The sequence below is a fragment of the Sinohyriopsis cumingii genome, chromosome 15 (assembly GCF_028554795.1).
Source record: "Sinohyriopsis cumingii isolate HCF-2022 chromosome 15, ASM2855479v2, whole genome shotgun sequence".
NCBI classification, from domain to species: Eukaryota; Metazoa; Mollusca; class Bivalvia; order Unionida; family Unionidae; genus Sinohyriopsis; species Sinohyriopsis cumingii.
The window spans coordinates 85,564,944-86,482,265 of NC_142975.1; the positions used below are offsets into that span (position 1 = coordinate 85,564,944).

Sequence of the window (917,322 nt, forward strand, 5' to 3'; positions counted from 1 at the left end):
GGTCTCCTTTTGTAGGGCTTGAAATAATAAAAAAAGCTGAAAAATCTTAAGCACTTTGCTATAGATAATTTCATCAACAGACTAAACAACATAAATACCGTTACAACAATAGAAAGCCTTAAATCTTCTATCAAAAAGAAATGCATGAAAAAAATTAAAGATTAACGATAACTAACCAATGAAACCGAATTTAACAAAGGCAATGACATGTGAAGAAATGCCTCTCACTTTGGAAAGGTAGGCGAATGTACTCTGTCATGCACCATCAACTTGAAAAAAATTATAAACAGAGAGAAACCTGAATTCAAAATTCAGTTGTTGTTTTTTTTTTCAAAATTATTTCGTTTCTTTTTTCTTTTTGTTTTGGAACAAATCTAAGCACTAATATAGAGTGGAAAAGGGAAAATGCACATACAAGCTTTGATATTTCTGAAAAAATGAGGGGATATTCCTAATGTTCATAACCACCTATATATGCTTGGACTTGTCTGTGACTTATCCACAAAACAAGATGTACATATTTCTGGTCAAGCTGCAAGTGTGTGCGTGTTTTTGAAAATGGTAAAAACTTGGATATACAATTTTCTCGTGACACTTATAAAGTGAAGAGTCTGTGCAAGTGTCAAAAGCCAAAGTCATATAAGTTTTGTATTTTGTACGGCTTGTAAAGATTTCCACTTTAGGAAATGTGAAGTATCACAAGTTATTATCACAAACAGAAGTGGAACATAGGGGCTTGCAAGAAAGAAAATAACCCAGACAGTTGGTGTCATCAAGAGTGCTAGAGACGGTACCCGAACTTGCTTGCTTGCTTACTTGAATTAAAGTGATTTTCGCTCTAATGGAGCATGTATCACTGGTTCAATAACGCACCGCGTGATTTTTAATTACTCCTGGGGAAGGAAAGAGAGCCTCATCCCCCAGGCTTTTATGTACTCACAGACTATTTTTAAATTTAGCCACTCAGGTGTAGGACTAACTAGTCCTTAACAACCTGACTGAAAGGCTTTACACATGAGTGGGAATTGTCTCACCACACACTCATTTTTCTGTCCGAGCGTGGTAAAGGAGGAAAAAGGTGCTCAGCAAGACAGCCATGGATGTTAAGTACTCACCAAAACGCTAGCCCGTACTTATTTCAAATCAAGTCCCGTTTTTTGCTAATCGACAATAATAAGTACCAATAATGTGTTAACCACCTGTGCAATTAGTTCAAATCTAACGAGTCTGTTAAATTTCCTAACATATCTATCTAATGTTAGTACTTAGTGTACATAAAAATAGCCATACTGATCTTATTTAAATTATTATGTCTAAGCGACATATACCAGTTTGGTCACTGTTAGGTTTAAAAAGTTAAGTTTGTTGCAGTGTTCCAATGGGTCAAGTTTGTTTCGAGAATAGTTTAGTCAAGGAGGGATACCAAGCCAAATATGGTTCCCTATTTAATAAAAAGAAATCTTTTGGAGCCCTAAAAAAAGTCTGTTTTTTCTGTTCGAAGGTAACACGTCTCTCTTTTGCTTTCACGTTCTTTCCCGCACTCCTAGTCTCATGAGTCTTGATATCAGAAAATGCGTAGCCATGATGGGCGATAATGTAAGCAGCGGCTTCTACCAGTTGACTGAGGGGGTATCCAGTGTAGGTTTGTCTGTAGAATTGGGGAAGAACTCTGACCCCTAATCCCCATTGAGAAGGTCTTGGTTTAAAGGTGTCTAGAGATCTGTAGGCAACGTATTGTATGGCTCTAATAAACTGCCCTGCTATGTTGACGTCATACAATGCTTGATCTAGCCCCATTTCGGTGTACTTTTCAACGAGGGTCAGCGTCCCCCTCCTCCTCCTCAACCGCCTCAATTTCTTTTTCTGGTTCTGATACTAATTCTTCAGTTGATGTAGATAGTTTCAAATCCGCCGCTATGGTGTCTGTCGCTGTTATTGTTGTTGTGGTTGTTATTTCAGCTGAGATTGCCTGTAGTATCGGAGTGAGAAAAGAACGTAGTGCCACCGATAATTACATTTGAGTTTGCCATACCGTTTGTCTAACATAATTGGACCTTTGTTTTGCCACCACTCTTTCCGGGACGGGTTGTTTGTTAGGTATAGTCGGCTGTTGACTAGATGTTATTTGTGTTCTCGAGGTGGGTGGAGTGCTAACTAGCAGAAACCGTAAAGTGGGCAAACGACGTCAAAGAAGTTAAAGTACGTTGGAAAGGATATCCGACCAGTTATCATTCTTGGATCGACGCTTCGCACGTCATCGACTATAAAAAGAAGTGACCATCATGCCCTTTCACACAGATTCACCCAATTCTTCTCTGCAAGATTTACAAAAACAACCCTTGTGGGTGAGGTATAGAGAACGTGTGCCTAAAACGCAAATCGTCTTTTTCTGCCAAATCTTCGTGGTGTATTGTGTCATCGGGGCAGCCATCGCCAATTTGAGTTTGCAACAAGGAGACAAACAATTCTGGACCATTGTATTGAGCAGTTACATCGGTTACCTGCTTCCCAATCCCTCCCTGAAATTCTCCTCGAACGGGAACCACGGGAACCTTGTGTCCAGTGTCAGTGCCAGCCACCACTCCAACAACAACTCCATTTTGGGCGGAGACACTCCTTTGACTTCCAGTATCGCCTCGGAGAGCCACAAAACTCTGGAATTATGAGCAATAACAGCCAATTTTACTTAACCTTACCCAGTGACAGTTCCATGGAGGTGTTTCCCAACAACACGTTGTGCTGTTACACGGTCAAATTACCTCAGACCATCCAGTTAGATCACGAAGCCCATTGGGAAGTGGCTTTAGTGGAAATCATTCACCCAACACAAATCAAAAACATCACCGAAAAGCAAAACACTTTCGAGGTGGAAATCCTGAATGCCCAATTGGAGGAAGAAATCAACAAAATCGGGTTTTTAGGGGACACAAGACCAGCCAGCAATCCAGCCTTCATTATCTACACCTTGAAAATTCCTTCAGGTTATTATTTTAGTGGTGAACATTTGGTGGACACTATTGCGGACAGGTTCAACTTAGCCTTTGGCAAAGCACTGAACAGAGCCAAAAAAGTGTGAAGATTGAGTACCATAAAGTGGCTCATCGTCTCGTGATCAAATTTCAAGATACGGACACATTGTCCCTCAGGTTCAATGGTAGTTTGTTTGAAATTTTGGGTGGACATGCAGAAATGGTCGCAAACAATATGAGCCCCAAGATCAAAAGTAATATGGATTTTTACAGAGCTTTTGGAAACCCGGTAGAACTGAACCAAGGGCTTAATTTGATCTTTGTGTATTCCGATGTGGTGGAGTACAACGTGGTGGGACACACCTCTGTTCCGTTACTGCGTGTCATTCCTTTCAAAGTGGATAGTACCACAAACAATGACCAGGAAGGTGCAAACACCTATCACGTACACCGTGAATTTGTACATCCTCACTATTTACCCGTCAGTAAGTCGTATTTAGACACTGTCAACATTGCTATAAAAGGAGATCTGGGACAAAATATTCCCTTCTCCAAAGGGAAAGTTACAGTGAAACTCCATTTTCGAAAACGGTTCTCTAACGAATTGTAAGTCAAGACAGCGAAGAGGGACATTTTCACCCTATAAAATCCGGCCAGATGCGTGTGGAATTTCAGTTTGCAGAAAATCTACGCGCAGATAATACGGTGAACGTCCTCCTGTATGCTGAATTGGACAATACGATATAAACCAACAGTTTGAGAGAAGTCATTCTACACTATTAGAAGTCATGGAAGACTTTTATCAATGTTTGTATAGTAGGGATTCTTTGGACATGGAATGTGAAGATCCTGAGGAAGGAGAACCCCAAGACAAAGACGAAGAAGTCATCATGATGAAGTCTAGATGGCCAGAACAAGAATCACATATAGTTTCCTGTTATGCTATAGTCTTGACAGAAAAAAAATTAAGGAATTGATCAAGAAAGATTGCTATGGATGTCATAACGATCATCCCAGTCAAATTCAACACGATAAATGCCTAATGCTGAGTCAAGAAGAAAAATTGGACGAATATCTGGACGAAGCTTGGAGTCTCATCTCGGACGAAGTCGTGTTGCATCAGTGGTATAAAGACTTGCGTGAACATTCTTGTCCACCATTAAACACTCAAGAGATCGATCGTATCGAAGCTCTCCTGAATCAGAGTGAGGAAACGAAACGAAGAAACTGTTATTTGTCAGACATTTTCAAGCAAAAAGTCAGGATCGAATTGATGACTTATTATTACCTGTGAAGAAGAAGAAAAAAGCGCACAAAACATGGATACCTGGGAACTTTATTACCTTTTGAACCACAGTTCATATACGTCTTCTTGGAATCCCGTCGTCTGTGCTAAAGATGAACTCCCTCATCGCAAACCTCAAGACCATCTAGCTTACGTGATCAACACGGACGACAGTCATCTCCCAGGAACCCACTGGGTAGCCGTTTACTTTCCTCAAGAAGGATGTGTGGAATATTTCGATTCGTACGGATTGCCCCCTTTGGAAGACGATATCATCGACTTTATGAGAAGAAATGCTCAAACCACCCGATTCAATAATGTGAAATTACAAGGCACAGATTCCTTGGTGTGTGGACAATATTGTGTGTATTTTCTGCATCATCGCAGCCTGGGCTATTCCTTAGAACATTTAGTGACTCATTTTGATCCTCGTTCTTCTTCTAGAAATGATGTGAAAGTAGATCAATGGTTTTGTGACCATTATGCTTATCTTTTGTCTCAAGCTAGGAAACCTAGTGTCAATCAATGGCCTGATGACTTCCAACAGTGGAAATCACAATTTCATTCACAACGTTGTCAGCCCTGTTTAAAGTAGAGTGTGAATTGAAAAAAATGTTTGGTATTTGAAAAAAATGTTTGATGTTATAGTGTTAGATTATTGTTAAAAAAATGTTAGAGTTGTTTGTTAGTATGAATAAAAAAATGTTGTGTTTTGAAGAAAAAAATGCCTTTGTGGTTTGTTTGGCTATAGGAATCTTGATTCATGCTCTTTGACTTCTTTCTATCCCTCCCATAACACTATTTGAACGTTCCGGCTCGAAAACCGTGTAGCAATATTTTCCTTCACGTCCGCGCTTTGACAATAAAAACGGGGAAGTCTCCAGTCTGCCCATCCATTGTTAACTTATCTTCCTACGTAGATGTGCTCAAGATTAGCCAAGTTGAACGAAGCCTATGTGAATTTGCATAGGGTCATGACAAGTCTGATACCGAGACCTGAAGAGATAGACAATATCATAATGTTGAAAGTCACTGAAGACCTGAAAGAAGAGCTCTTCAAGGAGGAATTCAAGAAGGAGAAAGAAGAATGGATGGAGAAGTACAGACTTCATAAACGGCAGAGAGAGAGCAGCAACAGCAGCAGCATGAACCTGACAAAGGCTTTGTCGATTGTCGTATCGACACCAAAGAGTTCTTCTTCTCTTTTCCGAAGAAGCAGATCTTATCCTGTGAGAAAGCCTGTCGTCAGAGGAGGCCGCCATCTTATAACCTAAGCGATCGCCATAGCTTCAAGTTCCCAAAAACATTTCAGGGCTACCCCATACTCTCGAAAAGAAATAACATTGCATTGCCTATGATATGTTAGTCAGTTAGAAGAAAAAATACAGAAGTGAGTCTATCAGCACATGATTTCTTTATCTTGGTTAGAAAGTGTGACTCTAAGTTGTTCGTTTCCGTCGCTTATCAAAATTTTAAAAATAGTAATGTTCTGTAAAAAAGTGAGTGAGTGTTTCTTTTAGGTCTGTGCGTTTTTGTTTTGTTTTTTTTGTTGGTGATAATATGGATAATGTAAGTTCGGGTACAACGAAATTAAAAGAATTAGGCCCAGAACTCGGTGTGGAGGGAAGAAACATACGCAACAGCAGCGGGAGCAAGAAATGCAGACCTAGCCAGTTAGCAATGAGGCGTTCTGCGTTTGACAATGCCTTTGATGTCGTACACGTTGTCTTTTTTTGGTGACACGACTTGATTTGAAATAAGTACGGGCTAGCGTTTTGGTGAGTACTTAACATCCATGGCTGTCTTGCTGAGCACCTTTTTCCTCCTTTACCACGCTCGGACAGAAAAATGAGTGTGTGGTGAGACAATTCCCACTCATGTGTAAAGCCTTTCAGTCAGGTTGTTAAGGACTAGTTAGTCCTACACCTGAGTGGCTAAATTTAAAAATAGTCTGTGAGTACATAAAAGCCTGGGGGATGAGGCTCTCTTTCCTTCCCCAGGAGTAATTAAAAATCACGCGGTGCGTTATTGAACCAGTGATACATGCTCCATTAGAGCGAAAATCACTTTAATTCAAGTAAGCAAGCAAGCAAGTTCGGGTACCGTCTCTAGCACTCTTGATGACACCAACTGTCTGGGTTATTTTCTTTCTTGCAAGCCCCTATGTTCCACTTCTGTTTGTGATAATAACTTGTGATACTTCACATTTCCTAAAGTGGAAATCTTTACAAGCCGTACAAAATACAAAACTTATATGACTTTGGCTTTTGACACTTGCACAGACTCTTCACTTTATAAGTGTCACGAGAAAATTGTATATCCAAGTTTTTACCATTTTCAAAAACACGCACACACTTGCAGCTTGACCAGAAATATGTACATCTTGTTTTGTGGATAAGTCACAGACAAGTCCAAGCATATATAGGTGGTTATGAACATTAGGAATATCCCCTCATTTTTTCAGAAATATCAAAGCTTGTATGTGCATTTTCCCTTTTCCACTCTATATTAGTGCTTAGATTTGTTCCAAAACAAAAAGAAAAAAGAAACGAAATAATTTTGAAAAAAAAAACAACAACTGAATTTTGAATTCAGGTTTCTCTCTGTTTATAATTTTTTTCAAGTTGATGGTGCATGACAGAGTACATTCGCCTACCTTTCCAAAGTGAGAGGCATTTCTTCACATGTCATTGCCTTTGTTAAATTCGGTTTCATTGGTTAGTTATCGTTAATCTTTAATTTTTTTCATGCATTTCTTTTTGATAGAAGATTTAAGGCTTTCTATTGTTGTAACGGTATTTATGTTGTTTAGTCTGTTGATGAAATTATCTATAGCAAAGTGCTTAAGATTTTTCAGCTTTTTTTATTATTTCAAGCCCTACAAAAGGAGACCAAGTTTGTCTTCAAAGACGATTGAAACTCTAAATTACACAGGCGTGAAGGAAAAACATCGTTGTGTTTAATCTAATCATGCTTGCCGTATCTCTTTGTGTTTTAGAGGTCATATTTCTTCTTAAGTAAATACACGCATCAATAGACAGACAGATTGGGTCATCATCCTTGAGTTTCACTGTACTTTCGGTTCTTTACTTCATACAAACCCCAAATTTATTAGTTTGAAAAAAAAAAGATAACATGCCCCTTAATACTGTAACACGTTTGTTCTGATTCTACCGATGTGAGTGTGAGTGTTTATGTCGAAATGTTTAAGTGAGATATAAAAAAATGGTCAGCTTGAAAACGCGAACCAATACTGTGACGCTCAGTATTTTGATGTGGTAAGAGGAAATGGTACAACACACACACACACAAAGAGGGCTTGTAAGTTCACATTTCAGTGTCTGCACTGTAATGGTAACAACGCAAGAACATAGGGATTATTATGCCACACAGTCCTAGAACAAAACAATGCATCACCCGTTGTAAGCCATTTCATTGGCTATACTTATTTTCTTACCGCGTTCGCTTCGAATTGACTTGAGTAGCTATTCACACAGTGACGAGAATGGCCATGCTTTACTGGGTCTATCCTATAGGCGATTTATATAAAAAAATATTTTTAAAAATTAAACTAATGCACGGACAATCGTACCATGGGCGATCCCATGGAAATTGTGTCCGTCTTATTGCAAAATACATCAACATTTAATTTAACCGTGCAGATCGCTAAACAAACCTCTGATAATACACATTTTGAAAAGTGTTGTGTGACACGGATCGCCATTGTCGTTTGGTGTCTACTTTCTTCTTCGAAAAGAGATCGTTTCGTCTTGACTATAAAAATTTAATTTGACTAAGTTTTACGCACTACTTGAACTCATACATTTACGTTGTAGGTGTAAGCCGTCGTTCTCAGTTTTCTGGAAGTTCGTTTTTGCGTTTATCAGATGTGATACTATTTTGTATGGACCGAACGAAATTTCTTTTGGCATGAATCAGGACTCGTGGTTTTGTGGCAGAAATGGAGAGCATTGATTAAAGCCCAGTTATGTCGTCTTCGAAATCGCTGACACGGATTTGAACTAACACTTCAGGTTTTGTGTGAGGCGATACGGTACATCATTGCCTTTTACTTCCTCAATGAAATCGTTTCATCTTATTGCAAAATTACATTTGACTAGGTTTCATACGCAGCAGGTCTCTGTATATAAGGAGAGTGTCTTAGCGTCAGAGTATTCATTCCGCTCTCAAACGATCAAAGATGGAAGAGTCAGCATAGATCGACCTGCTGGTCAAATATTTGCTAAAAGTCATACGAAAGCATAATTCACATGCGAAAGTGGCAACAAAACTTACTCTTTTGGTCGTTGATTTGATGAGAGTCATACGAAAGTGTGTAAGTGCTAATGAAGTTTGCTATATCTGCAAAGGTAAATGGGTATTTGTCTCCAAAATACCTGCTTCGTCTAAGAAAGAGAGACAAAAGTCAAGATACCTAATATCGTTGTCAGGAGAAAGGACACTGGAATTCAGAGTGCCCTACGAGAAAAGAGAATAAACAAAATACAAGACGAAACAGAGAAGAGGGATTCAGAAGAAGAAGAAGAAATTGAAGATGATGAAGAACTTGTACCAGTAAAGACATGGAAATGGAAAAATTGACAATGTGAGCCGATGCGTTGGCCCTGATGTGAAATTTCATACTACCTTCTAAAAGAGAATAGACTAGAAAGAAAACGTAAGTGTCTCTTGGTCTTGACATTGTATAATAAGGATGGCGTGTTTTGTTTTTACTCACACTTTATGAAATTGTGCTCTTTCACCTCTCTCTATCCCTCTGGATCATGTTTTAGTTAGAATTGAAATGGAAGGATGTTTTCCTTCACGCACGCTCTTTAGGCATGCAAGTCCGTAAACAATAGTCAGTCTATTCATCCATCATTTTTGTGTCTTGATGTTTCCTAAAGCACACACTGATGCCATAAAATAACGGGTTAAATGGGTTTTGTAGTGTTGGAAGTGGGGGTGGGGTGGGGTGTAGGTGTTTGGCAGAGTTGGTCATTGCAGGTGAGGGCTTAGGTGCTTTCAAAAAACTTTTTCTTCTTCACTCTGTGTTGATGGAATATAATGGGTTATTTTCTTCACTCTCTGTTGATAGTATATATAAAGGGTTATTTCTTCACTCCGTGTGGATAGTGTATAATGGTTTTCTTCTTCTTCCCACTGTGGTGTGTGTGTGTGCGCGCGCGCGCGCGCGCGTGTGTGTGTGTGTGTGTGTGTGTGTGTTAGCGTACGTTGTGTAGATCGTATATTTGGTTGTTTTTTTTCTTCCTCCCGAGTGTGGATAGTATATTTGGGGTTTGTTTTTTCCTCTTCCCTCTGTGTGTGTGTGTGTGTGTGTGTGTGTGTGAGTGTGTCTGCGCGTATGTTGTGTGTGTGTGTGTGTGTGTGTGTGTGTGTGTGTGTGAGTGTGTCTGCGCGTATGTTGTGTGTGTGTGTGTGTGTGTGTGTGTGCGTGTGTGTATTGGTCTCTGTTTGTCCCTATAAAACTCACTTTATCCCTATCAGATACACTCTACCTACCTACCTACAGTAGCGCGTATTCAGGTCAGCCACTTGCAACACTGTTGCCATTTAGCCCCTAGTGTTCAGTACAGTGACGTCACTGACGCTGGAAATTTTGAGACTATAAATATCGACTTGGGGATTTCCACATTTTGTGGAAATTTTGAGACTATAAATATCGACTTGGGGATTTCCACATTTTGTAGCTATACATATATACTAGAATTCATAAACAGAAACGTCACTCAAGCTGAGGCTATAAAAAGATAGTGGGATTTTCCAAAGGAAAAACCCACAAGTTGGAGCTATAAATAGATAGTGGGATTTCATAGGAATTTCAGCTGATTATAGATACATAGGTATTTATCCACGATCGTCACAGAAGTTGGTATTGTAAGTAGTTACTAATTTTATCCATTTTAGTCTAAACCATTGTAACTTAATTTACGGGGATATGTTTATTTTCCTTTAAATTCTGGGACAATTTCGTCATTTTAACGTTACTTTTAGTCACATCCATTTTGTCGTTGAGCATTTCCTTGATTATAGCTATTTATAGCATCATTACAATTATGCAAATTTTTGAACACCCCAGCAAGATTTCAGGTCTTGGTAATGCTTTATATATAAATCCCACGCTTGTACTAGTGTATGTATGTTTCTGTCTCTGTTGTGTTTGACCCTCTACCATCATTGTCCCTAGATAGTCCCACCATGTTCAATTCCCCTTGACGCTATACAGATCCACCATGTTCAATTTCCATATGTTAAATTCCCTTGAGGCTATATCCCCCAGGGGTTTCCGTAATGTTAAATTTCCCATTGTCCCTAGACAGTCCCACGATCTATTCCCCATGTTAAATTTCCCTTGTACGTAAAGTGACCCACGATTTATTCCCATGTTAAATTCCCCTTGTACGTAGATTGTCCCACGATTTATTCCCATGTTAAATTCCCCTTGTACGTAGATTGTTCCACGATTTATTCCCATGTTAAATTCCCCTTGTCCGTAGATTGTCCCACGATTTTTCGCCATGTTAAATTTCCATTGTCCGTAGATTGTCCCAAGGGGTTCTGTAATGCTAATTCCCATTGTCCGTAGGGTATCCCCCTTCACTACTTCTGTTTATCATGTCCAACACTATGCACACTATATGCTTATCTGTTCATCATGTCCAACACTAAGCAAACTCTATGCTTATTTGTTTATCATGTACAGCACTATGCAAACTCTATGATTATATGTTCATCATATACAGCACTATGCAAACTATATGTTGATCTGTTTATGATGTACAACACTAAGCAAACTCTATTCTTATCTGTTCATCATGTCCAACACTAAGCAAACTCTATGCTTATCTGTTTATCATGTCCAACACTAAGCAAACTCTATTCTTATCTGTTCATCATGTTCAACACTATGCAAACTCTATGCTTATCTGTTTATCATGTACAGCACTATGCAAACTCTATGCTTATCTGTTCATCATGTACAGCACTATTCAAACTCTATGCTTATCTGTTTATCATATCCAACACTAAGCAAACTCTATTTTTATCTGTTCATCATGTCCAACACGAAGCAAACTCTATGCTTATCTGTTTATCATGTACAGCACTAAGCAAACTCTATGCTTATCTCTTCATCATATACAGCACTATGCAAACTATATGGTTATCTGTTTATGATGTACAGCACTATACAAACTCTATCCTTATCTGTTTATCATGTACAACACTAAGCAAACTATATGCTTATCTGTTTATCATGAACAGCACTAAGCCATCTCTGTTTATCTGCTCATCATGTCCAAGACTAAGCAAACTGTATGCTAATCTGTTTATCATATACAGTACTATGCAAACTATATGGTTATCTGTTTATGATGTACAACACTAAGCAAACTCTATGCTTATCTGTTTATCATGTACAGCACTATGCAAACTATATGCTTTTCTGTTTATCATGTACAGCACTATACAAACTCTATCCTTATCTGTTTATCATGTACAACACTAAGCAAACTATATGCTTATCTGTTTATCATGAACAGCACTAAGCCATCTCTGTTTATCTGCTCATCATGTCCAACACTAAGCAAACTGTATGCTAATCTGTTTATCATGTACAACACTAAGTAAACTATATCCTTATATGTTCATCATGTACAGCACTATGCAAACTCTATGCTTATATGTTTATCAGGTACAGCACTATGCAAACGCTGTTCTTATCTGTTCATCATGTACATCACTATGCAGACTCTATGTTAATATGTTTATCATGTACATTACTAAGCAAACGCAATGCTTATATGTTTATGATGTACAACACTAAGCAAAATATATGCTTATATGTTCATCATGTACAGCACTATTCAAACTATATGCTTATCTGTTTATCAGGTACAGCACTATGCAAACGCTGTTCTTATCTGTTCATCATGTACATCACTATGCAGACTCTATGTTAATATGTTTATCATGTACATTACTAAGCAAACTCAATGCTTATCTGTTTATCACGTTCAGCACCATGCACTCCTTAATTTACAAGCAAATCAAAATGTTTTAGACATTACTATTCAATTTTTAATGAATCCTTAAAGATGTGTTTGTTCAGTTAAGGTTACTCGTCCATAACACAAGTGACCAGTACAGTTTGAACAGATGACCACCACCAAGCAAGCATGCATCTGTGTACATCTTGTGTACCTTCATACAGCTTGTTTCAAACCTGAGCTTTTAAATTTTGTTCTAAGTAGTAAAGTTTAAAAAGTAAAATAAAATGAAAATCATTGTTCAAAATCTGCTCTCACTCCATTAAATACTTCAAAAGCTATAAGCAGAAACAAACTGATGTTTTGTAAGGGCAATCCTTTTACTTCCACAGGAAACATTTAAATTCTGTTGGCAAATGGTTAAAATCAAACTTAGAGGTCACTGACCACCAATATTGTACAAACATGTGATATTATTATAGACATAAAAGTAAATTATAACCATTTTACCTTTTTTACCTTTTCTTGTACATATTTGTTATCTATAGATAGGTTTAAGAGTAACATTTTATCCATATGATTATGTCCTAGGAATATTTGTTGATGTTCTATTAATCTTGAGAGAAATCATTCATCATCAGGTTAGTGAAGCTGTGTGATGAACTGTTAGGTGACCTTTCTCAACCTATAAATGTACCAGCTTTCTTAACCTATAAATGTACCAGCTTTCTCAACCTATAAATGTCCAGCCATCATTCTAATAATCCAAACAGATGAAAGCACTGAAGTAGGCCTCCATTTGCCTTTATATCCATCATTTCAATAATCCAAACACATGAAAGTGTTGAAGGAGGCCTCCATTTGCCTTTATAGCCATCATTCTAATAATCCAAACACATGAAAGTGTTGAAGGAGGCCTCCATTTGCCTTTATAGCCATCATTCTAATAATCCAAACACATGAAAGTGTTGAAGGAGGCCTCCATTTGCCTTTATAGCCATCATTCTAATAATCCAAACACATGAAAGTGTTGAAGGAGGCCTCCATTTGCCTTTACAGCCATCATTTTAATAATCCAAACACATGAAAGTGTTGAAGGAGGCCTTCATTTGCCTTTATAGCCATCATTCTAATAATCCAAACACATGAAAGTATTGAAGGAGGCCTCCATTTGCCTTTACAGCCATCATTCTAATAATCCAAACACATGAAAGTGTTGAAGGAGGCCTCCATTTGCCTTTACAGCCATCATTCTAATAATCCAAGCACTGAAGGGTGCATCCATTTGCCTTTATAGCAGACAATTACTATTCTTAACCCTTTGTTTCCCATATAAAAATCTAACCCTGTTACCCATGACTTCCATATGACATTTATGAGGTCACAGCCTGGTTCTCCATAAACCGTAAGGCAACATCATCCTGAGGAAGTTATTTTCTTGCATTGCTGGAAGAGCCTCAAAATAAACTATTCATTTCCACTGTAAGTTAAGCATTCGTTTTCATTGCCAGATTTCCACAAGTTATTTATCTGCCAACATTACGTGATGAAAATAAGTTATGAAGCAAAAGTTACTATGCTTTAAACAAAGCAACTTGTGCTTCGAAACTTGAGCAGATTTGGTGAAAGCATTTTTTTTAAAAATATTGTAGTGAAAAATTCTTCATAATATCAGACAAACCACAAGTGAATCGGTCAAGCGGCAGTTACGTAATAATGGTGGACATTGTAGTATCTAGGCAATACCTCTTCATTAGATTGACCGTATTCGTAATTCCTTGGGCACATATATCAAGGATAATATTTAATTTATATGAAACATAATATAACCTTCTGTGGATGAATATTTAGCTATTTTAAAAAAAAAATTATATTGGACATTGCGAAGTTGGATAATTCAATGTGCTATATAAGGTAAAGGTTATTTTCCTACATCACTTCCTTTGTGATAATAAAATTGTGATAATTAAATAAAGCAATCACGTCTAACCAGTGTTCAACAATACTACAAGTACATACAGATTATTAAAACCTATAATTTGCAATCATTTTTTGTAACAAAATTAATACGTGTGTAACCATATTTAAAAAAAAATCTCAACTTGTAAAAATAGATGCACCCACATGACATGCGTGGTGCCATTTCACTCTTGGTTGTAGTGTGATTCATTGGAAATGGGGATCTTTTTCATTCAAGGATGGACTTTAATACTTCAATTCATTGTAGAAGAATAGCTAAGGTAATGTTTTGTCGACAACAATGAAATTAAACATCAAAGTTCTGAGGTTATCATATATTTGGAGCCTGAAAATATTCGTAATTTAGGTGTTACTAATGATAGATTCTTCACGTACAATTAAATCGCTCTCACGAAAACACAGTTTGCCTCTTTTCCATACTTGGTCATATTAACACATTAACCCCTGGAGGGCTTTGTCGTTTTCGCCTGAAATTCGAGTAGGAAACACATTTTGAAAGCTATTTCTGAATATCTCCTAAGACATCAACTTCCAGGTGATTTTCCAATAACCTAATGCCTAGTTGTGCTAGAAACATTGTTTTTCATTGGTTATTTGGCTCACGCATGAGCAGAACGGTAAAAGTTGGAATATTTTTTGTGCTTAACATAACGATTATTTTCGTATCGAGACCACTCTTTATTCCAAATGCCCATCTTATCCTTCTTTTTGCAAAGGTTCATCTGTCTGTTTGCAGATCATACCGGTCTGCCTTAGATCTGAGACCAAAAAGTCTAAAATCCAGACACAAATCAGATTCCGACCACAAGCGATGTTTCGTTGGAAAAAAATCGGGTCCAAAAAATGAGGTTTTTGCCACTGTACTTTTTTAGTGCAACTAGAACTTCCAGATTATTTGGTATCATTGTAGAGCTACGTCTGTCTACCTTTCTATAATACCACCCACTTAGTGTATCATGCATGACCTTGACGGTACAGAGCTCGGGAGTAGGCTACTACCTCCTGTCACGTTAACTTGTCGCCAGGGGTTAATATGTTAAAGGATATTAAAGTGTGTTCTTGTTATTTGACATTAATGATGCGGTAAAAGATAGGTAAATCTATCAAGTCATACATATGTATTAAGAATTGGCCTAATGTTTCATTTCAGTGAAAAGCTGATCTCGACTATAAATATCAACTATCTAGGAAATCTCTTGTTTTCAGACTTTGTGTTGAGGAAAAATACCTAAACATGGCAATAACAAAAACTTTCTACAATTGTATTGGAGCACATCATAGTTACTCCTCTACAATGAACATGCTTTGATGAAACAGGCCGTGTCATTCTAAGCTGTAGAGATAGACACTGCAAATGACACAGCCAAATTTGGTTTCTTTTTGTCTCTTTTCTCCATGCTTGGTGCAGTATTTGAAAGAACACCATGCCTAGAAAGGCAGACATCTCAGGCACACTTGTATCTGTCCAGTTTGGACCACTGGTGTCATGATTTGGCTGTTGTTCAGCTGAAATTTTGTTTCAGTTACGATCTTTTAAAAACAATATAAATGGAAATGGTATAGTTCTAGAGCTGTTTCCTGTAAATTATGTGATGGTCCTGACTGCTGAATAAATGGACTTGTGTCATTATCTTACACATCTGCAAACCAAGTTTTCTGATAATCATCAGTGTCACTTGAGTCTGATGACATTTTAATGTTGACAAATGACAAAAAAAATTCAGATCCATCGTTATTTATAAAATCTGGTATTTCATCGGAACTGAATCCATAAAAAGTGTTTGCTTTACGAAAAATCTCTGTAATCAACAGACGAGGACAAAATCATTATGATGAAATCAGGGAATTCCCTTTGTAAATACAAAATGTGACTTCCGGTATCGTATGTGATGTGATTTGATTGAAACTTTGCATATTGATATGAATGGAAGAAATTGACAGCACATATTTTTAATTTTGTATTTTTATTTTATACGCCCAGCAATTATGGCTGATTTCGTGTTTTGAACTCCTTCAAGCTCCATTATACATAACAATGTATGGAAGAAGACTTGTCGTATTTTCCACGCATTCTAAAAATGTGATTTTTAACATAAAGAACATAATGGCATTATGAACTGATACTATTAATGTAAGATTCAGCATCATATTTGGAAAACATTAAACTTATGGCCTTTTCACATATGTAAGTTACTTATAATAGTTCCATCAAATCGGCTAACATTGCCATTTTGGATATGGCCTTGGAAAACCCCTCTATATATAATTTGAAAGTTAAATTTAGATTCATAAGGTCTGATATACGTCATTAAAACTAGATGTTAGTAAAGATGATATATAAGTTTTGACCTGCGTTTGGTTATCATGCGGTGAATTGACATTTAGCTGGAAGATTTTACCTATTTATAGTATAAACTGTGTAAAGCATTGAAATGGGTAGACAGGGGGCAAAGCTAAAAGTATAGAAATGCGTAGATGGGGGCAAATATCAAACGTCTTAACCACGACACAACATTCAGTTTCGACTACACATCGTTTGAACTAGTCCAAACCACACTCACACTGGAGCAAAGGTCAGTTCATTTTTTTCTGCCTAAACCGCCCTCCTCCTAGTAGAAAAAACAAGCTGACTGAATCGCTCTTTTTGGAGCAGTTTTCGAATCTTCTGGAGTATGGAAATTCGATAGGTTGCAACCTGATTATTCTTGGAGATTTCAACTTTGACTGTCCCGGAAACCCAAACACATCAAAACTCATAGATTTCATTAATGTTTTCAACCTCAGTCAGTCAGTTAACCAACCCACCGATAAAAATGGTCACATTTTAGACTGGATATTTCATAGACTTGATGATAACATTCTACGGTCCTTCATGGTATCCCATGAACTTGCATCAGATCACCTCTGCATTATATGCCATCTTTACGTATCAGTCCCTAACTCTCCACCTTTATCTGCTACTAAAAGAAACCTCCGTATGATAAATAGAACCAAACTAATGCATGACATCCAAGCAAACCTAACAACTTGCTTACCTCCTCGATAACTGCCTGCGTTCATTGCTCGACAAACATGCCCCAGCTACCAAGTGCAGAGTATCAATTCAAAAGTGTTCTCCATGGTACAGCAGTGTTAGGGACCAGCTTCGCACTGCTAAAAGAGACCGCCGTGAAGCTGAGAGGCTTTGGCTTTCCACCAGACTCACTATTCGTAAGCAAATCTATGAAGCCGCTAAGCAGAATGTCACAGATATAGTCCATGCAGCGAAATCAGCCCACTAGTCTGCTAAGATCATGGAAAGTTCCAGCTGCAAAGAGCTCTTCGAGATTACTAACAAGCTAATGTCAAGGAACAAATGTACACCACTTCCAACTACCTTCTCTCCAGTCGACGTTCCGGACATGTTTGCAAATTTCTTCCGTGACAAAGTACAAATCATTAGAGATAAGCTTGACACCACAATTTCAATTGACTCGTCGTCACCGTACAGTTGGGATACAGAATTTGAGCGGCAACCATTAGCAGCATTTGAACCTCTCTTTATGAATTTCGTACGTACAATCCTAATGAAGAGTGCACCAAAGTCATGTGAACTTGATCCAATTCCAGCATCATTGCTACTTGAGTGCTTATATCCAGTATTGCCTTCACTAACTGATGTTATTAATACCTCTCTCTCATCCGGGGAATTCCTATCATTTTTTTAAAAAAAACTGTCATTGTAAAGCCTCTGCTGAAGAAACCAACACTAGATAGACCATAACGATTTAAAGAACTACCGCCCAGTTTCTAATCTCCCATTCATATAAAATATCGTTGGAAAGGTTGTTCTATCCCAGCTTGTATCTCATCTGAATTCCAACAGTCTTTTTAGCAGTGTACAATCTGCATATCGCTCTTGCCACAGTACTGAAACTACCCTTCTAAAAGTAGTAATGGCATTCTCTCTGCTTTGGATAGCGGAAAGATTACAGTCCTCAACCTCCTTGATTTATCTGCAGCATTTGACACAATAGACCATGATATATTACTTCACCGTCTCCAGCATGTATTTGGCATTCATGATATAGCCTTACTGTGGTTCAAGTCCTACTTGGTCAACAGGACACAAAGTGTGTCTGCAAATGGAATACACTCCAGCCCAGCTGATCTATGTTGTGGTGTTCCACAGGGGTCTGTTATTGGACATGTTCCCTTTATTCTATACACTCAGTCGCTCACAAGTGTCACAAATCATCATCCAGTGTCTCACCAACTGTACGCTGATGACACCCAAATATACAAATCTAGCCACCCAACTGAAGTTGATGGTACCATCCAAGGTGTAGAGAGGTGCATTTCTGATGTGAAATGATGGATGACATGTAACAAACTGCAGATGAATGATGATAAAACTGAGGCCATTCTGATCACAACACAAAGACTTTCTCATTCACATCCTTTACCTCAAACAATAAATATCAGTAACACCAACATTAAATTCACACAATCAGTATGAAACCTAGGTGTTACTCTGGACAGTACTCACACATTGCACTAACATGTCATGAACATATGCAAGGCTGCATATTTGAGCTGAGATGCATCAGCTCCATTCGCAAATATCTTTCAGTTGATGCCACTAAAACACTTGTGTGTTCATTAGTACTTTCAAGACTGAACTATTGTAACTCAATTATGTCTGGCTCATCTCAATATCTGCTCCAGAAACTTCAAAAAGTTCAAAATACAACTGCTTGGATCATACTTAGAGTACCACGATCAGAGCACACCTCCCCGCTGCTCTGTACCCTACACTGGCTATCCATTCGATCCAGAATCAAACACAAAATTTGTTCTCTGTGCAACGTTTCACTGTCGGACTCTAGTCCAACATACCAATCCGACCTCACCCACGTGTACACACCAGCAAGATATTTACGCTCCTCTTCTGACACTCGTATGCTCATTATTCCCACTATGAAAACAAAGTCAAATGGACAGCGTTCTTTTGCATACCACGGCCCAGCAACATGGAATAAATTGCCCACTGAACTTAGACACAAAGACACAGTGATCCCATTCAAGAGTGCTCTTAAAACTCACTTAGTTCGACTGCAAGAACAAACTTAAAGACCTAATAATGTTTCCTACCTGAAATATTCTCAGCATATTTTTTTTGTTTTCTAATTTCATGGAGTTTGTTTTTGTAATCATATCATTATATATGTTTTTTATCTTATAGGTGTTGTCTAATGTTGTAAAGCGCTCAGGGCTTCTAAAGATTAGGCGCTATACAAAGTCCTCATTATTATTATTATTATTATTATTTACTAAATCATGGTATTTTTTTAATGAGGAATGTCCATCTTACTGGAGCTAATTATTGACAGCTTTATATCATCGCCATTTTGTCACTAGGAGCAGTCCATTTAATTTGTTAGTGTCAGTAACGTAGCTTTGACCAACTTACTTTTATGATTGATTGATTGATTTATTTTTAACGGCGCATCGGCACTGTTAGGCTATTTAGCGCCAAACAAAGTGTTATTTCTATAATCTTTTAAAACGTATAAAAGGTCCTATATCGACCAGCGATATAAAAGAACAAATGGTAGAAATTAAAAAACGGTAAGATGATAACGGTGCAAAATAAAGCTTCCCGATCAACGGGAGATGTAAAAATGATGAATAGTTATTAAAATGGGACGGTATATGTATATTGCATAAAACTGCACAAGGTGATAGCATAAAAGTCAGAGTTTAGGGTAAATATTTACGGCTTTCAGGAACTCTATAATACGAGTGATGTTTATAGTATCAAAAAGTTCTTTCATGTCATGCACAATGTAATAACGATCGCGCGTAGGTTGTAGGTCAAAGCACTCTATCATAAAGTGCTTGACAGTGAATGGTTCATTGCAAGAAACGCACTCTGGAGGGTCTTCACCTTTTAGTATGTGGGTGTGGGTGATATAAGTATGACCAATTCGGATTCTTGCAATGACTATCTCCTCCCTACGAATGGTTCTGTAGGAAGGAGTCCATTCTCCTAGAGATGGCTTGATGGCATGAAGTTTGTTATTTACAGCATCATTCCATGATGCCTGCCACTTCTGACGAAAGAACTTTCTGATACAAGGTTTAAAATCAGTATATGGTATTTTAAAATCAGATGGTTCTTGAGTAAGGGCCATTTTAGCAGCGCGATCTGCTTTTTCGTTACCTTTAATGCCAATGTGGCTAGGTAACCAACAATATATTATATTGTGGGAGATACTCAGCTCGGTATTTTTGACGAGTATGTTTTTTAATAATGGGTTCTCCAGTTTTCTATTGTGTAGTGACTGGAGTACTGATAGCGAGTCGGAGAAGATGATACTGTTTAAAATGTGTTTCTTTTCTATATGTTGCAGAGCAAGGTCTATTGCTCTGATTTCGGCTGTAAAAATTGATGCTCCGTTTGGTAAACGAACTTGCGTTGTGTGATTTCCGCAAACAAAGGCTGCAGCAGCCTTTTCCTCATCCTTTGATCCATCCGTATAAATTCTGGTGTAGTTTTTAAATTCGGTGAGGAGTTCATGGTAAGAGTTGTGGAAGACAGAAGGGTTTGTTTCGGATTTTTTGCCATCGCGTAGCGTGAAAAGAACTTTTGTTTGTTTAATTAGCCAGGGTGGTGTTTCGGAGATGGACGTTTTCTGAATTTTAGAAAGATCTATATTTGTAGTGTCAAGGCTGGATGATATTCTAATGCCAAAGGAAGGTATGACGTTTGGTTTATTTCCGTATAAAGTTTTGTATTTGGGTTGAAAAACAGCCGAAAAAGCAGGATTCAGAGGGTTTGATTTTAATTTCAGAGCATACTGTGCGGAAAGCATTTGTCTGCGATGCGATAACGGTGGTTCATTCGCCTCAGCTAGAAGGCTTTCACACGGGGATGTTTTAAATGCTCCCAGAGCCAGTCTTATTCCCTGATGATGAATTGGATCAAGCATTTTAAGATATGACTTTCGGGCAGAACCATACACAACGCAACCATAGTCTAGTTTGGAGCGAATAAACGTTCTATATAAATTCAGGATGACTTTTCTATCAGCACCCCAGTCAGTGTGCGCTACTACTTTAAGTAGGTCAAGTGCTTTTAAGCATTTGGCTTTCAAGTGTTTTAGGTGTGGAATAAAAGTCAGTTTTCTGTCAAAGATAATACCCAAAAATTTTGTTGCCTCAACAACTGGAATAGGTGTTCCATCCAGCGTGAGGTTCGGTTCATCGTGATGTTTTCGTAACTGACAGAAATGCATGCATACCGTTTTTGATTTCGAGAATTTGAAACCGTTTGCATTGGCCCAATTTTGAATTTTGTTTATATTTTGCTGCAGTTGTCTTTCAATTGTATGCATGTGCTTTGACCGATAACATATTAGAAAATCATCAACGTATAACGAACAATCCACACCAGGAGTCAAACACTTGGTGATGCTATTAATTTTGATGTTAAAGAGCGTCACAGATAAAATACTGCCCTGGGGCACACCCATCTCTTGCTCGTGCAGATCGGAGAGGGTAGAGCCCACTCGTACTTTGAATTCTCTGTCGGAGAGAAAGTTGGATATGAAAGAGGGCAGACGGCCTTTTAGACCTAGATCGTGCAGGTCATTTAGTATCCCGTACTTCCATGTCGTGTCATAGGCCTTTTCTAAATCAAAGAAAACCGCTACTAAGTGTTCTTTCTTGATAAATGCATCTCGAATAAATGTTTCTAGTCTAACCAGATGATCGTTGGTGCTCCGGCCATATCGAAAGCCACTTTGGAAAGGAGATATTAAATTATTAGTTTCCAAGTACCAGACAAGCCGAGAATTGATCATTCGTTCCATTGTTTTGCACACACAGCTTGTGAGTGCAATTGGTCGATAGCTGTTAGGATCTGCGCTATCTTTACCGGGTTTGGGAACTGGTATTACTGTTGCCTCTTTCCAGATTTTAGGTACATTACCAGTAATCCATAAATTGTTGAAAATTTCTAGAAGGGCTGTTAATGAAGGTTCTGGGAGGTGTTTCAAAAACTGGTAATGTATGTCGTCAGGCCCAGTGGATGTATCGTGGGCCTTATTCAGAGATTCCTTCAGCTCATACATTGTAAACGGTTGATTATAACTTTCTGAGTTATTCGATGTGAATTTCAACCGTGTCTTTTCTTTGTGAGTTTTTAATCTTCTGAATGCTTCTGAGTAATTAGAGGATGAGGAATTTTTTGAGAAGCTATCAGCAAGTATGTTAACAATGTCATGTTTGGAATTGATATTCTTGTTGTTTACTTTGAGATGTCGAAAGGAATTGTATTTCCTATTTCCATTGATTTTGCGGATCGTGTCCCAAACTTTCTTTATAGAGGAACGAGAGTTTAGAGTTGAAACATATTTTTTCCATGATGTTCTTTTACTTTGTTTAATCGTGCGGCGAGCATTGGCCCGAACAATACGGTACTTAGTTAAATTTTCGGGTGTTGGACGATTATTAAAATTTTTCAGTGCTTCTCGGCGTTGTCTAATGGCCTCTTTACATTCTTTTGTAAACCATGGTTTTGAGAGTTTTTTACCGTTTGGTGAGGACTTGGGAATGGATTCTTCTGCATTGTCGATTAAAACAGAAGTAAAATATTGAAAAGGGTTATTGTCGTTTAAGACAGTATCCCTATTAAGTCTAGTTGTACAAAGTGTTTCAAATTTGGCCCAGTCGGCCTTCTTTAAATTCCAATGTGGAACTGCTTCGTCAATTGTAACGTTGTTATTGTTAAGAGAGATTGGAAAGTGATCACTGCTGTGAAGGTCATCAGCGACCTTCCATTCATAGTCCAAAAGCAGCGATGGGGTACAAATTGTCAAATCAATACACGTGTATGTACCAGTTCCTGGGTGTAAATATGTCGGTGATTTGGTATTATATAGACACAAATCGTGTCTGGAAATGAAGTCTTCTATTTTGTGACCTCTGTCACTTATGTGATTTGAACCCCATAAAATGTTATGGGCATTAAAATCACCGAGTAGAATAAAGGGTGCGGGGAGTTGTTGAACAAGGTCGTCTAATTCATTTGTTACTAAATTGGTGTTTGGTGGTATGTAGATAGAACAAAAGCTAATCACCCGATGCAGAGTGACGCTCACAGCAGTGGCTTGTAAATTTGTGTTTAGAGGGATGACGCTATGAGGGGCTCTGTTGTTCACAATAACAGAGACTCCTCCTGAGGCTCTGTCAACATTATGAGAGTAGTTGTTAAACAGGGAGTAGTTTTTAAGTGTGATGTTATCTATATCTTTCAAAAATGTTTCCTGAAGACATAGTACTGCAGGATCACGTTCGTTTAAGAGCAAAAGAATATCATTGTAGTTGGCTTTAAGTCCTCTACAGTTCCATTGTATGATGGTGTTCTTCATTACAAGTTTATATTAAAGATTCTGGAGCTAGGTTAGACCTTTCGCGGAGGCAATGTCTTTGGTTATTTATCTGGAGGAAGTACGGAGGTGAATTTTTTGTTGTTAGGTCTGGAGCCACCTTGAGGACATGGAGCAGATTCTTCTGCATCCATATCCTCAAAGTCTCCAAACCTATTGTGCAGTTTTATTGGGTCATCAGACCCCTTTTGCTGCCTATTTGCTGTCGACTTTTTCTTACTGTTTGGTGATTTTGATGGTGGAGGATTGTTGAACGTTGTTTGCGTCGATGTTGAGTTTTTTGGGGGTTTGTAATGCGATATGTTCGAGACGGAAGGGGATTCAGGTGGGTCTGTTTGGGTTTGGGCGTCTTTCGTTGCTTTTTGATTGCTCTTTACTATGGTTGAGAAGGATGGGCCGGGGAGTGATGTTCTATTTTGTACAAGCTTCCTGGCCTCTGGATACGGGATGTTGGATGTGTATTTGATTCTTTGGATTTCCTTCTCCTGTTTCCATATATCGCAATCTTTTGAATTTGCATGGTGTTCCTTGCCGCAGTTGACGCAATGCGGAGTGGCTTTGCACTCGGATTCCCGATGAGAAGGGTCTCCACATCGTCCACATACTTGGTTTCTGGAACAGCGGTCTTCATGATGACCGTATTTTTGACATTTGTAGCATCGGAGAGGATTTGGTATGTATACCTCAACCCTAACTTGTAAGAACCCAACTTTGACAACTTTAGGTACCGTTGGTCTGTTGAAGGTGAGTATAATGGTGTTGGTGTCTTGCAGATCGTTGTTTCGTTTGATACGAATCCTACGAACTGCAGTGACACCTTCACTTTTCATCCCCTCTACGATGTCTTTGTCGCTGACTCCAGCCAAGTCACGGCAACGAATGACGCCTTTTGATGTATTTAGAGATGTGTGTGCGAAACAAGTCACTGGGATGTCATGAAATACTTGAATTTTTTGAATGTTCTCAGTGTGTGCTTTACGTTCGCACTCCACAAGCAGACCACCTGATTTAATCTTTTTAACGCTTTTTGGTTTGCCGACTAATCCAAGTATAGTCTTTTCGATTAAAAATGGCGATAGTGCGGCTAGGGGTTTGGTTTCATCTTTTGATTTGATGACCATGAAGCGAGGAAACGATTCCACACTACATGGTTCATCATCTGAGTCAGTTCCCGTTTTGGTACGCTTATTTTGATTTTTTTGATTTTCCATTTTATCTTACTTTTATAACACGATCCTTAATTGAAACCTATTACTGAGTTTTGCTATAAAATTTCAGATGCAGGTCATTTCAAACTGGCTGTTCATTCATGCCTTTTATGGCAAAGCAGACCAAGAGAACAGAGTGGAATGATGTTTTTCTATAATGCATTCACATTTAGTAATATTAATTCTGAAATCAGTTTTTAAACTTGTAATATTTAGTTGTAGTTTCTTAGCTTAGTAGAATGTACCCTTCTAATTAGCACAGTTAATCTTGGCTCCAGATCTTGATCCCCCAGGAAATTCATTGGATAAAGGTTTTAATACACTTTGGGTGGGTCATCTTTGGTGGATCATGTACTTTTATGTTTGTACTGCAAGTGTTTTTTTATGTCTGTATTTATGTTTTGCATTAAAAGTATGTATGTATGTATGTATGTATGTATGTATGTATGCATGTATGTTGTCACTGTTGTGTGACATGTTTAGATTTTTGTATATTTGTATTACTTTGCTGATCCTACCTAAATATATAATTATTATTATTATTATTATTATTATTATTATTATATTTACATGAAGCAAATTTTTCGCATACACTCAGCGGTCACTGGCGATACGTTGCAGTGATTTCATAACGTATTGCGAAACCATTATATGTTCAGTAAATATCTGGCGACCGTTATATACACGGCTTTCAAAAAAGTATTTGCCGGCGGAGGGTGGAAGGACAATTAGAATGGCCATTGAGACCATGTGAACGCTATGTAAAGTGACCGTACAGTCAGGTTTCACTATATGGTAATTGCAAAGACCATAATAGTTGGAGGTCTGCCTTAGATAATTATCACGTGAAATGCTACATATCACAGGTTAACATTAGACCAATTATGCTAAGTATAACTGATTGTATGTACGGAAACATTGGCATGTGACCGGGTAATCTTGATATAACCTTCTTGCAATACCGACCAAAGAGTTGCGAACGTATTTCCAAAAGCCACCTGCAGACGTCCCCGAAAATGACATACAAATATGATATACAGCTGGATGAAAATAAAATCGGGTATGTTTGAAGATATTATTGTATGTTTTTGTGCATTTGAATACAGTTTGTATGTCTGAAAATATCCATGTGGTCTTTATATATATATATATATATATATATATATATATATATATATATATATATATATATATATATGTGTGTTTTTGTGTGTGTGTGTGTGTACATTTTTAATATATCTTTGGATGTTTGACTATATCTATGTCACCCAACTTCGAATTCTTAAACCCGATTTACAACAAAACTCAAATTTCAACTCAAAGTACATTATATTTTGTTCTCAGACTCTAACTATGCCTATCATCAAATCAAAATGATACAAGTTTCAGGGTTTTGTCTAACCTTTTTTTTTCTTACACGTCAAATCTGAGTGACGTATATTTAATCAAAGCATTATTTTGGGGCTGGAGACAATCGTTTGAAGTTTGTGCAAAAAAAGGTGTTGCGAATAAAGGGTTAAAGTGAATTATTTCACAACGAAATTAGTGTGAAACTGAACAATTTGAAGATATTGTGGTTTTCGAGAACTAAACTAATTATGTTTCATTCGAAGAGCGGGCAGTTATAAGAGGTTGTTCGAAAACGTTAACTTTTTTAACTCATTAATTCGGGAATAATGTGTGTCTATGTTTTCCTGTAACATAACTTTTTAATATCTGACATAATAATCTTCATAGTATATTGACTCAGTATTGTTCACAATATTATTTGTTTGGTCTGATGCAAGAATGTAATAGTGTCTACTACAACCGAATCAGATATGATGTGGTTATAAAAACACAAAAAGGTAACTCTCGCTGTGTACTGACAACTAGGTAATTAGTCTCTTTCAGTGTCAAATTAGCACTGACAATTGGTAAAGATGTTAAGTTTGACCTAGTTATCATTTTCTGGTAGTTTCATATATGAAATAAGATTTGCAAATATTTTGTTTTGTTCGAATAAAGCCAAATTTAGACTAAGGATATATGACCCCGACCCCTCCCTTTTAACGCTGTCTGCAGAGAAAACGGGGGCTAAATGCCTTCCCCAAGGACACACCGAAGCAGTCAGCGTGTACTGGCCCTGGCGGGTATTGAGTCCGCGATCCAGACGCTGTACCAACCAAGGTACTGCTCCTTCTCACCTTTGATAACGTGACTTCTGCCTTTACGTTTGCGATTAAGTCAGTTTCTCAAAAACTCACTGTAGCTTCCATTTTTGACAAAAGCAGATTTAAATGGTACTAAGATACGTCATCTGCTTCCATTATAGTAAGCGATGCCAATATCAAAAATAGGAAGCGTGAATCTTTCTAGGCACAAAGTTTATAAAAATGTTTCGAAAAAATATATATTTACTGTAACCACAAATATTTTATTATAATAATCAGAAAGATACCAAGTACGTTATATTTTTATGTCAGGATCCTAAAAGTTAAAACAATTTACCTCTTGCTGGTACAGTATTGCCTTACGCCAAGCTCTTTGTTGAGATTATATGAGAAGAGTTCAGCGTTTATCACATAGGTTACACAAACATGTTAATGAGTAGGTTTGTATGCTTCTAACTACCAAAATATTGTTACTAAATTTACTTGACAACTCGTTAATGCGAGCAATACGGTTACCAACATTTTAAACTTGTGAATAATTTGACTTGAGAATACCGTATTCAATCTAGTCGCTGTTTCCTGTATCAGTGCAAGGTATGAAAATATATATTTATAGCAGAACATAATGCTAGACTTGTAGTATATATTTTTTGGAAGGTTGGTTTAGAGGGAAGCTTTCAAGAAGTTTTTTCCGACTTTGAACACTGCACAAAGACGTTTTTTTTTATTTAATATCCCTATTTTCATATTACCACGAATAAGTATGGATTTACAAAAATATAAAATAAAAAGAAACTTGGTGGCAATGCCTCTTATTTTCTTATTATTTTGTTTAAATATAGTTTTTATATACATTGTTATCTAGCGTTATTGATTTTTAAAGTTATTTGACCCTTAACAGAAATTAATTAAAGATAACTACAGGAGTGGCAACATGCCTTGGAAATCTATGGATTTGATCGTAATATGTGCTTTATGTTAACTTTTCTTCGCAGGACGTAGATACAAAATATAGTGTTAATTAGAAATATTATAATAAAAATCTTCTCTAGCAGGCAAAATCAGGTTCTTATTACTTGTATATATGTTGTTTTTTTTTTAAAATAGTTTTCATTGACGAATATTAAATATTTTGAATCTTAAAAATTAAGATAAAACGTATCAAGTAATGTGAAAACTAAACACTTACTGGTTAAAAAATAAATAAAGATACAGTTAAAAACTAAGTTATTCGCTATTGAACAAAGAATGGGAGAAATAAACAGATAAATCAGCCAGACCTTTTCAATGTGGTCTTCAATTTAAAATTCTGACATTATCTGCGGTCTGCTAATTTTGACAATAGACCATCAGTCAGGGTACATGTCCTTCACACAGAACACCACTATCCCGAGTCAGAGGCAGAACCTAATGAGCTATCCCGCCTTTGATTTGAGCAAAATCCGTCCTCTTTCAAATTAACAAAACCCTTTCAGGAATTTTATAAGCCAAGAAGTCCTAATGTTGGTTCATTCCTCATGAGAGTTTGACGTAAAAGATTCCATATTTATAAAAAAAATTGATCCGCTGAAAGAAGTCGTGAAGCAAAAGGCTATTTAAGCCACTTTTTGCAGTATTCCTCCTACGATAATTTATAGAGGGCAGATTTGTTAAATAATCAACCATGACTAACACCTCATCTAAGACAACCCTTTACTTTCAGGAAATTTGCAACTAAAACGGTGTTGAAAATTTTAGTGGCCGTATTTCTTCTGGCGACGATAGCTCTTGCTGTAGCTTTGGGTGTTGTGGTAAGTAAGAAAGATAACGCTACTAGCGGTGGCAGCTCTGCCCATGGATCAGCGATAGAAACGCAGTCAATTCAGCGGTTTAAAAGATCAGAAGGTTAGTTATTTTGACATCAAACAATAACAAATATGATAAAATACTCCAAAATAACTTTTTTCCTCAGGTGATACATCCATCTCAAAATAAATAAAATACAACAAAAGCCGTGAAGGCGTCGTACACCGCGGTGTTTAATGAATTGTCACGACAGTTGGAAACTATTCAAATTATGTTAAAACGAGGTTGTAAAATTCATAAAATGATTGATCATTCTGAAACTCATAAGGCGTATCAGTAAACTAGTAAAACGGGACACTTTCCCACGGCCACTGAAGTCAGGACGGGAAATCCAAGATGGCAGTCTTCGTGCAGATCATCAAAACAAACCACCGTACATTTTGTTGTTGTTGAGTTTAATTATAGTGGCGTGCGCACAATTGTGCATGTGCCACTTTTTTCTGACTGCACCGCAGCCTGCTAGTTGTTCCTGGGGAAGGGGATGGTGCCACCTCTCCCAGGCTTTTATGTTTTCAAGGAACCCTGATTGTTTGGCCTCAATCTGTGGGTCCATAAATGTCCCTACAGTTGAATGGTTGGCTGTCATTAGTGGGAAGGAGAGCTCGGGAACGGTCCTGCTTGCTTTACATCGCTGGTTTCTTGTTGCATTTGCCTGGTATTTCTTGCGACTTTTTTTTGTTATTTTTTTTTTTTATTTTTTTGTTTGTTTTGTTTTCTTCGATTTTTTCTTCTTCTTCAAAATGTTCTAAAAGGAGGGGGGATGTTCTATGCTGTTTATAGAGGTTCTTAGTAGAAATCATGTATGAAGAGAGATTTTCAAGGTTATTATGTTATTACTAGTCGAGGTGTTTATGGTGTGTTTCCTACGTTATGTTATTTATAAGTTTTTAGATATTACCTCTTTAAGTTATTTATTAATTAATGTTTTTAGAGATTGAATGTTATTTATACTTTATTTAGCAAGAGACCGGAGTCCTAGCCGATTACACGGTTCGTTAAGGACATCTAGGACATCCGATTTTGCGGTTTCCTTAGTTTTTTATAGGTGCTTCGTAAGTGAATTATTTATTAATACTTTTATAAAATTGAATGATATGTTATGGGTTTTTATGTGGTGGCTTCTAAATTTATTTAGCTAGTTACTGGGTCTTTTGGTTTTGTGGGGATAGTAATTATATTTTGTTCCTAAGTCCTGCTGAGTCTATGAATTGATTTATATTTTTATATGCTGATTGTTTATTTTTATTAAAGTCCATAAGTAACTCTGGGTATGTGTGTGGTGATCCAATATCTTTTTGGTTTTTGATAAATATTTTCCGAGCGGGTTGATAGTTTGGGCATATATTGAATACGTGGTGTAGATCTTCGGTGGTGTGGCAGTTAAAGCAGTTAATGGTTGCTGGTTTGGGTCCTATAAACCTTCCAAAACTGCTTGCTAGTTTAGTTTTTCCAGTTATTATCCTGTTTATGGTTTTCTGTTCTAAATAGGTACCCTTAGGTAGCTGTATGTTCCTATCTACATTTTGTTTGGGTTTCATGGTGCTTTTTACCTTTTGTGGAGGAGTTCCAAAAATCTTGCCATGTTTGGTCTATATATGTTTGTGCGAAGCTTATTGCTTCTGTAGAGCTATAGTTAAGCTTGATAGAGTTTTGATCTCCTAGTTTGGTTTTTGCAACTTTGTCTGCTGTTTCGTTGCCAGGGATTCCAATGTGCGACGGTATCCACATGAGCACGACTAATTGATGTGTTGTGGTGATATCGTCGATTAATTGGCATGCTCTGTCGAGGAATTGTTCCCTAGAGTGTGTATTGCGATTTTGGATCGATTTGATAACGCTTAGGGAATCGCTTATAATGACTGCTTTAGGTATTTAGTTGTCTTTGATCCATTGTAGTGATTCAAGTATAGCCCAGAATTCAGTGGTGTAAATGGAGCAATAGTCAGGTAATCTGGATCCCATTTGTATATTGAATTCAGGGATGACTATTGCTGCTGCTGTTCTTGGTGGGTTGTTTGTTTTTGATCCATCGGTATATATTTTAACATAGTCCGGGTATTTTTGGTTGATTTCGTTTACCAGTACACGTTTTAGTAAGTTTTTCTTGTCCTTCTTTATTGCCTAATTTGGTAGCTTCATTGTTAATCGTTGGTATTTTTTGTAACCATGGTGATTTGTTCTGGTCTGTATTGTTTGCTACCTGTTTTTTTAGTAGAGGTATCTTTTCTCTTAGTTCAAGGATTACTTTGCCACTTGGTCTGATGGGTATGATTTTGGGTTTGAATACGACTTTACACTTATTTATAGCTATTTTGGTGGGATGGTTGTCTGGGTGGGTATCTAATCGAATGGAGTATCGGAGGAGCAATTCTTGCCTACGTAATTTTAAGGGTAGTTCTCATGTTAGTGTTTATAGTTCTTCTAATGATGTTGAGGGGAGTGTTCCTCTGCATAATAAGTAAGGCTTTTCTCTGGATAGTGTCAAGTTTTTGTAGTACAGGTTGCTTAGCCGAGTTATATGCTTGGCAACCGTAATCAGTTTTGATCTAATTAGGCTTTTATATATCGTGAGGAGGGTTTCCTGGTTGGATCCCCAGTCAGTCCCTGTGATGTTCCTGAGTAAATTGAGATCCTTGTTACAATTCTGGGTGAGTTGTTCAATGTGCTGTTTCCATGTGAGGTGGTTGTCAAAGAACATTCCTAGGAATTTTACTACTGTTACGTATTTGATTAATTGATTTTGTATATAGAAGTCTGGATAGACTAGGTTGTTATTTCGTTTGGGGGTGAATATGATTGCCACAGTTTTTCATGAGATATTTTGAAACTTCATTTGTCCGCCCATCTCCCTATGTTGTCTAGGCTCTGCTGGATTTCTTTAACTACTGTGTTATTCGCAGGATTTCCATTCCTCCATATGCCACTATCATCTGCAAATTGTGACAAGTTTATTTTTGTGGAGGCTGCATTGAGGTCAAGGTCGTTTACCATTAGGTTAAATAGTATCCCTATTGATATTATTTAGCATTCTACTTGTTATATGGAATACAAATTCGTTTGGAGATCTGGCAAATTGTACCTTATTGTTTTCGGCAACAAGCTGGAATGTTGCTAAAGTAAAGATCGACGAATTCTATTCCCACAAAAGATTTAAACCAAAGCATACCGCAGACTTAAAGCCATCTTCCAGCTACAGACAAAAAATGTGTGTATACCGTTACTGCTGTTGCTCATGTCTGTTGACCTACGTCCTAACCAAGGACCCGGAAATGGCTCTATATTCCCATGCGGCTATCGTGAGCTCCCTGTGACTTGGTCACAGATTATTGGAGTGTACTGTACTAATTGCAATATATGGCACAATAAAACGTATGGGGATATTAGCACTAAAGACATGTCATATCTTGAAAGATCTAGTGTTGTATGGGACTGTTGCAGATGTTACTTATAACAGCTTCCGATTGCATACGTTAAATATGTATCACCCACTAACACAAATGGATTCTACACTTGATTCTATCTCCTCAAATGTTCCATCACAGTCATAGCCATCCATCATCAAGCAGAAGAGTAAGAGAGTCATATCTGTAAGAACTAGTATCGGTACTGATGCAGGTTTACCAGACACTACTGATTACATATTTTAAAAAATGCTAACTCAAGATTATTAACTGTAAACTGATGCAGAATAAGAGAGAACAAATAAGAATTCATATAAGCCTTATAATATATTACACCTGACCTCGTATGTGGAACAGAGTTGTAGTCCAAAGGCGTTGAACCAGGGAAAGACCCAGAAAGAGATGAAATTAAATCATGTGAAAGCTTTTCCTCCAGATTACTTAATTCATAGAAATGACAGAAGTCGTGGAAGTGATGTATTATCTGCAGCCAAGAATGGACTAATTGCAGATGAACAACGACAACTTGTTACCAAATTCGAGAAATCCTGGACAAAGGTTAAACTTAAAATAACAGATTTATATTTATCATCCTTTTATATGCCGCACAGGAATATGAAAGAGATCCAACAACTTAATTCCTCTTTACATAAAGTTTCACTGTTTAATAAAAACAAACACATTATTTTAGCATGTGACTTCAGTTGTCTAGATATTGAGAGGGAGGAATTAATCATTAAACCTGGAGCTGCAGACAGGGACATCCAACAGGTACTGATTGATTTATCCATTAATCAACGTCTAACCCAAGCACATAACCAACCCAATCGTCGTTGTGGAAACGTGTTAGATTTGGTGTCACTAACAAACCATCTCTAGTGAAAGCTTTATACAGCACCCCAGGCATTAATGATCATGATATGATGGTAACAGAGTCTGATATGGCACCTCAACTTGCCAAGCAGAAACCAAGAAAACGACTTGTATACTCCAAAGCTGACTGGGACACCATCTACTTAGAAGCTGTACAGCTATAAAAAAAAATTAATGATGAATACCAAAAGGAATAAATGTTGAAAATATATGATCTCTTTAAGTAAACGATCTGCAAAATCATGGACAAAAATATTTCAGCAAAGCTGTACACAACGCGAAAATCTGTGCCATGGTTTAATCACAAACTCAAGAGAATGGTAAAACGTCAATCAAGGCTTTAGAAACCGAGCTAAAAATAAAGATAAATCAATAGACTGAATACAATTATTTCAGAAACAGTGCAAATGGAATTCAAACTTGCAGAGATCAACCACATAAATAATGCCATCCAAAAAGAAATTGATAATAAAATACTAAAGTGTTCTAGAGATATGCAAAATCAAGAAAACATAACAATTTCGACATACCACCACTTAAGAAAAAATGTTTCTTAGTAAATGACTGCAAAGGAAAAACTCAAATACTTGTTGACCAATTTTAATCAGTTTTCAGCAAAGAAATTTCCAACACTGCCAAAATTAAAAATCTTACAAATATAACTTACCAAGCTTCACCATAACAACAGAAGGCGTTGAAACCTTTGTCAAATATAAATACCTCCAAAGCAAGCGGACCAGAAAACATTGCCAACTTAATCCTGAAAACCTGTGTCCGCCAACTAGCCCATGGCGTGCAAGCTATTTGCCAATTATCAGTTGACTCTGGAAGTTAACCAACAGGCTGGCTAAATGCAAATGTACCCATGTGTTCAAAAAAGGAGAGGTATACCTTGCAGAAAATTACCGTCCAGTTTCCTTTATATCAGACGCATCATGTAAACTTCTCGAACATGTAATTTGTAAGCATCTTCATAACCGCTTGAAGAAAAAAAAATATTCAAACTAAAATGAACCAAGGCTTTTAGACCGGGATACTCCTGCGAAGCACAACTCCTCACAACAATATATGACCTACTTCAAAACAACTACAAAGGAATGCAAACCGACTTGGTGATACTACAAAGGAATGCAAACCGACTTGGTGATACTATCATTTTCAAAAGCATTTAATACTGTGCCACATCATAAATTTCTGTTCATGTTGGAAAACTACGGAATCACTGGGGCACTACACTACTGTCTAGAGACGCTCTTGATAAAGTGACACATGCAAGTGATGGTGGATGGAGACTCATCTGAAACAATCACTGTCAACTCCGGTGTCCCTCAGGAAACCTTGCTGGGACCACTCGTGTTCCTTTGCCACATTAATGACCATGCAGACAGTGTGAAATATCAGGTCAGGCTGTTTGCGATCTCCTTTACAGAACAATTCAAAACCAGAGTGACTACCATACCCCCAGAGTGATCTTACAGCCCTCAAAAAATGGGCGACTGAAAGAATATGACTTTCAATGCCACTAGATGTTACCTCATGAGTATGATCAGTAAAACAACAAGATCATCTCACTTCTACACCTTAAATAACCACATAGTACAACATGTCTATGAAAACCCCTATCTTGGACTAACAATACTGAGAACTTCAAGTGGGAATCGCATATTAGCAAATTGATCAAGAAAGCAAACACTACGCTAGCATTTCTAAAATGAAACCTGAGACACCATCCAAAGACATGTAGACGAACTACCTGTTTTGCATTAGTCAGATCCATGTTAGATTATGGTTGTGTTGTCTGGGATCCGTAATACATTACGGATGTTGATAGAATCGAGAAAGCTCAGCACCAGGCAGCAATATTTATATATGGTGACTACAAAACCAGATAATCAGGATTCGTCACCAAAATGTTAACTGACCTGGGTCTACCAACACTCCAATATAGTCGTAGTAGGCATCGATTGACATATCTCTATAAAGATGTCGAGGGGTTAGTGCCGGTTGTGTCACTAAATCTATTTTAAAAAACATTAAGAAAAAAGCGCCAGATTAAAGAAAATGTTTTCCAACTTTTGAAAATATAAACATTGTAGAAAAACTAGTATCAAGTGATAGTAGCTGTTTTGTAGTTGAGCAATGTAGAACAGATCAATTTAGAAATTCTTTCTTCGCAAAAACAGTTGTGGACTGGAATGATCTGAGTGACAGTGTTGTGTGCGCGCAATCAGTAGAGAGCTTCAAGGCAGCTCTTGAACAATACTATTATGTTTCTAGCTGGATTTATCTTCCGGAACAAATTTATGTCGTCACTAGCCCTGCACTGTATAGTCAGATTCAGATTCAGACTTGGTGGATATTATGGCCATCACATTATTATGCTCATGGCAGAAAATCAATGGTTCCCAAAATGTTTCAAAGAGTTATTGCCCTTTTCTATTTCCTGCTGAACGAAGCACATGACAAACTCCTTTAAAGGCAACTAGTCTCCCGAGTTATTGCCCCTTTCGTCTTGTAGCTGAATATAGTGTATGGCAGAGTTTTGTAAACGCATATCCATAGTCTCATCTCCGTCATTGTAGTACGAGTGGGATGCAAGAGAGACAATGATGTATTTACCTGAGAAAATTGTTAATCATTTATACAACGGTAACAGTCGCAGAAAAGGGACAACAGTATAACTGTCTCATTATTCGTAATTTCTCATTTTCATAATATTCAGGTTTGATACACGAAATCGATAGGTAATCGCACGTTTGTCTTTGTTTTAAGAAGACTCCTTTTCTTCATGGAGTAAATTACACGTTTGTTGTCAAGTAATATTTCGCGTTTGCATGTTTTCTATCATCATGACAGGTCATATTTGTTGCGAATGCTCGTGAGTATTTTGAAGAAAATGTCGTACCCTAGCGTTATGTCTTAAAATTACTAACCACTGTTATATATTCTATTGAAAGACAATGTACTTTTTAGTATATTGCAAACGATTCTGTAATTTTATTTAACGAGACAAAGCTAATATTATTGTCCAATTAATATATATATATATATATATATATATATATATATATATATATATATATATATATATATATATATATATATATATATATAAAATTTATTAATAAATAGAGATAAACAGTTTTAGTAATATTTGTATTATGTATTATACACGCTTATTAGAGGTATAAAACATAAATAAATAGAAAAAAAATATAATAATAAAAGAAAAAAATTTAGAAAGATAAATATATAGAACATATATACTAATATAATCTTTACAAATGTTAAAGAAGTTATCAGAACTCAATTTATATGATAAAAATATGGTGTGCATAACGCTTACTATGAAGTATTTTATAAATAATTAATCATATTATATTGAAAATTAATTTACAAATTCACTTTCATTTTTAAAGAATTAGTAAACTTATTTTTATGTTATTAGATTATACTTTTACCAATTAATCTTAATAATTTTTTCTTTAATTATTATTATTTCTTTTCTATTTATTTATTTTCTATACCTCTAATAAGCGTGTATAATACATAATACAAATATTACTAAAACTGTTTATCTCTATTCATTAATAAATTATATATATATATATATATATATATATATATATATATATATATATATATATATATATATATATATATATATATATATATTAATTGGAAAATAATATTAGCTTTGTCTCGTTATATAAATTTTATATATAGTTATCAGTAGAAATATATGTATCTTTAAGATCGAGTTATATATATTTTTATGTATTAAGATATCATTAATCTTTGCTGTATATGCACATCTCCATGTAAATTATTCGTTAAAGTATAAGATGATTACGTTAAAAATGTAAGCTATGACGTCATCTTGTTTATGTCATTGTTTATTTCATTGATCACTTAGAAACAACATATTTAATGACGTAAGCAATGATATGGAATTCAGTTTGAATTCAGTCTGATGAAGCATTAAAGCGAAACCGGTCACACATTCTACGTGTTGGTGTTGTTTATTTTATAATATATATATATATATATATATATATATATATATATATATATATATATATATATATATATATATATATATATATATATATATATATGATTTATTTATATTCTATGACAGGACCATGCTTGAATGATGCCAGGGGATACAGAGTCACAGCTGATGGAAAGAAATGCGAAGGTAATGATTTCAGACAGTCAGGACCGGCCCTAGGATGTGCGGGGACCAAAGCAGCAAATAGATGAGCGGGGCCCCATACAACAACAAAAAATGCAGTGCGGAGATGATCTCCTGAAAGCGCAGGGTCCAAGGCGGTTGCCTCGGTCATCTTACCTTATGACCGGGTCTACGGACAGTGTTCTCACATCTAAAATTTATAATCGCTTTTGAAATTAACTGTCTTCTTCTTAAGCAAAATCTGATGAAGCATTAATGCATTATGTAAATGTTTTATAAATGTAATCTATTCACTGGCTCGGGTTCTTAATAAAGACTGTTGTACCTAAATCGAGACTGAATGGAAATATCAAAATTCAAACCAAGTGAAATAGATGCCAATAAGTAAAACCTCTCGTGAAAATCTCTTGCACGTCAATTTTTTTCTCTAGAAAAGTCTTTAAAATATTCGTTTCTGATAATTATGGGATGAGATTGATATTGACTATGCCCTTTGTTTTGATGTTTTAGAGCAAACAATTAACAGTTTGTTGTTATGGGTTTAACGACATTTTTCAGCACACGATAGGTCAGGAAAACTATAGGAGGAAGAACCAGGGAAAACCCAGGTACGAATCACCGCCCCACGGAAAGCTACTGGCAAGCCTTTTCACATGCCCACATTGGCCGAGCCAGAGGTCAGAAGGCAGTGATCGGTAAAGGCGAGTGCTTTAGACGTCACTGCCGCCCGGGACCCCAAACAGACTACAAACAATTTATCATTTACTCCACACGACTGGCTCTACTCAGTCTGACGGGATAGCTTTTCGCCGATGATTAGTGTAATATGAACAACGTATGACTTATTCTTGCTTTTGTAACAATTGAATTAAATAAACATGATCAATGATAATAAAAAGCAAGCCCATGTTCACACCTTCCCGCCAAATAAATAGTAACCGGCGCCAAATTTAGCGTATGACAAGATATATTTTATTAATTTTAGCAAGGCTTTGCAATCTACTCCATTGGGGGTTTTGCTCAAGGTGTATTTTCTTTGAAAACAATTCGACATTTATGTTTCGACCATGTAAGAAACTTAAGTATTGAAAGGTTCATTGAGTGGATGTTCGGCTAAGGCCAGCTGAGATGAACTCTGAACATAAACAGAACAGAGAAATCCATTTGTTGGATGCGAACAGATACTCAGTGTGCATTCAGTATGCGCAGCATTCTGTTTTGAAGCGACACGTAAACAACCCCGGTTCCGAATTACTGGTGGTGGTATGTTTCAATTGCGGTGATATTTAGTGCTTACAAATCTAATTGTATCTTTGTCGATATATACTGCTGCAATGTTTTAATGAAAATTTAAATATTATCCTAAACAGAAAAAGTAAGATTCGTCTTTAGGGTGAGCAGGCTGATTTAATTGATTTTGAATCATAAAACTAGAAGACATAATAACAAAATAACATGTTACCCCAGTCTGTAGATTACTCTTTTGAATCATAGAACTAGAAGACATTAACAAAATAACATGTTACCCAAGTCGGTAGAAGACATATTAACAAAATAACATGTTAACCCAGCCGGTAGATTACTCTTCTTCTCTATATAGTAAGTAGCCATGACATTACCCATAATTTTCATGCATATGCGTTGTTTATATTTTCGATATTGCATGTTTCAAATTTAGGATAAACTCAGCTGGTGCCGTTTGTTATTGCAGCCTCACCTACCGTGACCAACACAGAAACCACAGTCCTTATTATAAGACGAACGACATCTGTGTACACATAAATGAACACGTTAGATTCACGCACTTAACCTTTTTAACCTGGCAATCATTTTGTGGTCAGAAGTTAATTATGTCTTGTTCATCGGAAATCATGATAAATGAAAAGGCTCTTCTATTTCAGACATAGACGAATGTGCATACTATAACGGAGGCTGTGCACACACGTGCATCAATACAGACGGATCGTTCTTGTGCAGGTGCAAAGACGGTTACCGCCTAAGCGGGGATGGGCATAACTGTCTGTGTAAGTTGTCCTACTTTCCTTTCCTCAAAAGTAAAATGAAATTTAAAACGATCCTAATCAAACATTGAATTATATACATGTATGCATGTCTGGTACAGACCAGTTGGTGTCAATACATGTATTCTTTTATTTGCATAGGAAGTTTGTGTATGTGTGTGTACTCGCGCGTGTGTATGATCAGCTCATAGGTGTTACAGTGTTCACTAAAACTTCGAAACCATGAGGCAAAAAAAAAAAAGGAAAGAAAATAACATATTTATAAATATTGGTTTACGTAAACATATAACAAATTTGCCAGCGTGGAAATCCTGAGAGAAAAGTATGTGAACAACAAAACAACACACTTAAATGATATTTCTCATCAAATAAAGAAAATGAAATTTAGCGGATGAAATTAAGTATATTTTTACACTTGACAAACTTACCACAATGCAATGGATGTTGTACGTTTCATTTTTATTTCTTTCTTTGCTTCTTTTTTTTTTGTACCTACCTATTTTTCTTTTCCCCATCAGTGGTCGATGCTTGTGAGCTGAGTAACGGTGGTTGTGACCACACTTGTATTAACAACAATGGACTGGCTGCCTGTGGCTGCATGTCTGGGTACAGATCAGAAAACATGGGGAAGAGTTGTGTCGGTAAGCTAGAAAAAAATACAAACGAAACAACATCGTCGCAAGTCACTAGAGATAGTCAGCTACACTCTTTTCTCACCCATGGCTGCCTATGTGAAGATTTCCTCATTATGCACAAATATGCATGTACTTCTTTAACCAATCACTGCGAGTGCGAGTCCATTTTTCTTGCCATTGTGATCCAACATTGACCTCCCAAGCTGTTTGAATAAGCCATCAAAGTTTCTCTTCAAGCACAGTCACTTATCGATTGATAAAACTTACACTTTCACTGATGTGTATGGAAATTGTTACATTGCATTGTTAATGATGTATTTTTGTTTATGGTACTAATGAGAAGAAGAAAAACGCTTAAATCTCGGAACAGGCAAGGACAATATCATTCAGTGCGAGTTTTATTGTTTATAGAATGTTGATTCAATATGGGAAACGTTTGCTTGCGGGTACAATATAGCTGGATCAAGTTACACAATTGTTGACGAGCAAATGCATATAATTTCCTCATTTTATTTACAATGATACATATTCATAGCAAGTCAGTGATTGTGTGAAACAGGTCAATGTTTAGCAGAAAAGCACAACAAATACGTGTCATTGTTTTGTACATAAAACGTATAGTGTGTATATATGTTCGGACAGGGTGTGAGATTTTCCTAATGTAAATTACCTTGCCGAAAAGAAAGAAAAATAATGATATAATGGGATGACATGATTATGTGTCCCAGTCCCAGTGAAAAATAGTGATATTTCTGGGGCCAAATTGTATACTCGAGTAAAGATTTTTTTTAAAAGTACTGATGTGGGTACGTATGGCAGCCTTAAAACAAATTTTGTATGGTTTGAGTTTTTTGTATATTACTTATGCCCTTCTAAGAACATTCCAGTACGCATTCCCCAGTCTGATGCTCGTTCGGTGACCTAGTTTTCAAAGAAATAAAACAGAAATGTTAAAATGTGTGACTTAAGCGTGTGAAAATGTGTGAACAACTATATCGGTGCTTTGTCCTAGCGACATCTATTGGATTGCATGTGTTGTCTCCCTTAGTATGTAATGCCAACTAATCAATAGCGCGGTGCATTGTACATCGGCCGAAAACAATGGTGGCAATTGACCTAAAAAGGATACTTTGTGAGTTTCACATCGAAATTATGACTATGTACCAGAGGGAAGCCATTACAGGTCTATTTGAGTGAATGGTATTTGTGCAAACATGGACAGGCACTGGAAAAGTGATTATTTATCAGTCCATTCAAGTTGTGTGCTCCCTTTGTCTCAATCAGGTAGGAACAGTGTTCAAATTTTAACAACTTGCCGCCGCAGCCAATGAAATTCACAGACCCGAAGCACAAAACTATCTGCTCGATATACCAAGGTGTACATCGGGTTATCGGAACCTTGGCTAGCGAAGATGCCGCAAAACATTTTACAGAAAAACACAATAGTATAGTGCACTGTGTAATGGCCAGAAAGGAGCCATAAACCTTAAAGAGTGACTGTACTGATAATCAGTATGCGTGTTTATATAACGTCATGTTATATTTATCTACCATTTTGTTATCTTTTTTAAAAAAAATGAAACCAGATATTGACGAATGTGCTGCGGCGAACAATGGCTGCTCTCAGACATGTAAAAACATACCAGGATCCTACACATGCACGTGCAGCCCGGGTTATCAGCTCGGCGTAGATGGACGCACGTGTTTCAGTAAGCATTTTATCCCGCTTGTATATTGCTAACTTTTCATGTTTATTTATGTGAACTGTGTAATAACTATGGACTCATCATTTTTATTATTATCATAGTGAAAATAGTAGTAATCAATACGTTGAATCCCCTATTACTGGAATCGGGTCAGACTCCGAGATAAGGCAGTGAAATATGAATTAACACCTGCAGCTGACTATTGTGACCTGATTGGCCCCGAAGATAATTATAACATCTTTCTAATATCTTACACTCTTGTCAATCTGGAAAAATAATTTAAATAGTCATCAGCTCCTCGCCCAGACCACAATTGCTCACTAAACACACAAACACATACCAGACCACAATTGCTCACTAAACACGCACAAACAAATACAAGACCACAATCGCTCACTAAACACACACAAACACATACCAGACCACAACTGCCCACTAAACACACACAAACACATACCAGACCACAATTGCTCACTAAACACACACAACACATACCAGACCACAATTGCTTACTAAACACACACAAACACATACCAGACCACAAAAGCCCACTAAACAGACACAAACACATACCAGACCACAATTGCTCACTAAATACACACAAACACATACCAGACCACAATTGCTCACTAAACACATACAAACACATACCAGACCACAATTGCTCACTAAACACAAACAACCACACAGACCACAATTGCTCACTATACACACACAACCACACAGACCACAATTGCTCACTAAACACACAGACCATAATTGCTCACTAAACACACACAGACACATACCAGACCACAATTGCTCACTAAACACACACAAACACATACCGGAAACATTATGAAGATGTTTTAGTATGAACACAACTACATGAAACACTGGATAAGGAAGATGATTTTAATAATGTAATAGTAACACGCTAAAAGTAAACTTTGACTCGGTTTTGATATGTTAAATGACTGTAGCAATGAATTTTTACACTCTGGATATCTAAATCAATTTAGTAATGGCAAGAATTGTAATCCACAAAGATGCACAGCATGGTATTTACGAGTAATCTGAAATTGATGTTTGTGCAAGTTATTGTGTGCAATTTTTTCTTCAGCACATATTTTAAAAATCCACCTAAAACAAATGTTTAAACACATTTTAGACGCACGGCAGTTACTTGAAAAAATATTTTAGGAAATTATATTAAAAAAACATTACATAATTTGATGCAAGTTTTTGTACACTCTTTGCTATGCAACAGAGGTGTGTGTGTGCGTGTCTCCAGTTTTGGTTAGAAAATTCAGGCACTTGTTGTTGAGTAAACCTCCTTACCCAATATAATATTATCGCATTCTCCCATTCTTTCAGCATCGCTCATGCCCCTGTATTCTACCCTGGTAGACATTAAGTATTAATGAATCATAACGGAAACACATGTTGGTTTAAAAACGAAATAAATATAACAATGTTTTCTCAGCACACAAGACACTCTTCATATTTGGAATATGACATCAAATACGCCCATCTCTCACTACCATTCCTGACCCTGGGTGAGTCCATGGATCAATAATAATAATAATAATAAATAACAGTAATTCATTTGGGTTCAAGTTTTTACCTGCAATGAAACATCATCTCATAAATCTCTTTTATCAATATCACACCTGCTTCTGGGTTCCGCCTCTAGGTGGGGTCAATAATTATATTGGGAATACATTTCGGTTAAAGTTTTATCATCTCTGATATTTCCGTAACCCCTTAGCGGATTCACTGGGAGCCGCGGAGGCTCGGTGGAGACTCGGGCTCGTAATCCAAAGATTGCGGGTTTGACGAACATCCGGGCCAGCCCGAGTCATTGACCTCGGTGTATCTTTGAGCAATGCACTCATCTCCAATTAACTTGTCATGATTTAGCCAATAATTGTAAAAACTACCATTGAAGCTAACAAAAACAAAACAATGAACCTTTTATAAGAAAAGGATTTATCCATCAGCTTTTATGAGACTGATTTGTCTCATAAACTCTTGGTCAAGCTGTTTCCATGACCAGAGAGAGAGAGAGAGGAAGAAGTTCAAACTCTCTTGAAAGAGGTGTCACTTTGACAACGAAGATATGGCTACATCTGGGTAATTTTGGTAAGCGGAGGTACGGGATCAACTGTAAAGACAAAATTCTCCTTGAGTTTCTGACGAATGAACTTTTTATTGAAATACTCAACATATAAAAATACATTCCAATATCAATCTACATAAACTTAAATTGGTTATATGAGATACATATAAAACTACAACATTCCTTCACTTACCAACATCATACATTTGCATAATGTCTGCCTTTTAGAATATAATACAGGCAATTAGATATCGAATAAATTAAGGACAGTTAAAGAATCTAAAATTCAATATTTCAGACTAATACCGTAATTGAAATATATTTTATGTAATTTAGTATAAAATGTCAACATATTTAACTCTATTTTTTTAAAGAGTATTTTATTTCTAAATTAACTGTTATTGAATATTAAGTTGGTAGCGAACGTTGCTTTTTACTATAATCAATAATATAATTACAAGTAAATATCAGTTCGTCAAACAATTAAACTTTCCAATAAATTATATAAAAGAATAGTAAAGAAATATTAAAATAATCCAATGTTGCAACGTACTGATATTAGATTAACATCTTAACACTAAAAGTCATAATAACAGTAAAAATCCTTATAGTATATGAAAAATTGTACATAGACGATAATCTTACCTGTAAAGACAGAATTCTCTTTGAGTTTCTGATGAATGAACTGGCATGTCCGTGGATTTACGCTTTTTATATCAGTTTCTTAGGACACGTCCAAATATGGACATGCGTCTAGTTCTTGTGTGCGCCAGACTCTCAAAGTGAGGCTTCATAGTTTCTTACAGACTATCGTCTGGGTCGATGCATGTCGTTAGGCAGACAATTCTGCTAGATCAGCTCATTTACTCCTCTGGAAAAATCCTTGGAATTCGTCTAGTTCATCTATCTACACAACTTACCGAGTGTAGTTTTTTGCTGACTTATAATACAAGGGAAATGTATGTACAAGCGGGTTTTGCATCCGATTCACTATATCTTCACTTACTCCTTTTTCTCCAGAAACCGCTCATATCCTCAGTGGGTCAAAAGGGTAAAAAATTATAGTGGGGACAGGAGTTGATTAGGTTTCGTTTTTTTCTTCTTAATTAAGGGCTCCATAACGAATCACTAAGGTTTCTAACATAACATCACACAATTACCTGATATATTTATACCCCTTGGTTAAGTCCCAGGGTGGGCCCATGGGGTCAGTATGAAACAAATTTAAGGTTCAAGTTTTTATAGATCTTTTTAGAGCAAAATTTTATCCGATTTGCTACAATTTTGAAATATTGTATAATCACCTCGATTTCCGTTTTCTCTATATGACATGTTGTTCCAATGGTTGCATATCTGGCTGATGCCATGGGACAAAGAAATTGGACAACTGTTAGTTATTTTTATTTGTTCTCACTCGGTTACCTTAAAAATTTTAATATTATGTAGTTCAATACTTCCCCTTTTCCTATACCTCTGTTGACCCTTGACCTTGTTCAGTGGCTCCAAAGGGGTCAAGAAGAGTATAACCGAATATGTTATTATTATTATTATTATTATTTACTCCCTTATTAGTCTGGTCCCACTGCTAACAACATAGATCCTGATAGTCGCATAATATGCCAGCAGATTGGAGTCTATGTTGCTTGTTCTATTGATTCGTCCTAAATAAAATGCATAGACCTGGATATGTGCAGTTTGCAGTTTTATCAGACTTATAACCGACTATATTATTATTAGTAGTAGTATTAGTAGTAGTATTATCATTATTATTTATTATCATTATTATTTGAAGAAAGTCGTATCGGTATATTTTTTATGAGAAATCACGTACTTACAAAACTCTTCGTTGTACTTGGATTATGTCCTCGGATGGGACCATCGGGTCAAACAAGTATGACACTATTTTTGGTATATATATATATATATATATATATATATATATATATATATATATATATATATATATATATATATATATATTCTTTCTTCATGCATCCATCCAATTTTTTACTCTGTAATATATAACAACCTGTTATCGTTCCCTTACTTTTGTTTCATTCCTGCCCTTGGGTCATCCCCTTGGGTGGGGACAAGGGGTTGTGCCTTTGTTATATCGAAAGCTCATCTCGGTGACATTTCATCACTTTCTTTATGTGTACAACTAATTATATGTTCAAGTGTTAATAGCTGTGTTACTTAGTTCCCTAAATTTGCACGTTTGTCATAAGCAGTTAGTGGCTATATTACTTAGTTCCCAAAATTTGCACATTTGTAATAAGCAAAAAAAGTTCATTATTCAAAGGTTTAGAAGTAAGAAACCCATACTTCTATGAATTAACAATGTACAAAAATTAGTGTGAATGATAATTTCAAACAATCCATTATGCGGAAGTTCTGATAGGAGAAAATGTATATTAATTTTGTTGTGAGGAATATTAACAGGATTGCGTTAATTTTGTATTTTAAGGGGATAGAAACGATAATGTGTGCTTGACAGAGGGATGTGTATTGGCAGGTAAGATAATCTAAAATTAGCACAGTAAGAACATTCAATGCTAATTTACCATACATAGAGTTCAGCTGTAAATTGGACAGACTCAGATATGCCATCGTATAATGCGACTATGTTCTTTTCATTTGTGCTGGACTTGTATACCAGTAAATATGGTATGAAATAATGTGATGTAAAAGTAGAAATGAATAGATTATGAACCAATGATAAAGGATAATCACTATATACAAGGATTATTATTCTTATTGTCATCGCTGAATATGCATTGACGGGGAGCGTCTATAGAAATGAAAACGAGACGTCACTTTTTAAAACAGGTTTCTGTGATGTGATAATATGAATAAATATTTTAATACACTAAAAAGCGTAGTTATTTTTTGAAGATATAGTTTCTATTGATAAAATAATAGCAAACAAACAAAGCTGTTTGTTTTTGTCAAATTTTTTTAATATATTACTTCGTATCGATGTTATCAAAGTTATGAATAATTAATGCAAAAGTTGTCAAAATAAAAGTAGTTCTTTTTAAAGAAAAGAGGTAAAACTTTCACAAAACACGCGAGAATTTATTTGGCCTGTATATACATAAAACTCTGATGTATGTTAGTCATTTTACAAACCATATTAGTTTAAGATACATTTCTTTAAATTTAGTTATATAATTAAGAGAACTCCCCAGATTCTCAACCGAACCCCTCTGAGTTTTATAAACAGAAATACTAGAAATTAACAGTGACATTGACAGATGTGTAATAAAGGATTGTAGTCCCATGTAAAGTCTGGCTTCCATTAATATTATAAGAAGCAAAATGGAAGATGGTGCAGGTCTGTTATAGTGCATTTTTCTAATATTGGTAACTTATTTTATAAAGAAAAGGGGAAGGTAATATCAACATAAACGGGTGTTTACTTAACAAATATAGTTTTATATATATATATATATATATATATATATATATATATATATATATATATATATATATATATATATATATATATATATATATAAATTACAACTATAAAAGCGAGTAAATATTCTTATGTAAACGATAACCCAATTTTTTTTTATAAAGTTAATACTGAATGTTGAAAGAGCGATTTTCTTCTGAGAATGATAATTAGTGAAAGCGGAGTTGCGATTTGAGTAAGCTATGTACCAAATAAAACTTAGTGCATCACTATTTACATATGCACACATTTCAACACACCTTACCATGATATATATACGATGTAATGTGAAAATGACCTCCTTAAACATTTCTTTTTTATTAATAAAACTTTAACACGTAAGAAATAATTGGATTTGCGGAAGGATTAAATAGTTATTACTGTATTTTGGTAAAAGAAAATATTTAAAGTTTTACCATATACTGCTAGTTAACTGACACTGAAATATATACAGCGCATATATTAAAATGGATGCAGAGCAAGGGCTTGGATGATAATTAAATTTAAATGATAAAATCGTGATAGTTTTAAAATGTCTGCATATGCTTCAATATATATACAAGCATGCACAATCATAATCCTCTTTGCACTCTTAATAGCTGCCCGACTCCAAAACGCCATGGATCAGACGGTCAAGCCTTGCGATGATTTCTACACCTTTGCCTGTGGAAACTGGGTCAAAAAGCACGTGATACCGGAAGACAAAGCTAGCTACGGTACCTTCTCGATGCTTGTAGATGATGTGTCAGTAATATTAAAAGGTTTGTATTTTTATGTAGATCAGACATTATATATTATTATTATTATTTCAACTGATACTTGCGACAAGCTTCCTTGTCAATTAGCTTTATGCATATGTTCACCATGTATTTTGCTACACTCAAATGACATCAGGCACTTGCTTCAAGCCTCTTGAATTTTTATTTTTGTGTGAATGGGGTACTTCTGTGTGAACGAACAAGATTTGTGTTGTGTGGATGACTGACCAACAGTATCTGTACGAACCTTCTTCTGACTTCCAGTTGTCAACTCTAACAATGCCCTTTATCGCTGAAAACATTTGACTTCTTGCCTCGCCATCTTGTTCAGAACAAATTTACGACTGAGACCTTCTTATTTGCAGATGTGCTCGAAAGGGATTCCAAGCCGGAGGAGCCAGAGGGCGTGAAGAAAGCGCGGGCATTTTACAAAGCATGCGTCAATTCAGGTAGGAAATGCTTTATTTCGTGCCAAGAGTTAGAAAGTAATAAGTAGACAAACCAAAGAAGCTGATACTGAATGCAGGGGAATGGTTTACCGTGATACAAGCCCTAAGTTGCAACAAAGCCATGTCCATGTGTTAAACCAGTAATTAATACAAGTTTGAACATGACATAAAAATATGGCTCAAATATTAATGCAATACCCTGAATTATTTAACCTTTTTTGTATTAAAATTTTAACCCAGCAAAATCTAAATCTAACTCAGAAACCTTTTATTTGGAATGTATCCAGGTTAAGGGAATATAATAGTGATATACCAAAATTATTATGGTTCTAACTTCATCGTAAAGTTGTCATGTCCAAGTTTTTGCTCTAGCTTTAATTTAGTGCTGCTCAAAAGTTTAAAGAATATAAACCCACATCATGTGTCTGTTTAGACGGTTTCTTTAGAATAAGAGGTCTGGAGTCCCTGGTGGGGGATGGGTGTGTGGTGGGGCGGTGCAGAGCATGGGTTGAACGTCAATTCATCATGGCTCATTAGCTCAACTGCAAGTTAAACATGTGGTCTTTTGTTTTAGTTTAGTTCAACTGATAAAATGAGACCTTATAATATTGCCTGACGTTTACGTTCAGCGGGCGAACCACAGCACCTCGTCACTCGTTTCACGAGGGTTTCTGAAAATCATGGCCTTGATCAATACCAGGATAATTCACTGCATCACAAAGTAATCTTTGGAACGCCTTTGCAAATTAATAGACGTTTATAGATTACAGATCAGAGGTCTCAAACTCGAACCTTCCTGATGGCCGCATGAGAGCATTTTCGATGGCCCAAGGGCCGCATCACCTTTGCTATCTCTCATGAAACCTTGTGACGCAAATCATTTTGCGGTCCACAGGATACGGTTTGGCGGGCAGCGTGTTCGAGACCGCTGTTATAGATCAGGTGTTTAAAATCGTAATTTTGTTGTAATTTTTTGTATACTATCACTAAAATATATCTAATGGGTCTTTTTCAAAGGCAGATATAAAACATAGACAAGACAAACAAATAAAACAGAAAAAACAGTTACCTTTGCAAAACATTACATGGATGTTTCTACAGGAATTCAACCTTTAAACTATATTATGTGTCAGCTAATTTATTTCAGCTTGTAGCTGACACTGGAAATTATTTGTATTGACCTAGAAATTGACGAGCGATAATGACATCTATTATTTTATGTCAATTTATGTAAGCGCAGATTATATCCCGGATATTTCATTGTTATAGTACCCATAGGCTATTCAGCAAATTTAGAGAATTATTTTAACCGCTTGTTTCAATGTTCTAATAGCAGTAAGTGAAAGTGTGGCCAGGGGAGGAGAAGTGTTCTGCTACCGGGCTTCTGTACAGCTTCTTTTTCATCCATTCAGATCTACGGATGTTGATCCTTTTGTGAAGCTTTTCAGTTTCTCCGACATGCTGCTGACAAGGAAAGATTAAAATAAATTAAGAGAAGGAAACATATCGAGGAGAAAGTGTACGTGTAGTACTTTATTTTATGATAATGAAATAATTCGAATAAGTTAATGGTGATGGCATTTTCATTGGAACATATGTTACGTAAGCACATAAGAGCCGGAAATACATGGTTATGGTATTAGTTTAATCCTCCGCACCCGTGATGGTGGATGGTGAGGGAAATAAATTGATATTTGCATATACATAGGAAAGGATATCAGCTTGTGTCAGGATAACGCGACTAGGTGGGACATGAAGCTATGTCTGAGGCATGTTTTCCCAGTGTTAGACATCACTATAAACTGCCACACTGCAGACATCGTAGCAATATGACTGAAATGTTGTTAAAGCTACATTAAAAATTCAAATCACACACACGCGTTTGAATGATTTCTGTCTTACGCATATGTACAACTGGTTATAATTTCATGCTATCAAAAAGGAATTGTGACCCTTGTCCACGCAGTGGCGTTTAAACTGGACAAGATGTTTTGATACCCAAATATGTATTAGGACTAGATGGCGTGTTGCATAGCCATCATACCTCAAGGTAACATCAACATCACAATCGGGACATGATTATGTCCTTCAATGAAGATCTTCAATATTGATCCTGTTTGGCCAGAAGATCCAAATAATCTTCCTCAGGCACTTGTTTTGGAAGATTTCAAATATCTGTACTATTGGTGATGTTACCTTTAGCATTCAGAGCCATAGAGCAATATTCCAATAACATTTTTTGGTTAAACTCATCTAGATCTAGAGTCCGAGTTGTTTGCATGTCCGTGTGTGATCTATTCTGAGAATCTTTGGGGGTCTTGTGACGTTTAAGTTCAGCATTTCTAGGCAGATACTACCATCCCCAGGAGCTTTCACAGTTTTGAGGGCTTTGATGGCTTCTCTGACTTCGTCATCACTTTTGTCCTCCAGACTGATGTCGATGTCCTCTTTGGCTTCTGGGATCAAGACTGTAATTAGATGGCTCTGGTGTTTTAAAAACTTTAAAATGTGTTCCCCCCATCTTGCTGTTTTCTCTCTTTCATCGGAGAGGATGCCTCTGACTGCGCCCTTGAGATTCAAATTCTGACACGTCTCAGAATCTTCTTTAAGATTCTTTGTTATCTCACATAGTCCTCATGCTCTGCCCATCTGCTGCTTTGTTATCTCACAAAGTCGTTATGCTCTGCCCATCTACTGCTTTGTTATCTCACATAGGCCTCATGCTCTGCCCATCTGCTGCTTTGTTATCTCAGTCTTTATGCTCTGCATCTGCTGCTTTGTTATCTCACATAGTCTTCATGCTCTGCCCATCTGCTGCTTTGTTATCTCACATAGTCCTCATGGTCTGCCCATCTGCTGCTTTGTTATCTCACATAGTCCTCATGGTCTGTCCATCTGCTGCTTTGTTATCTCACATAGTCCTCATGGTCTGCCCATCTGCTGCTTTGTTATCTCACATAGTCTGTATGCTCTGCCCATCTGCTGTATTGTTATCTCACATAATCCTCATGCTCTACCCATCTGCTGCTTATTCAGCTTCTGCAGCTAACTGTTCAGTATATGCCTCTTGTCACTTCCTTTCCTGTTTTACACTTCTTTGCCAATGCCAAAGTACTCTTGGGAAATCCCGTCTTTCAGCCTGGGTGATTTTGACTCTAGCTGTCATTTCTTAATCCATTTTATTTCACAAATATAATTCCAGGTTAGTTGGGAGATTCATTCCTCTTGTGCCTGAGAACACTCTCTGTTTTGTTTTTTTAGCTTGGGAACGTTGGTACGTTGTTTTTTGCTTCTACTCCACTTTGGCCTTTCTCAATTTCAGGGCAGGCTCGGCCACCAGTTAACTGATCACTGTTCGCACAGCATGTCTTTAGGCTCATAGATCTTGCAAGGAGTGTCACCACTTACCGAAGATTGTCAATCCGACTTCTAGAGACATCTGTCCTGTTGTGGATTACTTGTACTGGAGAAGAGTGCATACTATAACGAGTAGTTGTCTTCACAGAGGTCTCTCATTGTTGTCATTTATTAGTTCTATCCTGCGCCGTCCTATGGACGTACATGAAGTCTCCAACATGACATGCCTTAGTGTTGCTTAAACATCTGAGTACAGGCTGTTGTAGAAAAGGCCTTTCTTCTCATCGTCAGCTGTTAAAGTATGGCTGGTGATGTTTGACATCTTGGCAAATTTTTAGTTGAATCTGCCATACATCAGTCTTTCGTTCATGGATTTCCATTGTAGAAGCGAGTTGTTCAGTTATTTCTTAATGGCCATATCATTGCCTTCTTGATTTTGGTCGTCTTCCTCACTAGACCAACAAGTGGTTCTCCCCTTTTTTCTGACATTACTAGTGGCAGAGACCAACTGTACAAGACACGATTTGTGCAGTAACATCAGAAATTGGAACGCAGCATCACCCGAAGGAAAGGGTAACACATGGACATCAGGGAATATATCAATAGGAACTGATTAATGCTTGGGGTGGAGCTGCCTTGGGATGATGCCGCCTTCGACACATGTGTCTGCAATATAAATTTTATGTCAGTGTCTGCAATATAAATTTTATGTCAGTAACCAATGGATGATCTATTATGACGGGATTAATTTAAAAAAAGTATGTTCTGACAGATTTAATACCAGGGATGCAAAGAAGGGTGATTTCACCATCTGCATACATGGGGCATATAAATAAATCTGTTAGTTACCAGCGAGCGGTCCGATAGTCTGCAACAAAATGCTAAAAACTTCACCACAAATGGTCCCCAGGCACTGTTGGTCTCCGCCACCAGTAAAGATGAGGAAAAAGGTGGAAAACTACTTTATGGTCTAGGTCTCTCAATACCTCTGATTACTGGCTCCCCGATTCGTAATTTGAAAACAATTCAAAATACCACCCAATCACTACATGTACACCAACATGGCATGTCAAGGAAAGTGCTTTTGATGCAAACATTTGTTATTGGGACTGTCCTTAACCCCTGTGGCCCAGCTTTTGCACTTGAATAAACATCACCCCCAAATTTATTGGACTAAAAGAAAGATCTTTAATGTCATTATATATTTAAAGTATTCGACTTGAAGTTAATATGTACCTTTATAGAATAAGAAACATTGTATTTTATGATGATTAAAATGGTATTTATCGGTCAATTCCATCGTTAACGTTTTAATTTATATGATAGAAAAACTAGACGAACTTGGTACGAGCACCATAATGCCATTCATCGAAAATCTTGGTGGTTGGCCAGTACTCGGTTCCTCTAAAGGAGGTTGGATTGAGAAAAACTTCAGTTTTGAGGACTTAATGGTAAAGGTTCGCCACTATACAAACTCTGGGCCTTTGATGGACATGTCGGTCAGACAGGATGATAAAAATCCTGACAAACATGCTTTGTTCGTAAGTATAAACAAAAAAAATTGACACATGATACATATGTAATCTTTTTTGGAGTGTTTTTATGCAACGGGTTTTCTTTATTAAATAGAAAAGCGGTTACCTTAAAAATAACCAAGTATGAATGAATAAAGTAAAAAAAATTATTTTGTGTAATTAGTAAATTCATGTTTAAGTTGTGGAAGATTGTGTATTTCTACTGCTATGAGGAAACAGATATTATTCACACTCCAAATCATGTTCTTAAAACAGCCTCTTGGTTGTTCCAAGAATTGAGTTTGTACCTTTGGTAAAATGGAAGATAGCCTAAAAATAACCATTGTACGAAACTTTCATCTGGTTAGTTGGGCTATCATATAAGGTAAACCAAATATAACTATTCATTTTTCTTATGGACTTTTATCCAGTTCAGTCTTGCATACCGTCTCTACCAAGATTTTTAGATAGTTCTGATTTTCCAACTTTTATTTTATTTTTTATCAACATTTTGTAATCTTTGACTTATGGTTCATACCATATTCTACAAAACCACGTTAAACGTTTCACATGGATCATTAGGTAATAAATTAGAGGCTCCTTTGAAAACAGGACGTTTGGAAAGTAAAAATGTATAAGAAATGTTTGACAAAGTATCTTGTCCTGAGAGAGCAGACTGACCTCACACATTATCTTGTCCTGAGAGAGCTGACTGACCACACACGCTATCTTGTCCTGAGAGAGCAGACTGACCACACACGTTATCTTGTCCTGAGAGAGCAGACTGACCACACACATTATCTTGTCTTGAGAGAGCAGACTGACCACACACATTATCTTGTCCTGAGAGAGCAGACTGACCACAGAATTATGTTTCTTCACCAGCCAATTTTATTGTTTGACTTAAGTACATGTGCACGTTTTTCTGACTTTGTAAGAAATGATGGCCATATAATTTGTTATTAGACTATCAGTTGTCATACTGTTCTTGCAGATTTTTTTCATACATATTTTGATGGATTGTAAATTATATTAAAAACTTTTATAAGGAAAGAAAAATCTGAAAGTTAAATTGAAAAAATCAAATGAAAATGTCTCAAAAGCTCACCCAGACCCTTGCATTATCTCATTGCCTCTTACATTTTTGATCAATATGTTTTAGTTTTACTGATCATTAATCCAAATAGCTTGTTTGTTGTCTGTCCATCTGTTAGAGAAAGTTTGTTATTGCTACTCCAAAACTACTCCAAGAATTTCCATGAAACTTTGCACACATTCATCCATGGTCCAGTTGGTGATAATGAAAATGGTGCTGCTCTGAAATCCAGTATGGCCACTACATTGGCCATCTTAAAACTCTTTTTATCACTACTATTCCTGAATGGAAAATCATATTGACATTATGTTTTTGTTGCAAGACCTATTATCATATTTAATTGGTCGTAAATGAAAATAATGCCGCTTGGACATCCATTATGGTTGCCAGAGTGGCCATCTTGACAATCTTGTTATTTTTCCTTCTCCCGAGTGAATGTTGATATCAACATGGGGATTTCACTAAAATATTTATTAAGTTGGTCATAAATCAATATGGTACCAAATCTGACATAAAATACCATGACATCCATCATTAAAATCTTGTATTCACTGCTACTCTGGAATACAAAGTTGTATCAGCATATATTGTTTTCACCAGAAGACTGATTTCTAGGCAATGAAAATCTTGCCAATTTATAACCAATATGGCAACTATGGCAGCCATATGTATATATATATATATATATATATATATATATATATATATATATATATATATATATATATATATATATATATATATATATAGAGAGAGAGAGAGAGAGAGAGAGAGAGAGAGATCCTGTAAACTAAGTAGAAAAGCCCGTTTAATTTGCATGTTATATATATATATATATATAGATATATATATATATATATATATATATATATATATATATATATATATATATATATAAAAGATTGCTTACAAGACATCTAGGGGCAGTAGAATGTTGGTCTATTCCAGGTACTTTTGTCATTTTTCTGATATTTTTAATATATATTTTTTGTTCTGAAACTTGTTTAGTTAATCTAATTAACTTTTGCTTATGCATTCATCTTTACCTTTGCTCTAACATAGATTTGTTTCGTCCCGTTATCATCGGTTAAGATTTACGTATCATCCGTGCTACAGATACGTTGTTTTTCAACAGGTGGATCAGTCGGAATTAGGTATGCCAGCCCGTGATTACTTTCTAAAAAGACGGAATGATTCCGTTTTGATGGCATATGAAAACTATGCCATGTCCATTGCAATTGCCTTTGGGGCAAACAAGTCAACAGCTGAGACTGATATAAAAAATATGGTCGACTTTGAGATAAAAGTCGCAAATGTGAGTTTCTTTTAACCTTGTTTTCTTACCCGCAAATCTTATAATTTAAAAAAAATTATATATATTAAGTTCTTACTACTTATTAGGTCAGCTTGTACCATTTTGTAGTTGTCATAGGGAAAGAAAGCCGATAACATAGAGAGTGACACACAATTAGGATATGCTATCACTTACCAAAAATATTGAAACATCAAATACTTTTACCTCTACACTATATAGGCTCCAACATGAGTCTTAGAATGCCAAAACTCAGAATCAAACTTGGGACTGCAGAAGTACAAAACAAACACTTTAATTCTGTCCTTCTCATGACATATAAAAATAGGAATTACCGAAGTGGATTTATAAACAAAAAATTAAATTTGAAAGCAGTAATGACAACCCTTATGAAGAAAGCTGTGTTTGCTTTATTTTTTATTGAAACGTACCTGTTAACATAAAGCTTTCTCATTGCATGTCATTTCTGAAGATCGTAAAGGTCAGATTTCTAGAATATTAGAATAGTACGTCTTATCCCTAATGGCTGTGCAGTAATGTCCAAAACTGAGTTCCATCATCCACATATTATGTATAGTCAATGCCAGTTTTGGAAAATTTCCATTATTTGACATATTGAGGTTATTGGTGTATGTTTCAACATAGAATCAATACCTGGTTTGGTGCCAGAGCCCCCTATACGGTATTTTGCCTTACAGGTATTTTGTTGGTGAGGAAGCCTTCCATTTAAGGGAGGTTTGGAAAATATGGACTCTTTAAATTTAATTTTTCAAATTGCCATATTCCCTGTTTGTCAAAAGTTACGTTATTTTTAAGTATCTTTTCAAATTTATTGGCTGTGTTCTCAAGGATAAATTAACAAAACTGTTGAACATTCCATTATATGAGTAAATTCAAATACATGGGTCTTATAACTTGTATAGCTTCTATAAAAGTTACCACAGACATCAATGGGATTTGTTTTGAAAAAATGCAACTCATTTTGAAAGTGACATGGTGTGCCTTTATTATTTCATTTCAAATGCACTATTTTCTTGTTAAATTTGTGAAAAGCTTTGTCTTCTTAAGGAACATAGCATTTACACCCCACCCCCAAAGAAAAACAATAGGACATGTACTTTACTTATGAATCTACACTGACTGTAGACAAGTTAAATTACTTGTCTGATCTCTGCTGAGAAGTTCCTAATTGTTATTTGCAGGAGGGATCACATATGCTTATCCGGATGCGCTAATTTTCATTTCATGTTTTAGATAACAGTCCCAAAAGAAGATAGAAGAGATGCTGAGAAACTGTACAACATGATAAAAATCCAGGATCTGGCTAAAAATTTCACTGGGGTGAGTAATTTTCATTTGAAACTTTTGATAAAGGAAGAGTTCTTTTGTAGAACTTGGAAAGTTTGTTTCAATCTGTGTGATGGTAAGGTACATCTAATAAATTATGCAGAATTTACTACGTCAACAATGGATCAGGTTTACATGGAAGTGGATCATGTTACAAGGAAATTGATCACTTTTACAGGTAATTGGATCAGTGTTACATGGAAGTGGATCAGTGTTACAGGTAATTGGATCAGTGTTACATAGAAGTGGATCATGTTACAAGGAAATTGATCACTATTACAGGTAACTGGATCAGTGTTACATGGAAGTGGATCAGTGTTACATGAAAGTGGATCATGTTACTTGGAAATCAAAATTTTATCTTGCAATACATACGACTGGAGATCAACACATAGACACATGAAAGACATGGGTTCAGCAAAATACATATTCATACTGGGTATTTTTCAGTTTGTATTCTTTTTTGTTTATTTAAAAGTAAAAAAGAAAGAAAGAAAGGAAATAACTAAGGCATACAAGAATAATGTATTTTAGTTACTTGTTGACAGGATTCAATGTTGACTTGATTCAGTATTGACAGAATCCATTGTTGACACGTACTTGTGATGACAGGATTCAGCATTGACAGGATCTTGTGATGACATGGTCCAGTGTTGACAGGATCTTGTGATGACAGGATTAAGTATCAACAGCTATAAGGACATTTGTAGCCATAAAAGCATGCATAATGTTGTTGTGTGTATAATAAAACGGCAGCACACATTTTATACATAATTCATCTAATCAATTTGGATTGTAGTTTTTAAAAAAATTAATTTTGTAAAGTCATTTTTAAGTACACTACCATGGCCCAGGGTGATCGAGTGGTCTAAGGCACATGATATCTCTGTTCTTCCCATGCTCTTCCACCACCAAATATACTGGCTGCCATGTATGGCTTGTCACGAGATTTAAAAAATGGTGTTAAACTCCCCAAATTACAAATCAAATTATTAGAAAAAACTGGTAATATTCCTTTTTTCTTCATACAACTCTAGTAAATATTATTAGATTAATAATTAAGCAACCTAACTGGAGCTACTAACAATGATAAGACCGGATCAGGAAGTAGGGTTCCTGGGATTTCTGGCCCCTGATGAGGCATACAAATAGATAAAGACACACACACACACATACACACAGATGTAGTCACTTGTCACTTGACTTGCTACCATTATTATTTTCTTGTGCACATTTATTGCGTATTATACACTTATAAACACTTTGACTAAATAGGCACACAGACTTTTTCTTTGGTGCCCTTTCAAGGAAAGTTGGGGCCCTTTTGAAATTTTAGACCCCATTCCAACACTTGACCTGATTCGGATCTGTGATCAATAAATTGTAAGGGCCTTGCTCACTACAGTTTGCTTGGTAGGGCTTGAACCAGAGGAATGAGCAATTAGGAGTCATAACTGATACAAATTGATAATGTGGAATGTTGGAAATTAACCTCAAAGGTTTCCTTAATATTAAGATACCAGACAAATTTTGGTTCAAAATCGAACAATCCTTGGTGAAGTGATGCCACAGAAACCAAGTCAGGAGGATGGGCAATCAGAGGGCATAACTCTGGTAAATGTTGTGAGAATGCTGGAAATCAAACTCATTAAAAGTCATAAATATGAAGTTACATACCAAACCAAATTTGGTTGAATTCCAATGAACCTTGTTAACATTATGCTGCAGAAACCATGTCTGGAGGACAGGTCAAGTTCATGGGGTATAACTCCTGTAAATGATGATGGAATGATGGTAAATACAAATTCATTCAAGGTCTCATAAATCTAAACCCGTATACCAAAGTTAACTGAAATCCAACACACCTTATTAAAATTATGCTGCGAACATTAAGGTGGTGAGGACTGGCATCAAGATGAGACAACTCCTGTAAAATAAAGCTGTGGATCACTGGAAATGCACAGTACACAGGATCTGATCAGTATGGCTGCATGACAGATTTATTCATCTAACAATATTTGGGAAAGTTGAACTGTTGCAGCTTAAGTTAGGAGGTAGGCATTTATTGTCCACAACTCCCCCCAAACAATAACAAAAGACAAGGCTGGAAATCAAACTCCTTAGAGGTCTCATCAACAAAAATCTGAATGCCAAATTCTGGTGAAAAATCCAAAACTTTCCAGCAGTTTTATTTGGAAACAAGTTATTAATGCCTGGATAGAAGATAGAAGAACAAACATGCCGGCATAGACAAACAAATAAATAAAGACTCAAATATTTTTTAAAAAATCATATGAATACAAATATTTTGTTTAGCACAGATAGTCAATCAATGCTGTTTTTTCTTCTTCCAGTTTGATTGGTCTCGTTATATTCAAGGAATATTCTCCATTGAGGGAGTAAACATAACCATGGGGAACGAGGAGCATGTCATTGTCATGGTTCCTGCTTACTTTGAGAAGCTTTTCAAGTTGATTGCAGTTACTCCACCACGGTATGATTTTTATAAGGATGGCACTCTTACAAAATCCTGATTTACATCTACATTCTATATTTGATGAATAAGTGCATCATTATATTGCTAAGGCTGGTCATAAAATTTGAAAAAGAAGGATGTTTTGAAAATAGAAAACTGAAATATTAATTTTGTTTTATTCTAAATAGTGCAGAAGTCTGACATTCTAGGATATATTCATCTATGAAACTACATAATTTTTGACAGTTTATAATTTTTTTTTCTCTCCAGATTTTTTTGTGCTTGTCATGTGAACTTAAACAGGCAATTTTTTGTGGGTTGGGGTGGACTTTAGAACTAACAGATCTCCCTTATTGTAGTGTATTTTGTTACTTTATTATACTATACTTACAATCATAAGGCAAGTATTATCATAGAGTTGTGTGTGAGTGTGTGTAAATATATATGTGTGTCTGTGTGTGTGTGTGTGTGCATGTGTGTGTGTGGATGGAGGATGGGCAACGAGGGGGCATAGTCCCTGTAAAAGTTGTGGGAATGCTCGTAATCAAACTCATTAAAAGTCTCAAAAAAAGTTTCTGAAACTAAATATGGATTAAAACAAAAAAAGTAAAAGTTTATTAACATTCTTGATCTTTTGTTGTAAGTTTTGCAACATAGCGATTTGTAATAAATGTTGCAGAAGTCTGCAATTCTGGGACATATTCATCCACAAAACTGCATAATTTTGTCAGTTTATAACTGTTATTTTCCCTCTAGATTTTTAGTGCCTGGTCATGTGAAATTAAACAGGCAACTTTTTGTGGGTTAGGGTGGACTTGGCTATCTGATCTCCCTTATTGTAGTGTATTTTGTTACTTTATTATACCATGGTTCCAGTCATAAGGCAAGCATCATCATAGAGATGTGTGTGTTTGTGTGTGTGTGTGAATATATATGTGTATGTTTGTGTGAATATGTGTGTGTGTGTGTGTCTATGTGTGTGTGGATGGAGGATGGGCAATCAGGGGGAATAACTACAGTAAATGTTGTGGGAATGCTGGATATCAAACTCATTAAAAGTCTCCCAAAAAAGTTTCTGAAACTAAATATGGATTAAAACAAAAAGAAAAAAATGTCAACATTCTCTATCTTTTGTTGTAAGTTTTGCAACATGACTTGTCCCATTTATGTTTCACATAATGACCTGTCCCATTTATGTTTCACATAATTATTTGTCTCATTTATAATTCACATAATGACTTGGCCCAATTATGTTTCACATAATGACTTGGCCCATTTATGTTTCACGTAATGACTTCTCCCATTTATGTTTCACATAATTATTTGTCCCATTTATAATTCACATAATGACTTGGCCCAATTATGTTTCACATAATGACTTGGCCCATTTATGTTTCACATAATGACTTCTCCCATTTATGTTTCACATAATGACCTGTCCCATTTATGTTTCACATAATGACTTGTCCCATTTATATTTCACATAATTACTTTTCCCATTTATGTTTCACATAATTACTTGTCCCATTTATATTTCACATAATTACTTTTCCCATTTATATTTCACATAATAACTTGTCCCATTTATGTTTCATTTATTTTACTTGCTCATGTTCAAGTCCTTCATTTTTCTGCAAATCTTCATTCAGATAGAATAAAATGTCAAAAGATGGTGCTGTATATGTTTGCAAGTCAAGTCCAACTGCAAATTGCACAGACCGAGATGTCGTTGCATAATGCGCTGAAAGATTTGAGTCTTGTCAGTTTCCGTTGAGTCTTGTCAGTTTATTGGGGGTAATCAGTAGAAGAAACAGCATAGACCATGATCTGCCAGCATATTATGCAATGACAGATCAGAACATAAGTTGTTTGCAGTTAGACTTGTACAGGTGTGTATGGTACATACCAAAAGTAATGAGACAGCTAAATGACAAGTTTGTGTTATACAGGCACTATTTAACACAATAAATTGTAGTTTTTTCCTTTCTGCAGAGTCATTGTGAATTATGTCATGTGGATGGAAATCAAAGGGAATATATTTTTCCTGCCAGAATCAATCCGACAACTTGGCAAAGGTTATGAGAAGGTAAAATATGTATCTGTACACTTAAATTGGTTTGTAAAGGATGCTTAAAGTTAGCAGAATGAGTCAAATTGGCCACTTGGGTACCTCATATCGTAGAGCACCCAGCTAGTGTGAGAAAGGTCCAAGGTGTGAGATCCAGTCTGGGTAAATGTTTTCTCCCTGCTATATTTGACATAGAAAATGGGGCCCCAGAAACACAAATGCACCTAGATGGAGAGGTTTGACAGGTTATGTTGTGAGAAACCAGGAAGATTTAAGAAAAATAATTGGATGTAAATCTAAAAAAGAAATATAAATGTTTTATTCCATTTACATTACAAATATGAGTCTGCTATCAAGCTAAAAATTGAGTTTAACATACACAACAAACTGAAAATATTCCAAGGTTGAAATTTTTGGTGTACAGAATTTTATTTCCATTGATTGCAATATATACATGTTATGATCCTGTAACAGCCTTTAAAAAGATTTTCTTAATTTCAAGGATATTCATAATGCATGTATATAATTCATGTATATACCATGCATACAAGAATTAGTTATTAGCTTTATGTAGATTTACAGGAGTCCTGATCAAAATAAAGTCTCCTTGATGATCAAAGGTGCTGAAACTTTGATAAAATCAAACACCCCAATGGTCTGTTTTGGGGCAGAAATAATTGACAATTCTGCCTTGGCCACACTATTTTGCACAGGACACTCTTTCCTATATACACAAAAATTGCAAATTTTATTGTATATTTGAAAATGAGCTACCTTAATAACATTAGGATCATAATTAAATCAGTACTATTTGGAATTATTAAAGTTCACAGCTACATGCTATGTGCGAGCTTCTAGCTATAGTATCCCAACTACAAGCAATATCACAGCCACAGACTACAATATCACAGCTAAAAGCTGCAATATTCCAGCCACAATCTACACTATCACAGCCACAAGCTACAGCATCACAGCCACAAACTATGTACAGTATCACAGCCACAATCTACAGTATCACGGCCACAAACTATGTACAATATCACAGCCACAAGCTACAGTATCACAGCCACAATCAGCAGTTTCACAGCCACAATATACAGCATCACAGCCACAATCTACAGTATCACAGCCACAAACTATGTACAATATCACAGCCACATCTACAGTATCACAGCCACAATCTAGTTACACAGCCACAATATACAGCATCACAGCCACAAACTATGTACAATATTACAGCCACAAGCTACAGCATCACAGCCACAAACTATGTATAATATCACAGCCACAATCGACAGTATCACAGTCACAATCTACAGTATCACAGCCACAATCTACAGTATCTTAGCCACAAGCTACAGTATCTCAGCCACAATCTACAGTATCACAGCCACAAGCTAAAGTATCTCAGCCAAAAGCTAAAGTATCACAGCCACAAACTATGTACAATATCACAGCCACAAGCTACAGTATCACAGCCACAATCTAGTTTCACAGCCACAATATACAGCATCACAGCCACAATCTACAGTATCACAGCCACAAACTATGTACAATATCACAGCCACATCTACAGTATCTCAGCCACAATCTACAGTATCACAGCCACAAGCTAAAGTATCTCAGCCACAAGCTAAAGTATCACAGCCACAAGCTACAGTATCACAGCCACAAACAATATTCCAGCCACAATCTTCAGTATTACAGCACAAGCTACAAGCTGTAGCATTGCTGCCACAAGCTACGATGTCACACTGCAAGCTACAACAATACAGCCACAAACTATAATATCATGTCCGCAAGCCACAATATCATGACTACAAGCTACAATATGTCACAAACTATAATATCACGTCCGCAAGCCACAATATCATGACTACAAGCTACAATATCAGTCACAAACTACAATATCACATCCACAAGCCACAATATCATGACTACAAGCTACAATATGTCACAAACTATAATATCACGTCCGCAAGCCACAATATCATGACTACAAGCTACAATATCAGTCACAAACTACAATATCACATCCGCAAGCCACAATATCATGACTACAAGCTACAATATCAGTCACAAACTACAATATCACATCCACAAGCCACAATATCATGACTACAAGCTACAATATCAGTCACAAACTACAATATCACATCCACAAGCCACAATATCATGACTACAAGCTACAATATGTCACAAACTATAATATCACATCCGCAAGCCACAATATCATGACTACAAGCTACAATATCAGTCACAAACTACAATATCACGTCCGCAAGCCACAATATCATGACTACAAGCTACAATATCAGTCACAAACTACAATATCACATCCACAAGCCACAATATCATGACTACAAGCTACAATATCAGTCACAAACTACAATATCACATCCTACAACAGCATAACCACATACTACAGTATCACAATCAGTCTACAATATCACATCCATAAACAATCACATACTACAGTATCACAATCAGTCTACAATATCATATCCATAAACAATCACATACTACAGTATCACAATCAGTCTATAATATCACATCCATAAACAATCACATACTACAGTATCATAATCAGTCTATAATATCACATCCATAAACAATCACAAACTACAGTGTCACCTTTACATCTAAAATATCGCATCCACAAGCTACAATATTACATCCGTGAGTTACAATATCACAGCTGTAAGCTATATTATTACATGCCCATTCAATCACTGATGCTTGATCTGGAATTTTATAACTGTTCAGCCCTTATTTCCCGATCACACACCAAGATTATGATTACTTAGGTGTCTTCTTTGATGTCTGCGCATAACTATTTTTAGATAACTTTTGTAAATCCCAATTAGTTTTATATTTCATTGAAGCCAACAACATTTTAAAAACAGATAAGTGGAGGTATATAATGAATACAAAACTGCATTAATATTCTGTTCCTTGTCAGGGAAAAGAACTACTTTGATATGGCTTAAGAATGCATCTTATCCTTTATAGCCTTAATGTATCTGTGTCATTTACAACTAGTTTTTTCTGCGAAATCGGAACAAAATATGTATTTAGTTTTGTGTATATATCATAGACACAAACTACAATATCACAGCTACAAGCTACAATATCGCAGCTACTAAATTACAGTATGACAGCTACAGGTTACAATATCACAGCTACAAGCTAAAATATCACAGATAAAAGCTACAGTGTCACAGCCACAAGCAGTGGTTTCACATATATAAGCTACAATGCCACAGCTACAAGCTGCAGTATCACAGATATAAGCTACATTGTCACATCCACAAGTTGCAATATCACATATATAAGCTACAATGTCAGAATCTATATACAGTTGCAGCTATCACGTCTTTAGGCTACAATATCACAGCCATAAGTAATATCACATCTTTAGGCTACACTATCACACCTGTAAGTAATATCACAGCTACAAGCTAAAATATCACAGATAAAAGCTACAGTGTCACAGCCACAAGCTGCAGTATCACAGATATAAGCTACAATGTCACAGCCACAAGCTGCAGTATCACAGATATAAGCTACAATGTCACAGCCACAAGCTGCAGTATCACAGATATAAGCTACAGTGTCAGTCTCCAGATCTACAAGCTGTATCACAGCTATAAGTAATATAACAGCTTTAGGCTACAATATCACAGCTATAAGTAATATCACAGCTTTAGGTTAAAATATCACTGCTTTAATTAATATCACAGCTTTAGGCTACAATATAACATCTACAAACAAAATTGCAACTATGAGCAATATCACAACTCAGATATATTCTCTTTGTGAAACTGTTTTAATTTGTTCTCCCTCAGACCAAGTGGTATTATGCTGGCTTACAATTGCTCATGACAGGTGTCATGGCCATTTTATTGGTCATAATAGGTAAAGAGATCACAAGTCCTTAATAAGGTTATTTTGCAGAATCAAACTAGTATGGCAATATATGGGTCAAGACAATTGCCTTTTCAGGTAAAAGGTCCAGAAAAAGTAGCAGATGTAGATTTAGCATTTACTTATTTATTATTGGTAGAATTGTGTTATTGTGACACTTCTCCATCTGTCTGGTGGTTCATCCATCTGTCCATCCATGTTTTCATTACTTAAACCAGTGGGATGAAATTTTCCCATCCCAGTAAACTGTTATAGTAAACGAATGCAAGAGAGGTATTATATTTTATCTCCCTCTGTAGGGTGTTATGTGGTTCTCAGCAATGTTACAAAGAAATGTAAGTTAAACTAACATATGTGTATATTGTCTGACCAATAATTATATGTGTATATTGTCTAACCAACAATTATTTATTTCATTATAACAAGGCAACCTTTATTACAATAATGCATGTCATGTGACCACTTTTTGGAAGACCACCTGTCATGGAAGACCACTATTTTGGACGACTACCTGTTATGAAAGACTATGTTTTTCATTCACATATGAGCCATATTTTACATATTGTGATGATCTTTAATGAAAACCATGTCTTAAGAGACCACCATTTACTGGCACAAGGATTGGTCTCTCAAGACAGGATTCACAGTATAAATGAAACAAAGTTTCTGGGAGTATTAAATTTTACAGGGATTTGTGATATTGAGCCATGTAAAATTGTGCTGGTACCATATATACATACACATATATGTTGAGTTGAACTGTACACTACACAGCTGAAGATTCACCACTCCATATTGTTAGTTTGTTATGAGTATTCAGTAGAATAAATGACACAGACCCTGATTTATTGATATATTATGAAATGGTAATCAAGATCTAAATAGTTTGCAATTGGACTCGAATTATAAGCATGCATATACTTTATTTTTCTTTTTACTACATTTTTTCTGCTTGTTGATTGTAGTTTTCTCTATATCATATACCATCCTGTGCCACCATATGTATTGTTGTTAGTTTTTAGTATAGCTGTAAGAAATTGTGGAAGGTCCACAAACATTCAGTAGCTAGATAAATTTAAAATTTAAAACTTTGTCTATAACAGGCTTTGTATGGGACAGATGTAACCCCAGCACGATGGGATAGCTGTGTCAACACAATCAAGGATTTCATGCCAACTGCAGTGGGAAAACTCTTTGTTGATGAGGCTTTTGATGAAGAAGCCAAGAAAAATGTAATATTTAAATTTTTAATGTAAAAAATGAAGTAAGATATTAGTACTCTGCACCACCATAGAGACATCAATATGATGTTTAAAGCCAATCACCAAAGAGACATCAATAGGATGTTTAAAGCCAATCACATAGAGACATCAATAGGATGTTTAAAGCCAATCACTGTTTAATTACATCCAGTGTGGCAACAATAATGACGTGAAAATAGCTTGAGGTTCAAGCCTACTATTGCTTACAAATTTCATGTATGTCAGTTTCTTTTGAACAATTCCAGCAATTATTATCAGCCGATCGGCAGCATTCATTGTTTTAAGTATGGCATTCACTTTACCACAAAAACATAGACTGGTTCTTTAGCTCATTACATGATTAGTTGACTGTAACCATATGCTGGAAACTGATATTTTAGAATCATTATTTTTTTTCTTAGTTTAATTAGTGTCTTACAATTTGTAACATGTAAACCAATTGTAAATTATTAAAAGTAGATATAATTTACCTACATACTGCTCATACTGTATTGCATTTGTTTCATTTAATATGAAGCAGTTTCACAAGTTTGATTTTCTCAACAATTGTTTAATTAACAGCACATGGTTAAATTTTCATACTGCATGTGTCATACACACATTTCAAAGTCATGCTGCAAAAGACTTGTTGCTTGTATTATTTATTTGTCACACAGGCTGATGAACTTATACGAAACTTACGAGAATCATTTTCTGAGATGCTGGATGAAAATGAATGGATGGACAGCAAGACAAAGATAATCGCCCAAGAAAAAGTATGCCTATATTTCTTATGTTTTAAACAATTTTTCAAAACAACCTAACAACTACAGCTAGTAAGAGATTTTATTTGCATCTGTTACAATTACAATGAATACTTTTTTCTTTGTATCTCATGTAATGAAGTTAGTTCAATGAGTTGCCTGATGGTTTATTGGAAGCAGAATTTATGAAATGAGTTTTGATTGAGGTGTTATTCAATGCTGCATTTTATAGGACTTGATAGTGCTTACATGTGACAGAGCAGAAAAGTCATCTTAGGGCAAATTGGAAAATGTGCAAGATTTGGTGATGACCTTTGACCTCAAAATAGGTTATATTTTGAATGAGATAACGAATTTTCACTTTTGTGCTTTCTTATCCCAATATGGACTCAAAGCTGGGGTCACTGTTTGAGTTGTTTCATCCATTTGTACAAAACCATTAATGTGTTATTTCCAATATTATTTTGACGGAATCTGAAAAGAGATCTGCTACCTTAAACACATTTATGTTTCACTCTAAATAACGCACAATACATAGGTTCAATAGAAACTTTATTGTACCTATAAAAATAATCTGTGGCATAATGGGGACAAATCCTGCCACAGCACACTAGCCGAGCTCTGGATTGTTCCTATAGGAATTCCTCAGGAAGAGAGACTTGGGGAGTTTGTAGGGTTATGAAGAATGTCCAATACCTGTATGTGGAGCTGCAATGGGCTGATAAGAGGTATATAGGAACACTGATAACTGAAACTTGATAAGTCTGATCCTGAGGATTGCTTTGATAAAAACATCAACCAATACTCCATATATGCACTATAGGAAGCAAGTATGAAGTATATATGGGTATAATAGTTGAGTACATTTAAGTACTGACACAAATAGAGGTCAAAAGCAAAGTTGTGAATGTATGAAACTTGGCAATGGTCCAAACAAACAGAAAGAAGTCCTGTGACATTGGAACAGTGTCAATGTAAAGAAGGGCCCCAATTTAAGGAAATGTATGGATAAATAAATGATTGAGGATGCTATAACATGGAAAACGCATGAACTAGGTTTGGAACTGCATGATAATCCTGATAAAGGTAGAAATAATAGATCATAGGAAATCACATCTCTACAAAAAGGTCTATATATTAGATAAAAAGTTAGGAATTCACATGTCTACAAATAGATGATACAGCTGAAATGACAGTGTAGCATAGGATGTGAAAATGAATGACTGGTATGTAGAGCTATACAACGTCTCTGAAGTGTTCCAAAATTGTACGATGGTATCACTAAATAAAGAAGTGGAATAATGCATTGATTGACACAAGCATGAACCAACGCTGTGACATTTGTCTCATTGATTGACACAAGCATGAACCAACGCTGTGACATCTGTCTCGTTGATTGACACAAGCATGAACCAACGCTGTGACATCTGTCTCGTTGATTGACACAAGCATGAACCAACGCTGTGACATCTGTCTCGTTGCAACGCTGACTCTATTGGGGTGCACCAGAATATATATACAATATGTATTTGAGGACCATCAACCCAAGGTGTGGATAAGATTGTCTGGAATTCCAGCCTTAGCTGCACTGGTAGCCGCCCCCATGCGGAAGGAGTGCCTATTATAACGATGTGAATCATAACCTAACCTGGACAAAATGGCCTTAATGGTAGTGATAAAGAAAGTTCTACTTAAAGAGCGACCATTGTCCATGAGAAACAGGGGATCACAAGGACGAGCTCCAGCTAATATCCAAATAAAATGGACTTTCTTCATCTCACGGTATGGGCATATAAGGACATCGTGGTTCATAGCATAAATATCGATATTCAGCATATATGACAAAACCATTGGTAGAAGTTGTCAGTCAGGCAACATATTAGTTTCATAATGTCAGGACTATTAGATGTGCCTATTTTTTATTATTATGACTGAAATCTCATTGTCCCAGTCAAAGAGTATTTGCTTTTGCTGCCATTCCTGACCCCACAACACTGCTGCCACCACTATGGGTACAATTCACAGAAAGCTATTGACAGTTTATGGGCCACTAAAGGATGAAACTCCTCCTGATTATAAAGTTTGCAAAAGGTGTCTCAGCATGAACGTCTTTATCCACATTTGAGATTCTGAGAACCTATATTTCAGTCATGGCATATTTGTTGCTGTAATTAATGTTTTCATCAGATGGGGTTTCTGCATGAAAAATAATTTTATTCTTGCCACTATAAATAACTTTTAAATCTGTTTTATGGTAAGCACGGAATACATATTCATATCCTTTGAACTTGTTTCCAACAACTGAAATTCCCATTTCCAGTCATCATGGAATTTTGTGTGAATCTCCAGTTGCTTGGATTTTGGTGTTTGAGCATTGGGATATAATATGAGAGTAGCTTAGGCATCTTGACAAACTTTAACCACCAAAGTGAAACAGACCTTGTTTTATGCCAGTTGAGATCTTTAGTAATCCAAACATAATCAATTATTACCTTAATCCTGTTTGAATTAGTTTTGATCACACATAGTATAGACTGTAATGCAAAGAAGAACCTACCCTGTGGAGAGAATCCAAGTAATGTTAATTGCTTTGTGCTGATTGAGCTTTTTTGTGATCCAACCATAATCATTTCATTTCTTTAACTCTTTTGGAATTATTTTTGATCACAAATCAGCTTCAAAACACTGAAGTCAGCTGACCCTGCCAACATAATTGAAGAGAGATTGTTTAGTGCCTCTTCAAATTAGCAACTAAATAGTCTAGCCCTGCTTGAAATTAGCAACTAAATGGTCTTGCCCTGCTTGAAATTAGCAACTAAATGGTCTTGCCCTGCTTGAAATTAGCAACTAAATGGTCTTGCCCTGCTAAATCGAGTTTAACAATGTGATCACATGCATCAACACTGGAAATATACTACACTGGAAGCAAAGTGTGAAAAGAATGGAATTTTTTGTCAATAATAATTTGGCGATTGCACGAGATTTCAGTGAATGATGGGATGGATAGGAGACACCTCTCAATGCAGGGGGAAAACCCTCGGCCAGAAGATTCAAATGTATGACCAAGTACTGTTGAGTTGCACATGCTGGGTTCTGTCACTAAAGATTTTATTGGCTGATACAGCTGCTATGATATGTAGAATTCATTGTATTGAACTCTTGTGACATCAAACTTTCTTGTGTTGGTGCTACACTGACATTTTCAGTATTTCTGTAACATTTAAAAGTTAAATTTTAGAAAAGGTTAATTAGTAGCCTAATTCACTGTAGGCGTCTGTTTAAGTGGAAATTTTATGAACCAGTAAACATCAAATATTGAACTTTTTTTCACGTCAGAGGATGCAATTTTACTGATTCATTGATCAGACGTCAAATTCACTGAAACAAAGGGGTCGGCCATTGTATAAAATTGTTTCATCTCATTCAAACAATCCATCAAATATCATATATACATTAAAGAGGAGTGGAGAACCAGTTAATCAGGCATGCGTAATTTATAGCCTTGCATTTTGATTGGTATTTGATGATTGATAAAATCATTATCTCATTATTGTTATTATTATTATTTTTATTAATCTAAATGTTATCTTGCAGCTAGCTGTTATCTACCCCAAGATAGGTTATCCAGCTGAGGTAAAGAACAATACAGCAATAGATGAAATCTATAAGGATGTAAGTCATGCTAACAGTGTGTATTTTTTATTTTTAATGTAGCTTTAACAATTTTTCAGTCATATTGCTATGATGTCTGTAGTGTGTCAGATTATTGTGATGACTAGCACTGTGGCATCATGCCACAGACATATAGCATGATGTCCCACCCAGTTGCAGTATCCTGACACCAGGCCGACCAGTCCTAACACTAACCTCTTATGCTGAGCGCCTAGCGAAGCAGCTGTTAGTACCATTTTTATAAGTCTTTGATACGACTTGGCCAGTGTTCAAACCTGTGACCTCCTGCATCCAAGGCAGACACTCTAAGTCACCAGAGCGGTAAATGCTAGCAGTGAAATGAAGAATAGTTTAGGCAGGTAGTGTCAAAGAATTTGACTACAATGAGCTTTTGCCTTCACGATTCGAATCAAAATGAAAATTTTATCTTCTCTTCCATTTACCAGTTAGTAATAAAAGTACTGGCTTTATCTATCCACTGACTTATCTGTCTACACATCTATATATCCATTAATGTGTGTGTGTGTGTGTGTGTGTGTGTGTATTTCCATCAATCAATCCATCCATCTATCGATTCAGAAAGTGTTATTTTTCACTAGTGCAAAAGCCATGTTTGTTTGTCATATTTTTGTTTGTGTGAACACCTCCAGACTTCAAGCTATGAGAAACTTGCAGGACTATGAGGTTACTTCTTTTACTTGAAATTCAAAAGGTTTTTATATTTGTTTGTTACTGCTACAGTGGCTTAGTGGTTACAGCTTCCACCTCAGATGTGGGAGGTCACGGATTCAAACCCCGGTCGAGTCATACCAAAGACTTATAATAATGGTACAAACAGCTGCCTTGCTATGCGCTCATCATTTAGAGGTTAGTGTTAGGACTGGTTAGCCTGGTGTCAAGATAAATGTGACTGGGTGGGACATGTTACATGTCTGTGGAATGATGCCCTAGTACTAGACATCACTATAAACTGTCACACTGCAAACATCATAGCAATATGACTGAAAAATTGTGAAAGCTACATTAACAATCTAAATCACATCATATCACCAATATTTGTTTGTTATCAACCCCCCAATGTGTTCCTTGATTTCGAAAAAAACCCCACAAAAAACAGAATTGCATTCAAAACAACTAAAAAGTAGTCTTTGGGTGAGGTTCCTTTTTCTTTTTAATAGGGACGTTCATGTTTAGGTTCCCATTGATGGTTACCAATCTTTCTGTCCCCAGGCCTAAAAACAGAATGGTACACTCCTCCAGAGGCATTGCAACTTATGGCTAGTTTCCTGATATATTTAGATGAGTGATATGTGTGGATTGATATATTTTTGTCTTTTTCATGCGTTTAAACATGTTTGATGTATTTGTTGTTGTTGTAGGGTTTAACGCCATTTGTCAACACACAATAGGCTATACATTGCGGCCGGAAAGAACCACTGACCCACAAGAAGCCACTGGCAAGCTTTCTCACATACCCACATTGGCTGAATCCGAGAAATGAACCACACAGACTGGTGAGATGACAGTGATCCATAACGGAGAGCGCTTTAGACCACTCGGGGCCTCCTTTGATGTATTTGTAACATACTTGCTATGATTTCTTCATATGTGTAATTACTAGGACTTGCATTTCTTTTTATTTATAAGTAATACATGAAAAATTTGGTGCAAAATAATGTTATTTATTTTCTTGTACTGTGTGTTGAAACAGGATAAAACAAATAAGCTGATCCTGGCACATGTTTATTACGTAAATATATAAAACCTCACAAAATAGTATGGTACGAATGAAATATTCATTTTCTTATAATGCATGCTAGCCAATACAAAACATCATGTTATCTGCATAATTATTTTAAAAATTTGTGCCAGAAGAACAGAAGGAGTGTTAGGGAAAGTATTTGTGTGAAAAAATTGAACATATTTCATTTTGTTTATTTGTGTATATTTTCTTTTACCTATGTCTGTCTTCAATATATATCTATTAACATATTTTTATCTTTACAGTTATTATTGTTATTAATATTATCAACAAAATTCTTAATATGTATCAATATAAGCTTATCTTTTACCTGGAAATTTCTATTTTGCAACAAGGTATTGTTGCACAGATTCATTCATTTGCATATTAGACTGGAGATTTTCCCCCAAAATTTACATGGTCTGTACATGTTATGAAAGGGTAGTTATTACATTTTACATTGAGTAATCTTCATATGAAACATTTCCCTGTGTTGATAATTTGACATTTTGACTTGACAATTTATTTCCTATTACAAGTCATACGATGGATTTTCTTTGACATATGCAAAGTAGGCAGAATTTCAGAATTCTCCATGGTTACTATACTTCAAAGAGTACCTACACCTTAGAGTGGAACCCATACCACCCATGCTCATTCCATTAAATAAAACAAACTCTCATTCATCACTTTCTTCTAATAAAAACAAAACCCATTGATCTTTGAATTTCAGGACTTGTTCGCTGTTAAATAAATACATAGTTTGTGATTTCTCATAATGATTACATTTAAATTTGACCAGTTGCCCCTTACTCTTTTCCAAAGTTGTCATTCAGATGTTAGGGAGTCATTTATATATATATATATATATATATATATATATATATATATATATATATATATATATATATATATATATATATATATATATATATTACATAAAAATGTGGGGAAAACATGATGGCAAATAAATGTTCTTTTTTCTTCTTTGTGTAGCTGCTAGTATTTGAGGGCAAAGCTATGGAGAGTTATATCAACTATCTCAAGCGAGGTGTTGTTCATAACCTAAAGGAACTGCGACAGAAAACAGACAAAACCAGGTATGTGATTTTTGCTATTATTTTCCTTTAATTCAGAAGGTAACCTACTCTTTTTATTTATTGGTTTATAAACTGTACATGTACAGTTTAGAACTCACCACATGTCATTAGTATCATTTTGCATAAATACATGCTGATACATGATAATTATTTTATATAACAAGTGGAATAATGTGCTACTGTGTGAAGAAATACTATTGAGTCATACCACTTTCTTCCATTTTTAAACTTGATATGTAACAAAAAATATGTCTTTGTTGTCTGATTGATGTGAAAACATGTAACCATTTTTGGGACACTCCAGAGAATAACACCATTGGATTGAAATTCTAAAAACTTTCAGGATGGAGATTTTAAATTTAATAACATCTTCGAGGTAACAGATTTAAGATTAAATGGCTATTAAATTTTGATCTCTGGCTACTTTTGTATCTATTAAATATTCATCCAGTTTTTTTTAGCTTTTACTTGAATGGAACTAATTGATTTACAGCAGTATTAGTTTAAATAAAAACATACCTTGTACTTTAATTAAGGTTTTATAAATTCATGCACAGTTCCTTGTATCATTAAACTTTACTTTAAATCTGGAATCATAAATAAGACAAAAGAGTTGGAGCTTATACCAATAACTATTGATGGAATATTTTGCTTGAGTGGCCAGAGCAATTTCAAGTAGGATTTGAAATGTTTTAAAATATGTGAATGGGGGTCAACAGATCTTCCAATGGGTAAGATTCAGTAATTTATCTCCTGGCTGAGGGTCAGTATAATATAATGGCTGTAATTTGTCTCCTGGCTGATGGTCAGTATAATATAATGGCTGTAATTTGTCTTCTGGCTGATGGTCAGTATAATATAATGGCTGTAATTTGTCTTCTTGCTGATGGTCAGTATAATATAATGGCTGTAATTTGTCTTGTGGCTGATGGTCAGTATTATATACTGATTGTAATTTGTCTTCTGGCTGATGGTCAATATAATATAATGGCTGTAATTTGTCTTCTGGCTGATGGTCAGTATAATATAATAGCTGTAATTTGTCTTCTGGCTCATGGTCACTATAATATAATGGCTGTAATTTGTCTTCTGGCTGATGGTCAATATAATATACTGGTTGTCATTTGTCTTCTGGCTGATGGTCAGTATAATATACTGGTTGTAATTTGTCTTCTGGCTGATGGTCAGTATAATATACTGGTTGTAATTTGTCTTCTGGCTGATGGTCAGTATAATATAATGGCTGTAATTTGTCTTCTGGCTGATGGTCAGTATAATATAATGGCAGTAATTTGTCTTCTGGCTGATGACCCTAAAATATAATGGGTGTAGTATGTCTTCAGGCTGATTGTCAGTATAATATACTGGTTGTAATTTGTCTTCTGGCTGATGGTCAGTATAATATAATGGCAGTAATTTGTCTTCTGGCTGATGACCCTAAAATATAATGGGTGTAGTATGTCTTCAGGCTGATTGTCAGTATAATAGAATGGCTGTAATTTGTCTTCTGGCTGATGGTCAGTATTATATACTGGCTGTAATTTGTCTTATGGCTGATGACCGTAAAATATAATGTGTGTAGTATGTCTTCTGGCTGATGACCGTAAAATATAATGGGTGTAGTATGTCTTCTGGCTGATTGTCAGTATAATAGAATGGCTGTAATTTGTCTTCTGGCTGATGGTCAGTATAATAGAATGGCTGTAATTTGTCTTCTGGCTGATGGTCAGTATAATAGAATGGCTGTAATTTGTCTTCTGGCTGATTGTCAGTATAATAGAATGGCTGTAATTTGTCTTCTGGCTGATGGTCAGTATAATAGAATGGCTGTAATTTGTCTTCTGGCTGATGGTCAGTATAATAGAATGGCTGTAATTTGTCTTCTGGCTGATGGTCAGTATAATAGAATGGCTGTAATTTGTCTTCTGGCTGATTGTCAGTATAATAGAATGGCTGTAATTTGTCTTCTGGCTGATTGTCAGTATAATAGAATGGCTGTAATTTGTCTTCTGGCTGATGGTCAGTATAATATATATGGCTGTAATTTGTCTTCTGGCTGATGGTCAGTATAATATATATGGCTGTAATTTGTCTTCTGGCTGATGGTCAGTATAATACAATGGCTGTAATTTGTCTCCTGGCTGATGACCATACAGTAATAATATAAAGGATGCAATTTGTCTTATGGCTGATGGTCATAATGGCTGTGAGTAATATTAGGTTAGACCTTTTATAATGTATTTTTCAGATGGTCCGATTCTGCTGCAACAGTGAATGCATTTTACAGCCCAGGAGAAAATCAAATAAGTAAGTGATACTAATTAAAGCGAAATATAATCGACATCCTTCCATTTTGTCTTTGTACATCTTGTGAAAAATTGATTCAGCTCTGAATTTATTTTATATAGAGGTATAGAACAAACAGCCTTGATATGCATATTTCTGTGTGTCTGTGTGTATACACACACACACACAAACTGCACCAGAGTTCCAGATACTTTTTTCAATTCCCGCACGTGTACCTTTAAAAAGCAGCCCGAAAACCGCCCAGTTTATATATTAAAATCTGAAGAGTAAATAAGAACCAAATACCATAAATTAAGCATCACTACAAACATTTATTCATCTGTAACTTGAAAGTATTCCTCAGGTAGAACGTCCTCGTCGTGATCAGCAGATTCAGTTGTCTCATAAATTTTCGAATTGAAATTACTCAGTATTGCTGTAGATGGGACAAATCCGTTGCAACAGATCTCGTTGCGCTTGATATAGCTTCGAATGCGTAACAAAGCTTCCATCATGCCTTGCCCCATCCTGTTTCTTACTTTAGTTTTAATCAGATTCATTTGAGAGAAAGTTCTTTCGACGACTGCATTACTGTAAGGCAACGCCAACACACATAAGGCGAAATGTCCCAGTTGTAGAAAGTCAAAAACTCCGCAAGCATCCGCATGATTTGCTACAGTTATCCAAAACTGCTCAACTTCGTTATCACTATAGTGTGGCCCAGAGATTACACTTATTCGTATCCACTGCTGCTCCAGGTTTCCCAAATTTCCCTTGTACAGAGGTAAAAAGGACAACTTTGACAACTGCGGCTTCTGTGCTCCAAGGACGACAGAAGGTGAGAGATCAGCCACAGATTCAAGCTGCTCAACATTTGCCGGCAATCTCTGACGCAGTTCCCATAGTAGTTCCAACAGATAATGACGACAGCGCTCTTTTATTTGGTCTGCCAAAGAGCACTCAATTTTGGAGTCGTGCAGCAGCAAGTTGAATTCAATGCCAAAGTTGATCGCTCGCTGCTAAAGGTAAATGGTTAGACCTGTTCTCTAGATCAAACGCTATTATTGCTCCCCACGACGGAAATGTGGTTGGAATTAGAAGCGCGCTTGTGAGATAACATCTATGGAGATACATCCAGAATAATGGATTCATTAAGATTTTTTGATATCATCGTCACTAGCGCCAATTTGAAATTGAATGCGGAGAATTTCATAGCAATTTGATGCAGCCCAAATTACGGCGACACAATTCAGAAACCAGCCCAAAAAAACGCAACCTGCAGTCTCAAAATTTTTCACGCAACCAAATTTCAAAAGGTGCCCAATTGGGCGAAAAAACCGCGTATCTGGCAACTCTGAACTGCACACACAGTATTTATAGGCTCCTATTCACATCACATGACCTTAGTTAGCCAATCAATGTTTGTCCTTCTCAGGGTTAACCATGGCGGTAATCGCGTCAACTGTTCAAACTGCATGGAAAAATCCTCTGCACACAAAATTTAGACAGAATATAGTTGTCCTCTCAATGTTCGTGGTGTGCGTTTTTACTTTTAATCTTTATATATTCATACCTATGATTAAGTAGAACTGAACAAAACGGACAAGTGATTTTCGATGCGAATCAAGCTAGAGTACAACATACTGTCGATGCAATGAGTTGTAATACGGTTAGAAATAGTCCCTATCAAATGCATACTATTTCGCACATTAAAGTAAAATAACAAGTTCTACATAACCAAGAACTTAAAATAATGAGCAGTAACATTAGTCCTAACTTATTGTTCAACAAAATTCTGACAAGAGAAATGTGATTCTTTGGCTGTGAACATTGATTCCATCACTATCCTGCATCACTGATGTTTTGGAAATAAAACTCCACCGAATGACTGAAGTCTATAATTTATGGATTAACATCATATTTCTGGCTTTGATATTCCAAAATCATGGAAGGTAAGATAACATTAATTCATTTCCTAAGATATTCATGTGAAATTCCAACACGACACATGCATGGTCCAACATGGAAATGAATATGACACAATAATTGCTAACATGTGAACTTCTTTCCACTTAATGTTGATATCCTTGGGCTTGTAGAACTGTTGATGTCTTTAAATGAATTCCTTGATGAATTCATTAATACTCATGACAACAGCATGACATTACGAGGACCAGAGCAAGGTTTTATGCTCACATTTAGTATAAAACACGGAGTACACATTTATAAGAGATGTAGATGGCGATCTAAACAATGGTGGGTGGGTGGCATATGTTCAGGAATGGAAGAAGTAATTCAGGCATGGTTTATGTTTTCAGTGACAGATAAAATGGCATGATTAAATATGCCAAAGTCTTGTAGCTCAAACACCATCTCGCATCTCAACGTTGAACATCAAATAATCTTCACACATTAATTGGACAACGTTTATGTATGCAAAACTCCATTCGTAATACCATTCAGGTATTACAACATAGTGAACTGCCTAATATTGTTCTTACTTTTGTTTCATGTTTTTACATTATCATTATTAGTATTACTATTGGAAAAGGACTGTAGTTTTTAATAGTGCCTAATATTTTGGTTTGTTGAGTTAGGCATTACAAGATTCATATCTTAAAATAATTTGTATATTTGTGCACTATGGACTCCTTTCTTTTCCCCATTAACTTTACATTGTCAGAATCATGCAGTATTTTACAATACTGAACCCCTTGATATTGCATGCACATACACAACATATGTGCCTAAAAATGTAGTGTATTTGGAACTGCAATGTTGATATGTCTATTGTTCCACTGTAAACAAGTTTTGTGAAACCATTTTTAATTATGAAATACTTTTGATACATTGGTGAAATAGCTCATACAGAACTAGCTATATTGTTCTACATATTTATTTACCCAGATCACTGATGTTAAGTAAACTTTTGTGTATCCTGTATGTCTTGACCTAGAATTTCGCAGTATATTCTATTAACCAAAAGATCTAACCACAACATTAAAGTGCCATCCCATCCCCTTTCTTATCATGAGGCAACCCCATATGTGATGTATAGGTTGCCTTATAAAAGGGTGGCCTCTCAAGAGAGGGATGAAATTATAACAATTTATTATTAATAAGAGAGGTCTCTCAAATGGGTATCACTTTATTAATTATGGTATTATCACCTCTTTTTGTATCTAGCTTTTCCTGCTGGAATTCTGCAGCCACCATTTTATGCACAAAGTCAACCAAAGTAAGCACTTGCTTTTTCTTTATATTTTTCTTTAATTTCTGTCTATTTTATGTAGATGCTGGAATTTCTTCTATCTGTCATACTCAACTTGCATTTTTACAATTTCAGAATATACTACTATGCCAAAATCTAATGCCTATTACAAAAATTCAGCATCTGCTATAAATTTGTACGTCTCCTTTTTCCCATTATTTTCCAGGTTTACAATTTAATCTGCCTTAACAGTCACCGGTTAAAGAATCACTAGTCTTGAACAAAGTTTTAAAGGTCTCTGTTACTGAATCATTATAGAAATAAAAAGAACACCTGGTTTATGAGGAGGAAATTTTCTTCTCAAACGTGGCTACTTAAAAATGTCTACTTTCTAGGGTTCTGGGTGGCTGAGTGGTCTAAAGCAATCACCTTTACCAATCACTGCCATCAAACCTTTGTCCCCATGCAAAGAACAATGGTGTTAAGCACACAACAAAAACAATTTTTCTTTCTTCACACCTTTGGACAGCATCTCTATAACTCTGCCAGGATGTTTGGAGAACTGAAGGCCATATTGTTTCTGAGGTGAGCATAAGTTTTGCATCTGAAAGGCAATCTGCCTGTTCAGATGAAATAAAAATCCAGATAAATTGCAAGCAGTAACAAATTAGATGCCAATGTATCCCTTACTGTAAATGAGACAATGAAACATGTCTGATCTACATTATTGCTAATTTCTCTTGTTTTTTGTTCCAGCTCTCTTAACTATGGAGGTATTGGCTATGCCATTGGTCATGAAATGACACATGGATTTGACGACACTGGTATGTAGCATCAGTGGTAGTTCTGATATTTTGGAATTATTGTTGTTCTGCTGTACATATAAAAGCATATACATATGTACAGCATCTCACCCTTTTTTGTCATCTGGGTCCTAGCCATTATCTTGGAGTGGGAAGGGGTTAGCTATGTACTTACAAGTGCATGGGCAGTATAAACTTGATATTGTTATTGCTTTCATTCCAGGTTTTTAGCATACTATGTATGTATTTTGCATGGTTCCAAAATATCAGAAGAGGCATGATATTTGTAATCATTAGTGTGTGTGTGTTTGTTTGTGTGTGTGTGTGTTTGTGTGTGTGTGTGTGTTCTCCATGCCATTAATAGTTCTTAATGACCAGTACAGTTGGAGGTAGGAATGTTTGTTCAGTGGTTGACTATACATATGAATTCAATAAGTGGGCTGCATGCATTTCAAAGGAGGCCTCTGCAGCTATAGTAGCTAATCAAGATAAGTACTGAGGAATGAATTATGCTTCTGACAGTGGTCATACTGTGCTCCAATATTGCTTAAAGCCTGAGACTTTACCCAGTAAAATCGGACTGCTACATTGGGTTGGACAATGATAGTAATGTCTGAAACAGATTTTTTAAATATCAGAATAATAAGTAACAAAAAAAAAAAATAGAAAAAGAAAAATTTACATTACTCATTATCAAATCATTTTTGATACGATAAGAAAATATGTTTTTATCTGTGTTTTATATCTGATGCCCTGTTACAGGGGCCAACATGATACCTTTTTACAGGGACCAACATGATGCCCTGTTACATGGGCCAACATGATGCCCTGTTACAGGGTCCAATATGATACGCTGTTACAGGGGCCAACATCATGGCCTTTTACAGGGGACAACATTATGGCCTATGACAATAGACAACATAATGAACTGTTACTGGGGCCATCAGTATGCCCCATTACAGGGGACAACAGTGTGCCCTGTTATATGGATAAAAATTTCACTGTAAAGATCACTTTCATTTAAATTTATTTTCTACATGAAATTAATTATTTACATTGGCTGCTAGAGCCTGCTAAAATCTTCATATAGGCATCATATGTGTAAAGATTAATTGCATATTGGTTTTGATTTTGTGCTTGTACGGCATTGTCCTTTGTGACTTAGTCTTTCTTGTGACATACCTCAAGATTAAGTGACATACTATTTAATTAAGATTATCCCACATGCCAAGAAAAACAAAGGCTATATATATGAGTTGTGGTTAGATTTCACCAATGCATATGGTAGCATTCCATGAATGACAATGAGAGTGTAGCAGACATGAAGTGACAAGCCAAAGATTGGATGGAAGCCATAGAAAGGAGTGGACTCCATGGGAAGTACTAGGTCTTGTGTTACCAGCATGGTATTCTGCCAAGAATATTCTGGCTGCTTCTTGTATGTCAAGTCCCCTTGATGGCCAAAGAAGCAGTCAAGAGAATGTTCAATACACAACTGCAATGATGGATGGGTTTGCCAAAGAACCTCAGAAGTATCAGCTTGTACAGCAAGCTTCAGTTACCATTGTCCTCAGTGACAGAGGAATTCAAGGTGACTAAGACCAGGCAAGATGATGATGTTGAAAGACAACACAGATGAGAAGGCAAGAAGCAGCAGTGGAGGTACCAAAAGGTAGGAAATGGATTGTAGTAAAGGTAGTTGAGGAGGCAGAATCCGGACTGAGACACAGCGATATGGTAGGTGCATTAGCAACGGGAAGGTTGGGGCTGGTAAGTCTGAAAAGACCTACATGGCAACAAGCAAGGATCTAAGAAGTGTGCCATGGTCCAGTGCATGATGTGCTCTCTACAATAACAAACCTAAGACATGGGGACTAACAGATGATCCAAACTGTAATCTATGTGGGAGACTTGCACGTTCTTGCTGTTATCCTGCAATGTAGCTCTAACAGAGTGTCATTATCATTGGCACCATGAACAAGCACTTGCTGAGACTGTGGCCAGTTTGGATATAGCCAGGAGAAAGAAACAGCAAGTGAAAAGTGGTCCGAACTTTATCACCTTTGTGAAAGGAGTTGATACACAAAAACAAAAGAGTGAAACAAGGTGCATCTTGACAACAGTGCATGATTGGGAAATTCAGCCAGATGTAAAAGGACAGCTGAAATTCCCAAGAGACATCTGTGACACCAACTTCAGACCTGATATTGTACTGTGGTCAGGAGGTACCAAACAGGTGATTTTGTTGAAACTTACAGTGACATGGGACATTTGAATGGAGGAGGCCTAAGAGAGGAAATTGGTTAAGTATCAGCCGCTCATCCATGACACCAGCAGAATATATGGAAGGCCTGGAATCTAACGGTTGAAATAGGATGCTATGGATATGCATCACAGACCTTTTGGTATGCCATGAGAGTCAGTGGAGTACATGAGCTAGCCATAGGAAGTTAAATTGCCAAGGTTTGCAAACAGGCATAGGAAGCCTTAGTTGTAAACAGGCATAGGAAGCCTTAGTTGCAAACAGGCAAAGGAAGCCTTAGTTGCAAACAGGCATAGAAAGCCAATTGGATTTGGCAGAAGAGATAGCTGGAATGGAAAAGGAAATTGGTTCTGGATTAAGTGTGATCCCCTGGAGAGTGTTGTGGATCAACGACATATTACCCTCGGAAAGGGGATCCCCACCCAGTGATGGAACCAACTGCAGTACAAAACTGTATCCACACACACACACACACACACACACACATATATATATATATATATACACACACACACACACACATACATATATGTGTGTACATGGAGCTGCTAAAATATTTTGTTACTCTGAATGTCTGGAGGGAGCCTCAAGGGAAACTATAGCTTTTATCCAATTTCGGAATGCTGTTTAAAAAATTTATTATTATTGTTGTTGCTATTGTCATTACTATTATTATTATAAGTAGTAGTAGTAGTAGTATGAGTATTTTTGGCTTCAAGGAACCACTTTTTAATGAGATCATTGTGCAAAGTTATGATTTTGTGATAAAAAAGAACAAAGAACAATCTGTAGTTTTTTCCTGCATTAACATTTATTTAATGGAAACTTAGTCATTTGGATTGTTTTAACTTAATTTGAAATTCTGCATTTCTGGAAGAAATATAGGAATGTTTGCAACATTATCAGAATGATTGTATGTAATTTGTCGTCTCTTTTCAATTCTTGCATACCTACCATCAGTGCCATATAAAAATACATTTCTCACACCATAAGCTGTTGCTGGAGGAAAAGTTCATTCTTTTATATAATTGTTATTTAAGAATTTAATTTTCCAATAATGAGCCTATCCCCTTTTTACAAGAAACAAACCAAGATAAACCCCATGGGTTTACCATAGGAAGATATTGCAAAATTGATGTCTTTACAGGACGGATGTATGACAAAGATGGCAACTTGCACCAGTGGTGGACTGAAGACATAGTGACAAAATTCAAAGAGCATGCCCAGTGTATTGTGGACCAGTACACCAACTTCACTGCTGCAGATGTTAAAATGCATGTGAGCATCTATACTAAGTCCTTTTTGTTTTTTCCCCTGCAGGCTCAAGGATATAGAATAGGTCCAATGTACTCTATTGTATGATATAAGAGACAACTATATTGGAGGGAGGAGCTCTGAAGGCTTGGTGGTTAGCATGTTGTTTTGAATATGTGCAGCTGCAGATTTGTGTTACAGTGTTTCAAAACTTGGAACAAGTTAAAATGACTGGTCATATGCTGTTGATAACCTGCATGTAGATGATATTTGGGTATCATTTACAGTTCAAATATCTGATGAATAAATGAAGAGAAAAATTGCTCACACTCTTAGATGTGAAGAAAGGAATTTATATACCACTAACTTTAAGCTTTTTTAATTTATGGATTTTTGGATTTTAAGTGGAATTTTGTGGATGTTTGTGTGGAAGACACCACCCTTGGTTGGCAACCACATATCTTTTCCTTGGACTTTATCAAAATGGGATTCAGACCTTGGAGATGCAAAGGAGGCATGTTACTGCATAATAAAGCCATCCATCAGTACAGTGTCCTCATTATAAAGTGCCTCAGTATAAAGCAGTCCCTTTTATAAGGTAGTGTGGTCTGTTTCATGATTTAATTGTGATATGGATAAAATACTTTAAAAATAACTTTGCTTCATCTGAAAGTTTCTATTACTCCTATGAACAGTTTTTAGTGAGGGAATATTGTACAGTTATAAATCATTACTTTTATCAAGGTAATATGATACAATGATAAATTATTACATTTATCAAGGTAATATGATGCAATGATAAATCATTACTTTCATCAAGGTAATATGATACAATGATAAATCATTACTTTTATCAAGGTAATATGATACATTGATAAATCATTACTTTCATCAAGGTAATATGATACAATGATAAATCGTTACTTTTATCAAGGTAATATGATACAATGATAAATCGTTACTTTTATCAAGGTAATATGATACAATGATAAATCATTACTTTTATCAGGTAATATGATACATTGATAAATCATTACTTTTATCGAGAGAATATGGTACAAATATAAATCATTACTTTCATGAAGTTAATTTGTTACTTTTATCAAAGTTATATGATACAATGATACATCACTTTTGTAAAGGTAATGATACAGTGAGAAATATTTACTTTTAGAAAGGTTATAAGATACAAATGCAAAGATCTAATAAGTGATGTGGAAAAGTAGTTTTAAACTTGTTTCAGAATTTACTGGCACTAAAGTTGAAAGATGCTTATAAATCCTTACTAAAATGCTGACTTGTCAGATAATAAAGGAATAATAAATGTACAAATTCAGATTACTTAGTCTGTTTCTTCAGTTGAATGGCATCAATACACAAGGTGAGAATATTGCTGACAACGGTGGAATAAGAGAAGCTTTTAGAGTAAGTACATTGTTCATATGTATCATTTACTACTGCATACATACATGTATCATTTACTACTGCATACATACATGTATCATTTACTACTGCATACATACATATATGTGTGTGTGTGTGTGTGTGTGTGTGTGTGTGTTAAACACTACCTATTATGAAAAAAAAGAACTTAAACAAGATATTGTTTTCTCAGGCAGAGTGTGTATTTTGCCAAATGAATGACATTGAAACATCTGCAGAAACAGTTTGTGCAGGGGTGCTGTCTATAAAAATAGGAAAATATAGCACCCAACAACAATGTAATTTTTAAAAATATTTTGCTTGTTCTGTCTTTTCATCTATCAATCCATCATTCTAATACCTCTGAAAATTGTTTTTAAAAAAAATTAATTGTTTTTCATATAAGGATATTGCCCCAAAGTATTTTCAGCAACATAAAAGAATGTTTCAAATTCTATAAGACTTCATAATTCCTATAATACCAATTATTTTAGACAGCATTCATAAAATGTTTTTGAATAGTTCTCCTAAATGGAGACATAAGCAATTGACATTCAACAAATTTTATTTAGATTTGTTTTTAATTTACAATTTACATAATAAGATATGTTGGAGCTATTTTAGTGACCGGAATCAATTAAATAATTAACTTTAAATATACATACATACATAAATACATATATGCATTCATACAGACATTATGTAACTATTAGAAACCTCTGTTGAAAACACAAAACAACTCACCCACTAAAAAATTCCTTATTTCTGTTTCAAGATTCAGTGCATTCTTCTGTAAAATTACAGGCAGCTATAAATTATATATTAATAATGGCCAGCAAATGCACACTTAGAATATTATTATACATTCTTAAGATTTGTTAAAAATACAAGGAGTTTGGGAAGACTATGCACATATGTTCAGAATGCACACATATACAATTGTTGATTATGCACTGGATGCATATATATATCACAGAACATAGCAATAGTGACCAAACTAATAGTGCAAACAGACATTAATATCACAGAACATAGCAATAATGACCAAACTAAAAGTGCATACAGACATTAATATCACAGAACATAGCAATAATGACCAAACTAAAAGTGCATACAGACATTAATATCACAGAACATAGCAATAATGACCAAACTAAAAGTGCATATAGACAATAATATCACAGAACAGAGCAGTAATGACCAAACTAAAAGTGCATATAGACAATAATATCACAGAACAGAGCAGTAATGACCAAACTAAAAGTGCATATAGACAATAATATCACAGAACATAGCAATAATGACCGAACTAATAGTGCATACAGACAATAATATCACAGAACAGGGCAGTAATGACCAAACTAAAAGTGCATATAGACAATAATATCACAGAGCATAGCAGTAATGACCAAACTAACGGTATATACAGACAATAGCATCAAGATTGAACTAACCAAATCAGACTACAAACTGCACTTAGCCCTACCTGCCATTATATTATGTACTGGCAGATCTGGGTCAGTGTAGTTTGTTCAATGTGATCAGTAGAACAAATCATATAGACACTGAACTGCCAGTGCATTATGCAATGGTAGATCAAGGTGTATTTTGTTTTTGTTGTTGGACTTGATTTATAAGTGAGCATTATGGTAACATACATGAAAGTTGTGGGGAGGGATCCATTTAAAACTAAATGGAAGCTAATTTATGACAAAAGCAAATATTATACTAGAATCAAAAATGCTAATCATGCAGCAGACAATGTTGCATATAGATCATTTGCACAATATACTTCCAAAACATCTTGACATCCATGAACAGGATTAATTTTATTTAGAAGAAAGCTTTATATATGAAACTATCATTGGATCCTGGTTTTTTCTCTCTATATATCCCTGGGGATAAAGCCCCTGTTTTGTAACTTACAAACTGTAGAGATCCCAACCCTACAACCATACATAACACTTTCTGGACTTGAAAAAATGAATTTAGTCTTACAACTGACATTGGTCCTCAGGTCCATTCTTAGATCCCCAGGGACTTAGCCCTCTGAGTCATAATTTGGAAACTGTTGAGATCCCTGCTCTATAAGAAAATGCATACTTAGGCAATAAAAGACAAATTCAGCTATGTAGCTAACATTATCCCCTATGCTGTGTGCTTAGACACAACTGACTTGGCCCCTGAGTCGGTTCTTGGAAACGAATGATATCCCCACTATAACCAAGAAAAGACACTCTGAGATGTCCAATCAGTGTAAACAGGCAGGTAGCGGGGACGTTATGCTTTTGACCTATATTTACCCTTATATCTTGGTAGCAAGGTCAAATCCAGTTGTCATTGGATACATGTTCTACAAACACAGACTTTACTCTACATTGTACAAATATATTTATTTTGGACATCCTTTACAATTTATGAAAATTACACACTTTGTGTCATCCTAGCAATTTGCACAAGAATTTTGGCCCAAGATGTTTAATATTTAGTTAGATATTTCAATCATCATATAGAAACTGTTTAAACAAAATTATAAAGACTTGAAATTTTTCAATTAGTTATTTTTTTCTATTGATTTCTTCATAAAATAACTTGGATCTGAAGTTAAGGCAGGAGTTGTACAATAAAAGGACATCTAAAGAAAATATGCAAATAGCTGACTGAACAGTATGCAGTGAAAAACTGCAAATATAAAAATAGTTGATTGAAATGTATGCAGTGAAAAACTATTATAATACAAGCAGCTCATTGAACAGTATGTGATGAAAACTATGAATATACAAGCAGCTGACTGAACAGTATGTGATGAAAACTATGAATATACATGCATCTGACTGAACAGTATGTGATGAAAACTATGAATATACAAGCAGCTGACTGAACAGTATGTGATGAAAACTATGAATATACAAGCAGCTGACTGAACAGTATGTGATGAAAACTATGAATATACAAGCATCTGACTGAATAGTATGTGATGAAAACTATGAATATACAAGCATCTGACTGAATAGTATGTGATGAAAACTATGAAGATACAAGCATCTGACTGAATGGTATGTGATGAAAACTATGAATATACAAGCAGCTGACTGAACAGTATGTGATGAAAACTATGAATATACAAGTGGCTGATTGAATAGTATGTGATGAAAACTATGAATATAGAAGCAGCTGACTGAACAGTATGTAATGAAAACTATGAATATACAAGCAGCTGATGGAATAGTATGTGATGGAAACTATGAATTTACAAGCATCTGATTGAACAGTATGTGATGAAAACTATGAATGTACAAGTGGCTGATTGAACAGTATGTGATGAAAACTATGAATATACAAGCATCTGACTGAATAGTATGTGATGAAAACTATGAATATACAAGCATCTGACTGAATGGTATGTGATGAAAACTATGAATATACAAGCAGCTGACTGAACAGTATGTGATGAAAACTATGAATATACAAGTGGCTGATTGAATAGTATGTGATGAAAACTATGAATATAGAAGCAGCTGACTGAACAGTATGTAATGAAAACTATGAATATACAAGCAGCTGACTGAATAGTATGTGATGGAAACTATGAATTTACAAGCATCTGATTGAACAGTATGTGATGAAAACTATGAATGTACAAGTGGCTGATTGAACAGTATGTGATGAAAACTATGAATATACCAGCGGCTGATTGAAATTGTGTGCATGCAAGTAGGTCATTGAACAGTATGCATGTGAAATTGTGAATATGCAAGTAAGTCATCAAAGAGCATGCATGTGAAATTGTGAGTATGCAAATAGCTGATTAAATAGCACTGTATGCATATAACATTTTGAATATGCACATATGTAGATCTTTTTGCCAAAATGACACCCAAAAATATGAATCTATCACCTGCCATTACATCATTCCATCATTATAAGGCCCTTTCAATAATATATTTCCTCTTATAAAGTTAGTATCACTTTTTTAAGTGGTAGTGAAATTGTATATATTGTGTACTTCATTTTTAGGCAGTCTCACAAAAGATAGTATACTCTATGGTTCCCATTGATTATAATGAGGGGTACTGTTTCATGTACATCATTATTAGGCAGTCTCACTTTAAAGAATATTCTATGGCTCCCATCAACAGCATTATAATGAGGGGCACTGTATAATATACTTCATTATGAAGCAGTCTCACTATAATAAAGTATACTCTATGGTTCCCACTGATAGTTTATAATAAGGGGTACTGTATAATATACTTCATTATAAAGCAGTCTCACTATAATAAAGTATACTCTATGGTTAGCACTGATAATATTATGAGGGGTACAGTACCATGCACTTCATTATAAAGCATTCTCACTATAAGAAAGTATACTCTATGGCTCCCACTGATAGTATTATAATGAGGGGCACTGTATAATGTACTTCATTATAAAGCAGTCTCACTATAAGACAGTATACTCTATAGTTACCACTGATAATATTATGAGGGGTACTGTACCATGCATTTCATTATAAAACAGTCTCTCTATAAGAAAGTATACTCTAGACCGCTCCAGTGGCCTAGTGGTTAGAGTATCTGCCTCAGAAGCGGGAGGTCGTGGGTTTGAACCCTGGCTGAGTCGTACAAACTGCTGCCTCGCTAGGTGCTCAGCATTAAGAGGTTAGTGTTAGGACTGGTCAGTCTGGTGTCAGGATAATGTGACTGGGTGGGACATCATGCTGCGGCATGACATCATGCTGCGGCATGATGCCCCGGTGCTAGGCATCACTATAAAACTGTTACACTGTAGACATTGTCACGATATGACTGAAAAATTGTTACAGCTACAGTAAAAATCCTAATCACACACACACAATATACTCTATGGCTCCCACTGATAGCATTATAATAAGGGGTACTATACCATGCACATCATTATAAGGCAGTCTCACTTTAAGTATACTCTATGGCTCCAATTGACAGCATTATAATGATGGGCACTGTATAATGTACTTCATTATAAGGCAATCTCACTATAAGAGAGTATACTCTATGGCTCCCACTGATAGTATTATAATGAGGGGTACTGTATCAACCACTTCATCATAAGGCAGTCGCAATACTACATGGCTGCCATGAACGGTGTTATATAATGAGGTAGAACTCCATGAAGTACTTCATAATAAGGCAGTCTCACTACAAGGCAGTATACTCTTGTAATCCCACTGTAAGCATTATGATTGGGGAGAAAACTGTTTGGCTGCTGCCATGGACAGTGTTATAATGAAAGAGTGATATGTGTTCTTGCTTTGATAAGTTATTATTACAATAGTGGTGTGACTTTAAGCATTTCTGCTATAAGAAGGGGGTGGCAAAACTAGAGAAGTTGTAAACATTTATTTTCAATTTTCTATTTTTTCTTGAAGAGATATTCATATACAAATATGCATGTTGATATTGAAAATGAAAAGGAAAATGTGATTCAATTAAGAACTGAGTATTAACTACCTCAAAGAGAATTTGTTTAAATTTAGCTTATTTGAAAACATTTTAAAATTTGTATGAAAACACATGTCTAATACTTTCAAACATCATCTTCAAAATTGTTGATATTATAACTACAGAGTAATGATTGAGTGATGTCATGGTATTTTAAACAGGGCTTTTGAGTTCAAGTTGCAAGGTTTTTAAATTTAGTAGTTGTAGTAGTAGTAGTAGAGGTTGCATGGTGCATGATGTCAATTAAAATATCATTCTAAAAATGAAATATAAAGAATTGCAACAAAATATAGGAAACAACATAGACATGAAGTACTAAATGATAAAAGTTAAAAGGTAAAAATGGTAAGTAAAATAAAACTAAAGGTTAAGGCTTGTAAAATTTTTAAAACTTGTCAAAATTTATTATACAAGTCACATTCGCTCAAAAAGTCCAAGATTTTCTCAGGTGCAATATAAAATTTCTCAATTGAGTTCACATAAAAGAAATTGTGCCCTGAAGGTGAAACTTGATGTGCCCAACAAGAATATGTTCCCCTGTCAGTGGACACTGACTGGGTATGCACTTTGGTCATCGTTGACCAGTGGACACTGACTGGGTATGCACTTTGGTCAAGGCCAGGTGTGCATGTGCAATATGTAATCAATGCAATACGACTTTATCTCTGTGATTTGTTGTATATGAGAAATGCCATTTTCCAATATTGGGTTGGATATTTTCAGGTATGTTTGCCAAGTTTTCATTCCACATACTTTGATATGTTTGGAGAACTGGCTGATTTATGTAATATTTTAGTCCACTGAATCTTCCATTTGGATTTTAACTTTAATGTTAATTTTGAAATATAAAAATTTGTCCATCTATATACTTAATTAACTATAATACAAAAGCAAAATATTTTATTAAGAATCTTTGACAATTCTGATTTGAACATGTACCTTGTCTCTGACAAGGTTGACTGGAGCATGTACCTAGGCCCTGACACATTTTATTGGAACATGTACCAAATCTCTGACAAAGTTCAGTGGAACATGTACCTAGTCCCTGATAAAGTTAATTGGAACATGTACTTAATTGCTGAAATGGTTTATTGAAACCTGCACCTAGTCCCTGACAGTTCATTGGAACATGTACCAAGTCTATGACAGTTCATTGGAACATGTACCAAGGCTCTGACAAATGTACATATGGCAGTCTCATAAGGCATTATATTGTTTTCTTGATGTAAAAGCAGAATCAGACAACAATCGGTGGAAAAGCTCAATAGACAAACGTACTTCAGACTTTCAGTGAGTCATCCTCATCAGGTGAGTATCGAACCTGTGACTCTTGGATTCAAGTTCAGTGCCCAACCAAATGAGCCACAATGGTTCTGAGCTAAATATGGAAATTATTCGGTGGGTTTCATAACTTTTATATGAACCAGCACATGCATAAAATTCTGTGTATAACATTGAAATATATGCCTCGGTTTCCACAGAGAAAATTCTCTGTATAACAATGAAATATATGCCTTGGTTTCCACAGAGAAAATTCTCTGTGTAACAATGAAATATATGCCTTGGTTTCCACAGAGAAAATTCTCTGTTTAAAAATGAAATATATGCCTTGGTTTTCATAAAGAAAAGTCTCTGTATTACAGTGAAATATATGCCAAGGTTTTTAAAGAGAAAATTCTCTGTATAGCAATAAAATATATGCCTTGGTTTATATAGGGAAAATTCTCTGTATAAGAATAAAATATATGCCAAGGTTCAACTTGCCATTTGGATGCCCTTTATGTTATACTTACATCTTGAGTAAAGTTGTGGCATTATGTAATATACATAGTACTGATACATTATGTAATATACATAGTACTGATACATTATGTATATACATAGTACTGATACATGATGTTGTTGTTGTTGTTGTGGGGTTTAACGCCATTTTTCAGCACATGATAGGCTATGTATGGCAGCCAGTATTACTGGTGGAGGAAGAACCCAGGAAAACCCTGGGAAGAACCACTGACCCACGAGAAGCTACTGGCAAGCTTTCTCACATTCCCATATTGGCTGAATCCTAGACTCTAACCCACGCAGACAGAGGTGAGATGGCAGTGATCCGTAATGAAGAGCGTTTTAGACCACTCGGCCACTCAGGGCCCCGATACATTATGTAATATACATAGTATTGATACATTATGTATATACATAGTGCTGATACATTATGTGATATACATAGTACTGATACATTATGTAATATACATAGTACTGATACATTGTGTAATATACATAGTACTGATAAGAACAAACGCCATACAATTGCCACACTACTGCCATGATAGGCCCAGGTTGTGTGATAAATCCCAAACCACATTGATACTAAATAACGGCAAATACTTATTTTAAAAACTTTCTCAGATGATGAACTTGACCACCACATCTCATCCACTCTCCTTTTTAATTTGTTTTTACAAACCTGCCCCAAAAGGGGCCTGTCATTGAAGAAATATGTACATTAGCATAAACATATCATCATTTAAAATCCTCTCTTCAGGCATACAAGAAATGGGCCAAGAAGTTTGGTGCAGAGGAACAATTGTTGCCAGGACTTAAATATACTCATGAACAACTGTTCTTCATAAATTGTGCCCAGGTGAGTCCAGAAAGCAGTTGTTTAGAATTATTTTCTTGGAATCATGATGCTTTACAAAGGTAAATATTTTTCACTCTCAAAGAGCAAAAATGCAGTCTTCAGTAAATAATGACTGTAAATAATGAACCTTTACAAAATAAAGTTTGTGACATCTGATTTATTGTTTCCACTTTATTTCCACTTCGTTTATAGCTCCATGACCTCGCTTTTTACCAATATTTACTAATGATATCTTTGAGAATAAGTCCACTCCTGTTTTTAGACAAATTCATTAGGATGGCTCTCTGGTCTTGTCAAAGTCAAAATCATGGTGCTTTCTCGAGACATAAATATCTACACCGATGAAGATACTGCCTCTATGAAACAAGTTTGCATATTAGTGTATTGCTGATTTCAAAGAAGAAAGACCACCACAACAACCCTCTTAAATTGTTGGCATTCCATTTCTTGAACTCCTGAGTTTGCTTATAAATGTCAAGGCTGCAGGTTAGTTACTGAAATTAAGATTTTATTTTGGATTACAGCAAAGTAATTTCTATATAGGGCCAGTGTAATTGATTCACTTGGGATCAAAGAAAAGTAATTGTTATATATGGCCATTGTAATTAGTTGAATAACAAGTCATTTGATTGATATGTGTAATAAAATGATTGTAAATTGAAAAGATAAGTAATTCATGTTTTAGAAGAACATTTTACTGCCATTTCAAAGTCTTGTTCATGTTGAATTAAGTTCTACTGTTTGCCCATTTTGACCACCGGTGCCTGATGTGAAGTCATTGCAGCACATTTACTGGTAATCAAAAAGTTCATGATAGTGCTTGATTATATAATAATAATAATAATAATATTATAGAAATAATAAACATAGTCATTTAAAGAATCTGTTGATCCATTGCCACTGTTAACAATTTTCAGGTTTGGTGCCAGAACATGCGTCCTCAGGAAGAAATTCGCGTCATTCGGACTGATCCTCATAGCCTTGAATACTTTAGGTAAACACAGTGTATTTTTCATGGGAATTATTTAGGTAACACAGTCTAGTCCAGTGGTGTCAAACTAATTTGTTATGACAGGCCAGATTTGATATAAAGGTACTTTACTCAGGCCATAAGTATCCTAAACTATGAGAAGCATGCATGCAAATTTGACACCAACAAGAGACCTAGTCTGCAGGCAAGACTAATGATCTCACAGGCCAGACTAATGCATCTGACAGACCAGACTAATGCATCTGACACCCCTAGTCTAGTCTTTATGGGCATTACAATTAATAGTTCAGCAGAAAGCTGCCTGAAGCACCACTGATATCCATTTGCACAAAATGCAGTTCTAAAGAATGAAAAGTTTAATTTTTTTTAGAAGATATTGCTTTAAATCAAAGAATGCAAACTTCCAATATTAAAAAAAGAAAAAGAATTTCTAAGAATTGTTTATCTCAAAATAATTCACTATATTTAAGTTGCACACAGTGACTGTCTTGAAAATCTTGTAACTATTCCTGATGAATGAAAAGTAATATTGCCAGAAGACTTCTTGTGATGTCTAGTTGGCTGTAAATGAAAATTGTGTCGATATGATGTCCAATGTGGCCACCATTGTAGCCATCTTGAAAATCTTGTTATGGCTACTTCACCTGAATTAAAAGTAATATTATCATGGATTTTCCCAGGAAGACTTCTTGTGATGCCCAGTTGATCCGAAATGAAAATGGTGCTGATCTGATGAAAATATTACCAATGCTCCTCCTGATGGCATGGTGACATTAACATGGTTTTTTTTTTACTAAACATCTTATAGAAACAGCAGCCATGTTGAGAATCATGTAATAATTATTTATCCTGAATGAATGGTCATACCAACATGGCTGTGTGATAAAATGGCGCCAGTCTGACTTCTCATATGACTGCCACAATGGCCATCTTGAAAATCTTATCATTAATTCTAGATGGCTGGTATATCAACATCATGCTTTAACCGAAACACCTATGATGTCAGGTTGGTACTAAACGGAAATAGTGTCAAAATGACAACCAGTATGTCAATCATGAGTCTAGGACATTACCCCCCTGTCAATTACCACTCTGCCACTACCCCTTGCTATTACCCCATCAGTATATTACCCTCCGTTATGTTACCCCTGAATCTATTACTATATATCATATAATTTTTATACCCCCAGAATAAATAATAAATTAAAATAAATTGCAAAAGAATTTATCATAAATTTTTAGTTTAGTTAATTAATCTTGGCCTTGAAAACATATTCTTGTCCTGGAATATTCAATATTAAATTCATCATATCATAATATTATAGTACCATAAAATATGTTATATTGATATGTATGTGAAACCAATACTCTTATCAGAATGTGTTTGTGTGCACTTAAATTGACGGGATAGAAACTTATTGCGGTAAAGCCAACACAATATCAATTAACAATTCAATTCGTCGTCGCACCTTGTCATCACTGTATTTGCTATAGTTTGATCTTGTATCTGTATTTGTAAATGATGGTTATGGCAGGGGGGTAATAAACCATCGGGTAATATACTGAGGGGGTTGTTTTTTGTTGTTGAGTTTAATTATAGTAGCGTTCGCACAATTGTGCATGTGCCACTTTTTTCTGACTGCACCGCAGCCTGCTAGTTGTTCCTGGGGAAGGGATGGTGCCACCTCCCCCAGGCTTTTATGGATTCAAGGAACCCTGATAGTTTGGCCTCAATCTTTGGGTCCATAAAGGTCCCTACAGTTGAATGGTTGGCTGTCATTAGTGGGAAGGAGAGCTCGGGAACGGTCCTGCTTGCTTTACATTGCTGTTTTCTTGTTGCATTTGCCTTTTTTTTTTTTTCGAGAATTTTTTTTTTCTTTTTTTTCGAGATTTTTTTTTTTTTTTTTCTCTTCAAAATGTTCTAAAAGGAGGGGGCATGTTCTATGCTGTTTATAGAGGTTCTTAGTAGATATCATGTATGAAGAGAGATTTTCAAGATTATTATGGTATTACTAGTCGAGGTGTTTAGGGTGTGTTTCCTACGTTATGTTATTTATAAGTTTTTAGATATTACCTCTTTAAGTTAATTATTAATTGATGTTTTTAGAGATTGAATGTTATTTATACTTTATTTAGCAAGAGACCGGAGTCCTAGCCGATTACACGGTTCGTTAAGGACATCTAGGACCGGAATCCTAGCTGATTACTCGGTTCGTTAAGGACATCTAGGGCATCCGATTTTGCGGTTTCCTTAGTTTTTTATAGGTGCTTCGTAAGTGAATTATTTATTAATACTTTTATAAAATTGAATGATATGTTATGGTTTTTTATGTGGTGGCTTCTACATTTATTTAGCTAGTTACTGGGTCTTTTGGTTTTGTGGGGATAGTAATTATATTTTGTTCCTAAGTCCTGCTGAGTCTATGAATTGATTTATATTTTTATATGCTGATTGTTTATTTTTATTAGAGTCCATAAGTAACTCTGGGTATGTGTGTGGTAATCCAATCTCTTTTTGGTTTTTGATAAATATTTTCCGAGCGAGTTGATATTTTGGGCATATATTGAATACGTGGTGTAGATCTTCGGTGGTGTGGCAGTTAAAGCAGTTAATGGTTGCTGGTTTGGGTCCTATAAACCTTCCAAAACTGCTTGCTAGTTTAGTTTTTCCAGTTATTATCCTGTTTATGGTTTTCTGTTCTAAATAGGTACCCATAGGTAGCTGTATGTTCCTATCTACGTTTTTTGGGTTTCATGGTGATTTTTCCCTTTTGTGGAGGAGTTCCAAAAATCTTGCCATGTTTGGTCTATATATGTTTGTGCGAAGCTTATTGCTTCTGTAGAGCTATAGTTAAGCTTGATAGAGTTTTGATCTCCTAGTTTGGTTTTTGCAACTTTGTCTGCTGTTTCGTTGCCAGAGATTCCAATGTGCGACGGTATCCACATGAGCTCGACTAATTGATGTGCTGTGGTGATATCGTCGATTAATTTGCATGCTCTGTCGAGGAATTGTTCCCTAGAGTGTGTATTGCGATTTTGGATCGATTTGATAACGCTTAGGGAATCGCTTATAATGACTGCTTTAGGTATTTAGTTGTCTTTGATCCATTTTAGTGATTCAAGTATAGCCCAGAATTCAGTGGTGTAAATGGAGCAATAGTCAGGTAATCTGGATCCCGTTTGTATATTGAATTCAGGGATGACTATTGCTGCTGCTGTTCTTGGTGGGTTGTTTGTTTTTGATCCATCGGTATATATTTTAACATAGTCCGGGTATTTTTGGTTGATTTCGTTTACCAGTACAGGTTTTAGTAAGTTTTCTTGTCCTTCTTTATTGCCTAATTTGGTAGCTTCAATGTTAATCCTTGGTGGTTTTTGTAACCATGGTGATTTGTTCTGGTCTGTATTGTTTGTTACCTGTTTTTTTAGTAGAGGTATCTTTTCTCTTAGTTCAAGGATTACTTTGCCACTTGGTGTGATAGGTATGATTTTGGGTTTGAAGACAACTTTACACTTATTTATAGCTATTTTGGTGGGATGGTTGTCTGGGTGGGTATCTAATCGAATGGAGTATCAGAGGAGCAGTTCTTGCCTACGTAATTTTAAGGGTAGTTCTCCTGTTAGTATTTGTAGTTCTTCTAATGATGTTGAGGGGAGTGTTCCTGTGCATAATAGCAAGGCTTTTCTCTGGATAGTGTCAAGTTTTTGTAGTACAGGCTGCTTAGCCGAGTTATATGCTTGGCAACCGTAATCCAGTTTTGATCTAATTAGGCTTTTATATATCGTGAGGAGGGTTTCCTGGTTGGATCCCCAGTCAGTCCCTGTGATGTTCCTGAGTAAATTGAGATCTTTGTTACAATTCTGGGTGAGTTGTTCAATGTGCTGTTTCCATGTGAGGTGGTTGTCAAAGAACATTCCTAGGAATTTTACTACTGTTACGTATTTGATTAATTGATTTTGTATATAGAAGTTTGGATAGACTAGGTTGTTATTTCGTTTTGGGGTGAATATGATTGCCACAGTTTTTTCATGAGATATTTTGAAACCCCATTTGTCCGCCCATCTCCCTATGTTGTCTAGGCTCTGCTGGATTTCTTTAACTGCTGTGTTATTGGCAGGATTTCCATTCCTCCATATGCCACTATCATCTGCAAATTGTGACAAGTTTATTTTTCTGGAGGCTACATTGAGGTCAAGGTCGTTTACCATTAGGTTAAATAGTAACGGACTTATTACACTGCCTTGCGGTGTTCCATTTTCAAGTGAAAATTCTTCCGAATGGGTGTTGCCTATTCTTGTGGTAATTTTCCGGCCTGTGAGGAAATCGCCAATCCAGTTGAACAAGCGTCCAGTTATTCCAAATTGGTTTAATTTGGTCATTAGTCCATTGGTCCATACTAGGTCGAACGCTTTTTCTAGGTCTAAAAAAACTGCTATGAGGTTGCGATCGGTTTTCCTATGTGCGTTAAAAGCGAGTTTGATGTCTGTTTCCAATCTGAGAAGTTGGTCAGTTGTGGACCGTTTGTTCCGAAAGCCACATTGATTTATGGAGAGTAGGTTATTGGTTTCTAGGTGGTGTTTTAACCTATTTGCGATTATTGTCTCCATTATTTTGCAAATATTGTTTGTAAGGGAGATGGGTCGGTACGAATTTATGTTGTTGGGATCTTTACCTAGCTTGGGCATTGGTATTACTATGGCCTGTTTCCATTTGGTGGGAAGTTGGCCTTTATCCCATATCCTATTAAAGAGTTTGATTATGGCTATTGTTACATTGATAGGTAGTTTTTTGTAGATAATGTAACCTAACTGATCCTTACCAGGGGATGTTTCGTTTTTGGATCGTAGGGCTATCTTCCATTCATGTACTGTGATGTCGCTATTTAGGTGAGATTCTTTTGTTCCTTGGTCTTGAAACATTTGAGGTTGGGTTCCCTCTATTAGTTTTTTGTGTTCTTTAAAGTTTTTGGAGTGATTATTGTTGCTACTCATGTTCGAAAAATGCTTCGCTAGGAGGTCTGCCTTATCTTTATTTGTTATGGCATTTTTAATTTTTGGGGCTGAGGTAGTTGCTTTCCCTTTTATGGCTTTTATCTTGTCTCATATTTGTTTTGAGTTTGATTTTAGACTCAGTTTAGAGCAAAAGGTTTGCCATATATTAATTTTAGCAGTTTTTATTGTTTGTTTTAGTGCTTTTTGTTTATCTTTATATTGCTGGAATTAGATAGAATTTTTGGTGCGTTTATATTTATTTAAGGCCCTTTTTTGTCTTTATGTGCTATAGTGCACTGTTTAGTCCACCATGGTACAGGGTTTTTATTTTGGATATTAGTTGTCTTTGGTATGCATCGGTTAGCTGCTTCTATAATTGTGCCTGTTGTGTTATCATAATACATGTCAATACTTGGGCTTTCTAAGTGATCTGGATGTACTTTAGCTAGTAATAATTGGAATTGGTCCCAGTCTGCCTGCTGGTACCTCCATTTAGGTGGGGTTTCGTTAGGAATGTGTTGAGTTTTTGTTTGAATATTGATTGTGATGGGAAAATGGTCATTTCCTAACGTATCTTCCTGATCCACCCACCAATTTGTGATTTGAGCCAATTTTGGGGTAGTGATGGTTAGGTCTATGGCTGAGAGAGTGCCATCCTCAGGGTTTAATCTAGTGTTCGACCCGTCATTTAAGATGACCAGATTGTTCTCAGTTATCCATTTTTCAACCATTTTTCCTCTTTGATCTTCATTTTTACCTCCCCATAATTTACTGTGTGCGTTGAAGTCGCCACAGATCATTAGATTGTTGTTGTTGTTATTAGTGATTGCCTTTAGTGAGATTAGGTTGGTAGGGCAGAAGGTACCCCCTGGGTCGTATGCATTTATTATTTGAATGTTTGTGGTTCCTATATTTATCATTACTGACATTATTTCGATGCTATTATTGATGTTTAGGTTAGGGGGTACTTCTATTACTTCATAGTAGATTAGTGTATCTATTAAAAATATTGCTAGTCCACCCCCTTTCTGCCTCATGGGTCTGTTTTTAAAGATTCCCTGGGTATAGCCTTGTAGTTTGGGCAGGCGTTTGTGTTCTTGTGTTATGAGGGTTTCCTGTAGGCAGATTACGTCTGGTTTTATGGCCGTATTATTCAGTTTGTTCTGCAGTTCTGATAGGTTTTTAAAGATTCCTCTGCAGTTCCATTGCCAGATGGTGATTTTATTATTTTTTGTACTATTCATTTTTGACGTTGTCTTTATCTATTAGTCTTGTGGTCCAATCAGCTAGTATGGTGAAAATGGTTTTGAGGGTTCTGATTATGCTACTGAGATCTTGCATTATGGTTCATGTTGTTAGGTTCATTACTTCCTGTATTAATTCTGTGTTAGTGTGTGTGTTAGATTTGGGGATGTTTGGGGTGACAGTTTTGTTTGTATCTGGAGTGTTATCAGGGTGGTCATGGTTTGTTACAATGTGGGTTGTAGTTTTTGGTTCTTTTGTTTCCTGATTCGAGGGTATGTTTTGTGGTGCAATGTTTTCCCTTCTGATTCTGCGTGGAGAGTTTTGGTGCTCATTGATTGTTTCAGAGGTAGATTTTGGTGTGATGGAGTTGTTTTTACAAATAATGTTTTTGGCAGAATGGTAGGTGAGGTGTTTTTCGTTCATTAAGTCCACTATTTGTTTCTCTTTTATTGCAAATTTGCATTCTGCCGATCTAGGATAATGATTTTCTTTACAGTTAGCACATTTTTTATTAATTGTGTGGCATTCTCCTTTGTGTTGACCTCCGCAGTACTTACATCTTGGTTTGAATCTACATCTGAGGGCATAGTGTCCCCAGTGCACGCATTTGGTGCAAAATCTTGGCCTATTTATGTAGTTTTCCAGCTTATGGTACACTCCTGACTGTCCTAGCTTTATTATTGAGGGTATTGGCTCGGTAGCCTCTATAACTGCTTTGTTTGTTCCTTGTCCCATGTGATTTTTAAGACGATATACTTTGGTGGTCTGTGTTCCATTTGCTGTGAGTTTATGAAGTAGGAGTTCATTGCTTATGTCCTTGTTGTATCCGTTTAGTGCTATTACTTTTTTAAAGATAGTGGTTTTAGTGGGTTCAGCCAGATTAGTTGTGGTTTCACTGTGTTTGGAATTCGAAGTGACTCGTGGTTTCCTCTGAGTGCTATGGTGTCTCTCTACTTTGATCTTTATTGGGCCTATAGTTTCAATTTGGATGAATTTTTCCACCTGTTGAATTGTGCTGCATTGGACAATGAGGTAGTTTCGCCTTGGTCTTATCAGTTTGAATTGTCCAGTGTGAATTTTGGCCAGTGCTGTCATAATACTATTGGTACTTAGACTAGTAATTCTGTTGCACCTGCTGCTTATGTATATGGTGTGTTCGATGGAATGATAACTGTACATTTTGTTTTGGGGGTTATGTTGTTGTTTTATTTCCTGTTTTGAGTTAATCTTACTTGTGGGGTTTTTTGGGTTGTTTTGGGGTTTTAGCGGGCCCTTGCCATTACCTAGGTATGTGTTTTGGGTTGTTTGGGGTCTTTGGGTTGCCATATTAGTGATGCTGCTGGGTCGTTTTGTAGTGTCTAATTCATTGGATTTGTTCCCATAGGTTGGTGGTTCCCTTGCTGTTATTATCCCAGATGGTCCAGGAGTTTGGCTTGAGTGTCTAGTTTCTTTCCTAATGTTTTGATTTATTGTTGTTTGCTTGATTTCCTGTTGTTGGTTTGTTTGCATGCTTCTAGAATTGGTTATTTCATTTTTGGTGAATTTTGGGGTGCTGGTTATGGTTATGTGGTCTAATTCTGGGGAGTTTAAGGTATGTAGGTTACTGTCAAATTCATTTGTTAGGTTTGGAATAGTGGTGTCTATATCTTCATTTGTGTTTGGTTTTTCCGCTTCCTTGAAGAGGATTGGCGATAGTATTGGCATTGTATTTATATTGTTCCCTGGAGTGTAGTTTTGTATTTCTAGTAGTTTCTGTTGGTGGGGTGGGGTGGGGTGGGGGTGTTAATTATGTCTGCTGGTTTGTGGTTTGTTTGGTCTGTGTTTGAGAGCAGAATTTGGGGTCCCAGTGTGATGTTGGTTGAATTCGAGTTTGCTGTGGTTGGTACTACTTGCGTTAATCTTGCTTGTTTTACATGCTTTATTGGTGCTGTTTGGAGTTGTGATACATCCAATATTTTTACTGATTTATTGATAGGGTTGTTTGGTGGTTTGTGTGTTTGCGTGTTTGGATTGAATAGAGCCATTTGTTTGGACCTAGTTTGCATTCTTCTACTTAAATTGCGTATAGCATTGAATGATGACTTATCTTTTGTTTTTGTCCTAACCCAGTCTGCTCCTCTGCTAGAAGTCTCTCCTTTGTTTTCTGTTACGTGTTCCTATCGTTCCTTTGTTTGATAGTTCCTTTGTTCTGTTCAATTCCTTTGTTCACGGCTTGGCGGTTTGCTAATCGTTTCCTCTTCTTGGTATTATTTCTTTGCTCTTGTTTTCCTGTTCCTTTATTCTATTTTAATCGGTGATGGTGGTGGCTGCACTCAGTAGAACTTTTAAAATTATACACGAAGCCGGTTTTACACAGTAAACAAATCAAGCAAATTGAGAGATAGTTTGACTGAGGGGGTAAATGATGGAGGGTAACGGCATGAGGGTAGTGGCAGGGGGGCTAATATCCTGCTTCCGTCAATCACAGCTGCGCTAACTTGAAAATGTTATTATCACTGAAGAATATCATAGTTTCAATACTTAGCAGTTCAGAGGATGAAATGGTCACATCTTGTACTTCTTGAAAGTCTTTTAACCTAGTAGAGCTTCAGTTCCTATGAGGAACTCGTGTATTTTCAGTACCACCCTACCCACCCCTACATAAAAAAATATATTAATGAACATCTTATGTATGAAGTTGTGGCATGTTACTGTCATAAAATGTAAATAATTCTGCAAACAGTAATGAGTTGATGCAATTAAAAAATGTATTGTCTAGTCAGAACAGTCGTGTCAGAATATAATTAAGTTAAGGCACAACTCTCAAAGTGTCACCTCTGTGATACATTTCAATGGTGAAGGATTAAAGGTCAACTCTAAACACTTCCTGATGTCTCTGAAAACATTAAATAATGCCTAAACTAGAGCTAGAATTTTGTAAATTTGATTAGCAGGGCCATAAAGAGGAGAATTGTAAAGCTTAAGTTTGGAGAAGATATGCCTTCAGGGGACATAACTCTTTAAATGATGGAATGGAATTTTAAATGATACAATTGTATGAAAATACATTTGAGATATATACAAGTTTTTAGCCCTACTGAAATAAAAACCCAGAGTATTAGGATAATGACCTTTGACTCCATACATTTTCTGTACAACAACTTTGATATATTGTTAAGTTTTCTTCCACAACAATCTATCATGTAGCTTCAACATGTCATAAGATGCAGGGATTCTGAGGTGGGTTACGTTTGGTCCTTGTAGCATGCCCTTTTTTTACAAACTGATGGCTCCTCACCCCCAACTTTGAGGGAAAAATCAATCTCAAAAATGGATCTTGCATGTGTTTTATTTAGCATGTTGGAAGAGATAACTGATCTACAAACTGAAGTCTGTATACACTTGAGGGAAACAGTTTTGGACATCATCGGTGGAAAATGTGTATCTAACTGAACAATGCATACATGTTTTTCATTGTTCAAGTTTGAAGATCACTGTGACATCACTAACTAGCTTTGTTCTTCGAGCATGTGATTGGTTGATCAGAACAGTTTGTGCTCTGAACTGTCTATGACACACTGAATTAGAGATGCTGGTTGGGTTTGTTTGATTGACATAGTATGTACTGCAGTTCCAAGAGTTACACTGTTTGCACTTCTGAACTGCCTCTGCAGTCCTCAGCTCATAGTCTCAACCCAAGTATGGAGGAGTCTGCACCAGGTGGAACAATCCTGTGCAAGATCTTCCCAAGTCTCAGGGTCGATATTGAAATGCTTCAAGCATGATTTGAAGGAGTCTTTGACCTCCTGTAGCTCACTGGAGAAGATCTTTGGCAGCTGCTTCTCTCAACAACAGCTGAGTGTAGATGCTTGGAATGCCTGATATATGAGAATCTCAGTGTCATCGGCCTTGTTTTGTCATGTTACCCTTATTAGTGTCCTCAGGCAGCCATTATGAAAATGGTTCAGCCTTTTGGCATAGCATCTGGACATTGTCAAGGTTGTGCATGCATACAACAGGGCTGCAACACAGTTGGTTTGTAAACCTTCAGGTTTTTTTGTTGTTGCAGACTTGTGCCTTTTTGCTCCCACACATTTGTATGTAATCTGTTGAAGGTCACATTTTCTTTGGCAATTCTGGCATTGGTTTCATCACTGAGGTGGATTGCACATGATAGTGTAATGCCAAGATTGGTGAACTTTTCCATTGCCTGAAGGGTTTGGATCTAGGCAAGTTTTTCCTGGAGCAAATTAGTGCATTACTGTTGTCTTCTTAATATTGATTGTGACGCAAAAATTGTCACAAGCTGAAGTGAAATTATCCATCCTATATTGCATGTCCGCCTAAGATTTGGCATTCAAGTAACAGTTATCATGAACAGTCACTTCAGTCACTTCATGTAACTTTGCCTTTGCACATTGTCTTCTCAGACTGAACAGCTTGCTATCAGTACTGTATCTGGTGTTGTTTCTAGTGTCATAGTCACGGAAGGGATCTGTAAGCATGGGTATGCTGAAGAGAACTGGGGCCAACATGCAGCTTTGCTTGCTTCTCTTGGTGACTGGGGATGGTTCAGATGATTGACCTTCATCCATGATGTAAGTGAGCATGCCATCATGGAATTACTGAACCATTTTGATGGATTTCCCAAATTTTGCCACAGTCCTCCACAGGCCCTCACCATGGCTGTGTCAAAGGCTTTGGTCAGGTCAGTTAATGTCATGTACAGGTTGGAGTTCTGTTCTTGGCATTTCTTCTAGAGATCATCAGCTGCAGACACTGTTTGTGGTCCCCAAATCCTTTTCTGAAGTCACACTGATATCCAGGTAGGGGCCCTTATCACAAGGTAATTCAGCAGAATTCTGGCAAGGATTTTGCTGGTTATTGACACTTGACAGCAAGGAGATGCCCTGTTGGTTGTTGCAGGATTGTCCAGTTTCTGCTTGTACAAGTGGACAATAGATGCATCCTTGTACTCCTGGGATATAGTTCCTTAAATCCTCATGGACTGGAAGACTTCCTTCAGTTTTTGTGCCATGTGTGTGTTCTGCTTGTAGACTACTCTTGGTATTGCACGTATTCCAGGTACTTTCCCATTTGATAGCAGGTTAGTTGCTTTCTCAGTTTCAGTCCAAGTTGGAGGATCACAAGAAATATGATCATTTCCACTTGGGACAGTTTAATGTTGATTAAGGATGCTACTGAAACGTTCTGCCCATCTTTGTAGTAGTTTTTCTTTGACAGCAGTGTGACGTTATCAGTACTCAGTATTGACAATGTTCTTGATGATTGTGATCCACAGATTGACTTTAAAGTATCATAGAACTTCATGTCATTCCTACCTGTTTAAGACTGAATTGTATCTGCCTTGTTTCTCAGCCACGAGTCTTTGTAGTGGTCATCCTTTTGAATTGTTGAAGGCTGCCTTCTTAAATGACGAGTTGCTGGCTTCTAAACAGGTCTTTTGGAGCTGATGATTCTCATTCAGTAGTCTCTGTATGGCAGCATTGTTCCATCAAACCAGTCTTGTTGCTTACATGTAGTGGAAATGGGGGCTTTTGGATGAGTCAAGTACTAGTATACAGTCTCTGAAGGACTCACGGTACTAATTCCACTCCAATGGTAAACATATGGAAACACTGTCATATTCAAAATTCAATAACTTAAAATTTATGGGTGCTGATAATGACACCTATAATTTTTCGTGCACATCTAACCTTGGTGCAAGCTTATGTGTGGAGAACACCATATGACCCGCGGCAATTTGTTTACATACATGTGCATGAAACACGTGTTATTGATTCTGCACCAAATGAATCAGGTGCTACTTTCAGTATTGAGTACTCCTGAGTCAAGCCTGTAAAAATGCTAAAATTGCATCAGTAGAAATTTGTCAATATTTTTTTTACATTACATATAGGACAAGCTCTCAAAAGATATTTTTCCTAAAATTTTAATTTTCATTATTAACCAATTATGGACCACCAAACCTGTAAATACTCTATCATTTCTTCACCCATTTCTAGACTGGTTCACAGTTCTTCCGTATAATTAGTACCGTGTGTCCTATAACCAGATTTAATTTTTTTTGAAAAAGTTGTATTTTACTCCTTGATATTAGAGCATAATTGTAAGAAAGAATTGGCCATGTTTGTGCATGGATAATAGTGCAATAGCATTTTATGTGATACCAATATCTATAGTTAAATTGCATCCGCATCACATGTTGCTGTGTTGTATTGTACTTATTAGTGGCTTATTCTTGTTATTAAAATAATTGTTTTCTGCCTTTGTATCTTCATGTTATCTTTCTATGGCATGCATGCTACACAAAAGAAACACAAGCATGCTGACATCAGCAAGTATGACATCACAGGGTATCAAATTACATGACGCATTGTATTTTCATCTCTCACTGGCTATAAGACAAGTTTTAAATGTTTTAAATTTCAAAATTGCATTTCTTTTCTTGCTGACTCTCACAGAAATAAGATACAGTGCATCCCTATTCACATCAATCAAACAAAACAAATAAGTGTGCCACATGACAGGTCAAAATGATAAGAGGCCATTGCCCTTTTGTGACTAAAACATATACACACACCCATGAAGTATCAAGAGATGCTGACATTCCAAACTTATTTAAACTATCATCACATGTGATTCATGACCCCCAAATGTTAATAAAAAGGTATAAAAGCCAAGGAAGAGTTCCATAAGCTTTATTATACTGAATAATTAAATAACATAGTGCTACTTTTTAGTATAAAACTATGGGGAAGGGTGAATAAGCAAAGAATAGACAGAGTAATTTCTTCAAGCCTGGTAATGTTCCCCACAACGGGGGTGGGGGGAATGTGTATCAACCCAAATAACACATCAGCATGAGGTATGTTACATAAGGACAGCAAGAGACAAATTTGAAAAAGCTATCCAAAGTTCCTATAATGCTGACATTGATGTTGGAGACAGAAAGTGTATGCACAAACTGTTATGACTCAAGCTATTAAGTATGCTGGAGGTGGAGAAATGTGTGAAAAACTTTGCTATGCCAAGACAAGTTCATGTCTCTATGCAATACGCAGACACTGATAAAAATTGTCACTGAATACACTACTTGTTAAATTTAAGTAATAGAATTGAATTGCATATTGAAGTTGTCTAATACATAAACATATACCTACATTTACCCAAAGCTCATAAAAAGTTAAGAAAAAGTCTCAAAATCATTACTGTGGCTACTTTCCACTATAAGCAGTGTTAAATTACTTACTTTTTAATATAAAGCTGAAAAAATGCATACATTATTGAACAAAAGAGAAACAAAGCAAACATTGCAATCACTCAATTACAGTCAAAGGGGAGGTAATACACCTTGAATTGGCAAACCAAATAGCAAGCTCTAATTTACAGCTAAATGATTCCTTACTATTACTTGATGGTAAGAACAGAGCAATGTAGGTTTAATAAATAGCTTTTGTTTCAAATATGAAACCATATTTCTGACATGAAGCTTGTTTTCATTTATTCACAACAACATATATGGTGAAGAAAACCCATATCACTTAGTGCACGCAGTAATCAAATGCTGAGATTTGGAATAATGTGTTCTGAGACCACAAGTTGCAACACCCTGAGTATAAAGGTTTTCTATCATGGGACTTGGTACATGAAGAAAAAAGAGATCTGGTTTGGTGGGAGAGAGCAGTATGTTCACCATGCAGTTATACATCAAGAATGTTTCAACTGTATGAAGGGAGGTTGGGGAAGAAAAACTGCCTGTGTAAAGAATGCAATACAGATAGGACTTTTGCAGACTTATATTGGGAATGAAGGGTTGAAAACTATTATTTTAAGTGAAAATGTCCCTCCCTGCTCCCTCAACAAAAGGAATGCAGAAAAGTTCCAATACTGTTTGCCCAAAATGTAATGTACCAATATGAGAAACATGCTGAACATAGAATAGGTGTCAAGGAGTTTAATTCTAGGATAAGAAATAAGACCGGTATAATTGATATTCAATGTGACTCAACATATAATAATTCAATTTACAGGTTGAGGCAATGCAGCATGTGCAGTTTTGTGCACAGTCCTTATTTTTACAATGTTCTCTGCTTTGATCTGCTGAGTGTGTCTCTAAAGTTAAATGATCAGTACTGATACATAAGTGATTGTGACATAAGTGGCTTACATATAAAATCTACCCCACCCCACCCCATTTTGGGGAATTATTGCATGTGTTAAATGGTATTTAACCATACAGGCCAATCTATGGGTACCATCATATGAAATTCTGCCATCAGGCCATACTGTGCTCTTTTCCCTATGGCCTGAGCTATATACTTCCACTCTCCAGTGTATAAAACCATCCCCATCTGTCTTTTGTATAGAATTTTTCTCCAAAATCACATGCAAACCATGATAAAAAGACTCCATTATCACTGTCATATGTAAAAACCACCAAATTGATACCCTGGATGCACGTGGTAACCATGGAAACAACAAACTCCTATTATGGTATAGGTCGCATATAGGACTCATGGTACTAATTCCACTCCAATGGTAAACATATGGAAACACTGTCATATTCAAAATTCAATAACTTAAAATTTATGGGTGCTGATAATGACACCTATAATTTTTCGTGCACATCTAACCTTGGTGCAAGCTTATGTGTGGAGAACACCATATGACCCGCGGCAATTTGTTTACATACATGTGCATGAAACACGTGTTATTGATTCTGCACCAAATGAATCAGGTGCTACTTTCAGTATTGAGTACTCCTGAGTCAAGCCTGTAAAAATGCTAAAATTGCATCAGTAGAAATTTGTCAATATTTTTTTTACATTACATATAGGACAAGCTCTCAAAAGATATTTTTCCTAAAATTTTAATTTTCATTATTAACCAATTATGGACCACCAAACCTGTAAATACTCTATCATTTCTTCACCCATTTCTAGACTGGTTCACAGTTCTTCCGTATAATTAGTACCGTGTGTCCTGAAGGAAACCAATTTTTTGACTTCACAGCAGTTGTTTCTGGTAAATCAGCTGTGATATGCTTACAGGGATGGGATAAACAGGCAATGTATAGGTCACCTTTTATAACCTCTTCCTTGTGCTTTGGAGGTGAGCATGGTGAACCTAAATAGGGCTGCTCATTTCCAGGGACTGCCAAATTCCACTACTGCCTCATTTCAGTAAGAAGGGACCCATGCCCCTGAGCCACCTGTGTGCAGGTTTGCAGCTGCAGCTCCTAGTGTATTAATACCTGCTGCTTTGTCACCTACCCCTTTGCTACAGGACTTGACCGTTATTATCTGATGGTGGTGGTGCCATGATGTCATGTCTGTATGAGTTGGATTTAAGTAAGAAAACATTGGAGAGAATCACCTTCACCCTCTTGTCCAGATCCATTTGAATCCAGTGGTATGACGCTGTAAAAATGTCTGTAGACAAGTCCAGATGTAGTGTATTACCATCAGGTCCCATTGTGCTAGAGCTGATGCCCTGTGTCATCACACAGGTCTAGCCATTAGCCTTCACAGCCAGGTTAGGAGCATTGTTGCTTGGTTGGCCAATCCACTAGAAAGGACATTCCAGATAGGGCCAGGTATATCGGTCCATTCAGGGTCAACAGTTGCAGGTAGTACCGTCTACTGTTGAGTAAAGTTCCGGCCATACCTGAAACGTGTGTGTGTGGGGGTGGGTGGGGGGAATACATCTATGTATGCATGAATGGATGCTATATACGTGTAAATATGTACACATTATGTATGCACAGTGTTTAATGGCACAACAAATTGAAAGAATGGTTAAGGCAAAATAAACTGGTTGCACACCACCCCTTCCTCACCCAACTTTACTCCTACTCTTTATTCTAAATAAAATATGTTGAAGCTGATCTGTTCTTCCATTATGACTTCAAGTCTGGGTCCTTTTGTTTTGGCAACTAGTATGTTTTACATATTAAGTATATTGTGGCCTCTCATTGTTGTTGTTGTTGTTGTGGGGTTTAATGCCATTTTTCAGCACACGATAGGCTATGCATGGCGGCCAGTATTAATGGTGCAGGAAGAACCCAGGAAAACCCCGGTAAGAACCACCGACCCATGAGAAGCTACTGGCAAGCTTTCTCACATACCCGCATTAGCCGAATCCAAGACTCGAACCCATGCAGACAGAGGTGAGATGGCAGTAATCTATAATGGAGAGCACTTTAGACCACTCAGCCACTTGGGGCCCCTGTGGCCTCTCGAAGAGTGAGGTAAAATCTCACAAATAGTTGTGGGTAGTGAGCCTCACAGAGCGAGGTAAATAGTCTCCAAGTCTCACAACACTATAAATTTATTGTTCTGTAAAATTTATCCTTCTCACATGTTGAAATAATTTGACTTTTCTGACAATCAGTATTATATTCTTTTAGAGAATGGTCACAACAATCTTTGTTTTATTGGTTATCATACATATAATTTTGCAATCTATTTCAGGGTGACTGGTCCACTTCAGAACTCAGCAGAGTTTTCAGAGGTTTTCAAGTGTCCAGTAGGTAGCCGCATGAATCCACAACACAAGTGTACTATTTGGTAGGATGCCAAATGGCACTGAATGATGCATCATTATCCTCGAACCTTCAAAACTGATGAAAAAGATGAAGAAAAACACAACAAACTTTAGTGGCATTATTGAGGGGAACATCCATTTATAATTTTAGAATGAAAATGAATAAGTCAGTTCACAAACCTCCACAGGGCTACATGTGTTTGTTATAAAACCCTATTGAGGGGAACATCCATTTATAATTTTAGAATGAAGATGAATAAGTCAGTTCACAAATCTCCACAGGGCTACATGTGTTTGTTTTTTTTCAAAATATGTTCAGATTGCCATTATTTAAGATACATAGACATTAAAGAAATATTCCTGAGCTTTTGTTTTATTTCTTGTAAATGCCAATAATACTTGATGCTCTGTCAATACAACAGTTAAATTGTACCATGCTCTAATTATAACTGAGGTCAACATATGTAGTAATTGGTACAAGGTAATATAAAACCCTATGCAATACTTGATAAAAGGCTATGTAATAATTGGTACAATGCTATACAAAAGTTTTTAATAATGGTTGCTTTTGTTGTGGGGTTTAACGCCATTTTTCAGCACATGATAGGCTATGCATGGCGGCCAGTATTAATGGTGGAGGAAGAACTCTGGGAAAACCCCGGGAAGAACCATTGACCCATGAGAAGCTACTGGCAAGCTTTTTCACATACCCACATTGGCTGAATCCTAGACTCGAACCCACGCAGACGGGTGAGATGGCAGTGATCCATAATGGAGAGCGCTTTAGACCACTCGGCCACTAGGGGCCCCATAATAATTGGTACAAGGTTGTATAAAAGTCCGTGTAATAATTGGTACAAGGCTATAAAAATGTATGGAATAATTAGTACAAGGCTATAAAAAGTCCATGTAATAATTAGTACATGGCTATAAGTATGAATGTAACAATTAGTACAAGGGGATATAAAAGTCTATGTAATAATTAGTACAAGGCTATAAAAGTCTATGGAATAATTAGTACAAGGCTATAAAAATGTATCTACTAATTAGTACTAGGCTATATAAAAGTCTATGTAATAATTAGTACAAGGCAATAAAAATGTATTAAATAATTAGTACAAGGCTATAAAAATGTATGGCATAATTAGTACAAGGCTATAATAAAAGTCTATGTAATAACATACAAGGCTATAAAAAGTATGTGATAATTAGTACAAGGTTAAGTAAAATGCTGTTTAATAATTAGCACAAGGCTATGTAATAGTGGGGAGTCATGGTACTTGCTTGAACTTTGGGTTCATAATCCAAGGGTTGCAAGTTTCTATACCAGCCTGGGTCAGCTGCATCAATGTGTTTTGGAGAAAGACACTTCCCATTTCCCTGGTGGCCAGTAAGGTGTTTTGGAGAAAGAGACAACCCATTTCCTTGGTGGCCAGTAAGGTGTTTTGGAGAAAAACACTTCCCATTTCCTTGGTGGCCAGTAAGGTGTTTTGGAGAAAGACATTTCCCATTTCCTTGATGGCCAGTAAGGTGTTTTGGAGAAAGACACTTCCCATTTCCTTGATGGCCAGTAATGTGTTAAAAGTGCCATTAAATCCAACAAAAACAAAGGTTAAAGATTCTGTAATAATTGGTACAAAGTTGTGTAAAAATTGATTTTACACAAATTCACATTACAATTGGGTATGTTTAATGTGAAATTACATAATGAATTCTTAATTAGACTGGCAAATGAATTTGGTGAGAAAAGTATAGTAACTGTTTTAAAAGTAAAATTCATACATTATTGTCCGAGACCTTTACTTTTTGTCATTTAACAGTAATATACTTCGTCTCGGGATATATAAAAATCTTTGTCCTTTCATCTGTCCAACACACAAATTATTGAATGCAGCAAATTTATTTTTTCATAGATTACCAAGAAACTAATTTAATCACCTGAACATGATGTGCATACAGACAACTCACTATATCCTTGCAATTCTTATAAGTTATACCCCTATTAAATAATGATAATGATAATAATAATAATAATACTTTATTTTAATAGGTAAGATAATAATAATTGGAAAATAATGTTGTTATTACTTGAAGTTATTTAGGTCCAATATTCAATATTGCTATCCCATCCTTTCACAATGAACCTGGGACAAAAAAGAAGGAAATGAAGGGCCTAAATTGCCATCAACACTGGACTCATAGATTGTTAAAAATCAATACCAATTACAATCGAGCCGGGACCCGAGTGCCTGAGTGGTCAAAAGCGTTCTCCATTACGGATCACTGCCATCTCACCACTGTCTGCCTGGGTTCAAGTCTTGGATTCGGCCAATGTGTGTATGTGAGAAAGCTTGCCAGTACAGTAGCTTCTTGAGGGTTGGTGGTTCTTTCCGGGGATTTCCCGGGTTCTTCCTCCACCATTAATACTGGCCGCCATGTATAGCCTATCATGTGCTGAAAAATGGTGTTAAACCCTTCAACAACAACAACAATCAAGCCTACTTTGATTGCTGATTGGACTACATACAATGATCCTGTATCATGCATCCCATGCCAGTAGCACATCAATACTCAAATGGATCAGAAGACCACCTACAGTGCCATGGTACCTAGTTTCTGTTACAGAACAAGGGCAGTCGATAGCCATGAAGCAACTGTACCTGTTATGGTTCCAAGCCTGGTAGCTTTATGGATTCAGTTTAACCCAGTGCTATCACCAACTAGTATAAAATGGCTAAAATGCAGATTCAATATTGTTCCAAGTGCTGAAGGCCTATAGAAGACCTCAGCCAGTCAGATTTGAGCTCTTTTGTCAGTTTCATAGAGTACAATGATTCAGAATGGACGCCTCTTTCAGGAGGGAGACTTTAGTCAGTCAAGATCTGCATGATTTTGACTTCCATGTTCCAGTTCACAAATCCTCCAGGCAATCCCTGAGGTTTGCTTTCAGGGACATGGTATTCCAATTTAGAATGCTCCCTGTTAGTTTCAACATCAGTCCCTGGGTTTCCACAAGAAATGTGGTCAGTGTAGTGTCTCAGGGCAGTTTCCATGTCCACGACATCCAGCTACCTGGACAAAATATTACAAAAGCACCAGGTGAGTTATATCTCAAAATATAATTCTCTTTTTTTACTTCTATTCCACCTTGGATTCATTATCAATAAGGTCAAATCCAAAATGTGCCATCCCAACATTTTGCCAAGATGATGACGCAGCTTAAAATGCATTCATCTCCCTCAAGAATGTGTGGCATCATAGTCTTGATTTGCCTGTTCAACAGACCAATCTGCTTTGAAGTTAATCTTGATGGTGTCTTCAATTCACTCAAAACATCACATCTCAGCCTGAGAAGAGCTACTAGGTCTCAATGTGGCAGTGAATTTTATAATCCTGAGACACCTGTTCACAAGAACATTGCATATCATTCTGTTGTTCCAGGGGCGACTCAAGCTGTACATAATGGAACAAAGAGTCCTCATCTCTGACAATACAAGGTTACATCTCTGCAAATGAGATAACCTCATTTGCTACACAGTGAGTGTTACTTTACAGGTGAAGCCTCCAGGAATCATGATTTATAGATGCCAGCAGCAGGCCTTGAAGTGGGGTGGGGTCTCATCTCCTGGCATTATTTTGAAAAGCCTTAGGATTATATCCCGCAGAACCAACTTTTGTACATCAGACTCTTTGAGATGAAAACCATGGTGAATGCATGTTATTGGTGGCAGGACATGCTAGCTGGAAATGGTGTACTCATCCTGTTTGAAAACGTCCACTTTGAATTATCTCTAAATACAAACGGTGGGGGCAGGACCTAATCCACAGACTTGTGCCTCTTGTTTTCCAATTTTCTTAGTTGGTGTTATCAACAAATTCACACAGTAGTCACATTCAGGGCAGGCTCAATGCTTTGGAGGATGCTTCCTCTCAGAATCGGCTAAATTACAAACCAAATGGTAGATTGACCCCTTTGTATTCAGTTGAGTCTGTGAGATTGCCCCCTTTTTATTCAGTTGAGTCTGTTCCCTCTGATGCTGGCTCCTTGTGGAGCTATTTGTGACAAGTTGGAATACAAAGCTCCCAAGCTTTGTCTACCAAGTCCCAGATAAAGAAAGCCTGGGCAGTTGATGCTCTTTTTACAGAAACTGAACCGAGGTGGTGTGAAGAGGGATGTCTAGCTAATTTATACCTTTGAAAGAGGAAAAAGGTTGACATGTCTGTGTAGGCTCTATTGTCCTGCATATGATGGGTTAGTCACTCTGCGTACAGACAACTAACCCAAGAACAAATTTAACTGTTGCACATTTCAGCTCGTGAAGTTGGGGCAGTCACCAGTAACATAGCTTTCTAGCACAACTATTGCCTAATGGACTATATGCCTGAGAGATGTGATGGGTTCATTTGGACCATGTGGAACATAAGCAGCACTGCAACAGGCAACCTTCCCAGGTCATTTAGCAGGTTTTTAGTAACGTGGCCAAACAACTTCCATTGGGGGGGGGGGATTTTTCCAGTCTGCTTTTTTTGTTGTTATTGTTGTGGGGTTTAACACTATTTCTCAGCACACGATAGGCTATGCATGGCGGCCAGTATTAATGGTGGAGGAAGAACCCAGGAAAACCCCTGGAAAGAACCACCAACCCACGAGAAGCTACTGGCAGGCTTTCTCACATACCCACATTGGCCGAATCTGAGACTCAAGCCCATGCAGATCGAGGTGAGATGGCAGTGATCCATAACGGTTAGCGCTTTAGACCACTTGGCCACCTGGGGCCCCAAACTTGAAATCTGGGCTTACCAGTACATGTATATCATCAATGTCTTGGACGAGTTCAATAATGAATGAGATCCACAAATACTAATGAAATAATCTAACATATGATTGGCCGACTTTGTTACCATTCATGAGGTCAAATTTCTGATCTGATTTTGATCAAACTTAGAATATGTACTTATATTATCAAGATCTGGGAAAAGTTTGAAAATGAAGTAATGTTTTTTAATTTAATTTTTGATCAAACTTTGAATGTAGGCTTATATGATGAAGATCTGGCATGAGTTTATGGAATCCATGCATATAAATAAAGTGATTTTACATCTGATTATTTATCTGAGCATGTCATCACTCTAAAGACTAATTTAATATAGCTTTTATCAAATTTTGTAAATAGGTTTAAACTGCCAAGATTGTTCATAAAAACAATTATAAGCAATTACCATGCATATTAATGAGGTAATTTTGCATCTGATTGGCTGAGTTTATAAACACTTTGGTAACTCTTTTTCTGATCATATTTTCCTCAGACTTGATACATTGGCTTACAGTATATCACTGTTATTAATATTTTGTATGTGCAAGATATATTTTATTGAGATCTTACTTAGATTGGCTGAACCTTTTGCCACTTTAAAATCTATTCCTTACCCACATTTAATCAAACTTGGTTCATTGGCTAATATGATCAAGATGTTGGATGAATATTAGGAGCAAAATCTATGCATATGTTTTGGGTGATGCATCTCATTGAAGGAGTTTTTTTATACCACTCTAGAGATTAGTTTTGATGTGGTCTTAATCAGACTTGTTAAATAGATCTATTTCATCAATACCTTGTTGAGTTTGTTTGTGATTTGGATTTGTTAAGATAGCTTTTAAAAAAATTCAGCCATATTGCCATGTCTGCAGTGTGGCAGTTTATAGTAATATCTAGCACTAGGGCATCATGATGCAGATATGTAGCATTGTGTTCCACCCAGCCACATTATTGTGACACCAGGTACACCAGTCCTAACACTGACCTTGGAATGCTGAGTGCTTAGTGAGGCAGCTCGTAGTACCATTTTTATAAGTCTTGGTATGACTCAGGGGTTCAAACCCATGACTTCCCATATCTGAGGCAGATGCTTGAACCACTTAGGCTACCAGAGTGGGTCCAATATGATCATGAAGTGAAATCAATACATATTAATGTGACCCTCATCTTTTTTGCTTAGCTAGGCATCACTTTTGCAACCATATTTCTGAAATCAACACGATAATCCTGCTTAGTATAATAGTCAACTCTGAAGTTATGCAAACAGATGAGCAATATCAGTCCCACTTGGATCTCTTGTTGAAGGATCAAAGTGCAGTGTGGTAGATATTATGGCCACAGGTCAACAAATCACAGTATTCCTGCTATTTTTGTGATATGGTGCTATGGGGTATAGCAGTGGCAGGCCTAATCGTGTCTCAGTCTTTTAAACTGTTTAAATACAGAGACATATGGTCCTGATGGGAGTTTGATTTTGTTAAATTTACTCTGAAAAACATAGCAGATTTGTTCATGACTTTTTTGAATATATAAGGATCAAATATTATATTGGGAGGTTTGGGTAATTATGGTGGTAATTGTTTGTTCCTATGTGAAGTCAATTCATGTGCCAAAAGGTGTAATGAAGTTTAGTTTCTGAGTGCATAAGGGCCTCATATACATTACCTACAGGATTATATGAATTAGTAGAAAGTTTTGTAGCATACTGATGAGCCAGTTTTGATAGTTCGGTATAAAGTGATAGTTCATTAGCCTCATAGTTGAGGCTTTCTGATGGGTAAGTTCCAAATACAACCGAAGCCCACGTCTTTGATTGTATAATGGATTAAGTAGGTAAGATTACAAGATTATCTATACAACTGAGCTGTAGCCAAGTTTAGTTCATTCTAATGATGTGCATAACTGGAGCAAAAAACTTTTGATCTGCTCCCCAATCTCAATTGCATTGATTCATTTCTAATTCAGGGCTTTTGTCTCAGATGTATCAAATATGTTAAAGGAAAGTTGGTTTACAATTGTAAAACCCATAAAGTAAATAGGACGGTCAATGTAGAGTTTCTGGTTATGATTTTGATATCATCAGCATGCAAACAATTTTAGATTTAGAACACGGGAACTGGTTATTCTTCTGATACTTTCTGAACTCTATGCCTATCTGTTCATCATGAACAGCACTATGCAAACTCTATGCTTATGTTTATCATGTACAGCACTATGCAAACTCTATGCTTATATATTCATCATGTACAGCACTATGCAAACTCTATGCTTATCTGTTTATCATGTACAACACTATGCACACTCTATTCTTATCTGTTTATCATGTACAGTACTATGCAAACTCTATACTAATATGTTCATCATGTACAGTACTATACAAACTCTATGCTTATCTGTTTATCATGAACAGCACTAAGTCAACTCTATACTAATCTGTTCATCATGTACATCACTATGCAAACTCTATGCTTATCTGTTTATCATGTACAACACTATGCAAACTCTGCTTATATATTCATCATGTACAGCACTATGCAAACTCTATGCTTATCTGTTTATCATGTACAACACTATGCACACTCTATTCTTATCTGTTTATCATGTACAGTACTATGCAAACTCTATACTAATATGTTCATCATGTACAGTACTATACAAACTCTATGCTTATCTGTTCATCATGTACAGCACTATGCAAGCTATATGCTTATCTGTTCATCATGTACAGCACTATGCAAACTATATGCTTATCTGTTTATCATGTACAGCACTATCCAAACTCTATCCTTATCTGTTTATCATGTACAGCACTATGCAAACTCTATTCTTATCTGTTCATCATGTGCAGCACTATGCAAGCTATATGCTTATCTGTTCGTCATGTACAGCACTATGCAAACTATATGCTTATCTGTTTATCATGTACAGCACTATCCAAACTCTATCCTTATCTGTTTATCATGTACAGCACTATGCAAACTATATGCTTATCTGTTTATCATGTACAGCACTATGCAAACTCTATGCTTATCATGTACAGCACTACGAAAACTATATTCTTATCTGTTTATCATGCACAGCACCATGCACTCTTTAATTTACAAGCAAATGAAAACGTTGTAGACATTAGTATTCAATTTTGAATTAATCCTTAAAGATGTGTTTGTATAGTTAATATTACTTGTCCATAACACAGGTGACCAGTACAGTTTGAATAGATGACCACCATCATGCAACCATGCATCTGTGTACATCTTGTGTACCTTTATACAGGGTGTTTCAAACCTGAGCTTTTAAATTTTGTTCTAAGTAGTAAAGTTTAAAAAGTAAAATAAAATGAAAATCCTTGTTCAAAATCTGCTTTCACTCCATTAAATACTTCAAAAGTTATAAGCAGAAACGAACTGTGTTGTAAGGACAATCCTTTTACTTCCACACGAAACATTTAAATTATGTTGGCAAATGGTTAAAATCAAACTTAAAGGTCACTGATCACCTATATTGTACAAACATGTGATATTATTATAGACATAAAAAAACACATTATGTATGCACACCATCAGAGTGGTCTGAAGCGCTCACCATTATGGATCACTGTCATCCCACCTCTGTCTGCTTGGGTTTGAGTCTCGGGTTCGGCCAATGTGGGTATGAGAGAAAGCTTGCCAGTAACCTCTTGTGGGTCGGTGGTTCTTTCTGGGGTTTTCCAGGCTCTTCCTCCACCATTTATACTGGCCACCATGTATAGCCTATCTTGTGCTGAAAAATGGCATTAAACCCTACAACAACAACAACAACAATAATCCCCATGTAAATGTCTGTGATATATCTTACAACCATGCTTTTATGCAGCAAATATGGCGCATTGTGTTGCATACGGATGTAACCAAAAGAATGACGATGGGACAAAAGGGTTCTTTCTTTTTCTGAAAGAACCTGTTTACCAGGAGAAAAAAAAGTGGATTGAAACTGGGGGATTGAATAGGGCGAGGGATGGGAAAGTTGTATCATTTATGCCGGAATATAATCAATTTGTCCCGAATTGGGCTGAAATTACAACAATTCATCCCAACTTGAAAGATGATTTGGCCCAACTCGAAAGACAATTCAGCCCACTTAACCATAGTTTGAACAAGTTCTTTTTCCTCACCAAGTAGATACTATGTAAGGTGTATGTATATATATATATATATATATATATATATATATATATATATATATATATATGTGCAATAAAATGTTTCTGACAATTTTTATAGGTTGTAAATAGGTTTCAGGAAACATTGAACAAATTTAAACAAACTAAACTATCTTGATATTCTTTAAAAGAAAATAATAATATTTTGTAACATATCTATATATGAGAGAAAACATAAACTGACATACCTTGCTCATTTTAATTAAATTATTTATATTTATTTTTTATGCTAAAACAATTTATGCATCTGCACAATGACATTTTCAATTTAAGTCTTCCAGTCAAATTATTAACATTGATTTTATAAAACAATAATACTTAACATAAAATTCTACAGAATATGCATATATTTTTCTAAGAGTAGTGTACACAAGATATTATAAGAAATATATTTAATTTTAGGCTTCAGGTTGTAACATTGCTGCATGTAATACATACTCGATTACTCATAAAAGAGAGATAATAATGCTGAGCATTTTGTCAGTGTTTAGTTCCTGCAATATGAAGCTCTTACCAGTTGTTTTTATTTTTCAAGTTGATGTCTTAGTGTGTGCACACGTAAACTGAAAGCTTGTCATTACTAGTCAATATCGTCAATCATATTTGCTTCATTATTCGGTACAAATAAAGGAAATAATTTTGTGTTGAATTTGTGCCCCCTCCCCCCTCTTACGGTACAATAAAGTTGATAAACATTTATTTGAAAATGAAATCAAAGAAACTAACCTTGCATTGTTGTCATTTATTCCTTCGTTTTTCATCACGCAAAATTTATGAAAGAAAAATATCCATGAACATACATATATGTAACTGATGCCAGCTGGCGTATGCTTCCTTACTGTAGTGTGTATTGCTGATGTCAGATAACAAAATTGCAAATGAGACGAGAATATCACCCTATTCCTTGAAGGCACCTGCCATTCATAGGCTGAACAGTGAATTAATTTTCAATAGTTTCATCTAATTGTTCCCTATCCATAGCATATGGTGTACTTCGTCTTGTGGGGATAAATGTATGTCATTTCTGGTTGGCATCCTCTATAGGTGGGAAATCGTAGCTAAGGGGAAGTTATAGCATTGTATACTTCTATTTCGAGTAATTAAATTATTTCTTCTTTACACTTGATAATTTTTTAAAATTGTTTTTGTGCAAGTATAACTAATTTTAATCATGTAATGCAAATCTAATGTAAAAAGAAAAATGTTGGAGTATAGCCGGTGACCTTTAACGTAGATTTTCCTCGTGTAAAATCCTGTACCAAATCTGCTTTTAAATTGATGAAGTCCTTCAGTGGTTATTGACAGGAAATTCATCATGGCTGCAAAATGATGTAATGGGACTGAATGGTTGGACATGGGCAACATTATATTTCTCTCTACAGCAGGGAGTGCGAAAGATTGTTTTCATTTTTCTCCTAAATGATCAGTTTATCAGTTGAAAAGACAGTTACAGCTTTATTTTACAAATGTTTATTAGGAAAGAGTAAAATAGAATATTAAACATGACATACATATTTAGACTTTCATTTTTTTAACTGAAAATGTGAAGGTGATTTGCATGTTAAGCAACAGAATATAAAGATTCCATTTAAATCCAACCTCTTATTAGTCATGTGCATACAATTAACTGGTCAAAATAACAGATTTTCATTTACACTGTTTAAATAGACCATTTAACTACCATGTGAATGTATTTTTGTGTTTATGGATGACAAATATACTAATTTGGTGTTGGGTAACTAGACATAACTTGTTGATGTATATAATGCATGCATTCATCTGAAAATACTGCCATAGATACATGTATTAGAGCAGACGTGCTTTGCAGAGAACTGCCATGACAGTAATCTCCCACTCCCCAACTCTGCTATATAGAAAATGAGGTAAAAAGACAAACCTGCTTTTATTTCTTTCCTTGCTTAATGATCAGCTAATTATATGAAGAAAGCAAAACAGTAAAATGATGTAATCTGCAAAAGTTTATTAGGAAAGATCAAAACAGAATACATAACACAGCATACATATTTAGAGTTTCATTGTGACTAATACAAGAGGTGATCAACATCACATTACAGAATTTGAAATTGTTCTTGCTCAAAGAAAATTTCAATCCAACCTGTTATTTGTTAAGGGCATACAATAATCTCAACATAATAGCAGATTTTCATGTACTCTGTATATCTAAGCAGACTGTTTAACTACTATGTACTGTAACCTTGTGACAGCATGGACAAAATAATACTCTTTTTTTAAAATTAAAATTGTTTATGCGTAAGGTGGTGTGCACAGAATGAAAAAATAGACATGATCTGCTAGTTATCAGAAGAAAGCAAAACAGTAAAATTAACTTCTTTTCATTATTAGGAAAGAATAAACCAATACGAAACAGAACAAGCTTATTTAGAGTTTTTCATTGTGGCTGTAAAAGTGAAGTAATTGTCAGTAATTACCCACTAATCAACTCTTCTGTATTAAACCTATTAGCTGTCAGTTGTTTCTTTTTCTCTCAACAGTAACAAAATGGTTAATTAGCCACATGACACTATCTATCCTTAATCCACCATACATAATACTGCCCACATGGATCATTTTTTTTGCTGTTTCAAGGTTTAATTGAATTTAAAAATTCATCAGGACTCTTTGATGTATTGTTTCAATATTAGCTGTCATTTGTCTTTTACTTTTTTCAAATTGTTTTTTTTCTTCTTGTTTGTCAAGTAAATATTTGGTCATACAGTAACTATCACTGTATAATACATGTACGGAAAAGAAGGACAAGTTTTTTCTTTCTCAAGATTTATGTGACTACTAATTAATACTGACTTTCTAATGTATTGCCTAGTTAGATAAGATGGAACTGTGGCTGCTAATTACAAATGAGATATTATCGTAAGTTGTCTTTAGTAAAACCCATGACTGTCACACATTAATTCATGACCTAAAAATCTCCCTTGGCATTGTTGTCTATTCACTATCTTGCACATAGTTCACCCGTTTTAGATAGAAACTTTATCAATTGGTAGCCTGCACAAAATGGCAGTCATAAAGATGAGAAACATGGTTAATCTGTGAGAAGATTTGTCTTTCACTACAAGTGACATAAAAATTGTTAAAATTATTCCACAGGTAATTATTGGCAAGTTTATGATGACATTAATTATTTCTCAACATGTACTACATGTATATCTATTATTTATATCATTACATGTCTATTTATTGTTAAATAAGTAACATTACAATCCCATCATTACCGGTAAACATAAAAGATTTTTGCTTGAAAAGGAGACACCAGGTCTGTATTTGAAACAAAAAATTCAGGAAAAAATATTATTTAAAAAAAATCAAAGGCTTTAAAATATTATTTTGGCAAATATATATTTAGGTAAAAACCAATTATATAGTGTTATGACATCTTGATAAGGCCACCTGTCAAAGGAGGAGTGATATACATGAAAAGTGTAAAATGACATTTTAGCACAATCGTGGCTATATACATGCAGAGTTAATGCCAAACACAGCAAAATGCTAAGATGATGCACCCTTCTGTGAGAATGTGAAACAATAAACCAGAAAAATAAAGTAAAATTGTTATAGTTAAAAACAAATACAAGATAAAACATAAGGGAAAACAAAGCAAAGTACAAAATCATTAAGTACAGAAGTGGGTATTTTTTATATTCAAGCTTATACTGTATTATTAATACTGCAGGAATATGCAATTATTTTTGCACATACTCAATGCAAAATAAGAACTGGATATTTTTCTGAATACTTCAGGTTATTTCAGGATGCTTAATAATCAGCTATCTGTCCGTTATTGAATAAAATGAGAATTACTGAACAGTCTGCAGGGATATTAAATTCTATGGAGATTTTGAAAAGATAATTCAGAAATGAAATAATACAAAATTTTGGGTTATCTTCTATACTTTTGGCTTGAGATGGAGGGGTGATGTATGCAGTATCTTGGATAGGAAGGACTAAACAAGCTGCTGGCAAGTTTTCTTTCAGCTCCTTGGTTATTCGAAGTTAGCCATGTCTTGTAGTGTCAGTGCATTATTGAAGTTCTGCAGAAAAGAAAATTTGATGTGGAAAAAAGAAAGATTTAACTGCATCTCTACTGAATTCTAAAGATGATTTATAACAGAGGTAATACTTAAAGTAATTTGTAAAATACTACAGTTGGAAAATACGCTGAAAATTACTATACAAACCAGTTATATTATTTGATTCAAAAAGAATTTGAAAGAAAGAAAATTTACCATTGTCTTGGGTGTGGCTGCAGTAGGAACATTGTCTGGAATGCTTCTGTAAAAAAAAAGTTAATATCTGTGTAGAGCAAAAATATTTAGTTGTCCTACTGATAAAGAATATCCATAAAATTGTCTGCTGTCATACATTTAATAAAAACCTAGTCAAAATTGTCTTATTTGTATTTATAACCTTACAAATATGGAATTCTTATAGCTATAAAAAAAACAACATGTAAACTAAGTTGTAGATGAAAATGTACACATTTTTTGTACATGTATTTTATGGTACACCAGCACTGCAAGGCTACATAATTAACAAGATTATATGATAAATGATTTATGCATGAAAAGCTGTTCAAGATCAAAGAGCGATAAGAAGCTGAGAACAATAAGATGGCAAGAATAATGTATGAAAGTTCCTGATCTATGGGTAATGTAAATGGTATGTATAAGGGATAATAAGATATTTCAGGTGATTGATAGTACACATTTGTTAAAAATACCCAAATGTAAATGGTTGCACACAAACTATAGTTTACAATAAATGTTAACTTCCTTCAAGAAATATCAAATACATCAATTCTACCAGAAGGTGTGTTCATGTGTTGAACATTGAACTAACATCTTTGTATACATTGGAGAACAAAGCTATCAGAAAGTGCTTCACAGTAAAGGATTTGTTGCCAAAAAACACTCGAGACGAGTCTTCACCTTCCACTATGCCGCAGAGGGTTATATATAAGTATGACCAATTCTAAGTCATGCAATGATTCCCTTACACATAGTTCTGCAGGGGGTGGGTGGGTGGGTGGGTATTTGCCTAAGGAGGGTTTGACCACATGGAGGTTGTTATTGACAGCATCAGTCCAATGATGCACGCCACTTACTGAATAAGAATTCTTTTTTAATAGGAGATGTAAGATAAGTGTATGGCATTTTAAAAACAAAGTTGCAGAGACGGGGCCAATTTGGCAGTGCACTCTGCTCTTTCATACCGACTTGAATGAGCAACTAACCATACATTATATACAGCTCTGAACAAGTGAAAACAACCATAAAATATAGTACATGTACAACAGATTGCAAGTCATACATGTTTAGTGACAAACTGGTCAGATAGTAAAGTGCATGAACTATTCTTTAACTAATCGATTTTTGATGTATCCTGTGTACTTAAATTGAGTACCCTGTGTACCTAAAAAGAGTATCATGTGTACCTAAATAGAGTATCCTAGGTACTTAGAGTATCCTGTGTACTCTAATAGAGTATCCAGTGTACTCTAATAGAGTATCCAGTGTACTCTAATAGAGTATCATGTGTACCTAAATAGTGTTTATGAACTATGCACAGAAATTGCTCATTTACTATTTACCTTGTGAAAGCATTGACAGGATTGTAGATTTTGATGTATTATACATACCTAGATAGGCTTTTAATCTACCTGTTCTTGTAGCCTTAGGCTAACATTAGTAAAATAAAAGTGATATTTACACACTATAATGTGATTGGAATGAAAGAAATGATATAGTACAAGCTACTTTTGAGACCACTTGTCTTAAGACACCAGATTTTCAATGTACAGATTTACTGATAATACAGTGTTATGACCTGTCATGAAAGACCAGGATTTTGGGCAGTTGGAGTGTTCCTAAAAGACTAGTTCAATTACACGGTTGACTAAATTTAACATTCCAAAAGGTAAAGGCAACATAAGTTAAAAGCTTTGCTTAGATAAACTCTTCCTAATAAATGTGAAATGATACTCCAGCAAGACAACAAGTAAAATTGCAACAATTTCTTCAATGTATAGAAAATAAAACATATGGGTAAAAACTACACAAACAGCATTCATTTTAGAAAACTAAGATTTTCTTTGGTTGTCTTTAAAGACCTGTTCAACTTCAGGAACAGACAGTTATTACCATATGTGCTGAATACAAAATTTGAATGGTCTATATTTGCTGATACTTAAATCATCTGAAAACAAAAGAATGAAGAAAAAAAAATAAATAAATAATGGTGGGCTGTCTTCTACCTTTTTGGTTTAATATCATGGGGTGATATATACTGTATCTCGGACTGAAGGGGGAGTGGGTCTGTTGGTTCCTGTACTGGCACAAGCATCTGTCTTTCAGCATCTTCAAAAGGTCTTCTTGGACTGGCAAACATGTCAAACTGAACATTGCGTGGAGTTAGTGGTGTAGGCAAATCACTGTAGAAGCTCTGCAAATGAAATTGGACATTTATGAACTTGACTCAACTTTGTCCCTGTTTAAATTTTGACAGTACTGTTATAACAGAAGTGGTAGTTTAAAGTATTTGTGAAATATGTTGTTGCACTTGCAAAATGAATTAAAAAGCTGAAAATTCTACATAAACCAGACTGTATTATTTGACAGATTCAAAATGGATTAGAAAGAAAATTAGTGTTCTGTACTTAAGCATTTACCTCATGTGTTATTGTATTGGATGTAAGAGTGCTATAAATGGAACATGTGTTACCTAAATGACAATGCAAATAGATATGCCTATAGGGTGGAATCTGAGCAGTGTAAATATGTTAAATTCAACATAAATTTTAACCATTTTACCTTTTTTTCTACATATTTGTTATCTACAGATAGGTTTAAGAGTAACATTTTATCCATATGATTATGTCCTAGGAATATTTGTTGATGATCTATTAATCTTGAGAGAAATCATTCATCATCAGGTTAGTGAAGCTGTGTGATGAACTGTTAGGTGACCTTTCTCAACCTATAAATGTACCAGCTTTCTCAACCTATAAATGTACCAACTTTCTCAACCTATATATGTACCAGCTTTCTCAACCTATAAATGTACCAGCTTTCTCAACCTATAAATGTACCCGCTTTCTCAACCTATAAATGTACTAGCTTTTGGTTTATGTCTGCATCACTAAATCATCCCAAATGGATCAATTATCAAAAATCAGTGTTGTTTACGTTGATATTGGAGACCATATCAAACTTGCTCAAGCATTTACAGCCATCATTCTAATAATCCAAACACATGAAAGTATTGAAGGAGGCCTCCATTTGCCTTTATAGCCACCATTCTAATAATCCAAACACATGAAAGTGTTGAAGGAGGCCTCCATTTGCCTTTATAGCCACCATTCTAATAATCCAAACACATGAAAGTGTTGAAGGAGGCCTCCATTTGCCTTTATAGCCATCATTCTTATAATCCAAAATTTGAAGGAAGCATCCATTTGCCTTTATAGCAGATTATTACTGTTCATAACACTTTGCTTCCCATATAAAAATCTAACCCTGTTACCCATGCCTTTCATATGACATTCATGAGGTCACAGCCTGGTTCTCCATAAATTGTAAGGCAACATCATCGTGAGGAAGTTATATTCTTGCTTTGCTGGAAGAGCCTCAAAATAAACTATTCGTTTCTGCTGTATGTTAAGCATTTGTTTTCATTGCCAGATTTCCACAAGTTATTATTTGTCAACATTGTGTGATGAAAATAAATTTTGAAGCAAATATTGGTATGTTTTAAACAAAACAACTCGAGTTTCAAAACTTAAAACATCAATATGTAAGTACCAATATGTATTTAATAAGCACACTTGGTGAAAGCATTCTTAAAAATATTTTAGTGAAAATTTTCACTGCTGTGCTTGCATTATATTCTTTGCAATATCAGAGTCACAAGTGAAGTGGTCGACTGGCAGTTACGTAATAATGGTGGACATTGTGGTATTTCGACAATACCTCTTCATTAGATTGACCGTATTCGTAATTCCTTGGGCACATACATCAAGGATAATATTGAATTTAGATGAAACATAATATAACCTTCTGTGGATGAATATTTAGCTATTTTTAAAAAAAAATTATATTGGACATTGCAAAGTTGGATAATGTAATGTGCTATATAAGGTAAAGGTTATTTTCTTACATCACTTCCTTTGTGATAATAAAATTGTGATAATTAAATAAAGCAATCACATCTAACCAGTGTTCAACAATATTACAAGTACATACAGATTATTAAAACCTATAATTTGCAATCATTTTTTGTAACAAAATTAAAACGTGTGTAGACATATTTAAAAAAAAACCCTACTTGTAAAAATACATGCACCCACATGGCATGCATGGTGCCATTTCACTCTTGGTTGTAGTGTGATTCATTGGAAATGGGGATCTTTTTCATTTAAGGATGGACTTTAATGCTTCAATTCATTGTAGAAGAATAGCTAAGGTAATGTTTTGTCGACAACAATGAAATGAAACATCAAAGTTTTGAGGTTATCATATATTTGGAGCCTGAAAATATTTGTACTTTAGGTGTTACTAATTATAGATTCTTCACATACAATTAAATCGTTCTCACAAAAACATATTTTCTGAAGTTTGACCGTTTTCCATATTTGGTCGTCTTAACACATTAACCCCTGGAGGTTTTTGTTGTTTTCACCTGAATTTCTAGTAGGAAACACATTTTGAAAGCTATTTCTGAATACATCCTAAGACATCAACTTCCAGGTGATTTTCCAATAACCTAATGCCTAGTTGTGCTAGAAATATTGTTTTTCATTGGCTATTTGATTCGCGTATGAGCAGAAGGGTAAAAGTTGGATTATTTTTTTTTGCTTAACAGACCCATTATTTTTGTATCGAGACCACTCTTTATTCCAAATGCCCATCTTATCCTACTTTTTGCAAAGGTTCATCTGTCTGTTTGCAGCTCATACCAGTCTGCCTTAGATCTGAGACCAAAAAGTCTAAAATCCAGACACAAAATCAGATTCCGACCACGAGCAAATTTAAGCTGGAAAAAAAATCGTGTGAAAAAAATTAGGTTTCTCCCTCTGTATTTTGTAGTGCAGCTAGAACTTCCAGATTATTTGGTATCATTGTAGAGCTACATGTCTACCTTTCTATAATACCACCCACTTTAGTGTATCATTCATGACCTTGATGTTACAGAGCTCGGGAGTAGGCTACTACCTCCTGTCACGTTAATTCGTCGCCAGGGGTTAATGTGTTAAAGGTTATTAAAGTGTGTTCTTGTTATCTGACATTAATGATGCAGTAAAAGATAGGTAAATCTATCAAGTCATACATATGTCTTAAAATAAAGGCCTAATGTTTCATTTCAATGAAGAGCTGATCTCGAATATAAATATCAACTATCTAGGAAATCTCTTATTTTCAGACTTTCATGTGGAGGAAAAATACTGAAACATGACAACAAAAACTTTCTACAATGAACATGCTTTGATGAAACAGGCCATGTCATTCTAAGCTGTAGAGATGGACGCTGCAAATGACACAGCCAAATTTGGTTTCTTTTAGTCTCTTTTCTCCATGCTTGGTGCAGTATTTGAAAGAACACCATGCCTAGAAAGGCAGACATCTCAGGCACACTGGTGTCTGTCCAGTTTTGGATCACTGGTGTCATGATCTGGCTGTTGTTCAGCTGATATTTTGTTTCAGTTATGATCTTTAAAAAAAAATATAAATGAAAATGGTATAGTTCTAGAGATGTTTCATGTAAATTATGTGATGGTCCTGACTGCTGAGTAAATGGACTTGTGTCATTATCTTACACATCTGCAAACCAAGTTGGCTGATAATCATCAGTGTCACTCGAGTCTGATGACATTTTAATGTTGACATATGACAAAAAAAGTTCAGATCCATCATCTTAAAAGCCATCATTATTTATCAAATCTGGTATTTCATCGGAACTGAATCTAGAAATATATTTTCTGCTTTATGACAAATCTCTGTAATCAACAGACGAGGACAAAATCATTATGATGAAATCAGGGAATTCCCTTTGTAAATACAAAATGTGACTTCTGGTATCATATGTGATGTGATTTGATTGAAACTTTGCATATTGAAATGAATGGAAGAAACTGACAACACATATTCTTAATTTTGTATTTTTATTGTATACGTCCAACAATTATGGCCGATTTCGTGTTTTGAACACCTTAAAGCTCCATTATACATAATGTATGGAAGATGACTTGTCATATTTTCCGCACATTCTAAAAATGTGATTTTAAACATAAAGAACATAATGGCATTATGAACTGATACTATTAATGTAAGATTCAGCATCATATTTGGAAAACATTAAACTTATGGCCTTTTCACATATGTAAGTTACTTATAATAGTTCCATCAGATCGAGGTATTACCATCGGCTAATATCACCATTTTGGATACAGCCTTGGAAAACCCCTCTATATATAATTTGTCCGTTAAATTTAGATTCATATGGTCTGATATACGTCATATAAACCGGATGTTAGTAAAGATGATATATAAGTTTTGACCTGTGTTTGGTTATCATGCAGTGAATTGACATTTAGCTGGAAGATTTTACAAATTCATAGCATGAACTAAAGCACAGAAATGTGTAGATGGGGGCAAAAGGTAAAGGCATAGAAAAGTGTACCTGGGGAGTAAAGGGTTAAATACCAACCATGTTATGTAATATAATTGTAATAGTATTTTCCCTAAAGGTGGCTCTATGAAAACCAGCTCAAAATGGCTGATGTTTACTGTAGTCATCGAAACACTCTTCCATGTGAATTGGATTGAGGCATCCATTAGCGCTTCTGTAAGAATGTGGTAGAGGTGTTCGAATGTACTTCAATAAAGTAAACGGTAAGTCTCCTACATAGATAACTGAAATTCGTATAAAAAAATGAACATGTCTCTTCCTTTATCTAAGTGCAAACCAACAAAGTTTGGTCCAGGTGTGTGATGCAGAAATAATTTGTATTCCTTTAATCACAAGGACCTTCACCACTGAATTTTGTCCCCAAAACTAATAGGTTTTTACTTACCTAAGGTGGAAGTTATCTGTGAAGAACTCAAGTTATTGCATGGAAACTATTTTAAGTGACCTTGACCCTTGACTTTCTGATCCCAAATTAATTGGATTTTTCTTTATTCCATATGCAATTCTGGTAACTGTTAATGATGTATGATAAAAATCATTGTGCAGAATCCATCTTTCTTTCAGTAACTGACCTTTTGACCTTAAAAACAACAGGACATTTGGTCGACATTATAACATAATACATTCCACCTTATGACAGACATATAAACATTACCATTGGAGAACTGCTGGTGGATGGAGCTTCAAGTCTGTTCCTGTAAAAAGAGAAGTTGACATTTGAGTACACATTTTGCACAGAAAAAGGGTTTAACCATCCCAGTTATTATATATGGTATCTTTTGAATCAGATTACATGTATTTTGCAGTTAGTTACTTAACTTGCACAGTTCCAGTGAAACTCAAATTATTCTTGCTATCTTTACTATTGTTGTCTACTCTTTCCTCTATGACTTTAGTGACATTTTTTTATACTTTTTTGTTTTTACCAATGCCTAACTGGTGTCATTCATAGTTTAGGAGACAAAATACACAGTCGAAAATCCCCTTATCTCCCAGCCTATTTATGTTCTTCTCACTGTATTAGTAATATTGTGCTTTTTTACTTCATTTATGATAATTTGTCAAAATATGCCCCATGTTACGATCTTAATAAAACAATTAGTGTAAACTTTCATCTACAAATTGACAAGCTTTGGATGTTTGCAAAAGCACCATTGTCAAAGAGGTGCTCTACGAAAGTTCAAAATAGTAAATAAACATATGTAACAAATTACTGATAGAAATGTGTTTATCTTAATCTTTGTTGTCAGGACTTTATTCGTATGAAATCTATTTGTTATTTTACTCTTATTTAAAATTTTAGACAACTTTTCTTCTCAACAAATGGAAGCACAGTCTTCATATCTGACAGGATTCTCCAATCACAAAAGTTGAAGGTTTTACATTGTAATGTAATCTTGTGGTAACACTGATATTACTATATTTTTCATGCAATCCATGTGATCTACAAAGTAATGTAATCTTGTTGCTACACTGACAGTGTTTGCATGTACCCGATCTAATCTACTATGTGCTGTAATCTTTTGAAGTCTATTTCATTTAGGATATATTGGAAAATTTGCACAAGCAAACTAATAACAAAAAAATGTAGTTTAATATGTAAAACGACTGTTTATGAACTGTATGTACAGAAATATACTATTAATCTATTATGTACTGTATCCCTGTGAAAGCATTAACAGGACTGTGAAGTTTTATGTGTTCTATTTACCTAAATAGGCTTTTAATCTACCTGTCTATTATGTACTGTATCCCTGTGAAAGCATTAACAGGACTGTGAAGTTTTATGTGTTCTATTTACCTAAATAGGCTTTTAATCTATCTATTATTGGATTAATGAGGTGTGCACACATTAAGTGCATGTACCTCGGATTTATGATGGCACTGTGGCCTGTTAATTGTTCCTGGGGGAAGGAATTAGTACCTCATCCCCCAGGCATTTATGTGCTCAAGGAGCACTGTTAATTTAGCCTCAGGATGTCTAGCGGCCTTTTTGAGGTCCCTCTGTAACTTGCGCCTGCATTTATTGTGCAGTCTATGTTTTTGGACCATGATACCATGATGTGCGCGAATTATCAAGGGATATGTGTATCATATGATTGAAATGATACAGTACAACCCGCTATTATGAGACCACTTGTCTTAAGACACGAATGTACTGATTATAGTGTTATGACCCATCATGAAAGACCAGATTTTTGGCAGTAGGACTGTTCTTCACAAACTAGTTCATATAAATGGCTGACTAAATGTACCATTCCAAAATGTAAAGGCAAAATAAGCCAAAAGCTTTGGGAAGATAAACACTTCCAAACAAATGTGAAAAGATACTCATGCAAGACAACAAGTAAAATTGCAACAATTTCTTCAAGGTATACAAAATAAAACATGGGTAAAAACTGAAAAAAAATGATACACAAACAGCATTCATTTGGTCATCATTTAAGACCTATTCAATTAAAGGAACAGACAGTTGTTACTGTATGTGCTGAATACAAAATAATGGACTATATTTCCGGATTCTTGAAATCATTTGAAAACAACCTGTCCAACAAAGAAGGATTTGAAAAAGGAAGAAGAAACAAATTAAAAATGTTCGGCTGTCTTCTACCTTTTTGGTTTAGTATCATGGGGTGATATATAATGTATTTCGGACTGAAGGGGGAGTGGGTCTGTTGGTTCCTGTACTGGCACATGGTTCTGTCTCTCTTTGCCTTCGAAAGTTTTTCTTGGACTGGTGAACATGTCAAATTGAACGTTGCGTGGAGTTAGTGGTGTAGGCAAATCACTGTAGAAGCTCTGCAAATGAAATTGGAATTTATGAGCTTGGGTTCAACTGTATCAATATTTAAATGTTGATAGCACTTGTATAACAGAAGTGGTAATTTGTGAAATATGTCGATTTGCAAGAAAACTGGAGCACTGAACATAGCACATTATATGCCATTATTTTATGCTTAAGTATTGACCTCACAGCATCTGTTAGTGTGTAGGATGTACATATATATGTGTCAAAGAGTGCTATAAATAGAACTGTTACCTAAATGACAATGCAAATAGGTCTACCTATAGAATGGATAGCAGTGTAAATATGTTAAGTATAATATAAATTTTAACCATCATACCTTTTTTTGTACATATTTGTTATCTATATTTAAAAATTCATCTGAAATGGATAAATTATCAAAAATCTGTGTTGGTTACATTGATTTTGGAGCCTATATCCAACTTACACTTAAGCATTTACAGCCATCATTCTAATAATCCAAACTCATGAAAGTGCTGAAGTAGGCCTCCATTTGCCTTTATAGCCATCATTCTAATAATCCAAACACATGAAAGTGTTGAAGGAGGCCTCCATTTCCCTTTATAGACATCATTCTAATAATCCAAACACATGAAAGTGTTGAAGTAGGCCTCTATTTGCCTTAACAGCCATCATTCTAATAATCCAAACAATGGTGACTCTATGAAAACCAGCTCAAAATGGCTGATGTTTACTGATGCCATAATTTGAAATACTCTTCCATGTAGCTGGTGGTGCACAGACATCAAAACATGCTTGTATGTGAATTGGAAGGAGCTGCACCCAATATCACTTGCATGAGAATTGTAACTGTGACATTTTGATCTTAAAAATTACTGGACAACATCATAACATAATACAGTGTGACCCTGCCATAACATGAATTTAGATATAACATATTATTGTGGCAGGGCTCCTAAATTGTCATATACATGTATCTTTCTTGTGTACGAATAAATATATTTTTTTCCTTCTTAAAAGTACGAAATATAATGTGCATAAGATTATTCATCATTTTGAAAAAGAGACTGTGTATGAATTTTGAATATAAGACTGTTGTCGTGTGGCCAATGAAATTTAATATACATGAAATCTTCTTGTACACCCAAATAAATTGTCTTCATGTAAGAATTCAAATATGAAATGATTGTGGCATGGCTCCTGAAATTTTTTAATTTCACCAATTTCTTTAAGTTTAAATTAAACATTGGAAATACAAGTATTGGAAGGCTGGGCCTTTTGAGAATTCTGACGTTATTTTGTTGTTTAAAGATGTCAGCTCATGAGTGTTAATTTATCATTTCATATGCATTGATTTAAGATGGTAAGCCAGTTTTGGGACACAATTTTCTTCAGCTAACTGACTTGGTTCGTTATATCATGGTCAGTATATAACAAGGTTGCGGTCTATGGAGCCCAACCATTCTGTTATGGGGAGGATCACACTGTGCATTCCACCTTATGACAGGCATATAAACATTACCATTGTAGAACTGCTGGTGGGTGGAGCTTCATCTTTCTCCCTGTAAAAAGAGAAGTTGACATTTGTGTACACATTTTGCAAACAAAATAGGTTTAGTCACCCTAGACATGAAGAATGTGCATAAATTGTCAATCTGCAATTTGTTGAGAATTGATTGATTGATTGTATTTTAATGGTGCGTCAGCACTGTTAGGCTATTTATGTTATATGTATACTTGTTTAAAAATTTTAAAAATTCTCATATCAACCAGTGATATCAAAACCAAATAGTTGAAATTAAAATGATAAGATGGTAACGGTAATAAATAAAGCTTCCCGATCAATGGGGGATATAAATGGTGTACGTTAATGAAGACAGATGAAAAGGTATTGAAAAAAAGGGTCGGAATATACATTACGTAAGACTGCTCAAGGTGATAACATAAAAGTTACAGTTTAGAATAAATGTTTACTTCTTTCAGGAATTCTATAATACAAGTCACATTTATTGAATCAAAAAGTTCCTTCATGTCATGCACATTGTAGTACTGATCGTGCAAAGGTTGGAGGTCAAAACACCCTGTCATAAAGTGCTTAACAGTGAATGGTCCATTGCAAGAAATGTACTCTGGTGGGTCTTTGCCTTTTAGTATATGGGAGTGGGCTATATAAGTATGACCAATTCAAATTCTTGCAATGACTACCTCCTCCCTATGGATGGTTCTTTAGGAAGGAGTCCATTCTCCTAAGGTTGGCTTGATTGCATGAAGTTTCTTATTCACTGCATCATTCCATGACGCCTGCCACTTCTGACACAAAGACTCTTTGATACTAGGTTTAAATTCAGTATATGGTATTTTAAAATCAAATGGTTCTAGGGATAGGACCATTTTAGCAGTGCAATCTGCTTTTTCATTACTGCAAACCTGATATATTATTTTAAAATTTGTGTGGAGTAGTATTGTAGAATAAACAGTATCCTGGCACTGCCATAAAAAATTCCCTTTCAACCCAAGCCAGTTTCAGGGATCAAACAATTAACTGGCCTGGATTGCTGTCAAAAAACAAATACAATGTGGCCAATTTAAACAAAGAAGTTGATGTCGAAACAACTAGCTTGCTAAAATCAAAAGTTGAATGATAATTGGAAAATTATGATTTTGTCCTAAGCCAAAATACAAAACTAAAATGAATACATAATCTAGTTATTCTATATTCAGAATTTTAACCTAAATTATTATCATTCTTTAATAAAGATAACAATTATATGAATACATGCTAGTTATGTGCCTTATATAATTACATGTCTTTTCATTTAGATTACAGGGAAAATGGTAAGGATTGCTTATATCACTGAAAAATGGTAAGGATTGCCTATATCACTGAAAAATGGTAAGGACTGCTTATGGTGGTGCTCTACAGTTGCGTATTTTGCATAGGGTGTGGATTTTAAAGAAAAAGAATTCCATCGACTTTCCTCACTGGTTATACTGGCTATTTAAAAAAAAACTTGTATATCTCAGGTATAATGCAAAAGAACCTTTAATTCCCTTTATTTTTGGTGTGTGATTGATGGGTGTACTATGGCTTATAGAGTATACAGCTTGGCCTTACTTCAGATGTGCATGTTTCAAAAAAGCGCTAGCTCTACTTGGTCATTTTCACTTCCTGAACTTCAGAGGTAAACTGTGTATAAAAAAGAGCCGATAACTTTTTTTACATTTTATATATTTGGTAATTCATTCATTGCACTTTCAGAAGCTGGTATTGTCTAGTCTGGCAAAATTCATTTTCCCTATTTTATTAGCTGCTATGTATAGTGTACTTTAGACTAATTCAGGCTGATTTTTTAACACAAGGGAGCAGTCATTTTAGTTAGCTGTGTGCTTAAATCATGTACAATATCCAAAAGAAATATCATCCACATTACATTAATGTAGCATAGAGGTATGCCAACATTCTCTCCATTGTGCATGTTTTAAATGCGAACTACTTTACCTTACATACGTCACTCTCTCAAAAGTACATATTATCTGGTGAGCGCCCCCTATATCACTGAAAAATGGTAAGGATTGCTTATATCACTGAAAAATGTCAACTCTTGAGGACATGGATCAGAGTAAATAAAACAGCAATATAAATCATGATCTGGAATTACGTGATTTGGTAAAAATGAGGAAGAAAGTAAAATCTGCACCTAATATTTTGAGCATGTAAATCAACTGTTTATATGCACAGAAATATACTGTTGATCTATTATGTACTGTAACCCTGTGAAAGCATTAACAGGACTGTGAAGTCTTATGTTTTCTATTTACCTAAATAGGCTTTGAATCTACCTTTTGTTGTAATCTTGTACTGATCAACACTATACACACAACTGAGAATATTGTAACTGGAATGAAAGAAATGATATAATACACCCTGCTATGAGACCACCTTTCTTAATACACCAGATGTACTGATTATACAGTGTAATGACCAGTTATGAAAGGCCAGGATTTTTGGCAGTAGGACTGTTCTTCACAAACTAGTTCATATAAATGGCTGACTAAATGTACCATTCCAAAATGTAAAGGCAAAATAAGCTAAAAGCTTTGGGAAGATAAACACTTCCAAACAAATGTGAAAAGAAACACCATAAACAAATCTCTTTAAAACTCTAAAAGGCTTCCATTTCAACAGAGAACTCAGTTTCAAAAGGGTTTAATAGTTTATAAATCCTTACATGGTTTGGCTCCTGATTACCTTATATGTAACTTTAAATTTATTGCAATTGTGCACATTATGAACTTAGATCTCAAACAAGTTATATTTAACTAAAACAAATTCTGAGCTTTAAAAGAAGAGTTTTGGTTTTTCTGGACCCAAACTATGGAATTCCATACCACCTTAAACAAAGTCAGCTGACACATGCCAAGCTTTTAAAAAGCTTCTTAGTTAACATCTACAGAAACAATCATTTGTATGATTTTGTTTCACATTATGCATTTTGGATGAGTGGTTCCTGATATTGATTGCTAAAAATGAAAATAGTGTTATCACTGCTGGGTGAATGTTATTTAAATGACTTGGAAGTAGCGATCAGCATTGGAAAATCTTATTAATATCATAACATCATGTATGTATGTGTAATTACAGTGATTATCAACAAATAGAAGCATTCAGTATATACAGACCTATAATAATAATAATATCAATAATCGACCTATTCCCCAATATATTTATAAAAAATTAAACAACATACAGCCAAGCAAATGAAAAATATCTCATAAAAAAGGGTTTATACAAAAATGTTTCTTTTAGAACGTTTTATCCTCTTTTACACCAAACCAATTTGAGCTAGTTCTTTTTAAGTTTTAAAAAATATTTGTCAAAACATGTTCAGAGGTATGTAATTTAAATAAACTAACTTAAATCTGTGGAAAAACCATCACCATCCTTGCAAATTCAGAAGGCAACAGCCCCCCCCATTCCTTTTGCTTGAACTTAAATTTAAAATAAAATTTCCGTTAGATTCATTAGACTAATACCAATTTTAGTCTGATGTGAAATCTGCAAGTCTAATGGACTAATGTTAGTTTCAAACCTTGGAAACATCTTCATAGACTGCTTTTCAGAATCCTTGGTCTAAGTCTGACAATTGTCTGAACAATTTTTAATTTAAAATAACATTGGTATATTGTTTTGGTATTTTAATTTAACAGAACATTATTCTATAGTTTTGCTTTTGCAATTTAAAATAACATTATTATATAGTTTTTTATATTTTAATTTGGCAACATTATTCTATAGTTTTACTATTGTAATTTAAAATAACATTATTCTGTTGTTTTATTACTTTAATTAAAATAACACTGTTCTATTTTTAAACTGCAAGGCATATTTTTTCATGAAAATTTGGATGCTGGTACGTAACACATGCATAGCCATTTGTATGTTGACACTAAAAAGATTTAAGTTTTCTTTTAATTTTTTTTATGGTTAAATACTGTAAATCCTCTATGGTTTTAATTGATATACTTCTGACATTCTGATCCTTTGTAATTCTTCCATCAGTGAGCGCCTTGTTTTGGAATTTTAAGATTTTATGAAATAACCAGACAGCATTACGTTATTTACAGGTATTGTGAAATTGGTCCATCAGTATTACTACTTTTTACAATATTGTTATCATGTACTCGTATATAATGTTTAGACATGTTCGTCAACCATTTGTATGAATCCTGTATGTACTCATCCTTAAAGTCGTGTGCATATTTTCCTGTAGTAGTAGATCAACTGTATAGTTTTAACAGAACTTTGTGTCTAAAGACACATCTTGTAAAAATTATATATATATATATATATATATATCTATACACACACACACACACAAATGTAATTGTAAAAAGCCTAATGAAGAATGGTCATTTGACAAAATGAGCTTCTTTAATTAAAGTCATTACTATTACAATGTAACCCCTATATAGCATGCTCCATTAAAACTCAAGTTTGGATATAACACGGCAGTTGTATAGCTCAGAACTTTCATACACATGTACTGTTCTCATTCATGAAATTTTGTTTTCTTTCACAAAAGAACGAAAAGTAATATGTAAAAAGTTGATTGTCATTTTTGGGGGAAGAGATTGTGCATGAATTCTAATATAAGATGATTGTGGCTTGGCTCCTGCAATTTCATATACATATATTTTTCTCATGCAAAATGTTCATTCAGAGTTCACGTTGGGCTTCCCCAATGTCGCAAATTGTGATTCATGTTCCTTATTGGCAATATACCAACTGGTGATTTTTTTACCCCAATATTACTGTTTAAACTTGTATATACAACCTTGGGTTGGAATAATGAAATTCAGAGGCACTATGAAAGGAAGCTGCAAACTTGATATAAAATGCACTGGAATTTATATATTGTTAGATAAACAAATTCTTTGTTCATATTGACAAACCATCTTAACAGTGCATTGTTGTTGTTGTTGTTGTAGGGTTTAACGCTATTTTTCAGCACAAGATAGGCTATACATGGCAGCCAGTATTAATGGTGGAGGAAGAACCCGGGAAAACCCCGGAAAGAACCACTGACCCACGAGAAGCTACTGGTGAGCTTTCTCACATGCCAACATAGGCCGAACCCGCAACTCGAACCCACGCAAACTGAGGTGAGATGGCAGTGATCCTACAGTGCATTGTTATATTATAATCGCTTACTCTGCATTAAAAAAAAAACATTTCTGGTAGCAGAGATCAAATGGATGAGGCACTATCTCATAAAAGATCTTTTGGCCAAAATAGTGTCAGATTATCGTTTGCTTACTAGCAATTAATGTCTTTATTTCGACTGACCTCTGTATGTGGATGGTAAGTAAAATTCCTCTTCTTTTCACTCATAGAATTAAATCATTCAGAATACTCATATTTCTGTAGTAATTCCTGTCAGAAAAGAATTCCTGTGCATTCATCATAAGTTAGCTTTTTTTTAAAAAAAAATTCTGATGCGTGGAAGGCAGCATCTCTCCACCACCAGAAATAAATCCAAACAAACAAAATCACAGATCTACTGGTTGGTCTGCCTATGCTACCAGGACTAGCTAAAATCCACCAACTTTTGAAGGCAGGAAAAGTAACTGCTACAACTGACCAAACAACAGCATAATTTATTTTGTTTTTAAAATGTACCCAGAAGAAAAACAATAGTTTTGCTGAAACTTCAAAGAAAACTGATCACCTCTGAAGCATGAATAATTCTGTATAAATACTAAGCAAATGAAAAAACAAAACAGTCTCAATCAATGGTCTACAATTTTTTGACGTTGCTGCTGCAATAAGAAACAGACATATGTTTGGTCCTCCAAAGCTGTCCTTTCGCGGTAACTTCAATAACACATGCACTCTTCATCAAAGAAAGCCAACTACAATCTTCAATCAAAACAAATAACCTCTCATCAAAGGAAGTCAGCACCAAACTTAAATTAAAGCAATGGAATCTAAAAGATTTGCTGCATTTTCCAAAGTGACTGGAACATGTTTATTGTGCCATGAAAGTTTAATTTTTGCAGGAAAAAATTATGCTGATGGTCGCTACCAATGGCAGTATAAAATGCAAAATTAAATTTACAAACTTTTCAAACCATAGATATATGGCCATCAAGTTCAGTAAAAATGGGGTATCTTGCAAAGATGTTAAACTTTTTAATTTGTTCAAGTTTTCATTCCCTATCATCCCTTGGGTAGCCTTAGTAAAATGGCATGGTCTTAGCTGACCAAAATCTAGGCCAATTGAAGTACATGTGCATGTAAACGGCTATAGTCATGTGCTAATTGTGACAGTTGTAGTAAATTATTAAAGTGACAATTGGATATAGATCAAAACAATGACTACCATTTTTTAAATAAATATGCATTATTTGTGTTTTCTAACAGGACATAAGTCATACATGAAGCTTATAACAAGTGATCCATACTCAAATTCATGGATTTATTATATAAAAGTACAGTACTTAATGGATTATGGATTGTACTATATAAATGTAAGTTGTCAATATACAAGATTTTTTTTCATACTAGCTTGTCTTCATTTAACCAAAAGCATGTATTTCTGTGCCTGCTTTTATTACCCTCTCCACCCCCATATTTTAGGTAAATGCATCATTTTCTTCAGCTGACTTGGTTGGTTATAACATGGTTTAGTCTATAACATGGTCGGGTTCTATGGACCCCAACTACCGTGTTATAGTGGGGTCACACTGTATTATTATTATTATTGTTATACTCCAGCAAGACAACAAGTAAAATTGCAACATTTTTTGAATATATGCAAAATAAAACATAAATGCAAGAGTTGAAAAAAATAATAGACAAAAAACATTTGTTTTTGAAACTAAGATTTTCTTTGGTCATCTTTTAAGACCTTTTCAACTGAAGGAACAGACAGCTATTGCTGTATGCATTGAGTACAAAATAAGAATGGACTATATTTCCTGATACTTCAAATCATTTGTAAACAATCTATTCAACGCTGAAGATTTGAAAAAGGGATTAGGAAAAGAAATAATGAAAAATGTTGAGCTGTCTTCTACCTTTTTGGTTTGATATCATGGGGTGATATATACTGCATCCCGGACTGAAATGGGAACCTAACTGGCAAGTTCTGATTGTTTTCCTTTGTTTTCATGGGTATCTCAGGGTCTGTCAGTTCCTCGTCTATTGGCACAAACTTCTTTACTTCTGTGTCTTCAAAAGGATTTCCTGGACTGTTGAATGTGTTTACCTTACGTGCAGGTACAGGTACATAGAAATCATTGTAGAAGCTCTGCAAATGAAATTGGATATTTATGAACTTAGGCTCAACTGCGTCCCTATTTAAAGTTTGATAATACTTGATTAACATTAGTGGTAATTTAAAGTAATTTGTGACATATGCTAATGCACTTGCAAAATGAATTAAAAAGCTGACAATTGCAACATAAACCAGGTTGTATTATTTTTGACAGACTCAAAATGGATTTAACTCATTCGACCCCTTAGCTTTTTGTCATTTTCGCCTGAAATGTGCGTAGGAAAGACATTGGGGGGCTATTTCTGAATACATTGTAATACATCAGCTTTCAACAGATTTTCCATGAGACTAATGCCTAGTTGTATTAGAAACATCATTTTCCATTGGTTATTTTGCTTGCGCATGAGCAGAAGGGTAAAAGTTGGAGTTCTTTTTTTACTTGTCTGTGTGCAGTTAAGACTGGTTTGCCTTAGATCTGAGGCCAAAAGGTATAAAATCCAGACACAAAATCGCATTCCGACCTCGAGTGAATTTTGGGTGAAAAAAAAAAACGGGTCCAAAAATGGAGGTTTTTCCCTCTGTATTTTGTAGTGCAACTAGAACTTCCAGATTATTTGGTATCATTTTAGAGCTATATCTGTCTGCTTTTTTTAAATACTGCCCACGTTGGTGTATTTTGAATGACCCTGGTGCTGCAGAGCTTGGAAACAGGGTACAGCCTCATTACGCTTACAGATGGGATCAAAGCCAAATCGGTTAAAAGAAGATTAGGGTACTGAACACAGCACATTATATGGCAGTACTCTATGCTTAACCGTTTACCTCATAACATCTCTCATTGTGTAGGCTGTCCATATATATGTCTCAAAGAGTGCTATAAATAGAACATGTGTTACCTAAATGACTATGCAAATAGGTCTACCTTTAGAATAGATAGCAGTGTAGTTATGTGTTTTGGATTTCTTAACGTAACTTTAACAAATTTTCAGTCATATCACTACAATGTCTGCATTGTGGCAGTTTATTGTGATGTCTAGCACTAGGACATCATGCCACAAACATGCAGAATCATGTTCCACCCAGCCACATTATCCTGACACAAGGCTGACCGGTCCTAACACTAACCTCTTAATGTTGAGTGCCTAGTGAGGCAGCTGCTAGTACTGTTTTATAAGTCCTTGATATTAATTGGCTGGGGTTTCAACCTGCAACCTCCCACATCCGAGGCGGATGTTCTAACCACTTAGGCCACTGAATCGGTAGTGTAGATATGTTAAGTTCAACATAATTTTTTGTGTGTACATATTTGGTATCTATGGAGAGGTTCAAGAGTAAATCCTGCTCTATATGATTGTATATTATTTTTCATAGAAGATTTGTTGACACATTTTAAAACTTTGAGAGATAACATTCAACATCAAGTCAGAGAAACTGAGTGACAAACTATTTCACTACCTCTAAATCTTCTGGTTCACTGTCAATGCATGTATCGCTAAATCATCAGAATTGGATAAACTGTATAAAAATTAGTGTTGTTTCCATTGATAGTAGAGCCTATTATGTGACTTATTTCAAGCCATCATTCTGATCATCCAAACACATGAAAGCAGTGAAGGAGACCTCCATTTGCTTTACAGCCATCAATCTAATAATCCAAACACATGAAAGTGTTAAGGAGGCCTCCATTTGCCTTTATAGCCATCGTTCTAATCATCCAAAGCGCTGAAGGAGGCATCCATTACCTTTGAAGCTTTTTGTTACTATACCTTAAATACCAAACGGGTCATGTGACACCATTTACTTCAGTGACAGAAGTTTGTAATAGTATTTTCCCCAATGGTGGCTCTATGAAAACCAGCTCAAAATGGCTGATGTTTACTAAAGCCATAAAAATACTTTTCCATGTGGATGCTGCACAGACATCAAAACACGCTTGTATGTGAATTGGATGGAGGCACCCAACAGCACTTGCATGAGAATTCATTAACTGTGACCATTGACCTTAAAAATGACAGAACAGTTGGACAACATCATAGCACAATACAGTATGACCCTGCAATAGCATGCTCTACTATAACATGAATTTGGATATAACATGATCATGGAATGGCTCCTGAAATTTCAAATACCTGCTTCTATGTGAAATGGATGGGGCCACCCAATAGCACTTCCATGAGAATGTGGTAGAGGTGTCCAAAAGTATTTATATGAGGTAATGGGTTAATAGTCCTCTATATATTCAACTTAAGTTTGCAAAAATCAACATACTTCTTCCTTATTCAAGTGCAAGCCATTCACAGAGTTTGGTCCAGGTATGTGGCAGTAATTTGTAAACCTTTAGATGCTTACCACTAATCTGATGACCCCAAAAATGAAGATTTTTTTCTTACTAAAAGTACAAGCCATCTACAAAGTTTGGTAACTGTAGATGAGGAAGAGTGTAAATTATTGTATGGAATCTATTTTCTTCTTTCAAAGTGAACTCGGCCTTTGACTTTCATAACCTGAAATTGATTTGGTTCTCCTTTACCCAACAGAAAATCATCCAGAAATTGTGGTAACTATGGTGATCATTCAAGTCATTGAGCAGAAAGAATATTTCTTTCAGTCACATTAACTGTGACCTTTTGACCTCAAAATAGATTGGACATCATAACAAAATACATTCCACCTTATCACAGGTATGTAAACATTACCATTGAAGAACTGCTGGCTTGACCTTTATTCCTGTAAAAAGAAGAAAAGTTGACATTTAGGTGCACATTTTGCACAGGAAATGGATTTAGTCACCTAGACATGAAGACATGAATGTGCATAAATTGGAAAGCTGTCGTTTTGAAGAAAATCAGTCTAAAATCTTAACCAAAATTGTGTCAGACTGCAAAAAAAAAAAAATCATAAAACAAATTAAGATGAAAACAGTCCTGACAACAAAGACTAAAATCAATACACTTATTTGCATTCCGTATATACAATAATTTGCTGCATTTGTTAAATTTACAAATTTTAATTTTTGCACAACTATTTTCTTTACTATGTAGCTTTTGCAAAAATTCAAAACTTGGTAAGTTGATTCTTAATGAAAGTATACACGTAAAATTTTTTAAGATCTTAACATGGGGCAAATTTTGACAAATTATCTCAAATCAACAAATCAACTTATGAAAAAGCACAATAGTATCACTACAGTGAAAAAAATATAAATATGCTGGGAGATAAAAGGATATTTTACTGTGTATTTACATTGGTAAAAACAAAACAATACAAAAAATTTAACAAAAGTTGTTGAGGAAAGAGTTGTAGAGAATAGTAAAGATAAGTAACTAAGTGCAAACTACATGTCATTTGATTCATAACAACCGACAGTATGCTCCAACTACAAAAGTTAAAGGTGTTCTTGATCAAGGAAAATTTCAAGTAAAACAATCTTGACAATAGATTTTAATGTATCCTATCCAACTCAATAGACCATCTATCTGCAATCTATTAATCTTGTGGGAACACTTACAGTACTAGATATTTTCATGTATCCCCTCTGATCTACCATGTACAATGATCTCGTGGGAACACTCAAGATAATTTCATGTATCCCCTCTGATCTACAATGTACTGTAATCTCGTGGGAGCACAGAGTACTATATATTTTCATGTATCCCCTCTGATCTACAATGTACTGTAATCTCATGGGAGCACTGACAGTATGAGATATTTTCATGTATCCCCTCTGATTTAATATTACTGTGAGCTTGTGGGAACACTGACAGTACTAGATATTTTCATGTATCCCCTCTGATTTAATATGTACTGTGAGCTTGTGGGAACACTGACAGTACTAGATATTTTCATGTATCCCCTCTGATTTAATATGTACTGTGAGCTTGTGGGAACACTGACAGTGTGAGATATTTTCATGTATCCCCTCTGACTTAATATGTACTGTGCGCTTGTGAGAACACTGACAGTATGAGATATTTTCATGTATCCCCTCTGATTTAATATGTACTGTGCGCTTGTGAGAACACTGACTGTATGAGATATTTTCATGTATCCCCTCTGATTTAATATGTACTATGCGCTTGTGGGAACACTGACAGTATGAGATATTTTCATGTATCCCCTCTGATTTAATATGTACTGTGTGCTTGTGAGAACACTGACAGTGAGATATTTTCATGTATCCCCTCTGATTTAATATGTACTGTGCGCTTGTGAGAACACTGACAGTATGAGATATTTTCATGTATCCCCTCTGATTTAATATGTACTATGTGCTTGTGGGAACACTGACAGTATGAGATATTTTCATGTATCCCCTCTGATTTAATATGTACTATGCGCTTGTGAGAACACTGACAGTATGAGATATTTTCATGTATCCCCTCTGATTTAATATGTACTGTGCGCTTGTGAGAACAATGACAGTACTAGATATTTTCATGTATCCCCTCTGATTTAATATGTACTGTGCGCTTGTGGGAACACTGACAGTACTATACAATTTCATGCATCCCCTCTGATTTAATATGTACTATGCACTTGTGGGAACACTGACAGTACTATATAATTTCATGGATACCGTCTGATCTACCATGTACTATGATCTTGTGGGAACAGTGACAGTATGAGATATTTTTATGTATCCCCTCTGATTTAATATGTACTATGCGCTTGTGGGAACACTGACAGTACTATCTAATTTCATGGATACCATCTGATCTAATATGTACTGTAATCTTGTGGTAACACCGACAAGTGAAATAGTGAAAATCTCATACTAACACTTTACATTTGTATAAAATATGATAATAATACATTTGTAATAAGGTTGGTGAAAGACCAAATCTTCTCAATGACTTCATACAATTTTTTTATTTTGAATAATAACATATGTTTAATGCTTCAGCGTGATGCAGTCAGAATACTAAAATGATGCTTTACAACCCATGCCTGGCAATGATGCTGTTATAATCAAATGATTGGTACATCTTATTTCAAATGTTACATTTATTTCAGTTATGCAACATCTAATTTGCATTTCATGATAACTTTGTGGTTTTCTTGGATCAGCATGACTTAGATTATGAAATTCACAATATATATCACATTTCAAAGTCTCAAATGTTACTTATTTTGATCCCTTGGGTTGATCAATCCCTATAGGCTTTCATCTCAGCATTTCTTTGTCTATTTATTTATCTATATATTCAACAGGAGCAGATATATGCTGGTTTGCTGATTTTCTTAAGATGATTTTTTGGCATAAGGTGATTGTAATTATTTCATTCCAACAAATGAACAAACCCTGGTAGTGCAGAAACCCTATATTTATGGTCAAATGTCACCTAGCTCTGTGTGCGGATACCACATTTTTATGGCACAGGACAGTGATGTCTACGGATGTCCAATCTAGGCCAATCATTAATTGTATGCTAATAATAACTGGGAGATAGCATATGTAACAGTCTCGATGATCAGGGCTTTGCATCACTGAAACATTATATCAGTGAAACAAATATTCAAACTGACTATTTGCCCAAGAAAGTCTGTCGTCAGCCATGGATGTTGATGTAAACAATATGGTGGCTGTTAAGTAGCTGCAGTCTCGCAGCTGTCCCATTCTCAGTTGGCACTGATTACTGTATATATGTATGGGATGGTCCTAATTAGAATAAAAGTTTGTGAGGGCTTTGTGTGGAGGAATAGACAGCAATATGCAGTTTTCCAAATCTGAGATTTTTTTGCAGGAATATACCATGTGTTGATATGAAAGTGCTCTGACACTATCGCGTGTTGATATATAAGTGCTTTAACCTGGCCATCCCATTCAGTAATAACTTTAAAGCTACAGTAAATAAAGCTTAAACTATATAGTAGCTAAGTTTATCAATGAGTCTTTTCTTATACTGGATGATACATTGTATCATCAAGAGTGAGAACTGTACTAGCTTGAAAGGGATCAACTAGTCATTTTACGGGGGGGTGGGGATTGGGGGGGTTCGAGTGTCAACTCCAACATCTTCATTCCTTGCCTATCATTTAAAAAAAATAAAAATCACAATATTTCTATCACATTATAAAGTTCATTTTGCTCTGCTTCTCTCTCTCTCTCTCTCTCTCTCAGCAATCAAGTTGAAAAAGAAGTGGACAAAAGAGAGAGAGAGATTCACTTCTTAATTTAACCCACTCTTATGACAGCAATGTGAAATTTATGTGACTTTGGAATCTAATAATCAAGACCTTCATCCAACATCTGAACTTTTGACCCGGAAGAAATCTTTTTTTTTCCTTCCTCGTCAGTTCATTTTGTTTTGTTTTAACAGAGCTAGTTTCTGCAGTAGGCCAATAAACATAAAAAGCTTGATCTCTGTTTTAACCCCTCAAATGTTTGACAATGTAGAAGTTAAGATATGTTAAGATTGTTGCTGAGAAACTTAATTTCAAATATTTTTGGCAAGCTGCAATTATTAATTATCACTGAAAACTTCACAACTCTTGCTCAATAATTTATAATCAATGAGAAATATTTATGTAAATATTTGGTAATAATGAATTTCAGGCCTCTCAAATGTACAGCTCCACTCTAAATAATACCTGATAACCAATATCACTTTCATACATGTGTACTGGACACAATAGCTCCCAAGTGTTTTTAAACTCCATCTCTCCGTGTTCCTACTGTTGTTTATTTCTGCATCACTTGGTGGTGAAAATCAAAGAGCTAACTTGGTAGCACACTGGCATTTTTTTGGCTGTTTCATTACTATGTATAACCGAAAATTGGTACACTACTGTTGTATTGCGACAAGACCCAAACTAATGGCTGTGATAATATTGCTCTATCTGATGATACTGCATTCAAATCATTCAGTTGTAGACACTAGAATGTAAAAGAATTAAATATGTCTATTTGGTAGGCCACTGACAGTTGTGGAAGTGAATAATTTTTAACAGTATTTATTTTGTTTTGAAAGAAAAATTTATATTTGTTTATTTACATGATGTGATGAAATAATAGTCCACTGCAGTCAATAACAAACCTGAAGATGGATTTTGTGTCAGTTACTACATTTGTCACATGTATAATTGTATTCATCAAATTTATTCTTGCAACCAACAGTAACTGCTTATATAGATGTTTACATAAAAATCTGTTTTTAGACATCTGCCTTTCAACAATTTTCAAATGAGATAACTAGTTCTCTACATTATGATAATTATTATTTTACCTTTATAATTAAAACAACTTGATAATATTGAGTTCTTTGAACAATGAATGCTGTATTTAGTTGGATAAAAGATTCTGCTAACAATATTATTTTAAACAGTCTTTTAAACCTTTCAAACACTAGCATTACTTTTTGGTTGCTATGGCAACCAAAGTAAATTTGTAAATATTTATCATTTTCAGTATGATTAGTATTTGTTCCTTATCAATGAACTATATAAGTGAATGGAATTATGTTTTATGTGGGGAAAATTTGTATATAATAAATACATAAATATTGCACCATCTAAGTAGTGTACCATACTGAAATGTAGAGATGTGTTTGAAAGTAAAGTTTAAATTATCTAGCCGAGGCCTAAAAGTTATGAACTGAGGATATGTAATACGTAGAAACAAATTTACTGTCCATGTACACATTCAGAATCAATATATTTGATTTTTTGGGTAAAAATTACTTTTCCACCCATTTTCTGTATTTTTGTAGTTGTTATATGGATTTGGCCCAAAAAGTCTGTTTTGTTCTAAAACAATTCAGCATACACAGAGAAGGCAGTTAGAAACAAATCAGCACTAGCTTCATGGTCATGCCAAAACAACACAGTATTACCAGGGTTAAATGCCAAAATTATTTAGAACCAAGAAAAACTAATTTTTTGTGTGAATTTTTACAGGACTTACCACATGCGAAATCGTGAGAGATCCTTTGAAAGATAATCTGGCACAAGTTTCTCTTTTCTTGTGCTTTCTACAGGAGGCATTGAACAGATGACTGTGTCCGCAAGGAATGCTGATACTGGAGTATTGACCTTCAGCAAGAGAAATTGGATATTTAAGAAATGAAGCTTAACAATATTTCTGTTTATATTCTGACAGTTCTATTACAACAGTAGTGATATTTGAATGTAACTTGTACAATTTTGCACTTGCAAAATAAATTTATACGCTGAAAACTAATATATCACCAGATTATATTATTCAACCGTTTCAAAATAGATTTGAAAATACAAATATTACCATTGGCTTGGTCTTGTCTGTACCAAGAATCTTGACTCGAATGTACCTGTAAAAAGAGAAGTTGAAATTTGAGTAGAAAATTTGAAGAAATTTTTGGTTACCCTATCCATGAAGCATATGCATATGTTTTGAAAGAAAATCAATTGAAATTCTTTCAAAAAGTGTGTTGTAAAAATCTTCTAAATAATTCTGCTGCATCTGTTTCATTCACTAACTTTAATTTCCTTAAATATGTAGCTTTTTGGCAACAGTTCTAAGTATGTAAATTTGATTCATTAAAGTTTACACATTATTTTATTAAGATCTCGACATGAGCCAAATTTAGATAAATGATAAAATATTATAAATCAACAGTGAAACATTATGGGACCCCCTTCCCACTTCAATCTGGCATAACTAGAATTGAGTACCAAAATTTTTCATGCAGCAATCATTAACATATATGTACATCTGGACAAAATTTCATGGAAATCAGACATCAGGTCATCTGGGAAGATTTTTAAAATTTGACTGACTGGTATGGCATGACCCAAGTATGTATACATATATATATATTTTTTCACTACAAAAAATGTGGTTTGCTTGTTAAATATGGGGATTTTATTTTGGCTCATTATATTATAGTGACTAAAGATCTAGAGAGGTTAAAATATTTATGGTGATAAATTTGTTTGGGATTCATTTTTCCGATGTCATCCTGACACTGCTAAATTGCAAATAATTTCAGCATTAAAATTTCTCGCTTTGTTTATTTTTTTTCTTTTTCAGAAACCAGTTGAGTCAAAAGGATGCTGATTTTCCTATATTTATAAAAGTGCTCTGAAATTCTAATGTTTAATATTAAAAGTGGTATTATTAGGTAAGGAATAGATGTATAAGTATATTGTACTTACCTCCCAATGAAGAACACCCCTACACCAAAGACTGCCAAACCAATAAAGGTCATGACAAGAATGAAGTAAAGCTGTGTAATGCACTCGTATCCATTACCACGATTTTTGCATGTCTGGAACGAGTAGCAGGGGTTTTTGCCACAAGCGTTCACCTCTATATCACAATACTGGCCCTTGTATCCCGCATCACAGTTACAATAGTAGTACTTCTCAAATCCCTGGTTGCGTCGTAAGTCATTACAGCTGTACCAATTGGGATGCAAACCTGAAATATTTTGAGATGAAATATTTTACTTCTCATTTACTATGAATCAAACATTTTAACTTTTCTTTTCTTTTTTCGTCTAAATTTTGTAAGAAAACTTAATAGTCAGTCCTGTTTTTGTTACGTGAGAATCAACATTTTGTCATTTTAAAAATACTATGTACTGAAATGCCAAATTCACTTAAAGCAAAACAAAACCTTTAATTAGCATGAGATAAGGGGCCCCGAGTGGTCTAAAGTGTTCACCATTACTGATCACTGCCATCTCACCTCTGTCTGCATGGGTTCTAGTCTTTGGTTCGGCCTATGTGGGTATGTGAGAAAGCTTGCCAGTAGCTTCTCGTGGGTCAGTGGTTCTTTCCGGGGTTCTCCCAGGTTCTTCCTCCACCATTAATACTGGCCGCCATGTATAGCCTATCTTGTGCTGAAAAAGGCATTAAACCCCTCAACAACAACAAGAACAGCATGAGATGGCCATTATTAAGATAATGTACACATAGTTTCTCAACAAGTATAACAGTTACTCTGTTGCCCACATGCATTTCTACAGCCCAACTACAAACATTTTATAATGTTGCACATGTATAAATTATCACTGCAAGTTAAGTGAACTAATTGTGTGACTGTAACTAATACCATCATTTTATTCTCTCTGATAAAAATTGTGTACATGCTCTATGCCCCTTGGGGCTGCATGAAAAAATTTAACTAAATGAGTTGTACCCTATGAAAATAAAGCATTATTTATCACTGTTATACACACAGATACCTTATTTGTAAAATTTATCATAATTTACTTACTGGCACAAGTTCCATGGTAACATGGGTTTTCCATGATGACAATATTAAGGGTAAGAATAGAAGAGATAGCGCCTGCAATGTCCGTCACATGTAGGTATGCTTCATCGACACCGATAAATACTGCTGATTGGTTGTACACCACATCAACAAGGATCCATTTCATCCAGCTGGATGGATGGTTGACTTCTGTAGCATAACACTATAAATAAATCAATCAAAAAAGTTTTCAGTAAATAAGGCTGCAAGAAGATACTCCAACTCTATATATTTTAGGTATGTTAAGTATACTCTTGAAAAAAAAGTTACTGTTTGATGTGTCATTATCTCAAGACAAATAAATATAGTGAAATTGGTCTACATTTTTTAGCACAGTGAAGACAGATGAACAGACACGATGAATTTCTGCTGAAAATAAAGTCTAAATTACAGTACAATTTTGCAGTGTGGATTTTGGCACCCACATAATTCTGATTAGCAGAAATTACTAAGAAAATGCATTTTGAGGAAATTCAAGATTCACAAAGGTAAGTATATTTTTTACATTGTTATTACCAGCTAAAGACAACATATATTTATGCATTGTCACTTGCATGCTTTGCTGGAGGGGTTCCAGATATTTACACTATGCCTACTATTAATCTGAATTCTAGGTCACAAAAGTAAAATGGGGACAACTGCATAGCAGATGCAGTATGACAGACAATTTCACCAGTGAGAATAAGACTTCCTCATTGTTTTGGTGACGGACTCTAAGGTTATTTGTTTTTTTTACCAAAACCCACCATCTTCAGCTACATTTTGTTTTTAATTTTGTGTTCTGACTGACTTGTAAAATGGAATGTCTCGGAGGGAGACAAGATAGTCTTTGGCCTTAATATGCTTTGTATGCTATTTTATTAGACCCGTGAGAGAAAAACACATGATCTGAACCATTCGATTTACAAATAGTCATGAACATTTCATCTAAATAACCACTTCAATGATCAGCGTGGTATTTTCAGTGCTGTGTGTCTCATGTTTGTTGTAGACATTGTTTATATCACATACAATTCTTTGCTGGGTTGAAAGTTTCTTTTTTGATTACCAAGTCTCCGCTTTGACATCTTACTTTCAAATGGACCAAACAGCTTGTTTAGAACTGCTGTGGTGGCCTAAGTGGCTAGAGCATCTACCTTGGATATGGGAGGTTTAGGTTCAAACCCTGGCTGAGTCATACCAAAGACTTATAAAAATAATATACTAGCAGCTGCCTTGCTAGGTGCTCAGCATTAAGAGGTTAGTGTTAGGACTGGTCAGCCTGGTGCCCGGATAATGTGACTGGGTGGGACATCATGCTACATGTCTGTGGCATGATCCTCCAGTGTTAGACATCACTATAAACTGCCAAACTGCAGACATCGTTGTGATATGACTGAAAAATTGTTAAAGCTATTTTAGAAATCCAAATCACACACACACACACAACCTGTTTATGTAATCTACAGACAAATCTAATAAATCAAACGTTCCAGCATCTACTACATGAGTGTACATGGTTTGTTTACAATTAAAAGTAGTTCCTAAGACATGATACCATTTTTAGAGACATGTCATGCAGTATGAAGAAGTGCAGTATGGAATAACTTATACAGTAAAGATACACTATCCAGAACCTCACTGTTTCTGGGTACAACAGATATCACTAAGTCATCACCACCCTTGTCACTTCCAGTTGCAAGCAAATCAGTTACTTCATGGCGATCACTAATATCACATACAATATCTTCAATTGCTGATACTGTGGATGTGATAATATCATTACTGGAGTTAATATAATCAGAGAAATCAACATTTTTGAAAACAAACCAAAGCAGGCATAGTGTATCACACTTAGTAGCAAAGATAATAGCCTATCAACATTGTTATTACATGTACTTGCACTGACATCTCTCACTAAATCCTGCCTTAGCAAATCAGTTTGCAACACAGCCCATGGAAACATAATGTTTTGGACTATATAGCAATAATTATAAATTTGGCCTTTGGACTATATTGCACTAATTAGAAATTTGGCCTTTGGACTATACTGCACTAACTAGAAATTTGGCTTTTGGACTATAATGCACTAATTATAAATTTGGCCTTTGGACTATTATATAGCACTAATTATAAATTTGGCCTTTGGACTATAATGCACTAATTAGAAATTTGGCCTTTGGACTATACTGCACTAACTAGAAATTTGGCCTTTGGACTATAATGCACTAATTATAAATTTGGCCTTTGGACTATTATATAGCACTAATTATAAATTTGGCCTTTGGACTATAATGCACTAACTAGAAATTTGGCCTTTAGACTATAATGCACTAATTATAAATTTGGCCTTTGGACTATTATATAGCACTAATTATAAATTTGGCCTTTGGACTATAATGCACTAATTAGAAATTTGGCCTTTGGACTATACTGCACTAACTAGAAATTTGGCCTTTGGACTATAATGCACTAATTATAAATTTGGCCTTTGGACTATTATATAGCACTAATTATAAATTTGGCCTTTGGACTATAATGCACTAACTAGAAATTTGGCCTTTGGACTATAATGCACTAATTATAAATTTGGCCTTTGGACTATTATATAGAACTAATTATAAATTTGGCCTTTGGACTATATTGCACTAATTAGAAATTTGGCCTTTGGACTATACTGCACTAACTAGAAATTTGGCCTTTGGACTATAATGCACTAATTATAAATTTGGCCTTTGGACTATTATATAGCACTAATTATAAATTTGGCCTTTGGACTATAATGCACTAACTAGAAATTTGGCCTTTGGACTATAATGCACTAATTATAAATTTGGCCTTTGGACTATTATATAGAACTAATTATAAATTTGGCCTTTGGACTATATTGCACTAATTAGAAATTTGGCCTTTGGACTATACTGCACTAACTAGAAATTTGGCCTTTGGACTATAATGCACTAATTATAAATTTGGCCTTTGGACTATTATATAGCACTAATTATAAATTTGGCCTTTGGACTATAATGCACTAATTAGAAATTTGGCAGCAAAATTAAACTTGAATGTTCGAACAGAGAAAATGTTTTATTCAAAAAAGTAATAAACACTGTGTTCTGTAGAAAAATCTGTCAAAGGCAATCTAAGAGTGAAAACTGTTAATATTAATATAATTGTGGGCATGATATTGCTCAACTATCTCACATAACCTAACAGCATGCTTGTATTGTAAGAATGTAACCCCAGATGAACCATCTCACAACCTCTACAACATGTAAATTTAACCTATCTTACCATAGTCTGGTCAAAATTCTATCCTTAGATAAAGACATAAAGACATAATATGCACAGACATAATTGAAATAAATGTTTTAAAAAGGTTTTATTTAAATCTGAGGAGAAGTATAGTTACCTAAAGAAGTACCTGGTGTAAATCACCTCATGAATACATGCAGGTAAAACACCAATGCACACATACACACTCAAACGCACATAGATAAATACAAATTCTGTTAATTAAAGTCCAAGCCAGTTACCTTGCCCTGTGGTGAACACTGATCCTTGTAGTGGTTGGGGATTTCTTCTCGTTGGTTAAGAATTGTGATGGTACCATTATTGGTGTCAGGAATAGTTGAGTTGATTGTTAAAATGTTGGACTCACTTTCCACATCATACGCTCCAAAGTACACAGTTTGCGTTATATTCTCATCTGTTTCATTCTTCTTCTGATTGAAGTAGATCTGTTTGTAGATTAACAATAAATATTTGATTACACGTAGATGAAGCTGTTGTGCAAAGTGACATTAAACATGAGAGAGAGAGAGAGAGAGAGGGAGAGAGGGAGAGAGGAGAAGATGTAGAAGAAATACTTTGCCACTGAAATCCTGCATTGAAATTTTTAAAAATCCAGATAAAGGAGTCATGTCAAGATTCATGAATCAAGGCATAGTTAGAAAAGCACCACGTTTGAAGAGAACTTTACCCCATGAGACATTCCACAATGTAAATCATCTAAAACACCATTTCAGCTTCAGAGATTCAAAAATATGGTCTGTGGAATTATATTTTTTAAGGAGCAAGTTTAAGTGGAGGGACATAAAATTTGTCTATTAAAATTACCAAGGACTCAAATTTGTTCAGTAAATCGGAGGATAAAACTGACAAACATATGTAACATAATGTATTACATCCTGTTACGATTTTGTCAACATCACTGGGACACAGCAGTAACTGTATGTTTACATTTTAAATTCTTGTGACTGTTCAAGCATAAAAGAAAACAGATTAATAATGCTGTATTGCTTAGAATGTTCATGCTAAAGTATATCAAAATGATTATTTAAAATCTAGTCCATGTTATTGGAATAAATGCTTAATTTTATTCTTAAATTATCAATTCATTGAAACAATAATTTCTTGTATTAAGTGAAAACACAAAAATTGAGAGTTTCAATGTACTGTTTGAATAGATTTAATCTGCAGTCACAAGCAAGCGATGTTTTTCCTTAATTCTCAAATGGAACATAGTGTTTGGAACAGTAAGTGACCCTTTTTCTTTCACTCTGTACTAAATAGACATTCTACTTCCAAGCAAATTTCAGGGCAAATATAGACTAACAGCAATTAAAAGAATTCAGGGCAAATATAGACTAACAGTAATTAAAAGGCATTCAGGGCAAATATAGACTGATAGTAATTAAAAGAATTCAGGACAAATATAGATTAGCAGCAATTAAAAGCATTCAAGTTTATACAGAAAGCTCAGTCATTGAGAAATAAGATTAAACATTCACTTGCATGTGACTGCAGACTAAATCTATTCATATGTTCCATTTTTAAAAATTCAAAGATAAAGAGTAAATCCATATAAGAAATGCAGACAGACCAATGCAACTGCACAGTATCTATAGGCTATGTCATGGTTACATTCATGTACATGTTGAGGGTTGTACAATATCTTTCATAAAATGCAAAATGCCTAATTATTTGTTTTTAAGTGTCAGTTAATTTTTTTAAAAAGAATTGTGTGAATAAAAAGGAGATAGATAATAAATACAAAACCACGTGTTTTGTTTTGAGTTCAAGAACGAATTTGTCTGATATGGCTTTGGAATATAGTCTCAACCTGATGGCCTCAACAATCCTATGTTGTATCAAACTCGTTCTTTCTGCCTGCTCGGAACATAACATGTATGTAGTTTTGTCTAATCCTATTTATTAATTTATGACGGCTACATTAGTATCTTTTTCATGCAAATTACAGTGGAACCCCGCTATAACGCGATGATCGGGGTCCATAAAATCGGATCGCGTTAATGTGGGGTTTTACAATATTTAACTTTTTTTCCAAGAACATATACGTGTATACATGTACAATGATCAAAAGTCGGCTTATCATCAGATGAATATTAACTGGAATGCATTAATTAAGATATATTCAAAATAATCGATGGCTAATATATTTATAGGTTATTACTGTGCATTAAAAACATTTACTAATTTTTATTTGTTTGAACGATAATACAGATTGACCGATAATACCAGACTATCGCTATATCATGAAAAGTGTATCAACACCGTATGCTACCGTGCCGTCGTGGCATGCAGTTCATCCATAATGGATGTAATTTCATTGAAAATCGTACAGATTTAAAATATTCAATAATTTTGTAATAGTCTGAATTAGTCGTGTAAAATATAGGATGAACAAAATATTGAAACCATTTACTTGCCGTCTGATATCGTACGGTCATTGCATGCAGCTATTCCCGGGTCTACATACGGTGTCTGTACAAATTTCATACCGCTAAAATTTTATCATATGCGACAACTGCAAGAATAATTAACAATCAACGCATGATTTCAGCGTGCAAATAACTTTTATTTCAGATTCTGTGAACATCAAAAGAAACATGTGAAAACTGCTAAATTAATCGTTGCGCAAAGTGCAAAGTCAGTGTGGTTCCAAATTTAAATTTCATCATTTCTTGAAAAATATATCCAATGACATTTGCTTCTTTGCCGCGAACTGTTGGGTTCTAGCAAAGTCAAGAATGTTTCTTAATTGAAGGACTTTGACGCTGTCAACATCTTGTGTTTCCAGCCACCTTAAACTTGCTTCTAAATGTACTACTGCTTCAGACACTTTTGGTGGGGGAGTTGGGGTGCCATCGTCATCGTTATCATTATTGTCACTGGTTTCAGGTTCTGATTGTGCAGCTTCATTCTTCCTGCTGACATTTGTAACAATTTCGTCATCTGACATGTGTTCGTATATAGGGCAGATGTCATCTACTGAATACCAGTTAAGGATATCATGATGACTGTGCTCGTATTTTTTGAGTGCTTCTTCTGCTAAACGTACGTCGTCTTCAGTGAATCCTGTAAATTCAAGCTCATCGTCACTATCATTTTGTGTCGAGGGCGTAAAAGCTGGCCCAAGACCCTTTATCCAGCATCGTTCAATGCAGCGTGCAGTGATAGCATCCCAGGCTTTACCTCCAAGGTGACATACTTCTTTTAAGTTGAGTAATGCCAATGATGTGTCGACGGATGCGTTATTATCTGCTACCATTCCCTTTATCATTTCACGGCGATAATTTTGTTTAAATACGGAAATTATGCCTTGGTCAAGTGGCTGGATTTCTGATGTAGTGTTTTTCGGGAGGTACGAAACTTTGATCTTGCCATCACTGCTGACAAGATTTTCCGCTGGGGGGTGGGCAGGGCAATTATCCAGCAGGAGGAGAGCTTTTTCCTCCAGCTTGAGTTTTCGTAAATGAGCCCGAACATCTGGAACGAATGTTTTGTGAAACCAGTCGTCAAATATGGAGCTATTCATCCAAGCATTCTTGCTGTTAGTGTACTGAAATGGAAGTGCCTTCATATTTACATGATGAAAACATCTGGGAGCTTTCGATTTTCCAATCATCAGAGGTCTGACTTTGTGGCTGCCAGACTTGTTAACACAAAATAAGAGAGTCACTCTGTCCTTCCTCTTCTTGAAACCTTCTCGTTTGTGACTGTCAGTCTTGGTTGCAAGGGTGCAATCGGGTAACATTTTATAACATAAACCAGTCTCATCGCAGTTGTAAACTTGGTCGGCTGTGTAGCAACCGTCCTCCAGCAACTTTTTAAGCCCAATCGGGTAGGAATTGGCAGCCTCTTTGTCAGTGGAGTGGATTTCCCCAGACACAAGAACTTGGCTGATAGCATGCCTTTTCTTGAATCTGTCTAGCCAGCCATTACTCGCCTTAAATTTGGAATCATCTCCATTGATATGGCGATCAAATTTCTCTGCTTGGGCTTTCAGAATTGGGCCAGAAATTGGAACACCTTCTGAGCGAGCTTGTACAAACCATTGGTACAAAGCTGAATCTAGGACATTGTCATTAGCTAACTTAACCCTTTTACGCTGTAAACCAGTTTCCTCTTCAAGAATGTTGGGAAGACTACGGAGCTTTCCTTCATCTGTTTTCCACCCTCGCAAAGTGGACTCGCTGATTCCTAGATCTCTGGCAAGCTGAGTTTGTTGTTTGCCCTTCTTTAGTTGATCTATGGCATACAGTTTCTCTTTAGCAGAAAATGACTTGCGTTTTTGAACTTGCTTTTCCATAACAGTAAAATATTTTTTTATATAAGCAAACAACGTACACAGATAAAGCTCGATAACTAAGTAATGAAGGCCTGCAATGGTTACGAATCACTTTTTATATAAAACAAAATTAAGCTGAACGGATGTACAATTTCATACCCTTTTAATTTACAGATAATAAAGTGGATATTATTTACTTTCAACTGTTTGTTGTTTGATCACACCGCCAAGCACAGCATACATGTTGGCGGCTTTCGTCCTTTGATGTGCGACTCTTGTATCAACCACAGCTTTGTCTGCTGCTTGGCTGTGATTGCAGTTAAATAAGAAGCCCATGTCGGCTATTGTTTGAGCAACGACTGTATACAGAATTCATGGAAGACAATCACAAAGACGACTTACTGGCTTTACTCATGGAACCTTAACAAGTAACACTTCCGATAATGTTTACTTCGGCTTAACAATTCAAAAACCTAATGAAACCAGTTTTCTCTTCTAGAGTAGAATACGGAGCTTCACCACAACCTGTTCAAATTGATAAATTTCAGAAGCCAAGCGTTGTACACACTATTTCTCGTACGTTATATATATCGTATTATTTTAGAATTCATACACGATCACTTCTCCAAAATCACTTAAAGAACCTGGATAAATTGTTAAGTTCCGATCGTTTATTATTAAAAGTCATACGCGAATTCTTCCACCAAATTATAATAAACGTTTTACACACTATTTCTCGTACGTTAAACAAATATTTTCACGGTCCGATAAAAATACACGTAAATGAATTTCAAATTTCAGGAACCATGCCACGATCATATTATTTTAAAAGTCACAACTAATCTCATGCCCAAAATGAAGTTAATTTCTTGTTTTGTTTTTTTTACTTTTTTCCAATTTTTTTTTTCTCCATGTGTGAATGAATATACGAAATTTCGGGAGCCATGCTACGACCGCGTTATATCCGAATTCGCGTTATGGCGGGGCGCGTTATAGCGGGGTTCCACTGTACATACAATATTGTGGAAATTTGTAGTTGTGGAAAGATACTAGCAGTTTTAACACTAGATTATGACGATAAATCATGTAAAAATAAATTACCATCTATGATATTCCCTGATAAAAACTGCTACAAAATAAACTCTCAAAAATGAAAAATGTCTTTCTGAACATAATATTTTTTGTTACATCTGCTAGAAATACCCTCAATAAGACATTCCTTTTATCTGAGAAATGTACCTTCGGTACAGAACATTTATACTTTGAATTTACAAAATAATGTCTCTAGAAAAGGAAAAAAAAGCAAAAATTATTAAACATAATATATTTTAAAGGAACAGATGAAATGAATGAAATAAGCTTCTAATAATAGCATTTTTTCATGAAGACTTTTCATCTTTTCTCCGCAAAAGCCTCCAATGTAGTCACTGCATACAACATAGTATCCTGTTATTGTTGGTGATGTACAAGTCATACCATGGTACATACATCCATATAGTTATTTCCTACCCCCCCAGGACTTTTCAAGGCTATCCAAGTATTTTCTAGGAATACTTTCAAATTGTTTTACAGAAGCAGAATCTTCTCTATATGTTACTTTGTTAACTATTGATGTTGTGTGTCATTTAATCTACCCAATTTCATCCCATTTTATTTATTATTTTTGGAAAATACATATATAACAGAAATAATGAATTCAAAAAGTGAGGTTTTTAAAGATCAGTTTTAATAATTTGTATTCCATTTGATCAAATTAAGGAATGTTTCAAAAAATTAAATCACTTTTCATGGTGAAAAATAATTTTGGGGGAAAATTACAGACTTTTCTAAGTCTTACAAACCATGTGACAATACCACACAGCTTGGATCATGAGCATCTACTTGAAAAGAAATTCATGTGGAAAAATGCTGATGTAGAATGCTAACAGTTAAAATCATACAAGATTGTGTCAGTATAAAGTTGCCAGCAACTGCAGCAGAAATTCAGTAATAATAATAATAATAAAGAAAATAATAATCATGATAATAATAAAAATAATAATAATAATAATAATAATAATAAAAAGGTTATATTCATTAATGTAACTTGAAAATTTGAAGGCAGGCATTTATTTCTGTTTACCATAACTGGCTCAGTGGGGTCTGGTCCCAGGAGGGAATAAGTTTTGTCACTGTAAGCAAACATGTAGGGGGCATCATTGATGTCTTGTATAACTATCGTTATGTTGACAAGTGAACTGGCAGATTTCACTCCAAAAATGGTTGGTTTATCTTCTAGTTGTACAACAATTGTAACATTACCAGAGCAGTCCTGACATGGTGTGAATATAAATCTGAAAGTAAATTGATGGTGTTTGTATTATTAATTCAACCAAATATTGATCAACAGACACTTGAAGAAATGGGTTTAAAATGCTGTAAGAATGTAACCTTAAGTTGAAAAATAGATAATTAATATTAATTATATAATTAACAGATTCTGATGCAGACAAATTCGAATACCACTTGCTGGTTCTAGTCCATCATATTAACATTTATACCGTATTGTAGACTGGAGATACTGGACTAATTGCTGATGTAACTTTGACAGAGGTATCACTTATTGATCCTTGTTGGTCTAAGTAATCTCCCTATTCTACTAAAGTATGGACAATAAAGACCTGAATACAGTATAACTTACCAGCCTTTGTCAGTCATGGTGATATTTTCCTCATCTGGTAAAGTGTGGGAATAAAGACTTGAATGTGGTATTACTTACTGGCCTTTGTCAGTCACAGTGATATTTCCTTAGTCTGATAAAGTGTTGAGAATAAAGACTTGAATACAGTATTACATACTAGCCTTTGTCAGACTAATTGATATTTCCCCAGTCTGGTAAAGTGTGGCGAATAAAGACTTGAATGTAGTATCACTTACCGGCCTTTTTCAGTGATAGTGACATTTCCACGGTCTGGTAAAGTGTAGAGAATAAAGATGAATGGATCATCTTCAGGATCAATGGCTTCCATGGTGTGAAGTATGGTGCCTAAAAAAAAAAAATGATTTAATGAAATCAACAAAATCATAACCTTTTAATAACTATTATCTAATTACCATTCAGGTTCTGAATGGTGAGCAATTTGTCCAGGCAAATATAACACAACATCTCCTGCATCCCATCCCTACCCCAGGATGGCGAGAAATCTATGTTCAAAATAGGGCATAACTCTTCTGAATATAGTGTAAGCATCATGACTGGCCAACATGCAAATCTCCTGAAGATGACCATAATACATACCATAAAGCACAAACACTGATCAATATGTACATCTTAATATAATGACCACAGTGATCCATAAAAAAACAGACATGTTGCATTCACAACTTCTATCTTCGATCAGCTGTAAGATAAAAATGACAATAACTCTTGCAAAACTGGCAAAAGCACAGTTATCTCTTGAAATGCACTTCTTTTCAGAAGATGTCCAAAATATGTACAAACTTCAATAGAGAGATGTTTAAAACCATGAGGCAAGTTACATTCAAAACATTTTGTTAAAGTAAATTCAAGACAATGGAAATATAACTGGGTGGGTGGGGGGATAGTAGTTAGTTGAAATGTGCATCTTTAAATTATGATAATAACATCTAAAAAGTTTCATGGATATCCACTGAACACTGTATCATTATTTGCATTTAAAAGATTATGCCATACTTAACAGCAGGATCCAATTAAAAAAGGGCAACAACTCTGTTGTTGTTGTTGTTGTTGTAGGGTTTAATGCCATTTTTCAGCACAGGATAGGCTATACATGGTAGCCAGTATTAATGGTGGAGGAAGACCCTGAAAACTCCAGAAAGAACCACTGACCCACGAGAAGCTACTGGCTACTATTCTCACATACCCACATTGGCTGAACCCGAGACTTGAACCCATGCAGACAGAGGTGAAATGGCAGTGATCCGTAATGGTGAGTGCTTTAGACCACTCGACCACTCGGGGCCCCGGCAACAACTCTGAACAAAAGTAATGGAACACAATGATATGTTGACATGACATCTCCAAATGATGATCATAACATTTTCCAAGTTTCACTGTGATCCTCTGAAATCTTGTTGTATTCACAAGATTCTGAATTGCACTGCGTTTAATGGAAGTCATAACTCATTCAAACTGTTAGTGTGTACAGATTTGTTGGTATGTTCATCTTCAGATGAGGAACAAAATATTCACCAAATTTCATGGCAATCCATACAAACACTGTGTTATTAGCTGTGCTAATGATTTGTGTCATAGACAACATTTAAGCTACAATACAAAAAGGTTGTTCTTGTTGTTGTTGTAGGGTTTAACACCATTTTTCAGCACAAGATAGGCTATACATGGCAGCCAGTATGAATGGTGGAGAAAGAACTTGGGGAAAACCCCTGAAAGAACCACCAACCCATGAGAACCTATTGGCAAGTGTTTTCATGTACTCACATTGGCCAAACCTGAGACTCAAAACCCACACAGACAGAGGTGAAATGGCAATGATCCATAACAGTGAGAGCTTTAGACCACTCGGCCACTCGGGATACAAAAAAGTAATAGCTACATAAAACAATTTCCAGAGCAATGTGATTTGTTGATATGCAAATCTTCTGATCATGACCATACCATTTTACCAAAATATGACACTAGTTGCATTCACAAGATTTAGTCATAAACTGCATTCTAGAGAAAGTCAAAGAGGTGCAAAATGATTTGATTGCTATAATATTTACCAAGACCATGGCAATCCATCAAACTCTACAAGACTAGTGTTGTACTAGCAAGATTGTTTGCTGGATGAAGGCAGACAGGAGGATTCCTTGTACACATAGACTGTTATAACAAAAGAACAAAGAAAGAAGTGGAAGAAAGGGTAAACCCACACTATAAGCTTATGAAAAATCAGGGAATAGGTTTATTTTCAAGTTTGATCATTGGAAAGGAGAGAGTTTGTATCTTATTTTCTTGTGTTGCATAATTAAACACCAAAGAAACTAAGTTCTGAGATCGCTTGATAAATTTAGTCTCCATACACTAGAGTCCCTCAAAAGGACCAATGTTCTACTGGGTGGAAAGAATTTCCAAGAATTCAGGTCAAGACAATTTTCTTTTTTAAACTTCTGAGTGTTGAAACCATCCTTGATATTCTTTAGTGATAAAAAGACTTTTAAATTAGTTGCTCTGGTAGACATACTGGAAGTCAGATGACTTTCAAGGACCAACCAGAAACAATAAGAAAGTTGCGATAAAAAGATTTTCAAGATGGCCTCTGTGGCAGTGTTATGTATATCTGATTTAACTGTTTGTAAGTTTTAAAATCTTTCCACTTTTTAAAAATTATATTTCAAAATAATCTAGTTCTGTTTACTAGGAACTCATACTTTTTCCAGAAAATAGGTTGACCTTGACTGTTTATTTCTGCAAAAATATGACTAACTAGCTTCCCGATCTTAGTTCAAATTTAGTAACAGTCATGTCAACAAGTTCATTTTTTTAATTTATTTTTATTGTGGAAGTAATAAAAGTGAGATCGAGGCTGTATTGGATATGTGACCCTAGGCTTGTAAATAGTTTTTAGTGAAGTAAACAACTTTTTCAAATTTTATTCTTAGAGTAAAATGATTGGTTTTGATCAAGGTCATAATGGGGCTACATGATCTTTTTATATGTAAACATGATCACATGATCCTCTATTTTGTAATTCAGGCATTTCTGAAATTGTGCATTAGTTAGTTTTAATAAGTGAGAGAATTTAGTCAGTCTGGGCTTAAAAAACGCTCGATGTCAAGTCGTTTCCTTCTGCTAAAGCCAGTTTTTGAGTAATATGTTAATTTTTCTCCAGATTATTTGGATTCAAAAGGATTAATTCTTTTTCCTGGAAATATATGCATGCTCTTACAGAATTCTTGAACAAAGGCATTTCTTAAAATTTTTATTTGGATTTCCAAAACTGGAGGATTATTTATTGGATTTTACAAGAACTGTAGACAACCACACTGTACCAGATACAGCATACATCATTACCTTTCATCTTTGATTCTTCATTGGGACTTGAACTTGAAATCATTAGAATATTAGGACTTCTAAAATTTTATTCATGGATTATTCTGGGATTATTTTTGGATTTGATTCTTAAAATCATACGTTCTTATTTTTTTCATTTTTACAGTATTTTTCCAGGGAAATAAATTATTTGTTAAATTTTTCAAAGCTTACTGTTTTCACTCTTTCTTGTGTTAATGTTTATTTGAGCCTAAACCTGTAACATAAGAATTGGGTAGCTCGCCCTGGATTATTTTGAATTTTGGATAGAATATTTCAGAAAACTTTGTTTTTTGAAATTTGAATTCCCTGTGTTTTAAATCTTAGTGAAATTGGCAAGCTTTTTCTAAAATTCATCAAAAGTGGAAATCTTTCTTTCAAATCCTACCCAGGAACAATTAGATCTTTTTAAAAAAGATGCATTAATTCAAGTTGCCAGAAAATATGAACTTTCTGATTCTTTAACGAAACAAGAAATAAGAAATATTTTGGTTCAGCATTTGGTTGAAAAGAATGTTTTGGATAAAAGGGCTTTGGTTTTGATCAGTAAGTCTGTATCAGACACTGACACAAAAGTAAAGGAATTAGAATTAAAATACAATATAGAATTGGAGTTAAGGAAGCTGGAACTTCAGAAAGAAGAAAGAGAGAGAGAGAGATGCAAATGCAGTTGCAAGAAAAACAAATGCGTTACAATATGAGAAAGAGGAGAGAGAGAGAGAGAGAGGAAAGAGAGAAAGAAAAACAAATGCATTTACAAGTGGAAGAAAAAGAGAAAGAAAGACAAATGCAGTTACAAAAAGAACAAATGCATTTACAAGCGGAAGAAAAAGAAAAAGAAATGCAATTACAAAAAGAACAAATACAAATGCAATTAGATACAGAAGATTGAGAGAAAGAGAGGGAATATCAATTTAGAATAAAAGAAATGGAGCTGGCAAGTGAAAAGCATATTCACACTTCAAATCCAAATTTAAGTTTTGATCTTGCAAAGAATATTAGATTAGTGCCCCCTTTCAGAGAAAAAGAAGTAGACAAATATTTTACTTGTTTTGAAAACGTTGCTGAAAATTTGAAATGGCATAGGGAGCATTGGACTCAATTATTACAATGTGTACTCACTGGTAAGGCTAGTGATATTTACCATTCACTGTCAGTTCACCAAAGTGGTGACTATGATACAGTTAAGGAATGCATCTTAAGGGGTTATGAGTAAGTCCCTGAAGCTTATCTGCAAAAATTCAGAAATTATTGAAAAGAAGCTGGACAAATTCATGTCAAATTTGCTAGAGAAAAAGAGCAGTTATTTGATAGGTGTGCTTAGCCAAGAAAGTTGAACTAGATTATAAAAGTCTCAAATAACTTTTATTACTTGAAAAGTTCAAGAACTGTGTCCATAGTGACATTAAGTCTTATCTTGATGAGCATCAGATTGAAACCTTGGAAAATGCTGCTCGAGCTGTGGATGAGTATTCTTTAACTCAAAGTTTCTTTTGTAAATAAGACTTCTACTTAACACTCTTCTGGCAGAAAAGTCTTTCAGCCTAATACATGCCTTTCTAAAACTCAAACTGGCACAACTTCTAAAAATCAAGCTTCTGATAAGCTTGACCAAAGATCCTTGTCTTTTCCTACGTGTACCTATTGCAAGAAAAAAGGACACGTTATTTCTGATTTCTACAAATTGAAAAATAGGCATCAGAATCAAGACAGATGTATTTAAAACGCTTTTCATTCTAAGAGGTCAAGGTCACGGTCAGGTATTTAAAGCAATACATTTGTTGGGTCTAATAAACCCCAATCTAATTTTATTATGGAGAATTATGAACCATTCATTTTGAAAGGTTCTATATCACTCTTGGGTGATTCGGCCAATCCTATTCCTATTAAAAATTTTTAAGGGACACAGGAGCTTCTCAGAGTCTTTTATTGTCAGGTACTTTGCCTTTTTCTGAGAAGTCTCCTTCTAACGAAAGTGTTCTTATTCAGGGAGTAGAGTGCAGCTTTGTTAATGTTCCCCTCCATTGTGTAAATTTATCATCAGACTTAATCTCAGGACCCATGACAGTCAGCACAGTGTCTATTTTACCTGTTGAGGGCATTCATTTATTACTAGGCAACGACCTAGCTGGAGACAAGGTTGTGATTAATCCACTTGTAACTGACAAGCCTTGCTTGGATCAGAAAGTTGATCCAATTGAAAAAGAATTCCCTGATTTATTCCCAGCTTGTGCAGTTACCAGAGCTATGGCAAAGAAAGCTCTTGAGAATGATGTTGATAAGGAAAGTATTTCTTTAGCTGACACATGTATTGGTCAGGCTTTGATGAGGTGACTTTCACTCCTTGTTTGGATCAATCAGAAGGTATTGATCACAGTGATTCTCTTTTAACTACTCATTCTCTTTATTCTAATCAGGGTGATAAATGACAATCACTTTACTAGGAGCTCATTCTTTTTTCCAGAAAATAGCTTGACCTTGACTGTTCATTTCTGTAAACATAAGACTGACTTGTTTCCCGATCTTAATTCAAATTTAGTAACAGTCAAATCAACAAGTTTTTTTTTAAAATTTATTTTTCTTGTAGGAGTAATGAGTGAGATCGAGGCTGTATTGGATATGTGACCCTAGGCTTGTAAATAGTTGGTTTTTATCAAGGTCATACTGGGGCTACATGATTATTTTAATATAAACATGATCACGTGATCCTCTATTTTGTAATTCAGTCATTTCCGAAATTGCACATTAGTTAGTGTTAATAAGTGATACTTAGAGAGAATTTAGTAGTCTGGTCTTAAAAAATGCTTGATGTCAAGCTGTTTCCTTCTGTTGAAGCCAATTTTTGAGTTATATGTTAATTTTTCTCCAGATTATTTGGATCCAAAAGGATTAATTCTTTTTTCCTGGAAATATACGCATTACATTTTTTCAAAGCTTGTTTTTTTTCACTCTTTCATGTGTTACTGTTTATTTGAGCCTAAACAGGCGACTGGCAGACATACTGGATTCAGATCAGCACCATTTTCATTTAGGACTCAAAAGTCATCATAGAAGTCATTTAGTAATCCTATGTTGAAATGACAAACCTTTCAGAAGGAGTGGTGATGACAGAATATTTTCAAGATGGCCACTGAGTCAGTCCTACTGGATGTGCAAGGGGGCATAATTTTTATTTCGGACCAACTGGACATTATAAGAAGTCTTCTGCCAAAATTTAAATGGCAATTGTAAAGTGTCGAATTTTGAACAAGTATTGAACCTTAAAGTTGAATGCAACAAGCATTAAATTTTATCACATTTAAGCCAGAAACGTCTTTGTGACGAGTCACTTCGACCTTTCTTCTTTCCCCCATGTCAGTGTTGAACTTGAAAGACCAGCATCTATGACTCATTGAGATTTGACCGGGCTATTGCAATGCTGCCCTGAGAAAGTAAACATTTGAGCTACCAACCATAACCGCTTGATAGGAACCCGTGTCAAATTATCATTTTCAAAGGGAAGTTGATATACAACATAGTTCAGAGATTCTAGGTTGTCAAAAATCCAATGAAAGAAATGATTATCTAGGGAGAAATTTAGGAAATGCTGCATACAATTTGTCAGAGTAAATTAAGGTGGACACTTTGGAAGCAATGTGAATTTAAAATGATGACGTTGGTCGAAATCCTTTACTCCAAAAATTCCTGAGAGAGAAGAAGTTTGGCTCCAAGGAAACCTAAAAGGAATGGTGTTTTCCTTGTTAAACAAGAAAAGGGGACCAGGTAGCTAATTTGTAAGAAAAGACAGGTTTTAGTGCTAGGATACACAATTTCTGAAAGAGAACAGCATTAAGGTATTGAATTTTAATTTTTCATGTAATTGTCTATTTTTGATTGTTTTATGCAAATGTGTTTGAAATGACAGAGATCCATATTATTCATGCTAGAGTTGTTATGCAATTAATCTCTTTAATTTTACAGTTATTAGTTCATTGATAGAATTGATGGATTGCATGCCATCCAAATTTTCATGTGTGTAGGATTTCATAAGGTTATGTGAAATAATTTCCTTTTTCTGTTAGGACAAAACTGATTATTGTAAGTTAACGATAGTCACATATTTATATCTGATTTTGTAATGTTTAAATAATCTTGTAGGTTATGGAATGCTGTGAGCTAGAATTTTGTGAATTTTATGCAATAGTAATCGAGCATTTGGAAGGGGTAGGTAAAGAGAATCGGTAATGTTAAATACACCACTCACGTGTTAATTTATGGTTGGTCGCTGAGAAGCGAGGGTGATGATCTATCAAATTAGGTCAGAATTAATGCAGTGTTTGGATAGCTAGTTATGATTCTGAATAAAATAAGTGAGGGAATTTTATGTACATATAGAAAGTGATACATATAGAGATTTAGGGTTAATTTTGTCCATTAAGGAAGCAGCTATCTGGGAGAGACGGGACAGTCCGAAAGCGGCAGTCTGGAAAGAGATGACATGTTCAGAATAAAAGACTAGGAAGTCCAGAAAGAAATGAAGCATTCAGAATAGGAAGACTAGAGAGAACAGGAAGAGTGATACATGGGTCAAGAGAGGAAGGTGATACAATCAGTTGTGGACATTGTGCTCTTTTCATTACTCATTATTATGATGAAGTAAATTCAAATTAGACACCGCCATTAAATTCTGACGACATAACTTAGGTTGAATTGGAGTTGCCGCTATTAATTGTTATTGATTAAATTTTATTATTTTTCTTGTCTAAGGGGGCTCGTATTGCATTTTTTCTTCCCAATAGTCTTGCTCAATTCTCTGTTGATGTTCAATCTATCCACTCACTCTGGGCCATAATATCGAAGGAGGTCATCCCCTAGATAATGCCAGCCGAATCCAATTAACCACACCTCTTACTGATAGGGTGACATTACAGCAACATTACTTTCAGTTCAGCATGACTAGTGATGACAATTTTAAGATTGCCACTGTGATGGCTATACCGTACATCAGCTCAATACCATTTTCAAGTTGGGTCAAAAAGACATTATAAGAAATCTTTTAGTGAAAACCTCACATTAATATATGAATATCCATTGAAGAGGAGAAGCGGTAAGATTTTAAGGTGGCCACTGTGAAGGCAATATCGGACATCAGATCCATACCATTTTCACTTAGGACCAATTTACGTCATAAAGTCTTCTGGTGAAAATCTTGTGTCAACACGACATTCTGTGAAGGAAGGATAGCAATAACAAGATTTTCATGATGCCTGCTGTGGTGGCAATATTAGACATCTGATTGGCACTTTTTTCATTTATGACCAACTACACATCAGAGGAAGTATTTCAGTGATATGGTGATATGACTATTTGTTCAGGAGGAGTAGCAAATTCAAGATAGCTGTTGTGGTAGTCATACTGGATGTCTGATAGGCATTATTTCCAAGTAGATAATGGCATGAATTGTGTGTAAACTCTGATAGGCATCATTTCCATGTAGATAATAGCATGAATGTGTGTGTAAAGTCTGAGAGGCATCATTTCCATGTAGATAATGGCATGAATGTGTGTGTAAAGTCTGATAGGCATCATTTCCATGTAGATAATGGCATGAATGTGTGTGTAAAGTCTGAGAGGCATCATTTCCATGTAGATAATGGCATGAATGTGTGTGTAAAGTCTGATAGGCATCATTTCCATGTAGATCATGGCATGAATGTGTGTGTAAAGACTAACAGGCATCATTTCCATGTAGATAATGGCATGAATGTGTGTGTAAAGTCTGATAGGCATCATTTCCATGTAGATAATGGCATGAATGTGTGTGTAAAGTCTGAGAGGCATCATTTCCATGTAGATAATGGCATGAATGTGTGTGTAAAGTCTGATAGGCATCATTTCCATGTAGATAATGGCATGAATGTGTGTGTAAAGACTAACAGGCATCATTTCCATGTAGATAATGGCATGAATGTGTGTGTAAAGTCTGATAGGCATCATTTCCATGTAGATAATGGCATGAATGTGTGTGTAAAGTCTGATAGGCATCATTTCCATGTAGATCATGGCATGAATGTGTGTGTAAAGACTAACAGGCATCATTTCCATGTAGATAATGGCATGAATGTGTGTGTAAAGACTGACAGGCATCATTTCCATGTAGATAATGGCATGAATGTGTGTGTAAAGTCTGATAGGCATCATTTCCATGTAGATAATGGCATGAATGTGTGTGTAAAGTCTGAGAGGCATCATTTCCATGTAGATAATGGCATGAATGTGTGTGTAAAGTCTGATAGGCATCATTTCCATGTAGATAATGGCATGAATGTGTGTGTAAAGACTAACAGGCATCATTTCCATGTAGATAATGGCATGAATGTGTGTGTAAAGTCTGATAGGCATCATTTCCATGTAGATAATGGCATGAATGTGTGTGTAAAGTCTGATAGGCATCATTTCCATGTAGATAATGGCATGAATGTTTGTGTAAAGTCTGATAGGCATCATTTCCATGTAGATAATGGCATGAATGTGTGTGTAAAGTCTGATGGCAATTGTCCAAGTAGTTTAGGAGAAGGAGCAGTAACAAACTTGTGTCGATAGATGGATGACAGACAACACACCTTGCCATGAGCACTTCTGTGACCAGGAAAGCTAAAAATGAAGACTATGATGTATCTTACCCTCATCCTCAAGCATAACCATGACCTTTGTACTGGTCAGCACCGGGGGCTCGTTGGGAATGGTGGGCAGTGCAGTAATGATAGCAAACTGTGTTCCTTGGTAAAAGAAGGTGTCAGTGAGATTCGTTACTCCATTAAACAGTGGAAGCTGTTGATTTTCATACTCTGTGTTGTTGGCCCAGGTGTCACATACCTGAAACAAGCATATAATACATTTCAAATTATATGCCTGTGTTGTACCAAATATTTGTTGATGCGACACTTTTAAGACACTAAACTCAATATGCAGAAACCATTTCTTTTTTAATTAGACTTATCATGACCAAACATACCAGTAACTTCTGACCTGTTGAACCCAGAATCTACAGGTGTTTTTATTATGCTAAGTGAACACCATTCACGGGGACTGGTAAAAAATTTACTCTAGAACAAAAGTTATTTTTTAACATCCATTTTTATTCGAGTCACAATGACACCGACCTTTGACCATCAATTGGCCTCTTTCATACATATAAGTGTATACAAGTCCTTTAAAAGTTTTGTTCAATATATCTGATCTAGACTTGGAGTTATTATGAAAAACCATTTTCTTCATTCAATAACAATGGCTATGACATCTGACATTTAAACCTCCAAATCAACAGTCTTCTTTCCTACCCAATGTGTAAGTCATCCACTAACACTTGGGATGGCACGTGGTTAAGAACTGAAATGTTTAAGTAGAATTATTGTTCTTCATTTGCATTTACCTTGTCTTCTGAATTCTGGACCCAAAAATTAATAACATCCTTTCATTGCAAAATGTCATTCATACACATGGGCATGGGTTGGTGATGTCAGACTGATGTTATTATGTGGAAACCATTTTTTCCTTTTAGTCAGTCAGCTTGACATTTGATCTAACAAATGATACCTCCCATTAACATTTGCTGCCCTGGGTATAGGCCTAGCTTTATGTGGAAATATGACAATGCATTTCATACTTAAAGGCCTAGCTGGGCTATGTGGAAATATGACAGTGCATTTCATACTTAAAAGCTTAGCTGGCCTATGCAGAAGTATGACAATGCATTTCATACTTAAAGGTTTAGCTGGCCTATGTGGAAGTATGGCAATGCATTTCATACTTAAAGGCTTAGCTGGCCTATGTGGAAGTATGACAATGCATTTCATACTTAAAGGCTTAGCTGGCCTTACTGGAAATATAACAATGCATTTCATACTTAAAGGCCTAGCTGACCTATATAGAAATATGACCATTTCATGCTTAAAGGCCTAGCTAACCTATATAGAAGTATGACTGTATTTTATACTTAAAGGCCTAGCTGACCTATATGGAAGTATGACTGCATTTCATACGTAAAGGCCTAGCTGACCTATGTGGAAATATAACTGTATTTCATACTTAAAGGCCTAGCTGACTTATATGGAAGTGTGACTGCATTTCATACTTAAAGGCCCAGCTGACCTATGTGGAAATGTGACTGCATTTCATACTTAAAGACCTAGCTGACCTATGTGGAAATATGACTGTATTTCATACTTAAAGGCCTAGCTGACCTATGTGGAAATATGACTGTATTTCATACTTAAAGGTCAAGTTGGCCTATGTGGAAGTATGGCAATGCATTTCATACTTAAAGGCTTAGCTGGCCTATGTGGAAATGTGACTGCATTTCATACTTAAAGGTCTAGTTGGCCTATGTGGAAGTATGGCAATGCATTTCATACTTAAAAGCTTAGCTGGCCTATGTGGAAATGTGACAATGCATTTCATACTTATCTTTAAAAACTGCATGGAAATCCCTACAATTATGCAAACTTATTGGCACAATGTTTGCAGTAGTCATCACTGCATTTACTGCACAAGAAACAACATCTAGGTTTTGGATATCAGTTTAGTTTTAGCTTTGTGCAAACTGAAAGTCTTCTTAATCATACTCTACTATAACTTGTACTGTAATGCATAATCTGAACACATACTATAACTTGTAATGTAATGCATAATCTGAACACATGCTATAACTTGTACTGTAATGCATAATCTGAACACATACTGTAACTTGTACTGTAATGCATAATCTGAACACATGCTATAACTTGTACTGTAATGCATAATCTGAACACACACTGTAACTTGTACTGTAATGCATAATCTGAACACATGCTATAACTTGTACTGTAATGCATAATCTGAACACATGCTATAACTTGTACTGTAATGCATAATCTGAACACATACTATAACTTGTAATGCATAATCAGAACACATGCTATAACTTGTATTGTAATGAATAAGCTGAACACATACTGTAACTTGTACTTTAATGCATAATCTGAACACATATTGAAACTTGTATTGTAATGCAGAATCTGAACACATACTATAGCTTGAACTGTAATGCATAATCTGAACACATAGTTAATTTGTACTGTAATGCATAATCTGAACACATACTATAACTTGTACTATAATGCATAATCTGAACACATAGTTAACTTGTACTGTAATGCATAATCTGAACACATACTATAGCTTGTACAGTAATGCATAATCTGAGCACTACTATAACTTGTACAGTAATGCATAATCTGAACACATATTTGTCAATGATGCCTTAGTTGTACAATGCCTGAACTGTTAAGCCACATGTGGCCAAGGCTATTACAGTATTCATTTCTGGGTTTTCCTGCCAAGAAATCAAGCTCTAAACTCCTATTGTATCAAGAAGGCTTCTTTTGCCAATGGACTGACTAATGTAGAAATTTACTTATTTGTTAAGATAACATTCTTCTTAAGTATCAGAATGTCTTGAACAGTTGACAGATTTATACTTCATTTGCACATGGGTTAAATGCAGATGTTTTAGGCATTATGTAATTAAAATCTTGAATGCTTATTTATGATAGAACCAGTAAAGATGTATGGCACTAGTTCTAGACAAAGCTGGGACAAGTCAAGTTTCCTAGGCCAAGCTGGGACAAGCCATGTTTACTTGGCAAAGCTGGGACAATTCATGTTTACCAGGCCAAGCTGGGGCAAGCCATGTTTACCAGGCCTAGCTGGAACAAGCCAAGTTTACCAGGCCAAGCTGGGACATGCCATGTTTATTTGGGAAAGCTGGGACAAGCCATGTTTACCAGGGCCTAGCTGGGATAAGCCATGTTTACCAGGCCATGATCTTGGGATAATCCGTGTTTTCTAGGCCAAGCTAGGACAATCCAAGTTTACTAGACCAAGCTCGAAAAGAATTTTTTCTAGGACAAGCTGGGACAATCCATGTTTACTACTCCAAGCTGGGACAATCCATGTTTACTAGTCCCAGCTAGGAAAGCCATGTTTTCTAGGCTAATCTGGGTCAAGTCATGATTTCAACTCCAAGCTTAGAAAGTAGAGACAATCCAGGACATACCCTGCATGTGCATCTAAGAAAACCTCCATAATGCTTCGACTGAACCTGAGCCCGTCCCAGATTTTCCTAATATAACACACTCCCTCCATTCCAAACATTTTTCCACTAATTTTTATCAAAGGATATTCCAGGTAATATCAGAATGATTTGTTTAATTTTTCACATTGGTCTAGCTTGAAAAAATATGATATTCTGACCTTCACAGTGATCGATCCCTCTGTTACATTGTAAACCTCTGTATTTATTTGGTACAGGCAAGTTCTGCTGGAGATTTTCCACAACTGTAATGCTTAGAACAAATATACAAGAAGAATGAGAATTAAGTTAGGATCTGTCAGGTAAGTTACATTATAAACATACTTTTGGAATTCAACTATTTTATACAGTACTTTATTGTTACCAAACTATGATTTCTATAGTTTACTTTTTTCAAATAGCATGTTACAAAATTTTACTTTGCTTTAATTTTCTGGACTCTGAAAGTCCATAAAAAGATTATTTACTTTACAAGAAGTCATTACAATTCACAAAGTATTTTGTGATAATCAAAATATTAAGAATACTGCTGGCTTGCAAGGCTGAAGTGGTCCCAATTTACAGCGATATCAAAAATAAGAATTTAACTCTACGCTACTAATAATGGTCCTTTTTAACTAGCATATAAGTACAGTTCTAAATACTGGTTATCATTTACCAAAATTTGAATTGCCTCCCTTGACATAAAAAATTCACAAGGAAGGTCAATCCAAGACCAAATAGTTACTATTATTAATAATACAAAATATATTTGGTAAAAGAGAATAGACAATGCAATAAGCATGGAGAGTTTAAAATGCCTCCAAGACAAACATAATTTTATAAATGTTACAACTAAATATTGTAATATTATAAATAAAGCTGCTTTAGGCTGACATACAAGCCACACATTCTTAGATTCATGAGAGTTAGAGAACAATATTTCAGCATTGAAATACAGGTGTTATGCAGCATTGAAATACAGGTGTTATGCAGCATTTCTTCGAGTCCCATGCTCCTAAACCGGGGGGGGGGGGAGACTCTCTGTTCTGCACATAATACCATAACCTAGCAGTAATTTGTCACTAGGAAATTAAATTCAGGATATCAAAATAAAAGCAAATATTTTTTGCCAACTATTCTACAACGACTGAAGTCTATGAAATGTATAATGAAAAAAATTAAATCCATTTACCAGCAAATAGGAGCATCTAAAATACTTAAAACTCTATTTTTTTAATTCCCCAATCAGTAGACCAGTAGACTGGTTCTCTATTAAATAATTAGTAGCTTCTAGATTTAGTGTAAATATGGAAGTTATAACATTTTTAACTTACTTGGATTCCAGTGAACCAACAGAGTTAAGCTACCATTCTCTCCTACGCTAAAGTCATGTGGATACTTAACCAACAAAGGCCCAGGCATTGCAAGCTGGCCAACAGATATTAGAGAAAAGGATTTTGAGTAAGCTTGGACTCTGAAATAAACAAAGATAAAAGCATTAGTTATCTATTCTAATGGGTGTATAGATTAAATTCATAAATGATCTTCTATACTGTACTGAGTGTAAATCTTGGGACACTGTAAGTCTTGGGACACACTAAATTATTTTCAAAAGTAATTTATTTTATGACCTATAACTGTTGGAACACAAAATTATACCAAATTTTTCATGTATGGACACCTTGACGGTTTTTCCACTAATTGATTGATGTGTGTGTGTGTTTTTATTTTTAACATAGCTTTAACAATTTTTCAGTCATATCGCTATGATATCTGTAATCCAGCAGCTTATAGTGATGTCTAGCACTGGGGCATCATGTCACAGACATGTAGCATCATGTCCCACTCTGTCACATTATCCTGACACCAGGCTCACCAATCCTAACACTAACCTCTGAGTGCCAAGTGCCAAGCGATAGTACCATTTTAAAAAATAAGTTTTTGGTATGACTCTGCCAGGGTAATTGACTAATGTATTATTGATCATAATGACAACAAAGAAAATTGACTTTGTGGTTGTTAAGGGACAATCATCATGAATTGTTACATGGAAATGTTCGAATTTATGATAATTTGTTTGAAAAGTCAATAAATTTAATTTAATTTTCCTGTTTTCGTATAATTTCGACCTAATTGAGATTTGTGTATAGTTTGATTGGATGATAACAAGAACTGAAGATTCGTGGGTTGCTGTAACAGTAAGCTTTCCATACTGCTTTTTTATGCCTTATTGCAATTTAGAATTTTGTATAAATGCACCAGTAATTATGTTTTTATTTTTCCTTGAAAGTGTAAACACAAAATTCATTAAAATGTGATCCAAGTTTGACAACAGTGTTTGGCTGAATGCTCCCATTTAGTAAGCATATTTATAAATGGTCCACATTGAAGTTTTGAACTTATGCTTAAAGTTTTACATCCCATGGATCCAAATCAAACAAATTACTGTCATAAACTTAAATAATATCTCCAAAATACAATAAAGAAGTTTCAGAAATAATGCTTCAAAAATAATTGCAATACCTTAAAAACTTGTAATTTTACTTTTATGTAAGTGACCTTAAATCCCCTTTAAACAGCTATAATGGTAATCAAACAATTATTATGGAGCAAAAGGCAATTCCACATCAAGGTACTGGTATAGCTGCCTGACAAAATTCCGTCTTAACCCATGCCAGTTTTAGAGTTTAAATAATTTACTTGCCTGAATTGCTGTTTGAAAACAAAGGACACCAATTATAGACAAAGAAGACTGAAACAATTGGATTCCATTCCAATGAGTGGAAAATTAAAATTGTATTCAGCCAAAAGCCTTTTTATGATCATTTTTTCATGAACATTTAAGAGCAATGTGAATATATGCAGGTAATGCCATATACAATTAAACATATGTACCTTTTATTATGATTTCCTCACTTTGTAGGACTGCTTATATCATTGAAAAACACCACCTCATGAGTGTTTAGGTCAAAGTAAATGAAACAGCTATGTATGTCTGGCTGAAATGTAATCTGGAAGAATGTGTTTTGGTTAAAACATTCAACAAAGAAAGATCTGCATCTGCATTTTGGGCAATAAACAAGGATATAAGTGATGCTAAGCAAGATTTGCACTTTGTTAGTACTGTACATTATAGTACTGCCTGGTCTCCTGGGTAAGCTCTAATGGGCCCACGAATTATGAAGTCTTTATTTACCTTTATTTAATTTCATGTTGGACATATTGGAAAATATGCACATGCAAAATAACAAGAAAAACAATCCTAGTAGTTTGTAACAGCCTCTTGATGTAGTTATTGAAAGAGCTGGTCACTGATGTATGACATGTCAATCACGCCAATTTTGTCTTGACATTATTTTTGCATCCACATGTGTAGGGAACACCGAAAATGTTTTTTTTATATTTTTTTTACATGCATACAAGTTTTGGGACAGATAAAAATTATTTTTTTGTGTCCCAAAATTTACAGCTATTACAGTATTTTAATTCTTACAATCAGATAGCACATGAATACTGAAATATATGGTACTGTTCATATCTCTAAAGATACCAGTTAAACACATGCAGTCAACTTAACTATTTCATTACATATAAACATGAAAAAAATTGAAGAAAGCCAAAAACCTTGCAAAAAATATTTGCTAAATTCAAGATGCCTAATGAAATTCAGCCAGACCTATCAGTATTACCTTTTTAGTAGCAATCTCTCCACAGTGCCATTGAGCAAGGTCTTAGCTGGATTAACAATGTATGGGATGAAGGCTGATGATGTGGCTGCCTGGTATTCTGTGGATAATTCACTTGCTGTCAGCTCAGTTACGACAATGGCCTGTCTATCTTGTAAACCTGAAACAAAAAGATAGATACTTTAGGAGGCCAAATTTTTAAAAAATTGCACTGTTTCCTCCATTATATGTGGAAACTTCAGATTCCTAGATCAACTAATGACTTTCTTTCTTATAATGCACCTCTGAAGTTCCAGCTATAATATTCAGTGTTGGCAGATAAGGGCATAAAGAGGCCAGTCATCCAAAGTTGGTGGTTTCCTAAACTAGAGAGAACCCACATGATGCTGATATCTGATCCATACTTCTCACATTTGCTTAACACATTAACCCCTAGCGACGACTTTACGGGGCAGGAGGTAGTAGCCTACTGCCGAGCTCTGTAGCGTCATGGTCATGCATGATACACTAAAGTGGGTGGTATTATAAAAGGTAGACAGATGTAGCTCTACAATGACACCAAATAATCTGGAATATCTAGTTGCACTACAAAATACATATAGAAAAACCTCATTTTTTGGACCCGACTTTTTTTTACCCAAATTCGCCCGTGGTCATAATCCGATTTTGTGTCAGGATTTTAGACTTTTTGGTCTCAGATCTAAGGCAGACTGGTATGAACTGCAAACAGACAGATGAGCCTTTGCAAAAAGTTGGATAAGATGGGCATTTGGAATAAAGAGTGGTCTCCATACAAAAATAATGACTCCGTTTAGCAAAAAAAGAAAGAGAAAAAAGAAAAAAAGAACTCCAGCTTTTACCCTTCTGCTAATGCGTTGAGTCAAATAGCCAATGAAAAACAATGTTTCTAACACAACTAGGCAGTATGTTATTGAAAGATGACCGGGGATTTGGTGTTTTCGAGTCTGTTCAGAAATAGCTTTCAAAATGTGTTTCCTACTCAATTTTCAGGCAAAAATGACAAAAAGCTCCATGTGCTAATGTGTTAAGTTAGTAGTACATCTATTCAAATCTTATTGGTAGAGAATGTTTGATAACTGATGAGAAAATCAACTTCACTTGACTAGTTTTACACACCATATAGCAACAAAACTACACCATATATATTACTGGTCAATTATGGCCATCACAACAACAAAAAAATTGGTACCATTTTCATTTAGGACCAATCAGATATTTTAAGAAGCAGTGAATACTCCACATTAGTATGAAATTGTGTATTGGAGTCATGACAAACAGATGTTTGAGGTAGCCACCATTGCAGCCATATTCTGTCAGATGATACCAGTTTTATACAGGACCAATTAGACATCAGAGGAAAAGCCCAGGCTGAAATGACCATCCATTCAGAGGTTGTAGCAATAAACAGGACTTTCAAGATGGCAGCCATACCAGAGGACCAATTTCATTTAGGACCAAGTAGACCATGGGATCTATGTGTGCATAAAATTCATGGTAGTCCTCCAAGTGGTTTATGACACATAGCAAATACAAACCTTTGCCAACAGATGGATTGATGGATGATGGACAACACACCATCTCATATGTTCTTCTGGTCTGTAACTAGTAGAGCTAAAATCAAGGTAAGGAACAATGTATTTAAACTATGCTGATAAATTTAAGTACTTTCTTCTGCTTAAGAAGTTTCTGTTCCAAGTTCTATAAATAATGTGAATTCCTTTCTGTTTGTGGGCATCATTAAAGGCATCCAGAGGCCGCATAATAAGACCATACTCAAGGAAAAATTCTAACTAAAACCTTGCTGAAAGTGTGATATAATGATGGCAATGCCATCTCACTGCAGGAAAAATGGTAATACTTACCACTAGGTGTTGTAATTGTTAAACCACTAAATGATGAAGCTCTCTTCTTTCTCGATGAAGGCAATGACACCTTTGCTGTAATTTCAGTTCCATTTTTAGATGTAAAAAGTTGACTTCCATCGCTTTCAATCACCACAATGCCTGATAGCTGGTATGTGCATTTCATTGCATAGTTACAAATTCTAATGTATACAAACATCGTTCTTCCTGGTTCCATATGAAATATATTGCCTTCATTGGTTTCATATTTAGGATCTGAGAAATCATTGGTAGGCACTAGTTTTGATATCCTCCATATTGGATGATGATTGATTGTGACATATCCATTCTCAATGGCAGCTTCACCAGACTGGTTTGTTGCCACCCAAATACAGGGCACAATATCCTCACGAGTTTCATCTGTATCACCACTACCAACACACAGGTCTGAAATGAATTATGTAACAAATGAGTGAGATACTATGGGCAGAAACAAATTCTGCATCTTTTTCATTGCAAACAATGTAACTAAAAAGACCTTCTCAAAAATGTTGGAAGATAAACACAAACAAACAAATGAAAACATGAAGTACTACAAGATAAATGATAGCCAGTAAAGATTTAATATTCTGGACAACGGCACAGTATGCACACTGGGAAAGGTTCACCATCTAGAAGATATGTATTATGCGTGTCCTGTAAATCACTATACAATTCAGTAGGTAGAGATGAGTCCAGTATGTCATACAAGTCAGTTGGTATGCATTATGTGTGTCCTGTAAATCACTATACCATTCAACAGGTAGAGATGAGTCAGGTATGTCATACAATTCAGTTTGTATGCATTATGTATGTCCTGTAAATCACTATACAATTCAATAGGTAGAGATGAGTCAGGTATGTCATACAAGTCAATTGGTATGCATTATGTGTGTCCTGTAAATCACTATACCATTCAATAGATAGAGATGAGTCAGGTATGTGTCGTACAAGTCAGTAGGTATGCATTAAGTGTGTTATGTATGTCACTATACCATGCAATAGGTAGAGACTAGTCAGGTATGTGTCCTACAAGTCAGTATATGGAATCTCCCTTTCAAAAGTTGGTGACTGCAAAACTTTGAGTATGGCTATAATTTTTCCATTAAAAAGTAATATCTGGTCATTGGTTCGAAATAGTGCCATGGGGTGGTGCAATAAGAGCTTCAAACCTTGAATCCATTTTAACAAATCATACATTATACAGTATTAAATTTGGGCCAAAGACTATATCATATATAGAAATTAGATGAATCAAGCATCTGCAGGGATGGGCAGAATACAGCCTGTGGGCTGGATCAAGCATCTGTAGGGGTGAGCAGAATACAGTCTGTGGGCTGGATATAGCACATGACCTAGTTTTGTCCTTTAATTTACAGCATAAAGTGTGGCTTTAAAATTCACTTTCCTGACCTGTGCCATGGAGGAAGTTGCCCATGCCTGATCTACAAGCAAGATTTATACAACTGAACCAAAGTTAAGTTTAGACCTTTTGATCTGCTGTCCAAGCTATGTTGCCATGACTTGTATTAGATCCAGGGCTATTTTACATTTCTCAATGAGCAATTTAATATGGGGAGGGAAAGTTAGTTTATGGTTGAAAATAAATCCGACAAATTTCGTCTTCTCAACAACAGGAAGAAAACCATTAAGATAGAGCCTTGGGTCAACATGAATTAAATGTAATCTGTAGAAGTACATGCAAACAATTTTAGAATTCAAAATCTGAACCGATTTCTTCTGCCCATTTCTGAAATCTATTTATTTTTAGTGGACATTCAATAGCATGCATACTCTTTGATCCATAGTACAACAAAAAGTTCTTGACCTAAAATGAACAGTCAGTTCCTTGATTAAGGCATTTTTACAATATAGTTATTTTGAATAGGGTGACTGGTAATATATTGCCCTGAGGTACACCAGTCTCCTGAGGATAGATTTCAGAAAGGGTGCTACCTACCTTAATGCTGAAATTGGCAGTAAAGTTGGGTAGGCAGATCCTTAGACCTAGGCTTAATAGGTCATTCATTATGCCATACTTCCATGTGGTGTCATAAGCTTTTTCCAGCTTGAAAAAGATGGCAACTATATATTCTTTTTTATGAAAGCTTCTCTTCTAATTTCACAAGATGGTCTAATGTGGTTCTCTGTCAATCTGATCATCATTTTGGAAGAGTAATGATAGTAATTTTGATGGTTGTTGCTGTGGCAGCCATATTTGAGGTCAGATAGGCACCATTTGTACTCAAGTCTTCTGGAATGACTTTCAATTCAGCAATACCAAGATTTTTAATGGAATACTAGTTGTATGAGAGACACTATTTTCATTAGTAGCAACCAGACTTAAAAACAAATCTTTTGGTGAAACCCTTATGTCAATATGACTTTTTCTTCATAAGAAGTGATAAGATTTTCAAGCTGGCTGCCATGGCAGTCATATTAGATGTCAGATTGGCACGATTTTCATTTAGGACCAACTAGACAGCTTAAGAAGTTCTTAAGAATAAACCTGTGTTAATGTGAACATCTATTCTGGAGAAGTAGCAATAACTAGATTTTCAAGATGCCAAGCTGAATGTACTAATGGCGTCTTTTCTAATTAGGACCAGCTGGATCAGGGGTGGGCAAACTATGGCCCACCAAGGGATTTCATGCAGCCCGCCAAGGGTTTTCATGTGGCCTAGGAACAAGTCATCATTCGCACTGACTCTGTTTATGTTACTCTGTTTATCAAATAAATGTGCTTCTTTTGAAGTTTAAGTTTAAGTTTTCAAATATTAACAACATATTAACAACTGAAAATTAATTAGATGTTATTTAGAAAAACCTTTTGTTTTTGCTATTTCAAATATTAATTATTTTACTTAATTAACTATGCGGCCCGTGACAAGGTGTAAATTTGTGTATGCGGCACTTGCACTGGAAAGTTTGCCCACCTCTGAGCTAGATCATGGGATGAATGTGTGTGTAACATTTCATCACAATCCTCCAGATAGCTTTGAAAGAGTAGTGAACACAAAGCTGTGCTAATGAATGAACAGTTGAAGGACAACTGATGATGGACAACAGGCCATCCAATAAGCTCTGCTGGTCTCGGACCACTAATGCTAAAAATGTTACAATTCTGTAAAAGATCCATAAAATAAAAGATAAAATAACACATGCAAAATACTTATTACATATAGTCAAATTGTTATTATATATACACACTGCATTCCCTCAAACAGTCCAATTTCGACTTGGATTGTACATTACCATCATTATTTCTTCAAGTTTGCATCAAAATACTTCTGTTTCACAGGGTGGAGGTCTACCTATTTGATATGAATGTTCCACTGTCAGTGGACACTGTCAGGTATGCATTCAGTTGAGGTTCACCTTCGTAACATATGCACGAGTCAAATATGTGTCTGACAAATGATTGGCACAATTCCACCATATCTCTGTGTTATGTTCTATATGTCGGATGCCACTGTGTAATAGTGGGTTTGATGTTCTAAAGTCTGTGGTGTTTTCATTCCACATATTTCTCACGTATGAGAAGAGATAGATGAACAGATGGGCAGAGAATGCATCACACAACATGGAAGGTCCAGGAAGAAACACCACAGGTGTCTGGGTTTGAAAATTATCTGACCTATAATGCAACATATAGATGGTACAGGAAGGAACAAGTGTCTAGGTTTGCAAATTATCTGACCCATAATGCATCAAACAACATTTATGACATGACGTTATAACGCTTACAAATAAGAATAATGTGACAAGTTACCATATCTCTTAATGGATGTATCTTTGCTGATAGTCCAGGAGGAACCACAAGTGTCTGGGTTAGTAGATTTTCTGGCTGTGCTTGGTATGACCTTTTCCTCAAATTCTTCTGTACCCACTGGTACTGTATTTACATCATCAACATGAGGGGGAAACAGCAAAATTTTTACACCTGGAAACAAAGGAATATCAACAATAATTGGATAAGAATGAATTATATAATCTTGCCTTTGAAGTCATCTGTATTAAGTGATCAATCATATGTTTGAAACAACCACTTTTTTCACTCATGAGAACCTATAAACCAAACAGTATTCACTATTTTTTTTATATGGTTGCCAATTTTTGTGCATTCTATGTTGATTACATATCACAAATTTAAAGACCCATTACATAAATATGTATCTGTAAAAAACAATAAAATCATTTCAACAATCCATAACTTTAAGTACCAATAAAAGTGTTCTTTTGTTTCTCTCTCCCCCCCAAACCCTGATACTCATGAAAATAAAGGAAACAAGATTACCATAATGGTACTTTATGTCTGCTCAGTTGCTAACAATATGCTACATAGGCACTCAAAACACTGAATTTAATGTGCAGACACTATTATTTTCTAATCAGATATACCCTGACCTTTGACCTTTTTTCACCTCAGAATCTACAGGCTTCTTTACTAACCTGAGTGCAAGCCATCCACAAAGTTTTTTGAAGGAGTTAACTTTTTTTAACAAAAAAAACCCCAGGCTTTTTCCTTACCCCATGTGCAAACAATCGACAATGTTGGATCAAGGTATGGAATGTAGAACTAATATTATTGTGTAGAAACCATACTTTCAGTCACAGAAAACTTGATCTTTTGACAGTTTTTAAATTATAAAACTGATAGGTTTCTTTCTAACCCCAAAAAGAAGATATCCACAAAATCTGGTAACTGTAGTTGATGGAGTTATTGTGCAAAAACCATTTTCTTCTTTCACTCACAGTTATCTTGATCTTTGACCTTTTAAATCCAAGAACAACAGGAGTCTTCTTCCCCCATTTGCATTCCAGAAAGTTGGGAAAATGCAGATGGTGGACAACTTGAGTCTCAGACCAATAGTAACATATATAATATTTGTCTGTGATTCATTGACATACATTTTATAAGAGAAGGCCAATCCAATATACACAGAAGAAATACTGTTTCAATAAACTAAACTTGTGACAAGATGGTATGTTTTCATAAATATTAATCACAAATAAAGTTTCCTGAATTTAAGTCAATACAGGCACAAGTTTTTCAGTCTAAATTTTTGTGCTAACTGTTTTGGCAAATGCTAAACAGGAATTTTGTACTGTTGATATTCCTAAATGATCAATCAGAAACAGATTCTGTTAATGTATGAGGTATCTAAAAATTATGTGTGTGTGACATCGATTTTTAACAGAGCTTTCAAAAAATTTCAGTTACATCACTATGATGTCTGCAGTGTGGCAGTTTAGAGTGATGTCTAGCACTGGGACATCATGCCACAGATGTGCAGCATCATGAACCATTCAGTCACATTATCCTGACATCAGGCCAACCAGTACTAACACTAACTTCTGAATGCTGAGCACTTAGTGAGGCAGATGTTAGTATCATTTTTATAAGACTTTGGTATGAATCGGCCAGGGTTTGAATCCACAACCTCCCGATTCTGATGCTAACTCTCTAGACACTAGGCCATTGAAGTGGTGCATAAAAATTAGTACACTTCTTGACGCTTAGGTTGTTGTTGTTGTAGGGTTTAATGCCATTTTTCAGCACAGGATAGGTTACACATGGCAGCCAGTATAATTGGTGGAGGAAGAACCCTGGAAAAACCCGGGAAGAACCACTGACCCACAAGAAGCTACTGGCAGGCTTCCTCACGTACCCACATTGAACTCACACAGACAGGTGAGCTGGCAGTCATCCATAATGGTGAGTGCTTTAGACCACTTGGTCACTCGTGTCCCCGAAGTTTAGGTCAATGCATACTTGTATGAAACTGTAAGCAGCAGCAGCAGCAGTGAATTTGCAAAATATATATCCCCTGCCTCCTTTATTACAGACTGCTGCCCTTTGTCTTGAAAATATATGACTGAATAAAGTACCCAACTAATGTACTATAATCAGTGACATATATCAATACAAAGTTTTAAGTCTGTATCTGAAATTTCTACGGAATTATTAAGTTGAATGGAAAAGAAGTGGCATGATGTCAAAGATTGCAAACTGATCTTTAAGATATGAGCTTGCATATGATGCACAAGACATTATTTAGTAAAGGTACAGAATTTTGCATTAAAGAGCATACAGTATAAATCTAAATATGATCACATCTGAGCTTCAAGTAAGGTACCAAAGGGTGAGATGTAACTCCCATTATAATAATGATAATGTACCAAGTTTCATTAATTGATCTCCAATTGCAGCACAGCTGTAGACTGAGCCAAAAATGTGACGGATAGGTGAATGAATGAATGGATGGAAGAAAAGAACTGAAAATATCAGAACTTTCTCCCACCCCTCTTTTCTGTGTAAAGGGAGGGTACAACAGTGACATTGTTTGAAGGGCACATCGGTTTCTGATATTTATCACAGCAAAATTGTTCATGCCTCAAAGCAACAAAAACAGGCCATGTTATGTAAAGAATGACGAAGTCCAAGAGAACAAGTACTAACCCTTTGTGTCATTCCACTGAGTCTCCATATTTGCTCCATTTCGGCAACGAATGCTGGCATAGTATGTCATATTGTGCTCCAAGATGCCCTCTAGCTGGTCATTTTTACCTACTGGCTCCATCCCGGTTGATGTAAAATTCTGAAGCTCCTCTCCTCCAACTGTTAGTCCCAAAGCCCACTGATACTCCTGGAAAGCAGTAAGTTCTCTTTGTGTTTTAACTTGGTCCCAAAAATCCCATCTCAGTGCTGACTTGGTTCAAACTTACTGTGCTTTATATGTATGTATGTATTTTTTGTGTAGAATTTTATTTATGTTATGTATGTTGTGATGAAAAGATCATAACATGCTTTTAATGCTGATGTCTCTCTGTATGGGCAGTTTTAGAACATGGGGGTATTAGTAGCCAATATTTTATAAGCAACATTGTATGAAAACCAGTAGATATCAGAACAAAGGATGTTTTGCAAACCAGTAGATATCAGGACCAATGGATGCTATACTAATCTGTAGATATCAGGACCCACGGATGCTATACAAATCAGTAGCTTTCCAGGACCATTGGATGCTATAGAAATCAGTAGATATCAGGACCAATGGATGCTATGCAGACCAGTGGATATTAGGACAAATGAACGCTATACAAACCAGTAAATATCAGGACCAATGGATGTTTTGCAAACTAGTAGATATTAGGACAAATGGATGTTATGTAAACCAGTAGATATTAGGATAAATGTATGCTATATAAATCAGTAGATATCAGGACCAGTGGATGCTGTGCAAACTATTGGATGCTATGCAAACCATTGCATATTAGGACAAATGAATGTTATACAAATCAGTAGATATCAGGACCAATGGATGCTGTGCAAACCATTGGATATTAGGACAAATGAATGCTATACAAACCAGTAGATATCAGGACCAATGGATGCATTGCAAACTAGTAGATATTAGGACAAATGGATGTTATGTAATCCAGTGGATATTAGAACAAATACATGCTATACAAATCAGTAGATATCAGGACCAATGGATGTTTTGCAAACTAGTAGATATTAGGACAAATTGATGTTATGTAAACTAGTAGATATTTGGACAAATGAATGCTATACAAATCAGTAGATATCAGGACCAATGGATGCTGTGCAAACCAGTGGATGCTATGCAAACCATTGGATATTAGAACAAATGAATGCTATACAAACCAGTAGATATCAGAAGCAGTGGATGCTGTGCAAACGATTGGATGCTATGCAAACCATTGGATATTAGGACAAATGAATGCTATACAAATTAGTAGATATCAGGACCAATGGATGCTGTGCAAACCATTGGATATTAGGACAAATGAATGCTATAAAAATCAGTAGATATCAGGATCAATGGATGCTTTGCAAACTAGTAGATATTAGGACCAATGGATGTTATGTAATCCAGGGGATATTAGGGCAAATGCATGCTATACAAATCAGTAAATATCAGGACCAATGGATGCTATGCAAACCAGTGGATATTATGACAAATGGATCCTTTGCAAACTAGTAGATATTAAGACCAATGGATGTTATGCAAACCAATGGATATTAGGACCAATGGATGCTATGCAATCCAGTGGATGCAATGCAAAGCAAGGGATACTAGGACCAATATATGCTATGCAAATCAGTGTTAGGACCAATGGATGTTAAGCAAACCAGTGGATATTAGGACCAATGGATACTATGCCAACCAGTGGATATTAAGACCAATGGATGCAATGCAGTGCAAAGCAAGGGATAACAGGACCAATGGATGTTGTGCAAACCAGTGGATATTGGGACCAATGGATGTTGTGCAAACCAGTGGATACTGGGACCAATGGATGTTATGCCAACCAGTGGATATTAGAACCAATGGATGTTATGCAAAGCAAGGGATACTAGGACCAATTGATACTATGCAAAACTGGAGATATTAAGACCAATGGATGCTATGCAAAGCAAAGGATATTAGGACCCATGGATGCTATGCAAACCATTCGATATTAAGACCAATGGATGCTATGCAAAGCAAGGGATACTAGGATCAATTGATGCTATGCAATCTAGTAGATATTAAGACCAATGGATTCTATGCAAACCAGTGGATACTAGGACCAATGGATGATATGCAAACCAGTAGATTGTAGGACCAATGGATGCTTTGTAAACTAATAGCTATTAAGACCAATGTATGCTATGCAAACCTGTGGATATTAAGACCAATGGATGCTATGCAAACCAGTGGATATTAGGACCAATGGATGTTATGCAAAACAGGAGATATTAAGACCAATGGATGCTATGCAAAACAAAGGAAATTAGGACCCATGGATGCTATGCAAACCAGTCAATATAAGACCAATGGATGCTATGCAAAGCAAGGGATACTAGGACCAATTGATGCTATGCAATCTAGTAGATATTAAGACAAATGGATGCTATGCAAACCTGTGGATATTAAGACCAATGGATGCTATGTAAACCAGTGGATATTAGGACCAATGGATGTTATGCAAACCAGTGGATATTAGGACCAATGGATGTTATGCAAACCAGTTGATATTATGACCAATGGATGTTATGCAAACCAATGGATATTAGGACCAATGGATGTTATGCAAACCAATGGATATTAGGACCAATGAATGTTATGCAGACCAATGGATATTAGGACCAAGGGATGCTATGCAAACCAGTGGATATTAGGACCAATGGATGTTATGCAAACCAGTGGATATGAGGACCAATGATATTAGGATGAATGGATGCTATCCATTTTCTAATGGGATGAAATCTAACATTCCCTAATACTTAATGATGCTAAAATAATGGTACATATAAGATAAAATAATGGTACATATAATATAAAGTAAAACCTATCTAAAATAATGGTACATATAATATAAAATAAGGGTTCACATAATATAAAATAACGGTACATATAATATAAAATAATGGTACATATAATATAAAATAATGGTACATATAATATAAAGTAAAACCTATCTAAAATTAAAGGTACATAAAGGTTCATTTGTGCATGGGTGACATCTATAAAGAGTTTAAATATACAAAGGCAATTTAGTATGATATGTTTTCAAACATTGTTCAATACGAAGGTGTTCATGTGTGAAGTGTTTCTTCAGTCAGAATTCTATGTACTGTTGTTCACCAGCGTATATTGATATGAATTCATTTTAAAGTACACCAAAGATAAGCTAGTACCAGTGCTTTTCAACAATATAATAACATTTTGAATAATAAACAAGACATGCATCAATCAAATGCATTACTATTTTCTATTTATGAAGTAAAAACTTGTGGATGCCAACTTTAGTGCTACTAAGACATCACTGGATAGTCTCAACAAAGTTATCCAATTTCAATGGTCACTATTTTTGCTGTATCATTCCACTGCAGCAATACTGTAAATTTGGTTGTAAAATGCCACTGGAGAAAACCATACCTTTTGATAATTTTAAGAAACTTAATTTAGACTGTATTAACTCTGATTTTTGTTCTTATTGTCTTTAGTGCAAAATCTGAAAATTTTATATAACATAATGGAGAAAAAAGATCTAAGATTCTTTTTTTATCAATGATGGATACAAGACCAATGGCATTACTAGGTAGCATGTGAGCTGACATCATGATATATCAATGTCACAATGCAACATATCTGAACCATGACAATTAGACTGGTACCCTTGTTCTTGATGGGGTTTCCATCATAATATATCAATGACACAATGCAACACATCTGAACCATGGCAATTAGACTGGCACCCTTGCTCTTGATGGGGTTTCAATGCCTTGCATTCTTATGTAATAATCCATGAATATAATAAACCAAGGCCAAGTTGACCAAGGGGTCAAAATATTGTTATGGCAGCGATATATTCTGTTTGAGTACCAGCCGATCTCAGGAGCACAGAATGTTATTATGAAGTGAATGAGAATTAATGAACCATTCTTACCGGAGCTAGAATGGCAGCTGACTGTAAATGTATGTATATCATATACAGACTATCAAATGCCATTTAGGCATACTAAATCAAGCATCTATAACATCAGTTTAAGAATGGAAGATACAAACTGACATACTCATGGTACATCTTGTTCATAATTCAAATATAACCATTAAATGAAATTAACACTGAAATAATGCAGCATTTGTCCAATAAAAAGACTATACAGCCAGCCTAATGAACTGTTCAAAAATAAGGGGTGGGCTTATCAAAATACAAAGATATCATTATTAAGCATATTCATACTTTTTTTTTATAAAAACAGTGGTTTATTCTTATTAACAAGCATGGGCTTGTCAATGTATAAATGCACTAATTTTGCCAATTCAATTATTTTGTTCTTACCAATGTCTATTCTTTCCTGAAATTGCTTAAATTTAAGATAGAAGAATGATTTTGTGCTGTATTTCTTTAAAAATGAAAAAGTAACCTAAATTACTATGATGTCCTTTAAGAAATGTTAACTATTTCATCAGCATAATTCCACTTCTAAATCTGTGTGACATTTCTTACTAAATTAAAAAGGAAAATCAAATTTACAAAATAAATCATCATACATAAGCCTTTATGCACTGAATTTTCAATACTATCAATAAAGTAAAGTATAAACGAAAAAAACTGACATTTACCATTATTTGACTCTCATTATCAGCACACTTCCAAAAACATTTAATTGTAGAGTTTGATCCAATAAAGGCTGATGGGTAAGCCTCCCCTTGCAGCACATCAACATAATGGAAGACAGACTGTACAAAGGCTGGAGGTGAATCATCCACATAAAACCCATTGGATGATGCAACTGCTGAAACTCCTGAAGCAAGGACTGCCTTCACTGTAGATAAAAACAACAAACAAATAGGCCTGAGACCATTCCCTGACTGACATGACTAATGGCCAAATTCAAGAGTAGTTGGCCAGGAAATCTGGGTCAGTAGCAAGCTTTCTTAAGAAATTTCATTCAATACTTGAGATTGAATACCTTACGAAAACAATATTGTTTCAAAGTTTTTCTGTTTTGTATCATCATCTCTATTTGATGGAGCATCCAAATTATTTGTCCACTACTGACAGACCTTAGTGGCAGGGTTTTTCTGTCAAAGTAGGCCAAATTCTATTTATTTTTATTTCTTAAGACAAAATTGGTGTGATGTTTCATTACTTGTAGTAATGTGGCTGTATTTAATTTAAGACTGGCATAATATGTATAAATTTAAACCGTTTTCATGGCAGGACATTTACTGTTGGATTGGTAAAGTTCAGTTGAGCAGCTTATGAGAGGTTGTTTTTACAAATTTTTCTTTTACATCTTTTGTACAAACTATAAAGTTTCTGAGTTCTTCTCTGTCAAATTTGGTCAAATTATGTTCAGTGCATTTTGAAACGTCATTTTAAAGTTTCCATTTTTACTAATGGTGTCTATATTTTGTGGTAGATCAACATTTTTTGAACAAATCTGGATGTCCTTTATACCTAGTGTCTAAATTAGCCAATGGTCACTCATCCACTTTCGTATGTGTATGTAGCCAAATGTTGTAAACAAGTGTCCTGTCATAGATGAAGACTTACTGACCGCAGCAAGTGAAATTGGACTTGTTTTTCAAGAAATTGTTAAAGGTTTTTCTAATGTGAGTAATGTGGCCATATGTTATAGCTGATTGGCATCATTTGTATGAACATCAACTCATGGCCATATGTTATAGCCGATTGGCATTTGCACGAACATCAACTAATTTTATGGAGGAATGCTGTCAGATTTCTCAGATTCTCTTGAATGTTTGTTTTTGAGAATTTAAAGAAATATTTTTATTAAATGAAAGACTATTTGAGGGCAGATCAGCATATATATGCATTGTTTGATTTGGTTATATTTTGTTCAGTGACTTTTCATATGAAGTCATGACAGCTTTTCTTTTTCAGTTTGAGTGAACATATATGATGGTAGATTGGCATCTTTTTCACGATTTCCCAAGTTTTTTATGCTGTGATTAATCCCTGCCAAATTGGTTGAAACTGGTCTGGTGTTTTATGAGAAATTTAAAACAGCAAATGCTCACAGATAGTAAACAATGGTCAAAACATGCCAGATGCAGGGTCATACTATAAACTCACTTGGCATAATTGCCACTTGAACCGAAAAAAAAAAGAAATAGGCATCAACAAGGGTGAAATTATAAAATGAAACAAGTAATCATAACATAAATCCAAAATAAAAATGTTGACTTCAATTTCCTATTAGCTACTTCTTTGGTCTTTACTGATTTGAGACAAGTCCATTATGTCAAATGATCAAATGAATTTGGACTATATATATATATATATATATATATATATATATATATATATATATATATATATATATATATATATGCTAAAGCTGCAATGTCTGTATTTTTTCTTGTATTCCCTCCTTAAATTCAAGCAGCCTCATAAAATATAACCTTTCACAAATTTTCAGTAATAATCCAGTTTCCTGTATTGATACTGAGATAGATTTAAGAGAATGCCCAATTAATGAAGTTATTCTCCATTTTATCATCAACCAGCTACCTTCAGGTGTAAGCATCATTACCAAAATTATCTTCAAAGCAGACCATATGCTAAAACAATCAATATGAAGTGAAATCATGTCTTTATCATATAAACAGCCAATACAGCCAGTTACTTTAAATAGCAGATATCGAAGAGTGCATAAATAGCGACCACGTGATCCAACGTAATTGTTATTCGCAGAAATGAAGGTAGCATCTAATAGGGGGGTTTTCCCTGAAGGTGGCACTACAAAAACCAGCTCAAAATGGCTTATGTTTACAGCAGGCATCAAAAGGCGCTTCCATGCGAAAGGAGTAGAGGCGTCAAAAGGCGCTTCCATCCGAATGGAGTAGAGGCATCCAAAGACGCTTGCATGTGGTAAAGGGTTAATATGAAGAAGAAAAGGAATGTTTTGTGTTATATGAAAGTATACCTATTTTACAAAAAAGTACTAGACTGGTGCACAATTTTACCTGTCAGGTAGTATGACACAGATGCAGTGAGACCAGTCTCTGGATTTAAAGCCACTGATGGAAGTGAAATGTTTGACACTGTAATGTTCATAAGCTGGACAGCTGTTCCATTACACAATGGATCACAGTTGTACCTGGAGCAGGCGTCTATACAAGGAATACAGGGATCAAGCACCTGTAGGAAATAGAAATACATGACAAACTTTAAAAAAGGTAAAATTGGCAGTCAATCAAATACATGCAACATCAATCCAAAAATATTATTCACAATAAAATGAATGATGTAGTAAAGCATATTGATACTCCTGATTCATAGCTTATGCAATTCTATGGTGCAAATAATAAATGTATGATGGCATTTTGAATTATTAAATTTTCAGGTTTCAAATTTTGGGAAAATTCATGTCTGCATTATTTATTTGTGGTCATCTGGTTCTATCATTCTAAAATAAAAACTGTAAAGTTTTTGTAGTATTTATTTCCTTAAATGTCAACAAAGATAAGGTTCTGTGTGACCTCTGACCACAACATATACATAGGGGTAAAAGGTTTCATAAAAGATGCCAAATTTAAAAAAATGAAAAAATATCTTTTACCTCAAAATACAACATTTTGGGGAAAAATGAAAGGTTTTATTGATGCTAGCCTATATTTCAAAATAAACCAATAATTAAAAATGGAACAATAAGTTGCCTCTAACATGGCAACTGCTCCATGCCACCTAAAAATAACAGTTACCATGGAACAATAAGTTGCCATTAAAATGGCAACTGCTCCATGCCACCTAAAAATAACATTTACCATGGAAAAATAAGTTGCCACTAACATGGCAACTGCTCCATGCCACCTAAAAATAACCGTTACCATGGAACAATAAGCTGCCACTAACTTGGCATGCCACCTAAAATGCTTGAGAAATGGCAACTGAGTATCAAAAATCATTTATAGGCAGCTCATAAAACCATGGTCAAAAACTGGCACACAATTTTTAGCATCCAATATCTTCCTAAATATCAAGCTTTACTGCTAATATGACTTTTAGAAATATGAATGATAGGTTACATAAGCCATTAAATTATATAAAATCAACAATGAGCCAGAATTTTGTAATGTTTGATTCACATACGATGACTATAAAGATTCAGATATGATGACTATAAAACTCATCTGCAATCTTGTTGCGATAAATAGTGTCATAAAATCTTGAAGACATAAAATACAATGTGAAAGCCTAGAGTGTTTAAATTATATGTACAGCTATTCTAAGTTAGTCAAGACTTTCACATACTACATTGTCATAAAATCTTGAAGACATAAAATACAATGTGAAAGCCTAGAGTGTTTAAAACATATGTATGGCTATTCTAAGTTAGTCAAGACATAAACTTAATGTTGAGCTGGGAATCATTTGCTTATTTGTATCAAAACCGTTCAAATCTATAAATTCTCTAACAATGCAAATGCTGACTAAATAATCTAATTTGACACAATGATAGTAAATATGTAAAAATATGTACTATTTTTGAATCATATAGATATATTTTCAACTGCCCCTCACATTCCATTATTTAACTGCCTTCCACCAATTTAATGCTGAGATCATCTGAGGTAGCAGTGTAAAGCCTTATTACTGCAATCACATGCTCCTTTCTTAATGACTTTTTACCTGCTTTATTCAGGTATTGATGGTCCAAACAGAAGGCAAGGATTTAGTTCCTACGTACAAGTACCTGCCTCTGATTTGCATGGTAAAATTTATATTTTAGTATAAACAAAATTAGTCAGACATTTTTTTAAACGTGAGATTTTATACACATATTTATAAATTTATAAGTCGTATCTATGCAGAAAAGTTGAGAAAGAGTAAAAATTAACAGTACTCTGAATCACAACACCCACATACAAACACCCACATACACAGACACACATTATAATCCTTTCTTTAAAGAACTGTTACAGTCTCTAATTTTGATCAATGTGTTAAGTGCATCTATATTTTTTCTAACTCCTGGTATATAATTTTTTTTGGTTTAATTTTTTGTAATTTTTATTCATTGCTGTAAATTCTAGTGATTATCTATAGCTGGATTTTGTATGCACATAGGGTCTATTTTAAGATATTAAAGAATGTAAAACTGCATATGATCTATATATAAATGCTTATTTATGTGTTGGCAGTTACTAAAAATAAAATTATTAGTAAATATGTTTACAAGATTTGGCCTTTTTCCCATCAGACAGGTCGGTCAGGTGGTACCTTAGAAGAATTAAATTAATTCCTATTGCATAAGTTTGGTCACATGAACAGGTATTTGGAAATATTAGATTGATAAGTAAGGTCTGTCATGTGGGGTATACTGTGACATATAGCTGTAATAGACTCTTGAAGGTGTATATAATGAGAGAACTGAGCAATCAGATTCATTTCTCTTTTTGGAGTCATTCTTACTTCCTGTTGTAACATCAAGTCTGCAGACGTGATTTATGTTGTAATTGCTATTTGAGAGGAAAAACATTTTTTTTGGATCATTTTAGTGGCAATAGAAAGTGCTCATCTGACTATAATATTTTGGAACTATTCTGGACATCATGATTTCTGGCAGACCAGTACATTGCCAGTTCTGAAGTTTATACAGAACTTTACATTTGCTGGGACTTTAATATAACCATTTTAGGGTTATTTTGGATTCAATTCATAATACTGTAAGTTCCTCTCACATTTTCATTTATAACTTTAATAATAATAATAATAATAATAATATTAATAATAATAACAAAGACTTTATTTAGAGAAGGTAACTCAATTAGTTACAGAACTAATCTTTTGTTTACAAAGCTGAACTTTTAAATACCACAAATTCATTTATCAATATGATGACATATTCAATTTCAGAGGCTAGTGACGTTTCTTAGTCAGCATGTATAGACCAACATTACTGACACTTAATACTGAAGAAACGTGTCAGTCAGTGCGCGATTACTTTCTACAGAAACCATTACACTTGTTGGACTATTTAGTAGAATTCAGGAATTTTGCATCTGGAGTTTAATTATTACTAACTTAACCAATACATTCATAATGGAGTCCATCAGCATATACTGTTGGCCCCCAAAAGACCATAACAAATAAAACTGTACCCCTCTAAATGGTGCTGCATCATCAGAAAGTGGTGATTTTCCAATTCCAGCCTCGTATTTTACAATTGGAATTTCCCCTCCTCGGAATGGCTTTCCATAGCGACACAGTGCATCAATGGGTGGAGGCATAATTAGGTCTCTAAAGGATGCAAGACTTTTCCAGAAAAGATAAGGCTTATCAGGTATTGGAGCCAGATAGTTGTTCCGATTCCAGACATGGAGAACGAGTTTTGTAGCATTGCTTAGTGGTGGAATTCCACACAGGCTACACAGTCCAGTTCCATTCACAAAGGCATATACACACCATGTGTCCTATTGAATAAAAATTAGATGAAATCACAAAGAATTATTGGATAATTATATGTTATGTATAAGAACTAAAGATTCAGTTGAACCAAAAAGAAAAATATGGCCAATAAATCTTTGTCAACAGGATGCATTTCTGTAGGTCTTTTTTCAATGTTTTGACTGCAAGTGTTCTATTATAAAAACAGATTATTTCAATATTTGTTATAGCTACATGTACATTTTGTGATGCATTATCATAAAAGTGAGAGGCCTGTAGGATGCTTTCTGAAAAATGTGATAAAATTTTGTATAGTTTTGGAAATAAAATTGTTCAAGTCTTTTTTAATATTTTTTTGTAAATTTGAAAAGCCTCCAGTATGCCATGAAATGTTCATTCTGATTTGGTCTAGTTCTGTCTGATAGCTTTTCAGAAGTCATTCAAAGCTTTGTCTTTTCATTGTTATTGCAGCCATACTTAATGACAGACCAACATACCATATTTGCCAGTGTATAAGTCAATGCACAGTACAAGTCGAATGAGCAAATTTGATAAATTTTCTGTTCTTCATCCATATAAAAGCTGATGCTGAGTATGAGACGAGGACGTGGCTTCGTCTTTTTCACTTTGTTCCACACAGCATTGCGAATTTTATCCTATCTGTAACTCTGTATTCTTTCTCGTCAGGATCATTAAATGTAACTAAAAGTACCTAATTTGTTTCACAAGAAGTATTTTAAATGTATTATGTACTTTTAGCTACATATAACGACACTATCCTTAAAATTTACAGAGTTACAGATAGGATAAAATTTGTGATGCTGTGTGGAATTAAACTATAATAACATCCATTTCCTAAATATTAATGCTATTTTAGATTTACAAGCAATAGGGAAATTGCATCATTTATGTTACAATGCTTTTTCCAGTTTGTTTCTGAAGAGATATACAGAGAGAAATGCATAAGGATTCCACTGCGCTCTTCTTCTTACACCTTGTGATCAAAATAAAATATGGCCAGATATATGAAAGAGAGATAGAGATTCATCTCCTCATGATGTTTTGTTGTTTTTATTTACCTTATTGCCTCTGTTTAGCTGAAACTTTTGTCAAAGAAAGAAAATATTAATAAATTAAATGGTAAATGTAAACTATGAAAATACATACCATACTCCTTCAGGGTTTAAATATTCACAATCATTATATCCATACAGACTTCATTTAGGTTAAATCCCAAGAATGACCATTTTGCATGCTGATTTTCTTTGCTAGTATAATGACCTTTCCATTCCCAACAAATAAGATTATTTCTGTAAGTTTATGTACTCTTCCCATACTTAGGCAGCAATTGATTTTGCTCTTTACTCATGCTAGATGTTACTTAAAATTGATGTCAGTTCTATTGGCAAGTTCAAAAGGTGTCAATGGTTGAGAAATTTACATGAGTAACCACCTTGCACTTCCTTTCATTATATTGTGCTGTATTCATAATACCCATGGGTAGCCTTATTTCCCTGGTGGTAGCCTCACTAATCTGATCTGGTCTGCTGAATCTTGTTATCTTGGAAAACCTGTCTACAGCTGTAGATATTTAATTAGCATACAAATACCACCACAAAAACTTGTGATTCTTGTAATAATGGAAGTAGTAACTAAAACTAGAAGGAGTTGCTTACCTAGTGGTAATAATTGATAAAGGAATGTGATAATGCACTTGTACATGAGTAAGATCACAGTCATCAGGTAAGATTACAATCAAGACATCTCTCACTCTCTCATAACGGGTCATAATTTTTATCTGATCATGAGGTGTAAGTTTAAACAACAATGTATATTACAAGTGCATGCTGCTTTAGTGCAATTACATTTGATGATGTACGTTAATTTTTAATACTGACTATAATTGTTTTAATAATGACTGTAATTGTTTAAAATCTTTCTCAATGTGTGGTCCTATATATTTTCATACATGATGTCTTTCCCAAAAGGAAAAAAAATTCACATTATTGTTTGTATTTTTTGAGAATTTTTTTTTATATACAAACAGTTATGTGACATTTGATAAAGCAATTCAGATGACATTTCCCATATACATGTATGAGTCAATTTGGTGTATAAGATGAAGCTAAGATTTTCTGGTAAAAAACTATTGTCTTGGGGACCGTCCATAAATGACGTCATGCACATGGGGGGGAGGGGGTCACACATTTGTGACGATGTGTGACGAGGGGAAGGAATTTATTTAAAAAATGTGTGACAAGGGGGGGTAGGGGTAAAAAATCAGCTAAAAACGAGTGACATCATTTATGGATGGCCCCTTATAGGTCAGCAGAAAATGATGTCTTAGGTGGCGCTCTACAGTTTCATATTTTGCATAGGGTTAGGATTTTAAAGAAAACGAATTTCCTCGTCTTTCCTCACTGGTTATACTGGCTATTTAAAAAAGACCTTGTATATCTTAGGTATAATGCAAAGAACCTTTAATTCCCTTTATTTTGGTGTATCATTGATGGGTGTACTATGGGTTATAGAGTATACAGCTTGGCCTTACTTCAGATGTGCACCTTTGAAAAAAGTGCTAGCTCTACTTGGTCATTTTCACTTCCTGAACTTCAGAGATAAATTGAATAAAAAGGAGCTGATAACTTATTTAACATTTTATATATCTGTTAATTCATTCATTGCACTTTCAGAAGCTGGTATTGTCTAGTCTGGCAAAATTCATTTTCTCTATTTTAATAGCTACTATGTATAGTGGACTTTAGACTAATTCAGGCTGATTTTTTAACACAAGGGAGCAGTCATTTCAGTTAGCAGTGTGCTTAAATCATGTAAAATTTCCAAAAGTACAACATCCAAAAGAAATATCATCCACATTACATTAATGTAGCATAGAGATATGCCAACATTCTCTCCATTGTGCATGTTTTAAATGCGAACTACTTCACCTTACGTATGTCACTCTCTCAAAAGTACATATTATCTGGTGAGCGCCCCCTTATAGGTCAGCAAAAACTACTGTCTTATAGGTCAGTAAATATGGTATCGCAGAATGCCGTTTTTCAGATATGGTCAAATTTTGTTGAATGGTTTTTATGAAAAGAGTCATTTATAACTTTCTTGGTTATCTTTTTTTACTTGTGATGATTTTTTTACAACAAATCTTCATTCAGAATTCCTGTAAAATATGCAATTTAGAAAGAAAATCCGATTTTTAAATTCAATGAAAAAGCTTTTGGCATTATTCCCATGATGTGTGAAGACCTACACCGATTATTTGAGATGACCTCTTATTGTGTGTATATGCTTTGCTGTACAGACATTCATAGCATCAGGTTATTAGCAAAGTATTTATAGGTATCATGCTAAAGGAAACAGAATATTTACTGTCACAGCTAGCTGATGATAATACTTTAACTATTGAGGCTCTTTTAAATCCTCTAGAGTGAAGTGTTAAACTTCTTTGGAATCCTCTACTGAAGTGTTAAACTTCTTTGGAATCCTTAACTGAAGTGTTAAACTTCTTTGGAATCCTCTACAGTGAAGTGTTAAACTTCTTTGGAATCCTCTACAGTGAAGTGTTAAACTTCTTTGGAATCCTCTACTGAAGTGTTAAACTTCTTTGGAATCCTCTACTGAAGTGTTAAACTTTTTTGGAATCCTCTACTGAAGTGTTAAACTTCTTTGGAATTCTCTACTGAAGTACTGTTAAACTTCTTTGGAATCCTCTACTGAAGTGTTAAACTTCTTTGGAATCCTCTACAGTGAAGTGTTAAACTTCTTTGGAATCCTTTACTGAAGTGTTAAACATCTTTGGAATCCTCCACTGAAGTGTTAAACTTATTTGGAATCCTCTGCTGAAGTGTTAAACTTCTTTGGAATCATCTAATGAAGTGTTAAACTTCTTTGGAATCCTTTACTGAAGTGTTAAACATCTTTGGAATCCTCCACTGAAGTGTTAAACTTCTTTGGAATCCTCTACTGAAGTGTTAAACTTCTTTGCCTGGATTTGAGGACTGAAACTTAATATTACCAACATGAGAGTGGTCTGGATAGGAAGCGGCAGGTTCAGTGCAGAAACAGTTCATCACAGTTTACATTATAGTGGGTGACTGAATTTATATCAGTGGTCATAACATATTTCCTGGATTTGGATAAATTGGTAAAGATGAATTCTGAAAATAATGTGGAATGATTAAAAATTGTTTAAAACATTGGAAAAGCAATCCTTAACACCAAATGGTAAAATAACAGTTCTGAAAACCTTAATTATTCCAAATTTTAAACATATGTTCATCTTATTACCAAATGTTCTGCAAAATTTTATGAGGGGATTAAATGAATTAGTTTTCACATTTATATGGAAGTTAGAAGTGGACAAAGTTAAAAGATATGTTACAATTAAAGCTTTTCTAAGGGACCTATGGCTTGGTGATGGCAGATATTGATAAATTTATATTAGCTTTGAAAATAACATGGATTCATAGTCTTTATCCAAAAAGACAAAAATGCTTTTTGGCATGATGGTTTTATTGGCTTGGAAAAGTGTTAATAAAGAAAATATACCCCAGACAAGAGAGGATCTTAAAAAAACAAGTTTATGGATGAACTCCCTTCTAAAGATGAACAGTGTACCATTTTCAAAATAAAAGGGGACATGGGTTAAAGTTCTTCTTAAAGACAACTACAATTTGGAAAAATGTATTACAATCAAATCTGAAAAGAAAAAAGCATTTATGTTGTTTTGGGAACACTGTGAACCATTAATCCACCAGTACCTAAGAAAGATATGTTATATATATTAAATGCATGTTTAATAGCATCATGTCATGGTGTATAATGTGTTTGTAATATAAGCTAAAAGCAAAGAAAAGAATTAATGTTTATTTGGGTCTGATTTGATAATGAACAGAAACAAAGACTATAATATCACAAAGTCTATGTCACCCAGATACTAAATAAAATCACCATCTGGCAATGGAACTGCAGAGAAATCTTTAAAAACCTATCAGAACTGCAGAACAAACTGAATAATACGGCCATAAAACCAGACGTAATCTGCCTACAGGAAACCCTCATAACACAAGAACACAAACGCCTGCCCAAACTACAAGGCTATACCCAGGGAATCTTTAAAAACAGACCCATGGGGCAGAAAGTGGGTGGACTAGCAATTTTTTAATAGATACACTAATCTACTATGAAGTACTATAAGTACCCCCTAACCTAAACATCAATAATTGCATCGAAATAATGTCAGTAATGATAAATATAGGAACCACAAACATTCAAATAATAAATGCATACGACCCAGGGGGTACCTCCTGCCCTACCAACCTAATCTCACTAAAGGCAATCACTAATAACAACAACAACAATCTAATGATCTGTGGCGACTTCAACGCACACAGTAAATTATGGGGAGGTAAAAAGAAAGATCAAAGAGGAAAAATGGTTGAAAAATGGATAATTGAGAACAATCTGGTCATCTTAAATGACGGGTCGAACACTAGATTAAACCCTGAGGATGGCACTCTCTCAGCCATAGACCTAACCATCACTACCCCAAAATTGGCTCAAATCACAAATTGGTGGGTGGATCAGGAAGATACGTTAGGAAGTGACCATTTTCCCATCACAATCAATATTCAAACAAAAACTCAACACATTCCTAACGAAACCCCACCTAAATGGAGGTACCAACAGGCAGACTGGGACCAATTCCAATTATTACTAGCTAGAGTAAATCCAGATAACTTAGAAAGCCCAAGTATTGACATGTATTATGATAACATAACAGACACAATTATAGAAGCAGCTAACCGATGCATACCAAAGACAACTAATATCCAAAATAAAAACCCTGTACCAGGGTGGACTAAACAGTGCACTATAGCACATATAGACAAAAAAGGGCCTTAAATAAATATAAACACACCAAAAATTCTATCTACTTCCAGCAATATAAAGATAAAGAAAAAGCACTAAAACAAACTATAAAAACTGCTAAAATTAATATATGGCAAACCTTTTGCTCTAAACTGAGTCTAAAATCAAACTCAAAACAAATATGAGACAAGATAAAAGCCATAAAAGGGAAAGCAACTACCTCAGCCCCAAAAATTAAAAATGCCATAACAAATAAAGATAAGGCAGACCTCCTAGCGAAGCATTTTTCGAACATGAGTAGCAACAATAATCACACCAAAAACTTTCAAGAACACAAAAAACTAATGGAGGGAACCCAACCTAATCTCACCTAAATAGCGACATCACAGTACATGAATGGAAGATAGCCCTACGATCCAAAAATGAAACATCCCCTGGTAAGGATCAGTTAGGTTACATTATCTACAAAAAACTACCTATCAATATAACAACAGCCATAATCAAACCCTTTAATAGGATATGGGATAAAGGCCAACTACCCACCAAATGGAAACAGGCCATAGTAATACCAATCCCCAAGCTAGATAAAGATCCCAACAACATAAATTCGTACCGACCCATCTCCCTTACAAACAATATTTGCAAAATAATGGAGACAATAATCGCAAATAGGTTAAAACACCACCTAGAAACCAATAACCTACTCTCCATAAATCAATGTGGCTTTCGGAACAAACGGTCCACCACTGACCAACTTCTCAGATTGGAAACAGACATCAAACTCGCTTTTAACGCACATAGGAAAACCGATCGTAACCTCATAGAGGTTTTTATAGACCTAGAAAAAGCGTTCGACCTAGTATGGACCAATGGACTAATGGCCAAATTAAACCAATTTGGAATAACTGGACGCTTGTTTAACTGGATTGGCGATTTCCTCACAGGCCGGTAAATTACCACAAGAATAGGCAACACCCATTCGGAAGAATTTTCACTTGAAAATGGAACAACGCAAGGCAGTGTAATAAGTCCATTACTATTTAACCTAATGGTAAACGACCTTGACCTCAATGTAGCCTCCACAAAAATAAACTTGTCACAATTTGCAGATGATAGTGGCATATGGAGAAATGGAAATCCTGCCAATAACACAGTAGTTAAAGAAATCCAGCAGAGCCTAGACAACATAGGGAGATGGACGGACAAATGGGGTTTCAAAATATCTCATGAAATAACTGGCAATCATATTCATCCCAAAACGAAATAACAACCTAGTCTATCCAAACTTCTATATACAAAATCAATTAATCAAATACATAACAGTAGTAAAATTCCTAGGAATGTTCTTTGACAACCACCTCACATGGAAACAACACATTGAACAACTCACCCAGAATTGTAACAAAGATCTCAATTTACTCAGGAACATCACAGGGATTGACTGGGGATCCAACCAGGAAACCCTCCTCATGATATATAAAAGCCTAATTAGATCAAAACTGGATTACGGTTGCCAAGCATATAACTTGGCTAAGCAGTCTGTACTACAAAAACTTAACACTATCCAGAGAAAAGCCTTGCTATTATGCAGAGGAACACTCCCCTCAACATCATTAGAAGAACTACAAACACTAACAGGAGAACTACCCTTAAAATTACGTAGGCAAGAACTGCTCCTCCGATACTCCATTCGATTAGATACCCACCCAAACAACCATCCCACCAAAATAGCTATAAATAAGTGTAAAGTTGTCTTCAAACCCAAAATCATACCTATCACACCTAGTGGCAAAGCAATCCCTGAACTAAGAGAAAAGATACCTCTACTAAAAAAAACAGGTAACAAACAATACAGACCAGAACAAATCACCATGGTTACAAAAACCACCAAGGATTAACACTGAAGCTACCAAATTAGGCAATAAAGAAGGACAAGAAAACTTACTAAAACCTGTACTGGTAAACGAAATCAACCAAAAATACCCGGACTATGTTAAAATATATACCGATGGATCAAAAACAAACAACCCACCAAGAACAGCAGCAGCAATAGTCATCCCTGAATTCAATATACAAACAGGATCCAGATTACCTGGCTATTGCTCCACTTACACCACTGAATTCTGGGCTATACTTGAATCACTACAATGGATCAAAGACAACCAAATACCTAAAGCAGTCATTATAAGCGATTCCATAAGTGTTATCAAATCAATCCAAAATCGCAATACACACTCTAGGGAACAATTCCTCGACAGAGCATGCCAATTAATCGACGATATCACCACAACACATCAATTAGTCGAGCTCATGTGGATACCATCGCACACTGGAATCCCTGGCAACGAAACAGCCGACAAAGTTGCAAAAACCAAACTAGGAGATCAAAACTCTATCAAGCTTAACTATAGCTCTACAGAAGCAACAAGCTTCGCATAAACATATATAGACCAAACATGGCAAGATTTTTGGAACTCCTCCACAAAAGGTAAAACGTACCATGAAACCCCCAAAAAACGTAGATAGGAACATACAGCTACCTAAGGGTACCTATTTAGAGCAGAAAACCATAAACAGGATAATAACTGGAAAAACTAAACTAGCAAGCAGTTTTGGAAGGTTTATAGGACCCAAACCAGCAACCATTAACTGCTTTAACTACCACACCACCGAAGATCTACACCACGTATTCAATATATGCCCAAAATATCAACCCGCTCGGAAAATATTTATCAAAAACCAAAAAGATATCAGATCACCACACACATACCCAGAGTTACTTATAGACTTTAATAAAAATAAACAATCAGCATATAAAAATATAAATCAATTCATAGACTCAGCAGGACTTAGGAACAAAATATAATTACTATCCCCACAAAACCAAAAGACCCAGTAACTAGCTAAATAAATTTAGAAGCCACCACATAAAAAACCATAACATATCATTCAATTTTATAAAAGTATTAATAAATAATTCACTTACGAAGCATCTATAAAAAACTAAGGAAACCGCAAAATCGGATGTCCTAGATGTCCTTAATGAACCGAGTAATCGTCTAGGACTCCGGTCTCTTGCTAAATAAAGTATAAATAACAATCAATCTCTAAAAAGATCAATTAATAAATAACTTAAAGAGGTAATATCTAAAAACTTATAAATAACATAACATACGAAACACACCCTAAACACCTCGACTAGTAATCCCATAATAACCTTGAAAATCTCTCTTCATATATGATATCTACTAAGAACCTCTATAAACAGCATAGAACATCCTCCCTCCTTTTAGAACATTTTGCAGAAGAAAAGAAAAAAAAAAAAAAACACCAGGCAAATGCAACAAGAAACCAGCGATGTAAAGCAAGCAGGACCATTCCCGAGCTCTCCTTCCCACCAATGACAGCCAACCATTCAACTGTAGGGACCTTTATGGACCCATAGATTGAGGCCAAACTATCAGGGTTCCTTGAATCCATAAAAGCCTGGGGGAGGTGGCACCATCCCTTCCCCAGGAACAACTAGCAGGCTGCGGTGCAGTCAGAAAAAAGTGGCACATGCACAATTGTGCGAACGCTACTATAATTAAACTCAACAACAACAACAACCCAGATACTGTATATTTGTACTTATCTATCCAAATTAAGTTAAAAAAGAGATTGTATACTACATGCATGAGTGCTTGCATGTGTGTGTATATGAAATATGTTTGATTGTGATGTGACCTTGGAATGGTGTTCCCCAACCATTGTCAACCAATTACAAGATAAAAAAAGGTAATTGTTGACATTAACAGATAAATAGTAGGTACAAGTTTAGTCAATATAACATAAATAAAGCTCAGCTTACAGTAACGTCTTCCTTTGACACTCTGAACTCAATTCTGTAGGTGCTGAAGTACTGTGCAGGATTGTAGTTTAAGATGGCACTAGCCGACAGAGGTTGCATCGTATCATTGAAGGATTTGCACCATAAGATCGCAAGAGGGTATGAGCCTGAAAAACAGGAGGATGTTGATTAATAAACTAGATGCAATGCCAAGAGCTTTTCTCTATTAATGGCCAGTGTTATCATAAGAATTTTGATATTAAAAAAAAAATTCATTGCTTTAATGTTAACCATTCAGGACATGAGCACGAATCAGGTATGCATGTTTATACCTGAACGAAATAGTACCGCCTCATCTCTGCAATTTTTGTTTATGAGGGGTGCCATTATTAAATTTTGGGTTTAAGCTTGCGAAGTTTGTTTGTACTGTTTTTCATTCCACATTTTTATCAAGCATATATGCCAATTTATATAATATTTGAAGTCACTATATTGGATCTTGCATTCAGAAATGTAAGACTGAAAGGGCACTTCAATTGACCTTTTCTTTACTCTTGATGCCAAAGTAACTAGGCAACCAACAGTACTGGATACTGTTTCACTTTATGAGCAAAAATTAATCATGTTTCTGTATATTAACAGCTTTTACAAGGGTTTCAATAGGGAAAGGTTTTTCGAAATGAGAATTTGATTTTTCAGACATTTCAATGTTTTTCAAATATTTAAGGATGGCCACTGCAATTTCTGCATTAGAAATGGAGGCTTTATCTGTTAAATGGCTCAATATGGTTTTGTGAATTATTGAAACAATTACTTTAACCCTGTCTCAAATTTTTAACTTCTATAAACAGGAATGTATGGATAAATCTTACACTATTTACATGCCTTTTAAATACATTTACAAAGCATTCATTGTCTTCATTAAAGTTTTAAAAAAATGTACCAGTAGGAAACATTAAGAATTTATGTCTCTATCCATGATAAATTAAAAAAGGTAGATACATTATGTCTGCCTGGCATGTACCTGCATAGATCTGTAAGCCACATGATTTTTCAGTGATATAGTTGATGGTTTCTCCATCCGGTGGAATCTCATTCACTATTATATAGCTTCCCCCTGTGACAGTTTTATTTGGCAATGTATCTGTGATAGGAGTTTTGATGTTGTCAACCTTCTGAGTTGGGTTAGACTCCAAATAGGCTGAACAATTGCAGGTTTCAGAGCACTGAGCAGTCTGTAAAAAGAAGAGTGCATAAACATGAATTGAAGAAAGGACTTTAAAATGTATGGAGGTATGGATGCATACATAAACAGTTAAATCTCATTGGAACAAACACTGGACTGCTTGTTTGAAAGATCTAATATTATGTTAATAATGATATCAAACTTGTTGACTTGAACTACATATCTACATGTATGATTCATTCTCTACGGTGCCTAAAGTACTTTTTAAGAAAAGTAAAAGTCATTCTGATCATGTCACCAAAAGTATACAATGATGAAAACTGTACAGTGAAGAAGATGGATTCTTACCTTTCTGACATAGATGCAGGGCAACTGGGTAGACATGGAATGCAACCATGTTTTTTTTGCTCTCTTTCTCTCTCTCTCTCAAACAAGGGATATTAAGGTAAAATTGCCGAATAATGACAAAAAATAATTATCAGTGATTTTGGCCTGTAAGATGAAACCCTGTCCAGGATACATAAGATGTCATCAAAATGATAAACACAAACTAGTGTAAAATGGTTTCCCTTCACCTTAAAAAGATTTTAAGTTGTAAAGCAGAAGAAAAGAAACTATAAATTGTTGGCAAGTGACCTTGACCTTAAAAAGTGGAATAATATATGATATGCAATACATCTTCTTGGGTGAAAATACCAAGTTTGATTCATTTATTTGAACAGCTTGAAAATTATATCACACAGGATATGACTGAAAACTCCTATATTGACCTGTGTCAGACCTTGTTAGGACCCCATATGTGGTACACAGAACACACCCTTTTGTGACTGAATAAAAGTATACTGAGTTTCTTCACTTGTCAACAAAATCAGGGTACAAAAGTCTGGTTGGAACTATCACTATCTCTCCATGCAATTTTCCAACTGATATGGAAAACCTTACTGGTATTAAATTTCTCAGCATTATCAAATGATTTCTTCCTCTTTTTATTTTGATGACCTGCTTTCAGTTTTTCTTCAAGTGAGAATGTCTGACAACATTTTGCACTTTTGAAACAATTTATTCCTACTATGTAAATTTGTAACACCATTTACAGCACACGATAGGATGTAAATGGTGGCCAGTATATCTAAAGGAGGAAGAACCTACCTAGGAAAACTTGGGAAGAACTGCCAACAAATGGGAAGCTACTAGCAAGCTTTCTAACAGACCCTCATGAGACTCAAATGACAGTCATCTATAAAGATCAGTGCCTTACACCACTCAGCTACCTGAGGCTCCTTTGATACTGTAGTTATTACATCAAATGCTTGTTTATATAGATAGTGAGATTATGATATGATCAAACTGTTTCTAGTCTGATACTCTTTTAAATACATTTAATAATCTATGACAGAGAAGCTTAGAACATGCCATTTTTTCTTTATATGAACTGATTGTCAGGCTGATTTAAGATGAACAATACTATGCTTCTCAGCATTATTTTCATCTTGATAATTATCAGTGTAACAGCCAGCAATTTTTAAAAAGGCACAAAACCTATAATCAAAGGAACATGCATTACTAATGACAATCAAATTATTTACCACTTGATGCCCGTATGAAATAATTAGGTGGATTCCACCTGGAACTTAAGCAGACTCCAGATGGAATATGCCTAAAATGTTAAAAATCTGTTAATACAAAATTGGACATGGAAAACTGGAGAAATCAATGATGAATCCATCTAGAGTCTGTCTAACTCTAAGATGGATCTTGCCAAAGTACCTGCTATATAATACATCTTTGGGCATAATTTTGGCTGATTTTTCACCCACCATCTAGGTCGAATTAGGAACTTAGTCACTGGCATCTATTATATGAAAGGAGGAATCTGGACTTAGTTTATTTTCTAACCAACATCAAGGCAGAATGAAGAACTTAGTAATTTACATCAGTTAAATAAGGCAGAATTAGTACTTGGCTTTTGTGTGTCTGTAAAGTTAAATGACTGAAAATATAGTGATATTTTGTAATTGTAATATCACTAACATTTCAATAAAAATATCAGTAAGACATAATAAAATTTATTGTTTCTTGTACAATTTTAATGATTTTCAGCAGCATTTAAACTTCCTGTTTCTGACAGCTGTAATTTTATTGTTTATTTTGGGCACAATAACTTCTTTCCCCATCTTTCCTTGTTATATTTGTTTTTCAAATTTGTTGTTGTTGTTGTATTTCAGTTAACTTCAATTGGATTTAACTGCCCTCAAACAAGTTTTCATCTTGATTTCCATTTTAAAACAGAATTTTGCTTTTCTCCTGACCTAATTTTCCTCGATATGGAACCTTTTTTAATATCGTCTCTGAAACTTTTTTATATAATGCTCTATCTGTTGCCATTCTGCAATGAGCTTTCTAACAAAATTTGTTCCGTTTATTGTTTAACAGATGATCGCAGTAAAGAGCTTTCTGATTGGTCAAAATTTTTGACTTGCTAAATGACTAGTCACATAACGGAAACTGTTGGGAATGAGCATGCTTGCTAAACAAGGCGATTCAAATTTTCGAGCAGGGTATGAGATAGAATAACCATTTGAAAAATGTGCGGCAATGAGAATAGCTTGAATGCAAAGTCGATGGGAACATAATTGGTCAATCTGTATGAAAACAATGTCAGGACTAGCATTTTTCTTTTTGTGCCATAAAGAAATTTACAGTAGCGGTTAACTTGCTAAATAGGTCAAGAAACTGAACCAGGATGATTTCAAAGTTATATAACTCCAAACTGATTAACTTCAGAATGTAAGGAGGGACAATGTATAGATCACTGGTGGGAATTGTTGCCAAATACCCATGTCTATCAAAGATAGTCATATCTTTGCTTAATTTTCTTGGCTCGCAAGTAGAATCATCTTTCAACATCATGAGGCATTATTGTGTATATTATCAAGATATTCTAGGTGTGTAAAATAAGAGTAATTATATCATGATAAATGTTTGTCATGGCTGCTTATGGAATAAGGATTAATTCAAGAGACCACAACAGCATCATAGTTGTACAATCAAAAATCAAGTCTACAATACAAGTGACATAAGGCAGGCTCCTAGCATTTCTTCTTTTCATAATCAATGTCTCAAATGGATGCTTTTCTATTATTTTGCATCATTTTCACAGCTGAATGTTTCAATGCAGATTAATATTTTATATTTTATATATGTTTATGTGTTCACAGATGCATGTACATATGTTCCAGGCTTGATACTTTGATTTTTAAAATCAATTATTTAGTGTCAAGCCAGATTCTTCACATCATGTTGTATATACTGTATATATTGTACATAACAGAAGGCCTCAAGGTAGGCTAGTTCCGTAACTAACTGAGTTACCTTCTCTAAATAAAGTCTTTATTATTATTATTATTAACTCCCATATCTCTTGCCTTGGATGTCATATAATTACAACATCTGTATATTTTTTTCATGCACACTTAATATCACCTTGTTTAATAAAGCCCTGTTTAATTCATATCTATTATTTCTCTAAAAAACTACTGAAACTTCAGTGAAATACTATATAATGATAAAAAAAATTGTGAAATCTCATGAATGTTTTAGTCAAATTTTGTGAAATTTTAGTAGATCTCACCACAATTTCAATGAAAGTTTTGGTCAAAATATTTGTGAAATCTCACCAAACTTTAAAGTGAAATGAAAACGACTTAAGTAATGCCATCATGGATTAGGTTTTGTATGTAAGAAAGAAAATGAGGACAAGAAAAACCTGTATCTTATTTGATAATGTGTGTCAAAATAACATTTTATGATCAATTTTAAAACTTATTGTGAATATTTATTATTAATTTCCAATAATGTCTAAGAATCATTAGGCAGTTTAAGAGAAATCTGAAGTATATTTTTTATGGTTTAGGCAAAAAGCACTTAAAACACCGTCTGAAATCTGCCTTGACATTTTCATTATTGGATGGGGTTTCTGCAGGGATTTCCATCTAATTAGGCAGAAGTAAAGATTCTGCCTAGAGCAGACAGAGTAATTTGCATTATTTCGTGCTATATTCCACCCTGAATCTGCCTAAAAATGATAAGAGGGTGAATCTAGGCTAAATAAGTGGAATAAATAGATTCTGCCTAGTATATGGAATAAACAAATTCCACCTAGTAGGCAGAATAAACATATTTCTCATAGTAATAGACAGAGTAATTTGCATAATTCAGGCCACATTCCACCCTGAATCCACCTAAAATTTATAATAAGTGGAATCTAGGCTTTAGGTGAAATTTGCTTTAAAATTCCACCAGGAATCTGGTTAAAGTCATGGCAGAAGTTTTCATATGGGCATGGAATACTTTATCATCATGTTGGAAAAAGTGACAATCTGCTGAATTTAGAATAAAATGAATAACTGAGATTCCTAACTGTAAATCTAGAGGGGTACTTCTGAACATGAACTTGTCAGCGACACGGTCAGTTTGGTCATATAACATGGGTGGACACTGGTCGAGAGAAGCCATTCAAGTGAGAGACACATGAAAACTAGAAACTTTTGTGCAACGAAACAAGTGACTTCCTAATATATTTGAAATAGTTTTGATCAACTCTCCTGAAATATAGAAAAAATGTCCCTGATTGCTTTTCCAGAAACATCCCATGTATATCATTATTGTTCACTTTTGTAGTGGCTATAGAGCACCAATGTCATCACAGGTATTACAACTCACCACTGGCTTTGTGTAACAGCAGGCGCAAACTCCTACTGAAAAGTCTTGGAGCAGCATGTAATTGTAAATCCCAATTCCTTCCTCCTCTGAGTCGTAGAACATGATGCCAGTAACAGCCTGGCCATTTCCATCAGCAGATTTCACTGAAATCTGAAATAAACAATTTTTAAAAATTAAAAACATATTGATACACAAACTATTGATAGCTGCAAAATGTTCATTATACCATCCAATCCTGCATGTAGGTAATGCTATTTGCTGTACTATATACTGGACACAGGAATATTCAAGTGTCCATTTCTAGCAATTTCTAAGGTCATTATTTTTGGTAATTTCATTTTTAACTTACAACTTTATTCATTTTGTATCAATTTCATAACAATTCTCAAAATATATTCAGTAAATTTATTACTTTTTGTGGGCAACCATTTTTGGGAACTTCTGACTGCTTCAGACCATGAAGCAGGTAATTTCAACAGTAAAGACAAAGTGTACATGTGTGTGTGTTTTTATTTTTTATGTAGCTTTAACAAATTTTCACTCATATTGCAATTTGCAGTGTGGCAGTTATATAGTGATGTCTAGCATTGAGGAATCATACTACAGACATAAAACATCATGTCCCACCAGTCATATTATTCTGATACCAGGCCAACCAGTCCTAACACTGACCTCATAATGCTGATTGCCAAGCAAGGCAGCTGCCAGTATAATATTTATAAGTCTTTGGTATGACCCAACCAGGGTTTGAACCTGCAACCTACACGTCTTAGGCAGATGCTCTAATCACTTAGTTAACTGAAGCAGTCAAAGAAGATAAAGTGAATAATGAATGGAAAATTAATGAAGAACAAATGGCAATGGTATACTGAACAAACACAATGAAATTATTAATGCATTTTTAATAAAACAGAGCACAAATAAAAAAAATACACAATGAGGAATCATTCCAAAAACAGAATGAAGACATGCATTTCTAGAATGGATCTGAAAACTGACTGTTTTCAAGCTACCTCTAAATTTTCATGCCATATCAAATCTGGATCTAATTCCTTAAACTGAAAGACAATTATTAATCTGTTGTAAGTTATACTGCATTTGCTGAGGTGACAACAACAACTTTTATTTATGTAATGAGTTAGTCAATTGTGGTTGCATTTGTAAAAATTTTAATTGAATAAAACGAGACATACGAGGTCGAAGCAATCACTCACTGGGTCAAGATATGCCTAATAGCAAGTCTAAAGTTTATTACACACATCATCATGAATGATATCCACACCAGCAGCTCAGAGAAGATTCGGGTTAGTGTCATTAAATGTAGCTACAAGTAAGTAATTTATTTCATGCATGAAGTATTTAAACACTGTTCGAATCAACATATAGCATGACACATCTCATTAAATACATGCTATAACAGGGTGGTTTCTTTACATGAAATTTTTATGACATCATGTGGAAGGGTCAACTTGTTTTTTAAGGATTGATAAGCTTTCATACTCGGCTATATTTGGCCATAATGTAGTGATCTCCCTTTGATATTTTTGCAGTATCAAATAAGGATCCTTACAGAACTCAGGAAAACATGTACAAAGACCAGTCTTTTTTTAGCATGCATCGAATGAATGGTGTTGCACTGTATATCCAGATGAATTGTGTTTAAATGATTCATGTACAAAATGAATTTGGTAATTTTAGCAACATTTCAAGACTATGATATGCACATTCCATGAGAAACAGATTTGGATATCATTATGACGCTATGGAGGACAAACTATAGATAAGCTGGCCAAGAAATCCATGTCAGTAGGATGCATTCCATAGAAATTTCTTCCAATGATATTCATTGAAATAAAATTATGGAAACGAATACTTCATGAATTTCTCTATTTGTGGCATCTTCATCTGTATGACTGGACATCAACATTTGTTAACTACTCTAATGCCTTTATGCCAGAACACTTTCTGTCAAATCTGGTCAAATTCTATTCAGTGGTGTTGGAGAAGGAGTGGTGGCCATATCTGATGGCCGATTGGCATAAACTGTACAATCTGATATCTGATGGCAAACTGGCATAAACTGTACAAGCTGGTGGCAGATTAGCATAACGATACAATCTAATATCTGATGGCAAACTAGCATAAATCTAATATCAGATGGCAGATTAACTGCAAAATCTAATAGCAGATTAGAAAAAAATGTACACTATGATATCTAAAGGCAAATTGGCATAAACTATGCAATCTGAAGGCAGATTGGCATAAACTGTATACTCGGATATCTGAGGGCAATTTGGCATAAACTAAACAATATGATGGGAAACTGGCATAAACTAAACAATCTGATGGGAGACTGGCATAAAATATAAAGCCATTTTATGCATGAATCAAATGCAAATGAAATAAATTCCACATGCATTTCAAAAGAGAATGAAGTGCAACATAAAATGCAAACAAAATGAAGATTTGTTAACAATTACCCATTTTAGGGTCTTTATAAACAAAAAATTTAAAGAACCAACCATAAAATATCCTCCTCCAAAAATAATAGGACACATCCTTGAATTTATATATCCATGACATTTTTCACAAAACAAAACAATACATAAATTGCAGAACACTGACTTCAACCATTTAACTTTGTATGTCCCTGAACTAGGACAGATATTGACACCACAAAGATGCAAAGAAAGCTTACTGTATAACTCTTATAAGTACCTGCTTGGTGATGAGCCCATTAAAAATTTCATAAATCAAATGCTACTTTTACATAAGAAAGATTAATCTGTGTGTGTATGTATGTGTATATGTATATATGTATGATGGCATGTCAGCACAATCCTGGTTATATAATACCAATTGCAAGTTCAGTTTTAAACATAAAATGAAAAATTTGCAAAAAACTTTTGAGATGAATAACCGATCAAAATGTAAGTAACTATGTGATCCTTAAAGATAAAATGCCAAGATCTTAAAAAGGTTGCAAAAATATGATGGTTTACAAATTTATAAAATCTTCAGGAAGATAAACCCTTGCAAATAAAAGTATGTATTAAATCCATCTCTCAACTTTTATCACATTTACAAGGCATATTCCTTGCACAAAACACTGTAACTGCTGCACTATCTATTATCTGATAGGCTCTTCTTGTATGCCAAGACAGCTGAACAAACTCCCCACCATCACACCTTGTTCAAAACGCTGTAACCCTTGTACTACCTATTACCTAATATGTGTCTCCGATAGCCATATAAGCTAAACATATCTCACACCCTGTACAAAACACTGTAACCTCTGTGCTGTTTATTACTTGGCATGTTCCTCCTACAGTCATGTCAGATGAACAAAGCCCCAATCCCTACCCACATTACAAAACACTGTTGTTGTTGTTATAGGGTTTAACGCCATTTTTCAGCACACGATAGGCTATATATGGCGACCAGTATTAATGGTGGAGGAAGAACCTGGGAAATCCCCAGAAAGAACCACCGACCCTCGAGAAGCTACTGGCAAGCTTTCTCACATACCCACATTAGCCGATTCCGAGACTCGAACCCACGCAGACAGAGGTGAGATGGCAGTGATCCATAATGGAGAGCGCTTTAGACCACTCGGCCACTCGGGGCCCCTCAAAACACTGTAATCCTTGCACTTTTTATTGCCTGGCATGTTCCTCCTATAGCTATCTAAGCTAAACAAAGCTCACTCCTTTAAAAAACACTGTAACCACTGTGCTGTTTGTTACCTGGTACATTCCTCCCATAGCCACATCAGCTGAAAACAAAGCACCCACCCTGTACAAAACATGGTAGTCACCATGCTTTTTATTATCTGTTATGTTCCTCCCATTGTCAAGTTAGCTACACAGAGCACACCTCCTGTACAAAACACTGTAACCACTGTGCTGTTTATTACCTGGTACGTTCCTCCCATTTTGAAGTAAGCTACACAAAGCTAACCCCCGTACAAAACACTGCAATCACCAGGCTGTTTTATTACCTGGTATGTTCCGCCAATAGCCATGTCAGCTGAACGATAATATCCAGCAGAGTACACTTTCTTCTCTCTAGTGTCTCGCATGATCTTGATACGTAGCTCATCAAACTCTTCATCTGTCTGTATATATTCTTCCCGATATTCAATGACCCAGTTGGTACCATCTGGCATCCTGAATCCATGAAACGTATAATTGAACCATTGAGGATCATGCAGCATCGAGACACTCCGGGATGGACAAGCTAGTCCCTCATGCGAAGCCAGGTGTAGGAAAGTTCCTGTGCAAATTTAAGGATTCAATCAGCTGAATGCACACACACACACACACACACACACACACATATATATATATATATATATATATATATATATATATATATATATATATATATATATATATATATATATATATATATATATGTGTATGTATGTATATATGTATGTATGTGATTGTGTGTGTGTCTGTGTGTGAGACATGACTGGTAATTTACCTCAAATGACTATTTACTAACTTGAAATATCCAACACTGGGCATAATAATAATAATAATAATAATAATAATAATGATACTGACTTTATTTAAAGAGGGTGACAGTTAGTTGCATGGAACTAATCCTCCTTGGGGCTATTATATACATATTTACATTTCAGGACACACACACAAACACACACACTGATAATAATCTATATTTATATATGGACATAATGAACAGAAAATTTGAAAAAACATGCTCCGATTAGTTACATTGTGTATATACAGTACAGAAGCGAGACAAAAATGTGATGTTAGTGAATTTATACTTTAAGTTATAATGTATTTGTCAAACTGAACAGGTTCCACTTTTCATCCACCATATTAGATTATAATTAAATGGATCTGTATTTGTACTTTCTCTAATTTCCTTTGGGATTCTTTCCACATTAGTGATCCTAAATATCAAACACTTTTCTGAAGAGTTCTTTATTTGGGATGGAATGGTGGTTAGATGAAATGATCTTAAATCAGGAGTGTTGTTCAGTTTTCTAGCATGAAATAGTTCATCGAGATATAATCAGACCATAATTTTTGGAAACTGTGCATAAGACTAGCCTTTCTCAAAAGTATTTGTTCAAGTACTGTTAACATTTTAATATCATTCATAGCAATTGGGATGTTTTCAGCATTATCTAAAATGAGGTTGCAAGCTCTTTTTTGCAAGCAGAATAATATGTAAATATTCTTGTCAGAAGTGTTTCCCTAAATAACCTTACAGTACTCATAAGCTTCCCACAATGCAACTGTCTGGCCATGATCATCTCCCAATTGTTCAAACACTGTACAGCATACACATGATTTATGAAAGCTCATTTTATGGACTTGTCAAAACCTTATAATTTAATGACTGCCCTAAGGTCCACTATACACAATATGCAAGTCCCTTACCTGACAAGCTTTTCAACTGTAATGTGCTGGTGCATCAGCACATACAAGACCTTTTAAATTAAATATGTGATGCCTAGGCCATAATTAAAATCAGAAACAATACAATGATAATTGGCTTTAATTATTATCCTCAAGCACCTGTTTTAGTACCTGATCAAAAAAACCTCCACTGGACATAACCAAAAATGCCCGTAAACTGTGTTATGTATTTTTAAGGTTGTAACTCTGTTGGCAATCAATAATTAATTTTGAACAGGATGCCCAAGTAGGCCTGATATCGCTCATTTGCCTTATATAACATAAACAGCTGAGCAGATTTTTATAGTACCACAGGAATATAACCTAGATCAGTGGTTCCCAACCTTTTCAAGCATGAAGACCCCTTCTTAATCTCCGAAAAATGTCTGGCAGACTCCGACATGCTAATAGTTTTACTTTAGTTTTCCTTGAAGAAAAAAAAAAGGACCTCCCGGGATCCACAGGCCACAGCCCACAGGCTGCAAACTACTGACCTAGGTTGATTGATTGAGTGATATTTAGCACCATACAAATGGTTAAATGTAGGATCATTTAAATGTGATAAAAGGTTTTGTATCAACCAGCGATAAAAAAATCAAACAGTTAAAAGTAAAATGATAAAATGGTAAGGGTAATATATAAAGTTTTCCAATCAATGTGGAATGTAAATGAATTTTAAAATACAAGAGAAATTTATTGTATCAACAATTTGCTTCACGTCATGCTCATTTTATCTATTTAAAAAAAATGGACAAAATTTATTTTAAATGTAATGGTGTAATTAACATGTAAAGTCTGTTGCTCTTAAATGAAATCATCTGAGATCTTGATGTTATAAACCTGTTTACCAAGGTTAATACAATTTTGGTTTTATATTTAAATCTAACTTGACTATATCAATTCTTGAAACATGTGCAAGTCTGACTTCTGACTTGGATTTTTAAAGTAGCTTAAAAAAATATTCAGTCATATCACTATGATACCATATCATGGTGTGTGTGTGTGTGAGATTTGAATTTTTAATGTAGTTTCAACAATTCTTCAGTCATATCGCTATGATATCCGCGGTGTGGCAGTTTATAGTGATTTCTAGCACTGGGGCATCATGCTGCAGACATGAAGCATGATGCTACCCCCAGTCACATTATCCTGACACCAGGCCAACCAGTCCTAACATTAACCTCTTAATGCTGAGCATCTAGTGAGGCAGCTGTTAGTACCATTTTTATAAGTCTTTGAGATGACTTGTTCTGAGTTTTGAACCCATGACATCCTGCATCCGAGGTGGATGCTCTAACCACTAGGTCACCAGAGTGGTCAAAATATGTGTAAGATTGACATCAATATTCATAATTAAACAACTAAGCAGACCCTGATGGAATAGTCATGGAAATTCAAGTACAATGCAACATCCTACATTAACATGATCAACAATGAAAAATATGAGCCTTTTTTGCCAAGGGTCTAACAGGAGTTGATAAACATTAGTAAAAAAGAAGAAAAAAGAAAACAACTTTCAACTGTTTATGGTAAACCTATATTTGATAAACTAATCTGCCTATGAACCTTTAACAGTTGGAGTAACTGTTAGAATATCTGATGAGCATTAAATCTCTGCGTGTGTGTGATTTCGATTTTTATTTTTTCATTTTTACAGAATTTTTTCAGGGAAATAAGTTATTATAATTTTTCAAAGCTTGTTGTTTTCACTCTTTCTTGTGTTACTGTTTATTCAAGTCTAAACACGTAACAAAAGTAAGAAGAGATGAGTATTTAAATAAAATGGGGTTGACTATATAAAGTAAGATGTGTGTGTGTGTGATCTGGATTTTTAATGTCGCTTTAACAATTTTTCAGTCATACCGCTACGATGTCTGCAAAGTAACAGCTTGTAGTGATGTACAGCACTGTGGCATCATGCCACATACATGTAGCTTGATGTCCCACCCAGTCACATTATCCTGACACCAGGCCAACCACTCCTAACACTAACTTCTTAATGTCGAGCTCCAAGCAAGGCAGCTGTTAGTACCATTTTTGTCTTTGGTATGACTTGGCCGGGAATTGAACCCACAAACTCCCACATCTGAGGCAGATGCTCTAACCACTAGACCACCAGGGTGGTTGAGCATTAAATCTCAAGTCAAATCTGGGTACTAGGTCCCCTTGTGATTACTTTAACTAGCCTACTCTCTCCTAATTTTTTAAAAGTTTCTTCCTTCTACATAGAAGTGCCAGACATTCAAGGCTATTATTTCAATCTTGGACAGAAAATTGCAAAACTTGTAATTGGCTTACCCTCCATGACAAATGGGTCATTCCACCAGACCATATCCTGTAGGAACTGGTTGCCATCAACAACATAGCCGTCTGTTGGGGATGAACTGTCATAGAGAACTGGTGTTGTTTCTGACTGTACCTCTAAACCAGCACCATTTTTCACGATCAGTTTGGCAAAGTATGGCTTGGACTTCTGTTAAAAAAGTCAGGTCATGTGTTTACTAAATGCATATGCCACCAATGTAAAACAATAACTAATAAACTGACCAATTCTATCTCATACAAAATTCATGAGAAACTGACCAATTCTATCTCATACAAGATTCATGATAAACTGACCAATTCCATGTCATACAAGATTCATGATAAACTGACCAATTCTATTCATACAAGATTCATGCTATTTCCTTTAAAAACAAAAGTGTGTAGAAATAACCTACCAAAAGTATAAGACCTGTTTACCTTATCAGTAAGTTGTCATGAATCTTCTCCATCAGTTCAGACAATTTTTTTTCTCAAACAATGACATTAAGTTTAGTATCATCAACATCACAAAGCAGTAATTATACTGTAGCCATTTTTAATGTTGCTGATCCTCCTTTGACCTTAATGTCCATTGTTCATGATAGAATCCCAAATGTGACATGCAGTACACCCTCTGTCATGACAGAATGTGACATGCAGTACACCCTGTCATGATAGAATGTGACATGCAGTACACCCTGTCATGATAGAATGTGACATGCAGTACACCCTCTGTCATGATAGAATGTGACATGCAGTACCCTCTGTCATGATAGAATGTGACATGCAGTACACCTTCTGTCATGATAGAATGTGACATGCAGTACCCTCTGTCATGATAGAATGTGACATGCAGTACACCCTCTGTCATGATAGAATGTGACATGCAGTACCCTCTGTCATGATAGAATGTGACATGCAGTACACCCTGTCATGATAGAATGTGACATGCAGTACACCCTCTGTCATCATAGAATGTGACATGCAGTACACCCTCTGTCAGATTATGCATATGTGCACCAATAGTCATCAACAGAGAAACACATGTGGACAAATGAATGGACATGATGCAGATGTAAATAATACTTGTCACATGTTCATTCTGTGGAAAGTTGGGGGACAATACCCATACAGATATTTCTCTTGGATTCCATATGGAATACGTCAGGAATCCATATGGAAGAGATATGGACTGAAAAACTTAAGGAATCAGACAATTTATTCCATATCCATTCATTAAGTACTTCACAGCAAGTAAAAATTCCATATGGAATAAAGTTGTAACTTTAATCCATAAGCACTTTTTTCCATATGGAAAGCAGGCTCATGCATTATAGCATCATGGAAACTACTCTCTGAAGAATCAATAACCTAAACTATCTGATTCAAATAGAAATGTTGGTGGGAGTTAGAGTATATATACATGTCAGTGTAGCTGATGTGGAAGGATGAATATATACTCATATAAATTTGAAGAAACACATGTATGTCAGTTTTCTTTAATTTATTTCTGCAGATGTTTGAAAACAGATAGAGACATGACCAAAAAAGTAGAGAAAATGTAAATATAATCAGAAAATTAATATCCGGTAGTAAAGCATAGATGAATCTTTGGACTTAGAAAATTTGGTACAAAGTGGAGTTTGGGCTTGATTTGATGTTTACTCTGAAAAAAAAAATTTCTTTGCTTCCTATTAAAATATGCTCTACAAAAATAATACCCTGGTGAAAATGTGACTGAAATTTCAGCAAAATCACAGTGAACATTTTTTGACATTCACTCAAATGTCTTTTTTCACCAGAAGTATGGTATTTTAGGAGATTTTACCAAAATTTCTGAAAATATCAGAATTATTTTGTGATTGAAATATCACTGACTCTGCCAACATTTCTGATAGTATCAGTGGGAATTTGTGATTCAAATTTCACTAAGAGTTTGTCAAAAATTCTGAAAAAAGTGCTATTTTGCGATTGTAATATCACTGACATTTCAATAAAAAATATCAAAAAGTTATAATAAAATTTATTTTTTGATTATTGTACAATTTGAATGATTTTCAGCAGCATTTATATTTCCTTGTTTTGATAGATGTAATTTTATTGTTTATTTTGGTACAATAACTTCTTTCCACATCTTTCCTTGTTGTATTTCTTTTTCAAATTTTGTTGTTGTTGTTGTAATTTTGTTAAATGGATTTAACTGCCCTCAAACAAGTTTTCTTGTTTCCATTTTAAATCAGAATTTTGCTTTTCTCCTGACCCAAATCTAATTTTCCTCGATACAGACCCATTTTTAATATGGACTCTGTAACTTTTTTTAAATAATGCTCTGGTCCCATTCCAAAATGAGCTTTCTAATAAGTATTTGTTCAGTTTTTTTTATATAAAAATGATTGTTGTAAAGAGCTTTCTGATTGGTCAAAATTTTGTACTTTCCCAATGAATCATTGAGTAACGGAAACTGATGGGAATAAGCATGCTTGCTAAAGATGGCGATTCAAATTTTCGAGTGGGATAGAAGATTGAATAACCATTTGAAAAATGTGTGGTAATGAGAATAGCTTGAATGCAAAGTCGATGGGAATGTAATTGGTCAGTCTGTATGAAAACTGAACGCCAGAACTAGCATTTTGCTTTTTGTGCCATAAAGAGCTTTACAGAAGTGGCTAACATGCTAAATAGGACAAGGCATTGAACCAGGATGATTTCAAAGTTATATAACTATAAAACTGATTAACTTCCAGAATGAATTTAAGGAGGGACAACGTACAGATCAACTGGTGGGAATTGTTTCTAAATACCCATGTCTATCAAAGATAGTCATATCTTTGCTTAATTTTCTTGGCCCACATGTAAAATCATCTTTCAATATCATGAGGCATTATTGTGTATATTCTAGATGTGTTAGAATTCAGTGTAAAATAAGAGGAATTATATCATGATAAATGTTTGTCACGGCTGTATGTGGAAAAAGAACTAATTCAAGAGACCACAACAGCATCATAGTTTGTACATTAATCAAAAATCAAGTCTGCAGTACAAGTGACATAAGGCAGGCTCTTAGCATTTCTTCTTTTCATAATCAGTGTTTCAAATGGATGCTTTTTTGTAATTTTGCATTATTTTAACAGTTGAATTTTTCAATGCAGATTAATATTTTGTGTTTTATATAAGTTTATGTATTCATAGATGTCTGTGCATATATTCCAGGCTTGATACTTTGATTTTTAAAATCACTTTCTTAATAATTATCTAGTGTCAATCCAGATTCTTCACATCATATTGAATATACTGTATATATATTGTACATAACAGACAGAAGGCCTAAAGGTAGATTAGTTCTGTAACTAACTGAGTTACCTTCTCTAAATAAAGTCATTATTATCATTATTATAATTAACTCCCATATCTCTTGCCTTGGATGTCATATAATTACAACATCTGTATATTCTTTTTATGCACACTTAAATATCACCTTGGTTAATAAAGTCCTGTTTAATTCATATCCATTATTAATTTGAAACCTTCTGAAATGTCTGGAAAACTACTGAAATTTCAGTAAAATACTATATAATGATCAAATTTTTTGTGAAACCTCACAAATATTTCAAAGAAATTTTAGTGAGATCTCACCACAATTTCAATGAAAGCTTTGGTCGCAATATATTTGAAATCTCGCCTAACTTTTCAATGAAATGAAAAAGACTTAAGTGATGCCATCATGGATTAAGTTTTGTATGCAAGAAAGAAAATGAGGACAAGAAAAATCTAAATCTTATTTGATAATGTCTCTCAAAATAATCCATTTTAAAAATGATTGTGAATATTTACCATTGATTCCCAATAATGTCTAAGAATCATTAGGCAGTTTAATAGAAATCTGAAGCAGATTTTTTATGGTTTAGGCAGAAAGCACTTAAAAACCCTGCCTGAAATCCACTTTAAGTATGCCTGGAAAATTTAATATAAGATGGACCATTACAAAATTCCATATGAACTATTTACAAATTCCATACGGACCATTTACAAATTCCATATGGTATATTTTCTAATTCCATATGGACGATTCACAAATTCCATATGGACTATTGCCAAATTCCATATGGATTATTACCAAATTGCACATGGAATCTTAATTTTATTCCATATGGACAACCTATAGATCTCATGGACTAATTTGCATATTCCATGGGATTTTCCTTACAGAGTATGTAAGGAATCCATAACATTTCCTTATGGATACATTGAAATCCATAAGAGTGGTTCAGCTTTCGAATAAAAATGTCAATATGAATATTTCTGTAAAAGTTCGTATGGATTCCATGTCCAATCCATGTGGAAAATTTTGTACGGATTAAGGATCTTCATACCTCTAGTTTAAGCTCCACAAATTCATATGATGAGTAATTTCCAATAAGTTCAATCCAGTTCACCACCATTTCTTTTGGCCCTGTGTCACCACACCAATTTTGTTTCCATAGAGACATGGTGTATGAGTAGATCCCAGAGACATCGTCTTCATAACCCTCCCAAACTACTGTGAGGGAGTCATTGTTGGATGTGTAGCTTATGGGCTGAAATTATATATATATATATATATATATATATATATATATATATATATATATATATACACACACACACACATACACACTTTACTGAGTTTCTTGACTGTATTAGTAACTTACAGACATTAATTAAAACAGACAAAGTCGACATTAAAGTAACAAAATAAGGTAAAGTGTCAGATCACATTAAAATATGGTTTACTTTGCTCAAAGCCAAACAAAACTGTTCAACAATTGTCAAATGGTAATGGATGATAATAAAGAATTTCACTGAATTATGACTCTTGAAAGGATTACTTGTGATTGTTTCAAATGAACAGTGATGAAAACAAATTAGCCAAATTATACAAGAACTAAAATCCATCAAAGATGATACATGTCACAACACAACTTCTCCTGAATTATTCCACACAACACTCACCATGTCAAGGTAAGGACCAGCCCTAAGTCTGCCCATAACAGGTAGAGTGATGTCAACTGTAAATTCAATGAAAGTCATTCCGCATTCTCCAGACTTGTCAGTACCTGTAATCAGAGAAACAGTAAAAATTATTTAAATATGTAACATAATATGGAGAAAAATTGTAATTAGTTTTTCCTTTCATCACACACACACAAATGGAAAAATACAGAAAGATTAAATTCACCAGTATGCAATCCTTCATTGCAGATTTAAATGCAATCCTTCATTGCAGATGAAATTATAGAAAATAACATAAATTCAAAATGATTTTGTACAGTGCACATTTAAATTCTTTAATTTGTTGAATTTTCCTACAGTATACACAAAATTACCCCCCCCCATTAGGAAACATAAATTTAACTAGTAAGTAAAAGACTGCATTTCTATGTCCTATTATAGAAAAAAAAAAATACATTTAATTGCAAATGTTCTTGTGCAAATGCCTTTTGTATTTCTGTAACTTGCTGAATTCTTGTAAAGAATAGCCTAGGAAAACAAACTGTACATGATCAGGGAGGATGAGAGAAGTAGATAACAGGTTTCCATTAAGGTAGCTGGCTGACAATTTATCTTGGGTTTAAATTCACTGAAATTACAAGAAAGAGTTTACATTATGTATAAATAATAAATAATCTTACCCATGACCCAGGCAAAGTATGTTGCTCCTTGGGTAAGCTGAAGCTTGGTCAGTTTTTTAAATGTGTTTGTTCCAACATTGATAATGTCCATGACATCAAAGAGTAGTGCCCTCTCTGCTTTGGGAACAGTCCCGCCTTCAAGCTATAAACCATAAAAAAAAGTTTTATAAAGTAAAAATCTTTTAAAAATGTTTAATTACAGCTAACTTTAAATTTAATGGAATTAGTAATATAATCTATGTCATCAGTTACATGTAATCTATGTCATCAGTTACATGTAGCAAGTGAACATTAAGGGGAGTATTGATTAATGTATTGGGTAAATTAACTGTCAATATAAGTCCATGAACATTTTAACATAACAGAAATGACACTGCATTACTAACTGCAGTGACAAGCACTGCTCTAGGTGATACACTACATAGTGAAATAAAACTTTAATACAAATTTTGAATAAAGAAGCTAGTATAACATACTGACCACCATTAAACATAGGTCAATAATAGGTGTAATGGTCCTTAGAACATTGTATTCACTTTAACAAGGTCTATAATTAACTTTAACAGTTTAAGACAGGTCTATAGTTGTATATTATTAGATGACATTCAATAGTTTTTATCTCACTGATATTATAACATCAGAATATAAGTAACTGGATTAGTAATATAAGTAATTGGATTGATAATATAAGTAATTGGATTAGTAATATAAGTAATTGGAATAGTAATATAAGTAACTGGATTAGTAATACAAGTTATTGGATTAGTAATATAATTAATTGGATTAGTAATATAAGTAATTGGATTAGTCAAATCTGAATAAATGGGGATAACTTTAATGATCTTAGATAAAAAGATAATTAATTTTTCACATACATAGTTTTTACAGTTTGTGTCATTGGGCTGTGTTTGTGTGGAAAGACCCAGATAGTACAGCATCATCTCAACCTCTGACATGAAATTATCCCACTGAATTTCCAGTACCGTGTCATTGCTGACATATCGTGGCATCAGAATGGTTCCAGCTGAAAAAAGAAGCCATGTTCATTGATATCATCTAGGACAAAAATTATAAAGCAAAAAAATTTGTTTAAATTATTAATGCTCGTGATCAAATTACACTGTGAAGTACAAAGTAGACTAATCACTTTAATAGGAATAATTGCCCTTTTTTTTATTCCTATGTAACTTATCTGCCTGATGCAAGTTGTATGTATAATAACGATTTATAAGATATGTTTATCCCAAGCAAATTAATGAATACATCACACTGAAAAACGTTTCTGACATAAGCGATTTTTGTATTATTTTAATATGAAAAAAAAAATAAAAATACACTAACAATATTTAACAAAGTTTTAATTGACAATAAATGATTCATTATAATACAATATTCAACAAATTTTAATTGACTATAAATGATTCATTATCATACAATATTTAACAAAGTTTTAATTGACTATGAATGATTTGTTATAATACAATATTTAACAAAGTATTAATTGACTATGAATGATTGATTATAATACATTAACTTGGTACTCTATTTAAGACTGCTATATAAGTTTTGAAAAATAACATTGCTCTTCATCAATTACTTACGCTTCACACCACCATTAAAAGCCACAGTAAATCCATTTGAACTGGCCTCAGCCTTAGTATTTGCAGCACTGAAGGCTCTAACAGTAAAATAATAAACTCCTTTTACAGGCACAAGATCAAGGTTATAGAAGGTCACTGTGGTATTGAGGTATACATTTGTAAATGGAACAACATCATCTCTAGTATTGGGGAATCTTCTGTCTGTTCCCAAGGCAACCTCATAGTAAGCCACTTTCTGATTGGGTGGAATATCCACATTAGCCTGTGACTCTAGTCCTGACTCTCCTGCAATGGTAACAAATGGTAACAACTGTCATGTCAAAGGTTAAATGCTATCAGAAGGCATTATAAAAGGCCTTTACCAGAACTAGGATGATTTGCAGTAAGTGTATAAACTAATGCAAGACAAAGGCTCTGACTTATAATTGGTCGTTTACTTGTGATTTTCCAAATACAGTTCTCCATCTTTATTAGGCAGTTGTTGGGGTCCATAACTGCTGGCTGTCTTGTGTAATAAATGACCACATAAAAGAAGATTGAAATGAGGGTGGGAGGTAGAGGGAAAGGGATAATCAAAATACCAGATATCTTGTGTAAAAATTATAATTTAATTGGTTAAATGTAGTTTAAGTAATATACAGTGCATCCTTCTCTGGCCCCTTGCTGAGCCCCTCTTTATCTACTATGATTTCTCTGTCCAGACATGATGTCATTGCAGCCAATATATGTTAATAAGCTAGTAACTAAATTTAGATATGTTGTCATGTTGAACCAATCAGATGACTGCATTGGAGCATGAGATCAAACATCGTGAGAGTTAGGGCATCAATCATATAACTGATATGCCTGTAGAGATGCATTCCTTTCAATGTAGATGCTGCATTTAATCTTTAACATTATTTGCGGAAAGAACCACCCACCTCCCATCCTTCCCCCATGTTGTTTATTTGGGACATTTCTTGCATAGCGTACTGTTCCAGCTCTGTTCTGGGTGGCCTTTGTCAAATCAGTGTTCCTATATACCTCGTATCAGCCACTCCACATACAGGTGTCGGACATTCTTCACAACCCTAAAAACACCCCAATGTCTTTCTTCCTGAGTCATTCCTATAGGAAAATTGCCAAGTTTCATGCATTACCTACTTTGCTTTTGACCCCCAATTTGTGTCAGTACTTCAATGTTTTCAGCTATTATGCCCATATACTTCATACCAGCTTCAACCTGTTTAACCTGATGAAAGACAGAGACAAGAAGATGACAAAAATGAAAAAGGTATAAGTATTGAAATACAGGTCTGGACATAAAAGCAGATTTCCTTCCTAAATGAAATTAGAAAGTAGCTCCAAAGGTGATATTGCCAGTGTGGTAATAAAAGTGGTATCACCACAGTGGTGATCACATTATTTCTCCCACTGATGTATTTCAATAACTCACCATGAAATATTTAATAAACTAATGTAACAACCACCTTTGATAATATACAAAAAATGATGTAACAACCACCTTGGATAAATATACTTAAAATGGGGTAACAACCACCTTTGATAAATATACTTATCAAAGCATCAGTTACATAAAATTATAATGTCTGACTAAATGACAGATTTTGAAATTCCAATGCACAAAATAGAAGAACTCACAAACTTGCATGTGTGTGATTCATTTCAAGTCAAATGACATCAGAAACATGTAGTTATTCACAGATAATCACTCAACATGTGTATTCCTGGATTCCATACATTAATTCACCTCAAACCTATACGATTTTACTATTAGGTAATAAACAGATCCTGTTGTCTGAATTCACTCTTAAATTTAACTGATTTCACAATTAAGTGGCAGTGCAATTGTTTTACTGGACTTTATTAGTGGGCACACTGTGTACATGAGCATCCATCAGTGGCAGTTGCTTTTTGCCTATTGACTGCATAATACAACAGGCTGCATTGAAGCAATTATGTCAATGAGCATCTATCACTGACAGTTGCTTTCTGCCTGATGACAGCATAATACAACAGGCTGCATTGGAGCAATTATGTCAGTGAGCATCTATCACTGACAGTTGTTTTCTGCCTATTGACTGCATAACACAACAGGCTGCATGGGGAGCAATTATGTCAATGAGCATCTGTCAGTGACAGTTGCTTTCTGTCTATTGATTGAATAATACAACAGGCTGCATTGGAGCAATTATGTCAATGAGCATCTATCACTGACAGTTGCTTTGTGTCTGAAGATTGCATAACCCTTTACCTCAAGCAAGAGTCTTTGGATGCCTCTAAACCATTTGCATGGAAGCGCCTTTTGACGCCTCTAGTCAAGTCACATGGAAGCGCCTTTTGATGTCAGCTGTAAACATCAGCCATTTTAAGCCAGTTTTCATAGCACCACCTTCAGGGAAAACCCCCTATTAGATAATACATTCATTTCTGCGAATGACAATTATGTCAGATCACGTGGTCACCACTCTCCAAAACAGCGGTCGCAGATTTCATTCAGTACTTACGAAGTTTTCACAATTAGAATCAAAACTATGAAAGATTCAATAACCTAGGTAAAGGCTCTGATATTGATGTAGGCAGCAATTAGTTTTTATAAATTATCAAATTCTGATGACTTAGTGATGTAGACGCAGACGAAAAACTTGTAAATTTCGAGTATGTGAAATAGCAGCTACGGATGGTCACGCGGTCTCACTGACATGACGGTGAAAACGAGTTCTCTCAAGATTTTAAAGCACATAAAAAATTCTTCTGTGATAAATAATTACACAGCTATAACAATCGGACTTTACTCTTAAATTTTTCCACATATAATAGATGTGTACCAAAAATGTAAAATGGTTAAAATTGCTGTTAAACGTAACATACACTACATTGCTTAACAGTTCACAGGCAACCGTATGCATATGGAGTCCACTAGGTAACAGGTGTTCTACCTATAGCACACTGCACTTTGTAACTATGCTCTATGAGGTAAAGGGATAATACAAGAGGCTGCACTGGAGTAATTATATCAATGAGCATCTATCAGTGACAGTTGCTTTCTGCCTATTGACGTGTAATACAACAGGCTGCATTGGCGCACCTCTGATGCTAGTTTTACATCATACAATATACAAACTAATTGTAGGCCAATGTTTATCAACACATCAATGGCTAGAGTACACAGTAAACAACAGTAGCTGCATGTCTTAAATGTACCTGTGTGATCAGTGAGGTTTGTTTACTGAGGTCACAAGGGTGACTGCTGGAGTACCTTTCGTGCTCAAGGCTGTCCTGTCTAAAACAATAGACGATACGTATCAACTCGTACATGTAATTCTACTGGCAATAAGCTGCTATTTTACAGCTGAAATCTACAGCATTTGACAATTAAAAACTTTAAATAAAAGTTTAAAAATAAGCCCAAAACATGCATAGTACAGTGTGACCCCGCTATAGCACACTCTGTTATAACACAAATTTGGATATAACAGTCATGGTATGGCTCCTGAAATTTCATATACATGTATTTTCATGTACACAAAAATAATTTCTTTCTTAAAAGTACGAAAAGAAACCTAAAAAGTTTATCCTTTTGGGGAAGAGATCGCATATGAATAATACAAGACAACTGTGACATGGCTCCTGAAATTTTATATGTATTTTTCTCGTAAACGAAGAAATAGTTTTTTTTTCTTTCTTAAAAGTACAAAAACTAACATGTATATTTATTCAGGGATTGCATCGAGTTTTGCCAATGTCACATATTGCGATAATTTTTCCTTATTGACAGCAAAATATACCATCTGGCAATTTTTTTGTTAGTGACATTGCTGGCTGTTTAAACTTGTATATACAATCATTGCTTTGGAGTGGAGAAATTCAGAGGCCCCATTAAAGGAAGCTGCAAATTTGATATAAAATGCGCTAAAATTAATCTATTGTTCTATGAACAAATTCACTGTCCATATTGACAAACCATTTTAACAGTGCATCGTTATATCATAATCCAGTAATGTTGATATCTAGCATGAGTACTGTATGCTGTCAGATATCCGCATTTTTGTTGTTGACATTTCTGGTAGCAATGAGGCATTATCTCATAATATACCTTTCACTGGATTTTGGCCGCTTGCTAGTAATTAATATATTTACATAGACTGACATTTGTATGTGCATGGTAATTAAAATTCCTCATCTTTTCACTCAGAATGAAATCCTTCAGAACACTCACATTTTCTGTAGTAATCCCTGTCATCAGACCAGAACACCTGTGTCTCTATTGTCTGTTGACCTTTTTTAAAATTTTTGATGAAGGCAGAATCACTATACCACACACAAAAAACTAAATAAAAAAACCAAATGACGGCCAATTCCTTTTTAAAAATATACCCAGATTAAACAGTTTGCTGAAATTAAAAAAAAAAAAACAGATAACCTCTGAAGCACCGATTGTTTTGAAAATGTACTAAGCAAATGGAAAAAAAATCAGTCTTATTCATGCAATACAATTATTTGATGTTAATTGCCGCCAAATCTGTCCTTTAGCCATGATTTAAATAACGCATGTACCCTTCATCAAAGAAAGCCCACTACAATCTTCAATAAAAACAAAGAACTTTTCATCAAAGGAAGTCAGTACCAAACTTAAATAAAATCAATGGAATCTTATGATTGTTTCACTTTCCAACGTGACTGGAACATATTTACTTTGCCGTGAAAATTTCCTTTTTGCAGGAATAAAAGTATGCTTACGAACGCTACCAGTGGCAGCTTAAAACACAAACTAACTTTTACTGACTTGGGATGTAATGAAAAGTAAATGTGCTTCATCATTTGTTACGTGATTGTGCTATTTTGTTCCACTGAATTCAGACCTATATGACCTGTGATAAAATTATTGAATATTTTAAATGTGTGTGTGTGCATATTTTTGATGGAATTACTCGTATTGTGGATTCAATGTATGTGATGAGATTCGCAGGTTAGTACACAGTGTTGATACTCTATTTATGCTATACATCAGACATGTATATATAAACAGTATACACATATATGTACCAATGTGTGGTTCTCTGAATAAAGTAAAATATTATATATGCCTTCTCTGTTTTCACTACAAGTGTATTTCTCATTTAATATGCATAGATTTAAGGTGGTAAATGTGCCAATGAAGCACATATTTTTGCTCCCGCAATTATTACCTGCCCCTTCCAACCCCACCCCTATTTTTGGGTACATGCATCATTTTCTTCAGCTAACTGACCTGGTTGCTTATACGTTTCAGTCTATAACACGGTTGGGTTCTATGGCTCCCAACTAACGAGTTGTAGTGGTGTCACACTGTATTTTTATGCATTCAAACAACACAGTATAGAAACCAGCCAGAACCAGTCAACTCGGGCAAAAAATGTTCCAACAGGACAATGGCTAGTGCAACGATGCATGGCAGAGCAATATAACTAGAACTGTGAAAAGAAATAGTTGATGCGTACACACCAAGCTGTTAACTGATTACGTTATTGTTGAAATTTAGGGAGTTTAAGGCCAAATTTGGAATGTGTTTTGAGGTGTTCTAAGGGATAAAGGTTGGTTTATGATATTTCTGAGCCTTGGAGGAAAATCGACAGACCTTTGGCAGAAGAGTGACAAAAAGGAGATGCTGATCATAACAAATGCTTTCAACAGGCAAACTAGGCTATATAGTCTGATTTTTTGTCATGTTTAATTGTTGCTGTATTGTTCAAGATTTTTCAGAGGAATATCTAAGGACAGCTCTTACATTTTTTGTTCACTTCAAAATGCTGAAATGTGCTTCCTCTCAATGCTATACAATACTGAACTAAAACCTCAATGCTATACAATACAAACTAAAACCTCAATGCTCTACACTACCAACTAAAACCTCAATGCTATACAATACTGAACCAAAACCTCAGTGCTATACAATACTGAACTAAAAACTCAATGCTATACTATACTAAACTAAAACCTCAGTGCTATACAATATGAACTAAAACCTCAGTGCTATACAATACTGAACTAAAACCTCAATGCCAAACAATACTGAACTAAAACCTCAATGCTATACAATAAGAACTAAAACCTCAGTGCTATACAATACTGAACTAAAACCTCAATGCTATACAATACTGAACTAAAACCTCAATGCTATACAATATTGAACTAAAACCTCTGTGCTATACAATATGAACTAAAACCTCAATGCTATACAATACTGAACTAAAACATAAATCCTATACAACACTGAAATAAAATCTCAATGCTATACACTACTGAACTAGAACCTCACTTCTATACACTGCTGAACTAAAACCTCAATGCTATACAATACTGAACTAAAACCTCAATGCTATACAATACTGAACTAAAACCTCAGTGCTATACAATATGAACTGAAACCTCAATGCTAAACAATACGAACTAAAACCTCAATGCTATACAATACGAACTAAAACCTCAGTGCTATACAATACTGAACTAAAATCTCAGTGCTATACAATACTGAACTAAAATCTCAATGCTATACAATACTGAACTAAAATCTCAATGCTATACAATACTGAACAAGAACTTAAATCCTATTCAACACTGAACTAAAATCTCAATGCTATACACTACTGAACTAAAACCTCACTTCTATACACTGCTGAACTAAAACCTCAATGATATACAGTACTGAACTAAAACCCCAGTGCTATATAATACTGAACTAAAACCTCAATGCTATACACTACTGAACTAAAACCTCAATACTAAACAGTACTGAACTAAAACCTCAACGTTATACAATACTGAACTAAAACCTCAATGCTATACACTACTGAACTAAAACCTAAGTGCTATACACTACTGAACTAAAACCTCAGTGCTATACAATACTGAACTAAAACATAAATGCTATACAATACTGAACTAAAACCTCAATGCTATACACTACTGAACTAAAAGCTCAATGCTATACAATACTGAACTAAAATCTCAGTGCTATACAATACTGAACTAAAACAAATGCTATACAATACTGAACTAAAACCTCAATGCTATACACTACTGAACTAAAAGCTCAATGCTATACACTACTGAACTAAAACCTCAATGCTATACAATACTAAATGTACATCTCATATGACAGTAAGCTTGATCCCATGGTAAAAGGGGCAAACATGCACATCACTGAAAGAATTTTCTAAACTTCAGTATGAGTCATCTCAAATATTAAAGAAAATCCATTATGCAACTAAGGAAAAAATCAGCAAATGAAAAAAATCTGTAGTCTAAACCTTACTGCAAATTTGTTTACTGTGACCTGTACCATAAGGTCATAGGCTTGAGTGAGCATGTCACAGATTGAATGGTAATAGCTTTATGATAGTTAATGTCACATATAATGCGAACCTATCCAACGGTTTAGGAAATATTAGCTACTTAGCAATTTAACTAAAATCTTACTGCAAATCATGTGCTACTAGGACCTTGACCCTATGGTAAAAGGGGTCAAGTGAGCAAGTCATATAATGAACTGTCTAAGCCTCATAATGGCTCATGCAAAGTCTGATGAAGGGTTTAAAGAAATATATGCTGTGCAGGAAAACTGACTGCTGTGTCTTGCAATTCACTAATGTGGGTTTGACAAAAAGGCGGGGCCTGCATATCAAATCTTACTGAAATGAAAATCTCAGTCAAAACCTTCATAAAAGTGTTGATAACAACACTGTTGCTGCCACCACTCCTTAAACCCTGACTGCTATATCTCACAATTCCATCAATGCTAGCTTTAAAAAAAAGTGCAGAATCAAGAATCACTCTTATCTTTTCCAAGAAAGACTAATGACTAAATTATTGTGGCAGGAATTCTGACCTGTTAAGGGATCCACTCGTTTAATTGCATCTCTAGTTAGGCCAAATCCTTCCCAATTAGCAGTGACTTTTGTATTATTGTTCAGAATAGGTAGGTCATATCCAATTAGATCGCCATCGTACACTGCACCTGCTGGCAGTGGATCAACTCTGACTGTCACTCCATTAGATCGAAGAATATACTGGTATCCTATCGCATTGGTCACACGAACCAAAGTGTAGTAGCGATTATCAACAATTAAATTCAGGTTGTTGTTGATGCCAATTGTTTCTACTGAAAACAGAAACAAAAAAAAACAGGCATAACAAAAGTTTTGTTCTTTGAACATTTGCCCCTCCCCCTTTCCCTGAAATTGATAGCCTTTGTCTTTACCACCAACTGCAGAAAGTAGAAAATTCAATTGTGCTGATATGAAACTGGTAACAGGCAAAACTATGGATGGGCAACATAATAACAAAATGCACTCCAAGTATGGTGTGTGCACAAAAAATGTGAACTAAACACACTATTCTGTACTCGGGTCCAACACAATAACAAACATTCCTACAACAGATTTCTAGAAATAGTAAACTTAATTAAAGCCTTCATTTTAAATCATAAATAATAAACTAATAGCAACAAATTAATTATAATTTAACATATATATATGAAACAAAAAGTTCCTTATTCCTTATGTCAATATATATATATATATATATATATATATATATATATATATATATATATATATATATAATAAGAATCTTTAGCTCTCAAGATTTTAAAGTCTTAATTTAAATTTTGCTCAGTGTTGAGCTTACAGTGTGCTGATTTAAATAATCACCTTAACACACTTACCTGTTGTTAGTTTGAACTTTTCCAAATATATACACAGGAAGGTGGTTTTATTAACCTTTCCTTTCCTCTAATAAACATAATATATTATAATACTTAACTCAATGCTAATCACAGGTATAAACTTAGATGAAACTGCAGAACTTAAAAATGTCTTACCTCCAACAGCAAGGAACTCCTGTTCCTGTTTACCATCTAGTCGGTGAATTGCCCACTCATACTTGACTGCTGGACAGGGATCCCCAGTTGTGTCCCACATAGCACTAATTGTTGTTGTGTCTGAAGTGAAATCTCTGCAACAGAGAGGAAAGCAACACTGTTATGCTGTCAGGAAAGTGTTCTTTATTGGCAAGCAATAATATAATGAAATCTATTTTACCTACCGAGACCACTTCTATCAGGCCAACATTGAACTTGCCAGGCACAATGATACATTAACAATACATACAATAATTTTCCAGAAGAAAAATATTCAGGAAAATTTATCCTTTTCTTAAGTACACAAATGATCCAGGCATAGACAAAAGTAATAATTTTGTCATGTTCAGATAAATTAGGAGAATGATGGTATAATACTTCATTAGTGTCAGACACATCCCATTGTTTAATACATGTACCTGCATGCTAAATGCATCCCAATGTTTAATACATGTACCTGCATGCTAAATGCATCCAAATGTTTAATACATGTACCTGCATGCTAAATGCATCCCAATGTTTAATACAATATTGTACCTGCATGCTAACTGTGTCCCAATGTTTAAAACTTGTACCTGCATGCTAAATGCATCCCAATGTTTAATACATGTACCTGCATGCTAAATTCATCCCAATGTTTAATACATGTACCTGCATGCTAAATGCATCCCAATGTTTAATACATATTGTACCTGCATGCTAAATGCATCCCAATGTTAAATACATGTACCTGCATGCTAAATGCATCCCAATGTTTAATACATGTACCTGCAGGCTAAATAGATACCAATGTATAATTCAAACCTGCATGCTAAATGTGTCCTAATGTTTAATTCATGTACCTGAATGCTAAAAAAAAGTTCCTGCTCATTTCCAACTGTTGTTGTCAGGACATGATGCCAAGAAATACTAGATGAAGAAAACAATTTGAATGACCAAATGACAAAGTTAGACATGAAGGTATTATTGTTCCTATGATCATCTTCATTCCTTTTTCTGATTAAATGACAATTACAAGTTATCTGCTTTTTAACTGTTGTATAATTGTGTATTTAATAACACATTATCTTCAAGACCGTTGAAGAGACTGAATTGGTCTGCTGACAAAAAATAACTGCATTATTTCATGAGAAGTCAAGTTTCTTCCCTCAATTACATTTTTTAAATTGCTGTTTATTGGAATCATCTCAGATATTCATGCAAGCTCAAACATAAATCTGATAGGTTCAAATTAACATGTTCATAAGAATAGCAAAAAAATCTTTGTAATACTCTTGACATCAATGAACTCCTATGAAATGTGGTGAAGAGTCTAAAGTGTTTTCAAATCATAAATACAACTACAGATTGCAATAGTTTCTTTGGCGCTGGCCGATCATGACACAGAGTCAAACTTTCAATACAGGATGACAGTAAAATGAAACAATAACTAAACAATATAAATTGTATGTAAATGAACATCGTCTTTTTTTATTTTTGTATAAGAAAAGTACACAACAAAACTGATTATACCACAACTATAATGATGCATGTGCTTTTAAATTCCATTTCAAAATGAGTCTATCAGGACACGGCAGTTATTTATTGTTAGCCAGGTAGAAAATATTATAGACATAACACTGTATGTACATTTCAATTCATTCTGGTAAATAATGGATTAATCTTACCCGAGTATTATCTGAGTATTATCACTTACCATATGCAGTTATTATTTACCCAAATCCTTTGAAAAAATGGTCCGTTTCATACTGATTAATAAAAAGACACCCATACATTGAAGGGTTTACTGCATCTGAACATGTGAAAGAATGACAGAAAGAAAAGACAAGGACACGGCCTGCATGTTCCAACCATGATCAAAGCATGGTTAATGAACGTGTGACCTGACCAAAAGAATGAAGGTTCAGTGAGCAGGTCATAAAAAAGAACTACCTGTTTCATAAGAAAAAAGAACTTAATGCAAATATTCTACGACTGTGACATTGACCACATCTTCAAAAGGGTGATTCATGTATGAATGTATAAATCAGGATTAAAGGCACTTCTGCGCAATGATGGTTATTTGGTCAAAATTGAAAGTAAAGCTGTAAATATGAAAACTTGTACAAAACTTTAGGAAGATAAACCTTCGGAAATAAATGTAGGCATAAAGTACGTAACATAATATAAAAAAGGTAAAGGTGTCAAAATTCTGTACAAGATAAACTAAATAAAAGTTAAAGGTCTCAAAATTCTGTACAAGATAAATAAAATAAAAGGTAAAGGTGTCAAAATTTTGTACAAGATAAATAAAATAAAAGGTAAAGGTGTCAAAATTCTGTACAAGATAAATACAATAAAAGGTAAAGGTGTCAAAATTCTATACAAGATAAATAAAATCAAAGTGAATTGGCAGCTCCTTATGTTTATTTTCACATCCTTGACTACAGAGGTAAACTGGAAGATACAAATTTGGCCAATAACTTTTTTGAGTATTTGTTAAAAATATTTACAATTCACTTTTACACTTTCAGAAGTTTAATAGTCTTGTCTCATCTGGCAAAATTCATTTCCCAATTTATAATAGCACATAAGTTTGTGTATTTGGGACTAGTTTAAGTTCATTTTTCAAAGCAGGCATTATGACGAGCTGTCTACTTATAGGCAGTGGATTGTTTTTCTAATACCACAAAATAAAAACCTATACATGAAAGTAGCATTGATTTATGCCAACATTCTCTCCATAATGCTTGTTGCAAAATGCACACAATTTCACCATATACCAGTTCCAGAAGTATTTAAGAACTGTAGAGAAGAAGCAAATAGGTGCTATTCGTGTGTGATTTAATTTTGGTTGTAAAGCTGAAGCATTTATTAGTCGAAAGCATCTCACAGTCTTAAACATTTATCATAGATTTCTTCGCCAGAACGGTATTAGTTAGGCTCTCAACTGCATGAACCACCCCACCCACTATGAAAAGTGAGCTATTTTAAAAATGCTCATTGCATTTTCTCAACATAGCAACCAATGTTATGCTTAAAGAGAAGAGCCAAACACTTAACCTTCTATTCCTGAGATGTCATAAATTTTACAATTTGAACTTGGATGGAACAAGTCAGGTTCAGAGAGATAAAATGTCAAAGGTAAAATGTCTGCTAATAAACAAATCTGCTTCATCATCCTGTTTTCCCTATTTTTATTACAAATGAATGTCAGAAAAGAAACAATTTCCTATATTTTTTAAGCTTAATCCAACAGTTTTAAATTTAAGTTTATTTTGCTTCTGTGTTCTAAGACTTTTGATTCACCCATAATTGAGGATATTTCTCACACAATACTGCCACAATGTATATTGTATAAGCAAAAGCGAGATAAGCAAAATTAGATTTTTTTTTCATACATGATGTCAGTAGTAAGATACTAATTAATTGAGAAAATCATACTTAATGATGCACAAATATTCATATTTGTCTTAAGGTTAAGCAGCAATATGTGGAAAGAAAATTTCACAACTATAAGAACATGAAAATCATTATTGGAAAGAAGCATGCCTCATATAGAACGTACTTTGCAGAGATGAGGTGGCACTGTTTATCGCATGCATGATTCATGCATACCTCCTGAAGTGTGGACCTTGGCCAATATGCATATGATAGAGATGAGGTGGCATTGTGTGTATTGGATGCATGATTCATGCATACCTCCTGAAGTGTGGACCTTGGCCAATATGCATATGCTAGAGATGAGGTGGCATTGTGTGTATCGGATGCATGATTCATGCATACCTCCTGAAGTGTGGACCTTGGCCAATATGCATATGCTAGAGATGAGGTGGCATTGTGTGTATTGGATGCATGATTCATGCATACTTCCTTAAGTGTGGACCTTGGCCAATATGCATATGCTAGAGATGATGTGGCATTGTGTGTATTGGATGCATGATTCATGCATACCTCCTGAAGTGTGGACCTTGGCCAATATGCATATGCTAGAGATGAGGTGGCATTGTGTGTATTGGATGCATGATTCATGCATACCTCCTGAAGTGTGGACCTTGGCCAATATGCATATGCAGAGATGAGGTGGCATTGTGTGTATTGGATGCATGATTCATGCATACCTCCTGAAGTGTGGACCTTGGCCAATATGCATATGCTGCCTGTGACCACTGACAGTGGAATACATTTTTTCCAAGTGTGTGGACTTAGAGCAAGTGAGGCACAAGTAATTTGATGTGAACATAATTGAAAAAGTTTGTGATGATGTACCATCTGAGAAAATCTTGAACTTTCTGGGGAGTGTAGTTTAAAAAAATTTCACCACATGTTTTTAAGATTTTGTTCTTTTTTGAGAGGTACACATCTGAAGGAAGGCCAGACTGTATACAAATTTCATCCAAAATGACACCCATAAATCAAACACCAAAATAAAGGGAATTAAAGTTGTGAAGTAATTCTTCTACAAGATTGCTAAGATCAGAACATGTAAACAAACTGCATGGGACTGTAGTTCCTGCAGTTGTTTCCCCCCAGAGACTGTCATCTGAACAAGTGATTCTTTTTTGCATATACAGTCTTGGTAGGCCTAGACTGGATAATCATGTGATCTAAGTAAATATGGTCCATTCCAGAATAAATGTGGTGGCCTCTTGAATGGTAGGTTGAATAAAATTTCATGGATTGTATAGTCATGCCACCAACACCTATTTCATTAAGCTGAATTACTGTGAATTCATTAGTTTTGTAAGGTTACCAATCTTTGTGGATTCTGTCCTTGGTACAAGCTACAACTTTAAAGACCCAATGGGCAATGATCCTTCTAGAGAAACAATAATATGCCTTCCTTGATTGATAATTCTGGTACCAATCAAAATTTAATGTTTTGGCAAACAATGACAACTGATACCTGCTACAAAAATTTATTTCCAGTATTTGCACTTGATTTTACAAAAAATACAAAATAAGCTAAATCATCAGCTCCATTATTAAGCAGTAAAATGGTGATTGTTTTGAATACTTACATGTCTCCTGGTGCATTTTTATTGTAGTCATAGACTCCAACATGCCGCAGAGGTGACAGGCCCTGGCTGAGATATGATATGAACACCCCATTTGATGAAGCAATACTGGACAATCCTGCAGCATTTGTACCTTTTACTGACACAAAGATCTGGAAAAAGCAAGTATCTGGTGATGTGAAAGAGATTAACAGGTGATTGTTCTTACAATTACAGTATGGACTATTTATCTGGCTTCTGTTTCCTCCAACAATCTGTTAATGTGTTGGCATGAGTGGCACAATTTATGTCATCTTACATTGTCTATTAAATTAATGACATCTCTAATGGTCATTGCTCAAAATAAATTAATTAGACTTGACTGGAATAAATACAAATGGGACACTGTAACAGTGCTTATTTCATATAAAACCTGTGAGTCTGGGTTTAATTTATTTCTGTTTTGTGAGTCTTAAAGACACATGAATCACTAAAAATGTGTTCTTACACCATGGATGCCCCTGGCACATAAGATATGGCTGAATGTCACAGTTTTAAGTCAAAGAGGGAAATTGGTATATGTAAGCATAAAACAATGTTTGATGGCTCTCAGCATAAAATGACTATATAGTGCCAACAAAGGTAAAGTTCTGAAAAATTAACCAAACAAAAATTTCAGAAGATAAACGCTTTCCAATAAAAATAACATTAATTACAATAAGATAAAATATAAAATGTTAAAATGTAAAACTTTCATAACCGGTAAAAATTCAAATTTGTTTCACTGACTGCATTCATTTAAATAATTCAAGATATTTCTCAGGTGGTGAATCCTACAGTTTCTGCAAGCAGTTCATGTCACAAGATTTCTGTTAGGAAAATCTGTGAAAATCAAACTTGACCTAGATTAATGTAAAGCCTCACACCATGTATGTTTCAATCAGTTAAGTTTAAGTTATAATCTAGAAAAGAATTTGTGATGGATAATGTTATTCTCAGCATGTTTTTTCTGTTTTCTAATTTCATGGTGTTTGTGTTTGTAATCATATCATTATATGTTTTTTATTTGATAGGTGTTGTCTAATGTTGTAAAGTGCTTAGAGCTTCTAAAGATTAGGCACTATACAGAGTCCTCATTATTATTATTGTGTGACAAGGTCTGATGAGATGGAAAGACATGAATGACTCTATGGAGGGGCCTAAAAAGTTGAAACAGACAAAAACCAATTTCTGTTGCAGATAATTACTATTTCTCGAGAGTACCTGTTTCTCTCCAACCAGGTTGAGTCCAGTTATGGTGAAGGTGTTGATCTTGGGGTCCACCTCAAAGTAGGGCATGATCTGACCACCACCTCTAGTTCGACCCACAGCCAGTTGGTATCTGCAGAAAAAGGTGAAATTTATCAGTCCAAATTGTTGCAGTTTATTTCCTATTCTACAAAGCAGTATTTAAACTCTCTTAATGTGCTTATCATATTCCTTACAAGTTATTCTGCCTAATTCAATCATTTGGTTCCATTTGTTGACTCCCATGTGTCATATAATATTATCTTACTATGCTGATTAAGACGAATATGCCTTAGGTATCTAACACGAAAACTCAGTTTACAGTCCAAAATAATGCCCACAAATTAGCTCTCCTTTAGAACAGGAATGATTTTTTGTTGTTGTTGTGGGGTTTAATACCATTTTGCAGCATACGATAGGCTATACATGGCCGCCAATATTAATGGTGGAGGAAGAACCCAGGAAATCCCCAGAAAGAACCATCGACCCTCGAGAGGCTACTAGCAAGCTTTCTCACATACCCACATTGGCCAGATCCGAGACTCGAACCCACGCAGACAGATATGAGATGGCAGTGATCTGTAATGGAGAGCACTTTAGACCACTCGGCCACTCGGGGCCCCGAACAGGAATGATAACTGTCAAGATATAACTTTTGGTCATCATAAATATGATGTATGATAATTGGCATAATGCGTAATTAGCTTTGAAACAATTTGAGTCCGTTTTCTTTGTCTGTTCCTGAACATTGTTTATACTCACCTGAAATTGAAGTTTATTAGTATGCACATCAAAACTTTGTCAACATATAACAAGGTGGAGTCAGCTCCTACATTTTACTATGTCAGTTTTTGTCTTGAATAGGGTGACTGACAACATGCTACCCTGAAGCACACCCATCTAATGAGAATACCTGAAAACGTTCTTAACTTAGAAATATTTGTCTTTCAGGCAACTCAGACCTAGGTTGGACAGGTCATTCATTTTGTTGTACTTCCATGCAGTGTCACAAGCTTTCTCAGTCAACTGCATGTTATTTCTTGATGAAAGTTCTGACAAGATGGTCTATTGTGATTCTCTGGTGTCTAAATTATCAATGTAAATTAAACAGGAAGTTGCTGGAATAATGGCACCACAATAGTCCATCATTTATCATCCAGTCCATGGCTGTGCAAATGCAGCTTGTTAATGATATGGGACCATAGTTGGATGGGTTGGTTTGGTTTTGTCAACTTTTGGATAATTGGGTATTGGTGTCACTGTTATTTCTTGACAAGACTATGGAAAGTTGCCACTTACCAGAATTTATTGAAAATGTTTAGTAGTGTATTTAGAGCTGTGTTGGGTAAATGGTTCAGAAAGTTAATAGAGAGTATCACCCTTTCCTCTTAAAGCATCTTGGGCTCAATCCACAGTCTTGTAATTCTCTGAGATTGAAAAGTTTGTCATAATCTTCAGAATTTAAATTTACAAAATAACCTTTTTCTATCTCATTTTTGACAGTGTTAGTTTTGGGAACAACTCACTTGTCAGGTGTTCTTTGATAATGTTTCAGTCAATGTATTTGAGATTTCTGGTACCATTTCATTAGACTCCTTTACATTTCTGATATAACTGCTTTTCTTCTTGTCAATGATTTTTCATACCATATTCCAGCCAGAGTTAAGCCCAGAGACACAGGATCTCCATGTTTTGCTCTTTCTCTAATGGGATAATGAGCTGTAGCTATTCATATATGGTCTTTATTCAGGTCTTCAAATGTTGGATTGGTATTGCAATGCTCTAGGATATTTAGATATCTCAATGGCATCTTTGCATTTATTATCATTCCATGCTATGTTGACATGTTTAGAAATTGCCAAAGATGTGTTCACTGGTCACTATGGCAACCAGTGCAGATCCTCTAATATGGCCACATCTTAGCAACAAATGATTCAAACTGACTTGTTTGCTGTATCAATAGGTTACTGTGAATGCTAATACCTTGTTACTCCAGATTCTGGGTCTTCGAACCGCTTCCAGGCCACAGAGACACTTGTCAGGGATTCCTGGCATACAGCATCAATTTCTTTACAAGCTGAAGGAGAAATGCTACATTGTTAGAGTCCAAGCAAATAATTTGAAAAGAATCAAACTACACTTATAAGTTTTGTGTAAATTTGTTGTTTTTGTTAATTGCTTGTAGACATTAGATTAGAATAAGAACACCTATAACTGACATGAAAACAAAATTACTGAATTAATTTATCTGACACACAAACTACAACAGAATGTGCAAGTTAGCTCTGAGTGTAAAATGTTTTTAACAAATTTCATTCAGCATGGATCAGTAATCATAAGTTGTGTCTCAGACATCATAGGTACAATGAGTACTGTAATGACTGGAAATCTTGCGACACTATAAGTCTTGAGAAAACCTTAATTATTTTCAAAAGTAATTTTTTAATGACATATAAATGTTGGGATACAAAATTATACCAATTTTTTCATGCAGTATAAGTCTTGGGATACTTTTCACATTTTTTTCTACCGATCGATGGATGTTATCGATCATAACATTTGTAAAAAAAATGACTTTGTGGTTGTTAAGGGACTAGCATCAATAATTATAACATGAAAATGTATAAAGTTAATACAATTTGTTTGAAAAATCAATAATATTTTTAATTTTCTTCTGTTTTCTTATTATTTCTATCTATATATAATTTGATCAGATGATGACAAGAATTGAGCATTAGTGGGTTGCTATACGCATTTACTACAGTAACAATTATAAATTGTGTCTCCAAAACAACCAGTTTGCCAATGTGTGGAAAATTATAATTTTATTAAGCCGAAACACAAAACTAAAATGGATCAATGATGATCTTAGTTGATCAATGTGTTGAATATGTTACAAGTATTATTTGTACTGTTATAATGAACACATTTCTGTGAATTAGCATCAGGTAACTGATTTTAGTCTGGGTAGGTTTTAATCAAGTCCCATTAATTATTGATTTAGCCACATACAAAAAAAATCCATTAGTTTATTATGCTAGCATTTCCATACTGGGTTTTTCAAAGTTCCTGCACTCAGGAAGGAAAAATTTGAAAGTCAAATGAAAAACACAGTAAAATTAGTACAATTAGCTCAATAAAAATAGTCATCAAGAGAAAACATATCCTCCAAGGTCATCTGCTTATGACAAGACCCCTACTGAAAGCACCCTTTGGTCCAGCACTCTCAGCTGTATACTATTTATCTTAATCTTATGGTCCAGCACTCTCAGTTGTATACTGTTTATGCTAATACCTAATGGTCCAGTACTCTCAGTTTTATACTATTCATGTTAATACCTTATGGTCCAGTACTCTCAGTTAAATACTATTAATGTTAATAGCTTATGGTCCAACACTCTCTGTTGTATACTATTTACGTCAATACCTTATGGTCCAGCACTCTCAGTTTTATACTATTTATGTTAATACCTGATGGTCCAACACTCTCTGTTGTATACTATTTATGTCAATACCTTATGGTCCAGCACTCTCAGTTGTATACTATTTATGCTAATACCTGATGGTCCAGCACTCTCAGTTTTATACTATTTATGCTAATACCTAATGGTCCAACACTCTCTGTTGTATACTATTTATGTCAATACCTTATGGTCCAGCACTCTCAGTTGTATACTATTTATGCTAATACCTGATGGTTCAGCACTCTCAGTTTTATACTATTTATGCTAATACCTAATGGTCCAGCACTCTCAGTTGAATTCTATTAATGTTAATACCTTATGGTCCAGCACTCTCAGTTGTATACTATTTATGCTAATACCTAATGGTCCAGCACTCTCAGTTGTATACTATTAATGTTAATACCTTATGGTCCAGCACTCTCAGTTGTATACTATTTATGTTAATACCTTATGGTCCAGCACTCTCAGTTTTATACTATTTATGTTAATACCTGATGGTCCAACACTCTCTGTTGTATACTATTTATGTCAATACCTTATGGTCCAGCACTCTCAGTTGTATACTATTTATGCTAATACCTGATGGTCCAGCACTCTCAGTTTTATACTATTTATGCTAATACCTAATGGTCCAACACTCTCTGTTGTATACTATTTATGTCAATACCTTATGGTCCAGCACTCTCAGTTGTATACTATTTATGCTAATACCTGATGGTCCAGCACTCTCAGTTTTATACTATTTATGCTAATACCTAATGGTCCAGCACTCTCAGTTGAATTCTATTAATGTTAATACCTTATGGTCCAGCACTCTCAGTTGTATACTATTTATGCTAATACCTAATGGTCCAGCACTCTCAGTTGTATACTATTAATGTTAATACCTTATGGTCCAGCACTCTCAGTTGTATACTATTTATGTTAATACCTTATGGTCCAGCACTCTCAGTTGTATACTATTTATGTTAATACCTAATGGTCCAGCACTCTCAGTTGTATACTATTTACGCTAATACCTAATGGTCCAGCACTCTCAGTTGTATACTATTTGTTAATACCTTATGGTCCAGCACTCTCAGTTGTATACTTTTTATGTTAATACATTATGGTCCAGCACTCTCAGCTGTATACTATATATGTTAATACCTAATGGTCCAGTACTCTCAGTTGTATACTATTTATGCTAATACCTAATGGTCCAGCACTCTCAGTTGTATACTATTTATGTTAATACCTGATGGTCCAGCACTCTCAGTTGTATACTTTTTATGTTAATACCTTATGGTCCAGCACTCTCAGTTGTATACTATTTATGTTTAACCGTATGGTCCAGCACTCTCAGTTGTATATTATTTATGTTCATACCTGATGGTCCAGCACTCTCAATTTATATACTTCTTGTGCTGCATTTTGTTTCCATGACAAGATTTAAAAAATACTGAGTGTGGAAAATTCTAAGTTTTAAAAGGTACCTCTGTGAAAAGTGCTTGACACATGTACCAAGTTCTTGGTTGAAATACCTTGAAAAGTTTGAATGTTATGTACTAGAAATGAAAATTTGTACACAGCAAAACTATATATAATCCCATATTGACTGTACTAAGTATGAGAAGATTTATTCATCCAATATTATGAAACACATTGATGGAATTTCATTATAGCAAGAAATGTGTTCAAGGAACATGGATGCCTTATTATATTTCATGAAAACTGACCTAAATGACAATCGTAGGAGGTGTAATGGATGGATGGAAAGACAGACAGACATGGGTAACACTAGATGTTCTCCTGTTGTCATGATGGGGCATACAAGTAAAAGTATCAAGAGCTGTGCAAAAACTAAATCATAACAATTTTGCCATGTATGTAACAAGGATTATAAAGTGGCTGTATTTGCTGACATGACCAACACAAATACTTCAAATGATTTAACTTTACATGTTGGACTTTGGACATAAGGTGCCCATAAGTATCCCATTCAACTGTTTGGTAATTATATTTTTCCAATTGTTTAAATACTCTACAGCCACAAGCACAAGACAAAACAGATGTGAAAACTTATCTGCTGGACTCATCAAAAGTCAAAACCCAATAATGGAATGGTTGCCAAATGGCCTGTACTAAAGACATTACATCAATCCTTCCCACTGTATTTTTTATAACTATATTGTGTGGCAGGTGGTGGCTGTCAGTAGAAATAAGACCTTAAGTATAAAATATGTATATCCCAGACCCTGATTAAAAAAGATACCAGCATCAACGACTACCAGGGATTGATGAAATACAATATTACTATGAGGCTTGACTGAAAATGCCCATTAATACAATCTTACAGATTTTCAATGTACTAAGTGTGCTTCTCATCAAATAAATTTTTTTAAAAAGCCGCATAAATACTGCTTTCATGTGATATTCTATACTACAGATTTTCTAATTTCTTAAAAATAAATATTTAAAGAAAAAAATAGCGATGCATGGAAGGATGAAAGCATCACTGAAACAACAGCAAAATGTAGAACTGAAAACTACACATTGACCAGTACATTTATAATCAAGCATATAAATGCTTTCTTTGTTGACATAACTTTGAATATTTTCCTTTGAATGTTTTTGTTATATATTTTACAAAAACCTGGCTGTCAATTTAATTTTCAGGAAAAGAAAATCCAACAAAAGCCATTAAAATGTCAAGGTTCCTGGTACTAAAACAAAGAATTATTAATAATCAAGTTGCTTTCTAGCCTGCTTATGACAATTTAACTCACATTCTTCCGAGTCGCAGGCTCTTTTATTCATTAGCACAGTGGCATCATCATCTGCATTTTCCACTCTGTAGTCTGTCCGCAGCTCCACCACTGGCCCAGAAATGGGAGGTGTGCTGTCGATGTTGATAGCGTCAGAGAAAGCATGGCTTATCAGATTCACTCTATTAATGGCTGTTACCATGACATAGTAAGGCTGGCCAAGTGAGAGAGCTAAATCTGAAAGGAAATATTCCCTTTTAATCTTAAGTCACTTCCAATGTATCTCTACTTATTATGATGACATATCATGACTAGACTTTTTTTAGCATATGCACAAAAATATCTCAAAATATCCAACTTACGTTTTATCCAACTTTTCTCCAAGCTAATACATTCAAAAGAGAAACTTATATAACTGCTCTCTGAAACATTGTGTCTATTGTATCTCACCAACATTAGGAAGCACACCTCTCCCTCGATGACTAGAGAGAAATGGGGTACATAAATATTAACCGTGGCATTATGGATGGAACAATATTTCCAAGGAAATTCAAATTCTGGTTCTGGGAAAGGATTTGGGGTACTAGAAACTTTCACTGATACAAACCTCTCCCATCCCAAATTTGCAGTCAATAGGGTCCACATGGGGGAAACAATCTGCATGGAAGTCCTTAAGAAGTCCAATAAAGTTAATAAATTTGTTTTTAAAAAACCCAACCTTTTAATAAAAATCAAATTGACATGCAGTACTCACAAATTTGTCTATTAGTAAATCTGGGTCTCTCAGTATCAAATCACATGTATCTATCATAAGCAAAACAAATGAATTAAAACTTTAAAGTTAGAATTACACTTGTGAAATACCTGAGCCAAATGGATCACTATGATTGCTCTAACAAATTCCTAAAGACAGTTATTTTAAATGCCAATTCTTTGTTGACAGCATGTGGTAATGATGACTCAGTACAACTGCTGCTGGTCTAAACAAACATTGTTGGCATGTGGCAGATGCACTGCATATGGATGGGAAAAAATGACAGAAAAGAAAGAGAAAATCAAAAATATGCACATTTTTTTTTTACAACTTCCAAGTAATTTGTGTCTGTATCACAGCAAAGTTTGAAGTACTATCACACATTAACCAATGACAGACAAATAGTCGATTGTCAAAAGATCAGTAGAGTTAATAAAAATTGTTGGCACATGCTAGCAGCACAGTCCTGGAATAATAAATACTACATCCCAACTTTTAAAAAAAGATGAAGAAGAAGAGAAGAAACAAAATTGTGAGCATTTTATTAGATTTTGATTTTTTTCAAAACAGATCACTTCAAGTTTTAAATAACAAATCTAAAGGTTAACCAAAGCAAAAACTTTGTCTACAGGATGTCATTTAAAGGACAACTTATGCTGACCTTATATAAAGTTGTCACTTTAATGTCAACATCATTAATTTATTATAATTGGCTGATGTTGTTACGGGGTTTAATGCCATTTTTCAGCACAAGATATATATATATATATATATATATATATATATATATATATATATATATATATATATATATGGCAACCACTATAACTGGTGAAGTCAGAACCCAGGAAAACCCTGGAAAGAACCACCAATCCATGGCAAGCTACTGGTAAGCTTTCTCACGTATCCATATTGGCCAAGCCTGAGACTGATACTTACACAGACAGAGGTGAGATGGCAGTGATCCATAATGGTGAGTGCTTTAGACTGGCCACTCGGGGCCCACTATAATCTGCTGAGACAATTAATGTGTTAAGTAGCTTATGTCACCATGCCAAAGAAGCATTAAGTTGTCAACCATTGTCAAAATAAATCCAGCTAAGGCACTGAATGCATGGAGTGCTCACACACATCATCTTGACAGTCAATGGATGCTTTCTTGTTTGAATAAAAGATGGCATATCACATTTACAATGATTACACAGAAACAGATATAAAAATAAACTTAAAACACAAATTTTACTTGTCTGAACATCTTTAACTAGTATTTATTTCTTACAATGTTGCCACCAATATTTCCCAACATTTTTTAATCACCAATACCTCATCATATATTGTGTTATTTACTGAGAAATTAGTTTTGTTTAAAAAAAATTAAATCAAATTTGTACATTTCATGACGTAAATTCCAAATTTCTGTGTATGAATTGACATTTTCTAGATTAAAAGAATTGATGTATCAAGCTTTTAAATTTGTTTTCAATTCTGTAATGTTATTCAAACAGATGCCTATTTACTTGTCTATAAGAATAAAACTGAGATCCATTCCTGTCTTTGCATATTATGCAGATGTGTAAATTATCAGTTAAAATGAGGAAGTGGTATATGTAATATCTCACATGGACGTTCATTAGAGATAAGTCATCCCCTTTTTGTCAAGTCAAGCTTACCTTCAAAGACATGCTTGCTGTTAGTTGCTGGCACCTGCAAGTTATTCACTACATCAGTATAGCCCTGTTCAGTGCCCATAGAAATATTGTAATACACTATAGGGCTCTCTTTGTCCACAAAACCACTCCAGCTGCACTCAATTGCACCACCCTGTTGATAAAAGAAAAATGGGATAACATTTTTACATTTTTATTTCTTATATAAGAGAAACTTTGCTTTTCTAAATACTATTAGTTATTAGAGTTTTGTGAGTTGCATGCTGGGTGTGCATCCACCATAAATATACATAGCTGTTTACAATTTGACACCTAAATTACATTTTGGGTAAGCAGATAGATAAAAACCCTATTTTTTTAAAATCTAATTCTATATTACAGCTCCAGAAGAACACTTTTATCTAGAATCTGGTTTGTGTTTACAAGTACATTGCGAATGGCACATTGTATGTCCACCCCATGTTTCATAAAAGTTCATTTTACATGTACTAGAAGGGCATGATCGACTAATGGGTCTCAATGATCTGGACTGAGGTCAAGGAATGCATTCTAAGTAACCATGCAAAAAACTTCTGACTTTCAGACCCAAGAATGTATAGGTTGCTTTACTACCTTAAGTGAAAGCCATCCAGAAAGTTTGGTCAAGGGACTTGCTCCTCAAAAAGGATTAATCTGCAAAGGTAATTTTTTAAGCTAGTCATCTTGACCTTTGACTCTATGACCTTTGATCTTACAACCCCAAATCAAAGTCCTTTTGTCCCCAAAACCAAAAGGCCTCTTCTATTCCTTAAGTGCAAAAGCACTCCACAACCATTATTCGAGAACTAAAGATATCATGCAAAAACTTCTTTCTTTCAGTCACAGTGACCTGTTGTCCTTGACCCTTTTGATATTATCAATTGGCTCTTCCCTAACTTCAAGTGCAAGTCATCCTAAGAGTAGTGTTCAGGTTAGTGACGTAGAACAAAAATTATTGTGCAGAAACCATTTATCTTCTCTGAATCAGCAACATTGACCTTTGACCACAAAATCAATAAAATTGTTACTTGTCAGATGTGCAAGCCAGCCACAAAGTTGGATGGTGGAGAACTCAAGTTACCAGTATTGTGTAGAAACAATTTATCTTCTTCCAGTCAGTGACCTTAGCCTTTAAAATCAATAATGCTCCTTACCTTAAGAGCAAACCATCCACACAGTTTGGTAAAAGTAGACACTGAGAACCCAAGTTACTGTGCAGAAAATATTTTTCTTTTTGAGTTACGTTGACCATTTGACCCCAACATGGATATCTTCTTCCTTACACCTAGCACAAGCTAATCACAAAGATTGGCTGAGGCATATGTTGCAGAACTAAAGTTATAGACAGATCCCAAATAACATCATCTGCAGCCATATTTGATGTATGCTGGCAGATTTACTGTGTGTGTGTGATTACGATTTTTTTAAATGTAGCTTAAACAATTTTTCAGTCATATTGCTACGATGTCTGCAGTGTGGCAGTTTATAGTGATGTCCAGCACTTGGGCATCAGGCAGCAGACATGTAGCATGATGTCCCACCCAGTCACATTATCCTGACACCAGGCCGACCAGTTCTAACACTAACCTCTTAATGCTGAGTGGCAAGCGAGGCAGCTGTTAGTACTATTTACTGTTGATTTTATATGGTGTTTGGAAGTTGAAATGAATTCAGTGAATCTCAAGATCCTGTTACAAAACATTCATACATAAACTAAATGCAAATCAGGCTTTCTTTTAGTATCTGTATTTGTACATAATAAGTTGATTTTGCCTCTGTTCAAAATGGTAAATTTTTGGTGGTAGCATATAGAAGAAACTGCCAGTTTGCGCATCATCCAGGTAAAATGGGCAGAATATCTAGAGACCTTATTGGAAGCATCTATTGTGAAGAATACAAAAATTCAACAAGTGGAGAGGCTCACAGCATAAAATACTGACAGAATGGCAGATATATAAATACTGATTATTATGGGATATGCATAAATCCCAACTTTTCCATTTTCAGTCAGCAATATAATTTCTGAATATGATACAAAAAAAAGCAATTGCTGCAATAACAATAGCAAATGACACTGAAATAATCACTTTAGGACCAGTATGTAATATATTTATGTTAATGTAAATGGACAACTGAGTGCTACAAACATAGATATAGGCAGGACACTGGACTGTGCCGCTTCGAGGATCAGACTGGTCTACTATCAATGCTCCAGAAACTACGCTACCAATCAGGCCAGCCTTGTTTTTCACCCACACACTCAGGATATTTGGCTTGCCTGAAAATAGTAGCATGTAAAACTAAAGAAATTATTGTGTTTGTATAAATAAATATCATTTACTTTGAGAATGGAAAAGGAAGATGTAACTTCCTGATATGTGTGTATCTACTTTCATTAATGTAAATATCTGGACACTTCTGTCGTGATAATGCATGTTTCACAAAAAGTAAAATTTTCCTGAATATCTTGTCTGGAAATTATTATCTCATTCATACAAATTGTGTATGGATGCACCTTGCAACTTCAATGCTGACTGTAAGTTGGCTCTAATGGGTAGGTTGCATTATATTCTTGCTTGCCAATACAGAACACTTAAATGATCTGAATTTCTTTTACCTAATAAAAAATTCTCTGGTTATTGTTCGGTGATTGTTTTTTGTCATTCCCAGTATGTACTGCCAGTAGAAATAATTATGTATAGTACACAAATGATATCATCAGTAACCAGCCTAAATAACATGTTTTACACTCCTTCGAGGAATTTATCAAGGAGTAGTTATTTTTAATCTGATTATATTTATGATGACAATACTGACTACATCCAAAATGAGGTTATTAAGAAGAAATCTGCCACTGAATAAGACTGAGATGACAAGAACTTGGGAAATGTTAACTAATTTGATTAGGGAGCTGCATGACAATGATCTGTGCAGCTAGTCAGCCATTTTTCTTCCTACTCAGTGACAACACCTTTAATCATTTCCTCTATGCAATAATGACAGTTATCAGAGTGATTTTTCATGGTCTGATTGTTCTGGATTCACTCACCTAATTTTGGGGGCCCCGAGTGGCCGAATGGTCTAAAGTGCTCTCCGTTACGGATCACTGCCATCTCACCTCTGTCTGCGTGGGTTCAAGTCTCGGATTCAGCCAATGTGGGTATGTGAGAAAGCTTGCCAGTAGCTTCTCGTGGGTCGGTGGTTCTTTCCGGGGTTTTCCCGGGTTCTTCCTCCACCATTAATACTGGCCGCCATGTATAGCCTATCGTGTGCTGAAAAATGGCGTTAAACCCTACAACAACAACAACAACACCTAATTTTGAGTGTGGGTGAAACATTCCCAAGTTTTCTCTGCACATTTTTAAAATAAGGCGTCCAGAAAATTAAAAGGTTTAGATATTTACATCCATGATGGCACATACAGGTATACCGATCACATAAAACAGCAGATATTGGCTTCGACACAAAACACTTGTCTTGTTTTCAAATAATGCAAATTTGACTAAATACTTGAAAATTTATGAAACCCCCCAAAAAATAAAAAAAAATTGTTTACTGTACCTTACTGTTTTCAAACTTTTTATATTCTTGTCAGAATTTATCTCCTTTGGAAGGATGTTTCTACCATCTTTTGGGTTAAACGTATTTACACCTATTACTAATGATAATGGTGTTTTCACATTTCACAAGATTTAGTTACAGCAATACAACATATCTTGCATATCATTTATATTGCATATTTTTTACTCTATTTTTGTCTGTGGCCACACAGACCAATAAGAACAAAGAATTGATGCTATTTTTATTGTGGGTCTTGGAGTTAGCATTTTGAAATAAAGTTAGATGGAAAAACATCACCATTGTGGCTCAACCGATGAGCACTGTCTTTAATGCTGATCTGTTTTGTCCAATCCTTTAAACCACTTGGCTCTTGGTGATAACACCCAAAAGGATCAATTTATGTACTGTTTATTTAATGATTTTTGGAGGAAGGGGAAAGGCAAGATGTCACACATTCCTAGACACTGTGCATTTCTATGATACCAATTTACTCTAAGCAGATGAAAAACAAAATGGATGATGGTAATTTCAAGTAAAAGTAATTATGAAAACCCACCATATCATAAGAAAAGAATAAGTACCTGATGGATCAGGCTTTATCTGTCCAATGGGAATTGTGCTTTCATATGTTGGGGACATAAAAGCACTAGTCACATTCCAAACATCGTCAGCAAGCGGGTAAGTGCCGACGGCATACCATGTCTCTGCAATGTTATCCAGAGTATTAGCATCTAGTAAATCTTTGTCATAATAACTCCATGTACCAGATAGGGAGTCCACTGAAAACTGGTACAGTCCAAATCCTGTTGTGAGGTTAGCTTCTGTATTAGCTACGTCAACAAATCTGCAAAAAAAATTGGGATAAAATTGGTTTTGAAAGATCACCCCTTCTGCAAACAAAGTCAGGGTATATAAAGACAGGTTATAGCACTATATAATTGATAAATCGGTCCATTCAGAATCAGGTCTCTCATGGCACTGTGGTTTTTCAAGACTGGTTTTAATGTAGTATGATCTAGGGCAGTCCTGACAATGTTTTCTCAAACAATGCTGAAAGGGAAGCATTGTTTTAAGAATCACTTGCCCATGTAAAAAAAAACCTTCAAGGTTTTTCCTGAAACAAGCAAGATGGAAAATCCTAGCAAACTATTGTAAAGCATTAAGGCATATAGTAAATATTACACCAATACAACCCAAGCATACCTGGGTAAAGAGTTCAGGCACATTGTAATATTAACCAATACAACCCAAGCATACCTGGGTAAAGAGTTCAGGCACATAGTAATATTAACCAATACAACCCAAGCATACCTGGGTAAAGAGTTCAGGCACATAGTAATATTAACCAATACAACCCAAGCATACCTGGGTAAAGAGTTCAGGCACATGGTAATATTAACCAATACAACCCAAGCATACCTGGGTAACAAGTTCAGGCACATTGTAATATTAACCAATACAACCCAAGCATACCTGGGTAAAGAGTTCAGGCACATTGTAATATTAACCAATACAACCCAAGCATACCTGGGTAAAGAGTTCAGGCACATTGTAATATTAACCAATACAACCCAAGCATACCTGGGTAAAGAGTTCAGGCACATAGTAATATTAACCAATACAACCCAAGCATGCCTGGGTAAAGAGTTCAGGGACATAGTAATATTAACCAATACAACCCAAGCATACCTGGGTAAAGAGTTCAGGGACATAGTAATATTAACCAATACAACCCAAGCATACCTGGGTAAAGAGTTAGGGACATGGTAATATTAACCAATACAACCCAAGCATAACTGGGTAAAGAGTTCAGGCACATTGTAATATTAACCAATACAACCCAAGCATACCTGGGTAACAAGTTCAGGCACATTGTAATATTAACCAATACAACCCAAGCATACCTGGGTAAAGAGTTCAGGGACATAGTAATATTAACCGATACAACCCAAGCATACCTGGGTAAAGAGTTCAGGGACATAGTAATATTAACCAATACAACCCAAGCATACCTGGGTAAAGAGTTCAGGGACATAGTAATATTAACCAATACAACCCAAGCATACCTGGGTAAAGAGTTCAGGGACATAGTAATATTACACCAATACAACCCAAGCATGCCTGGGTAAAGAGTTCAGGGACATAGTAATATTAACCAATACAACCCAAGCATGCCTGGGTAAAGAGTTCAGGGACATAGTAATATTAACCAATACAACCCAAGCATACCTGGGTAAAGAGTTCAGGGACATAGTAATATTACACCAATACAACCCAAGCATGCCTGGGTAAAGAGTTCAGGGACATAGTAATATTAACCAATACAACCCAAGCATGCCTGGGTAAAGAGTTCAGGGACATAGTAATATTAACCAATACAACCCAAGCATACCTGGGTAAAGAGTTCAGGGACATAGTAATATTACACCAATACAACCCAAGCATGCCTGGGTAAAGAGTTCAGGGACATAGTAATATTAACCAATACAACCCAAGCATGCCTGGGTAAAGAGTTCAGGGACATAGTAATATTAACCAATACAACCCAAGCATACCTGGGTAAAGAGTTCAGGGACATAGTAATATTAACCAATACAACCCAAGCATGCCTGGGTAAAGAGTTCAGGGACATAGTAATATTAACCAATACAACCCAAGCATACCTGGGTAAAGAGTTCAGGGACATAGTAATATTACACCAATACAATCCAAGCATACCTGGGTAAAGAGTTCAGGCACATTGTAATATTAACCAATACAACCCAAGCATACCTGGGTAAAGAGTTCAGGGACATAGTAATATTAACCAATACAACCCAAGCATACCTGGGTAAAGAGTTCAGGGACATAGTAATATTAACCAATACAACCCAAGCATGCCTGGGTAAAGAGTTCAGGGACATAGTAATATTAACCAATACAACCCAAGCATACCTGGGTAAAGAGTTCAGGGACATAGTAATATTAACCAATACAACCCAAGCATACCTGGGTAAAGAGTTCAGGGACATAGTAATATTAACCAATACAACCCAAGCATACCTGGGTAAAGAGTTAAGGCACATAGTAATATTAACCAATACAACCCAAGCATACCTGGGTAAAGAGTTCAGGCACATAGTAATATTAACCAATACAACCCAAGCATGCCTGGGTAAAGAGTTCAGGGACATAGTAATATTAACCAATACAACCCAAGCATACCTGGGTAAAGAGTTCAGGGACATAGTAATATTAACCAATACAACCCAAGCATACCTGGGTAAAGAGTTAGGGACATGGTAATATTAACCAATACAACCCAAGCATACCTGGGTAAAGAGTTCAGGCACATTGTAATATTAACCAATACAACCCAAGCATACCTGGGTAAAGAGTTCAGGCACATAGTAATATTAACCAATACAACCCAAGCATACCTGGGTACAGAGTTCAGGCACAGAGTAATATTAACCAATACAACCCAAGTATACCTGGGTAAAGAGTTCAGGGACATGGTAATATTAACCAATACAACTCAAGCATACCTGGGTAAAGAGTTCAGGCACATAGTAATATTAACCAATACAACCCAAGCATACCTGGGTAAAGAGTTCAGGCACATAGTAATATTAACCAATACAACCCAAGCATACCTGGGTAAAGAGTTCAGGCACATAGTAATATTAACCAATACAACCCAAGCATACCTGGGTAAAGAGTTCAGGCATATAGTGATATTATAGGTTACTGCATTTGTATGGGAAAATATAAACGAGTTTTGGGATGAAATACTGCACAACCTTGGGAGTGCAGTATATCCTTCCGACAAAACGAGTTCATATTTTCCCATACAAATGCAGTAACCTTTTTATTATATGCTCATTTTTTTATTCTACCTAAGGTTTAATTACATAAACAAAATATACTACAAGGAACAACGTAAATGAATGAATGCCGTATTCCAAACGAAATACACAAGCGCAGATTTCTCATTACACAAAAACATCATTATTAATGCGCACATAACTCCGCCAGATAAATTTGAACTTAGTCACGCGCTTGACATAACTTTCGAAAGAAAATGGCATGTCTAGTGAAAATTGAAATTTGCAGTCATATTGTGAATGAATGCGCATTGCAACACCTTTTCCATTTGATCTGGAATGAATATATTTTGGTATTTTGTTTCGATTCGACGAAAGTTTGTGATTTTGGACTGGATTCATCTGTGCAAATTGTACATGAAATACATCGGACTGAAGTGGCACGGGAGAAGCCTGTTTACATCTGCAAGTGTGTTTGTTCTGTCATTGACTATTTGAAATCATTAATTCCACTTGATCTGGAATGAATAGATTTTGGAATTTTGTTTCGATTTGACGAAAGTTTGTGATTTTGGACTGGATTCATCTGTGCAAATTGTACATTAAATACAACGGATTGAGGCGGCATGGGAGAAGCATGCTTATATATGCAAGTGTGTTTGTTCTGTCATTGACTATTTGAAATCATTATGTGGGGAAAATATGAAGTGTTTCAATCGCAATTATCAAAAAGATGCTATTGAATTTAACGTTTATTTCATTTTGAGTACAGTAAGTAAGATGTAATTGCACTTGGAATATAGTTGAAATTACAGTACAATTTTGAATTCTGTAATTGACTGGATTATCAAGCTTGAGAACTCATGACATGGCTCATGTAATTCGGATTTGCAGAACTAAGAAAGTACATTTTGAGGAAATTCTGGATGTAAAACTGTAAGTATATTTGTTTTGCCATTCTTATTACCAGCTAAAGGAGACAGTTTATGGCTTTATAGCTTGCATGTTATTTGTAGGTACCGAGCAATTTTATGAAATCTGGTGTCTATTGCAAAATCTGAAACAAAGTATCAAAAAGTAAACATGGAATGTAGCAAAACAGTTGGTATGTTGCAGTCCACGAAACATCTGCTTTTGTTCATTCAGAAACATATTTAATCAACCAAAATGTATTGCATCTACTATGCGAATGTACATGATTTGTTTACAAAGTAGTTCCTAATACACTATTGGGTACACGTGTCCAGCGCGTGGGTGCAATATGAAGGTGTGCAATATCGTAAAATATTGAACAATTCTGATAATGTAAAGTTAACAGAGAAAAAAATGAGCATATAATAATAACCAATACAACCCAAGCATACCTGGGTAAAGAGTTCAGGCACATTGTAATATTAACCAATACAACCCAAGCATACCTGGGTAAAGAGTTCAGGCACATTGTAATATTAACCAATAAAACCCAATTATACCTGGGCAAAGAGTTCAGGCACACAGTAATATTACACTCAAATTTCTGTTGAAATGAATAATATAGACGCATAAGAAATATAATTTCAATATATTAAACATCAAATTCTTCTGCTGATGACATTAATCATTGATGCAGCAGCAAGACTGGAAGCCGCAGCACATCATGATACAAACTTCATGCACATAAGTATTCACTTAAATATTAAATATTCTTCCTGAAAAAAAAATGGCAGCCATATATTTGTGAAATTAATATAAAAACATTTAAAGGAGATACAACAAGCTGTGACAAAAATGAAATATTGATATATCTATTGAAAGTACCAGAAAATGTGTAATTATTGGCCTCAGATTTGCTGCTGCTTTAGTATTACTATTATTCTTCCATGATTCATTGGCTGCCTCCCAAAGTAATTGCTTATAAAAATAATAATTTGTTCTTTTTTTAAAAAAAAGAAACTATACAACAGAAATTCAAAATGTATTAACTGACAACATGAAGACTATCTCTCAATATGATTTGTATTGTTTCACCCCATACACACATCATTCCAGCCCTAATAAGCTTATACTTCAAGTTTGATCAAAATCTAATCCCGAGTGGTAATAAGGTTATCCAGTCATGTGCAAGATCACATCATTAATATGCATGGAATTTGCTCATTAATGAATTCATCTAAGATTTTGATGATATAAACCTATATCCCAAGTTGGATTGAAATTGGATCAGAAATACATGGATGCATGATGCATAATGGATGCATGGTCAAACCATATGCTCTCTTAGTCTGATTATCAGAAGAACTGAAAATGTACAGGGTTGAATGGCACATGAAGACAATGCAATCGATGATGGAAAAGATTACCACCTGAGGAGGGTTACATTTGGTGGGGTTTTGTCCACAATAAATCCATCTGTCACTGCAGGAAGGACATTACCAGCATTGGTTATGGCTCGCACTGATGTGAAGTATGATTGGCCAGGCTTCAATGGTAATACAGCCTGAGCATAGCCTGAGCTGACAACATCTGTAATAATAATAATAATAAAAATAATATCGCTGAGGATGCCTCAATTCTATACTCTGACCTTTGACAACTGATTTTTATGTTCAAAATCAGCACTTGGCCTATTCAAGTTTTGTATAGGTTTCCCCTAACACCAAGACCTGAAGGTTTCCAATAAAATTTTAAATTGTTATGTGATTAACAATGGCTCATCAAATTAGAACAAGACTGATCATATTTTACAAGACTGTAAATCATAATGTAGCTACTTATCCCTCAAATTTACTAACAGTAGGCAGTGGACATTATAACCTGGACTGTTACTGAATTAATCAAACTACTAATAATACATATAAATAGTTTTAATGATGAAGTCAAGTTATGTCTCATCTTCAATAAGCACTGATGATACACAACACTGACCATACAGAACATTGACCAGACAGAACACTGACTATACAGAACACTGACTATAAAGAACACTGACCATACAGAACACTGACTATACAGAACACTGATCATACAGAACACTGATTAGACTGAACATTGACCAGACAGAACATTGACCAGACAGAACACTGACTATACAGAGCACTGCTATGAACACAAAATATTGCCACAGCCATTAAGACAAAACAAACAGAATTATTAAAAACAAGAGGCCCAAGTTGGTATGATTTAGCTCACGCATGTGGCTTACACAAATTAAAAGATGGCCATTTCACTAAGCATGCTTATGTTGTACTTTAAGAAAATAATCCTATGTTCTCAGCAATATCCCAAACTTACGTCAAGTTTAACTATTTTTTGTAGTCTATTGAAAGGTCTGATAAAGAAGGACTTAATATGCATTCTCTCCACTGATAACATAATTCGTACAAGGTTTTTGATGATAAAAATCTAGTGGGTTCACTGCCAAAAAAGTTGTAGTGAATTCAGGAAGACATAAAAACATATTTTGAGAGGTAAAAAAGCTACATAAATAAATATACATGCCTTGCTCATAAAAAATCTTACAAAAGATCTTAACCTATATACTAAATCTGCTTAAAATCAGGTCACAAATATAGCCTCTTCAGTGGTAAGAAGCTTAGCCAATGAAATACAATATCCTCTCATTAATATGCATAAAACCTGTTCAAAATAAACTTCAATTTAAAAAACACTATCTGATCAGAAATAATCTCTAAATTTGAGACAAGCTCAGTCAAATTGATATGTTCACAGATATGGATCTTGCTCATAGTTTTGCTCATTTGAGATCTTGATACAGAACTTGCTAATAAAATTGTACTCATCTGAGATCTTGATATATATCGTGCTCATAATTGTATTCATCTGAGATTTTGATATGGCTCTGTTCACAACTGCACTAATCTGAGATCTTGCTCATAGTTGTACTCATTTGAGATTTTGATATGGCTCTTGTTCATAATTGTACTCATTTGAGATTTTGGTATGGATCTTGTTCATAATTGTACTCATCTGAGATTTTGATATGGATCTTGCTCATAATTGTACTCATCTGAGATCTTAATGCTTTAACAACAAGTTCAATCTGAACTGGTCCCTAGACCGGGACAAGCTCAGCAAATCTTATGCAAAATCACCTCATTATTATAGCACAAATCTTGCTCACGAATGACCTTGATGATAAAACCTAGCCCATATTCAAAGTCTGATCAAAACTGATTAGAGATATTGCTTCCAGACTGGTAACAGACTAAGCCAATCACACACTGGTAACAGACTAAGCCAATCAGACATTGGTAACAGACTAATGCAATCAGATATTGGTAACAGACCAAGCCAATCAGATATTGGTAACAGACTAAGCCAATCAGATATTGGTAACAGACTAAGCCAATCAGAAACAAGATCACCTCATTAATATGTGTGAATTTCATTCATAATTGAACTTGTCAAAGATCTTTATAAAATATGGACATTTTCCAAGTATGGACAAATCAGATTAGAAAGGAGGTCTCCAGAGGGGTAACATGCAACTTGATACAAAATCATTTCATTTTACATTCAAGAATCTTGCAGTCTTTCCAGTAACTCTCTTTGATAAAGGAGATAAAGTAGGGCGTTTTTTAAAAAAAAAGGAGAGTAGGGGAAAGAAAGAATACTTAATAAAGTAAAATGAAATTTATGTAAATAACTGAAAAAAATGTTGTTTTTTTTTAAATCTGCCAACCTCAGCTTGAACAAAAGCATGCTCTTACTTACATATTAGTTGTCTTTTTAGCCCTGGCTGCCCCAATCTTCTTAAATACACAGTACCACATCACAGACAACATATCTTAATTTACCTCTCCATGACCATTTAAGCAGTGAGTAATCAATTTTCAACATAAAATTTATTTTAAAAAATAGGCAGAGTAGGGCCATTTTGGAAAAAGTAAGAAAAATTTCAAGTACCTGGAAAGTAGAAAACATTAAGAATACAAGAAAAGACTAGTAACACTGGATAGATTAATCACGCTCATTATACTTAACTCATTAAAGACTTTGATAATACAGCTTAAACATTTCAAGTTTAATCCAAATTATGTCAGAAATATGGTGTCTAGAGAAGCAGCAGCAAGCAACTGTTGAAGGATGAATGATGGGCAATGAATACAAGGCCTTACCATAATTTCACTTGGCCATTGGAACTAATGATGATGAATGATGGGCAAGGTCTTACCATAATTTCGCTTGACCAGTGGAACTAATAACATGTACAAGAAAGATCAGACTCCACAACTATGTTTTCTTCTTGGTGCATCATAAGTATGAGGAGATTGCCATTTCTTATTTACATTTACACAAGATAGATAAAACAGTGAGTCAAGCTTTTGCACTCCATCAGCTAAACTGTATATTAACATTCTGTGCAGCATCTTGTGCATCACAAGGGTAAGGGGCAGCGAAATACACCCATCCTCACCCACCTACTGCCCCATCATTACACAAAGTTCTAAATAAGTAAATATAAGAATAATGTTGCCCTATTAGTAAGAAGGGTGGTTAATTGGATTTGGCTGGCATTATCTAGGGGATGACCTCCCCCAATTTTATGGCCCGGTGTGAGTGAATTATAAGATAGAACATCAACAGAGAACTGAGCAAGATTGTTGGGAAGATATAATGCAATACGAGCTCCCTAAGACAAGAAAAACAACAAAATTTAATCAATAACAATTAACAGCAGCAACTCCAATTCAATCTAAGTTATGTCAACAGAATTTAATAGCAGTGTCTAATTTGGATTTATTTCATCATGGGATATTAAAAGGTTGCAAGATTTAATTTTTTGCAGAGCTTTCATTATGGATAGAATATCTGAAAATAATTGATGAAATATTTTGTTTGAGAGGTTTCAATGTGTTTTTCAGATTTCATCATGCTTGTAAGTTAGGTTGAAATTTTGATTTCATCTGGTAACTGACTTGAGAATGTGTTATTAGGTGTTTGCAAACTTTATCCCTATCTTTCTCATTCCAATGGCCTATATACAGAGATGTATGGCGATAACAAGAGGATCTGATTTAGGGTTTGAGTAATAGCATTGTGATAAATATTTCAATAATAATAATTTCATATATCTTGACTTGTGCCTAAGAAACCAATTAAAATATTAGTTGGTAATTTGAATTATTTCTTCCAAACATTTTTGTTAATTACAGCTGCTGAGACAGTGCCCATCATAAAGATAAATATCTTTCTGTTGAATTATTTTCATTCTGTGTCTTTATTTGTCTTGGATGCATCTGTCAAACTGTTAAATCTGGAGCATTACAATTACACTTGAGTCTTTATCTAAGACAAACCATTATGTTCATCTCTAAATGTACTGTAACAACTCAGACCTACCTGGTGCAGCTGCTTTCTCTTCCTCATTGTGTATAAGTCCTGCCTCTATGAAGGGCTGTACATCCTCTCCTCCAGGCTGTGTGCCAACAGCCCACTGGTATGTCATTACACCATGCATACTACTCTCAAATCCCTCAAACTGAACAGATACAGTCCCTGCGTCCATCTGGTAGTTAATATCAACTTTATCTTCAGCCCCATCTCTTAAAATGCCTTTGTGAAATAATAAAGATTGTTTTTATGTATAAACTTTCAGTCACTTTGATTTTAACATGCAGTGTTCTTATCCGAAAAAATGTCGCTTGATATGAAAATCTGTTGTTTCCTACTTAGGAATTTTTCACAAGCTTAAAATTGAGGAATATAAAGTTCAAAATTAAAATGTATGTGAGTATGTATTAGTGTTTCATGGCATGACAGCACAATAATGGCTATGTGGTGCCAAGTAAGACTAAAGTTAAAAAAATATAACAATGAAAAATTGCACAAAAAGACTTTAGGAAGAAACACCATTCCAAATAAACACAAAGAACTACAACATAAGATATTAAAAGCAAAGATGTTAAATTTTTTGGGTAAAATAGAATAAAATAAAATATAACAGTATAAGCAATTCAAACAAATCCTTAAATGAAAGCACATTCCATCAAAAAGACTGAGACTTTCTGAGGTGGAACATCATCGACAGCATGCCATTTACTATTCAAATCTGAAATACAGTGGATCGACTGCCATGAGCATTTCCATAAGATGTATGTATGTACTATGTTTTTATTTTCTGCACCTCAGCACCAACAAGGGTATGTAGTGCCAACAAAAGTTATGTTTTTAAAATATGTAAAACTATGTACAACAAGAAAAAATATAAAAAGTTTTTAGTAGCACCTTATGGTACCTCAGCACAATAATAATAATAATAATAATAATAAATAATGAATTTATTTAAAGAAGTTCATTTGGTCAACCGACCAATCTACATCGAGGCCTTCAACAATTATATGTGTATGAATAGCTGATGTACAATTTGTACAAGATGAGGTGTATTTGTACAATTTGTAAAAGATGAAATGTATTTGTACAATTTGTATAAGATGAGGTGTATTTGTACAATTTGTACAAGATGTAGTGTCTTCTGATAACAAATGCTATTAAAAACTAGATGACTGATCTACTGCTATAATTAAATATGCACAAGGCTTTAAGGACGAGCATGTACAGGATTCATACAAAGATGAGAAGGAAACCTTTCTAAAATGTTACAGGCGAGTACATGAAATAACATTGTTTTAAAGAGTAGTACAGTAGTACTGAATTACACAAAATCATACTAATGATTATTTCTGTAGAAAGAAGCTCTTTAAAAGCTTGGCACAAGTCAGCTGACTATATAAGGGTGATATGCAGTTTGAATGTGTGTGTAAAGTTTCATGGCAATTCTCCAAGAAGTTTATGAGAAGTAGTGACAACAAAATCATGGTGCTACCAGACTAAGGAAAGATAATGGAAAACAGGCCATCCCATAGGCCCTTCTGACCATGTGACCACCAGAGACAAGAAAAAACAGATCAGAAACATGACCTCTTGATTGGTCACAAACTGAGCCAATCAGATGCATGATTACCTCCTTAATATGCATGGCTTCAGCCTATCACTGAACTCATCTGAGATGTTAATGATATAAGAATATATTCTAAGTTTGATCAAAATCATATTAGAAATTAGGTCTGCAAAATGGTAACAAACTCAGTCAGATGCAAGATAATCTCACTAGAATGCATGAATGTGACTAATTATTAAACTCATATATGTTACACTGCTATACACTAGATCAAACTGGTTGATAAAATAAGAGATGGGTGCCACCATTCATTTTCCATGCAATGATGGATTATGATACTGTGATCCAAATTTCAGGTATATCAAAGAAGTCTGCTTGGAACGTATCCTGCAGGACACACAATCTATTATCAAATAGGTGCAAGAACTTGTATACAGATTCATAGTGAACAATTTCATAAAGGTAAGCTAAAACTGGAAAATTTTCCAGCAACTCAGGCTGCTGACTTTTTGACATTCATCAAGCCCACTTCTAAGCTCTTATTTTACAAAACTCTTGCTTAGAACCTAGAGATACCAATCTCTATTTTGTGACTGGTATCTAGTTGATGATAACTCTTTGGTCAAGAATCCAGAGATACCAATCTCCATTACTTGACTGGCATCTAGTTGATGATAACTCTGTACCAATCACCATTACATGACTGGTATCTAGTTGATGATAACTCTCTGGTCAAGAATCCAGTGATACCGAGCTCCATTACTTTACTGGTATCTAATTGATGACAACTCTCTGGTTAAGAATCCAGAAAGACCAATCTCCATTACTTGACTGGTATCTAATTGATGACAACTCTCTGGTTAAGAATCCAGAAAGACCAATCTCCATTACTTGACTGGTATCTAACTGATGATAACTCTGTACCAATCTCCATTACATGACTGGTATCTAGTTGATGATAACTCTGTGGTTAAGAATCCAGAGAGACCAATCTCCATTACATGACTGGAAATTTAGTTGATGTTAATATGCTGCCACTTTTGATGACAATGGATTCCAAAGTATTTTTGGCTGAGTGTGTAGAACTCACATCTTGTGGTTGCGCATGGACTGAATGATACGTGTGATTTAAAACTTGTTAAAAAAAACAGTGTCACAACTCATCAAAATTGGACCATAAAAGATTATGACCTTTCAAGGCATAACTGTTTGTCATATGCAGTTCACCTACCAAATGGCATCCAATTCTGTTGAAAGGTTGCAGAACTTCAGAGGGTCACAAAAAGACTGAAAGGATGGACAGATTGATTGACAGACAGAAAAGGCGATTACTACAGGGCTCCCACATATCAACATCATCTCACTTCATCTGGATGAAAAAATCTGGCTAATACAGGTGAAAATAAAATTAAAGCATCTAATTCTTACTGCAAATTATTTTCTATATAAAAGCTTATAGCAAGAACCTACCTATCTTATCCTGTGGTACAACAATGACTGGTGTGGAATACATGGTGTCACTGGGAGTTTCAGCACCATTGTAGGCCTGCACAGACAGATAATAGACTGGAACCTTGGTGTTTAGATCAGTGTTTTGCAATACCAGATCTCTGATGTACATACTGTTCTCCTTGCCTATGACACGCCAATCAAGAATGTTGGTTGCACCTGTAATGCACCAAACGTGTTACAATAAGCTATTCAGTTTAGGACAAGCACATGTACTCAAAAAAGGGGGCATTAAATAGTTTATAAGTTGGGAGTGCATATGAATCATAAAAATACCAACTGACAAAGAATTACATCAATGGTGCTGCAAAATCCTCAAACTTTTATTTAGAAATGCTGCATAAAGTTAAACAAAACTAAAATTAGCAACTGCAAAATTTAATTTTTTTTGTCAATCAACTTGTTTTAAAAACCTTTAGTAATAAACCATTTGTCTGCATGCATTAGCATCTAACTACAGCTATAATAATAGTGTCTATACAGTGCCAATTAAAAGAAAATTAAAAAAATGTAAAAATTAAGTACTGCACAAACTCCAGAACCCTTCCAATTAAATGCAAACATGGAGCACATAAATGTAAAGATATTACAATTCTGCAAAAAATACATAAAATAATATATGAAGGTGAAAACAATTTTTCAAGTAAAATATATTTCTTTGTTAATACTTACCCAATCAAAATACCTTAGGAGAACAACTACCTTGTAAATCCAGCCCTCCCATGGAAAAACTCTTTAGCTAAAAAGCTAGAAGTTATCTGTCCACCAAGCTGGCAGTTAGAGTGATCTCCCCTTGATAGCAAGATTGGCACCACATTTCCACGAAATCATCAGTTACTACTGGAGTGGAAGGCATACTCTCAATATGCATGTAACTGCAGGGAGGCTGCGAGGAGTTTATGTGTATTATGATTGGGTAAGTATTATTGAAAAAACATTTTATTTAAAAAATTGGAATCCTCTTCAAAGATATTACACAATCATAATACCATAGGAGAATGGGTAAGAGTTGGAGGGAGATATATTTGCTTGCCCTGGAGAGACCATCTATGATCCCCTAAGGTATGCGGGAGAGCTTCTAGATAACCTGATTATAAAATAGACTCCATATGTCAGGGAGATCACTACACTTGCAGTATATTATGAATTAGATCCTGTTATTTCCATTGTGTCACTAAGTAGAGGCTCCCTTTTGGTGGCAAAGGCTTGAGGGTGAGTGATATTTTTGCTAGGGCTACTATATTGGAACAGGCAAAGTGCTTGCACTGTATTTTGGCTTTCCTGGATACAGGCCTCCCACGTCTTTTATGTAAGAATTGCTACATCTTTTCTGCAGTGAGCTCAGTCTTTTCCACCTCATGTTCAATTTTTTCCATATTTTCATTGAGACTACTGGTTATGTTCATTAATTCCATGACCTTGTTATGTTCCAGCACTTCTTTCGACAGCTACAAAGTCCGTACAACCAAGCCAGGTAATTTTGTCTGCTCCAGCACTTGCTCTTCCAGACTGGAACAGCTGCCTGGGTAACAGTTGCTTGTACAGCTTTATGGTGATGGGGCAGTTGCAAGTTGCTATTCCTGAGCACACTTTTGTATCAAGGTGGGTAGTCCCAGTGCCAAATTTGTTCTGGTATCCTCGACACAATTCTTTCTCAGAGTCTCTTTATTTCTTGTACTTGGTTGGGACTAGCTCATGTCAGGGCAGCATTCTTGTATACAATGGCATACTCCGATATTGGTACATGAGATGTGCAAATCAAACCAGGAATTCCAATATTTCCTACTTCCACCAGTGGTCAGATGCCCCAGCTATGAACTCTTGCATAGGTACCATATTAGCAGCACTACGTTGAACTAGAGAATACACTGTTGGAACAGTAACAATGGAGATAAATACTCTGTTGCTTGTATTCCTAAAGTCAGCTAGTAGCTCCTTGCATTTCCATACCAGCCTGCAAGTGGGATTTAGAAAATGCAGAATTCTCTGGCACATCTTTCCATATATATCCATGAATACCCAATGTGTTGTGCCTACATTTATACAACCTCATAGACCTAGGTGGAACTGCTGGCCAATCTGAATCAAAACTTGCATCACTGCCATCCTGGCTTGAAAAACTTGGCCTTGTGTAATTGATGTTTCTTGCCATTAAAAAAATCGTGTGCATGTGCAATGGATATGCACTGCCAATTCTATTATATGACCCCAGTGCACAAGTGCAGATATGGACCTAAACTTGCTTGTACTTCCTCCCATTTTGCTAGTTCCAATAGCAGCATCTAGGCCTCTAGTGCACAAGTGCAGATATGGACCTTTACTTGATTGTACTTCCTAAAAATTTTGGTGTCTAGGCCATGCCAAAGAATGTGGGACACCTTCATTTCTTCTGCCAGATACCTGTATTTGTACTTTTAAATACAGTATTTCCTGTGGCTGTGGCTCCATTTCATTGCACGCTGCAATCACAGCCATGGTTGCCAGCATGTCATTCATCTTGCCTAGTAGTGTGTGATGTTTCCCAGTTCCTTTAGGTTTCCAAGTCTTTCTACCTTGCACTGCAAGCATACAATGGTGCCTCTTCATCTGTGATTGGCACACCCTTCTCGTTACTCTTTCAAAGAAGTTGTACATGCAACTCCTTGGAAAGTGGTTTCTGCAAAGCTTGTGCAGATATATTCATTTTAAGTTCATCCAAGTCCCCTCCTGAGGTCATTGCCTTTGGGGGATGGTATTTTTTAATCTGGCTGGCTTACATTCTGCCTGCTCTCTGTTGGGAATCCTTTTCTGTAGCATTGTGCAGAGCCTGTAGGATAACCTTGTTTTTCAGGACTGGAGCTTCCATACATGTATTGGATTCCAAATGATACAGCTAATCTGGTTATTGCAGAAAGAACAAACTTACAGTGAAAGTTGTTGGTGTTTGCCAGTTCTCACAAGGTATTTAAGCTTGTAGTTGTCCTCCTGCATGACAATGTTTATATGACACTTTTCCAGGATGACTTCCATCCCCTTTGTTGCCTAGACAGTGTGCAAGACATGTTCTTCTTTACTTTGGACCAAACACAACACAATGTGAGTGCAATTCCCCATTTTGTTTTTATTCAGTTTTCTGCTGACTGTTGGTGAAAGCTAAGCATGTACACCACTTTTTCTTCCGTGAGAACTATTTATGTAATTTTTTTGCTGTCCTCCACTGAAGTGACAAGCACAACATTCTTGGCATGCAAGCTCACCATATCTCTTTCTTCTTGTGACCATTCCAACTCAAGCTAGTTCTGCTTGTCCATCTTCATGTGCTATCTGCATCTCCACCTCAGTGTGGTAGCTTCACAGCTCTGCCTCTAGATTGATACCAGGGCAGCATGAGTGAAATCTCAATTCTGGTGCAGCCACAAGCCTGGACATCTGGTACGAAAATGTCTTTGAAAAATGCTTGTTGGGGCAGTTGGCATAGTCTACCAGATACACTCCAAATGGCCTGCATACCTCACCAGCCTTGAAGTTTGATACTACCTTGATGCACAGCTTAAAATGGACAGTGTACCCCTGGCTGATTGTACTGATATATGCACAGCTTACAATGGACAGTGTACCCCTGGCTGATTGTACTGATATATGCACAGCTTACAATGGACAGTGTACCCCTGGCTGATTGTACTGATATATGCACAGCTTACAATGGACTGTGTACCCCTGGCTGACTGTAGTGATATATACACAGCTTACAATGGACAGTGTACCCCTGGCTGATTGTACTGATATATGCACAGCTTACAATGGACAGTGTACCCCTGGCTGATTGTACTGATATATGCACAGCTTACAATGGACAGTGTACCCCTGGCTGACTGTAGTGATATATACACAGCTTACAATGGACAGTGTACCCCTGGCTGATTGTACTGATATATGCACAGCTTACAATGGACAGTGTACCCCTGGCTGATTGTACTGATATATGCACAGCTTACAATGGACAGTGTACCCCTGGCTGATTGTACTGATATATGTGCAGGCATGCTCACCAACACCATGTTTTCCAGAATGGATGAATCAACAAAGTTGCTCTGCTCCAGCATGCCATTCTTTCACATGAGAGTCACCCTGTTAAGCACTCCTGAGAAGTCATTGGTGTAGTCAATACCATAAAATAGCCACTTGGAAACCTTGGTAACAAAGACCATTACAGCTGGTGTATTGCCATTGGGGTTTCACATCTTTTCTCTAACATCAAGGGCTTGGAGTCTGTATCTTGCTCAATGTTATGTATGGTCTCACATACAAGTCCATCACTTTTTCTGTCCACTGTGTGCATGTTTATCTGGATTTAACCACACTTGCTTCCACTGGACTTCTGCACAGCACCTTATATATTATACACCACCTGCTTGTTAAACCCCTTTTCCTCAGTTGTGCACAAAGTACCTTGTATATTATACCCCACTAGCATGGTGGGTCCTTTGTCTTCAGTTGTGCACAAACAACACCTTGTATATTATACACCACCTGCTTGGTAGACCCTTAGTCCTCAGCTGTGCACACAGAGCACCTTGCCGCTGTCAAACAGAATGTCCTTGCTGTACAGGTATATAAAGATGTAGATATCATCCACAAAGGTTGGAAGACCAAAAAATGGACAGAGACATGTGCACCCTTCATGGTCGATGTGGTAATCTACCATAAAAATGTCAGGGACTAGGATGCTATTGAAGGCATTTTTGTGCAGTACACCACTCCCTCGATAACTTGTGTCCAGATAACTCACGATCCTGATTAAAACACAGTGTCCGGCATGTCTCCTGATTTTTTCCAAAGAAAATATATTTTAAATATCTTTCAAATATGCTGAATGTGAAAAAAATATGATAAGAATTGGTAAATTAAACCTTGATACATCGCTCGCATTATCATCGAAAATGGTGATTAATGCTTGTAAAGACAGCATCCATATCGTGAAATTTGCAAGTTCTAAATAAGATATCATATATTATGTAAGTTCTTTTAATGATAAATAGTTGTCAATACACTGTAAATAAACAGTCTGGTGAAATAGCGATCAATGAAAACTTCTGTTACATGCTAACAGGTGGCAACAGAGAATGAAATAAACACCAATTAAATGTCTTGCTATGTGAAAGGCAAATCGTGCAGTAGGATTTGGTCAACCAAGGAGAAACAAATGGGAGTGGGGAGCAGCAAAGAGAAGTTGTGAAATGTAAGTTTTGGCCTCAAGGTCTCACTGCAGGGCTCTGTAAAAGTCTGGAACAGCCTTTGGGAGGCTGAGCTGGTATGAAAAACACCAATTAAAGAGCCCCACAGGAGTTTTAAAGCTTATTGCATGTGTGAAGCAATACCAAGAGCCTAGCAGAAGATGATATTATGGTACCGTATTTCATGTTATTTTTTGTACCCTTTAATTTTTTTGTACACCATCAAGCTGTACAAATAATAATTATTTCTATCATATTTTTTCATACACCAAGTTTAATATTTTTTCAGTCATCCTATTATTTTTCATACATAAAATGATCTACTGTGAAAATTTACTTTTGCCAAAGTGATAACAAAAAAAGTACGGTCCTTTAAATTTTACAGTTAAGAATAAGAGACAAAATCATTGTTTTAGTTTTTATTTATCTATAATTTTTATTTCATTTTATTAAAATTGAAAACAGGTTCTCATTTCAAATGAATTCAAAAATATACCAAAGTTCGATTTAGGTACATCAAATGACCAAGGTATTGTTTTGCTAAGCATGTTGTGAGTAGTGACTAACTTTGGGCATGTTCTTAACTGAGGCATCGAATAGTGAAACAGGAGATTCAGGCAATATAACAATCATCATTTATAATCACGCATGTAGCTAATTGATAATTTCTTTCTTTTATTATTGTATTTCACTACATATTTTTGTTTTTATTTTCATCATGTTTCAAACAGCGTCAGAAAAAATGCTGGTGTATCACTTAGATACGCAAAATGATCAATTTATTCTTTGCCAACTATATTTGGTATAATCCCAGATGAGAAATATAAATATCTGTTTCCTCAGTGAAACACAAACCCAAATTATCTGTTATCTTTGTGTAAATGTGTATTTGAGGCATCTAATAATGAAAAAAATAAAAATAAAAAATAAAAATATTTACCAATTATAAGTTTGTAGAAAGCCCTTTGCTCATCTTACTCAGAAAGGGCAACTGTTTTGTTAACCGAGAATCTATTCACATTCACTTTATTGCCCTTCTTTGTCTGCTGTATCAGTGAGAAAATATAATGATTGATGTATTTGTTCTGTTGTTGTCATTACAATATGTACTGCTATTCATCAACAGCCAGACAACATCGTTAATGAGCGTTCTTGATTATGTCAGTCGTGTAACAAAGAAACGTGTGCATTTAAAAATGAGTTCAGAAGCCATTTGAGTTTATTTATCCAGTAAAAATAATATCTCAGTACAGGAAGACACGAAGACCACAGACCATTGGGCAAATGATCTTATTGTCTTAATATAGTAATGCAGTAAAAACTATAAAAACCCAGTTAGTTTTAATCATGAATGCAACATTGACTCCATGAGTTCGATTTATATATAGTTAATATCTTCAAAGATCTTAATCTGTTCGTGCTTCTTCAAACTCTTGCCAATGGGAGAGACTTTTATCCCACCACCATCTAAATGCACTGAACCAAGAAACAAAAGGCAGAAAATTGGATCTGGACAGCCCAGAAAAGACAAAGGTGAAGCCCATGACCTGTCTGTTACTTCAGTTACCGAGATCGCCAATGTAAAAGATGATGCTGAACTGCACAAATCAAATACTGATAATGCCATCATACCAAAAGATGCTATTGAAAAGGTGCCCATTGTTGCTGAAAAATTTCCTGAGCCTGCAGTAGACAAGCTGGACTACCGCAAAGATATGAGGGATATAAGCCAGTTTCCTGGTACTGCAAAGTCACCAGTAAGAGTAAAGTATATGAAATGGGACATTAACGATAAAATAAGAATTGTTGAGGAGGCAAAACTATGTGGAATTAGAGCCATAGCTGCAAAGTACCACCTTAAACCAAGTACTTTATCAAGCTGGATGAAAATGGATTTTTCGAAAAATATTCAAAGGACAAAGAAAAGATCTATTCCAGGTGCCAGCTGACACTTGATGTATTCGCATGAGAAGGAGCAGGAAATTTTATCCTAGTTACTCTGTATGCAGGACCATCATGTGCCTGTAACAATTGAGATGTTATAAAATTATGCTACTGCAGTTATTCAGGAGGAAAATCTTAAGTTTCAGGGCTCAAGAGGATGGTTTGATGGATTTTTCAAGCAAAATGGACAGGCACTGAAATGTAGAACTTCAATATCTCAAAAACTACCTCGAGACCTAGAGGAAAAAATAGACTGCTTTACCAGATATATAAGAAGGCTGCAGGAAGAAGAGGAATTTGATGAATATTTAATTGTAAATATGGATGAAATGCCAGTGTATTTCAACTTGGTTCCAGGAAAGATAATTGATAAAGCTGGAACAAGAGATGTGCGTATTAGAGGTACCGGCAGTGACAAGTGCCATTTAACTTGTGTATTGATATGCCTGGCATCCGGTGGCTTGTTGCCACCCATGATAATCTATCGGGGAAAAAACCCCATAAAAAATCTAAAAATCCCAAAGGGAGTTGTAGTGAAAGTTCAACAAAAAGCATGGATTGATGGACACCTAATGTTGGATTATATTGATTAAGTTTGGAAAATACACACGAAGTGCACACCATTCTATTAGTGTAGGATTCATTCCATTGCCATTTGACTGATGGAGTAAGAAAACTCCATGAAAAAATCCAGAACAACAATGGCAGTAATCCCCAGTGGATGCGCAAGTAAACTACAGCTACTGGATGTATATCTAAATAGGCCTTTCAAGGGACTGCTGCGGAAAAAATGGTCAGCGTACATGAAGGACCAGGCTTCCAAAAATATTGCAACCAGGGAAGCTGGTGAGGAAGCAACCATAAAAATTCCAGCCCCTTCAAAGCAGCAGATGATTGACTGGATTTTTGAAGCCAGTGAAGAATTAAATGACATGATAATCAGTAGTTTCAAAGTTACTGGTCTTTCAAATGTGATAAATGGTAGAGAGGACCACTACATAAGAAGTGAAAATGCAGCTCCATTGGAAAGTCTTTCTAGTGACAAAGAATGTGAATGGTTTGAGGGTTTTGAGCTGGAAGACTTACAAAACTCTTGAAAATTGTGAATGTTTCATTGAATCATGTTTTTGCATTTGTTTTGTGCATACGTCCAACATTGGATCACAAATTATATCCTTGAAAATAACATGTTGTGTTTATAATACAAAAATATATTTTAATACACGTTGCTTTGTTGTTCTCTCTCTCTCTCTTAAATTCATTTGCCATTTTTTTTCCAACTGGCTTCAGAACAAGTATCAGTAGATTAATATTGTTCTTGAGCTAATGGGCTTGTTGTACACATTTTCAATACCCCATGGGTAGCCTCATTTCCCTATGTAGAGCCTCCTTAATTTGATCTGTAGAGGTTAATCTGGTCTTCAATCCAGTATTTTCCGGAAAAGACCAAGCTAAAGGTCAAGCGTATTTCATTAGCATGTATGTTACATCTGTATAGCCATGTGGCACAGTGACAATGGATCTCATAATTACAACCAAAACGATTTATTTATTCAGGTTTTAATTGCCAATGGAATATAATAGTGCCCTTGTAGTGTTTACATAAGAAATAACAACTGACAGGTAACTGAACAATAAAAAGTACTCTCTCTCTCTTTCATAACAACAATCAGATTCTTAAGTTGAGAGCAGAATGAGACAGATTTGTACATAAGTTTTGTACGTTAGATTGTCGAGTGTCGTGTGTTCCGCAGGTCTTGTCCGGGTATGATCCCTTTATTTTTCGTACACGGTCATTACCACAAAATGATAATTCTTTATTTTACATATAGTTTTTCGTACACTGAAATTAATAATCATTTTTTCATGTTTGAAAAATAACAAGAAATACATAAATTTGAATACAAATGTGATCCTTTTTTTGCCAAGAAAAATTTGTCTGCAACATGAAAGATCATTCTTTGAACATCACTTCCACCTGTGCAATGATGTATTCCCTCCTTAGTTAACTTGAACAAGTTTAGCACATAACTTTTGGTACGATGCTGATGTTGCTGGAAAAGTAATACCTGTGCCTCACCATGATTTTAAACAAAAACTATTCACTACCAACCTTTAGATGTTCCGATGGCAATCTTGTAGAACTTGATTCCTGACTGTCCATCTGTGGCAAACCATGTGGCCTGTATGCCTTCATGGTCAGACTGCCAGACATAACCCTCTATTACTTCTTCCACATCAGATGACAGAGTACCCACATGGATCCAATGCATCTGAAACAGTACCAATGTCATATCACTGAAACAGTACCAATGTCATGTCACATGTGTGCATGTGGATAATTGTTCTCAGTCCATCTGAAACAGTACCAATGTCATGTCACATGTGTGCATGTGGATAATTGTTCTCAGTCCATCTGAAACAGTACCAATGTCATATCATATGTGTGCATGTGGATAATTGTTATCAGTGTATCTGACAAGGTCAAGTTCCTACATGCACCAATATGTACTGGAAATAAAATCCATAGCTGCCTGAGTTTATCTGGGTACAGAAAAAATACTGATTCTTAAAGCAAGTCTTCACTGAGAAAGTGTACAGTCAAACCTGTCCTAATGGTCACCTGCTCAAAATGGTCATTCACATTTCCCCTTGGAAATTTCCTATATAAATATCCCAGGTGAAATGCTCACAGGCCTTCTGCAGTCAGTGGCCAGTTGTTTCCTAACTAAACAATGGTTTGTCACTGCCTTAAGTTATCACTGGCTTTCCTGGACACAGTGACCATTCAGTATGTGTAAACCAAAAAAAATTTCCTTCAGAAGGATGGCATTGTTTATATAAAAGAATCAATATACAATATTTCTCTTCTCACTTTTACTTGTACTCCAGTCTTGTCGAGAATGTAACTAAAAATTGTCAATATATCAAACTGAAAGTAGGGGCCCCAAGTGGCCAAGTGGTCTAAAGTGCTCTCCATTACAGATCACTGCCATCTCACCTCTGTCTGCGTGGGTTCTTCCAACATGGGTATGTGAGAAAGCTTGCCAGTAGCTTCTCGTGGGTTAATGGTTCTTTCCGGGATTTTTCCGGGTTCTTCCTCCACCATTAATAATAGCCACGATGTATAGCCTATCGTGTGCTGAAAAATGGCATTAAACCCAACAACAACAATCAAACTGAAAGTGATGCAGCTTATGTAATTAGGGTGGAGTGTTGAAGCAATTCAGTTGCTGGATGATGGGAAAGGTAGTTGTGCTATTGCAGCAGGTATGGAAGCCACCTTTTGTGTCACTGTAACACAAAGAGTTCTATATCTTCATCTATTTGACTGAGAACGAAAGCTGTTTCTGTCTTTGAGATGAGATATGAGTGATGTCCCTTTTATTAGGATCAGGAGTCATTCAATATTTAAAACTCATCTGTAAAGACATTTTTTTTTTCATGGGTCAAAAAAAAAGAAGCCATACATGGCTTTTGTTGACCTCCTATTGATCACAGGCTTCTCACATAAGCTGACCATGTTTTGATCTCAGCATGCTGTACAACTGGCCAGATATTATTTTAAAAGAGTAATCAGCTGTCTCCAAGTGATACTTACACAAGTTAACTAAATTGAGTCAGTCCTGTTTCAAAGCTATATGCAAGTTGTCAATCCATAGTGAAATTATTCTTCTATCATGGTGTAGAAAAGAAACTAAGATCAGTGGTTATTTCAAGTCAATGGGGATGATTACATTTAAAGGATTGATTAAAGTGAGATCTGATTATTTCAAGTCAAGTGGGATGATTACATTTAAAGGATCGATTAAAGTGAGATCAGTGATTATTTCAAGTCAATGGGGAGGATTAAACTTAAAGGATTGATTAAAGTGAGATCAGTGAATATTTCAAGTCAATGGGGATGATTAAACTTAAAGGATTGATTAAGATGATTAAGCTTAAAGGTTTGATTAAAATGAGATCAGTGATTATTTCAAGTCAATGGGGATGATTAAACTTAATGGATTGATTAAAGTGAGATCAGTGATTATTTAAGTCAATGGGGATGATTAAACTTAAAGGATTGATTAAAGTGAGATCAGTGAATATTTCAAGTCAATGGAGATGATTACACTTAAAGGATTGATTAAAGTGAGATCAGCGATTATTTCAAGTCAATGGGGATGATTAAATTTAAAAGATTGATTAAAGTGAGATCAGTGATTATTTCAAGTCAATGGGGATGATTAAACTTAAAGGATTGATTAAAGTGAGATCAGTGATTATTTCAAGTCAATGGGGATGATTAAATTTAAAGATTGGTTAAAGTGAGCATGATGTAGTAATCTTGTGTGGAAAATAAATTTGGGAGAGAACAACATATGCATGCATTTTATGATCTGTTGAATAGTGAACATAAAAATCTTAATAATAATAATAATAATAATAATAATATTCAGTGCAAGGTATCTGTTCAAAAACCAATTTTAAAAAGTGAACCAGCAGGTCTATCTGTTTTTCAAATGTGTATGTATGTATGTACAGTGTTTAATGGCACTTCTGCAAAATACTGGTTACAAGGTGCCAATTAAAAGGTAAATTCATAAATTGTAAAGATAAAGAATTTAGGATTTAACAGAATTTCAGGCACTAAGTTCAGAATATTTATAGATAAAAAACTGCAAAAGAATGATCATATTCTCCATTCAGTGCCTGAATACTGACACAAATGCAAAACTCTACAAAGGCATGACAAACAAATGGATTGATGGACATTGACAAATACTCCATTCAGTGCCTGAATACTGACACAAATGCAAAACTCTACAAAGGCATGACAAACAAATGGATTGATGGACATTGACAAATACTCCATGCAGTGCCTAAATACTGTCATAAAGGTAAAGCTCTAAAAAGGCATGGCAAATAGATGGATTGATGGACATTGACAAATATTTCATGCAGTGCCTGAATACTGTCATAAATGCAAAGCTCTAAAAAGGCACGGCAAATAGATTGATGGATGGACAAATACTCCTGGTGGTGGTGGGGAATAAAAATCAAGAATAATTCTTTCATTTTCAGACTAATTACATGATATGTATTCAGATATTTTATTCATGTCTACAAATGTAAGTATTTGGTGGGTTACAAACATCAAAAATATCTACCTCTGGCTTAGTATCATCAATAATAACACCATTAGTGTTGTAGGCTGCCACAAATTTTGCCTTGTTGATGGCCCCAACTCTCATGGTGTAACGTGCCCCTGAGATCAAGGATAATGCATCCTTGGTAAAAACAGACATGCTGGCACTATTCGCTATTTCAAGCCATTCACCTGAAGTCACTGAAAAAACGCAACAACAAAGATAAAAATGTAGACATATAACAATGGTATTACTTCAAAGTTTCAGTTGAATTTATACTTGTTTCTCCTATTCTCACAAGCTCCATAATCTTGAAGTATTGACTATTTCCATTTTAAATAATCACTGCAACATTTAATGGTCGTTTATTGTGGTAGTTTTATTGTAAAAAAGTGTTTTATCTTAACTAATACCAAAGTCTTTGAACACTGTTCCTTGTTCTGGAAATTAACAACAAAATAAAGAATCATTAATAGAAAATTGATCAAAGACCAAGTTTACCCACCCCCATCCAAATGAAAGTCTCCTAAATCTCATACTAAAAGCTGAATCACTTAGTTGAATAAATTTGTCAAGTTAATACTGGTTCAATAAATTTGTCAAGTTAATACTGGTTCAATAAATTTGTCAAGTTAATAATGGTTCAATAAATTTGTCAAGTTAATACTGGTTCAATAAATTTGTCAGGTTAATAATGGTTCAATAAATTTATCAAGTTAATACTGGTTCAATAAATTTGTCAGGTTAATACTGGTTCAATAAATTTGTTAAGTTTATAACAGTTCAATAAATTTGTCAAGTTAATACTGGTTCAATAAATTTGGTAAGTTTATACTGGTTCAATAAATTTGTCAAGTTAATACTGGTTCAATAAATTTGTCAAGTTAATACTGGTTCAATAAATTTGTCAGGTTAATACTGGTTCAATAAATTTGTCAAGTTAATGCTGGTTCAATAAATTTGTCAAGTTAATACTGGTTCACAATGATACAAGCTTAGCTTGAACTTGTAAATATATCAGTCTCTACCAAAAATACCACAGACAATGAGGGTCATTATATCACAACCTTGACATCATCCCAGAAAGTTGCAATTGTTAATGACTATCTATTGTTATAATTAATGATACGACAAAATAAATCAATCAAATTATACCTTTATTACATTACAAGAAACAATGTAATGAATAAACAGGTAATTCAATCTTGTACAATTACAAAGAGGGAAGTAATGAAGAAAACATAGCCATGTTTCCAGAAAAAGCCATAGCTACCTTTAGAAGGTATAGAATCAACTCCCTTTAATGGCAGATCCAAAAAAGATGGGCAAGTAATACCATCAGCCATATACCAAGATGAAGATAAAATATCACAAATACTTTTTATAAATGAAAAACAAAATTAAAAACACGAAATTGTCTTTAGAAAAACAGGTGTTTTTTGACAAAAATAATAGCAATGTGTATGACAACAGAAGTCTGGAAGAGTAGTCAATTATTGATCCAAAGGAGCTAGTTAACGGCAAACAGCTGATTACTATAGATATTGGAAAATGTGGTGGACTAACTTTACTTCTCAGAAATTTGTGTACTGAGAAAAACTGGATATAAAATGTTATAAACTCATAGCAAATATAAATAGCTAAGTACTTTTACAACTGATAATTTCAAGTATTCTGCAGTGGACAATGATTTGATGTGTTATCAGAGTCATTGTACTCAGTTATATCAGTTTCTGCCCATGCACATCATTGCTGTGAGAATGTAAGAATGCCATTTTTTATATGGCTGAAGACAGAATATGTCCTGTTAGACACTGTTTACTGCAAAACTGGCATCATTTATAACAATTGCTGAATACAGGTCTTGAGACAAATGATAAATATACAAGTAGGGCTACTTTCGTAAAAAAAACCTTTTATCTTTTATTTTGAATTCGTATCTTGTTTAGTACCATGTGAATAATGGCACACCATCCTAATCAATATGTAGAAGATACCTGACTTTCTAAAACTTATATACAGGACATAAACATAAATGACACTGTTAATTATCAAATCATTGCCATGCCCATTGCAACAAGAAAAGTTATACCATTGACAGGTAAGAAATAAGTAAATTAAGTTGGAGTTTCAGGAACTTAGAGATAAGGCCTTATTCAATGGAGTTAAACGAAACTAGTTTTACAAAAAAAATCACAAAATGTTTAGTAGCTTCTGTTGTAAAAATCTGGCATCATTTTCAAGGCTCTGTGATACTGACTTACCTTGCTTAAGGAAAGCCAGAGTCCAAGAAAAGGAGAGAAGAAAAATATTCTCCCCTTATTTAGTGTATACTCCCACAAGAGACAATATATTCTGAAAATCTAAACATACAAACATAAAAACTGACAAAACCCCAATAAAAACAGATATTCAAATGAAACATGGTGTTTAACCCACATCAATCCATTGATGTATCCCCTGTGTATCTGACTTATAAAAATATAAAATGTTAAAAAAACTTCATGGCAATGCTGTTGTAATTGCCAAACTAGTGACACCCCTGTCTCGTGGAGTTAATGCAGGTGTGCCAATAACCATATCATAAAATACTGTGAAAAATGTTTGTCACAATCAAACCCAAAGAATAAGTGAAATTTTTTTCATTTTAACTATTACAAAAATGCCTAACATTTTTTGAACCATTAAAACCAAATAATCCATTTATATGTAGAGATCAATCTTATTGATTTACCTGGGAAGATTTGACGCTTAGATCCCTGATATTCCTGGTAAATCTGGATCTGAAAGTGGTCCAATCCTGATTCCATATCATAGAATTTAAAGTTTGCAGACAGCTGGCTTCTTGATACCTGCAAATTATGGTAAGAATTATGATTTATCCAGGTTCTTACTATATAAAGTATGATGTGCACTAAGCAATCTTTATTTGGCAGTTCTCTAAGGTGCAGTATCATCATAATGCTGTATATGTACATAGATCTGTAATTTTTCTTATTAAGTTAATATCGAAGTTAAACGATAAAAATGGAATTATTATTTCTAATACAGTAGAAACTCTCTTGAAAGTGCCCCCTTTCTTCCAAAATACCTTGTCTCTAGAAACAGGTCACAACACCGTATAATCAACATATTTGTGCACTGAGAAACTTGAGACATTGTGTCTTATAGCAATTCTCTTTCAATATGTCTTTTACTGTAATTGGCAATATTTGTATGTCTCCCCATTAGGCAAACTAATGTTCTTTTTATTCATTAACTTCTCACTATTTGCTTCTTCACTACCTATACACTGTATCAGGAGTCAAGCAAGACATGAATTTTTGAAGGTGACTTCTCCTTGAACACGGAAAAGTGAGAGCAAAGCAAGAAAGACACACACACACACATACACACTGAGTATGTACATGAGTGATTTGGCTATCTTATTTAGAAAGAGGGATTTTCTTAACATAATCACTTACTTACTTTCTAGCTTTGCAACAAAAATCCATTGATAGGAATGCTAATTTATGGTTTAGAACTTGTCTACAAAGTAGAAACGTATTAGATATTATTTGCTTCAATGCTTTTTTGTATTCTCACTGATGTAAAATACAATCTTACAGAGCTTCTCAAACTCCAAGCTTAGCATCGTCCTACACAATTATATATTTTTCTGAATTCACAAACGTACATATTTATTAGCATTCTTATTCAAAGTACGCCTTTCTGTGATTTGAAATATATGTTGATGGCTTAAATGTAATGTGTTACATGTGTCATTTTTATTTATGTGTTATACAAGGTCATACATGTTTGAAAAAAAACACAACAACTATTGTATTATATTTTGCATGTTCTATACACTGTATTGTCTTTTCATCTGCCTTTAACATGGGCAATGTAAGGTCTATATGTGTATTATTTCATCATAAATGTATATTATTTGTGTGCCTGTTTGATGAATTATGAAATACTTTTGTTATGTCATGATGGTAAATATTTCACAAAGAATTGGTCAAACATGGACACACTTCAGGAAACAAAGTATGCATATAGCTATTTCTAGTGTCACAGACCCTTTCACTAGCTCAGCCCAGCCCCCATTTTCTCTATACTAACAGTAGTTTGCATGAATTGGTTGGTGCAAGGTCACAATTCTCCATGCATACCTTTATCTTGATTAATAGCATGTCAACCACTATTCTGTACAAACATCAATCACACTTATTTATTTCATTGATCAACAGTCTGGCAAAACATAAAATTTACTCAGTTCCATTCCCATATTCATACAGATGCTTGAATTGAGGGCAGCATATAAAAGTTAAAGTTACTATGTACTAATAAACTGAATGAAAAGTTCAAGTTCCTGGGTAGTAGCGACTTAATATGCCCCATTACAAATGGACACCTACATCTTCATTGTTGTCACCTAGCTACATTGTATAAATGTTGTAAATAAACCAATTGTAACATTGTATTATACATCTTAATACACTGTTGTCACTTAATAAAATGAGTATGATTTTACTTTGCTTCGTGCAATTTTAAAAGAAAAATTCATTTCATTTTACCAGGAAAAATACTTTAGCCAAAGAAAATGCAAAGGAAAGGAGACGAAAAAAATATTTTGGTACTTAACAAGTTTCTGAGTATTTATGTAAATATGTAAAATATCAGGGAATCACAAGGTAGATTAGTTCCTGAAAACTAATTGTGTCATTCTGTAAAAATAAATCCATTATTATCATTATCATCACCATTATTATTAATATTATTATTTCAGATCTCCCTGTACAACTTGTGCACAATTTGGTCCAAACACATAAGCCGCACTTTAAATGATGGCTATAGTTACTAAGGAATGTCCCAAAAATTAAGAAGGTGATGTGATCTCCACTGGGCACTGAGTAACTGGGGGTGGGGTGGGGTGGGTAAAATGTAACAATTTAATGGCTGTTAATACTCATTATTTATGTTGTGAATAATTTTCAATAAAAATCTTTTTCTAGTGAGGTTGTTTGGTTTTTTGGATAAATTACCCTTTTCTTCAAGACACTTAACAGTAATTATTAACAACATTATTCCAAGAGGTTTCAACAATCATCAAGTGTACATGAAAACCTTGCATATTACGTCACTGCAAAAGCTTCCTCTTTTCCAAAAGTAGAGATCTTTATTTTGTTAAACAAATGCCAATGTTGAAACTCAATTTGTTTTAATTGTTCTGTAAGAAATAGTGATGTCATTGTTTCAATGCAAGTAACTGAGAAAATTCTAATCCTTGACAAAATCTCTGAATGATAGTATTCAGGAATTTTAAATTTACTACAAACTCCAGAACTCACTTCTCCTTAATGAACTGTATCTGTAAAACGAAGCTTTTAATTCACTACGTACTCATTTTGCATGACTACCTTGTCTTTGTTCACATTTGTGAATGAGAAGGCTCATTTAAGGACCTTTAATTATATTACTTACATATTATTATTCATAACAGTGCTTGATTGATCAATTCAAATGAGTTGACTGACACATGACCATGACCATGTGCACTTATGCAAGTAGGATTTACCTGCCGTTAAACTTTTTTTATTATTTCATCCCCCTTTAACTGATTTATTACAAAAGATGTAGTAAATGTGATAATACAAAGCAGATCTTCCCTTAAATGAATGTAAATACACAACAAATACTTCCACAAGCTGGAAATCAAAACACAATCAAAAATACTTAATAAGGTTCCCACAGAAATGCATATGGGTGTAGCTGGGATGGTAGATCTAATATTTTACATTTGAATACAAGAGGGCATACTGCAGATATGATGTTTAGAATGAACCAATTAAAAGATGTTTAACTTGCTAAAATATAAATTTTACCCGATAAGACTCATTTAATTGGCATTTATTTATTCAGGTGTTGCCACCAGTAGGCAATAGTGACATTTTCATTGATCTGTTCTTTAAAGTGCTGAATGGTCTAAACCTTTACTAATCCATGTTGTTTGGAAAGAACAGTTTACACAATATACGACACTTAACTCTAAGATTTTGATGATGTTAGTTCAAAATTTCTGTGTACTAACCATTTCTTTGACATAATGAGTAATATATCAAAGTTTTCTTTGCCAATTTAGATTAGTTTTCTTCATGTGTAACAAACAGAGGCCAATTTTCTGGTATTTTCAGTGAAAAAATGGGATCACATTTGACCCTGTATAATAAGCAGGTTCATTGGGTTATCCAGGTACGAGTTATTGAGGGAGTGGTATATTATAAATGATAAATGTAAAGTGCCTGGTAAATGAATAGAACTCTGGCATGCAGTTTCTGACCCAAAAATGTATACCTTGAACTGTAGCACAAAGCTATGTCAGATATTGTGAAGAAACTTTGGTGAAATCATAGCAGTAAACAGCTTTGGAAGTTAGGTTTAGAAAAACCTTTCCTAACTTATTTTCTAAGCTTAATAAAGAAGAGTATAGGTACTGTTGATATGGTTACCAAGTTTTACTTACCTGGAAATCATAGTCTATGCCCTCCTCTGTTCCATCATTAACATACTCCAAAACAGGCGGGGTAAGATCAACTATGAAGCTATTTGTCACTGAAGTGATCTGGTTGAGAGCATTGTTCGTGGTTCGTAGCAATGATCTGATTCGGTCACGGTGTTTGAGATGGAAGTTCTGCCATTTAGCTAAAGTTGTTGTATTGTCATACGCCACCCAATCCTTGATGACCTGATAGTCACTACCATCATTTCTGTGAAAAGAAACTTAAGCTTATTAATGGACGTGTACACATCATTACATTTAAAGCACTGAAACATTTTCTTCTTACTTTTAATCGCTGCATCATTTGACTGAATTATTGTAAACAGGAGTACCATGAACATCATTTTTGAAGCTGTGTGGAAACCATTTTTTCACAAAATTTGGTTCTGGTCTGTGATGAAGATTAATTTCATTGTGCAATAACCATTTTTGTTTTTGTAGTTTTAGCCACCTTAACCTTTGACCTCCAAAATCAAAAAGCTTCTTGTTTACCTGAGCTATCAATAAAGTTTGGTTCAAGTATATGATATCGAACTGATGTTATTGTGTGGAAACCATTTTTCTTCACTGAATCACAGTTACCTTGACCTTTGATTTAAATTGAGTCTGAAGTAAATAGGATTCTTTCTTAACTCAAGAACAAACCATCCACAAACTTTGGTAACTGAGATGGTGGAGAACTAAAGTTATCATGCAGAAATCATTTATTTTCATTTGGTCATAATGACCTTGACCTTTCACTTTCTGACATTAAAACTGAGAGATTATTCCTAACCCTAAGTGCAAGTTATCCAAGAGTTGTGTCACTGTAGATGGTGGACAATGAAAGTTACTGTTGGAAACAACTGGAAACTAATGGATGAATTGATGGTCCAGTTGTCAGATGGACAACATTATAATGTAATAAAATATTTTCCTACATATAGGAGACAAATTATACTACAACAACAGTATGTGTTCTGGCAATATACAAACTATGTACAAGTAACAGCCACTATATCACTCTTAAAGAATGTAAAACCCTGTCTTGCAAAATTATAAACAATTCATATTCCTGAAAATCTGAAGATTTGCAATACTCACTCTGCCCTTTGCACTTGGACTTCATATTGCTGGATGAGAGATTCTGGGTCATAAAAGTTCCTCCACTGTATAGCTACTGTGACTTTACTGGAAGTGAAAGCCAGATCCTGAAAACCTGTCAATTCTCCATCAATCACCTGTCCCTCAACAGGTGGTGTCAAGTCTATCAAAACACCATTTGAACTTGCAGAAACATTCAGCATCTTGTGTCCCCTATTATAGGCCCAAACAGTGGAATAGTATTTGCCTTGATGTACTAGGTAGTTTTCTGGCTGTAACTCAACACAACTCTTGTGTGTCTTCTGGTCTAATCGCGTGAGATTGGCAACATCATTTTTACCAGGCCCTGTGCCCACTACTACTGCATAGCCAGCGATTCCAGATTCTTGGTCAAAGAACCCCTCCCAGTTGGCACATAACTGAAACATGTATATGAAAATGTAATTGGTGTAAGTGTAAAAAAAAATTACAACTGTAAAATAATGTTTTCCACAATAAGAAGGGTGCAGCAATTTAGCTAAGAACATCAAGTTAGCTGGGCTGGTACTGTGGCTGTAATTACTACAGCCACAGTACCAGCAAAGTTAACTTGAAGTTCCTAGCTGAATTCCTGCACCCTGAACGCAAAGTCTTAGTGGTTCATTGATTGATTGATGAGGATTTTATGGCACACCAGCACTGTTATGCCATACAGCACCACAAAAAGGGGTCAAGATAAATGATTTACGCATGAAAAGTGGTTCATAATCAAAGTGTGATATATAAATAATAAAAACAATGAGATGGTGCAGATAATATATGATGCTGTTCTGAGTTTAATGCCATTTTTCACCACATGGTAGCCAGCCTATACATGGTGGACAGAATAACTGGTGCAGGAAGAACCCTGGAAAAACAATACAAACCAATGAAACACCGGAAGCTACTGGCAAGCTTACTCACATACGCAACAGACTTCAGACTCGAACCTATGTGGACAGAGTTGAGTTGGCAGTGATTGGTAAAGGATAGCGCTTTAGACCACATGGCCACCTGAGGCCCCAATATTATATGAATGTTCCTGATCAATGGGTAATGTAAATGACATTTATAAAGGTTAATTATATGCGACCTAACCTTGTACTGGCCTGAGATTACCTAATAAGACAATACAATTTCATTAATTATGAATGGATCAGAAAAGAAAACATCCCTGCTATACAAATGGCCCCAGAAAGGCCTCATATAGCTCACCTAACTGATATTACTTTACAGGTAACCATTTGCTAACCAGGTTTATCACATATATTATGTACAGTGTCATTTTTTTATATATGTCAACATGTTTACATATCACTTCATGTGATTCAATTGGCCCATTAAATTTTCTTGTGCAGTATTCTCTTTAGTGATTGACTGTTATCATGGGTAAATTTTTCTTACCTTGCCTTCTGGAACTTAAGTCAGATGTCAAAACACAGTTGGCACTTAATTAAGTTCTCAGAGAAACACTCGCCGACATAGCTGTTATGGTTGATTGACACATCTTATGTTTGAATACAAAAGGCACATTGCATTTATGATGATTACACTTAAACCAAACTAAAAGATAGAACTAAAACACAAATTTCACTTGAAAAAAATTTATCCAATTGATATTTATTTATTGAAGTATTGCCTCCAGAAGGCATGACATTTTCATTGCTCAAAATTTCACTGAATATCGTTATTTAAGTTGTACTAAAGAGCTCTTTGGAAAAATATGTAGCAAAATATATGACTTCTTATTAAAAGTTGATAATTTCAAAATGTTGATTAAAATTCCAGGTCCAATCGTCTGTTTTCAATAATATAACAGGCGATAATCAATGTTTCATTTACCAATTTTGATAGTGAATTTCTTAAAGTTCAACAAATAGGGCTAATATATTTTGTATTTTCTAGTTTAAAAATTTGGTCCATGCCTGACCCTGCATTATAAGCAGGTTCATGAGTTATTGGGGTGCAAATTAATGAGGGAGTGGTGTACAAGAGTGATTTAAATGTTAACTTACTAGAGTAAATAAACTCACTTCTGTTCACAGAAGAATGTGGACATAAACCAGTCACCCAACTGATAGAACATTATCCCACCACAGTAATAATTTCAAAAATAAAATTTAAAAAAAGTCCATTATATATTCATGTTAAATTGTATGTTCAATATGAACCACTCATGTGTGCATATCATATACACACAAAAACATACATTAGATATCCATAACCACACAACTCCAATCTATCACATCTCCACACATAAATCTAAACATTACTCATGAATATCTGAAATTTAAGGCATACCTTTTCATAATAATACAAATAAATTAAAAATAAAAATATATTAACTTTTCATTAACTGATCCTGTTTTAAGTTTAGATTAAAATTTCATACAGTACTTCATTAAATGATTTATCAAGAAGATAATGCACTTTACAGGTATGATTGCATTCAAGGGATAACACAAGCAGTATCTTCCTTTAAAGCCAATCAAGTGGGGCCTGAAAGTATGGATGCGCTGTGATAGTTTGTCTGGTTTCTGTCACCAGTTTGAGTTTTACCAGGGGAAGGAAAATACAGATGAAGTGAATGAGAGCATGAAGGGTCTTGGATATTGAGTTGTGCAAAAGCTTACTATGTCTTTGAGAGGAAAATTTTATCATGTATATTTTGATGACTTTTTTTACATCCATTCAACTGGTACGAAGTTTATTGAAACATGGTATATATGCCTGCAGCACCATGAGGAAAAACTGTAAAGGTTTCCCAGAGGAATTTAAATATCCACCATATATGGAGCAAGGAGACCATTTAATCAGACAGGATGAAACCTGACAGCCACATTGTGGAAGGACAAGAAACCAGTGACAGTCCTATAATCCACAGCAGCAGGTCCAACCATCATTGATATTGCTAACCAGAAACAGAAAGATGGGACCGTGCGACTGGTTAACTGCCCAAAGGCCGTCACAAATTACCAACAGTACTACAGAGGGGTTGACATATGTGACCAACTCAGGGCCAAATATCCAGCTGGACGATCATCAAAGAAATGGTGGTGATATTTGTTTCATTTCATTATAAATATCAGCATAATCAATGGTTTTATAACGATGGTGAAGAGTCATCCTGAGTCAGGAAAGAAGAAAACAATTCAGACAGTTACGTTTTCGAATTAATTTAGCAAAGCAGCTCAATGGAAGGTTCAAGTGCAGAAAGGTTGCCATGCATCGAAAATCTGTAGCCCCAGTGACACTGAACAATATTGAGACACACAGACTGCAAACACTTAAAAGGAAAAAATCCACCTGTAAATACTATACCAAGCACAGAGACAAGAGATGTAAAGAAACCAAATTTGGCTGTGTCATTTGCAATGTCCATCTATGCTGCACTGAATGTCACAGGCTGTTTCATCAAAGCATGGTCATGGTAGAGGAGTAACTGTTATGTGCTCCATTACAATTGTAGATAGTTTTTTCTTACTGTCATGTTTGTTTGTTTTGTTCCTCAACATGAAAGTCTGATAGCAAGCGATTTGCTAAATAGTTGACATTTATATTTGAGATCAGCTCTTCAATGAAATGAAACATCATTAGGTAAGATCTTTTTTTCCTCTCACATTTATAGGCCTAACAGATAGATTTACATATCCTTAATCATGTCACTAATGACAAATAACAATAACTCACTATGAAATATTTTTTATAACCCTGAATAAGGCCATGTATAGAAAGCAGGTCAAGTGAATGAATAACTTTATAAAATATGTTTCTGTGAAGGCCATTGAATTGCACTTGAAAAATCTGGAATATTAGTCACACTTAAAGTATGAATAATTTCAAACTCCAAAAGGTATAACATCAAAACTTTTATGCTTAATTTCACTGTTGCCGACAAAACAGTACCCGAGTTTTTCTTCGACTATGAAATGAATTATTAAAGTCAATCCTTGCATATATCCAACTGAATCACACTACAGCCAAGAGTAAAATGCTGCCATGCATGTCATGTGGGTGCATCTATTTTTAGAAACAGAGATTTTCAAAATATGACCATTCACGTTTTAATTATGTTTTTAAAAAAATTATTGATAATTATAGGTTGTAATAATTAGTATGTACTGGTAATATTTTTTTCTAATTGTCATTATGATTTTCTTGGCTATGTTATGTTATTATCATTACAAAATGAGTGACATAAGAAAACAAGCTTGACCTTATGTACCACATTGATTTATACGCAAGTTTTGATATGCTTTTAAGGTGTTTTGCAAAGTTCTTTTGGCTGCTTCTGCTGGAACATTGAGCGTCAAGTGTCTTGTATCAAGACACAACATGGTAGTTACCATCACTTGATCCACTTACAGTGCATCATTATATTCAATGATTCATGGATTTTATTAACTCTTGTAATAGACATTCTTCTCTTCTCAGTGTTATTTGTTTAAAGAAATTAATATACTTTTTTCTTGATTAAAAATTATTTATTTTAATCTTTAATGTTATATTATTTTGCTAATGTTTTAAAAATTTTCTAACGAAATGTATACATCATGTATTCTAAACTTGTTGATTTTATCTAGTTTGCATGGTTTCCATGCAAGGGGAAGAACTCTGCATAGTCCCAACCCATGAGCTGCCAAAGTAAATATCATGAGTTAATTAACTTGCTTTCTCTTAAAAGAAAGGTTATGTTAAAGAGTTAACAAAATGAATACATGGCATACAAACTGAGAAGTATTCTGATGAAAACCTCATGTTGATATGACTTTCCATTCATGAAGAGTAGTAACAGCAAGATTTTTAAGAAGGCTGATGTAGTGGTCATATTGGATATCAGACTGGCACCATTTTCATTCAGAATCAAGTAGACATAACAAGTCTTTCAGTGAAATCTTGATATGATTGCACACATAGGTGGAGTAGCCATAACAAGATTTTCAAGATGGTTGCTATGGTGGTCATATCACATATGTCCAGGCAGCATTATTTTTAGATTTAGGACCAACCAGACATCACAAGATTTTCAAGATGGCTGCTGAGATGACCGTCATAGATTTCAGATTAGCAGCATTTTTCCACAGGACTGACTAGACATCATTAGAATTGTCTTTTAATAAAAACCCAAAGTTGATATCACCATCTATTTCAGAGGAGGAGCATTAACAAGATTTTAAAGCTGGCTGCTGTGCTCGACATTGTCGTTGTCTGAGCAGCAACATTTTCATTTAAGACCAACTAGTCCTTGGAATGAATGTATGTGTAAAGTTTCATTTCAATCCTCAAAATAGTTTAGGAGTAGTAGTGATAATAAACTTATGTAGACAGGTGGACAATAAATGAATGATGACAGATGATAATCAATGGCTGACTGACAACATGTCATCCAAAAAGCAGTTATTGTCTATGACAAGTAGAGCTAAAATTGGAATGATTCATTTTTTTTCTGACTAACTCTGTATGTGTGTTTATGTGAGTCAGAGACAAAAAATGAGTTTATTTCAGGGATAAAATGATATCAGGATAATAAACCTTATGATTTCAAATGGTGTTTTTTTCTTGGTTACTGAAATATTTTCAGAAAAAACAATATTTATGGCATTAAAACATCTTAAATTTTCAAAAATGCAACCGTTAACCATGCTTTATTTAATGAAATTTCATGCTTTGAGTTGTTGGAAGGATTCTGTATAATTCTGTATTACAAAGACTGTAATGTTGCCACAATGGAGTCTAAATTCTGGAGGGTATGGCAGATTAAAAAGGTCCAAATTAAGAGGCTGAAACAATATGATAGCAGATAATGTTTTCAGCTGTGCTTAAATGAAGTACTAACCTTGTCTTGATCTTTGCTGAAATCCATATCTACCTTGTAGATTAAACCATCATAAACTGTGCCAGGTTCTGGAGGAGTTTTATCCACTATGATTGGCGAGTCTCCCACACCAACTGTAGTCATTTCCACTAAAAAAAGTACAATTTAATCTTCATATTTCTGAAGAAAATTATCTGAACAAAATCTGTGTCTCCTGTTAGTCCCTAACTGCTATTTTTTCACTCAGAATTCTTTCTTATTCCCACTACATGATAAAATAATAAATAAATAGATAGATACAACATTGTACAAGTCTGCTTCAGATGTTACATCTCTGCCTAGTCGAATATGGATGTTCTTTAAATATGGAGTTTATCAATCATCAAAAGAGCTGAAGCAAACAGTGCAAGCACGTGAAGCAAGTTTGCAGTGAACTCCAGAATGTATCTTTAACAAAGGATACAAAGTTATCTACCCTCAATCTCTGTAAATTATTTTACAATACATTTGTTCTTTTTTGGAGTATTGCTGTACAACTTGGGAAATACAACTGAAAATAATACTGAAAGGATCCACAAACTTCAATAAATTGCAGAAAGACTTTTCCTAAATTTACCATTTAGATATGACATTCAAAACTGTATCATCTGAATGGAATACATTATAATGCAGGTTGGCTTCACCAACAAAATTTCTTAAGCTTTGGATTGTGGATAAAATTACTTATGAAAATTGCACCAAAAACTTTCACAAGCCTTTAGCATATAATGTTTAGTTAAATACAAAGCCATGTTGTATTGAACCCTTTTCAAGCTGAAGTCCAATTGGACAGACAGTTATGTAGAACTGGACCTTTTTTCAGTCTGTAGTGTATCAGCATTTGGGAATACGGTGATGGTCAATCTGGTTCTACAGAACATATTTTTGAAATATATTTTCAACATTATATACCATTCTTTAAAGCATGCAATTCTCTACAAAGCTGTATATTTTCAATTGAAACAATTCATATTTAGAAAATTAATTGCAAGTTAAATACAAGCAAACTAGCTAACATAATTAAAAAAATGTTACAAATAAATTTCAATGTAATTTTTCTATTTGAAATGATCATTTTACCTCTAATATGCAAGGATATCAAATGTGGAGGTGGAAAATTATAAAATTAAATTGAGAATATAAAAAAATTCTTACATTTTTATTAAATTTACTCACATAAAAATAGGGAGTCTGTAGCTGACAATGATCCTTAGTGGAAAGTTGACAGATAGAACTGATAATTTTACTCATTAGTTTCACTCCATAATAGGTTATATACTATAGTAAAAATACCAGTGTTCTCTTGATATCTTTGTTCATTTTCAGGACTGCAGTAAAATTTCATACTATGCACACATGTTTATACTTTTGCAATTGAATTGTTTGAAAAACACAAGTTACACACATATGGAATTCAAAACTTTGTTCAAGGTACATAGTTATTATCACTTTTGCAAACACAACTCATACCATATTGCAAACAATTTTATGTGACATGTCAAACAGCTTAGGTGCAGAGGTACATTACTTTGCACACAACTAAACTTGGATATTTCACCCATGCACAAAAAAAAGCCTAAAAATGGCTTCATTGTCAGAACATCTTCTGGTGTCCGTTTTGGTGCCAAGTGTGGAGGGTGATTCTTCCACACTTGTTTCTGTGACAAGATGTTGTCAAACCTCTTCATCCCATATGAGATCAAAACAGTTAATACATATGAGATCAAAACAGTGATATGCTAATGCTGCGGCTGGGTGATGAATCCCCTCTCCTCCGACTTCAATAAACAGATGAACATTACAAGCAGTAAAGTTCTCAGTTGTCCAATTAGACTGAACCCTCTCAAAGTTATTATCATAACTGTCTGAGTATAAAAACACAACCAATCAGTTATAATCTGCAGGACCCACTTCAACAAAATCAACATCACGATCACCTTTGTCTAAATTGTTAATTTTTCTCCAACAAAATTGTCAAAATTTTCTTCAAAATTGGCCTCTAAATCTCTGCCATCAATAACTTGCCTCTTGAATAGCATCCACCATTTTCATCTTTAGTATTCTTTTTTTGTAATTTTTTAACCTTGTGGTCCCTCAACTACATAGCGCCTGTGTACCCTCTACCTTCATTACCTTCTTTTCTTCAAAAGAGCACATTGTAAAATAATGACTTATACGTGATTAAATCTGTACCACTGCAGAATGCACTGAAAATAAAAAATGGAGTGACATCCTGATGGAAAAGGTAAAATAAGAATGGAGTCATATCCTGATGGAAAAGGGTAAAGGATAGAAATAACAGTCTTACCATTGTTGACAGCTCTGATTTTCAGCCAGGCTGGTATTCCATCTGGTACCTGAAATGTGTGGTTGACCATACCTCTCGCTGGTTTCACTTCCCACTCCACTAGTCTGCAGTCCTGTGTGGTAACACCCAGACAAAGTTGAACCTCCATCAAGTCTGAGTGTGGATCACTGAAATGCATTACCAGCAAAATTATGTAAAAAAAATTTTACTTTTAAAGACTAAATATTTGTGTGCCATATGAAGAATACACCTATTACAAATATTATTCATAGCCATCATGTTCCAGATCAATCTAAAAAGAATATATCTATGCCCAGGTAGAAGTCTGATGCATGCAAGGACTTTCTCTGATTTGTTAACCATGTGTTCCAAGAATGCTGTGTCTCACATCTGAATGGTATTATGATGTGGCAACTCTCTGGAAATCCATGTATATCAAGGTGCAAACTTTAGGTATTTAGTGATATTGCATCAATTTCAGCTAAATATAGCAACTAAGGTAGATGATGTATGACTTTCAGAAACCAAGTTTTTGAGTAAGCTATGTCTCTTTGATAAAACTTACCAATTAAGCTCATTCAAGAGTGCTCTTAAAACTCACCTATTTCAACTGCAAGAACAGACTTAAAGACCCAAAAATGTTTCCTTACCTTAGATATTTTCAGCATGTTTATGTTTTCAAATTTCATGGTGTTTGCTTTTTGTAATCATATCATTATATGTTTTTTATTTTTTTGTTATTTGTTTTTAGGTGTTGTCTAATGTTGTAAAGCGCTTAGAGCTTTTAAAGATTAGGCGCTATATGAAGTCCTCATTATTATTATTACTGGGTGTTCAAACAGTGACAGCAGTGCACTGAGGGCTGTATTGGGTGTTTAACTCATTCGGCTCCGATCCCATCTGTAGGCATGATCCGGTTTCTGCATTCATTGGCCGATCCTGCCTGTAATTGTGGATTGTTTACTGCATTCAATGGCCGATCCCGTCTCCAGGCGTGATGAATGTGTGTTAGATACAACGTCTCTGATTAGTTAGAAATGTTTTTCTTCCAAGAACTAAATAACTATTAAACCAATCAGAAATGATTTTACTTTCATTTGTGGAAACTTAATTGTTCAGAAGCCATGGGTTACTGTTTGAGACCAATTTCACTACACATGTTCTGTTCATGAAAACTCGTAAATGATGGCGGATGTAGGAGTGATTTTTGATGAGAGCAAATATGAGGAGTTTCTCAGGTTTGATCTTGAAAATATTGAGCAAGCTGAGGAAATATATGTTCAGCAGTTGGATATTTTGTGAGATTTAGATTCGGACATAGAAGTTTCTGAGACTGAATCGTCAGAAGGTGAGGATGCTGACAGCGATGATGATAGAGTTCTTGCGGGTAAACGTTGCATATCATTTTGTAAACAGTGTATAAATAAGTTGTGAAAGACTTGGACAAATAGGAAAAAAATACATTTCTGTGTAGACAACATCATTTGGAATAACATCCTTTGGAATAAGTGGTGGGCAAGAGAGGTAAAGGTGAACAGCAATGAAGTCTTCACCCAGGCAGGAGAGGTAAAGGTGAACATCAATTAAGTCTTCATCCAGGCAAGAGAGGTAAAGGTGAATAGCAATGAAGTCTTCACCCAGGCAAGAGAGGTAAAGGTGAATAGCAATGAAGTCTTCACCCAGGCAAGAGAGGTAAAGGCGAATAGCAATGAAGTCTTCTCAAACACTCCCAATATAAGCATCAGTATTTGTGTGATCCTGTTGAGGGGAGGTTGAGGTTGAACTGTCCCTTTATTTGTGAAGAATGTTATCCACACATAAAAAAAGTTTTAGAGTCAGATCAGACTTCTACTTGTCACTATCTTTCAACAGAGTGACAAATCCCTTAGTAAGGTACATCTGAGAACACTATTTATCAACCAATCAAAATACTCGACACAAACTCTTAATGATTTTAAATAAGTTGGGAAAGACTGATATTTGTTTGAAATTGTTCCCATTTCTTCAAAACCAGTAAGAACTGTGGTTGGGGGTTAGTATCCAGGTTTCTTTCAATAGAGGGAGGTTAACTTGGGCAAGGACCAAAATCTGATGTTCAGGGATCTGTAGATTAAGCTAAGTGCTGCATGATCAGGCCTTGATGATTGGTAATCAACACCCAGTGCCTGGTCAGATGGCCTGAGAACAATGACAGATGGCTGGTATTTTTCACCCTTTCCAGTACCTGGTACTCCAGGGGAGGTAACCTGATTAACCTGCCATATGATGATATTAGAAAAAATATGATGTATACTATATTTGTCAACAGTCATAATACTGGCAGAGTGAAATCAAGTAAGAAAATAGATGAAGTGTGCTTTCTTGTGGTAAGAAAACCCTGAAGAATCACCAAAACTGTTTAAAAGGCACAAAATGGAAGGTATTTGTAAGGCTCACTAAGCATGAGTGTTAAACATAACAGACAGTTGATGGGATATAGTACTAATTCTTCAAAACAAGGGAAGATCACTCTGACATCAATGCTGTCTGGAGAGCACACTAACATTACTTTTAGTACACAGAAAACATTTTTTAAAAACTCACCTGGCATTGTAGTTTGCCGTAATAAGGAATGTTTCCTCATCATACTTGATATTATACACCTCATACACAAATGGTGGTGACGTGTCTACGATGTATGGAGTCGAGTGACAGATGGATGTGGCCAAAGGTCCTCCATATTCAACTCGATTAAGTGCTCGGACTGTGACATAATGCTTGCCATCTAACAAAATAAAGAAAAATACATAGGCCATATATAACACAATTTAAAGTTTCTTATAATATTTCAATTGCTTTTTCCTTTCAATGATTAGATACAATGATTTTAAACTTGTATAATTTCCAAAATAAAGCGTGGGACAGTTATGAAATGCTTCATGAATAACAGATAGATAGATTGATGGGCAGGTAGACAGGAAAGCAAACAGGTAGCCCGACTGATACTTGAGAATGTGTGAGGTTACATCTAACACATGTCCACTGGCTGGTGTCATGGAAGTGTTTGTGAATAGATCAATTGGTATCAAGCTAGATGGACAGATGGACAGACCACTATCGACCAAGCAAAACCAGACAAACAAAAGACTATATCTGCAAGTCTGATCATGGAAACATTGGTTAAAAAACAGAAGATGTTTGTGAGGGCCATGATGGAGGCATATGGAAAATATACAAAGGTAGTAAATAGAAAGGAAGATGGGCATCTAGCTAACTAGAGAGATTGAAAACAAGGCATGCACAAGATTGTACCTGAAAGCTTGAGAGGGTAGATCTGTCCACTATGGGTCCACTGGCTAGGATCCAGGAGGTGCTTGTGGGGGTCATGATATGGGTGTAACAATTCTTCACATACAGCATAACCAACTGTCCAGGAATAGCCATGAATACCAGTCTCCTTGTCATGAATTCCATCCCAGTTGGCTGAAAAACCAATATCTGATGCAGTTTAAACCATTCTTAAACTGTTGCATGTCCCCACTGATATAAATCTGTATTGATACCTAAAGTCAATCCATTCACAGAATTTCTTTGTACAGTTTAAATACTGATATATGAAAACTTATAGCATACGGGGGGGGGGGGGGAACTATTTTTACAAATATGTTGAATAGTATGAACTATAATACAGTATGTATCATAACATTAATGAATTTATGATGTGTGTTTGTGCATGTGTATATTTGGATTTTTAATGTGGTTTTAACAATTTTTCATACTGCGATGTAGGCTGTCTGCAGTGTGGCAGTTTATAGTGATGTCTAGCACTGGGAAATCATGCCACAGTCATGTAGCATGATGATCCACCCAGTCACATTATCCTGACACCAGGCTGAGCTGCCCTAACACTAACCTCTTAATGCTGAGCACCTAGCGAGGAAGAGCTATTAGTACCATTTTTTAAAGTGTTCGATATGACTTGGCCAGATTTGCACCTGCGATGTCCTGCATCCAAGGCAGATGTTCTAACCACTAGGCCACCGAAGCGGTAATGAATTTGTGAAATTTTTATATGATCACAATATTCAGAGTCATAACAAATGAGCATGTATGTGTTTCTAATAGATAATGGAATTTAGTATTTTAATACTAAACATGTTAAAATAAACACTAATTATTGCTATCTTCATAAAATGTGCATTGTTATACTCTCCTTAAGAGGGCCTCAAGGGAGAATAGTCTTTGACCAATGAGTCAACCTTTATAAATAAAGCATTATTATTATTATTATTATTATAACCAATCGGATTTCAATCAAGTCAGTCCTGCAAAGTTAATATGACACTGCCGGCTTCAGATGAAGGAAAGTCAGAACTTTATGGTTAATGTTTTTAACAGTGTTTATTATTTTGATAGAAATCATTTGCTTTAAATGACAGATTTCCAAAAGTGACTCTAAAATGGGTACATATCTGAGTAGTAAAAGAATAAAATGTTGTGTGCTACAAGGATGAATACTCTGGTCAACTCTACTTATTCTTTTATAAACAATATTCCCAATAAGACTAGAAAGACAATATCATGAACTTGTCTGTGCAGGCCTTGCTCATAATTGTACTAATCCAAGAACTTAATGATTTAAGCATCTTGATGAAGATTGATCAACACATCAACTCCATGAAAGTTTGTGTGATTTGGATTTTTAACATAGCTTTAAACAACATTTCAGTCATATCACTACAATGACACTATGCCGACCAGTCCTAACACTAACCTCTTAATGCTGAGTGCCTAGCGAGGCAGATGTAAGTGTCATTTTTTTTATTATCTTTGGTATGACTTGGCAGGGGTTCAAACATGTGACCTCCCACATCTGACATCATGAAAGTTCTTCATTATACATCTATAGACAAATGTGAAAATGCGGTTACCTACCCTGTCCGCTAAAGTGTGTAGCTGCATACTTAGAACTTCAGGAAAGTACACAGAATGAGCAATGGACTAAAGTTTTTATTGCTTGTGATGGTGCACACATGTAACTGCAAGTGTTCACATGCCTATGTGTTGGAATAATGTTATCAGTTATCTTAGATGCTCGTGCTTTTTGTAGAATTTTTTTTCTTCATAATTGGATTGGTGTTGGTTTGTTTAAAATGAACATAAGTAGATTGGTAGCCCTCTAGTCTATGTCAAAGAATGCATAAATGATAAGGTAAACTTGCTATACATGTATAGAGGAGAACATTTTTTATATATTAAACTGTCATGTTTTCAGCATATATATGAGACAATATACATTATGGAACTTGCGAGTCTGTAAGATATCTGTGGAAAAGCAGTGTGGGTGTTGACTGTTGTGTACCAGTACCTCTGCTGTTCAAGAAAGCAGACACCATAGTAAAATAATGTACATGCAACATGCATCGCTCATGACAATGTAACTAAAGGTTAGTACCTCTTTAGTATGTGAATGTACACTTACATTTCTATCACTGATTCAAGAAAATGTTGACAAAATATCTTTATGATCATAATCAAGACACAACAGGAATACTGTGTATAAGATTTCATTATTCTGTATCCAATAATGGTGGATGTTACAATGTCTTGCAAATTTTCCACATTCTTGATGACTCATTGGCCGTGGATATTGGCAACACACCATGCATCAGTCTGAAATTTTAGATCCTCTCTATGGCCTCTTTAAACATGTATCCACATATTAGCACAAATTTTTAGTCTTTTGTACATGATGCTTGAATTTATTATAGCTTGTTCATGTTACTTTTAAACGGGTGAATGTGAGATCTATACTTTTTGGGGTGGTTTGGTCTGATATCAATAACACTTATATGCCATAATGGCATCCCCTTCCTCACATAGGTCCAAAATGCCACACAAGGTAGTAATTTGCTTATCTCACTACAGTAATTTGCACCACCTTATCCAAATTTTAAGTAATTCTGGGACTGACGTGAACCTGTGCAAGGTAGCCTGTTGTACATAACTCGACTTATTACTGTGATTGGAACCAATTCAACAATAGATTTATTTTCTTGGCAGTAGAAATATGCACCTATACCAGATATTTCTCTTTCTGTTTTGGTATTGCTTTTTGCAAGTTTAACTAGTTTACTTTGCTTTGTAAGCATGCCTACAATTGTACAAAGGTAGCAATTTAGAGAGCTTCAAGGCATATTAGCTCTGTTTCATAACTAATCCAGTTGCCCTCATTAAATAAAGTCTGTATTATTATTAATATTATTATTATTATTATTACTGAATTGATAAAAAATTTGTACAGCAAATATAGCAATTTTACTACATTTGTTGAAATTCAATGATATTAAATTATTATTATTTGCATCTAATTATCAATAAAAGAATAATTTTCCCCATTTTGGTTGACTTGTCAGACATCCCTCAAACATAGGACTGCTGGTATTGTTACCTGAAATGTAGGTATTAATCTGAGTGTACAAGAGATCTTTCATTGGCACTCCTCCATTGAAAACAGTCTGGGAACCAGGGCCATCTACAATAACTCTGAAAGAAAATGACATATACAGTATTCATGCATGTTGGGCAACATAATGCTTCTTGATTTTGTTGTACATCATTCTCATTTCAGTTAAAGTTAGAATTCAGTATAAAAACTAGTATAATTCAGAACAAAATATGACAAAATTCAAATTCTGAAATTTGTCTTTCATCTATTTATTGAATTTAGATGAAGACATAATTCGGAACATGGCAATAAATGGGTATGATAAGATTCAGAGAACTATTTAAGGATATCACAACAAATTCAGAATGAATTTCAGCCATTTCCAAACAAATCTGGCAATAAGTCAGAATTTAAGGGTAATGAGGAATATATCATACAAATAATTAAGAAGAGATACTCAATGGGACTGATGCTATACCATGTAAAATTAATCCAGGAATACAAGATCATCTGGGTTTTTCTTTTACTGCTTCGTGTTGAAACCATCTCTCACATTCTTGAGCATTAAGATTTTCAAATCAGTGAAAATTCCATGCCAATATAACTCTGTTCAGGAGAAGTAGTGAAATGGCTGGTGTGATGGCCATGTTGGATGTCATATCAGAGCCAGTTTCATTTAGGACAAACTAGACATCATAAAAAAGACTTTCAGTGAAAACTCCATGTTGATCTGATGATCCATAGAGGAAGAGAAGTAATAACAAGATTTTCATGATGACTGCTGTGGTGGCCATACCGGATGTCCAAGCTGAGCACTTTTCATTTAGAACCAATTAGACATAAGAATTCCTCTGTTGAAAACCCCATGTCAGCATGACTTTACTATCAGGAGGAATAGTGACAACAAGATCTTCAAGATGGATGACAATGTCAGTCACACTGGACATCAGATCATCCCAATTTTCATTTATACCCAACAAGCCATCACGAGAGGTCTTTAAGCGAAAACTCAATCTTGATATGACCATCTGTTCAGGAATAGTGATAACAAGATTTTAAAGATGGCTGCTGTGGCAGTCACATTGGAAATCTGTGTATCACCACTTTCATTTAGGAACATTTAGACTTTTGGATAAAATTCAATGTGTGTGTACATTTTCACATTAATCCTAGAACTAGTTTAGGAGGAGAAGCAATAACAAACTTGTGCTAATAGCTGGATGGATGTCAGATGACAGAAGTCTGACGAGAACAATGGATGACAGACAACAGGCCATCCCACAAGTTCTTCTGATTTATGAAACACTTAGCTAAATATGAATTGTACCAAAATATCTACAATAAAGCATAATAATATGACCCTAGGACATTTTTTATTGGCATATGCACATGCAAATATATGGTTAGGTTTGGTATTTTATGGCATGGAATACAATTATGTTACTTAGTGCCTAGGTAATTCTAAACAAATAGTTAGGTTTGGTATTTTATGGTATGAAATACCATTAGTTACATAGTGCCTAGGTAATTCTAAACAAATAGTTAGGTAGCCAATCCAGGTTGATCCAGGTTGGTAGGATTCAAGCCTGAACCCTTAGTCTGCTGGTCTGACATGCTAACCACTAAGCCACCACTGCCTCTATTAGTTGGTTCTTATACATGGATAGAGCAACTTATCTTCTATCATTATTTATGGATTTGATCTCTAATGCCATCATGTACACAATGTTAGAAATGACCAATCCAGGATACTTCAGCATCCTCCATCTGAAGCACAGACCGATACATGGACACTGTGACTGCTACTTACTTTTTTTTTCTTACTGGAGGAATACAAAAAGAAAAAGAACAAAAATGAAAAAAAGCAACGACCAATTACCTTTTCCTCTGCACCCACATAATAATTAAAAATTCTTTTTATAAGCTAACAGTGAAATATAATGAATCCTAATGTAGTTATGGAGGGCAGCTACCCATAAGTTTAATTTAGTCTAATGTAAAATAGTTGCATCAAACTTTCTTTACAGAAAGAGAAAATGTTTAGAATGTAAAGCTCCAATGTGAAAATATGATTAATAGAGGTCACTGAGAGAAGACAGAACTCATGGAGGTGGAAATATAAAATAAAGAATAAATTTAAAGAATAAAAATACCTGTGGTTTTTTACTGTGTCTGATACCCCAACACAAAGAGGTTCCCAGTCTCGTCGGTCATTTGGAATGACATCTAAACAAGGCATGGTCTCCAAATAGTCAGCTTTAGCATTGATGATGGGGCCTTTGATTTCAAATATTAATATGTATTAAACATACAAAACAAACATGCTAGGTACAATTTACATATCTGATATAACTGCATAATGATTATTTTACTAAACTAGATGTATTTACACTGAAAAAACTCTATGTGTATGCAGAAAACTAATACACAGCGGCATTAGTTCCTTTACCTTGAAAACCTATATATAGTAGCACGTAGTTCCATTGACTTGAGTCCTACATTAGAAATCCAGATTAGAATTAAAAATATCAGCATTTTTCAGCTAAAGTGACTCCAGCAATTATGGCAGGTACTGAGAATCAAGCATTTAAATTGAAAAATGCGTGTCAGAAAGTAGACTGAATATTCAGGCATATTAACTTACAATTCAAAACTAGAATCAAAACAAAAAGGAACTTATTTCGTGAATATTTGTACATGAAATAATCACTGAATGGATCTGTACAAATTATTCAGTCCAGTTTGTTATCTAGGGTGAAATTCAGACAATACATTCTCCAACATGCATGTTCCTTTAATATCACCTGAATCTCTCTGACAGAATGAGAACTGAAACAGTATTTCAATACATAAATGTTTCAACTTTCCAAGTAGGGATGGAACAAAGCAGGTTTGTGAATCATACAAGTGAACATGTCAACCAGATGGAAAATTATGGCATAGCAGAACTGGGTCGATAATGTGCATGACATTTATGACTACATTTACCAGTGTAAATGCCAATCTGATGTCAAATTATGGGACAGCAGATCAGGGTCTACACTGTTCAATGAGCTTACATATTTTAATCAGTGCAAATGCCAATCTGATGCCAAATTATGGGACAGCAGATCAGGGTCTACACTGTTCAATGAGCATTCATATTTTAATCAGTGTAAATACCAATCTAATGCCAAGTTATTGGATAGCAGATCTATGTCTACACTGTTAACTGAACCAAATTATTTTAACCTGCGATATGCACATATCATAGTTTAAGTTTAAAGACATGTCATCCTGGCTTTATGGTGGCAATAAAAAGTTAAGATCCAACACTATAAAAATAAAGATTAGCAAAAGATAAATAATTTTTGTAAAAATTATGAAGAAAAACCCTAAAACCCATCCATTAATGTAAATATGAAGTACTACAACAGATGAAAAGTACAGATGTTTAAATTCTGTAAAAGGTACCCCAAAAAATTAAAGATAAAGATAAAAAATATACAGTCCATAAACTATGGCTGATGGGGATCTGGAGTCTACAATGTTTACAAAACTTGTTATTTTAACCAACCAGTGTAAATCATGATCTGATGAAACATTATGGGATGGCAGATCTGGATCTTCAATGTACACTAAACTGATTATTTTAACATACCAGCATATATCATGATGTGGTGACGTATTGTGGGATGGCAGATCTGGATCTTCAATGTACACTAAACTGATTATTTTAACATACCAGCATAGATCATGATGTGGTGACGTACTGTGGGATGGCAGATCTGGATCTTCAATGTACACTAAACTGATTATTTTAACATATCAGCATAGATCATGATGTGGTGACGTATTGTGAGACAGCAGATCTGGATCTTCAATGTACATGGAACTGATTATTTTAACATACCAGCATAGATCATGATGTGGTGACGTATTGTGGGATGGCAGATCTGGATCTTCAATGTACACTGAACTGATTATTTTAACATACAAGTATAGATCATGATGTGGTGACGTACTGTGGGATGGCAGATCTGGAACTTCAGTGTACACTGAACTATTTTAACACACAAGCATAGATCATGATCTGTGGACATATTATTGGATGGCAGATCTGGGTGAATATGCTGATCTGATCACATAGTATGGGACTGCATATCTTTTAACCTCCCGTGTAGATCAAGTGTTATGTATGTTTAATTTAATTGTTTGTTTGTTAGCTGGAAACATTTTTATTTCATTCATGCTATTGTAATGTAACACTGTATGCTGGACTTGACCTTTTCAAAAACTGAGTTCATTTCTGCTTGATCTGATTGACTTTTTTAAATTTTTATTCATTGTAAACAACTAATACATAGCTAAATATTTCTCTTTGTAATTGGGCTTAATAACAGGATCATTATTAATAGAAAATGTAAACATGTTGATTTGGGTCAAAGTTTTGGAGTTTCCTAAGTGAATTATACATAATCCAGGTTATTGTTTTGTAAACATCAGGATCATTCTAGAAGGTTGTTTTCCATTAGGTAATGTTTTTTTTAGAAAATGCTAATTGTGACCTGAGGTCAAGTAGAGAACTATTTAATCTTGAAATTCTGAGGACATGGTCATTCGTGCTTTAACATCTAGCACTTTCAAGTTGTATTATATATGTTTTGACCAGCAGTTTTGGCTTGAATCGTTTTTTTCAAATTATTGAATTCAAGTGATTATTTTCTCTAAAAATACAAAAGTGCTCTGATAAAATTCTTGGATAGAGACATTCACTGGAATTTAAAGTATATTCAAACCTGGAATTATATTTATGTGATTCAACAAGAGACTGTTGACACATCAACACTTTAATAGCCACCACAGACATGCCATCGACTTCAGTTTTAGGATTTTTTCTGAACTTCTACTGAATTTTATTCAGGACTTGAAATTAAAATTACTATGGCTTGTGTCTGATCTAATTCTTGAATTATTTTGGGATTTAATTCACAATACCCAATGTTCTTTTTTCTCATTTTTGCTTGGTATTCAAGGGAAATAAATCTATTTCTTAAATTTTACAAAGTTTGTTGTCTTTCACTGTTTTCTGTTACTTATTTTAAGAGCATAGACGCATACCACAAGATACTGTGACACATTATGGATGGAAGAATGGGTCTAAACTGTTCACTGAAATTATTATTTTAACCTAACAGTGTATATCAGAATCTGATGATACATTATGGGAAGGGAGGTGTGGGTCTACACTGCTCAATGAACTGACTATTATGGGATAGCAGATCTGGGTCTACACTCAAAAGTGAACCTAAATATTTTAACCAAACAGTGAATATGCTTTTCTGATAGCCTATTATGGGACTGCAGATATGGGTCTACACTGTGACTGCAGATATGGGTCTACACTGTTCACTAAACTTATTATTTTAACCTACTAATGTACATCAAGCTTGTTTGATACATCACTGGATGGCAGACTGGGATCTATATTATTAGCATTGGCAGTTATATGGGGAAACAATAAAAATGAATTTGTTGAAAAAATCATGCAATTTACCTGGTTCAGGAGGAGTAAAATCGACCATGACTCCAGCGGTGCTGATAATGTTTCTATAGCCAAGAACATTAACCATGTCAAGGTTGAAGAAATACAAGTTGCTATGTAGAAGGTAGAGATCTTTGTAGGCAAACTGGACTAATAAGCCTACGCCCAATCTCTCATAGTAGGCAAAGGAACCAGACTGAAATAATAACAGAAATATTACCTGTCTTGTGTGTGCAAATAGGACACAAAAAAAATATATATACATAAAAATTATAACATGGGGCTTTTCTTTAGAATCAGATTAGCAAAAATCAAAATGGACTCTGATGAGATAACTTTATAATATTCAGGACTAAATGTAATTCGCTTTACTTTTTTTTCAGGTTCATATATAAATATATGTTTATGCTTTACCGATAAAATGCAAAATATTTGACAGTGTAATGATCAATTTCTCAAATTTAAAAACATAACAATGCTATCCCTATGTTAACATTCTGCAAACAGAACAAATGGATAAAGATATAATTGTCTTTGATACCATAACACATTGAGTCTTGACATCATGAAAGCATAAAACGTTTTTGACTGAACAGTGTGTACGATACTGTCAAAGAAATTTGACATTCAACCAATCAGGAGGCATGTTACATACATTCAACCAAACAGGAGGCATGTTACGTATATTCAACCAATCTGGATGCAAACTGCAAACATTCAACCAAGCAGTAAGCATGTGACATTCACATATTTGATAGAATCATTTTTAGTGTAGTTTGGTTTCAAATTATCAAGGACATGGATGTCAGGGTGGGACAGGACTGATTATCTTGTGAAATGTAACATGTCAGAAAGAATTTAAAGTAAACCACTGCTGAAACTAATATTTTACCTGGCTTTAGTTGCCAGCAGTTCTGACGTCAATGTTTTTGAGAATCTTTTGTGATTTCACTGCAGCAATTTAACATTTATGAATTAGATAATGGACATTAAATTCACTGATGAGTTTATATGTTATTTCATCACAATTTTTTTTATTTTTTGTAAGCCATCATTTACCTGAGCCAGTTTGAAGTCATGTCCTTGTATGGCTTCCATCAATTCACAAGTCATGGCTGTACCAAAGTCATAGTTAAAACTAAGACACTTGGATGGTGGAGAATCAAGGCATTTTCTTGCACAGTCTCCTGCTGTTGCTACATTTGAAATGGACTTGTATATGGGTCCAATAAGACGACCTTTTGTCAACTCTGTAAAATACTCCAGGGTTCGCAAGTTGTTTGGGTCATCCCCTGCAGACATAGTAGCAAGCAAATACAAGTGATGATTGTGGAAATTATCATGTGATATCTAAACATAAGTGCTAAAACTCACCAATAATCTTTAGACTGATTAGTAGGACAGATAGGACATACTTACAGAAAGACAAGCAAGCAAATTGAAATGCAAAAAGGAGTTTATCTCATCAATTATTAGTTTGGTAGTGGTGTAGAAATGTACAAAGGTGCCAAAACCTTAAAACAATTGTCAGTTTTTATTTTATATTACTTATCCCTATTTTCTAAGACAGATCAATCCAAAAGCCAAACATACAGAGAGACTACAATTTTTGGCGAGCCATAACTGTAGAAAATTGTTGGCTGTTAAATTTAGCTCTTTTACTCTAAGGACTCGTTATATATGAAGTGCACTAAAAACTGCTAAGAGCAACCTCTGCTACGTATGACCACCTGTCAATTCCAACCACAATTGTAACGCATAGATCAATTTTGTTATATAAATGCTCTATTATGAGTGACCACTTGCCGAATGCAATCAGCGACTGCAATGTCCTGGCAAAATATGCATTTCAACACTGCTATGAACAACTGCATTGCAAAAACGAGGATAAACTCCACTAACATTTATTTAATCCCTGTAAGAACGACTGCTTATATTGTTCTAAATATAAAAAATAAAATTTTTAAAAAAAATAGGCTGGCTACCGATGTCTGAATTATTTTAACAATGCGTATAGTGTTTTAGAGTTTCTGTCATAAACCAGACTAAAGAATATGTAGATTATTTCCTAGTCTGGTTCCCTGCTTCATATGCTCCCTGCATTGTTCTCCACTATTCGTATACTGGTGAGCAACACAAGAAGCGGACAAAGCAGGGAATCAGACTATGTATTCCTGCACTTAGCCTGCTTCCCTGCCTTATCATAGGACTTGGCATCCCATGAACGTCCATATCACAAGAACAGACAGACACCACTGACCTAATCATAATCAATTGTAACAATGACGGCTTGAGTAGTAACAGCTGTTCTGATAAAAAACAAACATAAAAGGAATTGTAAAAAAAAAAATGGTGCTACTGGTATTAGATGCTACAGTCCGTAAACCAGGCTAATTTACGTGTCACGAATTGCCATTGTAGTGCCAAAGTTGATGTAGTGGTCGCGTATATTGTCTTTAGAGTTAATCCATATTGCCAGGAGTAAATAAGGTCATTGTCTAATAAACCAGAAAGAAAGAATCGTTTGCAGGATTTGATTGATAGTGTTCAAGACTTGTGATGTTTGTTGTCACCACCCTCGATGTTAAGTGATTACATCCCAATCACAAAGCTGTCATCCATTCAAGTTGGTGCGACCAGGTTACACACTTTGCTTTTAGAGTTAATCTGTGTATGTCATCTTTGAATGAAGCTGTTGACTTTTGTCTTTGAGTAAATTGTTCTGTTTCTGGATGAGATAATTGTTTCTTTTCATTCATTAATTGTTAGATATGCAATGAACATGTATATATTATTCATATTTTCCCACAGCCCAGTTAAAACTGTCTTTACGTTCAATATTACAACTAAGCACTAATAATTTTAACACCTACAATCTAAATAACAATGGATGAATCTCCAACTGGAGAAAATAATTATTGTAACTGAAAGTGAAAAAGAGCAGACCACTCGCAAAATAGTGGTTTAAACATAGGTAAGACAAATTTAGATGGTTATAAAGGAAAAAGAGTAATTCAGAAATGATTTCATTTGCTAAACTATGTTATCTTCAAACATAAATGTGATTTCATGTTTAATGATAGAAATATATCTTTACTGCTATATAATTTTGTTTTTAGATGAATGCATACATTATTTTAGCAAGAACTATTAATAAAGAATAGATGTACAGTGATTGTAGTTATTTTTCTTGAAATTGTTCTGAAACTGGACCTTGGAAATTGGTCTTTTTGTATAAACCTGCTATGAAAGAGCACCTGTCTTGAGATACCACTTTTTGTTGGCAGAAGGGGCGGTCTCATAACAGGTTTTACTGTAGTAATTTATGGCACTTCAGCATAAAAGTGGTTAATTTCCAAAAATGGCTAATTTCCAAAAATGTTAAAGTAAATTGCACAAAACTGTATGCAGCTAAACCATTTAAAAATATAAAATTAAATACAAAAGGATAGAATAAAAACTGACAGCTCTAGTGGCCTAATTGTTGAGAGCATCCACCTTGGATATGGGAGGTTGCAGGTTCAAACCATGGCTGAGTCATATCAAAGACTTTTAAAAGTGGTACTAACAGCTGCCTTGCTGGAGACTCAGCATTAAGAGATTAGTGTAAGGACTGGTCTGCTGGTGTCAGAATAATATGACTGGATGGGACATCATGCTACATGTCTGTGGCATGATGCCCCAGTGCTAGACATCACTATAAACTGCCACACTGCAGACATCATAGCAATATGACTCAAACTGTTGAAGATACATTAAAATTTAAAAAAAACGCAAACACAAAAATAATATATAAATCATACTGATGCAATAAATTTGAAAAATGTATTAAAAAATAACAGATACAGTTAAAACATTTAAAATCCTAAAAAATATGAGTAAAATTTATTATATAAACAATGTCCCTTTAAACATCCTTGGTTTTCTTGGGTGGTAGATCCTAATACATTTTCGTCAAGCAGTTCAAATCAAAATATTTCCATCTTACAGGGTGGAATTCAACTTTCAATGTGAAAAATGTGACACAAGGTGACTACATAAATTAGACAGAAAATCCAAAGACATTATAAACAGAATCAAGAAAAATTGACAAATAAGCAAGCAACCTAAGAGGGTCTAATAATGTTCACCTGATAACTGACATATGCAAGAAAGCAAATTCTTGTATGAAGTGAAAATGTGGAGTGGAAAGAATAGGCTGGAGAACATTCTTTGCATGTTGTCTATTAGGCTTATATTAAATCGCACCTAGTTTAAAGCTTACGGAAAATGAGTTGGTTAGTTGGAAGAAGACATCATCTTATTCATTTCCCCATTTAAAATGAATTATGGTTCTGCATGAACTAATTTTATTCCTCTGAGAAATGTGGGTGTTAAAAAATACAAAAATGGAAGAAATAGTAAATGCCTTAATTAACATTATGCTTAATACTATTATGTATGCATACCTGCTATAACACGGCATGATAAACAACAAGCTTTTTTTTAAAACCTCCCTAACCCCAAAATGTGGTTGTATTTGAAAAACATGATTTTATTAACCTTAAAAAATGATAAAGATAGACTCATTCTTTTCTTCCACGATATATGCGTGTAACTTCTGTAAATGGGAATGCTTTTGACTTTGTGAAGCATATTAAGAGGGAAGTCTTTTTTTCCTACATACCACAAGCATATTATTGATACAAGTCATTCTGAATTGTATGACATTTGTCAACTTAGCAACATCGCCCAGCATTGTTGTTGTTGTTGTTGTAGGGTTTAATGCCATTTTTCAGCACACGATAGGCTATACATGGCGGCCAGTATTAATGATGGAGGAAGAACCCGGGAAAACCCCGTAAAGAACCACCAACCCATGAGAAGATACTGGCAAGCTTTCTCACATACCCACATTAGCCGAATCTGAGACTCAAACCCATGCAGACAGAGGTGAGATGTATAGGCCGACCGAAACTAAATTTGTGGTTTTGGCCGAAAATGAAACCAGAATGAAAGTTATAAATTGACTTTTGGCCGAAACCGAAAGTTTAACTTCACCTTCGGCCGAAACCGAAACTGAAAGATAAACACAAGATTTATTAAATAGGCCTGGGTCATGATGCATAGCTACACTTCAACAACTGTGTAGGGTAACATGTCGACAACAATCAAGTCCATGATGCACTTATCAATTCGGTGAACTGCAACATGGTCATCAGGCCAGACCATTCTGCTCTCGACCATCGATGTCAAGGATGTCTGCACAAAATTCGGTAATGCATGTTTAGTCGCTTTATCTTCCATCATCTTTTTTGAGGCACGCTCTGCTCCGTTGTGCATGGACCTCTTGAGATACGTACCATGGAGCTCCTTGTGGCAGCTGGCCAGATGACCTTTCAAGCCTGAAACTGTCTGAAGTCTTGGTTTATTGCTGCCAAGTGATAACAGTTTGTTGCATTCTTTGCACTGCGCCTTGCTTGCATCAGAAACAATTTTTGTGAAGTAATCCCACACTGCAATTTTCGACATTCTTTGCAGTGATTAACTAATTCGTTTATTAACTTTAATTTTCTATTTCACACAGATTAATTCGCTACAGTTTAACTAACTGAAATTATCAATATTGTCAAACTTTGAAATCTCTGTATTCAACATGCGAGTAGACTGAAATGCAACAGTGCCTAGAATTGCCTAGCGCCAACTAACCGGCCAACAAGCAGAGTAATAGATGCAGCCCTAGCGTTGCATTCTGAAAGTTAAAATAGATCTTTGGCTGATTATCGAAAGTCAATATCAGTTTCGGCTGAAACCAAAAGCAAACCGAAAGCTAACTGTTTGGCTTCGGCCGAAACAGAAACTATGCCAAAAGAGGCCATTTGCCAACTTTCGGTGCCGAAACCGAAACCGAATTTCGGTCGGCCTTTAGTGAGATGGCAGTGATCCGTAACGGAGAGTGCTTTAGACTACTCGGACCCAGCATTGTGACAATGCATGAATGTACAGCTCAATTAAAAACCATCATTCACATACCATGTCACGAGAGCTAGAGTACTTTTCCCATTTCATTGCAAAGCATAATCTGCCATTTGCAGATCATTGTGCAGACCACTATGTTTGGCACTCCCAGTGTAGATGTAAATTGCAGAGTGCTGAGAAACATTTAATAAGTTCTTTGGAAAAGTTTGAACAACAGTGTAACCATCCACTGTCTAAGGAGTGCAAAGATGACTGTGTGTGATTTGGGATTTTAACACAGCTTTAACAATTGTTCAGTCACTTCGCTACAATGTCTGCAGTGTGGCAGTTTATAGTGATTTCTAGCACTCGGGCGTCATACTGCAGACATGTAGCATGATGTCCCACCCAGTCACATTATTCTGACACCAGGCCAACCAGTCCTAATGTTGAGTGACTTGAGAGGCAGCTGTTAGTACCCTTTCTTTTAAATAATTCTTGGTATGACTTGGCCAGGGTTCGAACTCATGACCTAACACATCTTAGGCAAAGATGAATGAAAGCGATATTTGCCTTACCTTCAAACCCCATACTGAACTATTGGAAGCAACAAAAACTGAATTTATTTAAGACTACATGCCACTGTCCAATGGATTTTAATGGTAGAAACTTCATGTATTTATTGAATTTAATTTCTGTGTGGTGGCTGCATGCTCTTTTTGAGTCTCAAAAATACCCCCAACAAACTAAAACCATCTGAGAGGTTGGCAGAAATTATCAGACAATACCTGGCTTGACTGTGCTAAGCCCACATTAAATGAGAACATATGTTATTGGTGAGTATCACAGATGTAAAAAAGAATTGGCAAACCCAATTTAATAAGTTCAAAGCTTATTTCCAAGTTAAGGATGACTACTAAATTAGCTGATATACCTATATTGAGGTTAAAACTTTGTTTCTGCAGCTGTGTGTATGTCCAGGGCACAACTTGTTCTCCATAAACGTCCATTCCGAATCCCACTCCAATATGGACACTGGTCAATGAAGAGTCTTCAAAAACAACCACTGTTGCCTTGAGTGTCTTTGGGTTGCTGGTGCGTACAAACTCTGCTGTAAATCTTCCAGAGGGCAGAGTTATATCGAAAGTGGGCAGTTGGCAAGTGGCTCTAGCCCTGACACCAGCACTGTTTTCAGCCCAGACTGTGAAGTATAAGGGTTGGCCAGCAGGGGTGAGTAGCTAGAAAAAAATGCAATGATTGTCAGCACACCTGTACCAAGTGAATTTTTAACAATAAAAACCTAACAAATTGCTATAAAAAAAAACTCCACAAAATTTTGGAAGATGAAAAGTTCTAAATAAATGTAAAATTGGGTCCTATAAGATATATATGTTTGGGAAAAATGTGTTCCACTGTCAGTTGGTACCGGTGATGTATGCATTCTAGGGTACTGATGGGTAGCAGGAAGAAAATTCATAGCACATTATGGCCCATTCACATTTGATAGAGATGTATCAACCCTCATTTATGCTTCCTCACTAATAAGGCTGAAAAAATGATGGAAAAATTAAACTAATGAAACTAGGTAAAAGTGAGTACATATTTTCATTACCGGATGTTTTGAAGTACATGTTACAATGTGGAATAAAATTAGGCATCATAACACAATGGCATAATTAACTGAAGCACAGAGAATACTGGTAATCTGCATTGTTGAGGTGATACTTAATTACAACTTGAAGAACAGAACTCCAGACATATGGCTTAGTCATGGCATTTATACTATCATAAACAAACTGATCTAAATATCCTTAATATTTTCCAAAAATAATTATTTTTGTCACTTGAGAATTTAGGTTTACATTTGACACATCTGATGAATTATTGTGGCGATTTAAAAAAAAAAAAAGCATTATTACAAACATCTATCAGGTCTAATCATTTATCTAGTTGCCTCCCTTGACATATTTTTTTAAGACCATACAGTTTATTACTATTATTAGTAATACAAACAATATTTTGTAAAAGAGAATGGCTACAAATCCATAAACAAAGCAGGATTTAAAGCCAACTAGCATCATCTGTAAGTAGTCTTACAAAGGTATGAAATCCTATGCAGATAGATATGTATATATGATATCTGTATATATGATAAATGTACTTATATATGAATATAGATATAAAACGATATATATATATATATATATATATATATATATATATATATATATATATATATATATATATATATATATATACTGTATATATGATATATGATATGTGCACTGGGTTTAATGGAACATCAGCACAGTCCTTGATATATAGAGCCAATTAAAAGTAAAGTTCCCCAAAAATTAATCTAAATCATTTTTCTTTAAAGCAAAAAGATAAACCCTTCCAAATAAGCATAAAAATATAGTCATATAGGATAAAAGGTAAGAATGTAACAATTTTATAGCAGGTAATAATACAACATAAATGATCAAAAATAATTTAATAACCTCCCTGCAAACTGAACTTCATATATTGTATTATTCAACTTAATCGATAATTCTACAAGATCCCCATTACTTACATCAATTAGCTCAGTTTTGGGTCCTCCTAATTTTTTCTCATTAATGACATCCTGGCCACCTGGAACTGTCCCCACATCAAGGAAAAGCTTGACCTCGCTACGATCATCAGCAGCTTCCACGGCGATGGAGAAGGCAGGTTCTGTATAATCGCGATTTGGTATCTGTAGTACTTGACACTGATGGTCATCTTGGCTTGACCCCTGCATGGCATACAGAAGTAAATAAATTAATCAATGAATAAATTCCCTTTTTATATAATGAATATAACCCCATTCTGAATTAATATGTTCCATATATTTCCTTCCCATGTTGCAGCACCATGCAGAGATTTGTGTGCAAGAACTGCCTCCTGAAAATCAATCCTTTCGTATATTGTAAACCATTTAACACATTAACCCCTGAGCCAAACAGCTAGGCAGTCCCCTGAAGCATACTTGCAGAGATCACCTAGAGCAGTGTTAGCCTTTCCAGTGCCTGTATCCCTGAGACTAGCTGACAGCAATTGGATTGCAGATTTTTATAGAGGGGGCTACTTACAATAAAATTGTTATTATTTTATTTGCATTCATTTAATTCAGCTGAAATTTGGCACGGCAGTTCTCAATAAACTTACATACATAATGGTATAAATTTCATGCTACATGCAGAAATAAAACTAATGCATGATGGTGAAAACAAATGATATACTTGCCAATTTGCTTCTCTTGCCGTGAATAATCGATAAAATCCATTATGAATTCACAAAGAATTATTAACACCATCAACACATGAAATAATTATATTTTATGTACACAAAAATTCCACTTGTCGTCTCTTGTAAACTAAGCATCCTGTGAATACTGTACACAAATGGGCATATTTTACTTGCTCTTTACTTACCTTTCTTCCTAAGAATTCTCACTGAAATTTTTAAAACTAATAAAACACTTAACAAACCTTGAACTATGAACACTCATGTTAACAACGTATATTTCCCAAACATTTATTTAACGATTATTCAAAAGAAAAAGAAACTCCACGAAATCAAATGCATTTGCATCAGGGTCTAAATCCATTGCTGGTCCTTGGTAAGTTGGTATAGCCTCTTGTCAATGTGTGTTTTATCATTTACGATCATTGATCAGCTCTACTTTCATTTTCTTCTTCTTCTTCAACATTCTCATTTTCGTCACTACCGCTGTTATTTTCAGTAGCTTTTTCGATGTCACTATCAATCTCGTCTGATTAAAATCCAGAAAATTATCAATCAGAATCCGTCAAGAAAAAGTCTGCTCCTAGAGGCTGATTCTCATCAATTTGCATCATTTTAAAATCGAAATATTTTCACTAAATCAACTGATATCGAAGTGAAAAAATTTCCCGCTGTTCAGCAATGTGCGCTCTATCTATGTAAGCTAAAATTTGATTGGTTAAACTGCCTGCATTAGTAGGAAATGGCTTTAAATCAACCAATGGTTTGCGCCGAGTTAACTCGTCGTGCGGGAGAAAGGCCTTGCTAAATACTGCCTCTTAAACTCGGCGCTCGGGAGACAAGCTATGCAAACTCAGCCACTTTAGCGAGGCTCGCGGGAGATCAGGGGTGTAAAGTACGACGAGTATACTCGTCGCCAGGGGTTAATGTGTTAAGTTCTTTATAAACAATGCATCTAACATGTAATAAATTGATGCATCTGAAATAATCAAGGTTAAGGAAAGTCAAAATCGTACAATCTCTTTAATTATTCTGCAATGTACATCATACTCTAAATAAGGTCATCTTGTGATACTTTAAATATATGTTCATAAATATATGTTCATTCATCAGTCATGGATCTTAAAAATTATTTGTGGTTTTTATGACATTCATGCTTAATCAAATCCTCATTGGTATCATGAATATTAGTGCATGTCAGTCTTAATCCTGATCAAATCCTCACTGGTATTATGAATATTAGTGAATGTCAGTCTTAACCCTGATCAAATCCTCACTGGTATCATGAATATTAGTGAATGTCAGTCTTAATCCTGATCAAATCCTCATTGGTATCATGAATATTAGTGAATGTCAGTCTTAATCCTGCAAACATTCAGGACAAAAATGAGATCAAGCATCATAAAAGTGCAAAAACCTCTATTTTGGTTGCTGAAATGTTTGTAATTTAAGCTGAATGTATGTATGAGAGATTAGGAAACTTTTGTGTCTGCTGCATAAGACATTCTTTTTTCAGCACTGGGAGTGATGCCATCATTTGCATCACTATCTTAGCTTCCACTGACTGCTTAAGACATAAATATAACATTCATTTTAATCCATAACTAAAATTACCAAAATAAATCCAACAACAACTATGTAATTACCAAAATAAATCCAACAAGAACTATGCAATTGAACTAATTTTTATATTTCAACTCAAAAAGATGGAAGTTGATATCACTGTATCTGTGCAAAAATCTTCCTCTCAAGAACGCTGAACTTCCAGCAAACAATTCAAACTGGTTTAAAAATGAGCTCATGTGATGCAAAAAATGAAACTGTATTGATATTTTGTAAGAAACAAACATGAGATTAAATAATTATAAGACATTTCCTCTTTTTTAAAACTTTTTGTCACCACAAGCAAGATTAATACATGACTTGATATTTTTTCTCAAATAATGTCAAAGTAATTCCAATTAGTTAATTTAAAATTCATTAAAATCACACTGAACTCATTCAGGTACTGGTACTTCTTGCTAAGAACAATTATCAGTCTTTCAAACTGACATTGCCACTGTTTCACTGCCCAGTCTGACACATAATAACAAGAGTTTGCTCTCTGCCACATTTTCAATTTTTGAGGAAAGTATATATTCATTAGATCCCACTTGGCTGACGATGAGGCGACTTTCAAAAACGAGAAACAAATGGATTGTAAAAACTGTTCTTTTCTTGGACACAACACACAAAACACATTCAATATTTTGTCATATCTCACCCACATGAACAGGTCCAACCATCTGCTGTCTAATCTTCGTGCCAATGTTTACATTAAAATGTTCATTTGATAACTTGTGCACATCAGGGTCCAAAAACATAGACTGCACTATAAGCGAGGGTGTGAGTTACCGAGGGACCCTAAAGAATTTGCTAGACATCCAGAGAAATGAAGGATTGGGGGGTGGGGAACTGGGTTGTTTAGTGACTGAATCCTCATTTTATAATTGTGTGGAGAATAATTGTCAATAAAGTGCTTTATCTGATGAAGTTGTTTCTTATTCTGTATAAATTACAATTATTTTCAATATGTCTAACATCTGAAAGTTCAATAACATGATTCCATCTGCTTTCAACAACCAACCCAGTACATAAAAACCTTTGTGTATTATGTCATGGCTTTTTGTTTTGTTGATTAGTCTGGTCATGGAGTGGTGTATACTAGTATTTTGTGAAACAAGGAGCCTCCAAAGTAGGGACCCAGACTAACTGTTGATATACTACCAAACAAGAATCCTTTTTATATAAAAAAAACTCCACAACATTTCGTAATTGGTATTTATTTATTAAAATACTGCCTCCACTAGGCATAAGTGACATTATCATTGATCAAATTTTTATTGAATATCATTAATTAGGGTGTAATAAGAATGCCATTTGGAAAGGAAATGTAACAAAATTGTATTACTTCTTTTTAAAGTTGATACTTGATAAGCATTCTTACTGAGCAATGTCTCAACTTGAGAATGGAATGACTTGCCATTGAATATTAGAAGTATTACAAACTGCATCAAACGTAAATTTGCAATAACATGTTACTTAACCAAATAAGCTGAAATTACTAAAGAAAGGAACTGATCCTGGGTAACTCATTTGTTTAAATAAATACTTCCACTTTTTTCACCAGCAAACAATGACTTTATGATATCTATTCTTATCTATGTTTCTACCACCTTATCGTTCTGTCTAATTGGAATCTGAGAGTTGTTGCACTGGACTGTCACTGAATTGCAAATGTATGGTTTGTAATGTTTTAAGCATATCATTGTAACTTTCTTTGAATCTTGATTTTCTCCTGTCATTCTTAAAGCTTTTGCACCTTATATCTTGAACCACTAATAGGACTCCACTGGAAATAAGGCCCATAAAAGCTCTATGGGTAATTATAGGATCCCAAAGGATATAACCTCCATAAAGTCCTAGGTTAATCAGCATTCTTTGCTTTACTTGTGTAATGTATACCTCTTTTGTACAAGTTGTTGGCATATATTACTGTATACTTATTATCTTATGTTATATGCACCATTAATGCCATTTTTATTTTGCTTACTATATGTTTTATGTCTTGTACCGTATTTGTATTTTATGTTGATTATACGATATAAATATGACTAATACATTTAATAAGCATTCTGAATCAAAACGTTTCTAAGGAGACAAATTATCAAGGGATAAAACCCCTCTAAGAGCCTTGCCTCTGATTGTTGTTGTTGTTGTTTTTGTAGACCTATTAAAGACCTAACAATATTTCCTACCTGAAATATTCTCAGCATGTTTTTTATTTTTTAATGTCTTTTTAAATTTCATGGTGTTTGTTTTTGTAATAATATTATTATATGTTTTTTATCTTATAGGTGTTGTCTAATGTTGTAAAGCGCTTAGAGCTTCTAAAGATTAGGCGCTATCAAAGTCCTCATTATTATTATTATTAGTATTGTAGGGTTTACTGCCATTTTTCAGCACACAATAGGCTATACATGGCGGCCAGTATTAATGGTGGAGAAAGAACCTGGAAAACCCTGGAAAGAACCACCGACCCACGAGAAGCTACTGGCAAGCTTTCTCAAATACCCACATTAGCCGAATCCCAGTCTCTAACCCATGCAGACAGAGGTGAGATGGTAGTGATCTGTAACGTAGAGTACTTTAGACCACTCGGCCACTCAGGGCCCCGCCTTGCCTCTAAGCATTAAATCGGAGTTATGCCCCATTACAAAGCTTGATCTTTTTCAAGGTCAAAAGCAAAGTAGCCTTTAATTTAGATATTATTTTTAATAAAAAGCCAAACACTAGATTCTACCAAATAAATACTAAAATATCATGTTTATGTAAAATACTTACAACACTCCTCTTGCCCACCTGAAATTAGAGGTAGACAGAATTTAAGTACATAGATATTACATCCCAAACAAGAAAAATTATATTGGTAATATTTCCTAAAATATCATATTTATCACTCAAAAAGAAACTTTGTCATAAATCATCTAATACATATTAATAATATTAAAGACATTGGTCAGAGATGGTAACTCAAGTAGTTACTGAATTAATCTGCCTCAAGGCATTCTTGTATGTACAATATATACAGATGACACAACACAGTGTTATTAATTAGGCTTATGACTAAATAATTAAGTGATTCTAAAAACATAAACATACATAAAATATAAAATATCAGCCTGTGTTGAAAAATTCAAGTGTGAATAAGATGAAAAAGCAGAAAAAGCACAAGGTATTTATATAACTTGAACTGTTCAATTGTCTTAAGATTCCATCCATTGGAGACATTGATTATAAAAAAGAAATACTAAGGGTTTACCTTACGTCACTGAAAATGTTCCATAACAGTTAACCAGTGTATTGAAAACCTTTTTTAAACAATAATTTCTTTTGCCTTGTTGTAATGTAATTTTAACTTCTAACAGACCTTAAATTTTGGAGTACCATCAGCATATCTTTGGTGAAAGATAATGCTTAGGAAGGCAGGAATGGCTTTTCTGGATTCTTTATACATGAATTTATCCTTTCTAAGAAAGATTTTTTCATGTATTGGTAAACTTTACTATTCACTGCATACTGGAATCATCTATACATTGGTCTAGAATTAAATGGCATGCAGTCTTTCGAAGTCTTAAATTTGTATAATCCTGTAACTAGTTAAATAAATAACAGTTTTCCATATAAGCACTTATAAGGCATCTACTGTCACGGTAACAGAGGTGACTGGGTCAGTAAATAATCACATCACCTTTTTCACTACACTTTACTTTGGGGAAAATGATACAAAGCATTCATCAATTTGTCTGCTAAACAGGTACAGCTAAAACATATGAACTGCTAAACCACATTTACTGCTAAACCACTTGAACTGCTAAACATATATACTGCTAAACCACATGAACTGCTAAACCAGATGAACTGCTAAACCACAAGAACTGCTAACCAGATGAACTGCTAAACCACATTTACTGCTAAACCACTTGAACTGCTAAACATATGTACTGCTAAACCACATGAACTGCTAAACTTAATGAACTGCTAAACCACATGAACTGCTAAACCACTTGAACTGCTAAACATATGTACTGCTAAATCACATGAATTGCTAAACCAGATGAACTGCTAAACCAAATTTACTGCTAAACCAATTGAACTGCTAAACATATGTACTGCTAAACCACATGCACTGCTAAACCAGATGAACTGTTAAACCACATGAACTGCTAAACCAAATTTACTGCTAAACATATGTACTGCTAAACCACATGCACTGCTAAACCAGATGAACTGCTAAACCACTTGAACTGCTAAACATATGTTCTGCTAAACCACATGAACTGCTAAACCAGATCAACTGCCAAACCACATTTACTGCTAAACCACTTGAACTGCTAAACCACATGAACTGCTGAACCAGATGAACTGCTAAACCACTTGAACTGCTAAACCTGATTAACTGCTAAACCACATTTACTGCTAAACCACTTGAACTACTAAACATGTACTGCTAAACAACATGAACTGCTAAACCCGATGAACTGCTTAACTACATTTACTGCTAAACCACTTGAACTGCTAAACATATGTACTGCTAAACCACTTGAACTGCTAAACATATGTACTGCTAAGCCACATGAACTGCAAAACCGGATGAACTGCTAAACCACATTTACTGCTAAACCACTTGAACTGCTAAACCAGATGAACTGCAAAAGCACATTTACTGCTAAACCACTTGAACTGCTAAACAATCAGTACTGCCAAGCCACATGAAATGCTAAACCAGATCAACTACTAAACCACTTGAACTGCTAAACATATGTACTGCTAAGCCACACAAACTGCTAAACATATGCACTGCTAAGCCACATGAACTGCAAAATCAGCTGAACTGCTAAACCACATTTACTGCTAAACCACTTGAACTGCCAAAGAATAAGTATTGCTAAACCAGATGAACTGCTAAACATATGTACTGCTAAGCCACATGAGTTGCTAAACCACATGAACTGTTAAACAATAAGTACTGCTAAACAAAATGAACTGCTAAACCAGATTTACTGCTAAACCACTTGAACTGCTAAACAATAAGTACTGCTAAATAACATGAACTGCTAAACCAGATGTATTGCTAAACAATATGTACTGCTAAGCTACATGAACTGCTAAACCACATGTACTGCTAAGCCACATGAACTCTCAGTAACTGTATAACCACAAGCACTGCTAAACCACAAGTACTGGCATGTCCATATAGGATGTAACAGGCTCATCAGTATAATACTGGCTCTAGAGTGATGATTAAAATGTAAGCCCCAGAAATCTAAAAATAAAAAACTGCTAAAAACTTTACGAAGATAAACCCTTCCAAAATAATGTATGGATGGATGGATGGATGGATGTATGGATGTATGTATGGATGTGTGGATGGATGGATGTATGGATGTATATGTATGTATCCATGCATGGATGTATGTATGTATGTATGTATGTATGTAGTGTTTTATGGCATTTCAGCATAAAAGTAGCTATGCTGTGTCAACAAAAGGCTAAATTCAGAAAATGGTGAACTGAATAGCATACAAATGTTTGGACAAGTCCTTATAAAAAAACTTACAATTAAGTACAACAAGACAAAATATAAAACAAAGATGATAAATGTATATTTTTGGTGTTTCGGGTTTAATGCCATTTCTCAGTGCAAGATAGGCTATATATGGCAGCCAGTATTACTGGTGGAGGAAGAACACAGTAAAATCCCGGAAAGAACTATCGGCCAAAAGAAGCTACTGGTAGCTTTCTCATATATCCACACTGGCCAAGCATAAGACTTGAACTTAAATGTTTATAAAATAATTAATAAAGGTAGCACATGTAAAACCCTTTAAACATGATTAAAATTTGCAGTATAATGTGCACATATACTCCTACAAGATAATTAATATAAGGCAAATATGTTAACATTCTCCAAAGGTATATAAAATAAAAGGTTAAAAATATAAAAAATTTTAAAACTGAGGATCAAAATCCTTGCTATAAACTGCATCTTGTAAAATATCCAAGACTGTATTCCACTGCTGATGGACGCTGTCAAGGTATGCACTTTTGTTGAGGGTCAGCCATTAGTAGGTATGCAGGAGTCAGGTATGTATGTCCTACATGTGAAGTTTACAATACTCATCTCCATGATTTGTTTGATATGAGGAATGCCAATCTTCAATGATGGGTCTGATATTCTGAAGCTTATCTAGGGGAGTTTCCTTCCACTTATTGTGCCAAATATAAAGAACATGTTGATTTATATAATATCAAAAGTCATTATGACAACTCTTCCCCTCAGAAATGGGTGAATGCAGCACAGCCATGGCTGCTTTAAATGCCCTTTCATTACCCATGGAAAAATGTTTCTGCCAAAGAATTAATCAAGTGCTAGATACAACTATTTTGATTTTTGATTTTCCATACCATATTTAATACTGATTTAACAGAGGAGTGAAAATTCAATTAAGAGACATTCAATCATTGTATGTCCTCCTGCTCTCTCCCAATGTATGATAAGCATATACAATGTGACCTTGCTATAACATGGTAGTTGGAAGCCACAGAACCCAACCGTGTTATAGACCAAACCGTGTTATAAGCAACCAGGCCAGTTAGCTGAAGAAAATGATGCATGTACCCAAAAAATATTGTGGGGGGGGGGGAAGGGGAGGTAATAAATGCAGGCAGTAAAATACGTGCTTCATTGGCAGTTACCATCTTAAATCGATGCATATTAAAGGGAAATACACCTGCGGTGAAAACAGAGAAGGTGTGTATAATATTTTACTTTATTTAGACAACCACGGATTGGTAAATATACACGTATACTGTTTATACATACATGTCTAATGTACAGCATGAATAGAGTATCAACACCATGTACTCTCCCGTGAATCTCATCACATACATTGAATCCATAATACAAGTAATTCCATCGAACATATGCACACAGAGAGATTTAAAATATTCAATAATTCTGTCACAAGTCATATAGGTCTGAATTCAGTGGAAAAACATAGCACAATCACGTAACGAATGATGAAGCATATTTACTTTTTAGTACATCCCAAGTTGGTAAACGTTAGTTTGTGTTTTAAGCTGCTGTTGGTAGTGTTCATAAGCATAAACTTTTTCCATGCTAAAAGGAAACTTTCACTGCACAGTATATGTGTTCCAGTCATGTTGAAAAATGGGAAAAAAATCCATCAGATTCCACTTCTTTTATTTAAGTTTGGTACTGACTTCCTTTGAAGAAAAGTTTTTTGTTTTTATTGAAGATTGTAGTCGGTTTTTTTTGATGAAGGGTGTATGCATTAATGAAGTCACTGCTAAAGGACAGCATTAGAAAACCAAACAGATAAAAGTTTCTTATTGTGGCAGCAACATCAAATAACTATTGCATGATTGAGACTGACTTTTTTTCCATTTGCTTGGTACGTTTTCATAACAATCGGTGCTTCAAAGGTAATGTTTTCGTTGAAATTTCAGCAAACTATCTGGGTACATTTTTAAAAAGGGAATTGGCCGTCGTTTGGTCAATTGTAGTTACTGTTCTTCCCTGCTTATTGAATAGATCAACAAGTAAGATTTTTTTTTTGTTGTTTATTTTAAATTTGTGGTAGCGGAGTGATGTTGCCTTCCATGCATGCATCAGAAATTTAACAATGGTTCAAAGGACAATAGAGATGCAGGTGTTCTGGTATGATGACCGGGATCACTACAGAAAATGTGAGTGTTCTGAAGGATTTAATTCTGAGTGAAAAGAAAAGGAACTTTACTTACCATCCAATTACAAATGTCAGTCTATGTAAATATATTAACTGCTAGTAAGTGGTCCAAAAAAACAGACAAAAGATAGATTACAAAATAATGCCTTGTCAGGTTAATCTCCGCTAACAGAAATGTCAACAACAACAACAAAAAACAGATATCTCACAACATGCAGTAATCATGCTGGATGTCAACATAAGTGGATAATGATATAACAATGCACTATTAAGATGGTCTGTCAATATGGACAAAGAATTTGTTTATGTAATAATAAATAAATTTCAGTGCATTTTATATCAAGTTGTGGCTTCCTTTCATTGAGCCTCTGAATTTCTCCATTCCAAACCAATGGTTGTATATACAAGTTTAAAAAGCCAACAATGTCGCCAATAGAAAAAAAAAATCACCAGATGGTATATTTTGCCGCCAATAAGGAAAAAAGTGGCAGTCTGCAGCATTGATGAAGCCCTATGTGATCCCAGAATACATTTTTTAATTGTTTGTTTTTCATACTTTTAAGAAGAAAAAACTGTTTTTTCATGTACCAGAAAAATACATAAAAAATTTCAGGAGCCATGCCTCAATAGTCTTGCATTACTGATGCACAATCTCTTCACCAAAACAATAATAAACTTTTGACAATTTTATTCGTACTTATAAGAAAGTATTTTTTTTATATACGAGAAAAATTCATGAATATAAATTTCTGGGAGCCACACGATGACCGTGTTATATCCGAATTTGTGTTATAACGGCGTGTGCTATAGCGGGGTCACACTGTATATAGTATTTACAAAGGCTTTCAGTTGTTTGATTGGTACTGTTAATTGCTTAAGCACATTTTCAATATTCCATGTACATGTAATAAGAGTGTCAGATCCAATGTTTGTTTTCTTGTTGTTGTGGGGCTTAGCACAATTTTTCAGCACAAGATAGGCGATACATGACGGCCAGTATAAATGGTGGAGGAAGAACCCAGGAAAACCCTGGCAAGAACCAACAACCCACGAAAAGCTACTGGCAAGCTTTCTCACATACCCACATTGGCCGAACCTGAGACTTGAACCCACGCAGACAGAGGTTAGATGGCAATCATCCGCATCAGTGATGTTTTCTGTAAAATTTGGTCAAATTCTGTTCAGTGGTTTTTAAGAAGCTATTGAGAGTTTGTTTCTAAATTTAGTGACACTGGCCACAAATAAATGCAGATCTGCATCATATGCAGAAACTTGAAAGAACCTATTCCAAGATGCTGTTTGTCAGATTGGGTCAAGCTCTGACCAAAAGTTTCTGAGAAGACTTTTAAAGGTTATTTTTCTATTTTTAGTAATGCTGATATTTATTGGTGAATCATTATTATTTTATTACCAAAGAAAAATCCAAAGTACTCTATGCCAGGAATGTTCTGTCAAATTTGGTCTTGTTCTGGTGAGCAGTTTTCGAGAGAATTCTGTATATACTATTTTTTAATTGTCAGTAATGGTGGTCACATTTGTCAGCTATTTGGCATCATTTGTACAAAACAGAAAGCCCTCTGCAAGGATGCATTTGTAAAACTTGGTAAAATTTTGTTCAGCAGTTTTTGAGAAGTAGTCCCATTTTAGCAGCAGTGGCCATATTTGATGGCATATTGGAATCGTTTAAATAAATTGAAGACAGCATCATGCCAGAATGAATTATGTTATATTCGAACAATTCTGATGAGCAGCTTTTTTCAAGGAAGCTTTATAACAGTTTTCTATTTTTAATAATAGTAGCCATATTAGATCATGGATTTGCATCCAAATAACATTCTAAGAATCCTTGAAGATAGATTGCTCTCTGTAAAATCGTATGCAAAATGGTCAACCAGTTTTTGAAAAGAAAATGAAAATAATAGTGAATCAATAAAACACCATATCATAAACTCGTATTATCAGGTGAGCTAACAATTAAGTACTCACAGCATTTTGCACTGGATTTCCAATTTGCGGGGGACTCGAATCTTCTTCTTTCCTAAAGGAGTCTACCATATTTTTCTTTATGGTCGGTGTCTGATAGCTCCAGATATCCATCTCAAATAATGTCTCTTTGAATTTCGTAAATCCTAGATCAACCTCTAATGTTACAAGACCTTTGAGAACAAGCTTGAGAGGTATAAGCTCCAAGTCCATCTTCAAGCTGAAAAAAAAGCAGTCCGATGTAGGCATCACATTACAAACTTGACATACATCTGCCTAACAGCCAAATGCAGAGTAGTTAGTCAAGAAATCTGTGTCGGTAGTATGCTTTCAGTGGAAAGTTCTTATCCAATCATGTTGATTGTGTAATTTATGAAAACATATGGGTTTCTGTATTTCTTTACCTTCATCCATATTTGAGGGCACACCAGCATCATTTATTCCAAACTCAAAGGCCTATGTCAGGGTGCTTTCTGTGAAAGTTGATCAAATTCTGAAAAGTGGATTTTATCAATAGATGCTATGTTTCATGGAAGAACGGTCTTTCTTTATGAGGTCTATCAAGCTTGGGAACAGAGTTGAAAGGTCAAATTTGGTGAATTACTGCTGACCTAGTTTTGTGAAAGCTTTACTAATTTTCACAAAACTGGCAACGTTTGATGATGAATTGGCATCATTTGTATAAATCTTATGGCCCTTAATGCCAGAATTTCAATCAGATCTGGTTGAAGTCAATCAAACTGTTTTTGATAATTGGCGATTAAAACATTTTCCTATTTTTAGTAATTGTATTGGTATTTGAGAGCAAACTGGTATAATTTTAACACTTTTGGTCAAATCTCATCAAATTCTGTTAAGCAACTGTTTTAACAGAAAAAGTAGTTCTAACATTTTGTACATTTAGTAATGGAAGCCATGTTGAATAGTAGATTGGAATCATTTGTAAAAAACTGAAAGTCCTTTAAGCCATAATGCATTCTATAAAATTTGATCAAATTTTGTTGCGCAGTTGTTGTAAAGTTAAATTTCTTCATTATCTTTTGTAAAGGCATATTTTACTGTTTGTTGAAACAAATCTGAAAGTAGCAACTACTGACAGATGCATGAAGAATGAAGGATGATACACACAGGGCCATACCATAAATCTGACTTAATGGCCATGACAGCAAAATATTCCTTTTAAAATACTGTGAAAAATAAGTATTGTGGTCCCTTATAATAAAGCACTTAATCATTTTTGTCTTTGATACAGCACTAGCTACTGTCATGGTTCCTATTTTGATTGGATGAAGTCCGTGTAATGTATCCAGTATATGGTAGTTTGGACTGGTTTTGTATTTTACAGAATAGCAATATAAGTAGTAACTGGAATCAAGTGCCCAGTCAAATTAAACAGCATGGTAGCCATTTCAATCTGATCCAATGGTAGAATTCAAACCAGTTCCTTTTAAGTCACCACATCATCACATTAACCAATGAGCCAGTGGCTCCTGCTTCCACTTGACATTTCTTGCAAAATAATATATTGGGCCTATTCCACATTCCCGAAACAGGGTCAGTATAAGGCGATCTGTCCAATGAAACTACCCCCATTCCAAACCACATCACAATGAGAGACAACTATATTGCTATTATGTACAACAGTTACAGAATGGGTCAGTTCTTTTTCTCAGTAGTTGCTGAAAGAGTTATGACAGAATCATGCTGTAAATTATGCAAAATGTTGCAATGAAAATGTCAAAATATTCTTAAGCTTGGAAATTTAATTCATTACATGAAAGATTTTTGTCTGTAATTAAAAAAAAAAGTTCTGTAAATACACAGAATAAAATATTTTCTTCATAAATTATTTGTTAATAATAATAATAATAATAATGACATTTTTTTAAAAAGGGTAACACAATTAGCTAATAACTAATCTACCTTGAGGCCCTCATACAAAAGAATTTATTTATTTTAGCTGCACCTCTGAGGCCACTGGATATATTGGGTTTGGAAGAAGGAAACAGAGTAGGCATTTCTAATCTCAACTGGAATACTATTCCAGAGCAAAGTTCCAGAGTATTGGAATTTTTTTTGAAATAATTAATAAGTGGCTAAAGAAATTACTTGACATCAAACGGGAACTTTGTGAACACAATTTCTGCTAAAGTTGGAAATCTAAGGTCCATAATATATCCCTCCAATCGCAATTTTCCGTAAAGCAGGAAACCGATTCCCAGCTCTCCCCACACAGTTAGGCCTCCATATGGGATGACTGTTGCCTCCAGCTTGAATTCCAGAATCTTTGCAGCAACACCAAATTCCATTCCATAGTAACCACCAGCCCCAAATCCTGATGTAAAAATGTTGTAACAGTGATAAATACAACTGAAACATACATGTAAATTTCACTAAATTGTCTAATTTACAAAACACTGTAAATACTGACTTTGCCCTAAGTTTTCATATGCCATTACTTTTTTTCCTCTAAACAAATTTTAAAATTAAGTTTTCAGTCAGTTGTGGCCACCAATATTATCTTTGACCCTGATTTTTGGACACACTAAATTAGATTGGTGACAGGTTTTTCTTTTGAAAAAAAACTCCAGAATGGTTATTTAATTTGACACAGCACCCAGTATTTAAAAACTGAAAATAACAAAATATGCTTCCATTTAAAAACCGAAAACAGTCCCTGTTTTCAATCAGTTTAAAATTAATACCATGTGGAAAAATACCTAGAAATGAAGATTTCTTCAGTGTTAAATTATTGATAGGCATGAAAAAACTGAGATTCATATAGACTGTGATAAGAAGTTCTATTCTGAAACTGCTTCCCCAGAGAAATGCACAACATTCCCTACAAAGAACACATAAACTGATTAAACAGGTATACATTAAATGTTTATATTAATACCATTTGAATACATTTGTGAAATTTTTTTACGTTTATCAAATAAATAACATGTTGCAACTTATTAAGATGGTTGGTTCCTCATTAAGCCACATTGCTGATGCCCTATCTTAAGTGTAAAATGCCTTTTAAAATAGAATGCACTTGCCCATTTATCTAACATATAATGTGAATAATTCAAAAGAAATGATTGTTTAGCAGATTATGAAATCTGCGTACCTTTAATTTTTACCATTACAACTAGTGCTACTGCCATTACTACTGTATTTGATATTCATGTGAGAGAGAGCATTTCTAACTACAATGCTTAAACACAATATTCAGCCTGCTGTATTAACATGATATTCAGCCTGCTGCGTTAACAAGGTATTGAGCATGCTGCGTTAATGTGACATTCAGCCTGCTGCATTAACATTATATTCAGCCTGCTGTATTAACATGATATTCAGCCTGTTGTATTAACATGATATTCAGCCTGCTGCGTTAACAAGGTATTGAGCATGCTGCATTAATGTGACATTCAGCCTGCTGCATTAACATTATATTCAGCCTGCTGTATTAACATGATATTCAGCCTGCTGTATTAACATGATATTCAGCCTGCTGCATTAACAAGGTATTCAGCCTGTTGCATTTAGAGTATTCAGCCTGCTGCATTAACAAGGTATTCTGCCTGCTGCATTAACATGATCTTCAGCCTGCTGCATTAACATGATATTCGGCCTGCTGCATTAACATGGTATTCAGTCTGCTGCATTAACATAATATTCAGCCTGCTGCATTAACATGATATTCAGCCTGCTGCATTTATATGGTATTCAGCCTGCTGCATTAACATGATATTCAGCCTGCTGCATACAAAACAACTCTTTGGCCTGACAGTGTGAAGATTTGAACTGTACAAATGTCACATGGCTATACAATGTACTGTATATACTCACTTATAAGTCCAATCAAACTACAAACAACAAAGATCCTGAACTGCCATAGCATAATGTACCTGCAGATCATGGTCTGTGCTGTTTGTTTTACTGATTACTCCTAACAAACTGCACAGACCCAGATAAGCTGTTGCATTATGTGATGGCAGATCTGGGTCTGTGCAATTTGCAGTTGGACACGACTTATAAGCAAGTATTTATGTTAATGCTTGGACCTCAGTTTCATAACATGCCCCTTTATAATTTGGTCCATTACAGTTCAAGCACTGAGTGGCTATTTGTTTCATCTGTATCAAAATGGTTGAGTGCATCACTATGAACCATACATGGAGACTATAACTGGAAATGTAAATAAAGGAATAAATGTTTCTCTGATGTCTTGACATGAAGGCTTCAGTAGTCTTTGAGATTATCTGTTCAATATACTGATCAAGCTGAATCAGTTTATTCTTAAACAAAGTGTGATGATTCTGAATCACAGTACTGACAATGTAAACTTTACTGATGATGACAAACTGTTTTTTAAATATAGGTAATTCCATGTCCATTGCCAACTGGCTGACTCAAGAAGAAAAATAGTGGTTGATCTTGCCCTAAGTACCAAATCCTGTCAAAGTTTTCAGACAATTTTGCTGGATTTATTTGCTTCATTGTTAAGTTCATGGACAAGAAAAGGACAATTATGACTTGGTGTCTGTAAAATAGGGTAAAAATGGTATTTCAACCACTTGTAAAAACAAAGTATTTTCTTTGAATTGTGAATCGCTCTTGAGTGTTAATCTACATTCAAACCTGTCTTAAAGGTCATCTTTGTCAGGTACTTGTCATACTTCAATAGCCACAATCCTTTACATTCTTACATCAAAATACTCAAGTAAAAAGCATCCATTAAGCAGTTACCTGTCTCAATCAATAGGCAGTTTATTCATTTCCCAGCTGGTTATTTATAAAGAGTTCAACAGCACAACAAGTTACCTGTAGCAAATAATGTATATATGTATATACAACCCCACCCCCATGAACTGAATGTGAATCATGGCACACGCGATAACGATCTAAACACCAGTAATAATTTGCAAACATAACTATTTTAAGGTCTGGAAAAGATGGAGCATAAAATTACAGCAATTGTTTATGTACTATAAAGTCTGGGCACCAATTACACTTTGCAGTTGTTAAGGGACTATTATTATGAATGATTGGATGGAAATGTGATCACTTAATATAATTTGTTTGAAAAATGAATAACTATATATAATTTTCGTGTTTTGTTATCATTTCTACCTATTTCAGTGTGTATAATTTCCTTGGTCTATGACAAGCATTTGGCATTAGCATGTTGTTGTACCCATATTAACAGTAACTCCTCCCAAGTTTACTATTGACACCTTACGCGTTATTACATTAAAATTGTCAAAAGTCACCAGTAATAATGGTTTCTGTCTTCAAAATTGAAATATCTAACTCGTTAAAATGTGGTACGATTATTACAACAATGAAAATAGTGTTTGGTTCATCACTTGCATTAGTGACCTTGTTTATATCATGGCATCACCACATGTGCAATGAAAACTCTTTGTTTCAAATCATAGGTACCATTGCATTTTATTCCAACTTCTTGTAAGGCACCACACCAACCCTTCCGACTTTATTCTGAAAAACTATAAGATTATGCAGAATGTTTCGAGTTCACAAAAACCATATTGTTTTAGGGCACTGTGATATTGAAGATGGTGATTTTGGGACATGTGATGTTGTAGTATTCACAAGATTTATTTTGCTACCTGTAGGTTAGGACAAATAAGGTCAAATGAAATTTGCTTTCTGGGTAAACAAAGTCTGGTGCTACAGTCTAAAGATCATGTCATATCAGGGATTGACTGTAGATAGATCACACGATACTTTAAATGAAAAGCCAATCATCTGTGATTTTCATGGTTCATCTGCCTCAACATTAAGGCATTCTGAAGAGAAAGTTCTAAATGCTCCCAAACAAAGTCTCAGTTCCATGGCTATGGTATACCACACACCATCAAATCATGATACAAACTTGGGCCAAGTTTCATTAAATATTACAAGGCTACTATAAGTCCAAGAACTACATTTTCCTGGCTGATATCTTGAGATACGGGCCTGGCCATTGTACACCACTCCCTCGATAACTTGCGCCCTGATAACTCATGAACCCGCTTATAATGCGGGGTCAGGCGTGGCTCCCATTTTTTAAACCAGAAACTACCCCAAAAATTGATCCCTATTTGTTGAACTTGAAGAAAATTGCGATAAAAACTGGTAACAAAAACTTTGATGTATTGCTTGTTTTATCATCGAAAATGGTAGATAGGACCTGAAAATTTTAATCAACACTTTGAAATATCAAATTTAATAATAGGTTATATAATATTTTACATTTTCTTTCCAAATGACATTCCTAGTACACCGCAATTAACAATATGTAAGGAAATTTTGATCAATGAAAATGTCATGCCGAGTGCAGGCAGTTCTTTAATAAATAAATAAAAGTTAAATAATTTGTGTTCTAGTTCTATCTTTTAGTTCCTTTTAAGTGTAATCATCATAAAGGCCAAACAAAAAGCTATTAATTGGAAGACAGACAGATGAACAGATCAATAATACCAGAATATAATCTGCCAGATGCAAGACTGGCATTTAAATACTCACCAAATGTCATTGGAACAAGTCCACCCAAGAGGAAGAATTTACTGTAGGAAAATAGTTCAATCTCAGTCCTAGGATAGTCAAAACGTCCTTTCAATGTCAGATCAAATGACTTGAATAGATCTTCAGGATTAGAGTTGAACAGTTTCTCAATGAACTCTGAATACTGTAAATTAGAAAATATAAAATCAAAAGAAAGCGGCAAGTACATTTTGATACATTAATGCAGACCTAAAATATGAACTAGCAAGATGGTATGCCACAATATCCAACTTTTAAACTCTCTGGCACAACCATTTTTATAAAAACATAACTTCCTCAAAATCTTTGGGAAAAAAGAGATACCTTTTTTTTGTCAGTACAATCCATGTCCATCCTGTGTAAAAACAGTAAACAGTCATGATTTTCCATTTAATGCTCAGTGACAATTCAATGAAGCTTTAACTATCGACCTGGCTCTTATGACTAAAAATATGACATTATTACAACTTCCATCACCTTCAAACTCTTACTGAACTACCAAGACCAACAAATGATGCACCTAAAAGCTAACGCAGTCCACCAAATGGTGATAATTAAGAGTTAGTCAAGGCTAAATCATAAGTGAATGAATGTGGCTTCTAAATGAATTCTGATTTTGTTCGCAAATTTATTGTAAAGACAAAACCTTAGTGTATTTTAATGTCCCACCATGTCATTTGCTGGAGTAAACAGTGTTACCCTTTACTGTCTGTCCCACTTTGCTTATGGTCTTTATTCAGGACATGCATTGTGGCAGGTCATTTGTGTTCCATGAGTAAATTTTAAGTTTACTCTGTCTGACTGGTGATGATATATAAAATGTTAAGTTTACTGTGTGTGTGTTTGTGACTGATGATGATTTATAAAATATTATGTTTACTCAGTGTGTGTGTGTGTGTGTGTGACTGGTGATGATATATAAAATTTTAAATTTACTCTGTTATGTGTGTGTGACTGGTGATGATGTATAAAATGTTAAGTTTACTCAGTGTGTGTGTGTGTGTTTGTGTGTGACTGGTGATGATATATAAAATGTTAAGCTTAATTTGTATGTGTGTGTGACTGCTAATGATATATCAAATGCTAAATTTACTCTGTGTGTGTGTTTGTGTGTGTGACTAGTAAAGATATATAAAATGTTTAAGTGTACTCTGTGTGTGTGTGTGTGTGTTTGTAACTGGTGATGATATATAAATGTTAAGTTTACTATGTGTATATGTGTCTGTCTGTGTGTGTGTTTGTGACTGGCAATGATATAAAAATGTTTGTGACTGGTGATGATATATAAAGTGTTAAGTTTACTCTGTGTGTATGTGTCTGTCTGTGTGTGTGTTTGTGACTGGTGATGATATATAAATGTTAAGTTTACTCTGTGTGAATGGTGATGATATATAAATGTTAAGTTTATCATGTGTGCATGTCTGTAACTGGTGATGACATAAAATGTTAAGTGTACACACTGTGTGTGTGTGTGTGTGACTAGTGATGATATATAAAATGTTTAAGTTCACTCTGTGTGTGTGTAAATGTTTGTGTGAGGGCTGATGAGATATAAAATGTTAAGTTTACTCTGTGTGTGTGCATTTGTGTGACTGGTGATGATATATAAAACCTTATGTTTACTCTGTGTGTGTGTGTCTGTGTGTGACTGATGATATATAAAATGTTAAGTTTACTCTGTGTGTGTGTATCTGTGTGTGTGTGTGTAACTGGTGATGATATATAAAATATTAAGTTTACTCTGTGTGTGTATGTATTTGTGTGTGTGTGACTGATGATATATAAAATGTTAAGTTTCCTCTGTGTGTGTGTGTGTTTGTGTGACTGGCAATGATATATAAAATGTTAAGTTTATTCTGTGTGTGTGTGTCTGTGTGTGACTGATGATATAGAAAATGTTAAGTTTACTCCGTGTGTGTGTGACTGATGATGATATATAAAATATTAAGCTTACTCTGTGTGTGTGTGTGTGTATGTGTGTGAGTGGTGATGATATATAAATGTTAAGTTTACTCTGTGTCTGTGTGTGACTGGTGATGATATATAAAATGTAAAGTTTACTCTGTGTATGTGTCTTTAAGGCAAGGTGCTTTTGGTCATTTAAAAAGAAAGGATTTAGGTTTTCCTATTTTGAGTATTTGTGGCCATAATTTATAATAGATTGGCTTTAGTTGTGTCAAGTTCCAACCCCTTCATGCCAGAATGCTCTCTGCCAATTTTAGTGCGAAAATGCTCTCTACCAACTTTTGGTTAATGTGGCCCATTGTATTTTGAAAAAAAAAAGCAATTCTTGCCAGATGGATGATGGTAATTGAGCCACATATACAATTATGTTTACTTGGCCATTTTTTTGGTCCAGTGAGCTAAAAACATACATGTTCAGCCCAATCTAAAATGACCATTCAGGCGACTAATCCTAACAAATCATTTTTAAAAGCAGGTGATCTCTGGATACAGGAAAATATTTCTTGGCTTTTTGATATAAGGAACCTTGAAACTAGTTGTTATAAACAGGTGGTCTTTTAATGTAGGTCATTGTTATAGCACATTTTACTGTACTTGTAGGAATGTGAAGCATGTAGAAGATACCTTCAATAAGGACACCTGTCTATTTAAGATAAATTTTTCCTGTTTAATGGTTATTTTCAAAAAGAGGTTTTACAGCATTAAAATGAGACAAGGAGTCACTTACCAGGGCTTTTCCCAAATCTCTCAAATCTTTAGCCAGTTCAAGAAGGAGGAATGGATCTACTGATTCCTTGTTTAACACAGCCTCTAGGTCCCCTATTGTCATGTCGGCTAGTTTGGCCCCTAAAAGCTTCAGGCCCTCTTCAGACAAGCCCTCTCCAACAATAAAGATCTGTGTAGCTCGGCCCACTATATCATTAGCAGTGCCTAGCATCTTTTTAATACCATCAGCTGAAAATGTTATAATAATAATGATAATAATAATAATAATAATAATAGTAATAATAATGGTAAAACAGCAATCAGGTAATACAGATTCTGCCAGGTTGAAGTTTTAACATGGAAAATTACCTGCAAGATTAAAGTTTTAATACACACCTACTCTTGTTTTTTTAAAAATACAAATCTTTTTTTGATAATCAGTACAAATGTTGAATCGTTATCTAGCATTCCTAAGTTTGGGGCCCTCTGTCAATAAGCCATTTCCAACAATAAAGGTCTTTGTAGCTCAGCCCACTATATCATTAACTATGTCTAGGATCTCTATAATACCGTTGGTTAAAAATGTTATAATAATAATAATAATAATCAGGCAAGGAAGTAAAATTCTGCCATGTTTAAGATATTTTATTCCATAACTGACCTCAAATAATTTTGTGCAAAACCTTTCTTCGTATCAATACAAATGTTGCAATGTTTTCTAACATTCCTAATTTTTCTAACAGTCATTCACAAAACATGGACTGAAATCTGTTTGAACTATTATGGTCTCAACAATAGGATGCAGATATAAAATGAAAATGCTGTATGAAATTAAACTTAAGACAAATAAGGATTTAGCTTATGAAAGACTTTTAAAAAGTTCCAATTTCTGGCATTTTATAAAAGTGATTTTCAGATGATGGATTGCTTGCACACAAGACAAAATTGTACAGATCTTTCCATCCAACTACTTTGAGATGTGTTGGAAAATAATGGCCAAGTGTCATGGAACAGACAAAATCTATTTCTTGGTAAACTGTTACCTAAACATGCAAATATGAGAACATTATGTTAATGACATATTTACAACAGTCTAACCTCCTTCCACATCCACTTGCACAACAGCTGTTAAGGACTTGGTGTCAATAATGATTTCAATATTGTAGTCACAGCCTCATCCAAATTTACAATACAGTATAATCTCATTTAACTGACACAAATTGTTACCACTTATAACGTCACATAAAAGCAACCATTGAATAAATTGATTTATGTTATAAAAGCCTTTTACAATATTCCAATTTGTGAAATAGTCAGAAAAATGGACACCTTGCAAACGACACTATAACTCATAAAGCTGTATCCATCAAACTGCTTGGAATTAAGTTTGGAAATAATGGTCAATATTCCAGAACGGACAAAATCTACTTCTTGGTAAACTGTTACCTAAACATGTAAATATGAGAACAATATATTAATGACATATTTACGATAGACTAACCTCCTTCCACATCCACATCTACAACAGCTCTTGAGGACTTGGCGTTAGTCATAGTCATGGGATTGTTGGACCCGAGTGCCTTGACATTCTGGTCATAACTCATCCGCTTCTCACCTGGAGGAATGTCCTGTCCTTCTAAATTCCTTGCTTCAAATGCAGCCTGTTTAAAAATGTCAATACAAATTAATAGCATTATTAAGTGCAGCATAAACTGTTATTTAGTGGTGAAACTCCTTCTGACAGGAAATCTGCACAAAAACCAAGTTAATGATATTTTAACGTGTTGGTTGATACTTTCAGTTTTAGAATTGGAGTGATGACAGCCAACAAGATTGAGGTAAGTAATTCATTTGAAGGGTATACATTTTTGTGTTTTGTGAAAAATAACATTTTAGCTGGTACTTCATTTCAAGAAATCATGAAGAAGTTATATTGTTTCCATAGAAACATCATAATTCATTGGGCTTTTAGATGTGTTGACTGTTGGTATTAGCACTTTAAAGCACATCAAAAGAATAGTGGCTGTATGATGCCAAATAAAAGTATATGTTCACAAATGTAAAAGTGAACTGCTTAAAAACCCAAGGAAGACGAACACTTCCAAATAATGGAAACATGAAGTACAAGATAACATGTAAAACACAAAAAATGTTAAAATTCTAAAAAAAAAAGGTATATAAAATAAAAGATAATAACACATAAAATCCTTACAACATGACTAAGTTTACCACATAAACTGCTTTCACATAAAAAAAGACTTTCTCTAGTACATTCTCAGAATGTTTCTTCAAGGGTTCATGTCAATATACTTTTATTTTGCGGGATGGAAATCAACCTAGTTGACAAGAATGTGCTGCACTGTAATAGGCACAGGCAGGATGTAAATTAACCCACTCTGACAAGAATGTACTTCACTATCTGTGGGCACTGGTAGGCTGGAAATCAATCCAGTTGACAAGAATGTCCTTTTGTTTCGCAGGATGGAAATCAACCTAGTTGACAAGAATGTGCTGCACTGTAATAGACACAGGCAGGATGGAAATTAACCCAGTTTAACAAGAATGTGCTACACTGTCAGTGGGCACTGGCAGGCTGGAAGTCAACCCAGTTTGACAAGAATGTACTTCACTGTCTGTGTTCACTGGCAGGCTGGAAGTCAACACAGTTTGACAAGAATGTACTTCACTGTATGTGTTCACTGGCAGGCTGGAAGTCAACCCAGTTGACAAGAATGTACTTCACTGTATGTGTTCATTGGCAGGCTGGAAATCAACACAGTTGACAAGAATGTACTTCACTGTATGTGTTCACTGGCAGGCTGGAAGTCAACACAGTTTGACAAGAATGTACTTCACTGTATGTGTTCACTGGCAAGCTGGAAGTCAACCCAGTTGACAAGAATGTACTTCACTGTATGTGTTCATTGGCAGGCTGGAAATCAACACAGCTGACAAGAATGTACTTCACTCTCTGTGTTCATTGGCAGGCTGGAAGTCACCCCAGTTGACAAGAATGTACTTCACTGTATGTGTTCACTGGCAGGCTGGAAGTCACCCCAGTTGACAAGAATGTGCTGCATCTCAGTAGTAATGGTAGGCTAAATGGTCCTGTTTAGATTTACCCTTTAGGAAGTACTTATGTGTCATGTATATGTATCCAGTACATAATAGGCACAATACCACCTTGTCTCTCCCATTTGTCCAATACAAGTAATGCTACTCTCCAATGGTTTGATATTCTTAAGATTGATTGTTGAGCTTTCATTCCATATATTTTGCCAAGTATGATGAACATACTGATTTATAAAATATTGGAAGTCAGTATATCGAATGTTCTATTTGGAAACCTGTGACTTTGGCTGCTTTATCTGCCTTTTCATTACTCTTTATGCCAACTAGGCAACAAGCAGTACAGACTACATTTCCTAGATTATATGTGATCAGAGAGGGTGGAGAATACTGGTACCGGTACTTTAAATTCTCTATCTGAAAGAAAGTTCAATATAAAAGTTGACAGATGGCCTTTTAAACCAAGATCATGCAGCTCTTTCATTATTCTGTGTTTTGATGTTGTATCATAGGCCTTTTCATATAAAAGAAAACAGCTACTAAATGTTCTTTTTTGATGAAATGTTTAAAGTCTCACAAGATGAGACTGGTACTACAGCCTTCTCAGAAGCCGCTTTTGAAAGGATATATTAAATAGTTAGTCTCCAAGTACCAAACATGCATATAAACATCCCACACAGAAGGGTTTTTCTCCCAAGATTTGTTGGTGTCTCCCGTCAATCACTGAAATCTCCAGTGTATGCAAAATTATTATTGAAAAATTCGATTTTCTCCATTTTTCCACAATTTCGTTCCAGAGTAGTATATTTATGGTAATACTGCCAGTGATCATGTGATAGTTTGTTTAGTTGGTTTAAACTACGTGAAAACAGAAGTAATTCTGAAAGGACTGAAGATGTTGATTGATTATGGTTGGGTTACTAAAGAGCACAGTAAGCACAAAACAATAAACACTGCTTCCATTATCTCCACAAGGAATGTTCTGCTTCTGTTCTTAAAGTTGTTGAGATGGATTAGAGTCTATCCATTTATGATCAAAAGTAATTTGGACAGGATTATCTCTCAAACCTAAAACACTAAATCAAAGTAACCAAAATACCATATTAAGAAAAGACAAAATTCAATGATGGGTGGAAGCAGGAATTCAGTGATTGCAATTAAGTTCAGAGGTACATAAATATGTATTCCGCTCTTCCTGTAAAGCTATTTTAAAATATGTTAAGATAGCAAGAATGACATCATGTGTCATGTAGAATCTGAATTAAACATGGATAAAATTACACATGCTGAGACACTTACCAACTTTATAGCTGAACATAATCTCCAATGTCTGGTAGCAGATAATTTTCAGATCTAATCAAAATAATATTCTCAGATTTGCTGAGACACTTACCAACTTTATAGCTGAACATAATCTCCAATGTCTGGTAGCGGATAATTTTCAGATCTAACCAAAATAATGTTCCCAGATTTGGAAATCACACAAAAGATTACATGCAAATGGACAAAAACTACTCACAAGATGACCATTTGATGAATCATAATCCTAATTGTTGAATAATTTTATAATACTACTACTACTACTAATAATAATAAAATGAATTCATTATTTAAACTCACTGTCATGAGTGACCACCTGCAGAAAGCGACCAGCAATAAAGAATTTTAGTCAAAATAACTTTCAACACTACTACAAAAAACTGCATTGCAAAACTGATATAAATTCCAATGGCCTTGATTTAATTCTTTGTAAACATGAATGTAAACAAGACTAAAGTACATGTCACTACCTGCCATTGCAACCTGTAATGCCTGGGATGAATGAAGTCTTTGTCATGGCAATAATGCTAGTAAATCATATTCATTATCCAAATACAATTGTCATTAGTAATTAGTGGAGACAGTGATGATAATAGTGTTGTCATTATTAGTGGTGATAGTGATGATAATAGTGTTGTCATTATTAGTGGAGATAGTGATGATAATAGTGACAACAAAGGTTTCTGCAAATTAGGCTTAAAATTACAAAGGGTGTGTCGGTATAACGTTATGAGTTTATGCTTCATGTGCAGAATGTTACTAACATTAAAACAACATTGGACCCAGACAGTACCAATCTTGTACAGTTCTGGCAAGCAGGCTGTAAGCTGAATATAGACACAAGCAGGAAACAATTCAAACTTCTTGGTGGACTCAGTCGAGTTATGCTAACATTGCCACATTCCAATGCAAGCATTGAAAGGACATTTTCCATTCTGAGAAAAGTTTCGGCTGATGCCAGAGGAAATCTGGATCCAGTAACAATACATCATCTCCTAAGTGTTAACATAAACAATGATGCGAACTGCGACAGAGATAACCCAGAAAATGATCTCCTAAGAAATGCTAAAATTGCTAATGGTACATAAGGAGACAAGTTACCGTGAAAGGACTGATTTGATGAGATTCTGCATGTTTTAAAACTTTAAATTTTTAAAAATTTGTTCAGTAGTTATTATTGTTGTCCATTCGATTGCTAAAAACCAGGTCTATTAAAATCTTTTCTCTACTGAAGTAAAAACTCCTGATTAAATTTTTCAAATCTCCAATTGAGTGACCTTGATCTTTGACATTTTGAGTCCCATGCTGACAGGGTTCTCTCTTACCCTAAGTGAAAGCCATCCACAATATATGGTAACCACTGACTGCAGAGGACACAAGGTATCAAGTGGAAACCATTTCTTTCACTCATAGGGGATATGACCTTTGACCTTTTGACCCTGAGATTGGCAGCTTTCTTCCTTACTTCAAGTGCAAGCTATCTGCATGGTCTGGTAATTGTAGATGGTGGAGATTGTAGTTATTGAACTGAAAGCATTTTAACTGATTCAGTCACAATGAACTTGACCTTTTGAGCCTGAATTAACAGGGTTCTTCTTACCCCATGTATAAGCCATCCACAAAGTCTGGTAACTGTCAAGGAAGGACAAATGAAGTATTTATGACAAATAGCAAGATGAAGAGATAGACACCATGTTAACCTAATAAACTTTGCCTTATGGTGGGTGTATGTGTATATGTGTGTGATTTGGATTTTTAACGTAGCAGCTTTAAAAAAATTTCAGTCATATCGCTATGATGTCTGCAGTGTGACAGTTTATAGTGATGTCTAGCACTGGATGTAGGAAAGTTTGAAGGACTAGACTGCATCGAAGTTGTGCGCTCGTTAAACGGGCAGATAGTTCTAGGAACTTCAGACAAGATTGGAACAAAGACTTTTGAGGTAAAATATATTCACCTGAATCTATCTCACATCCTAACTAGGTGTCATAAGATTTATACTTTATTATGTGCATTTAATTTAGTAGAAATGTAATTTTCCATGTATAGCTGAATTATCAACATGTCATAATGTAGTGTATAGCAAATTAGTAATATTCAAGATTAATGTATGTAGTTGTTAGGATAAAATCGAAGTGGATGATGTAATCTGCTACTATGTTGCATCATGGTGCAGAACTGAATTGAATAGCGAGTAGTTAGACCTTGTACTTGTTTGTATTTGAATATATAGTTGTGGACTGTGCAGAGTTAGGCCTTGTTGGCCTTGTGCATGATTAATTTGGCATTTATACTTGTACATGTTTTTTTATAATTTGTAAGGTAGGAAATGGTTAGGAATATTGTTGATGTTGATTGTTTACTATATAAAGAATTAGGGATATGCATGTATGTCCACTACGGACAGCGTTCTTTTGCATACCAGGGCACAGCAACGTGGAATGAATTGCCCACTGAACTTAGACACAAAGACACAGTGATCACATTCAAGAGTGGTCTCAAAACTCACTTATTTTGACTGCAAGAACAAACTTAAAGACCTAATAACGTTTCCTACCTTAAATATTCTCAGCATGATTTTTTTCTATGTTTTCTAATTTCATGGTGTTTGTGTTTGTAATCATATCATTATATATGTTTTTTTATCTTATATGTGTTGTCTAATGTTGTAAAGTGCTTAGAGCTTCTAAAGATTAGACACTATACAAAGTCCTCACTATTATTATTATTATTATGTATCAGAAGTCATGATACTGCTGTTGTTGTTATAGCCTTTATTATAGAACAAGTGTGTGTAGAATATTTAGATGCAAGTGGATGAGTTGACCTAATGATTTAATTGCCATTATGCCGATGAATGGTCTGTGAGAGTGTGTTAATTCTCCTGTGTTCGAACAAGGAGGCACCATTGTACGTCCCTTCTAATCCACAGGAAACTTTCTGGGTGGGAACGGATGCCACCCAAAGATTAGAGAGAAGAAGATATAGACAGCATGTAGAAATAGGCTGTTGTGCGAGGAAGGAAGGCTGGAGACAGAATGACGGTACCAAAGTACCAACAAGGAGCACTGAGAGAACCGAAATGATGGTACCAGAAGTACCGACAAGGAGACAGAGAGAACGGAAATGAGGGTACCGGAAGTACTGATAAGGAGGCAGAGAGAATGGAAATGAAGGTACTGGACGTACTGAAAAAGGAGAGCTGGGAAAGGAATACAAGGCAGAAGTTGCAGATGAGTAACATAGAAGGGACATGGGAAGGAAACATTCTCACCTTTAATTTCGTGGGATGAAATAATTGGCAATTTGGATTAGTCATGGTTTGATTGGAAGCAATTGCATTGAAAATTGTCCTCTAATTGTGGAATACTGTGATATAGTTTATTAAATTGTTTCACCTTATTAATTTTATATTTTAACACCTCGACCGTCAGCATTGCTGACTGGGGGCTTGGAGTTATTTACCCTTTAAATTGTCTGTCCTTCTCTGGGGTTAGTAATAATTCCAAAGGAGGCACATGACACATGTATTCCCTATATCTTGTGGGGATTAAAATGTACCATTCTACAAATAATTATTTGGGTATTTCTTGTTTTTTTCCATTAAAATATTAACTTTTGGTATTCGTAACTTTTAAAAAAAATAATGATATTAAAGTTTGTAAAAATTGCCTTCACCTTTGCTTCCTCATCTTCTCTCAAAAACGCTTCTATTTCTTCACCTGATGGATTTGTTGTCATGAATTGTCCAAGTCTTTCTTTAAACGTAATTGTTCTGAAAAATGTAGACAAATATTTGAAGGAAAAGAAGTAACATCTGACTCTTTATTCACAAATAATACCAATCTTACAATTTCATCATTCCCTCGATAACTCGCAAACCCGCTTATAATGCAGGGACAGGCATGGATTCCATTTTGTAAAACAGAAAATACCCCCAAAATTGATCCCTATTTCTTAAACTTGAAGAAAATTGCGATCAAAATTGGTAATTGAAATATTGATATATCGCTCATTTTATGGTCGAAAATGGTAGATAGGACCTGGAAATTTTAATCAACATTTTGAAATTATCAACTTTTAAAAAGAAATCATATAATCGGCTACATTTTCTTCCCAAACAACATTCTTATTACACCGCAATTAAAGATATTCAAGGAAATTTCAATCAATGAAAATGTCACTTATGCCTAGAGTGGGCAGTACACTGATATTTAAATGCCTATCAAATAATTTTTATTAAGTGAAATTTGTGTTTTATTCTATCTTTTTGTTCCTCTTAAGTGTAATCATCATAAATGCAATGTGTATTTAAATGTAAAATGTGTCACTCTACCATAACAGCTATGTCCGCAAGTATTTATCTGAGAACCTAATAAAATGCTGACCATGTTTCGATAACTGACTTGCAGAAGTATTTGTCGTATTGTTGTACTGAATTAAAAGCTGGCCTACTTTGTATTATCACATTAATTACGTCTTTTGAATCAAATAAAGGAGGTGAAATAAAAGAAAAGTTAAAAGGCAGGCAAATCCTACATACTTAAAATTAAGCGGCCCAGGTTGCATGTCGGGTGAACTCGCTTCAATTCATCAATCAAACACTGTTGTAAATGTTATTGTGTATGTAACATAATTAAACTACCTTAAATTAACTGACTCATTATTAATTGTGCTCAAAGATAGCAAGGCAAATAAGGAAAAATTAATACTTCAACAGTTAGTCTAGTTCCCTGCTTAGAATTTGATGACCATACAACTAATGTAGGTGAGATAGGCAAGACAGGAACTCCTTGCAGACCAGTAAATAAACTTTAAACCTATACTTATCCAAATTTTCAGCTAAATACAGCAACTGATGATAAAAATATTTAACTGTCAAAAATGTTAGAACAACATTGTTTACAATGAGGAAACATGCTTTCTGCTTAACAAATGGCAAGAAAGGATCTCCTAGCACATTAACAAATGGCAAGATAGGATCTCCTAGCACATTAATAAATGGCAAGATAGGATCTCCTAGCACATCAGCATAAAAAATTTACACCAATTGTAATATCATACCACAGTTTTATTTGAATGCAACAAGAAATGTAGAAGATATGTGACTTTTGAATATATTAACATATAACTTTAATATTTTTCATAATGAGACCAGCTTTCTGCTTAAACAGGTGAGACAAGCAAGGCAGGAAATTGAAGCTTATCAGCATACAAACTTTACGCTCAAGGTAATATTACTGTAAATTTTCAGTTGAATACAGTCCCCGATGAAGAAGACACTGACTTTCAAAACTTTAAAAGAAAACTTTAACATTGTTCACTGTGATGCTAAAGCAGTGAATCAGGCAAAATTGGAACTCACAGCATAAGATGATCCAAATCTGAGATCTATTGTGCTATTATCAAAGTGTTTCACTTGAATGTTGCAACTGATGTAGAAGATACATGAATTTCACAAACTGTTAATGCTCGTTGTCACTCCAAAACAAGTTCGTACACTGGGGGCAAAATCTTCACAATGAGACAATTCTGGATATTCAATTCTAAATTGCCCCTACCTCCACTCAAGGAAAGAAGCCATCTTGCATTGAGAATTCTGGGTATTTCCCTATTATGAAACCCCCAAAAGCAGCAAATACTTTAATTACTTACTCAGTTTCAGCCTGTCGTCTGCGTCTTTTTCCACTACATGTACCCTTATTGATTGCTGTGTCACTGAAAACAAAGTAGCTGATACATCCTCCAGGAGCTTTTGTTGTGGTGTGACAGATCACAAGGGTGACATTTACTTTATATGCTGTAGCAGTTTCTGTAACAGTATGTGTGAGGGTGAAGGTCTCATTTCCTGCAGAACCGATACCAACTGTCTCACTGAGGGGAGACCCAACTTGAAAAACAGATGAAAAAATTCAGATGAGTGGTAAATTTTTAGAAAAAATACATGAAAAGATATAAATAATTTTCAGGCAAAACAAATTCTGGTAGCACAGCAATGGAATTACACAGATTTTATATTTATTCCATCACATGGCCAAAATATACATTATGTTTAAAGTTTGTGTGACATACTAATGTCAAATTACACAAATGTAATATGTAAAGATAACACTTATAACATCTCATTGTACTTGAATGCTAATAGTGTACGTCAGATTGTACCTGCCTGCAAGCAGTGTATGTCTGATTGTACTTGCCTGCTATCAGTGTATGTCTAATTGTATCTGCCTGCTTGCAGTGTATGCCTCATTGAAATTGCCTGCTAGCAGTATTTGTACTTGCCTGCTGGCAGTGTATGTCTGATTATACCTGCCTGCTAGCAGTGCATGTTTGATTGTACTTGCCTGATATCAGTGTATATCTAATTGTACTTGCCTTGTAACAGTGTAGATAAGGTCTTGGAATACTCCTTGCTCTCAATGCTGTAACTAATTGTGTCTTGGCATTTATTGATGCTGTATTTAAAGGCAACTTTTCGTGCTGATGGTGGGAAATTTTGGGAAAAACAGCATGTTACGCCCCTACAGTCTGCATCCATACCACACATTCCATTTACTGCATCTGAGGGAGCACTGCCATTGCCACAATCTGTATATAACAAACGAGATATCAGTGTTCAAAGTAAAACAAAAGAAATCAATGTTAACTCTATATGCATTCAAGATTTAGTGAGAGTAAGATATTCTGTATGTCATAAATTGCAAATCTATAACTCTCATACTAATAATCATAATAGTAATACAGGCATCATCTTCACCATCAACATCTTCATTTAATACAAATTCCTTTATGCTTGCTAGAAAATTTATCATTTTCATATAACTATTACAATGAAACTTATCATCATCTTCTTCACATGCCTTTACACTTGCTAGAAGAAATGATACACAACTAAAACCGTCCTGAGAGATCATCCTTTCCAACAATAAGAGAACTGTGAACCTTATCCTGAAATCTGAAAATCAATTTTGTTTTTCTTTTTTTTTTCTTCAAATATAAAATATGTGTACTGTCAGTAAAATTAATATGTGATGGAAACTTTTCAAAGACAGTGTTCATGATAAGTGCAACATGCAAATATCAAATACCAGGGAAGATTGTGTTGATGCCACATGTGGATGAGTATTTAAGTCCAGCAGTCTGAAGCAGTGCCTGTTCATCAACACTTACATAGGTGGGGTATAAAATAATTCTTGTGGATTATTCTATTATGTTGGCTCTTGGAAAATGTGACTGTCATATACAGATGACTGTCTTGCAGAGCAGCGTTTGACAGCATTTGAAATACATTATACTGTTGTGAGCATATTCCGATAATTTCTATGACACTTGCCAATGTAAGCAAAGAAATCCTCAATAAATTACTTACTTGTAGATACTGGGACAGTGCATTGTACCAGTTTCCACACATCCACTGAAAGACCTGAGGAAAAGAAAAATAATTGTTTCAAAGTCAGCAAAGGGAACACAGACAATTTAATAAAAAACAGAAGTATTGCACCAATATTAAGCAGGAATCTGTAACCTGAGCTACATGGGGATAATAGATAAAATACATTTTTACAGAATGATTAACTGTTTCTTCACTCATGTATGTGAACTCCAGAATGTTTCATCAATGTTATTATTTGATAATGTGTAAGAGATTTCTGAGGTTTCACTGTACTGAAGTAATTTAGACTTTTTTCAAAATACAAAGATTTGCCTAAATGAATTTCATAGATCAAATAATCTGAGGGATTTGTTATCAATTCCAGAACTTGTAATTTTTCAATTTCCAAACTGTTCCTCTTGTCCCAATTTCCAATACCAAATACATCACTGTATGTGGGAAAACTTCTGAAATTCCTGACTTGAAGACATTTTTTATTTCATTTACAAAAATGAAAACAGCTTTTATCAATCATCATCTGATGCATGTGTTTCTTATATTAATGGCATATTAAAATTGTTTATTAAAACCTTTTCATCAATAAAACTGTTTTCTCAAAAGTTTATCCTGAAGTCTGAAAATCAATTTTCAAATTTAAAAAAAAAATAGAATATGTATATTTCACAAAAATCAATATGTGATGGAACTTTTCAAAGACAGTGTTCATGATAAGTGTAACATGCAAATAACAAATACCAGGGAAGAGTGTATCGCTGCCACATGTGGATGGGTGTGTGAGTGTAGCACTCTGAAGCAGTGCCTGTTCCAGCACACAGGATCCTCCATCTACAAGACATACTTTCAGCTTCACATCTACTACATATATGCTCTGAGATGGCAGACTGTTAATCATGAACCTGAAATGTTAAGATTAAGAAAAAGGTCAAGTGTGTGTGTGTGTGTGTGCGTGCGCATGTGTGTGTGTGTGTAGTATTTATATACAACAAACAAATTCCACGAATTTGATGTCCCCTGATTTCAATGGATGAAAATCAAGGTTTATAGAGGAAAAGACAAGGTGATGAATGGTGAAAGCTATACACAAAATGTGGGTCCAACAATCAGCAGTCATAATTCCACTAAATGCTAATACAGGAATCTGATCATCAAATTCTGTGATATCAATATCAATTTAGAGTTGCTTATAACTTTTCTTGTAATGAAATAACAATTACTGTGTGAAAACAAGAGGATGGGTCCAACTATCAAGAGCCACAACCATTAAATGAAGATGCAGATGAAATATTTTAAAAAGTCCATCAACATGAAGTTGCATACCATGGGAGTTATTGTATAAAGAAGGAGAGTTGTGAAGTCAAATAAACAGGTGTCTGAACTAAGTTAAAGATGATGACACATGCAAACTAAGATAAGCTACCTACTAAATGTTTCAAAAATCCAATACAGTAAAACCTGTCATGAGCGACCTCTGCAATGAGTGACCACCTGTCATTTCCGACCACAATCGTAATGCACGGATCGATTTTACTATATAAATGCTCTGTTATGAACGACCACCTGCTGAACGCGACCAGCGACCGCTATTTCTTGGCAAATTATGCGTTTTGACACTGCTATAAACGACCGCATCGCCAAAATAAACAAAACAGACTGACACCACTGACCTTAACTTAATCCTTTGTAAACACTAGAGCTCGGGATAAATGTAGTATGCAAACAAAGTGCACATTAAATAACACTATAGTTGAACAACCATATATTGAGATAAACACCTCTAACCATCATTTAATCCTTTGTAACAAAGACTGCATAAATAGTAAAGATTGCTCTAATAAAGTATTTAAAAAGAATTTGTCTTGCTACAGTATCAGTTTTGTGAAATTTACAACTCCAGCGTACGGTGTCATTTGTAAACTGCAGTAAACCAGACTAAAGTACATGTCACTAACCGCCATTGTTGTGCCGAAGTCATGTGAATAGCCAGTAAGAGTAACATCAAAGGGAGTAATGATGGATATACGCAGTCAATTTAGAGGTCTGTATTTTTTTTTTATCTTTATGAAAACTCACAAAACGGCGGTAGTCCTTATGTCCCAGTGAGAAATCATCTGAAAGGGCTTCAGTGTAGGTTCGAGTACATCATTTGTCTTTCCAGTTAATCCGTAATGCCTGGAGGGTGAACGAGCTCATTGTCTTTAATACTAGCAAGTGAGAATCATTTCCGGATTTTTTTAAAATTATTTTTTATTTCTTTTGTTAGTGTTTCACCAAGCCACCATCTGTTTATCTGGGTGCTGGGTGCAGATGGTTGCAACCTTTGTTTATCTAGCTATAACGCTGTTGATTTAAACTTCATCTCAGAATAAATGTATTGTTTCTTGATGAGTTAATTATGTCTTTTGGTTTCATTCATTGGTACATAATATATATTTATTCCACATTTCCCCAAAACCTGATCAAAACTGATAGTCTTTATAACGTCAACACTAATAACAATGGCAGAACCTCCGCTGAAAAAAAGAAAAGTTTTAACACTGGAAGGAAGGATTAATGTCATTGAAAGAAACGAAAAAGGGGAGACTGCTCACAAAATAGCAGTCACCTTAAGCGTCGGTAAAACGCAAGTTCAAAATGTAATCAAAGACAAGGAGTCCATTAGAAATGAATGGCAGAAAGGTGCACAAGCACAGAGGAAATATGCCATGGCACGACGGACAATTTACGGAGATCTGAACGAGCGAGTATGGGAGTGGTTTTGTGTTGCAAGGGGTAAAAACATACCAGTAAGTGGAAAGTTGATTCAGGAAAAGGCAATAATTGTCTCGGCAGAACTGAATTATGATGACTTTGCTGCATCAAACGGATGGCTGGAGAGCTTCAAAAAAAGATACAATATCACAGCAAGTGTGCTCAGTGGAGAATCAGCTGTGAATTTACAGACAGTTGATGACTACCGACCATCACAGAAGGGTACAACCTATGTGATATTTTTAATGCTGATGAAACAGGACTCTTTTAAAGAGGACTTCCTGACAGGTCCCTAGTGGTGAAAGATGATGTTCGCAAAGGAGGGAAAAAAGCAAAGGAGAGGTTGACACTATTGTTAGCATGTAGTGCAACTGGAGAAAAACTGGACCCCTTAATTATAGGCAAATCGTGCAACCCAAGATGTTTTAGGTCATTTAAGATCTGTGGGTGTTGCCTATGAATCCAACAGAAAGGCTTGGATGACATCAGACATCTTTAGTAAATGGCTTGTAACTGTCAACAATAAAATGAAAAGGAAAAATCGGAACATTTTAATTATTGTAGACAACTGCAGTGCACACCCAGATTGTCAGTTTAGCAATGTAAAACTGGTCTTTCTGCCCCCAAACACAACATCTAAACTACAGCCTTGTGATGCAGGGATAATTCAGACTGTCAAAATTCATTATTGGAAGAAACTGCTGCGACACATTCTTTCCAAAATGGATGAGTGCTCTACAGCAACTGAAATATCTAAGACTGTCACTGTTCTAGATGCCATTTTATGGATCAAGTCTGTGTGGGATGCTCTGTCTTCATACACCATTGAAAGGTGTTTTGCCATGTGTGGCTTTTCTGTAAGTGTTGAAGCCATAATGCCAGAGAGTGAAGAGAGTGAACAAGATGTGCATCCATCAATGGAACCACTTCTCAATGGCATGACATTGGAAGAATATGCCAATATGGATCACAGTCTAGAAACTTCTAATGTAATCTCAGGGCCAGACTGGGAGAAGGATATTCTCCAGAGAGGTAAATCTGGTATTTCTCCAATTGCAGACAGTGATAGTGACAATGAGTCATCTGTTGGTGAAATTCTGCCTCAGGTTATTTCACATTCTACAGTCATAGAATATTTAAAAGAGATTAAAGAATTTGCTTTAAAACATGATGATCCCAAAGTTTTGCTTCTTTGCTCAGAAATGGAGATACATGTTGAGACCAAACAGCTGAGTAAAACATGTCAACAAAGAAGTATAATGGATTTCTTAAAAAACAAGTGAATAAGTGTATTGAATAAGATATATACATCATATCTAACTGTTCATTTTTTTGTACATATTAATGTGATGTTGAAATATAAATTTTATTCTCGTTGTTTGATAGATGTATATCTTTATTATATAAAGATATTTTGAGAGGAATGCATGCAATATTTAACAAGATTTATGAATAAAGGATATGATACATGTACAGTGAGTATGGGTATTATTTATTTTTCAACAATGCTAACTACTGACCCTGAAAACCAGTCCATTTTCACACACCTCTTATGAGAGACCACCTGTCTTGAGAGACCGCTTTTGGTTGGCAGAAGGGGCGGTCTCTCATAACAGGTTTTACTGTAAAATAGTTATTCATGTGCTGAAATAGAAGTGTGTAGCTGTGACAATCAGGGGCTCTAACTCTGCTGAATGATGCTAAATGCTAACTATGTACATATGCATTTATTATGGGGTTTAACAGCATCTGAGAGCATCACTAGTTATACAGCACCAATTAAAAGCAAACTTCTAAATCTATTAAGACAATATAACTTTAGGAAGATAAATTGTTCACATTAAATCTAAACATATCAACCTACAAGACCTATTAGAAAAAGATTTTAACATTATATAAAAGCTACATAAAATTAAAACTTAAGGGTAACAAATGAGTCTGTATTCCAAAAATAGTAATTCTTTCTAGTTCAACACAGCCCAACAAGAACTGAAACTCTGTCCAACAAGAACCATAACTCTGTCCAACTCAGAATAAGATTAGCTAAAGACAGTTTTGGCTTCTTAGTCAAGTCATTGTAGAGAGGATGCAACTTTTACCGGAAATGTAAGAAATGTGGGAAAAAGGTGTACGATTCCAGACACTCCACCCCCAGAAGGAGATCAAGAAATCAACAGAATAATGGAGCCTCACAAGACTAGTAATAATCAAATCAAGGCAGAGCACCAAAATCAATAAAACCAACCAGAACACCCCCAACACTTCTCCAGAAGATGATAGCAATGGGGAAATGAGGACTAGACAACAGAAAAGGAAAAGGACCAAATATAACAAGTTGGATTTTGAAAATCTAAAGGATGATGGAGAATAAGTAGCAATGCCAGTGGCTGTTGTCCCAAATTAAAAAGAATCACCAATTGAGGGAATTACAGTTGGAAACAGAAACAATGACAGTAACAAAGAAGAAAATGTAGCAGTACCAGTGGCTGTACACCCAAATCGAAAAGAATTACTTTGAGAGGGTGCTACGGTTGGAAACAGGACAATGACAACAACAAAGTAAATCCAACTTAAAAAGAAACAACAGAACAACAAAACCCATTAAACATCGAATCAATTTATAACAAAATCACATTCATTCCTGACTGTGGTGAAACAAAATTAGAAAGTATTTATCGTTACCCCATGCATGAATTCTCATGAACATAATGTATGTTTTCTACTGACATTCAATCACAGCATTATAGAATAGTAATTGAAACTTCATAAAGCATAGTTCTGGTCCTTGCTGAATGAACAGCCAAAAGTAAAAATTGCTGCTAAAAAAAGCATTAAGATTTTGTATCTAAATTTTAAATTCAACTTTATTATTTTACATCAATAATCAAACTTCGCATGGTTTTGTTTTGTTTTTTAATTTTAGTTGTAGATACAAGTAGCATGACATGCAAACTTTTCAAAAATAAATGCTCATGAAGAACCAATAATCTAGCAAAATGGGAGCCATCAACATGTTTTTTTAATGTTCTTTCAATACTGATATGTTAATTTCATGTGTGAACTGAGAAGCTAAAAGCACAACAGCAGCTCTTCTGCAGGTTTGTTTTCTTTGCCATCATGTTCACAACAATGTACCCCGGGATGGACGAATCATACCGTACAAACACGCGCTATAACATTGTTTGACAATTCATTTGGGGATAAGTGAATCACACTGTACAACCACAGACTATTACATTGTTTGACACTATACTTCAGGATGAGTGAATCACAATGAACAACCATGGGCTATTACACTGTTTGACAATGTACTTGGGGATGAGTGAGTGAATCATACTGTACAACCAAAGGCTATAACTTTGTTTGACAAAAATGCTTGAGGATAAGTGAATTACACTGTACAACCACAGGCTATTACATTGTTTGACAATGTACTTGGGGATGAGTGAATCATACTGTACAACCTCAGGCTATTACATTGTTTGACAATGTACTTGGAGATGACTGAATCACACTGTACATTGTTTGATTCTCATGAGAGAAAATTTAGTGATGTAAAGAAAAACTTGAATCAATCACTACAGCTACCTGCAGTATCAAATTTTGGGCATTTTATCTGTAACATCTTCCATTCCTTTTGTCAGATGGTTTGGCCACAGTAACTGTAGCTTTAAAGTAAAATACTACATACAGAAACATGCCAAACACTAGTCAAAGAAATTAGTTTACTTTTTTTTTGTCTCAGTAAACAAAGGCTTCAAAAGTCACAGGAAACTGCATACTTTAATATCTGCATCAAAATAATTATAACAATATCACAATTAGGTTATTGATACATAATTTTCATATGATTTACTATTTTGTCTATGATGATGAAAAATTTATATTTTGTCATTATAAAAATCAGCAAATAAGAGGACATTTGGAAACAATACATACATGCAGAATGCTCAAACTCTGTTGGAATATAAAATCTCTGAACATGAGATTTTACAATTTTCCACATTATAAATCATTTTGCAATTAGTGGAGTACTGATTAATTACGGCCAATTATCAAACTACCATTGTTAATGGTGGGACCATAACTGGGCTGTTATGTTCAACATGCCAAGTCAGATGGCTTTGTACAATAAAAACATATCTTTCCTAAGCTGATACTGGCATCATCTTTTGATGCTAGTCCTTGTCAATGTTTTTTAACAGTGATGACAACAGCCACTGCCGTGATTTCTGTAAACATCAACTTAAGTCAAGCCTTCATTAGGTAGAGGCCATTTAATTTCATAAAAAAGGAGGTGGTGGGCAGGGTCAGTTAAATTCTTGAAAACAATAAAAGACGTTATTTCATTCTTTATTTTTCTTGAAACAAATTTACCTTGTGATGAAAGGAAAAACATATCCCCGTTAGAAAGAACATTAAATCCCTATAAATGCTGTTGTTGTTGCTGTGGGTTTAATGCTGTTTTTCAACGTATGATAGGCTATACACGAAAGCCAGTACAATTGGAAGAGAAACAACCTGGAAAAACTCCAGTAAGAACCACCAACCCACAGAAAGCTAATGCCTACCTTTCTCACATGCCCGCATTGGCCGTAACCGAGACTTGATTCCATGAAGACATAGGTGTGATGGCCAATAAATTGAATGGTCAATCCTGTACAGTACACATGCTCAGAATTAACCTAGTTCAAAGTTGTCTGTATTGGAGCCTCATGACTGTACGATTATTACTTAAGGACCACATTTCGGTGTGTTTTCTGCTTGTGTGGTTTTGGTCTTTAAACAAAAGTGGTTGTCAATTTGGAATTGAATAGACCAGATCTTAGAGGCAAACATATCCTTTGGAACAATTGGATAAAATTATGCTGCTGAAGAGAAGTTCATCAAGATGTACCTCTTATCAAGTAAGTGTGCAAGTTTGTTTAGATTTCTTCGAATAAAACAAAAGCATAAATTTATTGCAAAATAAATTGATCAGAATTTCTTTGAATAAAATAAAAGTGTAAATTTATTGCAAGATAAGTCAATCAGCCTTTTATAAATAGTCATGTACAGACTATATAAGAGTTTTTAAATTATTGTTTTTGTTGTCCAAATATGTGAGTAAAATAAAGATGACTGATTCTTCAAATGGTATCAGGCTATAAATCACTCTTCCTATCTATGTTGCCATTGACATGCTGCGGCTGAAGCATGGTGGTGATTTGTATGTATATAGCTGTACTATATATATATATATATATATATATATCTGAAATTTGTTACTTACTGTATCCTTAATACTCCATACAATGTCTTCTCCATACGGGTACCTGAATATACAGATGAATTTATTGATTTACAAATGAAAGAAATTACAATTAGAGAAACACCTTTGTGCAGTTTAAATTTAGGACAAGAAAAGAAAATTATGCAAAATGGCTGCATTTAGGCTAATTATGTCTTTCAAACTTAATGATTGAAATTAAACGGTATATGAAAAATCAAGGGCATCTAAAGACAGAAAATTAACATATATCTACCGTATTTTGGCATTAACACAGATACATAGTACAAATACGCTTATCAATTATACAGAGCACCTGCTCAAAGAATTATACCACAGCCATCATACTGCTATTTGCTTAAATATAAAGACTGACTAACAGAATAATGCATTATAACTGTCAGCAATTAGATATCCTTAAACCCCGGCAGTAATAAAGGCTCACATCACAAACTAAGTTATATTATTAGTGCTTGCATTTACTGTAAAATTTAAATCTGTGGCGAGTCAAAAATAAACACGGGTGATCCATAACTGCTTGCTGTGCATAACCTGCCAGTGTCTATTGACATTGGAACATTCATTTTTATCAAGTGTATTGACTTCCACCCTAAGTGAAAGATATTTCTATGTGAACTTATGGAAGGATCTTTGAGATGATGTACTACCAAAGAAAATCTTAAACATTTGTATAGATAGTTGTTTTAATAACACGTTTTTATACAATATGTTATTGATAATAAATTTTGTACCATTATATTTTCTATACATTTTACAGAACTTTGGCTACTAATAATAACACTAATACATACAAACATATATAATCAAAATGAGCTTTAACTTCTTTTAAGCAGTGTATAAAGTATCTACCCTACCCCATGTATAATCCAGTAGTGATACAGCTATAGTGACCTTCTCCAGAGTAATAAAGATCTTGTATCCACAAGGATCGATGATGAAGCTTGCTTCTAGCTTTCTCTGCAGCTCTTGTACCTCCACACAAGCCGATAATCCCAAGCAGCTGGAAAACACATTGCATCTGACAGATGATGCCAGAGTGGGCAAAGTTGTTGAGTTGAAGAGGCTGCACTCTGTAAATAAACAATATTTTTAACTTTTCTCATGTGGCTGATAAGCTTAAAAAAGTAAAATACTTTCAATGAACCCTTCATACCCTCAGTGACACCACATGACTGGTCAGTATGCATATATAGTGATGGTCAGTTTCTGGGTTTAGCTACAAATTAAGTTTTTGTAGGTTTCCATTGGTTCAGGTGTCCCTAGACACAAGACTCCTCTGAAAGATAGTCGGACTTGGAATGATGTGACACAACTAAACACCTGACTCCTGTTGCACATGGATATTTTGCAAAAGACTATAGCTGCCAGTGGAAAGGCTACAGATGAACAAAGGCTTTCATTCTTGTAGGAAACACTGCTATCTATTGAAGTTTTACCAAGGTCAAGCATGTTATTAGAGATGGTTCATGACCCCGAAGTTGGGCATGTAATTTGTTCATGCCCCTGAGTATGTTTTTCATGACTCTGAGTTGGGAATGTTACTGAATTTCTTCCCTGCAACTATATCTAGTGTTGATATGGTTCTTGACACTCAAGTTGAGCTTGCATATGGCTGATAATCCCAAAGTTAGGTATGTATATGGCTTATGACTCTCAAGTTGGGCATTGTTTTTGGAGATCATTTCAAAGCATTTTTTTTAAGACCATCATTTCTTTTAGCAGGGCTAAATTCCCCAAGTTTGTTTTGATTGATGTCACAAGTCATGTGACACCAACATGGTCATTTATGGAACAGATAAATAGCCAGTATGCTATAAATGAAATAACTGTGACAGCAACGGGCTGCTATCCTAAAAATGGCAACATGAGTTGGCAATCAACATTAATCTTCTCTGTTTTCATGTGTAAAAAGCCACCATTATTACATCCACATGTATTCAAGGTTGACAGGTTAACCATCTATATGGCCAATATATGCATTACAGAGTTTTCACAACACTTCAATGGAAACATGCATAGAACACATACAATAACTTAAGCCTGCATTTTTAAGTATGTTGGCATTCTGTTTATGTGGACAATGACAAAATTGTGGGAATATTCGTGTAAAACCCCAAATGATGTCTTTTTGCAAAGGTTACCCATGGCAGCAAGAACCATAACTATTCCCAGCACAGGCCTATATAAAAAAAAATGAAATCAATGGAATAGTACTATTGGATTAGGTTCAAAAACACATACGAATGTTATTTTATAAAAACACAGATGTTGATATCAAGGACTCTGATTATACAACTCAAATCTTAATGATTATACTAAATTCATTACTAGTATTCATAATTTTTCATTTTAATTATGTGCAATAAATTTTTAATGACAGACTTAACAGACGTATATATGTTTGATAACAGACTCAACATATGTGACTGAGAAATTACTGGGATGTTATCAAAGTTGGTCTGCCTGCTTTGGATGGCATTCTAATATAGAGACATACAAACTAAACATTTTCATATTTAGTATAGGCAAATAAGAGGTAAAAATTCAACCACATTCCTGAATTTAGAAGCAAGAAACCCAATTTATCTCAGTTTATTTGCAAATATCAACGTGAATATTGTCCTAATGAAGAACAAGGGATTATTCTATCATATTTCTCAATTAAATAACATAATCATACACATTTATTGAGAACCAAGTCTGTGCCAGTTCCTTCTCTCTCTGGTTCCATATTTTAACACTTATTCTGCTTCTAGAACTGTGTTATACTGCTCAAAATATGAATGGTTAAAATTCATTTTGATTTTTTTTCTATTAAATTTTCACATTGTGAACATTGACCAAACATATCTTAACAGAACCTGATTTTAAGATGACAATTTATTAATATGTGATTTCTTCTTCTTGTTGTTGTCGTAGGGTTTAACGCCATTTTTCAGCACAAGATAGGCTATACATGGCAGCCAGTATTAATGGTGGAGGAAGAACCTGGGAAAACCCCAGAAAGAATCAACGACCAACGAGAAGCTACTGGCAAGCTTTCTCACATACCAACATAGGCTGAACCCACGACTCGAACCCAGACAGACAGAGGTGAGATGGCAGTGATCCATAACAGTGAGCGCTTTAGACCACTCGGCGCCCCAAATATGTGATTTCAGATCAATGTATAGGTAGAAGAATACTAATGAATATCTCCATTGGTTTTACGAGCAACATATAATTTCAAATTGTGTATGACTCAATAATAGAGTTACCATATTTGAACTTTCATAAAAATAGAACACCCCAAGAGCGGGTGTATCTGTAAGGACCAAAATAGCCATAGAAAGGTTTCAGAAGTACCTGGAACACTGAAAAACTCAAGATGTTCTTGGGCTTCCTTGTTCGCAGGACATTCTCTTTATGCCCATATGTAGGAAATATGTCAATTTCACCTTGAAATAAGAGATGGTTAAGAATTTGCAAACAGTGACCAGTATTGAAACTGTGGATGTTTTAAGTGTTTGAATCCTTCCTGTGAATTTATTTTAAACACTATAATAAATATGCACTCATGTTTGAAAAATCATCACAGTGTTGTTAGTAGAAAAGCTCTTTGTGACGTCACTGCAAAGCCAATTATTGGCTGCACCATCTCAAACTTCCCATGTTCATACTAGTGATGGGGGATCGATATCCCTCCCCCAACAATGATGATCACTCACTCAGTCGGGCACCACTGTGGGACGAATTGGAGATCCTCTTTGTGAAAAAGCATTGCAAATGAACCTCCTGAAAATGATACTTACTCAAAAATTTTAACAATGAATTGTGACCTTGTCCTTAAAGATATGACCCATAACGGATATGTGATGCCTATGTTAATGAGGCATAAGAACACCAAGTTTCATCACTTAATCTCAAACGGCTCTTAAGTTACAAAGCAGAAATGAATGAAAACCTGAAATACCGACACATGACTTGGGTTGCTTTTTTAGTTTTGTTGGGTTTAATTCCATTTTTCAGCATATCACAGGCTATACATGGCGGCCAGTAAATTTGGTGGAGAAGACCAAAAACAAAAAACTTTGGCAAGAACCAATAAGCCGCAAGAAGATCATGGCAAACTTTCTCACATACCCAGGTTGATCAAGCCAAGACTCGAACTCACAATGATGGAGGAGAAATGTGTGAGAGATATGTAAAGAGAGTGCCTTAGACCACTTTGTCATCTGGAGCCACAATCCATTACCTTGACATTGACAATAAGACTGCCAATGTTGTACATGACACACCTTCTGGCCATGAGAAATCAGTATATCAAGTATAACCACTAAATCTGAAACAATCTGAAATTTATAATGAAGAAAAGACAGAATGACAGAAACCTAAGATAAAGAACAATGACCAAGGATCAAAGACTGCATATTTTTAAGCTAATTATGTATTTTTAATGATCTCAAAATTTCATTTTTCATTACTTCTGGTCAATTAAAATATACTTTATGCTAAGTAATTACAGCTTTAGCCTTTTTTTATTTAATTTCTCCTTCTCTGACAGGCTAAATAAACATTTAAAAAACAGAAAATTCATAGTCTTATTGCATTGGGGATTGGTTAATTCTGCCTGCTTCATATTTCTGGCTTAAGCAGATGGCATTATTCCATTTGTAAGACTGAAACAAATTGGTCCAAAATCCCAGAAATTGTGTCACAGTAAATATTACTCAAAAAAGAAAGATTCCCTCAAAAATTTAAATGTGTTAATCAAGTATGTACACCACCTGACTGATATATAAAAAGATCGGGGCTGCCATGAAACTAGACCTAATGTAATTAATGTTTCATACAGTTTGTATAAGCTGCCATTAAATACAATAAACTGTGCAAATGCAAGAGAAATTTTTTAAATACGAAAAAAACTCATCCCTCAGGTGGAAAAGTAGTCAGTAATTTACTGACTACCAGTTGATAATAAGAAGGCTGTCAGCTTGATCTTCAACACCGATCCCAGTATGGTAATGTGATAAATCTGCTTGTGATGATATACAAGTATGCCAAGTTTAATCTCAAAAGCTCTAATGCTATACGGCAAAAGAAAAGTGTTATGGGGCCATAAAATATAACTGGTGGAGGAAGAACCCTGAAAACCCAGGGAAGAACCACCAACCCACGAGAAGCTACTGGCAGGCTTTCCCATGTACCCACGCTAGCCGAGCCTTGGACTCGAACCCACGCAGACAAAGGTGAGATGGCAGTGATCAGGAGCGCTTTAGACCACTCGGGGCCCCACTTTAATAATGATGTACAATATACAAAGTTTATCATTTAAGATGGTACTGAAGTTAAAAAACAGAAAGAAAAAACTCTAGGAAAACTTAAAATAATGACCTATGAACTTGACCTTGAGATAGTACCCCAATATCACAAATGACACCTTCTAAAGATGATGCATAAATATGCAAAGTTTCATCCAGTAATCTGAAATGGCTTTAATGTTTTAAAGTAAAAACAAGAGAGTGATGGATGGATGTAATGATGAATACATGGGCAGATGGTAGAAACACGATTACTCTATTTCCCGCCTTTCTTGAAAAAGCTGAAGACATAAATGCATCATGGGAATGCCTCTGCCAATATGTTAAAATTTTGGAAACCCTGGTTAAAAATGCATGGCAAACTTCTAAGTCAAACGGGGATAATAATTCAGATAGATTTTGAGTAAAAATCTAACTTTACCTAGGCCTTCTTGATTTTATTCTTCATATCACATTTACTAAAAAGTTCATTTGTCTTTCAAAGATTATAAAGCTGACACTAAATTCATGACATAATGGATAGATGTACTGATGTATTAACTAGGTGATACTACATGGTCCATGTTCGACAATAGGACAATAGGTAAATAAACTTTACCTTCACTTTGCACCTTGCTTTGGCCAGAAATTATACAAATATTGTGGAAATATTACTTAAACACCACCATTACCATTGCTATAGTTTCTCTGGTCAACATTGCTGAAGGCCACACTGCTGCATGGATTTGACTGGAGATTGTTTAGGAGTCCCAGGTCTTGATACAGTTGATTCAGCTGGACCGATGTCAGTGGCAATGTAAGTTGTTTGGCAGAAAGCCAGTTAGATAATGAAAAGCCTGAAAAATGCATGAAAAACAGACTTAATGATGTTAAGTATATTCAAAGCACATGGGTCAGATTAAATGTCTAACAATTCAAAAAATATCCATCCCAGTCTCAATTACTTCTTGATGGAAAATTGTATAAAATACTGTATTCTAAAGGCCTTTTCAGAAATTGATTATTGCCCTTGCGTCAGGGAACTCTTCAGTGCTGACTATCACTTCCTGGGACTATGCCATATACATTAGCATTCATGGATAAAGGAATCTTTGAAGCATGTGCCATTTTGAGCATAAATTGACAATGCATATAAATACAATTCTTCAGAAGGTAGGATTATGTTATGTATGGCTAATTAGTACAAATGATAACAAAAGTACCATAAAGAAATACATTAAAACTGTGCTGTGATGAACACAACAACATTTACAATTTTTAAAATGGGTTATCAAATTGGAAGAATATTTAATCAAATTCCCGTTAAAAAAAAGAACTAACCTATCTTGAATTTTATGATGCCAAACCATAAAAAAGATGCTGAAACTTTTCGAACTACTAAAATTCCATATGAAGAAAGAAAATGTTCAAAAGGACATGATACTATTTTGGGTGATGAATTCCATTACCTATATGAGTGTGAATACTTCAAGGAAGATAGACAGAATTTGATTAAGAAATATTATTACATATGACCAAATACTTTGAAATATCAACATTAAATGACAAATGAGAACACAATACTAGTATAAACAAAGTTAAGCATATTTGTTAGCAAAATTATGAAAGAAACAGAACAGAAACGGTCCATATATCTTAAAATAAGATGAGAATTCTTTATTTCATACTGCATGATCCATATATCTAACTTAATAATGTAAATGTATTTCAAACACAAAAGTCATTAATATCTTATGTACAAATATAAAGACACATGCACAACTAATGAATACGTTAGTTATTGTTAGGAACAAAATTATGCAAGTCATTTAAAGAATAATTTGCTTCATCCATCTAAGAATTAAAACAAATTTCAAAGTTCCATAGTTTTTTTAAGTGACAATTCTTACTTTTGGATATTCTTGTCATCATTGAAAACACACACTTTCTCATTAATTCTTCAAAACGCAAATTCATTTATAATTCACAAACATATCAGTGAAACTTTCATACTGCAACACTTAATAGTAAACAAATGGCAGTTGTTAAGTTCTTTTAATTTTTATAGAAGTGTGCAGTAAACTGTTCCGCAATAAGATTTGGATCATCTCATTATTATATTAAAAAAAAATAATTCAAAAATCATATAAAAGCATGTTTGTTCAAGTACCAATTTCTGTAATGTCATATCATATCTTCCTCATCTTTCTGAATTTTAAAATATGACCCAATAGCAATGTAGTTGGGACTCATGAAGATGACAGGGTTTGTTCACACAAGTACAGCAGTGTACTAAGAATTTCAGTGTGGACTGACTCCATAAAATCCACTAAATGGTTTCAATTTTCCATGTCAGTCAACAAAACTGACAGTCCACATAAATACAGAGGGCAAATGTGATGGTTCTAAGTCACGAAAGCTTGGTACGTCAATTGGGTCTAGGGACAAAAATAGATTCAGTATATTTTTCACAATATCTGCAGAGTTATCAGTTGGGTTTGACTTCATCATTTCCTCATCTGTTTGTACCACTGAAAATCAGGTCTGTTTTGCTGACTCATTAGTGGTTCCACAATCTTCGCATCACAAATCACACTCTAAATTGTCAGCGATAGGTATAAAAAACAAAACTGGATTGGCATTCTACCACAGTAATTTACAATCAAGCAATAAAGATCAAGAATGAAAAAATCCAATCATAAAAAATTCAGCACTACCTCATAATAAGGCTATGGACATCGTTACAAAGAGGGTATAATGAAAATCTTAAATGAAGTCACTTTTTTATATGTAAGGTGTATACTGTACATGAAATAGTGAATAACAAATTTATTATCATTATGGGGAAGAGCTTGCATTTGAATTCGAATTTAATATGATCGTGGCATGGTTCCTGAAATTTTAAATACATGTATGTGTATATTTCTCGTACCAGGGAAGAATTTTTTTTTTAAAGTACGAGAAATAATGTGTAAAACAGTTATTATCATTTGGGGGAAGAGTTCGAGTATGAATTTTAATATAATACGATCGTGGCATAACTTCTAAAATTTAACAAAATCACCAGGTTCTTGAAGTGTTATGCCAAAATAAACATTATCGGACATGTTACCAGTAAATAATGTCCGCTTTATTAGCTGAAAATTGAAATGGTATGAAATTGTACATGCGTTCAGCTTTAAAAATTTTTTTTTATAAAAGTGACTCATGACCATTGCAGGCCTACTGCACTTAGTTCTCGGGTTTACATGGGTATGGGGTTTACTTATGAATTCGTTATTAATTTCCTATTTTTTTATAAAAATATTTTACCGTTATAGTAACGCAAGTTCACAAACACAATTCGTTCTCAGCACTTTGAGCAAAAAAAAAAAAATTATAACTTTGGGGAAGAGATCGTGTATGAATTTGAGTATAATACGATATATAATATGATTATGGCGGGGTTCCTGAAATTTTGAATACATGTACATGTATTTTTCTTGTACCCAGAAAAATACTTTGTAAAAGTAAGAGAAATCATGTGTAAAACGTTTTATTATCACTTTGGGGAAGAGTTCGAGTATGAATACGAATATAATACAATCGTGGCTTGGCTTCTGAAATGCAATAATTTCACCAGGTTCTTGAAGTGTTATGCCAAAATAAACATTATCGGAAATGTTACTTGTAACTGATCCATGAGAAAAGCCAGTAAGTCGTCTCTGTGATTGTCTTCAATTAATTCTGTACACCATCACTGCTCAAACAATAGCCAACATGTGTTTCCTTAAGTGCATACACAAACAAGCAGCAGACAATGTGGTGGTTGATAAAGATTCTCACAATTTAATAAACATCAAAAAACGAAAGCCGTCAAAATGTTTGCTGGGCTTCATGGTGTTATTAGACGCAATCAGTTGACCAGTAAATAATGTCCGTTTTATTAGCTGGAAATTGAAAGGGTATGAAATTGTACATGTGTTCAGCTTTACATTTTTTTCAAAAGTGACTCGTGACCATTGCAGGCCTACTGCACATAGTTCTCGGGTTTTACATGGGTATGGTGTTTGTTTATAAACTCGTTATTAATTTCCTATTTTTTATAAAAATATTTTACCATTATGGAAAAGCAAGTTCACAAACGCAAATCGTTCTCTGCACTTTGCGCCATGATTAGTATAGTAGTTTTCACACGTTTCTTTCGATAGTCACAAAATCTGAAGTAAAAGTTATATGCAAGCTGAAAACGTGTTGATTTGTAATTATTCTTGTTGTAGTCGTTCAAACGAATTGGTGTACAAATGTTAATTAATGGAAATATGCAATGAATAAATCTACACACAAACGCATATGAGAAAATTTTAGCAGTATGAAATTTACAGACACCGTTCATAGACCATGGAACGTAATGAACTGTACATGTGCTTCGTCTTTCTTAACCTAATTTTGCTGTCAATTTTTTTCCATTGAATTCAGACACATAATGTGTGACAAAATTATTGAATAGTTTAAATATGTATGCAATTTTTGCAATGGAATTACATATTTTATGGATTAATTTCAAGCCCCAACAGTATGATATCAGATGGCAAGTAAACGGTGTTGATACTCTGTTCATGCTATATATTAGACGTTGAATTCAGATACAATGATCAGGGGAAAAAATACTGAATATTGTAAATATGTGTACAGTTTTTCAATGGAATTACATGTATTATAGATGAACTGAATGCCACGACGGCATGATAGTAAACGGTGTTGATACCCTATTCATCATATACCATAGACATGAATACACGTATATGTGCCAATGAATTGTTCTCTCAAAAAAGTAAAATACTGTAAAACCTTGCATTAACGCAACCCCGATATTAACGTGATCCAATTTTGTGGACCCCAATTATCGCGTTATAGCGGGGTTCCACTGTATTACAGTAGAAAAATAACACTTCGTTCTTATGTAATTTGAAAAGTAGGTTATTTATTCTCCTGAGTCAACATTTGAAAAAAATTAAAATTCTGACTAATGCTATGTCTTGCCCATCACAATGCTATGTCTTGCCCATCACAATGCAATGTCTTGTCCATCACAATGCCATTTCTTGCCCATCACAATGCTATGTCTTACCCATCACAATGCTGTTTTGCCAATCACAATGCTATGTCTTACCCATCACAATGCTATGTCTTGCCAATCGAAATGCTATGTCTTGCCAATCACAATGCTATGTCTTGCTCATCACAATGATGTGTCTTGCCCATCACAATGCTATGTCTTGCCAATCGCAATGCTATGTCTTGCCCATCACAATGCTATGTCTTGCTCATCACAATGATGTGTTTTGACCATCACAATGCTGTCTTGCCCATCACAATGCTGTCTCTTGCCTATCACAATGCTCTGTCTTGTCCATCACAATGCCATGTCTTGCCCATCACAACGCTATGTCTTGTCCATCACAATGCCATGTCTTGCCCATCACAATGCTGTGTCTTGACCATCACTATGATGTCTCTTGCCCATCACATACTTTATATCATGTTCATTTTATGTCTTTTATCATCTCCTGGTAAAACATTTCTAGCCCATCAAAGCTTTCCTCCCCATAATCTCCCCCAAAAGGCAACTTGGCAATCAAGGACATTATATTTTGAGGTATGAAAAGGATGCATGGGTGGGTTTACATTACCAACAAAAACAGAAATGATGTAATTTAATTCAACTTATTTGAAACTTAACCCTTCTCCCAATCTGCACATCACATTTACTGATGACAACTATTTATATGCAAGCCAATGACAATGTGCATGCATCACCTTCCTCAACTTGTGACAGGAGAAATACCATGCAATGATACAAACCTGGAGTGAGGTATGTCTTCTCATTGTAGGTACATTCAGTCCTGGCAATGTATGTATCTTTGAAAACTTCAACTTCCAAATCACAGGCCCCCAAATTACTTGTGCACAACTGGAGAGTGAGGCTAAATAGATAGCCTTGCTTTGGATCTTCAGATATAGTATATCTAGGAAAAGAAATTTCATAAAGTTAAGATATAAAACAAAACAAGAGACCCAGCTGGTCTTGATATCAATTACCTGACTTACATAACTTAATCAGTGACTATTTCACTAAGCAGAGCACACCACATAAGAGCATATCCCACATAAACTATCTCCCAAACTTTATATCATGTTGATTTTACGGACTTTACTATCACCTGGTAAAACTTTATAACACACTGATTCTACCAATTTTACTATCTTCCAGACTTAATATCATGTTGATTTTACTGATTTTCATATCTCACAAATTTTATATCATGTTCATTTGATCTATTTTACTACATATCATGTTGATTTTACCAACTTTAATATCGTCTAGTAAAACTTTATATCATTTTGATTTTAAATTTTCATCTCTCCCAAGCTTATGTTGATTCAACAGATTTTACTATCACCTGGTAAAACGTTATAACACACTGATTCTACCAATTATACTATCTCCCAGACTTAATATCATGTTTGTTTGACTGATTTTCATCTCTCCCAGACTTAATATCATGTTTGTTTTACTGATTTTCATCTCTCCCAAACTTTATATCATGTTTGTTTTATTGATTTTCATCTCTCCCAGACTTAATATCATGTTTGTTTTACAGATTTTCATGTCTCCCAGACTTAATATCATGTTTGTTTTACAGATTTTCATGTCTCCCAGACTTAATATCATGTTTGTTTTACTGCTTTTACTATCTCCCAGACTTAATATCATGTTTGTTTTACTGATTTTACTATCTCCCAGACTTAATATCATTTTTGTTTTACTGATTTTACTATCTGCTGGTAAATCTTCTTCCTACAGATGAAGGAAGTATTAATATGCACCAACGGCTGCTCATAATCAAAGTCAACCAAGATCTTGATGATAATAAACCAAGAGATAAAAACAAATGCTTTCAGAGCGGTAAGAAACCCAGTCAATCTGATGCAAGATCAGCTCATTAATATGCACTGAATTTGCTCACTGCTGAAACAGTCCATGATTCTGATAACAGAAACACATATTTCAAATTTGATCAGAATTAGAGTGCAAATAAGGCTTATGGGGTGGTAACAAGCTCCATAAAACAAATACTAGATTACATCATTAATAAGCTTGGATTCCACTAACTATTAAACCCATCCAAAATCTTGATGATATAAGCCAATATTTTTAAACGGAATCAAAAATGGTTGAGAAATATGGAATCCAGCGATGTAAGAAGCTCCACCAATCAAATGCATGACCAACTTGTTAATATGTGTGCATCTCACTTGTTACAGATCCTGCACACGATGTTGAAGATCACGGCATATATTTCATGTATGATCAAAATCAGTTGAAAATAAAGCTGACAGGAGAGTAACAAGTTGTGCGTTTTGGATTTTTAACATAGCTTTCCTAATCTGAGTCATTATACTATGATGTCTGCAATGTGGCAGTTTATAGTGCTGTCCAACAGCAGGGCATCATGTCACAGATATGTAGCATGATGTCCCACCCAGTCACATTATCCTGAAACCAGGCTAACGTGTCCTAATGCTAACCTCTTAATACTGAGCTCCTAGCAAGGCAGCTGCGAGTACCAATTTTATAAGTCTGTGTTATGACCAGGCAGAGGTTAGACCCAGGTGACACCTTTTCTTACTATAATGTTTGGATCAAGTTCATTTTTGAAAATGTCAAAGTTTCTGATCATATATACCCATATTACAAGTTTGATTACAAATTGATCAGAAATATGGCTTCCCAAGGGATAACAAATTTGCCAATCAGATTCAAGATCACTAATAAACAAATTTCACTTATTATCAAAGTCATCTGAGATCCTGGTGATACAAGTTTGATAAAAATCAGACTAGAAACACAGCCTCCAATGGTAACAAACTCAACCAATCAGATACAAGATTACATACCATGTGATTTTCGCTCATTAATAAACTCGTTCAAGATTTTAATGATACAAGCATCAAAACGTGACAAGAAATTTGACTCCAAGAGTGGTAACTAGATTAGCCCCTCAGGTACAAGATCACCTCGTTACTATGCATGGATTTTCCTCACTTATGAACTTGTCCGAGATTTTAATGATATAAACTGATACTCCAAGTTTAAAATCAGACCACAAATATGTGCCCATATGAGAGGTAACCAATAACTATTGATGTCATATATGGGATTGAAAATGGACAACCCATTGCAAACAAAGAGCCATAATAATAATAATAATGACCTTATTTAAAGAAGGTAACACAACTAGCTAAAAACTAATCTACCTTGAGGCCTAAGCTCCCCTGGCCTTTCAGCCAGGTGTGCTACAAATACAACAAAAAATATGTCAAACCTAGGAAGATAAATCACAAAAGGACACTTATGAATACAGTTTTTAAATCTGAGGCTACTGTTACAATATTAAGTAGAAAGAGAACTGAATTTCCCAAACCTGATATCCATTTGGACTTTTCTTTCACACCAATTAGAAAAACATTTGACAAGTTCGATTAAAAACCATAGTTCATTATTCTACTCTTCCACATTTAATTTAACACCTTCAGAATGTGAAAATCCCATCAACAATGATAATATTTCTTATCTTTTCACAAATTATTAACAGTTACTTTAATAATAACTGTCTTTTCTTCCAACAGTGAATTTAATGCAATTATCAATAACACAATAGCACTTGCAGCATAAAGGTTAGGCAGATGATGCTTTTCACTATTACCCTAATATTAATTACCCTAATATTAATTACCCAAATAGTAATTACCCTAATATTGATTACCCTAATAATAATTACATTTGTCTAAAAATAATAGCAAAAATACTTACTTCATCCTGAAGAAACCATTAAGTGATATTGTTCTTGAAGCACCTAGGAAAAGAAATAAAAGAACATCAATATTTAATAGCGTTGTATTTGACTATAAAAAAGCCCCCATACAAAATGACCTTGTATAAAACCCATGTGGATATCATAACGAAACAAAAGCTACTTGATCTAGAAAAATAAAATCCATTTCTTCTTTTCTTTGTTAATAGAGTATAACAGGTAAAATCTAGCTAGAAATTGGACTCACCAAATTCTATTTCTGATAATCTCACTTCAAACTGTAGCTTCTCGACTCCCACTCTGAGACTGAAGTTACATTCATCAAGAAAGAGATAAGTGTGGAAAGTGCGGGCAACAATGTCAACATTCATGCAACATTCTACCCCTGTGCAGTAATTTTTCAGCCAGCATGATGTCTGATTTATGGTTTTCACAGTCACATTCTGGCGGGTGCAGGCTGCAATTAAAATAATAATAATAATAATAATAATAATAATATATATATATATATATATATATATATATATATATATATATATATATATATATATATATATATATATATGTATATATATATAGTGGTCCACCCCATCTGCACCAGTAAAGTGTCCCCATTAGGCGAGTGGTCTTTCCAGAGCAGGACTAAATTTTGTGTGAGAAGTATATGTAATAATATAAAGTAAGAAAGCTACATACTTCAAAGTATTTAAGATCTTCACTTAATGTCTTCGTTTAAAAGTAACATTAGTTATTAAAAGGTTCTTCTTGTTATAATAATAGACTTATTTTAACTAAATATACATTAATAGTTCTTATTCTTGGCGTACGAGTGATATGCGAGCAGATATTTTTGTCATGCACATTGCAAAACCATTCAAAAATGTCATTTAAATCTTGGTACATATATAATTCACTTTCCATTTGCTCCATTTTCCCACTGCTGCTGAATAACCTCCTTATAGGTTATGACATTGTTTATTCAAGTCTTTTCTACAAAAAACATTTTGGGCAAGTTCCCCCTCCCCACATGACCCAATATCGTTGAGTAGAATAACTGGCTTTCTTCTGAACTAATATGTCTCCATTTATGTGATGACATGTTTATTCGGATGTTGCTAACTGTATGCAATTTAATTATGCAGACGAAACTTTTGTAGAGTGGACGAAAGCCTTCTTCATAAAGGAAGTGATAAATGTGCTGTCAAATGATTTTTCAGTCTTTGTCTGGTACCCTGTTTTGTTCAATTTCTTTGAGTGTGTGTTAATGCGCAAAATCTGTTTTTAGCCTATGCCGACCCTGTTATGATCTTGACAATTACGTCTGGTTGTAATCATCAGAGAGAAGAACTTGATAGATGTGTGAAGCCCAAAACATTATTGAGCCCATTTCCTGTAAACACCAGTTTTATAGATAAGAATATAATATTAATCTTAGTGCTACATGTACTTTAGTCAACACTTCTTTCAGTAATGGAAACTTGACATTGGGAGACATGTATCGATGATAGAGATAATCTGATTACTTAAATTACATCATGACATGAAATAATTATTGGTTTTGGATACATCTGAAATAAAAAATGGCTGCCTGTGAGGGGAACATTTTACATTTTTGTACTAATATGCTGGCCGCTGGTCACATTAGAGGGATGGCCATTCTTGAGGGGTACGTTTGAACACAAACTTGTCTGTGCCAAGTGAATCTGGCTGCAAGAAGCAGGTGGCCGCTGGTCGGGGGGGCATTCAAGGGGGGACTACTGTGTATCTATATATATATATATATACACACACACACACACACACATACTGGTCAAGATGACTGGATGATTGAACTTAACCTTGTGAGCTTCTAACTAACCCTGAAAAATGACAACAAAAATCACAAGTAAAAAATGCCCCAGTTAAAATAAATAAATGTATGTATAACTTTATATTTTTGTTTACACTATAAGACAATCTCGACAATAAAAATAGTTTAAGAAAAATGTATGTAAATAGTACAAAACGATATGTAGTTAGGAAAGATATATAATACAGATACAACTAGATACAGATATTTATAGTGAGTTAATGAAAAAGATGATATCAGCTCAGTGGTGATATCACTTTAGGAACTACGTTTTTTGCATTAAGGAAATATATCTGACCTTAAAAATGACATTCAAACCTGTACATCCGTGTTATTTGTTTTTTTCATTAAGGAAATCTATATAACCTTATAAATGATATTCAAACCTGTACATCCATGTTACTTTTTTCCACTAAGGAAAATATATCTGACCTTAATAAATGATATTCAAACCTGTACATCCATGTTACTTTTTTCCACTAAGGAAATATATCTGACCTTAATAAATGATATTCAAACCTGTACATCCATGTTACTTTTTTTCCATTAGGAAATATATGTGACCTTATAAATGATAAACTTGTACATCTGTGTTACTTTCTTCCACTAAGGAAATATATCTGACCTTAATAAATGATATTCAAACTTGAACATTCGTGTTTAGGCCTATTTCATTTTTCTTCTTCTGCTCCTTCTCTTTCCCTCCATCCACATTAGGATGTAAAGATCTTAAAATGTATAAACTGTTGACTCTCTCGCATACATTACTTCACCCCATCAGTATCAATCCATGCATGAAATGTTTTAACAAATACAAAAATTGCTTCACATGAAAACACTTTTGACAAAATACACTATTTAAGGCATGATATTATAAGCTATATTTTGTAAAATGTTGCTCTCCTAAAATTAATGTAAAATTTAGGAACTTGTTTTCATCGATGTAGTATTGCAACAATTAAACAAGCTGGCACAGAATGGAAAAGATCTATGCAAATTGACAATATTTCTGTTTTTAAAAAATATAAAATAAAAAGAAAATCTATTAGTGAAGTAGAATATTGCATTGTCATTTGTGGTGAAGCCCTGAGTGACTATAAAAATGTTTAAATTTTTTGAGTGAAATATTTCTACATATCTACTAAAAAACAGTAGATTTTCTTTATATTTTATATTTTTAAAAGCAAAAACCATTTGCATGTTGTTTTTTTGTTATTTTGTTTTTTTCATTCAATGCCAATGCAATTTACAGTTACATTACTACAATGATAAAAAGAAGTTCCTCTTTTTATGGTCACTCATGGATTCACAGCTCTTGACAATACAATGTTCCATATCACATGTGACATATTTCTGCATCTATACAATAGGTAAATTTACAGACAAAGAAGAGTTTTGGAAATGGCTAGACTCTTCAGAAAGAGTAATCTTTAAGCAAAAGACCTTAAACAAAAAAATTAAATAGCCAAGAATAAAACTGTTAATTTTAATCATGTTGGGATTCATCAAAACATTTTTCTTTCATCTGCATTTTAAATTAAAATTCAACTTTTTATGTGGATTTTAGCATCAAAACCTGTAAGAAAATACGGTAAAACACAGAGTCAGTCAACGAAATATTCTAATGTCAATAAAATCACTCTGTTTTCTTCTGGAGAGTGTTGTGTCCATTTACATGTCTGTTTCCGCTTTCATGTCATCCAATTTTCCCTTGAAATCAGTGACATGCATCTAAGCAATCTCTGACAAGCCAACTTTTGAGAATGATTCGAAAACACATAGTTTGACCCATTTAAGTATTTTCCAAACAGAAGTATATACTGGACTCCAGTAATAATCATTTGAACAACAGACAATAAACACTGCTGGTTGGTGCTAGATTTTCAGGTGGCTGGTCATTAAAAACAAGTGCACTTTATTTCCAAACATACATGTCAAAGAAATATCATGGATTATATATTTAGCTATTACCACCTTGTCAGGTTGAATTCAATTATATGCATCAAAACAATCTCTGACACACTGACTGTTCAGAGTCAGGTAATCTCTTTTCAATGTCATCTGAATCTCAATCATAATTGTCAGTAGATGCCCATGCTTCATTACAATCTTCAATACAGTCACACTGTAACACAGTAGATGCCCATGCTTCATTACAATCTTCAATACAGTCACACTGTAACACAGTAGATGCCCATGCTTCATTACAATCTTCAATACAGTCACACTGTAACACAGTAGATGCCCTTGCTTCATTACAATCTTCAATACAGTCACACTGTAACACAGTCTCAGTGATCCCTTCACTTCCTTTAGGCCATTGCAAGTTTCAGGAATTCATAATTTTGCTTTTGCCCCAATGTTGTCACCTCTGAACCATTACGACCATATGCTTATACCTGCTGCCTATGGCAGATGTATCAAGTATCAGCTGGTTTCATCATTGCAATCCTCAGTGTCAGACTTCTTGAGTTTCAGTGTCCCTATAGATCTAGTCCCTACTTTTTCTGGTTCAAGATACAGGTAACAATCACTTTTCACAACCGTACAATTTCCCAAGTCTCGTTCCAATCTATCCATTTAGGCAGATTCCGTCTTCATTCGGCAGTGAGTGCCAGGATGAGATTGGCCTCATTTGCAAGATTTATTATATGTACATTTAACTCTTAATTTAACCTATATCTTGTGACCTGTTTAAAGTTGGAACTTAATGTAGCTGATCCATACAACAATGATCCTTCTATGCTTCTAGATGTAACCCTCTATGTCTCTCCCCAGACATCATGTCATTGCTGGGAAAAAAAATGTAACTAATTTTTTTAGATGTTTACATTCATAACACAGACATGGCTTTTGGGTAATGATGTATGTTCCACTGCAGATGCTGAGATTAACTTTATGCTATTCTGGAAACAAAAATTACCATCTACTTTCCCAGTAGTACTTTCAACATTTATTGCATGGTGTGCTGTTTCAGTCCTGTTGTGTCCATATGCCAGTTTCAGGCATTCACAACTGTGCCCCTCCCCCACATTTTTCTCTCTCAGTACTTCCATGTTTCAAACTAGTATGTCCACATAGTTCACACCAGCTTCCTACAGAGCATGTGTGGTGTATCAGCTTCTGCTTTCATTATAGTGATCCTTAGAGTCAGACTGAAACTGAAGAACTGTGAATATCAAAACACCCATCTAATATATGCCAAAAAATTTCACATTGTTATCTTAAATGGCATTTTATTTTCTACATTAGTTTGATAGTTACGGTTCTGTAATGAAAATGTTTACAAACAGATTGGTAATAGTCAGACAGACAGACGGATACAACAGTAGCAATACCACCCTGTAATGCATCATGTGAGGGATAAAAGTTGCCACAATCAGTTGCCATAGAAACCACATTACCTGTAGTATCCCATCCTTGGGCCTGAGTAGGATTCTGTGCTGACCTTTGACATGGGCTGTCAAGGAGATACTTAGCAACACCAAGATCAGCAAGGAGCTGCAATTGTCCATAATAGGGAAGTGCCATGTTGTCCAGCCCATGAGATTTCTTCCAATTTACAAGCGAGAAACCTTAATAAAGAAAGGTAATTTTGAGAAATAACGAACATTGTCCTTGTAAAAGGGTTAAAATTCTTAGAACTCAGAATCACAGGTCAATATTAAACTTTTACTTCATGTGGAAACCATGGTAAACTAGAGATTGCATGAAGACATGAACTGACTTATTTTCCTATGGATCATACCAGTTCAAAGCATTTTCATTTTACCAATTCAATGCAAGTTATGTTACATCACCAATGTAAGGTAAGAATATGCCTAATTAAGACTCTACTTTAACAACAATTTTATGTTCAGAAAAATATCCACTTGTCAATAAACATCAACCACTTGCCAGAATGAGTGCACTAGTCAATTTATCATACAAAGCAAGATATTTATTTTAAAAAGTTGGCATAAAGCAGTATTTTATTCATTACCTCATTTTCTGTACATATATTTTCGGACACCAACACAATTTTTGTCCAAAAGAAGTTTTCATGCATATTAATGTTTGGACATCATTCAAAAGAATTTTAGTATGCACTTATGTTAGCTGACACAAGTGTGGTTATACAATAATATGGGATTAATACCATATTTTGGATTTAATTTGAAATAACTCTGATGACTTATATGTACGAGTCCCATTGTCAAAAATGTGAGATTCACATTTCACTGTTCATCTGATTGCTAACCATGATATAATGACTAACATTTGTTTAAAACTATATTAATAATCTGTGGAAAAAAATTCAAAATAAACCAAACATTAGAAAAACATGTTACCCCTTATAAAAGAGAAACCCAATTAAAATTCCAAGTCACTGTGCTGAAACATTTTTGTTTAACACTTCCAATGTGAATAGTACTAAAACCTACACTAGGTCATGTACCAGTCATGATGTATTGGTTTCAGTGATAATAATATATATTTTAAAACAAAAAAAGAAAAGAAAAATAACACAAAGTCAGAACCTTATTTCATGTGTTTTATGTTTTTGTTGTTGTTGAAGGGTTTAACACCATTTTTCAGCACAAAATAGGCTATACATGGCGGCCAGTATAATTGGTGGAAGAAGAACCCTGGGAAACCCCGGGAAGAACCACCGACCCATGAGAACCTACTGGCAAGCTTTCTCACATATTCCTGTTAGTTCAGCCTGAGACTTCAACCCACAGACAGAGGCGCTTTAGACCACTTGACCACTCTTATGAATTTATAAACGCTGAAATCAAAACAGCTTACTTTTCGTATTGTACAAGTTTTGTTACCAGGCCACACAAAATGGAATCAGTTCTTAGGTTCTGTTAGTAATATTCAGGGCCAACATGATGTCTCCCACTTACTTCCAAAAATAAACTACTGCTTAAATTATCTGGAAAATTACAAACAAGATTTACTATCATATTTAATTTTATTTTTGCTTTTTAATTATAAATTATGTGAACAATTGGAGCTATTGATGCAGTTTTGCATTCCTCTCATTGCATGGACAGCCTAATGTTGCATGTGTGGGTTTGATTGTCTGTGCTTGGATTTTTCATTCATTTATTTTTGGACACTGAATAAGATGAATCGGTGAGGTTTCCTTAACATTAAAAACTATTTACTTTTTGCTGTCTGAAAACACGCAGAAAAAATGATAGCACTTTTTTTTTCTTCATTAAATATTGAAGATGAATACATTTTTTCATGATATTTCTACCTGCATCAGTGAAAGGTTTATTCCAGCTGCATGTGTAATTCATTGGGAGTCTGGTCTCACGGAAAACACTGGCTATGACATCTCCCACTCCTAAGGCATCTAGAGAAGATGTGATCCTCAGGTTAAGCAGGTAGTTCTTCTCTGCCAGTAGCTGCTGTATGCTGAATCTAAAACAGCAACTAGATGAATGAACATCACTGTTGATGAGAAACGGTCCTATATTCAAATTACATGGATGAAAACAGGTCTGTATTCAAATGACATGAATGGAAATGGGCCCATATTCAAATTACATGGATGGAAATGGGTCTGTATTCAAATGACATGAATGGAAATGGGTCTGTATTCAAATGACAGGGATGGAAATGGGCCTGTATTCAAATGACATGAATGGAAATGGGCCTGTATTCAAATGGCATGAATGGAAATGGGCCTGTATTCAAACGACATAAATGGAAATGGGCCTGTACTCAAATGGCATGAATGGAAACTGGTCTGTATTCAAATGACATGAATGGAAATGGGCCTGTACTCAAATGACATGAATGGAAATGGGTCTGTATTCAAATGACATGAATGGAAATAGGCCTGTATTCAAATGACATGAATGGAAATGGGCCTGTACTCAAATGACATGAATGGAAATGGGCCTGTATTCAAATGACATGAATGGAAATGGGCCTGTACTCAAATGGCATGAATGGAAATGGGCCTGTATTCAAATGACATGAATGGAAATGGGCCTGTACTCAAATGGCATGAATGGAAATGGGCCTGTATTCAAATGACATGAATGGAAATGGGCCTGTACTCAAATGACATGAATGGAAATGGGCCTGTACTCAAATGGCATGAATGGAAATGGGCCTGTACTCAAATGGCATGAATGGAAATGGGCCTGTATTCAAATGACATGAATGGAAATGGGCCTGTATTCAAATGGCATGAATGGAAATGGGCCTGTATTCAAATGACATGAATGGAAATGGGCCTGTATTCAAATGGCATGAATGGAAATGGGCCTGTATTCAAATGGCATGAATGGAAATGGGCCTGTATTCAAATGACATGAATGGAAATGGGCCTGTATTCAAATGGCATGGATGTCTATGATATTATGATGCAAACTGAAGGAACACTGGTTCAATATTACCAAAGAAGTTCTAAATCAGATAGGAGCCATAAATCAAAATTTCACATCTTGAAAATATAACTTGATCAAGGTCTTCCTAAATAAATATTTGTTTTAATCCATAAGTCCTTTTAAACGTCATTGAGCAGAAAGAGAATTTGTAACATACGTGACATGATGAATGACTGGAAGAATATGGGCAACACGTATAGTGGGGGCAAGGAAATAGAGCATAACAAGATCTGAAATGTTTTCTACACAATGGATATTTTTTGTTTTTCCCTCAAAAATACAGCTTCAATTTCATTAGTACATAACTTTTGCATGCAGATGCAGAGTAGACCATCCTTTGTAATGGCTGATGTATAAAAGACCACATATACCAGCCTAGCTAGTTCAAATATTTAGTGTAATGTGTGCCCGACTGCAATTGATTTAATGGGTTAAATACCCGATGGTGACAGCTATATTTGTATCACTTTTTATTACATTTGGGGACTTGTTTGATTCTCTCTTTAAGGTTGTACTATTGAGGATGCATCTGGACTGCTTCGAGAAGTGAATCAGGATGAATGGTGGAAACAGGGAGGGAATGGAATGATAGATGTATATGAGGACGTTTTACTAACAAAGTCCAGTTGCTCCAGAAGTAATGTCTAACAGTATTTTTGTCTGACCACAAAACAGACAACATAGGTTTAATTTTCAAATTTAACAGCAACACTATGCATCCACTTCCATTGCACATTCAATAATATCAAGTCTGCACAACTTACCCCATCCTCAGAACTCCATTCAGGGCAAAATTCTCACTCTTACCTAAAAAATGGAAAACGAAAGAAATCAATGTATTTTTAAATCAAACTTTTTCAGTACATTATATTTATCTGAAAATATTTACTGGATGACATTACCATTAGCAAAATAAGCTTGCTACCTCCTAAATCCAGTCTTCCCACAAAAAGAAAAAACTTCTAATTCTCTCTCTCTCTCTCTCTACATACATACATACATACATACATACATACATACACTAGAGTCAAAGGGAAGAAATTCTTATCCATTACATGACCCATGGATCACTGCTTGGTAGCATCAATTTTAAAGTGTGATACATCAAAATATTATGCTCACATTTGAATAAAGGAGGGTTTTATCATAATGTGATTGGATAAATCCTCTTGGAGAAACACTATACACTACAACTACAAATTCCTAATCACATTAACATTAGGGACAAGAGTAATAGGAGGAGGGAATGCTGAGAGTCCTACCTCTACCATGGACAACTTTCAAGGGAAAAATGGTTGGAATCTCTATATAAATAGCAGCCTGCTTTACCTAACTTGTGAGCAACAAAATCGACAGTCATGTGATCCATAACAACTTTACCCATCTAAGAGCACTGAACTCTTCTTACCAATCAACTTTACTGGCAAATCCAGTGAAGGTGCTAAATTACTGACACTCAACTAGGTCAAATGGTCATCTGGTTAAGTGCCAATAGATTCAAATTTAGTCTCTGCAAAGCTAAATTCAGAGATAAAAGGTTGATATGGTTGACTGTGCATACTAGCCAACAGTGTTTATTATATTACATCCTGGTTCTATCAAAGTGAGGCTAAAAGGTCTTACTGTATCATTTGGACCATGCACGCATCCGATCTTAACTTTTAAGAGATAGTTTGGGTCCACTGAAAGCGTATGCAATTTACTCCCTCTGCATTACCATAACAAGACTATCAGAAAGCATGTTTTGTATGATAGTACCTTAAGCAAGGATCTGGCTAAATGCTCAAATTTGATCTGAACTGAGCCAAGTCAAAACCCATGAAATTCCAATTTGGAAATGGTGAGGGATTTGGTTTATTCTTGTAAAGATTGGCTAGATGTCTGATTATGTCTGGTAGAGCTTTTCAAACTCTGATAATATTGATCAATTTCTAAAAGATCTGAATACAATCCAAATTGTTGAAGATGATGATGTTTTTGATCCTTGTACGGACACATTAAACAAATATGCTCCTTTAAAAACACTATAAAGCAACAACACCAGCCAAGCCGGAGCATCCCTGGCAATGAAGTGAGGAGACCATGTAAAATCTGGAAAAAATCATGAAAAATATAAAATTTGGGGAATAAAGAGCACACCATAAAAAGTGCTGGTTGAACACAGAACTACCATAACACTAAATCTATTTGGAGAGTTTTTACCAGTTTGGCACATGGAACTACCATAACACTAAAGCTATTTGGAGAGTTTTTACCAGTTTGGCACATGGAACTGCAAAACTAAAATGTAAGCCTCAATGATGAGGACATTTATATAGATGATCCAAGTCATCTCATAAATAAATTTAATGACCTTTTTATTCAAATTGCTAAAAAACTTCAAGAACCTAAATTTTCTCTGATTATCCTGAACTCACACATTTTATTTCTGAAAATGACATTAAGTTTGAAATTTAGGATACAAGTCCTGAGCTTGTGTTAAAGTAAAGTACATCTTAAAAAATGGATGCCAGTAGAGCTACAGGACTTTACATATGACTAGAGCAAAGCAGCTTCACTTTTCTTTGTGATCACAGTATATGTATTAGGTCTAATAAATTTCCACAGGCTTGAAAAACTGCCAAGGTACCTCCATAACCTTAAGCTGCAACAAACAATAATGTAAATAGCAATATACCAATCTCTATCCTTCCCAGTCTTCCATGCTCATGGTTCCTTTATGAACTATTTGAACACTTATAATCTTATACTGATGGTAATCAGTCTGGCTTTTGAAGAATTACTCATGTGAAACTGCACTCACATCTATTACAACAGATGTATAAACAGCTGCAAGCACATGGTAAAGAAGAAATGGTTAGCACTATTATGGTTGATTTTTTTTAGAAATTTGATCTTGTTGCCCATGAAGTTTTGCCAGAAAAGCTAAAAATGTATTAATGAAATGAAAACTCCCTCAACTGGTTTATTTCTCACTTAACTAGAAGAATGAAAAAGGTTTCCCTGAAGGGTCACCTTTCTGCAAGTAAAAATATTAATTGTGGAGTACCACATGGGCTCTGTCTTCAGACCTCTGTTATTCTATTTACTAATGACTTGCCCCCTTAAGATAGGAGATTCAATTTCCTCCACCTTCCTTGATGGAGATGATGCAACACTACCCGAATTGGTTAAAACCACAACTGAACATAAAAAGAACTTGCTATTTACAAACTTAATGTATGGTGCTTGAAAAACAGTATAAGCACAACAACAAAACAAAGCCCTGCTAGAGCAAGGCTAGATAGCGACAAACTCCAAGTTCTGTTTGAAATTATTAATCTTAATATGACCAATTATGCCACAGTTCTTAGTCTATTTGTTAAGATATCACTTTAACTCAGTCTATTCACATTAAACAAATGTATGAGAAAAAGTTAATGATTCTAATTTAAAAATAACAATGTTTAAGACTCCAAAAGAGTGCATTCCATTTAATTCTAACTCAGTGAATAGACAATTTACAGGATGCAATGAATTCTATAAAACTTTTACCAATGTATAAAAAAATATTCTCTAGAAAGACCAAATTTATGTATAAAGTGCCTAGAAAAACCAACCTAAGGAAAATCTTTCACCGAAGAGATGCTGATTGTACTCCAAATTTAAAGTCTGTTAGAATTAAAAATTACATTATACCAAAGCAAAAGGAGGATTTATTCAAAAAGCTTTCAATATACTGGAACACCATACCTGGGGACATAAGGCAGGTTCCTAGAGTTTTTTCTTTTCATAATCAATGTCTTAAATCAATGAAATCATAAGATAGTCAAACAGCTCCAAGTAATATAACAAACAGCTCCAAGTAATATAAATACCTACTTTTCTCTGTTTATACATGTATTTCACATTTTTCAATACAATATGATATTTTATATATGCTAATGTACTCACTGACACTTGTTTACATGTTACTGGCTTGAAAATTTTCTGATTTTCAGAATAACTCAATTCTTTAGTGTAAATTAAAGTTTCATCACATTATGCTTTCTATTGTGCAGTCATAACAGACGGCCTCCAGGAAGGTTTGTTACTGTAATGAATTGAGGTAATTTCCCTAAATAAAGCCATTATTATCATTATCATTATTATTATAAATATTTATCATGATCAATATTCCATTGCCATGAAGCCTGAAAATGTCAGAAATCATATAGTAATAGCCTTTTTAATAGAAACTGAAGTTAATTATTTTTTCCTCTAACAGAAAGAGAGAAAAAAGCTGCCAGGGTTGGGATTAAGGCACTCAAAGGGATGTTGTTAATTCTGCCCCTGTCCCTGGTATGCATTCAAAGCAGATAAATATTATTTAACTTGTGGAAAAAGGAATGCAGAAACAAAATTTGTAGTAGCTGAAAATGTATTTCTTCAATTTATTCCCAATAAGAAAACGATTCTCAGATCTTAATCTAACTTTAAAAGTCAGTGTTTGTTGAAGTGCACTAGACTGGTCACAAAACAGATACAAGATCAAGGTAATGCTATTACATTACAATTGCTTCATTCACAGCAACACAAACAGTTTTAATGATGCAGAATCTGCACATTTTTCCCTGTGCAAGTTATTTTTATTGTTGTTATTGTTGGTAAGGTGTTAGAGACTTTTAACTTTCACTATATAAGAATCAACTTCCTTGTAATGGTTTCATCAATTAAAATTCTAATGGATTATTATTACTACCATTGTCAAACTTTCAAAGGAAAAAAAATTTTTTTCAGCTCTATGCAGAAAGAGTCAAAGACAGTTTGAAAAATCTTACCCCATTCATAGTCAGTGAACCACTTGTTTGTGACCTTTAACTTCTCAATTGTGATGGTCATTTGGAAGTCACAAGGGTCAAAGGTCAATGAGAAGAAATAGTTCCTGTGTATACGAGACTCAGTAAGGCAGCAGGATACAGACAAGCATGTCGCAGAAATACGACACATCGCTGAAGTGTTCTGAAGACTGGCCAGAGAAATGTTTGCAGGACAATCTAAATAGCAAAGTAGAAATAAATCATTCTTCCAATTTTTGCTATTACAATCATAAAATAAACTGAAAATGGAAATAAACATAGCATGTTTATAAGAGAGTGGAACATGGGGAAAGTTATAGTTATGTAATAATTTAAAAAGATATAAATTATGTTATTAAATGCTGAATACTAGTTTGGTAGTACTCACTGACACTTGTTCACATGTTACTGGCTTGCCACAGTAACATGGCTCAGTTTCCCTAGCTTGTATCACAGGCACTGAGTCTGAGTGGCAGTATTAGTCTAGGCCTGTATCCCGCATGACAAGGTAAATAAGTGCAAACCATTGGTTTATTTCAAGCCATTTCCTAATTATGCAGGCAATTTAACCAAATTGTTTTTAGCTTACACAGATACAGTGAACATTGCTGAACAAAGGAAAAATATTTGACATCAATAGCAGCAGAAACAGTGGAAATATTTAGATTTGAAAATGATGAAAATTATGAGAATCAGTCACTGGAAGTAGACTTTTACGTGACAGACTCTGACAGAGTATTCAGAGATAACAAGTGGAATTTCTGTGTACATAAAATATAATTAATTTCTTGTGTTGATAGTGTTAATTATTCAGTGTGAATTCATAAAGGATTTTATGGATTATTCATGGCAAGAGAAACAAACTGGTAAGTAAATCTTTTATTTTTACCTTTATGCATGAGTGTTATTTCTGCATGTAGCATGAAATTTATACCATTATGTAATTTTATTGAGAACTGCTGTTCCAAATTTCAGCTTAATTAAATGTATTGCAGGTAGCCCCCTCTGCAAAAATACGCAAGCCAAGTACTCTCAGCAAGTCTCAGGGATACAGGCACTGGTAAAGCTAACACTGCTCTAGGTGATCTCTCTGCAAGTATGCTGTAGGGAAATACCTAGCTATTTGGTTCAAGGGTTAATGAGTTAAGATGACAGTTCCTAATATGCTAAATGTTATTAAGATGACAGTTCCTAATATGCTAAATGTTATTAAGATGACAGTTCCTAATATGCTAAATGTTATTAAGATGACAGTTCCTAATATGCAAAATGTTATTAAGATGACAGTTTCTAATATGCAAAATGTTATTAAGATGACAGTTTCTAGCTAATGCTAGCACAGCACTCAGTTCTGTACACCAGATGTGGGCAGCTGGGTATAACTATCTGCCATACAACAGAATTAGTGTTTGATGACAAGGTCCCACATGTATGCCAATGTTAGCTGCCATACTACATAATCATTGTTCCATGACAAGGTTCCACATGTATGACATTGTTGGCTGCCATACTACATAATCGGTATTAGATGACAAAGTTCCACATGCATGCCAGTGTTAGCTGCCATACCACATAATCAGTGTGTGTGTGTGATTTGGATTCTTAATGTAGCTTTAACAATTTTGCAGTCATATTGCTATGATGTCTGCAATGTGGCAGTTTATAGTGATGTCTAGCATTTGGGCATCAGGCAGCAGATATGTAGCATAATGTCCCACCCAGTCACATTATCCTGACACCAGGCCAACCAGTCCTAACACTAACCTCTTAATGCTGGGTGCCAAGCGAGGCAGCTGTTAGTCTTTCATATGACTCTGCCAGGGATCAAACCCATGACCTCCCGCAACTGAGGCAGATGCTCTAACCACTAGGCCACTGGAGCGGTTCTACATAATCAGTGTTCCATGACAAGGTCCAACATGGATGCAATTGTCAGCTGCCATACAACATAATCAGTGTTCCATGACAAGGTCCAACATGTATGCCAAACCACATAATCAGTGTTCTATGACAAGGTTCTACGTGTATGCCAATGTTAGCTGCCATACTACATAATCGGTATTAGATGACAAAGTCCCACATGTATGCCAATGTTAGCTGCCATAATACATAATCGGTATTAGATGACAAAGTCCCACATATATGCCAATGTTAGCTGCCATACAGCATAATCGGTATTAGATGACAAAGTCCCACATGCATGCAAATGTTAGCTGCCATACTACATAATCGGTATTAGATGACAAAGTCCCACATGCATGCCAATGTTAGCTGCCATACTACATATAATCGATATTAGATACATAATTGGCATTAGATGACAAAGTCCCACATGCATGCCAATGTTAGCTGCCATACTACATATAATCGATATTAGATACATAATTGGCATTAGATGACAAAGTCCCACATGCATGCCAATGTTAGCTGCCATACTACATATAATCGATATTAGATACATAATTGGCATTAGATGACAAAGTCCCACATGCATGCCAATGTTAGCTGCCATACTACATAATCGGTATTAGATGACAAAGTCCCACATGTATGCCAATGTTAGCTAAAAAACCTGCAGACCAGTGGTAACTGTAGGGGTTTGTGCTAGGCAGGAGGTTTGAAATTTCAAATGAAGAAGCAAATGCCCAACACACACAGATCATATTATTAAATCCTCATGTGATCAAGTTACCTGTAAGGTGTACAGATGGTAACAGACACATACGGAACTCTTTGTTTGGAAGCAAAATAATTCCTATTTTCTCCGAGTTAACTAATTGGAAAATTATCTATGGCCTTAATTTGTAATTGGTTGATTAGTGAATGTCAGTAAGAAACTTGGAATATAAAGGTATATGACAGTCACGGGGATGAGAGGGTGGAGTTAAGTTTGCTGGTCAGTTAATTTAGTTGGTCAGTTTCATTTGGGAAAGAGTTATAGTGATCAGTGCAGTAGAATGATGACCATAAATAAAAGTCTTCTCTTGTACTCAGTGGATATCAATAAGTTTTAATCTGCTTCAAAATGCCAACAGCAGAAATGGTTGAATTCTACATAATATGTGTGGACCAAACGAAACTATTTAAGAATTTGTTATAGACAGCAGGAAACAGACAGTTGATGTATTATTATAATTATACGTCTTGAAATAAATGTCAAGAACTAGAATGCTTTGTTGTGAGCTAATTCATCAGCATACACACACACACACACACACATTACCTCTACAACTGCTGTGTGATATTATGATTACTATGCACTGTACGCTCATTCTATAGTAACTAAGCAGAAATGTATTACATAAAGCTCACACGTCAAGGAAATTTAATTTGTTTTTAGTATGTCAGCCTGTGTCATACTGGCAAGTCTGCCACAAACATTCAGCAATTCTGCCATGATAATTATGTCATTCAGTCATCCTGGTGATTCTGTCTCACAGATAGTGCATGTCGGCTGTTTGGCCTTGACAATTTTGTCACTCATTAGTACTGTTGATTCTGCTCCTAGATGTCACTCAGTCATACTGGCGATTCTGTCTCACAGGTAGTGCATGTCGGCTGTTCGGCCTTGACAATTTTGTCACTCATTAGTACTGTTGATTCTGCTCCTAGATGTCACTCAGTCATACTGGCAATTCTGTCTCATAGATAATACATGATTCTCTACCATCTTATCACAACTAACTCCATGGAGAAGACAGCAAGACCCAGAAATGCCAAATATATATAAATATGTACTATTTAATAATTGTAAAATAGCTGCATAATAAAGGTACCAAGACAATAAGGCAGTGAAATGTTATTGCATCCTATTTTTAGTCCCTTACAAAATCATTAAGAATTTTCTGATTTTTTCTGGAATTTTTCTAACTTGTGAAAAATGTTAATTATATTCAATAGAAAGAAATATTAAAGCCTAAATAAAAGAAAATATGTTTTTTGTGTTCAGCTTGACATTATGTTGGCTGACAAAGCAAACAGACTTTGATTTGGCAGATTCTGAAGTTCACTTGCACTAAAAGTCTGAGTCATTTCATTCCAATGTAACTATTTCCAGTAAATGCAAACTAACATATGCCGAGTTTCTGATTTGTTTTGTCCAAGCTATTAAAAATATTCCTGATGTACTGGATCCTGCAATAATTCAATGAATTTTGTCAAAACTGTAGAAACAAATGAAGGCATTATAAAAGGAATTCAATTAGTTGGGTGATACCTAAATGGATACTGTGTCCACCTCTATCTTGTGTGTGTTAACTTTTTGTTTGACATATTGTTCTTCCCAAATAAATCAAAATGTGCATTCCTACAGGATAAAAAGTAAATTACCTTCTATCTTTTCAGAACACACATTTTCTTTTATATGGAAGGATTTTATCAAAATGATTACCTTAAAACAATTTTAAGCAAGGAAACCATTGATCGTGCTCATATGCTGTTAACCCTTTCACATGCTGTACAAGTCTATACCTTTCCCTGTTAACCCTTTCACATGCTATACAATTGTATACCTGCCCTGTTAACCCTTTCACATGCTATGCAATTTTATACCTTCTGACCCTCCAAAACAAGGTTAGAAATTAATACCTGGAAATCCGTATTTTCTACATGCATTACTAGAGCTGTTTCTGAAAAAACAGGTAAGCAGCAGCTGATAAAGTAACAAAGAAGAAGTAGTTATCACTGATGTATAGCTAAGGGAAGGAGACATTAAACTGCTATGGAACTAAGAAATGAAAACTTGCCATTTCTCCAATTATTGGAGTCCACCAAAGCACTGTAGTTGCATTGCTGGTCCAAGAGGTAACCTCCAATTCCAAGTTCCTGGAAAAGCTCTAATTCTTGGTATCCTTTTAGAGGCTGAAACAACGCTACTGCCTTCATTGCTGACCATTTAACTATGGAAAAGCCTATAATAATAATAATAATAACAATAATAATAATAATAATAATAACAACAAGAACAATAATAATAGGCCACTTATTGTTTCCCAGGAGTAAAGACCTAAGTGCAGCTTAAATGGTGAGAGAAAAGTCTTTAGCTGGGTAAATCATCTGGTTTATAGTAAAACATCATGTTAGATAAATATATGTATATAAACTGAAATAAACTAGTTGGCACATAACAGAGTTAAAAGGTTGAATTCCTGTAGAAAAAGCCATGTAAAGTTTCGCAAACATAACCGTTTTTCTGTTTTATTTGTTTGTCTTGTCTATGTTTTGTATTTGCCTTTGAAAAGACTCATTCAAGAGTTGAAAGCACTCAGGCTAGCTAGATACTAGTTTCGCACTTTTCTTTGGCAGTTTACTGCATTTATCTTAATCAATCCCTGACACACGTGATCCCTTGCTGGATCCAGTTCACTTGAAAAGATTGTTATTCACCATATGATTTGTATTCTTTACATATATATATATATATATATATATATATATATATATATATATATATATATATATATATATATATATATATGTATGTAAAATCAGTACCTTAATTGTGTACATGAGTAATGCAGTGGCAGAGATGAGTGGTCAAGACAAGAAAGTGAGAGAGGGATGCAAAAGAATAAGAGTAAGAAAGCAAGAAATTGAGCTCAGACCTGAATCAATAAATCCCTCATTCCAAGTGCAAATGGTTTTAGGCATGATCGTATGTTCTAATACTGGGATCACAATATCACATGTACTGCTGCGTGCATTGAAGCAAATGCTGAAGTACAAATTCACAATGAATTTTTTCTCGTCAGGAAGCTCTTGGAAATTGTAGCTGAAAATTAAATGAGAGTTTATTAATTACAAATATTTAATACGATGTGTGTTATTTCTTTGATAATGTGCATATGAAAAATTTTTAAGTTATGAAAATAAATTTTTCAGTATTTTTTGGGAGGTGGAAGAATCATATCTGTCTTCTGTATATTATTATTACTTTTATTCTGTGTATTATTATTACTTTTATTCTGTGATTTAATATTACTTTTATTCTGTACATTATTATTACTTTTATTCTGTGTATTATTATTACTTTTATTCTGTGTATTATTGTTACCTTTATTCTGTATATTATTATTACTTTTATTCTGTGTATCATTATCACTTTTATTCTGTGTTTTAATATTATTTTTATTCTGCACATTATTATTACCTTATTCTGTGTATTATTATTACTTTTATTCTGTGTATTATTATTATTACTTTTATTCTGTGTATTATTATTACTTTTATTCTGTGTTTAAATATTACTTTAATTCTGTACATTATTATTACCTTTATTCTGTATTATTATTACTTTTATTCTGTGCATTATTATTACCTTTATTCTGTGTATTATTATTACTTTTATTCTGTGCATTATTACTTTTATTCTGTGTATTTTTGTTACTTTTTTCTGTGTATTACTATTACTTTTATTCTGTGCATTATTATTACTGTTATTCTGTGTATTATTATTACTTTTATTCTGTGTATTATTTTTACTTTTATTCTGTGTATTATTATTACTTTTATTCTGTGCATTATTATTACCTTTATTATGTGTATTATTATTACATTTATTCTGTGCATTATGATTACTTTTATTCTGTGTATTATGATTACTTTTATTCTGTGCATTATTATTACCTTTATTCTGTGTATTATTATTGCTTTTATTCTGTGTATTATTACTTTTATTCCATGTATTTTTGTTACTTTTATTCTGTGTATTACTTTTTATTCTGTACATCATTATTACCATTATTCTGTAGATTATTACTTTTATTGTGTATTATTACTTTTATTCTGTGTATTATTATTGCTTTTATTCTGTGTATTGTTATTACTTTTATTTTGTGTATTATTGTTACTTTTATTCTGTACATTATTATTACTTTTATTATGTGTATTATTATTACTTTTATTCTGTGCATTATTATTACTGTTATTCTGTGTATTATTATTACTTTTATTCTGTGTATTATTATTACTTTTATTCTGTGTATTATTGTTACCTTTATTCTGTGTATTATTATTAATTTTATTCTGCGTATTATTACTTTTATTCTGTGTATTATTATTACTTTTATTCTGTGTATTATTATTACCTTTATTCTGTGTAATATTATTACTTTTATTCTGTGTATCATTACTTTTATTCTGTTTATTATTATTACTTTTATTCTGTGCATTATTATTACTTTAATTCTATCCAAATCAAGTAATAATTAACCTACTGATTTACATATAAAGGGAAATAAACTATATTTCCAGAATCATGCATTGCATTCAGTATAATAAGACATATTTTTCAATTTTCTTTTCTTACTTTCTTTTTAACACAATCTGTATACATATTTTTATTGCCATTATTCATTCTTTTACTCATTTATATATGCAACAACATATTGTACAGTCAACCTGCCTACAGCAGCCACCCATGGAAAAGACAAAAATGGCTTTTGTAGACAGATGTCCTCCTAAGGCAGGTTCATTTCTCAAACTTAGTTCATGACAAATTTATGGACTATAAACAAAACAGCATTAGCATTATTATTTCACATGTTAATATATCAGTACCCGACTGCTTGTCATTTAATGTCTTATAAAACCAATGTGATAACTTGAAAATACCTCCATCAAATCAAGAAAACTAAGTCTGTACATGCACTAATTTATATACCCATCTCTCTCTCTCGCTCTCTCTTATGCACACACACACACACACACACATACACACTTTGTAAATAAAGTTACTAATTGACAGCTTACTGGTAATTGTACAATACCCAACTGGCTTTTTGTTAGAGCAGTTATAATCAGGCATGAAAACAGGTGTTCATACTTTCAACAATTGATGGATTAAGCAGTTGCTCTAACTCAAAGAGAACAAAAGACAGTTGGTGGTTTTTTGTTTGTGATCTTTGATAATTAGGGAACAAAATGAAGCTTTCTTGGGGTATTGTTAGCACTGCTAAACCATTAGGGTTATTGCTAGTGCAAAATAACTCTACTCAGAGATTTTTCTTCTTCATAGGGGACAGCTTTCAGCTAGCATCCTGGAACCATTTCCAGCATTACAGTACGTACAATCAAAATATGAAATGTTTAAACATCTATATATACCATACCTTGCTTATCAAAAACAAAAAGTAATTTGCAAACTTGGAGCTGGTCACTGCTGATATGCTCCAGTGACCATGGAAAGCAGAGTGAAGAAACACATGGCCACTGATGACAGAAGACAGGGTGAAAGCATTGCATGGTTAAGAAACACATGGCCACTGATGACAGAAGGCAGGGTGAAAGCATTGCTTGGTTAAGAAACACATGGCCACTGATGACAGAAGGCAGGGTGAAAGCATTGCATGGTTAAGAAACACATAGCCACTGATGACAGAAGGCAGGGTGAAAGCATTGCATGGTTAAGAAACACATAGCCACTGATGACAGAAGACAGGGTGAAAACATTGCTTGGTTAAGAAACACATGGCCACTGATGACAGAAGGCAGGGTGAAAGCATTGCTTGGTTAAGAAACACATGGCCACTGACGACAGAAGGCAGGGTGAAAGCATTGCTTGGTTAAGAAACACATGGCCACTGACGACAGAAGACAGGGTGAAAGGATTGCTTGGTTAAGAAACACATGGCCACTGATGACAGAAGACAGGGTGAAAGGATTGCTTGGTTAAGAAACACATGGCCACTGATGACAGAAGGCAGGGTGAAAGGATTGCTTGGTTAAGAAACACATAGCCACTGATGACAGAAGGCAGGGTGAAAGGATTGCTTGGTTAAGAAACACATGGCCACTGATGACAGAAGACAGGGTGAAAGCATTGCTTGGTTAAGAAACACATGGCCACTGATGACAGAAGGCAGGGTGAAAGGATTGCTTGGTTAAGAAACACATGGCCACTGATGACAGAAGACAGGGTGAAAGCATTGCTTGGTTAAGAAACACATGGCTACTGATGACAGAAGGCAGGGTGAAAGTATTTCTTGGTTAAGAAACACATGGCCACTGATGACAGAAGGCAGGGTGAAAGCATTGCTTGGTTAAGAAACACATGGCCACTGATGACAGAAGGCAGGGTGAAAACATTGCTTGGTTAAGAAACATGACTGCTGATGACAGATGACCACTGATTACATGAGGAACTTTGCCAGTGGAAATTAGAATGGCTGCTGTGACCAGATGACTGCTGAACTCAGATGACCATTAGGACAGGTTTGATCATACATGCATCACATATTGTACTGACATTTAGCACATGTCAGAGAATCAAGTTCTGTTCAGTTATATTTTGTATAAATGGATAAATGGACTCCATCAATGAATTTTGTATAAACTGATTCCATCAATGAATTTAGGCGTTGAAAAGATAATGTTAACATTAAAACATATTGTATGGTGAAAAAACAATTGAAGCACTCAAAACACAATGTACATGTGAACATGACAATTTAAGCATTAAAATATAATATATTCATTACAATGACAATTAGGAGATAAAAAGATGATGTATGAGTGAAAAAGACAATGTAGGCAATAAAAGATAATGTAATCAGCTCCAAGATAATATAGGTGTTTGGAAGATAATGCAGAAATTGAAAAAGATAATGAAGGCATTAAAAAAAGATCAAGTAGTCATGACGTTGACAATTTAGCCATTAAAAAGATAATGTAGGAATTTGAAAGATATGTACGCATTGAAAAAGATAATGCAGTTATTAGAAAAGATGTAGTAATGAAAATGACAACTTAGGCATAACAAAATATAATGTATGCATTGTACAGACAATTAGACAAATAAAAAGCACATTGTTTATGGTGAAGAATATTGTGTATAATACTTACTCAAGCCGAAATACTCCATTGAGGTAGAACTTTTCTTGCACTCCTGAAATTGTATAAAATGAAAGTCATTATGTACTCTAATAAAAACAACCTCACTTGTATGCTCTGATATTAAATTAGGTCACAAAATTTGCTTTAAACAAAATATGGCAATATTGTCATTAAATTAGGTCAATAAATTTGTTGTAATTTGTGGCAACATCTTTTACTAATCGCATTAATAAATTTGGTATAAACAATTTGGCAATATTTGTTACTAATTATGTGAATAAATTTGCTGTAAACAATTTGGCAATGTTGATACATTAGGCTATATGCATGACTTAAAAAGCAGAGATATTTTAAGGTAATAATAATAAGAAGAAAGAAGAGCGTGTGTGTGTATGATTTGGATTTTTAACATAGCTTTCAATGTTTTTAGGTCATATCGATACCATATCTGCAGTGGGGCAGTTTATAGTGATATCTAGCATTCGGGCATCAGGCCGCAGACATGTAGCGTGATGTCCCACCCAGTCACACTATTCTAACATCAGGCCAACCAGTCCAAACACCAACCTCTTAATGCTGAGCACCAAGCAAGGCAGATGTTAGTACCAGTTTGTTTTCTTTGTAATGAAACTTGTATGATTGGACAAAAATAAATTATTATCTACAAGAATACCAAGAATTTTGTCTTTGGAAACCACTTTTAGTTTTTCATCACTATAGAAAAGGATGAAGTCATCTGTCTTTAAGTTTGTTCTTTTGTGTGTGTTGCTATTAATGAAACCTTTGTTTTGTCTGTATTTACAACCATACCATTTTCCTTACACCATATTTTAAGTCTGTTAATGGCATTTTAAGTTTGTTTTCTAATTGAATTTTGCAGCTGTCAGTTCATTAGAGAAAGTAGTACCATCTGCATGTAGATCAGCTGATGATACTGTATTTCCAATCTGTAGAGGAAGATGGTTTATGACAATAAAAAGCAAAGATGGTTTATGACAATAAAAGCGAAAATGGTTTATGACAATAAAATGTGAAAATGGTCTCAGCATAGACCCTTTTGGCACATCACAGTTTCTTTTTTATTTGTTCCAGATACATGTCCATGTAAAGTCACTTTCTGAAATATGTCATTCAGGTATGAAGTAAACTATTTGTGAAAAGTGTCATTACTTCAGCAGATTTTTAATTTTTCCAGGAGAGGTCCATGATCAAAAGGAAAACCAACCATAACAACCCAAATAACTTTCCCTTCTAAAGCCAGCAGCTACGTTTCAACCAATGATAATAGTGGTGTTTTAACAAGAATGATTATGCCTAAAATCAGGCCAGTTATCATGGAGAAGTTTGTGGTTATTAGGTATGTTAAAAATGACTCATGCACATGCTTTTCGATTAATTTTCAGAGTTGGAAGGATATAAATGAGCTGAAAACTGTTCAAGACATCTTTTACCCCTGCTTTGTGGAGTGGAGTTATCTTTGCAGTTTTCAATAACTGTCGAAATTTACCCATAACTGTGGAAATTTACCAATCCTCAGACCATGATTACATATTAATGCAACTGCCTCGGCAATAGCAGGTACTGCTGCTGTCGAAAGCCTTGTCTCATTCATATCAAGTCCTGCTGCTTTAAAAGCCTTGTCTCATTCATATCAAGTCCTGCTGCTTTAAAAGCCTTGTCTCAATCATATCAAGTCCTGCTGCTTTAAAAACCTTGTCTCATTCATATCAAGTCCTGCTGCTTTAAAAGCCTTGTCTCAATCACATCAAGTCCTGCTGCTTTAAAAGCCTTGTCTCATTCATATCAAGTCCTGCTGCTTTAAAACCCTTGTCTCAATCATATCAAGTCCTGCTGCTTTAAAAGCCTTGTCTCATTCATATCAAGTCCTGCTGCTTTAAAAGCCTTGTCTCATTCATATCAAGTCCTGCTGCTTTCAAAAGCATTGAGCCTATCATATCAAGTCGTGCTGCTTTAACAAGCTTTGTCTCAATCAAGTCTTGCTGCTTTCAAAAGCTTTGAGCCTATCATATCAAGCCCTGCTAATTTCAAAATCTTTGAGCCTAATACATCAAGTCCTGCTGTCTTCAAAATCCTTGAACCTATTATACCAAGTCCTACTGATTTAGCAATATCAATGTTTTACAAATATTTTAAAATGAAAGTTAAACTTACTTTAGGAATTTCAAATGTATCATCTTCTTAAAACCTTTCAGCAAAAAAACATGAGATATGTGATCTGATGCAACTTGAGGTTTTTTAAGGTTCTGAGGCCACACTCACAAAAATGTCATTTAAAAAAATTCAATTTGTAAGCAGTCATTTGTGCACACACCATCAATATTCAGAGATGGATTATCAATCTTGTTCTAGGAATTTCCAGCTCCTAATTCACTGAATAGTCTCCAAATCCTTTTAGGGTTGTTTTTTATTTTCATTAATAACTTTCTGATGTATCTTTTTTGTAGTCCAAATATTTTTTAAATGCTTTGTTTCTCCAAATTTTATACTGTTTGCTACTTGAAGCTTTCAAGTAGTCCCTTGCTTTAATATCATCCAATATTGCTAAGGTAATACGGCTTGGTTGATGATCATATTTTATTCTATGCATTTTTAATTGTGTGTTGACTGACTATGTTCAAAAACAAGTCCATCCATGTAACTAACATATCATTTAATCTGAAACAGTGGGTCAGACAACAAGGGAATTAGTCGAGAAATCAATGGAGCTTTATCAGCCTTTGACTGCCCATCCTACATTATTATTAATGCCATTTCTCAGCACAAGATAGGCTATACATGGCTGCCAGTATAACTGTTGGAGGAAGAACCCTGGAAAACCCCAGGAAGAACCACTGACCCATGATAAGCTATTGGCAGGCTTTCTCACATACCAATATTAGCCGAGCCTGAGACTCGAACCCACGCAGACAGAGTTGAGATGGCAGTAATCTGGAATGGTGAATGCTTTAGACCATTCTGCCACTTGGGGCCTCCCACATGAGAGAATACTGACTGATTTATTGTATGGCAGTGCCATTCTTCTCAATTTTTAGCTTTCATTTCCTCATTTATTAAACAAATCTCCACGCTGCTGCCTCCTGTCTCTTTTTTTCTGGCGGGAAATTGTTGCATCATCCAAATGATTACGCGAATCCAATGAAACTAAACTACTCATATGATTATAATTGTTAGTCAGTGAACTCATCAAGACTTTCTGTAAATGGCCCATGCAGACAATGACATCATTTTGTCTCAAGGTTTCAACCTTTCTGAAGGAAAGGCAGAAATGATGGTGATGTGTTGTCTCAATTTATGGATCTAACTGAAGGGAATAATTTATGAAATATTTACATCAGCGATACTTTGGAAATGTATCAAGTTTCCAATGATGGGTTGGCAGGAAAAACTTTGTTATAGCTCTCAGGCAATCAGGACTAACAACCTTTTGTCTTTTGTGTGGGATGTGCTCCATGTGCTTATGAAACCATAGCTAGAGCTGGCCACAAATTCATTGATTATGTTTATATAAAACTGACAGATAAAATGCTGCCAAATATTTGCAACATTCACAACCCACCCCAGATGTATGAAAATCTCAATTCACGAAAGGACAAAGAGAATTTACCCAACCAGCTGATAAATCTGTGCTACTAAAGGAAAACTGCCTTGAAAATGTGAAACTTAACAAGCTGCTATAAATCTCTCCCCCCACTGACATCATTTATCAAATTTCCACTTAGTAATGCCCATCTGTGAACAACAGTTATTGGTACCACTATGGCCAGAATTTAAAACACAGGAAATATCAGATGAGAAAGCTGTATCCATACGATAATAAATTTGCTATAAACGATTTCTTAATCATGAAAGAAGGAACAGTATTGTAAGTTACATATGTTGAATGGTCTGAACATGTAGGAAAGTCTTTACATACAATTCTACCTCAGCGTAACTACATAAACATAGTAGGATGTCTTTCCATACAATTCTACCTCAGTGTAACTACATAAACATAGTAGGATGTCTTTACATACAATTCTACCTCAGTGTAACTACATAAACATAACAGGATGTCTTTACATACAATTCTACCTCAGCATAACTACATAAACATAGTAGGATGTCTTTACATACAATTCTACCTCAGTGTAACTACATAAACATAGTAGAATGTCTTTACATACAATTCTACCTCAGTGTAACTACATAAACATAACAGGATGTCTTTACATACAATTCTACCTCAGCGTAACTAAATAAATAAAGTAGGATGTCTTTACATACAATTCTACCTCAGCGTAACTACATAAACATAGTAGGATGTCTTTACATACAATTCTACCTCAGCATAACTACATAAACATAGCAGTTAGATGAAATATGTGATAAACAAATGAATGATACATCAACAGAATCAGAGAGTTAGATAGATAGAGAGACAGACAGACAGAGTTTATAATCTAGAATGGAGAGTATAGGACAATTACCCCAGTTATAATCTATAAGAGTCTTTGAGAACTTGAGTTGCTCAATGCCAAATTTGAATTTTTTCTGGCACGGAAGAATCTGTAACTCCATGGTAATAGTTCGACCTCCCAGCTCCTTCACTTCCACACAACATGACACACCTGTACATGTGCTATACAGATAACAACTGGTGATGTTCGCTAGGGCCGGTAAGTCCACACTCAGGGCACAAAGTCCTGAAATTTATGTTCACAAATTACTTATCTTTATTCTCAGAATGGATAAGCATTGTTATTTGGGGGGGGGGGGGAGGGTAACCAGAGTTGCCACAGGGAAGAAGCCCACTTGACATCTCTGCTTCTGTGGCAACAGTCTGTGTTTGTTTCAAGCATTGCATCCACAAATAAAATGTTGCTCACAGTTCGCTTCAGAGTTCAACTTTCTTTTCTTTTTTTCCCCAGATTCAGTTCTTTGGTAAGTTTGGTATAAACTGTTCTTTGAATTAAGATCAGGAGGATGGATAAAAGACAAAGGCATTGCTATATGCTGCCAATTTCTTTCTTAAAGAAAGTGAGCATGGGTAGTAACAGTCAGTCAAATCAACCACTGTAGGTCCTCAAGTTATTAGAGCTCTCTATAGGCCTTTGACAATGTGAGTCCAGGATCCTTGGGAGACACGTATAAAAAAAGCAAGGGGTTCTGGTGAAAAGCATTAATTAATGAATATAAAATCATTACATTGAAGCAAAGCTTTGCAATAGCAGATCTTATTATATACTCATTTTTTTCCCTGTTAACTTTATATTGTCAGAATCGTTCAGTATTTTATGATATTGCACTCATGCACACTTCATATTGCCCTCATGTGTGCCCAATAGTATATTAGGAACTACTCTGTAAACAAATCATGTACTCACATAATAGGTGCTTTACATTTTGGTCGGTTAAATTTGTTTCTGAATGAACTAAAGCAGACGTTTCATGGACTACCACATACCAGCTGCTTTGCCACATTCCATGTTAACTTTTATGATACAGACACCTATAGACACCAGACAGGGTTCTTGCAAATAACATGCAAGTGACGAGGCATAAACTGTCTTCTTTAGCTGGTAATAAGAATGGTAAAAAATATACTTACAGTTTTACATCCTGAAGTTCCTCAAAATGTACTTTCTTAGTTCTGTAAATCTAAATTACATGAGCCATATCATGGGTTCTCAAGCTTGATTACACATTTTGAAATTGTATTGTAATTTCGACTATATTCCAAGTGCAATCAAAACCTCCTTACTGCACTCAAAATGAAATAAACATTATATTCCATAGCATTCATTTTGGTAACTGCAATTGAAAGACTTCATATTTTTCCCACATTACAATTTCAAACATTCAATGACAGAACAGAAACACACTTGCAGATGTCAACATGCTGTTGAAATCCAATGTACTTTATGTAGAATTGGCACAGATAAATCCAGTCCATGATCACAAAATTTCATAGAACTGACAAAAATACCAAAATCTATTCATTTCCAATCAAATGGAAATGTTGTTGCAATGCGCATTCATTCACAATATGACTCCAAATTTCAATTTTAAGTAGACCAAAATGCCATTTTCATTTGAAAGTTATGTCTAGTGCATGACTAAGTTCAAATTTATCTGGGTTGAGTTATGTGTGCATTAATAATGCACTTGTGTATTTAGTTTGGAATACAGCATGAATTCAGTTACTTTGTTTCTTGTAGTGTATTTTTGTTTATATAATTATACCTTACGTAGAATAAGAAAATGAGCATATAATTAAAAGGTTACTGCATTTGTATGGGAAAATATGAACATAACTGAATTTACATAAAAATGCAATTAGAGCCATTACATCAACAAATGTAAAAAAAAAAAACAGCTGTAGAGTATTTCTCAGCAAATTGTACTCTTATTTTATTTCATTCAAATAAAAAATTGTGACTACCAGTGATGATGTCATTTCCTTGTAATGTTCAGGAGGTAATTCAGTGCATGTTTCAACATGCCAGCAAAGTTTAAAAACTAGCAACACCTGGCAGTGGCAAGGGGAGGCAATGTATGAGCTAAAGTTATTGCCCTTTGTCTACATGAAATAGACAGGGAAGAATGATTTTTGTCTTTTAGAAGAGCTGGATTCTAGAGGTAGTATGCTTATATTCCTAACAGTAGTGTGATCAGGGAATATATCTGAAGGAGAAAGTTGGAAGTTTCAGCAATGTGAATTCTGTACTAGTTATACACTGACAATTATAAAGATGCCAGAGCTAGATTAGCCCAAGTATAATTATGTAGCAGTTACACCTAGCCAGCCATGGCAGCAGTCTGTGAGCCGCTCTTCAGAAATGCCAACCCATACCAATGTGGTTAGTGTGCCATTCTTATAAATATGCCAACCCATACCAATGTGGTTAGTGTGCCATTCTTCTAAATATGCCAACCCATAACAATGTGGTTAGTGTGCCATTCTTCTAAATATGCCAACCCTTACCAATGCGAAGTAGCTTAAAAAAATTGGAATTTTAACATAATAAGCGGTCCAAGTGGGCATGATATTGCTCATCTGGTTTGCATACCATGACTGCTTCCTTCAGTGTTCATGTCTTGTGTGTCTTGGAATTTCTCCAACATATTGCTTTGTAGATGTAAAATCCTCACTGACAGTTCATTTTAACTACTTTCTTCATCTTTCATGGGTGAATGAGGGTGCTAAGATGATGTGATTTCTGATTGGTCAATATTCCGTTCTTTTTCAATTGTGGCATCATCAACAAAAGAAGCTGTGATTGCTCCAATTTAATTGTTTTTGTGCAACAAGTGCTTAGGAAGGCTTTTAGAAAAAAGAATTAACAATCAGACATCACAAGGGTTTTAGTGATCTAGATGCCAATGTTAGGCTCTTCTTCGCCTGCAATTTTTTGTTGCTGTCTAATTAGAAATTCAGGATGTGATAAATGTGACCCTAAAGGCATATTCTGAGATTAAAAACTGGAATGATTCTGCCAAAATATGAATATCTGGCATCTCTGCATTAATATGTGCAACCTGTTAATGTCTGAATGGGATGTTGGCAGTGTCAGTGATCTGTTAAAGTTCATCCTTAGAAGGTATGTGAGATATATTCATTTGGACACAGTTGAGATTACACACTTGCTAAGCACTCCTGTAGTAAAATGTTCATTTGATTTATTTGAGTTCAATTAGTTTCCTAATAAATGACAATGATTATATCTAGGTTCTCCAGTTTCCCCCATCTTTCCATAACCACCTTATCTCAGCGTCTGACTCATCAAAAGAATATTACATAGTGGGTCTTATAGTTACTGAAATATATGAAATGAGCTCAGTTATATCACATCACAAGCTGATGGCAGCATGTGGCATATTGTATTATTCAACCGAGTTTCATAATAATTGTGTATAATAAACACAATTTCAAGATCCTTTTTGTCACATTATGCTAACATTCATTGACATTATTACATGATGATATTAAGTGTTACATCACAGTACAACATGATTTTGTTGACATAACATTGTGTGACTCAAAATGTTTAGTGGTAGAAGTTGTTAGTACTAATTGTGCAATTAACAGACAATAATTATATTTAAAATGATTACACACCTGTGTTCCAACCCCAAACTGAACTGCTTAGGTAAGGAGCCACTTTTCTCAAACACTGATTGCTCTGCATATATTGTGCTATCCCCAGGGTGGCAAACAGTTTGTCCTGAAGCATGTTAATAACAGGGCTTTGAAGGCTTAGGTCATTCTCAGCTTTAAATCCAGCAAGGGTGAAGTCTGGAAACAAAAAAAAAACAAAAACAATATGGATAGACATTTGGATAAAATATGAAAAATATGTCAACAGAGAACTACTATTACAAATAAATCTAACATATTTATGTTTCTAAATACTGATGAAGACCCACATTTATGGCATTAGCACACAGTCACCAAATCACCGAGAGCTTGATAAGACAAAAAAAAAATATAGTGGTTTTCAATATCCCTTGCGTCTGAAAAATGTTAAAGGTGGGAATCTGTAAATTTACTTCATGTAGAAAGATTAATTTTCTTGATGATTTTGTAAATCTAATTCCACAGAACATTTCCTGAAAGGCATTTTATATCCATGCACTTCTGAGCAGGGTTATTTTCTCCTACCTTCTTGTATGAAAGGTGCATCATAAACACAAGGCACTATGGGAAGTAACGTGTCCTTGAAAACAGGTACATCAAAGGCACAAGTTGGAGCTGAAGCCTCGAGACACACAGCCACATTCAAGGTCATCCTGTAGTAGCCATTGGAACTATAATCCTGCAAGATGAATCTGCAAAAAAAATGTTCATGCTTTGCTTAATCAAACATTTTTTACTCCCTAATAAACTAGCATTCTTCCATATTGAAAGTTACACAGCACAGAGATTATCCCAGAGTCCAGCTACAGAGGTCAATATTTTAAAGCTTGCCAGTATAACATTACCTTCTGATAATGCAGGTATGGTCATTGTTCAAATTAAATTAGTCACATTATATCATTGACATGTAATTTATTTAACTTTTAGTCTTTGGCACATATCAACCTATTATAATGTAACTTCACAACAATAAAAACTATATTTTAAAGAAATCAATATTTTTAACCTTTTCCTTTTCTACACATTTTACATAATTTTAACATATTTATATTTTATCTTTTACCTTGTACTTCATATATACATTTATCTGGAAAGCTTTATCTTTTAAAATTTTCAATTTTTTTAAATATATATTTGTATCTTTAGAAGTTAATTTTTAATTGGCACCATATATGCCAGTACAAGGTACAATGTTATTATACAGTGTTATTATAGCTTACCTTGACACGTGGTTCCCTCCCTTAAAAAGTGGATCACCTTTTTGGCTTCAATGTATTGTTATGTATATATTTTTTTTTGTAACTCCTGGTACATGATTTTATTTAATTTTTACTATATTCATGGCTGTAATGTGTACAGAATATATTTAGTCTAGCCTGGCCTATGTGACTTGAGTATAATATTGCATGGGATTTATAAATAGACGTTTACATATGTGTTGACAATTGGTAATAATAATCTTAATAATAAGACTTAAAATGGGACCCATGGCATAGTTTCTCAGTGACTGCTGAAATATTGATGTTTCCAAAATAATTATGCAGAAGTAAAGTTGTAATATATGGTGCATATAAGCCATCAAATTGACATTCCAATTTTTGGAGTCATTCACACTTATTGTGTTCCTGTTGGAAGTCTGCAAATGTATTTAATGTTGAAGTTGGATATTTTTGGATAGGAAAAACATTTGTTTGGATAGTTCAGTGGAAATAAAAAGTGCTCATTATTTGGACTATATTATTATTCTGAAACAGTTATAAATTATTCATTAGAATTCTGGACCATGCCATCTTGACATCTCATGGTTCTTGGAGGACCCCTACATTTCCGGTACTGAAGTTCAAAAGTAAATTTTCATTAGATTAGGACTTTCACAGATTAGTTTGGACTTAATTCAAAATACTGTTAAGTTCCTCTCACATTTTTTCATTTATAACTTTGAAATTAAATTGTTTTTGTTTTAAAAAACTTATTGGTTTTGACTCTTTTCTGTTACTGAAGTCTGTGACCATAGAGTCATAACAGTATGATGTAATTTTGTTGCTAATTACTATAAAACAAACCCTGATTTTTACACATTTCTATTTGTAAGAAATGAAAACTATGGATCAGTTGTTTGGTTTTAACACATTAGCACACTAAAGGTCATCAGGTGCTTAAACTGTTGATATAGAGAGTTCTTGCGTGAAGTCGACAAGAATATCAGTAGCCATCTTGGTAGACATCTTATATACTGACAGCATGTACATTAAGCCAGTAAGAATAAACACAGTGCCTTCCTGCTATGCAGTATTTAATTGTACAAATAGACACGACAGAGATAAAAGGTGATTTTATAAATTGCCTAAGTTGACAGAGCATCAAGGGGATAAAACTAAGAAACTTTCTGAACAAAGACTAAATAAATGACTTGCTAATTTTGCAAGGGTTGATCTCAAACCAACAAACTACGATCTTATAAGAGTTTGCTCAGACCATTTTATCACTGGTTATTATAAATCAAAATGTCAAATTCTACATGCATCTTATTAGCTTCAATTCAGTAACTGATCAGGAAAAATACATTATTCTCTCATGTCATTTGTTTAGGCTAGAATAAACAGTAACTCAAGAAAGAGTGAAAACAACAAGCTTTGAAAAATATACAATAATTTATATCCCTGGAAAAATTCTGTAAAAATGAAAAAATATCAACTTGCGGTTTTATAGAATCAAGTAAAAAAATAATCCAAGAATAATCCAATTAAATTTTAGTAGTCTTAATAACAAAATGTTTTACTAATTTCACATTTGAATCCTGACGAAGAATTCAAGATGGAGGACAATGACATAAGCTGCAATCCATAGCACTGAAATCTACATTTCCTTGTAGAAACAAGAATTATCACTCCGGTTTCTGATAGATGAATACATTTTTATATAAAAAACAGTTTCTGTTCCACAATATTACATGAACACATGTATTTTTAAGAAAAATAATGGAATTAATCCTTCTGAATCCAAGCAATTTGAAATAACTCCAAAACAAGTAATCTGAAATAACTCCAAACAGCAAAACATACAACTAACAGTTTAACAGCCCAGCTTCTACTGAGACTTATTCTACAAAACATGGGTTATATGGTCTTTCAAAACGTAAACATGGGGTCATGTGATCATTTCTGGAAAGTTCTAGAAGCAAGTACTTGTTACAGATCACGTTTACCCAGTGTGACCCTGATGAAAACCAATCAGTATTACTCTAAAAAATAAAAATTAATAAAGACGAAGTCCCATCTTGACCTTGGAAACAAGTTTTGTTTTACTCTATAAAAATGAGAGAATTGTTATACCATTAAGAACTTGAATTGAATATTGTGGGTTTCACAGCTTTATAATCTCTATACAGTTATTATCAACAGCAAAAGTAATTTTATAAAAATATGTACAATATCTGAATGCAATGTGAGCTAACTTACTGAATCCTAATAATTCCTTGCAAGTAATACTGGTGTATCTTGTTGAAGCCAAAGTCCATTAGGGGCACAGTATATGTCAGCTTTTCCAGGGAGATGGTTAGTTCTGCTTTACAGAAATTTATGTCAACTGCAGCATAGAGGGAGCTGGAGATATCTTCCACATTAAAACAGCATTTGGCTGCAGTACAGTAACTTGGTATTGTACAACTCAAAGGAGATGAACTTATATCTGGCAGCTCAATTGGAAGAGAACATTCTGAAATTCACAATGTACATACATGTATAATGTTTTAGTGGACAAGCAAACAGAAATAATACGACTGTTTAAAAGATCATTAATTATACAGTCTTAAACTGAAAATACTTAATACATGTAGAAGTGAAAATTATCAAATCCATGCTTTTCAAAAAAGTCGTTGGGCATGGTGCTATATCTGCTCGACTGTCAGAATCTGTGTACATGCCAGAGTAATGTTATGCAACTCCTTCTATACCATTTAAGATAATGACTTCAAACTATGGGAATATAATCGGGTGTGGATGGTAGATGTGCGCTATGGATTTGTCATTTGGATCCATCAAAAAGTAGTAGTAGTACACAAGCATTGCTGGGTGATTAGGAGTCATTTGTTGGGGTGCAAGAGTAATGAGAAATGAGAAAAAGTGGTAATAATTTTGCTTTTTTGCAGACTTCCAATCATACATCCAACATCTCTAGCAATTGCTAGAGTCCATCTCATTTACGACTCACAGCCAGCACCTGCTGAACTCATACAAGGAAGGCAACATTTCCTAAATTTAAAAGAAAGGATCAAGTAAGATTTTATCTCATATGTTAAAAGTTATATATTTGTTAACTTTTGGAATAAAAGATATGGACATGCTTTATTAGGCACTGATGCTCTGTCATGAAAGGTTTAAAAGTGTATAAGCTAAGGCTTGTCTTGAGAAATGATCTGTGATTGTACTTTTCCGTACTGTACTTGATGATGCTATTTTGTATTTCATATATTTCTTGGGAAAATATATATCAGGCAAACAATTCTCAATAATTTTTTTATGTCACACATCTCCAGAAACTTGTTTACAACAGGCGAGTATGATTTTTCTGAATTAAATGAAGAAAAAATGAATTTGCAAAACATATTACTCCCATTAAACAGGCCAACACATCATTCTAAGTAAATCATTAAACCAAACATAATTTTAGCAAATATACTGTGGATATGCTACATTCAGAAATTTTTGCAGATATATGAACCAAAGGACTGACAGTAATTACTACATTTTCTGTTTGTTTTTGGACATGGTACATTTTTTAACACAAATATTGTTTGCCAAAATAATTTTTTCATGCCCTGTAATTTTCAGACATTTTAAAAGAAATAATTGTATTTATGCATGTACGTTTTCCTTGACACATTTAGAATTAAATTTAATTAGAGCAATGGCTGTTCCAGTGAAACATACCTAGGACCCAGGGAAGGCACTTTTGATGTGTCATACTCAACCATAGATGCAATTTAGAATATTCTTATCATTTTAATAAGAACTGTATGAAATCAAAGTACCCTGGCATATATTTTTTAAAAACTGTCTTCTCTGGGTACCATGTATGTTTAAATGGAACAGCCCTAATAGCTTATTTAAACAAACAAAAAAAATTAAAACGAACAGAATCATTATTTTTATGTCTTATTTCTATGAATCAGTACTGGAATGTAATTAAATTTTGTAATTAGTCTAAATGTTTCATTACCAGACCTCACAAACTTGAACCAGGATCAGTTGGTTCATTAGTAATATTCAGCACTGACATTGTGCTTTCCCACCTGCTACAATATACACTATCTGGACAGTTATAAATCAATGTTCATCCTGTCATAAATATTTTCACTTTGTGAAATTCAAATGACTCTTAGGTGAATCTGAGGTGTGTGTGTGTGTGTATATATATATATATATATACACACACAATACAAAATAATACTATCATATAGGTTAGAGAATTTTGAATTCATACTTTGCCGAGATTCAAACCCAGGTCCATGGGTAAACAGCACCCATTGCATTGCCTGCACACATTAGTCCAAATTCCATCACAACTAAGCAAACAAAATATGAGTCAGTATGACATGCACGAATTATTTCTCATCTCATCTATCTACAGTCATTCTGGATTCCTATGAAAAATACCATGGTAAATATACACCAGACAGAATGGAAACTGCTTTCCGTTCTGTCTGGTTTTATAATTCTCTCTCTCTCTCTCTCTCTCTATATATATATATGCAAATTTCCTGGAGAGTATAACAGGATATTAAAACATGGTGGATGTTTTGCTTCATTCGTTTAGTTATGTTGCAAAATATACTTCCATTTTCTAATCAACTGAAATAAATCTGAAGAACCTCAGCAATTAATTTCAGATTTCATTCATTAATGTATCTGTTAAGTGTGATTATTTAAGGGTTAGTCTAATACAGTATGTGTGGTTTTGATTTTCAAGGTGTGCATTACATTGGTACCATTTTCATTTATGACCAACAAAACATCAAAAAAAGTCTTCTGGTGAAAACACAATGTTGATATGACCATCTATTCAGGAGTGGTAACAACTGCAAGCATTTCAAGAGGGCTGCTGTGAAAACAAAAAGTTGATGTGACTTTCTATTTATGAAGAGCAGAGGTAACTATTTTCAATATGGCTGCTGGGACGGCCACATTGGATAATAGATCTGCACCATTTCCATTTAGAACAATTTGTCATCACAAGAAGTAATTAAATTTCAACATCTGTTCAAAAGAAGCATCTAGAACAAGATTTTCTTGATGGATACCAAAGCATCCATACCAAATGTCTGAATGACACAATTTTCTTTAGAACTAATTGCATAACACAATAAGTCTTTCAGTGAAAAATCCAAGTTGATATGCTGTCAATTCAGGAAAAGTAGGAGTTTCAAGGTTGGAGGTCTGATCAGTACCATTGTCAACAGGACCAACTAGACATCATAATAAAGATTTATTGAAAACCCCATGTCAATATGAAAATCTGTTAATGAGAAGTACCCATGACATTTGACACCAATATCATTTATGACCTACCCGATACCATAAGAAGTCTGTCAGTAAAAAACTAATAGCGTAAGTAAATCCAGAAGTAGCTAATAAAAAGATTTTCAAGATGGTCAGCATAGTGGCCATATGGTACATCCGATTGTTATCATTTTTATATAAAGAGACAAGCTAGAAGACTTTTCATGAAAACCTTATGCTACCTGATACCCATCCATTTAAAAGAGGTAGTGATAATATGAAAAGTAAAGCTTAAACTGATAAGGCCACCTTTATTCCACCCCAAGCTGGTAGCATTACAGGGGCTATCTAATACATAAGGTGCAACTCCCAGATACTGCATCAAATAGGTCACATCAAGATTGGTCAGCTGCCCTCGGGTTACTCTATTCTCTGTCAGCCAGGTTGTCAGTGAAATGCCTGAAATTAAAAAATGTACTTAATAGTCATAAACTTCAAAAGAGGAAGTAAATGTGCTGAGAAGAAAAATGATTGGCTGGACACACAAGAATTCTGCACTACTCTTGATTGTTTCTGATTTCCACATGATATTCTCTAAAATTCCAATTTCTTTTCTAGCTGTTTTATTTTTGTGGATGCTAATATATTTCTTTGTTTAAATATGATTCTTATGTTCAGAGTAATGTAAAGACATAGGATTTATTTGTTACTTTCTTAAACATTGTGACTTTTCTTTTTGATTTTTTTTTAGCATGATACATGCATGTAGATTGGCAGACAGTTGAGGACCTCAAGGGAGACAAGAAACATTCATGCTCTAACTGAGGTACCCTCATTACCTAAAGATATCTATTATTATTATTATTATTATACCCCTCTCCATAATGTTCCAAGGGCACTATAACAAAAGATACATGAATGTAGAGATATAATGCTACATACTGCTATTGATGAATGTGCTGTTGACAGTGCAAGGAAGCTTATTCAGCAGGGCATTCTGGAAGATTGGTGTTGTCATGGTGCAGTTGGCCTGGTAATCCAAACACACACTGACCTTCAGGCTCACCATGTACTGTCTTGTAGCTGCCAGGTCAAGGATGTTGAATCTGAAATATTTATTCACAGTCCAATAAGGTGCCTTCACATCATGGTTGAGTAGAAATGTAAACCAATTTCAGCAAATTGACCAGTTATTACCAATTCACAATTTTTCATGGAGTGTCAAATTTCTTGTCTGAATTATAACCTTCTCACAAAACTTGGATGCTTAATAAACAATGAGCTGTGGAAAAATTAGAATACTGTGTCTGTCCAAGAATTTAAACACAAAAAATCCACTTTTCACCCAATAACAAAATTGTATACCAATGACAATAAATTAATTCTGGTTATATGAACTTGTACCATATTTATGAAATCATACATATACAGCATCAAAAATCTTTCTCTTCACAGATATATGCATACACACATAATGAATGAATAGTAGTCACAAAGGCACACACACACACACACAATGAATGAATAGTAGGTCACACTGACCTATACATGATTTGCTTTTCAAAGATGTGATAAGTCTAATCAATGGAAAGAAAAAAAAAAGAAAGAATCAGATACATGTTAAAGTAACTGGAAATTATGGAATACATACGAAATCCTCAACATTATTACATGCTTATTTTATTGTCGGTTAACTTGGCATTGTCAAAATCATTCAATATTTTACAATACTGAACTTGTGTGCAACTTCATATTGTGCTCATAAAGAAACTACTTTCTATTGTAAACAAACAATGGATGCAGATTCAAGCACTTTTGATTTGTAAGCAAATCATGTACACTGAAGTATTAGGCGGTTCCTGTTTTGGTTTATTAAATTTGTTTCTGAATAAACTAAAGCATATGTTTCATGGACTGCCACAAAGCAGCTGCTTTGCCACATTCCACGTTTACTTCTGATACAATGTTTCGGATTTAGGCAGGTGATAGATGCCAGATTTCATAAAATTACTGGGTTCCTACAATAAACATGCAAGTGATAAGGCAAAAACTGTCTTCTTTAGACAGCAATAAAAATGGCCAAAAATATACTTACTATTTTACATCCGGAAATTTCCTCAAAATGTATTTTCATAGTTCTACAAATCCAAATAACATGAACCATGTCATGGGTTCTCAAGCTTGATTACATATTTCAAAATTGTATTGTAATTTCGACTATATTCCAAGTGCAATTAAATCCTCCTTACTACATTAAAAAAGAAATAAACATTATATTCCAAAGTGTCTTTTTGATAATTGCAATTAAAAGACTTCATATATTTCCCACATTATGATTTTAACATCCAATGACAGAACAGAAACACACTTGCTGATGTCAACATGCTGCTCCGTCGCTGCTGAAATCCAATGTACTTCATGTAGAATTGGTATAGATAAAACCAGTGCATAATCACAAAATTTCTTAGAAACGACAAAACTAGAAAAATCTATTCATTCCAAATCAAAAGGAAAACTTGTTGCAATGCACCTTCATTCACAATATGACTCCAAATTTTAATTTTAAGTAGACCAAAATGTCATTTTCTTTCGAAAGATACGTCTAGCGTGTGACTAATTCAAATTTATCTGGGCAGAATTATGTGCGCATTATAATATTGTTGCTGTGTAATAATGAATTTGCATTAGGTAGAATAAGTAAAAGAGCATATAATGAAATGGCTACTGCATTTGTTTGGGAAAATATGAACTCGTTTTGTCAGATGAATATACTGCACTCCCAAGGTCATGCAGTATTTCCATCTGAAAAACTCATTCATATTTTCCCATACAAATGCAGTAACCTATAAATACAACATATGCATGATACATACTCCATCTTGACTAGTCCTTCCAAATCAAGAGTCTTCATTACTCCTAAAAATGAAAAGAAAAATTTAAAGGACAATACATACCAATTATAAATTTAGGTGAACTTAAAATATTTGCAATGTAAGCAGGATAAAGGGCCCATGTCTTTACCATATGCTTAGTACAGCCAAAAATAGATGAAAACAAGGTTTTGGGAGAGCCCCGAATTCTGGGACCATAATTCCTTAAATAAACAATGATGTGGAATACGGGAATGCAACTCATTCAAGGTATCTCAAGACAATGGTGCATGATGATTTTAGCTGAAATCCAACATTCCTTCTACAGCTATGTAATGGAAACCAACGCTCGAAGGACAGGCAATCAGGAATCATAACTCATATAAATGATAGTGTGGAATTCTGGAATTAGACACATTAAAACTTTTAGCAATACAAAGTTGCATCTCAAATTTTTTGTGAAATCCAACTCACATTGATATAGTAAGGTTACAGAAACATCTCAAGTCAGAATAATACACAATCATGGGCCATACTTCCAGTAAGTAATGTTATGAAACAACAGAAATTATACTCATTTAAAGTCTGATAAAAATAACAATACATATCAATTTTTGCTGAAAACTTAAAATTCGTATTAAAATTCTGCTATGGAAAACAAAGCCAGAAACGGCAATCAGGTGGAGTAAGTCTTGCAAATGATGTCACAGAAGGTTTACAATCAAACTCATTCAGTGTCTCATTAATATAAAGCTGCATACCAAATTCTATTAAGTCCGAAATTGATATAGACAATTTGTGTTGCAGAAACCTGTCATAAGGACAGGAAATCAGGAGCCATAACTCTTCTAATGATGTTATAAATGGATAGAAATTAGTCATTTAAGGTCTCATCAATAGAAAGTCACATTCCAAGTTTGGCTGACATGCAAACATCCCCAGCAAAAGTTATGCTCTAGAAACTAAAGTCACATGGATGGATAGCCAATCAAGAGGCGATTTCTCCTCTTAATAATATACAGACATGCCAAGTTTGCTGGGACCTAATTAGGGAGATCAGTGTTCACAATCTGGGAGATTGGGTCCCAATCAGGGAGATTAGCATAATAACACATTTTTGTCATAAATTCAAGTGTGAAAGTGCACTTTGTACCAAAAATTTTACAATGAATAATAGTTATTCAACTTTATTAATTTTTTATAAGTGATTTTCACGATGCTTCACACATTTTAATTTGTCTATCCAAGCACTGTTGAACTTGCAAATAAATTTCTTCTTTTACAATTTCATATTTTCCTTCAAATCCATTAGTGTATGTTTCAACATGGTAAAAAACTTCTTATATTTCCAAAGAGTGCAAGAACTGTTTCCTACTTGTTAAGTTGCCTGCAAACTGTTACACATAAAACATTACTCCGTACTGAAATACTTAAGAGTTATTGTTGTTGTTGTTGTTGTAGGATTTAATGCCATTTTGCAGCACAAGATAGGCTTTACATGGCAGCCAGTATAAATGGTGGAGAAAGAACCCGGGAAATCCCCAGAAAGAATCACCGAACCAAGAGAAGCTACTGATAAGCTTTCTCATGAAACCACACTGGCCAAGCCCGAGACTCGAACCCACACAGACAGAGGTGAGATGGCAGTGATCCATAACAGTGAGCGCTTTAGACCACTTGGCCACTCGGGGCCTCTACTGAAGAGTAAAACCACTTATGAATGTACAAAAAATGAATCAGAAAATGTCATATATCAAGACTTGATTGGTTGTTAGGCTGATAAGAACTTGATTGATGGATTAAGATAGTTGTAAACAGCATACTGAATGTTGTTTTAGCTGGAAATAATATATGCTTGGCAGATGTTGTTTTAGCTTGAGTGTGTGTTTATGTTCTGGATTTTTATCATACCTCTAACAATATTTCAGTCAAATTGCTACAAAGTCTGCAGTTTTAGCTTGAAATACATCTGGTCAGAAGTTCTGTGATTTCTATGAGTTTTTGTCAGCAAACTGGTACATCAAAGGATTGGGGGAAAAAAATCAAAAGAATACTGGACAATCCAGAAGGCTTGGTGTGCATGATCATTGATGGCTAAAAATCAAACTTGATCAAGATTTCAAAGTAAAGTTATGCTGCAGTAGCCACAAGCCAGGAAGATGGGAACAACTCCTATGAATGAGGTCATGGATGGCAGAAAACCAATATTATTCAGGACCTTATCAATACAGAGCTGCCTATACTACTGGGTTGAAATTCAACAATCCTTGGTAAAGTTGTCTTGCAGTTAGGAGGACAGACAATCAAGGGCCATAACTCATCTAAAGGAGGATAAAGATGACTTAAAATTATAATTTGTTTGAGATCTTATCAATATAAAGATGCATATCACATTTGATTAAAAGCCAACAATCCCAGCAAAGTTATCTTGTGGAAGACAAGTTATTCAATAATGGATGAACAGGCCAAATAAGAATGTGATTACATCACTCCCTTTATAACTCTTGCCTTGATAACTCAAGAACTCACTTAAAATGCAGGGACAGCCATGGATCCCAATTTTTTTTACTAGTACCAGTGTTTCCCTTTATGCACATTTGTGCATCAGGGACGCACGCTGGAGAAAATTGACGCACATATTTTGTTACCGTGCGTTTTTTTGATGCAAAGGATTTTCATAATATGATCATGATTTATTTAATACCCAATGTATTGGATGATGGACAGCATCGTATATACTTCGCGTATAGGCACTGACTGGTTCCCCGCTTTGTTTGCTCCCTGCCTTGTGCTCCTCTATTCGTATAGAAAAATGCAACGCAGGGAACATAAAAAAACAATGAACCAGACTAGCATAGGCAATGTTATGACGGAGTAGCTTCCCCTAATCTCGCGAGCTTCTCGCAATTTCCATCAAGCTCAGCAAGCTGCTCTAGATATTTAACATCAAGGCTAGTTGCACTAGAAAGTGATTGCCAGATTAAATGTCATGCACTAAAAAGCATTAGCGAAGAAAGTGAAAGAAGCAGAACACAAAAGAGTAACTGTGGATCTAACTTTAATGAAAAATGGAGAAAATTATTCCCTTGACTGGAATATTCATTATGATTACCAGTGTGACTTCTGATCTCGTGATTGCAAAGACTGCAAAAGTGAATAATCCTTTCATGACAGGATTTTAGAACTTTTAAAAATAGGCCCTCGTTTCAAGCTGAAAAAGTATGAGTCGTATGAAAATGTGTCAGTACATTTTTGACCCCCACATTTTTTATTTGACCCCCAGTTTTGACACCAAAGGGTTTTTGTACTCTCAATTTTAAACCCCTGGGGGATACACTGTAGTACCATAAATATGACATTTATTTAACATGAAGAAAATTGAGATTAAAATTGGTAACTGAACCTTGATATATCACTCATTCTGTTGTAGAAAACAGTTTATATGTCCTGGAAATCTGAGCCAACATTATGAAATTATCAACTTTTAATTAAAAAAATCATGTAATTTGTTAAAATTTATTTCCAAAACATTCATGCAGGTACACCGTAAATAACAGTATGCAATGAAATTTTGATGAATGAAATTGTCACTAAATCCTACTTGAGGCAGCACTTTAATAAATAAATACCAATTAAATAAGTTTTTATATCAAGTGAAATGCAAGTTTTATTTATATCTTTTAGTTGTTTTAAGTGTAATGATCATAAATACAATGTGCCCTGTTGTATTCAAACGTGAAATATGTCAATCTACCGCAACAGCTATGTTCGTGAGCATTTCTGTGAGAACCTAATTAAGTGCCAATGGTGTTTTGATACCTAATTTGTATAAGTATTTGTTGTATTACTGCAATTAATTAAAAGCTGACCTCCTTGTATTACTACATTAATTACTTCTTTTTTATCAAATAATGGGGATGGACTAATTGAAAAGTTGAAAGGCATGCAAATCCAACCTGCGTATGAGCTAGTGGCCCCAGTCTAGTGTCAGGTCAACTCATTTCAAACAGTTACATTTTTTTGGGGAGAACACAATTAAACTACCTTAATATAGCATACTCATTCACAAAATGTGATCAACAATCCCAAGACAACCAAGCAAAATGAAGATTTAATAACATAAAATTCTATTTCACAGATATGATTATTAATGAAAAGCTAGTTTCAGAGTTAATTTATAATTCCTGAATTGGCACTCAGAGATTTTCTCATGAATGAGAAGTTTAAGTATTACTTATAATGAAACCATGGCATAAATATTTTATTAAAGAACAATTATAAAAAAATGACTTTCGATGATGATGGCTGTTTCACAAACTAAATGTTCTGGTTTTTTTTTTTGTTTTTATGTTTAAATAAGAGGAATCTTGCTTGGTTGTGAATCTGAATCAATAGCTAATCTGGTTCCCTGCTTCATATGCTCCTTCAGTTATATCCCACAAGAGTAGAGAGCAAAGCAGGGAGCATAAGGATCAGGGAACCAGACTACTCAACAACAACATAAAGCAGTGATGTAATACACAATGTTTTTGTGTACATGTGAAGGCTGTTGAAACCAGCTGGAATAATGTAAACAATCTCTCAGCAGTTGGACAGCTTGAAAATAAGTCATTTTTTACACAAAAAACAAAAAAGCAATTGATTGACATTTATTCCCAACGTGATTTTAAAATGAGTATTCAGCCATTAAACAAATCAATTTGCTCACCCCACCCCCACCCTGGTTTACTCATTGTGTAGCGAGTGTGGTATCATTTCATATTGTTATGGAGGTCCCTCAATAACTCACACCCTTGCTTATAGTGTGGTCTATGTTTATGGACCCTGTTGTGCGTAAGTTATCGAGGGAGAGGTGTACTATAGGTGACTAAAAACTGTAAAGTGGGGCACTAATAAGAAGAATTCATGCAGATCATGACATTAGGCAAATTTGAGGTAAGTTTACATAGATGTAGCTATAACTTATATGTACTAATTACTAGCATGACAAATTAAAACCTATTTCAATTTGTTACATGTAAGATTTCTTTCAAACTGAGTTTCAGTTATTAGTATCACAAACTTTGAGCTTGCATCATTTGAAATGTGCTAAGATGACATCAAAATAAAATTATGCATCTTATACAGCAGGAATCAAGCTTACCAAACTTGAAATTGAGGAGACTAATTTCAAATTTCATTTTCTCAATTCCTACAGTCAGCTGATGATTGCAAGGATCCAGTCCTAGTGTGACTAGGAAGGTTTGCTGCATCCTTGATTCAATCCGTCCCATGTCCACACAACAGTCAACAGCCAGGCAGGAACTGTCAACATGACAAGCCATTGAAGTACCAAGAGAAACTTGTGGTAAGCTTAATGGACAGTCTGGAAAACAAAATGGGCAACATCAAAACTTTATCTGTAAATATTTATCTAATAATGTTTTTGGAATCCATGACTCTGAAACTTTTAAAACTATGCTGGGCACATTTTTCCAAACTTCAGTTAAAAGGCTTTTTATTTATTCATTTTCAAAATCTAGATTTTGAAATATTTGATTGTGTTTGATAACACCAAGCAATAACCCGCTTAAAATAGGTGGTGAATGCAATTTGTGTGGACATGTGAAATTGTATACATGTCTCCATCCATTACTGTGCTCTTTACGATGAAAACCAGAACATGGAAGACAACAGAATATTACATGATATTTTCCATAACTGAAAATCAAAAGAATAATAAAGGACAAGGTAAAACTTCCACCACTAACCATACCAATTATTATCTCTATTTTACATTTCAAACTTTAATTGGAAAAAGGTGTTTTGGGGGATTTAAAACAAATTTTAATGTATATAATACTTAACTATTATATTTGCACTGTTACAATTTTGCAGTCCCAGCCAAAGATACCTTCCTCTATGACAGACATGCCAGAAATGAAAAAAACATGATCCCAGTCTGATAACTTAGTCATAAATCCCAGTCTGATAACTTAACCATATCCAACTTAAAGAATATCATTCTCTTTTGACTTCAACTGCTGGATATCAGAGAGGGGTGGAAGAAGGGAATCTTTTCTAAAAATTAGTTTATCCCACAAAAATATTTTTATAGCGGTAATACATTAATTCCTACTATTACATTGCTGAATTTACCAGTTAGAAGGGAGACTGACGCCTTCAAAATAAACTAGTAGAGGAAAGTGGCACTTACTCTTACTACAGGAGTCTTCCCTAAGTTAAGTTGGAAGCTGGCTTGACCACATGTTGTTCTGCTATGACTGAATCCAAAGAGTAAGTACAAAGATCAAAGGTAAAAATATGACAGAGTTAGACTGCCTCTTGATGAATTCTCTTGATAGTGACAATAACTCATCTGGAAATTCCTGCTGCCAGAGTACCAGAGGAATGCTTGCAAGGAAGAAAGAAATGATTCCGACAGTTACTTCCCCTTTTCCAGAAAGCCAAATACATCTGTAATGCTGACACTGGAGGTAGCTGAATTTCAGCTTCAAACTCAGGTTGGCAAAGATGAGAAACCAAATTATAGCTGCAACTGAGCCATACATAACCCTTTTTCCACTGACAGGGCATGGATTTTACTCCACCTTACCAATGCAAAAGATGCAAAGGAGAGCAGGGAGACTGTTTTAAAGGTAAAGTTCTCCAAGGAAGCTTCTCTCATAATGGGGTTTCCATAATGCCCCAAAGAGCACATGAAAGGTTCCATCTAGGCATCAGTAAATGAGATACTGAAGCTAAAATACCTGACGAAATATAAAAGCTGAGACAATAATGTAACCCATAGAGAATGTATTAGAGTATTAGAGAGTGCTGCCCTACAGTCCGTCCTAATGGTATATAACGAACATTCTCATTCCTTGAAAGAAAGAGAAGAAATTTGCAAATGTGGTTATGGGATTACAGAAAGGATCAACATATTTCCGTTGCATCAGTTACACTGTAGGCTTTGGTTGATTGCTTTCTGACTGTGATGCAGATGGAACCTTTCTGAAAAAAGTGGTCTTAGTGCATCATTTTTTGGATATGAGCCAAGAGTGTGAAAGTGGAGAATATGTGGATTTTTGTTTAAGAAAGAACCTTGGTGGTGCGATAGCAGGTCCCTACTATAAGGTAATCTCCTTGGCTCCTGCATCAACCGGATGAGTATATGTGTGTGTCTGTGTGTGTGTATGTATGGATGTATGTATCTGAGTGTGTGCATGAATGCATGCATGCAGTGCATATGTATGTATATATGTATGTAATACAGCGCCTCAGCACACTAGCAGCTATATGGTGCCAACAATAGATAAAAGAGATCATGGACCACCATCACTGGGCAAGTTATCATGATGAGTCAAGAAATATAGTCCTGCCTCAGCGATAGACCCGAGGGATTAATCTGAAAGGTGGAATGGTGAAAGTGAACATTCCACTTCAGATTGAAAACATCCACCACCCAGGTCCCCTTTACTGGCACTGGAGAGACATAAAGAGGTAGCTTGTTCATCGGTCTCATAGTCAACATCATAAAAGGTTCCAGACTTCCAAACACAGAGAAGGAGCATGCATAGCTCCTTTACATGTGGTTGATGTTTGTCCAAGGCAAACCTAACACGAAAATGCCTAATGAGGTTGACAGAACCCTGTAGAGCTAGATACATTGCCCAATGTCTATACTGTTGAGAACCTTAGTGCAGTTCAATGCTGTGAATCAGGACTCCAGTAAAAAACCAGTGCTGACATACTCAATATTGCTATAACGGGATCTCAAGGGGGGGGGGGTCAAAACAGACAGTGGGTTCATGTGCAACCTTCAGTTTGCCAGATGCAGGAACTGAAGAGGACAAAAATGACATCTCCCCTGGGGAACAAATTCTGTAGCCACATTCAGAGCTACCAAGTCTTGCCCAAAGACCTGCTAAGAAAGACTGATTCTTTCATTCTGTCTGTGGGAAACCAAACTCTTCATTGACTGGAGAGGAAATTCATCCCCACATACATAAAATCCTGAGAATGAATATGATCCAACATCTCTAGGTCAAGAATTAGACCCAAACAAGTAACCTTTAACCAATAGAGGGACTGAGGGACAGGTCCTTCAAAGACTATCTCTAAGGACATTGTATAACACTGGATAGGAACCCCTAATGAGCCATCATTAACCCCCATCAACCTGGTAAAGGTTCTGGGGACAAAGGCAAATCTAACATGAAGAGCCCAAAATTGAAAACCTCCTGGCCCATAAAAAACTGAAAGTATTTCCTGTGGGATGGAAAGAAGAGTGTACACGTCTTTTCTCCATTGTATTTACCAGCATTTACCCACACCTTACCTTATAATATAGGCTGAAAGAAACAAAATAGCAAGACTCAACACTGGGTAGGAGATAGTTACTCTGACACTGCGTTAATACAAGGTAGGAGATAGTTTCTCTGCATTAATACTGGGTAGGAGATAGTTACTCTGTGTTAATACAAGGTAAAATACCACTTCACTATACAAGGTGAGAAAGAAAAAACATTGGGGGGGGGGGGGAAAACGGTGAAAAAGGACACCAATACACACAAATAAAGCAAGGAATGGTGAGAAAAACTACAACAAAATGCCTCTGTTAGGCCAAAAAGAATCCTACAGACAACAATGAAAAATTTTGCTGATCATCCAGAGACACAAGTGCACAACAATCTACGAGACATTACTAAGGAAGTAGACTGGGATAATGTTGTTTCATGCTCATGTTCAATTGCTAACTGAAAGAGGGAATTTTTACCTTGGACTGGGGATTTATCATCCTGGAAAAAGGGAAGTAATGCAACAGAAGTGGGTAATGTATTACAGCTACTAAATCTTTAGTTAAAGGGACATCTGTTAAGTATACATCATGTCAGTAGACATTAGGAGCTAAGCATTATCCACACTTTTTCTGCTGAGATGGAGAAGAAACTCAATTGCAAGTGTGTTCATGGAACTGAAATAGCCCACAAAAGTGCCTGGGAAAAGGACCCAAACACAAAAGTTAACCAATGAAGGAAAGGCTGATCAGAAAAGGTAACACTCGGGTCTGTTCCAGTAAAACATACCTGGGACCCAGGGAAGGCACTTTTAAGGTGGGGTACTTAGCCACAGATGCAATTTAGAACTTTCTCATCATTTTCATATGAATTCTGTGAATCAAAGTATCCTAGCATATATTTTTTTTTTAAACTGCATTCTCTGGGTTTAAATGGAACAGCCCTCATACAACACTGATGGTGGGGCATAAAAATTAGTAATTGTAACAAAGACAAACAAACAAGTACATTCATAGTGTGAAAGCCCTACCTGATTTCCAACGGTTTCCATTAACCTGTGAGTATGGAACCTGGGCATGACTGCAACGATCTGACAGCAGATACTGACTGATCCCCAGCTGCTCAAGAAGTCGATCCTGTACCAGTGCCGGCAAACTTGTGGATGAATCATACGTATTGCCATAGGCAGCCTTCAGCCAGTTACCAAATGTAAAGTCTAAAATGAACACAGAAAGTCAAACCAATGTCAGCCAAAATTTTATAACTGCATCATTTACATCAACAAGGCTATTAACCAATCAAAAGTTTGTATTTGCTCATTGAACAAGGTGACTGACTTTGCAGTTGTTCTTATAGTTCCATCAATTTTGACAGTATATATAACATCATACTATGTTGCAGTTCTTTGCCATATGATAGCAGAACTAAATTCATCCTTGACATTTCTTTTGGATGTTTTATTTCCAGTCAAATATAAATTAAAAGTCCCGGAAGTGTTTATGTTGACTATGGTAACCTAAATGTTTTCACCTACCATAAACAAAATTCTTATTTGCATGCTAAGTTATGGATTACACCATATTCCTAACCTTTCTTTTCTGACATAAGCATTCATAATAAAAAAATAATGTAAAACATTTAGATCAGTTGGAACTATTTTTATTTTTAAAACTATACTATTTAAAGATAAATATATGGTTGTTAAATTTATTAATACAAATCTTTACACATTTTTCAAATGGTTGCCATAAATGAAAAGGTATTATTGTGGCATTATACTACTGATATTTCAATTAAACAAGGTCAAAGTACTGTAATCACAATAATTTTAGCAAATTTAGTAAGGAAACTAATTCTCGCTACAATTATATGCCCAGTCAAGTTTAATGAGGATGAGATAGGCAGTTCTGGATGATTGTAATAGAGGTTTGATCTTAACAGACACTATTTTACAAATGCAGTGTTAACCATTTAGGGAAGAACTCAAAAAGTGTGCAGATTGACTTGTGAAATTTTTAACAAATGTTCCAGTATTATTTTCAACTGTATTTAAAAATCCTTCACCACTGGCAGTAAATCCTACTATACCACAAAAAAATAAATGCACATTATTTCTTATTGGTAGTTCACTCAGATATTGTGTTGCTAAAATATTCAATACAATGATACAATGTGTGGTGCTACGTTGTGATCTGCAGTAACACATGTAAGGAATAAACACGATTAAGACCGATCAAGAGGGCTTGAACTGGCCTGTAAAAGCCTATCACAATTTTTGTTTCCTGAAGGACTGTAACTGTTTTGATTAGGTTAACTTGTATGCATCCAAACACTATTTGATTATATAACATCATATGTCATATATTTGCATCTAATTTCATACTGAACCAATTTTTTTAAAATGTGAAATAAAACTTTAAATACTATCGATTAAGTTTTGAAATAAATTAATTCAAGTAAATGTATGTATGTATATATTTGGTAGCATTGTATGGCACTGAAGCACAGAAGTGTCAATATAGTGTCAACAAATGGTCAAATTCCAAAAGTGGTAAAATGAATTGCAATAATATATGCTGCTTAATTCTTTTTAAAATTTAAAATTATGTACCAGATAAATATAAATCTATAGATGTTAAAATTCTGTAAAATTTATATAAAAAAAGACAATGGTAACACATATAAAATCCTTTAACACAATAAAAATTTGTGTTGTATAAATCACATTCTCTTAAAATTTCCAGGATTTTATTGGGTGGTGTGTCATTGTACGCTTTCACCAAACAGTTCATTTTAAAATACATCTGTCCCAAAACTGACACAGTCAACAAGAATGTGCTTGAATGTTAGTGTAAACACTCTGGTCAAGGTTCACCATTCAGGTGGTATTCATAAGTCAGATATGTGTAACCCATACACGATCAACATAATACAATCTCATCTTTCCATAATGCTATACAAGGGATGCAACTCTCCAAAAGTGGGTTTTATATTTTTAAGTTTGCGGAGTTTTCATTCCAAATATTCTGCCAAGAATGACAAACATGCTGATTCATATAATATTTGAAGTCAGTATTTGGAATCTTTCATCTAGAAATGGTTGACTACTGGGTAGCTTTGGCTAATTCCTCTTCCCTTTCATTAACCTTTATGCCAATGTGACTAGGCAGCCATCAGTACAGAATACTTTCCCCAGATTGTATGAAAACATCTTGTTTCTGAAATATATGCTATACTGGTTGTCAAATACAAGATTCTGCATGGCTTTAATGTGGAAAGTGAACCTAAAAATTTGATATAATTAATTTTTTAATGAGATTCCGACATTAGTTTTGAGAATAGCCATAAATTTTGCATTGAAAATTAAGGATTTATCTGGTAATTTGTTCAAGATGTTGCATGAGATGTTTCAACTTTGTCTCCATCTTTCGAACTGTATAGCCAGCTGTGTACTTACTGGGTAGGGCAAACCCATGATTGTAGTCACACTGCACTGCCGACAAAATGGTGTTATTGAACATCTGCTGTTGTAGGTAGCATTCTCCTTGTGTGTCATTAAAACAGATGCTGAGTTTAAGGTCCAGGAGATATTTCCTGTTTCTCAACACATTCCTGATCTTGTAGCTGAAATGCAACAGAAATAATATAATTCTGAATTTGGTTCAGGTAAATACAACTGTTGTTTGAGATGGATCTTAGTTCATACATATGTACATTTTAAACAAATTTAAAGTTATTTGTAGATGATCAGCAGCCAAACCATATAAGGATTTATAAACTAGTAAACCCTTCTGAAACTGAATTCTCTGCTGAAATGGAAGCTACTGTAGGATTTTAAAAAGATTTTTTGAGGGTGTATCTAAATCAGTATCAAGAATAACTCAAGCTGTTCTTTTTCTGAAATTTCAGTAATCTTTCTTGATTTCTGCACCACTATTACCCCAGAAAGAACAACAATATTCTAGGTGTGGGATGATATATGCATTGTAGAATATCTTTCTCTGCTCTTTAGGGAGATAAGATTTTTATTATATTCAAGAGATAGAGCAGCAAGTTTGCTTTAATGACCTTATCAACTTGCATTTTCCAGCACAAGATATTGGCTGTAACTGAAACCTACATATTAAATTACTTACTCTACTCGGATGACTCCTCTCATGTAAAAATGGTCCTCAGTATCTGTCATAATGAAATCGGTAATAAACATTATTATCATCATTATTATCATTATTTTCATTCCACTGTTTGTTTCTTGTACTCCTCAATTGGTGTTGAAACAAAAAGTTACTGGGTTTGTGTGTATCAGTCATGTTGAGTAATATGCAAATATGGTAACAGAAGCTTGAATTCTGCACAATTTACAATGACTAAGTATTTAAATGATTTTGAAATGATGCCAGATTGTCTTACAGAAAGTTGTATTGATACAAAAGAAGAATACATAGATAAATCAATAATTATCTAGATTTTGTACAATATAGCAAACAGTGATCATTCTTAAGAACTTACCCCAAGTATAATCAAATAAATTAACAGTGATCATTCTTAAGAATTTACCCCAAGTATAATCAAATAAATTAACAGTGATCATTCTTAAGAATTTACCCCAAGGATAATCAAATAAATTAACAGTGATCATTCTTAAGAACTTACCCCAAGTATAATCAAATAAATTAACAGTGATCATTCTTAAGAACTGACCCCAAATATAATCAAATAAATTAACAGTGATCATTCTTAAGAATTTACCCCAAGCATAATCAAATAAATTAACAGTGATCATTCTTAAGAATTTACCCCAAGTATAATCAAATAAATTAATAGTGATCATTCTTAAGAACTTGCCCCAAGCATAATAAAACAAATTAACAGTGATCATTCTGAAGAACTTACCCCAAGTATAATCAAATAAATGAACAGTGATCATTCTTAAGAATTTACCCCAAGTATAATCAAATAAATTAACAGTGATCATTCTTAAGAACTTGCCCCAAGCATAATAAAACAAATTAACAGTGATCATTCTGAAGAACTTACCCCAAGTATAATCAAATAAATTAACAGTGAATTGGAGCCTGTCAATGCCCACAGTCAGTGTGAGATCACAGGTGTTGATAGATAGGTATGTTCTCACAGATCTTCCAATTAGAGAAATACCGAGACAGCAATCGATCCCGGTACAATAGCTGGGGATGTGGCACACAATATCTTCTGGAAGGCTGTTGACAGGAATCACATTGCCACACTCTGAGGAAATAACAATCACAACATGAACATAGCTACACAATCACCTCTTCATGAATAATGAAAACATAATCATAAACAGAGTTTTAACTCCAACTTTTTGAACAGCTTGCAGTGCTTTGGTATAAGTTACATTCTACACTACTTGACAAAATCTCTCAACACATACTGTGCAGCTTAAAAATGTTCAATTATATGCATAAAGTCACTTTGCCCCCTCCCCCAGTATTTACACATGAATTTTTTAAACTTTTTTATAAAGACTAAATATATGACACATAAAGATTATAAGTTTGTACAATAAATGAATGCAATTCAATCGTGTTGATATTACATGTAATACTTTTACAGCTGTAATTCCCTGAATATATATTTTCACTCGACTACTGGACACTGTCAGGCAATATATACTTTCCACATGATTTTTCTCTGTGGCTGACATCATAAAGTACAAAATTTAAAATATTTAAGCAAGTTAGTGATTTTTCAACAACTGATGTTAATGTTACATATATGTATTACTACTTAGCAAATGCCATTAAACATGTTCCATATAGATAGAAGGAAAATACCTAAAGCTCACTCTTTTACATATTAAAAAACTGAAGTTGCTGACATTTTTTACAATTCTTCAGGATGATTTGTTGATATTTGCAGATGTCTTCTGTCAGTCTTTAAGCCACTGTGATTTGCAACTATATATATATATATATATATATATATATATATATATATATATATATATATATATATATATATATATATATCCATGTGTGTGTTTAAAGTCCAATAATAAAAGCGGAAAACTTAAAATGTAAGAAGATTGTGTCACATTAAAATACTGAATCTGAAAATTATTATTATTTTGCAAAACATGCATCAAAAAAATCTTTGTACCAAAGCTGGCACTTTTTCAAAATTAGACCAAATTTGGCCAGTGCAGTACCTAGTCATGTGGCTCAAATCAAACAATCCAACAATATTAAATTTATGCTGTAGAAACTAAAGCTCGATGGCAGGGCAATCAGGGGTTGTAACTCTCATAACACATAATTCAAAAAGAAAAAATCTGACTGAATCAATGTCTCATCAATAAAAAGACGCAAATCGAATACACTTGAAATGCAGCTATTCCAATGAAAGTTATCTTATGGAAGTCAACCTGCTAGACAGATGGATGGACAGCAAACCAGATGTCAGGATTACTATAGGGCTCTGCGGATGTCTTCAATCAGATGTCAGGATTACTATAGGGCTCTGCAGACGTCTTCAACCAGATGTCAGGATTACTATAGGGCTCTGCCGACTTCTTCAAGCAGGGCCACAATTATGAAAATAGTGAGGCAACATTGACCACCCAAGCTGTCCTGATTCTGTGCCTTTGACTTACCAATGTTCCATCCATTTCGTGCATCATTGTATGGGTAGACTGATGTCTTGCACTGTTCAATGTCTAAGTAGACTGCAAGACCAATATCTTCTAGTAACTTTGATATCTGCATAGAATCCATTGATTCAGCGGAATATCCCCTTTCCATCTGCCATTTAGTCAAGCTGAAATCTGTTGGTAAGAAGAAGATATTGTTGGGAAATCCTGTTGTGTGCAATTTGCAAAAAATAACTGCATGTAAAACAATATGACACTCCAATACAAATCAGACAAGTTTGTTCATGATTTAACTGCTTTGTTTTTCATCCTAATCATCAAGATAATCATGTCTTTTGTAATCTATCAAGTGGCTCAGTAACCAAGACTAAATTAATGTATGAGCGAGTTTTCTCAGAGGTCAAGTACATGTAATTTCATACTAGTACAGAACCTATGGAATTTGTCCCAGTATAAAAATTGATATGTTCATTGAATACAACATCATAAAAAATGCATTGTGCTTGTGGCATGAACAAAATTATACTGTCAACTTTGGACGAAATGCTAAAAATTAAATGTTCTGCAAAAGTTAAAGATATTTAATAATAATAATAATAATAATAACAATAATAATAATAATTTAAAGTTTCTTTATTCATAGTTAGTGAATGTATACAAAAAATAAAGATGCAACTAATCAAGAGCTTTAATGTAAAATCTTCTTTGTAAAATTCCAATTATCTAACAAACAAAAAATTCAAACTTGAACAAATTTCAACCTGCAAATAATTAAAGTCTTCTTTTGATATTACAATTTAAAGAAAGTTTATTGACCAGATCCTTTGATTTTTTTTTTTTTTACCCCTATGAACCCAATTATTTTAAAGCCACACCCACCTGCACTACTTTTCTGCACATAGTACTCAGTGTGGACAATAATTAGAGTATAGAATCACACAAACTCAAACTTCTTACAAGATTTTGATTATGAACCAAATGCTGGAATTTTAATCAAATAAATGAGATATATTTGCCAATGCTACATGTAAAATACACTTCAAATGAATAAATAATATCATCTACTTAAATATCTTGATGTGAAAGACATAACGGTACCGGGATAAATTCATCAGTGTGTGTATGTATTAATGTATGATATGAAATCTGTATAGCATTGCAATATGGAAATTTGTAATTTCTTTTGTAGAATAAAATAAAAACAAAATAAAAGAAGAACAGGGAAAAATATTTTGTGGCCACAGGTGGGTTCAAACCCACAACCTTTGCATTAGGATCACAACACTTTAACCAACTGATACAAACATTTCACATGTGAGGTATTAGACAATACATAAAAACCCGTATAGTCTTCATATGTAAGATTTTGATATCTTTGCTAATGCATCAAATGAAATACACTTTAAATGAATAAATAAACATCGTCTGCTTACATATCTTTATGTTAAGACATAATGGTGCTGTGAGAAATGGCATTTTGCATGGTGATTTGTATAAAGCCCTAAACACTGATGAAAAACACAATGAATAGTGTTTGTGGATGATGATATCTATTGTGCAAGTATGGATTTGATTTTTTAACTGAAATGGTGGCCTTGTCTTCAACTGATTGGCTGTACACTTATATTATATATATATATAATGAATCTTCACTATTCTGTATTATTGCACCTAATGAATGAAATTCAAAACATGATTAAATAAAAGAGTGTTATTAAATTATTAATTTATTTCACTATTCATGCTATTGAATTTAAATATGAGGACTGACTGTAAATTTTTAAAATTCAAATAAGTATAATAAGACATTAGTATTACGGACATAATTATTACAGATACTAGTATTACAGACAGAAATATTACAGTCCCTAGTATTAAAGACATGAGTAATACAGACATGAGTAATACAGACGTGAGTAACACAGACACAAGTAATAGACATAAGTAATACAGACATGAGTAATGCAGACATAAGTAATAGACATGAGTAATGATGTTGTTCTAGGGTTTAACACCATTTTTCAGCACAAGATAGGCTATATATGGCGGCCAGTATAACTGGTGGAGGAAGAACCCTGGAAAACCCAGGGATGAATCACCGACCCACGAGAAGCTACTGGCATGCTTTCCCATGTACCCAAGCAAGCTGAGCCTTGGACTGACACGAGTAATACAGACATGAGTAATACAGACATAAGTAACAGACATGAGTAATACAGACATAAGTAACAGACATGAGTAATACAGACATAAGTAATAGACATGAGTAATATAGACATAACAGATATGAGTAATAGAGACATGAATAATAGACATGAGCAATACAGACATAAGTAATAGACATGAGTAATACAGACATAAGTAATAGACATGAGTAATGTTGTTGTTTTTGGGTTTAATGCCATTTTTCAGCACAAGATAGGCTATACATGGCAGCCAGTATAACTGGTGGAGGAAGAACCGTGGAAAACCCAGGGATGAACCACCGACCCACAAGAAGCTTCTGGCAGGCTTTCCCACGCACCCACACTAGCCAAGCCTTGGACTGACATGAGTAATACAGACATGAGTAATACAGACATAAGTAACAGACATGAGTAATACAGACATAAGTAACAGACATAAGTAACAGACATGAGTAACAGACATGAGTAATACAGACATAAGTATTACATGCATCAGAATTACAGACATAAGTATCACATGCATCAGGATTACAGACATATGTATTACAGACATAAGTATTACAGACATGAGCAATAGACATGAGTAATACAGACATAAGTATCACATGCATCAGGATTACAGACATAAGTATCACATGCATCAGGATTACAGACATATGTATTACAGACATATGTATTACAGACATGGGTAATAGACATGAGTAATACAGACGTAAGTAATAGACACAAGTAATACAGACATGAGTAATACAGACATAAGTATTACATGCATCAGGATTGCAGACATAGTCATGTTTACCCCGACCCAGAGTAGCCCAGTTTGAAACATGTATAATCAAGGTCATTCTGACGGGTCATTGTTTGATGTCGAACATTGCCGAAGGCTAGCACTAATCCGTTACATAAGATTGTTGTGGCTAGAATCGAAGGACCGGACATCGGAGTTGCGAAGTCACAGACAGCCAATTATCACCTAGGTGTCGAAATGTTTCCAAGATCAAAAGAAATTGCCTGAAGAAGTGGGAGTGTCCTAACTTCTTTCCCCTGCAAACAGACAGACAGGTTGAACTGGCCGCTAAGACGATTGGACAGGGGCACAGCGCCACCCAATCAGAATTGAGATAGGGAGAAGACCTTGATTTGGGTAGAATGATATCCCTGCGTTTTCCGGCAAAAGTTAGTTCGCTGAGAGAAATTACCCAGAGAAGAGGTTAGCGTAACTCCGAATAGCCATTCGTTATTGGCGGGAAAATCTTAGAGCAGGAAGGTCTAAGTACAGAAAGCTTCAAAAGGTCAGTAGATATTTGTTCGGTCTTTGTGGAATGCGACTGCATTTTAATTGTAGGTCGTATGTATACTTTATTAGTACTAGAATCGTAGTACGAAGAATTACTTTGTTTTGTTAATATGTTTGCATATTTTGAAGAAATGAGTTGATATTTGTAAAGAATTATAATGCTTGCCAGCCGTCGTAAGAGTTAATATTGTAATTTACTATGTGGGTATTTTATAGTAGACTAACACATCTGTTCATATGATTACAGATTTTGCCATTGTTGAATATTTGTAATGTACAGACATGCGTCTGATTTTGTCAGATTGTAGTACGATGAGATTAAATATATATGTGTATATACTGACGTGACGCAATGTATTGATGTCTGTATAACAATTTGCTGATACTGTGTTATTACGCCATTGTTTACCCTGCAAGAAGTGTGTGGGAATTTCGATGTGTATGCATGCGTGGCCGAAACAGTGACAGCTATCTGATGGTTAATTGTCGTTATAGTGTGAGGTGAGGTTCGATAAAACATTTGTTAACGCCTTGTGGTTTTTCACAGGAAGCTTTGAGGGACAGACCAGTTAAAGTTTGGTCCCGTTGTCTCGGATAGAGAGACGGAGGGAAGGAGAAGAAGGTGGAGTGAAGTCTGGGAGCAGAATTGGAGGAGATAATAGAGAGGGAAAGGAGAAGAAAGGAGAAGTTGAAGTCTGGAGCGAAGTTGGAGGAGGAGATAGTAGAGAGGGAAACAGACAAAGGAGGAGTTAGAGGAACGGAAAGAAGGAAGAATCAGCGGGAAGAAATAGATGAGTAGATGCAAGGACAGGGGAAAATCGAACTCACACTGTAAATCACGGGATGAATTAGGCTGTCACTTGGTCGAGGGAAAGACGAGTGATTGGAAGTTATCGTTTTAAATTATCACATTTATTAAACTGTTATTGATTGAATTTCATCTTCGTGTTCTCTATAATTTAACCGTCGGCATTGCTGACTGGGGGCTCAGAGCTGTAAATCTACATCTTCACTAATTTAATTTTCTAACCTAACGAGCCAGGGTGGAACTTTCAATTTAATTTAATTAAATTATATTGGGAGAACCCCACCCCAATACGACAGAACGTCACACATACATATTACAGACATAAGTATTACAGACATTTTAATTACAGAGATAAGATCAACCTGTTGAGCATTACTTACTTGGTATTAAGTAGTCAGTTTTCTGGCTACAAATCTGTTTTGGAAGCTGAACTCCACTGAATATTGGCACCGAATAACTACATGGTGCATTGCTCTTGTTGAAACAAATACTCATGGTAAGATCTGCCAAGATTATATTCTTATGTGGGAAGTCAACCAGAGAGAAACTGGAATTAACAAGACATCAGGATAAATAAATATTAAAGATTACATCTGTCAAGATTATACTCATATGTGTGAAGTCCACCAGACAGCAAATATACACGATATCAGCAGTTTCATTAAAATGCAATTAATTAAAAAGCAGTTCCATGATCAAGTGAAAATAAACCTAAATTGTAATTCAATTTTTTATATGTTTCCTTTGGAAAATAATTATTTTAAGGGTCAATATGCTGATAAGAATAATCTAAATTGTTTTCTTTTTGTTATTATGTGATTCAAATATACATGTATAGCAATAAACCCATCCAATGTGTATTACTATCTATGTGAGACTTATTAATTTGTTCTGACCCTTTAATAACCACTGCATACTATACTCTTCAATGGGTGACACACTTTTACTAACACACTGTGCATTGCTTATAAAGTATATTGTCATTGATCCACTGGCGATGATTCAGGCAAATTTGTGTAAATAGCCAACATTGTAAACAAGCACTTGAGGCATCAGCTTATGCTGCAGCAAATATACTCAAATTATAACTTTTAGATTTTGAGTACTGATCAATCTGTCTGAACCCCCCACTAAAAAATCAGTCAATAAAGTAAAAGGTGGATCATTGTCTGAGAACCAACATCCATCTGAAATACTCAGAACTAAAACTAAATAATTCCATACAATATAAAAAATGAATTATGAAAGTAGTTTCATCTTATAATTCAATACAGTTGGCCGTACTACATTACATCAAAGAATCACCAGGAAAATACTACCATTTCATGACCTGTCATCAATTATACATAGCTGCAAAATAATATCATTAATTATACACTAAGAAGCCTTCAAAAGCCTGACACTGCTTCACAGCCTTTACTTCTACTGAACAGAGGCATTAACTGGTGAATTTCTGATATCGCTAAAAAAAAACCACAACAAAGTTGCAAAATGAATCACCATTTCAAACATCACACGAAAAGGCTTTTATGATTGGTTTAATAGTAAGCAGATGTCCAATCAAATGCTAAATAATTAAACTGGGATTGATGATACATTTAAGGCACCATGGTAACACTGATATCAAGGTTTTTACTTCAACAATGCAAGAAAATAAATGTTTGCTGGACTAGCTCATCTTGGACCATTTCATCTGACGTAATTTCACACGCTGTATACAACAAGATGCAGCAAGTTATTAATGTATAAGCATGATGACGGTAAAATTTGCCAAAGAAAGCAAGTGAATGAATACTGTAAATCAACACGTTTGAGAAAGCATGACATTTGAGCTATTTTAGTACGGCCAATCAATTTAATTCTTTCATGAGAAATTATCTGTTAGTAAATAAAAATGCAAAAAAATGCAAGGGGCAATCAATGTTACAGCTAAAAAAAATTATGTGAAAATATAACTGGATGACATGTTTTAATTTATTTCAATGCAAAATAACTCCTCAAAATCTATCTGTAAATCATCATGAATAATATTGAATAAAAAGACCCTTTGCCCATCAATAATTTAGCGCTCCTGTATAGAAAAAGAAAAGATTCACTAATACTTAATGGCAAAGAAATATACCATGATTAAAATCCTATCAAATGATAGAGACATTATGGTTTATTTCAAGCAACTTACTCAAGACGGATGAGGCCAAGTAGATAAAAATGGTCTTTTTTGCCTGGAATGACACAAAAAATGAACTAGTGCAAAGAACTATCAATGATGAAATAAATATATACAATTATAGGAAAACTCTTTGTCAGTACTCTTCTATAGGAATTAAATTCTTGAATCAATGTTGTCAAAGAATATGATATAATATCCTGGTGATATGAACAAAAAATAATGTAACTCTTTGACAGTAACTCCTACAGCAATGCAAAATAGGGCAAATTCTTCATTCAGTGATGTCAAAAATATGACATAATATGAGAGTGATACTGATGCAAATATACTGAAAAAGCAGAAAAAAAAGTATATATGAACAAATAAAATAACAGACTGAAATTAATTTCATTATGTATGTTTCCAACTCAATGACTCTATGCGATGTAATGTGATGTGATTTTGATTTTTAACGCCCACTCAATGATTCTATGTAATGTAATGAACACATAAAATAACATCATTCTATGTGATGTGTTGTAATGTGATGTGATGTGATGTGATTTAGATTTTTAACGTAGCTTTAACAAGTTTTCATTCATATCGCTATGATGCATGCAGTAAAGGCAGTTTACAGTGATGTCTAGCACTGGGGCATCATGCTGCAGACATGTAGCACAATGTCCCACCCAGTCACATTATCCTGACACTAGGCTGACCAGTCCTAACACTAACCTCTTAATGCTGAGTGCCAAACGAGGCAGCTGTTAGTACCATTTTTTTAATATAAGTCTTTGTTATGACTCGGCCAGCAATAGAACCCATGACCTCCCACATTTGATGATTCTATGTACCTAATATCATAAGTTTATAGCATTTTCCCACTGATATTTAATTCTGCATGTTATTCATATAACTTCTATCATGATCCTGTATTAAACAATAATGAGTTATCAATATGTATTGTTAGAATGTCACTTTCCATATGTAATGTATCACACCATCTATCATCACATAATACAGCAAGAACTTTAATTTAAACCTACTTGTTTAAGAAAATAAAAATAGGATGAATACATAAAATTACCCCAATCATAATCCAAAAGTGACTTCTGCTGAGTCAGTGTTTCTATTCCGACAGTCAAGATTCCACTACATGTGTCAATTTCCATGTTAGCCTGAATGGCTCGTCCAATCAGAGGCACATCCATACAGCATGTGATCCCGGTACACAGGGGAGAAATGACACAAGACACAGGGTTAGAACTGACTGGGTTCAGGGTCAGACTTTGGCCACACTGGACTGAAACAGAGTGAATAAACAATAATTTTAAAATAAAATGTAGCCTTGTTTCTGACTTGTGTTGATGATCCCCACACTTTAGCCTTGTGATATCCTGTTGAAATCTATTCATCCGACTATCTTTCACTCTTACCTCCCTTTAAGCCAATGAGTGAAGATCCACCAAACTTGGTAGATAAGCTGCCAATATATTAACCGTCTCCAGGTAGAGGTTACTGGTGAATGAATATATAGGAGTTCTTCAAAGGGACTGACCATCTACTGGCTGAAAACAATTTTCTGGAATTTATTCTTTCTAAATGCTGACACCATTTTGTCTGATATTTTGGAGCAATAATAAAATTTTCAAATTAGCCACTGTGGCAGCCATATTGCATACAAGATCAGTACCATTTTCATTTAGGACCAAACAGACATGATTAGATGTCTTTGGAAATAGCAGTAACAAGATTTTCAAGTTAGTTGCCATGGTAGCATACTACAGATTAGGCTGGCATGATTTAATTTTAAGATATTATAACGAGTTTGCCAGTAGAAACCCCATGTGACCTTCCACTGAGAAGTAGTGATGACAAGATTTTCAACAATGACTGCCATGGTGTCCATACTGGATTTCAGTTTAGCACCATTTTAATTCAGGTTCAGCTAGATATCATATGAAGTCTTTTAGTAAAAACCCATATCTATTTGACATTTTATTCAAGTGAAAATATCATTTTCAATATGGTCATAGTGGTGGCCATATTAGATGTCTAATTTCATTACAATCAACTAGACCAATAGGCAATCTTCTAATGGTTAAGGAGGAGTAGCAATAACAAAAATGTTGTACTCATTGGTGGCAGGATGCAAGATATCACACAATGGAAAACAGACCATCCCAAATGCTCCTCTGGTCCATGACCAGTAGAGCTAAAAAGCAGGGTTGAATCGTCATGGTAAGCCATGAAAGTAGCTCTAGTCCCATTAATGCAATGATATGATGTCATTAAGAGGAACGATCTAATGGGCATCATTCAACCCATTTTTCCCACTTGTGGACTTGCCCACTGATTTACTGGCAAAGGATTTTGTTGTATTAATGACAAAAGTGTTAATTAAATGAAGTAAAAGGAGGCCATATAATACACTGGACAAGATTATCATTTGAAAACTATGTGCTTTTAAATTTATTAATTGATAAATAAAACATCCTTACATTTCCACCCTGAACTTGGTAGAGTAGATCTTGTATAACAAATTTTTACCCTATATTTCAGAATCTTATGTTTTTACAATTACTTTTTATATATACATGTTGAAAACCTTCAACACTGTTACTGCTTTATTTATTTTTTACAGGACTAAATATTTTGATTTGGAATTTCCTCTTCCTAATGTTCTAGACCATTGCATCTTAAGAACTTTCAATTGGCATTAAATAGCCTGGAATGTTCTGACATGCCCCTGAACCCTACACATACACAGATACTGTTATTAGGCATTCTAATTTGCTTGATACAAAAATGCAACTTAGAATATAGTAATGGCATGACCACAAATCACTACACTCGGCTAAATTTAACGGTACCTGTATTAAAGCCAGAACTAGCTGCAGACATGTAGGGTTCCTTCCTTCTGTCACATTGGGTCTTGGACAGATGTATGGCAACTCCCAGATCTTCTAGCAAAAGGGCAGTAATGTAACTTGGTAATGATGACATGGAGACTGGTAGTCCATGGCTCTGCATCCATGAATCCAGGGAAAATCCTGAAATTAACACCAAAGATAGTTCCATATCAGTATGAAATTTAAAAAAATTAATTTGCATTTACACAGATTTATGCCAAATTTCTTACAATTATATAATAACTTCTTATAAATCTATATACATTTACAGTTTCAGTTATAACAGAACCTAAATATCATTTCTATCATTGTCTCCATGATAGTAGCTATATATATATATATGCGTGTGTGTGTGTATATATATATATATATATATATATATATATATATATATATAATGGAATTAATTGTACACAATTTTAATGTGGATCCAAATTTAGCAAAAAAGGTTTCATCACTATATTCACTAACATTTCACGTTTACTATTATTTTGTGATTGACAGTAATACATATGAAGCACAAGGTGTATCTAGTACATATAATAATTGATATGGTAATCTCAGTATACATTTTCTTAACCTAAATATTAAGTAATAACACTCACCATTGATGAGATAGCCCTGCTGAGAATCACACATTGGCTTTGGCATTTTCACATTCTTCATTATTGATACTTTGGTGACACAGTCATTTGGTTTAGTAGGATCAAAACAAACACTAATCCCAAAGTCTACCAGGTAACTATTCGCCCATTTTAGGTCAGTTATTGTATAACTAAAACAAGAATGAATGAAAATATATAAACTGGTGATTCACAATAATTATATTAAATCAGTTTTTGATTTATCATTAATTAAATTAAAACACGACATTTAATGTTACATTATAGGATTAAATGATCACGGTTGGGTATTTATTGATGTGTAAATTTTACCTAACCACTCACAAAGTAAATAAAAGTTGGAAGACTTTATGTTAACTTAGTGAGTGATTAGGTAAAATTTACACATCAATAAATACACAACATGATTATTTAATTGTTATAATTCCAATTTATTTCCATTCTGTCATCATATTAGCAGATTTCATCAACAAAACATTCACTTTTCTGTAGCTCAAAGTTGTGCTTCATTAGCCTCTTCACTGCAAATGAATACGTAGCTTGATCTTCAGCAGCCAAGAGTTGTCAATTGTTTATATGGTAATATAGGGTACAGTCTTGGAGCAGGTCATGCCAGTCATATAAAGAGCATGTTATTATTATTAACATATAAAAAATTGGTTAATGCTCTTTAAACCAGGCTATTCCTTTTCTTTCTAACATAACACTTGTGTATGGCATATGTTGTCATAGCATTCATTGCTCTTGCTTTCTATGCATTTCAACATTTCAAAAGCAAAATTGTTTTCAATTTAGTGAGATTCTTTGCTTGATATATAACCCTGACCTTAAATAACAGCCGGTGAATCATTGTTGAAACAAAATGAAATAACTTCTAAAGATGGGCTAGCAAATCCTGTCACATGCTTCCTTTGGCAAAAGGGATGAGTGTTGATATGCAGGAAAGACTGCAATTACATTGCTTTAGCACCTGATATGCGATTTTAATCAGGGCTTGCATGTCTTGGTTGGAAATCACAAAGGTGGGTGGGAGGGCTCATTATTATGGTGTAAGACATTGGTACAGATAAAGCTTCACATATAATTACCTGGTAACTGGGAACCAAAAGTAGTCTGCAGAATTTACTGATGCATAAAAATATCCTGATCAGCATCACGTTTTTATCCAATCAGATTGCATAAACTTTGGTCAATTCATAATACAGTAATTGGAATTATTTCCCAATAAACTCTGTCTCCTAAAATGTCCTTATATTACTCTTCAGGTCACCTGATATTACCCTTACATGCTTGTAACATAACATTCTTTCATCTTTATATGACTGTCATGTCAATAATGTTTTCCAAAGAGTCTGAACTATGTTGTTGTTGTTGTTGCTGTTGTAGGGTTTAACGCCAGTATAATTGGTGAAGGAAGAACCCTGGAAAACCCCAGGAAGAACCACCGACCCATGAAAAGCTACTGGCAGGCTTTCTCACGTCCCAACATTAGCTGAGGCTGAGACTTGAACTCACGCAGACACACGTGAGATGACAGTGATCCGTAATGGTGAGCACTTTAGACCACTCAGCCACTCAGGGCCCCCATCTGAACTATAGTGTATTCTTAACTTTTCCTTAAAATATAACAACTGCACCTCTAAAATGGAAATTTTGTTGTAAATTATGTTACCCAATCACACTAACATTAGGAAATCACTCTTTCCTACAGATTAAAGCTCCTTGTTCCCACTATGTGGCCACCTTTGTAACTTTTGACTTACTATAAAACTAAAAATAAATTATGTATGGTGAAAATTAGATATAAATTGCAATCGATTCTTTGGATGCACTGTTTGCAGTTTCAAGCCAAAGGTGAAGCTGGTTCCATCCAGAATAATGGTGGCCACCAAGTGGGAACAAGAGAAGTATAACTGTACTTCCCTTATCTATAGGATATATACATCAGTAAAATGGAATAGAGGAAGGGCCGTTAATTTCACTTTCATTACATATGATGAAACACTTATTGCACTTCTTTATCAGGATAAATGACTAATTGTCCACAAGCAACATATAAGATAAGAAAATGCAAACAGAAGTTTTGAATGAAAAAGGGTTATTTTAAGGATGCCAATTCATAATGGCAGATATTACAGGTATTTAACAAAAAACTGGACAATTAAAACCTGTAAACTCTGAGTTACAGAAAATTTGTCTATCAATCTTAAAAGGTGAATGCGAAATCTTATTATCTATCTTAGACCCAAGAAAGAAGTCCAATATCTCCAGGTCATGTTATTATTTAGTGTCAAGCCAGATTGTTTACATTATGTTGTATACACCACTCCCTCAATAACTCGCGCCCGGAAAACTCGCGATCCCGCTTATAATGCGGTGTCCATCTTGGCTCCCGATTTTTTCCAGAGAAAATGCATTTATCTTTAAAATATGCTGAACATGAAAAAATTACGATAAGAACTGATAAATTAAACCTTGATACATTGCTCGTTTTATCATCGAAAATGGTGATTAATGCCTGTAAAAATATAATCCATATTTTGAAATTTACAAGTTCTAAAGAAGAATTAATTTCAGAGATCTCGAAAATGCTTAATTACGCGTATTTGGACGCCAATTTGGAGTCCTCCATATGCATGTAATAGGTGCATGGGAAAATTCAAACATCTGCCGGTCCTGTTTCAGCCACCTGCTTTGTGGGAAAATGTGTTGACCAGTTAACTGTGCTGATATTTACAATGAGAGAATTCAGTAACTGAAAAACTCTTTGATGTACTGTTGCCATTTTATAAGAGTACATTAAAAAAAAAAGAACATGATGCAACAGCTAGGCGGCTACTTCAAAGGCTTTGACTGGTGGCCGAGTGAGAAAATGTACTGATATTCAGTAATTGAATTCAGAGGCAGAAAGATCCAGTTTTAAAATCCTAGCAAGACCTCTGTTTAAAGATATCATATATTATGTAAGTTTTTATGATAAATAGTTGTCAGTATACTGTAAATAAACAGTCTGGTGAAATAGCAATCGATGAAAACTTCTGGTAAATGCTAACAGGTGCAACAGAGAATGAAATAAACACCAATTAAACGTCTTCCTGTGTGAAAGTCACGTTCTAATCCTTTAATTCCATTTCAGTGTAAACATTATAATCACAACATATTCTGTTCATTGAAAACATGAAAAGAGTCAATCGACCGTCACATCGAAACCCGTGAGTACTTCTGTGAGAACCTAATTACATGTACATGCCAGCTTTGTTTTGATCAACAACTTGGGGAAGTGTTTATTGCATTAAAAAAAAATCGATTACAAGAGACCTGGGGTGCTGGATTAAGGGTCTTGGAGCTGTATTTGACGAAAAGTAAAACAGTAACAGAGACAACGACAATGATAGTGACTTTGAATGTTTCAGTGAAACTGATGTCATTAATGCCGAGGCTGTTTGGGAGAAATTCGTACAGACTCATGGTCTGAGATGGGCGTTTCTCTAAATGATATGGAGAAGTGGATTTGTGCTGACAATGATTGCCCCACAGCCGAATACATGTCAGATGAAACTATAATTAATTCTATAACAAACAAATTTGCTGCAGAAGACGATTCTAACTGGAGTAACACAAGTGTTGAAAGTGATGCAGATGCAGATGTTGCACCCCCACACCCCTCTGCACAGGAAGCAATCAAATATTTTGATATTGCCATAAGGTGGCTGGAGACCCAAAATGTTGACTACGTAAAGCTCATGCAGTTGAGAAATCTGAGGGATTTCGCTCGGCGGCAGAGAAACCAAGGAGTAACACACACAAAAAAAATTAACTTATTTTTTCAAAAAGTGAATTGATATTTGTCAAGCGTGGCACAAACGGCAAGTATTAACTTGTTCTAATTTACGTTGTTTTAAATCTGTAGATCAATTAAATATATTAGTACTGATTAACCCTTGTTTTTTTGTTTTCCACTTTACTTCTATCACATTCAAATCTATCTATCTTTCGATCGACACTGTTTCTTGAAAAGAGTCGATCTTTTGTATATAACAAAAACGTCTAATTTGGATCAAACAACAAAACTTGAATGTATCCAATTCAACATAAAAATTAGTGACGTAGTACACAATGTGTGAAGTGGTACACATGTTAAGCGAACGGAAACCACGTGGAATAATGTTTTCGATGATCGCCTCAACATACTGTAATTGTAATTTATCCTGAAATTAATGTTGTCCTATGAGGAAATAATAAAGTACACCGTTATGAAGAGTTATTTATTAACAATTAATCTCAGAACGATTATAAAGTGAGTATTCAACAGAATAATCTGCCTACCCCCCCCCCACCTTATTTTTCCGTTATGTCGTCAATCACTTTCTTGGTTTTGGGCTTATAGGTCCCTCGATAACTCGCGCCTCACTTATAGTGCGGTCGATGTTTCTGGACCCCGATGTGCACGAGTTATCGAGGGAGTGGTGTATACTGTATATATTGTACATACACATAGAAGGCCTCAAGGTAGATTATTTCTGTAACTGAGTTACCTTCTCTAAATAAAGTCTTTATTATCATCATTATTGTTTTTATTATTATTGTTATTACTGTTATTATCATTATTAATAGCATGGATATTTCTTATTTATGACAGTATTTGGTTTATGTAGCCATCCATTTGTTATGTTCCCACCTCTTGCAACAAGGCATCATCATTAAGCCTGGACATTCTGTCCACATGCATGTCCATCTGTACCTAGATGTTCATTAGCAGGATTGCACAAAAACCACTTGAACAGACAAATTAAATCTGTTAGGCATATCTGTATGAACCAAAGATACTGCCAGGATTTTATCTAAAGGATGAAGCACCCCCTTGTCTCCAAAACAAGTGGGGAGTAGAAAATGAGGAGGGAAAGGAGGAAACGGCCTTATTTCAATATTTGCCTAACACTTCAATATCTGTCCTTCTTCCTGCTTCACTCTGCCTGAGCTCTTTTGAAATTAAAACCTTGTAATGTCACCTCCAATTGTATAAACTTCAATCTGTTGATTGTTTCTGAGCATAATCTGCACCATATCTATGTATGAATATTGTTCTGTGCTGAGAGTCTCCTTTCAGTCTGCAGTTTCATGGGGCATATACTTAGCTAGCTTAGCCAGCTCTAAGTTCATAAACTGTTCTTTGTGGTTGTTATATACTATTTTTGATTGCTAATAGATATTGTCTTTTGGATATGTCTGCTCCAAAATAAGAATTTTCACTAACATAAGCTCTCACAAAGTTTCACTTTCTTAAATCAGTGCTTTGCTGATTGTTATGTCTGATTTCTTACCTGCTCCATTATGCTATAGTAGGGTTTTAGGCCCATCAAGGACATAGAGTCCCTTTTAAGACAGAGATATTTTGATCAAATAAATATCTCTACCTACTCATTTCATTTAAATTCTTACTGTTCATCTTAAACCTTATATGGCTAAATAGTTCTGTAGCACAAGACCTGCAAGACTAAATTGTTTCTGAAAAAAATTGCACTTTACTTTTAATTGTCAATATTTTAATGATGCTTTTCTGCCTTTTCTCCATGTAATTTTGAAATAATGCTGAAAGAGGGGTAGACAGACTGCCTGTTTCTGTCCATCCAGCATGTATATAGGACTCATATTCAACATCATTTTTGGGTTCATTATAACTTTCCAGTATCTTCATTAACTTGCTCAGCTCCAATTGGTTATAACTTTACAAACTATTGTCATCATACTATCATCAACCATTATTTTGCTGAATGAAATTATCATCTGATGATGAATCACATTCAGGAATCAGCTACTCTGGTGTTCTAGGTAGACCACATTTTAAACAAGCATTTGTAAAACTTCCTTGATGCATGGTTCAAGCTACAACACAATGCTTTTTCCAGAGTCCAACATGCCAATCATGTTAAGTTTATCAACCATTCATGTTAAGTCAAAGAACACAGATGTGTAAACTGTTGCCTACCTGAAATGAGACTTATGCCTCAACAAGCACTATGATGCCTACCTGAAATGAGACTTATTTCTCAACAAGCACTATGATGCCTACCTGAAATGAGACTTATGTCTCAACAAGCACTATGATGCTCATCTGAAATGAGACTTACGTCTCAACAAGCACTATGATACCTCTACCAGTGGCATGGCATATAGTCATATGTTAACAGTTCAAAAATAAAACTTGTATATTGCACAGAATACATTTTTATATGCAAGACTTTAAACTGATTTGTGAGAGCTCTCATGCAACATTGCTCTCCAAATGCTCAAATTCATACAAATTTTCCATGATTCTCACATTTGTACATCCTGGCAGAAATGCTCAAGACCAGTATATTAAATTTGGTCAGGGTATGTGGAATTTTACTCAAGTTATTATGCAGAAACAACTTCTGTGCTTTCAAAGTGACGTTGACCTCTGATTTATTGTCTCCCAAATCAATAAGGGCTTTTTGTTACCCAAGTGCAAACCATATACAATATCTGGTAGCTGTAGCACTAGTCAACTGTGCAGTTACTGTGCAGAAACAAAACTGGTAACAGACAAGATGGATGGACAGATAGATCTCAAAATAAGCTGTCTTATGGCATGTGACCTTCACCTCTTATGCCTGGATCTAACCTTGCAAGAATACATCAAAGATTATGTTTAAAAGTCTAAACATATCTACTGACATACAATATATATTTTTTCCCACAAAAAATAAGAAACTGACAACTATGACCTTGACATTTGTCCTTCTGAGTTCTGTATCAGTAATGACATTTGCATCTCATGGTAAATATTTTTACTTGATGTCACTTCATCCATGGCAATGATAAATAGTACTGCTTGAGCAAAATACTTTTAACTACTGGTCACCCACCTAAATTTAAATGAACTCCACCATGTCACCTTAATCTTTGAGCTATTTGGTTATCAGTCTCTAGTGAGTGATATAACTTTCTTTTTGATGCATCTGTGGTATAAATTTAATGATCCCCCAACGAAAACAGGAGATACTGCCCTTTTTAAAAGCACTTTAGCTAAAAGCTGATGCCAGCTGGCAGAACATTGTGATTATTATGTCTTGTCTATAGTATAATTGCCGTAGGAACTGACAATAGGTTGTTATAGCTTACCTTATGCATGCAACACCAAACAGGCACATCTCTTGTTTCTCGTCTGTAAAAACAACATTGAATTCATGTCCATAAGAATGAAATAATTAATGCATCTGATGGCATACCCACAACATACACATAATAATTATTATTTGGATAAATATCAAAAGTTAATGCTTATCATAATCAGTGCACACCAACAAATTTATAAAAAATATCCACAAATAATGTGCACATACATAATAGAAGATTTAGCTCCCTTTATTTATACTGTTGGCTCTCCACTCAAGAGATTATTATCTCCCTGATTATTGTTTGCACTAAACATGTAACATCTGTTTTAAGACCAATCTGACCAACAAAGTTAAGTGATAACAAGGTAACAGGCATGCAAAGGTGATGAGCTCTAAAATACCTAATGATGTGCTAGGTAGGTTTTAGCAGCAGCCTCCCTGTAAAGTGGGTTAGGCTCATGTCAAATGCCCTTAATACTCTACATGCTTTCAAGGTTTTAACCAAAATGATTTATAGTAGGGCATGTGCAGGAATGTTTTAGATACTTGGGCAGATCTGTTCATCAGTATAGTGAACAAACATGCCCCTTTAAAAATACACTGGATAAATAAAACCACCAGCCAGGCTGGATTTCCCTTGAAATTTTTTAAGTAATAAAGCAAAGAGACCAACTAAAATCAGTAGGAAATCAAACTGAATATAGAATTTGGAGGAATAAAGTTAATAAAATGATATGTCAAGCCAAACAAGCGCACTACAAAAAAGTGCTGGATGAAAACCAAAATAATCCCAAAGCTATCTGGAAAGTGTTTACTGGGTTTGGTGCAGGCAAATGTAAGAGTAAAGCTGATATTTTATCCCTCAATCATGAGGGCATTTATACTGATAATCCAACTGACATCTCAAATATTTTTAACAACTTTTTTGTTTAAATTGCTGAAAAACTTAAAAACCCCAGAACTTCATCTGATCTTCTGGAACTCCAACATTTTTGTGCTAAAAAAACTACCAAACAATATAAAGTTTGAAATTCCTGAAATGAGTCCAGAATTGGTTTAAAATATATTAAAAAATGGATGATTGTAAGCTACAGGACTCTATATGACTGGGCCAAGGCTACTAATGGCAGCTGCACCTGAAATTGTAGAGAGTATAGCTTTCATTTGCAATGAAAGCATTAGGTCTAAAAAATTTCCACAAACATGGAAAACTGCTAAGGTTACACCATTGCATAGAGCAAGAACAAAAGATGATGTAAATAACTACAGACCCATCTCTATTCTTCCTTGTCTCTCCAAATTACTAGGAAAACATGTACATGATTCTTTTCTCAACTATCTAAACACTTATGATCTTATTCATGACAATCAGTCTGGCTTTCACCAGAATCACTCTTGTGAAACTGCACTTCTATCTTTGATTGATAAATGGTTGAAAGCATCAGATCAAGGAGAAATGGTAGGCACTATTATGGTTGATTTTCATAAAGCTTTTGATCTTGTAGACCATGAAATTTTGCTTGAAAAACTAAAAATCTATCAGTGCAGTGAAAACTCCCTAAACTGGTTTACTTCTTACTTAACTGCTAGAGTGCAAAAGTATCTTTAAAAGGTCAACTTTGTGAAAGGAAAAATATTTATTGTGGAGTACCACAGGGCTTTATCATTGGACCTCTGTTATTCATTCTATTTATCAACGATTTGCCTCTTAAAATTGGAACTTCAATTTCTTCCACTGACCTCTACACAAATAATATTTCACTGTCTGAGATGGGTAAAACCAAAACAGTACCTGAAAGTAACTTACAAGATGCTCTCAACAGATTTCAAGTATGGTGCAAGGAAAACAGTATGATCATAAATACAGAAAAAATGAAAGCCCTTAAAGTTACAACACAACAAAAATGAGCAAGGCTAGATAGCAGCAAACTCCAGGTTCTATTTGACAATGTGAGCCTTAATGTGACCTCTCAAGATAGAATTCTTGGTGTATTTGTCGATAATAATCATACAAACTAAATAAAGAGAGATGATGATCTGATAGCCCAACACAGAGGGCCTCTAAAAATCTAGATCAGGTCCGTTGGGACCCCTTCCAATCTAGATCAGGTCCCTTGGGACCCCTCTTTATCTAGATCAGGTTCCGTGAGACCCCTCTTTATCTAGATCAGGTCCCTTGGAACCCCTCTCAATCCAGATCAGGTCCCTTGGGACCCCTCTCAATCTAGATCAGGTCCCTCTCATAATATAAGTGTGGCCTGTTCCCAAAAACAAGTGTTATCTAGTTTGCCTTAAAGAAACCTTCAGCCCGCATTTGTTTTGTTCATTATTTGAAAGACACTGTTAAATTATTAATATTTTCAGCATATTTAGAATCCATAATTATGGCTCTGAAATCACAATGATTCCAGCAAAACCAGAACTGATAGCATATGGTGGGCATGTCAGAATAAAAGTGAAGATGTATTTTTTTGACAATTGAATAGTAAGTCAGGACAAGTGCCTGAACTATTCTTTGAGCACCGGAGCAATTGGAGAATGGATGACATCAGGATCTGGAGGAAACAATGCTTTACTTCAAATATTTTTTGAGACAAATATGCAAGACTCAATATAATATTGGAATATTTCTGTTTGTGTTTAAAATGATTTTAACTATATATAAAAACAAGAGCAAAGAATAAAAATAGGCTACTTGAGGCACATGGAACTGTTGGAACTTGTGCTAGGGGAATTTGAGTCAGTGCTTGTCGCTTGTGCAATTATTTAGTCACTTTACTGGGCCTGTCTCTGAAAAACTTTTTCCCTTAGTACTGATTATACATATATGGAAAAAAATCAATCTCAATCATGCAATACAATTATTTGATGTTTCCACCACAATAAGAAATGGGCATTGGTTTGGTTCTCAAAAGCTGTACCTTAGTGGTGACTTCAATAACGCATGCACCCTTCAAAGAATGCCGACTACAATCTTCAATAAAACAAAGAACCTTTCTTCAAAGTAAGTCAGTACCAAACATAAATAAAAGCAATGGAAACTGATGGATTGTTTCATTTTCCAAATTGGGTGGAACATGTTTACCGTGCCGTGAAAGTTTCCGTTTTGCAGGAAAAATGTTTATGCTTATGAACGCTACCAATGGTCACTTAAAGTGCAAACTTTTACGGACCTGGGATGTACTGAAAAGTAAATTTGCTTCATCATCTGTTACACGATTGTGCTATTTTTTCCCCACTGAATTCAGACCTATATGACCTATGACAAAATTATTCAATATTTTAAATGTGTGTGTGCACATTTTTGATGGTATTACTTGTATTGTTGATTCAATGTATGTGATGAGATTCACAGGTAATTACACGGTGTTGATATTCTATTCAAGCTATGCATTAGACATGTGTATATAAACAGTATACACGTATATGTACCAATGTGTGGTTCTCTGAATAAAGTAAATATTATATATGCCTTCTCCGTTTTCACAACAGGTGTATTTCTCATTTAATTTGCATCGGTTTAAGACAGTTACTTGCCAATCTTATTTTTGTACCCGCATTTATTACCTGCCCTCCCCCCCCCACAATTTTTGGGGGTACATGCATCATTTTCTTCAGCTAACTGGCCTGGTTGCTTGTAACACAGTTCAGTCTATAACATGGTCGGGTTATATGGCTCACAACTACTGTTTTATAGTGGGGTCACACTGTGTGTGTGTGTGTGTGTATGTGTGTGTGTGTATATATATATATATATATATATATATATATATATATATATGTAGTGTATTACAAATATGAGAAATATATCAGATTATTTACCCCATTTGAAGTTCTCATCCAATGAAAGGACAAACTGTAATTTCTCTATGCCAATGGTTAGAGTGTTGTTGCATGCATCCAGTTCTAGATACATATGGAAAGTTCGGGCCAAATAGCTCACATCGGTACAGCATTCAACCCCTGTGCATGATTTCGTTATACGACACGTGTTAGGATTCTCCACCTCAACAGTGTTCACCTTCTCACAACCTGCAACAAGACGAAAAGGAATCAGTCTGATTATAGGTCAGTTGAGGGATATCAGCCCAAGTATAGTAAGTTAAGTGATATCAGCCCAAGTATAGTAAGTTAAGTGATATCAGCCCAACTATAGTCAGTTAAGGGATATCAGCCCAACTATAGGTCGGTTAAGGGATATCAGCCCTGCTATAGTCAGTTAAGGATATCAGCCCAACCATAGGTCGGTTAAGGGATATCACCCCAACTATAGGTTGGTTAAAGGATATCAGCCCAATTATCTATCAATAAAGGGATACCAGCCCTGTAATAGATCAGTTAAGGGATATTAGGCTGATTATAGGCCAGTTAAAGGATAACAGTCAAACTATAGGTCAGTTAAGGGATATCAGCCTAAATACAGGTAAATTAAGAAAAATCAGCCTAATAAGTCAAAAAGGTCATGTACACGTGTGAATAACGGTGATCATAATTTTCATTGTTTCTTATCATATGTATTTAAATTATAGAATATACGCATTGATTCCAAAAATGTGTTTGCACATCTATGTAAAGCATTTCAATTAGTTAAGTTCAATTGACAATGACAATAATTAAAGAGATATATTACACTTTTAAATGACTTCCAAAGGATACTCCATGTAAATCTGGTCACAAAACATAAAGATTACACATAAACCTCACATATATTCTTGTATCAAATAAATATAATAGTACTTAATCAAAGTCTTTCATGGCACTTTTCAAAATAGAATAACTTCAATCAAAAATGAATACATACTGCACTCGTATCAGTTTTTGTACATAAAAAAATAATTTTGTTTTAAAGTACCAAAAATAATGTGCAAATCTTTTAATTTTTCTTAAGAGATAATGTATGAAAAATGTACAGAACCTAACACTGAGATGCACTCCAAAACATCTACATGACTGTCAATATTAAATTCATGTACATCAGACAAAACTGCACTAAAGCAGTATGCACTACTATATAGAGGATATCTTCTTTTTATGTTAATACAGGATATAGTTCATCAGTTGTTATGAAAAATTTGATTCTTATGTTACTTTGTTTAGGCTCAAATAAACAGTAACAAAAGAAAGAGTGAAAACAACAAGCTTTGGAAAATTTAACAAAGAATTTATATACCCTGGAAAAGCGCTATAAAATAAAACAAATAAGAACTTACAGTTTAAAAACTCAAATCCAAAAATAATCCAAGAATAATCCACAAATTAAATTTTAGAAGTCCTAATAATGTAATGTTCTAATGAATTCAAGTTTGAGTCCCAACGAAGAATCCAACATACACTGTAGTCACTATGGTGTTGCATTGTCTACAGTTCTTGTTTATTCCACAGTCAATAATATTCCAGTGTTTGAATTTCAGGATAAAATTCAAAATAAATGTCTTTGTCCAATAATTCTGTATGAGCACTCAAATGTTTCCAGGAAAAAGAATTAATCTTTTAGAATCCAAATAATTCAAATAAAAATTAAAATGTAATTCCCAAACTGGTCACAAACACACACTTTCCAGTGTAAAGATAAAAGCTCAAACAAAGAAATATCTCTATAAACAGAGGTTATACAGTAACTTGAAATGCAAAACAGATTCCTGGATGAGGTTTAACTCTCCAGAATTTTCTAGAAGTATTTACGTCTAAAAGCACATAGATAACCTTGACAAAAGCCAATCATTTTACTCAAAGAATAAGATAAAAATAAAACGTTATTTACTTGTCTCAGTGATTTCTGAATCAAGGTCAGAAACTAATTCAGAAATAGAAACTGTTTCTATTATTAGGCATTTATGAAAAGATTCAGGTCAAACTGAATTTTCTGGAAAATATCGAATTCCGAGTAAACAAAATTACATTACACTGACATGTAATGAAATTAATGAAATTAAAAATAAAAGATGTTAAAACTTACAATTAAATTAAATCAAATATAAATTAAATCAAATATACATAACATGATATTTTATCCAGTGGTGAAGTTGGGAGTTATAATATAATGTTTGGCATACCATAAGATGAAAAATATCCATTATTTATGCAGGAAAAGAAAATTTTCTTTCATTTTCATTATATCCCAAACTTGCTATAGAATCAAAGTTTAGAAGAGTAAACCCACTCTACAGCAAAAAACATGTCCTACGTATCCTTTTCATAAATTCACCTCTAGCTTTCCTAGGCTGATCAGTATGATTGGGCTGAACTAAATTAAATTTTTGACATTTTGTGAACTATCTGGCCACAAACAAAGGTAGATTTAGCAATACATAACGGTGGGTTTATCATTGCTGTCAAGAAGTAAGTAGAAATAACTTCATAGATATGTGACCTGCATCAAGTCATATTTATTTCCATGTCTGAAAAATGAAATGCTGTTTCTATTTCTTCTAGTTCACAATGTGCACTTTTGTTGTGACTATTTCTTCTAGTTCACAATGTGCACTTTTGTTGTGACATCTATAATTTCTGTAGGCACACACAATCAAGCATTGCATGACATGACATGAAATCTTATATTTTCAGATGGTAAAATATAAGGATATATTACTAACATGTGAAAATATAGGAATGAAAAAATATGACAATTATTTTGCCAATAAGTTTCTGGAATGAAAAAATATGACAATTATTCATCAATAAGTTTATAAAAAATATTTTGTTAAAATTTGCCTACATGTGTACTGGAATAGAGAAGTTCAACAATGAATAATATGGACACTATTGTTCCTTCTCACCTTCGTATACATTACTGGCACCACTAACAAAATAATAAAAATACAAAATACATACCATGCTAATTCAGATTTAAAGATATGTAATTTACATTTAAATATTTACGGCATTTTGTCAATAAAAACGCCATGTATTTTAAATTCCAAGAACAATCATTTAGCACTTTGTGTTGTTTTCTCTGCAAGTAAAATGACCTCTCCATTCACATCTAAGTTTACCCATTATGAGCAAGTACATGTACACTTCCTGTAGTTAGGTGGAATTTGGTTTGATTTTTGATCATGCTAATTATTACTTTTAATTCAAAGCTCTGACACTTTTGACAGTTGGTACAAAGTGTAACTCATTAAGAAACTTACACGAGTAAGCACCTGGTATTACCCAGTACCATATATTACATTAATATAACAAAAAAGGAAACAAAGAAAGATTGGAACTATATATCCAGCAAAACATGTCCCAAAAATAATTAAAATTAAATATGCTGATTAGTAAATAGGGTTTATTGCCTTAAGAGTAGGGCCCTAAGGAATCAAAGTGGGTCTCTAGAGAGTTTGTACTAACCATGGTATATGTTTGGTATTTTAATGATCTTGAGACTGCAGATGTGAACTGTTGTCATGATAAATTCATGAAAGCATTACATATCAATTCAAATATCAACACTCAAACTGAATATATCTTAAACTAGTTCATTAGGTCCTAATTTTTTCCATTGTTGTTTTCACTTTAACACAAGATCCTTTGATTTCTATAAGAAAAAGCTTGTATGTACATATCAGCATGTTGTTGTCCTTCCTTCCTCTCTGATAACAATGGAGTCTATTTCATTAGGAATCATAAAGAGGTTTGTACCAAAAATTACAAGTTCTCAATTATAACACTAATTTCTCTGAAGAAAAATAAAGACACAAATAATTAAGACATTTATTGACTTTACTTTGTAAACAAATTAAAGGTTATACAAAATTGCATGAATTAGTTTCTGAAATCACACAAATTCTGGCAGAAGTCCTTAAAAACATATATATTTTCATCTTATGGACTGTATGACATGTACATTTATATTCAACTCACTTTTTGTCCATCCTGCAGTAGGGAAGGCAAAACGAGCATCATCATTCTTACGAGAGCATTGTGGGCTAGACATGTACAGTGCCAGTCCATACCTATCAAGGATTTCTGAAACATAGTATTCCTCGAATGGCTTAAAGATTTGCAGGTTCCTTGCTGTCATCCACTCTGAGAAGGAGAAATCTGAAGATAAACAAGAAAATTAGCAGGGATTCTTTATGTTGATGGGAATGATGATGCTAATTCATAAGTTATCTCACCCTGAAACCATGTTATTCAACAATATAATAAATCTATATCTCTCCCATTATCATGATATGGCCATAGTGAGATACATACATAAAGGCAGATAACAATGATATGGTAATGCTTTAACCATAAAATAAACCATAGCTGAAAGGCTTTGCTTACAACTACTTGGGTTGTAACAGAGGAACTTGTGCAAAGAAACAATGTTAGAAGAAATGACATGCTGGTCTCATTCAATATTAATTTGAAGCACCATGCCAAATTTGTATGAAAATCAAACTGTGTGTTTTAGATTTTTAATGTAGCTTTAACAATTTTTCAGTCATACCACTATGTTATCTGCAGTGTGGCAGTTTATAGTGATGTCTGGCACTGGGACATCATGCCCTGGGGCATCATGCCGCAGACCTGTAGCATCATGTCCCACCCACTCACATTATTCTGACACCAGGCTGACCAGTCCTAACACAAACCTTAATGCTGCGTGCCTAGTGATGGAGCTGCTAGTACCATTATTACAAGTCTTTCTTATGACTCAGCTGGGGTTCAAACCCATGACCTCCCTCACCCAAGACAGATGCTCTATCCATGTAGGCCACTGGCATGGTGAAATCAAACAGTAACAAGTGCAGCAGAAACCAAAGTCATAACAAAAGGGCAACCAGGGGTCACTTCTAAATGTTATTTGGAATGCTGGAAATCGGACCCATCAAGATTTCATGAATATTAATCTTCATGACATTGATGGGAAAATGGGTAAATTAATGTCTGAAAACCAAAGTAAGGAGAAACATATAGGAACCACAAATCCTATAAACGGCATCAAGAAATGATAGAAATTAAACAAATCCCTAAGCTTATAAATATAAAGCAGCATACTAAATTTGGTTGAAATCAAAAAATCATTAGTAAATACATAATGTTGGAGAAATTGAGGATGATGGAAAATTATAATAACCCATAATTTTCCAACTATGGTAGCTGCTGCTTTAGGAAAAGATGGCTATGACATCACATGTTTACATCTTGATCTCCACCAGAGATACAGTCTCTCTAGAGAAGCTGTATAATGTTCCATTACAATCTACACAATGGTGCACCTATCTTTTGCAACAGAAGCATCTTGATACAAAAAATACAGATAACTGGAGGGTGTTCAGTTTTTAATCTTAAGTATATCTCTGATGAAGAGAAAAAAATGTGTTGAAAAGGACAATTGTATCAACGTGTGCAGATTTCATGACAACAGAAGAGTTGCACAATACTGTCATTTGCAGCTGACATTTTGTTGTTGTTGTTGTTGTAGGGTTTAACGCCATTTTTCAGCACACGATAGACTATACATGGCGGCCAGTATTAATGGTGGAGGAAGAAACCTGGAAAACCCCAGAAAGAACCACCGACCCACGAGAAGCTACTGGCAAGCTTTTTCACATACATTGGCTGAATCCGAGACTCGAACCGACGCAGAGAGAGGTGAGATGGCAGTGATCCATAACGGAGAGCGCTTTAGACCACTCGGCCACTTGGGGCCCCATGCTGACATTTTGAGAACAGGGATTAATGAAATCCGCCAATGTTTACCCAAAGCAAAATTAGCAATGAAATTGTGTTGCCACATGCCAGTTCAACTCTGAGATTTATTTTCCAATACCAGCTCCCTTTGTAGGAATTAAAATGAATCTCCTCAAACTCCAGCTTCAACCCTTAACCGGTATAGCCAACTAACAGTTTTCAATTCACCAGATAGCATGCAACCAAAACTGATTTTTTTTAAAAACACAACCCTGTCTCAATCACCACCCAAACTGGTAAGTTCAAAATAATGATTTATGTTGTTTCTAATTAATTATCATATATTGGTAACCTCCATAAAGGAATACGTGTACACTCAATTATGCCCTGGTACCAATAATTAGGGACTGACATTTTACTGTCAAGATGAAGATAGTGTTTTCTTTTTCTTAAACAAAATCTCCAATAAAATATGATGATTCAGATTTTGTACAAATCTGGGCACTTTTTTCCAAGCTATCTGAGGGTGACATTTTCTCTCCAAATACACACCTCATCTATTAAAAGTATATAATCAATTTGCTTTAACAATATCATTATGATGACAATGGTTATGATGATGATAATAACAATGGTGATGGTAGCGAAATGTAAATTTATGAATTTATGATGCAGAAAACAAATTGAGGAGGATGGGCCATAAGGAGGCATAACTCCTACAAATGTGACATAACTCTGAAAATCAAACTCTTTGAAGATCTCATCATTATAACACTGCATTCCAAATTTCTTTTAAATCCAACAATCTTTGGTAAAGTATTGCTGCAGAAACCAAAATTAGGAGGATGGGCAATCAGGGAGCATAACTCATGAGAATTACACTGAGGAATCTGAACAATAGAAATCAAACATAAAACCGAGCACTATATATGGTTGAAATCAATCTTTCATAAAGTTATGCTGCAGAAACATCATGATGAATAGCAATATGGAGACAAAGCACCAGTACATAATGTTGTGAAACCTGGAAATAAAACTCATTCAAGGTCTGATCAATATAAAGCATGAACAATTTGGCCGATATCCTGAAAACCGTCCTAAATTTGTGCTGTGGAAAGCTGGTTTGGGAATCAAGAAGCATAACTGCTGTAATTGCTGTTGTAAAATACTGAACATCAATCTTATTCAAGGACTCATTGATAAAAATCTGGTTGAAATCAAACAATCTTTGGTAAAGTTAATCTTTGTGAATCTAAGTTAGGGGGACAGGCTATCAGGAGCCATAACTCATTGAAGTGATGACATGGAAGGCTGGAAATCAATCTCTTCCAAGGTTTAATCACTATAAAATGCACATAAAATTTGTTTCAACTCTAATAATTTGCAGTAATTGTACAAATGAAACTGCCAGAAGAGAAACTGCCAACAGCTGGCTAGATGGAAAACAATGTTACTACAGAGTTCTGCTGACTTTGCCGAGTTAAACCGATACAGATAAAAAGGCATCAAACTTGTCATGAAAATAAACTGTACAATCCACTTTGACTTTTGGGCAGTGAAGTTCGAGGCTTAAATGCACAGAACCACCTCCATGAAAAAGGTCATGATTCTGTTTACTTAATAATCAAATCAATTCCCTTTCATCCTATGTGTTTTGATGGCAGGGTAACCAACCAACAATAAATTCATGTACTCAAGTCTAAAATTTTGAACTAAATACTCTTAAAACTGAAACTAGGATGCATTGGTGTTTAAACTGCAGACTCTGCATTACATATCCCAACAGAGCAATCATCAAGATAATCATTAATTCTGACACTGTCATAATAGCTACTTCACCCCTTCATTACGTTGTTTTGATCAATTAATAACTGATGCCATTTTCTTGATAAAAGTAGTAAAAAGGAGCAATTTTAACAAAAAATTTAAAAACAAAAAAGAGAGTAACAAATGTCTACTATTGACCCATTTTATCCTGAATACGACTGCGGTCGCAACACCTCATTCTATCCTGAATACACCTGCAGTCGTAGTATCCCATTTTATCCTGAATACGACTATGGTTGTACTCTACTACGTATGTGTGTAGCGTCTCTAGAAACACGTGTTATACATCATATATGTGTACTTCTTCACATACACAGGAAATGGTTAAAGCACGCATGCGCAGTGAAATTTTAAAAAAAAAACGCGGTTGAAAAAGAAATTGCTGACTTGAAAATCGATCAATAAAATGATGGACGACAACTCTGATGTAAACATGGATGTTGATAGCGAGGGTAGCGACATTGAAGTTGACGATTTGGATGATTCCGATGATAATATTTACTTAAATGATGGGCTAGAATTTAATAAAGTTGATGAAAGAGATGATGCATGGCGTCATGCACTTTTCGACAGCGATTCGGAGAATGAAGCTGACTTTAAAAGCTTTCAGGAAAAATGGGTCCGGGATGATTTTTCACTTCGGTTGTAGCCAAGATTTAAATTGATAGAAGGAGCAACACACAGGAGAAGCCGATGCAAAACATTATTTTGAGTTACTTTGGGATGATTTAATCTGGATAAAACTTGTTGATGAAACAAATTGTTACATTGAAAGATTTCTAGGATTAATTTGTGACAAGTTTTCATGAGAAACTGCATGCTGAAGTACATGTTCCAGAATGTGAAGTAAACAAATTGTTCCTTGTGTCATGTTGTCCAATTTTAGTAAAATTATTATAACTTTTGAACTAACAGTGCTAGAAACTTCAAATTTGGACCAAAATACTAGAAACTGAATTATCTTTATTTTATTCACATAATATTAGAGCATTTCATTAATTTTCATGGACAAAAGAGTCACTGAACGTCTTGGTAAGTTTTTTAATTTGTTTTTTTCTTCTTTCAAGTCATATTTCAAAATACAGTTGTGAGCATGTACATCGGTAAATGATAACAAAACATATATCACTGTGTTGCAAATTGTATTACCTTTTCAGAGATATATAGTTTTATATACTTTATAAAAGAAATAACACTGTTACAACATTTTTAGTAAACAAGGTGAAGGTAGTCACAATTTCAGCAGCTGCTGCTGTATGATGCTCCGTTTTACCAGTGACAATGTATTTAGAATTGCTTCTCAGGAATCAGGCACTGCAGTTGAAATTGGTAAACAGGATAAAATGGGTTAACCTAACCATAGAAGCTCTTATATGATCAAGATCATAGGTCAATTGGATGGACATTTTCTTTAAATTTTAAAGACTGCTTTTTTTTTTTTTTTAATGAAAATGACTGCCCTGCTGAATGTATGACAAACTGAGATAGAGTCAAGGAAAAGGATGTAAATAAAATCAGTTCTGCTCTGTGTCAAGTATTTCAAATAACATCTTCAAAACTAGATGAATCATTAATATACCTGGGTTGAGGAATGTGGTGTTCAGCTGGCATGGTCTCTTCGTCAACAGTGTATTAGTTAGAACCTCTATGCTGTATTCACATGGCATGGTCGCTTCAAGACAAATGGACACTGACATGTTGATCAGGTACTGTCCTCTGCCAGAGAGGTCCATGATGGAATAACTGCAATGAATAAAACAAAAATTCAATTTTTTAAAACTAGGGTTCTAAGAAGGGCAGTGATAATAATTTTTTTGTTTTCATGTTGTACTTCATCTGTTCCAGATTAAATTTTTTGTACTACTGCATCCAAGGTTTAACTGCCACACTTTAATAATGAGTGACTTCCTCCTGTTATACAATTTTTTCACATATGAGACCAAAGTTTACAATATTACTTAGTCAAAAAAATTTGAAATTGTATTGCAAGTTGTCAATCAATAAAAAAAGAACATTCTTTTCATAACAATTAAAGAAGTAGAAAAAAAACTGCTTGGAACAATAGTGTAACAAGAATAGGTGGTATTCTGATACACTCAGGAAGAACTTCCCTAAAAAGAGACCCAAGGAAGCCTGGATCAATCACCTGGTTGATATTTGCCTGACAACCAAATTCAAGAGATTCATGGAAGCCTGGATCAATCATCTGGCTGATATTTGCCTGACAACCAAATGCAAGAGCAGTTGGCCAAAAAATCTGACCAAGCAGGATGCAGTCTGTAGAGAATTCTTCCAAAAGATGTTGAGTGTGCATGTTATAAAAACAAATTTCAAAATTTCTTTTCCATATTCATCCATATCTGAGGTCAGATCAGCATCAGAGATGTGCAAACTTGAAGCTCTTCATGCCAGGATGTTTTCTGTCATGTATGGTCATTTTCTGTCATATTCATTTATTCTGTGTCATATTTGGTCATTATCTGTCATATTTTATTATTTACTGTAAAGCTTGATAAGTCATTTAAAGATTTTTCAACTTTCAGGAATGTCAGCAATATCTGATTGTGGTCAGACATTATTTATATAAACTTGGAAGCCCTTCATGCCAAATGCTTCCTCTTAAATTTGGTCAAATTCAACTGAGCAGTTTCTCAGAAGTCATTTGAATGGTTTTTCTATTTTTTGTTGACAGCATGTATATGTGATGGCAGTTAACTAAAAACCCATTTATCGTGTTTTAAATTTGGTATTCAAAAGCTTGGGGCAAATATTTTGAGAAAGAAAACCATCCTTGACATGTCCTTGATATTTTATTATTGCAAATGGTCCCACTTACTAGAATTTGCTCTGAAGGGCCTTAAACAGATTAACAAATTGTCATTGATATAATGGGCATTCAGGGGCCATGACTCCTCTAAATGACACTGCTTGAAATTTAACTCCTTCAAGGACTTATCAATACAAGCAACATCCCTTGTAAAGACATAAAGTTGATCAACAAGAGCTTTAATTCTGTCCAAATGAAGCAGATGAAACAACAAAAAAAGCACTGAATTGAATCAAAATATGTTCAGCGATTCTTGAGCTATAAAATTACAAGCAAAGGAAATGTGAAAATATGAATTTGATTGACAATAGATAATATTTTTACCAAATTCCATCAGATATGTTATATGGTTCTTGGTACATGATGATTGAAAATATAGTTACAAATTTCCATGTGAAGACAGGAATTTTCTTGACAAGGGGTTAACTCTTCAGACATAGTACAAGAAATTAAATACGGAAAAAGCATAAGCAAGTCTATGAGACAATTTCACAACAAACAGCATCAGGAATATGATGAAGTATTTCCCAAGTTATGCCAGTCAAAAGCAACATCCCATGTGAAGATAATTTTCAAGGGCCATAACTCTATCCAAAATGGAGTTGACTAGACAAAACCCATAAAAGTCACATTGTGGTCCATTAAACATTATTTTCACCTGACTGCATCAGAGTATGCTGAATGGCACCTAAGCTGTGCCTTCTAGAATAGAAGCAACATCCATGAGAACTGCATCCAAAATGGAGTTAAGACAAAATTCACAAAAGGAATATTTAGGCCAATGAGACAACATTCATAAAATGAATATTAAAGCCATTGAGATAATGTTCATTCCTGACTGCACTAAAATATACTGAATGATTTTTTAGCCATTCAAGTTACAAGTAACATCTCATCTCTACCCAAAATGGTACTGATAAGAATGCCCATAAAAGGCACATCTAGGTCAAGAAGATAATGAACACATCAATTATATCAGGATATGCTGAATGGTTCCTAAGATATGCTGGTTACAAGCATCTGTTGTAGAAATTTAAAACTGATGCGAAAAGGGCAATATTTCTGTCAAAATTATATCTGAACTGGCAAAACCCCTGGAGCTTTTTGTCATTTTTGTCTGAAAATCGAGTAGGAAACACATTTTGAAAGCTATTTCTGAATAGACTCGAAAACACCAAATCACCATTCATCTTTCAATAACATACTGCCTAGTTGTTTTAGAAACATTGTTTTTCCTTGGCTGTTTGACTCGCGCATGAGCTGAAGGGTAAAGTTGGAGTTTTTTTTTTTTGTGCTAAATGGAGCCATTTTTTTTGGTATGGAGACCACTCTTTATTCCAAATGCCCATCTTAACCTACTTTTTGCAAAGGCTAATCTGTCTGTTTGCAGTTTGCCCTAGATCTGAGACCAAAAAGACTAAAATCCGGACACAAAATCGGTGTCAGACCACGGGCAAATTTTGGGTTAAAAAAAGTCGGGTCGAAAAAATGAGGTTTTTCTATCTGTATTTTGTAGTGCAGCTAGATATTCCAGAATATTTGGTATCATTGTTGAGCTACATCTGTCTACCTTTCTATAACACCACCCACTTTAGTGTATCATGCATGACCATTACGCTACAGAGCTCGGCAGCAGGCTACTACCTCCAGCCAGGTAAAGTCATCGTTAATGTGTTAAACGCCACATCTAAATATAATAGGCAGTTCAGCTACAGCCAGTTATGTGTAAAGGTTGCAGAGCTTTAGTGATTCCAAGAAAGCTGAACAGATGGACATAAAAAGTGATTATTAAAATGCTCAAACATCTCAATTTCATAGCCTAATGACAAAACTAATAAACATGGGAGATTAATTAGAATAGATGGATTCAAATACATACACAAGTCGCACAACTCCATTCAGGTAGTATTGCTGTGGTGTCCCTGAAATAAAGATAACTGATTTTTTTCCCCACCAAAAAGTCTAACAAACAACACATTATCTTTCTCAGCTTCTGAAAATGTATTCAAGATTGCTTTCTTCTATTCATGTCAAATTCCTAAATCTACGGTACTTGTGACCTGCTTTCCAGCACAGTAAAAGTCAATGAGTGATATATTTTAACTTCGCAGCAGATCTGCTGTAATTTTTAATCCTGATTTTACAAATCAAATGTAAAAGAATGTGATTTATTTTAATGATAGTTTAGTTTACTCTGAATTCATTTATACATGAAATATGTTTACTCTGAATTCATTTATACATGAAAAATGTTTACTCTGAATTCATTTATACATGAAATATACATAGAATATCAAATAAATTTAAATCTAGTGCTTAACTGATTCATAAAGAATTCTTGAGGTCCTTATTAATAGGAACATTCTTATTTATGTAAGCAATATATAAATTATGATGTGATGATGACTCACCCCATTTATAATTAAGCAGTGAGATTTGGAGCTTTGTTTTCTCAATACCAACTGAGAGGGTTTGCAAGCATGTATCCAAGTCGATGATGGTATAGAATGATTTATCAAGTAGCTGGGAGTGTATACAGCATTCTAATCCTGTACAGGAAGACATCAGGCTACATCTCAAATTGTCAACTGCTGTCATGCTGCTCAGAGTACCAAGGGTCAAGGGGCACCTCTCTATCAAAAGGAATACAGGAAACCACATCATATTACACAAACAATAAACACTGCCTTGTATTATAGGTATGAATGCAAGGTATTATGGGTATGACTGGCATTAGGTTCTCCTTGCAAAGTTCATTGCAATAGAAAGTAAACTAGTAAATAGTATAACAGTGTTCCCACTTTGCCCACAATGATTTGCAGAAGAAAAAAACCCACAACCATGTGAAAAAATTACCAATTTGTACAGGATTTTACATCTATTATGTTGTCAAGGACTGTAGTCCTGATATGAATAGAATCCCATAATCATGATCACTGAACATGACTTTATGAAATTCAATGAATGAAAACTGTATATAATTTCTACAAGTAGCTCATGGTTTTTTGCAGATATGGCAAAACAGGAAGTAAAAAAGGACTAAGAATCTAATGATGTTGAGACTGTCTGGCTTCAGTTAAGACCTACAAATGCAAAACCATCTAGTTGGTTTTATATACGAGAATCCTGCATCTTGGGCCAAATGAAATGAAGACTAATATTCAACTTGATAAGGTCTTAAATGAAAGGTTGGAGATTTATAGCTGACTTTAACAAAGATTTACTCAACAGACAAATCTGAAACCACTGGAACGATTTTATGTACACGCTTCTGCATTCATGAAATGTTAATGTTCCAAGAGTAAAGCTGTCAAAATTTTAGAAAACTTTTACTGGATGCCCACTGATCCCAATGATTAGTTATTTGGGTACCGGATCAAAGGGAACTTGAATTAAATGTTTAAAAACCTGAAGTTAAGTCCACATTGATTAAATTCACAGTATCCTATAAATATCACTAACTAATGTTATCTAGTACAAAGTCCAAAAATTCATCCTCAATGTCGGATAAGGTTCTGAAATCCTCCATCTTCATCTAGAAAATGTTCGTGGTCTAATCATCATAAATATCATCTGACTCCATTTATTGCGCCTCACTGACATGTGGATGCTTATTTAGAGACTGAGCTTGAGCTTTGTAAGTAACACTTTAATCATACAGTTTGTGAAATCTATTACAGGTTGCAACTGAACAAATGTCATCTGTGCAGCAAGATCAAATAACTACCCTCTGTTACTTGCCACTGTACAACACTCTAAGCTCAATCAAAGTGTTGGCACATGGGAAAACAAGCTATGGGATTACGGTCAATTATTTACTAGAAGACACAGACCTCGGCCTGGTAGTGAAAAACTACATGTATTTGCAACGCAATCAAAGGATTGTCTACTTGAAAACAAAATGAGTGCTGCCTTTACAAGCACTGGCAGAAAACTTTTAATTGGTAAACGGGTACCCTATGACTCATTTTATTACCCTGGTTAGTAACAACAGGCAGGTACCCAAGCACCCAGAAACCCATTGTTATCATTAAATAAGAGTTACATCTACTTCACAAATTCTTTTCAATCATATCTACACAAACTGACAAAAATATTACAAATGATGAGGTCCCCAATATCGGTCTAAGTGACCATAATCCAGTTTTCTTATAAAAAAAGTTTAAATGAAGAAGAGCCTAATAAAAGTATAAGATAATAGCTAAATCCTATTAGTGTATAGTTTAAACATGATCTTCAGCAAATCCCATGGAATATAAATGAAGTTTTTATGACACTAATGATGTATCAAGCACTTGCTTCAAACTACTACCTGATGTTGTAGAAAGACATACCCAGTAAATTCCTGGAGTGCTGAATATGCCAAAGAACCAGACTGGATTACATCTGAGATTTTAGATGCCACAAAAGAACCAGACTGGATTACATCTGAGATTTTAGATGCCACAAAAGAACCAGACTAGATTAAATCTGAGATTTTAGATGCCACAAAAGAACCAGACTGAATTACATCTGAGATTTTAGATGCCACAAAAGAACGAGATGAACTAAAAGCCATCAGAAATAGCGATAAACTTACAGGCACAAACAAATTATGTTGTAAAATTGATTAGACAAACCAAAAAGCCCCATTCTGCAAAATCCATAGAATTTAACAAAAATAACATAAAAGCAATTTCAAAAAAAATTCAGTGTTTGGAGCTGGAAAAGTTAATAAATAATTACATAATGATATCTCACTGAAATCAGTTGGTAATACTTTTGAAAATCCTAACACTGTGGCAAATAGTTTAAATGATTTGTTTACTAATACAGCTTCCAACCTGAAGAAACCAGTTCTTGAATTTACTTATCAGGATCTTCATGACATCTGTTCTTAAAGGCTGCAAGTCGAAGTGGGTCAGGCTTTAAAACTCAACCAATGACCTATGACTATATTCTTAAATTTCCCAAGCAAATAAATGGAAAAAGTCCAGGGGATTCAATCTGACTGAGCCCACAACTGTAAAGGATGCTGCTCCATTAATTGCTGAGTTTTTTTTTTTTTAATGTAATCACAGTACTAAGACTGTTCAGTTCCCTAAATAACTGAAATTAGCTGAAGTGATGCCCCAGTCTCAAAAACTGGAATTAACGATGAAATCAGCAACTACTGACCAAAATGTTATATTAAACAGACACAAACTCTTTCCATGAAAATCAGTTAGGTTTCAGGCACAACCATTCTTATGAAATGGCCTTATTATTGTCGGTAACATATAAGTGCCTAACTGCTTTGGATGATGGAACATCGGTTGGAACAGTAATGGTTGACCAGAAGGTTTATGATCTAGTGGACCTTCAAATTCTCCTTAAGAAGCTGAAAATCTGTCACTGTAGAAAAAATTCTCAAATTTATTTGAATTGAACTTTAATAACAGGTTTCAAAAGCTATCACTAAATAATCCCCTTTCCAAAGAAAAACCTGTAAGTTGTGGAGTGCGTCTGACGATTCCACAATGGGCGAGTGTTTCCCAATGATTTTACCTACTTTGGGGTTGTCTGGATAAATGGTATCCTTTCAGCCTTTTCCTTCTTGCCACATTTTAGTAGGTCATCACGGTTTGTTTGTTTAGCCCTTTGCATTGCCTCCGTAATCAGGTATTTTTTGTAGCCTTGGTAAATTAAATGTTTAGATAGCTCTTCAAACATTTTTAGGACTGTTTCATCATCGGAGGAAATTTTGCATATTCTCAGTGCCTGGCTATATGGGATGTTACTAATGCTATGTTTTGGATGACAGATGCTTGGGAAGAGATTCTAGTCTTTGTTGGTTGGTTTGGAGTAGATGTCTGTATGGAGTTTGTTTTCTACCAGTCTGGTTGTTGCGTCCAGGAAGACGTGGTTTGAGTTGGAGATTTCTGCCGTGAATTTTACTGAAGGATGGAAGTTGTTTGCCTTTGATATGAAATCATCCAGACTTTCTCTTCCATGTTGCCACTTCATTTGTATATCATCGATAAAGCATACCCACTGGTATGGTTCAACTGATGCTAGAAGTTCACCCTCCAGTTTTCCCATAAAAATATTAGCATAAGAAGGGGCCATTTTTGTACCCATTGCAGTTCCATTAATTTGGAGGTAGCTTTTTTCATTAAATTCAATGTTATTAAGTTTTAGGACAACCTGCAGGAGTTGGACTTGGAAGAGTGTGGGTAGATTGTCTACAGTTCTAGTTTCCTATGCATTTTTACATGCCTGCATCCCTTCATTGTGCGGTATGTTAGTATATAAAGATGTGATGTCTAAGAAAACAAGCAATGTATCTGGCAATAATGGTTCGCTTTTTATGAGGTAATCTGTCATGTCCTGAAGATATGATGGTAATTTGTGGACATGTGGTCTCATAAAATGATCCAAATATTCTGATATCCTTTCTGTGGGATGCCTGTTACTGGAGATTATAGGTCTGTTCGGGTTTCCTTGTTTGTCAATTTTAGGTAGAAGATAAAATCTACCTACCCTTGGGTTTTCTGGGCTTAAGTAGTTTCTCGTTTGCTGGTCTATGTGTCTGATTTTGTACGCCTCGTCAATAATATTAGTGATGGTTCTTGCATATTCCAGTGTTCGATCATGGTCTAGTTTTTTGTAGAATTTTTGTATATATAGCAACATTAGCCATGCATCTCAATCCCCATATCATCAGCTCAAGCAGACCAGCAGAACGACTTCACTCAATCACTGGCAAGATCTTTAGGCCAGAAAGATGCAGGCTGTCAGATGAGTGTTTTGAAAATTTCATGTTTCACAGATGCAATCAGCATTTTGGTTGGGTATTTGTGTGCTCCTTATCAAATATTTCTGATAAATAATGTCAAATATAATCATACTGTTGTCAATATATTCACACATTTTTGCTTATTTCATACTAGAGACAGGAAGTCTATCATAATTCCATGTTTTGATCACAAAGGCTAACAAAATAAATTTTTATAATTTTGCTTTACAAAAACATATAGCTTCCAACTTTCACAGTATTAAGTCTATCCTCAGGATAATTTTTCCTTTTATCTCTTATCTAAACAAGTTATTTGTTTTACCTGTATAAATCTGTCCTGCTGTAGCAAGGCTGAATGGTTCACTTGTGAAGGAACAAGATGTGTCCAACAAATAGGCTGCAATCCCAAGAGTCTCCATCAACTGGGCCACATTCAGGACAGATAGAGTTGTCAAACCTTGAGAAACTTTCCAGGCAGCCAGTGAAAAACCTGATAAAAGTTAAGAGAAGGTTTAATCTATTTACAAAAACTCTTATGTTTAATTATATTAAGCCATAATAAAAGGAATGTTTGCAGTTTGCTCTGCCTGACTAGTACTCTTGAACTATCATGAATTTTCATTTTTGAGGGGATGGGGAGGAGCTGACAAAATCTATTCATGTATATGAATAAGTATATAAGCAGCATGTCTTTAAAGACAACCTTACACTAACTCCCTTGACTACCTGAATTGATGAAAATATTATAATTGTTTTTAAAAAATGTCTGATCTACAATATTGAAATTGTCAAGGAATTTACCTGGTTGTGTGAATCCAGAGCTCCAGTTACAAAGAGGCTTGGGCAGTCGTGTGTTCTGGAAAATCGTGGTTGTGTACGTACAGCTCTCCATGGCAGACAGACAAATTTTCAGGTTCAAATTAATGATGTACACCTGAGCACTGGGCAGATCCGAAATGCTGAAGCTGGAATTAATAAATTTAAACAAGAAATGCATTTATAGAATTGGCATATCACACCAACCATTATTTTGGATTTCATTACATGTATGTATGTATGTATGTATGTATGCAAAAAATGTACTCATTATAACTATCTCCATGTGATTCATAAATAATATGATGTTAAAAAGGCTAAAGCTGTGCTTTTAACTAATTTAATGATGTTCAGCACTGGATCTTAGGACTGCCCCACTGTTTAATGTAAAACTCTGACACTGTCCAGTTCTTCCTAGGCACCAAAACAGAACATTTAGATCCCGACCAACAAGAAGCAGGATCTACTACTGACAGTGACAAGGAGTACTAGCATGCTGTTTCTGAGGATATGTGTGCATTCAAGGATTATTATGGATAGAAAGCCAGGATATTGAGCCCTTGAAAATTATGCAACTGAGAAATCACATAGACTCTACTTCAAAAATAGATCCTGGTCTAAAAATAACCCACGTAAAATCACAAAATAATAGTGGTAAAATATGTAATTTTCATCTCTTACTTAAAATGAAATGAAGCTTTAAATTCAGGCTGCAGTGGCCTAGAGAACAACCTAAATTTAATCATTTTTTTGCAAGTGATTACAACATTTTAAATCACTTTAAACTTGATGCAGCTGTAAACAGAAATTACAACTGGCATATATATTTATTAAAATGAGGAGTTTACACCATTGTTTTTAATCATATGTGCAACAATATGGGTTGAAAGAAAGCAATCTAATGCTTGGTGTAATTGTGCATAATTAAATGTATAAATACCATTTAGTGAAAAAAAAATTAAACAAAAACTAACATTATTACTATGCATTTGACTGGTGTTTTGTTTACCCCCACCCACCCACTTACATACACAAACAAGTACACTCAAAATTTGCTATCATTTTTGCTATGCTGCTGTTCAGTACATAATGTGGTCAGCAGTTAAGGACCATCACTACCATGTTATAATGAGGGAGAGATGTAATGCTATCCATGGGAGTCACAAAGTATACTGCATTGTAATAAGAGCACCAAAAAATGAAGTAATTAATACATTTAATTATTCAACTACTTTCGTGAAGTACAATCCATACCAACCATATAAATGGAACAATGTTATAAAGAAGCACCTTATAATGTTAGAGTTCTGAAACTAAGGATTGCAGAAAGATACAGTTATTTGGGTAAGTCACATAATTCTGAGTAAGTGATGTATTCAAGAGAAACCAAATCAGTATCAATCATAACCATTAATAATTATAAGTCCCTATCTTACTAAAATTCATAGACCAAGTCTACAAATTGCAATTCCACTTTATCTTGCTTTAAAACTTTAGATTATTTGGATTATCAAAATTTTGTCAGAGGTAGAAATTAAATAAATCTAAATGATTTTATTCTAGAAAAAAAGTCCAACACTTTCAAAATTTATGAAATTCCTCAAAATGTTATATATAAGGCAAGACTATTTCCAGGAAAATTTAATAATTTCTAACTGTATTATAATCCTTGGTGCCAGTAAAATGTTCTGTGAAAAAAATAATTTTTGTTATACACTCCTTTTGTTTCATTAACTTTACATTGTCAGAATCATGAAATATTTTATGATATTGAACACCTTGTTATTGCACAAATATGCACGACATATTTGCCTAAAAATAGCATAGTGTATTAGGAACTAATCTGTAGACAAACCATGCACGCTCATATAGCAGATGCTTTAGGTTTTAGTTTCTTAGATTTGGATGAACTACAGCAGCTGTTTCATCTGCTTGAAAGGAGATATGATAAAGTGAACAATGTGGATGAGTGTACAGAGTCAGAAATGAAACTATCAAAGAAGCAAATGAATGAACATGATATTTGCAACGTCCACAACAAATGTGAGAGATGCAGTAATGAAGTAATAATGTTATTGTATATTCAAGAATCTACAGTTGTGTATTTTTTTTTAGAAGACAGTACATATTCAATTACTTTGATTCTTGTATCGTATTTTACTATGATTAGGCCTTAGGAGAATAAGAAAATGAGTATAAGATAAAAAAGTTACTATTATTAAGGGAAAATATGAACTCACTTTCTTGGATGAATAATGCACTCCCAAAGGTCATGCAGTATTAATCTGAAAAAAACTCATATTTTCCCATACAAATGCAGTAACCTATAATTACTAATAAAATAATGATATTCAAAATCTCAATATGAAGAGGAAATTTTGAGATGTTTAATGAAACTTGGTCCACAGCATTCTCTTCCCTTAAACAACCACTAGAATGAAATAAACAGCAGCTGTTTTAATAAAATAATTCATAAACAAAACTTACTGCCAACTGTTGTTGCCACTTAACAATGAATGTTAATAAATTTTCATCAATTTTGCTGATTCAGCATTTGGTGTTATGTTGAATCAGTAACATTTCTTTTTTGTTATGGCTGTTGACATTGAGGGCTTAATGCATTTCTCTGCATGGTAAAGCTGGTGGAGGAAGAACTGAGGAAAACCCTGGTTAGAGCCACCAATCCAAGGGAAGCTATAGGCAATCTTTTTAACATACAAATTTTGACCAAGCACAATACTCGAACCCACATGGACACTGAGATAGCAGTGATCTGTAAAGGCGAGTCCTTTAGACAACTTGGTCACTCAAGAGTAACATTTGCTAATTTTAATTTTGCAAAACAACTTACCTCATTCTGACTACCCCTTGTAGGGACACTTCCTCCTGTTTGCCCCACTGATAATCCAACAGGGAGATCTTAAATGTCATTTTCTCTATGGCAACAGACATAACCTTGTTACAAGCATCAATAAACACCTTTGTATAGAGGTTGACAAACAGCTCTGGAACAGTAGTACAACATTCAACTCCTGTACAGAAACTGGGGATGCTACACACACTGTTGCTTGCACTAAGCTGGGCATTATTTGTAATTGCAGAATCTAGGCTGCATCCTGGAAAAGTACAATACAAGTTATTGTGAAATTATTTAGTACAATCTTGATAGACTTTTACAATTTGACATGCTTTTAGTATATCCATGTTCAGAAGTCATGCAGCTCAACTGTATATCAGCACAGGTTGGCTGCCACAGTGTGTCATCAGGGAAGGAATTCAGTTTCCATTTCTTCACCATGGGAGAGCCAATAGTGTGCCAAAAACAAAACAGTTTACCATTCTGAGTACTTTGTTGTAGTGGTGTAAAGTTGTCTCTAAGGTGCTTCATGGAGTGTAAAAGTAATGGTGTAAAGTTGTCTTTAAGGTGCTTCATGGAGTGTAAAGGTAATGGTGTAAAGTTGTCTCTAAGGTGCTTCATGGAATGTAAAAGTAATGGTGCAAAGTTGTCTCTAAGGTACTTCATACAGTGTAAACGTAATGGTGTAAAGTTGTCTCTAAGGTGCTTCATGGAGTGTAAACAAGATAGTGATGTAAAGTTGTCTTTAAGGTGCTTCATGGAGTGTAAAAGTAATGGTGTGAAGTTGTAACCAGGGTGCTTCATGGAGTGTAAAGGTGTGTAAAATTGTCTCTAAGGTACTTCATAGAGTGTAAAAGTAATGGTGTAAAGTTGTCTTTAAGGTGCTTCCTGGAGTGTAAACAAGGTAGTGATGTAAAGTTGTCTTTAAGGTGCTTCATGGAGTGTAAAAGTAATGGTGTGAAGTTGTAACCAAGGTGCTTCATGGAATGTAAAGGTAATAGTGTAAAGTTGTCTCAAAGGTGCTTCATGGAGTGTAAAATTAATGGTGTAAAGTTGTCCTTAAGTTGCATCATGGAGTGTAAAAGTAATAGTGTAAAGTTGTCTCTAAGGTGCTTCATGGAGTGTAAAAGAAATGGTGTAAAGTTGTCTCTAAGGTGCTTCATGGAGTGTAAAGGTAATGGTGTAAAGTTGTCTCTAAGGTGCTTCATGGGGTGTAAAGGTAATGGTGTAAAGTTGTCCTTAAGTTGCGTCATGGAGTGTAAAGGTAATAGTGTAAAGTTGTCTCTAAGGTGCTTCATGGAGTGTAAAAGAAATGGTGTAAAGTTGTCTCTAAGGTGCTTCATGGAGTGTAAAGGTAATGGTGTAAAGTTGTCCTTAAGTTGCGTCATGGAGTGTAAAGGTAATAGTGTAAAGTTGTCTCTAAGGTGCTTCATGGAGTGTAAAAGAAATGGTGTAAAGTTGTCTCTAAGGTGCTTCATGGAGTGTAAAGGTAATGGTGTAAAGTTGTCTCTAAGGTGCTTCATGGAGTGTAAACAAGATAGTGATGTAAAGTTGTCTCAAGGGTACTTCATGGAGTGTACAAGTAATGGTGTAAAGTTGTCTCCATGGTGCTTTATAGAGTGTAAAGGTAATGGTGTAAAGTTGTCTTTAAGGTGCTTCATGGAGTTAAAAGTAACGGTGTAAAGTTGTCTCTAATGTGCTTCATGGAGTGTAAAGGTAGTCGTGTAACACTGTCTCTAAGTTGCATCATGGAGTGTAAAGGTAATAGTGTAAAGTTGTCCTTAAGTTGCGTCATGGAGTGTAAAGGTAATAGTGTAAAGTTGTCTCTAAGGTGCTTCATGGAGTGTAAAAGAAATGGTGCAAAGTTGTCTCTAAGGTGCTTCATGGAGTGTAAAGGTAAGGGTGTAAAGTTGTCTCTAAGGTGCTTCATGGAGTGTAAACAAGATAGTGATGTAAAGTTGTCTCAAGGGTGCTTCATGGAGTGTACATGTAATGGTGTAAAGTTGTCTCCAAGGTGCTTTATAGAGTGTAAAGGTAATGGTGTAAAGTTGTCTTTAAGTTGCTTCATGGAGTGGAAAAGAAATGGTGTAAAGTTGTCTCTAAGGTGCTTCATGGAGTTAAAAGTAATGGTGTAAAGTTGTCTCTAATGTGCTTCATGGAATGTAAAGGTACTGGTGTAACGTTGTCTCTAAGGTACTTCATGGAGTGTAAAAGAAATGGTGTAAAGTTGTGCTTAAGGTGCTTCATGGAGTGTAAAATTAATGGTGTAAAGTTGTCTCTAAGGTGTTTCATGGAATGTAAAAGTAATGGTGTAGAGTTTTAAATATCTATATATATTTCATTCAGCAATAGCTATCAAGCAGTAATTAAATTATTTGTTTTCTTGCTAAACTACATTCATCCAGATTATATATGTCTCATTTTCATCTTACAAAATGTATTCATCAAATACCCTACTACAATTATAATTATTTAATTAGGATTGAATTCCCTATGCTTTTAATTAATTTTGTTCAGATTAGGTAACTCCAGTGTGTTACAATAACTGATATTTACATGATGTGAATTATATCTACGACAAATATGCATACATGTAAAGGTAATAAAGTTGCCTCTAAGGTGCTTCATGGACTGTAAAGATAATGGTGTAAACTTGTCTTTAAAGTGCTTCATGGAGTGTAAAGGTAATGGTGCAAGGTTGTCTCTAAAGTGCTTCATGGAGTGTAAAGATAATGGTGTAAACTTGTCTTTAAAGTGCTTCATGGAGTGTAAAGGTAATGGTACAAGGTTGTCTCTAAAGACGCTTCATGGAGTGTAAAGGTAATGGTGTAAAGTTGTCTCTAAGGTGCTTCATGGATTGTAAAGGTAGTGGTGTAAAGTTGTCTCTAAAGTGCTTCATGGAGTGTAAAAGTAATGGTGTAAAGCTGTCCTTAAGGTACTTCATGGAGTGTAAAGGTAATGGTGTAAAGTTGTCTCTAAGGTACTTCATGGAGTGTAAAGGTAATGGTGTAAAGTTGTCTCTAAGGTACTTCATACAGTGTAAACGTAATGGTGTAAAGCTGTCCTTAAGGTACTTCATGGAGTGTAAAGGTAATGGTGTAAAGCTGTCCTTAAGGTACTTCATGGGGTGTAAAGGTAATGGTGCAAAGTTGTCTCTAAGGTGCTTCATGGAGTGTAAAGGTAGTGGTATAAAGTTGTCTCTAAAGTGCTTCATGGAGTGTAAAGGTAATGGTGTAAAGTTGTCTTTAAGGTGCTTCATGGAATGTAAAGGTAATGGTGTAAAGTTGTCTTTAAGGTGCTTCATGGAGTTAAAAGTGTAAAATGGTGTAAAGTTGTCTCCAAGGTGCTTCATGGAGTGTAAAATTAATGGTGTAGAGTTGTCTTTAAGTTGCATCATGGAGTGTAAAAGTGATGGTGTAAAGTTGTCTTTAAGGTGCTTCATGGAGTGTAAAGGTAATGCTGTAAAGTTGTCTTTAAGGTGCTTCATGGAGTTAAAAGTGTAAAATGGTGTAAAGTTGTCTTCAAGGTGCTTCATGGAGTGTAAAATTAATGGTGTAAAGTTGTCTTTAAGGTGCTTCATCGAGTATAAAATTAATGGTGTAGAGTTGTCTCTAAGTTGCTTCATGGAGTTAAAAGTGTAAAATGGTGTAAACTTGTCTTTAAGGTGCTTCATGGAGTGTAAAATTAATGGTGTAAAGTTGTCTTTAAGGTGCTTCATGGAGTGTAAAATTAATGGTGTAAAGTTGTAAATATCAATATATATTTCAACTGAGCAATAACTGTCAAGCAGTAATTAAATTATTTAAATTCTTGCTAAACTTCATTCATCCAGATTATATATGTCTCATTTTCATCTTACAAAATGTATTCGTCAAATACCCTACTATACTTATAATTATTTAATTAGGATTGAATTCCCTATGCTTTTAATTAATTTTGTTCAGATTAGGTAACTCCAGTTTGTTACTATAACTGATATTTACATGATGCGAATTATATCTTTGACAAATATGCATACAGGTCAACCCCCCATGAGGTACAAGCATAAATTTAGCTAATGTAAGTGGCAAAAAATGTAATTTGGGCATTAAAAGTGTAATCTATATATTACATGCCATAATTACAGTACACTGTATGAAAATTGTACATTAATGTTTGTGACTAACCTGGTTCTGCAGCCTGTCAAAATTCTTTTCACAAATAGGCAAAATCCATGTGTATTAGAACCAGAACACAAGCACAAAATATACTGGCAAATTATTTATATTCAGTGCTCACTAACTAAACTACATGTGTAACTTTTGCAAACTGATTGTGAATTCATGAATTTTCTGCCATAAGCATGATGATCTGGTGTTCAATCCAAGTGCTGTTTTACATTACTCTCATATTATTCTTTCAAAGTTTGTACAGAGGTGTTGTTTTGTCCTTTTTTTATCTGACATGCTTTTAAGTTTCAAAAGTCCATCTGCTCTAACATTTTTAGTATAATAACATCCACATGTCATATTATTAAAGCCTGTTTCCCTTAACATCTGGTGCAATTTTCTTTAAAAGTATAGGCTGGTCCTCTACTGAAATATCTTATCAATAAAATGAATCTGTGAGACAAAGTTTGACACTGAAGAAAGCCATAGCTTTTCTTGGAAATTTGTCATATACAGTTGCTATAAATAGAAAATAAGGAAACTAAATGAATGTCTAAGACATCTTCTGTAGTACTCTTATGCTATTCTTATGCAACAGTCCCTTTTTTAAGAATATTCTCAGGTTTATTTTATTGGAATTAAAGAGATGATAATAAAAATGACAACTTTTTATTGCTTTACATTTAACTTTTTAATGGATCAAAAAAAATAGAAATCCATATATAGTCATGTGTAAGATGTAATTTGACAAAAAAGCATAATGATTATGCCAAAAGTGTAATGGTTGACATGTATGAATATGGCAACAAAACTGAATGACAAATCTATGTTCTTGTTTTTTTGGAAGTGTCTCTTTTTGCATTCTTTATTGTATTATTCAATGTTACTATTTGTATTCAGTAGTCTATTTTTTTTGTCCACTTTTGGTTAAATTGTATCACTGCTGTAAATCATCCAAATGTATGTGTGTGTGTGATTTGGATTTTTAACGTAGCTTTAACAATTTTTCAGTCATATTGCTACGATGTCTGCAGTGTGGCAGTTTATAGTGATGTCTAGCACTGGGGCATCATGCCGCAGACATGTAGCATCATGTCCCTGTTAGTACCATTTTTGTTAAGTCTCTGGTACGACTTGGCCAGGAATTGAACCCACAACCTCCCACATCCAAGGTGGACGCTCTAACCACTAGGCCACCGGAGAGCTTCATCCAAATGTATGATAATGAATTACTGCATCATATCTAATAAAGTAAATATTCTTTATCCTCACCATTTGTCCAGCCATTCACACTGCTGCTGTATTTGTTCTGAGTACGGTTACAGGAGTTCAGGCTGTCCAGTAGGTAGCGTGATATACCAATATCTTCAAGTAATAATTTCAGATACTGTTCACCAAGACTGCTACCAACAGCTTGTCCTAAACTGGCATACCAATTCTTGATGGAGAAAGCTGTAATTTTTCAAGATGCATGGATCATATATGCATATACTTAAATAGATCTATAATTAAAAAAAACTATATATATGAAAATGTTATAAATACATGTATGAATATTAATATAATACATACATTTAGACATTCTGTGGAATCTGATCTTATAATTATGCATATTAATATAAAAAAAACATTTAGAGATTTTGTGGATCTTTTAAATATGCATAGTAATACACACAGTTAGAGATTTTGTGGATCTTTTAAATGTGCATAGTAATACCGACATTTTGAGATTCTGTGGATCTTTTAAATATGCATAGTAATACACACATTTAGGCAGTTGCATAGTAATATACACATTTAGGCATTTTGTGGATCTTTTAAATATGCATAGTAATACACATATTTAGTCATTTTGTGTATCTTTTAAATATGCATAAAATATGCATATACTTTTCATTTCAGACCTTTTGGTCTGTGGATCCACAAAATGCCTAAATGTGTATATTACTATGCATATTTTTAAATGATACACACATTTAGGCATTCTGCAGATCTTGAAATAAGAGACAATTTTAATTTCACCTTTTATTTCATTGAATGGCACCAAAAACTTCATCCAACATACAAATTTTTTATTACTAATTCCATCATTCTTAAAATTTTGCAAATTATTAACCAATGTAAATGTGTTTTGTTACAAAATATCAAACACTTGAGACCCATAATAGTGTTTTTTTCCAGAGGGATGATAGTGTAAATGAAAAGCATGGGATAGGTTTATCACTGGATAAGGCTTTACTAAATTAAAATATGCCAACATTATCTAAAAATCAGGGATGGTCTTATCTTCTGAGACAAATAATAATTTTGAGAGACATATAATCATTTTGAGAGACATAATAATTTTGAGACATATAATCATTCTGAGAGACTTCTGATACATTGTCAATGATGTGATAGCAAGTGTATTTGGAATTAAAGAAAGATAACTCACTTAGGTTTATAAATCCAAAGTGTATTTGAAATTAAAGAGATATAACTCATCTGGGTTTGTAAATCCAAAGTGTATTTGAAATTAAAGAAAGAAAACTCACTTGGGCTTGTAAATCCAAAGTGTATTTGAAATTAAAGAAAAATAACTCACTTGGGTTTGTAAATCCAAAGCTCCAGTCACATTGTACTTTTTGCAGCTGTGTGTTCAGTAGAATGGGGATACGTATGGCACAGGATGCAGAACTCTCGTAACAAATGCTCAGGGACATGTTGGCAACAAAGATCTTCTGAGCATCAAAGTTGTAGATCCGGTAACTGTAAAAAAAAAATTAAAAACCTGATTTGGATGCAAGAATACATATTTCTTTCGCCATTACCAAATATGGAGTAGTGTATCTTTCAGTAAATTATGTTTCTCAGAAAACACTTACCCATCACATTAACAAACTCTACTATCTGAGAGATCATGCTTTCCTGTAAACATGAAAAATAGTATTGTCTTTAACATGTACATAAAACACAGACACAGGAAAAAGAAATTACCTCCCCTTTTTAATACTGGGTGGCTAACAGTATACCAGATGTTTACCATTTTAAGCTCGAGTAAAATATGAACAAGGATGCTCACATGGAGGGGTCATTAATAGTCATAGAGTAAGTATTCTCAGAGAAACATAATACAAATTTTACTTTCTCTATAAATACATTCCTTATCACATTGTTATGAAAACAGATATTAGGATTGGCTGCTTTAGGAAAAGATGATGTCACAGTTTGACTTCTTCTCTGACCAACTACTTTTCATTTCAGACCTTTTGGCCTCAAGCATTGTTTTTTTTTGTTTTGTTTATATCTGCAAATGTTGACACTATTCCAGCAGCCTCTTTATGCCCTCACAAAGTGTCAACCATCTTTTTACACAATGCTTCAATAAATATGTTCTTCTCTTTTCCAACAAGTTAGTGAAGACCTTTCAGTTCCATCTGTCTATAGTAATACCTCGTGCATTCGCATTTCCTAATTCGCGAATTCACAGATTTGCGAAATTTTCATTGGTACCCTCTACGTACATGTTTTCTTTATTTTATTGAATTGTACCTTCATTATATGACTTCTGTGACATATGAAGTTTACCTAGTTTACCTTCCTGACAATGACAAAGAAAACGTCAGTCATTAAGTTTACAGTCCCATTCGTTACTTGGTTTTACCTTACTGTGAGTGCAAAAGAAAACGGCAGCCAATGAATTAGTATAGGGGTAATATTAGTACATGTATACACGTATCATACTGTAAATGCTCTAGTGGGGGCCCCGAGTGGCCGAGTGGTCTAAGGCGCTCTTCGTTACGGATCACTGCCATCTCACCTCTGTCTGCGGCGGTTCGAGTGTAAGATTCAGCCAATGTGGGCATGTGAGAAAGCTTGCCAGTAGCTTCTCGTGGGTCGGTGGTTCTTTCCGGGGTTTTCCGGGTTCTTCCTCCACCATTAATACTGGCTGCCATGTATAGCCTATCGTGTGCTGAAAAATGGCGTTAAACCCCACAACAACAAATGCTCTAGTGTGGCAAATACCCATTAGGTGATACTGTACTCTATTTTTACGTCAACCATTTATTTATCTTTTTAAGGGTAATGTATTAAGCTAACTTTTAAATGAAATTAAAGTGCTTTGGGAGCATGATTTGGGTCACATTTAGGGTTTAAACCCTAGAAATAAGCATTTCTTAGTATTTTTAGTGACTCGTACCAAACATTCGCGATTCCTCCTGATCCGCAACTGGTTCTGGAACCTAACCTCATGAATGTTCGAGGTAATACTGTATTGTACTTTTATCTGAACCATATATGTCCACTAACAAGTTGTCAAAACTCACTGGCAGTTTGCCAGACCCATTTATAGCTCCTAAATATATCAAAAGGTTTGAACATGTGAGATTCACTCTAGGATGTCAAAACACGTCTTTATTGGGACTGTCATCATTGAAGCATTGTCTGATTCAGATGTAAAAGTTATTCCAGCTTACATTTTTTCTATTTCAAACCATTATCTAACAATGTGAAAATATTTTTTCCCATTAATGGCTCCACTACATGCTGGGAATGGAGCTGCAGTGGCTCAGTTGTTAGCAAGCCCAACTCGCAATCAAAAAGGGTACAGATTTGAATCATCAGAACTGTCTGGGTCAGCTACCAAGGTGTGTTCTTGGGCAAGGCACTTTACTCCAATTGCCTCAGCATCAAATAACCTACTTGTGTTGATGTGCCATAAAGCACCAAACAAAACAAATTGACAAAAGAGCCTTAGTTACAATATGATGAAACTGACAAAAGAGCCTTAGTTACAACATGCTAAAATTGACAAAAGAGCCTTAGTTACAACCTCCTTTGTGTGATCAAAATATCTAACAACTGGGTACAACTTCTGAGAATCAATGCTTTCTTGTTGTGACAACATTTTCACATGATGACATTATAAAATGTAAAAGCAAAATCTGGATTAGATGGGAATTTTGCATGAACAACATAGGTATATTCAAACATATATATATGGTACCAATGTCTGGAATTCAGACATAATCCACTTAGCTTAATATCAAAACCCAATCCATGCATGAAGTCTACAATGAAAACCCAGAGCCAGACTGAAATAATAACAAGCCAATATCAAGAATTGACCATAATAATAATATTTATGTGTTCTTGCTATCATCCGCTAAGTCCATAATACTTAGAGCAAAATCATAAGGGTTGGTAGGTCTAGATCGCATCAAACACACTATAATATACCTTCAAACACTGCTAGGGTTCGCATATTTACTGCCACAATATTCTCATTAAGGCTCAGCAGTGGTGTGCAGTACCAGTACAACAAGGTACTGGTAATTGTACATGTATGGTGTGTGGTACCATTACGACAAGTTACTGGTGAATGACTTTCAGAAAAGTAGGCCTTATCTACTACATTTCCTGGATCCTGGTTTTTATCTGAAAGCTGGACTGTCTGTCAGGCAAATGACAATGTATGACTGGATTGACTGGTTGGTGGGTAGCTGGCTGGCTGGAATGTCAGTTAAAAGGCAAAACAAACTGACTGGTTATATTAGTCTCCATACCATCCTGTGTACAACAGGAAAGTTGACTGGTATGCAACGCAGCTCATCAATACAGCTGACTTCCTTTCACTACATGGAGTGTGTAGCTAGTCAGATGGCTGGTCAGCAATGAAACTGTGGCAGGTAGCTATTATGATCAGTAGAATAAGTCAGTGATATTAGTATCAGGCATGTGGGAGGACTTGCTATTACTAATCTTCTGAAAAATCTCCCTGTAAATTCAAAGCCTGCTGTACTAGAAAGATTTGATAAATAGTGGGACAAAAATTCCCCTCAGCTAATAACTGCAAAGTGTTCTCCTGAACAAGTGTCCTCATGTGACTCAAGCATATGTGTCAACCCCGAGATGAAAACTTGTACACCAGACCAATAAAAACCTTACAAAGACCAAAAAAACTTTACACAAAATAATGTATTCATACATCATATAAGATCAAAATTTTTAAAACAAATGCCATGCACAAACTAATTTTACACACATTTACATAATTATTGACATCTCTGAAACTTTATTTTATTTCATTCTTGTCATTTCGAGTGTGTTGTAACACACACACATTGTTATACACAACACATGCATCCTCTGCACTTTTAAAAATGTAATCAGGGGTTTTGAAGTCTATGCAGCAGGTGTCAATGATTATTTTAAACTGAAAAACTGATGTTAGTGTGTCTGCATTCAGGGACTTCCTACAATATATGTATTTGTTTTTCATCAGTCTACATTCTTCTGTGGCAAGGTAAGTAGTTTCAGAATAACTAATTTCAGATTTCGGAAGCAGATGCCACCCTTACTAATTGTCTGGCTGATAATATCCTGACAGTAGCTACAAAAGCTCCTTTTATGGCGATCGTCTGTTAATACAGGCACACACTCATCAAGCAGCACGCAATAATCCTCAAACTCATCTCTAAGTGCTTCATGATCCAGGTGTGGAGCAGCTCAAAAATGAATGTGTCGCTACTAGCTACTAGCATAAAAAAGATATGTGCAAGGTATTTTGAAAAACGAATTTTGAATGTGTAATATTAACTTGCTGAGATATCATGGTCTCATTATTAAAATTTTTTCCCCCATAAACCCTAAGATATTATACCAGGAGCTGTCCAAAAATTGAAATCTAAAAAATATAAAAAATGACCAAAGTAGCAGTCCAGAAGTTTATACCTCATAAGCTGGTGATCAGTTCTATTTAAATTGGGCATCTGAAAAGTTGTCAATTTGCTATATGGATTACTGATTTAAGTCAAAACGTTGATGTACATTTGCTATGTAACACATTTTCGAACCATGAGAATGATGTCACTTAGTATCTGTACTACTTCTAGCATGCTGGCAATGGATCCTCCTGTTTGGATTACATATCTTAATTCAAAACATAATTTCAGGCAATACGCATCAGTTGCAATTTTCCAAAATATCTTACAAAATGGTTACATCATTGTTCTTTCTAAAAATGCATGACTGTATAGAGCGTATGTTTAGAAGAATAAAAGGAAAAAATACAATTTAAATATGCCATCATGCCTTTACTCACCATAAAAAGTGTGCTAAAATTAAAATGATGCCAGATTCACAAAAAAGACCCATTTTGATATCCAGACCTAACGTTAATTTTCCAAAGCAAATTAGATTTATTGCCACGTTGCTTGCACATAGCTAAAAAAGATTCTGGATTATGCTTGATTTTAAAAAACAATTATGTCCAAAATCCCAGAATTAACCCCAAAAAATTAAAAGCAAAAACGTACATTTTTTTAATGAAAAAAACATGCAAAACAGTTGTACGGCCAAACACTGACGAAAATGTTTATTTAAAATACAAATTACAGGTAACTCGTACAAGTTGACAGGTTTTTACTTAGGACAGGCATAGTATAGACATAGTCACTGTATCCAGTACCACCTGATTCTCCATGTCCAGAAGGTAAACAAAGCAATGGTTAATCATAGTGGCGATTGACAGGACTTTGTCACTACAATAGTGGTTGGCTTGTTTTTGTGAAACAATCATTCATAGTTGTTTCAAAATTTATTTTCCAAGAAATACATGGCCATTGGTCATGTTTTGCAGGTGGTCACTGATGACAGTGCATTTATATAATAAAACTGATAATTGTTAGATAAATTACAGGGGGTCACTCATAATTAATGTCGATCAAGACAGGTTTTACTGTACTCAAAGAAATTTTTCGAGGTTGTGAGAACTATGTGCGTACCAAGCACTTTATTATTTTGAATATAGAGTACAAGGTCCCTGTGAAAACTATCATCTGTTCCTGAGAGAAGATATCCTAATTAGGTGAAGAAATAAAAAGTAAATGACTGGACATAGTTCTAACTGGGGAGTGGTTACATGGGGAAGATCGTAAGGGAATGTTTTACCATATGTGAATTCTATACTATTGATTCCTAATTAATATTCTATACTACTGATTCCTAACTAAAGTTCTATACCATTGATTCCTAATTAAAGTTCTATACTATTGATTCCTAATTAAAGTTCTATACTATTGATTCCTAACTAAAGTTCTATACTACTGATTCCTAATTAAAGTTCTATACTACTGATTCCTAATTAAAGTTCTATACTATTGATTCCTAATTAAATTGAAGTTTTTCACCAATCACTGTCACACAGTGTTTATTAGTGTGATATTGCACTTTATGGAATTAATGAAAGATTACAGTGTAGAAAACAATATATTTGATTTAAATGTATGTTTAATTCACAAAAGAAATTTGGTCTTTTGTGGAAATATATGAGAAAATACCCAACTCAGGTCTACGATTTAAAGAAAACTTTTATTTAATAGCATAAATAGCACTTGATAAGGCTAAATGAGTCAGAACTAAAATGATAGCAGTAATACAAAAATAATTTTTTTTATGATATCTTACTCAAGTCTAAATATTCCCAGAAGCCAGACACTCTCCTGCTGTCCCCACTGATAGTCAAACAGAGAGACGCTGTGTATGTAGTTCTCAATGCCCACTTTCATGACAAAGTTACATGTATCCAAATAGGCAGATATCTCTATAGTCCTTCCAATTCTCATCACATTCACACAGCATTCTAATGCAGTACATATGTTAGTGATGTGACAGGTCAGAGGGGCAGCTGTGTAACCACTTAAGTCAGGCAGCTGTAGTGTGGCATTGCATTCTGAAATAAAAAATTATGGTAGATTTTTCTGTTATAATACATTTAAATGGTCCAAAATTATACCAACCTATAATATGTATTATTGACAGTCCAGATATTAACAAACGGTATGGAAACACTAGCTCAAACCATTGATTGGCAGATATAAACCTTTGCATTTGTGAACATTGGGGATTTAGCCTGGCACTGTAAATGTGCAAAGCTAGTGTGGTACAACATCTGTCCCCATGCTAAATATAAAATTGGAGGATAAATCAGAATGATAACATAACACACAACATGATGCTTTTCACAAATTTTTTTTATAAAAAAACAAACAATCAAAGGTTTTTTTAGAAGAATTTAATGTTTCTTTTACTTTAACCTGTTTATGAATTAACTATGCCACTCCCATCTCCCACCTTTTGTGTTCCAGCCCTTGACATCCACTGGGGTAAACCTAGTCTCTGAAAACCTGCAGGAATCTGATTTCAGAAAGCTGGCCAATCCAGTTGCTTCCATAAGCCAGTTCTGGTACTTTTCTGGAATAGCCATGTTAGGATCCAGATTGTACTGACTTAGCCACCCCATCAATGAAAAATCTGAAGAAAAAAAAATATTTTCTTTGAAAAATGAAAACAAATGCTTCAAGATCCATCCTGAAAGAAGAAGCTGAGCAGCAACTATTTTGAAACTAACTCTAGTTCTTCCCTTCCTGACTTTAAGATAAAAATGTAATTAATAAGATTTTGAGGGTTTTAAGAGCAATGAACTGTGACATACCAACAGATTAAAAAAATATAATTTATCCTAATTCAATTTATCTACACTCATCCCAAGATATTTTCATTGAAAATTAGTAGTAAACATGCATACAAAACGAATTCATACGTTAAGAGATATTTCAATATAAAAAAATAGCATGGACACATCCTAGTCTAACCACTGACCATACTGGGGATACATATGTAGTATTAACTGAAAGGTTATCTCCATTCCAAGGATAAGTTTGTATCTTCACATATTAATTGGGATATAACAAAGCATAATAACTGGGATATAAGAAGGCATAATAATTGGGACATAACAAAGCAAAATAACTTGGATGTAGCAAAGCATAATAATTGGGATATAAGAAAGCATTATAATTGGGATATAACAAACCATATTAACTGGGTTATAACAAAGCATATTAATTGGGATATAGCAAAGCATAATAATTGGAATATAACAAAGCATAAACCTATCCAGATAAATGAAACTACACAGTACTACATGATAAACAATGGAAGATAAAATGAAATTCATTACAAAGTAAACAAAATATACAAGGACCATATCCTCAAGTCTAATTTTAGTGTAAAAAAAAAGAAATTTTTATTAAAGGTTTACAGAGTCCCCATCACAATTTTTTTCTTGCACATAATGATCAAATAATCCATATGTCTTACTGAGAGAGAGATATACAGACAGACAGATGTCTTCACGATTGTAAATCTGTATTGTTCACTCACCTGATGACTGATTTTACTTGTGTACAAGTACAGTACCATATTCTATTATCAATTAATACCACTAGTTAAGCAATTCCTTCTAATTTTTGTTTTCTTTTACAGTATTAAAAGAATCACATGGCTTTGTAGTGGTATTTATATACTAATTAATTACGCTACAGCTGTATTCAGTCATTCCAAGATAACACCTGTTTGAGGTCAAGATTCTGCAGACCAGATCAGATTAGCGAGGCTACCAATAAGGAAATGAGGCTACCCATGGGTATTATGAATACCATACCATATAGTTAAAGGAAATGCCAGATGGTTACTGTTGTAAATTTCTCAGCCAGTAACATTTTTGAACTTGCCGATGGAACCGACACCAATTTAAAGTACATCTTGCTGAGCAAAGATCAAAAACAATTGCCACCTAAGTACAAGAAGAGTACATGAATTTTAAACAAAATCTTAATTGTTGGAAATGGAGAGGTCATTATACTTGCAAAGAAAATTAGCATGCAATATGGTCATTTTTGGGATTTAACCTAATGGAGACTATATGGATATAACTATTGTGAATATTTAAACCCTGAAGGAGTATGGTATGTATTTCCATAGTTTACATTTACTGTTTCATTTATTAATGTTTTCTCTCTTTGACAAATTCAGCAACACGGGGGCATTAAGTTAAAAAAAAAGAACAAAAAAAATCAATGAATAGCTGAATGTTCTCTCTCTCTCTCATATATCGAACCATATTTTATTTTGATCACGAGGTGCAAAAAGAAAAATGCAATGGAATACATAATCATCCTTCTTTCTTCATCTCTCTTCCCCTCCACTGCCCCCCCCCCCCCCGGAAAAATGCATTTTTGTATTAATGATGCAATTGCTGGTAATCTGAAATAGCATACAGTAATACTTTTAATATTTAAGAAACCAGAAATTATTATAATTTAATTCCATACAGCATCGCATGTTTTATCCTATCTGTAACTCAATAAATTTTTGGGTCAGCATAATTATATGTAGCTAAAAGTACATAGTATATTTAAAATACTTCTTGTGAAACAAATTAGGTACTTTTAGTTACATTTAATGATCCTGACTGGAAAGGTTACTGAGTCACAGATAGGATAAAATTCATGATGCTGTGTAGAATGAAGTGAAAAACACAATCCAAGGTGTTCAACTGGTCTCGTCTTAGTGAAACCTTTAATCACTGCATTTATCACATATTTTCAGGCCCAATCTATCAAAGATATCACAAATATAGACTGGCCAAGAAAGTAATTGCAAAATGTGCAACAATTAAATGAATTCACAGGTTCAACACCAAGTATCATTTTGACTGACACTATAGCATCCAAAATGTCTTATTTTGAAATCAACACATAAATGAAATACTGAATTTTATTTTTTCTAAACTTTTATTTTATTTTTGTTTATCAGCAGCTTTAAAAATATGTAGGAGGAAAAGAACAACTATATTGCTCCTCTTAGACATTCTGCATAAGTGGAGGTCTTTTTCACCCCAAATGATAGTACATGAAAGTATGTGATTCTGTTGATTAAACATAATAATCGATTAGTGACATACCTCTTCAGTATAACATGGTTACTGAACAAATTGTAGCATTTTCTTGCAAAATAGTTTCAAACTGGGAAAGGCTACAAATTACACTTTAGCTCACAAGGGTCCCAACACAAATATATAAAAATTAAACTTTAAGGAGACAGAATAATATAAAGGTAGCCCCAAAGTTACCTCCCATTGTCCAGGAGTATTTGAAAGGAAAGGGGGATTTATATTTGAGCATGGTTTTGCCATTTAGCTTATGAAACGCCTGATCTGAGTACTCCCTGATGCCATAGCAGAATCAGTTTTCCTTCAGTCATAATGGTGACATATGAAAGGTGATGCTGTAAATGACAGCATTGGATTCATCACACCTTGCATTGGAATGACAATGTCCAGCCTCTCCTCTTCCTACCTTCCAGCATTCTTTCCTCCACCAACACAGGACACAAATGACTGCAAACAAGCTGTCTTTATTACACACCTCTTGTGGCATGGAGGCTGCATGAAGCCTATTCTACAAACCCAAACCTGCAGAGGGGTGGTTGCAATAGGAGGTAAACCCAAAGTGTAAGGATATCACAAATGTTATTTTTCAGGCTCATCTAAATAAGAGGGAGGGGGTTAATCTCTGGATAAGGTCTTATCATTAGAGAAATACAGCATCAAGTTCATGAATCACCTGGTTTGAGGAATCCCTTGTCCCATCTACAGGTAGGTTTGGAAAGCAAGGTGTCATTGAAGATGGTCATGGACAACTGACAGTAGCCACGCGATTCCAGACAAATATTCAACTCCATGTTTACTAAATACATCCGGTCTGCCTGAAGGTCTTCTACACGGAAGCTGGATAAAAAGGAATAAACAATTCAAGCTGAGCAAGGAAAACTAAACAGGAACCGTAAGTCCATAAAAAATATCAGAAACCAATGAAATTCAAACTGGACCTGGATCTTTTTCTTATAAAGTGCAATTTCGAAATTTCTAACAATCCCCAAAAACCTTAAAGAATACTGAAAACAAAATTTTTATTGACATGATGTGACATGATGGGACATAACATTATTTACTCCTTCCATAGATATCTCAGAAGCATAAGCATGAGTGCCTTAAAGGGACTTGTGATGGGTTTGATGTCACAAAGCTTATATGTTGAGTTTTTCATTCCAATCAGTTTGCCAATTATAAAGAATGTGCCAATGTATATAACATCTTAAGTCTGTATTATGTAATTTTACAACAATTAATTCATGTATCCTGCAAGAATAACAATTACCATAGTAACTACTCACACTAATACACAAAACAGATACAACTTTAAGTATAACAATTTCCATAGTCCTAACTCATGGTAATACGCCAAATATAATTTTAAGTAAAACAATTTCCATAGTCCTAACTCACAGTAATACGCCAAATAGATACAATTTTAAGAATAACAATTACAATAGTAATAACTCACAGTCATACACCAAACAGATACAACTTTAAGTATAGCTATTTCCATTGTCCTAACTCACATTAATACACCAAACAGATACAACTTTAAGTGTAACAATTTCCATAGTCCTAACTCACAGTAATACACCAAATAGATACAATTTTAAATATAACAATTACCATAGTCCTAACTCACAGTAATACACAAAACAAATACAATCTTAAGTATAACAATTTCCATAGTCCTAACTCATAGTAATACACCAAACAGATACAAATTTAAGCACAACAATTGCCATAGACCTAATGCGCAGCATGGTACATACACATACAATATACTCACTCAATTCTCACTACACCAAACAGATACAGCTTTTCATTTTTATCTGAAAAATAAGATTAAAACCAAATTAAAATCTTACATAATGAATATCCTGTGAATAAAATCTGACAGGTGGAATATTGTACATGTGAAACAATCTTTGGCATAATGAGGTAAAATCTTATCACAATACACTGTACCAACTGAGCTCTGAATTTGCCTATATGAATACCTTTTGAAGAGAGAGATTCAGGGTAGTTTACAGGGTTGTAAAGAATGTCCAATAACTGTATGTAGCCATAAGTGGCTGACACAAGGAATATAGGCACATTGATAACAGAAACTTGACAAGCCTGATCCTGAGGAGTGCTTTGATAAAAACAATTGTTGATAATGCATACATCCGCTAAAGGAATCAGGCATGAAGCACATGGCCATAATTATAGGTTACTGCGTTTGTATGGGAAAATATCAAGAAAAAATTTTGGATGTAATACTGCACAACCTGGGAGTGCAGTATATCCATCCAACAAAACGAGTTCATATTTTCCCATACAAATGTAGTAACCTTTTTATTATATGCTCATTTTCTTATTCTACCTAATGCTTAATTATATTAACAAAATACACTACAAGAAACAAAGTAAATGAATGTATGCCATACCAAACTAAATACACAAGCACAGAGTCATCATTACTAAACAACAACATCATTAATGCGCACATAACTGCAACAAGTTTTCCAGCTGACCTGGAATGAACAGATTTTGGTATTTTTGTGGATTCTACGAAATTTTGTGATTATGGACTGGATTTATATGTGACAATTCCACATGAAATGGGGCCCTGAGTGGCCGAGTGGTCTAAAGCGTTCTCCGTTATAGATCACTGCCATCTCACCTCTGTATGCGTGGGTTCAAGTCTCATATTTGGCTAATGTGGGCATATGAGAAAACTTGCCAGTAGCTTCTTGTGGGTCGGTGGTTCTTTCCAGGGTTTTTCTGGGTTCTTCCTCCACCATTAATACTGGCCGTCATGTATAGCCTATCGTGTGCTGAAAAATGGTGTTAAACCATACAACAACAACAACAAAAAATCCACATGAAATACCCTGATTGAAGAAACAAGGAAGAAGCATGTTGACATCTGCAAATGTGTTTCTGTTATTGAATGTTTTAAATCATAATGTGGGAAAAATATGAAGTCTTTCAATTGCAATTATCAAAAAGATGCTATGGAATTTAATGCTTATTTCATTTTGAGTACAGTAAGGAGCATGTAATTGTACTTATATTCGAAATTACAGTACAATTTCAAAATGTGTAATCAAGATTGAGAATGCATGACATGGTTCATGCAATTCGGATTTGCAGAACTAAGAAAGTACATTTTGAGAAAATTCAGGATATAAAACTAAGTATATTTTTTGCCATTCTTATTACCAGCTAAAGAAGATAGTTTATGCCCTGTCACTTGTATGTTATTTGTATGGACCCTTTCTGGCATCTACTGTATAGCTAGCCTAAATCCAAAACATTGTATCAAAATAGTTAACACAGAATGTGCCAAATCTGCTGGTATGTGGCAGCCCACAAAACATTTTCTTTACTTCATTCAGAAACAAATTTCATTAATCAAAATGTAAAGTGCCTACTATGCAAGTGTACATGATTTGTTTAAAATCAAAAGTGCTAGCATCTGCATCCATTGTTTGTTTACAATAGAACGTGAATGCAATATGAAGGTGTGCAATATCATAAAATACTGAACAATTCTGACAATGTAAAGTTAACGGAGAAAAAAATAAGCATATGATACTTGCTGAATACATTTAAGTTCTGAAAAAAACCTGGCTTATAAAACAAAGTTCAAATGCATGAAACTTGGCACAAATATTTCACCGTGAAGGGCGCACAAATACTGATTGGTATATTTTTGCTTGTTAAGGCACGTGAATACAATATGAAGGTGTGGCAATATCGTAAAATACTGAGCAATTCTGACAATGTAAAGTTAACAGAGAAAAAAATAAGCAAATAATAATTGTTGAATTTATTTAAGTTCTGACAAAAACCTGGGTAAAAAAACAAAATATGAATGCATGAAACTTGGCACAAATGTTACACTGTGAAGGCAATACTGACTGGTATATTTTTGCTTGTTAAGGCAAATGCAATGATGTCAGAGAAGCAATCTGGAGCTCATGCAAAGTGACTGCAAAACATAAGACAGTGCAAATATATTATCAACTTCAAATGTATCAAAAAAAACCATTCAGTGCAACAAAATTTCTTAAATACAGACACTATTAAATACACAGACTAATAAACGTCTTAATGGTATCTAACACCTGCCTTTCCATGCTAATAAACCAGAAACATATGCATGGAACATGAATGGATGCCTGACCATAATGCCTGCCAACTGACCTAAATGCAATATTTTATCAGGACTGACAAAGGGTAACATTTTGTGTCCCTAACAGATTCATGGTGAGGTATACCAATTCTGTCTATCAAAGTGATATAAAAATACAGTGTACCTAATGTATTCATGGTGATGGGCAACTACATGTTTGATCCAGTGATTCAAACCTGAACCATGATGATGCTAAGCAAGCATGTTGCTACAGTCCTGCACTATACACCAATATTTTTAAGAAAGGAAAACTGACTTACTCCATTCATAATTGAACAAAGAGATGTTAAACTGGAGGTCTTCAATGCCCACCATCATCCTGAGGTTGCAGGGGTCGATGTAGACATATGCACTGAAGGATCTGCCAATAGCTGCTACGTCTGTGCAACATTCAACACCCATACAAGAATCTGCCATTCTACAGGTTGTAGCTTTACCATCCAGACTGCCTGGTCTCTGGATTTTGTTACACTCTGTAATGGTGAAGAAAAAAGATTTTAAATGAATGGCCAATTGATTTGGCAACTGGATTTAAAAATAATTCCATATGAAGGTTTCCTACACTCACTTGAAGAGTGGTACCAAAATTCAATGACTATTTTATCAATGGCCAACTTTTGTTCCAAACGATAAAAACATAACAGAGAGCAACAATACATGTAGATTATCAATACAGTAACTAAATCTAGGTGCATGTATTGCATCAAATTTGATGGCAAAAGGACACTGGATATCACAAATCCCAAAATTCCACATCAGCCAAAGTCCTTCAACAATCAAACAAGGCACTATCAAGCACTGAGATGAAGTTACTGTACCAATGATGTAATTATATACCCTAAACAATTATTTTTTTTAAAATGATTTTTTTGTCTTCCTCTTTTTGTTCTTTTCCTTTGATTCTGTTCATCTACTCCCTTCAGATAAGCATTGTTATAATAAATGTCACATGGGTCATGTATGTGCACTGACTCATTTTAAATTAAATATAAATTGTTCTTTTAAAATTTAACACCAACTTTCTTTAACCAAAGTTTATTCAATCCTGAATATTGAATGTTCAGCTGTACTAAACCATGATCAAGAAACTTCCAGATGAAAATTATCGATCTATATGGTCTTTTACAATGGTACTAAACATGGGTCAAGAAAAGAGCACGTTGACAGGTATCATCATGATATAGGGTAGTACAAATTTGTTTATCAATATGCATAGTTTTCATTGTGATATTGCAGTGCGCAACATTTAATCTAGATTAGATCACACCATTAGGTTCATTTTGTCCTAAAATGGCAGCATACTTTAACATTGATTTTGCCGTATGCACTTTTCGGGGAGTCTCAATAATGATCTTCCAAAGGAATGTGGATGAATAAGAATCCAAATGAAGTGAATACTTGCCACTTAAAGACACATGCAATCTTATTCTAAAAAATGACACCATTACTGAAACAGTGCTGAATGCCTACATGACCTGTGTGACTTGCACTATAGGTAACAATATTTGTATGTGATACAATGCTTTGTGAAAAGTAGCTTCTATCATGATCTGCATGATGATGATGGGTATATTATACACAATTTAAACAATACGGATTAGTGAAGTCCTGAATCCCAAAATAGCTCTACTTATTTGGAGCACAGTGACAGGCAAATTTATTTCAAGTTATACGGAATAACGTATCTATCATATGCAAAGATTTGTTTTTACCAACATGGAAGAAATAAACTGTAAAAATGCTGTAAGACTGTCTAATACAGGTTTGATAGCTAATTAATTCTGAATCAAACCCTGTAAGGACAACCCTAATGGAGATGGCAGTAGTGATAAATCTGTGTGGTTACCCTAATTCCTTCAAGTTCAATTCCTACATTGATATTTTTTAAAATTCCTTAAAGAAATGAACAAAGTCTGCATGTAAAAGCACTCAATGCAGCACAAACATTATCAAAATGTTAAGAGTCTTGAAAGTATTTTTGTGAGAGTCACCTCTATATATAAACCAAAATGATGATACAAGTGACTACATATATAAACCAAAATGATGACACAAGTGACTACATATATAAACCAAATTGATGACACAAGTGACTACCTATATATTCCAAAATGATGACACAAGTGACTAAATATATAAACCAAAATGATGATACAAGTGACAACATATAAAAACCAAAAATGCAAGTGATTACATATAGAAACCACAATGATAATACAAGTAACTACATATAAAAAATATGATACAAGTGATTACATATAGAAACCAAAATGATGATACAAGTGACTACATACATAAACCAAAATGATGATACAAGTGACTACATATGGAAACCAAAATGATGATACAAGTGACTGACAAAACAAAAATATCACATAAAACAACCTGGAACACATGGAGAACATTATAAAACTGTTGTTCTCTGAATAATGAGCAATTGCATCCATTGTATTTACAAAAATTATAAGAAATAGTCAAGTTGGCATGAAAGAAATTATTTTGTAAAACTGTTTACCCATAAGCCATCCATGATCAAGTGCTGCCGATGATGCTGTTGCCATGGCAGCCCTATCACACTGTGGATTCTTCAAATATGGAGAGAGACCCAGTGTCTCTAGCAACATGTCTAACACATCACCAGCAAGATTCCCTATAATTGGTAGACCCTGTTGTTTCTTCCACAGTGTAAAGGAAAAGTCTGAAAATAGTATACAAAACTGTAACTCTTGACTTTAGTCATGTGTATTTTTACAACTCCATGGTCTTTAGGCAACAGAAAAAGCGGAAGCAAAAAGTTTAATAAAATTAAAACGAATAATTTAATTCTTTAATCTATAAAATGAACATTTATGAGGAATGTACAGTATTGTGAATTAAATCACAAATATTCCTAGCGGTTCTATCTAGTCCTGAATGTGCTGATGTACCAACAACCTTCGATAGTTTGATGTACCAACAGTCTTGACACATCACAATGATAAAATATGGAATGTTTCTGAGTGAATTCACAATAATCCCAAAGCAATGATTTTGTCAGGAAAGTCATTGAGCAATTTGTGTGTGTGTGTGTGTATGTGTACGATTTGGATTTTAAATGTAGCTTTAAAAAATTTTTCAGTCATATCGCTACCATGTCTGCAGTGTGGCAGTTTATAGTGATGTCTAGCACTGGGTCATAATGCAGCAGAAATGTAGCTTGATATCCCACCCAGTCACATTATCCTGACACCAGGCCGACAAGTACTAACTTTAACCTCTTAACCCTTTAGCTATGACTGCCGCATCTAAGCATCACCTGTAAATAGCTCCTGAACCCCACTGATGCATATATGCAGTGTTGATAAGCCTCATTTACTACTCCAGTGTCACTTATGTGCATACAGTTCAGCAGTAATTGAAACCCCAGTGTCGCATCTATGTGCAAGTGACTGTTATGTTAACTAAACACTGATTGGTTGAAAGTACAGAAGTTTACATAATTTTGATTAACATAATCAGTGAGAGGAGTTTACTCAACATATTGCTACAAGTTTAAAAGCTGAGAGGTTAAATTTAGACATACTGTAAGGACTTTCTGCACTCTACGAAACACATGTGGTTGAGATAAACAAAAATGGATTCTGATTCAGATATGAGCGACTTTGAAGGGATCGGTGCAAGTGATATCAAATAGTTTACTGGATGATTCTTAGAAAACGTATTGGATATTGATATTAGTCTTGTTTCAACACCAGATGCAAGTGATTTTGAATGAGATGACGAGGAGGACATAGTCCCACTTGCACAATAGAGTGATGACCTCACCATGTTCGAGATCATTGATTTTGATTCTCATGTTGCTTCCACAATCGAGCTTGGACCACTAAGCAATGAGAATGATTTTTTCCTCAAACTTTGTTCCTGAAAGTCTGGTGGAAAAGCTTGTGAAATAAACAAACAATTATGCCAAGAATATAGGGGATCAAAAGCAAGACCTGCAATGGTATGAAACCACCATCACGGAGATGTGGGCATATCATGGAATATACATCGTCACGAGTATTATGCAGATACTCAAATATTCCATTGCCAGGATGACATCTGTATATTTAGGGATCCCAGGAATACCAGAAATCATGACAAGAGAAAGATTTGAAAAAAATAGGGAAATATTTCCATGCCAGCGACACAAGCATCAACCCACCCAGAGGCCAACCAGGACATGACAAGGTTTTCCATATAAGACCTTTATACGACAGTTTTGCATAAATTCCTGGAAAATTATGACCCTCCCAAAAACCAGTCAATTGATGAAGGCATGATTGCTTATAAAGAAAGGCTGTCATTTAAGCAATATCTGCCAGCCAAACCCACAAAATTTGGCATTAAAGTCTGGGAAAGAGCCCATCCTCAAACCGGCTACATCCATGAATTTCAAATGTTGGAAAGCCCAATGGACAGAGAGGGTGAGTGACAGAAGAAGGATTAGGATCTAGAGTGGTGATAGACTCTTCTGCTGTGGTACAGTCTGAGGAACTAGGATAATAATGCCAGAAAATTTAAAAAGAAAAACTGTGGTTTAAATAGCCAGGGGGATATGAAAATCACGCAAAAAGAGACTCTGGTCTGTGTTGTCTGGAAAGACAAGAAAATTGTCCATATTTTATTTAACAACATGGATCCCACACAGCTATCCAATATACTTAAAAAAAGAAAAAACTGGCTGATGAAAAGAAGTAACTTGCCCAAAAGTTGCAGATGAGTATTCAAAAAACAAAGGGGTGGGGGTGGATATTGCAGACTAAAAGAGAATGCAGTACAGTTCTTGCTGTAAAGCAAAGAAATGGTGGAATAATATCGTTTTTGGTTTCTCATTGATGCAGCGATATGTAATGCCCTGATCTGTATGAAAGAGTCACCAAATCATCAGATCAAAACCAAGTCCAGACAAAAAGAAGAAAAGAACACAGCTTGAATTCAGAATGAACTTGGCCAAACAGATGGTTGCTGGCTTTCAGGTAAGTAGGAAAAGAAAATCTCTGTCAAATGTTGATACTGACGGTTTATGGCACTGGCCAGGACGGTTCCCAAAATGTGGAAGATGCAAGATGTGTGTAAGGGAAGGGAGGAGACATGAAGTTTTCATAGGATGCAACAAACAATGCCAACAACAGTTATGTGTGGATAATGACTGTTTTGAGTAGTACCACTCTCAACTTTGTAAGTGTGGATTTCATTCAAGTTTTTATATGTACATAGGTAAATACTGGATTTATTTTGTGGGATTCAAAACAGTTTACATGACTGGGATTTCTTGTATGATAGGATGTAGGAGTATATAAAGTGGAAATGTATGAATAACAGACACTATACAAGGTAAGCTGTTTTTTTATTTCACTGAAATCCAGCAAAAACTAAGAAATAATGAATGTAAATGTAACCATGTTTTCATTGTCAGTTTCTGTAGTCAGCCTTGATAATGCTCTAGTATTCAGCCTAGGAACCAGCGTCAGTAGTCTCAGTAACTGATATGATAGCACTCAGCAGTAGTGAAACTGCACAACAGCTGTAGCTAAAGAGTTAATGCTGAGCACCAAGTGAGGCAGCTGCTAGTACCATTTTTATAAGTCTCTGGTATGACTCATATTGGGTTCGAACCGTGACCTCCTGTATCCGAGGCAGACACTCTACCCACTTAAGCCACCGGAGCGGTTTGATCAATTTTTAATTCCAATGAGTAATTTAAATAAGTTCCTCTCAAATTATAAATGAAAACAAATAAAACTGATTCCAGAAAGACTGATATTATGATGGGAATAAAAAACTTTGTTCACCTCAACCTTTATATATATCCCCACTTGGCCTATGTTGCAGTAACCTTTTTTGATAAATCTCAATCATCAAAATTACCCTAAGTCGTAAACAAACTTAATTTTAGAATCTTTTAAGGTCATAATCAAGACTGGGTCTAGAACTCAAACCCAGGTTAAAAAAAATCTAGTGATAGCTTACTAACAAGACAAAGATCAGGTATGCACCAAAACTCTATCCTCAATTACAGATAAAGGTCAGGTACACAAAATAAATATACATAACAATATTTACTCTTCTACCTACTGCGGAAAGGAAATGTCAGAAAATAATAAACATAGTGCACATATGTTAGAAAGTTCATTTAAAAATGTTAGATGAGTTTGAAAATCACAATAAAGAGCATATGGTCTTAAAGTTGTTATACAAATTTATCAAACATCTCAAGGCAAAGCTGAAAATTATCTTAGGATATTTTCTATTATTAATAGTCTTTGTGAGTAACTGAAAAAATTATTTTAGAATCTATGTGTATGTGTATATGTGATTTGGATTTTTAACATAGCTTTAACAATGTTTCAGTGATATTGCTAAAATGTCTGCAGTGTGGCAGTTTATAGTGATGTCCAGCACTGGGGCATCATGTTCCACCCAGTCACTTTATCCTGACACCAGGCTGGCTAGTCCTAATACTCACCTCTCAATGCTGAGTGACCAGCAAGGCAACTGTTAGTATTATTAATTTTTAAAAGTCTTTGGTATGACTTGGCTAGGGTTCAAACCTGCGATCTCCAGCATCTGAGGAAGATGTTCTAACCACTAGGCTACCAGAGAAGTCATTTTAGAATCTAATAAGGAGCATGATGTGAACAGACTGAAAACTAATAACTGAATGCAAAAAATATCACAAAGCTGTTAATAGTGTTGATCATCATGACATTTTATTATGTTAACTGCAAAAGATCTTGCAAATATTTTTAAATTTTAATATATAGAAGGAACTGTATTTACTGCTACAAGATGTAGAGTGTATCTCTTCCTGCAACAAATATAAATAGTTTATCCAAAATTAAGCTTTCTGAGCCATTTTACTTGTGTTTCAGCAGATGTGTGAAACTTACTTTACATATATAAAATAGCTACAATGAAAGAAAAACTAAGCAAGAAATTAAATCCAAACCTTGAACAGCGAAGTTCAATTCCAACTGGCAGAGAAGATTAGGCATCTCTGCTCTGTCCAGGAGCTTGATTGTGTGGCAACCTGCTGAAGCAGACGACAGGCAGTAACTTGTATTCAAACTGACTAGGTATTTCCTGGCCTGGATCAAGTCTACAATTTCATAGCTGAAACAAAGGAAGTAAGAATGATAATTCAAGAAACTGAATAAGCTGTTTTATCCAGCAGCATTTGTAAAAGTTAAGAAAATTATTAGTATGGCTTGTGTTTAGAGACCAATAAATATTTTTATTTAAAAAAAAAAACAATGAAAGAAGGAAAACAGATGAGAGTAAGGTGGGTGGGGTGAAGGACAAAAATTGTGTTTAACAGTAAAACTTACTCAAGCTTAACAAGTCCAAGCAAGTAAAGATGATTTTTCGTTTCTATTGAATCATTCAGTAGTGAAAGGTCATAAGTTAGTTTATCAATTCCAACAGTCAGTTTCTTTTGACAACTGTCAAGACGAAGAAGCAGTGAGAAGGAGGCGCCGATCTCTGGAATATCCAGACAGCAGTCCACCTGGTTGCATGTGCTTGCAATGTGACACGTCAAGCGGTCCGAGGGAAGAGGCTGTAAAGATATTGGTCTGGAACAATCTGAAGAAGAAAACAATTACTCCATGATTTATGATTCAAAACTACACTAGAATTTTAGGCAGTAGTAACAATATTAATTTTAAGTTGATTCTACACCAGGTCCTTGCAACTAATATGAATCATATATGAGATCTAAGATGTTAGCTTAGCATTTTTTTTAAGGACAACTAATTGACTCAGAGTAAACCACCCAACTTAGTTGAACAACCACCTTGCTTTCACACGTGCAAGAGCTGGGGGATAAAATCTGGGACTTCAGAGGTGCTAAGTGAGCATGTTCTCACTAGGCTATCCCAGCTCCAGTTGTAATTTAATTATCACATTCAGTAGGAGACAGGAAATTTGGACCCAGTGTTGGCTTAGCATTTTGCTTCTAAGGAAACTAATGAGCCAAGAGAAAACCACTTAGCTTAGACAACCACCTTGCCTTTACATGTGCATGAGCTGCCCGGGATGGCGGACCAAACTTGAAGTGCAGGGGTTTTAAGTGAGCATATTATTTTTCTTTGATTTACCAATTTGACTATGTGTTAGAAAAATAGCAAAGTGGTCATTTAAACCAATCTTTCAAACCATTACTTCCAGAAAATTTTCATTCTTATTGGTATAAATATGGTTTTAAAGATCAATGTTACTCAGTGGGTTCATTTACTAGTTGCTCTATGCCTAAAAAAAACCCAATAAAATCCACCCAATTCCCTTTTATTTGATCATTGAGGTCTTTGTTTATATCAACTAGAATACAAACTAATTAGGGCATAGCTTTTTATTCTGGAGTAATATGCAGCCAAATGAATTATTTTTCCCATATTACTAAGTCTTTCCTTCTTGAGAAGGGAAGGCTTAGTAATACAGGAAAAAAATTCATGAGATTTATATCAATGCTCTTAGAGGAACTCAAGGAGGCATTAACGGTATTAAAATGTTCATTACTGTATAAAACATTAGTATTTCTTTCATTACATTCAATTCCTAACCCATGAAAGTTGCAACATTACTTGCATTTACCCTTGAATTTGTAATGAAATATATTTTTTTAAAATGATGACTGTAAAGCTAAAGGACATGACATGACTGGACCAAGGCTACTAAAGTTAGATGCACCTGCTATAGTATAACTTTTATTTGCAATAAAGTATTAGGTCTAATAAATTTCCACTGACATGGAAAACTGCCAAGGTAACACAATTGCATAAAGCTGGAACAAAAGATAGGTAAATAACTAAGGACTATTCCATTTAAATATAAGATCATAAATATTCAAATAGTTGACATGTACATGCCCAGGGAAGGCAGTTTTATACAAATATATGCCAGGGTACTTTAATTTCACATAGTTCAGATTAAAGTGAAAAGAAAATTCTAAATTGCATCCATGGGTGAGTAACCAACATTAAAAGTGCCTTCCCTGAGCCCCAGGTAAGTTTTACTGGAACAGCCCTGAAAACCAATCTCTATCCTTCCTTGTCTTTCCAAATTACAAAAACAAACAAACATGTACATGATTCTTTTCTCAACTATTTGAATATATGTGATCTTATTTATGACAACTGTCTTTAGCTTTTGACAGAATCACTCAAGAAAGTGCACTTATATCTATGATTGATAAATGGCTGAAAGCATTAAAGGAGAAATGGCATGAACCATTATGATTGATATTTGTAAACTCAATAATTAGTCCTAACTGACATGTCTCACTGTAAATTCATCTTGCCACAGAACAAACAAAACATCTTGTATCAACTTACCATGCTTCCAACCATCTGATGTTACGTTGGCATAAACACCTTCTTTTTTGACGCACTGTGGCTTAGACATGAAGGATGCAATACCAAGATCCTGGTACAGCTTGGACTTGACCAGAGACCCCATTTCCTGTCCAACTGCAAGACCTTTGCTGGAAAGCCAACTTGTCAGATCAAAGCCTGAAACAGAAAATTATATTCCTCTTAAACAGTGCTGGGCCTTAATATTTTAAATTGGTCCTTTCCACAACCTTATTATAAGAAATGTGCTGGTCTAGAGAGACCACATTTTGCTGGCAAAAGGGGTGGACTTGCATGATAGGTTTTGCTGTATTACCAAAAGATATATAGAAAAATAAAATAAAAATACAAATACTACCTTAATTTCATGTGTTTGGAGTACTAATGAATGCATTGATAATATGGGTGTTCTGATGAAAATCCCATGTCTATACAACTTTCCAACCAGACTCCATAAAAATCCAGTGTCTGTACAACTTTCCACCCAGATTCCATAATAATTCTGGTGAAAACTCAATGTCGATCTTACTTTCCAGCTCAAAAGAGCAGTGACAATATTTTCAAGATGGCCACAGTATCAGCCATACTGAACATCAGATCAGCACAATTTTTATATAAGGCCAACTAGAAAATGGAATGCATGTGTGTGCAAAATTTCATGACAATCCTCCAAGCAGTTTTGGTGGAGTAGCAAATAGCATACTTGTGGTGACTGATGAATGGATATCAGATATCAGATAACAGATGGACAATGGATGACAGGTCATCCCTTAAGCTCATCTATTTTATGCCCATTACATCTTAATGAATCATGCTAGAAAAAAAGGCAAGACTCCCTCCCAATTTAAAATCAGTTTCTGCTGACCACCTTTCCATCCCAAAAACAAATAATAAACTCTTTATGAAAAGTTTTCAATAATCAGGATCATTAATTTGGAACAAAATCCCAAAAGCAGTTAGAGAAGATACAAATGCATTTGATTATAATCTAATAATGAAAAGTGGAACATGTTTGCTTTGACAAATTATACATTACAACTTAAAGTATAAATTCACTAACCATCCACTTTGTTGTCTCATTACTTTCTTTTAAATGTTCTGTTAATTATGTCCACATAGAAATATAGCTTATTATCAATGCTGCGTGTGTTACTGTGTGTGTGTGTACTTGGAATATAAATATGCATATAATAGAGGGCCACCAGGAGGATTAGTTCTATGCAACTAATTGTGTCACCCTCTTTAAATAAAGTCATCATTATTATTTATTATTATTATTATTATTATTATTATTGTTAAGTAATATCACAGAATGTATATAATATTAATCAGTGGTTTATCCTAATCGTTCATAAGGGCTGTTCCAGTAAAACATACCTGGGACCCAGGGAAGGCACTTTTAATGTGGAGTACCCACCCAGAGATGCAATTTAGAATTTTCTTTTCATTTTATAATGAACTCTGTGCAATCAATAAACCTTGACATATATATATATATATATATATATATATATATATATATATATATATATATATATATATATATATATTTAAAAATGCCTTGCCTGAGATGTCTAAATGGAACAGCACTAAATGTGATCATGGATAGCAAAGGAACCAAACAATGCACATTTAGCTTAGCATTAAAGACAGGGTTCATTGTGGTGAAGGTAAACCCAAAGTTTGCAGTATAACTGAATTTTCTAAGTTAGTATTCAGATCTGTCCTCAAAGACAAAATAATTGCAAATTAAAAGTTTTTTTAAGAGCAATATAAAATTAAATACAAGAATGCTTTGACATGGTTGTTTCTCAAAATGAACAAGGCTATCTTGTTTAAATAAAAAAATAGTTCTGTTCTGAATCAACAATTACACTAGAATGTATCAACAATGATACACAAAAATCAGTAATGTAATGAGCTGTTTTCACCGATATACACATGATGTGAACTGAAACCTTCTGAATACTGTTTTTCACAATCTTTCAAAGACTGGCCATCTTGAAAATTAAGGTAACTGATAACTAAATGTGGACTACTTTATTACCAAAGATGCTTTTTTTCTGATAGTTATTCCCAAGGCAAGTGTAAAGGGAGGATCAAACAATGTAATCTCATGCCTTCTCTCATCTTACTGTCAATTTCCATCCCTTTTTTTATTTTTCACAGGAGCCTGCAGTCTCTCTTTTGCTGTGGTCTATGTTTTTGGACCCCATTGTGCACAAGTTATCTAGAGAGAGGTGTAGATTCCAAGATACACAGAAAGACTCATATATGTGGACCGACGGACAGAAAAACATATATATGGATAGAAGAACAATACCAGGCATAACAAATCCAGCATCCCAGGTACACAATGGCTTGGGGAGACGGGAGTTGTTAAACACTGGGGCAGAAAATTCACATTTATCTTTGGATAGACACAGGCTGACAGCCAAGTTCACAAGATATACCCTCTCTGTCTCTAGGTCAAATAAGCTGAAACTGAAGTAATATTAAAGTTCTTCATTAGTTCTAGTTTTCTTCTTTCTGCCATACACATATTATTTAATGATTTTTTCCTTCTTTACAACAAGAAATAAGGTATGTATTAAAGTTAATTATAATTTCAAAGGAATGCATGAAATGTTGAATATTAACATGAAAATTTATCAAAATTGATCAACACATTCCAATACAACACTTTTATGCAAGATCTCAAATGCCTAATATTCACTTTAAAATACTGATATCACATTACATTGCTGATATGAAAAGCTAAGTGAAAATATCAAGATGAATGTAATAATCAGTGAAGAACAAAACAGGCAAACTATATGAAAGATAAAATACAAGAAGCTGAAGGAGAAAAGATATTGTATTCATCAGAACAGGTGGTGGTTCAAGCTGGTCCTTACTTGACTCGAATCACTCCCTTTAGCCAGTAGTGTTCCTCTTCTCCCCACTTGTATGTCAGGAGAGACAGAGTAAATTCCCATGCCTCTATACCAATCTGGATACGATACAGACATGGGTCCACTTTGATGTAGACTCGCAAGTTCTTTCCAATCATTGGCACCTCTATACAACACTCAACACCAAGACAGGTTTCTGAGATTGCACATGTCACTGGAGTACCAATCAGTTTGGGCAAATTAGATATCTGCTGTGGACATTCTGTTAAAAAAATAAGTAGTCGCAGAATTACATCAAATTATAAATTATAAATATCACATACTGACTGATTTGGATTCTAAATTAATTTAGCTGAAGGTAAAATCTCTTATTCCAAAATGGCAAGTATAAGAAAACGAAGGAAATCACTGTGCAGACACTTCACACTTATTCTGCATCATGAACAAGCATTAAATGTACAAACTTTAAGCCGTACTCTTGGTCCACAAAACTTTTTAATTCATTAGTATAAAAATCTGTATCCATGTAGTCTAGAGCATAGGTTCTCAAACTATTGGTTACTGTCCACTTGTGGGCCATAGGCATGCTGCAGATGGGCAGATGAACACACATGTACAAAGATTCACATAAGGCTCAAGTATCTGTCTGGAAATGATGTATGTATGTATGTCTGTATTAGCAATTTGTGGAACTTCAGCACAATAAAGTCTCTATGGTAATAACTGAATATTCTAAAAATGTAACAATGAAGAATTGCACAAAAGCATATGGGTGGCAAACCATTGCAATTCAATCAAACATGAGGTCTACAAAATAAAAAATAAATGAAAAAGTTTTAAAATTCTGTATAATATTTGGTAAAATGTAAACGTAAAACAAATAGAGTTCTTAAAATATAGGATCACAATTTGTCACATAAACAAAATTCTGCAATTAAAATTCAATCTGTATAAGGTAAAGCATAAGATAGTAACATGAAGTATTGCAACAGTGACTCCAACCTAATCTCCATAATTTAGACCATCTGTGTGTGTGTGTGTATATATATATATATATAGCTACTGGTGAGATAGGAGCTAGGCTTTCATTTTATTGAATTTGCTTTGAAAAATGTGAGGATTTAATTAGGATTTTATGAATTGGAAAAGATCAAATATTATTTTGGTAGGATTTGATAACTAAGGTGGTGATTCTGAAACACAGAATTATGCATTATTATCAACAGCAAGTTTTCCTATTTCAAGCTGATGAAACATTCATATTCCAAAAGGTCAAATGAAATTTGTATTCAATATACATGTCTCAAAATCACTTTGGTTCTTCCCTGGTCACAAAAAAAAATAAATACCAAGTTGCCCTGACATCTGTTCACTAGAAACTAACTGGAAACTAACAATTAAATGTATCAGGAAAATCTATTTCCAGCAACACTGATCCTGACCTAGGAGTGACTGACCACAAAATCAATTGGATTCTTCCCTTGGATTCAATCAAACACATCTACGAAGTTGGGGTGAAAAACATTCAGTGTCATCTGGAAACAAAAACAGACATGCATCCTCCAGCCCACCCAGACACATGACTGTCCAAATGGGTGGTAGTAAGCTAAAACACCATGCAACTTTTGTTGGTGGGGTAATAGAAATTGGTATAAAAAAAAAAATATTAGGGGATGGATATAAAAGAATTTCTTGCATTCAACAGATAACTACAGGAGTCAGTAATATTACTATTCTTGAGTCGTCCAACTGCACCAGAATACGGAGGCTGTGTGGGGTCACATGGAAAATCAACCAAGAACTGTGCAAGTTCCAATTCCTCAAGCAGCTGGTTCATCACAACTTTATCAAGTGTTCCATTGATGATCATATATCCTTTTACTGTCAGCCAATTTGTGAGAGAAAAGCCTGCAACAGAAGAAAAACTACAGGAGCAATTTGCTCATGCAATTAAACCCCTGCCACATTCCACTCTGACCCCATGATGGAGATGTGTCTGTAGTATAAAAATATACAATTCTTAAAAAAACAATTTGAATAGTTTTTCGATAATGAGAATAATAAATTCATCAGATGATGTCCAGTGGGCCTGAGATTGTTCACCTGGTTGATACCTACATAACAGCCAAATGTACAGGCAGTTGACCAAAATTATGGGTTAGAAGGATATTTGACAATTTATAAAATTTTGTTTAGATATTGCAGCTCAGCATCATTTGTGCAAAATTTAAATATTTATACAATGTTGCTTCCGGGAATTTGCAAGAATGGGGAACTATCTTAAGTCCTTGATTTAATACGCAGCTTACATGTCAAACCAACTGATAACTTTAGATTTTGATTGTTTTTATTTGCTTGGTCAATCAGAATCAGTCTCCTCTGAAACATAAATATCTCTGTGTCATCTCTGCCATGTTTTTCTTCTGCTTAAATTAGCAACAGTTGTCCTTCCCCACCCTTAAGTCTATGAAAGTCATGCAAGGATGCACTCATCAGTTTTAGTTGAACTGGTTTGGTGGTTTTTGAGATGTTGAAAGCAATTAATTAAACAACTCATGATCAACACAAAGCTATACCAAATACTCATCAAGAAATAATCAGGCATAATGTTACATCAATTATTTTCTGACAAAAATAACTATATTCATGTTTATTAACATATCTGCACATCACAGGCCACCTATAAAGAAACAGCTTGATTAAAAAAGGAACAGAAAATTTAATATGAAGACTGTAAATTATATGAGTATATATGAACATGTTCAAAAAAAGTTACTATGTAAACAATTTGTTGATCTAAAAATTCAGAACAGTATAAAAAAAATTCAACTCAGTAACATTGTAAATGGTTATACAAATATTACAGATTTGGGTTGTTCATATTATATTTGCATCAATAACAAATAAATGTAGTAGAAATCAAGCTAAGTATTAAATAAGATTAAACAGTAATATTTCCTTAAAAAGTTACATTATTTTTTATTTACAATGACTTGGTAGACAAGACCTTGTAATGTAGTGGCATTACAAAATCACTGACAAATGGATTCCAGCTCAACATATTTGATAAAAGAACATGTTTCGCTGTCAGTAGGGCTTAACAATGCACACATTTAGGCAAATTAGCATTGCTTAGCACTACTGACAGTGATGGCCTTAAATATTTGTGTTTGAGTCAAATAGTTATGCCATAATCGGCAGGAAGCTAGGATGACCTTTCCTCTTCTACTGTGTCTTCTTTATTATTTAGTGCCCCTTTTCATTATGTTTTCTATTTGTTGTGTACATATTGCTTGATGTAATAAATATAATATTAACAACAATATAAGCATATCGTGACAGTTCCAGTATGAGTGTATGATACATAAATTTCTGCTGGTCAATACAGAACTGGACATCCAAATGAAATGCCTAATCAAATCTGCAAGATTTACCGTAAAGCAATAAAATCTGACTTGAGACATCATATATTTTCTTACAAGACTTACATTTAAAACACTATGGTCTGAAATCATTAGATATTCTTATAAAATCATTCCTTCCACACAGAGAATTATTTGCACACAGTACATCTATAATTTAATTATAGATCTGATTGTTTTTTCATATTTCTTTGCCACTCATGTTAGGACTCTACCTATTTGCATCAACAAAATACAGCTGACATTAAATTGTAAGACAAAAATGTATTACCTGGAGTGGCAAAATCAAAAGCAGTGCTGCAGACAGGTACTGGCAGTGCTGTCTGGCTAAATATAGTAAATGTCCGACAAGAATTACGGCTGCTACAGAGAGCAATTTCAAGGTTAACTCGGAAAATCCCCTCATCCTCAAAATAATATACTGAGAAGCTGAAATAATAAAATACACAATTATAGCAATGGACCACTATAGTGACCTTTTTGGATAATCCTGAAGCTTTTGTACAAAATTTGCATATTGAACAAGAACTACTTATGTGGTTCATACATATTGTTTCATGTTACAGAAATGAATACATTTTCTGCGTAACAGCCACTTTAATTTAGCACAGACATATTTTATATCCAGAAGTTTTCTCAAACCTTCATCTTAATTGTTTTCTTATTTTATGTAACCTCATTTAAGTAAAACAGAAAATCTGAGCACAATGGAACTAATAAAGAGTGAATATATTTACCCACAAGGGTTCTGTGGTATGCCATTTGTTTAATAAATTTATGATAAAGTTTGTCTATATGAGCACGAGGCCCCCCAAGCCATATCCTTCTAGCCCGCAAAATGATTAGTGTTACAAGGTGTCATAAGAGATAACAATGGTGGTGCGGGCCGTAGGCAACCTAATATGACCTCATGCAGCTCTCAGGGTGGTTTGGAGTTTGAGACCCCTGCTGTAGATGATACCATTATCTTTAGAACATCATGAACATGTGTCCTTCAATGCTACTGCAGATGATTTCATTATGCCTAGAACATCATGAATAAGTGTGCCCTCAACTATGCTGTAGATGATATCATTATGCCTAGAACATCATGAACATGTGTGTCCTCAATGCTGCTGCAGATGATATCATTATGCCTAGAACATCATGAACATGTGTGCCCTCAATGATACTGCATATGATATCATTATGCCTAGAACATCATGAACGTGTGCCCTCAATGATACTGCAGATGATAGCATTATGCCTAGAACTTTATAAACATGTGTGCCCTCAGTGATACTGTAGATAATATCATTTATGCCTATAACATCATGAACATGTGTGCCCTCAATGTACATGTGCAATCTTTCCTGCATGTTTAGTAATGAAATACACATTTGTTTTAGAAAATATAAGCATTTCTAAATCTATATCCATAAAGGTGAAATAACATGTTTCTTTTTAACAACACTATATCCTAGCAACACTGAGATGTTTTTGTGGACCAGAGAAATCCCTTCCATAGGTCAACACTGAGTATGAATGAGACAATTAGTCTCATCAGTACATCATGCCATGATAATCTGACTTGCAAACCTTGAACAAAAATCTAAATTTTTAACAATGAGAATGGTGCTGTCACCAATATAAATGTGATACCAATATGTCACCCATGTCTCTCTATGCTAATACAGGCAAGAAAAAAATAAAAGTAAATATGCAAATATATGTTCAACTTACTTTACTCGGACAACTCCAAACAGCCAGAAACTCTCTTGTGTTCCCCATACATAGTCAATCAGTGAAAGTGTCAAGCTTAATTTCTCAACACTGATGGTCATTTGATGGTTACATGGATCAATATGGAGAGAGGTTCGGAATGATGTTAGCATTTCAGCAGCAGTAAGGCAGCAGTCCACAGCAGTACAAGACTCAGACAGGCTGCAAATCATATTCTCTGGCAGAGAAGGGAGACTCACATTCTTGTTACACACTGAATTAAATATAATACAGCACCATGACAACCTAGCCATGACTAGCTCTCTGGCAGGGAAGTGAGACTCAATTCGTCTTACACACTGAATTAAGTATGATACAGCATCATGACATCCTAGCCATGACTAGCTCTCTGGCAGGGAAGGGAGACTCGCATTCTTCTTACACACTGAATTGAATATATGACAGTACCATGACATCCTGCCATGACTAGCTCTCTGGCAGGGAAGGGAGACTCACATTCTTCTTACACACTGAATTAAATATTATATAGCACCATGACATCCTAGCCATGACTAGCTCTCTGGCAGGGAAGGGAGACTCACATTCTTCTTACACAATGACTTAAATATGACACAGCACCAAGACTGGCTCTTTGGCAGGGAAGAGAGACTCACATTCTTCTCACTAAATTAAATATAATACAGCATTATGACATCCCAGCCATGACTAGCTTTCTGGCAGGGAAGGGAGACTCGCATTCTTCTTACACACTGAATTAAATATGACACAGCACCATGACTAGCTCTCTGGCAGGGAAGGGAGACTCACATTCTTCTTACACACTGAATTAAATATAATACACCACCATGACATCCTAGCCATGACTAGCTCTCTGGCAGGGAAGGGTGACTCACATTCTTCTTACACACTGAATTAAATATGATACAGTATCATAACATCCTAGCCATGACTAGCTCTCCGGCAGGGAAGGGAGACTCACATTCTTCTTACACACTGAATTAAATATGATACAGCATCATGACATCCTAGCCATGACTAGCTCTCTGGCAGGGAAGGGAGACTCACATTTTTCTTACACACTGAATTAAATATGATACAGCACCATGGCTAGCTCTCTGGCAGGGAACGGAGACTCATATTCTTCTTACACACTGAATTAAATATGATACAGCATCATGACATCCTAGCCATGACTAGCTCTCTGGCAGAGAAGGGAGACTCATATTCTTCTTACACATTGAATTGAATATATGACAGTGCCATGACATGCTAGCCATGACATGCTAGCCATGACTAGCTCTTTGGCAGGGAAGGGAGACTCACATTCTTACACACTGAATTTAAATATGACACAGCACCATGACTAGCTCTCTGGCAGGGAAGGGAGACTCATATTCTTCTTACACACTGATTTAAATATGACACAGCACCATGACTAGCTCTCCGGCAGGGAAGGGAGACTCACATTCTTCTTACACACTAAATTAAATATAATACAGCATTATGACATCCCAGCCATGACTAGCTCTCTGGCTGGGAAGGGAGACTTGCATTCTTCTTACACAATGACTTAAATATGACACAGCACCATGACTAGCTCTCTGGCAGGGAAGAGTGATTTACATTCTTCTTACACAGTGAATTAAATATAATATAGCACCATAACATCCTAGCCATGACTAACTCTCTGGCAGGGAAGGGAGACTCACAGTCTTCTTACACACTGAATTAAATATAATACAGCACCATGACATCCTAGCCACAACTAGCTCTCTGGCAGGGAAGGGAGACTCACATTCTTCTTACACACTGAATTAAATATGATACAGAATCGTAACATCCTAGCCACGACTAGCTCTCTGGCAGGGAAGGCAGGCTCACATTCTTCTTACACACTGAATTAAATATGATACAGCACCATGACTAGCTCTCTTGCAGGGAATGGAGACTCATATTCTTCTTACACACTGAATTAAATATGATACAGCATCATGACATCCTAACCATGACTAGCTCTCTGGCAGGGAAGGGAGACTCACATTCTTCTTACACACTGAATTAAATATGATACAGCACCATGACTAGCTCTCTGGCAGGGAACAGAGACTCATATTCTTCTTCACACTGAATTAAATATGATACAGCATCATGACATCCTAGCCATGACTAGCTCTCTGGCAGGGAAGGTAGACTCATATTCTTCTTACACACTGAATTGAATATATGACAGTGCCATGACATCCTAGCCATGACTAGCTCTTTGTCAGAGAAGGGAGACTCACATTCTTCTTACACACTGAATTTAAATATGACACAGCACCATGACTAGCTCTCTGGCAGGGAAGGGAGACTCACATTCTTCTTACACACTGAATTAAATATGATACAGCGCCATGACTAGCTCTCTGGCAGGGAAGGGAGACTCACATTCTTCTTACACACTGAATTAAATATGATACAGCACCATAACTAGCTCTCTAGCAGGGAAGGGAGACTCATGTTCTTCTTACATACTGAATTAAATATGATACAGCATCATGACATCCTAGCCATGACTAGCTCTGGCAGGGAAGGGAGACTCACATTCTTCTTACACACTGAATTAAATATGATACAGCACCATGACTAGCTCTCTAGCTGGGAAGGGAGACTCATATTCTTCTTACACACTTAATTAAATATAATACGGCATCATAACATCCTAGCCACGACTAGCTCTCTGGCAGGGAAGGGAGACTCACATTCTTCTTACACACTGAATTAAATATGATACAGCACCATGACTAGCTCTCTAGCAGGGAAGGGAGACTCACATTCTTCTTACACACTGAATTAAATATAATACAGCATCATAACATCATAACCATGACTTGCTCCTTTTTTATTTAAATTAGCAACATCTAAAATGCATAATTTTTTCTTGATTTACTGCTTATGTCAAAACCACAAATTGTAAGACTCAATGAACACAAATTTATCTATCATGAAGAACAGGACCAGCCTCCCCATCAGAGTTGCATTCACTAATTTAAATAATGACAAAAACTTCATTTTCTGCAAAACCACACAAAAAATTATCCATGAAAATAAAAAAATTTCCTTACAATATTAACATTCATAAATTTGCATTTTACCTAAAAAACTGGTCAGTGAAAGACAAAAACAGAAGCATCATACAAAGGTTGTTAGTGATGTTGTTTTAGTTTTTCATGGTTACCTATCTGCTAATGCCTCAACTACTCAAACCAAGCTAAGTCTAACTCTAAAAGACCATCTCAGAAAGCAGTCAATATTTTCCTGTAATTATACCAATTTCAATATGGTGTAGCAAAATATCATCTTCTGCTATTGTCCACTTGGAAAACACACATCTGAGAAGTTCAGAAGTGTGATCTGATGCAGGAAAGTTAACATTATGTTCAGCTAAAATGTTCGAAAAGTACACTTGGACCCTAAAAACCTCCAGTGCAGTTGAAGAAAAAAATGCAGTTCAAAATACCACGAAGGTCAATGGATCTTTGCTGTATCTACCAACATGACCTTTAATTCATTTTTGCTATGAGCAATACTAAAATCGACATGAAATTATGCCCAAAGCATGCAACTGTCTTTCCTGCTTTTCTTCCAAACACAGCCAAGAATATGAATATTCCATTTAATATCTCTGTGCTGTTTATTTTAAAGGCTTTAAGAGGTTGTTATACTTTTCACCTTCAACAAAATTTCAAGTGGTTGGTTGTCCCTTTCACCTTCAACTAAATTTCAAAGGGCTGGTTGTCCCTTTCATCTTCAACTAAATTTCAAGGGGCTGAATGTTCCTTTCACCTTCAACTAAATTTGAAGGGGCTGGTTGTCCCTTTCACCTTCAACAAGATCTCAAGGGGCTGGTTGTCCCTTTCACCTTCAACTAAATTTCAAGGGGCTGATTGTTCCTTTCACCTTCAACTAAATTTCAAAGGGCTGGTTGTCCCTTTCACCTTCAACAAGATCTCTCAAGGGGCTGATTCTCCCTTTCACCTTCAACAAGATTTCAAGGAGCTGATTGTCCCTTTCACCGTCAACTAAATTTCAAGGGGGTGATTGCTCCTTTCACCTTCAACTAAATTTCAAAGGGCTGATTGTTCCTTTCACCTTCAACGAAATTTCAAAGGGCTGATTGTTCCTTTCATCTTCAACTAAATTTCAAGGGGCTGATTGTTCTTTCACTTTTAACAAGATTTCAAGGAGCTGATTGTCTCTTTTGCCTTCAACATTGTTTTAAATTTTTAGACATTTCTATGCAATGCTATAACATAAAAGCATGATCATTCAGGCATTTTGCATGACAATTATGGCAGATAAACCATCTAGGGTACTCCTGCAAAGTTAGTCTGGTTTCCTGACCAGATCCACTAAATTTAATATTAAAGCATGAATCCAGACCAAACCTGGATAAGCCAATAGCTGGATTTGACAATAATCATGTTTTCATTACATTATTTTGGAAGTTCATAATTTTTGGGTCAGTTTAGTAGGATTAAATTCAAACTGTAACAGCTTGCAGGTCTGCTAAGCCACAGACTGAACAACAATCCATCTACTATATAACACATCCCATCAAAGACATATCCATTTTATTAATACAGATAAAAGTGTCGCTTTCTGAAAAACCACACAAATCCATGAAAATATGATTCACAAATATTAAGATCTTAAAACTGGCATGGCACTTAAACAGACTGGTCAAAAAAAGGCCAAAGACTGAAAAACAAGTATGTTCAACTCAAACTGCACAAAAAAGCTCGCACAATCTCCAATTACACAATCTGCAGATATTTCAATTCTTCTTATAAAGCTTGTAATTGTTGATCATTTTCTTTGACACTTTGGTTTTAATTTACATACCTTGAGGTAGTAATGGTTCCTTATTTTAATCTGCTCTTTTAAACATTTAGATTTTCTTCAAAGCAAAAACAAGGTCATACAAGGTCAGACAAGGTCAAAAAACGTCAGACCTTAAAATATGTCTTTAGCTCCTACTTTATTATTTTTCAGAAAAAAACATAACGAAAGCACCTTAATAAAAAGTATGCATGTACATATGTAATGCCAAATCAGCACAATCCTTAGTTCTATAAATATAAAACAAACAATTGTGATAAACTTTAGAGAGATAAACCTTTACAAACAACAGTAAAACTGTCCCCCTTCAAGATAAAAGGCAAAAAACACAGAAATGTAAATATATAGAGGTTACACACGTCTCTAAAAGGGACTTATGTTCCAGCCATCTAGAAGAAGTGGTAACAACATGATTTTTTTTTTAAAGACCATTGTGGCAATCATAATAGAGGTTGGATTGGCACCATTTTCATCTTTTGACCTACTTAACAATATAAGAAGTCTTTTCAGTGAAAACCCAACATTGACATGACCATTCATTCAGGAGAAATAGTGATAATATTTTCAAGATGGCTACCATGACAGGCAAGCTGAACGCCTGAATGGTAACAGTAGGACCCCATCTAAACATCATAAGTCTTCTGGTGAAAACCCCATGGCAATATTACTTTTCATTCAGGATGGTTAGTATTTACAAGATCTTTACGATGTCCACTGTGGCAGCCATACCAGACATCAGATTGGCACCATTTTCATTAGGACCACTAACATCATAAGAAGTCTTCAGGTGAAAACCCAAGGCAGTATTACATTTGTTCAGGGGAAGTAACCATAACAATATTTTCAAGATGGATACCATGGTGGCCATATAGTGGACTCCAGATCAGCCCCATTTATGACCATCCAATCTGAAGGAGTAGGGATAACAAGATTTTCCTGATGGCTACTCTGAGGTCAAATTTCCCTCACATCAGCACCATTTTCATTTAGGACAAAGAAGAATCACACAAAGTCTTCTGGTGAATATCCCATATCAATATGAATTTCCATTCCGAAGGAGTAGCAATAACAAGGTTTTCATGATGGCCACTGTGGTGGCCACATTCAGTGTTACATGTACATAGAAATCCTAATGGCACTGTGTCCCCACACCCTTGAAATCTGTTGGACACACAACAAGTTAGTGAGATAAAGGATAATAATAATACATAATGCACTAATAGTACTACAAAAATGAGAAAATCTTATTTGCAGTGACAGTTTTGCCACCTTAACTTTGTTGTCAGATCTGTAATATATTTTTCTTGGACACTTACTTTATTGCAATAGACGTTTTATCATAGGCTTCAATCACTGATGGAAAACATTAACATGTTTGAAGTAAGATGCATCAGGGAATTTTAGTTGCACCAGGGAATTTTAGCTGCACCAGGGAATTTCAGTTCCACCAGGGAATTTTCCATTCCAGATCATGCTCTCATTTATTTTTAGTGTACACTCATACCTACCAGCATTTATTATAATAAATACCCATACTTTCTGAACCAAAAATGCATTAATTGACAACAATTTGTGTATTTGCATAAATTTAGTCTTTGTCATTACTTCAAGATCAAAAAACATTAAATCTTCCTTACTATATTGATATTAACCTTGCAAATATGTTACAATAACAACAGCAAACACTTTACACTGAAACTTAGCCCTCTACCATGAACCTTGAATATTTTCAGTCCCAGATACATTGTTTTAAAACAGATATTTATTGCCATCTTCCAGCTTTTATCATCCTGTATGCCTGGCCATGGCAAAGCACCAACAGACTGAGACATGAATGGACATCCAGTAATGAAATGCCATAAGAGCAGTAGTGATAACAAGATTCTCTCCATGCCATCGTTGTGGTCTTGCTGGACATTAGATAAACACCATTTTCCAACTGGACCAACCAAACATCAAAATTGGCACCATTTTCATCTACAACGAATTAGACATCCTAAGATGTCTTTAAGTGAGAACCCTTTCCCTTGTTGACATGGCCATCCATTCAGTATGAGTAGCAATAATATTTTCAAGATGGCCACTTTGGTGGCCATATTATATATCAGATCAGCTCAGAACTATTTTCATTAAGTACCAAGTAGATATCATATGAAGTCTTCAGGATGTAAGTCCATGTCAGCATGACTTTATTTTCAGAAAGAGAAGGTTTTCAAGATGTCCATTGTGTCAGCCAAATATCAGATCTGTCTCATTTTCATTTAGGGGCAAGGAGTCTTTTAGTAAAAACCCAATGCTGATAAGACCATCCATTCATGGGATATAGTGATAAAAAGGTTTTAAAGATTGCCACAGTGGTGGTCATATTGGAGTTCAGATCAGCACCATTTTTTTTGGTGGACTAACTAGACATCATAGGAAGTCTTCTGGTCAAAACTATATGACAATATGAAGGTCAATTCAGGAGGAGTAGCAATAACAAGATTTCCAAGATGGACACTGTGGAAGCCATATTCAATATTGATCTTCCCCATTTTTCTTTACAACCAACTAGGCATTATAATAAGTCTTTTAGTGAAAATCCTATTTTGATATAACCATCCACTCAGGAGGATTAGTATTAACAAGATTTTCAAGATGGCCACTGTGATGCAGAGATGCTGTCAGCATTTTATCTAAAAGGGGGCTCCCCCATTACCCAAAAAATAAGGGGGGCAGTATAACAAAAATGTGAGGGAGGAGAAAAAGACCAAAGTTCACTATTTACCTAACACTTCAGTATCCATCACTCTTCCTGCTCCACTCTGATTGAGCCCAATTGAAAACAAAATCTATAAAAGATGTCGCCTCAAGTTGTATAAGCATTAATCTGTTGTTTTTGAGATTAATCTGTTCCTCACCTTACGATAAATACTGTTCTGTGCCAAGAACCCCTTTTACAGTCTACTGTATGAAGGAGCATATAAATAGCTAGCTTAGCCAAGTAGATCAAGTCTGAAAACTCTTCTTTATGGTTGTTATGTACAATTTTCCACATCTCACAGGTATTGTCTTTGAGACAATTCTGCTCCAAAATTAGATTTTTATAACATAAATTCTGCTAAAGGTCACTATTTTTAAATTAGCACTTTACTGACTCCTATGCCAGATTTACTGTTCTATAAAGCTGTATCAGGGTTTTAAGTCCACTAATACCATAGTCTACTTGTTCAGACATAAGTATTTTGTTCAAATAAATATCTTTGCTTCTTAATTTCATTTTCTGATTCTTATTTATTAAATTTATCTTAACCCTTAGGCCAGCACTGTATGGATTTGTAGCACAAAATCCCACAGGACTAAATTGTGACTAGAAGAGAAGCAAACATTTACATTCTACTTTTAAGATGTCTGTATTTTACATCAGCCTGTTAGTCTGCCTTTTCCACATTTAATTTTCAAAATACCACTAAAATGAGTGGTCAGTTGGCATGCCATCTGTTTTTCTTTCCATGCAGCATGTACATAATACCCATATTTAACAATATTTTTGGATTCAAAATCACTCAATGATATTTCCATTAATATATTTTCCCAGCTCCAATAATCTGATCTACTTTCATAACTTTATCATCAGCCAGCATTTGTCAATTGGAATTGTTCTTGAAAGATAAACCATACTGGAAATCAGCCATTTTGGGTTTTCTAGGTAGACCATATTATAAATGTCCATTTGTAAAACTTCACAAGATGCAAGGTTCAAACTATGAGAGAATGCTTGTTCCAGGGCCAAACATGCCAAAATCAGATTCAGTTGAACAACCAACCATGCAAGCTGAAGAACCCAGATACGTAAACAGTTACAAAAAGGACATATTGTGGCATTTCTATGATATTTCTACTTGCGTGACTTGTGTCACAACAAGCATTTAAAGGGTGAATGGCTGTATAAAATTGTATACTGCATAGAATACATTTTCAAGTATGATTTTAAACTAATTTGCAGAAGTTCTCACACATCAATGGTCCCCAAGTGTATGAATTTGCACGATTCATGCAAATGCACACCCTGACAGGATCTTTGGTGGTGGCCATATTGGTTGTCCACTTTGACTGAGGCCAACTATACTTCATCTAAGTAGTTTAGAAGCAGTACCGATAACAATCTTGTGCAGATAATCGACCATCTCATAAGCTCTTTGTCCAAGACTAGTTGAGTTAATCAATAGGAAGATACTTTTTAAAATAAAGTAAATACTTTCTCTCACAAGATAAAAGTTCTTAACAAAAATGATCAAAATTTCTTGTATAAGATTAAGTTTCAATATGACAGCACCTTGAGACCAATTGTCTTGATTGATTTCGCCAAATGTAGTGGTATCTTCAGGACATGGGGTACTGAGAAGATAACTAGAGAGCCCTAGTTCATTCAGGAGATTTCTTCTCAGTGACTCTGTCAACTTGCCTCCTGCAACATTGTTTGCCAGCCAGGTTGAGAGTGAGAAGCCTGAAAAATATGAAAATAACATAGATCTTCTGAAAAAAAACCATTGTGCCTTTACTGATAGCATTTCTTTGCAATGTTGTGAGGTTTATGAAACTTATATGTTCCGTGGTCTCATGTGAGATCGGTGCATTTGACCCCACAAATCTACACTATACAATTAAGTTATTTACACATGTAGAGCTGTAAAAAAATTACTTGAATTTCATAAATAAAACAGATGTTTTAAAAACAAAACAATTACTTAGCTTGTCATATTTCAACACTACCCCTCCTTGCCCTGCCCACCCACCCCCCAATAGCCATCACCACATGGGCATTAAATAAAAAACACACACATTTCTGTACTTAAAATCCATTGGAAACTGGAATACAGGATTAACTCTACATTATCCATGCAATAAATGCCTAGTTTTATTTGTTTAAAAAGTTAAATTGTTATCTTTGCCACATACTGACTTCAAATATGTTTAACTAGTGAGTAAAGATAAGTACTGTGAATGTTGAGAGAGAGAAGGAGAGTACAAAATACTCCTTTACATTCTTGTTTATTTTCTTACAAGGCATGTATTAAACATTCTTTTTCTAAAATCTATATTTTGCATAAGTCAAAAAGTAGGAAGACTGGTGAGAAAGAAAAGTTCCTGAAGCCCAAATCTGTGACATGGACGCTTGGTTCAGTCTTTTGATCGGAGATACAAGCACCAAATAATAATATGGTAACTCAATGGAATCCATAGAAATGTGTTCTTCCTGCACAAGTCATTTAGTTGTTTTGGTCAATGACAGCAATGTCTGAGAAATCCTGGAAGTGGAAAGGCCATGGAGAAATCTCCCACTATATTATCTACTGACAGTGTGTTTGGATGAAGGCTCAGAACTTCTGCATATAATGACTCCAGTCTCAAGTGCTTTTCCTTGCCTTTCAACTGTTTTCACACAACTATCAACGAAGTCTATTCTGACCAACATAAACAACTGATGCAAGGATTATATGATATATGTATATTTAGTAAACCCCAAAACACCTCTCGAGTGTTCACTGAGATCATGAACTTTGTACATACGGTGTGCATGATCTATAAGTAAATATAATTAAATAACATAATATTGACCTCTCAAGATGGAAGGTTACTATTTTCAGATAAATCCTGTGGATTCTGGGAAGTGCACCAAAACAGTGTAGCATCTTTCAATCAACAGCCTAAACTTCTTTGTCTTTTGTAGGACAACTACATTTGGAATGGAGTGGAATTCCTAATGGTATTGTTGTTATATCATGTGTTCAATGGAGACATAAAATAAATTACACAATGAATTTATTTCAGTACCATAAATGTGCAAGATGAAAACATTTCTTTTGAAGATGAGGAAATGTGTTAAAACAAACTATTTTTTTACAGCCTAAAGGAAAAGCTTTGTATAATGGATCAATTTATGTTTAGTTTGTTTTGAATAAAATTACACTATTTTCTTTTTGCTTTATATAATCAAATTAAATATTAATTTATTTTGAAAAAATGAAATAATATTTGGATCTTTGCTAAGAACTGGTGGAATGCTAGTAAAATTGGAATAAAAATTTGTATTTGACCTGTACCAGATAAAGTTGATGAAGTTCTAATCTATCTCAAGTTTTCGACATTTTACTTTAATAATTACTAGTGTCAACTGTACTTTATATGTCCACTCCATGTTAATAGTCCTCTAAATAGATAACTGAAATTTTTGTGCAGAAACAGTTTTCTTCTTTCTGTTACGGTGACCATGACCTTTTACCTTTAGAATCCAAAATCAATATGGTTCTTCTCCATTCCATGTTTTTAGGTTCAATTCCCATTTTCTATGGTGCATCATTGTAGTTTATTTTCCTTTGAACAATATAACCTTCATGATGTGTTGTACTTCCATAAGCATCTGATTCAAAGACTGCAATAATTTTATACAATTTTCACAACTGGTAAGAAATTACAAACACAATAAAAATTAATGTGAAATCTCTTTTAGCAGACACCTCTACATAAAGAACACCTGGTCATGAAAGATAATAATTTTCAAGCAACTTTCTGAGCATCAACTTCATCTTCAATGTCTGTCAAAAGGATATCTGACAGACGGACAGAGAATCTGTAATACAAGACCAAATCTGTACTTCTTTTAATGCCAATTATAGAAATATTCCATCATACTTTTTTTGATTTTTTTTAAATATCTCCCAGCTGTATAATTTAAATTCACAGTTACCTGGTGTGATGAAATCTGTTTTCCAGTTACATGGTGTCTTTGGTAGTTTGTTGTTGCGCAACACCACTTCTTGAACTTGGCAGATACTAGGTTCGGTGCATACACTAATGTTCAGGCTGACAATGAATACACTCTCTGCCTTCAGGTCATCAATGATGAAGCTGTAAGTTAAAAAAGGATGTTTAACATGAATACTTAGTGCAAGTGCAATTATTCAGATGTATAATTTTTGCAAGTCAAAAAAGTTTAGCATCCATCCAATACAAAATACACAAACTCTGTAAAGTATCTATGGTCACACTGTTATGTGATATTAACAATTTTACGCTAAAAATACCTACAGCCCAGTGGATGAGATGAGTGGTCCAGAAGAAAGAGCACTGAATCATAGGACTGAATCCATGCATTACTGAACAAGAGTCCCAAGTGGACCTGGCATCTCTCACAGGAGAAGTAACATACGTCAACTTGTGAATGTAAATTCAAATTCATTTAAACTAAAGAAGTTAAAGACAAGGTTGGTGTCCATGGTTGCTACATTGTTTCTTAAGGTTGGTGAATTTTTTTCTTGACCACATATACAGGATCACTTTCTTGGCATAAAAAGGACAAAGTATTAATGCAACCAGCCTTCTCCTCTGGAGGGCTCGCTGCCCCTGGGGACCAGGTCATGATTCATAACTTAGAAACTGTTCACAGCCACACCCAGACATACATACATACATACATAAATACATACATACATACATACACACACACATGCACTCATGCATGCACACACACACACACACACACATGCATGCATACATACATACCTATACATACATACCTATACATACATACATATATACATACATACGCACACATGCATGCACACACACACATATGCATGCATGCACACATACACACACACACACTCATGCATGCACACACACATACATACATACACACACGCACGCACGCATACATACACTGCCCCTGGGGACCAGGTCATGATTCATAACTTAGAAACTGTTCACAGCCACACCCAGACATACATACATACATACACACACACATACACACACACATACACGCATACATACATACATACATACATACATAACCAGAATATTTTGAGTTCAATTCAGAGTATGAAAAAAATATCTGCAGAAATATGGCTTCCAAAGCTCAGCCAATAAAATGCCAGATTATCTCATGAATATGCACGAGTGTTGCCCATAAGGGAACTCATCTGAGATTTTATGTTAGTAGCTTAGATATCAATTCTGATCAAATTCTCATCAGAAATATGGCCTCTAAAGTGTTTACACTCAGCCAATCAGAAACAAGAACAACCCATTACTATGCAAGAATGCTGTTCATAACTAAACAAGATCCAGATGATATGAGCTTACAGACCAAATCTGATCAAAATCTAAAAATAAGGCCTCTTGGGCTATACATGTAGGACAAAACTACTATTTTAAAGGTAATGATGTGTTCTGAGCAATCTGATTAAAACTGGCATCTACAAACAACAAACTGTCTAAACTGATTAGCTTTGTGTTGTAATAAAGTGAGTTTAAGGCTTAACGTGAGATATTTATTGAGGTGTTATAAGCAATGAAGGCACTGTAGGTTGTCCACGATGGTTTGCGAGTCTTTGTGAGTCCCCATCACCACTTAACACCTTAATGTCTAAGTATAGTTTGATCCTAGATGAAGAAATGGTGCATCATTATACATGTAAATATATTTGTATTAAACTACACATTACAGAATGAATATTATCACAAAGTTAATATATTTTCCTTTACAGGGATGTAGAAGTGGCCATGGCCTGCACGTTGATTCCACCATCAAAATTTGGCTAAAGTGGTGATGTACATATCAAAATGTAACCATATACCAAGCATCATCACTATATTGCCTACTGTACAAAGAAACTGACAACAGAAAAATCTTCAGCAGTGAGGTCAATCTTGGGTGTGGATAACTATGTAGAGTCAGATGAATGGATGGACACCTTTTACACCAACAGATTGTTGTGCTGAGCTTCAAACAAGGCAAGCTTGACAAAAGAAGACAGGCAAAACAAGTGACAAAAAGGACATCATTATCAACAGATAGAATTTCTAGTTAGAACTTACTCAAGTCTAAAGACTCCATTCAACCATATGTTCTGCACTGTACCAAATGAGAATTCCTCAATTCCCATGCTGACTGAGTAATCATCAATCCCAAAAGAGACTGTGGCAAAACAGTAGTCAGCCTTCAGAAAAGCATGTAAAGTCCGTGCCAAAAGTGGAACTTCCAAACAAAGATCTAAGGCAGTGCATGAACTGGACAAAGCGCCAAAGATGTTACGACCGCTCAATGATGGAAGGGCAACTGAGGAACTCATTGAGCAAGCTGAAAGTCAGAAAAATTAGCAATCAGTAATCAATAAAATATAGCATAAACTGAATATGAATTAGTAAAATAGAAGAAAAAGTCCCCCACCCCAAACTATGAAATTATTTTGTGCTGACAAAGTGACTGACAAAATCTGATGTCTGTATAAATCACATATAATTTGAAAGCCAGATTAGGATGGAAAACTTTAACTGACTTATTATGAATACAGATGTAAAAATAAAATGCAGCTCAGATGTATAAAAATTAACTAAGAAAACCTACCTGGAAAAGGTTTATCATAAGAAACAAGTGTGCATAGAAAATGAAATAAGAACTGTAGAATGAAAATAAGTCTCCATTATGAGTACTTAACCCAGTCTAAAATAAAAGAGCACTTAACCCAGTCTAGATCAAAAATGCATTTAACCCAGCCTAATCAAAAGAAAAGAGTACCTAACCCAGTCTAAATAAAAAAAAGCAACTAACCCTGTCTAAATCAAAACAAAATGCACACAAGATAAACTTAAACTTCTATATTTACCACATCAGTAGCATGGGATGTGAATACAGACCAATTCTAATACTGTGCTTCATATGACAGAAATACCAAATTAAAATACAGAACTTAAATTTGTTTATCAAAGACAGTATAATCAGCATATGATCAGTATTTGTTACACATACATAGTCGATTAGAACTCTGATTCTCTGAGTAGATATAATTTGTCATTCATACAAAAAAATTATACCTCTATGATTCTGTATGTAAAACGAGATTATGTGCTGAGTAGATTGGATTGCAGAGATGAGATCAAAATAAAATTCCTACTTAAAGCTCTTGAGTATTTTGACTTAAAAAAATTATTTTGTCCCATTAGTATTACCTTGTTTGTTCCAGCCATCTACATTTGGTGTGTACGGGGATTTCTGAGTATTACATTGATAAGTGCTCACATACTGAAGAATTCCTTGTTTTTCCATCAAAAGAGCTGAAAGGCCTGGGGTCAACTGAGTCAAACTCTGAGATAATCCACGGCTTGTTTTAAAGTTGCTAAGTGTCAAATCTATAAGCATCAAACAATCATTTATTTTAAATTAGCACAATCAAAATATAATTTTTTTATCTAGAGCCAATCACAGAACAAAGTATAACAATTTATAGTCTTGACAAAAAATTCATGATTCATACAGAATTTTTTATTTTTACCTATTTGCCATTGTTACTCGATTAATTTAACATCAACTTAGCTGCAGTAAAATCCATAATTAACTGTCAGAAATGCAGATTTCAGTCTAGTATTATCGGATTTGCTGAAGCTTGAAGCTACTTAAAAAATACAAAATTTATAATTTCTGCACAAAGTGTTTTAACAGGAATAAAAATGGTTATATAAATCTTGTATTCAAGTTTTTAAAAAATGTTGCCATCACAAATCTCCAATATTTTCAAGAATACAGATATACATCCATATATATTCAAATACAAGACATTGCTTAATTTACCATTCTCTAGTTGGGACTTGTTGTTCTTAGTTGCAGTTTTATTTTAACAGTATCATATAAAGGAAAAGGGATATAGCTGTCTTTCCCATGGACAAGGCCAAACTTACTAGAATCCAAGTAACCCAGTTTCCAGCCACATCCAGGTTTTGGCAGGATGACATTGGAAAAAGGAATCTCAACGTTACATCTACCCTCAGGTGACAGACAGAAACTGATCACAGCATCCAAAACAACATTCTTTTTTGCAGAATCTTCCTTCAGACTAAACCTAAATACATTAATTTTTAAATTTAATGATTTCTTTTTCATCAAATTTTATAAGCTAACAAAATGAATGGTGAGCAATTTGCTCAAGTAGATAGATTCCCATCTCTACCACATCCCACTCCTAACCTATGATGGAGTTGAATCAACAGTAAAATAAACTGCATTTATGTTGTGAACATAATGTAAGAATTTTGTTTTATCAAGGAACATTTTTTTAAAAATTATTAAATATGTACAAAGTTTCACAGCAATCCACTACAAATTGCATGAGTAGTAGCATTCATAAAATTCTGTTATACAATGCATTCAGCTGTTGGACAAGAAGAATAATACCTATGAAAATCATAGGAGCACAAACATCTCTCTCTCTCTCTCTCTCTCTCTCTGTCTCTGTCTCTCTCTCTCTCTCTATACATACATACATACAGATATACTCAAAATGCATGTAGAGACCACGTCCCTGGTGACCCTATTTACAAAATTTCCATCAAAACTGCAAGTTTAATTGAGTTCACACAAGTGACAGTCACTGCTAAAGTGTGTATTAATCTTGTCATGCAGGGGATCTTTAAAAACAACAATTGTTCTAAAATTGGGAAATAATGTAGTTTTCAGTATGCTGCACAACAGCTAGCATTACAACACTTTCAGTTGAAAAGTATCCATTGCTATGAACTTTAAAATAACAACTGGGCAGTGAACTGGGTAACAAATTGCTTAGCAGGAAGTAGTAAACATTTTGTTCTAATGAGCAACTCTTTCACTTGGTGATCAAAGTGAACAACATTCAATCCAGTTTACAGTAGAGTAGCTGGTCTCTACTAAAAATGTCTTTAAACAGTTACTTTCTTGCAGGTATTTCATAGGGTGGTTATGTAATGAATATAAAATACAAAATGTCAAGCAGCAAAATAAACTGAATTGATGGTTAAAGGTATATGTAATCAAACTATAATAAATTATACCTGTAGCTGAAATGATACCCTGCATTTACAATACCAACTTGACAAATACTTTTATTACAAGAGATGGGGTTATAAAAAAAATTACAAGATAATTCAGACTTCAGCATTTACAGAGTGAAATGACACTATTACTACAGGAATAATGGTATGTTTTGATCACATTTTTAAAAACTGTATAGAACAAGCAATTACCTATCTTTCTGAAAATAATTTTTATAAATAAGGTCTAAATTGTGCTCAATAATATCAACAGTCACCACCAAACAAAGCGAATTTGAGACTGATTTTATAAATTTCATATGAAGTCAGCACAGATGTATAAGGTTCTATTTATAACATGATGGAATATGCTGATAATCTGTATAAAGAAAGTATGAAAAACATGCTTGACTTTATGACTTAAAATATAAACGTTTGAATGTTAAGCCGGTAACTTAAGAGATTTATAATTCTGTGCTAGACTGCTGCAGTGGCCTAAGAGGTTAGTGTCCACCTTGGATGCAGGAGGTCACATGTTCGAACCCCAGCCAAATCATACCAAAGACTTATAAAAATGGTACCAGCAAGTGCGTCGCTTGGCACTCAGCATTAAGAGGATAGTACTAGGATTGGTCAACCTGGTGTCAGGATGTGACTGGGTGGGACATCATGCTACATGTCTGGTGCATGATGCTCCAGTGCCAGACATCACTATAAATTGCCACACTGCAGACATTGTAGCGATATGAAAATATTTTTTAAAGCTACGTTAATAATCCAAATTAGACACATACACACACATTGTGTTAAACATACTAAGAATGTATGGAAAACAACATAATGCGATAAATTTGAGCACTGCATGCACTACAGATAATTTACCTGAATTGAAATGACATGAGAAACTTACTTCAAGGATGCAAGTCCATGGAGTGAAATACTTTCCTTTGTTCCCCACACAAAGTTCAGAAGACTCCATTTTACCTTCAGGCCCTCAATGCTAGCAATAAGGGTATTTTTGCACAAGTCAATATCCAAGGTAAAATGGAATGTCTGGCCTATATTCACAAAATTGATGCAGCAGTCAATAGCTGTGCAGCTTCTTAGAATTCTACAGGAGGCAAACGATGGGAGCTGTGGTAGACTGCTCAACTTTGTGGAGCAATCTGTAAATATTAGTGAATACCTTATTGGAAACATATCCAACAATGAAAGAGATGCAAGTGTGGTAATTTCGTTCAGATGTAATAAAGAATGGCAACTAGTAGAAAAAATATGCATATATAATATCCAAAAATGGTGAGTCCATTCCATTAATTGTAAACATCAAACAACAGTACATTTTTGCGGGGGGTGGGGGGATGATGATTTATCTCATAGTGCATTTATCCAAATTCTGGGTAAATAAAAAAAACACCATTGTATCATAATGAAAAGTTATATTTGGAATAAAACTATGTTGTTCTGGCATTATTGCACAAATACTAATTCAGTAATTAATGAAATTATTAAATGCAATACCTGCAGATGCCTTAATAGGCTTATATACCTCTTTTCAGTTAAACATGGACAAATGTCCTTAATAATGTATTGTAATAAATTTGGAGTATGCGCATTTAGTTATAGCGCCCCATTTTAAGGAATTCTTAGATTTGTGCAATTACTTGTGTGATCATTGGAATTCGACGCAATGGAAATATCCTTAACCCAAAATAATTAGCCAATTACTAGGAGCAAACGTCATGGAGTGAAGTGTTAGTGAGTTTCCATGATGCCATGGTTCACTAGTAGTGAATTCAGGCCAAAACCAAATGAATGTCCCTGGAGTAAGATAGTCCATATTAAAATCTAGTGGTGTACATTGGTGGTGTGACTGCAGTGGCAGTATTTACAGTAGAAAACCAGTACAAAGAAGAATAAATAAGAAGGGACTTCGCAGATATCATTTATGTTGCCATGGTGGCAAATGTGGTGCAGTTAAGTTGGCGAAATGTGCCTGGAAAGCATACACTGACTGGCCTAAGATGGTGGAGTTAAAATAGTTCCCAGTGTTAGGGGATACTTGTATAGTTTCTACGGCGTGAACGACTGGTGGTACAGAAACCTGATGAAGAGAAACCATGCAGATGTGTGGTTGATAGATATTTGGCAGGTTGTTTTATCGGTGGTCTTGCATTAATTAGAGTAAAATTTATGTATAAAACGGTCACGTTGGGCTTTCTAAATTACAATTGAAGTTGTATGGAAGTCTTTGGAAAGTTGGGGTAAACTTATGATTTCTAGCAGGAATCACACCAGGGTTTGACAACCGCTTGGTCAAGTAAAGACCCTGCCTTGTAATTTGTATTAAAGAATGCAATCAAAAGTTCAACATGAAAACAGCACTCACCATTCATGCTTAGCTGATTTAGAGATAACAAAGAGCATTTAAAGCAAAACAAAGAGTAATCCCTGAAGAGTAAGAAAACTAGAGTCTTCTTCTCAAAGGGCTTGCACACAGAAAACTGGACAATAGTAATTACCATCTCTCCCTATGGGTAATTATGTTTTAGATTTACCACCTTCGTACAAAAATAGCCAAGTGGCACTAATTTACATATAAAAATGAAGGCCTGCACAAAAAACTTCTTGACCATAAACCCTTTTAAATCAATGTTTACAGGGTGAAAGTCAATGCACCCATATGAATGTGTTTCACTTTCTGTGGACACTGACAGGGGAATCGAATTCTGGTTGAGGTTCACCATTCAGGAGTGCATGTCCCATATGTCATCAGAACAATACCACATCATCTCTGCAATTTGAAATATACAAGTGACACCATATTCCATTCAAAAACAGGGGAATGTAGGGCAACTTTGGTTGATCTCCCTAATATCGAAGTCACTAAGCTGTCAACAGGACAGAATACTTTTTCCAGATTGTCCTGTTCAGTGTGGTAAGATAATCCAAAAAGATGATGAAATTTGCTGTTTCGATGTAGTTCAAAAATCTGATCAGGACTAATTTTTGTGGTAATTATGGAGGCTTTATCATGTGACTGACTCAAGATGGTACTATGAGGTGTCACAATAAACACTCAGCCACTCAGGGCCCCAGGTATATTGGAAAGTGATCACTACCTATGAGATCACCAACTTCCCACAAGAAGTAAAGGAAAAGAGATGGATTCCAATAGTCAATCTAAGGATGACTAGGATTCTGTGGCTGGAAGCAGGTCGGTATAGGACTTGTCATGAAAAAGGCAAATATTGTTTTCTGAAAGGAAGTTTTCCATTTTCTTCCCTCTCCCTATGAAATCATTTTACAGCAATAAAGTGTATGGTGGTTGTTAAAGTAGCCAAGTAAAACAAAAAGTGCTGGTCAAGATCAGATTGATTGATTGAAGAGATATACTGTGCAAAGTTGTAAGAATTCTGTGTATGTTTTGACAATGCATATAAGAAACAACTATTGCATTAAAATGTAGTACTGACATTAATCTGGCTGTGAGTTTATTATTCATGATGATGACCACTCGTCTACCATCTTAACCCGTTCAACACTACAGACCAGTAAAGCAATTATTCATGATGATGGCCACTCATCTTAACCCTTTCAACACTACAGACCGGTATAGAGATTATTCATGATGATGGCCACTCATCTTAATCCTTTCAACACTACAGACCAGTAAAGCAATTATTCATGATGATGGCCACTCATCTTAATCCTTTCAACATTACAGACCAGTATAGAGATTATTCATGATGATGGCCACTCATCTTAATCCTTTCAACACTACAGACCAGTAAAGCAATTATTCATGATGATGGCCACTCATCTTAATCCTTTCAACACTACAGACCAGTATAGAGATTATTCATGATGATGGCCACTCATCTTAACCCTTTCAACACTACAGACCAGTAAAGCAATTATTCATGATGATGGCCACTCATCTTAATCCTTTCAACACTACAGACCAGTAAAGCGGTCCAGGAACAATAACTCTCGCTCAACAATGGTATTCCAGTCTCACATACCTGTCTCATTTTGGCTATAAATTCTCTGATTGGTCAATGTCTGGGATTCCCCTAGAGTAAATATTTATATTATACATTGATTCATTTGCATATTATTTGGATCATTCGGACTTTAAGGTAGGTTCTTTACAAGAAAGGGGGGTTTTCCGTTCTATAAATGGAAAAAGTCACCTAAGTACATCCAAAATGGCAGACTTGTCTGATGATGAATCAGAATTATCTGGGGGATAAATAATTGAAAATATCAACAATTTTGATCTTTTAAAGGTAAATCAAGAAGAGAGGGGACATATACAAGAATGGTGTCCTACTGTTGGTGATAATGATAATGATGAGGAATTTGAAGGTTTTGAACTCACCAATGTGTACAAGACACCTGAATTTTGTCAGTGGACAAAATCTCCATCAGAATATAATATTCATGCTTTTTCCGAACATGTACATCCAACACAAGTATTTGATGGATCAGGAACATCTCTTGAATATTTTCAGCTATTTTAGAGCGACTATGTTTTCAGAAATGGCAAGATTTATAAATACCAGCGCACACCTGAAGCAAGAGACTAACCCAAATCAACACAAAGGTGTTTGGACATATGTAACGTTATCAGAAATAAAGGCATTTTATGGCCTGTTCATACTGATGGAAGTTATGAAATTCAACAGAGGTGAACTATATTGGTATGAAAGTGAGAAATTCTGGCTTCCTGGATAAAATTAATCTTGTTCACAGTCAAAACATGTGTTTGATTTCATATTTATTTCCAATGAAATGAACATAAAACCTTGTATACTTCAGTTTTTAAATACCTGTAGACATATCATTAACTCAAATTTGGATTAACTTGAATTTTGAGACAACATTGCATTTATTCAAGCCATGATTTGTAAGAACACCACAATGGATCAAAAACAGACCACATATATTACTCTTTAAACACTTTATTCAACATTTTATAGAGAATACAGTGAAACTTACCTTTAACTTACCTTTTGAAATACCGGTATAACATCTGTGTGAGACTAAACTTGCTTATGAGAATATTTTCAGAAACCTGAATTTATCTTCTTTATAATGGTACAAAATATGTATTCCTATCACAAGAAATGATATTTATATAAGTAATTGAAAATATGTTGCTTACATTTATTAAGATCATGAAAGTTACTTAGTGTTGAATGGTAGTCTTTCCCTTGTAGTTACTTAGTGGTGAAAGGGGTAATCAGTATTTCCTGAATAAAAGTTCCAGGTTAATACATTTTCAAGATTAACTCTGTCGCTTGTTTTGAAAAGTGTCTTCTGAATACAGGCATCTGTTGGGTATATTCTTTAAGTAGAAGACTTATTTCATAAATACAGATACCTTGGCAATTCCACAGTTTTATATTTTGTTACATTTTCTTTATATATATAAATTCTCAGTACACTGTAAATAACAATATTTGATAAAATTCTGATCAGTGAAAATGTCACTAATGCCTACTGGTGGCAAGACTTTAAGAAATAAATAACAATCAAATAAGCTTTGTCAATTGCAATTTGTGTTTTTGTTCTATAATTTATTTTCAGTGTAATCATCATAAGTGCAATATGCCTTCTTGTACTTAAATATGAAAAATGACAATCTACTATCACAGCTATGTCTGTGGGCATTTCTGTGAGAAATTAATTAACTACCAACTGTGTTTTGATCTCCTAATTGCACATGTATTTGTTGTATACACTCAATTAAAAGCAAAACCTGCCTTGTATTAAGTTAATTATGTCTTTGGTATCAACTCATTTCAATGTTCTACTCACTGTTTTAAATAGTACTGTGTAAGTAAAAATTAAACAACCTTAATTATCTTTGTCATTCACAAATGTGATCAAAGATACTAAAGGCAACCAAGTGAAAGGAGAAATAGCCAGTAATTGCAAAGCTTTTGTTTGAGAGATACAGTTCATTATGGAGTTAAAGCAAGTTCCAAAGTTTGTATTGAACTTAAAATTCCTGAATTGGCACTCAGAGATTCCGGACTTGCATACTAAATATATAATATTTCAACTCTACCTTGAGTCTTCCAGCCATATTGCTGTGGGAAATACTGCAAGTCGAGGTTATCACATGCTGGTTTATGAAGAAAGTCAGACACACCCAGAGTGTTCAGCAGCTGTAGTCGAGCGTATTCCTTCAGTTCAGAGCCCACAGATAAACTGTGCTCAGTTAGCCAATTATTATAGTTGAACCCTGTAAATAAAAACATAGCTCTTTTTTAGCAAGTTTCTTCCATCCAGTTATTCTTTGCAGCTATAAAGTATACAAACCATTTCTAATATAAAAAGTAATTCCAACATGTCAAATTGTTTAACAAAACTTTTTCTTAAATGTTCGAGTAATCACATTCAAAAGCAAATTAAGTCATTCATGCGATTGCAGTGGTGGCTGGACAAAAATGCTGTTTTAAAAGCCATCTACCACTTTTGAAAATTTAAAAGATTATTTAAAAATTTTGGACCACTCCCCCCCAAGCATATTTTTACATGTACTATCCACACATTACAGAAATCAGACATAATCTGTGTACTATGGACCAGTTCCACCAGTGCCATGACCTACGCAATGGTTTGTGCCAAGTAATTTGATTAAGAATTACATGTGTAAAAAAGCTTTCAATTTGAGCTTACAGCCAAATATGGAATTTTTATTAAGATGTTGTAAGTAATTATGTGATCAAATGAAGTCCATGATGGCTTGTGAGTCTATGATCAAAACTTGACATCTGGCAGAGATGGAATAAAATAAAGCCATCAAAAACATATTTGTGGCAGCAAAACATGCCTAAGTATTTTGATTTTTCATCTTAAATTATTGTTTTTCAAAATGTTTTACAAAGAATATGGGCAGCTCTTATCTTTCTTTTGTCCAATGATAATACAAAATAAACAAATAAGAAATATTACATGTTCAACAAAGCTCTGTACAGGTAGAATCAAAGTTTTCATTATGTTTGATGCAACGTGGATTTTAAGGTATTGTATGGGGATGAATGCTATTACCAGGCCAACACCACTGCACAGAGGCAATGATTCTTCTGTAACAAGCACACCCAGTTTTTTAACATATTTAATTTTAAAAATCTTCACATATAGCTTAAACATGTCAGAACAGTGACAATTATCTAGCAGTCACCTGTTCTCAGTAACCATTCTAAAGTCTTGTATATAATGGCCACATGTTTTCTGCAGTCATCAGTAAGGGGTTTCATTACCAAGTAATGGTTGTTCACTGCTTTGAGTGGTTACTGGAGCATAACAACACTGACAACTCACTGTATGCAAATTAAACTTTTGCTTCATGAGGTTGACACTGTTTAGATCAGTGGTTTCCAAACTTTTTTGGGCCACCCCGCCCCCCTTGGTTTTCCTCAGCACCCCCTACCTTACCCTGTCAAAAGCATTATTTAGCATTAGCACCCGTCTCTCATATCCCACTGTGGAACCACCCACTTTGGGAACCAATGGTTTAGATAATGGCATATCATGTGAACCAATGTGTATGCATTTATTATCTTGCTTGTACTCACTCTACTCCAGCCACATTGTCAGTATAACTCAAAGGTGTCAATATGCAAAATTCAATGTGAGGTAGTTTTATCATTAATGAAAAAGGTCAGAGTAATTTATTTGCTGGGTTGTGGGCAAAGCAGTAATGTTGTTGCAGCAGACATGCAAGTTGCCTTTTGTGAAAGTGTAACATTAATAGTTTGATATCTTCATTTATTCGGCTGTGAATTAAAGCCATCTCTAATGATAAAAGTTAATCTTTGATGAGAAATACAATTTACCTCCCTTTTCATTAGGGTCAGGAGACATTAGTTATTTAAAAAACTTGTCTGTATATAAAAAGCAGTCAGAGTTTCTCTTCATGTCTTACTAATAATAGCCACATAAGGCTTCTTTTCATTCTGAAATTCATCACAGGCCCTTCACATAAACTGACTGTCACTGACGGTGAGTTGATCAACTGGTTAATCCATATGTAAGCTGTTAATTAATACTGACATTAGTGTTTTGTCAATGGGCACAAAACTCGTATCAGTGACTTTTTAAGAGTGCCATGCTTGAGATCAGATAAACACCATTTTATTGGATTAGAAGTATAAAGGAGAAAGAAAGTGTTGATGGTCAGACAGATGAATGGACAGACATGGATTCCAAAGTGATTGCTATTTCAAGCTCCCACCAAGGTGGGTTCGACTAAATGTGGCAGCAAAGTGATTTGTCAATATGCACATTATTAGCTGATGACTATGATATGTTTGTTTCTTGTCAATTCATTGAAAATCTTTAAGTTATTACCTTCGCAGGATTTTGTCCTTACACTACACTCAGCTGCAAGTGAAAATAGGTAATAAAGATTATGAAGTTTCATAGCATTCCATCAAAAACTGCAGGACTAGTTATAGTCAAAAGATTGTGATGGATGGGGCGACTGATGGTCATTTGGACTGTTATATATCCCTGCTATACTGACAGTGGAATGAAAAAAACCAACACTTAGTGCAAAAGTGCATTTTTAACCACAATTCAAAGTGTTCTTTCCATGTTGGTGATTATTTCAAAACTTCATTGAATGAAAAACGCCATCATTTACATATTTAGAAATTGAGTTCACATGAAATCAATAAAGCTGCACAGGTCAGTCATTCTACATGTAATGTATTCTAAGAAATATTGACAGGTGCAGACCTGCCAACCCTGACGAATCCGTCCCAGTAAGACAGTTGATTTTTTCTGTAAGTTTAACCAGTTTTTCGTAAGATGTAAAAAAAATATCATAAACTGCTACTGTAAACCTGGAAAACATAATTAAAAGATCAATATTCAAATCAGGCAACAAAGATAAACATTATGTTCAACTAAAAAGTTCGTAAAGTGCACGTAGACTTTATTTACCACTAGTACAGTTGCATAAACTCAATTTCCAAACCCTATGCAGCTAAATGGCTTGTTGCTATGTCTCAACTTGACATAATTCTTGGAAATTCTTTCTCCATTTCACGTGACAATGGCAATCAAATCTCCTGCCACGAGTCATACTCAAATTGGCATGTGATGTCCAATAAACGTAACTGTGTCTCTTCCAGCTATTATTAATAAGAATCTAAATATTCCTTTTTATTCTTCTGTGTTGATTTTTTAACACTTTTCAAAAGGCTTATTTTCCCTTTCATCTTAAACATGCATCGCTTGCTGTATGCCATTTTAAAAAAATCTATAATCAACAGTCTGATCATGCAGATGCTTCACATGAACAAACAGGTGCAGTTTAAAGCAACTGAGGTGCTGCTGTAATGTTAGTCTGGTTCTCTGACTAATTTCAATAATTCTAATATGAAACTTAGATTCAAATCAAACATGGATGAAAACTTTTTCCAAATTTTTGGGAATAATCATTTTTTCGTAATTTTTGCTTTAATGCCATAAGTATGAATTTTAAGGACATCTGGTCTGGAAATACTGTGTCACACTGGCTGAGGTCATTTGGTCTGGAAATATCGTGCCAACCTGGATGAGAACATTTGGTCTTGAAATACCATGTCAAACTAGTAACAATGTTCCTTCTGAAATGAGCATAGCCTCTACAGGAACCATATCCACAACCAGGCAGCAAACCTGACAATGGGTGTACTAACCTGAATTCAGGAATCCAAAATTCCAGTTACAGCTAGGTTTGGGCAGGATGAAATTTTCTAATACTGTCTTCAATGAACAGCTCACTACATCCATACATGCGGCAACTCTGAACGTCAGAAGCAAACTGTCCTTTCCAGCCAAATCCTCAAGCATAAAACTGACGGAAAAAAACAATTGGTGAAGTTGTTGTATGGACTTGGGAAAACATATTTAGACCAAATCATTACTGTGAAAAAGGTAAATCTAGGGTGGAAAAAAATTTTAACCATGGGATTGAAGGATGTCCTTTTCTCATGCAATATTTCATCTAAGGTGATACTGAGTAAATATGTACAGTCATCTACCAATTCATCATCTGTATGCATATACAACTAATCAACTCAATGAAAACAATTCTATAAACAAAAGCATAATATAAAATGATATAAAAGATATAGCAGTAATACTGGTTGTTATATACATTTCCTGAATAAAGTTTAGATTTTCTTTATGTGGCAGCAGAAGTTTAACTAAATTTTAATTTTCTTGTATGTAATATTTCACTGCATTTCATCAAAAGACATTTCATTCAGGATACTTCATCAAAGGCAACATCACCTGAAGTGCCAAAACCTTTCCAAATCTAAACACAAGGTTTTACAGGAAAAAAAAACTATGAAAATGTTAATGCTGTATAATTAAGGGATTGCTTCAGTGGCCTAAGTTGTCAGAACATATGCCTCGGATGTGGTAGATTGCAGGTTTAAACCCTGGCCGAGTCATACCAAACATACATAAAAATGGTACTGGCAGCTGCCTTGCTTGGCACTCAGCATTAAAAGGTTAGTGTTAGAGTTGGCTGGCTTGGTGTCAGGATAATATGATTGGGTGGGACATGATGCTACGTGTCTGCGGCATGATGCCTCAGTGCTAGACATCACTATAAAACTGCCACACTGCAGACATCATAATGATATGACTGAAAAATTGTTAAAGGTAAATGAAAAATCCAAATGACACACACACAAAAAGTGGTTGACAATATAAGGAATGAATGTTGCAATATACAAATGTCCTACAACAGCTACTAATAGTTACAATCAACTGGAGGAATTTTTTAATACAATGTTGCAATGAGGGAAGTTCTTTTCATGGAACATCACGCACTTGAGTCAACAATACTCACCTAACTCTTAATATACCATGCATAATGAAGTTCTTTTCAACTCCCCACTCTAAGTTATTCAACATAACATCAAAGTGAAGTTTCTCTAGTCCTACGGTGAGCCGGTATTTACAGTAATCAATGTCGAGGTACAGATTAAAGGTACGCTTTATCGCTGCCACCTCTACACAGCAATCAATTCTTGTACAGGAAGTGTTCATAGTGCATGTCATCCCATTAGGAATGCTGGGAAGGGCTGCTGGCAGATTTCCACATCCTACAATGATAAAAAATAGTGAGCAAATATGGCACCCAACACAAAAACTGATGAAGTTCATTTTTGATGTGTTTTAATTCTGTTAAAAACACATTTTAAATAGCTGCAGCAGGCAGTTTTTACCCAGAATTATCCCTTATAAATGTTGAAGTCTGCTCAAAATCAAATGTACCTTGTGACAAATTTACATCAATTTAGTAGGAAATGAAATACTCTGAGCTACACATCTGAAGTAACAAAACAACAAAACATTTAATAATGTATTAAAATCACCAGCTGTTTCCTTTATGTGTGACACAGTTTAATTTGCAACATACCAAAAATATTTCTCAAATTTGTGTGCAATATACTTTTATTTTGGAAATGAAAAAATCTTTCACTGCCAAATCAGATAATGGACACTGTAACAATTTTTTACTGCATTAATTGCTTTGTTTCTTGATCATCAAGGGGCCACAATTACTGTTCAAATTTCAAGGAATTATCAGTACTTTTTAAACTCAAGTGATTCCATGGCTTAGATGTAATAAATATACCATTGATCCACGGTGTTCCCTGTGTGTTTATACAACCTGGAGGGTCCTGTAGGAACTGTGTGACTCCAAGTGTTTCTAGTAAATTATCAACCGTGAAACTGGTCAAAGATGGAGTCTGCTGTGATAGCCAATTATTGAAGTTAAAGGCTGAAATAAACAAGGTGCATGTAAAGATGGCAGAAAGAATAATTCTGAATGACATATATATATATATATATATATATATATATATATATATATATATATATATATATATATATGAATGTCAATCATTTTTCACAATGATAAATAAACTAAAGATTGTTACAGTAAAAAATTCATGATATTCTGTTAAAATTTCGGTTGCCTTTTTTGATGATTTTGTGTCCAATTACACAAGCAATACCAATTTTGAAAATTCCTGACAAATCTTTCTACAGCTATCACAATGGTAATATAAAATTGAGATGCCAAGACTGTTAATAATTAATTTACAGTTGAAAACTCATTTCCAAATATAAAACCAAAACCTCTCAGTAGTAACAATTAGTCAAATATAAAACTGTTCACCTGTAACTAAATAAATGTCCACTATTCATGACTGACATAGAGTGGAAGTCTGGAATAAAAAGGCGAGCATCTTTTTAAAAGAAAACATGAAAACATTACTTATAAAATATGGTAGGAATTTTTTGGACTCAACTCTAGTCTGTTAAATTTGGTATAAAAACACAGAAGAGTCAGTGAAAACAAGAGTATACCTCTTATGTCCACTTATGAAAAAACTCCTATCGAAAAGCCCATTTTTATACTATATATTTCAATACCCATTGGTCCAGAACCATCAATTTATATACTTATGCTGCAATCAGTTTTCATGGACAAATAAAAATAAAAAATACTGAATGCAGAAAGGTATAAAAATGGACCTCTGTACAACTTACTTGAAACATGAACCCAATTTGGTTGAAATACCTTCAACAGGCTGACATCTGTATTCTAGAAATGCAAATGTTTACAGACAAACAGATTGTGGCAAAGACAGAAAGATATCATGATAAACATATTAATCCATATTATATACCAGGGAGATAGCAAAACATTTTATACAACATCTCCACACAAGTTAATGAGACCTCACTTAACCTCTTTGGGTCAAATTCCTGTACTGGAAGGAACTATTTAAAACTGCCTAAAACATCACATTTTTCTTCAAACTGACCAGCACGCATGCCTCAAGTCTCTTGACCACTTAAAACAGTTTGCTCAATCAGTTTTTAAAAACAATAATCTTGTACTGCTTTTTTAGGGCTGCCATATTGGAAAAAAAATGAACCTCCATAGTGAAGAGTTACCAACAGTCACAATGGCAGCTAACTATGTTAGCATGAATGGTGGCATTGTTTAAGGCTTTCATCAGTGTGTTTATTATGATGAGCTTCACTCTGTTTTTTAAAGTATGAAGTGCAGGTGTTACATAAAATACAGTAACAATTAACAGTTTCTCTGTTTCAGGAAAGAAAGGGAGGGCAGTGTCACTAGTGCCTTACTTAACACTGTGCTGGTATTTGCCTTCCCTGAACTGAAAAGATGTTCATTTGTTTTTAGTTTACTAAATCTCATCTTCCCAATTCTATATCATCCCATCTTGAGTATCTGAGCTATGAAAACAAATGCTCCTGGTTAGTTCCTGCTATACCACCCAATTCCGTCACCCCATCTCTACCCTTATAGGACATTCCCACTTTTATTTATTAATAATATACCCAAGACAGCTTTCCTATTCAGCATACCTAAGTTAAAATGTTAAGTAATTTAATACCTGTATTGAGAAAATCCATGTTTCCGGAGCATACTGTCTTTGGCACAAGAAGATTCTGGAACACACTAGTACCAAGTATGCAAGTGACCTGGTCTAAGCACACAGAGATGTGAAGATTTATTAAGAACATTCCTTCTGATGACAGATCATCTATCTGAAAACTAAATCATACAAAAATGCATGTCAAAATCAAAATAAGGTATCAGTAAATCTGGACTTTGGTATAATACAGTACAGCCCCCTCAAAATCAAACTAGGAATCAGTAAGTCTGGACTTTGGTATAATACAGTACAGTATAGCCCATACAAGAGGCATGATCTAAGCAAATAGAGATATCAAGACTTATCAGGAACATTCCTTCCAATGACAGACCATCTGGAATCTAGATCACACTGAGAAATACATACTAAAAACAAAATGAGAACAGGAATATCTGTACAGTGTGATCCTGCTATAACATTAGTAAATCAGTAATGCAGGCTTTCTGTCAAGTGGACAACTAATGTTATCTCAATAACATTATCATACTGTCATACACCAACCATGTCATACACCAGCCATGCAGGCTTTCAGTCTGTCATGTGGATAACCAATGTGATCTCATTAACTGTCATAATTCAGACATGCACACTTTCTGTCTGTCATGTCGACAACTGATGTGATCTCAATAACTGTGTCATACTATCATATCAGCCATGAAGGCTTTCTGTCATGTGGAAAACTCATGTGACCTAAATGTGTCATACTGTCATAAATCAGTCATGAAGGCTTTCTGTCATGTGGACAACCAATATGATCTCAATAACTGTGTCATAGTGAAAACAACGCATTCACCAACAAACTCTTAACTCTTTGCATTTGATAAGTAGTCCACAACCTTTAACCTGTGCAAATTTGATGAAATATTTATATTCATTCATATTTAATAGGCAATTAGTGAAAGCAAACTTTTTACACACATTTTTATGTAAAAACTCTTATTTAAAAATAGATATTTAACTAAGAGTAATGTAAAAAAGTCACAAAAACCTATGAATGTTTAAGTAATTTTAAATTACAAGCAATCATATATATGTAAAACTATAAATTCAGACACAAAATTTAAATATTCCAATATATGGCAAGTGATCATTTGTAATATCCAAAGTAGAACCAATAGCACAGACAATGACTGGCTAATGCTTATGCAATGTGTCTGGTCTAACCTGTTTGTAGTTGTTATCACTAAAGGAAATATGGTTCCATTAACCATGAATTCAGTATTGACAAACTGAATTTCACTGGACATAATGCATAATTTTTTAAACTTATCTTTACTGTATTCAAATGGAATGCACAGTATACAAATAGGAATGTAATCACCTTTGTTGTATACTGTCTTTCATTTAACATGTATTATTGCAAGTAAAGATTCTTTGATTGAAAATTCTTACACTATACAATAAAGCACTATCTTTGCACACTTACTCAATGTTGATGAAATTGTTCAAGCTAATTCTGTCCTTCATTCCAAATCTATAATCAAGAAGGAGTTTTTCAAATCTAAGTTTCTCGATCCCACCAATGATTTTAAAATTGCAGTCAGAATTATCCAGCTGGAGGTACATTTTGGCTGTCCTATCCACCATTGGAAGATACAAACAACATTCAAAAGCATCACAGGATTTGCTGACATGGCATTTCAGAGTGCTAGGCAATTTTGGAACAGTCAGTTGTTTTGGACATTCTGGAAAAAAGGTTGTAAATAGAGGATCTCACTGAAAGAAGTGTTGATATTGTCTGAAATCAAAGCATAGTTGCTAGACAGACACAGCTGTCACATGATGGTTGCATTATAATAATAATAATGCTTTATTTATAGAGGGTGACTCATTAGTCAAGGACTATTCTCCCTTGAGGCCCTCTTAAGGAGAGTATAAGAATGTACATTATATGAAGATAGCAAAAATTAGTGTTGTTTAACATGTTTAGTATTAAAATACTAAATTCCATTATCTATTAGAAACACATGCATGCTCATGATATATCTCATATTAATTCTTTTCAGTATTTTCAGTCACACCAGAAAGTATTCCTTATAATTCAAGATTTATTTTGTTTCTGTTACCAAGAAAAATGCTGCAAAGATTAAAAATTAATAAAATCATGCAACAATCATTTCCATGCAACAATAACTGCAGACCATCTAACTCAAACAATGTTATAAAACATGTGAAATTTGGGTCAACAGTAAGCTTAAAGAGGAATATTTAGGCCATCTGCTTTATGTTAGTGAAACAAAGAGAAATGGAGAGCAATATACTCTCATCTCTCCTGCATCCCAACCATACCCCATGAAGAAGCTATAGTAAAAATAACCATATAACTCTTCTGACAACTGTCTGACAACAATGGTTTGCCAACATTCTCATCTTTTGATGATACTCATTATAATACAAAGTATCACAGGAATCCACAAAATACTGAAACAGTAGTTCCATTCACAAGATTCTCTTAAACACTGCATCCAATCAAAATGGGCAATAACTCTTACAATGATCAAAGGAGCACAAACATTTGTCAATATGTGAACAATTAGATGATGATCCTAAAAATAACCAAGTCTGACAGTGACCCATAACAAAAATTGTGAGAGCAAAGTCATTTCTTGATATGCACATCTTCAGGTGAAGACCACATAGTTTCCAACTTTCATAACAATCCATCAAAAACTGCTGGACCAAGTTGCAATTAAAAGATCATATGATACACTATATAGAGCTACAAGACAACAGGGGCAATAACTGCTGGAGTAAAGTGATTTGTCAATAGGCATATATTCACATCACAACCCTAGCATTTACAAAGCTTAATGGTGATCCAATGAAAAACTGAGAAGAACTGGCTTCAAATGACTCTGTCATAAACTGCATTCATTTGCAGATCTAAAAATGTGCAATGAGTCTCATACAATTTTTAATATGTGCATCTTCTGAAGACAACCATGATATTTACCAGGTTTAACAGCAATTCAACAAAATTCTGAACTATTTGTGCTAATGAGATTGTGTCACATAAAGCTACAAAACAAAGGGCACTGATATTAACAAATAGTATGGGAGCAAAGTGATCTGTCAACATGTTCAGGTGATGAAAATAATAAAACTTTCACGACAATCCATTAAAACCTGAATGACCAGTTGCAATAATGAGATTGTGTCCTAACTCCTAAAAACAGTTTTACTTCTTCTGGTGATGAACATAATATTTACCCCGTTTCATGGTAATCCATCAAAAATTGCAGAACTAGTTGTGCTCAAATTTGCCAAATGAATTGATAAGATGGCAAAAAATAGCACAATATACTCCCTCATCTCTACAAAGCATATGGGCATACTATAAAAATCATGTCAAGAAATACTGCATACTATAATAATCATGTCAAGAAATAATGCATACTGTAAAAATCATGTCAAGAAATACTGCATACTGTAAAAATCATGTCAAGAAATAATGCATACTGTAAAAATCATGTCAAGAGCCGCAAATAAATTGTTGCTTGAAGACAGGGCTGGAGGTATAAAGGAGGGTTAACTCAGCTGTGTAATTTTCTCCCTGACACTAAATACACATCTGAATGGTCAATTATATGCCTGATTATCCTCACAGCCTGCCCTAGCTTCAAACTTGTAGAGATGCAGTCATCTGGATTTAAAATGCTGTGTTTAATCCCAGCATCTATGTGGTCAGATCTCTGTGCCACAATGACCAAATAGAGTCCAGCATATAAACAGCATACACTTTATTATGTACCAAACCCAATGTCCACCAAACTTGATTTGAAATTTACATTATACACCCAGGAGTCCTGGTCAATAAAGTACCAATCCTGGTCAATAAAGTACCAAAGATTTTATTTGAAAAAGTCTGAACAGAATTAGATGCACTAATTAACAGCCATGAGTACTGTCAATTGGTTTATACTACCATCATCAACTTACAAGAAACCAGACTGTCAACATTCAAAAGAATAAATTTAGATCTTCTCTCTGTAAATTATGATAGAGACTGAGTATGAATTATCAATACACAAAAAAAAACACTGCACATAAAAATCTGCAGATTCATAGCACATACCTATATTCCAGCCATCAGAAGGAGAGTATGGGGCTGCATTGCGGTCACATGATGTGTTGCTAAAGTAACTTGCCACACCCAATTTCTCCAGGAGAACCTGTTTTTGCCAATCAACAAGTTCATCTTTCAAACTTTTACCGTAAGTCTTGAGCCAGGTGCTGACATTAAAATCTGAAATAAAATAACGTCTCTATTGAAAAATGTTCTACACTTCAATGTGGCAACAGGACAAAAATTTCTCCTATGTAAAACAATGATAAAGGAAACATACTGCAGTAGGCTGGTGTATAGGTGAGTTGGTAGGTAGAAGAGGCATGTAGTATTACAGGTATACCAGTTTACTGTGGTATTTTTCCAGTGGTACATACTGTACCACAGTACTTTTCTCTGTACCACTACATTGGTAGTTTCCATCATTAAAAAAGGTACAGAAATTCAAGAGGAGTCCTGTTACGACTTAAATTATATTAACAGCTTGTTTTTATTATTCAGGACAAAGTAGTTTTAAAACAAATTATCTTTTTTGTTTACTAAATGGTTGTATCTATCACAAATTAATGGTGACAAATGTAATTCTATTTATAATCATTTAATCACATCTTTCACACCTGTCGTGTATGCCAACGTGGTGGGCAAATGAACCATGAAACAGACATGGGTAAAATATAGCTTTCAGAAAAAATGTTGGATTAAAAATAATTTAAAAAAACACCAAATGCTAAGTTTTAGTCACTTACTAGCATATGTGAATGCACAAAGTATATGTATTCTTTTGCAAAACTGTGAATCATCTTACGATTTTCAAAAGCACACTTCCTTTCTATCTGAACTGTAATTTCTGAAATCCACTAAAATATTTTCTCATTTGCAGAATAAGTGTCTTTAATGTTTACTGGCCCTCTCTGATAAATATCTTGACTAGGTTTTGGCATCCCACTCAAAGTTTCCCTATCTATTAAAATTATAGACTTCATTATCATTAATTCATATTGTTATCAATATGCTCTTTTATTATTATTATTAATCTTTCACAGTATCAGCTATAGTGTAAGCTTGGTCATCCCACTGTTGTTACACCTTTTTGACTGCAACTAATACAACAATTAACATACACACAGGTACTAAATATTTAATTATTGGGGTGGGGCTCTGATTTTCTTTTGAGCAAAGATATTTACTTTTTTTAACTAAAGATAATTAATATTATTTCCAAATAATATCATAGATAGAATATGATGCTATTTTGGTACAAATCAGAGCAGAAATTTTTTCCAGCTATTGATAAATGCAAATAAAACAAAACTGTCAGGCCCCTGACCAGAAAATTAAATTGCTGGTCCCTAAAATAACTGCGGTATAAAGTAGTAGGTATCATGGTATAATGAGAAATACCATCATACAAATTTTTCATAGAATACAACTCTAGTAGGCAGGTATATAAATTGAAAGACAGATACAAAAATGTTCATGTTTTAAAATTTAAAAAAAATTAAAAACTATTGGCCATTGCAGTAGTAACACCATAAATGGGCTTGGACAAATATGCAATTAGTTCTTACTTAGGCCTAAGATTTAACCCTTGAAGTTACTGTCTCAACATAGGTCACACTGCTAGCAGAGGTCTCAAAGTGCTTGTCGTGATGCATGTCGCTGTTTACACATGTAGGTATTTTTGCCCGACGTGAATGGTTGCTAAATTAAATTTGATTGGTATATTGGACCCTGGAACAAACACTGAGCACTGGAGCAAACACTCTGTCATATTTTTAACCTTGCATTCATCAAGGAAGTGCTACAAATGCTTGTTTAAAATACAAAGAGCGAAACGGCCGACTCCTATCATGGTGCATCTTCTGATGACAAATGATAATTTCATTCAACAAATACTGGTTCATGATGATTTTGAAAGTTGTTGTTGTTGTTCTTGTAGGGATTAATGTCATTTTTCAGCACAAGATAGGCTATACATGGCGGCCAGTATAAATGGTGGAGGAATAACCAGGAAAAACCCTGGAAAGAAAGACAAACCCACAAGAAGCTACTGGCAAGTTTTCTCTAGTACCCACATAGGCTGAGCCCGAGACTTAAACCCACACAGACAGAGGTGAGATGGCAGTGATCTGTAACAGTCAGCAATTTAGACCAATCATCTATTTGGGACCCCGATTTCAAAAGTAATCAGATATATCAGGTTATTGTAGCTGGGAAAGTGCTACAGGAATAACCAGTGAGTGACTCTGATCCTGAAAATGATACTAAATATAAATCTAATGTACATTCTGGATGGACAAAAGCAGATGGCTGGCTGATCACCCACTCCCAAGTCAGTGGTATTTTGAAATTAAATCGAAAAATGGAAAATACCAAGCCTACAGACCCATTTCAGGTATTTTTTGATTTCTTGTATCTGATCATAATCAGACGTATCTCTATGCAGCTCAGACAGTAAATGGGTCAGACCTGATTGACAACAGCCACGAGAAAATGGAATCTTGTCACACCTTATGAATTTAAACTTTTGTATGCAATGGATATTGCTATGAGTCTAGTGCAATGGATATTGCTATGAGTCTAGTGCGTAAATAAATTGGACAGAAACTTTTACTGGACAGCTGAATATGAGATATCAATCCCATACTTCAGCAAAAAAGAGAGCTGAAATATATTTATTAATATTTCAATCCAGTAATAACTGAACAAGTAATGGACTTGACTGGTGACTGTCTTTATACATTCATAAGTGGACATTAGATGACTAGAATAAATAAAAAGAAAAGTACAAAGCTTTGTAAACATTTATTACAGACTTGTAAACTTTTCTTTCATTTGGTGCTGTTAATTATTCTATACCTGTGATTTTCACAATCTGGATATAAAGCTGTAATGGACATGCATGTATATGGCCAAGTCATTAAAGAATAGAGTAAATTTTAGACATACAGCTCTCCCGTTATACTGACACCCATTATAACATATCTGGATATAATGCAGTACTAAAATGGACTTAATTATATCAATGAATAACAAGAGGAAATGGAGAAAAAAACAAGGTAAAACTCAGTCTTTGACCTTCATTTCCTTTAAAAATGTTGACGGTGCCATATTTACACTATTTTCAAAATACTACAGTTTTGTAGACAGCGAAGTTCTTAATAGAACAAAGTTTGGTACATAACAAGGTTGGTGGTTATAGACCCCAATTACATCATTATAATGAGGGAGAGATGTATTTTTTTCATTTTAATTTTTTAAAAAAGAGAAGACATGAAATGCAAAGCTATTTTGCAGTTTCACCTGCATTTGCATCTGTAAGTGCAAATATGATAAAGTCACACATGACTTGTCGCTTCTAATAAAGTTCATAATTCAATCATTATTTTTCATAGGTCATTTTTGTACCTATTAAAATAAAGACAATTTAAAGACAATTTAAAAGCAGGGTGCAATTTTCATTTCTTTTCTGAGACAGTACAAAACTGAGGGATTTTCTACTAAAAAACTATGTAACACTTAATGGGTTAATGACCCTCACAATAAAAACTCAACTTTTGGAAAAACAGTTATAAGACCTGAATGTACTTATTAATTTAAAATCAAAATTAAAGTTTAATCAATTCATGTTTCTTTACTGACTGACCAGAAGGAAGAAAAAAGGGCAGGGCATCACCATTTGTATCGCAAATGACACAAAGGGAGGAAAAATTTATAAGAGTATGTTCACAAAGTGTCACCTATTGTTGAGCATCAGGAAAGATCAACAACATTTCTGCATGATGAAAATGCATATGAATAAGTCATGAAATGTCCTGCAATAGTTCACAGACAAAGATGCTAACAATAATGGATAATATACATGATCCATGCTTTCATTTTAATTAAGTGACAAGTATGCATATTTATTTTGTGCAGCTTTGAGTATACAACAAAGTGCAACCATAAAGTACCACCAATTATACTCAACTTTCTTCATTCATTCAAAATAAATTACCTAAATTATCTGTCACTTCAAAAACTATGAACACTTAAAGAAGCTTTCTTTAAATTACTGGCAATGTAGTTTTGTACCAAGGAAATACTGGTATTTTCTCTAAACTTGGGTTGTGAAAAAATTCATACTGGCAGCATCCAAAGCATAAGCTATCTTTTGGAGAAAAAAATTGTGCCTATTGACAAATATTGTGATTGACTGATTCATTCATTTATTGATATGGTAATTGATTGTGTGATATATGTGGTTATTTATGCTTAAGACTTGTTACTTTTTCAAGTCAGAAATATGTATAAAAAATATGTTGTTTCAATCCACTTACTTGGATCTAATGGAGGCAAATCCCAGTTGAGAGCTGGTTTGGGGACTTTGGCATTGCCCACAACTGGAATTTGTGTACAGGTATCCGACAAACAGATGCTGACACTGTAAGTCAGTAAGACAGCTCTCTCATTCACAAGATCCTTCAGAGTGTAGCTGAAAACAAAGTTATGAACAAATTTCTAATATTAAGAAAGCGATTCACAGTAGTGTTTAACTGAATGAATCAACAAACTTTCACACCTATTCATGTTTAGGAAATGTGTTTAACTGAATGAATCAACAAACTGTCAACTAATTGATTCAAGGTTAGAACACTGCCCCATTTCAAATGTTATTTTAAAAAACACTGTATTATGATTTATTTTCAATGATTATGAAGTAATCAAACTGTTTTATGGTAAAGAAAATATACAAACAACACTGTCATATACACAGACGGCAAATTACAGATTTAAGAAAGAAAAAAAATCCTGTCTCCATATTTGCAAAATGGTTCTGAACTGAAAACATATTTTAATAATGGATTCAAACTGAATCAGATTAAGAAACAAAGTTACTATTATTGTTTATTTAAGTTGTTCCCAATAGATTATGGGTAAATTAATTACCCAGCTCTACAGGATTTATACATCAAGATGAGTAAGAATGAGATTAGTCAATTACAAAACCTACTCTATTCTGATCAGTCCAAACAAGTACAAGTGTTGTACTTTCTCCCACTCAATGTCGAACAGGTTGAGTTCTAATCGAAACTTCTCTACTGACACAGTAAGCTTGAAAGTGTTGGTGTCCAAATGTAAAGATGTCTGGAAGTATTGGTTCAGAGCAGCCACCCTGACACAGCAGAAGAAGCTGGCACAATCATTGGGAATATGGCAACGCATCACTGCTGGATCCAGATCCTTCACATTTATAGCCCTAGGACACTCTGAAATATTGACAGATTACGTTGGGTTTGTGGAAACGGATATAATATTCTTCTGAAATATTGTACGTTTGTTTGTTTTTTATTCAATGTTCCCTATTTTCAAAGATGGTGGAATTTTTATAACAAAACACAAAATAACCATTATGTTCCATGATGATCACATAAGACTAAAGCACCCAGGTAAAATTCAGATGGAATCCTTTTCATTAAATGTGTTGTTATAGTTTTAAAATGTGTTGTTATAGTGTTAGTTATATTTTGCTAAAATGTTACAGTCTATACTGTACATATAAACACAGAAACCCGGGCAATTTACAGACATAAATCAGATTTTTAAATATAGGATATCAAATGTGCATTGTGAAGCACAGCCATTATTCAAAATTCATAACTATGGTTCCTAATATCAGGTACTGAAAATGAAATTGGAGACTTTCAATTATTTTGAATACCTAGAACTTTATCCCAACTAAATCTGTCAGTACTGCTCATGGACTACTCTTCAAGATATGAAATGTAAATACAATTTTATAACAAGATGGGAACATGGCTGATAAACTTACTTCCCCAAACTTATTTTGCTGGGTTATACAAATTGTGTGTGTGTGTGTGTGTGTGTGTGTGTGTGTGATTTGGATTTTTAATGTAGCTTTAAAAAAATTTCAGTCATATCAATACAATATCTGTAGTGTAGAAGTTAACAATTTTTCAGTCATATCGCTATGATGTCTGCAGTGTGGCAATTTATAGTGATGTCTAGCACTGGGGCATCATGCTGCAGACATGTAGCATGATGTCCCACCCAGTCACATTATCCTGACACCAGGCCAACCAGTCCTAACACTAACCTCTTAATGCTGAGCACCTAGCGAGGCAGCTGTTATTACCAGTTTTGTAAGTCTTTGGTATGACTCAGTCGGGGATCGAACCCATAACCTCCTGCATCCGAGGCAGATGCTCTAACCACTAGGCCACCTGAGAGATCTATAGAAATTGTATTAAGTCAATTTAAGAAGACAAGACAAAAGGAAATAATTACTGAAAAAAAACACAAAATCTACAGATTTACCTGCTGACCAACCCTTAGAATCTGCACCAGACCAGGGGGAAGTTGTATGCTGACACTGTTTATCCAAAAGGTACTCTTTGATCCCAAGTTGTTCTAGAAGAAGCTGAGTGGCAGTGCTAGTCAATGTGCCTGTTAGGCCCTGTGATGCCATCCAGCTTGTCAGGGAGAAGCCTGTGCAGAATTAACATAGGTATTCAATACATATATCGATGATGATGATTATGATGAAGATGATGATGATGATAATTAATAGTAGCAATAGCAGTTTGGCAATATAATAATACATGATGATTAAAACAAGGACTAGAAGATCCAACTGGTTTTCACATCATATCCATAGTAATTTCTACAAATGAAATAGTAAAATATACACTAATTAGAATTTTATTGGGCTAATTAATATCAGGACTAAATAAATTATTGGCAAATTCTGAGTGGTTCACAGCCATATGCATTCCCTGAAATGGGTATTGTTACCAAATCTGCATTTAATTTGCATTTTATCTGCACATCATTTGCATTAACGCTCTATTTCCTTTGTGTTCTAGTTCATTCCATTCACAAAAGCATTTCTGCTACCATGTCATTATTTTTTTATGAGTTATAAATGCATTCTGAGTTTTCATTTATCACTTCCATTTGTTTCTTTCATTTTCTTTTCATTCTGAATGCATTTACAAAAGCCAGGATTTCTATTTTTGATAGCATTAAATGCAAAGAACTATTGATTATGTCATGTCTTAATTACAGTGTACATTTAAATAAAATAAAAATTCACAGGATTGTAAAATCAGCAACAAATTTACAATAAACAAAGGAATTCAATGAATTTTTCTCCCTTGCCAATCATGGTGAGGTCAACATCCCTTAATCTTAACATGCTGTACAATTATAGTTGGGAAGGGAAAGAAAGTCACAACTTTGAACTTGATAACAGGACCTCCATTAGATAGCTTGGAAGACAGTTTGTGAGTACTGTAAATTAGAAAGCTGTTTGTTTGTCTGATATCAGCTCATGGTTCATTTACTTCAATATAAAGGCTTTCTGCAGGAGAAGTTCAAAATGTACCCAAAGTCAAAGTTGCTGATTGTGCATTAGATAAGTGATGTGGAGGCAAGATTTACAAGCTGAATCATACACAATCAAGGTATTATCCTCTATAGTTGGAACAAGACCTTCCTGTCTGCTCAACAATATGTGTTTGCCATTAATCAAATCTGGGACTATTTGACATTGATCCTTGAGGTATCCAACATGCAGAATAAATGTTAGTTAGTCAACAGCAAGTCCTACAAATCTGATCTCCTCCACAACAGCAGTAACAGATCAGAATATAGTTTGGACTCATAAATTCAATGTAATCTGCAAAAGTACATACAAACAGTTTAAGATTTTGAAAATAGGAACTGATTTTTTCCAGCCCTTGTGTGATCAACTCTAATTAAACATACCTGTTGCTTATATTCAACAGTACACATATTCTTTGATCTAATGCAAATTGTAAAGTCATCAGCATATAAAAAGGAGACAGTTCTTAGGTAAAGGCATTCACTATGTTAATTTTGACGCTAAAAAGGGTGACTGCCAATATGCTGTGCTCACTCTGAGGACTGCTTTCAGAAAGGATAATACCTAACTCTGAAATTTTAAGTTTAAATGAGTCTTCTCCATTGGTTTTTTATATGGTGGAAGTTTTCTGAATAGCATTCTTGTGAGAAGATTATAAATCAAGTTTCAGCCAGTGTATTTGACAATGCTAGGAGGATTGTAACCAATTAATCAGATTTCATAAAGCACTTAACACAGCTGCCATTGCTTTTCTGTACCATATTCCATATTGATTTAATGGAGAAGAAAGAGATCTCCATATTTTCCTCTTTCCCTCGCTAATAGCAAGTATTTATAAATATGGCATTTGATCAGATTTTCACCTGCTGGACTTGCAAAAGTATGCACCATGCTACTACATCCCCAAGCCAACAAGGAGTTTAAGATTATGGCGAATAAAGAATTGTTGACAGATAACTGAAAATATTAGGCAATGACCCCAAAATAGTAAGTAACACAGTATCTTCTAATGATGACACAAAAAGTTCATTAAGTTTCAATCCTTAACTTCAAATGACCTTAAAGTTGATGGATAGACTAATCAAAATATAGATACTATGTCCTCAACATCTTTTTGAAAAGGCATGTGACAATGAAATATATATGCAACTGCAATAAATGTAAAATTATAATTGTTGAATATTCATCAGCAAATTTTATTTCTTATTCTTGTAGTTCCTGTTTCTGTCATATTTCTTTCATTATTTCATTTGTGTTCATTTTGGATTTCATTTATGTTAATTTTGCACTTTATTTGGATTCATTTTCGATGCCTTTTTTCTTTCACTGGCAACCATTTTTGGACCTTGATTTTGTCTAAACAATTAATGGCCACATCTCTTTCAGATATATGTCTCAATGTAAAATTTACCTGGAATTTTGAAGTCCATGCCCCAAGAGCAGGTGGGTTTTGGAATCTCTTTGTTGACAAAAACTGGAAATGTGTAGTTACACTTGCCAAATGAGCTCAGCAAGCAATTCCCACTCGAGTCAAAGCTGACCAATACTGAAAGGTTCAGAAGCAATGTGTTTCTTGCCTTCAGATCATGAACAACAAAACTGTAAAAAAAAACAATTGCCAGAATTAGGAGCATCAATTTTCAGCAAGACACTGGTGATTGTTGGTAACTTGACCCTGCCAACAAGTTACATTCCAAATTAGAGATTAATCAATGTCGCACATGATAGCAAAGGGTGGCAGGATGCTAAAAGGTTGCTATGCCAAGCTCAATATTAATAATAATAATAATAATAACAATAAGGACTTTGTATAGTGCCTAATCTTTAGAAGCTCTAAATGCTTTACAACATTAAACAACACCTATAACAAAAAACCCATATATAATATGATTACAAAAAAATATCATGAAATTAGAAAACAAAAAACATGCTGAAAATATTTAAGATAGGAAACATTATTAGGTCTTTAAGTTTGTTCTTGCAGTCAAAATAGGTGAGTTTTAACAGCACTCTTGAATGCAATCACTGTCTTTGTGTTCAGTAGGCAATTCATTCCATGTTGCTGGGCCCTGGTATGCAAAAGAATGTTGTCCACATGAAAAACCCATACTTACTGAGTAGTTTCATAGTATGTTATCCTAGAACACTGCCTTCTCAATGGAAAATGTCATACACTTGGATATGACTTGGTCTAACATCTTACTGAAGGTCGAATTTCAACATCTGTGTTGATATCTTCTCCAAAACATGGATGATTCTTTCGATGTGTTTATGAGAAAGATGCCAAGTTGATATGTGTACAGCATTCCATAACTAGACTGACCAAATTAATGAGAAGGGTCAGGGTCCAGCTTCTCTACACTGATTATTCATAACACAACGAAGATATTAAAGTTATACAGGTCATGAACAAAAGCCAAAATTACCAAATGTTTTTGTGGTGTATCATGCAGGAATGTCACCATCCCTGTGGTGGACATCCTAATCTTCCAGGGAATGACCTTAGATTTGGGCTATATGTACCAGTATATGGAACTATGGGCCAAACATGTCAAGACTGATGTTGTATTTGTCACATCTCTATCACAAGTCTCAAATACCATTGAATTTCATAACTGTTTTGAAATGTTCTGGAGAAAAAGCCCTGAGTGTGCAGTTTTCAAATTATCTAAACAACGCTTTAAAAGCAGAAAAACTAGATCTTGTGTAAAAATATTTTTGGGGTTCCTTTAAGAAGGTAGGATGATGAAAGTGGAGGGGTTCATATAACAAAATCCAGAGACCCACCGACAAAGTTTGGACCATCCTTCATTTCTGAAAATAGCTGATCCAAAAATCTGATGAAAGGGGAGTGGGTCATGGTTACTAGGGTGTGTGTGAGGGTGTATACAGATGTATGACAGAAATGTTGGGGAAGGAAAAACTGTGTTGCTCTCTCTCCCCTCCCTGCCTGCCTCTGAAACTAGGTGTATATGACTGCCTGTAATTCACTTAGTCAAGTGAAAACAACAGAAACCTATCAGTGAGAATTCATCTGTGGATTCTAAGGCAACAACCGTCATATCTCATATATGTTATCTATCAAGGTCAAGATGAGACAGGAGACTGTGCTGAAATGGCAACTCTTCTGCTTCTTGTTTTCTCCATTCCATGCCTTGACAAAAGTGGATAACTCAGAACAAGACATATTTCTATCATTGCCATGAACTAAATTCCATCTATTTCATTATCAGATTGGCATGTTCCAGCATTGCAGTTTCATCACCCACATCAGCAGGAAATGATGATTCAGAATCATCAGCATGTATAATCATTTTGCCTGTCAGTTATGCCATCAGTTGCAATTACATTATGAAATGCTGGTCCAGTGGGCCAGCTTGGTCAGATGGCTCCACAAGTAATGCTGGTTCCCTATAAACTTCATAAAAATGGTTGGTCCAGTCAATCGGTCAGCCAGCTTGCCACTCCGAAATCAAAGACTCTTAAATGTACAAAGTTTATTCTCATGGCTGGACCAGTTAGGCAGCAGTCAGACTAGCGTACCAAAGATGGCACATACCTTGTGGTCTGGCCAGCTGGTGTGGTAAGGTTGGTACAACCTGCCAACTATGTGGTACATGGATGGCTTGACCAGTTAGGCAGCAGTCACACTAGTGTACCAAGGATGGTACATACCTTGTGGTATGGCCAGCTGGTTTGGTATGGTTGGTACAACCTGCCAACTATGTGGTACATGGATGGCTGGACCAGTTAGGCAGCAGTCAGACTAGTGTACCAAAGATGGTACATACCTTGTGGTATGGCCAGCTGGTTTGGTATGGTTGGTACAACCTGCCAACTATGTGGTATGTGGATGGCTGGACCAGTTAGGCAGCAGTCAGACTAGTGTACCAAAGATGGTACATACCTTGTGGTATGGCCAGCTGGTTTGGTATGGTTGGTACAACCTGCCAACTATGTGGTACATGGATGGCTGGACCAGTTAGGCAGCAGTCAGACTAGTGTACCAAGGATGGTACATACCTTGTGGTCTGGCCAGCTGGTGTGGTATGGTTGATACAACCTGCCAACTATGTGGTACATGGATGGCTCACTCACCAGTTATAGATAACAGCCTCCCAACTATACTGTAATCGTATATAAAACTCATTTGTATGGCGGGACCAGTTGGTCAGCAGTCAGTTTGGTGTACCAAAGACAGCTCGACCAGCCATAATCTAACACTTTTGAGCATTTACAGGTTGTTATCTGTGTTAATGAAGAAGTGCACTGAAATAAATATACATATGAATTTAAAAAATGAAAACCATGCTATCAAAATGACTTTGAAGTGTAATAGCACTAAAATATTTCTCTGGTAAAATGGAATATGTCCAATCAAAATCACATATGACAAAAGCAAATGGATTTGGATTTTTTTTAAAAATGTAACTAATTTGTCAGTCATATCACTATGATGACTGCAGTGTGGCAGTTTATAGTGATATCTAACACTAGAGCATCATGCTGCATACATGTAACATCATGTCCCACCCAAACATTATCCTGACACCAGGCTGACTAGTACCATTTTTATAAGTCTTTGGTATGACTTGGCTGGGGTTCGAACCCACGACCTCCCACATCCAAGGCAGATACTTTAACCACTAGGCCGCAAAAGCAATTACAAATAAGAACAGCACAATAACTGTAAAGTATCTTTACTTCTTAACTTCAGGGTAGAAATATTATGAATCAAGTCACCTGTCAATTTGTAGTTGCAAGTGTTTGTTGTCTAGTCCATTTTCACTAACAAAACTGAGTGCTTGTTCCTGGAACAGCTGTCTCAGATCAATTCTCATTTTAAAGAACAAGGTAACAAGGCCAACAACTAATAAAATTCTTGATTCTGAAGATTAAAATAACTTGCATGTGTTAAGGATCATATTGTATTGATTTTCCACCACTTGTATTGATATGTACAGCAATAATATTAATACATCGATGTACTGATGAATAATTTCACCCCTAAATGGCAGTGAGCATAAAGTTCAAAGAACGAGACTCAAGTGAAGCTGAGCAGAGAAAGGCATATCCTCTCACAAGATCAAAACTGAAAGAAGCTGTCAGGGCATTAGCGAAAGAGTGATTCATGACTTTGTTATTCAATCTTACGTAGATGACGCTGTACAAGTCCAATTGTGTGTGGTACCAGCAGAATGAATATAAATGACTTTCAAAAAAGAAAGCTTTTGAATGCCATGGATCCAGATTTTCTCTGGTAGATGGTCAGAGGTCAGTGTGTTATCAAATAAGCATTCTATTTATCTACTTTACTGAAACATGCAAGGGTGGGAAGTTGCAAATTCAACACAATTTTTGTGTTCGTAAGTTCTGGGGAATAAGATCTAGATGACAAAAAGTTTAACCATTAAGTTATGGGACAGGGGAAAAAAAATCATCTTATCTTGTCCCAAGATATATGGTAGATATGGTAGTGAAATTTCCATACATCACATATTTACCTACATCTGATCACTTCTGAATAGATGGAGGTATTTTGATACAATAATTATCCATAATTTATAATTTACTTTTAAATTCTAATTTATTCAGTTTCTCTTAACAGTTGAGCAAACACTTTATATTTATTTAATATTATGCAGAGTGGATTTCTATATGCACAACTTTTAACTAATTTGAACGAGTTCTCACACATCACTACTAATGTTTTGTGCTTTTCTCATTTGTTCTCCCTGTCAGCAACTCTGCTATTATGCTGATCTTCTATACGGTGGTAAAATTAAAATTCATTTCTTTGGATAACAAGAGATAGTGTGGTGTGCCACAGCAAAACCTTAAAATAGTAAACATCTGATTGATGGGTAACCACCCACCAATGAGAATTTCTTCCATTTGTCTATTGCATTTAGAGACAGATTAGACACACCAGAAGGGCTAGACTGCAGTGTTATCAGAGTTTATTTTTCTTATTTTAATTTGATCAGGGAATGTATTAGATGGAGAAACTGAAGATAAATGAAGAATGAACTGTAGCTCACACTTAGCTACTCTAGCAAAATTAGGTCACACTAACCTATTTAGCAAACATAAACTGTACACATCAAGATATATTCACATATCAAATAACTTGACACTTTGGCCAACTGTACATGTGAAACATTATATATATATATATATATATATATATATATATATATATATATATATATATATATATATATATATATATTCCACATGGGTATATTGTATCAAACCATCCACAAAGTTTCTTCCATTTTAGAAATCCAAAACTTTTCACTACTAGTATATAAATAATTTGCGCTGCTCTTGCCAACTAACCACATATATGACATGCCACTGTACAATTGCATGCTCCAACTAAGTAACCATAAAAGCATCTAAAGAAAACGGGTCCATCTATAAAACTTACTCTATCCTAGCCACTCCTAGTAGTGAGTAATGCTGCTCCACTCCCCAATCAAAATCAAACATCGTCTTTTCCAGCTTTAATTTCTCAATTCCAAGACTCAGCTTGAAATTGCAGGGATCAATCTCAAACAAGAAATTGATCGATCTACGGATGAATCCTACATCCACACAGCAATCTACAGCTGCACAGGTGTCTTTGAGGAGACATGAGGCATATTCTGGGATAGCTGAGAGATTTGATGATATACGTCGGCATTCTGAAAGAATCCAAATGATTGTTCAGCGTCCTGTGTACTCACTATTTTCTGTGGTGTACCAATTTTAAGGGGATTTGATGGTTACTACAAAGTACAAATTTAAAGACCCCAAACACAATTATCTTTCTTGGGAAAAAATGTTACCCTTTGCCAATCTATGAATTTAGGTATCCATGCAAATTAAATCTTTAACAAGTGAATGAAAACTGATATTTCAAAAATAAATTAATTCAACGTATAGATGTATGTAATCAACGTAAGCTATCTGTTTAATTAACATTAAAGTTTCACAAATTATGTATTAAATATCTGCAATTTACTGTCAATGCATGTTTCAGTTTTTGCTAAATTTTGAAAATATAGTGCTCATAAGATGACTGCTAATAAATCCTTTCCCATGATGCACCACCTGTTTTTAAAAGTAGGACCTTTTTAACTTCATGTTAAGGACAGAAAAGATAAATATCGAAAAGTGATGTTTAAAAACAAAGAAAATAAAATGAGACAAGACTTGTTTTTCCCCCTAAAATCCTTTAAGATGCCCATACTCAAAACATACTTGAACAAAATAGACCTTGTACTCTGACCTAGGACATAATCACAAAGACTTATGACAGCTCCCTGACACAAGTACATGCTCAAGCTCAATACTTTGTCAATAATCACAGAATTGTAATAAACATAATATTAATAATAAAAATTTGTAATAAATCAGAAACTATTTGTAATAAATATTATATTAATAGTAAACATTTGTAATAAATTGGAAACAATTTACTTGTAATAAATATTATATTAATAATAAACATTTGTAATAAATTGAAAACCATTTATTTGTGATAAATATAATATTAATAAAAAATATTTTTAATAAGTTGGAAACAATTTATTTGCAATTAATATAATATGAATAATAAATGGATAACTGTCAAATGATGTGCATGAAATTTAATGTCACCAAAAATCATGAATCTGGATCTTTGGTTAATTTTAGGATTGCTCCAAAAGTGAGACATGGGGGTGGCTGGGGGTAAGTGGCAGTCAGGTGATTTTGGGGTGAGGGTACTGTAAGGAACTCAAATACAGGTATGGGTATTGTTATGGAATCAAAACCAAAGACATCTGAACCCCACCAGAACCAAACTGAGCAAATGAATGAATATTGGTTTGAGCTGGCTATATTTACCCCCATGTTCTAAGACATACCATTGGTCCATCCTGGTGGTCGAGTTGTCCTACTACATGGTGGGGTCTGCATGTACTCAGATAGTCCCAAGGTGTCCAGAAGCATCCCAGCCATTGAGCTGCTGTCCCAAGTAACACCCTTCAGATAGTTTGTCAGGGAGAAATCTGTAAAACATGCAGAACATTCAATTTATACGGTAACAGCAAACTAATGAAATAATGAGCTATGGAACCAGCCTATGTATGCTGGTATATTAAGTACTGTATTTGAGAGAGTGAAGGTCTCTGAATGGCTGAAAAAAATTACCACGGAAAAAGTAACGTATTTTAGATGAAGCATATGTGTAAAGTGCACGTAACAGTAGGTTTGAGCCTTAAACCATGTTATTATTATCAATGTCACTGCATAGTTAGTCCTGGAAGTAGGGGGAATCATTTTTGTGGCCATCTACAAGAGCACGTTTCACAAAAACAAGATGTGCAGCACACATTTTTTATTCTTTTAAATGTTTCCTCTTGGATAAATCAATCACAGGATGTAAATGTGTTTCACTGATATTACCAAAAAAGTACAGTAACCAAACATTAACAAATACAGTCTATGGGAAGTGAATTAGTTGTCTGTGTCCTACAGCAACAAAATCATCCTGTGAAAAGAGACATGGATAATGAATACACAACTCTTTTCTCACCCATTTATCAGTCAGTTTGGGTGAATTTATACTTAATTTCAAGAATAACTTGTCTCTCTTGTAAATTTTGAATATATATTCCAATTTTTCATCATGCAGGATTTTTAAAACAGGTATTCTATATGAGCTTACTAAAATGTGATGCAATGATTTTCAAAGTCATACTATATTCATCCAAATCTGTGTCATAAATTCAAGCCAAAAAAATGTATGCTTAACAATTCTTGGCTTTTAGAAATGGACCTATATGACTGTATTACTAATGGTTAGGAAGAAAAATGTTAAACTATTATACTAATTTAAAAAGTATGTCTAAAAATATTGTATTTTTCTATATTTTATAAGTTTATAAATATTTTTTCTGGATTTTTCAACCATTTTTTTCAATGTCTTATTTTACTATGAAAGGATCTCTCTCTGCCCCAGGTGCAATAATGCAAATGGTCAAGGAAATATCTTCTTCTGACAACTGTTAAGACATTTACCTTGCAATTTCATTATCATCAAAAGATTCCAAGATTTACTTGCCTTTTCCATGGCAACCACTCTATTTTACAATTTCATATAAACATCCGTGAGATATGCCTCTTACAAGGAAGAAAGGCTGATGCAACTGATTTTATATATTTACATTCAATGATGGTGAGTAATTTTTCAAGGAAAACAAAAATTTGGAATATTTCACATGGACCAGGAGCCCATATAATGATGACGAGATTAAATATTAAGATTATTATTATCTGCAGGTAAATATCTTTACTTGGATTCAGAATATTGGTTTCCCATGTTCATTACTTAAGTTTAAGTAACAGACCTGATATTGTTGACAACTAAAAATGTTCTAGAATTGAACTTTTGACTCTCATTATGGGACTCATACTGTGACTTAGGTTTTCATATAACGGAGAAGCAAGCAGAAATTCTGTATTCCTATCTTAACATCCAAAGTAAAATCAGTCTCTGAGCTGTGTTCAGTGTTTAAGAGGATTAATTTAAATTATTTTTGGGAATTAAAATGTGTTCATAAATAATTTTGGACAAATCACTATTTTCGGATCTGATACATCAAGACTATTAGCACATCAACACAGCCAGGCTATTGGTACATCAGCATATACATGATTGGAATTCATTCGGAACACCAATGAAATTAAGTTGCAACTCTATACTTTTGGACTTGTCATAGAAATTTAAGGACTAGTTGGGATTTAATTCAATACTGTAAATCATTTGAAATGTTCACTTTGTATTCTAGAGAAATGAATTATTTGTTTCATTTTACAAAACTTATTTTAAGACTATCGAGTCGTACCACATGGTGCAAGTGTAAGGAGTAAACAGTCCTGCTGCTTAGAGCTTGTAAAATGTTTGCTGTGCTGTAATATATTACCTGGTACACGCCATCCAGTACCTTTGGGGCAGAGAGGTTTAGGGAGCTTAAGTCCACGGAATGGAGTAACCTGGAAGGCACAGGGGCGAGTCTCGTCACTCTCCATGCAAATGCTTAGTGTAAGGTATTCAAACTCAAACATCCCATCATTAGGTAGGTCACGTAGTACAAAGCTGAAATTATATTTAATTATGAGTAATGTAAATGGTACAGTATATGCCTGTAACACAGTTTAATTATCATCTATGATAAAATTTCAGTGCAGAAACCAATCAGTAAACTTGACTTCTGACCTTCTGACCAGAACTAATAAGCTTCTCCCTTAACCTAAGTGCTAACCAGCCACAGTCCAGATCTGTGATGGAAATATAATTCTATGGAAACCATTTTTCTTCTTCAACCACAGTGACATTCACCTTTGACCATTTGACCCCAAAATATATAGGCTTCTTTCTTACTCCAAGTGCAAGCTGTCCACAAAGTTTGCCACTGGTATGTGATGAAACTTAATGCTACTGTGCAAAAACCATATTTATTCTTTTAGTCATGGTGACCTTGACCATTGATCTTTTTACTGCAATATCAACAGTTTTCCTTAACTCAAGTGCAAGCTATCCACAAAGTTCAATCACAGTAGATAATGGAGAACTGAAGATATTATGTACAAACTATCTTTTTCTTTCTTCTGATCAAATACCTTGACCTTCTGAATTTGAAATTAATAGGGTTCTTCCTTACCTGAAGAACATGCAATCCAAAAAGGATTGGCTGCTATTTGGAATGATGGAGAGCAAGAGTTGTTGTGCAGAAAGTTTTTTTAATTCAGTCAGTGATCTTGACCTCTCACCCCCAAATTGATGGGGTTCCTCCTTTCTATCCGATGCAAGCAATCCAAAAGATCTGGTAACTGCAAATGGTGGAGTTATTGTGGGAAATCATTTTTCTTCTTTCAGTCGCAGTGATACTGACCTCTGAGTAATTAAACCCAAAACCATTAGGGTTCTTTCTTAGCAAGTTCACACATTCATCTGAACTGGTAGATGGTGAACAACCCAGTTATTGTTTGGAAATGAAACTGGTAACAAAAGCATAAACTGACTAATAGCATTGTAATATAATATGCTCCATGTACCAAAAAGTGTTGTGCCATATATAACAATACTTCAAAACTTCATAAAAAAATATTTTAAACTCTGGCTCACAAGAGGTTATTGAAAATATAACAAATAAATTAATTGGTTACAAAGAAAAAAGATATTTATGTTTGACCTGCCGAATGAATATTGGATTCCTACTCTAAGAATGCAAATACAGTTTATAATTCTTGCTATTTGGCACTTCTTAAAAATTTCACAATATGACTGCATCCAGTGTTGGACAAAAGTCTGTTCTTGCATGTGTGTGTGTGAATGAATATATATATATATATATATATATATATATATATATATATATATATATACTTACTCAGTACGAATAACACCATAAAGCCATAACTGTTTCTTTACACCTGAAAAAAATGACACAGACACACTTTTAATTTTTTCAACCCAGTTATCTCACTTTTTCTTCAAATATATACAGGCATTCATTTATAAGTGATAATCTATCATTTAATTTTAAGGACAGAACTTAATGTAAAGTACAGTGAACTCACTATTTTCATTGTGGCACCGTACCAATTTCCTTGGATTGTGGTTAATACAAAAAGATTTTAAAGTCAAACAAAACAAATGGATGCTCCTGAAAATAAATGAATTCACAGAAATACAAAATATTGCAGAATTACATGAATCATTTTATTCATTTTAATTTTAATCTGCTATGTCATAACTGGCATTGACTGGAAACAAGTAAATGTATTTGTAAGCAAAACATAGGGATTTTATTTTATTTTTCAAAATGTCCAGTACATTACTGTACAAAGTACTAATTTTTACAGTACAGTACAGTACAATAAAAATGCTTACACCACTCAAAGTCAAACAGTGTCACGATGTATTTGGCTTTTCTGTGGAGGGATGGAGGCGCTTACCTCACTTCAAGTCAAACAGTGCCACGGTATATTTAAGCTGTTCTATGGAGGGATGGAGGTGCTTACCCCACTTCAAGTCAAACAGTGTCATGGTGCATTTAGCTTTTCTAAGGAGGGATGGAGGTGCTTACCCCACTTCAAGTCAAACAGTGTCAAGGTGTATTTAGATATTCTGTGGAGGTTTGGAGGTGCTTACCCCACTTAAAGTCAAACAGTGTCACTGTGTATTTAGATTTTCTGTGGAGGGATGGAGGTGCTTACCCCACTTAGAGTCAAACAGTGTCATGGTATATTTAAGCTGTTTTATGGAGAGATGAAAATGCTTACCCCACTCAAAGTCAAACAGTGTCACGGTATATTTAAGCTGTTCTATGGAGAGATGAAAATGCTTACCCCACCCCAAGTCAAACAGTGTCAGGGTGTATTTAGATTTTCTGTGGAGGGATGGAGGTGCTTACCCCACTTAAAGTCAAACAGTGTCATGGTGCATTTAGATTCTCTGCAGAGGGATGGAGGCGCTTACCCCACTTCAAGTCAAACAGTGCCACAGTATATTTAAGCTGTTCTATGGAGGAATGGAGGTGCTTACCCCACTTCAAGTCAAACAGTGTCAAGGTGTATTTAGATATTCTGTGGAGGTTTGGAGGTGCTTAACCCACTCAAAGTCAAACAGTGTCACAGTATATTTAAGCTGTTCTATGGAGAGATGGAAATGCTTACCCCACTCACAGTCCAACAGTGTCACAGTATATTTAAACTGTTCTATGGAGAGATGAAAATGCTTACCCCACTCAAAGTCAAACAGTGGCACTGTGTATTTAAGCTGTTCTATGGAGAGATGGAACACATATTCACACGAATCCAACAGCAGGTTGATGGAGAAGTGTCTGTTCAGCAAAGGGATGTACACACAAGTATCAATCCCTGTACAAACCGATGGAATGTGGCATCGCAGGTTATCCGGTAAAATAACATTATCCACACTGAGTGGTTTCGCACAGTCTGAACAAAAGAGAATAGTAAAAGAATTTATTAAATTGGCCCAATCCAGTTACTTCAATGTACAAACTGAAAAGCATTGATGCCAGAATACTTGTATCAAAACTGATCAAATTCTGTTGAACAGCTTTTGAGATAAAATTGTTTAACCTCTTTTATACTTTGTATCATGACATCCAAGGTGGACTGACATCACATGTATTAACCTAACAGACCTTAAGCAAAGATGCTTTCCATCAAATTTTGTCAAATTCTGGCAAATGATTTTTGAAACGAAATTATTTAAAGGTTTTTACTTTTAAGCAATGCTGGACAAGATGATACATGCTAAGTGTATGACAGTGGTTGAGTAAATAGTAGGTTCTCATTAAAGCACTCACCGGTGCCCCAACAGTCAACTGACTTCTTTTATATTTGAATAGCTGAGAGCATGTCAAATTTATGATGATTATAAGGAAACTAAAATAAACCAGAGTGTAATCAGTCATTACACAGCTCATCTAGTTTCTAGTAATCAAAGTAAACACTGTCATGCAGAATTAAATTCAGAAACAGTGATCTTGGCCTCATTTCTAACTGTAGTTTTTGTGAGCATATTTAAAAATCTTTATATCTGAAATTTCAATCATTTTAAAATATGAAAATTGTACTATACAGCCAATATTGTGCTAACATTGTGAAGAAAAAAAAAACTACCTACCTACCCATCCACTCAAAACCCTACCTACTGTGACAGAGAACTAAAGACATACAAGAATGAAAAAAGAATGTAAATAATGGTAAAAACAAGTTGATACAAAGCAGATTAATGTCACTTCTATTAAGAATAAAATCATTATTAAGAATCACTTTTAAAATCACTGTTCTTAAAACCTGCTTGAAAAGCTGTTATCATTGCCCATCCCTAGAAGCCTGATATTGCAGAGTGAAAGTCATAGGCTTTGAGTAATCTTAGAGTAACAGCCTGTAGTACATTGTTCATGCATCAATAATTACCTTGATAAGCCACTGCAGGTGAGACCTCACCTGAAAACCATGCATTTCCCTCACCCATTTCCTATAACCATTCAGTACACAACAGACAGTTAACCTGCCCTGGGTAATATATTACAAAATACACTATATAATCATTAATATGGAAGGTTATCATCCACTACACATATTCCTCCTTTCAACTGCATTGGTATTATGTTACGTGTTTAGGCTCGAATAAACAGTAACACAAGAAAGTGTGAAAAAAACAAGCTTTGAAAAAATATAATAATTTATTTCCCTGGAAAAATTCTTTAAAAATGAAAAAAATGAACTTATGATTTTAGGACTCAAATCCAAAAATAATCCAAGAATAATCAAACCAATAAAATTTTAGAAGTCCTAATAAAACAATGTTCTTCTGATTCCATGTTCGAGTCCCGACAAAGAATCCAAGATGGTAGACAATGATGTATGCTGTAACCTGTAGAAATCTGAATACATTTTTATAAAAGCTGTCCTTGTTCAACAATTTCATTTGAGCACATGTATTTTCCAGGAATAAAGAATTAATCCTGTTGAGTCCAAGTAATTTGAAATAACTCCAAATGACACAACACTTCCAGTGTAAAGAAAAAGCCCAACTGTGTTTACTTCTCCAACACAATGGTTTAAAACATGAATTTTACGCCATGGATAAGGGTCACATGGTCATGTTTACATATAACAAAAATCACGTAGCCTCTGTATGTCCATGATAAGACTCAATCATTTTACTCTAAGAAATAAAATAAAAAAATTGTTTACATCTTAAATCAGTAGTCCCATCATGACCTCGACAACAACCAATTTTAAAAAAAAATAGATTCTGAAACTGACAAACAATTAAATCAGATATAATTAAAATAAATATACATAACAATTGGTCACCAAGGGCCTTGTCACAAACTGCCTTAAAATTATTCCTTTCTTTAATGTATGCATTAAATAAGTTTAGATTGTTAATATAATAAATACTTGAAAATATATTATCTGAAGTCGACTGTGCTAAACACATTATCTTAAGTTCACTGAAGAACACAAACACATGTAAACGCATTATCTTAAGTTCACTGAAGAACACAAACACATGTAAACACATTATCTTAAGTTCACTGAAGAACACAAACACATGTAAATGCATTATCTTAAGTTCACTGTAGAACACAAACACATGTAAATGCATTATCTTAAGTTCACTGTAGAACACAAACACATGTAAACACATTATCTTAAGTTCACTGAAGAACACAAACACATGTAAGTAATATGGTCCTGATAGTGGCATAATAGTTCTCACCAGGCAAAAAGATCATGCCCTTCATGATACCTGCAATGGGTCAGTAGAAATATGACCATATGCAATGTAAAACTTTGCCAGTCACAAGTACAATTTCTATGGACAAAAGCTAAAACCTGGACATCTAGAGTGGTCAAATTAAGGTAGGAAATTCCTTTATTTCTTTTATTTTGACTCATATTGGGGAAAAGTATATCAATTATACTACTGGGAGGTAAAGCTTTTATTTTTGTTATTTTTGATTATATAGAATAGGAGTAGTGTTTTGAGGATTCTATTTTATTCATAACAACTCATTCTAGTAGATTGTTTTTCACTACTTATATATTTATTAGTATAAGTCATTGCTCATAACTTACAAACTATTATGTTTATCAAATATATTGATTGTAATTCATATTCAAATATGCAATCCTAGTACATTGAATATACTATGCTTTTATGTTGTAATCTACTTGGCATAGATTAGGTGCAATGTAAATATTTCATATTTTCATTGTCTTGCATTCATCCAATGTTAGGACTGTTTTCATTTAGTGTAGAGAGATACAAGTAAATGAAGCCGTGACATCAAAGAGCACTGGAATAAAAGAACATGAGGGAACTGTACATTAGTCTCTCTATGTAATGTACACATTAACCCTATACATAACAAAATTTCATTTTGTAGCCGCTTACAACCCTGGAGAGATAAGGCTGGGTTGAGACTGCTCAAGGAAGATTTTGCTAGCCTAGGAATCCTGCCACAAGGGTGGACAACCCAGTATGTCATAAAAATGTCGAGACACATGAGCCCCAGTCACACGAACCACTTAGTTAGGACTAGAGACTGTTGAAGGGAAGAGTTGTGCTAGCCATGGAATCCTTCCACAAAGGCGGACAAAACCGGCACATCCTAAGAACATCGGAACATGGGAGCCACAGTAACAAGTACCTTATAATTCATTACATAGTGGATAAGCCATAGGAAGACACACCTACGCAATGAAGAAACCATTGGAGGTTGTACCTATGCAGTGAATACATCACTGGAGGGCATGTATTCCATTAATAATTTTTCAGTGAGGAAGTATCAGTAAACATAAAAGTGCTCTTAAGAACTTTAAGAAAATACAATATTAAAGAGCGTTTTAGCTGCAGTTATTTATTTCCATATTACTGTGCAAAATATTTTTTTATTATCTATCATAATCATCAAATTAAATCTTAATTTTTTGTCTGTGTTGTCTCTATATTCTCAATAAGTAGCGTTCCAATCATCCATTTGTCTGTTTTGTGACAGCCTTCTGAGATGACTAGGTCATATATGGGTCTAGCATAAATGAATCAAAATATCATAAATACTGAACCCATATTAGAATTATATGTAGATCACTGTGACCTTTGATTTTAAGGGTGTAGTGGTAAGAAAGATGCATCCAGTTATCAAGTTTCGTGTAGAATATAAACAGCACCCAACAAATGTAAAATCTGTACATACAAGTCACTGGGCAATAAATATAGGTCACAGAGAGCTTTTTTGTCAAAAAGGATGTAGACAAGATGAAATCAACTCACCATGTTTCAAGATTCAAGGTAGGATAATGGACATACAACATGCCAAAAATGGATGTGGTCATGATTTAAATGCAAGAACTTAAACAAGCCAGTAAAAGATGAAATATATGTCATTATATATGTCAAACTTAAAGACCTAATAATGTTTTCTACCTTAAATATTTTCAGCATGTTTTTTTATGTTTTCTAATTTCATGGTGGTTTTTTTTATATATAATCATAACATTATATGTTTTTTATATTACAGGTGTTGTCTAATGCTGCAAAGCGCTTAAAGAGCTTCTAAAGATTAGGTACTACACAAAGTCCTCATTATTATGATCATTATTATGATGGGCCTCTTTTGTTGCACTGTTGTGGCTTGTTAAGTGTGGAAAATACACAGACATTTACACTCAAAATGTGAATCTGCCACTACTTGGCCCTGGGTCAAGTAGTAAAGACTTACAGCAGTCAATTTACACTCAAAATGTGAATCTGCCACTACTAAGCCCTGGGACAAGTAAGTAGTAAAGACTTGGATCAGCAATTTTAGTACCATGAGCAGCTTTCTAAAGGAAATTAAAGGGATCTACACCCTAGAGCATCATCTACATGGGTTTGCTAAAATGAAGGAATAGTGTACATACATACATAAATACCAAGGCAAATATACAGATTGATAGATACATAGACGGAGGGACAGAGAGACTGATCGATCAATAGATGGATAGATAGATAGATTAAAGAACCTATTTTCCAGTTGCCAGTTGTGGTTGGTGAGTATAGTTTGGACTGGAAGCTGCAGGGTTCCACCAAGAGGTAACCAGATAACCCTGTCTCCTTAAAGAACTTGTCCACAAGATTGCTAGCAAGCTGGCTTACTGCACCCCCTACATTCTCCAGGATCCATTTCTCCATTGAGAAATCTGAAGAAATAATTGAAAGTAGTTTTTAAGATAGATGTATGAAACTATACATAAAATCCAATTTTTAAGTAATATGGAAAAATATACTAAACTGAATTTATAATATTTTACATATTATGTGGAACCTGTTTAAGCAATATACATATATGCCTTAATATGCACACACATTTCCAATGGGTCAAAATCTGTGCCCAATTTTCACTCAGTACATATTTCAAAATCCAAGCAAGAACTGCATGAGGAGCAGTTGCTAAAATCTACCTTACAACGATTTTGTCAGAACTTACCACTATTAATGTCAGATGTCTCTTTACTAATTAATGAGTTAAATTCATCTAAAAAATAATCTCTATACATGTTGTTTTGCAGCATGACCGTAATGGGTAAGATAATACACCTCCATGTGAAGAGCTCCCAACAGAAATGGAGATAACTTCTAGTTTGTACATACACACAACAGGGATCTTGTTTATAATATTATTTGTATCCACTTACTTTGGAAGATGAAAATGCATATTTTCCCAATAGTGTGTGTGTGTGTATATACAATAGATTCACTGAAAGTCAATAATAAGCACAGGCTCATGTCAGCACAGTTGACTGTAGTTTATAAAGCATAAACACTCATATTAGACGTCACATGAATTTATAACTGTAAGGCTCCCATTAAACTTGAAAATAGGATGTTCTTCCCCTCTTGCCAATAAAATGTCAGTCCTAAATGTGATATATATGTTCGTTTTTCTTTAGAGACAATGACATCTTGCAGTCAGTCTGCCTCATTTACAGTTCTGTCAGTGCAAGCATTATGGTCATTATAAACAGCTTCATTATGACCGGTGTTTGCTTGGGGAATTCAGAAGTTTGGACAACAGTATCTTCCAGTCTCAAATGAATGCAGAGATGAACACTGATGACACATGCATTACCTTCAAACGACCTACTGAATTACCAAAAGCAGCTATGACCACCTCTAATCAACTATATATTTTGCCATCCAAAGGATTTTAAAGACAGCTAGAAACCTGATGTTGTCATTTAATGTCACAGGTTGTGATTATGTATTTGCACATGTTTATGTGTTTGTATGGCAATGATATTTGACAATGCTAAGCCTAATAACTATATCTTTCTAAGTGTATTAAGTGTTTTGAAAAACCCCAGAAAAGTTCAATTTTTATTCAATTCAGATTTGAATTTTCACTAATTTTCTACAGGATTATATCAAAAGATAGTTTATTCTCAAAACACATTTTTGAAGTCTCAATGTCTGGGAATATGGCAGGTATAAATATATTCTACACAAGTCTTCAATCTCTACTCAGTAAATGTTTTACATAGTATCTGACCTAGTTGGTCGAACTCCCATTAACTTATTGGCTCATCATACAAAAGTCTATGATCTATTTAAAAGAGTCAATCTTTCTTGGACTCATCTTCTTCCTCCTCTCTTCCCAACTTTTAGTTCCTTTCCTCCCACTTCTTAGAATTTCCTTCTTCACACTTCTATTCCTTTCTTCACATTTCTATTCCTTTGGCCACTGACTTGTCCTGGCACCTTGAAAGCTTCCTTTCAAAGTTCCCAAGTATCAAATTCCAAGTTCTTTAACAAGCTAATCCAATCCCACATATTAAATGGAGTTCCTTTCCTTTTGATCTACTTTAACCCACCCCACTTAATTATACCTAAAACATGGTGGCGAAAAATAAATATTTTGGACTCTGCCCCCCCCCCTCATTTTTTTTTTTAGCCCTGCATTCTACTTTATCTGATATCCTTAAACATTTGTAGTTAGCACATCAAAGTTCTTAACACCTTATGTACAAGAACCCTACTATGCCTCTGGTATCCACTAAGCTAAAAACAAAGGATTCCATCTCTTTCAAGTATTTTGGTAGCTCAAGACTGCATAACACTTATGTAGGAACTCCTACTCTAATATTAACAGATTTAAATCACAAGGCAATATACGTAAGACACAAAATTCACCTACAAACAAGAGTTTTTTTACATTCACAAAGTTTAGGAAATTTACAACGTGAAGAACTCAATGTGCAGAAATTATTTTCTCTCTGTCGGTCACGACTGTGAGCTACCTGTGACCTTTTGAGACCACATTTTATAGTGTTCTACCCTACTTCAATGTGCAAGCCATCTATAAAAAGTTTGGCAACTGAACTGGTAGACAACTAAAGTTATTGTATGGAAACTAGATTGATAACAGATGGAAAACAGCATACCATAACAGGCTCCACCTTACTGCAAGTTTAGAATAAAAAGGCAGTGGCATAATATACGGTTCATGAGTGAAATTCTACATTATAGGGATCATACATATTTATTCAGGTAGTAACATTTGCAGAACTCCAAACTGCCACCAAAACCCAAGCCAAATGGCAAGGCTTAACACACCCGAGTTATTTTACAAACAATGACACCAGAAACAAAATGCACTATCACTTTCTTTTCTTATAACAAAATGAATAAACTTTTAAGTTTTTCTGATGCAATTCAAGTTTCTATAGTAACGGCACTGATCTACCACTAGCTTTAGAAAGGGCAGCACACGCTCCTGTTCAGCTAGTATAAAATGTGTATATGACTATGTTACAAGAGGGCCTCAAGGTAGATTAGTTTTTAGCTAATTATGTTACCCTCTTTAAATAAGGTCATTATTATTATTATTATTATTAAGAGAACCAACTTGGATTTTCTATCGAGAAATAACTACTTTTGTGAATATTAAAGCAACATTGTCAACCGTAGTTCCTCTGAAACAAATGAACACACCAGTTACTGTGGAGTAGATGAGTTAAAATCCACTTTGCATGCATACATCATTATTTTTATTACTCCAACTGAAAATTATGTATTGGGACCTCAAAAAAATCATTTTTCTAATCAGAAAATATCTCTCTTCTGTGTAACTGGAGTTGAAAGTAGGATTTCATTTTTTCAGTCAATACACACATGATACAGTATGCAGACCTGTAAAAGATCAGTCTAACAACACATCAGGTCAACAATGCTGTGTGAAATCTCACCACATCCAACAATGATGCACATGCATTTTTCGGATGAATATAACTTACTGAATTAAAAATATTCAGGGTTCTTTTTTTAATGTTTGAGGCAAATCTAGTTAAGCAATGAAGGGCAATTCTAAAACTGAAGCAACAGCAGCATGAAAACCAGAAATGAAAATAAAGGTGCATTTTATGTTAATTTAATAAAATCAAGTACCTCCATATTTTGTAATTGGTTACAACTCTTTAATACCCCATTTGAATTATATTAATTACACGTGTTTCTCAAATCTTATATATAAAAAGTGTAATATTGCTCATGTAGAAAGTGAACACTTTGAGAAATAAAGAATGTAGAAGGTAATTACTGGGAATACTGAAATCTGTTTTCCAGTTGCAAAGAGGTTTTGGCAGAACAGCACCAACCATGACAGGAACCACAACAATGCATTCTGAGGAGGATGGGTCCAGACACACAGAGAGTGTTAAGTTGACAATATATTTTTTCTCCACTTCATGTTCCACAATGGAGTAGCTGACATTTGTGAAAAATATAAAAGGTTTATCTTTCAGAATGCAAGAAAAACAATACACATTCTGTAATTAAACACAAGTCAGTTTTAAAATGCCTGAATAAAAATTGTAGGTCCAATTATACTGAAGTATACTAATGATATCTTTTGCAACCTAAATTACAAGAGAATCTGTCAGATCTCATGACTAATGCTTACAAACTCTAAATTACAAAACTATACAGTTTATATTGATAATTTTAATTTAAATCAATCATTAATGGGTGTCTTGTGCGAAAATCAACCTTTTCCTATATTATTTTCAAGTAACAAAAGCTAAGAAGAAATATTATTATTTTTTGTACAAAAGATTACCAGAGTTGTATATAACAGTTTATTAAATTGAGTATTTTACAAAAGATTACCAGAGTTGCATATAACAGTTTATTAAATTGGGTATTTTACAAAAGATTACCAGAATTGTATATAACAGTTTATTAAATTGGGTATTTTACAAAAGATTACCAGAGTTTTATGTAACAGTTTATTAAATTGGGTATTTTACTCCCTGGTCTGGAACTATGGTGCGATTTGGAATTAGTTGCATTTTTATAAATCTGAAAGGATATTCTATGAACACTGCAAAACAAAAACTAAAAGACTTCATCAAGCTGTTGATCATGTCTTACTGAATGTACCAAACAGCTTATTAAACAAGTCTAATAAAGGTTACCTTCAATTATATGGCAATATTTGAACAAGTGCTCTTACAGAAATTAAGGACCATCTTTTCTAAGTGTACAGCAAATGTGGAACTCCTCACTACAGCATAGTTTTACTGATAGAATACACATATTAGATACACGCTGCTTGCCCCCCTTGACCCCAAATCGCAATGTTACCAATTTTTTTTTTACAAAGTTTAATCAGTCCATGAATAGTTTAGTCAGGTATGATTTAGATCTAATGAGATGAAGTCTCAAATCTGACAAAATCTCTGGTCCACCAACAGCTGATCCTTTTAGTCAATAACACTGGGTCCCTGTCACAGGCTGGAAGAAGGTACAACCTCATCAAGCAAAACTGTGTCTTTTTGCTGTAATAAGTTAATATGTGCATTTAGTTAATTTATTTGCATAAAACCTACATTAATCTCTCGACTGTTATTTAATCTAACGGCATTAATAAATTTCTTAAATATGCAATTTTACTTAATTTGTTTATTTTATACTGCTTATATAAAACTCTGGTTTGTTACTATCCAAAACATTTGAATTTGGAAAAACCTGAAACATCTTTAAGACAGAAGTGGTATTTCTTATTTTGGGTACATCATTAATCATACAGATAAAGAAAGCAGTGAGTCACAGGATTCAACCGTATAGTGTACTTACTCAAGCCGAATGACATCAAGCAGATAGAATTTGCCCATTTGTCCTAAAATTTAAAGAAATATTGTATTAAAATTAAAATTCACGAAAAATCAACCAGAGTAGATAGTCAAAGAAAAATCAAGAAGTTAAGATGAAAATAAAGTATGTTTCTCATGATAACTGTAACCATTTACCACTTCAGGGCATGAAAAAGACACTTGTCTCATTCTGTACAGATCAAATTTGCCTAGAGTCAAACAGTCTTTTATATTATCATCACTAGTGACAAGTAAAATTTCTCATAAAAAGGTTAAAAACCACATTAAAATAAATGTTATCCCAGTTACATGCATTCATTTCCACAGCAATTTTATTCCAAGAAACTCTTAAGACAGAGTTAATTGTGCAAGTTTTCATAAATATTGGAAAAAGAAGTGAAAGCACCTGCTTAACATGTTCATACCTAGATAATGTACTAGAATATAGCAACAATTCTAGATCTTGGATGCCAACCAGTATAATTCTTTGTCAAGCAAATGGATAAATCTCAATAGTTTGATCAAAGTATTAATTATATTTGTGATAATTCTTTGTCAAGCAAGGTTCATACCTAAATAATGTACTAGAATATAGCAACAATTCTAGGTCTTGGATGCCAATCAGTATAATTCTTTGTCAAGCAAAAGAACGAATCTTAATAGTTTGATCAAAGTATTAATTATATTTGTGTTTGCAAGACTTGCATGAAAGAACCACTGGCATGCATACCAAAAAGTTTAACTCCTGAAACATTCAAATTTTGGGGGGGATTCCTGAAATTGCATGAAAATCTAATCATCTAAATATGCCAGATTTCATTTGTATATTTAAAGTCCACAAAATGTCTCAATAACTGAAAACTTCCTAATTTATAACAACCTAATCAGTTCAAAACAAATCAAAAATAAAATATGTCCACTGTATTTCCCCCCCCCTTGTTGAAACAAGGATTTTGTCAAAAAGGTTAAGTCCAAGAAGCTTTATATTTTTTTTAAAAATGGTGTGTGTGTGATTTGGATTTTTAATGTAGCTTTAACAATACTTCATTCATATCGCTATGATGTCTGCAGTGTGACAGTTTATAGTAATGTCTAGCACTGGGGCATCATGCCACAGACATGTAGCATGATGTCCCACCCAATCACATTATCCTGACACAAGGCCGACCAGTCCTAACACTAACCTCTTAATGCTGAGTGCCAAGCGAGGCACCTGTTAGTACCATTTTTGTAAGTCTTTGGTATGACTCGGCCAGGGATCAAACCCACGACCTTCCACATATGAGGCGGACGCTCTAGCCACTAGGCCACCGGAGTGGTTTTAAAAAAATGGAACAATTATTGTAATTATATGAAAATCTAATAGGACATGTATGTATGAAAACAATTAAATTTTATTTGTCCATCAATAGATGGTTTGGGCTTATCTGTGCTAATATGATTATTGTCCCCACAAAAGGCCCCAAAATGTTCACAGTGTCAAAAATTTAAAACATTGGCAATATGTACTTAAAAACTATATGTGCATACAAATAGGCATGTTGAATTTCATTTTCCTACAACAAATGCTTTCGCACACAATCTTACTTACAAGTTTATTGGGATATATGGATGATGTACAGAAATACTGACAAGACCAAATCACAATGCCTTCACTGTAATCAGTGGCCCATAAAAATGTTAGGAATGAGCAATTTTATTTATACATTTCATCAGTCACTTAAATCATTTTACACCATTTACAATAAATATGGTCCATATAGCATGATTTTGTAGTGTGTGTTTTAGTAAGTTCAGGTAATTAAGAAACAGAGAAGACAAAATATTACAGTGAACACTTGAATACTACTTAAAAGTTCAATAATGAATCAAACTTTACAAATACGCAAGGCTTCAATAGATCTTATTAAATTATAAGAAACAGAAGTAAAAAATGTTCTGAATATACAACAACATAAAAATTAGCAAGAAAATTTTACCCCAACTAAAGTTCTCTAGGGAAATGTTGACCTCCTTCCTCTCAATTCCAATACTCAGGATGAAATGGCAGCCATCAACAATCAAACGTGCACTAACTGAGTGCCGGATACCTGGAACATCCACACAGCAGTCGACCCCAGTACAAAACTTTGGTACATGGCAGGACACCATAGCAGGAAGAGTGGGCAAAACCAGGTCCAGGGGGCACTCTAAAATAATAATGCACTCTAAAATAATATTGATACATTTAAAGAGATGATTCTTTTGTCAGTGTGGTTGCCACTTTTCAGCACAACATAGATTATACATGGCAGCCAGTATAAATGGTGGAGGACGAACCCCAGAAGGAACCACCAATGCATTAGAAGTTGTTGTTAGTACTTTTAATACTACAGTGAAATCTTAACAGCTCAAACCCAGCTGACTTAAACACCAGGAACTGGTTCAATAGCATTTTACATCTGTAATTATGGTAAGAAATTTCCAGATAAAACTCTTGTGTTTACCTAACTCAGGAATCAAAAACACAGGATTGAAAAATAATTAAGATGAGAAGCTTTTGTCCAAGAAAACAGTAACATGTAACCAGTAGAAAATATTATATTTAATAGTAAAGAAACAAGAGGCTCATGTGGTCTATGTATCACTCATCTGGCTTACACAACAGCTGCTGATCATGTTTATGTTGTATTATAAGAACACAACCTGGGTAATCTATTGCCCAGACTTATACCATTAATGTTGTATTATAAGGACACAACCTGGGTAATCTACTGCCCAGACTTACACCATTAATGTTGTATTATAAGGACATAACCTGGGTAATCTACTGCCCAGACTTATACCATTAATGATTTACCTATTTTATTATATTCTGATTAAATGTTTTCAAAAGATAATGGCATAATTAAATATATTCAGTCTCTTGCTCATATTCAAAGACATCCAAGATCCTGATAATGTAAATTCATTCCTCAGCATGACTCGCTAACCCAGACCCCCTTTTCATAAATTCACTTGACCATATAAATATACAGGACTTAAGAAACAGTAGGATAAGGGTTGACCTGATCTCTCGCAATGAATTTTGTTCTGTTATTTTGTATACTATTTGACCCTATCTTAAAACAATGCAAGTCAAATTCAGCAATGCATCACAGCAGGTTTGTTGTTGTTGTTATTGAAGCAAAGCGAATAACTTCAGTCACATTATCTTGACACCAGGCCAACCAGTCCTGAGTGCCAAGCGAGGCAGCTGTCAGTACCACTTTTGTCTTTGGTATGACTCGACCGGGGATTGATCCAATGACCTCCCACATCCGAGGTGTATGCTCTAACCACTAGGCCATAGGAGTGGTCTATCTTGTTTGTAGTTACTCCTAGTCTTGTATATTAAGTGTATATAAAGTATTAGCTCTATATTGTTTTAGGTTTATTCTATATCGTTCCTATTCCATTAATAAACCCCATGACCAGCAGTGAGTGTTGTATTCATCACTTCTCCGTAATTATAACACCAGCTCACATGTACAAAACTGCTTTTACAAATATTACCAACAGCAAATTACAATTCAACATAAACTATTAAAACATCAAGACTAATTAAGACTCATCAATACTAATTTAGACTAATTAAACATTTGTAAATAATCAAGACTAATTAAACATTTGTAAATAATTATGTGTACATATCTGACATATAACTATATAAAATAATGACAAATTATAGTGTAAAAAAATAGTGTATTCTATATTCAATTCATAGAGTTTATTCATCAATTCATAGAGATTTTTCATCAATCTTGTGGAAGTCAGTGGGGGAAAAAGAATCACAAACAAAAGGTAGTTTTAGTTTTTATATATGTTGAATTTTACTATATAATTATAAGGAAATAACAAAAAGACAATTGGCCAATATCCCCAAATCATCAATAAAAAGTTATTTGGCTGCAGCAGCTTCAGGCTCTGGTAATCATCCCACAAATCAACTGCCGTAGCGACTCCAGCACCTAGACAGAGCACAGAGTCACTACTACAGTTCTTAAAGGTAAAAAGTTTAATGGTACAGTAGCCTTTCTAAGTAGTATCTGCTAAGACAGGTTTCACTGTACATGTGAAAGTCAGATAAAGATTGCTAGAGAATGCATCCTGACTTTGAACTTCACATACCTTTGTGCCATCCAGAGGAATCAAATGTCAGGTAGGGATATTGTTGTCGGTTACAGGGAGTATCCTTGAAGTACACAGCAATTCCCAATTTCTCCAGAAGATAGTCAACAGCTGAATCTTTTAGTCCATCCATCAGACTGGCTCCCTGCTCTGCCAACCAATTCTTCAGGCTAAAGTCTGAAGAGAAAAGTTAATGATAGCTGCAATGATGATGGCTGGGTGGTGGTTGTGGTAGTGATGGTAATGGTGATGATGATAATGATGATGATTCTTATGATAAATTGATAACGTACCTCGATTAAGGAATGGCATAGCTAGGTCACATACTGACAGTGGGAACTTGGTCTTAGAGAGCAATGGAAACACAAGTGGACAGTAATTCTTGTCAAAGCAGATCCTGACTTCCAGGTCCACCTGAAGCTTGTTTTGGGAAGACAACAATTCCATGCTGTAACTGTAATTCAAAGATGAGATGAAATAATAATAATAATAATAATAATAATAATAATAAAATTATAATAATAATAATAATAATTTTAAAACTAATATTCTTTAGTAATAAGATAATGATAATCGTGTTCCATTTCTCTTATCACAGGCAATCTAAAAACATATCTAAAAACATGTAATGTTGATAATGTACAATTTTTCTTTCTATTTATCTTAGCAGAGAATTCATACAAAAAATTCATAAAATATTTGGACACAATATTTAAACCTTCACTTTTGATGAGCTATTCAGATGCCAAATCATCTCACAGGATGCATTGTTGTCATGGTAATGAAATCTTGCTTGCTAGATCTTGTTGAGTTTTCAGCTTCATAACATTTGGATCATTACAAATTACTGAATCATGATCTGGATTTTCTGATGCTAACGAAATTTGAGCTACCACTACTATGATATTTATATTTTTGTTAAATACCAAGCAATTTTCAGAAAAATTAATACAATCAATATATTTAACTGAAAAATGAAGGAAACTGCTTAACATTTCACACTATTTAATATGAACTTCATCCTAAAGCCTAAAGCAAATGACATATTGATCAACTGATATATGTATGAATATCGCAGTTTATCAATGAAGTGTGTGAAATAAGAGACTCATTTTCAAAACTATGAATGTTAGATGCATGGGGGCAATAGACCTATATATATATATATATATATGATGTGCAGTTATTTTTCAGTTCTCAAACTCAGCATCGCAGAAGACTAAAACAGCTGAGTAACTCTGAAAGTTTCACTCTGTCAGGCAGGCTAAAAATGGTGTGAGGGGCTCTGATGGGGACTTGGCATCCAAAGGACAGCATTATTTTGACAGTTATTTACAAATGGACTGGACAAATTGCTGGAACTTAATAATGTACACAAACTCAATTCATTGAATAAATGCATACTATGTTTTAAGGTATTATCTCAAAAGATTGCAGAGATATTAATCCGACAAGAGTGTGATAGACAGATGGATGGACAGATATACAATATGTATTAAAATGGGGATAACTCTTAAAATGCTGACCATATACGATCTATTTTTACAGGACATAATGTAAAGTTAATACACAATAATATACCAAGCCTCTAGACGATATCGCAACAGAGTACAGGAAATATGAAACAAAAGTTGTGATGGACTGATCAATAGACAACCCCACCCCAGAATACTGCCTGCCCTGCTTTTTTTGGGGGGAAGGGGAGGGGAGGCAAGGCAACTAATAAACAGCAACATGATGCAAGTTGACAGTAAATTTAGAGTATGGTCATGACCAGACAATCCCAACATTGTTCTATTACAATTTATTTTAGCAATTTTCTCTTCTTAAAACAGCATCTGCAATAGGCAACCATTTTTGCTGTATTTCAGACTATCAGTTGTTCTTTAACAGCCAAAAGTTATTTCAGCACTTGGTTCCAATTAAAATATATGTAAGAAACAAGTGGAAGCAGAATGACAGTGATAAAAGATGTAGTCTCAGTGCCTTTGTACAACCCTGAAAAGACTATCAAATGCTGTTGTAGTAGCAGTAAATTTAGTAATAGACTTCACTTTGCAAATAGTAAATGGTAATCTATTTGACATGTATGTCTTGTTTATTGCTCAAACATTACTATATGAGCAAAATTATTGTGAAAAGATATTACATTAGGTACCGGTAATCTTGAGCATACAAGAATTACTCCTTTTGCAATGAACTGAATAGGAATGATAGTAATTGTTCAACATTTTATCAATATAAAAATGAAATAGTCTACAGCTGCTTATTCCCTAATCTTAATCCCTCATTCCAAGCTAATTAAAAATTAATTACAATTATATTGTGTGTGTGTGTGTGTTTGATTTGGATTTTTAATGTAGCTTTAACAATTTTTCAGTCATATCGCTATGATGCCTGCAGTGTGGCAGTTTATAGTGATGTCTAGCACTGGGGCACCATGTGGCAGACATGTAGCATGATGTCCCACTAGGTTACATTATCCTGACACAAGACTGACCAGTCCTAATACTAACCTCTTTATGCTGAGCACCAAGTGAAGCAGCTATTAGAACCACTCTTATAAGTCTTTGGTATGGCTCAGCCAGGATTCAAACCTGCAACCTCCCACATCTGAGGCAGATGCTCTAACCACTTAGGACACTGGAGTGATACAATTTCATCTAGAGATATCTCACTAATAGACAAGACTCTGCCCTTGCAAATGAAATTTGATATTGTTTATTGATTTGTTTTTTTAATACATACCTTACTTTTATTACAGAGTTCAGGCTGAATTCTTGCACTGTACCTGAAATTTATTAATAATATACAGTGTTTCTGAAAACTGCACAAAAAATAAGTTAGGAAGTATACAAGACATTCATCACTGTATAAAAATTGCTAGTGATAATTAGGTAATTTTTGAATAAGTTTTATTGATCTACATATTAATGACCATGAATCAAAAGTTATATATGCAATTATTTCCACTATTAAAGAAATTACACTTATAGCAACCTTTACTCAGCTTTGTTACAGTAAAAAATATGTTTAAAATTAAACAAGAGACACAAGGAAATGATTTGACACACAACAAAACTCTCTAAATTAAAGGGACAACTTCGCTTCTGAGACAGTTGTCCTTTATTGGCAATTCAAAGAAGTTTCATATATTTATGCATCCAAACTTTCTATATGCATCACTGAATGGAATCTAAAATTTCTATATTTAGGTATTTACAATAGAATGGCATTAAACCTTTCTATATGCATTAGAGAATGGCATCCAAACTTTCTATATTTGGCACTGACAACAGAATGGAATCTAAACTTTCTATATTTAGGCATTTACAACAGAACAGCATTAAAGCTTTCAATGTTTATGCATTACAGAATGGCATCTAAGTTTAATGTATTTACTGATTAATAATAATAACAATAATACTAATAATAACTTAATTTAGAGAAGGTAACTCAATTTGGTACAGAACTAATCTACCTTGAAGCCTTCTTGCTGTTATGTACAATATATACAGTACATACAAATGACGTGATAAATTTGGCTTGTCACAAACAAATTAAGTGGTGCTAAAAATCAAAGTTTCAAGCATTGAACTTATGCAAAGGCATCTAAAATATCATCCTGTATTGAAAAAGTCAACTGTGGAAAAAGATGCATAAGGACAGAAAAGCAGGTAGTATTTATATTACCAGAACTGTTCAATTGTCTTAAGATTTTTATCATCTATTTGAATCACCGATTATGAAAAGAACAAGTGCTCAGAGCCTGCCTTGTGTCACAGGGAATGTTGTTCCATACCACTGGACCAGTATAATGAAAACCTTTTTTAAATAATTCCTTCTTTGGCCCTGGTATAATGCAATTTTTACTTCTAAAAGACCTAAATATGGAGTACCATCAGCATCTCTTTGGTGAAAGATATTGCTTAGGTCGAAAGGAATGGCTTTTCTGGACACTTTATACATAAATTTGGCCTTTCTAAGAAATATTCTTTAATGTATTAACATTTTTATATTATTCATTGCATCCTGGAAATCGTCTATATTAGAATTAATTGGCATGCCCTCTTTTAGAGCTTTAAAAGTTTTATGTTTGAATTAGAGGTATTACCTGAAATTATATTAAAATAGTCAAGATATGGCTGATTATAGCATTTAGAAAAGATGACCCAATACTGTAATGGAATACATGTTTTGATTTTCTTCAGTTGCAAAATATAAATATTAACCTTTTTTGAAACATGTTGAATGTCAATATTCTAAGATTATTATCTAGGAATACAACAAGACTTTAATATTTATGCATTACAGAAAGGCATAAACTTTTTCTGTATTTATGCTTTTATAATACAATGGCATCCAAGCTATCTGTATTTATACATTTACAGAAAGAATGGCATCCACGTTTCTTGAATTTAGGCATTTACAACAGAATGACATGCAAGCTTCATGAACTTATTCTTTTTACAACAGAATGGCAACTAAGCTTCTTACATTTATCCTTTTACAACAGAATGGCAACTAAGCTTCTTACATTTATCCTTTTACAACAGAATGGCAACTAAGCTTCTTACATTTATCCTTTTACAACAGAATGGCAACTAAGCTTCTTACATTTATCCTTTTACAATCGAATGGCAACTAAGCTTCTTACACTTATCCTTTGACAACAGAATGTCAACTAAGCTTCTTACATTTATCCTTTTACAACCGAATGGCAACTAAGCTTCTTACATTTATCCTTTCACAACAGAATGGCAACTAAGCTTCTTACATTTATCCTTTTACAACAGAATGGCAACTAAGCTTCTTACATTTATCCTTTTACAACAGAATGGCAACTAAGCTTCTTACATTTATCCTTTTACAACTGAATGGCAACTAAGCTTCTTACATTTATCCTTTTACAACTGAATGGCAACTAAGCTTCTTACATTTATCCTTTTACAACAGAATGGCAACTAAGCTTCTTACATTTATCCTTTTACAACTGAATGGCAACTAAGCTTCTTACATTTATCCTTTCACAACAGAATGGCAACTAAGCTTCTTACATTTATCCTTTCACAACAGAATGGCAACTAAGCTTCTTACATTTATCCTTTTACAACCGAATGGCAACTAAGCTTCTTACATTTATCCTTTTACAACAGACTGGCAACTTAGCTTCTTATATTTTCCTTTTTACAACCGAATGGCAACTAAGCTTCTTACATTTATCCTTTTACAACCGAATGGCAACTAAGCTTCTTACATTTATCCTTTTAAAACAGAATGGCAACTAAGCTTCTTACATTTATCGTTTTAGAAATGAATGGCAACTAAGCTTCTTACATTTATCCTTTCACAACAGAATGGCAACTAAGCTTCTTACATTTATCCTTTTACAACCGAATGGCAACTAAGCTTCTTACATTTATCCTTTCACAACAGAATGGCAACTAAGCTTCTTACATTTATCCTTTAACAACCGAATGGCAACTAAGCTTCTTACATTTATCCTTTTACAACCGAATGGCAACTAAGCTTCTTACATTTATCCTTTTACAACAGAATGGCAACTTAGCTTCTTATATTTTCCTTTTTACAACCGAATGGCAACTAAGCTTCTTACATTTATCCTTTTACAACCGAATGGCAACTAAGCTTCTTACATTTATCCTTTGACAACAGAATGGCAACTAAGCTTCTTACATTTATCCTTTTACAACAGAATGGCAACTAAGCTTCTTACATTTATCCTTTCACAACAGAATGGCAACTAAGCTTCTTACATTTATCCTTTTACAACAGAATGGCAACTAAGCTTCTTACATTTATCCTTTTACAACAGAATGACAACTAAGCTTCTTACATTTATCATTTTACAACAGAAAGGCAACTAAGCTTCTTACATTTATCCTTTTACAACAGAATGGCAACTAAGCTTCTTACATTTATCCTTTTACAACATAATGGCAACTAAGCTTCTTACAGTTATCCTTTTACAACAGAATGGCAACTAAGCTTCTTACATTTATCCTTTTACAACAGAATGGCAACTAAGCTCACTTGAGGACACACCAAACATTCAGATAAAGATGTCTTAATAATATGCCACTCCAACTTTTCAGTGGTCATACATGTTGTTGAAATAAACTGATAAATAAAAAACAGGCCAAGACAAATTCAGTTCTACAATACAAAGACAAGTCAATTCTATTTGTGATGCCCTTTGTTTGCTTGTCTCTGAATCTGTACATAACTTTATCTCTGGAAGTTAATTTACTTCTGGAAGGAAGTTCAAAAACTTTGGTCCATAGTGGCCTATTTGACAATTTACAATAACAGTGGCATTTTTTGGACAAAAGCTTTATACACACATTGATACCATGAGGGCACAACATGTATGTAATAAATTTGGCTTAAAACACTAGGATCACATTGTGAAGGGCAGTGTGTTTGCATATTTAGGCTTAGGACGGGCAGCAGGGGAAGGATATGTAATAAAAATCATAGGGATTTGCTATGGTGAGCCATGAAAGACAATCATGTTCTTTGAAATATTAAATTATCTCTGATTTAAAATTAAAAGATGCAAAAGATTTCTAATGAATTCACTCAATATAAACAGTACACACATGCCCAGCAAACATTTCAAAAATGTCTTCAAGTATGATTTTGTTATTAGACACAAAATCCTCAATTTGTAGTGCTGACGAACATTTGGGTGGGATAAAAAATGTTCATTATCTTATTAAGATGGGTGTTATTTAATAAAGAATAAATTATACAGGAATTTTCATTGGCTTTTCAGTATATAAAGATTTCATTAAAGCCAGTTCCACTAGATTTTCTCTATTATGTTCCTTTATTAAACTGACTGAGATGGTGAATGAAGTAGGTGACGAATGGCAGAGAAGAATACCTACCCCATGTGTAATCCAATAATTTCAAAGTGAAGTCGTACTTCTCAATCCCTATACGAAGAATATAGTCACAATAGTTGAAGTAGAAGTAGAGATGGATGGATCGGTGAAGCTGACTGACTTCAATGCAGGTTTCAATTCCAGAACAATTTGCTGGCAGGTAATTCGCAATACGTCCCGTAAGGCTTGGCAAGATCAGACTCAAGTCACAGTCTATAGTATACAAAGCAAAATATGCATGTTTGCCTGAGACTTTACACAGGTAATTTAAGCTACAAAGATGTGTGAAAAATATGTTCTTAATTTAATGAAGTATAGGCAAGATCAGACTCATGTCACAGTCTATAATGTATAAAGCAAAAAATTAATGTTTGCCTGAAGCTATAAAAAAGCTTAAAAAATATCTTCTTAATTTAGCTGTGATATAAGTGTGTGTGTGTGTGTGTGTGTGTGTATTGATAGATAGATAGACAGAGATATCACATCTAATTTATATAAAACCCAATTACATAAATTTATTATCAAAATTAAAAAAAGCAAACAAATTACTAAATGACATAATCTAAGTACACCTCTCCCTCAATAACTAGTATCCCCGATTAACTCGTGAACCCACTTATAATGCAGGGTCAGGCTTGGACCACATTTTTTAAAACTAGAACATACCAAAAAAATATTAACCCTATTTCTTGAACTTGAATAAAATTGCAAACAAAACTGATATATAAAACAGTGGTGTATTACTCATTTTATCATTGATAACAGTAGATAGGACCTGGAAATTTTAATCAACATTATGAAATTATCAACTTTTAATAAAGTCATATATTTTGTTACACATGCTTTCCAAACAACCATCTTAGTACACCGTAAATAATGATATTCAACAAAATTTGGTCAATGAAAATGTCATGCCTGCTAGAGGCTTTAATTTAATAAACAAATATGAATTAAATTTTAAAAATTGTCAATCAAAATTTTTGTTTTAGTTCCATCTTTTAGTTTCATTTAATTGTAATCATCATAATGTGCCCTCTTGAATTCAAATGTAAAATGCATCAATCAACCATAGCAGTAAGTGGCAACTGTGTTCTGATATCTGACTTGCAGAAGTATTTGTTGTATGGTTGCACTGAGTTATAAGCTGACCTCCTTCATATCATCTCGTTAATTGCATCTTTTGTATCAAATAAACAAGGTGAAGTAAAGAAAAGTTAAAAGACATGCAAATACTACATGAGTAAGATCTAGTGACCATGGTTACAAATTGGTTGAGCTCATTCCAGCTGATCAATCGAACATAGTTATAAATTAGTTATAAATTTTATTGTGTACATAATATAATTAAACTACCTTAAATTAACCCACTCATTCATAAATGTAATCAAAGATAGCAAGGCCACCAAGCAAAATGAGTACTTTGTCAAGTAAAGAGCTTTGTTTCACAGATACAGTCAAACCCGGTTATCTCGATTACGTCGGGGGTGTAAAAAAATCGTCGACATAACCGGGTCCCGAGATATCCGGGTTCATAAAAACCAGTAATTTTAAAAATGTCCTTGAGCATTACTCCTGTCTCTTGCTGGTGTTTACTGGAATCCCCTCCCACTGCATGTTACAATAAAATAAACAAAACGCTTAATTGATAATAAAATGAAATGAACTAACCTGGTGTTGTTATCATTTATTCCTTTTTTATCATCATAAGTAATTTATTAAAGAAAAAATGTATCTATGAACTCCTTATATCACATGTAGCGTATGCATCCATTACTGTAGTGTGCATCACTTATGTCATATAACACACGACGCATTTTTATAATTGATGTGAATATTGAAAAACAAATCATGTTTGGTTGTACTCAGAGGTTTGAATATGTTATCAGATTGAAAAATGGATCAAAGAAAATCACAAACGAGAGAGTGAGAGAGAAACATCCACCGATTGCTTTCAGGCACCCGCCATTCACGCATAACGCGGTGTTAGGTGCAAAATAACCAAGATTGTATTATATCCAGGTTAATATATGACAGTATCTCGCAGATAAAGATCAATAAATGTTTTTGAAAATACATGTACATGTACATTGACTGTGAGTGCAAATGAGGAAAAGCGATCCTATAAACCAACTCTGCTAGACGCCATCATGTATGCCCGTGCAGCTTGGAACAGTGTATCGCCGAAAACCATTCAAAACTGCTGGTTCCATTGTATTTTTCCGGAAATTTCTGATGAAGAATTTCACCAGCAGTGTTTAATTGCACAAGAAATTAAAGAGCCTCAATCAGAAATAGGTCTTGAAGCGATGGCTGATGAGATTGCGGACTCCATAGGCATTGCTCGGGATGAATTTTCTAATTATGTTCACGTGGAGGATGATGCCAATGCCTATGGTGAACTTACTGATGAGGAAATAATCCAATCGGTGACAACGAAGCAGATACAATCATGCAAGCAAGATGATGATGATGATGATGATGATCAGCCTATCACTAGCCCAAGCTACAGTGAAATGGCTGAATGCATTAAAAAAATGAAATTTTTTGTGGCAAGTGTCGACAGTGCCGAGCATATGTATGAAAACGTAAGTGCTTTTGAATCGTTCGTTACAGATCAGCACCGGAGTAAACAAAAGCAGACTGATATTACTTCATATTTTCTACAAATCGATCGCTTTTGCTGACTATTTCTTGTACAATTTCTGTGAGATTGACGTTAAAAAGTTGCATTTCGTCGAATTAAGCGGGTCCACATGTTACTTCGGACCGAAACTTATGCCCGACATAACCGGGTTATCGACTTAACAGAGGTCGAGATAAGCGGGTAAAAAATAGCATAACAAAGAAGAATTTTTTCGGGACCGGACCAAAACGCTCGACATAAGCGGGTTGTCGATATAACCGAGGTCGAGATAAGTGGGTTTGACTGATATCATTGTGGAGAAGTGAGTTTCAGAGAATTCCTGAACTGGCATTTTGACATACCCATAAGGATGAGAAAAAGTATCACTAATTTTTCCAATGAAATCACAGCATCAATATTTTACTAACTGCACAATACTAATATTTAGTTTTGACACAGATGATTGTTTCACATAGCAAATGTCACTAGTTTTTGGAAAATGGAATTTTGTTTTGTGGTGTATCAACAGTTAGCCTAGTCTTTAATTTGAAGATTCCATGCTACATACTTTATAGCCATATATGAAGCTGTAAAACAGTCAAAGCAACAGCAACAAAAAGCAGTGACATAATACACAAATATTAATGTGTACATGTGAATGTTGTTTGAAACTGGTTGGAATAACGTTAATGACCTTTCAGATGTCTGGAATCTTGAAAATAAATGTAATTTATACAGAGTAACAAACAATTTCATCAGAAAAAGAGCTTTACTGACAAGTATTCTTGACATGATTATAAAACGAGTTGCCAGCCATTAATCAGTACATTACTCCCCCCTCCAGTCCCCCAGTTTGTTTGATGTCCAGTGGGGATGGGATCACTTTTTTTGGAGGTCCCCCAGTAACTTGTGCACTAGCTTATAGTGAGGTCTATGTTCCTGGACCCCATTATGTGCGAGTTATCATGGGAGAGGTGTACTTAATTATGATTTTTGTTTGTAAAGGATGGGTACTTACAATGAAAATCAGTTTTCTGCTGTAAATTTTCTTCCCATACTAAAACTTTTCTTTTAAATTTTGTTTCATATTTGCAACCAAAAAGATATAGCAAAAGAGTATTTCTATTCCATTTTAATACTGTTATAAAATTATCTCACAGCTTATCTTCTGTAATTCATAAAGCTGTTCCAAATTGCATCATGAATGGTATCTGATAATGCAACTAAAAACCTATCAATGCAAACAGCCTGAAAAATGTTTTAAAAACTTATTTTTATATAGGCTTTAACGACTTCATATCATTCTGTCCACCTTTGACACTGACAGTAGGCATTTAACATGCCTAAAATGTCCAAGGCACTCTCAAAACCTTTCCCTGTGGTGATAAACAGGCTCCAACAAATGGGTTCTCTTTTAATAGTTTTTTTCTAGGCAATAAGATATTTATAAACAATGATGTAGATGACAGTAGCCAATCAAGGGTGTTCACGCTTGATGAGTTAGAGCAAGTTCTAGCTGCTGAACCTGGGACCAAAACTTACTCAACAAGTACCTTGACCCTTCTCAGGGTGAACTAAATTAACCCTGTATAAAAGAAGCCCTTTAGTTTGTAGTCATTTCTGAGGCCGTCTGAATTAGCACATGTTTTTATGCAGCACCTTATACATTTGGTGAACAAGTGAACACAATATAGGCTACAACTTTTCACACAGAAAACCTTTATAAAGTAAAACCTTTCAAGTCAGCAAGAAGAACCTTACCATTTTTCCAGCCATTCGCTGGGTTGCTGTAAGGTCTAGATGAAATTTGACACTGGTGATCTGTTGGCAGAAGGTATGGCTTTAGCCCCAACCTCTCCAACAATTCTGATATGGCCAGGTCAGTCAACTGACCACCAACACTGGATACAAAACTTGAATAGGAAAAGTCTGCAACAAGAAAGAGGTATATAAATGGTCTATAATTACTGAATAAACTGCACTTGAATCTGTATTATAAAACTAAAGAAACTTTTTGACCTCCTTTCATTTTGAATATATAAAGACATGAATGCTTCCCAATGCAAGCAATTTGGTTCAAAAAAGGCTTGGTATATAGTTTAATCAGTTTTAGACAATGAGACACATTCAGAAACCAAAATCTATGACAAAACTAATTACTTGCATTACTAATTAAATAACTACATTAACACACAAACAATACAGTGATCCCCCATTATAAGACCACCCATTCTGCAGCAGGAAGTGGCCTTATAATAGGGGTAGTCTTTCTAGAGGGGGATCACACAGATGCGAGTAATAACTACATATAAAGTATGAAAGGCATAACTAACAGGCATTTTATCAGGTTATGAACTTTATGTGATAAAACTAATATCAATGTCATTTTTTAAAATTATAAATAATTAATAATCGAAGTGCAAAACCACCTTGTCAGTTAAATCTGGGCACAAACATCTGGCTCTAACTAAACCTGTTTGTCTGTCTATTCCATTTTCCCACTCACTGCAGGCTGCAGTTGAGTATATTTTGATATTTATTGAATCATTCTCTCATCAAATTTATCAGTGGTGATCAAAGGACTCTATGTCTTTTCCTTTCGCTGAATTGCTCATACTTTTTATTCTAAACTGATAATGTTAGATGACATTTTGCACTTTTTGCAACAACTTATTCCTTCACTGGCAATTTGTAATTATCACAAAAGATCCTCAATATTTACAGAAGTGAGCTTGTCATGTGATCAACTTTTGTTTTTAGTCTGGTACCCAATTATCAACAGGTACTGTGATAGGAAAGCCACAAAGATAACCTACCATTCCATTTTAATATCTGGTGACCGGACATCATACAGACTTGAGATGAACTCAGCAGTTAACTTTTATCATCTTGATAATTTTCAGTAATCAATAAAGCGACAAACCCAACATGTAAGGAACACACAGCTGTAAGGATAATATAATTACTTACCTCTTTGTCAGATTTAATTAAACTTCTTGGCATGTTGGAACTAATGTCAATATGTTGAGTTGTGAAATCAAGAAATATTAGTCAGATTTCTATCTGTAAACAATCATTTTATCACCATTCATGAGGTGTGAATTTGACAGCTTCGTACTAATATGCCAGCCACTGACCATGTTAGAGGGGTGATGTCCCTGGAGGGGTACTTCTAAACACAAAATCATCCGTGCCATGGGACATGTAATTATGGCCATATAATGTGGGTGGCTGCTGGTCAGAGGTATGTTCAAGAGGGAGACCACCATATTCTTGTATGTTTTAAAAGAAGTAACAAAAATAAAACCCTATACTGACCCCATCACCACCAAAGCTATAACAAAACTGAACATTCCAGTGATTTCCTTTGCTGGTGGTATTTAATATGCAAGAAAATTTTAATTCAGAAAATACACTATAGTAAACACGATATTTTACAAGCAAATAACTGTTTTTAGTTCATTTTGGCAGTTTTCAACAAATATTTTTCCCTGCACATGTGAAACTTTAGATAAATAAATCCATGTCCTCAGACTGCATTGGATGTTTCAATGTTACCAAAATGCAAGGACTTCCACTATGTAAAGAAACATGATCAAAAGTGGAAATTTCCCATACTTTATAATGTTTATCCAGGTTTATGTACTTTGAAATAATTTTTAAAAATTATAAAGTATGCACACAATTCTAAAGCATTATTTTTTTTTACAGACAACTATATTGTGAAGGGAAGTCTTCATGAAAAATATATGGGCCAACAACAGCTTTTATAGTTTTCTCCAGGACCCTGAATAGCTTGTACCCCTATCTCCAACTGACTAAAGAAAAGCACGATATTTTTTCTAAAAACCATGCATAAATATCATGTAATATATTTCAAAATACTTTGAATCTGTAAATCAGGGTCTGACACAGATGTTCAATTCTTCTTTCCATATCACAAACCAAGCTTGGAACATTTATGTGTTTTCAATGACATTCGATACTATTTGACACACAACATCCAATGCTAACAAATCCCATTTTAAATTCCATTCAGAAAGTAAGACAAAAATATTATGGCAATGTAAAGAAGGGGATGTGTATATCAAAAGTCATGACAGGACTCACGTGGTACGGTATATTCAATAAGGCTCATTTTTCTTTTGACTAAGAAAAAGACATATAAGTAGTTATGTGTATATGTGCTACTTACTCTGTAAGAAATTATTGGCTGACCAGTCACAAAAGGGTTTGGGAACTCTGACATCTTGCAGAAGCTTCAAACTGAGGCCACACTTATCTGTGTCATCACATACCTTGACTTTGACTTCCAAGCTGACCACAAACTTTTTCTGGCTTGGCAAGTCTGATATTTTGTAGCTGAAGCAGATGAAATGAAACAGAATGGTCAAAAATTATCAACATAATCCAGAAGACATGTGAGCATCCCTTTTTATTAAATTCATAAGAACTCTAAACTGACCGGTTGGTTAGCTTTTCAGCACATTTAACACATTATGAATGATATCATGCCAAGAAAAGGGGAGTTAAGTCCATTTCCCAAAGACAGACTGAAGCAGGAAACCTAGTGAACCAATGACCCTTTGATCTGAACAGACCAGAAACCTAAATTTGACACTAAAACAATTAAAGTGAGCAAATGTCACCTACTTCAGCAAGTTTTTCTTCTCAAGATACATCACCCCCACAGAAACAAATTTATAGAAATGAACAAATAAGCAAACCAGTGTTGATGCCTATGAGAACAATAAAATTATCTGAAAGTGATAACCACATCTTACTTCTGCTTCACTGGCAATACCAAACTCTACACAGGTTCTTTGGATCACAGCTTACCTAAATTGGAATACATCATGCAGAGAAACATTTCCTGGTATGCCAAACTGATAATCCAATAAAAGAATTTCTTTTTTCCAGTTTTCCAACTGCAGTGTAAACAGATAATTGCATGCATTCAAAGTCACCATGATATGGAAGGAACGACCCAGAAATGGGAAGTAGACACAGCAGTCAAATCCAGTGCAAATATCTGGGATATGGCAGGCAACATTGTCAGGTAGTGCAGGTAAATTCAATGGAATGGGACATGCTGGAAAAAAAATAAATGGTATTATTGGTAAGTCTAAAGTACTGAAACGATCAGTTTAAGTCTTACACCATTAGAGCAATAGGAGAGAATATCAAGTCCAAGAAACATACATGCAATTTATATAAATCCCAACTACATAAAGCAGAGATTTATTTTTACGTATTCAATCTTTTGCTTGTCTTTCCCTTACATATTTTGTATGAATAAAGCAAGTTTCTACCTGCCCAGACTATATTAGCAAATAAATATTTTCAATATTATTCTGAGAAGAAACAAATTTTTTAAGTAAAATGTTTCTTCAACAATACTTTCATGATCATAATACACTAGGAATATATTCAGTATCTCAGAAATCCATCCCTCCGAAGCTAAATAAAAGATGTTCTGCATGTATTTTGGATTGTGTTAGCAACAAATGTGTCTTATGTATATCTATATTGTGTGCATAAATTTTGTTGTTGATTGAGGGTTTTGGAATTAATGCATACATGACTTTTGTCATTGATTCAAAGAAGTAAACAAGATATTTACTTGATTCTTAGTTGAAGACCTTACATTTTTATGAGTTATGTCAAAGATCAAGTGATATTAGTATATAAAGTGAATTTAGAAGTATTCATAACTTTTTATGATCAGTTTCTGGAATCATTTGTAGGTGTGTTCAGATACAATTCTAGAAGAATTATATATTTAAATTATTCATTGGAATTACAAAGTGCTCATTGATTTTTTGGACTAAAACACTGCTTTGGGATTATTGAAAACTCATTCAAAGACATTCTGGTTATATCAATGTGATACATTAAGAAATTCAAGACTAATGGAATTCATTTAGAAAATTCTATAGAACAAGAGTTTGGAAGATAAAGGACACAAGTCATATACAAGAATTTACTCCTGGACTTGACTTTTGGCAGGTTTCTTGATGGAAGGGTCAAGACTATGTCCAGAACCCAGGAAACACTGTTAAGAACCAGTGACCCATGGGAAGCTACTGGCAATCTTTCTCACATACCCATCTTGTCAAGTTGATAGCCCTGGTGTCCATATCCGTTGTCAGATTTGCTTAATTTAATTCAGGAGAATCAAGACAAAAGAAATCTTTAGTAAAAACCCATTTTACATGACTTTCCATTCAGGAAAGGCAGCAATAACAGGTTTACAAGATGGCCACTACAGCAGCCACACTAGATAACTGTGCAGCACCAATTTCATTTAGTACTAACTAAAGCTGCATGGCAATTCTTCAAGATAAGTAGCAGTAGTCTTGTAGCAGTAACAAAGTTGTGCTAATTAACAGATGGACTAATGACAAATGATGAATGACACACAACAGACCATCACATATGTTCTTCTGGTATATGACCAACATTGTTAAAACGACTATAAACACCACATCCCTTGCATATCATTTACATTAAATGCACCTTTTTTGTCAAGGAAATCATTATGAATCAAATGCAACTCTATTCTACACAACTCCAGATAGGATCTAACACCTAATTTTCATTTCATTCATTCAATCACTAAACCTCTCTCACCCACACACATACAATAAACATGGCATGTGCTTCTAACGAACAGAAAAGACAGTTCAAGTGGACAGCTGTGATTCAGGTTAACAAAAACAGACTTTCTTAAAACAAAAACTTACTGCTGTTCCATCTCTTATCATCAGAGGGTTGATATGGATGGCCTGCACGGTTACAAGGTGTACTCTGTATGTATTGGCTAATACCAAGTTTGTTGAAGAGGAGGTCAACTGTGTAATCTGCTAGTTGATCTGTGACTGAATCACCAACTACTCTGAGTAATTCATTCAGTTTCAGTCCTGAAATATAGTATGAAATAAGAAAGGTAGTTCAATTTTCTATTTAAAGCACTGTCATATGCTCATACAGAATTTATCTTCCTCTGGTATATTTTTAAATAAAATTTCTATACCACAAAAGATGACCTGTTCCATGCAAATACAGAAAAGCAATGGGCAAAGATATATGGATGCCAAAACCATTCATTTGCCAGAATATGTTTTTTATTTTGACTAAATGTGAATCATTAGCAATCCATCAACTAAAAATAAAGGAAGATAACAGTCAATGGGCAGCTGCCATATCAAACAGATTGTCTGTACATGTCTGGTCTCTAGATACAAATAGTAACGGTTTCTTTTGGCACCAAACAACTGCACTGGTTTTTTTAAATACATTTTCCATTTATATTCCAGTTTAAATACTATATAACAACTACAAATGTGTACATGGAACATGTATATCCCACCAAAGTGCTTGCAAATTGACTTGAATACAAAACCTAACAAGGTATGATAGACAAATGGATGGATGATCCATCAAATCTGCCAAACATAAAATAGGCCTTCTCAGGAAGGCAGCCAAAATTTATACCAATTTTCAGTAAGGTGAAATGAAGTATTATCTACTGATATTGTCATCTTAGTAACATGTATTTAAAAATTTCAGAAGTGTGTCCAGAGAATGAAGCAAACAGCATGTTCAAGAAAAAGGTTTGTAAAGAAAACTCAGATCATAATGACACCCAGTACAGCTTCAGAAAGTGCAGGTCTCAACCTGATGGGATCATTTGTTTTTCTTCAAATGATAATGAACTCATCTCTGTTACTAAAAACACAAAAATCAACACATGTTGCCTTTCCTGCTTTTCCTCTCTATTAACCTGCATATTCCTATCTTTGCTTCTTAGCTGATTATTTAAACTGTTAAGAGGACTACTGTCCCCTAAGTCTTCAAAGTGTTTTTTATTATGGATGTCATTTCATGAAAATGCTACAAGCAACAGCTTTATCATACATTCTGCATGAAAACTATGGATACTCCTGTAAATCTGACTGCTTTTCAGCCCAACTCTGCTAAATCTAATATGAAACCAGGATACATATCAAACATGCACCAGCCAATACCTGGACTTGACTGCAATCATCATAATTTTGCAGTTATTACTGCACAAGTCCATAATTTAAGGGTCATTTCAGTAAGACTTCCAAATTTTAAGGGTTGATAGGCCTGTGCATGAGTAACACTATATGCCCCTTGTGTGTGCATGGGAGGTGGGTGGTGTAACACATGCACAATTCTTAGAACATATGATAATAATTTTATTTAAAGAATGTAACTCATTTAATTACAGAACTAATCTACCTTGAGGCCTTCTAGCTGTTATGTACATAATATAGTATATGCTGTATATACAACATGATGTGAAAAATCAGGCTTGACATTAAATCAAAATATCAAGCCTGGAATGTATGCACAAGCATCTGTGATCACATAAACATACATAAAATATAAAATATCATCCTGCATTGAAACATTCAAATGTGAAAATGATGCAAAAGTACAGAAAAGCAGGCAATATTTGTATTACTAGAACTGTTCAATTGTCTTGAGATTTCATCCATTTGAGACAACAATTACGAAAAGAAGAAACACTAGGAGCCTGCATTATGTCACTGGGAATGCTGTTCCATACCAGTGGACCAGTATAATGAAAACTATTTTTTTAAACAATTCCTTCTTTGGCCTTGGTATAATGTAATTTTTATTTCTTATGGACCTTAAATTTGGAGAACCATCAGCATCTCATTGCTGAAAGATAATGTTTAGATAGACAGAAATGGCTTTTCTGGATACTTTATACATCAACTTGGCCTTTCTACAGAATATTCATTACATCATGGAAACTGTCAATACACTGATCTAGAATTAAATGGCATGTCCTTTTTTGGAGTCTTAAAAGTTCAAAATTTATTATGCATGTCCATTTCCCCAAAACGTGAAAGATCTTCCCAGGCAGTAAATCATCAAAGAGTTTCTTCATCAAGTTCAAATCAAAATACATATGTCTCACAGGATGGAAGTCAAAACTCTCTACAAAGATGTGTTCTACTGTCATTGGACACTGGCATGGTATGCACTCTGGTATTGGTTCACCCTTCAGGAGGTATGATACAAAAACAACAAAGCAAATCTTGTGCATTAAAATCACTTTCCCTGTTCTACTTTCATGTAATGAAAACATTTCCCCAAGTGCTATTAACAGATGGGAAGTTATTATTTTCATCATAGGCGAAATTTGAATATTACCTGGGAATTTATCACTGCAGAGAGGTTTTGGCAACTGAAGGTTCTTCAAAGTATTTAATTCAAATAAATACGACTCCTCCTCAATGCGAATACTGAGGTCCATGTTCAAGACAAATAGCTTGTCAGCTTTCAAGTCACTGATGGAGTAACTGCAATTAAACGAGAAATGTGTTTATTATTAAAATACATTATACATTACTAGCATAGAAATAATGTACATTTCCTAATAGTTTGGGAAGGACTCTAGGTTCAGTAAAAAACAAGGGTAAATGAGGGCTGATCCAAATCTAACTGTATAAATACTTCTCTAGTGCATCTGAAATTACACGACTTAATGAATTAAAACCATAATGTTAAGATGTTTCTATATCTCTCAGTCTATGAGGCAGTGGCCACTAGAACCTATGACAAATGAACAATTTTCAATGACATTTAATTATGATGTGTTTTTTTTAACAATATAATCACATGCACATAAAATCTAAATAAAAGCTTGTTCCACAACAGGAACAAAGAGAATGAATCAACAAGATCTACAAACTTTAGTCCTGGATAATAAATTTTATGCTCCTTGCCAGAACAATTTTTCTTATTTTGCAGTTTCATCCTGTTCAAATTTTCCAAATATTTGACTAATACCATATATACTTTCCTACAAGTCAACATTTTTTTTACTGAAAATTTGATTCGTGCACAGAAGTTGTTGCCTTACAAGCATACCATACAATTGTTTTATATATAAATCTAGGGGTATTAGCAGACACTCAGTAGTTTGCAGTCAACAAAAATATTGTCAATAAAAATTTATTTGTTTTCATGCCACTATTCTCTTTCACAAATGCACTGTGTTTATCCGTTTTATGATGGTATTCATAACAGAAGACTTGTATCTAGTTATTTGGATTTTAATAATATAACAATCAAATTCATCATCATCAAAAGCTTAACCCAAGAGGTCATTGTGGCACCACAGTTGAATTTACAACCAGTTCTCTCCATCTTTCCCTTTTCTCTACTGCCCTTTGGGAATCTCCAAATCCCATGCCTACCCACTCTTTAATGTTGTCTTCCCACCTCCTTTTCTGTCTGCTTCTTCTTCTGCACCCTTGCACTGTGCCTTTTTTACAGTGGTCAATAGGTCTTCATAGGGTCCGATGGCTCACTGGATCCTGTTGTGGACTTCTTTATTTGTTACATGGTCAATGTATGAAATCCCCAAGACCTTGTGGTAGCATATCATTTTGAAGGTTTTAATCCATCTTTGTAGATATGATTTGAGCATCCATGTTTTACAAGCATACAGAAAAATGGATATGATAATTGAGCATATCAGCCTGATTTTGGTACCAAAAGCAATGTTGGTATCTTTCCATATTGGTCACAACCTTGTTACTGCTGCTGTTGTCTGAGCAATCCTGCAAAGTAGTTATGGTTCGGAGCCCTCATTTGTGATAACTGATCCAAAGTACTTGAAGCTTGTGACTCTTTCCAGCTTCTGTCCACTGACCATTATTTCTCCACTGATGCCATTGGTGATGTTTGTCATCAGTTTGGTTTTTTTGGCGCTAATCTCCACACCATATGCTGTGCAGGTTGTTTTAATGTACTCAACCAATTCAGACAGTTCTTTATCCTCTCCTGCTAAACCATCAACATCATCTGCAAAGCGAAGGTTGGTGAGTGTTCTTCATCTGATGCTGACAGTGCCCTTGTGGTCATGCAAAGCATCCTCCACGATACTTTCCTGGAAAATGCTGAAGAGTGTAGGTGACAGTATACATCCCTGTCTGACTCCAACTGTTGTTTGAAACCAATCTCCTCTGCTGCCATTGGTGAGGACAGCAATGGTGGCTTTGTCATAGAGGTGCTCAACAACCTGCACCAGGTTTGAGCTGATGTTGTACTTTATCATAGTTGCCCATAAGGCAGCATGCCATACCCTATCAAAGGCCTTTTTGAAATCTATAAATATGTGGTATAGTTTCCACTGATGCTGAAGGTATTTCTCGCAAAGGAGTCTGAGATTGAAGATCTGTTCTGTGGTGCTCCTTCCTGCTTGCAAGCCTGCCAGCTCTTCAGCAATAATTTTCTCTGCTTGAGGCTTTAGTCTGCTGAGAATTACCTTCAGCATGACTTTGCTCAGCTGACTGATCAGACTGATGGTTCTGTAGTTTTGGCATAGCTGTAGGTTTCCTTTCTTTGGGTGAACGGTGACCAAGGATTGAGTCCATGTGGTGGGCCATTCTCCTGTCTGCCATATGTTGTTCCAGATTCTTGTCAGGATTGTGACTATCTCTTCTCTTCCTGCTTGAATGAGCTCTGCTGGTATGTTGTCAACACCAGCTGACTTTCCTTTCTTTAGTTACCTTAATGCAATTTCAGCTTCTTCACAAAGAATGGGGTTATCATCAATTTCTTCTGCCTGAGGGCACTTTAATACTGCTGGATTTCCTTGGGTCTTCTGATTGTGTGATAATGTGCAGTATTCTGTCCATCACTTGAGGATCTCTTGATCTTCTGTGAGGCATTTTCCTGGGCAGTGGTACAAGTCCACTGGATCCATATGGGATGGAATAAGATACTCCCGCCCCTACGAGTCTCCCAACTGTGGGTAAAAAAAAATGTGATGATAGTACAGCATCACTGGGCAGAAGTCTTCCTCGATGAAGTCAATGGCCAGGGCAGAATGGCTCCAAGATGAGCACAACGACCATGTGCTCAGGGCCAGAGCATGCCACACTATATCAGTGGATTTTGGCTGTGGTCATCCAGTTTGGAGAGGGATGGGCTCCACCAGGCTGTATCTTGCCCTTAAAACACCACATGAAGACAACTCACATTTCTTCCATACTGGATCAGTTACAGCCCGGGTCAACAATGACCGCACCTTCCACTCACACCAGGACGGAGGTGACTAGTATGCTACTGATGCCCCCACAACCAAGATCCGTGGGAGAGACAACATTATCATCTGTACATGGAACATTAGAACACTGAGGGCAGTGGGAAAGTGGGGATGAACTTGCACACGAGCTGGAGAGGTACAACTGGAACATTATTGGTCTCTGCAAAGTGCGTTGGAAAAACTTTAGCAAAATAACAACAGATGAAGGGCATAAGCTCTACTTCAGCAGAAGAGGGGACAAATACAATAATGGTGTTGGATTTCTTGTCCACAAGGCATTCTGAACAGCATTATGGGTTGCCACCCAGTCTCAAGCAGGCTTGTTACCATCCGCCTGAATGCAACTCCCTTTAACATCACAATCATACAGGCCTATGCACTTACTATGATGACAATGAACTGGAGAAATTTTACAACCAACTGCAAGATGTCACTGACAACTCACCCAAGAAAGACATTTTGTTTGTACAAGTACACTGGAATTCAAACGTGGGAGTTCACTCACAGACCAACTGGCAAAGCACATGTGGACCCTTCTGCAATGCAGAAACAAATGAAAGAGTACTCAGGCTCTTGACGTTTGCTGCCTACAACAATCATGTGCTAGACAACACATTTGGCCCTCACAAAGCATCTGGAAGATGGACCTGGCACAGTCCTGACGGACAACATCACAACCAGATTCACTGCATCTTGGTGAAAAAATGATTCTGCACAGGACTGAATATCACCAGGGCACGAAGTTTTCCAGGAGCAGATATTGGAAGTGACCATGGTATACTGATGACAATGTTTCGTCTGCACCTGAAAATGATCAAAAAGCCTAACCAACCAAAAATCAGATTTGACCTTGAAAAATTTAAAGATCCAAAAGTCACAGAAGCCTTCCAAGCAATGATAGGTGGTAAATTTGCGCCTTTGATAACCCTGGACAGCAAAGACACTGACCTTGAGTCCTTAACAACCACATTCAACACAACTGTGACTATCACAGCTAGTGAGATCATTGGCAATTATCATCCAACAAAAAAAACCTTGTGTCACAACAGATGTCCTTGAACAATGCAACAAAAGAAGAGAACTGAAAAATGGAAAAAGAGATCATGAAGGCATTAGGAAATACAGAGAGATAAATATGATCAGGAAAAGCATGAAAAAGTCAAAGGAATCCAGGACAGAAAGACAATGCTGCAAAACTGAAAACAGTCTGAGTAGAAATAATAGCAAAATGGCATATCAACTGGTGAAAGATTTCACAACCAATAAACAAGAGAAAACTGTGACCACCATCCCAGACAAATCAGAAAATTTAACAATATTACAGGTAAATTAAGTAATACCAACCACAAACTGATGTGTCTGTCAATGCTGTTTGCCACAGGAGTTACTAGCAAGTATACTGATTCCATTTTTGTCCTAACAATCTGTATTTGTATTAATATTTGTATTTTGCTGTATAAACACCATGTTTGATTCAAAGATAGGTTTTGTTTAATTTGAATTTTTCTTTTCCAGAAGTTAGATTTAATTCCTAATTGATATTTTCCAAGTTGTATGTCATGGCCTGATAAGCTTGCAGCTTGTAAAGGCAGCACTCAGTATGTTCTCAAACTGACAATCTTTTTGATCAAGACATGAATTTAATACATGTTCTTGTTCAGTGCCAAACAGAATTCTAAAACTTCTAATGCATGTTTGACCGTAATCCCTTAGCTTGCAAAGGCAGCACTCTCTTTGCTTTCGCACATGACAACCCTTTGATTGAGCCACGAGTTTGGTACTTGCTCAATGCCACGTAATAGAGGGTGGTTATTTTAACTGCTGGAGATCTACCTGCACAACTGACATGTGTTCAGTTGCAACCTTTAACAGATTACTCAGACTGAATGATCAATATCTTTATCATTGCCAAAGTTCAGTCTCTACACAAGGACCAACATAAGACAGTGAAGATAAGGAAACAGAGTTGGATGATAGTTACAATGATTAGATCACAATATACAATGATTGACAATGATGGAGGATTTCAGAACTTTATCAGTCAGGATGAATTCTTGAACTCTGTACCAGATGACAATAGTGATATTTATAGGATAATGTGAATATAAAACTTTGATTGTAAGACGCTGAATTAACATATTATGAGATACTGTGAATTAGATCATTCCGAACCATTATTTTTATACTGATGTGTGACCTAAAATTTAATTCATGCATCTGTCATATAAATGGATTTAAAAAGTCAAACATTATAGATTTTAATCGGTTTAATTAGGACATTTTATAAGTTGTCAATTTATTTTTGACATCTTCCATTCAATAACATAATTGTATTTTAAACTTGTTTTGTTTTTATTTTTACTATCTATCCTGTTTGGCTTGTTTATTTTTCCAAAGTGCAGCTCTGATTCACTGATGACAAGTCACCACTTCACACGGAACTGACTTGCAAAATACACAACTTATATAAAGGTCCAAGAGAAAATAGCTTTATGTAGCCCTTTATATGACTTTATGTATCCTAAAAATGGGGGGGGGGGGTAGACTTGTAGGCAAGTAATTACAGTACTCCAACACATCATAATGAAAGGTAATGACATATCAGGAAGGGCACCATGAACAGCACATATATGATTGTCACGTGTTTAATATTCCTCTGTGCATACACCAAGTGGGTATAGACAACTCAGGAGAAAACTTACAAGCAGGTCTCAATGACCACAACTTTTGGTCAATGTAAATTTTTCTGAAATAAACTGAATGTGCAGAAACCATTATTTTCTTATTTTATTTAATGGAGAAGCATATTCATTTTGATAGTATTTTTTAAAAGATGAATTAAAAAATTTAATTTTTTTGTGCAAAGGCCAGTTTTGCATTTTCCCATAGGATACCCCTATTTACAAGTTTGGCTGCATCTATAAATGTTTTTAGGCTTTGTCATTTTTAGTTTGAAGTTAAAATTGCTCAAGGCAGCTGATTAGGTATTTGTACCTATTCATAATTATATTAATGTAATGTAGGTCGTCCAATCAGTTTTAATCAATTACAATGTATAGTTTCTGTTACACTCATCTTAAGTCATTATGCATGACGAAATGACCCAAACAGACACATAAATCTTACACACCCAGCTCCACATCGCAGTTATATCTGAATTCATGTTGCTACAGCCTTTCATGCAGTGGTTAATAAATTTTTCCATAAAACTGACAAAAAAGTAGGCTCAGTAGGGCCAATTTGGAAACAGTTGGGAAAAATAAGTTTTGGAAACAGTAGGAAAAAAAGGTTTTGGAAACTACAGAAAAATAGGTTTTGGAAACAGTAGGGAAAATAGGTTTTGGAAACAGTAAGGGAAAAATAGGGAGTCTGACAAATAATAACTAAAGAAATTGGTAAAACTAGGGACTGTAAAGACTGGATAATAATGGATATCTAGAGGCAATGTGGTACAATGCTACCCATGCAGCAAGGAAAGCTTAAACTAGTAAACATTAGGTATAACTGTACCCTCAAAGAGGTGAAAAAATAATTCATTTCAGAGGTAATTCCCATTATCTATGCTATAAAGTCAAATCAGGTGAATTTTTAGCATCTTTCCAGGAGGCTGGATTCATTTGGTAGAAGAGTTTATTTTGTATCAATAATACCAATGAACATGTTCAATGCAGAAAAAAGATTTCTTCTACTGTTGCAGTGCCCATGGCCTTTCAACCCAGAAACCCACAGACTTCTTCCTTTCCCAAAGCGCAAGCTGTCCACGAAGTTTAACAGCATTATATAATGGAGAACTCAAGTCACTATGTGGAAGCCAGTTTTCTTCCTCAGTCATGATTACCTTATCTTCTGACCCCAAATATGACTCCTCATCAAAAGTGCAAGCTATCCACAAAGTCTGGTAACTGTAGACCGCTGAAATTTCCAGTTATTGCGCAGAAACTTAATTAGTAATAGACAGACTTGTTGAAAGCACTCAGTCTTATGATGGGAATACAAAAATTAATTTTCAAAAAGTGCCTGCTTATTCAATTATTAACACATCAACCCATAGCGAAGACTTAACAGGGCAGGAGGTAGTAGCCTACTGCCGAGCTCTGTAGTGTCATGGTCATGCAAGATACACTAAAGTGGACAGTATTATAGAAAAGTAGACAGATGTAGCTCTACAATGATACCAAATAATCTGGAATATCTAGTTGCACTACAAAATACAGACAAAAAAACCTCATTTTTTGGACCCGATTTTTTTCTACCCAAAATCTGTCCATGGTTGGAATCAGATTTTGTGTCCGGATTTTAGAGTTTTTGGTCTCAGATCTAAGGCAAACTGGTATGAACTGCAAACAGACAGATGAGCCTTTGCAAAGAGTAGAATAAGATGGGCATTTGGAATAAAGAGTAGTCTCGATACAAAAATAATGGCTCCATTTAGCAACACACAAAAAATCCAACTTTTACCCTTCTGCTCATGCACGAATCAAATAGCCAATGTAAGAATGATGTCTCTAACATAACTAGGCAGTATGTTATTGAAAGATCACCGGTGTTTTCAGATCTATTCAGAAGTAGCTTTCAAAATGTGTTTCCTACTCAATTTTAAGGCGAAAATGACAAAAACCTCTAGGGGTTAATGTGTTAAGCAATAGCTTACATTGATTTTACAAAAATGTTGTATTGATGGACTTACAGAGATTTACAAATAATATGTTCTTTACAGGTATCTAAAAAACAGAAGAAACAAGTATCCTTACACAATGTTCGCTATCCCATTTAAACTATATTCATGCTTTTTCCCAAATTCGAAGTTCAGCAGCTGGTAGTTGTGAAGGAAGTTCTCAATGTTAATGTCCAGGAAATAATTGCATGCATCAAGTGTGATATTAAACAAGAAGGATCGCAGATACTGGTCCATGAAAGTGATTTTAATACAACACTGGACTGACATGCAGGAATCCCCTAGTGTGCATGTCACATTTTCTGGTAAGGTGGGCAGGGTCATTGGCAGTGTTCTGTTACACACTGAAATGAAAAGTAAAGTATTTACAGCACTGTGTGATACATTACAAACTGAAATGAAAAGTGAAGTATTTACAGCACTGTGTTATGCATTACAAACTGAAATGAAAAGTAAAGTATTTACAGCACTGTGTTATACATGACACTGAAACAAGCATGGTTTACAATAAGAAGACAAACTGAACTGATGAAAAAATGTGAGGAGAAGGATGGCAGACAAGGTTTTTTGGATATTTAATGACAGCCTAATTACCTAATTTTCATCTAAGAATAATGAAACCTTGAATTATGATAATCAGTAACAGTAATCATGTCAAATGATTTTTAAGGAATCACAATCAAAACATTTTTAACACAACTAATTGTAATGAATTAAATGTAGTAAAAGATAAGGACTGTTCCAATACAACATGTATCCCCCTTTGGATTGCTCTTTTAATAAAAAAAATCTTCTATAGAAGGCTGTGTTTTTATTCTCACAGTGAAGGGTTGGTTGGGAAGATCACTTCTGGTGAAGGTTGTGTCAACAAAATATGAAATTACAAGTAGGGTTGGCAAAAAGAAAAACAAAATTTTTAAAATTGTATCTAACCCTCTCTTAGCTGTTCAACTCCCAATGAATCAACATCAAGGAGCTAGAGATGCTGCCAGACATGCAAGTGTGCATATTTGTACGAATTCAAACACTTGGAAAGTAGTAATGTGTGAGAACTCTAGTAAATTAGTTCAAAGTCACATGTAAAAAAATGTACTCAATTTTTATTTAATTGTTAACCCTTAAAGTATTCATCACAACTTACATCATGTTGCATGTATATGGAAGCTGTGAATATTTTTACTAAACTTTATTCAATACTGCTAGGTAACAACATTGATCTAATAAGACTGTTTCTTTAGTATATGATAATTTCTATGATGAGAGTAAGCCTGTCTCTTCTTGAATGCACTCAACATAGTTTTTTCTGCTTCAATAAGAAATAACTGAGGAAGAACAATAAAGGGTGTGCAGTTAACTAAAAAAAATGTGAATTAAGCTACTTAATTGATGGATTAAATTGATTTTAATCATCCATTCAGGTAATTACATCTATTTCAATCAATTCCAGTGATTCTATCCACTGAAATGGAATAATTTTTTTCTTTTAAATCTCAGATTTTGATACAAGAAAATCCACTGGCTTACTCATGCTTCCACCTAATGGGCTTCAAATGATTCTAGTAGCTACTCAATTAAAATGCTTCACTGAAAAACAAAGACGCATTTTCAGATTTTGGCTGTTAAAAATGTTTATCAGACTATGCATATCTCCAGATATCAATAAGCTACATAGGTCTAGTCAGTATAATATATATTGTTAGAGAAAATTTAAATTTGTGAGGTGTGTGGTGCAAGTATGATGGTGTGTGGTGCAAGTCTGATGGCATGTGGAGCATGTTTGATGGCTTGTGGTGCAAGTTTATTCAAGGCTTCTCCAGCTACTTTGCTCACCCCAGAAACAGACACATGCTACAAAATAAATCCATTTGCAGCCTGATGATGATAAATAAATGTCAGAAATACATAATTGATGGTATTCATAGACTGAAAGACAATTACCGTACTAAGGTCAAAGTTGATACACTCATACTGCAGTGGCAAAAATGATGAACTAGTACCTCTGCAGATGGTCTTGCTGTTGACTAATTGGTCGATTTGGTTTGGCCGTATCGGGTTTAATGCCAAGTTTCAGCACATAATAAGCTGTATATGACGGTCAGAATATTTATTGTAGCAAGAACCAATGATGCATGGGAAGCTACTGGCAAGCTTTCTCACATACTCATGTTGGCCATGCCTAGACTCACGCAGACAGTGATGCGATGAGTGATCGGCACAAGTCTATTATGAAACTCTAGAAGTAGGAAATAGAACCTGTAACACAGATACAAAGTTCAGCATGTTACTGCTAGGCCATCAGTGATGATGATGCTGCTTTTGACAACAGACAGTTAACTGCAAGGACATTGATTTTATGAGTACACCAAGGTCCAAACAATTATTACTGGACTTTCCAGCGAGGGGCAGTCAGGATGAAAATCCAGGTACTGATTTTGGTGTTATGATGGTAGAAAGCTGATCAGAAATGATGATGATGATGACAATCTGACTGATCAGTAGAAACAATTATGTAACAATGTTTGACAGCCTACATTTCTTTTTTTATTTTATATTAGTCATGCAACAAGGAGACATGTCACTCACTACAAATATATTTTTCAGACAAGTTAATTTAAAGTGTAAAAGGAGGCAAAAGAAATGTGATAAATTCCACAATTATTACATTTTTTCATTTTTCTCTGACAAATCAACTAAGATTTATTTTGAAATACATTTAATGAAAAAAGCGCATGAAGAAATCACAGCATCTGACATTACATTTAAACAATAAAAGATTTAACTATCATGCAAATTAAAAGCAACAACAGCAAAGAAATTTTTAGCAAAGACAGGCAATCACTAAAATAAAGATGCATACATAGTCACAATGAATGACAGTTTAGTAATGATACAAGTTCATAATTTTCAGAATTATAATAGAAATCCCTATTGTAAAATCCATATTCATGAACAATAAATTAGTAAATTAAAGGAATGAACCATGACATCTACAAATAATAAGCTACCAAGAAAAGGTTTATATCAGAAACATACATGGCTGAAAAGACAAACAAACTAAAGAACAAAAGATGATTGATTATAAAGAATTAATAAAAATATTCATTGTCTTATATAACAATAATTCAGTATAATTTACTTCCAGTCAGCTGTCAATCAAATCATTTGTGACCCCAACGCAAAATAAAAATCACTTCTACCGCCCACTAACCCTTTGCCAAAAATTATGTAAAAAAATATGCTTCTGTATGGTGCAATGTTTTTTAATTAATTTATTTAATTAATTTAATCATAATTTTGTTTAAAAATCACTTCTGTTATGTGCTGGCTGAAACGAAGTGCCTTCCCCTAAGGGAGTGGGATGTAAATGTTTTACTAGAACAACCCTAACCTTAATGAAGAGCAGATTCCATTTGCTTTATTGATTAATATTTTAGGAAAATACAATCCAGAACTTTGTAGTTTTTAAATACTTCACAACTGAGCTATATAAAACATGTAGATAAATTTGGGGTGGGAGACTGTTCAATTGGTAGCAACATTACATCCAATTTTGTTCTTAAAATGTAAAACACCACCAGTTAAGAGGATGACATTTTTTTAAAGTACATACACATAAATTAATTTGACAAAAATACAATAAAATAATCAAAAACCTGATTACATTATAAACATATTGTAATTCAAATCAATAACTTGATCAAAATGTCAGTAACTGAAACTAATCTGAATTTTCCACAGCATTTTTAATTTATTTGAGTTAGGTCTGGTGCTGTGTGTGCTAGACTCTGGTAGATAAGATCATGGATTTGATATTGGCGGACACTATTTTACTCCATTCCAGTTATATAATATGCTATAGCAAACTATTTCTTTGACTACAACTACTACTATTACTCCTCATGTAAAAAATAGTATCAACAGAAGCTGACAGAAGAAAATTGTTCAAGTCCTGATAGAAATTAACTTATGATAGAAATTAACTTAAATGCAAAATATTCACATGGAAGCCAACCGGAGCAATGACAGCATCAACAACAAAAAGATAATATAGGAAAAATATTCCACCATATGTTCTTCTAATTATTGTTTAAATATTTTACAAATTTACTTTAAACATGTTCAAGGAATTAAATCATAAATGCATGTGAATTTCTATGTATTATATTTGGAAGGCAGAAATGTTAAAATATTGGGAGCATTTATTAGCATGTCCAAATTATTTGATGGTTAAATATGGTTATTACCTTTGTCTCACTATTTCCTAATATACCTGAGAAAATTTAAATAAAAAATTACACTTACAATTAACCCACTTTCCTGACTGGGATGCTTGACATTCCTCTTGGAGAAGGTATTTGGAAATTCCAAGTCTTTCCCATGTTGTGGCTATCAGGAAATTATTCAACTGTCCTCCAGCTTCAGTGATCATTTCGCTCAATATTGTACCCATATCTGACAACAACAAAAAAATTCCATACAAGTCTTCATATTTTAATGTTAAATTTTAAAATCTTTATTGAGTTGATTTCACTTTGCTGACCTGTAATATGATTTACCCCTCTGTTTCCTTCATGCCTCTCTTGTTCATTACATTATTTCAATGGGGCACAATCTGCCAAAAAGGGCACCTCCAAAACTTTGAAAGAAGATGCCCTGTCACAATTCATGAGTGAAGTATCTCAAATGTTCCTGTAAGGCAAAAAGGATTTGTTTTGGTCTAATATGGTATGTATGCATTAATTTTAAGTCTAATATGGTATGTATGCAGTAATTTTAAGTCTAATATGGTATGCATGCAGTAATTTTAAGTCTAATATGGTATGTATGCAGTAATTTTAAGTCTAATATTGTATGTATGCAGTAATTTTAAGTCTAATATGGACGCATGCAGTAATTTTAAGTCTAATATGGTATGTATGCAGTAATTTTAAGTCTAATATGGTATGCATGCAGTAATTTTAAGTCTAATATGGTATGTATGCAATAATTTTAAGGCACCTTAGCACAGCAGTGCTGAATGATGCAAAGCAAAGATAAACTTCAAAAAATTTAAAACATGGAGAATTGTACCAATGTTAGGAATATAAACCCTTCCAACTGCAAAAAAATCTGTACAAGGAATGAAACTCCATCAATAAAATATTGTCTATTATTTATCAGTTATAAATAAGATAAAGTCTCAAATGATTCTTCACTACAATTTTCCTTTTCATTATCAACCAACCATGGCCAGCCAAACCCCTATACATGTACATTCTATTCTATCTTCACTCATTTTTGGACTTCTTTGCATTCTTCAACATAAATAGCATGTTTAGCCCTGCAATCTTCCCATAACCTATTTATAACATCAATACAAAGACGTTTATAGCATGTAATTTTGCACACACACCTACTAACTTGCCTTGTATGTTTATGTCTAAAGTACAAGACAAACAGGTCTTGAAGGTAGTCTATTTGATGGGCTGGCACTACATTTCCATGGTCAAAGGCCCTTAAGCATGATAATTCAGAATAAGATTCCTTTTGTGACAATTTTCACTAATTACTAGCCATGAAATTATTCTAAAAACTGCTAATGATGTCATGACTTTGTCACTATTAGTCACAATTTTTATTTGAATGAAATAAAATAAGTAATATTTGTTGAGAAATACTCTGCAGCTGTTTTTTTAATACATTTCTTGATGTAATGGCTCTAATTGCATTTTTTTGGTAAATTCAGTTATGTCTACTGAATTTTATGTATTTCCATTTCACTAAAGCATGTTTTTAATATGACAACAAAACAATTATGAAAGCAATTGTTCTCAAAATTTAAATACAATCAAAAATGGAAATCCTGAATTTTGGTAAATGCATTACAAATGAAAGAAAATGAAAAGAAATGATGCATGGAAGAGATTAAGCATGGACAGAATGCATTTCTGAAACCATACACGAACAATGGTGAGATGATATCCAAAATGTATAAATAAATGGAATGCAAATGAAACAAAATTAAAAATGAAATGGGAACAAAAATTGGTAAAATTACCATGGGTCTGCAGATTGAATATGTTTCTGATATATATGTTTACTCATTTTGCACCAGCTTGTCAAAAAGGTACAAGTACCACACTCCTGCATGTTAAAACTCCCAGTGCCTGTACTGATTCTAATTTCTGTAATATATTACTCTACCTGGGTTTAACTTGAACACATCTCCCCATTCACATGGAGACTTTGGCAACTTGATGTTTTTCAAGACAGGGACAGACATATCACAGAAATCTGTCTCAAAACACAGACTGAGAGTCAGACTAAACAGGAAATATCTGTCGATGTCCTCTATCTTGTAACTGAAAAAAAAAGACATGAATCAGTCAAGTCTGACCAATGGGTTCAGCATACAGAATAATGTGGCTGATTTTAATGCTGTTTTGTTTCTAACATACATATACTGTATAGATTATATTTTTTAAATTTAAATACATACATAAAAAATTCAGCATCTTGTAAAATAAATTGGAGTACTAACAGTGCCCATATTTTCAGTACGTTAAGGATGGACTTTTTAAAACTTAAATTTTTTGACAAATTAAATAAAAGATCACAGACTAAATAAAGTACATGATTTAGATTATTATCAACAAAATGGTGAATAACATTTACTTACTCTGCCCTCAAAATTCCAAACAACCAGAAGCTATTGGAAACAGCTGAAAAAGAGCAGATAGCAAAATTATATTTAAAAAAAAACTACAAATACTACCAAAAAAATAAAGTAGTCTGAAACTTCAATATATTCTACTGAAATCTTGCAATGATTTTCTAAACTGATCTCCAGTGACTAGGGGAAACAACATCACTTCCAGCACGAACCATTTGATCCTATGGTCAAATTCATTTTGATCTGTCATTTCAGTGTCATTGAATTCTGGTGAACAAAGATGAAAGTTAATATTAACAATGTTTGAATTACTAGGTGAAGGCATGACATTTTAATATTTTCTTTTTTTGTGAATCTCTCGAAAAATGAGAAGGCAATATTTTCTGCAAGAAAGTATCTTTTTTTAAATTTTGGAGGCAGTGGCAGTTCAAAAGGAGTGACTGCCACACCAGAAACAGTTTGAAAATTATCATGCAATAAAAAGTGCTCTTTTCATAAACTGTCACACAATGAAACAATTTTAACTTCTTGACAGATACGGCTGATTGTTGTTAAATGATTGCAAGCTAGAAGTTGTCTTTCCTTGATTTTCAACACAGTGTCAGTAGTTTTTGTAATAAAACATTGCAAAGGAACATTTAAATGACCAATTTTCAATGATTAAAATTCACCAATTTATATATAAGGACTACAATGTATATTCTTCAATTTGCATTTTGATTTGACTAAACAAAAATTCCTTTAATATCTTTATAAAATGAAAAACAAAGAACATACTTTCTACCTTTTAAATTACTATCAACAGTTAACGAACTTCAACCTCAAGTACTTTTTTCTAATTAATAGCAAAAATTATAGAATCAAACAATTATTTTATACAAAACATATCTTGGCATTTAAATCTGAAAAACATAATTACCTAGTGATGCGTAATCCACCAATACAAATGATTCCTTGAATTTTTCAAGGGCAATGTCAAAGGTGTTGTTACAGGCATTCAAATCAATCTTGGCAGAAAGTGACTTGGCTAGTTTCTCAACACGGATGCAGCAATGAATGGCAGTACAGTATTTGGGGATGTAACAAGACATGCGATAATCTAGCTTTGGAAGATAGGATGTATTCACAAAGGAACATTCTGAAAAAAAATATAACTAGCAAACATGTACAATCTGTACACATGTTTGTCTCTCTGTATCACTCTGTGTGTGTGTGTGTGTGTGTATATATATATATATATATATATATATATATATATATATATATATATTCTCAGGAAATAAGAGAAATAACTGTATAGAAGCAAACAGTGCCACATACTTCTGTAGAAATAATTTCTTTACCTAAAAGATAACCATTCACTGATTTTGGTCGAAAATGTTTTTTTTTCTTGCTAACTAAAAGTCAAAAATCCTGGTGTTAATAATATGATCAAGAAATTTGCTTTTTCAATATGTGAAAAACTGCAAAAATGTTATATTATAAATGTATATGTATAATTATTTTCTTATATTAATATATTTACATTTTCAAATCACAATAAATTAATACACAGAGTTGTATCATCACATGTTTTGACTTGCCATTCGTCCAGTAGGGTTCTACAGCTGTGTAAGGAGCCTCATTTCTATCACAGGGTGGGTCGAGCAGGATGTTGTCCGTCAGTCCAAGCATGTAAAGAAGTTGTTTAGATGCTGCTGAGGATAAAGCATCACCCCATCCCATTGTATCCTTCAAAGCTGATAGGGAAAACTCTGCAACAAAATATACTGTAAATTACACACCTGTAGCAAATATTAAACTTTAGATATATACAGAAAATTAAAGTGGTTCAATTCTTTTTTTGACAAATTAGCTGGTAACCCTGGGAGCCACCAAGGAATGAACATGTATCCCATCTTAAATTAAGTACCTGAAAATATGGAAAAGAAGGTACATGAATGAAACTGTTAGCTTAAAGACTCTCCATATACCTTCATATGTATTAGTTACAATTATTAAACTTTTTAAAGTTTTGTTGCAAGTATGCTTTGAAAAACCTGAATAATTTATGGTGTCATATAGAAATCTGTTGGGCTACCTGACCTTGATATTTGATAGCCTGAACCTAGCATTCTATTAGCCCCTTGGCACTGAGCACAAGATTTGTCAAGCACTTCAAAATAGCAATATTTAATGCAGTATAGACAAACTTCATTGTGTCAGTTGGTAAATTCTGTACATTACATGTGGTTCAAATTATGGCAATAACAAATTCATGGTATCGGCTTTTCATTTCTCGCAACAAACTTGAATATACCAGAAAAAAATAAACAAGTGGTGGAACACCATACCGCCTGGCAGAAAGCTGACATTGGTGTTGCAGAGTGGCTGTGGTATCAGTGCATCCTTCATGAATGGCAGTGACAACTGACATGGTTGGTCCTTCTCTAAACAGACATTGAAGTCCAGATTCACTACAAACATCTTGGCATCATCCAACTTTCCAATGCTGAAGCTATCAAGCAAAAGGTATATAATTAGTAATATGTGGTAAAAAAGCATACACAAATATTGTTATCATTTTTTATCTAACCTATGACTTCACTTTGACCAGCCCTTGCCTTTTATTATTATTAGTTACTGTCAATTACTGACAGAAATGTTTTCAAAATTATTATTGGTATCTCTCCTATCTTTCTTAAAGTCTCAAAGAAGATGAGTTAACTATAACCCCAGTGTTCAGGCCAGGCTATGCCTTTGTGCCAAATTATGTCTTACAAGTCAGGCAAGGTTTGCCCTTGTGCCAGATGATGCCTTCAGGCCAGGCTATGCCCTTGTGCCAGACTAAGCCCTTCAGGCCAGGTTTGCCCTTCTGGCAGGCTATCCCCTTGTGCCAGACTATGCCTTTCAGGCCAGGCTATGCCCTTGTGTCAGGCTATGCTCTTCAGGCCAGGTTATAACCCTTGTGTCAGACTATGCCCTTGTGCCAGACTATTCCCTTCAGGTCATGTTATGCCCTTGTGTCAGACTATACCTTTCAGGCTAGGCCAGGCCCTTGTGCCAGACTATGCCATGAAGTCAGGCTATCCCCTTTGTGCCAAACTATGCCCTTCAAGCTAGGCTATACCCTTACGCTATCTGTCCTATCAGGCAATGCCCTTGTGCCAGACTATGCCTTTCAGGCCAGGCTATGCCCTTGTACCAAACTATGCCTTTCAGGCCAGGCTATGCTCTTGTGCCAGGCTATGCCCTTGTGCCAGACTATGCCCTTCAGGCCAGGCTATGCCCTTGTGCCAGGATATGCCCTTATGTTATCTGTCCTATCAGGCTATGTCCTTATGTCAGACTATGCCCTTGTGCCAGGCTATGCCCTTATGCTATTTTATTAGAGATGCTTCAATATCTTACAATCCCAAAAGACAAAATGATCATGAAAAATATAACTGCTGGTACCATCATTTTGCACATGGCAATCTAGAACTCACTGCAGTGGTTGTTAGAATTTCCCTAAACTATAATAAACTTCTAGCATGAATGGTTCCTATTTTTAGTTGCATTTTCATATTCACAAGTTTGCAAGATGCAGCTCAATAAAAGAGAGAATCAGTCTCATACTTCTGCTGACTGCTTTATGCAAATGTATGATGCAAACTAATTGTATGAGAATAGCTGCAAATTCATAATTAACTAAATGCTGGTATCATTAGTAATTTACATTCAAACACTTCTGATTAGTTGTTTTTGCCAGATTAGCTTATCAAAGATGACTTTATAAGAACCAACTGTTAGTATGCAAGTGCCATTGGAATACCCCTTACTCTAAATTAATAATCTGATAAAGTCCATTCTTATAAACTCCATCAAAGTATAGAGGTTTCATGAAGATATGGATGGGAAATCAAACTTAAAGTCAGGATGCATGATTTTCATGACTGTAGGTATGGTAGTATCCATATAACACCCTGATAATTTGTGTGGTCTTGAATTAAATGCTAAAGCTAAACCAAAACTAGTATTAAAAAAATGAAATATGGGTCAAAATAAGTTTCTTTTGTTGCAAGGATGTGGCAGTAACAAGATAAGTATCATCATCAGCTTCAGAATTTGAAGCATGAACAGTGCTTGCAAAATGATCAAAAAACAATTTTAACTAGAGTCAATTAATGAATCCTAAAATATTGGCAAAAATAATCTTTTTACTGAAATGAAGATGTAATGCTCTTCAAGATTCATCCTAAAATTTCCTGAGTCTAGAAAGGACAGTATGTAGCTAGCATGTCAAAAACCAATATAGTCATGAATTAAAATGTGAGAAATAGGTTACTGGGCCCTTTTCTACATGGATGTAAATCTAATCATTGAGTTGAATAATGAAATCATGAATGGTGCAAACATCAATCTCAAGTCAATAAAGTATGAAATATGGGTCACAATGACAAGCTTTAAAGACAAGGGTGTAGTACACTTCAGGATGCGTCCTCTCACCAAGTAATCAGATTACATGTATAACATTATTATACAACAGATATAAAAAAGAATATGGTTCTGATCTAAAATGTTAGATATAGGTAAAAATATAACCTTCTTTTGATTAAAGGATGTTTTACTAGTTGAGATGCATTCAGTCATCTAGTTTCATGATTCTGGCATTAACAAAGTATAATACTGAACTAAAGTCAGTGAAGCATGAAACATAAGTCACAGTGATCTACTTTTGTGATCAGAGAGTAATATTCATCAAGATGTATCTACTCACCAAGTGTAATGATAGGTATAGCTATACATATATATATATATATATATATATATATATATATATATATATATATATATATATATATACACAGGGTGCAAAACACCTATTTGGTAATGATCTAAATGAAGAACATTAACCCCATTAAGAAAAATGTGAAATGTATGTCGTACTGACATTCTTTTGTGGCAAGGGTGTGCTACTAAGAGGGATGCATACATTCATTTTGACAATTCTAGCATGAACAGAGCCTGAGAAACAAACTTAAAACAAAATATGTATGTATGCTCAGTAAAGGTGAAATATAGGTCACAGTGACATACTTTTGCAAGAATGGTGTATTATTGATCAAGATGCACCCACTGACCAAGTTTCATGACTCTAGGTGTAAGAGTAGGAACAGATGTTGAAAAAAACCAAGCTGCTCATGAGAAAAATGCAAATACCTTACCTAAATAAAATGTAAAAAGTAGGTTACAGTGACCTTGCATGGTGACGTGATGAAATCTTAAATGAAATGATATTAATCAGAAAAAAAGTGTGATGGATGTAATTTTCAAAATGAGGAGATAACTCCAAAAGTACTCCTGTGACAAAGCCAACTCATGTAATACAGGACATGAACTCTTATCATGATACAAATGCATGTCATGTGTCACGAAGAAATCTAAAAAAGTTCAAGAGGTATTAATTTAAAAAAATGTGTGATGAATGGATGGACGAACCAACATAATTGGTGACAAAAATCACTCAAAGGTATTAAAGGTTGAAAAAAACATCCAGGAATCCAAGACAGGACAATTTCTTCATTTTAACTGGCGAGTGTTCAAACTATCTTTGATATCTTTGAGGGATAATAAGATTTTCAAGATGGCAGCTGTGATGACTTTAACATTGGCACCATTTTTACTCCAGACATTGTATGAAGATTTTTTGTGTGCCCCAGGTGGCCAAGTGGTCTAAAGTGCTTGCCTTTACTATCAATGTCATCCCACTCCTGTCCACATGGGTCCGAGTCGAAGGCTTGGCTAATGTGGATATGTGAGAAAGCTGCGAGTAGCTTCCCATGGGTCAGTGGTTCTTACTGGAGTTTTCCCAGGATTCTTCCTTCACCAGTTATACTGGCCACTATGTATAGCCTATCTTGTGCTGAGAAATGGCATTAAGCCAAAAACAAGTTCAAGAAGAAGATTTTTGGTGATAACGCCATATCATTATGGAGGAGTAGTGTTAACAAGATTTCAAGATGGCTGTCATGGTAACCATATAAGATGCAAGATCAGCACTATTTTAATTTAAGACCAACCTGACATCATAAGAAGTCTTATTTTCATAACCCCATTTGCATATGACCATTCAGCAGCAATAAAAAAAAATTCAAGATAGCAACCTTTGTGGCCATATTGGATATCATATCAGCATCATATTCATTTAGGCGAAACTAAGGTCTTCTGGTGAAAACTCCATGTCAACATTATTTTCTGTCTAAGAGTGTCGATGATAAATTTTTCAAGACTGATGCTATGAAACCCAATTTGGATGTCTGATATGAATAGTTTCATTTAGGTCAAACATTGACATTGTAAGAAGTCTTTAAGTGAAAATCTTTTCTTGATATCACTATCTGCGTGGTATCACTAGTTGAACTAATTTTTCAAAATGGCAAAGGGGGGGGGGGCCATAATGCATATCTTGAACACCACCACTTTTGTTTCGGACCAAGTAGACCTTGGGATAAACATGTATCAAACTTTATGTCAATCCTTTTATGAGAATTTGCAATAACTTGTGGTGTGTTGTGATGTGATTTGGATTTTTAATGTAGCTTTAACAATTTTTCAGTCATATCGTTATGATGTATGTAATGTGGCAGTTTACAGTGATGTCTAGCACTGATGCATCATGCCACAGACATGTAGCATGATGTCCCACCCAGTCAAATTATGCTGACACCAGGCTGAGCAGTCCTAACACTAAACTCGTAATGCTGAGCGCCAAGCAAGGCAGCTCTTAGTACCATTTTTGTAAGTCTTTGGAATCACTTGGCTGGGGATCGAATCCATGACCTCCTGCATCATAGGTGGACGCTCTAACCACTAGGCCACCAGAGCGGTCAATAACTTGTGGTAATGGATGGCTATATGAAAAAGAAAACAACAACCATCCCATAATGTCTTCTGGCATATAACCACTAGAGCTAGTCAAAATAACTCCAAGACCATTTTTTATGGGACTTAATGTCATGTCAAGATAGAAAATTGTTCAAAGTTTTCATGAAAACAGGAGAGCAGGAAAAGCCGATTCCAATATATCCCATGATTTGCTGGTGACGGTGGTAGCAATTCTGGCAATCCTTTTCTACTGAATAGACTGAATTCATCTCATACAAAATCAATGAAAATAATCCTGACGAAAATGCAATATATATATATATATATATATATATATATATATATATATATATATATGCGGCATTTACTACTGCTGCTTTTCCAAAATCCCATGGATCTAAGAATTATACAGTACACCCTAAAAAATGAAACTGGGAGCTGAACACAGCAATCCTTTGAGTGCTACTTCCTTTTTCAATGCACACATCAACATGCCAACTTACGACTCATTTGACAACAGCAAGCAAAAAAAATCTTCCACAGATGATGGGTGTGCTATGTAATGATTTCATCACATTATAAAAGACCATAGGAGCTCAGCTAATATGCAAGAATTTTAACCATACCTAAAATATATCATATTTCCTGAGTCCAGATACAGCATCTCCTTCTGTCCTGTAAAGAAAAAAGCAATGTATTCTATTTCACTGGTTCAGTGGAAAATGCTCAGTGCCCAAAGATAGCTGACAATTACACAAAGTTCAAGGAAAAGACAGATGAAATTATAAATGACATAAGTTAACTCTAGTTGGATCATGTTGCTGTTTGTCCTTGACCTCCAATTACTAACTGCAGGAGGGAATATTCACCTTGGATTGAAGACTAGGGTCAGGGAAAGAGAATGCTATGCCATAACAGCTGGGAATGTATTAATGCTATCAAAATTCCTTTTCCCTAAATCATAATAACCATGACCTTTTGACCCCAAAATCAGTAGGTCACTCTCTTAAATGCAAACCCTCTGAAAACTTTGATGAAAGGTAAAAAGCTCTGCAACTTAAACCATTTTCTTCTTTCAGTCATAGTGACCTTGACCTTTTCCCTTGTGTGTTGAAAATCAAAATGTTTATTCTTACCAAAAGTGTAAGCAATACATAAACTTTGGCAAAGGTACATGGCTGAGAACAGTACTGTAGTTTTGTGCAGAGGCCCACATTTCTTTTTCAAGCTACATTGACACTGATCTTTTGAGCACCTAAATCAACATACTTCTTCCTTACTGCAAGTGCAAGCCATCTACAAAGTTTAGCCCATGTCAGTGATATAGAATGAAAATTATTGTGCACAAACAACCACTTTTGTTCTTTCTTCCTTAACCTTGGTCGTTTTGACTCAATAATTGACAGGCTTCTTTCCTGACCCTGACCACCAATGCAAGCCATCGCCAATGTTTGGTCTAGGTCTGTGATGCAGAATTAATGTTACTGCATATAAACCATCTTCTTCCTTTGTTCATAGTGACCTTGACCTTTGACCTTTTTTATCATAAGGTAAATATGTTTCCTAGGTGGTGCAAGTTACTGTGCTACGGACAGATGGACATCACTGCATTCATCTGCTTCTTCAGTACTTAGGTCCATTTTGAGCCTCACATGTTAAAACATAATTTTTAAATCATATTTTCACCATTTTTATATATATAAAAAAACACGCTGTCACTGCATACCTTCTACCTTTATTTTTCCTTCTTTTCAAAAGAGCATATTGTAAAATAATGACCTACTACATGGTTAGACGGTATGTAGTGACCAAAATCATATACAGTATGAAAAGGTAAAGTATGACTGGAATCATATTCTGCCTGAAAGAAGTTAAATGAAAAGCACTAATATCCTTTCAACATTTTTAGAGTTACAAGATATCAATTAAAGATAATTAACTTTAATGTTCATCTGTTTTCTGAAAGAAAAAAATATACACAAAGGATGGTCAAAAAATTTAATTATTAAATAAACAGCTTGCATTTTAGCCTTCCTCTGTGATTCTTGCAACAGATAAAACATAACAATGACAACAAAAAATTTTCTTACCCCAGTTGTAAGAAAAGATCTTCTGCAATCCCGTTAACTTTTCGATCCCATAAGAGATTTCAAAGTTGCAAAAGTCCAAGTTCAGGTAAGTATGCATGCTCAACCTTAGAGCATCCACAGTGACACAGCAATCAATAGAAGTGCATGTTTCAGACACTGAACAGACAACACCAGATGGAAGTGTGGGAAGGGTAAGTTTCTTGTAGAAGCACTCTGTAAAATAAAAAAAGAAATTATTTCAAAGCAGCAATAAATTGCTGCAATAATAACAGTCTCTGTCAAAGATCTCTAGGTATGTTACAGCTCACTTTGCATAGTAAATTTTTGTGTTCATACTGTATGTATGTATGTATGTATGTATGTATGCATGTGCACATCAGCAAAATCCCAACTATTTAATGCAAAGTAAGTTAAGGAATCCCAAAGAGGCATACAATGCAACAGTTACATTCAAAAGAAGGATAAAATCATCATCAAAAGGAATTGAAGTTTTGATATATTATTTACCTGGATAACTGGTTATCTGGATAACTGATAAATATACAAAGAATAAGTTGTGTATTCTGGGAAGACTCTGCTGGTCCAGGTGCCTTAAAAGCCCAGAAAAGTGACATCTGCATAATCAATGTTTGACAGAATTGTATCAAGCTTCAATAAAAATGTGGCCCTGTATTTTCTCAGATCTAATACACAAGTGGCACTGTGCTGTCCCAAACTCTAATACACACCTGGCCGTGTACTGTCTCAAGCTCAATACACACATGGCCTTCTACTGTCTAATACTAATATTATGTAGCATTGGAGTAGACATGTGTGATTTATACTCAGGCTTTATCAGCATATTGTCAAAATGTTTTAATATGTTAAATACATATACTGAAATAAATAGTCCTATTATTTTATACCAGAATTGCTAATTTTGTCCTAGAAATTCAAACATTCTTCATCCGAAATTTCCTTTTCAATCATCTGCCATATTAGTTTAACAACTACTTCCCTCTGCAGCCTCCTGTTTTGTATGCCATATAAGGATATTGCAGCATTATTTGGAAACGTCAACAGATTGTTGTCAGTATTGCATGCATTTAGTAGTATATACTAGAATATCCAAATATGGTCAGGCAATCCTTATTTGGGTAAAATGAAATACCACAAGAGTCTTGTGTTATCGGCCATGGGTGACAAAGTGTGGTTAGCATAATTTATCTTATGTATACTTACTTTTATCATCAGCCAAACTTCCTAAAACACATAACTCTACTTAGGTAGTAGATTATAAGTCAATGTCATCTTTTTGTCTTGGACAATATTTTTATTTGCTCCATTGTGAGGTATAGAATCACATCACAGCCCTGACCACATCAAGGCTATGATATCACAGCTACTGCCTGTCAAGCTCTGATACACAGCTAAGCTTGTATTGTCTAAAGCTCTTATACACACCTGGATCTGTATTGTCTCAACGTCTATCACACACCTGGCCATCCTCTGTCTCTCAAGCTCTAACACTTGGCCTTCTACTGTCTCTCAAGCTCTAATACCCATCTCACCCCATATTGTCTCAAAAATCTCCAATATATACCTGATCTTGCATTATATCAATTTCTAATACAACATGGCCCTCTACTGTCTCAAATTTTAATACACACCAGGCCCTACATTGACTTGTACCTTTATACACATACCTAGCTCTGTTATGTCTCAAACTCCAATACACACTTTGCCCTGTATTTTCTCAAGCCCTAATATACAACTGACCCCGTACTGTCCCAACTTCTAATATACACCTGGCCCTGTATTCTCTACCTGGGTTGTTGGTTTGGTTTTTTGAAGTGCAAAATTCCAGCTTCAAGTTTCAACATACCAGAAAGTTGGACAATCTAAGATTCTGCATATAACAAGAATCAAATAATAGAACCTAATATAAATCACACTTATTATTTACAACATACGGATGTGTTCAAAGCAAAACTTAAGTCATATATACTAATGTGATGAAAGTAGAGAAATACATGCAAACTAAATCATTTTTTTCAAAAAATATAACTTATAAATAAATAACAAGTTTTACTACTTGCAATGAAAACAGCTGATACAAATCTTTTAAGACAGTAAATAAAACTCAGCACATATAATTCATGCCATAAATGAAAAATTTACAAAAAATCTACGCTCACAATCTAGGATGCACAAAACTTAAAAATGTACCGTTTTTCCATCCACTGACTGCTCCTTCATATATTGTATCCTGTGCAGAACATGGAGGGTCTTGGATGTATGTATCAATTCCAAGTTGCTTCAACAGAAAGTTTACTGCAGCATCAGTCATAGCAGTCAATGCATGATTTTTCATCCAGGTTGTCAGAGAGAAATCTGAAATGATTCCAGGCATATTGGTTTTTACTTTAAATGGCATTTTAGTATTTCAAAGTAATACAATATTGTACATATTTCAGCATCTATGTGATGGCATAATTCTGGTAAATAATTTTTTCAATATAAAATAATAAAATAAGTTTCAAAATAAATTTAAAGTTTGATATGTACTACGAAACCTGTTCATAAAGAACATACAAGGGAACACAAAAAAGTGCTCTGTATAAGTATCTACAAAACGAAAGTAAAGTTTACAATGGGGATTATAACTGCTGTCACTGATAAGCAGGCATTCCTTATATCAGGTATGTCCAACCTGCGGCCCATTGGCCACATGAGGTAATGTCCTTCACAGTGTGTGGCCCATGGCCATGTAGGCAGTCCTTATTGAAAATATGCTTTAAATTAATATCCATAATTAGTGATAAAGAACTGTTCTTGCTCATTTGGCCCATGACCTTGTGCATTTGATTTGTTTTGGCCCCCACCCCTAAGGTTGAATGGCCAGATGATACCATCGTCCAAGTCTACTGGCCGACTAATAGTTATAATGACTGTCTGTTCATGTCCACTTTGCATAGGAATGTTTTCACATCAACATCTGCTGCAGGAAGATGGTTAGTGAATGGACCTTTATGATGGGTTTAATTAAATGTATCCAACTATAACATAAGACTTTCCATACTCACATTAAAACTGTTCATTAACACCAACACCAAAACTGTTCATTAACACCAAGAGTGACACTTGAGACAGTGGCTGACTACACCTGCACTGCTAATGTCCACTGCATGTAGATGATGAATATATTGTCATTTCTATCCTCAATGTGAAATTAAAGTCATGGGAACTTCATGCAAATAGTAGACTTACTAGCAAGCTACATAGGTGTCTCCTCGGCATCAAGCAAGATGCCTGATTGATGTCTGATGCGTCACTCTTATAAATACTGTATAGGGGTTTCGAGTTTGCATTAAAAATATTCAAGATGGGTTTAATTAAATGTATCCAACTATAACATAAGACTTTCCATACTCACCTTAAAACTGTTCATTAACACCAACACCAAAACTGTTCATTAACACCAATGCCAAAACTGTCCATTAACACCAACATCAAAACTGTTCATTAATACCAACACCAAAACTGTTCATTAAAACAAACATCAAAACTGTTCATTAACACCAACATCAAATTGTTCATTAACACCAACACCAACATTGCTCATTAACACCATCAACAAAACTGTTCATTAACAGCAACATCAAATTGTTCATCAACACAAACAATAAAATTGTTCATTAACACCAACATCAAATTGTTCATTAACACCAACACCAAAACTGTTCATTAACACCAACATCAAATTGTTCATTAACACCAACACCAAAATTGTTCATTAACACCAACACCAAAACTGTTCATTAACACAAACACCAAAACTGGTCATTAACACCAACACCAAAACTGGTCATTAACACTAACATCAAAACTGTTCACCAACACCAACACCAAAACTGTTCAACAACACCAACACCAAAACTGTTCAACAACACCAACACCAAAACTGTTCATTAACACCAAGAGTGACACTTGAGACAGTGGCTGACTACACCTGCACTGCTAATGTCCACTGCATGTAGATGATGAATATATTGCCATTTCTATCCTCGATGTGAGATTAAAGTCAGGGGAACTTCATGCGAATAGTAGACTGACTACCAAGCTACATGGTTGTCTCCTCGGCATCAAGCAAGATGCCTGATTGATGTCTGATGCATCACTCTTATAAATGCTCTATAGGGGGTTACAAGTTTGCATTAAAAATATTCAAGAAAACACTTTGAAAAAAGCAGTGAATTGTCACTTACTCTTATATATACTAAGAGAGGCTGAAAGGTCACAAATCAGCTGCGGCACTTCAGTTCCTTTCATCACAGAAAACTCGATCGTGCAGTTGCCGTTAGCCTCAAAACATGCCAGTATGTCAAGGTCTATCAAGAACTTTTTCTCAGCTTCAAGTTTTCTGATGGAGAATCTGACAGAGCAAAAAAATCAGTGTGAGACATACAAATTAATAGGATATTATCAATCTTGTACTTGAGGGTATGAATATGAGCCTGGAGGTTGCTACTGTCACCAATTCAGTTTTATAACAAATCTAGTAAAACTGATATTTGCAAGAGTCGACCTATTTTCTGTCTAAAATCCACTAATATGTACTAAATATCCCCATTACAATGTATTTTAAAGAATGTCACAAAGATGCAAGATAATGAATTGTTTGTGTCTCTAAACAACAAAGAACATAACATTTCAATGGAATCAAAGTTTGAGGCAGTTACTGCAAAACAATTGCCAGCTGACCAGTTCCATAGCCTTTTAACATTGTACTTGTGCTGGAGAAACTTAGTCTGTAATCCTCTATTAAATTAGTCCTAAACATTGCCTTAGTGAGCTCTTTAATTAAACTGAATTTTTACATATGTGCCATAGTATTGGTACCACATGTGATATCAGTCACAAATAAAGGCACAGATTACGCTTAGATTCAGAATACTTGATGTATTGCAGAATAAAAACAACAGATAAGAGACTAACATTTTTAGCTGAAATGGATCCGCTCTTTTACAGCTTCCATTGCAAAAGAAAATGCTGACAAAGCAAGTAATTCGAGTGGAATTAATCAAACAAATATGTGCCTTGAAAAAGTAGTCAGCAAGATGTTTAAGACAAGTTAATCTGAGCAAAATGGCTGTAAACATTAAGCCACAAACAAAAATACTAATTAAACTAACCTCACCACTGAAAAGTAATACCCAAAACATTCTACAAAAGATAAAAAGCAAAAGATAAGACTGAAAATGGACACTCACTCAAAAGTTAGGAAGTCTAAAATGGTAAATCTTTCCTTCTTTCCTGCAAGAAAATAAGACATCATTGTAAAGTATTATACAACTGATACATGAAGTCATATGCGTAGAAATAGACAACTAAATCTTTGGTTTTTTAGAAACCTGACTACATGACCATTCCAACTAGTTACTATTTATCTACACTGATACAAAGAGAAGATAAGTTTTGTTATATTATATTCTCTAATAATGGAAAGAACCAGGATGAGATGAAATTTGCTGTATTTTGTTATTAAATTGGATTCCTGATAAGAGGTATGCACATTCTGTCAGCAAACACAGTCAACACAGTCAAATGCTAACATACTAATGAATAGTCCATCGGCAACAGTCAAATGCTAACATACAAATGCAAAGCATGTCAGCAACAGTCAAATGCTAACATACTAATGCACAGTCTGTCAGCAACACAAATGCTAACATACTAATGCATAGTCTGTCAGCAACACAAATGCTAACATACTAATGCATAGCATGTCAACAACACAGTCAAATGCTAACATACTAATGCATAGCATGTCAGCAACAGTCAAATGCTAACATACTAATTCACAGCATGTCAGGAACAGTCAAATGCTAACATACTAATGCATAGTCTGTCAGCAACACAAATGCTAACATACTAATGCATAGTCTGTCAGCAACAGTCAAATGCTAACATACTAATGCATAGCATGTCAGCAACTGTCAATGCTAACATACTAATGCATAGTCTGTCAGCAACAGTCAAATGCTAACATGCTAATGCATAGCATGTCAGCAACTGTCAATGCTAACATACTAATCCATAGTCTGTCAGCAACACAGTCAAATGCTAACATACTAATGCATAGTCTGTCAGCAACACAGTCAAATGCTAACATACTAATGCAATAATGGGAGATTCAGAGATGATGGAACATAGGGCAAGAACTTGCCTGTAGACTGGAAGGAGGGTAACAATGGAACAATAATAAATTCATTAAAAAAATACTGATGTAGCGTCTTGTTACTTGGTCATCGTGTTAATTATGTGAAGGCATGTTTTGTATGCGACTTTATTTATTAATTTCTGACCCCAATCATTGTAGAGCAGAAGAGGGATTTCAAAGCTGGTTTTCTCAATGCTCCCAGACATTTTGTAGCTACACATGTCAATATCATAGGCCACATGGAAAGACAGGCCAAGCTTCTCAATGAAGATACAGCAATCCAGAGCTGTACAGGATTCTGGAATGTGGCAGTGGATGGGCATGTTTTCCGGAAATGAGGGCAGGTCAACAAAACTCAGTGGACATTCTGCAATAATAATAATAATCAATATTAATAATAATAATAACAACAACAACAATGAAATTCATGAATCAACGTCACTTGTTGAAAGTAGGCAAATGTGGTTTTGTAGTGGAAGATAGACTATGTTGGCAAAATAGCAAATGAGTCAACAATCATTACACATCTTTTAAACATTTGTAAATCAATACACTTCTGTTAAGATGGGTGATATCTAGAAAATCTGGGGAGATACCAATTCCTGTATTATCAACTGTCCCTGCTATAATGCATTTTCAAACTTTCTGCAATTTATTGCAATTTCAGTAAAAATGTTTCCTACGAAGGCTTGGACAAGCTTGCATATGACCTATAATGATTACAGTTCCTCCCTGGTAATTCCGCTTTAAATAAGCCGATTTATGTTTGGCACAGCAATCAGAAGACCACGATCTATTTCTGGACCTTTCTGAAGTACAATGAATTAAAAGAAGCTCAAAATAAAATCATAATAAATAGTCATATGCATTTCATTTAACAATGACTAACCTTAAGTGTCTAAGGCAGGTTGCTCAAATCTATAATTTCATTGCAACAAATCAAATTTCATCATCAAGGGAGACAATCAATGCAAGCATAAAGCATCAATAAAACAGCATGATGAAAACATTTGTTTGTCATTAGTCACAGAATACAATGTGTGGTAGCTCATAAAGTACTCACAATGCTGGAGGATGCACATGACCCATGTTGTATTAATTTTATCAAGTGGTCAGTGAGGGATTATCTTCATACAGCCATTGTGTGATCCTGCACCTGGCTGCAGGGTTGCCATGCTTTTTAAAACAAAAATTTCCAGATCTTTTCCATATGTCTTCTGGATAAAATTATTTATTCTTTCAAGGATCAGTTATGACCATTACTTAACAGAATTTTAAAAAATTTGGTTTAAAAAACATATTTCTAAAATCAAAGGCGATTTTTATTTTCAGATGCTCCAATAACATCTAATTTATACATATGACCATGTACCAAAACACAAAAAGTATCACTGGAACTACTGAAATACAATCAAACCTGTCCTAATGGTCATACAAGTTCTGCAGTCACCTGGCTACAATGGCCATTCTAATTTTTCCTGTCAAATTTTCTCTATTAATTTCATCTAATCACAGTCACCTGTCTTCTGTGATCAGTGGTTATGTGTTTCTTAACCAAGCATCCATGATCAGCAGCCATGTGTTTCTAAACCAAGTAGTGGTTTCATCTTCTGTGGTTGGTAGCCATGTTTTACTTGAACAAGCAATAGGTTCACCCTGCCTTCCATGGTCATTGAAGCTTACCTGCAGTGACCACTCCAAGTATGCAAATTAAACTTTTTTTGTTTTATGAGCAAGGCATGGTACATATAAAAATATATTATGTGAATCAATGTTTACACAGTTCATATTTTGACTGTACCATAATCCAGTAAAACTCTAAGGTGTCAACATGTTGACTTCAAAAGTAAAGTGGATTTTATCCTTACAGGAGAGGATCAAAGCTTGATAGTGGACAAAGTAGTTGTTTGGTTGCAGCAGAAATGAGAGCCAGGCAAACTCAGGTCCAAGGGACTTTAAAAAATATAATGTCCAATTTTGATAATATTAATCCTGAGTGTAAGAGATCACACACTATAAAAAGAAATGACGAGATTAATGAACAATGCTGGAAATGGCTCCAGGATGCCACATCCCACAGAATCAATTTATCAAGTTGAGAAAAAATCTCACATTAGAGGTATACTGCACTAGTTATGTCCCTTACAGTTTAGGGGCTACTAACAATAGCCTCAGGAAGATTCTTGTCATTCCCCAATCATCAAAGGTTGCAAACAAAAGCTAATTGTCTTCTGATCTGCTGACTTTGAACATCTGCTTTAAATTTCAATTGTTTAAAGTATGAACACCTGTTTTCACACCTAATTATGCCAACTGCCCTAAAAAAAGTCAGTTGTGTGTATCACAATTACAGATAACTAAAATGGGGATCGAGATATGTATAAAAATACACAGATCAGTGACTCTTTCATGACTTAGTTATGATTTAATGCACATGGTGGATTAAATATAGCACATATACAGTACCATTTAATGCATATGGTGGATTAAATATAGTTAGGATACACTATCATTGTGCGGAAGTTATTTTATGAAATTTTTATTTTTATTTTTGCTAAAAAGGTAAACTATATTAATCTACCTTGGCTGCATACTACTGCTGATAATAATAATAATACAGGTGAAATAATAATTATGCTAATGCTACTAATACATGTGCCAATCCTAATACTGAGACACATGCAGTCCACCTAGTGGGAATAGGGGAGGTAATTTATAAGATTTTTTTTCCCTGATAGAGACACATCAAAATGTTTTTGTCTTTCTGGAAGAGCTGGATTCTACATGTAGCAGAAAATAATTTCTAATGTTAATATATCAGGTAATGAATCTGATAGAGAAATTCTTGTCTCTTATGTAACTTAAAAAAGTTGAGACGCTGAGCACTGTAAAGGCTCTTTTAACGTAACTGAAAATAATGGTGTTAAATATCAGTATACCAAATCCCATCAACACAATATTATAACTGCAAAGTTCCTTTAAAGAAAGGGCAATTTTACTTTTGAAATGATCAAAAGTGTATCCTTCTAAACTATTCGACAAGTCTAATATTCTTCTAGTCCACCCTACCATTCCTCCAACCACTGACTGAGGGTGAGTATGGGTTTCTGGTGTAGTCACACTGGGGTTTCAGGAGGTGTTCTGTTATTCCTAACTGGTCAAGGAGGAGTTGTGTAGCTGCAGAGGTCAGCTGGCCGACCAGTTGTGCAGTTTTGTTGGCCACCATCTCTGAAATCCAGTTGGCCAGTGAGAACTCTACAAAACACAAATGTACATTACGATAAAAGTTCATATTGTTTTAAAGTTTACAGAATTGCTAAAAACTTTGAAGTTCCCATTTTGATAAGGATGAATTATTGATGGAAGTGAAAACAACATACATGCAATTTATAAATGTATACTTAATCTGAAGGAAACTGAAAATATTGTATAAAAGTAACATTTCCTGTTTTCTAACTCTATGGTGACCACATAAAATATAGACCCCGAAAATATTGTACAAAAGTAACATTTCCTGTTTTCTAACTCTATGGTGACCACATAAAATATAGACCCTGAAAATATTGTATAAAAGTAACATTTCCTGTTTTCTAACTCTATGGTGACCACATAAAATATAGACCCTGAAGCTTTCTAAAAGCACCCAACCCTTCTTGAGAGCTGCCCCATCTTAAATGTATAAGAAAACATGCTACATGAGCATTTGAGCATCAGCATGTAGGCCTTTCTTTTCACCTGCAGTGCATTATATGTAACAGTGAACACATAAACATGCCATCCCTCCCAACACAGGGTGGCTTTTGTAAGATACTTCATCATGCTTAGAATACAAGTACTCTAATATGTGGTCCATGGATGACACTGGTTCTGAATATAAACTACAGAAAATGGTGAACATTTTAAAGCTAAAGTCACAAATTCTGATCAACTAACCATATCTACAGATATTTAAAAATGTCAGATTTAACTGTGCATGAATTTATTGCTAGGATTTATTCTCTTCAATAAAACTTACTTTTAAAACTCTCATATGCACGGGCATTACATGCAGGTATTTCCTCGCCTTGCAGTAAGGGTATCCCATCCTCACTGGGTAAACACAGAGGTGGTTTGTCTCCATTAGGGATACATATCAGTAATTTCAAGTCAACAATAAATCCAAGATTATTTTCCATCTTGTTGACTGTAAATCTGTTACAGAAAGAAAATGTCTTTCAAACTTATAGTTCTCAGAAATGAAAACTCTATTCAATTTGAGTATATAGAAACAGCACAATAAAAAAGGATCTAAAGAGTGTGAAATGTATAAAATAAAATATAAAGGTGACAAATATAAACTCTTTAAATATAGGGTAAAAATTGTTAAAATAACTGCATACTTGGCATGAAATGATACACCAGTGCCAGTTATCGATATGATTCATGATGTATAACTTATGATACAGTACTGATACACATATCAACTTCATGGTACCGCGTCACCCTTAGAAGGTATGCCAGTGGTATGGTGCTGCCATTTTTTATGTTGCCATCTTTGTTGTATTTCCAGTAACAAGATTACTGACAGACACTGACTTATCATCTATTCATATGCCATTCTCAACCATGACAAGATAAAAAGAAAAATACTTCCAATTATAATACCTGTTAGTTGTCAGTGATTTTAACTAAAAAATTTTGGCCATTTCAGGATGCTCCATTTGATCAGATGCAGACTCATTTTGGTCACCACAGACTAATTGTTCTGTGCTTCTTAAAAGCTTTAAAAACATCTAATTTTATGTCTTCATTTAAACTTGGATGGCATTACACTGTTATCTTCAAAACATAAGAACTATGCAATTTTCTTCGGCAAAGAAAATCTTATCTAGAACATGTTTAAGTGTACTCACTGCAGATACAAAATAACTGCTATGGCCACATGCACTCATTACTATCAGTGAAAAATGAAATTATTGACAACACATATTCACCTTCAACAAATTAAGGCAAGGTCACTATAACTCATGCAAGGTCACTATAACTCATGCAAGGTCACTATAACTTGAAACCAGCTCCCTTGCAAATTCTGTGCTCATGTTTGTTTTATCCCATCATAAAGTCACTGATTACAAATATCAACATAAAAGAAGACATTCCAAACTTATTCCCAAATTGAAATACTTTACTGGTCATTTAATAGAATATTTTGCACAAAACTCATCTGTTGCTTCGATTCTATTTGGATTGAATTTTGATGCAACGTTTCAGGTGTGTCACACCATCATTTATCTTTAGTTAGTTCTGAATGGTAGTTATTGTTTTATCCTGGACTTGAACAAACAATATCAAACAATAAGAACTGAATGTAACATATTTCACTACGTGACACCCCAGAAGTGTAGCCTTCAAATTCAATCCAGGAAGACAAGATACAAATAACTTCTTTTAAAAGTGGTCATTAAATCATCAATTAAGTATTAACTCATACATGAGGAACAAGTCTAGAATATGTCTCCTTTACTTTGATATAAGATTGACTAATCATTTCATACATGAGGAACAAGTCAAGAATATGTCTCCTTTACTTTGATATAAGATTGACTAATCATTTCATACATGAGGAACAAGTCAAGAATATGTCTCCTTTACTTTCATATAAGATTGACTAATCATTTCATACATGAGGAACAAGTCAAGAATATGTCTCCTTTACTTTGATATATGTCATAGGATACAAGATTGACTAATCGTTTCATACATGAGGAACAAGTCTAGAATATGTCTCCTTTACTTTGATATATGTCATAGGATACAAGATTGACTAATTGTTTCACCCTTGCTGCATACCCTCAAAAACTACAAGATTTTGGCTGACTGTACATCATTATCTTCCTTAACTGAGTTCACATAAAGAATGTGTTCCATGGTCAATGGACACTGGCAAGGTATACACTCTGGTCAATGTTCACTGTTTAGGACATATGCATGAGTCCAATATGTGCATCCTATCTGTGATCACAACACTACCTCATCATCTCTGTAATTTGTTCTATCTGAAGAATGCCACTCTCCAAATGTGGCTTTGATGTTCTCATGTTTGTTTGCACTTTCATCTGACATATATTACCATGAAGAACATGCCAGTTTATACAAAATTTAAGGTCAGTATATGGAATATGAAACAGGTAACTGCCGTGAAACTTTGAATGCTTTCTCTGCCCTATCCTTATTTTTCATACCAATGTGACTAGGTAGCCAACAGCAGTGAATACTTTTTACATAAAGTATTAGCCAATGATGTTTCTTTGAGACCTGGAATGTTAATGGGTTATCAGCTTTTATGTTTGCAACATTTTCAGTTTGAAATGAGAATCTATAATTTTGAGGTGTCATTGCAGTTCAAACATTTCAGAATGGTTATAATTTCTGTGGTAAAAAAGGAGGCTTTCTCCAGAAACCGGTTCAAGATGGTACCATTAGGGTTCTGCAATGACAGCAACAAAATTCTCTATATCTTTCAATATGGCTCTACACAAGAACGCATAGCCACAATAGGGAACTCTGTACAATGAGAGGCTTTGCTGAGTACATTTTAAATTGGCAAAGATCAAAAATTATTTTGGGGAATTCTGTTGTTGTTGTTGTTGTAGGGTTTAACGCCATTTTTCAGCACAAGATAGGCTATACATGGCGGACAGTATAAATGGTGGAGGAAGAACCCAGGAAACCCCCGGAAAGAACCACCGACCCACGAGAAGCTACTGGCAAGCTTTCTCACATAACCACATTAGCCGAATCCGAGACTCGAACTCACGCAGACAGAGGTGAGATAGCAGTGATCCGTAACGGTGAGTGCTTTGAACCACTCGGCCACTCGGGGCCCCGGGGAATTCTGATAGACAATTTGGTGATTTGGGAACTAATAACTCAGAAGTATTTCCAGCACTGATATTTGCTGTTTCTAAGGCATGACACATTTGTGCACCAAAAAGTAGAATGAAATTTGGTTTCAGAACATAAAAAGTTTGGCATCATATGTGAGATTAGATGGATTAAAAGATGGTTTGCAAGTATACTTAAAAGCCAAGTTCATTCATCCAGATAAAGTGATGGTTCATTTACCTGAGGTTATGTGAAGGAGTTCTAAATGCAGTCAAGACTGTGCATCAGATACAATTGGTAAGTTTTACAAGCAAATCCAGACACAAATGAGCCATAGTCAGACCCTCTGGTCTGCTCCCCAATTTGTGTTGAAAGTAACTTGTATTAAACTCCAGGGCTTTTTGACATTTGTCCCTGATGTATCTAATATATAGAAGGAAACCTGTTTTATGAAACAATGTTTAATGGCGTCTTGCAGGCTGATGGCTACTGAAGAGCAAGTTTCTTTTATGTGTGATACTATTACTATCAGCAAGAATTACTTCAAAAGTGTAATCGATTTCAAAGTTCAGTACGTGTACCTGTTTCAAGTGTTGCCATTTTTGACATAATCCCTAAGCCTGGTAGCCTACTTGGGGAATATTTAAGACTGCAACTCTGAAAATAGGAACTGATCTACTGAAACAGAATTTTTTTCAAGTCATTCTATTTAAACTGATTAATACAATCTGTCACCCACTGTATGCTACATTTTTCAAGTCATTCTGTTTAAACTGATCAATACAGTCTGTCACCTATTGTATGTTACATTTTGCAAGTCATTCTATTTAAACTGATTGATACAGTTTGTCACTCATTGTATGTTATTTTTAAATTCATTCTGTTTAAACAGATTAATAGTCTAACAGATTAATACAGTCAGTCACCCATTGTATGGTATATTTTTCAAGTCATTCTACTGAAACAGATTAATACAGTCTGTCACCCATTGCATGTTATATTTTTGAAGTCATTCTATTTAAACTGATTAATACAGTCTGTCACTCAAACTGTATGTTACATTTTTGAAGTCATTCTATTTAAACCGATTAATGCAGTCTGTCACTCACACTGTATGTTACATTTTTGAAGTCATTCTATTTAAACTGATTAATACAGTCTGTCACTCATTGCAAGCTATATTTTTGAAGTCATTCTATTTAACTGATAATACAATCTGTCACTCATTGCAAGCTACATTTTCCAAGTCATTCTATTTAACTGATTAATACAGTCTGTCACACATTGCAAGCTACATTTTTCAAGTCATTCTATTTAACTGATTAATACAGTCTGTCACTCATTGTATGTCACTTTTTGCAACTCATTAAGTATCTCATAAATACACATGACAAAATAAACACCACCTACTTGATCTGGATAGCACCATCTGCTAGTGTCAGTATGTGTTCCTCACCTGAAAATAAAATTAAAATGAAATACAACTTTAAGAAAGGTAACTTTGAAATTTTAAGACTAATTAACTGCAAGAAAAATTTGTTTTTATATCATCAAAGATCCAGGCTATTCAATATCATTAAAAACTATTATATGTTATGTATTTCTTTAGCTGAATATCATATCCAAGGGTCATTACATTTAAAAAGATGGGCAAAGAGACCTTGTTGCAAACTGTCCAAAAATTAATAATAGCTCTCATAACATAGTCATGATCATGAATCTCATTAAACAGATTCCATTTTTAAATTAAACTTGTTTAATATTTACATTAGAGGTTAATTTACTTTTGACTCATGGGAAATCAATTTGACAGCATAATTTCCTATTATTAGACATCTTATATTTGTGTCACTATACAGTAACATGATAATCTTACAGTCTTCAGTATAAGGTGGCCTAACTTTTAACATGGGACACTTTTAATACTACTACTACTAATAGTAATAATAAACTTTGTTTCATGAGGGTAACTCATTTTAAATATATTATTCTCCCCAGATGCCCTTAGGATGAACAAACTATTGTAAATACAAACTGTATAACAAAGCATACAAGTATATTAAGTACATCTAGCACCTGGTACTGATAATAATTGGAGTACATGCATTTCAAAACAATGAAAATTACTTTTGAGATAATTGTCAATTGTTTTCAAAAGCATATAGATTTGTTTCTCATTTAATGTTTTATGAGAGAATTTAATTCAATAAACACCTCCAAAGTAAGTGAATGATTCTTGTTGTCTTTGTTTTTGGCAATCGTGTTAGTAGTTAATTCTTTGCTACTGATACAAATTAAATTACTTGGTATTGTTTCTGACTTGATACAAAAGATGTTATGCAAATATGTTGACTAAATATTTTCTTTGTTTTGAACATTATTACAGACTCAGAGTATAAGAACCTGTACTTAGTCATGTCAAAGCAGAGTATAAGAACCTGTACTCATTCATGTCAAAGTAGAATTTTGGATGATGCTTCCAAAAGCAAATTACAATAAGTGTGTGTGTTTTAGATTTTTAACACAGCTTTAACAATTTTTCAGTCATATCACTATAATAAATTGGCACTTAATAGTTATGTCTAGCACTGTGGCATCATGCTGCGGACATGTAGCATAATGTCCCACCCAGTCACGTTATCCTGACACCAGGCCAACCAGCCCTAACACTAACATTGTAATGCTGAGTGCCAAGTGAGGCAGCTGCTAGTACAATTTTTATAAGTCTTAGGGTATGACTTAACCAGTGTTTGAACCTGATACCTCCTACATACAATGCAAATGCTCCAACATATTATGCCACAAGAGCAGTAAGTACAATAAATTCTTCAGGTTCTTTTTTTAAGTTTATGCATCCTTTCAATAATACTTTCAATCAAATATCTTCTGACTTTAATAATAATAATAATAATAATAATAATGATTATGTCTATCTGTATCATAGTCTCTCCAAAGCTCCTGCACATATCTGCAGTGACCATTCCATGTATGCACATTCAGCTTATTTTGTTTGATGAGTAAGGCATGGAGTGTGTGTGTAATTTGGATTTGTAATGTAGCTTTAACAATTTTGCAGTCATTTTTCTATGACATCTGCAATGTGACAGTTTATAGTGGCGTCTAGCACAGGGGCATCATGCTGCAGACATGTAGCAACATGTCCCACGCAGTCACATTATCCTGACACAAGGTCAACCAGTCCTAACATTAACCACTTAATGCTGAGCGCCAAACAAGGCAGCTGTTAGTAATATTTCTGTAAGTCTTTGGTATGACTCGGCTGGGAATCGAACCCACGATCTTCTGCTTCTGACACAGATGCTCTAACCACTAGGCCACTGGAGCAGTTTGGTCCAATCAGAACATTGCCATTGCAAGGCCTGGTGTTATTATAAAGGTATATTACCTGAATCAATGTTTAAACATTTCATATTTCTATTGTACTCATGGTAAAAACTGAAAGCACATAGCACATAAATGTGGTAGTCACGTGATGCAACAAAACCATTGTTGACACGTTGTATTCTTGATGAATCTGACTGACTTTCTCCAAGTTTCTGGTCCTTGTTCTATGAATAATATCTTCAGAATTATGTCTTCATTCATTGACAAACATTATGTGAGTTTATTACTTTTTTCATTTTGTACAACATTGGAAAGGGGGTTTATTATTGATATTGAACCTTGGATGTCATTAACAAGTAAGTTGCGAGATTTTTGTTGTCATGTGACTGGCAATGCAAATGGCAAGCACCAGGTAAATTTGATCAACCTGTAGTTTCATCTCAACTGTAACCAGATTAAATATATAACAATTATAATATTCACAATTTTCCAAAAAATTATTTTTCTATCAATTTCACGCAGATATATGACTTGATGTAACATCATTTAACTTTTCTAAGCCTGCTGGTAAGTGGCTACCTTATGCTATGCCACCACTGCATTGTGGTGGTAGCAAATTTGAATTTTCTACAGGCAACTGACTCTGACCCAACACCCCAACAGAAATGTCAAAGTGACATGAGAAGGGTCAGGGGAAAGTCAGACTAACCACGTAGGTACTACTAATGATACCCTACAATGTTTCTTTTCATTACCTAATCATCAAAGGTCACAAACAAAAGCTAACTGTATTGGTGATCTTGGTGAATTTGGGTGTAAACACAATCCGATGTCTAATTATACCAACAGGCCTGACAAAAAAGTCTGTAATGTGTTTCACAATTGGTAAGCTGTCAATTATTAATTTTATGTAGAGACCATTTCTACTGATAATAAGACAAAAGTCCTTGCATATGTGAGAGAGAAGTACAAATGAGCACATGTATACATTTGAAGTTTTCTTGATTTGATGGGGATGTATTTAAATTATCAGACTGGTTTTATGAGACATTCAATGACAAGCAGAGTCCGTTACTACTGATAAATGCACACAGTTATTTCTCTACAGGAAAATTTTGTTATTTTTCTTTTTCTAAATAGCATAATTAAATACATGTATTTGGTAACATAATACTACTGCTATAGAAATATATGTGAAATAATAATAATAATAATAAAAATAATAATGTTATTCAGTTCATAATACATAAATCTGTCAATAACTACATTTGAGAGCTAAATCTGCCTTCTGAGGTCGCCTATCTACAAATGACACTTTTGCCTTTTCTCACAGGTGGCTGCTGTCGACAGGTTTGGCTGTATCTACATTTGATATGTAACACTCATTATAACAGACATAACCTTTGCTAATTTTAGCCTATATGGGAAGATTTCCATAGTAATGCTTTCATTAATTATGTATATAAGAGGTGAAGCAACAATATCAGGTGAGAATATTTATTTAAGATGAATGGATCTGTCTGACCCATACCAGTTGATTTTCTCCAATTTACCCTTCAGAGTTTACTTCTAATATCTACTCATGTGATAAATGGAATAGTGAATAGTATATCTTCTGGAACTTGAGACTCAAAATCTGGGAGAAACAAAGTTGTGCTGCACTATTATATGACACACACGATAGAATTTTAAACTTTGTATTTTACGAGTTTCATAACATGAGTTGTAAAACGGTGTATTTGCAATGAGCTAAGTGAACTTTAGCTGTCATGGCAATTCACGAAAATATCTACAATTTGGCACTACAGATATGGAATAATGTGATTACATTTGACTGAATAGAGAAATGTGGCACAATACCTGCTTGTTGAAATTATCTTGAACGTAGGTAAACAACATTCTAAAATGCTAGGCCAGATCTCTGCAATTTGACCTTAGCTTTTGATCTGAAGGACACTTATCACCCCAAACCTATAAGGAAATTCTGTCACAACTTTGAAGAATAGTGAAGTTTTGGACAACATTAAGGCAGAAATAAAGATGCTTCAAACAAACTTCAAAGAAACTACTATTTAATATTACAAGATTGTTGGTCAGCAAGTAAAAGCTGACAATTTATCAAAATAAATTCATAAAATTTTCATTATCACTAAGTGCTGTTTCAGGATATAAAAAAATGGGACCCAGGGTAGACACTTTTAATATAGAATAGTCACCCATAGATCCATTTAGAATTTTGTATTGTTTTCATATGAATCCTTTGGGTAATCTGAGTAGCCTAGCATATATTTAGAAAAAAATGTGCCTTCCCCAGGTACCATGTATGTTTAAATGGAATAGCCCTAAGACAATCTGCAAACATTCACAACTATTGTACATGTCCAACTTGTGAAATAAACTAGTATTCTGTCTAGGGTAAGGATTGGTGGGGAGGGTGGTCTAAAACACGAACTTTAAAAAATGGCATATGCTCCAACTGTATCTGCCATAAGTAGATCTTTCAGAGATGTAAAAACATTACCCTTTACAGTTTAGTTACTTACCCCAGTCCAGTGTTATAAAGCGTTCACTGAATCTATGTGGTCCAAATGCCATGTCAATATGGAAGTCACATGGATCTAGTTTAAACCAGAAAGGGATGTATCGTTGTACAACCAGGGTACTGAATGGAACAGGAATGGCAAAGTTAAGACAGCACTGCAGGCCAAAACAATTATCTGGCATCTGACACAACACAACATTCTTCAAGGACTTTGGTAACTTTGCGAGAAATGATGTTAGGTTCCATGGACAGCCTGTAAAAGAATGAGAATAAAGTTTCCATCATATACAATTATTGCCAATTTAGCCAGTTAATTCACAAAGGCTTTATTCATTTGGAGTGCAGTCTATTGATGTAATGTAAATGTTGTTTATAATAAATTTACTTAAATTATAAAACTTCTTGCCCATAACCAGATATGTGTCAATACAGTATGGATGCACCAACCAACAATGTGCAAAGAAGTCAAACAAGGGCCATAATCCTATTTTAAAATGTTGGAGAATGATTAAAACAACTTGATCTAGACCTTCATAATATAACACCAATCCATCAAGTTATTGGCGTAAACAAAATTCACAATTAAATGACAGAACAATTTGTGACATGACAAAACAGAAAGGTAAGAGTAACCATGAATTACTACTGTGCTCTCTCACTATAAGACCCCTCAATATACTGCTGCCCTCTTATACTGCAGGTATGCTCAAGGATCCCATAATAATTGGTCATGTTTTGTTTGTCTTAGTAACTTAAACTATTTCACTTCATTTTATGCTAGGCCATGAATTACTGAATTTCCTCATGAAATAATTGTGATAATTCACTGGAATGAAATAAGATAAATATTTTCACTGCTGCATCAATAAAATTACAACCAGAATTGTCTGAGCTACTTTTAGACACTTGCATGATCTAGTGATATTAAGGTCACCTCACATATAGATAAACTCAAATAGAATAAATTGGCATAACATTTTTTTCTTAAATTTTATGTTAGGAAGAAGAATTATGTTACTACTGATATTTTCTGTGTGAATATACACAAAACACAGCAAAACATAAATGAAACAGCTGATATTATCATGCAGGACTTCAATATTGCTAGCCAATATTTTTCAGCAAAATATAAAATGAAAATTTGAATAATGGTTATATTTCATATCTTTGCCACTTGTGAAAATTGTAATGATATAGTTTTGTTGACAGATCTCTCAATATAAGGCTTCCTCAAGTCTATTTATGGCATTTAAAAATAGCATTATAAAGAAAGAGTACTGTATCTTCATAATGTAATTTCTGGGTATAAATAGTGCACAAATGTTAACAAGGGCTAATAAATAATTTGGCACACAGCTATTAAGACTGTAAAACAACATACCTTCAGGAGGCTCTTGCAGCACACATTTACCTTCAGAGAAGTATTTCTACAGACAAAATAAAATTGAAATTCTGAAGAGATAGTGGGACAATGTAAAAAAATTCTCATTCAGCAAATGGTATCATGAAGCTACTTTTTAAAACGTTAATTGGCTTGAAAATGAGGTTCAATAGTTTCTAAACAATAATCATTTTATCTTGGGTCATTAAATCTATGGTTTACAGCAATATCATGAAGCTACTAATTAAAAGGTTAATTGGCTTGAAAATGAGGTTCTAAACAATGATTATTTTATCTTGGGTAATTAAATCTATGGTTTACAGCAAGCAAAAAATCCACAAAAACTGGTACTCCATGAAAATTATGAATTCACAATACTAGTTAATAACTAAAAGAACTAAATTTTATTTTGGTCAAATGAGACACAAGCTTACCTTAATTCCGAGTGCTTCTAGAAGCAAATTAAATGCTTCTTCAGTCAGAGCTCCACCAACAGCATTTTTCAGGCCTTCAAAAGTTAATGCTGAAACAGAAAATGTCATAGAATATAATGAGATGGATCTCACTTCTGTCAGACGTGGAACTGGAGTAGTAGTAGTAGTAGCAGAGTTTAATAATACGTCAGCACAATACTAGCTGTACAATGCAAATTAGAGGTCAAGCTATAAACATTCACATGTAAGGAACTGCACGCAAGTCTTGGAAGATATTGCCTTCCTGATAAATATAAAAGGAGCTGTTAAATGATGAAGGTAAAGACGTTGAAACGTGTAAATAAAATGACACCTGAAGACAAAAAATATAGAACATGGTCAAGATGTTTTAACTGCTCTGGTGGTACACTATACTGTTTCTTCATTGAGTCAGCATCAGAAATTTTTGCATCAATGGGTGAAGTGATAAACTTTACAAGACTGCATTCCACTGTCAGTGTGCACACTCTGGTCAAGATCCACACTTCAGGAGGTATACACAAAGTATGTACATGTTCCCAATATGCATTTAGCACATGGATAATATGCTATTCATGGAACCCATTTTTTCTTCAACAAACAATCTGAATATGTCAGACATGATATTTCATATGGATAAACGCCTATTCACTCTGCACTGTAGAGCATCTAAGAATGACATTTTTCATCAAGGTGTGGATATCATATTAATATGACCTATGATGGCATTGTTTCTCCTTTCCATGTGAAGAGGAAATTCAATTGTATTCGGATATTAGTTGGAGCTCGCCTTTGTGATCCACTGTTTCTCATGGATAATGCTCTCGCCATAAGCAGAACTACCTTTAATGCTACCATTGAGGCTGTTTTGCTCAGGTTAGGTTATGATTCACATCACTATAATGTACATACCTGCCACATTGCAGCAGATACCAGTGCTGCTAAGACTGGAATTCCGTACCATAATAATAATAATGATGATGAAAATATTTATGGTAGGAAACATTATTAGGTCTTTAAGTTTGTTCTTGCAGTTGAATCTGATCCAGCCTTGGGTTGATGGTCCTTTAATGTATCTTGTAGATATATTCAGGTGGACTCTGATAGAATAGAGCTTGCTTTGTGTTGAGGCATATATCACAGCATGTTGCCTCACTTGGCAGTGTACACTTGTGTTGATCAATGCACTATTCTGCTTTTTTACTTAGTGATACCATCATACAAATTTGGAACACATCAGAGACATTGTACAGCTTGTTCTTGCCAGTCATTCATTTTCACATCCTTTGCTACATTGTCATTCCAGCTGTATTTTATATTAGTGAAGATGTGAATTCCTAACTGGTTATCAAATACATATATCTAATATTGTTATCTTTAGGCACATCTGGATTATTATGCAGTTTGAAATCTAGTTCATGCATTTTCCATGTTATAGCATTTTCAATCATTATTATCTTTCTTTATCCATACATTTCCTTAAATTGGGGGCATTTGTTACAGTTGCACTGTTCCATAGTCACAAGACTCCCTTGACTTTGTCTGGGTCATTGCCAAGTTTCACGCATTCACAACTTTGCTTTTGACCCCCAATTTGTGTCAGTACTTAACTGTACTCAACTAATAAGCCCATATACTTCAAACATGCTACCTACAGTGCATGTATGGAGTACTGGCTGATGTTTGTTGTCATAAGAATTCTCAGAATCAGACTTATCGAGTTTCAGTTATCAGTGTCCCAATATACCTTGTATCAGACCCTTGCTGTTCCATATACAGGTGCTGGACACTCTTCACAGCCCTACAAACTCCCCAAGTGTCTCTTCCTCAGGTATTCCCATAGAAACCATTCAGAGCTCAGCTGGTGCAGTGTGCAGTGACAGTATTTGCCCTAATTATGCCAATTCTTTTAAATATTTACTACAAAGTTTATATTGAACCTATGTATTGTGTATTATTTAAATTAGCACAAAGATACATTATCTTTGAGATTTTCTTCTGAATGAGGGATGACAGTCTCTAACAATAGGTTTCATGTTATTAAGCTTGTTTATGGAGTTTTAATTCCATATATTTTACCAAGTATGAAGAACAACTCTACCTTGAATCAGGATATGGAATCTTCGAAACAGGTAAATGCAGGGCATGGAATCTTCCAAACAGGTAAATGTAGGGCAGCTCTGGCTGCTTTGTCTGTACTTTAATTACTCTTAATACAAATACTGCAAAGTAGCCAACAGCACAGAATACCTTTTCTAGATTCTATAAGTAAATCATGGTTCTGCCAGATTCAGGATATTAAAGAATACTCAGATTTACTAAGGATTAACAAGGTTCTCAGTGTGGAAAGGGAATCCCAAAATATGATAAAATTTGTTTTCTTTTAATAGGTCTCAATGTATTTCAATGGTATCAGTATCTGCTGTAATTTCTGCAGTAGAAATGGAGGCTTACTGCTGCAACCAGATCAAGATGGTGCCATGGGGTGTTGCAATGGGATCTACAAAGCATGTTTCCATCCTTCAAATAGTCTGTATACATGGATGTAGAGGCACACAAAGAGATTTTGATTTCACTGAATATTCTCTGAAACTTAACAGGAACTGTTAAGGACTTTTTGAATTTGCAAAGGTTCAATAGAGAGGTTTTGACAAATACAGTGGCATTTAGTATTACAGACTCTTGTTACAGTTGCTATATTTTTTTTTATTGCAATGGTGTGGATGAACTTGTTTATCAAAACATGGAGACTAGAACTGGCAAAATATTTCAAGTTAAAAAATGAACTTTTATATTATTAAACTTTATAAACGGATGAAGTTAATTTCAACCAAATAATATGAAAAACCCAATTTCTAAGTTTTCATGGAACTCTAAATCATTTTCAGACATACCCTGGATTATATTTTCTTAAAGAGTCATCTGTCAGAATGGCTTACCTGGCAATTTGAAATTTTCATTGCAAATTGGGATAGGAATCTCCATCTTTTCTACAATGGCACCATTCCAGATACAATTCCCTGGTTCTATACATAATTTCAGGCTAGAATTGACAACAAACACTTTCTTTTCATCATCCTTGTCAATAGAAAACCTGAAAGGCAATAAAATGATTTTCAATGCCTAATTAGCTGTACAGATAAATGAAAAATGTATACAATGAAATTTGCCTTCAAGAACACTTCCATATAAATTACCTCTGCTCAAAACCTATTGATAAAAAAAAAAAATTTTGGGAGTATTCTTTATCAATGGATCTAGCACTACAGGATAAATAGTTACCTTAAGTCGAATTCTGAAGAGGTCTAGAAGATGTATTATAGATCTAACACTACAGGATAAATAGTTAATCTTAAGAGGTCCAGAAGATGTATTATAAATCTAACACTACGGGATAAATAGTTAATCTGAAGAGGTCCAGAAGATGTATTATAGATCTAACACTATGGAATAAATAGTTTATCTGAAGAGGTCCAGAAGATGTATTATAGATCTAACACTATGGGATAAATAGTTAATCTGAAGAGGTCCAGAAGATGTATTATAGATCTAACACTATGGCATAAATAGTTAATCTGAAGAGGTCCAGAAGATGTATTATAGATCTAACACTAGGGGATAAATAGTTAATCTGAAGAGGTCCAGAAGATGTATTATAGATCTAACACATGGGGATAAATAGTTTATCTGAAGAGGTCCAGAAGATGTATTATAGATCTAACACTTGGGGATAAATAGTTAATCTGAAGAGGTCCAGAAGATGTATTATAGATCTAACACAAGGGGATAAATAGTTTATCTGAAGAGGTCCAGAAGATGTATTATAGATCTAACACTAGGGGATAAATAGTTTCTCTGAAGAGGTCCAGAAGATGTATTATAGATCTAACACAAGGGGATAAATAGTTTATCTGAAGAGGTCCAGAAGATGTATTATAGATCTAACACTATAGGATAAATAGTTAATCTGAAGAGGTCCAGAAGATGTATTATAGATCTAACACTATGGGATAAATAGTTAATCTGAAGAGGTCCAGAAGATGTATTATAGATCTAACACTACAGGATAAATAGTTAATCTGAAGAGGTCCAGAAGATGTATTATAGATCTAACACAAGGGGATAAATAGTTTATCTGAAGAGGTCCAGAAGATGTATTATAGATCTAACACTATGGGATAAATAGTTAATCTGAAGAGGTCCAGAAGATGTATTATAGATCTAACACTACAGGATAAATAGTTAATCTGAAGAGGTCCAGAAGATGTATTATAGATCTAACACTACAGGATAAATAGTTAATCTTAAGCTGAAGAGGTCCAGAAGATGTATTAAAGATCTAACACTACAGGATAAATAGTTAATCTGAAGAAGTCCAGAAGATGTATTATAGATCTAACACTATGGCATAAATAGTTAATCTGAAGAGGTCCAGAAGATGTATTATAGATCTAACACTATGGGATAAATAGTTAATCTGAAGAGGTCCAGAAGATGTATTATAGATCTAACACAAGGGGATAAATAGTTTATCTGAAGAGGTCCAGAAGATGTATTATAGATCTAACACTACAGGATAAATAGTTAATCTTAAGCTGAAGAGGTCCAGAAGATGTATTACAGATCTAACACTAGGGGATAAATAGTTAATCTGAAGAGGTCCAGAAGATGTATTATAGATCTAACACTACAGGATAAATAGTTAATCTGAAGAGGTCCAGAAGATGTATTATAGATCTAACACTATAGGATAAATAGTTAATCTGAAGAGGTCCAGAAGATGTATTATAGATCTAACACTATGGGATAAATAGTTAATCTGAAGAGGTCCAGAAGATGTATCATAGATCTAACACTACAGGATAAATAGTTAATCTAAAGAGGTCCAGAAAATGTATTATAGATCTAACATTACAGGATAAATAGTTAATCTTAAATTGTTATTCTGAAGGGGTCCAGAAGATGTATTATCAACATCTGACTATATCCCAGCAGAACCTAGGAAAAGAGAAGCACCAGCATGCCATTATTTTCTGTTGGAATAAATAAGGCTGAGAGAGAACAAGGGTCAAAACTGGTCATTTTCTCACTATATTGTATTGTCTGTTGCTCTGGTCAACTAGGCCCTTACCAAGGTTTAAAGTTCTGAAACAGTTTCCCTGTTCAGAGTGTCGGAGTGGGTCTCTTCCTATTTATATAGACCCTCTTTGTAAATAAAGGCAAGGTTCTAGGTTGCTGGGCCTGTGCAATAATCTTACAGTGAAGTGGATTCTAAGAAATGGAACAATTGCCAGAGAAAATTATAGAAATGATCTAAATACTGACAATAAGGTCAGGTATTGAGATGTAAATACTCCTGACCATTAAAACGGAGAATTAAAATCAGTTTACTGTTTGATGAAACAGGCAAATGAGATGCAAAATATTTGTCTACAATAATGATGGAGCAATCTTCTACTGATAGAAAAAAAATCAAGGATTGCTCAAACTTGACAAAGGGCACAAAATGGAAGGTTTTTGTGAGTCCCTCGAAACAAAGAGCTGACTAGGTGTAAGCAGAAGTAGTAACAAGTAAACAAAAATATATGGCACCAATCCCTCCATCCAAGGGTATACCACTCTTTTCTGACTTCTGTCCCAGTAAAAAGACAATGTTCAAGTGCTTTTATCACTAAAACAAGCCAAAGAAATGTAATCAACATCTTTTCTCCTTCCAGTCTTCGTAGTATATTATGATCACATAATTTATCTGAAGAATCCAAAAATCACATCATTATATTTAACACACGACCAGAAGTGTCCAAATTTTGCATCTTCCAGCTCACAGTGACCATTGAAACCTAAATATGTAGAGTTTTTCCCCGTATCTGAGGAAAGCCATTTTTAGCTGCCAATATTAGAACTAATTTTTATTTCACAAGATCAGAACCCATGAGCTTTGATTTTATTATCTTGAGTATATTTGTACGACTCTTTCTAGTGCTAATATCAATCTGCAGAAAATGAATAAAAAGTTTCACAAAATTAATGTAAATAAGAAACATTACTGCACTGTACACCAAAAAAAAAAGACAAAATCAGGCCCATAAATAAATGGAAGGCACATAGATTACAGAAAAAATTACACAATTACTAAGGTAGTGATTTTGTATATTTGGGATTTTAAAATAATACCAACCTTATGATTGTATTCGCATTAAGCTCTAATACCTCTTCTCGACCTGAAAAGACAGGAATAATTCATATATTTACATATTTAAAAACATGAGGATGTATCTATCTAAACACTAAATAGCGTTATGTGGCTTTATGTTCGTGCTATGCTATCAATCCTAACGTATAGAATGCCACTAAATAGTGTTATGTTGCTTTATGTTCGTGCTATGCTATCAATCCTAACTTATGGAATGCCACTAAATAGTGTTATGTGGCTTTGTTTGTGCTATGCTATCAATCCTAACGTATGGAATTCTACTAAACAGTGTTATGTGGCTTTATGTTTGTGCTATGCTATCAATCCTAATGTATAAAATTCCACTAAATAGTGTTATGTGGCTTTATGTATGGAATGCCACTAAATAGTGTTATGTGGCTTTATGTTGGTGCTATGCTATCAATCCTATCGTATGCAATGCCACTAAATAGTGTTATGTGGCTTTATGTATGGAATGCCACTAAATAGTGTTATGTGGCTTTATGTTGGTGCTATGCTATCAATCCTATCGTATGCAATGCCACTAAATAGTGTTATGTGGCTTTATGTATGGAATGCCACTAAATAGTGTTATGTGGCTTTATGTTGGTGCTATGCTATCAATCCTATAATATGCAATGCCACTAAATAGTGTTATGTGGCTTTATGTATGGAATGCCACTAAATAGTATTGTTATGAATTTTACATGAATACAAATATACTAGTTTCATATGCAGATGGATATTCTGAGACTATGTTATGTTCGATGTATTACAAAACAAATGTTCTGTATGATTGATATTATGTACAACGTTCAATGTATTTCACGATGTCTGCCATCTTTGTTTTGGAGGCAATTTACGTATTGGAGGCACCTCCAATGTGTCATATCATTGGTTTACATTGTTTCAATGCTGTAAATCACACATATACTAGTTTCATATACAATTGGATATTCTGAGACTATGTTAAGTTCAATGTATTACAAAACAAATGTTCTGTATGATTGATATTATGTTCAACGTTCAATGTATTTCACGATGTCCGCCATCTTTGTTTTGGAGGCAATTTACGTATTGGAGGCACCTCAGATTTCCACTATGCGGTATATGCAGTCATTATTGAACAGCAATAAACAGTTGATATAACTAATTTTTATGTAGAATAAGTTAAGCTCAACAAGAAAATAATGCACTTACCTTCACCTGCAAGGATAACGCATGAGGATGGTGCATGTTCTAATTTTCCCGCACCACCAACTTGTTTGGAGGGCAATGTTTACTGTTTATACGTGTGACACAAGGATTTTAGTGTTTGACCATATCTTTGCGATTAAGATTGTAATAATATAATTAGCATTTAATATTTGTTTTGTATCTCAATAATTTAACGATATTTAGTATTTATTCAGTCTTAAATACTTGTTAACAATATGTACTATTTTGGCAGAGTGTCACACTGTGTAGTGCAACCGAAGGTTATAAATATGGGTGTCGCACAAACCAGTCAGTTTCCCTTCAACCGGCATCGGGTTCGTATACAGCTACAGTATATTATCGGCTTCCAAAAGTGATAGGGCATGTTATCATTCTCTAAGTAGAAATAATAATATTAGAAATTATACATTCATTTATGCAATATAAAAATTTAATAGTAAATTTATGTACTAAGGAAAATCAAAGCCAAAGATAAAGTGTTGAATACTCTTACGTAGGGATATAGGCCTCCAAAACGCTATTTCAGTACATCTGTATGACTTTATATTTTTATCGTAAAAGAAATGGTCACCTGTTTCGCCTGTTAATTCTATTTATTTGAATCCGTTTGTATTGGGATTTTAATGTTACCCCTATAAACATTATAAACGTATTACAGTAAATTATATTTGATCAATATTATTATTTAATACTAACTGTTGAGACTGCTGGTTATAAGTATATGTACGTTCTGTTATACTAATTTATTTATTGACTAGGAAGAGAATATGTGAATTCTATTATATTGAAGTGTTTATTGACATGTCAAGACTAAAATAAATCCTCTATTTTTCTCATTCAGATTTTATGTTGTTTATATACTTTGATAAATAATCTCCTCACAGATAAGTAGCTAGTATAAGAAGCCATTATTTCTACAGAGATTTCGTCTGTTATCAGACGACGTACTATGTACTACCAGTACATTATACTATTGCAACCAATTCAAAGTCTCTGTTTGAGGATTGCCGAACCATTGAAACAGGAAGAAATTCTCTAAATATAAGGGAGCTTGCGCTGGGAAATTAACCCTGGGGTAGTGCACGTTACAGTATTATGTGGCTTTATGTTGGTGCTATGCTATCAATCCTATCGTATGCAATGCCACCAAATAGTGTTATGTGGCTTTATGTATGGAATGCCACTAAATAGTATTATGTGGCTTTATGTTGGTGCTATGCTATCAATCCTATCGTATGCAATGCCACTAAATAGGGTTATGTGACTTTACGTATGGAATGCCACTAAATAGTGTTATGTGGCTTTATGTTGGTGCTATGCTATCAATCCTATCGTATGCAATGCCACTAAATAGTGTTATGTGGCTTTATGTATGGAATGCCACTAAATAGTATTATGTGGCTTTATGTTGGTGCTATGCTATCAATCCTATCATATGGAATGCCAATAAATAGTGTTATGTGGTTTGATATTGGTGCTGTGCTATCAATCCTATCATATGCAATGCCACTAAATAGTGTTAGGCAACTAAAAGTAACAATCAAGTGAGGTAGCTCGCTGAGATGTGAGCATTTGCCAACTATGTTTAATAAATTATCTTTATAGGAAAGACTGTTTGGTACAGACAAATTGCCCCTCATACAAAGATGGGATATCACTAGTCTTTCTGACTGCAACCCCAGGAAAATGAGCACTGTAATCTAATACATCTTACCCCAATCATAGCTGATGAGAAGCCTGGTGATATTCCATTTCTCAAAATGGACTGTGAGATAGAACTGGCAGACATCAAGTTTCAGGTATGCAGCAAGTGCTTTGGTGTAACCGAACTTGGCCATGGTGAAATCCATGCAGACATCAAAACGCATGCAGTTCGGGGAGATGTAGTAATACAGATGCTTCTGTAGTTTGGGGTCACGGATGGCTGGCACGACAAAATTCCTCTCAAGCAAACTACAATCTGTTGCAACAAAATATCAAAGCTGTGTCAGTATTAAACTGTGGTTTCTTGGAAACAATTTCTCATATTAATTTTTGTTTAAATGTCCTAAATTAAACTACTGTAAAAACACATGCTCATCAATTCAAAGGGCATCATATCAATGGTCATCAATTCATTGGTCATCAAGTCAATGGCAGTATTTATTATTAATATGCCCTGGAGCACACAAAGTTATAATAATCCCAATGCAATCCCATTTTACAATTTACTGCATATTACCAACAAGAATAAATACGACTTCATTTTTTTTTTACTCAGGTGTTTATGCGTGACAAGATCATCATCTTCATCCAATTCATAATAAAATCAGTGCTACGTATTAATTCATGTTATGTTTTAGTCAGGAAGAGAGAGAAGTAACTTTGCACATGAAAAAAAAACATTTCAACTCCTATTCCTTTTTAAAGGCAAGTCTATCATTTGTGCTATTACTGTACTTAGACTAAAACCACAGGACTAATCACTTTTTAATGTACTGGGTACTTTGTAACCATACCTAGATCATCTGTGCGAAGTGCAGCCTCAAGTTCTTCTCTGGTCCCAGTGGTCAGCAAACCTCTTTCCTCCAGAGTGGATTTCAGTGCCTGCAATGTCATATTCTCAGGGCGGGGACATGGAGGCGTCCCTGCTAGCAGATCCTGCAACGATAACAACTTTCCTTGTGAAATTTATACTAAAGCAAAAACAATTTACCAAAAGTACTTAAAAAACTACCGAATTTGTGTTCTCAGACATTGCCAGACCTATTGATCTAATCGTTAATATAAATTAAAAAATGGTTACGTGCATGCATTTAAGCTAACTAGACCTGATGTGTTAGCATGAGCTGATGTCCTTCTGCTGATATCAAACAAGATTTTATACAAGTACTGACATCATGGGACTGTAATGATAATGTGTTTATTTTATACTGAAAAATATTTCATATTATCCAATAAAAAGAGAATTTTTATGTTCTTGCCATGGTTTTACTCTGATTATACACCCAATGTACATTATGTCACAATATTGCTAAACTGTTAAATGTACATATCTACCATTGTTGGATACCAGTTATTTTTAGTGTGACTGTATATTCCCAAAATGTAAAAGTTGTTTGCTTGGGGTTTTTTCAATTGGCTTTGACACATTAACCTCTGACAACCCACTATTTTCAAGAGTAGCTTTTGGTATATTATGTATATTTCATTCAAGAGGAAAAATTGTAGAATTTCAGAGACAGTGAGACCAGGTTCTAAGACTATATTTATGTTTTCAGACCTAGATTCAACTCAACATTTGGATGTTTGATGATTAATACAAATCACCAATCAATCCAACAACAGACCTTGTAGCCGAGTTTGTGCATGAGAATGTTGTATAACTTCATGGCAAGGTCTGTTGAAATTTAATGTTTTACAAATGCAATACAAACCTCAGATAGTCCCAGCTCACTCAATATGGTACTGGCCACAGCAGTGGCAACTTTATTAGCCACCTTTTTACCAGTCTCTTTTAGCTTCTCTACCATTTTATCTTTACTCAACATCTCAGACCAGTTTACTGAAAAGAATTCGTGTAAATCTCAATTTATATCTTACACATATAGGTCATTATATACCTAAATAGTTTATTTTCTTCTTCTTGTGTCTCCTATTTTCAACTTTCATTTTTCTCTTTATCATATATGCATTTCCAAAATATTGGAGTGCTTATCAACAATAGATGCAATGATTACATTACTGCGATGAAATACAAATCAAAACTAAAACTATTCCAATTAAAATTCAGCTTTGTGTTATCTTTCCAACTTCTTTTTTTTCTCCAATTAATGAAAACATTTTTTTTTTACTTTTTCCTTCTTTTACACTTTTTCTTTAATCTTTATAAAACAAAATGAATAAGCAATTACTGTTGAAAATACACAACTCTGAACAGTTAAAACAGATGCTATACTGCCTTCACAGGTGATATTGCTCAAATTGAAAAAGAAAAATAACTGATAGGTAACCTTTTGGCCAGGACATAGTTCCATCAGGATAGCAAATAGGAAGAGGCAGAATGGCTTCATTCAATATCTTGATGTCTACAATGCAGTTACTGGTATCCTCAATCTCACAAACCCCCACCCCAAAAGTAAGTACTGACTCTCCACCATCCTCAAGTGTCTTCTTTGTGATGGAGTACCTTCAAGTGGAAATCAAATATTTCTTTTATAATGAGAAATGACAAATATCCAACCTCTGGACCCATTACCTATGTCTTCAGGTAAACTATGTCCAGTATTGTGACAGTTCAAGTATATTAAATTTGGTATTAGTTGGAAAAATAAAATAATTACCATTTTTTATATTTTACAAAATTCATGGCATGCAAAAATAGGATAATTACTAAATGAGCCAAAATCCTGTGACCCACCTCTTTGATGAAATGTAACAACTGAAAAATTTACTTTCACTGCCATAAGACCAAAAATGGCAGTGTGACATCTTTTCACATCCAAATTGTCATGTGTTCTGAACTAACAACTTTTATTAACTTTTCTGTGTCACATGATGCATTCAGTTTCATCCAATTCAAATACTTGTTACAAAGGCTCCGTACAATTAGTACTGTTATAATGTAAATGCTGCAAGTCAAGGCACACAGCATGTCTCAAATTGTGGAAGATATTAATGTCCACCAATACTGATCAAAATGTACCTAAGTCCATATAAGAAAGGACATCTGACTGGCAAATATGACACAAGGCCATAAAGGTATAGAAATAAATTAATGCCTCATGCTGGTGTAGGCAGAGCATTACAGTCATTTCAGATGATCAATTGGGTGTCAGGTCTTGTCAATCTAACCTGTAATTCTGAAATCAGTGGGCATGTAGCAGTCAACAGACATGCAATACACAAACTCTGCTTCAGAAAATATTTGTACTGCCTGTAATTATGAATCATTAGGCATATATAAGTCTATACGCATGTAACAGTCTATACACATGTAGCCGGCTATATACAACTAGTCATATGTATACATATAGCAGTCTATACACGTGTAGGCATCTATACATATGTAGCAGTCTGCCCACATGTAGCAGTTCATGCACATATAGCAGTTTATACACATGTAGCAGTCTGTACACTTGTAGCAATTAATACACAAGTTGCGATTAATACACACTTAATAGTCTGTTCACATCTGTACACATGTAGCAGTTTCTGCACATGTAACAGTTTATACACATGTTGCAGTCTGTACACAAGTAGCAGTCTATACATATGTTGCTGTCTGTACCCATGTAGCAGTCTGTACACAAGTAGCAGTCTATACACATGTTGCTCTCTGTACCCATATAGTAGTCTGTGCATATGCAAGGCATGCAATAGCACTAATCAATTCAATCAGAGGTCTCACAAGACTATTTTAATTCAATCTGTCATAATATAAGTTATCTTAAAATAAGAAAAATAGAATAAAATATTTAATAATTCTTCATGTACCTCAATTTGCAGATCGTTCTAGGACACATAAAATGGCAAATACAAAAATATTTGAGCAGTATGTTTAATAAGTTATAGCTCCTTGAAATTGTGCACTGTCAAAAATACATGGAAGCATAGTATTGCATACCTGCCACATCATAATGTATCATACAGAAAACAAGAATTTTGACTCCAAAATCCCTAATTTGGTTGTGTTTCTAGAAACAATTAACCTCATGAAAAAACAAGACCATGCTTGAACAGCACAGTAGTCCTGTAACCTGTATCCAATATAAACAATAAATAGTCATGTCGTGCTTAACACTCTCACTAATTAGTTTGAATGGTTAATCATCATAGAGGTGATTAAAAGCCAATGACGGTCAGAGATAAACCACCACCACTCCACAGATTACTTTATTCAATGATGATAGAAAAGGTGATTTTGTGTTTGATACCCATTTAAGCACTGCTACTGGAGACCTCATTTAGCTATATTACACTGCTACCAGAAACCAAATTTAGCTATACTGCACTGCTACTGGAGACCTCATTTAGCTATATTGCGCTGCTACTGGAGACCTCATTTAGCTATATTGCACTGCTACTGGAGACCCCATTTAGCTATATTGCACTGCCACCAAAGACCCCATTTATCTCTATTGCACTGCTACCATAGACCCCATTTAGCTATACTGCACTGTTACTGGAGACCTCATTTAGCTATATTGCACTGCTACCAGAGACCCCATTTATCTCTACTGCACTGCTACCATAGACCCCATTTATCTCTACTGCACTGCTACCATAGACCCCATTTATCTCTATTGCACTGCTACCATAGACCACATTTATCTCTATTGCACTGCTACCATAGACCACATTTAGCTATACTGCACTGCTACTGGAGACCCCATTTAGCTATATTGCACTGCTACCAGAAACCAAATTTAGCTATATTGCACTGCTACCAAAAAAAAACATTTAGCTATATTGCACTTCTACCAGACACCCCATTTAGCTATACTGCACTGCTACCAGAGACCTGATTTGGCTATTTTGCACTGCTACTGGTGACCCCATTTAGCTATATTGCACTGCTACTGGAGACCCCATTTAGCTATATTGCACTGCCACCAGAGACCCCATTTATCTCTATTGCACTGCTACCATAGACCCCATTTAACTATATTGCACTGCTACCAGAGACCCCATTTAGCTATATTGCACAAGTACACAAAGTGAAACAACCCAATTCATTTGAAATTGGGTTATTACACTTCATTGCCTTTAATGAAAATGTTTATGGTATCTTAATTCATACTTTCTGGCTAGTTTGGGGTAATCCATTTAGTATGTATGCAAAAATCTTGCAAAGCTTGACCCATCCCCCTTCTGTACACATCCATACTTTTTTACACACACCCCACCTACATATGTATGCTTGATGCACTATCCCCCTGAATTCTAAAGAATGGTCTAAATTTAATCCATGCAGAAACGATCAAGGATTAATAATAATGTATTTAATAAAACAGATAGTCCACTGATGTTGAATGTCTGGCTGCATCAAAGAAATAACCTGTGTAACTTTAAAAAGTCTGTCTAGTGTCTGCTAAAATTCAAACATCCACTGAACCCAGTTAAACATGTAACATATTAAACAAATTATTATCGAGGTTTAACACACACCCCATCCCCTATGCACACATACCTTATCCGTAGATCCCACCCCCATATGCAAGTGTATGAATTTGGGTACCCCCCCCATGTTTACATACTAAATGGACAGCCTCTTTGTGGTCAGCAGCAACATTTCTTTGAAAATGGATTTTACTCTATGCATAAAATGCAAAATGTGGTTATTTTTATGTAGTTGAAATGGTGAAGACACCAGTGTGGAAGTGTGATTAATCTTTTTTAAGGTAAATGTCAAAAGTCATTAAAGGATTAGAGAACTGAGGAAAGCCCAGAAAAAAATTATTTTAGATCTACTGGTTGACCAAGTCTGACTTTGCAAAATTCAGCAGTAAGCAGGATCATTTTATACTTTTCAAAAACTTGCAAACACCCCAGTGACATTAGTTATTCTTGAGTAGTGTATATGACATTCATTAAAATAGCGACAGCATCCACCATCAAGACAGAAGCAGGAAGTACATTTTTAATGCTCAGAAAAATTCAAAATGATCTTTGGGGAATTTTTTAGCAACAGTACCACCCAGTCTGTAAGGAACACAGAGATGAGAACAATGACACTTGCATTGCCTTAAAACTCTCCAATGAACAACTGATACCATCAATGTCAGCAACCATAATACTGTATTCCACATCGTAAAGATAACTGACACCAGCAACTATAACACTGTATTCCGCACTGTAAAGACAACAAACAACACCAGGAAAGTCAGCAGCTATAATTCTATATTCCACATGGTAAAGACAACAACTGACACCAGGAAAGTCAGCAACTATAAGACTGTATTCCACATTGTCAAGACAACAACATTGTCAAGACAACAACTGACACCAGAAAAGTCAGCAACTATAATACTGTATTCCACATTGTAAAGACATATATACCTTGCATAATTTTTAATATTTAATGACTGCATGTTGTGAGTATGTGGGTGTATGCACATGGGTGTATATATATGTGTGATATATCACAATGCAAAGTCAAATAATTTTTATTCATTAGTGTATTAAATGCTTCAACGAAAGCACATATTTATATTTTATTTTCTTCAAATTTTAATTTCCAGTTATCTTTTATATATTTGGACCACGAGTGTTCAAACACACACCCTTGGGAGTACAAAAAATGCTTTCTGGAGTGTCAAGAAAATCTCAACTTTGTGCCAAAGACTGGCATTTATGGTATTAGATTTGCTATTATACATCCACGTTTTTTATGTCCATTATATTAACAGTTTGTCCGATACTGGTGCAACAGTAAAATATCATAAATCTGACAATGCATAAAAACGTTTTGATGCACATGTTATAGGCATTTTTAAGGATTTATTTTTCTTTACAAACGGTACTTCTCTTCCTTAATAAGTTGTGCACAACAAAGTTCAAAAATCAAAGACCACACGTGACAAGTGAGGTCACGATTTACAAAGATTCCTCTGAAAATAATTAAGAAGGAAAAGACATAGTCACTGAGAAAATAGGTGGTGGATGGGGGGGGGTTAAATACTTGATAACCCATTTTATAATCTGGATGGTCATAACTTTTAATAAAAAGCCTACTTCCAATGATATTATTTGCTATTCAGCATAAATTAAGTTTATTTTCAAGAAATACAATCTTCAAAACAATACTCCAGTAAGTTTTTTGAAAACATATCACATGTAACACCAGCAAAGACACTGCATATTCCATCACTGCTTTTTGCAGCTGAATGTGGATATGTTCCAGTGTTATTGTTGATTCAGAAGAGAACTCCTATCAGTCTTGTATTTTTTCATTCACAAAATAATTATTATTCATATTACAACAATTTAAATGCAAAAAAACTTTTATTTTGGTATACTCACCGTGCATCAGACCCAAACCAAAGGTGACATGTGACATAAGTGGAACTAACAATGCATAACAAAATAAACATAATGGTTTTGTTTCATTTCGAATCTAATTACAAAGTACATGACTCTGTAAGACTTTTATTGTTATGAGAAAGGGACATAGAAAGATGGATGAACCAATAACACTATCAGTGTTTAACACTGCATGCATTCTGTACACATATCGTTGTAGCTGTCAGCCCTAGAAATCCGACTCCGCTCAACTAAATGAGAAGACAAAAAGTATCCAAGTTAGATAACACATTTGCTAAATGTTATTGTTTAAGCCTCTTTCTTGCCAAAGGAAGCAATAAATTAATTATGGCCTCAAGCTTTTTGAAAAACAAATACTTGCCGTGGCTACTTACTTTAGGACTACTTCAATCCCACCTAGTAAGTCGAGCTTGATTCCTGTCTTGACTTCATCCTGAAAACCCTCTAACCCTAAAATACGACATTAAAAACAAGATGAGACTGCATAGTACACACAATTTGAAGGAAACAATGAATGTGAAGATACTTTTCACTTCATGCATTTTCCAGTGAGACAAAAACAACCAAGTTAAACATGTTACCATTTTTATTACCAAACAACTATCATTTTGTTGCTGTCTTTCAAGTATTTCATGAAATCTTTTATTGATAAGATTATTTTTAGACGGGGACAAAAGATGAAATATGTGTGCTGAATTAAAGAGTGGAAAAATATTGGAGGCACAAACTGATCCTGCATGTTGTGCTGTATACATACCAGTCTAAAATTACTGATTTTCTATGGGGAGACAACTCCATCTCCAAGAGCTATGAATAGTTAGTAAGAGTATCAATTGCATGGAAATAAAAAGTCAATGGCAAAATCCTAACAAGACTTCTCAGTAAGACACTTGATATAGTTCTGTAAATTAGGTGAACTTTGAATAAGCTTAACAAAATATTATGTATTGCTTTTGTCTACTTGAAAAGCATGAAGTTCAGAAGTGTGATTTGAGAATAATTCAGTGAAGGCTGATATGTTCAACTAAGAAGTTTTTAAAGAACTTTTAGACCTTAATTACGTCAAGTACAGGTTCACAAACTGCCATTCCAAAAGACCCATGGGGATTAAGAGCTTCTTTCTAGATCTCTAAACCTGACATTATCTTTTGGGATTTTCTCAACAGACGTATAGACACATCACTCTCAGTACAGTTTTTTACACACTGAAGAACTCAAAAGGTCTTCAGAGTAAAAGTCTATATTTAGAATGAATTTTTATAGTCACATGCAAATAATGCAGATTTAGACATGTCATATAAAGTTTTTGTCTACTAAAAATTTAGAAAATATAGATTCTTGTATTTTCATTGCTTAAATAATTTTATGACAAATATGAATGAACATCCATCCCATTGGGAATATTATAATTCTATTTCAAAAGACCTCAGGAAAAAGGGATATCACTTGTCCAAAGCATCAACAGATCCATTTTACATGGTGATGGCAATCATCTCCCCAGTCACCATACTCAACTTAAAACAACTCATGTCCAACTGATGTAGTCATTCTGTTCTGCACTTTTTTCTTCTTCAAGAATCTGAATTCCCCTTTATATTTCTGTACTTTTGGTTTAACGATTTTAAGAGACTTATTGTCACTTTTGCCATCAATGTGTTTCTGCTTGCTGAACACCATTTCTAGAAAATACTGTCAGCAACAGCTTGATCATGCAGGCATTCTGCATCAAATGTATGTGCTCTTTAAAACACTGAGGTAACTTTAGTACAGCTGATTCCATTGACTCCAATACCGAGATCTGGATCAAACACAGTCAAGCCAGTATCTGGATTTGACCAAAATGATTGAATTTTTGTAATCTTTACTATTATTCCTTAAGTCCATTTCAGCAAGACTAAATTCAAATTATATGGTCTAGAATGAGTGCAAGACAGCTGAAGCTATTAATATACGTAGTAAAAAGTAATATTAAGTATGGCAATACCCCAAAAGTTGTTTTGGGCTGTTCCAATAAAACACACCTGTGACCCAGTGAAGGCACATTTGATATAGGGTACTCACCCAAAGACACAATTTAGAATTCTCTTATCATTTTAATATGAACTCAATGAAATTAAAGTACCCTGGCATATATTTTTTAAACACTGCCTTCCCGGGGAACCATGTATGTTTAAATGGAACAGCCCTAATAAGCAAGCACCAAAAATTTAATCATTCTTCCTTGTATTAACTTTAGTCATCATATCAACATTTGTTTTATTTTATAAAATGTTTCTTACAAACATTCTGTTCATACAAAAAGAGACCAAAGTGATAAGAGAAACCCATCTACTATGGGTAATGAGATAATAATAAAACAAATGCATTAAGTTTTGCAATATTACAAAACAAGGTACATATGATTAATTTCATTTCAAACTTGTAAGAGAATAAGAGAATTCATTTAGAACCTACCATTAAGAGGGTTTTCAAAGCGAATGGTGTGAGTCCATTTATCAACTCCCATCACAAGCTGAAACTGACATGGATCAAACCGCATGAAGGACTTCATAGATTTGTGGAACATAGCTATCTTCACACTGAAACAACACTCAACTCCCAAGCACATCTCATCAAATTTGCACCGCAAACCCTCTGGCATTGTCAGAGACATCAGAGGGCAGCCTGAAAACAAATCAGATTTGATGCAATTAGTATTTAATCTTCAACGGACTGAAATAGCTAACTCAGCATAAATTTGTCCAATCTCTCATGCATACCTATCTAAAGTGGAAGCAGTAAAACTAATCTTTATGACAGGAAATCCACCTATAATTTTCTCAGACTCAAACACAAAATTTATCAAGTAATATAAATGAAAAAACAATTATCTCCTGAACTCAATGTCATTATTTACTGTCACATTTATGATATTGGACTGATTATTTTTCTTTCAAATTTGTAATTGCTGACCAATTTGAGTCAATTTCAAAACATTCATGAATTATAAATGGGGAATTTTATTGTACATCAGGCATGCTTCTAAATTCAAATAACCATTAGTTCTGAGGCCCAGTACATATAAAACTAAAATACTACAAGATGTGATCAAACATACTATTGTCCAGTGCTGTGAGGTTCCCTATTAACTCGTCTCTAGATCCTATGGGATCTATGCCTCGCTTCTGCAACTCCGTTTGTAGCTGTTCATCAGTCATTTGAGACAGGCTGATACAAGGTTCATCATCGATAATATCCTGCAGTAAATCCAAGGTGTAATAGTTGATTTATCGTGATATTCCATAAACAAATTTTACATTTTTGGCTACTATCTTAGTTTCATGGAACTTAACCTGCAATGTGGTCATCGGTCATTCCATGAATATTCAATGAAATTCATAGGATACATTCTCTTACTATATCGCACTATCTTATCAAATTTATCTACAGTAAATAATTTTAATAACATACGATTTTCAAATCTTCAGTAAATGTGGCACACAAGATTACAATTTTCCTACAAGAATATGCTCCCTAAATCTGCTTCACATAAGAATGCAGTTTTCTTAAAATTAAATTGTAACTCTAGATTTCAAAACAAGATGCAATTTTTACAGCATATTTAACTAAACCAACTTGTTACCTTGACCGTAATCATCACTTCAGCCATTTTATTCTTGCTCTCTACCATGCCCAGGTTATCCAAAAATTCAATAATTTGACCAAGCTTCAGACGTTTTATCGAAAATTTGCTCAGGAAAGCTCCAATACTGTCAACCAAAGTTGAAATGCCTCCTGAAATTGTTCAGAAAATAGTACATAGTTGTAAGTTGTAAATTCTGCTAGTCTTTATACAATAATCCTATTTTACTGTTGTTTAGATCATATTACTAAAGGGTCATTTAATTGCAGAGTAATAACAATGTTCTCTTTCTTATTCAAAGAACAGATACATAGATGTGATCCTGTACACACCAGTTTGTCTTATCACAGAAATCTATTGGCTTTAAATATCAAAATATTGATGATAGGTAAAAAAGGAAACAGAAGAAAAAGATAATCTTATGCATTCTATCCACACATTATAGAAACCGACTAGAACCAGTCTACTAGGGAACAGAACTGTTCCACCAATGCAATGACTGGTACAATGATGCATGCTGAAATGTTAACAATGGCTAACATGCTGACAAAACAAACTGTAAACTGACCACCCTATTGTGATGATGTTTTATGAGTTGTTATGATAAAGCATTCAAAGGTAGTCTAAAATGGCATTTTAGTCTTTGACTAAAATATGTCTGACCTTTGGTGAAGGCAAGATAAAATGGAAGACCATCCCAAAAACTATTTTGGCAACTGCACCTTCATAAGCAGTTTAACTTTGTAAGAGAAATATTAAAGGGCAGTATTTATCTTTGTTTTGGTCCAGTGATGCCAAAATTCTGATCCATGCACTATCTTCCAATGCTAAACAACTACTAGCTAAGTAAAGTGTCAAGTTCATGACATAATAATAAGTCCATTATAATAAGTCTTTGAATGAGAATCCCATGTCTACATGACTTTCCATTCAGGAGGTTTTTATGTATGATGTAAAAATTCTGATCCATGCACAATCTTACAATGCTAAACAACTACTAGCTAAATAACCTTTCAAGTTCATGACATAATAGTAAGTCCATTATAATAAGTCCATTCAGGAGGTTTTTATAGTGATAACAAGATTATAAAGACTATTACCATGGTGACCATACTTGGCATCAGACTGGTACAGTTTTCATACTAGACAAACTTAACATTATAAGAAGTCTTCTAGCAAAAATCGCTGAAGATACAACATTCCACTTAGGAGGTGCAGTCATAACAAGATGTTAAAAATGGAGATCATACTGGCTATCAGATCTGCAAAATTTACATTTAGGACCAATTAGACATTATAAGAAGTCTTCATATGAACACCTCATGTCAATATGCAACACATATAAGATATCTAAGATACATCATTTTTAAATAGGACCAATCCTCCAAGTAGTTTAGGCAGAACTGGCAATCAAAAACTTATGCTTAAGGACAGAAGGATGATAGAAAAAAGACCACCCAATAAACTCTTATGGTATATGACCAACAGGGCTAAATACGAGGGTTTGAAAATACAGAGTTGCCAACTGAGAGTATGCTTATCAAGAACCCTAGTGCCAATTTATCAGAGTTTGGGCATCCTGTATGGATAATACATCCTTTTGAGAAAAAAATCAAACTTCCATACAAGCATATTGCATCGTCCTGTTAAATCATACCTCCATAGTCAGTAAAAATTTATGTCAAATGATATTAAATATGAAGCATCCATTTCTCCAAAGCTGACGCTCAGAACTTCTTGAACATTTTAACAAACAGTAGCCATAAATATTAGGTTTCTTCTTGACCTGTTGGCATCTTTTCTTTTCTTTTCATCTGTTTCCATTTTTCACCAATTTCGTCTGACTGACTGGTTTCTTGTTAATACGTCCTCCTTTTTACATTGAAAACCATATTCTATGTAACATTCTAAGATTCTGGTGCTTAAGTATTCATCTCCCTACTTGTGTCCGCACAGGAAACTCCCATTAAAAATTGTATCCCATCAAAATAGTAGATTCTAGATGATTTAACAAGAGTCATACAATAGTACCTGCAGATATGATGTGAAATTTTCATACCTTCAATCAATTTTTCTTCATGATTTCTGCAAAATCTGCATTAAATGCTGCAATTTCATACTCTATGTCAGATCTACTATGACAACAGAATTCTGGTAATAACTGAATGTACAGATTTTTAAGAAGCAGAAGAAAAGTTTAAATAGATCCTGCAATCAGAAAGCATGTAACATTTAGATGTGTTAAAATATGAGACAGCCTACCTAATATGCTCTGACTTGCAGTACGTTTCCCAAGGCGCCCGGACTGAGACCTAGTAATGCTCTTCACTTTGGAAAACAATTTATTTGTTTCTGGAAAAAAAAAGAGAGAACATGTTAGTAATATCTCAAAGACTTACAAAACCAGATGTGTCCATACAAAGACACACCCAAGATTAGGATGCAATTAAAGGACTTGTCCAGGAACTGGAAATGGATCTCGAGCATGTCCGTTTATTATATTGAAAACTTCTGTTAGGCAAGAAATGTGCAGATGAAAACAATGTTTGGGACACTCTACTCACAGTCAGGTTAGAAATTGTAAATTAATGAAATGAACTGATTAAGTACCTTGCACACTGAACTTAACATGTTTCATCAAAAGCTACATTCTCTTCATGAACTGTGTTATTATGCAAATTGTAATGCAATGAGGATATGTAAAATATTGTTGTAGATGTAATGAAATATTTCTGGAGTAAAATGAAATCACTGTATTGTCATGACTGACAAAGCAAAATATTTCCACTTCACAAGTAAAATATTTCCTCAGGTCTAAAATTTAAAACAAAAAAAGATTTTCTTTTTATTATATTCTTTCTAAGGCTAAATCGATCGATTTGCAGTAAAAAATTTCTCAGTTTGGATGCCAATATAATTAATAGCTGCATTATTACATCAATAAAAAGAGGATCCAAAATTTTAAAAAGCATTTATCATAGCAACCTTTTATAAATTTAGTTCATATATATTTTGTCAAATAAATGACCGATTTCATGTGCAAATTAAGATATATTTTTTTTCTGTTAATACATTTCTTGTGTGGATTGGTACAGTGACCATTGCTGGGGTCAGGGTTTTGTAGATACATTACAAAGGTTGCATCCAACAGACTTCAGAGAACAACAACTTTAAACTACAAAATTTAATGATTGTAAAAATGCCTATAAGGATTTTGTTTAGTTTGATAATAGATACAACAAACACTTAAATCAACACTCATTTATCTACAATATTTTTTATCATTTTCAAACATGATGATTGTTGTTTTTACTAATTACACAATTTCATTATGCACAGAAGAGAATAACATCTATATGATGCTGTATGTATGGGTAACAATGAATATCAAATAGGAACAGGTTAATGTTCTGGTCACTGACAATATGCATGATTCCTGTGTAAAACTGTTTTTTTTTAAAATTAACACCTGAAGCCTTATATTTGGGTAGTTCATTTTCTCGGCATTTGTATATGGCAGTTCCCCAATGATTACATAAATGTATGCTCTGTTCATCCTGAGAGAGAGAGAGAGAGAGAGGAAGTAAACAGAGGAAAACAATGTATTAGGCATTAATATGGAGATACAAGTTTGAATAATACAAATAAAGGCAAATGTATTTCCTCAAAGGGAAAAGAAAGTAGTTCCAAACGTACAACTATGGTACTAAAAGTGGTATAGCCACTGTGGCAATATCGATTTTCCCCCACTGATATATTCTGTTAACTCATTAAGAAATACATGATAAAAACATGTATCACAAAATCTTAACTTTAACAATGATGAAGAAAATGATATTGTGGCTACTGGAAATACGATACCTATGTCATGCTACAAGCTATCACAGATGAGGCAAAAAGTTTGAATCAAAGCTGAATTTAAGAGTAAATTTTTATAAACGTAATTTATTGGGTATATTATTATGAACCATAATAACTACAGTGAAACTATAAATTAGCAAAGATACAGAAAAATAAAAATTTCATAATGATATCGATATTGAAACTCAACAGTCAATGTATGATCTAAGCATTTGAATTTCATAAAATTTGCTCACTCTAACATCTTTTAATTATGATGTCCATTACGTTTCAAAACCAGTTAAATTTCCATGATGAACACATTTTCTAGTCCAAAGAATATTCAGACTAGAGAGGTCTCACTATTAATTTATTTGGGACTAAGATATTTGTATTCGGGTATATTTTTAATTACCGAACAACCCATACAAATCTTTGAAGGATTCAGTGTTGTAGGAAATAGCCAAATGTGATTTTGTAGAACATTCAAGCAAAATTCAAAACAACTATTAGTTAAAAAAACAAGTTACTTCTCAAAGTTTCCAAATCTTTCGATGGATCTGCTGAAACATCTAAGTCAGCAACTTCTGGAGGGGTGTCGTTTTCCACATCTGGGGATGTGTCTTCAGCCTGAGTGCCACCCAAGCCCACAATGAAACCCTCTGCTATCGTCTTGAACTGAAAAATATAATTCAAATTTTTGACAATTATTGTGTAAATATTAAAATCCTGCACTCCTCCATAAAAAAATTGTCCATATTTTGTCTCATCAAATTAAATTAATACAAATCATTAAAAAAAATTCATTATTTAAGGTATTTCAACACAAAAATATTGATAACTCCCTTCTGAAGATTACCCAATTCAGCAAGAGATGAATAGGTTTCTTTTATTCAACACAATATGCTGCCCATGCCCTGTATCCAAGCACACATCAGAGTTTTGATAATCAGGACATTCATTGAGTGAAGTAGCGGACCCAAGTGGCTGAGTGGTCTAAAGCACTCATCATTACGGATCACTGCTATCTCACCTCTGTCTGCATGGGTTCGAGTCCAAGGCTCAGCTAGCATGGGTGCATGGGAAAGCCTGCCAATAGCTTCTCGTGGCTTGGTGGTTCTTCCCTGGGTTTTCCAGAGTTCTTCCTCCACCAGTTATACTGGCTGCCATGTATAGCTTATCTTGTACTGAAAAATGGCATTAAACCCTAGAACAACAACATCAAGTGAAGTAAAGATATATACATACTGAAGCTATATACCAAATTTGCAAAGGGTGGGATAAATTGGCATTGATAAAAGAAATGTAAAAACTATAAACATTGAAGTTAATTTAGGGTGTGGACCAGTGTATTTATAGATGTATAGAGAGATACACATAGATGCAAAAGTGATCACAAATTCAAACAGGGTTCTACAAAACATTCATTACTGAATATAATTACACATTTAAAAGTTAACATCATTACCACCCAATTCAGCTTCCAAAACTATTATAGATCACTGTTCAATGGTTCTACGGGGCAATGTCTGACCTGTGTGATACATGTTTTTGTAATCATATCATTATACGTATTTTTATCTTATAGGTGTTGTCTAATGTTGAAAAGCGCTTAGAGCTTCTCAATATTAGGCGCTATACAAAGTTCTCATTATTATTATTATTATTATTATATGGCTTTCTATCAAGGATTCTATGGGGTAATGTCTGACCTGTGTGACATACGGCTTTTTATCAAGGGTTCTACGGGGCAATGTCTGACTTGTGTGATATATGGCATTTTATCAAGGGTTTTACAGGGCAATGTCTGACCTGTGTGATATATGGCATTTTATCAAGGGTTCTACGGGACAATGTCCAATCTGTGTGATATATGGCTTTTATCAAAGGTTCTATGGGGTAATGTCTGACCCATGTGATATATGGCTTTTTATCAAGGGTTCTACGGGGCAATGTCTGACCTGTGTGATATATGGTTTTTTATCAAGGGTTCTATGGGGAAATGTCCGACCTGTGTGATATATGGCTTTTTATCAAGGGTTCTGCGGGGCAATGTCTGACCTGTGTGATATATGGCTTTTTATCAAGGGTTCTACGGGGCAATGTCTGGTCTGTGTGATATATGGCTTTTTATCAAGGGTTCTACGGGGCAATGTCTGGTCTGTGTGATATATGGCTTTTTATCAAGGGTTCTACGGGGCAATGTCTGACCTGTGTTATATATGGCTTTTTATCAAGGGTTCTATGGGGCAATGTCTGGCCTGTGTGATATATGGCTTTTTATCAAGGGTTCTACGGGGCAATGTCTGACCTGTATGATATATGGCTTTTAATCAAGGGTTCTATGGGGCAATGTCTGGCCTGTGTGATATATGGCTTTTTATCAAGGGTAATACGGGGCAATGTCTGACCTGTGTGATATATGGCTTTTTATCAAGGGTTCTATGGGGCAATGTCTGGCCTGTGTGATATATGGCTTTTTATCATGGGTTCTACGGGGCAATGTCTGACCAGTGTGATATATGGCTTCTAAACAGCTTTAACATTAACAATAATTAAAATGCAAGCCACCACCACCACTGGACAGTGATAACTACAGATGATTGTTATCTGATAATGTAGAAAAGACATCTATATATTAAAAATGAAAAAGTAATTAAGGCTTTTAACTGAATCAAACTGCAATAGGTACAGAGGAAATTATACCTTCCAAACTAATCTGTAGTCATCACATTTCTGTCTCCACTCTGGCAGGATCATTTCACGTGACTCAAGGAAGCGAGTTGGGTCCATAGTACCTTCATCAACCCTAATAGCAAAGTGTATGTGGTTCTGTGAGCAGGGAGACTGTGTAGCTATTCCAATCACTTGGCCAGCTCCCACCTGAAAGTTGACAAACTGATGGACTTAACAAATACAACAAATGTATGCAAGTTATTTCTCTCTTGATTTCATATGGGTCAAACAATTCATTGATATAACAATGCATTAATATTATTGCTGTAATGACACACATATTGATACAGGAGATGGAGAATCAATATAAAACAATACTTACCATAAGTTATTTTAGTCTTCAGCAGTCATGAATAAATCATTATTAATTTGACTTATTATTCTATAAATATAAAATTCATCTGAGACAGTACTTGCAGTCCTAAGCACTCTTTATTATTAGTTAAAACAAATCCATTTCGAATACTCGCTTGCTGTCTGCAAATTAACATAAAAATGACATAGTTTGTAATCTGCCCCCCCCCACCCCCACATTCCATGCTCATATATACAAGGAAGTGCTTTACTCATAATTTAATAACCACTTTTATGCAAACATTTCTACACTGAATTGTATCTTGACTACTTTGATCGATTTAAAAGCTACACTAATGGTGTGTCACACAGTGAAATATGTTACAATGAAATCACATTGCTGAATACTGCTAGTTCCAGTCCAGGTAAAACAATGACCAATAATCAGAAATTAATGTAGCTTATTCCTTGCATGACAAACTGGATGTACTGGTAAAGCAAAAATGAAACTTCATGCAAAAGTTATAAATTGATGTGTAAAGTACTTAAACACAGATGCTGTCAGGGTGTGGATTTGTGTGAATCATGCAAAATTTGAACAAATGTTTCACTTGGTGATGCATGAGAACTCCTGCAAATTTGTTGCAAGTCCTGCATGTGAAAATATACTCAGCGAAGCATAACACTTTTATTTAACTGTTCTTGTCATGACATTTGTGAGCTGTATTTAACATTTTTTTTCTGGAGCTTTATTGTTCTCACATTTACATGTCTCCAAATTTCATTGGATTGCATATATTTTTAATGAGCATTAATTATTATGATTGAATACATAAAGTGCTTTGAGAAGTAAAAAATACACAAATTATGTTTAATAGTGCATTTATTAGAATAACATGAGGGTCATTATAAATAGCTTTAAAGTTTATGAAGCTGCAAATTAAAATGTGATCAATCAACATCCTCACTTTTTTCATAAATGTATCAATTATACATATCTTTTAGCACTATAAGCAATATAAATAGCATTGGTATTAAATAAACAAGTGATTCTTCACCATTACATACAGTTAGGGGTATGGGGCGTCACTTTGAAAATCATCTTGTTTCCTATCGTGTTCTGACTTTTAATTCATAGTCAAGGTTACCTGCAAAAATATAAAATATTGACACCCCTCAAATTTAAAGTGATTCAGTGTTGTAATTTTTTGGGGGTGTAAAACGTGACAGCAAATTTCTCAAATCTGTCACACCTTTGTTTACAGCAGTCATACTGACTTCCTCACAGGTATTCTTCCCAGACTGGACACTGCTAATATGAGTGGGCAGAACACAGTTGATGCTAACTGTTGACAGGATCATACCATAATCCTAAATGGCCTTACAGCCAGGTGAATTAAATCAAAATCCATGTAAGACAGTGTCTCACATGTCTTAGTAAACTTATCAGTATAACCCACCAGTTTCAAACTTTCAAAAGCTTGATGCAAGGGATCAACATTGTCGATGGTGATCTCCTGTAAAAAAAAATCAGTACATGACTACCTGATTCTCAATATACAGCGGGTCTGATTGCTTCAGGATGGTGCTGTTTGGCTCCACATTCGTAATGACCAGTGTTGATCCCCCTAATGAACCACCACTGACAACAATCAAAACTTCATTTATCCCATCTTCTGGCAGCATGATGGATCCTGGAAATGGAGCTACAACCTAACAGAAAAAGTAGAAAATTGCAAAACAGCAACTGTAAATTAACTTACAGTCTTGTATCAAGAATCCAATATCAATTAAATCAACTTACAGTCTTGTATCAAGAATCCAATATCAAATAAATCAACTTACAGTCTTGTATCAAGAATCCAATATCAAATAAATCAACTTACAGTCTTATCCCAAGAATCCAATATCAATTAAATCAACTTAGTCTTGTATCAATAATCCAATATCAATTAAATCAACTTAGTCTTGTATCAAGAATCCAATATCAAATAAATCAACTTACGTCTTGTCTCAAGAATCCAATATCAAATAAATCAACTTAGTCTTGTATCAAGAATCCAATGTCAATTAAATCAACTTACAGTCTTGTATCAAGAATCCAATATCAATTAAATCAACTTACAGTCTTGTATCAAGAATCCAATATCAATTAAATCAACTTAGTCTTGTATCAAGAATCCAATATCAATTAAATCAACTTACAGTCTTGTATCAAGAATCCAATATCAAATAAATTAACATACAGCCTTGTCTCAAGAATCCAATATCAATTAAATCAACTTACAGTCTTGTATCAAGAATCCAATATCAAATAAATCGACTTAGTCTTGTTTCAAGAATCCAATATCAATTAAATCAACTTACAGTCTTGTATCAAGAATCCAATATAATATGCCCATTAAAACAATGTTAGAAAAACAAGTCTGCAAAATTAATTACAAAATGTCTCTGTTGAGTATATAGCAATAAAAACTAACAAACTAAAAAGAAGTCTAATAAAGAAAACAACACAGTACCATGGCTGATGGAAATTGATGCATTTTGGATGACTGATAACTTTTCTAAACTCTGCTAGCACTGAGATCACAGATTTTTTTATTTTAGAATTTCATGATATCAGCAATTTTCCATTTTGCTGGTTCTACTGCTCGTACTTTTTAAACCTAATTAGCTAAATGAAGAAAAAAATCTATATCTAAAATTTTAAAACAATGCCTACCTTTTTGGGGCAAAATTAAAAGATAAAGTATTTTTATCTATTCATAATCTTTATTTTATTAACTTTGTCATTTTTTTGTTCTTCTTTAAGTGGCTAAGAACTTGTCGCTTACATTTTCATCCTGGTCAATCACTAGGTCGACACCCTCATCAGCATACTCAGGGTCCCCAGACTTGAGGGAAGCTGGATAAAACCCAGAACCCTGGCAGCTGTCATCAGCCAATCTCGTTGTTTTTGGGAAAAGCTTGTGGGCCTTGTAGCCAAACACCTGATCAATCAGGGACCTTGCCAAACGATATCTATCATACAAAAATAGGACAAAGATTGAAAATGGAAGCCCTGTATCAATGTTCCTGGAGATGACTCTTTAAATTAATAAAATGTACACTCTGATGTATCCTTTAAACACAGGGTTAAAAACAAATGAGTTGTTAGATGTTAAATAAGTCATATTAAAGTGCATGGTATGTTTTAATTATCTAAGTTCCTTGGAAATATAATATTATAACCTTATTATACACATCATTGTTTTCACTCACTCCGACCCCTTCTGATAAAAGTGCTGACTTACATAATATTATAACTTTATTATATGCATCATTGTTTTCACTCACTCCGACCCCTTCTGATGAAAGTGCTGACTTACATAATATTATAACCTTATTATACACATCATTGTTTTCACTCACTCCGACCCCTTCTGATAAAAGTGCTGACTTACATAATATTATAACTTTATTATATGCATCATTGTTTTCACTCACTCCGACCCCTTCTGATGAAAGTGCTGACTTACATAATATTATAACCTTATTATACACATCATTGTTTTCACTCACTCCGACCCCTTCTGATAAAAGTGCTGACTTACATAATATTATAACCTTATTATACATATCATTGTTTTCACTCACTCCGACCCCTTCTGATAAAAGTGCTGACTTACATAATATTATAACCTTATTATACACATCATTGTTTTCACTCACTCCGACCCCTTCTGATAAAAGTGCTGACTTACATAATATTATAACTTTATTATATGCATCATTGTTTTCACTCACTCCGACCCCTTCTGATGAAAGTGCTGACTTACATAATATTATAACCTTATTATACACATCATTGTTTTCACTCACTCCGACCCCTTCTGATAAAAGTGCTGACTTACATAATATTATAACCTTATTATACACATCATTGTTTTCACTCATTCAGACCCCTTCTGATAAAAGTGCTGACTTACATAATATTATAACCTTATAATACACATCATTGTTTTCACTCACTCCGACCCCTTCTGATAAAAGTGCTGACTTACATAATATTATAACCTTATTATACACATCATTGTTTTCACTCACTCCGACCCCTTCTGATAAAAGTGCTGACTTACATAATATTATAACCTTATAATACACATCATTGTTTTCACTCACTCCGACCCCTTCTGATAAAAGTGCTGACTTACATAATATTATAACCTTATTATACACATCATTGTTTTCACTCACTCCGACCCCTTCTGATAAAAGTGCTGACTTACATAATATTATAACCTTATTATACACATCATTGTTTTCACTCACTCCGACCCCTTCTGATAAAAGTGCTGACTTACATAATATTATAACCTTATTATACACATCATTGTTTTCACTCACTCCGACCCCTTCTGATAAAAGTGCTGACTTACATAATATTATAACCTTATTATACACATCATTGTTTTCACTCACTCCGACCCCTTCTGATGAAAGTGCTGACTTACATAATATTATAACCTTATTATACACATCATTGTTTTCACTCACTCCGACCCCTTCTGATAAAAGTGCTGACTTACATATTATAACCTTATTATACACATCATTGTTTTCACTCACTCCGACCCCTTCTGATAAAAGTGCTGACTTACATAATATTATAACCTTATTATACATATCATTGTTTTCACTCACTCCGACCCCTTCTGATAAAAGTGCTGACTTACATAATATTATAAACTTATTATACACATCATTGTTTTCACTCACTCCGACCCCTTCTGATGAAAGTGCTGACTTACATAATATTATAACCTTATTATACACATCATTGTTTTCACTCACTCCGACCCCTTCTGATAAAAGTGCTGACTTACATATTATAACCTTATTATACACATCATTGTTTTCACTCACTCCGACCCCTTCTGATAAAAGTGCTGACTTACATAATATTATAACCTTATAATACACATCATTGTTTTCACTCACTCCGACCCCTTCTGATAAAAGTGCTGACTTACATAATATTATAACCTTATTATACATATCATTGTTTTCACTCACTCCGACCCCTTCTGATAAAAGTGCTGACTTACATAATATTATAACCTTATTATACACATCATTGTTTTCACTCACTCCGACCCCTTCTGATAAAAGTGCTGACTTACATAATATTATAACCTTATTATACATATCATTGTTTTCACTCACTCCGACCCCTTCTGATGAAAGTGCTGACTTACATAATATTATAACCTTATTATACACATCGTTGTTTTCACTCACTCCGACCCCTTCTGATAAAAGTGCTGACTTACATAATATTATAACCTTATTATACACATCATTGTTTTCACTCACTCCGACCCCTTCTGATAAAAGTGCTGACTTACATAATATTATAACCTTATTATACACATCATTGTTTTCACTCACTCCGACCCCTTCTGATAAAAGTGCTGACTTACATAATATTATAACCTTATAATACACATCATTGTTTTCACTCACTCCGACCCCTTCTGATGAAAGTGCTGACTTACATAATATTATAACCTTATTATACATATCATTGTTTTCACTCACTCCGACCCCTTCTGATGAAAGTGCTGACTTACATAATATTATAACCTTATTATACATATCATTGTTTTCACTCACTCCGACCCCTTCTGATAAAAGTGCTGACTTACATAATATTATAACCTTATTATACATATCATTGTTTTCACTCACTCCGACCCCTTCTGATGAAAGTGCTGACTTACATAATATTATAACCTTATTATACACATCATTGTTTTCACTCACTCCGACCCCTTCTGATGAAAGTGCTGACTTACATATTATAACCTTATTATACACATCATTGTTTTCACTCAAACGTTCCATGCTGTCTTGCATTTTATGTATTGCAGCTTATTAAAGCAAGCTTTGATTATAGGACATGATACAAAAAGCTACAGTTATCTTCCTTTAATACATGGAATCAGAAAACTCTAATTCATTTAACTTATTCGGCCCCAATCCCACCTTTAGGCGTGATGAGTCTGTATCCTATTTCCAAGCTCTACAGCATCAAGGTCATTTAAGATGGGTGGTATTATAAAGAAGCAGACAGATATAGCTCTACAATGATACCAATAACTGGAAGTTTTAGTTGCACTACAAAATACAGTGGGCAAAAACTCATTTTTTAGACCCATTTTTGTTTTCACCCAAAATTCTCTTGTGGTCAGAATGTGATTTTGTGTCCGGATTTTAGACCTTTTGGCCTCATATCTAAGGCAGACCAGTCTGAACTGCACACAGACAGGTGAACTTTTGCAAAAACTAGGATAACATGGGCATTTGGAATAAAGAGCGGTCTCCAAATGAAAATGATAGGTCCATTGAGCAAAAAAAAAAAGAAAAGAAAAAGAAAGAACTCCAACTTTTACCCTTCTGCTCATGTGCATGCAAAATAACCAATGGAAAATAATGTTTCTAATACAACTAGGCATTAGTCTCATGGAAAATCTGTTGAAAGCTAATGTATTATGATGTATTCAGAAATAGCCCCCATAATGTCTTTCCTACTTGCATTTCAGGCGAAAATGACAAAAACCTCTGGGGCCAAATGAGTTAATGCATTTCTATTTCATAACAAATATGAAAGAAAAGAACTGAAACCATCAACAAAATTGATAAATGTAAAATCTGAATGCAGTTTTGAGACCATAAATGAAAAGAAAGATAACTGACAAAATGCAAATGTGAATGGAATGCAAACAGAACACAAATGGAATGCATACGGATTGTAATTGGATCAAACTCATTTGTGATCTTAACCCTTTACCTCATGTGCAGTGCGCTAAAAATGAAACACCTGTTACCTATTTGACTCCATACACACAGGCCTGCCTGCCTGCTAACTGTTACCAATTTAAAAGTAAAATCCGAAAGTTATAGCTGTGTAATTATTTTTCATGCAAGAATTTTTTATGTGCTATAAAATCTTGAAAGAACTCGATCACCATCAAATCAGTGAAGCTGCAGGACCAACCTTTGCTGCCATTTCTCATACTCAAAATTTACAAGCTTTTGTCTGCATCTACGTCACTAAGTCATCTGAATTTGATAATTTATAAAAACCAATTGCTGCCTACATCATTATCAGAGCCTTTATTTAAGTTATTGAAGCTTTCATATTTGTGATTCTAATCGTGAAAACTTCATAAGTACCGAATGAAATCCATTTTATAGAGCGGAGAATGCGACCCAGTTACTTTAAATAGCAATTTCGACCAGAGCATTAACAGTGACCACGTGATCTGAGGTAATGCTCATTTACAGAAATGAATGTAGTATCTAACAGGCAGTTTTCTTCAAAGGTGATGCTATGAAAACCCGCTTAAAATGGCTGATGTTTACAGCAGGCCTCAAAAGGCACTTACATGCAAATGGGGTAGAGGCATCCAAAGGTGCTTGCATGAGATAAAGCATTAATAATATATGCCTGCAATACAAATGTGACCAAAACCTGTTGAGAAATTTTGTCTCGAGTGATCACAAGCTTATCCAATCTGATGCACAACCACCTCTTTAATATTCATGAATGTTGGTCTCAAGTAAGTTTATTTGAGAACTTGATGACATGCTTCAATAACAGATTTCATCAAATCCTGAATAGAAATGTGGAATTCCAGTTTGGCCACATGCACAGCCAATCATTTGCAAGATCACTTCATTAATAGGTATGGATATTGCTCATAATCAAAGTCATCTGAGATCTAGATAATATTAGCTTGCAAAGGAAATCTGACACAAATCTGATTAGAAATATGGTCTCTAGAGTTTTGTTTTTCTCAAACTCAATCAAATTCAAGATCACCTCATCTATATGCATCAATATACTTCTAGAATTTCCAAAAGCTCAGTTAATCAGTTACAAGATCAATATCGTTCATAATACAACTCATCCATGGTCATGCTAATATAAGCTTACATGCTAAATCTGATCAAAATCTTGTCAGAAATATGATCTCTAAAATGTTTACAAGTTCAACCACTTAGTTGCTTGATCACCTCATTAATATGCATGGATATCACTTATAATCAAACTCCTCTGAGATCCTGATGAAATTTACATACAATGATTGATCAAAAACATATCAGAAATAAATTCTCTAGAGTTTTCACAAATACGTATTGACAGCTGTATCATGTACACAGGTCAAGTAAACTAAACACAGCAACACTCACCCTTCCTTGAGGGAGTTGTATGCATCTTTGATGTCTTTTACAATCTTAAAAATCTGCTGGAAATATTTGATGAATGGATCAGCAATTCCTCTCAAGGTGTCAAATGGCTCCAAAAGCTCATCCATTATGTCCTTCAAGTCCTGAACCACCTGTTTCTTTATATCAACCTGTAGCAAGATGGACAGACAGATAAAAAAGGGTATTTAAGTAGTTACCAGTAAACACAGAACAGATTAAAGTTGGACTCGTATTATATTTCATAATAATTCAACAGTGTCTAAAACTGATTCCATGCTCCCAAATATTCATGAAAATTAATGAAAATTAAATAATAAATAAATTTACCTATCTTTAGGCTTTGATTATATATGATTGCAATTTGTCTCTGCAACAGCAGGCGCTGCTGCTTTCAAAACTCTTGGGTCTACGATATCAAGTCCTGCTGATTTAGTATTATCAATTTTGTACAGATATTTTAAAACAGAAGTTAAGCTTACTTCACGAATTTTAAATCGATCATTTTTTGATAACCTTGATTTGGACTGAGACTAAAAGATATCATAGCAAGTAAGTACTAATTAAACTTAGTTTACTCAATCTCAAATCTACATTAACAGCAGTGTATGTGTGTGTGTGTGTGTGTGTGTGTGTGATATATGGCTTTTTATCAAGGGTTCTATGGGGCATATTACCTGCTATTACTACATTGCTGAGTGTACCAAGCCCACTGAAGATTGATGGCCCAAGATCCGCTTCCAAGTGAACTTATCATTTTTGTTAGAAGGACACTTTAAAGTGGAGGATGACTTGAAAACTTATTGGGCTGATACAGTTGGACCTACAACAAAATGCCCTCACTCTGGTGTGACACTGATCAAAGATCAAATGATGATAGAGTGTAGTCACATTGTCAGCAGGCAGCATTCCTGACATCATCCAAAGAACAGTGATTGAAACAAGCCCAAGATGCAACAATAGTCCAGCATCAGGGGGTTTGATTTTCTTGGAAAAATTGAGAGAAACTGATAAGCTCTTTCATAAGTCCACACAATCCACCTTAAGATAGTGGATGTCAAAATATCAGATGTACATTCAAGAAAGAGAAAAAAAAATGTATGACCCTTTCTTATCATTTCATTTAAATGTAAAGCTCCACCTACACAAAGGACTATGTCTTGATCATCTTCAGCAGAGAACAGAAGTGATATTGTGCATTCTGATATGAACAGGAACTACCAAAGGTACCTATTTTTATCGAGAAACTCAGGTTGGCAAGACCAAATCATAGTTAACAATGAACAAAAAGGGAAACTTTTCAACTAACAAAGCATGAATTTCACCTACTTTCTGATGCTGGAGAGGAATGTTGCGGAAGATTTAGGTTACTACTGAAGGACATGTGAGGTTTATGATTTAAATGAGTGGGCATGCATGAGACACAAACAGAAGTCCACAAACTCCAAGTAAAAAGAAAGTTATTTCATGGATCAATGTTTCAAACTTTCTACACTTGTAATATTCATTCTTTAATCTGCTGAAAATAAATTGTGTAAACAATTATGGGTAATGAGGGATATGAGGTTTGAAACCAAAAGGCTGTGTTAAACATTCTAGAAAAATAATTTAATTTTGCAATAACATTCCCAATTCAATGATGGATTTCAAACCTTTTAATGTAAGAATTATCATTTATGGATTTAGCATGGTCTGAGAGTAAAATTTACTTCAAAGGTCATTTGGGGAAGGCAAAGGTTGCTATTGATGACAATGCTTAACATCATGCTCACAACGCAAACTACAGCTATCCCTCAATAAACAGCACACAACAGGAACCATGACGGCACAAGTTACAAGGGAAATAAAAAAATCAAGAACAGGATGCCATTTACCTTGGACATGGATTAAACGCAGGGGAGATAATTAAGTAGTTTAATGGCTGAATATTCATTTCATAATTGCACTGGGAATAACTGCCAATGAAGAGCTTATCCTAATAAAGTTTTTTAGCTTTTTTGGATAAACTACTTTTATTTTCAAGACACCCAACCTCTGAAAATCATTAATAACATATCTCCAAGATACTTCAACAAACATTGTGTGTATGTGTCTTTATGTCGTTTATATTTTCAACAGAGCTTTAACAATCTGAGTCATATATTGCTACAATGTCTGCAGTGTGGTAGTTTAAATGTCAAGCATTGGGGCATCATGCCACAGACATGTGGCATCATGTTCCACTTATTCCCAATATCGTGATACCAGGCCAACCAGACCTAACACTAACTTCTTAATTCTAAGCACCAAGCAATGCAGCTGCAAGTACCATTTTTCACAAGTCTTTGGTATGACTCAGCCAGGATCTGAACCTGCAACCTCCTATTTGAGGTGGATGCTCTAAAGATTTAGGCCACCAGAGCAGTCCATGAAAACACTGTGTATTATGTCAGTGCTTTATGTTGTTGTTAATTTACAACCAAATAATATTCCTAATTTTAAAAACTAGGGCATTTTTTGAAACTATCCTCAATATGGAAACTTTAGTTTTGTTTTATTATTCTATTAAAATATTGATGCCATAATTTCATTGCAAATAATAGTGAAGCTTCTTCTCATCCTTGTGGAAATCTGAGTGCCAATTCAGGAATTTTAGTTTGCTACAAACTCAGGAATTTGCATTTCTATAATGAACCTCTGACATAAATGACAAGTTATGAGATATGGCACTAATCTTCTATCCAAAGGGAGACCACTCTCTTCTGACTTCTGTTTTCAAACAAAAACAAAATTTCAGCACTATAAAACTAAAACAAGCCAAAGGATACTAATATATTTTTGCTTGTGAGGGCTGGATTTGTGAGGTAGTTGATGGACTTCTAAAATATATTATGACTGGGGAACATATCTGAAGAAATTTCACCACAAATACTACCTACCATACTGGTTTTGCCTTTCGTGAATTTTGCCACAGGATCCTCACCATCTAAATAAGTGTCTACGAACCACTGAGGTCCTCCTTTTGCCAGACTTGAAGCAGCCTCAACGGCGAGAGTTGAAATCTCTTCCCATTGTGCAGAAACATCCCACCAATATGGCTTCTCGTCTAAAAGTAACGACAGAAAACTGAAATACACATAAACGTGTTTCCAAAAAACAAAAAAATTCCACCATTATGATTGTCATGAGCTTGATGACAGACTAGACGGTGCGAGAGACTTGCTGACAAGAAAAAATGTGATAACCATAAAGCTTCCACATCACAATAAATGTGGCCTTAAAAACATAAAACTTTGAACCAATCAGCACAAAATCAATACTGTTGTTTTGGGGTTTAACGTCATTTTTCAGCACAAAAAATCAATACTGCTGTTGTTGGGTTTAATGCCACATTTCAGCACAATTGTGTAGGTTTTAAGTTTTAGCAACAATATTAAACCAGAGTGTTATAAAACGTATAAAGTTTAGGATTTTATAATCTACTTTAATCATCAACATGCCCATGATTCCAGACTTACAAAGTAGTGCTCTAAATTTATATACAATGCAGTGCTATAAATTGATATACAATGCAGTGCTCTAAATTTATTTGCAAAGCAGTGCACTAATTATATACAATGAAGTGCTATAAATTTATATACAATGCAGTGCTATAAATTTCTATGCAAAGTAGTGCTCTAAATTTATATGCAAAGCAGTGCTCTAAATTTATATGCAAAGCAGCACTATAAATATGCAAAGCAGTGCTCTAAATTTATATACAAAGTAGTGCTCTAAATTTATATATAATGCACTGCTATAAATTTATATGCAAAGTAGTGCTCTAAATTTATATACAAAGCAGTGCTATAAATTTATATGCAAAACAGCGCTATAAATTTATATACAAAGCAGTACTATAAATTTATATTCAAAGCAGTGCTGTAAATTTATATACAAAGTAGTGCTGTAAATTTATATACAATGCAGTGCTAAAAATGTATATGCGAAGCAGTGCTCTAAATTTATATACAATGCAGTGCTATAAATTTATATGCGAAGCAGTGCTCTAAATTTATATACAAGGCAGTGCTATAAATTTACAGTGGTTCCTTGACTTACGAGTGTCCTAACTAACAAGTTTTTTGAGATACAAGTCGTCTCTCTGCCGATTTTTTGCTTTGAGTTGAGAGCTAAAATTCAGGTTATGAGCCAGCTTCAGATACCCCATCACTAGTTGGCGTAGCGAATGCCACAGTGAATGTCGCAACATCATCCCTTGTCTCACTCGTTCACTTTAAGTGGTTAGCTTGCAGTGGAAGCATCATTGTTGTGCTTGCATTTGTGCTTGCAGTTATTTTGCAAAACTTCGTTTTTCCAAACATGGATCCAAAGAAAGTGAGTGCGAAGGACAGTGCTGAGAAGAAGAAGCGGATGATGTGCATTGAATTAAAGAAAGAAATTATCAAAAAACATTACCAAGGTGTGCGTGTAGTCGACTTGGCGAAGCAGTACGAGCGTAGCACTTCTACGATCTGCACCATACTGAAGCAAAAGGAGTCGATAAAGGCTATAATGCAAGCCAAGGGCATTAAAATAACTTCTAAACAGCGGACATCTATCCATGAAAATATGGAGAAGCCACTGATGGTATGGTTGATGGAGAAGCAGCTCGCAGGAGATACCGTGATGGAGACAATAATCTGCGAGAAGGCACGAGCTATTTATGCTAATTTGCTGCAGCAGACCCGAGGCACTTCGACGGATGAGGCATCGGGTGAGCACTTTAAAGCCAGTAGGGGCTGGTTTGAGAATTTTAAAAAGAGGACCAGCATTCACTCCGTTGTCAGGCATGGTGAGGCAGAGAGCGCAGATATGAAGGCAGCTGAGGATTACCTCAAAACTTTTGCTGAAATTATAGCAGTAGAAGGATACATACCCCAGCAAGTCCTCAAATGTGACGAGACAGGATTCTTCTGGAAAAAGATGCCAAGGAGGACTTATATAACGGCAGAGGAGAAGAGGATGCCAGGCCACAAACCCATGAAGGATAGGATAACCCTCGCACTGCGCGCCAATGCAAGCGGCGACTGCAAGATTAAGCCGCTGCTCGTTTATCATTCAGAAAACCCTAGAGCCTTTAAGTCACATAAAATTCTGAAAGAAAAACTGCAGGTTATGTGGAGGGCAAACCCAAGGGCGTGGGTCACCAGGCAGTTCTTTGTGGAGTGGGTGAATTTGGTCTTTGGTCCTGACATTAAGAAATATCTCCAGGAAAATAACTTACCCCTGCAAGTCCTTTTCATCCTGGACAATGCACCTGCTCACCCACCTAACCTCGAAGATGACATCCTCGAAGAGTTCAAGTTTATAATGGTTCTCTACCTTCCACTCAACACCACCCCTATCCTGCAGCCCATGGACCAGCAGGTGATTTCTAATTTCAAGAAGCTCTTCACCAAGCACCTGTTTCGCCGCTGCTTTTGAGGTGATGGAGAGCACAAACCTCACCCTTCGAGAGTTTTGGAAGGACCACTATAACATCGTGATATGCCTCAGAATTATCAATATGGCCTGGCAGGGTGTTACAAAGAGGACCTTGACCTCTGCGTGGACGAAGCTGTGGCCTGAGGTTGTGTCTGAAATGGACTTTGAAAGACTCGAACCCGAAGCGGCAGTGGTGGAGGAGATTGTATCCCTCGGCAAGTCCATGGGCCTGGACGTGAAAGAAGGTGACATCAACGAGCTCATCGAGGAGCACTCCGAGGAACTGACAACGGAGGAGCTAAAGGAACTACAGACGCAGCAGCACATGGAGGTTTTGCAGGAAATAGGTGATGTGGAGGAGGTTATCTCTACAAGTGAGATAAAGGAAATGTTGGGAATGTCCGAGAAACTTTCAGACTTTATTCAAAAGAAACACCCAGAAAAAGTTGCAACTGGGCATGCGACAGCACTATTTAATGACACTTGCCTAACTCATTTCAGAAACATTCTGAAACAGAGGATGAAACAAACCTCATTAGACAGGTTTTTATCGAAAACCCCTGCAGATGAAAGTGAGGAAAGCGTGGCGAAAAGGGCAAAGATCAGCAAATAAGATTCAGTTATTCACTTCAGCCTTTCTCCTCCACCTCCATCAGCATCTTCAAGTCGTCTGATCTCCAAGGTAAATGCTGTACATTATACTTAATAAAAAAAGTTTATTGCAGTACATTATATTGTTTTGTGTTTTTATAGAATATTCGTTATTTATAAGTACATTTTTCTTACTTAAAAAAAATTTGAGGTGTTTTTTGGGGATCTGGAACAGATTAACGGCATTTCAATTCATTTCAATGGGGAAAATTGATTTGACATACGAGTAATTTGAGTTACGAGCTCCGACACGGAACAAATTAAACTCATAAGTCAAGGAACCACTGTATATGCAAAGCAGCACTATAAATTTATATGCAAAGCAGTGTTATAAATTTATATGCAAAGCAGTGCTCTAAATTTATATACAATGCAGTGCTATAAATTTATATGCAAAGTAGTGCTCTAAATTTATATACAAAGCAGTGCTATAAATTTATATACAAAGCAGTGCTATAAATTTATATGCAAAGCAGCGTTATAAATTTATATACAAAGAGGCGCTATAAATTTATATGCAAAGCAGTGCTCTAAATTTATATACAAAGCAGTGCTATAAATTAATATACAAAGCAGTGATATAAATTTATATGCAAAGCAGCGCTATAAATTTATATGCAAAGCAGTGTCTAAATTTATATACAAAGCTGCGCTATAAATTTATATGCACAGCAGTGATCTAAATTTATATACAAAGCAGCACTATAAATGTATATACAAAGCAGAGCTATAAATTTATATAGAAAGCAGTGCTATAATTTATATACAAAGCAGTGCTATAAATTTATATGTAAAGCAGTGCTATAAATATACAACACAGTGCTATAAATTTATATACAAAGCAGTATTCTAAATTTATATACAAAGCAGTGCTATAAATTTATATGCAAAGCAGTGCTCTAAATTTATATACAATGCAGTGCTATACATTTTTATGCAAAGCAGTGCTCTAAATTTATATACAAAGCAGCACTATAATTTAAATTCAAAGCAGTGCTATAAATTTATATTCAAAGCAGCACTATAATTTATATGCAAAGCAGTGCTCTAAATTTATATACAATGCAGTGCTATACATTTTTATGCAAAGTAGTGCTCTAAATTTATATACAAAGCAGCGCTATAATTTATATGCAAAGCAGCACTATAAATTTATATGCAAAGCAGTGCTATAAATTTATATTCAAAGCAGCGCTGCAATTTATATGCCAAGCAGCACTATATATTTATATGCAAAGCAGTGCTCTAAATTTATAAACAAAGCAGTGCTATCAATTTGTATGCAAATCAGTGCTCTCAAATTATTTGCTACTTACTCAGAGCCTTTATTTCCAAAACAAATTTTGAATGAAGAAAATTATAAATATAAAAAATGCACCTCTGTGCAACTTATGTACTGTTTAGGGTTGAAAGAATGTGAAAGGTGTAATTGCTCCACAAACTTAAATTCTTATGAATAAAAAGACAGATGGGCATATTGATGGCTATTGTACTTACTAGGGAGATAATAAATTATCAAAAAATGTCATGTCACCTTTTAGAAAGAAGCATGCCTCCATTGTCTTGTTTTTAGCATCCAGCAACTGTTTCACTGATAAATAAATGCTGAAAAATAGAAACAAAACCATTTTTAAAACAAGAATCCCTCGAAGGGACTGATATTCTATTGACAAAAAAAATCTCTTTTTTTTCATTTTGAACCCCTGTGTATTGAACACATCTCCGACATTTTTTAACAAGATTTTCAAGCTGACCAACATGATAGCCAAATTGCATGTAAGACCGATAATGGTCTCATTTAGAAAAAAAAACAGACAACACAGGAAGTCTTTTAGTGAAAACCGTGTGTCAAGATGACAAACAATTAAAGATGAGAAGCAATCACAAGATTTTCAAGATGGCCATGGTGGAGATATATAGGATTTAAGATTTGCATCATTTTCATTCTAGACCAGCATATACCATGTTTTCATGAACATCCTATGCAAATATGACCATCCATTTGAAAGGAGTAGCAAAAACAAGATCTAAAGATGGCCAACATGACAGAAATGTTGCATGCAAAATTAAGACCAAATCCATAACTAGATATCATTTCTTTTGGTGAAAATGCTCTGTCAGTAACACCATCCATTCAGTCGGAGTAGTGAGAACTAAATCTTCAAGACAGCTCTCATGGTGGCTATAACAGACTTAAGACTGGCACCATTTTTATTTAGGACCAACAGGATAACCCAAGTCTTTCTGGTGAAAATCCCATGCTGATATGACCATCCATTCAGGTGGTTTCTTGATAGCAAGATTACCAGTATGGTCACAATGGTAGTCATGGTTGATGTCAGGATGGAACAAATTTCATTTAGAACCAACTAGACATCATAAGAAGTCTTCAGGTGAAACTTTTTGTTCAACAGGATTTTCCATTCAGAAGTAGCAGAGATAAGATCTTAAAATGGCTGTCAGGAAAGCAATATTGGATGTCTGATTAACACTATTTTCTTTTAGGCTAAACAAGACATCATAAAAAGTCTTCTAGTGAACACCTGATGTTAATATGCACATCACATCAGAAGGAAAAAACTTTCAATGAATGGCCATCCTGGAAAGCTGGCTGGAACAATTTTCATTTAGGACCAACTACTGCTTATGGTGTGTGTATGGGTGTGTATGTAAAGTTTCATAGCGAAATTCTCCAAATCATTTGAAAAGAGCTGCATCAAAATATTTGTACTAATCATATGGTGACAGACAACAAAAACACCATTCAACAACTAATTCTGGTTTATTCGGGATATTGAACACAAATTGAAGGAGAGATCAAACTGTTAGGTTTACTGGTTCATAAAATTTCTTCTTCACCATAAATGTTCCATTGCATAATTTAATTTAAAAATGTTAAGTTCATCAATGTTTCTGCACTGACATTATGTGATGCCATATAAATTTGTATTAAACATCATGAAAGTGCACTAGCTTCATGTACCAATTACATGATGTCATGACAGTCAATGAAAATGCATCTCCTACAGGAAACATTGTGTGTCTGTCTGTCTGTGTGTATGCGTGTCTGTGTGTATCTGTGTGTGTGTGTGTGCTACTTGGATTTTTAGCACAGCTTTCACGATTTTTCAGTCATGTTGCTATGATATCTGCAGTGTGGCAGTTTATAGTTATGTCTAGCACTGGGGCATCATGCCAAAGACATGTAGTATAATGTCCCATCCAGTCACATTATCCTGACACCAGGCCGACCTGTCCTAACACTAACCTCTGAATGCTGAGCACCTAGCAAGGCAGGTGTTAGTACCATTTTAAAAACTATTTGGTATGACTTGGCTAGGGTTCAAACCCATGACCTCCCACATACAAGGCAGACACTCTAACCACAAGGCCACCAGAGCAGTCTGAAACATGAAGTAATTTTCTAAAGAAAATTATGTAACATAAAATGTTTGAAGATAATTAATGATGAACTATCTATACTTACTTAATAACTGCTTTTGCAATGGTGGCTAAGGCAATCTTGGGGTTTTTTGTGATGTCACCAAATCCATCAATGATACTTTCCATACTCTTCCAAATCTTTGCACCAGCCTGGGGAATAATTATGGTCACTGTCTCCATCAGGGTCTGTGTTGTCATGGAAACAATATTTTAATATGATATTAAATAACAATTACCATTTCTCCTTCATCCCATCTACCCCAAAAAGTCACACACATCTACCCCTCTCACACCCTGACAGGTTGGATACAAATTCTTAATCCTGACTTGTTTCAAGTAAAAATAGTAAAACCTACATGACAACTATGTCCGACTCCTCTACCTATATTCTCTATCTTTCCAAATAAAATATTGCTCCCTTGCTTTAATATTTCTAGGAATCAGTCATATTTTTTACAGACTCATTTTTCAATACATTTTTTTTTATTTTCTCACTGCTGCTTGTGCATTATGAGCCTGAAATTGAATTAAAATTTTCAATGTAACTTAATTCTTTAATACTAAGCCAAATTGTTGTCACATTGTACTCTATATGCTATATGTACTGTACATAACAGACGACCTCAAGAAAGATTAGTTTCTGTAACTGGCTGAGTTACCTTCTCTAAATAATCTAATTCTTCTAATCATTATCATTATTACTAGTGAACACACGTGTTGACCCATTTATTCTTATAAAAATATATCTAAAAATATGTGTGTTTTTTTAACATGAATCATCATGAAATTTGCAACTGTAAACAAGTCATACGGTATTACTAAAAAAAAAATTCTAAACAAAATTCTCAATATGCTACAAATAACAATACATGACATTTTAATTTTATCTCCTAAATGATAATGGTTTAATTTTAGTTTAGGCACAACTTGATGATCTTGATTTTTTCAAGGGAATTTTATAATGAGTTTTTCATGAAAAGGGAGGTATTGGTAGTGTGGCAGGTTGATGTGACATATAATTAGATTGCTTTTGATATAAGCTAATACACCACTCCCTTGATAACTCGCGCCCTGATAACTCACCAACCCTCTTATAACATGGTGTCAGGCTGTGAATTCCATTTTTTAAACCGAAAATACCCCAAATATTTATCCCTATTTGTTGTTCTTGAAGAAAATCACGATCAAAATTGGTAATGGAAACTTTAATGTATCGCTCGTTTTATCATTGAAAATGGTAGATAGGACCTGTAAATTTTAATCAACACTATGAAATATCAAATTTAAAAATAGCTCATACAATTTTTTTTATTCTCTTTCCAAACAATATTCCCAGTACCCCACAATTAATGATATGTAAGGAAATTTCGATCAATGAAAATGTCACTTACGCCGAGTGGAGGCAGTACTTTAATAAATAAATACAAATTAAATAATTTTGTTATCAATTGAAATTTGTGTTCTAGTTCCATCTTTGAGTTCTTTTAAGTGTAATCGTCATAAATGCAATGTGTCTTCTTGTAATTAAACGTAAAATGCGTCAATCTACCATAACAGCTATGTCCGCAAGCGTTTCTCTGACAGCCTAATTAAGTGCCAACAGTGTTTTGATAATTGAATTGTGGAAGTATTTGTTGTATTGTAGCACTGAATTAAAAGCTAGCCTCCTTTGTATTATCACGTTAATTATGTCTTTTGAATTAAAAAAAAAGGAGACGGAATAAAAGAAAAGTTAAAAGGCACAAAAATCGGACAAACTTAAAATCTAGTGGTCTAGGTCATATGTCGGGTGCACTCACTTCATTGGATCAATTGAACAATGTAATAAACATTATTGTGTATGTAACAGAAACTACCTTAAATTAACTGACTCTTTCATAACTGTGATCAAAGATAACAAGGCAGCCAAGCGAAATGAATACTTATACTTCGTAAAATATCGAGATTGATTTCACCGATACGGACCATTGCAGGCAAGCGAGGTTCAGAGAATTCTTGAACCGGCATTTAGAGATATCCTCAGGGATGATAAGAAATTTCATTATTACTTACAATGAAATCACAACATTAACAATGTATTAACTGAACAATAAAAAATTGAGTTTCAGCCTAGATGTGTCACGAGAAAATGACGTGTTTTTAAAAAAAAAGGAATCTTGTTTGGTGGTGAATGAACAGTTAGTTTAGTTCCCATATTATGGACTACCGATTTGGCAAGATACTATTAAACACCATTAAGGGAACCAGACTCATCAAGAAAACAAAAAGCAGTGACGTAATACACAGATTTTTCATGTACACGTGATGGTTGTTCAAACCAGTTGGAATGATCTTTCATACGTTGGATATTTTGGGAAAAAATGTTATTTTAACAGTATAACGAACAACTTCATTAGAAAAAGAGCATTATTAAAAATTATTATCGACGTGATTGTAAAATGAGGATTCAGTCATTCAGTCATTAAACAGCCCAGTTCCCTAACGCCTCCCCCCTCCCCCCCCAGTTTTCTCGATGTCAAAGCGATTTTTTCCCAATTTGTGGAGGTCCCTCGGTAACTCGTGCCTTGTTTATAGTGTGGTCTATGTTTGTGGACCCCATTGTGCGCGAGTTATCGAGAAAGAGGTGTACTTGTATAGCGGTGTTGTACATGAACCATGGAAGGTAGACAAACACTCATGCAAGAAGCTATAATTAGCCCATTAAGTTGTTGTCTAAATAGGGTTTGTTGATGATCACATGGCGTGTGCATGACCAGAACCCTTCGTATTGGTTATCATTTGGAGGCTGAATTTAAACAGGCAACCAAAGCAGATGGTCTATCACATGATAATGTAGAGTACCCAATGATCAATCACTTGTCTGGCTTTTGAAGATACAGACAATGGTTTGGAATCTCTACATCCAACTACTGTAGTATCATTTATTGTCATAAAAAAAGGCATTTTCATGGGTACTTAAATTCATGGTTTTGCCTGTCAAAGTTTGCATATTAGTAGGTATTTAATTTCATGGTTTAACCTCCACAAATACCCCACAAAAAAGAATACAAAAGAACAAAACTATGCAGACGCAAATGGCAGTCACTTTAATGTTTAAAGCAACAATACCTCTTGAATGAGCACAAATCAAAGACCTGGCAAATTCAATTCTTTCACCATGTTTTTGACCAAACGAATAACATCAGTCAAAGCCGATGCAGCCAACAACACTAAAACAATACTTCGATCTCTATGAGCATCTATAAACAAAATTAGTGTAAAAAAATACATACACAATAAATGTCAACAGAAACAAGATTGATATATCAATAAAATGTAAAGTAGACATTAATCATTATGCAAATTATGTGCTGTTTACAAAGATATAACAATACTTTCACTTGGACTTATTGGTTTTATGTCTTGAGATGATTCATTTTAAAACAAATACGAACAAAATGTCTCAAGTGACTTAATTTAAAGACCCTTTTAATTTGTCTTATTTTTTCAAGTAGTTTTTTTAATTATTTATTTTTATCTGGAACTTTACAGGCTTCCTATCTATTACTGAAATACTTACATTATAGAATGTCATGACATCTGTATGGATGTCATTGTAAAGAGTGGTGACCTTCACCACAAGGTTACGTAGAGGACGAACAAATTCTGGGAGTTCATCTTCATCAATCTGTCCCAACTTCCCCATCACATCCAATGCTTTCTTCCTCATATTAATAACCTGTAACAGCGCAGTAAAAAAAGGATTATCTTCCCCTGAATACCAATAATTAGCTCCTTAACTGAGTTGTCACGTTCTTCCTCTTCTCAAGGTTTAGATTCTAAATGTATGAGACAGTACAAAGGGGTTATTTGACCCACAATGCACCAAAAGTTAATTAAAACAGCCTCTCTGTAGAGTTTCATGGTAATACCCCAGTATACCAGTTGACCACAGTATTTTTTTTTACTGGAGATATGTACTGTGTTAATAACTTAATTGGTATCTTGGTAGTTTCTGTCAGTAAGGAATGTACAGAAATTCCCATGGACTCTAATGTATTACATTAATGATATTAACAGCATGTTTTTGTCATTCATGACAAATGGTTTAAAATACTGTCCATTTTTTTACAAGATGGTTGTATGTAGCACAAATTATTGATGAATATTATAAATATATTTATAATCCTTTAATCACATTTTTGACACAAATCACATGCAGTGTCCAAATGGAATTTATAAAACCGGTATATATATTCGGGCCGAATTCACCTTTCTGCAAAATTGCACATTTAAAAAAATGTCATGTTATAGTTACTGGACTAGTGTAATGTGTATGCATGTGCTAAGTATAAGTATTCCTTTATAAGATAGTGAATAATCCTATGATGTTTTGAAATGCACTTGTTTTCTCTCTAAACTTTATGTAATTGCTCAAGTCCATTAAATATTTTCTCATTTCTTGAGGGAATGTAATTTATGTTTACCGTCCCTTTCTGAAAGTGATCTTGCCCTAGCAACTCACTCAATGATTCTCTGCATATTATATCAGTATCAACACTTCCTATTTGTATCAATAGTGTCTCTAATGCCAACATGATTTATTTCAGAGTATCAGCTATATTGTAAGCTTAATCAACTTACTTCAATTACAGCTTTTAGATTACAACCTATAACAACAGTTACACGTACACATAGCCAATTCATCTGCTATAAGACATTGGCTTCTTCATTTTCCAGCAAAAGGAGGGGGGTAATTTTTATTGAATTTTGAGCTAAAATATTTTTTCTTTTCTTTTTCAAGATAATTAATTTTAGTTTTCCAAATAATATTATGGATATAATATGGTGCTATTGAACAGAGAAATATATCTTTTTAGGAGCTCTTCACAGATGGAAATTTTAAAAAATGTGTCAGGCCCTTGATCAGAAGGTTGAATTATTGGTCCTTAATATAATTGCAGTATACTGTGTTATTATTGTGGTACATTCAAAACTACTGCTGTATACCATCGTACAAAATCTTTCATTGGACCCATCTTTACCTCTCAGTCTATGATAAAAATATTTTTTTTTAAAACCATATTTCTTATTCCATAATAAGAAACCCAAATCAAAAACTTTTACCAAGAATGCTCCAGTTCAACATTTTCATCTGACACAATTTCTCAATTAAACCAAAAAGGCATGTATTGAACATGTCAGAATGTGAATTTCTTATATGACTGTATTGTGATGAATGTGATTATTATCATAGTTCAATATCAATGTCAAATGGGCAAACAAATTTTACATTGAGATCCAAATTGCTCAGGATACTCAATTAATGCATCTGTCTTGTAATATACTGCATTGCTGAACTGGGATAATGGCCACATGATAAGACAGTTATCATGTGAGAGTCACATGACAAATCCCCTATGCTGGATTGCATGAAAAGGTGAGATCAAACTCAAAACCATCCTCATACCAATAAAGATTTTGGGGGAGATTCATCAGCCACCATAAAATGTAATGCATTTTAATTTCAATTTTATCTGCAACAAAGGATCCCAACAGTCTGAAAGGAAGATAACTCTGCAGCAGAAGAGAGATAAATGCATCAAAGGAAAGACAACAAGAGACCCAAGAAATGATAACTCAAATTCTGCTGTGAAGTTTTACATTTTTGCACATGGTGCAAAATTTCAGATATTCTCCTTATTTTTCCTAATTCTAATCCTTTAAAAAATCTGTACATCCTGAGGAAATGTAAATAATGTATATTTTTTCTATATTTTGATAACTGAATGATGGGGGTTATTTGGGTTTGAGGATAGACAGCCAAGCCATTATACATCTGATGTGCATGACACAAAAGTTTGCTAGCTCTGCATGGCTACTTTCACTTCCAGACTGCAATATATAAATGCAATAAACTGACAACGAACAGTGCAAAACAATTATCTAACTTCAACCCTTAACACATTAACCCCTAGTGACGACAATGGGGCAGGAGGTAGTAGCCTACTGCCGAGCTCTGTAGTGTCATGGTCATGCAAAATACACTGAAGTGGGTAGTATTATATAAAGGTAGACAGATGTAGCTCTACAATGATACCAAATAATCTGGAATATCTAGCTGCACTACTAAATACAGATTAAAAAAACTAATTTTTTGGACCCAACTTTTTTCTACCCAAAATTCGCCCGAGGTCGGAATCAGAGTTTGTGTCCAGATTTTTAGACTTTTCAGTCTCAGATCTAAGGCAAACCGGTATGAACTTCAAACAGTCAGATGAGCCTTTGCAAAAAGTAGTATAAGATTGGCATTTGGAATAAAGAGTGGTCTCCGTACAAAAAAGTGGCTCCGTTTAGCAAAAAACAAAAAACAAAAAAGAACTCCAACTTTTACCCTTCTGTTCATGCGCGAGTCAAATAGCCAATGAAAAACAATGTTTCTAACTAGGCAGTATGTTATTGAAATATCATTAGGGATTCGGTGTTTTGGGATCTATTCAGAAATAGCTTTCAAAACGTGTTTCCTACTCGATTTTCAGGCAAAAATGTCAAAAACCTCCTGGGGTTAATTAATGTATAAGGAGTCTTTATCAAAGGCAAATATAAAACATAGACAAAACAAACAAATAAAACACAAAAGCTGTTGTATTTGCAAACTATATATATATATATATATATATATATATATATATATATATATATATATATATATATATATATATTTGAATGATAACATTTATATTTTTTTAATATATTTGATAATTTCATAACTGCACTTTCAAATAATAATGATGTCTACAATATGAAAATTCATATATCAAGGCCAGGCACATCTTCACTAGCCAGGGTTCTGATGTGCTAACCCTGTCTACATTTTGGTGAACTGATCAGACATTTCAGTGCTTTATCCAAGCAACATCTGTTAGTTGTCATGAGTTGTCTCCTTTAATACGTAATGCCACTGCATCCAACAAAATTCACAAACTTGAAGCACCGAAATATCTGATTGATCTGCCAAGGTTTAGTATCAAAACTTTGGTTAGTGAAGATGGGCCTGGCAAAGTGTGTCAACCTAATTACATTTTGAGAGCTGTAGTGCAAAAAAAATTGCCCTTTGCCTTATCTACTCTCAATAGTGTCCCCAAAGACCTGGTGCTGAACCCCATTTTGCTGACATCTACCTAATACCCCAATATAAGAACTGTTGGTCAAGAATTCTGGGTCAGTAGGATGCTTTCTTTTACTATGAAAAGAAGTATTTCAAAATTTCTCAAGATTATATACATTCATCCATATCTGATGGCACAACACCATAATTGGCCAATCCTGAAAGCTTTCTATGCCAGAATGCTTTCTGTAAGAAAGCTGGGTTGTTTAAGTCTTTTTGATAAATCTATGTAAATATTGTTGTTTTCAGCAACTCTGTCCATATTTGACACTGAATTGACTGGCATCAAAACAAAAAGTCTCTTAAGTCTCTATGCTGTCAAATTTGGTCAAAGTCTGTTAAGTGATTTTTTGAGAAGCCGGCATATAAAGGTTTTTCTATCAATGGAAACAGAAGCCATATCTGATTAAAGATTGGCATAACTCTTATAAAATTTGGAAGTCATCTATGGCAGAATGATTTGTCATAATCTGCTGAGGTGGTTTTTAAGATGTCGTTTAAAAGTTGTTCTATTTTTAATATTATGGGTACCCAACATAGATGTTATCTATATCATCTGCATAAATTGGCAGGGATGCTTTCTGTCAAACTTGTTCAAATCCTGCTAAGCAGTTTTTGCAAAGTCATTTAAAAAATATTTTAGTAATGGTAAACATATTTCATAAGGTAGACATTATCAATTCAACACATCTGAAAAGCCATGATGACTTGATGCTTTCCGTCAATTTTAGTCAAATTCTGTTGTGCACGTTTGAGAAGTGGTTAAAAGGTTTGTCTTTTTTTTAGTGTGTATATATGTGTGATTTGGATTTTTAATGTAGCTTTAACAATCTTTCAGTCATATTGCTACAATATCTGCAGTGTGGCAGTTTATACTTATGTCTAGTACTGGAACATCATGCTGTAGACATATGGCATCATGTCCTACCCAATCACATTATCCTGGCACCAGGAAGACCAGTCCAAACAATAATATCTTAATGTTGAATGATAAGCAAGGCAGCTGCAAGTACCATTTTTATATGTCTTTAGTATAACTTGGCTGGGGTTTGAACCCACAACCTCCCACAGCCGAGGTGGACACTCTAACCACTTAGGCCACTTGATTGGAAAACATATCAGTGTGTTCTTATAGATCTTGCTGCCACAATGGTCCCTGCAAAATCATGTACAAACTACCATTTTTGAGAAGTTGTAAAAAAATAACATTTTAAAAAAAAGCAATCATGAACGAAAAGAAATAGAACAGATGATGGAAGATTCATAAGTTGTCAAATATTTAAAAATAAAAACAAATTTTAAAAAAGCAAATGTGAATGAAAAAAAATAGATGATGGAAGTTTCAGAGGACCTTGTAGTAAGGTATGGCCAGGTGAGCTAAACAACGAGCAAACCTTTGATGGCAGTTCCTCTAAAGTCTGAACAAAAGCAATAATCATATCTTTGATGGAGATATCACCATTGATTATACTGCGGAAAAGGTCCACCCCTGTCTCTATTGCTCTGATCACATCCAGGATGATCTTACCAAACCGTTTGGCTGTCTCAATGATTTTAGAGGGAGAAAATTCCTAAAAAATAAAAAGAGTGTGAGAATTTTTGTGAAATGCAAACATTCTTGTAAAATTATCACTTGCTTTATAAAATGACCCTATCAGGGTGTTGAGATGACAAACCTTGTTTAATTCATTGATGGATTGAGTTAATATTTTCATATTTCAAAATATAGTTGTAGTTATGGCAGTTGCAATAATCTCTGCAACTGGCAGGTTAATTTGCAATGTTTTTGCAGAGAAAAATTTAAAAGACAAGCCTAAACACTGTGATGTATTATAAAATGTGCACATGAGAAACAATACTGGATACAAGTTTGTAAAAATTATGTTTGAATGAGTCTATAAGACCCCTGACTTTATTACTCAAACTGCAAGATTTTACTGTTCAAGCTAGCAAGCATCTCATTTAAGAATATTTCATTGCACTCAAGGTGGATTTAAGCAAGCAAACACAGTATGTATGCAGTGGGGGTGTCAGGTAGCACTAATTTCAATTATTTAATATATAAATGTCACAATTGCCTGAGCTTGCTTACCTCTTTTGGGATGCAAGTCACCTTGTCCAAGCTCATAATTCCATCCTGCCATTAGATGGAAAAGTTCTAGAACTCTAGAACATGAAGAAAACAGACCCAGTCTGACTCCCACATCATAGGCCCATGCTAAATACTCCTCCTCTTTGACTGGGACACATAATATGCTTGGGACATCAGAGCAGGGTAGAAAGGAATCTTGCAATATTGACAAGTAATTCTTACATAACAAAAGTTAGTCTCGCCCTATCCCCTAAAAATAACCTACATTTTAATAGCAGCAATGTAAAACTCACAATAGCCTTGCTGAATTTGCCAGTTTGGAGGGAGAGACAAGGGGTAAAGAAACTGGTATAAACCAATTAACTTACCCTTACAGTAGGAGTATTCCTAATGCAATCTGACAGTTTGGTATCTTTATGAGCCATTATTATAGGGCTTGAAAACAAAATGCCTTTGGTGCAGTAGAGATTGAAGGTAAAAGGAGAATGTGAGTGACAAAATGTAGCTCTCCTAACATCCTCCAATGAAAATGATCAAGACTGCCTCATGAAGTGAAAATAGGCTTGACTTGAGGAATCTGACAGTTGGGTATCTTTATGAGCCATTATAGGGCTTGAAAACAAAATGCCTTTGGTGCAGTAGAGATTGAAGGTAAAAGGAGAATGTGAGTGACAAAATGTAGCTCTCCTAACATCCTCCAATGAAAATGATCAAGACTGCCTCATGAAGTGGAAATAGGCGTGACTTGAGGAGTTTTAACTTTCAAAAAGGATCCCTCCCAGTGAGAACTGACAAGCTCTTGAATAGTCCGGGTAATCCATTTGGAAATAGTGGATACTGAAATATCAACAGAACTCTTAATAGGAAGGAAGAAACACTTCTGCTCCTTTCTTCTCAATTCTGAACCAACCAAATAGATCCAAATCCCTGTTGCATTAGAGATTGAATGTAAAAGAAGAGGAATGTATCATGTGAGTGCCAAAATGTAGCTCTCCTCCAATGAAGAATGATTAAGATAGCCTCAGGAAATAGAAACAGGCCTGACTTCATGAGTTTTAACTCTCATAAAAAAAGGATCCCTCCCAGTGAAAACTGATAAGCCTTCTAATAGTCAGAGTAATCCACCTGGAAATGGTGGCTCCTGAAATATCAACCAAACTCTTAATAGGAAGGAAGAAACATTTCTGCTCCTTTCTTCTCAATTTTGAACTAACCAAATAGATCTAAATCCCTAACTGGGCAAATAAATGCATCTTGATCAACCCCTGCAAAGATATAACTGAACCAGGAATCTTGACAGAGAGTGGAACTACCAAAGAAAGCTGGTTCTTTGCCTGGAACCAGGGTTCATTAAGAAACTGACTCTTAATTAAAGTTGAACCATAAACAACCCTTCTCTAGAGACAAGGCAGTGTCAATGCTCATTCCATCTCCTCACAGATGCCAAATATAGCTGAAGTCAGTTTTAAGGGAAATTTTCTCAGAGGAAGCTATACTCAATAATTCAAATAGTGGATATGGAATGGAAGTGAATTATGTCTTAGCCATGGCAAATGCAACTTACAGCTTTACTAAAAGAAATGGTCTCTGCATACTGATTGCTTGATAATAGCTAAGTATGAAGGTGGAGAAAATGTGAGCTGCTGTGAAGGAGAAACAAGATGTGCTGTGACAGAAGGGTTTTCCTCTATAGTAAACTCCTGGATTCATCTACCGACAAGGTAAGGATACTGGTGACCAAAAACGGTTGGAGCCACAGGACAGCTACCAGTATGCCAGTGATTTGCACAGGCAAGTGCCTTAGACCTCTCAGCCATCCCGGGCCACATATCCCCACATTAACAGAATCCTTAAAATGGTATTAAACTGAACATTTCACCATGTGCCAAAAGAGTGACAAATCTTGCAGGAGGGACTGGCTGAGGATATTGCACATCAACCATCAACTAGTCATTCAAATACGAGAGGATAAGAATCTGCAGAGATTTCAGGTGGCCTGCATCAACTTCCATCACCCTGATAAAAGCTTGTGATAGGGCAAACAGCAGAGTTCAAACTGAACAAATAACCTGCTCCAGGCAAAACCTGGGGGTATTTCTGCTGGGGAGGAAATACAAGAATGTGAAGGCATATATTCTGAAGGTCAAAGGAGACCACCCAGTTTCCGGACCTTGTCACATACCAGACTGAAGTGGTACTCTCCATCCTGAACAACTCTTCCCACAGGAATGTGTTTAATGTGGACAGATTGCACACATCCTCCATGATACCCACCAGACCCCTAAAAGAAGGGCAAGCCAAACACTCACAGGGATGCTTATATCAGAATAGATGGCAGGAGAGGGGATGCATCCCAAGGGCTCCCCACCTCCAACTGGGAATGTGGAAGGAGTCCACAAACTTTCTCCATTGAACTTTTTAGCCACCTCATTTAGCAAGTGGAGGATGAGAGGAAGGTTTGAAAATCTTGGGGAGAAGGACCCAAAGGGGCAGTCTGGTCTGCCTCAACAATCCAGGAGAATTAACAGACCACCTGTTATGTCACCTGGCAAACTCCTGAAAAACCTTTGAAAAAGCTCTCCAAACATCAAGGAACATGGGAGAAAAAGCAAATCCAGGTGTGACACTACTGCCCTGGACAGTCTCTCCAAACTCAAAGAGAATTCTCTTGCCCTCCAAGACAGAAGACTTGTAACACAAGTCCCGAGGTAAAAGGCAGTAAACCTCTCAGTCAGTTCCCACATAAAACTTATCAGAATCCACCAACACAGAAAGGACATTGTCACCTGTGCTTGCTCCTTTGGAAAGTAGTATTTCCATCTAAACATCTCTGTATTGAGACAAAAACTTGGAAAAAATAGGGTTTTCTCATCCCTTATATCTTCATGGGAAGTCGTACCTCTCATCCTTCCAGAGGGAAGCGGAACAACCCCCATCCTCTTTGCATAGCTCCACTTGAGCAGCCAAAAGGAGATCCACAAGCCACATTATTCCATACCCTCCTGGAATTCAGGAGGTACAAATCCCATAACCTCTTGGGATCAAAGAAGTGAAAAGAAGGAAATTTCTTCCTACCCATATAAGTATGCCTACTCTAAGCAACTTCCAATCAAATTTGTCAGGCCACATCCATCTAAAGAAAGCCTTTTTGTGCCTAAATTTCCCACACTCAGACATTTAACTCTGAAATAAACAATACCAAATATTCAAATTCAGAGTATATACTGCCAAAGAAAGTACTTATATTAATATTCCAATACAACTATTATTAATGTGATGTGATTTTTTATTTTTAACGTAGCTTTAACAATTTTTCAGTCATATCGCAATGATGTCTGCAATGTGGCAGTTTATAGTGATGTCTAGCACTGAGGCATCATGCCACAGACATGTAGCATATGTCCCACCTAGTCACATTATCCTGACACCAAGCTGACGCTAAGTGAGGCAGCTGTTAGTATCATTTTCATAAGTCTCTGGTATGACTCGGCTGGGGATCTAACCCACGACCTCCTACATCCGAGGCGGACGCTCTAACCACTAGACCACCAGAGCGGTTATATTATTAATGTACTACCAAATATTATAACATTACAAAATAAATAATCACAAAATTTTAGCAGTACTTAAGGTATGCAATTATTTATTTAAGCTTTTTATTAAGTTTTTAAGGTTTAAGTATTTTCCTAACAAGACAACTCACTGTGTCACCAGCTAATATGCCCTTACAGTATGTATCAAAGAAATTTCTAACAAGTTCTCACCTGCAGTATGTTAAGGTTATATTCAACTCCTCCGCCCAGACAAAGACGAGCTTGGAAAAAGTCAAGATTGATACCAAGGATTCCCAAATGCACCCTGGCATAAGCCTCATCATGGACGTCAATCTTCAGGTGTCCCTCAAGAGGTGCTATGAAAAGAACACCATTCAAAATTGGATGATTTTTATTCAGCAAAATGTATCTGAATGCAAACAATGCCAGAAAGCTGTTAATTTTCTTGTTTGTAAACATACAAAGTTATTCTTTGATTAATTCACATGATTCCTGTACATACCATAAAAAAGAATTCCAGAAACTATATTTGAGGAAACAACACGGGGTTGGGGCTGTTAAAAAAACTTTATGTCTAAGTGGACAATGAATGATGGAGGAGATATGACTTGTCCCCATTGATTAGAAACCAAAACTGACTGCTGCTGTGACCAAATAATTAGATAATGCACAGTTGGTACATAGCATAGTTCCATGAAATCCAAACCAAAGGAACTTGGATATGGCTATGTCTAAACCTAACAGAAAATCATCTCTTTTAATGGAAAGTATGACAGACCTTGTCATTTCAATATATTAACTACCGTGATTTACGAAATTACAGAAAATCACTATTCGGTAGAAAATTTAATATACAACTGCTTTCAAAGAAAGAATCATCATTTATTAACTTGATTGTGATTGGTTGAATGTCCTTTTACTGTTCATTACTGATGATTCAGATCATTTGTAACATTAACATGTAAGGTGAATCTTTCTAACACAAAGTTCTACAGCACATAATATATCTGCTATGACTGATAGCAGTGCTTGTTTACCAGCAGATTTATCAGTCACTGCAGAGGCAAGGCAGTGGATATATCTGCTATGGCTGATAGCAGTGCTTGTTTACAAGCAGATTTATCAGTCCCTGCAGAGGCAAGGCAGTGGATATATCTGCTTTGACTGATAGCAGTGCTTGTTTACAAGCAGATTTATTAGTCACTACTGAGGCAAGGCACATGTATGCCTTGGATATACATGTCAGAAGTAGCAAATGGTTCACTCCCTGAATTTGTCTTTCTCAAAACAAAAATCTAACTGGTTAAACTTGTAAAATTTCATCTCAAACACATTTAAAATTGGGCATTGACTCTAGGTCTAGTGTCAAACCTTGCAGTAATTATAATGAGCTAGAGACCCTCATCATTCTGAACGCTTTAATAAAACAAACTCATGGCAACATTAGCATTCATGGATTCTACTTAAATACACAACTCCATATGTCAAATGTTCTGATTTACTTTGGTAGAAATTCAACTCTGTGCAATACAAAACTGTCAAGTAGAACCTCAGCAGCTAAAGTAAACCTGAGCTGTGGTAATAGTTCTGCAGAATAATGATGGACAATAAAATATTGATTGTCAATGATAATGTTCTAGCCCTTACAAATGTTTAGATCCAGTAGATTTTTCATGATCACTCCAAATGAGGCCCCTATCGCAGATGTGCCTATCTCCTTTCTCCAATCTACACTAGGAGACTGCAAAAGGAATTTCAAGTTCAGGTCGAAGAAGCCTCGCTTTTGACGATGATGTACAGCTATGTCAGTAGTATTCGACTCAGTCCCTTCTGTTAGGTTCAAAGGTATACTGAAACAGTCAAAAGTTCCATTACAAATATCATACACAACGATAAGATGAACCCATTTAAATAATTCAAAACAATAAGGACACTGCCTGTATGTTAAGCTCTTAATTAAAGCATTGCAGCAAAACATTTTTCAAGTATTTTAAATGCTGATGACAACCCATTAAAGTGACTGATATATTCTGGCAATGAGGCCTGGCACTGTTTATTCAAACTTTTCATCAATCAATGCTGGAATAAATATCATGCTTTGATTTATAGCAAAATAACACTGTATTTTATATCCACTATATTATTTGAACAAAAATCATTAACTTGAGACAAAACAACAAAAATTATCTCAGCTCAAAACAAAATCACAGCCCCTCCCTCTAATTAAATGGACAGTACCTTATAGATGAAGAATTTGCTCAGCGCATGTTAATTGTTGTACAAGTTGAAATATAACAACTGGAAGCAAAATGAGATGTTTAAGCCAACACTAGAGATGACATCATGTGAAAGATAATGTGTTGTTATTAGAGAGCTTGTTGATAAATATAGGGAGGTGTTGACATTGAAGCCTACAATTTACTATTACACTACTGATATAATAGGCCAGGAATCTCTGAGTGGGATGCCATCATCCCGGCAGACAGGAACAGTAAGCATGAATCACACTTATTCAGCAAATGAGAAAATATTTAGCAAACCCGAGAAATTACATACAATTTGAACAGAAAGCAATGCCTTCCTGAAAATCCGAGAATGATTCAAACTCTTACAAAGGAATACATGCAATTAACACATTAATAAACAATAGAAGCTAACTCAAATGTGACATCTTTTAATCTGAACTTTTCCAATAATTGGATTTGACCCAAATATCTTCCACAACATTACATTTGGCCACCACATTGGCATACATGTCAAACATGTGATTAAGGCATAATAATATCATCTTCTCTCAAATAAAATTTGTCTGAGACAAAATAATCTGTTTTCATAAAAAAGAATAATATTTCTTTTAATTATTTGTAATGAAAAAAGAAAACATGCTATTAATATTATTAAATTTGTAATATCCATGGCAACCACCAAAATACCAATACTGTAAAAAAAAAACGTACCATGGTATCTACCACCAGAAAAAAAACAAAAGGTGGTAACCAATGTACTGGTAATACCACACAACTCTAAAACTTTCAGCAGGAGTACATACTCATCATGGAAATATCTACCCTTTACACATCTTACCCTTCCATATCACCCAGTCAGGCTGACCAGTATGCTGATCTGTATGGAGGACACTGGCTTTGGGAAGGTCCTAATAATGCAAAATGGCCTCCTATAATAAATACTCCTCCCCACAGATCACAATTTTAACTTTTAGGTCAGTAACCATGATTGTTGCCCCAATCCATTTGTAGAGCAATGTTTCCTCACATTTTGGAGGTGATGTAAGAATCAGATTGAAGTGTTCTTGGTATTGATTTACAGCAGGCATTTAAACCTATGGCCAGTAGCCCAGATCCAGCTCACATATTTACATCAAGGGACGTGACTTAAAAAATTGCTTATCTGGCCCATGACCCAAAGGAAGTTGCACATACCTGATTTAAAGAAAATTGTTCATTCTTTAAAATATGAGAATTATGGTGTGGTAGTCTGTATTTTAGCAAAGGTGCAGAGTGAGTAATGCTAGTCCAGAAGTAAAATGCATAACTCACTGCAAGTTGCTTTGTTCACAGTGCAGCCTCTCAAATAATGCCAGATAACCATGACAAGAACTTTACGAGGATTTGGACACAATGGAACATCCAGTGCTGACAAAGAAAATGCAGAGGCATATAGGAAAAATAACTGTGATCTAAATCCTCCTAATAATAACCCATCCAGCCCTCCCCTTCATCACCTTCCTCACTGGCACTCTACCTACAACTGCTGAATTGTGATGAAGACACTGGATTTTGAAAACACAAAAAGGTACAGCATGGTATGCCATCATTACTAATAGCATGGCAACATATCATAAATACTCCTCATGAAAATAAACTCTCTTTTCTCATCTCCATCCCCATTCAAATTTCCCAGACTTGTAATCTGTCAATCTTTCCTATTCTGTGATGATGACGTTAGCCTTGGGAAAAGCCTAAAACTTCAAAATGGTTTCCTATCATAAATGTCCCCACTCACAGAAACAAATCCCCTTTCCTCATCCACACCCTATATATCTCCCAGATTTGCAATCTGTCCATCTTTGCTTATCTGTGATAGTGAAATTAGCCTTGGGAAGGGCCTAAAACTCTGATCATATATGTTCCCACTCAGAAACAAATCTCCTTTCTTCATTCCCACCCTCCACATCCCCCAGACTGGTATTCTGTCAACCTATGCTAATTTGTCACATTGATACTGGCTGGGTTGCATCCAGATTTAAGACAATTTGGACCATATGCATCTGAACTCTACCTCAAGTATCCTTCTGGGGATGAAGGTTGGATTTCCCATATGAAAGATAACACATTCTCCTAATAATACAAGCAACTCAGCCTGGGTTCCTTTGATCTGGGACTTTTATATGGTTTAGATGATAAAGTTGAAATCTTTCACCTACAAAAATGTTCAGTGGCAAATCCATTAAATCTAACAGGCTGTGTTGATTGATCTAGTTGGGTCTGGTGGCCATCTGTGCTGCTGCCACTGACCCTAGCAAATCCAAGTTTGTCTCTGCGATGCAAAATTTCAGACATAAAATTTGAGAGGAACTTGACTCTACATGCCGGCCAACAGCTTCTACAATATCTCCCATCAAAACATTGCATTCAAAAGTGAGGCTTGCAGAGATGGCTTGAGACTTCTGAGCAGTAATCTATGTAAGGCTACTCTGATCTAATGAGATGTCAGAGTACACCAAGCATACGGTCCACTTCAGCCAAGACTAAAGGCCATGATGCATGATATCCTGTGTTCTGGCTCACAGAGATTACTTGAAACATCAAAGCAGTACACTACGAGAGACAACTCTGAACTGGTGAGACATCAGAGTACACCAAGTGTACGACCCATCTGAGTCCCAAAGAATGGGCTTGAAGGGTGATATAATGTGGTCTGTCTCACACTGGAAGGAAGCATCATTTGCACATGCCATGACATATGTCTGTGAGCTGCAAGTGAGTCCTTGAGAGCCTGAACAGGATCTTTCATGTTTGCTGTTCTCAACCTGGTTATGGAAGAGCAAGGGACAACTTTGATTTACTGACAGACAGTAACCTATTTTGGGTTATGAGGCCCAATAGTATCATAAGAACCACCTAACCCTCCAATCTGATCTGAGGGGAATTTGGGTCAATGTAAAGGGATATGCAGCCCTCTTATCCTGCATGCAGAAGCTAAAGCTATCAGGAAACATGGTCGGTATGATAGTGACTTTAGCGATTTGTGTGGGCTAGAAGTTCGAAGGGGTTTGAATCGAGTGATGCTAAAAACCAGGATTGGATCCCTTTAGAGACAAAATAAGGGATATTGGTCAGAGAAACCAATATCATCTAAAAGATCTGATGGATCTCTATCCTATCCATGTTGCCATGACACCAGAATGTGTCCAAAATCATGGGGCAGAACATTTGGCAGCGATTGGGGCCCGACTGTTTCTCCTCAGTGAACAGAGCCAGAGGAAAGTCAGTCAGTTGAGGGATAGAGACATGCAGAGGGACAATATAGTTGGTCACTCTCAAGAATCTCTCCACAACTGAAGGATGGAATTGTTCGACTCAGAAGGCTTAACTGGTAAGAACCGAGCATGTAGAAGAGGGCAGTTGATTCAGGTTGGCCAGACTTTTTCTGGGGGTATTATCATTAGGAAAAGTAGACTGGTGATACAGGGCTTGCCCCTGCAAACAGGGGCTATCTGAATCATCTTGCCATTTTGACCCCCCAACTTTAGCACAGTAGAACAGGCAGCAGAGGCCCACAACCCCTTCCAATTGGCTGACAGTGCATCCCATGACCCAAGCTGTTGTGTTTAGAACTGGGAAGACAAAGGTGAACAGCTTATGATGCCACCTCATTGTCAAGAGATTGACCATCAGATGCCCGTGAAGTGCATAAATCTGAGTGATGACCAATTGATGTAGGGGCCATTCCATGTGAAGGACATGACCACCTCTGGATTAATTCTCGGCCAAGCTATTGATGCAGCCAGAAGGTGTCTGATTTGTATGTTGATAAGGAAGTTGTTGCACTCCATAGAAAATGCCAAGTCAGAACATATCAGACAAGGAGTTCGGTAGATCCCCTTTTTGAGGAGATAGGTCACCACCACAGAGTTATCAGACCAAAAGAGGACCGTTATCTCTGCAGGTGAGATCTTTACAGAAATGAAAGGCATTCATGGCAGCCTTAATTTCTAAGATGTTGATGCATAGAGGCCATTCCCCAGATGTAGCTAATGATAGCAAAGGTCAGGCGGGCACTCCCACCATGCCCACTGGTGGTGGTACTTTACATTGTTCCATCTGGGGCTCTTCAGTGTGATTCTAATGGTCAGCCAACCTGGATTGCCAAACTGATGTGGAACGATCGAATTTGGGTGTGATCATGACTGCTTGATTAACAGGACATAAAATGGGGTGAAAATGTCCTGGCAAGGCCTGCATAAAAAGAGATGGTCAAGTGGGATCAAGATCGCTGGCTCATAATAAACAGTTGCAAAAATTCTCCCAATGAAATCCAAGTCCTGTTGGAAATGGACTCAATGACTTCAACGATATGGTAACATGAACACAAGGGGATGTGCCAGATTCTGGTTGGTTAAGATGTCCATACCTTAATGGAAAAAATTCTGAAGGTCTGACTTTCCCAGTTCACTAAAAGGCCTAGATGATCTAGAAGAGAAGGAAGATTATTCCCACCTTGGAGTAGGGTATGACTTACCATGCTTCTGTAAGATGCTGCCCAAATATGCTGCCCTAGATGTAGATGATGTTGCCCAGAACAGGGAGATGATGCAATCCAGTCTGATTGAAGGGATGAATTGATAACTGTGTTTTTGTAAGTGGAACGGGGAAACTAGCAATAGATGTGGTGGATAGGGACTTGAAAAAATGTGTCTGTCAGATCAAGACTGACGGCATACTTGCCCTGTCTGATGGAGAGGGAGATTCACCTCACCATACCCATTCTGAGTAGGGTGAGAAGACTCTGGTCAATGATAGGCCTCCACCTCTTGTTTGCATTCTGAAAAGCAACAGTCCTGAATAAAACACTGGGGAATGTGGCCTCGGCACAAAGCTCCTTTAATGAAGGATCTTACGGTGTATTCATGTAGAGTAGGCATGGGGACTATTGATGAATGAAACCTGAAGCTCCCCCCAACCCTTTCTGAGGGAACAGGGAGGTCCAGTGAGCTCCAATCAGTTTCATACCGCCACTGTACTACTGCATCATAGGGATCGATGTGGGTGCACATAACTAAGGAAACTGATGCCTCTGCTCAGTCATGTCTGTCCTAGACACGAGCTTCCCCTTTAAGATAAGCTGTGAGCAATCTAATATTTGGCAAAGCCAGCCTTCCCAGTAGTGCCAGCATCTGGTCTGAATGGTATGTGGTTGGCACAAGAAGACAGAAAACAAAGTACAGATTAGCAAGTTAGTAGGTGACTAGCTAGCTACTAGCATAATTTATCTAACTTGGCAGCCCAGACTGCCACTGACTACATATTATAGATGGTGTATATCAGAAACAATGTGTACATAATATAACAAAGCACGAGTCATGGCAGACTTCCATGCTTTGAAATTGCATCTAGACCTTATAAAATAATATTCTGTGGAAAAGACACAAACAACACAAACTAAAGCAGAAACTAGTAATGGGTTGAAAATTACTAGACCACTAAAATACTGCCTAACTAAAGACCTGTGAACGTATCATATCATAAACATATGGTCCTATATTAAGCAGCATCATTTATATCATAAAACTCATCATCATGAAAATATTATCCTCACCCCATAACAGGTACTCCACCTACCTTTGGTCGTCTGTAATAATAACATTGGCTCTGGGGTGGGACTGATATTGAAGCATGGCATCATATCGGACATACTCATCTTCATCATTGGCTGCTGTGTGAAGAAGAAAGTCTGCAACCTGTTGGTTGAACAAAACAATTCAGCATATTTCCAAGAAAAGTTAACGGAATCAATAAGACCAATATCATAAGTGATGTATACTTATTCATAAATTAAATTTATGCAGATTTACTGGGTTTTTTTTCTAAAGAGTACCATGAATAGCATGTTTAACAGCATTCTATGTATATCTCTTAAAGTTTTGTAAAGAAACCATTTTTCTTCCTTTAAAAAAACCATGAACATTGATCTTTCACAGGTGTCCTCCTTACCCCAAGTGCAAGCCATCCTCACAGTCTAGCCCGGGTACAAAATGCGCAATTAGTCTTATTGTGTGAAAATAATTTACATTCTTTTAGCCACAGTGATCTTTGGCATTTGACCTTTAGACTCCAAAATCATTAGGACTTTTTCACAATCCAAGTGCAAGTCACCAACAAAATATGGTAACTATAGATAGTGGAGAACTTAAAGTCACTGTGCAGAAATAATTTTGCTTCATTCAGTGGCACTGATCTTGGCATTAGACCTTTCAACACAAAAATCAGCATGATTTTTCCTTGAATCCAACTGCCAAGCTATCCACACAGTCTGACCATTGTAAATAGCAAAGAACTGTTGTTGCTGTTGTGCAGAAACCATTTTTCTTCTGTTAGTAAGTGACCCTGACCTTGTCTATTTTCACCCATCAATAGGATTCTTCCCTACCTCAAGTACCACCCATTCACAAAGTATGGTAACTGTAGAAGTGTGCAGGCAGATCAATGAACATCATTAATCTAATGGCAGGCTTATAAAGAAATGGCAAAAGCTACAATCTGTTGTTTTACTGTATCAACAAAACTTGTAATATTTCAGCAGCATGAAATCACCATCATTTTCCAATTTTACAGTAAGGTAACTGTTAATTTATACAATTCTGAGTAACCATTACATGAAAAAATATTCCTTTTTTAAAGGAAATACTTACACTTTATTATAACTTAAGGCTAGTTCAATGACCTACCTCTACGTGGTGATAGTCACGTAAGGCATGTATGGCTGCACGCTTGATCCAAGGAGAGTTTGTGCTGTTGATGTGGGATACAATGTATTCCAGAGAACTTTGATGAGCTGCATTGCCCAGGGCTCCAATTAACGAAACTTTGTCATGAATGTAGGTCTCTCTTTCTTCAGGTGTCATTAACTCTCGTTTACGTCGATACTCCCATGGATCTGTAGACCATGTGATTAAAAATTAGTTATGAAACAAGGACATTACATACTTAACAAACATGCAAGAACTTGGCTGTATTCATAACATTTGTGCCAAAGGTCTTGAGACAAACCTCTCACCTTAATATAAAAAGAATATAGATGTGCATACAAGTTCTAAATCTTTTAGACCTCACACAAGTTCACTCAATTCACAGACATCCAACATATACATGTTTAATTAAAACGCAAGCAAAAGCACTTTCTAAATGTTTACATTCAAGAATAATCTACAATACCTTCCAAATAGATAAAGCTAGACATATATTGTCATGTTTTATGTAATTCTGTCTGAACCAATTTAAATATCTTTTATTTGTCATGAATATTCATACAAGATCCTCTCTTTACTAATATGAAGGCCAAGCTTATCATGAATTTAAATATATTTTTATCTGATGAATATTCATACAAGATCTTCTTTTTATTAACACAAAGCCCAAGCATATCATTAACTAATTTAAATATATTTTTAACTGATGAATATTCATAGTCAAAATCCTCTCTACTACGATGAAAACCAAGATCCTCTCTTTACTAACATGAAGGCCAAGCATACCATGAACTAATTTAGATATATTATATCTGATGAATATTCATACAAGATCTTCTCTTTACTACCATGAAGGCCAAGCATATCATGAACTAATTTAAATATATTATATCTGATGAATATTCATACAAGATCCTCTCTTACCATGAAGGCCAAGCATATCATGAAATTTCTGTATGGCGGCCTGAGCACGCTCCTTATGTCCTTCCTTCTCCATCACGCTTATCACTGCACCATATGTCAACACAGCTCTCTGATACGTGTCCTCCTTGAACATGGATGTGGAAAATTTGTCCCTGTCAAAACACATATCCTCCAACATCTTCAACAGTGACTGAAATACAGAATAATGTCTATTAAATTTTAGATGTTTTTCTTTGACCAAAAAAGATTTTTATATGAGTGATGTTAAAAGCAGTTCAGGACAAAACAAGTTTGATATCAAATTACAACAATGAAAACTCAACAATTACTTGCTAAGAATATTTTCAATATTTGCTGGTTTCAAAAGTTGGTTTCAAAAGTTAGTATCAAATATCCAAATGGAGAATGTTAAGGAGAATAAGTACATGGAGAAAAATGAGGACTTATGAAATTACACACTAATGGGTGGAAATGCAGAAAGTAAAACCTCCATGACAAACAAAAAGAGATCAAATTGACAATCCTACTACAATCAATGTTGTAAAAGATTCAACCCCAAACCCCCTTAATCAATGACCTTTTCATCTATTATTTGGAATCTTAAATATTTTTTCCATGGCAAGTTAACTTTTATGATGCAAACTGAAGATATAGTCATTCAAAATATTTGTAAAAGTTATTTTGGTCTCAGTTTAAATAACACTTCTCAGCACGTAAAAGGTAAAAACAAATGAATCTCACCTCAGTGGGAAGTTTCTCCATGCCAATAACTTGCATCAGTAGCCGCTGTACCATTTTGTGATCAGGCATTCGCTGTAGTATAATGTATCGAATAAGAAGTTCCTGGGCATGCTCAGTCCCCAAAACTCCAAAGGCATCAATCATATTAGCACGGTCCTTCTGGCTTCTGGCAAGGCTAAAATTATTTTTTTAAAAAGAACAAAGTTAGTATTTTCCTTCAACCAGTCTACCAACTTTGATGTCATATGCATTCGTTGCATATGCCAACTACACAAACCCAATTGGCATTGGTTTCATTTTCCAGTCAAAGTATGTTCCATGTACAGTTCTCCCTTGTCATAAATTGCCTTGCTATAACATGACTCCAGTGTGTTGTTGTTGTTGTTGTGGGGTTTAATGCCATTTTCCAGCACACAAATAGGCTATACATGGCCACTCTGGGCCCCGACTCCAGTGTGTGTGTGTGTGTGTGTGTGTGTGTGTATGTGTGCATGTTTGTGTGTGAGATTTGGATTTTTAACATAGTTTTAACAATTTTTCAGTCATGTCACTGTGATGTCTGCAGTGTTGCAGCTTATGCAATTCATTCCAAGACTGAAGAGTTGAATTGTTTCTGCTGTAAGGCTCTCTGAACAATAACTGGTGTGTAGGAGAAGATGGTCCAGCTAAGCTAATTAAGCAAGTGGGTCCGTGGGTCTTTGAGAAGATTCAGCCCAGTCAGAATCAACCTGGTAAATCTATCACTAGAACGAGAAGATTGTTGAACCGGGATTGGTGAAAGTGGGGAGAGGCAATCAGAATTACTTTGCACTTCTGGCCCCTCAATTTCTGTAATAATCTTACAAACTAAGATCACTGGGGGTGTAGGCAAGGGGCCACAGAACCTCCCAACAGAGAAAACATGTCAACAGACCAAACCTCTGGATCTGGTACCCGAGAGATAAAGGTGGACATTTGATTCCACCTGGTTGTAAGAAGATCAGTCATCAGATGTCCCCATAGCTGGCAAATCTGATGAAAAACCAATAGGCAGAGGGACCATTCTGTACAGAGAATGTGTTCCCTCCTTAGCAGAGAATCGGCCAAGACTGAGTCTATCAGGAATATGTCTGACTTTGATGTTGATGTTGCTTTCTGTGCACCAATGACAGCGTTCTATGTTTTCATATAATCCTACGGAAAATGGTTGAATATTCAAATCTGAATATTAAAAAAAATAACTTTTCTGTTTTTCTCAAAGCATTGACTACACTTACAAAGAAATAGCATTGTCATATACCATACACATACACACATGTGCTAATACTCACATAATCACAACCACACATAAATAGAGATGAAATTATAAATAATGATTATCATGAATAATTATTAGTCCTCTGCCTTCATACTCTTTTAAGTGAGAATATATCTAAACAGCCACAGCATGCAGATGAACTCAATATAATGAAAAAGAAAAACTATGACAACACCTACTCACCTTTCAGGAATGTATACAAGATGACCAACACACATGGTTCAAAAATTGTCCCACCCAACCAATCACCAACTCCTTGCTAATTACAATAGTCTAAATTTTGCAAAAGTCAACCGCTTCAGAGATAAAATATGCTATTTGTTATGGATTTTGATGTGCTGAATTCAAATATGACAATTAAAACAACTCGCTGGCTACTGTTTCAAAGACATTTAAGTTTTTATATTTTGTGTAGATAGCAGTTTTAATCATAAATCGTAAACCTTGGTCTTTTCATATGTTTATGGTTGCTTTACATGATAATATTTCACCTATCCTGTTTATGTAACACTTTAAAAAACAGCAAAAGGGTTATATAAATAAAATTTATTATGAAACAAAAGGCAAACAACTATTATATATATATATATATATATATATATATATATATATACATAATTTAGTTCTTTAGTTATCAGCTCTTCTTGGTTTGTCTCTTGTATTCATTAAATAGAGTGTCTCTTGTCACTGTCCAGCAATAGCCTGCAAGCACTGATGGGTTCTATTTGCCCTGATAGCATTTCTTCATTGTTGCAATGTCCTGGTGAAATCGCCCACCATGCTCATCACTCAATGCTCTGCAGTTCGGTGGGAAAAAAATTTATATGAGAGTGCAAAAGATGTATCTTGAGTGACATGTTGCAACCAAAGTTTTTGTATGCCTTGAGAAGGTTTTCCACCAATTCCCTGTAGTTGTCTGCCTTGTTGTTTCCAAGCGTATAAATGTTAGAATGTTTGGATAATGCACAGTCCACTTTTTCTTCTTTGACACACCTTTCCCAACTTGAGGCACCAAGCAGAAGAAACAACTGCTGATATAATCTGTTGGCTCTCTCCAAATCATTGGCACCACAAAAGGCATATATTTCCTGTTAACCACTGGCAAAGATTTGTTGCACAAGTGTTGCAGCACGTGTGGGACCCCCCTCTTGTCCCGATCTCTAATTTTGCAGCCAAAATAAAGGTGATATGCTTTTTTAACCATTTTGTGATGTAAAAGTCACTTCACCACAAAGAGAGCAAAAGTTATCTACATTGTTCACACAAGTACAAGGCATCTCAACTCACTTTGGCTAAACAGAAATGTATCCCTTTGCAAAATCAAACACTGACAAATAAGAGAGCACAACAATGTATGATTTCTAGAGCTGATATAGGGCAATTCATTCAGCAGAGTGATGCAAGATTAGTTATAACTGCATCATCCATGACTTCTAGGAATAACATGATGCAAGTCATATCATCAATGATGCAATACCAGCTTCAGATTGCATCAGTCATTGTTTTGACTAAAAAGCTAGTACTGTCCAAACGCAGTCATACATTTATTCAAAAATCCAGTCAAAGATGTATTTTAGTCATTACTGATTAAAATTTGGATCCCTTCCCTTTATAACTCACTTATCCTCTGTTATTCCCAAGTCAAGGGTCATATATACTGACCCAGTATCATATCTTTAAAACTAAAGCCAATCAACAATTTCAAGCATCAGTCATTCTCCGTGATCCAGAACTAGTAGAGTTTGACTACATTTATTTAGGCAGTGTTTTGGCTTAATAAAATAATTATTGTATCCTATCAGCATTTATCCCATCAGTATGTTCAGCCACTGATAACAAAGTAAAGAAGAAATTGCAGATTTGTTCCTTATGTATGATTTAAGTACTTTATTGATTATCTACAACCACTTTTACTTAAAAGTTCCCTGTTGGTTTGCATCTTGTCTACTTGGATAGAATTTAAAGGTTACATTCCAGCATGTCATGCAGTGAAATAATTTACATTCAATTCTGACTGTGGTTATTGGTTGTTTGAGTCCAAGGTAAAACAATAACCACTAATCAGAACTGTAGCTTATTCACTGCATGACACACAACTATTGACACCCAAACTGATCCAAATATACAAAAATCAACAGAGAAAGATCATCCAAAAGTAGCTAATAATTATCTGTAATGTACTTAAATTGAACATTGGGAACAAGTTGGAAATGTCTCCTTTTCCATGCCAATGGATTACAAAAAAACAGCACAGAAGTGTTCAGGAGGTAATTCTAAATCATGCAAGTTATATTCACCTTGTTAATTTGTAATGGGGAGTAGATGCTGTCAGTAATCTTCAGCATCACTGACAGAAATGATTGCCTGTGGCCATGTGTTCATTTTGCATCTTCGGGAAGTAAAACATAAAGGATCTGGTAAGTTAGTCATGATTCTGCTTCCATACTTGGACTTGTTCAAGTTAAGATTTGCTTACAAGAGGAAATTGCACTATTCCTGTTTTAAAGAGAGAACCATAATGCCTTCCAGATTTAAGTGAGGACATGGAACTGTTAATAAACTGCGTTTAAAGCATTCATTAAGTGAGGACATGGAACTATTAACAAACTGCATTTAAAGCATTCATTAAATGAGGACATGGAACTGTTAATAAACTGTTTAAAGCATTCATGCAGTGAGGACATGGAACTGTTAATAAACTATGTTTAAAGCATTCATGCAGTGACAACATGGAGCTGTTAATAAACTGTGTTTAAAGCATTCATTAAATGAGGACATGGAACTGTTAATAAACTGTGTTTAAAGCATTCATGCAGTGAGGACATGGAACTGTTAATAAACTGTTTAAAGCATTCATTAAATGAGGACATAGAACTGTTATTAAACTGTGTTTAAAGCATTCATGCAGTGAAGACATGGAACTGTTAATAAATTGTGTTTAAAGCATTCATGAAGTGAGGACATGGAACTGTTAATAAACTGTGTTTAAAGCACTCATGCAGTGATGACATGGAACTGTTAATAAGCTGTGTTTAAAGTATTCATGCAGTGAGGACATGGAACTGTTAATAATCTGTGTTTAAAGCATTCATACAGTGAGGACATGGAACTGTTAATAACCTGTGAATCAGCCGCTGGGAGTAGACTTTTACTTAACAGACTCTGACGGAGTATTCACACGACGTTAAGTTTGCAAGAAAGCTGACAAGTGGAATTTCTGTGTACATAAAATGGAATTAATTTCATGTGTTGATAGTGTTAATTATTCAGTGTGAATTCATCATGGCAAGAGAAACAAATTGGAAAGAAAATCATTTATTTTTACCTTTATGCACGAGTGTTATTTTTGCATGTAACATGAAATTTATGCCATTATGTACATAATTTTATTGAGAACTGCTGTGCCAAATTTCAGCTTAATTAAACAAATACAAATAAAATAATAACAAATTTATTGCAAGTAGCCCCCTCTATAAAAATATGCAAGCCAAGTACTCTCAGCAAGTCTCAGGGATAAAGGCACTGGTAAGGCTAACACTGATCTAGGTGATCTCTCTGCAAGTATGCTGTAGGGGAATACCTAGCTATTAGGCTCAGGGATTAATGAGCTAAGATGACAGTTCCTAATATGCTAAATACCTAGCTATTATACTCAGGGGTTAATGAGTTAAGATGACAGTTCCTAATATGCTAAATACCTAGCTATTATACTCAAGGGTTAATGAGTTAAAGCATTAGTCTATGTGCTTCTGTAATCTGCACAATGGAAATGAAACCAGTCCAGTATGTCAGTATATATAAAACAGCACATCTCTACCAACGAACCTGAGTGACACACCTTCTAAAGATGAAAAAAACCATCATCTTGATATGTATGTATGTTAATAATGTATCATATCATATACTGTGTATTGTTAATCATATCAATGTGTGGCAGAGATGTATGGTTTCATCTTACAAAAAAATATTTAAATGCTCTTCAATACTAACATTGGCATGCCATCCTGGAAATAGAATTGGGCCACTTTGGTCAGCTCCTCATCGGGTAGATCTTTCAATATATGGACTATGTTGAAAAAGCAGGTATTCAACTGAGGTGAACCTAAAAGCAAGAAATCAGTTTATTATCTACTAAAAAGCTAGCATGCTAGAACATTTTTTAAACTACTTTTTTAGTGCATGTGAAGACAAACAAATACATGAAAAGAAGGCAACTAAACATTCCTTACTGAGTACCACTTTTCTGTAAAAAATATAATCAACAAAGAAACATTAACAGCATCATTCATTTGATGCCAAGCTGTTTTAAACTTCACAGACCAGGACAGATGGCCAGTACTTAACACTCACTCTATCACTTAACACATTACAAATCAGAGAAGCAACTAGCAGTTCTGAGAATATTTTTACCTAAAATTAGTCCAAAATTTTAAAACCTGGAAAATATAAGTATCTATACTTATATTCCAAATCACTTACTTAAAGTGCTTATACAATTAATCACATTTTCAGTTTGATAAAGTAATCTATAACAATGCAATACTTTGAAAAGTTTCAGCTTTACCTTACAAATAAATGGCATGAAGTCACCAAAAGAACTCAAGAATAGAGTTAAATTTAACCAATCTGACCTGAATTTCAAGAATAGAATGTTAAACTTGGATCTGAACTCTAATAGCTGAAAATTAACTGACCAATCAGGCCTGAATTTTTCCAAAAGAACTTTAGTCTAGACCTAAATTTAGCTAATCTGACCTGCATTTCAGAAACAGAAATAAACCAGGACTTAACTTCAGCAATATGTTTGGCTGAAATTTAAGCCCAAATTAAAACTGACCAATCAGGCCTGATATTCACCAACATAAGTTAAGTCTACACTTAAAGGAAACAAAATGGCTTGGATTTCAAGAAATTGAACCTGGAAATAAATTTAAGTCTAAAATCCATGCACCCAATTCTGCTGGAAGTCATTAGTGTGACTTAAAATTGACCAATCAAGTGTCTTGTGCTCACCTTTAAAACTTGTGTTGGTGAAATGGGGCCAGGTCTGCAATCTGACTAGTTTAAATTTAAGTTTGGTCTTAAATTTGTTTATCAAATGTGTTGAGTCTAAACTCAACTTTAAACTTAAGAAGGTTAAATTAAGACCAGATTTAACAGTGGTTATATAAAGTTCAATGAGAGGAAAGATAGCCAATGGAAAAGGTAGAATCCAAATAATGTTAATAGATAACTAGAAGGGATTTGTTTTTGAAAGCAACTCCCACCTTCTCATATGGTAATGTCTTTATTTATCAATGGTACAAGGGAAAACTTCAAGTAAGGTAAATATAATGATCTCTTGTTGTCTTCAGGAGTATGATAGATATGGTCTCTGATCCTTAAGGTCCAGATTTTAGTCAGTCTAACATAAAATCAAATTAGAAAGGTTCAGATTTGCAAATTAGGATAATTTTTACATTTCTCTGAATGAGATCTGAGGCTAAAATCAGCGACCCAAAAACACCAAAAATGTCTTTGTAAAAATATTGTAGGCTAAATCTAAGTCAGCAAAACTCAAAACAGGATTTATACACTTCAATTTATGTGAAATTTAACTGACAAAATCAATACCACTTCAGAATGTCATATGAACAAATTTTGGTAACTATTCATTTTTCATTTTTCCGTATAAGATTAGTTTGGGAATTGGGATTATTTATTTAGAGATTATGTGAATTATGATGAATCAAACCTTTTTGCTGATTTTCACCTGCTATATACATTTAACAATGATCTCGTTATCATTTCAGTATGTTTTGATTAACATAGCTCTGTTATATACATCATTCTACACATTTTCAAATATATTTCTGCATTTTGAACATGAACACAAAATTTTGTGTGAGAAAACACGTTAAGCATGGAAGTAATATCATAAACTGTGTTGACTGTTTTGTTTTCAGCCTTTATAATCATAATAAGAAATTTTGTTGTTGTTATTGTTGTTGATGTAGGGTTAAACGCCATTTTTCAACACAAGATAGGCTATACATGGCAGCCAGTATTAATGGTGGAAGGAGAACCCGGGAAAACCCGGGAAAGAACCACTGACCCACGAGAAGCTACTGGCAAGCTTTCTCACATACCCATATTGGACAAACCCCGAGACTCGAATCCACGCAGACAGATGTGAGATGGCAGTGATCAAAAATAGTGAATGCTTTAGACCATTCGGCCATTCAGGGCCCCAAGAAATTTTGTAGTGAAAGCATCATTTGTTAGCACTACAATACACTGGAGAGATCTAGTAAATGAGAATGGTTTGAGTAAATGAGTAAGGTCTGAGTAAATGAGAAAGGTTTGAGTAAATGAGTAAGGTCTGAGTAAATGAGAAAGGTTTGAGTAAATGAGAAAGAAAGGTTTTTGAGTAAATGAGAAAGAAAGGAGAAAGGTTTGAGTAAATGAGAAAGGTTTGAGCTGTCGATCTATTTCATTTTGTATGGCCTTGACCCCTAACAAAATACAATATCACATTTATTTGCTAAATTGTACTAACATAGTTGTTGTTGTCAAAAAAGCACAAGTCCAATAAGTTCAAAATTATTGTGTGAAGAAAATGAGCTGTTATGGCCTGAAAATCTCATTTTAATATGTATACATGATTAACATTATGTTTACAATACATCATTTGTCTACTTTAATACGTATATATGATTAACATTATGTTTAAAAAACATCATTTGTCTACTTTAATTGGGTTTGGCTTAATTGTGCTAACACCGGTTCATTAAACAAATGTCCATGTTCAAAAAGATTTAAAAAATGCATTTGAAAAAAAGAAATTTGCTGCAATAACATGAAAATTAAATCAACTATTCTGCACAGAAATACAAAAATAACAGGGCAGATCTCTTATCTACCTTATGTGCTTTTTGCTTAATCATGTTTAGAAAACATTTCTCCAAAGAATTTAAAAAGTCCAAAATATTCAACACAGTTGCCAAAATATAACTGGAAAGAAAGATGACAGTAACCAGAACTTAATCAGGTCTCAGGACAGACCTAAGGTATCTGAAGAGAATTCTGGTCTGATTTAGCTCCTTAGTCTTTAAGCAATGCTATTCACAAGACAGCTGATGGAAGAATGACACTCGAATGGACAGCACAAAATCAATATTTAGCCTATGCTGCCAATGTTATGATCTTAACAATTACGTCCAGTCATAATCATCAAAAAAAAAATGATGTGTGAAGCCCCAGACTCTATCAAAACATTGCTGACCCCATTTTCTCTAAACATCAGCATTAATATTACTAACACTATAGTGGTACATGTACTTTAGCCAGCACTTCTTTGCAAAACAAAAGCCTGATATCTGGAAATGACACCAGGAAACGTAATCAGATTAATTACCTTACCATATCAATTAAATGTTGTTTCTGGACACATATTAATAATAAAATGTGGCCACTTGTGAGGAATAAATTATATATTTTTGCAATAATATGTTGTCTGCTGGTCATGTTAGAGAGGTGGCCTTTCTTGAGGGGTAATTTTGAACACAAACTTGCTGGTGTCAAGGGAATAAAGCCTTAATAAGTGTGTGGCCGCTGGTCAGGGGGCCGTTCATGAGGGGGACCACTGTATCTCCATCCCTAAAATGTGGTAGTGGAGACACATAATCAAGATAACCAATTAGCAACAAAGGAACTATTAAGACAGCAAAAATATTGTTTCTTTGAGTTCTGATTCTTCAGTATGTTAAAGAATGTTGTAGATATGAATTATCCAGATTTTACAACATGGAAGAAAATGTTGTGGACAAAAATTATCCAGATTTCATAGTAAGAGAATGCTGAAGGTATGAATTACCCAGGTTTTACAGTATATGAGAGGATTTATAGATATGAATTATCCAGACTTTACAGTATGCTTTTAAACATGAATTAATATGTGGAACTAACCTTTTTCTGGTTGGTTTTTCATACATGTCAGATTTCCACTAACAGACTCCCAGGCCTGTGTGATGTTCATTTTCATCGGTCTCTGCTTTATCTGAAATTTTATCAGCAGAATTAAATGTGAGTAACATACCATGTAACTAGACTTTTGTAAGCAGCTCAATGACAAGTATTTTCTAAATCATGAACACTGCTGTTCTCAAGAACGCGAATTTTTAAGGAAATTATGTTTCTCCATCAATACTTACCCAATGACATTACTTTAGGAATCTTAGCCTGCAACCTCACACATCCACTTCTACTAAAATATAAAAATAGTCTTTCTTGTCAATTTCAAATATAGACAAAGGGCAATAACTCTTGATCATTACCTCCCCATGCCACTGCCAGGAGTTGCTAGATTTTAGCCGAGTGATATTACTAACGAGGACGCTTGCATGGCGGAATGGTTGGGAGGGTTTTTAAGTAATGTGATTGGGTAAGTATTCACAGAAAACAATATATTCCAAAACTGAACACATTCCCCAACTGCATTATATTAGTAGAATAAGTAACAGAAGCATCCATCCTCTACCTCGCATATGTTCTAGGGAATGAAGGTTGACTCCCCATGTGAACAATAACCTGTTCTCCTAATTACATAAGCAACACAGCCTGGGGACACATGACCTGTGACCCTTACATCCAGTTACAATGAATATTGAAATCTTCTTAACTGCAAAATTTCACTGGTGACTCCCACAAAGCTAACAGTTGACCATCTCTGCTGTCACAACTGGACCAACCAGATGCAAGTTTTGCCTCTCCATGCTAAATCTTTGAGATAAATGCCTCTATTACATCTCAGATTGAAATGTTATGTTCCAATGTGAGGCTCACAGAATTGGTACAAATCTTCTAAGCCGTAATCTTCATAAAGTGACTCTGAACAGGTGAGATGTCAATTTACACTGAGCATACAACTCACTTCAGCCACGAAACAAGGGCTTGAGGGGTGATATCCTGAGTCCCAGGTCACACCAGAAAAGAGAGGCATTTGCATATGCCACAATTTGTCTCTGTGCATTTCAAGTAGTGCTTGAGAAAAAAAAATTCATAACGACCTCATAGAGGTCAAAAATAGCATGATGTAATGTGGTCTTAGAAGGATGAAGCCCCTGAGGTCACATAATCAATCAAATTGGCAGAAATTGAAATAAAGAAAATACAACCTACAGCTGAATTATTGGCTTACCCAATAAATCCAAAAGGAATAATGGATGATTCAATTAGAACACAATGGCTTGGATTATCAAAGGATAAACTATATGATGTTACCTTTATAGCATCGAAGCTAGAAACTAGCAACACCTGGGTGGCAAGGGTAGGTAATGGGTAACAGTTATTGCCCTTTGTCCATATGAGAGAGACAAGAAAAGACGATTTTTGTCTTTTAGTAGGGCTGTATTTGCAAGGTAACAGGCTAATATTCTTAATATAATGTGATTGGGGAATGTATTTAAAGGAAAAACACAAGATTTAAACTGTGGACTACACTACACTTACAAGACAATTAGCTGACTAGTTTGTCAAATAGTTGACAAATTTATTGAAATTTACTCAAAAACATCTTGTCAATTATACCAGCACGTATGTACCTTCTATAAATGCAAAGTTTCTGTCACTTAAGTGTCTCGCTGATCAAGAGTCATATAACCATAATCAATGTCCATCATTTTAAAATGAAATGAACACCAAGAATTTTCAATTATCCACTTCCAGGTGGTGTCATGTTGAATATGCAAGAGATACTCTAGAGTCCACTTTAATCACTGGATGCACATGTACTAGACTTAAAAACCTTCTATCTAATGCTCTGTAGCTGAGGCCAGTGGTCCAGTTATAACCCACCCACATGTGGTCAGCAGCAGTGGTCAGCAGCAATAAGATGGGCCACTAACTTCACCTCCTTATTTTTCTTCCACTATTGTTTGCAAAGATATCACAGGTTCTGTGGCAAATGCTTCATGTCATGAAGAGAATAAAGACACATGAACATTTAGGATACACCCTTTGTCAGGATATATAAAGACACATGAACATTTAGGATACACCCTTTGTCAGGATATATAAAGACACATGAACATTTAGGATACGCCCTTTGTCAGGATATATAAAGACACATGAACATTTAGGATACGCCCTTTGTCAGGATATATAAAGACACATGAACATTTAGGATAGGCCCTTTGTCAGGATATATAAAGACATATGAACATTTAGGATATGCCCTTTGTCAGGATATATAAAGACACATGAACATTTAGGATATGCCCTTTGTCAGGATATATAAAGACACATGAACATTTAGGATATGCCCTTTGTCAGGATATAAAAAGACATATGAACATTTAAGATATACCCTTTGTCAGGATATATAAAGACACATGAACATTTAGGATATGCCCTTTGTCAGGATATATAAAGACACATGAACATTTAGGATATGCCCTTTGTCAGGATATATAAATACACGTAAACATTTAGGATATGCCCTTTGTCAGGATATATAAAGACGTGAACATTTAGGATATGCCCTTTGTTAGGATATATAAAGACACCTGAACCTTTAGGATACACACTTTGTCAAGATCAGTGCCTACTCTCACAAAGTACGCTTCAAAAGAAACCAATCTCTGCAAGGAACATTCATTCCAGTTAGCTCTGATTTTCCTCACAAGTTGTTCCAAGCCATCTTGATAGTACAACAGCTAGAATAAGTCACTTAATGCCAGATCTTAGGCTATGTTTATTTTAACCATGTACATGTTAGATTTCACTCTGCCAATGAATTGGGGATTATGAATTCCACAATTATTAAACAAACAGACCTAACTCTGTAGAAAGAAGCTGGAAAACTTCACTCAGGTAGCTGACATCTAACCACTAAATTCAAAAGCATTGACCAAGGACTCTAGGTCAGAAAGAGGCTTTTGGAATCTTTTAATGATTGCAACTGTTTTGATGTTTCACTACTTTACTGCACCTTCATCCACAATTGAGAACACAACAACATCATTTGTCTAATATGGAAATGCCTCCTTATGCCAGGATATTTTCTGTCAAAGTTACTAAAATCTTGTTGGGTGGTTTGCAAAAATCTCTGTCTCTAAATATTTCTGTTTTTAGTAACTATGGCCATATCTGAGAGAAGATTGGCAAAATCTGAAGAAAAAAGCAAAAACAAAAGAATAATCTGAAATATCTTTATACCACCAAGATTTCTCTCAAAATTTAATCCTATTCCAATAACCAGTGTTTGAAAACAATGTACTTTTTTGGTAAGTAATGACTGCCATATTATATGATTAGGGACATTTGTCCCAATAATGGAAAAAAATGTCCCCACCCCTGACATATAGTAAGACGTGTTTTAGTGACAACCCCATTTCATTATGAACGTCCCTTAAAGATAAGTTTACTGTAGCAATTATATGGTTTTTAGATGTCCACCATACCCATCATGTTTGAGGTCTGACTAGCACCAATTTTGTTTGGGACCAGTCCTTTAGTGCAAATCCTATGTCCATATGACACCCTGCCCAGGAGAAGTTGTAACAATATATTTTCAGCATGGGCCATCAAAATGAAGGTTTTATTCAGCATCATTTTATTTAGGGCCAACCAGACACCAATAAGAAGTGTTTTCATGACAAAGCCATTTCTACAGACCTATCAAGTGGACAGTTCTTCTAAATCTACCATCCTTTACCTGCATGGTGTCAATACATGCATTTGCCATTAAGGTAATGATTATATATTTCTGACAGAGAAAAAAGACTGAATAAAATAGGCTAAGCAGCAAACACTTCCATTTTTACTTTATTTCCATGGAAATCTTTGAATGAGTACTCACAGACACTAAAGTATACAGATACATCAAAAAATTTTAAGCAAACAAAACCAAAATACACATTAATGGGCCGCTTCCCAAAATTAAGATCCCTATTTCTGAAAATTATATCATAGGTAAATTGGGAAATTACTCTCCATTTAATTGAAATGGCATCAGACAATCTGTCTGGGTAACACATAAGCTAACTGGAAACAATTCCTTTCTGAGGCAGTTTTCTTTTGAAGTGTAGCTTATCAATGCACTGCTTGCGCAACTTAAGGTGCCTATCCTGATTTTTTTTTTTAACTGGAGAACAAGGCATGACAATAAGCTAAAAGCTTGTTAACTGAAAACGTATAGACCACATTTGTGCCTGAAAACTAACTTAAGCACACAAATTAAATAAGATCTGCTAGACAAATAGACATTGATAATACTATCTGTCCTATCAATGTTGTGGTGGGACATAAAAATAGCCTTAATTTTGTTTCATTTGAAACCAAGACCTACATTTTGCACATGGATCGAAGATGTGGTCATGTTCTCCTGTTCAGGTCGTGGAAGTGTGAACGCCACCCTGGTTTTGATCAGGAACATCAATTCTCCATTGCTGAATGCAGACATCTCAGGCAGCTCTAAAATTAAACAGTTTTGTATAAACAAAGAAAATTAGTGCAACAGAATCTGAATGTAAACACTGAACATGTGACAAAAATGGTGTGGGCTCAATTCTCAAAATTAGATGAGACCAGACTGGCTACCATGAAGAAAAATATTGAATTACAAAATTCCTAAAAATTATTGAAAGGATAATAAAAATGATCTACAAAAAATAGATTTTTTCAGCTTATTTATACCGATTCTTTACTCAAGTGAAACTTCTATAGAAATTCGGATTTCTTTATTCTCTGCAATTCCCCGACTTACAATTTAGCAAAGTTTTAGTCAATTTAAATGAACAATCTACATAAAGCGTATATTAAATGCTGTATTTATATTTCTATTTACGGTTGCTTAAATTTAAATCCACCTAAAATCACACCTCTTCAATCCCAAGGAACAAGAAGGAAATGTAAAAGTATAGCTTATGGCACTTTATGCACCCACCCCATGTTCAAATGTCCTCTATGTTTATAACTGATATTTTTCTGCAGATACCCTATTTCTTCTTTCAGTCAGACTGACCTTGAACATTGCCCTTGGAACTCCATTATCAACAAAAAAAATTCCCCTTATCCTAAGTACAAGCTACCCAAATAGTATAGAATAGGTCTGTGATGTTGGACAAATGTCACTGAGTGAAAACCGTTCTTCTGTTAGTCAGTGACAATGACCTTTGATCTTTTGGGGCAAAAATCAACAACCCTCTTTCTTATCCAAGTGCAAGCTGTCCACAAACTTTGGTTAAGGTATATCATGTATAATTATTGGTCAACCTCTTACAAGACCACCCCTTCTACAGCATGAAAAAGACCTTGTAAAAGATGTTGCCTTTCCTGAGAAGGATCATACAGGTTTGAGTAATAACTACATATAAAGTATTATAGAAAGCTAGTCTTTTTAAATATTTAATCTCTTTATCTGAAAACTACAAGCATGAATGTTATGGATTCAATGTGATAAAACTTCTATCAATGTTATTTAAAATAATAACGAATATATATCATTCATGGTGGAAAACCATCTTATCAATAAATTCTCGCAAAAACATCTGGTAGTAACTATCCCCTTCTGTCTATTCCATTTTCACATTGCAGGTGAATATATATTGACTCTGTTTATTTGAATCTATCTGACATCAAATTTCTCATTGTTGATCAAAGAACTCTCCTCTTTTCATTTAATGAATGTGCTTGTACCTTTTGTTCTAAAATTAGTATGTCTGACAACATTCAGCACTTTATGCAACAACTTATTCCCTCTTTTGGAATTTGAAGTTACTGTAGTATTATTTATATTTTGTTGGTCTCAGTTTTTATGGTTTCAAAGAATAAAAGACATTTTTGTGAGTACTTAAATTAATACTTGCAGGCATTTCATTTTGTGGATTAACCTCTAACAAATACCCCAGATAAAGAATACAAAAGAACATTAAAACCATTCCAACAACAAATGCCGGTCACTTCAATGGCTAAAACAATACTGCCACAGGCATGAGCACAAATCAAACACCTGTCAAGATCAATGACTTACATTCAACATCCAAGAGAGCAGCACCAAGTTAATCAGTTACTGAGTACACGCATTATGATGTATCCCTTAAAATACTGTCCATAAAGCTGTACCATGAATTACTTTCTGACAATCATGGCGTTAATACGGTGGCTAAAGAGTGGTAAAATTCAACTTAGATCACCGTAAGTTTGGATAATGTCTTCATTCCATATGAACCACAAGTCACCAGCTACCAAATCGCTCAGTGCAAACAGCAAGAAGCATCAACATTTGATGTGTCCCAAGTCCATCAAAGTGTGAAGATGCTAACTAAATTGAAAAGCAAAGAACTACTTCTTTTTGTTTGTGTGCCTGCCTTATGTATGAACCAACTTCAACCACTTGACCTTACTTACAACTTCATCAATCAAGCTAATTAAGGTTGAATGGATAAATGCAGCTCATGCAAAAACGTGTAAAAGATCATATCTAATTATCCATGACTTTGACAATGCTACATTTGTTTAATTCAAGAATTTCAGGATTATTTACCTGACAAACATTTGTGCATACCAGCAGACTTGACTGAAATGATTCAGTGGCTTGTCCACAAAGCGATGAAGTGTAAGCTTTAATGCTTTACAGTAATTAGTACACCACTCCCTCGATAACTCGGGCACATCGGGGTCCAGAAACATCGACCGCACTATTAAGTGAGGCGCGAGTTATCGAGGGACCTTTAAAATAAGCCCAAAACCAATAAAGTGATTGACGCATAACGGAAAAATAAGGGGGGGGGGGTAGGCAGATTATACTGTTGATAACTCACTTCATAATCGTTCTGAGATTAACTGTTAATAAATATCTCTTCATAACGGTGTACTTTATTATTTCCTCATAGGACAACATTAATTTCAGGATAAATTACAGTACACCACTCCCTCGATAACTCGCGCACATCGGGGTCCAGAAACATCGACCACACTATGAGGCGCGAGTTATCGAGGGACCTATAAAATAAGCCCAAAACCAGTAAAGTGATTGACGACATAACAGAGAAATAAGTGGTGGGGTAGACAGATTATACTGTTGAATACTCACTTTATAATCGTTCTGAGATTAAATGTTAATAAATATCTCTTCATAACGGTGTACTTTATTATTTCCTCATAGGACAACATTAATTTCAAGATAAATTACAGTATATTGAGGTGATCATCGAAAAAATTATTCCACGTGGTTTCCGTTCGCTTAACATGTGTACCACTTTAAACATTGTGTACTACGTCACTAATTTTTATGTTGAATTGGATACATTCTAGTTTTATTCTTTGATCCAAATTAGACGTTTTTTATATACAAAAGATCGCTCTTTTCGATAAACAGTGTCGATCGAACAATAGATAGATAAATATTTTTGAATGTGATAGAAGTAAAATGGAAAACAAAAAACACAAGGGTTAATCAGTACTAACATATTTAATTGGTCTACAAATTTAAAACAACGTAAATTAGAACAAGTTAATACTTGCCGTTTGTGCCACGCTTGACAAATATCAATTCACTTTTTGAAAAAAATCAGTTATTTTTTTTGTGCGTTTGTTACTCCTTGGTTTCTCTGCCGCCGAGCAAAATCCCTCAGATTTCTCAACTGCATGAGCTTTACGTAGTCAACATTTTGAGTCTCCAGCCACCTTATGGCAATATCAAAATATTTGATTGCTTCCTGTGCAGAGGGGTGGGAGGTGCAAAATCTGCGTCTGCATCACTTTCAACACTTGTGTTACTCCAGTTAGAATCGTCTTCTGCTGCAAATTTGTTCGCTATAGAAATAATTATAGTTTCATCTGACATGTATTCGGCTGTGGGGCAATCATTGTCAGCACAAATCCACTCCTCCATATCATCAAGAGAAACGCCCATCTCAGGACCATGAGTCTGTACAAATTTCTCCCAAACAGCCTCGGCATTAATGACATCAGTTTCACTGAAACATTTGAAGTCACTATCATCGTCGTTGTCTCTGTTACTGTTTTGCTTTAGGTCAAAGGCAGCTCCAAGACCCTTAATCCAGCACCCGAGGTCTTTTGTAATCGATTCTTTTTTTTAATGCAACAAACACTTCCCCAAGTTGTTGATCAAAACAAAGCCGGCGTGTACATGTAATTAGGTTCTCACAGAAGTACTCACGGGTTTCGATGTGACGGTCAATTGACTCTTTTCATGTTTTCAATGAACAGAATATGTTGTGATTATAATGTTTACACTGATTTCAATTAAAGGATTAGAACGTAACTTTCACACAGGAACACGTTTAATTGGTGTTTATTTCATTCTCTGTTGCCACCTGTTAGCATTTACCAGAAGTTTTCATTGATAGCTATTTCACCAGACTGTTTATTTACAGTATACTGACACCTATTTATCATAAAAACTTACATAATACATGTATATGATATCTTTAAACAGAGGTCTCGCTAGGATTTGAAAACTGGGTCTTTATGCCTCTGAATTCAATCACTAAATATCGGTACATTTTCTCACTCGGCCGCCAGTCAAAGCCTTTGGACTAGCCGCCTGGCTGTTGCATCATGTTTTTTTTGTTTTTTTTTAATGTACTCTTATAAAATGGCAACAGTACATCAAAGAGTCTTTCAGTCACTGAATTCTGTCATTGTAAATATCAGCAAAGTTAACTGATTAACAAATTTTCCCACAAAGCAGGTGGCTGAAACAGGACCGGTAAATCTTTGAATTTTCCCGCGCACCTATTACATGCATATGGAGGACTCCCGCCTCAGTGATTTTCTGCGTTCCAGATTACAAATTGGCGTCCAAATACGCGTAATTAAGCGTTTTCGAGATCTCTGAAATTAATTCTTCTTTAGAACTTGCAAATTTCAAAATATGGATTATATTTTTACGGGCATTAATCACCATTTTCGATGATAAAACGAGCAATTTATCAAGGTTTAATTTATCAATTCTTGTCGTAATTTTTTCATGTTTAGCATATTTTAAAGATATTTTAAATACATTTTCTCTGGAAAAAATCGGGAGCCAAGATGGACACCGCATTATAAGCGGGATCGCGAGTTATCCGGGCACAAGTTATCGAGGGAGCGGTGTATATACACCTAGTGATTCAACAGTAATTATGCTTAAAATTCATTATGGATGTACTTCAGTAACCTTTTCATTTAGCCATGTTTGCTCCATTAGCTCTAATTGATGCTGAGCACACAGGGATTGATCTTGACATATTCACCTTCTTCTGATACTGGCAGTAATATTGTTTTAAAGATTCGAGTGACCAACCTTTGCCAAAAGCATATATTTGTTCTTTTATCTTCTTGGGGGGGGGGGGTATTTGCAAATTTAATCGACAAAATAAACATCTATAAATCTGCAAACTCAGCGACATGTGAATAAATGAATTTAAATGCCAATGAAAATGTAGGCTTTTTTGTTTTCATAAAATCACAAAATTAAATGAAATTAGAGTATGAAGCAAAAGGCAGCTGTATATCAACAGAATTGTGGTCATGGGATTCAGACACATCACAAAGGAGCCTGAAAACGTATCTAATTACAAAATAGCCTGAAAACGTATCTAATTACAAAATAAAGTGTGACAGATGGATAGGAATAACTCGATAGGTTACTGCATGTGTAGTGGTATATCACAGAAATGTTTCCCCATGGTTCAATGAGAAATTTCATCTGGAAATGCAAACTCTTTTCAAGGACTTTTCAGTACTGTTAATTAGAAGATATATAAAGTTATGAAGAACATTGCTTACAGTATGTATAGTCCACAAAATATTCCAAATTAGTTGCTACAATATTTAACATCAATGGAATATTTTTTTAAAACTACACGTACATGAAGAAAACGGTCAATCAATGGGCTGAGGAGCATAGGGGTAGAGGCACAGTAATATTATCAACATCAGTTGGGCGGGGGGGGCAGAAGTCTTATTTGCCCAAATTTCAGACTCCTTATGTTTTTCATAAAAAATTATTCTCAATTCATTTATATTATTATTATGAATATTTCATTCTTGTGACTTTTGTCATTGATCTAGCTGAGGTTACTATCATTCTACAAATCCTATGTTATACTGATGATGAGGACTTTAGAGCTAAGGTCAAATGCACAGATATCAGATTATGGCAGTACAGCACCTGGCACTAGTTCTAAATTTTATGTAATCAATTTTAACTGAATTAAAAAACACTGTACTTTACAATCAGTGTTCAACTAATTTTGAGAAATGTTGGGTGCAAATAAGAGAGAACTGAAACATTCTAAGGCTGCAATGTTTTTTATTACCATGATTGGTACACATCAATGGTATTGTCCTCACCATAAACAATACTTACGTACTCGAAGATCTAAAGCAACCTCAATTACCACTAATCCTATGCCTTTCAACAAACAGCACCCAGTTCTTAAACGCTTCACTTTCACATTCAAACAGCATGCATAGTCACTCAAAGGAATCCACCACAATGTATATGAGCAATTTTTGTATTCACCTTAACAACCCAATAAACACAGTATCCATTCATTGTACAATCCCAAATGAGGCTGAGTACTAATGAGCACACAAGCATCCCAACTGGAAGTCTTAATTTTCCACATGTAAGCCACTCAAAACTGAAGCAAAATTCCATGAAGATCACATTTTTAACTTTTTTTAACAGCTTTTTTATATTTTGCTCAATATTTATATCAGTAAATTAATGTTTATCACAAAATGATTTGCTGTTTTTGTTTTGGGTTTAATATTTTTTCAGCACATGATAGGCTATACATGGCAGCCAGTATAACTGGTGGAGGAAGAACCCAGGAAAACCCCAGTAACAACCACCAACCCACAGGAAGCTACTGGTAAAGGCAAATGCTTTGGACCACTTGGCCACCTGACGCCCTCAAATGATTTGTCTATATGTTCAAGCACTTTCTAATGATTACTGTTTTCAAGCACTTTTCCATTACTATTTTTAGCCAACCTCAAATTCTAGCACCTTTCATGGTAATAACATAAATTTAAGCACTTTTCAAGACTGGACAAATCCTGTAGCCTTGAAAAATTGCAGAAAAATAAGAATTTGATTCTGCAAAAAGTAGGTTTAAAAAAGGGAGTCTAACAAAATGTAAGAAAAAATATGCTGCTGGAAAAACAGATAGATGGATGCAGAGACACACTGATAAACAGATAGACTGAACTGATGATTCAGAAAATTGTTGTTTTATACTAACCCATATCACTGAACTGTGTTACTGCCTTTACATTCCTCATTGCAAAATTTGGATTAAATCTGCAAATAAAGAATTAACAATGAATCACATGTATAGGGGAATTTTATTTACATAATTCAATGTAAAAGAATATTGACTATTTTTGTTTCATTTTATTTTCGGCAACAAGCAGTTGAGCTGAATAATACTACCCTCCCTCCCCCCCCCCCACACACACACACGCACATACAATTTATGTCTTTCTGCTTACCCTGGATGTGCAACTCCTGGAACAGTGAAGTCTTCATCAACCAAAACACGGTGGATGGTCCCCAGTTTGTCATGGTAGTGCAGGGTCTATAATAAGATATATATATCAATTATATCTAGCTCATATATTAAATCAGAAATTTACATTTTTTTCTTTCATTTACATATTAGAGATTCAGGACAACAAATATCTTCAAAATGGTGGAGAAATAAACAAACATTCCTAAACTGAACTAAATGGGCAGGAATTCATTTAAGTCAGTATTTTTTTTTCTTCCTGTATACTGCTGAAAATTGAAAACATACAATACATTTTGAGGAACTCCAACATAATAAATTAGTCATTTTTATTTTAAAAAATTCTTACCTGTTTGATTTCAAATGTCCACAAGGTAAGAGCTGTAAATAAATCTTAATCATGACCTTTGACCTTAATTATAGCATCATGGATAAAAACCTCAATGAACTGATACCCTCAAGATACCCCACATGCCAAGTTTGGTTAAAACCAATACCACTATTTGTTGGAATCGTTCAGTTTACAAACCATTATAATTCAGTAGCTCAAGTAACATCATAATGTGAAGAAGCCAAAATATAAAAGTCTGAGTCACAACCTTGAATCTTAATATCAAAGTCAAAATTAGACCTTAATATCAAACTTAAGTCCAGGCCTTAATATCAAACTCAACCCCAGACCTTAATATCAAACTCAATCCCAGGCCTATATATCAAACTCAACCCCAGACCTTAATATCAAAGAGTACCTCAGAACTTAATACCAAAGTCAACCCCAGACCTTAATATCAAACTCAACCCCAGGACTTAATATCAAAGTCTACCTCAGACCATAATATCAAAGTCAACCCCAGACCTTAATATCAAAGAATAACTCAGAACTTAATAACAAAGTCAACCACAGACCTTAATATCAAACTCAACTGCAGACCTTAATATCAAAGAGTACCTCAGAAATTAATATCAAAGTCTACCTCAAACTTAAATATCAAAGTCAACCCCAGACTTTAATATCAAACTCAACTTCAGACCTTAATATGAATATCAACAGAATCTTTAATGTGGAGGAAAAGACACTTCTGCCCTCATTCTCCCTAACTGAACATTAAAGTCTATTTTAATCATCTTCAGTGCAGTTATGACTGAGACTAGGTATCTCAATCAGGATTGGAACAACCAGTGGAAGATGGAAATGTCTGCTTCAAAAAAAGCCTGGCTGGCAAAGGAGAGAAACTGACTTACAATTCCCACTGAACCTGATACAGCCTGGCTCTATGCATAGGGCATGAAACGTGTTCCTTCGTCTTACAGACTGCTCCAGTGGCCTAAGTGGTTACAGCGTCTGCCTTGGATGCAGGAGGTTGTGGGTTCAATCCCTGGCCAAGTCATACCAAAGACTTATAAAAATGGTACTAACAGCTGCCTCGTTTAGCGCACAGCATTAAGAGGTTAGTGTTAGGACTGGTCAGCCTGTTGTTAGGATAATGTGTTTGGGTGGGAAATCATGTTATATGTCTGCGACATCATGCCCCAGTGCAAGAGATCACTAAAAACTGCCACACGGCAGACATGGTACCAATATGACTGAAAAATTATGAAAGCTACATTAAAAACCCAAAACACACACAAACACACGATCATCTCACATATACTAATACGAACAAGAAAACCATCCTACGGGTAAGGTTCTTCAAGGAAGTTTTGCCTAAGGGTTCATGGGAGGGTGGTCATCAGGAGACCACATGACACAAGAAAGATTCCATTTAGGCATCAGAGAGGAAGCACCAGTGTTTGCAGTTTGAAATACCTGCATAGGTCTGCTAAGTGAGAATCTGACAAGATGGATGATCCTTTCGAAAATGTGTGAGTGGTGGGAAGTGCTACTCCACTGCCCTTAATAGTAGAAGCCAAGCATTTTTCTCTTTGAACAGGAAGCAAAGAAAATCAGCCACAATCCTCATAGTGGGACACCTAGGAATGACATGTTTTCTACTATGCCAGTCACAACAGATTCTTCATTTGGTATCATACACATTAGAGGTTGATCCTCTGGAATAAATGATGCACTTGGCAACTTGGATCAAAAACATTTCTTTGCGGAGAGATCATTTGAGATGAGCCAAGCATAAAGTTTGAGAACCTGTAGGCTGTTGTATAGGAGATAACCCTGTGCTGTGACAGGACATCCCTCATCTGAGGTAAGGTCTTGGGATGGTCTCCCAGCAGACTGAGAAGATAACTGAACCATGATCACTGAGGCCATAAAGATGTGATCAAAATGAGCTGAGCAGTGGAGTGCCTGACTTTGTGAAGAACATGTGGGATCATCCTAAATGGAAAGGAAAGCATATGCAAACAGATATCCACTTCAGGCTGAAAGCGCCCAAAGCTCTTTGATTGGGGACTGAGGAAACCTAAAAGGGGAGCTTGCTGTTTAGCTTGGTGGGAAACAATTCCACCATAAAAGTGATGCAAAGTTGGAAATTGAGTCTGCTATAAACTGGTTGAGCAACTATTTTGTGATTATCTTCCCTTTCCTTAGACTATCTACAAAAATATTCTTCCGGCTGGGAGTGTGGCAGACTCAGAGGGTGACTCCGTCTGAAGTTGTGAAAAGAGAACTCTGAAATGGGGTTCCTGCTTTGATTGGGACTTCACAGCTTTAATGTGTTACATATATCTGATTTAATTTACATTTATTTTAATTTTATTGTTTGTTTGTCACCTTAAATTTTTATTATTCTATTATATGCTATTATAATATAATCTTGTTTACATGATTTGGAAAATATTTCCAGAAATAGTTTGACCTTGACTGTTCATTTGTAAACACCTAAAGCTGATTTAGTTCCCGACCTTAATTCAAAATTACTAACAGTCACATGAAAAAAATTCTTTTTTTAATTTATTTTAATTGTGGGAATAATATGGGTGAGATTGAGGCTGTATTAGATACATGACCCTAAACTTGTAAATAGTGTTAGTGAAGTAAACATCTTTTTTTATTCTTTTAGTCTTAGAGTAAAATGATTGGTTTTTTTCAGGGCCATGCTGAGAGTATGTGATGTAAACATGATCAAGTGACCCTCATAAAGGTACACATTCTGCATCTCAAAATTACTGTAAAACCATTGTTTTAGAGAAATAATCTCAGTCTGGGCTTAAAACACTTGATGTCAAGTCGTTTCCTTCTGTTGTAGCCAGTTTTCAAGTTATGTTAATTTTTCTTCAGACTTTTCGGATTCTGAAGGATTAATTTGTTTCTCCAGAAATATTTTGAGTGCTCATACAGAATTCTTGAACAAAGACATTTCTCAAAAATTTTATTCAGATTTCCAACACTGGATTGTTATTTCTTGTGTTTCTACAAGGAACTGTAAACAACAACACTGTACAGGATACAGCATACATCACTGCCTTCCATCTTGGATTCTTTGTTGGGACTCAAACTTGAATTTATTAGAACATTTCATTATTTAGGACTTCTAAAATTTTATTTACGGATTATTCTTGGATTATTTTCGGATTTAATTCTTAAAACTTTTACAGTATTTTTCCAGGAAAATAAATTACTTGTTAAATTTTTCAAAGCTTGTTGTTTTCACTCTTTCTTGTGTTACTGTTTATTCGAGCCTAAACACATAACATAAGAAAATAATTTAGCTGCTGGGTTTTGAAAACCCATGGGATCGGTGTAAACTGGTCTTTCAAATGAGTAGCCATGTAGGGAATAAGCCCTGCAAAAAGAGTCTCAGCCTCCACGGGGCTTCTTACTTTGCTTCAGGAAGACAATAAGACTTTGTAAGTATCTAGAGCAACTACCCTGTGACGGTGGAAAAGCTCTGCTGACACATCGACAAGGCCATCACATGCCAAGAAGCTTTTGTCACTGCTTCCAACAAATGACGATGGGCCACTGGCAACAGAGATTCTCCTTTCAGCAGGCTGAATGAGGCTGCTGAAAAGATGTCAGCTTGCAAGGCTAAGGTTGCTTGTGCTTTAAGGATTTCACTGGTAGGTGAGCCCAGGTCCCTGTAGAAATGACCATTTGAACTATATCAGCAACCTGCATCAGCATCCAAAGTGGACAGTTTAGTGGGCCAAAAATGGGCTTGTTCCTTATAGCTTAGAAGCGGCCAAACTTCTTAAGAAATGTTTCATAGAGAAACTATTGTGAATACAACCCATCATTTGGAAGAAGTAACATGACTTTTAAGAATAATACCATAGTGACAATGTTGGAACTCAGATTAGCATCATTTTATTTATTTATTTATTTATTACTTATCACAAGAAGCATTTAAGTGAAAAACCCCATATCAATACAACCCTTCATTCTGGAGAATCACTAAGATTTTCAATATGGTCTCCACAGTGGCCATCTTGAAAGACAGATCAGCACCATTTTCATTTTCATACAAGACTAACTACATACTGTAAGAAGTGTTTTATTGAAAACCTCATGCTAATGTGCCAAAGATGTCAACTGTGACAATCATATTGGCTGTATTTTGTGTTCTTTTTTTAAATGTAGCTTTAACAATTTTTCAGTCATATCGCTACGATGTCTGCAGTGTGGCAGTTTATAGTGATGTCTAGCACTGGGGCATAATGCCGCAAACAAGAAGCATGATGTCCCACCCAGCCACATTATTCTGACACCAGGCCAACCAGTCCTAACACTAACCTCCTAATGCTGAGCGCCAAGCAAGGCAGCTGTTAGTACCATCTTTTTTAGTCTTTGGTATGACTCGGCTGGGATCAAACCCACAACCTCCCGCATCCAAGATGGACGCTCTAACCACCAGGCCACCGGAGTGGTCCCATCAGGATGTCAGAGGGACACTATTTTCATTTAGGACAAGCTAGACCTCAGATGAACCTGTATGCCCAGATTCATGACTTTTGTCCAAAGCAGTCTGATAGGAGTAGTAAAAACAAATAATTGCTAATGGACACTGGACAACAAATGTCAGAGGACAGACAATGGACACAAGACTATCACATAAGCTGTTCAGGTCTTCAACCACTAGATATAAAATAAGAAAGAATGAGTTCTTAAAGAATGAATTTGCTAAAAATAAAAAATTTAAATAATACTGAAACTATCTAATAACAAATCAATGTGATTCTTAATTACAGAAACTGAGGAAGGTGTTCACTCATAAAGGCAAATGTTTGCAAAATTACATCTGTATATAACATTATAGAAACAATTCATAATGAAGTCACAGTTCACAAATGTATGGATATAATTATGTATTAATTTCCTGGGGGCTGCATCTAGGTTCCAAAACCTTTATTGTCATCATTGTCCATTAATACAAAATATCATACCTTTATTATATGCTCATTTTTTTCCTCGTTAACTTTACATTGTTAGAATCGTGTATGTGTATGTGTGTGTGTGTGTGTGTGTGTGTGATTTGGATTTTTAACGTAGCTTTAACAATTCTTCAGTCATATCGCTACAATGTCCACAGTGTGGCAGTTTTTAGTGATGTCTAGCACTGGGGCATCATTCCGTAGACATGTGGCATGATGTCCCACCCAGTCACATTATCCTGACACCGGGCCGACCAGTCCTAACACCAACCTCTTAATGCTGAGCGCCAAGCGAGGCAAAATTGTTCAATATTCCCCGATACTGAACACGCGCGACAATACACATATAGCATTCACATGCATGAAGAACTACTTTCTATTGTAAACAAACAATGGACGCAGACGCCAGCATTTTTGATTTGTACACAAATCATGTACACTTGCGTAAGAGGCTCTTTACGTTGTGGTTGTTTAAATTTGTTTCTGAATGAAGTAAAACATGTTTCGTGGACTGCAAAAAAACTGTTTGGGCACATTCCGCATTGATACAATGTTACGGATTTAGGCTAGCTACATTATATAAAAGACGGAATATAAGGTCCTTACAAATAACATACTGCATGGGGACCAGATACCGCCAGCGACCACTTATCGCCCACGTCATATTTCTCATGCTCATGTGCGGGTTTTTTTAGTTCCTGCATAAAGATAATTTTGCAAGGCCAGTTTCCTTCATTCCAGTGAAGAATAATAATTTCCAGCTATAAAGGTAAGAAAAATATTACTGGTGAACTCCAGTGACCTAAATTCGATTATGTAAACATCATGGGGGGAGGGTAACTTTTTTCCATAAATGTCACTTCAGTATGTACATAAGCTCTGTGACAAAACAATTGGATATGGGGCCTCAGATCCATGCAGACGACATTTCTATTGAAACGTTGTAAAAACTTTTATTCATCCATAAATGTATCCTCCAAGAATAAAATATCCACTTGAAAGTCATTGTTTATAATATACACACCAAAGGATCTCTCAAACTTACATTACTATGGCCGCACCAACAAATGATGTAGTACAGCATTCCTATACGAAAGTAACTTGGGTCATGAATAATTCCTACTATAGGGGTCATCTCAAAACTATCTATTTTAAAAGGGATGTAACCGTAACAAAACACCAGCTTATTATTCACTTTTGCTTCCCATTTATTATCACACACACACACACACACACACACACACACTATATTTCTCTCTCTCTCTCTCCCTCTCTCTCTCTCTCTATATATATATACCAAACCATACACTATAATTTATATAACTGTTGATATTGTTTAATACTTATTTAATGAAAGTAAATGAATAAAATGCAGCATTGTCTTGTCATCACAAAAATATCTCACCTCTGAATGAAATAGAATAGTGATTGATAGCCCCTACCCCCCCCCCATTAAAAAAAAAATATATATATATAATGTGATTTACAAATGATACACTACATTGAATGAATTAATAATTTATCCTCTGAATCCAGGTGCAACTGACAAAACACAAGTTATGCCATCACAGTTCATCTAAAGATCAACTCTAGCCAGTTCCCATTGACATCATCCCAAACTGTCGCATTAAAATCTCCAGATCTGAATACTTCCACATGTATAGAAGCAAAACCTTCAACATCTTTGATTACAACTTCATCTGCATCCAATTATTCTTGAGACAAGTGTGGATCTTACTTAGGTAGTAATCCATTAGTGAAGGAAGGCATTATCCCCAAAGCTTTGTCCGATCTTTTTCCCCCAGTGCCTGCAAAGCCCCAAAGAGCAAAACGATGCATCACTGAGGCAAGAGTGACAACTAGTGATAAATTTTATCTGCAGCTTCTTAACAAAACTGAAGAAGAAAGAAGAAGAAAACAGATTAAATGCAGGAAAATACAAAGAGAAGAAAGAAAGAAACAGAGAGAAGCAAAGAAAGAATATAAAGGAAAATACTATGAAATGGGAAGAAACTCATCAAGCATGAAAAAAAATAAAGATATGTGTGAGAAATGTAACGAGGCCGAACCACCTACTATTGATGATGAGTCAAATGTACATTGGATTTGCTGTGACTATGTAAGAAATGGTACCACCTGGCCTGTGTTGGTTTAACAGATGAGTAAGATGTTGATGAAACCTACTTTATTTGTACCTATTGCTCTACAAAATAAAATTAAATTGAAGGAAATGCACATTTAATACATGTTTTAATTGACAATTTAAATGTTCATTTGTTATTTTTGGTAAACTTGTTTGTAAACTACTGGAGGAAAGAGAGGGAGCCTTTGGAATATAGAATTTATAGGTATGTGCAACATACAAATGTATACAACCCTATCTCTCTCTCTCTCTATATATATATATAGCTGTTTTAAGCTTTCCAGTAACTGATACTGAAGATGTAATTCTTAAATGATGAAGAAAAGATTAAGTTTTTAAGAAGTTATACGTACAAAGCAAATAATTACTGTAAGTGTAAGTGGTGTATACGATACCGACTATCAGTTTTAAATAAGACATGGTTTTGATACAAACCCTATTATCATGCTAGTCGTCATTGTGATGCATGCGCGATTCATAATGTCAGTTTCCGTCAAAACTACCGAGGTGCTGACTATCGGTTGCTTTGGTTGCTAATAGTTCATGAAGTAGAATTTTCCTTTTGAAGAAAGTGAATTCTGCGGCATGAAATATTAATGTTTTGTTGTTATTATGCAGAAATAAATCATATCTCAATTTCTAATCGTCAATAACGGTAGTGGCGGTAACTGGTACTGTCACTAAGAAAGAAGGGACTCATTATTAGGGATACTTTACGATATTCTGTAAGGCATGACTATAGCTATGCGCAAGCAAGGGGGAGATAACTCTAATATGCTTTTGAAAATTAGCATTAGACCGAAGATCAAAACAGGTCTTTTTTTTTGCACCATACCCTGTGACCACGTGAACAAGTTTCCCATAGAATTCTGGGTATTTATGCAAAGCAGATACCCCAAATCTTGCGTTTCTGGCCTCATTATCATTTTATTGCGTTTTAAAAGGTGGGTACAACAACGACACAGTCTTCAATTCGCATTTGATCCTCTTAATCGGCCAAATACGAGCTCCGCACGTATATTTTTAAAAAGAGCAAAATTTTAAACGCTTTGTAAAATAATTTTAAAAATTTAAATGTTGCGCCTTGCCTGAAATTGAATTTTCAATTACGCGCGTAAGACATGTCATTCAAGGCGGAGCTGAGGCGGAAGATGCAATTACAACATGCCGGAAGTAGTATCCGAATATATTAACGCAGCACAAACGCAGCTAAGGACAATAGTGAATTTTGGTATCTCATGTGATATATGTATTTCGTGGCGAACACTAACCAAACGTTGAAGAAAATAACCAAGTCCATTTGTTTTAATTTTCAACATAAGAAAATATTAATTTCATGTGAAAGATATATGGATTTATATGCCAATTTTTACAGTTTCAGTTAATGTGCAATATTTTGTTCTTTTTTAAAAATTTAAAAAGTTAGTGCTAGTGGTTATACACTTAGTGTAATGTGCACATAGTTTTCTCAACATTGGAGACCACAAATCGTTCCACATATTTTGGAATGTCAAGTGAGTTTAATATGCATTTGTTTTCAATCCAACCCCATAATCTATTTCCCTTAATAGTTATTACTTAAATTGTATTACTTTGGACTTGCATATTATTTCCATGGGTGACCCCATGATGATATCTCCATGTTAACATTCTTGAACCTTGATTCCTTGTATATTGTTTTCATTTATGGCAACATGAGGCTATTTTCATTGTGACATAATACTGAAGCCTAATTACCATTTACATCTGTTTTGTTTTCATTGGTGGCCAAATGAGCCTGCTTTCATTGTGACATATATTAAATTTTGTGCACATGTGACATGCATTTTGCTTTTACTGGTGACCCCTTGAGTATATTGTCATTATGAGATTACTGAACTGAGCTTACTTTTGAATACTATATTGGTTTCATTGGTGACCCCATCTGCATATTTACATTGTGACATTATTCATGTTAGATTCTTTGTGACTTGTATATTGTTTGCACTTGTGATGCCATGAAGCTATTTTCATTTTGACATATAACTGAAGTCTGCATACTTATGGTTTATGTACATTTGTATAGGTGACCCAACGAGGTTATTTTCATTTTTACATTACTGAATACTGATTATTTGTATGTTTTGACCATTGGTGACACCATAAGCTTGTTTTCATTGTGACAAATTATTCATGTTTGATTCCTTGTGACTTGTATATTATTTTCATTTGTGGCAAAATGAGGCTATTTTTTCATTGTGACATAATACTGAAGTCTGCTTACTTATGACTAATGTATTATTGTTGAGCACAGGAGCCTATTTCCACTGTGACATTTTTCCAACTTGTGCTCACCTGGCATGTATATTATTTGTATTGGTGATGCCATGAGCTTATTTTCACTGCAACATATTATTCATGTTTGATTCCTTGTGACTTGTATATTGTTTTATTTGTGGCTACATGGGGCTATTTTAACTCTGACATATAACTGAAGTCAGATTGTGTCTTGTGTATTTTTTCATTTGTGAGCCAAGAGTTAATTTTCATTTTGAGATACTGCTTAAGTCTGGATAATCATGACTTCTGTTTTATTTTCATTGATGAAAGTAATCTTTGTTGGTGTGTTATATATATGTAACCTTTGTAAGGGAGAGGACCCGATGTAAAGTAATAATTTGATGTTCCAAGCCCAGACTTATTTTGTACATGAAATAATGCCATGAACTGGTACAGAAAAGAAATGGAAACAAGAAAAATAAAAAGAAAAAAGCAAATAAAAATAAGAAAAAATGTTTTCTTTCTAATTTTTTATGTGTCAATGAACATGTTTTGTTAATGACACTGCCCTATTGAACATAAACCTATTTTGACTTTTGTATGACATTTCTCCAAGTACAAGTATACCGTTATTAATTGCGCAATGGAACAAGATGAAATGTTTAAAATACTATTTAGGAACAGTCCAAAGTCTGCTATGATTGACAGTTATGTTCCATTCATTTCGCCAGAAATATGTCTCCAGATGGCAAAAGAAGACATGTTTTATATCATATACATGTTGTCATGACTATCTGTAATACTGTACTTTGCTGTGTTAGGTTTTATTCATGTATGAAACTCAAGGATATTAGTCAAATGTGTGCATTTTTCTTTGCATTGAACTTCTTACCATAAAGAAGCTATTACAATCCCAACACAGGATCAACCCAGACTGGCCATTAGATATGTTATCCCATGAATATAGAGTTTAAGTGACATAGTTTTGATGATGTGTGTACATGTCAAGCTTAAGTACTTACATACGGACGACTTGAAGAAGAATATAAATGCAAAATCTTATTTTTCGTGTATAAATAATTCATAATGTGATGTGTGTTAGAAACTGGAATTTTATACATGTGAATGTATGGAGTAGATTTTCAAGACACTTAGCTATTTTAAAATGGAATATTATACATGTGAATGTATGGAGTAGATTTTCAAGACACTTGGCTATTTTAAATTGGAATATTGTACATGTGGCTGCATAGAGTAGATTTTCAAGACACAGGTATTCTAAAATGGAATATTGTACATGTGACTATTGAGTGGATTTTGAAGATGGGTATTCTAAATTGTAATATTGTACATGTGACAATGGAGTGGATTTTCAAGACATGGGTATCCTAAAATGGAATATTGTACATGTGACATTGAGGAGTAGATTTTCAAGACAAGTGGATATTTGAAAATAATATTGTACACGAGTTGGTGGAGTAGATTTTCAAGACACATGGAATACTGTACATGTGACTACATGGAGTAGATTTTCAAGACACTTGGGTGGCGCTCACCAGATAATATGTACTTTTGAGAGAGTGACGTATGTAAGGTGAAGTAGTTCGCAGTTAAAACATGCACAGTGGAGAGAATGTTTGCATACCTCTATGCTACATTAATGTAATGTGGATGATATTTCTTTTGGATATTGTACTTTTGGAAATTTTACATGATTTAAGCACACTGCTAACTAAAATGACTGCTCCCTTGTGTTAAAAAATCAGTCTGAATTAGTCTAAAGTACACTATACATAGCAGCTATTAAAATAGGGAAAATGAATTTTGCCAGACTAGACAATACCAGCTTCTGAAAGTGCAATGAATGAATTACCAAATATATAAAATGTAAAAAAAATTATCGGCTCTTTTTTATACAATTTACCTCTGAAGTTCAGGAAGTGAAAATGACCAAGTAGAGCTAGCACTTTTTTGAAAGGTGCACATTTGAAGTAAGGCCAAGCTGTATACTCTATAACCCATAGTACACCCATCAATCATACACCAAAATAAAGGGAATTAAAGGTTCTTTGCATTATACCTAAGATATACAAGGTCTTTTTTAAATAGCCAGTATAACCAGTGAGGAAAGCCGGGGAAATTCTTTTTCTTTAAAATCCTAACCTATGCAAAATGCGAAACTGTATAGCGCCACCTTGGGTATTCTAAAATGGAATATATATATGTGAATGCATGGAGTACATTTTCAAGACAGGGTGGTATTTTAAAAAAATTGTACATGTGACTATGAAGTAGATTTTCAAGACCTGTGTATTCCAAAATAGAATCTTGTACATATGACTGTATGGAGTATATTTGCAAGACATGGGTATTCTAAAATGGAATATTGTACATGTGACTGTATGGAGTAGATTTTCAAAACATGGGTCTTCTAAAATGGAATATTGTACATGTGACATTTTGGTGTATATTTTCAAGACATGGGTATTCTAAATTGGATTATTGTACATGTGACTTTTTTGAGTACATTTTCAAGAAACTTTGGCTCAGACAGTTTGTAAGACAACAATAAGATTATGGAATATACAAAGTATGGAGTACATTCAAAAAAGTTTGGTTGGTAAAATTTGTGAGATGGTAGTAAGACTATGGAAGACAGATGACGGAACCATCTTAATTGTCATAAGGAATGAAGTATTATATGAGAACAGAGATGACCTTTCCACAGATAATCACTAGATCCATGAACACTGTAATGGGAAAGTTTATTACCACTTTCTGGTATGTGTTGACATACATTCTGAGACTGTAAAAACAACTTTGGAATAATTGGACTGAGGATTATTAAAGCAATGCTCGAATTCTTCAACTTTCCTTTAAAAGACTGAATCAAAGGAATAGTGTAATTCATATAACAGAAGATGAAGACACTGTCAGCATATGAAGTTGGAACATAATTTTAGCACCAGCCTTTAGTGACATTCATGTTTGCTTTAAGGATAACGATGTGGAAAATACTGTACAACATTGAAAACAATATGGTGAGGACCTTACATTATTTCATACATTTTTATTAGAATTACAACCATGGTAAGGTGGGTGAGGTACATCAACAAGTCCCTTTATACAGCATCTATACTTACTCAAAACAATCAGATTATTACAATAGTGCAGTTCATGTATTTAGGGAAATACTTCATAAAAATGGTTTACACATACCACAACTGGTTACAACATAATTGTTACTTGCTCATGCTAGATTCAAGGTGCATATTTTCCCCTTCAACCAAGAAGAATGCAGCAATTAATAAACCAGAAAAATAATAAGCATATAGCAATTGGTGCAGATCTTGTAATCTTCATGCATTTATTTTTCTTTATGTTCATCTTAGGTTTAATAATAATAGCTAACATCTTAGCTTTCTATGTTAGTGCTATTAATGTCACTTAGCTGCCCAATTTTGACATGAAAAAATTTTTTTAAAAACTTATGCCATGTCTGATGATGCAGTGTACCAAAGTAACACTGCACAATGGACAATTCCGTCTCAGATCTGGCTCCTATTCAAAACTAGTCATCACACATCACTCTGTGATTATTTTTGAAAAATTACCAGGTTGACTCAGAAACTTAAATTTCGATAGTAAAAGAGTATTGAATTTATTACTAAGTTATTTATTCCTGAAGTTCTTAGAAAAAGGAAAAATTTCCAGTTGCTGACGTCATTCGTACTGACTCCAAAATAAATTACATTTCAAACGTATATCATCCTTTGGACCAAAATCGCCACACAATATAACAATTTCATAATTTTTCAATCGCAAGCTGTGTAATTTTAAAAGAAACGATAGCCAACTCAAGAGGTATGAGCGCCTATACTGCTAATTTAACGATTTCAGCGCCAACCTAAAGAATTATAAATACGTCCTAACCCCTTCGTTACCTGAACGAAGTGTCGTTAAGTATAGTCTCAATTTCTAATTTACTTTTCAGTGTTTAGGAAAAAATTTACGTGCAATTGAAACAATGGATAGTAACACGAATTTGGCTTTTTTATTCGCTTGGAATGTGCCTGTATTTTGGATAAATTCAAAGCGATGTGAATTCTAATGAACAATCAGAGACGAATTACCCCCAATTACCGTACACATGAAAAATTTGAATACACGTTTTAAATGTCTTTTTTTATTTACATGTAAAACTGTAATAAAACTTTAACATTCATTTAGTTTAAGGTATTATAAGAAATGTTTCCATTATTTACATTTTTGTAATTAACTCGTTGTTGAGGAGAAAACTGTTGATCTCCAAAAGTCGAAAATTTTGACAGCAGGTTCTTTATAGATTCAATTTTTGGAGAGCTCCAGGCGTAATATCTTAGGGTTTAACGGGGGAAAAAAATATGAATATGTAATAATGAAATCATGATCAATCCAAATAAGTTAATATAGCACCTAGAAAATGCGTTTTTCTAAATACCTTGCGCATAGCTAATGACCAAGTTTTTCATTACATTTTTCTGTTGAAATATTCGTAAAATAGGTCAAAATTAATTGGACAGAATTACAAGTTTCAAATATGCCTGATTATTAAGAACGCTTTGAGAAACCCGGATAAAGTGGCGGTAACTGGTCCCTTGGCAGTACAAGTGACAAGGCATATACTGTCTTCTTTAGCTGGTGATAAGAATGCCAAAATAAAATATACTTACAGTTCTACATCCTGAATTTCCTCAAAATGTATTTTCTTAATTCTGCAGATCCAAATTACATGAGCCATGTCATAGGTTTTCAATCTGGATTACACATTTCGAAATTGTGCTGTAATTTCGATGATAAGTGCAACTGCATCCTCCTTTACTGTACTCAAAATGAAATAAGCATTAAATTCCATAGCGTCTTTTTGATAATTGCAATTGAAAGACTTCACATTTTTTCCCACATTATGATTTCAAACATTAAATGACAGCAGACGTAAACACGCTTCTCCCGGGCCACTTCAATCCGATGTATTTCGTGTATAATTTGCACAGATGAATCCAGTCCAAAATCACAAACTTTCGTCGAATCGAAACAAAATACCAAAATATATTCATTCCAGATCAAATGGAAAAGTTGTTTAAATGCGCATTCATTCACAATATGACTGCAAGTTTCAATTTTAACTAGACACGCCATTTTCTTTCGAAAGTTATGTCGAGCGCGCGACAAAGTTCAAATTTATCTGGGCGGAGTTATGTGCGCACTAATAACTATGTCATTGTGTAATGACAAAATCTGCGCTTGTGTATTTAGTTTATTTTGTGTATGAAGAAATTGAAAAAGCACATGAATGCGATGTAAGACACTTTTGGAAAATGATCAACATTAAGAGAGGGAACAATACAAATTTTTGTCAGGAACTATCAACTGATGGAGTTTGTGTCCGTGATGATGATTCCATCGCAAATGGCTTTGCTAGATACTATGAGGACATTCACACGCCGAATTTAAACCATAGTTTTGACGGAAACTTTTATGAATTTATAGAGAGAGAATTAAATCGGGGTCTACAGGACGAAGTAAGCCATATCGAGGCCTTACAGACCAGTATCAGTTTAAATGAAGTAAGAGAAATCATTAAAGGTCTAAAGAAATCAAAAGCATCGGGCCATGATCAAATTTGCAATGAACATTTGATCTATGGCAGCGACTACCTCATCGAGTGTATGACAATTTTATTTACTCGGATGATTGATCAATCTTACATACCTGTAGATTGCAAAAAAGGGTTAGTAATACCACTGTACAAAGGTAACAGAAAATCAAAGAACTCCCTCGAAAGTTACAGGCCTGTTACTTTACTGCCTGTTATCTACAAAACCTTTGAGAAAATTATTCATGAACGTTTGGTAACTTGGCTCAAAGATACTAGTTCTAGTATACCCAGTTCACAACAACATGGTTACCAAAAAGGTTTAGGCTGCACAACAGCGAGTTTTGTGCTGTTGCAATCAGTACAATATAATGTAAACATGGGTTCACGGGTTTTTGCTGCTTTTCTTGATACAAAAAAGGCATTTGATACCGTGTGGCACGAAGGACTGCTTTTTAAATTATTCACGTTGGGAATTACGGGTAAATCCCTTTTGATATTTTTTAACATGTATACAAATTTACAGAGTAAAGTTCTTGTAAATGGGCAATTTTCAGATTGGTTCTCAATTGGCCAAGGAGTGAGACAAGGGGGTGTTTTGTCAACCTTGATGTACACAATATTTATAAATGACTTGCTGCTACAGTTAGAAAATAGCGGATTTGGAGCAAAGATTGGATCCTTAGCTGTGGGAAATCCAACCCTAGCTGATGATATTTCACTTTTGGCTATATATCCTAGCAATCTACAAAAGCTGTTAGATATAGCATACGACTACAGTAATAAGTGGCGATTCGAGCTTAGTGTTACAAAGTCATACATTATCATTTTCGGACCCCAATACAAGAATTTTATCAATATGAAATGGTATCTTGGCCCGTCATGTTTGCCGGTCACCGATTCGGCAACACACCTGGGTCACCGGATTAACTCAAAGCTGACGTCGCATGACGCAATACTCGATGCATGCAAGAAAGGGAAAAAATCTTTTCACGGTCTGTTTGGTATTGGCATTAAACCGAATGGTTTAAATCCTTTGGTTGCTGCAAATGTAATTAAAAAGGTAATTTTCCCTTCAATGTTTTATGGAAGTGAATTATGGTGTAACATTTCAAAAAGTGACCTCGCTTTATTGGATAAAACTCTGAGGTATTTTGCCAAACATTTACAAGGTTTTCCAATACATACAAGATCAGACATTGCCCTGGGAATGCTAGGATGGACATCAACGCAGTCCGAAATTGATAGAAGAAAATTGATGTTTTTACACAGATTGTGTTTGATGCCTAACAATGTACATACTAAACGTGTGTTTAACGTTGCGTTATTTCACTTCATTCTGAGCGGATGCATGTCAAGCTGCGGGTTAATTTCAAATTTATATTATACCTCAAAGAAGTTTGACTTGCTCGGGTATCTAACTGATTATTTACATCATTCTGAAATTCCAGATAAACATAATTGGAAAGAAATTGTAAGGTCAAAAATTGTTGGTCTTGAAAATAGCCTCTGGAGAGTTCGTATGTCTAATCAAGCAGATTTTGATAGATTCTCTTCGATACACGAATACTTACGACCTGCCTCAGTGTGGCAGTCGGCTAAAACTAGACAACACACTAAGGTATTTACATATGTAGCTAAACTATGGGCTGCTGTTCCACAAACACAGCTTGATATGTGTATTAGATGTGGGAATGTTTATACAGACTTGATACTTCATTGTTGTGTTAGTTGTCCTTATATGTCGAACTTTCTAAATTCTTTCTGGGATTTCCTTACTGATAAATTTCCCCTGAGCCTGCACATTACGTTATTTAATGCAGAAGATGAGCTGCAACTACAATATCTTTTAGGTAAAAGGTTACCATCAGGAGTAATCGACAAAGAAAACTCCAAGCTATTCGTCCTGTATGCAGCATACTTTGTCATGCAGTGTGCAGCTATCTTCTGTAAATAAGGTACTGAAACTTGCAACTTATGAGTTGACGAACACTTTGTTGATTGATATTGTGTAAGAATTTGTATTCCAATATAGAATATTTTTTTTTTTTTTTTTTTTTTTTTTTTATATTTATTGATTGTATTCAGATGATTTATTCTTATATCATGTAATCTTCCATGGAAGGAAATAAAGATGATGATGATGATAAACATTAAATGACAGCAGACGTAAACACGCTTCTCCCGGGCCACTTCAATCCGATGTATTTCGTGTATAATTTGCACAGATGAATCCAGTCCAAAATCACAAACTTTCGTCGAATCGAAACAAAATACCAAAATATATTCATTCCAGATCAAATGGAAAAGTTGTTGCAATGCGCATTCATTCACAATATGACTGCAAGTTTCAATTTTAACTAGACACGCCATTTTCTTTCGAAAGTTATGTCGAGCGCGCGACAAAGTTCAAATTTATCTGGGCGGAGTTATGTGCGCACTAATAACTATGTCATTGTGTAATGACAAAATCTGCGCTTGTGTATTTAGTTTGGAATACGGCATTCATTCATTTACGTTGTTTCTTGTAGTTTATTTTGTTTATATAATTAAACCTTAGGCAGAATTTTAAAAAATGAGCATATAATAAAAAGGTTACTGCATTTGTATGGGAAAATATGAACTCGTTTTGTCGGAAGGATATACTTCTCTCCCAAGGTCGTGCAGTGTTCCATCCCAAAACTCGTTCATATTTTCCCATACAAATGCAGAAACCTATAAATCGGATTACTCTTCTTCATTCGATGTAGATGAGTCAGGTTACAAGAAATATAGAGTGATGGACAGACATATAGATGCATAGACATATTGATGGATGGATGGATCAATGGAAGGATGAATGGACATGATGTATCATAATACATCTTCTAAAAAAGTGTGGATATAATAATAATGTGGTTGATGGTCAAATTTCACTGATCCCTAGATCTGTTATAGAAGGGTTCCACCACAGTAAAGTATTGCTATGTATATTTAATTTAATTTGCTTGTTAGGGTTTTTGTAGTTTGATTTTTAAATTTCAGTTTATACTATTTATAATGTAACATTGTTTATACTATTTATAATGTAACATTGTTTATACTATTTATAATGTAACATTGTATGTTGAACTTGACTAGTCCAAAATCAAGTTCATTTTCCACTTGACCTCAATCACTGATTTTTTTAAATTCTGTAAACAACTAATATATAGCTAAAAAAATCTCTGCGTATGGATTTAATATTAGGATCATTATTAATAACAGTAAACATCTATATGGGTCTGGGTCTAGGTTAGTGCAATTTCCCTATAAATATGCCTGGCCCACTTGTTATAATCTAAGATTTTATTTTTTAAATATTAAGAAGCTCCTAGAAGATTATTTTCTGTTACGTAATAGTTTTTATCAATGCTAATTGTGACCTGGGGTCAAGCAGAGGACAATATAATCTTGTTTTTCTAGAAATTATTCATTCATGCTTTAAGATCTCAGTAGAATCAATTGTATTATTTTGTGTCCAGTAGTTCATTTGGGCTGGAATTCTATTTATTCTAATTATTTCTTCACTAACAATACAAAATGCTCTTCAAAAATAACATTCTTGGAAACAGACTTGAATTTATAGTAAAATTTCATTAAGGATTTATTCTTGGATAGTATTATTGTGATCAAACCAAAGATTATTGGTACATCACCACTATAATGGCCACCACAGGCAGATCAACACCTTCAGCAATGGATTTAATTTGGATTTACACTCAAGTTAATTCAGAACTTTAATTATCAGTATTTGTGTTTGTAATTCCATGATTATTTTGCCTAACCACACACAAATTTGACAATTTCTTGAATCTAGCAAAGACTAACTACAGTGGAGACAACTTTATCCATCTTTCAGTCATAGTGACACTGAACTTTTACCTCTGACCCCCAAAATGAGTATGCTTCCTCCTTACCTCATGTGTAAGCCATCCAAGATGAAGAACTAATGTATTTTGCAGAAACCAGGTTTCTTCTTTGCCAGTGACATATGCACATAAACCATTATTTAGGTCACAAGACCCTGGGTTTTTCCCTTTTCTTAAGTGCAAACCATTCATAAAATTTGGTTAGTGTAGCTGGTAGTCAACTCAAGTTCTTATGCAGAACTACAAACAGATGGACAGACAGAAATACAAATATCAATACAAAATATATTTTCCACCTTGGTGGCTGTTTAAAAAAAAACTGTATTTCATTAAACTGATTTGCAGTAAATACAAAAACTCTCTACCTGAACTGACCTAATAAAAGAGGTTCACTCTTGTATGTTGACCAGATGCTTGTACTGAATAATACATATTGTACATATTTTAGTTTTTGCCTAGGTTACCAATTTTACCCTAACAGTTGTGTATGATGCAGACCAAACTGCAAAAAAAGCATTAACTCTGATATACCATGGCATTACACACTGACAGATCAGGGTCTATGATGTTCACTGAATATCATGGGTGGAATTAACACTTGAGACCTAAATCTGCTATAGCATAATACAGTGGCCAGCCAGAGTACATGTTTAATGAACATCATGGATGAACTAACAGCAGAGATTTAACTCCTTATACATTGGCCAGCCAGAGCACATGTTCAGTGAACATCATGGGTGGGGCAACAAGCAGAGAGCTGGATTCACCATGGCATAAAATAATGGCTGGGCATTTTAAATAATGTTTCATGGGCTTCATGAGTAGAACAATGAGTACAGATCAAGATCTGTCATGGCATGACACAATGACAGGTCTGATCTTTTTATCCTGGATATCATGGCTAGAGATCTGTCATAGCATGACACACTGACAGGTCTGAGCTTTTTATCCTAAATATCGTCGCTAGAGATCTGTCATGGCATGACACACTGACAGGTCTGATCTTTTTATCCTGGATATCATGGGTAGAGATCTGTCATGGCATGACACACTGACAGGTCTGATCTTTTTATCCTGGATATCATGGGTAGAGATCTGTCATGGCATGACACACTGACAGGTCTGATCTTTTTATCTCAGATATCATGGGTAGAGATAAGTCTTGGCATGACACAATGACAGGTCTGATCTTTTTATCCTGGACATCATGGGTAGAACAAACAGTACAGACCCAGATTTACCAAAACAGTGTGCATTTGTGTGATGGTATATCAAAGTTTATACCTTTCACAATTAGTAATCATCATACATGGGAAATTAGGGTAGTGCAATTCATTACCTTTTCATTATGTATACATCATGCATGGAAAAATAGGGTAGTGCAATTCATTACCTGTCATTGTGTAAACATCATACATGGGAAAATAGGGAAGTGTAATTCATTACCTTTTCATTGTGTAAACATTGTACATGGGAAATTAGGGTAGTGCAATTCATTACCTTTTCATTATGTATACATCATACATGGGAAATTAGGGTAGTGCAATTCATTACCTGTCATTGTGTAAACATCGTACATGGGAAATTAGGATAGTACAATTCATTACCATTTCACTATATAAACATCATACATGGGAAATTAGGGTAGTGCAATTCATTACCTGTCATTGTGTAAACATCGTACATGGGAAATTAGGGTAGTGCAATTCATTACCTGTCATTGTGTAAACATCGTACATGGGAAATTAGGGTAGTGCAATTCATTACCTGTCATTGTGTAGTCATTGTGTAAACATCATACATGGGAAATTAGGGTAGTGCAATTCATTACCTGTCATTGTGTAAACATTGTACATGGGAAATTAGGGTAGTGCAATTCATTACCTTTTCATATCTTGATATGGCATTTGGGACCTGATGCCCTTCTCGCACCTTCTTAAAAACATGTCCATCTGGGGAACGAATCACAGTGTAGGTGGCATTGTGGTCACCTAGAAAATACCAATGTATTGTATAAAATCAGTATCTAAAAGCAACAACTGGTCTGAAACAATTAATCAGTCTAGACAGCTCATCACTGGATATAGTTTTCTTCTTTTGAGTAAACTTTACATTGCAAAAGGTATAAATGTATTGTGATATCTCTATATATTTCAGAAAGAATCTACAAAATATTTCCCCATGTTTGCCATAAAAAAGGAGCACATAATGTTATTCAGCCTGTCTGTGAAGGCATTAGTGCATGCATGCACTCACAATGTCACACAACTCCTCCATAACCAATGAAGATAGAGACATCAAACTTTGAGATATAATTGTGGGTTGTCTGTACAGTTGCACAACTGTTTTAAAACTCTAATTGGTCATCTAAGGGAGGAGCTAGAGGGATGAGGGTGTTTTACAAACAACAAGAACCACCATTATTAATCTAAACATCCATTCCTTCCAATTTTTCAGTTACCATATATTCAACTGGAATTTACCAAAACCAGTCAGCACCTCTTACTGATGGGCTTTGCAAACAAACTTACATTGAGCCCTACCATCAGGAAATGTTGTTGTTGTGGGTTTAATGCCACTTTCCAGCACATGATACATGGTGGCCTGTACATCTAGTGGAGGAAGAACGTGGAAATCTCCCAGGAAGAACCAGGAACAGGCTACAGGCAAGCTTTCTCATATTCCCATGTTAGTCGAGCCAGAATCTCAAACCCAAGCAGAAAAAGATGAGATGTCAGTGATCTGTAGAGGTGAGTACCTTAGACAATTTGGCCACCTGGGGCCCTACCTGCTTGAAATCATTAGATGATCTATCTTTACAAGATTTGCAAATATACCATTTGCTATGTCTTTATTTCATTGACAGAAAAGACAAAATTACTGTGCTGATGAAATCTGACCTGGTTCTCTCCACTCACATTGCTAGTCACATGGCTATCCAAGTCTTGCAGTGTACATATGCACGACATTAGTGGTCCAATAGTTTTACAATTAAAAAAATTCCCATGTTGTTTTACAAAATATTCAAAGATATTCAAGTCACATGATGTTTTATGAAGAAAACTATAAAAAGCAAATAATTTGCATCATATTTGAGAACCACCACCAGAAACTCACTGTTGCAGAAAATTGGAAAAAAGCCAGATGCATCATATAGAGATCACATGTCAATGTGCTGGTCACATGATACTAGCAAAAAGTTCATGTACAATGCTCTCTCTCAATGAATTAAAAACATAAAAATGCTATAGTGGCAATTTATGAGAATATAATCATTTTCCCATCCATTTCTTGCAGGTAGGGCTCAAATTTTGTAATGTCATTAGGTTTGCTTGGCCCGATAGTAAGCAGCTCCCCTATGCCAACGCTGCACGGTTTCAGCAAATAACAATAGGAACTTTCCCCAACATAATGCTGCAAGCCAACCTGGTTGAAATCAAACAAACATCATTGAAATTTTGCTGTGGAAACCAAAATCAAAAAGAGGAATAATTAGGAGGTATAACCCCTGTAAATCGTGTCATATAACACTGGAAATCATTCATGGTCTCATTAATATCAAGCTGTGTATCAAATTTTGCTTAAAATCCAACATTCCTAGGTAAAGTTAAGTGCAGAAATAAAAGTTCTGAGAATAGGTAATCAGGGATAAAACTCTCTTAAGGTCTATTAATATAAAGCTCCTTACCAAATCTGGCTAGAATCTACAAATTCACAGTAAATTTATCATACAGAATCAATTGTTCAGGACAGATGGGATGGATGAACATGATTGGTTCCAATGACTTTGCCAAGAAGGGCCATAATTATAATAACTTCTAATTGGTTAGTCTGCTATTTCTGAAAATGGCTATGTGTAATTACTGACCCAAGTGTCAATATATACATGTACCAGAGCAGTTTTTGAGCCAGACCTCTGGAGCATGCAAATGTAACCCATTGGTCACAACATATTGAAAACTGAATATTTTACCCCTCTATCATCTATCATTACACTATACCACACACCACCACCCAACCCTGGGTCATTAAGGACCAGATGTAGCTTGGGAAGGATCAATGAGGGCATGGAAATATGAAGGGCAATTTCACTCCATCAGCAGATTTTAGGCACAGTATTTTTAGACATTCACATGAATCTTGCAATCATACATCCAGGAAAAGACTCTGAGAGTGATTTACTTTGGAATTAATTGTTTTGATCAATTCTTCTTTGATAATAAGAGATGTAAGTATTGCAAAAACATGCAACAAATTCCAGTAAAATTCTGTGCTTCAAAATAAAAACATCTCTGGTCAATTTTCCAGAAACCGTATCTGAAATGCACTTCTTTAATAAGTCGGCATAACCAGTCAAATATCTTTAATTACAGACAAGTGCAAAAGTGTAGTTAGCCTGAGTTTTAAAAGGATTTTACCTTCATGTCCAAACTCTTTTGTCTGGTACTCCCAGGTGTCAGACTCATCATCACTGTCGGAGACCTATATATACAGAAAATGAGGAAATTCTGTCACCAAAGTAATTTAAGTTTTCATTAAAAGTGAACCAATTTTCCTTCAACTATGTAATTTTCTTACATTTAAAGACCTCCATATCAAACTTTTTTCTGGATAAAAGAACTGTGAGCTAAATCATTAAAATGGTAATTATATTAATAAATGTACAAAATGCTTTTTTCTTATATGTAATCAAACAATGATCAAATACAAGTACGATATAAATCATACCAAGTTTAACAAGCAGGTTTTCTGAATTAAGCTACAAGACTCATCATCTTTGCAAAAATAGTACTGTTTATTATAGCAAGATACAGTATGTTGATTTTATTACACTTAAGTGTGAAATATAAACAATGATTTGATAATATTTATTCTATCTTTTTATTTCCTATATTTTCACAAATTAAATATATATCCTTATATTTGCATATATGACAAAACGAGATTTCCCATCATGCCTTGAGACTGCTGATCATGTGTTCTTATAGTTGTACTTTCAGCAAGAATAATGAGCATTCTGTGAGGTTGCACAAAAAACTGAAAATGTGTCACCTTTCAGGAAAGGAAATTATTTTTTTTGACAAATATATTTTACTTGCCACCACTTGTCTTTACAAAGTTATGTCTCTTCAACAACCCTGACAACAACATAAGAAATCCAGTTTGCTGTAATTTGATCAACTGGACATCTTTTTGTGGTGGAATAGGGTAAATACAACTTTTTAAGAAAAAGGCTAAAAACATTATTTAATGCAACAGATTCAGTCATCTGAAACCTATCATTCTCTCATATTGTTAATATTTCCTTTTATGATTAGCCAATAAATGCAAATGAAATTCAAAACTTAAAAAATAGGGGTAGGGGTAATGTGCTAGAGAATGAACTTAATCATCAAAGGATCAAATCAAAAATTGGGATATAATAAATAAGACTGATAATTCTGTCACATGACATTTAATCTACCATATTTACCTCGTGCTGATCATGAAGTTTGCCAGACAAGAGAGCAGCAAATCCTCTTTTGATGGCTAGCACTTCTCCATCTTCACCCTTAGGATGGTACACATGCTCAATTTCTCCTTGCTGGCTTATTATGAAGGAGAACCTGCAGGAGAGAAAAATAGTTTCAATATAACATGAAAGAGTACTGTAGATCTCCCTTATGCATATCAACGTATCATGACAGGATATATAATGTAGATCTCCCCTGAAATACATTCAATCAAACATGATAGGGTACATAGTGTAGATCTCCCTTGATCTCCCCTGACATATAGTTAATATTACATGACAGGGTACATAATGTAGATCTCCCCTGACATATAATTAATATTACATGACAGGGTACATAATGTAGATCTCCCCTGACATATATTTAATATTACATGACAATGTACATAATGTAGATCTCCCCTGACATATATTTAATATTACATGACAGGGTACATAATGTAGATCTCCCTCAATACATATTCAATAGAACATGAGAGGGTACATACATGGAATCTCCCTAATGACACATATTCAACATGCCAAGTTCATCTACACTGTATTAAAGGCTGCCTGTTCATGCCATAAATGAAGTGATTTCTTTGAAAAATGTAGGTTTTGGGGGATAGAGCTCATTTTAATTACACAATACTTACCAGTAAGTATTGCCCACCATTTTGTCCATTCAATGTGAATACATCCTCCAACAGAGTGAAGAATTGTCAATAAAAAACAGTGTGTACCTAACATGCCCATGTAAACAACAGTCACCTTTATCACATACAACATTGCACAAGGACATCAGGATGGGAGGAGGGCATTCAGCAATAGCTACAGGTAACTACTGCATAATTAAAATTAGTTTACTTCTCCCCTCCACACAAAACCTACATTTTAAAAACAGCAGTAACTTACCCTTTACTACAGCGCAAATGAATTCGTCAATTAGGTGAGTAGACTGACACATTAAACTGAGGAAAAATATTTAAAAAATTGTAATTATACTCACTAAGTGATGTAGAGATCCACCTTATAAATTTATGGTATTATTACAGAGCTAAGTTAGTTATTTAAGGTGATATGGTATTCATCGTGGTTTAGAAGAGAAAATATATTTGTATATATAAAATTTTCTTAATTCTCTGGATAAGTTTAATAATTGTCTATGATAGATAAGTACATCTTTATTCACTGTTAAATTTAGTGGCTGCAGATAAATTCAATAGCACAATTTTAGTATAACCCATATCCAGGACTTTTCTTTTGGACTTTATTCACAATTTCATGAAGTTATCTGTCTTTTGGAATTTCTTCTTTGGCTTACCGCAAGACACCATGAACCAATTTAACAGGATTCTCCCCATATGAACTAATCTTTTGGAAGAGAAATGAGAGTGCTACTGAATGTTTCTCCAGCCAACACTACAAATATCAAGAAGTCAGTAAAGGACAAAACTGCCACAACAGTAATGGAGACAATAGCATCCATCTTACTGCAGTTTTTACCATGCAAATTTCACACACAAAAATGCTAAAAGGAAAGAGGAAAAAGTTTACAAAGGGAAGATTCTAAATGGACTTGATCAGTTATATTCGTTTTGTTATGCTATACTTTCCTATCAACCTTAATTTCCATATCTTTCCAACACCTCTTCTTTCCTGTGGCATAGCAGAAGTAAAAATCCCACACTTGGACATTTGACAGCTGTGCTGCACATACCAAACGGATTTTCTTTGCAAACAAATAACTTTTTGTAAATGAATATTACAGCAGTGAATGGCACAATGCTGATGCCAACCCTTATTAGGGTCATGAAAGTCTCTAAGTCCCCATGACACCTGCATATCAACTTCAGTGTGATGTGACATACATGCAAGATTATGATGTACTGTATATATTGGTAAGAAGTCAGACATTTATGAAACTTTCGTTCATATGGCAAAGATGATATAGAGACTAATAGTGTGATTGAATGTTTAATACTATTTAGCATGTACATGTATATGCATCAAGACTTTTATATAAAATAAGCATCCGTAAGAACTCTTGGGACTGTCAACTTATTTCTGTGCCTAACTGAAAAGGTTTAAATAAATCTCAATATTGTCATACCTTAGAAAACTGTTTAATGGAATGTAGATTCTGTTAATGGAGTAGATTTTGTAGGTTTGTAGTGTGCAAGGATGTGCGTGTGAACACTGATATCAGGTAAAACACTATTAAATATACCTTTAATCCTGTTTATCCAATAATTCAGCTAAAGCAATAGTATATACAGAAGTTTTAAAAATGTGGGGACCAAATATAAGTTTTAAAAAAAACAAGTAAAAATTACAGTGAGATAAAGCTATTGTTTCAATTCATTAAATTCATCAAAAGGTCTTAATGAGCAAAAACAAAACTGAAATTCTAAGTAAAACAGAGTTGTAGCAAATGACAAACACAAATGAAGTCAACTTTCCAACAAACATTCCAACAAATGTTCATGAAGAAAAACCAATTTGAAAGGGAATACTTGTGTTTGATAAGTCATGCAAAGAGAGGTTAAATAACAACCTTATTTTGCTTGCTGAACTGGAACTACCGGTAATTGTATTTGTTGAAATCAGACAAGGTATTTTGTCAACACTGAAAAATGAAACTACAATAACTTCTTAATTATTTTACTCACTGAATTGGAACTAACTGTTCTTGTTGAAATCTCACAGCATATTTTGTTAAAACTGAAAAATGAACTACAATAACTTTATCTAAATCTTAAATTATCTAGCTGTTCATAAATTCCTTTTAAATTGTATCAAATGGCTTGGTGACCAAGACTAATTCATGTGCATTCCATTATATGGCTCTGTCTGAGTGAGTGCTCTCAGGGATCATTTCTAAAGCTCAATGAATTTTCAGAACTTGTCCTAACAGCATTTTAAATTCCTAGTGATGATATGCATTATCATAAAATGGATTTTGTTTACAGCACAAGCAATATACTGATAACCTTAGAATGAATGCTTGAAACTGTTTTCCATAATTTGAAAGCATTTGAAATGGGCATTATGCATTTTGTTTAATTAGAAATACATATATACTTCTTATCTATGCCATGGGATGTTTTGGCACATTACTCAAACATTGTTATTAGTAGGTTCAGTAATAGTATCGTTATTATTATTTCTATTATTATTTTTATTATTATTATTAATGCTGTATCAAGATTACTTTACATCACCTGTACAAAAAAATCAAATTACATGGACAGTATATGTTGTTCTCTCCAAAATTCATGTTCTACACAAGACTACTGTATCCTAATTCATTTTAATTCATCCTACAAATTAAATCATCACTGACTTAAAATATATACTGATCTTTGTTTGATCACACTTTAAAAATATTTTATCAAATCCCTGTAAAGCCATCGAAGAAAATATTATGGTTTTAAAAACAGCAGCAATATTTTATACATTTCTAGCAAGACCTACAATTCTAGCTCAATTGTACTAAATTAACTTGCCTAAAAACAATAGGTGATGTCAATTTCTACCAAAAACCAATAAATACCCCCGAACTCAAGATAAATGAGAAAGCAGACACTGAAATTTCAGTCTCTTATGACGAGAATTTATGTATATTTATATGAAAATGTTCCATTTCTTGAGTATTTTAATCTTATCTGCTGAATTACAAAGTGATTTTTTCAAATAACATTTGCTATGGTGAGTTAATAGATTTTGTCTGTTAAATTACACAGTTGTGGTTGAAATTTAAATGCTGTACATAGAGATTTCCGATTTCACAGTTGAATCAAATTGTTAATATTCAAAGTTTAATTTCAAATGTCATGGTTTTAAATTTTATCTGTTGAATTTACACAACAGTGGTTGTAAATTCCTATGTCGACACTTCCAACAGCAGTATCTGCATGGTCAGTAATCAAGGTTTTTGGGATAGTTTTAATTTGCATAGTTTCCTAAACCCCTTTATAGATTCTCATCACACTTGAAATGAATCATTACGAATCTTAGGCAATCTGTTGTCATTGTCACCTTAGGATTATGGTCCCGGTCAAATAAAATTTGCATAAGATTTTTCTTTACTTTTTTGTATATTTATATCTCGTCAACCCTTGGATGGATTTTCATCATATTTATTGCAAATCATTACGAAGCAAAAAACATTCTGCAACATTTGCTCTCATACATTTGATCTCTGGGTCAGAGTCATACAGAAGCTCTGCATTAAGGTTTCTGTTAAACATATTTTTGCAGGGTAAAACTAATTATGCAGTACTTACCCATAACCGTTGAACACTCACTTTTGTGTTGAAAAACCTCATCCATTTGATGTAAATACATTCTCCCACAAGGTGGAGAATTGTCAACAAGACATGGTCCACTCGTGCACATCTTTATTATAGTCGACATTACATCAGGACATCAGTGTTGATGGGCAGATAAAATTTGGCAATAAAATAGGTAAATTTGCAAAATTAATTTTATCCCCTAACTAAATTTTAATTGCAGCAATATCTTACCCATTGCTATTGCACAGCTGAATCTGTCATTTAGGTAGACTGATCAAAACAAATTGTTGGTGTCCCTCTGGGACATATGTTGTGCTGCATCTATGGATCCCAGAGAAAAATAATATGCCTGTGCTTGGTTGTGTGAATGGGCGTAGATAAAGGAGAAAGTACATGTAGTATGGGATCCCCAACATGCTGCCTTCATGACGACCTCCAAGGAAGAATAATTTACATAGGCCGATGATGCAGCAATGGCTCAAATCATAGACGAGCGTTCTCTATTAGTATAGCACCTATAAGTTATTTTGATTGTGGTAATACTCCACAATGAGATATTGGAGGCTGAAATATCAACAAAAGCCCTTATAAGGAATAAACAATGCTTTCTTTTCCTTTCCAAGGCATTTCGATAGAGATAAATTGCCTTAACTGGCCTATTTTGATCATTTCCAGGTCATAATCATCTTAAACCTGGGAATCTCGATAGGTGATGGAGCTACCAAAGGTAATTGATTTTTAACTAAAAAATCCTGTTTGCAAAGGACAGAAATGAAATTGTAATTGCATGCACTAAACCAAAGACAGTCATTGTCAATTATGCTGATCAAATCCCATAGCCCAATGTAACTGGACTATTCATTTTCAAAGTCAGGCATGTAAAATTTTCCAAGTCAATAGTTCGGGCCAACTGTTCAATGTGTGCATGTTCTATTATTACTCGACAACATTTTGAGTTAAAGTGACTGATTTATTAACAAATCAAACCATACTAAAACAAAACAAGGCTGGTATTATTAACCAGTCATGTTTGAAGTAGCTTTGTTGTATTGCGTTTACTCAAGCCAGCAGACCAACAAGTAGTTATCTGCCTTTTTTTCCTGACTTTACCAGTAACGCCAGAAAAATGGCAGAGAACTACTCGTGGTCTATTCAAACCAAATGCTCAAAGATGGTTCACTCTGACTGTAATACAGAGAGTTAGAGTAATTAAATTAAAGAAAGAAACTTTACAGACATTAGTGTTGGTCTCCTTTAAAAAACTGATTAAATGATAATGTATCATTTCATATTAATTGGTTATACAAATAGAGAGGATTAACTTTCACATACAATACTGCATTTGAAGAGACACAATTATGCTAATTAAAGAGCTGTCTCTATTCATATTTAAACCAAAATAATGTTATTATCACTTTAGATTTAATTGTCAAGCAACCCAGTTGATAAAATTACTTGTAAAATTATTTTTGCAAGGATGGTAATAAGGAAGACTTGGAAAAAGAAAATTATGAGTAAGTAATGGCACAAAACATATGACTGCAGCTGAGTATGAGGTAAATTTTTCTCCCAAAAGACACAAGCCAGAATCTGTGACAGCAAGTAATGTCAAATATGACATAACTAAAAGACAGAAATTTTCAGCTGCATTGGCTGATTGTTATCTCTGACTTGAATTTATTGATTTAGAAGAAAGGATGTTTTGCAGTTACTATAAACAATAACCCAAGCTAGCACAGGTTGGAAATCCAACCAGTGTATTTGCCAGTGGAACCAAAAATTTCAGGAGTGAACAATTTTGGGACAAGTGATAAGTAAGGTGGGACAAGTGAATTTCTGAAATCACTTGTCCTGGACAAGTGGGTGAAAACAAACGTTGATCGTCCCTGCTGATCATATATGAATCTCGTTACATCTTCTCCCAACACCAAAGCGAGTAAAATCACAATCTTGAGTGTGAGGTCCTGAAAGGCAGCCTTGCTCAATGGTTCAGAGATGGATTTGATCTTGGCATGAGAGAGTATGAAACAGGTCTCTGCAGCTCAAAATACTTAAGAGATCAATAAGGTTTTAATCAGAACCGACTGCTAAGCCCTGAGAGAATTCAACTGGATTGAAAATGGCAGCTCTATATAACCCTTGAAAGTTGATACTGAACAATCTTTCTTCTTGAACAAAATGAACTCCGCAACAGAAGTTGCAGAGGGAAAGCTAGGATCACTGTGTTTCCTACTGCACCAATCGCAGAAGATTATCCACCTTGCCTGAATAATGCAACTGGCAACTAAGCCCGAAAACGTGTTCGGGTGGATAGATCGCCTGCAATAAGTCAAGCATAAAGGTGGAGAATGTGTGTGTTGTTGTATAGGAGGAAGACCCTGTGTTACAACAGTTGATTCATCTTGTCCTCTTGAGGGGTAAAGACCTGGGTTGATCTATCAACAGGTCTAAAGATCCAACTGAACCACGACCACGGAAGCCAAGGCGGCAATGAACATGATATGAGCAGTGAAAGTAAAGACTTTGAAGGAAAAAAAACATGAGGTAGCAGTCAGAAATGTGTACATGAACAGATGATCTCAACGAAAGCTGAAAGCATCCACTGCCCATGTCTCTTGATGAACCTGTTTGCCAAAAAGTCCACCAGAGGCTTCCCCATGGTGAGAAATAAAAAGGCCGTTACAGAGCAATCTATTCTGCGAACACTGATTTACCTCTACCAAAATCTACCAAATTTGCATACATTTCTAACAAGGTTCACATGCTTTATGAGTAGTTCATGTGAATTAATTTTGGTGAGATTTTTCTGTATGGGAATTGGATCGTGGGGTGCCAAAGTAGGCGAGGGGTTCGGGAGACCTGTTCCAACAGGGATACAGAATTTTAAAGTAGCTTGGTGTAAAGTAAAAGTAGTCAGGTAAATTATCTGGTTCCTGGCTAAGGAAGGCCTTCATAAGGATTCAGCATTTTATAATTTTTTAACTTTCAACTAAAAACTTGGACTGGACACATCTTCCTGTATGGTACATCCTCCATTTGGAAATTACTGTGCAATACCTCTGGCCACAAATTTTCATTAAAAAATGCTAATACATTCCTGAGGCAATTTTCCTCACCAGTGAGGTGAAATTTCCAACACTGTTATAGGTAATGCCTCCACCCCCAAAAAAGATTCCCAAAGTATTCTGACATCCAACTTGGTTACGAAAGACCTGTTTTCACAAGTAAATCTGACACAATCGCAAACAATCAGCAAGTGAAGGAAGATGTTATTTAAATTTGTTATTGAACATTAAAAAATTAATTTCCGAATTCAAACAAATAATTATGGAGGCCCTGTACATGTATAGATAATTGATTTCTGTATAATCAAACCATCCATAAGCAGTCTTCATGGGCCCTGTACATGTATAAATGCAATGATTCATGTATAAAAGGACCACCTAAATGTAGTCTTTATGACCCTGTACGTGTATAGATTCACTGATTTCTGTACAAACGGACAATTCATAAACAGGCTTTATGACCCTGTACATGTATAGATTCACTGATTTCTGTCTAACCATCCAAAAGTAATCTTTGTAAACCCTATGTGTAGATGAATTGGACTATACATAAGCAGTCTTTATAAGTAACTAGTCTTTACATACAAGTGGTTGCTAGATCAAATTTACTGTTCAATCTACATTTTCTTATTTTGAGTGGTGGTGTGTGTGCCTGGATTTTTAATGAAGCTTTAAAAAAAAATCAGTCATATCATTATGGTGTCTGCATTGGGAGTTTATTGTGATGTCGAGCACTGGGACCAGTCCTGACACTAACCTCTTAATGCTGAGCATGACCTAGCAAGGGATCTGTTATTACCATTTTTATAAGTCTTTAGTATGACTGGGCCAGGGTTCTAACCCGCATCCTCCAGCATTTTTGGCAGATGCTCTAACCATTAGGCCACTGGAGTGGTCATTCTTATTTTGATTCCATTCCAAAATGGGGGATCTGTTCAAAACAATATCTGCAGATGACAAGTTCATTAAAAAAATGTATGAAATTACTTACCAGTTTGAAAAGTCAAGGCTGTTACCACTGGCATCTGGAAAAAACATCATCTATGTGTAAGACATTTTAATGTATGAATTAGATTAAATTTTAGTTACATACAAGATAAAATAACATTCATTGTTAGTCAAACCTACATTGTTGTTGTTGTAGGGTTTAACACCATTTTTCAGCACACGATAGACTATACATGGCGGCCAGTATTAATGGTGGAGGAAGATCCCGGGAAATGCCCAGAAAGAACCACCAGCCCTCGAGAAGCTACTGGCAAGCTTTCTCACATACCCACATTGGCCGAATCCGAGACTCGAACCCATGCAGACAGAGTTGAGATGGCAGTGATCCGTAACGGACAGCACTTTAGACTACTCGGCCACTTGGGGCCCCTCACACCTACCTCAGAGTCATTTTATGAGCTAAATGCAAAACCTTGACTTGAGCCGGTAAACCTGAAATTAAGTCATCGTGTCCTTCATTTGTTGTAAGTGGATGGTACTCAAAGAAATGCATATGATCATCTAATTTGATGATCCTACCATGAACAGACAATGAGATATAAAATAAATATAAAACTCAAAGTCACAGTAACCTACTTTTAACATGAGGGTATAAGTACTCATCAATATGCATATTATTGCCAAGATTAACAATTCTACATTATAACTATGATATAGTAGACCAAAAAACAATTTTTTTTAGCTAAATGCAAGAAGTTAACATAAGCCAGTAAAACATGAACCGTATGTCACAATGACCTTGTTTTGTTTAAAACATGTGATACTAGTAGAGATGTGCATAATTATCTTTTGTTTGAAAGGTGTGGATAATGGAGATTTACACAACAATCTGGTTTGATGATTCTGGCATGAACAGTACTTAAGACAAGTCAGTGAAGCAAGAAATATTGGTCATTATCACTTTTTTATATATACAAGTTTCTATTACTTATCAAGAGTCATCCCTTCACCATGTTTCATGAAGCTGGTACAACACTACAGTGTAAAAGATGGTAAAAACCTATTGGACCATAAGCTAAATGCAATAACTTAAACTAAACCAGAAAATGTGAGATCTAGGTCACAGTGACCTTCCTTTATGATAAGGATGTTATACATGGCACCTACTTACCTAAGAGCATTTGTTATGAAACCCATTCCAAACTGTAGTCTAGAACTACAGAGGAAAAAATGGCTAAGTGAATGTGTACACATGTCTAAGCTTTCTGTGGACATCAACACCATTGCAGGGGGTAGTACAATAGCTAGGTGAGCTCAAATGCACCAGGGTTACTGTGATGCCCTCAATGTGTCCATTGATCTGTCCAGGGGTCTCAATGTTCATTACCATAAATAATCTCTACCTATACTACTTTGGGGCCAAACTTTGACGTTGCTCTTGCAATAAAATAAAAAATGTAAAAGGCATGCATGTCCTACCTGCTTAAAAGCTAGTAGTCTCGTCCATATGTCAGGTCAATTCATTTCATTTGACCACTCAAACACTTTTAAAAGTATTACTGTGTAAGCAACAATTTAACTACCTTAAATTATCATAGTCATTCACAAATGTGACCAAAGCTTAAGGCAACCAAGCTAAAGGTGTACCCAGTGAATTATAGCTTTGTTTGACAGATCCGGTTCATTATGGAGAAGCAAGTTCCAAAGTTTGTAGTGTCAACTTAAAATTACTGAATTGGCACTCAGACATTTACTCAAGGATGAGCTGAAGTTTCAACATCGACAAATTATACACAAAAAAGTTTCTCCTTTTTTAACAAAACAAGTCTTGTTTTGTTGTGCAAAAAGCAGTGATGTAATATCCAATGTTTTGCAGGTACACATTGAGGCACAAAAGTACATGATGTGTTGAAACCTCATGGAGTTGTTTTTCACGATCTTTCAGAAATTTGTTATCTTGAAAATAATGGTAATGAAAGTAATTTATATAAAAAGCAAACAATTTCATTAGAAAAAGCTATTGAAATTGACAACTATTACTAACACAATTATAAAAGAAGTATTCAACAATTAAACAGTGCTGCTACCCCACCTTACATGGTCTTCTCAATGTCTAGCCAAGCTGGCGTCCCCTTCTTCATTTTTCAGAGTTCTCTTAGTAAGTCGTGACCTCATTGTGTAGTCTCTGTTTTTGGACCCTATTGCTTGCAAAATATTAAGGGACAGTTGTGATAAGTTTGGTAAATTTACACCTAGCTGTTATGGAGGAAATGGAGCAATTGGACAGATGGATGGTGAGACTGACAGTTGGCAGATATGATAATATCTCATGCTAATTAAGAATTAATTCATAGTCTGTTCATACCTGTCTGCTTGACAGATGTGAAACTGAAGGTGTGTATCCTCAGCAGCAGTTCTTGACCATCTGGAAACTGCTGGATGTTGGTATAGCTCACCTGGAATAGGAAAGAATAAAGTGTTTCAGCATATTTTTGTACACTTTTCTTTTTGTTGTATTTTTATTTCCAGTTTAATGTGTGTAATTGAAGTAAAGTTTGCTGTAGCAGGGTTTCATTTCTTCTCTGAAACAGTAGCTCCAAATATGCTTGTACAACGTTTTTTTCCTTCAACTTTTTGTTGGGTAAGAAAAACAAAGTTTTGTTCATATAAAGTTATAAGCATTTATGTTCAATGCTAAAAAACTCTGTGGTATCTTCCTGTGAATTCTCTTAAAAAGATCATCGTTGGACACAAAATATTGTAAGACCGTGACTGAAATCAAAATTGTCCTGGCAGGAAAATCAAAATTTTCAATGAAAAGAAATATGAAACATTACTCAGATTACTGAAGGAAGATTAGCTCTTAAGAGAAATTCCAGGGAAGTACCATACGGATTTCAGCAGTTTAGAGCAGAAGCTATAATATAACATTTACATACCCTACAAAATAATAAAAAATTATCCAAAAGATGTGATAAAAAAAGAAAATGATAGCAACTTCATGTCAATATAAGATATGATGTACTATGTGATATATGTATGTATGTGCCCGCGAGTATTTATGTATGTATATATGTATATCTCCTGTATTGATGCATACCATTGTAAACAATATTTGATAATGTTCAGACTAAAATAGCAGCAGAGAGGGTGAACAGACCTTTTGCTAGAACGTCATTTTTTGAAAAAATAAAGATTCCTACAAAAATGAAAAATATATGGTCAATAACGCCAAGCCGATGCCTCTAACTGACCGAAAGTTTCTCTAGTTGGGTTAGTTTATAAGTTACTGTTTTTTTGTCGTCGGTGTTTTTCCAAGTACGCGCGGGATTTACCCGCGTGACGTCTCATTCAGATCGCACCCTCTCTGCTGCTGTCATTAAATCATTATTGTATAAATAATGGCACCAGCTAGATTAGCGAGAGAGAGAGAGAGAGAGAGAGAGAGAGAGAGAGAGAGAGAGAGAGATTAAAAGCAATCAAAAAATGTCTTCCTGTTCGTGATTCTGTTAGACAAAAATTGCAAGAACGTCAAGACGCACAAGGTGAATTTGCAGAAAGTACGGAACAGTTATTTAAACCTGTTACAAAAGTTACTGAAAGAGTCGCAGAGGCTACTGATGGTCTTCTTCCATCAGTAAGACAAACTGCTGAGCAAACTGAAAAAATAGTAAAATGAACTAACAAACAAAAAAGATTTTACGAGATCTTCCAACTGAGGTAGCACAAACTCCCCCTGTAGATGAAGAAATACTTGAGGGTATTGGCAAAGTTCGTACTGAAATAGCCGATGTGAAAAAAGAACTTGCACCTAAACCTAAAGTAAGAAAGAAAATATTGAGGAATGCCAGTAATGACTCTAACAATTGCTGAAGAACAAAAATAACTTTCTTTTATGGATCAGGGGGGTAAATCGATGTTATCATGGTTAACAGTAACTACAGACAGTGAGTGTTAAAACTAACACTAACGATTTATTTACATGGCATATTGCATCATAGCAAGCTGCACCTGTTGAAGAAGTGCTGCCGGAGATCTTGGTAAAATGGCTGTTGATAGAATAACAGGAAAAGAATTTTAAAAAGTGGGAAAAGGTCTAAGACTACCAGGAACCCCCTACTGATACGGAAAAGGTCTGAGACTTCCAGGAACACTTCGTTAATCTTTCCAATGTAAAATTTTGATTTACCTGATGCTGCTAAAAAATTAAATATCAAAAATTTTAGAGGTGTTTTTATGCGTGATCAATTACCAGAACGACCAAATAATACTGAAACCGGTACCATTAATCCTGATGAAAGTTCTCGCCGCGGTACTCATTGGGTTGCATACGCGATTGACCCACGTGGAATTGTTTAGTTTGATTCGTGTGGATTAGCACTACCAAACGAATTCTTAAATTGCACAAAACAATAAAGACTCTAGTTTGGTATTAACATTACCAACACAAACAATAACATATCCGACAATATGTGGTCGTGAAGGAATTGCTATACATAACGCTATATCCAAAACAACATTACCACCGCATAAGGTCGTGCACGATTATATAAGAAGACGATTTCAATAAATCTTAAAGTATAATGGTAGATATTTATGGAAGATCTTCTACCAGTGCGATCACTGGAGGCAAGAAAAAAAGAGTTGAGACTGATTTGTCAAATTACGCAACTAAAGATGAACTCGCTCATATTATGAACCTCTCTGGAGTTGACCGAGATGAAGTTGTTATTTTTCAAGATAAACACAATCTTTTAAAGATGAGCAATATCAAATGGAATGACATAGTTCGTAGGATTCTTAGTGATACTGAGGATAATATTCCAGTATTTACTGACATGTGGAGAATCAGAGACTCAAGTATATCAATCGCAACTATATAACTATACGAAATGAAATTGCGAAAAGCGTTGCTAATCGTTTGCGATCTACCGGTGATATAATAACAGGCGAACTCAGCATGAATGGAAATAAAATAGTTGTTTTAAGAGATCCAACATCTGATGCAGATGCTGCAAAAAATATTTTGACACAGTAGATACTAAATTAAGGATGCATCGAGTTGAGTATGACGTTCACGTAAATATGTTTACAAATCTTCGTAGAAATTTTAGAAAAATTAATGAAATCGCAGAGGAATTCTTTGGAAATCCGTTGACTGTTGACGTAAAACTCGTCGATATAAACACAAAACTCGTCGATATTTAAACAGCTATGTCAGATATTGAAACAATTGTTAAACGATTAGGTGTTATCAGAGATCCTAAATCATTTTCAGAGTTAATCACGATCGCGCAGAGTAATATCGATGATATTAGAAAAAGACTAGAAGATGTTATAAGTGGAATTCTTGATATCGTTAAAAAAATTAATCTGATTGAAAATCCCCACAAGCAGATTATCAACCTGGTATATACAGTAGCGTCTGACCAAGCATTATGGTCACCACTCAATAAAACCATTAAACATAGCGCTGAGGTTACCGGTATATACAGGCTCTCTGTACTTGGTATTGTAACATGTATAATATCTACCACGATTTGACGTCGTTATCTGTCAAGTGGATCTCCTGGATCTATGTTAGTGATGTTATTTCAAAACGACGAGGAAACATTTACAGTGGAACCCGAAGAAAGAAAAAAAACTCGGCTTGATTTACTATTGATGTCTTGAATTAGTAGCTAAATTCCCACTAATTACAATATAATGAGCATTTCAATCAGCATTCAACGTGAGGTTTCAGCGCAACATTATAGGTACAATCAAGCACGTGAATGGCAAACAAAATTTAAAAAAATCGTTGACGGGTATACAGTAAAAGTAAAGAAATATCGCAGACATGTAGTCATCGTTAACATAATTGTTTATTCACGTCTGCTATTATTGCTGGAATCGACGTATTATTATCAACAATAACACCATCGCTAGTGCTTCAGCTGCAACAATGATTACCAGTATTCTTAATATAATTGCAAAAAATATATATGTACGTGCACAAATGCAAAATTCCATGATTACATAATAAAATTAAATGCATAGACTGTAGCATACTCCAAATTATCCTCGTTATTATCAACAAGCCTTAGTGATGGAAACATATCAGATTGTGAGTTCACGGAGATGATTAAAATTTATGAAGAAGTAATGACTGTGATTGATTTAGAAAACCCGGATTTAAATAAGAATGTCATCTCCGAACGAGCTACTTCAACAAATTGTAACGAACACAACTCCGTCAAAAACTACGATGATATCAGTGAGCTCAACTAATCCAATATTTAGTGTCAACTTTCCAACTGCAATTCCATTGAAAGAAATCGCACTAGCACAGTTACGATTATACCATAGTCGGCCAAAGATCAGATCAAAATCATTCAGTGAACTACAAGCGAATAATTCCTTGTATTTGCAAACAAAATTAGAAAAGAGGGTGGAACACTAGACTGGGACGTTGTCGGAATTCCAACGGGGTGTTATCAAATCGAACAAAGCAACGATGAATTCCAGCGCAGAATAAAATGTATAACTGGAAAAGATCCCAAAATAGCTATAACAGTTCACCAACCAACCTTATTAGCTGCAATTGAAATATATTCTCCAGATTACGTTGTAGATATTTATCAATCATCAATTAGATCTGTTTTAGGTTGGCCTGAAATAGCACTAGAGTATCATCAACCACTAGAACCAAAGTTAAATGAATTTCTAATAAATGAGAAAAAATATATAACTCCAAAATTTCGAAATATTTTCCCGTGGAATGTAACTGATGGTGTATCTAATATTTATGCTTTAAATGATGAGTTAAGATACATGGACGTTTATAAAATGTATTCCCATCCCATTAATTCCGAGATGAATCAATCAATCAACAAAATACGAAATCTGTTTTCGTCGTGATCACAATACTATAATGATGATATAAAACAAAAGATCATCGAGTCAATACAACATCTAAATCAAGTAGAATCAGATTATGATTATGTCAAAAAGCCTTTTATTGAAGAAGTATATAAATATATTATTTCTTTTCCCCACCCTAGAAAACCATTTATCAATCATTATAAAATAACAGAAGAAAAGTATAAAGGACCCGGTGATTTTATATTTGTAGTACCAAAATGTAATAAAGAGGAACAAAAAGAATTATTAATAAAACCTTTCCAAACGAAGTTGAGTCATGGAGAAAAAGAGCCCCAGCAGCATCTATTCTCAGACATAACAATGATCCGTAAGGTGGCGGCAGAAATATTTCACCAGGAATTTTAAATATCAAGTCAATCTTGTATATGATGCAATTGATGGCAGCTATCAAACAGATCTTGAAAAGTCTAATCAAGCTCAGTAAGGATATATTTGATATACTTTTACGCCTCAAGAACCTCGTGGATATTTGATTGTACAAGAGCCTATTAATCATATTAATCCACGATGGCATAATAATTTATTATCAAGAATACATTTCAAACTAACTGACCAATCCGGACACGTAATTGACTTACGCGAAGAATTTTTTAATATTAATCTATACGTAAAATCTTAACGAGATATTTTTGTAGAGTGTTTTACAGTTAATTATTTAATCAAGAGGTATTATTATATAATGTACCAACATATGAGAGTTTTCATATACGACAAAGAGGAGGTACTTGAAAACGCAATCAGAATAAAAACGACACAGCCCCCAGTCAGTGCAGAACAATATAGTGTTAATATAGTTATTGATGAACACGGCAACGAAGACTTTTTGTTGACGCAGGAACAATTAAATGAACAGTGGCGAGAACATATTATTATGATCACGTGTGATAGAGATCGGATTGTGAATTATGTACATTCCTGAATTAAATTTAATCAGCATTAAATTTAATCAGCTTAAAATATGTCTGATTCTGAATAAAAAATCTGATTTCATTCAATTTATTGGTACATTACCCACATTAAATCAGATTCTCAAACAATTTCATTAAATGGATGGGGTAAAGAGCATTAAAATAGTGAAAACCTCATCAAAAATGCATAATCCTTGACAAAGTCAAATAAATATATTATAACAGATTTATTTTTTTAATGATCATTATTTATATTTTATATTTTCATGGGGTATATTACCCATCATTTGTCAGATTATTAGTCAATTTCATTATATTGATGGGTATATTACCCAAATTAAATTAGATTATGAAACAATTTAATTAAATTGATGGGGTTAATAGTACTAAAATAGTGAAAATCTCATCAAAAACAGATAGAAAAAAGTGCATAATAAAAATTTCATCCCTGCCGTTGTCAAAAAACAAATAAAGATATTATAACATATTTTTATTTTATTTCTCAGGTAGAATAAAAGTCAGAGGATAATTAACCACGACATCGCCGTAACTTTCATTTTCATCAGTGACGTTGTCAATACTTTCAAAATCCTCTTTAATATCGTCATTTTCACTTTCAATTTCATTAGTAACAACACTTTCGTTTTCACGATCTGACATAAATCTTTTAACTGCCTCAGGCACGTGTTAATAATTTCTTCGTTTCATATTCGTGAGCTAATTCTGATCTAATTTGTTTCGATCACGATTGAAAGGGATACGAATCTTTTAACTTCCGTATCTTTCACAGTAACCATAGACTGAAACATGGCTTGCTGGATAATCTTTATGAATCTATATTATGCTGGTAGTGTATATCTATCTTCAAATTTACGCTCTTGCAGCGATTCAAAATCCGAAATAAGTTTTTCTGGAACAAGCTGAATTTTTATGCCGTCTTTTTAAAAAAAAATTATTGCAAAAATAAGATCATTAGTATTTTCGTAATTCATTATACAGTATATAAATTTAACAAAAAATAAACCATATCATGATGAGCGGTTATCATTCATGGGGTCCCATCATTAGTATTCGTGCCTTTCATATGGTTCTTTCCATTGGATCTTTCATATGATCTTCTCGGCAACTCACGAGGCTTTTTTTTTGGCCAACATTTTTTCTGAATGTTTTTGTGTGGGGTAACCTTCAGTGAGATTGAGAGATTACTGTTCACGTAAAATTACCGTCACGTGTATACTGCGTGATTTTCTCACACTTTCGTCCATTCTGAGCTCAATGGAAAATTACTGGCATCGGTTACTGTCCATGCTGACTTCAATGGAAAATTACTGTCACGTGGATACTGATTTTCTCATTCTCTGGTCCATTTTGACCTCAGTGGAAAATTAATGGGCGATTTTTATCAGGATACTTGAAATTGTGTACATGTCATCCGATTTACATGCACAGACAGGCAGTCTGTCCTGAACGTGTCACGGTGGCGACTACACAACTGAAATAAATTATAGCAATGATACCACCGATGATCACAGATGATTTTACCACTATAGACATTATAGAAAAATGGCGAAAATTGCCACCGTCAACAGTATCTCCAACACGCGTTTCGATCGCCAGACCTCGAGCATCAGAGTCAATTGCGCTATGTTCTAATCTTACTGGTATATGTTTCAGAAATTATTATAAAGTTACCTATGCTGGATTCCAAGAAATAATCATTATAATGAATAAAATTACAGATTGAATTTCATTCTGTTTAGAAACACGTTGTATAAAATAATTATATGCTATATATTTCTGCCCTGACAAGTCAGGTTTGAAAAATATGTATTTCCGTATGACATCTAAAACTGTATTGTATATGTAACGGTGTCTTTTTCTGCCTTGATTTTGTTTGTAAGTTAGAAACCATAAATATCTTTCTACTAATTTCAACTATTATATAAAAATTAATTAATCCCTACGGAGAAAGATATACTACAGGGTTATCTCCCTTCTTCGATGGCTGTGGCAGAAGAAAGGGAGGTAAGCACTGAATTACTATGCCAAAGAGACAAGAGTTATATCCCTTCAATATATATATATATATATATATATATATATATATATATATATATATATATATATATATATATATATATATATATATATAATATTTCAATCTAAATATTTTGTTTAATTATAATATGGATGAAATTATCTAAGATTAAGACTTCCAAAGATAAATTTAATCTTGACAGAATATCCCCGGACTTACCAATATGAGTTCTGGGTTATCCGGCGTATACAACTTTGATTAATAGTATTCATGACGCCAAGAAAGAATTTTGCCGAGATGGCGCATCTCACGTGTGGTCAAGGTTTAAAATCATACGCAACACCAAAAGTGTTGATGCTACGATGAACGACCAGCGAGCGGTATCGATCATTAATTACCTCGACGATCGAAAATATCTTTTTCAAGTCAAATTTATTGTATTAGCAAAAAACAGACAATAATACTTTGATTATCCGTGACAAACATGACCCTCTCCTTCGTGATGAAAAAATTGCTATATTGAATAATAATTCAAACCAGTAATATTGACTGGTATTGACAAACCGTATTATGAACGAGCGTATCATGTAACCGCAGTTATCTACGCATTATATCCGATAAATGATAAACCCAGCATTAATAATCTAAACCCAATAAAATTGTCAAGGCTACATTGTGTAAGGAAGATAGGCTAACATTACTTGAGATAGATAAATGGAATTTAGCAGGCGCATATACAATATGTACATGAGCCGTTAAGATATTCAAGACATTATATCAATATGTTTCATTATTAAAACTGTTTTTTTTAAAAATTTTATTTACAAAATTTTGAGCAATATGTTATTTGCATTTACAGTGTAAGTAAGATATCTAAAATAATCAAAGCCAAAATGATATATCCAAATCTAATAATCAGGTCAAAGACATGCTTATATTCTGTTGACTCTCTGTATGTTTTAATTTTGTAAACCTATTAAAATTTTGGGCTGATGCTTTTTTTTTAAGAACAAATTTTATTGCATGATAAAGAAACAATCACTTATGGTAGACAACCAAAAAAAAAAATGTTTGTAACTATTTTTGTTGGTAAATGAGATGGTTTGAGGACAAGCTAATAGGTGAGTATATAAACCAAGGCTCTCATTGCACGATCCGACTTGACAACGGGCATATCACGGGTGATAGGTCGAAATGATTTAGAATTATATTACAAAGGTTCTTCGTTCTGCTCATTTCGTTGAAACGCACAGGTGACCAATAAGAATATAAATTCACGCTTTTCTTTTGAGATTTGTTGCTGAAAAGCTATACATGGTTGATTCCTTTTGCCTCTAAAAGATTATATTGAATATTATGTCAAAGGTTTCCTCAATGTTCAAAGGGTATTACAAAATCGGGCGGTTATTTTTGCAAAAATACTAGCCGCTATATAGGTCAAGTATTATGTTTCAACCTGTCAATGTAAAACTATTAGTCCACGTTTTATGCATAGTTGATGTTCATCGTTGTTAATTGTTTTTTTTTTCATGATAATGGGTTATGAATTATTGTATTCTGGTCTTGATTCCGTCCAATATCAAGTTCTCTATTGTGTACCTGACTGGGGACACACACACACACACACACACACACACACATATATATATATATATATATATATATATATATATATATATATATATATATATATATATATATATATATATATATATATATATATATATATATATATTAATAGTCAACACGTTTAGTTGGGTCTAGGTCTAACATATCGGTATTCCCCATGGATAATAAGGTTGCATCTGATTTTTGCCACATTACTATAATCCTTGTAACAGATATTATTTGCTTACAACTTGGAATTGTCTAGAAATTAAATTTGGACTCTCCTTTTGCGTCTTGTTTTAAAACATAATCTTGTTTGCCTGAAAAATATTTATTGTTGCATTTAACATCAGAAGCAAAATCATTCTTATTATTGTGTCTACTATTTTGATTTGTGTGGAATTATTTTATTTAAAATATTATTATCTGGAATTACAAAGTGCTCACTAATATTCTTGGACAGAAACATTCATTTAAAATAATAGTGAATTCAGACAAGGACATCTTGGATTATATTATTTTGATTAACTTGAAGACTGTTAGCGCATCATCACACTTCAGGTCACTAGTACATGAATACATTCGAGCCACATCAACGCCTTCAGCGCTGTATTTTATTTCAAAAACCACTGGAATTTAATTAGAACTCTATTCATTACGACTATTGATAAAACTTCTTTTTTAGTTATTTAGGATTAAATTCTTAATACTGTAAGTTCTTCATAAGTTGTAGTTTTCTATTCAAGGAAAATAAAGTATTTCCTGAATTTTACAAAACTTTTTGGTTTTTGCTCTTTTCTAGTACTTAGTTTAAGACCATAGAGTCGCAATAATTTTATATTGTCTGCCCTTCGCAATTTATTTGTTCCAAGGAACCTAGTAGCAAATCATCTGCCTTCCTTTTGATTTTTGTGAATTTATTCTGAAATTTTAATATTACATATACAAAACATTTCCAACAAATTTCTTCCTTTCTTCCTCGTTCACGCTCTTTCACTCTCTTCGAAAATAAGAATTTCCTTGTAAATATTGGCAGTTTCGAATCACCAGAGAAATCGACGCATAAATAAAAAAATTAAAGAACAAAGTGCTGTCTATTTGCCATATGCTCCTATTATCTGTTACGGTGCGGGTAAATCACTGTCCAAAAAATGTAGGGTATATTCTATTATTTCTGTCATAACATAGCGATAGATTTCGCAAAAGGCTAGATATACTTGAAATTGGTTACACGCAAGGTAAAAGTGAGTTTAAATAAAAGTCTCTTAAAATATAGAGTTCATTAACGGTTTTTCTGTTTTATTTGTTTGTCTTGTCTATGTTTTGTATAGGCCTCTGAAAAAAGACCCATTAAGAGTCGAAAGCGCTTAGGATAGTAGATACTAGTTTTGCACTGTTCGTAGTCAGAAAATTATTATTATTATTATTATTATTATTATTATATATATATGTATGTATGCATGAATGTATGTATGTATGTATGTATGTATGTATGTATGTATGTATGTATATCACAGCAGGAAGAAACCTAAAAATTATACGACACATAGTCCCTGGTTCCGATTACAGGGGTATGAGTTTGGAATATATAGTAAAAAGCCAGAAGATCTGCAATGGTGAGCAGTTGCCGTTGCTTTTGTTTTGTATTGTAAACGAAAAAAAAAAAGATTATTTATCTAACGAACATCATGAATACCATGGTTTTAATCAGTAAAAACTTAATTAATTTTACAGTCCGTCTTAATAAGAGTCATATCAAGGCATGCAGCATTTAATATTAAAGTTTGAGTGCAAAGGTAATTCGATGTGTGCCTTGCACTGAAATGCACCCAATGATCAATACAATAAGGATCCATTCTTTTCTATATGTATTCTTACACCTCGATAATTTCAAATGTCTCCTAAAGTTGGATATATTACTTGACCTGTAAACACTTCTCTCTCGCGCAAAGTTCATTACAAAATGAAACCCTTTTTGGGGGTTCAACATTGGCAGGCACAGGTAGTACACGTATGACAGGTGAATTGTAAACAACGATACGAGCCCCTGTGGTGCTGTGTTGTATTTCAACCTGTCATGTAAAAAATAGTTTAACGTCGATGAGGTCTTTTCGGAAACAGGAATCTCCATGCAAAGCGTGTAAGTTTCGAATTACCCACACGCATACTAGCATGAACAATCGAGAAATAATTTAACAATAAAAGTGATAATCTTTTTCATATGCTTCTCTTCCTTATTGTAATATCATACATGGGGAAACATTGGTCTGAGGACACGTGGACTGGGTGTTTGTCAGGTAATTGGAGTTGAGTCAGATTTATCTGCAAGTTATGATTTTTTGTTTTCTTTTTAAAAGTTGTGTTTATTATGATACTTTTGTCTTTCCGAGCGTCCGGTTGTGCGTCTGTCTGTTTGTGACCCCAATTCCTCATCAACAGCAGGGTAGAATTTGACGAAACTTCATTGTTATGTTGCCCCATGGTAACTAGTTATGAGAGAGGATCTGACTGGCTTAACACCGTCTGGTTCATGATAAGTTAAAAGGTCAACTATGTCAAATAAAAAATCGATGACAGTGATATTTATAGATATTTCCTAACCAAAACATTTTCACTTATCTCTTAACTAAACTGTATATATGAAATTTTTTTATATTTTCTAACCAAACATGAAATTTAAAATTGTTATATATCTCCTAACAAAACTGTACAAGTACACGAAATTTTCTGATATTCCTAAAAAAAAACAAAATACATGACATTTTCAGATATTTTCTAATCAAACTGCATATGTGACGTTTTCATACATATATTAGGACAGAATGTTTGAGTAAAAGTATTAAGATTGAAATTTTCTCTAAATTGTATTAAAAGTAATTTTTTCATTAAATTATATTGAAAGTAATTTTCCGCTAAAAAATTTATTTAAATTAATTTTATCTATTTCTAAACTACAACTATATACTATTTTAATAAAGATCACGCTTTACGAGCAAGTGCAAAACCCCGTAGAATACATTTATTTTGTATCCAAAGTTCAGCAATTTTGATTTGGTGGGAAGCTGCTAAACAGGGAAATTCCTAAATCCCTAATGGATAAGTAAGCTAGATGATTCACGCGTTTCTGGTGGGAAACTATTAGAGTCTTGTTCTGTTTCGAAATGAGCGTACACAGGCACTGCGTATAAATTGAGAGCAAGCTTACGCAGATTTAATTCGCTCATCGAGAGTCAGAACATCGCTGTCTTTCCTTACAGATAAGAATCATCCGTGTTCGTGAATTTCTTTAAAGAATAGGCACTTTTTAATATTTGAGATTTTAACGATATCGTTAATATTTTTTCAACATTTTTGTGAGTTGTTTCTATTTTATATTGTAATGGAATGTTTAATTCTTTCAAAGAATTTATATTCGTTTGTATTTATGGTATGTATTATTGGAAAAGACGAATTCGCTACCAACTTCATGTTTAGATTTAATTTGGAAATAAAAGATTCTTTAAGTAATAAAGAATAATGTTTTAGTAACCTATTCCAAATTAGTATTCTATCTTAAATTTAGCAATTTACATTTCTTTGTTGCATTAATCGCAGCTATTGATTTTTCTGCTCTTTGGCCATCATAAAGTTAAACGAGATTTAATTATCTGTATTATATTCTAACAGGCAGAAATTATATAAATGTATGAAGTTGGTAGGCTCGAAGGAAAATTGTAATCTTATATGTATTTAGTGTATTTTAAATATAAAGGATTTATAGATGTATCTCTAGAATGTAGTATTATATATATCAATTATTTAAATAAAATTCGTTCAACGAGAGTCAGAACAGCTCTGTCTGTCTTTACAGCGATTCCGTACCTCATTCCCCAAGATGTAGCCGTATCTATATCGCCATGAGTGACACCCTTTGTTAACAGAGCCTGAACTCTCTCTCTCTCTCTCTCTCTCTCTCTCTCTCTCTCTCTCCATGGGCAAATTCATTCTCAAAGCAAGAAATGAGAAGAAGGTTATGATACACAAAATCTTTTTCACAACAAATGTCCTAACGAAACTGTACATATAAAATTGTCTTTTATTTCCAAACCAAACTATATATACATTTTCAGGCATATCTCAACCAAACTGTATAGACATTTTCATATTTTTCCTAACTGAACTGTTTATAATACATATTCAAATAATTTGTAACCAAACTGTATATATGACACTTTTAGATATTTTTAATCAATCTGTTTCATATATTTTTGTTTAACAAACTGTACATATGACACTTTTAGATATTTTTAATCCATGCAATAACAGCAGAAAGATTCGACATACAAATAATTCAGTATAATCCCAGCACGTGGCCTCAAGATAAACCTACCAAGATAGCTTTCCGAAAGTGTTCAGCCAAGCTTAACTCTGAAGTTCCAGGTTTGAACTAAAATGGAAATAAAGTTAAATAAGCGGTCTTTTACACCAGGATTGAATAAATCATGCGTTATTCCGTACGTCCACGTGGTGTCCTAAGCTCTAAGACGGTAATGTTACGTAGGTGCTTCGAGGCTGAGAAAATGGTCTTGTGCTTCTCTAGCGTCCATATCGAACATCTAATAGTATACTGCTGGATTTTAGATAATGGAGTAGTCATGTGACTTCTCCACCCACAAGACCATTGAACTAGTTCCCTCTCTAAACCAAGCTTGAGAGTTGGAAATTCGGTTTATCGGTAAAGTTCATTCCTATCTAAGACTTAAGTAATTTTCTAAAAGGCATAGGAAATAATATCTTCAATTAATGCTGAAAAATTAAATTGCTTGCTGATAACTATGGTTGTGTACTAATGCAAGTTTTATTGAAACAACAAGCACCTCGATCCCTACAACTTAAAAGGTTCGTTTCCAAATTCATCTCAAATGGTCCATGTACATCTTTGTTGTATATGAAGCTGACATATGCATTACCAATTTGTAAGGCATGACGAAAAGAATATTGTCAAACTAGAAGCATATTGATGATGCCATAGTTGTGTAATGCCTTGAAAAACTGTAACATTCTCAGTTATTTCCTAAAGTAACTTTATGCATACAATTACATAAGGGGTATCATCTATGAGACGGGTTTGTAATCTGACCCATTGGTCGGAATATGGGAATGGTGATTTGCATAATGCAGTAAAAATCTAGATAATTCGCCATGGCAAAAATTTGCAGTTCGTATAATTTCTATATTTAAGTGGATCTCTTGCCTAATTAGCTCCAGTAACATAATAATAATAATAATAATAATAATAATAATAATAATAATATTAATGCGGACTTTGTATAGCGCATAATCTTTAGAAGCTCTAAGCGCTTTACAACATTAGACAACACGTATTACAAAAAAACCCACCATGAAATTAAAAAAACATAAAAACATGCTGAAAATATTTCAGGTAGGGAACATTATTAGGTCTTTAAGTGTGTTATTGAAGTCGAAATAAGTAAGTTTTAAGAGCACTCTTGAATGGGATCACTGTCTTTGTGTCTAAGTTCAGTGGGCAATTCATTCCACGTTGATGGGCCCTGGTATGCAAAAGAACATTGTCCATATGGCTTCGTTTTCGTAGTGGGAATAATGAGTATACGATTGTCAGAAGAAGAGCGTAAGTATCTTGCTGGTGTGTACACATGGGTGAGGTCGGATAGGTATGTTGGACTAGAGTCCGTCAGTGAAATGTAGCACAGAGAACAAATTTTGTGTTTGATTCTAGATCGAATGGATAGTCAGTTTAGGGTGCAGAGCGGCAGGGAGGTGTGCTCTGATCGTGGTACCCTAAGTATGATCCGAGCAGCAGTATTTTTAAGTTTCTGAAGTAGATATTGAGATGAACCAGACAGAATTGAATTACAATATTCCAGTCTTGAAAGTATTAATGAACATACAAGTGTTTTAGTGGTATCAACTGAAAGATATTTGCGAATGGAGCTGATGCGTCTCAGCTCAAGCCTTGCATATGTTCATGACATGTTGGTGCAGTGTGAGAGTACTGTCCAGAATGACACCCAGGTTTCGTACTAATTGTGTGAATTTAATGTTGGTGTTACTGATATTTATTGTTTGAGGTAAATGATGCGACTGAGAAAGTTTTTGTGTTTTGATCAGAATGGCCTCAGTTTTGCATCATTCATCTGCATCTTGTTACATGTCATCCATGAGTTCACCTCAGAAATGCACCTCTTTACACCTTGGATGGTAGCATCAACTCCAGTTGGGTGGCTAGATTTGTATATTTGGATGTCGTCAGCGTATAATTGGTGAGACACTGGATGATGATCTATAACACTTGAAAGCGGCTGATTGTATAGAATGAAGAGAACAGATCCAATAACACACCCCTGTTGAACACCAAAACAAAGATTAACTGGGCTGGAGTGTATTCCATTTGCAAACACAATATATGTCCTGTTGAATAAGTAGGACTTGAACTACAGTAAGGCTGTATCATGAATGCCAAATACATGCTGGAGACGGTGAAGTAATATATAGTGGTTTATTGTGTCAAATACTGCAGACAAATCAAGGTGGGTGAGGACTGTAATCTTTCCGCTATCCAAAGATGAGTAGTTTCAGTACTGTGGCAAGGGCGATATGCAGATTGTACATTGCTAAAAAGACTGTTTGTATTCAGACGAGATACAAGCTGGGATAGAACAACCTTTTCTAATATTTTTTATATGAATGGGAGATTAGAAACTGGGTGGTAGTTCTTTAAATCGTTATGGTCTATCTAGTGTTGGTTTCTTCAGCAGAGGCTTTACAATGGCAGTTTTGAAAAATGATAGGAATTCCTCTGATGAGAGAGAGGTATTAATAACATCAGTTAGTGAAGATAATATTGGATCTAAACACTCAAGCAGCAGTGATGTTGGAATTGGATCAAGTTCACATGACTCTGCACTCTTCATCACGATTGTACGTACTAAATCCATAGAGATAGGTTCAAATGCTGCTAATGGCTGCCGCTGAAATTATGTATCCCAACTGTATGGTGACGACGAGTCAATTGAAATTGTGTAGTCAAGCTTATCTCTAATGGTTTGTACTTTGTCACGGAAGAAATTTGCAAACAGGTCCGGAAGGTCGACTAGAGATAAGATAGTTGGAAGTGGTGTACATTTGTTCCTTGACATTATATTGTTAGTATTTTCGAAGAGCTCTTTGCTGCCTGAACTTTCCATTATGTTAGTACTGTAGTGGGCTGATTTCCCTGCATGGACTATGTTTGTGACGTTCTTCTTAGCGTCTTTATAGATTTGCTTATGAATAGTAAGTCTGGTGGAAAGCCAAAGCCTCTCAGCTTTACGTCGGTCTCTTTTAGCAGTGCGAAGCTGGTCCCTAACACTGCTATACCATGGAGAACACTTTTGCTTTGATACACTGCACTTGGTGGTTGGGGCATGTTTGTCGAGCAATGAACGCAGGCAGTTATCGAGTTGTTCTGCTGTCGGATTGCTTGGATGTCATGCATTAGTTTGGTTCGATTTATCATACGGAAGTTTCTCTTAGTAGCAAATAAAGGTGGAGGGTTAGGGACTGATACTTCAAGATGGCATATAATGCAGAGGTGAGCAGATGCAAGTTCGTGGAATAGAAGGGATGAACGTAGAGCACCATGGTTCTGTGCCTTCCAATGAAATGCACCACTGCCCAATAAGTTTGGATTGGTTTTATGCGTTTAATGTCATTTCTCGACACATGTTAGGCTATACATGGCGGCCAGTATATTTGGTGCAGGAAGAATCCGGGAAGACTCTGGGAAGAACCACAGACCGACGGAAAGCTACAGGCAATCTTTCTCACATATCCGTTCTGTAAAATTGTTTTCAATTAAAAACAGAAATAAATAAAATCTGGCAAGAGTTACAATTAAAATACGAAGAAAAAAACAATCCGTAAATCAATAAAATCATATGTGGCATTTAAAATGTTTTTGTTTTTAAATTTCATACAAAAAGCGACGAGTAGTATGTTTAATATCCATGATTACAAACTTGGAGTAAAGATCCCTCGCTTCTTCTTGCATGCTGTATACCTTTGGAAATACTTGCAACACACATTTCGTCGTGTAAATTTAAGCCGGAACTCAGGTGCAGACTTTCTTGCATTTGCAACGTTTTGAATATATATTTATATTTGTTCCTCATTCACGTTCTCTTTCTCTTCTAAAACATTCATCACCTTGTAAATATTGTCAAGTTCGAATCACACACACACACACACACACACACACACACACACTCAACGATTAAATAAGAGAAATAAACAACAAGGGAGATGATTTTTTTCCGATACGCTTTTGTAATGTGTTTTATATTGGGTCGTACAAAGATGAAAATTATTAATCTTGATGGTCAATAAAAAACCGTCGATTTGTGCGTCGGTCTGTTTGTTACCCCATCTTCTAAACCGTTGATTGGAATTTCAGGAATCTGTGTAGTTATCTTGCATCCATGATACGGATGTGTAAGAGGCAATATCATCCACGCTATGGCTCCCGCCCCGTGGTCCATGACAGGTCACAACCGTAATATATACATGACGAAATACGTCATTACAGTGACAGTTTCACATATTTTCTAGGTAAACTGTACACATGAAATAGCAACATATATGGCAGTTATTGGTTTAATATTATATGTCGACATCTCTTCGGAAAGAAAAGAATGTGTAACCTTTATTCTGTTTTACTTTTAACGGTTTAGTTTAAGAATATTTAACGAGCTATACTGGCGATAGTGCTGGTAAACATGTATGTATTTGATGTACTTCGGTCTGTGAATTAACTATGAAACTGTAATTTGTGCGTTCCCGTATTCTGAATGTCTTATGTAGAAAGTTTCTTTCTTCCATTACGTTCTCATTCTTACTCTCAGAAAAGAAGAATCTCATCAAAAGAGTGTCCATTACGGAATCGCCTTAACAAGTCAATTAGAAAACAACAAGTAAACAAATTAAATAAATAAATAAAGGTACTGACTTTTTTTCCAAATTTTTTATACCATTTCTTAACTCTCTCTCTCTCTCTCTCTCTCTCTCTCTCTCTCTCTCTCTTTGGGTCATACAAAGATGAAAAACATTGGTTGTGAAGGTCTATAAGGAAAATCTGGGAAAGTTTCTGTTACATGGATTGGTATCACATTTATCAACAGGTCTTGGTAGCCACAAGGGATATTGTGATACCTTGTCCGTTTGTCTGTGTGTTACTCCTTCGTTCCCTAAACATGTGGGTGCAAACTGACGAAACTTCGCAGTTATCTTATCCCCGTGATCAACTTCTGTATGATATTCTTGGCTCAGTACCGTGTGGTGCCCGGGAGAGGTGAAATTAATAATTAAAGAACCAGTAAAATATACCAAAGAAAAATTTTATAACAGTAACATTGCCATATATTTCCTAACTAATCTGTTTATCGGCCATTTTCCTAACCACTAAACAACCAAAACACGTACATACGCAATCACAGCAGGAAGACGCGATAGGTTTGTGATAGCTTTTGTAATATGACCCATTGTTTTGAGAATGGAGGATGGGTAAGTAAAAAAGCGAGGATAATTTCCAATGGTGAGCAAGTTTAGCTGCTCTATTTCCTATATTTTTATTAGGACAGAATTTTTAGTAAAAGTAATAACATTGAAATTTTCGCTAAATTGTGTTAGAAGTAAATTTTGATTAAATTATATTGAAAGGAATTTTCTATTAAAATATATTGAGATTAAATTCATTTTTTTTTTTCGGTATTACAATTATATACTATTTAATAAATATTGCGCCCTTATAGCAAAAGGCAAAACTCTCTTGTACTATGCATTTACCTTCTACCATAATTCAGCCAAAAAACTACACTCGGTAAGTTATGTGGATAGTGTCATGTGTTTAGGCTCGAATAAACAGTAACACAAGAAAGAGTGAAAACAATAACCTTTAAAAAATACAAGAATTTATTTCCCTGGAAAAATTATGTAAATTTAAAAGAAAAATATGAACTTGTATATAGAATCAAATCCAAAAATAATCCAAGAATAATCCGAGAATACAATTTTAGTAGTCCTAATAACAAAATGTTCGAATGATTTCAAGTTCGAATCCCGACGAAAAATCAGAGATGCAAGACGATGACGTATGCTGCAACATGTAGTGTTGAAGTCTACAGTTCCTTGTAGAAACACGAATTATCACTTCGGTTTTAGATAACTGAAACATTTTTATAATAAAAAAAAAACTGTCCTTGTTCAACAATTTGACATGAGCACACTTATTTTCCAGAAAAATAACAGAATTAATGATTTTGAATCTAAGTAATTTGAAATAATTTAAATCCACGTAATTTGAAATAACTCCAAGCAGCACAACATACATCTTCCAGTGTAACAACCCAGCTTCCACTGAGAAATAATTCTCTAAAACATAGGTTAGAACGTCTTCTAAACGTAAAAAGCGGGTCACGTGATTATGTTCTCGAAGCTCATATAAACTAGGTACTTGTTAAAGGTCATGTACATCCAGTGTGACCGAAACGAAAACCAATCATTTTATTCTAAGGAATAATATATATAAAACTATTGTTTACATCTTAAACACGAAGTCCCATCATAGCCTCGACAACAACCAATCATTTTAAAATAAAGATAGAACTTGTTTACGTGGTCGCTACAAATTTACATAACAATATATGAACTAAACAAATTCCAAAGATTCTTTCTAATTGGGTAAATGAGCTGATCTGGCAAAATAGTCTATCTAATGACGTACATAGACCCAGACGATAGTCTGTAAGAAACGATGGAGCCTCATTTTGAGATTCTGGCGAAACAGAAAAGCTAGACGTATGACCATATTTGGCTACGAAACTGGTATATAAAAAAAAACGTCTGGCTTCGGACGCATCAGTCCATTCTTCGAAATCTCAAAGAGGCTTGTGTCGTTGCAGGTAAGATTATAGTATATGTACGACTTTTTTTATATAGTATAAGGATTTTTAGTGTCAAGATGTTAATCTAAGATCAGTACGTTGCAACATCGGATTATTTTTAATATTTCTTTATTATTCTTTAATATAATGTATTGAAAAGTTGAATTGCTTGAAGAACTTATATTTACTTGTAATTATATTATTGATTATAGTATAAAAAGCAACGTTCGCTACCAACTTCATACTCAATAATTGTTAATTTAGAAATAAAATACTCTTTAAATAATATAGTTTAATATGTTGACATTTTAGATTAGATTCAGTAAAATATATATTATTAATAATTCCAATTTTTATAAATGAAACGGATTTTCCGCAATACGATTGGCTGTAAACGGTCACATAATGCTGATCTGGAATTTTGACACATCGATAAATTCTGGGATTACTTTTGATTTTTGGACTGTTTGCAATATAAATAAACATTGCAGTCACGTCATTGTGAAACGATTTTTTCATCTATAAAATTTTTGATTCAGCAAATAAATATAAATTATACCCTTTTATACCTTTTTCAAATATTCTTCCTTACAACACCTATGTAAACAAAACTCCAAGTACAAAAAAAAAAGGTTTACAAATGTGTACAAGCTGGAAAATAACTAAAATTCTAGTCATTTTATTTCTATATAATATGAATATACATATATACAAATAATAAAAGACGTAAAATAATAAACAATTGGAGAGACTACAATTCCCAATAGCAGTAAAAACGATAACCGAAGAGATTTTGTACGAATCAAAATATAAATCAAAAGGAGCTTCGATTGAAATTATTGATCATAATGCACATGCGTGGACTAATGCAGTAATACTATTTCCACGAAATCGAACTGTTCAATTTTACCATGGTGATATATTCGATTTTATTGACGAAATAAGTAAAAACGATACTGTATCGGTATGGTTATTTCAAAGTTCTGATGATAGAGACTATGATCAGTTTGTACGACCTAATGGCGTTATTTATTGCACAGAATCTCTCCACGAAGAAATGAAAAATCTTGCGTTGAAATATACCGATAATGCTGAACAATTACTCAGTAATTGTTTTACAGTTCCGTCAGTCGCAGCTCATTTTGCTAGAGAGAAAAATTTGTGGAAACCAAGTCTGTCTGATTTTCTCAATGCTATAATATTGTGTCGAATACGGAAACGGTGGATTGTGGAATGGTAAATACGATCACAAAGATGTTATCTCGGTTGATATCGTTGCATGCTATTCCAGACTTGGAATGGGAGAGTGTTCTAAGTATTTTGAGCGATTTGGACATCCCACACACGAGATGACTAGAGTATCGATAAACGGACCATTACCAGATTTTGACTTGACCGGATTCGCTTGTATCGAGTCATTTAAGTTTTCCGAAAATCTTCATCCGATTTCTTGTGTCTTGTTTGGCAAATATTTCAGACAAAAATGTGGGCACCAATAGTATTACTACGACATATGTTCGATGTAAAAATACTATGATTTTTAACAGTAAGTGAAGCAATTATATCATATAGTCCGCAGAAAGAGGTTTGGTTACCACAACAAAAGAAATATTCTGATGATGAAAATCCTGATATAACTGATTTTGAAAATAAAATCACAAAGGATCTTGACAAAAAAAATACTCGGTAAATTTACCCAGGGAGGATCATATGATAAACGACATTGTACAAGATTACTTATAGACGATGCTGTGTTAGATTTGATACAACGAAAAGAAATACGTTTATAAGTCGAAGTAATGTTAATTTATCAGACGGAACTAAATTAGGTACAATTGTGAGTTATACTGATGGTGAGTCGCCGAGTTTACTCATTTAAGATCTACAATGCTCGCGTACGTTTCGATAAATCTATTATCGATGATAAATAGAGTTTCCGAGTTTGCTGTCAGAGTCGCTACGGATTCGTTTTATATCAGCAAGAATGCGTGATTACTATAATAAAAAAAACAAGAAAATATACTTTATTAATCTGAATCCGCCGACGCTGAAATTAAGGGTATTTATTGCCAAAAAATCAAATATCAAAATTATCATCTGCACCATCTGTATATGATCCAGTAGCTAGACATAAAACAGTTTATCTCAATGGGTCTGGTGGTTGTGGTAAAACAACTCGTGTGATTGAATTATTCTTAAACAGTTGTTCAGAAATAGTTATATTAACACCTACACACAGACTCGCAAAAGAAAGGAGAGAAAGAAGTATTAAATCACGCACTTATCATGCATTATTTCTACGGAAGGGAGATAAATGGACTCCTGAACGAATGGCGGAGAAATATATTCCAAGGATTATCGTTTGGGATGAAATATACACCGTTTCATTAGAAATGTTAAATGTATTTATTGATTGGCTGTTGTTGAAGAATAATGCTGTAATAATGTGTGGCAATCATGGTCAACCACCACCCATTGTTCGGTTGTCTCCACATGAACGGCTGAAGAAGTTTGTAGATTATGAAATTAATCAGAATACAACCGAATAAAATTCAATGTGAAATAATGCGTAAGATAATTTCAGAAAGTTCTATGAACGATTTTATGCAAGCGTGGAGACCAATGATTTGATAGTTGCAAGTAGAAAGATAGTTCGTGATACACTTCAACAGCGGTTATTTATGTTACATAAAGAAAAAAAAATTCTACATGTACCGTTGTGTTATCGACGGCAGAATATCGACGTTGATATACCAGGATCATAAGAGAAAGAAAAAATCTTGTATTAAAAAATATTGTTTTAGTGCCTGTCAATGTTGTTGAGAGCGCGTTAACTATGGACAAAACTCCGTGGACGCTAGGATACGCAATCACGATTCATTCATCACAAGGATTAACCATTTCTGATGCAAGTGTCTGGATCGCCGATGATTGTATCGAATGGTCAAACTTAATTTATCTCGCAGTGTCTAGAGTCAGAAGAATATCTCAGCTGCGGAGAGTTATCTTAGACTTTACAGAAACTACTGGAGACAACAACAAAGTTGCTGTTGGCGATGTTATTGACAATGATATAGCAAGAAAACAATTAGTTATAAACAATGTGACAAAAAATAAATAAATGCGGCTTTGATCTCGATGCTGAATTTATCATGACATTGAAACAACAGTAAAATAATCATTGTGCGATCTGTAACACAGTATTGTTGTGGAGCAATATTCTTAATAACCCAAGACAACTTACTGTAGCCAGAATTAATAGTAAGTTTGGTCACACCAGAAAATGTGATGCTGACCTGCCTTGAATGCAATCGACGTCGAGGTGCTAGTTTACAAAAGTGAATGTGGTGGTAAATGTGTGTCTTCAGGAATTACTTGTAATTGCTCGCGTACAAATCCACGTTGAGGATCAGTTGAATCTAATATGTAGATTGCAGGCCTACCCGTAGATCTTACCACGCTAGACATTTTATGTTTTGTAATACTCCAAATAGAATCAGTCGCTCTTTTTTTCACCGCCCTCAGGTTCACCTGGTTCATATAAATATCTTAGTCACATTACCTAATACTGCTTGTTTTGAAAAGTCATGTCGCTGTATTGGTATACGTTTTTATGTAATCGCATTAACGGGTTTCATAGAAGTTGTTCGAGTAATTTCATTATTTAACGCAGCTATCACACTTGGTACTCTTGCAACCCATTTGCGAGATTTCCTATCTTTCTGAATTATTTCCTTTGCATATTGATATTCAAATAACCGCTCAGCAAGTGTTGATTAAATCGTTCAACAATTGCATGATCACGATGAATTGCAGTATGTCCTTGTCTGATTTTGACGTTATGTTTTTTCATCAACGACGATACTGCACCAAAAAATTCTTTGCCAGGATCAACCTGTAATAGTTGTGGCCATCGTAAGGGTCCTCGTTGATAAATTCGTTCAAAAGCAAAAGAAACTTCAGTTGCTTTTTTAGTTGATAATGTTTCCGCTTCATTATATCTACTTGCAACGGCAACGGCAGTTATCGCGTATTTGTATGTCAATTGATGTCTTACAATTTTAATAGTATCATGTGGTAAAAATAAAATATCTGCTTGATGAACTTCATTAGCAATGCTGACATCAAAATGTGCATGTGGAATATTTTTACGTGGTGGTAGTTAATTCTGCCATATTGCCTGTCGTGCTAACCATTTTCAGCACCAAAACGTGTAACATTTGCTGCATCAGCGAGTTTACTAATCGCTGCTCTACCCTTCCAATATCCTCTTGGGCTATAATAAATCGATCCCATTATTTTAATAATCGGTTGATTAATTACCGGCTTCGAATAATAATGTAATTTTCATCGCAGATTTTACCAACCAATTAGCTAATATTTCTTTAAAATATTAATTTTTTAAGGAATTTAATGCATGAATTAATTTTTTTTTTTTTTTGGCAGAAATATGTCGTTGTTCTAAATCTAGATTTTTATAAGCTACATCATGAACATGACATGCTTTATCAATAGCATTTTTTGGATACTCTCCAGGTCTTAGTTGATCTCGCTCGTGAAGTCGGATATCAAGTCGGGTTCCAGGACCACAATAATTATATCCAGGAAGGTGTTTTTCTCCTGGGTATTTAGCCAATGAAGTTCCTGGTAATTTTTCTAATGAAGTAGCGATATCACCACAAATTTATTGTTAGAAATAAATTTATATTTATTTGTACCACATTTTACACATTTACCTGTAAGTGCACGCTTTTTATTTTTTATTATTATTGTTGTCAATCCACTTGTGGATGTTGATGTTCTGCATCAAACACAATATAGATCCATATTATTTATTATATTTGTACAACATGGATGTCATTGATTTCTCAGCGACACGAAAACAAGAGCCAGTAAAACATAGTTCAGCATTACCGATTGATAATAATAGGTCCATCTGGGTCTGGTAAAATGCAATTATTACTTAATTAGATAATGAGATGGCTCAAGTGGGATAAACTATATTTAGCAGGACCGTCAGTTGATTATCAGCGGTGCTATGATGTACTGAAAGATTTTAATGAAACTGGAAAATTCTTAAATGAAGATGGCGATGACATTATTAATTTTATAACTGATATTGATGAAGCCCCACCTGTAGATGACCTTGATGGATTTATTAATAATCTCGTAGTACACGACGACGCAATGTTAGATAAACAAATAAATCCAGCAAGAATATTTTTCCGTGGAAGGCATAATAATACAGATATTATCTCTGTTACTCAGAGATATGTACAAATACCTAAAGTCATCAGAGATAACTGTAATATTTTAGTTGTGATTAATGGAGTTGATACACATACTCTGCGAAATTTTCATCAGACTTGTTGTAGTGGGGATATGGACATGATTAAGTTCAAACATTTCTTTTCAAAAGCACAGTCTACTCCACACGGATTTATAGCAATAAATTTACACGATCCCAGAAGAAGATATCGTGTAGGTCTTGATAAAATATTTGGTTGAGAGACTGTTATAATAATGATTTAATTACAGCAGCAGAGAGGGTGCGACCTCAATGAGACGTCACGCGGGTAAACTTCGCGTGTACTTGAAAAAAAACACCGACGACAAAACAGCAAAAAAACCCAGTAACTCATAAACTAACCCAATTAGAGAAACTCACGGTCAGTTAGAGGCTTTGGTTATTGACCATATATTTTTCATTTTCATAGGAAGCTTCATTTTTTCAAAAATTACGTTCTTACAAAAAGTCTGTTCACCCTCTCTGCTGCTAAAATTTATCGTTAGAACTTAAGTATTAACATGCATGTATTAATAAATCATATTATGTATTTACACATGCATGTATGTGTGAATATCTGCTGTTCAACAATACCATTGTAGGTATTATATCACTGAAAATACTGCTATCTATAACAGTAATAATTTATTATTATTATTATTATTATTATTATTATTATTATTTTAGCTTTTTCGTTCTCTCATTAAAGTTTTCATTTTTTACAAAATTTATTTATCATTTCATCTCGAATTTCCGACATGCCATTTCTTTCTCTCTCTCCCTCCCTCTCTCTCTCTCTCTCTCTAAATCCTGTCATGACCACAGGTGCTCGACGCGAGCTTGATGTTAAGAAAAAAAAATAATCTAAAGGAAAAAAAATCATACAGAGTGACAAAAATACCTCAGATTACCCCGATGACCCGTTCTGACATAGGACCCTCTCTATCATAATATATAAGTGAGAAGGTACGGAACTTCCAAATACTTCGCTCCACCCATGACCCTCGATTTCCTTCTGCTATTTCCGTCTTTAAAGGCACACGACCATACTATATGGCTTGTTTTACTTCTGAGATATTTTTCTATCCATCAAGCCATCATTGACTTTTCTGCGTTGTTCTAAACTGAAGTTACGGGCTCCGAAACGTGCGATTTTCGCGAAGTTTATCATTGTGGACACTTCCGTGCTCCTATGATAATAAGTATAACCTTTTGAGCCAATCATATTTCGGCGTTGACGTTAGTGTCGCCTATTTTGAAAATAGAGATGCATGTCTACGATGTGTTGTGCAGTGAAGAAGACAATGTATAATACTTGCATGGAACAGGATTCCTAAAGTTGAATCGAGTTAATGGTAAGTACAAAGCTTACTTTTGCATCTACCGCTGTTCTGTAATTCAAGAAGGGACGCACCATAGAGTTGAAACCATTGTCCATATCGCTCTTGTCACCGGTTTTCAGATGAGCACGGAAGTGTCCACAATGGAAAACTTCGCGAAAATCGCACGTTTCGGAGCCCGTAACTTCAGTTTGGTACAACGCAGAAAAGTCAATGATGGCTTGATGGATAGAAAAATATCTCAGAAGTAAAACAAGCCATATAGTATGGTCGTGTGCCTTTAAAGACGGAAATAGCAGAAGGAAATCGAGGGTCATGGGTGGAGCGAAGTATTTGGAAGTTCCGTACCTTCTCTCTTATATATAATGATAGAGAGGGTCCTATGTCAGAACGGGTCATCGGGGTAATCTAAGGTATTTTGTCACTCTGTATGATTTTTTTCCTTTAGATTATTGTTTTTTTCTTAACGTCAAGCTCGCGTCGAGCACCTGTGGTCGTGACGGCCAGACCTAACCACAGCTCCATCTTAAGCATTGGTCAGTTCCTAGTGATACAGTCCTCATAAGGCTAAAACAGAGTAACACTTCAGTATGGAATACGTCCGACAGGTTGGTCTCCGTTACCAGTAAGGTCATAAAGAAAAAGCGGAGACCTACCTGTCGTTCTACCACAGGGGTATCAAACACGAGGCCCGCGGGCAGCATGCAACCCTCAAGCCGTATCATGTGGCCCGCAAAATAATTTGCGTCTAAAGGTGTCACGAGAGACAACAAAGGTGGTGCGGCTCTTATGCCATCGGAAGTGCCCTGATGCGGCCCTCATGTTATTTGGAGTTTGAGACCCCTGGTCTACCTGTGAATCCAATGCATTATTACGTTGGCTCAGTTTTTGACGTACACGATTCCCCCTCTGTTAGACATTGTACTTCTGGTAAATGTTCAATATTTGTTTCAAACTAACGATTCCACGCTGAAACCTGCCGTGTTAACTTTGCGTCTGCTGGATGGAAGTCAGTAACAAGTGACCTAACGTGTCTTACTTCACGTGCAAAGAGCGTGCAGCACTAACCACTCTGACAACCTCGACTATTTCTGCGAGCCAGAATTAGACTGGTCCCTTGTCTTGCTCTATACATGACAGTGGCCTCTGTAATTTTGCAGTTTTTTTATATCAAATTTTGGATATTATCAATACGCCAACCAGCTCAGAGGACTCGTCTGTATGTTAATAGTAAGAAAATAGGTGCAAACAATTAATCCCATCCCATGTTTATTTTTACTGCTTCTTAAGGTCAATCTAATAATGTTTTGATTATAACTATTAAAGTAAAATTCTTCATTTAAAAAAATTCTGTTAACATCTGTTTTTGAAAAATATAAAATTTCCCGTGCTGTATTGGAGCACGTTGGTTATTAAATATTAAGAAGCATTCGAGAGGAATAATCTTCACACAGGTGCAAGTCCTAGCGCCGTTCTCCACCCTTGAACGTCAAGAATATTACACCTAGAATGATTTATCGTATCGATAACATACACTTTAGTTTTGTAGGTGTGAACTTGGAACATATCAGAATACGTTCTAATTGTCTGAAAGCAGTGACCTCACGCACAATGTTCTGATTGTTAGATTGACCTAAGAACGTGAACTTCGCTTTCTGGAACGGATCTCTCGAATGCATTCTAAGGTTCGAAGGAGAGTAGTTTTTCATGTTGTATAGCCTGTTCCTCACCCATTCGTAGCTCGTGGACCACAATTATATATTTAAGGTAGGAATGGGCAAAAGACTATACGTTGTTAAACTCTTCATTTCCGTGTGTTAGTAACTATTGGATGTAGTCCACAATCCCATAACACCCAAATTTCTTTCTCTGTTATGTTCGCTGACAACAGCTTATTCACACAATGAAAGTGTTACCTTTCGGTTATTCTTTGATACAACACACGAAATACTCTGTTTACAGTAATTTTCGTTTGCTGTATGCATCAGCCACCACCCCCAATCCGTAAACAATAAATATAGACGTTGTCTATAACCAATGGGCAACAATCAAGTTAGCATAAATTAATCAAAGAAAAAATAATGGATGGATGAATAACACTTGTCTTTTACGTTTCATAATTAAGTATCAATATAACTGCGCCGATTCACAGAGATGTGAAAACAAGCGTTTATCATATTACTAGCAACTGGAAAAAGTATGTCATAATAATTTATTCGAGACATAATTACCGGTGCTGCTCTAAATGTATCCACTCTTCAATTTTACCCGACTTGAAAGTTTCGTTGATATGAAACAACAGTTTTGAGCTGTACAGCTGTACCAAAATAATTTGCATGAATCACTGGGATGCTGACTGTCCTCTCTTTTTGAAAGGTCAAATATGAAAACCCTATATTTCATATCCAAAAAGAGAAAAGAAGTTGCAAAATTGAACTCACAAAAATGGAAGTTATAAATAATAACAAAGTAGGAAAAGTAGGTCTCAGTTATTAACTTTATGGATGTCTCTGACTGTAAGCGGACATTGCGATGCTTTAATGGGGTACACGTAACACCATAATATGGACAAACAAATGGGTCGTGGAATGTGGATCCTAGTGCAGTTTATATTCACTGGGGTGGGGGGAGGACATAACAGTGTAACAGTACTTTGTTCAAGCCATACATAGGGGCATAAAAATCACTGCAAACATACGTTTTTATCGCATTGTCTTGTGAAATAGTTTCTCACAAAACTTCAGCATAGTCAACGGAATATGAATTAAGGGTTATTGTCTCCTTTGTGTATAGGATAAAAGTATTTATTTGGGTAGATACACACATATTTTTGCAATGTGACTACATGTTCAAGCCAAATGGATGTAGAAAAGCATATTTATGTAAAGTCAGGGTTTTAAATGAACTGCATATTAACTTGGGATTGGAATGTGTTCATTTGGCAGAGCATTCATTGCAAAGTATTTACGCTCTGGTCAAATTGAAGGCATTTGTTTCTGAAAACCAAAACAAATCACTGCTGCCCACAGCATAACAATGTATATCTGTTAGACTGGTAGCTGATCGAAGGAAAGGAAAAATATAGCAAGGCGAATACAAAGGGAATGTTATTAGTAGTGTCACATGGAAAATCACTGATTCTGAGGGTGAAGGGCGACATTTTATGCCTAGAAGTAATGTATTTGACATAATTGGTATCAAGTTACGAAACCTGTCACTTTTTTGTTTGTTTGTTTGTTTGATATTTTGTTTGTTTTTTGTGGGTTTTTTTTGTTGCTATTGTTGTTTTGTTATTGTTGTTGATGGCGTTTGTTTGTTTGCTTGTTTCCCTTTCTTTTGTTTTTTGTGTTCTTAAACATATTTCCAAGGCCAAACGTTACTAGTTCATGAAAAGAAGTGAATGTGTGTACGATATCTTGGAAACTATATCTGATGTCAAATGATGGTACTGTTATACATAAGGAATCTCTTTACGGAGCGAGTTCTGCTCAAAGTCCCTTCTTTTCCCCTATTTCTAAGGAATTATAGACAACAGTCGTTGTCAACTTCAAGTTCTCATAAAATTATAACCAATTCTCCTCTATCAGTCAATAAACACAGATCTCCCTTCTTCACATTTGCATCACAGCTTCACAGTTGCACGGCTTCTCCGTGATTGGATTCCGTAACGTAGCGCCTATACTTCTGACCATTAAAATACAAATGCAACTCAAACACCCTATACAGGGAACTATTTTCCTACCCTATACTGGGTCAGCCGAACCACAGCTTTAAGCCTCGTTTCACATGTATCTTATACTACATTTACATAAAAATAAAAGGCTTCTCCAGATAATGGAACAACCGCTTCTCCATTATTCCATTGTATCACTGATATTTCGTATGGAAATACACAATCAATCAACACCTTTATAATAAAATAGGAACTACTTGACCCGTGCCCATTTATTTGGCTCTGACCTGAAGTCAACTACGAAACAAAACCATGTCATTATAAAATCTCATCAATACTACACCCTGTGACGTTTGCTCCAGGATTTTGGCTAATTACTCGGACTGAGAAATATTTCCCCAACGCTGAATTCACATAATCAAGCATAATATATGTATCAAATGTAGAGGTAAATACCAATGGCGTATGCCCTAAATTTATTACAGACCCTTTAAATGTTAATAACCGTATCAAGGGCAGTATTGAAACCTATCTCATCTGGACATTGGATCGCTAGAATTTTATATGTGTTTTAGGCATTTGTTGTATATAGAGATACTTAAAAACATCACACACAAACACGTGACTCAGAAATGTCTGTAAGAGCGGGTCTTTTATGAATGTGTCTGCTAGGAAACGTTTCATTGTAAGTATATGAATGAATTAAGATATCTTGTTTACATGCAACTAGTCGTCCGTCAACAACGCATATGTCCATGTACAATACAGAATCATGAACCAAACAGAAACAAAATTTAAATAAGATTTATATTTTCAAAGTTGTATGCAGAACCCAAAAGTCTCAGTTAAAAGTATTTAAAAAATGAAGTCAAGTATGAAAAACTATTGCAATAACATAAAATCCACTGTAATTATCTATAATACACCCGTACCCAAATCATTTTTCTCCATCAAGTGTTTTTTTTTTTTTACAATGAGCAAAAGAAATTTTTTTTTTAACAACAAAGTCCAAAACGTTAATGTATACGAATACAAAAACAAAATGTGGTGATGGCCTGAGAACCTATTCAGGTCATTTACCAACAAAAATAGTTACAAACATTTTTTTTTTTGGTTGTCTACCATAAGTGATTGTTTCTTTATCATGCAATAAAATTTGTTCTTAAAAAAAAAGCATCAGCCCAAAATTTTAATAGGTTTACAAAATTAAAACATACAGAGAGTCAACAGAATATAAGCATGTCTTTGACCTGATTATTAGATTTGGATATATCATTTTGGCTTTGATTATTTTAGATATCTTACTTACACTGTAAATGCAAATAACATATTGCTCAAAATTTTGTAAATAAAATTTAAAAAAAAAACAGTTTTAATAATGAAACATATTGATATAATGTCTTGAATATCTTAACGGCTCATGTACATATTGTATATGCGCCTGCTAAATTCCATTTATCTATCTCAAGTAATTTTAGCCTATCTTCCTTACAACACCTATGTAAACAAAACTCCAAGTACAAAAAAAAAAGTTTACAAATGTGTACAAGCTGGAAAATAACTAAAATTCTAGTCATTTTATTTCTATATAATATGAATATACATATATACAAATAATAACAGAATAGGATCAGTTACCAGAACCAAACCAGGTCTTCGAACACACTCAGGATATAGAAATATCGAGTAATTTTTATATATTTTTTTTAGAAAGGGTTTCTCATGGGGCCAAACAACTGTGAGGTTCCAATTATTCCTTTGGAATATAAAAAAAAATGTATATCCCGGTTATAATATCATCAAGGATGGTCCATTTCAGGTATCATTTTCTTCCTACTGTTAAGTATGACTGGGCAATTAATACGTACTAGTATCATAATGGGCGTTTAAGAACACATCCATATACGGCACTTCTCCGTTCAGAGTTCCCTATAACTTTTTTGAAAACGAGAACGTTGGCTTCATTTTGGCATGAATTGCAGCTATGGTAATTATCATAGGCACGTTAATTGGAATTGCTGTCAGAGCCATATCAATATTAATTGATGTGGATAGCGGTGCTGGTTAAATAATTTCATTATGGTTACTTTCGCGAATACATGTCTATTTGGAAATTCTAACGGACGCCCAAAATAGTCTCAGCACAGTTTCTAATGTGTGCTTCGTGCCTATCAACGATAAAACGATTGCCATTAGTTTGAAACAGTGCAGGTTGAAATGGGAAACCTTCGACGACACCGCACGTAGATAAAGCCATCTGGATAAAGATTATATAAAAGTTCCACTATCCTAACAGAGTATTTTCATTTTGAAACGTTCAAACCTATATCATGCATAGAAGGCAAGTAGACCTTTCGACACAATTTTTTTTAACGCAAATACAAATTCTTCATGGTTCTATTCCTGCAAAAGAAGTCCAAGCTATATGGAATCAGCACAACCAAATTATTTCAGATATTGAATACTCTCAAATTCTGCCCAGCTGCAAAAATATCTGGCATCAATCAAAAAGATCTACAGCATATAACTGATAAAAGTGAGCAAAAATAAAAGTCAATGTAAGTATCTTATATTTGCAGAAATGATCTGCGGTCCATAAGTGAAAATATTCATTTAACGCTGCCTGTTTTCTGTGATATGGCAAAAGAAATATCCTCGCTGGGTCACTCTATTTACAAAAAATGAAAGATAACCATACTGAGACTTTAAAAAAGCTCCTAACGCTTGCAATGATTACGGTAGTATCCAGACGCTTTGGGTATTTTATAGAAAAAGGATTTGAAAAAAAAAGGCAGACAGAAGGCAGAAGACAGCAAATGAAATCATGGAAGAAACGGATTTTGAGTAGCATTCTTATCGTCTCAATGAATGTGACCTTTCGCGGTTTCCAGACCCATTTGCACTCGTGCGTAAAACATCCTAGTGGAGAAACGTTTGGTGTACTAGAACGGGTGCTTGGCTGGGGAGTGTGAAAGGTAAGAGTGGTGTCAAACGCCCATAAAGTTACTACTATCAGACACTGAAATAATTTTTTTTTTATTCACATATGAATTACTTTTTAACATCTAATTAGGTAATGAAAGAGGAATTTATAAGAATACAATTATTTAAAAAACTAAATAGTCTCCACAAAGTGTTGTTGTTGTTGCTGTTCTTATGGGGTTTAGCGTCATTTCTCAGCACAAGATAGGACATAGATGTCGGCCAGTATAACTGCTGGATGAAGAACGCGGGAAAGAGCTTCCGTCCCAAAGGACACTACTGGCAAGAGCACGAGACTAAAAACCACACAGACAGAGGTGAGATGGCAGTGATCCGTAACGGTGTGCGCCTTATACCAATCTGCCACTCATGGCCCCGTCTCCACAAGTGTGAAGTGTTAACGTGTTTTTTATAACTGCTGCTAAGCTGATTTCGCGACTTTTTTGTGCATTTTCTTTTGTAAAGAAAGTAGGTCATTATTGTAAAAAAAACTACATGTATACAATTCCTCAATGTCAATGTATATAAATATGAAAAAGATTTATCTCCCTTCCACTATAATCTCTTTTTACAAGCATGTTACATATTTCCTGGAGTGGTAATAATAATAATAATAACAAGTTAAAGGAACGTATTTGTTTGTATTTGTGGTAGTAGGAAAAAAGCATCCGCTAGTCTGAAAATTAAAAAAAAATATAACACCGTGTATGAAAGTAGTGTGCTCAAGACCGTGTTTCGATTATCGCTGTCAAAAGTCGTCAATGACACTGTAATTTGAAAATATCATCTAAAACCGTAATGTCTATTTAGAGTAGTATGAACTGGACTAGGAGAGGGAAATCGGGGTCTTTTATAAAGTGTTCTTCTTTGACAAAAATATTAAAAATATTTTTTATTTTTTTAAAGTTTACAATATTATCTATGGTCCTTCTTTGTAACTATTTATTTACAAAAAAATTAATTTATAAAAAAAAACAACAACACAATCATAATATTATTCCTGATTTGAAAATCTAATAAAAAAAGTTTATAATCTTAACATTTTTTACATCAATTATACAAATGGGCATAATTCAACAATAATTCTGAAAAGAGAGCATCTGATTCACCGTTTGTGGCTTATTTATAATCTACATTGATCAATTCGTAATATCCAATCAATTATACATATTCAAAGGGACATAAGCGGACACTATTTATGGTCTTCTAATAAATAAGAAGAACTTGCATCTACCTACAAGAACGCTCCAGTGGCCTAGATGGTTAGAGCATTCGCCTCTGCTGCGGGAGGTCGTGGGTTCGAAATCCCGGCCGAGTTATACCAAAGACTTATACAAATGGTACTTACAGTTGTCTCGCTTGACGCTCAGCATTAAGAGGTTGGTCGTCCTGGTGTCAGGATAATGTGAGTGGGTTGGAAATTATGCTAAATGTCTGCGACGTTAAAAGCTACGTTGAAAAATACAAATCACACGCACGCACGCACGCACGCACGCGCGCGCACACACACACACACACCACTTCCGTTGCCCGGTTCTTTTACATTTATTTGTTATGAAAGGAAAAACGCCTGACCTAACTAGGTGCAGCGCTGCGCATGCACAGCAGTTCCCGTTTATGCATAGGGATAGCTTCCGTAGTTCTGTACGTTTATTTTAATGCTATGCATGTATTTTCTGTTCGTATATGTTGTATATTCTATTTAATATTGTCTTATTTTGCATTTCCTCTGTGTGTGTGTGTGTGTAAGATGTATATTCTAGATTTCATCTTTATATCTGACAATATTTATTCCTAAGTTTATTAAACATATTATTTCAACAGTACTTTGGCTTGACGTGCATGTGGCGATAATGCAGGTGAAAACACTTTTTTGACACAAAATTCCGAGTTAAAACCGTTAAGGTTTTCGCCACATACTACTTTAGAATTCGAACTTTGATTATCGATATTTTTGTATGAAACAACTTTTAAACTGATAAATCGCCCGAACTCCTACGCATACGGTATAGATAACGTCAACAAAAGGCATACGTGTCAGTCCAACAGAACTCCAAAACTGTTGTAAACTGTTACTTGTGAATACCATCATCACCATTTCCGTCACTATTCCCACCACCTCAAAACCTTCAAAGTATCTTATCTCGGAGTCCAAGTTTCATCTGACCCTTCTCACCCCATTTTTGATATTTGGATATATATGTAGGAATGTGGGGTCCGATTCGATTACCTATCGAAAAGGTGGTATTCGCCGCCTCAAGTTTTTACATTACATATATTGAATTCAATACGACCGCTTAAAATTCGTTAGAGAGGTCTCTAATTGACCTAACCAAACAATAAGAAAAATGTTTAAAAAATAAGAATTTTTTAGAATTTTTTTTATAAACTGGAGCCACTGTGGCCGGATGGTAAATTCTTAGTGGTTAAACTTTAGTTTGTTTTGAGCAAAGATTAAAAGTTTTGGAGAAAATCCAGTGAAGAATGTCAGCCTGGTTATTAGTTCGTACAGTTTATACTTGCAATTCGAGAATATTTCGGAGCTAAACGATTAAATTAGAGAGGTCTCTAATCCTTTTACAGACCCCTCTAATTCTAATACAGAGGTCTGAAAATCAATTATGGAGGTAAACATATAAGACAACATACTAAGGTATCTGAATTAGAGAGGTCTATATTTGATATACAGAGCTCTCTAATTCAATTTTAGATGTCTCAAACAAAATTATAGACCTCTCTAAAAGCATAGAGTTCTGTACTGAATTAAATATATATAAAAACGGACGCCCATACACAGGCCGCTTACTGAAGGGCTTAGCAAACTTAAAAGATGCTACATCGAGTCATACCTGCATGAAATCAAAAGAAAATTATTCATTTTCTGAGAAACTACAGCGTTGATAAAATTTGATAAGGTGATTGCCGTTTGCCTTTCTAGTCACATGACCACACAAATCTAGCAACCTACAGGTCCATGACATCAAAGGTCTAATAGTCATGTGACATCAATAAATCCTTTCCCAATGTTGTTGTAAAATTTGTTTAGAAAATATTGAATGAAAGTCACAGTCTGTTTGTGAAAGAACGAAAGGACACATAATTCTCAACATAGTATCCCGAGAACAACGAACAGAAACCTGTCGCTGTTGTTAGCAACTTGGATTAATTCAGATTGCTGAAGAACAGAGCACGTGTCAACGATGGTTTTGTTGTTGTGTGCTATCTGCTTGCTAACTCTGACGTTGTCCTTGATTTACTCTGTACTGTCATAGCAAGAAATTTGTCCATTAACACAATATTCTAAAGCTCGTGAAAGTACGAATCGCGTGATAATTGTTTTATTCACCAGTTGAAAATAATATACGGGGCCATTTAATTATGTGTTCAATAAGATCTTCATAAAGAAAGGTGCTGCTTCTTATAACTATAAAAAAGAAAGAAAGAAAAAGCGATAAATATATACCCACCCAATTCTCTCTCTCTCTCTCTCTCTCTCTCTCTCTCTCTCATCCTGTTCATCGTGTTCTTTATTCCTCTCCACGGTGTTTTATATCGGAAAAAACTACAGCGTGATATCACTTAGATGCGCACACTTTTTCAATGATGCGCACGGACCTTTTTACGGATGCACACTAACGTTTTCACAGGACATTGGAACAGAGCAATTTAACATGTAAGATTCGTGGTTTACTCTTGGAATAAAACTTCTATTAGTACAAGGCTTTGATTACCAGCATGTATATTCGTTTTGTGCACGGACTGTTTCAAATTTCATTTCATATGCTTTACAAATGAAATCGAACAGTCTACTTCCAAGCTTGGCTGAGAGAGGGAACTGATTGCATGGCACCTCGTTACAGAAGCCACAAGACCATTTCACACTAATTTCAAATGTACATCTTATGTATATCTGATCTGGCATTTTATTGTTAATACAAAAGATTCTGAATGACTGTGGTTCGATTTGTCACCGATTCATTTTGTCTCCACTTTGGCATGGAGTCGTTTCGCACCAAAACTGGATCATTTGGATCCATATTTGGTTTCAGATGTCACTCAGCTAAGTTAGTGAAATAAAGTTAACCTGTACATTCTTCTTCTTCTTCTTCTATGTCACTGCTTACTCAGCCGTAGACAGTGGAAGTCACAACTGAGCATATTATATATTATCAGGTGCGATCGGTGACGATAATGACAATGACATTGAGGTGGTGGTGGCGACGACTGATGATTATAATAATGATGACTGAGATGAGAGATGAAGATGTGAATGACAACGACAATGAGATGAAAGAGGGGGATATGCAGAATGACGACGATGACAGTTACAGTCATAATACTAATTCTTACTACAATTTCAAGTTGGGCTCCGGGTAGCCGAATGGTCTTAAAGTGCTCGCATTTACCGATCACCTCCAAACTTGCATTACAATTTTATTGTGTACACATATTTTATCACATCCAAACTTGTATTTCAGTTTTATTGTGTATACATATTTTATCACATCTAGACTTGCATTCCAATTTTATTGTGTGCACATATTTTATCACATCCAGACTTGTATTCCAGTTTTATTGTGTGCACATATTTTATCACACCCAGACTTGGATTCCAGTTTTATTGTGTGCACATATTTTATCACACCCAGACTTGTATTCCAGTTTTATTGTGTGCACATATTTTATTACACCCAGACTTGTTATTCCAGTTTTATTGTGTGCACATATTTTATCACATCCAAACTTGTATTCCAGTTTTATTGTGTGCACATATTTTATCACATCCAAACTTGTATTCCAGTTTTATTGTGTGCACATATTTTATCACATCCAAACTTGTATTCCAGTTTTATTGTGTGCACATATTTTATCACATCCAAACTTGTATTCCAGTTTTATTGTGTGCACATATTTTATTACATCCAGACTTGTATTCCAATTTTATTGTGTACACGTTTTATCACATCTAGAATTGTATTTCATTTTGAATGTGTACACATATTTTATGACGTTCAGATTTTTATTCCAACTTTATTATGTACACATAATTTCCTCTTCTTTTATTGTTGTTATTAATTATATCATCCTTTACCAGATACGCCACTTTCTGACCCAACGATAGAGAAAAATGGTATTTGTTTTTTAATTCTCCAGATGGTAATCGACAGAGGCGGGAACACACTTGACCTTTTTGATGGTTTCTCATGCACTGTTACAACTCTCTCTCTCTCTCTCTCTCTCTCTCTCTCTCTCTCTCTTATTTATGTGAAATAAGTGTAATTCCTGGTCTGTGGGTCTGTGTTTGAAATTGCGTCACATCTTCATGTTACTTGTATTTCAGACATTGGAGAAGATGTGGATGTGCTCTAAAATACTGAGATGCCCGGCTGTGGTATCCAAATCAACAAATCCGTTCAATTCGAGTCAATCTTGTTAATCCTGACATCACAGATAATCTTACAATCGTCTCCATGTATTCCATATCTTCTATGGTTTATTCGTTCAAATCAACCGTTTTCAGTTCTTTATCCCCAAAGAGAACGAATGTCTGTTTTCATGCATTTTGATGGAAAACTTCCCCTTTACAATGCACACATGCATCTCTCTCTCTCTCTCTCTCTCTCTCTCTCTCTAATATACGTTCTGCGTGAATTTCTTATCTTCTGAGGTCTAATCCGTACTATATACTTTTATAGATAATGTATGCATCCTCCATCCCCTCACTCTCAAAGGAAACCATCTTCCCTTTCCTGAGAAATAATTTCAGTTAAAATCTCTCTCTCAGTTTGTGTTTGTGCACAACAACAATACTCAATATATGTTTTGATTAGGTCGGATAAATATCTATTACATATGGGTACTTTCTGCCTTAGTACGTTTATTTTATTAAATGCTTTTTAATCAAACTCACGTGCATTTTATGCTTAAATAATCTCCTATTTAAATATAAGAGAGCTTATACCTTTGACTTAGATGTACACAATAACAATCATATTAACAAGTGAAACCAACCGCCCCCCCCCCAAAAAAAAACTATTTTATTGTCGATTTTCAATCCTTTTCAGTGAGAAAATACCACGTCCCTAGACTAAATTAATCTCTTTATGGATTTTGTTTGGCGTTCTTTTATACTGTAATCTTCCTTCTTCAGACTCGTCGAAATATCGCCTTCAGTTCTAAAGAATGTATTCGGGAAAATTGTGTGCGTTGTAACTAATTTTAATTTTGTTACGAAAGTCTACATTAAAAATCGTGTGCTATTGCTGGATAATGCATTGTTCTCGTAAGTTCTTTCGACATCAACTTTTATTTTATTTTTTAAGCAGTGAAAACCCAAACAGAAGAAGCATTCGATCAAAATCTACCTTACCGCCGACATTTTGAGCACAGGCCTAGCATTGTCATATGGTCACGTGATCATGTATCACTGGGTCTAGTCTGTTGCAAACTTTCTACCGATTTGGCAGAAACTGACCGTTTGCAACAACTATCCGGTTTTACCTGACTGAATGACCAGTGTTGTGATTTCTTCAAAACTTGGTCGGTGTATCTAGATTTTAATTAAGTGAGCCGTTTCAGGTTGGATTTACCTGCTACAAAAGGAAGAAAAAAACGTTGAAAACTGAAACATTGTGTGAAGAAAGAAAATTATAATTCAACTATAACATCCGATTTTCCGATATATACCTTCATACCAATGTTGAAATTTGTTCCAATGTTTACCGAGTCAAACGCACAGTTCTTTTGAAATCTTTGGTTAGAGATTTCTACGAGGCTGGACAATAAAAATCCAGTAAAATCTATGTAGGGACTAACAACAGAATATTTCCTCTACGAAATACACCTACGCAAACACACTTTTTGAAACGTCAGTGTTATTCGATCGCTAGAAAAGTGCTACTGATACTTCTACATAGTTTTATAACAACAATACTCAGTATATGTTTTTATTAGATCGGTTCAATACCTATTACGTCTGGGTATTTTCTGCCTTAGTACATTTATCTTATAGAATGACTATTAATCAAACTCTCCCTAAACGTGCATTTTCTGCTTAAATGAACTCCTATTCAAATATAAGAGACTTAGATGTACACAATAATAGTGTTGCAATCCAATGGCGATAATCCACTACGCTCCTTTATAAGCAATGGTTACTTGTGCTCAGTTTTCATCGTTTCTCGTAATTAAGAGTTTAATGTTGTTTTTTTTTCCTGAGTTTATCGTAGTATAGACGGTCAATTGCCGAATCACACAGCAAACAACGCCCGAAATGTGATATGTAAGCTGTGTGAGTCGGCAACGGACAGCTTGTTCCACGGTAAAAAAAAAATTTTAAACTCTTTTAATTGCAATACTTTATAATTTTATTTTTTACTTAGTTTTATTTTCTTTTTTAAAGATATTTCCTAAGATGTTTTATAGCTGTATTTAAGAGTATGAATTTTTGTTGAGGGCGTCTGCTACGTAGATATTTATTTATTAATAACTATGTCAGCATCAAACACATTCTACCAAATGGTAGGCAATCTAAGGTTTTGAACATTCCACAGTATGGTCTTAATATTTTATCTAAATTGGCATATGTGATCTGTGTAGAAGTTTGATGTTCAAAGCAAATGATGTGTTGTTTCATTTGACGAACGAATGATTCTTGGATTTGATGCTTTCATGAGTTCATTATGACTTGGCCGAATCGTTATTGTCCAGACACGTGAGTAACCAATCTTCGTTTCTTTAAATCTATTTTCGTGTTCATTAACAGTTTAGGCTACCTACAGGGGCTCCTTACAAATGGAATTAAGACTATTAGTAAATGGTTATAGCGATGGCGGATCCAATAGTCAAAAAGTGCAAGAAATCGACCAAGATGGGGGAGTAACTGATCTACCTCCCACTCACCCCCTCATCGTAACTATCGGAGTCGGCGTCTTGCATTGTATGACTGCGAGTCCAATTCTTATGATGTTGTATTTGAACAACCCTCTCTTCTCTCAATCCCTACATCCATAGATCCATAATTTTAAATTCATTTGTAACGAGCCACAATGAAAGTGATGAAAACCCAATGTTCTCCTTGGCAGATTATGAGTTTTCCAGGTTTGTTTTCCAATCTATTCAAAGAAAGAATTATTCATATTCATAAACACTGCAAAGACTTATCTGATTCTGTAAAATCAATTTATTAGTAAATTGTTATAGTGATGGCGGATCCAATAGTCAAAAAGTGCAAGAAATTGACCATGACAGTTACGAAGGGGGAGTAACTGATCTACCCCCACCATCCCCTCATCGAAACTATCAGAGTCGGCGTCTTGCATTGTTATGATGTTAGTATTTGAACAACCCTCTCTTCTCTCAATCCCTACATCCACTGACCCATAGTTTTAAAGTCATTTGTAACGAGCTACAGTGAAATGATGTAAACCCAATGTTCTTCTTGGCAGATTATGAGTTTTCCAGGTTTGTTTTCCAATCTATTCTAAGAAAGAGTTATTCATATTCATAAACACTGCAAAGACTTGTTATTTGATTCTGTAAAATCAATTTATTACATTTTCGAAATAAAATATAAGCCCACATTTTTTATTTCGATTAAAAGGCGTGCGGTGTATATGGGATCCTGTTCAGTGTTTTACATTAATTTGCGTGTGTGTGTGTGTGATCTGGATTTTTAACGTAGCTTTAACAATTTTACAGTCATATCGCTATCATGTCTGCAGTATGGCAGTTTATAGTGATGTCTAGCACTGGGGCATCACTCCGCAGACTTGTAACATGAAGTCCCACTCAGTCACATTATCCTGACACCAGGCCGACCAGTCCTAACACTAACCTCTTAATGTTGCGCGCCAAGCGAGGCATCTTTTAGTATAATTTTTATAACTCTTTGTTATGACTTAGTCGGGGATGGAACGCACGACCTCCCGCATCCGAAGCGGACGCTCTAGCCACTAGGCAACCGGAGCGGTCACATTACTTTGCACGTAACTCGATAGAACTTAGTACAAAGTAGTTCTTTCCTACAGTTTATACAGAATAAACGCAACAGGTTTCGATCGCATGGTTATGTTCTTTACCAATGGAAATCTTGCCTGCATTTATCAATTGATACAACTGCAATTATATATGCATAAACCTGCTTAACCAAAAACTACGAGCGCGAGTCAATTTTTCTCGTGTTGTGCCTAAACAGAACAACAAGCCTGTTACACAATGGTATTGATGAATTTTTTATTTTTTGCTTACTCATGAAAAGCGTTGATTTGTGAAACTATAAAGGCGAGTGCCTTAAATCAATCGGACACCCTGGGATGTTAAACAGAAGAATAATTTGAAATGTCTCTCCCAATATTACTAAAACTATGGACTATATGTAACACACGTGAGCTAACCTCAGATACAACAGATTCTTTAAAATGTGCTATTTATTTATTCCACTTATTTTCTATTTATTTACTGTAGAATTTATAAATTAACATTACTTTTGCACAGTTCTATTTATACAAAGATAAAGGACCACCCCAGTGACCTGAGTGATTAGAGCGTCCGCATCGGACGTGGGAGATCGCTGGTTCGAACCCCGGCCGAGTCATACCAATAATTGATAAAAATTGTACTAACAGCTGCCTCAGAATTACGAGGTTAGTGTTAGGACTGGTCGGTCTGATTTTTAGGACAATATGACTGGGTGAAACATGATGTCCTAGTGCTAGACATCGCGATAAACTGACACTCTGCAGACATCGTAGATATATGACAAAAATTGTTAAAGCTACGTTAAAAAATCTAAACCACACACATACATACACACAGAGAGAAAGTGATAAACTTCACCACTGACTTTTCTTTTATTTATTTCGTTTTCTTGGAGGGTGTGCCTTCTTGCTTAACTTCAGATTTTTTCAACAGTGATATTTTTTGTCGTCAACAAAAGGTGCGTCGATAGTTTCCTATTTATTCTTTTCGTACACATACAATTGTATACAGACACCAATTTTGCAGAAATCGAAGAATATATTTCTGAAAGTCATACATCTGTAGAAACTACCACACAAAAAATAAAAATACGCATACAAAGCTATACTGTGTTTGATACGCTCTTACGTTCAAAAAATCGTCTGTGTAAATAGAGCGCGTGCGAACACATTTCTTTGGTTATTTATGTAAAAGAAATTAACACATCAAGTACAATTTTGTTTAGACAAAACAAGTCGAATACTTAAATTTTTAACTTGTACGGTTGTTCTGCAGCTGAAAAAAAGCTTCTGGGTAGTCATGATATTCCATTTCCAATTTACATTATTGTTATTTCTGTAACGATACAATTTTATGTCAATTTCTTTCCTTTTTTCAGAAACATAAATACTGTGACTTTGCAAATATCTGTATTGTAAAAAATGCAGTTCCTGAAAAAAGTAAAAATATACGCTGATCTAAGAAAAAAGCACCTTACTATCATTAATCGGATTGTGCAGTACTACTAACTAATCCGTTAACTAATTAGTGTTTTATACAACCAGATTATACATTATTATTAACTAATTCGTTAATTAATTAGTGTTTTATAAAACCATATTATCCATTATTATTAACTAATCCGTCAAGAAATTGTTTTAGAAAATCAGATTGTATAGTAAAAATAACTAATCAGACAGTTGATTAGCAATTTCCTATCCATGTTTAGTTGCATAAAAATAAATGCAAATGGAAGACCAAAATGACGAAAAGATGAACAGAAATAAATAAATATTTTTTTAGTTTTAATTATTTATGATGCACTTACCTTAGCCTGAAGAACGAACTGTCCCACTTCACTGATATGTGATGTAGAATTGAATCGGTATATGTATTCATACCCAGGCTCAAATTTGACAAACCTGGCATTGGCACGTTTAAGAATTGACAGAAAGAAGCAGTAAATAAACAGTGAAAATAGGGATAAATTGCGATGGGTCCAGTGCCCCATCTTGTAATTGTATGTCAACACCGTTCACAGTTGCGCATGTGCGTTCATGGCTACGTAAAGTATGTCTGTATATCTATACTGTGTAACGAACTGGTTTCGAGAAACATACTTTCACATCTTACATGACCTTTTATGGACGAGGAATTAGCGATTCGTGGCTTTAAAACAATACAATCCAGTAGAAAATGCTGAAATGAGATATCTATCGGTCAGTGGTGCGTTACAAAGAAAGGAACAAGACGAATAAGACCTGTAATAAAACGCTAAAATTGTTGGTGCATTCCTATTGTGAAAAGAAGAAAAAAATAATTAAAGCATTCGTTTACAGTAAACGGACAGAAAGTCAAAGGACACAAAGTTCATAAATACACATGGGTTTGAAAGTCGCAGGACAAAGTGTCGTAATTTGAATTAGCAAGTAATGGTGGGCTCGCAGGACAAAAAGTCACACTTTGAATTTTCAACAATTTATTTCAATCAAAAATGTATTCAAATATTACATTCTGTTAGTCTTAATTATTACTATTAATGATCACAATGAATTGGTGGCTTCACAGGAAAGGGTATTTTGTTTAGCAACTGAAGTCTTAAGGGAAACTTTAAAACAAGTTTATAACAATGTGATCACTGAGGTTATTTAATTCTTACTTTTGGACAGGAAATGGTAGCTTTGATAAGGATAAAAGGTAAAGTTTTGTTTTCAGGCTCTAATTACTTCTTTAACAAGTATGTTAATAATATTAAACCTCTTTGTGCTGAAGGGATTTACTTTACTCTGTTTGAAATACAGACCAATGAAATGAATATAAAAATTCAAGATTTTTTTGTAATTCCTGAGATCCGTTCGTGGTGTTACTATCAACATTTGAATGGCAAGGAATACAGCTGTGCACCAAGAATCACGATATCCATGAGGCGTTATAAAAGGAAGTGAGGAAAGGTTTCTACTTATTCAAACAAAAGATAAACATTCCTAATGTACATGTCGTGATAGACTTTCACAACCAATGTTTCTTCTTTGTCTGGCCCCACAGAACTGCTGTGTAATAAATGAAATAAACATTTGGGAGGAAATTAAGCCACTTATAATGTCTTTAGTAAAAAAATACCTTTCACTGTTATTTATTTATTTATTTGGAGGGTGTGGCTTTTTGCTTAACTTGGATTATTTCAACGATCATATATTTTGTTGTTGTCAACAAACGGTGCTGCGATAGTTAAGGATTTATTCATGTCGTACACATAGGCTTGTATACAGACACCAGTTTGGTAGAAATCGAACTATTTATGTCTGAAATAGTATTTGATAGATTGGTGTCGAACATGTCTCGAAACTACACATAACAACAACAAAATGCACATACAAAGCTATAATGTGTTTGATAAGCTTATACGCTCAAATAATCGTGTATGAAAATTAAGCACGTTTGCAAACGTTTCTTTGTTTTATTACGTAAAAGAAATTAGCAGCATATATGATTGTTCAAACAAAAACTTCTGATACTTAAACGTTTAATTTTTGTGATTGTTCTGCACATAACAAAAACATGGTTTCTTATGATATTCCATTTCCAATTTTACACTCATTTTCTTTCTGTAGCGAAACAACTTTGTCCAAATTTCTTTAGTCTACTTTGTTTCAAAACATAAATATTGAGGCTTTACAAATATCTGTAATTCATAATAAGAGTACAAAATATATTCCGATTTGAAAATAAATTACTTCATTACTTTCATTAGCCAGATTCTGCTGTACTAATAACTAATCTGTCAACTGATTAGTGTTCTATAAAACCAGATTATACAGTAATACTAAATAATCCATCAACTGATTAGTGTTCTATAAAACCAGATTATACAGTAAAGCTAACTAGTCTGTCAACTAATTAGTGTTTTATATAACCATAGTATACAGGAATAATAACTAATCCGTCAACTAAATAGTGTTTTATACAACCATTGTATACAGTAATACTAACTAATTCGTCAACTTTTTTTGTGTTTTATAAAACCAGATTTTTCAGTAATAATAGCTAATCAGCTTGATGATTTATTTCTTTTCTATCCCTTTACCTCATACAAGCGTCTTTGGACGCCTCTACTCCATTCGCATGGAAGCTCCTTTTGACGCCTCTGCAAGATTCGCATAGAAGCGCCTTTTGACGCAAGCTGTAAACATCAGCCATTTTGAGATAGTTTTCGTAGCGACACCTTCGGGGAAAACCCCCCTATTATATACTACATTCATTTCTGCGAACGACAATTACGTCAGATCACGTGGTCGCTATTCATGCACTGGTCGATATCTGCTATTTAAAGTAACTGGGTCGTAATCTCCACTCTCCAAAATGGCAGCCGCGGATTTCATTCAGTACGTACGAAGTTTTCACGATTAGAATAACAACCACGAAAGATTCAATAAATTAGGTAAAGGCTCTGATATTAATGTAGGCAGCAATTAGTTTTTATAAATTATCAAATTCAGATGGCTTAGTGATATAGACGCACACGAAAACCTTGTAAATTTCGAGTATCGGAAATGGCAGCTACGGTTGGTCACGCGGCCTCACTGACAGGACGGTGAACGAGTTCTCTCAAGATTTCGAAGCACATAAAAAAAAATTTCTGTGGAAAATAATTACACAGCTATAACAATCGGACATTACTCTTAAATTTTTCCACATATAATATATGTGTACCAAAAATGTAAAATGGTTAAAATTGTTGTTAAACGTAACATACACTAAATTGCTTAACAGTTCACAGGCAGGATTTCATTCAGTACTTACGAAGTTTTCACCAGTAGAATCTCAACCATGAAAGATTCAATAACTTTGGTAAAGGCTATGATATTTATGTAAGCAGCAATTAGTTTTTATTGATTATCAAATTCAGATGACTTAGTGATGTAGACGCAGACGAAAAACGTGTAAATTTCGAGTATGGGAAATGGCAGCTACGGTCGGTCACGCGGCCTCACTGACATGACGGTGAATGAGTTCTCTCTCAATTTTAAAGCACATTAAATATTCTTCTGTGAAAAATAATTACACAGCTATAACAATCGGACTTTACTCTTCAATTTTTCCATATATAATAGATGTCTACCTTAAACGTAAAATGGTTAAAACTGCTGTTAAACGTAACACCACTACATTGCTTAACAATTCACAGGCATGCCTATGTGGATGCGGTCTGCTAGGTAACAGGTGTTCTATTTATAGCGTGCTGCACTTTGTCACTATGCTCTATGAGGTAAAGGGATCCTGGTTGAGTTTTGAGAGAAAATTAATGAAAATATAAGAAGAAAAAAGAGGAAAAGATGAATAGAAATAAATAAATATTTTTTGTTTTAATTATTTATGATGCACTTACCTTAGCTTGAAGAATGAACTGTCACACCAGTAGTACGTGGGGACAATACATCCTCACGTAGACTTTTATGTTAAATTTGGTCGTTTGAACTATAGCCTCAAGAATTATCGCCTCACTTAGACTTCTATGATCAAAGAGGTGGTTTGCACTTTGTGGACAATGGGAATTTAACACGGGAATGTCACCTGAAGGTCAATGGGAATTGAACATGGGTGACATCATGGGGTTTAAGGGATCAAACTATTAATAGGGTGAAATATATTTATAGGAATAAAGGTTGATAGGGACAAACATAGACATACAGAAATAAACAAATACACATCCAAACACACAGAAGAGAGGGCAGGGATGTACCAAAGAAAGTCTCACAGACATAAGAGAGACTCCAAAAATAAAGGTCTATTGTATGGGTACAAAACATTTATTCAAGTACATACATGGGCTATATGGCCTGTACTTTGGTCTAAGCACTATCCATTTCATACACATAAATTTGGACATGGAACAAACCTATTCACAAGTTATCTATTTCTTAGTTCTAGAAAACTACTTTTAAAAATTAAAGTTCATGCCTTCAGAAATAAAACATATACAACGTATATGCATTTCATAAAAGAATTACATTTTTCTTACTACAATTAATGTTCATTTTTTAGAAAAAGCTAAAACAAGAAACAAGCCATCATATAGGACAAAGTTCATGCTTTACTTTTTATCAGTCACAAACGTTGTTTAAATCTGGTCAGCTACCAATTGTGTCCCAGCGTAAATGTTTCCCATCACGTACTCCCTTTCTTCTGTAGATCTGTTGGTATATCCATCGGGGTAGGTGCACTTTCGATAAGCAGATCGATGGCGGTTATTGTCTTCTTCCCATGGAGGTAAAACGTATGCCATATGATTGGTCACTTTTCCATCGGTGATGTCAAATTGTTCTCTCATCGTCTGCGCGTCTTCAATAGCCCTCAAAAGTTTGGAAGAAGTTAATTATTCGGGTGTGCTAAACCCGAGACATACATAGATAGGCTCAAACGATCTCGATCTCTGACTTGACACTGACGTTTGAGTTCTCTGACAGCGAGTCAAATAAGTCCGTGATGAAACCTCCTGCTTCCTCGACTAGAACGTCAGACGCAAAGTCTTAAAATTTTACGGTGCGGTGTTAGTTGTCGTCCTAAATTTTCTCCAATACCCCATTTTGCGTTTCGTTTAGCAGCCTCTTAGTTTTGATTTATTTCAATAGCTTTTAAGTCCTCCTCAGATAATTTCTTGAATCTTGGTTTATATCCCTCAGAGGCCTCAAAATTGACCCAGTTCCCACGCTATTAATGTTGTTGTTTTGTATGGCTAGGGTGACTGAAGCCATGGGGTACTGTGTGAGGGAAAATATCAATCTCTGTTGTTCTGTTTCATTTTCAGCGTTTGTAATATCCATCACATTATAGTCAAATCCATTTTCATCTGCTTCAATCGCTGCTATTATTTCTTTTAGCTCCTTGTCATCTAATTATTAAAAAATCTCCGCAGAAAATTGCAGTGACAAATCACCGTAATCAGCCATTTTGCGCGACTATGTAGCAGACGAACGCTAAATTGTAAACCATGCATTTCAATCAAAGAATATTTGAAAAAGGTATAAAAGGGTATAATTTATATTTATTTGCTGAATCAAAAATTTGAAAGATGAAAAAATCGTTTCACAATGACGTGACTGCAATGTTTATTTATACTGCAAACAGTCCAAAAATCAAAAGTAATCCCAGAATTTATCGATGTGTCAAACTTCCAGATCAGCATTATGTGACCGTTTACAGCCAATCGTATTGCGGAAAATCCGTTTCATTTATAAAAATTGGAATTATTAATAATATATATTTTACTGAATCTAATCGAAAATGTCAACATATTAAACTATATTATTTAAAGAGTATTTTATTTCTAAATTAACTATTATTGAGTATGAAGTTGGTAGCGAACGTTGTTTTTTATATTATAATCAATAATATAATTACAAGTAAATATAAGTTCTTCAAGCAATTCAACTTTTCAATACATTATATTAAAGAATAATAAAGAAATATTAAAAATAATCCAGTGTTGCAACGTACTGATCTTAGATTAACACCTTGACACAAAAAACCCTTATACTATATAAAAAAGTCGTACATATACTATAATCTTACCTGCAACGACACAAGCCTCTTTGAGATTTCGAAGAATGGACTGATGCGTCCGAAACCAGACGTTTTTTTATACCAGTTTCGTAGCCAAATATGGTCATACGTCTAGCTTTTCTGTTTCGCCAGAATCTCAAAATGAGGCTCCATCGTTTCTTACAGACTATCGTCTGGGTCTATGTACGTCATAAGATAGACTATTTTGCCAGATCAGCTCATTTACCCAATTAGAAAGAATCTTTGGAATTTGTTTAGTTCATATATTGTTATGTAAATTTGTAGCGACCACGTAAACAAGTTCTGTTTATTTTAAAATGATTGGTTGTTGTCGAGGCTATGATGGGACTTCGTGTTTAAGATGTAAACAATTTTTTATATATATATTATTCCTTAGAATAAAATGATTGGTTTTCGTTTCGGTCACACTGGGTGTACATGACCTTTAACAAGTACCAAGTTTATATGAGCTTCGAGAACATAATCATGTGACCCGCTTTTTACGTTTAGAAGACGTTCTAACCTATGTTTTGGAGAATTATTTCTCAGTAGAAGCTGGGTTGTTACACTGGAAGATGTATGTTGTGCTGCTTGGAGTTATTTCAAATTACGTGGATTTAAATTATTTCAAATTACTTAGATTCAAAATGATTAATTCTGTTATTTTTCTGGAAAATACGTGTGCTCATGTCAAATTGTTGAACAAGGACAGTTTTTTTTTAATTATAAAAATGTTTCAGTTATCTAAAACCGAAGTGATAATTCGTGTTTCTACAAGGAATTGTAGACTTCAACACTACATGTTGCAGCATACGTCATCGTCTTGCATCTCTGATTTTTCGTCGGGATTCGAACTTGAAATCATTCGAACATTTTGTTATTAGGACTACTAAAATTGTATTCTCGGATTATTCTTGGATTATTTTTGGATTTGATTCTATATACAAGTTCATATTTTTCTTTTAAATTTACATAATTTTTCCAGGGAAATAAATTCTTGTATTTTTTAAAGGTTATTGTTTTCACTCTTTCTTGTGTTACTGTTTATTCGAGCCTAAACACATGACACTATCCACATAACTTACCGAGTGTAGTTTTTTGGCTGAATTATGGTAGAAGGTAAATGCATAGTACAAGAGAGTTTTGCCTTTTGCTATAAGGGCGCAATATTTATTAAATAGTATATAATTGTAATACCGAAAAAAAAATGAATTTAATCTCAATATATTTTAATAGAAAATTCCTTTCAATATAATTTAATCAAAATTTACTTCTAACACAATTTAGCGAAAATTTCAATGTTATTACTTTTACTAAAAATTCTGTCCTAATAAAAATATAGGAAATAGAGCAGCTAAACTTGCTCACCATTGGAAATTATCCTCGCTTTTTTACTTACCCATCCTCCATTCTCAAAACAATGGGTCATATTACAAAAGCTATCACAAACCTATCGCGTCTTCCTGCTGTGATTGCGTATGTACGTGTTTTGGTTGTTTAGTGGTTAGGAAAATGGCCTATAAACAGATTAGTTAGGAAATATATGGCAATATTACTGTTATAAAATTTTTCTTTGGTATATTTTACTGGTTCTTTTATTATTAATTTCACCTCTCCCGGGCACCACACGGTACTGAGCCAAGAATATCATACAGAAGTTGATCACGGGGATAAGATAACTGCGAAGTTTCGTCAGTTTGCACCCACATGTTTAGGGAACGAAGGAGTAACACACAGACAAACGGACAAGGTATCACAATATCCCTTGTGGCTACCAAGACCTGTTGATAAATGTGATACCAATCCATGTAACAGAAACTTTCCCAGATTTTCCTTATAGACCTTCACAACCAATGTTTTTCATCTTTGTATGACCCAAAGAGAGAGAGAGAGAGAGAGAGAGAGAGAGAGAGAGAGAGAGAGTTAAGAAATGGTATAAAAAATGTGGAAAAAAAGTCAGTACCTTTATTTATTTATTTAATTTATTTACTTGTGGTTTTCTAATTGACTTGTTAAGGCGATTCCGTAATGGACACTCTTTTGATGAGATTCTTCTTTTCTGAGAGTAAGAATGAGAACGTAATGGAAGAAAGAAACTTTCTACATAAGACATTCAGAATACGGGAACGCACAAATTACAGTTTCAGTGTTAATTCACAGACCGAAGTACATCAAATACATACATGTTTACCAGCACTATCGCCAGTATAGCTCGTTAAATATTCTTAAACTAAACCGTTAAAAGTAAAACAGAATAAAGGTTACACATTCTTTTCTTTCCGAAGAGATGTCGACATATAATATTAAACCAATAACTGCCATATATGCTGCTATTTCATGTGTACAGTTTACCTAGAAAATATGTGAAACTGTCACTGTAATGACGTATTTCGTCATGTATATATTACGGTTGTGACCTGTCATGGACCACGGGGCGGGAGCCATAGCGTGGATGATATTGCCTCTTACACATCCGTATCATGGATGCAAGATAACTACACAGATTCCTGAAATTCCAATCAACGGTTTAGAAGATGGGGTAACAAACAGACCGACGCACAAATCGACGGTTTTTTATTGACCATCAAGATTAATAATTTTCATCTTTGTACGACCCAATATAAAACACATTACAAAAGCGTATCGGAAAAAAATCATCTCCCTTGTTGTTTATTTCTCTTATTTAATCGGTGTGTGTGTGTGTGTGTGATTCGAACTTGACAATATTTACAAGGTGATGAATGTTTTAGAAGAGAAAGAGAACGTGAATGAGGAACAAATATAAATATATATTCAAAACGTTGCAAATGCAAGAAAGTCTGCACCTGAGTTCCGGCTTAAATTTACACGACGAAATGTGTGTTGCAAGTATTTCCAAAGGTATACAGCATGCAAGAAGAAGCGAGGGATCTTTACTCCAAGTTTGTAATCATGGATATTAAACATACTACTCGTCGCTTTTTGTATGAAATTTAAAAACAAAAACATTTTAAATGCCACATATGATTTTATTGATTTACGGATTGTTTTTTTCTTCGTATTTTAATTGTAACTCTTGCCAGATTTTATTTATTTCTGTTTTTAATTGAAAACAATTTTACAGAACGGATATGTGAGAAAGATTGCCTGTAGCTTTCCGTCGGTCTGTGGTTCTTCCCAGAGTCTTCCCGGATTCTTCCTGCACCAAATATACTGGCCGCCATGTATAGCCTAACATGTGCCGAGAAATGACATTAAACGCATAAAACCAATCCAAACTTATTGGGCAGTGGTGCATTTCATTGGAAGGCACAGAACCATGGTGCTCTACGTTCATCCCTTCTATTCCACGAACTTGCATCTGCTCACCTCTGCATTATATGCCATCTTGAAGTATCAGTCCCTAACCCTCCACCTTTATTTGCTACTAAGAGAAACTTCCGTATGATAAATCGAACCAAACTAATGCATGACATCCAAGCAATCCGACAGCAGAACAACTCGATAACTGCCTGCGTTCATTGCTCGACAAACATGCCCCAACCACCAAGTGCAGTGTATCAAAGCAAAAGTGTTCTCCATGGTATAGCAGTGTTAGGGACCAGCTTCGCACTGCTAAAAGAGACCGACGTAAAGCTGAGAGGCTTTGGCTTTCCACCAGACTTACTATTCATAAGCAAATCTATAAAGACGCTAAGAAGAACGTCACAAACATAGTCCATGCAGGGAAATCAGCCCACTACAGTACTAACATAATGGAAAGTTCAGGCAGCAAAGAGCTCTTCGAAAATGCTAACAATATAATGTCAAGGAACAAATGTACACCACTTCCAACTATCTTATCTCTAGTCGACCTTCCGGACCTGTTTGCAAATTTCTTCCGTGACAAAGTACAAACCATTAGAGATAAGCTTGACTACACAATTTCAATTGACTCGTCGTCACCATACAGTTGGGATACATAATTTCAGCGGCAGCCATTAGCAGCATTTGAACCTATCTCTATGGATTTAGTACGTACAATCGTGATGAAGAGTGCAGAGTCATGTGAACTTGATCCAATTCCAACATCACTGCTGCTTGAGTGTTTAGATCCAATATTATCTTCACTAACTGATGTTATTAATACCTCTCTCTCATCAGAGGAATTCCTATCATTTTTCAAAACTGCCATTGTAAAGCCTCTGCTGAAGAAACCAACTCTCGACCATAACGATTTAAAGAACTACCACCCAGTTTCTAATCTCCCATTCATATAAAAAATATTAGAAAAGGTTGTTCTATCCCAGCTTGTATCTCGTCTGAATACAAACAGTCTTTTTAGCAATGTACAATCTGCATATCGCCCTTGCCACAGTACTGAAACTACTCATCTTTGGATAGCGGAAAGATTACAGTCCTCACCCACCTTGATTTGTCTGCAGTATTTGACACAATAAACCACTATATATTACTTCACCGTCTCCAGCATGTATTTGGCATTCATGATACAGCCTTACTGTAGTTCAAGTCCTACTTATTCAACAGGACATATATTGTGTTTGCAAATGGAATACACTCCAGCCCAGTTAATCTTTGTTTTGGTGTTCAACAGGGGTGTGTTATTGGATCTGTTCTCTTCATTCTATACAATCAGCCGCTTTCAAGTGTTATAGATCATCATCCAGTGTCTCACCAATTATACGCTGACGACATCCAAATATACAAATCTAGCCACCCAACTGGAGTTGATGCTACCATCCAAGGTGTAAAGAGGTGCATTTCTGAGGTGAACTCATGGATGACATGTAACAAGATGCAGATGAATGATGCAAAACTGAGGCCATTCTGATCAAAACACAAAAACTTTCTCAGTCGCATCATTTACCTCAAACAATAAATATCAGTAACACCAACATTAAATTCACACAATTAGTACGAAACCTGGGTGTCATTCTGGACAGTACTCTCACACTGCACCAACATGTCATGAACATATGCAAGGCTTGAGCTGAGACGCATCAGCTCCATTCGCAAATATCTTTCAGTTGATACCACTAAAACACTTGTATGTTCATTAGTACTTTCAAGACTGGAATATTGTAATTCAATTCTGTCTGGTTCATCTCAATATCTACTTCAGAAACTTAAAAATACTGCTGCTCGGATCATACTTAGGGTACCACGATCAGAGCACACCTCCCTGCCGCTCTGCACCCTAAACTGACTATCCATTCGATCTAGAATCAAACACAAAATTTGTTCTCTGTGCTACATTTCACTGACGGACTCCAGTCCAACATACCTATCCGACCTCACCCATGTGTACACACCAGCAAGATACTTACGCTCTTCTTCTGACAATCGTATACTCATTATTCCCACTACGAAAACGAAGCCATATGGACAATGTTCTTTTGCATACCAGGGCCCATCAACGTGGAATGAATTGCCCACTGAACTTAGACACAAAGACAGTGATCCCATTCAAGAGTGCTCTTAAAACTTACTTATTTCGACTTCAATAACACACTTAAAGACCTAATAATGTTCCCTACCTGAAATATTTTCAGCATGTTTTTATGTTTTTTTAATTTCATGGTGGGTTTTTTTGTAATACGTGTTGTCTAATGTTGTAAAGCGCTTAGAGCTTCTAAAAATTATGCGCTATACAAAGTCCGCATTAATATTATTATTATTATTATTATTATTATTATTATTATTATGTTACTGGAGCTAATTAGGCAAGAGATCCACTTAAATATAGAAATTATACGAACTGCAAATTTTTGCCATGGCGAATTATCTAGATTTTTACTGCATTATGCAAATCACCATTCCCATATTCCGACCAATGGGTCAGATTACAAACCCGTCTCATAGATGATACCCCCTATGTAATTGTATGCATAAAGTTACTTTAGGAAATAACTGAGAATGTTACAGTTTTTCAAGGCATTACACAACTATGGCATCATCAATATGCTTCTAGTTTGACAATATTCTTTTCGTCATGCCTTACAAATTGGTAATGCATATGTCAGCTTCATATACAACAAAGATGTACATGGACCATTTGAGATGAATTTGGAAACGAACCTTTTAAGTTGTAGGGATCGAGGTGCTTGTTGTTTCAATAAAACTTGCATTAGTACACAACCATAGTTATCAGCAAGCAATTTAATTTTTCAGCATTAATTGAAGATATTATTTCCTATGCCTTTTAGAAAATTACTTAAGTCTTAGATAGGAATGAACTTTACCGATAAACCGAATTTCCAACTCTCAAGCTTGGTTTAGAGAGGGAACTAGTTCAATGGTCTTGTGGGTGGAGAAGTCACATGACTACTCCATTATCTAAAATCCAGCAGTATACTATTAGATGTTCGATATGGACGCTAGAGAAGCACAAGACCATTTTCTCAGCCTCGAAGCACCTACGTAACATTACCGTCTTAGAGCTTAGGACACCACGTGGACGTACGGAATAACGCATGATTTATTCAATCCTGGTGTAAAAGACCGCTTATTTAACTTTATTTCCATTTTAGTTCAAACCTGGAACTTCAGAGTTAAGCTTGGCTGAACACTTTCGGAAAGCTATCTTGGTAGGTTTATCTTGAGGCCACGTGCTGGGATTATACTGAATTATTTGTATGTCGAATCTTTCTGCTGTTATTGCATGGATTAAAAATATCTAAAAGTGTCATATGTACAGTTTGTTAAACAAAAATATATGAAACAGATTGATTAAAAATATCTAAAAGTGTCATATATACAGTTTGGTTACAAATTATTTGAATATGTATTATAAACAGTTCAGTTAGGAAAAATATGAAAATGTCTGTACAGTTTGGTTGAGATATGCCTGAAAATGTATATATAGTTTGGTTTGGAAATAAAAGACAATTTTATATGTACAGTTTCGTTAGGACATTTGTTGTGAAAAAGATTTTGTGTATCATAACCTTCTTCTCATTTCTTGCTTTGAGAATGAATTTGCCCATGGAGAGAGAGAGAGAGAGAGAGAGAGAGAGAGAGAGAGAGAGAGAGAGAGAGAGAGAGTTCAGGCTCTGTTAACAAAGGGTGTCACTCATGGCGATATAGATACGGCTACATCTTGGGGAATGAGGTACGGAATCGCTGTAAAGACAGACAGAGCTGTTTTGACTCTCGTTGAACGAATTTTATTTAAATAATTGATATATATAATACTACATTCTAGAGATACATCTATAAATCCTTTATATTTAAAATACACTAAATACATATAAGATTACAATTTTCCTTCGAGCCTACCAACTTCATACATTTATATAATTTCTGCCTGTTAGAATATAATACAGATAATTAAATCTCGTTTAACTTTATGATGGCCAAAGAGCAGAAAAATCAATAGCTGCGATTAATGCAACAAAGAAATGTAAATTGCTAAATTTAAGATAGAATACTAATTTGGAATAGGTTACTAAAACATTATTCTTTATTACTTAAAGAATCTTTTATTTCCAAATTAAATCTAAACATGAAGTTGGTAGCGAATTCGTCTTTTCCAATAATACATACCATAAATACAAACGAATATAAATTCTTTGAAAGAATTAAACATTCCATTACAATATAAAATAGAAACAACTCACAAAAATGTTGAAAAAATATTAACGATATCGTTAAAATCTCAAATATTAAAAAGTGCCTATTCTTTAAAGAAATTCACGAACACGGATGATTCTTATCTGTAAGGAAAGACAGCGATGTTCTGACTCTCGATGAGCGAATTAAATCTGCGTAAGCTTGCTCTCAATTTATACGCAGTGCCTGTGTACGCTCATTTCGAAACAGAACAAGACTCTAATAGTTTCCCACCAGAAACGCGTGAATCATCTAGCTTACTTATCCATTAGGGATTTAGGAATTTCCCTGTTTAGCAGCTTCCCACCAAATCAAAATTGCTGAACTTTGGATACAAAATAAATGTATTCTACGGGGTTTTGCACTTGCTCGTAAAGCGTGATCTTTATTAAAATAGTATATAGTTGTAGTTTAGAAATAGATAAAATTAATTTAAATAAATTTTTTAGCGGAAAATTACTTTCAATATAATTTAATGAAAAAATTACTTTTAATACAATTTAGAGAAAATTTCAATCTTAATACTTTTACTCAAACATTCTGTCTTAATATATGTATGAAAACGTCACATATGCAGTTTGATTAGAAAATATCTGAAAATGTCATGCATTTTGTCTTTTTTTAGGAATATCAGAAAATTTCGTGTACTTGTACAGTTTTGTTAGGAGATATATAACAATTTTAAATTTCATGTTTGGTTAGAAAATATAAAAAAATTTCATATATACAGTTTAGTTAAGAGATAAGTGAAAATGTTTTGGTTAGGAAATATCTATAAATATCACTGTCATCGATTTTTTATTTGACATAGTTGACCTTTTAACTTATCATGAACCAGACGGTGTTAAGCCAGTCAGATCCTCTCTCATAACTAGTTACCATGGGGCAACATAACAATGAAGTTTCGTCAAATTCTACCCTGCTGTTGATGAGGAATTGGGGTCACAAACAGACAGACGCACAACCGGACGCTCGGAAAGACAAAAGTATCATAATAAACACAACTTTTAAAAAGAAAACAAAAAATCATAACTTGCAGATAAATCTGACTCAACTCCAATTACCTGACAAACACCCAGTCCACGTGTCCTCAGACCAATGTTTCCCCATGTATGATATTACAATAAGGAAGAGAAGCATATGAAAAAGATTATCACTTTTATTGTTAAATTATTTCTCGATTGTTCATGCTAGTATGCGTGTGGGTAATTCGAAACTTACACGCTTTGCATGGAGATTCCTGTTTCCGAAAAGACCTCATCGACGTTAAACTATTTTTTACATGACAGGTTGAAATACAACACAGCACCACAGGGGCTCGTATCGTTGTTTACAATTCACCTGTCATACGTGTACTACCTGTGCCTGCCAATGTTGAACCCCCAAAAAGGGTTTCATTTTGTAATGAACTTTGCGCGAGAGAGAAGTGTTTACAGGTCAAGTAATATATCCAACTTTAGGAGACATTTGAAATTATCGAGGTGTAAGAATACATATAGAAAAGAATGGATCCTTATTGTATTGATCATTGGGTGCATTTCAGTGCAAGGCACACATCGAATTACCTTTGCACTCAAACTTTAATATTAAATGCTGCATGCCTTGATATGACTCTTATTAAGACGGACTGTAAAATTAATTAAGTTTTTACTGATTAAAACCATGGTATTCATGATGTTCGTTAGATAAATAATCTTTTTTTTTTCGTTTACAATACAAAACAAAAGCAACGGCAACTGCTCACCATTGCAGATCTTCTGGCTTTTTACTATATATTCCAAACTCATACCCCTGTAATCGGAACCAGGGACTATGTGTCGTATAATTTTTAGGTTTCTTCCTGCTGTGATATACATACATACATACATACATACATACATACATTCATGCATACATACATATATATATAATAATAATAATAATAATAATAATAATAATACTTTTCTGACTACGAACAGTGCAAAACTAGTATCTACTATCCTAAGCGCTTTCGACTCTTAATGGGTCTTTTTTCAGAGGCCTATACAAAACATAGACAAGACAAACAAATAAAACAGAAAAACCGTTAATGAACTCTATATTTTAAGAGACTTTTATTTAAACTCACTTTTACCTTGCGTGTAACCAATTTCAAGTATATCTAGCCTTTTGCGAAATCTATTGCTATGTTATGACAGAAATAATAGAATATACCCTACATTTTTTGGACAGTGATTTACCCGCACCGTAACAGATAATAGGAGCATATGGCAAATAGACAGCACTTTGTTCTTTAATTTTTTTGTTTATGCGTCGATTTCTCTGGTGATTCGAAACTGCCAATATTTACAAGGAAATTCTTATTTTCGAAGAGAGTGAAAGAGCGTGAACGAGGAAGAAAGGAAGAAATTTGTTGGAAATGTTTTGTATATGTAATATTAAAATTTCAGAATAAATTCACAAAAATCAAAAGGAAGGCAGATGATTTGCTACTAGGTTCCTTGGAACAAATAAATTGCGAAGGGCAGACAATATAAAATTATTGCGACTCTATGGTCTTAAACTAAGTACTAGAAAAGAGCAAAAACCAAAAAGTTTTGTAAAATTCAGGAAATACTTTATTTTCCTTGAACAGAAAACTACAACTTATGAAGAACTTACAGTATTAAGAATTTAATCCTAAATAACTAAAAAAGAAGTTTTATCAATAGTCGTAATGAATAGAGTTCTAATTAAATTCCAGTGGTTTTTGAAATAAAATACAGCGCTGAAGGCGTTGATGTGGCTCGAATGTATTCATGTACTAGTGACCTGAAGTGTGATGATGCGCTAACAGTCTTCAAGTTAATCAAAATAATATAATCCAAGATGTCCTTGTCTGAATTCACTATTATTTTAAATTAATGTTTCTGTCCAAGAATATTAGTGAGCACTTTGTAATTCCAGATAATAATATTTTAAATAAAATAATTCCACACAAATCAAAATAGTAGACACAATAATAAGAATGATTTTGCTTCTGATGTTAAATGCAACAATAAATATTTTTCAGGCAAACAAGATTATGTTTTAAAACAAGACGCAAAAGGAGAGTCCAAATTTAATTTCTAGACAATTCCAAGTTGTAAGCAAATAATATCTGTTACAAGGATTATAGTAATGTGGCAAAAATCAGATACAACCTTATTATCCATGGAGAATACCGATATGTTAGACCTAGACCCAACTAAATGTGTTGACTATATATATATATATATATATATATATATATATATATATATATATATATATATATATATATATATATGTGTGTGTGTGTGTGTGTGTGTGTGTGTGTGTGTGTGTCCCCAGTCAGGTACACAATAGAGAACTTGATATTGGACGGAATCAAGACCAGAATACAATAATTCATAACCCATTATCATGAAGAAAAAAAACAATTAACAACGATGAACATCAACTATGCATAAAACGTGGACTAATAGTTTTACATTGACAGGTTGAAACATAATACTTGACCTATATAGCGGCTAGTATTTTTGCAAAAATAACCGCCCGATTTTGTAATACCCTTTGAACATTGAGGAAACCTTTGACATAATATTCAATATAATCTTTTAGAGGCAAAAGGAATCAACCATGTATAGCTTTTCAGCAACAAATCTCAAAAGAAAAGCGTGAATTTATATTCTTATTGGTCACCTGTGCGTTTCAACGAAATGAGCAGAACGAAGAACCTTTGTAATATAATTCTAAATCATTTCGACCTATCACCCGTGATATGCCCGTTGTCAAGTCGGATCGTGCAATGAGAGCCTTGGTTTATATACTCACCTATTAGCTTGTCCTCAAACCATCTCATTCTTGGCATGAACTAGACAAGGATTTAATCGCGTGAAGACAACAATAGCAACTGCAGTTGCTCGCCAACTCAAGTACTCTTGCTTTTCTCTGCATCTACCATATACATATAAACACACACAGAGATCACGTTACAAAATCTGTCACATCCTGCTGAGATTTGATATATACGGTTTTGTTAAGAAATATTTGAAATGTGAACGCTTCTATATGATTACACAGCTATGAAATTTTCAACATGCATCAAATCTGGGACTATTCTTCTCTTTATGTTCTTAAAAGTCATCAATGCAGAAGTCAGCTTCGCTAAGATGCACATAATCCTGTTGACATTAGTTGGGATCAGATTCAGATTCAAGTTTTAGGGGTCGAGGTGTTTGCCTTCTTTCATCGATATAAAACCAGTTATACGTCTATGGTTCAATTATTGAAATTATTGTCCATGTTCCTTTTTGAAAATAACTTCACTGCTTGTCAGGAATCTATCATAGCCACGAAATGGAATGGTCTATTGCCAGGCTTGGTTGAGACAGGGAATTAGTGTCGTTGCACGTGCACCTTGGTCTTGTTTGCGGAAGTCACAAAGGCCGTTTCGCACCTATTCCCATGTAAATCTCCCCAACCCAGAAGGACCAACTGGACCGATTCCTAGAGTAAGTTTTCACTGCATCTGGAGTAATAAAATGATGCCCTAGAATTCTAAAAATGCTTAAAATGCAGAAGCTTCCAGGGACTACGCCCTCTTTACCCCCACCAGGGGTTCTATCCCACAAACTCCTTGTCAACTTGTTTACGCTTATCCTAAATGATAGTCCTGCAATCATCCTTTATCTCACTTACAAGATAAGATAAATACCCGTGTAAGGCCTTCAGCTGAAACAGTTCTTTATTATTTCTGAATACGAGTTTCCTGTGGCTTAGCAGAAATTCACAAAATCGTAATATCCGATTCACAAAATCCTAATATCCGATTTGGTCACTTTTGCAAAGTAAGTCATTTCCATCTTAATAGATTTAGATGACCGAGCTCATCGTTTTCGGCGCGGCTTAATAGCAAGTGAGGGGTGTGCGGTCAACAAATTACAAATTAGTATCTTATTTACCGCGCGGAGCACATTAACTCTCACCCCTGCGGTGTGAAGTCTACATATTCTGATAATGACTTTGATCAACGAGACACTTCAAGTTTTATGCGAACACTTTAGCACAGATCTTTCCGCAAAGATCTTGACACTTTAAAAAGTGTAAGCAATGAATGAATGTCATCACGGTGGAAAGAGGTAAGATTGCAGCGATGGGTAAACGCGAGCCCTTTAGACCACTCGAGCAGCCGGGCTCCGATGGATATATAAGTTAGAAAGCTAAAAACGTGTATTTTACAGATCAAAGGCCAATGTGTTTTTTTATTTGTTGTTTTATGCATTGAACCTTTGACCATTTCTAGGGATTCCAGAGGCAGGAAGCAAGAATGATACATCTTTCACATATGGTTACTCCTTGGACATAAAAGTTTCTAATTTTTGTGCAATTTCACCTAATAAGACAGACAAACGCAATGTCAATTACGTCACAATGTCCCTGACGCTTGATGAAATAAATTGCGAAACGTTTCTACATTGTCTCTAATTTCAACTAAAAGACAGACATTCACAACATACATGCCATTGTAGACCATAACAACCAGTGTTTGTTGTCTTTGCGTGGCCCAACAGAATTGTTACGTAACAAATTAAACTAGTACTAGGGAAAAAGGCCAGCATCCTCATTGATTGTCCTTTTTCTTTCTTTAATTTCTTTGTTCAGTTTATTTGTATCTGTTTATGCGTCGACGTGCTGGTCTGAATCGAAAATGGAAGTATTTGAAGAGATTTCCTGAAAGAGAGGATGGATGGGTGGTGAGGGAGATTTAATACGTTCAGAATAATGTACTATCCATATCCCAGTTTCGGTGTAAATTCACAAGTTGATATGCGTGTGGTAGGAATTACCAGCTATCTATCGCAAGCTGTATGTACACATGTGTGTGTGTGTGTGTGTGTTTCTTTGGTCCAAGCTTGTAAATATTTATCTTAGACGTCTTTCACGTGTCTTTCTGTAAAAAAGGCAGCCCCAAAAATTGGAAGTGGCACATAAACTGTTTATAAGGTGCAATTTGTTTATTTGTTCATATCTACTTTCACATGTCGGAATTAATTTTTACATGTATCTTTTATTTACAAATAAATGTTCCTAGCACGTAACCATTTTCAAAGCATAAAACTAATATCTATTTCCAAAAATATCCCCTCGTTAAATATGATATTAAGAAAAGTCTAAAGGTTAAAAAGAACCAAATGTATAGAAAAATGTTTCATATGGACAGGTTGTAAAGAATTATTGAATTGAATTACTGCCAATATTTTATTTTTTGAAAACGGGAAAACTAACGCTCTTGAAATTGGTCGTCATCATACATTATATAACTATTTGCAGCATATTCCAAGCCACCACCACCACATCTCCACCTGGTACTCAGACCCAAGGGTCTTGTTACAAATTCTGTCACATACATTAAACGACTTCAGACTGATTATATTTGCAGTCTGATTAGGAAATATTTAAAACTTCATTGTAATTGTATTTTTATTTGGGATATTTTCTATTTGACCCCAAAGGACTAAACCCCTCTCACATATGGTCATATCACATTCTCTCTTTATACTGCATATTCTGATTCCACAACAACCACATTGTCAGACCTAGGAATCATATTGCAAAATCCGTGACAAACGTGTTGTGTCTACCTGCTGTGATTGCATATATGCGACTTAGTTATGAAATACATTAAAATGCTGATGTAAGCGAATTTTATATTTGATCTTTTACCCCTCCGTGGGACCATGCAAGCGTGAGTCAGCGAAGACACCCCCGTCTCACAAGTTCACCACGAGGAAAACAACTACGAAGTTTCGTGAAAATCAATCAGTGGTCTAGGAGGAGATAGGGGAAAAACAGATTCACGAACGGACGGACAGATGAGGGTATCACAATATCCCATCGTTTAATTTTGAATAAAAAAACACAAAAAAACAAACAAACAAAACTTGGACATAAATCTTATTGAAATTCAGTTACCAGACAAACAATCCCAGTTTACATCTCCTCATAGACCATTGCGATAAACGTTTTTCCTCTTTGTACAACCCAGCATAACTGCTATGTAACAAATGACAGAGGGATGAGTGTGGAAAGCCGCCAGTTGTTTTTTATTTTTGTGTGTTAATTTATATATATTTCTCTATTGTTCATAAGTCGATGTGTCTGGGTGATTCGAAACTGACAATCCCTGAAAAAAGTGGGTTGTTTTCTACGAGAGAGAGAGAGAGAGAGAAAGAGAGAGAGAAAGATTTGGATTTTACACGTAGCTTTAACAATTTTGCAGTCATATGACTTCGATGTCTGCAGTGTGTCAGTTTATAGTAATGTCGGGCACTGCTGGGGCATCATGCCGCAGACATGTAGCATGATGTCACACCCAGTCATATTATCCTGACACCAGGTCGACCATTCCTAACACTAACCTCTTAATGCTGAGTGCCTAGCGAGGCAGTTGTTAGTACCATTTTTATTATAAGTATGACTCGGCCGGGGATAGAACCCACGACCTCCCGCATCCGAGGCGGACGCTCTAACCACTAGGTCACAGAGCAGGAGAGAGAGAGAGAGAGAATTGTTTTAAATAAAAACTTTAATTGGAAACGTTCTGAATACCAGAAAGTCCACCTGAATGCTTTGAAATGTATGATGTGGGGATTTAAAGTTATCTGCAACATGTATAAGAGATGGGTGAATTTAGTCCAAGTTTGTATAGATGGATATCAGATATCTTTCACGTTTCTTTCTGTAGGAAATCAGTAAATAAACTTTAAAGCGACAAACCGATACTTGTAATTCACAGATTGTTTTATTTGTTCGTATTTAACTGTACATACTATAATATTTTAAGTATATGTTTTAATTATGTTTGCAAATAAGTTTAATCTTGTGAAGGACTCGCTTGTTGCAAAAACATTACACCAATGCACTTTTAAAGGCAGAAAACAATAAAATTCACACCAAATTAGTTTGCATTGACAAATTGAAATATAATAATGGACCTACTTCTGCCAATATTGTGCGAAAATAACTGCCCGAATTGTAATGCACTTTGTGGGGAAACAAAGCTATGGCATGTAATATCATTTCAGACTTAAGTGGAATTACTGAGGTATGACTTTTCAGCTAAGCAGTTCAAAAGAAAAGGATGATTTAATACCTCTGATTAGTGGTTCTTTTCAACGAAGGCACAAACCCAAGAACCTTTTCACCTAGATTCTAAAATATTGCGACATATATTGTTTTGCCCGTTGTCAAGTCGGGACATACAGTTAAATTATATTTTTCATACACTTATTGATTAATTTCTTTAAAAACGATAGCATTCTTAGTGCTAATTAGACAAGGATCTTTTTTTAAATACAGAAAACTATAAAAACTGCAATTGCTCACCATCACAAATTTTAGCTTCTTACTACAGGAGTTATATTTCAAACCCCTACACCGCACTCAGACCCAGGAGTCGTATTCCATGCTAGTACCCCTGTATTTAGATACAGGAGTCTTATACCAACCCCATGCCTCCGTACTCAGATCACGGAGTCTTATTCCAAACTAATGCATCCGTAGTCAGAACTAGGAGTCATATTCCAAACCCTTACCCTTGTACTCAGACCCAGGAGTCATATTCCAAACCCATGTATCTGTACTCAGACACAGGAGTCATATTCCTAACCCATGCATCTGTACTCAGACCAAGAAGTTATATTTCAACCCATGCATCCGTACTCAGACCCAGGAATCATATTCCTAACCCATGCATCCGTACTCAGACCTAGGAGTCTTATTCCAAACCGATGCATCCGTACTCAGACCCAGGAGTCTTATTCCAAACCCATGCATCCTTACTCAGACCCAGGAGTCATATTCCAAACCCATGTATCCGAAACAGACCCAGGAGACTTGTTGGAAACCCATGCATCCGTAATCAGACCCAGGAATCTTATTCCAAACCCCTGAATCCATATTCAGACCCAGGAGTCATATTCCTAACCCATGCATTCTTACTCAGACCCAGGAGTCTTATTCCAAACCCATGCATCTGCACTCAGACCCAGGAGTCTTACTCAAAACCCATGCATCTGTACTCAGACCCAGGAGTCTTATTCAAAACCCCTACCATTTACTCAAAACAAAGAGTCATTCCAAACCTCTACCCCCGTACTCAGATCCAGGATTATTATTTCAAATCCCTTTCCCCGTACTCGGACCCAGGAGTCATATTCCAAACCCATACATCCGTACTCAGACCCAGGAGTCTGATTCCAACCCCATGCATCCTTGCTCAGACCCAGGAGTCATATTCCAAACCCCTGCATCCATACTCAGACCCAGGAGTCTTATTCCAAACCCATGCATCCGTACTCAGACCCAGGAGTCTTATTCGAAACCCAAGCATCCCTAGTCAGAGCAAGGAGTCATATTCCAAACCCTTACACTTGTACTCAGACCCAGCAGTCATATTCCAAGCCCCTACCATTTACACAATCCTAGGAGTCATTCCAAACCTCTACCCCCGTACTCAGATCCAGGATTCCTATTTCAAATCCCTATCCCCGTACTCGGACCCGGGAGTCATATTCCAAACTTCTACCCCCGTATTCAGAGTCAGAAGTCATATTCCAAACCCATACATCCGTACTGAGACCCAGGAATCACATTACAAAATCCGTCAGATACATAATGTTTCTTCCTGCTTTAATTGGATATATACAGTTTCGTCCGAAATATTTGAACATGTCACTGTAATCGAAGTTCATTTGATTGTTAAAGAATAAAACGGTGAATTATATAACAGTCTCCAGAGTTGTTCATTTGATTGGTACAGAATACGGCCGGAAATTACAAAACAGTCTCCAGAGTAGTTCATTTGATTGGACTCAAAATAAAGCAGGGAAATACAAAAGTCACCAGAGATGTTCATTTCTTAGTACCGGATACAGCAGGGAATTACAAAATAGTCTCCAGAGTAGTTCATTTGATTGGTACTGAATAAATAAAGGAATTTAAAAACAGTTTCCAGAGTTCATTTGATTGTTACAGAATAAAGCGATGAATTACAAAACAGTCTCCAGAGTTGTTCATTTGATTGGTACAGAATAAAGCAAAAAATTACAAAACAGTCTCCAGAGTAGTTCATTTGATTGGATTCAGAATAAAGCAGAGAAATACAAAAGTCACCAGAGCTGTTCATTGTTTGGTACATGATACAGCAAGGAATTACAAAACAGTCTCCAGAGTAGTTCATTTGATTGATACTGAAAAAAGCAAGGAATTACAAAATAGTCTCAAGAGTTCATTTGATTGTTACAGAATAAAGCGGTAAATTACATAACAGTCTCCAGAGTTGTTCATTTGATTGGTACAGAATAAAGCAGGGAAATATAAAACAGTCTCTAGAGTTGTTAATTTGATTGTAAATGATATAGTGAATGTGATGTATGAAATAAATAACAAGAAGTGATACATTTCTATACTCTGACCTCTGCAGATATCTGCATAACAGGCTGTAGTTTTAGAAGTGAATTTAGAAGAATTTGAAATAATGTAAATTTTTCTACTGGGTTGTCATCTACTTTGTCAGCTTGGCATCGGGAGGTGGGATATCAAATTCCTCATACAGGAAGGGTTTTAATAGTTGCTGGTAGAGGGACTTAGCTGGCCACTTCTGTTGGGTTTGCTTGGGCCCCATGGTTATTAGAGAGTCTGTCAGTTCTTTTATAGGTGCAAGGTTATTTTCTTCATTGCTCTGTAGAGGTGGCATTGGACTGTAGCCAGAGTTCATCTTCACTTGGGATGGAGTTACTGGTGGAGATAGAGGTCAGGGCAGATCATTGTAAAAGTTCTGCAGAAAAAAATTGGATACTTAAGAAATTCAGTTAAATTTTCTACCTACTGAGACAGTGACACTTTTCTTGTAATAATAATAATGACTTTATTTAAAGAAAGCAACACAGTTAGCTGCATGGAACTAATTCTCCTTGTGGTCCACTATTATACGCACATTTACATATATAAACATAATCACCCCCCCACAATCAATACACAACTTCATACTGAAAAAATAAAGACAAATCAATAATAACCTAAATTTATATATGGACATAATAAACGGACAATTATATATAAATGTGCCCCAGCTAGGTACTGCAACTTTTGTACATCAGTACAAAATCCATGTGAGACCGCAAAGTGGAAGCTTTGAGAACTTATCCTTTGAGTCATGAGTATCAAACTCGAACCACTCTGAGGGCCACATGAGGGCATTTTCGATGGCCTAAGGGCCACACCACCTTTGTTATCTCTCATAACAACTTGTGACCCCAATCATAATGCGGTTAGTAATACATTGATGAGGAAAAATACGTTGATTTTATGATAATAGGCGTGTGTGTGTATCATAATGCAAACTGACCATAGCCTTAGTCTGCTGAGTTACGAAAAGACGATATCTGACATAAAAGTATTCCTTTACGTCAGGAAAGAAAAACCTGACAAATTTTTAGGTTGCATTTTTATTTATTTGAGGAAAAATAGCTCCATATGTGTACCACGCAGTGGGGAAAAGAGAGCAGACAGCCAATATATGGTTGATGACAAGAAAAGACTGGAGAGATAGAGAGAAGAGGAAAATGAATACGCGGCTCTGACCTTCCACCAACATTGACTTTGGAAGGGACGGAAGCAACCATGTTATGATGACATATTGATCAATGAATTCGATCATTTACTCGATTGATTCTATGATGAATTTTTTTTATCGAGTATAACAGAATGGCTAATTGCATTTCGTATTAATTATGTAATTATATTTCTAATATAAAGTGTACCATTCAAATGCCAGGTTCAATTTAATTTTGTTTATGTAATTTATTAAATTGTTATATTTTATATAAAGGGAGCCCTTGTTGCTCCATTCTATATCCCGGCTCTGATCTCTGTTCCATCTATTAAGTTCATATTTTAAGTTATTAGTTACTCGATCTTGGTAATAAAGCCGTGGTCAATCATCTCCTAGATAACGATAACCAGAGCACTAAAGAACGAGTGGGCAATCGCCTAACACTGTGCATCACAGTATATATACATACACATATGACGAATGTTGGAGATTTTAAAAAGACACGGGTATAATCACGTGAGCAGTCGAAAATGTTTGGCAACATACATATTAACAGATGATGCAACATTAGAAAAAATACGGGATGCTGAGAAAGAGACGCGTAAGTGATATGTGTGGCCTAGATGAAAGAGAGTTGATCATATACAAATAGGAAAGAATCCTTTTAGAATGTACAATAAATTCGATAGACGATATTCACTGGTGTGGTATCAGTGATATTGTATGGTGGATACTCAAACTGGTATTGGAATTATTAAAAGAACTCGATGTTTCTACTAGTACCCTTAGTCTACCGGCCCTGTCATGCCTCTGTTATTCCACTCGTGCATAAAGTCTACGTATTTCTATGGATTAATGTAAATACTTTATCTTGGTACATTTAACCTTTGACCACACAGGGGTCGCACAGGTGGCATCCAAGAATGGCATCCCCTCACATGTAACAACGAAGCTTTTGTGAAATTCCACTCGGTATCAGCTATATAGATCGACATAAAAAAGAGGACACCGCGATGTCCATGACGTTGTGTTAAAAAAGAGGAAAAGTTTATATGTATTCAATTTAAAATATAAATATTTCCCAATACAAACGTCATAGACCTTCGTAACCAATGTTTTTCGTCTTTGTGTGGAAAAACAGAAATGTCATGTAACAAATGAAACAAAAATATATGGGTCCGTACCTTTTGTTTCACTTTTATTTACATATTTATATATTTATTTATTTATTTATTTATTTATTTATTATGCATCGATGTGATGTTAGTGATTTGAAAAAGGGAATATCTAAAGAGATTATTTTAAAAAAAGAGGGTGATGGAATAAAATATGATGTCAATATTATCATTTCTGTGTAAATTCACAAATTGAAATTTGGTCCAAGTTTGTTCATATGTACCATATACATCTTTCACTAATCTTTCTAATAATAATAATAATAATAATAATAATAATAATAATAATCATAATTATTATTATTATTATTATTATTATTATTCAGATGACACAAGTGATGCTCGTAAGTAACTGTTTTTTGATCTGTTCATATTGAATTCTATATTTTAAGAAACTTTTATTTAAACTCAGTTTTACATTGCGTGTAACCAATTTCAAGTATATCTAGCCTATTGCGAAATCTACCACTATGTTATGACAGAAATAATAGAATATACCCTATAATTTTTGGACAGTGAAAAAGACGCAAAAGGAGAGCCAGGATGCAAGTCCAAACTGAATTTCTAGAAAATTCCAAGCTGTAAACAATTAATATCTGTTACTACGATTACTCTAATGTGGCAAAAATCAGATACAACAGTATTATCCATGGGGAATACCAATATGTTAGACCTAGGCCCAACTAAACGTGTTGATAATTTCTATCTATCTATCTATCTATCTATCTATATATATATATATATATATATATATATATATATATATATATATATATATATATATATATATATATATATATATATATATATCTGTGTGTGTGTCCCCAGTCAAGAACACAACAGTGAACATGATGCTGGACAGGATCAGGTCCAAAATATAATAATTCATAACCCATAATCATGAAGAAAAAACAATTAACAACGTTGAACATCAAATGTGCATAAAACGTGGACTAATAGTTTTACATTGACAGGTTGAAACATAATACTCGACCTATATAGCGGCCAGTATTTTTGCAAACATAACCGCCCAATTTTGTAATGCCCTATGAACACTGAGGGAACCTTTGACATAATATTCAATATAATCTTTTAGAGGCAAAAGGAATCAACCACGTATAGCTTTTCAGCAACAAATCTCAAAAGAAAAGCGTGAATTGATAGTCTTATTGGTCATCCGCGCGTTTCAACGAAATGAGCTAAACGAAGAACCTTTGTAATATAATTCTAAATCATTTCGACCTATCACCCGTGATATGCCCGTTGTCAAGTCGGATCGTGCAATGAGAGCCTTGGTTTATATACTCACCTATTATCTTGTCTTCAAATCATCTCATTATTGGCATGAACTAGACAAGGAATCCATTCCGTAAAGACAACCATAGCAACTGCAGTTGCTCGCCAGCTCAAATACTCTTGCTTTTCTCTGCATCTACCATATGCATATACTCACACATAGAGATCACATTACAAAATATGTCACATCCTGCTGAGATTTGATATATACGGTTTTGTTAAGAAATATTTGAAATGTGAACGCTTCTATATCATTACACAGCTATGAAATTTTCAACATGCATCAAATCTGGGACTATTCTTCTCTTTATGTTCTTAAAAGTCATCAATACAGAAGTTGTCTTCGCTAAGATGCACATAATCCTGTTGACATGACTTGGGATCAGATTCAGAGTCAAGTTTTAGGAGTCGAGGAGTTTGCCTTCTTGTATCAATATAAAACCAGTTATCAGTCCATTGTTCAATTATTGAAATTATTGTCCGTGTTCCTTTTGGAAAATAACTTCACTGCTTGTCAGGAATCTATCATAGCCACGAAATGGAATGGTCTATTGCCAAACTTGGTTGAGACAGGGAATTAGTATCATTGCACGTGCACCTTGGTCGTGTTTCGCGGAAGCCACAAAGGCCGTTTCGCACCTATTCCCGTGTATATCTCCCCAGCCCAGAAGGGACGAACTGGACCGATTCCAAGAGTAAATGTTCACTGCAGCTGGAGTGATAAAATTATGCCCTAGAATTCTAGAAATGCTTAAAATGCAGAAGCTTCCAGGGACTACGCCCTCTTTACCCACACCAGGGGTTCTATCCCACAAACTCCTTGTCAACTTGTTTACGCTTATCCTAAATGATAGTCCTGCATTCATCTGTATCTCACTTACAAGATAAGATAAATACCCGTGTAAAGCCTTCAGCTGAAACAGTTCTTTATTATTTCTGAATACGAGTTTCCTGTGGCTTAGCAGAAATTCACAAACTCCTAATATCCGATTTGGTCACTTTTACAAAGTAAGTCATTCCCATCTTAATAGATTTAGATGACCGAGCTCATTGTTTTCGGCTTGGCTTAATAACAAGAGAGGGGTGTGTGGTCAACACATAACAAATTAGACGGCAATATCATCTTATTTACCGCGCGGAGCACATTAACTCTCATCCCTGCGGTGTGAAGTCTACATATTTTGATAATGACCTTGATCACCGAGACACTTCAAGTTTTATGCGAACACTTTAGCACAGACCTTTCCGCAAAGATATTGACAGTTTAAAAAGTGTATGCAATGGACGAATGACAGCACGGTGGAAAAAGTCAGATTGCAGCGATGGGTAAAGGCGAGCGCTTTAGACAACTCGCGCAGCCGGGCCCCCGATGGATATATAAATTAGAAAGCTAAAAACGTGTATTTTACGGATCAAAGACCATGTTTTTTTATTTGTTCTTTAATGCATTGAACCTTTGACCATTTCTAGGGATTCGAGAGGCAGGAAGCAAGAATGATACATCTTTCACCTATGGTTGCTCCTTGGACATAAAAGTGCGAATTATTTTGTAATTTCACCCAATAACAGACAGACAAACGAACTGTCAATTACGTCACAATGTCCCTGACGCTTGATGAAATAAATTGCGAAAAGTTTCTACATAGTCTCTAATTTCAACTAAAAGACAGACATTCACAACATACATGTCATTGTAGACCTTAACAACCCGTGTTTGTCGTCTTTGCGTGGCCCAACAGAATTGTTACGTAACAAATTAAACTAGTACTAGGGAAAAAGGCTAGCATCCTTATTGATTGTCCTTTTTCTTTCTTTAATATCTTTGTTCAGTTTATTTGTATATATTTATGCGTCGACGTGTTGGTCTGAATTGAAAAGGTAAATATTTGAAGAGATTTCCTGAAAGAGAGGATGGATGGGTGGTGAGGGAGATTTAATACGTTCAGAATAATATAATGTCCATATCCCAGTTTCGGTGTAAATTCACAAATTGATATGCGTGTGGTGGGAATTACCAGATATCTGTCGCATGCAAGAAGCACACAAGTGTGTGTGTGTGTGTGTGTGTGTGTGTGTCTGTGTGTGTATTTATATGGTCCAAGCTTGTAAATATTTATCTCAGACATTTTTTACGTGTCTTTCTGTAAAAATAAAGCAACCAAACAAATTTGAAGTGTACATAAACTGTTTGTAAGGTGCAATTTGTTTATTTGTTCATATCTAATTTCACATGTCGGAATTAATTTTACAAGTATCTTCTATTTACAAATAAATCTTCCTAGCATGTAACCATTTTCAAAGCATAAAACCAATATCTAGTGCCAAAAATATCAGCTCGTTAAGTATGATATTAATAAAACTTTAATAGTTAGAAAGAACAAAATGTACACAAATATGTTTCATGTAGACAAGTTGTAAAGAAATATTGAATTCAATAGATGCTAATATTTTAGTTTATTTTTAAAAGGGAAAAACTAAAGCTCTTGAAATTGGTCATCATCATACATTATATAACTTTTTGCAACATATTCCAAGCCCCCCCCCCCATCTCCACCCTGTACTCATACCCAAAGGTCATATTACAAATTCTGTCACATACACTAAGCGACTTCAAGCTTATTATATTTGTAGTCTGATTAGGAAATATTTTAAATTGTCATTGTAATTGCATTTTTATTTGGGATATGTTCTATTTGACCCCAAGGATGACACCCCTCTCACATATGGTCATATCACATTCTCTATTTATACTGCATATTCTGATTCCACAACAACGACATTGTCAGACCTAGGGATCATATTGTAAAATCCGTCACAAACATGTTCTGTCTACCTGCCGTGATTGCATATATGCGACTTAGTTATGAAATATATCAAAATGCTGATGTAAGCGGATTTTATATTTGAACTTTTACCTCTCCGTGGGACCATGCGAGCGTGAGTCAGCGAAGACAACCCCGTCTCACAAGTTTACCACGAGGAAAACAACTACGAAGTTTCGTGAAATTCAACCAGTGGTCTAGGAGGAGTTAGGGTAAATATAGACTCACGAACGGACGGACAGATGAGGGTATCACAATATCCCATCGTTTAATTTTGAATAAAAAAAGCCAAAACAACAAAACATAACTACATAACTTGGACATAAATCTTATTGAAATTCAGTTACCAGAGAAACAATCCCAGTTCACATGTCCTCATAGACCTTTGTGATAATTGTTTTTCGTCTTCGTACAACCCAGCATAACAGCTATGTAACAAATTACAGAGGGGTGGGTTTGGAAAGACGCCAGTTGTTTTTGTGTGTTAATTTATATATATTTCTTCGTTTTTCATAAGTCGATGTGTTTGGGTGATTCGAAACTGACAATACCTGCAAAGAGTGTGTTGTTTTCTACGAGAGAGAGAGAGAGAGAGAGAGAGATATTTGGATTTTTAACGTAGCTTTCACAATTTTGCAGTCATATCGCTACAATGTCTGCAGTGTGGCAGTTTATAGTGATGTCTAGCACTGCTGGGGCATCATGCCGCAGACATGTAGCATGATGTCTCACCCAGTCACATTATCATGACACCAGGCCGACCATTCCTAACACTAGCCTCTTAATGCTGAGTGCCTAGCGAGGCAGCTGTTAGTACCATTTATTTTTTATAAGTATGACTCGGCCGGGAATGAAATCCACGACCTCCCGCATCCGAGGCGGACGCTCTAACCACTAGGCCACCGGGGAGAGAGAGAGAGAGAGAGAGAGAGAGAGAGAGAGAGAGAGAGAATTTTTTAGATAAAAATTTAATTAGAAACGTTCTGAATACCAGAAAGTCCACATGAATGTTTTGAAATGTGTGATGTAGGGATTTAAAGTTATCTCCAACATGAATAATATGGTGGGTGACTTTAGTCCAGGTTTGTATAGATGGATATCAGTTATCTTTCACGTTTCTTTCTGTAGGAAATCAGTAAATAAACTTTAAAGTGCCTAACCGATACTCGTCATTCACAGATTGTTTTATTTGATCGTATTTAACTGTACATGCTACAATATTTTAAGTATATGTTTTGATTCAAAACAATTTACTTTGCATGCAAATAAGTTTAATCTTGTCAAGGACTCGCCTGTTGCAAAAACGTGACACGAGTGAAGTTTTAAAAGGCAGAAAACAATAAAATTCACACCAAATTAGTTTGCATTGACAAATTGAAATTTAATAATGGACCTACTGCTGCCAATATTGTGCAAAAATAACTGCCCGAATTGTAATGTACTTTGTTGGGAAACAAAACCTTCCCATGTAATATAATTTCAGACTTAAGTGGAATTATTGAGGCATGACTTTCCAGGTAAGCAGTTCGAAAGAAAAGGATGATTTAATACCTCTGATTTGTGGTTCTTTTTCAATAAAGGCACAAACCCAGGAACCTTTTCACCTAGATTCTAAAATATTGCGACATACACTGATATGCTCGTTGCGAAGTCTGGACATACAGTTCAATTATTTGTTTAATACACTTATTGATTAATTTCTTTAAAAACGATAGCATTCTTAGTGCTAATTAGACAAAAAGTCTGTTTTTTTTTAATACAGAAAACTATAAACACTGCAATTGCTCACCATCATAAACTTTAGCTTCTTATTCCAAACCCATGCATATATACCCAGACCCAGGAGTCATATTCCAAACCCCTGCACCCGTAGTCAGACCCAGGGGTCGTATTCCATGTTAATGCCCCCGTACTCAGATCCAGGAGTCTTATTCCAAACCCATTCATCCGTAGTCAGAACTAGGAGTAATATTCCAAACCCTTATCCTTGTATTCAGACCCAGGTGTCATATTCCAAACCCATGTATCCGTACTCAGACCCCGGAGTCATATTCCTAACCCATGCATCCGTACTCAGACCTAGGAGTCTTATTCCAAACACATGCATCTGTACTCAGACCCAGGAGTCTTATTTCCTAACCCACGCATCCGTACTTTGACCCAGGAGTCTTATTTCAAACCCATGCATCCTTACTCAGACCCAGGAGTCATATTCCAAACCCATGCATCCTTACTCAGAACGAGGAGTCTTATTTGAAACCCTTACCATTATACTCAGACCCAGGAGTCATATTCCAAACCCATGCATCGATACTCAGACCCAGCAGTTATATTCCAAGACCCTACCCTTTACTCAAACCTAGGAGTCGTTCCAAACTTCTACCTCCGAAAGAACCAGGAGTCGTATTCCAAACTCCTATCCCCGTACTCAGATCCAAGAGTCTTCTTTCAAATCCCTATTCCTGTACTCGGACCAAGGAGTCATATTCCAAACTTCTTCCCCGCACTCAGACCCAGGAGTCATATTAGAAACCCATGCATCCGTACTGATACCCAGTAACCACATTACAAAATCCGTGAGATTCATAAGGTTTCTTCCTGCTTTATTTGGATATGTACAGTTTGGTCGGAAATATTGAACATATCACTGTAATCAAAGTTTTCTTTCGTATTTGAAATTGTACACTTCTTGGGAAACTAATTGGGTTGTTCCATTAAGTGTAATTCTGCAAAATAGCCCACTGGGCTCTCCCAGAGCAGTGTAAAATGGACTTGACATGGCATCACCCTAGCCGTTCTCAGTATGTTGTGATATGGTTTTTCTTTATCTCTGACTGCCTTACCTTTTAATGGACTCCATGCTAATCAACTGTATAAACTGCCGTTAGAATATATGTATATGGGCTCTAAGTAGAACTGTTTATTGTTTAAGGAGACTACATGTTTTAGACATGTATAGTGGTGGTCAAAAACGCCCCCTCTGATTACTGAAAATCGTGTTTTTCGAAAAACGAATGTGAAGGATGGTTGCCGTGGTATGGGAATCAAAAATATTTTTTCACATAACACGTTATCAGGTATGTGGCATGTATATTATTGCATTCTATTACATACAATTTATGAACTGAGTGAGAGAGATGTACTCATCTTTGCTTCAAACTGTCCTGATTTCTCCATACCAACATGGAAATAACAGGCTAATTCTTATCAGAGAACACTACTATTTTGTTTTCTTTTTCTAATTTCTTACTGTGAAAGGAGTGCAAATAAGTTTTCGTTGTGACCTGTCATAACTATGTAGTCAGTAGTAGTGGACCAATATTAACTCAAAAGAAAATTGTGCATCTGTACACATTGTAGTAAAAAGTGTACATGCATAAATTTGTGTTACCTTGAGTTGTAAACAGTCATGAACATATTTTAGAACAATATGTACCACATTCACATGTTTATTGTTTCCTACAGTTTGTCATGGCCAGTGGACAATTGTAAATATTGTAGCATACTGGTACATAATGAATTACATTGATCGTATCCTAAGGTACTCACCATCATTTTAAGTTCTTCTGGCCTCAAGAGAATGTGAACTTGTGGTATGGCCAGTTGTGTATCCTTCAACAATTGCAGGGCGGCATGGTGGTCAAAGGCACTCGCCTTCACAGATCACTCACACATCTCACCTATGTCCACGGGAGTTCGAGTCTCGGATCAACCAATATTGGTATGTAAGAAGATCTCCAGTAGCTTCCTGTGGGTCATTGGTTATTCCTGGGTTCTTATGCAACCAAATTTATTAGTATATCATGTTTTGACCAATGGCATTAAATCCCACAAAGCTAAATCAATCAAGAATTGCCCTTTACAAGCTTTCCTCAAACATTGGACCAAGTCTGACCAAAGTTGGCACATGAGATCATAGTATAAAGGGCTTTCAATTCTTTTTATATAAATGACACTGATCTGTCCTAGAATATAGCAGTTGTTATAAATTGAAAAGCCACTGTTACTAAAAACAGAAGAAAAAAAATGATTGAAAAAAATCTTCTCCAAAACCACTGAGTAGAAATTGACCAAGCTTGACAAAAAACATCCTGGCATGAGGACTTTTGAAGTTGTACAAATTATGCTGATCCATCATTGAGCACTTGTATGGTAAGTGGGCAGTCGTCCAACGTTAACGATTTTCTCCAGGTTTAATATTTTGTTTTTAAACTCCAGCTAGTTCTTATTTTAAAATTGTCAGTTAGTTTCCTTTTGATGATGCTCAAATTTAATTTTCTGGAGGACAAGTAATTTCAACAATAATTTATATTAACTGCTTTTTGTGAAAAAGATAATTAGCCTCTGGATATTTTTTATGTATATTAGATTAACGGAGATACGTGATGCTATACAGTATAAAGACAATACAACTGGAGGCCTGAATAGCACAGTGGTAATATGCTCTCTTGACACCTCTGCTATCTCAGGCTTGATACCTGGCTCTGCACTTATTTGATAGCTCTCCACAGTAAATGGTTTTAGTTGGGTTCCCCCATCTTTTTGCACCACAATTATATGGTAACCAAGCATCAACCTCTGAGCATTCAACAGGTCTTTATATAAATTATGAGAACTTGTATAACTGATTCTTTGAGTATGATATAGGTTGCTTCCCTTGTTATAAATAAATTAAAGAAAACAGCAACAAGCCAGATCTTGCAAAAGTGTATTAGGAAAGAGTAGAAAAGGACGATGAGCATGAAATGAATATTTAGAGTTTCCTTGTGAATGTAAAACTTAAGTAACCATCTGTAAAACATTCTGATTCAAAAGCTATGGTAAATAATAACCTATCAAATCAAAAGCTGTGGTAAATAATAGCCTATCAAATCAAAAGCTGTGGCAAATATCAATCTATCAAATCAAAAGCTGTGGTAAATAATGACATATCATCGAATCACAAAAGTTGCAGTTGTTCATGCTTATGAAAAATTTCAAGCCAAACAGTTGATTCTTAATGAAATAGTCTTTATATAATAGATTTTCATGTATTCCATTTACCTGTTGGATATCACTTTATTCAAACAATCTCAAAAAATGAGTAATACAGTAAAAATTGTCTTAAAAGACAATTGCTATACGAGACCACCTTCATTGACACCAGATTCTCAATGCACATATTTATTGATTATATTGTGTTGTGACCTGTAATAAGAGACCACCTGACTTGAAAGACAATGAATTTTGTGGCAGAAGGGGTAGTATATATGTACTGGGTTTAATGTTACTTCAGCACAATCCTAGTTAAATAGCGCTGATTATATGTAATGTTCCAAAAAAGGTAAAAAATGCTTTTGGGAGATAAACATTTCCCAAGAAAAAGGATACGCCACGAGATAAAATATAAAATTGTTAAAATTCTTTAAAAGATACACAAAATATGGGTAAAGAAAGAAAAATAAAAATCCTTCGAGTACAGGGTCAAAATTGATTTTAAAAACTGCATTCTTTTAGACTCTAAGCCTCGTTTTGGTGGCATAGCAGGGTGGTCTTTTATGACAGGTTATATTGTATTAGTAATGTTGAGTGAACAGACAATTTGTATTGTACTTTATAAATGCTGAATAAGAACTGGATATTTGTTCCTAACACTTCAACTTATCTGAAGATATATACATTCAGAGGCAAGTTCAGTACAGATTTGAGCAGGGAATTACAAAACAGTCTCCAGAGTTCATTTGATTGGTACAAAATACAGCAAGGAATTACAAAACAGTCTCCAGACTTGTTCATTTGATTGGTACAAAATACAGCAAGGAATTACAAAATAGTCTCCAGAGTAGTTCATTTGATTGGCTTCACAATAAAGCCGGGAAATACAAAAGTCACCAGAGCTGTTCATTTTTGGTACAGAATACAGCAGGGAATTACAAAACAGTTTTCAGCGTAGTTCATTTGATTTCTAGTGAATAAAGCAAGGAATTACAAAATAGTCTCCAGAGTTCACTTGATTGGTACAGAATAAAGTAGGGAAATATAAAACAGTCTCCAGAGTTGTTAATCTGATTGTAAATGATATAGTCAATGTGGTGTATGAAATAAAAAGAGGTGATACATTGCTATATTCTGACCTCTGCAGATATCTACATTACAGGCTATAGTTTTAGAAGTAGATTTAGAAGAATTTGAAATAATATAAATTGTTGGTTGTTTTCTACTGCGTTGTCATCTACTTTGTCAGCTTGGCATCGGGAGGTGGGATATCCAGTTCCTCATGCAGGAAGGGTTTTTATGGTTGCTGGTAGAAGGACATGGCTGGCCGCTTCTGTTGGTTTCTCTTGCGCCCCATGGTTATTAGAGAGTCTGTCGGTTCCTTTATAGATGCAAGGTTCTTTTCTTCATTGCTGTCTACAGGTGGCATTGGACTGTAGCCAGAGTTCATCGCCAGATTTCATCTTCACTTGGGATGGAGTTACTGGTGGAGATAGAGGTCTAGGCAGATCACTGTAAAAGTTCTGCAGAAGAAATTGGATACTTATGAAATGCAGTTAAATTTTCTACCTACTGAGACACTGACTTTTCTTGTAATAATAATAATGACTTTATTTAAAGAAGGCAACACAGTCAGCTGCATGGAACTAATTCTTCTTGTGGTCCTCTATTATATGCACATTTACATACATAGTACACAGAACCCCCCCCCCAATCAATACACAACTTGATGCAGACAAAATAAATAAAAATTAAAAATAACCTAAATTTATATATGGACATAATAAACAGACAATTTTATAAGAATGTGCCACAACTAGGTACTGCAGCTTTTGTATATCAGTACAAAATACATGTAAGTGAGACCGCAAAGTGGAAGCTTTGAGAATTTATCCTTTCAGTCATGAGTCTCAAACTCGAATCACACTGAGGGCCGCATAAGGGCATTTTCGATGGCCCAAGGGCCACACCACCTTTGTTATCTCTCATAACACCTTGTGACCCCAATCATAATGTGAGTCACAAGATACGGCTTATGGGCTGCATGCTGCTGATGGGCCACATGTTTGAGACCGCTGCTTTAAGTTGTATTTGTCAAATCAATCAGGCTCCACTTCTCATCCACTGATTAAATTACAATTAAATGCATTTAAGTATGCGCTTCCTTGAATTTACTTTGGGATTCTGTTCTAAATGAATGGCTCCAAATATTAAAACTGTTCTTAACGAGTTCTATTTTTAGTTCACTAAGGTTTTACTGTAGTTAATGTAATGATCGAAAGGCAAAAGTCCTCCTTCAGATCTAAAGGAACATAAAATTGCTTATTTATGCATCATTTTCATGCATTTCTAATAGGCAGTGGTGCAGACAACGTTCAGCAAGAATGGCTTTGCCATTCCTGCACAGGCTGTCCACTAATATGTTCTTCCTTTCCGGAATGTGGCAGACTCAAGGGGTGATGTTCTTAAAGATGGTCCTGCAGAGGAGGTTCCAGACCTCCACACAAAAATAAAGGGGTCCATTAGCCTCCATGGCATCAAATATGTTATGATGGAGCATGACACATTCACCTTACCCTGTTAATGCACCCTTGCAATACTTAAGATAATGCATTCATTTCTAGGTTGTTGATGTAAAGGGATGATTTGGCTCGAGTCCCAAAACCCTGGAAAATTATGCTCTCTGGCTCTAATGTAGCACCAAAACCAGAATCTGATACATTGCCAAATAGATAGGGGTGGGATACCCGTCTTAGGAATCTGTTCCATTGCATGTACAAGAACAAATGGGGATGAAGCACTGGTTCCCAGAGTGACGGGGGCTGATAGAGAATCTCTATGTGGTTTCCCCAGTGATAAGGAGGAACTGTTGAGGTCACAGATGCAGACATCTTAGGGGAACGAATTCCAAAGTGGCATTCAAGGTTCTCAATAGGGATAGGCAAAAGTGAGCAGACAATGATGTTTAAGCACCTCTTAGAGTGCCAGAATTCAATCTATCCAATCCAGTGGAACTCAGACTAAGCTTAGGTTTGTGAGGAAGTTCATTACCATATAAATAAAGTTCTGTGATGGGATAAGTTCTGACCTATCAAGGTTGGATAGAAGAAATGCTGAGTTACTGGGGACACAATGGAAAAGATCCTGATGAAGGGACTGAACCTAATCGTTGCGGCTCAGTCAATCGTTGAAATACTGGTGAATCAGAGTCAGCTGCTACCATTCCCAAAACTTGGGTGAAGACTTTGGGTGTGGAAGAGATTTGTCACTTAAAAGGGTGCATTGCTGATCCTTCCTGTTGGGGGCAGGGTTTGTGATGTTCTATACTTCAAGTGTTGGGAGCAATGCACAAGAACTCATGTGATGGAGCAACATGCAATCCTGGAGAGAAGATATGTGGTGCACCACGTCCCTAATGACAGGAAGCTCACAAGGGTATGAGGTGTGCAGTCACTAACGTCCTAATGGACGGAGAGCAACATGAGGCATGTGGTACACCACCTCCCTCCCTCTCAGGAAGAAGCAACACAGTGCTCTGAATGTGAGGAGAGTCTGACTTCTTTTTGAGTAAGGGTGATCAACTCTTCAAACTTTCCATTCTTCCTTCTAGAGGGGCCTCAAAGGCCACCAAAACAGTTGTTCCCATAAACTCCTGGGACCCTGAAGTGCTCTTTTGAGCTGATGAGCTAAACCTCTTGCACAGCCTTGGTGGGTCTGCGAGAGAAATCCCTAAAAGCTAGAAGATGAGGGGGTAAGTTCTTTATCATTACCTTATACCATGATGCCACTGACTCATAATTGGAAAATACTTCATTCTCAACTGATGCATTGCTCAGAATGGTGCAGTACTGATCCTTGCCATCTAAGGGGTGCTAAATGCTACCCATAAAATGTTAGAAGTAGTCACCTCACATCTGGGAGGGAGCAACATGCTGTGGTGGGTACGATGTGTGCAGTTTACCACCTTGCTAATGGTAAGGAACAACATGCGTTCGTGGTGCTCCACCTCCCCAACAGGAGGAAGCAACACACTTGTGTGGTGCTCCACCTCCCTGATGGGAAGGTGCAACATGCTGTATGGGGCAAAAACATGCCCTGAACATGAGAAGTCTTTAACATCTCCCTTCTGTGAGGAGGCTATCAACTCTTCAAATGCTCAGATGGTCCTCTGGAGAGCCCTCACACGCCACTGAAGAAGTTGGTGCAGTAGAGTTCTGAGACCATGGAGTACACTTCCAAAATGCAGAGCTAAGTCTCTCACTGTTTTCTTTTTATAATTACTTCCCTTGTTGTGGGATCTTTGAGAGCAAACTTTGAAAATTCCAATGATGATGGGGCAGGGAATTATTGTTTTCTCCTCTGGCCATAGGTACAACTGAAATCAGCTTGTTTCCAGGTTTTAGAAGGCCATAATTTGTAATGTGCACAACAATTTCTTTCCATGTTGTACAGCCTGGGTGAGTTTTTCAAGGGCCATTATCCAAACATAATCAATTAATATCCTTAATTCTGTTTGAATTACTTTTAATTAAACATTGTATAGACTCTAATGCAAATAAGAAGCTACCCTGTAGAGAGAATCCAAGTAATGTTAATTGTTTTGTGCTGATTGAGCTCTTTTGTGATCTAGCCATAATCATTTCATTTCTTTAACTCTTTTGTAATTACTTTTGATCACAAATTAACTTGAAAACACTGAAGCCAGCTGACCCTGCCAACAGAATTGAAGAGAGATTGTTTAATGCTTCTTGAAATTGAAATTAGTAACTAAATGGTCTTGCCCTGCTTGAAATTAGCAACTAAATGGTCTTGCCCTGCTTGAAATTAGCAACTAAATGGTCTTGCCCGCTGCTTGAAATGAGCAATTAAATGGTCTTGCCCTGCTTTAAATTAGCAATTAAATGGTCTTGCCCTGCTTGAAATTAGCAACTAAATGGTCTTGCCCTGCTTGAAATTAGCAATTAAATGGTCTTGCCCCCTGCTTGAAATGAGCAATTAAATGGTCTTGCCCTGATTTAAATTAGCAATTAAATGGTCTTGCCCTGCTTGAAATTAGCAACTAAATGGTCTTGCCCTACTTGGAATTAGCAACTAAACGATCTTGCCCTGGTTGAAATTAGCAGCTAAATGGTCTTGCCCTGGTTGAAATTAGCAACCAAATGGTCTTGCTCTGGTTGAAATTAGAACTAAATGGTCTTGCCGTGCTAAATCCAGTTTAACAATGTGATCACATGCATCATCACTGGAAATATACTACACTGGAAGCAAACTGTGAAAAGATGGGAAAAGATTTTGAACAATAATTTGGCCTATGCATGAGATTTCAGTGAATGATGGGAGGGATAGGAGACACCTCTCAACGCAGGGGAAAACCCTCACAGCCAGAAGATTCAAATGTATGACCAAGTACTGCTGAGTTGCACTTGCTAAAGATTTTATTGGCTTATACAGCTTCTATGATGTATATAATTCATTGTATTGAACTCTCGTGACATCAAACTTTCTTGTGTTGGTGCTAAATTGACATTTTCAGTATTTCTGTAACATTTAAAAGTTCATATTATAGATAAGGTTAATTAGTAGCCTAATACTATAGGGGTATGTCTAAGTGGAAATTTTATGAACCAGTAAACATCAAATATTGAACTTTTCTTCACGTCAGAGGATGCAACTTTACTGATTGATTGATCAGACTTACAATTCACTGAAACAAATGGGTCGGCCATTGCATAAAATTGTTTCATTTCATTCAGACAATCCATCAAATATCATATATACATGAGTCGAGAACCAGTTAATCAGGCATGCTTAATTTATAGCCTTACATTTCGATTGGTATTTGATGATGATAAAATCATTATCATATTATTGTTATTATTATTTGTATTACCATAATTACTATTATCTTGCAGCTAGCTGTTATCTACCCCAAGATAGGTTATCCAGCCGATGTAAAGAACAATACAGCAACAGATGAAATCTATAAGGATGCAAGTCATGTTAATAATGTGTATTTTTTATTTTCAATTTTTCATATTGCTCTGATGTCTGTAGTTTGTCAGTTTATGGTGATGTCTAGGACTGGGGCATAATGCCGCAGACGTATAGTATCATGTCCCACGCAGTTGCATTATCCTGATACCTGGCCGATCAGTCTTAACACTAACCTCTTAATGCTGAGCGCCTAGCGAGGCAGCTGTTAGTACCATTTTTATAAGTCTGCATCCAAGGCAGACACTCTAAGTCACCAGAGCGGTAGATGCGAGCAGTGAAATGAAGAATAGTTTAGGCAGGCAGTGTCAAAATTTGACTACAATGAGCTTTTTCCTTCACGATTCTATTCAAAATGGAAATTTTATTTTCTCTTCCATTTACCAATTAGTAATAAAATTACTGGCTTTATCTATCCAATGACTTATCTATCTACACATCTATATATCCATTAATGTGTGTGTGTGTGTGTGTGTGTGTGTGTGTGTGTATTTCTATCCATCAATCAATTCAGAAAGTTTAATTTTTCAAAGTGCAGAAGCCATGTTTATTTATCATATTTTTGTTTGTGTGAACACATTCAGACTTTAAGCTATGAGAAACTTGCAGGACTATGAAGTTACTTCTTTTATTTGAAATTCAAAAGTTTTTTATATTTGTTTGTGACCGCTCCAGTGGCCTAGTGGTTACAGCTTCCACCTTGGATGCGGGAGGTCACGGATTCAAATCCCGGCCGAGTCATACCAAAGACTTATAATAATGGTACAAACAGCTGCCTCGCTGGTCGCTCAGCATTTAGAGGTTAGTGTTAGGACTGGTTGGCCTGGTGTCAGGATAATGTGACCGTGTTTGATATCATGCTACATGTCTGCGGCATGGCGCCCTAGTACTAGACATCACTATAAACTGCCACGCTGAAAAACATCATAGCAATATGACTGAAAAATTGTTAAAGCTACATTAAAAATATAAATCACATCACATCACCTATATTTGTTTGGTATCACCCCCAATGTGTTTTTTGATTTTGAAGCAGAAAAAATAAACAGGAAAAAAAACAGAATTGCGATCAAAATAACTGAAAAGTAGTCTTTGGGTGAGGTTCCTTTTTGTTTTTAATAGGGACGTTCGTGATTAGGTTCCAATTGATGGTTTCCAATCTTTCTGTCCCCAGGCCTAAAAACAGAATGGTACACTCCTCCAGAGGCATTGCAACTTATGGCTAGTTTCCTGACCTATTTTGATGAGTGATATGTGTGGATTGATATATTTTTGTCTTTTTCATGCGTGTAAACATCTTTGATGTATTTGTTGTTGTTGTTGTTGTTGTTGTAAGGTTTAATGACATTTGTCAGCACACAATAGGCTATACATGGCGGCCAGTATTAATGGTGGAGGAAGAACCCGGGAAAACCTCGGAAAGAACCACCGACCCACGAGAAGCCACTGGCAAGCTTTCTCACATATCCACATTGGCTGAATCAGAGACTCGAACCCACACAGACAGGTGAGATGGCAGTGATTCATAACGGAGAGGGCTTTAGACCACTCGGCCACTCAGGGCCTCATTTGATGTATCAGTAACATACTTGCTATTATTTCTTCATATGTGTAATTACTAGGACTTGCATTTCTTTTTATATGACAGTAATACATGAAAAAGTTGGTGCAAAATAATGTTATTTATTTTCTTGTACTGTGTGTTGAAACAGGATAAAACAAAGAGGCTGTTCCTGGCACATGTTTATTATGTAAATATATAAATCGTCACAAAATAGTATGGTAAGAGTGAAATATTCATTTTCTTATAATGCATGCTAACCAATACAAATCATCATGTTATCTTCATATTTAAGAAAATTTTTGCAAGAAGCACAGAAGAAGTGTTAGGGAAAGTATTTGTATGGAAAACTTTGACATATTTCATTTTGTTAATGTGTGAATATTTTCTTTTACCTATGTCTGTCTTCAATATATATCTATTAACATATTTTTATCTTTACAGTTATTATTGTTATTAATATTATCAACAAAATTCTTAATATGTATCAATATAAGCTTATCTTTTACCTGGAAATTTCTATTTTGCATCAAGGTATTGTTGCACAGATTCATTCATTTGCATATTAGACTGGAGATTTTCCCCAAAAATTTACATGGTCTGTACATGTTATGAAAGGGTAGTTATTACATTTTACATTGAGTAATCTTCATATGAAACATTTCCCTGTGTTGGTAATTTGACATTTTGACTTGACAATTTATTTCCTATTACAAGTCATACGATGGATTTTCTTTGACATATGCAAAGTAGGCAGAATTTCAGAAATCTCCATGGTTACTATACTTCAAAGAGTACCTACACCTTAGAGTGGAACCCATACAATCCATGCTCATTCCATTAAATAAAACAAACTCTCATTCATCACTTTCTTCGAATAAAAACAAAACCCATTGATCTTTGAATTTCAGGACTTGTTCCCTGCTGAATAAAAACCTAGTTTATAATTTCTCATAATGATTACATTTAAATTTAACCAGCTGCCCCTTACCCTTTTCCAATGTTGTCTTTCAGATGTTGGGCAGTCATTAATATATATATATATATATATATATATATATATATATATATATATATATATATATATATATATATATATATATATATATATATATATATATATATATATTACACAAAAATGTGGAGAAAAACTTGATGGCAAATTAATGCTGGTAAGGTTCTTTTTTCTTCTTTGCGTAGCTGCTAGTTTTTGAGGGCAAAGCTATGGAGAGTTATATCAGCTATCTCAAGCGAGGTGTTGTTCATAACCTAAAGGAACTGCGACTGAAAACAGACAAAACCAGGTATGTGATTTTTGCTATTATTTTCCTTTAATTCAGATGCTAACCTATTCTTTTTATTTATTGGTTTATAAACTGTACATGTATAGTTTAGAACTCACCACATGTCAATAATATCATTTTGTATAAATACATGCTGATACATGATGTATCTTTTATATAACAAGTGGAATAATGTGCTACTGTGTAAAGAAATAATATTGAGCCATATCACTTTCTTACACTTTTAAACTTGATATGTAACAAGAAATATGTCTTTGTTGTCTGGTTGATGTGAAAACATGTAACCATTTTGGGACACTCTAGAGAATAACAGCCCTGGATTGAAATTCTAAAATCTTTCAGGATGGAGATTTTAAATTTAATAACATCTTCGAGATAACAGCCTTTAGATTAAACAGCTATTAAATTTTGATCTCTGGCTATTTTGTAGCTATTAAATATTTTTCCAGTTTTTTTTAAGCTTTTACTTCAGTGGAACTAATTGATTTACAGCAGTTTTAATTTAAATAAAAACATACCTTGAAACATAAAATTTTATAAATTCATAGACAATTCCTTGTATCATTAAACTTTACTTTAAATCTGGAATCATAAATAAGACTCAAGAGTTGGAGCTTATACTAAGAAGTATTGATGGAATATTTTGCTTGAGTGGCCAGAGCAATCTGAAGTAGGATTTGAAATGGATTAAAATATTTGAAGGGGGGTCAACAGATCTTCCAATGGAGAAGATTCAGTAATCTGTCATCTGGGTGATGGTCAGTATAATATAATGGCTGTAATTTGTCCCCTGGTTGTTCGTTATAATATAATGGCTGTAATTTGTCTCATGGCTGAAGGTCAGTATAATATAATGGCCGTAATTTGTCTTATGGTTCATGGTCAGTATAATATAATGGCGTTAATTTGTCTCCTGTTTTCTTTTTGTTATAATATAATGGCTGTAATTTGTCCCCTGGTTGTTCGTTATAATATAATGGCTGTAATTTGTCTCATGGCTGATGGTCAGTATAATATAATGGCTGTAATTTTTCTCCTGGTTGTTGGTCATAAAAAATGGCTGTAATTTGTCTCCTGGATGAAGGTTGTAATATTATGATGGCTGTAATTGGTTTTCTGGTTTGATAGTTGGCATAAAATAATGGCTGTATTTTGTCTTATGGCTGACTGCCATAATAATGTAATGGTTGTAATTTGTCTTGTAGCTGATGTTCAGTATAATAGAATGGCTGTAATTTGTCTTCTGGCTGATGGTCAGTATAATATAATGGCTGTAATTTGTCTTCTGGCTGATGGTCAGTATAATATAATGGCTGTCATTTGTCTCATGGTTGATGACCATACAGTAATAATATAAAGGATGCAATTTGTCTTCTGGCTGATGGTCATAATGGCTGTGAGTAATATTAGCTTAGACCTTAGTATGATGTATTTTTCAGATGGTCCGATTCTGCTGCAACAGTGAATGCATTGTACAGCTCAGGAGAAAATCAAATAAGTAAATGATATAAATCAACGCGAAATATAATCGATATCTTTCCATTTTGTCCTTGTACATGTGGTGAAAAATTGATTCAGCTCTGAATTTATTTTATATAGAGGTATAGAAGAAACAGCCTTGATATGCATATTTCTGTGTGTCTGTGTGTATGCACACACACACTCACACACACACACACACACACACACACACACACACACACACACACACAAACTGTACACACAGTATTTATAGACTCCTATTTACATGACCTTAGTTAGCCAATCAATGTTTGCCCTTCTCAGGGTTAGCCATGGCGGTAACCGAGTGACCTGTTCAAACTGCATGGAAAAATCCTCTGCACTCAAAATTTAGACAGAATTAAGTTGTCCTCTCAATGTCCGTGGTGTGCGTCTTTACTTTTAATCTTATTTATATATTCATACCTATGATTAAGTAGAAGTGAACAAAACGGACAAGTGATTTTTGATGCGAATCAAGCAAGAGTACAATGTACTGCTGATGCAATGAGTTGTAATACGGTTAGAAATAGTCCCTATTAAATGCATACTAGTTTGCACATTAAAGTAAAATAACAAGTTCTACATAACCAAGAACTTAAAATAATGAACAGTAACATTAGTTCTAACTTATTGGTCAACAAAAGTCTGACAAGAGAAACGTGATTCTTCGCCTGTGAACACTGATTCCATCATTATCCTGCATCACTGCTGTTTTGGAAATAAAACTCCACCGAATGACTGAAGTCTATAATTTATGGATTAACATCATATTTCTGGTTTTGATATTCAAAATCATGGAAGGTAAGATAACGTTAATTAATTTCCTAAGATATTCATGTGAAATTCCAGCACGACACACGCATGGTCCAACATGGAAATGAATACGACACAATAACTGCAAACATGTGAACTTCTTTCTACTTAATGTTGATATTCTTGGGCTTATAGAACTGTTGATGTCTTTAAATGAATTCCTTGACAAATTCATTAATACTCATGAAAACAGCGTGACATTACGAGGACCAGAGCATGGTTTTATACTCACATTTAGTATAAAACACAGTACAAATTTATAAGAGATGTAGATGGCGATCTAAACAATGGTGGGGGTGGGTGGCATACGCTCAGGAATGGAAGAAGTAGTTCTTACACTCCTTGTTGAGAAAAACAGTCTGTTTTAGCAATGGCGCGAACAAAGCAAACGGATTAGCAGTGTACCAGTGGACAAGATTTATCGTGAGAAGCTTTTACATTTACATTCATTTACATTTTGTTTGTATTAAGTATTTTCACAAAGTTTTGGCGTGCTAGCGCCCAGTTTGGGGTTGGTAGGCATCCTACAATTTTGTATTTTTCATCTATATGACTTGTTTTGCCTACGTTTAATCGGTGATTTGTTTCAATAAGTATTCAAAAAACATATTGACAATCCCCATTGAGAGGCATTACCGCCTTCAAAATTTCCAGTTACCTATAGATTTGTAGCTATTCATATAATAGTGGTATGAGACCCACCTTGGTGAAATTTGTTCATACTACAACTGCAAACAATGGATACAGATACCATGCCGGTAAGGGCAGCACAGAAGGGATCAAAGCTCGGTAGATTTTTCCATACAAGAGTGGAGGAAAATAAGCTCATTGTTAGCCATCCAGCAGGTTGCCAGACTTTAGATTTCGGAGTGGCACCCACGGCGCCCAAACAAGCGGAAGTACTAACAGCACTGCATACAATTGGGGTAAATATAGGCAAGATTGACGGAATACAACATGCAGGGATAAACAAGAGCATCATTTATACTAAGGACCAAATACCCCTACTGGACGTTGGAGAATTGGAAATAAAGGGAGTGAAAGCTATGGTGGTGCCCACTGAGCCCTTCATCAGACAAATAGAGCCGAAGCTCACAGAAATTCAACTAATGGGGCTACCTTTAGAAGTAGACAATAATTAATACAGAAATTAGAAAGGAAATTCAGAGTGAAAATAGTAACCCACAAGATGGCAACGGTGTGGGGTTTTGCACCAATAAAATCTGGCAATAGAACCATATATGTAAACAGAGAAGACGCAAAAAAAATCCCGATCTTCTTTTATGTATTGGGTTTCAAACTCAAAAGTTAGTATAGGGGATCTGAGAACGAAAGAAGTTGCCCCATATGCCAGCAGATCGGACATGGGCCAAACGACTGTCCGGGCCAGAGACCACCATCTGAAAGCACCAAAGAAAAAGAGACCTACGCGAGTAAGGCAGCATCACCCAAGAATACTTCAGGAGACACGTCGCAACAACAACAACAACTTTGGCAACAGCAGAAACAAATACTGAATATGATTAAACAAATAGGAAAGAAACAAAAGGAAACAAAGAACAAGAAACAGATGCAACGCTTCCGGAAATAGACGTGACAGAAATACAAGATCTACAAACAATCCCAGAATGGCAACAAATTTTGAGCCCTAATTGAACTGGGGCAATAGCAACACCAGCGACAGAAGGGATCACAGTTAAAAATAGATTTCAAGGATTAGAACACGAAGAAATTCAGGAAGAAGAGGAAAATGAATTAACCAGAATAGAACCCTTAGCACCATTGACATCTACACCGTTACCAAGAAGACACAGACAGAAAAGAAAGGCTGAAAGCGGAATAGAATCGCCACAAGAAAAAGAAGAAGAAAGAGAAATGGATAGGACAGATATAACATCACACAAATAAAAAGTAATAAGGAAAAAAATCAGGCACAAAAGAAAAAGAGGGAAACAGAAATTGACGAAAGCGGGACTGAGAATGAAATGGGAAAAAATGAAAACGATGAAGAAGATGAAAGAAATACACAGACGGAATCCGAATATGAGAGCACGGAGGAGACTACAAGTACGATAAGGACCGAGACAACAAACCAAGAGACTGAAATAACGGAAAACACTACAACCCAGACGGAAAATGAGACAATGGAAACGTCGCCAAATGACACTAACAGCACGGGGGGGGGGGGGGGGGGGCTAGTACCTCCACCTGAAATTTCAAATATAGATAATATAATCAGTTTCAAAACAAATTACAAACAAATCAAATATAAAAACCATAATGCGACACCCTGGAGAAGCGGATAAATGGAAGGAATGAACTTCCAAGTTTTATCTATAAATGTAAACGGCACAAACAAGGAAAAAATTAACAAATTTAGTCCAAACTTAGAATACGACATTTTGTTTTGTCAAGAAATTCACAATGGGTTTACTGACGAAATAAAAGCATATTGCGAGAGTTACTTAAGTGGGATTTTGATTAAAAAACGATTACACTGGTCAACAGTGAAATCATTACTGACTTGAAAAGGCCCTAATCTGTAGTATTTTGGTGTGCCGAACACGAATATAACCGTGAAAAATTTGTATTGGCTCTCGTTTTGAAGATATTCATATACCTCATTTTCTATGTTTCACTGTGTAAATTTCTCCAGTAGGACTGCAGCAACATCCGGAATAATGATGTAACATTGCATAATACCATCATGCTCACATCATCCACAGTTGATTGCATCATTTTCTGATGCAATGCAATACTAATGCCATGCGGCTGCTGAAGTAAGTTGACGTCAGCAGTGTACTATACATGTGTAGGCCTATTATACTAATGCCAGGCGGCTGCTGAAGCTGACGTAAGCAGTGTACTATATAAAGCCCAATCAGATAGGTTCAGCATTTAAAATATTTTAGACGTTGTGCGAGACAGTTCAAGCTACTGTTACATAAAACTTATTATTTTATCCATTTACGTACAATAAAGAACAGTAATGCCTCGAAAGTGTGTTAATACCGCGGACAATTTTTGCTATATTTGTGGGGAAGTGACATTTGCCAACCAGAAGAAAAGTATCAATTCTCAAGTGAAGAAGGCATATCATCTTTACTTCGGATGCAAGGTTGGTGACCAAGACAAGCCTTGGGCTCCGCATATATGCTGTGCTACATGTACAACACAGCTTTCACAGTGGCTGAATTGCAAAAGGTCATCAATGCCGTTTGCAGTCCCAATGGTGTGGAGAGAGCCAAGCAACCACCTAAATGACTGTTACTTCTGCTTGGTTCCTCCTCTTTCCGGCGGAATAACGAAGCGAAAGAAGTCGAGAATAGTCTACCCAAACATTCCGTCTGCATTGAGACCAGTTCCACATGGTGAGGGACTTCCTATTCCAGAACCTCCAGCAGAATATTCTCTTGATTCATCTGACGAAGACAAAGGTGAGTCGACCTGTTCTTCTCCTGGTCCATCAGCATGCAGTGATCCAGATTTTCGCTGTGGTGCATCATCAACCCCACACAGAATAACACAGGAAGAACTAAATGACCTGATTCGTGATTTGGACTTATCAAAGAACAAGGCAGAATTGCTAGGATCAAGACTCCAACAATGGAATCTTCTAGAAGAAGATGTCACAATTACTGCATATCGAAAGCGCCACCAGCAATTGGAGCCTTTCTTCAGAAAGGAAAGTAATCTGATATTCTGTTCCGATATTGAGGGCCTCATGAATGCTTTAAAAATCACTCATGACCCACAAGAATGGAGACTATTTGTGGACTCTTCGAAACTGAGTCTCAAGGCTGTGCTTTTGCACAATGGAAACATTCTTCCATCTATTCCAGTAGCGTATGCTGTCCACATGAAAGAGACATACGATAACTTAAGGCAGCTACTGAATTCCATTGAGTATAACAAGTACAGCTGGCACCTCTGTGGTGATTTGAAGGTAGTTGCCCTTTTAATGGGACTGCAGCAAGGATATACAAAATACATGTGTTTCTTATGCGAGTGGGATAGCCGAGCAAGGGAAATGCACTACATGAGGAAGGAATGGACTCACAGGCAGAATGTAGCCATTGGAGAGAAGAATATCCAACACCCAGCTCTGGTTGAGGCTCAGAAAATCTTGCTACCACCCCTTCACATCAAACTAGGTTTGATGAAGAACTTCGTGAAAGCCATTGACCGGACTTTGCCAGCATTCCGATACCTGCATGAAAAATTCCCTCGACTCAGCGAAGCAAAGATTAAAGAGGGAGTTTTTGTGGGTCCTCAGATTCGAGAGCTTTTCAAAGATGACCGGTTCAACAACTTGCTGGAAGGTGACGCGAAACAAGCATGGAATGCTTTTCGCCTAGTTTCTACAAACTTCCTCGGAAATGTTAGGGCAGAAAACTATAAGGAACTAGTAGAAGACATGTTGATGAAGTATAAGAAACTTGGCTGCAATATGTCTCTAAAGATTCACTTCCTTCATTCCCATTTGGATTTCTTTCCTAGCAACTGTGGTATTGTTAGTGATGAACACGGCGAACGTTTTCATCAAGATATCGCAACAATGGAACAAAGATACCAGGGAAAATGGTCCACTACAATGCTGGCTGACTACTGCTGGACACTCCTCAGAGATGCTCCCGAACAGCTGTACAAGAGACAGGCGAAGAAATCTAAGATGTAGTCAATGACTTGATTTTTTATAGGTAGGCTATTACAGTTGACCTTTTACTATTGGAATGCATTTCGTTATGTAAACATTAATTTCTTGCAGATTACAAAAAAACTAGAGCCAATTTTGCAATTTGACTGTCATATTCGTGTTCAGCACATAAAAATTGATAAGAATTGACTAATTTTATTTCAGTAACATGACTTTTGTAAAAATTTGTTGTCCAGTGTTATGAAGGAAATGATAAAATAAACCGGGTTATAGCTGGGAAAGGGTATATGAGGGGAAAAAATTTAAAGGAAGAATGATTCATATAAGATTTGGGAAAACACATTTTATTAATATTTATATACCCGCAAATAACTATAAAAAACATAGCTTTATAAAAGATCTATCTAAATATATAGAACAATACAACATGGAAAATGTAATACTAGGGGGAGACTACAACTGGGTAGGAGACAATATAGACAGGGAAGGGGAGCTAACCACTAATGACCTGAAATGTAAATTAATAATGAAGGACTTAGTTAATGCACATAAACTTACTGATATATATCGTAAACTAAATATACTAAGGAAATAATGTACTTTTGAATATAAGAATAATAAAGGGAGTAGGATAGATACATTTTATGTACTAACTACAATGAAAATATTTATAAAGAAGCAAGGATAATAGATTTTAAGATTTCAGACCACAAATTGATATATATTAAATTAACTGTACCAAATGAAAACAAATGGGGCAAAGGGACATGGAAATTAAACAATAAACTACTAGAGGATCCTAATTTTATTCCAGAGATTAAAACATTAATAAATAAAATGATAGAAAATGGAAATATGGACATAATTAAAGAATTGGATGATTTGAAAATTAAAATAAAAAATATAGCAATCAAATTTGCACAAATAAGAAGCATGAAACTAAAACTAGAACAAGAGGCCATAGAACTACAACTTAAAAAAGATAATTCAATAGAACCTGAAAATAAACTTAAGAATAGACTTAATAACATAGATGAGGAGAAATTAAGGGGTAGAGAAATAAGAGCTGGAAAGTTTACACAAATATATAAGAAAGCGAGAGGGATTTACAAGCGTGAGGAAATTAGAAGGTGGGGGGAGAAAGCAATGGAGGTCTTAAAAATCAATGGAGATAAAACAACAAATGATGCAAATGAAATTTTAAAGTATATAGAAGATTACTATACCCAACTATACACATCCCAAAGAATAGAAGACAAAGAAATAGATGAATATCTAAAGAACATTGAATGTGAGAAAACTCCATCAGAACATAAAGACTTATGTGATGGTTTCATCTCACAAGAAGAGATAATGGAAAGTATCTGAGACCTTATAAAAGGGAAATCTCCAGGAGGAGATGGACTCACCACGGATTTCTACACGAAATTCTGTGGCGAGCTGTGGCCAATTGTAGAATGGTTATATAACAACATATTATTAAGAAATGAGGCTATGACAGAGAGTATGAGGGAGGGAATAATAACATTAATATACAAAGGGAATGGTGATAGGGAAGAACTTAAAAACTGGAGGCCCATCTCCCTCCTAAATACTGACTACAAAATACTAAGTAAAATTCTAGCAAACAGGATAAAAAAGGAATGGGAAATATAATAAATATAAATCAAACGTGTGGACCAAAAGGCAGGGACATACAACATGATATCTTAAAGTATTAAAACTATTATAGAACACATAAACGATACCGGACAAAAAGCTGCCATGGTACTTTTTGATCAAGAAAAAGCTTTTGACAGATTAGAACATAACAATATACAAAAAGTGCTAAAGAAATTTGGTTTTGGAAATAACTTTCAAAGATGGACTAAAATTCTATATAACAAAATAACTTCAAGAGTACAGGTAAATGGAGCCAAAACAGGTAAATTCGAAATTAAAAGATCAGTGAGGCAGGGATGCCCACTATCTATGCTATTATACGTAATAGCCATTGAAATTCTAAATAGAAGTATCCAACTAAACAAAGATATTGAAGGTATTAAAATACCGAACATAAAGGAAGAAGTCAAGATGTTACAACATGCCGATGATTGCACTAACTTTATAAAGGATGCAAATTCCTTTAAGCACCTGACTAAAGAATTTGAAAAGTTTAGTAAAGCGTCAGGATCACGGATTAATCATGAAAAAACTGAGATACTTAAAATAGGCAACTGGAAAGGCAATCGCCCAGGGCTACCCCCACATTTAATCAAAAAGCAGGTCAAAGCGCTAGGGATATATTTTGGATAAAATGCGGAGAAGGAAAACTGTAAACAAATAAAGGAAGCAATTGAACAAAATGTGAAAACCTGGGCTCTAACTCCGTTATGCTTAATGGAAAGAACACAAGTAGCGAAAACGTAAATGTATGTGCAAATGAATTATATTCTAAAACCTACAGATAAAAGTAATGAAATTTTAAATACATTAGATAAAACTATAATAGATTACATATGGGACTTCAAATTACATTATAAAAAGAAGGAAATATTGTACAAGACTAAAGGGGGGGGGGGCGGGGTAGCACTCCCCAGCCCCATTTTAATGAAAGCAGCAAATATTTTAAATAGATTTAAAAGAATAAGAACAGAACCGAAGAGTCCATGGGACGGTATCTACATATACCGTTATGGATTCTTCATGAGAAATAGAGACGATATATATAAAAATAATAAATTAATTAAACAATTAGAAGTCCCAAGGAAATATAGAAATATTAAAGAGCTTATTTTAAAATATATAGACAAAAAGGAACTATAGGAAAAAGAAGAAAATCTAACATATAACTGGATTAGAGAAGAAATTACAAAAAATATAAAGAGCACAATAGAAAAAGAAAATATATATGTTAATTGGGATAGGGCATGGGGTAATTGGAAAAAATTAGGATCTTTGAAAATTCAAAGGCTCTGCTTCAAATACATGCATAATGCGTGGTTGACAGGAGAGGCTGTTGTGAGACGGCTTATGGTCAGAGTACCGCCAAAATGTCCACTGTGCAAATAGGACCTTTTTCTAAAAATCATGTTATGTTACAATATGAAAAAACACTTGAAGACCGTATAAAAATTATAAATGAAATTCAGAAAACTAATGCATACGTGAAACAGAATATTCTATATTTAGATGGTAAATTCACAAAAAAGACATTGTATGAAATTAGTAATTGCATTATAAAAACAATGAGGGCCTGCGGTCAGGTGATAGTTATTGGGACTTAAGGCGGAGGGGCGAATGCAATGAAAACTATCCATAGGATTTTTACCTTAAAAGGACTTGCACTCGCACCGGCTGCCCCTACTCCCCCCCCCTTTTTTTTTCTCCATGTGTACGGACACTGTTATAAAATCATATTCTGGAAAACATTTGACTTTGGAAATAAAGAAATAAATAGAAGTAACCTATTCGAGAGAGTGAAGTATAAAAGATTAAAGAAAATATGGAGCTCTCTCGAATACGGCTAAATTTATACAAAAAAACCTGCGAAAGGCGACACATATATAGCACACATCAAAACACTAACAGTACTTTTTTGAATAAAACGTGACACACCGCCACTTCGCCCAAATTCCAAAATGTACTAAATTAATTTTTTTAATAATTTTATAAGATCCGTTTATGAGGATCATAGGACAACTGGGTAATGATGCGACATAAGGCTATCCCTACACGAAAGCATTCATAGCACAAACAAACATATAGCGTAAACACCTATAGCAGACACGGGATATATAGAGACCTCTAGCCAAGGTCACAAAATAGAAATAGGAGCGGGACTCCGAGTTAGGTGATAGAAACCTACTCGGAAGAACAAAGCTATAGAATACATTAGGAATTGAAAATACCCAGTCAAAAATTCATTAAATTTTTGAACGAAATTCTTTTTATAAAAACACATTGCAACATATCGGGGGAAATCGGTAACACATAAAAACATTTACTCTTTGGCTAAGTAGGAGGGCATCTGTCTGGTGCCCCCCCCCCCCCAAAAAAAAGAAGAAGTAATTCAGGCATGGTAGATGTTTTCAGTGACAGATAAAAATGACATGATCAAATATGCCAAAGTCTTGTAGCTCAAACATCATCTTGCATCTCAACGTTGAACATCAAATAATCTTCACACATCAATTGGACAATGCTTATGTATGTAAAACTCCATTCGCAATACCATTCAGGTATTACAACATAGTGAACTGCCTAATGTTTTTCTGACTTTTGTTTCATGTTTTTACATTATCATTATTAGTATGACTATTGGAAGAGGAATGTAGTTTTTAACAGTGCCTAATATTTTGGTTTGTTGAGTTAGGCATTACAAGATTCATATGTTAAAATAATTTGTATATTTGCATATTATGTACTCCTTTCTTTTCCCCATTAACTTTACATTGTCAGAATCATACAGTATTTTACAATACTGAACCCCTTGATACTGCATGCACATACACAACATATGTGCCTAAAAATGTAGTGGATTTGGAACTGCAATGTTGATATGTCTATTGTTCCACTGTAAACAAGTTTTGTGAAACCAGTTTTAATTATGAAATACTTTTGATACATTGGTGAAATAGCTCATACAGAACTAGCTATAGTGTTTTACATATTTATTTACCCAGATCACTGATGTTAAGTAAACTTTTGTGTATCCTGTATGTCTTGACCTAGAATTTCACAGTATATTCTGTTAACCAACAGATCTAACCACAACATCAAAGTGTCATCCCTCCCCCTTTCTTATCATGAGGCAACCCGGTCTGTGATGCATAGGTTGCCTTATAAAAGGGTGGCCTCTCAAAAAAAAAATGAAATTATAACAATTTACTATTAATAAGAGAGGTCTCTCAAAAGTGTATGACTGTATTAATTATGGTATTATCACCTCTTTTTGTATCTAGCTTTCCCTGCTGGAATTCTACAACCACCATTTTATGCACAAAGTCAACCAAAGTAAGTACATGCTTTTTCTTTCTATTTTTTTTTTCATTTCTGTCTATTTTATGTAGATGCTGGAATTTCTTCATAACTATCTATGATACTCAACTTGCATATTTACAATTTCAGAATATACTACTATGCCAAAATCTAATGCCTATTACAAGAATTCAGCATTTGCTATAAATTTGTACTCCTCATTTTTCCCATTATTTTCCAGGTTTACAGTTTAATCTGCCTTAACAGTCACCTATTAAAGAATCACTAGTCTTGAACAGAGTTTTAAAGGTCTCTGTTACTGAATCATTACAGAAATAATAAGAACACCTGCTTTATGAGGAAATTTTCTTCTCAAAAGTGGCTACTTAAAAATGTCTTTACTTTCTAGGGTTCTGGAAGGCTGAGTGGTCTAAAGCAATCGCCTTTACCGATCACTGCCATCAAATCTTTGTCCCCATGGGATTGAGTCTCGAGCTCAGCCTATCTGGGTATGTGAAAAACACTTGCTAATAGCTTTCTGAGGATCAGTGATTCTTCCTGGGAATTACCTGAATTCTTCCTCCCCCAGTTATACTGGCTGCCATGTATAGCCTATCATGCACAGAACAATGGAGTTAAAGCACACAACAAAAACAGGTTTACTTTCTTCACACCTTTGGACAGCATCTCTATAGCTCTGCAGGCCATGGAGAACTGCAGGCCATGTTGTTTCTGAGGTTAGCAGTAAGCTTTGCAGCTGAAAAGCAACCTGCCTGTTCGGATGAAATAAAAATCCAAATAAATTGCAAGCAGTAGCAAATTAGATGCCACTGTATCCCTTACTGTAAATGAGATAATGAAACATGTCTGATCTACATTATTGCTAATTTCTTTTGTTTTTTGTTCCAGCTCTCTTAACTATGGAGGTATTGGCTATGTCATTGGTCATGAAATGACACATGGATTTGACGACACTGGTATGTAGCATCAGTGGTAGTTCTGATATTTTGGAATTATTGTTCTTCTGCTGTACATATAAAAGCATATACATATGTACAGCATCTCACCTTTTTTGTCATCTGGGTCCTAGCCAATAGCTTGGAGTGGGAGGGGGTTAGTTATGTACTTACAAGCACATATGCAGTATAAACTTGATATGTATGTATTTTGCGTGGTTCCAAAATATCAGACGAGGCATGATATGTGTAATCATGTATGTGTGTGTCTGTGTGTGTATGTGCGTGTGTTCCCCATGTCATTAATATTTCTTAATGACCAGTGCAGTTGGAAGTAGGAATGTTTGTTCAGTGGTTGACTATACATATGAATTCAATAAGTGGGCTGCATGCATTTCAAAGGAGGCCTCTGTAGCTATAGTAGCTAATTAAGATAAGTACTGAGGAATGAATTATGCTTCTGACAGTGGTCATACTGTACTCCAATATTGCTTAAAGCCTGAGACTTTACCCAGTAAAATCGGACTGCTACATTGGGTTGGACAATGATAATAATGTCTGAAACAGATTTTTGAATATCAGAATAATAAGTAACAAAAAAAAAAAGAAAGAAAAAGAAAAATTTACCTTACTCATCATCAAATCATTATAATGCCTGTTTTGATATGATAAGAAAAAATGTTTTTATCTGTGTTTTATGTCCGATGCCCTGTTACAGGGGCCAGCATGATACCCTGTTACAGGACCAATATGATACTGTGTTACAGGGGCCAACATGATGCCCTGTTACATGTGCCAACATGATACTCTGTTACAGGGGCCAACATCTAGGCCTGTTACAGGGGACAACAATATGGCCTATGACAAGAGACAACATAATGACCTGTTACTGGGGCCATCATTATGCCCCATTACAGGGGACAACACTGTGCCCTGTTATACGGATAAAAATTTCACTGTAAAGATCACATTCATGTACTTTTATTTTCTACATGATATTTATTTACAATGGCTGCTAGAATCTTCACATAGGCATGATATGTGTAATTATTAATTACATATTGGTTTTGGTGTTGTACTTGTACAGCATTGTCCTTTTTGACTTAGCCTTTCTTGTGACATACCTCAGTATTAAGTGACATAATATTTAATTAAGATTATCCCACACGGCAAAAAAACAAAGGCAATATATATGTGTTGTGATTAGATTTAGCAAGTGCATATGGTAGCATTCCACAAAAGGTGGTGAACCAGACTCCAGAGAAATATCAAGTACTAGAGAAGCTGAGAGACATGCTTTAAAACTACCTCGATAATTTAAAAGTGTGCTTCACCATTCTGGGCTACACAACAGCATAGCGAAGATTAGCAATTGGGATCATAACTGGATTTACCATTTTAGTAGTAATATTTTCAGCTTCAATGAATCTGCTTGTAATGTCATCAGAGAAGATGAGCTGAAGACCAATTGCGTCATTTGGAACTCAACAGCCTCCTATGAGGGCTTCATGGATGATATGACAATTACATCCATGTCAGTACCAGAAGGTAGATGGATGTTATAATTTATTTTTGCCACGCTTTACATGCCTTGCTTGATTCCTAAATACCAAGAATGATCACTGAATGTTATAGATTTTTTTCTTGACAAGCAAACTATGATCTCCATTCCCACAAATGAAACTTGCACGAGTCAACACCTGGCATTAAAAAGTACAGTCTATATAAGCATTAATTACCATCATTAAATTAAAAGAAGGAATGAAGAAACATATCACAGAGCATATGTGCCCCCAAAAAACTAATTTGGAATAAATGTTATTTAGCAAAGAGTTTAATTTGCATACATGAGTTAACAATAACGAAATAAAGTGGGATATAAAATGTGGGAAATAGTTATCACAGTTATGGTAGCTTGAGACCACATTTGAACTATTATCATAAATTCTCATCCATTTTAGGCATTGTTAGTTCTAACAAAAATAGGGCATGGTTTATTTGTCAGTCAGTTGCTAGTGCTTTCACTAACTATAGAACCGGCGGTTTCTTTGAAATATGTCAAAGAGGCTTAAGTCTAACCTTCAGCTATTGTATAGATTGAAATGGGGGCACGTTGTGTGTATGTGTGTGTGTGTGTGTGTGTGCGAGGGGGCATATAATGCACTCCACAGGGAGAAATGGCATGTCTTTTTGAGATTTTCATGTGTATTGGACCCGAGAAATCGGAGAATATTTAGTGAAAACGATGCTTAAATATGCTGCAAAAAGCTTCCACTTGGTAGGTCCCAATCAGCATATTTTTGGATTCAATCTCCCGAATTGGTGTTTGAAGAGATTTACATTTTGATGTGGTGTTGCACTTGAAGCATGACTACCGTCACTACATGTAAATGATGTTGGACTGTCAGGTATAACATCAGGTTCAGTGATTGTGTTGTCTGATGAATTAGCACTAAATGCTGTTAATTTTGTGAACTTATTTTAGGATGAGATGATGAACATGCAACTTTTAGCTTGCGTTTACTCATGTTAATGTTGCACTGTTGATTGTATTTAATTCTGAGATTTGTTTTCCATTTTCTTTGCATTTATACACAGCAATTGGTACTTCAAAGGTAATCAGTTTCCTCTGAAGTTTCAGCAAAACTATTTTATTGGTATGTTTAAAATAAACAACAGAAGGATTAGCTGCCGTTCAATTAATTGAAGCTGTTTCTGTTTGCGTTTTCATAGGTCGGTTGATTGTAGGTATAGTCCGGTAGCATGATGTGTATCACAGCGTACAGTAATCAGGCCAGATGTTAACATAAGTGGATTATATTGTAACAATGCACTGTAAAGATGAGTTTGTCAATATGAACAAAGGTTTTGTTATGTAACAGATCCCAATGCATTGGGTATCCAAGTTTGTGGCTGTCTTTCATTTTCCCTTTGAATTTCTCCATTCCAAATCCATGATTGAATGTACAATCTAAACGGTTTAAAAGGCTTTCGCCAAAAAATAAAAAATGCCAGATTTTATATTTGGTCAACAATAAGGAAAAACAATCGCTATTTGCGACATTGGCAAAGCCCAGGACGATCCCTGCTCCTCTTATGCTCAGCGCACGAACAAAGCTAAAGACATGGGGACTAACAGATGATTCAAACTGTAATCTATGTGGGTGACTTGCAAATTCTTGCCGTCATCCTGCAATGTAGCTCTAACAGATGGTCATTATCATTGGCACCATGAACAAGCATTTGCTGAGACTGTGGCCAGTTTGGATATAGCCAGGAGAAAGCAACAGCAAGTGAAAAGTGGTCCAAACTTTATCACCTTTGTGAAGAGTTGATACAAAAAACCAAAAGAGTGAAACAAGATGCATCTTGACAACAGTGCAGGATTGGGAAATTCAGGCAGATGTAAAAGGACAGCTGAAATTCCCAAGAGTCATCTGTGACACCAACTTCAGACTTGATGTTGTACTGTGGTCAGGAGGTACCAAACAGGTGATTTTGTTGAAACTGACAGTGCCATGGGACATTTGAATAGAGGAGGCCTAAGAGAGGAAATTGGTTAAGTATCAGCCGCTCATCCATGATGCCAGCAGAATATATAAAGGGCCTGGAATCTACCGGTTGAAATAGGATGCTGTGGCTTTGCATCACAGAACTTTTGGTATGCCACGATATTCACTGGGATTATATGAGCTAACTACAGGAAGTTAGTAACCAAGGTTTGCAAACAGGCCGAGGAAAGCCTAAGTTGCAAACAGGCATAGGAAGCAAATTGGATTTGGCAGAAGAGATAGCTGGAATGGCAAAGCAAATTGGTTCTGGGTTAAGTGTGATCCCCTGGAGAGTGCTGTGGATCAATGATATATAACCCTCAGAAAGGGGATCCCCACCCAGTGATAGAACCAACTGCAGTACGAAACTGTATCCACACACACACACGTGTGTGTGTGTGTGTGTGTGTGTGTGTCGAGCTGCTAAGATATTTTTTTACTGTCTGGAGGGTGCCTCAAGGGAAACTAGTTTATCCAATTTTGAAACGCTCTTTAAATCATTATTATTGTTTTTGCTATTGTCATTACTATAATTATTATTAGTAGTAGAAGTAGTAGTATTTTTGGCTTCAAGGATTCAAGGAACCACTTTTTAATGAGAGACCATTGTGCAAAATTATGATTTTGTGATAAAAAAAGATGACATACAACATATCAATCTGTAGTTTTTCCTGCATTCACATTTGTTTAATGGAAACTTAGTCATTTGGATTGTTTTAACTGAATTGGAGATTCTGCATTTCTGGAAGAAATATAGGAATGTTTGCAACATTATCAGAATGGTTGTAATTTATCGTCTCTTTTCAATTCTTGCATACCTACCATCAGTGCCATATAAAATTACATTTCTCACACCATACGCTGTTGCTGGATGAAAAGTTCATTCTTTTATATAATTTAAATTGTTATTTAAGAATTTAGTTTTCCAATAATGAGCCTATCTCCTTTTTACAATAAACATACCAAGGTTGGCGACATGGGTTTCCCATAGGAAAATATTGCAAAATTGATGTCTTTACAGGACGGATGTATGACAAAGATGGCAACTTGCACCAGTGGTAGACTGAAGACATAGTGACAAAATTCAAAGAGCATGCCCAGTGTATTGTGGACCAGTACAGCAACTTCACTGCTGCAGATGTTAAAATGCATGTGAGCATCTATACTAATTATATCTTCTGAGTCCATTTTGTTTTGTCCCCTGCAGGCTCAAGGATATAGAATAGGTCGAATGTACTCTTTTGTATGCCATAAGAGACAACAATATTGGAGGTAGGAGCCGTGAAGGCTTGGTGGTTAGCATGTAGTTTTGAACATGTGCTGCAGATTTGTGTTATAGTGTTTGAAAACTTGGAACAAGTTAAAATGACTGGTCATATGCTGTTGATAACCTGCAGGTAGATGATATCTGGGTATCATTCACAGTTCAAATATCTGATGAAAAATTGCCTACACTCTTAGATGCGAAGAAAGGAATTTATATACCACTAAATTTAAGCTTTTCTAATTTATGGATTTTTGGATTTTAAGTGGAATTTTGTGGATTTTTGTGAGGAAGACACTACCCTAGGTTGGCAACCACATGTCCTTGGACGTTATCAAAATGGGATTCAGACCTTGGAGATGCAAAGGAGGCACGTTACTGCATAATAAAGCCGTCCATCAGTACAGTGTCCTCATTATAAAGTGCCTCAGTATAAAGCAGTCCCTTTTATAAGGCAATGTGATCTGTTTCATGATTGAATAATGATATGGATAAAATACTTTAAAAATAACTTGGCTTCATCTATAAGTTTCTATTACTCCCATGAACAGTTTTTAGTGAGGGAATACTGTACAATTATAAATCATTACTTTTATCTATTTAATATAATACAATGATAAATTATTACTTTTATCAAAGTAATATGATACAATGATAAATTATTACTTTTATCAAAGTAATATGATACAATGATAAATTATTACTTTTATCAAAGTAATATGATACAATGATAAATCATTACTTTTATCAAGGTAATATGATGCAATGATAAATTATTACTTTTATCAAGGTAATATGATACAATGATAAATCGTTACTTTTATCAAGGTAATATGATACAATGATAAATTATTACTTTTATCAAGGTAATATGATACAATGATAATTACTTTTATCAAGGTAATATGATACAATGATAAATTATTACTTTTACTAAGGTAATATGATACAATGATAAATCATTACTTTTATCGAGAAAATATGATGCAATTATAAATCATAACTTTCATCAAGGTAATATGATACAATGATAATTCGTTACTTTTATCAAGGTTATATGATACAAAATAAATCATTACTGTTGTCAAGTTAATATGATACAGTGATAAACCATTACATGTACTTTTATAGAATAATATCATACATTGATAAATTATTACTGTTATCAAAGTTATATGATACAATGATACATCATTTTTGTAAAGGTAATGATACAATGATAAAGGATTACTTTTAGAAAGGTTATATGTTACAAATGCAAAAATCTAATGAGTGATGTGAAAAAGTAGTTTTAAACTTGTTTCAAAATTTACTGGCACTAAGGTTGAAAGATGTTTATAAATCCACACTAAAATGCTGGAGATTGGTCAGATAATAAAGGAATAATAAATGTACACATTCAGATTACTTGGTCTATTTCTGTAGCTGAATGGCATCAATACACAAGGCGATAATATTGCTGACATTGGTGGAGTAAGGGAAGCTTTTAGTGTAAGTACATTATTTATACGTATCATTTACTACTGCATATCTATCTATCTATCTATCTATCTATATATATATATATATATATATATATATATATATATATATATATATATATATATATATATATATATATTGTAATTGGTGACGTCATGATAAACTTATCAATAGTCCTTTCTAAGACTTAAATAACCTTAAATGTTAATTAAACATTACCTATTATGAGAAAAAACAACTTAAAGATATTTTTTCTCAGGCAGATTGTGTATTTTACCAAATGAATGACATTGAAACATCTGCAGAAACAGTTTGTGCAGGGGAGCTATGTCTATAAAAATAGGGAAATATAGCACCCATGCATGCACATACACACGCATGCATGCACACACATACCTACCTACCTACACACATGCACACACACATACATACATACATACATACACACATACATACATACATACATGCATGCATGAATGCATGTATTATGTAACTAATTAAAAACTTCTGTTGAAAACACAAAATAACTCACCCACAACAACATTCTTTATTTCTGTTTCATGATTCAGTACATTCTTCACTAAAATTACAGGCAGCTATAAATTATATATTCATAATGGCCATGAAATGCACACTTAGAATATCATTATACATTCTTAAGATTTGTTAAATATACAAGGAGTTTGGCAAGACTATGCACATATGTTCAGAATGCACACATATACAATTGTTGCTTATGCACTGGATGCATATATATCACAGAACACAGCAATAATGACCAAACTAAAAGTGTATATAGACATTAATATCACAGAACATAGCAATAGTGACCAAACTAAAAGTGCATATAGACATTAATATCACAGAACAGAGCAGTAAAGACCAAATTAAAAGTGCATACGGACATTAATATCACAGAACATAGCAACAGTGACCAAACTAAAAGTGCATATATACATTAATATCACAGAACAGAGCAGTAATGACCAAACTAAAAGTGTATATAGACATTAATATCACTGAACAGAGCAATAATGACCAACTAAAAGTGCATACAGACATTAATATCACAGAACATAGCAATAATGACCAAGCTAAAAGTGCATACAGACATTAATATCACAGAACATAGCAGTAATGGCCAAACTAAAAGTGGATATAGACAACAATATCACAAAACATAGCAATAATGACCAAACTAAAAGTGCATATAGACAGTAATATCACAGAACATATCAATAATGACCAAACTAAAAGTGCATACAGACAATAATATCACTGAACAGAGCAATAATGACCAAACTAAAAGTGCATATAGACAGTAATACCACAGAACATATCAATAATGACCAAACTAAAAGTGCATACAGACATTAATATCACAGAACATAGCAGTAATGACCAAACTAAAACTTCATACAGACATTAATATCACAAAACATAGCAATAATGACCAAACTAGAAGTGGATACAGACATTAATATCACAGAACATAGCAGTAATGACCAAGCTAAACGTGCATACAGACAATAATATCACTGATAGAGCAATAATGACCAAACTAAAAGTGCATACAGATATTAATATCACAGAACAGAGCAGTAATGACCAAACTAAAAGTGCATACAGACATTAATATCACAGAACAGAACAGTAATGACCAAACTAAAAGTGCATATAGACAACAATACCACTGAACAGAGCAATAATGACCAACTAAAAGTGCATACAGACATTAATATCACAGAACATAGCAATGATGACCAAACTAAAAGTACATTCAGACATTAATATCACAGAACAGAGCAGTAATGAAGTAAGCAAAAGTGCATACAGACAATAATATCATTGATAGAGCAGTAATGACCAAACTAAAAGTGCATACAGACATTAATATCACAGAACATAGCAGTAATGACCAAACTAATGGTATATACAGACAATAATATCACAGAACATAGCAGTAATGACCAAACTAATGGTATATACAGAATAATATCACAGAACATAGCAGTAATGACCAAACTAAAAGTGCATACAGACATTAATATCACAGAACAGAGCAATGATGACCAAACTGAAAGTGCATACAGACATTAATATAAAAAACATAGCAATAATGACCAAACCAAAAGTGTATATAGACATCAATATCACAGAACATTGCAATGACAAACTAAAAGTGCATGCAGACATTAATATCACAGAACATAGCAATAATGACCAAACTAAAAGTGCATACATATATTAATATCACAGAACATAGCAATAATGACCAAACTAAAAGTGCATACAGACAATAATATCACTGAACATAGCAATAATGACCAAACTAAAAGTGCATATAGACATTAATATCACTGAACAGAGCAATAATGACCAACTAAAAGTGCATACAGACATTAATATCACAGAACATAGCAATAATGACCAAATTGAAAGTGCATATAGACAGTAATATCACAGAACATATCAATAATGACCAAACTAAAAGTGCATACAGACAATAATATCACTGAACAGAGCAGTAATGATCAAACTGAAACTGCATACAGACATTAATATCACAGAACAGAGCAGTAATGACCAATCTAAAAGTGCATACAGACATTAATATCACAGAACAGAGCAGTAATGACCAAACTAAAAGTGCATACAGACATTAATATCACAGAACAGAGCAGTAATGACCAATCTAAAAGTGCATACAGACATTAATATCACAGAACAGAGCAGTAATGACCAAACTAAAAGTGCATACAGACATTAATATCACAGAACAGAGCAGTAATGACCAATCTAAAAGTGCATACAGACATTAATATTACAGAACATATCAATAATGACCAAACTAAAAGTGCATACAGACAATAATATCACTGAACAGAGCAGTAATGATCAAACTGAAACTGCATACAGACATTAATATCACAGAACAGAGCAGTAGTGACCAATCTAAAAGTGCATACAGACATTAATATCACAGAACAGAGCAGTAATGACCAAACTAAAAGTGCATACAGACATTAATATCACAGATCATAGCAGTAATGACCAAACTAATGTTAGATAGACAATAATATCACAGAACAGAGTAGTAATTACCAAACTAAAAGTGCATGTAGACATTAATATCACAGAACAGAGCAGTAATGACCAAACTAATGGTATATACAGACAATAATAGCACAGAACATAGCAGTAATGACCAAACTAATGGTATATACAGACAATAGCATCAAGATTGAACTAACCAAATCAAACTCCAAACTGCACTTAGCCCTACCTGCCATTATATTATGTACTGGCAGATCTGGGTCAGTGTAGTTTGTTCAATGTGATCAGTAGAACAAATCATATAGACACTGAATTGCCATTGCATTATGCAATGGTAGATCAAGGTGTATTTTGTTTTTGTTGTTGGACTTGATTTATAAATGAGCATTATGGTAACATACATGAAAGTTGTGGGGAGGGATCCATTTAAAACTAAATGGAAGCTAATTTATGACAAAAGCAAATATTATACTAGAATCAAAAATGCTAATCATGCAGCAGACAATGTTGCATATAGATCATTTACACAATATACTTCCAAAACATCTTGACATCCATGAACAGGATTAATTTTATTTAGAAGAAAGCTTTATACATGAAACTGTCATTGGATTCTAGGTTTTTCTATAATTCCCTGGGGATAAAGTCCATTTCGTAACTTTGAAACTGTAGAGCTCCCCACCCTACAACCATACATAACACTTTTTGGACTTGAAAAAAATGAATTTTTAGACTTAGAGTAGACATTGGTCCTCAGGTCCATCGTTAGGTCTCCAGGGACTTGGCCCTCTGAGTCATAATTTGGAAACTGTTGAGATCCCTGCTCTATAATAAAATGCATACTTGGGCAATAAAAGACAAATTCAGCTATGTAGCTAACATTATCCCCTATGCTGTGTGCTTAGACACAACTGACTTAGCCCCTGAGTCGGTTCTTGGAAATGAATGATATCCCCACTATAACCATATAAATACACTTACTAGGCATGAAAAGACACTCTGAGATATGCAATCAGTGTAGGCAGGCAGGTAGAGGGGACTTTATGCTCTTGACTTATACTTACCCTTATGGACTTGTCAAAAAGTCTCATATTTTTGGTAGCAAGGTCAAAGCCAGTTGTCATTCAATACATGTTCTACAAACACAGACTTTACTCTACATTGCACAGACACATTTATTTTGGACATCCTTTACAATTTATGAAAATTACACACTTTGTCTCATCATACCAATTTGCACAAGAAATTTGGCCCAAGATGTTTATTATTTAGCTAGATATTGCAATCATCATAAACAAACTTTTTAAACAAAATTATAAACACTTGACATTTTTCATGTAGTTATTTTTTCTATTAATTTCTTCATAAAATAACTTGGATCGGAAGTTAAGGCAGGAGTTGTACAATAAAAGGACAGCTAAAGAAAATATGCAAATAGCTGACTAAACAGTATACAGGGAAAAACTACAAATATAAAAATATCTGATTGAGCAGTATGCAATGCAAAACTATGAATATACAAGTGGCTGACTGAACAGTATGTGATGGAAACTATGAATATACAAGTGGCTGACTGAACAGTATGTGATGGAAACTATGAATATACAAGTGGCTGACTGAACAGTATGTGATGAAAACTATGAATATACAAGTAGCTGATTGAACAGTATGCAAAGTGAAATTGTGTACATGCAAGTAGGTCATTGAACAGTATGCATGTGAAACTGTGAATATGCAAGTAAGTCATCAAAGAGCATGCATGTGAAATTGTGAGTATGCAAATAGCTGATTAAACAGTACTGTATACATATAACATTTTGAATATGCACATATATATTGTAGACACTTGGCATCTCTTTGCCAAAATACCACCCAAAAAAATGAATCTTACCTATCATTATAGCATTCCATCATTATAAGGCCCTTTCAATAAAACATTTTCTCTCATAAAGTTGGCTTTCCATTTTTAAATGTTAGTAAAATTATTGTGTACTTCATTATAAGGCAGTCTCACTATAAAGCCCTTCATATAACACATTTTGTCTTATAAAGTTAGTATCCCATTTTTAAGTGGTAGCAAAACTGTATGTATTGTGTACTTCATTATAAGGCAGTCTCACTATAAAGCCCTTCATCTAACACATTTTCTCTTATAAAGTTAATATCCCATTTTTAAGTGGTAGTAAAAGTGTATGTATTGTGTACTTCTTTACTAGGCAGTCTCACTATAAAGCCCTTCATATAACACATTTTGTCTTATAAAGTTAGTATCCCATTTTTAAGTGGTAGTAAAAGTGTATGCATTGTGTACTTCTTTACTAGGCAGTCTCACTGTAAAGCCCTTCATATAACACATTTCCTCTTATAAAGTTAGTATCCCATTTTTAAGTGGTAGTAAAATTGTATGTATTGTGTACTTCATTATTAGGCAGTCTCAGAAAAGGTAGTATACTCTATGGTTTCCATTGATTGTATTATCATGAGGGGTACTGTATCATGTACTTCATTATAAAGCAGTCTTACTTTAAAGTATATTCTATGGCTTCCATCGACAGCATTATAATGAGGAGCACTTTATAATGTACTTCATTATAAAGCAGTATCACTAATTCTCACCCATGCGACAGAGAAATCTACATATTTTGCTAACCTTACTTTTCCTGTCCCAGTCTAGTCATCTCAGACCAGTCGTCTCAGTTAAGGTGTCCATGCGCTCAGAACAACTTTTAAAAAAGAAACCCTTGTTATCTTCTGCTGTGCCTGACGTAGTTGTACTAAAATCAAGCAACAACAACAACATCAACAAACATATAACAAAAATATAGTAACTTAACTTAAATCAATCTTTGAAAACACACCATACAAAAACATTTAAAGAGATACAAAGAAAAACGCATATGATATCGAGCTTTTTGGTATTATGCTTGTTCGTTCCACACACATGGTCAATTGTATCCTATATGCAGGCCTAGCTCAGTACATTTTATAATCGGCGTCATTAAATGTAGCTAAAGCTACCTAACTAGTTTTAAATACTTCGTGTGAAACAAATTATATGCTGTTAGCTACATTTAATGGCGCTGACCTGAAAATGACTGTGCTACAGATAGGATAAAATTCGCAATGCTGTGTGAAATGAACAATATAACAGAAAACACTGATCCATGCATATGGACTATGGACCTATACACGTCATAGCCTCCCAACTCTCTTAACTACGGAAAAACTTAGTAACAGCCAGAGAAGTGTTACATAAAACGTGCTTTTTCTAATTTTGTCAAGCATCTCCACTGTGCCCCGGTTGAATCAAAAATATACCTACAATATTTAGTGACAAATAATACACTCACCAGCCAGAAGGAATAATTTATCCGTCAGCACATTAATCCACAAGCAAATTTCACTGTAGCACTTTCCATATTTCCAAGACAAAAAATAAATATTCAAAGAATCCGTAAACTTGAAAGTTTAGCACAAGGTTATCCGCTAGAGTCCGTTTTTGGAGGGTCTATTATACACAGAGGTAATTTTACAATCAATATTAAGGACAACACAAGTATGTTACACACAGTTTCACCTAATCCAAAAGAAAAGAATAGTTATATACGATAGTGACACAGATCTCTAATTACCCTTGAATAACTTAAAGAAAGATGTTACTCTTCGTTACAGCTTGTACTAAGTATAACTACAGTAGAGCTGAGTAGCCAATATTGTTTTATTATTTACAATATAACTTTTCAAAATTCGAACTGATGAAAATAAAACAGTTTCTTGTAATAAATATTAATTATTTATTGTTAATTTCATATAACATCCATATATTAAATGTGATAATACCTCATTATTATGCGACGTTTTATGTTGTTATTTTTCTTTGCTCACGCGTATAATATGTGTACTTCGGATGCAGCGGTCACACCACAGCCCTCATTGACATATTTATATCCATGTACCACATGTAAACATTAGACGTGAACACTAGTGCAGAATTCTTTTTACTTTAAAGGAAAATATTGGGTGAGAAAAATAATCTACGTTGGGGTTTGGGCCGAGACAAAGAAATCCCAGTCGCGGGTTTATATTATGTGTCTCCCCACTCGGGCAAGCCTCATGGGGAGATAAAAAATATAAACCCTTGACTGGGATTTGCTTGTCTTGGCCCAAACCCCGACATAGATTCTATATAAGACAGTATACTCTATGGTTACCACTGATAATATTATGAGGGGTACTGTACCATGCACTTCATTATAAAACAGTCTCACTATAAGACAGTATACTCTAGACCACTCCGGTGGCCTTGTGGTCAGAGTATTTGCCTCAGAAGCGGGAGGTCATGGGTTCGAACTCCGGCTGAGTCATACCAAAGACTTACACAAATGGTACTAACAGCTGCCTGAAATGGCTCTCAGCATTAAGAGGTTAGTGTTAGGACTGATCGGCCTGGTGTCAGGATAATATGACTGGGTGGGACATCATGCTACATGTCTGCGGCATGATGCCCCAGTGCTAGACGTCACTATAAACTGCCACACTGCAGACATCTTAGCGATATGACTGAAAAATTGTTAAAGCTACATTAAAAATCCTAATCACACACACACACACACACACACACACACACACACACACACACTATACTCTATGGTTTCCCATTGATAGTATTATTATGAGGGGTACTGTAGGTACTGTACCATGCACATCATTATAAGGCAGTCTCACTTTAAGTATATTATATGGCTCCCATTGAAAGCATTATAATGAGGGGCACTATATAATGTACTTCATTATAAGGCAATCTCACTAAAAGACATTATACTCTAAGGCTCCCACTGATAGTATTATAATGAGGGGTTCTGTATCAACCACTTCATTATAAAGCAGTCATAATACTACATGGCTACCATGAATGGTGTTATATAATGAGGTAGAACTTCTTGAAGTACTTCATAATAAGGCAGTCTCACTACAAGGTAGTATAATCTTGTAATCCTACTGTAAGCATTATGATTGGGGAGAAATCTGTTTGGCTGCCAAGGGCAGTGTTATAATGAAAGAGTGATATGTGCTTTTGCTTTGATAAGTTATTATTACAATAGTGGTGTGACTTTAACCATTTCTACTATAAGAAGGGGGTGGCAAAACTATAGAAGTTGTAAACATTTATTTTCAACTTTCTATTTTTTCTTGAAGAGATATTCATATACAAATATGCATGTTGATATTGAAAATGAAAAGGAGAATGTGTTTCAGTTGAGAACTGAGTATTAACTACCTCAAAGAGAATTTGTTTAAATTTAACTTATTTGAAAACATTTTAAAATTTGTATGAAAACATGTGTCTAATACTTTCAAACATCATCATCAAACATGTTGATATTATAACTACAGAGTAATGATTGAGCAATATCAGGGTATTTTAAACAGGGCTTTTGAGTTCAAGTTGCAAGGTTTTTAAATTTAGTAGTTGTAGTAGTAGTAGTAGAGGTTTCATGGTGCATGATGTCAATTAAAATATCATTCTAAAAATGAAATATAAAGAATTGCAACAAAATATAGGAAACAACATAAACATGAAGTACTAAATGATAAAAGATAAAAGGTAAAATTATTAAAATTCTGTAAAATAGTAAGTTTTGTAAAATTTTTAAAACTCATAAAAATTTATGATACAAGTCAATTTGCTCAAAAGTCCAAGATTTTCTCAGGTACGGTATAAAATTTCTCAATTTAGTTCACATAAAAAAGCTTCTACCTTAGAAGGTGAAACTTGACATGCCCAACAAGAATATGTTCCCCTGTCAGTGGACACTGGCTGGGTATGCACTTTGGTCAAGGTCAGGTGTGCATGTCCAATATGTAATCAATGCCATACCACTTTATCTCTGTGATATGTTGTATATGAGGGATGTCATTCTCCAATAGTGGGTTAGATATTATCAGGTTTGTTTGCAGATTTCATTCCACATACTTTGCTAGGTATGGAGAACTGGCTGATTTATGTAATATTTTAGTCCACTGAATCTTCCATTTGAATTTTAACTTTAATGTTAATTTTGAAATATAACAATTTGTCCATCTATATACTTAATTAACTATATTACAAAAGCAAAATGTTTTATTAAGAATCTTTGACAATTCTGATTTGAACACGTATCTTGTCTCTGACAACATTGACTGGAGCATGTACCTAGGCTCTGACACGTTTTATTGGAACATGAACTAAATCTCTGAGAAAGTTCAGTGGAACATGTACCTATTCCCTGACTTAGTTTATTGGAACATGTACCAAGTCTCTGACAAAGTTCAGTGGAACATGTACCTATTCCCTGACTTAGTTTATTGGAAAATGTACATAGTCCCTGACAGAGTTTTTTGGAACATATACCTAGTCCCTGACAGAGATTATTGGAATATGTACCAAGTCTCTGACAAAGTTCAGTGGAACATGTACCTATTCCCTGACTTAGTTTATTGGAAAATGTACATAGTCCCTGACAGAGTTTATTGGAACATATACCTAGTCCCTGACAGAGATTATTGGAATATGTACCAAGTCTCTGACAAAGTTCAGTGGAACATGTACCAATGGTAGTCTCATAAGGCATTATATTGTTTTCTTGATGTAAAAGTAGAATCTGACAAGAATCAGTGGAAAAGCTCAATAGACAAACATACTTCATACCTTCAGTGAGTCACCTTGATGAGGTGAGTAATGAACCAATGACTCTTAGAGTGCAAGTTCAGTGCCCAACCAAATATGCCACAATGGTTCTGAGCCAAATATGGAAATTATTCAGTGGGTTTCATAACTTGTATATGAATAAGCACATGCATACAAAATTCTCTGTATAACAATGAAATATATGCCTTGGTTTCCACAGAGAAAATTATCTGTATAACAATGAAATATATGCCTTGGTTTACGTAGAGAAAATTCTCTACAAAATATATGCCTAGGTTCAATTTGCCATTTGGATTCCCTTTATGTTATACTTACATCTTGAGTAAAGTTGTGGCATTATGTAATATACATAGTACTGATACACTATGTAATATACATAGTACTGATACATTATTTAATATACTTAGTACTGATACATTATGTAATATACATAGTACTGATACATTATGTAATATACATAGTACTGATACATTATGTAATATGCATAGTACTGATACATTATGTAATATACATAGTACTGATACATTATGTAATATACTTAGTACTGATACATTATGTAATATACATAGTACTGATACATTATGTGATATACATAGTACTTATACATGATGTAATATACATAGCATGATACATTATGTAATATACATAGTACTGATAAGAACAGATGTCGTACAAATGCAATGATAGGCCCAGGTTCTGTGATAAATCCCAAACCACACTTTTACAAAAAAAATGGCAAATACTTATTTCAAAAACTTTCTCAGATGATGAACTTGGCCATCATATATCATCCACTTTCCCTTTTTAATTTTTTTTTACAATCCTGCCCCAAAATGGGCCTGTCATTGAAGAACTGTTGTACATTAGCATAAACATATCACCATTTAAAATCCTCTCTTCAGGCATATACGAAATGGGCCAAGAAGTTTGGTGCAGAGGAACAATTGTTGCCTGGACTTAAATATACTCATGAACAACTGTTCTTCATAAATTCTGCCCAGGTGAGTACAGAAAGCAGTTGTTTAGAATTATTTTCTTGGAAGTATGATGCTTTACAAAGTTAAATATTTTACACTCTCTAAGAGCAAAAATATAATCTTCAGTAAATAATGACCCTTTACAACATAAAGTTTGTGACATCAGATTTATTGTGTTTCCACTTTATTTGTACGTTTATAGCTCTGTGACCTCTCTTTCTACCACTATCTACTAATGATATGTTTTGACAATAAGTCCATCCCTGTTTTTGGATAAATTTGTTACAATGGCTCTCTGGTCTTGTCAAAGTCAAAATCATGTTGCTTTCTCGAGACATAAATATCCACACCTATGAATCAACTACCTTTATAAACAAGTTTGCATATTATTATATTGTTGATTTCAAAGAAGAAAAAACCCACAAGAAACTTCTTAAATTGTTGCCATTCGATTTCTTGAACTCCTGAGTTTGCTTAGAAAATGTCAAGGCTGCAGGTTAGTTACTGAAATTAAGATTTTAGTTTGGATCACAGCAAAGTAATTTCTATATAGGGCCAGTGTAATTAGTTGAGCCTGGATCACAGAAAAGTAATTTTTATATATGGCCATTGTAATTAGTTGAACAACAAGTCATTTGATTGATATGTGTACTAAAATGATTGTAAATGGAAAAGATAAGTAATCCGTGTTTTAGAAGAACATTTTACTGCCATTTCAAAGTCTTGTTCATGTTGAATTAAGTTCTACTGTTTGCCCATTTTGACCACCGGTGCCTGATGTGAAGTCATTGCAGTACATTTTACTGGTAATCAAAAAGTCCATGATAGTGCTTGATTATATAAAAATAATAATTATAATAATTTAAATATAGAAATAATAAACATATTGTCATTTAAAGAACCTGCTGATCCATTGGCACTGTTAACAATTTTCAGGTTTGGTGCCAGAATATACATCCCCAGGAAGAAATTCGCCTCATTCGGACTGATCCTCATAGCCATGCATACTTTAGGTAAACACGGTGTATTTTTCATGGGAATTATTTAGGTAAACACAGTCTAGACCAGTGGTGTCAGACTCATTTGCTATGACAGGCCAGATTTGATATAAAGGTACTTTACTCAGGCCATAAGTATCATAAACTATGATAAGCATACAAAATTTGACAGCAACAAGAGACCTAGTCTGCAGGCCAGACTAATGCATCTGGCAGGCCAGACTAATGCATCTGACAGGTCAGACTAATGCATCTGATACCCCTAGTCTAGTCCTTATGGGTATTACAATTAATAGTTCAGCAGAAGGCTGCCTGAAACACCACTGATATTCATTTGCACAAAATGCAGTTCTAAAGAACGAAAAGTGTAAATTTTTTAGAAGATATTGCTTTAAATCAAAGAATGCAAACTTCCAATATTAAAGAAAGAAAAATAATTTCTAATCGTTTAGCTCAAAATTGCTACATAATTCACTATATTTAAATAGCACACGGTGACAGTCTTGAAAATCTTATAACTATTCCTGATGAATGAAAAGTAATATTGCCATGTGTTTCCAGAAGACTTCTTGTTGGCTGTAAATGAAAACTGTGTCAGTATGATGTCCAATGTGGCCACCATTGTTGCCATCTTGAAAATCTTGTTATGGCTACTTCACCTGAATTAAAAGTAATATTATGATGGATTTTCCCAAGAAGACTTCTTGTGATGCCTAGTTGATCCTAAATGAAAATGGTGCTGATCTGATATAAATATTACCAACGCTCCTCCTGATGGCATGGTCACATAAAGATGTTTTTTTTTTTACTAAACATCTTCTTATGGACAGCAACCAATTTGAGAATCTTGTAATTATTATTTCTCCTGAATGAATGGTCATACCAAATGGTTGTGTCATAAAATGGTGCCAGTCTCACTCCTCATATGACTGCCACAATGGCCATCTTGAAAATCTTATCATTAATTCTAAATGGCTGGTATATCAACAGCATGCTTTAATCAAAAAACCTATGATGTCTGGTTGGTACTAAATGGAGATAGTGCCAGAATGACAACCAGTATGCCAATCACATGTCTAGGACATTATCCCTGTCAATTCCCCCCCCCCCGCTATTACCCCCCCCCCAATCATTTACCCCCTTTAGTATATTACCCCACTGTCTATTACCCCCCGCGACCGCTCCGGTGGTTAGAGCGTCCACCTCGGATGCGGGAGGTCGTGGGTTCAATCCCTGACTGAGTCATACCAAAGACTTACAAAACCATCTTACAACCATATATATATATATATATATATATATATATATATATATATATATATATATATATATATATATATATATATATATATATATATATATATATATATATATATTAATAATAATAATAAACAACACCAACACATAGACGGTATATATATATATATATATATATATATATATATATATATATATATATATATATATATATATATATATACACACACACATATATACATGCACACAAACACACACACACAATGGCCCCTGAGACAGTGCTTGGAACTAATGATATCCCCATTATAACCATATAAATACACTTACTAGGCATGAAAAGACACTCTGAGATATGCAATCAGTGTAGGCAGGCAGGTAGAGGGGACTTTATGCTCTTGACCTATACTTACCCTTACGGACTTGTCATAAAGTCTCATACTTTGGTAGCAAGGTCAAATCCAGTTGTCACTGGATACATGTTCTACAAACACAGACTTTACTCTACATTGCACAAATACATTTATTTTGGACATCCTTTACAATTTATGAAATATACACACTTTGTGTCATCCTACAAATTTGCACAAGAAATTTGGCCCAAGATGTTTAATATTTAGTTAGATATTGCAATCATCATATACAAACTGTTTAAACAAAATTATAAACAATTTACATTTTTCATGTAGTTATTTTTTCCTATTGGTTTCTTCATAAAATAACTTGGATCTGATGTTAAGATGGGAATTGTACAATAAAAGGACAGCAAAAGAAAATGTGCAAATAGATGATTAAACAGTATGCAGTGAAAAACTACAAACATAAAAATAGCTGATTGAACAGTATGCAGTGCAAAATTATTAATATACAAGTAACTGAAGAGTATGCAATGCAAAACTACAAATATGAAAATAGCTGATTGGACAGTATGCAATGCAAACTATGAATATACCAGTGGCTGATTGAACAGCATGCAATGAAAAACTATGAATATGCAAGTTGATTGAACAGTATGAAATGCAAAACTATGAATATGCAAGTAGCTGATTGAAAAGCATGCAAAGTGAAATTGTGTACATGCAAGAAGGTCATTGAACAGTATGCAAAGTGAAATTGTGTACATGCAAGAAGGTCATTGAACAGTATGCATGTGAAATTGTGAATATGCAAATAGGTCATCAAAGAGCATGCATGTGAAATTGTGAGTATGCAAATAGCTGATTAAATAGTTCTGTATGCATATAACATTTTGAATATGCACATATGTAGATCTTTTTGCCAAAATGTCACCCAAAAACATGAATCTGTCATCTACCATTACAGCATTCCATCATTATAAGGCCCTTTCAATAACACATTTCCTCTTATAAAGTTTGCTTTCCATTTTTAAGTGGTAGTAAAATTGTATGTATTGTGTACTTCATTATTAAGCAGTCTCACTGTAAAGCCCTTCATATAACACATTTTCTCTTATAAAGTTAGTATCCCATTTTTAAGTGGTAGTAAAAATGCATATATTGTGTACTTCATTTTTAGGCAGTCTCACTGAAAAGCTTTTCATATATCACATTTTCTCTTATAAAGTTAGTATCCCATTTTTAAGTGGTAGTAAAATTATTGTGGATTTCATTATAAGGCAGTCTCACAATAGGGTAGTATACTCTATGGTTCCCATTGATTATAATGACGGGTACTGCACCATGCACTTCATTATAAAACAGTCTCACTTTAAGTATATTCTATGGCTCCCATTGACAGCATTATAATTAGGGGTACTGTATAATATACCTCATTATAAAGCAGTCTCACTATAAGACATTATACTCTGTGGTTCCCACTGGTAGTATTATGATGAGGGGTACTGTATCATGCACTTCATTATAAGGCAGTCACACTTTAAGTATATTCTATGGCTCCCATTGACAGCATTATAAAGAGGGGCACTGTATAATATACTACATTATAAAGCATTCTCACTATAAGACAGTATACTCTATAGTTACCACTGGTAATATTATAATGAGGGGTCCTGTATCATGCACTTCATTATAAGGCAGCTGCAATACTACATGGCTGCCATGAACGGTGTTATATAATGAGGTAGAACTTTTTGAAGTACTTGATAATAAGGCAGTCTCAATACAAGGCAGTAAAATCTTGAGCTCCCACTGCAAGCATTATGATTGGGGAGAAATCTATTTGGACAGTGTTATAATGAAAGAGTGATATGTGTTCTTGCTTTGATAAGTTATTATTACAATAGTGGTGTGACTTTAACCATTTCTGCTACAAGAAGGGGATGGCAAAATTGTAGAAGTTGTAAACATTTATTTTCAACTTTCTATTTTTTCTTGAAGAGATTTACATATACATATGCATGTTGATATTGAAAATGAAAAGGAGAATGTGTTTCATTTGAGAACTGAGTATTAACTACCTCAAAGAGAATTTGTTTAAATTTAACTTATTTGAAAACATTTTAAAATTTGTATGAAAACACATGTCTAATACTTTCAAACATCATCTTCAAAATTGTTGATATTATAACTACAGAGTAATGATTGAGCAATGTCAGGGTATTTTAAACAAGGCTTTTGAGTTCAAGTTACAAGGATTTTAAATTTAGCAGTTGTAGTAATAAAAATGAAATATAAAGAATTGCAACAAAATATCGGAAATAACATAAACATAAAGTACTAAATGATAAAAGTTAAAAGTAAAAATATTAATATTCTGTAGGGGCCCCGAGTGGCCGAGTGGTCTAAAGCGCTCACCGTTCCGGATCACTGCCATCTCACCTCTGTCTGCGTGGGTTCGAGTCCAAGGCTCGGCTAGCGTGGGTACGTGGGAAAGCCTGCCAGTAGCTTCTCGTGGGTCGGTGGTTCTTCCCTGGGTTTTCCAGGGTTCTTCCTCCACCAGTTATACTGGCCGCCATGTATAGCCTATCTTGTGCTGAAAAATGGCGTTAAACCCTAGAACAACAACAATAATATTCTGTAAAATGATAAGTAAAATAAAAGCTAAAGGTAAGGCTTGTAAACATTTTAAAACTTGTGGACATTGACTGGGTATGCACTTTGGTCAAGGTTGACCAGTGGACACTGACTGGGTATGCACTTTGGTCAAGGTTGACAAGTGGACATTGACTGGGTATGCACTTTGGTCAAGGTTGACCAGTGGACACCGACTGGGTATGCACTTTGGTCAAGGTTGACCAGTGGACACTGTCTGGGTATGCAATTTGGTCAAGGTTAACCTTTCAGGAGGTATGCGTCAGGTGTGAATGTACAGTATGTAATTAATGCCATACCATTTGATCTCTGTGATATGTTGTATAGGGGGGATGCCATTCTCCAATAGTGGGTTGGATATTCTCAAGTTTGTTTGCAGATTTTTCATTCCACATACTTTGCTAGGTATGGAGAACTGGCTGATTAATGTAATATCTTAGTACATTGAATCTTCCATTTGGATTGAAACTTTAATGTTAATTTTGAAATATAAAAATTTTTCCATCTATATACTTAATTAACTATAATACAAAAGCAAAATGTTTTATTAAGAATTTTTGACAATTCTAATTTGAACATGTATCTTGTCTCTGACAATGTTGACTGGAGCATGTACCTAGGCTCTGACACATTTTATTGGAATATGAACTAAATCTCTGAGAAAGTTCAGTGGAACATGTACCTATTCCCTGACTTAGTCTATTGGAACATGTACCAAGTCTCTGACAAAGTACAGTGGAACATGTACCTATTCCCTGACTTAGTTTATTGGAAAATGTACATAGTCCCTGACAGAGTTTATTGGAACATATACCTAGTCCCTGACAGAGATTATTGGAATATGTACCAAGTCTCTGACAAAGTTCAGTGGAACATGTACCAATGGTAGTCTCATAAGGCATTATATTGTTTTCTTGATGTAAAAGTAGAATCTGACAAGAATCAGTGGAAAAGCTCAATAGACAAATATACTTCATACCTTCAGTGAGTCACCTTGATGAGGTGAGTATTGAACCTGTGACTCTTGGAGTGCAAGTTCAATGCCCAACCAAATGAGCCACAATGGTTCTGAGCTAAATATGGAAATTATTCATTGGGTTTCATAACTTGTGTATGAATAAGCACATGCATACAAAATTCTCTGTATAACAATGAAATATATGCCTTGGTTTCCACAGAGAAAATTCTGTGTATAACAATGAAATATATGCCTTGGTTTCCACAGAGAAAATTCTGTGTATAACAATGAAATATATGCCTTGGTTTCCACAGAGAAAATTATCTGTGTAACAATGAAATATATGCCTTGGTTTCCACAGAGAAAATTATCTGTGTAACAATGGAATATATGCCTTGGTTTATGTAGAGAAAAGTCTCTGTAAAAGAATAAAATATATGCCTAGGTTCAATTTGCCATTTGGATTCCCTTTATGTTATACTTACATCTTGAGTAAAGTTGTGGCATTATGTAATATACATAGTACTGATACATTATGTAATATACTTAGTACTGATACATTATGTAATATACATAGTACTGATAAGAACAGATGTCGTACAAAAGCCATGATATGCCCAGGTTCTTTGATAAATCCCAAACCACATTTTTACAAAAAAATGGCAAATACTTATTTCAAAAACTTTCTCAGATGATGAACTTGGCCATCATATATCATCCACTTTCCCTTTTTAATTTTTTTTTTACAATCCTGCCCCAAAAGGGGCCTGTCATTGAAGAACTGGTGTACATTAGCATAAACACATCACCATTTAAAATCCTCTCTTCAGGCGTATAAGAAATGGGTCAAGAAGCTCGGTGCAGAGGAACAATTGTTGCCAGGACTTAAATATACTCATGAACAACTGTTCTTCATAAATTCTGCCCAGGTGAGTCCAGAAAGGAGTTGTTTAGAATTATTTTCTTGGAAGTATGATACTTTACAAAGTTAAATATTTTACACTCTCTAAGAGCAAAAATATAATCTTCAGTAAATAATGACCCTTTACAACATAAAGTTTGTGACATCAGATTTATTGTGTTTCCACTTTATTTATGCGTTTATAGCTCTGTGACCTCTCTTTTTACCAATATTTACTAATATCTTTGACAATAAGTCCACTCCTGTTTTTGGACAAATTTGTTAGGATGGCTCTCTGGTCTTGTCAAAGTCAAAATCATGGTGCTTTCTCGAGACATAAATATCCACACCAGTGAATCAACTACCTCTACGAAACAAGTTTGCATATTAGTGTATTGCTGATTTCATAGAAGAAAGAGCCCCGCAACAAACCTCTTAAATTGTTGGCATTCCATTTCTTGAACTCCCGAGTTTGCTTATAAATGTCAAGGCTGCAGGTTAGTTACTGAAATTAAGATTTTAGTACGGATTACAACAAAGTAATTTCTATATAGGGCCAGTGTAATTAGTTGACTTGGGATCAAAGAAAAGTAATTGTTATATATGACCATTGTAATTAGCTGAATAACAAGTCATTTGATTGATATGTGTACTAAAATGATCGTAAATGGAAAAGAAAAGTAATTCGTGTTTTAGAAGAACATTTTGCTGCCATTTCAAAGTCTTATTCATGTTGAATTAAATTCTACTGTTTGCCCATTTTGACCACAGGTGCCTGATGTGAAATCATTGCAGTACATTTTACTGGTAATCAAAAAGTTCATGATAGTGCTTGATTATATAATAATAATAATAATAATAATAATAATAGTAATAATAAATAGAGAAATAATAAACATATTGTCATTTAAAGAAACTGTTGATCCATTGCCACTGTTAACAATTTTCAGGTTTGGTGCCAGAACATACGTCCCCAGGAAGAAATTCGCCTAATTCGGACTGATCCTCATAGCCTTGCATACTTTAGGTAAACACAGTGTATTTTTCATGGGAATTATTTAGGTAAACACAGTCTAGACCAGTGGTGTCAGACTCATTTGCTATGACAGGCCAGGTTTGATATAAAGGTACTTTACTCAGGCCATAAGTGTCATAAACTATGATAAGCGAACAAAATTTGACACCAACAAGAGACCTAGTCTGCAGGCCAGACTAATGCATCTGGCAGGCCAGACTAATGCATCTGACACCCCATGTCGAGTCTTTATGGGCATTACAATTAATAGTTCAGCAGAAGGCTGCCTGAAGCACCAATGATATTCATTTGCACAAAATGCAGTTCTAAAGAACGAAAAGTTTAAATTTTTTTAGAAGATATTGTTTTAAATCAAACAATGCAAACTTCCAATATTAAAGAAAGACAAATAATTTCTAAGAATCGTTTAGCTCAAAGGTGCTACATAATTCACTATATTTAAGTTGCAAACGGTGACAGTCTTGAAAATCTTATAACTATTCCTGATGCATAAAAAGTAGCATTGCCATGTGTTTCCAGAAGACTTCTTGTGATGTCTAGTTGGCTGTAAATGAAAATTGTGTCGATATGATGTCCAATGTGGCCACCATTGTAGCCATCTTGAAAATCTTGTTATGGCTACTCCACCTGAATTAAAAGTAATATTATCATGGATTTTCCCAAGAAGACTTCTTGTCATGCCTAGTTGATCCTAAATGAAAATGGTGCTGATCTGATGAAAATATTACCAATGCTCCTTCTGATGGCATGGTCACATCAACATGTTTTATTTTACTAAACATCTTATAGACACAGCAGCCATGTAGACACAGCAGCCATGTTGAGAATCGTGTAATTATTATTTCTCCTGAATGAATGGTCATACCAACATGGTTGTGTGATAAAATGGTGCCAGTCTGACTTCTCATATCACTGCTACAATGGCCATCTTGAAAATCTTATAATTAATTCCAGATGGCTGGTATATCAACAGCATGCTTTAATCAAAAAACCTATGATGTCTGGTTGGTACTAAATGGAGATAGTGCCAGAATGACAACCAGTATGCCAATCACATGTCTAGGACATTATCCCCCTGTCAATTCCCTCCTGCCAATACCCCCTGTTATTACCCCCATCGTTTATCCCCCTCAGTATATTACCCCGCTGTTTATTACCCCCCCCCCGTTCTGTTACACCCCCGGTCTATTACTATATAACATATAATTGTTATACCCCCAGAATAAATAATACATTAAAATAAATGTCAAAAGAATTTATTGTAAATTTTTATTTTACTTAATTAATCTCAGCCTTGAAAACATATACTTGTCCTGGAATATTCAAGATTAAATTCATCATATCATAATGTTATAGTACCATAAAATATGTTATATTGATATGTATGTGAAACCAATACTCTTATCAGATTGTGTTTGTGTACACTTAAATTGACGGGATAGAAACTTATTGCGGTAAAGCCAACACAATATCAATTAACAATTAAATTCGGCGTCGCACGTTGTCATCGCTGTATTTGCTTTAGATTGATCTTGTATCTGTATTTGTAAATGATGGTAATGGCGGGGGGTGGGGTAATAAACCATGGGGTAATATACTGAGAGGGGGATTATTGACAGGGGTAATGTCCTGCTTCCATCAATCACAGCTGCGCTAACTTGAAAATCTTGTTAGCACTGAAGAATATCGTAGTTTCAACACTTGGCAGTTAAAAGGATGAAATGGTCACGTCTTGTACTCCTTGAAAGTCTTTTCAGCTAGTAGAGCTAAAGTTCCTATGAGTAATTACAGTTTTTGTCAGTACCACCCACCCACCCACCCCTACATAAACCATATATTTAATGAACACCTTATGTATGAAGTTGTGGCATGTTACTGTAATAAAATGTGAATAATTCTGCAAACAATAATGGGATGATGCAATTAAAATTTTTTATAGTCTAGTCAGAATAGTCATGTCAGAATAAAATTGAGGGACCGCTCCTGTGGACTAGTGCTTAGAGTGTCCGCCTCGGATGCGGGAGGTTGCGGGTTCTATCCCTGGCTGAGTCATACCAAAGACTTACACAAATGGTACTAACAGCTGTCTTGCTTGGCACTCAGCATTACGAGGTTAGTGTTAGGACTGGTCAGCCTGGTGTCAGGATAATGTGACTGGGTGGGACATCATGCTACATGTCTGCGGCATGATGCCCCAGTGCTAGACATCACTATAAACTGTCACACTGCAGACATCAAAGTGATATGACTGAAAAATTATCAAAGCTATATTAAAAATCCAAATCACACACACATATATAAATAAGGCACAACTCTCAAAATGTCACCTCTGTAATACAGTTCAATGGTGACGGATTAGAGGTCAACTCTAAATACTTCCTGATATCTCTGATGACATTAAATAATGTTCAAACTAGAATTTTGTCAGTTTGCTTAGCAGGGCCTCAAAGAGGAGAACTTCTGTTGAAAACCTATGTGTGGGACAAAATGCATCCAGGGGACATAACTCTTTTAAATGATGGCATGGAATGCTGTAAATCCAACACATTCAAGGTTTAATCTATATAAAGATGCATTATAACTTTGGCTGAAGTGGAATATCTTTAGTAAAGTTGTGCTGCAGAAAACAAAGATAGGAGAATGGGCAATCAGGAACCATAACTATTCTAATTGATAATGTCGAACACTGGAAATTAAACTCATTCAAGGAAAGATAAATTTAACTAATTAAAGTTTTGCTGCAGAAACAAAAGTCAGGAGGATGGACATTTAGGTAATTATTAGAGGTTCTCACATATCCTTTGGAAAAAATGTACAGAAATTTTTATTTTAAATGAAACAACTGTATGAAAATACATTTGAGATATATATAAGTTTAGTCCTACTGAAATAAAAATCCAAAGTATTAAGATAATGACATTTGACTCCATACATTTTCTGTAAAACAACTTTGATATATTGTTAAGTTTTCTTCCACAACAATCTATCATGTAGCTTCAACATGTCAGACGATGCGGGGATTCTGAGGTGGGTCACGTTTGGTCCTTGTAGTATGCCCATTTTTACAAAGTGATGGCTCTTCACCCCCAACTTTGAGGGAAAAATCAATCTCAAAAATGGATCTTGCATGTGTTTTATTTAGCATGTTGGAAGAGATAACTGATCTCCAAACTGAAGTCTGAATACATTTGAGGGAAACAGTTTTGGACATCATTGGTGGAAAATGTGTATCTAACTGTGAACAATGTATACATGTTTTTCATTGTTCAAGTTTGAAGATCACTGTGACATCACTAACTAACTTTGTTTCTTCGAGCGTGTGATTGGTTGATCAGAACAGTTTGTGCTCTGAACTGTCTTTGACACACTGAATTAGAGATGCTGCTTGGGTTTGCTTGACAAGATTTACACTTCTGTACTGCCTCTGCCGTCCTTCTCAGCTCATAGTCTACACCAGGTGGAACAGTCCTGTGCAAGATCTTCCCAAGACTCGGGGTCAATATTGAAATGCTTCAAGCATGATTTGAAAGAGGGTTTTTTTACCTCCTTTAGCTCACTGGAGAAAATCTTTAGCAGTTGCTTCTCTGACAACCTGGTTCATCAGCAGAGTGGGCCCATATGAGAATCTCAGTGTCATGGGCCTTGTTATGTCATGTTACCCTTATCAGTGTCCTCAGGCAGCCCATATCAAAATGGTTCAGAGTTTTGGCATAGCATCTGGACATTGTCAAGGTCGTGCATGCATACAACAGGGTTGCAACACAACTGGTTTGTAAACCTTCAGTTTTTGTTTGCAGACTTGTGCCTTTTTGCTCCTACACATTTGTATGTAATCTGTTATAGATCACATTTTCTTTGGCAATTCTGGCATTTGTTTCATCATTGAGGTGGATTACACATGATAGTGTACTGCCAAGATTGGTGAAATTTTGTATTGCTTGGAAGGTTTGGCTCTAGGCAAGTTATATACTGTTGTCTTCTTAATATTGATTGTGACACTAAAATTGTCACTAGCTGACGAGAAATGGTCCATCCTATGTTACATGTCTGTCGAAGATTTGGCATTCAAGGAACAGTTATCACGAACAGTCACTTCAGTCACTTCATGTAACTTTGCCTTTGCACATAGTCTTCTCAGACTGAAGATCTTGCCATCAGTACTGTATCTGATGTTGGTCCTAGTGTCATAGTCACGGAAGGGATCTGTAAGCATGGGTATGCTGAAGAGAATTGGGGCCAACATGCAGCTTTGCTTGCTTCTCTTGGTGACTGGGGATGGTTCAGATGATTCACCTTCATCCATGATGTGAGCATGCCATCATGGACTTACTGACCATTTTGATGGATTTCCCAATTTTTGCCACAGTCCTCCACAGGCCCTCACCATGGCTGTATCAAAGGCTTTGGTCAGTTCAGTTAATGTCATGTACTGGTTGGAGTTCTGTTCTTGGCATTTTGTCTAGAGTTCATGAAGTGCAGACACTGTTTGTGGTCCTAAAATCCTTTTCTGAAGTCACACTGATATCCAGGTAGGGGTCCTTATTGATTGATTCACAAGGTGATTCAGCAGAATTCTGGCAAGGATTTTGCTGGTTATTGACACTTGACAGCAAGGAGATGCCCTTTTGGTTGTTGCAGGATTGTCCAATTTCTGCTTGTACAAGTGGACAATGGATGCATCCTTGTACTCCTGGGATATAGTTCCTTAAATCCACATGGACTGGAAGACTTCCTTCAGTTTTTGTGCCATGTGTGAGTGTTCTGCTTGTAGACTACTCTTGGTATTGCATGTATTCCAGGTGATTTCCCATGTGACAGCAGGTTAGTTGCTTTCTCAGTTTCAGTTCAAGTTGGAGGATCACAAGAAATATGCTGATTTCCACTTGGGACAGTTTAATGTTGATTGAGGATGTTATTGAAACGTTCTGCCCATCGTTGTAGTAGCTTTTCTTTGATAGCAGTGTGGTGTTATCAGTACTCAGTATTGACGATTTTCTTGATGATTTTGGTCCACAGATTGTCTTTAAAGCATCTTATAACTTCATATCATTCCTATCTGTTTAAGACTGAATCTTATCTGCCTTGCTTCTCAGCCACGAGTCTTTGTAGTGGTCATCCTTTTGAATTGTAGAAGGCTGCCTTCTTAAATGACGAGTTGCTGGCTTCTAAACAGGTCTTTTGGAGCTGATGATTCTCACTCAGCAGTCTTTGTATGGCAGCATTGTTCCATCAAATCAGTCAAGTACTGGTATACAGTCTCTGAAAGAAGCCAATTTTTTGAGTTCACAGCAATTGTTTCTGGTAAATCAGCTGTGATATGCTTACAGGGTTGGGATGAACAGCAATGTATAGGTCACCTTTTATAACCTTTTCCTTGTGCTATGGAGGTGAGCAGGGCGAACCTAAATAGGGCTGCTCAGTTCCAGGGACTGCCAAATTCCACTACTGCTTCATTTCAGTAAGAAGGGACCCTATGCCCCTGAGCCTCCTGTGTGCAGGTTTGCAGCTGCAGCTCCTAGTGTATTCACACCTGCTGCTTTGCCACCTACACCTTTGATACAGGACTTGACAGTTATTATCTGATGGGGGTGGTGCCATGATGTCATGTCTGTATGAGTTGGATTTAAGGAAGAAAACATTGGAGAGAATCACCTTCACCCTCTTGTCCAGATCCATTTAAATCCAGTGGTATGACGCTGTAAAAATGTCTGTAGACAAGTCCAGATGTAGTGTATGACCATCAGGTCCCATTGTGCTAGAGCTGATGCTCTGTGTCATCACACAGGTCTAGCCATTGGCCTTCACAGCTAGGGTAGGATCATAGCTGTTTGGTTGTCCAATCCACTGGAAAGGACATTCCAGATGGAGCCAGGTATATCTGTCCATTCTAGGTCAAAAGTTGCAGGTAGTACCATCTTCTGTTACGTAAAGTTCCGGCCAGACCTGAAATATGTGTGTGGGAGGTAATACATCTATGTATACATGAATGGATGCTATATGTGTGTAAATATATACACATGTATGTATACACCGGGTTTCATGGCACAACAAATTGCAAGAATGTTTCACGCAAAACCCCAAGAAGACAAACATCTTCAACAAAAAAGACAATAAATATGCACTATGAGGCAAATGGAGTGCAAAATAAACTGGTTGCACACAACCAAATCCTCACCCAGCTTTACTCCTACTTTTTATTCTAAATAAAATATGTTGAAGCTGATCTGCTCTTCCATTATGACTTCAAGTCTGGGTCCACTTGCTTTTGGCAACTGGCATGTTTTACATACGTATATTGTGGCTTCTCAAAGAGTGATGTAAGATCTCACAAATAGTTGTGGGGAATGAGCTTCACAGAGTGAGGTAAATAGTCGCCAAGAGTCTCACAACACTATAAATTTATTGTTCTATAAAATTTATCCTCCTCAGATGCTGAAATAATTTGACTTTTCTGACAATCAGTATTACATTCTTCTAGAGAATGGTCACAACAAACTGTGTTTTATTGGTTATCATACATATAATTTTGCAATTTATTTCAGGGTGATTGGTCCACTTCAGAACTCGGCAGACTTTTCAGAGGTTTTCAAATGTCCAGTAGGTAGCCGCATGAATCCACAACACAAGTGTACTATTTAATAGGATGCCAAATGGCATTGAATGATGCGTCATTATCCTTGAACCTTCAAAGCTGATGAAAAAGATGAAGAAAAAAGCAACAAACTTTAATGGCATTATTGAGGGGAACATCCATTTAAATAATTTTAGAATGAAAATGAATACATCAGTTCACAAACCTCCACAGGGCTACATGTTGTTTTTTTTTTCAAATATGTTTAGATTACCATTATTTAAGATACATAGACATTAAAGAAATATTCCTGAGCTTTTGTTTTATTTCTTGTAAACGCCAATAATACTTGATGCTCTGTCAATATAACAGTTAAATTGTACCATGCTTTAATTATAACTGAGGTCAACATATGTAATAATTGGTACAAGGTAATATAAAACCCTATGCAATACTTGATAAAAGGGTTTGTAATAATTGGTACAATGCTATATAAAAGCTTTGTAATAATTGGTTGTTGTTGTTGTTGTTGTGGGGTTTAATGCCATTTTTCGGCTCATGATAGGCTATGCATGGCGGCCAGTATTGATGGTGGAGGAAGAAGTCTGGGAAAACCCCGGGAAGAACCACTGACCCACGAGAAGCTACTGGCAAGCTTTATCACATACACATATTGGCCGAATCCTAGACTCGAACCCACGCAGACAGGTGAGATGGCAGTGATCCGTAACGGAGAGCGCTTTAGACCACTCGGCCACTCGGGGCCCCGTAATAATGGGTACAAGGCTGTATAAAAGTTCATGTAATAATTGGTACAAGGCTATACAAATGTATGTAATAATTGGCACAAGGTGATATAAATGTATGTACTAATTAGTACAAGGCTATACAAATGTATGTAATAATTAGTACAAGACTATAATAAAAGTATGTAATAACATACAAGGCTATAAAAAAGTATGTGATAATTAGTACAAGGTTAAGTAAAATGCTGTTTAATAATTAGCACAAGGCTATGTAAAAGTGGGGAGTCATGATACTTGCTTGAACTTTGGGTTCATAATCCAAGGGTTGTAAGTTTCTATACCAGCCTGGGTCAGCTGCATGTGTTTTGGAGAAAGGCACTTCCCATTTCCTTGATGGCCAGTAAGGTGTTTTGGAGAAAGACACTTCCAATTTCCTTGGTGGCCAGTAAGGTGTTTTGGAGAAAGACACTCCCCTTTTCCTTGATGACCAGTAAGGTGTTTTGGAGAAAGACACTTCCCATTTCCTTGATGGCCAGTAATGTGTTAAAAGTGCCATTAAATCCAACAAAAACAAAGGTTGAAGATTCTGTAATAATTGGTACAAAGTTGTGTAAAAATTGATTTTACACAAATTCACATTATAATTGGGTATGTTTTATGTGAAATCACATAATGAATTCTTAAGTAGACTGGCAAATGAATTTGGTGAAAAAAGTATAGTAACCGTTTTAAAAGTAAAATTCATACATTATTGTCAAAGACCTTTACTTTCGTCAAAATTTAACAACAATATACTTCGTCTCAGGGTATATAGAAATTCTTTGTCCATTCATCTGCCCAACACACAATTTAGTCAATGCAGCTGGTTTATTTTTTCATGAATTCCCAAGACACTTGTAATCACCTGAATATCATGTGTATACTAACAACTCACTATATTCTTGCAAGTCTTATAAGTTATTCCCCTATTAAATAATAATAATGATAATAGGTATGATAATAATAGCAATACCTTATTTATAGAGGGTGACTCATTTAATTGAGGACTATTCTCCCTTGAGGCTCTCTTAAGAAAAAAGTAAAACAATGTACATCATACAACAGATAAGTTATTACTATTTAACATAGCTTTAGTAATTGTATTACAAATAATAAATTCTATTATAATCTATCATATGAATATCTAAATAGTATTACATAGCCTTATGTACTGCCTTGTACTGATTCTTACATAGCCTTATATAGTATATTTTACAAATAATTGCATAGCCTTTTATGTAGTCCTTTACCAAGTATTGCAAAGCCTTATTTACCACCTTGTACCAAGTATTACATAACCATGTACCAATAATTACATAGCTGGAACGAAATACATTGTTACTGCAACTAGTTCTGCAGTTTTCACACACTGAACTCAAAAGATAGTGAGGTATACACGGAATCCACATCTCCATTGATCTGTTGATCCTTCCATCTGGCATACAATCTTGTTAATGCAACCAGTCCTGAGGATTTTCTTTTTGTGGATTGTCATGAAACTTGGAAAATAATGTTGTAATTACTTGAAGTTATTTAGGTCCAATATTCAATATTGCTATCCCATCCTTTCGTGATGAACTTGGCACAAAAACGAAGGAAATGATGGGCCCATGCCATCAAGACTGGACTCATTGATTGTTCAAGATCAATACCAATTACAATCGAGCCGGGGCCCCGAGTGGCTGAGTGGTCTAAAGCGCTGTCCGTTACGGATCACTGCCATCTCACCTCTGTCTGCCTGGGTTCGAGTCTCGGATTCGGCCAATGTGTGTATGTGAGAAAGCTTGCCAGTACAGTAGCTTCTCGAGGGTCGGTGGTTCTTTCCGGGGATTTCCCGGGTTCTTCCTCCACCATTAATTGTGGCCGCTGAAAAATGGCGTTAAACCCTACAACAACAACAACAACAACAATCAAGCCTACTTGGATTGCTGATTGGACTACATGCAATGATCCTGTGTCATGCATCCCATGCCAGTAGCACATCAATACTCAAATGGATCAGAAGACCACCTACAGTGCCATGGTACCCAGTTTCTGTTACAGAACAAGGGCAGTCGATAGCCATGAAGCAACTGTACCTGTTATGGTTCCAAGCCTGGTAGCTTTATGGATTCAGGTTAACCCAATGCTATCACCAACCAGTATAAAATGGCTAAATGCAGATTCAATATTGTTCCACGTGCTAAAGGCCTACAGAAGACCTCAGCCAGTCAGATTTGAGCTCTTTTGTCAGTTTCATTGAGTACAATGGTTCAGAATGGACGCCTCTTTCAGGAGGGAGACTTTAGTCAGTTAAGATCTGCATGATTTTGACTTCCATGTTCCAGTTCACAAATCGTCCAGGCAATCCCTGAGGTTTGCCTTCAGGGACATGGTATTCCAATTTAGAACGCTCCCTGTTAGTCTCAACTCAGTCCCTCGGATTCCACAAGAATTGTGGTTAGTGTAGTGTCTCAATCAGGGACATTTCGATGTCCACAACATCCAGCTACCTGGAAAAAATATTGCAAAAGCACCAGGTGAGTTACATCAAGTCAAGATATAATTCTCTTTTTTCACTTCTATTCCACCTTGGATTCATTATCAACAAGGTCAAATCCAATAATGTGCCATCCCAACATTTTCCCAAGACGGTGACACAGCTTAAAATGCATTTATCTCCTTTAGGAATGTGTGGCATCATAAGTCTTTGGTTGCCTGTTCAACAGACCAATCTGCTTTGAAGATAATCTTGATGGTGTCTTCAATTCACTCAAAAAATCACATCTCAGCCTGGGAAGACCTACTGGGTCTCAATGTGGCAGTGAATTTTATAATCATGAGACACCTGTTCACAAGAACATTGCAGATCTTTCTGTTGTTCCAGGGTTAACTGAAGCTGTACCTAATGGAACAAAGAGTCCTCATCTCTGACAATACAAGGTTACATCTCAGCAAATGAAATAACCACATTTGCTACAGTGAGCGTTACATTACAGGTGAAGCCTCCAGGAATCATGATTTATAGATGCCAGCAGAGCAGTCTTTCAGGTGGGGTGGAGTAGGGGCTCATCTCCTGACATTATTTTGAAAAGCCATATCCTGCAGAACCAACGTTTGTACATCAGACTCTTTAAGATGAAGACCATAGTGAATGCATGTTATTGGTGGCAGGACATGATAGCTGGAAATGGTGTACTCATCCTGTTTGAAAACCTTAACTTTGAATTATCTCTGAATACAAAGGGCGAGGGCAGGACCTAATCCACAGACCTGTGCCTCTTGTTTTGCAATTTTCTTAGTTGGTTTTATGATAATAATAATAATAATAATAATAATAATAACGACCTTATTTAAAGAGGGTAACACAATTAGCTAAGAACTAATCTACCTTGAGGCCCTCATACAAAGGAATTTATTTATTTTAGCTGCATCTCTGAAGCCACTGGATATATTGGGATTGGAAGAAGGAAATTATAAGTGGGCATTTCTAATCTCAGCTGGAATACTATTCCAGAGCAGAGTTCCAGAGTATTGGAATTTTTTTAAAATAACTCCTTATTTGGTTTGGGAATTTTATACTGTTTGGTAGAAATGGATTGCAGGTGGGGAGTATTACCAGGTAGCCTATACTGGAATAGTGATTGTAAATATTCAGGAGCACTATTATGGGATATCCTGTACATTAAATTGTATTTTCTCAAACAGATTCGGTCTTTAATAGGTAATATTTTAAACTTACCAGCTAAATTTTCCTTGCTTTCTTTCTTAATTGATATTTGCCCTAATGCTCTTTTCTGAAGATGTGCCAGCTTTGCTATGTTTTTATCATTTGAATTACCCCACACTGTATTACAGTAGTCGAAACAGGGTTGTATGCAACTGTTATAAAATAGTTTTCTGTGTCTTTCAGGGAGAAAATGTCTTATCCTACTGAGAAGCCATAAACTTGAATTGACTTTTTTACTGATCTGTTTGATGTGTTCAGTCCATGATAAGTTATTATCTACCAGAACACCAAGTAGTCTATCATTACAGACGATTTGCAAATTTTTATCCTTCCATGTCTGACATAGTTCATCACTATCAAGATTTGTCCTTTCTTGCCATGCTGAGTTAAGTAATATTTTAGTATTACCAGTATTTACCACCATGCCATTGCATGTGCACTAGTTTTCCAGTTTGTTAGGGCATTCTGTAAAGAAATTTCGAGTTGATGCTTTGTGTTTTGGATGTCTGACAATGTTGTGTCATCTGCATAGAGATCTGTAGATGATATTGAGTCTCTTAATAAAAGTGGTAGGTCATTAATAAATAAAATGAATAGTAATGGATCTAGAATTGAGCCTTGTTGTACTCCATATCTAATTGTTTGTTTCAGGTTCAGACAGAACATTATTCATGTAAACATGTTGTGTTCTCTCACTTAAGTAAGAAGTAAACCATTTAATTGTTCTTTCATCACACTGGTAGATTTTCAGTTTCTTCAAAAGGATTTCATGATCCACCATGTCAAAAACTTTACAGATTCAACTATTCTACCTTGGTCAAGTGCTTGAAGCCATTTTTCAGTTAGGGAGATCAAGGCAGTCTCACAGGAATGTTTCTGTCTAAAGCCTGATTGATTAGGGTGTAACAGCAAGTGTTTGATTAAATATGACATGGACATGTTTTTCAATCAATTTTGACAAGTTTGGTAGTATTGAGATTGGTCGGTAGTTATCAGGGTCATTCTTAGAACCAGATTTGTGAATAGGAGTTACTTTTGCAGTTTTCCATATTTTGGGGAAGATGAGGTTGCAATACTTAAATTGATTATGAATGTTATGCTATCTACAATAGCATAGGCAGAAGATTTAATGAGTTGTGGACCAATCTGATCGAATCCTGTAGCTTTCTTAGTATCAAGTTCACTGAGTCATTTATTAACAAAGTTTTTGGATACAGGTGGGATAGAGAAACATACCTCAGAGATTTTGTTCCTGCAGAACTTTTTCAGTTCATTAAAGTTATTTTCTCTCACTAGTTCTTTTAACTTTGTGGTAATGTTGGTGATGAAACAATCATTGAAAACATTTGCAATGTCAGTGTCATCAGTGACTATGGTGTCATTTACCAAAAGTGAGTGAATTGTATTTGTCTAATGTTTGTGTGTTCCTCCAGTGAGTTCATTGAAGACTTTCCAAATAGAGTTTGTGTTGGTCCTTTTGTTTTCAAGCAATGATTGATAATAAGTTTTCTTAGGGTTTTTAATCATACTTGTTATTTTATTTCTCCATACTTTATTGTGCATGGTTTCCCATAACCTTGAATTGGTCTCGTGTTTTCATAGCATCAAGAATATCAGTATTAAGCCAATTAGGTTGAATTTCAGTCTTTACTCGATGTACTTCCAGTGGTACATGCTTAGAAACTACATCCATGAATAAGTAGGTCCACACTCTTAGAGGTTCATTTATGTCATCAAAATTTTGGATCATATTCAATGGAACTTTATATAGGTCATTGAGAAACTGTTCTTCATTAAAATTTTGGAACGATCTGTAAGTGATCATTTTGTGTGTATTTGTCTTATTTTTCTTGCAGTTAACCTTTTTTGTCAAAAAAGTAGGATAATTGTCACTAAGACCAACATTCGGTACATTAACACAAGCCACATTGTCTGGTAGGTTGGTATAAATGTTATCAATAAGAGTGCTCGATTTTTCTGTTACCCTTGTAGGCTTATTTACCAGCTGGTCTAAGCCTAATGATTCAATAAATTCCATCCAGTTGTTCCTTATCTGAGTATTGAGACGGTCCTTATTTATATCTCCGAGTATATGTTTATTTCTCCTGTGCTAGAACATTTTCCAATTGTTTCAAAAAGTTATCATTCCAAATTGCATTGGAGGAAGGTGACCTATAAATGAAACCAACTAGGAATGATTCTGCATTATTTTGAAAAATTTCCAATTTCATGTGACTCCAAGTCACTTCGTCTTTCTGCATTTACATCTTCCCTAATGTATACAACAAGACCCCCCCCCCCGGCTGTCTCTCTGTCCCTACATAATGGTTTATTGTAGTCTAGACAGTGAAATAATTCATCCTTGTGGTTAGCATTTATTTTGGTTTCGGTGAGTCTTAAACATGTATATTATTTTCCTTGGAAGACAACATTAACTTAATCTTGTCTATTTTTCCCCACTATACCTTGTACATTTAAGTGTCCTTTGATAAAATCTTTTGTATTTAGTTTCATATTGATTATATGTATGTCATCATGCAATGGAGTACTCACTGAGATTGTGTCCATACTACTTTTATCATTCTTACATTCTATTTCTATATTTAAATGTTCATATATATTAGCATCTTCAAAGTCACATATAAACCCTGACAATCCGTTAACTTTTGCATTTACAATAGTGTCCATTGAATAGGTAGAGTCAAGAGTCTCACTATGTACATTTAGATTTGTTGAAAATGAAGCATTGGCATTCTCCTCTTTGCCAGCTTCCTAATATGTATTATACATTGATGGACAAAGTCTTTGCTTGTGTCCATATTTATGAAATCTGAAGCACTCAGTCTGTTTGCCATGATGGCATACCTGTGTCATGTGCCCAGTTTCTCCACAGTAGAGACAGTACTCTTCATTATAGTGCCTGAAAATGGGGGCATACATGTTAATATTTCTCAGTAGTTGAGAGGTTCCTTTTCTGCTTAAATGAATTTTGTCTCTGTGGTAGAGACTTAGGTTGACATCCTGGTTCTGAAGAAAGAAATATGTGTATTGTGTATTGTGGAATGTAATGCAGGTTGAAGTCTTCACATAGGTCAATTATCAGATCATTGATTTCTTTCGCCTTGGTGTCCACACGAGGAGGTAGTCCTGGTATTATTTTATATGTATTTGGGCTGCAATACTTAGCAGCATACAGTAAACTTTCAAAATCTGTTCTGATTTGATTTCGTGATCTTCCCTCACAGGCATCATTTCCACCTACTAAAATAATAATTTGGTTGTATTTGGTTAGGTCACTGTTCACTATCTGCCCGTGATTTTTCCACCTCTTAGAGTCTGTACATCTGTTTTAAACAGGATCCTTGGTATTATGCTTTTCAAAATTGAGGAGCCAATTATTAGAGTCCTATCTTTTCTGGCTTGTGATGTCATGTGTTGGACTCTGGATTGTATTTCGCACACATATCTTGGAGGAAGGGGTGCTGAAATTGGTGTTTCAGTTGTGTGAACTACTTTAGTTGATTTTGACACATTTGTCTGAGCACTGGGAAATGCAGTTGTTGGTGAAGGCAACAGACTTGTCTGAGCTGAGGGCCATGGGTGTACACTTATTGCTGTTGCAGGTGTGACACATAACTGAGAGGGGGTATCAAACATATTCACACTGTAGTCACATTCAGTGCAGGCTCAATGTATTGGAGGATGCTTCCTGTTAGAATCGGCTAAATTCCAAACCAAATGGTAGATTCACCCCTTTGTATTCAGTTGAGTCTGTGAGATTCCCCCCTTTTTATTCAGTTGAGTCTGTACCCTCTGATGCTGGCTTCTTGTGGAGCTATTTGTGACAAGTTGGAAAACAAAGCTTCCAACCTTTGTCTACCAAGTCCTAGATAAAAAAGTCTGGCAGTTTATGCCCTTTTTCCAGAAACTGGACCGGGATGGTGTGAAGAGGGATGTCTAGCTAATTTATACCTTTGAAAGAGGAAAAAGGTTGATATGTATGCGTAGGCTCTATTGTCCTGCATAAGATGGGTTAGTGACTGCGGACAGACAACTAACCCAAGAAGAAATTTAATTGTTGCACATTTCAGCTCGTGAAGTTAGGGCAGTCACCAGTAACAGCTTTCCAGTGGAACTATTGCCTAATTGAATATGTGCCTCAGAGATGCGATGGGTTTATTTGGACCATGTGGAACATAAGCAACAGTGCAACACGCACCCTTCCCAGGTCATTTGGCAGGTTTTTAGTAAAGTGGCCAAACTTCCATAGGGTGGTGAGGGTGGTAGGGATTTTTCCAGTCTTCAGTATTGGGGCATAAAGAGTCGGTACTAAAGTCTGTATATTTTCCTCAATATTTGAAGCTGCTATATAGGGACGCTCACCAGTTATTATGTACTTTTGAGAGAGTGACGTATGTAAGGTGAAGTTGTTTTCGTTTAAAACATGTACAATGGAGAGAATGTTGGCGTACCTCTATGCTACATTAATGTAATGTGGATGATATTTCTTTGGATATTGTACTTTTGGAAATTGTACATGTTTAAACACAGTGCTAACTAAAATGACTGCTCCCTTGTGCTAAAAAATCAGTCTGAATTAGTCTAAAGTACACTATCCATAGCAGCTATTCAAATAGGGAAAATGAATTTTGCCAGACTATACAATACCAGCTTCTGAAAGTGCAATGAATGAATTACCAAATATATAAAATGTAAAAAATACGTTATCGGCTCTTTTCTCATACAATTTACCTCTGAAGTTCAGGAAGTGAAAATGACTAGGTGGAGCTAGCACTTTACTGAAAGGTGCACATCTGGAGTAAGGCCAAGCTGTATACTCTATAGCCTATATTACACCCATCAATCATACACCAAAATAAAGGGAGTTAAAGGTTCTTTGAATTATACCCAAGATATACAAGGTCATTTTTAAATAGCCAGTATAACCAGTGATGAAAGCCGGGGAAATTCTTTTTCTTTAAAATCATAACCTTATGCAAAATACAAAACTGTAGAACGCCATCATATACCTTGGGGGACCAGAGTTGGGCCTTCCTCATGATAAGGGTATGTAACTCCTTCCACCTCATACCTTTTCTGTTAAGGCAGAGACTGCATTTTGCTCCAGTTATAACTGATGTATAGCTGGGATTTCATGCAAGTTTGTATATCCAAGGGGATAGTAGTCATGTATGATACCCACCTACAGTACTGAAACAATCCTGATTACCTGTCAATTTGTATTCTTATAAAGTACATTTGCACATATCACTAATGTTGGAGATAATTTATAATCTCCATTTATTGTTTACATTCCCTTCATGTTGGAAAGTCGTACCTTTGTTTCCAATGCAAATAATAGTAACTGTAGTAACAGTTTTTGATATATGACACTTGCACTAAGGAAAAGTAATTTGTTACAATATGTAAATCATATAACAATGATTTGTTTAAATATGTATCATCTGCGTAAAGATTTTTGAAGCCCAGTGTGTACATGACAGGATTGTAAACTGTTATCACTTACCTTCCATTTTGAGAGAGAAATATGCAATTGTATCCTTTTTTCTCCAGGTTTAAGGTAATACTCATGTAAGTTCATAATTTTTTGTCACCACTGTGATGAAACGGTTCATCATCAATGTTGAATCTTTGTGTAATTTATTGTGAAATAATTGCTATTTTTGTCGTTTGAAATCGGGCGCTATTTTTACTACTGTGTGTATTGGGCGCTCGACTTTCCACTAAGAGGCGCTCAGGTTAATCTTTCCGAATTCTTCCATATTTAGTCATATTCGTGAAAACTTTGTCATGAATTTCCCGAGTGTGTTCCCAAAACCTATAAATAGGGGTGAGATCCGCCGTTTTGTCAGTTGTGGTTCTGCTGGACTCCAGTCTGAAAACCAAGCAAAACGTCTCTCATCAAGCCTTAATAGTGTAATAACCTGCATTTAGGAAGTGAGGTATGCATGCATATATACAGTAAACACTATTCATACAAGCCGTCCAATTCGGTATAGATTTTTTTTTTAAATTATAAATCTGTGCATTAGCAGTGAATTGCTCAAATGAGTTGACATTACTATTTTCTAGGATCCTGTGTTTTGTTTACTTGTCGATTAATAGTTAGCTGGTATAGTCTACGTGTTTTTGTGATAGCGAAAATAGGGAGCATCATGCCGGCGGCTGGCATCCTTGATAATTCGATTAATGGCTATTTCTAGTTAACAGCTTAAGACTGTACACTACATCCCTAATGTGTTTATAGTCCCTGGGGTTTCATTTGTATACGTCATTCCATTTAAGTTTGTTTTTCCTCTTCGTTGTTTCTTTGGTACATATAACTGTTGACTACCCTTTCATGCGGTCTACCTCGGTAATATTGTAAGAGTGCATAACACGGTTTCCGAACCATTGCTATAGCGACAGGCTAACACGGTATGTGCCGCGAAATACAAAACTGAATTTTTTTTCTTTTTCTATTTTTACTTATGGCAATTCATTCGCAATGTAGCAATGTGTAAAATATCCCGCTGGTATTTCCATAAATAATCACTGTGAAAATTTACTAAATATATACATTCAATACTAGCGCATGATGGTTTGAACATTCCAACAAGGATTGTGGGTTTTGTGGGTTTTGTGGGCGTTGTGGGTTTTGTGGGTATTGTGGGTTTTGTGGGCGTTGTGGGTTTTGTGGGTATTGTGGGTTTTGTCAGGAGTATATAAGGCTTTGTGGGCTGCTTGAGGGGGTTCAGTCAGCTAGCAGCCATCAAACTAGGTACATCACAGTTATTGTGAGTTTTATTTTTTTTATTTTTTTTTTAATTATTTTGTTTTGTTTAGTTTATTAGAGAATTATGTAACTTTAGGCAATATTTTGGACAGTAAATATTTTTTTATAAAGTTTATTTAAGTGCAAATCAATTTTTATTTAAGTTATTTGTTTTATTATTTTTAATTCCTTTCTCTCTTCCAACTTATACACATTCTAGTCATTTCTAATTTATTTTACAAGCAACATAGATATTGTTTTATCATTTGTTATTTGAAATTCAGTTATATGGTCAAGTGAGTGTTGTCCTCACAGACCAGTACTTTTATTCATTTCTTTATTTATTTTCTTTATTTAATTAGTTTTATGAAGCTAAAGACATACAGAAAAGTTCTGCTACACTACAAATATATAATTCCTTTTGTTTTCTTTTTTTTTCTTAAATTATAGGTCCAACAAAGTTCTTAGGGAAATAAAATGTCTAAGTCATTCTGAGTGTTTTCCTCACCGACTTGACATTCTAACTTCAATTCAACAATACTTGATTATTCTAGCAATCTATAAAACATAAGTTATGTGTCTATTTTATAATTTATTAGTTGTCTAAGTCACTGTGAGTGTTTTCCTCACCGACTTGACAGCCAATTTACTTCCATTTATACCAATTCACTTCAAAAAAGTATTACGCTATAGTTGAGGTGTAAAGTCAAGCAAGTGCTTTCCTTGCAGATTTTTACATTTCAATCAAGTCATAGTTTCTCTGCTGTAGTAACCTTTAATGCAACTAAATTCACATATGGTAACTCTAATATAATCTTTACTCATCAGAAGAAATAATATAATGAACTAATAGCATAGTGCTAATGTGTATCCTGACCTTACATGAAATTATCATATACCATACAGTACCTTCAAACAATGATAATATATTGGCTTAGGACAAAAACAACCAGACTGTCATGGTCATGAACTGACTTTATTCGCCGTTTCTTAATAAATGAACCATCTTGTGTTATGGTTGAAAAGAAATCAAGAGTTCGAGTTTACTCCATTCTCCCCCTCCTTAGTCAGCTGATAAGAAGCATACTCATCCCTGGTGCGATACTCCAAGATAGTATTATCAGGACCTAGTTTGGCCGTTACAATAGCAATGTGGACTAGTTACTACCGACACATTAAATTTACTACTCATAATGACTACCATAATGTTTCTCTGAAATTGTTTCAACGTTTATTTCCTCGTTATATCAGATAAAAACTCCCACAGAGGGATTTAGCTGACGACACTGTGACTGTGTCGTCATCAACACAGCCGTCTGCTATCCATTGGAAATTTAGTATTCCGAATGACATTATCCAATTTCCTGTTCAATTTCATGTATAATTTTGAAATCACAAATTTCCATCCATTTTTTGTGGTTGTGTCATTTAGATGTCGAAATAATAAACCTGACACAACGACACACTTTGTTGCTACAAAACGACACACATTGTCGCATTCAACTCAAGCGACACACTATTGACATCCGGTTCCAGACTGTGTCGCTCAAAACGACGAGGTATAATAGCAACTCATTTCTGGCGATCAGCCTCGAACGATCAGCCTTAGTTAGATTTGTCTCGCGAGTTCTCGTATTGACTGTGGGACCAATCATTCTAGCTTAGTAATCTGCATAGATAAGAATCTTCTTTTGAGGTAACTAATATGCATAATGCACCGCCGAACATACTAAGGAAACCGAAGAATAAGAAGAAGAATGCATTTGTAACAATGAGTAAAAATTATTTACAACTATCCAAACATGATACAACAAGAAACATATATTGAATTACCACTTAACATTACTTTTTCTTGTAACCTTACATCAGTATCAGTATGTATCATGATATCACTTTCTTTCTTTAAATTTAATTAGTAAACTAAAATAATTAAATGACATTAATAATTAAAATGCTGACATATATCAAGAATGCTGACTTTAAATAAGCTATATTCAAAAATCAAATTTAAAATTATTTACAATGCTCTTGAAATTAAAATTTACATTCATTTAAACTTGCACAATTTTAATAATTTTAAATTGTAGACTGAAAATAAAATAAGTTGACTTACTGGTTTGCGATTTGTTTCACAAGATAATGTTCAATGATAACAAAAGAGTAAGTATTAACACTGCATTACTCATTAATAAGTCCTAAAACAATATTTATTATTTTGTACATGATGAGGTAACTGTAATTTAAAGAATGCATGAAGAAACAACATGGGAACTTCATAAGGTGCAAACATGTAACATGTCTAATTAAGGTGAGTGAAGACATTTGTATAATATTTATTATCACTTGTTTATAAATCAAATTATCATGCTTTAAACATGAAACAATTATTCCTCTTTTTAATCCACTTTAACTGAATTTGTGTGCTTTTGATGTTAGGACAAGTAGGATCAATTAGGAAAGGAATAATTAAAATCACTTTTTATGATCAAATACCCTTAATGTATTTGTAGTATAAATTATATATTTTTTAATGAAATTATGTTATTATTATTTTATTATTATTATTAATAATAATAATTAATTAATTAATTAATTAATTAATTAATTAATTAAAACATATGAGATTAGTTAGGATTGGATTAATTAAATGTACTTTATTACCGTTATTACTTTTCGGCGACTGGTAAAAAAAAAATCATTGAAAAACCCACAGGGGCTCGTATCATTACTTACAATTGACCTGTCATACATGTGCTATATAGTAGTTATTATATAGTACATTAGTCCGAGTTTCCTCTGACCATTGCCACCCATTTTTTGATATTTGGACAGTTATATTGGGGTGTAGAGTCCCTACACCCCAACATAAATATCCAAATATCAAAAATGGGGTGACAAGAGTCAGAGGAAATTCTGACTAATAGTACATGTATGACAGGTCAATTGTAAGCAACGATACGAGCCCCTGTGGAAAAACCAATATGGTGTGGCCTAGCTTCCAACGATATTAGTTCTATGGTATCTCGGTATTTGAACTTTCGGTATTTATTTTATCTATTGCACCATATATCGTGTACTTATATATACCATATGACCATAGGTTACTAGTTCTACATCACCAGTTTATTTTGATAAAATGGCGGAATTGCTGACGAGTACACTATTTTATAAATAAACCCATGAATATTACTGTTTCAAAATAATATCCTTAACCTATGTTCTCAAATAGAATCAATATCTTCTTAAAATTGTTATCACTGTAACAATCTGTTTAGCCAGTTTGTTGTCTGATAAGGTCCAATGATGTTGTACAAGAGTTAGATCACATGATTACTATGATGGTCAAGGACTAGGAAATCGAATCTATGGTAGCAAATAAGAGTCAAAATGTAAAGCATGTTAATGTCGTTTTTGGTGGCTTTTGCAGTTAACAGGTGTTGACTTGAAAGCTGCATTGTACACGATTTATTACTTTTCATTGGAACACCGGTTGTTGTTCAAACAGTCTTAGGTTGATAAGTACTTTCATGCTCATGTTTGATTGTTCATTCTCAGCAACAATCCCAAAGCAACTCCAATCATCATGGGTGGTGTTTTGCAAATGCATTTCTTTAATTCTTTCTTATAAGTTTATGTATGGCACAGGTGGCATAATGAGTGCCATAGAAGTAGCATCCATATATATGCGATATCTTAGTAACTCCCCTTTCATAACTAGGACTGTACATAACGTCTGTTTATTGTTTGTTTCCCACAGTCATCTGATTTATAGTGGAAAATAAATTCATTTTAATACAAACAACAACAAACAGACTGAAATTATATCTTGAGTGTTATTGTTTTTATTAACTTATTTGCTGATTGCAGACTTTATGACCTGAAATATCATAACACTCATGTATAGTAGAGAACAGAAAATCAAAGCAAAAGGAAAGAAATAATTCAAATTTTGAATCATTTTAAATCAAAAAGTGAATTGATTGATTCTCATAAATTCTGTGACATAACTACACAAGTTTTAATATCCATTTTGGTCTGATTAAATGATAAATATACATTATACAGCTACATCACTCAAATGTGTGTTACCGTAATAGTTGTAAAGACTTTGCTGGGTCTATATACTGGTCCAAATCTGTCCATATCCTATATGTACCAAAATTCATCCAAAAATCTCCTAAAACAAATATTTTACAACCTTGATGGTAATCGTATTGATATTTTACAGTCAGCTGATCATTAACATCAGAAGTCTGTTCAGCGGATGCATTAAGCTGAATGATAACTTTGTCAGTGCACATCCATATCTGATGACAGTAACAATCAGTACTGTTCGAGTTTTACGAATAACATGTCCATATAAATGTAGATTTGCCTGTATATTATAGTATGTGTTTTAGATTTGTAACATAGCTTTAATAATTTTTAAGTCATACCGCTATGATGTCTGCAGTGGCAGTTTATAGTGATGTCTAGCACTGGTGCATCATTCCCCATACATGTAGCTTCATTCCCCAGACATGTAGCATCATCTCCCACCCAGTCACATTATCTTGACACCAGGCTGACCAGTCTTAAGACTGATGCTGAGCGCCAAGCGAGGCAGCTGTTAGTACCATTTTTTAAAGTCTTTGGTATGACTCAGTCGGGGTTAGAACCCACGACCTTCCACATCCGAGGCGGACACTCTAACCACTAGGCCACCAGAGCGGTCACCTGTATATTATATAATAATGTATGTACTGGTAAATCTTGTGATGATGACATGATTAGTTCATTCCGTCGCCTTATTTTTTCTGTGACACTAATAGGTCGTGCATAAAGCATGTATTCATTGAGTGGAGGTGGGGGGGTGTTGAAAAAAATTCAAAAAGCATTAGCCTGTATATGTGGCAGTGTGACTGCTAAGTATGTTCTGCAGCGGTAGGGGTCAATATTCCTTGATAACTGTGATGTTTATGAAGAGTAGCCAAGTCAGAAACATAACTAGCAGATTAATTAGATGCAAAGTGGCTGGTATGCCATGTCAGGCAGAGCCAATATCTGCTTAAAATTATGAAGTGTGATATGTTGTAGTTTTATTGCACATGGTGCACTTTGCAGAAGACATATTTTCCTCTTCATTTTCTGACACGACCAGTTCTTTTATCGCATGATTCCGAAAGAATATGCATTCCAGACCCGGGTGCCTCATGCGAATTTGTGAAGCCATACCTTGCCAGACTGGGACAGTGTATTGTATTTGGATAGACACATGGATTGCCTTTTTGACACCTATTGTCCTTTACTTTTATAAGAGTGAGATTCAGAGGCGTGTCTTAAATTTATTACTCATCCTAGGCCAACATGAACTGTTATGGTTCATGATTTGTTTGATATCGAAGCTGATGATAAAAATTTGAGGTCCAGTCATTCCAAATGATGATAAGGCTGATAATTTTCCAATTGTCCACAGTTGATATCAACGTTTTAGTCAGTGGCTGATATTTGACTATTAAAGTTAAAGTCTACTAAATATTGTTGCTGTCATGTGTTTAAAACTATTATTAGAGATAAATATTTACATTTTCCTTAGAAAAGCATTAGTTACGATTTCTGTAAAATTCAAGCTATGTATCACTATTATAGTTGATGTTAATACTTTCCTACTTTCAATATTCAAAGTTTGTTTTACATGGTATTAATTTAAACCTCTGCTTAATTTTAATGACTGTACTAATAACTTCATCTTTTAAAATTCAATTGTCCCAACTATTCTTGGAAAGGGGGTGTTGACTCAGCAATGTACATAGACAAGAATGGGATACAGAAATGTATGCTTTGCAATAAGTAAGGGGAAAGGGGATAACAAAAGTCGCTAATTGTTTGCATATATGCTTTATGGACAACCCTAACATCATTATCAGAATATTATTATTGCCAGTGTAACTGTTCTTGGGTAAAGTTATTGGATCGATGAAATGGTATTGTTAACATGTTTTAACAGCTGACCATAATGTCATTATAGTTCATTTGTGCTTGAAATATCATTCTACATTATTACTATTTTCTCTTCTTTTTGTTAACTTTGTTTGCAGATTAGTGTAGATTTCTGCTGATTTTGGTAATTATATGGACTTTTCCAAATGGGCCTTGTCACCTGATAGTCGAAAAGATGTTCACATGACCATTCCTCTAATAAAGGTGTGTAGATGAGTCAGTGGCTAGGGACAAGCTGAGAAATATGATGCTGCAAAAGTATATTTTCCATTTGATATATCATAGATGACTCATATCAGCATCCATACTAGAAGTATGAGTGTGACTGACTATCCCATATCCTGCACGAGGCAGAAAAAGCTATCTAAAGTTGTCTGTTACATCTTATAACATATATGCTATACATTAATGTGTATAAGGGGAAATATTATTAATTTTATAATAGAGTGGGAACATTTTAATTTGTCCTAAAAAATGGTACATTTTCCTTTCCTTAAGCTATGGATCGGCATTTTGAATTATGTATTATTTTTAACATTAACATGAAAAATTTGCAATATTTTTGTGATTACTCCAATTTACAATACACTAAATCGTTTAACCTTCTATGAGCAACAATTATTAATTTTTCCTACAAACACTAAAGGCATCACGTGCTGCATTTCTGGATTAAACACATTAATTCCATTATGTCTTAGATATTTCACTTTGAATTGTTCGCATGTAAATATAAGTTATTGCACACATATTGTATTATTATGTGCAATATTAATTTTAATTTTTATTTGATGGTATTCGTAGTGATGATTTAGTATAATTTAATAATCAGATTTACATGCTGGGTATGCAGATGAGTTTGAATGTTTATAAACCGCTGTTGCTTTTAACTACTGCTGTTCTAGTATATTGATAGCCTCTGTATCACAAGTATGCTCTACTTTTACCTAAAGTTCGGAATGAAAGCAATTTTTCATTGTAGGTAATAAGTACAGAGAGAGAGAGAGAGAGAGAGAGAGAGAGACAGACAGACAGACAGACAGACAGAGTGAGAAAGAGAGAGAGAGAGAGTTCGCAGGCACTGGCCAAACTGGAAAAAAACTTAGTATGATGCATCCCAAAAGATTACAGTCTACCAAAGAATCTTACAATTGCCAGTCACAAAAATATATCATGTGTTAATTCTACCAGAGACAAAGAACTCTTTCGTCCTGTGTCCAAAAAGCTTAGAAATAGACAATATTGTAATAAGTCCCAAATGAAATCAAAGCACAAAGTACAGTACTGTGATAAAACTTAATGTAACAACACAGTTTTGATTCAAAAAGATGCTTTGTCACTGACTGTGCACAGCTTCTAACTTACAGTCAATTGTACCAAAGCGACATTGTTACAAAGAGTAACTAAAATACCTTCCAATAAATAAACAAACAGTATGAATACACTATTGGGCCAGCAGGAGGGCGGTATTTGTTAAGAAAGGTAGGGACTAAATTCTGAGTACTGACTTAATGTTAACTCAGATGTAAATATTAATCACCTAAATTTTCTGATAGTTACAAATAGACTTGGTACCTCTTTATGCAATTAAATGTGACCTCTGCTTTATGTTGGTGAAATAAATTATGTAAGATGGGTATGTTTTGATTTCTTTTTGTTTCCACCAATGGTATGCAAGGTGTTCAGACATCTAATGCAAAATGTTTCTTTTTCTTTCATTTGTTCAGTGATCCAATAAAGGCAGTGTGCCCAGAAGAATTACATCATCAAAGGTAAAGTGAAATGCTGCGTTAACAGATTACATTCGATTTTTGGAGTAAGTTAATCAGAATGACGAACGTTGATTAGGATGTTAAGATTTTTGTTTCTTGAACACACTGGATACTGCACACTTTGACTGCAATCATTCAGGTTCAATTGTATGGATAACACTCCAATTTCATGCATTTAAATGCAGTTAAAGCAAGTTTTGGTTTGAATTTAGATTATGCAAGTTAGAGGCATCATTTGTCTCAATAGCAATGTAATGAGCATTGTTGACAGCACTTTGATTTTAGTTTACTTTTTTAACATCTATTTTTATAGTTTAAACTGCTGAAAAATATTAGTTCAGTTTATCAGTGTTCAATGTTGCTTCATTACAAGGTATATATTTATGGGATACTTTTTGTCTCAGTATTATATAATCGAAAAATTAAACATATGAAAAATCTACTACATTTCACAGCATTTCAGAGAGAAAATTGTGGTGGTTCTAATAAATGGATGATCTATTTTGAACATATACATTATTGTTATTTCAGAGGCTTCATTTTTTATCAATATTACTAAAAATTAGTGCTACTTGACTTTTAATAATAACTGCATATATTGGACACAATAAAATAATTATTATTTCCTGTACTAGAACTTATGGTGAAACTTTTTTACACCTAGATCATATGTTCCAAGACTTAAAAAGTGAAATAAATTTGTATTTAATTTGTACCCCCATGTTGCATTAAAGTTGAGAAACAAAATGCTTATTTGATAATAAAATGAAAGAAATTAACATTGTATTGTTATCACTTATTCCTCTTTTTTTCCATTATGAGCATTAAAGAAAATGTATCCACAAAGTCCATATATGTAGCGTATACATCTATACTGTAGCATGTTTCACTTAAATCAGATTACACAAAACACAGTTTTTACTGACATGAACATAGAGACACAAATCGTGTTTGGTTGTACTCAGAGGTTTGAATGTGTTATCTGATTGAAAACTGGATCCAACAAAATCACAAACGAAAGTGAAAAACTGAAATGATTGCTTGAAGGTATGTGCCATTCACACATGACGCATTGTTATGTGCAAAATAACCAAGATTGTATTATATTCAGTTCAATTATATGACAGTATCTTGCAAATGAAAATCATTATTTGATTTGTCATTTTGCCAACAGGATATTGAAGACAAAGGTTATTTTTTATTGCAAAGAGGGGGGATAATAGAGAAATCCTACCTTCATTAAATATTCGTACATTCAGATATGCAAATGTATCCTCTAAAAACGATGGTTTTGATTGGTTGTACAATACATTCCTCAGAAACAATCCCATAAACCACC

At 34.8% G+C, this 917,322-nt stretch overlaps 3 protein-coding genes and 1 pseudogene across 5 annotated transcripts; 3 read left to right on the plus strand and 1 right to left on the minus strand.

Annotated features, from left to right (window-relative positions):
- Positions 1–25,857: 25,857 nt before the first annotated feature.
- On the plus strand, positions 25,858–111,470 carry LOC149782243 (neprilysin-1-like). Of its 3 annotated transcripts, XM_089933629.1 has the most exons (26): positions 25,858–25,945; positions 28,741–28,922; positions 37,299–37,358; positions 39,257–39,379; positions 39,895–40,017; positions 41,598–41,720; positions 46,286–46,333; positions 47,878–48,039; positions 48,402–48,485; positions 53,169–53,383; positions 55,588–55,767; positions 57,019–57,105; positions 59,466–59,605; positions 61,580–61,673; positions 66,686–66,814; positions 67,501–67,599; positions 71,182–71,259; positions 73,997–74,100; positions 76,349–76,407; positions 79,573–79,624; positions 80,354–80,421; positions 83,811–83,941; positions 85,277–85,342; positions 93,362–93,460; positions 94,378–94,454; positions 111,164–111,465. In XM_089933629.1, the coding sequence occupies exons 1-26, from the start codon at positions 25,902–25,904 to the stop codon at positions 111,261–111,263; spliced, it is 2,727 nt and encodes a 908-aa protein (XP_089789755.1). In that variant the 5' UTR covers positions 25,858–25,901; the 3' UTR covers positions 111,264–111,465. The 3 variants fall into 3 exon arrangements, with proteins under 3 accessions (XP_089789755.1, XP_089789756.1, XP_089789757.1); XM_089933630.1 differs by lacking the exons at positions 25,858–25,945; positions 28,741–28,922 and adding an exon at positions 36,993–37,168 and having other exon boundaries at positions 111,164–111,470; XM_089933631.1 differs by lacking the exons at positions 25,858–25,945; positions 28,741–28,922; positions 37,299–37,358 and adding an exon at positions 36,993–37,168 and having other exon boundaries at positions 111,164–111,470.
- Positions 111,471–122,212: 10,742 nt separating this feature from the next.
- Positions 122,213–699,761, minus strand: LOC149782244 (uncharacterized). Its single transcript, XM_089935097.1, has 197 exons — positions 699,724–699,761; positions 698,938–699,140; positions 697,501–697,646; positions 693,039–693,215; positions 688,057–688,215; positions 684,541–684,683; positions 682,588–682,658; positions 677,876–678,042; positions 674,943–675,109; positions 669,539–669,725; positions 668,250–668,417; positions 666,381–666,557; positions 664,205–664,352; positions 662,097–662,186; positions 659,835–659,986; positions 659,310–659,448; positions 658,681–658,876; positions 656,587–656,667; positions 651,181–651,356; positions 650,605–650,732; positions 649,687–649,828; positions 648,903–649,148; positions 647,171–647,176; positions 645,956–645,998; positions 642,717–642,871; positions 639,760–639,848; positions 639,326–639,371; positions 637,946–638,197; positions 633,468–633,513; positions 629,209–629,384; positions 628,263–628,448; positions 625,339–625,560; positions 624,244–624,286; positions 623,239–623,405; positions 618,992–619,204; positions 617,528–617,576; positions 612,389–612,552; positions 611,639–611,809; positions 610,975–611,193; positions 610,062–610,104; positions 609,587–609,744; positions 607,706–607,855; positions 603,480–603,747; positions 597,946–598,142; positions 597,293–597,482; positions 595,824–595,972; positions 593,357–593,533; positions 591,450–591,702; positions 590,806–590,972; positions 588,372–588,539; positions 583,991–584,200; positions 579,825–579,867; positions 577,370–577,530; positions 577,077–577,253; positions 574,907–575,116; positions 572,911–572,953; positions 571,373–571,539; positions 567,801–567,977; positions 562,989–563,204; positions 561,635–561,677; positions 560,168–560,340; positions 558,107–558,250; positions 556,645–556,900; positions 547,818–547,979; positions 547,144–547,298; positions 542,834–543,004; positions 540,185–540,443; positions 538,717–538,877; positions 536,916–537,062; positions 536,124–536,379; positions 534,958–535,115; positions 531,333–531,509; positions 526,164–526,419; positions 525,467–525,474; positions 522,293–522,554; positions 520,161–520,321; positions 517,749–517,919; positions 508,553–508,805; positions 507,102–507,259; positions 505,140–505,316; positions 500,497–500,673; positions 498,493–498,748; positions 498,114–498,277; positions 493,659–493,841; positions 491,404–491,616; positions 488,747–488,789; positions 487,646–487,809; positions 484,311–484,490; positions 483,645–483,909; positions 477,781–477,944; positions 476,469–476,648; positions 473,851–474,750; positions 471,043–471,196; positions 468,177–468,340; positions 467,698–467,865; positions 462,498–462,540; positions 459,371–459,534; positions 454,204–454,383; positions 450,175–450,384; positions 446,357–446,399; positions 439,196–439,365; positions 438,552–438,731; positions 436,766–436,981; positions 429,242–429,412; positions 427,645–427,854; positions 426,744–426,786; positions 412,401–412,564; positions 411,768–411,917; positions 408,420–408,675; positions 405,487–405,653; positions 404,944–405,120; positions 401,312–401,527; positions 396,834–396,876; positions 392,597–392,763; positions 391,739–391,903; positions 386,976–387,191; positions 379,186–379,356; positions 377,888–378,043; positions 374,180–374,389; positions 373,932–373,974; positions 370,919–371,082; positions 365,767–365,931; positions 360,650–360,865; positions 359,778–359,820; positions 352,493–352,653; positions 351,734–351,787; positions 350,740–350,952; positions 350,020–350,254; positions 348,043–348,139; positions 341,477–341,636; positions 339,998–340,224; positions 337,288–337,450; positions 332,878–333,103; positions 330,772–330,988; positions 323,858–323,875; positions 318,783–318,983; positions 317,142–317,445; positions 311,330–311,562; positions 310,283–310,466; positions 306,900–307,023; positions 304,750–304,844; positions 301,611–301,781; positions 300,903–301,083; positions 298,320–298,486; positions 295,994–296,121; positions 290,140–290,558; positions 289,021–289,264; positions 285,250–285,367; positions 282,537–282,715; positions 279,497–279,656; positions 270,188–270,385; positions 267,160–267,372; positions 263,160–263,319; positions 257,593–257,855; positions 255,598–255,728; positions 253,436–253,586; positions 251,033–251,248; positions 246,784–246,877; positions 244,777–244,894; positions 243,538–243,686; positions 238,499–238,632; positions 237,480–237,778; positions 229,639–229,900; positions 228,913–229,061; positions 228,038–228,179; positions 227,358–227,461; positions 226,739–226,942; positions 222,363–222,537; positions 218,627–218,901; positions 214,627–214,776; positions 209,743–209,953; positions 208,740–208,885; positions 198,715–199,026; positions 195,577–195,751; positions 193,204–193,406; positions 188,523–188,709; positions 185,832–186,002; positions 182,042–182,467; positions 180,162–180,318; positions 177,807–177,946; positions 176,652–176,743; positions 173,042–173,234; positions 163,241–163,349; positions 162,447–162,657; positions 156,267–156,470; positions 152,716–152,914; positions 151,650–151,914; positions 150,757–150,802; positions 150,421–150,548; positions 145,214–145,244; positions 142,318–142,550; positions 135,260–135,299; positions 133,582–133,769; positions 131,626–131,665; positions 126,541–126,728; positions 124,514–124,559; positions 122,213–124,318 (listed from the first exon to the last, which is right to left on the minus strand). Exons 1-197 carry the CDS (start codon positions 699,759–699,761, stop codon positions 124,271–124,273), a joined length of 33,129 nt encoding a protein of 11,042 aa, XP_089791223.1. The 3' UTR covers positions 122,213–124,270.
- Positions 699,762–859,730: 159,969 nt separating this feature from the next.
- LOC149782245 (neprilysin-1-like) lies at positions 859,731–883,483 on the plus strand (annotated as a pseudogene).
- A 5,793-nt stretch (positions 883,484–889,276) lies between these two features.
- On the plus strand, positions 889,277–897,280 carry LOC149782246 (neprilysin-like; the record flags this gene model as incomplete). The annotated part of the gene is made up of 3 exons (XM_089934856.1): positions 889,277–889,387; positions 890,310–890,386; positions 896,938–897,280. Coding segments are annotated over 3 exons (285 nt in total), but the record flags the coding sequence as incomplete, so codon positions are not given.
- Between the last annotated feature and the right edge of the window lie 20,042 nt (positions 897,281–917,322).

Bases quoted from the DNA above. Each gene is read 5' to 3' on its own strand.
- LOC149782243 (XM_089933629.1), top strand. From the start codon at position 25,902: ATGACATACAAATATGATATACAGCTGGATGAAAATAAAATCGG. The intron at 66,815-67,500 runs GTAATATTTAAA...TTTGTCACACAG, and splicing joins ATGAAGAAGCCAAGAAAAAT to GCTGATGAACTTATACGAAA. The intron at 83,942-85,276 runs GTGAGCATCTAT...CTGTTTCTTCAG, and splicing joins CTGCAGATGTTAAAATGCAT to TTGAATGGCATCAATACACA.
- LOC149782244 (XM_089935097.1), bottom strand. From the start codon at position 699,761: ATGGCATCCCACTCAGAGATTCCTGGCCTATTATATCA. The intron at 649,149-649,686 runs GTATGGTTACAA...TTGTTGCAACAG, and splicing joins ACTTCGCACAGATGATCTAG to ATTGTAGTTTGCTTGAGAGG. The intron at 623,406-624,243 runs GTGAGTGTCCAT...TTGCTCTGTCAG, and splicing joins TTAGACTTCCTAACTTTTGA to ATTCTCCATCAGAAAACTTG.